Below are 1,153,433 nucleotides of genomic sequence, written 5' to 3' on the forward strand. Positions count from 1 at the left end.
CTGTTGCAAACAAATATAGTATAACTATTTCTTGATTACGAACGATATTTTGTTGTTGGGAAGCTTCGAGAAATATTATTTATCTCTATTGTTTACCTTGTAAGCAAATAGAGGTAATTTGGTAATTTTTTACCGTATTGATTGGATTATTTGGCACAGTTATTGTTAAAAGCCATTAAAGTCATTTTCCTTTTTTAAGAGGTTTCCCGATACTGATGTTTTACCATATAAAGTTATAATAATACCCTGTAGAACTCCCACATTTAATTAAATCCATTGACTAAATTACATTATTTGCATAAAACTCCACCTCTAAAATTACAATTCATCATCCCTAGCGATTAAAGTATAACAACAATCTTTCCAAACGCTTTGTATCAACAGTAAAGTGATGGTAAAGAATACGGTTTATACAAATCTCTTAAATAAACACGGGGAAGTTGAGTATGAATGTATAAAGTTAATCTTGTTTACTTTGGAATTACCTCCTACTTCAACGTCGGTGTAGCTACACTTGGTGACAGGTTGCTTTTGAATATTCAATGAACATTCAGACGGATGAAAAAACTCGGTGCAGAACAGATGACGGTGTTTTCTTTATTTGTGTACTAATGAATAAAGAAGCTTATTTAATCACGTTTCCTTACTAGGAATATGAATCATTTTTTATTTAAAGGTGCAGGCAGAGATAAGTAAATAGCTATTGACAATTAAAGAAGTGGGAAGGTTGGATAGGTCTTTTTCTGAATATTTTAGTATTAATTTTTCTAGGGATTTACAAGAAATAATCTCGGCTGATCCAACGAAAAACATAGTATATGTAGAAGTATACTTTTCGAGAAAAACGCAATTAACTTTAAAAGTTTCGACGTACTTAACTATAAACACTATTTAAGTGAAATATTTTTTATTTAACTAAAAATATATAAAATGTAGTTGAACCCTTAACTTGACAAAAGATTCATTTTGAATCTAAGAATTTGAAAATGGGTAGGTTTGCTGTTTGAGTATCATACAAATATTATATAACAACAAAAAAATATAACATCTATATGTAAAAATTTGGATTGTATACCAGAGTAAACATCGCCAGATAGACAGAAAAATAGGTTTGTATAGAATATCATACATTGCCAAATTATGAAGAACAAGCAATATGAATAAGAACTATCTAAACTTTAATCAAAAATATTTATTTAATAATGAAAAGACAGTTAAGAAGAAAAAGACAGTTAAGATTTTATTTCACGTACAGGGAGCTTGCGCATCCGTTTATACATATTTCGGCCCAATAGGACTCATCAGAACGGCTTTCGCAAACGCTCTGAACGTGAAATAAATCTTTTCTGTCTTAGGAAGCAACTCTAACATGGCTTCGTATAGACGCAATATGGCGACATCTGATAATAAAATCGTAGACTAATTTTCGAAATAAAATTCAAGAATTCCGCTTTAATCTGTGCCTTCTAAAAATTGCAAGGCAAAACAGACGTTGATGAAGATGTTAAGAGAGACATGGGGAATCTAAAAATTGCATTCCACAACATATCTCCTCAACTAAGCAAAATTCTTAGCGAATTGGTTTCTAGTACTCGTAATTTATTTAATAATTTTATCGTCCATAAAACAATTCCTCTTATGCACTAAACATAGTCTAATACAGTAGACCCCCTCTATAACGAGAACTGAAATGGCAGACTAATTACCTCGTTATAAGCCGATCTCGTTATATCAGACAACAATAATACTGTGCATACATATGAATATGTAGTTTTCTAAAACAGTAACTTTCTATAGTTAATCCATTCGGAGCAATATGAGATGATAAATAGTATTTGAATGGCGTTTTTGATAAAAGTTGTTTACTTTTATTGTCAATGAAATACATTAAAACAAAAAAGAGTTGTTTACTCTTATTTTCCATGATATACGTTACAACAAAAAATCGGTACTTACATTTTTTTCCAACTACATAATGTATAAAGCGCATTTTCAAGGATAACATAAACAATTGCTTCTGCAATTGGAAGAAGTCTGTCATTTTTGACTACTTTAAATTTGTAGCATTTCCAAATTCTTTGAAATATATATTGAAATATTGAAATATATGTTTGAAAAATCGAAGAATATTTTTAATGTTTCTCAGTTCCTATCTTACAAGTTAAAATACGCAAAAAGTATTTTCAATTCCTTCTTAGGTCGGCTCGAGTTACTATAGACCATCTTAGAGTTGTTTATTTGTTTCGCAGCTGCGTATGTTCCTCGATATTTCTTTGTTCAAACCGCCCGATACTGCGTTTTCAAATTAATAATTTACGTCTTAATTTCCGTTGTGTTTTGTTTATACCCAGCGTCTTGTTTATTCCAACTCATGTGAATTAATTTTAAAGATAATATCAGCACTCTCGTTGGAGCCGCGAAGAGCGCTGGTCTTCAGCGTTATGTCCAAATTCACGTCGAATTTGTAAAGTTTTCTGTTTTTGCCCCTTTTCATAGAAAATGTGTAGCAGTATGAAGGTAATGGTTCAGTTAAATTTGGAGATATGGAGTATGGAGATAAATTTGTTCGTGTGTTCGTTGCACACGTGAAGCGAGAGTGAAGCCCATGTCTATCCCCAGTTATAGTTCCAGTTATGATTCCAGAAATGGTAGTGCAATTTTTTGGTGAATTGGCGTCCTTTTTAAATTACTAGAGGTGTTTCTTGTTTCTTTTTGCTTTGTTTGTCCCAAGAGATTCATGACTCTTTGTTTAATTTTGTGTAGTTGCCCCAATCCAACCCCCTTGTCATTTACTTATTCACGACCCCAGCTCTCCTAACAAACCCTAAGTGCCGTTCGCACAAGTAGCGTTTATTTTGCTTGCCCTATCCTCGCCGCCAGTAATTTCTGTCCCCAATTTTCAACCCTATAATCTTACCCTGTGGTAGGCAAAATATTTTCCTTACAAATTGTCCAGTATCATTCTATCTTTCATATTTTCTAAAGATGTGAAACAGTTGTATGCTTCTTCATTTGCATTTTGTCTTTGGATAAAATTTCTTACAACGTTTAAAACACTTTTCACATTTTATCTATTAGGACCTTCTTCCGTAGATTCATCACGATTGTGTTCTTCATCTTCATCACTTTCATCACTGACGATAACGCGCTCCGCCGGCGGATTTATTACTTCCGCGATAATTTCACTATCCGTCGGAAGATCACAAACAATGATGTCATCATCAATGGCAATAAATTAAGCAAACTTGTTATCATTGTTCATTTGGGTTAGTTCTTGACCTTGCTGTTGTACTCAACCACTCTGCTACACGATATTCACCTTTTTTGTTTTCTACCTCAGTCTCTGTTCACACCGCATGACCGAAAAATTTTCTGATGGTTTGTTTTAACTACGAGTGTCCATGCTTTGTGGATGAAATTTATGGCATCTAATAAAGTAACAGGGGATTCACTACGGTTCTCCACATTATTCAGGATCCGCTTAACTAAAAGTTTTTTGTAGTGAACTTTAAGGGACCTTATGATGCCATGATCCATCGGTTACAGAACATATGTGCAATTTGGGGGTAAAAAAAGAAATTGAATGTTTTTTTAACCGTTAACTTTCGGAAGGGCTATACAATTGTCAACAAATTAAAGTATCTTTCGATGTCCAAACTCTCTGTCTCACTTCAAAAGTTCTCCACTAAAGATCTCTGCTGTCATCCACGATTTTTTATTAAATTTATATGTGACAGGAAGCTGATTCGCACCTCTGAAACATCGTGTTTTTTGAAATTTCCCAATGACGACTAACTTCCTTTTTTCGGAACAGGACATGTTGGCACACGCGAGTACAATTACCCTTTCTATTGATGACTTGCTACCTATATAACGTTCATTTTTGAATTTGAGGGTCTTATCGGGAGTAAGTTTGAAAAAAAGTCCCAGCTCATCAGCATTAAAAACATTATCGTCACTGTAATTTAACCTTATTGTAGGTCATGGCTTCAACCGGTTGTCGGTGACTTCTTTGACAACACTCTTCGTTTCACCTCAAATTTTTCCACACTTAATTTCGTGCCTGGCCTTAAAACGGCTCATCCACCCACTCGATGCTTTAAAATTCTCATCACCACCTAGCGCCTGCGAAAACTGTGTTGCTTTTTTCTTGAAGCAGTGGTCTACTTATTGGAACATTCGCAGCCCTATTTACGGTAAACTATTGGACAATTGCAGTATCGAGTTTTTATTTTCACGTAGTTTTTTCTATTTACCGGAAAAAACGAACCTGCTTCGAAAACTTTGTGTTTATTTTTGAGCACGGTAGATAGAGTGAAACTTGAAATTCCTCTTTCACGACAAACTTCTGCTTTTTTCTTATCGTTCTCAACATCTTTAAGGATGTTAATTTTTTCTTTTAAAGTAAATGCTTTTGTTTTAGGAGTCATATTGTGTAATCTATGTGACTATGTAATTTACAACACAACTTTCAAAACGCGAAAGCACAATCAGGAAACAAACGATAAACATCTACGACGAAAACAACTGTGAAATGAAACTATGGAGAAATTTGATTCAATTGTCATGTTTTTAAGCCTCTTTATGTAGTTTATTAGGTGCGAATTTTTACATATTACCTCTAATATTCCAATTACACAATTTTAATAAGATGTTATACCTACAGTATAATGCTATATGCTATACTGCCATACAGTATAATAAGTTTCAATAATATCAAAAAAGACTGCAATAAAATCCAATATTGCAATATTTCCGAATGCTTTATGTACTCGATTGTACTCGTATAGTGGATTGATGTTGCCTAAATCTGCCTTGTTGGGGAATAAGAAAGTTTTTGTTTTTCTAAATACCATCTTTACCATTCTCGTAACACTTTAAATATAGTATTAGTTAAAGGTTATGTAAAATATTATTCCGAACATCACCAGAATCATATTTGCTAAAATGATTCTGGGAATGTTCGGAATTTATTTGGCAGTACATGGCCATGATTCTCTCCATTAATTTTGATCTCATGTTGTCTCTAATTAGTTTGAATTTGAACCTACATTACTTTATTGTTTTATGTTTTTAGACATTTGACTGTTTCCTGAATTTATTTGAGCATAAGAATCCCCAGAGACTACTAGTTTGAGAGATTGATACCTTCGTTGGTGCTTTTTCTATGAGTCTCTTGTTTCTTCACTGAGCTGGGGGAATTTGTTTGTATATGCAGTCCTCATAAATGGCTGGATTAGGTACATATAAGCCTAAAATATTTGCATCTACTGATAAAGGCTAATATTTAAAGAGATCTAATAAAAATTCGAGTGATTGTGAAATACTTTATTTTATTACATAATAATAGGAATGCGCTACCACCATTATTTACAAAAAATTTACAGGTAGCACTAGATTATATAAATATTATACATAGTATGCTTATTTATTTACAATTAGTTAATCGTACATTGGCAAGATTGTTGAAAATTTATTTTAACATTATGAAGTTTCCTTTGATAATAAAATATTAAAAAACAAATAGGAAACTATAGTGAGAAAATATGTTAGATACAAGTATTATTTTAACTGTTTAATTTTAAATTAATAAGATTTTCTAAAATTTCGATTCATAAGTCTTCAAAATATATGTGCATGTTGATACTTTTTAGTACAGGTTTTTTAATATAAAAAACAAAGCTAAAGAAGATATAGACAAACGAAACAATTCAATACTATTTGTCTCAACGATCCAATTACATATCTTTATACTACACGAGTACAAAATTATTTTGCAAAAGTACGTCTCCTGTTTCAATTTAAAAAGTGTAAATTTAAAAATATTTTGTGTACAATCATTAACCTCATTAATTACTATTTAAATGGGAATAAGCCACAATTAAAGGTTAAAGTACGTTTATTGACGTTTCAATTTTCACTTCGGAAATCGTTCTCAAAATACAAGCATTAGTGATCAATATCACTATTTTGTCATAAATCCTTAAGAAATCGACATTTGACTGGTGTTAATCTCAAAAAAAAAAACCAATGAATATAATAGATTCCTGATCTTTGCCGACTTTAAAAAAGCATTTGATATGGCCAATCAAAGTGAAATGCTCCAAGTTCTAACACAATGTAGAATAGATCACCGATACATATCCCTCATCAGATACATCTATCAACATGCTACAGCCTGTGTAAGACTTAATGAAGGTACTGGGACCTTTTGTATTAAAAGAGGCGTTCGGCAAGGAGACAACATGCCTCCTAAATTATTTACAACTTTGCAAGAATACGCTTGTAAAACAATAGATTGGAACGAAAAGGGCATCAATGTAGATGGAAAATTTTTAAATAACCTTAAATTTGCAGATGATATCGTTCTTATTGCAGACAGCTTTGATCAGGCACAGATAATGCCCCAGGAACTGCATACTGTCACAATCGAGCTGAAAAGAAGAATAAACCTCGCTTGAACTGCATTTGGAAAGATAAAGGATATTTTTAGGTCCAAGATTCCAATGTGTTTGAAAAGAAAGGTATTTAATCAGTGTATTTTGCCAGTGATGACCTACGGCGCAAAAACCCTAACACTCACAAGAACAACAGTGAGTAAACTACAAGTTGAGGACAGGGCAATAGAGAGAATAATATTAGGGATTTCTCTACGTGATAGAATACCCAATGCTACTATACGCAAAAGATCAGGAGTAGCAGACGTTATTGAAGGGATAACAACACGAAAGTGGAACTGGGCAGGTCATGTAGCAAGATCAGTTGATGATCGGTGGACAAAAAGAATTTTGGAATGGAGACCCCGAATACAAGCTAACAGAAATAGAGGTCGACCCCCAACGAGATGGACAGATGACATACAAAGAATACAAAGAGTGACTACAAATTGGATTCAGATGGCGCAAAATCAGACTAAGTGGAAAAGCATGCGAGAGGCCTATGTTCAGCAGTGGACGTTAGAGGCTAGTTGATGATGATAATAAATCTCAAAGAAGAGCTTAAACAGGTTTGAGGTGTGGTTACTAGCATTTAAACAGCCAGAACGAAAGTAAAGGCAGTCAACCTGACACCAAAAAGGACAGCTACAGGTCCCAAGCTAACTGCAGCCCAGAAGCAAAGGCGATTAGAATTTGCTCGCGAACATCTGGATTATTACGACTATCAATGGAGTCAGGTATTATCCTCCGACGAAGGTAGGATCTACCTACATGACAACGACAATACGCGTTGAGTCTATAGAAGTCCAGGAGAGCGATTTGCTCAATGTTGTATACGAGAAATTGTGTGATATGGAGAAGGTTCTTGTATGTTTTGGACAGGCATTTCCATGAATAGTACCTAGTTGGTTTTCGTGCCTACAGGAGGACGTGAAGAACATTCAATGGCGGATCGTTACATCAGAGACATTTTGGAGAAACATGTGGAACTACTGAATAATAAAGAAATTATTTTGTAGTTGATGATTTCTCTGTTCATAACGTCTTTCTTACGGTAGTTCCAATGATAAATATTTAGAAAACATAATGCTTCTTTCAAATAATGCAATAGCAGTTTTTGTAAGTTTAATAATAAAGCTATTGTTTGCATATTACATCTTATTATTTTCATACTTTTTACATTGAAACAGAAGGTGTAATCTAAATATTGCTTTTGAGTCGATTGTTTTGCACTCAAGGTAGATACTGATACAAATATATTATTTTAAATTAAAAATTAGGCCATATAGAAAAACAATGTAGAACACAAGAAATATATGGAAAGAAGAACCAGCGAAAGAAGAGCCTACGAAGATGCAAGACAAAGGGTCGTTAAAATATACCGTACAGAAAAAGGAAAATACGAAAACGGTAATATACAAAAAATGGAAGAAAATCTCGAAAACAACTATATAAAATAAGGGTATAGATATTTACGCAATTTAAGAGAAGCATACAAACCCTGTTCAAGTCTATGTAGAAACCAAGAAGATCAAATAACCAGTGGTACAAAAGAAATAAAATTAGTCTGGAAAATCTGTTTCCAAACTCTTCTAGGGACGCAAAAAAATAAAGAAAATAAAGATGCATCTGGACATGCATCATACTGAGGAAGACTCCGAAAATATATAATCCCGACGAAGAAGAGGTAAACCAAGCAATACAAGCGCAAAAGAATAAAAAGGTCCAGGTATTGAAAACATTCCCTCTGATCTATATAAATTATATGTCGCACACCTAATGGGACAAATGCATATGCTTATGAACAACATTTGGAATAATGAAAAGATTCCAAGCGACTGAAAAACCGGAATTGTATGCTCGCGGCATAACCCTTTTGTGCACAGCTACAAAGTTTTCACTTACATACCAAACAAACGACTCAACAACTAACTGATAATTAGGTCGGAGAATATTAAACTGGTTTCCGACCAGGGAAATCTAGAGCTGATCGGCAATTGTTAAATTCTTAATTTCACACAGTGAAACACATTCTAAACAAATCGTCGGAATACGACACTGACGTCCACAAAATATTCATAGATTTCAAACATACCTACGACTCAATTATTAATAGGCAAAATTGATATCAAATATTGCTTAGCTTTAATATCCATCAAAAATACATCTTAGTAAAAGCAACAATGGACTCGGCAATAGCAACTGTCTTAGTACAAAATGAGCCTATTCAACCTGACTTTCGAATATGTGATAAGACAGCTGAATATAGAAAGACGACAATCATCTCCTAACAAATAAATCAATACCACCTATGCCGATGACATTAGCATTCTTCTTCTTTAAGTGCCATCTCCGCGACAAAGGTGGTCAATCATCATGGCTATTCTGACGTTCGAGGCAGCTGCTCTGAACAATTGCCTTGAGCTGCAACCAAACCACTCTCTCAGGTTCTTTAACCAGGAAACGCGTCTTCTTCATACGCTTCTCCTACCCTCTACTTTTTCTTGAATTATGAGTCTCAAGATGTTGTATCTTTCGCCTATCATCACCTGTCCGAGATATTGCAATTCCCTTTCTTTAATTGTATTTTTCATTTCCCTTTCTCTACCTATTCTCCTTAACACTTCTGTATTCGTGATTCTATCTACCCATGAAATCCTTAACAATCTTCTAAATGTCCAAATTTCAAACGCGTTAAGTCATTGTATTCCGGTTTAATGTCCATGATTCAGCTCCATAGTAGAGTACACTGTGTACATAGCATTTAATTAGCCTTATTCTGAGGGCCAATGTCAGATCTTTGCTGCATAAAATCTTTTTCATTTTCACGAAGTTGGCACGTGCTTTTTCAATTTTGACTCTTATTTCTGCAGTATAATCGTTATTTTCTGTGATTATCGTTCCCAAGTAAGTATATCTTTTTACTCTCTCAATCTGCTGGCCGCCTACCGTTAATATTTTGTTTGTATTGTTGTTCTTGCTAATTTTCATGAATTTGGTTTTTTTGATGTTAGGAGAGAGTCCGTATTCTCCACTATATCTTAATATTTTGTTCATTATTCTTTCTAAGTCTTCCAAGTTGTCGGCTATTATGACTGTATCGTCGGCATACCTAATGTTGTTAATTAAACTTCCGATCACTTTTATGCCGACTGTCTCGTTTACCACAGCTTCTTGTATGATTTCTTCAGAATAAGCATTAAACAATAACGGCGACAGTATGCAACCTTGCCTGACCCCTCTCCTTATCTCCACTTCGTCTGACCCTTCTCTTCCAATTTTCACATTTGATCGTTGGCTGTAGTATAAATTTGATATCAATGTTACATCCCTCACATCCAGATTCTTGTTTTTGAGTACTTCTATAAGTCGGTCATGTTTTACCTTATCGAATGCCTTGTTGTAGTCTATAAAGCATACATAAAGATCTTGATTAACATCCAAACATCTTTGGGTCAGCACGTTAAAAGAAAACAGTGCCTCTCTTGTGTCCATTCCATTCCGAAATCCAAATTGGGAATCACTAATATCCATCTCCAGCTTAGCGTGTGTTCTATTATGGATGATTTTTAGCAGGGTTTTTAAGGTATGTGACATTAGACTGATCGTTAGATAATCACTACATTCTTTGGCATTTACTTTCTTTGGTAGACAAATAAATGTTGATGTCAGCATTTCACGTGGAATGATTCCTGTCGAATAGATTGTGTTCAGGAGTTGGACTAAAAGATCTATGTTTTTTTCATTGAACAGTTTTAGCAATTCACTTGGTATTTCATCTGGACCAGCAGCTTTATTATTTTTCATGGACTTTACTGCATGCATAACTTCTGACTTTGTTATTTCAGGTCCCTCGTCTTTACTCTGATTATTTTCATATATATTTTCCTGTCTCTGGTCATGGAATAATTCCTCTATATATTCTTTCCATCTTCCTAATTTTTGTTCTGTCTCGACTAAAATGTTTACCTGTTTGTCCAATAGTATGCTTGAGGTTTTACACAGGTTTTTACATATTAGCATTATGTTTCGCAAAATAGAAACGGCGGCATAGATATATTCACAATTAAAAGCAGAAACAAAAGAGACTGAACTAGAAATAAATATTCAAAAGACAGGTAATTTAACACAAGCAACAGCTAGGGAAAATAGACTCACAGTTGAATTAAAGGACGATATTGAAACTTAAGAAAGTTTTATATATCTGGGAGTTGCAATAATTACGTATGGAATTAAAAAACCAGACGTTCAAAGAGGAATAGTAAAGGGAAACAAAGCTTACTTTTTACTCGACTATGTGGTCTACTCCAAAAACACGCACTGGAGATCAAAAAGTAGAGTACAAAACTATTATCAGACCAATAGTATGTTATGGACGCAAGACATAGAAAACATAAAACAAAAGCTAGAAATCTGCAAAAGAAAAGTCCTACGAAAGACATTTGCACCTATTAACGAAAACAGAGGCCCTGATCTCAGAATTTGTTAAACTTTAGAGACTTCGATAAAAACCGAAAGATTGATAAAAACAGCCCTTTATAGTAAAATGCAGGGCCGCTGTAGCGGACGTGCAAAATTGCTAGATATGAGAACCTGGACGGGTACCGACAAGGTTGGTGGCATAATTTGAAGTAGGCCAAGGCTCTATTTGAGCAGCAGCGCCATTGGAGGTAGAAAATAACTACAGGGTAATTCATTAAAAAACGAATATCTATTAGTACAAATCTTATAAAAAAATAGGAGAATCTAACAACTCAAAAACTATTTCATTTAGTTCTGAAAAGTATATCTAGCAGAAGGATATATTTTTTCTTAGCATGGCGAAGTATGAACACTGAAAAATGACACAAGAACAGTACTGTACCTACGAGTTTTAAATTTAGGACAATATATAAAAAATAAAGATTTTAACTTATTTGAAAACTAGCAAATTCCAATGTCAAAAACAAAAAATTAAATAATTGTTGATGTGTAATTATTCGAAATAAAATTATAAATTATAAATTAAAATGTGCAGCTGTACAAAAATTCTAGGAACGTATTCTTGCTATGATAAAAAATTTTACTAATTATTCGAAAATTGCATTTGCAATGCTAAAGGTACAAAATTTATTATGCTGTTCATATTCTTATATTTAAGGGACCAATTATCATATAATTTCATTTTCTAAAAGGCTCGGGGAAAGATCAAAACACATATATAGTGAACTCCACTTTTATATTCCTAAAATTACATTTTTTAATTCAAATTGCCAATATTTGGTGCAAAATTATTGAGACTTTTCTTCTACGAATCTAATAAACATGTTGTGTTTTTCTTTTATATGTTACGAGCAATGCCCAAAATTGGACAATCCTAGCTTTGTTCGGAAAATATTGTCCACTTCTAGCATTGCACTTCCAAACTGTACAATGTCCGAAATGGTTAAATTAAAAATTATTATCGAAACTCTCATCGATTCGAATCGATTTTTATTGACAAGCGACACACCAAATCAAAAATTTAACATGTATTATAAATCAATATATTTTTATATTTTCTATTTATATAATATAGATTTGTTCTTTTTTGAATTGACAATGTGATAAAATGATCTGTAAATTAAAAATCTCTTGGTTATTTTAAACTGATTGGTAGATATATCCAACAATAATTTAATCCTTTAATTCAGAAGTCAGAAACTCTGATTTATAACCTCATTGATTTTGTTTGCCTTTATAAACAAATGAGGAATAATCGATATGAATCGATATATCTGTTATATTCTCTCAAACTTTGGACGTATCGCTACTTATTAAAATTCGAACATTGTACAGCAATTATTTTATAAAAAGATTTTCCGTACAATGCTAGGATTGTCCAATTTCGGGCATTGCTCGTAACATATATACAAAAAAAAACTAGAAAAGCGGAGCAATTTGCTTTGCATATTTTTAATCTTGAAATATTTTTAAGTGTACTAATTAATACACTATTTTGGTTTATTTTGTTTTAGTGTTGAAATTTCTAATTTAGTAAGTAATAGGTAATTTCTTCTTCTTTTTCTTGCTTTTTATAAGCAATTCTGCATGTGCATTGGCGGAATAATACATCTTTGAAAAGTTGTGCGAAAATGGAAGATATTTAATTTAGATGGACGATATAAAAGTGGAGTTAACATTAGCATTACATATTTACGATTGATTTTTACTTAAAAAGAGAACAAGACTAAAAGATGAACAACGGCGTGTTGTTTTATTCACCTGAAATAAATACAAAAACTTAATAGTGTGTATTAACACTAACAACTAACATTCTAGACGAAAAATAAATAACAAATCTTTTTTGCGTAAATACAGTGGTGAACCATCCCTGTATTTACGCTCATTGTACTCAACTGGCACGGTTGCCCTTTGTCAACGCGCATTTAAAGGGTGTTTTTTAGAGGTGTAGGACTTTGAAATGGAATAAAACAAAGATGATTTTCATCAATTGACGTGAAATTTATTTGTAAGGAAAATTTTTCGGCACTATAATTTAAATATGATTTCTGGTATATGACCGTCATGGCTGGCTGTGACAAAGTCTAATCTGAACGTCAAATTTTCCATCACTTTTTCCAATATTTGTCGCCGTATATCGGCAATAACACGGCAAATGTTGCCTTTCGAGTGGTCAATCGATTCATGCTTATCGGTGTAGACTAGTACCTTCACATATCCCCACATAAAATAGTCTAACAGTGGTAAATCGAATGATCTTGGAGGCCAATTCACGGTCCGAAACGTACCAAACGTTTCCTTCAATAAATCAATTGTGACACGAGCTGTGTGACATGGTACGCCGTCTTATTAAAACGGCAGCTCCTCCACATCATAGTTGTTTATATGTTTTATATAAATGTTTTCCCTACCGGATATATTCTTCCTAACATCTCGTTCTCTGTTTGTCAATCATGTTTTCTACATAGAAAAGTTCTTCAATTTCATTCAATTGTTTGCTATCTTCGCTTAATTTGCTGTTTGTTAGTGTCTGTTGACTAACATAAAGTATAGATAAAGGGTAGCTTGTCCTAAGTATGTTTGAAAAGTCCTATAAATAATTCATTTAAAAACAACACGAAAAAACCGTAAAAAAAATTTGTAATTTCTGAATATACTCACTGGAAGATATTAATACGAGATTTAGAACAGTTTATTAAATATCTTTAGCATGATGTACACTGACCCGCAAAAGTAACAGGACGCTTGAAATTTCATAGTTTTTTAGTTTTGTTAAATTGCCTTATATAATAATTAAATATATTTATCAAAAGTTGCTTTTATCCATAAGGTTGTTATTTTAAACAGTTAAAAACATTTATTTTTTCTGACTTTGTTAAATTGATAAATTAATTGTACTCATTTTTGATGCATGTTGGCTGTTCTTTTGGGAAAGAAAAGTGTTTTTAATAACAAAGAATAATTTGGAGCTTTCTGCGAACCACAATACATGATTTTTTATAAAGATTTCGAGAAACTGGTTCTTACTCAAGAAGACCAAAGAAAGGACCATGGAAAGTACAGGCAAAACTAAGGTCAACAAACGCCGTGGAAGATCGGTTTCTTAGACTTTAGGTTCTTTGAGAGTGGATAGTTACTGCTACAGCTTTACCTAGGAGACTGGTAGTTGCTCATGATACCATAGTTTCATCTGACACCGTACGTCAAAGATTAAACGTCAACTTACGTAACAGCTTATCGAAGACAACGCTTGGAATTCTGTTATACTACTACTACTAAGGATTTCCACAGTTTTCACTGTCTTCCTTCACTCAACCGTTTTCTCCAATTTTCCCTGTCATTCCAGTCTCCATCTCGCAGGGTTCTTTTCTCCATAGCCTCGTCGATTTCATCTCTGAATGACCTTCGGGGTCTTCCTCTCTTTCTTCTTCCAATCGGGCTCCATTCTGTGATTTTGTTTATCCAGCGTCCTCTGTCCGCTCTTCTGACGTGGCCGTACCAGGATAGTCTCTTCTCCTCTATATAGTCGATTATGTCTGATTGCACTCCCATTCTCCGCTTAATCTCTGCGTTTTCAATTTTGTCTCTTTTTGTAAATCTACAGCTTCTCCTCAGGAACTCCATTTCTACTGCTCTTATTCTACCTCTATTTCTCTTGTTTATTGTCCAGTTTTCGGACCCATATGTCAGGATACTTCTTGTCAGGGTATTATATATTCTCGTTTTTGTCTTTATCGTGATGTTCTTATCCCACAACACTGAGTTTAGTTGTCTTATACAGTTTCTTGTTTGTCTCAGTCTGTTGTTTATATCTTCTTCTGTTGTTCCCTGGTTCGATATTATGGTTCCTAAATACTTGAATTTATCTGTTCCATTTATTTGTCTTCCCTCGTCTATCTCTAGGTTTCTCATATTCTTGTTTTCTGTTGTTAGGTATTCGGTTTTCTCTAAGTTTATTTCCATTCCGTTGTTTTTATATTCTTCTTCTAGTTTTCTGAGCATAAAGCTGAGATCTTCTTCATCTTGTGCGATGACTACTTGATCGTCGGCAAAACTTAAGGTGTATAGGTATTCGTCTCTTACTGGTATGCCCATTCCTTCGCACTTTCTCCTCCATGGTTTGAGTGTCTTTTCCAAGAATATTTTAAACAGAGTAGGGGACGTAGCACAGCCTTGTAGAAGTCCTTTTGTCGTCTTAAATGGATTGTAGGCTTTATTTCCACATTTAATAGCTACTTTGTTTTCTTTGTATAGTGCGGAATTCTGTTATGCTCATTTAAATTGAAATATAAAGAAAAAAGAAACGTTCTATTTGCAGAAGATTCGTTTTACAACATATTTATCTGATGGCCGCTCAAGAGTATGAAGAAGGTCAGGAGACCGTTATACCTAATGTTACTTAACTCCTAGAATACAGTTTGGTGGTGTACGTATAATGGTATGGGGCGGCATTTTTTTGTAAGCACATACAGATATTTTTATATTAAAGTTAGGTGGCCTTAATGCTGATTGGTACATTAGAGAATGTCGGAAAGAACATGTGATCTTATATGCACTTTGTAGGTAAAAATTTTATCCTAATACAGGAAAATGTTCGGCTGCATATAGACACGATAGCAATGCAACGTTTTTTACAGATGTTGGTTTTCAGTAACTAGACTGGCCTTCTAGAAGTCCAGACCTGAACCCGATAGAGCATTTGTGAGACAGCTTGGAAAGTGTAGTTGGGCAAAATAATGGCGAATTTACAACCGTGGTAGCATTGGAACAGGCGCTAATAGACGAGTGGGAACAAATGCCCCAATACGAGATCGCTTCTTTGATCCAGCCTATGACAGAAAGGATAAGAGCTGTTATTTGAGCGCAAAGAGGAAATACTCGATTTTCATATCCATATTTTATAAATATTTTATAACTTTTTATAGAAAGATATCTATCTCAGGAATAAAAAAGTAATTTTTTTTTATTGGGCAATATTTTGGAATTTGCTTTTGATTTTATGGCTTGTTATTGAGCATATAATAAAACTAATTTATTGGATTTAAAGTTTTTCCAATACTTTTTATTTTACTTAAAATAAATTTGGAGTCCGGTTACTTTTGCGAGTCAGTGTATATTATTAATAAATTTAGTATATTATTAACTTGTTTCCCCAAGACATCTACTAAGTATTTATTAAACAAATTAGGATTTTATCAATTAAAATGTATTGTCTTGCCTATTCTGCTTACTATACAGTTTGTACCTGATTACGTTATCCATGTTATTTTATTTTGTACAATAGTATTAGATATCTTACATCTTACTGTGTTGTTATGTTACAAATAATTCGTATAATGATTTGTGTCCCTTATAATTAATACTTTTTCTAGAACTTGTTTATTGTAATTATTTATTAAAAAATGAAAAATATCAAACATAAAAATGCATGCCATTGTACTAAAATGGTAAAACACTGTTGTTTGTATTTTTTTTTAATTTATCCTACAAAGGTAAAGTGAACAAGTTAACATTTTTTAGGCTATTCTTCTTCTTCTTTCAGTGCCTATTCGTTCCGAATATTGGCAATCATTCTGGCTATAATTATTTTATTGACTGATGCTTTAAATAGATTCGTTGTTGTTGTGGAGAACCATTTCCTCAGGTTCTTCAACCATGATATTCTCCTTCTCCCAATTCCTCGCTTTCCGAATACTTTACCCTGTAGGATTACCTTCAGTAATCTGCATTTGGTGCTGTTTCTCATTATATGTCCGAGATATTCCAACTTTCTCCTTTTAATGGTATACATCACCTCTCTTTCTTTGCCCACTCTTCGTAATACGGTCTCGTTGGTTATCTTGTCTGTCCATGATATCCTTAGAATTCGCCTGTATAGCCACATCTCGAAGGCTTCAAGTTTTTTCTCCATTGCTTCAGTTAGTGTCCAGGATTCAACTCCGTAATACAATATTGAGAAGATATAACATCGTAGGAGCCTTACTTTTTTCTCCAGATTAAGATTGAATGCACTCCTAGCCTTCTCTATTCTACATTTTATTTCCTGTGAGTGATCCCATTGTTCATTTACTGTTGTTCCAAGATAGTTATACTGTTTTACTCGGTCCTTTTAGGCTATGGTACCTTATAAAGCAAATTTTAAGTAATGACATAAGGAACGACATAATACAAATCGTTTAAAAATATTCTGGTACTGGAATTACGAATCCTCGCCTAAACCAAAGTCTGAAAAGCAAAGAAGCTTATAGTTGTATCCAATGGACTGAAATGTCAAAACGAATAAGACACGTACAATCTAGTGCCAACCCTGTATTTCTGAAATCCTAGGAAAAGAACAGACTCATTGGGTGTTAAAACAAAAAGCTTCAAATAACTCAGATCTTCTTCTTCTTTATAAGCAATTCTGCTTGTTCATTGGCGGATTAATACCTCTATGAAAGGTTGTCACTCCATCTTCTGCGCGGTCGTCCGATACTTCTTCTGCCGATTGGTGACTTATATCTTGCTATTTTGACGACACGGGTCTCCTCCTAGCTTCTAGTCAAGAAGATCTGCAAACACTACCTGATAGTGTCGTTGAGAGTTGTAGGGAGGCAGGTCTGGATCAGAACATACGGAAAACCAAAATACTCGTAATAAGTAAACAACAGCATTTAAACCGTCTATATATGTAAATAAAACCAAACTTGTAAGTAAGTAAGTAGTTGATAAAAGTGAGTAAGTTGATAAAATCGTTTACCTTGGACAGCAATTAAATTGTAACGCAGAAAGTCAAGGCAAAATTAGATCTAGGATAGAGCAGGCTAGAACGGCTTTTAGAAGGATGTCCAAGGTTTTATGTAACAGAGACCTAAAATTGGCATTGAGGATCCGCCTACTTCGCTGCTACGTGTTCTCGGTGTTACTTTATGGTGTCGACTCCTGGACTGTGAATAAAATCGATCTAAATCGCCTTGAGGTTTTCTAAATGTGGTGCTATAGAAGAATTTTAAAACTTTCCTGAGTGGAGAAAATTCGAAACTCCACAATACTAGAACGTCTCAGCAAGACTACTGAGATCATTAAAAGTAACAAGCAGAGAAAGCTGGAGTATTTTGGACATGTAATGAGAGGTCCCAAATATAGGTTGCTACAAAATATCATGCAAGTAAGACTAGCAGACAAATGCAGTCCAGGACGAAGAAGAACCTTATTGTTAAAGAACTTGCGAGATTGGTATGGTGTTGATACAAACATGCTATTTAGGGTGGCAGTGAATAAAATTAAGACAGCTATGATGGTAAACAACGTTCTGAGAGGACATGGTACATGAAGAAGAAGAAGGTCTTCACTTGTCTTTCGATCTCTCAGCTTATTTCCTGTAGTTCTTCTTAGTACTGTCCTCTTTGCCGTTTCCAGTAGCCTTTGCTTTGTGGCTGTGTCGGGTCTTGTTTCTGGGGCATATGTCATTTTTGGTCTTACACTGGCTTTATAAATTCTTGACTTTATCTCAGTGTTATTGTGTCTGTTTCGACATATATTGTTATTAAGGCATCCTGTCAGTCTATTTGCTTTTTGTACTCTATCTCTTACTTCTTTGTCTAGGTCTCCATAGCTAGACAGTGTAATTCCTAGATATTTTATTTCCATTACTTGTTCAATACTAATGATATTAATTTCTATTTTACAACTGGTTGGTTCTTTGTTGACTATTATTGTTTTAGTTTTCCAAGATAAGATTGCCATATTAAATTGTTTTGCTCTTATGTTAAATCTGTGGACCAGTTTTTGCAGACTATCTTTATCTTAGGCTATCAATATTGCGTCGTCTGCGTGACAGAGTATTTTTATTTCTTTGTTTCCCATTCTTTATCCTCTTCCTTGTTTAACGCTTTTGATGATTTCATCCATGATCAAACTGGAGAGCATGGGGCTCTCCAGTTATAGTTTTTAAATTATTCAGGGAAACTTCTTTATTATATAGAAGATGGATTACATATTTGGGTCTTACAACACGCTTTCTTTAGGTCAATCAGAAAGAGAAATGTTGGTCTATTATACTACATATGTACATGATTTTCCACTACAAAATCCTTGTTGTTCATCTGCTAAACTTCTCTTCTGATTTATTACAACTTGTAAAATTGTTGTTGTATGTTTTATCGTAGTATTTAATAAGTTTATACCTCTGTTGTAGTTTTCTAGTTGCTTTTATCTCCTTATAACTCAGATCAAATAAACAGAAAGAACAATGTTCAGATCCTACAGTACTCTAGGAATTCGTTGTTTTGTTGTATTCTGTATTGTAAAAAGGCTTTCTTCTTTTCTTCATTTTGTCTTGAGTTCCTCTCTAAACTATGGTGTTTTCTTTTTGTGATACATTCTGCTGCTGGATTCTGGATTCTGTTACTACGTTAGTTATGATGTTTTTTTAGTTTTTCCCAGCTTTCCTCGATACTATCGTTTTCTAATATCTCATTCTCAGCAATCTTCTTTAATATCCTATATAAGTATTTCCTGGATTTTATATTTAGTTCTTCGACTCTGATTTTTGTTGTGTTGGTTTTGCTCTCTTAAGTGTGATGTATTTTATGATGATTCTGGTTTTACATATTACTAGGCTATTTTCGGTACTTACATCTGCTGCGTTGAGGCACCTTAGGTCAAATATTTTTAACGAATGTATAGATCTGTACACTGTACAAGCTGTGTGAAAGTCAAATTTCCCACAATCAGTTCGGGTTCTCAAATGCTGTTGGTACTAGAGAGGCTTTGTTCTTAGCACAAGTCTTATTCTAGAGATACAGAGACGTCAACTGTGACGTTTACGCATGTCTTGTTGATTACGAGAAAGCATTAAATACTAAAAGAAAAAGGAATTAACAACCAAGATCTGAAAATAATTAGAAATCTTTACTGGAATCAGACAGCAAATCTCAGAGTTGAAGGTGAATACACTGACTATGTGAAAATCATGCGTTTTGTCTTCTCTAATCTTCAATCTGTACTCTGAAAGAATATTTATAGAAAAACAAAACTGAAAAAGGTATTCTACTAAATGGCTACCAGCTAAACAACATCAGATATGCAGATGACACCATAGTATTTGCGGACAACTTAGAAGATCTACAAGTTCTTGTGAACAAAATCACGTATTACAGTCAAAAATATGGACCCAAATTAAACGTTAAGAAGACAAAGCTTATGATAATTAGCAAGAAAAGAATACCAGAAGGTCAACTCTAGGTCAACTATCGGCGCCATAATAAATGAAGAATGGACCAACAACCAGGAGATTAGAGCACGCAACCGAAAAGCTAGATTCATCTTCAATCGGATGGGAGCCTTCTTCAAAAGTCACAACCTCTCTCTTAATACAAAATTAAGAATGCTGCGATGCTACGTCTTCTCTGTCCTTTTTTATGGTGTTGAATCGTGGACCTTGAACGAAGATGTGTGCAGAAAAGTGGAAGCATTTGAGATGTGGCTATATCGGAGAATGCTTAAGATCTCGTGGGCTGACTGAGTCACAAATGAGGAGGTCCTCAGAAGAATGAATAAGAACCTTCTTCGGACATATTATGCGAAATGAATCCAGATATGCTCTCCTTTAAGCCATCCTGCAAGGAAAAATATTTGGAAAACGTAGCCCAGGAAGAAGAAGAACATCTTGGTTAAAGAACCTCAGAATCTGGTTAAATACAACATCTGTGCAGCTTTTCCAGGCTGCTGCAGATAAGACAAAGATTGCTATGATGATCGAAAACATTCGTAACGGATACGCACATCAAGAAGGAGTATATATCTGTTGATTATAACATAATCTATCATAAATCTTTTTCCATGGGTGTTATTCACTATTAAAATTCATTGATGAAGACAGTTAAAACATGAAAGCTTCTGAAGACAGTTAAAATAAGGGCGCATACATCTGAGGCAAATACAAATGATAAAAACTCTCTCTTAGATTCGATCATGCAAGGAAGAATAGATGGAGGAAAAGGTGTGAGACAAAAAGGGAAATATTGGCTGAGTAATACCAGAAATTCGACTAAACTTAGTCTAAACTAGATGTTTAACATTGCAATAGTTAGAAAAGGGTTTAAAGAAATGATCGCCAACCTTCGTTAGAGAAGACGTAGATAAACCATTTTATTCTTATTGAAAAATTTAGCATTAAAAAATATTTTAAACAACAAATAATCGTAAATTGTGTCCCTTTTGCTAATTGTTTATTTTCGGTTTTTAATAAATAACTACAAAAACAACAGAAAATCTGATTAACACAGAAGAGATAGAGAAAAATGTTGTCGTCATAAGACTATCTTATTATTGTCTGAAAGTTATTTATAAGAACGATTATAAATATCGTGAAGTTAAAAATAACCGCACAACCTAAATTTAAACAAACTAAAGTTCACCAGACGGTTACAAACAAATTTGGAATACCGTTAATTGTATAAATAATATTTTTAAATAGAGTTATTTTAATTGCAAAGGATTAATTAATTTTTAGCTAAATAACAAGTGTGTAAATTTAAGTTTAGTGTAGTATGACCAATTATGACACCTTTTAAACTTTCTTGAAGTTTCTTTACTTCATCTTTTGAGCAAAACAGGTGAATATTACTGATATTCAGTGATATTTACCTAATCAACAGGTGAACTGACGTAAGAACAACTTTACTTGATAAGAATCCAGTATTAAATATAACAAATCAATTTCACTGTGTTCAAAAATAAATGATCTGTCTGAGGAGTGAAACAAGATGGCCAGATATAGGACAAAAGCAAATAGAAAAGATAACAAAAGATATTTCTCTGGAACTACTGAAAAGAGACATTCTCAAAAAGAAAATATCTAACTCCTATATCAATTTCATACTTTTTACATCAGAACATACGAAAACAAAGTCCAAAGATGCTACAATTGTAATAGGAGCTTTGAATGCAAAATGTGTTTAAGACAAAGTAGAAAATTGTGTAGGAAACCATATAGTGCGTAATAGCAGTGACAAAAAATACCGTCTTATTTAATTCTATATACATGTACTCAACAGGCTTCCGGGTTAAACCGCCTCGATTATTACTGCGTCGAGCTTTCTACATCATCTCTGATGTCTTTCTCAGGGCTTATGAGGTCTCAGTCTCCCCCAGAGTCTCCAGATACTACTACATGATCACCAATCAATGCACTACTGCTACTAAAAACAGCGGACGGTTCATTTATACCGTCAATAGTGACGTGGTTTGGGTGCAGGTTGGCGTGGGGGTAGGCGCAAACATTTCTGATGGCGGGATTTTGATTAGAGTGTGAAGCGGACGATATTTTCTTTATGAGAGGTCTCCATGTCAAAGGTAACCAGATGCCGTCATCTCCTTTACTAAGACAGTTTGGCCTTTTTTTTTTAATTTCTCTGACTTCTCGGATAATTCTTAGTTTATATTCTGTACGAAGATGATGTTGACCCAGAGCTGAAATTGAATCTGAATTGCGAAAAGAAATTGATTAAATCCTATTTTTAATTCTACGATTTGTTTGACCTATACAAGATTGCGGCCAGTCTGCACAAGGAATTTCATAAACTCCGTTTTGATGATAAAATGTCTAGACCAGACAGAAAAGAAACAGGCCTATTAGCAGTCATTCGTGAAATATGGGTGATCTTATAGAGCACTGCAAAACGTCCTATAAGTCCGGATTATACCTAACAATCGATGAGCAGTTACTGGCTCCTAGGAGCCAGTATCTATATAAGTTCGAAGGAAAGGGAACTAAAACCAATGGACTGCCTCTAGGAGAATATTATGTAAAACAAATAACTCAGGGTGTGTACGGAAGTAACCGTAACATAACTATGGATAATTGGTTTAGGTCAGTACCGCTTGCATCAGAGCTCTTAAAACCTTCTTACAATTTAACTATAATTGGTACTCTACGGCAAAATAAAAGAGAAATACCTCCCGAGATGATAAATCTCAAAAATCGTGAAATTGGTCATTCTTTATTTTGATTCGATGGTGAAAAAACAATGCTATTCTATAAGACAAAAGTAAATAAGTATGTGCTTCTTCTGTCGACAATTCACATCGGTCCAGTAGAATGTGATCTAACTGGAAAGCCAGATATCATTAAATTTTTTAATGAAACCAAGTACGCAGTAGACACATTTGAACAAATGTGCGGAAATATGAACATCTCCAGAAAAACAAGAAGATGGCCTCTTTGCCTGTTCTGTGGCATGATAAATATAGCTTGCATAAACTTTTGGATAATTTATAATCATAACCAACAACGACAGCAGAAAAAAACATCACCAGACAAAAATTACGCTGATTTTGTCTGAACAACTGAAGAAACCTTGGCTACATCATCGTGTAAATTGGCCAACTTTGTCCAGTCCCCATTCTTCTCAGCCCCTCGTTGTTGGTCACGTGCTCTGTCCAAGAGATCTTCAGCATCCTTCGAGATATCCACATCTCAAAGGCTTCTACAAGTCTCATACTTGCGATTCCGAGAGTCCATGTCTCCAATCCGTATAGAAATCTGGAATAAATGAATGTTTTTACAAATCGGTATCGGATATATAACGATAAGGTAGAGTTTATTAGGACATTTTTTATTCTTTAAAAAGCGGACCTGGTATACTCTATACGAACACGTATTTCTACTTCGTAGATGAAGTCCAGCAACCAAGATACTGGAATTTTTGTACGGGTTCTATCTGTTTGTTGTAGATACGAATATTATTGTCGGCATTTGGTGCACGTGTAACGGTCATTACTTTTGTTTTATTTGTGTTTATAGTCAGTCCCAAGCTGATCTCCCTCTCTAGTTATGGCATTCAAAAGTCGTTGCAAACCCTCAGAACTGTCCGCAATAATGACGGTGTCGTCTGCATATCTTAGGTTGTTGAACTAATATCTACAGACTTCTAAAAGAAAACATCATTGACAGAGCTCAAAACAAGTAAAAGTAAAGGTATTTGAAGGAGGTATAAAGTCAGAGATGAAAGACATTTAATTTAAATTATGTTTTGTCATACGCCTATGAAATATAATAAAATGGTTTGTTAAATTTTGTGAATTTAGTTTTTTTGTAATAACTATGCGACTACAGTTGAGTTGAAGTCAATAATAGATTAACCAAAAGGTTTACATGGCTCTTATAATTCTGAATTGGCTGAAAAATGCGTCATAATCTGATAACTTAATACATTTGTTTATCAATTGGCGGTTACTTGATAAAAATTTTTGGCCTTAGTTAATACAGATTATTGTTAACTTAGATGCAAAGTAATAAACTCCCTCCTTCGTATATACAAATGGTTAGCAGAAAAAAAAGTTACATTAGCATTCTTCGGAATGTAACATACATAGTTATAGATCATTTTAAATTCGATAACATTTTCTCTATCTCTTTGCAATCTTTTCACAATCTCTTTAACCGCCTGTCTATCTTACAAATATATCGTAAAAGTCCATCACAATCACATGATTACCGTACAATAAATACTACGCTTTCAGCTACTTTGCATCACGGAATTATTCATCCCTTCTAAAGGAGAACACTCCCTATCTCAGGAACAGTCTAGCGAGGAAGGACTCCCCTGTGGCATTATAAATGGGGGGCTGTGAGGATTCATGGAAATCGTGCTGCCTATGGAACCTGGTCCGTGGGGATACAGATCCATGTCTGTCATGCTGTCGGCGCTGGAACATTTATCGCCTCCAGCTTTTCCTTCCTGCTTCAACATCATTCGTCGCCATTTGGCTCGTGCATTTTGGAACCATACCTGTAAAGAAATGGAGAAGGTAAGTAAACTTTATATAATTTTCTAAATTGATATTATATGGAAAAAAGTACTATTAACCTTGTACCCAAATATATTCTAGATGCCTTATAAATTCAGTTTTGGAGCTTAAATATAAAGGAGTAAAATAAATTAAACATTAAAAAAATTAAAACAAAACAAAAACCAACATAAAAATGTCATGTCTTTTAGCCACTCGACACTAAGGAGTAGTCAGATTGAGACCTCAGTGCCGTTTGACGGTTATTGTATGAACGGAACCGTATTTTTCTTGAAAAAGGCTCCAAAATGGGTGCCAAAACGTCGAGCATTAAATTCTCCGAGAACTCAGTAATTTTCATATATATATATATATATATATATATATATATATATATATATATATATATATATATATATATATATATATATATATATATATATATATATATATATATATATATATATATATATATATATATATATATATATATATATATATATATATATATATATAAATATATATATATATATATATATATATATATATATATATATATATATATATATATATATATATATATATATATATATATATATATATACAGGGTGAGTCACCACTAACGGGACGAAAGATTACAGCGAAACGGTAAAAGATTTTGAAAAAATTTTAAATGTATAGTATGTAGGTTGATAAAGGCTACATTCTAAAATTATTCTAAAATATACAGGGTGGCACAATAAAGCGCGTCGTTTCAAAGTTTTTGAAACGACGTTTTTTTTTTTATTGGGTTTTCTAATTGTCTGCAAAAAATAAGGTATAGTTTCATAAGACTTCCCTTTACCTATGTACAGAGTGTTCTGAGTTATGTCGACTTTTCTTAAAATGTAAAATTTTAAACGAGGACTCATTCTTAATTCATTTAAGCAATTCTAATAAAATTACTCATACATTTAAATAGCTGGATATTGGTCGAATGTATTTCATGATTAATTATTAAACATTTATTTACAGGGTGTTCAAAATTTGTAGTTTCATTATTGGATTATTCAATGTGTAATATAAGGCTTATTTTAAATGGAATACCCTGTATATTAATGAATTATCAAATTAAAAAATTATTCTCTTTCGAATGATATACGGATGTCATATAACTAGGACTGATAGTTTTGCCGTAATTTAAAATTTTGTTAAACGGAAATCGATTTTAAATATTTATAATTCGTGTTACTTTCGATTTTTAAACCAATCATATTGACATATTGTTATATACGAAACCAGTGTAGTTGTAAATACATTTTTTGTAAATAAACTAAAATTTTTATGTCTGCATTTGTATTCGTTGGGAATAGGATAATAGTATTAATAATAATAGATAGTACTAAAATATGATGAAAAGAAAATAAAACAAATTTGTTGAAAATCTGATGTTTTTTAGATTTTCTACGATTCATCAAGTGAAGGGCAACTGCGCAAAGGTTACAGTTTTCAAAAATGACGTAGATATTAACGTTCTGTTTAATTTTTTGTATTATTTTAAATATTAAAATAAGTTTAATATTTAAATAAAAATAAAAATTGTAAAATATATGTATTTTGTTGAATTCATAATAATAATAAGATGTACCTATAACTTCTTACGTGCTTACGAGCACACACTCTTTTTTTGAAAACAATTAAATACACAATGAAACAGAAAGAATTTTAATAAAACAAATAATACAAAATGAATAATGAACATAAATAATACTAAATAATCCAAAACTTGGTCTAACTCAAAATGTTCAGGTATGTAACAGATGGTCAAATTGCTTGCCATCTTGTGCAATACAACAAGCGATTTTATCTTCGAATGATTTACTTACATTATTTAACATAGCAGGAGTTATTGAAGCAAACGCTGTTGTAATTCTTAATTTCATGTCATCTCTAGTAGTAGGAGGTGTAGCATATACAATATTTTTAATATAACTCCACTTAAAAAAAATCCATTTTGGTTAGTCCTGGTGACCTAGGGGACCAATTATATGAACCACCTCTACCTATCCATCTGTTTGTAAATTTTCTGTTAAGGTAGTTCCTAACATTACCTTAGAAATGAGCAGGAGCTCCTTCCAACTGGAGCCACATTTTTGTTCGTAGACTAAGTGGAAGGTTATCAAGCAGTGTCCAAAAATCTTGTTTTAAAAATTTAGGAAATTTGTCCCATTGAGATGTCCGTCAAAAAAATACGGGCCGATAACGTACTCGCCCATAATGCCGCCCCAAACATTAACACTCCATCGGTGTTGGCGATCAACAGTACGAAATAAATGTTTATTTTCTGTGTCATAATAATGAAAATTATGTCTATTTACTAGACCATTATTATAAAAAGTAGATTCGTCTGTAAATATTACATTTCTAACAAAATCAGGATCTTCTCCAACTTTATCTAAAGTCCATCAATAAAAATTTAAACGGTTACCATAATCTTGTTCTGTCAAATGCTGGTGAAGTTGAATGTGATACGGATGAAAGTGGTACCCCTAGTGGTAACCCGAAATTTTTCTTGTACTAATATTTGGGTTCTTCATAACATAAAGCAGGGCATTAAGTTCGTTAACGTTGTCACCAATAACTGTTTTATTTTTGTTTACTTTTTCGTATGCAACATTACCAGTAGCACGGAATCTATTAAGCAATCTCTCAAAAACTTCCTTGTGTGGGTGTCTTCTATCAGGATACTTTTGAGCATAAACTTTATAAGCTAAGAGACAATTTTCCAAACATTCTCCAATGCAAAGTACCATGTCAACTCTGTCATGGATAGCGTAATTCGTCATTTTTAGGAATATTGAAAGTTAAATATTACACATGATGACGATGTTTATATTTTGACAATTACCAGACCGTAATGTCAGAAAATGACAATGTCGTACAATGACATTAACTAACTATATCTTTTGTTTTAAAATCAATATACCGATGAAGAGTTTAAATAATTGTAAATTACGCAAAAATTATGAGACTTAAGTATAGGACATCTTTATACCGTTCAAAAGAGGAAACTTTTTTTAGTATTACGTGTTTGGGACTTTTCATTTTGTATAATATGGGATTTTTAGGTCAGTCTCCCACCAGTGTGTAGTTGCAACCTGTAAGACTAATGGACTCGCCCGAGTGGCAATGTACATGTACAAGGGGAGTAAGGTTGTAGAGAGAAGTTGTTATAATGGCGGAAATAGCATAGCATTGTAAATTTGTTTGGTTAAATAAAAAGTTGGAAATATCAGTTGGGATATTAATTTTGGCAAAGAAAACCTACGTTAAGAAAAGTTCTTAGCGCAATCATTACGATTAATTAATATCCATGGTGTTCCATTTAAAATAAGCCTCATATTAGATATCGAATAATCCAAAATTGAAACTAAGTTTTTAACATCCTGTAAATTAATGGTTTAATAATCAATAATGGAATAAATTTAACCATTACCCAACTATTTCGCTGTAAGAGAAAATTTGTTATAATTACTTAAATAAGTCGAGAATGAGTCTTCTTTAAAAAATTTTTCTTTGCTTATAATGTAGTTGTGATTTATTTTGTATTATTTGTTTTATTAAAATTCTTTCTGATTCGTTGTGCGTCAGCAACTAAAAGTATAGAGTATACACATTTGTTTACAACTACATTGGTTTCATTTATAACAAATATGTCAAAATGATGGGTTTAAAAATCGAGAGTAACAACTATAAATATTTTGAAATCGAAAAGAAAATGTTAAATTACACAAAATCTATCACTCCTAATTATAGGACATCTATACATCATTCAAAAGTGGAAATTTATTTTAATATAATAATTCATTAATATACAGGGTGTTCCATTTAAAATAAGCCTTATATTACACATTGAATAATCCAATAATGAAACTACAAATTTCGAACACCCTGTAAATAAATGTTTAATAATTAATCATGAAATACATTTAACCAATATCCAACTATTGAGAGGTATAACCAATTTTATTAGAATTTCTTAAATAGGTTAGAAATGAGTCTTCGTTTAAAGCTTTACATTTTAAGAATATTCCACATAACTCAGAACACTCTGTACATAGGTATAGGGAAGTCTTATGAAACTATACCTAATTGTTTGCTGACAATTAGAAAATGTAATAGAATTTAGGATGTCCCATAAGAAAAAATATAACCTTGATACGCCGCACTTTATTGGGACGCCCTGTATATTTCAAAATAATTTTAAAATGTAGCCCTTATCAAGCTTCAAATTATAAATTTAAGTATTTTTTAAAATCTTTTACCGTTTCGCTGTAATCTTCCGTCCCGTTAGTGCTGACTCACCCTGTATATATATGTATATATTACATACAAGCTATACACTCCGAAGAAGCTCGTTTTTGTGTAGAGGATCATCCCATTCTGGGTTTGGTTTTACAGTTTCTGGTATGACTTCGCTGTTTCCACTACTTTTCTTCATTATTTTCTCTCCTTGATTGTCCTTTTTATATTTCTAATTTCCATACGCCTTAAGTCTTCTTTCACTTGTTGTCTCCATCCCAGTTTAGGTCTGCCTCTGGTTCTTTTACCTGGTGGTATCCATTCCGTTATAACTCTTAACTGATTGCTCTCTTTTCTTCTCCTTCTGTGTCCTCCATATCATCTAATTCTTGGTTCTTTTATTAATCTAACTATGTTGTCTTGATCCATCCATTCTTGTATTTCGTAATTCATCCATTGTCTGGCATCCTCTTTCGTTTTCCCTCTTTAGTTCCAGTATTTTTCTGATAATCTTCCTCTCAAAAACTTTTAAGTGCTCTTCTTCACTTGCTGTTAATGTAAATGTTTCTGCAGCTACATATGCTCTTATGGTCGTTTTGTAGATTTTCATTTTTGTGTTTAGGCTTATCTTCTTATCTCTAAATATTTTTATATTTCTACAGAACGCTGTATTTTTCGCTTGAATTCTTCTTTTATATCTACACTTTAATTTCTTATGTGTGCATCTATTGTCAGTTCTGTCATGTCTTCTTTTTCTTGCTTACGTTCATGTATTTTGTTTTATTCTCATTTATTTCCAGTCCTCTCAGTTTGGCTTCGTTTTCTATTTCTTCTTCTATTATTTGTACTGTAGCCCTAGTTTCCTTTTCCTTTGACGGTATTACGAAAGCTTTACGAAACAGCAATTTATTATAAGTTGATGTCTTTACTTAACCACTTTTAGGACGATATATAGTTAAATCAAGATGTTCAAAACGTGGAAAATTCTACAAACTGCAGTACTAGTAATTAGTGACAAGTTGTATCTTCTTCTATTTGTAGTTTTTCTCTATGTTGACAATCACGTTGGTCCACAGTCCACATAACTTTGCTGTCAGCTGCATAAATATACGGTGGGTGAATTACATTTTAAAAATAAATACTAAACAATCCTTTAACGCATGCATTAATGTTATTAAAACTAGTTAAAAATAAAACTTGATATTCTTAAACTCTAGCATTCATTCCGTGACAGAGGATCGTTCAAAAATAACTAGATAACAACTGCATTATACTACTCTACTTTTGCGGAAAGAATTACATCAAACGAGATTGTTAACACAGATTCCTCACGGAAAAAAGCTCGGAAATAATATATCACGTGAGATGTAGCCGAACGGTACATTTATTTAGACAAACGCAGCATTTATCAATGTGAGGTTATTTCTAGAGCGTTAATTTGCTCTTGTTGCTCTTTGCATCTTGCGTATATTTGATTAATTTGGAGGACTTGAGCTGAATATCTGCTTAAAGCTGATAAGACCGTTAAAACAAACGAGATGTTTGTTTATAATTTTTATTTCGAAGAACGTGGCTTAAAAGAAATTAGTGATAAATATCTTGAAAGCATTTGTTATTTTGAAGCAAGCGTAGTAAGATAAGTATGTTCGATATTTATACAGAATGGAATAAAAGTCTGGGAAAGCCTAATTATCTCTTAAATAGATGTCGTAATTGTAGAAAACCGGATACGCCTATTCTACAATAGATATACGGATTTCAAATTGATGCTTGTAACGTTTGCCAGATTTACCATTTTTCTGATATAATTAGTCACTTTGGTTTTTTATAGGTTTATCGAAAAAGTTTGTAAAATAATTGTATTATACGACAGCTAATTGTTGTTTTATGTGTTTTTAAAAATCTGTACAATAAAGATGATTTTTAATGAAAAAGAGCGAATTACTATTTTAATGATGAAGTCCTACTGCGTTAAAAAACGATTTTATAGTGAAGGAACCAACTGGTTCAACGAAACTTCCTCAAACCATTCTAATATCCTTAAGGCGACGGTAAAAAAAATTGTAAAGCGCTTTGCGCAAACTGGACGAGTAAAAGATGACATTGGAACAGATTGGTCAAAAGCCGATAAATTACAGTAAAACTTTAATTTTTAAATGAGAGCATGGTATAACAGCACAGAGATTTGAGGCAAAATTTTGCTGAAGATCAACATATATCGTCACGCAAAGCTGCGCAAATATATTTTCGCTATTTGTTTAGCAAATCCACTAATGTCGGCAAAAATATCAAAGATGTTGCAAAATAAAATATCATTGTTGGACATAAATTTTGCAAAAACATCCGGGAACATCCGGAACTAGTCTTAATTTAAACCTAATCTTAATAAAGATGATCTCTCGCATGTTAGTAAAGCGACTGTGAGAGTTATGGCCATTTTCCCATATTAAATCCCATAAGAAATCGCTAAGGTCCATTCTGGTCATTTTTGGTTCTTTTTGTGGTGGAGGCGCAACGGCTTATTGGATCGTGACGTAAGAGGTCTTATCAGAAAGGGGAGGGGGTAACGAATAAGTTAATACACAAAAACAAAGATGGCGGCATTGCCAAAAGGACACTAGGCATGTAAGGTCTACAACGTACAAAAACGTGCAAAGTATCGTCGGAAAGAGGATGGGCTAATGAATATGTTACCACAAAAAACAAAGATGGCGGCATTGCCAAAAGAACACTAAGCTTGTAACGTCTAAACGGCTCAACGTACAAGGTATCGATGGAAAGGGGAGGGGCCAACAAATACGTAAACACAGAAAAATCATGGCGGCGTATTGCTAAAAGGATACTAAGCTTGTAACATCTAAACGGCTCAACGTACAATAACGTGGAAGGTATTGATGGAAAGGGGATAGGGTAGCAAATACGTTAACATAAAAAACAAAGATGGCAACACTGCCAAAAGGACACTAAGCTTGTAACGTCCAAACGGCTCAACGTTCAACAATGTCCAAGGCATCAATGGAAAGGAGAAGTGATAACGAATATGACAAGGAAAAAAAACAAACGTAAAGACAATGCCAAAACGGCACTATATCGTTTCTCTGTTATTATTAGTCAGATTACTACGTGTAACACGGTAAATGAAAGAGGAGGGGATATCCAATACGTTAACACAAAAAAACAAACGCAAACACATCACCAAAACGGTATTACATCGTAATTCCGTTGTTATTGGTCCGATTGCAACGTATGAGGCGTCAAACGAAAGGTGAGAGGATACATACTAAATACCTCAAGATAAAAACAGACACAAAGACATTGCTAAAACGACAACCACGCTATATTAATATACTTAAAAAGTAGTTTAAACGATTAAGTATCAACTAACGCGATGTAACATATAGCAGACGTATACCAGACGCTATCTAACGCATACTAGACTTATAGCAGACGCGTTTTAACTCTTATCAGACGTATAGCAGACGCATATTAGACGTAGATCAGACGTACAGCAAACGTACAGCTAACGCAAATCGGACGTTTAGCAGAAGCATACAAGACGCAAGATGGGACAGAACAATCGCTAAAGAAAATCTGTCGGAATAACGAAATTTCTCAGAGTAAGAAATGAAAGAATCGTAAGAAATTATGTGCGTTAAACACAGAATAACAAAGAACATCACAACTACGCTCGTATGGACACGTCCAAAAATGAGCGCCAACAGAATAACAAAAAGTATTATATACCACAGGAGAGACGAGGGAAATGCAGGTCATCAACTACTATACATAAATATATAAATCTCATTTGAGCAGTCATTACAAATATCCTCCGAACGGTAACTACTATACACAACTCACAAATATGATTATTGATATACGATATCCTGTTGTTGCATACTATATTTTATCTACAACACTTTTACAATGATATTCAGATATAATCCAATTATGACGAGGCCTAACCAAAGTATGTATATCATTCTTCCAGTATGACCAAACAACTAACGATTATTACTCGACATAGATATGAGTTGGATGATCACAAACCGATAAGGACCTAAACGTTATCTACAAGCCACATCTGAGCGACTACTACTATACACAAATCTCCACTAAACGTACAATTCGACAAGAGTCTACGCTAAACGCTTACTACTACACAGATCTCCAATGAACGTACGATTAGTCAAGAGTCTCATCTAAACATCCGCTACTATACATAAATCTCCAATATGAATATTATTTATAAAACAAGTTGTAGAGACTATAATTCAACATCTATTGGGCAAACACACCAATATCTACATAAAAGAGTTATTGCATACAAACATAGTGTACAAACTATTAAATTAAAGACTACAGCATTAGCCAAGCTATTCAAGAAAATAGCCATTCTTTTGATTTTGAATAGGTACGGATTTTAATAAATGAATGAATGAAATGAAATGAAAGAACAACGACATGAGCCAACATCTGCAATCAGAGTAGACGAAGAAGTTACAGACAAAATACCAGTAGATCATGGTGTAAGACAGGGTTGTGTTCTACCAGTCCTACCATGGAGAAACCACAGAGGACTTGCAAATACTGATGGATATAGTCCATGAGGCAGGTCGTTGATGGGGCATTAGTATTAATTTAAAAAAAAATCAAATTGACGGCTCTCTGTAAAATAACTATTCAACTGTTTCCGATTACAACATTAACGGTTGCAACATTGGAATGATATCACGCCTTAGATATTTGGAAAGTTGCTTAAGTAATGAAAATACATTCGATTTATTCGGAATTTTTTTGGTTTCCTCAGAAGCAAGAAAAAACATTTGTTTACGGTAACTCGAGTACTGAACGTACCCAGAGTCGAGAACTAACGGCCCGGGAAGGAATTCATGCACAAAACTAAAATTCATAACTTATTCAGTGGTGAAACATGAATCCTCTCACCCTATAAAGATTTACTCTACGTTGTATATAACTCTAAAATGACTAAAAAAATCCTTTAAATTACTATACTAACTATTTACTGACTTTTTTGTAAATAAATAAAATATGTATTGGATATTTTTCTTCTTCTTCTTCCTCTTTATAAGCAATTCTGCTTGTTCATTGGCGAATTAATATCCTCACTTCTCTTTTGATCTCTAGCGTATTTCCTGTAATTATTCTCAGTACTCTCATCTCAAGTCTTGTTTCTGAGGCATATGTCATTATTGGTCTTACATTGGCTCTATAAATTCTTGAATTCATCTCAGTGTTAATGTATCTGTTTCGCCATAGAGTGTTATTAAGGCATCCTGCCAGTCTATTTGCTTTTTGTACTTGATCTCTCACTTCTCTGTCCAGGTCTCCATGGCCTTCCGGTCCAAGGTCTCAGCGGACTTGGTTAGGAAGGTAATCAAGGTCAAGAACGCGGCAGATGAACAGACACTCTGGGACAGGATGGTCCAAATTAAGGACGAGATAGGTAATGTAGGCAAAGTGGCGCTCCATCATGTGAGCTTTCGTTCGGTCCAAGACCTGAGGAAGATGTGTGAGTGCATCTTCCAACATACAAACACAACAGCGTACATTTATACCACTGCTACATCTATTAGTCGGCCTACATACGGCATGATTGTATCTAAAAAGGACACAACATATAAAGATCTTCTTACCACAGTCAAGACTGCTGTGAAAGTGGCGGGTGCCACAGACGTCATCCGTACCCTTAGGAGCACAAAGGATGGAAAACTGCTCATCACCATGGATAAGGACCAGGGTGCTCTGAAGCAAATTAAAGCTGCTCTAATGGACAAAAATAAGGGCATGACCACCCTGCAGCTGGGTGTGGAGAGGCTGGTGACTATCCATGTCAAAGGAATGGAGCTAGACACCACAGAAGATCAGCTAAAAGAAGCTATTATGGCACAGTCTGGTTCATGGGATGAATCCTGGAAGGTCTCAGAAATGAGACCTTTCAGAGGCGATACGCAGGCAGCTTCAGTAATTTTGTCTAAGACAGCCGCGGAGATTCTCCTCCAGGGACAGTACCTGCGTGTTGGCATGGTACGCTTCAAATTAGAAAAACGGGTGAGGGTGCCTAGATGTCCCAGGTGTTGGTCCTTCGATCACACCCAAGATAACTGTAACGGGCCGGACAGGAGTGGGTCCTGTTTTAACTGCGGTAAAACGGGACATGAATTTAAATCATGTCAGTCGACGGCTAGTTGCGTCCTTTGTGATGCACCTCACAGATGTAGCACCATGAACTGCCCTAAGTTCAGGACTGCACTTCAAACAGTTCGGAATTCTGAGAAGAATCAAGTCCAAGCACCACGAGCGGTGGAGCAATCGCCGGGCCCAGTTACGGAAGCCCCCTAGTTCCTAAGACCTAAAAAAAAATAAGACAAGGGTAGAATTTAGAAATCCCTGCACAAGGGACTAAAAGACTAAAGATACTCCAAGTAAACATCGGGAGGGCCAAAATGGCACACCAACTGATATATGCAAAAGCCCTCGAGATTGGAGCAGACCTACTTGTTGTCCCTGAGCCCAACAAAAACATTACTAAAAACAAAGGCTGGATGGCGGATATAAACGCAGATGTCGCTATATACATAATGAATAAGAAAGTATGCATAAATAAGATTGTCAAGAAAGAGGGGCACGTGTTAATTAAAATAGGAAGCCTGGCTATTATTGCCTGCTATATCTCTCCGAATATCAGCCTGATGCGCTACAAAGAACAGGTCGAGAATATCATAAGGACATCACAAACATATCGGGATTTTATACTTGCTGGCGACGTGAACGCCAAATCAATCATATGAGGGTCTCCCAGAAATGACCATAGAGGGGAGATGTGGAATGATTGGATATTCGCAAATGACCTAGTAGTGCTAAACAATGGAAAACCCACATTTGTGAGAGGAGAGAGTCGAAGTCACATAGATATTACCCTTGTGAATGAAAGTTATGCCAGAAAGATTGCGGGCTGGGAGGTGTTGGAGGATAATCTCTACACTTTTCACAGATACATAGTCTTTGAAACTGGCATCAAGGTCTCGAAGATCGGCCGGAAAAAAGTAACCTTTAATAAAGAAGCTTATACGAGGCAGATAAGTAACCTACAAGAAGACGACACTACCGAATTCCAAGATTTCAGACAGAAAATTATAAATGCATACACTTCAAGTAGCTCCACCGAGAACGTCACATATACAGTGCCATACTGGTGGAATGATGAGATCCAGAGCAAGAGAGCCGAATGTTTTAGACTCAGGCGTACGGCACAAAGGTATAGGACTCCACAACACACTGAAAATTACAAGCGAGCTAAAAAAGAATTGGGCAGAGAAATTAAACGGGCAAAGCACTCTTGCTGGCATAACCTATGCACAGCACTAGAAGATGATGTATGGGGCGAAGCCTATAGAATTGTCACAAAAACATTAAGAACAGAGACCCCATACAGCCTTTGTGCAAAAAAACGGAAGGAAATAGCTAATACCCTATTTCCTGCTAAGCCCCCACAGCAGTTCACTCAAAATAATGTCAACGTTCGACCTGTTGATTTTTCGGCTGAAGAAATAGCAATAGCGGCAAAAAGTATTAAACTCATACATGCCGATCTGCCTTCTAGACAGCCTGGGGAAATGTTATGAAAATCTTATTAAAAATCGCCTAGAAGACGAATTACAAATAAATGGAAGTATATCTGACAAACAGTACGGATTTAGGAAATCTAGATCATCCATCGATGCGGTAAAAGAAATAGTTGACACTGTAAAAAGGACGAGGAAGAAATGGGCCGCCTTCGTGATGTTTGATGTGAGAAACGCTTTCAACTCAGCCAACTGGGGTCACATTATCACCTCACTGAAAAAAGCAAATGTGTCAGATTATTTGATCAATATAATTAAGGACTACCTCAATGAAAGGTATGTCCAAGTGGCAAAACCTAAAGACCTGAAAACATCAACAGGTGTACCGCAAGGATCCGTACTAGGACCAATGCTTTGGAACATTTTATATAATGAAATCCTAGAAATCGACTATGGAGCAGAGACCAAAGCTATTGCATACGCAGACGATTTAGCTCTACTCATTCAGTGTAACAATAACTTGGAGTTAGAAATGTTAGTCAACAGAAGCTGTAGAAAAGTCAAAAGATGGATGGTGAAACAAGATCTAGAGTTGGCAACAGAAAAAACAGAAATTCTGATCTTAAAAGGCCCTAGAGCCCGCCCAAACCTGGCTTTTGTAGTAGGTAGTACAAGTATAGAGCCTACGTACTGTGCTAAATATCTGGGCATCCAACTAGACACAGGTCTAAGATTTACAAAGCACCTGATGAAAGTAGTCCAAAGAGCAGAAGAGAGAACCGCGGCATAAATAAAAATTATGCCAAATATCGGCGGTCCAAGTGCCCTCAAAAGAAGAATGTACCTTCAGATTGTGCATTCTACCCTCTTATACGGCGCTCCCGTATGGTACGAAGCCTTGAGAATGGCTAAGTATAAAGAACTGCTTGCAAAGGCACAAAGGAAGCCTCTACTAAAGGTAGCAAGCGCATACCGGACTACTTCTACGATTGCCCTACAGGTCATAACAGGTACGCTCCCCATTCACCTCCTAGCTAAAGAAAGAGACACTTTATAGACGCAAAACAAAGAATCCTACGATGTTACTGTCGACAAAATTACGCAAATTATAAAGAAAAAGGAGATGCTAGAAAGAGCGAGACAGGAACAGGGTGGTTGAGGTAACAAATTACATAATACGCTGTCATGAGTTCTTTACAGCTCGGCTGCACGACGGAATAGACGGCACCTTTACAGCCAGATCTGTAATTATATTACGTACGTAGTTTTCACGACCTCATGCCTCTTTTAATTCACATTCCTTCCTTGTCAGGCTGAACACACCTGCACTTTTTATGAACCCTTATTTTGTTTCCCCACAATTACCGCCTCTGCATATCATTTTAAGTGGTTTTTATCGTTTTTAGGTAAGAACCCCTTTACAATTTTCTCCCAAATTTTCAGACTGCACAAGGCATCTCAATGTTTCGTTCACCGATTGAACTCGTCCGGGGGTGCCTTGTCCGAAGAAGGGGTGGTTTTTAGTTGGTAGGCGACTGGTCAGGGGTGCATGTGGCGCATATAATCCATACTTTGGATGCTATGTCCTAGCATGTGCTCCTTTCCGGATCGAATCCAACAGTACTAGGGACATCTTCCCTAGTCGGTTTAGAACCTTTCCATCTCAGTCCAAAAAAAAAGGTCTCCATGGCTGGAGGGACAGTGTAATTCCCAGGTATTTTATTTCCATTACTTGTTTAATACTGATGCCATCAATTTCTATTTTATATTTGGTTGGTTCTTTGTTGATTGCTATTGCTTTAGTTTTCTGAAATATGGATATTGTTACTTTCATTTAATTAAAAAATAATATTTTTTATAGAATACATGTTTTAATGAAACATGAATTACTAAAGAGCAGTTTTTTATTATACATAATAGTCGATATTGTATATACAATTTTTTAGATTTTTTCGTACCTATTCCATGCATGGTTAAAAACAAATAAAACATTTTTATTGGTTGCACGCGTAACGTCAAAGCAAACTCAAACCGTTTCTCACATTTGTAAATATATGCGAAGTGGCGAAAGAGTAGTCGAAGGAGGTTGAATTTTTTGTCCCGTGTCGGCCATTCTTAAAGCGCTAACGTTAACAAATGATAATAGGTAGTTTAGAATTCTTCAACAACCCAGAAGACCAGGCAAGCAGCAACAAGACGGTCAACAGAGACGGTTTAAAGGTAAAATATAAAATGGGCTTGATAAACCAAAATTAGCTAATGGTTGAGTATTTTTAAATATTAAAAAATAGCGATAAAATTTTTTCTTAATCTGACTTAATCTGTTAGTTTACACAAGTGATCCATATATATTTTATGATAAAGAAATGAAGAAGGTAAATGTGAAGGAAGAAACGTTGTTGTGCTGGCAGATGCATATGCAACACATCCGTAATCAATTTTGAACCGGATTAATGATCCGTATAATATAAGCAATGTTTTATTATCGACACTCCAAGTTTTGTGAGCTAAGTACTTTAACAAGTTAAGGCCAGTTCAACATGAAAGAACTATCTGCTGGATAGAACTTTGCCAATTTAACTGTTGATCAAATATCACTCCTAGAAATTTTATTTCGTTTGTATAGAAAAGATTTTGGTTTTCAAGCGTTAGGTTTGGTTAATCCTCTATTCGTTTTTTTGAAAATATTATAAATTTTGTTTTATGGGAGCAAAACCTAAAACCGGTACTTAGGGACCAATTCACTAGTTTATATTTAACTCCTGCAGCGGTCTAAGACCCAAGCGTCATACTAGACAGTATAAAAAGAGTGGGATTTAAACTATGAATTTCGTGCTCTTGGTACCTTACTAATATTATTTATTATTGCATCGACCGTCGAGCCGAGAACTTTTGGCAGATTTTTACCTTTATTAGTATAGACTATTTGGGTTCAATAGACTTGGCGCCACCACTTAAATAATTTAAGTGACTGTTGTTTTATTTTCGTTTCTTGGAATTTATTTTACAGGTGGTTAATAATTTTGCTGAGATTATGAATGTATTCTTTTATGTAAACATGTATTATTATATATTCTGCTTAGTCCAATTTATTATTTTTAGCACAATGAGTTAAGAAAAGGAGCAAAGTCGTCGACTTCAATTGCTTGAGGAAGTAGAAACTGACACACAACAACATTTTAATGACATTGAATCAGAGTGGCTGGCCCAAGAAGTGGCTGGAACTTTAAGTGAACTTCCAAGAGGTAATCTCGAAAATTTAAATATTAAAAACAGATGTAGTTTTTGTGTTAATGACAGTAAAACTCGGTATTTTTGTCAAATGTGCAAAAAATTTATTTGTTTAACATATGCCAAGTTTCAGTGCCATAATTTTATATTGCATCCACACAATGTTTAAAAATGCAACTCATAGGATCAAGTTTGACAAATAAATCTTATATTTTAATGTTTTGTACCCTTATATAAAATAAAAGTTTGTATGAACCCTTGTTTTATTTTCCACAATTCATGAACATCCATCGTTTATTAATTATTCTGGAAGGTTATATTATTTATTGGGCCCAAATTACAGTTTATTGTTTACATGATATTCATAAAGAAGAAAAGCTAGATAATACACCAGTATTGTTTTGATTTTTTTTTTGATATGGCTTTTCTAGATATTGAGAAAGCATTTGACAGAGTGTCCCAGGAAGCAGTTTGGAAAAGTCTGCAAAATAGAAATATTGACCATCAACTAACAGGTGCTATTAAGGATAACTTGGAATCAGAGATGTTTGCAATAAACGAGGGTCTAAGACAAGGAGGAGTTATGAGCCCCACACTGTTCATATTGATTATTGAAGATATAATTAAGGAAACAAAACCAAGTATACACAAAGTACATATCGGATATAGTAAACTACGACCGGTTGGTATAGCTGAGTGTGCATTCGCAGATGATCTCATGTTATGCGCTTCCAACGAAAGGGACCTCCAGAAAAATATAGATAGATGGAATAATGAGCTGGCAATTAGAAACATGCAGATTAATGTTAAGAAAACCAAGGTGATGCTAATATCGAAAACTAACCGAAATATTAACATAGAAATTAACCAACAACTCATAGAACAAGTAGATGCATTCAAATACCTAGGAGTTACAATAGACAGAAAAGGTACCATGCAGAATTAAATAACAGAAAGAATAAGTAGTGCTCCAAAAGTGTACCATAATCTTAGCAGAGCATTCATAGATAAACCTGAAATCAGCAGAAGTACCAAAATGACAGTTTATAAGACAGTATTCCGACCAATCTTGATATATGGAAGCGAGAGCTGGGTTTTAACAAAGAAATTAAAAAGCAAGATACAAGCCATTGATATGAAATATCTAAGACGAGTCAAAGGAATAACAGAGACAAAATAAGAAATGAAGATATTAGAGAAGAACTGGGCACAGAATCTGTACTACATGCTATTGAAACACAACAATTAAAATGGTTTGGTCATCTGTGCCGAATGAGCGACAACCGACCCGTTAAGCAAGTCTGGAAGGCTAAAGTGAAAAAGTTTAAAACCCGAGGCAGACCACGGAAAACCTGGGATGACGAAGTAGGGCAGATTTTGAAAAGAAAAGATTTTGAAAATTATTGAATTTTGGGTCTGGCAGACTTGGCGCTACTACTGGTGTTGCGATATGGGGCGCCAACAGTGCAGGGATAAGTGATTTTGTAATATTGACACCTACAATTAACGTTCTTGCCTTTGATGTAAATAATTAGGTCATCAGCATATAGTCTTACCTGAACAGGTATGATGATTTTTATTATAAACAACAATGATTTTTATTATATCGTTTAGTGCTAATAAAAATAGTAGGACTGATAATCGATCCTTGTGGGATTCCGTTTTGTTGTTCTCTAAGATAGAATATAACACCATTCGCTCGGTCTTACATTGTTCTTCGAGATAAAAGAATTGTTTACTTAGGCAAAATGTTTCCTTAAATCCCAATTTTTTTAGAATGTTCAGTATACGGTGTTCCATACTGTATCAAATGCTTTAGTTATGTCAAAATAAATTGCCATACATTTTTGATTATTTTTAAAAGCTTTGTGAATAGCATTTTCTAGATCTATAATGTCGTTTGTAGATCTGCCTAGTCTAAAGCCAGCTTGTTCGATGGTAAGTTGATCATTATGTTCTAGGTTCCAAATTAATCTTTTGTTGACTATTTTTTCCACAGGTTTACATGAAGGACATGTTAATGATATAAAACGATATGATTCTGGTTGTAATTTATCTTTATTTGCTTTAATAAAAAAGATAACAATGGCATTTTTCCAGATTTTTGGAAATGATTTTTGTGACCAAATAAAATTAAAAATTTGGAATAGAAACTCTTTTGTTTCGATGGGAAGTTCTTTAATAAATTATATTTATATGTCATCTGGACCTGGTGAAGTGTCTTTCATGCTATGAAAGACACTTCTTGCTATGTCTTTTTTTGAAACTACTCATACATAAGCGGTGTATTGATAAAGTTGAATTCGTCGGAAATTGTAATAGGTACTGCCTCCTCCTGTTATTTTTATACCTTTTTTCTAAACCGATGATATATTTGTGTTGCTGTTAATGCTAGATTTTTGTCAGGATTTTTGTTTGTTTTTTATTCTCCTTGCTTCAGCTCTACATTTTTTGTACTCTGTTAATAGATCAATATGTTTGTACTTTTTGTATCGGTTCCAAATTGTTTTACTTAATTAATTAGCGGCTTTACATTGTGTATTTCACCGGGGAACTGGTTTGCGTTTCTTTAAAAGTTGAGATTTTCCTATGGATACTTCAGCAGCATCCAGTACAAGCTGATTAAAGATCGTGAGTGTGTCATCAATCAACTCTGAAATTTTAATCTGATTAATTCTGTGTGAAATAGTTTTTTCAAATTTAGTCCAATTTGCCTTTTTTAGTTTCTATTTTGAAGTTGGTATTGTATTTGTATTTAAATTAACTGTATGTTTTATTAATATTGGGAAGTCGTCAGTACTAAATAAATCTTTTAGTGCTGTTCCATCGAGCTGGGTGAGAGTTTAATTTTGATTGCTCATCTTTACTTTTAAAGTATTTATTTATAAGTAAGTGTATTTTGTGTAATAATTACTGTGTCTATTATCTAAGTAAAATAGATAATATTTTGTGTTATATTAATCAAAAATAACTCTTTAAAATTGTATCCGTTTCTCTATAGGCCCACTAAATACAACTAGAACAGTTTTAGGCCCAATCATAGGCCCACTAATAGAGTCTATATCATTCTTTCAATATGAGGGCTATGTTGTGAACGACCATTAATTCTTTGGATTCTTGTAAGACAAAAATGCACCAGAAAACAATGCCAAAGAGGACCCAATGCCACTCATTAGCGAATCCGATTTACAGGCGTCATTGGTTCAGTCTGTATATTTTGTTTATACCTTTCGGCGTATTTTTTTCTTCCAATATTTTGTGTTTTTACTATCTTGTATCTATAGTAATATTACCAAAATAATATTTACGTAAACTTTTTAAGCTCAATAAAACCATCATTAATAACAAATACTTCCCATTTTCAAGAAAAAGTTAGTTGTAGCTCCGTACGGCTAATTGTTTTATCGTGTGTTGCAAATTAATTAACCATCATATAAGCTCCTGGATCCGCCTCTGTCCAAGTAAGCCAAAGTGACCATCACGTCGGTCTCTTTCTTCCAATACTATTATCGCCACATTGACTTTATTGTTATTAATAGTAGTGTCCTTATTAGGAAGAAAATGGCCTCTTTCTTAGGCGTTTTACTCACCTGATTAGTACCGACTCATGCAAGTTTCATTAAATAGTATGCGGTGTCCTTCTTATCCATTCTGTGAATAATAAAACTTAACATTTCTGTTTTATGGGCGCCATTTCTGACATTTTATGTAATTCCATACCCATGTTTTACACATCACTTTTGTGTCGGTACAATAAACGCATTGATTTCAGATAATTCATTCAAATTCTTCAGGTTTTTGTGTCTTATATATAAGGCTAGACAATTTTTATACCGTTGTTTATGTTTTAAATAGAAAACGGTTCTAGAAAATGTTGACTTTTGTTAGCATATACCGAATTGCATTGAGTTTTACAAAAAAGTATTGCAGAAAAATATATTTTTAAAATATTAGAATGTACACATCTTCTTCTCAAGTGCCATATCCGCGACGAAGGTAGGCAGTCATCACAGCTACTCGGACTTTAGGGACAGCAGCTCTGAAAACATCAGTACATCCGAACTACTGTCTCCTCTTTCGCAGCCAAAATATTCTACGTTTCCCTACGCTTCTCTTTTCTTGGATATTTTCCTGCATAAAGCTCATGCTGTGGGTAAAAAAGATCGATTTCATGCGCTAATTGATGAATTTTTTAAACTTACTCTGTGTTGTAAAGGGTGATGCCAGAATAACTTCCCAGTCCATGCAACAGAATTTTTTTTATTTATTTTGCTTTAACCACTTAGGGTTTCTTCATATTGTTCTGAAGCTATTTTCTTGTGGCATTTTAAATTAATTACTATTTAAATGGGAATAAGCCACAATTAAAGGTTAAAATACGTTTATTGACGTTTCAATTTCCACTTCGGAAATCGTATTTTGAGAACGATTTCCGAAGTGGAAATTGTAACGTCAATAAACGTATTTTAACCTTTAATTGTGGCTTATTCCCATTTAAATAGTAATTCACTTAGGGTTGTTAGCATAAAAAAATATATAAAAAGTGATGAACACATTCATAGGTATATACAAAATATCAATTACATAATAAAGTATACAATATATATTTTAATTAGGTATTGATGTATTGTATTAAATTTTATTCAAAAGGTTTATAGATTTTAAAAAGTCTATGAAGACAGCTACGTATTTTGATTCTCCTATAAGTTTTTTTAATGTTTTTGGAATGTGGTGATATAGTCTTTCAACTGAGTATATTGGACAGTCAATCAAAATGTGCTTCACTGTCACTTTACATTCAGAAACAAAATACACTGGTTCCTCTTCTGTCTTCAACAAATATTCATGTGTTGTAGAAGTGTGTCCTAATCTGAGACGTGATATTAGGACTTGATGTTGTCGTTTATAACATTACCAAAGAAAAGCAGGCCTACCAAATGCAGCGATTTTAGATTAATCAGTTTGATGAGTCACACACTGAAGATACTCTTACGAATTATAGAAAACCGAGTATTCCTTCTATGCGAAAGTAGGATGGGTAATAAGCAATTTGGATTTAGAAACGGTCTAGGAACTAGAGAGGCACTATTCTGTATTCGCGTTCTATTACAAAAAAGTTGTGAATTCCGAAAGAATGTTTATGTTTGTTTCATCGATTTCGAGAAGGCGTTCGACAGAGTACAACACGATACACTTTTCGATTGCCTACGGGCAGCAGGACTTGACCACTATGATATAAGACTGCTGAAATACTTATATTACAATCAAGTAGCCTCTATCCAAATTGAAGACAGTCCGACTGAAAAAATATCCATCAAACGTGGAGTACGGCAGGGTTGTGTTTTGTCACACACTCTTTATAATCTGTACTCTAAAGAAATGTTTACGGAGGCTTTGGATGACAGATAAGAGGGAGTAAGATTAGGTGGAGAAGTAATCAACAATATTAGATACGCTTACGATACAGCCATTCTTGCAGAAAATTTACAAGATCTCCAAACATTACTGAATCTAGTTAGTGAAGCAAGTTATCGGAGTGGCCTTAAAATCAACATTTCAAAGACAAAGTGGATGGCAGTTGGAAAGATCAATATAGATCAAGGTCTGATTTCTCTTAATGGAGAGGAGATCGAAAGGGTAAATCATTTCAAATACCTTGGCAGCTGGTTAAATGTAAATTGTGACTCTGATGAAGAGATAATAACCAGGATCGAAATATCACGTAAGGCTTTTATGACCTGGAAACCAGTTTTATGCAACAGAAACCTGTCGATGAATATTCGTAAGAAGGTCCTGAAATGTTATGTGTGGCCCATCTTATTGTATGGTTGTGAGACATGGACGTTAAAGACCATAATGCTGAAGAAGTTAGAAGCATTCGAATTGTGGTGCTATAGACGAATCCTAAAGATATCGTGGGTTTCGCACACTTCAAATGATCAATTCAGAACGTCTGCTCTTAAACACCATAAAGGGGAGAAAAACAGAATACTTCGGCCATATAATTAGAGGACCTAAATACCATCTACTTCGCCTTATAATACAAGGAAAAGTGGAAGGAAAGAGATGGATTGGTCGAAAGAAACTTTCATGGCTGCGTAATATTATACAATGGTGTGGTTCCACAGTAGAAGAATTATTTCGCGCAGCAGCCGACAGAGAAAGGTTTCAGGAAATTGCAAACATGATGACGGCCAACGTCTGAATACGGACACGGCACCCAAAGAAGAAGAAGTTGTCGCTTTGAAGGCCAGAAGTTCCATGGAAGGACGGAAGATTTTATTTCTATCAATTTAGTGGTGCTTCTATTCCATTGATTTTGCCAAACATCGTGCTTTTAAGTAAGGTTTTAATCTATATCTGCCGTTAGATTTTTCACTGAATCGGCTGTACTGGCTACAACTAGTTCTGCTGTAAAAGTATTAGCCTGAGGAGACAATTTATAGAAGGAATGTTCATGTGAGATCACAAATCATGCTCCTACTTCATTTATGATCTTAGATGCGTCCGTGTATATTAGATGGTAATTTTTGTACTGTGTGAGGTATATGGTAACTTCAGTTACCAGCTGAAGTCTGTTTGAAGAGGTTTACCCTCCGGACGCTGGTACTCACGTGGGGCATGGTTATATGTTGCCTGAAGTTAAATCTAATAAAATATTAAACAACATTCATTTTTAACAACAACATGTACATTTTTTGGTATCTTTAATTTTTGTAAAGGGCTGTATTTGGTGGCTCAGGCATGTTAACTTGCTTTTAACCTGATGATGGAATTATTATTACTAAAACGTTTGTTTTTTGATGTAGCCCTTCTAAGGGCTTTTTAAGTATACCTACATACAAAGATTTAAACATTTTTTTGTGATACATGGTATACAGCCAGCTGCAGGAATTTATTTTCCTTGTAGCTTTTGAAAAAACTTTTTTGGAAAATCTCTTATTTTTCATCATTATCTTTTGTTTTTGAATTTTTTATGTATCTAGTGTTTTTTGTTTGTAGGAATTTTATTATTATGTAAATTTTACCTAATAAGCGGTCAAATTTAATCCAGTGGTAAAAACTGGTGTTATTTATGAAAACTTATAAAGTCAAATAAGATATTTAAAAAAATAAATTCGTGTTCGAAATGTTTGTTGAGTTTTTCCAATCGATTTTGAATGGGGTCAATAATACCCCACTTGGGTTATTATACACATATTTTTCACCTGGGTGACGCCGGGTTAATTAATTCTGAAAACCATATTTAACACTAAATGAACAAAAAGATCAAGATGATGAAGTCCTGAGGTAGATTTCTATTTAGTTTTTTTAGATCATAATCCATATTTGCTTGTATGCAATGAAAACATTTTTATTTTTATTCGGTTCTACTACGGTTTAAATATTAAGTTACTGTAGATGTTATTGGACGACCTGTAGGTTTCAAAATTGGAAAATCACGTTCATAAATCTATACCCAGTTTTTAAAATGCAATAAATTAAATAAAAGAAAATCATAAAAACGGCCATTGTAATATTAGCCATTTTCTAATTCTTATAACAGACGTAAGTTTGGCTCACATGATTTATTTATTTGTTTATTTCCTATAATACGAATGATCAAAATGTGAAAAAGATCCAGCGAATTTACTGTATATAATAATCTACAGTGTGTAAAAGCCAAATGGAATAAAAATTCATTATTTAGGTTACTGTACATATTTATAAAAAATCCCGAAACACTTCAAATTTAAATTATAACTTGACATTTTTTAACGTGAAAATGCAACCCCTACCTTCAACCCCCTTAGAATGACAGGTACAACCCCCAATTTTTAAAATAGGAAGTATAGGCTTGTGATATATCGTTTGAAAGGTCTTTTCATTCTTCATTCAAAAATGTTGTCGTTTTCAAGTTTATTAAGATTAATTAAGATAAAATAAATTAAAATCATGTGGTTACCGAAATTCGCTACAATACAATCAAAAACTAAAATGTAATGCAAAACGCAATAAAATGTAGAACACGAAAAAGAACTATGAATGTTAATGAAGTAGATGTTCAAAATGTTCACCGCGAATGTCTTGGCAACATCTTAATCTCAAATAAAACTGTCTTCTAACATTATTTAACATAACAGGCGTGATCGACCTAATCGCAAGCGTTATTTGTTCTTTTAAGTAATTTAAATCAGAAGGTTTAGTTTTGTACACACGGCTCTTCACATATCCCCATAAAAACAAATCTAATATTGTAAGATCAGGTGATCACGCTGGCCAGTTAATCGATCCTCGCCTCCCTATCCACCGATTGGGAAATATTGTATCGAGGTACTGCCGAACATTAAGTTGGTAATGTGGTGGTGCTTGGAATGACATCATTTTGAAGTAGTGCCAAATAATTGTTGCCATTCAAGTTGCCCTCAATGAAAAAGGGACCAATCATATTGTTTCCTACAATCCCTGCCCAAACATTAACCTTTTGAGGGTATTGAGTGTGTTCTTCTCTCATCCAGTGAGGACTTTCCGTGGCCCAGTAGCGGCAATTTTGCCGATTAGCATGACCGTTAAGTGAAAAAGTACACTTATCAGAAAACATAACGTCTTCTAATTGGATATAATATTGTTATCCAACATGTCCATCATTTGCTCACAAAAAAAAGTTCTCCTATCAAAATCGTCTTCCATGAGCTCATGAGTAGGTATCATCTTATAGGGATGCAATTTATTTTCTTTTAATATGTTTACTATCATGTATGGCTAGCATTGAATGTAGTGGATGCCTGTCTACCCGATGTATGTGGATTTTCCTGAAACTCAACCAACACATCTAATTTGAGTTCATCACTTAGTGCATTGGCAGCTGCTTTTTTTATCTGCCTTACATGACCAAACTCGCGATACTGCTTCTCTATTTTACTTATTGTTCCTTGGGATATAGGCGGTAAATTAGGAAATTTCTCATGAAATTGGCGAGTTACTTCCTGTTGTGTTCGGGTGTTATCTCCGTAACCAATCATTTGTAAAACTGTTATTTTATGCATTTCCGTTAATCTAACCATTTTTCAGAATTGAATTGAACGAACTTTTTACTTAAATTAAAATACTGACAACTTAAATAAAACAATTTACTAATGCGTGTTAAAATAACGTTGCCACGGAAATTCTTTAAAGTTTTTTAATGGTTACCATCTAAAAACCACATTGCTATGGTTTTTGTTTACTTTCTCATTATCAAGACCTAAACGGGAAATAAGTTTTGAGTATATTTTAGCGAATTTCGGTAACCACATGATTTTAATTTATTTTATCTTAATTAATCTTAATAAACTTGAAAGCGACAAAATTTTTGAATGGAGAATGAAAAGACCTTTCAAACGATATATCACAAGCCTATACTTCCTATTTTAAAAATTGGGGGTTGTACCTGTCATTCTAAGGGGGTTGAAGGTAGGGGTTGCATTTTCACGTTAAAGAATGTCAAGTTATATTTTAAATTTGACGTGTTTGGGGATTTTTTATAAATATGTACAGTAACCTAAATAATGAATTTATTCCATTTGGCTTTTACACACTGTATATGGTAGATATTATCTCATCCTGCACTAGTGCTGGTTTTAGTAGCTCGTCTGATTTTAGCAACTGTACAGAGTTGTTTGAAATATCTGGATCGAACACAGTAATATCGAGAGACTCAAAATCCAAAATCCATATTTATAATTAAATAGTTAAACGAACGGCTTGATTAAAATACAAGCGTATTTTGCAACTTGGGTAGATTTAAGCTGAAAATATTTCAACTATCCGAACAAATTTGTATTGAATTTATAAATCCATCTATTATACAAAAAATTTTTCATATTAAAAATACTTCTCCTCCATGTCTATACAATATACATTTCCCTCTTCTAACTTTCATATTTACATATCTTTATTGCCGTACCTAATTTTCCAATTTTTTCTAAACTAAACAAAATGGCGACCGAATCTAATCAAAACCAGCGATTCTACGATACGTCAGGCGTGACAGAGGGTCTCGAACCCCTAGAGAATATTCGTACAGACGATTCCTGCAAGTAATTGGAGACATCCCATCCCGTTTCGTTTTATTCCGAAGGGGAAAAAGCAGAAACTTCTGCTGATGCCTCCCGATGATTTATTTTATTTGGAGTCGTGGGTGGTTGGGTTTTTAAAAGGCGTGTGCTCCTCGGATACGCTTCCCAGATATTGATTTAACAGACCAAGAAATGTGCGAGTTACTTTTCTTTTCACGTTTAGAGCGGCTGATATTTATGGGTGGCTTCTCGGGTTGCTCGAGGGAAAATTAGGGTTATTTTTAAATGCGTTTGAAACTTAATTTGGTAGTTTAGAGTTTCTAATGTCTGCAATTAGAAAATAGCATTCTCAGTTTATGTACCAGAAAATAAGCAAATAGTTATCATTATTTATGCCAGTAATTTAGATAAAAATATTTTATTTTACATATATGTAAGTTTTGCGGAAATTACAGATCATAAAGTTTTTTTCGACTACACCTACGGTGAATATTATTACAATCTGACTTTCTTTTAGACCTGTAAGTAATTTAATAATTAAACAAAAAGCTTCCTTTGTAAAATGGTATTTTTATTATTAAAATTTTAAAATTATTCAAAGTGGATTTATAGATTTTTAGAATGTTTTCGATTTTCTCAGTTTATCATCAGTGAAATACGTCTATAAACTATATAACTATAGCCACATAATAAGAATAGATAACCCTTAAATTACATAATTAGTGTAGCGAATATTACCTACCATTTGTTCACAGTTACATTGAACTTTAATACATTTTTTGAGTTTTTTTAACAAGAAGGTGATTTAGTGTACTGCTCAGACATTCCAGATCTGATTAACGAGTTCGGTGTTGAGTAAAAAAAGAGGACAAGACTGAACTCACTCCTTACGTAATACGTGTGTGCTGTTTATATGTTGCGTATTTGCAGAGCTGACAGCACCAAAGCATGTGCATATAATATACCATTTGAGGAGCTGCAAAACTGGATATATCCACTTTTTACACAAAATCGTGTTTTGGTGGTTTCTGGGTCTAAGCCATGATATCTATAGGTCTACATATTGATTTGCAACCAAAACCGTATGAATCTCTCCAAAATCGTTAATTAAAGTTCGACCTTTGGAGCAAAACTGGTTATATAGAAATTTTGCACAAAAGCGGATATATCCAAATAAACAAGTCTGTACGTATTCTGTTGCAATTTTTAGTTCGTTACTGACATTGGTTATGATATATGACACGTGATTTCAATCGTGCTTAATAAAAGTAGTGTGTTTAAGTTTTACGTTAAAAATTGTATATTATGGAGAAGGATATTAGTGTAAGTGAAGGAAGTGATGGAAGCAGGAAAAGAAAAAGACGCGAGAACAAAAAGGAAAGTGAGTAAAAAGCAAAAGTAAGGTTAGGTATTGTTTTAAAATTGCGATTTTACTAATTTTTTTGTAATTTTAGGTATTTAGATCCCGACCCTAGATTAGGAGGTTTTCAGGTCCTTGTAGTTATGATGGTAAAACATATGAATGCTGCAAAGTGAGTACGCAAGATATTATAAGTCTTAGAAAACAGGTTTATAGTAACGAAGAGAAAATCCGCCAGGATATGTTTTTATGTAAATATATGTTGTTGTGCCAGTTAAACGACGCAGACAAAATAAAGAAATGAAAGAAAGGAACGCAACAGTTTGTTACATGTTAAAGTCTGATAAAAATATGGTTAGGGTTTGCAAAACTTTTTTCTCTGCTGTTTTTGGCGTAACTAAACACAGACTTGTCATTGTTACAAAGGTTTTGGAGGAAGGAGGTGTTCCGAAGGAGAAAAGGTGAGGTGATAGAGTATCCAAGAAAACTGCATCAAAAAAAGAAAAAGTACGACAATTTATTGGTTCTTTGCGTGGTGAAGAAAGCCACTACAATAAAAAAAAAATCGAAACGTATAAATCTTTCTGCAACTGTTTCTGTGGCAAAGCTGCATAAAATGTATAACAGGCAATGTAATCCTGAAGATCAAGTAACCTACGATATGTTCAGAAATATATTTTTAAACGAATTTAATGTCGGCTTCTCATCCCCTGCGTCAGATGTGTGTTCCAAGTGCACCAGGTTAAAAGAGCAATTAAAACACACGAGAGACCTACAGCGAAGACAAAACCTCATTATGGAGTACCGCGTCCATAGAAAAAGGGCAAACACTTTCTATGGACTCGCCCAAGAAAAATACATAGAAATGTATTCGGAAGTAGGTTCGGTAAAAACACTGGTTCTGACTGGCAAATGTATGTTAAAGAACTGGAAAAAGTGTATAAGAAAATAAATGGAATTTCTGAATGCAAAAAAATCCACTTAAAAAAAATTTGTGAATAAAAATAATGAAACTACTATTAAAGTAAAAAAGTTTCAATTTTATCGGTTCACAGCATCAGGTGACATAACTTGGGAGTCGCTTGTCAAGAAGGGAAAATCAGAAAATATACGGCTAAGTAGGTTACCATTGAGTAATTCAATACCAAATAAGAAGAAAAAAAGTTTGAATCATTTGATGAAAGAGCATTTTGGTGAAGACTGGCAAAACAGGGAAGACCTTTTGTGGTACAAAAAATTATTAGACAGTAACGGAGAAGAAACCGTAGATATTTCGGAAAATAATGAAAACCGAGAAGATGGAGACAAGCTATGCGATTGCCTGTACGAAGAGACTGCAATATAATATATTTAAATTTGTTCGTTTTATTTTTGCAAATATTACTTTAACTAACTTGTTTTGTTTATTTAATGAAAAATAAATAATTGTTTTCGCTCACAGTGTGTCATTTTTTGTGCAAAACCGAATATATCCAATGTTTTTTGCTAATAGCGCCGAGTTGATTACTTTTTTTTATAAAAAAAATATACGTCATTCAGTTAGTAAACCCCATTAAATTGAAACTGTTTTCTCAAATTAATATAATTTTTTAAAATAAATATGTAGGGTATTTTTTTCATCCCCTGAAAAAACTTTAAAAGTGGATATATTCGGTTTTGCAGGCGAGCTCCTCATTTGTAAGGTTATTTTTACTTTTATAATTAAACGCTATACAGTTTGAGTTCATAAGTTAGTTTTTCTTAAAACGTCAAATAATGATGACATTACTTATCTAACTTGATCCTGTCAAAGTTTGATGTCTCCGCCGGCAGCAGTTTTTTTTCTCATTTCTTTACGGCGGAGGGAAAAATGTTGTCATGGCAACAATATGAAATATGTCACAAAGCAACAATACAAATGTCATTAACAACAATTAAACATCATTTTTATTTATAGTAATATTAAAAGTACAATTAGTTAATGAGGCATTTTCAAAATTGAAACCGTGCAAAAATGTTCCCGACTCTTGATACGCATTGGTAATTGTTGATGATACTGATGGTCGAGAACAACTTTCAGCAATCATTCCCGATGTTGGCGAATCATGAGGGATTAAAATTTTTTGAGCATTATCGTTCTTATCGGACTTGGAGGGCCCCAAACGTGCTACTGCATCATTAGCCGCGGACTCAATTTCGTTTAGGTTTTCCATTTTCGCACTAAATTTGCGCTTGCGGTTGCAACAACAATAAGCTGTCTTTAATAATTGCAAACAACTGTCAAACAACTGTAACCAGGGAGACGCAAATCCCACCGACGACTTAATTATTTTAATTTCTAACATCTAGACGTCTTTGATAGTTGTCACAGTTAATTTCGAGTAAAAATAGCGTATGAATTGTACTATTTATGGTTGAAAATTGCTACGTTTGAAGAAAAAATAGTATACTTTATTCGGCAAAGAAGCGACTTTTCTTGACTTGCCCTCTATTACGCGCCTCACTTCGTTCGGCGCGTAATATCGGGCGCGTCAAGAAAAGTCATGCTTATCCGCCTCATAAAGTAATATACTATTCTTCTTCTTCTTCTAATGGCGCTACAACCCTTTGTGAGTCTTGGTCTGCTTAACAATGTTCTTCCATTCTGCCCTGTAGGATACTTTCCTTCGCCACTGCCTGATGTTCATGGTTTTAAGATCCCTCTCTACGTCGTCTATCCATCTTTTACGGGGCCTTCCTCTTGTTCTGTTTCCTTGGGGCTTCCATCTCTGGACTACTTTTACAGCTCGATTATCTGGCATTCTTTCTAGATGACCAAGCCAGTTTAGTCTTTGTGATTTTACAAATCTGACAATATCTGCGCTCTGCATTAGTTCATCCAGCTCGTGGTTCATTTTAATTCTCCACGAACTATCGCTGCATTGGGTTGGTCCATATATCTTCCTTAGTATTTTGCGCTCAAATATTCTCTGTTGATTTTCATCAGTGGTTGAGAGGGTCCACGTTTCACATCCATATGTGATCACTGGTCTAATTACTGTTTTGTAGATTATCAGCTTAGGCTCACGATTCAGTAACTTACTTTTCATTAAGTCTTTGTATGCATAAAAGCACTTATTACCGGTAAGAATCCGTGCTTGTATTTCTTGACTGATGTTGTTGTTGTCATTTATTATTGAGCCTAGGTAGGGAAAAGTGGAGGCATATTTGTAGGTATGGTTGTCTACCTTCAGATTCTCATGTTCATTCGATTTTGTGCACTCCATATAATATATTGCTTTCATTTATATATAGACCAAACGTAACAGCTTCTCGTTTCAGTTCTATAACTTTTTCGTTTAATACTCTTTTTTTGCGGCTTATTATGGCAACATCATCCGCATATGCGCATATTTGCATAGATCTTGTATTAATATACTATTACTATCCAAAAATAAACAGATAGTTTAAAAACTAATACTTTCATATGTGGGTTTTCCATGAAACAACGTTCTGTATGTGCAAAATAATGAACTGCTGACTGTGGTGAATATTATAAGACTTAACTTGCCTGTTTTGGTAGTTTAAAAATTGGTCAATTTTTAACTTTCGGTGTAACAACGTTATATATGTTAAAGTGGGTCGTGTTTCGCGCCAAATTTTCTGCACATGTTTTGTAAGTCAACGTTTTCAATCGTGTAATTTGTCATTTCGAGCTAAAATGAATGTTAGTATAACCAAGTCAGTGATTACCCAAATTAACAGAGGGAAAACACTAAAGCTTAACATTGATCAGTGGAAGCAGAATATACGAAAACGTGGCAGAGATGCTGGTGATTCCTACGTTTCGTTTAGAGAAGTACCCAAAGAAGGTCTAAGTTGCCCTGATATAGTAAGTTAAAGTAATCTAAACTAGTTTCATGTTTAAAAACAATATTTATTTTAGGTGCCTATTTGTAAATGTAAGCAGTCTGCTACGGGTTGTTCAGCTGAGTTATTAGTGGGCAATCACGCAAAACTATTCAAACTGTTTGGAGAACTGAGTCACAATGGCCAATCAAAATTTTTATATCGGTCTCTTTCGCTGCAAGATTCAAAAAGAAGAAGGGTTGGGGAAGCAGCATCTCGTCGTAGAAAACATAAGAATGCAAGCGGAAGCAGGCTACCAAACACATTAAGACAAGATACTGAAAGTATAGCATATACGTTTATAAATGCTTGTTTTGTATAACCTAAGGTTATTTTTGTTAAAATTAATGTTATGCATCCTATAGTCTATCCCTAGTATACTCATCAATATTTTTTTTTCAAAAGAATCAATTATATTTGTGTTTTTTTCAATTTGTCAACAAAATGTGATTTGGAGTTTACAACGTTCTTCCAGCATAGCATTCATCTGTTGGCCACTCCGTACATATGAATTAGAGCAATAAAAACCAAGAAATAGTGTTATATAAAATTGGCTATTCTGCTTATAGTTGGATAGTATTTAGAAGTAACATGCATGCTTCTTGGTCAGCAAGGGGTTTTTTCTTGTGTAAATGGGACAATAGAACTAGCGTCGACATTGGTGCAGAACGAACTGGCTTGTTAGGAAGTCTTTAAAACCCGGGGAGATGAACAATCTCCGAAAAAAACTTTTAGATCCTAAAAACATTCTTATACCACCAATACACTTAAGGTTAGGCCTCATGAAACAGTTTGTAAAGGTATTGCTCAAAGATGAATCTTGTTTCAAGTATACCTTCCAAAAGTTTCCAAACCTCTTAGAAGCCCAACTTAAAGAAGATATCTTTATAGGACACGACAATCAAAAATGATGTTTGATATTACCTTTAAAACTGCAATGACCACAAATGGGAAAAGAAAGTGGATATCATTCAAGCAAGTTGTTACAAAAGTTTAAGGAAATGCAAAAGACTCAGAATGGGGTAATATTGTAGCTAACATGTTACAAAAGTTTAAAAAATAAGGATGTTTGATGAGCCTGAATGTTTACTTTTTAAACAGTCATTTTAATTACTTCCGGGAAAATTTAAGTGATGATGGTGAGTAGCGGGCTGAGCGTTTTCAACAGAATAATAAATTGATGGAAACACGCTAATAAGGCCGCTGAAACACCAACATGATGGGGGCCTACTGTTGGTTACTTTACAGAGAAGCTTTACAAGCTACTTGTAAAGAAAACTTGTAAAGGAAAAGGCTACACAAGGAGCTTTAAAGAAAAAGAGAAAATAAGTATAAATTTCATCTGACTAATGAAACCTACATTAATACACTGTATCATAATTTCAAGTAACCTACTGTTAATTAAAATTATGATTGTAATTATTAAAAGATGCGTTTCATTAATTTTACCATATACTGTTTAGGGATTTTAAACTAGGGGAGAGGCTTGTACCTTGGGCCAGCTTGTACAATGAGCCATCCTATTTTTTTTAATTTAGCGCGCGAACTCTCTCTGTTTCTTATGTCAAGCTCTTCTACAATCGTCGTCATTCTGTGATTAGTTATTGAACGTCACCAGAAATCATTTGCGGCTGTCTTAAAAATATAGTGAATTATTTTATGAAAAGTAAGTACACTCGCGATCATAAAATCCGGGTCACCTTGAAAATTTCAAGTTTCTTGAATATTTTTGCATCTGGTGCAGTAAAAACCTTTTTTTAAGCTAATGTATTTTTTATTTGTCATCAATGTTTGTTTTGAAAGAAAAAAAAACGGTTTTTTTTTATTATTTTTATTGAAAAAGTAGAAAACAAACCAAATTGTTGAAACAGGCATACGAAAGAAAAAATGAAAAATACAGAATGGTAAAACATCAGTAGAATTTCAATGACTAATATCGTGTATTGTCTCCCCTTGCTCTAATAACCTCTTGCAGACGACGGGGCATATTCTCAATTTTTCTCCGGATTACATGTTGAGGTATGTTATTCCACTCTCTCACTAACAGATCCTTAAGCTCCTGTGCGTTGTTAGGAGGAGGTGCATGGGTTTGAATACGTTTTTTCAAATCGTCTCAGAGATGTTTGATGGGATTCAGGTCCGGAGACCTAGCTGGCCAGGGTAACCTCGTAATTCTAACCTCGTCCAAGTATTGCATACTGATCCTGGCAACGTGCGGTCGCGCGTTGTCCGGCATAAAACGTCGTCTTCTCCAAGCCCTGCCATGGTGGGCATAACATGTTCTTCCAGAATGTCCGTAATGTTCCTTTGGGCAGTTAAGGACCCATTTTCGATGAAGGGTAATTCTGTGCAGAATTCGGAAGATACACCTCCGCAAACCATGACCGAGCCTTCACCAAATGGCATTCTTGGAGCAATGTAAGCTTGTGAAAATCGTTCAACGGTTCTCCTCCAAACTCTTACACGTCCATTGGATCAAGTTAGACAGAAACGGGATTCATCTGAGTGCAACTCGATGCGCCAGGCTAAGTGTCGGTCCTGTAGCTATTACCCGAGAAGATAGTCCAGAAGAACGCAGTCTTTTCTTGACTGTTGCAACGCTAACATTGCAATTTCGTACTTCCTGTAGGCAATTTCGATGCATAACCGCAGTTGAGGTCCGGTTTCGTAAAGCCTGAAACACAAGAAAACGGTCATCTCGTGCCGTGGTCGTTCTTCTTCGTCCAAAGCCAGATCGTCTGGTTAGCAAACTCGTCTCGATCCGTAAGAACAACCCGTAGAAAGGCTTACGCCAACAGTTCTTGCGACTTGCCGTTGAGTGTGACAGTCTTCCATAAGCGCAATAATGCGTGCCGTTTCAACAACAGTCAAGGCATTTTTGGCAAAAAATAAACAATAATAAACACTAATAATGGCAGTAATAAACACTAATGGCGGCAATAATAAACGTTTGTTTGTTGCGTTTGAACAGAAAGTCGAAGCACAAATGAGACATTTAAAACAAGCGTCAGTTACAGGTACCGTTCATTTTGAGAAGTGTGCACTTTTCCGCGAAATCAGCACTATTGGAATTCTTTGTTACAAAGGAAACCGCTAAGCTGACAACAATTCTCAGAAACATGCATTAGTTTGTATTTGTGCTATTATTATTTACGATAAAGCTCGTTAAAAAATTAAATAACGGCGATTTTCAAGGTGACCCGGATTTTATGATCGCGAGTGTATTTATAGGATAAGTAATTTTCTTTTTTAATTTTTGTGTTAACAGATATGGTAAATTAAATCACAGGGTGTATGTTTATTATAACAGATACTTAAACAACATAGTGAGAAATATAACAAAACAGTTTTTTTAGGTTAAATTCATATTCGTTTTCTTTTCGGCCGAGTCTTGTACCTTGGACCACTATCATCTCTTGTATGTTGGGCAGCGGCACAAGGTGCAATCTTTTGTAGGTGAAGGTGTAGGTTTTTATAAATAAAAAAAAGTAAAAACTGTTCTTTTTTCTTTACATATGCCTAGAAGCAAAACCGGCGTAAAAAGAGCTCCGACAGATCATAAAAACCTATTAAAAGCATACAATGCAATTTAAGAGAAGCAAATATCGGTCCGATTAGCTGCAAAGGAATTTCATGTGTCACGGACGACACTTCAAAGATTTTTGGTCCGTGATCCCAACAATTTCCTCTCTTATGGTGCTTGCGCAGTCCGAAAAGTATTTTCCATTGATGAGGAGAACGACTTATGTCAGTATTTAACTCAAGCGAGTCATTGCATTATGGACTTTCACGTCGCTCTTTACAAACTTTAGCATTCACCGTCGTTGAATCATCATTATTGTGCCAAAAAACAGTGGTTCCTTGACTTTATGAGTCACCATAAGCAACTTAGTTTAAGAAAGCCACAAGCCACTAGCCTATCTTGCGAAACCAGCTTCAACAAACACAATATCTCATTATTTTTTTCAAAATTAAAAGAAGTCATGAATAAGCATGCTTTCACACCCAGTAAAATATACAATATTAATGAGAGTGGTAACACTAATGTTCACGTTCCTGGAAAAATTGTAACTTGCAAGGGTATTAAATAAGTTGAGTCCGCTACAAGTGGAGAAAGGGGTACTAATGTAACATGTATCGCTGCAAGTGCTTCAGGGAATGCTGTCCCCCTATGTAGATATTTTCCAGAGTGAATTTTAAGCCCTATATGCTGAAAGGTGCACCTGCTGATTCGGTTGGAACGGCTCATCCTAGTGGTTGGTCCAATGGAGTCATATTCTTAGAATATTTAAGGCATTTTATACATATCACAAAGCCTTCCGTCGATGATAAAATATTAGTAATATTAGACAATCATAAAGTCATATTACCCCCGAAATCATCAACATAGCTAAAGAACATGGGATGGTAATATTGACTATTCCACCTCATACGAGCCATAAGCTCCAACCCCTCGATCTCAGTGTTTTTGGTCCATATAAAACTTATTATAACAACGCGTGCACCGAATGGATGATAAGAAACCCATGAAAACCAATATCTATTTACGATGTCGATGAAATTACTGGTCAGGCATATAAACTAGCATTTAATCGCACAAATATTGAATCTGGGTTCAGAGTTTCAATGATCTGACCAGTGAATGAAAATGTATTTCAAGAACATGAGTTCTATAGTTCTTCGGTCACTGATAGAGATAATCCTGCTAATATCAATGAAGACATTTATTTCAGACCCCCTATTAATAATCATAAAACAACTGCTAAGACTGAAGAACCTGAGCTACCATACAAGTCACCAGAGGTAGTTTGCCCTTTACCTAAAGCACCTCTAAGAACAAAAAGGTCGTAAAAGGGGCAAGTGTCGAGTCTTAACTGATACACCTAAGAAAAATGAAATAGAAAACGAGCACGAGGAAAGAATGAACAAAAATATAAAGAACACAGCTGCGAAAAGAAAAGTTATGGACACCCAACCGAGAAAGCATCATCTAACAGGCAATAAAATTAAAAAGACTAAACCAGTATTTCTCCAATCGAAGGATCTCAACAATTCATCATCTTCTGACAACGACGACGTCGAAAGCATCCCTTACGATGATAGTTCGGATCCGTCTTCTTAACATGAGTCAGACATAGATTGGGAAGAACATATGTCTAAAAATAACAAACCACACACACGAACAGAGTTTACACTGGAAACTGGTAGATTCTACCTAACAAATCTTATTGGAAAGAGAATCGTAAAATTTTATGTTGCTAAAATAGTATCTTTAACTCTAAAAATTATCGTTAATTACCTGAAGAGAATCCGCTTATTTGAAAACTTCTGCCTGATTGATATAAAGGCATATAAAATCGAAAAAGAAGACATCATTGAAAGCGTCGTGGAACTTTCCAATAAAGATGGATCCTCAAAACGTCAACAGGATATTTATACTTTTAACTTGGATTTTGAAAAGTATTTGGTTAAGTAAAGTTTACGTTATTTAAATTGTTTGTTTTTATGTTTAATAATAATAAATCATTGATTTGTATTATTGGCAACTCATTTTGCTTAAAATGGTCCTTATTCTAAACAAAACTTAATAATATTTGTTTTATTAAAAGGATTTTGTTCCTATGTATCTTTAAATGTGTCTGTGAATTATTAAAATAAAAGGTTTGGTAATTATGTTTACCAGTGGCCCAAGGTACAACCTTTGATGGCCCAAGGTATAATACGTATTGTACCTTGGGCAAATTGTAGGCGTTCAGAAATTTTTTTTCTTTTAAGAAAACCAACTCATGTAATCAGTTGTTATTTTTATTTTACATACTACAATGTTTATACATAGTTTATACCTGCTCCAGTGTAAATATTAAAAATATAACTTCAATATTGTATTTGTAAAACCTGTTTAAAAAATTCCTGCCCAAGGTACAAGCCTCTCCCCTATATAACAAAAAGGAGTTTGCTCAAAACTTGTGGGTGATACAAAAAAACTAAGACCAGATTTTATTTCAGCACATAAAACGCGGGAAATCAGCTAATAAAGTCAAAAATATTTTTAACCAAAATTTTTTGTTGGTCTGTGCTATTTGTAATCGAGCTATATGGAAATGTAGTAGTTAAAAAAGGATCATTCGGTATGGTTAATCACTTATCTACATTAAATAAAGGAGACATACTTATGATCTTAAAAAACAACGCTCTTGGCAGTATATACTGATTAACCTTAAATTATTGCTCTTTTTTAAAAACGACACCTATCCCCTATCATCTGAAAGTTAAAACCAGGGAACAGGTAATACCGCAGATTCAAATGATCATTAAATACACTGAAAAATGTTCCTTTAAAGTACACTCCGCTTTATTTACTCCAAAAACATAACGGTCGACTTGAAAGAAAAATTTCCTCAAATGCTGCTGCGGTAGCTCTAACGACCTCAATTAGCGTTTCCAGTCAATTTCCCTCTTCTAGAAATTAGCGGCCGTTTGGTAGACAAAGTCAATTCGTAAAATAGGCCGGTATGCAAACGTTTTCTGCAATATATGATAAAAAGTCAGATAATATGATAGTTATCGTGGAATTTTTAGATTAATGTTAAATTGCTTACGTTAAGCATTGCGTTGTTTACTTCTGATAAACCCGTCAAAGTCAGAATAAATGTTAAATTAATAATAAAATATACATTACAACACTAAAATTTGAGTATAATTTGAAAGGAATTTATTAAGTAAAAAATTATAAAACATTTCAAAAATCAAAATAACAAATTACGGTTAGTTTCGACATTTTGTATAACGGACTTACCCTCGTGACATAAATGGACTCTTCCAACTGTCTGCTGTAACCGTATAAATATAAAAATTCAGTTTAAAATGTTTTACTAATAACTCTTTTTGTAGCCCTTTAATACTTTAATCGATCTGATAAATGTAAAAGTCAGACATTACATTCATATAATAGTTATTTATGTACCCGACGCGACTATCTTATAAACACGAGGGCCTCTGGCCTGAGTGTTTTTAATTCGCACGAGGTCATACTAATTTGTTATCGTATGCGCAATCTAAACATTTTTGAAAATTCAAAAAATTTGGTCATATTCCAGCGACTATTTCACTCATCTTAAAATTTTCACATAATCTGACCAATCACAAACCAAAGACAGCTTGTGTTATCGCGAAAACACCAACTGTCTTTCAATTCTGATTGGTCTATCAGCTTCGGGTTTTCAACGACGTAACCATGAATACCGATCGCAAAGCAAAGTTTGACGTTTGCCAAAAAAATTATTGTAGCTGTATACGTCAAAATGAGTCGTTTCGGTGGTACTTCAAACGAAGGTATAAACCAAAACATTGAAGAAAATATACCGAGTAACACAAGAAAATCTAAATCTTATATATGGAGACAATTTATGATGTTCTGTGTGGATCGCAACTACAAATTAGATGCAGAAAATAACAACGAAAGACTAGCATTCATTCTAAAAGACTGGGTCTTCAACATGCGAAAAATTGATGGTAGTGATTACAAGGAGAGTGTTATTAAAACCATATGGAACAGTACTGCAAAATTGGTACAAGAAAAATATTTCTGTGAGTATCAGAGACATATTGATCCCTTCAAAGATATAACCTTCAAGGAAGCGAGAGCGGCTCGTGATAGTAAGAGAAAATTGTTGCAAACTGTACCCGATAAAAGGAAAATGAGTTCTGTCGCTATGACTTCGGATGAATATAAAAATATGTGCTTACAATGGGACGAAGACACGCCAGAGGGACTCCAAAAGAAGTTTTTTCATATAGCTGCCGTAGAATTAGCTTGGAGAGGTAACGAGGCAAGATTTTTCATGTTACATTTTTTTAAGGAAGAGACTAACAACAAAGGCTGTTTAACAAACAGAATTGCATATAACCCGATATTCTCCAAAACCCGCCAAGGTGGTGATAAAAACTGTGCAGATAATAAATGGCTTACTCAAAATTTGAAGAATCCTGAAATGTGTCCTGTGAGATTATACCGGAAACTTATATCGAAAAGAGAAACTATTACCAATGATAGAGTTTTTCTGACTGTGAATGGCAAGTGGAATAAATATAATAATAGTAATTGGTACAAGAATTGTCCTATTGGTATTAATACAATATCCAAATGAACAAAAATGTCTGCAGAAAAGATAGGATTAGACACTAAAAAAGTGAAAATAACGAATCACTCTAATCGTGCCACTGCAGTTAGTCAGTTACTACAATCTGGCGTTAGTGAACAACAAGCTATGAAAATTACTGGACATGGAAGTTCGGACTCGATGAAACCGTATTTACATCTTAGTGCCGAACATCAGAACATAATGAATACTTTTAGGAATACTCCAAGTACATCAAGTAATAATAGCAACAATACATTTAACCACCTTATAAGGGTCATACTATTAAAAATTTTTACAATTGCACCGTTTATAATAATTATAGTCGAGAATAATGTATTTTTTCGCGTACAAAGTATTTATTGTTATAGGTAAAAAATAATTATAACAAATTATTTATAGTTATAATAAATATTTCATGATTATGACTAATTGTGAATTATTCAAAAAATGGGTAGATTTGGGTTACCTAGATCAAATGTATTATTATTAAATTCCTTCCTCTCATTCTACTGAATTTTTGACCTATCACTTTGTTCATAAAATAGTCTAATAAAATACCACTCGTGATTTAATTTAGCTTATAAGTCTGTCTTTTATTTCTAAACTCAACTGAGTTTCTCAAAGAAAACACCAACTCAGCAACTTCAACTTCAAGCAACTCAGTTTCGTTTAGAAGTAAATCGACAGACTTATCGCGAAAATTGAATCACTAGTGGTATTACTATTGAGAAGCCTCTAACTAACATTTATATGAAGATATTTGAATTTGAATTTCAAGATACTATGTATTTCCTGAATATATCGTAATAACTCATAATAGAAAAGAATATTAAAAAAGTTCCTCTTCTTCATCATTCTCAATGACTGGCTCGGATTGTGTGTGGTATAATATTGGCTGTTTGTAGATATGCATCCCATTTATGCAGTTCCTTTGATATAATTTCTTTTTTACATAACCTCATTAAATTCTCTTTTTTTTTTTGGTTACTTATAGGCAGCAATTGATTGTAGGCAATTTTAATATCATTCACACAATGTTTTCGACTTTTTTCGCACACGTTTAATACAATCTAGGGCTCTGTGTGGCTGTAGCGAAATTTTATTATGTCTAAATTGGTTTTTTTTTAATATCGCAAAGACTTCATTTCAACCCATCTGACTGTGATACCATTCTCATCTTTCAAACGATTTTTAATTGTTTGGTCCAGTTCCAGTGTTTGTTAAGATTCAACATATCAGAAAAATGCAGCTGTTTGAAATGATAGGGATTGTTGGAACTTCTGTTTCTTTTTGATCTGGCTCTTTTCATTAGGTTCATCCACACCATAACAACACATACACGCCTTTTTTCCTTTTAGTGGCACAGTGGTAAGAATGTCAGGATTCTAGGTATTTCTCTTCTATGATTTCAATATGAGTAGTTTGGGTCAAATAGAGCAGAAAAGCAAAGATGTACTGATTGCGATTTTGAACCCCACAAGTATCTGAAAACAATGAAAGCACTTCAATATTCTTTGGAAGTCCATTAATCCACTGCATTAAAGCTGCACCAATTTGATTGCTGCCTCTGCTACCATTCACCTCAGACCACAGCATGCAATATGCTATGTTTGGAAACCGTGACTAAAAAACAGTAAAATTATAACAGCAGAGCTTACGACAGAAACATAACAGAGACTTTTCACCAGACGGTATTTAAAGAACACTCTGTAAGTCTCTAACCACTCTACAAGAAAGTTCTCTTCAATAATTTTCAAACAGGTTTTGCAAGATAAAGATTTTGAGTGAAAATCAATGAGAACTGATCAATAATCTTAAATACGCTGACGACATTGTTACCACGTGCGATAATTCCCAGGGCCGCCTTCAAGAGTTATTGGAGTGTATGTACAAGAAGAGGAGAAATAGGTCCAAAATGAATGCTGTCAAGACAAAATTTATTATATTTAGTCGCCAACCTTGCAACAATGCTTCCCTACAAATAAATCAACAAAACGTTGAGAGAGTTACTCAGTTTAAATATCTGGGATGGTATGTTATAAACCAACTAGACCCAAGTAAAGATATTAAATGCATAATTGCTAAAAATTAAATGATTCTTTTCTAACCACAGGTGAAACCCAAAACTACGTCAAAGAATGATTAAATGCTATATGTAGTCAGTGTTGTTACATGGCATGGAGATCTAGGCTCTGAAGGCTGATACGATCAATCGCCTAGAGACGTTTGAGATGTGGTTGCATAGAAGATTGTCCCGAATAGCCTGAACAATAAAACAGATCAACGAAGCTGTGTTAAATAGAGCAAATGCAGTTCGTGGGTTATTGAAAACTATTAAAATAAGAAATATTTCATATCTAGTTTATGTTCTTAAAGAGGCCGTTACACAATCCTTCAGCTTATTATGAAAAGTAACATCGAGGGCCGGACAAGACCAGATAAAATCTGAAGACCGTGAACAACTCGTCAATGTATTTGCCTATGTTAAGGGAACCTAATAAGATACCGGAAGAAGAAGAATATTTAAAGAAGATAATATGGAAATTCTTCTTCTTAGGGTGCCTGTCCTTTCCGAACGTTGGCGATCGTTCTGGCTATAATGATTTAGTTGGTTGCTATACCAAATAACTGTGTTGAGGTCTTTCTATACTATGCTCACAGGTTAGCAAGCCAGGATATTCTTCTTCGTCCTGGGGACCCTTTTCCTTCAACTTTACCTGAAAACTCTAACAGTTCTAAATTCAACATACTCCTATATCTGTTGAAAAAAATACCCTCAAATCACTTCCAGAAAAAAAAAACTAGGACGACAACAGAAATTCTTAAGCTTTTGGCAGAACAAAAACAAACGTAAAACAAAAGACATTATCAGAAAAATCGTTCTCGTCTAAAATTCCATGCATTCTTCTTTGATTTTTGAAACATGGGCAATGAAGCAGGAAGTGTTTCACTGTCAATGAAGTGGAGCAATTGTTGCAAATTGGTGGTGGATCTTTAATGATTAAAAATTTGTATGTGACAACAGTATGACCAATTATGAAACGGTTTATAATTACTTAATCTCGTCTACTTGTGAGGTTATTCAAAGAGCTTTTCACCTTTGGGTATAGTGAGTTTAATTTGGTTGCTGAATTTTCCCAATTTTATTGCAACGAACTTTAATCGGATGGTACATGTCACTATAAGAATATTTTGTAATTTTTGTAGTGTCTTCTAAGTTGATACGGTTTGTGGTTATCAGTTGATCTGCTTTTTCATTTCTCCTGATTCCAGTGTGCGATGCTAATCAAATGAAAGCGGTGTTTTTTCCCACGGAATGAAGTATTTCTAATTAATTTTTATTGCTCGTATTATGGGATTTGTTTTGTAAATTTGCTTTAATTTCAGTAATGCATTAAGTGAATCTGTAATGAGGACGCACTTCATCGTGTTACTCGTTTTAAAAAATGTTAAGGCTTTTTATATAGCTGTGGTCTTGCCTGTGAGTATATACTAAAATTTGTAGGCAGTAGGAGTTTTCTTCATCAAAGTAGTAAGCAGCAGCATGTCCATCGGGAGTTTTAGAGGCGTCGGTAAAGATTTGTAAGTAGTTGGGATAATGTGATATGATTTCTTCAAAAGATATTTAATTATCGAGAAGTTTGTATTTGATTTGAGGTACTTTCTTAGTGTTCGGTCAATAGTCAGTAGGCGGATTGTCCATGGAGAAGAGATTGCATTTGTATATAGCAATAGATTATGTTGATCCATGTTAAAATTTGTGACTTTTATTCTTTATATTAGAGATATACAGTTTGTTGTTTTTTTAAAAGAGAGAATGTCAGGGTGGAAAATTTAAGAGAAAACAGGATGTTGTTTTTCCATTAAAATTTTGGTAATGTAGTTTAGTGATTGTTGTCGCCTTATGTTTAAACACACCAAGTCCCAATCTCAAAGCTGTAAATTGAATACTGTTAAGCTTTTCTAAGGTAGTTTTGTTTGCGGCGTTATAATAAATAATGCAACCGTATTCTAGTTAACTTCATGAGTGATTTATATAAGTTTATTAATATTTTAGTATCTGCGTCCAAACTTTATTAGACCGAATTTTGAGTATATTTAACATAGATTGACAGGAATGTTGTAGTTCGTTAAAAAGGACAGTTGTTTACTTCAGGTAAGGAATCCAGAATCGCTGATTTTTTTACCTCTTGATTTTAAGTTGTCTCTACGAACCATAAAAATAACGAAATAATTAATTGTCTGAATGTGCAGATTTATTTGAATTTCATCTCCGTTTACAAGTAACTGGCCTAAAGAGCGTCATGTTTCATTTGAAAAGGCAGAACGTTACTTCACGTGTTTGAATTAAATATATGTTTATTACAAAAACATGCTGGTTAAGATTGATCGGCGTAAAAAACAACCCTCTCGGAAATAATATATCAAGCGAGATGCGGTCGAACGGTACATTTATTTAGACAAACGGAGCATTTATCAAAGTGAGGTTATTTTCAGAGAAACTTCTAATGCGGCTGTGTATTCATCTAAATTTCTATCAGATATAGAGACTATGGTTGAGTTTACTAAAATATAACATGTTTCTCCGAAAACATGTTATATATACTCTGGTAAACAATCATAGTAAATATCAAAAATTAATGTGATGTGTGGTCTATAGTTAAACAAAATTATAATTTTTTTTTTAAATAAGGGACTCAACACTTCTGCATAATATTACTGCACTGGTATCCATCATTATCATCCAGCCTTTATTTATCGCGTCCACTGCTGGACATAGGCCTCCCTTAAACTCCTCAATTCTTTACAATTTTGTGCTCTTTGTTGACAATTTTTGATGATACGCCTGATGTCGTCAGCCCAACGTGTAGGTAGTCTTCCTCTACTACGTTTGTCTGCTCTAGGCCTCCGATTTTTAATTTTGTTCATCCATCACAAGTCCACAGGTTAGGGCCCCCTGGCCAGAAAGAGAACTGGTAAGAGTAGACGTCAGTCTACGATTACAATTTATGTGTGTGTGAATAGAGATTGACGAGTGGTGGTGGTGCTAAGAAGCAGTAGTCAGTCAGTTTGAAGTTGTTGGTGATGTTGGTGTTGGTGCGTGTGGTGTTGATAGAGGAGACGTTAGGTGAGTCATGCAGTTTGGAGGAGGTACCATAGCGTGTTACCAGCCATACATTTGTGAACGGCTCTTTGTGATAGAGCATTTTCAGCTTGTAGATGGTTATCTACGATATCTTAGGGGGGTCGCTTCTAGGATGTTGAAGTATTCATTAGGAAGTTCGTTTCCAGCCAAGTTTAGAAGTTTGGCCGGGAGAAAGGGAACTTTTCTGGCGGGGTGCCTGATGAATATATGTCCTAGGCGGTGGCAAGAAACTTTTAGAACCTCTTTGGCTCTGATGTTGGAGCTTGTTATAGTTCTTAGTGTATATCTTTTGCGAGAGTGCGGATCCTGCTCTCGATTGTTGGTATGTTGGAAAGTTGGTGTATGAGTACTGACGGGAAGTCAGCTCGCCTTCTCGTGATCTTTCTCAAGATCTTTCTTTCGGTGACCATCATGGCGTTACGTTGGCGGTTGTTCAGTAGAGAGAAAAGAACCGTTTATACCAGAACGTTTTATAGGTGTGGAGGAGAGTCCCGCTGTGTGGCCGCCAAGATTTTCCAGCTATAGATCCCAGGAGTTTAACCTCACCAAGTCTAATATGAATAAAATAGTAATGGCACAAAGAGTGACAAAAAAACTGCTCGAGGTGAGACTTATAGACAAAAAAACAAACAAATGGATTAGAAGCAAAACGTAGTAAAGTAAAATACGTAGGAGAACATGCTGCCAAATTAAAATGGAGTTTCGCAGGACACAATGCTTGACTGAATAATAAAAGATGGAACCACGAAATACAACAATGTAGACCATGGTTAGGAAAGAGAAGAAGATGAAGACCATAAATGAGATGGGCTGTTGGATTACTTAAGGCTGAAGAGAAAGAGAGCATTGACCTTTCATATATTTGATGTCGTTTCAAACTTAGCTTGGTGCTGAAAGAAAAATAATTGACACAAACGTTCCATGAGATCTTTTTGCTTTCCCTTGTGAAACGTTTTAATTTAGCTTTCGGTAATTTAAACTTAATATATTCATTAGTTCTTGTTCATCTGTATTTATTTAGAGCTTTTTTATATTCACGAACAGCTACAGTATGGGAGTTATTTCACCAAGGAACTGATTTTGGTGTAGGTTTAAATATCTGAGAATTATAATATCTAAACAACAGGCGAATCAACAACTAAATGGGATAAAAAATATTTTACTAAGCAATCGTTTAAACCATTTAACCATTGGAGGATATAGATTGTAAATTTCAATGGGATTATTTGACATTATAGAACTTTCTACACTGCCATTTGCAAGATGTTTTTTGTAATCACTACCTCCATGTTGAGTCCAACATATCTTTTAGCAAGTTTTTAAAAAAGCCTAATATTCGTTTCACATATCGCACCCTCAGTGCAAGACTGCAGTAACTCAAAATTTTATGAAAATGAAGTAATCATGGAATTCGATTGTAAACATGCATATCTATCCCCTGTAAAACTTTAGTAACTTTCAAATGTTTAACCGGCTAAATATTACAACAACAACAGTTTAACTATTTTGCGTTTTTGTACATAAGTTCCGTGCAAAACTGTGGTAATTCTAATGTTACAGAGTTACAACAGTTTTGCACGGAACATTGCAATGGTTTCGATAACAAGCAATGAAAGGCGCGAAAAAAGTAATATATTTGTTATTTTAATATCTATATCTGTGGTGTTTAATTTTAATATACAGCGTGTCTCCATTAACGGCCGAAACAATAAAGAAAGATTTACGAGACCAATCTATTCATGTAAGTTTTATGTCCTTTGTGTGACATTATATTTTTCATAAAATGGGTGCGATGTCGTTTGACCATTTATTTATTAGATTAGAATAAAAACACATAAATTAAGACTAATTATTTACAGCCAAAAAGTATTTTTTCTTATGAAAGGAAAAACAGTTATCTTAAAACTTGTGTGTTAAAAATACTGACAGGTTAAAAATATCTATTCTCAGAAAACTTGTTCTATAAAAACTAAATCCCAAATTGTATTAAATCGTCATGTAATTTTCCGGGGCGATTGTCTTATCATATTGTCCCCCCGTAATTCCCAACTTTTACTAAGGTAGTGAATTTCAATTCTTTTGTTAATCACTCTACTCAAGGTAGCCTGATTTGCATATTTTTATTATAGTCCTTTTGTTTTGAATTTAAATTAAACTATTGAAAAATTCAAATGGCCAAAAAGAAAGATTTGGTATACTTATGCCATTCGGGTATGATACCAGAAGCCCACCATAGTTTTTATAAAAATATTTTGGCCCAAGATGATATACGAGAACAGGACAACAACTAACAGAAAATGTGTCTACACTTTTTACAATTTTCTCCATGCAAAAGTGTTGTAACTTTAAAATTCTAATACTACGTGTGTAGTGATTAACAATTTTCTCCGTGCAAAAGTGTTGTAACTTTAAAATTCTAATACTAAATGTGTAGTGATTAACAATTTTCTCCGTGCAAAAGTGTTGTAACTTTGAAATTCCTAATTTTTTTAGCATTAATATTATTTTATTTAAATTTCTATTTTTGGTTAATGTAATATAGGCTGAAAAGCATGCAAAATCATAACTAATGGTAATTTTTCTTAAAACTTGTGTCTTATTTCGCCGATATTAGCACGAAAATAAACAAAATCGTCTTTATCTCAGAACTTACATATTCTGACTTACTACAGTCTTGCACTGAGGGTGCGATATGTAGTTACATGTTCAGGTTCTACAAAGACCTATTAAGGTCATAAGATAACAATCTCGGTGTAGTTGCAAAAAAATGTGTTTTCTCTACATTTTTGCAGAACCTGTATGCTGATCTGTCCACTTTCTCCATTTTAAAGACATGATATTTGAGCAGAGAATGTCCATTACGAAAACCGGTGATGACTCTGGGTTCAGTTTTTTAAAGTTCTAAGAATATTTTTGCGTTGTGTGCAAAACATTATAATAACTCTGTTGCTTACATTTGTCCTAAAGTATTTTCGAAATGGGCCACATTGAGTTCCTTTTCTTATTTTGAACATAATTGTTCATTGTGCCGTTTTATGGTACACCTCAGAATGGTCCTGTTCTAATACAACAAGTATTTGCTCTAGATTTAATAAGATTATCAGCAATATCTTAAGCAGAATTTTTTTTATGTCCTGGTACCAGAAACAAAAAGCTACTTCGTTGTGCTGCGTTAGTAGCTTAAGGAGTTGTTTGTAGTTCCAACCTATTACGAACTCATTGTACACTTCAGGGTCTTCAGTGTAGGTGTTTAAGACAATAAATGTTTTGCTTGAATTGAAACTTATTGCAGACACTCTTAAGCAAAATATTTTACTGCTAGCAATTATGCTTAAAATAATGTATAATTAGTTCTGAGGTCCATTTAGAGTTTTTGATTAAACCCTGATGTCAGTCTCCTATTTCCTTCTGTATTTTTAATCCATGGGCATGGTGTGTGTGAGAGTACATACTCATTTTTAATTATATTTTGTTTTCCAGATATTATGTCTGTTGCTATCTTCATGGCTAACATAACACAAAACACTATCGAACTAACTTTGCTTCTGATAATTGTTAAATGGTAGAGTATAATAGACCAGCATTTCTGTGTCTGATTGACCTAAAGAAAGCGTTTGACACAGTTCCAGTCAAAGATGTAATCCATCTTCTGCAAAATAGAGAACTTCCACTAAATATTATAAAAACTATCGAAAACATCTACCAAAACAACAAAATGGAAGTCATAATAGATGGACAACTGACAGAGCCTATAGAAATAGGCAGCGGAATAAGACAAGGGGATTCATTGAGCCCCATGCTCTTTAATTTAATCATGGATGAAATCATCAAAAGCGTTAACAAAGGAAGAGGATAAAGAATGGGAAACAAAGAAATAAAAATACTCTGTTACGCAGACGACGCAATATTAATTGTCAACGAAGAAGATAGTCTACAAAGACTGGTCCACAGATTTACCATAAGAAAAAGATCTAATATGACAATATCATCTCAGAAAACTAAAACAATAGTATCCAGCAAAGAACCAACCAGATGTAAAATAGAAATTGATGGCATTAGTATTGAACAAGTAATGGAAATAAAATACCCGGGAATTACACTGTCGAGCTATGGAGACCTGGAGAAAAAAGTGAAAGATCAAGTTCAGAAAGCAAATAAACTGGCAGGATGCCTTAATAACACTATATGGCGAAACAGATACATTAACACTGAGATGAAGTCAAGAATTTATAAAGCCAGTGTAAGAGCAATAATGTCATATACCTCAAAACAAGACCCGACACAGCCACAACGCAAAGGCTAACAGAAACGGCAGGGATGAGAGTACTGAGAAGACTTATAGGAAATACGCTGAGAGATCAAAAAAGAAGTGAAGACATTACAAGAAAATGTAACGTACAGTGTATAAATGTGGAGTGACAACTTTCCATAGAGATATTAATCCGCCATTGAACAAGCAAAATTGCTTATAAAGAGGAAAAAAGAAGAAGAAGAATTGTTAAATGGTATTGACGTGTAATTTTTAAGACGTGTAAATTGTAATCACGTGATTACCCATCCTCCGACAAGTGTTCTGAGCATTACTCGATAGTGCAAAAAGTTTACTTGAGCATAGAAACAAAGTTATTTCCTAGCGTTTATATGATTAGCACTGACTTGCGGTGAGGGACCGAAAAAATCTTGCAAATATGCCAAGCTCCGAAGGGGTTTAAGCGAAAATAATTGATAAAAACATATAATATGGATATAGAGTCAATATTACTGATTTAAAAGAAACCCAAACGGTGTTACCAAGCAAAATATTACCCTTGTTTAAATTGTACTATTTTCAAACAAAAATTTCTCTTCTAACAAATCTTTTACACCTTTCTTAAGTACCATAAAATATATAGAGACTAACAAACATCCATGAATATATTCAGCATTTCCAATTACACGTATTTAACAAAACTAACAGAACAGTATATCCGAAAAACGTCTAATGCTTATTCTCTTAACGATAAATCCACCTCTCCATGAAGTCTATCGACTGTTTCTATTTCTGCTAATTGCCGAAGGCGGCTATGTCGGAATGTTGCCGATGAGAAATGATTGTCGGAGTCGTAGTCGGCTGAGGCTGAGTGATGATTGCCATGGAGACCGCCACCGCCAATGTGATGCGCCCGCCGCTCCATTCTTCGTTGACATAAGCGTAGCAAAACGAAGGAAAAATAGACAAAAACATCATTACTAATGAAAGGTAATCATTTCCGAAATATTAAAGAAAAAATAATTACGCTAATATTTTTTTGTATATATTAGCAGGATCATTAATACAGGATTTGACATCAAACATTTTACATTTTATATTAAATTAAAGGCATAATAAAATATATTTTATTTACAATCGAAATTAAGAAATAGTTAAACTAAATAACATTAAACTTTTTATCAATGTAAGTGTTCGATATGTCCATCATTTGCTTTAATGCAATTTACAAATACGTTCCATAAAAGGTTGTCTCATATTAAATAGCAGCATTGGTTCAAAAGAAATTGCTGCAGTATTTATTTCTTTCCAAAGCTGGTTGCGAGTGTTTATGGGATTCTTGTAGTCAAGTTGCTTCATTGCGTCGCAAACACTAAAATCAAGCCGATTAAATTTTGGTGGCCAAGGAAAATGGCTACCACAACCAATCCAGCGTTCAGGAAAGTTGGTTTTTAAGTATGTCCTCAAAATGTTAATAGTTCTCACCGTTCATATTACGATGTAACTCACATGTAAGGGGAATTTCACATACACCGATTTTGGACGGCCGATTTTCTACCGGTTGTCCAAATTCCATTAGTGAACCATATGTGAGAACGGGACCTGACACACACGTCGACCGCTGATCGGTGCCGGTAAAATAGTGGCGTAGGTGAATAAATACAGGCTTACACACGCATCGATTTTTTACCGGTCATTCTAGTCGATTGCTCGGTGAAATTGTGGGTACGAAGGAAATCGACAGCCCACACACATACGATTAAACTAGTTTTGGTAGTGAGTGTTAATTACGATTGCAATGGGTGATTTTCATGTAGCTCATCAAATGATGCAAAAGACATTCTGAAGAAGTTGTAAAACTCCAACACCATCACGCCTTATATCTTCAAAATAGTGTAGAATGTTCCCGTGGGTTCTTTGCTTTGAGTGATAGGATGAATCCACCACTTGCACTTAATACTGTGGTGCTGAATAGGACGATACAATAAACACATAGCAACAACTCGTTTAGGATTCATTATTATTCAGTAAACTCGTGTCGCGACAACCAAGCAACTGATTGTTTGACCGGTAAAAATCCGGTGAGTCTGCAAGCACCTGCTACCAATAAAATATCGTCCGATTTTATACTGGCCGTCCAAAATCGGTATGTGTGCAAATAGCGTAAGGTAATCGAGGTGATCTAAAGACGATTACAAATGATTCGGCACATTACGTTTATTTTAAATTTATGCTGGAAATACCTTTCTCTATTAGCATAAGAATTTTCGGTGTCCCAAAAATGATTTTTCCTTACATTAAAAACATCATGGTGTATAAATGTAGCTTCGTCCGTAAATCTATCGACGAAGGAGTGGTCAAAATTTTGCCTGTTTCGGATATCATTTGCTAATCTGCATCTTAAAGGTGGATCTCCTGTCAATAGATTTTGCAGAGCATTAAAAGGGTAGGAGTGAAAATGCTCACGATGTAGGATTTTTAAAACTGAAGTTTTTCTGATTTCTTACGCTGAAGATAAACGTCGTGTACTTATTTGAGAATCGCCTGATGTACAATTGTATACCATAAACAAGTTTTGACTTTACAGCTTGTACAGCTGGTTTCTAAAAAAATTGATACAACTCTTAGTAAGATTTGATCAGTTTGAGCAGTGTATTTGATTCTGCTGACATTATATTATATTTATTATGACAAACAAATAATAAAATAAACAAACAAACAGCAAACAATTGATTACATTTATGTTAATTCATAATTTGTAATAATTATTATTAAGGTATAAATTTTGATATTATTTTGAATTGCTGAATTTTATAAAGAGTATATAAATGATAGTTTTTATAATAAACTAGGGTTGTTGTTATTATTTTTATTATTATTAACGAATAAAGCAAACGACTTAACACAACAATATATTAAAGCAAAAATTGTAACTAAATTAAAGGATAACTGGGCACATCAGAGACAGCAAAACATTTAAACATAAGCAGAACCACAGTTTTTCTACTAGTAAAAAATGGAGGGAACAAGAAACTCTCGAAAGAAAGCGAGGGCCTGGAAGACCAAAAATATACTAAATTTAGGTATGTAAAAATAAAATTAATATTTTGTGATATCTCCATCAGCATTGATAACAGCTTGTAGTCTTTGGTCCATCTGCGTGAAAGGAACTATGAAATTGTCTTCTTCAGAGAGCTCTTCCCAAACCTGTTGTATACCGTGCCACAATTCTTCAGCATTTTGAGGTATAAAATTACGCCGATACAACCGTTTTAAAGTTAATTCATTCCCATTCTCAATTGAGTTTAAATCTGGACTGTAGCTGGGCCATAGTAAGGTTTCGATGTTTTTATTCTGGAGCCACTGGTTTATTACATTTTCAGTGTGACCAGGACAATTAACTTGTTGGAGGATATTTTCTGGATACAACTGTTCTACATTGGGAAACATGATGTTTTCTAGGCTATTCAGATAAGACTGCCCAACAAACCTGCCATCAATACGCCATACCATTCCCATTTCTCTAGATGAAATCCATCCCCATACATTGGCGCCAAAATGACCAGCTGCTCGATATCTATCAACGTATAGATTATTAAATCTATTATTATCAGGTCTATACACCCCAATTTTGCCCTTAAGATTGAATACTTTTCTCATCTGTAAATATTACCCTTTCCCAAAAATCTTGATTTTGAAGTTAAAGGTTTAAAGCAAATATAACTCTTGATTGCTTCTGTTGGTGTGTAAGAGCTTGTTTTTTGCTGCAGTTCGGTACCTAAGACGCGATGCTTTAATTCTGAGCCAAGTTGTTGACTTTCTTTCCGGAAACTGTGACATAATTCTTGCAGTCTTCACATTTTTAAAAGGATTCTCTCTTAATATCTCCAAAAGCGTAAGATCTTCATGAGCGGTAGATATTTTTGGTCTTCCAGAACCTTGCTTTCTTTCGAGAGTTTCTTGTTCTCTCCATCTTTTATTAAAATTAAAAACTGTTGTTCTGCTTACGTCAAAATGGTTCACTATGGCAGATAGTGACCAACGATCTACTAATTTCGTTACAATTCTTGCTTGTAGTTCTTTGCTAGCATGTGAAGCCATTTAAGAGCGCACGAACCAACCGCGTGGTAACCCCGCTTGTTCCTGAGATATTTGGTAATGTAGATAGGTTTTTAATCTGTTTTTAATGATATGCAACACGATTTTCCTAGGATGTGTTATTAGTGACAGTGTGCGGTAGTTTTCATATCTGGTAGTAGTTCTTTTTTTTTTGTGTAGCGGGATATAAATTGAGGTACACCAATCAGATGGCTATTTTCCTGAATTCCAAACAGCGATACAGATAGAATGGATGATATGTAATTCTTTTTTACCTAGTAACTGTAGTATTTCACCCTGTATTGAATCAATGCCTGTGGATTTATTTCTCTTTAGCCATTTAATTGCATCTTTGACTTCAGCGAGTAAGACAGTAGGTTCTCTAGGGTAGTCAGAGGGCCATTGACTTACTGCTGGTACCTTGTTATTTTTATATAGCTCACCTCAGTAGTTTCACCATGTTTCCAATATTTTGTCAGTATCGGTCTTTGGATTACCTTCCTTATCTATTACAGACCACGTTTGAGATTTAAATTTTCTGGTAAGGAGTTTGATCTTCTTAAATAAAACCCTCTGTTCATTTTGACAGCCATGTTCCCCTATCTCTCTGCATATTTGAGAGATGTAATCAGCTTTGTCTTTCCGGTGCTGTTTTCTGATTTCTTTTGATAACGCTCTGTATTCATCGTTTGTTCCGTATCTAGTTTTATGTTCTTTTCTGGGTTGAATCACAGTCTACGTATTATCGTATATACATGGCTTAGAGTCCGTAAAAACAGCTGCCTCAAAGTCTTTTGCAGTCTCAATTACCTTATCTTTGAGATAGATCCAAGTGCTCTCAGCGTCACAATCTACTTGGTCTAAAGAAAGAGCTTCTTCTGGGTTTTGTTGAAAGTCATTGATTTTTGATAAATTTAAAGACATAACTTTTCTTAGGGGTTTTCTTTTGGGGACTTTAAAACGAAGTTGAACGTTTAATACAAGAAGTTGATGATCACTTTCACAGTCTGCGGCAGGATATGTTTTATTGACATATATTCATTTAATGTTTTAGTTTCCGTTTAATGTCTCTATTTTAGTAGTTATTTTTAATGCATTTTTTAATTTAAACCGGCTTAAAATAAATATGTGATGACTGAAAATGAATTGGTAAAGAGCAGTGAATAGTTGTGAAAACCGTTATTTGTTGACACTACTCGTGACGCTTCTTCCGTGATGCTTGTCTCAGTATTTTACTATAAAGAAAAAGTAAAATTACGCCAGTATAGAAGCTCGCTTCAAATATCGTTTAGAAAGAAAAGAGTTCAAAAGAACAGAGAGGGGCGTATAAATACAGAAAAATTGTTAACCAAAATATAATCGCAGTAAAATGGCACTATATTATTTGAATGACGCTTTGTTCCAACTCCACAGGACTGCTACCAATTCGTCTTGTAAAGCGGTATTCCCAGAAGGAGAACAAAACTATCCAAGTATGAAAAAAAATAGACGATCTTCCTCTATAATGCTAGTATTTTCAACAGGTCAAATGTTTTGTTTCAAACCATATCCTACCTTAGTAGTTATATGTCTGGTGTAGCATATTTTGTGCAATACATTTTTATTTAATATACATAAATATTGTATTTTAACAATACATATGTTTTTGTTATCTTAATATTGCGTAAATTTGGAGAAACATATTAAAAAATATTTTAAAGTAAGTTTTAGGCATATCTATGATTAAAAAATAAATGTTGTCTTATCTTTAAACATTAAAAAAATGAATTAAAATAAACAATAATATAATGGTACGCCTATGATTTCACTTGATCTTCTCCCTTGCCTAGTACGTTTCGTATTCGTATTCCATGCCTACTCTTACTCTCTTTTTATCGATCCATATAAAGGACAAGATGGCCGTATTTATACAAGTTTCTATATTTTTATTTACTTTCTAGGTCAAGATATAGGAATAAAAGTATTTTTAAATAATTGCCTAAATAAATTAAACTGTAAGATGAAAATATATTTTATAAAAACACGCTTTTTTGAAGAGGAACAGCAGAACAAAAATTAAGAACAATAAAAATTTCATGTAACAATACAATATGACAGGCAAAAATGTTAGGATCGACACCAAATAAAGTGTCTACAAAACATGTGTAAAACCTGTCAAGACGTATAATGCAGTAACTTGACCAAAACCATCAAAACCCAAATAACTACAGAACATAATAGACATAGATTTGTAGAATAGCTGCAAAGACACTCATAGACAAAAAAACAAGTAAAAGCAGGTATGACTCATGCAAGGTCAAAGACGTTAAAAACTGAGTACTAAAAGAAAACAATGTGTGTAGTGAAAAAATTTACAAAATCGGCGATTACACTTTCGTCCAAAATAATGAGTGTCATAAAAGAAAGTATACATTTTCGTTGAAGCCCCTAAAATTGAGGTATACAAGTTCGTCCAAAGGGTCAGGTAAATTTTCGTAATGCTTTTCGAAGAAGCAATTAATATTAAATATATAAATATGTACGAATCTTCGAGTTTATTCATTTGTGAAAATATATAAAGTGTTTATATTGCTATAGTCTTGAATTGTGTTATGAAAATCATTTATTCTTGAAACGTTATGGAGAATTTTGACAAACGTATGGTGGTGAAAAAAAGTGCAACGAAAAGAGGTGCTTCTCTTTTATTCGTGAATAACTATAAATTCAATTTTGCCGAAAAGTTAAAAAGTGGGGAATCACGCTGGAGATGTCGTACCAAAGGTTGTAACGATGCCGTCTACACAATTGGGGATGATGTAGTAATTTCTAGACAAAACTTAAATCATTCTCATGTAAGTCTGAAGGCCAACTGCATTCAACAGCAGTTTGTAAGAGTAGCAGCTAAGCGTAAAGCTGCAGAAGATATTAGTACTCAACCCAGGAAAATTTTACATCGCGTTTTATGTGAAGAAGAAAATACCAATTTAACTATTATGAATTTGAAATCAGTGAAACGAAGTATTTATAATGTAAGAAGAAAATTACTTCCAGTTTTACCAAAAACGTTAGAAGAAGTACTGGAATCCTTGGAAAAATTAGAGGACCCTATCATCACGTCTAGAAATAAAGACTTTTTATTGGTAAATGATAAGAGTGCAAAATTGACTATTATATCTTGTGAGACAAATCTCAGACATTTATGTAAGTGTTCTAGAATATATGGATGGTACATTTATTGCCCAAAATTCTATTATCAAATGTTTACAATTCATGGATACTACAATGGCCACTACATTCCACTAGTATTTTGTTTATCGCCAGATAAATTATCATCTACATATGAAACATGTTTCAATTTAATAAGGACCAAATGTTTAGAGCTAACTTTAAATTTTCTTCCAAAAGATATTGTCATTGATTTTAAAAAATCAATTCATAAGGCTATTAAATCAGTTTAGGGTCAATCTAAAATAATCTTTTGCAGGCTTAGTGGCGTAAAATTCAAGAACTTGGCTTAACAAATGATTACAAAAACAGAACTGAAGTGGGAAAGTGAATTGGGCCCGAGAGTGTCGAATTAAATGCTTTTGTTGATTATTTGGATGAGACATATGTTGATGAAAACTCAACATTTCCACCGATACTCTGGGCTGCAAAATCATCAGAGACTACGAGAACAACCAATGCATGTGAATCATTCCATTCACATTTACATAAATCCTTTAATACATACCATCCGAATATATTCGTGTTTTTAGACGCTCTCAATCGTTATCAAAATGAGATCGACATTAGAATTCTAAGTAATCATAAATGTAACAGACCTGTGTAAGTCTATTATTATTTGCTATTTATATTGTAAGTTGTAAATGAAATTCACTAATCTAAGATAATAAATTTTATAACGCAGTAAGAAAACCTTGTTTTTTTTTTAATTATGGGATTGATCCTCGCGGAGCTTGACCCCTGAACGAAAGTTTATATGCAAAAATATTTGACTTGGACGAAAGTGTTATTTCTTCAGGTAAAAATTTAACGTAAAACTAAACTCATTACGATATTCCGGACGAAAGTGTATCTGCTCAACAAAATGAAAGAAGGTTAAATGGTGAATAAATCACAAGAGATTGGACTTCTTTCTTTCCAGTAGAGCAGAAAATCGCAGTGATTACCTATTCAATGGGACATGTCCAGGTGGTGAAAGAAAAAAAAGAACATTTTGCCTAAAAAAAGAAGAAAGAAGTATTAAAAAAAAAGTATCGAGAGCAGAACGCAAATTCATCAATTTAGCATTACTAAATTCAAGAATAGAAGCAAAGAAGACTTTGGATAAAGTTATAGAGAAGCAAATAAAGTTGACCAGAAGACAGCAAAGAAAATGAATAGAAAATCTTGCCGACGAAGCGCGGGTTGCCGATGAAGATCAAAATATGAGGCAATTATATAATTTTACTAAAAAACTAGCCAAAAAAATTTATGCCAACCATCAACCAATTGTAAAAAGCCAGGTACATGGCCAATTGTAAAAAACATCGCCACAGGAACAAGTCAGAAGATGGCATAAATATTTCAGTCTCTAAGTGCAGTTTCAACACTACTAAAAGATATAAAAAATTTAAACTATGAAACCATCAAACTAAGAATTAACATCAATAAAAAACTAAAATTGCACAACGCTGCAGGTCCTTACAATATTCCAGCAGCGTTGTTAAAAACTTGCAAAACCCGAGCGCAACATCAAAGCTAATTAAATCACTCTTGTAGAGGGCCTGGAGAGAGAATAAACTCCCCAAAGAATGGAAAATAGATGGATAGATATCAAAACACATTGGCAATAGATATTGCGAAAATTGGAGAAAAATACACACACTTCTGAATACCATAAAAAAATACGATTTGGCAACGAAAACAACCAGCCCATTGTGATCAAATACAGGAAATTGAGAGAGTGGTGAAGTTCACACTGCCTACAATATGCTTCTTCTTCTTCTTTTAGTGCCAACTCCACTAATGAAGGTTAGCTATAACCATTGCAAATTGATCTCCATCTTCTGCTTTCTTAAGTTATGCTTTCTCTTTAAGTCAACATTAACACTTCTCTTTAACACAACCTTCGGCACTACAAAGAAGAATAGAGTGGATATAACATTTTATCATGCGATATCGGATTTGCAGATTGAGTCTTTAATTACTTAGAAATTTCCTCACCTTTAAAAAGACTGCTCTTGATGGCTCTATTTCTAATCGAATTTCTAATTTCCGATTTGTTTCTTCAGTAAGTCAGACTCCTAAGTATTTCCAATATGCTTACTAACATAAGGAAATCCTGGATTTACGCAACGAAAATTAAATTAAAAATCTTCAACACAAATGTAAAAGCTATGTTACTGTATGGCTGTGAAACGGCGAAAGGTATCATCACCCACAGTAGACCAGTTACAAGTTTTCATCCATACAGCGTTACGAAAAGTCCTTCATATATTATTCCTAATCAAATCTCGAATGAATATTTAACCAAACCAACCAAGAAAATATCGTAAATTATATAAGAAGAAAATGGAAATGACTGTGCGATACACTGAGTAGACCCAAAGATGACACAAATGATAACAACCCTAGGAACTACAGACCAATAGCCCTACTATCGGCGACGTTTAAGCTACTAGAACAACTACTTATCTACATCAGAATTAGTTCAAAGCTACTTAAATCAATACTGATTGATCAGGCAGGTTTTCGACCGAAAAGAAGCTGCGCAGATCAGGTTCTTTCACTTACCACGTTTATTGAGGCAGGGTTCTAGAGAAAACTTAAAACTGCAGCCGTATTCTTAGACCTAACAGCGGCTCACGATACAGTCTGGAGAGAAGGCATGATATACAAGCTCCTCCGTACAATTTCCTGCAAATCCACCGCTCGAATAATCAACAGCATGCTAGCTGACCGAACGATTTAAGTAGTTATGGGAACCGACATCAGTACCCCAAGAAAACTGAAGAGTGGACTGTACATCGCTGATATACGAGAAACCAGATCAAGGAAGCTTGGTTACGTCGATGACTGGGTCCTTGCAACAAGGTGTAAGTCATTTGAGAAAACAGAAGAAGTCCTTACAGCGGACGTACACATAGTGAAAAAGTATTTCCGTAAATGGAGACTCCAACCAAACGCTACCAAAACAGAGGTTTTTAGTTTTCACCTAAATAAAAAGCTTGCAGGAAGAACACTCAACATTAAATTCGAAAACTCCACAGTCGCCTACAATAAAAGACCAAAGTACCTTGGGATGACTCTTGACATAACCCTATCTTGGAAGTAACCTCTGTCAAAAACAGCGGAAAAACTTAAATCCAGAAACATCATCATCCAGAAGCTGTGCAGCACAACATGCGGAGCATCGGCTTCCATCTTACGATCATCTGCCATGGGCCTTGTCTTCTCAACCGCGGAATACTGCTCTTCAGCCTGGCTTAACAGCCAACGTATACACAAAGTAGATGCCCAATTGAACAGTACAATAATTGCTGGCATTATCAAATCCACCCCTATGCAATAGCTCCCAGTACTGAGCCACATTCCACCACCCAAACTACGGCGCATAAACTCCCTCACTGGTGAGTACAGAAAGATACTTAGTAACGAGATTCTGCCAATCCATCAAGATATAGATGCTGCCAACTATAACCGTCTACGCTCCAGACGACCGCCAATAAAAACAGCATAGCTTGCTGTGGAAAATGAGTTCAACTTAACGACCAATTGGACACGAGAATGGATGGAACAACAAAATAGTAGCTTACCCTGTATCACACAAAAACCACCAGGTTTTAACTTACCAAGCAACACATGAACTATGCTAAACCGAATCAGAATACAACACGGTAAATGCGGTTACATGATGCACAAAAGGGGTAAACGACCATTCCAGTCTCTGACTGCGGACAACTACAAACCATCTGTCACATCACAGAACAGTGTCCCACAAGATCCTATCATAGCAGGTAAGAGGATCCAGAGTCGAGAGACTATATAAAGTTAGATGTTAGATGTTCGTTTGTAAACATATGTATTATGTTTTATACAAAATATACCATGTGGTCCATATGTATGGAATAAATTCATTTTTAGCGTTATTATGTACTATGTGAAAAAACGATAAAAATTCGAAAGTTACAATATTTAGGTCATGTAATGAGACATCCAGAGAGGTATAACCTTCTACACCTCATAATACAGGGTAAGATCGCCGGAAGGAGAGGCCCAGGCTGACGAAGAACATCCTGGCTCCGAAATCTCCGGGAATGGTATCAAGAGACCACCGCTAATTTATTTAGAGCCGCCGTAAACAAAGTTATTATTGCCAATATGATCGCCAACGTTCGATAATCGGACAGGGTACTGAAAGAAGAAGAAGAAAAAACCTGAAACAGGTCGACTTTTATTCTTAAATTGACAATTTACAGTATGAAAATAGTATCCCCTCCAGCACCCCCTTTGAATTATAAGCACCCCCTCGAAAATTTAAAATAACAAAGAGGGTCGTGTGGCACCATGTCACTCCTCTTTCCTTTTACTCCACTTCCTCTGTCAAGATTTTAGTCCTCTGTTCAACATTCAAAGTTTTCAAATCATTCAAAGTTTTTTTGAGTTTGTGCAATCATAATTGAGAAAATTGATTTTTACAATTAAATTAAATGTTTAACTTGACTACCAATATTCACTTCTTGACAATAACCGAGGCGATTTAGGAATTCTCGTACAACATTTTGTACGACCTCGGAGGTCATTTTCGTAATTTTTGTCGTTATTCTAACTTTTAAATCATCAATATTGCCTGGCCTATTAAAATATTCTTTAGAAATAATTAGGTATTTTCGTATCTGTTCTGCTAAACATTAAGGAAAAGAACTTTGAAGATAATAAAATATAAGTCAAAAAGCCAAATAAACAATTGGTATGAATCTAGTAGACTGCTGTCATTTAGGTATTTAAAGTTACTAAAAGACGTCAGTATAATATTTGTGCACGTATTAAATTTAATTATGGCTCATTTGTCCGAGACTCAAATAATAGACATTTTAATTATGATTGGTTGTGGTAATAAAAGAAGAACTTAAAACGAGATTTGTTAAATGTTTAATAATAAATACCCTCGTCAACAAGTTTCGCAGTCTACAGTTAGCCAAAATTGAAAAGAAGTTTCGGTATACTGGACATGTAAAAAATATAGAAAAACCAGGTATAAATGATAAATTAACTGATGGAAAAAAGTTAGATGTACTTCTAGAGACTGAGGAAAATCCGCGTAAGACAACTCGAGAACTTGCCGCCGTCAATGATGTAAGTAAATCATCTATTTTGAGAGTTTTGCATAAAGAAAAATACCACCCTTACAAAGTTCAGTTGGTTCAGGAGTTAAATGAAGATGATCCTGATAGAAGGCAAGAATTCTGGGAAATAATGATGGACAGAATGAATGCAGATTTGCAGTTCATAAACAAAATAGTTTTTTCTGATGAAGCGACGTTTCATTTAAACGGATCGGTTAACAAACATAACTGTAGATATTGGAGCAGTGAAAATCCTCACTGGGTGTGTGAGACTCACACGCAATATCCTAAAAAAGTTAACATTTGGGCTGGTATCATTAACAATAAAATTATTGGTCCTTATTTTTTGAGGGCACAGTTGACGGTGAGGTTTATCTAGATTTTTTGATTAACTTTTTAGTGCCTACATTACGAAGATTTTTTCCTGATGTTAATCATCCAAATGAGATAGATCTGTCCATTTACTACCAACAAGACGGAGCTCCACCACATTTTGCACGTACAATTAGAAATTATTTAAACGAGGTTTTTCCCAGTAGGTGGATTGGAAGATGTGGAATGATCGAATGGCCGGCTAGATCCCCCGATTTGACTGCTCTCGATTACTTCTTATGGGGTTATTTAAAATCTAAAGTATATTTTAATACACCAAACAGTATTGCTGATTTAAAAGTTGGGATAACGGAAGTAATTAACAAAATAATCTCCGAGGTCGTAGAAAATGTTGTACTAGAATTCCAAAATCGCCTGGCTTATTGTCAAGAACAGTGACATTATTATCATTCAACCTAAAGTTTTGTGATAGACACATTATCAAAATTTTACATCTAAAAATCAATTTTCCCAGTTATGATTCCACTAAACTTAAAAAACTTTATATTGCTAAATAGAGAACTAAAATCCCTTTCTGACAAGGTGCCATACGACCCTCTTTGTTCTTTAAAATTTTCCAGGGGGTGCATATAATTCAAAGGAGGTGCTGGAGGGGTATAATACTTTCATACTGTAAATTGTCAATTTAAGAATAAAAATCAACCTGTTTCAGGTTTTTTCACATAGTACATAATAACGCTAAAAATGAATTTATTCCATACATATGGACCGCACGGTATGTAAATTTACGTGTAAATGTGTCAAATGCCATACGATAAATAAACATTTTGCATACATTTGCAAAATATTGTTAATGGCATACCTACTAATATTTTAACAAAATTTTTTATTGGGATTTTACAAATACGTACAAATAATTATGCTTGCGGATTCTCGGTAGATATTTATGTGAACATGTACATTGCTTATTCATAATAACCGACATCAAGATAAAGAATATAAAGACATAAGTGAGTTGACAAAAGTGTGTCCACCAATTTGTGTCGTAATATTTCGCGACTTTGTGAATTACCCGCAGTTGTTTCGTCTAATTTCGATAGCAGTTGGAGAAGTGCAGAAGCAACTGTGACCAGCGGTTTGGGGTAATTAGGCAAGTGCACGTCGTATTGCTCTATACATCTTGCGACAAGTTCAAAGGAGCCGCGTGATGGATCGCTGTGTGCCAACTTTCTGGCTTTGCGAATCTATCATTCATCTGGAGACCGCAAATAGACGATTTAACATTTAAAGAAATGTCTAGCTAAAAATACCGATTTGAATAAATTATGGATAAACTGATTGTATTGACAAACGTGATTGCACATGCGGTAATGGCCTGCCTTGGTAACAGGACATATAGAAAAATCATCAATATGAAATACAACAAGAAATTAATCTGATTTGATGTGTACGAAATATGTTAATACAGGCCAATATCTTTGAAATTAGCAAACAGAAAGAAATTTATACGGAAAATTAATTTTTTTTTACTTTCTAGTCAAGCATATAATTTTCCACTTCAACTCATTCAGAAAGACCTTTGTTTTCTATGTTTTTAATTAGCTTGTTCCACCTTTTTCGATCCATATCTTCTTCTGTTCAGTCTGGTATTGCCATTATTTCGATATCCTTATGGCCTGTATCTCTATCTTCTCTTCTTGTTTCTTTCGTGTAACTTCCCTAAGGCATTTCTTGTTTTTGGCATTCCTAACACCGACGATGACCCAGATTGATCATGTTATGATTTAAAGTAAATACATAATACCATTCAAAAGGTTAATAGACGTATGAGAGAAGCTGAAATCGATTCGGATCATTACCTCGTTAAAGTCACACGTAGAGAGCGACAGGGAAACAAATAAAAACGAATAATAAAACGAACAAAAAGTGCAATATTAACCCGTAACTAGCGAGGTGTGGTGAAGAAACTCCCAACAAATATTCAAATTCTCCTTTTTTGGCAAACTAAGCAGTTAAGACTAGGAGGCTTCATGTACCTCTCTGGCAGTCTGTTTAGTACCACCAACGAGTGTACCTCCTCCTCAGTCCTAATCCCTTTTGGGATGTGGTGACACTATCAGGCCTTTACAGTTTTTTCACGATTTCCCTCCATCCTTCCCTGTTCTGGGCTAGTTGTTCAGCTTCATGTAACCCTTGGTTAATCAATATTTTTGTTTGATCTACCCAACGGCTTAGAGATCTCCCCCTAGGTCTCTTTCCTTCAACTCTACCCTCGATTATCAGTTTTTCCATCGTACCGGTTCTTCTATCAATGTGTCCAAAATACTGCAAATATCTCTGTTGTATTTGTTTAAGCAATCTATCCTTTACTTTAAGTTGTTCTAATATCGATATGTTAGTGCGATGATCAATCGAGAATATTCTTAACATGCGGCGGTATACTCACATTTCAAAAGAGTCTAGTTAATTTTTATCCGCTTTTGTAAAGGTCCACATTTCGGATGCATATGTGGCTATGTGGCCTCACCAGCCTTAGTTTTGTGTGTATTGTTATGCTAGAATTTTTCCAAATTGTTAGCAGTTTCATCATAGCTGTTCTAGCAATAGTCAATCTTCTACGTATCTCTCTGTCACACCCTCCGTTATTTTTTATTAGGGACCCCAGGTATATGAAACTATTTACTACTTCAAAGCCCCCAATTTCTTTAATGTGTTGAAGATTATTCCGAGCTCTGTCTACTATCATGATTTTTATCTTGTGTAATACAATAGTTTTCGCTGCAGGCTGTGATATTTGCGAAGTTGGAGCTGTCACACCCCACCTCGCTATATACGTGATTTATTGTGGACAGTTCAACTTTTTAATTTAGAGAAAAGTGGCATCGAGCTCTTGTACAAATTTTACAAAAATGTTCTTTACAAAAATATCTATACTAATAGCTCTGTCTCTGTATCTTACCATCAACTTTCCTAAATGTTTTCATCTCTGCTGTTTCTAACATCCTTTTTGTCCTCTCTGTATCAGGCCGTGTTTCTGCCGCGCATGTCATTATTGGTCTGATGACTGTTTTGTAAATTCTGCCTTTCATTTCTGTCCCGATATTTCTCCATATTGTTCCATTCAGGCAACCTGCGGCTCTATTTGCTCTATTCACTTGATCTTCCACTTCAGTTTCGACTTTCCGTAGCTAGATAATGTAATGTCTAGATATTTAAACTCCATCACTTGTTCTATTATCTGAGCTTCCAGCTCCAATTTACATCTTAGTAAATTTGCTGTTGTAACCGTGCATTTTCTCTTTTTTGAGAAAATTAACATGTTAAATTGTCTGGCGGTTATATTAAATTGGTGCAATATACGTTGTAAATCGTCTTCACTTTGAGAGAGTAGTATTGCGTCGTCTGCATAGCAGAATATTTTAAGTTGTTTTTCTCCCACTTGGTATCCTCTGGTCTTTTGTTGGTCTTTTAGTTCTTACTTTTTTTAATATTTTATTCATAATCAGGTTGAACAATAGAGGATTCAAGGAACTTAAGTAATCAAAGTAATATATTGAGCGACCAGGATTCTGGCGCGGAGTTTTCTGGTATTTCTGACGGTAATTGTGGTTTGGAATTAGAAAATGATAGTAGTGTTCCACAAAAACAACTGGATATTATAATGAATGATTATAATTAGGCCAATATGGAGTCGGATCGTTAACTTTTGACTAGGAAGAAAACACTACTGACGCCGGTTCGTCGTGAAGTGGAGTACACTGGAACCTAAACAAAATGTTTCTCATAAGACATAATATTATTTCACACATTTCTAGCGTTAAGGAAACAGCAAATCGGGGTACTTATTGCGATTATTTGTCATCGTGGAAAGTTTTATTTAGAGACAAAATTCTTTAAAAAATTTGCAATCGAACCAATGAGAAGTTTGCGCAAGTAAGAGAAAACTTTCAAAATTTTTTTATTTATTGGCATGTTAATGTATACAGATATTTTTGAATCGAACAATAAAGATTTGAAATCAATTTTTGGTTCACATGGAACTAACCTAGAAATATTTCGCTGCATATTTTCTATAAAACGAGTTACAGCAATTTTACAATATCTATGTTTTGACAGAGATAAACACAAAAAAGTGACTTACTGCAGCTATCTTATGGATGTGTAATGAAATTATAAAAAACTGCCAAACATGTTATTCTATAGGCGAATATGCCTGTATTGACGAAATGCTTATAGGTTTCAGAGGACAATATTTCTTTCGGATGTATATTCCACAGAAGCCTCGCAAATACGGTATCAAGTTTATGGCAATAAATAAGGCAAAAACTCAATACCTACTAAATGCATATATTTACGCGGGCAAAGAATGTGCTGGTTCAATACTCTCCGAAAATGGGAAGAAGATAGCAAAGCCTACACAAGCTATTTTAAGTCTTACAACTCCGATTGTGGGGACTCACCGCAACTTCACGGTAGACAACTGGTTCTCATCTATGCCCCTGACTGGCTCAAAAGAGGTACTTAAAAGAGGTCTTGGTACTTACATATGTAAAAAAACAAAAAAGAAGTTCCACCAAATTTTTTACAAAGTAAAGAGAAATAAATAGACAACTACTGTTTACGCATTAACGAAAGACCTTACCTTGATATCGTATGTTCCTAAGAACAACACAGTTATGCTTTAATTACCTTTTTTGCATCACGGAAAATCTACTGATCTTGATGCCGGAAATTCAGAGTTTGTGACAACAAAAGCAGGAATAGATGCACTTGAACAGAAAAGTGAACAGTTTATTCAACTAGCCGCAGGACCAGACGGTGGCCAGTTGCTATTTTCTACCAACTACTCAATATCAGTATGGTTAATGCCTACCTAATCTGGTTAGCATATCCATAAAATCCGCAAAAGAACAGGTTTGACCACATGAAATCCCTAGCGCACAATTTGATAGAACCTCACATAAGAATGCACCTCGTAAACAAACATCTGCCCCGTATGTTACGCCTTTCAATTGGTGCTGTTCTAGGGGAAAATATTCCATATGATAAAGCAACTGAACTCAATAAGCAGGTAAGGTGCGAAATATGCCCAAGAAAAGCATATCAAGAACTGCGCCATCATCAACACACTGCTGTGTGCAAACAATGTAGTACAACTCAAAGTGCCTCAATTAACTTTAAACAAATAAGCAACATACAGACTAAAATATATTTTACTGCACATTTTCTCTTAAACTGTACCTTTTTAATACATTTTCCTTATATTTCCTTCATTACTTTTCATTATTTTGGGGTAAAACTAGAACACTTAGTACAACAACCATTTTTATTATCAAAAATGAAACACGCATTTACATTTTTTTTTTTATTGAAAATTGAATTTGAAAATTTATTCGTTGATTATACTACTACCACTTAGTTTGTATAAAGTAAATATTCTGATCATATTCAGAATAAAAAAAAATTCAATTGGTAAAGAGAAAAAGAAACAGACACCGTTAAAAAATTGGGATAGCTGAAACCACCTCGCTACTTGTGTAAAAAAAATCACCTCCCTTCTTATGGGTTAAAAAATTTGAGAAATATGAAGTGAAGTATAAATGTAAAGCAGCAATAAATTAAATTCTTCAACAGGGTGACCAATATCTACAAACAAAGCAAGCCTGGGAACAAATTAAATCTAGCGTATGAGAAACTAGCCAGAAAATAGTTAAAGGCGACTCCAAGCGAAATAAAAACAAAGGTTGGTTTGACGAACAGTGTCAGGCGATAGTGAGCAAGAAGAATGCCAGATAACAATTATTAACAGATAATAAAGATTGTAAAAAACAAGAATATGTAGAATATTTCGAGGGAAACTTAAAGCTCTGTGTACAAAGACAGACAAAGATATAGATAGATAGATGGTTTATTGGTAATAAATGAATACAAAAGTATTTTTTACAAGTCAAAGAAAATAAAATATATGTCAATATAGTTAATATACACATAAATACACATAATAAACACAAAAAATAGATACAGCGTTTTAAATTATACTGTTGACAATTACAACAAATTAAAATCGGAAGTAAAATACTCCTCATATGTAAAAAGGGCATTCACTATAAGGTAACTCTTAATTTTTGCCTTAAACTGATGAAAATTAAGAGCTTTTTAGAATTTTATGGCTAAATACCTTAAACCATTTCTGGATCTCTCAACACGGCTAAATTCTGGTATAAGATTATTGTTAAATCTGGTGGGATAATTGTGAAAATCTGCATGCGCATTGTATTGACTAAGATTTTGTTTAATGTGCAACAGACACTGCATAATGTATACTCAAGGTAAAGTCAAAATTTTTAAAGCTCTAAAGGAGTTTCTACAGTCTGCTCTATAAGAAAGCCCAGAGATAATACGAACACACTTTCTTTGTTGTGCAAACACTTTATCAATATGACCAGAGTGACCCCAGAAGAGAATAGCATATGTCAGATGAGAATGAAAATTACTATGATAAGCTGTTAAAATAGTTTCCCTGGAAGTCACTTGTACAAGGTTCCTAAAGAGGAAAAGTTGTCGGGAAAGCTTTTTCGATAGATTAACTATATGTTGTTCCCAGGTTAATCCTGCATCCAAATATATCCCCAAAAACTTCGCTCCGGTTACACATTGTGGTAGAGCAACGTATTCAACACAAGTGTTATTTCTTAGAGTAAAATTAACACTTTGTGATTTAGAGTTGGTCAAAGAGAGACGGTTAGTTAAAAACCAATTGAATAAGTTTTTTTCAGATGTTTGGTAATCAAGGGTGTCGAATTCAGAAGGGTGATAGCTTGCATAGTAAGTAGTATCATCAGCAAATTAAACAGTGTTAACTGTTTTATTTTGAGAGTACACTAGATCATTAATATAGATAAGAAATAATACTGGACCCAAAACCGAGCCTTGAGGGACACCAAAAAACAGAGATTGTTTTTGAGAATCACACTGGTTGAAGTGAACATATTGATTACGATTTGATAGATATGAATCAATTAGTTGAATAGCATCACTATGAAAATTATAATAAGGAAGTTTTCTAAGCAGAATACTATGTGTGGCACAATCGAAAGCCTTAGTAAGATCTAAAAACAATGCAAGAGTATCAAGATATTTTCCAAACCCTTCCAAAACATTACTAGTGAAATGATCAATAGCTAAAGTTGTTGTTTTATTTTTTCGGAATCCGTACTGGTTTAGGGCAAACAGTTTATTAGATATAGAGAGGGTGGACTTTTTGTAAATCATACACATATAATCAGGATCATCTATCCTCTTTAAAAAACAAGAATTATACTTAATACGACAATCTCATCTCAGAAAACTAAAAAAGATTGTAATCGGCAAAGAACCAACCAAATGTAAAACAGAAATTGATGGCATCAGTATTGAACAAGTAATGGAAATAAAATACGTTGGAATTACACTGTCCAGCTATGAAGACCTGGACAAAGAAGTGAGAGGTCAAGTACAAAAAGCAAATAGACTGGCAGCATGCCTTAATAACACTATATAGCGAAACGGACACATCAACACTGAGATGGTCAAGAATTTATAAAGCCAGTGTAAGACAAATAATGACATATGTCTCAGAAACAAGACCCGACACAGCCACAACACAAAAGCTACTGGAAACAGCAGAGATGAGAGTACTGAGAAGAATTACAGGAAATACGCTGTGAGATCGAAAGAGAAGTAAAGACATACGAAGAAAATGTAACGCACAGTGTATAAAGAAGTATCGGACAACCGCGCAAAAATTGCCAAAAAAAGCCAAATTGCTTATAAACAAGAAGAAGAAGAAGAAGAAAAACAAGAAGGAAAAATACGGAGAAGGGTAAAATGAATCAGAATTATACACAAAAGAAGATAAAGTAAAAAGAAGGACCATCTTAGACCTCGTTATTCTTAGAGCTCGGATTACAGGCAAAATGCATTATTTGTCTATTTTGCCTATTGTATCTACTAGATTTTCTTCTTAAAGTGCCTATCCGTTCCGGATGTTGGCGATCATCACGGCTATCTTTACTTTGTTTATTGCAGCGCGGAACAGTTTCAGTGGTAGTCGTGTTATACCACTTTCGTAAATTTGAAGCCAGGAAATGCGTCTTCTTCCCGGTCCTCTCTTACCATTTACTTTACCTTGGAGAATCAGCTGGAGAAGGCCGTAACGTTCTTGATTTCTCATTACATTTCCTAGATATTCCAACTTTTTAGTTTTGACGGTCATGAGAATTTCACATTCTTTCCCCATTCTACGCAGGACCTCCACATTAGTAACTCTGTCAACCCAGGATATACGTAAGATGCGCCTATAACACCACATTTCGAAAGCTTCGAGCCGATTCATAGATGCAACAGTCAGTGTCCATGCTTCCATTCCGTAGAGCAGAACTGTGAATATGTAGCAGTTCAATAGACGGCATTTTGTTTTTAATGATATGTCTCGACTGTTGAAAATAGTTCTCATTCTAACGAATGCTGCTTTTGCTTTTATTATTCGCTGTTTAATTTCTGTTGAGTGGTCCCATTGGCTATTTAAATTGGTGCCTAGATATGTATATTGCTCGACTCTTTCGATATTCTGTTGGTTGATTGTAAGTTGAGCGTTTAGTATTGGTTTTTTACTAATTGTCATAAATTTGGTTTTCTTTATGTTAAAAGCTAGTCCGTATCTGTTGCTGACATCTGTTATGCGATTTGTTAATATCTGTAAGTCATTCAGATTATCGGCAAAAACTATAGTGTCATCTGCATATCTAATGTTATTCAACCATTCACCGTTTATTAGTATTCATTTCGCACAACCGTCTAAAGCTTCCTTAAATACCCATTCAGAATAAATATTGAAGAGCAATGGAGACAAATATCTACTAGATACCAAATTGAAACAGATATATTATTCGCCCTGAAATATGCTCCAATTATATCTATCGATGTAGAGTATTTATGTGTAATGTACAAATTAATTGTAAGTGTTTGTTCACTAATGTTTGTATTTTGAGAACGATTTCCAAAGTGGAAATTGAAACGTCAATAAAATTATTTAACCTTTAATTGTGGCTTATTCTCATTAAAATAGTAATAACCTTAACATGCCACAAGAAAATAGCTTCAGACCAATAACATTTTTACATGTTTCCTAGTAAGAAAATGAATTTATTCCATACTTTTGCAATATGCTGTATAAGTAAGCGTTTTCAATTTTTATGATTTTTCACACTCATGTTTACCCAGATGTACTGTTTAAACATTTACTTTAGAATAACAAGCAGTAGATATCATTATTTGAACATTTTCTATTTTCTTATTTTTACCAGTTTCCTATTCACTTTTACGGTAAGCTAGATAACCTACAAATAATTTAATCAATATGCTAAAAAGGCTAAATTATTTTATCGCTATGAAACGCTATGAAACGTTTCCAATAAATCAATAAATTCAATCAATTAATTGAAATCATTTAAGACAAACAACTTCAGCTAAGTGAAAGATTTTAATAGGTCCAGTTTTTAGATGCGTTTTCTCTTTCTAACTCGTTTGTTATCGCAAGGGACAGGTCCGTCTCAAGATGAAGGTATGCATTTATTAATATTTAGTATTAGCAAAAAATATGAACTAAAAGATTTTAATTTCGACCTTGATAGGTTTATTACGGATTGCTATAAAATTATTCATTTTATTGATATGCAAAAGATATTGCATTCAATATTTTTCCTTTTGATATCCAAATCAACATATCTGTAATAGTTTCGGTAATCGATAGATTTATTACTAATAATTAGTCTACGCAACCTTGAAAGCTAGGGTTTTTTATGTCTTTTTAAATGCATAAAACCTTAGGGTTATTAGCTGAGAGGTTCATTTTTATTTTAGAATAGATCATAGCATATTAACATTTACATAGGTAGCAGTTTTAAGTTTAGTGTTTTACTGCTGTCTTCTATTAGAGCTTATTTCAGATTGTGTTGTATTTTCGCTGTCGATCTTGCTGTTGAGTACACTGAATAGTCCATCATTATATGTTGCACTGAAATTGCTATATGACAGTTGTGGCAAATCGGCTGAGGGTTCTTGTAGATGATTTATTCATGAGTAAATTTTGTATAACTTAGCCGCAGTCAGTTAAGGATCACTTGGTCATGTCTTAGAGCTGTGAGCGGTAGTAAAGCAGAAGTAGGAGAACTTGCCCAAGCACGGGCCCTATTTCTAAAGTGGGCCCCTAGGTTGATATATATGTACGGTACAGTTGCAAAGCGGCAACACTGTTAAACGTGAAGTTCCTTATATGACCGACATGGCCGACAATTTCAGTCGCTGTCGTACTCATTTGAGGTGTAGTCAGTGAATAAGCTAAATCTTGGTTTGGAAAGTTTTGGCGCGCTTTTAGCTTGTGAATTTAATATTATATAGGTAAGTACTTTTACCATTATATTCTTTTAAAGAGGACATTACAACCTACTGATTCATGGTCTAACATTTGCTTTAAGTTTATTTTTAAAATAAGAAATTTAATATTAAAATTTTGGTTAAGCGTTGCTTAATCCGGGCCCCCCAAAATTTCCTAATGTGGGCCCTTTTTTTTGGCTTGTAAAATTGAAATTGATAGATAATATTGTTGCAGATATTATGCCGAAAACAAAGACATTAAGATCATGGTCCCCTTCGGACATGTCAAGGGCGATTGACGCTCTTCTAAAAAAGACAATGAATTTAAAAAAAGCCAGTATGATGTATAATGTGCCAAGATCAACCCTGCAACGATAGGCCAAAGAAAAATATGAGAATCCCATAAAAGCATCTCTTACAAAAGTTGGTAGGCCACCGGTTTTTTGCAAACAATTTGAGAATGAACCAGTTAATTATTGTTTAGCCATGGAAACATCATGCTTTGGCCTTACATAAATATATTTACGAAGAATGGCTGTACAATTAGCTTAAAGGAATCACGTTCAGCACCCTTTCAAACACGAAATGGCTGGGCAAGTCTTTTTTAAAACGCCACAAAAAGAAGTTATCGAACGAAAACCAACTGGCACGTCCTTTGCAAGAGCTTTAGGATTTAGTAAAGAAAATACCGATAGATTTTTTAATCTTCTAGAAGAGGTTTATGAAAATGAAAAATTTACCCTTGATAGAATTTTCAATGTAGATGATAGTGGTATATCTATCGTACAGTCAAAAGTGACTAAGGTAATTAGTGTGCGTGGTAAAAGGCAAGTTGCTCCACTGACATCAGCTAAGCGTGAATCTCTCATTACAATCGTTGCTTGTATGAATGCAACTGGAATCTTCGTTCCCCCTTTAGTCATTTTTCCACGCAAGAATTTAAATGATCAACTGAAAAAAGGGGCTCCACCGGGAACCATACTTGCGGCACATCCCTCAGCTTGGATACAAGCAAATCTATTTACAATGTGGTTCTAACACTGTATAACATTTGTAAAACTTTCAAAAGAGAATCCTGTCCTTCTCATCTTGGTCGGACATTTCAGTCACACCTAAAATCTGAATTTAATCGATGTGGTCAGATAAAACTATGTTTCAATTATATCACTCCCACCCTATTCATCACACAAAATACAATCACTTGACAGGACATTTATGGGATCTCTAAAAACCATGTACAGCTAAGAAATTCGACAATGGTTACGACATAGTAATCGGCCTGTTACTGCTTATGATGTAATGGACCTTTTGAGAGAGCCTACATTAAATGTCAGAAGGCTAGAATAGATATCAATGGCTTCAGAGTTACTTAAATTTTTCCTATTAACCGAAACATATTTGCAGAATCTGAATGCATTGTGGAGGCACGTAAGAATCAACAATTTGCTCCAAATTCTACCATTTCTCAGGAACTAGACGAGCAGAGAGAACTAAATCCCAGTGGAACTAAATTGAATGGTATTGAAGTTGACCTGACTGTAATATCAACATCAAAAGCAAATGATTTAGTTGTTCCGCCAAAGTTATCTGGATCCTGTCAAGCTAACCTGTCATCCTCAAAGAATCAAAATTTCACCCATAGCCAAGCTTAGAATTAACACAGAACACAGCAAAATTCTATCCATTAAAGCCCATTTCGTATAAACCGTATACCGAAAATTAAAAAAAGAGCTTCTACTAGAGATCGTAAAGCAGCCAGTTCAGCACATGTAACTTCTTCTCCTTACAAATCGCAATTGGAAGAGGCTGCAACAATTAGAGAGGAGAAAGTAGCTAAGACCAGTAAACAACCGACACGTGGTAAAGATCGTGGTTCAAAATGTCTCCCGTTGCAAAGAAAAGAGAAAGCTAAGAAAAGTCTTAAGTTCAAGGGAGAATCTAGCTCCGGAGAAGACTCGGACGACACCATATCCTCAGGTTCTTCTGAGTTAGAAATTTCACCAGGTGTATCTTCCGTTACAGCTAAAGAGGACGCGGAGTGTTTGTGTTGTTGCGTTAAATTTTCAAATGACTGTAAAGGAGAGCGTTGGGTTAAATGCCTTCCCTCTGGGCTCACGTTGAGTGTGCAGGCCCAGAAGAAAACAACCATATATGCGAATATTGTTGTACTTGACTGTCAATTATTATATTTTTAATGTAAAATTACAATTTTGTTCATTTATATTGTTATTGTTTTATTTTTAAGTTTTTCTTCAAATTTTCTCTAATATTTTTTTAAGGGCCCACACTAGGATATTTTTCAAACACAGAAAAATGCACATGAAAAAAATTTCACGCCTACAAAACTTAATAAAAAAATATAAATAAAATAGATACCTATGTAAAACATAGTAAGATAAATATTGAAAAATGTTTTATTTTTTTTTCAAATTTAAATTTTTAAAATTCAAAAAAAGTGGGGTCCCGGGTTTAGGCAACTTCTTCCAACAGCTGGTTTGATAATTTTTGGTTTTGCTTCTGTTTGGCTCCAGTTTTCTTACCAGGTTTTGTTAACGTAGGTTTTTGTTAATGTTTTTTTTTTTGGTTTGAAAATAGTATGTTTTTCATTATAGCGATTGTCATGTTATTTACAGTTTTTTGCTGCTATGTCAGCTGCTTCATTACCCCTTATCCCAACATGAGATGGTACCCATAACAATTATGGGCATTGTATAGAATATATTTTCTTTGTGCTACATTAGCATGGGTAGAATATATCTGTTTGACACCATTTACGGCACTCAGAGAATCCGAAAATTATATCATTGCTAATGTATACATTGGTTCAGTCTGTTGATGATTGCTTGCAGTTATCCAGGATATATGCTTCTCTCCTTAGCTAGACAAGTAGCAGAGGTACTATCTTCGAAAATATCTGCAGCAACTACACCTTTGCTGTTTTTGGAAGGCAAAGTAAATATTAGTGTGAAATCAGGATATTTGGAGGTAGTAGACTGAAATTGTTGTTTTATTTCAGCTGTGTGAATGTTTGGAATAGTTAAGTAATGTAAAATTTATTTTGGTATTTGAGCTTACCAGGAAGCAAACTTTTTAATGTTTATTCCACACAATTTATTACCTTATGTTATCGTTTTAATAATACAAAATACCTAATCAGTAAAATTTGGTACGAGTTTTTTATTAGTTTTTTATTATAGACATCTGCTTAGCGTTAAATAAACGTCAAGAACGTCAATAAAGGCAACAAAATAATATATAAAACAGTAGTTAGATCAGTTGTAATTTAAGCAGTAAGGAGAATGTAATAAAAGAATATAAACTAAGGAAATTTAAGAATTGTAGAAAGGTACAGCTATACTACAGCCAGCCGTATAAATACTCATTTCAACATCAACTATAAGTGTTTCCAAAGAATAAATTAAATATATGTGCAGATCTCTGAGAACCAAAAAGTCTTCGAGACCAGGTTATGTCTCCCAGAATGTTTAATATATGGGATACACAAGCTGACTAAACATTTAGTGGATTTTTTTCAGAAGAGCATAAATGAAAACTGTGATACTTATAGCGAAAAGCTCATATTAAAATGTCATATCCCCGTCTAAAATAGCATGATATAAAATAGAAGAAAACGAAAAATCCACGAAAATTAGATTCATCGAGATCATATTCATGGGCCACTAATTCCTGCTTCTGAGACTGACAAGTTGATGTATTGTATATTTTTATAATGAGTATTTTCTGTAGATTTCTGATAAAATATACTATAAAATATCCACCGACAGTCAAAAGAATATTGTCATATTTTAAATTCAGTATTTGGAAAAATATAATTACTTGAAATTGATCAGATATCTTCGCATATTAGGCATAGGTTTGGTAGATATTTAACGCAGTATTCATACCTCTAAAATGGAGAGATGCTTACTTTTGTGTAATGTCTAGACAAAATTTCCCCGATGACAATTTGGCCTGCCAAATTATAAAACTTCTGCTATTTGCGAGCTAATTAAACATCACAAATGTGCAAAAATCTATCTTCTAATGTTTAAAGCTTCAGTCGGAGCTCGTCAACCTTTTACTGTCCCTATCGTGGTTAATTGGGGCGGCCATAGCTCGAGCCCGAGTGCGATTCTTGGCTTTAACAACGGTATTTTCATTTTTAAAAATGATAACGAGCAGTCCCAGTAGTTCGGAGGGCACATAAAGTAGTCGGTCCCCCTGGATTGGTGTGCATCGACACTACTTATCTGAAACAGGGGCAAAAATGTAATTTGCCCCGGAACCTGTCAGAAAAGATCTCCCTGCAAAAATGCCATACGATACTATTATTATTGTAACAGTTGTTAACTAATTTATGTGGTAAGTAATATTTCTAAAAATTACCATTGAATGAATTTACTTAAATATGGTAGGTTGTATAACTTCCCTGCTGTGACGATGTTAAAATATTGTACATACGATTTTGATGTGTTTCCTTCAGTAATTAGTACTTATGATCAGATGGTGAATGTCTTGCTGCGCTATTCTCTTCCACTTCCTTTAAAAGGCCCTCAAACAGTTGTATTGTATTAAACGCAGTATTTTGTTGTAAAATACTTCTGCTCAATATGTCCCCTACATGCTTAATTGGGTTTAAATTTGGCGATTGTGCAAGCCATGGTAAAACCCTAATTTCATTATCTTCGAGGAATGTTTGCACGTCTCTTGCAGTATGCGGACGCGCCTTATCGTGCATTAATAAAAATTTTGGACCAGCTTGTTGTGCAAAGGGTACAACAATAAGTTCGAGAACAATATTGCGGTAGTCTGTTGCATAAAAACCGTTCCAGACAAATAAGACTGGTTCTTCCACCAGTAATGATGCAATCTATAGCATTATACTGCTGTCTTGCTGTCTATGAACCTCCTGTACGGTAGCTGATCGTTCAGCATTTCCAAATCGCCTCCAAAATCTTGTCTGTCTTAGATCTGGTCAAATCCAAATCAAAAATCATTTGTAACTAAAGTAGAAGCCCTCTCACGTCTAACCCAATTTGCGTGTTATTGTGCTCACTGAAGTCGATGAGCGCGACTTCCTCTGGATAACACAGGCACTCTCACATAGGTCTTCGAGAATTTAAGCCTGCTTCATGCAGTCTGCTTCTAATGGTTTGGCCACTGCACCTGATGGGTCTCTTGCAACCTCATTTGTAATTATAATGCAGTTAAACACAAACGATTAATGACACTTCTATTGTAACATTTTTTTTATAATTAAAATATTAAATAATTTTTAATCCTGTAACCCCTGTTGCTGAGACGCGGATGGCCGTATTTGTAAATAATATATACGCGGGCGGTCCTGTTTACCATTAGGAAATTTCATTGGAATCTACCGACTATTTCAAAACACAGAAGGTCAAACTTATTAAAGACGCCGGGTTGGTTAATCCTCGGTTAATTCAAATAATTACTATTTAAATGGGAATAAGCCACAATTAAAGGTTAAAATACGTTTATTGACGTTTCAATTTCCACTTCGGAAATCGTTCTCAAAATACAAACATTAGTAAATTGAGAACTAATAAATTATTGTATTTTGAGAACGATTTCCGAAGTAGAAATTGAAACGTCAATAAACGTATTTTAACCCTTAGTTGTGGCTTATTCCCATTTAAATAGTAATTAATTTAAAATGCCACAAGAAAATAGCTTCAGAACAATATTAAGAAACTCGGTTAATTCTTTCCGGTTTAGGCGGTTTCTGTTTGATAAATTTGATAAACATCGTCGAAGGCACTTTATAGTATGTTTCTGAGAGAACGTAATTGAGGAAGTTTTATGTTTCTCAGGTTTCCAATTACTAGTACCGTTATTTACCTCGAACCTTCCGATGTTCGTTAGAACCTTTTACCTTCCTAGAAATACATACAGGCTGGCCTGTCATTTTTAAGTGGGGGATATCACACCTTATTTTTGGGGAAGCTTGATAATTTCGAAAGGAAAGAAGATCGCTTCTGGCAGGGCGATCTTTGAGTAAAGCCGCTTGCATATATTACCGTCTCTGTGTTATCGTCTCTGTGAATCTTTTCTTTAAGTGTACATATACTTAATTTTTTTAGTTTCTTAATCTTATACCATATTAGATTAAAGATTGGTATAAACTACCTTTAATTTAATTAACTTCAGTGTTTAGTACAAGTAAAGTATTATAATAGCTCCAGTAAAGTAGTGCAGTAGTCATCAAGATTTATCGTAAGTTATCTAATCATATTATCTTATCATATCTCTTATCAACTATCTGAGTTAGCATTCAATCAAGGAACATTTAATATTTTTATACGAACTTTTAATCAGCTATTAAGAACTTCTAAATTACGAACATTTAATTCTCAGTTAATCATTAAATAACAGTGCGAGACAGATAATTATCCTAATACCAAGTACGGGTTGGTTTAATTTTTATAATACAGAATTCTTGAAATCTTTTTGTATTCTCTAGAATTTAAATTTAATCATTTTGTTATTTGCTATAATTGTTATACATTTTTAACCGGTTATCTCGAGATAAGCCCATAAACAGCAAAGAGAGATTTCTTTAATCAACTTTAGTTGAATATTTTTAAATACTATCTGGCTCTCTTCGCTGATAATTTAAACTGTGCATGATTTTATTATATTATTGTATTTGTACAGGTATTTCCTAATTATAATACTGTTTATTGTTATATCTATACCACCATTTAAGAATTGATGGTGCTTTTTTTATATCTCTAATATTGAATATATTGTTTTGTTTTATCAATGAATTTTATTTCTGGACTCCTAATAAGTTTCCTGATATAACAATACCTCTGAATGTTTGTTTATTAAATTAAATAATTATTATACCTTCGACCAGAAGAAAGATCAGGCTGATTAAGTTTCGTAGATAAGTAGGTGGACGGAGTCCACCTCATATATTTATTATTTGTTTATATAGTGTGTTGACTAAATTTATTTAATAATTAACTGTTGATATCTTTCCTTGAATTTTGTCTCAGAACCTAAATATCTTTCCTTACCTCTTTTCTTCTCTAAGGTTTTTTAATTTTCTCCTTTAACCCAAAAAGTTAAGTGGCGCCCTATTTCTATCTTATCTTATTATTGGTAATTTTACCCGTCTATCTTTTTGTTTATTTCTATATCTTTTCTAATATCTCTTATCCTGTTCTACATTTACTTATTTCGTCAGTTGGACCCATTCCCGGTTCCAAAAGCTAGTTTGGAACCCACGACTCGCTCTCCATCAACCATCTGGTTGCCGTCCGCAGTGTCTCCATCGGTGACCGTTCTAGCACCATCCAAAAAAGGTTTCCGAGGTTACACTATTCATGTAAAGGACATGAGCAACGGTCTTTGAATTCTGCCAGCTTGAAGCATCCCGATATCACGCCACTGCGTTTCTCCATTTAAATGATGTGTCTCCATTATTGGTTAAAAACCACAAACATCGAAAATTAAGTACTAATAATAATAAAGAAATATTACTGTTAATCTTACAGACAAAAAACTCAAATTGAAGTTTTGTTAACTTTTTTATAACCATTCTTATCAGCATTACCGTCCAAGTTGGTACAATAATCGATAAAACAACAAAAAACATTAAAACCATAAATTTATTATTGTATTTGCAGATAACATCAGTTTAAAGCTATTAATATAGGTGTCCCCTAGATTATTTTGATGTGTGTATGTATGTTACTTAGACTCTAAGCCAATAAGATCAACCCCTTATCGTTGTCTGTGTTGATTATAAATGCATACTGCTGTGAACACTATCACAACAGGTGCGAATATTTAAATGTAAAATTAATTTATTTTGCATATTATGCGTAAATGAAACCCGTTAGATTCACCACACTCAGTTGAGACGACTTTATAAACAAGCATTACCTTGTAAGAAGGGAAAGATAGCAAGAATTATGAGCCGCAACTATCAATTATTTTCTGCTCGAATATTTTTAATATCAGCGTACGGTTAAATGTGGCGTTTAATCACATGTTTGCAGAATTATGCCTCGAAAAGAAAATATAGTAATTATTTGTGGTAAAACCTCAGAAAGTTATAACACATGCAACCGTCATTATTTCTAGCGGCTTTGATAGTTTACTTACGGTATAAAAAACTAAGCAGATGTAAAAGATTTCGAACAGTTAGACGATTTTTTTTACTTATAAAAAGAGCAATTTTTTTTCTCTTTGCAAAAAGGAATGCATCAATAATAAAGTTGTTCATGACTTTTGAATTATGCTTATAGGTAAGTCGAAAAGTTCGCTCTTTAAAATATTCTTATGAGACTTTTTTGCATAATCACTTTTATGAGATACCTCAAAATAAATTTCCAGGGGTCGCCGAAAAATTTTTCAAATTTTTTTAAACAATTTTTTTAAATAAATTGTTACAAATTTTTCCGGCCGAAAAAATTGTTTAGGTTTTTTGGATCATTATGAACAAAAAAGATCTGTTATAAGTTTTCTCAAAAGTTGATCGTTTTCGAGTTATAAATAATTTGAAACTGAAAAAAAAAACGCAAAATGACGATCATCAGCTGACGATGAAAATTCTAGGTTTATTTTATTTTAAAACATTGGTTTTTAATTGCTAATAAAGCGTGTATGGCAAGGGAGATGCTCATTTGTACAATGAGAATGCAAACCAGTAAAAAATTGTGCCATAGATCTTGTTTCTCTTTCTTGTACACGCCGCAGCCAGAGCGCCTGTCCTGTCATAAACGCTTCATTAACGAATAAAAAACATTAAATAAGCTCAAAATACTTATCTGGAAATGAATTTTTCTTGGTTAGTTCAAAAATAATATTTTTTACTTGTGGTTTAGAGCCTTGAAAGTCGTAAATTTGCGTTTTCTTCAATTTTAAATTGTTTATAACTCCAAAACGATCAAGTTTGCTAAAAAATTACAAGAAAACTATTTTGTCCAGAATGATCCAGAAAACTGTCTGGGCAAAAAAAAATATTTTTTTCGCCTTGTCTATTATAATTTATAACGTCCAAGTTAGTTTTAATAATTCTTTTTCAAGGAAATCCAAACAGTTTTTTTATATTCTTTAGACAAAATATTAATTTTTAATTTATCATTAATATTGTGATTATTAATATTGAAAGTGGATTCATCACTAAACAATACACTCTGCCACTGTTCTGCTGTCCAGATTCAATGTTCCTTGGCTCATTTCAAACGGTGCAATCTTGGTTTCTTATGTACCTTACATCCTCTAAGTCCAAAACTAAGCAGTCTTTTTCTCACGGTGGAAGTTCACACACTTACACCTGTAGATTTAGATCATAGCTTCATCAATTTGGTGAAATTAAGGCTTCTGTCTGCCAGATTTGTTCTTCTTAATGCAGCGTCATCCCGAACAGAAATTTTCTTCGGTCGGCCACTACGCGGTCTGTCGTCGATTTTTCCTTGTTCAGCATACTTCTTTATGACTCTAATTACTGTAGATTGATTACAGTTTACTGCGGCTGCTATTTCGCGACTAGATTTGTCGTTTTTATGGTGAAAAATAATTTCAAAACGCTTTTCGTCCGATAATTTAGTTTGTTTGGTCTAATTTATCAAAAATCAAAGAGCGAATAAATGTGTTAGGGTAACTACAGTGTTTATGTAGTCAAAATATGTGACACATTTGTCATTAAGATTCAATTTAATATTACTTTAACGACTTAATAATCACCTCATACTTTTCTCGGATTATAGGAAATCCCTTCTATCAAAATATTTTAATCTTTTCTGTAGAATTTTGACAATGTTGAAAAAGCCATTAACAGTGACAAGAATATCATAGCCTTGGTTTTGACGAATTAATGTTTAGTTTTTCGCGTTATAGAAAATGAATTATGGATACCCCCAGATGCATTATGTAAAATTTGTTTGGATTCAAAACTAACTTTTGTACTAACATTTTGTACAAAAATGTTTGATGTTACTTTGAAAGAGTATCCAAAATATTGCAAGTATAATAATAACCAATATTTTAACAGTTCCTTTAACGGGTCAGAGATAAATATGCAAAGAAAATCAAAATAAAACAAAAATAAAAGTTTGTCGTCGTTTATTTTTAATTTCAGTTTACTTTTTACTTACACGCAACGCCACTAAGCTCTTGCACTGAGCACTGAGCTGTACAGGTTATGAAGTCTCGTTTTAGGCTCTGTGCCTCTTGAAGTTTTCGCTTCTTCTTATAGGAGATTTCCGGTTCAATAGTAAACGTTCTGTGGTACTGTTCATGGAACAAACTAAATCTCTCACCAAATTACAAGCTTCCTGAGAGGGTTTATGTCGTTTTAAACGCTTCCTTTCAAATTTCTTGGATTTTATTAGGTAAACGCGTGGTAAGCTAGGTCCGTTATAGATGTACGCTAAGATTGAAAAACCACAGAAAACCGATCTCCCATTGTCTTTTGTGTTTTGAATGCGATTAAGGAGTCTGGCGAAGGCACATCATTCGATAAAAGAAACTCATTTCTTTATTCAGAACCAATTTTAAGAGTTGTAAATCCAGATTTATTAATTGAAATTGAGATAGATGCATCATAGAAGTAGAAGCTGTTATAAAACAGAAATATTCAAATGAACACCGCAAGCCTGTAGCATGCTTAAAAATATAACGCTAGTTTTAAAAACAAAACAAAAATAAATTCTATCTGTCATTTTGTATCAAAGTACTGGTAGGAAGAGATAGAAAAAGATACAAAAGGATATGTTAGAAAATATTTAGATCATATGGTTATTAATGAAAACATGTTTAAAAAAACTGACATGATTTGAAACGTGGGAATATTGCTTATATTTTATGTGAAAAACAATTATTAACTGGAAGCTTACTCCTGGTTGTAAAATACCATTCAAATTCTTAGCATGTTGCATGCGCAGCAGCAGTTCAATGCTGATGGTGCTTCAGGTAAATTCAGTCTGTAGTCTCCCAAGGACAAATGTGTAGGCGCGGTCTTATTTGTGCAGTATATCCAATCACGAAAAAATATTGAATACTTGCTAGGATACGTTGTAGCACCCACGTGTGAGATTTGAGAAAATTTATTAACTTTTCTTATAATTATTTATTAGTGAAGTGGAAAAAAACTGGAAAAATATTCCTGGGATATTCCATCTCAAATTGCTTTAGATAATTTGTACAAATACTGTTGATCTGTACCTAGATCATTTTCATTTACAAAAGGCAGGACATCTTCTATGAGTTTAAATTTATTAAAAACCATTTTTCTGCAGTTGGGAAGAAGGAATCAAATCGGTCCAGACTATGAATAGGGACCTTTTGTGTGGCCATCTAGTGTTTGCAGCAAATATCGTAAGGGGACTGTATTAGTCTGCAAAGGGTATACACTTCACTGCAATGATTTATTTGCTCGCGCTTCTATAATCCGAATTACCTTTCAGCTAAGTGTTCAAAAAATAAATTACCTGGTTCTTCAATAAATGTTCTTCAGTTTTCATGATTCGCCCAACGTTTTAGAACACCACGGTTTGATATTTTCTTTCATCGAAATATACATTCAATTAAGTTGTTTTTTTGTTTGTTGTTAAATTTTTGTCCTCATGCTGAAGTTGCCGTCTATTTTCCTAAACTCCTCTCCGAATTTTATTTTTGTCGATGATCAGCGCAGTATTATCTTGGGCAATTAAGTTTCCAATTTAAAAATGGCATTTACGATTTTTCCAGCAGCTCTATTAGACACATCTGTCAAATTAGCAGCTTCAGAAATCTGAGAAAGCTGAAGTTTTTTTCCTGTCGTCTATATCATCTTTCTTTCGATTAACAATAGATTAAAAATAACATATAATAACATTAAAAATGCTGCGTCATATAAGTCATCTCCTGAACTTTAGCTGCTATTACAGGTTGTCTTTATTGTTTGTCTTTTTATAATTTTCCCGTTGTAAACTCACCCGTTGAGGGTGAGTTTACATCAGGCCAGCTATAGGTTCTTTCAAAGCTACAGTTGAATTAATAGTTTGCCTTTGAGCTTCACACAAGTTTCTGTCATTTTTTTTCTTAAAATATTTGTAGCTTGCCTGTCAGTATTACCAATCGCTAATTTTTTTTTTAATTTATCTGGTCTTGTAGAAAATCCCATAGTAGATTTGGCATTTTCTTAGTCTTGTCACACTTACACAATTTCTGTTTTCACATTAACAAGAGCAAATATCGCACAATCAACTGATTCCATTTTTATTAATTTTTTTTTATTTTTTCTGTGAAAAAAATAATTTTTTTGCATTTAAAAGGTTTGAGGATGGTCTACTATTTATTTTTATATTGCAATAATAAAAGAGTCCGGTCTAACTTGCAGATATAAGACTATTTATTTTGCAGAATAATAAGGCAGTTTACTAACAGTTTTTTGCTAGCCCCAAACATTTTTTTTAACAAAAAAATTTCTTTAATGGCCAGGGGACCCCGTTAGTTATTTTTTAAACCAGCCCAAATTTGGTATAGGATTATATAAATACTAGTTCCTACTTTTGACTAATAACCTGATCTATTCTAAACAGATTTACAGAGCTTAGGAAAAAGAATCACCTACATATGGTAGACGACTGTTTGGGAAAGTATTTAATCTTTATTTTCATATTTTATATTTAATATTTTTTTTACTGTAATGTGATATGATCTTAGTTAATGGTCTAACTAGTTATTTGCTTTAAAAGATATTATTTTCTTCTCTTCAGTAAAATTTTATTGTTAAACTGGCTTATTAAGTTTAAAGCAAACACAGAAACTGCCGTAACGTATCATATTTCAGTGACCATTAAGTTAGATTATCGTCATTCAAAAGCGCTGATTTATGGGGGAGCACTTGTCTCATAGACCACCTAAGAACGGCCAAAGGGATTTTCTGACTATCTCAAGACACACTTCCTATTGAGACAGCGTACTGAAAACATCCGGTTGATCGGTTACGTCCTTTTTTCGTGCCTCGGCCGGCGTCGCGACGGGCAGATACAAATCTACTCCACTGGCTACGATTAATACATCAATATATCAAAGGTAAGTTCTATTCTTGTAAATTACGTCGCAAACACAGAAACCGCCGTAACGTATCATATTTCAGTAATCATTAAGTTAGATTATCGTCATTCAAAAGCGCTGATTTATGGGGGAGCACTTGTCTCATAGACCACCTAAGAACGGCCAAAGGGATTTTCTGACCATCTCAAGACACACTTCCTATTGAGACAGCGTACTGAAAACATCCAGTTGATCGGTTACGTCCTGTTTTCGTGCCTCTGCCAGCGTCGCGACGAGCAGATACAAATCTACTCCACTGGCTACGATTAATACACCAATATTTCAAAGGTGCACAGTCACAGTCAAAATATTGCAGTTTTTCGTCCATTATTATTCTAATTTCATTTACCCAGCGACCTCTAGTGTTACACAAAACAAGGACATTTTGTGTAGGATATTAACAAATTTCGTTATTTATAAAAAGTTGTATTTATAAACGATACTAGCAGACCCGACAGACTTCGTTCTGTCAAATAGAATGTATCAGTTTATTTCTTTAATTCTCGTGAACAGAAACTTCACCATGATGATAGGGCGGTGTGTGAGGGTCAGCTCGGGTGACCTAAGTATCTTCGCTTCCACGAACTTTGGCCACCCTTTTGGAACCACTAAAAACCCCGACTGGGATGTCTGCCAGAGGGCTTCAAACTAAGAGGGGAACTTAGGGTTCAAACCTGATTGAAAAATAAACTAAAGGGATAGTGGGAACCTAAAGGTGACAAATATTTATAAAGTGGGTGCTTCAATGACAAAAAATAAAGATAATTAATTATTTATTATTATTATTATTAACATAGAGGTGATAACCGATGTAATAAAGAATAATGAAATAAAACGTATATAAGTATTTTCAGTAATCGCTTTATTGTAAATCAAGTGTCAATCAAATAATTACTAACAAAAATCTGTTTTATTTTTATTGTAGCGCTTTATGATATACAATGTTCTATGTTTGATTACCTGGTGAATATACAAACAAATCTGATTGTTTTTCAACACGGGAACAGGCAACATACAATTGACCATGTGAGAAACGTGGGTTTTCTAGATTAATACCACAAACACCTAATGATTGCCCTGGGACTTATTTATGGTCATAGCAAAAGCAAGCCGCACTGGAAACTGTAGTCGTTTAAATTCAAATGGTACATCAGTTGGAATAATGGGGATGCGTGGTATCAAAACGTCTTCTCCTTTATACTTTCCTTTTAGTATAGTTGCTTCTATCACATTGTTCAATAATGTTTTTATCGCTAACCGTGTGCCATTATAACTACCGATCCAACCTTTAATTGAAGATTGTGAGGTGGCAATCCTGGTAAATCCAGCGAGTTTAAAAATTTAGGCGGATAGTTGACGACATCATCTTGGTTAGTAGCCGAATCAACTGATTTATTTATCCTCAATTCGCCTGTAATGTGTTCTTGAAATTTGGAATTTAATTCATTTACATCTTTGTTTTTTGCAGCCAATATAGCCCGTTCGCTAAACCAATCATGATTTCTGTAACTTTGAGCAACATCTGGAAACACCTTTTGAATAAGTTCATCTTTTGATCGAGTTAACTGACAAAGACTTTGAGAAAAGTTAATGCAACCAGTCAAGGTGTCTATAGGAAATTTGCCATTACCAATGTCAATGAGTTGTTTAGAGAATATGTCTCCAGATTGGTCATTTTGCAACTCGACACGCATATTCTTGCTGAAGTGTAATTCCTTGACATGTTTCCACAAATTGGAGGACTTTAAACATACATTGAGTTCACCAGCTGGCGTTGATCGTGGAATCACTGGCAATGTATGACGAAAATCTATGTAGACCTATTGTAGATCTTGTAAGGTTCTAGCTAAAGCTTAGAAAGATTTTTTATGTGCCATTGTACATTCATCCCAAACAATCAATTCACATTGCTGCAAAACCTTTGCATTGCAGAGTTCTTCGAAATGTTGCAGGTTGGAGTTTCGTTGCTTTGCATTTTTAATGGAAATTTTAGTGTTAAATGGGCTGTTCGACCACCTTCAAGCAACGTTGCTGCGATTCCCGACGAAGCGAGTGCAAGTGCAATTTTATTTTGTGAGCGAATTGTTGCTAATATCAATGAAATCAAAAAAGTTTTTCCTGTACCACTAGGTGCATCTAAGAAGTAAATTCGTCCTGTTTTAGCCTTTGTTACTTTCATACGTGTATCAAATACATACATATGTTGTTCATTCAATAGTGGAATATTTGTTTGAATCAATGTTTTCAAAGTGTTCACCGGCCGAACAGGCCGCTTCGAAAATATTTGTATGGTAAAAAGAAAAGGGCTGTTTTAGGGTTTTCCCGGAAATTATTCGAATTTTTCTCGCCGTAAAAATCATTCTTAGACTTCAACGAACATTTTAAAAAAGAATTGTTGAGATTGGTCCATGCGTTGTTGAGTTATGCGCTTACCAACACATTTTGCGATTCAGTTTTATATTATAGATTAACGATAAACTGCTTGAATAGACATGTTAGGTGTTAAACAAATGATAGATGTATCGTCTATTTGACATAGCAAGAGTAATCAAACCGTCCAATTTAGATTTACGCTATCCATATCATGCCTTTGTTCCTAACCGGCCCTGCGCAACCGGCCGGTTTGCTTTATCAATGAGAGGAGATGAGAAAAGCTGAATATACACTTTGTGTATTTAGTTTACTCTTGGACGATCAGCCAACAGTCGAGTTTGAATTAGTCCATTTCTAGTTTGTGGTGGTATCAGCGAAAATGATCGGTCTTCTCTGATAGCGAACTGTTTAATTTGTGTTAATGTAATTGAATGCTTGTTCCGAAGTGTTAATTTGCTTAATTGTAATTTGTAAACACGACTTTATGGGAAACAAAAGTCGTCGTTAATGAGTTATAAGGCTCATTACGTTAATTGATTTTTAGATACATCGGTACACTGCGAAAACGATAAATTATTATTTAATGTTTATTAAAACAACAAATTCATTAAAAAGTGTTAATGCTGTAGACTAAAACTCTATTTACAGAGTATTAACTTTTCTGTTTCTTTAATGAGGCGATAGAAAGAGCAAACTCAACAATCGACAAAAAAATTTTTGGACAAACAAACAAACGGAACAGAAAGTCCGAACACAGGGCAATCGATTTATGCATTCGTCCTTCGTGCAAAGCAACATTAAAGGGATGTTAAAAAGGATTGGAACTTCGAAGAACACGACCCACAGCGATATGAATACAAAGAAGAATAGTAAGCACCGAAATTAAATAAGTGGAAGCCTTACAAGTTTAATCATTTATCAAATTGAGTATCAGAGATACGAAATAGCAGTCCTTGGGCCTAGTTTTCCCACTGTTTGAAAGTTAAAGAAGCTAGCAACGCCCAGAGACCAGTTCGTTTCGTTGCAGGAATATAGAAAGAGACTTATAACATTCGAATGATACAAGGCAAATATTTATTCTAGACAGCTTTAAAAAATTACCTTTTTGGGCAAACCCTGGTCGTCATTGCTTAGAATATAGTAAGTACTTTATGTGCATATTATCATATCTGTAAATACAATACAGGTAAATACTATAATTCTTACTTGGAAAGATATATTTTTTAGCGGACTTCATTATCCAAATATTGTATTTTTTCATAATATTCCAGAAGTTTTTCAGAAACAGCATAAATTTTCTAATAGATTATTGAACGTCTTTACCACTTGCGTTTTTCCTCATCAAACGGTAGAACATAATATCTACCTATTAGCCGACTTGCTATAAACAATCGAATTTTCTTAAAAGCTCAGAAACAGATTCCAATTTTCTCTTGTTTACAGTTACGACCCCCTTTTTCCAAATTAAACGTGCACATTCAGTATATTTCATGACCGACAAAGTCACCCCAAATTTTGGCGCAATAGGCCCCTCCGGTTCAAAAAGTGGGCCTATTAAAATCTTTCACTCTGTTGAAATTGTTTGTCTAAAGAGAGCACTCGTTACGAGAGAAAGAAGCGGCGTCTATCCCGAGGGCTGATATTTCAGAAAGGCGAGCTCCCGGTGATTTGTTGCCTTTCGTTCTGTCTTATTACTCGGTATATGTAATACTAATGACGAAATATATTAAGTTACTTTTTCAGGTTTCCCCGTTTCCTCAACTCCAATAAAAATATTTTTAAGTTTGAATACGAATATATGAAAGGGGTGATAAAATAGGTGGACAGGGGTGGGAAATTGAAAATAACTTTTAGACAGTATGAAATATCGTACAAAAATTACATACTTAACATTAACTAATAAAATTAAACAGATACTACACACTCTTTGACTTTGCAACATTGGTATTTTTAAAAGTATTTTTCTTCAGATTTATTATTTAAAGTATAAGTATGGATAAGGACGTTCTTTATGAATAAGACCAGTATGCTACCTATAGTAGCGGAGGAAGAGAAGGTCAGATAGATTTTGTACTGTGTAGAAGAAGTCAGCTAAAAGGAATTACCAACTCTAAAGTGATAAAGGGTGAGTATGTAGCCAGTCAACACTGACCGGTGATAGTGGATACGGAGATAAAGGTGAGGCGGAAAGGAGAGTAGGGCCCCAAAAAGAGTAGAGTACTGGAAGAGCTTAAGGAGAGGAAGTGCTGGGAGAGGAAGTGCTGGGTATAACATGTATTACAGGGCCTCCTAGAGACAAAGAAACTTGGTGGTGGAACGATAAAGTGCAATAAAAGGTTAGAGAGAAAAAAAAGAAGTAAGGCAGGTCTAAAAGAGAGGAAGAAAATGATATATATACAAGATAGCAAAGAGGAAAGCAAAGCGCGCTGTAGTTACTGCTAAGGAAAGATCGACTGCACAGCTGAGTAAAGAGTTGGAAACATCCGAGAGGATGAAAAGATTATACCAATTTATAACCGATGTATAAAGTGTATAAAAAACCGATGCTGAAATAAAGCAAAGATGGTATCAGTACTTTAGAAGGTTGATTAATGAAGAATACCAGAGGGGAGACAGAGGAGTGATGTGATGTGATGTGACTAAACGAGAAAGTGATACCAGCGATAGTGAGAGATGAGGTTGTCGAGTTGTTAAATAGGATAAAGAATAGTAAGGCAGTCGAATTTGATGGAATACCTGTGGATGTTTGGAAAGCTCAAAGAGGTCCTGGAAAGGACGGAATTGATATTTTGTAACGAATGATGAACAGGATATATAAGAATGAAAGAAGAGAGAGTGTGATGTATTGTATAAAGATAAAGGGGACATCAATGACTATAAGAAGTATCGAGGGAAAAAGTTATTGTCAAACACGTATGGAAGAAAACCACAGAGTAAAGATTAAGGAGAGAGACATCGATAGGAGAAGAACAGTTTGGATTTAGGCCAGGGAGGAGGACAACGGATACCTTGTTTGCTTCAATACAGTTGGTAGAGAAATACGGCGAGAAGAAAAAGAGACCTAAATTAGGTATTTATTTATTTTTACAACAAAACAAGTTAACTATCAACAAGTCCTCTTAGACACTTCGTCTCAGGACTAGCCATGTGATAAATTCCTGTTGTAACTTAAACATCTTAATATTGTTGTGAAGCTATTTTGTTGTGGCATTTTAAAATAATTACTATTTAAATGGGAATAAACCACAATTAAAGATTAAAGTACGTTTATTGACGTTTCAATTTCTACTTCGGAAATCGCTCTCAAGATACAAACATTAGTAAATTTACTCTGGTCTGTGGTGGTCATACCTGTCAACTGTCTTAAATTCTTAAGCCGGGATATTCGGCGGCGTCCTGGTCCTTTATTTCCTTCTATTTTCCTTTCTAATATCAATAGTAGGATTCTGTATTTATTTTCATTTCTCACTATATGTCCGAAGTATGCTAACTTTCTTTCTTTAATGGATTTCAACACCTCAGATTCTTTTTGTAAACGTTGCATTGCTGCGTCGTTAGTTATATGATGTACATATGATATTCTGAGCATGCGATAGCACCACATCTCGAAAGACTGCAACCGTCTGCAAGACGCATCAGTGAGTGTCCATGCCTCTGCTCCATACATAAGAACAGAAAACACACAACAATTAGGGATTTTGAGTCGGAGATGTAAGTTCAAGGTTAAATTGCAGAGAACTTTCTTCATCTGTTGGAAGGCACTCCCTGCTTTTCCGATCCTACATTTAATCTCGTATGAGTGAACCCAGCTGTCTGTGATGTTGCATCCTAGGTATGTTATTTTTTCTGTTCTATTCAATACGTCATTGTCTGCCATAAACTTTGCATCTGTATCTTGGTTTTTGCTTATGATCATAATTTTCGTCTTCTTATTATTAAGTTTCATTCCATATTTTCTACCGATGTTAACTACTTGATCTATCAGTCTTTGTAATCCTTCAACACTATCCACAACAAGGACAGTGTCGTCTGCATATCTTAGATTATTTATTACTTCACCGTTAACAATCACGCCATCATTCGTTTCTCCCAAAGCTTCTCGAAATAGATGTTCAGAGTACGCATTAAACAGCAAAGGCGAGAGTATGCAACTTTGTCGTACTCCTCTTTGTATTGGGACTTCATCGGATAATTGATTGTCTACTCGAATCTTGGCTACTTGTTTCCTATAGAGATTGGCTATTATTTTTATATCCTTGTCATCGATGTTTGCGATTCACAAAGTTTCAATAAGCCTCTCATGCTGTACTTTGTCAAATGCCTTTTCGAAGTCAACGAAACAGAAAAAGACATCTGTATTAACATCTCTTGCTCGTTGTATCAATATTGTATGCTAAAAAGTGCTTCTCTTGTGCTAAGACCGCTGTGAAATCCAAATTTTACATCAGCAATACCCTCCTCCAATTTCTTGTATATGCGAGCATGGATGATGTTTAAGAATATTTTGAGTGAGTGGTTGATGAGGCTAATGATTCGGTGTTCTTCACATTTCTTAGTATTTGCTTTTTTTGGCAGTGGTATAAATATGGACATGTACCAATCTTTTGGTAAAGTTCCTGTTTCATATATACGGTTAAATAATTCTGTCGTAATGTCAAGTTGATTATCTTCTATCAATTTCAATACCTCAGCATATATTCCATCAGGTCCTAGCGCTTTGTTGTTTTTTAAACGACTTATAGCAGATCTTACTTCTGATTTTGTTATTGTTGGTCCATTCTCGACGTTGTCATATACTTCATTGTGTTGCTTGTCACTGAACAGTTCTGCTATATATTCCTGCCATCTGTCTAGTTTTTCTTGCGTATTGAATAGTATGTTTTCATCATTATCAAACAGTGCAGTGGGCATTGTTGTTCTATATATTCCTGTCATTTTTTTGATCTTCCTGTGCATATTGAATATATCATGTTTTTTTCTGTAGGATCTCTATTTCTAAGCATTTCTCTAACAGCCAGAATTCTTTTGCTAATTTTATTTCTTTAAGTACCTTTTTGTGGTGTTGCTTGTACTTTTCTGCGTCTTTACTCTTAAACTCTCTTCTTTGCTCCATAAGCTCTAAAATCTGATCATCCATGGTTGTTTTATTTGTCTTTCCTGTTTGATGATGTTTATTGTTGTTGTTACTAATACATCTTTGATCTTGTTCCACATTGTATCTATATCTTTCCTCAAATTGCAAATTGATCGTTTGCTGCTGATAAAATTGGTCATTGTTATCTCCAACCTTTAGTAACGGAAAAGAACGATTGGAAAAAACATTAAAGATAAAAAGGTTTATCGCAATTTTAAACCCATCATCTCGAACATCTAAAATCATCGACGCGGTTACATAATTTCAAAAAGAAATTGAACTGTGGTAACCCCAGCTATCATAGTCCACTCTGTTGTTGGAATATACGGTTATTTAATGTTAATATAATGTTTTAAACTTTTAATAGAATACCCAACACTACCCATTTACCAAAGTTTAACTAGGCATCACATTAAAATTACTATATACTTTCTTGAACGTATAATCTCAGATAAACTATGTGTAAAATATCCGTGAGTCATAGCGAGGGAAAATTATTATTATACTGATTCAGAAAGTACTTGTAAGTATATGGTGAACGTCGATATGGTTGTTCTGGTCCAAAGTAAAAAGAGCCGGACTGGGTACCGACACAAAATTATTTCCGAAAATTCAATTTTGTAGCTATTTAGAGTTCTTGCAGGATTTTAAGGAAAAATATACTGTATGGATTTCCAAATAATATCTTTATAACCTCCTCGGACTCCAGGTATCATAATATGATACTACAGTTCAACAAATTATTTTTCGCATTCGACGGCAACGCAGTTATTCTGCCCGTAAGTATCGCCCGTGTTAAGCATCTACAATGCGCAGAAAATTGCACCGTGGCATACTTCTCGATTGAAATGAGTTAGTCAGACTTTTGTTGTCAGTAAATACGTTATGGCAGACGCTAAAAAATCATCAATAATAAAAGTAAGTACATAATATTTAGCATGTTTCTGTGTATGATCAGTGCATTTTAGTGTTAAAAAAAGGTACTAAATTGAAATTGTGATAAATTGATGATAATGTGATTTTGATGACTGTGATTTGGATCTTTCCCTTTTTCCTGACAGTGATGATGATAGAGATGAATTAGATGAACCTAGAAATCTAGATGAGAATGAAATAGTTATTGAAAGTGAGGAAGAAAGGAGTGACGATCACGCTGAAATCAGTGACATATCAGACGACGATTCGGATGATGACATGCTCTTGGCAACCTCCCTTTAAAAGAGAGTAACACGGCAAATTCTATTCCTAAAAAAGACAAGAAAGAATGAAAGAGAACACATTTTATACCATAAATTGTCCAATATCAACCCTCTGTGCTAGATCCCTTGAATCCCGAAAATATTCCAAGACCCATTGGCTAATTCAATAAATACATCGACAACAATTTTTTTGAATCCATGGCGTTGTACTCAAATATGAAGGAAGTAAAAAAACTGGAAGATTTTTGGAGACTTCTGCAGTAGAATTAAAAACGTTTATTACATGCTGTTTGCATATTGGTATTTATAATTTACCGCGAATCTGAATGTTTTGGCAAATGGATGCCAGGGTAACAATAGTTTCAGACAACATGTCAAGAAATCGTTTTTTTGCCATTCGAACACGACTCAAAATTGTTGACGATGATTATGTAACCAAGAGGACTAAAGAAAATGATAGATTCTGGAAAGTAAGACCATTGTTGGATCAAATTCAAAGGGCTTGTCTGAATAATGAAAGAACTGAAAAAGTATCAATCGATGAGCAAATGATTCACTTTCATGGAAAAGTATTAATCAGACAGTTTGTGCGAGGAAAACCTAACCCTGTAGGATTGAAGAATTTTGCCATGACGACTACGGGGGGGATTTCACTTGATTTTCACATGCATGAAGGTAAAGGCACATATTTATTGAATCCAGCTTGGTACTTACACCAGAACGGCTGGATATCGGGGGAAGGGTTGTTTTAGACAACTTTAAACTTACAGATACTCTGCCAGTAGGAGTATCTATTTTTGTTGACAGATATTTTACGTCAAAAATATTGATTGATGTATTACATTCATGGAAGCTTCATGTAACAGGAACACTAATGAAAAATAGAATACCAAAAACTGATGTGACGTTTAAGGCAGATAAAGATCTAAGAAAATCAGAAACAGGCTCCCACGAAATGCTCGTTAACAAAGACAACAAAATAGTTGTTACAAAATGGTTTGATTTCAAACCAATCTATATGGCTTCATCAGCATTTGGAGCTGAACCCTTGGAATTGTGTAGGCGCTGGTCAGTAAAAGATAAAAAATACATAGAAATAAGTCCTCCAGCAGTGATTAAGCACTACAATGAAAGCATGGGTGGAGTAGATTTGCTGGATCAGATTGTGTCAAAGTACCCTATGAGCAGTAGAACAAATAAATGGACAATACGATGTATTTACGCCTTTATTGATTTTTGTGCTGCTGCTAGTTGGCTACAATACAAGAAAGATTGTTTAGCTGCAGAAACTCCCAAAAAAACATATTCAAGATTACCTGTCATTTAAGTTTTCGCTTGCTAGGTCGCTCTTGTACTCCAAGAAGTGAACCCACATCCGACGAAAGTGACGAAGAAAATGAAAATGTAACCAGAAAAATAAGAAAGACTGCACCAATCCCTGAAAAACGTTTACGGTCAGAGGAAGCCAAACACTTCCCAGAATTCGTTAATGAAAGCCAAAAATCAAGATCAAAATGCAGGTATCCTGGATGCGTTTGTCAAATGTGCCCGGTGCAAGGTTTTTTTATGTTGTAGTGTCAATAGACATTGTTTTATTAAATTTCATCAATAAAAATGATAAGTGAATATTAATTTTTTTATTGTCAGTCCACACCCAAAGTATGACTAATGATACTACAATTTTTGAAAAAACCAAAATGGTTTTTTTTATTTTTTGTTTTTTAGGATTAGTAATCCCAAATTGTAAGTAATTGGGCCCTAGGAGGATAAGCAATTTCGTGAAAAATATATGTCTATCTTTCCATCGTAGTTAGCTCTATTCATTTTTAGGTTTATGCCTTCAACAATCTTTGACATTAATCTCTTTTTATCTTTCCAGTACCTGACCGATATCAAAATGTGGTTGCAATTATCCCGATAATGATAATTTTATTTGTTGTCTCTCTGAATAGCGATATGTTGCAAAGCAATTTCCTAAGTTCGTTAGCCAGGATATTCATCTTTTAGCTCCTTTAACCTGAAATATCCTTGCAGAATGTAACTCTGCAGCAGACTGTGGGTTGGTTGGGCTAGACGGTCAAAGTCCGATTCTGTCGGTAAACATTGGATCTGCATTACCGGCCAACGCGCACCTTAGCACAGTTCAAAACCTTAGTCAAGACCTTAGGAATCATTTGTCAACTGGCAGCTGACGTATAACAGGTGTGTAGTTAAATATATTGATACACAGGGTGTACTTAGACAATTATTTAGCGATATTTTTAGCTAGGTGAAGGTAGAATAGTTTGTCATATCGGGACGTATGAATCGATGTTGGAAAGGAGAGGGGATAGCAAAAATATTAAGACAGAAAAAAATAAATCCTGGCGGTATTATCAAAGGGGCATTACACATTATGTCTTATAGACATTTTTACATTTACATTTTACAAAAAAAGATTGAAGATTTGAATAACAAATCAATAAAAATAGCATTTCTTATACAGTGCCTAACCTATTCTAATTCTCTACGAATACTTAATTCATTTTTAGGAATAGGTAATTTAAAATTTGTTACTATATCCATCTAAATCGAATCTCTACAATTCTTCTGTCAAGGTCAAAGATTATACTTAGCTTTTTAAACATGTCTTCTATTTTCTTTATTATATTCGCCTTGTCTTTTTATTATTCCAACTATTATTAAATTCCACCTATTTGTGTCTATTTTTAAATTGTTTGCTACTACCAATGATTTTACCAGCCAGTTCTGAGATAAACGTTGAATGTCTGCCGAAGAGGACATCCAAGCAGCCGAAAGTAACTCAAACCTCGTAACAAGGCGGTTCAGCGGGATGTTAAGGCACGGGACCTAACTTGGAGCCCTAAAACCCAACTCGTAAGAATTACGCTCACTTTACCTCGCCCAGACCCGGCACGTCAGCCGTGATACGATTCCTAACCAAGCCCGACACGCCCCGATCCTCAGAGCCAATTCTTATTATGAAGTTACGGATCCAATTTGCCGACTTCTTTTACCTACATTATTCTCTTCATCTTGAAGACCTGCTATAGATAGGGGTAACAACCGGCGCGAGCCTCCATGTGACCCTCTTCTGGATTTCAAGGTTCGAGGAGAAGACTCGGACACCGCTGCAACTGCAATGCTCTTGTGTTCCAAATCGTATCCCCTGCTAGATGATTCCATGGAACTATAACACTTATACAGAAAAGAAAACTCTTTCCGGATCTCTCCACGGCATCTCTGGGTCCTTTTGGATTACCCTGACAAACTCTCTTGCGAGGGCTCGACTTTTCGACGGTTCTGCTGCCGCGTTCCGGAATAGGAACCGGATTGCCTTTCTCCCGACGGGTTTGTACTATACTTTAAGTCAGTAATAAAATAATAATGGTTTGTTTATAATAAATTTATAGGAAAATATACCTAATCGAGACTTGAGGTTTAACTATTAGAAAATCCGTAAGCTTTTTCCCTTGTTTAATAAACGAGAATTATCAGTTATACAGTCGGTTTCTGTATCAGAGTTTAGTTTTGTTAAGTATGTCAAAAAGCTAAGAATACACTACAAGAATACAATACATGGGTTAATAAAGCCCAGTCATCAGCATAGCCAAACTTTGTTAATGTTGTTGTCGGCATGTCTGAGATGTAAAGGCTAAAAAAGCAGTGGTGCTGGTACCGAGCCTTATGGCAGACCATTTTTGAGTTTTTTGTGGCTGCTTACTTCGGATCCTATAGTTACTTGAAATACTCCGTCGGTGAACATATTTTCTATTAATCTAGCGGTGAATCTGCAAGGAATAGTGCATAGGAGTTTATAAATTATTCCTTCTCGCCAGACGGTGTCGAAAGATGCTGACAGATCTATGAACGCAACAGAGCTCTTTAGTTTTCTTTGAAAGCCGGCTTCTATGTAAGTACAGAGAGATAATACTTGGTATGAGCAACCTCGATTTGGTCTAAAACCTGCTTGCTCAATTGGTATAGCTTTGAGGATTGTTGGGCTTATTCTGTTAAAAATTAGTCTTTCAAGTAGTTTATATATTATAGACAGTAGAGCAAATGGTCGATAGCTTTTTGTGTGGTCAGCTGGTTTACCCGGTTTTAGTATTGCTATGACTTTCGTTTTAATTCCCGTGAAATAAGTTTGTGAAGAGAGGTGATAGCCAGGTTTTTGTGTGATAGAGCTGGGTCGCGTCCGTAGTAGAATACTACACGTACACCCTGGGTAACGCTAAATGAACTAGCAAATACTGGCGGTCAGACAACCTTAGTATCTCCTGACCACGACACACAGAAGTATGATCAAAATAAGGACAACCAATGAAGCTTACGCTTTCGTCGTACTGGATATTTCCTCAAATGTTACTGAACCCATCAATTAATGTCGTCAGCCTGCCTGGTCATGGTTCATTTGTTATGATTTTATTTCCTCACGAAAGCGGCTAGCACAATGGGACAACAAACTATAGTTCAAAATCTGATCAACACACACATCACATAAAGCATGATGCGTTTCTGTTGGATTTAACATGTAAATTTTTAATTTTATTGAAATATCTGTAATTTCTTAACTATTAATACCTACATTCTGTTCAATTTTGTTTTGTCTTAAGGTGAACCATTTCAGTATAAGCAGTGTAAGGAGTTTGATGCCATTTTTCAGAAAGTTTTCGTTTTTCTAATAATTTTGTTTTTATATTTGTTGTACTATCCTAATGGAATCATTTTCGTTCAAAGTTATGTTTTGTAGATTCCCATGCAGCTTCGTGTATTTGTTTTGTTAATTTTTCTATGAATTTCGTGATGCTCTGGGAACACGGGAGGCCCTTTTTGCTGTACAGGTGCTATTTTATAGATGCAGGGATGTGAATTGTGACATATACGTATGCTTTATAGATTACCAGAAGGCATTTGACAGAATCAAACATGACAAATTAATGACTCTAATGCAAGAAATTGAAATTGACAACAAAGATCTTAGAATTATCAGAAACATTTACTACAATCAAACGGCCAAAATCAAAATAGAAGACCAGTTAACTGATAAAATTGTAATAGAACGTGGAGTACGACAGGGCTGTATTTTGTCTCCATTGTTGTTCAATATTTATTCTGAATGGGTATTTAAGGAAGCTTTAGACGGTTGTGCGAAAGGAATACTAATAAACGGTGAATGGTTGAATAACATTAGATATGCAGATGACACTATAGTTTTTGCTGATAATCTGAATGACTTACAGATATTAACAAATCGCATAACAGAAGTCAGCAACAGATACGGACTAGCTCTTTACATAAAGAAAACCAAATTTATGACAATTAGTAAAAAACCAATACTAAACGCTCAACTTACAATCAACCAACAGAATATCGAAAGAGTCGAGCAATATACATATCTAGGCACCAATTTAAATAGCCAATGGGACCACTCAACAGAAATTAAACAGCGAATAATAAAAGCAAAAGCAGCATTCGTTAGAATGAGAACCATTTTCAACAGTCGAGACATATCATTAAAAACGCTTTACGGAATGGAAGCGTGGACACTGACTGTTGCATCTATGAATCGGCTCGAAGCTTTCAAAATGTGGTGTTATAGGCGCATCTTACGTATATCCTAGGTTGACAGAGTTACTAATGTGGAGGTCCTGCGTAGAAATAGGAAAGAATGTGAAATTCTCATGACCGTCAAAACTAAAAAGTTGGAATATCTAGGACATGTAATGAGAAATCAAGAACGTTACGGCTTTCTCCAGCTGATTCTCCAAGGAAAGGTAAATGGTAAGAGAGGACCGGGAAGAAGACGCATAACACGACTACCACTGAACTGCAATAAACAAAGTAAAGATAGCCGTGATGATCGCCAACATCCGGAACGGATAGACACTTTAAGAAGAAGAATTTTTCCATAGCTATTTCTAGTTTTAGTGGTTGTTTTAGTGGAATGTTTTTTTAGGTCTATTTTTCTTGTAGAATTTCTTTGAAAATATTAAATTTTTTTAAAGATATGTATTAACTTAAGGACATGAGTTATCATAGGTACGCAGTTTTTGGGTAGCCAATGTTATTTTGGAACATATTCACAGAGGATCGAAAAACTCAAAACCTAAACTTTCATTACTGTGACGTTAAAGATAGTCAAAGATACACGATTTTTAAGTGCGATAGCTGGGTCGAAGACAGACAGCATTTTATTATGAAAACGGAAGGTTACTGCGCAGATAAGAAACTGATAAATTACATGCTACAGAGTCAGCAAAATTTGCAACGGGGGTACCGATTAATCACAAAGATATTAAAAAAAAACAGAAGATAGAGCTCTAAGCTCTGTCTTTTGCCAGAGGAAAGTTTACTATCAAATTGTCCAAGATGAATGGGACACATTTGTCGTGAAAGACGATTTCATTTCATTTCTACGACAAGGAGGGTTTTTAGTCAAAAATATAAATATATATTTTATTCTTTCTTATCGTTACCTTATCTACCTAATTTATTTAAAGCTGATTCAATTTCAATTAAATACCTCTTTTGGCGAAGCCGATCCTGTATAGTTCTCATACACATTAAACTAGCCTTAAGATCGCTAAACAGAAATTAAATGATAGACATTACTCCTTTTGTCTGTTTATCTTTAGGAAATCTAAAGAAAATCTGAATTTAAAATACTCCTAATGATGATTTGCGATCCAAGTTCTACAACATAAAGTGGTAAAATTACTGTTATTATCGAAAAGATAACAACGATTATGATCTACAATTCGAAATTACTTAATTTTTTTAATGTTCACCTCGCGAAAAGTTTTGTCAGTTTGTTAGTGGGAAGTACCGTATACTTTTTTACTTTAATTGTTGGTGAACTGGATGAATAAAAAACGTTTTTAATTATAGAGAATTTCAAAAGCAGTCAAAAGTTGTAAAAATAGGTTAGCAACTACTGTACTATTTTTTTATTAGGTTATTGATGTTATTGTTGCTATAACGTATGGTCCTAAAGTTTTGGGAAAAATTTCACCTGGTCTGATTGAGAAGCAAAATGCATTTAACAAAGAAGGCCATGGAATTGAAATGTCATCAGTTATTGACATTTAATAAAAAAAGCAGAATATTTTGGTTTGTGCTCTGCAAAATGTCTTATAAAATTGATATTCGTTTATAATATGGTTATATGTCGAAACGAGATATTGTTAATATTTATCGAGATCAAAACATAAGCAAATCGAAAATTTATCGCACAATCAGAGAATATGAAGAAGGGATACCATGTGTTAACTTGCGTAAAAGTGGCCGACCGCGGATTTTGAACCATATAAGAGAGGCAAGACTGATTGAAGCAGCTAAGAACAAAATTGGGGTCTCACAGCGAAAACTGGCCAGAAGATTTCATGTTGGAGAGACTACAGTATACAGGACTCTATCGAGTAACAATATTATCTACCAGAAAAGAAGGAAAAGAAGGAAAGCTCCAAAATACACAGAGGATCAATTAGAGAGAATTCCGAGATGTTGCCGCGCGTTAAGGCGAGTGCATTTCGTCAACAAGTTGATCGTGATGGACGATGAAAAATATTTTACTTTGTCCAACTCTGAGATGAAGGGTAACGATGGGTTTTACAAGAACGATTACGAAAATGTACCTGATGAAATAAAATTCAAAAGTAAGAAAAAATTTGAGGACAAAATTTTGGTATGGTGTGCAATTTATGAGGCTGGCTTTATCTCACAGCCCTACATTGGTGTTGTTCGAGGCAAAGCCTTAAACGCAAATATTTATATTCAAAGATGTCTCTCTAAATTGCTTCAGTTTGTGAACACACATCATGAAAATGATCAAATAGTCTTTTGGCCAGATCTTGCTTCATGTCATTACGCAAGGATCACAAGGGACTGGTACGAAACTAACAACATTACCTTTGTACCGAAAGCAGACAATCCCCCCAACCTACCTGAGGCTCATCCAATTGAAGAGTTCTGGGCAATATTAAGTCGGAAAGTCTCTAATAATGGATGGAAAGCACAAAATCAGGAACAGTTAAGACGCCGCATATATACAAAAATTAGAGAAATTGACGCCGAGGTCGTCCAAAGGATGATGCAACGTGTCAGGGGAAATATTAGGCAAATCGAAAATAATGGTCCCTTGTCTGTCATTTAAATTTTGATTTATAATAAGGATACTTAAGTTAAATTGTTGAATAATTTAATAAAAATATAAGATTATTATGGTCAGAGTTATATGCTTTTGAAATTTTTCCCAAAACTTTAGGACCATACGTTATGTTCAGCAATTTACTTTTTGTTCCTAAAAGTGTTAAACGAAAAAATTGTTTTATTACAGAGCTATTGTATTGCAGTGTATAACATAAAATGTATCCTAACAAGCAAATACTAAGAAATCCAAAGTAACAATCTAAATAATTTTGCTAAGGAGCTAATTGTATTTAACCCGTAACTGGTGATGCGGGGTCATACGAACCCTAACATATATTTAAAGTGACATACGTCCTAGCTTATTTAGCGCGACTACTTGCAGCGGTAACGATGACTCAGACAATGATCCCGACTATGTCAGCGAACACGAAACTGATTCAGAAAATGAATGGGAGCCGGAAACCGTTGAACATCTATTGGATGTTGAAGATAATATCCCGCAAAATGCAGCACCTTCAGAGGTTAATTCGGTCTCGGATCCACATGAGCAGGAACAAACTCCAGGCCCTTTGAGAACGTACTATGGCAAAAATCGATACAAGTGGACTGCAGAAGCTTCAACTTCAAATGTAAGAACAAGAAGTTTCAACATTATCTCTCATCTTCCTGGGGTTATTGGGCCCCCCAAGTCTCTTGGGAAATTGTGTCTCCAGAAAAGTGCTTGGGAATGTATAATAACAAACAATATTTTAGAAGAGATTGTTCTTAGAACAAACGAAAAACTTGCCAGGATTAGAACGAAATATACCGATAGTAGTAGAACGGATCTAAAACATTTAGACATTATTGAAGTGAGAGCGTTTATCGGTTTGTTATTTTACTCAGCCATATTTAAATCCAATACGGAAGACTTGAGTTCGATATTCGCCACCGACGGTACTGGTAGCGAAATTTTTAGATGCACCATGTCAGTAAAACGATTCTTAGTACTTTTGACAGCGCTTAGGTTTAATGACGAAACTAAGAGGGAAGAACGTAAAAAAACCGAAAAAACTTGCCCCCATTTTATCAATTTTCAATAAGTTTGTAGAAAACAGTGAAAAAAATTATTGCATAGGGCAGTATGCTTGTATTGATGAAATGCTCATTGGTTTTCGGGAAAGATTTTCGCATGTACATGCCTCAAAAACCCCAAAATATGGCTTAAAGATAATGACACTAACTGACGCCCGAACCCATTACTTTTTGGATGGGTATGCATATGCAGGTGCTGGAAGTGATGTCCAAACATTGTCAGAAGAGAAAAGAAAATTTAACAAACAAACGCAATCAGTTCTTCGTCTAGTAAAATGTATTGAGTGTTCTAACCGTAACGTAACAGCAGACAACTGGTTTACATCTTTAGAAGTGATAACTGAGTTGAGGAACCGAGGCCTAACTTACGTATGTACTGTTAAAAAAAATAAAAGGGAGATATCTATTTCTTTTTTGCCAACTAATACGAGGCTCACGGGATCATTTCAATTTGGATTTGGAGATAGAATTACATTAGTTTCATATGTACCTAAACCACGAAAAGCGGTACTTTTGATGTCTTCAATGCACTACAGTAATGCAGTAAACGATGAAATAAACATACCCAAAATTATCGAGTTTTATAATCAAACAAAAGGAGGCGTCGATGCATTAGATGAAAAATGTACAGTGTATTCTACACATCGTAGAAGTCGAAGATGGCCTCTTACTTGTTTTTATACAATTTTGGATCTTTCTTCCGTCAATGCGTTTATAATATACTCATCCCTACCTGGAAACACCCAAAAGTCGAGGTATGAATTCATCAAATCTCTGGCTCGGCAGCTTGTGCAGAATCATATGGAAAGAACACTAACTATTTCTCAAATTCCAAGGCAACTGAGACATAATATCGCTTCCATTTTAAAAACAGACATTCCCAAACAGAAAAATGATATTTTAGAAAGAAGAGTAAGGTACTCAAAATGTGCACTATCATTGGATAGAAAAACGAAGATAGTTTGCATTAATTGCAGAGCGCCAATATGCCACATGTGTGAAACACACATTTGCAAAGATTGCCTATAAGAATGGATTGTAGTTTTTATGATGTTTTTTGTTTTTGGTTATTTTTTTGTGTTGGTAGGTTAGATTGAATGTTTAAGTTGTTTAAGTATGTTTTAAGAAGAAAATTTTTTTTTGTTCCTTATTGTTTTGTTACAGGATAATGTGTAGTCTAGTTACAAAATAACTCAGTTTTCGAGGTTGTTTCTTAGTTTAATTTTTTATGCGTGAGAAGTATTTCAAATATTTGTTAAATTTATGTTATAAGTTATTGAAGTCATTTTTTTTAAATATAAACAAATATCAGTGTCTAATTTTGCAAAACAAATTGAGGTCAGTGTGACCCCAACTCACCAAACACATAACAAAAAATGGACCTCACCAGTTACGGCTTAAATAAAAAAAGTGTAAATTCTTACTTATAAGCAAGTCAATTCAATCAAAAATTAATTTATTAAACAAGAACTGAATAAAAAAGACCAGCTTAACAGTTTTTTTTTTATTTTTTAAAGAGATAAAGAATTTTCATATAATACGCTTTGTAGAAGTTTTATCTATTACAACAACTAAGATGTGTATGATAAATAATGGGAAATTCAAATAAGCTTGTATCTGAAAAGGGATATCTTACCTGCAGCACCCTCTTAGGAAGACCAGTCTTTTGAGATAGTTGTTTGAGGTCCTTGGCATCGGGATTATGGTTTATCGCAAAGTAGGATTTCATCGTCCTTAGCTGATGGTGCTTAAACGACGTCCTCATCCTTTTCGTCCTTTGACTCGACCCGTGTAATCCCGGCGTTCCCGGCGATCTACCGAAGGGCATGTCTAAATAATCGGAATTTAAATCTGAAACAAAGAAAAATTGGTCAGTTGAGTGTTTAAGAATAAATTTTAAAAACAGTAATTATTTAAATTTTTTATGTGGATTATATAATATGGTGGTACTAAGAATTATATTGTTCTGAAGCTATTTTCTTGTGGCATTTTAAATTAATTACCATTTAAATGGGGATAAGCCACATATTAAAGGTTAAAATACGTTTATTGACGTTTCAATTTCCACTTAGGAAATCGTTCTCAAAATACAAACATTAGTAAATTTACTATTGCAACGTCAATAAACGTATTTTAACCTTTAATTGTCGCTTATCCCCATTTAAATAGTAATTAAGTATTATATTCTTAAAACAGTTATAAGGTATTGATTATTCAATTATTCAACATATTACTATAAAAAAGGAGATAGATTTACAAATTAAAATCAATGTATTAATAAAAGCTGAAACCAAATCCAAGTATTTAGTGTTTAAAATCATAGTGTTTTCTTTCTTTTTTTATTACATGCATGATTGCATGATAACATTATTTTTGGTCCTATAAACACGAAATTTGCTATAAAAATATTCAGTTATTCACTTTAAAGTACCATGTTTAAGTTTAACATTAAAAAAAAAATATTTTTTCAGGTACCAGCCATGAAAGTTTCACTAAATCTATATCAATATGATCATAAAATCCAAGTTATTTTGTAATTTTCTTCCTTTTCATTGCTACAATAGAAATTTCCCGGTAAATCGACCAACAAACAACAGACAATTGACTAATACCATTGCTGCTGGCCATTTTCCACTGCAGCCTCTTTCAATATGCAATATATCTTGGTGAAAACTTTTACGATGCTCATCTTCTACGGTACCCAGATTTTTAGGGAAAAATGTCAGAATCTAAAAAATGAATCTTGAGTGACATGTTGTATCCTAGATCTTCGCCAACATAAAGTTCCTGAATGATTTCTTGGAAATTGTCAGCTTTCGTATTGCCAAGGAAATTACGACACTTTCCCGCACAAGCTCTATTTTTTGCTCTGTTTAACATCAAATTAAAAGGTACATCTGTCATAAGTTCGCTTATTTCCGAAACAAAAAAATTGTATTACATTCCTTCTCATTTCATTCTCATATTACATTCGGGAAATTTCATTATAAATGTAACCAAAATAGTCTGTATAATTTTTATCAGTTCTTAGCATTTTATATCCTAAACTAAAATAAAATTTATTTTAGAATAATTGTGGTATTTCTATTATACATTTATTGGCATATATCTTGGGTAAATACATAAAGTACACACGAAATACTTTACAAAAACTTTACTTTGCAAAACTTACCAAAATATTCGATACGGAACGTAAACGGTTACGAGAAAGAAGCTAGGAAAAATGAACAAATTAGACAATTGAACTTTATTTGGTGGATCTATTTAAAGCTTTTTTGCATCCAAATTTGGATATTCGGATACATTTCCCTCTGAGTTCCATTTTTCTCTATGCCTTGCGATATTTATCTGTATTGGACCGGCATGTCTCTTTAAATCATCTGCCCACCTCATCTGTGATCTTTCTCTGGGTTGTTTTGATTCCTAGGATTTTCAGTGCGGCACTTGATTGCTCCATATATCTTCGTTCTGTCTGATGTTAAGGCCTACAAATTTCCACTTTATTTCTGTTGCTTTTTCTGTGACATATCACCTTTGTAACATTCGGTATCCACTTGTTACGTGTTACGTTTCCTGTTTTTCAAGCCTATTCACAACATTCGCCTTTCCATCCTTTTTAGGTCTTCGCTAATGTATCCATGTTCGACATTGAGTTGTTTGCTGGTGACCTTGGAGAATGGTGAGTGGTAGCAGCATGTAACGGATGACCATAGCTGGCAGTTGGAGTCGGTGGATACAATCTTGATTGCAAGTCTTCACTTACTACTAATTATTTGAGTAAGACAATGGTCCTGTTACCACGTTGGATAGAGATTGGTGATAGAGAGGTCTATATTACTGAATGATATTGACTGATAATGGAGGTTAACTACCTTCTTTAAAAGTCTCATCCACACGTAGACGTTTCATTTCAAATTACATTTGCGTAGCTCAAAAAAGCCACTTCTACATCGTATTTTTCAATAATGCTTTCCAAATTCACAATACTGCTTTTTAACGATAAAAGTACGTTTTCACAAAAGGAAAACAATTCTGCACTTAAATTTATGGACTTCACACCCAAGAGAGCGGCCCCAACACAAACAAAAATCAAAGTCGAAGGACCAAATATGGAATCCACGGAATACCTATACAGAAAAAGAATATCAGGGAGGATCGCTAGGAATAAAATATTAGAAAACGATAACATCGAGAAAAGCTGGAAAACACTCAAAAATAACATAACTAACGCAGCACCAGAATCACTTGGAGAGGGTAAAGTAACGAACATATTTGACATATCAAAAAAGAAAACACCATGGTTAAGAAAGGAAGTAAAGACAAAATGTGAAGAAAAGAAAAAATCCTTTTTACAATACAGAACACAACAAACAAAGCAGGCATATAACCAATATAAAAGAATCAGAAATGAAACGAATACATTATTTAAACAAATAAAAATGAAAAACTGACAGAGCTTCTCAAAACAGACGGAACACGACTTCTAGGGAACACTAAAAGAAATATGGACAATGATCAGAGGAAAAAGAGAGAGATGAACAAACTCAAAAAAACGAAACACATTCAGAAGGAAACATGGGTAGACTACTTTCAATCCCTAGTTGCTAAAGGTGATGATAATGAACCACCAACACCAGATGTGACGACAAACGAAGAAATAAATACTGAAGAGGAAGAGGTAAAGAAAGCACTAGCAGAAGAACAACAAGGTTTTAGGTCGGGAAGATCATGCACCGATTTATAATGAGACAAGTCATTTGAATCATTAGAATACAACAAACAGGTATATCTATGTTTCGTAGACCTTAAAAAGGCATTTGACCGGGTCAAATTAAAAGATGTTATTTACTTATTGTAAACAAGGGAGAGACCTCTAGGAATAATCAAAACGCTCGAAAATATCTACCAAAACAACACAATAAAAGTAAAAGTCGAAGAAGAACTAACCGATACTTTTGAAGCTGGCAATGAGGTGAGACAGGGACATTCCTTGAGACCTCTATTGTTTAATCTGATTATGGATGAAATATTAAAAAAGTAAGAACTATAAAAGGATACCAAATGGGAGAAAAACAACTAAAGTAATCTGCTATGTAGAGGATGCAATACTACTCCCTCAAAGTGAAGATGATTTACAACGTAAGCTGCACCAATTTACTATAACCGCCAGAAAATGTATCATGTTATTTTCCTCAAAAAGACAAAACGCATGGTTATAAAAGCAAATTTACTAAGATGTAAATTGGAGTTGGAAGGTCACATAATAGAACAAGTGATGGAGTTTAAATATCTGGACATCACATTAACTAGCTACGCAAAGCTAGAAACTAAAGTGGAAGATCAAGCGAATAGAGCAAACAGAGCAGCAGGTTGCCTGAATGAAACAATATGGAGAAATAGAAATATCGGGAAAGAAAAGAAAGGCAGAATTTACAAAACAGTCTTTAGACCAATAATGACATACGCGGCAGAAACAAGACCTGGCACAGAGAGGAAAAAAAGAATAAAGAAAACAGCAGAGATCAAAACACTTCATGGATCTCTTTGGCATTCATATGTCATCACTTGTAGGACGCATTGCTCGAAGAGTTTTGTTTGAAGATCCTCCAAATATTTATGATTTGTTAATATGAAAGCGAGCTTTCCAAATGCTGTCCATGCTAATCTTTTTTCATCACAGTCTGATATTTTTGTTAAATTCTATGATTTCTCTCAAATATATATATATATATATATATATATATATATATATATATATATATATATATATATATATATATATATAGCTTAAGACCTATCGTATCTTATTATAATTTGTATTTTTATTGTGATGTTTCCACATAGTTTATTCTAAGACCAATCTTTCGTGCTTTCCTATCTAGTTCCAAAAGCATATTCTTTAACTCTTCTCATCATTTCTTACCAGGGAGATAGCATCGGCTTATCGCAGATGGTTAATATTCTTCACTTATTGTTCTTCTCTTGCCAATTTATTTCTTGAACACATCATCTAGGGATTGGTTAAACAGCTTTAGTGATATTGTGCCACTTCGCCTTATTCCTATGTTCAGTGCTTAGACATCTAAAGGTCGTGGAATATTATCGTGCACGTTGCGTTTCCAGCACATAGCGTTTCCGAAAAATATAATTTAAATGGTTTTAAATATGGACAACGCACACTGTCCGGAACATTGCGTTTCAGACACTTAACGTTTCCGTTCAGTATATTCGAAAACAATATTTTTCTGATGCCGACGGCTGCGTAACGAGTCGTAACCGGTTTGTAAGGATAATGTTAATTAGATACCCGTCGTTTTCCCCTTGTTGTTTATTTAGGTCTTTGTTTGATTTTGATACAGAGTATTTAAAAAAAATAATTTTCGAGGCTATTTTGTCATTTATGCATGTGTTTTTATTGCTTTGTGATAATTAATCACGGAAGTGATAAACAATTAGGAATTTAATAATAATTAATAGGTTTAACAATTATTTTAGAATGAATAGGATTCAGTTTAAATATGTTTTAAATTTAATTTCACCTTCAGTTAAAAAACAAAATACTCCATTTAACGAAGCCATATGTATCAAACCAAAAAGTATTTTTAAAAAGAAGAGGTATCACTTCCGTACAAAAGTCCTAATTGTTTATCACTTCCGTGATTAATTGTCAAAAAGCAATAAAAATACATGCATAAATGACAAAATAGCCTCGAAAATTATTGTTTTAAATACTCTGTATCAAAATCAAACAAGTTCCTAAATAAACAACAAGGGGAGAACGACGGACATCTAATGCACCAACCAACCGGTTACGACCTATGTTCCGGACAGAGTGCATTGTTCATATTTAAAACCATTTAAATTATATTTTTCGGAAACTAAACGCTATGTGCTGGAAACGCAACGTACACGATAATATGCCACGACCTTTAGTGGACAAACAGTTAAATATAAAAGCAAAAAAAAAACAGATTGACACTCTGTAAGCGTGCGTTCATAACGAGGCGCCGACCCTCGCTTGGGCCATGGGATGGTATCATTTAATCGATTTTCAGTAAAATAAATGCATTATTTAAATGCGACCGTTCGCCATCAGTGCTACGCTCTAGACGAGGAGACGGTGCGATGGTCTCCGTTATGAACGCACCCTTATGTATGTATAAACTCTGTGCCAAACCTCAACAGACCTTTTATTTGGCTCTAAATACCCAGACCACATGTATGCAGGAGACATCAAATCTTCCCATAGGAACAGTAAGTACCTGATTAAGACCTACTTGGGATATGTAAAAAGTAAGTGACCGAGATATAAACTCGTTCCATTTATATTTCTGTTTGTAGACTCAGAAGGGATATTCATTTCTGGGCCTCTCTTTTTCCTTTTACACCATCTCTTTGATTTAATTTTCTTCTGTCAGTTGATCTGCGGATATTTATTTGGTTATACCTTATTTATACCTCTTTAACTATATTATAGAATCTATTTAATTCCACAATGTCTGTCCTGCGAAGAATCCTGCTCAGTTTAGGGCGTCCACGTACACTCTCAGGCTACACGGAAACAACAAAGAGGAAACTTTTTGTAGTTTTTATCTATAATAAATACATGTTAAAATGTAAAACAGATGGCTGCGGAAGTATATATATCAGAAGTATTATACAGTGTGTAAAAGCCAAATAGAATAAATTCCTTATTTAGGTTACTGTACATATTTATAAAAAATCCCGAAACACGTCAAATTTAAATTATAACTTGACATTCTTTAACGTGAAAATGCAACCCCTACCTTCAACCCCCTTAGAATGACAGGTACAACTCCCAATTTTTAAAATAGGAAGTATAGGCTGGTGATATATCGTTTGAAAGGTCTTTTCATTCTTCATTCAAAAATGTTGTCGCTTTCAAGTTTATTAAGATTAATTAAGATAAAATAAATTAAAATCATGTGGTTACCGAAATTCGCTACAATACAATCAAAAACTAAAATGTAATGCAAAACGTAATAAAATGTAGAACACGAAAAAGAACTATGAATGTATAATGAAGTAGATGTTCAAAAAATGTTCACCGCGTACGTCTTGGCAACATCCTAATCTCAAATAAAACTGTCTTCTAACATTATTTAACATAACAGGCGTGATCGACCTAATTGCAAGCGTTATTCGTTCTTTTAAGTCATTTAAATCAGAAGGTTTAGTTTTGTACACATGGCTCTTCACATATCCCCATCAAAAGAAATCTAATAATGTAAGATCAGCTGATCGCGCTGGCCATTCTATCGATCCTCGCCTTCCTATCCACCGATTGGGAAATATTGTATCGAGATACTGCCAGACATTAAGTTGGTAATGTGGTGGTGCTCCGTCCTGCTGAAACCATATCGTATTCGCTGGAACTTGAGGGTTTCCTGGATCAGGATATAAATTTGCCAACGTTGGAATGACATCATTTTGAAGTAGTGCCAAATAATTGTTGCCATTCAAGTTGCCCTCAATGAAAAAGGGACCAATGATATTGTTTCCTACAATCCCTGCCCAAACATTAACCTTTGGAGGGTATTGAGTGTGTTCTTATCTCATCCAGTAAGGATTTTCCGTGGCCCAGTAGCGGCAATTTTGCCGATTAGCATGACCGTTAAGTGAAAAATTACACTCATCAGAAAACATAATGTCTTCTAATTGGATAATATTGTTATCCAACATGTCCATCATTTGCTCACAAAAAAAAGTTCTCCTATCAAAATCGTTTTCCATGAGCTCCTGAGTAGGTATCATCTTATAGGGATGCAATTTATTTTCTTTTAATATGTTTACTATCGATGTATGGCTAGCATTGAATGTAGTGGATGCCTGTCTACTCGATGTATGTGGATTTTCCTGAAACTCAAGCAACACATCTAATTTGAGTTCATCACTCAGTGTATTGGCAGCTGCTTTTTTTATCTGCCTTACATGACCAAACTCGCGAAACTGCTTTTTTATTATACTTATTGTTCCTTGGGATATAGGCAGTAAATTAGGAAATTTCTCATGAAATAGGCGAGTTACTTCGTGTTGTGTTCGGGTGTTATCTCCGTAACCAATCATTTGTAAAACTGTTATTTTATGCATTTCTGTTAATCTAAGCATTTTTCAGAATTGAATTAAACGAACTTTTTACTTAAATTAAAATACTGACAACTTAAATAAAACAATTTACTAATGCGTGTTAAAATAACGTTGCTACGGAAATTCTTCAAAGTTTTTTAATGGTTACCATCTAAAAACCACATTGCTATGGTTTTGTTCACTTTTGCATTATCAAGACCTAAACGGGAAATAAGTTTTGAGTATATTTTATCGAATTTCGGTAACCACATGATTTTAATTTATTTTATCTTAATTTATCTTAATAAACTTGAAATCGACACCATTTTTGAATGGAGAATGAAAAGACCTTTCAAACGATATATCACAAGCCTATACTTCCTATTTTAAAAATTGGGGGGTTGTACCTGTCATTCTAAGGGAGTTGAAGGTAGGGGTTGCATTTTCACGTTAAAGAATGTCAAGTTATAATTTAAATTTGACGTGTTTCGGGATTTTTTATAAATATGTACAGTAACCTAAATAATGAATTTATTCCATTTGGCTTTTACACACTGTATACTATATTAAAAGTTGTTGTGAAGCAGGGTTACAATGTATTCCTAGTGACCTATTTATATAAAATTTATTTTTTAACTAGCTAGCTACTCAATAAAACTCAACTCAAAAGTAAATATAATCGTCGTCATTAAATTGTTTAAAAAAACAATTTACTCATATACCTACTAGTAAACTTTCTAACAGCTTTTTCATCCATTTTTTAAATTTATTACTAACCATGTATACTTCATGCAACTTTAAATTCTTAAATAATTTTCCTTAATATAATAAGGAAGCATATAATTCAAGATATGATAAACATTTCCATTCTTCTGATTTTGAGAATGTTCTGATTATGCAGACCTCTCAGATACAAATAATTTAATTAGTCTTAAACAAGGAAGAAGCCTTAACGTACCATCGACAATTTTTGATAGCTGTTGCTTCCTGTACACAAACATAACTTTTGATTTGCTTCAGAAAGCATGTGGGTCACTTCGTAAATCTTGCTTTATGTCTAAAAGGTAACAAAAATATTCGTGTCATTTTTTAAACTTATTATGTATCCTTAGAAAAATATTAGTGCGAGGGCAAAAATAATTTTATTACACTGGGGAACAATGTGGAAAAAATATTTTGTTGAATTTGATGGTTGAGCTGTCTTATAGGTATGTAGGCATACCTATTTTTAAACTGTAATTACTTTTTCTCTACCACATCAAGTTTTTTCTCTACACCACAATGCTGCCCAGCTAAGGAAAAGTTCCGTAAGTTGACAAATATTGAATATTAAGTTATAGGCTACTCAAAATTATCGTGTCTTCAGCAGTGATTGAGATATAAAAGAATTCTTTGCAGTATGTGCATCAAAAGTTTTAAAATAGTAACCAAGACTGCCCTAAGTATAATAGACTAACCAAGAATGCAGTAACTCCTTAGTATACTGGACTTACTGCAGTCTTGATTAATGGTTATTTAAACAGCTGATGTTCATTCTTCTTCTTGAAGTGCCTATCCGTTACGAATGTTGGCCATCATCATTGCAATCTTTATCTTATGGCTTGAAGGAAAGCATATCTAGATTCATTTCGCATAATATGTCCGAAGAATTGTAACTTTCGAGATTTGATGGTGGTCAGTACTTCTCGGTTCTTATTTATTTTTCTAAGGACCTCCTCCTCATTTGTGACTCGGTCAGTCCACAGGATCTTAAGCATTCTCCGATATAGCCACATCTCAAATGCTTTCAGTTTTCTGCACATATCTTCGTTCAAGGTCCACGATTCAACACCATAAAAGAGACAGAAAAGACGTAGCATCACAGCATTCTTACTTTTGTACCAAGAGTGAGGTTGTGACTCTTAAAGAAGGTCCCCATCCGATTGAAGGTGGATCTAGCTTTTCCGATGCGTGCTCTAATCTCCTGGTTGTTGGTCCATTCTTCATTTATTATGGTGCCGAGGTAGTTGTAGTGCGTCACTCTTTCTACAAGGGATTGGTTGACGTAGAGTTGACCTTCTGTTATCCTTTTCTTGCTAATTATCATAAGCTTTGTCTTCTTAACGTTTATATTGAATCCATATTGTTGACTGTAATACGTGATTTTGTTCATAAGAACTTGTAGGTCTTCTAAGTTGTCCGCAAATACTATGGTGTCATCTGCATACCTGATGTTGTTTAGCCGGTAACCATTTAGTGGAACACCTTTTTCAGTTTCGTGCAAAGCTTCGATAAATATTCTTTCAGAGTACAGATTGAAGATTAGAGTGATTGCTCCATATTTATTGCTCGGTAAACTTCCAACACTGCAACAGTCGTGCTAACATTTTTACAAACAGTTTAACAATACAAGAGAGTAGGCAAATAGGTGGATATTATTCCTTTCCTTTAGGCAGGAGTATTAGTTTCGATGTTTTCCAGTCTGCGGAAAAGCTCTGTCCAACGAGGACAGCGTTCATGAGGCCCAGAATCCACGCCGGCTCCAGTAGGCCAAGGCGTTTAATTGCATTATGCGGTATCCCATCTACGTCCGGGACCTTGCGGTACTTAAGCTTCAGCTTGTTCAGCAGACGCATCACTCCGTACTCCATGCCATTCACCAGACGGAAAGAGCTTCCGTGTTACCGAGAGTTTCTTATCCATCGGCATTTCGTATGGAGGGTACACGTCAAAATGCTTCAATACAATTTTGTACCCTTGTCCCAATACGTGCTCATCCAACTGGTCGCACAGACGTCTTTAGCATTCCTTTTTTCTAGAGCGAATTGGCCTATTTAGTACACTCTTCTCCGCACGACATTCATTTTTCATTTGCAACACCTCATTAGCATATTTCCTCTACGTCTTCTTGCACGCTGTACTCTGTGATTTTTATCTAAACAAATACCTTTTAGACACAGTAAAGAGGACCTCCTGATAAAGTTTTTCGATGAGAATTAAGTTTATATTTTGATCATGATTGATTTATATAATATTGATTTTTATTGATTTATATTTATATATAAAAGTAAAAAAATAGATGTACTACTATCATCTGAAACTTATAAATGGGAACAGCGTGAAACTGCCGTACGTAGTCTAGCTAAAATCAATTTTCCTTTATTATTGCTATTAGTGCTAGAACTGTATGAAATATTTAAAAAAAAACTTATTAATGTTTAAAGGAGGAATATTAACTATGTACTACTCTGTTTTACAACAAAAACTCTCTACAGATATGAAGAAACCAGGGTTTAAGAATGCGAAAGAAAATCGAAGAAGACTCCGTGTACATTCTGTTGTTTGCAGATGATCATGTTAAAATAGCAAATGATAAAGACGACATAAAATTTACTACTAAAGAGATAATTGAAGAATAAAAAAAGTTGGTGGAAAACCACAAGATGTCACACTTAATGGTATTTCTATAAAACTGTCGAAAAAATGGAATCCTAACAAATATTTTAATACAGAAACGTAAAACGTATGAAATTAGAAGTACGCTATCAGATACGTCATTCGAATTCGAAAAATAGAAGAAGAGGACTCACAAAATAGACGAGATCTTTAGTGTGATATCCAAGTGTTTAAAATCATAAACTTATGTCAGTTCTATATTGCTAAATTGGTAGTAATAGATGAAATAAATACTAAAGGCGGTACTAATAGTATCATCCCACCAGGAGTACTGTACTACTTCTTCTTCTTCTTCTAGTGCCACTCCTAACGGAGATTGGAAATCATCATGGCCACTGCGACTTTGTTAGCAGCGCGCCTAAAAAGTTCAATCGAACTACACCCGAACCATTCACGTAGATTACGAAGCCACGATATTTTTCTTCTTCCCACACTTCTTTTGCCCTTAATTTTGCCCTGCATGATATTTCTTAAAAGTTCGTACTTTTCACCTCTCACAATGTGCCCCAAGTATTCCATCTTTCTAGTTTTTATCTCATTTAGAATTTCGCATCTTTTGTCTAAAGTTTGGAGTACTTGCGTGTTAGTGACGCGGTCCATCCATGATATTCTGAGAATGCGCCTATAGCACCACATCTCGAAAGCTTCGATGTTTTTTGTGGTCAACTGTTTTAGTGTCCAAGCCTCTACTCCATACAACAGGGTAGAAAAGACATAACACCGCAGCATTCGTATTCGTAACTTTATGTTGATATCACGATTGCAAAAGAGTTTGCGCATTCTATTAAAGACTGATCTAGCGATTTCTATTCTACATCTAATCTCTTTTGTTTGATCAGTATCGTCTGTGATCCAAGCACCTAGATATTTATAACAGGACACACGCTCAATCGTTGTATTGTCTATTACAAGATTAGCTCTGATGTTCTTGGATTTCGTGATTACCATAAATTTAGTTTTTTTCAAATTAATTTTCAAGCCGTAACTGTTACAATATATATTGAGACTTTGAACGAGATGTTGTAGTTCTACTAGCGTTCCCGTTAGGAGAACCGTATCGTCAGCATACCTTATATTGTTGATCGTCTCACCATTTATTATCAGTCCAAGATCTTCTTCCTCGAGTGCTTGTTCACAAATAGCTTCACTATACAGATTAAACAAAAGTGGCGACAAGATGCATCCCTGCCGGACTCCTCGACGGATTTGAATTTCTTCTGTTAGCCTACCCTCAACCTTCACATTTGCTGTTTGATTCCAATATAGGTTGCATATAATTCGAATATCTCGGCTGTCTATATTTTTCTTTATTAGAATTTGTCTTAGTGGTTCATGTTGTACTTTGTCAAAGGCCTTTTCGAAATCAATAAAGCAGGTGTAAATTTCTTGGTTCATGTCTAAGCATCTCTGTGAGAGAACGTTCATTGCAAACAGAGCCTCCCTTGTACCCAGCCCTTTTCTGAATCCCATCTGAGTGTTACTGATGTACTACTACTGTACTACTTGTATTATTTTAATTCGTTGGAGCGACGGCGGCATTGGTTTGTTACTAATTGATTTTTAAGTACTTCCTTTATATTGTTTGATTTGATTTGACACATTTTGTAAAAAAAAAGGTACAACCTTAGGATTCACCAAGAATTTATTGGACGTGAGCATTTTGAAGGTTTGGCCTGTACATTTTTCGTTTTTTGTAATAGTTGAATTTATACAGTAGTAAATTCTTAGACAGCAGTAGTGTATTTTTTTTTAATTTTTAGTGCAATATAATTTGGCGCGCTTCCAGAACTTAAGAAGTGTACATTGCAATCACGTGGATGTATTGCTATTAATCAAATTTTCTTTCTCTAATTGACAACTTTACTCGAGCATAGTAAAAAGTTGCAACTTGTGCGAATTTGATTATAATATTGACAGCAGAATAGAGCCTGTAGTGTTTTTCTCTTGCAACGGATGACAATTCATCTTCATCTTTATCTTCTTTTTGTTTTTATGTAGACATGACTGTCTGTTTTTCAATGTGCCTCCAGTAAGTTATCGTTCCATTGTTTTCGTAGTCTTCCTACTAATCGTCTTCCTATTGAGAAACCGTCTCTTGCGGTCTCTACTACTCTAATTTGTTGCCAATCAGCTTATACGATCGTTCCATACTACTTTTCTATTTCTTACCCAGTCATTGATGTTCTCCACCTTGCATCTACGTCATATATCTGTACTTCTAGCTCTGTCCCATAGTGTTTAATCATCAATTTTTAAAGTGGTTATCTCCTGTTTCTAACATCCTTTTCGTCTTGTCTTTGCCAGGTCGTGTTTCTGCTGTGTATGTTATTATTGGTCTGATGACCGTTTTGTAAATTCTCCTTTTCATTTCTTTCCCGATATTTTTATTTCTCCATATTGTTTCATTCAGGAAACCTGCTGCTCTGTTTGATCTATTCACTTGATCTTCTCCTTATTTCTGTTTCGAGCTTTCCATAGCTGGATAATGTGACGTATAGATATTTAAACTCCATCACTTGTTCTATTATCTGAACTTCTGGCTTCAATTTACATCTTATTAAATTTGCGGTTATAACCACGCATTTTGTCTTTTTGGGGAAATTAACATGATTAATTTTCTGGCGATTATATTAAATTGTTGCAGCATTCGTTGGAAATCATCTTTACTTTGAGAGAGTAGTATTTTGCGTCGTCTGCATAGCAGACTATTTTAAGTTGTTTTTCTCCCATTTGGTATCCTTTTTTAGTACTTACATTTTTAATTATTTCAACCATAATCAGGTTGAACACTAGAGAACTCAAAAATCTCCCTGTCTTATCTAATTGACAGCTTCAATAGGGTCAGTTAGTTCTTCCTCTACTTCTAATTTTATTGTGCTGTTTTGGTAACTATTTTCGATCATTTTGTTTATTCCTAGAGGTATCTCACTTGTGTATAATAAGTGGATAACGTCCTTTAATTTGACCCAGTTAAATGCCTTCTTAAGATCCACGAAACATAGATATGCCGGTTTGTTTTATTGTAATGATTTCTCTTGCAGTTGCCTTATTATACATATAGCGTCGGTGCATGATCTCCAGACCTAAAACCTTGTTGTTATTCTGCTAGTGTTATAATCTCATTCAGTTTATTTGTTATCACTTTGGTTGTTAATTTTCGTGTTGTGTTTAATAAATTAATTCCTCCGTAATTGTCCGGGTCCGATTTGTCTCAGATCTCTTCCTCTGTACTATAGGAGTTCATTCGGTATTCATTCGTCTCATTGTGATTTTTTGGTTTTTTAAATATCCTTAATACTTCTTTTCCTTCTTCCTTTTCAGTATTTATTTTTTCGTTTGGAGACAGAAAGGGTGCATAAGGGCATGTTCCCCCTCAGCCCCCCCCCCCCGAGAATTAAAAAATAATGTTTTTAGTTTCAAACAGATATCCCACTTGACTCGAGAAAAATGTTTTTAGTTTTGTTGGGTAGTAGAGATTATGCTGAACGAGGTAAAGTGTTTGGTAACCTAAGCTATGCATGTATAACATAACCGCGCTCTGTTGGAGAAAGCAACAGACTGAGCCTCTGTACCTGCTGTATGAAAATCATATTAATTTTCATATTCTGTACACACAAAGAATAAAAAAGAAGTGAAGCGTTATTTGGGTCACCACCACTTAAAACCAAGAAGTTGGTTGGTACTTTCAGAAGGGATTGTTTTGCAAGTATTACGTTTTATTTTCTAATGAAAAATGTGGTCAAAATAAAGGGATGACAGCGAAAAGCCTAGTCACGAAACGTTTAACATCTTTCGCCAAACTCATGGGCAAAGATCATAGAAACCATAGAAACTCTTGAAAAAATATCATATCACAAGAAGGGCATTTAGGTTGGGCTGGATTTTCTACAAAGTTATCTGTACTCGCAAAAGTCAGTCATTAACCAGATAGACTCTGAGAGCTCTAAACAGAGACAAGAAAATAAACAAAGACTACGACCAATAGAAAAGTCTATAGTGTTCTTAGGTCGACAAAATATTCCTCTAAGAGGCCATCGTGACGATGGCCTTCTGCTTCTGGACGAAGATGCTGGACCTATTAATGAGTGATATAACATCGCATCAAGAAATGAGACCCTTATACAACATATATCCAGTGCATCTTCCAGAGCAACATTCATTAGTAGCCCCAGTCAAAATCAATTGATAATATGTTATGGTGAACAAATAATCAATTAGGTTCAAATTGCAAATTATTACTATGTCATATTTGACGAAACGAAAGACGTATCTCACGTGGAACAGCTTTTTCTAAATTTGAGATACATACACAATAACAACATAAAGATTTTGTCTAATTCGTTGGCGATTATGAGAATATAAAAATAATTAGTGAAAATCAAAAAGAAGGGGAATAACAACGCCTGATAGGAGAAGCCTTGGGGAAAATAGTATTAAACTTGTTGAAAGAACTGCACTTGGATCCGAAGAAATGGGTAGGAATTGGTATTGATAGTTGTATAGCGTAATGAGCTCTGAAGCAGTCGGTGCAGTAACAAAAATAAAAAAAGTCGCAACAAATGCAGTTGGTGATGCAGAAGATGTCCTTGGAGTGCTACTAGATAAGAAGCTAACGTTTACTGAGCACATCAATCAGCAAACATACAAAGCCAAAGCGTTGAAAAGTCAGCTCTCAACACTTATTGGAAGAAAAAGCAAACTGAGATTTAAAACTAAAATCAGGGTTGCGAATTGCATTATCCTGCCAGTCCTAACATATGCATCCGCTGCGTGGGGACACACCTGTAAAACAGGAAAAAGATACAGACCACCCAAAATCAAATAGTCAGAGACGCACTAAAGATACCAAAGTACGTACCTTTGAGAGATATGTATACAAAGACTCAGGACAAACAAGAATCCTACGCACGCTAGATGAGAGAGCATATGAAATATTTAACGGACTAAGAAATCACCCAAGCAGAATGTTAAGAGAGCTGACTAACTACAATGAAAACATCAGGACGGTACACAGAAGACCAAAACAACAGATAGCTGGATATAGGGAGAACCCAAATTAGTAAATAAAGAACGAGATGTTTGCAAGGAGAACGAACAAGGAAAGTGCAGTCAATCAGAAAACACACCAAAAAAACTCTGGCAAGAGGGTACGCTTTTAGGTTTTTAGGTTTTTTAGGTACTTAAGGACAATATACAACGGGGTGTGTGAGGGCTGTATACACCTGGGAATGCACACCCTACCACACGCACACTTAGGAAAGGAAAAAAAGGGAAAGAATTGTCTATGATAGTCCCTAAGCACCAAGGAAGTCCACAAAAAAAATAGTGTTCTCTGATTAAATCACTTAGTGTTAAATTACTCTTGATACTTTTGATATTGCCATTATAACGTCTCAACGTAAATTCACATAGTCAAATATAGAAGGGGCCCCTCAGGTCTTCTATATACAGCATTGCGGACTAGGCTCTTAAGGCAGATCATATGAACTGATCTATTGGCGAAATCCCAGCACTAAGGTCATGTGCAGCATACATGGGCTTGGTGGCCGGACCCCACTCGGATGCTCAGCCGGCGAGGAGAACAGACTTTATTTTGCCAAATCATCAGCTGAGTGGCCGAGCACACACTCTTTTCCGGACATAGAGTCATCAACTCAGGCTGGCGGCTCTATGGTCGGAACACACGCTCTTTTTTCTTTTTTTTAGGGACTCAATTCCCAACGTAAAGTTAGAGTAACTTCTATAAAATCAGTAAAGTAAATAGGGAGAAAAGCCTACATGTGGCTACCCCTACAGTTATGTGGCATAACCACAGTCATTAAAAATAGAGGTTGTCCCATTACCCAGGGCACTCTAAGTAACTTTCAGATCATAAGCCTCTTCACGTAAGTCACACGATGAGGAGGGGTGGAGGAAAAGCCTGAGGGTCAGATAGGTACCACTTCCACTAGCGAAGTGTGACCGGTTTGATCTTCGGACATGTGGATCCCATTCTTATATTGGTATACACATGTTCCAAGGAGCAGGGTTGATCACTGCGTGTGTGTGTGTGTGAAGATGTCCTTGCCCGAATCATATTTTAAACATATTAAACAACTCCCTTTTAAATTCTATGAATGTCTCTATGTAATTATTGTGTTGTATTCTTCATCATGGATACCATAATATGCGTACACATATGGGTCGATAACAATAATATATATTAATTATTAAATTTACTACTACAGTCCCCACCTTTAATTAATTTTTTTAAAAATCTGTCTCTGTGATATTTTAAGTACATGATAGTAGTTTGCTGATATAGAGAAGGGATGTATTTTAAATCTGCTTATTTAAATTGGCAGATATTTCTTACCCACCATTCATAACACCATGTATGTCGGTGGCCTTCCGCATAATCAATTTACCTTGGTAAAAAAAATAACGAATTATTATATATTATATTCATCAATTTTATATTTACTTTAACTTTAACAAAGAGCTATTCTAATTGTATAAATTCTTTCGTAAAATAGACTCTAAACGTAGATTTTGCTTCCAGACTATTCTCTAGCACACTATTTTATGTAAAGCGCGTTAGAAAATTTGAATAATTTGTGTATCATATTACGTACATCAACCGCATTTTAATATTTTCACATGTAATAAATTCATAATATTATTTCTGCTATGCATATTTATAAAAATATGTTTGGAATACCGAAAATTTGAATATTTAATAAAGTCATTAGCATTTCTAAATCGGTTTAAACGTATCTTATTAAGTCGATTTGTTTGTGGGTTTTTTACCGGCTTTGAAACGTTTTGATGTCTTCAGTTTTTAAACTTCCTTTATGTTTTTACACAACTTGCTTCTCGTTGTTTGTTATTGAAATTTTTTACAAAAATAATAATAAATAAAAATATTCTTTTACTTTTTCTACCTAATTTTGTTTTTAAATATACTTGTCCAGTGCACTGAAATAAGTATTATCCATTAATAATTTTACAGGTACAGGTCAAATTTTGCAATAGATTTAGGAGCACTTGACGTTTCAAACGTTTGCAATCTGAGCAAGTAATACGTAAATCATTTTGTATGTCAGGGAAGTATGTCGCTTAGACAATTATTTTTAAAATAAAATAGACGAGCAGCCTTATTTTCGAATATTGACAAATTTAACTTTATTTCGGAAACCTGAACAGTTTGAGCGATACATTATTTTGCAAATGGCGTTCCCTATTATCCCTTAAAAAATTCCCATCGACCTACCAATCACCCTGTATATAGAGAATATTTGCTCTCTTGTTGAAGTTCACACAGTTGGCATAGTTGAAAAATAATTTATGTATATAAATAATTGATAATTATTTACCTGAATCATTTGAAATATCATTTAAAGGCTTTTAACAGATTGACTGCTCATATATAAACGAAAAAAAAATGGTCCAAACGCCAAGCACATATTAATTACAAACATGCATTTCTAAAATAACTGCTCTAGATTTGAATAAAAAAAATTCAGAATAGTGAAAATTTTTCAAAAAAACCGCTAGCGAGCGTATGCGCCGTGCAACAATGAGTAATCGAAGCAGAAAAGTTTTCAAACTTGCTTTGAAAGATGCTAAAATATCAGGTAATAAAGATATTCATTGATTATTGATCCCATGTTTTTGCCCACCAGTGATGAAGAAATATTATCCAATTCAGATTTCTCAGACATAGAAGCATCTTCAGACATGTTTTCTCAACAAATAGCATTGTCCAAACCCAAAGCAAATATCAAATGCAATAAATTAGTAAATAGTATACGAGGAATGTTTTGGATCAACCAAGCTGTTCTACATCACTTTTGCCTGATGATGCCTCACAGGAAGAAATAGAAGGTGCTGACGCTACAGAAAGCATTACATTTGATTATATAGCAACAAACGACAATAGCTTATCGAAAGATTTTAAAGCGGAACAATATTTCACCTGAACAATTGGAAGAATTCTTTAAAATTGAAACCTCAATTAGCAGATACTGACGATATCCAGAAAAATGAGGTTGGAGCTAATCAAAATTTTTTAGAACATACGTGGATGCAGCCAATTGGAAATCATCACGAATTTAAATACTCAGAAAAAGTTGGATTATGTTGCAATTACGCTGCAATACTTATAAATGATTTATCGCCTTATAAGTGTTTTTGTGCTTTCGTTGATGATGAACTTATTGAAGAGATTGTAAATGAAACAAACTTATATGTATGCAACTCAAATATTGTGTGATTCCAGCGATATAACCAAAGATTCAAGACCACACAGATGGGTTCCAACCGACAAAAAAGAAATCCTTAGATCTATTGCTATAGTAGCTTACATGGGCCTGGTAAAAATGCCTATTGATGCCTAAAATGGCCTAAAAATGTTATTATGGCAGTCAGATAATAAAAGTTGTCCAGAAGGAGATCGTTTATTTAAGGTGCAACCATTAGTAGAAAAACTTTTTCTCAGAGTTTTCAAAATCAGAAATTTTCAAAAGAGTTATACTCAAGGTCGAACATTTTGTATAGATGAGTCTATTGTTCCATTTTAAGGACGATTGATATTCAAACAATATATTCCCCAGAAAACGCACAAATACAAAGTAAAACATTTTTAATTTATGCGGTGGCAATGGGTGCATATGGAATCTCCGTATATATGCCGGAAAGAAAAAAGAGGAGGTCAACGCTTCTGTACTAACTAAAATTGTCGTAAACCTCTCAAAGGTCTCTTAATATTGTTCTAAAACTATTTTCTTGTGGCATTTTAAAGTAATTACTATTTAAATTAGAATAAGCCACAATTAAAGGTTAAAGTAAGTTTATTGACGTTTCAATTTCCACTTCGGAAATTGTTCTCAGAAATCGTTCTCAGAACGATTTCCGAAGTGGAAATTGAAACGTCAATAAAACTTACTTTAACCTTTAATTGTGGTTTATTTCCATTTAAATAGTAATTACTCTCAAAGGTCCTACTAAAGTCAGAAGAAACTATTATTGCTGATAACTATTATACAAGTCTTCCTCTTCTTCTTCCTACTTTATAAATAGGCAAAATGCCTGTTTTACTTTGGTTTTTAGCCTCAATTGACGTTGTCTGACCATCTTTTCCTCGGTCGTCCTAATGATCTTCTTCCATTTGGCGATTTGTCTCTTGCTATTCGTACTATTCTATTTTCTGTCATTCTTTCGATGTGTTGATTCCATTCCACTTTTCTTCTTTTGGTCCACGCGTTTATTTCCTCTATACCACATCTCGCTCGTATTTCCTCACTTCTTACTCTGTCTCTTAGAGTTTGGTTTATATTTTTCGTAAGAGTTTCATTTCTGTTGTTTCCAGTAGTCTTTGTGTTTTCGCCGTATCTGCTTTTCTTTCCGCTGTGTACGTCATTATCGGTCTTATTGTTGATTTATATATCCTGGTTTTCGTTTCCGTTGTGAGGTATTTGTTTCTCCAGATTGTGTTGTTGAGACATCCTGCTGCTCTGTTTGCCATGTTCACTTGTTTATGTACTTCTTCTTCCACTTTTCCGTAGCTTGACAGTTTTATTCCCAAGTATTCAGTTTCCATCACTTGTTCTATTATTTTGTTATTTACGACTAGTTTACATCTTTTCGGTTCCGCTGATATCACTATCGCTTACTAACTCCGCCTGCATTTCCCACTAGGTGGATCGAGTAGCTTGGTGGGTGATGTTGCCGGTCCCAAGCCCGGATAAAGGAGGAGGGTTGTAGGGTTAGGTTAGCAGCCTGCCATATATAAAAATAAAAAAAAAGCTCAAAGAACCGGTGACGAGCCTCGGACTAGGATACAAGTCTTGAACTAACAAATATTTTGTTGAAAAGTAGAATACATTATGTTGATACATTGAGAGCTAACAGGCGTGGAAATCCAAAAGAAGTCATACTCAAAAAGTTAAAATGAGGGGAAGTATTTGGACAGGAAAACGAAAAAAGGTGTATGCGTCGTCCTGAAGTGAAAAGATAAGAGGGATGTTTTTCTTCTCACCACTAAGCACAGTACAGAAACCTTAGCTATTCAGCCACGCAGTGGTACGATTCATAAACCGAAGGCAATAATTGAATATAACAAGGAAAAGTCATCGATTGATCAATCTCATCAGCTGACCTCTAACAATTCATTATTACCAAAGTGGTATCAAAAACTAGCGATATAATTCATTCTGGGGACAGCTGTTGTAAATTCTCACATAGAGTACAACTAGTTTGCTGATAAAAGAAAATTAAAGCGTTTCGGGAAGAATTAGTGAGATCCCTGCTAACTTATGATGAGAAAAATTATGAAAATGGAACAAATCAAACGACATCAAAGAAATCAGCACAAATTCATAAGTTGCTTAAAAAAGAAGGGCCTTTAACAAAGATAGAAAATATTGTGAAGGCTACATAAATTAAAGTTGGAAAAATATCCTTTTAAGATCATCCAATATGCAGATAACTTTAGCATATACTGTGAAACAAAGAAGAGAGATGAAGCTTTTGGATTTTTAATGGATACTTACAACGTTGTAGAAATATGGTTAGAAGAAAATCACCTTCAGCTGTCGGCCACAAAATCAGCAATGACCATTTTCAGTAGACATAATATTCCCAATATCGAAACATTTATAGTAAAACAGCGAGAAATTCCTTTTAAAAAGGTAATTAAATATTTGGGCATTATACTGGATCACAAGCTCACATGGAAATTTCACGAATATATGTTAAATAGATGTGAAAAAGGCTTAAACTTTCTGAAAATGACAACTAAAACTTGGTGAGGAACAGATGTTCAGACAGTAGATTATGGATGTTGGTTATATGGATCTATGGATCTAAGATCAAGAACTTACTAAACAAATTAAAAATATTTATAAACCAGTGTTTGCGGATCTGTATTGGTGACATGAAGACTACTCCTATTGAGCCCCTTTATGTTGAAGCACTTGAGCCTCCAATTTCTCTTAGAAGACATTTCTTGGCCGAAAAATTTTTACTGAAAATTAAACACCAGAACACTTTTCTTTATACCAAATTAATAAATTTAAACAATTATGATTTAACGAATAAATATTGGATAAAGAAAAATTCTCCAACCCTATGTGAAGCTCTTAGAGAAAACACAGTTTGTGCTGATAAAGCTATTAATTTAAAATCACACACAAATATAAATGATTTTGAAGCTTTTTTTGTAGCGTTAAATTTATTAAACCAAATTATGTTAACACTGGTAGAGCAAATAACAACATTATAACAAGCATCTTATCCAATTGGGATTACTACAGTACTATCTACACGGATGCCTTCAAATCAGAAGACGGTACAGGATGTGCCTTTTAAATCCCCATGGAGAAGAAGAAAAAATGTTCTAATTAAAAGCAAATATTTCTATATTTAGTGCGGAAGCAATTGCCATATATCAAGCCCTACTTTTGTTTAGATTCCATGTCAGTTCTCACAGCCATTAACCAACCTTTTTTTCCAACCACATACTCCAATCCCTACATAATATTAATTAAAAAATTAGTTAAACACTTTAAATAAAATAAAAAAAATGTGATATTTATATGGGCTAAAGCACACAGTGGAATTAAACATAATGAACATGTGGACCAACTAGCCAAATTAAGTATTTATTCAGTGGATACCACAGAATATCTACCCAGTATTTCTGATTTGGTTGCTTCACGCAAGGCAGTTTTGAAATATAAATGGAGTGATCTATGGTCTGAGTTTTGTTTTACCAACCCAAATAGAGACACTTCTTTATACACAACTGTCCCTGTTGCACATTGGCACAGAACTTATAATGTCCCTAGGCGTTATATAACAACCATATCTAGGCTTAAATTTGGACATGCTTGTTTTCCTGCTCATCTTGCAAGGATTCATGTGATCGAGAGTAAAAACTGTGTGGAATGTGGAGTAGAATGTGACCTAGATCATATATTTTTTGGTTGTGCCAAATATAATTTGGAATCCACTTTATTATACAATAATATAGTTCATATTACCGGTAAATCTCCGTTTAATGTTTTATCTGCCCTAGCGACTCAAAATAGATTAGTTTACGATTGCATAATGGATTTATTGACCAAATGTAATATTTTTCTTTAGTTAAAAAAAAAAACTTTTTTTTGTGTTTTTACTTTTAACCCTTGTTTTCTCTCCTTTATAATATATGTTTAATCCTATTTACCGTGGCCTAGTTCTCCTGTGTATGTTATATATTATAATGTCCTGATGGGCCCCTGGACGTGAAGCGAGTGACCCATGTTAATTGTATGTGTTTATGGATATATATGTGTATGTATATATATATATATATATATATATATATTTTCTCTTCTTTTTGTTAATTGTTGTAGTGATTACCCAACTTTAAATTTATCTATTTTAGTCTATTCAATTGCAAATAATTCAAAATTTTTTGAATGCGCCTAATAAGATTAAAAGATCATGTAACTGTCTGTAAGGCAAACTGCCGAAGCAATATTAAAAAAAAAAAGTTATGCAAAAAACTTCGTGGAGAGACATCCAAAAATCATGTAAAAAAAGTTGTGACCTATTACGGTATCTGCGAGGGCAAGCCTCATTTTTATTTAGATTGTTATAATATGCATTTAAAGTAGTTAATAGAAGTACTTTAATTTTTTATTAAAAATAAAAATTGCAGTTTTTTCAATATTTGTCTATCAATTATACCTATAACTCGCAATTATATGCGAGCCTTGTATGCCACAGCGGTCGTATACTGTATCTAAAACCATTCCAAATACGACCGCTGCAAATATAGACCTAAAATTTTGTCGAGTGCATAGCGGGCGTATACGCCCGGGGCATATTGGGAAAATTAGGACAAGGGCGTACCTATACGCCCGCTGTGGCAGTCAACCTGTCAATATACTTTTATCAAAAATGTATTGCATTTATTGCTGATTCATAATTTTACGGTCTCTTTTTAGGTATGAGATTAACCAAATTGGTAATTTTAATTCCTGTGAACAGTTAATGTACGTTCATTTGGACGAGGTTGGTATTTAGGAGATAAAACAGATAATTTGCTAAACTGGAGAAATAAGTAGAAGAATCAGAAAATAAACAAATCAGTGTCACAGATTATCGGAATAATGTCTTCTTTAGACGTTGCTTTAATTGCGTTTTCTTTATATTGCTATTTTCTATTTCTAATGAGTGTAGAGTAATAAAATCTCATGAAGTATTCAAAAGCGCTACAGGGTAATCCGTCAATAATCCGTCAATAAATTCCGTCCGCATTGCAAAATTCTGTCGTTTCATAAAGAGCAGGTAGGTATCACCCTGTTTTAAGGGATTAGTCCATTGTTATCGACAGATAAACACTGAGCCAGAGGCGCGCTAGTGGGTTAATTGACAAAAGAATATGCATTCTTAAAAATCATATTAAAGGAAATAAAAATGTAATACAGCAGAACAGTGTTATTAAAAAAATATAAAATGTAACAATAAAATATATACGAACCGAAATCGGGAAATACTCACAAACACACACGAATGAACTTTACATATTGAAACACTTGTGGGGAGTTTAAATCAATTTATTCACAAAAACTACAAAAACTTTACTGGATACGTTATTACAATTCTACATCACTATAGTCTTCATCCGAAGAACTGTCATCATCCCCTGGTGTTATAATTATAGGGTCAACCACCTGATCGACCAAGTTGTCCAGTTCCCACATTTTATCTTCCTCTTTTAAAACATGCTGGATTGCTTTTTGCCAGTTTTCTGATGTGATTTCCATAATGGCTTGATCAAACAATACCTTGACATCTTTCATTTTAAATGTGGTATTGTGTCTTGCAACATATCCTTTAACTTGTGCCCATATAAGTTCTATGGGATTTAATTCGCAATGATATGGCGGTAGGCGTAGCACAGTTACTTTATACTTTTCTGCTACATCTTCTACGGCATATTTTATGAAGCGAGATTTATGTTGTTTTACTACGGCTAGTAGTTCCTTCTTTATTGAATTCGTCTCAAACTGAATACCTTTATTTGACAGCCAGTTAATAATTTCTTGCTTTCTCCAAGCTGAAGTTGGTACCTTCTCTATGCGCCTTGAATGGTAGCTTGCATTATCCATAACCACGACCGAATCAGCTGGAAGAAATTTTAACATTTCCCCGAAGTAGTCTTCGAAGACATCCGAATTCATGTCCTCATGATAATCTCCCGTCCGACACGACTCAAAGCTTAACAAACCTTCTTTTAAAAATCCTTCTTCGCTTCCAATGTGAGCAATTATAAGCCTCTTCCCTTTTCCCGAAGGCACTTTAATACCCGTCGAAAGGCCTTCTATGAAAGCTTGGCGAGCACTTGTTACATTTTTATCTTGCCACATTTTTTGGACTATATAACCTTCGTTTATCCACGTCTCATCAAGATAAAAAATTTTCTTGTGCTCTCTGCGGTACTGTTTTATAGTTCTCAAATATTTTCGTCTCCAGCAAATGATTTCATCACTTTCCAGTAATAGTGCCTTTCGATTGTGCTTTTCCCAGGAAAAATTCATACTTTTTAAAGTTTTCCATAAAAGTTTTCTGGATATCAAAGGAATATCGTTATCTTGGCTTATCTCCATTAGTATTTTGTCAAGGGTGGGTATTTCCTTTTTAAAATAAAACGAATGAACTTTTCTTCGAATGTCACGTTTGGTGTCTTCACCTAAGATTTTTATTGGTCTTCCTGATTTTCTCTTGCATGGACTTAACTGGCCTGATATCTTTCTTTCTCGCAATAATTTAAAAATCGTGGACTGTCCAATTCCAGTCATTCGGGCACATCGCTCAACACTTTCTTGCACAGACAAACTAGGGTGATCGTGTTTTATGCAATCATATACATTTAAAATTATAACTTTTTCACTAACAGATAGCGGAGAATTTTTTACACCTCTTTTCTTTGGAGTAAATGTCGCCATTTTATAACTTTTTCACTATTTCTATATCACAATATTACTGTACGTTTAATTGGTGTAGTAACAATTACTAACTCGAATGTCGAATGTCGAATGATAATAATAAAATAAAAGAGGGATTATAATGAAAGTGTAAGTAAAACCTCATTACGCGTTATTAGTCTTCATGTTGATTTATTTTAGTTCTTAGTAATATTAGGAGGTGCGTCATACCCTTATCAGTTTCTTCTAATGCTTTTATTCGTTCAGTAAGGAAGTGAATTTGTTTTTATAAATAAAAATGTAATTAGCTTTAATGACCATATAATGGAATACGAGTTTGAAGAATAAGTTAATCGAAAAATTAAATAAAATTGGTTATCACAAAATATCCAAAATATGATATTTTGAGGTACATCAATTTTTGACGACGAAGTTGACATCCGTCCATTTGCCTACGCCCATGACGACACCGAAATTCAGGCAAATTTTATGACACTTCATGATTTATTACTCTACACTCATTTGAAACCAATTATACGTAGTTTTAAAATTGATGGCGATATTAAATTGAGATCTAATAATATTTATAATTTATAAGTCTGATTTGAAATGAATTTTTACATATTTTCTTAGCAGCGCTGTATCATTAATTTATTCATAAACAAACAACGTCCAAAAGCTTGCCGATAAAGTCGTGTTATCTTTCTCTTAAATAGAGTCATTAGCATTTTGAATCGTTTCACTGTCTCATTAAATCAGTTTAATCCTAGGCGTTTAAAAGTAAAAACTGTCAATTTTTATGTACTTTTAAACCTCTTTGTGGTATTTATTGTTCGTAAATGATTCATGCTGATAGTTTTCCAAATATTTTTACAAATTATTTATTTTGGAACAGCCTACGAAACGGTTTTTTGGATTCAGAATATTAATATTGAATAAATATGAATTTTTGTTGCTTTTATTATTTTAATTTAAGTGTATAAGTTTGTCGAAAGTTTATAAGATATATGATAAATTTATACGGTCGGAACGGTTTTTAAATTATACATAAGTACTATGTAAATTGAAGTATATAACATTTTTAATGACTTAACCAATTAAAAAATAGCAATATACAGGCTACACCTACAACATGATATCCTTTTTGTATTTAACCTTTTAGTTATTTTTAATGAATATACATCGACGGATGAAAACAACAATTATCCAAAATACCGCATAGTAATTCCCTCATTTTTTTCTTGGTGGCTCCATAATCCAACTCGACGCGTCCGCCGTCACTTTACTATCTTTTCCGTGGTTTTCCTTTCGGTTTTATGGCTTAAATTGTATTGCCTGCTGCTTTTTTTTCATAACGCGTTATCATCCATCGCCAGTACTTGCCAAACCCATTTAACTCTCTTGTATTAACTAACCATTAGAGAGCGGAATTTTTTTTTATAATAATTATTTATAATAAATCACAAATGCCTTGTTTCTGTTCTAGAACTCAAAAACAAGAGATTAGCCAAAATACCAGGCAACTAATGCGGAAAAGAAGAGAAATGAGAAGCGAGATGGAAACTAAAGCCGACGTGCCACTTCTTCGAGTGCCATATCAGTATTACCCGACGTTGGCGATCACCATTGCGAAGGCTTCTCGATCTTCTGAGTAGAATAATTGTCCTGCATTTGATATCTGAGTCCATTCACGAATGTTTCTTAACCAAGAAACGTGTTTTCTTTTCTTTCTTCTTCTTTAATTACCATCTCCGCGACGAAGGTTGGCAATCTCATGGCCATTCTGACCTTCGAGGCAGCTGCTCTGAACAATTGCCTTGAGCTGCAACCAAACCACTCTCAGGTTCTTCAACCAGGAGACGCGTCTTCTTCCTAAGCTTCTCCTACCCTCTATTTTTCTTGAATTATGAGTCTCAAGATGTTGTATCTTTCGCCTCTCACATCACATGTCCGAGATATTACAATTTTCTTTCTTGTTTTTGTATTTCCATTTCCCTCTCTCTGCCTATTCTCCTTAACACTTCTGTATTCGTGACTCTATCTACCCATGGATTCCTTAACAATCTTCTAAATTTCCATATTTCAAACGCGTTAAGTCGATTTATTGTATTCCGGTTTAATGTCCACGATTCAGCTCCATAGTACATTACACTGTGTACATAGCATTTAATTAGCCTTATTCTGAGGGCCAATTTCAGATTTTTGATGCATAAAATCTTTTTCATTTTCACGAAGTTGGCACGTACTTTTTCAATTCTGACTAATATTTCTGCAGTATACTTGTTATTTTCTGTGATTATCGTTCTCAAGTAAGTATATCTTCTTACTCACTCAATCTGCTGGCCGCCTACCGTTAATATTTCGTTTGTATTGTTGTTCTTGCTAATTTTCATGAATTTGGTTTTTTTGATGTTAAGAGAGAGTCCGTATTCTGCACTATATCTTAATATTTTGTTGATTATTCTTTCTAAGTCTTCCAAGTTGCCGGCTATTATGACTGTATGGTCGGCATACCTAATGGTGTTAACTAAACTTCCGTTCACTTTTATGCCGACTGGGCTGGGTGATGATGATGATGAATGATGAGAGAGTGAAATACATGCAACACAATATTACCAAAATATGCGCATATATTATATGCATTACTTTTGGTAAAAATATGCAGCTCTTTTTTCTAAATTTGTCTAAATATGCAAATGCATTTTAAAAATACTCAAAAATTAAAACAAAATGTTAAATATAAACATTTATGTTGAATACATATTTATTTTTTACATAAAAACAAATGAAATGACACACAAAAACTGATATTATAATTAAGAATCTAAAATATTATAATAGAGTTTATAATTAAACATTTTTCAAAATTTTCAACTAAAAACTTTTACCTTTTATTACTAAAAATGTGTTTGAACACAGAAAAAGTTCGTTCTACATCTACTGACGTTATAGGGCAATATTTTGATTTAGATGATAAACCAATTTGTCAAGTCGTAAGATCCCCAGAAAAGTTACCTTCCAAAATACGGATTATCCTTACTTTCCTCAAACAATCGAAGCCCTCATTTTTTTCTAATAAATTTATATTTCTATTATACACAGTCTACAATTAATAGTGACATCCCCCGCCCACAGCATAGATCGGAGACCCTTCTGCTGTATGCTGATGACACTGCTTTCCCTCACATCGGGATCACACAGAGAGCGTGGACAATTGTCTGTATTCGAAAGAGCGCAAAACTATCTAATTAGGTGGTGCAATAAATGGGAGGTGTCCATAAATCCCTCCAAAACACAACTAATTTTATTTAAATCTTTACATTGTCGCGATGTCCGGGGCCGAATAGCTCTGTTAGCAGAGGACCTTATTCTCAGAAACTCGGTTTCCTATTTGGGAGTCCATTTTACAAGGACTCTCAACTGGAAAACCGACATTCAAGATACTCTTGACAGGGGAGAAAGAGGTTTAAACTCCTGGCAGTGCTAGCCGGCAAATTGGGCAAGAGGCCATCTAAAACTTTATTGCACACCTATAAAACTTTCATTAGACCCATCATTGAATACAAGGCATGCATCTACGTCTCTCTTAAGACCTACGAAATCAATGCTGTTATGGCTACCGAAAGAAAAATCCTGAGACTCTGCATGAGGCGGAGCAGGCTATACCCATTAGCACACATACACGCACTGGCAAACATCCTATCCCTCAGCAGGAGGTATGTCCTTCGAACCATCACAGGCTCGAATAATCGAACATAGCGAATATTAAAAACACCTTGCAATCGCTGAGGGCAAATATTCACCAGGCTTCCCCAAAGAAAAGTTCCATTCCCTCCAGCTAAACTTCTCCAAAACACTTGACATGAACTCCCTGATGAGTATTTTGAAATCTTAGAAACAACCCATATTAAATATCGCAGCTAACAACTGCACGCCAAAAATGCTGATTAAGAGCCGTTCCTATTGTATGGCTGGTAACCCCTGAAGTACCTACCTCGACATGTTTGGCACAAATCATACAAATTCCTCCTGTGCGCTTCTAACACATCTCCCACACAAACACGTCACCTTCTAAACCCCACCTTCCTTTGGAATTTCCGGAAATTTTTGACAATGAGCAGAAAAAGTGTTAATCAGATTAACCGAATCACTTATTTGTAAATTTCTTTGTTTTAATGACTTTATTAGATCTGGTAAACAACTAAAATTAACTTTTATGAACATAAGTTCTTTAGAAATTTGTACGTTACTTAAAAGTTCTTAACTTTCGGTTACACACTGCGAGTAATTTTGAATATCTTACACAATGTCTTATAGGTCATCAACAGAATTTGGGTAGAAAATTGCTGCTTTAATCCATGTTTCCCATCTTGTTATTACGCTCTCTGGAGGCAAGATTACACCTGTTAATTTTTCTTTATAGATTTTCACACGTAAAGATGCTTTCAAAAATACTTTTTTAATATTTTAAGTACTCAAATCTTTCAACTTCTTCGTTTGATTCCTGTATAATAAGGTTTTCTAATATTATGATAATTATTATAGATAATAATGGATTACCCTGTCGCACTCCTTCTTTGACCTCAAAGCTTTCTGTTATACTATTGTTTATCTTGACTTTATTCACTGTCCTTTGGAGAGTTAATTTTATTATTCTAATAGGCTTTGCACCAATATCCATATTATGCAGTACTGTAAATAGTTCCCTTCTTTTGACTCGATCGAAAGCCTGTTTAAAATCAATGAAAAGAACCATCGTGTCTTTATTGTATTCGTAACTTTCAGCCTGTATTTCTCGTAATGTAAAGATCTTCTGCACAGTACTTCTGCCTTTTCTAAAACTACACTGATAGTCTCCTATGCTTTTATCAACCTTGGTTGTTAATTTATTCTTAATATGTATAGCCAATATTTTACATGCTATGTTGAGTAGCGGTATGCCTCGATAATTCTGACGTTCAGCCATATTTCCTTTTTTGTGAATAGGGTATAGTATTGCTTCTGTTCATTCCTCAGTTAGTATTTCTTATTCCCATATATTTTTTATTAATGTCTGGATTTTATCTTCTGATTCTCTTCAAATTTAATCATTTCAGCCATTATGAAGTCGCTTCCAAGGCTTTTTTCTTTATAGTTTTTTTTTTAACGTACAGCTTTCGGCTGGTGTCCTCGTTTCTCATTTTTTATTCCTTGATACAGGTTCCTAATTTGATTATTTTTATAGCTTTTCTCTATATTTTTTGGCTTAGCTTCATAATGTTTTTTTTTCTCGTAGTATTTTTTTAGTTTTATTACTGTGCTCGATGTCATTTTTCTGCGCTTTTTTTGTTTCTTGGGTTATCATTTTTATTTGTAGCCTGGCCCGTTCTTCCAATTCTTATTCACGTTCTTCATTAAATTATTCTTTTTGTGTTATCTTATGTTGTCATTGGTGCTGGAAATATGTTCTGCTTCTTTAATTACATCTCCTAATGTTGTGTCATCACCTGAGTCTGTCCTATTTATAGGGTATCACTTTTCTTAATGTTGCACTTGTTTTGCGTGAATATTCCTTGCACTGCAATATGAGTTGATATCCAGGTCCACCCTTAAGGAAATATCCACTTCTCATAGTGTAATCAGCTTCTCAATAGACTTTGTTTAGTTGCGCTTTTCAACAACCATTTGCTTTAATTGAGGTTTGGCAATAATGGCAACTTTACTTCTTTCTAGTATTATTAGTCTTGTTTTTTACACCGACTTTTACTTTTTCGCAGTGGATTTACACTAGCTTTATTATTCTTTACTTTATAATCACCTGATACTGTAAGTTAGTATTTAATCTTCGCAAAAAATTTCGAAATTTTTGGTTTTATCGTTGGCGAAAAATCAGACATTTTAACACTTTCAATACAACGTTGCCATTCAATGGTAGGCATATTTAAATTTAATATCCACCAAACATTTGAAAAACACTAAACCATACACAACGCTTACTTTAAATAAATGTTTAAAAAAAAACTGATAAAATAATTAGACTCTTAAAAGAAGGTAGGTACTTACGACTTGCTAGGCTAATAAAATATTCTTTTTCCTGGAAAACCCATAATTATTAAATTCAGATAGTAATGGGAAAGTCCAGATAGATAAGGAGTTCGTTCATATCCAAGTTATAAAATTCCAATTAAGAGGAAAATTTTAAACTTTTATTTAATTTATTTTTAGACTATGTAAAATAAAACCTGTTTAGCTTAAATATACAATGTTGTTTAAAATGAAAAAATTTGCAATCCATTATCTATATGCACTTTGCCTATTCTGTTTTCTACTAACAATAATTAAAAAAAAAACTAAATCAATATGTTTTATTATAGTATTTTCATCATATTAGTAAAGACTTATTTTAAATAACTTGAATAATTAACAATCATTCGAAAAATTAGCATACATAAAGAACCACATTGTAGTCATCATTTTGTAGTCAGTAAAAGCTAATACATCTAGTACTAGATAGGAGACGCCTCAGGGAGTCATATAAAATAAAATTAGAATGATTAAAAAAATATTTTCACGTCAATATGGATGCTTTTACGTAGATGATCTTTCTACTTAAACTGAAAAAACACTAAATCCAAAAAATTGTGTTTATCACTAAAAAATATTAAATCCGGGTCTGGTTTTTTAAAAATACCCACCTATCTATAGCATACCGATCGTATAAGGGTCCTAAAAAAACTACTACTGATAAAAATGTCTTAATCAGACAAAAATATAGCCACTGTCTTCGAGACTACAACAATGTTCGAATTATAGGTTTTCACAAAAACGATAAAATCGTCGATTTCGGACCAAACTGGTTCCATGGCGGTTCATTGAATCTTTGGGTCAATACGGTATGCCATTCTAAAATATGCAGTTTTGTTTTGTTTTGTTATACAACAAGAAAAACATAACTAATGGGCAAAACCTTATTTAAATTAGACATATTAACTATCTTATATAAATATTTATATATTAGAAAAATTAAACTGTAGGTATATTGAAAATAGGCTAAAAGCGATAAGTATTGTAGGTAACGATATAACCTTAGTTACTCCGAATTCTTGTAGTATTAGAAACGGTTTGATCTTCTTTACATTTGATTTATAATTGAATGTTTGAAATTGACTTAAGTTTGACTTGAAAGTAAGTCAAAGTTAACTCAATCCTGAAAAATATTTTAAGTCAAATCAAACTGGACAATGGTTACAGGTTTAAAAATGAACTGTTTGTCAAACTAGTTTGAAAGAGTTATTTATCTACCAAGGGTATTAAATAGATTTTTATGCCCAGAGGTCGACGATATTACAAATCCGAGAGCCTCTGGCCCGAGGGTTTGTAAGTCGCCCGAGGGCATATATGTACATACATCTATTAGTAACCGCGGTACATACAAACTTTTATGTCATACTAGTTCGTTATTGCATCTCCAAAAAAATATGGTCTAAAAAATCCGAAATTTCGATTTCATTTTGACAATATATTTACTAGTAGACATTCTATCGTTCGTATTATGTTGCTACGCTACCGAAAACAAAACATTAATTAATGCTTGAGTCCATATATATTTCCAATATTAGGTCACAATTTATGAGAGAAAGTAATGCTAAAAACGCATCAAAAATAGAAATGTGAGCGTTTATGGATGTTCTCTTGTTATCTCAATACAAAAAGCAAAATCGTTCTTACCTGCACTAAATTTTTTTAGGAGAACACATGTATGACTAGAAACAGATTCTTATTGCACCAGGATGCACCAGCTGCATCGATGGTAAAAGTACCAGGAATAAAAAAATATATAAGTTAGCTGCAATAAAATGGCCCATAAATACATTGGTAGAAAATTACAAGAACAACTATTCTGTGGACGAATTTTTAACCATTGTTTAAATGTTAATACCTTTCCGAGGACTTCAATATTTTAGTAGTTGTAGTAGTTGTCTTCAATATTTTCCAAACAAATCGGTGAGGTATGGACTAAAACTTTTGTACCGTGTGATGCAAAACATTTTATGCATAAAATTTTAAAGTTCATTGCCGTAATCAACCCGTTATGATTGAGACCATGACAAAAAAAAATCGGTTGCCTGTAAAGTCGGTTTTACGGGCGAAGATTTTACGTGACAACGTCTTTTTCTCGGTAGAATATTTATTGATATGAATATTATTAAATTGCACAATAGGAACAAGGAATTGAATGAAAATATAAGAATTGCACAAATTTTAACTATAGAAATATATTTTGTATACTAAAACATTGTACATGTAAACTTAAACTTAACTAATTTCTATTTGAGTGATTTTGTTGAGGATAGGACGATGATAGGAGAAATATGAAATGAAAGAAAGTGTTTCTGCTGTAATGTGTCTTGAACGCCAAGAACGCTCGAGAAAGACAGAGACACAAGCACGCACCGATTCAACGCGCCTAATTCTCTAGTGCTGCGCGCGCAACGGACCGATCATGTTTGAGTGGGAGAGAGACGCAAGGCATTCGCCGGTCCGGCGGGCCTCTCTCTCGTTCGGTGACTCATCGTAACAGACGTGAGCGGGCGTTACACTTTTTCATGAATGACTCCGAGCCACAACCTAATTTATGAAGTTGTCACGTCAAAAAATTAACGGAAAATACCACAAGATTTTTAGACTCATAAATAAAGTCGTCCTGTAAAATCTTCACCGAAAACAAATAAAGCAGTCGGAGTAATCTCAGAAATGCACTATTATATAAAATGGCTGTTGAATATATTTTTTGCTAACCCATGAACATTTTCTTCTTCTTCTTCTTCTTCTTCTTCTTCTTCTTCTTCTTCTTCTTCTTCTTCTTCCTTCTTGTATGTAGCTTTAAAGATTCTCTTTAAAGCCTGTTTCTTCTTCAATATCAGCCTCCTAAATTGTTTAAATTATCGCACCATCTTTTTCTTGGTCTGCCAATACTTCTTGATCCATTTGCTGACTTATCTTGTACTACTCGTACTATCCTATCCTTTGCCATTCTACTAATGTGTTCGTTTCACTCCTGTTTCCGTTTTGTCACCCATATATTTATGTCTCCTAAGTAGCATGCTCTTCTTATGTTTTTGCTTCTCTCCCTATCCAACAGACTTTTCTCTGTTATTCGTCGAAGTATTTTCATCTCTATTATTTTCAGTAGTAGTCCCGTTTTAAATGTCTCAGGTCTTGTCTCCGCCGTGTATGTTAATATAGGCCTAATTGCTACTCTAGATTCTTATTTTGTATCTTGTCTTAGGTGTTTGTTTTTCCAGATTGTGTCATTAAGAGACCCCGCCGCTTTACTTGCTTTTAAGCTTTGTTGTCGTACTTCTTCAACATCTCCGTAACTGGTTATATCTATTCCCAGATATCTAAACCTTGCTTCCTGCTTTATTAGTTTCCCATCAATTTCGATTTTTCATCGAAATGGGTATTTAGATGTTGTCAAAAATTTGGTTTTTTCTGCTGATATTATATTGTTTTTCTTGGCTGTTGTATTGAAGATGTGTGTTAATGTTTGGACCTTATCTTCTGTTTTGAAAATTAATGTGACGTCGTCTGCATAACATAGTATTTGGATTTCTTTGTTCCCCATTCTGTAACCACGACCTTGACGTACTGCTTGTATTATTTTGTCCATTATTATATTAATCAGACGTGGGCTTAACGAGTCACCCTGTCTGACTCCGCTTTGTACTGGTATACATTGTGTTAGTTTTCTATTTATCTTTGCCTATATTCGATAATGGAAGTAGATGTTTTCGATGGTTTGTATAATATTGATTGGTATGTTTCTTTTATACAGTAGATGTAAGTCGTCTTCGACTTGGATGAGATCAAAACCCTTTATCAGGTCTATAAAACATAGATATGTTGGTTTATTGTACTCGATGGCCTTTTCTGTGATTTGTCTTAGTACAAATACGGCGTCTACGTAGGAACTTTCAAATCTGAATTCTTGTTGTTCATCTGATAAAGTTGTTATTTTACTGATTTTGTTGCTTTGAAATTTTGTGATAAGCCTAAGTGCGGTGTTCAGTAGATTTATACCTTTATAATTGTTAAGGTCTTCTTTATCTCTTTTCTTGGACATTGGTATCATTATGCTGTTTCGCCATGCGTCTGGTATCTTGCAGTGTAATATTAGTTTTTGTTTAAGTTTTGTCATCTCTAGGGATACACTGTCTCCTCCGTGTTTTAGAAGCACGTTGTTTATTCCGTCTGGTCCTGGTTGCTTTCTACTTTTGAGTGCGTTTTCCTTTCCTTTAAACGTTCCGTCAGGTACCTTTCCCATTCGTTTGCTGGTATGTTATTGTATTCCTTCAATTCTGCCATTTCTTTCCGTTGGTTTCGTATGAATCTCCATATTCGTTTTTGTGTACCGTAGAAGTCGCTTTCCACCTTTTTTGTAAACTGTTTCCAGTGTTCATTTTTTGTTTTTTTTTTGACCAACTGCTTTGTTTTATTTTGCATTCTATAGGTGTCTCGGGATTCTGGAGTATATGATGTTCTGTACTTCGTGTAAGCCTCCCGTTTCTCTTTACATTTCTCTTTTTTCTTTTCTGAAACTTGGTGTATTGTTGTTGTTTCTTTTGTTTAGTATTACTTTGCGTTTTCCTAGAGCTTCTGTTGCTTCTTCTGCTTCTTCAATGTTGTTTTTAATTTTCTCCCAGCTCGCGTTTATATCTTCGATGTCGTCTATTTGTTTCTGCTGTATCTTCTGTGCTAGCCTCTTTTGGTATATTTCTCTTGTAGAGTCGTTCCACAGTGATTCTAAATTGATTTTTTCCTCGATGATTGTCTGTAGAAATTGTTATATTGCTATTTTCATTTTTATTTTTTCTAGTACTAGTTTGTGTTCACTCCCTGCGTCTGCTGAGTTTAAGGGGACCTGCATGAACATCGTGGGAATCAATGAACAACTGCTCTAAAATGCAACTCCTTAATACTTCAATACCTTATACAAATGTTATCTAGAATATTACGTAGAATCTAAAAATGCAATAATATACAGGGTATTCCATTTAAATTACCAAAGCATTTGTTAATTTCCGGTATAATTGGAAGTGGCATGTCTGTCAAAATATTTGCCGTAAGTTTGTCATTACTTGCAATTCTTATGAGGCAATTTTCATAAATATCGTGTAAGTAATTTCCGATATATAGATATCGTAAGGTCGTCGTATAAACAGATTGTACATTAACATAACCTTATTCAAAAACTTCTGTTTTCTTCAACATTTGTTTTGTTTCGTACATAAAACATTGATTTAATTTATTTGTTAAAAGAACAACTATATGGAATTTATACTCTAAAACTCTCCTTCTCTCATTGTTAATTATTTACTCAACGACTGTCGGACAAACCTTAAAGACGAATTTAATGGTCCAATTTTATCGAATACAACCCGGTACCTTTTATCTATAAAATGCACTAGTAAATAACTTAATTTTATGTGAACGGTGTATCTGAGGGTTGTGTATTCAGTCCGTACCTGTCGTAAAATGTAATTTATGGTTATGGCTGTGTATGTCATCAAGTGTCGATATAGGAGCCGACAGTCAATAATATATTGACTGGTGGAGTCTAGTTGGACCATGTCCTTCCATGCCTGAAAAGGCTCCCAACAATGTCAGGGCCGGTATATTGCTTATTTCTATATTATTATTATTTTTTATGTTATACTCTGTTATAAATTGCTTTCAATATTATATTTAATCAAATTTATACTTAGTACCAAAATTAAAGCATAATTTTAAAACTTTAATTAACTTCAGACTTAATAAATAAGTTTTTATTTTTCTTTTATTTTTTAATTTTGGCTTTAAAATAACTAAAATGAAATATGTTGTTTTTTTTACGAGAAATATATTAAAATAAGACTGACATCATAAAAAAAAGACAAATTGAAAAATTTTTAAAGATCAATAAAATTAAATCTGATTTCTCTGGAGTTTATTACTACAATTAACTTTATTTTCGTGGAAACTTTGTTTTTAAAAACGTTATTTTCAAAATACAATACAGTATGTTCGTTGCCGAACTATAAATAAACACCCTTATTACAACTGAATCGGTCATTTTAAAAACCACATATATCCAGTAGTAGTGCTTTTGAGAAAAACGAGAAAAACTGTTTTAACGCAATACATTTTTTGAGAGACGAATTATTGGGGCTTGGTACTAATGTACATAATATATGCAATGCTTTCTATCATATGTTGCAGATTTTGACATAATACTTTTTTCATAAAACACCATTAAAGTCGATGGATATAGGTGGTTTTTAAAATGACTGCTATTTTTCGAAAATTTTCTAAAATAAAACTACGTTTGCGCAATGTCAACTTAATAATATATTGTACATATTAAACTTTGAATAGAAAGAAATTGTCGTAAACAGTAATGTATACAAAAAATAATAATTTTACTAATCTTTGTACTCTACTGCTGTTGTAGGCCAGTCAAAAATTTCGGAATAAAACTCTTTACAGTTTTTTACTTCTTCATTTATTACGTAAGGCTTGAACTAGCGTAAATTTATCATTTTCTTGTCTTTAATACAAATTTTTTGGTCAGGGTAAGCTTTCTCTACAGGAAAACTAGAAACAGTATCTGTTATTGAAAGTTTAAACGAATGTTGTGTAAAACCATCTATGAAGTCACGTGCGATCACATATCCTTTTGTTGTATTAGAGTAAGAAAAGTGATTAAACGATGCAATGGTGAATGCTTGCTTTTGATCTTTTGATACATCTCTGCTAGAAGTTTCCACGGATAAGCACGTTTTTTTATAATATTTAGACCACCATCGTTTAAAATCCTTTATAAGGCTGTTATTTTTAATAAAAAATACGGTAAAACTATTTTTCTGACTCGATTACAATACTAGTTCCACATACTGAAATAGTGTATAAATTCGGTCAAATTTCTTTAATTTTCGCTTAATAACAGCAAAATCGCGGTCACATGGCATATACGAATGTCCACGAATAGGAAAGTATTGATCCACGGTGTGAAATATACCAAGTTGAACAAAAGAAGAACACATTCTTACCGTAGTGTGGTTTTTGTTTTGACCCGGACATCCATCCATGAAAATATGAAGATGTTTTACCTGTGCAGATAGAATTTTCTCTTTTATAATGAAATCAACAATAAAAGAACAAACCTCATTAGGACATTTCCTTCCTACCCCTTCATGATATAGGTACAAGAAAGATTTTCCAGTTTTCATATCATGTATATTAAATACGTTGATAGTTAATTGTTGCAGGTAAAAAGTTTCCTGCACTGGAATGCACGGGAGCATCAGATTTTGCATATAATCTACACAAATACCTCCAACAGAACAATCATTTTGACATAGTTCTGTGATTTCTTTCATTTTATTATAAAATTTTTTTTGGATACGCAAATGGACCATTTTTTTTGCTATAGCTACACGTTTTGCAGAATCATTGAGGGTTTTTGATTTGCGTTTGTGGCCTCCCAAATGAAAAATTATAATTCTGCTTGAACACTTTTAAGTAAAATTTATATTTAACTGTCAAGTCAGGATGTAGCGCCACAAACATTTCATGCATGATTTTCACATTTAATTTTTCATTTAAATATTCATATTCTCCATTGGTATAATGCCCTTTTTTCTAGGAAAAGACTCAATGTGCCACGTAAATCTTTTGGCGATTTACCAATAACTAATAAGTTACAAAAACGACGTACTTACTCTGTTGTCTGTTATCCCGTGTAATTTCACAAAAGCTTCTTTACACACATATTTTCTGCCAGAAGAAAAAATATTGAATCTGTATATGAGGAGCAGTGAGGTTTTCTTTTTACATTTTCTCCCTGTACTCGACGCCTCCGAACAACAGTTTTAGGTGTAATAAGATTTTGTAAATACGTATTTTTTGTGGTATATCCTCTAAATTTTGCATACACTTTTAACTTTATTTCATCTGAGAGTTGAGCAATATACTTCTTCCTGCATCTAAGAGTAACATTTTATAATCGACTGTTTGAGGTTGTGAAATAAGAAATACTTACTTGCTACTTTTGCCTTGTTCAATTTTGGGAACTCTATTTCCTTTATAATTTATATACTCTATACCTTGCCCCCGAGCTTTTTTAACTATTTCACACTTGAAGGTAACATTTTTTACACCCTTTTTACGTCTTTCTTTTGATTCACGTACGTCGGTATCCATTTTCACAGAATTATTGTTGCTTTTAAATAGTAATGTCAACATTACGATGAGCGCGCTTCCTAACGGGTCATTTAAAAAACAACATATATCCCGGATATATGTGGTTTTCAAATGGACTGAATATTTTTGGGATGCTTATATAACTAACTAAGGATGGGATTAGTGTGATTTGTTCACGAAATGATAGAGGCTGGTACAAACTACATGATAAGGTTGAAAAGTTATTTTTGATAAAATGTGGATATATATGGTTTTTAAAATGACCGATTCAACTAATATAACTATCAAAACGAATAGAATTTATTGAATTTAGAATGTAGAATGAGATTAGAATGTCTATAAGAAACAAATGCTAGCCTATTTATACCTTCTGTGCGGATGGATTGTAGCAAGCAAGCAATTGAGACTTGTACACTATGTACACCCCTTAATAATGACACTCGGGTGTTACAATTCATTGGGATGAGGAAGATTAACTCTTGTACTCTGAAGTCACTCCACCGCTCCAGACCATCCCTTTCCCCCTATAGCACTCTGATGCGCGATAGGGGCACAACTATCGGCAAAGTGCTTTTCGTGTGGAAGTCCTGGGTACAAGAATTCCAACACGATATCCTATCCCGATCAAAGCAAGTTAGCGTAAGGCGCTCTTTTCCTGCTATCTCTGGTGACTTATCATCGAATCTAAAATTGCTTGCTCAGACCCCAACTCTCCTCTCCGAGCTACGCCCAATTCTGAGTGTAATGTCATTTTAAATTTTTTTGTAATTTTTTTTGAGAGATACCTGAAAAGAAATATCATTAGCCATTATAAAAGTTACCACTGCTGGATTGTCTTCTGTTGATAGAGCTACGATTTTCTAGACTTTTTATGTTGGCCAGGATTTGCTGTTTTAATCTTTTGTGCTTCCATCGATGGAACGCATCATATCTTATTATCTCTCGCAGTACCGGCTTGGGTGGTACTAAAGAACCAATGAAAGACTCGAAGAAAAGAAGAAGATCCCTGATAAAAAAAAAATAATACACGTATTTGCTTATTAAGTGCATTTTTCAATTAATTTGTTCGCATTAATTTATAGCTCGCAAATACAAAGGATGTAGATGTAGCCCGATATTGGGCAGAAAAACTGTAGTCGGATCCAAACACGAAAAAGTAAAGTTCAATTAATTTACCTGCACTGTAACTGCTATTAAATCTAATAATCAAGACTTTTGGCAAAAAATTTAAAATTTTATACTACCGGTCAAAATGACAAGTGTGGCCATTCTAGATAGTGGATTTTGTTGGTCGTGCAATTGAGTATATGAAAGTTGTCTATTAAAAACCCGCACAGGGCACTTAGGGAGTACTGATAGAAGTGGATACTTCTCATAGCGCGTTGTTAAATTATGTTAGTGGGTTAATGAAATTGTATGTCTGCTTAGTACTGAATATTTTTTTTATAATTAGTTTATGTTCAATTACTTTATTTTGATTATCATTATATTGGATTTAAAAAATAAAAAATTCTTGCTCGGTGGGTAATTGAACTCCAGTTATTCGTGTGGAAAGTAAGACTTGAAAATAGCCATGGTTATATTGACGTCAATCCAAAGGAGTATTAACCATTTGTATGTGGAAATAAAATTGTAGTTTTTATTATTTGCCTTACAATTTCATCCCATTTTCTCACCTTTCTTGAAGTTCTGCAAATGTTTCAAAATCAAAATTAGTCAAATTAAACCTGTCATTTTTCACTTGTTATAAAAAAGTTATAAAAAAATAAAATGATGTTTGTCAATCGTTATTTTATTTTCATAAGTGTAAATGAATGAATATTATGTTTACTACTGTTTACCGCAAGCTTTCTGCACGCATCTCGATATTTCGTAAAAGCATCATAACAACCAATAAGAAGTATTCACTTCAATACATTGTAAATGTGAATATTCGCTTATTAGCAACAGCGATTTTTTAATAACTTTTTTATTAGGTGATGTTTATTTCCGATCAGCTGTATTGTTTATAAAAACTTTGTAATTTTCCGATTTTAAACATTTCTCAAACTTCTCTGATTTTATTTTTACTTCTATACATGTCTTCACTTAATTTTAAAGTTATTACCATTCTCATAATCCTTTCCATTGTATCAAGTCGGCCCTGGTCAACAGGTGAATATATTTAGCGAGAAGAAATGCTAAGAATGCACCTATATTTCCAGCTTTCTTGTTTTGTTTGTTAGGAATCTAACCCAATTAAGAAAAAACGCGTTATATATTTCATGTCTAATTCTAAATAGGAACTACTGCCGTATTTAGAACTATTTATAGTATATTATCATTTTGAAACACGACTCGAATTATTAGGGAAAGATCTAGACTCTTGTTATGACACCAAAATTGGATAATTTCTAAAATACTGTTACAATGTACGCTAAACATTTATTTTACCTTATTATAAAGAACAAAATTTATTTAGTAAAATAGATATACAAAAATTGTCGATAAGTTTGTCCTATAATAGTAGGCCATTCATAGACAGACTTCCTCCTGTAGTTTCTCGCTTTATGTGTGACCAAAAATATTCGAAAGTTTCCACGGGCCGTAAGCCGTGTATATCCGTTAATACGTGGACTGTGATTCAACGCAGACAAGAACATAACACTAGGTACGGAACAAACGATGAACACAGAGCGTTATCAAAAGAAATCAGAAAACCGTACTGGAAAGACAAAGCTGATTAGATCTCTCAAATATGCACAGAGATAGAGGAGCAAGGCTGTCGAAATGAACCGAGGGATTTATTTCAGAACATTAAACTCCTTACCAGAGAATTTAAATCTTAAACGTGTTCTGTAATAGATAAGGAAGGTAATCTAAAGACCGATACTGACGAAATATTGGAAACATGGCAAAACTACGGTGGCAAAGCAATATAAACATAACGAGGTACCAACCGAAAATCAATGGCCCTCTGGCTACCCTAGAGAATCTACTGTCTTACTCACTGAAGTCAAAATTGCAAATAAGTCGCTAAAAATCTCTGTAGCGGTTTGGAATTCAGGAAAATGGCCATCTGATTGGTGTACCTCAATTTATATGCCGCTACACAAAAAAGGAACTACTACCAGATGTGAAAACTACCACACACTGTCAGTAATAACACATGCTAGTAAAAGCTTATTGCATATCATCAAAAATGGATTAAAAACCTAGCTATATCACCAAATACCTCAGGAACAAGCGGGGTGAAGCTACACGGGAACACATCCTGAACCTGAGACAACTGATTGAAAAGTCTAAAGAATTTCAAGTACCTATGATTATATGCTTCGTTGACTACCAAAAGGCATTTGATTGTGTAAGCTAGATAAATCTGTATACGTCGGGTATTAATTCTGTCTAACTACTCGCTATCTGATCTACCCAACAAAACTGCAGGCGAAGTTTATGCCATATTTTCATGTAATATTTTGTGTACTGTAAGAAGGGGAAAAATAAGCATTACGAGATATGCCAGGAGCAAACTACAGAAGATAGACATAAAACAAAAATTGGAGCAGCGTATTTAATTAAAGGTGCAAAATAAAAAAGGTGAGACCGAAGTAGAAGCAAGCAGAGCAAAAAATAAAGTAGTACTCTAATATGGGAAAAAAAGAAGTGAAGGAGTAGAAGATTGAAGGGATCTAGCAAATACAAAATCCAAAGAAAGCAATAAAGGTAATGTTATCCAATCATAATGAAGCCTACAAATAGGGGTACACTTGTTTAAAGAAGGATGTTTGTACTTCTTTAAGAACTACTCAAATACATAAGAGAAAATTTTAAGAATACGAGTCAATTTTTTGTTCTTTTTGCTAATAAGTAATTATAGGCAATATTACTCTTTTTCTTGGAGAGTTCTGCATCAAATTAGCGAAGTTGGCATTTGTAGCATACAGAATATTGACAGGAATTAATTCCAATAAAAATTCTGTGCAACTAGAATATGGAAAAGAGGAAAATACAGTACTTGGCTCATGTGTTGAGAGGTGAAAGATATGAATTACTCCAAATCATATTAGCAGGTAAATACAGGGCAAAAGATCCGTAGGAAGAAGCGAAAACTCATAACTGAAGAACCTAGCACATTATTGGGCAATTGCCATTTGCATCACGAACCTTCGAAAGGAGACGACGCGTTAATGAAAACAAATTTCAATACTTTTTATTATAATTAAACTTTTAACCTTACTACACGCGCGCGGACTGATAGTCCGCGTTTGATTAAAATAAATAATTTCTCGCATACCTCCCACTATTTTCTGTAGCCGCTTTGTAAGTCTTCATCCACTCGGCTGCTTTACTAGACTGAGAAGAAAGTACGTTAACTTGTTTCCAACTTATAAGCAAATGCGTATTCAGAGTACGCGCGCGTATACTGGTGTAACTGACTAGGTTTTATATTTATTTAAGTATTTAATGAACAACAGGTAAGATCATATTTTTATAAACTTATATGTAACTTATATTATTCTATAGAGCGTTTCACGTTAAGAAAATAACATTAGGCTTATGGAGATCAGTGTTGCCAAAACTCTCAGGAATGCGGTTTACTAGATTGTCGATATATTTTTCGAATTTCCATTTTCAATTAACATTTAACTGTAAAGTCAGAATAACAACTGAAGAACCACAAAGCCTTATTATCATTATGTAGTCTCAGAGAACGACATAAAATCGCTGACATACGCACACCGTATTATTTTAAGTTGCAATTAGTAATTAGATATATGCATTCCAAGCGGTCCGTTTATTTGCTTTTAAATCTTTAATAGCCGGCAAAGTGCATGATTTAACTAAGCAATATTTTCTACTGATTTCTATGATTCATCGTATATGATATTCTTACCAAAAAACAAATAAACTGTCGTTACTATAATTAAAATAAAATTATCTTTTGTAAATACTATTTATTTAATTCATGTCTGTGAAAACGAAAATACAAATTATAGAACCCTGAATTGTGCTTGCGTTCATCGTGGCATCGCTGCGCTTCTATCGTCCATAAGAAATAAATGGCCCTATCTCCGCAATGTTATTTTCTTAACGTGGAACGCTGTATAGTTAGTATGTGAGCATCGACCAAAATATTGAAAGATCCACTTGAAATCTGGAAGTACTTTTTTAATACAGATATGTTAAAAATTATTGTCAGCGAATATACAAATCAGCATAATGTTTCAATTGCAGCCAATTATTCTCGTGAAAGAGATGCATCAACTACGGACATGTGCGAGCTTCAAGCATTTTTTGGATTGCTGTACTTAGATGGCGTATTAAAATTAAGTCGCTTAAATTTACGAGACTTATACAATACCAAAGGAACATGGGTGGAGTTATTTCGACTTGTGGTATCTCTAAACAGGTTTTAATTTCTTTTACGGCACTTAAGATTCGACAATTCTTAAACTCGCCAAGAGAACGCAAGAAGATGGACAATATTTGATGCCTTTCTTACAAACTGCCAACCTGCTTAAAGTCCTTTTCATTTGGTAACTGTGGATGAAAAACTGGAAGTGTTTCGAGGGCGTTGCTCATTTGGGCAATATATTCCAAATAAACCCAATAAATATGTAATTAAAATTTTCATCCTAGTTGATGCCAAGTGTTGCTGACGTCAGTTGGTACAATTCGTAAAAACAAAACAGAATTACCACCTGAGTTTGTCCACCCCCCAAAGTCACGGTTAGTTGACAGTAGTTTATGTGGCTTTCACTGCAAGAAATACCAGGAGATGGCCAATGGTAGTTTTCTATTCGATGCTGAATATTGCAAGTATTAATGCAAATGTTATTTTTCATTGCAACTATCCCGATAGTGTAACCAGCACAGGATTTTTTACAAACTTTAGCTAGACAATTAGTTGATAATCACCTACGTGCTCGTGCTACTCTTTCTTGTTTGCCATCATCAATTAAATTAAAAATTACAGAAATGGTTGAATATAAAGATCCACTACCGCTGCAGCTGGTAATATTGGCCAACAAAGAGGACGCTGAGTTAAATGTGGAAAATATATGTGTTTACAACATTTCACAAATATTTGTAATGAATGTATATAACATGGAAAATAATTAATAATTCAGTGTTTGTAATAGTAGTTCATTTTAGTTTATCAGAAGAATTTTTTAGTCCGTCTCATACTTGCTATTTCAATATGCGGACTCACAGTCCGCCGCGTGGGCCGATTAAACTTTTTGAGGATCGTGTACTGAAAGGTTAAAAAGCTTTTATGTAAGTACACAGTAATCAAATTTATGTTTGTAGTAATTGTTTTGTAACACATAAAAAAATGCATTAAGACAGCAGCCATAGAATCTCTTGGAGAAGTGGACCAAAAATACACCCACCAAACTACGAAATTAACCGAAGACACACTAACATGCATAAAAGAGAAAAAAGAACTCCATATAAAATACCTGAACCCAAAAAACTATGAGGACTTGGAACTATACAGAAAAAAAAAATAAAGAAGTGAAAAGAAAAGTGGCAAATGAAAAAAATTAAAGATGGGAAAAAACATGCACAGAGATAGAACAGCATATAGGAGGAACGAGAAATTCAGAGTCATGGCGCATCTTAAGGTCGCTCCAAAGAAATAAGACAGAGAAAATCAAGATCGGTCAAATCAAAGAAAACGAATGGCAAGAATACTATAAAAAATTGCTAACCGAAGACCGCCCCGAATTCAAACAATCAGAAATAGACGGAATAGAAATCTACACACAAAACTCTAAAGAACAAAAAAGCAGAAGGTCCCAGTGGAATACCAAATGAATTGATAAAAAACGGATCGGAAAAGGTATTCCGTATGATACGTAAAATGTTTGAGAGAGCACTGAATGGAGAAGACTTACCGGCAGAATGGACCCAAGCATATATGACATCAATATACAAGAAAAGAAATAGAAAAAACTGCGAAAACTATCGGGGAATCAGCATTATATCGTCTATAGGCAGACTGTATGGAAAGACCATAAAGGAAAAATTAGAAATATATATACAAGATAAAATCGGAGAAGACCAGGCAGGTTTCACAGCGGGGAAAGCATGCTTAGATCACATTTACACGGTCGAACAACTAATAGAAAAAAGAATGGCCAAAAATAGATCGGTCCATCTGGCTTTTGTTGATCTTAAGAAGGCATATGACTCAATACCTAGAACCAAGCTATGGGAAGCAATGGAAGACATCGAAGTTCCACGAAGATTAATAAACGCGGTAAAAGCACTCTACAAAAATAACGAAGTAGCTATCAAAACGGGCAATAGAATATGCAGTCCATTTAAGACGACAAAGGGACTACTACAGGGTTGCTCCACATCCCCCACCCTGTTTAAAATATTCCTGGAAAAAACCCTGAAACCATGGAAAAGAAAGTGCGAATTAATGGGTATACCAGTAAGGAACGAATATCTATATACGCTAAGTTTTGCCGACGACCAAATAGTGATCGCACAAGACGAGGATGACCTCAGTTTTATTATGAGAAAACTGGAGCAGGAATATACAAAGAATGGGATGCAAATAAACCTAAAGAAAACTGAATACCTTACAACGGAGAATACAGAAATAAAACAGCTGGAAATAGACGAAGGTAAACAAATCAAAGGAACAGACAAGTATAAGTATTTAGGTTTTATAATATCAAACAAAGGAAAAACGGAGGAAGATATAAAAAATAGACTAGGACAAACAAGAGACTGCATACGAAAATTGAACCCGGTACTATGGGATAAGAACATCAGCATGAAAACAAAGAAAAAAATATATAATACCATGACAAGAAGTATCCTCACTTATGGGTGTGAAAATTGGACAATAAATAAGAAAACCAAAAACAAAATAAGAGCCACAGAGATGGAATTCGTAAGGAGAAGCTGCAGAGTAACAAGAAGAGATAGAATAAATAACATGGAGATTAAGAGGAGAATGGGAATGAACTCCGACATAATAGACTACATCGAACAGAAGAGGTTAACCTGGTACGGACATGTCAGAAGAGCAGACCAAAATCGGTGGATAAATAGAATAACAGAGTGGAGCCCGATAGGAAGAAGAAAGAGAGGCATACCCCGAAGATCTTTCAGAGATGAAGTGGACGAAGCAATGAGTAAAAGAAACCTACAGAAAGGGCACTGGCTAAACAGGAAAAATTGGAGAAAACGGTTGAGTGAAGGAATACAGTGAAAACTGTGGAAATCCTTGTATATATAGTAATTGTTTTATGAAGACAAGTGACGGATACACATTTAACTTAAGCTATTTTGATTCGTGTAAAATTATTCGTATATTGTGAATGGTAATAGGAATGAAGAGTTTTAGGTTATATTCATATTTCTCCTACACATCTTTAAAACTCAAACTAAAATTTAAGAAAAGCGCCCAAGATAAAATAAATATGAAATATTTGAAAGGAGCAATGTCTACAAAAGAAAACCACACAATTACCGAAACATTTTTTATCCATTCCCAAGCCGACCAGAAAAACTGAACCTGGCATCAAATCCCGGCTTATTACAATTATCCCGAAAAGAGAAACAAATAATCCTATTCGCATAGCAGCAGGCCAGCCAAAACGCCAAACGATACGGCAGTCGCAGTCGCAGTCGGCTTAGCGAAAGCGGATTTAGGCGTCCTCTAGCGGACGGACGCAATCCACTCTCCGCCCGCTGTCATGTGGCACAATTAATTCGCCGTCAATCCGATTCAAAGCTTGTTCAAACGGCTAATCCGTGTTTATGTCACTGTGCCACGCACATACAACGACTATTGGATGTTTAATTAGTCGTTTGTGTTTCGCGTTTCATTTAAAAAATGCACGAGGTAAGTCCGCGTGGTGACAATATTCGTTGACAATCGAGAAGGCGTAGGATAATGCATATTCAACTTAGCGACAAGTGAAATGCTTTCACTCTGATTTAATTGGATAAATAATCGTCGTCTCTTCAAAGTGATGGATTTGCTATACTGTTATTTATAATTATCACAAGAACGAATTGATTATTATCGATATTCCAGCTGTGCACATTTTTCAATATTATGTTGTGGTAGGTTAGTCTGATGGGTAAATAATGTATATAGTTTTAAAAAAGAATAAACGGTTATTTTTTTCGTTCTTTTTATATTGTAATAAGATAGCCAAATATCACAAATCAACCAAAACACATAAAAACTCCAAAGACCACGGAAAACAATTGAAATAAAGATACTTTGTAAAATAGCCGAAAGAACATTCCTAGGTAGAGAAACAAGCGAATGAATACGACATACATCATCATCCAGCCTTCTACGTTCAAAGTTAATTCTTTTAGATCTGTCAATCGTGAGCTTACTGTAGCCAATTCCCAGCGATTATTTTGTCCATCATGTAGGTGGTCTACCTCTGCTTTTTCTATCTGCTCGTGGTCTTCACACTGTAATTTTTGGGCACACCGCCAAGACCAATGCTGCCCTCATAAGCTAAAAGGCCCTAACTCCAACATTTTTGGAAATATCTTTTATGGGCATTTATGAATAGGCGTATAAAAATACATCTATAAATGTCGTTAGAAAGCCTTAAATCTATTAAATTGACGAGCTATTGTGAAATATATATATATTGGCCCTAAATCCAGTTTGGTGTCATTTTTGTAAAAAGAAAACCCTATGTAGCGAAAAAGAACTAAAAGTACCCCAAATCCACAAACATTTGTATTTAGGGCCTTTTTTCTTCGAATTACGCTTATGAATACGGAATTAAGGCCGTCTTCTGTGAAATACCCCGAAATAGTTTTTGAAGTTAGGGTATTCTTTCATCAAATGTTATGGCGTCACTGGCTGTTTTGACGTGGCTTTTGTCAGTTTCATTGTCATTAATTGTTTGACGCTGACGAGTACTACTTCTTTCGTTTGTAGATTTAATTTTGTTTAGTTGTAATTTTAAGATCCCATTTTATCAAGAAGATATAATACCCATTTTATTTTCCAAAAGTTGTACCTACGTTAACCTCAAAAAGTAATGGTGTAGGTTCTTGAATCTAATTTTGATTGACCGACATTGTTGCTTAACTAATATTACCAATTTGGACACAGTTTCAAAGTTGCTTGCTCAAAAATTTAAAACATAATATGTATATATCCACAAGTTTCTGTAGCTGGCTGTATACCATGTATCACAAAAATTTTTTGTTGAAATCCTTTATAAAAGGTATATAATTAAAAACCCAATCCGGCTATGTCATAAAGACAAAACGTTTTCGGAATCCATATTCCATCATCAGTGTCTAGGTGTACATGTTTTGAGCCACTAAATATCTGGGTAAAAACCCGTTAAAAGTTATAGGTTATAATTTATTTTAGATTATTCAAACTTATATATTAGAATGTTAAAGTTACCAGGGGATTTGATAACATGGCAACGTAGGACTCCACAAGTTGCTGGTCCCTTGGTCCCCCAAATTATTCCAATGCCATGGCCTAAAAATTTATAAGATGAGAAATACTCATCAGGTAAAAAAATATGATGATTGTAATTTATATAAAGTTAATAGGTCAAAATAATTAGGTAAAGAAGAAAATTATACAGAAATAAAGTCAAGAACAATAAAGAATAAATATTTTGGGTAAATATGTTGCAATATAAGAAGTATAAATCTATACACGGTTCACAATTTGTTGATAGCTCACTACAAGTTTAACCCTAATTAGAAAACTGAAATACAGAGAGTATAGGTAATACGACATAATATTAAAAACCAACCTAAAACTGACGGTTTAAGACGTTTTCGACTAACCCACCTTATATCTGAAGGAATACAATACCTTATAATCCTATTACGGGGGTATTTTGAATGGTTAGATATGAACGACCAGTGTCGTAGAGTATATGATTGAAACATTTATTTAAATTAAATAAATAGATTTTTTAAATTGTACTTATGTAAATTGTATTTTTTAATAAAACTTATTTATTTTATTCAAAAATAAAAAGTTTCTTGCCATTTGTAAAAGATACATTTATATAATTAAGGAAAAAGCCGCCAAATGTCGCCTGGCAAAATTTCCAATGTGTTTTAAATGTATCCATTATTTTCGAATCCGGAGAAAACTAATAAATATTTTTGAAAAATTAAAACGCAGAAGGAAAGATTACATTATTACTCAGGGCAGAAAGTCCCTGAAAACTTCTACAATGTTTATTTTAATATGTTATGTAACAGGGGTGAAAATAAAAGAGAAAATATAGTATACTTTTTAATTGAAAATATTGCATGCAAAAGAAACTTTTTATTTATTCTAAAAAATATTTCATTCTGCCTTTAAATTTTTCAAAAATGCTTTTTAGTTTTCTCAGGATTTGAAAAAAAAATGGATACATTTAAAACACATTGAAGATTTTGACAGGCGACATTTTGCGCCTTTCCCCTTTAATACCTTACGATTACAACTACTATTACTTACCTTATATAATTACGATTAGAAAATTATTCAAATTCAAAATAAATAGGATCAACTTCGGAATCGGAGTCGTCTTGAGGGTTAATAATTAGGTTAATAATCTCTACGGTCGCATCAATTATGTTATCAAGATCCCACATTTTTTGTTCTTCTATTACATGTCTTACTGCATCTTTCCAGTTTTGTTTTGTAATATGTTATAAAGACTCGTATAACAATTCACGTACAGCTTGTATTTTATATGACGTATTTTTTCTAGTCACATAACTTTTCATTTGTGCCCAAATGAGTTCAACTGGATTTATTTCGCAGTGGTAGGGTGGAAGTCTAAAGACTGTGATGTTTCGCCTTTACGCCATTTTTTCAACTACATATTTCTTGAACTTAGATTTGTGTTGCCGGGCAATTTTTAAAAGTTCTGCTTTTACCATTCCATCTTCGTAAGGCAGGTACTTATTCCGCAGCCACCTAAGAATATCCTGTTTTTTCCACGCATTCGTTAGAAGTCTTTCTACTAGTCGTGAATGATAAGGTGCATTATCTAATACTATAATTGAATTTGGTGGTATGTGTTCAATCATTTGCTCAAAATACTCTTCGAAAACATCAGCTGTCATCTCCTCGTGATAGTCTTTTGTGCTTTTGGAATGAAATTCCAACAAACCATGCTTAACAAATCCTTTTTCACTGCCAATGTGAGAAATTGCTAATCTACTGCCTTTACCAGAAGGTGGGGAGATACCAGTAAACCAACCTTACATATAGGCTTGCCTGGAGCTTAATATATTTTTATCTGACCAAATTTTTTTTAGAGTATGACCTGAGTTTACCCACGTTTCATCCTGGTAGAAGATGGGCCTTTCTTCAGCCCGGAATTTTCGTATGAATCTTAGATAATTTCTTCTCCAACATCATCTTCTCCTCCCGGTCAATCAAAAGTGATTTTCACTCTGATTTCTCCCACCGGAAATTTAATTCTTTTAAAACTTGCCACAATTTAGTTAGTCCGATATGAGGCAAATCCGGGTCGTCTCTAACTTCTTGTAAAATTTTGTTTAGGTTTGGTATTTCTTTTTTGAAAAAAAATCCATGAATTTTCCTTCGAATACCATTTTTGGCAAATTCATCAATTTCAATAGGCTTTTTCCCTCTCTTTAAGTTTTCGTTTGTGTTTGGGTTAGCTATACCGTGTTTTTTTCTTTCTGATAGGAACCTATATAAAGTTGACTCTCCTACGCCAGTCATGTTGGCACAACTTTCGACTATGTTGCGAACAGTGTTTGTGGGATTCTGAGAAACCAGAGCATCGTGAACATTCAGGACAATAGTCTTCTCTCTTGGTGAATAGACAGACTTACTGACTGTACGCAACAGTACCGGTGTAAAACTTGATGATGAAGCCATCACAAACTTTACGACCGTTTTATGAGTTTAAGGCATATTTCGTGCTCTCAACAATTTGTGAACAAAGAATTTGTTTTTTTTAATAGGTAATAACCCAACTCTGCAAATACAATAAAATAAAAAGCTCGAGAGCTGTGAACAAAGTACCAAACTTTGGTTGGTAAGAAACCTTCATGCTCATTCGTGGTTGCTAATTCTATGAGGTAGACACGACAAAAGTTTGGCTTAACTTCGCGTATCAGACAAGATCCTGATTTTATTAACTTCCCTCCCTCCTTACCGAGAATGACCATTAACGATCGATCTGATATAAAAAAACAAAGTAGTCCTAGTCATCAGAAAATTTTGGAAATAGGTACCGTTGGAGCTCACACTTGAAATATCACTAGAAATTACTGAAAACTAATAAACAAAACATCGATGAATGTTCAGTAAACTAAAGATCCAGCGAGCGAACATGAGGCTCAACAGCAGACGCTAAAACCTACTCGAAAATCACAAATAAACGCAAAAAATCTACAAAATGTAGGATATACACAAAAATATTTTGGATTGCAGCATGAAAAGTTCTTTGAGGCCAAATAAGTCATTTATCTATAATCTACAATCCTAAATAATGAATAATAATTCCTGAAACTAATGGAGTCAGTGAAAACAGTACTTAATTTAAAATACAGATTCATTTTTATGAAAAAGAACTACACAGAAAGTCTGACTATCTCAGAAAGATGAGAAACTATTTGCTTCTACATAAATATCACAGATTATTTACATAATGCTCTTAATAAGATATGAAGAAAAATAAACGTTGCAACAGTTGCTTTAAATGATCTAACCATAGTTATTCATATCGGTATTTGTACTGGTAGTCGACTATGCTCGCACATATTCTTGTTTTCAATCAAGAAATAGAATCTTAAAGGCACACTTAAAATACCTGACATGTCTCCTCTTCGTTAATTGGCGCTAATGCCAATGTTGTAAACTAGTATCCTATATTTCACACCTTTTAAGTCATAAATGCTCCTATCTCTCATTTAAGATTATGAACTAATTCAATATTATCTTCGAATGATTTGTTACAACAGTTATCTAAATGTGAGAAAACATTTTACAGCTACAGTACCAATCTGGCGGTGTTATAAATTTGTAAGTTATCTCAAATTACTTTTTTCAAGTTTTTAGCTCGTAAAATTCCTTTGAATTCAGAGGGATATGGGGAAGCTGTAAAGTGTGTGCAACAATACGGGTGTAAAATAGGCCAGTTTACAAAAAATTGAGTACCGTCCAGGGATCCGACTTTATGAATTTTGAATTTCGTGAGTGGATTCTGCTCTAGATAGATCCAATGCGCCATTTGTGTCTATGTTAACCATATAACCACATTCTCGAGTAACTGAGACACCAACCACAACGATGTACGGTCCCCGGTGATTCATTCTTAAAATCGCTTTAAGTTTAACTTAAAAATAGTCCAAACAAAGCCATAAGTTCTGTTTTTTATTGGTTGTAAATATCGCTTTTCCCAAGCATATTTTAATTTACTATTCATTTCTTTATTTGTACCGCTATTGTACTTTGTGTCGTTAGGCCATCTAATTTTACACTTGACTTGACTTTGCACTTGTTTCCTAAAAGTGTGTTCCTGATTTTTGTGTGCTCGGTTACTCAGCCGCCGAATTGGCAAAATAAATTTTGTTCTCCTCGCCAGCTGAGTGCCAGAAAGGTCTGACCACCAAGATCACGCTTGTTGCAAGTGACCTCGATGCTCAGATTTCGCGACTATAGGTCCTTCAACCTGCCTGAGGGACTGTTTTGGCCTAAGGGGCGATAGCCTGAGGGGCGTCTTTATGTTTGTGCCTCAGAATTTACTTGATGTGATATCGATGATGAAATATGATAATCTATAGATTTTTTTTCTGGTACAGCATACGTTTTGTAATCTTCTGGGTTATCTCTATATCCTGCTAGCTGTTTCCTGGCAGTCTACGTATCGTCCTTACTTTTTCGTAATAGTCTGTTAACTCTCTTAATAATCTACTCGGGTGATTACTGAGGTTGTCAAATATCTCGTGTGCTCTTTCGTCCATTATTCTCAGGATTCTCTTTTGTTGTGAATCCTTAAATACGTACCTAAATGGGACGTACTTAAGAATATTCAGAGCCTGTTTGATGATGAAGTTCTGGACGTTCTGTATCCTTTTTCTGGTGGTTTTACACGTATATCCCCAAAAAAATCACAAAATTATGAAGTTTGCCATACTAATCCTTGTTTTAAATCTCGATTTACTGTTCGACCTATTAGTGATGGGCCTTGACTTTCGAGTGCTTTGTTGACCGTTTGTTTTACGTACACACGTACGTGTGTAAACACGTTTTATTCATACACTGTTGGGTTCAAGGATTAATCCAGGATGTATTAGAAATTATTAATGTAAATTGTAATCGTAAAGTTATAAATATATATTATTCATTCTAAATTGATTAGTTGTTTATATTGGCTCATTTTTCTGGATAATTATATGCTTCAGAACTTTTGAAAATACCTAAAATAGACCACACATAGACAGATTAAGTTTAGAATGACTAGTTTGATTATACTACTGACAAGTTTCTAGTATATGTTACGAAAGTAACCAAAACTGCTTAAACATATTTTAGATTATCTTATTTTCTTTAAATCTGTGTCTACAGAAAACTAAAAAAGTTATGTCAGATTTGGCTTAAATTTATTGTGCGTACGTGACTCTTTTAACAATGGACAAAAATCTATTTCACAGACAACTATGATTTTTTACTCAACCTATGTAGACATTGCAGCATGATATCAAATGATATACCTATACATAAATATACAACAGCTAATGTTTGAGAGATCGGCCTATTATGCAAGTAAATTTTGATGCTATTCATTCTAAAATTTTACAACGTCAATAACCTGGTGATAATAGCCTGGTAAGTAAATAATAAACTAAGAGCGGACAAGAGGCTCTATGGTACTTTTTATAGATGGTCAATGGGTATATTAAAAAAGGGTTTCTGGTCTGAATTTTCCCACAACGCGTGGCAGCTCCAGTGACGTGTTATTCTTCTTTTAATTTTTTTATATCTGAATTAAAAGATTATAATATGATTGTGAAGTGAAATCACTGAATGAAATATTAAAAAAAAAACAAATTAATTATGATCTAGTTATCATCGTGGTTAAAAGTGTTTGTTGATTATATGGCAAACTAACCTTTTATTTCCAACAATTCTCTACTGGCTCCTTTTCTTCTTACGACTGTGATCTGCTCACCTTTTGCTCGTACTCTCAGTTGCTCTACACACGCCTGCTTTTTCACCTGCTTGTCAACGTCTCTCGCACACACTATCGCGGTAACAGTCTCTCCAAAAGCTCCTGGACTAATCTCCTATTTCAAAGGAACCCAATGAATTTATACGACTAGTACCAAATATACTCTACACCTGGTGGTTTATTACAGGATGTACTTTCGTTGTCCACTGCTACCAATTCTTGGGGCTCGTTCCTCAGACACAAAACACCTTTCACAATTATTATTTGACAAGAACTCTGTTAACCTTCACTGCAGCATATGGACAAAAACAACTTGCTTCTTCCGACGTTCAAATCACAGGAATCCTTTCCCCGGGCAAACACTGACTTCCTTTGGATCTCTTTAACATCTTCAGACGAAAGCTACAATAGTGTAACAAAATGGTGAAATTGTATAATTTACAAAACAAGATAAAACACTTACTTGTGTGAAGTTGCAGCAAAAAGTTGTGAAAATTAGTGTCGAGATGTTCATTGTGGTGAATAGAAAAAAATAAAGAAAAAGCCTATGTAAAACTTTTTACAACATTATACACCACCCAGACAGTCTAAGTCTGGGTGGTGTATAACACTCTATGTAAGATTTGTAAAAAGTCAAAGACTGTCATGGCTGGGACATGTGCAGAGACAAAACGATGCAAAAACAACAAAGAAAATGTTACAATGGAAGCCCATAGGAAGGCGAAAAAAAGGAAGGCCCAGAACGAGATGGTTGGATGACGTGGAAGACGACCTGAAAACAATGAACATAAGACAATGGAGAAGAAGGGCACAAGAGAGATCTGAATGGAAGGACATAGCCAGACAGGCAAAGACCCATCCAGGGTTATGATGCCAAAAGAAGAAGAAGAAGACAGTCTAAGTGTATATATTTAATGCGGCAATTTAAAATTATTTATTTAATTAACATACATTTATGGACAATTATTAAAATACATATTTAATTAAATCATAGTTTGTTACTATTGAAGCCACATGGTCAATGGATAAAATACCAAATACCTCAAGGTCATGGAAGCCTGTCAGTTATCAGATTTGGAAGTTTCTGTCAAACAATAATGACAGCTTTCGGTTTTAGGAGACAAGTAATAGGTATTTAAAATATGAAATTTATGATAAGATTAACTTTAGACAAATTAATATTATGTAATATTGCTTGTTATATACAAAAAATACTGTACACAACATATCAAACGGTTAATGCGAGTTTATAGTAAAATAAAGGTAGAAAATATCGGCATAGCTCGCCACAAGTGAAAAAATTATAAAATATGTATATAAGATGGAAGGCAACTGTAATTTACGATTTTGGACCATGCCTTGCAAGTACTTTGTCTTCACTTTAATGCGGTAAAACACCTAATCTAAACACTTTTTTGAATGGTAGATATATTATATACCAAACACTTTAGAAACATTAAATACAATACAGCGTTTACTTTAGACCAGCGATTCTCTAACTTTCTTTTACACGTACCATTTATATAAATTCTGCGTCAATCGCGTACCACATATTAAAAAAGAAGATTATAAAATTTACTAATTTTGGCAAAAACGTATTTATTTAAAAAAGAGCATTATAAATGTTACAAAATAAAACTTACAGTCTAACCCAGTCCAAAATTCAGTGAGAAGATGGTTCTGCATAGCTACAACAAGTGAATCGATATCAGGATCAATTGTGCTTAGTTTTATTCGTAAATTCGGATCAAGATTAAGCCTACTGCGAAATATATTTTTCACAGCAGAAAATCCAGTTTCACACAGGTAGGTGGTCATAAAAGGAAGTAAACGCAACCCGAATAACCTGTTCATTTTTCCTTTGGATAACCATCTTACCTCTGTGTGTAGCAATAACTGAATATGATTAATCTCCATTTCAGAACATAGTTTTACAAATAAACACGAGTTTAAGGCTTGAGATTTTACGAAATTGAATCTCTGAACGACTTCATGGAGAATATGTTTAAATTCATCTGGCATTCGCTTTGCTACCAAAGCTTCTCTGTGGATACTACAATGGGTAAAAGTACAATTTTATGCAACCAGTTTTCCTTTGGCAGTTACACCTCTATATTTTCCTGGCATGGCTCGGACACCCCCGAACAGAAACCATCGCAGTGTTTCCAGTCTAGTCCATTTCTCACAAAAAAATCTTTGATTTTCTTGAATATTTCATCGGCAGTGGTTCGTTCCGTTAACTTTTCACAAAATAAGTACCCTTCTTCGATTTTAGTTCGAAATATATATCGCACATGAACGATAAGCTAAGCATAGTTTGTTACATCAAGTTGTATTGCAAAAAAAAAACTATTTTTATTCGGTTTACCAATTTTTCTTTAACATTTTATGCCATTATTTCAATCCTACGGCGTCGGTATCATTTGATAATGTATAATACTGTTTACCTGAATTCTCCCCAAAAATACACGTTACCATATCTTGTGCGGCAGGCAGAACTAGTTCTTCACCGATGGTATGTGCTTTTCCACACTTCGCAATTTTTACACTCACGAGGAAGGATGCCTTTACTGCTTTTTGGATGCTGCCGATGAAATTCGACATTAATTTTTTTGTGGCTCTTATCTCCGTTAACTTCCAAACGAAGTAATCCTTAGGTTTATTTTCCACTAAATGTTTTGTATTAAAGTGGCGTTTTAATAGCGAAGGTTTCATACACTGGTTAGAAAGAATTTCCAAACACATTACACATTGGGGCCTTGGCTCATCATTTATATTCGTGAATGTAAATCCCATATTAATGTATTCAGGATCATATTTCCTAATCGCCACTTTTAGTTTTTTAAAAAAACTTTTATTTTTCATCACCCTGTATAGGCTCCGACTCTGAAGTGGAGCTCGATGGACCAGGATTTTCAGATGCTCTGTTCTCTCTTTTAAGTCACTTACCCATTGTTTATATGCAAACATTAGCACGAATCAGTAACAGCAATTTACTCGTTTCGACAAAACCAACCAATGGACGTGAATCAAGGGCGGTGAAAATTTTCCATGATTCCAGTGTTGCCAACAACAAATAAGACATTACGCACTTGTGTTTTCAAAATCACAGCGTTGCCATGCAAAACGTAAAAGATAACATCTGTTAGTAAATTTTATTACAATTCTTCGTTTTTTCTAGTTTATAGAGTACCAACTTTAAGTGCTTTGCGCATACCAGTTTGAGTAAGGCTGCTTTAACTAACAAAATAATTGGACCCTTTAAGGCAAGTAGGTACCAACGACTTGCTACGCTAATTAAGTAACCTTTTACTTAGAAAACCTCTAATTATTCGATTCAGGTAGTAATAGGAAAGTCCAGATAAATAATGAGCGATATATAATGAAGTCTTTTCTTAACAAAGTTATAAAATTGCAACTAGGAGATTCCGACTTTTGTATAATTTATTTTTTAAATTGATCTTGTTGATTAAAATGTGTTGTTCTGAAGCTATTTTCTTGTGGCATTTTAAGTTAATTACTATTTAAATGGGAATAAGCCACAATTAAAGGGTAAAATACGTTTATTGACGTTTCAATTTCCACTTCGGAAATTGTTCTCAAAATACAAACATTAGTAAATTAAACAAATTTTGTTTTTTGTTACTTAGTGAAAAATTCTTATACTAATTTAATTTTATCTGACTCATCTATATTGACAATTCAGACATACATTATACATTTTAAAGTAGACGACTTTAAAGTGATATTGCCAATATTGTTGAGTTGCGTCCTGGGACGACTTTACTTATAAGATAGTTCATTCGATTACATGAAATCAACTTTAACTTGAGAATATCCATCAGAAAAGATCATAACATGTAATTCGTCTTTAAAAAGACAAATACATGCCATGATGACAGTAAAATTCTCCTGTTAGTGATTCCATAGTAAATTATGAGGGAAAAACTAGGAAAAAAACCTCATAATATTATCCCGACATGGTAAGTATTTGATCTTGCATTTAGTTTACCTCCAATAAATACCAAATTCCGATTTTATATGTTTGTTATTTAAAAAATATAAATGATGTATTCTCTATATGTTACTGACTTACCAATACTGGTAGTTTCCTTTTAATAACTTCGTCTTTCAATATGGGTAAACAGATCCTACTACATTCTGCCGAGGAATTCGCGACACAATTGGTCTCATTTAGCATAATTAGAGCCGCTTCTTTGATTTTTCTCTTTTTACTAGCAATGGGCTCTAGTTTATCTCCATTATTAGCCGATATATTTATGGAAGATTTTGAAACAAATATTATTTCTAAATATTTAAAACCTATAATCTATAAAATTTAAAACCCTCAGTATGGTGGAGATATGTAGATGATGTATTCTCAATATGGCCTCATGGATCAGAGTTGTTGGACACATTCCTAAATGATATAAACGATAAAGAAGAGACAATAACATTTAAGGAATATAATAACACATTACCTTTTCTGGATGTTTTAATCTCTAAGAACGATACTGGATACGAAACTCAGGTGTATAGAAAACCAACACACACCAACAGATGTTTAAATTTCAAATCAAATCACAATATTATTATTAAAAAGGGAATCATTAAATCCTTATACGATAGAGCCAAAATTACTTGTTCTAACGAAAATTCGTTTTTGGAGGAAAAATATTTGTTAACATCTGTTTTATTAAAAAATGATTATCCTTTATCGTTTATTAATAAGGAATTTTCAACAATCGATCGAATAGAACAAAACAACTTAGATCGAGATCCTACAGCATATACAAGGAATAATACGAGGAAAATAACAATACCATACATAACAGGATTATCGGAAAAGCTTAAAAGGATAGGAAATAAATTCAACATTTCAACAACATTCAAAACAACAAACACGTTGAGATCTATATTGTCCAAAACCAAACCTAACAATGAACAAGAAAGAACAAAGAATTGCATTTATAAAATACCTTGTGAATGCGATAAGTTTTATTTAGGTGAAACATCAAGGCCATTAAATGTTAGAATAAGTGAACATCCATCCTATATTAAAAATAGAGAATTTGATAGATCTCAAATATGTAAACATGCATGGGATAATGAACATAGGGTTCAATGGAATGATTCAAATATAGTCCTAAAAGAAACGGATGGTAAAAAGAGAAAAATCAAAGAAGCGGCTCTAATTATGCTAAATGAGACCAATTGTGTCGCGAATTCCTCGGCAGAATGTAGTAGTATCTGGTTACCCATATTGAAAGGGGAAGTTATTAAAAGGAAAATACCAGTATTGGTAAGTCAGTAACATATAGAGAATACATCATTTATATTTTTTTAAATAACAAACATATAAAATCGAAATTTGGTATTTATTGAAGGTAAACTAAATGCAAGATCAAATACTTACCATGTCGGGATAATATTATGAGGTTTTTTTCCTGGTTTTTCCCTCATAATTTACTATGGAATCACTAACAGGAGAATTTTACTGTCATCATGGCATGTATTTGTCTTTTTAAAGACGAATTACATGTTATGATCTTTTCTGACGGATATTCTCAAGGTAAAGTTGATTTCATGTAATCGAATGAACTATCTTATAAGTAAAGTCGTCCCAGGAACGCAACTCAACAATATTGGCAATATCATTTTAAAGTCGTCTACTTTAAAATGTATAATGTATGTCTGAATTGTCAATATAGATGAGTCAGATAAAATTAAATTATTAGAAGAATTTTTCACTAAGTAACAAAAAACAAAATTTGTTTAATTTACTAATGTTTGTATTTTGAGAACGATTTCCGAAGGGGAAATTGAAACGTCAATAAACGTACTTTACCCTTTAATTGTGGCTTATTCACATTTAAATAGTAATTTAGATTAAAATGTGCAAAATATGCAATATATGCATGTACATGCACTTTGTATATATTCCGCTCTCTAATAATAATAAAAGACACAGATACTCAAAATCTGATACAAAAAACAAATTTTAGAATACAGCTGTAATTTTAAAAATTTAGTCTTAATTAAATATAAGTCTTTGTCATAATTATATGATAATTACCAAAACAATTTACTTAATATTGCGTGTAACAATTTAAGTCATTTTTAGGACACCCTAATAGCTAAAACTCTGGTGTCTGTACCCGCTTATACAGTTGACCTCGATAAAAATTTATCGCCCCATTTTTAATATTACTCTAATTTTCATTTGTGTATCTATCGAATTAAACTCCCTATCCCATTACGCTCACGCCACTGGGTGGTTCGAGGGTGACTAAACAGATGAATTTCGAAGATAATAAAACCAGAGATACTTATCGAATCAGAGTGTTGTGATTTTCGAATGTGCAATTAGGCGCGGGATGTTGTGGGAACCGATTATGGAATTATAGCGATAACTTGTATGACGGAGTTCACATACAAGTAAATACGAGTAATATATATGAGAATTTCTATGTAACTTCCGTGAATTCTCGAATCAAAAAGTTGTTTGCATATATAATGGAGATTTCATTCTTCAGTGATTCCGTAAAATAATTAAAGTCTGTCGTCTATGGTGTGAAGTAATTGCAAAATGTCTCATGTATCTCGATCGGTAATACTCCCGCCGTGATAGTAACTATGTAAATTTATATATTTTCCTGGACAGTGTTTTATGCATAATAACCTCTGTAAGTTTAACTTAAATTGCATGTAAAACTCTTTTGTGGTTTGCTTTATTAAAATATTTATAAATCACTGTGTTGTTGACAGATGATGACTTACAATCGGTTTCTTTATTATTCCTATGCGTAGTTTTTATTATTTTTTCTTCATGTGAATCTTTCAGACAAGACTTGTGTCTAATATTCGTCATTATTATCATCATCAATCTGCGCTTGTCAACTACTGTCACTAGTGCTTCTTGTCTTAGCCTCAACTCGGCAATACGTCTTGTCTTTCCTAATTTGTACTTCCTAAACATCCTAGGGTAGCGGTAGATATTCTTTTACGTTCCTGGTAGAAGATAGATCTAATTTAAGGATGCGATCCTGCCCATGTAAGCCATAATTATCTCCCAATCTCCTGGTACCTAGGAGAAACTATATCCTATATCTATTCTTCCATCTAATTACCAAAGTTTCTCTTCTCATATCCTACTCTTATGTCGGGCAGCGGCATCACCAGTACCAAGATAGAGCGTAAGGGAAATGATCCTGGATCGGTCTATTATCGGATACTTCTTCTTCTTCTTTTGGCATCATAACCCTGGATGGGTCTTTGCCTGTCTGGCTATGTCCTTCCATTCAGATCTCTCTTGTGCCCTTCTTCTCCATTGTCTTATGTTCATTGTTTTCAGGTAGTCTTCCACGTCATCCAACCATCTCGTTCTGGGCCTTCCTTTTTTTCGCCTTCCTATGGGCTTCCATTGTAACATTTTCTTTGTTGTTTCTGCATCGTTTTGTCTCTACACATGTCCCAGCCATGACAGTCTTTGACTTTTCACAAATCTTACAATGTCATAACCTTCATTTAACTCATTAACCTCGTCGTTTCTCCTGATTCTCCATGTGCCATCTTCCTCTTGTACCGGGCCATATACTTTCCTCAGTATTTTTCTCTCGAATGTCCTGAGTTGGGCTTCATCTTTTTTCGTCATTACCCAAGTTTCACATCCATAGGTTACTACGGGTCTAATCAGTGTTCTGTAGATAGTCATTTTGGTTCTTTTGTCTAATAATTTCGATGTCATCAATCTTTTATTAGCATAGTATGTACGATTCCCGCTGGAAATACGTGCATTAATTTCGCTACTTACGGAGTTATTCTGATTGATTTCTGTGCCGAGATATGTAAAGGCATCCACTCGTTCGATAGTATAGTTGTCTATTGTGATATTATTTTCATTGTCAGTTATTCTTTTGACTGTCATATACTTCGTTTTTGCTTCGTTTATTTTGAGACCTCTTTTTCTTGCTTCAGAATCAATTTGTTTGAACACTTCCATTAGTCGTGGCTTATTCCTACTAATGGTGGCTACATCGTCTGCATATGCAGTAATTTGTACTAATTTGGTGTTTATATGGCCGGTTATATTGGTTTTTCTGATGACTGCCTCAAGAACTAGGTTGAATAGCATGGTTGATAGGGCATCTCCCTGTCTTAGTCCCATGTTGATGTTAAACAAGGGAGTCAGTTCTCCATCTACTCTGACTGCGGCTTTTGAACCCTGCAATGTCATTTTTATGAGGCTGATGTATTTCTTAGGTATACCTAGATTACAAAGGTCTTCCAGCATTTTGTCTCTTTTCACACTATCAAAAGCTTGTTTAAAGTCTATATACATATTATATAGGTCTATGTCGTATTCATAAGCTTTTTCTTGTATATCCATTTGATAATCACCAATTATATTTTCGGAGTATTCTAATAATCTATTGTAGATTATACCAGAAAGAATTTTGTATATTACATTTAGCAATGTAATTGGCCTATAATTCTGGCATTCCCTCTTATCTTTTTTTTATATATTGGCTGTATGAGGCCAACTGTCCATTCCTCTGGCATTTGCTCCTTCGTCCATATTAATGTTATTAGGTAATGGATTCTTTCCCAGAGTTCGGATCCTCCATGCTTTAATAATTCTGCCGAAATTCCGTCCGTTCCTGGTGCTTTATTATTTTTTAGTTTATTTATTATCTGAACTAGGTGCAGCTCCGCCGTATAATATATGGTCTCGTTCTGATCATTTTCGTTGTCTGCATTTAGATTTTCTTCGAAATATTGTTTCCATTTCATTATAATTTTTTGCTTCTCTGTTAGTAGTTCTCCGTCCTTGTCTTTGCATATCGTTAGTTTTGGTCTAAATGACTGTGTGCTTTCTTTTATGCATTTATAGAATTTTCTGCTTTCGCGTCTGTTGTTATGCTTTACGATTTCTTGTACTTGTTTTTTCATAGCCTCTCTTTTCTTTCTTCTGCATATTCTAGTCGCTTGTATTCTTTTTTCGTTATAAATCTCACTGCTATTTCTTGTATTTCTTTGAAGTTGGTTAAGCCTAGCTTGCCTTTTTTCCTCTACTGCAGTTCTGCATTTATCATCATACCAATCCGCATTTCTTTGCCTTTTGGCTTTTCCGACAGTTTCCTCTGCTGACTCCGTTATAATTGTTCTTAGTTGTCTCCATTCCTCCTCTGCAGTATCTTCCTCTCTAGTTCGGTTGAGTTTTATTTGGAGAGCATTTCTGTAATCTTGTCTTTTTGTTGCGCTTTTGAATCCTTCGACATTCCATTTTTTGATTTGAATATTTTTCCCTTTTGCTACTGTCGCTATTTTCTGCCGTAATTTTGCCCCTACAAGATAGTGATCTGAGTCAGAGTTCGCCCCGCGATACGTTCTGACATTAGTTATGTCTGTTGCCCATCTTTTTGAGATGAGTATATGGTCAATTTGATTGGCTTCGTTAGTTCCTGGTATTTTCCATGTTCCTTTATGGATATCTTTTCTCTGAAAGTTAGTACTGACAACTACGTAATTATTTGCTGCTGCGAACTGTGCCACCCTGAGGCCATTTTGACTGGTTTCAGTGTGCAAACTGTGTTTCCTAAATATATTTGCAAACGTTTCTTCTTTCCCCAGTTTAGCATTAAAATCGCCTAACGTTATAACAGCATCGTGTCTTTGGATTTTATCACATACATCCTGTAGTTCTCCGTAGAATCTTTCAACGTCTTCTTCATCAGCCTCTTCCGTCGGTGCATATACATTAACCATTGTCAAGTTATGAAATTTACCTTTAAATCTTATGGTGCAAATTCTATCTGATATTGGTGTAAATGCGATAATGGCTTTCCGCAGTTTTTTGGTTACCATAAACCCTACTCCTCTTTCACCTTGTCTCATTTCATTTCCGGAGTAGTATAGTGAGAATTTATTCTTATGAATTTCTCCCTGGCTCTTCCATCTGATTTCCTGCAGTGCCAATATTTCAACTCCGTATTTTTCAAGTTCTTCTGCCATACTTATCATAGCTCCTGCCTTTAAGAAGGTTCGCACATTCCAGGTTCCAAATTTTAAATCCATAATCATGTCCATTTTTCTGTGCTGAGTTCGTCGTGGTGAGATCCGTCCGTTTGTTTCATTAGCCATTGTATTCGCAACAATTTAGTTCTACAAGGAAGGGTTGTTAACCCTTCGCTTAACCCCCTTTTCATCGGAGGACTAAGGCTCCCTTCTTCGTCTGCTCTGACCCCACCTTCCACTGGGGTTGGCTACCCAGTCTCCAGTGGGGTTGCTCAGGTTACCGGTGTGTACCAGCTTGGAGGTGAAGATAGGAATTGAGTAGGAGAGGCTAAGTGATGCCAACAGGATACGACATCATGTATTATTATCGGATACTACAAGTTTTAAATTAACCGAACGATTACCGGTATAAGTAATCCCCACTTGTTGGGCAACACCTAGGGGTGAAAGAACCTACAGGTAGGTCATTGCCCTGGAGCTGAGAAATTAACTCCGAAAGCGGAAGAGCTAAATTATTCAACGGCATTGATGTGTGGGATGACTACCACATTAAAGATCCGCATGGATATCCTTAGTAAAAATCATTATGGACCCACCAATCGATAATTTACTTAATGATCATGGAGCTCGGAATCCAAGATCTGGCAGGGGAGGACAATCAGATTTAGATGACAGGGCCTCTTAGGTATTCATCAACGTAAATTCCTGTCAAACAAATAAGAATAACTCTATAGCCTTGAAAATTGGAACATGAAACGTAAGACGTTTATACCAATCTGGCATAACAAATAAGAATAACTCTATAGCCTTGAAAATTGGAACATGAAACGTAAGAAGTTTATACCAATCTGGCAAACTAGATAACACTGTGTCGGAAATGTGCAGAATGAAGATAAACATACTGATGCTTAGCGATATACAATGGCCTGAATCAGGAAAATGTAACACCAGAAATGGAACAATGTATTATTCCGATAACTCCAATCACAGCAGGAAGTTGGCATTATAGTTGATAAGAATTCTCAAAAAGCTGCTTGTAACTTTGTTTCCTACCCTGATTGAGTATTAATGCTATCTCTCAACTCTCCTTTAAAACGTAAAATAAATATAATCCAAGTATATGCACCCACTGCAGACAAGGATGAATACACCATAGAGAACTTGTATGAACAAATTGACAATTTCTTAAAGCTGACTAAAAGATATGATATAAACGCTAAAGTGGGCCAAGGAGAAGTGGAGAATTGTGTGGGGCGATATGGACTCGGGGAGAGGAATGAACGTGGAGATCGGCTGGTTAATTTCTGTATAAATTATGAACTTATAATTGCAAATACCTTGTTCAAACTTCGTAAACGTAGATTATGCACATGGAGGTTTATAGGAGGATTACATTATCGTCAACAGAAGATTGATTGTTGAGGATACTGTAATTGAGAGTGTGGATACTGCAAATAATTAGGAACGTGGATAACATCCAATGTAGACCAAAACAAAGAAATTAAGGCACGTATTGAAATAGCAAGAGCATTATTCGGTTAACTTAAAAAGTTTCTTTGTTGTCGGAATATGAGGTTAGTACTACGCCTAAGAATGCTTCGGTGTTACGTATTCACTACTCTCCTTTATGGCTTGGAAGCATGAACAATAAAACAAGTACATTTAAATAACGTGGCCGCCTTTGAATTTTGATGTTATAAAAAAATCCTAAGACTATCATGGACTCAAAGAATGTTAAACGTAGAAGTTACTAGAAGAATAGGAAATGAAGCTGACATAATATTGATTACCAAAAGAAGAAAACTAGAGTACTTAGGCCATATTATGAGAGGGCAAAGATACTCATTATTGCAGCCTATTATGCAAGGCAAAATTTGAGGAAAGCGAAATGTGGGGAAACGAAGAATATCGTAGGGAATGGTTTGAATGCAATAGTGCAGAACTATTTAGAGCGGCAATCATCAGGGTCCGCTTAGCCATGATGATTTTCAACCTTCGATAGAAGATGCAACTTAAATAAAAAGGAAATAAAATAAAATTCTATATATTCACAAACAATAATGTGAGAAATTAACAATACATAAAACGATTATTGGAAAAACATAAAACGTTAGGAAATAAATTCATCATTTCAACAACATTCAAAACAACAAACACGTTGAGATCTATTCTCTCTAAAACTAAAATTAACAATGAACAAGACGGAACAAAGAATTCTATTTATAAAATACCTTGTGAATGCGAACATTTTTATTTGGTTTCAGCTTCTGAGTATGAAATCGACCTTAGAAAAGCCACCAGTCCAATTGTGTTGTGATTATAATTTTCATTTTAGAGGATATGCCAGTTTAAAATTAATAGAAAATAAATAATTTTACATTCAATGGTGCTGCAATTATTGTGCCAATTTATAGCGCAATAAATTAATCGATACAATCAAGTATATTTATCCATCAATTTGCGATTTCTCCTATTTTTTATAGAAACAGAAACGGATTTAATCAAGTCAACTACTTTTTAAGTCTGTAAATAGAAATATGCCGATAATAATTTAAATGACATTTATTACTATTAATTGAATATCCAACGTTTTCTAATAAATCAGTTAAACGCTGTCAATCAGTGTTCAATGTTATGCATTCATAATTCAAATATGCTTTTAATATTCGTTTCAAAATAAGGGCAAAATAAACAAAATAATTTATAATGAAAAATAATTTGTTTTAAAACTCTTTGTTTTTTGGTTGAGTTTACGGAAAGTACAAGCAGCTGATCATAGCCGCAAATGTTAAACATGGAAAAAAAATTTCGATTTAGCAGTGTTGGCATGTTTTTATAATGTATATGCCGTATGCTTCAAATATAAAGAGATAAAGCTTTAGAAAAGTACATTTTAATTATATTATGTTATGAATTCTGCAATTTTTGATTTAGGTATATAAAACAAGAATGAGTAAATATTTGTTTCTTTGGAGATTGATTACAGTTAATTATTAGAAAATTTTTTTTTGGCAATTGCCCTTTGATAGATTAGGGAATAGATTTGGCAATCGTCAAATCAGCAGTTGCCAGATTGTAACAGATGTTTGCAATTCATCTCGAAAGAGACAAATATTTACTTGTTATTGTTTCATATAAATTAAAAATTGCAGAATTCATAAATCGTATAATCAAAATGTACTTTTTAAAAGCTTTCTCTCTTTATATTTGAAGCATACAACATATGCATTCAACACTGCCAAACCGAAATATTTTATTTCATGTTTGACATTTCTGGCTATATTCAGCTCATACTTTCGGTAAACTCAACCTTTTTTTTTAATTTTGGACATGAATCATGCAAGGCTAGTAACCAAATAATGACTTTGTATATTGTGCATTAAGTACATGCCTTGGTCCTTTTGTGTCGGTTCAAGACTGTGAGTCTGAGCTGTCAGAGAGGACAATCTCTTAAATCTAGGTATTTTAAAGACAATTAATTTAAACATACCTATGCTATGGCTACAAAATCAAGAATAAACCAAGGACAAATAAGTATAAATCAAAGTTAAGTAATTTAAATGCAATAACTCAATGTAAGTGTAAACATTAATGAACGTATTAAACATTCCTAATAAACTCTATCTTATTGTTGGATATCCGATATCAATTTGTAAAAACATTAATTTATTCCTTATTGCTATACGGAGTGGAAACATGGTCTCTCGAAATTACAAGTATGAGGTGTATAGAAGCCTTTGAAATGTGTGTTTTTCGAAGAATGCTGAAGATTTCGTGGACAGAGCACGTGACAAACAACGAGGTGCTGAAATGAATGAGGACTGAGAGGGGACTCCTAAATATTGTAAACAACAGAAAAATGACTTATCTAGGACATATTTACAGAGGAGAAAAATATAACTTTCTACGACTTATAATGGAAGGGAAAGTAGAAGAAAAAATTGGTCCAGGAAGAAGAAAATGCTCCTGGCTGAAGAATGTAAGACACTGGACAGGCATGGATACACATTCGATACTAAAAATAGCTCAAGATAGAGAGCAACATGCTGTAGTTATAGCCACCCTTCCGTAATGAAGAAAAAGTGTAAACAGCATTTTATTTAAATTAATTATTTATTCAACAAAGAACATGCTGTTGAACAAATTAACATCTGGACCAGGCGATGGAGTATCAAACTGCATGAAACAAAATCTGATAATGTCAATTTTACTTACAAAAGAGAACAACACATTCCAGTTAATATAAATACAAACCATATAAGTACGCCATGCAAATACGGCAAAATATTTGGCTATGACATTAGACTCAAAGCTACGCTGGAAAGCGCATACTATTAAGAAAAAAAAAAGTAATAAATAGAAATTAAGTTCAGAAAGATGTACTAGTTGATGGGGAAGAATCCACTGTGTCTATTTACTTATAATAAATTGTTATTATATAAGCAAGTCCTTAAACCGATATTAATGACATCTCTATCGTGATATTGAAGGCTCTTAAAAAGTTTAGATTGTATATTTATTTTATAGATATATACTAACAAACAGCTGATTTATTTTATATAGATATGAATTATTATTATGACTATAATACGTAGAACATAGAAAGGATATACAAAATTACCTTAACTGTATCCTCCAGAGGGTCATGTGTAGACTCATTAATATTTGAAGAAGAAGTACTTAGTCTCATATCATCAATATTTGTATTGTGCATTGCTTTACCTGATCTTGGAGTAAAATAATCCTCAATTCTACGTCTTTTCATTTTTAAATAACAAATTAGGTAATTTTACAGATTTCTGAATAGGTATTGTTAAATTGCTATCACTAGATCACTATTTTATTTGTATTCACTAACATATCAGACAGCTAAGAGCTAATGCAACAACAATATTCAGTTTGATATTTATCATAGATAAATTATAAAATGTAGCACACAGTCTCAACAATTATAATACATATTCAAATTTCAAACAACCAATACGTAGACAAAACTGAAGATAAGAAATACCCAATACAAAATAAAAATGTGCTGATTTCGTGCGAAAAGTCATGTCATGTACATTGAATGAGCAATAATGTGTGGTCGGTAATTATATCCTCTGGTACTCAATAGACCAATTGACAAAATTTTAAAATCGCTTAACTCTGAATTCGCGGAAGTCGGGGTAGCGTTAGTCGAGGTATTACTATATTCAGAATTGTGAATTTTTTTTAAAGAGCAATGTAAAAAGTCTTCCGCGTAATTCTACACTTACCCCTAGAATAAATAAGTTTGAATCATTCCAACTCTTGACTTCCTGCTTATAGGATTGATGGGTTTTAAATTATTTTTTTAGGATTATTTAATTGATATATTTATTTTTGTTGGAGGGGGGCAGTCATGACCCCTGTGACTTCCCCCTTGGATCCACCACTGTATATACCCTGGATATACCAAGGTCAAAATAAAAGGTTTATCGCGTGTTGGAGTGGAGCTTTTATATATTGTAAAGTGTCGAAAAATCGAACGTTATGTTTTATCAAATTTTCGTTTATTTTACTACATTTAAAATCTAACACCCAGTAGAGCAGTGTAATTTTTACCAGAATATTCTTAGCTTTATCAATTTGTGACTGTTCTACAAATTTTTTGTATAAAATATCATTAAACATTTGTATGTGATCATCTCGATAATATATTTATATAAGCCGCTGAAGATACTGACTCTATCCTGATAACTTTTATTTGCTAATATTCAAACTGATTCCTTCAAACATACCTCAATAATCCCTTCAAACGTTTTACCAAAGTACCGCCAAAAACCTGTTAGGACAAGGAGAATTCTGTTTATTTTTATCATCTAGGGACGCAAGCCAACGTTATTTTATCTATTTAAATATTTTTTTATAAAATTGCTTACCCCCTATACTCTAGTGATTTTTTTTCGTTTTTAAATTAAGATGTGATGAGCCATTTTCGCTCGCTGCTAAAGAAGAAATAACATTTTTTTAACTGAATTCATTTCTGAATATATTATGTCAGTTTTTACATTTGTACCTAATTTTCCATCTCTCCTTCCATCCGAATTTAATCCATTGTTACTTTGTATATTTTAGGATTCAAAATATGACTGGTGTTATAATTAAATTTCTTCTTAATTAGGATACTTACACTCCTCACTAACTCAGCAAATTCCTTTGACTCCATCCAATGATCATAAGGAATTTGAAGCTAATGAAGCCCACCTTGAAGCTTTAATCCGACTAACAACTTTATATAATTTATTGTGAATACTTTTCTGCTATTCCAGGCTAAGTCAAGTGATACTGTTTTCCCGTTAAGAAATTTTATTTTAATAATCAAGACTGACTTTAAGTGCGTGATAGAATGAAGTATTTAAAATCTTTTGTTAGTAATAGTGTATATTTCATTATTCATATTGTCTACTGTTAATTAATATTTTTGTACAGTCTCTATTTTAAACATATCTTAATCTAAATGGATTAACTAAACAATATTTTTGTTGTTTTTTGTATATTTAACCAAATTTTCTCATTTGATAGCATGCTTTTTTATTTTCAACGTATTGTTAATTCATTACAAAAAGGACTTCGGTTAATTAAGACTGTTTTATGTTTTTATAATATTTGACAACTTTATTGATATTTGATATGATATTTAATTATTTTATGATACTTATGAACATTCCATTTCTTTTTTTTAGATTTAATTATTTTAAAACAGTGGCGCTCTTTTTTTTTAAAGAGATGTTCTCTTCCCTATTCTTTTTTGTTATCTCTTCCATTCACAGAGTATTTATAGATATACACCAAGAACAGAGATTTCGACAAATCTCCGATATGCAGACATGCCTGAGATAACGAGCACAAAGTGTAATTGAAACATGCATCAATAATTATAAAAGGTATAGACATGAAAATTAGAAAAGTCAAAGAACCAGCTGCCATCCTTCTTAATAAAGAAAAATGTGTAACAAACCTATCAGCAGAGTTTAGCAGGCTTTGGTGGCCAATACTAGAAGGAGAATAACAAGAATATACCAACAATAGGGGAGTAATAGGAAGTCGAAGAAATATCACCTACAATTTCATACACAATACAATATTGTAGCATTTTCGTTTCACCCCATATTTCATAAAACACCAAAAAAGATTCTTATTTTTTTTGCGCCTCTGAGATTGATAATATAAACATTTTTAGTCTAGTTATAATAAACAAATTGCTCTTTCTTTTGATTTTTGTTCCGCCTAGATATTTACGCAGGAAGTAAACAACTATTTTTTCCGCTAATGCGGGCAAGAAAATGATTTTTGAGGATGATGTCACTTCTCGATGGACCGGCCGCGAAAGCAGTCGTTTTCATTGTGGAAGTCCGAACTTAGTCATCGGTACTTTGCGATGAACCCGTAAGGTGCTATGTGGCAATCTTTGTAGAGTGAGTTAATCACCGTTTTGTTGTAAGCTGTATTCCATGTCAAGGAATTTGATAACAGCGTCTGAGGTCTCAGTAAGCCGAGATGGTTTTAAGTGGAAAATAAGCAGCCAAGTTTAAAATATCACATATTGTTATCATCCAGAATAACTTGAAGTCCAGCTTTGATATTTAATTTGATTTCTTCCAGGATTTGTCTAGCCTCAATTTTGTATCTCCCATGGGTCAGGTTTTTATTGTTTGAAGTTAGTGGAATTGTTTTTGTATTCAAATCTAAGGTAATAAACTTTTTTAATAATTTAAAAGGAAATAATTAACCAGTGAAGCAAGAAGTATTGTTAAATTTTTACTCTTATACTCTCATTTCAATTTAAAAAGTTTATAAATAAATATAAGTTTCTTGGATCAGCTAATTGTCATATTTTAGTTTATTTTAAATAAAATTAACGACACGACTGTACACAATTCAGAATCCCATCCTTCACAACATAAATTGACAGCCTACCGTAGCATGTTACATAGATTAATAGAAAATCTTATGTCAAAAAACAATTTCGAGATATAATTGAATATCGTTAAGCAAATAGCAGTAAATAATGGGTACAACAAACAAACAATAAACAAAATTTTAAAACAAAAACTACACAAAAAAGCCTAAACTTAGTATTTCCACTATCAGAGAAAAAATCCAGTACTTTCTTTACTATTACATATAGGTACATGCAAGATATCAACAAAAATAGCAAAACACATATAAAAGAAAAGAAACAACAGAGGCTTTTAGAAAAAACAAGACCTTAAGCAAATATATTAAGAACAAAAAGTGCCAAAAGAAAACACACTTAAACAGTGATGTATACAAACTTTAATGTGGCGACTATCCAAAAGCTTACATCGGTCAAACTGGTAGAACTTTTATTAAACGTACTGCAGAACACAAAAGGGCTTTCCAATTTAAAATTCTTCACATTCACAATAAAGGACTTAAGCTGTCTTTATGTGATAATCAATTATAACCAATTTTGTGGATTTCTCAGTGTTTTCTTGTTAGATAAACTGAATTTTCATCAAGTAACGGTGGAATCCATCAACGATATTTGTGTTTATTGTGCGTATTGTGTAATAAATTAATTAGTTTAAAACTCGACTATAATATAATGATTTGATAGAGATAAACACTATTGAATTTTTGTTGCATTTGTTTGTTTCATCCACCCTGTATTATTTATATCCTCGGATGCAGATACTATGTTGCCAATAGCGGTTTATCGAAGAATTCTAAAACAAGTACTGGATGCCGTAGAAGGAGATCAGCTACTTGGGGAAGAATGTTAAAAAATTATGAACACATGTAAATTACGGAGTTTTTATTCAGTGGCACAACTGCAAAGATTCCAAGATTTTTTAGTTTTCTTTAATTTTATTAACAGCTGAAGAAAAACAAAGAGATAACTAGAATGATGCTTGTTGTGTATTGATAAGTACTCACCAGCATGATAACAGAACTTGATAATTGAGTGAATATAATTAGGTACATTTTAATTTTTTTCAATTGCGACACCAACATTAATATATATCTTTGAATATCAGGCAGGTGAAGCTTTAAAATATATTGGAGTATACTATCTGTTATAAAAATGTTTTGCATAATATATACATATATACAGCGTATCTCAGTAATTTGAAACCATCTAAAACATTTTTATTGGCAATTTTAGAAAAAAAAATTACTTCTAGAAAATTTAGCACGGTGCATCAGGTATCACATTTTTTCAGTCGCATATATATACAAGCTATACTCTCCTGAAGAAACTAAAGCTGTTTTCATTTAAAGATCAGTTTTTTGTGGGGATTATCCCATTCTGGGTTTGGTTTTACAGTTTCCGTTTTGACAGCTGTTTCCACTACTTTTCTCCATTCTTCTCTCTCTTTAATTGTCCTTTCTATATTTCTAATTTCCATGTTCCTTAAATCTTCTTTCACTTGTTGTCTCCATCTCAGTTTAGGTCTGCCTCTGGCATTTTTACCTGGTGGTATCCATTCCGTTATAACTCTTAACGGATTGCTCTTCTTTCTTTTCATTATTTGTCCATACCATCTAATTATTTGTCCTTTTATTGCTCTAACTATGTTCTCTTGACCCATCCATTCTTGTGTTTCGTGATTTATCCATTGTCTTGCATCCTCTTCCTTTTCCCTCTTTAGTTCCAGTATTTTTCTGATTATCATCCTCTCAAAAACTTTCAATTGCTCTTCTTCTCTTGCTATTAATGTAAATGTTTTGCAACATATATTACTATTGGTCTTATGGTGTTTCAGCTTATCTTTCTATCTCTAAACATTTTTTTGTTTCTATAAATCGCTGTGTTTCCTCAGTCGTATATGAGCTTTCTTAAAAACTATATACGCAGTGAGAAAATTTGCAGAAAAGTATCTTTGATTATGCCGATCAAAAGTTCTCATTTTCCCAAGACTCAGAAATCTATTGCTTCTGAGTAATTAATATGAGTATCAAAGTATTCTTTATTGCATTCTCAAGAACTATCTGATATATTGACTTTAAACGAGAACAATAACAGAAAGTATTACTAATAAAAAAATAAATAGGTAGCTACAAAAAATGTACGACCTATGTCATCTGTGCAAACTTTATTTTAGTCTCCCTACTTTCTGTCAATTAACTTTTCTAACGTAGTGGGAAAATAATTTTTTGCCTGTTTTTGAAATTTATAAAAGAAGGCAACAATTATTATAAGCTTCAGTTTTTGGTCTGCAGAATTCTCTTGGGGTGAGTACTTTCACTGTAATCTAGATTCTATAATTCTGACAGTACTTTCAATATTTATAACCTTACTTCTTTCAGAGCCACGTTTTTTTCAATTTTCAACTAAGTTTAATAATAATTCTATTTCATATTATCCTTGCCATTTGCTATTTGTTTAATTGTAATTTTGTAAAATGTCAAAGAAATTAAACCCCCTTTGATGTGTCTCTAATACAAGCTTCCTTATATTTTAGTTTATTGGCTGTTTTATTGGCTGTATTACGAACTTATTGGGTGTGTAGAAGACTTTATTGGAGAATATTGTATAGAATATATAGAATAATATGCTCTGGAAGACCTAACTGCAGCTGTCAGGAGGACCTAATTATCTAATTGGGAGACCACAGATAATTGGTAGCAAGCAGCCCATCGATGACATGATACCATAAGTATCGTCCAAATTTTATTTATTGTAAAGCATTGGCAGGGTTTTTTTTTCTACTTAAATATTATTTTTTTTATTAAATAATTGTTTTATTTGCTATCAGCTAGGGGTTTACGGTTTAATTCCTAGTATAAGACAAGACGAATTCACACTTGAGATACTGAGCTAGGCGAAGCATAGACGATAAGCTCCCATGGTTGATTGAGGTAATAATAGTATTTCAATAAAATTCTCTTTGGTAGTCTTATCGTTACAATCTGTTTCTTGTATTGCTTTTGTTGTTTTTGGTTAGCTTATTGTTATTGTTTAATTTTGTTGATTAAGTTATAATAAAAAAAAATATCGATCATTATCAAATAACTTTAATTTATCTCAATAATTATAAAACGTTAGATTCAATTATTTACAGTTTTATATCGAACAAAAAAGCTTTCGTTTAAGAACAATTTGTATTAAAATGTAGCTTGATTGGATCTGTATTTAAGAGAGATACTCTGGTACTTATGCTAACTCTACTAATGCCCGATCTCACCAACGATACCTAAATATTTAAAAATTACCTAAGTGAGCTTAGGTACATTCTAACTCTAAAACGGATTTCACCATACGCTAAGAATTGCCTAAACTGCTATCGGAGGATACAGTTTTGCGATCTCCCTAAACATTTTCGATATAACTTATAGTTGAAAATGAGGTCACTAAGGTTATGTTCTTACAGTTTTGATGGATGTACTTGTGAAGTTTGTCAATAACTTGCTTCTTGCCTTAATTTGTGTGTTGTTATTATGTAGTTAGTCAGTTGTATTTTTGTATTATTTTATATTAATAAGTGTTCTTCTTCTTCTTCTACGGCACTACAGCTCAAATTGAGTCCTGGCCTTCTTTATTTTTTTACCTCCACATTTGCTTGTCTGTGACTGATCTTCTCCATACACGGACTCCTAAAAGCGGTTGTGCGTCGCTGTATACTGTATCTTTCCAGCGCTTTCTTGGCTCTCCAACAGTTCTCTTTCCCTGCATTCTAGTATTCAGTGCTCTTTTTGATAGCTTATCCTCTCGCATTATTATCTCATGTCTGGCCAGTTGCAATTTTTGTATTTTAATGAAGTCTGGCAGTGATGCTTCCTTATAAAGTTGATAAAGCTCGTTGTTGTATCGACTTCTAAAGATTCCGTTCTCCTTCATACATCCTAGTATTCTCCTCAGTAATTTCCTTTCGAATGTGTCGAGTTTGCTTTTGGATGTTTCTTTCAGGACCCATGCTCCACTGCCATAGCATGCTATTGGTCGAATTAAGGTTTTATAGATTCTCTCATCTAAGGTGGACATTTTTAGACCGAAATATATGGGATAGGGTAAAATAAGCACTGTTTGCCTGCGTTATTGTCTTCCGTATATGTCCATCTTCTGATCCGTCGGCATATGTTTCTACTCCCAGGTTCTGCGTATGTTTTCTGTGCTCCTGTTGATGTTCTACTCATAATATTAATATCATTGCCATAAGCGGTCAGTTGAACCGATTGGTTAGTCAGTAGGTTTCCTCGTCCAGTTTGCATTTGGCTAACCGCATACTCCAGTGCAGGTTAAACAAAGTTGGGGCCAGCCTATCTTTCTGCTTTAGTCCCTGCGAAATTTTGAAATAGTCTGTCCGGTGGTTTTGTATTCGTACCATGCCTGAGTTTCATCCATTGTGGCTTTAATGAGTCTAATTAGTTTGTGTGGTATTGCCAATTCAGCCAATATATTGTAGAGTTTGTTCCTTTTAACTGAGTCGTATGCCTGTTTGAAGTCTACAAACACGTTGTAAACATCGATGTCATGTTTCATCATTTGATCCAGTGTCGATCTTCCCCGTCGGAAACCCGTCTGATACTCTCTAATAATATTTTCTGCTAGAGGTTGGAGCCACTGGTGTATAATAAACGTAAGGGCTTTTATGCTGTACATAGGAGAGAAATTTCACGGTAGTTTTTGCACTGAAGTTTGTCTCCTTTTTTATAGATCGGGCATATCAAACGTCTCTTTCAGTCGTCGGGTAATTTCTCTTCTTGCCATATGTCTTAAATAAGCGCGTGGGCGTGACTTTCTAGGTGGTCGCCACCAACCTTATACAATTCTGCTGTTGTAATTATTAAGTATTGCTCTGGTACTATTCATAATACGGAAGTACTGCAATTTATCAAAAATCTAAATTGGTTCGAATCATCATCATCTGATTCTGAAGAAGAAACAAAAAGACGACGAGTTATCAAGAATTGGCCAAATTATTTTGAAACTTTGGACGATGTGGATTTTTTTCGTAGGTTTCGAATGTCTAAACCAGCATTTTAATATGTTTTGAAACAAATAAAAACTGATTTTGAGTTTATTACAGATGAGTATGTGCAAGTTTAAATACAAAATGTTAATATATTACATTACATTTCGTTTTCAGAAACAATTGTTTATCACACATAAATCAGCTATTGTAAACATTGCGATTTTATGCAACTGGAAGTTTTCTATTAGAATTAGAAGAATTTGGAAGTATACATGCCAGTACTAGTTGCAGGGTAATTAAACTTGTAACAAATCTATTGGGGTTAAAAGAAAGATACATTAAATTTCCTGCTACAGATGAAGAAATGGCATCCACTAAACTAAAATTTTTTGAGGTAGCTAGGTTCCCAAATGGACTCGGCACATTAGATTGTACCCACATTATGATTGAAAACCCAGGTGAAGCAATAAATAGCATTGACAATAGTAATGTTATTTACATCTTATAACTATAGGTGGAGATGATGTAGACCTGTTTAGAAACAAAAATATATACCCATAAGAAACAGTACCCATATCCGCAGCAGGTCTCCAAGGTGAAGAGCCTCTAGTCGATAGAATAATGTAGGTAAGGGAAGTCGGCAAATTGGATCCGTAACTTCGAGATAAGGATTGGCTCTGAGGATCGGGGCGTGTCGAGCTTGGCGAGGAAGCGGGTCACGGCTGACGTACCGGGCCTGGGCGAGATAAAGTGAGCTTAATTCTTACGAGTTGGGTTTCATGGATCCGAATTCGGTCCCGTGCCTTGGCCTCCCGCGGAACCGTCTTGCTGCGAGGCTCTGAGTTACTTTCGGGTGCTTGGATGTCCTCTTCGGCCGCCATTCAACGGTCAGCTTAGAACTGCCACACAGGTCAGCAGGTCAGATTATATAATAGCAGATATTTTAATTTTGAAAGTTGGATATATGTCAATGGTATATTGTTACGAGATAGTGGAGATCCACTAAAGGTAAATCAATGTTTGAATGTACTGAATATGTCTAAATAACACATAAGTAACAGATTCACTATTTATAAAAGATTTTTATTACAGAATTAACTTCTGACAACATAGTTACATCCCAGGAATGAAGCACAAGTACGATATACTCGTAAATACATTCATACAAGAAATATTGTTGAAAGACAATATGGGGTATTAAAACGGAGATTTCCTGTACTTACTGTAGGATTAAGATTAAAGTTAGAAACAGCTACAAATATAATAATAGCATGTGCTATTTTACACAATAAATATATTAAAGCAAAAGAAGATCCCCAGACGATTTAGAAAACAATGATCAGTTAATTGAATCTGGCCAAATAAATCAACCGCTCGATAATCAAAATCAGTATGGCTTTGCAAGAGATGTTATTGTCCGAATTTTTTTTCAATAATTGTGAATCAAATAGACTAGTTTTTATAATACGAATCTTAAAATAATAAATTTAAATTAATTAAAATCATGAGTGTGTTGCTTGTGTGAGTCCATTTCAAAAGGTAAAAGAAATAATAAATTAGACTTACTCACAATCAATTTAACTTAACTATCCAGACGACCGGTTTCGCTTTCTACAATATGCAAAGCATCTTCAGGTCTCGATACAAAGTTAAATAAATGCTGAAATAATAAACCCATATTAGGGTGTTGTCTAATAAAGATAAACAAAGATAGATAATATAAATTATATAAATTACAGTAATTATGCCAATATTACATGTCTGTTGTTTTTCAAAATGAATAAAATACTTAAGCAGACAAGGTAAGACTCACAAGTTGGTAAAATAGTCTATTAAACTGTAATGAATTAATAAATGAACAAATAAATAAAACATTACTTACATGCCTGCATTCTATTAATTGATGGTTGAAAGAACATGGTTCAAACTATCTTGTATTGTTGATTGAAGAACTCAAGTCTGCTATTGTAATTGTTTGACAGTAAACGGGGAAGTTCTTGAGGAGACAGATTTTATACAATGAAGTAGAGATAGGTGTAATGTAATTGTTTGTTTGATGAAAGTAATGTTCTATACCATTAAGTTATTTATATTTATTCTAGAGATATATTTATGAAATGTGTGTTATTTATTGAGATTTTTATTTTTGAAGGTGGCAGTTGTAAGACAATGAATGAATTGCAGACCCACACAATTTGTACATCTATTCTCATTCATTGTCTCACAACTGTCACCTTCAAAAATAAAAATCTCAATAAATAACACACATTTCATAAATATATCTCTCGAATAAATATAAATAACTTACTGGTATTACATTACTTTCATCAAACAAACAATTACATTACACCTATCTCTACTTCATTGGATAAAATCTGTCTCCTCAAGAACTTCCCCGTTTACTGTCAAACAATTACAATAGCAGAATTGAGTTCTCCAATCAACAATACAAAATAGTTTGAACCATGTTCTTTCAACCATCAATTAATAGAGTACCGGCATGTAAGTAATGTTTTATTTATTTGTTCATTTATTAATTCATTACAGTTTAATAGACTATTTTACCAATTTGTGGGTCTTACCTTGTCTGCTTAAACATTTTATTCATTTTGAAAAACCACAGACATGTAATATTGGCATAATTACTGTAATTTATATAATTTATATCATCTATCTTTGTTTATCTTTATTAGACAACACCCTAATATGGGTTTATTATTTCAGCATTTATTTAACTTTGTATCGAGACCTGAAGATGCTTTGCATATTGTAGAAAGCGAAACCGGTCGCCTGGATAGTTAAATTAAATTGATTGTGAGTAAGTCTAATTTATTATTTCTTTTACCTTCTTAAATTAATTAGTTCTAACCTCTAGCTAATTCTAAAGAGAAAAAATTATATAGTCGACCTAACAAACTAGTGTTTCAAAAACCCATTCATGATTTCGTTAAAATTGTGTTATGAAAAATTAATAATAATAAAAGATGAGGTCATGACATATTTTTCTTCCTTTTATTTATCAGCAATTGTTCAAATGTACCCGAACTAATACCTAAGAAAGCATTTCTTAGATAAGCAGTTCTTTTAGTTATAAAACGCGATTGTTCCTAAGTATTGACTTAGGAAGAATAAATTACTTCTGAAGACAACTGTTTAGGTACCATTAGTGAAATCAGTCATAAGTGTTACTAAAATAAAGCGCCATATTTGCACATATCCGCATGTGCACAACTTTCAGACTTTCCCACAGTTTATCCTATGATTGATAGGTGAACAATTGATACTCAAGGTTGGGAGTTGAATGACCAGATTCAAATCCTGCTTGATACTGTCTAAGGCACGCTTCGGTACATAATTGTAAGCTTTTATGTGTCCAGCAGCTGTCATAATAATTATTTTAATTTACAAAATAGTACGCGTTCTTTATCATGACTCGGTAATTAAATACCTAACACGACTTTTGAAATCCAAATAAAACAATAAAGCTTGTTTTGAGTTTGGTCTAACTATCAAAATTATGAATGATGAAACATGTAAAATGTTATTAAAATAAGAGACCGTATTTCCGGCATACATTACAGCAACATGCAAATTGGCTGCTTTTATTTTAAAAGGACGAGCATTCTAACATTTATTATTTTGAGTTGTATGGCTCTTCGATAAAAAGTTTTTAATACAATCCGTCATCTCATATATAAACTCGTATTTCGAATACATGTAGGTACATATGTATAACAATAATATAATTATAATGTAAAACCGATTTACATAGCTACTTATTTTATTTGGCGTATGGCTACATCACAGTTAAGTTTTATGTACAAGCAAAGAGGACAGTACATTACAAAAAGTAAATAATAATAATTATTTATAATAACAGCGCTACAGGCCATGGAGGCCCCTTAGCTTCTATTCTTTTCGTTAATGTTTTCCACTTCTTCCGGTCGTTTTCTCTCTCTCTCTCTTCAATTCTGCACTCTTATACCATTTAAATCAACTTAAACTGTTTCTACCCACTTTTTCCGTAGATTTCCTCTCTGAATTTTACCTCCGCCTTCTCCAAAAAGCACCTTTTTTACATAACGTTTCTCTGGCATTCGAGTGATTTAACCTAACCAACTGACTCTCTGTGCTTTGACTATTTGTAGAATTAGGGGTTTTCCTTACATCTCCATTACCGCTTTATTTGTTCTTCTTCGCCAGTTTCCCTCCGCCGTCCTAATACTACCAAAAATCTTCAGCAACACCTTCCTTTCCCAGATCTCGATTTTCAGCCAAGACGCTCGTCCTGGCTGAAGAATCTGAGACAATGGAGTGGGAAAATTTCAATAGAACTTTTCAGAACGGCTGCAGATAGAGCCAAATAAGCCATGATGATCGCTAATGTCCGTATAGATGGGGCACGTTAAGAAGAATAAGTGCCCATTGCTCTACTTCCTTTAAATAGTCTCTTTTCTATTTCTTCTTCTTCTTCCCCTTTATTCGTTATTGTTACACCCAAATACTCGAACTGTCTGACATTTTCAATTTTGTAATCCTTTTCTCTCGTTGTAGGAATTTATTGTGTTTTGTTATCTCACAACGCATTTCCATTATACTACTCTGTTCTCGCTTCATTTATTTACAATCCAACTTTTCTTGTTTCATCTTCAAAGTTCTTAAACATGTATTCAAGTTCTTTTTTTTTTTGTTCTTGTTAAGAGGACTACATCATCTGCGTACGCTATACATTGCTGTTTATATAGTGGAAAATGGTACCCGTAGTTTGGATCTTACTTTCTCTTATTATTGCCTTCAAGACAAAGTTAAACAGATCAGTAGAAAGTGGATGCTCTTGTCTTAATCCTCTTGTAACCGAAAACAGATTTGACATACTTCCTTCTATGACCACTTTATTGTTTGTACTTGTTGGCGACATTTTAGATAATTTTATCAACTATTTTGATATTCCTAAATTTGTAGAGCTTTATACAACTTTTCCCGATCGATAGAGTCATACGCCTGTTTAAAATCAATGAAGAGCGTGTGGAGTCCTAGGTTTTGTTCGTAACTGTTATTTTGTATCAATTTTAAGGTAAATATTTGACCCACTGTCGATCTTCTTGCTCTAAACCCTCCTTGGTATTCACCTACTATGCCAGTCTCGTATTTTTTCAATCTATTACGTATGATATTTGCTGATATTTTATACACAACATCCAGTAGCGCTCTCCCTCTGTAATTTTCACAAAGTGTTCTGTCACTTTTCTTATGTATTGGACAAATTACGGCATTATTCCATTTCTCTGGTATTTTTTCCTCTCTCCACACTTTCAGTTACAAATTACATAGCTTTCTTTGCAGTGTGACCACTCCTTCCTTTAAAATTTGCGCCGGGATTCCATTCACCCGATTTTACCATTTTAAATTTATTTCATTGTTTCCTTTATTTCCTGGTCTGCTGGTTCCTCTACGTACTCCTCATGATTATCCTCTGATTGGCCCATTGCCTCATCTATTTGCATCTACTCTTCATTATTTAGCAGTTCTTCACAATATTGTGCCCATATGTTTAATTTCTCTGCAGTATTTCCAAGGAGCAGTCCTTCTTTATTTCTACAAAAATCTGTTTGTCTGTTTCTCTTCACTTCTTGATAGAAATTTTTTATTTCTTTGCTAATGTAATTCTCCTTTATTGTTTTTAAAGTCTTCTTCTCTCTTCGCTCTTATATTGTCTAAGCAAACATTAGCTGCTTCTCTTATGGATGTTTCCATTTTACTTCATTATTCTTCCAATGTATTGTATTCACATTAAGTTGTCTTTTTCTAATCTTGCGTTCATCTCATTTTCTAACCTCTTTGCCACTTGTTGGCTCTTAAGTAAGGCCACATTATATCTATTTCTGTCTATTAATTTTCTATTAATATGTGATCGATTTGGTTGTTACTCTGCAGATCTGGGTATACTTTATAGATGTCTTTATGGACGAATTGTATACTGGTTATCTTCATTTTATTCTTCAATGCAAATTCTATCAATTTTATCCCGTTCTGGTTACTTTGTTCATGTAAACTTTCCCTCTTGTTATAATATTAATAATTAAATTTTAACAATTAAACATTTAGTTAACAATTGAAGAATTGTCATTGTAGAATCTTATCGGGCATTCCTCCATTAGACATTTAACCGTTTGCCTAAGTACAAAAGAAAATATATGTATTAAATATTTAAATATTTTAGGAGTCGGGAAGAATAGAAAATATATTTCAGAAAAAACAGCGGTCCAGGGGTCATCTATACACTAAAATACACATTCTACAATTATCCCGGCTAAAGCGTTTTTATTCGCAAATTCTGCATCTTCGTCAGGGATTCTACAAAGCGACCACACACAAAAAAATATTTACTATTTAAATGGGAATAAGCCACAATTAAAGGTTAAAGTACGTTTATTGACGTTTCAATTTTCACTTCGGAAATCGTTCTCAAAATACCGTATTTCGTATTTTGAGAACGATTTCCGAAGTGGAAATTGAAACGTCAATAAACGTACTTTAACCCTTAATTGTGGCTTATTCCCATTTAAATAGTAATTACTTAAAAATGCCACAAGAAAATAGCTTCAGAACAATATTACAAAAAAATATATCAAGCAAATGTGTAACAATTTGTCGTAAGTGCTAAACCGATCCCTATATTGATTAGTCATTGATAAAATTCATCGTAAAGGAGTACCATCCATTTTGTATAGTAGAGGAACCGGAATTCAATACTTTTGTTCGCATCCTTTGCTCAGGTTACACATTATCGTGAAATAAAATAATTTTTACCAGCCCTATTCCTCAAGTTTATAATAATTGAATTTTAATCAAATAAAAGGCAGATATCGAGCACAGTTTTTATTATTAAATCTTGTCCAAGTACTTTCGCTCCTAGAGCATCTTCAGCAGCATTTCGTCAAATTAGGCTATTTCTTTGATTTTATTTGATTAAAATTCATTTATTTGAGCATTCAGCCCTATATAACCACCTATAGACTGGTATTATTATTATTATATACTAATAATATAATTCATCACATATCACATAATTAAAGGAACAGCTCCAACATTTTGAAATAATATTCAAAAGATAATGCAAAGCCATTTTTTTAATCATCAGATTTGTTAGATTTTCTTAAAAACAATAAATTGCGTAAACCTACAACCCTCAAATTTTCCAAATAATCAGCAATTTGTCTTACCGAGATTAGCGGTCATCCCTTCCAAGTCCTTGGGCTTCCTTTTTCGCGGTCGTCCCTTCTGCCTCGGCGTGGTCGGTGCGCCGTTAAAGAAGGGAGGAACTTTACCGATCGGGTCCGCCGGTTGCGGGGGCAGCGAGGGATGGTGGTGGAAATCGGGACTGGGAAACGGGGGCGGGTAGTGAGGGTGGTAGATGCCCCCCGAAGGCATCGACAGTTCGAAATGGACGCGGCACAACACTGAGCCGTTTCGCATGCCGAACTGATCACCTTTCGTCAAGATGGCGTTGCACACTTCACAAGAAAAACAATGAACGTGGAAGACGAATTCTTTCGCACGCATCACCAGTTCTGATGAAAGAATCGTCACGTGGCACCGGGCGCAGCTCTTCATGCTGAATAACCTGAAATTAAACAAATATTGATTATATTTATAATCTTTGGCAAAAAGACAAATTGTTATACATATAACAACATTCGTTCTAAATAATAACGGCAGTTTAAAGGTAAACTTCAATGAATAAAAGATAGTGACTTTTGACATATTATACACAGACATACATTTAGAAAATATTTGCATGTAGTATAACGAGAAAATTAAGGACCGCCGCCTTGGAAAATAAATTTAATACCTCCTCCTCTCTTTTCTCCTTCGTAAGGATGTAGTTGCGTCATGTAATTTGTTTGACAATTTCTATCCAATTATCTCTCTCCTGTGCGTGTTATTTTGCTTCGGAGAATGAGTAACCAGTCTCGTCCTTTATTTGATCCGACCATCGTACTAGAGATCTTTTTCTGGATATTTTACCCACTAACTTACCTTCAACTATCATTCGCTCCATGCCTTCTCTTCTTCTAGTTATATGTCAAAAATATCTCAGTATATTTTGGTTGATAGTTGTGATGTTGTGATAGTCTAGTTTTTATGTTAAGTTCTGCTAAAATTGAGTTATTTGTGCGATGGGCGGTCCATGCTATGCACAACATTCTACAGTAGATCCACATTTCAAATGCCACTATATGCTTTGAATCGGTTTTTTTTATTGTCCAAGTTACTAAAGCATAGGTGGCGATAAGAAATATGTTAGTACTCGAATAATGCGTAATTTTGTGTTTTTGTGATGTCAGCGTTCTTTAAATTTTTGTGACTTTGACTGTTGCCGATGTGGCCACTGTGATGCGTCGACGGATTTCGTCTTCACATCCTCAACTGTTAGTAATAACGAAGCCTAAGTAATTAAATTGCCTCATCACTTCGTAGCCTGCCATGTTTCTTATCTCTGCTTGGTTGCTTCTGATTCTATCGATGATCATTAATTTGATTTTCTGCATTTTTATTTTCAAACCATATTCCGTACTTATCGTGCCTATCATATTTATAATTCGTTCCAGTTCTTATGGTGATGACGCCAATATAACAGTGTCATCAGCATAACGTAAGTTTTTGATTTTTCTTTCTCCTATCGTTGCACCACCTTGCCATTCCTCAAAACCTTGATGCATAATAAGTTAACTATATATATTGAATAGAATAGGGGATATTATGCATCCCTGTCGAACTCCAGATTTTAATTTTAAGTTTCTCGAAACAACATTTTTATTGTTACAAATTTATTGAAATTACTTCTAATGCACAACAAACCGAGTATTAATTAAAAAAAAAAGCCTTTCTTATATCTTGCTGGAAGTAGTTTTTTGAAATATAAGGTTTATTCTTGCGCAGTATTTTAAAGAAGGTTATATTTTTATCTAAAAGCTTATCTGCTAACTCATCATCAATCAGCCAATCCCGTCCACTGCTGGACATAGGCCTCCCTCAGTTCTTTCCAGTGTTCTCTACACTGGGCCGCTTGTAGCCAGTTTCCCGCTACTCTTTTTATCTCGTCGGTCCATCTAGTCGGTGGTCGTCCTCGGCTTCTTTTATAATTTCTGGGCCTCCATTCCATAATTCGTCTTGTCCATCGTCCATCTTGTGTTCTGGCTAAGTGTCCTGCCCAGTTCCACTTAAGTCTCGTGGTTCTTTCGATGACGTCTTGAACTCCTGATCTTTGCCTGATTTGTCGGTTTGTTTGCTAACTCAATACTGGTAAAAAAGGTAAATGGTTTACTAGGTCCATCACTATCCTTTGCCTTGGCCTCTCTCAGATTTCTTTCCTTCTTTTCCTAAAGGCATAGATTGTATAAATTTTACAATATTGAATTTTTTTCATGAAAAAGCTTACCTAAAAAAAAATTGCATATTGGCTGTATACACTGATCTACAATCAACTAAGCCTTAAGTCTTTAAACCTTACTCGTACGTACGCTTACTGTAAGAAGGTGAACAATAAATTAAGATAGCGATCTTACTACCATTTAGAGCGTAATAGGCATTGCAATAAATTACAAATCGAAGGACCACCCACTAATGTAGAAATAAAAGAATACAAGCATTAACAAAATATGTAATTTATTCACTAACTTTGTTGCTAATTAATTTAAGATTTAGTCAAAGTTTTTTCATAGAGTTCTTATATTTAAACCTCCGATTTACACAATTCCGTGAAGCACAAAATACTATAACACTGATTGTTAAAATCTAAATGACCTGACGACGCCCCTGTCGTCTTTTGCAAAATTTGATCCCGGCGACAGCTTGTCGCGAAAGTAATATAACCAGTCCCGCCACGGCTCATCGGGAAGATATCTGGCTGAAATCAAACCTCCTGTCGGCAAAGACATTCTGTTTCAAAAAGTCGAATTAACAACATGTATTAACAATAACATATATGTGACACATTTTTTTTTTCATTACTACAAACAACTAAGTTTTTTTATATTTTTACATTTACGTTTACATAGAAGTTTTAAACAGTTTCATTTACGGTCTTGAGTTCTTTACTAAAACCACGGGAAGTACTAATAATATTAACCAACAAGTAACTGGAAGAATTCAAGATTCTGTTTTTCACTGGACAATTACCAACACTGATGCAGTTTTAAGGTCACTAACCAGAACATAAACTAGGGATGATTTCCTTAGTTTTAATAAACTTAATTAACAATAAGCATTTGCGAAACTTGTAGGTTTTAAACCATAAGCGAGACACACAATAACTATATAAAATACGAGAGAGTTTTTACTCTAAACTAAAAGTTGAGTCTAATTCAAGTTTCGCTGGATTCTAATTCTTCTCGTAACACTACAACCCGGGGTGGGTTCTGACTGACTGCACAACTTGCTTCCATCTTGAACGGTCGTCCATAATAGTTGGGTCAGTGGGTAGCCCCATTGTTCTTAGATCTGATCTGTATTCTCTCTCCATCGCATTTGTGGACGTCCTAAGGGCCTTCTTCCTGTGGGGGCTTCCTCCCATATTAACTTGGCAAGGTGGTTATTAGGGAGTATATGGACATGGCCATCTTAGACATTGGGATTTAATCTCTTGGACTATATCGCTCGCTCTATAAATCTGATTGACCTCAGCATTTGTTCTCATTCGGTATTGGTTGCTATTAATGTCGTGATAAGGCCCAAAGATTCTTCTGAGGATTTTTCTCTCAAAACATCTAAGTTTTCTTTCAGTTTCTTTGGTCAGGGTCCACGTCTCATACCCATACATGAGCACCGGTCTAATCACCGTTTTATATATTCTAATCTGTGATGTTCGTGTTAGGCTTTTAGATTTAATAGTATTGTGGAGACTGTACATACATCTGTTTGCTGCCTGAATTCTTCCTTTAATCTCTTCCGCGATATCGTTATCTGCAGTGATTGTTGTTTCGAGATATTTAAAATTCTCCACTCTTTCAAAATTATATGGTTCTATTGTAACATTTTGCCCTATTCTATCTCGTCCCTTTTGTCTGTTGATGCACATGTATTTGGTTTTCTCTTCGTTTATCCTTAAACCAGTTTTCTTTGCCTCTACCTCCAATTTATTAAAAGTCTCCCTCACATTGGTGACTGTGTTTCCCACAATGTCAATGCGTATGCTAGTAGTAATGCTGATCCATTTACTGTCAGTAATTCTGTTTTAAGTTGTGCTGCTCTTACTACTTTCACCAGAAGAGGAGAGGTGATAGCGCATCTCCTTGTTTCAGGCGACTGCTTCCACTTCCACTACACTACATTCCACATCTGATCCATTTTAATACTGTCGTACGCTTGCCGGAAATCTATGAAGAGATTATGGATAGTTCTATTGAATTCCCATTCTTTTTCAAGCAGCTGTCTTAGAGTAAAGACAGCATTCAAATTGATACTAATAAATCCACCCTGGGTGGATTCTAACTTCTTTCTGATTACTTACATTCCATTTATAATTGCAATGCATACCGGCGGGTTGGAGAAGGACAACTTCGAAATTTCTATTGGTTAGGTAAAACCACCGTTGTGAATATTTGCTACCCGGGATTTCCTGAGTACACGTTTTCGCTGGGTGAAAACATCTTTTGAAGGTAAAAATTATTTTACTACCAGGGACGTAACAACACTCTTACAGAAATTTATTCACTTACTCTTTATATAAACCCGAAAAGAAGCCTTGCCTTGAAATGGGACTAACTGCTTCCTCCTCCTCAGTCCTAATCCCTTTTGGGATGTGGTGACACCATCAGGCCTTTACAGTTTTTTCACGATTTCTCTCCATCCTTCTCTGTCCTGGGCTAGTTGTTCGGCTTCATGTAACCCTTGGTTAATCAGTATTTTTGTTTGATCCACCCAACGGCTTGGAGATCTTCCCCTAGGTCTTTTTCCTTCAACTTTACCCTCGATTATCAGTTTTTCCATCGTACCTGTTCTTCTAGCAATGTGTCCAAAATACTGCAAATATCTCTGTTGTATTTGTTTAAGCAATCTATCCTTTACTTTAAGTTGTTCTAATATCGATACGTTAGTGCGATGATCAATCCAGGATATTCTCAACATGCGGCGGTATACTCACATTTCAAAAGCGTCCAGTTTATTTTTATCCGCTTTCTTTAAGGTCCACGTTTCGGATGCATATGTCGCTATGGAAAAAATGAGCGCCCTTACCAGCCTTAGTTTTGTGTGTATTGTTATGCTAGAATTTTTCCAAATTTCTACCAGTTTCATCATAGCTGTTCTAGCAATAGTCAACCTTCTACGTATCTCTCTGTCACACTCTTCGTCATTTGTTATTAGGGACCCCAGGTATACGAAACTATTTACTACTTCAAAGCCCCCAATTTCTTTAATGTGAAGATTATTCCGAGCTCTGTCCACTATCATGATCTTTGTCTTACTCCTATTTAACTGTAGTCCATATGTTTTGCTTGTTGCCTCCAAACGTCCCATTCTGTCTTCCAAGACATAAACTAACTGCTTATCCAAGCACAATTTATGTTCAGATCAATTTAAACATTTCGTGCCATTTTTGTCACAATAAACTGAAGATAGTAGTATAATAGTAACGACTGGGATTTCCTACTGTCTATTTCTTCGAATTATAAGATGTTATCTATACTACATTTTTCTCTGTTAAATAAGTTGCCATAACTATCATTTTTTGTCGGAATAGTTGTAAACTATATTGTGAATCATAATTTTTGACTTTACCATTATTTGTTCGTCTTCATCAGCACCGACAATACAAATTACGAGCCTCAACACGTACATACATACTACATAAAAAACGTTTTCATTAAAAGAACAAAAATCCGGTACACAATCCAATTCAGGAATATATTTCTTTCGAAACAGAAGATATTTCTCGAGCGGTGGACCTTGAAGTATATGGATGGCTACTAGAAAATAAATATAACTTGAATATCTGTAATTTATTCATAAAACTAATCGAGGTAGCCACTGGCATATTTATCGAGAGCATTACACTTAAATCTTCCTGCGGAATGGAGTAAACGATCGCGTAAAAATACGAAATTTACGCAGTACTGGCATGAATTCATAAGCAATAATTCTACTTTAGATCATAATTCTTTAGCCATTCGCGCTATAACTTCGTTGAATATATGAAGGTAAATTACAATCAGTAGCGGAAAGCTCAAGAAAATTAAGAACTTCGTATAAATTCTTATTTTGTTCTCTTTGTAATTGATAATTAGTTTAATAAGTAAAATATATTAAACTAAAGCTTTATAAAATGTGTCTAAATTAAAGAAGACATATTTTCTTTTCGTAAAATAAAAAAGATTGTATATTATTTTTTTTTTATTTCGAAATATGTGTCTCGACTGCTAATGGTCATTGATACAGGTACAATTTACATTTACATTTACATTTTTAATACTTCTACATTGGGGAAAATATTAGCTACAGTACACTTTTTAGAATACATGTTTTTTTTTTATTAAATTGCATAGCTTTGTGTTTTTTAAAAAGTTTATATACTCGGTACAAAATATTTTACGGTAAGTATGCTCCTTGACTGGTTCAATTCCCATTTCTGTACACAAAGGGACAAATCGATCCAAATAGAGACTGGCTATACTCATGTTATGATCCAGATAAACTTTATTCATGTTCTTGTGTCGACTGTAGTGACTTTGATACTTTGGAATCGAATGTATGTGGTTTTTAACACTTAGTATTTCAGAATCAGATATTTTGTTCACACGGTTTGTATGCTTTCCTTTGTTGTCTCTTTCTGGCACTAGATTTCCTTCTATCTTCTTGTGAACAATGTTATTTACTCTGCCCTTAGAAGCTTGAAGTCAGTGGATATTTAAAAATTCTGTTTTACAGACACGTGTAGTTTCACCATTAACATTAATGGAGTAGACTGCATTGCTCTTTCTATGCGATTCTTGATGTTTTTTCTTCTTTCGGTAGGACCTTTTCTTCTTAACAATATCTATACATCCGAATAAGTAGCTATTTTGTAACTCCAATGAACCGAGGTTCCAGAATTCGTTAAAAATATTGCTCTCGTGGCCCTGAAGCTTTTCCCTACACTTCTTAGTGCAACTGCAAGGCGGTCGTAATTCTCGACCAGGCACATTTTTTTTTCGTTTTGTCGCTTACATATGGTTGCCCTTAATTTCGTCGAATTTTTCTTTTTGGCCTTGAATAACAGTGTTCATTGCTTTGTCTCCATCGACTTGTTGGAGTTTTGTCGGGTGTGTTTGGTTTTGTCCTTTTTCTTGACGGACCTTGTTCATTATCCTACAACAAAATGCAATAATATAACAAGCCATGTCACAAGCCACAACAATCATACTTTAATCTTTAATGGTAATAATGTGACAAGCCACATTTAACAAAAAAAATACGTACCGCTGTATTTTCATCACTTGAGTCACTTCTAGCTTGTACTTAGTCAGGATCACGGTCACTGTCATCGAATGTCGACTGAACTTCAGTATTTGTCTTACTAGAATCGTCAGAACTCACAGAAATATCTGAATCGCTTTCGCCCATGTTCGCCATTTTGATGTGGCTTGTCATTATGTCGAGTAGATACTAAGACAAACTAGATCTATGCAACACTGTTACCATAGGTTTGTCGCGTCATCTATTAACGACGAGCTGAAATAAATTTTTCGTGGCTTGTTATACTATTACTTTAACCGATCATAGCACTAACTCTTTTTGAACTCATGTGTGGCTTGTCATTATTTCACATTAAGCTCTTTATTTATATATACATTTTTAATACTTTTACTTTGGGGACAATATTAGCTACAGTACACTTTTTGGAATACATTTTTTTTATTAAATTACATAGCTTTGTGTTTTTTAAAAAGTTTAATACATTTTTATGGTTGCTGCTGTTTGAAATAAAAATATCTTTTAGGTTGTTAGCAAAATTGTATTTACTTCTGGATTTAGGTAGTGTTGAGTGTCAAGAACATGTTTTACGGAAGTCGTGGTGTTGCAGTACTGACACAAAGTCTGATTATTGCTGGAATTCATTAGGTGTCCATGTGTAAGGCATGTGTGTCCTATTCTTAATCTCCGAATAATAGATTTGTCCTTTCTTTTTATTGGTGGGAGCTGGTGGTAGAAAATGTTTGTTTGGAGAACGCTCAACTTGGTATAGCTTATTTTCCAATGATAATTCCAAAGGCCCATTATTTCTTGTTTTAAGTGTTCTTTTTAGATATAAAATACCAATGTGTCATGGGACCCACAAAATTGTTACTGTAATTCCATTAGTTTAAAGACGATTACATATACTCTGAAGTATTGGGTAGATAAAATGTAAGTTTCTTATGGAGTGCATCTATGATAGAGAGTACAGATTGCTATAGTTTTATTGTCGATGAGTGAACTTTTTACAGTGTGTAGTATTCCAAAGCTAAGCAGTAAAACTATTGCAATTGCTAGAAAGTCTAAATCGGTTGACAGTAGTTGTAGCTGTTGTAACAGCACAACCAACACCTTCTTTACTCTTAGATCTTCTTCTTTTTGATGTGCCCATCCGTTACGAATGTTGGCGATCATCATAGCAGCGCGAAAAAGCTGCACAAATGTTGCATCGAACCAGATTCTTAGGTTCTTTAACCAAGATGTTCTTCTTCTTCCTGGACCTCGTTTTCCAAATAGTTTTCCTTGCAGGATGGCTTGAAGGAGAGCATATCTAGATTCATTTCGCATAATATGTCCGAAGAATTGTAACTTTAGAGATTTGATGGTGGTCAGTACCTCTCGGTTCTTATTTATTCTTCTGAGGACCTCCTGATTTGTGACTCGGTCACTCCACGGGATCTTAAGCATTCTCCTATATAGCCACATCTCAAATGCTTCCAGTTTTTTGCATATATCTGCGTTCAAGGTCCACGATTCAACACCATAAAAAAGGACAGCGAATACGTAGCATGGCAGTATTCTTACTTTTGTATCAAGAGAGAGGTTATGACTCTTGAAAATGGCCCCCATCCGATTCAGCTTCTACACATTGAAAGACACAAGTCCATTGAAAAATAACAATCTCAATTATAATTTAAAATAAAAGTTAAACAGAGAGAATACAACAGACACATTGAATTCTTAAATATTCTAGAGAAGATTAACGTGGCTCATAGGTTTCGTAGAGTACCACAAAATCCTTTTTGGATTCAGACCTGGTCAATTCACTTATATGAATTAAGTGAAGCTGTACATTATATAACACAAGCCAATATCTGCAGGCATACCTTTGCAATAGGCATATTCCTAGATGGTCCAAAAGTCTTTTGATCAGATCTGTCATACAAACCTGATAAAGAAACTATAGAAAATGTAAGCTGTAGTCGGTAAAAGTCTGTTTATACTTTACACAATGTTAATGAACTACTACAATAATAGTACAATGATCTGGATGAATCTCAGAACAACTGTTCGACGTTTTTTTCGAGACCATTCTTATTGCATGCAGATGATGTGGCACTTTCCTGCATGGGAACTAATACAGTGATAATAAAATACGCTTAATACTAAAACAACGTGGTTGAAATATGGTACTATGAAACTAACTAAATAGAGTTGTAGTCACGCTATAATATTTAAAGACCATTTCCAAAGATTCTTAGATGATTCCTGACTACCGCTCTAAAAACTTTAAATTATCAGTGACCTACTTGGGATACCATATAGCTAAGATACTGATATTAACAATATCCTATACAGTGTTGGAAGACAACCTAGACGTCTGGAGCGTTAAATAGTAAATTTGTCGCTACCAATTGAGAAAATCGCCTACACACCTACAAAACTTTCATATGAGAGATCTCTTTCTCGCAAATTCAGCAGTGAGTCTTTTGATTTAGTCATACATAGAGGCCTGATTTAAAAGTTATATTAAACTAAATTGTTTATAATTTACACAAAGTATACATGCTCGTAAATTAATGCTAGAACGATCTAGATGAAAATTGCACAACCTCCAACCCTTCTATCCAGACTTTTTACTATGTTCTCTGTACTTCGTATTTAGCGAAGAAAAAAAAGAGGCTACAGAATTTAAAGCAGAGATTAGGAACACTATACCATATACCATCCAGGAAGGAGTTAATTAACAGTCGCAACATCTTGTAAAGGGATTCTTTTATATGATGATGTGAATTGTATTTCACCCATTTTGTTTATTATTAGCTCTTTTAGATCGCTTTTTATTTTTTTCCTCTTCTTGACCTAGGTAGTACACTGTCTATGGATGTTTTATGCTACTTAATTTTATTTTATTCTTCATATTTTTGTTTCTGTTTGCAAAAAATATGACACTTTACTGTTTAATTAAAGAAATATATATTTCAATATATATATATATATATATATATATATATATATATATATATATATATATATATATATAAATATATAATACTATAATCCGAAATTTTTAATAAATTAGCACTTAATAAATTTAAGTGCTAATATTTCTCAAATCTGATAAATGTTTTGAATGCGAAAAATCTATAGCTGCGAAGGTGAACTTCAAACAATTTAAATAATGCATACAATAACATTCAGCAAAAAAAATATGAAATATTTCATGCAAAACAATTAACGATAAAATGATAATTATAGTTATTACAACTAAATAGCTAATTCAAAGAAAATTCAAGAGGAATGGGAGGCCATTAAGGATATCTTGACTCAAATATTGTACAAGGTTTGTTTATTTGACGCACAATCAGGAGATATGGCAGATAAACTAAAGTTAAGATTCTGCTTAGAATAATTAGTTCAGAATAAACAACCATTTGAGAAGAGTAAAATAATTTGGATAATTTCAGGGTATATATTATGTTGTTTACTATTTTTTTTTAACTCCAAATCAGAAGTCATTTATTTGATGAATTTTTCTTCTAGTTCCATGACCATTATTGATCGTTGTATATCATGTTGGCTACCATATTCGCTATTGTCACTTTATTGAAAGCAGCTCTAAATAACGATGTAGTTGATTTTCCATACCATTGCCTTAGAGTTTAAGGATAGCCTCAGGTAGAGTCCACGCTTCCACTCCATACAGCAGGACAGAATAGATGTAGCAAGATGTCATTCGAACTCTAAGGTCAATGCTAAGATCGTGACTGCAAAGTACGTTTCTCATTTTTACAAAGGCAGCTCGGGCTTGTTCTTTTCGGCTTTTAATTTCTGCGATTGGATCCCAGCTCTCATTGATATTACTGCCGAGATACACAAGTTTCTCTACTCTGTCCAGTGTAGCATCTCCGACTTTTAGACCATCATCCTGTATATAATTTTGTTTGCTAAATATCATATATTTAGTTTGCTTAACGTTGAGTTTTAATCCATACTGGTCACATTCATATTTGATGAATAAGGAAACGAAATTTAAATGTGGAACTACTATCTTTACTTTACAAGTCATGTAGTGTTTTTATTAATAACACACAGTTTAATAGAAACGAATAAACACATTTGGTAAAAACTTGGTAAACAGAAATGGTTTATTGAAATTGGTCTTTTATTTGCAGCACTAGCCCATAAAGGAAAGAGACACAGCTTTAGGCTAGCCCTCCACTTGCGATTTTTAGTCGCAAAGACAAAAAAATCGATGTTTAATACATAATTAGTCTCAAATACATCCGTTTTCCAATGGATGACATCAAAACTACTTGTGTGATTGTTCTTTTACTTCGGTTGAGAACTAAACGATGAAAGCATGGTTATTGGATTCATCCGTTAACAAATCAAAAATTTTGTAAAGGACAACTTTACATAATATTTGTACAATAATGCTTAAAATAAATAGTACTTAAAATCAGAATCAATAGTACTCAAAATGCCCCCAAGATTTCAAGCATTGTCCTCGTTGTCTGACATTTTAAAAAAATTAAAAATTAAATATTGTTGAAAACACACCAGGCTGAGCTGGCTTCAGAATCGCGACTAAACATCTAAACAATAAACAATCGTAAGTGGATACATGTCTATGCTTGTCCGTATGATTCATTGTGGTGAGGCGACTATTACATCGCGGAATATAAGCACTTTATTACATAGTTAAGTAACACATGTCTAACTAATAGAACTTTTCAAGTTTCAGCCGACCAAAAGATGTTTAAAAGGTTTTGTCTATTTTGGCACAAAGTTGTTTTTGAACGGGAGAATTATTTACTATATGTTTTCCTTGTTTGGCCTGTAGAGATTTTAAGAATATTACCTGACTTTTTGGATAAGGATTGACAAATGTTTTGTTTTAAACTAGGAGTTAAAAAAACAGGCAATCGATGACCCTGAGTTAATATATATCTTGCTTTATGTACTTACAAAATCCAACTTATGCAACAATTGAAGGTACATCATCACCTAGTAAGTCGTAGATTCGTAGATTCGGTGAGTTCGTCCAAAACGAGATTGCCATTGATACCGATTTTCATAAGCGAATTTTGTTTAGCGATGAAGCTCACTTTTAGTTGAATGGCTACGTCAAGAAACAAAACTGCCCTATATGGAGCTAAAATACTCCTCAAATGTATGTTGATAAACCAAAACATCCAGAAAAACTGCCTGTTTGGCATGCTTTATGCTCTGGTGGAATCATTGGACCATACTTCTTCAAAAACAATGCTGGCCAGAACGTTAAATTCAATGATGACCACTATAGAGCCATAATATCTGCCATTTTTGTTCCCCAATTGAACAACCATGATGTGTAGGAGCTGTCGTTTTAATTAGATGGCGCAACATGTCACACAGCTCGTGCCACAATTAATTTATTGAAGAAAATGTTTGGTAATCGCATAGCTTTATGTTTCACCGTGAATTGGCCTCAAAGATCGTGCGATTTAACAATGCTAGACTATTTTATGGGGCAATATGTGAAGGTGCTAGTCTACGCCGATAAGCATGAAACAATTGACCACTTGGAGGACAAAATTCGCTGCGTTATTGCCGATATACGACGACAAATAATCGAAAAAGTGATCGAAAATTGGACCTCTAGATTAGACTACGTCAAAACCAGCCATGACGGTCATATGCCAAAAATCATATTAACATTATAATGCCAAAAGATCATCTTACGAATAGAGTCAATTTCTTGTCAATTTAAGACAGGCATCTTTGTTTTATTCCATTTCAAAATTCTACACACCTAGAAAAACACCCTTTATTTTATTATTAACTATTACTTGGCTGAACTTTCTACCATATTAGAAATAAAAGTTGTTAATTAGTAGCAATTATTTATTTATTTACTCTCTTATAATGTTCCTTTCTGTTGAAAAATATTAAGATAATTCTAACAGGAATATAGAGCGACGTATAAGGTAAGTGTGTTTTTTTTTCTTTTGACTATATATGCATACTGGTTTTAAAAAAAAGGTCAAACTTTTAGTAATCGTGTTTTCCTTGTCTCTCGAAAAAGGACAACGTTGCGCCCTTTATTTTTACCTTTCTTTTTCTACTTAATTTCTGTCTATTTTCATTGATACGTTTCAATCAATTTATCTTTATCAAAATATACCTCATACTAGATCTATAGACCAACCCGCAAAGCTCGCCGTTGTGTCCTTCAAACTACCTGAGCGCCGGTTGGCAAGGAACAAAAAAAATTGTTTCTGGAATTCTTCCTTACTGTTTTAATCCCCACTTCCCATCCATACAAGTTACGTTACAATAGAAAAAAAAAACTAACTGTATTATGCTACCGCTCAACACATTCGACGTTCACAAATTAAATTGGACCCCAAATTTCTGAGAATTTTGAAAATCTTTTCCTTGTTTTCTATTGGTAAATAATATGGTTACTGGTAAGAAAAACTAAAAATCCTCGTATTCTTTGTGAATTGAAGTTTTTGGTCCACTAACCAAATTAATCTTTTCTATGCCTTTCGCTACGCCTATGTTTTTTAAGTCAACTCATAATAAAGCAATTGACATTTTATTTTCTGTAACATTCCTATGAAGTCATTTTCTGTTTAATTTATTGAAAACGTCTATTGCTACGTTCAGTCAGAGCGTAAAGCTAACTGCGCCGAATTTGCATAAAGATACTCGTAATTTTGCGAGTTAAGTGTGGTTTTGTAGGCATCTTGTCAATCCGAATAACATTTCCTATCGAGTGTGGAGGAGAAATGACCCCCTTTAACTGGGCGATCTCATAACTTATATTATATATGAACAAGAAAGATGTTTATATGAAAATTATTCTCGAATTGTTAGTGTCTCTCTTATGGCAGTGAAATTAATTGTGTAGTTTCATTACAATATTGAAATTGCGCAGAATATTCAATGGATAAACGTGTAATATCAATTCGAATTTTAATGGCGCGAATCATTTATTATAATAAAAACTTTTTTCTCCGTTAACATAAATTCAAAACTTCATTGAACTGTATTTAGCAAAAAACTAGTTCTTTATTCCACTGATGCAATAATAGCATATTGTGCAACAAATTCAGAAAGGCGCTAATTTCTTGCGAGTGAAAAACTCCAATTTAAACGAGTGAGACATTGCCTTGCTGCACGTGTTACACATTATACTTTTTCTACAACCATCCTTTTTGCTAAAGATAAAAATCTTCTAAATTTCTATTTTATAAAATTTTATATTTGATGTTTATGGACAAACTCTTGTGAATCTTTGTGAAAATCAGTTGCCACATGTAAGTTTGTATATGTGATTTTTCTTTTTAATAGATTTGCTTAAATTATTGTTTATTCTGAAAGCTGTTTTTTATTTGGATATTTTTGTTGATATCTTGTCTGTATATGTAATCGAGAAAAAGTACTGCATACTTTATTTTCATGGAAATTATTTCTGCACATTTTTTTTTAAATATTTGACGCTGCTTAATTTTAGTGTTGTAAATGCAATAAATCGCAAATGCAATATTATACCTGAGTCTGTTGCTGGAAAAGAATAATTAGGCAAAAAATACATAAAAATACAAGTTAGAAAATATAGTAAAAAACATTAAAAAAATATAATCAGAAATAAGAAATTTTCAATCAGCACAGCACAGCACAACACAGCACTTACGACAGCTTCCAGTGAGCGGCGGTGGTGACATAATCTCCTTCTCCTGCAGGTGTCATCCTCGGTGGATGTACCGACTCATTCATCGGGTTTGTTTTCTTCTAAGTCATCCGGATCCAATCTGCTATATCCCGCGGTGTTTTGTAGTCGAGTGTACCTAGGTTTACGTGGTGTAGTTTTGTATCAACCACTGTAGCTGGCTGTATACCATGTATCACTAAAAATGTTTGTTAAAATCCTTTATAAAAGGTATATAAATTAAAAAACCCAAACGGGCTATGCCATGAAGACAAAACGTTTTCGGAATCCATATTCCATCATCAGTGTCCAGGTGTACATGTTTTGAGCCACTAAATATCTGGGTAAAAACGCGTTAAAAGTTATATGTTACAATTTAGTTTACATTATTTAGTCTTATATATTAGGATGTTAAAGTTACCAGTGGATATTATAACATGGCAACGTACGACTCCACATGAAGTTGCTAGTCCTAGACGAAGTGTCTACGAGGACTTGATGATAGCAACTGAGGTTATTAGGTAGTTGGGTAGTTAAAATTATAAAATATCACAAAATTAAAATTTGCACAATGACAATAAATATTTATATTTGAATGCAGCATATATTTCCATATAAATTTATAATTATTTCGGAGTTGACCGAGTTACACTAAATTCTAGCTTCTCGAATATTTCTTCTAGAATCTAAGCTATTCGCTACACGTACTAACATAAACGTATGAGGGATAATGAAGGTGAATACACATTATATGACATACGGTAAGCAATACTACCGGTTTTCAGTCTATTCGGCTCAATCAATCGGTTACTTGTTATTTATTTGAAACAGCAACTAAAAGTATTAAAACCAACGAACGATTGAAATGATTCGATCGTATTGGAGTGGGTCACTGATTGATTCGGTCCTTGTAAAATGAACGATTGACATAACAACCCCTCGCAACAATGCCCCCCGGAGTGACTGGGCCTACTCCGGGGACTTCCGTAGCTTCTGGGACTTCGAACTTCGAAGAATCCTGGCTTGTCGAAGATATCTGGTACGCTAAAAGCATCAGGTCTGCAGAAGGTCCCGATGGCGGAATGTTAGAATTAGCACTCTAACATCTGATGCACACGGTGGATTCATCAGCGTGACCCAGCTTTCCGTGTGACTGGTCGTGGGATCGTGGATATTGTTAGGCGCCATGTAGTCTCGTCGAAAAAAGGGGTCAAACCGCCTGTCTGTCCTCGTACGCTCTGGAGGGGGCTTCGACCGTCACAGGTGAAGAATCCTCTGCTGTGAAGTCTATCTTTGCTATGGACTATTCGAATTTTTGGTTTGATGTAGCGTATTGTAGCGATTTTAGAGATTTCCCGGTCAATTGGCCAGTAGCAAGGATTAGAGGCTGGGCGATGCGCATCAGAGTGCGCACTAGTCCACAGACTAAAGCACTCGATGACAAGCTCAGGATTTATTTTCTCTCCGGAATTATGATCGATTGTTGGTGTATGATGCATTGTACTAATAAGCATAACATTCTTTGTCTAAAGGTGAAAGAAATAATAAGTTAGACTTACTCACAATCAATTTAATTTAACTAATCGGACGACCGGTTTCGCTTTCTATAATATGCAAAGCATCTTCAGGTCACGATACAAAGTTAAAATGCTGAAAACAATAATCCCATATTAGGGTGTTGTCTAATAAAGATAAAAAACATAGGTAGGTGATATAAATTATATAAATTACAGTAATTATGCCAATATTACATGTCTGTGGTTTTATAAATGAATAAAAATAATAATAATAAAATGTTTAAGCAGACAAGGTAAGACCCACAAATTGGTAACATCGTCTATTAAACTGTAATGAATCAATAAATAAATAAACAACTAAATAAACATTACTTACATGCCGGTACTCTATTAATTGATTCAATTAATAGAGTACCGGCATGTAAGTAATGTTTATTTAGTTGTTTATTTATTTATTGATTCATTACAGTTTAATAGACGATGTTACCAATTTGTGGGTCTTACCTTGTCTGCTTAAACATTTTATTATTATTATTTTTATTCATTTATAAAACCACAGACATGTAATATTGGCATAATTACTGTAATTTATATAATTTATATCACCTACCTATGTTTTTTATCTTTATTAGACAACACCCTAATATGGGATTATTGTTTTCAGCATTTTAACTTTGTATCGTGACCTGAAGATGCTTTGCATATTATAGAAAGCGAAACCGGTCGTCCGATTAGTTAAATTAAATTGATTGTGAGTAAGTCTAACTTATTATTTCTTTCACCTTTTGAAATGGACTCACACAAGCAACACATTCATGATTCTTTGTCTACTTTTGGATGTACTAGACTTAAGTCTTAAGCTATTTTTATTAGAATCTAGAAGACTATAACGTGTAGATGCATAACAAAAAATAGCTCACTTGAAAAAAAACCCTCTGCCGAAATAGCTGTAGTGGTAATACATTATAATAAATTTTGTGGAAGCGTTGAAAACAAAAGTTTTGAGTGTTTTACTCTTACATAAAAACATATATTTGGAAAATATAATGCAACAAGTAGTTAATTAAGTGCAAAATATACAAAAGAGGGAAATAACATATAAAAGTACAGTAAAAAATCAAAACTATGACCCACGTCAGTGAAATAAATGGCTAGAATTGTAGCCTTTTATTTAGCAATAAAATCTTAAGTTTAAGCAGAAGACGAATTATAATGTTTGTGTGGCATATAAGCCAACAATAAATCAATCTAATGTACTCGGCTTCCAGTTACATATAATTTTCAAGTTAGCGATCCGTCTCTTATCCAAGATAAAAATCATTTACACAAACAAAACAAAGCGAAAAGGAAACAATAAATACTAAATATGGCTCGTACTTAACTCGGTACTTATTTCTTAAGCCTATGAATGTGCAACAAGAGCTAATTACCCCATAAATCAAGCACATGATAAGTTGTCATGTAACATAACAGGGAAAACCGTAAAACGTATTATCATGCCTTATAAACATAAACGTGGACAAGAAAAATACACCCTACTGTGTTTTGACAATGGGGCTACAATAACGTTCTCATAGCAATACATACATTAGTATGTCAAGCTTAATCTCGGTTACCCCATTTGTACGGAATCACTGAGTGTAAAAAGTGGGTCTTTTCATACATGTTCGAGTACCAAAGTTTGTAGTATATTTTGACCAGGGATGGCTTGGACCTCACGTACAGAACTATAATATTTTTTTGACAAATTTGTTATGCTTTTCACAGTTGACTAATCATATAATATAGGTTTCATCTACAACTTATCATTACATCTTCCATTAATTTTTGTGTTATTATCTGGGCAAATTATCTGTTTTACTTTATTTGTCTCTTATTCTATGAAAGTATTGTTATACCATCTCATTAAAGATCTACCAATGCTTCTTCTTCCGATTGGTCACTTCTCTCTTGCTGTTTTAATTCCTCTTATTCTGCTTATGTTACTCTTATATACTTTTAAAACATATATTTTTATGAAAATGTAATTGTTTTTTCTCTTAATGATTTGGTAAATATTGAATTTCAAAATGCTCTCTATAATAAACGTTATTAAAAAAAGACAATAAATAAAAAATAGGAATTTTTCTTATCATATTATAGGAATATATATGTAGGAAGATTTACCTTCTTAAACAATATATATATAGGTATATATATATATATATATATATATATATATATATATATATATATATATATATATATATATATACATTTAGTATAACAATAAAAAAACATTGGTTATGCTTTGGGAACTCTGAAGGGTGATACCATTTATTTGTATGTTAGGTGTAACTTGTTCATGGGGGTTTTTGTGGAATACCAAAATTTTGGTTTTGGAAAAGGTAATGTCCAAGCTCAGCCTGTGACTTTCTTCTGAAAATATGTTCATCAATATTTTTAGTTGGTCTTCTGTTTCTGCTAATACTACGGTGTCATCGGCATATCTTATATTGTTAATGACGATTCCATTGGCTCTGGTACCTTCAGGGCGATCTTCAAGAGAAGCTCTAATTATATGTTCGGCATATACATTAAATAATAGGGGGGGGGGGATAAAATCCGCAGTCCGCAGATTTTCAAATAACTTAAAAACATCTCTAAAAACCCTAAGACAAAATTTTGAAGCAAATGTTATCGAAAGCGGTAATATTAAAAAAGTCTACAAATACATACGTTCCTCCATGACGTCTAAAGTTTCCATTCCTCTACTTCAAAAATCCAACCAGACTTTATGCTCTTCTGACAAAGAATCTTCCGAAACTCTCTCTTTAGCATTTTCACAGGTTTTTACTAAAGAATCGAATGATGGTTATCTACCTGCTATTAACTGTAATCGTGTCGGCGCATTCTTACAGCAAGTTGAATTCACAACAACAACATGGATTTGTCGTTGGTCGCTCTACTCTAACCAATCTCCTACATTGTGTTAACGACTGGACGTCATCCCTTAACAGTTCGCAGCCGGTCGACGTTGTTTATCTAGATTTCTCTAAAGCCTTTGACCGTGTACCTAAGCGCAGACTTCTACATAAGCTAGAACATTGCGGAGTTCACGGTACTTTACTTCATTTACTTTAGACTCCTCGTTCTATGTTGATGTACTTGGTGTTTTCGTTCTCTGTTTGAACGCATCCTGTGTGGTTCCAGTATGTATTACTTAAAGCACCTAAATCAATTTTCCGTGTTTGATGCCATCGAAGGCCTTTCTATAATCGACAAAGCACACATACAGCCGTTTCTGAACCTCAAGATACGTTTCTGCCATCAGTGTCAATCCCATAATTGCTTCTCTAGTGCCTGCACCCTTTCTAAAACCATATTAAGAACGACTCAGGTATTCTTCACACTTATTCTGAATTCGGTTATAAATTATTCGCATAAAAATCTTAGCGGCATGACTCATTAGGGATACAGTTCGATGGTCTTCACATTTCCTTGCTTTTTGTTTTTTAGGAAGAGCTATATATGTGGATGTTAGCCAGTCATGCGGTATTATGCCATGTTCATATATAATGTTGCAGAGGTATATTAATTTCCTGACAGCATTATCACTTAGGTGTTTAAAATGTTCTGCTGTTATTAGGTCTTCGCCGGGTGCCTTGTTGTTCTTTGCGTCTTTTATTGCCTGCAAAAGTTCTTCGGTGGGATTGTTTAATTTTTCATCTGTATACTATTTGTGGGTATTCTTCTGTTCTCTGATCACCAAACAAATCTTTAAGATATTGCTCTCATATTTCTTTCCATTTTTCAGGGGCTAATTCCATTTGGTTTTTCTTGTTTTTTACAATCGATAAGTGTTTGGGTTTCCATATTCCAGCTACTTCTTTAAACTTTCCGTGTAGTTCTCTATCTTTATGCTTCATTTGCAAATCTGCTACCTCTTTACACTTTTCTTTCATCCACTCTTCTTTAGCTACATTTATTTTTTTCTCAATTTCCCTGTTGAGTTTTTTGTATCTTGTTAGGTTTTTGTTTTTTACCATCCGTCTCCTCTCCATAATTTGTAATATTTCATTTGTCATCCATGGTTTTCTTTGTTTACAGTTTTCTTTCTGTATACTTTGGTCTGCTGCCTCATATATATATATATATATATATATATATATATATATATATATATATATATATATATATATATATAATAATATATATATATATATAATAATATATATATAAATATATCTATATATATATATATATATATATATATATATATATATATATATATATATATATATATATATATATATATATATATATATATATATATATATATATATACGATTAAGCTGAGATAGCTGGGCCATGTTTCAATCAGTCTTATAAGCAGCTAATACTTCCTTCAATTACTTTTATTTCGCTTCTTATTTCTGTTTTATAGTTTAAATAAATGTGGTTTAAGTAATCTATAACTACAATCGCTCTATAATATATATAGCTCCTTTTGAGCATATGACGAAACTACCATAACGAATACTGTCAGGCATTAAGAAACGCGATAAAATAAAAAAGTTAATCAAGTACTTGAGTTGTACCGTTGATTGAATAACCCATTTGGGTTATTCAATCAACGGTTGTACTGAGTTAGTCTTATCCGTATAAAAAAATCTGAAGTCGGTCCTGCATCTCAATGACGAGAAATCGGTTTAACGTCGCTCAGATTTGAGGTTTAAACGTGAGGTGTGGGTTTAGCATTTCATTCACAAATAGTTGCAATATGTATGCATGTTTACACATGAATGATTCAAAGATTGAAGATTAGGATTTTTATTCACAGAAAAGTCAGTGCGGTTTTATGAAGGTTGACTAAGTAGGTAGGCATTCAGGCAGATTATATGCGGAATAGGTCTTTGTGTGACCCTGCTCAACCCGGGTCATTGAGGTTAAACGTAAAATGTTTGTGCAAATATAAAATAAACAATGTAGAAAGCTATACATACGGATTATAAAGATGTCATTATTTCATTTCTATATTTCACTTTGTCGTAGGAATTTGAATAGTCCCGCATATAAAGAAGGAAATTTTAACCAGTGTCATTTTTATAAATATCTTATAACTAATACAATCTTAAACAAAATTTAACAAAACTTTGTGTACGACCTTCAGCGGTTCGACCTGTCACCCATAGTCAAGAACTATTAATACTGCTTCCTCTAAGATTCATAAAAATTAGTGACAGTACAAATCCTAAACCAGATCAAGAAGAAAATAATGATATAAAAGATCCTAGCTTTGCAATAGCTAATTAGAATAATAGTTTGGTTTGAAATTTGAATTTATCTAAAAAACAAGCAATACTGTTGAAATCGCGCCTTAAAAATTGGAACTTACTTGGCAAAAGTACTAACGCATGTTACTTTAGAACCAGGTAAGAGGATTTTAAGGATTTTTGTCTCAAGAAGGAGAGTTAGTGTATTGTATTGGTATTTCAGCAGTAATTAACATTTTAGGTCATGAGCATATACCAAAGGGGTGGAGACTCATCTAAAGTTAGTTTTAAGGCTGTTTTATTTCATAAAAGTAACCAATTCCCTTCAGCCCCTTTGACCATTCTGCAAACATGGAGGAGACATTTGGCAATATGAAATTAATTTAAAAAAATATAGATACAGATGGAGCTTATGTAGAGATTTTAAAGTAATCGTTATGTTACTTGGCTTGCAGGTTAGGTATACAAAGTTTTGCTACTTGCTTTGTGAACGGGATAGCCGAGATCGCAAAAGCCGTTATAAAAAGAAATCATGGCCTAAACTTAAATGCCTTGACCATGGTAAAAAAATCTTGAAAACACGCCTTTGGTTGATCTTAAGATAGTATACCTGCCACCATTACTTAAGAAGTTAGGATTGATGACAAACTTTGTCTAAGCTATGGACCAAAATGGACAAAATTTTTTGTACTTTTGATGCGAAAGTGAAAGAAGGTATCTTTGTAGCTCCACAAATATGAGATTTGATAAAAGAGCATGGATCTTTAAACAAAATGTGGTTACAAACTTCTTGGGAAACTACAAAGAAACTAATTTTTTTGATTTTGTCTTTGTTTTTCATAATGTAGTACCTACATTGTAACTCGTCCAATATCATAGGATCTAAATATCGCAGTCGGAGTTTCACCACACCGCATCTCTTAACCCTCCGTTCATCGGGTGTGGTCTGTGAGTCTACGACAAAATAAAAATTTTGGATAATGCTCTCATTTTATTTTTTTAAATTTCTACCTTTTCAGTACTTTCCTAGAAACTAAATACCATTCGTTTTTTTTATACAAAACTGTTTTTGAAATTTCTAAATAGCTGCTGCATGGCCGTTTGTCCTGACAGACCCCACCCGATCAAATGTGTAACAATATTTGCACTGCTTCTTAGTTGTATTTTTCTTGCAATCTTGTTTTACTTGGCAACCCTGTGCATTTTTGTGAACTGGATTATTCGGTTGTTCCGAGAAAATACTTCAGTTTACCGATAAAAATTTTTTGTCTGTGGTCTGTGCGTCAGTTACTGATTAAAACTTGTTTGAAGTGGTTTACGATTGATCTTGAAATCTCACAAAGAAGATACTGATGATCAGAAAAAACCAGAAATAATTACTGTTTATAATTCCACAAAGAGTGGAGTAGATGTTACAGAATGTAGACAGAATGATCACATCATATAATGTTTCCAGAAATACGAAACGTTGGCCAATGGTAGTAGTTTAAAATCTCCTTTTTTTCGCAGCAATTAATGCATTTATAATTTACAAAGGCAACAACCCAGATGGAAAATTTTCCAAAACGCGAAGATTATTCCAAAAAAACCTAGGTATGGAATTGGTACAGGAGAGTATACGACGGAGAGCAGTTGACACACATTTGACAAAAGCTGTGCGTGCTTAGGCCTTGAGACTCTCAGGCATTGAGGTCGACGTTGTACCAGAGCCTCAGCCAGGTAAGAGAGGAAATTGTAAATAAACTCGCTTTTTTGCAAAATTTGCAAATCCTGGCTGTGTATGGACCCCATAATGGCATGCTGCAAAGATTGCTTAGACAATTTGACCACCAAAGTTTGACCACTGTAGTTTGTGTTCACAATTTAATTTTGTAGTTTATATATGTTTTTGTAGTACTTTGTTTGTTTCTAATTAAAGTTTTAAATGTTCTTGTTTGTTTTTTTCATTATATAGTCGCTGTTCACAAATTTGAAAAAATCTGCGTTGAAATTGTAAACATTTTTAAAATTTACCTAATACAACTTAAACATTTTTTGAAATTTTGAAACATTTCTGTAATAAACATTATATAGTAAATGATTTGTTTAAAACACGTCGATGTGAAATTAGCAATAAAATGTATGCTGTTGCTCGGGAGGCGGTATTTCATTTTGGTCCTCACAGACCACACCCGACCGAAAGTGTTTCAGAATGGCCACCCGATGAACGGAGGGTTAATAATCCCATTTATCTTTTATAGTTACCGTTTTGTGCTTTCGTTATACCTTATCGAACCGAACTGTTCTCGGAAAACACACGAAATGAAGCATCCGGTAAGAATGAGATTCATGTCGCGACATGTTTCAGTACAAGCAGACACGGCGGCGACTTTGACGGGAGGTGCGTCGGATTACCGAGCGTGTCGGATTGCAAAACGCCGGAGTATTAAAACTTTTCATTTTTTCCCACAAAATGTTGGAGATGTTAGTGATGAATATGAAGAACGTTTCCAATAAAATATTCAAGTATGGAAAAATGATATCATGAAAAATGGAGTCCAAGAAAGCTGGCTGACTCTGCTGGATACTTAAAAGAGATGTGCCAGAAGCAGAATACTCAAGAAAATTCGTCACAACCACCTTTTGATGTAGTAAACCCATATCCGGTAGCTGTAAAAAAAAATTCTTTGTATTTGACTGTCCCAATAAAACTATACGTGATAGAAAAAACTTCATTTTTTGACTCAGTGTAAAAAGTACATACTATAAAGGCCCGTTTTCACACTACGTCTTATTGTACGTTTTGTGGGTCATATAAAACGTACGACAAAATGTACGTTTTGTCCAGTGTATATACACTACGTTTTTCCTTCCGTTTTCTACCTCATTTCTAATTCAGAGTCTTGAGTTGTGTGAAGTTTTTTTAGTGTTTTTTTTTTATTATGGAGGAAACACGGCTGCTTTCTTTTATTTTTTCAACTATAAAGATACTACGACTGAGGAACAAGGGGATGAAGAGGGAAAAGACAAGATGATCAAGAGAGTGGGCTTCTAAAAAGAAGCCAGTATTCCCACGTCTCGTTACTAAAAGAGGCGAACCAGATGACTGGCGCAATTATTTGCGAATGGACACCTCAGCCTATTGTCAATTGCTAGAGTTGGTAACACCATACATATTGAAATAAGACACCTCATGAGAAAAGCCATTACACCCCATGAAAGACTTACAGCAACTCTGAGATATCTTACAACAGGACGCAGCAAGGCCTTGGAGTTCACAATCATAATATCCAAACCAGCGTTAAGCCAAATAATTCCTGAAACCTTTAATGTAATCTACTTGGTTTTAAAACATAACTACTTTAAAACTTTTATACAATTCAATAAATTCCCCGAGAAAATCGTGGGTGCATTGCATTGCCGCAAATCTGACATTATTAGGCTTTTTTTAAGAAAAATGAAGCGAACTGCAGTGGAACTAGTCGTCAAATAAGTCAAGATCGGACGACTTGTCTGAACATGTATTTTCACGTAACGTTTTATCCTATCAGTTCTCGCAAAACTATGCTTCTCCCATCATTTCTACGATCTGACTTTGGATTTCATTTCGATTCGACAAGACGTACGTTTTGCTGTTTACATGCCACGTTTTATTGTATAGGATTTGTCCTATCCAACAAAACGTACAATAAGACGTAGCGTGAAAACCGGCCTTAAGAATCAGTTGATAAAACTTTTGCGACATTATATTTTTTTGTTTGTCGAGCGTTATTTGTATGTCTTCTAGCGTTTTTTAAGGTCTATCATTATTTAATATCAGTAAAAATCTAGTTTATGATGAAAAAAAAAAGATTTCACACATCTTCTGTAATCGTGTATCCATTACACAAAATTTTCAATACTCTTTATATTTATTTAGTTCTTAATTAGTAGCTGTACTGTTAAACACCTGTAAAACTTTAATTCTGTCAGAAACTACACGAATATTAAACAACTCTTCTACCAAGTCGTAATAACCATTCATTTGAAGTGATAAAATGAAAATAAACTCTCAGAAACGATATTGTGGGTTTATAAATGTAACTCCATCTGTTCGCGCCGCTAATTACCTACCCACCGTAGTTTCAATTCTCGCTTGAAACGTAAACAAAACACTCGCTTGCTCGCTATGACTCGCCGAAAGACAAAGTGTCTGTCCCCACAAGCACTGCTGAAATATTTACAGAGTTTTTATGACACCGATAAAATAACACCATTGAAATGATTGAAATTTGAAAATGTTAAGTACGTGTATGATGTCCAAGACATGGAAAAATAATTTAGTTATTGATGTTGGCTAAAATATTACTTGTTAGCTAATTTTTAGCTATTTTTTTAAATTTCATATCAAGATAAATCGGTGTCAAGATAATAGTATTTTAATTGCTTCAGAATAATAGAAAGAGCTTTTATCGAACTCTAAACCTCATTACATGATAGAAATACCAACACCAAAAAAAAAGAGATATAAAATTTATGGAGAACGATGCCATTGAATTCTAACTTTGCCTCTGGTAGTTGTTGGGTGAATTGAGTAGCTCTATAACTATCAGTGCCGGTCCCAAGTCTGGATAAAGAAGGAGGGTTTGTGTCAGAAAGGGCATCCGGCAGTAAAAACTTTACTAAAACCATGGAAAGATGGAATATGGAAAATAGTTTAGAGATTAGGGCGTTTCCCGTAAGCAACGAGCAGTTGCGGCCTCACCTGATCCCTGCGAAAAATAAGCTAGGGCTACCACTTAGAGGACGGAATGGGCCAAAGAAGCTAGTCTTGAGAGTTGCAATTCTCAACGTCAGAAGCATGACAGGTAAATGAAGTGAGCTCGCTGATTTTATGCAGAGGAGAAGGATTGGCGTATCCGTGTGTAGTGGAGTTATCTGTCTACCATCAGACGCGTCCGCAGGTGGTGGATAGTGGAACGCCCTAACCGGTCATACGACCGATGTGACTAAGGTATGGCAACCCTAACAGATGAGTCCCTGGCCCTCCAGGTTGGCCGTCGGAGACTAACAACCTCTTTATGTAAAAAAACATATGTTCCAAAAGCGCGTGATTTTAAAGTCGAAATTAAATATAAGCGCGCGAAGTAATAAATAAGCCGATATACACTTGCCGATATGCAATTTACGCACCACTTCAATAAATCAATTTTATTCGTAAATAGGCAAAGAATAAAATATAAAACTTCACCAGATTTATTCTACATTTTATTTGTAATTATAACAAGTTATCTAATCATCAGAAAATGTTGAAGTACAGGAGAAAAAAAATAAAACGGAAAATTCTAGAAAAATAATGATAAGAAAAGTAAACTAAAATATGAAAAAAGTCTTAATAACGAGTGTTTCAACCTCTACTACGTATAACAGCCTCACATCGTTAGCTCATACTTAAAATTAATTGTCGTATTTCATTTTGCTCTAGTTCTCTCCAAATCTGGATCAGCCTCTCTCCTACTTCCTGTAAGTTGTTTGTTTGGATCGGTGTCGCTCATAATCGCCTACCAAGGATATCCCAGAGATTTTCAATCGGATTTAAATCCAGACTATGTACTGGATATTGCATAGTGTTAATTTCTACCTCTTCTAGATAATTTCTGACGATTTGTGCAGCGTGAGGTCTGGCATTATCTTGAATTAGTAAGAAATTTTCACCCATGTATTTAGCGAATGGTACTACATGTTGCTCCAGGATCTCCAATATGTACCTTTCAGCTGTAACAGTTCCATTTTGTATGAGCATTAGGGCCGTACGCGCGGTCAAAGAAATACTACCCCACACCATAACGGATCCTCCACCAAAAAATGTGGTGTGTGAGAAGTTACACTGAGCATATCGTTCGTTGGGTCGTCGCAACACACGAACACGTCTGTCGTTATTGTAAAAACAAAATCGTGATTCATTAGTAAATAGCAGTTAATAGAGGACCTCGGGCGACAATCCTAGGTTTTAAGTTGTATTCCCTAAGTCGCTGGCGAAGAGTTTCAGTACTAATTTGTATAGTATGCACGTCTCGAAGCTGAATTTGTAGACTTCGATGTGTTACAAAACGTTGTCGAAGAGCAGAAATTCTTAAAAATCGATCTTGAATAGGGGTAGTTACCCGGTTTCGTCCTTGCCCTGGTCTGCGAGTATGATCTCTTGTTTCGAGGAATCTTTCTAACACCTGTGAGACGGATGTGTGGGACACATTAAACCGACGACCGATTCTTCGGTAACTCCAACCTTCTTCCGACTGTATCACTGCTTGGGTACATTCATCTCGGGTTAAATTACGTGATTGACGCTCCATAATAAACACAATTAACAATAATCAACAATTAAACAGTAGCCGAATAAAATTCGTGAACACTTGGGAAGTATATTTATAGAATTAGTACATTTTTTGCTTCTTTTTGTTTTGTTACAAAAAAAAACTATAGCGATAAAACACAGTCAATAAATATAGAGTGTACGAATAGCATATACAAGGGGCTTGCAAAATATAACATTACAATGGAATTTTTTTTTATTAACGCTAATAATATAAAAAATATTTTAATATTTCAAAGTGGTGCGTTAATGTGTTTCAAAGTGCGTTCAATTTCAGTGTGAGTTAGGAAAATTGTCACCTATTCATTGTTAGGAAAAAGTGTAGAATTTAGCATAGATCATTGGGGTATATTATACGGCTAAATTGTAAAAGTGCTAAAGAGATTGCTGATTTGTGTAGTAGGCTAGTGAGCCGTGGCCCAAAGTTTCAAGACCACAGCAGATTTGCTTCAAGTTCGAGGAATAGCCAGTGATCACTAGCCATCGTGGTGTACAATAGGACTCGTAGATATAACAAAACTTTTTAATAAACATTTAAGAGTTTTACATCCATTCTCTTAATTTATGTGATATTCAATTAACTTTTAATTTATCTAAGTTCGTAATATTCCTAAATTTATTAGATAGGTTGTCTTTGTTAGTTTAATATTTTTAATTTTTTTATGTTTGTTGTTTTGAGATAACTAAACCTGTACTTAATCAACTCATCTATTATTTTAACCTTACTTAAAGGATTAGATAAACTTTTTACCACCTGTTTATGGGGTGTGATTGATCAAAAGCTTCTCTTCTTCTTTCTTCTTGTATGTAGGCTGTAAAGCCTGTTTCTTCTTAAATATTAGCTTCCTAAATTGTTTCAATTATCGCACCTTCTTTTTCCTGGTCTGCCAATACTTCTTTGTCCATTTGGTGACTTATCTCGTGCTATTCGTACTATCCTGTCCTCTGCCATTCAACTTATGTATTCATTCCACTCCTGTTTCCGTTTTGTCACGCATCCAATCATCTCTTCTATATTGAATGTTTTCGCTTCTCTCTCTATCCAACAGACTTTTCCCTGATATTCGTCGGAGTACTTTCGTCTCTGTTGTTTCTAGTAGTCGTCTCGTTTTAGATGTGTCAGGTCTTATGCAGACGCCGTGTATGTTAATATAGCTCTATTTGTTGCTTTATAGATTCTTGTTTTTGTGTTTTGTCTTAGGTGTTTGTTCTTCCAGATTGTGTCATTAAGAGATTCCGCCGCTTTACTTGCTTTTAAGCTTTGTTGTTGTACTTCTTCTTCAACATCTCCGTAACTAGTTATATCTATTCCCAGATATCTAAACCTTGCTTCCTGCTTTATTATTTTCCCATTAATTTCTATTTTACATCCTAGTGGGTATTTAGATGTTGTCATACAGTTGGTTTTTTCTGCTGATATTATCATATTGCATTTCTTGGCTGTTGTATTGAAGATATGTGTTAATCTTTGGAGCTCGTCTTCTGTCTCGGCGATTAATGCGGCGTCGTCTGCATAACATAATATTTGGATTTCTTTGTTTCCCATTTTGTAGCCATGACCTTTACGTACTGCTTGTATTATTTCGTTCATTATTATATTAAAGAGAAGTGGGCTTAATGAGTCACCCTGTCTGACTCCGCTTTGTGCTGGTATTTACTTGATTGGCACAACGATTGGTACTTGATCAAAAGCGTTGGTGAATAATTATAGTCCACAAAGGTCATTGGGACCAATCTATTTATCAACAAATTGGACATTTTAATCCAATTTGTCCAACATATGTTACAGAACCTCAGGAACTACTAGCTGGACGGAACTCACGACGACGACTCCGTAAACGAAAAATGGAATTGAGAATAGGAACATGGAATACCCAAACCCTGTACCAAACTGGAGCACTCACATATTTACTAGACATAGTGAACACGTACAAAGTAGATGTTGGTGAAATGCGGTGGACGGGAACTGGCACTCTTGACTAGGGATGGCGGTTTTTGACAAAAGACCGGTTTTCGGTTATACCGATTTTTTTTTGCTTACGGTTTAACCTGGCGGTTATAACCGGCCAACAAAACCGGTTTTTCCAAAAACCGGTTTTCGGTTTTTTTTAATCCAATAGGTTACAAGTTTGCACTTTCAGTTTGCTTCTGTATTTATAAAATAAAATAAAATTTGAATTATGGTTTTGTTTGGAATAATTACTTTTTTTAATAACAGCAAATGATTAAATCTAAGGCTTACCCTATGGTTTACTCTTATTTTATCTATTAACTAATGCACTACAACTAACATGCAATAATTTCACAGCACTATACTCTGCTTTTTATACTAAACTGTTACACATTTACACTAGCTCAAATGGTTTTGTCCTTATGAGTCTTCTCTTTAGTTCAGTGTTGTCAAGAAGCTGGATTGCCTCGACATTCACATGACTATGCAGCCTCTGCTCGTGACTTGCTGCTGTTCTCTTGATTATTTCGATCACAGTTTCCATACCCAGGTCCTGGTGGAGGTTGCTGTTACGGATATACCAAGGAGCATCAACAATGTTTCTCGGTACTTTGTTTTGAAATCTCTGGATAATATGTATATTACTAGCTTTGGTACAGCCCCAGAGTTGGCACCCATATACCCATACTGGCCTCAGTACTTGCTTGTAGATGGATAATTTATTATGAATTGATAATGTTGAATTTTTTCCAATCAGCCAATACAATTTCTTATATCTAATATCAAGCTCCCCTCTTTTCTTTTTGACATGGACTTTCCAGCGCAGCTTCGCGTCTAGGGTGATGCCCAAGTATTTTGCTGATGTTGCATAAGGAATTCGGGTATCATTTATTCTAACTGGCAAATTTTCTATTTTTTTATTTGTAAAGTTAACGTGTGCAGATTTAGTCTCATTTAATTTTATTCGCCATTTTCTGGTCCAGTTATGTATTTTATTTACTGATAGTTGCAGCTTATCAGTCGCTTCTTCACTAGTGTCTCCTATCGCCAGTATGGCTGTATCATCCGCGAAGGTGGCAATAGTATTTTGTTCTAGTTCTGGAATGTCACACGTATACAATAGGTACAGGATCGGACCCAAGACACTCCCTTGTGGCACGCCAGCTTTGATCTCCCTTAAGTCGGTGTAAACTTCTTCTTCTTTTACTCTGAAATATCTATTCGCAATGTATGATTTCAAGATTTCTGAATACTGTTTAGGCATGAACGTTCTTAGTTTATAGTTTAAACCGTCATGCCAGACTTTATCAAACGCCTGTGCTACATCCAAGAAGATTGTAGAGCAGACTTTATTTTCTTCTAATGTTTTTTCTATTATATTCGTTATTCTGTGAACTTGATCTATAGTGGAATGTTGATTTCTGAAACCAAATTGATGATTTGGTATAAGATTTTTTCTTTCTATTATTGGTTTTAATCTTTTCAATAGAAGTTTTTCAAATAGTTTTGACATCACCGGAAGGAGTGATATTGGTCGATAGGATGTCACTTCATTAAGAGATTTACCTGGTTTGGCGATCATAATTACTTCGGCTACTTTCCAGAGTCTGGGAACATATCTCAATCTAAAAGCAGCATTTATTAGGTGTGTCAGCTTAACTATGGCTTTTCTTGGTAAATTTTTTAATAATTCGCCTGTTATGAGATCATATCCTGGAGCTTTCTTAGGATTTATATTCTCTTTTATCTCTGTTGATACTTCTCTAAGTGATGTTAACGTTATTCTTTCTTCAGTTTGGAATGGTTCTTCTCATCTCAGTATTTCGCCATCATTGTGGTTGGGTTTGAACGTACTTTCTAAATGATCTGCAAATCGTTCTGCTTTCTGTTCGTTACTTCTAGCCCAGTTGCCGTTTTCCAACTTGATAGGAGGAGAATGAATAATTGGTATCTTCATTCTTTTTGTTGCCTTCCATAAAGAATAATCTGTGTTTTGGTCAGCTGTTAAATTACTTAAAAAAGAATTAATTGTTGAATTTTTTATATTATTTATCTCCCTTTTTAGTTTTTGTGTAGCATTACTTAGACTAGTTTTGTCTCGTGGAGCTCTATATTGCTGCCATTTTTTCCTTAATTTCCTTTTTTCTACTATGAGTTCTCGGATTTCTTTTGGATAGTTGTTCCCTTTTGTTCTAGAAGTTATTGTGGGAGTATTTTCCCAAGCTGCCTGTTGGATATTTTTTATAAAGACTTCTAATTCGTCATCAAGTTGCCTCGTGTTTCTCAATGGCACAGCAAGATTAATTTTGTGTTCTAGGTTTATTTTGAAGCTCTCCCAGTCAGTTTTTTTATTAGTCAATATTGGATTAAACTCTTTTTTAATCACTGTATCACTCATAGTTAAAATTATCGGTGAGTGATCAGAGTTCATGTCCCAGCCGTCATTGATATCCAGATAGTTAGCTGAGATATTCTTGTAAATATAGAAATCTATCAGGTCTGGAATTTTGTTCCTATCGGTTGGGCAGTATGTTGGTCTACCAGTAGAGATTACTTCACCCTTTTGTTCCTTAATAGCTGACAATAATTCTTTTCCTTTAGTTGTAGTTAGCCTAGAGCCCCAGTGGGTATTTTTTGCATTAAAGTCGCCACCGATGATGTATCTTTTTCCTAAAGTGTTCATAAACTCTTTATATTGCTCTCTTTTAATGGAGTGTCTAGGAGGACAATATATTGAACTTATATTTAAGGTATGTGTTTTCATCTTCACACAGACTGTTGTAGCTTGTATGTGCTCAGTTGCATATTTTAATTCCTCATGATGCAAGATATCTTTAATTATAATAGTGCTTCCTCCTTTAGCTGCATTATCTGGGTGTACAGTAGAATATACTCTATACCCCCTAAATTTTACATATGACTGTTTAGTGAAGTGTGTTTCAGAAACGAGACACAGATCAATTTTCTCAATATCTAGTACTGCTTGCAACTCGATCTGATGTTGTAACAGTCCATTTGCGTTCCACGCCATTATTCGGAGGTCTTTAGCCATTTCTGATTTTCGGAATAGCTCCTTTAGCGCTATCCTCTAGTCGGGTAACTCTGATATCGATTTGAGTTATTTTGTCATCAATCTTGGTGAGCTTTTCCAATATCATTTTTAATGTAATGTCAGTTTCTTTTTCTTCTTGCGGAATAATTACTTGAGAATAATAATTATGATTGGGATCCAAAACAATACCTAACCTAATCCTAATTACCGTAAAAACCTAATAACTGGTTTTTACTTTAAAAATAAAAAACCGGTTATAACCTTGACAAAAAACAACCGATAAAACCGGTTATTGCGAAGTAAAAAACCGGTTTTCGGTTAAAACCGGTAGGTTTTTCCCATCCCTACTCTTGACAAGAAAACTCATTCTATATATTATAGCTGCAATGAAAGCCAACACATGGATGAGGTGTGATTTATTGTAAACCGAGGAATAAAAGACCTTGTTATTGATTTTAAAGTCTACAGTCAAAGAATGTACTATTTGCGCTTGAAAAAGAAATTCTTTAATTAAAATTTGATCAATGTGCATGCCTCAATGGATGATAAACCAGAGGAAATCAAAGAACAGTTCTTCGAAGACCTACAGCAAGCCTACAGGAGATATCCTAGAAATAACATTAAGATTGTATTAGGTGACATGAATGCAAGAATAGGACGAGAGCGAGTCTCTTAGCCTATATCAGTAGCGATTATGGAATACGACTGATAAACTTAGCAGCAGCACTAAATATGACAGTCGCTAGTACCTATTTTGAACACAAGAGCATACACAAGGTAACCTGGATCTCACCTGATGGAAGAACAACGAGCCATATTGATCACATTTTATTAAATTCTAGGCATGGAACAGACGTAATAAACTGCAAAAATTATAGACACGCAAACATAGACTCAGATCATTGCCTAGTGATCTCAATATTAAGGGCTAGAATTTCAAACGCCAGTAAAGAAAATAAAATGAATAGCAAAAAATGGAATCTGCAAAAACTGAGAGATGCGACAATTATTGCAGAACGGTACTCGAAAAACATTACCGACAGGCTAAGATATCAAAGTGTAAATGAAACAGGCCAGACAGATATATACTCCTATTGGACTAGAATAAAGGAAGACATTAAAGCAGCAGCGAAAGATGAAATAAATACAGAAATTTGTGCCCGTAAAAATCACTGTTTTGATGATGAATGCAAGAATGCAGCAAAAGAAAAAATAAACCGTACAGAAAAATGTTTACTGAGAATTACCGGACAAAGAGAAGAGAAGAAAAAAAATACACAAAAGAAAAAAACGAAACCTCTTAAATAAGGAACTTAAATATATGGAAAACCTCAACAGGGAGAAAGAATTCAGAGCATTCTATAAGAAAGTTAACATCAATAGAAAAGAATTCAAGGCAACCACAAGACAATGCAAAAGTCAGAACAGCGACCTATTAACAACAAAGAAAGATGTATTGAATAGATGGGTAAAATAACATAGAGTTAAAGTGTTGCGATTACTACCTTATCATTGTGAACTTAACCCCATAGAAGTAATCTGGGCTCAAATGAAAGAATATATTGCGCAAAATAATACAACATTTAAACTTCAAGATGTTCGTTAACTATTATCTGACTCCATATCAAAAATTTCATCTGATAATTGGCAAAAAGCTATAAGACATTACATTACATTTGAATTTCTTATATACAGTAACTAAATATTTTTCTAAATAAAGTTTAAAGAGTACAGCGATCTGAAGAAGTAGTGATATGTTAAATTCTGTTACATCTTTTGTGGGAAACTTTGTCAACCCTAATTGTTTTCAAAGTTCTGTGATACTTCCTGAAGAAATCCGAGAAGAGCTTTTAACGCCCCGTCTTCAAACACTCGGACTGCGGCTCACCACTGTGCGCTTTCAAAGCATTCCGCTACAATCTGCTTTGGGGTCGGATAATCTATCCGCATGTTAACGTGTTATTGAATGAAAGTATTGTGCGTGCCACAGGGAGGTCCCTAGGGGGCCAGAATACCCCCCGTCGGCTTCTATATACAATGGATTTGTTTTTTACCGCCTTTTGTCGTTTTCTATGTATACTTTGGATGAATGTTGCATTTTACGTTTGTTTCTGGGTTTGTTACCCTTCGTGTTTAGTTTTGAGTATTGTTTAGAACTTACGTATTTTTGTAGGATGAAAATATAACGGGTTGCATTTGTTTGTTTTGTAAATGCCCACTGTGGTAATGAGATAGCATATTTTTTATTACACTGTTCTTTTTGTCTAAAAATACCATTCAGCAGGGCGAGTATTGCGTATTGAGCGTATTGATATGTAAAAAATAGCCCAATTTTTAAGAATATAATATTTTAATAGATGTATATTTAGCAATTCCTTTAGAAAATATGCACATTAATATTTTACCCGCTGTCATAGTGTTCGTTTAAATCTTTTATATTTAAATCAGTAAACATAACTATATTAAAAGCTAGAGGAATTCAAAATAAAGCAAAGATTTTATTAAGTTATAAATTTTCTTTAGATTATAGCTACCTCGATGTGTGAGAAGTACTAGAAACCACAGCACTAGACAATTTGATTAACCAAATGTCATTCTAAACTGCGTCCACTGCGGCTAAGGTGATCTACCTAATTATCACGGATGTACATGTACAGTCGCCAAGAAACTTCCAAAAACGAAAAACAAGCAAATGAAACCTATGCGGCCGGACAACCGCAAAGAGAGTCAAAGAAGTGAAAAAACTAGAGCAAACCTAAACTAATAATAAGAGCAGAAGATAATATAGTCAGATAACTGCAGAAATTATGAAACTGCTGGATTAGATGAAATACCAGTAGAATTGTTAAAATTAATGGAAGAGGATAACTTGGAAGTTTTGGCAGATTTATTCAACACGATGTACGATACGGGAATAATACCACAAGAGTGGCTGAAGTCTAAAAAGCACATTTATAACCATCCCCACAAAAAAAAAACAGTAAAAGAGTGCTCTGATTATCGAACACTGAGCCTCATGAGTCATACTTTAAAAGTACTGCTGAGAGTAATACATAAGAGAATATACGAAAGGATAGAGGAGGATATTAGCGAGACGCAGTTTGGGTTCCGAAATGGAATGGGTACCCGAGAAGGACTATTTGCCATCATCATATTGATTCACCGATGTCGGGATGTAAACGTTGATCTACACTTGTGCTTTGTTGACTACGAAAAAACATTCGATAAAGTAAGACATGAAAAACTAATATCAATACTTATGAAAAAGCGCATTGACAGTAAAATTATAAATATAGTGCAAACATTATATTGGAACCAAAGTGCCATAGTTCAAATTGATGGGCAACACTGAGAAGAAATGAAGATCTGTATTACGATATGCAGACGACACTGTATCATAGCAACGAGTATAGAAGATCTACAACATCTTATCGAAAGCTTAAGTATAAATAGTGCTGAGACCGGAATTACTATAAACGCTAAAAAAACGAAGTACATGCTAATTACAAAAAGACCACAAAATATTCATCAACTATTGACAATCAATGGTAACGTGATACAACAAGTAGAAAAATATTGTTACTTGGGAACTTTGATGAATAAAACCAATGATCATACTGCAGAAATAAACAGGCGAGTAGATATTGCCAGATCGGCATTTATACGAATGAAGCCACTCCTAACGTGCAAAAATCTAAATTTGGAGATCAAACTACGTACCATTCGCTGTTATAAATTTTCAATATTATTATATGGAGCTGAGACTTGGACATTAAAAAATACAATTTAAGAAGAATCGAGGCTTTCGAACTCTGGTTATACCGCAGAGTATTAAAAATATCATGGACTGATAGAATTACAAATAAAGAAGTACTGAAGAGGGTTGGTAAAGAAACAGAAATAATCACCACTATACAAACCAAAAAACTGGAATACATAGGCCACGTGATGAGGGGACCAAAATATAAAGTTTTGAGACTCATAATACAGGGAAAGATTCAAGAAAGAAGATCTGTTGGACGAAGGCAGAACTCACGGTTGAAGAATCTACGTGATTGGTATCAATGCAGATCGATTGATTTGTTTAGAGTAGCAAGTTCAAAAATAAAAATACTCATTATGATTGCCAGCCTCCGTAGGGAGACGGCACTCTAAGAACTACAGGAAGAACTACTGATCAGAATTCAAGAACAATAAACGTTGATACTTAACCTTATTTTCGAGGATTTCTAAAATCAAACATGGCTAGAACATTTTAGAATTTTAGAATGAAATGCCATTGGCCTTCTGAAACACCAACAACAATTGTAAAGTGCTCTTGATATAGAGAAGATTGGTAAACATTCAGATATTCACTCCATCTATTAATTAAGGTATAATTAAGTATCTTTATCTCGATTTTTTCGGTCATATGGTTCGCAAAGGTGACGATAGCTTGGAGAGATTAATTGTTTAATGGAGAGAGAGGGAGAGAGAGAGATGTAGAACAACAGATACATGAATAAGAGCTATATAAATAAGGAATAAAATAGCCAATAATACAGTTGAGATAAGAGCAAGATTTAAGATACAAGGAAACGCATACTACATCCCTGCGCACGACTTTAATAATATGTGCCCCACATGTTGGGGTCTTGCGCAGCATCCAACAGTTTCTCCCACCTCAGACTAGATCTCAGTCTGTATGCTTATTTCTCTCTTTTTCGAAGCATTTTTAATAAGTTGGGTTTGTTTTTTTTTCCTTTTCGTACATTTACATACATGGATCCGAAGAATAAGATGATGACTATAAAGTTAAAACATGAAATCATAGAAAAACATAAGCAAGGTGTGCGAATAACTGAACTGGCGAGGATCTACGGGCATAGCACATCAATTATATGTACCGTCCTTAAACAGAAGGAGTAGATAAAGGGTATAACGCCAGCTAAGGTCCTTACAATAATTTCTCCATAGAAATAGAGAGGTTCCGGCCCTCTCTTCATAAAAAGATAGAGAAACTATTATTGATGTGCGTGATAGAGAAGCAGCATCAAGAAGGAACCTTAGCACGAATTATTATATGTGAGAAGGCACGAACGATTTACGTTGATTTCCTAAAGCAGATCCCACATACTTCCACAAACGAAGTATCGGAAGTCCCGTTTAAAGCAAGTATGAGCTAAATTGACAACTTCAGGAAAAGGACCGGCATTCTCTCCGTCGTCAGGTATGGTAAGGTAGCAAGTTCGGATGTGAAGGCAGCATCAAAACTTTTTCCGAACTGATAGAAACCAAAGCATACGTCCCCCAGCAAGTCTTTAAAAGTGACGAGACAGCGCTTTTCTGGAAAAGGATGCCGAATAGGACTTACATAACAACAAAAGAGAAGACGATGGTCAAAAACCCATGAAGGATAGATTAACTCTAGCACTTTGCGCCAATGCTAGTGGCTTACAAAATCAAACCTCTGCTAGTATTCTATTCGGAAAATCCCAGAACCTAACTCACATAATATTTTAAAAGAAAAGCTACAAATTATTTAGAGGGCAAATCCAAAGGCGTGAGTTACCAGAAAATTCTTTGTGGAGTGAATAAACTTGGTGTTTGACCCTTCTGTTAAAAAATTATAACCAAATACAAAACAGAACAACAACTTACCCATGCAATACTCGTCCTCGACAATGCCCCTGCTCACCCAACAAATCTCGAAGATTGTTTACTGGAAGAGTTTAAGTTTATAAAGATTCTCTACCTACCAACCAACACCACTACTATCTGCAAGTGTTGCCCATGAATCAGCAGATGATTTCTAATTTTAAGAAGTACACTAAGCACATTTTTAGGCGCTGCTTTGACTTTAAGTTAAACGGAGAACACAAACCTTACCCTTCGAGAGTTCTGGAAGGACCACTTTAACATCGTGATATGCCTAAGAATTATTGATCAGTCCTGGCTTGGTCTTATAACGAGGATTTTAACCTCTGCATAGAAGAAGCTGTGGCCTGATGCTGTAGCTCAAAGGGCCTTCAAAGAATTGGAACCTTAAGTGTAAGTGGTAGAGGAGACTGTTTCTCTGGAAAAATCCATGAGTCTGGAGGTGGATGAGAGAGATGTGAACGAACTCGTTGAAAAACAATCTCAGAGGCGGACAACCAAAGAGTTACACGATCTACATTCGCAGCAGCATACGGTGGTTCAAGGAAAAATTGGTTTTAACGAAAAGCTAGAGATGGAGCAGGTTATCTCTGCAAAATATATAAAGGAGATTTTGTGAATGTGGGAGAAAGTTGTAGATTTCGTGGATAATAATCACCCCAAAAAAGCGGCAACTAATCCTGCATCGGAGTTGTTTAACGAGACTTGCCTATCACATTTTCCGAAATGTCCTGAAAGGGATGCAGAAATCAACCTTCTTGGACAGTTTTTAAACGACCTGTAGATGGAAATGAACAAAGCGTGACGAAAAAAGCGAATACCAATGACGAAAATTAAATGCTTCCGTAAGCATTTCACTTTTATTTTATCATGTTTTTATAGAATATGTATTTGTTATTTAAAAATAAATGGTTTTTCGTGTAAATATATTTCCTTATTCAAACATACTTAACAAAAACAACTGACGTGGTGTTTTGGGAGATGGAACGGATTAACGACATTTCAGTTAATTTCAATGGGGAAAATTGCGTTGAGATACGAGTAATTTGACCTACAAGCAAGGTTAAGGAACGAATTAAACTCGTAAGTCGAGGTACCACTGTAGTTTATTAAATATTTTAAGGGAAGATAGAATAACAAAGGGATCCAGGGCGTAGAAGAATGTGAAAGGAGTGTTTTGGCCGAAACATAAACGAACTGTTTAAAATAGCTGTAAATACAATTAGAAAATCCTGAATGATCCTAATGATATGCAAATCCAATTAGAATATCTTGAACGATCCTTATGAATCTACGATAGTAGAGAAACATAAAGAAGTCTTTTCTACGGTTTGTCCAGTTACTTTAAGCATTCGTGTTCATCTACTAATTTTTATTATTTTAGTTTTCTATGCATAATTCCTTGATTCTAATTTTTTCTTTTTGGTATTTGATAAATTTGTTTTACTTCCTTTTTAACCCTACACTGCTCAATCTAACATATACGAAACATACCGATAATTTACATGTATAACACAGTGAAATAATATTAATTCCAAACAATCCTAATATTTTATAAAACGCGCGAATTAGTCACTTATCACTTAACCGTCGTGTTGACGATGACGCTGAGTTAAAAAAATTTTTATAGGTGGTTATTAATGAAAATTGAATGTGCAAAATTGCGTTTTCTGGTTATTACACATCCACTAATCATCCAGTATTAGTTTTATTCAGCATCTACTATTATTTTTAAAGGTATGGTAAAAAATTTGTTTGTATCATTTATGATACATAATGTAATTTGGGTATTATTTTAGATCTCTATCTGGTATATGAAGAGGCCTTTATTAAATTAAAAATTGCAAGTCATAGTCGACAATTGGGATGGTAGTGAAGATGATTGTGATGTAAGTGATATTGAAGACTTGAACAATAATAAAATATATACATATCAAATATTCCAGTGGTATTTGAAGATGAGCTGAGTGGGACAGAACTGGAAGATACAGCAGAAAATGAGCGAGGACGACCATCTACAAGTTCTATAAAACAGGATATATAATTGAAGAAACAGAAAGGGCCAACAAGCTATATTCCTCCAAAAGATATGCGAACAGATGCTGTAGGACATTGGCCAATCTACACTAGCGATCGAACCCGATGCAAATAGGCAAATTGTAAAAAATTAGCCTATGTTAAATGTGATAAATGTGGTTTTCACTTATATTTAATAAAGATTCAAACTGTTTCTTTCAATTTCATCAATAAAAATATTCTACTATAAAGATACTTAAGTATTTTATTTCCTATATATAATGTTGCCCAAATGCACTTTGTATCAAATTTGATACATTACCGAAAATATCCTAAATATCCTAAAATTAAAAAATATAACTTTTCTTTTCGGACTTCTTTATAAAATAGCTATACATACAGTGTGTAAAAGCCAAATGGAATAAATTCATTATTTAGGTTACTGTACATATTTATAGAAAATCCCAAACTAGGTCAAATTTAAATTATAACTTGACATTCTTTAACGTGAAAATGCAACCCCTACCTTCAACCCCCTTAGAATGACAGGTACAACCGCCAATTTTTAAAATAGGAAGTATAGGCTTGTGATATATCGTTTGAAAGGTCTTTTCATTGTCCATTCAAAAATGTTGTCGTCTTCAAGTTTATTAGGATTAATTAAGATAAAATAAATTAAAATCATGTGGTTACCGAAATTCGCTAAAATATACTCAAAACTTATTTCCCGTTTAGGTCTTGATAATGAGAAAGTTAACAAAAACCATAGCAATGTGGTTTTTAGATGGTAACCATTAAAAAACTTTAAAGAATTTCCGTGGCAACGTTATTTTAACACGCATTAGTAAATTGTTTTATTTAAGTTGTCAGGATTTTAATTTAAGTAAAAAGTTCGTTCAATTCAATTCTGAAAAATGGTTAGATTAACGGAAATGCATAAAATAACAGTTTTACAAATGATTGGTTACGGAGATAACACCCGAACACAACAGGAAGTAACTCGCCTATTTCATGAGAAATTTCCTAATTTACCGCCTATATCCCAAGGAACAATAAGTAAAATAGAGAAGCAGTTTCGCGAGTTTGGTCATGTAAGGCAGATAAAAAAAGCAGCTGCCAATGCACTGAGTGATGAACTCAAATTAGATGTGTTGCTTGAGTTTTAGGAAAATCCACATACATCGAGTAGACAGGCATCCACTACATTCAATGCTAGCCATACATCGATAGTAAACATATTAAAAGAAAATAAATTACATCCCTATAAGATGATACCTACTCAGGAGCTAATGGAAGACGATTTTGATAGCAGAACTTTTTTTCGTGAGCAAATGATGGACATGTTGGATAACAATATTATCCAATTAAAGACATTATGTTTTCTGATGAGTGTACTTTTTCACTTAACGGTCATGCTAATCGGCAAAATTGCCGCTACTGGGCCACGGAAAATCCTCACTGGATGAGAGAAGAACACACTCAATACCCTCAAAAGGTTAATGTTTGGGCAGGGATTGTAGAAAACAATATCATTGGTCCCTTTTTCATTGAGGGCAACTTGAATGGCAACAATTATTTGGCACTACTTCAAAATGATGTCATTCCAACGTTGGCAAATTTATATCCGGTTCCAGGAAACCCTCAAGTTCCAGCGAATACGATATGGTTTCAGCAAGATGGAGCACCACCACATTACCAACTTAATGTCCGGCAGTAACTGGATACAATATTTCCCAATCGGTGGATAGGGAGGCGAGGATCGATTGAATGGCCAGCGCGATCACCTGATCTTACATTATTAGATTTCTTTTTATGGGGATATGTGAAGAGCCATGTGTACAAAACTAAACCTTCTGATTTAAATGACAAAAGAACGAATATCGCTTGCAATTAGGTCGATCACGCCTGTTATCTTAAATAATGTTAGAAGACAGTTTTATTTGAGATTAGGATGTTGCCAAAGCGGTGGCGGTGAACATTTTGAACATCTACGTCATTAACATTTATGGTTGTTTTTCGTGTTCAACATTTTATTACGTTTTGCATTACATTTTAGTTTTTGATTGTATTGTAGCGAATTTCGGTAACCACATGATTTTAATTTATTTTATCTTAATTAATCTTAATAAACTTGAAAGCGACAACATTTTTGAATGGAGAATGAAAAGACCTTTCAAACGATATATCACAAGCCTATACTTCCTATTTTAAAAATTGGGGGTTGTACCTGTCATTCTACGGGGGTTGAAGGTAGTGGTTGCATTTTCACGTTAAAGAATATCGAGTTATAATTTAAATTTGACGTGTTTCGGGATTTTTTATAAATATGTACAGTAACCTAAATAATGAATTTATTCCATTTGGCTTTTACACACTGTATAATTGTTTTATAAAATTAAAATACTAAATAATTAAATAATATCTAAATAATATCTAAAATTAAAAATTGAGCATTGTAGGGTTAAATAAAATTTTTATTAAAAGAGCTCCCATTCTAATTTAAATTAAGATATCAATTCTAAAAACCTAAAGCGACATTAATTTCCCAATCCTATTGATGACGTATTTAAATATTCATGAGCTCAGATATATTTTGAAAGCAATTTTTTTCAATTTTTTGTTTTGCTTCGACGTAACACGTGTAATTAGTGTGCAGGAAACGTACGGGTCTCTGAAAATAAACGAAAAAAACAACAAAACAAAAAAAAAAACGCCCATCAGCATGATGGTAGCTTGGACGATGTCAAATATACTAAAATAACTCATCAGCCGGTGTTATTTTTCAAACTTGATGTCGGCTGGAAGCGGTATCTTCAATGATAAAGTCCCTAAAGTAACAGATCTTTAGTTTTGAGATATTCTGTTTCACCCACAAGTCTGTCATCGCTGTGCTAATAATCTACTAGATGTCTTTCGTTAAGTTTAATAGAACTTGGATTTTTTATTGGTGTTTTTTATGGATTGGTTTTTTTCCAACCAAATTAGTACATGAAAAATGTGTAGTTTATAAATCTTTCATATTGTGATGACAAATAGGTTACACCAAAAATATAAGAAAAGCATAAATTTATAGTAAAAGTATCCTGCATGTGCTCTAGAGTGGAATATTGAACGTAATTAGATCGGTAAAGTGGGTTTCTGAAATAAGAACATATTTTTTCTAAAAATAGGGCAAATTATTTTAATAATTTGCAACTTTTTTGACAATATCTTTTACTATGCATGTTTGCTTTTCTTATATTTTTAAAGTAATAGATATTGTAAAAAAAGTTGCAAATATAGTATTATTAAAATAATTTGCCCCATTTTACTTATTTCAGAAATCCACTTTAGCGATATAACTACGTTAGATATTCCACTCTAGACGTCACTCAGATGGTACAGCTCATGGTGGCTCGGCGGTAATCATTCTCAGCTGCATATCACATCATGAATTGCCGAAATATGCAACATAAAAAATACAAGCAGCAATCGTTCAAGTGAATGCTACGCCATGACAATTTAACATATCTTGAATCTACAGCCCATCTCCTCATGCAAATACCACAGATGAATATAAAGCCTTCTTCCAATTACTTTGCAGTAAATTCGTAGCTGGGGGAAACTGGAATGCAAAACACACTCACAACAACAAAAGGCCGTAATCTTTAAAAAGCAATGACCGACAACAACTATGACTGCCACACCAACGGAATTCCTACGTACAGGCCGAGTGACCCAGAAAACTTCCAGATCTACTGGACTATTACATAAGCAAAGAAGTTTCTAGAAATAACTGTCTAATAGAATCTAGCTATAATCTTTCATTGGATCATATAGCGGTTATTATGAGCAAGAGTATCATAGTTATAAACAACCCACCCCATCCTCGACATCAAAAAACACCACACCAACTGGGCGGATTTTCAATCCTACCTAGAAGAAAATACTAATCTTATTATGTGAATCAAATCTTCATATGACATACCTAGATACAGCAGCTCAATACTTTACCACACTTGTGCAAAAAACAGCATGGTAATCTACACCACCCACTGGTAATCTACAAAGCCAACAAATACGACAAATGTTCTCCTGTACATTTGCCTGCTAAAAAACGTCGTGCACGAAGAACCTGTCAAAGATCTAGAAACAACATAGATTAACAATATATTCAATTGAATATGTAGGCAACTTGGAGTAACCAACAAAAACAAAAACAACAAAACCTTCAAACATTACATTACAAACCTTACAGCAAATGACCAGACGTTATGGAAGGTGACTAAGAAGCTTAAGAAACCATACACAACTATCCTTCACATACCTAAATCAAATGACGAATAGGCCCATTCCAATAAAGAAAAAGTGGATGTTTTTATTGAACATCTTACAACCGTATTTTAAACAAAGCCAGCAGACGTTGATGAAGAAGAGGAAGGACTAATAAGCGCAGTATGTTAAATGTCCCTCGCCATCAAAAGTTATACTCCTATTGAAGTCAAGACAGAAATAAATTCAACTCATGAAAGGCCCTAGGTTATGATTTAATCTCGGCCCAAGTACAAAAACAACTTCCTCGCAAGACTATACTAACAGTTATATTTAACCGCATACTAAGCCTATCATACCTTCCAAAAATGATTCTTATGTCAGAAAAACAGCCCAATGAAATAACATCTTATGAACCTATCAGCCTACTTCCAACCTAAGCAAAGTTTTTGAAAGATTGCTGCTACAAAGGATATACACAGATCATGAACTCCTAACATTACTGACAAAACATTACTCCCAAATATTGAGGAGAAAGAGATAAAGGAAGCATTAATGAAATTTAAAAAAAAGAAAATCACCAGGAGAGAACAGAATACCAAACGAACTCCTAAAGTACGGAGGACCAGATCTGGCCAAACAACTATTAAAACTAATCCAAAAAATAATAGAACAAAGTAGAATTCATCAAGAATGGAGATCAAGCATCCTAGTACCTCTCTTCATAAAGGGAGACAAATCGGATCCGGAAAATAACAGACGAACTAATTTATTAAACACAACACTAAAATTAACAACCAAAGTGATAACAAATAAACTGAATGAAATTATAACACTAGCAGAAGAACAACAAGGTTTTAGGTTGGGAAGATCATGCACCGACACTATATTTATAACGAGGCAAGTGCAAGAGAAATCATTAGAATACAACAAACCGGCATACCTATGTTTCGTGGACCTTAAGAAGACATTTGACCAGGTCAGATTAAAAGACCTTATCCACTTACTGTACGCAAGAGAGATACCTCTAGGAATAATCAAAACGATCGAAAATATCCACCAAAACAACACAATAAAAGTAAAAGTAGAAGAAGAACTAACCGGCCCTATTGAAGCTGGCAATGGGATATGACAGGGAGATTATCTGAGTCCTCTATTTTCAACCTGATTATGGATGAAATAATAAAAAAAATAAGAACTAAAAAAGGATACCAAATGGAAGAAAAACAACTTAAAATAATCCGAAATGCAGACGACGCAATACTACTCTCTCAAAGTGAAGATAATTTACAACGTATGCTGCACCAATTTAATATAAGCACCAGAAAATTTAACATGTTAATTTCCCCAAAAAAGACAAAATGCATGGTTACAACAGCAAATTTACTAAGATGTAAATTGGAGCTGGAAGGTTAGATAATAGAACAAGTGATGGAGTGATGGTTCAAATATCTAGGCATCACATTATCTAGCTATGGAAACCTCGAAACTGAAGTGGAAGATTAAGTGAATAGAGCAAACAGAGACGCAGGCTGCCTGAATGGAACAATATAAAGAAATAAAAATATAAAAAAGAAACGAAAGGCAGAATTTACCAAATAGTCATTAGACCAATAATGACAAACGCTACAGAAACAAGACCTGACACAGAGAGGATAAAAAATATGTTAGCAACAGCAGAGATGAAAACACTTGCAGAAAAATTGATAGTAAAACACTATCGGAGAGAGTTAGAAGTACAGAAATAAGACGTAGATGCAAGGTGGAGAACATCAAGAACTGGGTAAGAAATAGAAGAGTAAAATGGAAGGGTCATATAAGCCAAATGACAATAAATAGAGTAGTAAAGACGGCAATAGACGGTTCCCCAATAGGAAGACGATCAGTAGGAAGACCACGAAAATGATGGAACGACAACTTACTGGAGGCACATTGAAAAACAGACAGAGTCATGTCTATATAAAAAGAAGAAGAAGAAGAAAAAAGAAGAATACTACCAAAACATTAGTTTGGTTTTCCATAACATTACTCCACGGTCCAACGAGTCCATCATATGATAAATGAAATATCAAAAAGTCTTGAAGAAAAGAAATACGCTATATTTCTACTCATCTCACAAGTGTTTGAAAAAATCTGGCATAGAGGTCTGCTTTACAAAGTAAAAATGGCACTATCCAGTAACCATTTTCTCCTAATCAAATCCTACATACAAAATAGATATTTCTCTGTAAAATTCAATAACCAACAATCCAACCTCTGTCCTATTATCTCTGAAGTCCCCTAATAATAATACAATCGCTTCCTTTGCTTACGACGTAGCGAAACTAGTCTCACACTACCTGCAACATCATCTGGATATACTCAGTAATTGGTACACAAAATGGCGAACAAAAGTGGACAATGTACTAACACCAACAGTAACAGACGCTAGATACCTTGGCCTGCATCTTGATCAACGTCTCACTTGGAAGAAACATATCCAGACCAACAGAAGCCAGCTCGACTTAAAATTCCGCAAATATGTAGGCTCCTCGTAACGTAAATTATAACTTAACATTTAAAACAAAATTCTTCTATACAAAGCCATATTTAAAACTATCTGGTACTATGGACTACACCGATGGGGCTGTAAAAAGCCATCGTCGCTAAAGTGCTAAGATTGATAGGGAATGCACCATGGTACGTAAATAATCAAGCACTTCACTACGACTTAAAGATTCTTATCATCAGAGAAGAAATCTGAAGAAATGCAAGTCCTCTTCGCTAGAGATCTGAGACAAGACAATTTTAAGATATAAAGTTATTTTAAAACCAGTCCTCCGAAAGGATAACTAATGCTCCATGGTACGTTCCAAATAAGACGACCGCACGAGATCTAAAAATGAAAACCGTCAACTATTTTTTCTTTATCTATCTATCTATACAAGGATTTTTACAGCTGTCGCCGCCTTCCTTCTTTCAGCCAACGTCTCCTTTCTGTTCTGCATTCCCCATCTCTAAGGTCTCGTCTTTCCATGGCCTCGTCCACTTCATCCCTCCATGATCTTCGGGGTCTACCTCTTTTCCTCCTTCCTATTGGGCTCCAATCCGAAATATTTGCTATCCACCTTGTATGATCTATTCTTCTCACATATAAATACCAAATTAAATGTTTTTCTTCGATGTAGCTGAGTATGTCTTGTTCTACTGCCATTCTTTGTTTTATTTCCTCATTTCTGATGCGATCCATTTTTGTCACTCTGCAACTTCTTCTCTTCAGTTGCTGTGATTTTGGACCTGTTTCGTTTATTTATTACCCAATTCTCTGCTCCATAGGTCATTATACTGCGTACCAAGGTGTTATAAATTCTCTTCTTTGTATTTCTGGTAATCTGTCTATCCCACAGTACCCCGTTCATTTTTTTAATACATGTTCTTGTCTGTGCTAATCTGCTGGTTATCTCTTACTCGGTGGTTCCATTTTTTGAGAGTATGAATCCTAAATATTTGAATTTGTCAGTGCCGTTAATTTCCCTATTATCGTCCATTTCCAAGTTTCTCACTGGTTCTTGCTCTGTTGTTAAATATTCGGTCTTTTCTAGATTTATTTCCAGTCCATTTTTTGTGTATTCCTTTTTTAATTTTCGGAGCATATAGCACTGATCTTCTTCATCTTGAGCCGTTACCACTTGGTCATCTGCAAAGCTTAATGTGTACAAGAAGTTGTCCTGGATTGGTATTCCCATCCCTTCACATTTCCTCTTCCATGGTTTTAATATTTGTTTGAGAAATATCTTAAACAGCGTCGGAGATGTAGAGCATCCCTGTAATAAGCCTTTTGTGGTCTTAAATTCGTTGGAGTATTTATTGCCGGTTTTAACTCTTACCTTGTTGTTGTTGTAAAGGTTTTTTACGGCTTCTATTAACCTCTGAGTTATTCCGATTTCCTTCATCGTGTTCCATAGTTGTTTTCTGGGGACCGTGTCATATGGCTTTTTTAAATCTATGAATGCCATGTGTACTGGTCTATTTTTTGTCATTTTTTTTTTTCAATTAATTAATTAATTTTTTTTTTAATAATATTTATATTGTTAATTATTGTCAGACAATATACGTCTTGTAAATATATTACAGGTTTTAAATATATTGGGATGTTAAATAAAAAAAAAAACAACTCTAGAAATTTGAGAGTTAATTAATAAATAATAAATATTTTAAAATATGGTTCACTAAGTGATCAATCTATAGAGGTAAAATTATTTAAAATTGGAAAAAACCAGTGGTTGATGTATATAAAGGGGGTTAAATACTCAAACTTTACATTACTATACAAATATTAGTTTAAAAACCAAAAAATATGCTTTGTTTTTTATTTGTTGCGCAATATGCATGAATCTTTAAAAGTTGTAAGAACATGCAAATGCATATACAATTATGTAAATGTATAATTATCCGAACCCTAGCTATAAATGCTGTAATATTATATAAATTCTAAAGTCACTTTTGACAGTCCGGGCAGTATTTCAAACAGAATAACGGTACATTCAAGCTTAAAGCTTCTAATTCCATTAGTGTTAAATAAAGAAATACCATCAAATTTGTTTCGGTGACTGCTATTATGACAACTTCATTCGGAAAACAAAGAAGGCACCTAACAATGAAAAGTTAATTAAGAAAATTTGTAACCCGCTAGACAATCTTAATCTACCAACCATTCTATTATAATCTATTTGACTTCGATTCGGTAATTTACCCTAATTTATTATACATTGTCTTTAAAAATATGAAATGGCTAAAACACGATGATGTATTACTTCCTTTTATTAAGAAGGTAAGCTGTTGTATATATACAGGGTCGCCCGCATTTTATTATTTTTTTTATATTGCAGTTATTTTGCTTTTAGCACCAAGTACCTATTACAACATTTTTTGTACTATACAGGGTGTTTCCAAAAGGTATGTCATAAATTAAATCACGCATTCCGGGGACAAAAATAAATTGATTGAATACAACTTACCTTAGTACAAACGTGTACACAAAAAAAGTTACAGCCCTTTGAAGTTACAAAATAGAAATTGTTTTTTTGCATTATCTCCTACACTATTTGACATTTTGTAATAAAAATGGACACGTTACTTTCTTGTTCTGAAATTTTTCATACAAAAGAAACAACAAAATCTAAGCGCACAGAAAAATTTCAAGGAAGGTGTGCAGCCTTAAATCCCCCCAAACTTTTGAGTACATTCAAATCAAATGGCAAATTTTGTGACATCATTAGTTTAACACATCATTTTTACAATTTTTTTTGCCTCATTACTTTTTTCAAAAAACAGTTTTTATTGAGTTACGGCCCTTTTCATTAACCTTTAAAAAATTACGTGCAACTAAATAAAGTACAAAAAATGTCTATAACCTCTATAAAAATGATATTACAATAAATGCTCAAAATGACCCCCATTTTCTTCAATACACATTCGGTATCGTTTTAATAAGGAAAACCGAATGCGCTGAAAAATCATATTTTTGTGACGAAATTGATTTGCAGCTTCAAATATTCTAACCCTCAATTGTTGTTTATCCTCTATTGTTACAGAATACACTTTCTCTTTCATAAGCCCCCAAAAGCAAAAATCCATGGGGTTAAGACTTTGACTTCTGGGTGGCCAAGAAATAGGTGCGTTACCACTCCTTCCAATCCACCGACCAGGATACTGCCTGCAAAGGTATTCCCGGACTTCATTACTGTAATGCGGTGGAGCGCCACCTTGTAGAAACCACAAGTAATTGAAAATACCAGGAAGAACATTATTGAACATCTACGATGAGCAAGGAAATATAGTGTTTTATTAAAGATAAATTAAGAACTTGGTAAAATTATATTCAAAATATATTTTGAGATGATTAGCGTCCTGAAATACTTAATATCGAAATCTTAAAGGAACTAAATATCGCAGGTAAAGCAAGCTATTAACTTAGCTAAAAATCGAACGATAATCGGACTGGATGAAGTTCCAATAGAGATATTGAAACTTCTGGATAATAATAATACGGCAATACTTACAAAATTTTTTAACACCTGCCAAGTACTAGATTGCATAATTAGAGATTTATTCCACCTTACCTTTGTTTTGCTATCAGTGTATTTTCAACGTATCAAAGTTTTTGCATAATGGCAGCTAATCTGAAAAGCTCAACGTAGGTGGCGCTTGTGTAGTTGGAGGTCACGTCAACTCTTCAAATCAATTTACTTGTAAGTAAATATTGCGTTTATTTGGCTGTGTGAATTTAATTTGAGAAAATAAAATGCCTCAATGTTGTGTTGTGCCTTTGTGCTCATCGAGAACATCAGGATACAGGTTTCCCAAAGATATTCTGATGACAAAAAAGTGGATTCTACCAATAAGAAAGGATAAATATGTGCCGACAATAAATGCACGTATTTGTAATACTTATGTTTTTATGGAATATTTAGTTGCAGCCATATTTACTAAGAATTAACAGGGAAAACCCTGTAGTTGGCTGTATGCCATAGGTATAACATATTAAAATGAAGTAAAGACTTCTGTTAAGAAGTCACCACTGTTAAGTTACATGACTGTGTTAGTTCAAACCCAAATACAAATACTTCACTATAAAACTCAAATGAACATAAATATTTTTATTTTGGTCTGAGCTAGAAATAAAACATTAAGAAGATGATTAATATAGTTTACTTTTCGATAAGGGCTTCCTTTTTTTCCTAATTTATTATTTATTAAATCGTAAACAAAAACACCATATACCAACTTCAAGAACTGTCATAACATTAACCATAGATAAATAATATTATATGACGTTGACCCCCAACTACACTAGCGCCGCCAAGCGGGAGCAACGGCGTACATAGCTGCCATTTATTAATGTTATATGTTAATTCTTTTTCGTTATTTATCTTTTGTACTTTTTTTTCAGCTAACTGCTTTGTGTTTTCCATAAAATGCAATAATACTCGTATATCGATGGTCAATTTTAGGCGGTCACCCTGTATAGACATAATTTGCTTTGGCTAATTTCGTGACGTGTCTGCACGTAGTGTTTTAAATATGGATTAAACGTTTCACACTTCAGAATTTTTTTTAATGAAAATTTATTGTCTGTTTTCGACTGAAAGATAGCACTTTAATCCCGTTAATTAAAGTATGATTATTAGTTTTCCGTTGTCTGCAACATTGTATTGCAAATTTATTATATATTTAAATATATATTTAATATTTAATATATATTTAAATGTATTCTATAAGTTTGCTGTAAAAGAGGATGTTAGTAGATAAATTATTGTTTAGGTTTGCTTGCTATCATGCTAAATTCAGTACTGAATTTAGTACTAAAAATATTGTATCTATAAATTAGAGCATGCTCTAATTTCTTGTACTAAAAATAATGAAATATTAACTAATAGTGAGGTTATCCTCAACTATTCGTAACAATTTTTAAACAAATTATTATTATTAATTTGCACAAATTTTTATATGCCAAAGGGTCTTCTACTAATAATTCTTCATTCAACTTATTTAAAATTCTTTTGTCTAACCCTCTCCTCTCGATCCATATACGCTTTTTTAAGAAGCGTATGATTTTTTTCTCTATGGCTAGCATCATTATTACATTTAAACATACTGCACATCATTGTAGCTTCTTTTTTACAGTCATTATTCACCTGTATGTTTAGTTTACTCTAATCATAAAACAAACTTCATTGTTAGGTTATCAATACAAAATTTGTAGAGCGCATACCTACATGCTAATTAAAATTAAGATAGTTGCAAACACAAACAAACATTTGTCGCACTAAAATCGACTCGCGCAACTAACAAATATTTTAAATACTGAAATCAGTACTAAAATTAGCATAATGGCAAGCTTAACTTACATTATACTCAAACGCAAAGCAATCGTCATTGCATTTATTGACACATTTCAAATATGATTTTACGTTTCATAAGATCACAGTAGCGATCACGTATTTTAACGTCCGGCGTCCACTAGGTTGGATATCTTCATAAATGTCAAGGTAATATAATCTGTCACCAAGTCTGTCTGGAGATATGAATAGTTTACTTAATGTTTAATATTTATTTATAAGACTAAATGTAATGAAATTCCACGTCCATATCCAACGATTTTTAGTAATATTAAGAATAAAGTCTTTTGGAAGTTATATTTTTCCTCTATAAAGTTATTTCTCATACTGGCAATTGAACTAGATGAAAGGAACGTAATATATTGCGTCATCAAATTCAAATTATATTAATGTAGAAGTAAAGGTTGGACGAGGATGTGCAGGGCCGCCGCTAAGGTATTGGCCGCCCGTGTGCAACTTAACAAATATCAATAGTCAGTGTAATCCAAAAAAAGAAATCCTATCAAGAATCGAACAAGCAAGAAAAAAACTTTCATGAGCATTAAAACATTTTTTACAAGATCAGACCTTAGTCTACAGCTTAGAATCCGAATGATCAGTTGTTACGTTTTTTCTGTCTTACTGTATGGCTGTGAAAGTTGGACAATGAACTCTGAAATGGAAAAAAGAATAGATGCCTTTGAAATGTATATATACAGACGAATGTTGAGGATTCCATGGGTACAAAGAGTTACTAATGTTGAGGTACTTCGTCGCATGTGTAAACAAAAAGAATTACTAAGAATAATCAAAGAGAGGAAAATGCAATACTTGGGTCATGTGATGAGAGGCGAAAGATATGAATTACTTTAAGTTATACTGGAAGGAAAAGTACAGGGCAAAAGATCAATAGGAAGACGCCAGAACTCGTGGCTGAAAGACCTAAGGAGATGGTTTGACCGCTCATCCGCAGAGATCTTTCGCGCAGCAGTTTCCAAAACTACAATTGCCATTTGGATCGCCAACCTTCGAAAGGAGACGGCGCAATGAGAAGAAGAAGTGCAACTTAATATTTGCCGCCCCCCTTCCAACACTTTAGACATAAATACTATTATTTAAAGAAATGTGCAGAAGATGCATAATATAACAATAATAATTTGTAAATAGATAAATACTTACTTGAACATTTAGACTAATCTCCATGATCCAACGTCCATATATTATCCTAATGTATATTCTAATATCCTAATATCCCATCCTAATATCCTAATTTAAACGTCCATTATCCTAATTTAATATCCATGATCCAACGTCCAGAATATGTATATCCTAATATCCTAATTTAAACGTCCATTTAATTAAAATAAACCGTGACTGGAAACATAAACACATAAAAAAACTAAAAACGCACGTTTCGGGCTTTCGTCTCGGAAAACTTTTTGACAATATCTTTAATGTCCAATGTCGCACACACTTCATGTTCTATAGATAACATTGCAGAAAGCAGAAACACATCTTACTACAATTGTTATTTGTTCTACGTGCGCCCCAATGTTTTCTCTCCACTTCATATACTTAATTTTTGATGAGCAGAGTCAACTGTTAATCCTTTTTTTAATGTTGTAGATAGTTTAAACAGTTTTTGGTAATATTTTATATGAGCTGCACCGGATTCATGTCTTTTTAAAATAATAGCTAAATGTTGCCAGTCACTTACCCCATTAATTCCACTAAGTAATTGTCGGCTGCTTTCATCACAACAAAACAGTTTACAAGGTGCACAAAAAACACTATTTAGTGATAATGAGTAAAGTAACCACGGGCGATTAATTTGGTCTTGATTAGGCAATGTGCGATAATAATAAGTTTCTGAAACTTTCCTATTATTTGTATCTCTGGGGAAGTTAATTTTTGTAATTTGCTGAGGAAAATTTTCAACAACAAATTGAACTTCACTTGGATTCATATTTGCAGGCCATTTTCTGGGATCATCTGAAACCAAGTATATGCTGGAGCTTCCTACACTGCAATCCAGATTAACTGGAAGATTAATTGTTCTGTCTTTGTTGGTGGTTTCAGGTTCAGGCGTTTCAGCATCAGCACTCGCACTATCGCTATTATTGTCATAGTAGCATAGATACTTATCGTTTGATACAGTAAAGCACGACAAGCTGTTAAAAATAAACAACTGTGATCTAAGAATTATAAGCAACCTTTACTGAAGTCAAACATCGTCTATCCGTACAGAGGCAGAATAATACGATGCTATCAAAATTAATCGTGGGGTCCGACAGGGATGTATAGTGTCTCCCTTCTGTTCAACAAATACTCTGAGGAAATCTTTCAAAAAGCAGTAGAGCATGTTGAAGCCGGAATTCGAATTAACGGAGAATCTGTTAACAACATCAAATACGCGAATGACACGGTGGTATTCGCTGACAGTTAAAAAGCCCTCCAGGAGTTAATGAAGAGAATCAAAGAAATAAATAAATGATATGGACCTTCACTAAACATTAAGAAAACAAAATTGTATGATGATTTTTAAGAAGAAACAGCAAATTGGAAGAATCAGTTCCGAACGTCAATGAAAATTGCGACCATTTCCTAGAAGTCACATGTAAAATAGAGAAAGAAAGATCTGTATTTCAAAAAATGGCTAAGCTATTCAAATGTCATAATTTATCAGTACCCATAAGAATCAAGTTACTAAGATGTTATATCTTTTCTAAACTGTTGTACGGAGTTGAGTCGTGGACTCTCATAAACGCTACCGGCAAGAAAATTCAGGCTTTTGAAATGTGGCTTTATCGTCGAATCCTAAAGATAAGCTATGCCGACGACGCGACGTTACTAATCAGGACGTTTTATTAAAAATGCAAAAAGCAAAATAGCTGTTAACCACAATAAAACCAGCCAAAACCGAATACTTTGGTCACATTATGCAAGAAACAGCGCAAGATATTGGTTGCTGCAATTAATTTTACAAAGAAAAGTAGAAGAAATGCGAGGAACAAGAAGGTGAATGATTTCCTGGTTGAAAAATCTATGTACGTGGTTCAACACAACAACCACAAATCTTTTCAGGGCAGCAGTGTTCAAAATACGGATTGCCCTGAAGATGGCTAACATCCGAAATAGATAGGCACTAAAAGAAGAAAATCCTGCTAGAAAGACCACACGTACGGGTCTAAAAGTGCATAATAAATAAGAAAAAGGCAGACAAAATAAAATCAGCAGAGATGAAATTTTTAAACATCAGTTCTAGAACTACGAGAAGGTACAGCATGAATAACGACTGTACGTAGGCGGTCCGATAAATACTTATCCTTACCGCCCGATGGCGCTACTATATCAAGAGTAATCTACTATCGTGTAGTACGTTCTTGTAGACGACTACTGTCAAGATTTTAGCCGAATCGGACTAGTAGTATTATTTTGACCGCGTATGAAAGCGGGCGTGTCCGCGGATTTTTAGAAAAATTGAAAAATCAGTCGGTGATTGGATTTTTATATTTTATTTGACAAGCTAAGAGAGTAGGCATTTCGAAAGACCGCTTATGTCATATCCTGTATAAAATGTTGGGCGTGACAAAGCTGTCCACGCGATAGGTGCCGTATTTGCGCAAACCGGACAACATGCTCAAACGATATACCACTTCAGAGCAGTGTTTTACTATATTTAAGCGTAATTCGAAGGAGTTCATAGGTCGTGTCGTAACTGTCGATGAAACGTGTATCCACTGGTACACAACAGAGACTATGGAACAGTCGAGACAGTGATGGCACCCGGCAAACGTGCTCAGAAGAAGAGAAGACTGTCCTTTCGGCCGGAGAGGTGATACCACCATTTTCTAGGATTCTCATCTACATTGACTACTTGAAGAAGAGCAATACAGTCACAGGGCCCTAATACGCCGAATTATTAGGCCGATTTGACGCCGAATCTCAGAAAAAACGACCCTATTTAGCGAAGAAAAAGTATTCTTCCACCATGATAACGCACCGTCTCATACCTTTACCTTCGCCATGAAGAAATTGACCTCATGTGACCGTATTCCCCAGATTTGATCCCACGTAACTTCTTTTTGTTTTCAATCTTAAAAAGGGCATTCGCTGCGCAGAAATTTAAGTCGAATGAGGAGGTCATCGTAGCCACGTAAGCCTACTTTGCAGACCTCGAGAAACCGTATTTTTCAGACAGGTTAAAGAAGTTAAAGCTTCGCTTAGTCAAGTATATCAAGCTTAAGGGAAACTATATTGAGAAATAAATTTCCACTTTTCCAAATTTTCGTTTTTCTTTTGTAGGCTTAGTACCTATCGAACCGCTCTAGTTTTAAAAAACGTACGCATACGATTTCCTCTTTCACTAAACATAATGAAATTTACTATTTTTATTGGGAATAAGCCACAATTTTATTTTAAAATAAATTAATTTTGACGTTGCGTTTTCCACTTGGAAAATCGTTCTCAATATACAAAACAATAATAAATAAAAATTTGTAAATAGTAAATTGTATTAAGATGCCACAAGGAAATAGCTTCAGAGCAATATTTACTGAACATTTTTGTATAACTATATGATATAGAAGAAAAACGACAAGCCTGGTATGTGAACATCATCATCAGTGGCGTTATAGCTCTTTATGAGCCAAAGCCTTCTTCAGAACAATCCTCCATTCGCCCCTGTCTCTGGAAACTCTTCTCCATGCTCTAATTCCGATAGACTTCAAATCATTTTCTAGGTTGTCTTGGTACCTAAGTCTCGGTCTTCCTCTTCTTCGTTGTCCGATCGGCCCTCTTCGGTCAAAAACTTTTCTGACTATGGCATCTTCCTCTCGTCTGATTACATGACCTATCCATCTGAGGCGTGCTACCTTAATGAATTTTACAACGTCAGGTTCTCCAAATCTTCTATACAACTCAAAATTGTAACACCTGCGCCACAAACCTTGTTCTTTTATGCCTCCATATATTCGTCTTAGTATTTTTCGCTCAAAACGTTTGAGCAATTCTTGGTCATTCTGTGTTAGTGTCCAAGTTTCTGAACCATATGTTAGCACTGGTCTTATTAGTGTTTTGTATACAGTCAGTTTAATTTTTCTAGGCATTTTTGAGGCCATCTGTCTTCTTAAGCCATAGTAACACTTATTGGCGAGCACTATTCTTCTTTTTATTTTTTCACTGACGTTGTTATCTTTGGTTAGCAGCGACCCTAAGTATATGAAGGTGTCAACACCTTCCACTTCTAGGTCATCAATTATTATTCGTGTAGATGTCGGGTGGCTTGACCTAGTGCAACACATATATTTGGTCTTTTGAACATTTATATTTAGTCCCATTCTGTGTGCAGATGCTCTTAACGACCGAAATGCTTCAGTCAGAGATTCTGTGGACCTACCTATGATGTCTATGTCATCTGCGTATCCGACAATTTGTACTGATTTGTTAAATATAGTACCATTCGTAGTAATCTGCGACTCTCGAATTATTTTTTCTAATGCCAGGTTAAATAAGAGACACGATAGTCCATCACCCTGTCTTAGTCCATTTTTTCAATGAAAGGGTCTTGAGAGATCGTTTTGGATTTTTACCATGCTCTCTGCACCTGTGAGTGTAAGTTCAGTTAACCGGACAAGATCAAATGGAATGCGAAATTCTACCATAGCAAGTAGAAGTTTAGCCTGATATGTGAATGTTAAAAAATTGAGCTCAAAACACTGAATAATCAAAATTACAGAATAAGGTCTGATATGAAAAAGAAATAGAGAAAGACTCAAAGATCGTTTAGAGATGTAGTAAACAAGGTAAAATAAGAAGACTGCAAGAACGAGATTGGTAGGATAGAAAAAGCTGGACAGAACACTTAACATAAGAAATACAGTGAAATATGTGGAAATGCTTAGTACCAGTTATCATAGTTCTTGGAGTATTTCACCTATTTTCTCATGATTAAGTTTATGAGAGGCAGATTGATTCCATTATAGGTTTTTATTGTCTTTTTTTAAGTTTTGTTTAAATAAAACATTACACAATTTGGTTAGGGCATTTCTTGTTCAAAAAACTTTCATAAATATCGTTAATAATGAGTTTTATGACAACCAAATAAGAAAAGTAGTTTTCAGTGTTTTATTTAATTATTCATACCGTATATGAGGAAACGTAACCTATTGTAAAGCATTGAACTAATAAATTTATGCGTGTATCTTGGAGTAATTTTATGAAGCATTTTAACAAGTTGTTTTCTTGGCAATTGCTAGAAATTGTGGCGCCGTTTAGATGGAAAAAACCAGTCCGTTGGTTTTGCTAAATAATTGTTACTTCTTTCTAATACACTGTTTATGTAACAAAAAGATACAAATTTCTAGAAACTGAAGGATTGATTGTTAAAGCAGTAGCTCAGGTAGTCTATTAACGTTTTTATTGGACACTTAAATTGTAGTACTCTCTGTTTAGACTCAAGAATATTGTTTTTAAACCGTTTGATTGCTACTTCTTTGTGCTTGAAGCAGTAAGGTAAATTATACAAGACATAGTGATTAATGGGAGATGTTTCTCTTATTTAAACGTAAACTATCTGAGAGATATAGGAAAAGTTTTACAGTAATGATAGAAGTATATCTATAAATATTTGGTTTTTCTAGATTTTTAAAACGTGTTCAATATGTTTTAACTACGTAAAAAACGAAAAATGTTTATGTTTAATTCAATTATTTTAGTGATTGATTTTAATATTATTCGAAAATTTCTGATATTTATCAGATCTTTATTTAAACAAAATTATAATTGTATGTGGCAAGTAAATAAAATTGACTTTTCTACGCATATTTTCTAAAAAAGGAAAGAACTTCAAAATTTCTATGTTTGTCACTACCTTCTGTGTGCGGTAAATAGAAGTTGGCGTTTTTGATTTACACTGTTAGCCCAGTCTGGTTATACAAAAATCATCGATTTCACGGCAAAATGTTTCGCAGATATCTGAAGCTTTTAAGACATAGGTGGGGGTTACTAGATGACGAATAGATAAAAAGATACTCCTATTTTTACCTTGCGTTTTTTTTAAACAATAATTTATGGTCAGAATTTGATTTTTTATCCATAAGTTTTTTCCCTTATAATTTAAATAAACAATATTTATACCATTTTTTTATATCAAGAATATCTTTATTTTCCGGTTTTTTCAATTAAAATTGATAAATAATTTACGGAGATATTTGCAAAAAAGCAGTTTTTTTGCACTAATTTATAAATTTAATTAATTTTTTTATTAACAAAATAAAATGTTATTAATACATTTCAACATTGAGGAGTTACCGTCATTTAAATTTGTGCGAAATTTCCCCCCGATCGGTCAAATAGTTTAAAAGTTATTCAATTTGTTTATCCCTGGGACTAATTATTTAAACCATTCAAATTGCCCTATGAATGATGCTAGACACATTTAACAAATTTCATAGGATTCTTTAAGACTTATACTATCTCAGAAGTTAAATAATATTGAGTTTTCATCGAAATTATTTACAAAATAAACGTTTGAAAAAGGGGTATGTTTTTTACATATAAACAATTGTAATAACTTCTATATTTTTCAAGCTACAGACTTGTAGGTACAACCATTAGATAGCTGGTAAAAAAGCTCACATTTAACAAAAAAAAAATAAACCTTCTATGAACAATAGGAACGAAGTTAGTGACTATTTTTAAAAAAATCATATCTCCATTGTTTATAAACATTAAGAAGTAAAATTTGCACAAATTTTGAATGAAAATCTAAACTTTATATTAAATTTTATATCTATAAAATTCATCCAATTTTTCGAAACTTAAAACCTTTCGAAACGAAGTTACTTTCGAAAGATCGACATAGGAAAGTGGAGGGGAAACTGTTTTAGCTCCTCGATGCAAAATTTAATATTATGGTTACGGATTTATCATTCAAAAGCTTCAACAGTTCTGTAGGAATTTCATCAGGTAAATTTGCTTTTCCATTTTTAGCGTTTATCTTTGTCTTTAAGTTTACCTATTTGGCATTTCTTTATGCTTCCTGTTATCTCTTTTACTTTTTTGTGCATATTGAACGCATCGTACTTCTTCTCATAGGTTTCCATTTCTTCACATTGTTCTTTAATCCACTCCTCTTTGGCTTCTTTTACTCTCTTTTTTATGTGTTTATTTATTTCTTTGTATTTGTCTGGGTAATTCTTCATCTTTCTTCTTTGTTCCATCAAGTCTAGTATATCTTGTGTCATCCACCCCTTATTCTTTGTTGTTGTTTTTGTAAGATGTTTCTTTCCTGCTGTTTGTATAGCTGTATTTATGTACTTTAATTTTTGGTTAACGTTGTTTGTATCGTTAATTTGTTGCTGCACTGAACGGAGGTTTTCATTTATTTCTTCTCCTGTTTCTTGTCGTATATTTTTGTTTCTTTAAGTTTATTTAAATCTAGTGCCTTTCTGTGTGGTCTTCTAATCTTTTTTGGTCTCGCCTATATCACAGTAACTACCGGGTTATGATCTGAGCCTATATCAGCTCCTGGGTACGTCTTAGTACATTTAACAGCATTATGATACCTCCTTGCTATCATATTGTAGTCTATTTGATTTCTCACTATTTTTTCTTTGGTATGTTGTGGAGATGTCCATGTATATAACCGTCGAGGAGGTAATTTGAAAAAGGTATTTGTTATTACGAAGTCTTTACTTTGGCAAAATTGAATAAATCGATCTCCTCTGTCATTTCTGTTTCCAAGCTCATATTTTTCTACTTGTTCTCCTACCTTACCTTGACCCACCTTGGCATTAAGATCGCCCATTAATATATTAATGTATGGAAAGACTGACTTAATAAGTGAAGACAAACAAACTGCAACAAAAAGGTTCAGACCTGGCAGTGAAGTTGAATAAATGAACCAAATTTTAACTTTTAAACCAATGTATGTAAAGAAAATAAAAAAAGTAAAGTTCAATAAACATTGCAAAATTTAATAAGGCAAGTGATGAAAAAATCGACTTATTTTATCAAAGCAGTAAGGCAGATGAGATTAATATTGTATATCATATTTGTAAGAATAATAGAATAAAAATCAATATTGTTAATTATAAAAATACAAACAATTATAATTAATATAAGGAATATAAAAATATAATGTGTAAAAAATTACCTAAAATTTAATTTATAAAATATATAAGTATTATTACATCATTGATATAAAATGAAAAAACATATATGTTGATTTTCCGGGATTTTCTGAGATTTATGGGGGGTGAAAATTATGTCATCATTACTAATACTGCGACAGACTATTCGAGCCAATTTAAAAAAAGTAAGTATTTAGGGTGAATTTCAAATGAACTAAATTTTTCCGAATTTTCCCATATTTTCCGGCCAGTGAAAACTATGTAGTTATTCATATTTCGACGAGCTACCCCAGAATAAAAAAAGAGGCTTGTAGCTGCAAAGGAAGCCGAGATAATGTAAATTTTTTCTACGTGTTGCAATTTGAAGTTCCGATGCCGAAAAAAAAAACGGAGCTGAAACAGATATCCTCTCCACTTTCCTATGTCGATCTTTCGAAAGTACTGTCGTTTCGAAAAATTAGATAAATTTTATAGCTATAAGTTTCAACATAAAGTTTAGATTTTCATTCAAAATTTGTGCAAATTTTACTTCTTAATGTTTATAAACAATGGAGATATGAGTTTTTTTAAATAGTCACTAATTTCGTTCCTACTGGTCATATGTTTTTAATTTTTTAATGTGAGCTTTTTTACCAGCTATCCAATGGTTGTACGTACAAGTCTGTAGCTTGAAAAATATAGAAGTTATTACAATAATTAAACATAAAAAACATACCCTTTTTTCAAACGTTTATTTTGTAAATAATTTCGATGAAAACTCAATATGCATTTAACTTCTGAGATAGTCTAAATCTTAAAGAATCCTATGAAATTTGCTGAATGTGTCTAGCATCATGTATAGGGCAAGCTCAATAGTTTAAATAATTAGCCTCAGGGATAAACAAATTAAATAACTTATAAAATATTTGACTGATCGGGGGGAAATTTCGCAAAAATCTAAAAGATGGTAATTCCTTGATGTTTAAATGTATTATTACCAGTTTATTTTGTTAATAAAAAAATTAATAAAATTAAAAAAAAATACGCAAGGTAAAACTAGGAGTATCTTTTCATCTATTCATCATCTAGTATCCCCCACCTATGTCTGAAAAGCTTCAGATATCTGCGAAACATTTTTCCACCTTTTTTTTTTAACCAGACTGGGCTATGTTTACAATGTGAGTTACAGAATGCCAATCCAAACACGAAAACGACGCGATAGATATTCAACATTACGATCCGACTATTCGACTATTCGATTTGTTAAAAGTTACAGAATGATCAGAATATTATCTAATTATAATGAAGCCTATTAAGAGGACTATAGAGAAAAAACGAAGAAAGGGAGAGATAAAGAGAAAAAACGTTGCGAAAAAAAGTTAAGTTATTGTAACAAGAAATAAGGTAGACAAAAAAGTTTTACGATTCTAGCAGACATGTGCACAAGAAGCATTTTTATTTTGGAAGAGAATACATTCAGAAGAACTCTAAGAATATAAATTCTTATTATTTTAATTAATACTATAAAGATGATACACTACAATTATTACTCGGTTTGTGACCTCCATAGATGATCCAAAAATTAAACACAGAAAAGCGAAGGTTCAAGCTTAAATTCAACAGTTTATTTTAGTTCAGCCACAGAACAGCCTCGAAATAGAAATATACCTACCGGTTCGAGATCATTAACTGAAACTCAAAAAAATCTATGAACCAGTTACAAACATATAATGAATGACAGGGCACAAAAAACGATGATGAATGAGTTTTTAGTCGGCCGTATTCAAATAATAAAGTTTTATCTCATTGGGGCCTGTCATCAGATAGTCGAGTTATGTTGGCAGCTCTACACTGCACCTACAATTTGTTTCATATCAACTTACACGCTATCGTCATATCTTTATTGTGGCACAGGACACTCTACATGGTTGATACGTGGGTGAAGATTCTGCCACTAACTCGGAATTTTTATTATGTTGTTCGTGTTCTATGTCATTCATAATTTTGGTAGCTGGCATTTGCGTAGTTTATTAGGGAGCATGGGAACTTCATTTACATAAAGATGTGAACACGAAATGGCATTAGAGAAATCATGGGTAAATGGACATTGCTTAATCGTGCTAGTTTTTAACGTTTTTTGTAATTGACTCATCGTATTTTGTCCGTACGCTTATTATTTGTACATGTATGACAATATTTAGAAAATATTTTTGATTATTTAAATTTTAAATTAATTTTCCTGCCGTGAAGTTAATTGTTTTAGGTCTGGGATTTCTCTTCTCTTTTTAAATATGACTGCTTGAGTCTTTTTTCCGAGTTAACGGCTATTTTCCATAGAGTTTCTGTGTTTAACTGCAATTGCTGTGTCATCTGCATAAAGACTAAGAAGTATTTCTGGTGTTCTTGGAACATCGGCGGTATATATTGTATAGGTACAGTGTGTAAAAGCCAAATGGAATAAATTCATTATTTAGGTTACTGTACATATTTATAAAAAATCCCGAAACACGTCAAATTTAAATTATAACTTGACATTCTTTAACGTGAAAATGCAACTCCTACCTTCAACCCCCTTAGAATGACAGGTACAACCCCCAAATTTTAAAATAGGAAGTATAGGCTTGTGATATATCGTTTGAAAGGTCTTTTCATTCTCCATTCAAAAATGTTGTCGCTTTCAAGTTTATTAAGATTAATTAAGATAAAATAAATTAAAATCATGTGGTTACCGAAATTCGCTACAATACAATCAAAAACTAAAATGTAATGCAAAACGTAATAAAATGTAGAACACGAAAAAGAACTATGAATGTTAATGAAGTAGATATTCAAAATGTTCACCGCGAACGTCTTGGCAACATCCTAATCTCAACTAAAACTGTCTTCTAACATAACAGGCGTGATCGACCTAATCGCAAGCGTTATTCGTTCTTTTAAGTCATTTAAATCAGAAGGTTTAGTTTTGTACACATTGCTCTTCACATATCCCCATAAAAAGAAATCTAATAATGTAAGATCAGGTGATCGCGCTGGCCATTCAATCGATCCTCGCCTCCCTATCCACCGATTGGGAAATATTGTATCGAGGTACTGAGGGATATTAAGTTGGTAATGTGGTGGTGCTCCATCCTGCTGAAACCATATCGTATTCGCTGGAACTTGAGGGTTTCCTGGATCAGGATATAAATTTGCCAACGCTGGAATGACATCATTTTGAAGTAGTACCAAATAATTGTTGCCATTCAAGTTGCCCTCAATGAAAAAGGGACCAATGATATTGTTTCCTACAATCCCTGCCCAAACATTAACCTTTTGAGGGTATTGAGTGTGTTCTTCTCTCATCCAGTGAGGATTTTTCGTGGCCCAGTAGCGGCAATTTTGCCGATTAGCATGACCGTTAAGTGAATAAGTACACTCATCAGAAAACATAACGTCTTCAAATTGGATAATATTGTTATTAAACATGTCAATCATGTGCTCACAAAAAAAAGTTCTCCTATCAAAATCGTCTTCCATGAGCTCCTGAGTAGGTATCATCTTATAGGGATGCAATTTATTTTCTTTTAATATGTTTACTATCGATGTATGGCTAGCATTGAATGTAGTGGATGCCTGTCTACTCGATGTATGTGGATTTTCCTGAAACTCAAGCAACACATCTAATTTGAGTTCATCACTCAGTGCATTGGCAGCTGCTTTTTTTATCTGCCTTACATGACCAAACTCGCGAAACTGCTTCTCTATTTTACTTATTGTTCCTTGGGATATAGGCTGTAAATTAGGAAATTTCTCATGAAATAGGCGAGTTACTTCCTGTTGCGTTCGGGTGTTATCTCCGTAACCAATCATTTGTAAAACTGTTATTTTGTGCATTTTCGTTAATCTAACCATTTTTCAGAATTGAATTGAATGAACTTTTTACTTAAATTAAAATACTGACAACTTAAATAAAACAATTTACTAATGCGTGTTAAAATAACGTTGCCACGGAAATTCTTTAAGGCTTTTTAATGGTTACCATCTAAAAACCACATTGCTATGGTTTTTGTTCACCTTGTCATTATCAAGACCTAAACGGGAAATAAGTTTTGAGTATATTTTAGCGAATTTCGGTAACCACATGATTTTAATTTATTTTATCCTAATTAATCTTAATAAACTTGAAAGTGACAACATTTTTGAATGGAGAATGAAAAGATCTTTCAAACGATATATCACAAACCTATACTTGCTATTTTAAAAATTGGGGGTTGTACCTGTCATTCTAAGGGGGTTGAAGGTAGGGGTTGCATTTTCACGTTAAAGACTGTCAAGTTATAATTTAAATTTGACGTGTTTCGGGATTTTTTATAAATATGTACAATAACCTAAATAATGAATTTATTCCATTTGGCTTTTACACACTGTATAGAAGAGGTGACAGGATCGCTCCCTGTGGCACTCCGGAGCTCAGAGCTCGGACACTCATGGACTCATGGACTTTCATGGCTCCGCTGTACCCATAGCTTCTCATTTTGTATGTCAGGTCTTAATGCCTGACTTTGTCGAAGGCTTTGCTTACGTCCGGCTTGTTAAAGCTTCCGTTTCGCTATTGAGTGGAGCGCCCTGTTGCCATGCTAGTTCAATTTTTCTCCAGCGATTAAATCAACTTCAATTGTCAATTTTATTTTCAATTTTTTTCTACATACTAAAAATTATTTTCTCAACTACTTCTTTTGCCTTGTGTCCTTTCCACGTCATCTTTTGGATACAAGCAGTTTGTAAATTCCTTCTTTTGTAAGCGTAAGCCATCTCCATCATCATCATTTTGGCTTTACAACCCTGTGTGGGTCCTAGCCTCCCCAAGAATTTTTCTCCAGTCGTCCCTATCCATCGCCTTCCTCCGCCAAGCACGTATTTCCATATTTCTTATGTTTTCATCGATGTTATCTAGGAATCTTGTTCTGGGTCTTCCTCTTGACCAATAGGTCTATCAAGGAGCGTTTTTCTAGCTGGGTCGGTTTGCTCCATCCGCATTACATGGCCTACCCACCTCAGGCGTCCTATCTTTATGTGTTTTACGATATTTGGTTCCTGGTATATCCTATAGAGTTCGAAGTTGTATCGTCTTCTCCAGACACCATTTGCATTTACCGCTCCATAGATGCGCCTTAGTATTTTTCTTTCGAAACATCCTAACATGTTTTCATTGCTTTTTGTTAAAGTCCAGGTTTCTGAACCATATGTTAGGACTAGGCGTATTATTGTTTTGTAGAGTTTTATTTTTGTATTTCCTGATATAACTGTAGATTTAAAATGAAGATTAAGCCCAAAATAGCATCTATTAGCCGTGCAAATTCTGCGGTTTATCTCTGCGGTAGTGTAATTTTCAGTATTGACGAGCGTTCCCAGGTATACAAATTCGTTAAATGCTTCGATGACGTAATTTTCTATAACAAGTGGCCGTAGGATTTGTTAGTTGCGTGCTTATTTCCATATACTCCGTACTCCACCTCCATACTCTTATTTATAAAACTTTTAAGATTTCAAGGCGATAACCTCATTTTCTAACTTGGTATAATGTTCCTGCTGAAATGGACCTCACATGGAAATTGGAAGACAGCTTGAGTTTGCTTCTGGAGCATTTTGCTTTAAGGCAAATGGATAATTTTTTGGTGATGGATATTTAGCGAATTTATGTTTATTATATTAATTAAATTATAATTATTTTTGATTTATAGTTGTAAAGTTTTAGAATTTTATATGAAACTTTCGTCCTTCTATATATCATTTGATTATTACAAAAAATGGGATATGAAATTTAAATAAATTTGTTTTTTTTTAAATACATAGTTGTCGTTGATCTGAAATCCCATAAAAATATTAAATGTGACCCGAAAATCTTTTTCTGAGAAATGTAACCAATAAGGAAATTGCTGAATTGTTTTCGAACGACATTCCAGTCGATATCAAAGATGGTCGGAGAGAAAAGCAGTTATAATTTTTTTTTCGCAAAAAACTGGGTTCGAATTTGATTGGTGCAATTGAAATGGCGACTGGTTTTTGTTTCAGTATCGCAGTCAAGGGACACGCTCGTCTTTTGTTCTTTCACGGTTTCGTTGATTATTTATTACCGTTGCTGACGACAGGTACGAAATTGTAAGAGAATCCAGAACAGTTTCTTATTCGTAATTAGAGATTCGGTGAGATATACGATAAAGAAAATGTTAAATTACTTTTGTTGAGAAGTATGTCATAATATTATGTTAAACTAACTTCTTCGTAAAACCTCTGTTAACGGACACCTCTACTGAGAGGACAGTTTTTAGGTCAGCGAACATTTCATATGCGGGTAAATAGGAAGATACCTCCGAATAACGGACCTTCTTCACAACGAGTCCGGACAAAATTTGCCTTCAGTTTTTTTAAGAAATATATTGTAATTTGACCTGCCAACAAAGGACAATCAGGTAAAAGCGATTAAAAGAATAAAATTGGGGCTCCGGAAATGTACATAACTTATTTTAACCATAAAACTAATTATCGAAATAAATAGGTACTTAAGGTATATCGAGTTTGATTTGGAAAAACCCATTTTAGAACTTACTCATCGTTTGTACACATTTCTAATTTAATTGCGATATTCTGATCTAATTGTACGACATAAACAATTAATGAATGTCCTGAAATCAAAGAAGATTGACTACAACGACCTCAGGATCATATCAAATTTATACTATAAACAGCGAGCAAAAGTACGTGTTAACGAACAGCTGTCAGAAGAAATTGAAATTAGATGTGGAGTGAGACAGGGATGCTTATTCTCGCCAATTCTTTTTAATGCCTACTCCGAAGAGATCATGAAAAAAGCTCTTGAGGGTGAAACAGCTGGAATAAAGGTAGGTAAATGGAGTTCCCATTAACAACATTAGATATGCGGACGACACTGTGATCTTAGCCGAAAACATTGAGGTCTTCAGAGACTGGTGACCAGCATAGCATAGTGTGGAAAAGAGTATGGTCTAACAATGAATGTCAAGAAGACGAAATTTATGAGAATATCGAAAACTCAAAGAAATAACGAGAATCTTCTAATAAACGGAACCAACGTCGAACAAGTGGACAAATATGCATACCTGGGAACAATGATTAACTCCACAAATGATTACAATCAGGAGATCAAAATAAGAAAAGAAAAGGCTAGAGCAAATTTCATCAAAATGAGAAGAGTGCTATGTACCAGGGATTTAAAACTGGAACTAAGAGTTAGGTTGGCGAGGTGCTATGTTTTTTCGACTTTATTTTATGGAATGGAATCTTGGACCTTGAATGCGACATCAATGAAAAAACTGGAATCATTCGAGCTCTGGGTGTACAGAAGAATTCTGAAAATATCATGGACAGAACACGTCACAAACAAAGGGGTTCTGGGAAGGATGAACAAAGAAATGGAAATTTTAAATACAATAAAAACAAGAAAATTAGAATATCTCGGACATATTACACGTGGAGAGAAATAGGGTAAATGCACCAGTTGTTGGCCATGTGCTAGTTATTGGCCTACTAATATGTTTTGATTAGAATTAGGAAAATGTTGGTATTTTGTTAATTCTAACTACTTTTTTTAAGTTTGGCAACATGTCTCCTAGAGTATGACACATCTAGTTTCAAGGTAACCATTAAATTTTAGTCAGTATTCGATGTTGAATAAGACACTGTTCTGTGCCGCTAGTTTACAACCGAAATTTTGTTACCTATAGAAACTTATGTTGGTCGGTAAGTACTATATACTGCAATTTACTTTCTACTTTATATTTTATGTTTTTGTGAGAATATAGTGTATGTCCTGTTCCAAACTGCATAACGAATATAACGTTATTTATACAAATAACGTAAATTTTAAGGTGGCCAACTACTAATGCATGAAATTATCAATGTATCAGTTATTGGCCTAGATGGCCAATAACTGAAACATTAGATTTTGTAAAAATCTAGTGATTGACATATGTTAATAACTAGTGTTTTATATGTGGCCAATAACTAATTATTATAAATTGTTTTAGAAAATATGCCAAATATGTTAGAGTTAATTAAAAATGGTATGAGTGAGCGAGAAGCCTCAAGAATTTTTAATATTCCCAGAGCCACTATAAGTTACCGGAAAAGTGAAAAATTTCATTACAAGATAACCCATGGAACAGATCCATTTCTTTCGAAGGATGAAGGGAAACAACTGATACTCTGGATTTTTCATTGTAAAAATAGAGGATTTCCTCTTCGTGTTGACGACATTAAGGACTCCGTTAAATCATTTTTAGAGAGTAACCTAGAGTTAATCCATTTGTTGAAAATAGACCAGGTAGAACATGGCTATCAGCATTTCTAAAGCGCAATCCCAACATTTCGCTAAGGACTTCAGAGGAAGTGACATCAGCAAGTTCAAACATTAACCAAAGGGATATTACCAAATGGTTTGACAACATAAAATCTTATCTAAATAAAAAAGGACTTTCAGACGTTCTTCAAGACTCAACAAGAATCTTCAATGGTGACGAGACATGTTTTTATCTATGTCCCAAAAATAAAAAGGTTTTGCCTATGAAGGATTCCATAAACGTCTATGAAATTGAACATAACCCAAAGGTTAACTTAACAGTTATGTTCACATTTTCTGCAATAGGCAATATTTTACCTCCTATGATAATTTATCCCCATAAAAGTTTGCCAAATGATATACTAAATGCTGTGCCGAATTCGTGGGGTATTGGTTTAACTGAAAATGGTTGGATGGACAACAAAAACTTTTATGAATATATTGGAAATATATTTAACCCTTATTTATATCGAAATAATATTACACGTACGGTGATACTTTTTGTTGATGGGCATAAAACCCATTTAACTGTACAGATTTAAATATTATTTTAGTAGCTTTATATCCTAATGCCACGAGATTATTGCAACCAGCGGATGTGGCTGCATTTAAGCCTCTAAAAACTTTTTGGAACAAAGCTGTGCTTCAGTTTAGGAGAGACAACCCCCAAAAAGTGTTAACGAAAGTACAGTTTGCCCCTGTTTTAAAATCTGCTATAGATAGGTTAAATCCAAATGTTATCAGAAGTGGGTTTAGGGCATGCGGTATATTTCCTTGGAATTCTTCTGCTCTTGACTATTCAAAATGTCTTGGAAAAGAATTTGAAAGTGAAGATAATCTGGATGAGCACAATGATTTACCAACACTTATTGATCCAAATACAACAATTTCTTATAAAAAATTTTGTGAAATAGTTGGCAATGACAAAATTAAAGAGCTACGTCGAAATAATTGCAAAACTCAATCTGATGATTACCAAATATTGAAACAAATCTTTTCAACATTTACAGAAAAATCCTCGGTAGAAATTTCTACAAACGACGAACAAGAAAATATTTTAGACGAAGAAGTAAAATTTTTACACACAAGTGAAGTGATTTTCGATATAAATGATATACCTGTAATAATAGATGATACTGAAATTGTAAACATTCCTGAAATCGAGAACGAAACCTTGATGGTACCTGAGAATGAAATTTTCAATACAAGAATACCTATACAAATCAAGCTGAATCAAGTTTGACGAAAACGGTTAAAGAAGGTCAAAAAATTAAAAAACCCGAGAAATCCCTAAACATTTCTGAAAATATATCTGTAAATGCTACAAATAAATCTATTGCGACACTTAATATGGCCGGATACTCCAGCATGAAAAGGAAAGAAGGAAACTCAAAAGTTTCCATTTTTTCTAACTTCATCAGATAGAAGAAAAATAGAAAAAATTAAAAAAAATTAGAAGAGGAGCGTAAAAAGGAACAGAGGAAACTTGAAAGAAAAGAAAAACAGAGTATTAAGGAAAATCAAAAGAAAATAAAAAGCTCGAATAATAAAAATCCCAAAAAATTAGAAAAGTAGACAACCCATAGAAATGAGTCAACAAAATTTAAAAAAGGTGTAAAAGTTCACATTCCTATTAAAAAATTTTAAAAAAAGATAAAAAAAGCATTGAAAGTGTTTTCTCCTCTAAACCAGGAAAGTAGAAGTAACATTATTGAGGTTTTTGAGCCACCACTACCTGAATTTGTCAAAGGGCCTATACCAGAATCTCATTCTCACACAAAATTATCAAGCTTTGTAAATAACCAAGATAATATTGACATTTTCAAGCATTCACCTACACCAGAAGTGAATTTGAGATTATCTCCGCAAATATTTCTCGCCCACACTAAATCTCCAAGCCCTGAGAAAAAAATTGTACCCAAACGGAAATTATTTGATGATAATACAGATCTGTCCTCAACAAAAATTACAATTCTATTTGATAATTTATTATCAAATATTCCTTCACACTTTGAAAATCGAAACTTGGTATCAAACGTTCTTCCGCGTTTTAAAAATAAAAACTTGGTATCAAACATTCCATCACATTTTAAAAACCAAAAAGTTACTAAAGGTGCGTGTTATCTATGTGTACTAAATATTACAGAGTGTAAAGAAGGCATTAGATGCCAAATGTGTCTTAGAACATATCATGTAACTTGCATAACAAGATTCTATGGCGACACAGATCAAGTATATGTTTGCGAATCTTGCCAAAATAAAAAATAAAAGTTTACTTTGACATGTGTTTTTTTTGTGTCCACACTCATCACAAAATCCTTGCTTACCCAAACACCTACCTATTTATCTATTTTAACTTACGAATTATTTGGTAAAATATCTCTTTAAAAAACGATGGCCAATCACTAACACATATGGTGTCAATAACTGGAACAGGGTGGCCAATAACTGGTTTATTTGCACGTTTACAAAAGAACACATATAAAATATTTTCACACATGAAATATTAACGTAATGAAATTTTGCAATATGTAGAAATAATAATAAAATTCCATGGTGTTAAAAATAGTTACAATAGGCCACAGTGACAAAACATTTCATAGATATATCGACGTGCTCTCCTTAAGAGGCCAATAACTGGTGCTCTTACCCTACACCTTGCTCCAACTGATTATGCAGGGAAAGATCCAAGGAAAGAGAAGCATAGGGAGGCGTAGAATGTCATGGCTGCGCAACCTGAGAGAGTGGTACGGATGTACATCAAATGAACTTTTCAGAGCAGCCGTCTCAAAAGTCCGAATAGCTATGATGATGATTGCCGACTTCAAGTACCATCTCCGCCGCGGAGATGGTACTTGAAATACTTTTCAGAGCAGCCGTCTCAAAAGTCCGAATAGCTATGATGATGATTGCCGACTTCAAGTACCATCTCCGCCGCGGAGATGGTACTTGAAGAAGATCTAATTGTAACAGTTTTTTAAGTTTGAAAGAAAAAATATCGGTGATAGAAGCATCTGAAAATAATAATTATAGTGTACGAGTTTTGACCGACCAAGTTTCAAAGAGAAAAAACTCAAGTAGTTAGTGACATTTGAAAGAAAGTTTAAAATGTCACCGATTTAAAAAAAGTGGTGAAAGTGGAAATGTTCAACAAAAAAAGAGGGATTAACACTGAAGGTGTTGCCATCGATACTATAGTATACGATTGGTTTTGTAAAGTGAGAAGTAAAAACATTCCATTAACTGGATCGATAATAAAAGAAATAGCTTTAGAGGCGGCATAAGAATTCAATTTGAATTTTAAAGCTTTCAATGGTTGGCTTGACAAGTTTTTCTTAAGTCATAACAGTACATTTAGAGCAATTTCTTGAGAAGCTAGAAATGTTAGCCTTGACGACGTTGCAGAGTGCCAAAGAAAACTGCCAAATTTATTAAGTGGCTTTTTACCTGAAGATATTTATAGCCTGTAATCAAAAGTTTCCCTGTATCCATGTATGAAAAGTTTTTAATTTAATGAGAAGAATGTTATCATCCATAAAATACTCTTTAGAGGCAGCGAAAGAATTCAATTTAAATTTTAAAGCTTCCAATGGTTGGCTTGACAAGTTTTTCTTAAGTCCTAACAGTACATTTAGAGCAATTTCTTGAGAAGCTAGAAATGTTAGCCTTGACGACGTTCCAGAGTGCCAAAGAAAACTGCTAAATTTATTGAGGGGCTATTTACCTGAAGATATTTATAGCCTGTAATCAAAAGTTTCCCTGTATCCCTGTATAAAAAGTTTTTAATTTAATGAGAAGAATGTTATCATCTATAAAATACTCTTTATCAAAGGCTCAACTGGAGAAGTCCATAACTATTGCTAAAGCCTTAATATTTGGATTATGGCAGTATGGAGAGACGTTTCAACCAAAACAATTGAAAATTGTTTCATTAGGTGATGCGGACATTTAAATTGGTAAAGTCGTATAAATGCAAAAGACGTCTGCGTATTAAAATAATCTGGTATCTTCGGTAATAGAGCTGGTAACATCAGCACTGTACATTATTAATAATAACGGATTTAAATTGCTGCCTCGTGGCAATCCAACAGAATCCAATCGAATACAAAAGTGTTAGCAAAAGGAGAATAAGCAGAGAAAGATAAATGGAAAATACAATAAAACAAAGGAAATTACAATATCTCGGACATGAAATGGGAGGCGAAAGATACAACATCTTGAGACTCATAATTTAAGAAAAAGTAGAGGATAGGAGAAGCGTAGGAAGAAGACGCGTTTCCTGGTTGAAGAACTTGAGAAGGTGGTTTGGTTGCAGATCAAGGCAATTGTTCAGAGCAGCTGCCTTGAAGGTCAGAAGAGCCATGATGATTGCCAACCATCGTCGCGGAGATGGCACTTAAAGAAGAAGAAGGCAATCCAACTGATGCTTTGGATATACAAATCTCTCCGTTTATTTTTAGATACACTTTTCTATTACTACAACTTCACTATGATCGCAATAACACCTTCTTGTCTTTAGTTTTATTGGCATGAAAAATTTAAGATCTTTACGGATATCACTTTTCATCTTCAATGAATCTGTTGATTTTTCATTTACAAACTCTATTACTGTGGTGCCTATTACTGTTTTTTATTTGAAGTTTTATTTTTTTGTCGATACAATATCCCCAACGGTTTAAAGCTAAGACCATCATATTTAAGGGGTGCCAAACCATAACGTTGTAAGTGAAACTCGAGCTGAAATACGTTTTATATGATCAAACCGTTTCCAACAAAAAAAGGGATCCATGGAAGGTATTGGGAATAAATTCAACAAGCAAATATTAATGATGACCAAAGATATTTTTAGGAATTGAATAATGAATCCAAAGCGGAACTCAAAAAAGAAAAAAAATTGGGTGAGAAATTTGATCTCCAGTAACAGATGTATCTTCCAACATTAACTCACACACAAATTTCGTCATTTGGGTGTGAGTTACATCATACTACAGCCGTCTACTTACCTGTATTAATATATGTATTCATTTAGAAGACGAAGGAAGGGGCATCATGCTCTTCTGGAATGTAACTGTCGTGCAAAGGAGGTCAAACGAGATAGCTTTTTGTCTGTGCAGGTTTTTTACCAGTAGCTAAATAGAATTCACTACAGATAAGCAAAAGCTAATTCTCTGGTCAGATAATTATGGTGGCCAAAATAAGAACCAGAGTTTACTTGTCATTTATCTTGTTTTCATTGAAAAAGGTTTCTTTTCAGAAAATATTCAAAAATTTCCTGTTAAAGGACATACCTTTCTCGCGTGTGATCGCGATTTTCCCGTTATAGATAAAGCAAAGAAGCATGCCAAGCCGTTTATACCAAAACACCTCATTACAATATTTGCTAATGCTGGAAAGAAAAAACCGTTCTTGTAAAGTAAACCTGGAATCACTAAGGCGAGTTTTGAGGAGTTGGAAATCGAGATGAAGGAAACCCCTACGCAATTGTCTACAAACAAATTAAATATATCCAAGCCATGCAACCATATTTAGCAGGAAGCAAAAACTTTTTACGAAAACCTTACAAAATGCTGATTTTTAATTAAAGTTGCTTAAGTAAATAAATAAATGTTACCTTTATTTTCACCATAATTATTGTTAATTTGATCTTTTTCTTTTGACTTTTTAATGCAAGTAAATACACACTTACAACGTTATGCTTTACATAAATAATGGCACTTACAACGTTTTGTTCTCTTAGTGGTTTTAAATGAATTAAAACATAGACTACTTAATTTCAATCTTCTTCTTCATGTGCCTTGTCCGTTCCGAACGTTGGCAATCAACATGGCTATTCTGACTTTGTTTGCGGCAGATCTGAATAGTTCAGCAGATGACAATCCGAATCATTGCCGCAAGTTTTGGAGCCACGAGTGTCTTCTCCTCCCTGGACCCCTTCTGCTGTCTATTTTCCCTTGGACGATCAGTTGTAGTACTCTATATTTATTGTGTCTCATAACGTGACCCAAGTATTCCAACTTTCTTTTCTTTATACTTATTCCTACCTCTCTCTCTTTACCTATCCGGCGTAGTACCTCTTCGTTGGTCACGTGCTCAGTCCAGGATATACGTAATATACGTCGGTAAGCCCACATTTCGAAGGCCTCTACTTTTTTCATCAATGTTGCAGTCATTGTCCACGCCTCCATTCCATATAACAAAACCGGGAATACATAACATTTCAGAAGTCGAATTTTGAGAGGTAGGGTGAGGCTTTTAGAGGTGAAAATTTGCTTCATGCTAGTGAACGATGCTCTTGCCTTTTCTACCCTTATACGTATTTCCTTCGCTTGATCCCAATTTGAGTTAACTGTTGTTCCCAAGTAGATGTACGAATCCACGTGTTCAATTCTTTCATCGTCTAATATCAGTTGCTGTGGTGGTTGTTGGGTTTTGCTTACTAACATCCATTTGGTTTTTGTGATATTTAGTCTGAGTCCGTATTGTGCACTTGTTTTTTGTATCTTATCCATTAGGCAACTCAGTTCCTCCATGCTACTTGCTAGAATCACAGTGTCATCAGCATACCTTATGTTATTAATTATTTGTCCGTTTATCTTTATGCCTTCTGTGCTTTCCTCCAGCGCTGTCTTAAATACTTCTTCTGAGTATATATTAAAGAGAATAGGAGACAAGATACAGCCCTGTCGTACCCCTTTCTTGATCTCAATTTTATTGGTAAATGTAGATCCTACTTTCACTTTAGCTGTTTGGCCCCAATAGAGACTCGCTATTGTTCGAATGTCTCTGTAGTCGACTCCGATCTTATGGAGAATTTCAATTATCTTTTCGTGCTTTACGTTATCGAATGCTTTTGCGTAGTCTATAAAGCATATGTACACGTCTTTGTTCATATCTCTGCAGCGCTGGATAAGTACCTGTAGACTAAAAAGTGCTTTTCTTGTCCCAAGAGAATTCCGAAACCCAAACTGCGAATCTCCAATATTATCCTCGCATTTTTTGCTTATTCTGTTGTAAATAACCTTGGTGTATGCCTTCGAAATGTGGTTACTTAGACTTATCATCCGATGTTGATCACAAGACTTTGCTTTTGGTTTTTTCGGTATGGCAACAAAAGTTGACTCTAGCCAGTCTTCAGGAAACTCCCCGCTGTTATAAATATTGTTAAAGAGTCTGACGAGTGAGTCTAGAAATTGACTGTTTGTTTCGCACAGCATTTTCAATACTTCCCCGTATACGTTATCGTTGCCTGGTCTTTTGTTATTTTTAAGACCCTTTATAGCATTCTCCACTTCTGATTTTAGAATAGAAGGGCCAGTATCATCATTGCTCAGTGTATACCCACTAGGACGGTCATCATTAAACAGTTGTTCCACATAAGTTTCCCAGATTCTAACTATTTTGTCGGGGTCTAGTTGTAGATTTCCATTATCATCGCATAGCCCTTTCGATAAAATATTGTAGCTTTTCTTTGTTGTGAGTTCCTTTATCTTCTTATGCATATTGTGATAGTCGTATACCTTTTCGCACTGTTCGATTTCTTCGCATCTCTCCGAGAACCATTTCTCTTTAGATTTTCTTATCTCAGCTCTAATTCGTCTATGGGTTTCGCGGTATTTGGCAGTATCTTTAGTTTTATATATCCGTCTCTCTTCCATCATGTCAAGGATTTCTGCAGTCATCCAGTCTTTCTTTTTTCTCTTGTCAGGTAGTAAAAACTTAGAGCTTGAAGTCCTAATCTCTTCTTTAATTTCACTCCACTTTTCCAGCGGTTCATTGTTATTTTTAAGGATTTTTGATATTTCGGTATTTAAATTCTCCTGCATCTGTTGTTTAATATTATTGTTGGAAAGCTTCCTAATATCTAGCGTTTCGAGCCCGTTCTTTGCATTTGGCTTTTTTAACTTTACTTCAAACTTACATACCACCGGATTGTGGTCTGATGCTACGTCCGCACCCGGGTACGTTTTTACGGCTTTGATGGAGTTTCTAAACCTGATTGGTGCAGCGATATAATCTATATGATATTTAATTTCAATAGACTTCAAATTAGTGTTAATTCAACCAAAGTTTATTAAAAATATTAAGAATTATTTCGTTAATTATTTTTCAACTAAAACAGTTTTTTTGTCTTTACTGCAAACTTTTATTTTGGGCACTTACAAAGTTATTTCATTTATTATTTTATTTTTTGCTTCCTATTTTTCAAGTATTTGCGTTACTTTGTTCAAGTTGGTGTCTCAAAATAAAAAAATAGTCATATACTATCAAAAAACTTATCAAACAAGATTGTTGCTACCAGTTTTGTAAATTAATACTTATATATTTTACAGTTATGGTAGTAAATGGTTCGTAAATACACATGAATCGTATCTACTAAGCGGCAATTATAATTTTTATCGCTGCTCGTTCACAGAGTATGGTTTGTTTTATGTTTCCTAATAGATAAAAGACGATAGAATAGAAAAATGACGTTGTTGGTGTGTTTTTATAACTATACTGATAACAGTTGTATATAATGTAGTTTTTGTTTCAAAAATTTTATTGAGCGTAAAATATCTAAATTTGTTTTATACTTTTAATTAAATTATCGCTGCTGCTTTGATTAATAGTTAATTATTCAGTTATATCTAAAACTAAAAAAGTGAAGATAACAAACAGTAAATGAAATAAATACGATTAACAGGAAAAATTAAACTTTCCCTAATCTGAGGGTGCACATTAGAAGAAAATCAACAAAATAGGACAAGAAGTTTGAAAGTCTGCTGAAAGGAAAGGACTAGACTAGCTGCTAACTTATTATACACAGGTTTTGAGAAAAAGTTCGCCTTGAAATTATTATTTTATGTAGTGACCCAAACAACAACAAACAAATCATGGTTTGTTTTGATAAATGTCAAGATTATTTAATAAACATGTTCAAATTGTTAATACTAACTTGAAATTAACAAAAGTATGTGTTGGACAGTTATCCAAATGATAAATTTGTTTTCCTCAAAGAAGAACAAAGCTTAGAATATTAATTAGATAGCTTATTGAGCCGATATACTCGTATGATACTCCAACTGCCAAACGGAACTTTTCAAATACATTTACAACCCTAGAAAAATAGACCAGCTTCAGTCAAGGCCAATTTCAGGATCCATGAGGACCACTCTCATAGCGACTCTTGAGGCTCTGTTGGGTTTACCCCCTCTATATCTTATTGTATCTATACACAAAGTCATGATGGCGACCTATCGACTTAACTGTTCTGGCCACTGGTTAGAAATGGCCGGTCTGATACGCCATTGTGACATTAGAAGACAGACCGTCGAGTGCTGTCCTGTGCTTTCCGTGGTACAGCATAGTTGGTGCTTCAATTTGAGCTCTAATCCTCCTTCTTGGTTAAATTACTTGACCGGGATGATTGGTTGGAACGAGAACCTGTACTAGTTCACAAATGGATCCAAAGAGCATGAAATATGTGGGTGGAATGTATGATAGTGGAATCAGATTTGAGTTTAGTTAACCCTTCAGTACCATGGCGGGGTCAAAATTGACCCCCGCGTTTTTAATGCCAAGTTTCGCTACCGAAACATAGATTGAGCATTGCGCGCTTTCTGCTAATCTTCGACCGGTAGGTGATTTATCGATCTACGAAAATTCCGTTAATTTATCTGTTACTACTGCAGAGTTAGGCACGCATAGGGTCAATTTTGACCCGCTTATGGTATAAGTGTTTCTAGTGCAATTAACGAGTAATTTGAAATGGCGGGGTGTAGTCGCAATAAACGTCCTCTGACACAGAAAGAACTTGAAGAGGAGGGACAAAAAATTATGGACAATGGACTAGATAGTAACAGTGAGTTTTTAGACCAGGCTAGTGAACACAGTGATCACGAAACAGACAGTGAAGAGGAATGGGACGATGATGACGAAAAAAATTGGCAAATTAATAATTCCGAAACTGGTAGTGAATATTCGGGTGAAGAAAGTGATATAGCTGACTCAAGGGATGTGTTTTATGCCAAAATTAGATACAAGTGGTCTAAAACTTCTCCCACCTTTTCTCGTACACGTAAGCTTAATTTAATTAGTCATTTACCTGGTGTTATTGGAAAAGCTCGAGCTAGTATGCCAGAGAAACCAGTTGATGCTTGGGAATGTATTATTAGCCACGATATATTGCAAGAAATTCTTGAGAAAACCAATGAACGAATAACTAATATGGCTTCTAAATATAATTTACACAATTTATCGTGTCAATATACCAATCATCTTGGCATAATTGAATTAAAGTCCTTCTTAGGCTTATTATATTTAGCTGGGGTATTTAAATCCAATAATGAAGATTTAAGGTCTTTATTTGCTACGAATGGTACTGGCCGTGATATATTTCGAGCAACCATGTCACTAAACCGATTTTATTTTTTGCTTGGAAGCCTTGGTTTTGACGACCCAGCTACTAGACAAGAACGTATTGCGCACGGAGATAAACTGGCAGCTATATCCAATATTTTTAATATGTTTATAATTAATTGCCAGTCCAATTATAGCTGTGGTGAATATCTCACAATAGATGAAATGCTTATTGCATTTAGAGGAAGGTGCCGATTCATGATGTATCTCAAAAATAAGCCAGACAAATACGGTCTGAAAATGCAGTGTTTAGTAGACTCTAAGACACATTATTTGCTAAATGGTTTTATATATACTGGAAAAGATACACGCAGAGCAAATCCAAAAAAGTTATCCATCCCCACTCTAGATGTTTTGACACTTATTCCACCAATTTCTGGTACAAATAGAAACATAACAGCAGATAATTGGTTTTCGTCCATTGAGCTCATAAAAGAACGGAGAAGCCATAAAATTTCATATGTTGGAACTCTAAAAAGAAATAAAAGAGAGGTTCCTGCTGAATTTCAACCCCAAAAAAACAGGCCACCTAATTCTGCCTTATGTGGTTTTACAGGAAGCGAGAGCCTTGTATCTTTTGTCCCTAAGAAAAATCGTGCAGTGTTGTTAGTGTCAACTATGCATCATTCCAATAAAATGGTTAATGAAAAGCCAGAGACTATAAATTTTTACGAGACAAAAGGATAAGAAATGTGCATGCTATAAAACTGGCATAAGAACTCGTAGATGGCCTCAAGTAATATGGTTTCGCATTTTGGACATTGCAGGATTAAATGCTAGCGTAATTTTTAATGGAGTTCAGCAAAATCAAATAATGGAAAGAAGATTGTTTCTAACCACTTTAGGTCAAGAACTTAATAAGGCTCATTTAACTCGTAGAACTCAGCAAACTTGTTTACCAAGAGAAATTCGTAGTGCCATTTTTAAAGTTTCCGGACTTCAGGAACCAATGCCTGCCGCAAATCCAGAGCCACAACGACGAAAAAATAGGGGAAGGTGTAAAATATGTCCATATTCCAAAAACCAAAAGAAAAAAAGCTCATCGTGCGATAAATGTCGAGATTTTATTTGCAAAAATGATTCCCGCATACAGACGTTATGCATAAGCTGTGTTGAAAATTAAGGTAAAATCATGCTTGTTATTTTTGAGATACGAAATCTAAATCGATTTTTTTTATTTTAGGTAGGAGATATGATACCTAGATTTTACCATTGGATATAAAAAAACTGCACATTGTTATTATTTTTCTTATAATTCGAGAAAGTGCATAGCTATGTTAATTTGACTGAATACAAAAGTTTTTTTTAAATAAAGTTATATCTAATTAACCAAATTCGTTTATTTTTATATAAATGTAAAAGTAGCTGTAAACAAAATAATTTAAAATAAAACAAGTTAAAAAAAGAATATTTTTTAATACAAAAACCAATGGGGGGTCAAATTGGACCCTGCCATGGTACAAATGTTACTATTTTTGGCTATTAAGATGTTTGCTCAGAAGATAATCAATAGGGCCTGATCAAGCACAACTGTCTCTATCTGCTCTAAAGACTCTAAAACCACGCAAAGTTAGCTCTAAGCTGATTTTGAGTGCAGAGAGCAGTGGTTGATGTTGTGCTGAACAATATCAACTTGATAGGAGAATTTGGTTTCAATCAATTTATTTTTGTTCCTGGGATGCGTGATTTAATTTATGACATACCTTTTTGAAACACCCAGTATATTGTATTACATACATATTTATATACTTTTAAATTTTTTGTAATTTAATTTAATATTACAACCTAACTGAGTTTTTGATATACAATTTTTACTTCAAAATAATTGACGAGACTTAAAAATAAAAAAAATATATTTTTGTTTTCAACGACGAAAAAAATTATTGATTGTATTTTCTGTGTACTTCTGATGACAGAATACAAGCAAAAATTTTAATTAGCGAATTGAGGAGAAATCGATAGCTGCCAATTTAATTAGAAATAGGTACCTTATACGGAGACGTACAATTGGTGAAGTAACTCGAAAATTGTTTGTGAAAGTCACTATTTCATGTTTTATGAATTATTTCAAAAACCATCTGTCGTGATCGATCAAATGTTATGTAATTGATGTTTGAAGGAAAAAAGTTACCGCAGAGAATTCCTATTAAGGCAATTTCAAAATGGAAGAAATATGTTCTTGCAAGTAGCGGGAGAATCTGATTATTATCCCTAACAGGTTTTATTTTTCCAATGTTTCATAAAAGGGACTGGAAAAAAGTATTTAATTACATTTAACCACAGGTAGTATTGCAGTATTAAGATACATATGTTCATTTTTAATAAAAAGCAAATAAATCTCTTACATTTAGCTCTAGGAAAAGTTATAAAAGTTATTAAACTCTAAAAAAATGCTTTAGGTGACCAGGATAGTTATATTTGACAGATAACCTGCAAGGGAAGTGACGTAGTAGAGAAAAAAAGGGATAGACCTGCAAACTATTATGGAAATTATTATAAAAAGAAAGAAGCAAGTATTAAGTAAGAATTATATATTTTGGTTATGTATGTCGTGTTTTTCTCTTTGATTTATTTTAGGTTTTATGTAATTGCGCCTTTATTTTGCATATTGAGCAGCTGTTTGACCTGTGAAGTGGTAAAAATTTATTATATTTGCAGCATTTGATAACCCCTACCGCTTTTTAAATAGTGCATTTAACGCAATTAAAACAAAATCATTAAGAAAGGATTTTGTTTACACCAATCGCAAATCTACAAAATGTATATTGAAATCAAGAGGCGTGTTTTAGGTTGTATGTTTATGCGATTTAATTGGTTGTTTAATTTTCAATTCGTTTTTCTTTAATGTATGCAATTGTTTGCTGTTTAGTAATAGTGTATAGCTAACATCAATACCTTCTTTTATTTAGTTAGTTTTATTTTATCTACTTGCTGTTCGGTGTCTCGATGTTTTTGATAACAATGCGGATATATATTATGCGCATATTAATTAGATATTTTATCTATTTTAAAGTAGGTAGCGTTGTATTTTCATCATCATTCTGGCTTTTCAACCTTGTGTGAATACTAGCCCCCTCAAGAATTTCTCTCCAGTCGTCCCTATCCATCGCCTTCTCCGCCAAGCACGTAGTCAAATATTTCTCATGTCTTCATCAATGTTATCAACGAACCTTGTTCTGGGTCTTTCTCTTCTTCTCTGACCAATCAGTCTATCAAGGAGCGTTTTTATAGCTGGGTCATTTTGTTCCATCCGCATTACATGCCCTATCTACCTCAGACGTCCTATCTTAATATGTCTTACGATATCTGGTTCCTTGTTTCTCGGCGTGAAGTTGCATAGTTTTCTTTACTTTCTGCTGTTCCTTGTTGAAGCATAATGTTTCACTTTATCTGTCTGTGGTGTAGTTTTTCTTGACATTCTCTATCAAACCACTGCTTTTTCCTATTATTAGTTCGGCTGACCCCGTAATTGATGTTTTCATTTGTTGTTACAGCCTTTCGACATCATTGCTCTGGTCTACTGTATTTAGATGCTGTTTAATTTCTTGTTTGAAATTTTCTCGGATTTCCTCATTTTGCATTTTCTCGATGTTCCACTGTCCTAATACTTCGTTGGCCTTAGGTTTCTCTGAAGATATGCTCAACCTGATTTTTGCTCTCAAACTAATAACACTTATATGGAACTAAGAGAAAATACCAACAAAATGGCACGAAAGTGTAATAATCCCCATCCATAAAAAGGGAGACAAAACCAAGCGCTCTAATTATGGAGGCAAATAGACTGACACCGTTTGTAGAAAATTTCATGGGGAAATATCAAGCCGGCTTCAGAAAACATAGATCGACCATAGATCAGATCTTTACTCTAAGACAGCTGCTTGAAAAAGAATGGGAATTCAATAGAACTATCCATAATCTCTTCATAGATTTCCGGCAAGCGTACAACATCATTAAAAGGGATCAGATGTGGAATGCAATGGCAGAACTTTCAGTTCCAAAAAAACTTATCCAGCTTGGTAAGTTATGTGTGAATAGCTGTAGATCCAGAGTACGGATAGGTAACAAACTCTCAGAATCTTTCGAAATAAGCAGTGGCCTGAAACAAGGAGATGCGCTGTCACCTCTCCTCTTTAATATCATCCTGGAGAAAGTAGTAAGAGCAGCATAACTTAAAACAGAATTACTGACAGTAAATGGATCAAAATTACTACTAGCATACGGAGATGACATTGACATTGTGGGAAACACAGTCACCAATGTGAAGGAGACTTTTAATAAATTAGTGAGAGTAAACCAGATGTGCTGGGTTGAGGATCCAAGGTTGAGCTAACACTTTTGTCGTCCTTGTCCATAGAGTTGGACTCCAAGGTTTCTTGTAGGTAGGCGTAATCGGGAATAGAGGAGGGCGCAAATGGAAACACCCTGCAGGTCCGGATGCCTGCTGAACCTATAGACATTGTTGCAGCTTGTGACCAGGCTTTCTGTAGAAGTTGGCCGAAGTGCCTGCGTTCATTCTTCTTTCCAGGATGTGCATTTCCCCATTCGATAGCTGCACTTCGGTAATTGGCCTTCAACAGTTTAAAAAACGATTGGTCGAGAGGCTGTAGGTAATAAGTCGTGTGGCTGGGAAGAAAGTGATTTTTTCAGCGCTATCTCTAATATGTCCGGCGAGTTAGTGTGAGATCAGTGTCCGTCGAGCAGTAATAGGCATGTACCAGCTGCCTTTCTTGGAATAAAGTGGTTTCCCAGCCAATTTTAAAAAAGTCTTTATTTATGTAGGCTGATTTTCCACCCATCACCACTTCAAAACCGTTTAGAAGTGAATTTTGCCAAAAATATTAATTTTAGGACCCCAAAAAAGATGAAAAAAAGTTTACTACTTTTACCCTTAGGATTCACTCTAAAACCCCCCTCGTAGTTTGCTGAAAGCGCAAAAAAAATCGATAGTTTCAACAACTAGAACCTAACCTTTAGAACTTATAGCATGAAATTTTAGTTTTGAGTTTTGGCAACAAATGGAAGGCATTTGAAATATACTTAAAAAACGCTGGATTTAAACTTTCACATAACAAACAATCTAAAACATTCTTTTTTTTATAATTACACCAGAACGTTTTTCAAAAGAACCAAACTTCTGCTATAAACTATACCCAAAACCATCTTCTTGGATGCATTTCTTATGTCATGTGATCGTTTTTAATGTAAAACATTAAATTCTGCGTTTTTTATTCATATTTCAAATATTTGTTGCCACAAATCAAAATTAAAATTTCATGTCATAGGTTTTAAAGATTGAACTCTAAAAATGGAAATTTTACTACAACTGGTCAATAAAAGTCTTCTTCTTCTTCTTCCTTCTTGTATGTAGGCTTTAAAGTCTGTTTCTTTTTCAATATTAGCCTCCTAAATTGTTTAAATTGTAGCACCATCTTTTCCTTGGTCTGCCAATACTTCTTCGTCCATTTGGTGACTTATCTCGTGCTATTCGTACTATCCTATCCTCTGCCATTCTACAATGTGTTCTACAATGTGTAATACTAATGTGTTCATTCCACTCATGTTTCCGATTGATTACCCATCCATTTATGTCTTCTATATTGCATGCTTTTCATATGTTTTCGCTTCTCTTCCTATCCAACAGACTTTTCCCTGATATTCGTCGGAGTGTTATCATCTCTGTTGTTTTTAGTAGTTGTCTCGTTTTAGATGTGTCAGGTCTTGTCTCCGCAGTGTATGTTATTATAGGTCTAATTGCTGATTTATATATTCTTGTTTTTGGGTCTTATCTTAGGGGTTTGTTCTTTCAGATTATGTCATTAAGGGATCCCGCCGCTTTACTAGCTTTTAAGCTTTGTTGTCGTACTTCTTCTTCAATATCTCCGTAACTAGTTATATCTATTCCCAGATATCTAAACCTTGCTTCCTGCTTTATTATTTTACAATCAATTTCGATTTTACATCGTAGTGGATATTTGCATGTTGTCATACATTTGGTTTTTTCTGCTGATATTATTATATTGTATTTCTTGACTGTTATATTGAAGGTGTGTGTTAATCTTTGGAGCTTGTCTTCTGTCTCGGCGATTAATGCGGCGTCGTCTGCATAACATAATGTTTGGATTTCTTTGTTCCCCATTCTGTAACCAAAACCTTTTAGGTACTAATTGTATTATATCGTCCATTACTATATTAAAGAGAAGTGGGCTTAACGAGTCACCCTGTGTAACTCCGCTTTGTACTGGTATACACTATGTTAGTTTTTCATTTATCTTTGCCTGTATTCAATTATGGAAGTAGATGTTCTCGATGGTTTGTATAATATTGACTGGTATGTGTCTTTTATACAGTAGGTGTAAAATGTCTTCGACTTGGATGCGATCGAAAGCCTTTATCAGATCTATAAAACATAGATTACCTGGTTTATTGTACTCGATAGCCTTTTCTGTGATTTGTCTTGGTACAAATACGGCATCTACGCAGAATCTTTCGGATCTGAATCATCTGATAAAGTTGTTAGTTTATTGATTTTGTTGTAAGCTTCTGTAAGTTTGTGGTAAGTGCGGTGTTCAGTAGATTTATACCTCTATAATTGTTGGGGTCTTCTTTATCTCTTGAACATTGGTATCATTTTTGGTATTATCTATGAAAGTGATCAATTTTTTTCATCTCACGAGAATCGTAAAAAATGGAAAAATCGCGTCACGTTTATTTATTTAACACCTTTATGAAATCTGAGCTTATTCTCGGCAAAATACAAAAACTGCTTACATAAGCTGCCATCTTTGCCTTTAAAAAAATGTCGAATTTTTACCGTCGAGCTGATACAAATTTTATTGAACATTGATTTTGCGTGTTACTATACATTCGCGAACTAATATTCAAAATCGACGATCGCTTCAAGCGTTGTTTCTAAGAGAACGGTATATTCTATACAAAAATTTCTTATAAACATTTTTATTTAAAAAGGAAAAGACAGTCAAGATTTGATTTCACATACAGGGCGCCTGCGCATCCGCTTATACGTATTTCGGCCTAATAGGCCTCATCAGAACGGCTTTCGCAGTCGCTCTGAACGTGAAAATAAATCTTTTCTGTCTTAGGAAGCAACTCTAACATGGTTTCGTAGACGCAAATAGCGACAACTGATCCGTAAACTAATTTTCGAAACCAAATTCAGAATTTCGCTTTAATCTGTGCCTTCTAAGAATTGCGAGGCAAAACAGACGTTGATAAAGATGTTATTAGAGACATGGGGAATCTAAAAATTGCATTCCACAACATATCTCCTCAACTAAGCAAAATTCTTAGCGAATTGGTTTCTAGTACTCATACAGAGTATATCGGAATAAAAAGGAAAAGACAGTCAAGATTTGATTTCAGGTACAGGGCGCCTGCGCATCCGCTTATACGTATTTCGGCCTAATAGGCCTCATCAGAACGGCTTTCTTTTCCTTTTTATTCCGATATACTCTGTACGAGTACTAGAAACCAATTCGCTAAGAATTTTGCTTAGTTGAGGAGATATGTTGTGGAATGCAATTTTTAGATTCCCCATGTCTCTAATAACATCTTTATCAACGTCTGTTTTGCCTTGCAATTCTTAGAAGGCACAGATTAAAGCGAAATTCTGAATTTGGTTTCGAAAATTAGTTTACGGATTTTATTTTTATTTAAAATTATCTCAGCTACATTTTTTATTTGAAAAATTTTTTTCTACGGCGCAAAGATTCGTGGGATTCTTGGTAAATCGATTTTTTTGCGTTTTAGGGGGGTTTTAGGAAGAAACCCGAGGGTAAAAGTGGTAAACTTTTTGGGTCCCAAAATTATTATTTTATGCAAAATTCAGCTTGTTTCCATGATTTTTAGAAGTCAACTCTCTGACGATTGGACCAAGAACCAAATTTGTATTTTGTGCAATAATAATAATATAAGTACAATTTTCATTTTACCACCATGAATTTTGTTCAGAACTTTTCCTGACACCGTCCTGAATCGAATGCAAAAAGTTGCATAGCGATCCATCTTGCTGCAGAAACTTAGTAGGTTTAGTGCTTTTTAGTGCCTCGTCTAGATATCCATAATTTCGTATTATCAAAATTACTTTTTACTACCAGAGTATAAATTTTATTAAAGATTAGTATATCCCATTTTTTAATGCTTCCCCGTAAAATAACATCAAGTGCGGGTTTTATATGCATTTTTACACATATTTAAAATTTTCAGTTCTTTTAACTATCAATTCTAAGAAGACGGTAAAGATTCATCGGCGACATGAATCTAAATCTTCCAGTTCAAGTACATAAAAAAGCACCAGTAAGACTTAAGAATTTTTATGATATTAATGTTGGTGCCGTTGAATATTTTTATTACGGATCACCTTTCAGATCGTATCAGAAGTTTTCTTGTCCGCTCCTCAGTTTCTCACAATAAGTTGTCCACTATATTAGTCATATCATAACCTTCAGAATAGACTTTGGAAATGATATTAATTGGCCATCAAGTAGATGTTTGGATATAAATATTGTAAGTAGTAAAATAACGAAATTTATTGCTGAAGTAATCGTTTAGAGTAAAAGACAATTTCAATGGTTAAAGCTTATATCTTTTAATATTTACGACATTCATTTACACAATACAACAAATGACTGAAAGCCATAATAACTATTTTAAATCTATATCAATTATTGATTTTAAAATAAATGTGCAAAATAAAATAAACTTACCCGTAACTAGTACTTATGTGACAGAATGAATGGGTACCAGAAGAGTGGCTAAAGGGAATAATATGTCCGTTGCATAAAAAGGGAAAATAAAAAATGGAGTGTAAGAACTATAGAGGCATTACTCTGTTAGCATCTGCGTATAAAATCTCCGGCAATGTTTTATTAAAAAGACTTCAACATTTTACAAAGGATATTGTTGGTCAATATCAATGCGGATTTACTGCTGGAAAATCAACTACACATCAAATTCAAGCTCATAGGTAGATTCTAGAAAGGTCACTAGCATATAACAAAGATACACACCATCTCTTCGTTGACTTCAAAGCAGCCTATGACAGTGTGAAGATCTTGGTAATGATAAACTTTGAGATCCCACCTAAGTTAGTTAAGTTGACCAAATTAACAATGCAAAACGTAAGCTCATACGTTAGAATTGAAGGGGAAAACTATAAGTTCTTTGACATTAATAATGGTCGAAGACAGCGGGATGCACTGGTGTGTCTTCTCTTTAATATTGCCTTGGAAAAGGCAATCAGACAATTAAATATTAGAATTAATGGAACTATTTTTAATAGATCGTCACAAATTCTCGCATTAGCTGACGATATAGTTATAGTGGGCAGAAGTATGAGAGACATGGTGAAGTGTTTTACAAGGCTTGCGGACGCAGTAAGTGAATTAGGACTTGTAGTAAACGAGGAAAACACCAAATATATGTTGGTTTCTAAAAACCCTCGAAATATCTTGCCTTCTAATATTATCTGGAGCTGCTCAAATTCCCTATGGCGCATTATGTGTCCTATATATGACGTCTTTCTAATTTTGATAGTATTGTTACGAACATGCATTCGGCATGGCCCATGTAACGGTTGCATCTCGAAAGCGCCGAGAACTTTCCACAGATGTATCGAGCACGGGAGAGGTCGATCCGTCAAACAACGAATTAGAGTTGGGACTACTCCAGATGATTCTAGAACAATACTTTTGGTATATATATGTAACAATGTTATGAGTAGAATAGAGTTGATAAGATATTACCGAACTGTAAATTTATAAATGAATATATTTATATCAATTCGAACCGCTCGTTTTATTTAATCTCGCTACGGTATTGACCAGATGAGGGCGTGTGTTCATTGCTCCAGAAACATTTAAAAAATAAAAATATAAAACGTGCAGTAAAGCTTAATATATAGAAGACCTTAATAAGATCGATTTTGATATGTTCGCTAAAGTGCAGAGGTTTAAATGGGCTGGACACATTGCTAAAATGTCAGATTACAAACAGACGACCAGATTATAAGGGTCAGAAGGAGGGAAGTTGCCAGGAATTGACAGGAGTGGCGACTTCTTTGTGAGCAGGCCAAGATCCACAACGGATTGTCGAGCCACTTATGATGATGAAGAACCCGTAACTGGTAATGTGGGGTCATGGGGATCCCACCTGATTTTGCAAATGATTTACATTCTACCTACTTTGGCACAGCTATTCGACCGCTACAACCTTCCGTCTCTATTTTGTATGACGTCCAGAGAAATAGTCGCAAATAAATAAGTTAGTGTTTACAAATTATACTGAAATATCTACGCTGTGGGGTCAGTGTGACCCCACCTCACTTATTACGTTTTTTTGCACATATCTTCAGAAAAAAATGTTTCGGTTTTTATAGAAAAGTGGACTTGTCACATATTAAAAAAATGGATCCAAATAGTACTAGGTTTGAACAATAGGCTCAACGTATTGTAGAAGCAGAAGAGAGTGAGTTTAGCGGTAGAGATGACTCAGAATATGATCCCGAATATGTTAGCGAACACGAAAGTGATTCAAAAATGGAATTTATGCCGCAAACCGTGGAAGTAGAAACTAAAATGGATGTTACACATAATATCTCTCAAAATTTAATATCTTCAGAGATTGATCCAGATGAGCTGTCACAAGCTACAGGCACTACCAGAACGTACTACCGTCTGCACGATAGCTCTTGACGGAAAAGTGACTAAAGTCTTGAAACTTAGTACATATCTTTATCTCGATTCAAGGAAGCACATTATTGAATCTGGGATCTATAGGTTAATGGTCTCCAAGTTACAGATAACTTTGGATAGAAAGAACATTACCTTCTAAACTTGATACAATACACTTATTGTACAAATATAATAAATAACGTTCAGCACACGCTTCTATTACGCTAAAAGATGCTGTCGTGTCCCTGAAAATACCATTTCATCCATTTATTGTTGCTCGTAATGTCACTTTTACTAATATGTGTAGGTAGTATATATGGTACTTCAAATTTTATCCAGCTAGGATTTCTCTGTCCACTCACTCATCAATGAGCAGCATATTATATTATATTTATGTTAATAAAAATTTAGTATTTTTAAAACCATAAAAACATTTTTAATTGTCGTTCAAAGAGACATACCTTAGTTGGGAGCATTTTTTCTTAGTGTACACCTTACAACTTTCCAAATTCTTTGAAACTATATTTCTCGCGCTTTTGCACATGCATAGCACCACAGAAGGCAAAAGAAAGCATCTCCGCCCGGCCGATTATGCAGATTGGGAGCTCTCAGCATACAATGGCCCATTGTTCGAAGAAGGTTGGCAAAGAAGAGTAAAATTCACCACGCGACGCCCAAGCCGAACATCGCGGCCGCAGCGGTCAGTTGCAGGGGGACACTTGAATGTATCGCAAATAGAATGCCGATTGATTCTTTTATTTCTCGTTCGGTTTCTACTTCTTATTCTCTGTCGGGAGATAAACACAATGGTAGATGCTTAAAATGGCCGAGTAGGTTTGTGCAATATACGGGTTTCTCAAATATTAAAAACGTTGTATAAACTGAGAATGTAAATTCGATTACAAAAGTAGTAAAATATATGCAATATTTTGCTGTTCATATGTAAGTTAAGTTTATTTTAATTAATTATAATTGGTAAATAATCTACGTCCCAAAAATGATTCATAGATGTTTTACCTTTTAGAAAATATGATTTTGCTTATATAATAATATAAGCATCACCTGAAATCACCGATAAAATTCAAATTTGTAAGGACCTAAAATCATATATTAAAAGAAGAACCAGACTCCTTTGGCAGCAGCATTGGAACTCTAACCGTTCGATCTTACACGAAATACAACCGTCAATAACCAGTCAGCCTACATTTGACTATTCAGCCCTCTCAAGACGAGATCTCATTGTGATAAGACGACTTCGGATAGGACATTCAAAACTCACACACGGCTACCTAATGTCCTCTAGCATCCGTCTCCCCTGTCAAATCTGCCAATCATATTTGACAATCAAACATATTCTCACTGAATGCCATCAACATTTGGCCAGAAGATTACAATACAAACTCAAAAGTGAAGTACGAGATATCCTAAACAACCCTGACCAAATCAAAGCTGTGATACAATTCCTTAGAGATGAACACTTATATCAAAAAATATAAGTAGATTTTAATTTAGACATTGTAAACATATTATCATCATTCCGTATTATTGTAACATATTCTTAATGTAACACTTAATGTTTGTGTAATGAAAATTCATGTTATATTACCTGTGTAAGTGTGGCCATAGTAGCCAAGCACGTTAAAGTTGAAATAAAAAAAAAAATTTGCTTTTTTTGCTTATTTAATGATTTTTAATAAAAATGCTTATTTTACAAATGTTTTGCTTTTCTTGCCTATTTAAATAAACATAAAACTACCATCCGATCAATAGCCACATGTAGCGCAGAAACATGGACCATGAGAAACAAAAATAAAAAACCTTATTGGTACATTTGAAAAAAAGATATTGAGAAGGACATTGGAACCAATTCGCGATAATGGTATGGAAAAAATAAGGTTCAACCACGATTTATATCAATCTTACAAAGATCACTCTATAGCAAATTATCCAAAAATACAAAGATTGCGCTAGGTCACCTTATAAGAATGGATAATAACAGAGCAGTTAGTAGAACGCTTAGTAAAGCTATGGTAAGACGTTTTATAGTAAGATGACCAAGGAAAACGTAGATAAACGAAGTAAGAACCGATGCTAAAGAAATATTTAGGTGGATAACTCGAGAAGAGGAGCCGAGAAAAGGGATGCTTGAATGTTGGGGGAGGAAATGGTCCGATTTGAGCTGTAGCATCATTGGGATTATTTAAATTTTTTCAGCGAAAGTATAACTTAAGGTTGTACATTCCGTTTAATAATCATTAAAAATTATAATCGATGACTAGGCCGAACAGGACATCCCATTGTTATTGCCCATTAGTTGGTAGATTACTTTAAGTATCCAAGTATTATGTTGATGTAATTAGTTCTAAAAAAATATAAATAAAATAAAAAGTCTATCTTATAGAATTGGTAAACTATTTTTTTACGGAAGAATGAAGAAATATGAATGAATGAAGTAGACTTAGATATAGAGAATGTAGAATATCTGGTAAAAATTGTCTAATTTTGCTGCTTCTAAATAATATTGCAACATTTACAATACATCACCAAGCTTCTCTATGTCTAATTTTTTAGTAGTGAAAGATAGTAAAATTAGAATCTACAAGGGTTGCCGAAATGAAAACCCTAATAACAATAGTGGACAAAACAAGAAGAGACAGGGTGAGAAATACAAACGTCAGAGAGCAGTGCAAAATTCAAGATATTGTAAGATGGGGAAGGCAGCGTAAGAGGATATGGTACAATCATGTAAGACGAATGGATGAGAATAGACTCCCAAAAATTGCCCTAGAAAACAGCCAGTTCGGTTCAAGACCTCCCGAAAGACCAACTAAAAGATGGAGGGATAGTTGGCAATCTACCTCTCAGGAAATTAACCAGAGGCAGCTTCAGAATTAAATAGATCGAAAGATCTCCAAGAAGTAGAAAAAAAAGAATTATTGTAATGAAGTATTTTATCATAACTTCAAAACATTAGAACTAGAGCTACTTAGAGAGTTACTTTAGAGAATCGGCGATATGCTAAAGTGACCAATCAGAAGTTGAGAATTGTGTGTAATGATATGTATTCGGGAAGAGGAATTAACGTGGAGATAGGCTGGTTAATTTCTGTATTAATGAGGCTCATAATTGCTATTATCTTGTTTAAACTTCCTAAATGTAGGAACGTAGGTTCCTAAACTTAGAACGTAGATTCCAACCTACAACCTGTTCCAGTTTGTCGTCTACCAGAACCCCTTTTTTCTTCGATTTTACCCTTCATAATCGGCTGAAACAACTCGCACTTCTCATTTCTAAGCATGTGCCCCAATATACTGATTTTATCCTTTTAATGATTGTCAAAAGTTCTCTGTCTCTTCCCATTCTGTACAACACCATTTCGTTAGTAATATAATCGGTCCATGGTATTTTCAAAATTATTCCAAAAAGCCACATCTCAAAAGCTTCCAGCTTTTACGCTAAGTCAACATTAACAGTCCAAGCTTTGGCACCATAAAGAAGAATAGAGTGAATATAACATTTTATCATCCGATATCGGATTTTTAGATTGAGTCTTTGGTTACTTACAAATTTTTTCATCTTCAAAAAGGCTGCTCTTGATAGCTCTATTCTTAAGCGAATTTCTGATTTCGAATTAAGATCTTCAGTAATCCAGACTCCTAAGTACTTTATTTTGTCCACTTTTCAATATTTTCATTTTTATCTGGATCCTTGTTGACTTTACCCCTCTTACTGATAACTATCGTTTTTGTTGTTTTTATGTTTATTGTTAAAGAAAACTGTTCCACAGTATCGCAAATTATGTTAAGGTTTGTTTGCAGGTCTTTCTCACATTCAGCAATAATGACTATCATCAGTATAACGAATGTTATTTATATTTTCACCATTTCTCTTGATCTATTCTGTACAGTTTTCAAGTGCTTATGTAAATAGCTCTTCGGAGTATATATTAAATAGTAATGGTAAAAGTACACAACCTTGTCGTAGACCTCTACTTATCTGTTGCGCATCCCTATTTCCACCTAATGTTACCAGCGCCTGTTGTGTCCAATAAAGATTTCTCACTATGTTAATATAATTTTTGGCCAGTCCTTTTCACTTAAGATATTCCAAAAAAACGATATGTTTAACTTTGTCGAAAGCTTTCTTATAGTCTATAAATGCGACGAAAAGATCCTTTTGCTGTTCTCGACATTTTTAAGCAAGAGTTGTGAAAGTTTACAGAGTGTGAACTGTTCCTAAGCCATTGCGAAAGACAAACTGTCTATTATTCATATTCGCTTTACACTTTCTGAATATTTTTGCATTTATAACCTTTAAAAATATTTTCAATAGTTGTGACATTAAGCTGATTAATCAACAGTCATTACAGTGTTTGGAATTCTTAGTTTTTGGTAGAGGAACAATGGTTGATAGTAGCTATTTTGTAGGTATCTCCCCTAATTTTTATAATATTGTTAAAGGGGGTAGTTATTGTGCTTATATTGTCTTCATCATAAGTTTAATCAGCTCGATGTGAGCTTTATTTGGCTCAGCTGCTCTGCCAGATTTTGAGTTGTTTATAACATGTTGGACTTCGGATTTTAATATTATTGGATCTTTCTTGCTATCAATTAGTGATGGTTCCATTCTTATTTTACTAATGTATTATTAATAGGTTTATTGTTTTTGTCAATTAACTTTTTAGATATGTTTGTTCGTAATTTTTGAGACAGTTCTCTGACTTTTTTACGTAAATTATATTGATCATGTTTTTTGTGCAATTTCTCTATTTCAATGCATGTTTTCTTTGTTCCATAATTTCTAGTATCTCTTGACATACTTTTTCGAGGTTTTTGACTTTCATCTTTCTTTTGCATAGTTTCCTTCGGTGTCCTTATACCAGAATCTTTAATTCTGCTCCACATAATGTTCACATTTTCAGTGCTTTTGATTTCTAATGTAAATCTTTTTATTTTTTGATTTATACAAGTTGAAGCCTCAGCTTGTATTTCGTTTTTCTTGAGCCACTGAATATTTATGGACTTTATTATCTTTTTTACCCTCAGTTTTATTTTTGAAACAAGAAGGTTATGCTCCAGCATGTGTCAACGCTTATAATGAAACTTGATCTCAAAAATGAACCATGGATACAAGGGGGATTAAACACGACAAATATGCTTAAATGAAATTTAAAATCAATCTACTTGAAGTAAAAGAAAACTTCGATAACTTAAATGATGGTAAAAATGCTGGAACTTATGGAAGAACGAAGAAAACATAACGCAAAAGACCCAAATAAATACAAAGAAATTCAGGCAAATATCAGAAAGAAAATCAAGGACAAAAAAAGGTGGCTTTCCGATATATGCAAGGAAATAGAAGATCTGGATAAAAAGTATGATTGCTTTAATTTACACAAAAAATTAAAGAAATTACAGGATATACAAATAGCATAAAACGAATATCCTTACAAATGTTAAAGTGGATATTATTAATAATCTAAAGGAGAGATTGTCACTGGATCAATTACATCCAATAACCATTTAATGATAAAAGAGAAGAACTGCCAATAAAAACCACAGAGAGTACCAAATTACCAATATTACGGGGAGGAAGTCATCTATGCTCTTAAAAATACAGAAGATGCCAAAGCTACTGGAACAGATGATTTGCCCATCGAATTGATAAACTTATTGATGAAAATATTATTGATGTAATGGTTAAACTCTCTAATTTAATATATCAGACTATCAATATGTCCCAAGACAAAGGTTGCAGTGGACGTTTGTAGCAATTCTTAAAATGTCAAGTGGCACAACTTTAGAGACATACACTTTGGCTTTAGAACTGGTATAGCCACAAAAAATGCTTTGTTCAGCTTAACTGTGATGACTCAGAGATGCATGGACATAAATCAGGAGATGTGCTTATATTTTATGAAGTTTAAAAAGGCGTTTAATAGGGTTAAACATAAAAAACTTGTAGATATATTAAAAAGCAAATATATTGACAGCTGTGAAATAAAAATTATATCTAATGTATATTGGAATCCAACTGTCAATCTAAGAGTTGACAACCAAAATACCTGAGATATCAAAATATAAAGACCAGTCCGCCAAGGTTACGTGCTGTCCTCACTACAGTAAAGCGGTATTTAAACTATACTGGTAAAGCGGTACCTGTAGGTTTACCTACAGTAAAGCGGTATTCAAAGACTACAGTAAAGCGGTATTTAAAGAAGCACTCTCAGATTCAATAGAGGGTATATCTATTGCAAAAATTCAAACAAAACAAGTAATTAATTTATTTTTGACGTGACAACGTCTTAAATTAGGTTGTGGCTCGGAGTCATTCATGAAAAAGTGTAACGCCCGCTCACGTCTGTTACAGTGAGTCACCGAACAAGAGAGAGGCCCGCCGGACCGGCGAATGCCTTGCGTCTCTCTCCCACTCAAACATGATCGGTCCGCTGCGCGCGCAGCACTAGAGAATTAGGCGCGTTGAATCGGTGCGTGCTTCCGTGCTTGTGCCTCTGTCTTTCTCGAGCGTTCTTGGCGTTCAAGACACATTACAGCAGAAACACTTCCTTTCATTTCATATTTCTCCTATCATCGTCCTATCCTCAAGAAAATCACTCAAATAGAAATTAGTTAAGTTTAAGTTTACATGTACAATGTTTTAGTAAACAAAATATATTTCTATAGTTAAAGTTTGTGCAATTCTTATTTTCATTCAATTCCTTGTTCCTATTGTGCAATTTAATAATATTCATATCAATAAATATTCTACCGAGAAAAAGACGTTGTCACGTAAAATTTTCGCCCGTAAAACCGATTTTACAGGCAACCGATTTTTTTTTAAATAAAATCTGCTTAGTTTTTTGATTTTATCGAACAGTATATAATTACTGAAAAAAATAAGCCCTAACAGAAGTAGCCGAAAAAAATTTTATTATGGAATTTTTCTTTAAAAAAAGGATTTTTTTCGAAAAAAAAAAACGCGAATATCTCGAAAATTTTTAGATCTTTTATTCTAAAAGAAAATGTGAGACTTAAAAACACAATAAAGTATATTTCAATCTAGTTTTATCAAAATTAGGTAACTTTTGCATAAATCAAAAAAGAAATGAAAACATCGAAAAAAGACGGATTTCTTAATTTTTTTTTGGTAATTTTGAGGTAGTATTGAAAATAATATATAATAAAAGTGGTAGATTTTTATATTATCTACAACTTTTTGCATTTTTTTATATGACAACAAATTTTGACCCCTACAAAAAAACTAATATCATTCCCTTTAATGCACCCCAAACCATCCCGGCAGATTTCAGATGTTTCATTTATTTTTATTTTGTGTATTCCCCCACCTACTACTTTCTATTATACAACATTACATTCGTACATTGTAGATGTACACAAATAGTCATATACAAATCTTAAAGGCGTAATTGCCGTCGTTAGAGCAATAAATAAATATCAACAAAAAAATTATGTGAGTATAAAACAGTAGACGTTCCCTGTGACATTAGCGATGAATCGTATGTTCAACAGTCATAAACAAGTAACGAAAAAATTTAAACAGTAGTAATTAAAAGGACACATTACGCCATGTTTATGGTCGAGCATAAAAATGGAATTTGTATTCCTGAAGCGCGGGCCCCACTCTGCAGGGGGCCCACACAGAACAGAAGTCTTGGACGTGATGATATTCAACTTAAATGAGGAATATGTGATGCTGTATTTTCTTTATCTACATTTATCTGACAGGGGCGTAGATAGAGGTCTCGTATCGTGGCTTGTCGATAAAGATGAAGGTTTTGTATCTCGCAGGACCTACAGAGTAGGTACTGTTAGTAATTTGAATATTAATTTTTTTGTGCAGTCGTCTTTATTTGACGTTTTGAATTTGTTTGTTACTACATAATATACGACTACTAACTTTCAAATGAATCTTATATATATTCAGGAATTCTACAGTATTCACTGCCTTCCCTCGCTCAACCGTTTCCATCTCTCTCTGTTGTCCCATTCTCCATTGTTTAGGTCTCTCTTACTCATGGTGTCGTCTACTTCGTTCCTCCAGGATTTTCGGGGTCGTGCTCTTTTCTTCCTTCCTATGGGGCACCATTTGGTTATTCTCTTTATCCATCTGCTGTCGATTTGCACCACTTTAGTCTTTTTTGTTCTATATATGTTACTATGTTTGTTTCTATTGATGTTTTTTGCTTTATTTCGTCACTACTTCTCCTATCATTCTTGTTACTCCGCAGCATCTTCGCAGGCAGTCTCTCTCTGTTGCTACTATCTTACTGCTGTTTTTCTTGTTTATGATCCAATTTTCAGCACCATATGCCAAAATACTTCGCACTAATGTTTTATAAATCTGTGTTTTTGTCTTCATATTTAGGTGCCTATCCCACCATACTGAGTTAAGTTGTCGGATTGCTGTTCTTGTTTGTCCTAATCTTTACGTAATTACTTCGTCTGTTGTTGCCTTTTTCGTGATTATAAACCCCAAGTATTTGAATTTATCCTTTCCTTTGATTGTTACGTTCTCATAAATCTGTAGATCTTCTATGTCTTCTTCACTTGTAGATAGGTACTCTGTTTTCGCGAGGTTCATATCTAGGCCAGCCTTGGTATATTCTTCTGGTAGTTTCTTCATCATGTAGCTGAGGTCGTCATGGTCTTGTGCAATCACTACTTGATCGTCTGCAAAGCTTAACGTATATAAGTATTTGTTTCGTATCGGTACTCAGTAGATAGACTATGTATATCTGAGCGCAACCCCTAAATCGCATCCCCTAAAATCGCAACCCCCGGTCGTAAGTTCCAAACGGCTTAACGTAGGATGACGTACGAGGGCTCGTTGGAAAGGGGATGAAAAATGGGGTTGAACGCAGTATGTGCCGTGCGCATCGGAGCATGCCAAAAGGTCATTACGTCATATCTTTGTTTCTATTGGTCCGATCGGGGCGTACGAGGGCTCGTTGGAACGGGGAGGAGACGGGGACACAAAAAACAAAGATGGCGACGTTGCCAAATGGGCGCTAAAACGTATCTTCGTTGCTATTGGCCTGATTTTGACGCATGAGGTGTCAAATGAAAGCGTAGGTGACACACACACACAGAAGCCATGTCAACGATCAGTATGAACATTATTCTTCTTCTTCTTGTCCATACAGTGCCTAATAGAACGTGACATTCGAGACAGGACGTGACATTTGACGTAGAACGTGAAATGCCACGTGACATTCGACGCAGGACGTGACATTCGACGTAGAACGTGACAGTTATGTGACATTCAACGCAGGACGTTGCTTAACATACATACAGAGTAATGGAATTTAAATAAAAACAACATCAGCATAAACGGAGCATTTTTATTCGTATATAGTTACAATTTTGTTTAACAAAGTTCTTAATTGTTTTAATAGCCCGTCGTTGGGGCAGGGTATCCCAAAAAGTTCCCAGCTAAACGTTCCTGCTGCTACAACTTTACGTGTGTATTCGCTGTACTTATAATAGGTGTTGTTCTGAAAAAAGTAAATAAACCCATCAGTATAGCGGAATGCTGATGTTATTGTATCTGGTAGTCCGGGTAAGAGATAATTCATGGGTCCACGGTTTAAGACATCTCCAGCTTCATTAAATTCAATATAAGAATCATCATTGTATAATAAATACGTTTGACCGCTGTTTGTTTGAAATAATGCATTTATTTTGGTTCTCGCAGGTATAGAAGGAAACATAAAACGTTTTTGAAGTTTTAAATTGGGGAAAGATGCAGCGTAATACTGATTATTGCGTATAGTTACTAAGTGTCCCTCGGAATTCTGAAAAACATGTGAAACGTGCGTAGACCTCAACTCTTTAGGGAGATAATCGGTAATTAATTCGGGATGTTTTGGAAGGCGCATTTCATTTAAATCAAACTTCCATATATACGGACCATATCCAACGTACATTCTATAATTTGGAAACTGAGGAGAAGTAGCTAGAAACATGAAATCTGGATACGGAATTAGACATAATATGTTTTGTATTGCAGGTGTGGTCGTTGTTGTTGTTGGCAAAGAGGTCCTGTGTTTGATGGTAGATGTTTTCGACATATGGTTCTTGTTGTGCGAAAGTGGTGTTTGTGCTAGCGTAACTGGTGTTGTTGTTGGTATGTAAGAGGGTGTTGTTTTTGGTCCATATAGCATGCTCATTGCCTTCTTATCATCATCACCAAAAGGTGGTACATCTTGTTGATACCAAGGATACATAATAGACGAATCAATAGTACTGTGTGCTAGTCCGAGAGAATGACCAATTTCATGCATTAGGACAGCCAAAAAATTGACTTCACCATTGGGAGCGCTGCCATTTCCTACATACCATCGTTCACTAACATCAAGATGAATTTCGGTACACTCTCCGTGTGCGCTTGGAAAGTATGCGTGAGCCAATACTTTTCCAGGACCATCGAAATTAAATGAACATTTAGAGGTTCCTTGACAACTTGCTCGAAAATTATGAGTATCTGGTACCACAGTTATAGTAATATCAGGCCTCGGAGAAGGTATTATTACTTGTTTAAACTTTAAATTAGATATTGTCTCCCATCTAGCGAAAGCTTCTGCAGCAAGATTTATATAATCGGGATTACTAATAGCCTGAGGGAAATACCAGCGTAAAGTCGTTTTATTCCACTTCGAACGAATGGCATAGTTATTGTCACCAACAGAACATCGAGGCTTATTCATCATCATATTTATAGTATCATTATTTAATGTTCCAGTCACAGGGAGATTGTATTTTTCCTGAAAGGCAACTAGAACCATATCTATACTAGAAAGAGCATTATTTGATGTATTTAGATATCCGAAACGTTTAAGAAAAGAACTAGCATACTCCAGAGTGCTATTCTGTGCACACACAGACACAGAGAGCAACAATAAGACATGTAAACAGACCAGCATCTTGATTTATACTAATTTCCAAAAATTGGTACTATAGTTATTTATACAAAATTCACAAAAACAGAATTATATACTGAAATATTTAAAATATAATAATAATATGTTAAAATAGTGCATTTGTTAGCAAACAGGATGAAGCCTCGTGATAACGCGGTACCGCATAATTCAAAACACGTAAACAAGTGTGATAACAAATTTTATTTTAATCATTGGAAAAACAAGTACACCGGAAAGAAAACCGCAGTTGCTACATTTTGTAAAATATATGATGATAACAGCAACCACATTAACAAAATTCTAAATTGATAACAACGATTCGCTTACCGCAATATCTATTTATTGTATACCATAAAAATTAGTTGAAGAAATAAAAATAAATATATAAATATAAGCATTTCTAGAACACAAGGTGTTGCTTATCAATGAAACGAATCAGTTGATGGTACCGTAGGCGCATTAGGTTGGCGCAACTTGGGCTCGCGTGGGGCGATATGCTGCTCTGTTCTTTAAAAGACCGAGGAGCGCATACGGTGTCACAGTTCGCATCGCAAACATACAACAACAACAACAAGTTCGCAGTAGTCAATACGGTGTGCAGTGACTTACATATATCTGATAAAGGTAAGCGGTTTTTGTCTTTTGTATATTTCTATGTATTTATTATGTCCTTTTTATCATTGTATTTTATGAGAATTGTACATCTCTCTGGTCGTTTTTCATGCAGTATTTTATGAAAAATGTATACTGTTTTTTGTATTTATTATGTCCTTTTTATCTATTTGGGTGTTGAAAAAAATTTCACGTCTGCTATTTTTTATAAGAAGTATTCTCCGCTGTTTGTATTTCGATTTCTTGTAGTATATGGTTCTTCTCTATTGCCGAGTATGTAATGCATCTCTCCATTCACGTTAAGCGGAAAAACTATAGTTTGTTCTATTGTTGTTGTAGATGGATCTATCAAAACTAAATAATTCATCCTTGGTTGCAGAACGTAAGCCAATAAAAAAACTTAAAGATCTGCAAATTGGAGAAAAATTTACCATTCACAGTGCAAAGGTGGTAACAACACAATTTGGGGATACAGTTCTGCTGGATTTGGGCGCTGAAGTTGTTTTCTTACCACAGCGGGTAACCAAAGCCTACCAAGCAGCAATAACGGACCTCAACAGCGGAAACTATTCGCTGATATACGAAGGGGAAGTTGATATTGGAAAAAGCAGACTCCTAGCATCCTTTAAGATAGTTGAATAAGGTAAGTGATTTTTTCTTCTTATTTTGTGTGTGAGTAGCCATAGCCATGCATATAAAACAAGTGATTAAACAGTCTGATGATTTGATGCACATTATTAAAAAGCTTAGTAAAATAATTTTCGATAAATTCACTGAAAGAGATCGTAAAGTTTGGACAAGACGGTTAAATAGTCAAATTTTTAGATGTAGTAAAGTAATTAAAAACAATAGACTATCCGTAGGAACAGTTAGAAAATTGCAAACTTACATAGGACATTTTAAGCATTTTAGGCAAATTATTTTAAATTTCAATAATAAGTACGTTGGGTTGGGGCTTAATTCAAAATTACACAATAGAGTTAAATGGGAAAATGTTATTTCGTGTTTTGCTAGTCGAATTAAAACTGGAGTTATAGTTAATTTAGTGCATAAGGACTTAACACAGTTCCTAAATGATTGTTATTATTATTTTTAGCAGAAAAATTAAAATTATTTTAAAAACAAATAGAATTCTTAAAGTCAATACTACATTTTGCGGCGAATTCATTAAAAAATCAAGTGATACCGAAAGTTTAGATTTAAAATATTTTAACACTAAAAATGCTATTATAGACACATCGACCGATTTACATCTTTGGTTTAGTGAAAATGTTAAGGATAAAATTTTTACAAAGCTGTCTGAATTTGCAGAAAAAGATTCGGGTGCTGCTCTGTCTAAAGTAATTTCATTAGAAGTTAATATTAATAAAGTAGAAATAGGAAACGGTTCATCGTTCATTGACTTGCCAATAGAGATTCAGAAAAAACGAGCGTGCATTAATGTGCATAACGTTGATCAGGCTTGTTTTTATTGGTCAATAGTTAGCGCTTTGTGTCCTGTTACTAAGGATCCACAGAGAGTTTCGAAATATCCACATTATTCTACTGTTTTGCAAACAGACAAATTAGAAAGCCCAATGCCATTAAGTCAAATTTCAAAATTTGAAAAATCAAACGCCATATCTGTCAATGTGTTTGCATTAGAATTAAACGTAGTGAAGGACAAACAATTTTATGAAGTAGTACCTGCCAGACTGACACCGCAAAAGATGGAAAAGCATGTTAATTTGCTCCTAATACAGGATAAATATTTCCCAAAGTTAAACGATTACGATGCTCCTCCAGAAGATGATGATGATCAGACTGAAATACGCCTTCATTATTGTTGGATTAAAGATTTAGGAAAATTAGTAAGATCACAATTGAACAAAAACACACGTAAAAAATATATTTGCGATCGTTGTTTAAACTATTTTCACAGCGAAAGCAAACTAGCAGAGCACGAAGAAATGTGTTCAGATGTGAATAAATGCAAAATGACTGTTCCCAAATATGACCATGTGGCTTTTCGCAATTTTACATACAAACAAACAACTCCGTTTATAGTTTATGCTGATTTTGAATGCCAATTACATAATTTTACAGATTCAAATGTCCCATTGAGTAAAACAGCAAAATATCAGAAACATGTACCTTTTAGTGCAGGTTATTATTTGAAATGTGCTTACGATGATAGTTTATCTTATTTTAATAGCTATAGAGGTGAAAATTGCATGGAGTGGTTCGCAAAAGAAATGGCCGAAATTTCCAAATTTGTAAATTCCAAAATAAAGACAATTGTACCTATGGTCGAAAAGCCCAACACAAATATGGCAACTGTTTGCCATATTTGCGAAAAACGCTTTTTGGCTACAGATACAATTGTTGTAGATCACGATCATTTTACGGGACAAGTACGGGGATTTGCGCACCAAGCATGTAATTTGAACTTTAAAAAATTGTTTGTCGTCCCAATCGTATTTCATAATTTTAGTGGCTACGACTCGCATTTTATGATTATAGATCTTTGCAAGCATGGGCACTTGAGCTTACTTCCCATTAATAAAGAAAAATATATTTCATTTACATTACAATCTGACGAACATCAAATTAAATTACGATTTATTGATTCACTTAGATTTATGGGAGCTTCACTCGATGAATTGGCATCTCTTTTAGATATATCAGAAAAGAAGATTTTAAAACGAGAATTTAGTCAATTAGATAATGATACATTTAATTTGTTAACTTGTAAAGGAGTATTTTGTTACGATTATATTGATAGTTTGGAAAAATTGGATGAAACTTCTTTACCCTCAATTAACCATTTTTATTGTAAGTTAAATAATGAATACATTAGTGAAGAGAAGTATGCTCATGCCCAAAATGTTTGGCAGAAATTTAATTGTAAAAATTTGGGGGAATACAGCGATTTGTATTTAAAAACAGATATTCTGCTGTTGGCTGATGTGTTTGAGCAGTTTCGACAAAAATGTCGAGACACATATAAATTAGATCCAGCATGGTATTATACTATGCCAGGATACACTTGGGATTGTATGTTGAGATACACACAATGTAAATTAGAATTGCTAAAAGATGTGGATATGATCTTGTTTATGGAAAAAGCCATAAGAGGTGGGATATCTGTTTGTAGCAACAGATATTCGGAGGCCAACAACAAATACATTTCGTCGTATGATCCCACACGGCCCTCTAAGTACATCCTCTATTTAGATGTAAACAATCTGTATGGCTGGGCCATGAGTGAAGCTTTACCAATAGGAGGATTCAAGTGGATCGAAGACGTAACCAAATTTGGTGTTGGTAATCTTCCCGAAGGCCATATAGATATTATGTCAATACAGGATGATGCAAAGGAGGGCTATTTTTTCCAAGTTGACTTGGAGTATCCACGCGAATTACACGACAAACATAAAGATTTTCCATTTGCTGCCGAACACCGCATTCCGCCCGGTTCAAAATTGCCAAAGTTAATACCAACTTTATATCACAAAACCAAATATATTATGCATTATAGAAATCTTAAACAGGCATTAGCCAACGGGTTAATTTTAACAAAAATACATAAAGTTTTGAAATTTAATCAATCTGCGTGGCTGCGACCGTATATCGAGTTAAATACAAATTTACGGGCGGCAGCCACCAACAGTTTTGAGAAAAATTTGTTCAAATTAATGAATAATGCTGTGTTCGGCAAGACCATGGAGAATCAAAGACGTCATCGTATTGTAAAATTATGTAAAAAGTGGCATGGAAGGTACGGAGCCAAAAATTTGATTGCGAGTAGTCGATTTCACAGTCGTACGATCTTTAGCGAAAATTTGGTAGCTATCGAACTTAAGAAATCAGAAGTATGTTTTAATAAACCCCTGTATATAGGCGCAGCAATCCTCGATATATCCAAATTATGTATGTATGATTTTCACTACAACTTTATGCTTCCAACGATGGGAGAGAAAAACTGTTCATTGCTGTACATGGATACAGATAGCTTTATTTATGAATTGCAATGTTCAGATGCATATAGAGAGGTTTTAAAGGCGCATCCAAGTAAATTCGATACCTCAGACTATGCCGAAAACAACCCATACGAAATAGAAAGGTTAAATAAAAAAATCCCCGGATTAATGAAGGACGAGGCAAATGGGAAAATAATTACACATTTTATTGGATTACGATCAAAAATGTACACATTTAAACTGCAAATAACTGACGAGGAGAGGGAAAAAGAGAGACAGCGTCTAGAAAGAAAACAACTAAACAAAGAGAGAATTGAATGTGACATAGGAAATTTGGGAATAACGAAAAAAGCAAAAGGAGTGAAATATAACATCGTTCGAAATAAAATTACGTACGAAGACTATGAAAAATGTCTTAAAGAATTTAAACTTCAAACCGCGAGCCAAAGATGTATTCGGTCATACCAACACTCAGTATTCAGCATCGAGCAATCCAAAACGGCTCTAAGTCCTTATGACGATAAGAGGTACTTAATACCAAAATCATTTAATACGCTTCCGTGGGGACATTATCTTGTTGAATAACATGTATTTGTTGTTGCAGAAAAAAAAAACAGCAGGATGGTACCAACACTACGCACACAATCTATAAAAACTATTTGTGAAAATATTTTGGATATAACTGACTTTGTTGAAATATCTCCTCTACCGTGGAGTCTTACTTTAGAAATTTGTAATAATTATAGTATTTATCGCTTTCGAAAATTATATGAATCTGATTATTTGCATCTAATACAAATATGCGATCAAATGAATTTTGAACAAAGAAAACATGAAAGTGAAGCAGAAAGAATTCATCTTTGTGGATCACATTATAAAGAAAGAGAATTTAATATGTATTGTGTCCGTTATTCTGCATTTGTAGCAGATGATATTGCTTTAAACTTTTGTTTTGGTTGTTATGAACGTTTCCGAAACGTACTGAAATTAAAAAATAAATGCTATGGCTATGAACAGGTTGTTAGTTGGGATGAACATCATGAATATGCCATAAAATATTTGTATGATGTAGCAGATAATTGGTGTCAAAATTCATTTGATCATGTCTTGTTTGATACTACCTGGACCGTTCAATGTACATGCTCTTTGCATAAATAATTATCTTCTTTTAGTATATGGCTACTCATAAGATCAAAAAAAAAAAGAAAAGATCACTTATCACAAAGTTTTTGTAAATTGTAGTTTTTGTAAATATAAAAAATAGTATTAATTTTATAATGTAAGTTTTAATAATAATAAATTTGTGTAATCTTACATTTTTTGGTTTTATTTATGTTAGATTACAAATAAAAGACAACATATTTATATTAATATTATTTATTCAGTTAAATCATTTACAACTTTAATTTTATAATAATATACAAATTCCTTTAAAGCTAAACTTAACAAAGTGTTTGGACAAATATTGCAATATGCTGCGAAGGCTTCAACTGGTCCATGTAAAGAGTCTATAGCACCAAAATTGTTCTTGATGAAAGTTGAAATGTTTATATAGTATTCGTGAAATTGTAAACTCTTTAACAGCACCACTCTATGCGACATCATGCTCTGGTCTGCTTCTATAATTTGGTTGACGTCATCTTCCCACAAATAAAATGCGGCTCCAAATTTCTCGATTGTCAGCAGCTTTACATTTTCCATCACCAATTGTCTTAGTTTGCAAAAATCACCACACATAAATTCGATGGGATCATACTCATCCGCATAAGTCGGTAGATCTGCTTGAAAAAAATCACTCATTTTTTTTTTAAACCACTCAATTATGGCTTCCCACTCGAATGTGCTTAAACTGATTCTGTTAAAATTACCATGTTTACACAGAATGATGGATGGTGAAAAATCTCGAGCTGGAGATAGACCAATTTTTATATGGAGAGAGCTCATTGGATATGTAGTTTCCAATAAACAATATACTTCATTTGTGGCTGCTGCTTCAAATTTTGCCAATACTCGATCTAATTCGGCGCCAGGACTAGGTGGTTGACCATCTTCATCGTAGTCAAATTCTATACTAAATTCACTGCTATCATCATCGAAATTAACAGGCTGACTGTCATAACCACTATCTTGAGAGCTCATCATCATCTTCTTGTTTCGAATACCGTTGACGAAATGGGTGTAAACTGAACATCGTAGTTTGTCTTAAATTTATACTTTTGTCATTCCCCACTCCTTGTGGTTGATTGTAAGCCTTTTTTAGAAAAGTGTATGTCTACGCGGCGAATCGAAATATAGATCCTCAAACTATATTCGATTTATTTATCCAGCTGTTGTGTTTGCTATCCATTCCTAACCATTTCACATACATCTTATTGCCTTTTCGTCTGAGTACTTTTTCGACCAGGTATATGTCAGGGCTTGATGTTTTCTGCAATTCTTCTTCGTAAAAACCGCCACTAATCGGCGCACCTTGCATGTCTTCGAGCAAATACGTTATAGGATTTGTTATCTTAACTTGTACAATTTTAAATAATTCAGTAGTCCAATTGGGCGTGTATGCCTTTTCGAAGAAATGTTTTGCCTTTGATACACGTACAATGTCGCCAACTTTAAACTTTCGTGGACCGGCAATCTTTAAATGAGTATAACTTTTGTTTAAAATGGCTTTTTCGTTGGATTTGTTAACCTGAGACGGTTTGTATCCTGTTTTACTGTGTTTTGTGTTGTTGTATTCCTCGGTGATTATGGGTAGAGCATCTAACCATTTGTACGATCCATGTAAACTGAAATACTTGTACAACTTTGCTTTCAACGTTCTAATAACTCTTTCGCAAATAGCAGCTTTTTTGATCGTGTAGGTGCTGTAATGATTAATTTCATGTTTTTTCATTAAATTTTGAAATTTTCTGTTGTAAAATTCGGTTCCCTGATCAGATTGTAAGTTTTTTGGGACTCGTCGAGTATGAGCGAGAATATCCGAAAATGCCCGAGTAATTTCCTCACCAGTCTTCGTTTTTAGAGGACGTGTCCACACAAATTTTGAAAAACAATCAATTACAACTAGTATTAGTTTGTAATTTTTATTTTGATGTGCATAAGGACGCATTTCAGCCAAATCCATTTGCCACAAGTCATCGATTCCTTTGATTATTGTTCGACGACGAGGATAGTTTTTTCGTGCTGGTTTATGCAATTCGTTCACCACCTCTTTCTTTTCTTTAGACATTATTTTTTCATCGCACCTTCCACTACCTTAAGACGTTTGTCTATATCCCATGAATGAACGCTATCTACTAGGCTTTTTAATGATTGTTCCACTTGTTTTATCCTCTGTTCCATCTTTATATCGTACATCGTATGCTTTGCAACTGTTTCTGCAGCAGATTTTAGATTGTTCTCCATATCCTTTTTCAGTGTATTCAAATCATCTTTGATTATTTTTTGTAACTTTTGCTCGAGCAGTGGAACTGTAGTTTTATGAAGCTCCTTTCTCACATCGTTTAGTCCGATTGCTAAATCCTGTATGTCATTAGTTTTTTGCTGCAATTTTTGCTCGAGAAGTGGAACTGTAGTTTTATGAAGCTCCTTTCTCACATCGTTTAGTCCGATTGCTATATCTTGTATGTCATTAGTTTTTTGCTGCAATATCACACCATGTGTTTGAATTAATGGATAGTGCAGGTTACGCAACTCATTGATTTGTTTATCAACGTATTTTTTCGTTGCAGCATCGTCATTGTCTGATGGATCCTTGACATTGCAAATTTTCACATTTTCGGCATTAATATTTCCGTCAGACGTATGTGGAAATGTAACTCGTGCCACCTTTTGGGCATTACTACTACTGTTACGAGAGTGATGACCGAATTTGTCGACACTCATAGTGGAAATGATACTGACATTCCCAGTTACTCTATTATATTAGCTTCTTTTAGTTCATTGATGATTGCTACGATTTCGTTGTCGAGAGATGTGTTGCCGGCGTCTTTCGAAGCCACCAATAGTTTAAGACGTTCAACTAACTCATTTGGATCATCCCAATAAATATACTCCATGGGAGCAGTGTTGTATGTTAAACGAGAGTCATCCAATCCCGTTCCTTTGGCCGTAGATGAAGATGATCGTGTTGTTGTTGCTGTTGTTTTCGTTCTGTGTTCGAGTTCTTTTTTGGATCGAGTTGCATGCTTTTTCATTGCTGCATCAGATGGTTTGAATAGAGGTTTAATAATAGAATGGTATTTTTCTCCACTAGAACCTTTAAGACGTCCTAAGGTATCCAGATGAATCTCTGTGTTTTTCAACAGTGTTTTATACTTTTGTAAATCCTCATCATTATACTGTTCAGGGTTGGCATAAAATAAAAGTTGATATAGACCTGGCGTACCACCTAACCTACGTTCTTCTAAATCACGTTCTCGAATTATTATTATGTCTCCATTGCGTTTGTCAAAGTTTATTCGACGTTTTCCCATTATCCAGCCACTAATAGAATCGTAAAATGGTCCATAGTTTTTATCAATTTTATCGTCTTTTATTAAATATTCTTTTATGTACTTGTGACTTATTGAAGGATATTGATCGATATATTCGTCTGTGGCATCCATCGGAACTTCGATTGGTTCTTGAATAATGTTTTCATTAGGTACCGCTAGATCAGGTGCATCAAGAAATACATCATCATCATCACCATTCTCCTCCTCCCCCTCCTCCTTTTTCACTTCTTCTTCTTTTTTAACTTGTTCAAACTTGTTAGTGATAGTATGATGTAACGTTTTTGATGATTGTGCAATATCTTTGAGAGGTTTCGAGAGTGGTTTAAACAGTTTATTTAGGGACTCATCTTGTTCTGTTCGGCCTAATTTCAATGCCAAATATTTTTTGCGAATTGATCTAGCCAATTCGGCGACTTTCTTCTTGCGAAGCGCAATGGCAACCGTATCATCTGACATTGTGTTGACAACTAAACAATTATCTTACAATTTTATATATTTATCAAATCCTTTGCGATATCGGCCATTATTGAGAGCAAAATCTTTTATAATTACCAGAGTACCATACCTATCACACCAACATTCAGAACAAATTTTTTTAAATTCATCAAATGACATGTCGGGTGATACATGCTCATCAAATACATGCTTTAAATTTATCTCATCTTGCTTGAATAGTACAATCATGTTACAGTTGTCTCTAATTAACTGCTTCGGTATTTTTGAATATGTTTGGCATAAATAAGCGGCATCGATATCTTTATGTCTGCACATGGAATAATACTCGCGAATCTTTTGCTGACCATCGCATGCAACATCGTCAAATAAAAACACAGAGTGAGGTTTAGCTTCGCTGGGACTAATAATTTCTTCGTTGTCTTTAAATGGGTAATATCCTACACCTTTAACTTGCGCTATTACATCTTGCAGTAGTTGGTATTTCGGTTGAAAGAGGGATTTCGAATAAACATAGACATTTTTAAACTTGACGCCATTCGGATTGAATAGAAGAGATAGCATAACATTCGTTTTGCCGCACCCACTTGGACCGCAAATAATCGCTCTGAATGAATTCGGTAGTAATTTACCATGTTTACTGTTGGTTGTTTTTTGGACAATGTCCAAATTATCAATTGGTAGCGTCTGCTCTTGCTGAACGACCTTCATCATGTGGCAAGTGTAGTACATAAGTACGGTAATATATATATTATAGATGTCACCACTTGCATGGTATCAGTCCAATGTTGGTCGTTGAAGGAGGAGGTCTCGTGAACTCTCTAATTAATAAACTTCCAGTTGAACTACATATTCCTGGTTATCAGTATTGTGGACCTGGAACAAAACTAAAAAAACGTCTTGCACGTGGAGATCCAGGAATTAATCCATTAGACGCAGCTTGCAAACGACACGATATCGCTTATTCGCAGCATTCATCTCTCGAAGAACGCCACAAGGCCGATAAAGAATTGGAAGATAGAGCTTGGGAGCGCTTCAAGTCGAAAGACGCTAGCTTTGGTGAAAAAAGTGCTGCTTTAATTGTAACTGGCGGAATGAAAACGAAAAGAAAGTTGGGGATGGGATGCTCTCGTCGTCGTGGAAGACGGGGACGTTACTCTTTCAATCGGGATGTTGTCTCAAAAATTGCAAAGTCCATGAAAAGAGGAGCATCGTTAACAGATACTGCTTTGACTGCTGTACGAATAGCAAAATCCATAATCAAAAGACTTGGCGGTCGTAAAGAAGTTGATGTTCCACGAGTGCTACCACTAAAATCCGGAGGTTTTCTACCCCTCATACCTCTATTTGCAGGCCTTTCCGCTTTGGGGGCTTTAGCGGGGGGTGCAGCTGGGGTGGCGAAGACAGTAGTCGACGCTAAGAATGCTCAAAAGAAATTGGAGGAGGATATTCGCCATAACAGGGCAATGGAACACATCGGTTCGGGTCTGTACCTACGTAAGAAACCGAGCGGTGGATTCGGCTTATATTTGAAAAAAAACTTCCAATAAAGCTACCCAATCGTCCGCTATATGATGTGGAGATTGCACATTATGCGAAGAAGATCCTTAAAATACCACATTTTCGAGGTGTTTTCATGAATGACGCTCTGCCTAGAGACGGTCCTCGACAACGAGAATGTGCAATAGTAAACTTGGATGTGTCCACACATAACGGAACACATTGGGTAGCATACAGAAAGATAAACAACAACGTAGAGTATTTCGATTCATTTGGTAATTTGAAGCCGACCAAAGAACTTGTTAAGTATCTGGGTGGTGCACGTGCCAACATTTCCTATAATAACCATCAGTATCAAACATACAATCAAATTATTTGTGGACATTTATGCTTAAAGTTTTTATATAATGGAGCCTACTAAAAGTACAGAACTGCTTATGGGCCATATGTTTTACAAAAAATGTTTTACAGAATTCAGTGAAGAAGAACTAAAATACATACCGCTAGATTATATTAAACGAACTGTACGACCTTACGAATTGTTACAAATATGGCATAAATTGCCTGAAGAATATCGACGAGAATTTAACCTACAGATACTACTTCCTTGCTTCGTACATTATAACAGACCGGATTGGAGGACTCACTGGGATGGCCCACCTGATTCTCAAGCTTCATGTTATTTTTGTAAACTTGCTTTGGAACAAGTAAAACTATTAAAGTAAATATTGTTGTTTTTTTCTAATATAATAACCTATTAATACATTGACGTGAGTCAGTCATCATGTCGCAGTTGTTGAGAGTAGACAGCACCAATTACATATTCTCATTTCAACCTCCAACACCGATCGTGTTGGATCCGAACAAAGATTATGAGATAGCTCTTCGATTTTTCCATTCCTACAACAGTATACCAAACATTGAAAATAACAAGTTTTATTACTACAATGACAAAAACAAATTGCAACAATTTGATATCCCCGATGGATGTTATGAAATTGCCGATATTGAAGAATACATACAACAGAAATTGGGTGCTGATAATGTGCCTAAACCCGAAACGATATTTAGTCTAAAACCTAACCATAACACGTTGCAGTGTCAAATTTTCAGCAAATATAAGATTTCGTTTAAGCAACCTGACAGTCTTGGTACAGTATTGGGATTTTCTCCTGCACTACTAAATCCAGGACAGACGCATTCTTCAGATCGACCTGTTAGGATTATTAAAGTATCTAGCATACGCTTTGAATGCAACATTAGTACCGGAGCCTTCGATGGTAACAGACCTGCTCACACGATCTACGAATTTGTCATACAATCAAATCCTGGGTACGCAATTGACGAAACTCCACACAATTTGTTGTATTTACCTGTTGTACCGCAACGAGAAATTACCAATATCACAGTGTTGGCTGTCGATCAAGAAGGACGACCTGTAAACTTTAGAGGAGAACAGAGCACATTGGTGCTGGAACTTAGATCAAGAGGGAAATGGGATTATTAATAAGGCAATCTACTGCTCATAGTACACCATTAGTTGAGCAACCGTCTAAGCGGCAACATCTTACGTCTTCATCTAAGCGGCAACATCTTACGTTTGCAAACAAATTATTTTTGCAATCACTTGGTTTTAAACTAACAACATGACAACTATGTATGGAAAACGATCACGTTCAAACAGCATAATGCCTCCAATATTTGATATTTATCGTAAGCCGATGTTTGACGAGTCGATTCGAAAAGCCGAATACCGAACATATGCACCATTCATCAAATCATTCAATTGCAATGACATTGTGGAATTTAGCATCAATCAAGTCGACTCGTTCTTTGCAATGAGCGAAACCTTGTTATGCATTAAAGGATCGCTCGCAATTAACGGAACTGGTGACGTTAAACTAGCAAATAATGTTGGTGCTTTTCTTTTCGATTCGTGTACGTACAGCGAAAGCGCAAGGGAGATGGAAACAGTGCGGGATCCTGGTATCGTAAGCGCTGTACGTGCTATGACATGTTATACTCAAGAAGATTCCGGTCATATGGCAATGGCAGGCTGGAATTACCCTAGGGATCCAATTCTACACGCTGCTGATCATTCATTCAACATACAGATGCCTCTTAAGCATGTGTTCAACATTTTCAATGATTATCCTTTGATTACGTGTGGCCGTCAAACAATAAGACTAGTTCGAGCTCGAAACGACAACGATTGCATAATTGTCAAAGAAAAAACTCAAGGCCAAGTTACTACTGTTAAGATTAACATTACCAATATTGAGCTCAGAGTCAAGCACATATTTCCCAATGATGATATTAAATTGGAACTTATGAAATCCATTCAACAAGATCAACCTATAGTTATTCCGTTTAGAAAGTGGGAATTGCATGAATTACCAGCACTTACCAAAGGCGCTAGACGTGAAGTTTGGGCTGTAAAAACTAGCAATGCAGTGGAAAGACCCCGTTATGTCATTGTTTTCTTTCAAACCAACAAACGTGACAAGAATTCAGCTGATCCCACCTTATTTGACAATGTCGATATTCAAAGTATCAGATTATCTTTAAATGGAGAATATTGGCCAAACGAGAGAATGCAGTTGGATTTTAGCAAAACTGACTACAATGAGGCCTATTTCAACTATACCGAATTTTATCCTAGCTACATACATTCCCAACAAAAGCGACCTCTACTCGATTTCTCAGCTTTCAAGAATCACGCATTGTTTGTCATCGATTGTTCGAAACAAGAAGAAAGCATGAAAGCATCCACTGTTGACGTAAAACTCGATATTGAAGCGAATAATGGTTTTCCCGAAAATACCAAGGCTTATTGCATTATAATTCATGATTGTGTAATGGAGTACTTCCCTCTCACCGAAATTGTAAAAAGTCTAAATTAAATGCATAAATTGTCAGTAGTGAACGAGCAGTCATCATGAGAGTAGCATTCGTAGACATTCAGGGATTCGATGTGGACGGATGGTTTGTTCCCAAAGAACTTACCATTGAAATAGGTTTTAAACGAAGTCATTACATCTTTTTGCCCCAGAAACCATTTAATGCGCTAAGTAATGGGGATAAGAAGACTGCCTCATACGTGGAGAAAAAACTGCTTGGAATTCGATACTCTGATGGGCAAGTAGAATTGTCCAAAATCAATGAAATACTAGAAACCAAGTTGTTGTATGCAGCAGATTACATCTACGTTCGAGGAGAACAAAAAGCAGAATATTTGGATAAGAAACGTCACGTTTTTGGAGTTTTTCCCATTATTATTGATGTTTGCAAGTTTGATGGTACGCCTCGTGCTACTGGAAACGTTGGCCCTACTGCAAACCCATGTCATGCCGCTGGATTATTTTCATGCACCGAAAGAAATGTGGATCGTCTACGTCACTGGTTTGCCAATAACATAATACCATTGTAATTTTTGTATATGTATAAATAAATATATTAGAAATTAAACGCTTTTTTTTATTTAAAACATCTTTATTGATTGAGTCTTATATTACATGAAGATTCAAATTTTCTTCTTACAATTTCAAAAATAATTTTTAAAATTAAGATAAATACAGATGCTAATATTACACAGGACATTGTAAAGACATTATCTATTTCACTTTTCATATACTCGCTGGTTGTGTTGTTGTTGTTGCTGCTGATACCTGTGGTGTTGTTGTTGTTGTTGTTGCTGACAAACATGGTATTGGTTGAATACGTCTTAATGGATATGTAGCTGGTGGCAGTTTTCTACAGGCCCAGATGTCTTGCTGCTGCTGCTGCTGTAGATTCAACTCTTCGGGTTTCCACGTTTTGTTGTCAAAATGCAGGTTATCTAATTGTCTTGTAATATGTTTAAAATCCTCATATGATTTAATGTCGATCTTTAACCGATCAAGTTTTCTTTGAAATTCTATTACTCTATGTATGTACTCGATGGGATTCATACTACTACTAACTATATCCTATGTAGAATGTCACATTTTATGTCTAGCAACATCTTGACTAACACATAACTGCCACGTTCTGCGTCGAATGTCACGTCCTGCGTTGAATGTCACATAACTGTCACGTTCTGCGTCGAATGTCACGTCCTGCGTCGAATGTCACGTTCTGCATCGAATGTCACGTCCTGCGTTGAATGTCACATAGATGTCACGTTCTACGTCGAATGTCGCGTGACATTTCACGTTCTGCGTCGAATGTCATGTCCTGCGTCGAATGTCACGTTCTACGTCGAATGTCACGATCTGCGTTGAATGTCACATAGCTGTCACGTTCTACGTCAAATGTCACGTCCTGCGTCGAATGTCACGTTCTACGTCGAATGTCACGTTCTGCGTTGAATGTCACATAGCTGTCACGTTCTACGTCGAATGTCACGTGACATTTCACGTTCTGCGTCGAATGTCACGTGACATTTCACGTTCTGCGTCGAATGTCACGTCCTGCGTTGAATGTCACATAACTGTCACGTTCTACGTCGAATGTCACGTCCTGCGTCGAATGTCACGTGGCATTTCACGTTCTACGTCAAATGTCACGTCCTGTCTCGAATGACACGTTCTATTAGGCACTGTATGGACAAGAAGAAGAAGAATAATGTTCATACTGATCGTTGACATGGCTTCTGTGTGTGTGTGTCACCTACGCTTTCATTTGACACCTCATGCGTCAAAATCAGGCCAATAGCAACGAAGATACGTTTTAGCGCCCATTTGGCAACGTCGCCATCTTTGTTTTTTGTGTCCCTGTCTCCTCCCCGTTCCAACGAGCCCTCGTACGTCACGATCGGACCAATAGAAACAAAGATATGACGTAATGACCTTTTGGCATGCTCCGATGCGCACGGCACATACTGCGTTCAACCCCATTTTTCATCCCCTTTCCAACGAGCCCTCGTACGTCATCCTACGTTAAGCCGTTTGGAACTTACGACCGGGGGTTGCGATTTTAGGGGATGCGATTTAGGGGTTGCGCTCAGATATACATAGTCTATCTACTGTACTCCCATGCCTTCGCATTTTCTTTTCCATGTTGTCAAGGCTTTCTCTATGTATATTTTGAATAGGGTTGGAGATGTGGAACAACCCTGCTTCTTGTTGGAAACAAATGAATTTTTATTATCTAATAATTACTTTGTTAACAACATGGTTTCATAAATGATTTTCCTATTATTAGGATTTTAGTTTTGATATTAAGCTCAAGCCAATCATGGGCAAACTAACTAATCATGGCAAACTAATGAAGATGGATGAGAGTATCATAGGAAAAACGTGCTCAAGGAGCAATCGCTAAAAACAGAAATGGCTAATCAATTAAGAATCCCTAAATGGAATGCTAATGGACTTCTGCAGCATCAATAAGAGCTACATTTGGCAATAAGTGCTTTATTGCCGAAACACATTTTACCAATGAGTGATATATAAGATTTAAGGGATTTATGACGTATATATACTACAGCTATTCAGATACAGGTGATGAACTGCAACTATTATAAAACATACCATACTGCATAACCAAGAAATATGATATAGATCTGAACCAATACAAGCTACACATGTGAATTTTAAGGTAAAAACCTATGAAATTGTAGTAACAGGATTGTAATGCCCACCAAAGAATTCAATAAAAAATGAGCAATACATACACTTAACATACAAGAATACAGATTCATCATAGGACGTGACTTCAACGCAAAGCACATTCATTAGAAAAGTAGCTTGACCACAGCTAAACGTAAGCAAGTTCTGGCAGCAAGCAATCAGCTTAAAAATCAGACATTATCAACGCGTAAGCCAACTTAGTGGCTCACTGATCTATATATATATATATATATATATATATATATATATAACGAGTTTATTACAGCTGCCGCCGTTTCTCGCAACCTAGCTTCCAACGCTTGCGATCGTTCCAGTCATCTACTTGTAGACCCCTATCTTCCATTGCACCTTTTACTTCTTGTCTCCACGATCTTCCTGGTCTTCCCTTTTTCCTGCGGTTGGTGGGAAACCACTGTAACATTTTCTTTGACCATCGTTGATCATTCATCCTTTCTGCATGGCCATACTATTTTAGCCTTTTGCATTCTATAGTTTCCAGGATGTCAATGTCTATACCCATACGCTCTCTGATTTCAATATTCCTTACTCTATCTCTTCTAGTGAGTTGGCAACATCTTCTCCAATAATTCACTTCCATAGCTTTTATTTTGGATGCGTCATTTTTATTTATTACCCAAAGCTCTGAACCATATGTAGCAATGCTTTCTATGATACTTCTGTATATCCTAATTTTTGTGTTTCGGGTGATGTGGTTGTTCCAAAGTATACTATTCAGTTGACGTATTGCTGAATTTCCTTGACCAATTCTAGTAGCTATTTCTTTTGTATTCCGACCATTGTTTGTAATGTTTACACCGACATATTTATAGCTATCAGTATTTTGAATTTGTTTGCTTCCTAGTTCTAAGTGCTTTCCTTCACCTCCCACTACTACGTACTCTGTTTTTGATGGATTAATTGATAAGCCCCACTTAGTATATTCTTCATCTATTTTTCGTAACATGTAGTGTATATCATCTTGATCTTCTGCAAGTATTACTTGGTCATCAGCAAAATGCAAGCTGTACAGTGTATGGTCTCCAATTTTAACACCCATAGGTTCACATTTTCTTTTCCAAATATCCAAAACCCCCTCCAAATAAATCTTAAAGAGTGTAGGTGCATTGCAGCAGCCTTAGCGAAGTCCTTTGGTCACTTTTATCTTTTTTGTCACTTTTCGTCCAATCTTTCTTTCAAGATTTCTTCATAGTGAGGAATATTTCGACATGTCGAAGAGGCAAGAGATATGAATTACGATCACTCACCTATACTGCTTACATTAAGTGACACTATAATTCAGAAACAGAATTATCCAAGTCGAGGTAATTAAATGACTGACTGGCAAAGATTTATATTAAAATTGAAGAAAGTATTAATCAGCAGTTCTTTTATAAACAGAAGATCAACTAGATGAAAAATTTGAACGCTTTGTAAGAAGTATTATCACGCATATGGGATAATAATCCTGAAGCTATTCCTAGAAAAAAAGATAATAATTCTGCAAAAGAAATTAGATACCTAATTTGTGATAAACGAAAACTTACAAAAACAATACAATATACTAGAGCCCCACTCGATAAAACAGCCATGGATGCATGGATAATGCAAGCATTTGAAGCGTAAAATTCAGCGAATTTAAAATAAATCAATTTGTGATTACTTGAGTGACCTCACTAATAATAACAAAACAGACCATTTGCTTTAAAAAGTCACAAAGAGACTGAAAAGGCCTATTCTTCAAAATCTACCAATAAGACATGTAGAAAAGAGCCTGAGCTCGAAATAATATTCAAAAAGCAAAAAGTTTTGCAGAAAATTCCAGGCGACTGTCAAGCCATATAATGGAGAAGATCCTGAAGACTGAAACCATAACCAGAACCATAAATTGTTATAATTATACCTACTTTATCAAAAGAAGTCTCTGACTAAATTGTCTTTGACCTTATAACTGGAGAAGTACTTAAACAACTACAAAAAAGGGTATACTTAAACTTAGTAATCTTATCAATTAATGATTTCAGTTGAAGTATGTATCAGGGGAAAGTGTAAGAGGTACTTATGAACTTTAAACCAAAAAAATCGCCACACGAAGTTTTATCCTATTCCATTACTTTCTGTTATTTCGAAACTTTACGAGAAGCTGCTGTTTAAGAGGCTACAACCAATTATAGAAGATAAGAATTTGATTATCACCCAGCAGTTTGGTCTTAAGGAGAGTCATTCGACAATAGACCAAATTCATCGAATTACTGATACCATCGGAAATTTTTTAAAAGAAAGAAACGTTTGTTCCAATGTCTTCTTGTCGTTTTTTAAGTTTTATTTGACAGCCAGATAATTTAGAATAAAACATGAGCACTTTTACTCCGATCTAAAAGAAATCAAGGCGGTAGTACCTCAAGGTAGTGTACTTGGACAGGTGCTGTATCTATTTTGCACTAGCGCTATACCTGATCTTTAACATTAAACAATGGTTACATCTGCCGATGCCACGGCAGTATTGGCAGTGGTAGATAACCATAAAGAAGCTCCGAAAAAATTACAAACCTATATTGATCAAATTGTAACCTGGAATAAGAGATGATGTATAAAGTTAAAAGAGAACAAATCCGTGCATATAAACTTCACAAATAAGAAAGATAATTATATATCTGCTACAATTAACAAGCTTAAGATTTCATATTCTAACACAGCAAAATACTTGGGCATGACCCTCGACGTGAGGCTTCCTAGGAAACCTTACATAAAAAAGAAACGCAGAGCTTAGAATTAAGTACAAAAAGTTATACTGGTTGCTAGGCCCTAGTTCAAAGTTAACCACGTGCAATAAGCTGCTTCTGTATAAGAAAATACTAAAAACTATCTAGACCTACAGCCGTTGGGATGTCCCAGTAAATGCTAAGCAACATTGTTGATCCACCCTGGTATTGTCAAAACAGTAATATCCTCTATGGATATTTATATCTTATTTGAACGATTGATATGATTAAGAAAGCAGCGATAATCCAAATTTGACGGCAATAAAATTGATGTTATGGAAAACCTAGACTAAGATATCTCGACTACGTGGAAGACAATCTCAAAACAATTGGCATTAGAGGTTGGAGAAGAAAGGCATTTGATAGGGCCAAATTGAAGGACGTCTTAAAGCGGTCCAATGCCCACAACCGACTGTGGACGCATGATGATGATGATGATGAAGATAATGAAATCCTCCTCTTGTTAGTCTTCTCCCTGTTTTGAGTACCTCACTCTGATTTATTTTGTCTATTATGTATCCTTGTATGTCTCTTTAGTTTTTTCAGGAGTTCTTTAGGAGGTTCTCAACATAAAATGCTTAAATACCGGTCCCTGTCTAGAAAGTAAAGCTTATTATATACCACACCATCGTAAAGTCAGGGGTGCCATATGGAAATAAAACGTGGTGCATGAATTAGATTCACATTGTCTTGTAACCTTGGAAAATAAAATTCTCAAATCCATCTGAGACCTGTATTACGATTAGCAACGGAACTATATAATTTACAATAACCAGTAAAGAGGACTATACTCAGACAATACTAGAAGAAACTCTAAAAGTGAATATAAAAGTGAACCCTCCCCAAAAATATTAAAGTCAGAAGTTGTAAGTACAATCAAAAAGAGCAGATGGGAAAAAGCACCAGGCCCAGACGAAATCTACATAGAGGTTCTAACAATGTTGAGTGAAGACAAAATAGACGCCTTGGTAGATCTTTTTAATCACATTTATGGGTCCGGTCAAATACCACAGGATTGGCTTCAATCAACCTACGTACCAATCCCAAAAAAGCCAGGTCCTAAAACCCTTCTTAAAGATAATTCACACAAGAGTATACAATAGATGTGAAAGAGACATTAGCGCCACACAGTTCGGTTTCAGACAATGATTTGGCACAAGAGAAGCACTTTATAGCTTAACTGGTCTACTTCAAAAATGCAGAGATCAGCAAAAAGATGTCTTCCTATGCTTTATAGATTACCAGAAAACGTTCGATTGTGTTAATCATTCAGAATTATTAAGATGGCTCCAGGAACGTTCGATAAATGAGAATGACCTTAAAATCATAAAGAACCTTTATATGAATCAAGTGGCATCTGTGAGAGTAGGACTGGAATCTACATTATATTTCTTAATCGAAAAAGGTGTACGACAGGGTTGTGTTCTGTCACCCCTCCTTTTTAATCTTTACTCTAAAATGACTTTCGATAGAGCCTAAGTGACACTAAAGATGGAATCAAAATCAACGGACAGACTATTAGTAATCTCCGCTATGCTAATGAAACAGTCATAATAGCTAATAGCTAAGAAGCGCTGCAACGACTAATAGATAGAATAAACACTCAAGCAGAACGACTGGGCTTGAAGATTAATACAGACAAGACCAAGGTAATGGTGGTTAGCAGAACACGAAATATGCAATTAAATATAGGAGTAAACAATAAGAATATCCAAAAGGTCCCCAAGTTCCGATATCTCGGTAGTTGGTTAACTGAAGATCTAGATCCAGACATAGAGATACGTAGCAGGATTCAGCAAGCCAGAACAGCATTTACTAATATGAGAACCTTGCTTAGCAACAGCAGCCTTAATTTAACGCTTTGATATCGCTTTGTAAAATGTTACATTTACTCCATACTGCTATATGGTGTAGAAACCTGGACCATAAAGGCCAATGTAATTAACTGATTGGAGGCCTTTGAAATGTGGTATTTAGAAGACTACATAAAATTCCCTGGACAGATCACATAACAAATGTCGAAGTATTAAATCGAATGGGCAGAGAACGAGAATTGCTGCCAATAATAAAAAGAATAAAAACTGCTTATTTCGAAATTCCAAGTACCAGTTCTTAAAGCTTATTATGGAAGGGAAGATAGAAGGAAAACAGGGCACCGGAAGAAAGAAATACTTATGGCTTAAAAACATAAGGGATTGGACAAACTTAGATGCCCATGCACTCTTTAGAGCCACACAAGACCGAGAGGAGTATGCCAGAATTGTCACCAACATTCACTAATTGGATAGGGCACCAGAAGAAGAAGTAAATGTGAACACTTACTAGACAAATATTATAAGATCCTGTGGATTAGCCTAAATAAGTCATGTACCAAGAAGTAATGACGAAAATCATCTTTACTACACAACCTAGATACAGATTCCCCAAGGTCACCTCCGATAGAAATGGAGTGACAAGGTGAAGAGAGACTTAAATGAGATAAATGTCATTACAACTCTCGAAACAACAACATAGGGCAGAAAGAAATGGTAAGGCTTTGTTAAGGAGGTTCAAACAACTAAAGGGTTATTCGGGTATCGAAAAAAGTCGAAGTTAGATTTCAGTTGATAATTTCTATTACATCACTGATATGGTATAAAAGTCTTATATTATATTATATTTAATATAAGACTAAAGGAAGTATAAAAGGTATATTTTAAAATTTTGCGACTTATTGTAAAATCTAATAATACAACTGAAACACTGTTTCTGTAATATCGAATGTTGTGATTTTTTAACTGACCCATAAACTATTTTGTTTTGAAACCGCAAAATAAACCGCAGTTTATTTTGAAAAGTGCACATAAATCACGAATTTTTCTTGTAAGTCGATAAGATTTTTTATTACCAACAGCAAATAAATGAAAATAAACAAGCACTAAAACAAAGTCACAGGAAATGGCCAAGGCAAAAATTAACAATTAGGGAAAATCCTTAACCCGTCTGATATGCTTAAATATCTAAAAAGTGTTATTTTGTAGTAATATATATTCAGTCTGTTACGTTCTGAATAAATAAAAAATGCTTTAGTTCTTATATATCAATTAGAAATATAAGAAATGCGCATACTTGAGTTTCCTATTACGGTAATTCTATAATAAACAAGAGAAAAATACAGAAATTTAATTTTAACAGCCAAAATCGTATGGTTTGTATTAAAAAAAAAGGTGCAATATTTATTATTTAAAAGGGTCAAATATATATAGACAAATTAATAAGATAAAGTTGATATACAAATACTAGTCTAACATAATTGTACCTACTAAAAAAAAACTATAGAGATATAGACAAACTAGTGCAAATACCAAAACTGTAACAATAAAAGAATAAGGACCTAAAACTCGATTTTAAAACTTTAAACATAATCAAAAACACTTACCAAAAGCATAATAGTAATGGTTCTTACATACCTGAAACAAAAATTAAAAATAATTATTTATTCTGGATGACAGAAGCAAAGCTGTGACTATGACAGCGGTAAAGGGGTGCCCTCAAGGGGGAGTATTATCGCCTCTGCTGTGGTCTTTGGTTGTGGATGACCTTCTCACTAAGTTGCATGATTCTGGTTTTATAACTCAAGGTTACGCAGATGACGTAGTTGTTACAATTAGGGGCAAGCATGATCAGACTATATCTAGTCTCATGCAAACTGCTCTTAACGAAATTAAAAGTTAGTGCTCGAAAGAGGGCTTAAGTGTCAACCCCAGTAAAACGACTTTGATACCTTTCACAAGGAGACGTAAATACAATTTATAGGCTCCAACTATGAATGGCATCACATTAGACTATTCCAAGGAAGTAAAATATCTGGGGGTAAAATCAAAAACTCACCTAGAATAGTCATATTGAAAAAATTTTATCCAGAGCTTTGATACTATGCTACGCCGATGATGCAGTACTAATTGCTGATAACGAAGATAACCTACAAAGGCAGCTCCACACCTTCAATATCACAGCAAACAAACTTAATATGAGAATATCAGTAGAAAAAACTAAATGTATAGTGGTCAGTAAAGAGCCGCGTAGATGCAAACTAGAAATAGACGGCAAAATTGTAGAACAAGTAATGAAATTCAATTACCTAGGAGTAGAGATCAATAGTGACAGGGATATAAGAACAGAAACCACAAGGCAAGCATCAAAAGCGGCAAGAATAAGTGGTTGCCTCCGAGAAACCATATGGAGAAACAAATATCTGACCACGGAAAGCAAAATAAAAATATACAAGACAACAGTAAGACTAATCCTAACATATGCAGAGGAGACAAGGACCGATACAAGAAAGACGAAACAACAAATCAACACTATCGAAATGAAAGTATTAACATCAATAGCGGGCATATCATTAAGAGACAGACAAACCAACAGAAGTATACGCGAACAATGCAAAATTCAAAATATTAACAGGTGGATAAAAACAAGAAAAAAAAAACTGGAACGAACATGTAAACCGAATGGGACCAGATAGATTAGGGAACATCTGTAAAAACAACAAGCCATATAGCAGAAGACCCGTTGGAAGGCCGCGAAAAAGATGGAAAGATAATGTACAGTCAACAACGACTGAAACAAAATAAGAGGCAGACAAACAGGAGTAATCCTAGTCGCGCGAAGAAGAAGAAGAAGAAGCTTTGGTGGCAAGTTGGACCTACCGCAGGACGTTTGGAAAGACTTGGAGCCTACAACCGAAAATGACTCTCTGGTCATATAAAACAATAATTAGGTCCATGGTTACATACGCATCATTCGAATGGTGACCAAAGCTGCAAAAAGTGCAGCGGCTAGCTTGTCTGGGAATCACAGGGGCAATGTCAGCATGTCCCATTGCAGCTCTAGAGGCGATGCTGAACCTTCCTCCCTTGCAGTTCTGTATAAGGAGGGAGGCAGTAACTACCGCCTTAAAACTGCGACAGTCACAAATAATGAAACCTGGAGATCTAGTTGGCCACCTGAAAATCTTAGAAGAAATTCCATTGGATTCTAAGGACATGTCGACAGATGCTATGCCAGTCAAATTCGACTTTGAAACACCCTTTAGAGTTGTCATAAAAAACCACCAAATTGGTGAAGAAATTGAACCAAAAGTGGAAGAAGGTTGACTCTTATGGTATACGGACGGATCTAAGATAGATGAAAAGGCAGGAGTGGGAGTTACTGGGCCCAATTTCAGGCTAAATCAGGCAATCTAAATTTCTTGGAAACGTCCCAACTATCTTCCAGGCAGAAATACATGCTATAGACATAAGTGTCCAAGAATGTCTCAACCGAGATACCCGTAGGGCAAAAGTCTATATTTTATCAGACAGCCAAGCCGCCTTAAAGGCGCTAAAGTCATTTACATGTGAGTCAAAGTTAGTTTGGGACTATAAACAATCTCTCAGGAAGCTGGCGGAACGCAACAATGTAACTGTGATGTGGGTGCCAGGTCACAAGGGAATTGCAGGAAATGAGGAAGCTGACAGCCTCGCAAAAGAAGGAGCTAATACCCCATTGCAGGGTCCGGAATCCTTCTGTGGACTATCGAAAAGCCACATCAGAGGGGAACTCGTTACCTGGGAACTCAATCAACTAAGATCATATTGGTCTAACACATCGGGACAAAGGCAAGCAAAACGGCTCATAAAAGTGTCGCCTACTGCAACAAACCGCCTTCTCGAAATGAGTAAAAAATATATCAAAATGGTCACTGCCCTCTTGAGATATCATCTCAAGAAGATGAACAAATCAGATAGTAAGAACTGTCGTTTCTGTCACAATGAAAAAGAAACGGCAGAACATATACTATGCAACTGCGTAGCACTGTTCTGCAAACGACTAAAATTCCTAGGAGAGGTCAGTCTGGCGTCCTCTGACATAGGAGACAAGCTTACACCTAGGAAGCTAATCAACTTCATCAGAAGTATTGGCATCCTAGAGTTTAACTAGATTAAGGTATGTACAAAAGATCTGCATAAGTCGAAGTGCGGTGAGGCCGCATGGCCTTAACGACCTCACATAATATATCTATCTATCTGGATGACAGAATAAATATATGAAATTGCAAAGTATTCTCCACTTCATTTTGATGAATTGCCTTGTCTTATAATTAGATATAAGTACCAAAATATAAGTTGCCTTTATCCATTTCCTTTTTAAAAGTTTGTCGTGCTTTGTGAGCGAAAAAAAAGTTTTCGTTGAGGTACTGTTGATAAATAGGATATTTACTTTTAAATTAATGCTTGTTAAATTGACTTCTGTTTGATGTAATATATTTTTTTAGAAAAGGAAAGTTTAATTACAAAGAATAATTTACAATGAGGCCAGATTACGTAGTGCAAGCTGTTGCTTTGCCTAATGATAGGCGTTCCATTCGGTAAATCGATGAAATACTTGGTGTTCAGCAAAGTACAATATCCGATTCTTTACAAGAATTTCTAAAAACTAGTTAATACTGAAAAAGTCCTGGGCAGTGAAGATCAAGGGCAACGAACGCGGTGGAAGATAGGTTTCTTAGACTTCAAGTACTACGAGAGCGGAGAGCTGCTGCTGCAGCTTTAACTAGAAGACTGGTAAATATTCACTGTATCATAGTATGCAGAAGATTAAGCGAACAAAAATTATCATTCTATGTACTTGATATATGCTCTTTCTTGGACACAGCTCATCGAAGAAAACGCTTGGAATTGTTTTGTAGTTATGAAGATTAAGATATGGAAGATTGGAGGAGCGGTTTGTCTACAGACAAGTCTCGTTTTACAAGATATTAGTCACCAAAGGCTGTAGAAAATATCTGGAGAAAGTTATGCTCAATGTTGTTTCTCTTTTATAGTACATTTTAATGATGGAGGTATAATGGTATGGAGTGGCATTTCCTTGGAAGCATATACAGGTCTTATGTTAGGAGGAGGTAGGAGTAACTAATAGAGTAACATTAAGAAATGTCATCTGGAAGAACATGTGGTATCTTTTATGTATTTTTGGAGTGAAAACTTTCTCCTAATGCAGGATAATTCTCGACCACACAAGGCCAGGGTAAAAATTTAATACTTTACAGATGTTGGTGTTTGGGTACTGCCTGGTCTCCTAGCAGTCCAGACCTTAACCCCATAATGCATTTGTGGGACAACTTACGAAGAGAAGTTAGGCAAAATTATGGTGAGTTCGAAACTCTGATTGCATTATAACAGGCACTGAAACTAATAACGCAAAACGAGATTGATACTTTGACCTAGTCTATAAGAAAAGATAAGAGATGGTATTTGAGCACGACGAGGAAATAGGACCCTATGTTTTTCTGCTATTGTTTAGGATAGAATAATATTATAATCTTAGTTAGACAATAATTAGCAGGAAACAAAGTATAAGTGCGTCTCAGGACCCCAGTGTCTGCTGTGGAGGTTGCTGATCAACATGACTATTGGTACTTTCGAAACTGCTGTACGTGATATTTCGACCGATATATCCAAACCAATCACGCAGGCTTCGCAGCTAAGAAATTCTTCTACATCTTACGCTTCTTTAATTAACTATATCTTCTTGAATTATAAGCTACAGAAACTCATATCTTGTGCCTCTAGAGACGTGGCCAAGAAACTCATGTTCTTTCCTTTTCATAGTAAGTATAATTTCAATAGTACTTCCGATACTGCCTGATTTATGACTATCTGTCCAGGACATTTGGAGAACGCATCTGTAGACCCAGATTTGAAGACCTCTATATTTTTAAGAAGTTTATTGTTTAGTGTCCCACTTTTACACCGTATAGAGAATGAGAACCATATAACGCTTAATTATTTTGATTCTTAGAGGCATTGGAAGATACAGTACTGTCAATAAATGTTTATTTTTAGGAATAGAGCTTGGGATTGTTCAATGTTTGAACTAATCTTCTAAATGTTGGTAAGTATCGGGTAACTTTTTCAATGATCTGACCATTAAAAAATAATTAAAAAAAAAAGAGAAATCAAACGATTTCTACCTGGCGAAACCGAATTCAAATTTTTTCCACTGTGCTTTCTAAAACTTGCAAAGCAAACAGCTTGATAAATTACTTACCAAGGGAATCTAAGATTGCATTCCACATGCCGTTCATCATGGTCAAAATTCGTAGTGAATTCAGTTTCTGGTACTCCAACCGAAGTAAAGTAATAAAATATAATGACGGTATTAGATTTTTGTTTTGATACAGGGCAGCGACAGCCGCTTATACGTATTTCGACCTCTTTAGGTCTCCTCAGAGCGGTATAGCCACTACTCTGAACCAAAACAAAAATCTTTCCCGTCCTAGACAGTAGTTATCAAAATAACTATATAAGGACGTGACTACGCCATCTAAAAACAAAAAGAGAAATCAAACGATTTCTACCTGGCAAAACCGAATTCAAATTTTTACCACTGCGCTTCCTAAAACTTGCGAAGCAAACAGCTTGATAGGTAATTGCCTTGCCGAGTAATTTATTAAGCTGTTTGCTTCGCAAGTTTTAGGAAGCACAGTGGTAAAAATTTGAATTCGGTTTCGCCAAGTAGAAATCGTTTGATTTCTCTTTTTGTTTTTAGATGGCGTAGTTATGTCCGTATATAGTTGATAACTATTGTCTAGGACAGGAAAGATTTTTGTTTTGGTTCAGAGTAGTGGCTATCCCGCTCTGAGGAGACCTAAAGAGGTCGAAATACGTATAAGCTGCTGTCGCTGCCCTGTATCAAAACAAAAATCTAATACCGTCATTATGTTTTAAAAAATAATTGTCTACTATTGTTGTTAACTTTTGTAAAACAACCATCATTTTGACTTTCCTGATATTGATATGTAAACCGTAAGTAATACTAACCATGGACATTTTATCAAAGAGTCTTTAGAGATCTTCCAATTGTTGGCTATTATGGCATCATCAGCATATCTGATGTTAACAAGAATTCCATTTATTGCCATTGCAGCTGTCTCATATTTTAATGCTTCATAGAAAATATATTCAAAGTATAAGTTGAATAGCATTGTTGAGAAAATTCCTGGACATTCCTGTCATACACGCTTCTGAATGATAAGTTCCTCTGATAGTGAGCCTTTGAGTTTTATTCTTGCTGTTTGTGCCCAGTAATATCTTGACATTATTTGAATATCTTGATAATAAGTGTTTGGTTTTTGCAAGATTTTGATTAACTTTTCGTACTTAACATTGTCAATAGCATTAGTATAGTCAATGAATCAGACATATATAACTTGGTTGACATCTGCTCATCTCTTTGCCAGTACATTAAAGGCAAATAGGGCTTCTCTGGTTCCCTACCCATTGCGGAATTTGTACTGTGTATATAATGCTTTATTTTCACATTTGTTGTAAATTCTGGTATGCATAATTTTTCTGGTATGTCTCATTGGGCTTACATGCCAGAACTAATCACAGGTTTGGGACGAGACTTCTTTGGAAAGAATCGTGACAACGGTGGAGTTAGCCATTCTTTTAGAATGACTCCAGTTCTATATATACAATTAGTTCTGGCTTTTATAGACTTTTGCAAAGCATTCGATACGGTAAAAATAACAGCGTGATAAGAGAATTGGGGGAAAGTCGAATAGATTATCGTTTGTCTAAACTGATGACCATGACCGTAAAACTGAACACAAATACAAACTGTATAAAAATCAAAAGAGGAATCAAACAAGCAGACACGTTATCTCCCAAACTTTTTACGCAAGTTCTGGAACATGCTTTAAAAAAATTTGTGGGAAGCCAAAGGAATCAATGTCGACGGTGAAAAGCCCTCTGACCTACAATTTCCACACCTACCCTCTCCGACAGTGTGTAGATCACGAGCTGACAGAAGAAACAAAGGTAGACCATCTACACGTTGGACAGACGACGTCAAAAGAATCGCTGGGAATTGGCTGCAGGAAGCTCAACACCGACAGAACTGGGAGAAATTAGGGGAGCCCTATACTCAATATTGGACACAAAAGGCTGAATGATGATGATGATGATATATACAATACGGGTCCACCAAAAAACACACTAAATCTCATCTGTGTCTACTGCTTTACCACTGTTTGCTATTTTTATGGATTATTTTATCGTAGGGTGTTATTGTTAAAACCACAAACTATCATGACTGTAAAATTCTCTTAATGGCTTAGTAGGTAGGTATTTTTTTATAATAAAAACGACATACTGTACAATTTGAAAATAAAGTGAAGTTTAGCTCCAAATAATATCACTAAAAATTATTTTCTTGTAACATTTATTGTTATTTTCTAAAGGACTAAATTTGCCACGACTCCCAAATAAACCACTTAATAAATCCCCTAGAACGCCACTGCATTGTAATATAAAATATTTTGTAAAATGTAACGTCCTACTTTACAAACTTCTTAGGCTAAAACCAATTAACAACCCACGAATTCACTGTAATGTTAGAAAACTGTAGGATCTTTTTTAATAAAGCCATTTTACATAAAAATTGTACATGTTGACATCATTCTTTTAAATCTTTTCTAAAAAGTTAAGCTAATATTGAGTAGCAAGCGGTTATAAGTAGCTTGAAGTACTTGAATGAAAATTCGTGTACTTAAAAATACATATTTGAGTTTTTAATAGGAAGTCATGTGAATAGCAAACATTAAATAGTTGGAACTCTGATGTAAAGATAGATAATGCTGGGTTGTGAGTTTCGTCAGAACATATTTCTATTTTCTTATTTAATACACAAAGTTTTCGTGTCTTAATATAGCATTAAATTTTTTTCGTAAAAATACTTTTCGCGTTTTTAACTTTTCTAATTCTATTAATTTCCAACCATTTGTCATTGACGGGCGATTCTCTAGAACTAAGAGCCATTCCTATGGTGTTTCTCCCCTTATTTCTTCTTCTTCTTTTTTTTTTCAGCCGTTATCTATATTTTTCGATATGGGTCCCTCTCACTGCTCCCCAGTTGTCTCGATTCTGGGCCAGCTTGTACTAATTTAGTTATTTTACCGTCTGTGTTGTGGTCTTCCTGCACTTCTTCTTTTTCCACATGATCTCAATATAGTCACAATTTTACTTCAGCTTTCTTGACTTCTAGCCATACGTCCGTCCCAGTTCCATTTTAAGGAATGTACTCTTCGTTTTTGTATTCGACTTTTTTCAGCTTCCTAATCCATTTGTTACTTTTTCTCTAGTTCTTTTAAAATTATTGTTTCAAGTTTTCTTCCTATTGCTCCTCAGTGTACTTGTAGGTTAGTTATTGTTTTCCTTTTTAACACCCATGTTTCAGAGCACTAAGTGGTGCCCAGTTTCTCCACCACTTCTTGATCATTTATTTTTATTGCTTTTTGGGGATGAATTTTCGGCAGAAGAAATTATGGAAGCAGGAAACATATTAAAAGCTGGAAAAGCATCAGCTTCATATAAAATTCTACCAAAGGTCGGCAAAATTATTGTAGAAGAAAAAGCTGAATGGAAAAAAAGAACTCATCTAATAATCTGCTAAGAACACAAATATTTCCTGAAGAATGGAAACTGGTCAATCTGTTACTTATTCCAAAAACTATAAAAGAAATCGACGAACAAGGGACTTTTAGACCAATGTATCAAGTAGATACTTTGGGCAAGATCCTAGAACTACTAAAGTCAATTAAACATAGACTTAAAAAAGAAGTACTACAAAGAAAAGGAATCATCATCATCATCCAGCCCCATTTTCACATCCATTGTTGGATATAAGCCTCCTCCAAACGTCTCCAGTTCTCTCTATCTCTAGCTGCTGCAATCCAGTTTGTTTTCATTCTCTTTTGGTCGTCGGTCCATCGGGTGGGTGGTCTGCCTCGACTTTACTTGTCGGCTCCTGGTCTCCACTCCAATATTCTCTTCGTCCATCTTCCGTCTTCCATTCTAGCAACATGTCCAGCCCACCTCCACTTTTTTTTATTGATTCGCAGTATAATATCGTCTACGCCAGTTCGTCGGCGTATCTCCTCATTTCTCACGCGATCTATCAAGATCAGGCCCAGCATTGATCTCTCCATTCGCCTTTGTGTTACCCTCAGTTTTTCGGCAGTAGCTTTCGTTAAAGTTAGGGTCTCTGTCAAGACTGATAAGATGCATTGGTTAAATGCCTTCCTTTTCAGGTGAATTGGGGTATTTGTTTTAAAAATGTCTCTCATCCTTCCATATGCCGCCCATCCCAACGTGATTCGTCTATTTAGCTCGCAGGTTTGGTTGTCTCTGGTTATTCTAATTTCATGACCCAAGTATGTGTATTTATCGATTAATTCTACCTTGTTGTTATTGATCTGTATCTCTTCGCTGGGAACCAAATTGGTCATCATTTTGGTTTTCTCGAAATTTATCTCCAGCCCAGTTTCTTGTAGTATGTCATTCAGTTCTTGGAGCATGTCTTTGATCTCTCCCAGATTATCTGACAGAAGCACAATATCGTCCGCAAAATGTAGATGGTTTAATCTTTCTCCATCGATGGATATTCCTTTCTGTTGCCATGTTAGTCTTTTAAATGCATACTCAAGAACGGTAATGAACAGCTTTGGTGACATGGTATCACCTTGCCTGACTCCCCTTTTTATCTTTATTTTATTAGTTGCTGAATGTAGACTTATGGTTGTTGTGGCATTTTCATATATATTTTTAACTATATTACAATATCTGTGGTCGACCCTGCAATCTTGTAGTGCTCTTAAGATAGACGGTAGTTCCACTATATCAAACGCCTCTTTAAAGTCTACAAATATCAATGCCAAGGGACGGTTATATTTGTTAGTTTTTTCTATCAGGGTTTTTAGGCACTGCAGGTGATCGTTTGTGCCGTAATTAGGGCGGAAACCGGCTTGTTCCCAAGGTTGGTAAAAATCCAGCTTTGTCTCTAATCTGTTCCTTATTATTCGGGTGTATAATTTATAAAGATGGTTAAGAAGACTGATTGGTCTGTATCTTTCCAGGTCTGCTATATCTCCCTTCTTGTGTAAGAGTACAGTTATTGAATTATTCCACTTTGTTGGGATATTTTGATTCCATAGGCATAGATTAAAGATCTTTTGAATTTTGGCTATCAGTACTGAGCCTCCTAACTTTATCGCTTCCGTGACGACACCGTCCTCCCCCGGAGCTTTGTTATTCTTCAGCTTTTTTAGAGCCTTGTAAATTTCGTCCAAGGAGATTTCTGGGATATCTTCAGAACCCTGATTTTGAACCTTCCTCTGCTGATATTCAACTATATCTAGAGTCGATTGGTTGCTATAATAATGTCTCATAGAATGATTCCACAATTTGTAACAAAAAATGTTCTCTGTTTGATGTGATGTTGCCATTTCTATCCTTGAGTTTGACTATTTGTTTATTTCCATTTGTGAGTTTGCGTCTCATTATTTTCATACTCTTATTTTCCTCAATGGTTTTGATGATTTTCTCATCTTTGTATTTTCTTAGGTCTTTTCTGATCTCTCTTGATACTTCCTTGTTTATTCTATTTATATCGTCGTTACTAGAGTTTTAGTCGCTTCTCAGTATTCTTCTTTGTTCCATTTTTTTCTGTGTTTCCAGACTAATTTTTTCTTCCTTCGCATTTTTTGGGCAGCATTTCTTTGAGCTTCTGTTATTGCTTCTACTATTATGTCATTTAGGATGTTAATATCATTTGTTGATGATTTTTCTTGAAGGAATTTACCGATATGATTTTCAAAATTTTGTTTGTTGTTTGGATGTGTCCGTATGTTTATTTGCTTCCTTTTTATCATATTGTGTTGTTCATAGTTGGTATTTAACACAATGGTGGCTCTCACCATACGATGGTCGCTTGATTTCGCAAATTTATTTAGCACTGTCACATCTGTAAATATGTATCTTTTATCAGTGATAAAGTAATCGATCTCGTTTGTCGTCTTCCCATCTGAGCTTTTCCACGTCCATCTGCGGTGAGGCTTTTTGTAGTAGTAACTGTTCATTAGGAATAGGTTTTTCTCTAGTAGGAATTAAAAGTGTCGCCACGGTCGTTCCGTCCCTGACTTCCAAAATTTCCAAGAGCAGTTTCTGCTAGATCCAGTTTTGTTCCTATTTTGGCGTTAAAGTCTCCACATATAACTGTGAAATGTGTACGGTTATTTGTGATGGCTGTGCCTAAATCATCATAAAAGACTTCGATCTCTTCGTCTGTATATTCTGTTGTTGGAGCATAGACTTGGAAAACTTTTCTTTCTTTCTTATCCAAAGAAAAGGAATATATCAACGGTAATATGGGTATCTTCTTCTTGTAGTGCCTATCCGTCTTGGATGTTGGCGAACATCATCTGTTTTTTGCAAACTACGGCTCTAAAAAAATTTGTGGTTGTTGTGTTGAACCACGTACGCAGATTTTTCAGCTAGGAAATTCTTCACTTTCCTGGTCCTCGTTTTTCTTCTACTTTTCCTTGAAGAGATAATTGCAGTAACCCATATCCTTCGCTGTTCCTCATGATGTGACCGAGGTATTTAATTTTGGATGTTTTTGTTGTGGTTAACACAAAAACGTTTTGGAGAGAACGAATTTAAGGATGTTTTGAATGCAATAACAAAAATTGTAAAAAAGTAAGACATTGTGGAAAGAGGAAGACATCAAAGACAAGTATAAATCAAAAAATATAAACATACAGATAAACAAAAAAGGGAGATGGGAGACTACGCGCGCGATTAAATTATCTGGACAGCACGTCTTAACCACACGCGAAAACCTAAAAAAAACATACCGACTAAAACTTAACGCAAAAGTTTTAGTTGGTAGTAGATACTCTGAATCCAACTCACACCAGGTACGGTTCACCTGGTGCGGTCTTTGCAGTATTACCACTCTCCAGGGGCGGATACAAAGGGGGGAAGTAGGGAAAAAAAAAGGTCCAAAATTAAAGAAAACCTATTATTTACGTCTTTTGAGTAGTTTGCGTTTATCTTTTGTACGTCTTTAGGTTGGTGTTTCATTGGAAATCCCCGTCCCAAGTTAAAAGTTCCCCTCAAAAGGGTAATGTCTAGATCCGCCACTACCACTCTTGCACACAAAAAAAGTTATCCACTCTAATTCTTTAAAAATATCTTCAAGTGTAACAGTAAAGAGTTTAGGGGATAGACTAACAAGTCGAATAAATAAATTTACGATTTTATTTCGATGTTTCTGAATAAAAACGAAAATTCTGTTTTTACGTTTGAAGCTTTTCGTTGCATTAATATCGACATTATTTTGTGTAAGTTTATAGATGCATAAACGTACAAGTCCGGTGGTTGAACGGGCTCATTTCCGGAGAAATACCGTTTTATGATAAAGACTGACATCATTTTATACTCGAGTTACTCCTACGTCATTTCCACTACTACTAAGTTCAAAGTTATCCTACCAAGGTAACACTCGTTCTTATTTATCAAATTAATTACGAAAACTAGAAACAATGCGCTATATATGCTGCATATAAAAGATAATATATAAATATTTTAACAATTTATAACAGATATGCGTCTACAGATGTAGGAACGTACTAAAACTAACACGATTCCCAGCCAAGCATGTTATAACCATGTGAATATATGAAGAATGGTTTTGATGGAAATCTCTTGAGAATTTACATAATTTTTGTGATGGTCGGAAAGAGGGATAAGTTTCGTTCCGTTTAAAGTGTTTGTTTAAATTATCGTTTACTTTTAAATCACTTAATGAAAAATATAAAACTGATATTAAGACAATTTTAGAGATACAGCAAAAAGAAAATTTATCTATTTTATCTATTCTTCCTTCTTCTCCTAACTTCTTTTAACCTCTAGGGTGTCAGATTTTTTTATTTGTGTCTTCTTTTTCTATTCTTTTTTATTTCTTAATACCATTTTTATTTCTATGCATTTCATCCATCTGGCTTTACCTGCTTTTATAATTTCATTTGTCCAAATTTTTCTTAGTCGTCATCTCCTTCGTTTCTTTACTCTTCTAACATTCTCTCTGGACATCTTACGTCTTCCTTTCTCTAGACATATTTCCCCGCAGTCACAATTTAACTCATTTTATTTTTGTCCATTTTCCCCCATTTTGTCATGTTTGATTTTATTGGAGCGACCTCCGTTCTTATTCTATTCAGAGTTTTCCATGTTTTAAAGTCTAAAGATTGGTCAATTAATTGTTCCTGGAGAAGCGAAAAATATTCATGTAGGTTTTCCTGTACTATTCCAAAAAAGTTTTCTGGAGTTCAGTCGCTTTCATGGTGTTCGAGTTTTGTATAAAGTATGCTAACCTAACGCGATTTGTATTTTCTGTAAGAAAAAAATAAATCAAAACCACCTCAAATTTTTATTACTAGCATACAAAACATAAACATGCTAATTGAGCTATTAAACAATATATTCAAGGCTTCTATCAAATAGTTTAGCCTAAATTGAGAGAAGCTTATACTTAATCATCAGAGCACTTATGTATCAACTGTAGAGAATTACTAGACAAAGAGAAGAGAAGAAACGAGGATACACAAAAGAAGAAAACGAAACCACCTAAATGAGGAAATTAAACATATAGAAAACCTCAACAGAGAGAAAGTATTCAGAGCATTCTATAGGAAAGTTAACATCAACACAAAAGAATTCAAGGCAACCATAAGACAATGCAGAAGTCAGAATAGCGACCTATTAACAACAAGGAAAGCTGTATTGAATCGGTGGGTGGAATATGTTAACCAGGCACTTAATATAGACGAAGAAGAAGAAAACCTGGAAGACAAAAAAGATGACGTAAGGGGAACACACGAGAGGGAAGAGGAACCGCCAACGATTCTTGAAGTTAACAATTCAGTTAAAAAACTGACCAGAAACAAAATCACCCAGAATAGTTCCAGCTGAACTATATAAAGAAAGTAGCCATGATACCATAATGGCATTATAGCAACTTTTAAAAGAAATATGAACACAGAAATCCCTCCCCGATAATTGGAATATTGGAATACTTTGCACCATACACAAAAAAGGAGATATCTCTGAATGCTATAATCACAGAGGAATTACGCTTCTATATGCAACGCAACATTTTCCACAGTACTATGTCACCGTATGTCACCATATGCAGAACGGATAGGAGGAAAATATCAGGCTGGTTTCAGAGGTGGTAAATCGACAATTCAACAGATTGCAACCTTGAAACAAATTTTGGAATATGGCATTGATACTCATCACATATTTATAGACTACAAAGCAGCCTACGACTCTGTGAATCTAAGAGAAATGTTCAAAGCAATGAAATAGCTAGGAATACCAAATCAGTTGGTAAATTTAACAAAAGTAACTCTCGTAAAAGTTAAATGAAGAGTACTAATTCAGGGAAAACTGTCCTTTTAAAACAAATAACGGGCTACGCTAGGGAGACCTTCTCTTCTGTATACTGTTTAATCTGACTCTGGAAAAAGTAATAAGTATGTCACTAATCAAAATCACTAGTGCAAATAGTCACTAGTAGTAAATTAGTGCAAACCCTGGCCTATGCTGATGATATCAATATTGTTGGGAGAACGGAAAACGCTGTACGAGAAGCGTATGTAGCATTAAAAGAATCAGCTTCGAAAATGGATTTACAAATAAACACCAACAAAACGAAGTATATGAAAATAAGCACGCAACCACAAATCCTACAACCACTTGCTATAGAAAATGACGTCATCGAAGCAGTGAACGAATTTGTATGCCTGGGAGCGCTCCTTAACACTGAAAATAATACTACCGCATTGGCCAGAAAAGAAGAAAAAGAGCCAGAACAAGGTTCCTTGATAACATCGATGAAGACATGAGAAATATGGGAATACGTGCTTGGCGGAGAAAGGCGATGGATAGGGACGACTGGAGAGAAATTCTTGAGAAAGGTAGGACCCACGCAGGGTTGTGACGGTGGAATGATGATGATGACCTCTATTAAATCAAAGCACTAGACCAAGTGAAAGTTTTGCCCAAATCGAGAGAAGCTTATACTTAATTATGAAAGCACTTATCGTCAAAAAAAAACAGAATTCCATACCTACAAACATTTCCGAGTTGTTTTAAAAAATATTCATCACTTAACAGATAGAGAAGACATCAAAAAATATATAAATCAACTAGGCCATGGGGTAGTAAATATTTCAAGCATTAAGCAAAACAACACAAACAAATCACTAGATCTATATTTTGAAGGAGGAAAGAACAAAATTTTCAGTTTCCAAAGCTACAATTGACTTTGGGATCGCCAATCTTCAGGAGATGGCGCAATAAGAAGAAGAAACAGAAGGAGAAGAAGTATATTGATATAGGTCTTAATTACTTCAATCCATTTTATTAGATAAAACAAAGATGAATCAAAATGTCAACAAATAATTTTATAAATTTTTTATTGTATATCCCAAAATACAAACTTTGATTAAACGGTCATAAAAGACTACGGATTGTTAAGGAAAATAATAAATAAAAATAGAACTAATCTAAAAAAAAGGAGAATAGCTTTTAAATAAAAAAGATGGTATAGGAAATAGGACGGGTTGTTTAACACTAGAAAGTCGGGCTTAGCATACCTACCTAGAAAGCCCGAAGGGATCATTTTGGCCCCAAGTTCCTAAATCAATAAAAGTTTAGAATTAACTATTTATTTGGGAATAAACAAAAAATAAAAATAAACAGTTTTAAGAAATTATATAAACTCTTGACGATAGAATTTGATTTAATTTTTTAGTTTCATTTTAAACATTTGGAACACCATACAGTTTGCAGTTTTTGGCATTTGCCACACATTGCCTTGTTACAGCCGTGGCACTCATTGGAAGTATGATTTCCTTTACAAAACATTTTTAACTGACATTTTTTTCTTTTTTGGCTAGTAACAGTGCTGGTAGTTGGTAAATCCGGTGGTGCTGGGTATAGTACCAGATTTCGGGAGGCAAGGTATGGAGCCCGTAATTCTTCACACAGCTGAAGAATAAACTTACGACGGCTGATTTTACTTCCAATAACTTCTTTATAAATAATCCATGCATTTATTGCTCCCAAGTCAAGAATGTTATAAAACACGTGCATTGGCCATCGTCTTGAAAACTTTTGTAGTATAAAGACGCGCCATTTGGTCCACTACATCAACCCCGTATTTTGTTTTATTATAAAAACTTACTGTTTGAGGAAGTTTTTTTCCATCGACAGCAACATCCACTGATTGATGTAATGAGCTCAACAAAAGCACATTTTTGTGACTCTTTCCTTGGTATGCAGTAAGTGTTATCTTTTCGTCGCTCTGGAATATATGGGTAACATATAATTCTCCATTTTTACTCTTTACGCTTAGAGGAACTTCCTTTCTGTTGCGATTCAAAGTACCCACAAGACTTGTTGATTTTTTTTTGCAATGCCTTGGCCAATTTTAACGATGTAAAGTAGTTATCTGTCGTAACATTTTTGCCCTTTCCCAGTTGATTTTCCATTAACCGCAAAACAACATGTTCACCAACACTTGTATCTTTCTTGCATAGATGATCAGTGCCAGTATAAGGGTAACCATTTACAATATATTTTGATTCCACGCATGTCAAAAGCCAAAATTTTATGCCAAACTTATCCGGTTTATTTGATATGTACTGTGTGAACGGGCACCTGGCTTTAGAAGGCAGTAGTTGTTCGTCCACAGTAAGTTTTATTCCCGGTTTGTAACATGCACCACTATTTTCTATAAACCCATTCCAAACCGCAGAGGCTAGAGCAAATTTGTCGGTTTTCAATCGTTCAGATCTCGTTTGCTTTATGTCAAATCTGAGATATTTTATAATATCCTTGAATCTGTTTCGTGGCATAGTTTGCCTAAAAAACTGAGGACCCCATACTGTTGACCACAAGCTGTTGGTTGGGAAATTTTTGGCGCCGTAGACTCCTCTTGCGTACATAATAGCAAGGGCAGCCTCCAGTTCTTCCAAAGATATAGTCCATGTGTCATTTTTCAAACATCGATGTGCTTCTGCAATAGTGCATTCTTTTATATGACGTAACATGCTGTCGTTGATTATTAGATGTCAAGCACTTACCACACAATTGTTCCTCACGTTCCTTTTTGCATACGACGTAGGACCTGATTCCTCTCGATAAATGTTGTGCTGAGCGCGGCGTCCTGTAATGAGCAAACATTCAATGAATATGAAGATACTAAAAATCATAATCTTACCAGGTACTGATCCAGAATCAATAACTTTCCACGTTGTTCCGTCTTTCGATTGTTCGGTGTCTCCGATTGAAATAGTTTTTCCTTGTTGACCTCTTTTTCTCTTGTGACTTGGCTTAGATGCACTTGGATTCATGATAAAATTAGCTGACTCGTGCTGTTGAGTTGTAGAAGCAGTGTTTACATAAATTGGTGAGTCTTCTACAATAAAACTTTCTAACTGCTCTGAAGCATCAGAGTCACTTGAATCATTATTTTGTGGTGGTACGTATTGTTCATCGTCTGACTCATTATTTTCTGCAAATTCAGATTCACCTCCCGAAACATCTTCTTGTATTTTTCGTATTTCTTCAAGAAGTTCAAGCTCTGATAGTCCACGACGAGACATCTTTACAGTCGTCTTGAATTTTCACAATTGAACGAATGTTTCAATATTCTAGAAACGAGAGTCAGCAGAACCTAATAAACCGCTCAATAAACAAAATACTTTCAAGGAACAAACAGTATATAACAAAATACCTTCTAGGAATAAACGTACATAAACATAATTTTATCTATCCGACAGAAAGTTAAAAGAAATCGTCAAATTTCCGAGAAAACGATAATAATTAATACAGGGCCAGTTTGGCCCCTTCAGACTTTTATGGTAGGTTTGTTAGAAAATCCATTTAATAAATTTAGTAAACAATATTTTTTGCGTTAAATAAGACTTTGTATCAAAATATTAAAAGTCATAAAATATGAAATTATTATTGTGTCAAATAAAAGAACTACAATAACTTCAAATCGCAACAGGGGCCAAATTGGCCATTCCGACTTTCTATAATTATAGTGTTAATATACCTTGTCACTATATTATGATTCTAAAACCATAATGTAACGGTCAAAACTGACCCAATTTATTATAAAAATGAAAACTTTCTACGCACCTTTCATTACAACACCGAAAAAAATAAACACATACGGCGATAAATTTCTAATTGCATCATTACTTTTAACTAGATATTAAATGACCATAATACAGGAAGTTGCGTACTTTCTGGTATCAAAACTGTTATTACAACAAAGAAGACTACACAAAAACAAAACATTAATTTATCATTATTATATGAAGGTAGTTTCAAAAAAAAAAACGTCGAAATAACGACTTTATTAGTGACAAGCGTATAATAATAGAGAAAAAAAAAACGTACAGTTGTAAGTCACACGGCGAATAGTGTCAATAGCGTGAAACAAATGAGTTACCTACCGGACGCAATCTGATTTGTTCACAAAACAAAATTACTCGCAGAACGTATAATTAGGTGAAAAACTATTTTCTTTATTTATAGTTCATCGTGTTTTTATATCGATTTGTTTTTCTAATTAAAAATATTTTACAGAAAACAAATTTTTCTAGTGTTATTGGTTAATGTATTTTTTTTTATTTATTTACGCTGTAACCACAAGGGTTATTAGCGACCTAAAATATATAATACAGGTAAGGTTAGAAAAAAATTACAATAATTGATACAGTCCTGAGTCTTTAAGATAACTTATTGTGTTTTTAATGTTCAAGTTTTTTTCTACGGCTTCCTTTATATTATTTGGAATGTGCTTCTTTCTTGCTGCTTCATATGTTTTGCACTGAGTTAGTATAATATGCTTCATGGAGAGTGTTACTTGACAATTTTCACACATTGCCGGCACAGTTCGCGTAAAGAGGTGTTTATATGTGTAAAGTTACTGTGTCCTAGTCGCGTGTTACTCTCACTTGGTCGTGTCTATTGGCGCTGTCGGTTGGAGCCACGATTTCACTAATTGTTTGATTTCCTTGAGTTTATTTTGTGATGCATTCCACTTATTTTGCCACGCACTTAACACTTTATATTTTATTTCTGACTTGAAGTCATCTAAAGAAACCTCATTAATAAGAATGGAGTCCTGGTTGAAGATTGCTAAGCGGGCTAGTTCATCTGCTTCTTCATTTTTTTGTATACCTGTATGTGATGGAACAAACATGAAGTCAACTTTTATCAAAGTCAAATCTTACTATTATTTAGATTCTCTATTTTTGATTGGATCTGTGATGCAATTGAATTATTGGTATATAAACGTTTGATAGTGTGAAGAGAGCTTAGTGAATCGGTTATTATGAGAGACGGAGACTGTTTCGACTCTTTTATGTGGATAAGTGCTTGTAATATTGCAAACAGCTCTGCAGTGTATGATGAAGTAATGGGATTGAATTTAAATTTTAAGGAAATATTGGGTATGAGCATAGCTGCACCAACACCGTTTGAAGATTTGGATGCGTCAGTGTATATCTTATAGTGATTTTTATAAGTTTCCATTTCTATTAAGAATGATTATTTGATCAGGTCTGTTATAGTCCCACTTTTTTTATATACACTAAGGTTAGTATTAATCTTGGGAATTGGTATTAATCTTGGAATTCTGGCTGTGACCAGAGAAGCAGTAGTAGGCGTTAGCTCTTAAAACGGCATTCTATCGATGATTAAAGAACTAACCAGTAGCATTATTTTCTTTTACTCTTTAAACCACAATATATTTGCTGAAGTTTGAAATTGCTTGCCAAAAACTTCGAACAATTACAATATTGGTAAATTTACATTACAATCTAATCTAATTGCATTGGGAAATAGCTGGTTTAAATCTAACCTTACATATCATTACGTGAAAAGCGAAATCATAAAGCCAACTACCAGCTAGGGAAATTTTACCAGTGAAAACGGATCGTCTCACAGATTGAGAGATTATATGAGAGGTAATCCCATATACACCAACAGAGATTGAAGTCGAAGTCTTAAAAACATAGTCTAAACTCTAGATAATCGTAGCTCCATCAAAAGAAAACAACCTTTGGCATAGCAGTGTATTTACTATGTTGATTTACTATGTTTCAGGCAACTATCAAAAAAAATCTTTTTTGGTCTTTTTGGCTTTGGTCACCAAAAAAATTAATAAAACACTAACGAAAGGCGCAAGCCACAGAAAATACTAACAAAACTCCAAAAAAAAAGAAAAAAAAAGGCCCACATCCTCGAGCGCAGGTCACTAAACTGGGCGTAGCCCAGAGCGGGGATTCGGGGCCCGAGCAAGCAATACAGATCGGTGATAAGTCATTAGAGATAGCGGGAGTATAGCGTCTTATGCTGGCCTGCATTGTTTGGGGTAGGATTTCGTTTGGAAGGCCTTGTACTTAGGACTCCCACACGACAAGCACTTTGCTGATAAGAGAGCCTCAAAAGCGCATCAAAGCGTTATCGGGAAGAAAGTGGATTGGGGCGGGGTGAAATGATTCCTGATTACACGAGTTAATCCTCCTAGCTCCAAGGAATTTTATCACCCTAATGTCATACCTAAGGGATGAGCAAGTTTCTCAGGCTGAGTTAAACTACTGATTGCTCGGGCAGTCAGCCAGTGAGGTGATACCTGGATTTTGTCCCAGTACAAGCGACGTCATTACAGGCGTCGCCGGCATTAATGATCCTGCTACGAGGATTAGGTGTCTTGTTGCTGCTATGGTTGTATAACATAGCAACGCGTTTACATTGTGATCGTTTCCTGCAAAAACACCTCTAGAAATAGAAGTGGAATTAGAAATCTTTTGATTTTATTTTGGAAAAATCTATTATGGGTTCCTTAACTTCCGCGTTATCTACAAAATAGGAAAATAGAGGTTTGACCAGAAATGTGAACAAAATTTATAGCTAAAAGTCGAAAAAGAGATGAAGCTACCAATAAGACCAACAGATGAGAATAGAGAAGCTTTCCGTAGAATTAGAACTAAAACCAGAAAAGTTTTGAGAAAGAAAAAAAACTATATTAAGAAAACTAAATAAAGCAACTTCAGAGCAACCACAGAACCGGTCAGTGTAGTTTTATGGGCTAAAACACTAAAGGGCAATAAAGTTAATAGTCCGGGATTCATAAGAGATAATAACTTCTGACGAAAAATAGGAATATTAAGCGACAACGAAGAGAATATTTCAAACAATTGTTAAATACTGGCGAGTCAACAACATCATACCACTTATCAGAACCCAAAATAGTGTTATCAGCACGAACAATAAAGACAAAGATACAAAGATATGTCGAATATTCTGCCGGGAAGATTAATTCACTTCGCAAAAAGATTAATAGAAAAACGTGCCATGCATTTCTGCGTAGGCGTCCACCGTACATCGTCTTGTCAGGTGAGATGTTAAATATTCTGGATTAAATAATTCTGTTTTTAGCAGCATTGCGAAGCATTTCATAGCTGTGGATTCCTGTCCATTGTCGAATATTGCGCAGCCATGACATTTTTTTACGTCCGAGACCTCTCCTACCCTCTATTTTCCCTTCGAGTATCAGTTGCTAAAAAGTGTATCGTTCTCCTCGTATAATGTGCCCCAAGTATGCAGTCTTCTTACTTTTTACATAATTAAAAAGTTCCCTATCCTGTAAGCCCGCTCTTCTGAGTACTTCCTCATTTCTGACCCTGTCCGTCCATGATATTCTGAGCATTCGACGCAGGCACCACATTTCGAACACTTCAAGTTTGTTAATGGAACTGGCCTTTAACGTCCATGCTTCCATTCCGTACAGGAGAACAGGCCACACGTAACACTTAAGCATCTTGTATCGGAGGTTGAAGTCCAATTTGCGATCAATCAGAAACTTACGAAGCCTCAAAAAAGCATTTCTGGCTTGTTCAACTCTGCTCTTTATTTCATTCTCGGGGTCCACAAGGGTCCACAAGGGTCAAACAAGCAGTATGACCCTGTAAATAAGGATACACTGGGGAAGGTAATCATGTGAATATCAATGACGAATAACACACTTGCTGGGGGGGGGGGGGCGTATGATTCACTAAGAAACATCTTTAAGAACAACATCCCGATGGCTATGAAACGGAAGACATTTGACCAATGCGTTCTTCCTATTATGACATACGGAGCAGAAACTCTCACTCTCACAAAAACAACAGCACTAAAAATGTGAGTGGCACAAAGGCACATGAAAAGATCGATTCTCAGCGTGACAAAAAAAGACAAAATAAGGAACCAAGACCTAAAGAAAAGAACTGGTATCACTGATGTTGTCGAACTTATAGCCACGCTGAAATGGAATTTGACAGGTCACATAGCGAGACTAAAAGACTCAAGATGGACCAGAAAACTAATTGACTGGCGCCCACGAGAAGACAAACCCAGCAGACGACGACCACCAACACGCTGGATGGACGACATTAGACGAATATCCAAGAAATGGCAACAAGAAGCACAGAACGGTGAAGAATGGCGAAAAATGGGAGAGACCTATATCCAGCAGTGGACAGAAGAGGTTGCATGATGAACTAAAAGAAATCTATTGTATTTTATAATGGGACAAAATACGGTGTTGATGTAGTTGACCAAATGGCACGCAAGTATTCAGTGAAGGCATCGTCTAGGCGTTGGCCACTTCACATTTCGTAAAAATTGGAGATGACTACACCGATGAAATCTTCATACAACGAGGAGTTAGACAAGGTTGCATTTTATCGCCAACATTGTTAAATGTTTACTCGGACCAGTTATTTAAAAAGGCACTTGAGAGACAACCATATTGAATAAAAATCAACGAGGAACTACTTAATGTAATTAGATATGCAGACAATAGCTAGGGGATACACGATACAGTAGTTCTGTCAGACAATATTAAAGATCTCCCGATACAAAGCTTTAATTAAACGGAGTCCAAGTTGAGAAAGTTTACAAAATGACATATTTGGGAACTGTAATAACAGACCAACTAGATCCAGATATAGAAATAAAACGTAGAATAGCAATGACTATAATTACTTTTATGAAACTGAAGTCATTTCTTTACAATAATCATCTCAGTGTAGAACTAAGACAAAGAATGGTGAAGTGCTATGTTTGGTCCGTACTTTTGTATAGTGCAGAAATGTGGATGTTAAAAGTATCGATCATGAACAAAATTGAAGCATTGGAAATGTTGGTTTATAGATGAATGCTGGAGATACCTTGGACAGCAAGGAAAACTAACGAAGAAGTACTAAGGAGCATCAACAAAGATAGAGAACTCCTAAAGACTGTGAAACATCTAAAAAGTCTTATCTGGGACATATAGTAAGAGGAAGTCGATATAAAATATTACAACTGATTCTTAAAGGCAAAATAGAGGGCCGTAGAGGTGTAGGAAGGAAACGGGTTTCTTGGTTGAGGAACATTCGTGAAGAAGAAGAAGAAGCAATAGCAGTTTATGATAGTCCAGTAACTGAGTCGCTAATATCACCCAATATTATCAGAGACGTGAATGGAAAGAAACGACATGCGATTTCCACAAAATTGTGTCGCTACTAATAAATCACGAAAAACAGTTTAATTCCAATACTAATTGAAAATTTTTGCACAAACAATTTGTTACTAATAAAACAATTAAAATTAATTATTTTCCTAACTTTAATACAGCCAATAATATTACGTATAAAAATAAATTGAAGCAAAAAATATAAATCGAGTTAAGGAAGAAAAAAATGTGTATAAATTATGTACGAATGTATATAAACGTCCACATCCATCTAAATTACTTTATTATTCGCTGTAACGCGTTTTATGCAATATTCTGGGGCTATTTCATTAAAAACGAATTAAGGAAGTATTTGGAGCCATGTGAGAAACAAGCTGTTTAAGTTCATAATGAAAAGGAGGCGTGGCTGTAGCTTGAACAGCAGTATTAGGTGTCATTTGTCGTGGTGTATAACTATTTAATTACATTTATTACCTTTACGGTTTTTGTGGTTTTTACTCGGAAAGGGTCATTTAATGGGAAAATAAAGAGGATTTATTACAAGCGACACCTTGTTAATGCAATCGTTATGTGATGTTCAATTATTTAATAATTGGACGATACACCATTTGGATTATATAAATGGATTATATTCATAAGGTTTCTTATAATGTATTGTATGAAGTTTTTGTTTACAATAAAATAATCTTAAATTTTCTTTAGTTTCCTAGAATCTTTTTTCTTCATGGGCGGCGTTATGCATCACTAGACTAAGCGCCATTTTCTCAAATTGTGGATTATGGCGCTTTCTGGTGGGAAATAGCATAAACTCTCTACAGAATAAATCCCATTAGTCTGTTAGTAATGGTTAACCAGATATATTTAAAAAGACCAAGTGCCTTTCTTCTTATTTTTGATTTTGAATTTTGCATAACTAGACTAAGCGACTAATTTTGTGTATTAGTTTTGCATAAGTCGACCAAGCGCCTCTTGCGAGCGTTTTATTGATTGTAAATCGAATATTTGGCATTGCTTAAATTTTTTCATAAAATTAAGAGAGCTATAATTTATTGAAGTATTTTCAAAGTCTCAATAAAGCGTAAAAGAAAAAAAACCAGTAACAAAAGAAATACTACAAGGATATACACAAATCCGCTGTGACAGTGTGTAAACCTTTCTTTTTACAGACCTTAAGAATATTAAGTTGCAACGTCAATGCAGCATTGAAAGCTATGAAACGTCCAATGGGTGTTCGAGATTGTCGTGGTCAAAGTGGAGGTCATAATAAAATTAACGATAATCGTGTACAAAAAGTAATTGAGCACATAACGAAATTCCCTAAGTACAAGTCGCATTACAGAAGAGCTAACACAGAAAGATAATACCTAACAGAAGAAACAACATTAAGTAAAATGTATGAATTATATATTGAAGAAGCAGACAATGATCCTGTTAAATTTTCGTTTTACAAAAAAATATTTTTAACACGATTTAATCTTCAAAGAAAACAGTTGAAAAAAAATACTTGTAGTAGAGTGATTGTTTCGAATTAGAAATTAAAAATTGCGCTGATAACGAAAAATTAAGCAAGTTAAAGGAAGAAAAAAATGTGTACTTAGAATAAGATAAAAATGCACAATTCAGAAGAAAGCTAGACATGAAGATGAGCAACGATCAACCAGAAGTAGAAACCTTTTGTTTTGATTTAGAAAAAACTCTTCCCCTTCCGATAATTCCAACAAATATCGTATATTATAAGCGTCAATTATGTATTTACAATCTTGGTATCCATAGCGGCAAGGATAACAAAGGTCATTGTTATGTTTATATAGAAGGTGAAACTGGTCGGAGAGCCCAGGAAGTAGGCAGTTGTCATAAGAAACACATTGAAGAAAATGCTACTTCTGCAAAACATGTAATTTTGTGGTCAGACTCTTGTAGCGGCAAAACCGCAACATCAAAATAGTTTTGATTCTGAAAACGATTTTGGAAACTCATCTTAATATTGAAAAAATTACATTACGCTATCACTTTCCTGGTCATAGTTTTTTACCCAATGATAGTGATTTTGGAGATATTGAAAATACCCTAAAATTTCAACAACGTTTATATACCGTGATGTAGAAATCCCGTAAATAGAACCCACTAGTAGTTCACAGAATGAAAAAAGAAGAATTCGTTGGAACAAAAAAGTTGGAAACTTTGATACAAACCCTAAATCAGACATAGAAAACAGTAAGGTAAACTGGCTTAAAACAAGAGAAATTGAAATAAGAAAGGATAAACCACTGAGTATTTTTATGAAAACTGATTTTAACACTAGTGAAGTTGAAGTAGATCTTCACAAGCAACTTCAAAAAGATAGCTTGTGGCTCACTAATCATTCACTAAAAGTGATATTTTAGTTACGCATCACTAGACCAAACGACCTCCTTGTCGCTTGGTCTATTGATGTAGTTATAACACAATTACACAATGCGGCGAAAATCGTAAGTCGACCAAAAGCCTTTTTATTTTTTTTTTTTCGTTTTTCTGTAACATTACTGCAAGTTACTATTTCGCACTTAGAGAACATCTGCAAGGTACTATTTCGCACTTAGAGAAAACATAAAAAAACTGTCTTCAAAAATAAAAAATTACGACTATTGTAACATAATATACTGAATTTTAATAGAGTGAAAACTTTGAAGTCAAATATCTCAAAATCAATTTTTGGCGCTTGGTCTAGTGATGCATAACGCCGTCCACATGTTTCTTGTCAACAATTTTCTTAGATATCATAATCTGTTTTGTTTTACATATATTTCTGTTTTTGACAATTTTTTCTACGTTTTAACTAACCTTCCTTTAATTTGGTTATTATGTTCTGTTACTCATGAAATAAATTATGTAGAAAAATCGATAGCACATGGGACAGTATTTATAGATTTTAGGCAATTACGACAGTATTCCAGTAAATAAATTTTGGGAACCCTTGCAAGAAAGACACATCGACAAACTCAGTGAAAATGGAAACTTTTATCAATAGAATATCAGCTGCAGCAAGGTGCGATATGGTCACTTACAATACTTTTAAATTGAACAAGGATCTGAGGCAAGGATGTTGCCCCTTATATTTTTTTTCATAAAATCGATTAAGAAACAATAGTCAAAGAAATATTAAAAATGGAAGTACAAATTGGGCAGGTAAAACTACCTTATTATTTGATCAGGTCGTTTTAGAATATATGGCAAGTGTGACATAGAAAATAAATTACTAGTTTTAAATTCATTCCAGAGACAGAGGATAAGTTTAGCAGATGAACAACAGGGTTTTCGTAGTGGAAGATCATGTACAGATACAATATTCGTTATAAAACAGATTACTAAAAAATCACTAGAGTATAATAGACCAACATTTCTGCGTCTGATTGACTTAAAGAAAGCATTTGACAGAGTAAGACCTAAATATGAAATCCGTCTTCTGTATTATATATAAGTTCCCCTAAATATTATAAAAACTATTGAAAACACCTACCAAAACAACATAATGGAAGTCAGAATAGATGGACACCTTACAGAACCTATAGAAATAGGCAGCGGAATAAGATAGAGGAACTCATTGAGACCTATGCTCTTTAATTTAATCAATGATGAAATCATCAAAACCGTTGACAACAAAAGAGGATGCAGAATGGGGTACAAAGAAGTAAAAATACGCTGTTGCGCAGACGACGCAATACTGATAGCCCAAATGTCTACAAAGACTGCTCCACAGATTTAGCATATGAGCAAAAGAAGTTATTATGACAATCTCATCTCAGAAAACTAAAACAACAGTAATCAGCAAAGAACCAACCAGATGTAAAATAGAAATTGATGGCGTCAGTAGTGAACAAGTAAGGAAATAAAATACCTTGGAATTACACTGTCCAGCTATGGAGACCTGGACAAAAAAGTGAGAAATCAAGTACAAAAAGCAAATAGACTGGCATGATGCCTTAATAACACAATATGGGGACACAGACACATTACCACTGAATCAGCCAGTATAAGATCAATAAAGTATACAAAATACAGTAAATACACTATAAAGCCAGTGTAAGACCAATAATGACATATGCCACAGAAACAAGACACAGTCACAACACAAAAGCTACTGGAAACGGCAGAGATGAGAATACTGAGAAGAATTACAGGAAATAAGTTGAGAGATCGAAAGAGAAGTTAAGACATTAAAAGAAAATGTAACGTACAGTGTATAAACAAATTGGAACAACCACATATGCAGAATAGGACAGACTCGTTAAAGTAGCAAGAGATGTTTGCGCGTGAAAAAGACATTTGACAATATCCGCGATTGTTGTAGTTGACCCATGAAAAAGATCCCCAGGTCCTAAGAGTCTTATACCTGGCACCTTTCTAGCTAATTGGTCAGCAATGTGGTTGCCTTTACTCCTATTGTGTCCTTTAATCCACCTCAGGATAATGTTATTACCATCTGAAGCTTGAGTTACTGATTCGTAACACTCTATTACTAACCCTTATGTGGTCTATTCAAGGTTAGCAGCGCTTGTCTGCTATCTCTGCAGATTATTATAGTTTTCTGTAAAGGTTCAGTGATCTGGAGTATGTTCCACATTCTGAGCCTTCTTCCATTTTGGAGGTATCGGTGTATATTCAGTACGTTTCTGCTCCATATGTTAGCACTTATTTTATTATTATTTTATAGACTGTTACTTTAATTTTTATGGGTAGATTTGTGACCATCTGTCTTTTCAAACCATAGTAACACTTAGTGGTAAGCACCATTCTCATTTTAAGTTCTTCTCCAACGTTGTTATCTTTAGTCAATAGCGAGCCTAAGTATATGAAGGTGTCAACACTTTCCAGTTCTAAATCGTCACTTCTTATTCTTTTAGGCCTCTACCTTTAAGGTACCTACAACGTTCAGGACGCGTTAATAACGCAATAATAACGATGTAATAACGCAACGTTATTACATCTTATAGGTATATTACAATGTATATAATAAAATTACCAATTTTTTTAACAGCCAAGAGTTTTTCATATTTTTATAATACAAATATTTGCTAATTACGAACAATGAATAATTATTCGTATTGGTAATTTTAATATTCATATAATTGTATATTTTATTAATTATACCTGCATTTATTGTTGCAACATATTAACTATACAGAATAATTTACATTTATAACATATTAAATATTTATAATAGTAATAAAATTATGAGAAATTTAGTATTTATGAGAAATAAATATAAATAAAAGTAATTAACTAATGTATGCTATAGAATAAAAAATATCTGCTGCAGTATTTTAAATAAAAATATCTTTTATTTAGAATAAATTAGATTAACAGCCAAAGGCGATTCTACCGTTAGGCTGCAAGCTTTATATGATAAATTTGTAGCATTTTATTAATCAATGGATTTTTTGCTTTAAGGAAAAAAGCCTTTAGTTCTGTTTGTACGACATATTTATTTTTTATATATTATGTCTATGTTGTAGTGAAACCTCGGAACTGCGCTAAGACATCGATTTTTTTGTCGCTGCGACTAAAAATCGCATGTGGGGGGCTAACCTTACAGTTATTTTTAAATGACTTGAATCATTATTTGATCGGTAATTTGCTAATACAGTATACTCCCTCTATAACGAACACCGTTATTACGAGGTTTTGCTTATAACAAGGTACATTAGGTGTCCCGTGAAATTTCTATTGAACGATAACCCTCTATAGCGAGGAAAATTTGGTTATAACGATAGAAAATAAGATAGAAAAATGTGTTTTGCTACCTTTTGGCCAGGTCATAGCTATAAATAAATACCCTTTTTAAGTGCCGCACGCAATAAACTTCTTCTGTTTAATCCACCGACCGATATTGTGTTGTGGGAAATTTACAATTTATAATTCACATTGCTTAAAAATATGACAAATGAAACAAGTTTCACCAGAATTTCATTTTACAGTTGTTTTTGTCGTAGATGTTTATCGTTTGTTTTCTGATTGTGCTTTCGCGTCTTGAAAGTTGTGTTGTAGATTACATAGTCACATAGATTACACACTTTGACTCCTAAAAGAAAAGAATTTCCTTTAAAAGAAAAAATTAACATCCTTAAAGATGTTGAGAACGATAAGAAGAAAACAGAAGTTTGTCGTGAAAAAGGAATTTTAAGTTCCACTCTATTAAACATGGTCAAAAATAAACACAAGATTTTCGAAGCAGGTTCGTCTTTTTCCGGTAAATCGAAAGAACTACGTGCCCCAACTAATAAAGAACTCGATACTGCAATGCTCAAATGGGGATGCGAATGTTCCAATAAGTGGACCACTGCTTCAAGAAAAAGCAACACCGTTCTCGCAGGCGCTAGGTGGTGATGAGAATTTTAAAGCATCGAGTGGGTGGATGAGCCGTTTTAAGACCAGGCACGAAATTACGTGTGGAAAAATTTGCGGTGAAGCGAAGAGTGTTTCTAAAGAAGTCACCGATAACTGGTTGAAGTCACATATCCCATAGATAGCGATAAACTAAAAAGAGTCATTACAAAAGGGCTATCTGCTACTACTAGCACAGTAGCAATTAAAGACGAACTATACAATAAAGGAATAGAAGCAACAAGGGTGATCAATATGATCTCCAAAAAAGCTGATAAAAAAGTACTGCTACATTTCATCGTCACCCTCAAAGAGGAAGACGTTGCAAAAATTAAAAAAATATCTGATATATGCTACATGCGCATCTATGTGGAGGATGAATTCAAAATCACAAAAGACACCCTACAGTGTTATAACTGTCAAGGGTTCTATCACAGCTCAAAGGCTTGCCATTGCGGATCCAGATGTGTAAAATGCGGAGAAAACCACATCAGTAACGATTTTGAGAAAAGCCGGGAAACCGACCCCAAATGTGCAAACTGTGGTGAAGCGCACACAGCAAATTATAGAGGATGCTCTAAGGCCCCCAAAAAGAAAACACCTGCCCCAACAAGACCGGTAGGAAGACCCATAAACAGCGCTTTAATCAACAAAGGAGTCAGCTACGCACAGGCAGCGAAAAAATCCGCTGAAACCACCTCAGAATCTCCAGCACAACCACAAGAAGTGTCGGTACAGGACGCAGCTACCCTCATTGCAAACTTCCATACAGAGTATAATAACAAAATGATGGAAATGATGTCCATGATGGACAAAGCAACAAAAATGATGACTGCATTTGGAGAAGCCGTCCGAAAATGTTAGCAAACCAAAACGAAGATCTACGCATTGGGTCATGGAATTCCGGCGGAATATTCAAAAAGATCAACCTTCTGGATGAAATAATAAACAGATTAGAGCTCGATATCGTAGCCCTTCAAGAAACCAAACTAGTGGAAAGAAAAAAAACAAAATTTCCAGGCTACGATATCTATAGAACGGATCATAGAGCAGTGTCAGGAGGAACAGCTATATTAGTCAAAAGGGGACTCGAACACGAGCACATCCCAACACCAGACGGACTGGTGACAATGGAAGCCACAATTATTCGACTTAAGGCCAACAACGAAACACTAAAAATAGTGTCAGCTTACGTTAGACCACAAGATCCGATTTTCAACGAAGATTTGAGCCTAATACTGAACTTAGAAGAGCCAACTATAATTATTGGAGACCTAAATGCTAGATCTCCCAATTGGTTTGACAGGACGACCAACCGAAACGGAAGATATCTCTGCAACCATCTCGAGAACAGACCGAACACATATGTCATCGGACCAACAGAACCGACATGTTTCCACGGAGAACTCCCTATGTATCTCGACATTGCAATCCTACACAACGTGGGTCAACAATACGAGATACACTCTCTAAATGAAGGCGTTTCGACACATAACCTAATCGTCCTGACCCTGGGCGCAACAGAATTGAACTATTTGCAGCCCCACAACAGAAAGAAAACAAGTTGGCCAAACTTTAGAAGAATTGTGAGCGAGAACATCGGTAACATCCCAACAATTAATAATATTACAGAACTAGAAGACAGTGTAATAAAACTAGAACAAGCAATAAACAATGCTATCGATGCCAGCTCCAAAACCGAAACAATCACAAGACAAAAAGGAAGATTCAGGGATATAAGTATAGAACTTCAAAACCTAATCAAAGAGAAAAACCGGAAAAGAAGAAGAGCCTACCGCACAAGAATGGTAGAAGACAAAAGGATTGCAAATGAGCTAGACAGGGAAGTGAAAAAACAACTTCAAAATCATAGAAATGAAAGCTGGGACTCCTATATCGATGAGCTAAATCCTAACAAATCCGCCTTCTGGAAGTTATCTAAAATCCTTCGAAAGGACAAGAAACCCATACCTCCCCTACACGGAGTAAACGGGATTGTCCATACGGAAATCGACAAAGCCGAAGTCATGAAGGACGAACTAGAAAGGGCGTGTAGAAACAACGAAGACCCCGACGATGACATAGACTTTGAAGAAGAGGTAGAAAGAACAGCGAGAAGACTTAGAAGGAAAAAGGGCAGAATAGGTATTACACATACATCTCCCGAAGAAATAAAGGAACTTATAAAAATGACAAATGCCAAAAAAGCCCCAGGACCCGACAACATCACAAATAGGGCGCTGAAAAATCTACCAACAAAAGCTATTGTTTATATCACTAACATAATAAACAACATGCTAAAACTACGATATTTCCCAGATAGGTGGAAAGAGGCACACGTAATAATGATTGCAAAACCTGGTAAAAACGGCACATTTCCGCAAAATTACAGACCTATCAGCTTATTATCATCTATAAGCAAGATAGCGGAAAGAGTTATACTAAAAAGATTCAATGAAGAATCACAAATGATAGGAACCATACCAGAGGCTCAATTCGGGTTCAGAAGCGAACACTCCTGTGAATTACAGGTACTACGACTTACAGAATTCATCACCAAAAGATTTAATGAAAAAATGTACACAGCTACAGCTTTTCTGGACGTCAGCAAAGCCTTCGACAGAGTCTGGCACCATGGACTCATCTATAAAATGAATGAATTTGGTTACAGTGAGGCGATGACATGCCTCCTTGCGTCATATCTTGCCAACAGAAGGTTCAGAGTTCGAATAGGGGCAACCCTATCCGAAGTCGGGACCCTGGAGGCGGGTGTGCCTCAGGGAGCGGTGCTGTCGCCGTACCTGTACACCATCTATACGGCCGACACGCCAAAAGAGCCAGGCTCTCTGTTGAGTCTTTACGCTGACGACACAGCAATAGCTGTTAGCTGGAGAAACCCGGATCATGCAGCTAATCATCTGCAAAGAGCACTAAACAGATTCCAAAGATGGTGCATAAAATGGAAAATAGCCCTAAATCCAGATAAAACACAGGCTGTAATGTTCAGTCACAGAAGAAGTGTACCAAATCGCGAAATTACAATCGAAAACACCCCAGTAGACTGGACCAACCAGGCTAAATACCTAGGGGTACATCTAGATAAGAAGCTAACGTTCACTGAGCACATCAATCAGCAAATACGCAAAGCCAAAGCGTTGAAAAGTCAGCTCTCAACACTTATTGGAAGGAAAAGTAAACTACGATTTAAAACCAAAATCAGGGTTGCGAATAGTGTTATCCTGCCAGTCCTAACATATTCCTGTAAAACAAACAGGAAAAAGATACAGACTACTCAAAATCAAATAGTCAGAGATGCCCTTAAGATACCAAGGTACGTACCCTTGAGATATGTATATAGAGACTCAGGACAAACAAGAATCCTACGTACGCTAGACGAGAGAGCATATGAAATTTTTAACGGACTAAGAAACCACCCCAGCAGAATGTTAAGAGAGCTGACTAACTACAATGAAAACACAAGGACGGTACACAGAAGACCAAAACAACAGATAGCTCGATATAGGGAGAACCCGAACGAATAAATAAAGAATGAGATGGTTGCAAGAAGAACGAACAAAGAAATGCAGTCAATCAGAAAACACACCAAAAAAAAACTCTGGCGAGAGGGTACGCTTTTTTTTTTAGGTTTTTAGGTTTTTAGGTAATTATAAGTCCAATATACACCGGGGTGTGTGAGAGCATTATACACTTGGGAATGCACACCCCAATACACGCACACAAATAGGATTAAGGAAAAAAGGAAAGAATTGTTGCCCAGGCATTTTATAGTCCCGACGCCACAAGGAAGTCCACAAAAAAAAAGTGTTTTCTGATTAAATAACGTAAATTCATATTGATACATTCATGCTTTTCATTAAACCGTTTAACGTAATTTACCTTATATAGCAAATGTAGAAGGGGCCCGCCAGGCCTTCTATATACCGCTCCGCGGACTAGGCCCTTAAGGCAGATCGAAATGAAAGATCTACTCGCGAAATCCGAGCACTGAGGTCATGTGCGGCATGCATGGGCTTGGTGGCCGGACCCCTCTCGGGTGCTCAGCCGGCGAGGAGAACAAAATTTATTTTGCCAAATCGGCGGCTGAGTGACCGAGCACACACTCTTTTCCGGACATAGAGTCATCAGCTCAGGCTGATGGCTCTATGGTCGGAACACACGCTCTTTTTCTTTTTTTAGGGACTCAAGTCCCGACGTAAAGCTAGAGTAAAATCAATTGAGTCAGTAAAGTAAATAGGGAGAAAAGCCTAGATGTGGCTACCCCTACAGTTAGGTGGCATAACCACATTCACTAAAAACCGAGGATGTCCTATTACCCAGGGCATCTTAAGTAAATTTCAGATCATAAGCCTCCTCACGTAAGTCACACGATGAGGAGGGGTGGTGGAAAAGCCTGGGGGTCAGATAGGTACCACTTTGACTAGCGAGGTGTGACCGGTTTGATCTTCGGACATGTGGATCCCATTCTTACATTGGTATACACATGTTCCTAGGGGCAGGGTTGATTACTGCGCGTGTGTGTGTGTGTGTGTGTGTGGTTGAAGTCATGGCCTACAATAAGACAAAATTACAGTGACGATAATATTTTGAATACCGACGAGCTGAGACCTTTTTTTAAACTTACTTCCGATAAGACTCTCAAATTCAAAAATGAACGTTGTATAGGTGTAATTTATCAAAAGAAAAGGTAACTCCACTCGAGTGTGCCAACATGTCAGGTTCCGAAAAAAGTAAGTTAGTCGTCATTGGAAAATCCCAAAAACCACGATGTTTCAGAGGTGTGAACCAGCTTCTTATCACATATCAATTTAATAAAAAATCGTGGATGATAGCAGATATATTTAGTGAAGAACTGTTGAAGTGGGATAGAGAGTTGGGACATCGAAAGATTCTTTTAATTGTCGACCAATGTAGAGCCTATCCTAAAGTTCCTCCTCCTCTATCCTTTATCCTTCTCTCCATCCATTCATTGCTATCCATTCTTCTCTCTCCTGAGCGCGGTGTGTTGCCTCAGACAGAGAGTAACCGGTAGCGCACTTTATTTGGTTTGACCATCGGAGTGGCGTTCTTCCTCGGGTTTTTTTACCATCTACCTTGCCTTCAATCACCAACCTCTCCATGCCTTCCATCCGAAAGTTAACGGTTTAAAAAACATTTAACTTCTTTTTTTATCCCCAAATTGCACATCTGTTTTGCAACCAATGAATCAGGGCATCATAAGGTTCCTTAACGTTCACTACAGAAAACTTTTATTTAAGCGGATCCTGAATAATGTGGAAAACCGTAGTGAATCCCCTGTTACTTTATTAGATGCCATAAATTTCATCCACAAAGCATGGACACTCGTAGATAAAAAAAAACATCAGAAAATGGACAATGACGACGATCAACTGAACAATGATGACGAGTTTGCTGAATTAATTACCATTGATGATGACGTCATTGTTTGTGATCTTCCGACGGATAGTGAAATTATCGCGGAAGTAATAAATCCGCCGGCGGGGTGCGTTATCGTCAGTCACGAAAGTGATGAAGTAGGAGAAGACAATCGCGGTGAATTTACGCAAGAAGGTCCCAATAGACAAGACGTGGAAAGTGCTTTAAACGTTGTAAAAAACTTTATCCAAAGACAAAACGCAAATGAAGAAGCATACAACTGTTTCACATCTTTAAAAAATATGATAGATAGAATTATACTGGACAATTTAAAGCAGTCAAAAATGACATACTTGTTCCAAATTCAGAAGCAATAGTTTATGTTATCATTGAAAATATGCTTTATACATTATGCAGTTGGAAAAAATGTTGGTACAGATTTTTTGTTTTAACGTATATCATTGACAATAAAAGTAAACAACTCTTTTTTGTTTTAATGTATTTCATTGACAATAATAAAAGTAAAGAACTTTTTTTAAAAACACCATTCAAACAAAATTTAGCTCTTATATTGCTCCGAATGGCTTCACTATAGGAAGTTAATGTTTTCGAAAACTACATATACTCGTACATATGTATGCACAATATTATTGTTGTCTGATATAACGAGATCGGCTTATAACGAGGTAATTAGTCTGCCATTTCAGTTCTGGTTATAGAGGGAGTCTACTGTACTTCTTTTATCACAGCTTGTTAGGTTGTTAGCTTCCTTCTTCTTTCACAGCTTGAAAATCGTTATCGATATCTTAAACATATTAGTTTCATTTCTTAAGAGTTCTAATGAGCTCTTTTATCAGCCAGGATATTCTGCGTATGCCTGGGTTTCATTGTTGCTTATATATTTTCTTACATAATCCATTTATGGTATTATTCTCTCTTACTATGCAACCTAAATATTAAATATTTCGAATTTTACTAGTTTTTATGATCTCCTATTCTTTGTTCGTAGCGTCGATAACTGGGGTATACTATCAAATTAACACAAAGTATGCATTGCTTATTTTTTTTTAGAATAATTGTGTGCGCCACTGTCTAAACGTCTTACAGATGACCGCGGGATACGGACAAGAAGGTCGGTTGACCTGTCATTGAGAGCAGCTCCCGATTATTCAACTTAGTTTATAGTCTTGACAACTTATTATGACTCAATAAATATTTAAAAAATTTTATCTTTCTGCCTTTCTTATTCCACATGAGAATTTTTATTCTATGGGTATCTCCTGTCACAGAGACGGCTATACCTTTACTTATTTCGTTAATGGATTGAATTACGCCGAGACCGTGAAAAAGAATTTATGACAGTTTAGAAAATAAAGTCTAGTATTAAACAAATTTAGTTGCTGTGTATGATAGTACAGTCATATTAGGAAAAGACGAAGTAAGATAACAAACCGTTTATAGGTACAGATACCCGTTAATATGGTATTTACATTGTTGTCAGATTTTCTGTTTTTCTGTAAATCTAATGAACTTTCTTATTTCAAATGGGTCAATTTGAAGTTTTTTACGATTTGAATTCCTTAAGAAAAACTGATTAAATAAGACAATTACACACCAAAATCTATAAAAATCGTGCAGGCCGTTTCCTAGATAATTAATGCGTGCCATACATAAAACTAACATATATGTATACATCTCTATCAGTATTAATCTGTTATAATTTGGCATTTCTTTCTTCATTTGTGAAGTGATTCATCGGCTATGATTCTAGCAATATAGTCCAGCCATATTTTTCTACGTCTTTTAGCAGTTATTGTTATTGCTGATGATTCATACATGAAAGAAGAAGCAAAGGAAGATGGAAGCAACTAAGACGGTATGATGATTTGAAAAGTACAACGAGACTAAAGCTATATCAAAAAGATAGAGAATGGCTAAATAAGAAGAGAAAGAAGTACTTAGATAGGGATTCCTTTATCTCAAATTTTATTTTGAGCTTTTAAACTCTATTAGAAGCTAATATTCTTGGGGCCATAAATGAAAATAATGCAGTGACTAATATTTGCTAAACACATTGATAGGATGTCAGGTAATTAGTACACGAAGAGATTGACGTTCTTATACCCAGATGACAGATGAAGTGTAGGATAACCAAGTAGAAGATGGATTGATCATAAAAAAGACCTTAAGATTTGAAGGATCAGAAGTTGGAAAGAAATTACTAGGAATCGACGAAAGTAGCGACTTTTCTGTGAGCTGGTCAAAACCCACAAAGGATTGTCGAGCCAATTATGATGACGATGAGATATGCAAACATGTATAGCAGAGCCTAACAATAAGGCAACAGCTACCATCATACGAAATAACTTCGTGCTACTAGGATTACTGCTGTTTGTCTGCCTCTTATTTTGTTTCAGTCGTTGTTGACTGTACATTATCTTTCCACCTTTTTGACGACCTTCCAACGGGTCTTCTGCTATACAGCTTGTTGCTTTTACAGATGTTCGCTAATCTATCTGGTCCCATTCGGTTTACATGTTCGTTCCAGTTTTTTTTCTTGTTTTTATCCACCTGTTAATATTTTGAATTTTGCATTGTTCGCGTATACTTCGTTTGTCTGTCTCTTAATGATATGTCCGCTATTGATCTTAATACTTTCATTTCGATATTGTTCTTAATACTTTCATTTCGATATTGTTGATTTGTTGTTTCGTCTTTCTTGTATTGGCCCTTGTCTCCGCTGTCTATGTTACGATTGGTCTTACTGTTGTCTTGTATACTTTCATTTTGCTTTCCGTGATCAGATATTTGTTTCTCCATATGGTTTCTCGGAGGCAACCACTTACTCTTGCAGCTTTTGATGCTTGCCTTGTGGTCTCTGTTCTTATATCCCTGTCACTAGTGATCTCTACTCCTAGGTAACTGAATTTAAGCATTAATTATAAAGCAAATTGTGTAGCAAATACATCAATAGAATGTCACAAAATTTGCAAACATGACTAATGTATATAAGACCGTTTTATACTTTTTATTTTATAGATTATACAAATAATACAAGCAGTATGTACAGGTCATGGCTACAGAATAGGAAACAAAGAAATCCAAATATTATGTTATGTAGACGCCGCATTAATCGCCTAGACAGAAGACGAACTCCAAAGATTAACACACATCTTCAATACAACAACCAAGAAATACAATATGATAATATCAGCAGAAAAACCAAATATACAAACATCTAAATACCCACTACGATTTAAAATCAAAATTGATGGGAAGATAATAAAAGCAGGAAGCAAAGTGTAGATATCTGGGAATAGGTATAACTAGTTACGGAGATGTTAAAGAATAAGTACAACAACAAAGCTTAAACAGAGATGAAAATACTTTGACGAATATCAGAGAAAAGTCTGTTGGATAGGGAGAGAATCGAAAATATAAGATGAGCATGCAATATAAAAGACATAAATGGATGGGTAAAAAAACGGAAACTGGAGTGAAACAAACACATTAGTAGAATGGCAGAGGATAGGCTAGTACGAATAGCACGAGATAAGTCACCAAATGGACGAAGAAGTATTGGCAGACCAAGAAAAAGATGGTGCGACAATTTAAACAATTTAGAAGGCTAATATTGAAAAAGAAACAGGCTTTAAAGCCTACATTCAAGAAGGTAGAAGAAGAAGAAGATTTTATAGATTTTTAATTCATCATCAACCTGTATGTATTCACTGCTGGACATAGGTCTCTTTTAGCTCTTTTTATCTGTCTCTGTCTTGTGCAGCTTGCATCCCGTTATTGCTAACACGCTTCAGGCCGTCAATCTCTACTCGACAATACGTTTTGTTCATCGGTTGTCTGATAATCTGGCGACGTGTTTTGCCCAGTTCCATTTTAGCGACGCGATTTTTTCGATAACGTCTGTTGTTTTTGTTATACGACGTATTTTTTCGTTTGGGATTCGGTCACGCGAATATTATTCATTACCTTTTTTGTGAGTGTTAATGTTTCCGCTTCATAAGTGAGTACACATTGGTCAAACATTTTCCTTTTGAGGCTGATGTAGATCCGATTGAAATGCATAGTTTTATTTACCAAACGCTGCCCAGGCTAATCCTGTGCGACGTGAGAGCTCTCATGTCTGGTTATCTCTGCCCAACCGAACTTCATGCCCTATGTACTTATACGATGTAGTCTGCACAATGTCCCTTCCATCAACAGAACTGTTTCGATTTAGCACCAGATTAGTCATTATTTGCGTCTTGTTCATATTAATCTTTAGTCCGACCATCAAGGGAGCGTGATATAATTTTTAAAATATTATTATTGCATCATCCATACGATCGGCTATAAGAACGATGTCGTCTGCAAATCTCAAATGATTGTAAAGACCCGTTTACACGGGTAGAGTAAGGATTCAAGTAGAGTAACTCTACCCGTAAAAACGCTCAGCGCAGTAGAGTAGCAAGTAGAGTGCATAGTACGTTGTTACAAAAATATTCTATTTTGAAATTTAAAGGTGGTAAGTAGTCGGACCAGCTCTTTAAGATTTGGTTTAAATCCAATATATACCCGGAGAGTGGGGTGGGTAAAATGTTATGGCCCAATTTTATTGAATAATGCCGCGTATCAGACCATTAGCCATAACCCAGCGGAGGTGTTGTTGTCACCTATCTATGGTTGTCACCTGTCAAGAACTACACTTTATGTTTATAGTTTAAATTTTTATTCAATAGTGAAGTTAATTGTAAGAATGCTTAGAGCAAATAATATGGATTATTACAATGATTTGAATAACCCCAGCGTATATATATATATATATATATATATATATATATATATATATATATATATATATATACCTTAGGTGTACACTACTTTATCAACGGTAAGTTTCTAACTTAATATTATATCACACCGTTTGTATTTTGTGGTAATTTATTCCTACTAAGTTTCTAACACTAACTTAACTAAATTAAATTAACCTTGTAATCTATACCCCTAATTAGTAACTAAATATCTAACTTTACTTGTGATCTAACTTAATCTAATTATACTTTAAACTACTAATTATAATTTAAGGTTACTTTTATTTCAGATATCAATAGTTTCAATTATCTAAACGTCTGGTGGAAGAGAAGGTTATTATAAATACATCAGTTGTATGTAACCACAGATAAACTATTTGAATATGTGACTAGTATTAGCCCAAATATGATAAGGTAGACAAGATGGTTGCAGGGAAGGTAAAATGGTTCATTCTCACCAAGTTTATTGTTCACTTTCCTTCTTAGGGTCTATAGCTTGGTCTTCTTTATATCCAATAACCCTACAATCAGCTTCTGGAAGTTGTAGATCCAAACGACGAACAGCTTGTATGGAAGCCAATAAAAAGTAAACACCAGATAGAAGATTTGAAGGAGGAGACGAATATAAAATAAAAGTATAAGGTCTGAAAGTAAAAGAATAGTCTTAGAAAGTGTTTAAGTTGTGATTGATGGAATAATAGGTCTTAGATAGGACTTACCGTTGATGTAAGGTGACCTTAATGTAAAATAATTCTCAATCAAGAATTTAATCCGCTATAAGCGCCTATTTTACAAATAGAATTGATTCCTGATCCTGTTGAGGTGAAATTGAGTTTTAAATCCAGAAATTTCCTGTATATTCAGTACCCTTGGCACATGTGAACCCAAAAATCTCAACTTTTTTTCTCAAAAAAAAAACTCAAAAAACCCACAAATCCAACTTTTAAACGAACTGATGACAAGATATCCTGTCTCCAACCTATTAGGACCAACAATTCAAAGTACAACTTTTAGTTTCATGAACCAATAAATTGACCTTTAGAAGTTGATGTCAAATAACCTGTAAGAAGAGGCTAAATGTCATGTTACTCAAGATAAGCATACCCTGCCATTAACCTAACAGGTGACAGTTTTAATAAAGAAAACATTTGATAAGAAAACAATAGCCTAAAGAAGAACAATTTGAAAGATACATGAAGATACTACCAGAAGAAAAACCAAGCCCTTTATGAAACTATAACTAAGTAAGTTTTTATAAAATAAATTCAAATCCAATTTATTGTCTATTTTATTTCTAGTTTCATTGACCACATAAGGAAAATAAACAAAGGAAATATTAAACCTGTAACAACGTGGTAGAGTAGAGTGACTAGCAACATGTGGCAAAGTAACTCTACTCTACTACCACCACCACCGCCAAAATATCAACTCGCCTGCGCACTCTACCCATGGAACACGGTCAATTCTGGTAGAGTAGAGTAGGTAGGAGAGTACATAGGGACGCTGTCATTCCGTCTGGAGTTGTGTTTTATGTAAATAGTGAAAATGAAGTTCACCGAAGATGAACTTCATTTCACTTTCACTTTAAAACTTGTAGAGATGTATGGCGAATACCAGTGTTTATGGAATTTAGGTAGTGTACACTACAGAAATAAAAGTATGAGGCAAGCTGCGGAAGATGAAATCGTCGAAAGAATGGCAAAAGGGGGCTTTGGAGTAAACGAGCTCAAGCAAAAAATTAAGAATATAAGGTGCACTTATAATCAAGAGTGTTTAAAAATACAAAAATCAAAAAAATGGGGTTCAGGTTCAGCCGATGTATACGTTCCGAACGTGAAATGGTTCACTCCTATGGAAGCAATCATAAAAGGTGCAAAAAGAAACAAGAAAACTGAAGGCTCACGGGCAAGTTACAGGTTTTATTACTTGTTAATAAAAAATACAATAAGAAATAAAAAATGTATTCTTATCAAGATAAAAGAGCTGAGACCCCGTGTGTATTCCTTCCTTTAAGCCACTCTCTATTCCACTCTTTTCTTTGTTACAAAGCGACCTCAGTTACAAATGCATTTGCAACAGTAGCTAAACAATTTTGAATCAATTTTCTTTTTCTTGAATTCATTTTGTACTAAACAAACACCTACTTCACAGTATACTAGCATAAGTACTATACTTGTAACTCTCCTCGTGTGAACGGTATCAAGCCATTTTTGGTAGAGTAGTGAGTAGAGTTGACTCTACTCGCTACTCTACTCTCCTCACAACTCTACTCGTGTAAACAAGTCTTAAAGTATGTTCTAAAAGCGTCGTGAATAGCTTTTGAGAGACGGTGTCGTCTTGCCGTACTCCTCGCTGTATGCAGAATTTATTTGATTCTTGTTCAGATAGTCTTAAGCTAGCTCTGTTATTTTGGTAGATATATTTGTTCATGTTAGTGCAGCGATTGTCTATTCAGCATTCTGTCAATGCTTTTAACATTTTCTGATGGCTTATGGTATCGAATGCTTTCTCTTAGTCGACAAATTTTTAAATACTAGTTCCGAATTACAAATTAAAACGCCAAATGAACATAAAAAATATAATTCCTTTTACAAAAATAATTGTGGTTTAACCTCATCTAAAAATTGCGTCTGTTAAACATGCTACACGTAGATAGTTATATAATCATTTTAAAAGATTAATAATTGATTTATGTAATTATTGTAATTTTTGTGACACTATAGATGTTTGCTTAATAATTGAATTCATTACGAGAGTAGTCATAGCACGATATTAGACAAAATAATCTGAAGTTAAATAACCGTAACAAATGAAGCAACAGTATCAGTGGCGGTTCGAGTAGCTCAGACCGGAACCAACTGTGCGAGTTAGCGACTGACACCGAATTGTTTCCGCCGAACCGCGCGCTTTAATCAGTGCCGTGTATGGTATAATCGGCTTCATGCCCTTAACGATGTTTGAGTTTTATTTAAAAAAGTTATCATTATCATAACACATTTTAAGTCTCAAAGGTATTTATAATAAATACTCAGCTGATGTGATATAAATTCCAACACCGTCGGGCGCAATGAGCCTCAGAAGTTCTTCTTCTTCACGTGCCATCTCCGCGACGGAGGTTGGCAATCATCATGGCTATTCTGATCTTAGATGCTGCTGCTCTGAATAGTTCAATTGATGTGCATCCGTACCATTCCCTCAAGCTACGCATCCATGAGATTCTTCCTCTTCCTACACTTCTCTTGCCCTGGATTTTCGCTTGTATAATTAATTGAAGTAGGTTGTATCTCTCATTATGCATAACATGCCCCAGGTATTGCAGCTTTCGTGTCTTGATGGTTTCCAATACTTCCATTCTTTTGTTGATTCTTTTCATAACTTCGTTGTTTGTTACATGCTCGGTCCATGATATCTTCAGGATTCTTCTATACACCCACATTTCAAATGCTTCCAACTTTTTAGCAGTCGACGCGTTGAGTGTCCATGCTTCTATCCCATAAAGCAGAGTCGAGAAAATATAGCACCTTGCCAGCCTAACTCTCAAGTCCAATTTTAGTTCTCTTGCACAAAGTACCTTTCTCATTTTATTGAAGTTTGTACGTGCTTTCTCTATTCGAACTTTGATTTCTTTGGAGTAATCGTTCGTGTGATTAATTATTGTGCCAAGATAGTGGTAGGTTTCAACTTGTTCTAAAGCACTACCGTTAATTGTCAGGTTTCACCATTATTTTGGGTTTTTGATATCCTCATAAATTTGGTTTTCTTGGTGTTTATTGATAATCCATATTCCTCTCCATACTCAACTATCTTGTTCATTAGCTTTTGGAGGTCTCGGAGGTTGTCTGTTATTATGATAGTATCTTCCGCATATCTAATGTTGTTAATTGGTGTTCCATTGACCTTGATTCCTGCTGTTTCTCCCTCAAGAGCTCTTTTCATAATTACTTTAGAGTATGCATTGAATAGTAGTGGTGACAATACACACCCCTGTCGCACTCCTCTTTTAACTTCGAACTCTTCTGATGTGTGTTCATGAATGCGTACGTGTGCTTGATGTTTATAATATAGATTTGTTATAATTCGAAGGTCATTGTGTTGTAGTTGTTTTGCTTTGAGGATGTCCATTAGCTCTTTGTTGCGGACTTTGTCGAGAGCTTTGTTGTAGTCTATGAAACAGACGTACATATCTTGGTTCACATCCAAGCATCTCTGGATTAGTACGTTGAATGCAAATAGAGCTTCACGGGTACCTACGCCATTACGGAATCCAAATTGAGTTTCTTCAATATCCATATCAAGTGTTTTGTAAATGCGTTTATGAATGATCTTTAAAAACAATTTAAGTGTGTGAGACATCAGGCTTATGGTACGGTGGTCGGTGCATTCTCTAGCATTTTTCTTTTTTGGGAGACAAATGAATGTTGAGGTCAACCATTCGTTGGGTATGTCACCCGATTGATAAATTTTATTAAAAAGCTCTAAGAGGACATCAATGTACTCATTTTCTATTATTTTAAGGATATCAATAGGCAGTTGATCTGGCCCCGGGCTTTTTCCGTTTCTGGTGTTCTTTAGTGCATACATTCTTTTATTTAGTCTTTTGGTCTTGCCAGCATTTTTATTCTTACTAATAACAATTAATATCTCTAATCAAGGAAGATGCGTCTACAATAAAAGTCACCCTTCGACAAATATAATTAGATATATGAGCCCCAACAATTATACAGTGGGACAAACTAAATACATTAAAAATTCAGATAGTTAACAGTTTATTTTTTCTAACTTAAATGTTTTTTAATATATTACTTTGTAACCGATGTATTAACGCAGATAGCAAAACTTAAGTGGAAGTTCGCTGGACATACCATAAGACAGAAAGACGACAGATGGAATAAGATGATTATACACTGGAGACCATATAGTTACAAACGAAAAAGAGGAAGGCCACAAATGAGATGGTCAGATGACTTGAAGAAACACGCAGGCCCGAAGTGGATACAAACTGCCTATAATAGAGAGACGTGGAAGAAGGAAGAGGAGGCCTATGCCCCAAATTGGATAGCAAGGGCTGTATATATAGATAGATAGATTCTGTAATCAGTTAATTACTAATAATATAGGTCCAATCAGCAACAGGAAACAAAATACACTTACTCTAATATTATTAAAGAATGTTTATTTTGTTGGCAACTAAATATTGAGACATAGAACCAATATTTATTTTTAAACGGAGTAGCATCGCTAATAGACGTTACGGCCACTTGAATTTGGTTGAGCATTATCTAGACTAAGGAAATGCACTGTTCAAAGGTAAATTCATTGCAATTCTGCTCTGTTTTGGCTTTAAGCTCGTGTAATGTCCGTTGTGGGTTATTCGTTATCATTTTATAAGACTCTATCGACCAAGAAAGTTAAGATTTTACACAAGTTAACAAGTCAATAATTGCTGTTCCTTTTTTCTAAAAGAAAATTTGTTAAATTATATTAAACTACGAGTAGAGTTTTTCTCGGAGCCTTCTGTAAGTGCGTCACAGTTTTTTGATTTTTTTCTAACGCATAAAGTTAGATGAGACATAACAAGGGGTAGGTTTGTAATTAAGCACAATAATATTGCTGTCTTGCATACCCAAGTGGTCTATTCCTAACCTACGTTTGATTCGTTGACATTTAAAATGGGAGCTTTCTACATCTAAGGAGATAAAAGGTGCAAAAGAAGCATGGCTGACGAAGAAATGTACGGAAGTTGAAACAATACAACGTAACATTTTTTTTTTCATTGTTACATTACATGTTTACAATCTACTCTAGACACAGAGTAATAAGTAAATAGTCTGTAAGTAAATTAATGTGAGAATAGTGTAATAGAGAAATAAATAAAATGCTGGTGTGGGAACGTAAAATTCTTCGAATGATAGATGGCCCTTGCAGAGACAGCGTGACAAACGAATGAAGAAGCAGATACAATAACGAGTCCCTATTCGGAAAAGAAAATCTAGTCAGATATATAAAGGCCAATAGACTCAGATGGGCAGGGCATGTGATACGCAGTAACAACAATCGGCTTATAAATAATGTGTTCTGGGAAAGGCCAGAGGGAAGAAGGTCTGTAGGGCGGCCTAGAAAAAGGTGAAAATATGCAATCAAAGAAGATCTAGAGACAATGGGAGTGCGACAATGGGAATTACTGGCACAGGACCGACAAACATGGAAGGCAATAATAAACGCGGCAAAGACTCACAAAGAGTTGTAGCGCCATTGATGATGATGAAATTAATGTGAGTCCATTGACGGTTCTCTAAGTATTATTGCGGTAGGTCTTCTGGCCATACCCTCTTCAATCTTCTTTCGGCAAGTGATTGGGTGAATAAATTATTTATCAGTTCGTTGTTGTGATCAGTAGTGCGATTTTTATATTTTATTGAGTGATTCTTTATTATGTCCTTAAGTAATGGGATGTCCAGATCATTGTGAAGTGTTTGGTTAGATACATACCAGGGAGCTTTACTTATAATACGGAGTATTTTGGATTGGAATGTTTGAAGTATCTTCGTATTTGAAGGTTTACTACAGCCCCATAGTTCTATTCCATATGCCCAAACTGATATAGGTATAGCTTTGTATAGAAGCAGTTTATTTTCAAGAGATAACCGAGACTTTTTGTTAAATAGCCAGTTCATATTTTTTAGTTTAAGATCTAGTTGTTTCCGTTTAGTTTTAATGTGCGTTGTCCATATAAGTTTTTCATCCAGGTGCAATTCCAAGTAATTGACAACTGGTTTTATAGGAATGGGGGTATTATTAACATAAACTTCTGGACATGTAGATTGTTTGGTTGTAAAAGTAATTTGTACTGATTTACTAGCATTAACACTGATCTTCCATCGCTTACGCCAGCTTTGTAATTGATCTAAATGATTTTGTACCTTTTGTGATGCCACATTAAGGTCGATATCCAATGCCAAAATTCCTGTGTTATCGGAAAATGTAGCTAAGAAGGTATTATTGCTGGTTAAAACGTCTGCTGTAAATATCAGATACAAAAATGGGACCAAAACGCTACCCTAAGGTACGCTAAATTGTATGATGTGGTAATTTGAGTAGATGTCTTTAATTTTGACTTGGAAGTAACGGTCAGTAAGATATGGTTTATGTATTGTCCTCCGGAGGCGTGTCAGCCGGAAGCTGACAGCCGTGCCGGACGCATCAAGGAATTTGGATATCGGTCAAAATACTTGGGAATTCCAAGTTTGGCCAAATCCAAATTTCTAATTGATTCGATGCAGGGAAATTCCACTTTCGCTACGTAAAACAAAGGATTTGTTTTACATAAAAGCAGGTAGATTTTCTCTCATCGATCAGTCGAGCTTGCCTCTTCTACTGTAGACCTAGTCGGTGCTATTATTGTTCCAACTAAGTTATTGTTTTATTTCTGATTTTCTGTATACCTTTTTATTTTAGCATTATTGTATATTCAGACCTTTTCAGGTTAGGATATTACATTGATCTATATTTGTTCATGTACTGATTGTTTATTTTTCTTGTATTTTGTGTCTAAGTTGTTCTTCCGTAAGTTAAGAACACTTAGAAATATTTATCTTGCTTTTTCTATTTTATATTTTGATTTGTACTTTGTCTAAGTAGTTCTTTCCGGTAAGTCAAAGAACTCTTAGAAATATTTTTATATTCATTGTTGCATTATTATTTCCGATATTTTATCTAAGATATTTTCTTTCTTAAGTTAAGAAAATACTTAATACATTTGTTACTTTCATTTTCTATTTTATGCTAAGTTGTTTCTTCCGTAAGTCAAGAAACACTTAGCAATATTTTCACATCTTTTCTATATTTGATTTTTCTTATTTTCTATTATAAGTCGTTTCTTCCGTAAGTCAAGAAACACTTATAAATATTTGTGCATTTATTTTACTATATTTGATTCTCTTGTTTATTTTCTGTTCTAAGTTGTTTCTTTCGTTAGTCAAGAAACACTTAGACATATTTCTATAATCTGTTTCATTTTTGCATTTCTCGTTTTATATTTTGAGTATTTTATTTTTCCACTCTAAGTCGTTTCTTCCGTAAGTCAAGAAACACTTAGAAATATTTCCATATTTTACTCTCACATTTACATATTTCATTTATCTATATTTCTGTCCTAAGTTGTTTCTTCCGTATGTCAAGAAACACTTAGAAACATTTTTTTCTTTGCATTATATTTTTATACCATTTAATTTAATTGTTTACTAAGTTATTCCTTCCGTAAGTCAAGGAATACTTAGATCATTTTTACCTATCTGTTTTCCATTTTTGCTCTGATACTTTGTAACTGTTCCTTGGAACCGTTACCTATAACAGATATTTGTCACTGGAACTGTTATTTATAACAGCGGTAGTATTTAACCTTTCTACCAGCGACAAACCAAAGATGGTGAATACCCGATCCAATTCCGGGGATAGGAAGAAGCCCGAAGAGCCGGCGATGGGTCCTACAGGCCCAAATGCCCCCTCTCGGCAACAGTATAAAGTATAGTTGGTCTGTTAGGTGTAATTTCAATTTGTAGAGGAGACCTTTATGCCATACTCTACCAAATGCATGTTGTATATCTAGAAACACTTCAGCGCAAAACTTTTTCCCATCGAGAGTTGTTTTAATTATATTTATTATTCTGTGGCATTGTTGGATAGTTGAGTGTTCGCGTCTAAATCCGAATTGGTGTTCATAGCCAGGAGCTTTCTTAGGATTTAGCATGTTTATTTGTTGTCGAACCTCTGTCGGAGTAAATGTTGTCAGAGAAAGCGATAGTTGACATGGAGTTTCGAGGTACATTCTTATATCATCGTTATTAGTATCTGGTGCTGCGAATACAGTTGCAAGATGCTCTGCGAATACTGTTGTTTTTTCTGCGTTTGTGCGGGTCCAGTTGTCCAGTGGAATTTGTTATTGTCGGTCGTTTAAATTTTTTTGTAGCTTTCCATATAGAGTGGTCTTCATGTGAGAGTTCGAAATATAAAACTGGAAAGAGTCGTTTTTTTTCTTCATGTATTGCTCTATTTAGTCTTTGACTTATTCTGTTAAGGTACGTTTTATTTAGTGGATTTCTCGTTTGTTGTCATATGCGTCGAGCTCTTCTTTTTTCTGCTACCAGTTCTCTTATATGGGGGGATAATATGGTTTACGGTATGTATTCATAAAAAATGTCCACGATGTACAGCAATAAACAGGAACTCGTTCAGTATATTTAAGCAATATAATTAAAATAAATTTATTGTTTTATTAATAAAGCTAGATATTCAATGGATCAAACACTTAGCGATAGTAATCAATTTTATCGATAATTATTTATTTTTTATTTTAACAAGGCTAAATAAAGTCAATGTTTGATTCCAGTAATATTTTAATTATAGGTAGGTATTCAAGAAATTTCAATTTCTAATCTAGTACGCTACTGTCAGGTGTGTGGTCTAAAGTAAATTATTGTTTGTCTGATTCATTTTGATAAATTGACATAATTCTCATAAGCTTTGGATGTAACATTAAAAATTGCTTGTTTCCCTTTTAAATGGCTGTTATTAATGCACCTTATCGCCACTATCTACATCTAGACTGTAATAACACTGTAAAAAGGAAATTTCGTTGGCAAGCGAACATTATCAACGTTATTCATCATAGATGTTTCTCAAGGGTTTGTACATACATACATACATCATATATATATATATATATATATATATATATATATATATATATATAAAAGTTTAAATCTTTTAGACAAGCTATCGTTTTATTGAATTAAATGGCCAAATATATGGCCTAGAAGGACAAATTCATTAAACTTCCCGTGCTCGAATCGGTATCAATAAAGTTGTTCTGAAGCTATTTTCTGGTGGCATTTTTAATTAATTACTATTTAAATGGGAATAACCCACAATTAAAGGTTAAAATATGTTTATTGACGTTTCAATTTCCGCTTCTGAAATCGTTCTCAAAATACAAACATTAGTAAGTTTATATAATTTAATACAATTTACTAATGTTTGTATTTTGAGAACGATTTACGAAGTGGAAATTGAAACGTCAATAAACGTATTTTAACCTTTAATTGTGGCTTATTCCCATTTAAATAGTAATTAGTATCAATAAAGTGTCATGAATCATTTTGGCCTATCCCAGCCTATCCTATTCCTATCCTAAACGATATAAGAATATCGTTTTTTGTCCTCTGGGCTATGCGAAATATGTAAAAGAATAAATCTTTTAGCAAAAGCTGCTATCGCTTTGTTGAATTAAATAGCCAAATATATGGCCTAGGAGGACAAATTCGTTAAACTTCCTATGCTCGAATCGGTATCAATAAAGTTTTGTAACTCATTTCGGCCTATTCCGGCCTCATCAGACACTTGGGCTGATACAAATTTAAACTCGGAAAGTTCAACGAATGTCTTTTAAAACTTAACCACTGCAGTGATTAGCGTACAGAGGTGCCACCTGCTTTGGCGGCCATGAACGAAAATCGACATTCCAACAACATGGATTTGTCTCTGGTCGTTCTACTCTAACCGATCTCCTACATTGTGTTAACGACTAAACTGCGAACTTAACAGTTCACAGCCAGTCGACGTTATTTATCTAGATGTCTCTATAACCTTTGACCGTGTATCCAAGCGCAGACTTCTACATAAACTAGAATATTTCGGAGTTCGTGTTACCTTACTTCGTTGGATAGATCATTTCCTGACAGATCGACATTACAAAGTAAGAGTTGGCGAATCTTTCTTACAAGACAGGTTAGTGGAACCTCAGGGTTCTGTCCTTAAACCTCTGCTTTTTACGGTCTATACCAGCCATGTTCCTTATTATGTTTCAGCTAAAATATCGCTCTATGCTGATGATACAAAAATATATGCCAATCCAATCACAAACCAGCTTACCCTTCAAACGAACTTGGACTCTATTTTAACTTGGTGTTATCAGTTACTACTTATGTCGTACTTTGTTAACAACTTTGGCGTTATCGTAAACAGCAACCTAACTAGGTCTGACCTTACTACTTCTATTTGTAAACGTGCGAACTCCAGACTATATTATTCGGAAGTGTTTTTTGACAGTTTCAATGCAGTCATTCTGTAAGCTTTACACTCTTTACGTGAAACCCATTCTTGGATACGCTGAACCAACGTGGTATCCTGATTTGGTTCGAGACAAAACTTTGTTGGGAAACGTTCAAAGAAAAGCCACTTGAATCTCATTGGGACCGAGAAGACCTTCTTATGAAGAAAGACTTAGTATGGCTAACCTAACTTTTTTTGAACTTCGCTGACAACGTGGAGACTTAATCACCATATTTAAAATATTAAAATTCTATTTTGAAAATCTCGATGAAATGTTTACCATAAATCAATATGAACGCTTCAGAGGTCACCAGTTCAAACTTAAAAAAGAGATTTAAAAGATCAAGACACACCTTTATACCAAATAGAGTTTTTGAGTGCTCTTCTTCTTCACGTGCCATCTCCGCGACGGAGGTTGGCAATCATCATGGCTATTCTGATCTTAGATGCTGCTGCTCTGAATAGTTCAATTGATGTGCATCCGTACCATTCCCTCAAGTTACGCAACCATGAGATTCTTCTTCTTCCTACACTTCTCTTGCCCTGGATTTTCCCTTGTATAATCAATTGAAGTAGGTTGTATCTCTCATTACGCATAACATGCCCCAGGTATTGCAGCTTTCGTGTCTTGATGGTTTCCATTACTTCCATTTTTTTGTTGATTCTTCTCATGACTTCGTTGTTTGTTACATGCTCGGTCCATGATATCTTCAGGATTCTTCTATACACCCACATTTCAAATGCTCCAACTTTTTAGCAGTCGACGCGTTAAGTGTCCATGCTTCTATCTCATAAAGCAGAGTCGAGAAAATATAACACCAGTTTTGAGTGCTGGAATAACCTTAATGATAACAATGTATCTGCTTACTCTACCAACGCGTTCAAAAACAGACTTGACCGTTTTATATTATAGTTAAAATATTGTTTTTCTTTTAAACTAAAAATCGCAGTTTTTAATTTTTTTAATTTACTAGTAGGTAGGTTACGAATATAATTTTTTTGGTTTTTAGGTATAATCGTAATCCCTCTGCCCATGAATATTTATAATACATAGTAATAAATGTATTAATAATAATAACTATTTAATCGTTGCAGGCGAAAATCAAATACTGATTTAACCGACTGTTATACTGCGAACACTCCCCAACCCGTCCGGCAAGCGTGTTGTTTTAATACCAAAATACCCCTCAAAACACAACATGTTGAACTTAAAACAAAATGGGATGATACCTCAGGTAGGTAGAGCTAGCAGCTCAGAATCCCACACCGGAAAACCGGTAAGCCTCACGGATTCTGGGGGAGGCAAAGCTCAACAATACGCGCCAAAATAGATACGAAGAAACAAAAACAGTTACTACTAGCCACATACAACATCCAGTATATGGCTAAAGATGAAAAGGTATACGAATTAGAAGAAGAACTATCTAAGATAAATTGGGATATTGTAGGACTGTCAGAAGTGAAAAGAAGAGGCGAACAATGCATGCATCTAAACTCTGGAAATATCTTATACTATAATGGGAAAATAGACGAAACATATGGAGGAGTAGGATTTCTTGTCAAAAAGTATCTCACACCATACATTTCTACAAATAAAAGCGTTTCTAATAGACTAGCTTATATTATAATAGATCTAGATAATAAAACCAAGATCAAGGTTATACAAATGTATGCTCCCACAACAATACATTAGGAAGAGGTAGATGAAATGTTTTCCGAAGATTTGATAACAGCATTAGAAGAAAATAATACAAAGTATATCATCCTTATGGGAGATTTAACGCAAAATTAGGTAAAAAAGAAAAAAATATTGAAACTAAAATAGGGATGCATGGTTCGTAAAAAGTAAGTAGGTCTTAAGATGAACTTGGAAAAAACAAAATAATGACAAATACACCGAACATTAGAGAAATAACGTTGGACGACATAAATTTAAAAACAGTAAGCGAATACATCTACCTGGGACAGGTAATGAAAGTTAACAAAGAAAATCAAACTGCCGAAATTACCAGAAGGATACGGTTAGCATGGGCAGGATTTGGAAAACTAAGTTGGATCTTGAAAAGCACTAAAATAGAACAATATTTGAAAACCAGAATTTACGATCAGTGTATCCTCCCTATACCCACGTAAGACGTGGACACTCACCAAGTCTAATATGGATAGTAAAAGCACAAAGAGCGATAGAAAGATTAATGCTCGGGGTGGGATTTATAGACAAAAAAATAATCAAATGGATTAGAAGCAAAACCAAAGTAAAATAAGTAGGAGAACATGCTGCCAAATTAAAATGCAGTTCCTCGGGACACTGCCCGACTAAATGATAAAAGATGGAACCACGAAATACAACAATGAAGATCACGGTTAGGAAAAAGAAGCAGACGAAGACCACAAATGTGATGGGCTGATGATTTTGAAGATCGGAGGACACTACTGGAAGCAAATGGCGCAAAATATAAAACACTGGATTGATTTGGGGGAGGCCTATGTGCAAAGTTGGATTACTTAAGGCTGAAGAAGAAGAAGAAGAACTATTTAAAATTACTTAAATATATCACTATTTTAAGCAGTTATTATAAATAAAAGCATATAGCATTAATTTCACCAGAAACCATATTGAAGTTTGCTGTATCCTATGTATATAATAAATAGCAGATTGTTTAAAAACTGTGGGTAATTAAAAAAAAGAAGCCAGTTTTGAACTCAGTAAGTAAAAATTTATAAAAATTAGCCATTTAGATAAAAAAAGTTTAAAAACAAATGAACATTCTGTATTCGTCTACAAATTAATATTTTACGAAAAGTGATTTTATATAGTTTGATAAGTTATGTAGCTTTCGGTTATATTATTTAATCTTGGTGACAACTGTTATTCTCTAATATCTATGGTAGATTTTATATTCGGTTATCTGGACAAACTATCTAAATTAATCTCTTGACTGCTCTTAAAATGTTGTCACACTAGAAAAAGCATTACGCTTCGTATATGATAATATAACATAATAATACTTGACACTATAAATTAAAAGTCGATGTGGCAAGCACCCGACCAGAAAGTTGTTTTAAGAGTAGTTGAAATCGGCGGATTCGCCAAATAAGCTTTTATTATTTGTTTAAATATGTGTGTATTTAATAGTAAAACTTATGAGAAGAGAAAAAAAAATATATCACCATCAAAATAAATAGAAGAAAAAATGAGAGAAATCGGGATTACATTATATCTTCTTCTTCTTCTTTTTATATAGACATGACTCTGTCTGTTTTTCAATGTGCCTCCAGTAAGTTGTCGTTCCATCGTTTTCGTGGGATTCCTACTGATCGTCTTTCTATTTGGGAGCCATCTTTTACCCTCTTTACTACTCTATTTGTTGTCATTCGGCTTATATGATCGTTCCGTTCTACTCTTCTATTTCTTACCCAGTTCTTGATCTTCTCCACCTTGCATCTACGTCGTATATCTGTTCTTCTAGCTCTGTCTAGTGTCTTACCATTAATTTTTCATCTCTGCTGTTTCTAACATCCTTTTTGTCCTCTCTGTGCCAGGTCTTGTTTCTGCGGCGTATGTCATTATTGGTCGATTACATTATATGACGTTTAAAATTGTCATCTTTACCAACCTTATTAGTTGAACAGACATTTTGAAGTTTTGCATCTATGTGTATAGCTTGTTTCAAGCAAGATTGAAGCTCGTTCAGCGAAAATATGAATCATGACTTATAAATCCTAACCCGAATTTAAATGAACAGGGCAAACTTTTTAAAAATACCATGCCTTTCATGTGATACAGTATTGCGCGAATTAATGGAATTATTGTGACATTTTTCAATACTTACAGTTAACAACACTGTTCACATTTTTAAAACTGACCAAGCATTGAAAACATTCTTCTTCTTCTTCCTTTGCCCTATCCGTTTCGAATGTTGGGTATTAACAAGGCTATTTTGACTTTGTTTACGGCACCTCTGAACAGTTCGGTCGATGTTAGTCCGAACCATTGCAGCAGGTTATGCATCCATGCGTGTCTTCTTCTTCCCGGTCTCCTCCTACTGTCGATTCTTCCTTGGACTATTAACTGTAGCAGCCGGTACTTAGTATGCCTCATGACATGTCCGAAGTACTCAAGCTTCCGTTTCTTTACGGTGAAGATTATTTCTTTGCTTTTGCCTATTCTCTGCATTACTTCCGCGTTAGTGATGTGGTCTGTCCAGGATATCCGAAGAATACGGCGATATATCCACAGCACAAAGGATTCTAGTTTCTTCAGGGTGGCTTCCGTTGTGGTCCATGCCTCTGCTCCATAGAACAAGACCGGGAAGACATAACACTTGACCAGTCTTAATTTTAGTTTCATTAAGATTTTGCTTGTGAACCACTTTTTCATATTGTTGAACGCGTTCCGCACTTTTTCAATTCGTGATCTTATTTCTGTTGACTGGTCCCATTTTGTGTTGACTGTGGTTCCAAGGTATGTGTATGTCTCCACTTGTTCTATTTTTCGGTTGTTTAATGTCAATTGCATCGGAGGTTGTTGTGTTCTGCTGATGAGCATGCATTTAGTTTTGGTTGTATTGAGTTCTAAACCATATTTTTGACTTGCTGTGTGTATGCTTTGCATGAGTCTTTGAAGCTCGTTGCATTCATTTGCGATAATAACTGTGTCGTCAACATATCTAATATTATTGATTACCTCTCCGTTTACTTTGATACCCTCCGAAACTTCTCCCAGTGCTTCTCTGAAGATTTGTTCAGAGTATATATTGAACAGGAGCGGCGAGAGGACGCATCCCTGTCGTACACCCTTTTTAATATCTATCTTCCCACTGTGTAAGTTGCCCATCTTTATCTCAGCACTTTGGTTCCAATAGAGACTGGTTATTATGCGCAGATCCTTGCCATCAATATGCATCTTCCTGAGCATTTCCATGAGTTTATCATGTTTGACCTTGTCAAACGCCTTGGAGAAGTCGATGAAGCACAAGTGGACGTCCTTGTGTATGTCTCTGCATCTTTGAATTAAAACTTGCAGACTGAAGATCGCCTCTCTTGTGCCCAATGCGCTTCGGAATCTGAACTGTGACTCCGATATATTTGCTTCGCATTTGTTATATATTCTATTGTGTATGATTTTGGTGAAAACTTTAGTAATGTGATGTGATATGATTGAAAACATAACCTTACTTATTTCTGTCTTTATTTGAGGGTATTTTACTACATTTACCACCAAGTTTGTGTTGTTTTGTACTATTTTTTGTTGTTTTCGGTAATTAGGAGTTTGTTTCGTTTAATTCCATTATGGATACTATGCCTAGGAAGCGTGGAAAGATTATCACGTTAAGTAAACACACTTCTATGCCACAAAGAGAAATCGCAAGAATGTGTAAAGTGAATCAAGGGGTAGTAAGCAAGATTTTGAAACGTAAACGAGAAACGGGATCAAAGGATGTGAAAAGGTTAAAGAAAAATGCGAAAGAAAGAGAAAAACAACACCAGCAAAAGAAAGATTTTTACTTCGAAAAAGCAAATTGGACCATAGAAAAACAAGCCAAGAGCTCCAACAAGATCTAGCAGCATCCGGCGTAGTGGTTCATGACTGAACTTTTCGGAAAAAACTTTTGGAGAATGGTAGAAGGGCAATGCGCACACAGAAAAAATAGCTTCTAACTGAACAAATAAAGAAACAAAGGCTATTGTGGGCCAAAATAATACTCTAGTTGGACTGTAGACGACTAAAGAAAAATTCTATTTACAGATAAAACTTACTTTATAGTTCAGGTACAGCGGTCGAAATTTTTCAGAAAGTCTGACAATGAAAACCTAATACCATCTTATATTGATCAAACCGTAAAACATCCAGTCAAAAAAATGTTTTGGGGACGTTTTTCATACATAAGGAATTGAATCTTTAGTACCAATTATAGGCATTATGAACAGCCAAAAATACAAATCCATGTTGGAACAGCGTTTGTACACAGAACTCCAAAAATGTCAGCCAAAAGGAGGAGTGATTCAACAGGACTCTGCTTTCTGTCACAAGTCAAAGCAAATAAAATTCTTTAAAAATTGGAGCATTATTGTTTTAGATTGGCTCTGTAATTTGCCAGACATCAACCCCATTGAAACTTTATGGGTCATTTGCAAAGATAGACTGCGCAAAATCGATTTTACTATAAAAATAAAAATAATAGAAGGGGTCATTCAGGTTTGGTTTCGAAATAAAAGGATATCTGGGAACTGTCAGAAGCGCGTAAAATCTATGACAAAACGGGTAAAAGCAGTAATTGCAGCCAAAGGCAGACATATTTTCAACTAAATAGTGTAAGTTTACCTTTATTGTTTTGTCGAAATATAATTTTTTTCTAAATAAACCGTGTTTTCATTAAAACAGTATATGATTCCATTAAATCGCAACTAGGTTACTTGATCTCCATTAAGATACAATTTTGTGAAGTAGTACATACATACAACCAAACTTATATGGAATCACCTAGTATTTTTTACTAATAATAAGAAATGTATGACTTTTTTTGCAGATAAGAGATAAAGGTTTTTGTTGGAAATACGATTTATAATTGATAAAATTTGATCAAGTACACATTGAAAAATTGTATTATTTGTGTCAAGTTGTAAAACTAAGACATCAGAGTAAAGTTTGTGTTCAAAAAAGGCAATATGCCCTATGTAGGTTTCTCAGATGTTCAGAGGGGAAGAACTGTTCTCTTGTTGAGCAGGGAATGTCATAAAGGCAAATTTCAGCTACACTACACGTCTCGCAGAGCGTTGTTTCAAAAACATATGCAAGATTTTTAGAATTGGATAAACTCAAGAACAGGCCTAGAGAAAGTCGTCATAGAGTAACTAGTGATCGACAAGACCGGTTTTTAGGTCAAATAGCTAGAAGAAATCCAACTTCTTTTCACCCGGAGCTCCAAACGCAACTTTTGCAGACTACAGGTATTGACATTTTAGTTGAAACAGTACCAAAGAGACTTCGTTCCCAAAATTTATTTAGCAGGAGGCAGTTGAGGGTTCCCGAGTTATCCAGACAGAACAAAATTGATCGGCTCAATTGGTGTCTGGAACATCAGAACTGGACAAATGAAGATTGGCAAAATGTCCTTTTTTCAGATGAAACCAGAATTGGCCTGAGATCAGATAAGCGTCGAATTCGGGTTTTAAGAGATCGAGGCAGACAAGCTAGACTGCAAACTGCCAGATCCGTTCCAAAATATAAAGGATGAACTGTAATGTTTTGGGGAGGTATTATGATGGGAGGAAAAAAATCTTTGCGTCTCTTACGGCAAAGTTTAACGTGCCACCGGTATGTCGATTTGGTACTAGAACCCATAGTTAGACTGTGGCGAGGTGCAGTGGCAAATATTTTCATTTTCATGCACGATAATGCCCCTCCAAATACCAGCAGAGTTGCCACAGACTTTCTGGAAACTGAAGATGTCACTGTTATGAGCTTGCCTGCCTGCTCACCTGATATTAATCCCATTGAGCATGTGTGGAACCTTATTAAAAGAAGGATTAGAGCTCGATGGAATAATCCAGGTAGTGCGGATCAGCTAATTCAAGCCGCTTTAGAAGAATGGGCAAACTTACCTCAAAAACAAGTTGACGATGTGATTAGAAGCATTCCCCGTCGGATTGAAGCTTGTATTAGAGCTAGAGGTGGCAACACTGACTATTAAAATAAACAACAAGACTATATCTTTCTTTAGTCAACCATTGCAATGTTTTCATTTGTTCATGTTTTTTGCGTTTTTGTTAATTTCAAGCATTTGTAACATTTTTTGATTGTTTTTTTTTTATAGTAACTAAACTGATTTAGTATAAAATGTAGTTCATTTTCCATTAAAAAAATACAAAATTGGAAAGACTGGGTGATTCCATATAAGTTTGGTTGTGTGTATATGAGCTGTAATATACAGTTGAAGCATGGATGCTAAAATTTGTCACTTAGACTAATGTTACGAATATCAGCTGGCCTCCGAAATATAATGAGAAACTACAGATTTTCTACAGCTCGTAATTGAGGCTCATATTGAAGGCAAATGTAAACCAGGACGAAGAGAGTGCTTTTGGCTTAAAAACATACGACATTGGACAGGCTTGTCCAATACGGGAATACCAGGCAGATATAAACTCTGTGTAATAAAGTTTTAGACTGCAAAAATCTCAAAGGAAAAATTGTTAAGACGACTGGGGCATGTCAGAAAGCTTATGAAAACAATTAAAATAAGGAACACATCGTATCTGGACCACATACTTCGAAACGAGAAATACTCTCTTCTGTACGTCATCATGCAAGGAAGAGTAGAGGGAAGAAAATGCTTGGGAAGAAAGAAGAAATCTTGGCTGAGGAATATTAGAGATTGGATTAACTTCAGTGTTGAACATATATTTTACGTTGCAAAAGATAGGGAAGCGTTTAAAGAAGTTATCGGCAACCTTCGTTAGAAGACGGTACAATAAGAAGACGAATAAAGTTTTATATTTCACTAGAAATCACATTTAAAATATATTAAGTATACCACAAATGTTAGTTAATTGCACAAAACTTAAATATTATGAATTTCATCTGAGCTATTTCTTTTATGTTCTTTTGTCGATTTTAGATAATATAATTATTACCTACGAATCATTTCTGGTGGCTGCGCCTTTGCCAATGACCCTTATGAAAGTATTGAGCAATTTGTCAAGAAAGTTGGCAGATAATTCTCGACCTCTATCTTAATCTGCAAACTGTAACTGTAAGAGGATTAATTTTTTACTTATTTTATATTTGTCACCTCCGATCCGTCCTTGAAATGGTTCGGTATTAAGAAAAATGGGTACAGATTTAGATAGGCTTTAAAATAAAAATAACCTGTCAAGGTACTTAAACTTAACACTTAGAATAACAATTAATTTGTGCGACATGTAAAACAATTGATTACTGTATATAAAAAAGTCCCAAGTATTAGTTGAGAAGAATATTTTGATGCTTTATACCTGATAAATAAAGACTACTTTATCGTGTTTGGAGAAATTGTGAGCTACTCGGTTTCATTTTTGTTTCGAGAATCACGAATCTTCAAAAGTACATGAGCTAAAATAATTTTAACTCGTAAGTTGTTTCAGATTTTGCATTTCCTCAAATTCACAGGCCAACAAAAAAAATTTCTAAAGCTTTTCTTACAAATGTATGTGAATCCCATATAATTTTAGCGTTAAAAAGGATCTGAAATTAGATTTTACGGATCACCCATAGTTTTCCTACAATATGACATTGATTTATTCTCCTCCTCGTCAGTCCTAATCCATTTTGGTATGTGGTGACACCATCAGGCCTTTACAGTTTTTTCACGATTTCCCTCCATCCTTCCCTGTCCTGGGCTAGTTGTTCAGCTTCATGTAACTCTTGGTTAATCAATATTGATCTACCCAAAGGCTTGGAGATCTTCCCCTAGGTCTCTTTCCTTCAACTCTACCCTAGACTATCAGTTTTTCCATCGCACCTGTTCTTCTAGCAATATGTCTAAAATACTGCAAATATCTCTGTTTTATTTGTTTAAGTAATCTATCCTTTATTTTAAGTTGTTTTAATATCGAGACGTTAGTGCGATGATCAATCCAGGATATTCTTAATATGCGGCGGTATACCCACGTTTCAAAAGCGTCTAGTTTCTTTTCCGCTTTCCTATTTCCTATTTCCTATTTCCGCTAGTATGGACCATAGCTGCTGCCATTTGACTTTATCGAAGGCTTTTGTGTAAGCACATAAGCCTGACTTTAGAATGTTTGGTTCTCTCTCTGCAGTGAACTCTAGTCCAGTTACTGTGGCATTTTCCCTTTAAATTTTTTATAACTGCACCGATTTATCTGAAATTTTTACAGTGGGTAGTAAATTACTCAAAAAACATAAGTTATATGGTGCCGATGTGTGCTTCTACCCCTGGGGTGGTTGGCACCCCATCTAGAAGGTTGAACTTTTTACACTCAAAATAACCCCGGGAATTGATATAGAATCAAATTTTAAACAAAAAATGTCATATAAATTTTTTTCGCTAAATTAATATTTTTGAGTTATACGCACTTGAAAAAGTAAACTTTTCGCAAAAAAGAACATGTTTTTCAATGATTTTGTACGAATAACTCAAAAACAAAGCGTTTTATTGAAAAATCTATAATGAACAAAAATAAAGCTTATAAAAAAACAAAGAGATTGTTTTTTTACTAAGTTTTGTAAGTACAATACTAAGCGATTTATAATTGTTTGAAGATGACTTTTTATTTTTGGGATACTATACTCGATGCATTTAACATCAAATATCGGAAAATAGACATCTTTTTTGATAAAAACTCATACAACACTTTTTAAAGAGCTAGAAAAAACCTATAAAATGAGCTATGTTAAAAGCCATTTGGATTAAAACAAAGCGAAATACGAAGGAAAGAATTTGAATTACTCTAGCGTTAAAAAAAAAACGAGCAGTATAATTAACACTATTTCAATCAGAATTGAAATTAAACGTATATCTTCTACAATTCATTTTATTTTAGTGTTATTTATAAGTTTTAAAAGTTTAGCCTGTTTAAAATGCGTATTTTTTGAAAAAATCATGTTTAAATTAAAAAATCTTTTTTTTAATTATCTAAAAGTTTACATTTTTTCAAAATAAATCTAAAACTATAAGTATACTATACTATACAAAACTACTACTATACAAACTACATTTTGTATACTATACAAAATGTAGTTTTTTTCTTAACAAAAATTTTGATTTTTTTATTTTTGTTGTAGCTCGAAAAATAATAGAGATATAGCCAATTGAAGTTTGAGATACAGCGGCTGACACACCTGTAATCAGCACTTTGGCCCTTTACTATTTAAAAAGAAAGAATTTTAACATATTTTAATCTACTTAGTCTTGTAGCTTTTGAAATTACCTTCAAAATATTTTTTTAATTGGCACTGTAGCTTAAAAATTAACGGAGTTATTCTAAAAAAATTTTGGAGCATGTTATTTATATTTTGGAGCATCAACTTACTTTCTGTATATACATATAAATGTTTTATTCAAGTATATTCGAAAAACCGGTAACAGACACACTAACACTCACACAAATATGTATATAATACATACATACATACATATCTATATATATATATATATATATATATATATATATATATATATATATATATATATATATATAGATATATATATATATATATATATATATATATATATATATATATATATGTTATATACATAGAACTAGAGAACTAACGAACACAGAGAAGCGACACTCCTTTGAAGTTGCGTGGGCAAGCTGCCAATGAGTGCCAATGACAGGAGTACTTCAGATCTCGAAGACATTTTAGAAGCTGGGAGATACTGTACAATTTTGCTGTATGGCCTTGCCAAAGACACCCACATAAACAAAATGAATAAGGTAGAAGATTATTCATCATTACTTGAACAAATGCGATACGAATCGTTTATTAAAGCCACAACTAAAAATAGTGCAGTTAAATTATCATCTCTTGTACCAACTGTAAGTGCCCTGAATGAGCATATCAAAAGAGTTTATTTACAAACTCAGATATGGCTTGGAAACAAAGAGATTGATATAACGGATTGGGGATGGTTCAAGAGTGATGATATTTTACAACCAATAAAAATGAAAAGTTCACCTGCACCAGAAGAACTATTGAAACTGATTTTTTGCAATTGCAAAAAGGGTTGCGGCTCAGCGTGTGGCTGGCGTAGACTAGGTCTATTTTGCAATGCTACGTGTGGAACATGCTCTGGCGACAATTGTCAAAACTGTCCTGCAATAGACGAAGAGTTGAAGTTAGAACACGACGAGAATGCGCTTAAGACAATGAATAATTTGATATATTGTAAATAATTTTTATTTTTGTAAATATATTTTCTATATTTTCTAATGTAAAGTATTTTCATGCATAATTTTTTACAATAAAAACATCATGAGTATACTTAATTTTTTTATTTAGACATTTACCAAAGGGGAATTTGTTTCGTGAGCATAGAGGTGGTTTTTAAGGGTTGAAAATAAGCAACCAATCAAAAAATATTTTATTGATAAGAAAGGAATTTTTGAATATAAATGTACATTAAAAACTTTTGAAGTTGTTGAAAAAGATTTTTTTATATATTTTGACATAGTAGGTAGTTTTTAAGGGTTGAAGTGTTGCAATCAACCAAAATTATTTTATATAAGCAGAGAATTACATTGTAGATGATATAAATGCACTACAAAAGCGTTTGAACCTGTTAAACGATTTTTTACAATAATTTTTAATAAAAGGGGTGGTTTTTAAGATTATTTAAGGGTTGAGAATGTACACAATATCCATTAATATAATTGACAATATTTCAATTACCTAATTTAGCACGATTTAAATCCATAAAATGCTTTAATATAAATTTTTTTCATTATTTTCAATAAGGGGTGATTTCACCCCTTAAAAATAAAAAGCTCACCTATCGCATATATAACTTTTGAAGAAGGAGGCAAGAAAAGCCTAATTCCAAATTATTAGCAAAATCGATTCAGTTATAAAAAATTTAGAGGTATTGACCTCTTTTCCTCCACAGTGACTGGAGTATCGTCGTGATTTGCATTCTGATGGATCATCTGCATACAGACCTTGAAAATATTTTCTCCATACCTCCGCAATCCCATTCTCGTCAATTATAATATGTTTGTTTTAAACCATTATTGTTTGTGTGACAGGTTTAAATTCCCTGGATAGATATCGGACTTTGTAATATAACTCATGGGATTGATACCGGTTTGTATGTCTCTCTAGTTCTTCGCATTCTTCATTCTTCATGTTTATTTTTATCATCCCTATATGCTCTTTTAATCTCTCTATTTAACTTTTCTAATTCGTTTCTGTTGCTCTCGTTTTGATATAATATGAGAGATTTGATTCTCCTTCGCTCTTAGAGAAGTTGTAGCGTTCTGTCTGTCATCCAGTGTTTTCTCTTGATGATATTTTTTTCAATCTTGGTTCTTTCTACAGAGGTTTCTATGACATTTCTGAAACCTTTATACATTTCTTCTGGGTTGCCTTGTGTGTGTTTTACATACTAGTTTCCTTTAATGCATCTCTAAAATGTTTTCGGATTTGAAATCTCTAGCCTGTTTTGATTTTGGTGCGACATTGTTCTTTTTAGCTTCATCTTGAAGCAGGCCCATAACAATGGTTTATTCTACAAAATAATTATTAAAAAAAGACAAAATATCGAAATACATTAAAATAATACATTATAAAATAATACCTTTTATCTAATTCTTATTTTCTTTATATTTTTTCTGTAAAACTTCTCAATTATCTTTTTCTTTTAAGCGAGGCACGCTGTTGTTCCCTATAAAGTGACCAACAGTAATCACCCATCATGTTGGTGTTACAACGTCCCTGGTATCGTTTCTGCATCACCTTGGTATCCTGGTGGAATCTTTCGCCCGTGTTCTTCACTGCCATCACTAAGATTTTCAGGGAAAAAGTCAAGATGGTTATCAAAAAAGTGGATTTTGAGGCTTATTAGACATCCCAAATTTTTAAACTTATCTAATAAACTAGCTACTATAAGCCCGTCGTTAGCGTCTTTCATATTACCTAAAAACATGGTTACAATTTTTTTGAATGAAATCCAAGCTTCTTTTTACTAAGTAGTCACCTTGGTTTCAAAGGTGGAGTCGAACATCATTTTACTAATGTCTGGTCCAACAAAAACACCTTTTTTTTTCAATTTGGCTTCTAAGAGATGGGAAAACTTTCCACTCAAGTACTTAAATCATTCTCCATCTTTAAACTGGGCCTTAACAAACAGTTTAACTAATCCTAACTTGATGTGTAGAGGTGAAAGGAGGACCTTTTTGGATCTATCAAAGTTTTGTACAAAATGTTCTTCCCGCCAGGTGTTAAAACATTTTTTATGGGCCGTTGATAGCCAAAACACATTGGAATGGTGTCTTATCTGGAAACATTAGTGAAAAGATTTGTTACATTGAAAGAGACATAAGGTTATTTGGAAGAGTAGCTGAAGAAATTTCGGAAGTTAAATCTAAAGTGTTGGTGACAGTATATTTGAAAGTGTAATTAATTAGATCTTGAAGGAAAGTGTTTATAAATTTTGCTACTAAAACTAGTAAAATATTAACAAAACTAACTACTGGTCTTATGGGAACATTAACTTTATGAATTTTTGGAAGATCATATAGTCTTGGCATTAAGGGATTGGTGGAAATAAAAGTTTTGGGGCGAATTTTAAGTTCTTGAAACAAATTTGTAGCATTAGAAATGTTAGGTTTTAGGCCACTTATAAGTTTGCTCATTGAAGTTTTGTTAGGTACAAAGGTAGAGGATAGAAAAGATTCTACTTTGTGAACATAATCAATACTGTACATGATTAGAAGACAATTTTTTTGTCAGCTTTTGTTAATATAACTATATGAGTTTTAATTTTATTAATGCAATTAAATAACTGGGCATTCTTTACAAGAAAATGTATTGGTTTATGAATCGAAAGTTAGGTTTATGTAAACAAAACAAACTTTTTCTCTATAAGGCAATTACTACGACCGGTATCGACGTACGGGACTCAAATCTGGATAATTGCCAGTAATATTATAGCATTTGAAATATATTGAAATCCCCTCGTATATGTGATACATTGAAATCCCCTTATATATGCATTAAAATAACGAAGAATTTTTTCAATGTTTCTTAGTTCGTATCTTTCAATTTAAGACCTAAATAATATTTCGTTCTTTTCACGTCGCCGTCGATAATAAATCATTTTATTGTTTGTTTATGTCACAGGCGCAAATTCTTCGATATTTCTTTGTTCAAACCGCCCGATATTGCGTTTTTAAATTAATAATTTACGTCTTAATTTCCGTTGTGTTTTGTTTATACCCAAAGTGCTTTGTTTATTCCAACTTATGCGTTATATCAATTATTATTATATCAATTTTTAAGAATAATTTTGTCACTTTCGTTGGAGCCGCGGTGAAAAGCGGTGATTTCCAGCGTTATGTCCAAATTCATCCGTCGAATTTATGGTTTTCCGTTTTTGGCCCCTTTTTTATGGAAATATGTAGCAGTGAAAAGTAGTTTTGTAGCAGTAAATGGTTCAGTTAATGTTTTAAGTGAGGATTGGAAGAATCGTCGTTTCCATCCTCGTTTTGTTTCTCCCTGGTTTCATCCAAGGCTTTTTGGCAGTATGGAGATAGATTTGTTCGTGTGTTCGCTGCATAGAGAGTGAAGCCCAGGTCTACCCCCAGTAAGTTGCAGTTATGGTTCCAGAACATTCAAAATGTGATTTGGTGAATTAAGGTAACTTTTGATCAAATTTTAAAGTAAAGACTAGACATTTTTTTTAACAATAATTGCTTTCATTAAAATTTAAAGAATAGTAATATTTAATATTGTAAATTTTGGGTTTTGACTTTAGCTGTTATTTTATTTGTTTTCAGTTTTTAAAATGTAATGTTTATGACAGCTAGCTTTATTATTTTCGATATTTATTTGTTTTTTTTTAAGGTTAATCTCTATGCGGTAACATTTGTAAGTTTATGTAGTATCTCCAACTCCTGGAGTTTGTAAACGGATGACATGTAAGTTTTTTCTGTATTTTTTTTTGAATTGTGACTATTAATATAGTGTTTTTATATTGTCTATTTTGTAACTGTTTGTGGTGATACAAAAATAAATGTTAAATTTTGTTTCTTAGCATTTGTTTATTCTTTTTTTTAACTAAATCTTTTTTGAGTTTCATTTGAAAAAGATATGTTTTGCATTTCTAATAATTATTTCCATAGTTACAACTAGTTGTTGTAATAGTTATAATTAGGCACCTTGAAGTGGCGCTCTTTATAAATTACTAGAGGTGTTTCCTGTTTCTTTTTATTTTGTCCCAAGAGATTCATGACCTTTTGTTTCATATTTTTGTAGTTGCCCCAATCTCAACCCCTTTCCGTTTACTTATCCACGACCCCAGCTCTCCTAACAAACCCTGAGTGCCGTTCGCACAAGTAGCGTTTATTTTGCTTGCCCTATCTTTGCCCCCAGTAATTTCTATCCCCAATCTTCTACCCCTGATAATAATACCCCTATGGTAGGCAAAATACCATAGTTACAATATAAGTAAGTAATTGCATGTCCTTCGTGAGGTTAATATGTTACTAAACTATGTTACTAATCCTAAACTGAATGCTGAAACTGTTAAAGAAGCAATCGTCACTCAGTAGACAAACTACTTCACGAGAGTATTATCTCATCCAGATCCATTCGCCCATTATCTCCTTACTCCACCACTGCTTAGAAGACTTAAAAGGTTGAATTCTGTAGATCTCTTTACCGCTAGGAACTAGATAGAAGTTACTTATTTGTACAAAAGTCAGAAGTTTGGTAATGTAAACTAAATATAGGTAAAGAGTGTTCGCCACTGATGTAGCACTGTGTCATTTTCCCTAGCTCTTTCAAAGATGATTACTGATACTTACACTCACAGGCGTAGAGAGTATAGTCAGAATCTAAAACGACTTTTCAAGACCATTCCATTGTAAAAATGGACTGAGACAGGGAGATGGACTGTCGTGTCTCTTAATTAACCTTGCACTAGAAAAGTAATTCGAGAGTGCCGTATTAATACGAATGGCACCATCTTTAATAAATCTGTAGAAGTGGTCGGATATGCAGATAACATAGACATTATTGCTAGGTCCACTGAATCTCTGATCGAAGCATTTCGATCACTAAGGGCGTCTGCACTGAGAATGGGATTAAAAATAAACGCACAGAAAACCAAGTATATGTATTGTACTAGATCAGGCAACCAGATACCTAGACTATTAATTGATGATCTGGAACTGGAAGGTGTGGACACCTTCGTCTACCTGGGTTCGCTGCTAACCAAAGAAAACAATGTCAGCGAAGAAATTAAAAGAAGAATAGTGCTTGCCAATAAGTTCTATTATGGCTTGAGGAAGCACATGGCCCCAAAACTACCCAGAAAAATTAAAGTTACCATGTATAAAACCAGTATAAAACCATATAAGGCCAGTGTTAACATACGGGTCTGAAACGTGGTCACTTACACAGAACGACCAAGAATTTCTTAAAAGTTTCGAGAGAAAAATTCTAAGGAAAATATATGGAGGAATCCAAGAACAGGGTTTGTGGCGTAGGCGCTACAACTTTGAGTTATATAGATGTTTTGGGGAACCTGGCGTTGTAAAATGTATTAAATTAGTACGCCTTCGATGGATAGGACATGTAATTAGGCGAGATGAAGATGCAACGATCAGAAAAATTTTCGACCGAAGAGGACCAGTGGGAAGACGAGCCGGAGGAAGACCAAAACTTAGGTATCAAGATAACATAGAGGATGATCTAAAATCCATTGGAGTTAAAGCATGAAGAAGAGTTGCCAGAGACAGGGGCGGATGGAAGATTGTTCTGAAAAAGGCTTTGGCTCATATCAAGCTGTAATGCCACTGATGATGATGAAACTAAATATAGGTAAAGACTGTTCTCCACTAATGTAGTACCGTGTCATTTTCCCTAGCTCTTTCAAAGATACATACTGTTTATTGTTATATTGATAACAGATTTCAATAAATAAAGAAACTGTGATAACCTCTTCAAGCATAAATATTTTAATATTGTCGTCTTAGTAGATCTACAAGTAATCTGATAAAAATTGTCCGCTTTTTCTTTGCTCTCTGTTTGACCATTTTAATAACGAGTAGGGTTAATGGCTCATAATTTTATTGCAATCTGAGACTTAAAAAACATTCTACTTACATATTCCGAAGACCAAAACCAGAACGGTTTTATAGTAGAAAATATGTGAGTATTAAAATTTACAAGTATTCTCGTTGAGCTACAAACTGTAATAAAAAATTCCCATTCGTACGAACCCCCGCTGTCTCATAAGATGTTTCTACAACATACATATAGATATCATCTTACCATCGTGATTTCGAGTCTTGAATTTATTATGAAAACTGTACCTTCTAATATTAAACATAAACAGTAAAATTAATTTTTTAAGATTTCGACTCACTCTGTGGTTCGTGGAGTCTAACTATCAAATAAAAAAGAAATATGGGAATAAATTAAGTACTTATGATGTAAAGATTACGACGATTAGAAAACATAAATAATAATAACACTGTCAGCAGTTACAGAGAAGAATTTTGCAAAAGATCTATAACCTAATAGGACAGACTTAGTTTTGCTAATCAGAATAGAAACAATAAAACTGATACGTGTATTTTTAATTTTGAACCTTTTTGCTTCTTTCGCTGGTCAATATTATTCGTAAAAATTCGTTTCAGTGATATTTCTATTATTAGGATCCAATTAATACTTCCAGAAATCAAAAGACTAGGCACAGTATTAAGTGAAACAAAAAAAGGACCTTCTTATAATAATAATATAATAATAAAGGTCTTTATTTTTCCTTCAAATTCATACAATACACAAAATATATAATTTATATATGCATAAAATACAATAAGAAAGAAAAAATGCCGAAGATCAGTTGGTGCCGATTTCAAGAAATCAGTACCTCTGCTTTTCATCTTAAGCAAGAGAGAAAAAAATATATATAATATATATTTTTTGCATGTTATGTAACAATCAATTAAAAACCATAACCAATAGAAACATTTAAATATTGTCCAAAAACTATCACACAGTTTATACATACTTCTTAACAGGTCATCAAATAGTTGCACATGTGTTACTCACTTAGCAATTTAGATTTAAGAGATTTCTTAAAAGATATAATCGATTTTAATTTTAATTCTTTAGCTAATCCATTATATACTTTTGATATTTGATATGTGAATGAATTTTTGAATTGTTCTGTACGATGTGGCGGAGCTGTAATTGTATTTTTATATCTTGTATTAACATTATGTATGTCAGTTCTGTATATAATTTTTTTAAAAAGATATGCTGGTAGATAGTTTTTGATAATTTTGTGGAAAAGACAAGCAGCATGTAGAAATCTTCTCTTTTCCATGTTCAACCATTTTACACGTTTTAATTTGTGAGAAATAGGCTGGTGTCTTCTTACACCACAGATCAGACGAAGACACGAATTTTGAACCACCTGAATTCTTCTCCTGTCATCTGAACTAATACAAGGCCCATACACAACATCTCCATAGTTAAATTTTGATAGTACCAGATTTTCGCACAATATTCTTTTTACTTTGTATAACAGATAGCGGCGATTATGGTAAATTGTTTTTAGACTGAGAAATGCTTTACTCACACAGGTGTTAATATGTTTTGTAAATTTGAGGTGATTATCTAAAGTTAAACCTAGATTTTTTGCACTAGTTACAGGTTTAATGAATGGTTTAATGAATACAGGTCTTCTAAATGTCTTCATATTATATTCACAGCATCTCGAAATAGATCAGTTGACGTTAGACCACTTCCTAAGATTGGCCAGCCAGGGTATACGTCTACGTCCAGGAACTCTCTTACCCTCAATTTTGCCTTGTAGAATCAACTGTAGAAGTCGCTATTTATTATTATGCATGATGTAATCTTCTAATCTTTAATCTGTACTAAGAAAGAATATTTATCAAAGATTTGCACGAAACTGAAAAAGGGATTCTACTAACTGGTTACCGACTAAACAAGATCAGATATGCATATGACACCATAGTATTTGCGGATAACTTAGAAGACCTACAAGTTCTTATGAACAAAATCACGTATTACAGTTAACAATATGGACTCGATATAAACGTTAAGAGGACAAAGCTTATGATGATAGGCAAGAAAAGGATAACAGGTCAACTTTACGTCAACCAATCCCCTGTACAAAGAGTGACGCACTACATGGACCAATAACCAGGAGATTAGAGCACGCATCAGAAAAGCTAGATCCACCTTCAATCGGATGGAAGCCTTCTTCATAAGTCGCAACCTCTCTCTTGATACAAAAGTAAGAATGCTGCGATGCTACGTTTTCTCTGTCCTTTTTTATGGTGTTGAATCGTGGACCTTGAACGAAGATATGTGCAGAAAACTGGAAGTATTTGAGATGTGGCTATATCGGAGAATACTTAAGATCTCGTGGACTGAACGAGTCACAAATGAGGAGGTCCTCAGAAGAATTAATAAGAACCGAGAGGTACTGACCACCATCAAATCTCGAAAGTTACAATTCTTTGGACATATTCTGCAAAATGAATCCAGAACGTTCTCCTTCAAGCCATCCTGCAAGGAAAAATATTTGAAAAACAGGGTTCAGGAAGAAAAAGAACATTTTGGTTAAAGGACCTCAGAAAATCTGGTTCAACACAACATCTGTGCAGCTTTTCCGCGCTGCACAGATGTTGTGCACATTCGAAACGGATAGGCACATCAAGAAGAAGAAGAAAAAAAGGGTTAAGGAGATAAATTATTGGGAAATATACACGAAGATATATTGAGTTTAAAAAACTAGAAAGAGCAGCAAAAGGAGTATCAATATTATTAAAAAATAAACAGTGAACAACTAAATTATGGAATATTAACATTATTTTGAGAACCATCGAATTTTGAGCGAACTCCCGAAACAGGTGGATTTTTGTTATAAAATACCCATGTTATAACGTACATGGAGTAGGGATGATGTTACCGGTGTAGGTGTAGTGACGTAATCGTTAATTTTTTTAAATAGAAATCGGTATAATGCGACACCTCATTTAAACGAGAATTTAATTCTCTATTAACCGACGTTACATTTTTAACTTAAATATTTTTTTTAAGGGTACAATCGTGTACAATAAGTGTACGGACACATTCATCAAGTACATTGCGGATGACTTCTGGAGTAATTAGACTCATTTCATGACTAATTCTATCTTTCAAGTCCTGTAAGCTTTGGGTCTATTGACATAAACTTTTGATTTTATGTAACCCCACAGGAAAAAGTCTAGAGGTGTTAGATCTGGCGACCTTGCTGGCCACTCTATAAAACCTCGTCTTCCGATCCACCTCCTGGAAAAGAAATGATTTAAAAATTGACGTACTTCACGTGCGTAATGCGAAGGGGCTCCATCTTGTTGGAACCGGATATTTTAGTAAGGACAGGTATAAGTTGTTTTCTCAAAAAAAGTTAAATAACGTTCTCCTGTTAGATTTTCTTCAAAGAAAAAAGGGCCAATGATTCTGTCATAAAAGATCACTGCTCATCATTTACTTTCTGAGGATATTGTGTGTGTGACTCAGTCATCCAATGTGGGTTTTCTTGATTCCAATATCTGCAATTTTGACGATTCACGGTACCATGTATAAAAAATGTGGCTTCATCGGAAAAAAGGATTTCATTGATGAAATGTGGATTGCGGATACATAAATCCTGCATAATTTCAGAAAATTGAAGTCGGTGATCGGGATCGTCGTCGTTTAATTGCTGATTTAGTTGACTTTTGTAGGGATGGTGTTTTTCTTTTTTTTAAATACACAATACCGATCGTTGGGAAACTCCAGCATATTCACCCATTTGTGTTGAACTACTGTGAAGATTGTTATATATATTTAATAAAATATCAAGTTTCACATTGTTTTCAATTTTAGGACGCCCAGCGTTTGGAATATGTTGAAATCTGTCGAGAATATGACTTGGGCATAACCAACACAAGATTTCTGCCTAAAAACATACATGGGAGTATGATAGTGTGAGATGGCCATATGATAATGTACCAACTCTTCGTGGAACACAACGAATCAATTCTTACATCTTCATTGTTCCATCTCAGTATTTACAGCTATACAGTTTATTAATTAACGTCATACTTAGTTGACGAAAATACTCGCTTAACTTGTATTCGTCTGTTGTGACTTTTCCCGAGTTTCAAGGATTACATCTGTTTACTTACAGTTACGATAGACTAATGAACTAATATGCTATCTAATAATCTAATTTAATTAACCTTAATTACTACTTTTACATCATATTTATCTGTGACGTTACCAGGACCACTATTGTTGATATTAAAATGCTGAGCTTGCAAGGTTGTGCTTCAATGCAACGAATGTGTTTTTATAACCGACACGCATGTTACATAATGTGTGCTCTAGTTTCTAATAATTCTACTAAAATTTGATAAACAACTGTTTTAATTTATTAAAGTATTCTTAAACCATTTTATTAACTACTGTGTTCGGTGATGGTATGGACAGGAGCGCAGAAATATCCAGAAAGGCGCACACTAAATTGGCATTTATTGAGGGTTCATTGATTGTACACCGGTATATTGAGGAAATTTTAGCAAACCACGTAGTACTCTTTTCTTAATATATCGGCGATGATTTTCTATTAATGCAAGATAATGCGAGACCTCTTTCTGAAATGTGTGTCACGCAATATTTAGAGGCAGTTGGTATTAATAAAATGAACTAGCCAGCGTGTTCGCCAGATCTGAACCCAATAGAGTACGTTCGAGAGAAGCTTGGTAGAAATAATAGAGGTCGCGAAGTCGCACCAGAATCAATTAACGTACTTCGCTTGACTCTGGAAGAGGAATGGTAAAACATCCAGCAAGATGATATTTGCAACCTCATAGACAGCATGAGCCAACGTGTACAGGCAGTTATAGAGGCTATGGGAGGTAATACAAAGTATTAAGTTATATTTTGTAGTTTTTCTTGGTTATTTACGTACTTAGGATAAGTTACATTTAAGTGGTTTTTTTTATGTTTTGTTGTACCATTAATAGTCTAACTCATTCTGTCATATCCATATTCAAAAATGTTCCTAATATTAGTATAGCTAAATATAATACCATGAACAGCAAACAACTATTTTCAAAAATCAAAGACCCAGTACCAACCCTATGTAAAAGTAATGTTGTTTACGAAATACCGTGTCTAGGATGTCAAAATAGCTACATTGGCCAAACATCACAATGGCTAAAACAAGGTATCACACAACATAAAAGTGATTGCCGCTTGGGAAAAAATACTTGTGCAGTAGTTGAGCACTATGAAAATACCGGTCATATACTTGACTATAACAAAGCTCGCATTTTGGCACAGACTGATAACTACAAAAGTAGATTATTTCTTGAGATGTATCACATAAACAAAAATAAAAACACTTTAAATTATAAAACAGACACTGGACAATTAAGTAACATATATTGTAATGTATTGAACAAAATTTATTAATATTCAAAATAGCTAACATTCACCTTAATAACAATTAACCTTAATAATTCATCAAAGCAATATCATTCTTCTAACGTTTCTTTTATTGTATTGTTGTTTTTATTTGTACATTTCAAACAATTTTAATTTTTTTTATCGTACTGCTGTGGGGAACGTGCTTAGGACAGTTTAATCTTCTCATTCAAAAGTTTACATGCTTCAATGTTAGTTTTATTTGTGAAATCTTTTAATTTCTGTGAGTATTTTTTAAATCTATTTGTACATAATTTGTTTGTAATGTTTCTAATTGTTTTACAGTTTACTCCTGATGAAGCTATAAAATAAATGGCGAAATATTGAGTCTTAGAAAAAAACAAAGATTTTTATTATAGACCACTATACCTGCTATTTCCTTCAGATATATATATATATATATATATATATATATATATATATATATATATATATATATATATATACATATATGATGTACCTATACCAGACTGTGCACCCCAACACAGCCTCCTATGGGCCATAAAAACCGTGAATAGCATATAGCTGTGAGTTTCCTGACGTCTATAATGAAAATAAAAAATTATGGAAATAAATTTATGAGTTATGATGTGAAGATTACTACATGCAGACAATTCAGAGAAAAGAATTTGTTTTTAATGTAAATTTTTGAAAATACTGTGAGAATGTGTTGCTTAGAAATGTATTGCAATAAATTTAACGTCAGCTTGTTTTTATGTGTTGATTCGGAATTTTTGCATGAGAAATACCATATTTAAATACGGTTTGAACATCAAATTTTATTATTTAATAACTTATGATGAAACTGTTACCGAACGTTGTATTGTTGCCTTATACAAAGTGTCTGCTTTTAACGTATTTATTTTAATGTTTTAACTGTTTTTTTAATGCTTTCATAAATTATTAGTGTAGATTTGATTAATCATTTTATGGATATTAATATCATATTATGTCCAATATAACGTATTCTGATCTTGTTTTGATATTGATTAGTTCATTTCTGTTGGATGGAAATAAAAATTAAAAAGATATGATGATATAAATCAGGAAACTAGAAAGCCGAAAATTTCTATTGACAAAACCAAAATCCAGATTTTTGCTTTAATCTGTGCCTTCTAAGAATTTAATTTTGCCTTCAAGGCAAAACAGACGTGGCTAAAGATGTAAAGAGAGAAATGGGGAATCTAAAATTGTATTCCCCAACATATCTCCTCAACTAAACAAAAATCCTTGGCGAATTGGTTTCTCATACTCATAAAGAGTATATCGAAATAAAACGAAAGACGGGTGTATACTAGTTCGCTCCCGCGGTCAGATTTTAATACCCCACAGAAAAGGGGCATAGGTAAATTCGCTCCGGTCATATATTTCTTAGAAAAGATATTTGAATAATGTCTTCTCAAACTTTGTATTTACTTATTAATACAACACTACCATCATTGTTTAAAAAAGAATGAGTCTTTTTTAAACAATGCTACTATATAACACTACTTCTTACTTAAAAAAAATTTTAAAATTATAACGATAATATCACTAAAGTATTATGATTAGACTTCGGCAAATATGCATATTGCATATTTTGCATATTGTGCATATTTTATGCAAATATTTCATATTTTGTCATATTTGTTTAAAAGTTTGCATAAAGTGCATAAAAGTTCAGATTTTTATACTGTATTTAAAAATTTTTAAACATACCAATTTATTTCAATTCTTGTATAAAATTTTGTAGTCATTTTAGGTCTACAGGTACAAAACATTTACAATTTCAAAGAAGATCAATTTAAGTAGCCCTCAACATTCTTAGAAAGTCTCGGTCACTGAGGCATTCAGTTATTGGATAATCGCTAAGGGTTCGCTCATTTGCATTTTATGATCTAATCCCCAAATCTATCTACAATTTATTGTATCTTAACAGCAGGTAAACGGCTAATAGTTTTGTTCCTAATTTAGGGATTTTCCAAAATCTCCCAGTTTATTGAATTAGGTACCTAAACATTTCTAATTTGATGCTCAGATTTGAAAATCATTTTTGTTTTGATATTCAAAGCGTAAACATTCGTTGTGCGTAACAAAAAGGAAGATTGTGATTTTATAATACCTAAAACAACCAGTGCTTCAACTTGGATTAAACCTTATAAAGAGCTGTCTATGGATATGGGAAAAATCTACTGTTCAGTCTGTGGCAAAATTGTAAGTATCTAATATTTTCTATTAAATATCTAATATTTCATACATACAGGGTGTTTCCAAATGACACTTACAACGTTTGACTGTAGATACTTCTCGAAAAATTGAACAAAACGATATAGTTAATGAGGGGTCAAACTTATTTACTTTTCGAGATACAGGGTGTTAAAATTAAAAAAAATTAAATTCTTTTAGTTAATAACAACAATAACTTTAAAACCAATAAACGTATTTACTTGAAATTTAGTACTCGTAGGTTGTTTTTAAATGAAAAATAGCTTCCTTTAGTGAGAAAAAATTGTCCATGGTACAATACAATGGTGTGTATTTAGAAAAATTTTTCACCTTTACTTTTTTTTATGAAGTCAGCTATTCTAAAACACAATTATTTTTATTGTAATTGAATTAACAAAAAAAAAACTTTTGTTGAATTTTAAAATAAGTTATACGATGTACTAATGGTTAGTAACAAAAACTAATTTGTGGATTAATACTGCATTTAAAACACTTAGCGAGTGTTTTTTTTCCAAACCAGTTATTTGATTAACCAAAAACACCTTGATTTTTATATTTCAAAGGTTGGGTTAAAATAAAGGTTTTTATTTTTATTTATAGATAGCATGTGAGAAGAAATTTCAGATAGACCAACATGTGAGAACTGCTTCACACATTGCAAAAAAAGGAAAAATAAGAGGAAAACATCAAACTTCAATGGCTAAATGTTTCCAATCTACTTCAAAAAAATTAGATGAGCAAGAAACTTTTAATGAAGACTTGTGTCGCGCATTAGTGTCTGCAAACATACCGCTTTCAAAATTAGCAAATGTAAATTTTAGTTCATTTCTAAAAAAATATTGCAAACTTAATGTTCCAAGTGATCGGTCTCTAAGAAGAAATAATGTGAACGGGCTATACTCGTCGGTGTTAATTAATATTAAGGAAGAAATTGCAGATAATTATTTTTACATATCTGTAGACGAAACCACTGATTCCTCAGGAAAGTATATTGCTCATTTATTGATTGGTGTTCTTAAAGAAGATACCTTACCAAAATCTCATCTTATTTCATGCCAGCAACTTGAGAAAACAAATGCTTTAACAATTTCGCGTTTTATACAAAAAACATTAGCAACTTTTTTTCTTCCGACAACTATTCCTTCTAATAAATTACTGCTTATTTTATCGGATGCTGCTCCTTACATGGTGAAAGCAGGACAAAATTTAAAAATATTTTTCCCAGATTTAATACATGTTACTTGTGTAGCGCATGGATTAAACAGAGCTGCAGAGGAAATACGAAAAAAGTTTCCTCTTGTAAATACCATGATATCCAGTGTCAAAAAAGTATTTCTTAAATCTCCTATAAGAATTCAACTTTATAAAGAAATGCTACCTAACATTCCTCTTCCACCACAACCTATTTTAACGCGATGGGAAACATGGTTAGAAGCAGCTAATTTTTATGCAGATCATTTTGTTAAAATAAAGAACATAATTGATACGTTAACAGATGAAAGTTCCCAATCTCTTTTGGATTCTAAACAAACTTTTTAGAGTAACTTGCTTCAACAAGAACTTTCATTTATAAAATCAAATTTTAGTTTTGTTCAAAAAACAATTACTCAGTTAGAATCACCAAAACAGTCATTGTTCGAAAGTACAGCATTAATAAAAGAATTTGCGTCATGTTGTCGGAACGTTAGAGGTAATATTGGAAAAGATATTTTAAAAACATTTGAAGCTACTATGGAAAAAAATAAAGGTTACCATATTCTTTCTGAAGTAGTCAGTGTTCTAGCTGGAAATATTTCGGAAACAATTAATTTAGAACCAAATGTTTTGGTTAGTTTGAAAAATGCTCCCGTTACATCAGTTGATGTTGAACGAAGTTTTTCCATATATAAATATATGTACTCAGACAGAAGCCACAAGTTTTTGTTAGAAAATTTTGAACACCACTTGGTCATTTATTTTTACCATAATTCTAAATAAGTTTATTCATACTTAAAAATGATGTAGTTACTTAAAATAAATGTAAATCTTAATGAATAGTAGGAAATATTTAGTTATGTACACTTTTTTTTTAAATAAAATTGTTACTATTTTACGATTTTTTTATTTATTTGTATGCATATTTTGTAAAATATTTGCATATTTTCGGGTAAACACGTGCATATTTATGCGCATATTTTCTACATTTTTATTTGCATATTTGCCGAAGTCTAATTATGATGTTAGAGCTCATATTTCCTTGTTCAATATTTGATTGGAGTTTTCCGTATCAGAAGTTGCAATTGATATATTTCTTTGAAAAGATTGGTAGGTAATTAGTAGTCTACCTGAAATTTTCTGATAAGAAATAGGGGTGATGCAAATCTTAACATTATTACTTTAGTTCCAGTTTGAATGTCGTTATATCTAGTTCATCATGGATAAATCTGAAGTAAGTGAAATGTTAAGTGAAAAGGGCAAGTCAATGTTAGTTATTGACATTTACAAGTATAACTTCCATAAAATGCTTGCTAATAATCTCAAACGTTGGCAGTGTATAGAAAGAAGTTGCAAAGCATTTGTTAAAACTTTAAATATTTGTAACAGTGTAGTCGAATGTAGTCTTAACCATACCCATGAAAGTTTATAAAAAACAGTGTTAAACCGGCAAAAATTAAGTAATAGTGTTAAGAGGAAGGCAATGGATGCGCGCAGGAAGTACATGACTCGTTAAACTCCGTGGAAGTGACAACCAACCAAAAAGAACAATTTTTATTGTAAAATGATCCGGTAAAAAAAATTTGTTGCTTTTTCTTGTGTATCTAACTTAACATTTTTAAGTAAATTAGAAACAATTTATGTTGATGGAACCTTTAAATACTGCACTAAATTTTTTATTCAACTAATTACAGTTCACGGATTCGAAAATGGATACTTTTTGCTTTCAAATAAGTTAACAAACTCATATGTGACTGCCTTAAATTGTTTAAAGATGGAGTGTCAAAAATTAAACTTAAATTTTAGTCCCAAGGTTGTGTAGGCCGATTTCGAAAAAGCGATGCAGCTCTAAGTGAAGTGTTTCCATCTGCGAAAATAAAAGGATGTAGGTTTCATCTCAAACAATCATGGTGGAGAAAAATTCAAAAAGTTGGTCTGGCTATTGAGTATTCAAACGACAATGAAGTCGGATAATACCTTAGATATATGTTTGGTCTACCTTTCCTAGATCCATTAGAAGTAAGTGAGTGTTTTGCTTTAGACTTTAGTGAAATATTACCAGCACAACACCAAGCCATACAACAGTTTGCTGACTTCTTGGTGGACAACTATATTTCTAAAGAGGCAGACTTCCCTACTTCCCTCCTGAGATGTGGGCGGAAAACAGTTCATCACTTAAGCGTACAACCAATGCCTGTGAAATTTTTTTTTGTGGCATAGACTTTCGTCATTCAGCCAGTCTCTAACGGTTATAATATATTCCTTAAGAAGGTATATACACATAAGTACAGATTATTTCTCAGACAAATGCACAGCGATATCCCTAAAACGAAATAGACGAATAATTAATAGAAGAACACGTCGAAGGAAAGTACAAGGTCACTCGCTTCTCGTCTAGGGGTCCGTCAAGACATTTATTTTAACAGACAAACAATACTGGACCACGGATAAGGTATTGTTACATATAGGATAAACAAAGGGTACAAGTCTAACCCTATACACGCTCATGAAAATTTTTATGAATGAGTACCAGATTTATAAAGCTATGCATGTGTCTGACAAAAATTCTATAATTAAATTATATATTGTTACAGAACCTATGGCTAACAAAGACTGTATACCTATTATATGGAGCGTATGTATTGCATTTAGTTAATTTTATATACATTGAGTTTGAATGCTGAATAAATTTAGGACATTCAAAGAAGATGTGATCGAGGTCACCTAGCTTGCCGCAATGTTTGCAACTATCATCATCGATGACTTTAATTTTAAATAAATGGCATGGGTAGCATGCATGTCCAAAGCGTATTCGATTTATAGTAGAATATATTTACGAGGAACTTTGAAATTCTGAAACCAGGTTGTTTGAGGTATAGTTGGTTGTAAAGAGGTATACCTTTTATGGTTTGTAGAACAGTAATGTTTACATTGCTCTTTCCATCTAAGTTGCTGATTTTTTTTGAAAACCGTAGTAACATCTGATGTATTAAGCATATATTTCAACGTAGAGCCAGTTGTTACACTCATTTTAGCCAAATGATCTACATATTCATTATGTTTGAGACCAATATGTGCTTTGACCCAATTAAATTTTATGTTGACTCCAGTCGATGATGAATGATACAATCGATCTTTTATTTCGAATATGCAGGGGTTGCTAAATGTTGAGGGCAATTCAATGTTTTTTATGCTCTGCAAAACTGAAAGGCAATCTGACAGAATTAAGATATGTCTATTGCAGGTGTTTTTAATATATTTTAGAGCTTCAAGTATAGCTATTGATTCCGCTGAAAAGATTGAAAATTTATATGGTAGTTTATACTTGAATTCTACGTTTGTAGCAGGTAAAAATTATGCGCATCCAGTCCGTTCTGTTGTTTTTGATGCGTCCGTGTATATTACTGTGGCTTCCCTATAATCCTGCAGTAGAGATATTAGAAGATTGCTACTTCCTGGTGTTAATTTTCCTAGAACTTAATAGATAAATACTTAATCCGCTTGACCACGGGAGCGAACTAGTGTGCTCCGCGAAAACATTTTCTCTTTGTTTTGTGAACATCGCATTTCTGATGCTTTAGGATATAAACATTTAAAAGCAGAGGCGCCATTTTTTTAAAAGTTTTTCTCTTTCCGGTTTTTTTGTTGTTGTTTTATATCTATTTTTATTGTGTTTCTGACATCGATAAACAAAATCGATAATGTGAAAAATATCAATGAAATATCTTTATATAAATATGCTACCCAGATATTTTACCACTTAGGCTATTTTTTCTGCGTACCAGATTGTTTTGTCTCTCTAGTCAATTATTTTGATTATAAAACAAAAGTAAACCAGAAGTATAGTTATGTACTAATGAGAGTTGTATGCCAATGTAGGAATCAAAGTTTTACAAAATATTGAATACTTTAAAAAATGTATTCAAAAACTTTTTCTTGGGTATCTTTGTGTATTTGTTTCAAAATATATCGAATCTAAACTTATTCGAGTGTAATACAAAGGCGTTTATTTCTACAGTAACTCTTACGTAAAGACAACATTGTATGCTTGTTAAAAAATTTAAAGCTAGTTTTTGCTATATTTGCCATTTTAGTGACATAAACCGGCTATCAGTAAAAATGATATAACTAATAACTATATCAAAAGTCGACGTTTATCATTATAATTGTCAAGTATCCATTTGAGTATGTCAATTAAATGGTAAAACTTTGATAGGGTAAAAATAAACAAATGACTTATTATCGTAAAAGTAAAGTATTTTTTAAATAAACAAGGTTTGTTATGGAATGATTTCAAAAATAATTGCTAATGATCGTTCCGATAGTTAGAACCGGTAATTATACTTTTTTTTTGTATTGGCGGTTTTTTTATTTTGAAATACTCCACAGCACAAGAAAGAATCCAACTCTTTCCATAAAAGACAAGCAATATCTTCGTAAAATTGTTTATCTATTTTAAATCGGTAGCAGACATAGGTTAATGCTAAGAAACCCTGTATATAAGTGATAGATTTGACCCTTACTTGATGGAAATTCATTTTAAAGGGTGTTTTTTTTTTAGAAATATATAACTTTGAAATGGAATAAAACAAAGATGATTTTTATCAATTGGCATGTGTGACACGTACACGGAGGTACGCAGAGAGCATCTATGACACGTACACAGACGTCAAGACGTCATGTTTTTACGTGAAAACGTCACGTTTTGACGTGATGCGTTTTTTCGTGACTGCGATGCGTCGGGTCGCTTTGCAGGCACCACCTAACCTAATACATAAACCATCGTAAGGCACACTTTGACTTTTGACCGTGTTAATGGCGCATGCGTGAAATAATCAATTAGGGTGGGGGTAAAATCTGTAATGGCAGATAAATTTTGTTGTTCTTAATTAGGGATAAAAACAATAATATCTTTTACATATTGAATTGCTACCGATCTCTGTGTGGAGATCTCTCACTCTAAAATGGATAGAATCCTACCTGTCAGAACGTCGTCAGTATGTCTCCTTAACAGATGTAGCCCAACAATCAGTAAATATTTGCAAATCAGATTACATTTACATTCAGTTGGGTGTTCCGCAGGGTTCTGTAATTGACCCAATATTATTTCTTATTTACTTAAATGATATTGTCTCAATAAATTCTGCTGTACAGTTTACACTTTATGTAGATGACACTTCAATACTTATATCAGATAAATCACATATATCTCTTGAAAATAAATGTAACGAACTTTTGTGTGACCTTAGTTATTGGTTTTCCTCGAATTACTTACATCTTAATGCGGATAAAACGCATGCTATTAATTTCCACAATAGACAAAAACATCTGTTAGATATCGAATTATCAGTATATTCTAAACAAATTGAAAAAGTTCAATGCCTAAAGTTTTTGGGTTTGTATGTTGATGAATGTCTCAATTGGAAAATGCAATGTGATGATATTATTTCCAAAATAAACTCAGCATGCTACCTACTTCGAAACCTCAAAGATATACTAAAAAAACAGCTAATTATGCTGTATTATGCTCAGGTGGAGTCTCGTTTGCGGTATGGCATAGTATTTTGGGGTAGGTCTTGTAAATTCAGTAAAGTCTTTCGATCTCAAAAGAGAATAGTCCGTTGTATTGCTGGTATTTCTCGAATAACTAGCTGTAAGAGTTATTTTACTAGATAAAAACTTTTAACTGTGCCGAGCTTATATATATTTGAAGTTTGTGTTTTTATTTATTAAAATCTTGAGAAATTTAAAACTAATAGTCAAATTCACAAAATAAATACAAGGCAGAATCAAAAATTACATGTGCCTTTTTCTAAAGGAAATATGAATTTTTATTCACCTGCAATAATAGGCCAAAGAATATTTAATAAGATACCCGAGCCAATAAAAAAATCTAAGAATATGAAAATATTTAAATTAACTTTAAAAGATTTTTTATTGCAGAATACGTTTTATTCTGTTGATGAATATTTTAGTAGTTGACAATATTTTAAGTATATGCTACAATTTTTACATTTTAGTAATTTTACATTTTCTATTTGTGTATTTGTGTTTGTCTTTTTTGTGTAATCTTAGGTTTAGCGTAATTTTAGATTTACATTTATATTTACTAATTTTGTTTTCTAAACTGTGACTGATCCTTTACAAATTGTATTTGTCAAAAAGGAAATAAAGTATTATTATTATTATTAAATTTAACGACTTCGTAAAGAGTCGTTTAGTCTAGTGAAACAGTTTTGAGAGTTCAGTTCTTTGTTCTTAAACTATTTTGGTCTATTTTGTCAAAACGTGACTATCTCGCTATCTTGCCTTTCACCAGAGGATATGGCAAAGGATTATGAAGAGTCACCAAGAGAATGGTATCATTTACTCTTAAATGAGAGTGACTTTTCATTCTAGTATGTGCTCCTAATGTAAAATGGTATTCCATTTACATCCATTCCATTTATATCCAAGTACTGCACACGAACACCTCCATGCATTAATTCACTTTACAGGTGGATCTACAACGCTGGCTTACAAGAAGAAAATACAACGTGCAGGAAAAAGACTATATCCAAAAACTACATTTAGAAAAATTATTTGTTTGGATCATTGTGTGGATATTTTGAAATACATTGCCTGTGCTGATGGTCAAAAACCCCTTCGTCGAGATGGAGATGAACTTTTGGGTAAACCTCACTCCCATTACGAGAGAAGAGTATTTAAATCAGAATGGTTGCATTGGAGAGGAAAGTTCTGTGCAGGTATATGTAATGAAATTTCTGCCCTAGCGAGCAGAGGCGTTAATAATTTAGAAAAATATACATCAGATAATGAACTACACGTATAATCAACCTGTAAGTGTAAAAGAGGTGAGAAAGGTATTGGAAAACAAGATAAAGCCAATGAAAAGAGAAGACAATTTTACAAAACTGAACATGGGATGGCGATACGAAAATTATACAAAGAAAAAATGGTTAAAAAACGTAACATAATTGCTGAACTAATGAATTTAGGTTTAAATAAAAAGGCCGAACTGCAAAGAGAAACTATTTTAAAATTGTTAGAACTATTATAATTTTTTATTAAAATTTTTTAATTGTATTTTATTTTCATAACAAAAAAACACTTTCTGAATGTGGTAATCATTGAAATTTTATTTAGAATAGCTCAGTCCAAGCTAGACTGTATCATGTCTAACAGAGAATTGACCCATTTAATTTGTATCGAATTTTCGTCCAAGGTTGACTTAAATTTCCACCACAGGACTAAACTGTCCAAGGTAGACTTTCCGTTTTCCATGCTTTTTATATGCGTGTCCAGGATCCTATACCGTTATCAACGTCACCTCGCGTTTTATGCATTGCTTCGATAGGAAGCGAGAGAGAGAGAGAGTGAGAGAGAGAGAGATAGAGAGAGAGGGAGAGAAGGGCGATAGGCTAAAGGAGTGTCTTTTTACGATGACAGGTTCTAGATGGTTTGGGCATAGTTAAAGGATGTAGCCAACAGGTGGCGATTTATATGGTGAGATGAGGAACTGTGATAGACGAAATCCGATCAAACGTCAAAATAGATCCAATAGCAACAAAGATATGATATAGCACCGTTTGAAAATGTTGTCATGTTTGTTTGTTTCTCTGTTAGCCTCAGGGACTACTCTCCTTTCTTTCAACGTTTATTATGCTAAAATCCGATCAATAGCAACGAAGATCCAATATAGTGCTGTTTTGGTAATTATACCATTATTGTTTTTTGCGATAACACATTTGATCTCTAACGAGCCCTCATTCGCAAAGATCGGACCAATAGAAAGGGAGATACGGTATAGCGCCGTTTTGTCAATGTCTTTGTCTTTGTTTTTTGTGTTAACGTATTCAATATCCCCTCCTCTTTCATGTAACGTGTTAATAGTAGTAATCTGACCAATATCAACGGAGATACGATATAGTGCCGTTTTTACAAAGTCTTTGCGTTTGATTTTTGTCTTAACATATTCGTTATCACCTCCCCTTTCCATCGATACCTTGCATATTAATCTACGTCGAGCCCTTTTGACGTTACAAGCTTAGTGTCATTTTGGTTATATGCCGCCATCTTTGTTTTTTGTGATAACATATTCGTTACGTCCTCCTCTTTCTGACGATACCTCACACGTCACTATCTGACCAATAACAACGGAGATATGCCGTAGTGCCGTTTTGGCAAAGTATTGATTTTTGTCTTAACATATTCGTTACCACCTCCACTTTCCATCGATATCTTGCACGTTACGATCCGATAAGCCGTCGCGCCTCCACAACGAAAAGATCAAAAAATTACCAGAATGGACCTAACGATTTCTTATTGGATTTAACATGGGGAAATGTCCCGTTCTCGTGTTGCCCTTTTACTAACATGTGATCAATTGTGTATAGTCGTGTCAGTAGGGGTAGGTTTATAAAATACGGAGAACTCATGTTTGTTTTTAAGTCTGATAATTTTTAAATCTAAAAAATTTATGAATTGATTTTGTTCTTTCTATTGTAGTCAAGTTGTCTGTTAGTTCCTGTTTATAGAAAAATGGTATTTTTTATAGACGTATAGAAATTTAAGTTGGCAATATATCGTGTCTCCCTTTTATTAAAAGTAAAGTGGCTTCTTACTAATTTTAAATGTGGTAATATTCTCAATATTATTAGTTTTTATATTTCTTTTTATCTTCAGATGTTCAGTAATTTGTTTTTCTATAATTCTTATGTCAGATATTCTCTACTTTTTAAAAAATAAGTTTTCAGCTGAGGTGACGAAGAAAATGCACTGGAAAGCATAAAAAAAAACACCAAAATATTTAACTAGCTTATTTATATTGATAGCCATTAACTGTTGTTAAATATTGTCAGATAATTTACTTATTCCAATTATATTACAGATTGTAAATATATTGGGATGCTAAATAAAAAAAAATCGTTAAGAGCTTTTATGACGCAAGCTAGAAGAAATGTATACCACCTTGTCTAATGCCTTAAAAAATGTGGGCCTGCAAGTAAATGAGGAGAAAACTAAGATAATGGCATCAACACTCAACAATAGTGCCAGAAACATCGGCCACCAATTCACGGTTAATAACTCTACCTTTAAAGTGATGGACAAATTCACATACTTAGGCTCCCTGATCACCAAGGAAAACTTCATGACGGAAGAAATCAAGCGAAGAATAATCCTAGCCAACAAATGCTATTTTGGACTGAGTAGACATTATAAGAAGCAGAAACTTAAGCCAAAAAACAAAAATAACCATATACAAAGCCCTTATACAACTAGTGTTGACATATGGGTCGGATACATGGACCATTTTCAAGGCAGATGAAAACCTCCTGCTTATATTTGAACAAAGGATCCTGAGAAGAATATTCGGTGGCATCTGTGAAAATGGTGTTTGGAGAAGGAGGTACAACTACGAGATATATCACTATATTTGGTGGTAAAGGCGTAGTATCCCTCATAAAAATAGGAAGACTAAGATGGGCAGGACATCTGGCAAGATCACAGCAGAACAACCCTCCTAGAAGAATCCTTATGTCACAACCTGTGGGAAGTAGAAGTAGGGGTAGGCCAAAACTCAGATGAAGGGATGGTGTAGATGAGGATGGTAGAAAAATAATCGCAGCAAACTGGCAACAGTTGGCAAAGGATAGAACTGACTGGCGTAATAGACTTGAGAAGGTCAAGGCTCTTTTATAGGGCTGTAGCACCAATGATGATGATGAAGAACTTTTATGGTTTCTTCAGAGATGAAAGGTTTGAAATATTATGTTTCAAGTGGACAAGTGGATTTAAAGTCCTAAGGTCTTTTTTAACTTGAATTATGTGTGAGCAGTTTTTGAGTGATCTTGATATAGACACTATCAAAGATGCCAGATCTTGGTGTTAGTAGATTGGTAGCGGTATCAACGCTGTACACAATTCTTCTGCAATTTTCTGCTTTCCATCTTCAGATAATTTCTCATACAGTTTTTCGTTCTTCTCAAACCATCCAGGAATATACTCTTTGCCTCATATTCTAGGAATTGTTGCTTTTACTGCAGTTATTATTAACCCGTCAATCACTCGTAGTTTACGTTTTTGATGGAACCTAGGCTAAGCATTTTTCAAAATTATTGGAGAAAGCAAGCCAGTTAGCTTTTCTGAAGTTCTATCTGGGCATGAAGATAATTAGCGCCATAACTTTACAATATTTTGAATAACTGTGATGGATAATGGATGGTCATAATGAACCGATATTTCATTCATTATTGAATTCGTCATTTGCTATTCTTTCGATAGTCCTGGTATATTCTTGTATATTTAAGTGGTTAATTGTCGGCATCTATATTTGTTGAGTTCTGAGATAATTCATCACTTCTTGGTGTTTTCGCGATGTGTCAGCTCTATATTTTCCTAAAAATTTTTATTTTTTCCTGCACAGATTTAGCAATATTTAAAAATTTTCTTTTTTTTTTAATAATACCTATAAAATCTAATATATTAACTTCAGATACTAATAACTTATTTATGAGAACAGAAATTATGACAGGATTAAGCCGTCGCTAACTTTATTATTTTCATTTAAAGAAAACCAAATAACGCGATTATTATCTTCGAATGATGTTTTAATTCTGACACAATTATAATCATATTAAATCCTTATTTAACAAGATACTACAAATAAGGCAAGTTACTCTATAATTTGCGTAGAAACTAACACATCTTTAAACGATTTATAAAAGCCGCCCTGAGGCACCCCTTTTACCTGTGCTAAATTAACTTCCACCCCTCGGCCATCTCTACACCCATTTTGCGGAGTTGCCGTAATATAATATAGTGGCTATCTCGTCATCCTATTGGTAAATATTTTATTGTTGCCTAATATTTACATCAAATTTGGAGTGTAAAAAAATAAATGAGGAATTAACGTAACAATTTTTTCAAAAAAAATTACAATTTTTCAGTATTTTTTTATAGTGCAAAACTCCGCAAAATGGGTGTAGAGAAAGGTTCCAAAAGGTGTCCGCGGTTAGTTCAATTAAACCTAAAGCTAAGGCTAATACTATTACAAGCATTACTATTAAACTCAACAGTCTTCCGAGTTGACCGCGTTGATTATCGTTGCGCCGAGCTTTCGAGTTCCTTTTAGATGTCTTCTTCAGGGCTTCCGAAGTCTCAGTCTCCCGAGTCCCCAGACACTACTACACTGATCAATAACCAATGAAGTAACAGTTTTTTGTACAAATTAATGAATACAAATCTCGTAATATGTATATATATATATATATATATAAATATATATATATATATATATATATATATATATATATATATATATATATATATATATATATATATATATATATATATATATATATATAATTTAGCTCTCCAGGCCTAGAAGGCCCATGGCTTGGGTTACTATTCTTTTCCATTCTTTTCTGTTTGTTGCTTTATTTTTCCAGTTTAAATTTTAAGTTTTTCTATGTCTTTTTCAACATCCTTCTTCCACCTGGTTTTCGGTCTGCCTTTCTTCCTTTTCCCTCCTATTCCTCCCATTAGCATTCTTTTTTACAGTCTCGTGTTTTCCATCCTTTGGATGTGTCCCAACCATCTCAGTCTTTGTGACTTTATGATCCCTACGATATTCGGCTCTCCATACATCTCCTCTAATTCCATTTTTGGTCGTTTTTATCCATATACCATTCCATAATTTACCTCCAAATATTTTCCTGAGGACTTTTCTTTCCCAGACTTGCAGCAAGACTTGCTCGGATTTGTTCATTGTCCATGTTTCACTGACATATAATACATTAGGTCTTATTACTGTCTTATATATTCTTATCTTAGCCCTTCTAGATATGTTTTTGCTTCTTAATAAATTGTTTAGTGCAAAAATACAACGGTTACCGGCCATAATTCTCGCTTGGATTTCTTCCATATATTTGGTCTTTTCTTCATTTATGTACATCCCTTTCTTTCTTTCATTTCTAATCTTTTTATTATTTCTTTTAATTCTTGCTAAGCATTGGTGTTTTCTTTGACATATAAGTCCTGACCTGTTGATTCCAGCTTTTCTGATGGTAACTTCGAAGACGATACTGAACAACAGCGATGACAGTGGGTCTCCTTGTCGCACCCCCTCACTGACCTCAAACTTATCTGTTTCTTCGCCATTTATTTTAACCCTATTCTCTGTTTTTCGGAGTGTCACTTTTACCATTCTTATCAGTTTTTCACTAATTCCCATTTCACGTAGCGCTTTGTATATTTTTTTGCGTTTTATCCTATCAAACGCTTGCTTAAAGTCGATGAATAGGGCCATTGTAGGTTTCCCATATTCGTAGCTTTCTGCTGTATTTCGCGCAGTAGGAAAATTTGATCCACTGTGCTGCGCCCTCTTCTGAATCCACATTGATATTCCCCTATGTCATTATCTATATTTTGAGATAGCTTATCTTTTATATATACTGCAAGTATATTATATGCAACATTTAGTACGGCTATTCCCCTGTAATTGTGGCATAAACTTTTGTTGCCTTTTTTGTGAAAAGGGCACAGTGTCGCTTCGGTCCATTCCTTCGGTAATTTTTCTTGTTCCTATATGTCTTTTAGCAACTTTTCCAAATGCTTAATTAGTACTGGTCCTCCATATTTAAACATTTCAGCTGTTACTTCATCTCTTCCTGGGCTCTTATTATTCTTTAGTTTCTCTATTATTTCTTTTATTTCTGTTTCATTAGGCGGTCTTTCCTCTATCCGTTCTTGATCGACATTTTCCTTCACTTCTTCTTCCTCTTCATATTCTGTTGTGGGAATTTCATTTAAAAGTTCTTTAACATTATTCAACATAAATCTCGTTGTTATCCCAAAACTAACATTCTCCGCCGTATTAACTTGCAGAACTCGAGGGTTACGGTCACGTGCAACCTAAGCTGTTTGTTAGCGGTAGTGTTCGCCTTTCGACGTAGTTTATTTAGAATTAGTTACACACAAGCGAAGTTATTGTCGTTTTTTTCGATATTTAAAGTAATAAAATACAAAAATAGTGGATGTAAGTGTACCACCAGTAAACAAAAGTGTTGGTTAAACTGTTAGGAAACGAGTGAAGGCACCGAAAAATAAAGGAGAAGTGAGGCAAAGAAATGCAGATATTAACCCTAACTTTTATCTTAACTGTTTATTGGTAAAATCAAGATGTCTTGCTAAACTTTAATTTTCAGATAAAAAATAGACGATAGCCAATCTAACCGATGTTTATCTTCGGTTTTTTTTAGATTTAATGCAAAAGGCTTCCCTAACTTCCCGACATGCAACCACCATATACTTGTGCACTATTATGCTAAAAAATATCAGCCCAGGATATTAGATGCTTTCACTCAAAGTTTTATGCCATACAGGATACAATGCCGCAAGATAATTTTATCTTAAAACATTTGACTATGGAGCAAATCCAAAGAAAGTGACCTGAGAATAATAGGAATACAGTACAAGCTAGAGCGAAATATTTTATACGAAACAATGAAAAGAAAATGTCATAGTTTGCTATACTACATTTTGGAAAACTTAAATGTACCCGATGGTCAGACTAAATAAAGTGCGCTACCGGTTACTCTCTGTCTGGGGTAGCACACCGCGCCCAGGAGAGAGAAGAATGGATAGCAACCATTCGTCAAATACTATAACGTCACCACATCCTTACGAAGGATAAAAGATAGAGGAAGACAAAATGTATCCAGGTTTAGGGTGAATCGCTTAGCCCAAAGGTACTTTATTCCTGGTAAAATGCCAAAAGAGAGAAGAGGAGAGGACGGAAGTTCTCACAAGTTTACAGCCAAAAAGTTAGTGTTATGCGTTTTTGAATAGCTTCAACAGCAGCGAAACAAATTATTGTACAAATAAGATGTGTGGAAAGTATCTCTCAGCTGAACTTATTGACGGAAACTTTTTCGAATGTTCAAGACAAAACTGTTGAAGTAAAAGAGTAGTCATCATCATCAATTAGCCTATATTTGTCCACTGCTGAACGTAGGCCTCCCGTAAAATTTTCCACCTATTCCTATCTTGTGCTTCTTGCATCCAGTTTATGGTGATGCGCTTGATATTATCCGTTCATCTAGTCGGTGGTCGTCCTCTGCTTCGATATGCCTCTTGCCTTGGTCGCCATTCCAGAATCTTTCTGGTCCATCTATCATCCGTTAATCTGGCAACATGTCCGGCCCAAGCCCATTTAGCCATGGCTATTTTTCCAATGCATCTGTGACTCCTGTTCTTCTTCTTATTTCTAGGTTTGGTACTTTATCTCTGATGGTAATACCTAATATTGATCTTTCCATAGCGCGTTGTGTAACTCTTATTTTATCTATTGTTCTTTTTGTCAGAGTCAGTGTTTCTGCACCATATATAAGAACTGGTAAAACGCACTGGTTAAAAACCTTTCTTTTTAAACAAACTGGGATAACAGACTTGAAAATGTTATTCAATCTACCAAAGGCAGCCCATGTGAGACCTATGCTTCTTTGTATTTCAGTTGTCTGATTATCTCGGCCTAAGCGAATCTCATGCCCTAGATACTTGTAAGCTATTACTTGATCGATGCTATGGCTCTCAATCAGAATTTGACCGCTGACTACAAGGTTGGTCATAAATTTTGTCTTTGAGGTGTTAATTTTAAGACCAATTGTTTTTGACACTTTATAGAGCGTGTGCAGCATTTTTGTAGCTTTATCAACTCTATCAAGCTATCAGATATTAAAACGATGTCATCGGAAAATCTTAGGTGGTTCAGATCTTCCCCATTTATAATAATTCCCATGTTATCCTCTCGTTCCATTTGCTTGAACATATATTCAAAGACAGCTATCAGTAGACACCCTGTCTAATTCCACGTTCTATTCGAAACTTCTTGGTATCTTCTTGAAGGCGGACACAAGCTGTACCAGTTTCGTAAATACTTTTAATCAATGCGATATATCGGTAGTCAATGCGGCAGTCAATGCGTCAAAAGAGTAGTACTTAAGATATATTTTTATCACAGAATATAACTTGGGATTTGATAGCCCACGGGTAGATGTTTGTTTAACTTGCTTGTCACAAGTTAAAATATACAGCATTTTATGACCTTGTTGGGGAGGTCAAAGATGACTTTTGATTTTAAGCTTTGATTGTCAAAAAAAATCAGGCAATTCACTTATTATAGTCGACAGTTATATTTTAATAATTTTTGTGTTGTAAAAGTGTCTTCAAAATCCTAACTTAATAAGGAAAACAAAACTTTCTAATTACAAATTGAGAACGAGTTTGAAAAAGGTTCAGATGTAATAGCATCATGTTTATTTGATTTATTATGTGCTATTGATGTGACCCCGTACACGTCTGGTCGTCTTATTAGTGATGGGTGTGGAGTTCAAAATAAATACACAATATTTTATTTGGCATGATCGCAAAATCGTTGCTAAATACGTCAAATCATAAAACGGAGTTCCAGATCGTTTTTCCAATAACATATCACAGCTTTCTCGCTCATGATAGCGTTTTTGGAAATACTAAAAGCGCAATTAGAAAGCGTCAGACAATTGTTAGCCCTGAGAAATATATTCAAATAATAGACAGGTTTACTACTGTTAAAAAGCTTGGAGATGATATAACAGTTGCAAATTGGAAATCGATAACAAAGGAAGTCATAAAAGTTCCTGGCTCTTTGTATTTTGGCATATAGTCATTTAAGCGACTTTACTTTATTCAAAAGAAGGTAAAAAACGTCACCCGTCACTGCACGAAGCATTACTAAACAAGGAAAAACTTTGTGTAGCTTACGGCCCGAGACTATTGCTAAAGGTAATTGTATAGCGAAGCCCCAAAAGAAAGACGACGCAAATTCTCTTTTAAAGCAACATTATGGATATGAATGGAGAAATATTGAAGAATTACATTTTACAAGCATGTATTAGACGATCCAGAAGAAGAAGTTACAACTGAAGAAGATGATGATGTTTACCTTGCTGATAATGAGATACCTTTTTTCCAAATTTAATTTAATTTAATTTAAAGTAAAATTTGAGAAAAATAAAATAATTTAAAAAAAAAACTGAATTTTTTATACCTAGATTATATTCGTAAAGTATTATGGAACTTTTTTATCTGAACATTTCCATTAAGCTTGGTTTCAAATTAACTGTTTCCACCGTGTTAGAGTGCAGACCTTACATTCTCCAAATTTTAGTACCAAAAATAACATTATCCAAATTAATAACTAATTTTTTGTATCCAGCTGTGTATTCCCCACCATATCTTTATAAAATCCATTACTAATGTACCTTCTAAACGTAAACAAAAAATTCGTTATAGTTGAGTTCATAATATTGTTTGTAGATATTTGTTTCATTTCCTATAAAATTTTAAAAAGTGGAAAATGTGACTTTTGCATCTATACCGTTTATTTGTCTATATAAAAATGTCTGTACTCGAGAGAAATTCAATGATAATGGCATCAATGTTCGCGTGCCGACGAGTTTGTTGATTTTGCGGCTCACCTGCCTAGGCCTACTGAGTACGCGCCCCATTCCGGCGTGACTCTCTCTCGTCCTGCCATGTCTTTAGCCTACAAAACACTGCATGTAGATGTGCAAATTATAGTTGCACACAGTTAACAACACTGATTTGACAGACACATGCTACCGGCCACTCTTTAAGCATCCACACTAAATTATAATACAGGTAAACGACTGAAGAGCTGTTTGTTCTTTTTTTAACGGATGTGCCGGTCAGAATGCCGCGAGGAAAAAACTGTAAAATTGCGAATTTCGACGTGCATTAAACGTTACAGACCACATCCTGGCGCCTGCAAAATAGGCCACGGATTTGGTGCCTGGACATTCCTGCTGAGAAAAAGATACAGACATTTTATTATACATACATTTTTTCTTAAATTCTTTAGCGTCATTATTATAAATATACTTCACATTTAAGTAAAAATATTGAAGTTTTATTCTAATTTGTTCTGATTCTGATATTCTGATCAGTTGCAATCACAGTTGCTACAATCAGTATACTCAAAATGGCAGACGAAGTACTTGAGTGTGTGACTATAGCGTTAAAAAAAGTATTTTAAATACATTGCAATAGAAAAATTTTATTAGAAAATGAAGTCAAAACAGAGGACTTAAGTATATAAATACCAAAAATAAACAAGTAGGTGAAAAAAATGAGCCAAAGGAGGTAAATTTTGATGAAAAATATTTTTGTTGTCATATTAAAGTACCATTTATAAAACGCTATATCTTTGGTTTCTGCTATATTTTTTGCTTAAAGTGTTTTTATTTATTAATAATTAAAGCAAATACAATTTATTTGGTGATTAGGGTTAACATTTTTTGGTTATTATTTTCGTTTAAGGTGTCCTGCAAATACCAGTTCTCATGTATATATATAATATTAGATTACCGTACAAAGGTTTTTCGTGACGATTGGGATATGGGGGATTATAATAAACAACATAATATATATCTAAAAACCTCATTCAACTCTGTTTAGTAAAAATAAGGAGACATGGTAGTTACGATGATGCAGACGAAACCCGGCGACAGCGGACATACAAATCTATGCTAATCTTTCGAGGCATGTCTGAAGTTCAGATATGTAAAACTCAGAAGCTTTCTTTTAAAACTTTAGGTAATAAATTGTGTTCTGTAAGCAGGAATTAATTTACATTTTTTTTAGGTTTGAAAAAAGACGTTTTGTGAGACGTTTGGTGTCAGTGGACGGCGTGTGCAGATTACGTCCGAGAAAATTGGTTGTGAAGACAGAAGTATGAAAAATAAACGGGACAGTAAAAGACAAAGACCGAAGCCTGATTAAAAAAAAAAGATCATTAATTAATATATCGCCACTTCCAGCACAAGAAAGTCACTACAGAAGAAGTGGCGCTCCAAATCGAAAATATCTCAAGACATAACTTAGTGTAGTTAAAAACTGTACAAAGGATTTTTGGAAAAGTACTGTGCTGATTCTCCAGTATCTACAGTAGTTTAATAATATATTTTTGACAGAGTTTAATCTTTTATTTAAGCCCATTCGAGTTAACACGACATAAGAAAAAACTAGAAATTCACCATAGGCAAGCTGACGTGGCAAGACAACAAATGAGTAAAGATTGCATAGAATCCAGAGCAAACAACTCAGATATGCGAATGATTCAGTTTGATCTCCAACAACAGATGTATCTTCCAATATTAACTCATACCCAAATGTACTACAGCCATCAGCTTGCCTGTATTAATATGGGTATTCTAAATGACGAAAAGACGGAGGAAGGGCATCATGCTTTTCTGAAATGAAACTGTCGGGCAAAGGGGGTCTAATGAGATATCTTTTTGTCTGTACAGCTTTTTTACCAGTAGCAAAATAGGATTCACTACAAATAAGCAAATAAGCAAAAGCTAATTCTCTGGTGAGATAATTGTGGTGGCCAAAATAAGAACCAGACTGGTATAATTAAACGGACATTTATCCAACAAATTAGGATGGCGCTCTTCCTACCATTTAGAACGTACTAAGTCATGTAATTACTTCCAAATCAAAGGAGCACCCACTGGCGTGGGAAATAAGAACACAAGCAGTTCAAACAATACGTAATTAAAAAATTGAATGTTACTAAAACTAAGTTAATATCTAGCCAAAGTTTTAGCGCAAGTTCTTTTATTGAAACCGCCGATCATTGTCCATATACTAGTCCGCGACACACTACACTAGCACTGATACAGATTCAAATGTTACTAATAATTATCACTTCAACTAAGGACGTTTTCTTCAATATGAATATACTTGATTAATAATGAGCGTTCAGCTTTTAATTATAAGCTATGTAACAATAACTAAAATGCGAGAGTTAAAATCTAAACAAAAAGCGACCAGCTCAGCTGGGAGACAAATTTTCTACTAAAATTCTTATTGCAATGCTTGACTATTGCAAGGGATTTGTGGGGGACGGGGGACAACTTCGATATTTCTATACAGAGGTAGGTAAAACTCACGTATTAAATTTTTTAGATAGGGAAATTTTGGGAATTGGTCGGAGAAAGTTAATCTGTGGGTAAAAATATCTTTTGAATACATTTTCGGCTTTCAGGTAGAATTTAAGACGTGTAAGTTAATTGCTACCGGTGGCATAGCAACACTTGGATACATTTCTTAGAGAAATTTATCCACAGACTCTACTTGCTATGTATCTCGTTTTGATTGCAAAAGTTTGTTTTTCCGTTATTAGTAGTGAATACTACAACATTTTTTGACTGGATGAATCAAGCTAAATCCATCATAAACACTAAAAATTTGCAGATATCTTCAGCTGCTATGATTTGTGTAACATCTGAAAACTTTGGTGAAGTTTATATAAAGAAAAGTTACGGAGAGTTTGCTACATGGCTTAAACCTGTAGTAATTAAACCTGGAATCACTAAGGCGAAGGTTTTAAGTTTGTTTGAGGAGTTGGAAATCAAGACGAAGGTATTTAATAGGAGAAGCAAAAACTTGTTACGAAAACCTACAAATTAAGGTTACTTAAGTAAATAAATAAATGTTAGCTTTAGTTTTCCTATAATTATTGCTAATTTAATTTTTTTCTTTTGACTTTTAAATGCAAGTAAATACACACTTACAAGGTTATGACTTGCATAAATAATGGCACTTACAACATATTGTTTTTTTAGTGTTTATAAATAAATTAAAGCATAAACTATTTTATTTCACTAAACTTCAAATTTGTATGCCAATAGTGTTAATTGAAAACAAAGTTTAATAATAGAAATATTAAGAATTATTTCGGTCATTATTTTTCAACTAAAACAGTTTTTTTCCGCTACTGAAAACTTTTATTTTGGACCCTTACAACGTTATGGTTTGGCGCCCAACTTTTATTGATATCACGAGAATCATAAAAAATGACAAAAATCGCGGAACGGTAATTTATTTTAGACCTTTATAAAAATTTAAATCATTTTCGGCAATATACAAAAATTGCATACGAAAGCTGCACTGTTCTAGATTTAAACTCATTTTAATTTTAGTCAACAGCTTACTCTGATCGAGTAAAAGCTATCGAATTTTTTTTAAAATTGATTTCGAGCGCGTAACACATTCAAAATCGCCGGTCGCTTCAAGCGTTGTTTCTGAGAGACCGGTTCATTCTACACAAAAAATAATAATAAACATTTTTGTTTAAAATTATCTTGGCTATATTTTCTATTTAAAATATTTTTTGTACGTCATACAGATTCTTGGTAAATCGATTTTTTGCGTCTTTCTCGCCCTACGAGGGGCCGTTTTAAAGGTAAGGCCAGAGGGTAGAATTGGTAAATCTTGTTGCATCTTTTTGAGGTCCAAAAATTGACATTCTCAGCAAAATTCAGCTTGTTCGTATGGTTTTTAAAGGTCAAATCTCTAACGACTGGACTAAAAATAAATATACCACATTAATTGCCTATTTGCCTAATTTGTAAAATCCTTAGTAGAGGTTTTAAAAAATTGTATACAAGATTTATACAGAAAATTTTCTGTGTAAACAAAACGAAGTCATTTTATAAACTCGGACCTTACTGTTCTCTAGTTTGAATAAATCAGTTGATTAGGTGGTAGTAATGCCAAGTTTGATCCAAACATGGATCAGAAATTTGCAACTCGTCGTGTGTATTAATAAACAACACTTTTTATTGGTCATTTGTTGTTTCCCATGAGGGCCTCCATACGAGGTAGCAGTATGTAGAGTTCCTCATGACTTCTCTGTATGTACATTAATAAAATTTAAGGTTTAATAACATACTTTTTATTCAAAAAATAAAAAAAGATAGTTTCTAAACCAACCATTTGTCACAACTGAATGGAAGAGAAATGAAAAGTCAACTCAAATTCATTGAATTCACCTGTATGTCCTAGGGAGTTATGTTAGTCACAGAATAAGGGTACGACATTATATGTAAGTCAAAACTAAAGTACCCCTATATGTAACATTTTATACAAATGTTTTGAAAGACATGTCTTAATCTGTTTAAAAACTAAAACTTAAGACTTAAGATTATACCCGTACATTTCACAAGAAACATTCCGATACTTTATGACGAACTCTTTAAAATTATTACTTTATAATTTAAATTATAAATTAGAGAAGTAGTTAAAATGATATATAATAGTCTCCCGTTTTATACCGCTTTGCGGCTTTCAGAGTAGAGCAGGGTAGTCTGCTATATCTAGGGCCTACGGTATACAAGGAAGGTAACATGGCCAGTGCTACGCTTTAACCGCCTATTATTACCCCTGGTTTTACCCAAGGTACTCATTTTATTCAGGCTGAGTCGACATGGGGCCTAGAGACATTTTTTAAAATGTCTAGTTGTTCTTGCCGGCGGTAGGATTCGAACTCCGGACCACCGGCGTGCGAGGCAAGAATCCTACCGCTTGCGCTACGCAGGCCCTCACAGTTAAAATGATGCTGAGTGATAACGATGATCCGAAGAAGAGGAATAGTGATAGAGAAGATAAAATTGATGAAGAAACAAACTTTAAAAGGAATAAAAAATTAAAACTGAACAAAATGAACCAAAGAACACTACGAAGATCAAACGCAAAAATGAAGGAAAATGAAAGATTATATGAAAGATGATGAGTGAAACGAATGATAAAATAAACGATATGTTATTGGAAATTCAGAAAATCAATGAAACATAAAAAGTTTGTCGTGAAGAAATTAAACAACTAGGAGCGGAAAATATAAAATTAAAGAAGGATATAATTGAAGGGGTCAGTGCAAAAAGTGGCTAAGTCACTTTGTTATGTTTCTGAGATAGGTGTTTGAAAGTTTTAAATGCTTACCACATCTTGACTTTTAAAAACTAACACGTGTGATTTTATTATAAACAAATTACATATTTCAGCTATATATTAAACGATACCACATAATTAGAAATTTATTTATTCATGAGAAAAAAAAAATTTTAATATGGAATTGACTACCTTTGTTCCCCTAAATATTATAAAAACTATCGAAAACATTTACCAAAACAACAAAATGGAAGTCAGAATAGATGAATAACTTACAGAACCTATAGAAATATGCAGCGCAGTAAGACAAGGGGATTTATTGAGCCCTATGCTCTTCAATTTGGTCATAGATGAAATCATCAAAAGCGTTAACAAAGGAAGAGGAAACAGAACAGTAAACAAAGAAATAAAAATACTCTGTTGCACAAACGACGCAATATTGATAGCCCAAGATGAAGATAGTCTGCAAGGACTGGTCCACAAATTTACCATAAGAGCAGAAGAATTTAATGTGATAATCTCATCTCAGAAAACTTAAACTAGTAGTCTACAAAGAACTATCCAGATGTAAAATAGAAATTGATGGCATCAGTATTAAACAACTAATGGAAATTAAACACCTGGGAATTACATTTTCTAGCTACGGAGACCTGGAAAATGAAGTGAGTGATCAAGTCTTCTTCTTCTCATGGCGCCGTCTCCTTTCGAACGTTGGCGATCCAAATGGCAATTGTAGTTTTGGAAACTGCTGCGCGAAAGATTCCTGCGGATCAGCGGTAGATAGATTTTTCAGCCACGAGTTCTGGCGTCTTCCTTCTGATCTTTTGCCCTGTACTTTTCCTTCCAATATAACTTAAGTAATTCATATCTTTCGCCTCTCATCACATGACCCAAGTATTGAATTTTCCTCTCTTTGATTATTCTCAGTAATTCTTTTTGTTTACACGAAGTACCTCAACATTAGTAACTCTTTGTACCCATGAAATTGTTAACATTCGTCTGGATATGTACATTTTAAAAGCATCTGTTCGTTTTTTCTATTTCAGAGTCCACTGTCCAACTTTCACAGCCATACAGTCAGACAGAAAAAACGTAACATCTGATCATTCGGATTCTAAGATGTAGACTAGAGATCAAGTACAAAAAGCAAGTAGACTGGCAGGATGCCTTAATAAAACTATATGGCGAAATAGACACATTAACACTGAGATGAAGTCAGGAATTTATAAAACCACTGTAAGGCCAATATTGACATATGCCTCAGAAATAAGACCCGACACAGATACAACGCAAAAGCTACTAGAAACGGCAGAGATAAGAGTACTTAGAAGAATTAAAGGTAATACGTTGAGAGATCGAAAGAGAAGTGAAGACATTAGAAGAAAATGGAACGTACAGTGTATACACAAATGGACGATAAATTAAAAAAAGAATGTAATAACCACATAAGAAGAATGGGGGAGACTCGTGTCGTCAAAGTAGCATTGCGAACGCTTTGTACCTTCCAAATAAAAACTTGGCAGGACCCTGGCCTTCCTAACCTTTCAGCATACGACCATTAGCGATATCACTGCCCCTACGAGTCCGACACCAAAATGAAGGTGGCGCGACACGTACGCATACGCGCACGCATCGTGGGGCTCTACCTCCCCCTTAGTACCTGTGTTGCGATTACCTCACCCATCCGTTATCCCCTCTCACGGGCGGACAGGTGACGCATGCAGAGGAATTTCCACCTCGCACGTAGACAGGTCGCCGCCGAGGATCTCTCCTCTACCCCTCTAAAATATCCTGGCGGGTACATGCCGGGACACCAACACCATGCTTGACGCAAGGTCAAGAGAGGTGTGTACGGGCCCAGCTCGTTCAACCTTGCCTGGTTCTCTTGGAATGAGAGTAGAGTGGTCCCCGAGACTCTCTCGTTTCAGATACTAGGGATGTAGATCGGTGACAGTGACGCCTAAACATCTCGAGTGCGTTTCTACAAACCCAACATCTCAAGCGACGGCTCTCCAACTCTCAGAGAAAAGTCACCAATCGGGAGAAGAAGTATCGGCGACCGTGCAAAAGATGGAGTGATAACTTTCCACAGAGTTATTATTTCGCCAATGAACAAGCAGAATTACTTATAAAGAGGAAAGAGAAGAAGAAGAAAAAGAAGATTTTTAAGTATCTATTGCCATATTCCAACTGGACTGCTGAAAATTTTTCTATTCATACCTGCTTTATAAAAAGTCATGTCAAACCTGAACCCTAAAGAAGGCAAACATGAATAAACTAGCTACAACAAAAAGAACAATGGAAACAGCAATGTTCGGTATACGACTGTCAGATAAAAAAAGGAACGACTGAGTAAGATCCAAAACAAAAGTCGAGGACATAACAACAAAAATTGCCAAACTTAAATGGAGCTTCGCGGGCCACACTGCTACACAAAAAGACCAACGTTGGAATACTACAATACCGCATTGAAGACCTTACGAAAGTAAACGACCAAGAGGAAGACCACAGATGAGATGGGTGGATGACATTAAAAAAATAGCCGGAATAAATTGGAAATATGTTGCTCAGGATAGAAACCGATGTAAGGAGTTGGGAGAGGCCTATGTCCAAACATGGACGACAGAAGGCTAAGAAGAAGAGAAAGAATCATGTTGCTACATATTCCTGTCATAGACTCTCCGGTTTGAATGGGTTTCCAGCTTTCAAATTTGACGAGTTGAGTTTTGGACATACACGTTACGCAAGTCTTGATATATGGCTTCATCGATTGTTTATAATCTCTTAATATAAGTACTTTGTCGCCTGGAGCTAGATCTCCGCCTGATCTCAGACTGTGTTGAACGAATACAACATCAAAGCAATTCCTTTTTTCTGCATGTCTTGATCAGCTCAACGTAAGTCTCAAGATTGTCAATCACTTCCAATTTCAGTCTTTTCTTCTCATTGGCACCAAAGTCTTAGTCCACTGGCATCTTGGAATGTCCTGGAGTAGGATACCGTATTTCAATATTTTTAAAAATGTTTCTTTTGCGTAATCTAGGTAAGTTTTAGGTAAGGCTAAATGCGCTGTCATAAAACAATTTTTAACTTTGTAGCGAATCTTTGTGATTTTTAATAGAATTATTCAAGCAGGTTGTAACCTCATACATACATGAATACCTTCGCAAAAATCCTATATGAAACTTTACTATCAGAATATGTGTTAAAAGTTTCATGTAGTTTGGTAATTGATAGTTTATAATCCAGGTATTTTCTGCTAGGGCTATCGGATCTTGAATAGTGCGATTCTCGAGCTGGTAATTTAGCAATATATTTTCTGACCTTTTCAAGAGATTCTAATGGTGTTCTGTGGTGTTCTCAAATGGCTAATGACTACTTGCACTTAAAATTCTACAGATATATATATATATATATATATATATATATATATATATATATATATATATATATGACAAATATGACAAAAAAAACTCAACCGCCCTCACAAAACATGAAAACGAAAAAAAAAACATAAATTTGATTTTGAGAAAACCAAGATACTGGGAAGTGAACCCAACAGGAAGAAGAGAGAGCTTCTAGAGTCTATACAAATAAAAAAAAATAATAATGCAATAAATGATAAAAAAGATGTCAAAAATTTGAACAAAATATATTTTAACTTAATTTAAAAACACATAAAAAAACAATCTCAGAACGCCTATGATATTAAAATAACTGATTGTTTAAACGATAAACTAACATCAATAAACAACACATTAGATTTCAAATACATTTTACATGTAATGACTTAGTGGGTATGTCCTATGTTTTTAATATTATTTTAATTGTGACGTCTATTTTGTTAGTACCGAATTTTTACATGCTTGGTAAGTCAAAAGTTTAACTTTTAAACCGTATTATGTATGTCATAAAATGTTTTTTTAGTCAATATTACTTCTTGAAAAAGGCATGTATTTCTTGCCGAAACGTCGAAAAAATATATGAAAATGTCTTAGCATAAATCAAAATTTTTTTTATGAACCTAAGCCCAAGAAAATCCACTAAATATATATATATATATATATATATATATATATATATATATATATATATATATATATATATATATATATATGTATGTATAAAGTACTAAAACACAAAAAAATTTTGTTGTTCAATCAATTCTCGTAAGGTGATAAATCATGATTCCAAAGTATTACTTTACATGTAGGTGTAACCTGTTACCCAACATCACACGGGTGTTTTATCATAAAGCATCAATATCGATATAAAGATTGATACATTATACCAAAAAACTTGATATAATGGTGTCAAGTGTTCACTTTCACTGTCACGCTATATTTATCAACAACAGAAAAAAACGAACTTGTTAATGGATGCTGCTTTAAATTTAAAATCTTACTTACGTAAATTACGGCATACTGCTTACCTAAAAAACAAAGAAAATATATTAATGTCAGTAGTTTTACGGTATGTTTAGTAATAACTTTATTTGTCAGAAGATTTTTTTTTTATTTTAAAAAGCAGTATTTTAAAAATTATATATATATATACTCGTACAATAGCACTAAAGGCCTTAGAGGCCCATGGCTTGAGAAGTTTGTTCTTTCTTCATTTTCGCTTTCCTTTATGTACTGAGATCTTCTCTGGCTCGATATGTGATTTTTCTCCATTCCTTCTTGTTATTCATTTTTCTTTTCTAGCCTTCTAGTCCAATTTCCTCCATATCTTTTTCTACCTCTTGATTCCATCTATTTTTTGGCCTTCCTTTTCTCTTTTTTAAAGCAATAGTGTAGTTAAGTACCCTTTTTGGAGTCCTCGTGTTCGGCATCCTTTCTAGGTGACCTCGCCATCTTAGTCTCTGTGCCTTTATGACTCCTATTATATTAGGTTGATTATATAATTTCTTTAACTCATCATTTGATCTTCTTATCCATAAACCGTCCCTTATTATTCCTCCAAATATCTTCCTCAGGATTTTCCTTTCCAATATCTCCAGTAAATTTTGTTTGTATAGTTGTTTTGTATAACTGTATTTTTGCCTTTCTTGATAAAAACTTGCTTTTCAACATTCCACTAAGAGTATGTACACTTCTATTGCCTGCCATTATTCTAGCTTGTATTTCTTCTTTAATGTTAGGTTTACGTGATACTATTGCACCTAGGTATGTAAATCTTTCTACCATTTCGAATTCGTATGACGATCTTTCTTCTACTTCTACTTTAAACTTTTGTCCATCCCTGAGCTGATCTGTTCCCTGCAAACATTTTGTTTTAGTTTCATTTATGTAAAGTCCCATTTTCTTTGCTGCTTTTACTATTCTCTGCACTATCTGTTGTAGCTCTTTTTTTCCTCTTGCCAGCAACACTACATCATCAGCAAATGCCAAAACTTGGTGTCTTTTATAATATAGCAGTCCTTCTCTATTGATTTTCGCTTCTTGCATTATTTTTTCTAGGCATCAATTGAAGAGTAATGATGACAAAGGATCGCCCTGCCTTAATCCTTTGTTTACTATAAATTTGTCCGATGCATGATTGTTTACTTTGACTCTGTTTTCTGTATTCTCTAAAGTGAGGAACTCACTGAGAAAAAAATGGATTTCAATCTGTATTTATCGTTTGATTTTTTTTAGGGATTAGTTAAGCGACATCCAGAGGTTTCTAAAAGGACAAGTGAAGGTGTGACGGCAGCCTAGCGCTTGGGTATCTGCACGATACATAAAAACTGGTTTAAAGATATTAAAAACTATGTTAAAGAAAAACATCTAGAAGAAGTTTTAACTAATCCATCAAGAATTTTTAATAAAGATGAGTCAGGATTTCAAATATGTCCATCTACTGGAAACATATTTGCTATAAAAGGTTCAAAAAATGTTTATAATGTTGAAAAAAGCTGTTCAAAAGAAAGGTCACTGTGATGTTTACGTTTTCAGCAGACGGTAAAAGTTGCGTGCCTATGGTTATTTATCCTTATCAGCGTATTCCAGAAAAAGTTGCTAAAGGCATTAATCCTAAATGGGGTGTGGGCAGAAGCGATAATGGTTGGATGACGGCAGATACATTCTATCAGTATATTGCGAATGTTTTTTACCCCCACCTTAGATGGGCACAAGAGTGACTTAAGTTATCAATTAAGTCTATTATGAATGAACTGCAGATTAAAGTAATTGCACTTTATCCTAACGACACAAGAATTTTACAACCATGTGACGTTTCTATTTCCCTCCACTAAAAGAAGCTTGGCGGCAGTCAGTGAGAGAATGGGAAGAACAGCATACAGGAGGGGTAGTGAATAAGGTTGGCTACAAAAAAGCTGTAAAACTGAACCAGTAGTAAATTGTTTCAAGGTTTGCGGATTATTTTCATTTAAAGCAGATGCTATTGACTACACAAAATGTTTAGGTTAAGATGTAATAAAAAATTTAATTATTTCAGATCATATTAAGAAACTTAAGATGAACTATAGTACTTTTGTAAATATCTTAGGTCCTGAAAAAGTTCATAGCTTAGAGAATTTAAAAGAAAATCCAAAGAATAATCTACCTAGCGACGATAATTTGAATTTGTTGTTCAAAATTTGAAATTTTTTTTAACATGATCCAAAACATTCGGATAACCCAATGGTTCTAAAAAATAGAGACACAAACATTAATATTATTCAAAATATACACACATGTCCAAAAGTTTGGAATACGTACAAATAATATATCAACGCCTATGGTGGTTTTAAAATTGTTGTTGAGATTCATTCTAGAGGGTTTTTAAATGAAAATGATAAAAAATTTGAATCGTTTTTGTATGATTTTGGTCACATTCAACTGATTAGCGTATTTACACATTATTTCCGTCTTTGTTTAAATTTTAATTAAGCCGTTTAAAAATGTCTAGAAACGTGATATCTCATTTTGACAGATCCAGAGTAATTGCTTTGTTACAACAGGACTTTAGTCAAAGTCATATCGTGAATATTGCTGATGTTACTCAGAGTGCTGTATCGAAAATTAAAAAAAAATTCCAAGATAAAAATGAAGTCAAGGATCGTTTCAGAAGTGGTAGAAATCGATGTACAACAGCAGCACAAGACCGGCAAATAACATTTATAGCTCGTAAACATCGTCTGGAATCTACAAGTGGTATATCCAGAGAAATTTCTAGGCTTCAAGGACTGAATATTTCACGGCAAACAATAACACGCAGACTAAATGCGGTAAATTTGTATCGTAGAAGACCGCTACGTGTTCCTAAACTAACCTACCAACACAAAATAGGAAGGTTGCAATGGGCTAGAGAAATGGCGCATCATGATCCTAACTGGAATAACGTGATGTTCTCTAATGAGTCAAAAACTGACTTGGTATCTGATTCGCGAAGAACACTGGTTTGGAGGGCCCCAAGATGACAAGCCTCACTAGAAACAGCTAAACCGCGTGTCCCATTTGAAGGTGGCAGTATTATGGTTTGGGTGGTATTATGAGTGGTACACGGACGTCACTGCTGGTTCTGGAGAGAAGAGTCACCGGTGCTGTATACATCAAGGAAGTTTTAAATACTGTCGTACGTCTATTCCGAGGGGCAGTAGGTGATGAATTTGTGTTTATGCATGACAACGCACCTCCTCATCGAACATCAGCAGTACAAAATGTTCTTGAAGAAGAAGGAATATCTACATTACAGTGGCCCCCGAATTCCTTCGACATGAACATTATTGAACATGCTTGGGACATTCTCAAAACACGCATCAAGAAGCGAAACAATCCCCCTATTACACTTTGAGAACTTAAAGATGCTGCTCGTGAAGAATGGAAGAGAATTCCGCAAGCCCAGCTCAACCAGTTAATCGGCAGCATGCTAAATCGCCTACAGGCATGCACACAGGCCAATGGAGGAAATACTAATTATTAGTTTTATTAAAAATTATTTTTTTCTATACTAATTTATTTTTAAATGTAAGTTTTTCACTCCAAGAGAATAAATAATTTTTTTGCATATCGTTTATCTGGTTTTGAGATTTATTTAGTATTGTTGATAATTGAAACAAAATGATGTTTAACTATTCAGATGATTTTATATATAAAAATCAATAAAAAGATTAAATATTCCAATATTCCAAACTTTTGGACATATGTGTAGTTATCACATTTCCCGTTAAAAATACTGAAATAAAAATATCAGAACAAAGTGGTATTGAAAATGTAAATATTTCTGAGAGCAGTAGTACCAATGATATCCACATTCAACAATATAAAACTAATGTTTATGACTTAACCTCTACAAGTAAAATTATTGGTAAACGCGAATTGTTGGGTAATTTTTTAACTTCTCTTACTGTACCGGAAAGAAAAAATAAACGTAACACGGAACGACTTCCTTTTGCTATTACATCTGCACGATATCAAGAAATGTTATGAAAAAAGAAGGAGTTAAAAGAAGAGCAGGAAAACCTAAAACAAAAAAGGAAACGGAAAAGAGAAGAAAAATTAACCAAAAACCAGTGTAGTAACAAAGGAACTCAAAAAAAGTCGAATGTTCTATTTGCTCAAATGATATTCAATCGAATAAATTAAAATGCGATGACTATAGTCTTTATTATCACGAATGTTGTATTCCTGTTAAGCATAGACAGCATCATCATCATTCAATCTTCGCTTATCCACTGCTGGACATAGATCTCCCTCATAATTTTGCATCTATTTCGATCTTGTGCCTCTTGCATCCAATTCCTATGACAACGTTTTAGATCGTCAGTCAAACGTGTTAGTGGACGACCTCTGCTTCGGTAGGCATCATCTCTTGATCTCCATTCCAGTATCCGCTTTGTCCATCTATTATCTGTCATTCGAGCCACGTGACCTGCCCAGTTCCATTTCAGTGTTGCTACTCTCTCTACTGCATCAGCCACTCCTGTTCTTTGTCGTAGCTGGCGATTTGGGATCTTGTCTCGTAGTGAAACGCCCAACATAGCACGCTCCATCGCCCTTTGACACACACGGATCTTTTGAACTGTTCTCCTTGTCATGGTCAACGTTTCGGCACCGTAAGTTAACACTGGCAAAACACACTGATTAAACGTTTTTCTTTTAAGGCATATTGGTATATCAGACGATTTGAAAATATGGTTCAGCTTGCCGAAGGCTGCCCAAGTCAGTCTTATACGACGGAGAAGCTCAACGGTTTGGTTATCTTTTCCTATGCGAATCTCATGACCTAGGTATTTATAGGCCATTACCTGGTCTATGGATCTTGTTCCTACGCATATATCTTCGCTGACTACAAGATTTGTCATCATCTGGGTTTTAGATATATTTATTTTCAATCCCCCTTCTAGCGAGGAAAGGTAGAGCTGATTTAAAAGTTCTTTGGCCTCATCTATCCTATCAGCTATTAGTACAATATCATCTGCAAACCTTAGATGGCTAAGCTTTTCTCCGTTTATGTTTATGCCCTTGTCGGTCAGTTTTGCCCTTTTACATATATATTCCAAAAGCGTAGTGAACAGTTTCGGCGATATGGTGTCCCCCTGGCGTACTCCACGTTGTATCGGGAATTTCTGGGTTTGACGATCACCCACTCTAACACTGGCTGTTGCGTTTTGGTATATATGTTTAATTATATTTATATACCGATAGTCAATTCGGCTATAGACAGCATATACCTAACGAAAATGATCTATTTATATGTCACAATTACTTCAATATGCAGGATAGTGATTCCGATGCTAATAAGTAATAACAGTAACCAAGACAGTGAGGATGAAGACATTGACGTACTTTTCACTCAATACAAAGAAGCACAGAAGCAATTATAAAATTTATTTGTGTCAACTGTATATAGGTACCCGATACCGCACAGAAATCTTTGGTTTTTCTTGTAATTTTCATTTGTTTCTGTTTTTTATTGTGTTAAAGCAGCTGTCCAATAACTAATTTTGAGTTTCCTGTAACTAAATAAACTGTCCAATAACTATAATTTTTGTAACTATTTTTAATAAATATGTATTGACAAAAAATATTTAACACTTTCTTTAAAACCTTGTAGCCATATTGTAATAAACAGTTTAGACTACGTTTTGTATAAATTTCAATTCAATCTGCAGAGAACAATGTGAATAACGAATTTTTAAAGTAATTGTAATAAGTAAATTAAATAATTGTATGGTTTACCCTACCTGCGAGACCTATGATAAACTTATTATTCAACATTATCAAACCATCTTTTCTACAAAAGCTTTTGTAAAAATAGTATGTCTATTTTACATAAATCCATCAAAGCCCAGTTTTACATTTTTCTTAAGTCATGTTTGACAAGGTCGTTGAATTCGTTTTACGTCTGTGTTCACCGTCCGGTCCCGTTATGTATCCCAGTCTGCTCGGTGTGAATAAAAAAATTCCGCATGTATAGTATTATGAAATATCCCTTTATAATTATTAAATTGCGATCTCTAACAGGTCCTGATTTGGCTTAAAGGTACTCTACTTTAAATGCTGATGACTTCTATTTTATAGTATAAAAATCGTTCCCGTCTTTTTCAAATGCTTTATTATTTTTTTATTTATTAATTACTAAAGATGGAAAAATATGGAAACAGAGATTATTAAAAGAAGTGAACAGTAAGCTGTAGCAGTCAGATTGTGGATTCGGGAAAGTAAAGAGCATTCATGACTATATTTTGTCTATCATGCGGCTCATAAACAATACTCGAAATACAAGTACAGACTTGTATTTCGTACCAAGAATTTATAGACCAAGAAAAAACATTTGCCCGCATATCTAGCATATAAGTCAGAGTTAATTCTGTCTGTTTTTCATATTAAATTCAGTATGTTCTTCCTTTGCTAAAGATAGATGTATGTATACAATTCCTCTGGGTCATTCCTAGGTTTAAATACTCGTAAACTAGATACAGTACATTCAACCAACTAACTAAAAGAGTAAAGAGGTCGTTACGGTTAAAAAAACAATATCTAAAGAACTCCTAAAAATGGATGCACCAGATTAAAAGAATAATCATATTCTTATTTAACAGGTACATAAATGGCTAACCTGTACCATAGATTTGGAAAAAAAGATGGATAACATTAATATACAATAAAGGGAGTAAACACCACCCTAATAATTACAGAACAATTGTAACTAGCATGCTAAACCGACTATATAGAAGAATGTTAAGAGAGCCTGTTTGGAAAAGTTGTTTTAGTACTTAAGTTAATTAATATTTTATTTCCATTATTTTTAACGTTTTTAACATACTATGATCTTCTTTTTTCTTTTATTTCATTATTTGTTAATATTTCTAAATTTCTCGCGTTAAAATTGGCACTCTTTACATATTTTATAAAGGGTGCAAACTGAGGATTACGTGTGGAGAAAACATTATTAATTTTAACTTCGAACCTCTTAGACTTATCGAACCTGTAAGTGGTTTTGATTTTTATTGCTGCAATGAAAATAATATGGTACATAATTTTGGTTATTTAAAGGCTTCTCACAACCCTTCAAGCCAACAATCGTGACTTGTAAACCATTTTCAGCGAGAGTATCGTTTCAACCGCATCTCGCCAACCATTTCTACATTTCCTGCTACGACCATTCATGACAAGTCATAAAGGAAAACTGATCCCAATATACGACGTGGTGCATTCCAGTAAATGGCTACAAGTAGATAAAGCTGCCAATGGTTTCGAAAAAGTAGCATCTATCCATCTATCCATTTAACCTGGATGTTTCCGAAGAACCTGATTTCTTGCCTTCGACTGTCAATAAAAATGTAGAAAACTTATCTACAAATCACGAAGCTACTACATTAACACAAACATCAACTTTAAATTTTCTTCCGCCAAATGAATCGGTGGTAAGTTCATCAGGATTTGGTGCAGGGGCAGTTCTTCAAAAGCAGAAGTTGCCCAGTCTTCATCATTTGTAGAAGTATTAAAAGTCGTATCGCCAGTTGCAGTTTTAGATAATAAAAAGAAGGGACAAAGTAAAAAAAAAAAGAAAATTCCAGAATCCTTACCAGCAACCTATTAGGGATGCTTTATGAAGAATGGAGAAAAAAACGTTTCAACTAGCAGCAGAAAAAATAAAAATCGATTTAGAAGATCAAAGCGTTTTCTTTGGCTCCAAAAAAGAAAAGAGCTTAGCAAATATTTTTAAAAAGCCACTTTTAAACAAAAATAAAATAACGAGGAAGAATAAAAATGCAAAAATGATTGAGAAAAGTGATCAAAGCACCAATAGTAAAATCAAGAATGAAGACGATTGTCTATTTTTGTCATAGCACTTATAAAGAAAGCAAACAAGGCGAAGGATGGATTAGGTGCAAATTTGGTCATTGGTGGAGCCACGAAGAATGTTCTTCTGGAGCAGAAGATGACGATAATGAGTTTATCTGTAAATTGTATTTATGTTAACTATCTTCATTATCTTCGTACTTATTTTTAATATGGTGAAACCATATTAAAGTTAAAATTTATTTTCCATTTTGTAACAGAATAACACATTTATATGCTATAGTTTGATACAGAGTATTTTTTTATGATTATACCACAATAAACAGAAAAAAATTTTGCTTAGCTGGTCCTTGCTGCGACGGTCTCCCCTATATAATAACACTACAGGCCTTTCCAGTCTCTTCTCTTCATTTCTTCTGTACCAGTCTGGACGGCTTTTGACCACTTTCTTCCTGGTCCCGTCTTCTTTTCTCTCCTTGTTTTACTGCTTGCAGGACTCTTCGGTAGTTTCTTTATTTTGGCATTCATAAAACATGTCCCAACCATCTTACCCTCTGTGCTCTGATGTTTTGCGTTATTTTGGGTGTCTTCTTCTTCTTCATGTGCCTTGTCCGTTCCGAACGTTGGCAATCAACATGGCCACTCTGACTTTGTTTACGGCAGATCTGAATAGTTCAGCAGATGACAATCCAAACCATTGCCGCAAGTTTTGGAGTCACGAGTGTCTTCTTGAGTAGGTGTCTAATAAAGCACAATTAGTTCCTGGTTTGTTCGTCTGCGCTTTTCCCCATTACTTTTTTCTTTTTATTTTATTGTCCATGTTTTACATGCCTACAATACTATTGGTTTCATTATTAAGTGTATACAAGTTCGAATCTTGGCTACCCTGGACACGATTTTTGCCTTCAACAGTTCGTTTAATGGTCCTACTCCTTTGCTGATTTTCAACAACCGCTTATCTATTTCTCTCTCTTCGCCTTCTTTATCTGCAACTCTTATTCCAAGGTTCTTCAAATCTTTATGAGAGTACTAATGAATTTAATAGAAGACGTAGAAAAACAGCAACTTGTAAAGTACGGAACCTTCAGACGAATGGCAGAAAGTAAAATTTTTAAAAATGTATTAAACTGCACTCCTACAGAAAAACGAAAACAAAGACAAACGGCAATAACATGAATGAAGGACATCGCTAAGGTGATGCCTAAAATAAAGCTGAGGGCTCAAGTAGGCTAAAAGCCGGCTTTTTCACAAGTAGCTCGTAAACTAATCTAGTGTACTGGCTTCTTAAACTGCTTGTAAAAACGCTCTGGAAAAAGCGACTTTGCACGACGCTCATTGGCTTTTGAGCAAACTAACTTGTAAATTAGCCATGTGTACTCACAGTAGCTTTTGCATAAGTGGCTACTAGCTTTGGTCTTAAAGTCTTTTTCACGTGCCAGCTAGTTGACTACTTAGCGAGTGAGAAATTTTGTGTGTAATCGACTACTAGCGCACTCGCCGACTCGCCGGCTTTTTAGTCGTCCCGTTTTCTTGAACCTTTAGGAACGAAGACTGATAAAACATAAAATAGTAGCCATTAGGAACGAAAAGGCATATTTTGCAATGGAAATCATTTTAATATATTTTTAAAGTATATTTTTAAGTTTTAAAATATCCTAAATACAATGTAAAATGTCCTGTTTCAAGTGCGTCCCTGCTCGCTCTTGTATAAAATTGCATATTCTTGTAACTGTTCCACTCTAATGCCATTATTATGTTCACATTATCTGATTCAGACGTATCTATTTTAACAATAATCTGTTTAATTAAGTTCATACCAAATTATAAGTTACCCTACGTAATTGTTATTGCACGAAAATATGTAATGTAGCTCAGATACAGTCACATTCCCTATTACAAACGCAACAGACCAGCAATAAAGTGCTCGCTTTTATTTGTAATTATAAAGTCTCGAATACGATGGTCTTTTGGAAATGTAATGGCATGAGAATAGTGGAATTTATAACGGTTAATATGGTGTGAAAAGTATTTCATCTAAAGCATTGATCAGTTAAGCTCAGATTATAGGCACGATGCTTTTTTGGCTTATTTTGCACATTCTGGTGTTTTGCACAGGTATTTTTTTTATAAATTTGGTCTATTTGATGAAATTTTGAAAAAATTACTTGACTGACGTGTCGTGATTTAACTGTCAAAATTTACTTTGCGAAAATTGCTAGGCTACAAACTTTCATACTAGTCGAAAATATTGCAGGCAAAATTTTTTCTCTTATGATATTATTTACGAAAATGGACCTGGTCGAGACCTAAGGCTTAACTATTGGAAAATCCCTAACCTTTTTCCCTTGCTTAATAAACAATTGTCAGTTGTACAGTCAGTTACTATATAAAAGTTTAGTTTTGTTGTGTAGCCGAAAAGGCAAAAAGCTTACATTTTAAAAAGTTTAGATGTTCGTTTAGAAAGATGACTTTTAGACGTTCGTTTAGAAAGATGAAAGGTTAAGTGCATAGATCTAACAATATTAGAAACTTTTTCTAGAAACAGATGGAGTATTTTCTAAATCGTGCGCGGCAAATCGGTAAGTTTTATTTTTTCTTTTTCTTTTTTTTTTCATTCCATAACTAAATACCAAAATGATAATAAAATTCTAAATATCTGTACGTTTTTAAATTCTCAGATTTCAAATAGTAAAAAATACTTCACTGACTAGCTTTGGGGAACTCCACTTCATAAACTTAATATGGAAACATTTTATTGCTTTAAGTTAGTCCAAATATCTATTCGAGATGTTTAATCAGTTAAAGAAAAAGAAGGAAGACACATTTAACCTTCGGTCGGGCGCATCTAAGATTGTGAGATTAAATACTTCGATATTTGGTGTGCCTACAGGCGGCGTTTATCAACAAGGGAGGGGAGCTATAGTAGCTTCCTAAATCTCCACGTCTGAAACATCATAGCCAGTATTCTAATTTCCGTAGTGTGGTGATAATTTCCGAGACTGGCGGATTAGTCTACTGTATGAGTTGCGCCAGATTGTGTAAGAATTCCCGATCTACGATATTTGAAAAAAAAATTCAAAAGATTTTTTTATTTACCTATAGTAAAGGTATATTTATGTTTCTGGTTCTAATTTAGTGATGTTTGTCGTTAGTTCCTTAGTAATTTGTGAGATTTATTGCATCCGATCATGTCCTCTATATAATTTCTTTGTTATATTTACAAAAAAATCGCTTCTACCTCCAAACAATAAAGTCAGCGAATCCTGAACTTGGAGAATCCAGCTGATGTAGCAGATATAACGGAAGATGATAATGAGGATAACAGAGAACAAGAGGACACCGACACAGAAGAGAAAATTAAGGCAAGATACAAAGATTCCGAGACTGACCAGAAGAGTAAAATTTTTTGGGCAATAATAAAGTTACAAAATGGCCAAAAAAGCCTTATGCCAAAGCTAGGCGAGAAAGTGAGAGCTAAGAATGTCTTGCTGCATGTGCCTGGCACTTTTGGAGATGTAAGAATTGTAAAATCACCGAATGAATGCTGGTTCATCTTCATCTCACAGCAGATCTTCAAAAATATTTACCTACACCGTTGTTGACCAATTCGCTTACTTTTTATAAAAGAAAGCGTTGGACTTTAAATTATACAATTTTTGATTCCTCAAATAATTCAGCCTGGATGTGGGACGAATCAAAAGGTAAGAGAAGTGGGAATGAGTTGGCATTAGTTTTGATAAAATGGGCAGATCTAAACTTACCTGGATCTAATATAGAGCACATAACGCTTTGGTCTGATAATTGCTTTGGCCAAAATAATAACAATAGCATCGTAATTGGCTTTTATTTTATTCTAAATAAATATCCACAGCTTAAAACCATTCATCAAAAATTTCTTTTAAAAGGACATAGTCACATGGAAGCTGACACCGTTCATGCACAAATAGAAAAACAGCGAAAAAAAACCCTACAGTGACAGTTGTAACTCCGTGGGATTGGCAGCAACTTATCCGTCACTGTTCCTCAAAATTTAAAGTAATAAACTTAGAATTGGCCGACTTTAAATCTTTTGATCCAATGTATACCGTTGCAAGTGGTTCTTCAAATGCTGCACCTTTCGTTGCTCGAAAAATTAATCGTAATAAGCAGCCGTTCCTATTGTCTAACGTAGTTCACTTGCAGTATAGAAAAGACCAGTTAGAAATACTGTACTACAAAACATCATTTCAAGCAACGAATTTCGAGGAAGTGGAGTAGAGAAAGGCTAGTGCCTATTTCAACAGCAAAATATATATCTATATTCGTTTTACTTATTGTCAATAAGGACAGGTGACTTATTATAAAAATGTTTTCGGGAAAAAAAATACAACTTAGAAGCATACTATCCTAAGTCCATTTTTTTTCTAAAATTAGAATATTGGAAAAATTTGAAATTGGTGGATTATAATACTCTACCTGTACTATTAATTGCTTAGAGAAAACTGGTTATTTATTATTTATTTATATCTGTAATAATGCCAAATATTCACCGAAAACCGTTAATTCGTTCTCCTGTAAAATCGATAAATTGGACTTAGGACAGTTTGCTTCCGATATACAGATTTTAATATTAATTATATTCATTTAATCTGTGCTGTCTGCCTACTTTTCTTAAAAAAATTTTTGTTTTTCTATAACTTTATGCCAAGGAAATATTTAAAATTCATGCTATCCCTAACACAAGGTTTCAGCTTTTAGTTTTTTAGGCCTTATTTTCAATTTTTTATGCCCTATATTTGGGAGGGACTTCTCTAAGCACATGGAACAATCAGCACAGGGAATAAGCTGCAATACCTATTTTATTTTATTATTATTGAGAGTATACTCCTCATGGATTTTTGTTCATATTACCAATATTGTGGTACAATTCGAATATTCGTAATAAATCTTGTTTAAATAATAACCCTTTTGCTTTACTTTTCTCGATAAGAAAATAATTGCTACATCAGGGCCAGATCGCACTATTAACAAAACGACTTAAGCATACCAATAAACACAGTAAAATTACATTTGCATGCAGCAAATCAAAGATAATCGTCCTCAATGATATTTCCTGTTCTATGGTAGCAATCAGGTAGTAAAATTATATTTTTCTCGCAAGTATATTTTTTGTCGATTCACCAGACCGGCGGAAGTTAAGAATAAATGACAATTTCACGAAAGAGTTGTTTCGAAAAAAGAAGAGGAAAATTGCTTCGAGCCCAGAAGGTTCTCAGATTGTTTGAGGAGATTACGGAACGACAACACGCATATTGAAAATGAGCACGATATGTATCTGAAAGTTAATACAATCGATTTGGTTTTGTTGTATACTCTTATAGACTAGAATAGGAAAACATAGCTTAAAAAAATATCATATCTAATAAAACTTCTTTAAAAATGCGACTAGTATTTAGAAATTAAGTAGGTTGTTAATTTTTAAACCCCTAAGTGTATTAGATTATTTAGAACGATATACTAGATTATTTAGCAATCTAATCGCAAGTCAACTAGTCTTATGAGGAGCCAAGTCTCGTGGCAGGAGTAAAAATATCTAAGATAAGATGATTCAGAGATCTGGGGCGCATGTCTAGAACAATATTTATAAGACAGGTTCATTTAATCAATAAAATCAAAGTAGTTTTAGGTGCAGAGATACCTAGAGGTTTAGGGTTTAATAACATTTCTTAATTAAAAAAAATTTAAGTAAAAATTCTTAAAAAGATCTACTCTATATGAGTACAAGAAACCAACTCGCTAATGATTTCTGCTTAGTTGAGGAGACATGTCGTGGAATGCAAATTTTAGATTCCCCAAGTCTCTATTAACATCATTATTAACGTCTGCTTTGCCTTGCAATTTTTAGAAGGCTCAGATTAAGGCAGAAATCTGAATTGTGTTTCGAAACTATTTTATGGATTTATTATCAGATGTCGCTATTGCGTCCGTTTCGAAGCCATTTTAGTGTTGCTTCTTAAAGATAGGAAAGATTTATTTTTCACGTTGAGAAATTTAATTACAAAATAGAGCCTTTATGAATTAAAAATAATGTAAAGTTGAGTTATAATACTTATCGTATTGTGTTTGTAATCTTCGACATACATTAATAACAGATGAAAATTATATATAAATATATGGAAAAAATACAAAAAATATCAAATTTAAATTACTGCGTTAACTTTAATGTTGATATATAAAACTAATCAGAGATATACACTAATGTTACTTCTTTTTACAATTTAAATCATCTTTGCATAATGAGCTCGCTGATCAAACAAGTTTCGTTTCTTATTCTGCGAAAAGTGTTAATGCATAAACGAAGATGAGATAATGACTTATTTGCGGCAATTATTGCGCACAAAGAACAGAAATATTTTACCGCAGTAATCTAGTTTTTTTTTGTTCATAGTTTGTATATACAGTAGAATAGATAATTAATGTTTTTTTGTGGCCTCTGATAAGGTGTATTAATGGGCGACGAGCACGAACCTGAATATAAATATGAAGTATGGCAGTATTTATAATTATGTAAGATATTCTTGAATTGATTATCTCAAAACAGGTGAAGTAACTGTTGAAATATCATATATAAATTTTCAGACACGTTTTTAATATTTATCTCGAAAAAAGAAGCTTTTAAAAAGCGTACACTTTATTCTATTTTTATGCATATTTACAGGAAGAAAAAGCAGATTAACATCAACAACAGATCAGGTTAATAAATAGCATCCATCATACTACATATAATCACATAGGTAACACTTTTATGGGGGCATACGTACAAAATAAACAAAAAGAAAATACAAATAGCCCACATCAAATGCTTGAGAGAAATAGAGAAAGTCCCAGATACGTAGCTGAACGCTTTCTGTTTAGAGACCTGAAGCAAGTAGGAGTACTGGAGATAATGGACGAAAAAGCCAAGGAAACATTTGTTAAGCCTGATAATGACCCAACCAAATCCTGCGAGAATCAATAGAGTCTGATGTTTTCCACGGATGAAAATACAGAAGACCAAAGGGTCTTCTGAGAGCAAAGAAACAAATAATAGCAAATGCTTAAACAAATAATAAGATGTTAAAATAACTACATAGCTCTATCTGAAGAATCCATAGTCGCAAGAAGATAAACACTTTAACCAGAGTCAGGCATCAGAAAGGTAAATGGATTTAGATTCCAAAAAATATAAAATACAAATAAAAAACTGGCCACAACAAAAAACAAAATGGCGTTAACAATAACAAAAATAAAAAAAAACAGGACAGAGGTACTTAAATTCTTGAGCGCCGAACTGGGCCTAGTTTGGAGCAGGGATCAATTAAGATCATAGCAGGATTATAACTCCTCACGCTCTGTGGGAGTCCTTGTAGCCAATACTCGCATATGACAAGCATTTTGACGCTTTGTAGCCGCTGTAGCGCATCAGCGTACTGTCGGAGGGTGGACGATGATCTGGAATATTGGGGCGAGGTGAAGTGGTTCCTAATCTACTTAGATTAATGAATTGTATCAGCTATATGTCATTTTCTAAGGGGTGTGTATGTCGCACAGGCTGAGTTTGACTCTATTGCTTACTGCTTGATGTTTAAAACAGTAATAATCGTAAATGAAAAACTGTAGCTAACAGTTTTGGAACAGTTCAATTTTCTTAAATTTAAAATCTTTAACAGATCTATACCAAAATATTTCGTAAAGAGTTTTTATAACCGTGTGTCTAGAGATTATTCTTTATCGCTCTTAATATGTCAAATATGACTACTTAAAAGTTCCCCTTATGTAATATATTAGTACTGGGTGAAATTAAGTAAGCATATAAAGCAACTCAGTTGCTTTCATCAGGTCCTCGTAGACACATCGTCTCAGGACCAGCAACTTCACGTGGAGTCATACGTCGCCATGTTACCAAATCCACTGGTAACTTTAATAGAATATATTACCATATTACCGTCATTATGTTTTATTACTTTACTTCGGTTGGAGTACCAGAAACTGAATTCACTACGAATTTTGACCATGATGAACGGCATGTGGAATGCAATTTTAGATTCCCTTGCCGAGTAATTTATCAAGCTGTTTCCTTCGCAAGTTTTAGGAAGCACAGTGGTAAAAATTTGAATTCGGTTTCGCCAGGTAGAAATCGTTTGGTTTCTCTTTTTGTTTTTAGATGGCGTAGTTACGTCCGTATATAGTTATTTTGATAACTATTGTCTAGGACGGGAAAAATATTTTTGTTTTGGTTCAGAGTAGTGGCTATACCGCTCTGAGGAGACCTAAAGATGTCGAAATACGTATAAGCGGCTGTCGCTGCCCTGTATCAAAACAAAAATCTAATACCGTCATTATGTTTTATTACTTTCATTATTACTTTTATTATTTTCACAGGAAAATACTCCTTCCAATGATAAATAAAAAAAAGAAAAAAACTTGACGACAACAAACTACAACGAATCAATCCAAATTTGTCACCAAAAGAGATAATGCCACAAAAACGACGAGATCAAGTCATACAATACCGCTTGAGGATAGGACATATCAGGTTAACCCACCAGTACCTAATGAAGAAATGACAACAAAAACTGTGCTATGTTTGTGATAATTCTCCGAAAATCGAACACATTATTGTTAGTTGCCCACTCTATCACCTGGAACGACTTCAAAGTGATTTACCAAGTGATCTGAAAAGTGCTCTGAACTATAGTAAATGTGATAAAATGACTAAGTTGCTAAAACTAACTAAATTATACAATCTAATATAAAAATGGACTTAAGTTCTCAATTTATTTAGTTGTTATAAGCAAACATCTGATTTTATGTACAACTCTTCCCCGCCAATAACCTTTCATGGTTGACGCGGTTTACTTAATAAAAAAAATGTTTAATACGTTCAGCCAGACTAATTAGAGTAATATAGACGTCTTTGTTAGGTACTTAAAAGAAAGAGGGTACAGCTATATTCGTAGTACGAAGATATATAACCAGACAAAATTAATGGCATAGGAATTTGAACATCAGATGTAGTCACAGTTTACGAACTATGGTTGGTACAGAACTGACCAACATTTTAAATCAGGAAAATTGAACCGCCACAACAAAAGTGTAAATAATGTCAGAATATAGTAACAAAAGAGACTATCTTACTCTTAACATAAAAATGTTATCATTAAAAGCGTTCAGGCATAACATACATTCAAAGCCTGCTCAGAAAAAAAAGAAACAAAAAGTAGTTCTTCCATTTGCTTGGCAATCTTTCCAGTTTTCCCTAGGCCTACAGACAATATCAGATTGGACAATTTATTTCATTTTCCATTAACTTAAAAATTAAAATGAAAGTAGTACTAAATGTGTAAGTACTAAAGGAGAAACTACTTTTATGTGCCAATAAAGTAATGTAAGACGGTATTGTTTCAGAAAGGAACTATTTTATGAGTTACCACGTTGATTGAATAACAGTTTATTCAATCAACGGTTATCATAACACTAAATAATATATTATTTTAAATAAAGTGTTAATAATATACTCTTTATCTCGAGTTTTCAGCAATAAATACCTTAAGATACAATCTGTAATATTCAAAAAGAAAGAAATAAAATTCTAAAAATCTCAAAAAGATTTATAAGAAATATAAACAAATAAAATCTTTGATACATCTATAAAATTTCAAACTCTCATTAGTAATTAAAATAGTTTTTTTTATTGCTTCGCAATTATTTATGATCACCTTGTATATACATCAAAAGCTTGATGATGTTCGATCACTTCTTCGAATTGACTGTCGAGCCCATCGTACAAGGCAGCCGGATAGTATTGGCTTTGTCTTTTACGAATCAGGGCCACACATGATGTCGAACGCATGGCTGCCAACCAAATCACTATCATTTCATTCCGATTCTATGGTTTTAACAAGTATTCGACCACTAAATACCACCAAATTAAAAACTTCCGACCAAAGTCAGAGGTTTTCTATCAGATAACACCAATTATACGTAAATTAACCGCATACGAATGATAGAAAATATGGTAAATGTGATGTGATAAAATCTTAAATACAGCTGTATGAATAATTTTGTGGGAGTAGGTTGTTTATAATTATAAATTTATTATTTACGCGCATGATTGAAGATCTAACGAGTTTTGGAAGATCTTTGAATGTAAATTATCCATTGCACAATATTTTAAAAATTAATCTTTGTGCCATTTAATAAAAGAAAAGTAAAATGACTTCTAATATATTTCCTCTGGGCAGAGGAAGACAGGTTGTGAGCAATGAGCAATTAAGCATAAAGACCATCACAAGATTTCATGAATTTTTAAAAGAAAAAGTAAATTGCCACTTATACTTATAATCATCGCCAGCTAACTTGGCGAGAGAGTACGCACAACGTCACAGAGAAATAAATTATGTTTACGCCCTATGATTCATCCTATTGGTTTACTATTTCTGATAAGTATATTCAGTAGCGTAGCGGTATAGGTCAAATAATTATTACACAATTAAAAAAGTAATATTTTTCGCAAGCTTTAATATATTATTAGAAATTGAAATTGTAATTTTGTTTTATTCAATTTAAATAGTAAGCCATTGGTTTATAATATTTATTTAACTTAGTAAACAAATTATACAATAATGACTGAATTTAATTCACAAATCTACGTTGATATTGTGTTTCAAATTAAATGGAGGATATTCTATAAATAAATGCAACACAGTAATTATTTAATTTTAATATTTTGGTTTTATTATAAGACTAAAACAAGTACCCGTGTTGAAAAGTGGTATCTATTTAAAAATAAATTAATTGTTAATAATTTTCTTCATCTTCATCTTCGGAAGAAGAAAACTCTGTACTGGAAGAGTCACTGTCAAGATTTATAATAATTGGAGCTATTTGCGTGGCGTTATCAGCAACTATCTCGCTGTCCATATACTCATCTTCCTTCTTAATGACATGGTAACATCGTTTTCTCCACTCATTTGCATCAATATTAGTGAATTCTTCCTCGGCGAGTTTTTGTACGTCAGCTAGCTTAAATGTAACGTTTTTCTGCCTTATATTATTTTTGACTGTAGCCCATATTAGTTCAATAGGGTTTAGGTCAGGATGGTAAGGAGGTAAACGTAAAGGAATATGGCCATGCGCACGTAGAATTTCATCGAATTTGTATTTTACATAATGAGGTTTATGATATTTAATTATTTCATACAGTTCAGGTTTTAAAGCACTAGGTGTAAATGAAATATTTTTCTGCATTAACCATTCTATCATTTGATTTTTGTTTGAGTTTGATGTAGGCGCCCGCTCCAACTGAATGCTGTGATAAGGTGCGTTATCAAAAACTAATACCGAGTTAGCAGGTAAATTAGGTAATAAATGTTCTTGTAACCACTTTCCATAGTTGTCTGAATTCATTTCAGAGTGGAAAGCCCCTGATTTTGAACCTGATTTAAAGATTAATAATCCATTTTTTATGAATCCCATATCCCCACCGGCATGCACTATTATTAGTCGTTGACCTTTGGAAATATTTGAAAATAACCCCTTGGTTGATTCGTCAGTCCAGTTCTTTGAAGAAGTATAACCACTGTGTAAGTAGGTCTCGTCAACATACACGATTGGCCTAATTTGACTCCGAAAATATTTGATTTGCCTGAGATATTTTATTCTCAAAGCTCTTATTGCACTTTTTTCTACAAGCACTTTTCGGTTGTTTTCGGTTTTCCTCCAACGAAATTGCATTTTGCGTAAAAGTCGCCTTAAAGATGTTTGTGAAATTGTGATATCCAAATCGTTGTGAATTTTTTGTTTTAATTTTTTTACCGTAACCCGACATTTTTCTGTTTTATAAAAATCGTAAATTATTCTGCGAATGTCGCTTATTTGGTATTCCGGCAAATCTATTATTGATCTACTGACTTGTTTTTTGCCTGGACTGGAAAAATGGACTCTGCCGGTATTTTTCAAAGAACATTTTGCCTCGCTTGTTATTCTTTCGATTGTTCTGATGGAAATGCCTGTAAAAGAATTAGTAACTATAGTGATTTATTTTATCTAGGATGTAGGTATATAAAAATGTCTATATTTACTGCCATATCGAAAGACAGTACACAATATATTACACTAGTCCTAACTAATTTAACGCCCGGTTTCATAATCAGTCATTAGGAGAAATTCATGAATTTAATGGGTTTTAAATACCAAATTTTAAATACTGAAAAATATTTGACCAGTTTTGCTATTTAACTGTATTATACAAATACTTATGTCATTAGCAAGTATTATTTTTTTGAATTTGACGTAATCTATTAATGTCTTTTTAATCGTAAACAAATTATACAGGTAGAGGTAATGGATTTTGGGAACAGCTATGACCTTAAACATTTCACATAAACTTGTGTACTAAATAGGTATAATGCATAGCTCTAGTCAAAATCCAATACATTAATAATATAATTACATATCTTCGATTCTAAAATATTGTAAAAGACTTTAAAGAGTTTGAGTAAGAAAAGAGATTTTTAGTTATATTCTTTGTGGCATTTTCAAGGTCATAGCTGTTCCCAAAATCCATTAACTCTAGGTATTATTTCAATATTATTATTTACATTTTACATGTTTTTACACAAAATAAGTAAATATTATAATGTCTCGAATGTCTTTTAGTAAAATCTACGTGAAATAACAACTTCCACTATAGTGAGGGAAATACCTGTGAGATTATGACATACTCTTCCAAACGTAGGCAAACAATTATTTTGTTGAGGAAATTACACCCGTCGAGGATAATATTTGCTTTCGCATATTCGACAAACTGTTATGCAATAATCTGGAATGCAGACACAAAATCAACCTAATCCTCCACTATGTTTTGTTTTTAAACCAGGAGGAGTAAACTAAAAAGTTTCACAGCCAAGAAAGTCGCTAGAAAATTCAGCAAATATATTATATCTTCTTTTTGGGTTGATCATGACGGCCTTCGACGGTTATCCATAAATATTATAGCATTATAAAATTATTGAAGGTAAAAAAAAATAAAAGGTAAATTTGAATTACTCCTCCTGGTTTAAAAACAAGCCATAGGTTTGTCATACATACATAGGTTTGTCAACAAATCATAGGTTTTTTTTCATAGGTAAAAGAGGGCATTGAAAATACTGTACGAAAAGGGAAACCCGAAATTTTGCAAATATACATGTATCATATTGTAGCTTGCTGTGAGTTGTGTATCCAGCAAAAAACCTAAGAAACTATCCACGTGATTAATTTTTCTGTATTTTATGTGTAATAGAATTTTGCTGAACTCTGGATCATTTTTTGTAAAATAACATATAATTAAAATTTTTTGTAAGTGTGGTAAGCTATCAACATTATTAAGTATGTCAAATATTCACCTATTTTTGATCTATTTTAATTTAATACAAGGTAGACATAAACAAACAAAATATTTCCACCAGTGGGAAGAAAATGCCTTATAAATAGAAATAGAACTATTGTGTTTTAAAAATAATAGATAATTAAAATGAAATACAAATATAGAGTTATTTTTGGTCCAAATAGTCCACCGTAGTGCGGTTTTGTTATTATTTAGAAGTCGTCTAATTAAAATTAATTTATTGTAAGTACAAACTTACCTGTTGCTTTAGCTGTCTTTTCTTTCACAGTTTTTAGGGTCTCTGCTTCGAGTTTAATATTTTTGAAATAATTAAACACATTAAATATAATCTCCCGAGATTGTCCACTAATAACAGAATTATTCTTTCTACTATTTTTCAACGCCATCGTTAGAAATTGTCACAAATACACTTAACTATCCGAAATATCAAAAAGTCTGAAAAATAATAGCCGCAAATCACTTAAGTGTTACGCACCTGATAACTGGGAGGAGACTAAAGACCACCACCTAAGCCACTAAGCAATTTTCGGTTTGTGCGCGCCGCCAAGTTAACTGGCGATGACAGTAGAATATACAATGCCAATGTTATTCTATAATAATGGATGTTCTAAAAGTTTTGGCACAAAAATTTTTTTAATGAACAAATGAATTTAATCATTAACTAGTTATGGAAAATAAGATTTCAATACTCAATACAAAACTAAACTATATTATCAAATTAGGTGTGCGTAAGTAAGACAGTCAACTCAAGTATAACAAAGCACCAGGTCCAGATATGAAACTGCAAAAATGCTCAAATCCACAAAAGAAACCGAATTAAGATAACAAAATATGGCATTCCACAATGACCTGACGATTGGAGAAAATCTACAATAACGGCAATACATAAAAAAGGCACCTTTCATAAATGCAACAATTATAGAACCATCTCCCTTATCTCACATGCCAGCAAAATATTACTACACATAATCAATGAGAGACTGAAAATCTTCCTACAAAGAGAAATACCTCAAGAGCAAACTGGATTTACCAAATGTCATTGAGAACATCCCCTGAAAAGATTTTTATCTTCTAAATCCACTCTACTTTTACCGACGTATTTTGAAAATATCATGGATGGATCGCAAAACAAACGAACAAGTTCTCGAACAAGTTCTCGAACAACTAGGAAAAGAATGCGAAGTTTTAAATTCCATAAAAATCAGGAAATTGGAATACTTGGGGCACATCATGAGAGGTGACATGAACTACTAAGAAATATAATGCAGGGAAAAATCAAAGGCAATAGAAGCGTAGGAAGACGTAAAATCTCGTGGCTACGCAATCTCCGTGAATGGTTTGGATGCAGTTCAATTGAACTATTCAGGCGCGTAACCAACAAAATTATAATTGCCAGAATGATTTCCAATCTCCAATAGGAGCGGAACTTGAAAAAGAAGAAGAAATCCACTCTACGTACAACCCTATTAAGATTTGTTATTTTTGTTCATGTAATAAGCAACCGAGGCGTGGAGGTGAATTAAAGATTTTTCATGAATCTTACTTTTTTTAAAGATCCTGTCAATCGTTCACTTCTTTAAGACATGGGGAATTATATGACTATGCTGTTTTATCGGAAAAAAGCCAGCAAGGCTCGTAATATGCAACATCTGTTTTTTGCGAGTAGTACAACCAGTAACGCGGTAATTAAGTTCCAAAAGGAGATTTAAAACAGTAAAGTTTTTCGAAAAAGAACGGTTTTTGGCGTCTTTTGGGAATCGCCCTTTAGGTTTAGATGGAACCTGTTGTAATATTGGTTTTCTTATAGTAAAATCATTATGTGTCATTATGCAACCCCTTATTGCAACAGTCTATTATTGGTCTATCTACACAAATAACAATGAAACTTCAGCTGGAACTGCATTGAGCGTAATTAATCTGCTCGACGTTTAACTTTAATTCTAGGTTGTCATTTTCCTTTTGAGTATGATTTGTAATTTTTATTTCCTGACAAATACCAACTGCATCTACTGATTCTTCACCAGCTTCACTAGGCTGCTGTTTTAGTTCACTAGTTGTCACAAAAAATAAAAAAATTTTTGGTAATTTTTGCGTAGGTTTTGCTTTTCTGAACCACTTTTATACTCCCTTTTAGAACTCATTCTGTCTCCTGCAGATATATTATAATAAGAGCATTATTACAAGTGTAAGTGTTATAATTTCCTTATATTACCGTTTATCTTTTGAGAGATTGTCCAATGATTACACAAGAAAAGTCGTCAAAAGTTGATAAATAAGTGAGTACCAAATCGATGCAAATATTACCATAAAATAACACAAATAACAGAAAATACAAACAAACAAACAGGGTAAGGATATAAGACTACTACCAAATATCGTATCGAAATACTAAACGTTAACAGAACGCATTTCTTGATCTAAAAATATTGTTCCAAAGTTAGCAAAATTGCAATTCTCAAATATTTCTAAAGTTACATACTAAACAATATAGTTTACATTCCTCATCCTAAAAGGTCGGGAGAAAGAAAAGGATTAAGTTTCTGTTTATGGGAGAAGCAGATATGAGATGATGCCCTTACCGACTATGTCTATTGAGAAATTTGCATTCTTAAATTTAAACTTACATGTATGTATTGTATTACATGACGAAGACCTCCTAGGGTTAGTAGTACAAAGTGCTTTTTGCTAAATCGAGGGAAGTTTAATAAGATTTCCAGGCACTGCTTAAAAAACGTTGCGTATTCATGCGTAAAATAATATAACAATAACATTTTTACATATCGTCGTCGTGGATGTGAAGAGAGCTAACCCACATTTTCTTAAAAATGAGCTAACTGCAGCATCGCAATCAGAAAGAAAGATTTTATAATGTAGTGATGAGATCTAAGTGAATATGTTGTTTCAAATGGTTTATATTCTAAAGTGTGAAAGGACGCTAAGCGAATTCACAATCCTAATTTTTGGGAGTGAAGTGATCTATGCCACTTACCACCACCGGGTACTGAACATATTGTCAGTGGTGAACAGAGCTATCAGACGCTTGAGCTTAGTGTGCAAATAACAACAGACAGATAAATTATTATAACACAGTCGATTAGTCACCTTATAGTTAGCTGGGGGTTTCTGTTAAAGCAAAATCTCATGGTACTCGATTGTAACAAGTATTAAATTTATTTTATTTGAAAGCTTCTTTGTCTGCGAGTAGTTCTAATCGTAAGATCCTTTTATTGCTGTTCATTTATATTGATATACAATTTTTATGTAATTGAGCTTAGGTTTAAGACAAGTGGGTGTATGTGTACGATCTGCAGATGATAATAATATTTCTGATTGGGTACATTGATTTGTGTGTAAAATCTTGTTGCACAGAAAAGTTTAATCAAATTAAAAACGTACAATGTCGTATTCAGCATAAATAGTAAGAATAAAATAATAAAATCCCAGATAATCAAAAGGAGGTAGTACGTATTCACATTAAATCACTACCGGTGATTGATTCTCACTATTGTCGAAGTTCAACCAAAAGGAAATACTTACCTTCTGGTTTATCTGAAAAACGACTTTACCAGGAGTATTTAAAATACTGCGAAGAGTATCAGGAAGATTCAGTGTCGTTTTATTATTATAAACATATATTCAGCACCGAATTTAACTATGGTTTCCATAAACAAAAAAAAGAGACCAATGTAGCTTTTGCACGCAATTCACAAATAAAACCGAAGACGAAAAAGAAAAACATCAAGATGAATACAATTTACATCAACTTCAAAAGAAAGAGGGCTAGAGAGCATAAGAAAATTGACAAAGATCGTGCTAAAATTGATAATATTTTTAGCACCTTTACTATGGATATGAAAAAGCTTTTACTGGCTCCCCAATTAGAAGTGGGGCAATTATATTATAAACGGAAACTAAATAACTATAATCTTACGGTGTATAATCTCAAAACTACTGTTGCTATTAACTACATGTGGCATGAATTGAATGGTACAAAAGGATCATCAGAAATAGCTACATGCTTATGGAACATGCTTTCTAAGCTACCATCTGAAGTGAGTGAAGTAACATTTTATTCTGATACTGCAATAGGTCAAAATAGAAATTCTATTTTATCTGCAATGTTTATAAAAGCTTTGTCTTCTTTTGATAATTTACAAATTATTAATCAAAAATTCATGGAATCCGGACATTCCGAAATGGAATGCGACAGCGTTTATTCTGCGATTGAAAGTAGGGGACGAAAAATAAATATATATGTGCCTGACGGGTGGTACACAATGGTAAGAACAGCCTAAGTAAATCACCCTGTACACGTCGTTACGGAATTAGATTACAGCCATTTTATATATTTTAAAACTTACAGCAAAAAATTAATTATTAACAAAACAAAGACAGTCGATGGCGATGTTATGAAGTGGCTAAATATCAAATGGCTGCAATATAGAAAAGAACACCTTGATAGAATCTTCTATAAAATACAACTTAGTCAGGTAGACTTCAAACAAATGTGCATTCGTAGAAATACTCGAGTTGACAACAATGTTTTCAGTGAGGTTCCGAAACTGTATCCTTCTGCTGTAGAAACAGAGCCTAAGAAACTAAAAGATCTACAAAACCTTTGTAGGTCAGGTACTATCCCAGCCATCTACCATGATTACTACCTCCGACTTTTAAAACCAATAGAGAGAATAGCTGCAGACCATTCGGAATCCGAGTAGCGATAAAATAATAAAATTTCTGTATATTCAATGTTAAATAATATTTAATGTTAAAGACTAAAAACTAAATTAAATTTATTATACTTTTGTGTTATTTTTGTATCTAAAATTTAACATTTTAAGCATAATATTACCTTGTATTATTTAATTTCGTAGACTTAGATCTTTTCACACAACAAAAAAACAGTATGACTCGTGAAAAGTTATCTAGTGGTGAATGGAGCTAAGTGAACGAAACCCTTCTACCCTCATATAAATCAATGTTTTATTAGTGTTTGGTTCAGTACAAAGTAGGTAACAATTTGTTTGATAAATCCTAAAAAAATTTTAGGAATAGTTCAATGAGCAGGAAAGTTATAAGCTAAAATGTGTTTTTTCCTGGACATGGTAATCTAAAATGCTCATTATCTCGAAACTGATTTTTGTTGGTTAGCTCTCTTCACATCCACGGCGACGATATATTAGACGACAAGATGGGGCCCCTGATATATTGGGGCCCCACGGCTGCGGAAGCCTCTGTTACGCCTCTGCTCTAAATGTTTTTCTTCTCAAATTTTTGCGGCTTCTACAACGATATTATCTTCTCCTGGAGCTATATTTCTTTTAATTTTTTTCAGTGCGTTCCATATTTCGTCTGTTGATATTTTAGTCATCTCTTCCGATCCTAGTTAACATTTTTTTTCTGAATTTTTTGATTTGCTTATTATGGTTTTGTCGACTTCTATATATCTCTGTAGAGAACTCTTCTATTCATCATCATTCTGGTTTTAAAACCGTGCGTGGGTCTTAGTCTCCTCAAAAATTTCTCTTCGGTCGTCTCTATCCATCGTCTTTTCCCGCCGAACACGTATTCCCATATTTATCATGCCTTCATTGATGTTATCGTAGAACCTTGTATATACCGTTTCCACCTCAGATGTCCTATCTTAATATGTTTTACGATATCAGGTTTCTTTTATATTCTATAAAGTTGTATCGTCTTCTCCACACTCCATTGACATTCACTGCTCCATATATTTGCCTTAGTACTTTTCTTTTGAAACATCAAATAATGTTTTCATTATTTTTTGTTAGAGTCCAGGTCTCTAAACCATATGTTAGGACTGGGCGTATTATTGTTTGAGTGAGCTCAAAATAGCATCTGTTGGCCGTGCAAATTCTGCGGTTTATCAATGCGGTAGTATTGTTTTCAGTGATAAGGAGCGCTGCCAGGTATACAAATTCGTTCACTGCTTCAATGACGTCGTTTTTTATAACAAGTGATCGTCGGATTTATGGTTGCATGCTTATTTTCGTATACTTCGTTTTATTGGTGTTTATTATTAAACCCACTTTTGTAGCTGATTCTTTTAATGCTACATACGCCTCTCGTATTGCCTTTTCCGTTCTCCCAATAATATTGAGATCATAAGAATAGGCGAGGATTTGCACTGATTTATTAAACATTAAAAAAGTGGTTGTGATTTGTAACATACTTATTACTTTTTCCAGAACCAGATTGAATAGTATACAGGAGAGAGGATTTTTTAGTAGTACTAGTAGTGTAGTACTGTGGAAAATATTTTATACGCTACATTTAGAAGCGTAATTAATCTATGGTTAGAGAATTCAAAGATATCTCTTTTTTGCGTATGGTACAAAGTATTCCAATATTCCTATCATTGGGGAAGAATTTCTGTATCCAAATTTTTTTTACAAACTGCTGTAATAAGATTATGGTATCATGGACACCTTTTTTATATAGTTCAGCTGGAAGATTATCTATTCCTGGTGATTTGTTTTTGGCTAGCTTTTCAACTGCATCTTTAACTTCAAGAATTGTTGGTGGTTCCTCTTCCCTCTCGTCTGTTCCCCTTACCTCATCTCTTTTCTCTTCCAGGTTTTCTTTTTCTTCCTATATGTTAAGTACCTTGTTAAAGTATTCCACCCGTCTATACAATACATCTTTCCTTGTTGTTAAAAGGTCGCCATTCTGACTTATGCATTGTCTTGTGGTTGCCTTAAATTTTTTGTGTTGATGTTAACTTTCTTATAGAATTCTCTGAATTCTTTTTCTCTGTTGAGGTTTTCTATATATTTAAATTCCTTATTTAAGTGCTTTCGTTTTTTCTTTTGTGTATCCTCTTTTCTTCTCTTCTCTTCATCTGGCAATTATTTAGAGTTGTTTTAGTTCGTCGGGTAAGCATCTTTCGGTAGGCTTAATTTTTTTCTTTTGCTGCATTCTTGCATTCATCGTCAAACCAATGATTTGTACGGGCACAAATGTCTGTTCCTATTTTATCTTTCGCTGCTGCTTTAATGTCCTCCTTTATTCTGGTCCAATAGGAGTCTATATCTGTCTTGTCTTCTTCATTTACATTTTGATTCCTTAGCCTGTTGGTGATGTTTCCTGAGTACCGTTCTGCAATTGTAGCATCTCTCAGCTTTTGCACATTTAATTTTTTTTCTATCTATTTTATGTTTACTGGTGTTTAAAATTCTAACCCTCAATGTTCAGATTACTAGGCAGTGATCTTAGTTTATGTTTGCGCCTCTAAAACTTCTGCAGTTTATTACGTATGTTCCATGCCTTAAATCTATTAAGATGGCATCAATCTGACCCGTTATTCTTTCATCTGGAAGTTTATTGCTTACTATGGTTTTGTCGACTTATGTATAACTCTGTAAAGAACTTAGTCATTCTTCTCTGTTGGTATTCATCGTTATTTTTTAAATTCTTTCTTTATTTATTTCGTTATTTCTTTTTTACCATATTTTGTTAATTTCTGCTTTAGAACCTTGAGGCTAGTGTTACCTTTTATCGGTATTACAGCAATACGATCATAACATTTTTATTATGTCTCATATATAAAAACTCTCAACCGTTTGGAAAAATAACTAGAAGTTTTAAACATTTGAATATCTTGATCTTATTATGAGAAACATGAAATATTTCAACAATTAAAAAATATTACATCAACGTATAAATTTACTTTATATGTCTCATCTTATTAAAAATATAAATCATTCAAAGGCTGGTATTTAACATCCATACAATTCTTAACGGATATCTTCTCTTTTGGCTTTTAATATAGCGGCAAAAAATTTCCTATCTATCTAAAAAATCTATTAAAATAGGAAAACAGCTATTACGATCACTACCGTACTGACAATCTACGATTTCTACCACAAAAAGAATAAAATTCGTTATAACATCTGGTCTATGTGCAACAAGTAATAACCATCAAATCACTCACTGCTCAATTTGCTTTAATAGTAATTCGTTAATGCTACCGTGGAAGACATTGTGCTACCTTCAAGCAGGTTACAGTTGGCTGCCAGTAGCAAGCGCATCTGAAACTGTTAAATGACGTACCATTATATTTTATAGAAAGTATTTAAAGGTGTTCGACAAAGGTGCAACTAATAGGATAATATCTTTGGAATTTCTTTAAAAATGTGTGTTTGAACGAGTAATGAATACTTTTCTTATCGCAACGAGGGGACGACTTCAATGTTGTTTGTCAATAGAAACATTTCTAATGCAGGCATTTTATCTATGTCTGCTTTGTGTTTAAATTAATATTCTGATTGCCTTCACTGTAGAACTGATCATAAGCATTTTCTACAATATGTATGAAATAAGATAATAGGTAACAAAAAACTTTTTTCTTTCTACATTTCTTTTTTACTTCCAGATCAAAATTTATTGTTTATATTCACATTAAATTCCAAGGTTTTTTGATTATGTTAAGAACAAAAAACATATCGATAGCCTAATGCTGACAGATCGTAACCCACAAAAAATTGAAAATTCATATTTTTGTGTCAAAGGTAACCAACCGTGCATCCCTATATGCTGTTAAATTCTCGTAACCTAAATAAAATAGTAAGGTGGTCATTCTCGCGATTTCTAACAAGTCCTAACCCGCTCGCGTTGTTTGTTTACTTCCAACTCATCTTATCCCACAGTGTAGCTTGAATCTCGTGAATAGCACATCCAATCACACGAACTTTCATATAACGGTAGACAAACTCGATAATATCACAACTGAACCAGACGATCAAAGATTGAAAGAACAACTCCTTGCTGACTATTTGGAAGATAAAGTACCTCAGAACAAAAGAGCCGACCAAAATCTTGGCGAAGTTTTTGAAGAAAAACCCCATTATAAAAATGAAGATCAAGGATCCAAAAGAAAAACTGACAATGAAAATTTAGACAACGAATAACACGAGATAGAAATCAACAATGAACACTTACAAGATAAAGGATCAGAAGAAGCTAATGACGCAGAGCTGGGCGGTCAAAGAAATGTACAAGAACCCGAAGATATTGACTTAGAAAGTGAGAGGCTCAAAGAAAACATCGAAGATTCAGAAGATCAAGAAGTCCGATTAATGAAAAGGCGCAAAATTGCGAATCCGGAGAACTGGGATAAAAACAAGACAAAACAGTCAAGAATGTTAGGAAGGGAATATACTGGTTATAGAAAGCTACAAAACATTGTGAAACATGATATTCTACGCCCTGAACGTAAAATGAAGCCAGCCTGTGTCTCGAAGTTTTGCGCTACGGCGCCGACTCGCTTTTGCCAAACAATATCAGAAAACTTAAGAAAAGAAATATTTTTAAAATTTTGGGAAATGTCCTGGGAACAAAAAAGGATGTTCTTCGCTCATATGGTTACATACAAGGAGAAAAAAAGATGTTATGTAGATGGACCTTCCAGGCGAAGTGGTACCTACGAATACTTTCTGGCAGTCAAAGGCGATAAATTACAAGTCTTCAAATTGATGTTTTTTAACACACTAGGAGTAGGAGAAAAGATGGTACAGAACTGGGTAAGTGCGGCACGAAAAGATGGATTTCTAGAAAGTTGTGACATGATGCAAACAAGGATCAAAGAAAAAAAGAGTCTACACCAAAAGCAAAACAGGGCATTTTGCGAGTACAGAATTTACGAGAGTTTCTGAACAGGGTGCCTAAAATAGAGAGCCACTATTGCTGTAAGTCTACTGGAAAGTTATACCTGGAACATAATTTCAAATCGAAAACTGAAGTATATAATCTTTATAAATAACAATGTAAAGACAGGGAGGTACCATTATCAAATTGTAAATTCTCTACAGAATTTGACGAAATGAATTTAGCATTGTTTAAATCACGCAAGGACCAATGTGATATATGTTCATCTTACAAGATGAAACAGGTTACAGATGAACAATACGCATCCCACATTAGAGCAAAAGACCTAGTACGCGTCGAAAAAGAAACCGATAAAACCAGAGCCATCCATAAAGAAATTTACTGTTTTGTCGTTGATATGCAGGCAGTCAAATTGTGTCCAGTGTTACAGGCTAGTTCTTTGTACTATAAAACAAAGCTACAAGTACATAACTTTACAGTATATAACTTGGAAAACCATCGCAGCATGAATTTCGTTTGGAATGAGACTGAGGCAGACCTTGATTCATCTGTATTCACTACGTGTTTAATAAAACATCTAGAACAATATTTGACCTTTGAAAAGAAAAATGTTATAATATTCTCGGACGGCTGTGGTTATCAGAATAGGAATGTCGTCCTTGCGAATGGTTTATCGGTTTTAGCTTCCAAGTATGAAGTCGAGATTGAGCAAAAATTTCTAGAAAGAGGCCACACTCAGATGGAGTGTGACTCTACTCACAGTCTAATTGAACAAAGACTAAAAAATCGGCAAATATTCCTACCCTCAGACTATATTTCGGTAATATCAGAAGCCAGGAAGAATCCTGCACCTTTGGAGATTTGAAGGTAACAGATCTTAGAGGCTTAAAATACCTACCAAATGGGAATATATTATACAAAGTGGCCCATGATCAAAAATATGAACTCCTTCCTCAGAGAAAGAACACCGTCAATCACGATTTGGTTTACGATCAACTTTATTCGAATAGATTAAAAATAACCACAAAGAAATAGAAGTACCTTCAAGATCTAAAGTCTGTATCACCTGCAGATGTGCACTACTTCTATGATACGCTGCCTCACGAAGACTTAATCACCAAAGACAATAACAAAAATCAAAAAAAGAAAGCCAAGATTTAAACTTATTATTTAGTTATTTTATTTTAATTATTCCTAAAAATGTTAACTGTAACGTTGTTTAAATGGTATTCGCTTAGTTTGCTACATTTTATTTAAAGTAAACACACATTTGTATCTGTTTTTATTTGAAATTAATAAAAATAAAAAAATAAGGATTATGATTTAAAATGACGTAAACCACACTTTTATGAGAACACCTTGAGTTATAATATCTTACTACATTTTCTAAGAGTTCGATATACTCGTAAGCCGCCATGACGTTGGTTACAATATGCCGTATCATTTAGTACCCTGATCAAAATTAAACAAATTTATATTTTTACAATAAACTCACTTAGTAGCCATTACATAATTATTTATTTAAGAAAACATTACACAAGCAATCTTTTATAATTATGCTATACAGTTTTTTGTGCCTCTTGTAAAATTTTCTAAAATTGGGTTACGACCTATCAGCATTAGGGTATCAATATTTCTCTTGACTTTTTACTAACTACCTCTATTTTACTGACAATGTGGACATTTTATTACTATTACATTGATTATATATTAGAGGAAACATTATGTTCGATTTCCGATTAAGGAAAAATTTTCTCCACATCAGTTCGTCTTTAAAAACAATCACTCCATGATCAATCAAGTCTAAAGGATTACTGATTTTCGTAATAAAGCTTATAAAGAGAAATTCTCTTTAAGGGAGTAATCGGTTTCTCCAGAATCTTCCAGGATGAAGCCATTTCCTTTTACCTGTGAGATATTTCTTTTAATACTGTTATCTATCTGGTTTTACTGGCTCTTCTTATAGATCTTTACCGACTCAATGCTTTTTCTTTCGACTGGAAAATTCCAAATTTTCCATTCCTTAGCGATGTCAGTATCTCCGAAGGCATTTCATTTATATTGCTGCTGTTTCTTTTGTAAATTTTCTAGTTTTAGTAAAAGGTGTTGCAAATCTTTAAAGTGAATGGAGATGCATTTTGTAGAATCCGAAATTCATTTTGTGAAACATGTGAGATGTTTTAAAAAGCAACTAGCGGTATTGCTGCTAAACAACCACGACTTACAGCATCTATAATTGCAGTAAATTATCCCAAACTAACTGAGACAACTGTGTATATTATTTTCATAGTACTACTGTACTAATAAGCTCTAACCAACCTTTAGATAAAAAAGTATATTAACACAGCATGTGAGAGATCGTAATATATAATTGTCAAACAATGACCATCTATGATATCTCTAGTATTATGTCGACTGCTTTATCCAGGGTGATCATATCAGGAAATATATGTGGCTTTAAGATAGTGGGTAGATTAAACTTTATGTGGCATAAATAATTTTTCCTTAAAACCTTAAAGTTGCAAATTTTAGTCTAGTCTATGCAAATTCGTCCTGAGTCATAAGCTATGAAGTAAGTTCCTAGCAACGTGACAACTGATCTGCCAAGATTCGAGAAAATCGTCCCCAAATAATTCAAAATGTTTACCTTCTGCAATAAGCATCTATATACTTTGTTTTTTTTTACTTCTCAGTAAACTAAGTAGTTATATAATGATCTAAAATAGTATTGTGCTTCTTTCCTTGAGGATTTATCTACAGATAGCTCAGTCTACAACAAGAAAAACTGCGCGGTCTAGCAGGTCTTAGAATAGTAATATTTTTAGTGGCATTCCCATGAAACCTGTTTTGGAGGATGAAAAAATGTAATTCAGCAAGAAAACTAGCTGTTGTTAATTTGACAGGCTGTTAATGACTAAAATTTTTACTTCTAATTAAAGAGTAAAATAGACAAAAGTGTTAAGAAAGATTAATTTGATTAAAAGAACTAAAATGAATTCGATCTCATAAAGTTTCATGTAGATTCTTTACTTAAATATTTTCTTTCATTTCATATCTAAGCCGCATCTCAAACATCCACTGATGATTCTTGCTGGCTCATTAGTAGCATCTACGTTTCTAGTATGCTTATAATTTCTATGCTGGCGAGGCATATTCGGGCATATACAGAGTCAAGTGTCGATGTTCTAAGGGTGGAAAAATGTGGCCCCTTTTTTTTGGTTTACAAGCTTGCAGAGAATATTGTTTTTGGTCGTTAGTATGTCTTTTGGTTTCAAACAATGTTCTTTGAATGATAACCTGCAATCCAAAGTGACTTCTAGGTATTTAGGAGAGGTACAGTGTTCAAGGGTCTCACCATACTATTGAATTTTGAGTTTAAGTTTTTTCAGGGTAAGACTTAAGATAGTTTGACTCATAGTATGTTGTAATTGTGTTTAAGGCTTCAGTAAGTGTTTTTTTCACTTCTGCAAAAGTTTGTGCTTGCTTAAGAACAGTTGCATTGTCTGTAAATATAAAAGTTCTTGTATCTACTGGTATGAGTTGGTCGTTTGTGAAAATTTTCTACACTGTTGGTGCCCTGAGTGAGACCATTCTTCTTTATTCTCTACCTACTATTCTTACCATTGACATATACGTAAAAGATGTTATATTGCAGGAAGACGCGTCTAAGACAAGTGAGTTTACTGTCTTATGTGATATTATACAGGGATGAGTGCCTTAAGAACCGGCAAAATAACGCAGAAGATAGAAAACATAATACGTTGTGAAATAAAAAGAGATGCAAGTAGTAGAGGTGAGAAATTATCGATATAAGCCTATAATTTACTTTACATTACATTAGATCTATCGAAAGTTTCTCACCTTTAGACGTTAGCTTATGAGCTGGTTGACTTCAGTCATAGTAATACTTATCACGTAATGTAAGTAAAAACAGTTTAAGTACGAGTATATTTTTATCCAAAATTAAAGTATTGATCAATAATAAACTGTGATTTGAGACACAGAATTAATTATCAAATTACTACTAATTAAACTGTTTACTTACATTTGCTTTATTGCCTTCAATCAGTTTTTACTTTATGCGAAATTTAAAAAATTTGACTGAATTCAACTAGCTCATTAGCTAATGTCTAAAGGTGGGAAACTATCGATAGTCCTAATGTAATGTAATGTAATGTAAATTAGAGGTTTCTATCGATAATTTCCCACCTCTACTACTTTCATCTCTTTTTATTTCACAACGTATTATGTTTTCTATCTTTTGCGTTATTTTGCCGGTTCTTAAGGCACTCATCACTGTATAATGTTTAAAGAAGTCTCCTGTGATTTACTGTGTCGTAAGCGGCAGTGATAATATTTACAAATGCCGCTCCGGATACCTTGTATCTTTCGTACCCATCTTTGATGTGTTGGACAAGATTTAGTATCTATGATATATATGATGTCCTTAACCTAAAGTCACTTTGTTCTCTTACGTTCTATTACGAGGTTTTTGTGTATTCTGGATGAAATTCTAGTAAGCAGTATGAGCTCAAGTATTTAAAATAGTCAATAAAGCAATGATATTGGTCTTAGCTTTTGAGGTTTTTAAGCCCTTTCCCAGCTGTAAGTAAGGCAACGACAGGCTTGTCTCCGGAGTTTGGGTATATGCATAGTTTGAACACAGCTGTTCATTATCTGGAGGAGCCATTGTAGTATTTTTGGTCCAAACTGCTTAATTTGCTTTGTGCGCAGATCACCAATGCCTGGAGCCTTATTACTTTTTATTATGTAGATGGCGAATCTAAGCTTAGCTGACTGGTTCTGTCCTCTCCCATTTTATGTTTTTCTTTGCCTCTTTATCCAGGTGCACTTGGTTTTTAGTAACTAATGTGAAATTGTTAGCTCTTTTAATAGGATCCTGGCTAAGATTCTTTGGTAGTTTTCAAGCAGGTCTACTATTTTGTGCCATGTTCATGTTTTTAATAAGATTGAACCATTTGGATCTTCGTTGGTTTTCGTTGGAAGAGCGCAGCACACAATATTTCTCTAGTTAGGTAAGTATCATCACTGCAAAGGTCTTTATCTTATAATTTTTGACATCGTTTGAGCAATGGAACATTCAGGAGTCTGGAGTCTGGAGTCTGGAGTCTGGTCCTTAAAAATAGTGAGTCTAGCATCCACGAGAAATATTTATTTTAGAAACAGTTTTCACAATGTTATTAAATATGTCATAGTTTTCTGTTTTTTTTTGTCTTTATAGAGGGGGTCTGGAATCTTCAAAAGACATCTCAGTCCAGGACGCCGCCTGACTGACCTTAGTGCAGGATTCGTTCTTCGTACTCCTGGCGATAGTTCCTGAGGTACTTTAAAATGCCCTCTCGTCGCTGAGTCTACGTCGAAAGCCTACCTGCTAAACCAGACCCTCCTCTATCATCCAGCGATCCGAAAGTGGAATGGCCGCTGTAAGGCCGGCATCACTTCCGAAACACTACCTTCATACATTCATTCTCTATTTATCTACATCCAGACTCCATTCATTAGCAAGGAGGCTCCCTGTCTCGTTCCAGGTAGCGCGTAGAAGACCCTTATCGCTCCTAGTACGGCATCATTCCCAGACGGGCATTTACTCCTTCCCCACAGTCTGACTCACGCATTCTAACTCATACAGTCTGACCAATTTTCTAGCTTCAACTTTCAGTAACTTTCCCTTTTACCGTTGCCGTTGGTCCAGCTGTCTTTCTTCCTTTTCTTTTTTCTTGATCACTGCACGCATATAGTTGTGTGCGCTAGTCCAACCTGCTTTATTTTCAATCATTTCTCTCACTGTAACAAAATTCACACGCAATCTAACATCGTATGTGTCACAGTGTTTGAGTGTTCACAGTATAAGCATTCATTTGTGTCAGCCTTTCCGAACCTAGAGCGGTAGGCCCTAAAACACCCGTGTCTTGTGAGCACCTGCGTCATGAAATAGTTCAGTCGCCTGTGGCCACAGTCCACCCAATCTCTTATATTCGGGATCAGCATTTTCTTCCACTGTGCCACATCCTCCGTGTTGTTCCATTCTTCTTGCCATCTTTCAATTGACCTTTCCCTTTCCTGTCTTCTCTCGGCCATAGTAAGGTTTGGGCCTCTTCTCTCATAAACTCTTTTCTTTCCACCGCCAAAACATGCAACGAAATACATCCAGTGATGGTGTACAAGGCTGCCGCAGACACAGTCCTGTAGGCGCATGCTACTCGCAACAGACTTGTTTTGTCCACTCGTGTCATGAGCTTCCTATAGACCGTTATCTCTACCGCCCCGCTCTGACTGGTGCGATCGACTAGAGGACGATCTATTATACAATACCGTGATTTGGGTCCCTTAATGTTGGGCATCACCCTCCTCAACGCAGCCGCACTATTTGCAGCCTTCTGGGCTACCTCCCACACGTGCTCCCCCATTTTTCATTCTGGTGCAATGTCAATCCTAGGTACCTAGGTATGCCAGGTTCCATAGGTCGGGCCCAAGACACTTTTTTGATGTTATTACAACGCCCATAGTATAATTAAGTAGTTTGTATTATGTACGAGGAATTGTATCTCCGATATTTATTCTCCACTGAGCTCTTTTTTGCCTAAATACAAAAATAATGTCCGGATTGCATCTTCCCTTTCACCTAGCACCGTTAAAAGAGGAGGGAAGTTTGGCGTTGTGTATTAGTTGTAGTTGGCCTTGATCCGCACACAGCAGTTGTAGTTGGCCTTGATCCGCACACAGCTTCAACCTTCTATCTTGTCAATAATCTCTCTATATCCAAATGCAGTACTTTGACAATTAAAATCGCCAAGGGCTAAGTTGGTGTTATGGTAGTTAAAATTGTAAGGTTTAGTGAAAATGAAATCTTCCTTAGAAAGCTTATATACAGATGTCACAGAGAAGCTTGGTATGCAGATGGTCATAATTTCTATGTTGTTGTGTTCACTGATATATCAGATCATGTTTTGTTCATTTCAGGTTGGGTTAATATAGCACTTCCATATTTATCATGTGGTCTTTCAGCGATCCGCTTTATACTAAATATCCTAGGTTTGGGAAAAATCAGGTCTATATGTGTTTCCTGCACTAGCAGCACGTTAAATTTGTGTATAGTACATATGTCTGATAGTAAAAGGTGTTATCTCTAGATAGATATCCAATATTTATAGATATTATTAGAGCAGTTGGTTCTGAAAACCATTCTGAAGGCCATTTTGACAGAACCATTTTGAACTGGTGATTAAAGGATTAGCTGATTAATTAATCAATCGTAGCCCAGATTGCGGCAGTCTCATTAATACCGCAATCTTTGTGGAGTCTCATTCATTTTACTTTACTACTGAAAAACAAATCTACAGTAAAAAAAAGCAAAACATACATAAACTACCATAGGACCAGCTACGATGTTCGACGAGGAATATTGGGCTGTGAAAAATAAATATTAACAATGAATGCATATGACGGAAATGGAATTGCTTAAATAGAATTGTAGAGTCTACACTAGGGAACGTCTAGGAATCGCATTAGTTGATGCCAAGATCATCATTAGATATACTAGGGTGGTTAGTGTACATTCAACATCGACATAATATATAATTAAAGTTCCTGACACCAGTAGGACAGAAAGAGCAAAGAAAACATGAAAAAGTCGTATAGTCACATTACGGAAATGTATGGAGAACTTTAATTAAACAAACCTTCTTCTTCTACCTTTTCCTCTTTATAAGCAATTCTGTTTATTCAATAAAGGATTAATACGTCTTTGGAAAGTTGTCTCCATCTTTTGCGCGGTCGTTCGGTACTTCTTTTGCCGATTGGTGACTTATCTCTTGCTATTTTGACGACACGGGTCTCCTCCATTCTGCTTATGTGGTTATTTCAATCTTTTTTCTATTATGTGTTTATTCATTAATACACTTTAAGTTACATTTTCTTCTGATGTTTTTACTTCTCTTTCGATCTCTCAACGTATTGCCTGTTATTCTTCTCAATACTCTTATCTCTGACGTTTCCAGTAGCCTTTGCGTCGTGTCTGTGTTGGGTCTTGTTTATGAGGCATATGTCATTATTGGTCATACACTCGCTTTATAATTTCTTGTCTTTATCTCAGTGTTAATATCTATTTCGCCATATAGTGTTATTAATGCATCCTGCCAGTCTATTTGCTTTTTGTTCTTGATCTCTCACTTCTTTGTCCAGGTCTCCGTAGCTAGACAATGTAGTTCTCAGGTACTTTATTTCCACTACTTGATCAATACTATGCCATCAATTTCTATTTTACATCTGGTTGGTTCTTTGCTGACTACTATTGTAGTCAGCTTACAAAATACCGAAAGAATGGAGAACGAGCAGACTAATTCTACTATTCAAAAAAGAGAATAAAAAACTGCCAGAAAACTACAGAGGTATAAACTTATTAAATACTACCCTAAAACTTAAAACTAAAATTTTACAAGTACTTATTAATCAGAGAATAAGTTTAGCAGATGACCAACAGGGCTTTTGTAGTGGAAGATCGGGTACAGATGCAATATTCGTTATAAAGCAAATTACTGAGAATTCACTAGAGTACAATAGCATATAAATTAGCATTTCTGTGTCTGATTGACCTAAAGAAAGTTTTACAGAGTAAGAGTCAAAGATGTAATCCATCTTCTGTATAGAAGTTTCCCTAAATATAAAAACTATCGAAAACATCTACCAAAACAACAAAATGAAAGTCAGAATAGATGGACAACTTACAGAACCTATAGAAATAGGCAGCGGAATAAGACAAGGGCCCCATGCTCTTCAATTTGATTATAGATGAAATCATCAAAAGCATTAACAAAGGAAGAGGAACCAGAATAGTAAACAAAGAAATAAAAATACTCTGTTACGCAGACGAAGCAATATTGATAGCCCAAGATAAAGATAGTCTACAAAGGCTGGTCCTCATATTTAACATAAGTGTAAAAGAAGCTGATCTGGTATATCGACAAAAGCAGAAAGAATGATGAATGTTTCTTATATTTTGGAGTCTGAGGGTTTCAATCCAAACATACTCTCTGTAGTCTTACACATTTCTCACTTAATCGTCATTATACTGTAAGTAATTAATACTTTAAAGAAAATAAGTTGTTCTTCAATGCTTTCAAAGTTTAATATATTCAAGATCCGACCACACAACTATCATATTTTTATTTCCATGTTTGTTTTCGTAATAAGAATATTAAAAGTTTTATGTCTTCCGAATAAAATAAGCTTTCATGTAGCATTATCCAAGCCACATTAACGTTAATAGTTGCCTTAATATGGTCGTAATATAACATAAAGAAGATTATAGTTATTAAGTAAAAGTGGATCGGTTTTGATGGTTTTTTCGGTTTATTACACTACACCTTCGTAGTAAACATCCGAATATACATCTCGTAACCGGTTATTGATATCGAACGTCGGTCGTTAGTGGATAGTTATTAATAAATATTTAACAGAATATTAAATCTATTTTAAAGTAAACGAATAAAAAATTTTTACTTTTTTTAATTCTCTCTGAAGCCCAAATATTATGCCATTAATATATTTATTTATTTATTTCAACGGTATAACCATTTACAATAACGAGGGGTTCGAGCGAAAACCCGATAAATGACAAAATTATGAAATCCGGTATTTTTATTTCTTCTGTATTAAAAACACGTCTTCTATCACTGAAAAATTTTTTAAATTGATATTAACATTTTTAAGCACAATAATTGATAAAAACCAAACATGGTAAAAACCGTTAACTCATATTAACCTTTAACTACGGGCGCCCAACCATGAATCTCAAATACGGGCGCGGTGTACTCTATACACCAGTTACAAATAGCTACAGAAACAAAATTTCTTTAATAATTAGAACTATATTAAATTGCACAACTTGTGTTTAATCAATAATTAGTTATTATATAATAAAAAATAAAACTAAAAAATAATAAAAAATGGTAAACCAGTAAGAAACAACGAAAACAGTAATTTATTACATATTGAAACACCAACCTAAAAAAATTTGCGAAAATTTTTAACTAGGTAGAAAAATAAACACATACGAGTCTTTATTCACTTTCGTCTTCTTCCTGGTTATTTGAATTAATACACTCATGACAAATATTGGTGGAATGTTCTTTGCAAACCATTCTCCTGCATGTCTGACACGAAATGGTTCTCACTCTATTTTTACGCCTTCCGCAGCAATAGCACCTTCCTCGTATTTTTGCTGGTGGTTCTTTTTCTTCTTTTTCCACTACAGTAGCTTTATATTTCTTCAGGAATAGTTTTAAATCTAAGGGCAAACTCTGTATTTCAGCTCGGTCTGAAAGGTGTGGTCTCAACAAAGATAAAGATAATTCCTTTATAAATATCCTTCTATATTTTTGAGAATTGTTTATATTTGCAACATTATACAGGATTTGGCTGTTAATTCCTGCGATGTTTAGGAGCTGAAAAAATATAACCATCGGCCATCTTTGCGTTCTCCTTGATTCCGAGTATGTACCGCGCATTTTATTTACTGTGTCGACACCTCCTTTGTGAGAATTATAATCTAAAATTATATTTGGCTTTTTTTTTCTTCGGATCCACTGCAGAATCATTATGTATGGTTGATATCAAAGGCACAGCTTTATTTTTTGCAGGGACATATGACACTATAGTTACCTCTTTTTGAAATCCGAAAAGGGACGATCCAACTTCTCTTTCTTTATGTGGTAGGAACTCCAACGGCAGCTTCCGTTTATTTTTCTTTAGTGTGCCAACCATTGTTACTTTATCTTTCAAAAGATCATTGGCCAATGAGTAACTTGTGTACCAATTATCACATGTCAAGTTCCGGTTTTTCTATTTCCAGTCTTGAAGTAAACGATGTACAATATCAGCAGGTTTATTTGATTTGTTGTAAGGTCCTTGTGGCTAATTACCACAATACACCTCTAAATTTGTAACATAAAATGTCTTGGCATCACACAATACAAATACTTTTAACCCATACTTTGCAGGCTTGGACGGGATATATTGAACAAAACTGCATCTACCTCTGAAAAGTATTAACATTTCGTCAATTGTTATTTCTTCTCCTAAACAGTAGTTATTGTTGCAGTTCTCCACAAAACGATCCAGTGTATCTCGAAAATCAGCAAGCTTATCAGTTTCCTTGCGTATCCCTCTACTATTTTTTTCATCAAATCTTAGAGCAGCAAGCAAAAATAAAAATCGATTAGCACTCATGCACGCTCTAAATATTTCTGACCCGGTTTCGTCTTTAGTCCACAATTCAAGAAAATGTGTATGGTTTTGCTTTATAGTTCCTGCAAGAAGTAGTAGTCCGATAAATGCCATAATTTCTATTTTTGTTGTGTTTTTAGCCCGTCTCGGCCGGTTATACTTTATTCGCATATTTGCAATTTTCAAGTTTGTACACTCAACTATATTTTCAATAATGTCGTCACTAAAAATTTTTTCGAAAGCACTTCTCTCATTGGTAATATCTCTAGCACTCAGCTTTGGCCCAGGAAGTATTTTTACAATATTGTTGCTAGAAGTTTTGCTACATTTGCTCACCACTGAATATTTATACCACTTTGTTTGTTTATCTTTCGCTATAAAATACTCATCTTCATCGCTTTCTAAACTCTCACCATCGCTCTCGTTATCTGAATCAGAAGACTCTTTATCATTTAGTTCTATCTCCGACTTAGTGTTATAATCGTTGTCTTCCGTAATTTCTTCCTCTTTTTCTGACGAACTAGCATCCTCTTCTCCCCTAACTTCTTTCTCAGGTTCTTTTTCGAACAATGCTTCAACCATAGCTCTAAGCTCATCTTGTGTGAGACTTTTAGGGTTTCTAACACGCACTCGATCCCTATAAAAAATATTTTTCCTAAGTTTTCATTTTACATTTTTGTATAAAAAGTACAATGTAACATTTACTACACAGAAAATAACTCGTTTGCAGGTAATTTAAAGTTTAACATTCGTTAAAATTACTTACATAACTATGTGCGTGGTGTACTGAAGGCACCGTTCGGGAACTCACTTTCATATTTTTTATCACAACTCAACTATTCGATTAAAAATCACAGATCGACTGTAACAGACAATGGTTGATACTATACTGATAGGTTACGTCGAGCGCCGTAAACGCAGAAAATAGTTTTAAGAAAGGGCAAGGACTGTGTACACCGTAGCCCGTAGTTAAAGGTGAAACAACACCCCCGATAATATAACTTTACTAATAAAAATACTTTGAAGTAAACATATTTATAATATGAGAATCCGGTAGAATCATTTATCATCTTTTCCTGTGTAAAGTTACTAATTTTATTAGAAATATTTCTGAGTTAAAAACAGATAATTAATTTTATCGAAAATTGAAATTCATAATAAATGTCTGAACTATAAAATCAGTTCTAGGAAAAATAAGCTAGAACAACTTAACTGCTTTCTTTCTAAAAGAAATTCACAAGTTAAGATTTTAAAAATATATAAATACATTTATCGGATATGAAGATTACAAAGCTGTTAATTTTAACAAAATATATTCATGCGAAAATCCAATAAAGAATTTTATACTATGATACTTTATTAAATTTCAGCACATTTTTGTCCTGCGAAAACCCAGTAAACCAATTTTAGGTTACACGAAGTACAATGATTTACCTTTTTGGGTCGGTAGTTCTGATTAGTTCACTCATGTCTGGACATTATTACGGACGTTGCGTTCTCTAACAAAAGTATAGTTTGATTTAATTTGACGATACTACTTCTTTATTTGGAGGTGATTATTCTGACGTAGATCCAAACTACTGCACAAAGTCATCTTTGGATTCTAAAGATATTGGCGTATCTGAAAATGATCTCGTAAACCAAAAAAAAAGGTTCAACGTAAGAAAATTTTATACTCTGAGACGTCTACATCTTTAGTGACATTAATAATTGAAGGCATTTTGGAAACAGTACTGCGTAAGGTAACAAAGCCAAAAAGGTGGCGTAAAAGTAATCCCGCTGAATGGAAATTGAATATTGCGAAAAAAAGACGGTCAGAAGGGAGCACATATATAACGAAAAACAAAACCAGAGCTCAACCAGCAAGTCAATTGTGATAAATGTAAATTTAAGTGTACTGAAAAGTTTTCTGAAGATTATAGAAACAAACTCTGTAGAAATTACTGGAGTCTAGATTTTAAATCTAGAAAAAATTTTATTTTGCGCAATATAACTGTAAAACAAATTAGGACTAGACTTGTCCTTAAAACTTCCAAAAGAAAGGAACGAAAATTTAGCAAGAAATGTTTTTTTCCACTAGCTAACAACGAACGGATTCCAGTGTGCCAAAAGTTTTTTACAAAAACGCTGTGTATATCCCCAGATGTTATAATAAATGCTGTAGCTAACAGTTATTCTACTGGTTGCTATTCTAAAGAAGATAATCGCGGAAAACAGGAACCAGTTAACAAAACAAAGGCTGAAGATGTTCTATTTGTTAAAGGATACCATTAGAAAATACTTACATCCCACTCTAAATATCAAAAAAATGTACCAGCTTTACTTAGATAACTGCATCGAAAATAATAGAGACCCTGTTGGTTTACGTAAATACCGATCTATTTTTTGTGAAGAGTATAATCTAAGTTTTTTCACGCCCAAAAAGGACCAGTGTCTTATCTGTGCCAAATATGCTAAGGCTGATCTAGAGCAGAGAAAAAACCTTGAAATAATCTACGAAGAACATAGAAAAAGAAACGAAATTTTTCAGGCCGCTAAAAGAATAGATAAAGACAAAGCAAGTAAAATAAAGACAAGACATTTATGTCTGTAACATTGGATTTACAAGCAATTTTACAAATACCCAAAGGATCTATTAGTCAATTATACTATCGTAGAAAATTGGTAGTATACAATCTTACTATTTGGGAATCACCGCTACCCAATAACGCACATTGCTTGTACTGGAATGAAATCAATGGCAAAAAGGGTAGTTCTGAAATCGGAACTTGCATGTATTACTATTTAAGTGAATGCTTAGGACCTGAGGTTAAGCATGTAACAATTTTTTCAGATACTAGTGGCGGTGAAAACCGTAATCAGTTTATAGCCGTACTGCTGTTGTGGATCGTAAAAAATATTGACCAATTGGAAATTATAGAACAAAAGTTCTTAGAAGCAGGACATACTTATATGGAAGTGGATTCTATGCACTCGGCAATAGAATCTGCAAGTAAACATGTAAATGTAACTTGCATGAATGACTGGAAAAATATATTTCAAACAGCACGAAAACAGAAAATGAAGACAGTAGACAATGTGAAACATAATATAGGCCCATACAGGGTAAAAGAAATAAAATATAATGAATTTTTAGATTTAAAGTCACTTTCAGCAAATATATTGCAAAACAGAACAGTAGATTCTGACGGTAATACTGTGCAGTGGTTAAAAATCAAGAGACTAAAATATATTAAAGGTGAAAGAAGGAAAATTTTTTTCAACTACGATCTCTCAGAAGAATTAAAGTGTTTAAACATATCAGAAGATATGGTTTGAATTAAAAAAAAAAACTCCTACTCTACGGTCTAAAAGGCCAAAACAAATTTTATCCCAAAAAGCAACCCTAGACTTACCAACTCCGGGTAATTTACCAAAGTTATACAAAGTACTCTTCCAATAAGCGAAGCAAAAAAAAAGATTTAATAAAGATGTGCCAAGAAAACATTTTTCCGGAAGAGCTGCATGCTTGGATATCAAATTTAAAAATAGGGAATAATGTCGTAGATCGAATTCCAGATATAATGATGGGAGAAGAATCGGAAGAAGAAGATATTACCTTTTAATTTCCCAAAAAGAATGTAGATTATTATTTGTTTTATTTGAATAAAATACAGTTTATTTTTATTTTATAATTAACAAAATTAAAAATAAAAACCAATAAAATCAAATGTTGTACTCATCCAGCGAGGAAAAACCCGATAAATATCATGTTTTATTTTTTTTTGTAAATACCTTTTAATAAGTTAAACTAAAAATAAATTATTCTAACTAAACATTAAATTCTCTACTGTTTGGCTTTAACTAATATTTGAAACAACTTCCTATGACGATTTTAAAGCCTCTTCAATATTACGAAAATCTTTAATCGCGATTATCTCCGAACAATGATTTTGTTAGTTATCGGGTTTTCGCTCGAACCCCTCGATAAAATACAACAAATAGTAAAAAGTGAAGATCATGCACAATACACATCAAAACAATGAGAAAGAAACAATTAAACAGTAAAAATTTGTACATTTAAACAGTATATCAAATCACAAAATTTAAAAAATATCACATATTTAGATTAATAATTAGACTCTTAAGTTGCCTTTTGAAAACATTAATGTTTGGACAGAATGGATCCAATAGAAGGTCATTGCAAGAGCTGAGCATTCTCGACAAGGGATAATGACGAGCATAATCAATCCTATAAAAAGGAATATAAAAGAGTACAATGTGTCGAGTTCTACGTATTGTGTTTAAGTACAAATTGGCTAATAACGGGGCACAATTATTAACAACGTTGTTTAGAATTTTAAACAAAAATAACATATCAGCTCTCAACCTACGGTTCTTCAGTGTAGCAATGTTAAATTGAGACATTATTACAGAATAATCTATGAAATAATTTTCAGTATTTCTTTTATTAATATTATGTGCTTTAAAAGCTAAAGATCTTAGAAACTTCTGCTGAACACAACAACACCAAAAACAGAGCATTATTCAAGACCTGAGCGTACCAGAGAGCAATACAATAATTTGAATACAATAGGTGAGAGATCGTGACTGTTACGATAAATAAAACCAAGGTTAGGAAATCCTGTTACCTTAATTTTAAGAAAATGGCTTCCAAATGTCAATGTCAATACACAATCCAATAATACACCCAAATCTCTTATCTCAGTAATTGAATCCAAGAGTACATCATTAAAAACATATATATTAGCTATTAGATGATTTATACGACCAAAAGAAATACAAGAACATTTAGTTGGATTTAATCTTAAACCATTTTGTCTTGACCATAAACATATTATATTATTTACATCATCTTGCAAGAGATGTCTATTCGATTTATCATGTATAAAACGAAATCATCATCATCATCATGGCTTATTCACTCCTGGCGGAGTGTTTGCCGCCCTTTTGGGCTCTCTGATTCATTTATTGCGGAGAATCAGTCCGCTGTTGTTTTTTTATTATAATAGCAGCGTGTGTGACTTGGCCCTGTCTACAATTTTCCTCCATTCTTTCCGGTCCCTACAGCGCTCCTTCCAATTGTAGATTCTCAGCTTCTTTATGTCTCCTAAGACTTGATCTCTTTATCTTGTTTTGGGTCTCCCCTTTGGTCTCTTTGTTGTTGGTCTCCATCCAGTTATTCGCTTTAGCGTAGAGTCTGGGTTAGCTCTTTCTGTGTGTCCCAGCCACCTGAGCCTTTGCGTCTTCACGAACTTGATTATGTCTTCACCCTCGATGACTTCTTTAATTTCTTCATTGGTTAATCTTCTAAAATCGCCTACACTCATCCTCACCGGTCCCATTGTTCGTCGAATTATCTTTCTCTCTAAGATTTCCAACCTCATTTCATCTTTTTGTGTTAGGCACATCAGACCACAATTCCAGTCGTTCGGCATGCGTTCTTCTTCCCATATTCGTTCTATTAGGTTGTGGATTCTGTGGACTAGTTCCTCTCCCCCTTTCTTGAAGAACTCATTTATAATGTCGTCTGGTCCTGCTGCTTTCCTTGTCTTTAATCTGTTTATGGTCGCCAATACTTTGCTGTATGAGGGAAGCTCTGATTGTTCTCCATTCCTATTTTCTGTTTGTTCTTCATTTTCTGCGTTTTCAACATCGTCTTTCTTTTTATATATTTTCGTATAAAACAATATAACTTAAGATAATTAGCAAATAGCAGAGGGTGTGAGTTTTTGATAGCCTTACCAATATCGTTAATGAATAAGTTAAAAAAAAAGGGACCACAATGAGACCCTTGTGGGACACCAGACCAAGACTGGAATTCTTTTGAAATATAATTGTTAATACGAACTTGGTGTGTACTTCCCATCAGAAAACTGTTTATCTGATTAACAATGGGGTCACCACTGTTAATCAGTTTGAAGAAGTTTGAAAAAGAAGTTTGTGGACCAAAAGATTATGATTAACCTGGTCAAAGGCCTTTAAGAAATCAGTGTAAATGCTGTCGACCTGAATTTTATTCTCAAATGCCCCCAACAAGTAGTGTTGGTAATTGACAAGGTTACTGTTGACTTCCCGTTAAAAAATCCATGTTGTTCATGAATAATTATGTTTCTGCTACCCCAGGTAAGATTTATCGATACCAATTTATCAAGAAGTTTCGGGATTGCTGATTAAATAGTTATACCTCTATAATTGTTAACACACTCTCGATTGCCGGATTTATAGATAGGTGTAAGAAAACTATTTTTCTAATATTGTGGAAATACAGATGATGACAATGATAAATTGAAAATTTGTTGTAAAGGTTTACAAAGGGAAAAAATACAGTTCTTAGTAAGTGCTGCAGGTATACTATCAGGACCTGAAGAATATGTAGTTTTTAAACTCATAATCCCCTTGAACGAGACTGTTAAACATCGAAAAATGTCTTATCTGGGACATATAGTAAGGATAAGTAATATAAAATATTACAACTGAGCCTAAAAGGCAAAATAGAGGGCCATAGAGGTGTAGGAAGAAAACAAGTTTTTTGGTTAAAAACATTCGTGAATAGACTTAAATATCAAATGCAGGACAATTATTCCATATTGCAGAAGATCGACAAGCCCTTGCAATGGTGATCGCCAACGTTGGATAATTCTAATATGGCACGCGAAGAAGAAGAATCCCCTCCAAAACCTCAGTCAGACTAAATTTGAGAATCTGGAAATCCACATTAGAGTCCAATTCAAAATTAGGTAAATTATACTCACTATCATTATATGTACCTGAAAAATAACTGGCAAATAGATTGACTATTTCATCACCATTCTAAGCTATTACATCTCCACCTTTATTAGACATTACATTAGGATAAGCACCAGACCCACGTGTAGCACTAACATACCTCTAAAAAGACCGGGGATTACTTAAAAACTTTGCTTGAATATTCTCTAAATTATTTTTATAACACACTGCTAGTAATGATTTACATTTTACACCGAATATTCTTCATATGAGTTGCCTGATGCTTTAAAATTCCTGTGAGCTACTTTTTTCGGTAAGACAAGCTCAATTAATCCTCGCGAAAACCAAACTGGAAAGTTTATTGATTTAAACCGTTTGATAGAAACAAATATATTGATGGCATCATATAAAATATGGTAAAGATTTTCTATGTAGTAATTAATATTTGGTTCATCTAATACCTTGTTCCAAGGAATTGAGGTCAAATATTCATTTAAAACTTAATAATTACATTTTTTTGTATGCATGTAACAATATAGTATAAGCTGAATAATGTTGCGAAATATTCAATAGAATATCAGTTGAAATCAACACAACTGCATCCCTCTGAGTACAGAAAAGTAAATCTAAAAATTTATTAGGAAAAATTTCTAAGGTTAGGCAAAGCATTTTCTTTGTGACATATTTTGAAAATTGTAGCAAGTACAAATAGTATTTGCTGGAGAGTGATGCGGACACTCAACTGTAACACCACTATTAAGATTATCCCTGGATGCCTCAGGTAGATTGTAGTCACCACAAATACAGAATTCACAATCACTAAATCTATCCGCTAAGCCCAATGTACAAGTGGAATGCTCCTGTATACTGGCCCAGATGACCATGTAGGAAAATACACTGCACCAATGACTAACTTTTTTGTACCACACATTACCTGTGTCAAAACATGTTCCACAGAGAATCGATAGACGTAACCAACATTGAATAAAGGCGCTTATGAACAGCAAAAAGAACACCACCACCACGAGTCTTTGAACTAGTTTGAGTATCCCTGTCATGTTTATATACCTACATTAAAGTCACTCAATCCCAATTCAGCATCTAAGATTCTAGATGTAAGTCATGTTTCAATAATAATAATTACATCTCTAACATAATTAGAGAGACTCACAACTTGTCTAAAATTCTGAAGTTTAGTGCACGTACCATACCGCCAACATTTTGAAAATATAAGCATAATGATCGTTTTTTGAATTATTGGATTTAATGACAATGGTTTTGGGTACCCCACTAAAGTACTTGATCTTCAGCTTATTCTCACCCTGTGTTTTTTTGAATTTACTTTCTCACGCTGTAAAGGGGTAAGATCAGCTCCAGTGTGCAAATTAGAACCCATTAAAGATCTACGATGTTTTAAATTTTATTGCTGAATCAATAAATGCGACTTTAAGAGGTCTGGGTTTATTTGTTAGTCAACCCAGATGAAAAGCTTTAAATGTGCTGTTCGTTACACCTATTTTATTGAGAATTCTTTGTACCTCATTTCTATGATGTTCAGTACGGATGTTAGATTCATTGGAATGGTTTTCAGGTACATTATATATAATAATATTTGTGGCTCTCCGGATCCTGTCCTGTATCTCCTCAAAAACTACATCGGTACCTTTGACAGATGCATAATTTTGAATGTTATTATTTCCAGCACTATTTACTGATTTGTTGCCAGTGGTAGAGTCTTTAATTATCCTAAGATCTTTTTTTAGATCATCATAGATTGTTTCAAAACTTGTTCTTAAACTTTTCATCTCCACGCTTATCTTATCAATTTCCTCCTCTAATTCAGTAATATTCTGGGTGCTGGCAATTTTCACTTCACTTCACAATCCCAGGTACACAATCCTTACACAAGTAAGGCATCACCCTCTTGCAAAAATCACATGGGTAACCAGACACTTCACCGGAGTTCTTAGGCTCTTTAAAAATGCAGTTTACAGAACACTTAAAACATTTGGCTTGCATTTTTTGGTTAGTTTTAGATACTTTCCAATTTACCAGTAAATTTGAAAATGTACACAAAATTTTACTATTTTTTAGTCAATTAACCTCAGGCCAGTTCCATTAACAAACTTGAAGTGTTCGAAATGTGGTGCCTGCGTCGAATGCTCAGAATATCATGGACGGACAGGGTCAGAAATGAGGAAGTACTCAGAAGAGCGGGCTTACAGGATAGGGAACTTTTTAATTATGTAAAAAGTAAGAAGACTGCATACTTGGGGCACATTATACGAGGAGAACGATACACTTTTCAGCAACTGATACTCGAAGGGAAAATAGAGGGTAGGAGAGGTCTCGGACGTAAAAAAATGTCATGGCTGCGCAATATTCGACAATGGACAGGAATCCACAGCTATGAAATGCTTCGCAATGCTGCTAAAAACAGAATTATTTAATCCTGACTATTTAACATCTCACCTGACAAGACGATGTACGGTGGACGCCTACGCAGAAATGCATGGCACCTTAAGAAGAAGAAGTCAATTTTCAACAATTATGATATAATAGGATAGGAGAAACAAATTTTAAACAACACTTTACGAAAAATATTAAAATTTTAGAACATCAAGCAAACAATGTAAATAACCTTTTTTCTTCTGTATATAATATATAAATAATATAATGGATATGAATGCAATGTATTTTTATTTACGCCTTTACGACTTTTTCTCTATTTTAGATTGTTATCCTCACGTTTGACATTTACTCACGAAGATTCGTAAAATCATTAACAAAATATTAATATTCTTCCCAAAGAAACGGTAAGATTCTTAGAATAATATTGACATACACCGTGTAGCTGGTGACATGCAATTAGAAACTTTCTCCGAACTTGTGCAGCAATAACATAAAAAGTTCAGTTTGATTACGTGTTAAACATAAAAAACTCTTTGACATAGAAAAAAGCGAATATAGCAATTCTTGCAACTTTTAATAGTTTCCAGGTAGATACGACCGTTCTATAGCTAATTGCGATCATTGCAGACGTGCTCGCCACGCTGTAAACTGCAAGTACCTAAAGATCCGTATTTTACCTCATAAAACACGTAAAGCCAAAATGAATTTCAGCGATAGGAATCTATTGCAGAAGATATATCTCGTGGAGGAGAACCGCAAGACGTAAGCTAACATTCGACAACATTGGCGTCGTTACGAGATGGGTTTTGCACATTTTTTTTATTATAATCACCTACTATGATATTTAATAACAATACAATATTATAAGCACTGATCTAACTTATACTATGTACTACTAAGAAATTTACTCGCATCACTTGGAATCTAACAATTTGTCACATAAACGACGTAAACACTGAAACGGAATGCACTTTCATAGTTTCCAGATGACTGAGGATTGTTGACATTTATTTTTGAGCTTAGAGAAGCTAGATACTGAATGCTCACTCTTAAAATGTCTCGCATGGTAAAGAAGCCTAATATCAAGTTTAATGTTGCCAGAAAAGCCGATTAGTGCCGTCTTTAATATTCGTAAGATGGTACTGGTCTCACCACAGAATTAGTGTTGTTCTGAAGCTATTTTCTTGTGGAATTTTAAATTAATTACTATTTAAATGGGAATAAGCCACAATTAAAGGTCAAAATACGTTTATTGACGTTTCAATTTTCACTTCGGAAATCGATCTCAAAATACAAACAGTATTTTGACCTTTAATTGTGGCTTATTCCCATTTAAATAGTAATTAACAGAATTAGTGTACATAACGTTGCATGGAAAGTCACGTTATCACGTCAAGGTCACATGATTTTTGGGGAATAATTGAAGACAAACTACATCCTTGATCTAGTACTTTATTGGTCTTAAGTTGTATTCTTTTATACGTCTTTTAGACGAATTTAAGAATGTTATAATATATAGATTTTTAAAATATTTTCTTAATTACAAAAACTATACTATTCCCATTAACAACATTAGATATGCGGATGACATTGTGATCTTAGCCGAAAATATTGAAGTTCTTCAGAAACTGGCGAGCAGAATAGCGGAGTATGGAAAAGAGTATGATCTAACAATGAATGCCAAGAAGACGAAATTTATGAGAATATCGAAAACTCAAAGAAGTAACGAGAATCAAGAAATCAAAATCAGAATAGAAAAGGCTAGAGCAAATTTCAACAAAATGAGAAAAGTGCTATGTACAAGGGATTTAAAATTGGAACTAAGAGTTAGGTTGGCGAGGTGCTATGTTTTTTCGACTTTATTTTATGGAATGGAATCTTGGACCTTGAATGCAATATCAATGAAAAACTGGAATCGTTCGAGCTGTGGGTGTATAGAAGTATTCTGAAAATATCGTGGACAGAACACGTCACAAACAAAGAGGTTCTGAGAAGGATGAATAAAGAAATAGAAATTTTATATATATATTTAGGGATTCTACAGTATTCACTGCCTTCCCTTTTTAATTCTAAATATAATTAAAACAAGAAAATGGGAATATCTCGGACATATTACACGTGGAGAGAAATACACCTTGCTCCAACTGATTATTCAGGGAAAGATCCAAAGGAAAGATAAGCATAGGGAGGCGTAGAATGTCATGGCTGCGCAACCTGAGAGAGTGGTACGAATGTACATCAAATGAACTTTTCAGAGCAGCCGTCTCAAAAGTCCGAATAGCTATGATGATTGCCGACCTCCGCCGCGTAGATGGCACTTGAAGAAGAAGAAGAAGAATTTGTTTGTCAAATGCTCAAGGTCACGGAAGAAACCCAAAAGAAATCCCTTCACTTGCTTTGTATGCACAAGCAATGGCCTTACGAATGGACAAAATCAAAATGAAAATTAGGTAATTAAATTATAAAAAAACAGAAATTGTCAAAATTATTCACATTTTTCACCCTTTAAAGAACTTAAATGTGTGGTGTTATAAAAAAAAACATAAACAATTAAGTAATAAGACATCAAATTAAATTAACCCACATATAGTAATAACGCGCTATAAGAAGTATTCACTATTGTCGGCACTGCAGAAGTGCAACGCGCCGTGTTTTTTAAAATAGGCATATAATTTGCCTATTCTTGAACGTGCTTTTAAATTTAATCGTTTCTGCTTTTTCGTTTTCCCACTAAACGCTTTCCCGCTGGGGCCGATCTCTCGCTTTTTCTACTACGTTGTTAACGTAGCGTTATTGCATATCTCGATTTAAGCCAAAATGGAGACATGACATTACGTACAGACTCTATTTCGTTAGTTATTAGAAATATTTTTATTTTGTATTAAACTATATTGGCTATGTTTTTAACCCCGTTTGTTGTATTTGTCGCCTGTTGCACCGTCCATGGCGTGTTCCGAAATTACACAACGCAAGGAAATCAATTAGCGGTGGTGGAGAGTTTCCCCGTTGAAGATGGAGCCCGGTCCCGAGGCCCCCTGAGCCAACGGGCCCCCGGACCGACTAATGGTCACGATTTGGCCATTTACCTCCGGCAGAGAGACTTATCGCGGATAAATTGCCGCCGTTCGAATTTTCATGTCAGCACACAATAGATTCGAGATACAAGTTGGCTGTGTGAGGTACAATGACAGTTGTATAAGTGCTGTTTAGCGAACTGACGCAGGACATCAACTTTGCTTTTGTTCGATTATAGTGATCGATAGGCAATTTTTCATAAGATAGAAACTTTCTCCCGAACTGCACGAATTTTAAAGTAAACCTTGTTTATTTCAAATAAGCGATGAATACGTAACTTTGCAGTAAGCAGTACTGCCCCTTTGTTTTATTTGTGTGCTTCTAAATGTTCACATTAATATTTTAACCTTTTTTTTCCTTACATGACGCATCAACCAAGCAGGGTTATTAGCGTGTATGGATTGTGATACAGAGTTAGAACTTGACAAGAGAATATTAACCACAGCAATACATAATTAGAAATAAACCTAAATCTATACAAAGTAAAATATTAGATTTTTGATAACAGCTTGCAGTCTTTGAGAAAGGCGAAAATATTTTTTGTATGACTGTCTTTTCCAAGAGCACTATTTAATGTTGATGGCATGTTATACATTTTGCGTTGCAAATCATACTTAGGGCACTGCAATAAACAATGTTTTACCGGTACGACACTTTTATACATGTCACACACAGGTTTATCAGCACGTTTTAGTAGGTAGTCGTGTGATAACCGAGTATGACCAATCCGGAGGCGAGTGAAGGTTACTTGTTCTCTTCTATTATCAAATTTTGGGAATTTTTAATGATTAATATCAACTTCGTACAGCTTGGTTGGAGAGTTCTTCCATGTTTCCTACCATATTCAATTAATCTTTTCTTTAAAGAATGCTTTCAGGTCGGTTTGAAGAGATTTCGTATTCTCTTCTGCGTTTGGGTTAGTAGGTGCATTTTTTGCTATTTACAACCTCGTTTTCTTCGATTAAAGTATGTGACGGTGTCACCTCGGGGGAACAAATAAGGGTCTAACCACCTTCTGATATCCCCGGGTGCTCTGTAGAGGGCTTCGAATATACTGTCGAGAGCTCATCTACTTAAGTCCATTTTCGGGTTATGGACTTCGGGTCGAAATAAAAACACCAAGTTAAGTTGAAACAATTCTCAGCCACAGAGTATGGAAAATAAATGCAGGAAGCAGAGCCCCGAGAGCAATAAGCTCTCGGAGAGCCCGTGAGGGACTGACCTGCTGACCTGAAAATCGCCAATATTTATATGCGCTGTTCGAGCGATAAATAGGGATTTCCAGGTCAAGAGCCAATGGGAAAATTCGAGGCGGGGCGATGCGCATCGAAATGCGTACTAGTCCACAGACTATGGCATTCGATGACAACGGTACCCATATAAAATTAACTTTAATGTTCATATTTTTTGCATGTTTTAGTTCCTTTTTAATGAGAAGGAGTAGTGGATTATTACAGTAAAGTTGGTTTAATGTCATTATTGAGTTCAGCAGAGAACGTCCTTGTATATGAAGGTAATTTGTAAGCTTCTGTATAATCTGTTGAATATATTGCTACCCCAGTTCGTCTTTGTTTTTGGAGGCATCGGTGTAAACTTTAAAACAGCTACCATATTTGCTTAATATTTTAAGAAATTCTTGATTAATTTGACTTGATGGTGTTTTTGATTTGTTTAGGCGCAATAAGCTGGTGTTAGTAGAGGGAATAATTAGAGGGGTGCTATTATTATTTTTCTTAACTGGCAAATAGTTATATTCAAATCCATAGTAATAAATAAAGCCGGAATTGTAAGCATTCAGCTTTTTTTGGTTATAATTTAGGTTTTTTAGTAAAAATGACTTTTATTTACATAAATATGCATTCGCAGGCAGTAAGATAGATATTATTGCATAATAATACTTAATAATTTGGTATATAGTTTAGTTGTGTCGAGATTTTGTAGGAAATTTGCCAATTTGCTATTTTCTATTTATTATTGTCCTAAAATTATAATTATTTGCAATTTTCTATTAAATGTGACAAGGAAATATTTAAAAAGTTATGATGTTGCTAACTCAAGGTTTATTATTCTAGTTTTTTGGTTTTATTAAGTTTTTCTTGTCCACCTCTTGCTGAGACATATCCAAACCATATATGTGGAACTTTCTGAGTCTCCTGGTCTTTTAAGGACATTCCAAGGCAAATGGTTGACCATGGGATTACAAATGCAGCTGCTATTCAGAACTGAAGGGGGACTACCTGAAGATACATACATGCAAGCATCTAGATTCAGCTACAGAAGTAATCCTGTCCAACTACTTGAAGCCAATAATTTTCGTAAAGCTTTAGCCAGAATTTGCTTTGTTTTTTTAATACTATTAAAACTTTAGTTATATTTTTTTGTACCATAAATTTAATTAGGTAATATGGCGGTTTCTTTGTCCCAGGCGAACTCATTTTTCAGATTTACATTTAAGATAAGACGTTTTCACACCTGAGAGACTCTGCTAGACGAAGACTAATAATTGGCTCCCAAAGAAAGTTGTAAGTTTTATTGTTATACATTGGCTCCCAACTTTCAAAGAGTAGTTTTATTTTTACACATTGGCGTCCACTGCTTCTAATGGGTCGTTCGATGGTTACAAACTATTACAGCAGTTATTGAAAGGTGACACCTTATATGGTAGTATTCTTCTAAATGAAAAAGGAGACATGTTCAGGAAATATTTTATTACACTATTCACTTAACAGAAGGAAAAACAAAGAGCAATAAACACGTGCAATATGAACACTATATTTATTACGCAAAAAGAACTACCAGACTATATGTGGTAAGGAGAACAGATTTCCTTCATACTATTACACAAGACGTTGGAAAATGAACTAGGAATATTAGGGATTGGAGATCCTAAACATATAAATGAAAACCAACCAACAATATTGGATGTTTCAAGGCTGTTAGATGGATAGACAGATAGATAAATAGATAGACAGATAGGTGCGGTCTTACGATTGACGAATTATTTTGCACAGCAACCAATACAGAAAGAATACGAAATTGTAAACATGATGACGGTCATTGTCTTTAGGTACATGGTACTTAAAAACAATTAACTACTCATATTAAGAACAGGTATCAGTGATATCGTCGAATGTATAGCCAAGCTGAAATGGAATTGGGTAGGTCACATAGCGAGACTAAAAGACACAAGATGGACCAGAAAACTAATTGACTGACGCCCACGAGAAGACAAACGCAGCAGAGGACGACCACCAACACGCTGGATGGACGACATTAGACGAATATCCAAGAAATGGGAACAAGAAGCACAGAACCGTGAAGAGTGGCGAAAAATGGGAGAGACCTATGTCCAGCAGAGAACAGAAGAGGTTGCATGATGATCATGATGATCGAGGAAAAAGGAGATGTATAAATATGGTACATTTTCAAGTCACAGGCTAGTCTTGCTGCGGCTCTCATATAGGGTCTCCGGTACCCTGGAAGCCCTTTGCTGGGGTCTGCTCCCGTTATATGAACCTACACTCGTGGCTGAATTTTTTTCCACCTTAAAAAATGTGTTTTATGTCATTACCCATGTAAGATTCATTACCCATGCTCTCCTTCAAGTCATTTTGTAAGAAAAAATATTTGGAAAACGAGGTCCAGAAAGAAGAAGAAAATCTTGGTTAAAGAACCTCAGAATCTGGTTTAATACAACATCTATGCAGCTTTTCCGCGCTCCTGCAGATAAGATAAAGATTGATAAAAGATAAGATATTATCGATAATTCACCAAAGATGGAATCTACGCAGAAAGTACTTCGAATTGACTGGTCGAAGTCACTCGGTAAGGCACTGTGAGAATGAATATGTGTTCATAGTATTTAAGGCCCTTCCTTCCCTCTTGGTAATATGGCGCGAAACATAAAAATCGAGTCTGGGACCCAGGCTCCCACTGAGCTACATTGCAAGCTTCACACCAGCAGCTAACTTTATCGTCGACCTGTTCTGCAGTTCCTAACACTTTCCATTACCGGAGATTTCAGATATCGAGAAGTCCCCAAAGCCACCAGTCCAGTAGCTACTCAGGCCCCCTGGAGTAACCACGGGGTCACTCCTTGTCCTACTGTATGTAGTACGAACACCACGTAAGCGCAGGCATACCCCTTACTAAGAAAACCGGTTGGTAAATGGTTATGGGTTCCTGATGATCTAGAGGAGGACAAAGTTGCCGAAGGCGAGGGTGCTTCGACTGAAGACGATACCTGCAGAAGAAAAAGATGACCTCCGGAAGCTACTGTGCCATATTGTATCTTGTGTATAAACTATTACACACTTTTTATGTACTTGCTTTTATAAACTTTTAACGACCTTTTCTTGTGCAAATGTAATTGTATTCTGGTTTTATAAATATGTTTTCTAAAAAATTTCTTTCCAGCCATAGAGTCTTCAAAGAAGGGGGATGTCGTCGCGTGCCTTACAATATATAATAAAAATATCTACAATTTTTATTATTGGCAAGCTGACGTTAAAATTCCCATATCAAGACAAAAAAAAATGGCTACAGGAACAATGCTCACTAGAGAACACAGTTTTCATCTTTGCCGGTTTAGACTCGCACACATTTACACTCAAAAACACCTACACATACAACACTCACACTGGCATGACGGTAAAAGGAGGCCTCTTTCTGCTACCGAAGTAACCTCGCCGCTTGGTCCCCTGGCCGACAACTGAACCTTGCGCCCGTCACAAATTCTAGGGTTGGCTGAGGATGCCTAAGCGACTGATGAAGCTAAAGTAACATCTAAATGGTCCATCACTGTCATGCTATCACAAACACACTCACACTGGGCTACCTGTGGCAAACCGCCTCTCGAAAGCTGACGAGGCCCGATTTGTCCCATTTAGCTCAAATACACAATCACTATACTCTGGAAAGAACATCACATCCAGATAAGCCTTCCACCTCTGATTTAACTGACGACTCCATCTTAACAGCCTCCAAGATGCTCCACTGCACACGCCAGTACCACAGTGTCTTTTTTGGTGCTGTTCTGCTTTACCACAACAACATTCAAAGCTAGCCTGAAGAGGATCGCATGATCCTAAACAGGGACACACATGTTCATCCTATCGCAATAAATAATCCTTAACTATCCCTCTAAATGAACATTGTAGTAGTAGTAGTAACAGGCTAGTCTTGCTCCGGTCTCTTCTGAATGAAAGGAACCGTGATATTGGATAAGTGGCCGTAGTATCCTTCATTCTCTCTTGGTGATAGTGTCAGTATCTGGTTTCTTAAAAATTCTTAAATTTAACCACTCGCTTCTTGTCCTGTTATCAACGTAAGAATTAAAATACCTAAAGCTTTATTAATAGAACTTAAAGATACACGTGACTATGGTGTATTATATTCAAATATCAAAACGACCTAACAAATAATTCGGTATGTTACTTATATATTATTGAGACAGTGTAAATAGGTCCCAAAATAACTAGAAGAACGATCTACAATTATACTGTCGTGAAAAGTCTGCAGGTGCTTTTAAAAATGAAAAAAAAAAAAGAAGTTGTGAAGTTATTTCATGAGTATGTAATTTCCAAGCACATTATGTAAATAACACTGAAATTTTCAGTGCAAGTTATAATTTACATAATTATATTGATTTGCAAATGACAAGGTTTCAATTTTTTATCTGTTTTCAAGAAAACTAGACATATTATGTGCAATTTATCTGCATACTGTGCGTGTTGTATGTATGAAGGTTTTGTACCTGAAGATATACTAAGTAATTTGTTATTTAAGTTAGTGGAATATATGATAAAATTGATACTATTTACCTGATAATGCTGTAATAGTTTCTACAATATCAACAAATTACTAAAATTGTAACAACTGTAAAAATATTACAATATAATGGGTAACGGCATAAAGATGTGGAAAGCCTTGCGATAACTATCAAATTAAACATCCAGGATGATGACAATGATGACCATGCTGCAAAACTTGACAAAATTCTCCAATCAAATAATTGATTTTTTCAGATCTATAATTGTATTTCCTACCTTATAATAAAAAAGAAAATTACTATAAGAACAACAACTACACATGAGGATAATAACTTGATCTATACGTTTCATCTTTAAAATATTATAAAGCAACAATAATTGTCTTTTTCTGTGTTATATGTCAAGATTAAGAAAAGAATAATTAAAGACCTGGCAGGGATCACATTATCTTGCTACTGAATGTTCAACATTAATTTAAAACCTTGACATTTACTGTTCTTTGTTTTAATAGGACGAGAAAAGCTCTGTGTGTATGAAAAGTTTAGAAAAGATCTACAGTAAGAAGATTTAATTTGTCATATGAAATAAAATTTATCGGGAACTTTTAGGTTTAAAAAATTGATTTCAAAGCGTTCGAAAAAGTTTGATACCTATCTACCACTGATTTCAATTATTCATTGAAACCCTTGGTCTTCCCTTAAAGGTCTACTATGGCTACTTCAGTTTGGTGGTCCTCATTCTGCATTCTATTTTCGGTTTGGAAAATATGCTTTTGTCCATTCTTTATACATGTCTATACCATATAAGCTGTTTGTTCTCAATATATATGTTGCTAATGAGCTACCACCTCCCTGTATAACCTCTAGATGTCTTTTTGTCTTTTCCGTGTTTCTCTTTATCTCGGCAAAAATTTCATAGCTGTTATATTTCCTTTGTTTTTCAGTCAACACTTTAATGGAGATATTCAATTTAAGCAACATACAGCCTCTTGTTCTTGTTGCGTTTGCTCTGTCGTCATTCCCTGTTATATCAAAATCAACTTCTAGGTATGTGTAGGAAATACGTGTTCTAATTTACATGTTTGTTCCTGGCAGGATGTTTTCTGAGTTCCTATGGGAAAGTATTTTGTGTATATTTTTAATCATATGATTGGCGAAGGAAACCTCCAAATTTTAACAAAGTTGTTGGGATCAACCCATACCAAATCAATTTTTGATTATAATTTTGGATTTGACTACTTGCAACGCTAGATTTTTTTGTAATACCTTATTTTTAAACAGCTTTAATGTGGGGAACCTGGATATGCAGTATTTTTTAGCAATCGCTAGATTTTACCATCGAATCCGATGCTTTGAAAATAAGATGTTATATCGCTATGTTTTACTAAGTAGAAGACCACTATATCGTCTTTGTCTACGTGTTTGGAACTGACTTTACTTTGTTTGAAAGTTTTGTCTGTTTGCTTCACTATAAAAATATAAAATATTAATATAAAAACCCTATTGGCATACATCACGGAAAGTTTTCGGAATGACTATTTCATCATCAGTGCTTTTTTTAAAATAAGTATCACCACTTCAATAATTGCAAAACGTGAAAGTTAAAATTTTGACTAAGAATATAAGAACAATGTGTTTTACTACTTACTAGGTTTACACGTTTGAAGCCACAAAAGTTAAATTAATTTTAAGTTATATGTTTGACGATAAAATACTAGGATGTTTAACTTATAGACGGAATTAACTTTACAGCAACGTAGGATTCCAACACTGGAGTTGCTAGCCCTTAGACTAGGTGTCTATGAGGACTCAATGATAGTAACTGACCAAAATGACGCATTAGGACAGAAGTTTAAACAAAACAGTCAATGTAACCTAAAGTATGTGTCTAAATGTGACTATAGCCATTGTGTATAATTAAAAGTGTTAAAGCGAACGGAATAATTAAAGAAATATAATGCTGGTGGAATTATAAATGAAACTAGTCAAAGAAACTTGTCAAACACTAGAAGAGCAAGACTTACATGGGCAGGATTTGGAAAACTCAGTTGGATACTGAAGAAGCGCAAAATACCTCAATACTTAAGAAGCAAAGTGTTCAACCAATGCATCCTTCATAACACATTGATGTCAAACCTGGACCGTAACCATGGGAAATAAGAATAAACTAGTCACAACAAAAAGGGTAATGAAAAGAGCAATGTTAGGTATACGACTGTCAGATAAAAAGAGGAATGATGAGGTAAGATCAAAAACAAAAGTTGAGGATATCACGAGAAAAATTGCCGAACTCAAATGTAACTTAGCAGGCCACACTGCTAGACAAAAAGACCAACAATGGAACGACACAATACAACACTGGAGATCTTACAACGGTAGACGGCCAAGACGAAGACCACATTATGAAATGGGTGGATTATATCAAAAGAATAGCCGGATAGAGATCAATGGAAGGAGTTGGGAGAGGCCTATGCCCAAACGTGGACGGAAAAATCCAAAGAAGATATGATTTAAGATAAAAAATGTTATTGGAAGGTTATATTACTTGGGTATGAATATGAATTGTGTTGTAAGATTTTATTGTAGATGAATTCTGGAATAGTTATTGTTATTAAAAGATCAGGGTAATTTTTGAAGTTGTTTACTGTAGTGTGGGTGGAGTGCAGTTGTAGAAAAATGGTTTAATGTGAACTTGGTGATAATAAGGCCCTATATAAAAATTTGGGACTAAAAGATATATTATCATCATTCTGGCTTTACAACCCTACCCTTTCTCCGCCAAACACATATATTTCTCATGTCTTCATCGATGTTATCAACGAACCTTGTTCCAGGTCTTCTTCTTTTTCTCTGGCCAATGGGTCTATCAAGGAGCGTTTTTCTAGCTGGATCATTTTGTTCCATCCGCATTACATCCCTATCTACCTTAGACGTCCTATCTTAATATGTTTGAGTTCTATCACCTTCTCCACACTCCATTGTCATTCACTGCTCTATAAATTCATTTTAGTACTTTTCTTTCGAAAGATCCTTACATGTTTTCATTACTTTATGTTAGAGTCCAGGTCTCTGTCCCATATATTAGGACTGGGCATATTATTGTTTTGTAGAGTTTTATTTTAGTATTTCTTGATATAATTATGTATGTAACAAGTAGATTGAGCCCAAAATAGCATCTGTTCACTATGCAAATTTGCTCACAGGTATACAAATTTGTTAACTGGTCGTAGGATTTGTGGTTGCGTGCTCATTTTCATATACTGCGTTGTGTTGTTTTTTATTATTAAATCCATTTTTGTAACTGATTCTGTTAATGCTACACACGGCTCCTTATTATATATTTAACCAATGGTTGTGATTATTTGTGACATACGTATAACTTTTTTCCAGAGCCAGATTGAACAGTATATAGGAGAGAGGGCCTTCCTATCGCATCCCGTTATTTGTTTTAAAAGGTTCAGACAGTTCCCCCCAAAATTCCTACTACATTTTTAAGAGTAATTTTTTTTAAATATACCAACTGATTTGGTATTCCTAGCTCTTTCATTGCATTGAATATTTCTCTAATGAGTACTCTGTCAACTATAATAAAAAATAAATCAGACATCAAGATAAAAAGCCAAAAAAAAGACTTTATTGAAGAAAAGTTTATTTGCTTAGATTAAATATTTTGAAAATAAGAATCTTGTAAGATAGTGAGAGTATGTGAGTGATAAATTTTTTAGTACGACGTGTTATCTAATTTTTAAAAAAATCATTTTAAAACTGGCTTTCGATCTTATACAAATTAAAAAAATGCAATTGTTATGTGGTCAAATGATTGGCTTTTATTAATATTCATGCTTATAAATAGCAATATATGTATATACAGCGCATTTCTTTGGAGTACGATAATCCTCTTAGTACCATTACAATGTCGTTACGTCGTTAAAATGCCCCCAGGTTCAACATATCGCCGATAAATTATATCGAGCATCTCAAGTATATTCCAAATATGTCGCAACGATTAAAAAGAGAAAAATATGTAATAAATAAGAGTCAGTCTCGGTTGGTCACACTAAGCACCCATTGAATACCACATACTCTGTCAATGGTCAATGGGATAAAACTATCAGAACCATAAAAGAGAAAAACCCTGTGGTTGTAAAGAAACTGAGGCTATACAGTCGCTGTCACCGTATTGAGAATGGACAGGAGAGAAATGGGTTATGTATGGTAAATGGAAACGTTGGGAATAACGGCGTTTACTGGCTTCTAATAGTTTATGTTTTTGCAACAAAAAGTTTGTAACATTTTATTTATCATAGTTTCTCAAGGAAACATAAGTTTTATCAAAAATAGAATAAATTATTGGTCAAACTGGTTTGTTTGTTGAGAACTAATAACTGAAAATATGAGTTACATATTATATTTCCTCTTACAGTGTGTCAATTTTAAAACTTACAATGGGCTATATCTCACGAACAAAGGCTGATATCGAAAAATGCTTAAAACCGTTTCTGGGATAGTAAGGGAGAATTAAAATGACATGAAAGAGAACTCACCCCCATCAACCCCCTAGGCCCCACCCACCACAACCAAAAAGTTTAAATTTCAAAACCCTACTTGTGATACATCATTGAAAATACTATAAAAAATGCTATCCAATGGTATAAAAAACAATTATACATATTGAAGTAATAATTGTGAAACTTTGGCTTGACTACTAAACACTAACGACTATTTACTAATAATAAAGAAGCTGAGAGAGAAGTCTGCAGAATACAACCAACCATTGGCACTGATATTCGTAGACTACGAGAAATCGTTCGATACCATAAGCCATCAGAGAATGTTAAAAGTATTGACAGAATGCATCTTTGTTGCATTTAATAGTATTTTAGCTCGAACTTCTAAGAAATATAGCCAATCATTATTGGAATCATAAAAAAAAAAGTAGGTGATGAGCTAGCTCTGTGAGGAAGTAGAAAGCATGGATCTGACAGCGATATATTCTTTATATTCGTTTTAAATACTCCGATTTTCTCAGATGTTTTATAGACCTTGAAACAATTTTTAATAGACTTTAAAAGCAGAGGATATAATATACTTGTCACTAGGAAAGAACACCTGATCAAGCATATGCAAAATATATAGTCCTAAAATCGTCAACTATATCTTACGTAAGTACAAGTTATTAGATCGCAGGTGGCAAAAACTTTTTGGAGACTATCATCTTACTCCAATAGCATGTGGCACCAACCTACTGAAACTGTACAAGCTGGTAATAGACTACAGAATTGTGGAATCGGTATCATGAGTAAATGAAAGTTGTATAATAAGCCAACTGGGGCATACCAGAAATGTAGCCAATTGTGAGATTCTTAAATAAAAAATGTTATTTTTCTCCGACAGAACTATTGCTTCTTCTTCTTCTTATGTGTTTATCCGTTACGAATGTTGGCGATCATCATGGCAATCTTTATCTTATCTTCAGCATCGCGGAAAAGCTGCACAGATGTTGTATTGAACCAAATTCTGAGGTTCTTTAACCAAGATGTTCTTCTTCTTCCTGGACCTCGTTTTCCAAATATTTTTCCTTGCAGGATGGCTTGAAGGAGAGTATATCTGGATTTATTTCGCATAATATGTCCGAAGAACTGTAACTTTCGAGATTTGATGGTGGTCAGTACTTCTCGATTCTTATTTATTCTTCTGAGGACCTCCTCATTTGTGACTCGCTCAGTCCACGGGATCTTAAGCATTCTCCGATATAGCCACATCTCAAATGCTTCCAGTTTTCTGCACATATCTTTGTTCAAGGTCCACGATTCAACACCATAAAAAAGGACAGAGAAGACGTAGTATCGCAGCATTCTTACTTTTGTATCAAGAGAGAGGTTGTGACTCTTGAAGAAGGTCCCCATCCGATGAAGGTGGATCTAGCTTTTTCGATGCGTGCTCTAATCTCCTGGTTGTTGGTCCATTCTTCATTTATTATGGTGCCGAGGTAGTTGTAGTGCGTCACTCTTTCTACAGGGGATTGGTTGACGTAGAGTTGACCTTCTGTTATTCTTTTCTTGCTAATTATCATAAGCTTTGTCTTCTTAACGTTTATATTGAGTCCAACTATTGCTTAATGTACTGTAAAAGCAGACACTTCATCGCAAACTACAGTCATGCCCAACGACGAGTATACCAAAATGTTAGTTACTTAGTTAGTTAGAGTAAAAAACACATTTAGTTGCCAAATAAGTACCTTGTATAATTTCCGAAATGCCCTAGCCATAAAATAATTCAACTGCCCCAAACAAACCAATCCATCAGTACGATGAAACCCTTCTTTACGATCTTACTTCGTGTATGAAGATAATTATCCACTTTATGTCCATGTTTGGTTATAACATCTTTCCAAAAAGAGTTGACGAGGTCACAGTAATGACGTAGAAAATAATATGTTTGGCCAAGCGCAATCAATTTTGCTAAAAACAAATCGGTCTTCCAAACATCACCATCATAAGTTGCTCGACAATTCCTTGTCGACTTTGGCCTACTCACAAAGAAGTTGCCACTTCTGCCGATTTCTGACAACTTCCCTCCATTTTCCGCAACTTAGAATCTGTAGGTCTTCTTCCACATCATCAATCCATCTCCTTCGTGGTCATCCTCTACTTTTTGTGCCTTCTGGTTTTAAAAATGTTAATCTCTTCGTCTATTAGTGATCTGACGTCCTAGCAATGTATCCAGCCCATCTAAGTCTCTCCACTTTGACGAATTTGACAATATCTGGATCGGTGTATAACTGATATAGTTCAAAGTTGTATGTTCGACTTATATTTTTATTTTTTAAATGTTTCTATAGACCGTAAACAGTTCTGTTTGCTATTGCTATGCGTCTTTTTATTTCGTCGCTTGTCGTATTTGTTGCGTTTGCTAGCGATCCAAGATATGTGAATTCTTTGATTTGCTCAAAGGTATGGTGGTTAATTAAAATTCTTTGTTGGATATCTTGGGGGTTTTTAGAAATCAACATATATTTACTTTTTTCCTCGTTTACCACAAGTCCTAATTTACTTGCCTGATTCGCAAACCTTGTAAAACACTGCACCATGTCTCGCATACTTCTGCCCACTATAACTATATCGTCAGCGAATAGGAGAATTTGCGTCGATCTATTAAAAATAGTTTCATTCATTCTAATATGTAATTGTCTGATTGCCTTTTCCAAGGCAATATTAAAGAAGAGACACACCAGCGCGTCTCCTTGTCTTAAACCATTATTAATGTCAAAGAACTTAGAGTTTTCTCCTTCAATTCTAACGCATGACCTTCAATTCTTAAGTTTTGCATTGTTAGTTGGGCCAACTTAAATAAATTGGGTGGGATCCCAAAGTCTATCATTGCATTATATAATGCAGTTCTTTTCACACTGTCACAGGTTGCTTTGAAGTCGACAAAGAGATGGTGCATATCTATGTAATATTCTAGTGACTTTGCTAGAATCTTTCTATGAGCTTGAATTTGATGTGAAGTTTACTTTCCAGCAGTAAATTCGAATTGATATTGACCAATAATATTTTTTGTAAAATGTTTAAGTCTTTCAAACAATACATTGCCGAAGATTTTATACGCAGATGCTAACAGAGTAGTACCTCTATAGTTCTTACACCCCAGTTGATTACCCTTTTGATGCAATGGACATATTATTCCCTTAAGCCATTCTGGTACCAATTCATTCTGCCATATATATACTATTAAATTATAGATTACTGCAAAAAGTTGATCACTACCTTTTTTATACATTTTCAGACCGATTTCATCGATTTCTGGGGCTTTATTTTCTTTGAGTTTTAGGATGGCATTTGACACTTCTTGTCTTGTTGTGTCTTCACTATGTAGTTGACGTTGTAGATTTTGTTGATTGTCTATGTTGTAACCTCCTTCAATATCGTTTATATTTAGATGTTTGCTGAAATATTGTGCAGATCTGTTAAGAACTGAGTTTTTATCATGTAGAATTTCACCGTTAGTATCTTTACAATTTCTTAATCGTGGTTTAAATTCTCAACGGCAATTATTTAAGGATTTGTAGTCTTTCAAACCTTTACCCAAAATTTTCGCAAAATTTTCAATGAATTTAATACCTAATCCAAAACTACGTTTTAAAGATAATTCGGCGCCCTAACAGCAGGCCTCAAAGCGCCTTGCCCCCTAGTGGGTATCTACTTCAGATTTCCTAAATGTACAACTTCATGGCATCCGTCCGCAAAAATAGAGGGTCTTTGATGTTCTCGACAATAATTCTTACGAGTACCGTAAATCAATAATACAAAAGACAAAGAGATATTGGTTTTCTGTGGTTTCGAGTAATATTTCACAACGACATAAGTCCCAATTAAGGTGATAGCTACAACACCATTCAAGCTTTTTTTGAAAATAACATATATTCAATAATTTTTAAGAATCGTTTAATAATTCAAACTTGAACTAACTACCTACCCGTCAGAGGAGAAGCATCTCAACCCAACCGAACACAACTAGACTGAGAAGACACCTACTAACTGCCGTTTCCTGAGCCTCGAAAGCCGTATCTCGCCATTCGACAAACATCACATTTCCATATCTTAAAGAGGCTGGAAGAGCCCAAAAAAGGATCTTGAGATCCACTCCTACAGTGGTGTTAAAAAGTCCTGCATCACCAAAGCGCCTAGTTTTTGAGGTTTAACACAAGTTTTTTGTATATTTTCGCTAATTCATTTTAAGTTTGTGCTTGTAATTAGCATTATCGGTATACTTACTTAGGTTTTTTTAATTACTAGCTCAAAATTCTACAAAAAAGATTAAAATATTCTGATTGAAGGGATTTCCCATAATCCGAGAAAATTATGAGGTGATTATTAAGTCGTTAAAAAACTACTAAATTGAATCTTAATGACAAATTTGCCACATATTTGGACTATATAAACACTGTAGTTACCCTAACACATTTATTCGCTCTTTGATTTTTGATAAAAAGTTCAAAATGTCATCCCAGACCAAAAAACTAAATTATCGGACGAAAAGAGTTTTTAAAATATTTTTCAACAGAAAAACGACAAATCTAGTCGTGAAATAGCATCCGCAGTAAACTCTAACCAATCTACAGTAATTAGAGTCATTAAGAAGTATGCTAAACAAGGAAAAATCGACGACAGACCGCGTAGTGGCCGACCAAAGAAAACTTCTGTTCGGGATGACGCTGCGTTAAGAAGAACAAGTCTGGCAGACAGAAGCCTTAATTCCACCCAATTGACGAAGCTGTGGTCTGAATCTACAGGTGTAAGCGTGTGCACTTCCACTTTAAGAAAAAGACTACTTAGTTTTGGACTTAGAAGATGTAAGGCACGGAAGAAACCAATGCTTTCAGAAAATCAAAGATTGCACCGTTTGAAATGGGCCAAGGAACATCGAATCTGTACAGCCGAGCAGTGGCAGAGTGTACTGTTTAGTGATGAATCCACTTTCAATATTAATAATCATGCTGAAAATGCCTACGTCAGAAGATTTCCTGGTGAAGAATTTTCTCCAAAATGTGTTCTTCCCACAATTAAACATTCAACCTCCGTTATGATATGGAGTTGCATATCCGCTCGAGGAGTTGGTCACCTACTCGTTGTCTCTGGGATGATGAATGCTACCAAATCCATTGAGATACTACAGAATAAGATGTTGCGTAGTGAAAAAGACCTGTTTGGCGAAGAAAAATTTATTTTTCAAGATGATAATACTCCTTGCTATAGAGCAAAATTGGTTAAAGCTTGGATGGAGAGTAATGAAATTGATAAGATGGACTGGCCAGCGCAATCCCCGGACCTCAATCCCATCGAGAATTTGTAGCAAAAGATATCAAGATCATTTCCAAAAGCAAACCCACAAATAAAACGAAATTAATCGAATCTCTAATCCACGCTTGGCATCACTGTATTTCCATGGAGGAACTGCAAAAATTAACAAATTCCATGCCCAAAACATGTGAACTAGTTATTAAAAACAATGACTGGCCAACTAAATATTAAAATTAAAATTAGTTAGTAAAATTACTTTAATGTGAGGTACAATATCGTCTTGATGTAAATAGCCTAATTTTTGTAATATTGAATAAAAAAATTTCCGAACTACATTTTATTTATGAATCAAAATTTTTGCATGTTTCCATTTTATAATATTGTGTTTAAGTGCTTGGTTAAATGGTTAAAAAATATTTAAGGTTAAACTTCCATTTTCATGTATTTCGTAAGGTAATGCAGGACTTTTTAACACCACTGTAGCGAGTGAGAAAATTAACATGAATATCGCTCCAAAAATATTTTTGTTATTATAAAATTGTATCATACAGATCGTATTAGATTATTATATACATTATTCTTATACACATTGACACAGATGATTGATAAACAATTTTTTACCTTCGTCTTACATTTTATTATCTTAATTTTCGATCTAGAATAAACTTGAAATATTTTAAAAACAGGTGAATTTAATAAATTGTGTAAAAACAGTAACAGTGTTTCTGTCGCAATTTAATATTATTATGCAAATATCCTGTTCATGATTGATTTAATTAAACGAGGGTACCAATTGACTTTCTATTTTTTTGTCACTAATATTGTCATAAGTAATGAAAAACGGAAAAATCTACATAAACACTATATAATTAGGGGTACTTAAGTTAAATAACATATGGTTATTATTATAATTATATGCCGCTATATATCAACTTATATAAAATTAATAACGAATAAAATGTTTCATATTGATATTATAAAACAGTTCACTTTTAATTAAAATTTTAATTTAACATATATCATTATTTTTGTTATGACGCTGTTTAAAAGAATAATTTTTATTGTGGCCATTTTTCCGCAATTAATTTGGTGATTACTATTGCGTTTTTGCAAGTGTCAATACACTTCAATACAATTTCAAAGTTATCCGCGAATTTTTGTGATTTAAGAAGTCCTAAACACAGTTCAGTCCTATTTGAGAAGTCAACGAGTGAACACCTGGCTTCTTTTATTGTGACAAGAAACACTTAATAGGCCGCCAGCAGTAAGTTAACTTTTGTCGAAAAAATATTGGTAAAATCTCTATATATCTTATATATCTATAACAGTGATCCTCACTAGGATTTCGTTGAGAGCCTAATAGTTTGAATGAAATTTTTCTCAGAGCAGCAAGTACAAGTGGTGGTATGAAATAACTTTAAAATTGTATAACTATAACAAGGTTTATTACAAGTTACGTAAAAACAATATAAATATAAATTATATGGACTGTTTTGCATGTAAAAAGTAGGAAAATGTCTTTTACTTGACTCCAGGAATGTCAAGTCCTGAATTTTTTAATTCTTGGAAGTCGACGGGCGAAATCTTTCGGAGCTCTCTAGAATTGCATCTATGTTAGCAGGTTGGGAAGAAACTGAAATTCTCAAAATGTTTTCAACGTTCTCACTAGTTAGCCTAGATCTGTACTTGTTTTTTATGAACTTCAGCTTACTGAATGGAGATTCACAGACATATTTATGTAGATGCAAAAATACACAAAATTTTCTAAGCGTAGTCAATTAAGTTAGGAAATTTGTCATTTTCAACTGCTTCTCAAAACTTATAGTGAGCTTTTTTCTTCTTTATACTTTTAAGCTCTGTATTATTCTGAAGATCAATTAATTCATTTTTCAAATCCCTAGCTTCGTATCCAAAAATAGAAAGATGAGCTACATTTGCTGTTATTATTTTTCATGGATTTTCCACAAAGCGAAATGGTTCTTGGAACTTCCTGAAGTCACTAAACCTCACAGACATTTCATCCTTTCCTTTAGGTCTGCTAACAGCTTCAGAAGGTCAGAAATCTCTTGACTTTCATCTGGATTTTCATCAAATAGTGCTTTAACGGAAAGAAAGCTGGAATAATCTTCATTTGACAATTCTTCAATATACATATTCAGCTTCTGCTTTAGTGAAAACACAATACTTATAATTTTCGTTACAATGTTATTGTAGTCTCCTTGCAATTTGGTCAATGTTTTATTCATAATGCTCATTGTATCAGTGAGAAACGCTACTTTTAGCCATCAACTAAAATTATGAATATCAGGAAACTCTTTATTCTTTGTAGCCAAAAACAAAGTAATCTCATGTCGAATGCTGAAGAAACGTTCCAAAACTTTAACCTTACTCAGCCATCTCACTTCTGTGTGGTAAAGAATGTACCCATATTGCGACATAAGTTCTTTCAAAAATTGTTGAAACTCTCTGTGGTTTAGTTCATTTGATCTTATGACATTCACAATCTTTACAAGTGTTTTCATAACACAGCTGAAATTTTCACCAAATTTAACAACTAAGCTTTCTTGATGAATGATACAATGGAAACTCAATAAGTTATCATTTCCCAAGTGTTTTTTTAACAGCTGAACAAACCCTATATTTCGCCCCAACATTGATGGGCAACAATCAGTACACACAGAAAAAAGGTTTTGAAACATCTTTACTGGCCGGCCAGTGCCACTGTGGTGGGGGTAAAGATGACTAATGCGAAATGCGGTACAATGCGGCGCCGCTCTACACTACTGTAATCTGATTAAGTACATAAACAGAAACATAATTATATTCTAACTCGCAAATTTTGTTTTACTGCCTAGCAGTCTGAGGGCCGCAAAAAATCGCTCCGAGGGCCACATGCGGTCCAGTGAGTATGGCTGATCTATAAAATAAATATCTTTATTATATTTCCAAGTGTTGGGATTTTGGCATCCAGAATCGCACCATGTCTAATCAATCTGTCGTGTCCCCTGATTCCATCCCAAAAAGTAAATCTCAATCAACCTCTTTACACCACCCCAAAACACATCTACTACGAGCAAAACTCAATGATCAAAACGAAATCAAATAATACGCGACATAACTTGCTTTACCATTCAAAGATTAGATGCTAAAACTGACACCATATTCTCCCTTCATGAAACGTAAGTAATTGCTTTTCTTGAGAACACTTTTGGTAACTCTGACCCTTTATTTAAAGCGTATAAATTTAATATAGATATTTTTTGCTCTTCTACAAGATTTAAATAAGCTCTATAACGATTCTAATGAACTTTGTTGCTTAAAAATTCATTTAACTCTTATTTAGAACAAAAAAAAAATGTAAACTGAACCCGGACTCTTACACATTTTCTGGAGTTCTTGCCACCAAAGAAGCTACTCCACTGACTCCTCCTTAGTATCTCAATAATTCCACTACATCATTTAAGTTTTTTTTATAAATAAAGCGTTCACCATTCTTCAATGGAACTCTGATGGATTCTATCCTCGCATAGAAAGATTACAAAAACTTATTTCAATACAGAAAACTGCAGAAAACTGGAAGCAATTCAGATATGGCTATATTGGAGAATGCGTAAGATCCCATGGATTTACCGAGTCACAAATGAGGAGGTCCTCAGAAGAATGAATAAGAACCGAGAGGTACTGACCACCATTAAATCCCAAAAGTTACAGTTCTTCGGACATATTATGCGAAATGAATCCAGATATGCTCTTCTTTAAGCCATCCTGCAAGGAAAAATATTTGGAAAACGAGGTCCAGGAAGAAGAAGAAGAACATCTTGGTTAAAGAACCTCAGAATCTAGTTCAATACAACATCTGTGCAGCTTTTCCGCGCTGCTGCAGGTAAGATAAAGATTGATATGATAATCGCCAATATTCGTAACGGATAGGCACATCAAGAAGAAGAGAAGAATTTCAATACACAATCTGCACTTTATCTGTTTTCAAGAGACCAATTTCTAAATAAATTATTGTGGTCGCCTAAAAAATTTTGAAGGGCATCATCGCATACGTACTAACTGTTCTAGAGCCAGTGGTGGTGTTTCGATATCAGCTTCAAGCGATATATACTCCTCTCTTTTTTCCTCCTACCACCTTGAAGCCGTAGCAATTACTGCATGGTGTCCAACCAAACTTACTATATTTAGTCTATATATTCCTCCCGACTATAAACTAGAAGAAAAAGAATTGGTTTATCTTATTTTTCAGCTTTTCCAACCATTGCAGCATACTACGTGAGGATCCAGCAGTACATTTGGAAGAGGTAAAATTGTTGAAAACGTTTTAAAGGTATCTGGTTCTTGTCTGTTAAATACATCCTCAAAGGATTAACCCTTCTCATTACCACAGTATTACTAACTTTATTTTTTTTTACTAACACTACTTGTAAACTTCTTGAGAAAATAGTTAATAAAAACACCTATGGTTTTTGGAAAAGTACAATCACATTTCAATTTTTCAATCCAGCTTTAGTCGTAATTAATTTACTCGGAACAACCTTGCCCTTTCACAAACCCACATTATAACAGCACTCAGCGGCCAACAAAACGCGTCTCAGCTATTTTTGACATTGAAAATGCTTATGATACAATTTTTGGAAAATCCATATTAAATAAACTGCGTCATCGCAACCTTAACGGAAATATTCTTTACTTTATAGAAAAGTTCCTGCAACCTAGATCCAAAGTATATGTAAATGAAAAGGCCTGTATAATCTGTATTCAGGGTCAAGGAGTACATCAAGTTTCTATTACAAGCCATAAAACCTTTTTATTCTTGCTATGAATGATTCAATTGATGCAATTACTTCTCTAATCCAATTCAATACGTTGAATATGTCGATGACCTTATTACCTTACAGTATTCAGTCGATTTTCTTCAAAACAGCATTTAATGCCTAGGTTTATCCCTATCACCAAACAAATCTTAAGTCATTAAATTGAGCAGAAAAGCCACCTGCCTCCCTGCACTAATCTTAATCAACAACGACCTTGTACCTGTAGTGGATAATTGTAAAATTTTGGAAATGATCTACGATTGTTGATTAAACTGGAAACATCGCATAAATCTTATAACGGGCTACTGCCTAAAGCAACTCAACCTAATAAAAACTCCTTCACATTTAGACAAATCTCTAATATAATCCAAAATAGATCTTATATCCCACTTATTCTCTTAATCTGACCTAAGACTATTAAATTCTTTTCAAAATACTGCTTTTCGTCTATGCCTCGGAGCTATTCGCTCCAGTCCGCAAGAAAGTCTTTTCTTCGAAAATAGGGGACACCCTCTATCTTTTAGAAGACAAAATTTGCTTCTATCACATGCTACTTCTTCTTCTTAAGGTGCCTTCTCCATTACTGAAGGTTGGCTATAACTACAGTAAATTGCTCTCTATCTTGAGCTGTTCTTAGTATCAAAAGTGTGTCCATGCCTGTCCAGTCTCTTACATTCTTCAACCAGGAGCATTTTCTTCCTCCTGGATCTCTTCTTTCTTCCACTTTCCCTTCCATTATAAGTCGTAGGAAGTTGTATTTTTCTCCTCTGTAAATGCTACTTCTACATCAAGTAATCCTTCCAACCACATTTACCATATTACTTATTACTAACACGGCTTGCACGGTTATAAAGCCATTCCTGCAATTATTCGCCCATCTATTAAAGAACACTGACCTATTCTTCACTTTGCCCATGCCTCCCCTGTGTCCCCCTTTCTGGACCAAACACCAATGTTTTTAATGCTTAATTTTTCTTAATTGAACTACACCATTTACAACAAATGTGACACACCCCCTACTCTTATAAAGAAAGCCTTCCTAGAAATACTAGATAAAACACCTTTTGATTTGGTTTTTTTCACTGATGTTTCCAAAAATTCTTGCGGAGTAAGATGAGCAGTTACTACTTTAAAAGATCTTATAAGCTTTACTTGGTTGCCCTCATCGTGCAGCCTTCAACCAGGAGAGTAACCAACTGTAACGTGCCAATGGCCTTAGTTGTAGAGGCACTAAATAAATAAATAATGCGTTTTGCATGCCCCTTTTGCTTAATTTTTCTTTACTTCCAATTGTTCAAAACGTTAACAACATAATATTACAAACCTATTGACTATCAGTTTTAGGCGGTGACATATGAAGGTTCCTCCTTGGCTGTACATGTATAAGCAAACTTATTTTGCCGAAACTTGATTCGCAAGCTATGAAGCACCGACTTCCGACTCCTATACTCTTCACAGTCATGACTAACTAACTAACTAAAAGTTAAAGTTAAAACAAAATTATTAAAAAAAAATTGAGAACCAAAAGAAAAGGAGTTATAAAAATAATATCCATAGCTTGGAATTGTTTAAAAATCTTAGCGGCGCTGTCGTGTTGTTAAGTAATTCGGTACTAGAATTCAATTTAATTATTATTGCTTGTAATATTATTGTTTACTTATAATATAGGCATAAAATGCTTGTCTCCATTTATTACGTCAAATACGTATTAAAGTTTTCTTTTATTTACAATTTTGTTTTTTTTTTTTTTTGTATAACTGATTATCTTCTATTTATGCTAATGTTATTACTAAAACCAGCCTTACAGATAACTGTATTCAATATAAATGGGCGCTAATCCTAAGATAACATCTTATAAATATACAAACGTTGAGATTGATGCAGGTTGACGAGACAAACTTAACTTTAAAGGAAAAATGAGATATCAGAACTGGAGCGGTAGTAATATCTTAGTCTACGTGGTAATGCATTTGATTGGGAAAACCTGAATTCTACTTTGATGAAATATATATATATATATATATATATATATATATATATACATATTATGAATTGCAAATTATGACCCCTATGATATTTTTTAAACTTTAATTTGTCACCTTAACCCTTTGAGACCTTACTTTTTTATTTTCAAAAAAAATGTGTTTTTATATTTCAAAAGTCTTCAATTAGTAAGATAAAATGAAAAAAACTTGTGTACGCTTTAAAAAAAAAAAATTTTTATTGTACATATGTATGTACATATGGTCTTAAATATAAACTCAACACTAAAAATATATTTACTACAAAGTAATTATTATTACATATTAATTGTTCATGAAAAGCTGCAAAACAGTTTCTAGCCTTAATTAAACACAGATGTATTTTACATTTTGTACAGAACACATGACTACGTCCATTACAATCTGTGTTTTTACACCTAGTAGCCTCCTTCTTAGAATCAAACTCCGGTATGTGACCAAAATTGTCCGTTTGTATTTCCAAAAATGGTCTCGTCTCTCCTCGTCTTTTAAATGTTAAAATAGAAGGCTTAAGAGGTGAAGATGCTGGTCTTCCTCATTTTCTACTTACTGAATTGCCCGTATTTATTAGGCTTTCGGCAACTCTGACTCTGAAGTCTAGAAATTTCATTCGATCCTTATTGGTTGTATTCCAGCCAGCTGTTGGTAAGAGCGAAGTCTATCATGTGCATAATAACACGCAATGTCCACTTTCGCGATCTAATAAATATTCGATAATAATTAATCATCTGGTCCATTAGATCAACTCCGCCCATTCCATAATTATGATCTTTGACAATTTCAGGTCGGTTAACATCTACGTAACAAGAGGCTTTTTTGTCCCATCTTCTAACTATGTCTAAATTACCTGCACCAACATAATTGGAGGCTAATTTCACAGTCTTTGTATCTAACCATTTAACTAGCACCACATTTTTTTCTTTATTGACGACTTCATCTACGGAACCTCTCGGTAGTTTCAGCATTTCATTGTCTGGTAACACAGGAGGTTTGTAAAATCTATCTATTCGAATAGTCCCTCCAGCATATATTTTTTTGGCCAATAATATTTCAAGTAGTTCATAGGATGAGAAATAATTGTCATAATATAATTTGTGGCCTTCACTGGTGGAAATTCTTTCGGCTAGTTGAATAAAGATAGATGCCCCTAATCCATGTTTTGTTTTATTATCTGCATTCAGTTCTGTAGATTTACCCTGATAAAAAACAAAATCAAAAGCCTGACTACTTTTTCCGCACAAGACGAATAATTTTATTCCCCAAGGACAGAGCTTCCCCTTCACATATGGTTTTACGGAAAGTTTTCCTGTGTAAGGAATCATTTGCTCGTCAACACTAAGTACTTCCTCAAGTTCAAGCTGTAAACATCTCTTTTTGACAGCGTCGATGATAGGACGAACCTTATAAAATTTATCTGTATCACCTGCTGGTCTTTCCAAATTGTTCACTAGATGTAAACATGTTCTAAGCTGGAAAAATCTGTCCCTAGACATGTTATCTAGGAACATTCTAATACCAAGGCTTCTTTCCCAGTACATCCTAATTTTGGGAAATTTGTTTAAATTTCCAATCATTATATGAAGTGCAAATAAAATTTTAATTTCTCTCTCATTAGTTGGTCTAAAATTTTTTCCGTTCTGTATGGCATATACATTTGTAAATGTTGCTATATTTTTAAACAAATCATTTGAAATATACTTCGAAAAATACTGAATTGGGTACAGTGGCTCTGTAAGACTTGTATTTGGGGAAGTAGAAGGAGTCTCTATCGATGCCTTAGTCCACTCTACGGTTCTCTTTTTTGTTTTAATTTCTCTTTGTTTTGGTTTTTTAGAACAATCCTTTTCTGAGAAACATACTTTACTTCCTAATTTTTTTGTACCCGAGTAACCTGCAACTTCATCTGGTATATATTCGTCGTCTGAATCATAAGTTCTCCCTAACTCCTCATTATCATTTTCGCTGTCATCACCTTCTTCCAGTGTCAATTCTATCCTCGTCAGAACTCTCTCGTCCGGGAACTTCCAAATTGTCTATTTCTGATACGTTACCGTCCTCTATCAGGTCAATTAACTCTTGGAGATGTTTTGGGTTGTCGAAATCATATGTTTTTCTTTTGTAATCCATGTTATCTGCAATCAACAATACTAAGTTAAAACCCAAGTTTAGACCATATGTACATACAGATGTACAATCAGAAATATGCTTTCAGACCACTTGTACATGCTCATGTGCATCTAAAAAATGTTTGTTTATTTCAAAACTATCGTTTTTATGGCAATGTTTTGTACTTTATAAAAACTACTTACCTTATAAATCACACTTAAAAAGTTGGATCGATTTCGTTTCACAAAAGATAACAGTTTTTTGTAAAATAAAACTAGCAGTATCGGTTACCAACTAAACAGCTGACACTCTACAACAAAATCGCTGACAACTTTACCTGTTGACCACTAGATGGAAGCAGAAGTTAAAAATGTGGATCGTAAATGTATATTTGAGTGACTGAATGCTATTTCGGTATAGATAAGCGAGTAGTTGGTATTTAACAAAACAATAAAAGCTATGTACATACACATGTACACAGGGTCTCAAAGGGTTAACATTTCCGTTAAGATCAGAAGCCATTCTCTATCCTGATTTTAAATTAAATTTTAAACTGTTTGTCCTTATGTAGTGTAGTTTAATGTAGAATTTTTTGTTTATGACATTCTCAACAGATTGTTGGATATGCCAAAATTGACGAAATTCCCCTGAAGATGCTCTAGGAAGCGAAAGTACTTTGGCAAGGTTTAATTAATAAACTGTGCTCGATATTTGCCTTGAATTTGATCAAAGTTTATTTATTCGAGCATTCAACCTTATATCAAACAATTATAACAATTATATACATTGATATTGTTAGGAATATTAACAGAAGTGGCAGTATTGAAATTAGTGTTAAACCTGTCAGTACTTTTACTATTTTTTGAGATATGACAAGCAATAAAATACAAACTTGATATTATTGTCAAAACCGTTACCTAACTACCCAAAATCGTTCCGAAAGTGAAAAAATTGGTCCCGAAATTAGCTACTTTTGGTACGAGTTGTATAAAATGGTACTTTCGATTTAATAAATCATACCGAAAGTTTTATTTTCCGGACGGCTGCAGAAAAAACATATTTTTATTTTCATACCTTATTTGTGTAGCAGCATATGATTTTACTATAAAACTCAAACAAATGTGAAAACTACTGTGATATAAGTACTTAAGACGATTTATTTGACCTAAGACAAACTATAACCTTCACACGTATTTATTTTACTCTCTTTGTTATTGTCTTAAATCTCCCATATTACTACATTTACTGATGTATAACCGAATCAGAAAAACTTTATCATCTGACAAGAACATTTCAAATAAATGGCTTTATCTGGATCTTGTGCTTGAAACGAAAGCGTTCACACGTAATTTTTCTCACATTCTGCAACAAAATCGTATGAAAGTCGTAAAAAACCATGTTGTAAAGATTTTACTCGAAAAATCTTTGAAATACTTGACCTTGCATCAGCTATTAAAATGATAATCTTAGGGGAAACCGGAGATATGACTTATGATTTAGTAGTATTATTTTAAATAATAAATAGGTATCTATAGTTTTCCGAATCGTGAACTAATATATAGTCAGTCATCTAATGAAAATATTGAAGGTGCTGGACAGAATGAACTGGGACAGAGAAATAAGAATGGCGACCATTTAGTGGAGTTCTGTGAAGAACAACATTTTACAATTACAAACACGTTCTATCAACATCATCCACGGATATTATACACATGGCGCAGTCCAGATGGGATGAACAAGAAATCAAATAGACTATATACTAATAAGATCAAAATGGACGTCGTCGGTCATCAATTGTAAAACATATCTGGGGAAGCGATCATCAACTGCTGGTATTGAACGTTTGGCTTCGTTTTAAAGTCCCCAAAAAAGAAGAGAGAAAAGTCATGTCTCTAAATTTATCAAAAATCAATGACTTCCAAAAAAACCTAGAAGCTCTTTCTTTAGACCAAGTAAATAGTGACATCTCTCAAATACCCAGAGAGATAGAGGAACATGGCTGTCGAAATGAATCGAGAGATTTATTTTAGAAGATCAAACTCCTTACCAAAGAATTTAAATATCAAACGTGGTCTATAACAGATAGGGAAGGTAATGTAAAGACCAATGCTGACGAAATATTGGAAATACGGCGAAACTACTGTGAAGAGCTATATAAAAATAACGAGGTAACAATTCAAGACCGAGAGAGGTGTTAGACAAGTATGCGTGTTGTCACCTGACTTATTCAACATTTAAGATGAACATGTTATGAGGATGGCTTAAGATGGACGGACCGGTGGAGTAACAGTGGCTGGCAGGAAAAGATTTGCTGATGACACTACACTTATAACAGCAAATGAGCGGGACATGTTTAATCTCCTGCAAAGAGTTGAGTACGAAAGCAATAAAGTTGGTCTGAAAATCAATAAAGCTAAGACAAAAATAATGGTGGTCGGCAGATTCCGCACTAGTGATGTTTTGACAATGTCGCCATCTTTGTTTTTGTGTTAACATATTTGTTACTCCCTCCCCTTTCCAACAACCCCTTGTACGTCATGATCGGACCAATAGCAACGAAGATACGTTATAGTGCTGTTTTGGCAATGGCTTTGTCTTTGTTTTTGCCTCAGCGTGTTAGTTACCTCCTCCCCGTTCCAACGAGCTCTCGTACGTCATGATTGGATCAATAGAAGCTAAGATATGACGTAATGCCCTTTTGGCATACTCAGATGCGCACGGCACATACTGCGTTCAACCCCATTTTTCATCTTCTTTCCAACAATTCCTCACACGTTATCCTACGTTAAGCTGTTTGGCAGTTACGACCTGGGGTTAGGATCTTGACTAAGTGGGGACTGCTAGGTCAGTAATATAGATCCAATGCTTACCGACAGTGACGTCACACTATCTGGCCCAACTGCCGCATACTATGCGTCAACTGACTACATTCAACATATTACATGAATACCAGATAGTGGACAGTTTTGTCTCCTTCGGGTCTAGTATAACTAATGATGATAACTGTGAAGCAGAAGTTTGGAGACGTATTGGTAAGGCAAAAAATGCGATGAGTCGCCTAACCAAAGTTTGGAAAGACAGATATATCTCTCAAAATATCAAGATGAGATTGGTGAATGCCCTTGTTGTTGTTTGTTTGTTTGTGTTTATATGACTGCGGACACTAAATCCATTCGCCAATCAATGCCCTTGTATTCTCAATATTTCTATATGGGGCGCAGACTTGGACTCTTCCCGGACGCGAGCGTTAAAAAATTATTGCCTTTGAGATGTGGTACTGGAGAAAAATGCTGCGCATATCTTGGACAGCTCATAGGACAAACGTTTCCATTCTAAACGAACTCGAGATTAACAAAAGACTGACCACAATATGTCTGCAATGTATGTTCCAATTTTTCGGTCACGTGGTTTTCAAAGGTGACGATAGTTTGGGGAGATTAATTGTTTCTGGAAACGTTCCGGGAAGAAGATCAAGAGGACGATTACCAACTAGATGGTCCAACCAAATTAAGAATTTAGCTAAAAACTCATTCTGCGAAGCTCTCAGAGCAGCTGAAGATAGAGACCAATAGAGAAAAGATAGAGACCAATAGAGACCAATAGAGATCTACAGTATAATATGAATTCAGTTTTAATACTGTTCATGAAAAGCCTATAATACAATTTAGACTTAAATTAAGTGAGTAATTTACAGTAAGTGCATATTATTTATTCTATTACATTTTGTATCTTCAGCAAGATCTATACAGTATTCCAAACCTGTGTAGTTACTCCTAGAACCACTCACACAGTGGTTGGAGGTTTTTAGGCATTAAAAATCTCTCACTACCATTTAGCACTGCTCTAGTGGTGTCTAAGGATATATTTAATCCTTCATTGCAAGACAAGTTGGATTCTATAAGGAAAGCGCATTTGTTTATTTTAAGTTTTTTATTTCAACTTGAATGAGTTAACCATGATAAGCTCAGAACAATTCAGAAGATAGCGGACTTAGATGATAAAGGCCTAAGAATTATCTATAAGATCTACCCTAACCAAACTGACAACATCAAAGTGGATGATGGGTTGACAAAAATGTAATCTCGATAAATAGAGGAGTAATACAAGGGTGCATGTAATTTCAGTTATTATTAAGAACATATAATATCGTAAACATATTTTTGTGCAAGCGCTGAAAGAACAAGAGAAAAACATATCAGTCTACGGAGTGCATCTAAATAATATTAGATATTCTGACGGGACAAGAACGATACCAACACAAATTGATAACAAGGAAGCTCCAATAATATTAAAATCTGAAGTCCAACATGCTATAAACAACTCAAAATCTGGCAGAGCCCCTGGGCCAGATGAAGTTCATATCGAGCTGATTAAACTTATAGTCGAAGACAATTTACTTAAGGGCAATAACTATACTCTTTAACAACATATACAAATCTGGTGAGATATCTAGAGAATGGCTGCTATCGACCTTTGTTCCGCTACCAAAAACCAAGAACCCCAAACACTGTAATCACTATAGATTAATCAGCTTAATGTCACACTTATTAAAAACGTTTTTAAAGATTATACATGCAAGAATATTCAAAAAGTGCGAACCGGATATGAGTAATGGACAGTTTGGCTTTCGTAACGGCTTCGGAACAGTGGAAGCTCTGTATAGTTTCACAACTCTTGCCCAAAAATGTCGAGACCAACAAAAAAATCTTTTCATTGTGTTTATCGACTATGAGAAAGCTTTCGACAAAGTTAAACATCAAACTATCATGGAATGTCTAAAGAGCAAAGGACTCAACAAAAATGAGATTACCATAGTGAGAAATCTCTATTGGAACCAACAGGCTGTGGTAACATTAGATGGAAATAGCACGAATGCGCAACAGATAAGTAGAGGAGTGAGACAGGGTTGTGTACTTTCACCAATACTATTTAATATATATTCTGAAGAGCTATTTATGCAAGCACTTGAAAACTGTACAGAAGGGATCAAGATAAATGGTGAAAATATAAAATAAGATCCGTTATGCTGACGATATAGTCATTATCGCTGAAAGTGAGACAGACCTCGTTACTAAATACAATTTGTGATACTGAAGAACAGTTTGGTTTAACAATAAACATAAAGAAAACAAAAACCATGGTTATCAGTAAGAGGGGCAAAGTCATTACAAGGATCCAGATAAAAAATGAAGATATTGAGCAAGTGGACAAAATGAAATACTTAGCAGTCTGGATTACGGAAGATCTGAATCTGAAATCAGAAATTCGCTCAAGAATAGATCAATCAAGAGCAGCCTTTTTGAAAATGAAGAAATTTCTGAGTAACCAAGACTCAATCTGCAAATCCGATATCGGATGGTAAAATGTTATATCCACTCTATTCTTTTTTATGGTGTCGAAGTCTGGACTGTTAATGTTGACTTAATGAGAAAGCTGGAAGCTTTTGAGATGTGGCTTTTTAGGAGAATTTTTGAAGATACCATGGACCGATCATATTACGAACGAAATGGTGTCGCACAGAATGGGAAGAGACAGAGAACTTATGACCACTATTAAAAGGCGAAAACAGCATATTTGGGAAACATACTTAGAAATGATAAGTACGGTAGGGGTAGGGGTCCTGGTAGAGGACAAATATCATAGATGAAAAACATTGGTGACTGGACCGGGTTAAACACATAGATGCTCTTAAGAAAAGCAGAAGATAGAGACGAATTTGCAATGGTTATAGCCAACCTTTATTAGCGGAGATGGCACTAGAAGAAGAAGATGGGGCAGTAGTATTTTGCAGCGTTTTTGGGGAGTTTACAAATAATAGTGTTCCGCATATTATAGATCAGTTAAGATTATGGACTGGATAAAGAGGTACTGAATCTGTTTTATTGTGGCATATTTAGGTTTAATATTATTTTGTGTGGGATGAAACCAAAAATAATTGTAATAAGAATTATATTTTACATTTAGCCTCATGGACCAGAAGCACTGAATAAATTTTTGATGGACAAAAACTGTAAAGAAGAATCAATTAAATTTACCATGAAAAAGAAAACAACATTACCAATACCATTTCTGGATGTATTAATCATACAGAAAAATATTTTAAGTTGATTTCATGATATCAAACAAACTATCTTCCAATAAAGTCGTCTCAGAAACGCAACTCGAAAATATTTGAGACAATATCATTTTAAAGTTATATACTCTAAAATGTATAATAATATGTCTAAATTGTCAATATGAATAAGTCAGAAAAAAATAAAGTTATTAGAGGAATTTTTCACCAAGTAACAATTTCCAGAGTGGAGATCGAAACGTCAAATAAACTTATTTTAAAGTAAAGTTACAATTAAAATAGTAAATAGTATAATAATATAATAAAACAATATATAAAATATTCCTTCGGTGACAATATAGGCTTTAATTTTACGCCGGTCGCCCCCCTTTTAAACCAAGTTGGCACTCAGGTACTTAATATGCCTCGTTATATAATTAATCAAAGAGTCATATTAAACAGTAGCGAAGAAATATTTGTCGGATGCTTCGTACAAAGATCCGACAAAGGTATGCAAGAAAACATTGAATCGTTCGAATAGCCCCAACAAGAATCTGCTTTAAACGGTCGAGCTGATTTTTTAGTCAAAGACAGGAAAATCTCTATTTAATGGGAATGCAAAACTTGGCGACAATATACTGTAATTTGTTGAAGACGGTGGTAATTGGAAAATAATCACCGAGAAGAAAAACTTTGCAATTTTGTGATTATATTTTATTTTTTTCTGCATTTAATTTGTGTATTTAATAGGGTAACGAAATATATAGCCATCAACACAAATGCTAATTAAAGGAAAACGTGAAAAATTAATGTTGAAAATGCTGTACAACAAGAGAATTATAAAAATTCTTCTCAAATTTCTACAGATCAATCATATAAAATTATAACCTTCATAGTAACCTATCAAATATTAACATTTAAACCACTTATAAGAAAACAAAAAAAAAACATAAATAAAATGTAGTCATATTTACAGTTCAAACCAAAGGACCTAACATAATAGCAAAGAATATAGATAAGCGTCTATATTCTTTGATAATAGCAAAGGATACAGACGCATATGCGTCTATATTCTCTGATAATAGGGCATGAGATATATTTTCAGACTCACGACAGTGGCCCAAAAATTAACAAAACAATGTACTGGCTGATTATTCAGTAGAGTAAAAGCCAAAAAAAAAGAAGAAGGAGAAGAAGACAAAACGTTTGTGCCAAATTGTTTTAAACATTTATTAAGATATATCGCTACTTTAGAAGAAGACGGTCATTTGTCAAAATGTGACAATTTTCAGAAATGGGAATTTAAAACATTGATAAATTTTAAAAATATCATAAAGCTTTACCCGTAACTACAAATGGGCTAATATTTTAGCTTTGGTGTGTAATAGCCTAACAAAGGGTATAGTCAGTCCCATACTCTCTGAATCCTTTTTTAGGCCATATAATTTTTTAATTGTAGCATTCTTCTTAAAAAAATGTGTTCTAGGATTAATAGTTAGGTAGATTTAGATAATTAACTTTCTTATTAAAATTATTTCACGTGTTTCTTTTACAAATGTACATTTGTCACAAAAATAATGACCAAGATGCCATAGTGTACAAACTAAAAAATACTGTCATTCTGTAGTAAATTCTCGTTAAAAATGTACTTTTCTTCATTTCAAAATTACTTCGTTAACTTTACACAGCACAGTCTCTTCATTGGTTTGACAAAAATCAACTTGAGCATAAGTCTACCCCTAAATCCTTGAGATGTAATCCCTAAATCCTTGAGATACAATCTCTTCATAGATTTCCGGCAAGCGTACGACAGCATTAAAAGGGATCAGATGTGAAATGTAGAATGTGTGGCAGAACTTTCAGTTCCAAAAAAACTTATCCAGCTTGTTAAGTTATGTGTGATAAGCTGTAGATCCAGAATACGGATAGATAACAAACTCTCAGAACCTTTCCAAATAAGCAGTGGCCTGAAACAAGGAGATGCGCTGTCACCTCTACTCTTTAATATCATCCTGGAGAAAGTAGTAAGAGCAGCACAACTTAAAACAGAATTACTGACAGTAAATGGACCAAAATTACTACTAGCATACGCAGATGACATTGAAATTGTGGAAAACACAGTCACCAATGTGAAGGAGACTTTTAATAAATTGGAGGTAGAGGCAAAGAAAACTGGTCTAAGGGTAAATAAAGAGAAAACCAAATACATGTGCATCAACAGACAAAAGGGACGAGATAGAATAGGGCAAAATGTTACAATAGACCCATATAACTTTGAAAGAGTGGATAGTTTTAAATATCTCGGAGCAACAATCACTGCAGATAACGACATCACAGAAGAGATTAAAGAAAGAATTCAGGTAGCAAACAGATGTATGTACCGCCTCCACAATACTATTAAATCTAAAAGCCTAACACGAACATCAAAAATTAGAATATATAAAACGGTGATTAGACCGGTGCTCATGTATGGGTGTGAGACGTGGACCCTAACCAAAGAAACTGAAAGAAAACTTAGATGTTTTGAGAGGAAAATCCTCAGAAGAATCTTTGGGCATTATCACGACATTAGTAGCAACCAATACCGAATGAGAACAAATGCTGAGGTCAAGCAGGTGTATAGAGCGAGCGATATAGTCCAAGAGATTAAATCCCAACGTCTAAGATGGGCTGGCCATGTCCATAGACTCCCTAATAACCGCCTAGCCAAGCTAATATGGGAGGAAGAAGGCCTTTAGGACGTCCACGAATGCGATGGAGAGACAACATATGGTCAGATCTAAAAACAATGGGGCTACCCACTGACCCAACTACTATGGACGACCGTTCAAGATGGAAGCAAGTTGTGCAGTCAGCCAAAACCCACCCCAGGTTGTAGTGCTACGAGAAGAAGAAGAAATCCTTGAGACATTTTTATAAGTCGAAACAATTTCAACTGGATTTATTTCTTTTTAAGTCAAAAGTTAACATAATTTGTAGATAGTTTGGTTCAAAAAAATTCAAAAACTTTTAATAGTTTTCTAAAATACTGACAAAACTCAAAAGAATGCGTAATTCTTTACAGAAAGTATTGTATTATTGTGTTTTTGAGTAAGGATGGCATATCTTAAAAGAATACACTGTTCTTTAAATAAAATGTGATAATACTCAGTGTTCTTTTTAAATACTGACATAACTTAAAAAGATGCAGTTTTCTACAACACAAGTACATCCTTCTTCTTCTTGTTAAAATGCCATACACTAAAGTGCGTAGGCGACTATCTCATTACTAGAATTCTGTTCTTGGCGGCGTGAAACAGCTCGCCTGTATTGTGTATTCCTGTCCATTCTTTAATATTCCTTAACCAGGATAATTGTTTGCGGCCGGCTCCTCTCCTACCTTCGATCTTCCCTTGTAGGATTAACTGTGGTATTTCATATTTTGTTCCTCTCAATATGTGATCAAGGTAACCAATCTTGCGTTTTTTAATTAATTCAAAGAGTTCTCTTTCCACGCCGGCTCTTTTAAGGACGCCATCGTTTCGAACTCTATCCACCCAAGGTATGCGCATCATTCTTCTCAATGACCACATTTCAAATGCTTCAAGTTTGTTGATAGATGTTTTTTTCAAAGTCCACGTTTCCATGCCATAAAGCAAGATGGACCATATGTAGCACTTGACCATTCTGTAGCGTATTTCGAAATTTAGGTTTTGATTACATAGGAGCGGTCTGAATTTCACAAAAGCTTGTCTTGCCTTTTGTATTCGGGTTTTTATCTCTTGTTGTGGATCCGATTGGTCATTGATTGTGGTGCCAAGGTATTTAAAAGTTTTCACGCGTTTTATGCGATCGTCACCTATGCATATTATTGGGTTTTCTGGAGGGTTTCTGCTAAAGACCATATATTTCGTTTTCAAAATGTTGATTTTGAGGCCATATTTTTTACCTATGCTATTCACTCTATCAAGTAATAACTGCTGATCTTCCAAATTATCAGTTATAATCACTGTGTCGTCCGCATAGCGTAGGTTGCTAATTGGTATGCCGTTCACCTTAATGCCTAATTCCGTGTCTTCTAATGCTTCCGCAAATATATTTTCAACATATAAATTAAAAAGCATCGGAGAGAGTATGCAGCCTTGGCGGACACCTTTCCGGATTTCAAATTCATCCCTATATTGATCTTGATCAATCCTCACCTTTGCCATTTGGTTCCAGTATAGATTCTGAATAATTCTGATCTCCTTCTGGTCAATGTTGGCCCTATGTAGTAGTTCCATCATGATATCATGTTTAACATTGTCAATCAAGTACATCCGATCAAGTTCATCCACTTAGCATGATATCTGTGAAGTGAAGCAACTGAAATATGACAATATTTTGCAAAATATCGAACCAGCTTTATGAATAACAATAAGGACACTTTTACCATCTGACGGCAAGAGTCGTTAACTAACTTTATGATGTCATCACATAAAAAAATATAGACTATTTAAAATCTGATCACTAACATAGTCCATTTTCCACTTTTTTTTAAGACATGATTATCTTCTTCTAAGGTGGAAATAAATTGAAGTTGTTAAGCCGTATTTAAAAGCTAAGGCAGTTAAATTTAATTGTAACAATTGGTATAGAACATAACGCAAAAATCACAACTCCTCTAGTGCTAGTTGAGCAAAGGAGAAACTAAGGAATTAAATGGAAATATTAAATTTTTTTTATTTTCTGTATTTAATTCCACAATGCGTACTTGCTTGGGCGGTGCATATAATGAAATTTGAATGTATAGCGAAAATTACTATGATCCTTGCATAGAGATGACAAGCAAAATTATGAAACGTCTCACATTTTTTACTGAGATCATTTCATTGCTCATCATCTTGATTGCTCAAGAAGTACTTATCAGTATAATGGGATATTCTGATGTGAAAAAATGGTTAAAACTTTCATTTACTGCAAAAATTTAAGTCTTTTTAATGCAGGATCTCAGTTGACTACTTATTATCAATAAAAATGAACACCATACCAAGTTTCTCAATAATAAGTAAGCGGTCTGCTTAAATATGCATATTTGTGTGACATTTTTTAGTTAAATATCCTGTTAATTTTTTGTTTGCATTTTAGCCTTGGTTTAGAACCTTTAGCCACGTAATTACTTACACATATTAGTATTTATTCTTTCAGGATTGTACAGGGAGGATACTTTTTACGCTCAGGGGTTCATCGGAGCGACTTCATTATAACACACAAGACATAAACAACGTTTAGATAGGTGGGCAATAAATTGGTACACAAGGGTTTTATATATAGCACAAGTTTCAGCAGAAAAAATGCTTGATTGATTATTTAAAGTAAATGCTTTTTTAATTTTCATTTTAGGTACAAAGTAAGCACTGGCTGTACATGTTACTAATTTTGACCCATCTGTATAGATTGCAATGTAATCTGAATATTTACTTAAGAAAAATCTCCTTAAGAGTACTATGACAAAATTCAGTTTGCTATTTAGGAATAATAATGTTTGTAGATAGAACACTTGTCAGGTATGGTATGTCCAGTGATTCATAAATAAGATTATAAGGAGAATTTATTAACTTAAGTTCATTGCAAGTTACAAATGCTTGTGCATGTGGTGGGAAATTCTTTTCTAAAAGAATGTAATTGTTAAATCAGCTAAATGTATTTATTTGATTAATTATTTTAGCATTGTAGGTGCACCGATAATGCTGGATTAGGAAATATTTGCTTGCTAGATATTCTCTGCGTAATGAGAGTGAGTTTTCAGAGGCTAGAACCAGCGTGGGCTTTATTTGGAGTAGGTACTTTTCATCAATACAATTTTCAAAGCTTTATATTCAATTCTATCAAGTTTACGTAAATTAGTGACCCATGTAAATACATGTACCTTACCCTATCGTGTAAAAATAAACTAAAACTTTTAAAATTTTTTTTATTATTGTGGCTTCAATTTCCAGGGTAAAATGTATTTATAAAAAAATAATAAAAATGTAACCTACGGTAAAACATGAAAGTTTTTGTTAAGATTTATATATATTTTCTAATTTTACCAGTAAAATATGTCTTATTCAAATACAGCTACGTTCTATGGAAATACAGATAGAAATAAAGTGACTGTCTGTATAATAAATGTCACTATAAATATGTTAAAATTCGCCATTTTGAAAAGTCTCAATATTGAAAGCCATCCATCATCTTTCCTGACTAATGAAAACATTAATTTATATGCAAATTACGAAAATAATTTTGTAGTTTCGAATTGATTTTATGCTTTTATATAAATATATTTTTACATGAATATTTACATCATTAAGTACAGGTTTGGTTGATTTGCTTGTACTACTTTGTAAATTAAATTGAATATGCTACGTGTCACTAAATGGATGTTGTTTTTTTTTGTTGCAAAGATTTTATAGTTTACCGGTTACGTGAATAAAAAGTTTTTCTTAATGGTTTTAGAGCTTTTTCAAAAAAATGTTTTGAGCAATGAGATGTAGAACAGACTTATAATTTTACAGTATTTTCACTGCTTTTGTTGAACTGACATCGTTAATTTATTTTCATAGTTTAGTTCTAGATATTGAGAGTCATATGGGGAATTCTACAAAAATTCGCACCTTAACTGGAGCCAAATATGGTGATATTGCAATTTGCTGCCCGTACCCCGCAGTAACAATTTTTTTCTGTAGGTTGATACCAAACAACATGTTTTCGGGTGCGAGCCTAAAAAAAAGGCAAATTTAAGTTTTTTCCAACAAAAAACTGATTTGTTCGCTAAAGCTATTTCATTCTTCTAGCGATCTGCCTCGAAAAACGAGTGAAAGAGGCTTCTATGCTTGGAGCACACGTACATATCAGATACCAATCGCTTCGTCTTGGTCTCCAGAAGGAACTCTGGTCCTTTGAAGAGCCAATAAATACATGGCAACGGTTATTCGGTCACTAAAATCGACGTTTTTTTTTCATTTTTTCGCGATTTTACCCGAAAATAGATTAAAAGATACCTCTATAGTTGGAGCACACATACATATTAGATACCAGTCGCTTCGTCTTGGTCCCCAGAATGAACTCTGACGCTTTGAAGAACCAAAAAAAAAGCTCAAAGCGTGGCAAACTGTTATTCAGTCCCTAAAATCGACGTTTTTTTCAGTTTTTCGCGACTTTATCCGAAAATAGATTAAAAGATACCTCTATAGTTGGAGCACACATACATATTAGGTATCAATCGCTTCGTCTTGATCCCCAGAATGAATTCTGACCCTTTGAAGAACCAAGAAACACCTGCTCAAAGCGTGGCAAGCGGTTATTCAGTCCCTAAAATCGACGTTTTTTTCATTTTTTTCTCGATTTTACCGGAAAATCAAGTTAAAATGACTTCCGTAAGTGAGGTTCATCTACCTATCGGAAGCTGATGACTTGATCCTCAGTATGTAGCCTGATTTGTCATCAAATTATAGATAGTAAATTGTAATATAGCTGAAAACCTTCACATATTAATTTATCGTGTTTTAAGTAAGAAAATACGATTCCATTTTTTTTCTTTTTTTTATAACAAACTTTTTTTTTGTTAGTATGAGTATTAGAACGAGATAAAAGTTAGTCAAGTAAAAAAAAATAAATACATAGAATACAATACATCAAAAATATTCTAAATTTTTTATTATTGATAGATACTATTTAACAATGGTATTTATACAATCAACATAAAAAAAGGTCTCGAAATTATATAACCTCAGCAAAGACAATAGTTGCAAAGATCAACATATCACTCAAAAGAATTAATAAAAAAATTAGGCCACAATAAATGTAAAGCTACTTAAAGAAAACAACATCCACGAGAAAAAAGAAGAACAGTGGAACAAAAATTAAAAGACATTATCCACTTACTGTATGCAAGAGAGATAGATACCTCTAGGAATAATCAAAACTATCGAAAATATTTACCAAAACAACACAATAAAAGTAAAAGTAAAAGAAGAATCCTATTTAAGCTGGCAATGGGCTAAAAGAGGGAGATTCCCTGAGTCCTCTATTGTTCAACCTGATTTTGGATGAACTAATAAAAAAAAAAATATGAACTAAAAAATGATACCCAATGGGAGAAAAATAACTTAAAATAATCTGCTTTGCAGACGACGCAATACTACTCTCTCAATGTGAAGACGATCTACAACGTATGCTGCACCAATTTAATATAAAGGCCAGAAAATTTAATATCTTAGTTTCCCCAAAAAGAGAAAATGCATGGTTACAACAACAAATTTATCAAGATGTAAATTGGAGCTGGAAAGTTAAATAATGGACCAAGTGATGGAGTTTAAATATCTAGGCATCATATTATCTAGCTATGGAAAGCTCGAAATTGAAGTGGAAAATCAAGTGAATAGAGCAAACAGAGCCGCAGGCTACCTAAATAAAACAATATGGAGAGATGAAAATATCGGGAAAGAAATGAAAGGCAGAATTTACAAAACAGTCATCGGACCAATAATGAAATACGCGGCCTGACACAGAGAGGTCAAAACAATGTTAGAAACAGCAGAGCTGAAGACACTTAGAAAAATTGATGGTAAGGTACTATGGGACAGAGCTAGAAGTATAGATATACGACGTAGATCCAAGGTGGAGAACATCAAGAACTGGGTAAGACATAGAAGAATAAAATGGAACGATCATAGAAAAAGAATGACAACAAATAGAGTAGTAAAGACGGCAAGAGATGGTTTCCCAATAGCAAGACGATCAGTAGGAAGACCACGAAAAAGATGGAATGACAACTTACTGGAGGCACTTTGAAAAACAGACAGACTAATAAAAATTAAATTAAAATCAACTATATTTAATTATAGAAACTATTCTCACTATTTACTGATAATTCCAAAGTTCACAATTTTCACAAGCTCTGTTAAATACATTCCTATAAAGTCTACCTATATAATTGCTTACAGAATTCCAAAATAACTTTACTGTTAATCGTTTGTTGTGTCTATATAGTAGAGATCAATGAAAGGTTCAAAAATGTACAGATAAGCCTTGTGAAAACACCCGGATTTGTTGATTTTGCCAAAATTAAAGGATTTAAACATATGCATAACATATTCATAACAATGTGAAATCATTTTAGGTCAGTAATATTTAAATATACATTAGTTGTTTAGTAATTTTTATTGCCTAATATCAGAGATTCTTATCCAAGGATATTTCCATAAATATCGAAGTAAAAATTAGATAAACGGATGTTAGGAAACATGAATGTTTTATACATTTTTTTATGTTTCGAAGCAACAGAAAATAATATACAATATATTTTTGTGTTGATAGTAAAATTTAAAATTTATTTTTATAAATCAGGATTGAACTTTGATAACCTCTAAAGGTTGTCAAGAGTGAACAGTTTTATGGGATATGAACTATTACTTGTTTTTTCCGGTCGATTTTTCTTTTGACAAAATGTCCCTACAACAAGGTTTGGGAAATAATAAAGTATTGTGTTTAATTTAAGATTTTATCTTTTTGAAACATTTTATTAGATAAAATAATTGCTCTACTTTTATTAAAGTTTTTGTATGGTATACTACCCTCCTAAGCCAAAATGACGTAACTCAATATTTTGCAAATTTTGCGTCAAGGGTTGTGTAGGGTCTTTATACACTCATGGACAAAAATATCGAATATTTTGGAATTTTTAAATTTTTGTTTTTTCAAAATAAATTGTGGTCAATCAAACCGTTTATTGTAAAATAGAGTTTATTTTAACAATGTTTATTGAACAATTTTAAGTTTTTATGCGAAGAAAATTGTGAAAAAAATAAATGTTTAATATTAGGTAAATAAGGTTATTTTACTCTAAACTTAAATGATAATTTAAATTGCTTAAACAAGTAGTTTTAATACTAGCTCTTATTACCGCTTGCGTCTTTCTCAGCATGCTTGCAAGTAAATTTTGGACATATCCTTCGGAAATTGCATTCCATTCATCTTGTGCAGCAAGCCGAAGCTGATCTATCGTATTTGGAACGGGATTTCTTTGTCGTATCATCATCTGTAGACGTAGTTTTGACCATCTGGCTTCCATAATCGGATTCTGGTCTCATCAGTGAAAAGAACGTTTTTCCAGTTGTCAATATTCCACTAAATATGTGTTCTTGCAAATTCCAAACGACGAGCTTTATGATTTTTGAGAAGACGTGGAACTTTGGCGAGGCGTCTGGGCTTTAAGTTTGCTTCTTTTGATCTTCGTCTAACTGTTTGTGAGCTCATATTAACTTTTTATAGCTCATTTCTGAGGTGCATCGATGTCAATGAACGATTTCGTGTAGAAATAAGAACCAAAAAACTGTCATCAATTGCTGTTGTGCACCTTGGGCGTCCTTGACCAGGCCTTCGTACAAAATTTTCTGTTTCGCGGTACCTTTTTAGAGTATTCGAAACTATAGATTCAGTTCTGCTGAGACGTCGTGCGATACCTTTTTGTGCATATCCTTCCTCGTACAAAAATACAATATGTGCTACTTGGACTTCATCGCAGTGTCAAATTGGCGGGATACTTGTTTTAAACTTAGTTAAATCAAAACAATATCTAATTAAACTTAATAAATTAAACTAAAAATAACCGAATTAGTATGATTTTTCTTTACGTGAAGAAGGATTTTTATGATAAAATGTTCGAATGACACTAACCACTGAATAAACGTTAAAATAAACATCAAAATATTTCAAACAAGTTGAGTACATCAGCTTACTATATGAGTATTATCAGTAATCTAAAATTATTTTGAAATAATAGTGACTACAAAAAAAATTGGAAAATTCCAAAATATTCGATATTTTTGTCAATGAGTGTATTTATACGCATCAAAGTTACTAAGGGAAATAGACGTATCTCACATAAAACCGCTTCAAAACTGCTAATAAAATATCTCATATCTCAAAAATAGCTGGAAAACCTTGTCAATTTGACACCTCTATTTTCCTAAGCAAAACTAACCTATCTCAGAGATAAGTTAATTTGGCTTAGAGAATAATATAAAATAATCTAGACATGCGTATTTAAAGGTAGAAGTAAGACCTTTTAATTCAATGTATAACTCCGGAGTGATTCCCACAGATTGGTTCAAATTCATCTTTGTCGCAATAGCTAAAAAACACAATGCGGGAAAATGCTCAGAATATCGATTAATTAGCCTAATGAGCCACACTCTTCAAAATTTCCTAAGAATACTTCATAACAGAATTAGACGCAAATGCGAAGAAGCTCTCAAAGATACAAAATTTGGTTTTAGAAATGCTATGGGAACCAAGGAGGCACTTTTTGCGCTTAACATCCTATTACAAAAATGCCGTGACCAAAGAAAAGATGTATTTGCATGTTTTCTGGACTTCGAAAAGGCATTCCATAAAGTACAGCATGTAAAATTAATGCAAATACTGAAAAATATCGGAATAGATGACAAGGATATTCGTGTCATTAAAAATTTGTAAGTTGTTTTAAGCTTAAGGGTGAATAGACGATCTACAAATATAAAGGTGAAGCAGTTGAAACAGGGCTTTCTAACATAGCTGTAACAAATGAAGTCGTAAATAATGTTGATACTAATCTTGATATTACTAAAACAAGTACAGTAAGAAAAAGAAAAAAAATTGAGTTATCTGTTGGTGACAGGAAAAAACTGAAATTTCGTAGAATGGTAGAAAATCATTCTGTCAAACGTAATTGCTCAGAAAATAAGTACAGACTAATATGTGTTAGCAACATTTTAGAAGAAAGACGGTTAGTTTTAAATGTAGAATTCTGGAAACTGGAATCTTCCAAAGAGAGAAAAGCTTTCATACTGCATCGTATTTCAACATATTCTGTGAAACAAAGAACAACAGAATCCAGTGCTGAACCACATAAGAGGAACAAGTCACATTCATTGCTTAAGGATATTGATGTACTATGCAGAAAGTTTGTAAGGTATTCTTTCTTAGTTTTTTTTTCCGGTTTTTTATAGCGTTCTCCGCCTTCCGGTTCCCAGTTTCCAGCTACGTCGGTCATTCCATTCGCCAGCGTGAAGGTTTCTTTCCGACATTGCCTTCTGAATGCCGCCCAGACAGGATTGTTTTGGCCTTCCTCTCTTCCTTCTTTTCCTTGGCGTCCATTTTAAAATTTGGTTTGGCGGCCTCTCATCGTCCATTCTTTTCACATGACCATACCAGATCAGTTGTCTCCTTTGAATTTCGTCAATGATGGTTGACTTGACTCCCATTATATTTCTGATATGGTCATTTTGTATTCTATCAAGCCTTGATTTTCTAGCTGATCTTCTCCAGAAGTCCATTTCCAATGCAAGTAGGCGTCGCTCAAGGGATTTAGTAAGTTGCCATGTTTCGCATCCATAGAGCACTATACTTTTAAAGATGGAGTTAAAGAGGAGATGCTTTCTTTGATTTGATAGTTCTTTTGACCATAGCATCGGGTTTAGGCATCCTATCACCCTTTTTCCTTTCACGATTCTTTGCTCTATCTCTTTTTCGGTGCGCCCACTCTTGTTGATTGTTGTTCCCAAATATATATATTCCTCACAGTTCTTGATTGTTTCATGTTCGTTGACCATTAGATCTTCTACTTCATTCCCGATGCATAAGTATTGCGTTTTGTTTCTATTTACAGAGAGGCCCCATTCTTCATATGTTTTAAACAACCGTCTCGTCATGAATTCTAAATCTTCCTTGTCTGCTGCCACTACTACTTGGTCGACCGCAAAATGTAGAGTGTATAATGTTGTATCGTCGTCAAGTTGGATCCCCATTCCTGAACACGATCTTCTCCAGTGTTTTAGTGCTTCATTTATTGCTTCATGCTTCAAATCATTCTTAGTACCTTAGGATATAATAAAGGTTGTGATATTATTCGACATACATTAGGAGTTTTACAAAATTCTATCGCACCTCCACCAGACAAGACAGGAACGTGTATTAAACATAACAAACTGAATAACCAAGTAATTCGTGACCATTATGTCCTAAAAGCCGTCAATTTATCATTGACGCTTATAGGACAGAAGAGAACATGCTCCCAATTGACTTTACTTACCCAGCGATCTTAGCCTTTCTTTAATGCATAGAGAAAACATTTTAAAAAATCGAAAAACTCCCTGTTCATACGAAAAATACAGGGTGGTGGCAAAGCAACTTAATATTTCTATTGTAAAATCAATCTAAATCGCCTTGAGGCTTTCGAAATGTGGTGCTATACAAGAATTTTAAAAGTTTTCTGGGTGGAGAAGATTCAAAACTGCTAGAACGTCTCAGCAAGACTACTGAGATCATAAAAAGTATCAAGCAGAGAAAGCTGGAGTATTTCGGACATATAATGAGAGGTCCCAAATATAGGTTGCTACAAAATATCATGCAAGGAAAAATAGCAGGCAAACGAAATTAACGAAGAAGAACCTCATGGTTCAAGACTTAGTGGAGGTTAGTATGGTGTTGATACAAGCATGCTATTTAGGGTGGTAGTGAATAAAATTAGATAGCTATGATGGTAACCAACGTTCTGAAAGGACATGGTACATGAAGAAGAAGAATAAGCTTAATGAGAACATGTCTCTACCAACGCGTTCAAAAATAGGCTTGACCGTTTTATATTATAATATATAGTTAAAATATTGTTTTTTTTTAAACCAAAAATTGTAATTTTGTATTTTTTTTTTTGTAATTTTGTAATTTACTAGTAGGTTACTAATACAATTTCTTTGTTTTTGAGTATAATAGAAACTTGTGTCTCTGCCCATACTTATGTATATTAATAATAATTATAATAAAACCCTTTAAATGTTATTTCATTGATATTAGATTACACGGTTGCTGATAATTTTGTAGAATTTAGGATTACTTCATGGCAACGTAAACTCCGAACAAGAGTTACTGGTTCGGAGAAGTAGTCTCTACACCGACCTTAGGTAGCAACGCTTTAGTTAAGATACAACTATCTAAAATGAAAAAATCTAATTTGCATTATAAGTGTATTTAAAATGACAAAAATCCAGATATTTACGTTACCCTATACCTATGAGACATTACAATGTTTATTGTTTTTGTAAAATAAATTTTACTTTTTGAATAGGCTCTAGGGATATGGTTCTAGATAGGAAGTAAAAAATAAAACTAACAGAAGAAATAATTTCTAAATACTACTTACATACAGATTTTCTGATATTCCTCTTAAATATTACTAAATATGAATGACAAAATATATATGTAAATAAAGCAGACTTACCTATGATAGTCTTTTTTGCAGTAAATATTACCATCCCTGGAAAAACAGGAGTTGTCACCTTCCAAAGTCCTTCTACACTGACAACACTGTAAACAAGATGTGTGCCACCTCCTTTCTACAGCTTGGAGATAGTACCTATCAGTTATTCTTGTTCCACAGCCAGCGCATATAGCACCTGAAAGAAGATATGTTTATACATAAAAGGCTAATGAGGCTTTGGTTAGATCATATTTATAAAGTACCTTCCTATTTCTCGTTAATATATAACCCCAATTTTAGCGAGCGATTTGAAAGGGATACCGAAAGGAGAGTGGAAGACCTACTCTATTACCCTTCAGTGTACATGGAGCCACATCCTCATCAGATGGTGGCACCTATGCTAGAGAACACCGTCGTGCGGATGCATAACTTAGATACAAACACAACTCCTGGCCCTGCAGAGATTTACAAAAGGTGTACCAAAAAACTCCCAGAAAGTATTATCCCGCTGCTTACAAACATAATCAATGCGTGCCCCTTTAAAGTGCTTTTCCACTTTTTGGAAGGTAGCCAACACAGTCATGATTCTCAAACTATGGAAACCCCCAAGTAGTATTGAATCATACAGACCTATCTCACTACTCAGCACCCTAGCTAAATTCTTCGAGAGGATCCTGAAGGAGAAACTCATAGAATTCATAGCACACATCTTGTCATTCTCATATTCCAATTTGGATTCAGAGCTAAACACTTGGAACAAAATGCATTAATTGAAGCAGCAATCTTCATATCACAAGCCCCCAATGAAATAACTGGATACGCCATATGCATCTTCTTAATGGACAGAAGGCCTTCGATTAGGTTTGCTTAGGAAAAATTCCACCCCTCTTCCCTTCGTAAAAATAATCCGTTTCTATCTCTCCAATCAGACAATCCGTATTAAAGTCACTAACACGCTGTTAACACCATTCACCTCACAAACAGGAGTCGCAAAGGGCTCAATTCTGGCACCAATATTATACACAGTCTACAACAGTGACATCCCTCATCTGTTGACTAGATCAGAGTCAATATTATTATTTGCTGACGATACTGCACTCCTCTGTGCAGGAGCTTACAATGGGACGCTAAGACATGCGTCTGTATTCGACAAAGCACAGGACCAGTTAAACAGAATTGTCATGTGGTGAAACAAATGAAGAGTCACACTCAATCCGTTTAAAATTCAATTACTTTTATTCAAATCCTCTCACAAAATCCTCTCATGATCACAGAAACTTCGTTTCCTACTTCGAAGTTTATTTTAGCAGGACTCTCAACTAGGACATTGACATCAAAGACACCCTAGACAAGGTAAAAAAAAGAACTAGACTCCTGGGCGCGCTGTCTGGAAAACTCGAAAATACCTTTAATAAAACTCTCTTGTACACCTACAAGATTTTCATCAGGCCTATCATCGAATACAAGGTGTGTGTTTACATGTCACTAATCTCTCGCTAATCCAACGCCATTGTGGCAACACAAACGAAAATCCTCAGAAAGTGCATCAGGAAACGAGTAGATTATCCGTTATCACTAATTCACCAAATTACTGAATATAACATCAATAAAGGACAGAATCCGATCTCTCAGCAAAAGATACGTCCACCGCACAATAGCTGGCTCCAACAACAGAGCTAAGTAAACTCTAAGGAATACCTGCTAGCGTTGAGGACACATACTGACCACACAGGCTCCCTCTAACAAAAGTTCCATTCCCTCCGGCCAAGCTTCCACACTTTGCTGGTAACGAACTTCCTGATGAACAATATTCTCGAAGTAACTCCCCTTAAATATCTCAGATAAACTAACTGCACGCCAAAAACGCTAATTCAAAACCGTTTCTAGTACGACTGGTAACACCGGAGATACCTTCTACTCATGACTTGGTCAGCTATTTTAAATTATGCCTCATTTCCTACACCAGCACCATCTAAGTCAATTTTGGAAATTGGCTTCAGTTCAATTGAATAGGAGTTTACCCTATTGGTGCTTGTATTCGGTGATATAAAGACCAAAGTGCATAACCCTTAAAAACTGGAAATTGAGATTTGAGTTTTAAGATTAAAATTGAGATTTTATGATGTTACAGTCATGTAGTAGATGAGCTAGATAATGATAATGATGAGACACGGGTGGGGTGAATGTTTTACCGATTTTCTTCCAACTCAAGATAATAGAATGTTTAAAAACAGCAGTCCAGATTTTTACATGTATATATGTAAAATAATTCCTTATTATTAATATATTATATAAAGCCAAAGATGGGAGAAGTTTTTCAATATGCCTAAAATTGTTTAAATTCTACAATTTTTTGATTATGATGTCGAAGTTAACTGAATTTTTTGTTTCTCGAGATTATCTGCTTTATTTAAATAGAAGTTTTCGCGAAAAAATCCGATAATTACCTTATGGATACGTAAATAAAAATAACCAAAATCATTTGCCACACTATAATTCTCTGATACCCTTTACTTACCGTTCTCTTCTACGCAGCTAGCTGCAGGACTCTCCGGAGGCGTGGAAGACTGTAAAGGCTCTATCTTTGGTATATGCTGTTCAAAAGAAGAATGCGGCCTACACAGATCTGGCGGCGTAAGTGGCCTTTGCGTCTGGTGCTGAGACAGCCCCGAAGATCCGTGTGGCGGCCTGCAAATCTCTGATCCGCACGATTGATGGTTGTTGTTGGATGGAGTGCTGCAAGAACTGCCACTGGAGATGCTCTGTTCGGGATCCCCCATTGACGAATCGCACGAAGGAAGATTCGGCGAGAGGTCTCGTGACGGATCATACGCCGGGCCAATATACTGCTCGTGCTGCTGCTGAAACGAAGAATTGTTTTAGAAAATGAATCAAATGTAACATCATTATATAATATAATACACCTTATATCTTGTCTATGTCCAAATACTACTGCTGCTTTGGATCGGTAAAAAAGGTGGAGATGAGTCTTTATTTGTAATTCTTACAGTTATATATACATAATTAAACAGGTGTACCAAAACAGATATATATATATATATATATATATATATATATATATATATATATATATATATATTATCCAGTATTACCTAGAGTTCAAAATAAATCTCGTCTGGTCTTACTGTTTTACCAGTTTTTGCTATATTATTGCTTGTTTTACCACAAAATTAAACTCTTTATGTTGTTATTACCAATTTTTTCTACGGTATTACGGTTTTTTACGTTGGTACAAGACTTTTTTAGTGAAGTGTTGGCACAGCTGAGAAAGATTTGTGCCTCTAAATCAACTCTGTTTTGGTAAATTTCTGACAATGTGATTGAGGTTATGTCATATTTTAATCTGTAAGTTAAAGTGTATTTTAAGGCAATACCTAGTCGTAAAGCTATTTTAGATAACGCGGTGTCAAAAGGTGTCAAAAAGAAAATTATTCAGAAAGACCATTGGTAAGAAAATGTGAGACAGGGTAAACAGGAGTATGTATCAAAATTTACAGGAAAAACTATACAGAGTAAGGTATTTTCTGTTATTCTTAAGTGTAGAAAAATGTTTTGCAAAAATAACTTGGCCAAATCAAAAGCATTTATTTGACTCTTTTTATGATAATGGTTTAAAAAAAGAACAAGACACTCTTCTAGCAGGTTGTTTGGCATTAGAGGAGCCTCCAGAAAAATATAGAAAGATAGAAAATCCCATATTTAGCAGACAGTATCACTGGAAATACAAGCTTAAAACTGCTGGTTGGGATGTGCCCGTGGGCCGTTTCTTTTTTGTTAACTTATATCAAGTAGAAGTGAAGCGTGTAAGAATATTACAGAAAAAAATTGTTAAGAAAACTCCACTTGATGAAAAACGTGAAAAACACTGAAACCAAAGAAAAATTTCAGATGATGTTTATTTTATGGATTTAGAACAGTTAAAATATATTTCACATAAACCAAGTCATTACACACCTGGAAAAATAAACAGATTGTACTTCGACAACCCAGACACCCAGACCTAACGATTAAAAACAATTTTGAGCAGTTTCAAAAGTTGTTTAAAGACACTACTGGGAATAATCTTACCATGAAATACAAGACCTATTTCAAGTTTTTCAGAGAAACTAATTTTACGTTCAAAAAACCGAAGGCTGACACATGTAATTATTGTCGTGAGTGTGAAATCAAAATAGAAAAGAACTGGAATGATGAATGCCGTGTTTATTACAATCTCCATTAAAAGAGACTCGAGGCATATTCAAAGGTAAAAAATGATTACATGAAAAAAGAACAGATGATAGTGGCATTCTTGTCCTGGAATTTGATTACGCACAAAATCTACCGCTGTCAAAGCTTAGCATAACAAAACTGTTCTATAAAAGCTCTTTATGGATGTACGTATTCAATTCTGGTACAGTCCATCCAATTTACAAACCGTTGCACGTCATTATCTACGTCAGAAATCGAAGTTGACATAGTTGCCAAAGTATAAAAAATTCCTGAATCCATTTAAAATCAAATAGGTCACATAATTATTGCAAAAGTGTACAACAACAGTATACAACAAAATAAATTAATATTTAACGTAAATAAATAGAAAAAACAAGAGTTAAAATATAATCTTGTTAAAAACAATTTGAGCCGCTTGTTTAAAAAACAACATAGTTTAATTAATAGTAAATAATAAAAACAAAACTAAAGTGTCAACACCGCAACTGTCAAATAAGTGTTACCAATTTATGCCAAAATTTCACCTTCATTCGATTACAGTTACAGTGTGTTCCGAACAAATGTTCTTTATAAAAACGCTTTATAATGCATTTATATAAATTAAATGAAATATATTATTGTGTATTTCTTCAAGTTAACAATAATAGAAATCTTTAAATATTATTTCTACGCGTATATAATAAAATATGTCTAGTGGCTGTAATGCCAGTGTACTCGGCAAAGTGATTCTAAAAAAGAACATACCTACCGCCTAAATATTTCGTGTTGGTATCATGTGACGTCACGGGCTATGACACCGATAACGTGCAACGGTATGTAAATTAGATGGACTGTAGTCGGCAAAGAAACAGACAAAATTTGTATTCAAAGGGGTGTTAGACAGGGTTTTGTGTTGTCCCCAACTTTTTTTAACGTTTACTCAGAAATAATTTTTAACGAAGCCTTGGAAGGGCAATGTGGAGTTCCAGTCAGGGGAGAAACTATTAACAACATCAGATATGCAGATGACACCGCGATCATGGCTGAAAGTAGCGAAGATCTTTAATTCCTTATAGATCAAGTCACTAGACAATGCTCTAATAACGGACTAAGCATAAATACAACAAAGACAAACTTACTTGTGGTTAGTAAACAAGACCTCGGCGCTATATAACTGATTGTCAATAATGAACCGATAACAAAAGTTAACCATTTTAAATACCCAGGATGTTGGACAAACAAGACACTAAATCCGGATGAAGAAATTAAAACTCGTATAGAAATTGCAAGAGGAACATTTATGAAATTTAGATCTATTCTGAGCAATTCTCAGCTGAACTTACAGCTGAGAATTAAGTTCCCAAAATATTATGTGTATCCTGTATTACTGTATGGATGTGAAACCTGAATTATGAAGGTTAACATAATGAACAAATTAGAAGCCTTCGAGATGTGGTTATAGTGTAGAATGCTCAGAATATCATGGGTTCAACACATTTCAAACAGAGAAGTTTTGAACAGAGAAGGTCAAGGTGAAGGCGGCTTAATAAAGATGATAAAAAAAAGAAAACTCGAATATCTGGGGCATATAATGAGAGGATGCAGATACAGGATAATACAGTTGATACTCAACGGAAAGATCGACAAAAAAAGAGGAATTGGTAGGAAGAAATACTCATGGCTCTGAAACCTTCGTCAATGGACTGGCTTATTAGCAGATGAATTATTTCATGTCACGCAAGATATCGTCAAATCGTCATGGAAGCTACCCACTCCTAAAATTTGGGCACGGTACTCAAAGAAGAAGAGGTATTCAATATACACGTGCATAATGATGAATCATCATATGCATATTTCTTCATAGAATCTTAAGTAAAAGGGGAGCAAGTAGTGTTGCTTCATTCATCTTTGACTGTATACACAATAAATTAACAGTTTATCCTAATACCGAGCATATTGTTTTTCTATCAGATGCAGCTGAAGGCCAAAATAAAAATCAGACTTTGTTACGGTTTTTTTATTGGATATCAAAAGTATAACGACGACGACGACGGAAATAGACGAAGGTAAACAAATCAAAGGAACAGACAAGTATAAGTATTTAGGTTTCATAATATCAAACAAAGGAACAACGGAGGAAGATATAAAAAATAGACTAGGACAAACAAGAGACTGCATACGAAAATTGAACCCGGTACTATGGGATAAGAACATCAGCATGAAAACAAAGAAAAAAATATATAATACCATGACAAGAAGTATCCTCACTTATGGGTGTGAAAATTGGACAATAAATAAGAAAACCAAAAACAAAATAAGAGCAACAGAGACGGAATTTCTAAGGAGAAGCTGCAGAGTAACAAGAAGAGATAGGATAAATAACATGGAGATTAAGAGGAGAATGGGCATGAACTCCGACATAATAGACTACATCGAACAGAAGAGGTTAACCTGGTACGGACATGTCAGAAGAGCAGACCAAAATCGGTGGATAAATAGAATAACAGAGTGGAGCCCGATAGGAAGAAGAAAGAGAGGCAGACCCCGAAGATCTTTCAGAGATGAGGTGGACGAAGCAATGAGTAGAAGAAACCTACAGGAAGGGGACTGGCTAAACAGGAAAAATTGGAGAAAACGGTTGAGTGAAGGAATACAGTGATAACTGTGGAAATCCTTGTATATATATAAAAGTATACGGAGTTTAAGTGACACAAATTTATTCTGTTCGTGGACACTCCTTTAGTCAGTTTGACAGAAATATTTGGGTTATAGGACAGGCCTTAAAAAGAGTTCAAGATGTCGAGGAACCCAAAGTCTACCTAGAAAAAATTGTACAGTGCAGAAAAACTCCTTCTACTTGGCTTCTAACACTAGCTGCTTCTAAAACCTACTTTGAAAATGTATAACACCTTTTAAATATGCAAAAACGTTGCCAGTTGATCTTACTCTTACACCTTTACCTCGGGTTTTTATTAATCAGTCTAAAAAAAAGAGGTGAGAGACTTGTTTCAGTACTTAAGAGAAGACAGTAAAAATTTCTACAAACTTTGATTTAAAGAAAGCACAGCGATTGAAAAAGACAATGAGAGTAGTGCTGATGACTCAGATGATGAGGAAATTTAGCATAAAATTATATTAAATATAATGCAGTGTAAACAAAATACAAGTTTTATTGCTGTTTAAAGACCTTGATTATTATTTTAAACCTTTGTATACTATAATATATAACTGTATTTTACTATAGTCCATTTCCATCATATTGATAGCACATTATGTATGCAAATCCCTAAACTGTTGATACGGGTGACTCAATGAAAAATAGATATTTGTCAACACGTTTACAGACGTATATAGGAAAACAATTTTAAATTGAGTATGACCACCAGGTATAAAGGTTGAAGCAGAATAGAATACAATAATTTTGAGGGTTACTAATCAGTAAATAAAGTTGCCAGTGTCGGAGTGATGGAGATTAACAGGTACTAATGAATTTGCAAGAAATGTAAGATGTTTATTTTATTGGTTATATATAAAATAATTTGTTTCCGTAACAGGGGCCGATTTGTAAAAAAATAAATATTATTTTAATCAAATTCCATTTCAGATTCACTGCTTTCTTCAGAATCTAAGGAATCTTCAACTCCAATGTTAATTATTACCGGTTCCAGCATTGCATCAGTCATATTATCCAAATTCCACATTTTATTTTCTTCCTTGTAAGTATGACTAACAGCATTTTTCCAATTTTCTGGAGTTACTTTTGATAAGGAATATTCTAATAATTGTTGTAAGTCTTCTAATTTAAAAGTTTTGTTGTTGCCTCCGACTTCACCCTTTACTTGAGACCATATATTTTCTATCAGATTCAGATCACAGTGGTATGGGGGTGTACGTAAAATAATTACATCACGGTTTAATGCCATTTCAACTATTATATATTTTTTATAAGCTGCTTTATGTTGCCTTACAATAGGTAATAATTCCTTTTTTGTCGAATTCTCCTTGTACTCAATTGCGTGTTTATCTAACCATTCGATTATCTCTCCTTTTTTTCAAGCGGTTGTTGGCAATTTTTCTGCTAGCCTTGAATGGAAACTAGCATTATCCATGACTATGACAGATTTTTTTGGAATTAAATCCAACATTTGCTCAAAATATTCTTCAAAAACGTCAGCAGTGATTTCCTCGTGGTAATTTTTGGTTGATTTTGAGGCAAAACTTAATAATCCACCATTGACAAAACCGTATTCGTTTCCAATATGGGTTATTATGAGTCTGCGTCCTTTTCCAACGGGAATATTGTTTATTCCAGTAGATACACCTTCGATGAATGCCTGACGGGAACTTTTCACATTTGTATCAACCCATAGGTATGGTACAGTATGACCTTCATTTAGCCAAGTCTCGTCCAAATAAAAAATTGTTTTCCCTTCTTCTCGGTACTTTTTAATATTTCTTAGATAATCTCGTCTCCAACATACAATGTAATCTTTTTCAATTAAAACGGAGTTTCTTCTATTCTTTTGCCAACGAAATCCCATCTCTCTCAATAGTCCCCATAATTTCTTGTTGCTTATGATTGGTAACTCTTCGTTTTCTCTAATTAATGTTTGGATTTTGTCCAATGTTGGAAATTCATTGTTAAAAAAAATGAGTGGACGCTGCGTCTTATCATGTTTTTATGTATTTCTTCAATTTCCAATGGTTTACTCCCTCCACTCTTATTGGGAGATGAAACAGTTTTTCCTTTTCTTTCTTTAGGAATCCATACATTGTTGCTTCTCCAACCCATTTCATATTTGAACACATGTTAACGATTTCACGAACATTACTTAAAGGGCGTTGATGTACAAGTGCATCGTGTACATTTAATAATATATTTTTATCTCTTAGACTGAAGGCACCTTTAAAACTACACTTAACCGGAATAAAACCTGTTGTCGACGTCATTTTTAAATGCAAATAATAAAATACGGACACCAAAAACGTAGGTAGGTAAGACATGAACAATGTACATCTACAAGCTAAATGGAAGATGCAAACAATTTCTAATTTATATTATTGGCATAAGCTGTAATGTGGCATAAAAACTACTTAAACTATCATTAGCGAAGCCTTATCAGTAATTCCAGGTAATCGTTCAAAGAAGGTATTCTTTTTGTGTCAGGCGATAACTTGTATAGAAAACAATAATCACCTTTAAATTACTGTTTACATTAATTTGTTTCGTGAAACATTGAATTCTCTCGTTAATCACCCGTGTATAATTAACAATAATGGTGTGGCAGATATACCGACGTTTTTTACGCACAAAAAAGGTATAGTGAGATTAGTGGACACTTATTTTACAGAAGATTTTTTAAAAGATAATGAATTGTTGACGGCATCTTAAAATATTAATTTTTTTTATTTATTTCAAAACAAGTATAGGGTGACGCCTACGGTTTTTTGACCTGTTGAGGATTTGCATACATAATGTGCTATCAATATGGTGGAAAAGGACTATATACAACAGTAAACAGTTATAGGCGTTTCTTCTGCAGAAATCTGCGAAATGTGTTCTCCAGATGTAAACTTGTTTTAATACTCTTCATTTGAAAAAAAGGGCATATCTTATAAAGGTGTTCTCTGTTATTTTATTAATCGATCGAAAATTGTTAAAACTAAAACAGTGCAAGTGTTATCACCTTAGACATGGATGTTAAATCTTTGAATGTTTGTTTCTCAAAATACAATTTTAGCAGATATACCCTTCTTCTAGCTACCGCCTCAATTGTAATATTTATTACTGACAATATCTATTGTTGATGTTGCTATTTAATATATAGTAGCCATAGCAACAAGTGTTATACAGCCAACTAGATAATTTTTAAAACACAATAAAAAAATAGCCCCATCTCGATAAAAACTTGCTTATCGAAAAAGTTAAGAGGCAAAAAAGTTTTAAAAACATTGTATTTACCTAATGGTATCACAATAATAATTTAATTGGAACGTATACAAACATTTGGGGAGTGGGGGGGTTTAAAGGAACAAAACCCCCATAAAATTTTTATTTTGTGTACAAATTTCACTGTTACTATTTTTTTTTAGAGATATTCCTGCCATAATAAAGCCACATGTTCATTTTTACTGATATATTGAAAAAAATCGATTTACATTTTGTAACTTCAAAAGGCTGTAACTTTTTTATGTGCATATTTGTACTAAGGTAAGTTAGGTTTATTCGAACTATTTTTTGTCCCAGAATACGCGAATTAATTTATCTATAGGGGGTGGCCAGATTATTAGAGTCAGTAAGTTGATTTCTTAATTTTCTAGTTTAACTGATTTTTTTAGCAAGGTGTTAGCTTTAAGACTTGCATCTATTTTTTGTTAAAAAGGGTGTGATATTAAGGTCACAAAAACAATGAGTTATGTTAGTAAAACTATTTATTTTTTTCGCAAAAAAATTGTTACATAAAATCACTAATTTCAATATTATTTAGTGATGCCACCCTTTGCTGCAATTACAGCTTCTACACGTCGGGGCATGCTCTGAATACAAACTTCTGCATCGTGTTTTAATTTTGGGTTATGATGCCATTCTTTAATAAGAGTTTCAATCAACTGCCGCTTCGTTTTAGTAACATCTTTGACGATCTCCCGTTTGGTTAACTCTCGCATACTCTCTATGGGGTTTACGTCAGGTGAGTTTCCCGGTCAGGGCAGAACTGCAATATTTTCTTTGGACAGAAATGCAGTTACACTTCTAGCTTTGTGGCACGGTGCACAATGGTGCATAAAAATGTAATTTTTTTGACCAGGGAATAATTCTTTTGAGCTGGAGACGTAGCCGAGTTTCAAGTTTTCGCTTATACTGGTCCTGTCTCATTGTCCCTTCCACGACTTATAAGCGTCCCATAGCCTTGGCCGAGATTACAGACCACACCATGACACTAACCGGATGTTTAACCCTCTCCACAATGCAATCTGGTTGGAACCGCACTCCAGGACGTCGTCGGACGAACGCACTTTTGTCCACCAAAATCTGGAATGTTGATTCTGCGGAGAAGTATACCTAAAAAAATAAAAATATTCGCTGTTCACGAACTTCATTCGTTAAAAAAAGTTGTACTTACTCGACTCCAGTCTTCAACGGTCATACTTCGGTGCTGCTTGGTCCATTTGAGTATCTTTCTCTTCATGGCTTGAGCCGTGGTTTTTTCATTATCTAGTAACTTATAAGATTCTGTTCGGCCAGTCTTCGTCGCACAACTCTAGCACAACACACTAAACTGCAGAGATTAAGGTGGGCAGGGCACGTGGTCCGCATGCATGAGAATAGAATCCCCAGATAATTATTAAATGCAAGAATGCAGGGAAAAAGACCTGTTGGAAGACCTAAAAAGAGAAGGGAAGACGAAGCCGATGAGGATGCCAGGAACAGCCTGGGAACGCGTTCATAGAAAAGAACAACGGTAAATCGAGATGATTGGAGAAACCTGTTGAAGGGGGCCAAGGCCCGATTTGGGCTGTAGTGCCATTGGATGGATGGATGGAGTCTTCGTCGCATTGTTCTTCTGGAAACATTAATTCTTTCGGTATTTATCATCGTAGTAAGATGTGCCACACCCTGTCACATTTTCCAACACGGCAAGTTTTCCCTGGAGGCAAGTCTGCAATTTTTCCCATACTAAAAAAATAATTTTTATTTTGAACAATGTTTTTAAATAAAATCGTGTCATTTAAGGCAGCAAAAATGACTAAATAACAAACATTACTTACCTGTTAAATATATCTGACACGAAAACCTGGCAGAAACACTTTAAAAAAGTTTTAAACAACTTGCAAATATTTTAAGCCTCACTGCTATAACAGCCGATGACCAACTGAGATGCAACAACAGCAATTATTATTTCATTCTATACATTACATAAGCAGTCTACCAGTGTTGCGGCTTATCAAAAATCTTAATAATCATACCAGAAGAACTGCCAAATATAATACAGAAATGAACACCAATTTTTTTGGTCAAAAAACCATTTAGTAGAAAATACAAAAATATATGTAGTGTCCCTAATAATTTGGACACCCACTGTACATTTTATACCATACCCTATATTATTATCCCATATTAATTTCTCACTGACAAGAAATTAATTGGATTTCGCATTATTTAATCTTTCTTGTCTTCTGGTGCTTTCCACGTTTATAATCGTCTCTTTGACAGCTTAAATAAGGTGTTACTTTTTGTATGAGTTTAATAAAAATCTTAAAAATATATATATCTAATCTTCGTCAAATAATTTAATTAACTAATTTTCTTTAAAATTGTTTAAGAGAATTTTCACCTTTCACCTTTTATTTTGAGGATGTCGCATACTTCTAAAGACGCTTTCATTTAAATATTCCGATCAAAAATTAACCATAAATGCATATTAGACTTTTATATTCTGAACTTTCTGTTAATTAATTTTTTAGTGCTATCAAATGTTTCAACACGTTCCTTAAACTGCGCCCGCTGTCAATTTTTATATCTTTTCTAAAATAACTTATGACAATTATTGGCCGTAAAGTATTTAAAACTGACAAGGTGTTTGTTTAACGTAGTCGTTCTAATTGGTCGCTTGAATTTGGACTAAAAGAACAACTGACCTGTGGCTTTTGCACCTGAATACTTAAGTACTTCTCTAATAAGCGCGAAATTGGTAATTTATTCATAATGTGATAAGAATGTCACCAGAAAATTTAGATATATTTACATAATTATTAAAGTTCTACTTAATTTAAAATATGTCATAATTTGAATGGTTGGTTTTGAATAAAAACCGTTTTTTTTATCTATATATAAACATTGCGACAAGAAATAAGTAGAAGATATAAAGACACTTTAATGAGGAATAACAGTCATAAATTAAGAATGACATCGACAGTTGAGATGTAGGAACATGAAACAATAATTATTATAAAGCACTCTAATGACTTTACTGAAGTAAACTGCATTAAACATGAAATATTTAGAGTGTGTATGTACAAACTTTTGAAATTGGGCTAGTAAAAATTCTTATTAACAAATCTCTATAAAACAGAACAAAAACCAACCCAAAAAATCCGTAATCAGTTAACAACTGAAAATAAAGAACGTTAACTCTGACCTACAACCAGAAATCAGTAAAAATGAAATAAAAAAGGCACTCAAAGAAATGAAGAATAACAAATCTCCTGGAAAAGATGGAATAACTGTGGAAATGCTAAAAAATGGGGGGACAACTACAGTGGAAGTCCTTTATGTACTAATAAATAAAATATTGAACACAAAACAAATACGCACCACATGGAACGAGGCAATAACACTACTACTATTTAAGAAAGGCGATAGAAAAGATCTGAAAAACTATAGGCCCATAACGCTACTAAATGTAATGTACAAACAGATTAACAACTAAGTTAGATAATTGCCAGTCAAGAGAGCAAGCCGGTTTTAGAAAAGGATTCAGTACAAGCGACCATCTGCTTACGATACAAATATTAATTAAAAAGGCCAACGAATATTAAATCCCAATGTATAATGGCATTTGTAGACTTTGAAAAAGCATTCGACAAGGTGGAACCTTGGGCAGTAAAGAAGTCTTTACAAAATGGGAGAATAGACTATAGATATACGGACTTAATTTCCAATATATATGATCAAGCAACAACATCCAATAAAATAGTTGAACAAACGGAACCCATTAAGATACGGCGAGGAGTCAGACAGGGTGACACTATATCACCCAAACTATTCAATCAAGCTTTGGAAGACGTTATGAGGAAATCACAATGGAAAAAACGGGGTATTAACATAAATGGCCAATATTTGAATCACTTGAGATATGCAGACGACATATAACAGATAAAAGGGAAGAATTACAAAATATGATGGATGAATTAAAAATATCGAATCAACAAAAATAGATCTACAAATGAATTATAATAAAACGAAAATTATGACCAACCAACCAGAATAATAATTAATAATTACAATTGCACAAACAACTATAGAACAAGTAAAAGAATATGTATATTTGGGACAACTAGTTAAATTAAAATAAAGAAAATCAGACCGGATAAATAAAGAGAAGGATACGGTTGGCTTGGGTACCCGTCAGAAAACTTTCCTATATACTAAAAAATAGAAAATGAACTCAATATTTAAAAACAAGAGTCTTCAACCAATTTATACTTCCTGTTCTCACCAATTGTTCTCAAACTTGGACGTTTACAAAGGAAAACATGGAAAAAATAGCAAAGACCCAAAGAGCCATGGAAAGGCAAATGCTGAACATCAGGCTATCAGACAAGAAAAAAAATACTTGGATCCGCAACAAAACAAAAGTGACCGATGTATTAACGCAGATAGCAAAACTTAAGTGGAAGTTCTCTAGACATACCATAAGACAGAAAGACGACAGATGGAATAAGATGATTACACACTGGAGACAATATAGTTAAAAACGAAAAAGAGGGAGGCCACAAATGAGATGGTCGGATGACTCGAAGAAACATGCAGGCCCGAAGCGGATACAAACTGCCTACAATAGAAAGACGTGGAAGAAGAAGGAAGAGGAGGCCTATGTCCAAAATTGGACAGCAAGGGCTGTATAGATAGATAGAAAGAAAAATTCTTATTACACGATTTCAATTTGCTAAAAAGTTAGTTACACCATAAAAATCTCTCAGATAGCAACTGACAGATGGATATGTAAAGAAACCGTAATAACCGATAATCAGTTTCGTCTTACGTAAGGCAAGTAAAGATGCAATTTTAATTTTAATTTTAAGGCAACTGATGGATGCAGTCAGTTATTTTTCTCTAAAAAAGAGAAGAAATGAATGTTAATTAAGGATTATGATAGGTCAGAACCTTACTTGTGACTTATTTGCCTCTTTAAGATATACTAATTTTCCGTTAACGACGTGAGACAGGAGCCGGTGTCGCGGCCGAGGTCTTTTGTAGATCGATTTCTAATGACATCGATGGGCATCTTCGTTGTGGACTTTGGACATGGATAAAAATACCAAATCACATCAAAAAAAAACTTTTTCTTTCAGAATTGTTTGGCTGTCTTCAGTAATCCTGTGGTAAGCACTGACTGTCCAATAAATGGTATTATACATGTATTGGATTGTTGATCAATTAGATTGTTTGGATTTTGTGGTATGACCGGCAAATGAGTGCCCTCTTGGCAGCTGGTGGCTTAGATAGGATGTAAGGAGGATTAGAATTTGGTTTGTATAAATCTTTGATTTATAGAGTGGTTGTACGTCAACGTTGAGACTGCGGGTCCGTACACATTTTGAAAGATCTCGTTACATAGATGTGCGACATCGCTCGTTTTTTCAGGAATGGTATTGAAAATTATCATAGACATGAAACCAATGATCGAATTCATTTCTAAGGTGAGTTCATCGACGGGATTTTGTTTTGAAGTAGTAATTTTTTGTGTCATGGAGTAGTGATGATAGTTGATATAAAAAGCAGTTGGACATTCATTTGATTTATGGTGTTGTCCGCAATTATTGAAACAAATAGAGGTTTTTTGTTATGACTGTCATCATTGTGTATTATGATGCCCGTATGTGGCAGTATCTCAAGCAATACTTTGGGCGTAACAGGATAATATTGTTCGATTTAGGAATCGCGCAATGTGTGATCTCCTCTATGAGCCTAATACCATTTGTGAGTGCTAAATTGAACTTTGAGATTTAATTGGAACGGGGAATTATTCTGACGACTTTAATACATAAAAAATTGTCTTTAGATAAACTGTTTTCGGAGTTTTTTTGTGATACGTCTGTTATGACAAGATGAAGATTTGTTTGGATTTTAGATTGTAGAATTTTGTGGGATGTTATTTAAATATCGGGAACCTATGGTGATAATATTATTACTCATCGTATTTCGAAGTTTATTCTGAAATTCGTAAACATTTAGGAGCTGATATGTGTTGAGCGAGGCAGTTTTGTTTGACGGATAGACTTTTAGATGAGCGATATTATTGGGCAGAAATACATTGGATTTTAGTGTGATGTTAAAATTATTTTGCTAATAAATGTTAGGTGGGATATGTTCTATGTGGTATTTGTATGGATTTTGTGGTCTTGCAGGGATAGTTTGTATGAGTGTAGCTTATGTGTCTGTTGTATGGGCTGGAGTTAGTTTGTTTGAGTTTCAGGTTCAGTTGTTCAGGTTTGTTTTGCGTCTTTTTGTCCAATCGTGTATATTTTGTGGTTTGGAGTGTAACATTTTAATCTGATCTGATATTAACCCTGAATCGAATTCGGGGAGATTGACTCTCAGGGCTTCAAATTTTCATTCATTAAGATTTTGGTCCACTTTGTTCTATGGATGTGAAACCTGGACAACAAAAATAAAAAATCTTAACAAATTAGAAGCGTTTGAGTTATGGTGTTACCGTCACATGCTCATAATCCCGTGGACAGCACACATATCTAACGATCGCGTGCTAGAAACCGTGCACAAAGAGCGAGAATTGATCAACATCATCAAAATGAGAAAGGTCCAATACTTCGGTCATATAATGAGAGGGCCTAAATATCGCCTACTCCGGTTAATCATTCAGGGCAAAATCGAAGGAAAACGTTGAGTCGGAAGAAAACAACTGTCCTGGCTGCGTAACATTAGACAATGGACAGGTCGAACGGTCGAGGAACTGTTTCATCTAGCTGCCGACCGAGAATCACTTCATCAGCTTGTCAATATGACGATAGCCAACGCTTAAATGCAAGCACGGCACACAAAGAAGAAGAAGATTTTGGTTTTTGAATAGGAAGTTAAATCTGCAATGACTGCAGAAATGTGCATGATGTAGGTTACTGTGTTGTTTTCTGGATTATAGCTAGCCAGTGAACTAGGGGTAAGATTTGTGAAATTGGATCGGTTTTTGATGGATAGGTATTTGCCCCCAGTGAAGACTTTGAGCTTGTTTTGGAGGACATTATTATTTATGGGGTTTGTAGAATATAGGTAGGCTACTTTCTCTAATTTGTTAACGTAGTCAGCAACGAATTCGTTTCTGTCGTCTAACCTTTCTGAAAGGTTCATGATTATTGGGTCCTGGCTGCAGAATTTGAAAAGAAGGTGGTTGGGTGTTTATTTTGTGTCATGTGGGTGAATTATGTCGTAGAATTTAATGGTATTCTCGAACATGCCATGGATGTTGTCCCGCTTGCACAACATTGCTTCTCTAAGTGATTTTAGAAGAGGACTATTTTTGTTGTGGTTTGACGGTCCAAAAGTAAGGACATTGTCGTAAGCTGTCTAGGTGTCCCTCCCCATTAAACGCCAAAGGCAGTATATAGGCACCTAGTGCTGGCAACTATCTTCACTGTTTCTGTGCTCTTATAATACAATTCAGATCTTATAAAACCGGTTTCGATAACATGCCAGACTGGGACTGGCACCCTACGTACAGTTCTGATCCTATGATGGGCTGTTTTAGAGACGGTAGTGTGTACTACGCTTAAAGGTTCTCTATCAGCTATTGTTCCGCCTACTAGTTGATTTTAGATCAAGTTAAGAGCGTTGGAATAGCTGAGAAAGTCGGTGTGCTACCGTCTGATGTTGCTACTGAACTGTATGATAACTTTTGAAAAAATACAGCAATAAAGAAACAAACGATCATATGTTACGAGTATTACGAAAGCATATGATAGAGTTTCTATAGGGATTCTATAGTGTGCCCTTAATAAGAAAGAAGTTACCGATGAATATGTGACGATTGTGAGAGTCGCGCAGGAGGAAGTAACCACTAGTATTAGAACAGTTTTCGAAGAGACTGAAAATTTTATTTAAAAGTAGGATTCCACCAGGTCTCGGTGTTTAATCCAAATTTATTCTTATTAATGTTATTCTTATTAATGTCAATTAACGTTGAGATTTTAGTCACCCAATACGAAGAATTGTTGATTTAAAAATTCCTGGGAGAAGTATCAGAAAAAGGCCTTAGAGGAAGACTCTTAGGTATGATATGTCGGTAAAGGAGTAGAGGTATATTTCTATGACGCAGAATGGGAGAATTAATCGTAGACCACTAAGGTTTACTCAATAATTCTTTTAGGGCTACACTGGGATGACCTAACCTCAAAAGCTATTAATACAATAGAAAGTTTGCAACATATTTAGATACTAAGGAAAATGATAAAACACTAAACAAAAAAGCATATAAATCTTTTATGATTTATTAGGAATAACATTAACATTATGATATATTTCTAATTCTATTCGTATGTATAATATTCTGTAAACACGGCATACACTTTGATTAGATAACATTACAAGTCAGGTTAAAAATGTTGTTTTATAATAATTAATTACGACAATGAATCATTCATTGAACACACTCTCCGATATTAGATATATAGGCATACAAACCACTGTTAGAGATTATAATCATGACCGTGTATACACATGTAGAGCAATCGGGCTCATTAATAAAACGTGCCTAAAATTTACATTTTAAATATACCGCTTGACGAAAATTTTGCATCAGAACAAAAGGTAAAAAGTGTATACAGCCCTATGATAATTTGGTTTTATTGTAGACTATATTCGCGGAATAATAAATAACTTATACTACGGACAGGAAACCGTAGTACGTGTGAACAAATTGGAAACGGAAAAAAATTAAAATCAAACGGGGTGTTAGACAGGGATGTGTTTTATTACCATCCTTGTTTAATACATATTCCGAAAATATATTTAAAAAAGCACTTTTAGACGAAACTGGTAGCATAAAAATCAATGGCGTAGCCATATATATTTCCATACGCATATATTTTTTACAAAGCTTGTCTTAGAAGGAATATTTGATGGATAGTTGATTTTTTTTTTGCGAAGACCACACACTTATTTACCAATTATGTTTTCACATTACTCCGATAGTCGAGCGTAAATAATGTAGGCCAATATTTTGTAGGTCACATTTGGGAGGGTAATTCCTGTGTAGTTATCATAAACTGTTCTGTATATCTGTATATATGTATATATGTTCTGTGTATCTCTTTCTGTAAATAGTATTCAGTCTTCTAATAGTTTTATCTGCTTTTAAATCAGTTCTACTAGCCTACTTATAAAGCAGGTCAGATTGTTGGGTCATCATCACCCAACAATCTCAATTTTTTTTTCGTCTTTATAGAGGGGGGCTCTGGAATCTTTTGAAGACTCCAGACCCCCCCTCTATAAAGACGAAAAAAAAAAGATTGTTGGGTCATTATTAAAAGCTCGGAAGGAATGTCATCCGCTCCTGGAGCTTTGTTTGCGTTTAGTTTTTGTATTACTTTGAATACTCCTTTCTCTGTTGAAATGTTATCTTTCTGTCTTTGGTCATCCATGCCTTCGAGCTAAATTTATGCTTATTGTGATCTCATTTCCCTCCTTAAAAATTTCTGCCCATCTTTCTAGTATCTGGCCCTGGTTACCAATGATCTCTCCTGTTCTATTTATAACTATTTATAACCTAGGTTTGAATTCCTTTTTGGTCATTCTTGTAGAATTTTTACGCTTTAATTTGTGTGTTATACTTTTCCAATTATTTCAAAGATAAATTATTGTGGGTTGTGTTCCAATATATTTCTAACAAATTTTCTAAGAAGAGTTATTTTGATCCGAGGTCAGAAATTTGCTATTTGTATCTAGAAATTGATTTTTATTTTATGTTCAAAAAAATTATTTATATTAAATTGCTGTATACATAACAAGGAAACCATTACTAATAGGTTATTATGGACATTTGAAAAAATTTTATTATTTTGTCTATTTATTTTGTAGTAGGGTCTGGGGGCTCGGGAGACTGATACCTCGGAAGACCTGAAGAAGACATCAGAGAAGATGTCGAAAGCTCGGCGCAATAAAAACCAACGGAGTTCAACCCGGAAGACTGGTGCGTTTCATATTAGTTTTCATGATAGTATTAATCTTAGCTCTCGGTTTAATTGTACTAACTGCGGACATCTTTCCGAACATTATATATATATATATATATATATATATATATATATATATATATATATATATATATGCCGGCCATATCAACAATTCAACAAAATAACTTAGAGGTGCAACACGAAACGATAGAAATGGTAGAAGAATTCTGCTACTTAGGATCACTGGTAGACTACAAAAATAACACATCCAACGAGATAAAAAAAAAAGAATATGCGTGGCTAACCGCTGTTATTTTGGCCTGGGCCCTCAACTAAGAGCGAGAAGTATGTCAATAGCAACAAAGTGCAAACTTTATAAAACAATAATACGCCCAGTGCTCACATACGGATCGGAAACATGGGCAGTGACGACCCGAGATGAAGAGTTACTACGAGTCTTTGAAAGAAAAGTATTGAGGACCATATATGGCGGAGTAAACGAACAGGGTCTGTGGAGAAGGCGATATAACTTTGAACTCTATAGACTTTTTGGTGATGCAGATATTGTGAAGACCATCAAAATAAACCGCCTAAGGTGGGTGGGCCACGTTATGCGGATGGATGAGAGTGATCCCACTAAAATAACTATGGTAAACAGACCGGTCGGAAGAAGAAGAAGAAGGGGGCGACCTAAACTCAGATATCTGGACGATGTACAGGAAGATCTGAGGAAGATTGGAGTGAGGGGCTGGAGAAGACAGACACTCGATAGGGAAGGATGGAAGAATGTTTTGAAGCAGGCCAAGGCTCACGAAGGGCTGTAGCGCCAACTGATGATATATATATATATATATATATATATATATATATATATATATATATATATATATATATATATATATATGTATATCAATTCATATTTATCCTAATTTTAAGTACGTTTCTTGGCAAGCTTTTTTGGAGCATTGTATAGCCGCTATATGAAAAATTCCCGCTTACATAAGTAAATCGATGATAAGCTTACAGCAGAACAATTGATTGAAAGATTTTGAACCTAAAAATATGAACCATGGGCATTTGCCTTAGGTGAAAATATTAATCATGTTAACATCGGAATGCGTTAACAGATTTCTGTCAAGGTTAGAAAGTGTTTTTAGTGTAATTTTTTTATATTTCCGGTCAGACGGTAGCTGTGTAGTTAATGGAATTTTGAATTTAATGTAGTGTTCTCATAAAATAGGTAAAAGAGACTGACATGTGTTGATTACTTATAATAAGTCTCCTAGAAGATACATAAAATACGCTTAAGATTTGAGTTTTAAACATTTTTTAATATTTGGGATGAAAATTCTTCTCTTATTCTTTAACGTCAACGTAAAGTTGACGTAACTTAAACACCATAGTTTCTATCAAAGATGTAACTCAAAGTTACTCAAACTACATTTATAGGGTTTTTACTAATATATTTAGTGGCTTTAAACATGTACATCCAGATAGCACTAATGATGGAATAGTTATACCGAAAACGTGCTGTGACGTAGCCCGTTAGGGTTTTATTATACTAAGTGACATAGAAATCCGAACACCCAGTTTAAATGATTTTATTTTAATAAAATTATTATAAGTACTTAATGAAGCATAATAAGTAAATGATTAAAATTTCAAAATGCTTTAAAGCCCTTTTACCTTTAATAATGTGTGAATGCACCCCGATGTGTTACGCATTCTCCAACGCGCCTAGGCATGCTTCTGATCAGATGGTCAATGTCCTTGTGGTATCTCATTCCAGGCAACCACCAACTCCTCTAGAATTGCTTGTAGAATCTGAGGAGGACGTTGCAAATTGAGCAATCTCTTACTCATCATATCCCACACGTCCTCAATTGGGGATAAGTCGGGAGATCTTGGTGGCCATGCTAACAATGTGACATCATTATGTTGAAAGAAGTCTATTGTGACTCTTGCAACATGTGGTCGGGCATTATCTTGTTGGAAAGTTGGATTTGCCAGGGTGTCAAGATAGGGTAAAAGGTGGGGTTTTAGAACTTCTTGGATATAACGCTACGCGTTCATGTTACCCCTGATGAAGATTAAAGGTGACCTGGAACCATAAGCTATAGCACCCCAAACCATAACTCCAACAGTGTGATGAACATGTCTTTCAACAAAAAACTGTGGATTCCTCCTTTCACCACGTCCTTTTGATAAAGTCTGGCATACTGGCCTGCTATACAAAATAAGACAAGTCCTCTCTCTCCGACCGGCATTTCCTTGTAAAGGAAACTAACTTATGTCCAATTAAAGCTGGAGTACCCAAGGGGAGTGTTCTTGGACCTGTTCTCTACCTACTTTACACAGCAGATCTTTCTACAAGTCAAAACATCGTCACAGCCACATACGCAGACGACACAGCAATGCTTGCGGTTCACTCAAACCCGTATATCGCCTCACAACTGCTCCAGACCAATCTTGACATAATAAAGATTTGGTTACAAACATGGCGAATTAAAGTTAACAAAAGCAAGTCAGTACATATAACGTTCACTAATCGAAAAGGTACATGCCCAACTGTCTCAAAAATAACCAAATACTACAACAAAAGGATGATGTAAAATACTTAGGTATGCCCTTGCCCCGCAGATTAACGTGGAAGAAACACATATTCACGAAAAGAAAACAGTTGGGTCTAAAACTCAGTAAAATGTACTGGCTAATAGGAAAAAGATCACAACTGAATTTGTACAATAAAATACTAGTATACAAGTCAGTTATAAAAACCAATATGGAGCTATGGGATCCAACTGGAGAGATTCCAATCGAAGACCTTCCGTATTATCACAAATGCACCGTGGTACATGCCCAATGAATTCATCAATCGCGATCTTCAGATGAAAACTGTCAAAGAAGAAATTGCCAGTTACTCCCAAAAATATGACAGACGACTGCAAAACCACCCCAACAGGCTAGCGAGGAGCCTTATGAGGCCCCAGGCAAAAAGAAGGCTAAAGCGTCTTACTCCAAGCGATCTACCAACAAGATTTTAAACTTTTAAATTTAATTTTTTTTTTATTTATTATAAACATTATATTAGAGTCACAAATAATTTTGTTACTAAAATTACGATTTAATAGGTTATTATCACAGGACAGTCCCCTGCAAGTCTCTTGTAATCTAATTAAACAATTTACTTATTGTAATCCTTATTACAGATTGTAAATAAATGGGATGTTAAAAAAAAATGCAGTTGTATCCAGAATAAAAAAATTGCTGATAGCCCAACTTAGAAACGGGGATGATACATGAGGCATCTAAAGAAGGACATATGATTAATATATTAGCTACAATCGTTTTTTATCGTGTTCACAAAGTTTTCAATATTTTAAAATTTTTAAATGAATATGAATGACACATAAATCTCTTTGAACATATGAAGGTCAAAATAAAAATTTTCGTCTCACGTATAAGTATTTATGTCATCCTCTTACAAAATTTGAAAAAGAAATGTTTATATCACAGTTATCATTTAATTTTAAACTACCGAAACATCCTCTTGAAGGTGAATACATTAATACTTAATATGGCGCCTTGATGAATTTATTTTTAACTGAATATGTCTTTGACTAATGAAGAGAAATGATACACCGTGCGGAATTGCATTTTAAAAAATATGTCAAAGGTTTGGATTTTTAACTTTTACGGTTTATAAGATAGCAAATTATGTATATGAAAAAATTTAGGATAGGAAATTTTAGGAGAAAATTTCTTCTTCTTCTTCTTCTTCTTAGCCTTCTGTCGTCCATGTTTGGACATAGGCCTCTCCCAACTCCTTCCATCGGTCTCTATCCTGAGCAACATATTTCCAATTTGTTCCGGCTATTCTTTTAATATCATCAACCCATCTCATCTGTGGTCTTCCTCTTGGTCGTTTACTTTCGTAAGGTCTCCAATGTTGTATTGTAGTATTCCAAGTTGGTCTTTTTGTCTAGCAGTGTGGCCCGCGAAGCTCCATTTAAGTTTGGCAATTTTTGTTGCTATGTCCTCGACTTTTGTTTTGGATCTTACCCAGTCGTTCCTCTTTTTATCTGACAGTCGTATACCTAACATTGCTCCTTCCATTGTTCTTTCTGTCGTGGCTAGTTTATTCATGTTTGCCTTGGTTAGGGTCCAGGTTTGACATCCATATGTCATGAGAGGAAGGAGGATTTGGTTTAACACTTTGCTCCTTAAGTGTTGGGGTATTTTGTGGTTCTTGAGTATCCAACTAAGTAAGTTTTCCAAATCCTGCACATGCTAGTCTTGCTCTTCTAGTAATTTCCGCACTTTGGTTCTCTTTGTCAAGTCTCAGGATTTGGCCTAGGTAAATATATTCCTGGATTTGTTCTATCTCACTGCCATTTATAGTTTTACGTCTGGGGTCATCTGTGTTTGTTTTCACTGAGTTTTTTGATAGTTGTTTATTTTCTACGACGTATCTTCTCTTCGTTTGGGATTCGTTTGGGAGTATTTTTATATCGTCATAAATAACGTTATACATCTTCAATCATTTTTAAAAATCAGACTTAATTTATGTGTAAGCAACATTGTAACTCTAATCTATACTGCACCTTTAACATTGAAAGATTTAAAAATGCGTTCTTTTTAAGAGATATTTAAAAATACACCTACCTGTCTTTATTGCTTATGCGGAGATAATTAAATCATTCTGAGTGCAGAAAACAAATTATGTAATTTCTTGGTAACATTTCTATATTGCCTTTTAGATTTTTTACTGCAAAGTACCACCTGGTCGTTGAATTCAGTAATTAGTTTTATGAACAATTTCGTTTTTTATTTAACCTACGCAGTAATATTAAATTAAAGAGGAAATTTGTCTAACAAATTAATAAAGACATAGGATTATGATAAGAAAAATAATGTTGTTGCTGTCTTTTTCATCCGTTTCTAGAGTGGGTCTTATTTTTCGGTAGATATTTTAAGAGTTCTCAAAGATTTGGTGAATCAAATTTATTGATTTTACCTTAATAAGTGACCAAATTATACCCGTCAAAACCATTAGGGGTTACAAAACCTCCATTGTTTTATAATCTGAAATATTTTGCTGCGAGATTTAAAAAAATTTTCTTTAGGATAATTAGAAACGGTAGAGGTTTAGAGCAGAAAAAAGGTATTTTTGCCCTCTTCGGTTGGCCCTGACTTTAATAAAAAGGGGTGGTCGGTAAAATCCTATAATATATCGCACCGTTAGTAAAGTAAAGGCACAAATCAAAAAATTCGAATTTCGAGTTTTAGTCCGATATAGACATAAAACCTAATACTCTATCCAATGGCATTGATAGAAAGCGAGAAAGATGAAATAGTGCGCGAGAAACCTATATGTGTTTCTTTTCAACTATGCGATTTTCCCTCCCGCTCATCCTCCTATATCGACAAATTAAGTGTCGTATCAGTATTCGTCGAGTGCAAACCGTTCTTGTGTTGTCATATTCAGCATTGTGCCATTGTATGATGAAAACTCTGGTAAGTTTCAAATTTTGTTTTTTCCATTAAACTGATGTGTTTAGTTTTATGCCGTTGTATTACAAAACTTAAGGGTATAATGTATATAGAACCAATTTGACGCATGTCAAATTGGTTCTATAAAGTACAAATTAATCATTTATTTTCTGCGTGTATTTTCAATTATATCTTTGTATTACAAAAGCAAAACCACAGACTTGAAGTCAGGTGAAAATTGTGCCTCTGTAAGATATAAAATATAATGAAATATAAAGTTTAATGCCTCTATATTAATGAATATTCACATAAATATTTATATATAATGCGAATAACTGCATATAATTTATTGTGTTGTGGCAGAATTATGGGATCACGAGCTCAAAAAATTATTAATCTTTTACATAAACCAGATGATCTGGTGACACCAAATCAAATAGCGTAACATTATCCAAATTGAAAATTGGATCTATTTATTCTCCTGTTCAATAGAAGGCTACAATAAAAAGAGCAAGGAAAACGGGTACTCCTTTTACAGTCCATTGTTTGACGTTTGATTTTTTTATAATATTAAGAGATTACAAGATATTGGGGATACAATTTTAATGTTGATGAAGGAAAAGACAATGTCATTTGGAATGATATCAAAGTCTTAATGTTCATAAAAGGACAGCCCTTTTCGTTTTTCTATAAAATGTTCGAAAATACAGAGATATCTATCCAAACAGCGTATTTGGACCCATTTAAGCTAAGTGATTCAAAAAAAGGATCTGAAAGTGCTGATTAAGAAGAATCTAATAGATCAGTAATACGGTCACTACTATGGCAGAAAGTTACAGTAATATTTTTTTAACTTTTTAAATAAACATAGAGGAAATTTTATTAAATTTAAATATAATATTTTAAATAAACATACAAGAAAGGAAATAGAATAAACCGCGAAAACTATCGCGGAATTAGCATTATATCATCTATAGGCAGACTGTATGGAAAGACCATAAAAGAAAAATTAGAAATATATATACAAGATAAAATCGGAGAAGACCAGGCAGGTTTCACAGCGGGGAAAGCATGCTTAGATCACATTTACACGGTCGAACAACTAATAGAAAAAAGAATGGCCAAAAATAGATCTGTCCATCTGGCTTTTGTTGATTTTAAGAAGGCATATGACTTAATACCTAGAACCAAGCTATGGGAAGCAATGGAAGACATCGAAGTTCCACGAAGATTAATAAACGCGGTAAAAGCACTCTACAAGAATAACGAAGTAGCTATCAAAACGGACAATAGAATATGCAGTCAATTTAAGACAACAAAGGGACTACTACAGGGTTGCTCCACATCCCCCACCTTGTTCAAAATATTCCTGGAAAAAACCCTGAAACCATGGAAAAGAAAGTGCGAAGGAATGGGTATACCAGTAAGGAACGAATATCTATATACGCTAAGTTTTGCCGACGACCAAATAGTGATCGCACAAGACGAGGATGACCTCAGTTTTATGATGAGAAAACTGGAGCAGGAATATACAAAGAATGGGATGGAAATAAACCTAAAGAAAACTGAATACCTAACAACGGAGAATACAGAAATAAAACAGCTGGAAATAGACGAAGGTAAACAAATCAAAGGAACAGACAGGTATAAGTATTTAGGTTTCATAATATCAAACAAAGGAACAACGGAGGAAGATATAAAAAATAGACTAGGACAAACAAGAGACTGCATACGAAAATTGAACCCGGTACTATGGGATAAGAACATTAGCATAAAAACAAAGAAAAAAATATATAATACCATGACAAGAAGTATCCTCACTTATGGGTGTGAAAATTGGACAATAAATAAGAAAACCAAAAACAAAATAAGAGCAACAGAGATGGAATTCCTAAGGAGAAGCTGCAGAGTAACAAGAAGAGATATAATAAATACGATGGAGATTAAGAGGAGAATGGGAATGAACTCAGACATAATAGACTACATCGAACAGAAGAGGTTAACCTGGTACGGACATATCAGAAGAGCAGACCAAAATCGGTGGATAAATAGAATAACAGAGTGGAGCCCGATAGGAAGAAGAAAGAGAGGCAGATCCCGAAGATCTTTCAGAGGTGAGGTGGACGAAGCAATAAGTAGAAGAAACCTACAGGAAGGGGACTGGCTAAACAGGAAAAATTGGAGAAAACGGTTGAGTGAAGGAATACAGTGAAAACTGTGGAAATCCTTAAGCAAGTAAAAGCATTATTTGGTATTTTTTTGTAACAATAAAGTTATACTTCCGTCTACTCTTTTTGTCATTTATGCCTATCAATGTATTTAACATTATTTCTTCCATAATATATTGCATTATTATGAAATATGACACCAAATTTAGACTACCAGGAAAAATACATCGACCGAATTTGATATAGACCAATATCTATCCGAAACATTTAGTAATATAACGGCTTATTTGGACAAGGGAAAGTTAAATTTTTAAAGTATTATTTTTATTACTTTAAAAACATCTAATAGTTAATACATGATCTACGGTATTAAAACATTTTCAGAATTATATAATTCAGTTATTTTAAAAATCCTAGTCACGCAAAACTTTAAATGCGAATTCCCAACATTTTACTTTTTTGAGTTGTGCCTATACTTTACTAAGGGTGCGATATATATTCGGCGCCACATTGTTTACTGCTTTATAGTGTATTAATTAGTATTTAAAACATTATTCAATGCTTTTAATAAGTAATTTTATATTTATGTCTTTTTCATTTATAATAAAATATACATTGTCATAAAAGCCAACCATAAAAATTTAAATTACGTATCCATAAATAATACACATAACAACTCATTTAAATGCCGTTTCCTTTGCGTGTACCGCTTAAGGTAAGAAATGTTTAACTCCGGTATAGAATATCAGACATATTTTATACGACACCAGCTGATATAAGATGTGAAAAAGAAGAAAAAACCATCGAACCCAACCAGTGGGCCTTCGAACTGGTCAGATGTCCTCTTTCGTCAATACGACACTGTCAACATTTCGAAAACCGTTCGGTTGCCGTTCATTCAAATATGGTCACCACTAGAGCTTCTCGTTCTTATTCTTTTTTTCTCCTCTTGCATAATAGCCCAGTCAACAGGTAGTTTTACTACCGTTCACCTACATATTACATGGTATGTCTGTGGAGGACGATTTTATCCTTATAGCGTAATTTCTAAAACGTTTTACATCTATACAGATCACTGCTATTTAAACAGCAATAAATAAGTAACTGAACTTACATAATTAATCAGATAATTAAGACAATAATTCGAAAACAGCCATTTTTTTATATCCATGGATGATCTGTAGATTGTTTATGTCAAAGGAGTCGAATGATCTCGCAGACCTTTTCATATGGCGACTTAAAAGTACTTTTGTCCTGCATCTTTATTCAGTCCAACAGACTTAGGATTCTAATACAGTCTCTCTTCTTCTTAGCCTTCTGTCGTCCATGTTTGGACATAGGCCTCTCCCAACTCCTTCCATCGGTCTCTATCCTGAGCAACATATTTCCAATTTGTTCCAGCTATTCTTTTAATATCATCAACCCATCTCATCTGTGGTCTTCCTCTTGGTCGTTTACTTTCGTAAGGTCTCCAATGTTGTATTGTAGTATTCCAACGTTGGTCTTTTTGTCTAGCAGTGTGGCCTCCGAAGCTCCATTTAAGTTTGGCAATTTTTGTTGCTATGTCCTCGAGTTTTGTTTTGGATCTTACCCAGTCGTTCCTCTTTTATCTGACAGTCGTATACATGGCTTACATTGCTCTTTCCATTGTTCTTTCTGTTGTGGCTAGTTTATTCATGATTGCCTTGGTTAGGGTCTAGGTTTGACATCCATATGTCATGATAGGAAGGATGCATTGGTTGAACACTTTGCTCCTCAAGTATTGGGGTATTTTGCGGTTCTTAAGTATCCAACTTAGTTTTCCAAATCCTGCCCATGCTAGTCTTGCTCTTCTAGTAATTTTCGCACTTTGGTTCTCTTTTTCAAGTCTCAGGATTTGGCCTAGGTAGATATATTCCTGGATTTGTTCTATCTCACTGCCATTTATAGTTATACGTCTGGGGTCATCTGTGTTTGTCATTATTTTTGTTTTTTTCATATTCATTTTTAGACCAACGTATTGGGAGCTGGCTGCTAGTTCCCCCATCATAATTTGCAGTTCCTCGAATGTGCTCGCAATCACTACGTCGTCAGCGAATCTGAGGTGGTTTAACTTGTTGCCATTAACGTTAATGCCATAGGTTGACCAATTTGTAGTTTTAAAGACGTCTTCTAGGGCTAGGTTGAAAACTTTGGCGATATTACGTCTCCTTGTCTCACTCCTCTCTTAATGGGGATGGGATTTGTATTTTCGTCTAGTTGTACGATCATAGTTGCATTTTCATATATATTATGTATTAGTTGCCTATATCTCGAATCTATTCTACAATTATTAATAGCTTGTTCTATGGCCCAAATCTCGATACTATCAAACGCCTTTTCATAGTCGACGAAGGCAAGAAATACGGGTAGTTGGTATTCATTTGCCTTCTCTATCAATGTTCTCATTGTCAGCAGATGTCATTGTCAGCTAATACAGTCTATAATTGCCAATATTAATAGTAGGAAACATATCTAGTGAGGCACTAAATAGATCTGTGTCGGGTAATTATGGCTTTGGCCAAAAATTGCCATGCATTTACAGACAATCTGTTTAGCCGTTTCTCTAAATTTTCGCATTTTCGCAGAATCCACATGCCACTCTATCCACTTTACCCATTTTTCAGAGATAATATCTGAATGGGCAATTTCCAATTAGCAATGGGTTTTAAATCGTTTTCTAGGAATGGATTTTTCATGACGTGTGGTTCGATTAATTCTCTAAGGTAAAAATACCGACTGACTGGGCTACTAAAGCTTCTCGTTCTGTTTCTTTTTTCATCTCTTGCGTAAATCGTCTTGGGATTTACATAAGTGGGCAGAGTCTGATCTACATGCATAAATTAAACATTATGTATCTTAGTTTATGATAAAAAAGATTTCCGTGTTCAAATCGTAGTAATTCTGTTATTAGACAAATAGAAATGGATTTTTTATTTAAATTTCTAAGATCTTCGACACGTACAAATCCTTTAAAGCCTTTATAAATGAATTAGCTGTTTGTTTACAAATCTAAATTGAAAAGAAAACGATCTCCTATGCAATTAAAGCTTCCTATTATTAAGCTATCTTCAGAAAATATATTTGTGTACAAATTGATTGTATTAAACTGTTTAACACTTTCTAATCTCGTGTTGGATTCTTAATACTCTTTGCTTGGCTGTGACCACTTTTTTAGATTTGTTTTTCTGTCCCATTCTTATTGGTTAGGTACACACATCAAAAATGTCTAACTAACACCATTATTATCCCAGTTTTTTCAATAAAAACTCCTTAAAACTTAAAAAAATGTTAATACATACCATTCTATTTGTAAACTTGTTCTTTACAAACTAAAATATGCTATGTAAATAATTTAAATTACTTAGAACCACCAGTTAGAAGAAGAGAATGAATCCAAAAAGTAGATTTTCGGGAAATCAGTAAAAACTGTTTATTCGTTCTATTAAATTTTTTCTTGTTTAATAATGATATCTACTATAAAGTACAGTTTATATAAGTTAATTTGTATTGGAGAAAAACCATCCAGTCATTTTTATTATCTAGAAAAACGATAAAGAAAATCTTGGATTTATTCCTTTCTTACAACTTATATTTTTTTGACACGAATAAAGTCATAAAATTGTATGGAAAAGCTTATTTTGTTTAAAGTAATTTATAAAAAACCAACAAATACAAAAAAAAAATACTACATTTATCTTGAAGTAAGGGATTGCTTCGACCGACAACGTGATGTAACTGACACGGATATGACAGAACTCAAGGCCTTCATAGGCCTTTTATATCTAACAGGAACTTTGCACGTCAACAAAATGATGTTAGAGGATCTCTAGAGTGCAGATGGACACGGCGTGGAAATATTTCGACTGGTTATGAATCTTAGAAGGTCCAAGTTTCTTCTGAGATGCCGGCGTTTCGATGACCGCATCAGAAGACCTGAAAGGAAAGCTGTTAACAACATTGTGCAGATTCGTGAACTCTTCGACGATTTTGTTCATAATTGCAAACATAGCTATTTATTAGGACACTGTGACTATTGACGAAAAACTGAAGGCTTCTAGGTGACATTGCAGGTTCAAATAATATATCCCTTCAAAGCCATCCAAACACGGAGTAAAAATTTATGCTATGTATGATGCAGTTACTTTTTATAGTTATAGCCTGGAAATATATGCTGGAAGGCAACTTCAAGGACCCTATGAACAAAGTAATAAACCATCTGATGTCGTTAGAAGATTGGCACAACCTATTTATGGAACGGGGCGCAATATATGAGGTTTACAGATCTTCCAATCGCCAATCTTCGTTCCGAAGGTTGGCGATCATCAGGGCTATACGTATTTTCGAAACTGCTGACCAAAACAATTCGTTGTTGCTACAGCTATACCATTCCCGTAGATTCTTTAGCCAGGAGTTTCGTCTTCTTCCTATGGACCTTTTTCCTGCTATTTTCCCTTGCATAATTATTCGAAGCAGTTCATATCTTTCGCCTCTTGTAATGTGTCCCAAGTATTGCAGTTTTCGTTTTTTGATCGTAAATATGACTTCCTTTTCTTTATTCATTCTTCTCAAGACCTCGACATTTGTGACGCTCTTGGTCCATGATATTCTCAGGATTCTGCGATACATCCACAGTTCAAATGCCTTCAATTTGGTATCAATCTTTTTTAACGTCCATGATTCCATTCCGTAGAACAGCACAGAAAGTACGTAACATCTCATCAGGCGAAGTTTCATTTCAATGCTCAAATCTCTTCCGCAAAACACTCTCTTCATTTTAGTGCATATGGATCTGGCTTTTTCTATTCTTATTTTGATTTCTGCTAAGCTATCGTTGTCTTCATTTATAAAAGTGCCTAAATATTTGTATTTGCTAACTCGATCGATAATTTCATTGTGTAAATGTAAATTTTGGACATTTTGTGTTGATTTCGATATTACCATAAATTTAGTTTTCATTATGTTCAAAGATAGTCCATATTCTTCGCTGCAGTCTGCTATCTTATTCACCAATGTCTGAAGCTCTTCAAGTGTTTCTGCGATCAGAACGGTGTCGTCGGCAAATCTCAGATTGTTTAATCTAACACTATTTATTTTAATACCTACGGATTGCTCAGAGAGTGTTCTATTCATTACGTCTTCGAAATAGAGATTAAACAGGGTTGGTGACAGTATACCCTTGTCTCACACCTCGCTTTATTTCAATTTCTTCAGTGGTATTATTCTCTACTCTCACTACTGCTTTCTGATTGTAGTACATATTTGCTATTAGTCGGATGTCTCGTTTATATAAATTCTTTTCTGTCAGGAGTCTGATTAGGTGATCATGCCGCACTTTATCAAAGGCATTGTTGTAATCTACTTGTTACCGAATTAAAAAGTAATAGACTGTCGTATGTTGGCATAATAAAAAAAATAAAAGAGAACTGCCAGTAGATCTGCTAAATGTAAAAGGGCGACCACCACAGTCAATTATGTTTGGTTTTGAAGAATACTCCACTATTGTTTTCTACCAAAAAAGAATCGAAATGTTATTGTTATATCTTCTCAGCATTACGATGATTCCATAAATCAGACGTCATGATAAGCTACGAAACCAGACATGATCACATATTATAATAAAACCAAGTCAGGTGTCGACGTTGTCGATAAGCTTTGCGGTTCCTACAGCGTTGTTAAAAACACACGTCGTTAGCCCATGTCGTCTTTCTTCCATGCTGAACGTTGGAGGCATTATTACCCAAGTGGTTTCAATCGGAAATGGACAGGAGAGTATACGGCGTCGCCTTTTTCTTCGGAAACTCGGCCATGAGTTAGCCTTACCATAATTACAAAAAAAAACTCTTTCTGAAGCGCTCAGCAGATTTAGACCAACGGAAGAGCCCGATGAAGAAGCTGGAAGAGTGGCTGCAAAAGATGTAGCTCAAACAAAGCGTCGTTGCTGTGCTTTATGTTACAAATCATGTCACTCAAGATTACAAGAACAAGAAGACTCAAGTGACACATAAGTGACAGATCGCCAGGGTAATCAACTGAAATAAAGATTTTTTTTGGTTTGAAATGTCTATAAGAAAATAATATATAATGTCTGCTTCATATAGGAAGGCAACATTTTATTTATACCAATTTTTAATGTAAGAAATGAAATCATTTTATACGAGTACTTAGGATATATTTCTATGTAAGTTACCGTTTTTTGATAATATATTCTTCTTCTTCATGTGCCTTGTCCGTTCCGAACGTTGGCAATCAACATGGCTATTCTGACTTTGTTTACGGCAGATCTGAATAGTTCAGCAGATGACAATCCGAACTATTGCCGCAAGTTTTGGAGCCACGAGTGTCTTCTCCTCCCTGGACCCCTTCTGCTGTCTATTTTCCCTTGAACGATTAGCTGTAGTACTATATATTTATTATGTCTCATAACGTGACCCAAGTATTCCAACTTTATTTTCTTTATACTTATTCCTACCTCTCTCTCTTTACCTATCCGGCGTAGTACCTCTTCGTTGGTCACGTGCTCAGTCCAGGATATACGTAATATACGTCAATAAGTCCACATTTCGAAGGCCTCTACTTTTTTCATCAATGTTGCGGTCATTGTCCACGCCTCCATTTCATATAACAAAACCGGGAATACATAACATTTCAGAAGTCGAATTTTGAGAGGTAGGGTGAGGCTTTTAGAGGTGAAAATTTGCTTCATGCTAGGGAACGATGCTCTTGCCTTTTCTACTCTTATACGTATTTCCTTCGCTTGATCCCAATTTGAGTTAACTGTTGTTCCCAAGTAGATGTACGAATCCACGTGTTCAATTCTTTCATTATCTAATATCAGTTGCTGTGGTGGTTGTTGGGTTTTGCTTACTAACATCCATTTGGTTTTTGTAATATATAATGATAATATATAAATGTTTTAAATCCTACTAAAAGAATAAATTATAAAAATAATACAAAAAACAACTAAAACACCCTATATATCTGACTGCGTGTTAGTAAATTTTATAATCACGTATCAAACAGATACGTTGCAACTGTTGCTGTCAATAGCTTTTTACCCGCAAGTCACATCTTCGGATTTACATACACAAATAGTTTTTTTCGAAACTATTTTACGGAGTTTTTTTTTTGTTTTCATAATGTATTTACACAAACAAAAATGGAGGAACATAATGAATTATTGGATGTGATCTAAAAACTATTGCTGTTACTTCAATTTTAAGTCAAAGTTGTATCATTTTGATACATTGCGACAACTTGTATACAAGAGTAAGTTGCGATCGACGGAAGGCTAATTAATTTAAATTCATAGTTAATAATCAAACGCATAAAATATTGGCATAACTGCTGTATATTCTGTACCAGACAGTACCCTAATACGGCTTATTATATTTTCAGCATTTAGTTTACCACGTACCGTTGTCCTGAAGATGCATAGCAAATTGTAGTATGTGAAACCGGTCGTTGTTGGTAGAATAAATTGATTGTAAGTCGCAATCGTATTTCGTTTTATCCATTTGAAATGGACTCGTTTTATCTATTTGGTTTCGTAATATACTCTCCTCCTGTAAGGTTTTATTAAAATGTTTTTTACAAAATACCAAAAGAGGTAAAACTTCGATTATTAAATTAATACACGGAACTGTTAGATACAAACATCATCTGGCATAAATAAAATTTGTATTCTTTTTCTTTTTTAACTGCTTAAACTATTTTGTAGAGATATTTGGACTAACTAAAAACAATCTATTTATTTCAAAAAATTAGAGGAACTTAATATTTTCAAGAAAAAAACCTTGCCTGTTATAGATTGAAAAACTAAATCATTTTCGTCTTCTTTTTGGTCCAATAACTAACGGTAAAATTGATTAAGGTGTGCGAATACAAAAGTTATTTTTAGGACACCAAACCATTAATTTAAAAATTTTATTCGATCAACACCTGCTTAAATGATTAACGATTTTAATAAAAACTGATTTATATAATTCGAACTCCAGTAGGTTTTATAATATATATAAGATTTGTGTGGGTGTCGCTTCTGCACCTTAATATATTTAAATTTATGAGTTATATAAGATAGGTATGTTCGAAAATATTTGTTTGGTAAGTAAAATGAAACATATTTTTTAGCATTATCAATATCTATTATTTTAATCTTTAGGTGAACCCAGATTCTGGGACCCAAATGGATAATCTTTAGTTTGGATTGAGATTAACTCAAGGTTCGAGCAATATTAAATGGGGGTGCATTTTAGATTATATTTTGTTACAATGAATTACTTACTATCAGCTCATACATCGTTGGATTTCAATACAAAGATCAACCAAGATTTTGTCCCTTCTGTGCCTTTTTGTGCACTGAAAGTGTCATATGAGATAAGCAAAAAAAGAAAATTTAATTTACATTAGTTATATAGGTATATCATTTTAGTACTACTACGCTTGTAACTGCAAAAAAAAAATAATTAAAAAATACTTTATTTACAATTTTGGTATTTAATACCGTACTCCCCGTTGTGTGGGTAGTTTTTCCACGTTTACCTGCATAATGTGGGACCAGCATGAAATGTTTTCAGTAAATGAGGGCGACTCCACACACAACCTAATCGTATTAACCCTGAGAGCAATAGAAAGCAACCACCTGCAATTCCATAAGAAGAACAGAACAACTTGCCCAAACTTTAAAAGAATAGTGAGCGAAAATATTGGACGAATACCAACTATAAACAATATAGCTGAACTAGAACAAAGCGTGAAAAAATTAGAAAAAACAATTCAAAATGCTATTGAAGCTAGCTCCAAACTAAAAGAAATCACAACAGAAAAAGGGAGGTTCAGAGACATCAGCAATGAACTAAAAAATCTAATCCAGGAAAAAAACAGGAAAAAAAGAAGAGCCAACAGAATGAGAACCCTACAAGACAAAATAATTGCTAACGAACTACATAGGAAAGTCAAAAACCAACTACAAACACATAGAAACGAAAGCTGGATTCTGCTTTCAAATTTGCGGTGTTCTGGAAGCTTTTAAAAATTTTGCGAAAGGACAAAAAAACCAATTCCACCATTACATGGAGAAAATGGAATCATATACACCGAAGAAGAAAAAGAGAAAGTGCTAGAATTGACATGTAGGGACAACTCCCATCCCTACAAAGATCTAGATTTCATAGAAAAAAGTAGAAAGAAGAGGAAGAAATCTAAGAAAAAGAAAGGACAGAATAGGTATTATCCATACCTCCCCTGACGACATAAAACAGTTTAACAGATTAAGATGACCAACGCAAAGAAAGCACCAGGACCGGACAACATCACAAAAAGAGCGCTCAAGAACCTGCCAGCTAAAATATATATATCACCAACATTATCAATAATAAGCTTATGTTATGATGATTGGAAAACCAGGAAAAAACGGGATCTTTCCACAACATTACAGGCCTATAAGCTTAATATCATCAATCAGCAAAATTGCAGAAAGAGTCATAATAACCAGGCTGAAAGAGGAATACATAGCAACAGGAAGAATACCTGAAGCAAAGTTTGTATTCAGAACAGAACACTCATGCGAACTATAAGTACTGCTTCTTCTTCTTCTTCCTTCTTGTATGTAGGCTTTAAAGCCTGTTTCTTCTTCAATATTAGCCCCCTAAATTGTTTCGCACCATCTTTTTCTTGGTCTGCCAATACTTCTTCGTCCATTTGGTGACTTATCTCATGCTATTCGTACTATCCTATTCTTTGCCGTTTTACCAATGTGTTCGTTCCACTCCTGTTTCCATTTTGTCACCCATCCATCTATGCCTTCTATATTGCCATGCTCTGCGTATGTTTTTGCTTCTCTCCCTATCCAACAGACTTTTCCCTGATATTCGTCGGAGTATTTTCATCTCAGTTGTTTCTAGTAGTCGCCTCATTTTAGATGTGTCAGGTCTTGTCTCCGCGTGTATGTTAATATAGGTCTAATTGCTGCTTTATAGATTCTTGTTTTTGTGTCTTGTCCTAGGTGTTTGTTCTTCCATATCGTGTCATTAAAAGATCCCGCTGCTTTACTTGATTTTAAGCTTTGTTGTCGTACTTCTTCTTCAACATCTCAGTAACTTGTTATATCTATTCCCAGGTATCCAAATTTTGCTTCTTGCTTTATTATTTTCCCATCAATTTCGATTTTACATCATAGTGGGTATTTAGATGTCATACATTTGGCTTTTTCTGCTGATATCATCATACTGTATTTCTTGGCTGTTGTATTGAAGATATGTGTTAATATTTGGAGCTGGTCTTCTGTCTCGGCGATTAATGCGGCGTCGTCTGCATAACATAATATTTGGATATCTTTATTCCCCATTCTGTAACCATGATTTTTACGTACTGCTTGTATTATTGCATCCATTATTATTTTAAAGAGAAGGAGGTTAACGAGTCACCAACTCCGCTTTGTGAAGGATCTCCCTGTGGATACAGTGAGACGATGACATGTCTTTTTACATCGTACCTAGCCAACAGGAGGTTCCGAGTCCGGATAGGCTAAACCCTGTCGGGGGTCGGAATCATGGACGCTGGAGTGCCGCAGGGAGCGGTGCTGTCGTCTTATCTGTACACCATCTACACAGCCGACACTTCAACCGATCTCAGATCATTATTGAGTGTATACGCAGATGACACTGCAATAGCAGCATTTACTAAAGATCCAGACCTAGCTACAATTCATCTGCAAAGAGCTCTAAATCGCAAACAAGCCTGTATGCGATCATCTAACAAAAACAATCTGAAGCACGTGTCAGTGGCTTATCGTGTACACTACCTAACTAAGAAGACACAATACTGGTAACCAACACCATCTATGATTGTTTAGTCTACTTACGCTGATTGTTAGTGAACAACGTCATGCACAAACTGATTCATCTTTATCTGCTATTAAAATAAATGTTTATTTTTAGTATGTTGTTTTTAAACATGATGCAGTAAAGGGATATCAGAATTTGATGATGATGTTTGCAATACCATTCAAGAAGTAAAAATAAGATTAAAAAATCTGAAACTAAAACAGCAACTTGCATAAATTTATCTCGTTATCCCGTAAATATTATCCCGTTTATAGCGTATTAATTTATGCAAGTTGCTGTTTTAGTTTCAGATTTTTGGCGAACGGGAACCCAAAGGCGGATTACGCTATGAACGGGATATATATATATATATATATATATATATATATATATATATATATATATATATATATATATATATATATATATATATCCCGTTCATAGCGTAATCCGCCTTTGGGTTCCCGTTCGCCAAGCCTGTCTATTCTGCCAGTTTTCTTTAGATAGATTTCTTGCTGACATGGCTTCTGAAATTCCTTGCATCCATGTTGTTGGTGGTCGTCCTCGTTTTCTTTTCTCTGGTGGTATCCATTCTAATATTTTTTCTGGTAGTCTTTCTTCCCCCATACGTGCAACATGTCCGTACCATGGTAATTGTTGTTTTTCGATGTCTTCTATAATTGATCTTTGTACATTCATTTGATTTCTTATGTCCTCATTTCTCATATGTTTTAATCTAGACTTTCCCGCTGATCTCCTCCAAAAATCCATTTCAACTGCCAATAGATTACCTTTAAGTTTTTGTGATAACTGCCATACTTCTGAGCCATAGACGATTACTGGTTTCAATATATTCTTATATTTTTCTACCATAGCACTGAATTCAATGCACTCGTTTCCCTTTGGTTATTCTCTCTTTTATGGCTTCATCAGTTCTTTCTGTCTTTGTTAGTTTTACCCCCAAATATATACATTTATCGCATTTCTTAATTTTCATGTCTTCTAAGTCGAGGTCATCTAAAGTATTTTCTCCTCCTAAGCAAAGATATTGCGTTTTTTGTAGATTTACTTCGAGGCCCCATTTTTTGTACTCTTCTATTAGTTTTCTAGATATATACTCCAGGTCTTCCTTGTCTTGGGCAATAACTACCTGGTCATCTGCATAGTGCAACGTGTATAACGTTTTATCCCCAGTAGGCCTGTTCTTTTTCCAGCGCCTGAGTGCTTCGCATAAAAATAATAAAAATTATAAATTAATTGTTAGCACAATTACCTAATTAGAGAGACAAGAGGTAAATTTATGTGAGTCGGTAAAATTATTAAATATTTTGGTGTCAAAAATTAAATCAGCAACAAAAAAACGAAATATGTTTTTGACAGGTTTTTCGTTTTTATTTAATATTGGTAAATTTTGAATCGGACATTTTCAGAGGAAGTACAAATTGAGCCAGATTTATTGTGCTCTCTGAAATATGCTCTTATTATATCTGACAATGTATGTATAACGTCCATTTTCCATGTAAAAATTAATTTTAAGTGATCGAAGGCATGGCTTCAACATCGAAAATATTGAAAAGCATTTATTTGTAACTATTAATAACAACATTTTAAATGGCTACAGTATTTAATTAATAATTAACAATTACTTAGTTATTAATGTTGCTAATATTAAGTTGTGTAAATATATTTGTGTTAAGTTAATTTATTTTGCATAATAAGTAATCAGCCATTTGTCTATATTGCCTATACATTAAGAGTTTTGCTTTTTTTTAATAAAAATCTTTGCCTATATAGGCGCCTTTGTCTTCAGTGTTCGTTGCCTATAAATCTCAGCTCTGATCAATACGACTTAAGAATAAAAAACACGAAATAGAACTTGTATGACTATGAATAAGAGTTGAAAATCATAATTGCGATCTGCGTTTTCTTCAATATTTTGATCTGTTCAAAGCAATTACCCATTATCACATACTAAAGAAATAACCAATTCCTTTATTACACTTAGCACTCGTACTGACCTGCGTGTTAAACCAGATAATCAATTTATTATTCAAGAGCAAATAATTCTAATTACAAGTCATGTGAAACTAGTGTAGGCCTATGAATATGCAATGATTGTAGAATCTATTGCAATGGTCGAGCCATTACTATTAGCAATACACATGCACAGCGCCGTTAAATTTTCACTTTTATACAGTCGCAGTACAGCTTTATTACATGCGAAGCGTCTTCCGAACTTGCTTCTGCTTGTGATTTTTTTGATACACTGGTTTATTTCTATATCTGGCGAGAAGATTATAAAATCTATTCGAGTGTTAAAGAATTATTATATCGTAAAACGAATTAAGTTTTTTCGACATATAAATTATTGTTACTAGTACGACCTTTGTAAATAGAAACTATAATAAAATTGCAAATATTTCTGACAGCATTTGGTTAATTTAAATTATTTATATCTGGCCCTTAAGAATATTAAGGCTAGAATAATAATTAAAAAGAAATTTGTAAATACAGCTGTTAAAGAAAAAAAAATGTTAATTGCTATTTTGTCTGGTTTTTATATTATGTCTTAATTTTAATTTTGAAAAAAGTATACAGTTTGCGTTTAATTTAAAATTTCGTATTAAATACTGAGTACGGAAGGTCGTGATAATACAAATTTAAATTTAACGATAGATCAAGTGGTTAGAATAATTTCCCTCATTGAAGACGGAAGGAGTCAGAGGTATGTGGCAAATTTAGTGGGTGTAAATCAGTCGACAGTATCACGAGTGGTAGTAAGATACCGAGAGACTGATTTTTATGAAAGACGAGCTATAACAGGTCGGCCAAGAGCACCTACGCATGTGGACAATAGATTTTTAGTCCTTCAGGCTTTGCATCGAAGACATGTGACTGTAAGTCAACTTCAACATGACTTAGCCGAGACTCGAAATGTGCGTGTGTCTTCAGAAACTGTTTGGCACGTCTTAAGACAGTTTGGAATTCGGGCCAGAGTAGCTGTCACTGCCCCGAGACTTAAAAGGGAACACGGTGTAACACGTCTAACATTTGCAAGAGAGCACGTAAACTGGAATGTCGACGACTGGGGTAACATACTCTTTACGGATGAGTCAAGATTTTGTTTATGCATTTCGGATTGAAGAATACCAGTTTATATACGAGATGGCGAGCATTACTTTTAATGCAACCTAAGACTGGCGACAAACTTTGGAGGATCTATTATGCTCTGGGGTGGAATATCTCTTAGGTGTCAAACCGAATTGGTACAGCTAGATGGAGAATCCTTAACTTTTTGGAAATTTTGGAGATGCATGTTGTTCCTTACTCCCCATTTATTGGTAATGACTTTGTTTTAATGCACGACAATGCACGCCCACACGTCGCAAGAATCGTTACCGAGTACCTTCAAGAGGTAAATTTACAAGTTTTGAATTGGCCAGCGTACAGCCCGGACTTAAATCCAATAGAACATGTTTGGGACCTCATTCAACATACGGGTCTTTCCTAAGACCACACCCAGAACAAATTCAAGGAAAAGTGTCATTTTAACTGGTACACCAGAAATGAAAGATATTACTTACAAAATGGAAGGTAAGAAAACCCCCACAACAGCAGCAGTCAATAAAGTGATACAAAATATTGGTAAAGCTACTTGTAAAAAGCACCCTCCCAGAAAAAAGACCAAGCCAGATGAAAGTTATTCAGAAACGGATTCCGGAAGTTTAGAGTTGGCAGACTCTTCAGATGATAAATTATGTTCTTTTATGATACAGGAACAAAAGGATAACTAAGAATCTTAAGCAACTGCTAAAAATACTAAAAGTTCAAAGTTGTTAACATACATACAATAAGGTTTTAAATTGAGAAGTGCGTATTCCTTAAGTGAGAAGGTGATTCTCAGAAGTACCTTAGTTTATAGAGCGTACCTGTATCTAATATGTAAGTAGTATTTGTTTCGTCGCAGATTAAAGATAAAATTAAATTCAATTTAACTAACATAATTTCCCTCCAATAAACCCAATACTAACAGCTGACTGACTATTCAGTGCAGTATCCATCAGACTGGTGACACCCAATGGCACTAATGTACCATTATAATACTTGGTTTGTCAATCTCACTCTCATATATAGGGGATTCTACAGTATTTACTGCCTTCCCTCGCTCAACCGTTTCCCTCTCTCTCTGTTGTCTCATTCTCCATCGTTTAGGCCTCTCTTACTCATGGCGTCGTCTTCTTCGGGGTCGTCCTCTTTTTATTCTTCTTGTAGGGCTCCATTCGGTTATTCTCTTTATCTAATATTTTATAAATCTGTGTTTTTGTCTTCATTTTTATCTGTCTATCCCACCATACTGAGTTAAGTTGTCGGATCGCTGTTCTTGTTTGTCCTAATCTTTTCTTAATTTCTTCCTCTGTTGTTGCCTTTTTCGTGAATATAAACCCCAAGTATTTGAATTTATCCTTTCCTTTGATTGTTACGTTGTCGTCAATCTGTAGATCTTCTATGTCTTCTTCATTTGTAGATAGGTACTCTGTTTTCGCGAGGTTAATATCTAGGCCAGCCTTGGTATATTGTTCTTGTAGTTTCTTCATCATGTAGCTGAGGTCGTCTTGGTCTTGTGCAATCACTACTTGATCGTCTGCAAAGCTTAAATATAGGTATTCGTTCCGTACCGGTACTCCCATGCCTTCGCATTTTCGTTTTCATGTAGTCAAGGTATATTTAAAAGTATTAAAAGTAGTATATTTTAAATACGGTTGGAGATGTGGCGCTACAGGAGCTCTTTTGTTGTGGTAAATGGACACTTTATTTTCTTTATACAGAGCTTTTGTAGCTTCTATGAGTTCCGTCTGTATTTCTAATTTGAACATTGCCTCCCATAGTTCTGACCTTGGTACAGAGTCATACGCATTTCTAAGGTCCACAAATGCCAAATGTATATCTCTATTTTTTGCTTTTAATCTCACTCTCAATAGGTTATAACTGCTCACTCAGTTTGTCATTATTTAGTGTCGTTTATTGTGTTTCAGTTATTTATTACTTGTTTTTATGTTGTTTTAGCTTTTAGTTTTTAATACAAATAAGACTAACGTACTAAAACTATTGAAATTTTATTTGCGTCCGGACACCCTATATATAGAACACATTTTTATTGTATTCGTAACTTTAACAAAATGAAGAAGTTAAATGAAGAAATCTTGAGTTAAATTGCAATTTTAAATATTTATATTCGCTCCGTGCGTGACTGACGTGACACCTACCGTCTTCATCTGACAGTTTTGGACCTCCCAATTCGAGGTAAACATGTGTCAAATACATACGAGATTGACAATATTAATAATAATTAGTTGTTTAATTATATTTTTTCAGTTTATGTACTATTAAATGTAGTATTAAAAATTGGGTTTTTAAAAATTCATCATAATTTATCTTTTTAATCCCAAACAGAAAAGAAAGGAAAAAATCTGGTACTGGCAAATCAAATTTTTCATGTGGAAAAGCACGTAATTAAAAACAATAATAGTAACAGTTATGATATAAAATAAAATAGTAAAAGCACAAAGAGCGATGGAAAGATCAATGCTCGGGGTGAGACTTATAGACAAAAAAACAAACAAATGGATTAGAAGCAAAACCAAAGTAAAAGACGCAGGAGAACATGCCACCAAATTAAAATAGAGCTTCGCAAGACATAATGCCCGACTAAAGGATAAAAGATGGAACCACTAACTACAAAAATAAAGACCATGGTTAGAAATTAGATATTACGATGATCGGAACACAACTGGAAGCAAGTGGCGCAAAATAGAAAACACTGGATTGATTTGGGGGAGGCTTATGTCAAAAGTTGGATTACTTAAGGCTAAAAAAGAAGAAGAATGATATAAAAGTTAAAGTCATCAGGCAGGCTGCAGTTAGCTTAAAGCCTTATGAAATATCATTTAAGGTAAATTATTTAAATTTTTCATATTCATAGGACGAATCCATTTTCCCCGAACCTTTTTTCTTTTCTCTAATTTATATGTAATCTTTGGAAACCTATAAAAACTAGACTCACCATTTTTGCTATTATTAGCACAATTAAATACGCAACGTGTGTTTGCACCCATTTTTGATCAAATTTATGCGTAAAAAGATAGGTCCAATTTTGTTATATTTCGCCGCTACGCACGCTGGCATCGTTTCAAGATACCGCTACCATGGTTACGCACGGAGAGAATATGGAAATATAAAATAATAATTCCCTTTGTAATAATTTTCATTTTCATACGTAATTTGAAATTTATAACTGTTCATCAATACCAAATACAGTATATTAAATTAAATTCTGCTTTTATATCATATTGGATATTCATTATGATATTATGTTAACATATATTATTGACAATATTTACGTTAACACTATAATTACCTGTGTAATGTTAATACACACACCTATCTCTGTTTTAATCGTACTGGTAAGTTTCACAACCCGATACATGAAACAATTTATTTTATATCAATTTTTACGATGGCCGGTTAATGGACATTCCAACGACGTTTAAAACTCTATAAATGGTTTGGCTGATACTGATACTGTCAATAATTATAGATGAAAAGAATCAATAAACTGCAAAATATTAAATTGCAAGGCTATGATCAGTTATGGCACTTGATAAAAACCACCTCGTGCTAGAAAAGGAGGAAACGGCGTATAGACAGTGAGCTCGCAGCATTTAATATTTACTAGATGAAGTGTTGAAGTGTGTAAAGTGAAAACAATTTAATGAGTTTGTGATTTCATTAATTGTAAGTAGAAGTACGGAAAAATTTAGACACAAGCGTAAAGAAATTTTAACAAATCTTTTTTTTTTTTTTTCGTTTAGAAAATAACCGCATTAACCATGAAGGTAAAGAGGTAAAGAAAATACAATAGTTGTGCAAAGTATAAATTTGAGTACATTATATCTTATTTGCTAAGTTACATTTGTTAACACATTGGCTGCCACAAGGATCACCGGCGATCCAACTTCATCTTATGGTGCCCTATTCAATTAGTGGATATTGGCGACAATTCTGGCATACTCCTCTCGGTCTTGTGTGGCTCTAAAGAGTGCATGGACATCGAGGTTTGTCCAATCCCTTATGTTTTTAAGCCATGAGTATTTTTTCTTCCGATGCCCCGTTTTCCTTCTATCTTCCCTTCCATAGTAAGCTTTGAAAACTGGTACTTGAAATTTCGAAATATATGAGCCAAATAAGCAGTTTTTCTTCTTTTTATTATTTGCAGCAATTCTCGTTCTCTACCCATTCGATTTAATACTTCGACATTTGGTGTGTGATCTGTCCAGGGAATTTTAAGTAGTCTTCTAAATACCCACATTTCAAAGGTCTCCAATCGGTTCATCATATTGGCCTTTATGGTCCAGGTTTCTACACCATATAGCAGTATGGAGTAAATATAACATTTTACAAAGTGATATCGAAGCGTTAAGTTAAGGCTGCTGTTGCTTAGCAAGGTTCTCATATTTTAAATGCTGTTCTGGCTTGCTCAATCCTTCTACATATATCTATTTCTGGATCTAGATCTTCAGTTATCCAACAACTGAGATATCTGAACTTAATGACCTTTTGTAAGTTCTTATTGTTTACTCTTATATTTAATTGCATATTTCGTGTTCTGCTAACCACCATTAACTTGGTCTTGTCTATATTAATCTTCAAGCCCAGTGGTTCTCCTTCAGTGTTTAATCTATCTATTAATCGTTGTAGCGCTTCTTGGCTATCAGCTATTATGACTGTATCATCAGCATAGCGAAGATTACTAATAGTCTGTCCATTGATTTTGATTCCATCTTCAGTGTCACTTAAGGATCTATCGAAAATCGTTAAGGATCTATCGTAAATCGTTTCCGAGTAAAGATTAAAAAGGAGGGGTGACAGAAGACAACCCTGTCGTACACCTTTTTCGATTGAAAAATATGATGTAGATTCCAGTCTTACTCTCACAGGTGCCACTTGATTCATATAAACGTTCTTTATGATTTTAAGACCATTCTCATCTATCGAACGTTCCTGGGGCAATCTTACTAATTCTGAATGATTAACACAATCGAACGTTTTCTGGTAATCTATAAAGCATAGGAAGACATATTTTTGCTGATCTCTGCATTTCTGAAGTAAGACAGTTAAGCTATAAAGTGCTTCTCCTCTGCCAAATCCTTGGCTGAAACCGAACTGTGTGGGGCTAATGTCTCTTTCATATCTGTTGTATATTCTTGTGTGAATTATCTTTAAGAAGAGTTTTAGGACCTGGCTCAATAAGCTGATCATTCGGAATTGGTCGCAACTATTAGCGTTTGGTTTTTTTGGGATTGGTATAAAGGTTGATTGAAGCCAATCCTCTAGTATTTGACCGGACCCATAAATTTTTGATGGTAAATGTAATTTTTGTAATTCGAGACTATTTGTTTCAAATTTTGATATACATATAAGATGTGTATTGGTATCATATTACGTGTGGGGTTTTGATAATCTACGGAAGAATGCTGTGTCCATTCACTAACCATGTTCTGGGAAATTTTTGGGGATTTAACGTTGATATGAAGCCGTAAATACTAATACAAAAAGGTGATGAGAGTGCTATTTTGAAAAGTTGATTTGAAACGATTGCAAGAAGTGTTTTTATGAGCAGGAATTAATGGAAGTAATGCTACTCTTGAGGCATATGAAAAACTGAGAATTTGTCGTCTGAAAGCTAGTGATGGTTCGCCCAGTTCCCAGTATAAGCTTTCTACAGGCGTTAATATACAAGTTCCTAGAATTATTTTTAATATGGTGTTGAGTATAGTATCTAGGCATTTTTATATTAAAGGGCGAGCAAATGTATATGCAACACATCCCTAATCAATTCTCGAACAAATGATACTTCTGTACATTTTAGTAGCTTCAGATCATCAGATTCCCAAGACTTATTTGCTAAGCATCTTAACAAATTTAAGCCATTGTGGGCATAACAGAGTTGGACTTTTGATATGATTTTTCCATGATAGACGTTCGTTAAATATTATATCCAGAAAATTTATATGTGAGGTGTAGTTTAGTTTCTGGTTGTATAGAAATATTGATGATAATTGCAGTTAGGTTATTTTTTTTTGAGAATAATATATATAATATAATATGCAGTTTGTTTTGTTTGGGGAAAAGTTGTATCCAGACATTGACGACCAACGTTGACAGGATGTTATGTATTATTTTTTTTTTAATATCGAACTTTTACAAGTGTGACAATATACTTTATTCTTTTTGGATGCTTTAAATTTTTGTTTATATATAGATGTTTACAAGCCATCTTTACAACACACAGTATTCCTATAAACCAAAATAAAATTCTTAATAATCAATCATGACAAATACATAAATGATGTCAAATATTTAGGGAATGTACTCGATAAAAAATATAGTCGAAACAACATATAGATGAATAGATGCAAGAAACGTAGTAATTTTCTTAGAATGACAACTAGTGTATGGTGGGGTATGTTGAAACATCTTTTTATCTTTTACCACTTTTATATACGAAATACCTACCCTTGATTATGGTTCTACTCTCTTCGCTTCTGGTTCCAAAAATCTTCTAAGAAAAATTGACATGTTTCAGAATTCTGTCTTGAAGTTGTGTTCGAATAATATTAAATTTACTTCCATAAAATTACTACATGGAGAAGCTGCTAAGCCTCCTTTTGAGGTTAGAAGGAAATTATTAAGTACTAGAAGCATTCTTGAAATTTTCTCAAGGGCTTCTTTTATTCTTCAGAAATGTATTAGTCTAAAATCCAATCCATTATAACTGGATTGTGATCGCTATGAATGTCAGTTCCAGGATATGTTTTAGTATATTTTATGAACTAACTTAATGAAACAGACTTTACTAACAAATTATGGGGCTACAATCATCTTTAAATCTATGCACAGTACTACGGAATAATTTCATATTTTCAGATAAATTGCCCACTGTGGATAAAATTTTAGACTATTATGTTTTATTCCATCAAACTTTAAACCTACATAATACAACAATACCAACATCAGCAACAATGTTCTAAGATCTCTTTTGAACTGATATAGAAATGCTACAGGTATACACACATATGCATTTAAATCTATATAAGGGACTGAACAGACTGTTTTGTGTAGTCACGATACTACTCTAAAAAAACTTTATATCTTTAAGTGAAAATATGAATCATAAGCACCATGGGAAAAAGAAAGAAAGAAAGAATAGCTGTGTTGAGGTCTTTCTATACCATGCTCCCAGGTTATTAAGCCAGGATATTTTTCTTCGTCCTGGGGCCCTTTTATCTTCAATTCTCATTGATTATAGTTCCCAAGTAGTTATACTGTGAGACACGTTCAATTCTCATTTGGTTCACATACAGATTTGTTCCAGTTATAATTTCCTTGCTGATGATCATTAGCTTGGTTTTGCTGGTGTTTATATCCTGTCCATATATTCTACTTGTTTCCGTTATTTTGTTCATTAAGTTTTGAAGCCCTTCTATGGTGTTGGAAAACACTATTGTATTATCTGCATATTCCAGGTTATTGAGCTTGACTCCATTTATTAAGATACGTTCATCAATATCTTTTAGAGCCTATTCAAAAATGTGCTTCGAGTACAGATTGAATTACAGTGGTAAAATTATACAACCATGTCTCACTTCCCTTAAGAGTTTAACCTAATCTGTATATTCTCCATGTATTCGGATCACCGCTGATTGATTCCAATACAGGTTAGCTATTATTTTTAGGGCTCTTCCGTCAATCACTGTCCTCTTCAGCACTTACATCATTTGCTTATGTCTTACTCCATCAAAAGCCTTCTTGTAGTCAATCAGTCATGCAAAAACATTACAGCTGACATCTCTACATTTCTAAATCAATACCTACACGCTAAATAAAGCTTCGCTTGTACAAACGGCGTTCACAAATCCAAACTGATTGGGCGTAATTTGTTCCTCGCATTTCCGGTAAATTCTTTTGCGGATGACTTTTAAAAACAGCTTCAACAGATGGCTCATTAGGCTTATGGTCCTATAATCTTCATAAACTTTTGCTTCTGGTTTTTTCGGCAATTTGCCTAACGCAAAATACCAAATGCTTAAGATTATCACGCAAAATAATATTAATGGTAAAAGAAGAGTCCAGAACGTTGCAGAAATTCCTCGCTAAAAAATTCACGACAATTGGTATAGAACCAGCACAACTTTGTTCAGAAAGACAGTGATATCATTTTTAATTAACTTCTCACGGTTCATATAAGCGTCACAGGTACCATAAAACAAACACTCCCAATATTTTTCGTCAAGCTCACGGACTATTTCATTGGATGGTCCGATAGTGAACCGGTAATTATTACCTTAGCCTTAAACAAACACGAAACGGCGGTAACACGCCGACCGGCCAGCGATGGGTCGTTTTCATAACATAATGAGAGCTATGTGATGAGTTCGGATCGGGCCAACGGGCCAAGTCGTGCAGTCTGGCAGGGTCGTGAGAGTGATAGCTGTCAGAATAACTTCGGCCACCAGCTTCGGGCTATTCGTACACTATGTATGCAAACAAATACGTATATAATATAAAGATGTAAGTGTAAAGAAGATAATATGCGCAAATTGTTTTTTAACTATATAAGTTTATGTTTGAAGAAACATGAAGATTATACAAACATTATACGTAATGTTGCGGATTAAAATCATTCTTCTAAAATTTTTGTGTACAACAAAACAAAAAATAAAATTACTAAATAGACTTTTAATCTTTGCATTCTGGACAACACAGACAAAAAAAAATTAGAAAATTGCAAAAAGTCTTAGTAAAAGAAATTTCTGAGTAAATATACCAATTATTATAACATGTTAGAAATAAGAAGTAAAGAACTAAATGGGGCAAAGGGATAAAAATATAGAGACATAAAGCAAGAAAACTAGGTAGCCGAGCAGGAAAGACAGAAGTTAAAAGAGTACTGGATACAAAGACACCACAAGATAACAATAATTACAAAAATCTTAAAGGAAGCTAGAATGAAAATCTAAATATAGAAATGGAAAAATTTTAAATCGTGCAGACAAAATTTACATAGAGACACAAAATACAGATATTGATTTTTGCTTACGTTTCATCCATATCGGTGAAACCATCTCTGTTTCAACAGCTTCTTTCTTTCGTTTAATGATTCTGTATCAAAATTCCCTGCTAACATTACATCATCAGCGTGATTAAGCACATAAAAGTGCTCTTAGAGTTTGTATACAAGTTAATTTTTTTTATTCGAATTTTTTGACACGAATCTAATAAATACAATTTCCTGCAACAATTAGAACCCAAGTTAGCCCTTTTTTCAAAAATTCACCAGAGCTTATTCTTCTGGTAGAATTATATGTTATTGATGGCGCTTTTCGTAGGAATAAAAAGGGCATTCAATTAATATATGAACATTAACAGTAGGAATACTCAGTTGGTAGCTCTTTTTTTATGAGATGCTGGTGAGTTAACGCTGTATATCCAATTCTTAATCGGTTTATAATCACCTGTTGCCTTCTGTTTTCTGGAATTTGCAGTCCAGTAAATGGAATTGTTGTCATTATTTTGAGTTTGTTAGTGAGTGGCAGCTTTCTTTGCCAGTTTATCCGCTTTATTATTTCCTGTAATACTTGTGTGACAGTATTCAAAGAAATTTAACGTTTATGTGTCTGTTTTGTAGGTGGTAAAGAGCAAGTTGTATTTGTTGCAAGATAGCTGGCATGACTCTTACGTACAACTAATGCCTTTAAAATGGCGACTGCTTCTTCTGTAGAAATGCTGCAGAATTGAGGGTCCCTTGCCAAAAGGCGAAATCTTGGGATCACCACTTGAGATCTCAAAATCATATCAAATAATATCAATGCTTTTGGGTCAGCAGTCTGGATTCACAAAGTATCCATGTTTTTTTGTGCGAGTGGGACAGTTGAGTACGAAATTTACATTACGTTAAGAAAGAGTGGCCACTCAAAGAAAGACTTGTACCAAGACAAAAAAATGTGCAACGGGATACACTAGTTGACCCAAAATTAGTTCTTTTGTCTCTTCACATAAAATCAGGATTGATTAAGCAGTTTGTCAGAGCTTTAGATAAACAGGGTGTCTGCTTTAAATATCTGTGCCACCAATCTCCTGCTTTTTCTGAAGCTAAACTTAAAGATAGAATTTTTGTAGGCTCTCAAATTTGAACCTTAAAATCGAACAGATTGTTCCAGAGTACAATGACCCAGGATGAATCTGAAGCATGGAGTTTTTTCGTAGAAGTCATAAACGGTTTCCTTGGACGATGGCTGATTACTTCTGGACCTTGAAGAAAAACTGTAATTTTTTAATAAAGTTTCAACAAATATTTTCTCAGTACTTTTGGCAGTTTCTGTGAAAAATTTCAAACACTCTTTTCTTGAAAACCTTACGTGATGGAAAAAAACTAAGTACAGATTCGTGATCAGCACATCCCATTTACTATAAGTCACCTGTTAAATTTAAAACACTTTATCATAAAAAAAAATGTAGGCCTCCTTTATACGTAAGAGAAATTGGTCTATGAGAAAGAAGGTCAGTTTTTGATTTGTAAAGTTTTAAAATGGGAATAATTGTTGATTTAAACCAGATTAAAGAGAATTTTTTATTAAGGCATATGTGATTGAAAATGTCTAAGAGAATTAATTTTCCTGTGTATAGCAAGTTTTTTTTTATAAATATGATTGATATGTTATCAAGACATGATGAATTGTTTTTTAACTTATCCAGAGCTTCTTCATTCAATTGTTGATATGTGATAGGAAAATTTAATAGAGTATAGTCTAGTATAGTTAATGGAGTCTTCTATAGGTATTGCTATCATTTCACATTGATTTTGATTTTAAAAATGTGGGATTAAACTTTACATTGCTCAAATTTGTCTTATACAAATCTGACAGAATATTACTAATTTCTTGTTTGAAAGATATTAATTTGTCTTTATCAGAAAGAGTGTTAATATGAATTGAACTTTGTTTTGTTTTTAGTGTACGTACTTTATTCCAGATTGTAGTTATAGGTGTTGATGAGCTTATAATGAAGATGTACTTTGCACAAAATATTTATTTTTGAAACTATTTGTCTTATATTCCATTCCAGTTTAATGTGAAGTAATAAACTATTATCAAAATATGTCGTATATGTTGAGTTTTTATTTTGTCTGTAATAGTTATGTGTTTTCTATTGTCTAGCACTTAATACATCCACCGTATAACATGTACAAATTGCAAATCGTAAGGCTTGTTAAAATTATAAATAATTTTCGAAAATGAGTATTATTACAGTTCAGTCGGCTTTGCGAATAATAACATTTTCTCAATTTTCAATTTTATTTCTATTTAAGAAACGTGAAGAAACATACAATCATCCCATAATCATTTTATTCAAAATAACCATTATTTTGCAATGCCTCGAAGAATATTATTTATCCATTTAAACGCTAAGGTAAAGGTATTCTTTACACTTAATGACCAGGTTGTATTCTTCGACCGTCAACGATGATACCATTTAAGATATTTTTCGGACCAATAAGTACTGAAAACTGGAGATCAGAGTTTAAAGCGAAGAAGAATGGATGGCATGTTTACGTTACTGGGAACATTTATTTAGTTTACCGCGTGGGTAAACTTAAAAAAGATTTTTATACAATATGTATGTAAACTATTTAATATTAACTTTAACAATTTATACAAATGAAAAAAGAATAATTGAAAGAATATACTTATTTAATCCCAGTCATCATCATTATCATAAATCTGTCCGCGACCACTATTGGACATAGGCCTCTCTCAGCTCTTTTAATCTGTCTCTGTCTTGTGCCGCTTGCACCCAGTTACCGCTAGCACGCTTCAGGTCGCCAGTCCATCTGGTTGGTGGACGTCCTTAGCTTCTGTATACGTTTTGTCCATCTGTTGTCAAATAATCTGGCAACTTGTTCTGTCGAATTCCTTTTTAGAGACGTGATTTTTTGATAGCGTCTCTATGGCGTTCTACGACGTATTTCTTCGTTTGGGATTTGGTCTCCCAGACATACACCCAACATCCGGTGCTCCATAGCCCTCTGAGTCAAGCAAATCTTATTAACTTCCTTTTTTGTAAGTGTTTCCCTTCATAAGTTGGTACAGGTAATACACATTGGTCAGTGAAGATTTTACTTTTGAGGCATATGGCTAGCTCCGATTTAAATACATAGTTTAATTAACCACAGGCTCATGTTTATCCTATGCGACGTGCGAGCTCACCGTCTGGTTATCTCTGCCCATTCGAATTTCATGTAATAAGTACTTATATTTCTGAGTAACCAAAGACTCAATGTGCAAATCCGATATCGGTTGGTAAAATGTTATATCCACTCTATTCTTCTTTATGGTGTCGAAGATTGGACTGTTTATATTGACTTAAGGAGAAAGCTGGAAGCTTTTGAGAAGTGGATTTTTAGAAGAATTTTGAAAATTATATGGATCGATCATATTACTAACGAAATGGTTTTGCACAAAATGGGAAAAGACAGAGAACTTTTGACCGCCATTAAAAGGAGAAAGACAGCATATTTGGGGCACATACTTAGAAATACGAAGTACGAGTTGTTGCAGCTGATTATGAAGAGTAAAATCGATGGAAAAAGGGGTCCTGGTAAGGACAAATATCCTGGATGAAAAACATTCCACAGACGCTTTTAAGAAAAGCAGCAGATAGAGACGAGTTTGCAATTGTTATAACCAATCTTCATTAGTGAAGTCGGTACTAGAAGAAGAAGTACTTATACAAGGCAGTCTGCCTAACACCCTATTTCGTTTTAAAAATTCAACCATCTAAATAAAATATTATTTCTGTCCAAGATTACTCCACTCTCCCATGATATGACAAAGTCGTTGTAGAAAACAGATTGTTTCCCCAATAATTTTTATCATATTAGTCATATTTCCATAGAAGCCTTTAAATCTGGCAAAAATTGTCTTTTGGTACGTTATGTTGACAGTCATTTTTGTTATTTGGTTGGAAGTGGATCATAAGTGATCAGGCAATTCGTTTTTGTATATTTCATTCTCGTTGGGGATATCGACCTGAACTTATGTTACAGAACTTGGGCATATTGAAGTGGTTCTGTAGGCATATTCTGTGTAGTTGCCAAATTCATGCCGTGTTTTACGGGAAATAATTATATGCCCAGGCCGTAGAAGAATGTCATGGTTGCGTAATTTGAGAGAGTGGTTTGGCTGTACCACTAATGAACTCTTTAGGTCAGCTGTAAAGAAGGTCAGGATAGCCTTGATGATTTCCAATCTCCAGGAGTGGCACAAGAAGAAGAAGAAGAATTATAAGCCACCATTTCACAGGTAGACTGGAATGATTTCTGAAGCCACCCTGAAGGAATACAACAACAGGTATGTGTAATACATTTTCTTATGCACTGCAATTAGTCTTTTGTTGATATACGAGTATATTTTTGTGTAATATTGGTATTTTCTTTTTTTTTATGTAGACATGACTCTGTCTGTTTTTTAATGTGCCTCCAGTAGGTTGTGGTTCCATCGTTCTCGTGGTCTTCTTACTGATCGTCTTAATATTTGGGAACCGTCACTTGTCGTCTTTACTACTCTATTTGTTGTCATTCGGCTTGTATGATCATTCCTTTCTATTTTTCTATTTCTTACCCAATTCTTGATGTTCTCCACCTTGCATCTACGTCGTATATCTGTACTTCTAGCTCTGTTCCATAATATTATGCCATAAATTTTTTTATAAAAGTGTTTTCATCTCTACTGTTTCTATATATATATATATATATATATATATATATATATATATATATATATATATATATATATATATATATATATATTCAGGGATTCTACAGTATTCACTGCCTTCCCTCGCTCAAACTTTTCCATCTCTCTCTGTTGTCTCATTCTCCATAGTTTAGGCCTCTCTTACTCATGGCGTCGTCTATTTCGTTCCTCTAGGATTTTTTGGGTCGTCCTCTTTTCCTCCTTCCTATGGGGCTCCATTCGGTTATTCTCTTTATCCGTCTGCTGTCACTAGTTTTTCTTACATGTCCATACCACTTTAGTCTTTTTTGTTCTATGTATGTTAGTATGTCTGTTTCTATTGACGTTCTTTGCTTTATTTCGTCATTACTTCTCCTATCCATTCTTGTTACTCTGCAGCATCTTCGTAGGCATTCCATCTCTGTTGCTACTATCTTACTGCTGTTTTTCTTGTTTATGATCAAATTTTCAGCCCCATATGTCATAATACTTCGCACTAATGTTTTATAAATCTGTGTTTTTGTCTTCATATTTATTTGTCTATCCCACCATACTGAGTTAAGTTGTCGGATTGCTGTTCTTGTTTGTCCTAATATTTGTGTAATTTCTTCCTCTGTTGTTGCCTTTTTTGTGATTATAAACCCCAAGTATTTGAATTTATCCTTTCCTTTGATTGTTACGTTGTCATCAATCTGTAGATTTTCTATGTCTTCTTCACTTGTAGATAGGTACTCTGTTTTCGCGAGGTTAATATCTAGGCCAGCCTTGGTATATTCTTCTTGTAGTTTCTTCATCATGTAGCTGAGGTCGTCTTGGTCTTGTGCAATCACTTCTTGATCGTCTGCAAAGCTTAACGTATATAGGTATTCGTTCCGTACCGTTACTCCCATGCCTTCGCATTTTCTTTTCCATGTAGTCGAGGCTTTCTCTAAGTATATTTTGAATAGGGCTGGATATGTGGAACAACCCTGCAGGAGCCCTTTTGTTGTGGTGAAGTCTCCTATGATTCTTGTTCCCATTTTAATGGACACACTGCCATAGTTCTGACCTTGGTACAGAGTCATACGCCTTTCTCAAGTCCACAAATTCCAAATGTATATCTCTATTTTTTGCTTTTTTCTTTTCCAACAGTTGTTTCAGTGTGTATATGTGGTCTATGCATGATCTTCCTGCTGTGAAGCCTGCCTGATCCTCCCCGATTTTTCCTTTTATTGCTTGCTCTATCTTTTCTCGCAGTATCTTCCCATATAATCTTCCTGATATTACGCTTATTTCTCTGTAGTTTGTGTGTCTGCTGTTTCTAACATCTTTTTTGTCCTCCGTAAGGTCGTGTTTCTGCCGCGTATATATTTATTGGTCTGGTGGTATCTAAGAGTTATATTTTTTTTAGTGCAATTTGGAGGACTTAAATCACCAGATCGATAGGGGGCCAGTGTTTATTGGTGATAAATACTCTGTGAGGAGTAGAAAAGTAGATATTGGTATCTGTACTTTGAATAAAATCCTTCTAGCTGGAGGTTAGTATGTGGCTGATTTTTGTTTATTTGTAGTTGCTATAGAAACTGAATTATTCCTCGTAAGTAATTTTTAGTTAGTTTAGGTTAACTTATTAGTTTTAAATATAACATTATGTGTTAGTTTAATTTACAGGGAGATATTCTATTTTTTTCTATGTAGGGTTTTCATTTAATTTTTTTTTCATTATGTTGTTTTTGGTGGTTACCTTGTTCCCTTTGCAAAATAAATGCAATCCTATGACCCAAAAATTCCGACATGATTAATACAATAATCAAAATAACTTCATTTTAACGTCAAATATCTTAAACAATCATGTCTATCGTTACGAATAAGGAGTATGATATTTTCATAGAAAGTATTGTAGAAACAAAAAATTTTACTTAAAAAAACCTACATTTTATGCCATGTATGGAAAGGACATGTCAAATAGTCGTAAAATTTATTAATTTTTAAATTTTGACAGTAAAATACCGTGTAACTTAGTAAGGAGCTACATTTTATTTAAGTCATTTGCGTTAAACCGTATGTATTTGGGTTAAACCGTATGTTGTCTAGATAGTTCTTCTCTACAAGCTATCAAGAAATATCTAGTAGCTATTTAAAAAGTAATTGATGAAAAAGTTGGCAATTTTATTAAAAAATATTTAAAAGCTGCCGTTGCTAGTAGATCGTTGGTACAATCAAAAGAAAAATTCTTTAGAATCTTTCAAGTTAGCGTCTAACTCATCGTGGTTCTCTGAAACTACTAAGCCACGATCAGGAAAACACTGTCGCCGCTGCCAAATGTTCAAACACTGGCGAAAAGGCAAAATCGGTTAAAAAAATTACAAGGGCTAAAAAATCCGCATCAAAGACAGAGAAAAGCCAGTCAAGACGAGAAAGTTAGAGAAATCAGCAGCTAAAGCTGTGTCATATTTAGATGCAGTTCTGATATTCGTTGGGCCAAAGTAAAAACGTTAATCAAAATGAGCAAATCAAATAAAGACAGTCCTACAAAAAACTAAAGACACGTAAGCCAAGGCTGCCTCAAGTCTACTAAAAGCTGGAAAACTGCTACACCTAATTGAACTTATGTCTTCGAAAAACCAAAAACAAACAATTTTAAATTGAATCTTTATAATAATTTTCATACAGTGTTAATTTTGGAAGATTTGCAATAATTTGATGTTTTCGAGAAAAGCACATTACTTTGGTTGTAACCGTAGAAAATTTCAGTCCTGTTTTAGACCATTCTTGTACGGAATTAATAGAAAGTTGAATAATATTTCAGGCCATATTAAGATTCTTATGAAAAATATAGATTACGAGGTCGTCTGCATATAGTGTATAGTCTTATATATAGAATATTCTATATACAGAAGTATAGTCTTAGTGTAGATCCTTGGAGTATTCCGTGATCTTGTGTATAATTATCGGAAAATTCTTGATTTGATTTAACTCGGAAATTTCTGTCATCTAGAAAATTTTTGATGAATGCTAGAAAATTTCCATCTATGCCCCGATGCTGTAATTTAACAATAACGTCATATTTCCATATAGTATCATAAGCTTTAATTATATCAAAGAAGACAGCTGTAACTTATCGATTAGTTGCAAATGCCTCATTAACTGCCGATTCTAGCGACACTAAATTGTCAGTTGTGCTTATATTTTTACTACAGCCGCTTTGCTGATTAACTATTAGATTTTTTAATTCTAAAAAGAATTGTAACCGTCTATTTAAAGTTTTTTCTAGTAATTTACATAAGGAAGATGTTAAGGATATTGGTCTATAAGATTCCGGGTTTGACTTGTTTTTGTTAGGTTTCAAAGGAATTATTGTAGCGGTACTCCAGGATTTAGGAAATTGTTTACTCGAAAATAAAAAATTTAATATATCTAAGAGTAGATGCTTAGTAGCTAAAGGAAGATTCATTAAAAAACAATTTGAAATTTCATCTGTGGTCCAGGGCTAAAGTTTTTAAGTCCTTGCAGTTTTCGTTTAGTTCTTGCATACTTATTGCAACATTTAGCGGACTGATAAAATCTGTAATTTTGACCCCTTTTTCTATTTTCTTTTTGTTTTTGACCAATAATGGGTCATATAAGGAATTACGTGAATATGTTTGAAATGCGTTCTCTAAATCGTTGGCTATTTGACTGTTATTTGTAATTGAGATTCCCTCAATATCAAGAGATTTAAATCTAATTATTTCTCTCTTTCGAATATATATATATTGAGATGATATTAAATATAGGAGAAACAAAGGTAGTGTTTAAAGAAATTGTTTATATAAGTTTTATACTAGAGAATATTATAAAAAGTATTTATATGAGGGCATTCTTAAGAAATTAACATAATAATAAGTTTTTTATTTTGCAATGTATTTGGTTATTTTAATAAGTTATATACTAGAGAATATTATGAAGGGTATTTATATCAGAGCATTCTTAAGGAATTAACATAATAATAAGTTTAAAAAGTGTTTAAGTTGCAATGTATTTGCTTATTTTAATAATTATGATATTGTAAATATATTAGAGTGTACCATCTTTGTAGGCAACCAAGTATACACTCAAGTAAATTCAGTTGTAGGAACTTTGATAAATAATTATTATGGATTAAAAAATAGGGTTATTTATTAATTTAAGATGTAATCTATATATAAATTTGTATTCTGATCTGAAAAGCCTAAATTTCCATAAAATTCTCGATAGAATTTTAGTTAGAATAGTAATCTTCTAGATAGAATAGGAAAGAATTATCTAGAAATATAAAAACAAGATATCAATAGAAAGAATTTAACCTTTGTTCGCAGTAGAATCTTCGCGAACATTGTAATGTCTATGAAATAGAAGGATTCGAATATATTTTATTTCAAGAATATTCGTGAACATTAAAAATGATATAAATATGATGTGATTTGGATTCAAAAGGGTGAGATGTTGAATTCAGTAAGTCAGAATATAGTCCATTAGTATAAAAATCGGTAAGATAGTTTCGAAACAAATTCAGATTTCTGCTTTAATCTGGAGCCTTCTCAAAATTGCAAGGCATAGCCAGACGTTGATAAAGATGTTAATAGAGACATGGGGAATCTAAAATTTGCATTCCACGACATGTCTCCTCAATTGCCTTGCAATTTTTAGAAGGCTCCAGATTAAAGCAGAAATCTGAATTTGTTTCGAAACTATCTTACCGATTTTTCTATCAGATGTCGCTATTGGGTCCATAACGAAGCCATTTTATTGTTGCTTGCTAATAAGACAGAGAAGATTATTTTTCACGTTAAGAACGTCTATGAATAACTGTTCTGATGAGACTTATTAAGTCGAAATACGTATCAACAGATACATAGACGCTTTGAACGTGAAATCAAATTTTTTCTGTCTTTTTCATTCCATTAGTATAGTTCAGTCAAGATACTCAGTTATTAGTGATTCAGTATATTAGATGAAGATTGAGAAACAGAATTAAGATAGTATTAATTAAAGATTTAAAATTATGTTATGTATATGGTGATTGGAGAATGGAAGAGAGTATTAATTAATTGAAGATTAAAATTATATAATGTATATGGTGATTGGAGATTGGAAGAGAAAAAAAGATTATTAGAAAGAAGAATTAATAGAAAAGAAGAAAGAACAATATTTTACCGATTTATAAATACTATTAAAAAGAAAAATATTCTAAAATAGTGGAAGCTGACAATTAAAACATTGTGGTGTATTTGGTGAGGCAAGTTTACAAAAAGAAGGATAACCGAGGTTGACAACGAAGACATTGAGTGGTGATTAAAATCTTTTGGAGAACAGTTTCATTTAGGCATTCAGTGACAGAAAGGTACCAAATTTTGTTAATATAATTTAATTAGTGACATAAGAATTTCAATTTAAAGATAGTTTGTTTTAAATTTACATTGTCTATATTAGATATATATATATATATATATATATATATATATATATATATATATATATATATATATATATATATGTGTGTTTCATAATAGATATAATAAAGATAATTTAAAAAAAATGCTTACAAACTAATTCTTTGAGAACCGCGATAAAAACCCTATATATATATATATATATATATATATATTTTCAAAACAAAAGCCAATCGACAGAAGAAGTATGACAACCTTTCACAACGGTATTAATCCGCCATCAGAATTGCTTATAAAGAGGAAGAAGATTTTTAAAACTGATGCTTTAAAAAAGTATTTTTGTCATATTTTTTTTATTTGCTAAATTGGCAAAGAAGATTGTTTTACATAGAAAAATATATAAATAATTGTATGAACAAAGCTCTAACAGCGTTTACTTCGATAAAAAAAGCGATAATTTCTGTCAGCATACGCCAAGTCTTTTTCTTCTTATACTTCTATCGTACTGAATGTTGTTCCAAGTTTAATAAAAGCTAATAAACGGTAATCAAAATATGGCAAACTACCTGAAGGACCATATTAACTACCCAACGATGCATCTAGTCTAGTAAAAAGACTTATGCGACCCATAAGTGGAACCGGTCGAAATGTAACTAATTTTCCTTTGTACCCTTAGCCAACTCTTAATTAAACGATCATTGCTTGACAACGATAGGTACTTTGCGTAAAAACAAACAACAAATTCCCCCTGAGTTGACAAATGTAAAAGGAAGACAGACAGATACAGGATGACCTTTATGTAGTAGCATGTTTGCATATGGTGAAGATGGAAGCAAGTGTGTACTTGTATCATATGTGCCAAAAAAAAATAAGAATGTACTACTACTTTTAACACTACACAGCGATGGTTTCATTGATTAAAACACCAAAGAGCATACCATGAAGCCAGAGATTATTACTGATTACAACCTCACAAACGGCGGAGTGGATGTTATACTAATACTAATATTATAACATCTCGAAGAGGCTACAATCCGGAGCTTGGCAAGCAACTTTTAATGTCCCATCTTCAACGACAGTCGAATATCCCAAATCTGCCTTTTCAGTTGAGACTCAGGATTCGAAATATAACCGGAGAAAAGCCATCAGTTTCTCAAGATGCAATTTATTTACTAAATTGACAAAGAAGATTGTCTTACATAGAAAAACATATAAATAATTGTATGAACAAAGCTCTAACAGCGTTTACTTCGATAAAAAAGCGATAATTTCTGTCAGCATACGCCAAGTCTTTTTCTTCTTATATTTCTATCGTACTGAATGTTGTTCCAAGTTTAATAAAAGCTAATAAACGGTAATCAAAATCAATTACGGCTATTATTACAGCGAGTAAAATATTACATTAAACTGTAGTAAAGTCAATGTAAGTGATTACGTTGTAAGGTGAAGTTAATCACGAATTGTAGCTATTAAGTCATTATTTGAAGTACTATTAGTACTAATCTATTACGTTTATGTCGACATCGTGAGCTCGAGCTCCGTTATTAACTATTAAGTATTCAAAAAGAGTCTCTTAGTGTAATGGTGACAAACGTGCATCCAACGCTAGAGTATGGCTAAGTAATCTGTGGAAGACTGCGGTTTTGAAGTTTATGGAAAATTAAAGATTTTTTTCCAATTTGTCCATTATAACTATTGAATTAGTATATTCGTATTTAAGAAATATGAGTACACTTATTTAATATTCAGTATTTAAATATTCAATAAGTTGTATTCAAAAAATACTGTTCAACAAATGTCTGTTTGAAGGTAAAATACCTAAACAATGGAGGAATGCCAAAACAATCTTAATACATAAGAAAGGAGACCGAACAGACCTAAATAACTACCGTCCTATTTCCCTTTTGTCACAACTATATAAAACCTTTACAAGAATAATAAACAACCCACTAACCTATAAACTTGATAACTATCAACCAGTGGAACAGGCCGGATTCAGGAAAGGATACAGCACAATCGACCATCTACATGCGCTTAAAATCTTAATTGAGAAAACCAATGAATACAACCTTTCGCTGTACTAAGCATTCGTAGATTATGAAAAGGCTTTCGACAGCATTGAACACTGGGCGGTGGAAGAAGCTCTGGTCAATAGTAGCATAGATTCAAGATACTGACAATTGATTCATATTTACCAAAACGCAACCATGACCGTAATTCTGGACGACAAATTAATAACGGATAATATAAAAGTTAAACGAGGAGTCCGAGAAGGCGATATAATTTCACCTAAACTGTTTACTTTGACCCTCGAAGATATAATAAAATCAACAGATTGGGAAAACAGAGGAATATGTATTAACGGAAAGTACCTAAATCACCTTAGATATGCGGATGATATACTCCTGATCTCCTCGGAACGACAAGAACTAGAATTAATGCTGAATGAACTTCATGAAAAATCACTGCAAAAAGGCCTAAAAATTAACTTCAACAAAACAAAAATAATGACAAAAAACGGAAGACCAAGAGGCAATAAAAATACAAACAGAAAAAATAGAACAGGTAAATGAGTATATCTATCTAGGACAAGCAATCAGAGCTAACAGAGAAAATCAAACAGCCGAAATATCTAGACGAGTAAGAATGGGATGGGCAGCGTTCGGCAAACTTTCTTACGTTCTAAAAAATCAAACAATCCCTCTATACTTACGAAGCAAGGTATATAACTCCTGTATAATACCGGTGCTCACCTACGGAGCACAGACATGGACATTTACACAGGCCAACTCGGATAGGATAAGGAAGGCACAAAGAGCGATGGAGAGACAAATGTTGGGTATATCACTTAAAGATAGAAAACGTAACCAGTGGATCAGAACCAGAACAAAGACAGTAGACGCGATAGAACAAGCAGCAAAACTGAAATGGAAATGGGCTGGACACAATGAACGTCTCCAAGACGGACGATGGAATAATGCCACCGGAAAGTGGCGTCCATACAATGCAAAGAGATCAAGAGGCAGACCACAGATGAGGTGGAAAGATGACATCAGGAAACAAGGAGATCCCACATGGCAGAGAACAGCTCAAGATAGGGAAAGATGAAGAGAACTGGGGGAGACCTACATCCAACAATGGAAGGATAGAGAATAGATTAAAAAAAAATTTTAATATTCAATAAGTATACTCATATTTAAGAAAAGCAAAAGAATTTAATATGACAATCTCATCTCAGAAAACTAAAACAATACTAGTCAGCAAAGAACCCACTCGATGTAAAATAGAAATTGATGGCACCAGTATTGAACAAGTAATGAAAGTAAGATACCTAGGAATTATACTGTCCAGCAATGGAGACCTGGACAAAGAATTGAGAGATCAAGTACAAAAAACAAATAGACTGACAGGATGCTTTAATAACATTTTATAGCGAAACACACACATTAACACTGAGATGAAGTCAAGAATTTATAAAGCCAGTGTAAGACAAATAATAACATATACCTCAGAAACAAGACCCGACACAGCCACAAACCAAAGGCTACTGGAAACGGCAGAGATAAGAGTACTGAGAAGAATTACGGGAAATACGCTGAGAGATCGAAAGATAAGTGAAGAGATTAGAAGAAAATGTAAAGTACAGTGTATAAATAAATGGCCACAAAATAGAAAAAAAAATGGAATATCCACATAAGCAGAATGGAGGAGACCCGTGTCGTCAAAATAGCAAGAGATAAGTCACCAATCGGCAGAAGAAGTATCGGACGACCGCGCAAAAGATGGACTAACAACCTTCCATGGAGGTCTTAATCCGCCAATGAACAAGCAAAATTGCTTATATAGAAGCAGAAGAAGATATTAAAGAACAATATTATTTTAATTTTAAAATAGCTTGTTATTACATCCTTCTTACTTCGTTATAGGTATTACATCGTTTTTCTTTTACTTTTCTCCCTAATCGAGGTCAGACTCTCCAATTTAATTTTTTATCTGGTGTTATACTAATATTAAACCCCTTCGGTCAAGATGAAGATTGAAATCCTAGGCTATCACCTGTAAAATATACCCGAACGCAGATTGTGGAAGTAGCCATCAACTGTTAGTATTAAACATCCTTAAAAGAAGACAGCTATAAACACCATATTTGTGATCTCGTCAAAACTCAATATTAATACTCAATTCCAACAAAACCCTTCTTTAGATCAAACAAATATTCTTAAAACACTTGGATCTATCTCAAAGACAAAATAATTAAGAATGCAAAAGACTATGCGATACCGGTTTCCACAAAATGTAGGCCATGGATAAATTATGACACTTGGACTATGATTCAACACAAAAAATATCATAAAGCTACATTTGAAACAAATGATGAATAGATTTTTATTGCAAAAACTAGGGAGACAATGCCGCAAATATAAAATGGATTACATCTCTCAAATATGCAGAAAAATAAGAACGTGGTTGTAGAAATAAATAGGGAGATTTACTTCAACCGGTCAAACTTCTTAGCAGATAGTTTTAATTTCAAGTGTGGACGTTGATTGATAAGGAAGATAATCTAAAGATCGATACTGATGAAATATTGGAACCCTAACGAAAGTACTATAGCATCTTATATAGAAAAAACGAGACTCCAGTAGAAAATCTATAACCTTCCGACTAGTAAACAAGAAATGTTACATCTCCTGTGAAGAGTTGAGTTGAAAAGCAATAAAATTCAACACGCTGACCAGGCCAAATAAAAACTCTGGTAGCAAAATCAAGCAATCAAAGACAGCAAGCTAAAAATATTTAGTGTCACAACGGCAAGGGAGCATTAAGGAAAGCATTAAGGAAATTAAAAAATAGAAAATCACCAAGAGAGAACAGAATACCGAACGAACTCCTAAAGTACGGAGGACCAGATCTGACCAAACAACTATTAAAACTGATCCAAAAAATAATACAACAAAACAGAATTCCTCAAGAATGGAAATCAAGCATCCTAATACCTCTCATCAAAAAGGGAGACAAATAAAATTATAACGCTAGCAGAGGAACAACAAGGTTTTAGGTCGGGAAGATCATGAACCGACGCTATATTTATAATGAGGCAAGAGCAAGAGAAATCATTAGAATACAAAGGTATTTGACCGGGTCAAATTAAAAGACATTATCCACTTACTGTATGCAAGAGAGATACCTCTAGGAATAATCAAAACGATCGAAAATATCTACCAAAACAACACAATAAAAGTAAAAGTAGAAGAAGAACTAACCGAACTTATTGAAGTTCTCAATGGGATAAGACAGGAAGATTCCCTGAGTCCTCTATTGTTCAACCTGATTATGGACGAAATAATAAAAAAAGTAAGAACTAAAAAAGAATACCAAATGGGAGAAAAACAACTTAAAATAATCTCCTATGCAGACGACGCAATCCTACTCTCTCAAAGTGAAGATGATTTACAACGTATGCTGCAAAAATTTAATATAACCGCAAGAAAATTTAACATGTTAATTTCCCCAAAAAAGACAAAATGCATGGTTACAACAGAAAATTTACTAAGATGTAAATTGGAGCTGGAAGGTCAGATAATAGAACAAGTGATGGAGTTTAAATATCTAGGCATCGAATTATCTAGCTACGGAAAGCTCGAAACCGAAGAGGACGATCAAGTGAATAGAGCAAACAGAGCCGTAGGCTGCCTAAATGAAACAATATGGAGAAATAAAAATATCGGGAAAGAAACGAAAGATAGAATTTATCGATAATGACATACGCGGCATACACGGCAAGAGACGGTTTCTCAATAGGAAGACGATCAGTAGAAAGACCACGAAAACGATGGAACGACAACTTACTGTAGGCACATTGAAAAACAGACAGAGTCATGCCGAGATAAAAAGAAGAAGAAGAACGACAAGGGATACATATCCAATAGTTTATTGATAAATTATTTCATTAGCACAAAAAACAATTTTCGATATTAGAAAAACTATTCTAATACTCGATAAATCATACCTATAAATGTAAAAAATTAATGCAATTTTTAGATTCCCCATGTCTTTAATAACATTTTTATCAACGTCTGTTTTGCCTTGCAATTCTTAGAAGCCACAGGTTAAAGCAAAATTCTAAATTTGGTTTCGAAAATTAGTTTACGGATTTTAATATTAGATGTCGCTATTTGCGTCCATACGAAGCCATGTTAGAGGTGCTTCCTAAGACAGAAAAGATTTATTTTCACGTTCAGAGCGAGTGTGAAAGCCGTTCTGAAGAGGCCTATTAGGCCGAAATACGTATAAGCGGATACACAGACGCACTTTACCTGAAATCAAATCTCAACTGTCTTTTCCTTTTTGTAAAAAATTAATTTTAAAACACTTACTTGCCATGGATAAATAAATTTTAGTACATACCTGAAACAAAAATTAAAAATTAGCATCATTAGACTTTTAATATCTTTTCATTTTTAAAATTATTCGACATCGTGAATAATACTATTCAGGTTATTTACGATTTGAATGAAGAGTTGTGATAGATTGTGATTGTGATTGATATCTAAAAATTCATTGCTAAAGAATGCTATATGTGTTCCACAATGCAAAATCAAAAATGATTGATATAAAATAGTTATATACAAGAAAAAATCTCCAAAAAGTACATTAACAAAAGATGACATATACCCAAAGATTATTCATAATAAAATAAAATATAATAAATGCTTTAAACAGACTTTTTCTTCTTGTATTACCCATCTGTTTCGAATGTACCATCATGGCAATCTGTACTTTGCAGACTGCTGCTTTCAAAAGATTTGTGGCCGTTGTGTGGAACAACGTACGTAAATTTTTCAGACAGGATATCATATGCTTTCCTGGTTGTTATTTTCCTTCTATATTTCACTGTTCCTCATATTGTGAGCCAGGTATTTGATTTTAGCTGTTTTGATTGTGGTTAACAGCTCGTTTTCTTTTTGCGTTCTTAATAAAACGTCCTGATTAGTAACCGCGGTCGGTATAGGATATCTTCAGGATTCGACGATAAAGCCACATTTCGAAAGCCTTAATTTTCTTGCAGGTAGCGTCTGTGAGTCTCCACCACTTAACTCCGTACATCAATATAAGAAAGATATAACATTGTAGTAACCTGATTTTTATGAGTATCCTACATTTTATTTCTAGAGAATGGTCCCAATTTTCATTGACTTTCGTACCAAGGTAGATCTATGTTTTTAGTTTTATTATTTTTTGAAGGTCCCCAGTGATTCTTTGAAATTGCTATTACTGTTTAGAGATCATCATACATTTTGTTTTTCTAATGTTTAGTGATGATAATGATGATGATGAATGTTTAGTGAAAGTCCTTAACTCTGACTTTGATTTAATTTTGTCATCTTATTCATTAATTCCTGAAGGGCCTCATAATTATCAGCCAAGTCGTCGTTGTGTCGTGGTCGTGTCCGTCTATCTGATGTTACTGATACATTCTTTGTTAATTCCAGTTCCAACTTTAACATCCTCTACTGGTTCTTGAAAGATTTCCTCAGAGTATGTGTTGCTCAGCCCGTGTGATAGTACACATATCTCTGTTGGAGCCCACGTTTGATTTTGATATCATCGGATTCTCATGCCTCTGTACGTATAGACGATGTTTTATTCCCTTACAGATTACTAATAATTTTTATATCATAGGTGTTTATTCCAATATTTTGTTAATATCTCCATAAGCTTGTCGTGCTTTACTGTGTCGAACGGTTTATGGCAAACAATAAAGCATGCATAAATATCGCATTTCACGTCCCTACATCGTTGACACAGCACTAATATGCTAAAGAGAGCCTATCTCGAATCCACTGCTGTTATTGTATGTATTTGGTCCAGTTTGCTAGCTGTGTTGAATTTCTGCAGAACATTTGCTTGTTTAACCTTTTTTAGCATAGTAAGCGTATTGTGTTTTTATTTCATCAACTTTATCTTTTTACACTGTGATTTTAACGAATTTTCTTTGGCCTTTGGTATTCCGGTTCTTATTTGTCTTTGAATATTGTTCTACAAACTTTTGTTGTCCTTTGATTATTTTCTTTTTTCCATGAATTGCATATTATCATTCATCCAACTTTTTCTCTTTTCTTTCTTCTCTATTAGTTCTGTTGTTCTCTGATCTTGTTAAAGCTTTTACATATATTCTAGAGTGATATGTTTACTCCATGTTATTTACCTTCTCCGAATCCCTGCGACTCTCTCTTTTGTTTCCTTACCTTTTAGTTTTCTAGGAGCATCTTCATTTATTAACATTACATGTTATCAACAATGTTATTCAACATGTTACAGAACTTCTACTAAAAACCAACATGTTGCGTGTTATTTTAATGTTATAGTTTATTTTTATGAACGAGAGAGTAATTAGCATAATTTTAACTAGTAGCTCCGACCACTCCATGGGCGTGCTCAAGATTAATTGAAAAATTACTTTGAATAATTGTAAAAAATAAATGAATTATTTCAGTGTTATAAAGTGTTATGTGTATGTAAACAAAAGTGACCTCTTTTATCACACACTATATTAGAACTGACTGGCCTACATTAAAAAGGGTTTTAAAAAATTCACATTTTTTTTAATTTTTAAAAATTACAAAAGAGAAAAAGAGTTTTTAAAACCGTCTAAGGTATGTTAAATAGATGAATAAAAATATTAATATAAAACTTACAGCTACTTGTTACAAATCCAAATCAGATTCAGAAGATGAACTTTCAGAACCAAGATTTATAATAACTGGCTCGATCATTTTATCAGTAATATTGTCCAGCTTCCACATTTTTTTATCTTCTTTAATAGTGTGATTTACTGCCTTTTCCCAGTTTTCAGGTTTTACATTATTTACGGCCTCCAAAAACAACTGTTTAACATAATGAATTTTAAAAGTGGTATTTTTTCTTGAAACTTCACTCTTTATCTGTGCCCATACCAGTTCAATCGGGTTTAATTCACAATGATATGGTGGGGATCTAAGTACGGTCATTCCAAGATTTTTGGCAATTTCATCAATTTCGTATTTTTTAAATTTTTCTTTATGAAGGGCACACAACGAATAAAGTTCCTTTCTTATAGATCCGGGATGGTACGTAATATTTTTTGAACTCAGCCAATTCTGCAAGTCTTTTTTTAACCACTTGGTTGTGGGCAGTCCTTCTATAAGTCTGGAGTGATAACTTGCATTATCCATTACTATTACACAGTTCTTAGGAAGAAGATCTATCATTTGTTCGAACCATTCTTGAAAGACATCAGCGTTCATGTCTTCATGGTAGTCACCGGTACGAGTTGATTCAAAAGTTAATAAACCACCTTCAATAAAACCGTCTGAACTGCCAATGTGTACTATTATCAGCCTGCGTCTCTTTCCTGATGGTGGGTTTAAACCAGTAGATAAGTTATTTACAAAAGCGTGCCTTTGACTTGTAACAGTTTCATCCTGCCAAAATTTATTTGGTGTATGACCCTCGTTGATCCATGTTTCATCAAGATAAAATATTTTTCTTTTTTGGTTTCTCATTTCCTTTATGGTTCTTAGAAAATGTCTTCTCCATATGACAATATCGCTTCTTTCTAATAAAATAGACTTTCTGGGAGTCTTTTTCCAGCGGAAGCCTATTTCTTTTAAAAGTTTCCATAACGTACTTCGACTCATTTCTGGGTAATCCTTATCATCTCGAACTGAGACAAGAACTTTATCCAATGTTGGAAATTCTTGTCTAAAGAAGAATTCATGCACTTTCCGCCGAAGTCCTTCTTTAAAATGATATTCTATTTGAAATTTTGGTTTCCCTGGAGCATTACGTGGCATTTGAAAACTACCACATTTCTCTTCTTTAATAACTCTGTAAATCGTAGATTTCCCAACACCACGTGTACTGCTAACTAACTCAACGGTCTCATCAACACTTTCACATAAACGTTTGTCTGTAAATGATTTAAAACAATTAAATATTAATGTTTTTTCATTAACTGTTAGAGGACCAATTTTTCGGCGTTTACACGGCACTTCCATATTTTCCATAACACTAGTATACACAATAAACTGCACCTTGCAACTGAAGTACCTACTTTTAGTGAACTGTTAAGAATTTTGAATACGCCACTTGGACCTTCCTACAAAATGGAAAAACCCACTATCACATTTTCTGTGGAATAAGTTTAGAAGGTAATTATCTAGTCAATTACTGTCGTAGATTCCTGGAATTAAAGAATTAAATGTTTGATTGTTGAAACCCTTACTTCGTGGAATGCACTCATTTCAGATAAAATAAAACGTTTTATTTTATCTAAAGAATTAAACTTTATTTTGCAAATAGATAAAATAAAACGTTTTATTTTATCTAAAGAATTAAACTTTATTTTGCAAATAGGTAGGTACTTATTAAACTTTTATTGGTTATATATAACCAATAAAATAAACATCTTACATTTCTTGCAAATTCATTAGTACCTGTTAACCTCCATCACTCCGACACTGGCAACCTTATTTAGGGATTAGTAACCCTCACAACTATTGTATTCTATTCTGCTCCAACCTTTATACCTGGTGGTCATACTCAATTTAAAATTGTTTTCCTATATACTTCTGTAAACTTGTTGACAAATATCTGTTTTTCATTGAGTCACCCGTATCAACAGTTTAGGGATTTGCATACATAATTCATTGTTTTATTACTCTCTCATACATAAAAATACACTATAGTTGTTACCCGTCGGTGGGTGGTAAAGATGAAAGGATATTGGTAACATGTTGGTGCTGCATCCTCACCTAATGTTTTTGAATCTATTCTTCAGTTGCATTAACAAGAACATGATCTAACGATATGTTAGCACCGGGAGAACATTTAACTGATAGGCATCCATTACGAAATCTTCTGTTCAATATTATGTAGTTAATTTAATTCCATACTACATTTCCTGGTTGATCTTGCTGAGAGACCCGTATACAAGCATCTTGGTGGTAGTTTAAAGAATTTGTTTAGTGTTGCAAATGATTCTTCTCCTTAAACAAGTTTTAATCTTTATTTCCTTTCATCTCTCTTTTCTAGACCAAAATCACTAATAAATTCACCACTTTTCCCTTTGAATTCACAAATTTTGGCACTCAAGTTATCCAATAGTTATATCTTCCTTTTTAAGTCGTTTAAGTGAATTTATTAACAGCTCATAGAGTTACTCTACCTTTTCTTCTGGTTACAATCCATCGTCAATTGAAGACATGAGATGATAAAGGTGCCATGTCCACTTTTTCAGATATTGAGTAATTGAAGGAAACGCGTTTTCATTTATATATTTTTTTTTAATAAATTTTATAAAAATTACCAATATCTTATTAGATTAGAATCGTTTTGTACTTTTTTATATAATATTTTTTGTTTTTCTAGAATTTAAACTTTTTTAGTAATTTTACTTTTAATGGACATAGCACCTTAATCAACCAACATTTTATGCAGATGTTGGTATAAACTTGAGTAGAGAAAGGTGTTATGTCACCTATGATGTATTTAAATTTTAAAAAAATAATAAAAAAAACTATTAAATAATCTGGAAATTAAATTTTATTTGCAGATTAACAAAAGCAAAGTAAGATACATTAAAAATTTATAAACAAAGACACAGAAACATTTAAATTTAACATGAATTACGTTTTTTCTTAGGGTTTTTCAAACATTCTTCTAAACGAATATCATAATACCATTTATACTCTGCTGGAATAAACGTAAGTTGATCTTGTAGATTTGAAATTTTTTCAGAAGTCAAACCACCGCATTTAGGTAACTTTTGTAAAACAACTTGATTACTTTGTACTATCAGTTCTCTTTTTTTTTTGTAAGTCAACTTCCATAAATGGGGTAAACGGATCTAAACTAGTTTTGTAAAAGTATTTTCCAAAACAACTTACTCTTAGCCACTTCACTTTATCTCGAAAATTTATTTTTTGGTCAAGACTATTAGTGAGTCTTTTGTTTAAATGAAGTTTTGCAGGTAGAGTTTCAAAGCAATAAAAAAAATGTTCCATGTTAAAGCATACACTTTGTTTGGTACTCGCAGATCTAATAATTTCCCGATATTGGTCTGGTATATAAATATTCTGATGTTTTCTAAGAACCTTTTCTATTCTTCCAAAGTCTCTGTCAGAGTCAAAGTAACTGACCAACTTCGGGAAATTTATGGTCAATGATCTTAAATATTTTATTTAATATTAGGTATTGAAAAAGGTTAATAATGGATAAGTTTTTGTTTTGTCCCCCACATTGATCTGACCAAATTATTAAATGATCAATTTGGGGATTTTCTTCTTTAAGAAGCAGACAAAATCGTAGCAAACAACTTGCTATTTCATTACCTCCCCTATTGGCAATATCCTCAGTTCATGTAAAAAAATAGGACTTATGACCAGAACTGGTTAAACAGTGGACTCCAAAGTTGTATAGCCACATTTGTCTTAAGTAAAAAGATTTTGACGTTGATACCTTTGGCAAAGGCATCGTTTGTTGAAGATCCATTGTTATGTAACATTTTTCTTTGGAAATTTTTACTGCTTCGCGGTCAACTTTCTGCTGCGCAAAAGCAAGTTGAAAATTATTCGAGTGCTCTAAAGAGTTCTCTCCAGCATCGCATAAACTGCAAGTATCACTTTTTGGTACACCAAAAGATAAGTTAAACCTTGTTTCAAATATATGTCTGTAAAAAGAGGCCTTTACGAAATATTTAGTTTCGAGCTTTTTTGTTTGACAATCCTCTATATACAGTTGATGAAGTCGGTTAATATTAATTTAGTAAAGGGGAAAGGTATTTTTTATGTGGGTTTTTAGTAATAGAATAATGTGATTCTTCTGAAGAAAACTGCTTGATATGATTTTCAATGCAGTTTATTACTTCATCGGATATGTTTTTTGGATTTTTGTGATGCCCTTGCTTATGTGGTGAGGGCATTACCTGGCCAGATTTTAAGTCATTTTGAGCTTTAAAGACTTTTTTTCGTCCAATTCGGTATAAAGAGCAGAAAGCATCTTTACACACTAGTGTATTTTCTTTATCACACGTAATAAAATATTTAAAGCTGTAAGCTTTCGTTTTTATATTTTTACGAGGGCGGTGATGATTATCTTCCTGCATCTTAATACTTTTAAAAATTAAAATATTTTTGGAATTTGTATCTGGCTTATAAAATTTTCTTAGAATTTCTTCTCTGCTTGCAATACTAAACTTCTCAGTACAGTTTAGTCTACATTTTTCTTTACACAGTAAATCTCTTTTAATTGTTTTTTCTTCCATCACTTTACCAGTCTTTTGAGAAATATATTCTTTACCTTGTTGTCTTAACCTTGCAGCTTTATTTCGTTTCCAATTATCAGGTTTTCGGACTCTTTTTTTAGTTATTTTTAAAACTGGTTTAACAATTTCTCTTCTATACGTATTTCCCGAGGTATTTCCTCCTGCACTTCGTCAATCCTATCCGGGGTTTCCCTGCTGTTTGTCGGAACCTTAAAAATATCTTAGTTATTTATTAAATTTATACTTATTTCTAATTTCTATTTTCATTTCTTAATCTTAACTTTTTTTAGCTTTACCTTTTTAATTTCTTGGTTATCAGAAAACATTTTACGTTTGACTCTATCAACATCCGGATATTTGTTTATGAGACTCGTCGAATAAGAAATATTTGAGTTATCAGAATGCTCTTTTGAATCTTCTGCACTGGAAGGGGAATATTCGCTGCCTGATGTAACACTTTCATCAGTACAATTATCCATATAGTCTAAAAATTTAATTTATGTACATAGGTAGGTATGTATGTAATAATAACTCAAGTAATGTATATTATATCTATATTTTTTTAAATAAAAAATTGAATTGCAGAGGGGGTAAATTGTTATTAAAAAGAGATGATTAATTAATAAAGGTAGTAAAAATTTTTTTAATATGCTTACCTGCTTTAGAGTTGACCTTCTTTTGAAGTCCACTAGTGCTTGGCTGCTCCAAAATCAACGCATTGGTATTGACCTCTAGAGAAGTACAAAATACAGTTTCTATCTACAAAAAAATTCTCTATTCGGACTTACCTTTATTTGAAACACATATTTTCTTGTTTTTTACTAATTCTAACATTCTTTTACTTCTCGAACCCATGTTGAAAGATGTGATAAACAACAAACATAACCTTAAAATGTCACATGGCACCTACCATGTAAATAAAACTTTCCCACTATCTAGTGGATAAAGGTGCTATGTCCTTAAATATGGACATAGCACCTTTATCTAATAAAAAAGGGTACTTAGTCATAGGACATAGTACCTTTATCAATTAAAATAATCCTTATTATTAATAATTTAAGAATCTTGAGTTATTCAGGGGTTGTATTACGACTTTAGGTAACCAAATATACAAATAAATCATTTTTTGAAAAAAATGGACATAGCACCTTTATCAACTCATGTCTTCAATTGTCAGATGACAAGAATTAAAATTTATGTACTTCCAATTTTTGCGCATTTATCTTACAGTAATGTCTTTTTCAAAATAATTTTGTTTGGAAAAATCGTTTTACATATTACTTTCTGTTTTTTTTTTTCTACAAATGACTTTAATAAAATTCTGCTTAATGAATAAATATGAAACTGGCTATCCATACATAAGGAATCCAGTTTGGCGTGCATCGTTAGCATAATTTCATATGTGTCATGCAGAACCGACAAACAAAACGAAAGTGTTAAAGAAGCCGAGGAAGTGGACGCGTCGTCAACAGTTGTTGTCAACCCTCCACTTGAAATATTCTTTCCTCCACTGTCGGTGTCAAAACCCGTTTAGCGCCGTTGGGACTCTTCTTCTCGAATCTTCGTTTCTTAACACGCTCTAGTTCTCAGAGGCGGAGAAAGAAGGATCTGATTTCAATAGTTTAACCATACTTGGTAATCATAACTATCGATAATTTTCTTTTTCGTATTATTTTTCTACCAATGTTAACAAAAATGTTTTAAAAAAAGTTGAGGTCATACTGTAATGTCGTTAAAATGTGACAAGTATAATATACACCACATTGAATACATAGGAATTATTTATATTAATGTATAGGGATAAAAAACATGATTTCGTGGTTTTTTATGCATTTTTAATTTTATATACATTAAAAAATAAAATTTTTGAAAAAGACGAGGCCTTATCAAAGGAATAACTCAGGAAAATAGTAAAAAAATCTTGAAATTAAAACTTCCAATATCTGACTGTTATATTATTCACTACTTCCTTTTTTTTTGCAAAAATCGCATGTAACAACTGTTGTCATATGTTGTTTGCAAACTGACCTATTGCAACTGAAATATCTCGCTCTAATCTTTGCATGTGGCTCCTCATTGTCTTCTGTTGGTTTTTTATATTTTGTTAGAAAACCTGATAGTGATTGAATGCTGGCACGTTCAGAGAGGTATGGCTACATCAAACCTAAGTAGAGCGTTTTCAAAAATTCTCGTCTATGCTTATAAGCTACATTAACACGAGTTGTATTATAGAGAAGTTTTCCATTAATTCCCGCGATGGTCTTGAGTTAGAAAAATATAATTAAGTGTCATCGTCTTCTTCTTCTCGATACTAAGTATGTGCCATACATTTTATCAACAGTATCAACCCCACCTTTGGTAGCGTTATATATAAGAAGGGGCGTTCGACAGGGATGTGTGCTTTCCCCTCTTTTATTTAACATTTATTCGGAAGCCATATTTCAAGAGTCTCTGGAGGATGCAAAGATGGGAATCAAAGTGAATGGAGTACTGATCAACAACATACGATATGCTGATGATGGTGTCTTAATTTGTGACAACATAGTCGATCTTCAACAACTTGTCACTATAATCGGAGAATACAGTAAGCGAATGGGATTAGAGATTAATACCAAAAAAACCAAATTTATGATCATCTCCAGAAACTTGGATGCACTTGAAAACTCCACCATAACACTGAATACTAAGTCCATTGAAAGAGTGAGTAAATTTAAATACCTGGGATCGTGGCTTTTTGAAGACTGGGCATCGGACAGGGAAGTAAAATGTCGCATTGAGCAAGCTCGACAAGCTTTCGTAAAATTCAAGAAGGTACTGACTTGTTCAGAGTTCGATCTTCAACTGAGACTAAGGTTTACTAAGTGCTACGTGTGGTCAGTGCTGCTATATGGCGTAGAGGGCTGGACACTCAAAACGAGGGATATAAACAGATTAGAAGATTTCGAAATGTGGCTCTATCGCCGTATCCTAAAAATACCATGGACAGCGAAAATCACAAATATAGATGTCCTTAAAAGAATAAACCAAGAACGCCAACTTTTCGAAATCATCAAGAAAAGGAAAACGGCGTATCTAGGTCACATCATGCGAAATGAAAAATACCAGTTCCTCCAACTTATAATCGAGGGTAAAATTGAAGGCAAGAGAGGAATGGGACGCAAGAAAATGTCCTGGCTCCGAAACATAAGGCAATGGACAGGGATTAACGACATACAATCTCTGATACATATTGCAAGAAATAGAGAATTAATGGAAAATGTGATCGCTAACATCCATTAGTGGATTTGCATCTAAAGAAGAAGAAGAAGAATATATTGTAAAATGATATCAGGTTTACTCGACACTGGATCTATATTTCGATGCCCGTGCATCGTTGAGATCAATAAAACCCCTTTATTTGTTTTCAATACATAGAAAAGCAATGTTACGTTTTTTGGAATCAAAACAACGAATATTTAACAGGTCTATTTTTATAAAGTAAAAACTTCAACATTTGATACACAGGTACAATGTTTTTGCATCACACAATATAAAATTTTATTCCATACTTCGCGTGTTTGTTGAGATAATATTGAAGAAAACTACAGCGTCCTCGGAAAGGTATCAACATTTCATTAATTTTTAAAAATTTGCCAATAGTGTAGTTGTCTTTGCAATTCCTTAAGAATGTATCTATGATCCACCTTATTGCAGATAACTTATCTACCTTTTTTCTTTGATTTCTGGTACTTTTATTATTGAGTCGAATAACGGCAAGTAGAAATAAGAGAAATAAGTTTATGTTTTTGCCTCCCCCCCCACTCCCAAGAACTAGTGCCCGTGATGATGATCGCATCATCCTCTTACAAAATCTATGAGATTGTCATGTCACGGCTGCAAAAATCCAAAGTTAACGTTCAAAGTACTAACGTAAGTAAACGAACAGTTAGACGAAGGCTTGAAGAAGCAAATTTAAGCGATGGCAGACCTGCAATATGCCTACAACTTCTCAGGCGCCATCAAGTTGCGCGGCTTCAGTTTGCCAGAAACCATGCTCATTTTACTGTAAATAATTAAGGGCACATTCTATTTGCCGATGAGCCCAAGTTCTTGCTGTCTCCAGATAGCCGTGAGAGGGTATGGAGAAGACCACATCAGCGTTTTGCAGAATGTACCTTCAGTCCTAGGTTATGCTACGAAGGGGGCTGTATTATGGTGTGGGCTGGAATTTCTCTATAGCCACGTGCACATGTGTACATCGTTCCGAGAGGCTCCATAACAGCTGCCAGGTACATGGATGAAATTTTATTGTGCCTTATGCTGGTTTTGTTGGAAATGACTTTGTTCTGATGCATGATAATGCTAAGCCCCAGAGTGCGAGAATTACTCAATAGTTTTTAAATGAAGTAAACATTCGTACAATGGATTAGCCAGCATTTAGTTAAAACAAAAACCCAATCGAACATGTTTTGGACATGCTTGGGTGAAGTATATGAAGTCATGTTCTTGCCTATTTAACCTTAAATCAGTTACATTGCAGTTACAGATGATCTTTTATAGGAATGGGAACTTATTCTTCAACAGGACATTTCTCATTTGATTTTAGGCATTCCAAAGAGAATTCAGGCAATAATTCGAGCACTTCTTTTTCTAGTTCCATGACCGTTATCGATCGTTGTATATCATGTTGGCTACCATATTCGCTATCGTGACTTTATTGTATTGACAGCAGCTCTAAATAACGATGTAGTTGATTTTCCATACCATTGCCTTAGATTTTTCAGCAATGATGTTCTTCTTCTACCAGGACCGCGATTACCTTGGATCTTTCCCTGAATGATCAGATGTAAAAGATCATATTTTTCAAGGTGTCCCATAATGTGACCGAAGTAATTCGAGCACGTGATTCATTATTAAAATTGTAAAGAAAATCAGTTTGTCCGGACACATGATTTAAGTTGTTAAATCTAGAAACATTTACTTACGTTTTTTTCTTAATTTTTAAATTGTTATCTACTGAAACAGTTCTTTGTTCAAAAGTTAAATTTTTATTAGAATTACTTAAAACAGCTTGTTTCGTTTGTATTTATGTTATTATAATAATAAAAGTTTAAAGAGAATTCAAATTTTAAGTTTTTATTTTAAAAATGCAAGTGCTTAAAAATATTGCATTACTCCTATCTAAGAATTTACTAGTGTATAAATTTAACTACTACAAAAAACGATGTTAGAGGCCAAACCTTCAAAATGCTCATGCCCAATAAATTCTTGGTGAATCATGAGGTTTTACCTTTTTAACAAAGTGTGTCAAATCAAATTTAACGATACAAAGGAAGTACTTAAAAATCAATTAGTAACAAACCAATTCCGCCGTCTCTACACTAACGAATTAAAATAATAGTACAGTATTCCTGGTGGGTTGATACTATTAGTATCGCCTTTATTATTGATTTCGCCTATTACTACCAAGTTAGCAATACAGAACTGACTAAAATTTATGATTTTAAACAGGTAATTACATTAATGATCTAGAACTGTGTTAGCGAATGAGGACTATAAGACAATTATAAATGAAGACAATCTTCATTAACCGTGCATATAAAAACAAAAGAAAACTTTATGAAAACAGCCTGCTCTGCGATTAAAAAATGTTTCAAAATTGACTGAGACAGATTAAAAGGCTGATAGTTTTTTTTTAAGTGGCACAATATTACATACTTTGGACCAATAAGGTATAAAACACGTTACAATTTCATTTTTTCTCCATTGTCCAAATTTTGCTGAAAAAGTGAATTTTGACGTCACAGAAAAGATGCAAAAAAAGTCTGCCACTTATATCCCCTGGTTTCCCCCTAAAACTCCCCTTGTAGGAGGAAAAAGATGGAAACAGATTTACCAAGAATTTGTGGACGTGTACGAACTCATCACTATATAGCCCCCCATAAAATTATTAGACCCTCGGAGATATAGTAAACTGATCACCGGCATCCTTTGGAGATTGGTAAACTCATCACCGCAGATAGGTAAACTCATCACCGGGATTTTTGCCTGGTTTCTAATGCGAAAGATTGCCTCTTACCTGTTATACTTCTCGTTTATGTGATAATTTAATAAATTTAGAAATTATTTTAAGCAAGTAGCTTTAAAATTTAACTGAGATAATAATATGTCTCACGGTGTGGCGTATTATACGTATTTGCCACTCTAAATGGTTTTGAGATCTAAAAATTTAGTTACATAGGATTTCGATAGTGAACTTTAAAATGAAAATATTTGTCAATATGTGGTATTTTTGTTTATATCGGAAGTAGTCCCACCTTCGTTATTTGATTTTCATTGCATTTTTATATTTCTCATTGAATTTTCGAGATAATTTGTTAAGCATACATTCGGTCTATGTCTTACCGTTTTGGCGCTATTTGACTATCTTGAAAATAATAGACGATTTTGGACAGTTAGTAAATATAAAATATCTGAAAAATAGGAAAAGCTAAAAACTTGAGTGTGCTATTAGTGCATTGAAGTCGAAGGAAACTTAATTTTTTACACGTGCAAAGCTTTACATTTTATGGCATCATTGGCGGAAATTTTTAAATTTAAAGTATTCAGCAATGCATTTATTGTGACAGAATGCATCAAAATGCTTAAGTACAGTTTCCTGTACTTTATTTTTTAATGACTTGTACAAAGATCCCACAATTAGAGTGCTTTTAAAAGCAATTTTTTTACATTTTTTGGTTAGTTTTCGCCATTATTTGTAGGAGTCAATGAGTTGTTCATTTCATTTTATAAACATCATGACAACTAACCTCAATTAGTGTAAGATACAAAATAATTTTTATTCTGTAATTTGTACTAATTTTGTTTATTGTAGCACCCTGATGATGCAAATAAAGATTTGCGAAAGCTTGGTACACTAAAAAGAGTACTTCTTTGTCCTATCTTCGGCTGCACACCCAAATATGTAGCTGTGTTTTGTAGTCTAACTGATCAGCGTTGACTACAGGCGTTTATCGCTTTTTCAGTATATATACTTATATTAGGAGTCCAATTAAGTCGGTACCATATGGAAATGTTTTTATATTAAGTTTGATGAAAAAAAATTTATTCTCTAGTTCTGAATGATATAGAATTTCAATCATTTCAATTAATTTCAGAATCAGATATTAGTATTCTTCAGTCATTTACGCGGTTCGTTAAACAACATGGATTTTATTAAGACTTGAGAATATCCACAATTCATTTTTTTTTATAAACCGCGTATACAACTAAAAAAAATTCAATATCTGATCATTGTATTCTAGGTTTTAGATCATTCAAAACTTTTTATGTAACATAATTATTATATGTAACAAAATTCATAAAATAAAAAACAAAAAGGTTTCACATATGGTGCCGACTTAATTGGATACCCTGTATATATATATATATATATATATATATATATATATATATATATATATATATATATATATGTATATATTATATACATATAACAATGTGACTTTAACAATTTAATTAGAAATCTCAAAATGTAATATCAGAAAAGGTAATCTACAGCAACAAAGTAATATTATGCCTTGCCTGCAAGAAACATCTTATGCAGTTAACTTAAAGAACTTAATTACGCTGATTTTTTTTCTGTTTAATCAGGATGATTCGCGAAAAACAGTGCGAAACAACTAAACCAAAACGGTATAGAATTTCTACTCACCAGTTGTATGACATTTAGCCCTACACCCTTTCGTCGCACAAGTCCACAAAAGGCAATTCGATTTTTTTAGAGTCTTTCGCAATTGAAATTTGAAATTATTGATAACCATCACCATCATTTTTTGTCCGCATTAATAGAATTTTGTGGAATTCCCAAATAAAAACCAATAAATTGCAGTTGCATTTAAGACATCTGGATTTGGATTATTCTGTGAAATTACCAAAAACTAACCGTTTGCTGGAATTTTATGGTCTATACCTGATCCGGGGTGCAGGTAGGCCAGTGATCAGTTTACCAATCTCTTAGGGTCTATTTTGAAAACCCTACTTTTATGGCGGTGATGAGTTTGTACTATGTACGAGGGTATTTATGGTAATTGGTGATGAGTTTACGTGTACCCGAATTTGTACGCCGTTAAAAAGGATGGGTTTAAACAACAAATGTTCGTAGCTGAGATCATTTTTAACAAAAACGTTTATTGCTATTTTTTTCTGTAGAATGAACCATTCTCTACGAAACAACATTTAAATAAACTGGTGATTTTGAATGTCAATTACGAGCTAAAAATTAATTTTTTTATTAAAATTTCGTACACAATTCTTGCATTTTGTTAAAAATGAAGTCGATTTTTATAAAGCTTTATATAAATGCTGCGCGATTTATACCATTTTTAAAGATTGTCATGACAATAATAAAATTTGATTATATAAATAAAATTACTGTTTTCGTTGGAAATTAGCCACAATATAATTTAAAATAAGTTTATTTTGGACATTTCGGTCTTCACTTCGGAAAACGTTCTCATTTAAAATATACCTAAAAAGCGTTAAATTTTAAACTTTCTTATTACAACCGGTTTATAACTCCTTCTTTTCGATTGCACAAGTACAGTTTTCAAAGTCACACAACTTCAGCTACAAACTCCTTTTAATGCCCGTCGTGGAAGCATTTTCCGGACGTGAGATCATTTGTAATTTAGTTTAAATTTGGCGCGTTTTGGACATATTTTGAATGTGTTATATTTATTTTCAAAATTTAAAATCGAAATTTCAGGCTATAGATTTTGAAACTTAGTCTCTAGAAATGGAAATTTTGTAGTAAACGGTTAATGAAAGTGATAATTTTATTGATTTCATGAGAATCATCAAAAATGGAAATAATCGCACATTTTATTTAACAGCTTTATAGAAACTAACTTTATTTGCAGCAAAATGCAAAATTTGCCTATGAAAGGTGCACTCTTTTCCTTAAAAATATTGTTTTATTATTTGTCGATAGAACTCTTTGATCAAAAGATTCAAACTTTTACCTTCGAGTTGATACAAATTTAAATAAAAAATTGATTTCGCGCAAGTAACTAACATTTAAAATCGCCGGTCGCTCCAAGCATTGTTTCTGAGAGAACGGTTCATTCTGCACAAAAATGCTAATCAGCTTTTTGATTCGTACGTAATTTTACTCTTATTATTAACCTTATGGCATTTTCCCTAAAGAAAAAAGGCGGCGACGCTCAAAAGACCGAGATTACTTCTTATCTTAGTGGACAAAAAGAAAACCATGAATGAGGCAGCTTTTGTATGAAGGCATGGCAATATGACTCTAGAAAGATAAAAAAATATTTCTATTTTTTACGATTAAACATAAGAATAAACAAGACTTACCACAAAAATTCGGGTACTTGTTACAATATTACCGTCGACAGCCATTGTAACACCAAACTAAAAATAAATCAAAAAACGGCATCTGGGTACTATACATACCCTTTAGCCAGACAACTTACTAAGCGTTAATATAAATAATGTTTAAGTACTTCGGGAAGGAAAGTGCAGCTTTGTTTATAAGACGCAATTGGTTTCGTGGGAAGTACTTCTTCTTAAGGTGCCCTCTCCATTACTAAAGGTCGGCTATAGCTACAGCAAATTGTTCTCTATCTTAAGCTGTTCTTAGTATCGAATGTGTGTCCACACCTGTCCAGTCTCTTACATTTTTCAGCCAGGAGCATTTTCTTCTTACTGGACCTCTTCTTCCTTCCACTTTCTTTTCCATTATAGTCGTAGGAAGTTGTATTTTTCTCATCTGTAAATATGTCCTAGATAACTCGTTTTTCTAATTTTTAAAATATTTAGGAGTTCTCTCTCAGCCCCCATTCTTCTCAGCACCTCGTTGTTGGTCACGTGCTCTGTCCAAGAGATCTTCAGCATCCTTCGAAAAACCCATATCTCAAAGGTAAAGATAAGGTAGAGTTTATTAGGAATTTTTTCATTCTTTGAAAAGCGGACCTAGCATACTCTATACGAGCACATATTTCAACTTCGTAGTCAAGTTCGTTTGTTATCCAGCAACCAAGGTACTGGAATTTTTGTACGGGTTCTATGTGTTTGTTGTAGATAAGAATATAAATGTCGGGAAGTACTACGTACTTTTAAGATAAATTAAATACAGACGAAAAAATTATAGGAGGAACTGAAACTAGACGTACAGCACAATTATTAACAATTTTAAGGGCCGTTATTATTAGAAAAACGAAACGCTACACAGCTAGATTAGAATTATGCACCAAAGATCGTAAGGTTCATATATAGAGGAAATATAAATCCTCTACAACGTTACACAATCTACAATCCACAGGTTACTGTAATGATATAGGATGATATAGACGAGTAAAGAAAACCTTTGTTGGATTTGTCTCATACAGATAGTACAACTAATATATTAAACATTTGCAATTGAAGAGTGACCAAGCTAAGTAATCTGAGTGCCAAAACATGAATTTCGTTTTTTTTTAATTAATATGATCTATGTTCCAATGCCAATATCCCCCTATAAGATCTAAGTGGCAACTTCACTCTAGTGGTTGCAAACGAAGCTTAAAGATAAACCCGCCTGTAAGTCAAGCATCATGTACTTTCCTAATTGATCTAAGTGCCAGAATATAGGTTGACGTGTTGTCAATAGTATCGAATATTATTGTGTATGTATTTGCGTTTTAACGTAAATAAAATCGATTCTAGTACGTTTGGCGACAATAAGAATACGAAATCAATAAGAAAAAAAGAGAGTAAAGCTAGATTGAGTGGAAAACCTTATGGTACATCAAAATGTAAGGTACAAAAACCTGGAAAAGCCGTTCCAAAACATTGACGCATAGTAGTATGTAATACAGCCGCCAATTGTCATGCTGCAATTTTGGAATACACGTGCAAGATACGTCAGATGGGATAATGTGCATCTGGTATGAAGGACAGTCGGGTTGTGGTGGGAACCAAATGGCATCATGTCTTCTACAAGCCTTGAGTACAGGACAGCTTTCACTTATAAGCGAAAACTATGTATATGGAGCGACAACTGTGTAGGGCAATTGAAAAACCGAACGTTTATTTTCTGAAACATTTTCTTAGTAGCCAATGGACATTTTGATACCATCAATCATAAATGTTTAGTTTCCAGTGATAGCTTTTCATCTTCAGATAGAGATTTTGCTCTTATTAAGAAACGTGCAAAACGTTCCAAGCTTTAAACAATAAACGATGTAAAAGCCGTAATTGCTGATGCTAGACCTTCCAGGCCTTACAAAGTGTTAGATATAGAAGAATGTACTTTCTTTGATTTCGATAAAATATCATAAACATGTATAGATACATCTAAACTTGACATTAATCAAGCACCGTGGTTACGTGTGACGAAAAAAGATCCAGAAATACTACTGTACAAGAAAAGTTTCAGTGACTTAATGGGATGGGAGGAGTGTCGTGAATTGAAAAAGGTGTGAATGTCCAAAAGTTAAAGTCAACGGAGCTCTTAGCATTTCCTGGTGTTCAGCGAATAAATAAAGTAAGAAAAAAGACCGCGCCATGCTAGAATTCTTTAACCAGGAAATAAAGCATTTTTCACCTCTATTTTAGATTTTTAGTCATATATTATTTCAGTGGACTTGGATCATTTCCATTTTTTCTTCATTTATTGTGAATTACTAAGTTTCTTCAGTGTATTAACACCAAAAATTTGATATGCTATTTCCGTATTGTTAGTAAAAAGGAATTTCGTTAAACAATTATGTATTTGTTTTATTTTTTTTTTGAGTTTTTTTTTCTGGCAAATATTTAATTTTGGCATTTATATCACTTAGCTCGACCATTCTTAAAATATTATTGCTTAGATTTACTGGTGTTAGCATGTAAGTAAAAATGTATAACTGAAAAGTATGTTACTAGAAAGTAAATTAATAATAAAAAATAAAAGATCAAGCTGTGGAATAGTCTAGAAGGAATGGGAGGTTTTTTACTACCATTACTAAAACTTATTTGCAAACATTTCTTAATAACATTTATTACTACATCTTAAGATTTCCGTTTAGATGTGATATCGTTAACTTTTATTACCTTTCTCTAAAAAAACGCAACAGCACCAGCCAGTGTACCTGTGTCTTGAGTTGTTGACAGTGTTACGTCCCTGAGGGTTTCGCATGCAAGAATCCTGCAGTACGTTGTTCTGCAGGAGCTACCGGATGGCCGGTCAATGAATTATATACCTGTAACTCACTTTCCGCAGATTAGAAAATGTAAATCATCGTGTCTTTCGGTTATAAATCAACGAGCAGTAATAGTCCGCGGGAATTTATTTACTTATCCACTCTCGCGGGGAAACTCCGCGTTGACACTCTTATTTATGGCTGTTTGCGAACAAGACATAAAAATTTGCTAAGTATACAACGGCGTTTTGTTTTTATTAAAGCTGCGATAGGAGAATTTTGCCTAGGTGTGTTTTTATAACAGTGTATTATTATAAAAAAGAAAAATTTGCTGCAATTACGATCACTTCGTGTTTTACCGTTGGTTTTAAATATACACTTTAACCATATTGTCGACAATATAGACAAAAACTTCAAAACCATATTTTTAAAATTTCAGTCAAATGGCATTTTTCTGCCCAGCATTCCATAAAATATCGTAAGTCACAAGCATCTTACAAGACAAACCAACAGAAATATGGTGGATAAAAATAAGAAAAAAAAACTGGAACGAACATGTAAACCGAATGGGACCAGATAGATTAGCGAACATCTGTAAAAACAACAAGCCGTATAGCAAAAGACACGGCCGGTTGGAAGGCCGCCAAAAAGGTGGAAAGATAATGTACAGTCAACAACGACTGAAACAGAATAAGGGGCAGACAAACAGGAGTAATCCTAGTCGCATGAAGAAGAAGAAGAAGACAACTGTCTTAAATAACTTCTCGATTTTCAGATAAAAACAATGAAGTGATGTTTTAGTGACACTGTTGAACCAAATTTATAGTTCAGGCGTATTACCCAAAGAGTTAACGTCGATTTTTATTTGTCTCCCCAAAAAGAAAAACGCAAGAGAATGCAGCGATTACCGCACCATTAGCCTGATGTCTCATGTGCTAAAGTTACCCTCAGAGAGGGTACAACCCCTTCGCATTCATGGATGACCTCGCTGTGCTGGTAGTGGCGCAGGATGAACCAGATTTCAAATACCAAGTTTGGAACGCAGATGGCATTGTGAAGAAATGGATGACAGAGCACGGACTGAAACTCACGGCAGAGAAAACCAAAGCCATCATACTGAAGGATAAAACAGACAAATTGTGGAACAAAAGGTTGCGAATACTGCGGTTGCGTAGGATTGGGTGATGCCCCACATCAGGGGATCCAAATCCGAAAGTAGGAGGGCCTTATACAGTGTTGTGCAGTTGATTATTCTCTATGCGGCACCAGTCTGGAGTGGGGCAGTAGAGATAACGGCCTACAGGAGGCTCATGATACGATTGGATAGAACAGGTCCGTTGCGAGTGCCATTCGCCTACAGGACTGTGTATGCGGCAGCCTTGTGGGCCACCAATGAATATGTTCTGCTGCATGTGTTAACAATATAAAAAAAAGAGCTATATGCGAGAAGAGACCTAGACCTTAATATGGCCAAGAAAAGACAGGAAAGACAAAGGTCAATGAAAAGATGGCAAGAAGAATGGAGCAATACGGAGAATGTGGCACAGTGGAAAAAGATGCGGATCCTGAACATAAGAGATTCAGTAAATTGGTTACAGGCAACTGGATTATTTTCTAACGCAGGTTGTCACAAGACACGGGTGTTTTAGGGCCTACCTCTCCAGATTCAGAAAGGCTGACACTGAGTGCAACAGATGAAAAGTAGAATCAAACAGAATAGAAAGAGCGACAGGTGTGAATTTTATTACAGTAAGAGAAATGATTGAGAGAATGATTGAAAAGGTAGCAGGTTAGATTAGTTTACACAACTATATCCGTACAGTGATCAAGAAGAAAGAAGAGGAAAAAACACAGCTGGACCAGCGGCAAAGGTTAAAGGAAAATATCTTATAATTTGAGAAAATACGTTTTGATAAGAGGCCTAAAAGTGAGTTAGAATGAATGAGTTATACTGTATCAGTCATACTGTGGGCAAGAAGAAAATCCGAATGGAAATTATGCCGTACTAGGAGCGATAAAGTTCTTTCAGGAGCTTCTTGGGGAACGGGGTTCTTCTTAAAAAAGCCAGTTTTTGGAACCCAAAAAGTGGGAAATATGGACAAACGACAGGAAGAACCCTTACTGACAGTTTGTGAATAATGAAGGTAGTGCTTCAGAAGTTGATGCTTTCCCTTACAGTTACCATGCTGCTTCCGGATTTTTGGATGACAGAGGAAAGTCTGGTTTAGCAAGTAGTGTTTGTTGTAGATCCAACGACGATAAATCATTTTAAATTACCTTGGAAACTATCGCCGGTACTGTGAAAAATGAATTCTGCACTAAAACCTGTGAGGCAGCGTCCTGAACTGAGATGTCTTTTGAACATTCCAGATTCCCCCTCTATAAAGACAAAACAAGTAATAAGACTTAATAAGACTGACACAAATAATAAGTAATAGGACTGACAATTCAAAAATGATATGCAGGAGGCATCCTGCATATTAAATTTGTCCTTTTTAAAACTTAGTCTTTAATACTGACTACATTTTGACATATATTTATACACATTTAGTATTATTCAAATTAATTCTAAATAAACTTTTCGTTTTAACCTTTGAATTATATGAGTCTTATTCACTGTCATAGTATTGTCGTATCATCCACAAATGTGGTCTTCTTCTTCTTAGAGTGCCGTCTCCCTACGGAGGTTGGCAATCATAATGGCTATTTTTATTTTTGAACTTGCTGCTCTAAACAAATCAATCGATCTGCATTGATACCAATCACGTAGATTCTTTAACCATGAGTTCTGCCTTCAGCCAACAGATTTTCTTCCTTGAATCTTTCCCTGTATGATGAGTCTCAAAATTTCATATTTTGGTCCCCTCATCACGTGGCTAGGTATTCCAGTTTTCTGGTTTGTATAGTGGTGATTAGTTCTGTTTCTTTACCCACCCTCTTCAGTACTTCTTTATTTGTAATTCTATCAGTCCATGATATTTTTAATACTCTGCGGTATAACCAGAGTTCGAAAGCCTCGATTCTTTTTAAATTGCATTTTTTTAATGTCCATGTCTCAGCTGCATATAATAGTATTGAAAATATATAACAGCGAATGGTACGTAGTCTGATCTCCTAATTTAGATTTTTGCACGTTAGGAGTGACTTCATTCGTATAAATGGCAATCTCTATTCGCCTGTTTATTTTTGCAGTATGCTTATTGGTTTCATTGATCAAAGTTCCCAAGTACTGATATTTTTCTACTTGTTCTATCACGTTACCATTGATTGTCAATAGGTGATGTATATTTTGTGGTCTTTTTGTAATTAGCATTTACTTCGTTTTTTTAGCGTTTATAGTAATTCCTATCTCAGCACTATGACTTAAGTTTTCGAAAAGATGTTGTAGATCTTCTATACTCGTTGCTATGATCACAAATGTGGTGAAGAGGTAATATTTGTATCTGTATCTGTAAGTAGGTTAACAGTAAATATAAAGTATAATATGGGTCCCAGGACGTTTGATTGGCGCTTACCAGCAAGAATTTGTTGTCTGCTCATGTATCCATTCTCATACTGTAGCTGAAAGTTTGTGTTGGTGATATAATGACTTTAGGATTATAGTAAGTTGTTTGTAAATTCTGTTTCAGTTTATCTAAGGCACCTTTATGCCAGACTTTATCAAATACCTGGCTTATGTCCAGGAATACCGCTAACCATTACCTATTACTTTAAAAGTCTTCATTCATTGATTCTCTCTACAACTCTATATACCTGTTTTATTATTGAATGTTGTTTTATAAACCCAAATTGGTGTGATGGTATTAGTTTTCATTTTGTAGTATATCCTAGTACGTGTCAGCTTTTCAAAAACTTTGTAAACCACTTGAAGAAGGCTAATAGCATAGTAGGATTGTACATTTTCTAGTTCTTTTCCAGGCTTAAGTATTATTGTTATATGTTTTAATTTTTATTATGAAGGGAAATAACCTAATATCGTTAATGGGGTTAAATAACTATCAGAAATTGCAATCCTTTCTCTAGGAATTGCTGAAGAGTTTTTCCAGTAATAAGGTCGTATTATAATGCCTTTTTTGGGTCGATATTGTGTTGTATAATACTCTTTACTTTATTTTTTGTGAATATTTTTTCATGAAGTTCTAGTTGATAGACTTTGGCGACTAATGCAATAATTTTTTCTTTAGTTTGTAGTATATTCCGTCATTTGGCGTAAAAAACTGGTATTTCACTGGGAGTTGCTGAAGAATTTTTCCAGTAATAAGGTGGTATTATAAGGTCTTTATTGGGTCTATGTTTTGTTGTATAATACTTTTTACTTTATTTTTTGTGAATCTTTTTTCATGAAGTTCTAGTTGAAAGACTTTGGCGACTAATGCAATAATTTTTTCTTTAGTTTGTAGTATTTTCCGTTATTTGGCGTAAAAACCTAGGATTTCTCTGGGAGTTGCTGAAGAGTTTTTCCAGTAATAAGGTCGTATTATAAGGCCTTTTTTGGGTCGATATTGTGTTGTATAATACTTTTACTTTATTTTTTGTGAATCTTTTTTCATGAAGTTCTAGTTGGCAGACTTTAGCGACTAATGCTATAATTTTTTTTTTAGTTTGTAGTATTTTCCGTCATTTGGCATAAAAACCTGGGATTTCTCTGGGAGTTGCTGAAGAGTTTTTCCAGTAATAAAGTCGTATTATAAGGCCTTTTTTGGTTCTATGTTTTGTTGTATAATACTTTTTACTTTATTTTTTGTGAATCTTTTTTCATGAAGTTCTAGTTGATACACTTTTGCGACTAATGCAATAATTTTTTCTTTAGTTTGTAGTATTTTCCTTTATTTGGCGTAAAAACCTAGGATTTCTCTGGGAGTTGCTGAAGAGTTTTTCCAGTAATAAGGTCGTATTATAAGGCCTTTTTTGGGTCGATATTGTGTTGTATAATACTTTTACTTTATTTTTTGTGAATCTTTTTTCATGAAGTTCTAGTTGGCAGACTTTTGCGACTAATGCAATAATTTTATCTTTAGTTTGTATTATTTTCCGTCAATTGGCGTAAAAAACTGGGATTTCACTGGGAGTTCTAAAGAATTTTTCCAGTAATAAGGTCGTGTTATTAGGCCTTTTTGGGTCTATGTTATGTTATATAATACTTTTTACTTTATTTTTTGTGAATCTTTTTTCATGAAGTTCTAGTTGGCAGACTTTTGCGACTAATGCAATAATTTTATCTTTAGTTTGTATTATTTTCCGTCAATTGGCGTAAAAAACTGGGATTTCACTGGGAGTTCTAAAGAATTTTTCCAGTAATAAGGTCGTGTTATTAGGCCTTTTTGGGTCTATGTTATGTTATATAATACTTTTTACTTTATTTTTTGTGAATCTTTTTTCATGAAGTTCTAGTTGATAGACTTTTGCGACGAATGAAATATTTTTTCTTTAGTTTGTAGTATTTTCCGTCATTTGAGGTAAAAACCTGGGATTTCTCTGGGAGTTGCTGAAGAGTTTTTCCAGTAATAAGATCGTATTGTAAGGCCTTTTTTGAGTCTATGTTGTGTTGTATAATACTTTTTAATTTATTTTTGTGAATCTTTTTTCGTGAGCTTCTCGTTGATAGACTTTTGCGACTAATGCAATAATTTTATCTTTAGTTTGTAGTATTCTCCGTCAATTGGCCTAAAAAACTGGGATTTCACTGGTTGCTGAAGAATTTTTCCAGTAAGAAGGTCGTATTATAAGGGTATATGTTTTCTTGTATAATACTGTTTACTTTATTTTTTGTAAATATTTTTTCATGAAGTTCTAGTTGAAAGACTTTTGCGAGTAATGCAATAATTTTTTGTTAAGTTTTTAGTATTTTTCGTCATTTGGCATAAAAACGTTTTTAAGATGTGTCACAAATGTTTCGGTTTTTTATAGTAGAGTTTTCAAATAAACCTAGGTCCAAGTGTATCAAAAATAATTTTAAATCCTGGTTGTTTAATTGAATGTTTTGGTGAGTAATATATAGCTGAAAAAGTTTAAAGGTCCTGTCCAGTCTTCTACAACTTACATTTGTAACATTTTCTGGCGTCCATAAGTAGTACTACGTTTTTGTTTCCAGAAGATGTTTATGGGTAATGGCGTTGTGCACAAAACTCAAATGAAACGGAATTTGACATGAAATTCAATAAAGTTGTATTTAAAAAATATTGTTGTTTGCTCGAACGTAAAACAAAATATAATTTATTGTCATTTCATAATCACCCACTTCACATAGAAGCAATTAAAATCATGTTAAATTATTTAGCGAATTTTAATTATTATCTTCTACTCCCGCCTCTATTTGATTTATTATTATTCAATTAGAATAACAAACAAAGTGCAATATTACATTCACTCCAAAGCACTACTGCATAAAATATGCGCTATATTAATTGGTGGTTTGCAAGCCTTGAACTTTATTGAATTCCGTATCTAACACAAATACCAAATCGTTTTTACCAGCCAATATTAATCTAGATCTGTCAGATCTATACAATTTATAATAATATTAATAAAAGTATTGGATAAGATAACTACTAGTGTACCAGTTGTTGTCGTTTATAGAGGTTGTAAAATCGAATATAAATATTTTATAATGGGTTTTAATAGCAAATTATAATTTATGTATCAAGGGTATACGCCGGATCGTATTATACATTAGTATGACGTCACACTTTTTTTAGGTTATGTCCAGGTGTTGTATTTAAATAACACTCAATGTTGCCACAATTAATAATAGTTTCACGCGTTTCTCCAATTCTTTATATTCTATCCTCCTTTATTCTCACTACAGCTACATACTGGTTGTCACTCCAGGTAAGTTCTTTTTAAAAAGACCATTCTAAAGGTACAACTAATAGAGTAACAGCACTTTAATTCATCTAATTACAACTGACTTTAAAACAGTAATTTACAATATTTATATAAAATTAATCGTTGACGACCTTTCTGCGAAACTGCTGATCGGCTGGGTTATTGGACTTCAATTAATAATACTGATGTATGCGGTAATAGTATCGTAATTTCTTCAACTTCCGAGTTCGTTTGGTAAGGGATAAACAAACATCTGTGTACTGCTTCTGAGGACCCTTGACTTTGGTCAGTGATGTCTTCTGATGATGTGGTCTAATTCTTCTAATCTTTTTCTTTTTTCATTTGTGGTAGGTTGAGAAAACTAAGAATTAAAAGAATTGCAACCAAGACATATCGGTGGTGCCCATAAATAGCTGTTGTGTCCATTTTTGTTGGGAGGATGGTTTGAAATCTTTCTTTTTTTTATGTAAAATTGTGGACCTTGCTGCAAGAAGGGGACAGCTCCATTTATAGTAACTTTTGGGAAAATAGAAAAAATGTTTTATAAAAATTTACTCATGTATTAATTACAATAAATCAGTTTAGTTAAAAGATAATCATATTGGTACACCTGCCAACTTTTTTCTTTATCTATATAAGCTTTTTTTGCAGAAAAAATGCAAAAAAATTTGGAGCTGCCCCTCTCTTGCACCAAAATTACAAAAAAATAGTATCCATTGTAGTTATTATTGGAAAAAAAAAGTTACTGCAAAATCTGTTTATTATTATTAAAAATTAACAAAAAAAACGTTTTTTCTTTTATACTCAAACAGAAAATCAGTCTATTCGTCTGCTTGGTCGTAGTCATCCGTGCCTGAACTCTGGGAATCATGGTTATCATTACCAACGTCATCACATTTAAGGGATTGGTAAAACTCCATTTCGTTGGCTGGAACGTAGTTGGTAGCTAACTGCATTACGTCTTTGCACTTGGCCTTTTTTACGGGTATTGATGACTCGTCCACCAACAAGTTAGTTTCAACTGAAAGATTATCTTTATTTTTCCTCAAAATGTAGTACGATTCAAAAATAGGAATACCAGTTGTAACAGACACATTAATTGTATCCATGTGATCCTTGCTGTATTCAAAAATCCGGTGTTAAAAAATCTTAAACCTCTGTTTAAGATTTCTCTAAGAGCTTTAACATTATCGAAAAAGAGGTACAGTTGTTTGATATTTTTTGGAAGAATATTTTTTATGTAGTGATAAAGAAAAAAACAACTTTATTCGGTGATTTTCTAGAGGTTGTTTCATCGTAAATGTAAAAATGAGCTTTGCCGGTTTTTCCCGAATGTATGCAAAAATTGTAGACCCATAGTTGTCGTTTGTAGAAGGCTTCGCCGGCCGGAATTTTTGATAGAGGAAGATTCTCCTGAAAATCAAACGTTAAAATTTCTATGTCGTTATTTTGTTGGCTAGAAAACATTAAATGATGTACTGATTCATTGAAAATGTATGTGATGAATCCAGCAATTTTAGATGGGGTCCTGTGACTGATGAGCATTTACGAAATTTAACGTTTACTGCTAATTCTGGTTTTGCAATGTCATTGTATGATAACTATGACAAGTCGCCGTATTATTTCTATAAACTTTTTATTTCGGATGAGCTAATTAATTTTTTTGTAAATGAAACCAATCGATATGCTTTACAGCAACAAGAAAAAGCACAAAAAATAAAAGCTAGAATTCATCGGTGGGTCGATACAAACGCCGTGTAGAGATGAAAAAATTTTTAGGAATCATTATGTGGATGGGTATTATGCATTTATCTGCGATTTCATTGTATTGGTCAAGAAATTTTCTCTATATAAATGGTATCTTCGGTTATGTCACGTAATCGGTTCCAAATACTATTGAAAATGTGGCATTTCGCAAATAATGAAGCCGCAGATAAAAATGATAAACTTTTCAAAATCTGTGAGCTATTAAAAAAACTCAACCAATCGTTTCAAGCTCAAGTTGTCTCTGGAAAATTTATCTGCATTGACGAAACTTATATGCCATTCAAGAGGCGCTTGAAATTTAAACAATACATAAAAAATTTGTCACAAATTTGGCACCAAATTGTTCAAAGTATGCCCTGATGGTGGTTACCTATATAACACTAAAATATATTGTGGCAAAGAAGATAGGGGTCATGATCTTACAGCACCTTCACAAACAGTTCTACTGAATGCTGAACGAGCAATTTGTATGGACAATTATTACTCAAGTGTTGAGCTTGCTCATCTTCTTAAAGTGCCCTCTCCTCAATGGAGGTTGGCTACTACAATTTTAAAATCTTCTCTATCTTCAGCTGTTTTTATTAGCTGTTCAAAATTTAGCCCTGTCCATTGTCGGATGTTTCTGAGCCACGATAGTCTTTTCCTTCCTAGGCCTCTCTTTCCCTCGATTTTTCCTTTCACTATAAGTTGGGCATATTGGTACTTATTATTTCTCAGTATGTGGCCTAGGTATGATGTTTTTCTAACTTTTACTGTGTTAAAAAGTTCTCTTTCCTTTCCTATTCTATGCAGCACTTCTTCGTTTGAGGTATGCGATGTCCATGAAATTTTGAGCAGTCTCCGGTAGATCCACATTACAAAGGCCTCCAATTTATTTACGGTTGATGTTTTTAGGGTCCACGTTTCAACTGCATATAGAAGAGTCGACCAGACGTAGCATTTTGATAAACGTAGTCGAATTTCGAGTTTTATTCGAATCACAAAGCAGTTTTTTTAGTTTTTCGAAAGATTTTCTGGCCTGTTCTATTCTCGATCTTATTTCTAGATCAGGATTTAGGCTGCTATCGATCCAACATCCCAGGTACTTAAATCTATTGACCTGTTCTAAAATGTGCCCATTTATTGTACAAGGTTGAGGTTCGTTTTGGTTTTTTCGGATTGACATCACTTTGGTTTTTTTAATGTTTATTTTCATACCAAATTGCTCACAGGTCGAGTTGGTCTTGTCGATGAGTCGTTGTAGACCTACGCCGGAATCCGCAATTAACACTGTATCATCGGCGTATCTGATACTGTTGATATTTACGCCATTCACCTTGACTCCATCCTTGGAATCCTCCAATGCTTCTTTAAATAGAAACTTGGAGTAAAGATTAAACAGCAGAGGCGACAGAACACATCCTTGTCTAACTCTCCTCCTAATTTCTACTTCTGCGGATGTGGAACCTTCGATCCTAACTCTGGCGTTTTGGTTCCAGTACAAGTTTTTAAAAAATTTGATGTCTTTTCCATCTAAACCGACTTCTTGCAAACGTTCTAATAGTAGGTCGTGTCTTACTCTATCAAATGCTTTTTCAAAGTCTATAAAGCATATAAATATATATTTCTGTTGGTCGTAGCATTTTTGGGCGAGAACTAGTAAACTGAACAGGGCTTCTCTCGTTCCCATGCCGGCTCTGAATCCAAACTGATCGTCTCCGATGATTGTTTCGCACTTTCTATAGATACGATTATGTACGATTTTTAGTAGGACTTTTATTGCATGACTCATAAGGCTTATCAGACGGAACTCATTGCAGTGTTGTGGGTTTGGCTTTTTTGGTAGTGGGATGAATATTGACTCCAGCCAATCTTGGGGTATTTTACCTGTATCATAAATGCGATTGAATAAAAGGACAAATATTTCGATATTTTCTTCGCTGATTAATTTTAATGTTTCTGGGTATATTCCGTCTGGACCTGGGCTTTTATTTGTTTTAAGATGATTAATTGCATTTATGATTTCAGATTTCAGAATTGTTGGCCCTTCGTTGTTATTTTCCAATCTTGGTTCTTCTCGTATGTCGTGAAAAAGAATTTTAATATAGTTTTCCCATTCTTTCAGTTTGTCTTCCGTTGATTCTAGCAGTTTGCCATCCGTGTTCAGCATGGTGTGAAAAGTCATTCTCTTGGTAGTCGATGTAAACTCTTTTACCTTTTTATGTAAATTAAAAAAATCGTGCCTTTGTTGTAGTTCTTCTATTTCCACGCATTTTGTTTCCAGCCATTTCTCTTTTGCTTCGGTTATTTTTTTTCGAATTATTCTATTTAGTCTTTTGTATTCTCCGTCCTTGTCATTTTTTCCTTTGGATTCTCTTCGTTTGTTCATTAATTGTAAAATCTCTTCTGTCATCCATTCCTGTTTGTTATTTCTAGGTGTTACTTTTAGATGTTTTTCCGTTACATTGTTCATTTGTTCTTTAATAGTTTTTCACAGAACGTTTATGACATCGTACTCGCTAATTCTATTGTGGTCGATATTTCCTAAATTCTTGTTTAATTCTTTATTTACTGTCTGAAGTATGGTGTCGTTTTTCAATAATTGGATGTCTAATAGTTGGTGTTGAAGTTTTTGTTTCTTTACTAGTTTCCATCTTGCGCGAACTTTTGTAACAACAGGATTATGATCGGAATTGATGTCAGTTCCAGGATATGTTTTTGCACTGATGATTGCATTGTGATATCTTTTGTTGACCAATATGTAATCTATTTGGTTACGGATTACTCTGTTTTCATTGTGTTGTGGTGAAGTCCAAGTGTACAATCTGCGAGGGTGTAATTTAAACCATGTATTTGTCGCTACCATGTTGTGTTGTTGGCAGAATTCTGTCATTCTCTCTCCCCTGTCGTTCCTTGCTCCAAGTCCGAAGTCTCCAATCAATCCAGAAACTTTTCCTCTACCTAACTTAGCATTAAAGTCACCTAAGATAAATGTTAGGTCTCGTTTTTTGGTCATCTTTATAAGTTTTTCTACGTCAGCATACCACGCTTCTAGCTCTTCTATGGGTTTATCGGCCGTAGGGGCATAAGTTTGAATGATGTTAATATTTACTGGCTTTCCGGATAGTTGAATAAGAAGACATCGGTCCGAAAATGGCACAAAGTTTGTGACGGCATTTCTAGAAGAGCATGAGCAAAGCTTGCTCATGCAAGCTAGAAAATCAAACTATTCTCTTGGGTACATTACGCAAAAACAGAAAAAACAATCCTGATATAGTTATAACAACCAAGTTACAGAAAGGCCAACTGATAATGCAAGAGAGCGATACAGGAATATTTGTGGAGAAGTGGAAGCATAAGAGAGATGTCCTAATTATGAATACTAAGTACATACATTCCGGATATGATTACAATTGAAAAACGAAGAGGAGCAGTCCAAAAACCCAAAACGGTAATAGAATACAACAAACACAAAAGTTATATCGATCTTTCAGGTACGTATTACTCGAATTGTTTGTACTATGTAACATTAGTTTTGCTATTAGAAGTACCTATACAACTACTTTTATTTTTCAGATCAAAAAAAGTCGTATAATTCCTCTCTTCGAAAAAGCATGAAATGGTATAGAAAGTTGGCTGTGGGACTTATCGTTGATGCTGTTCTTGTGAATGCTTTCGGATTACATCAAGAAGTAACGAAAGACACAATAACAATAACGAAATTCAGGGAAAACATCATAAAAGGTAAAAAGACATATTTCACTACCAATTTTTTACTCTCTACCTGTTATGACTTTTTAGCTTTGACAAAACAAGAAGAAACTGACCCACAAGAAGTTTCAACTAAAAATCATTCTTTGTATGACATAAAGAAATGGCAAATTTGTGCAAATTGTTACAAAGAAAATGTTGCATTTATGGATAGGAAGTTAGCGAAGAATAAAACAAAAAAACTAAATATCGGTGCCAGTCCTGCGAAACATATTTTTGCTTTGACTGTTTTTTTTTTCTAAAACAATTTTGTTTCTAAAAACTAGTTTTAGGCTCTTATTGCCATATAATTTTTTCTTTCTAAATAAAAAATATGAATATCTATTTGTTTTGCTGAAAAAAAGTTTGACCATTTGTAGGGACTAGGGAATAGGTACATTTTAACTCATTTAATACTTCCTGTATGGGTGTATCGTTTTGAAAACGTAGGGAAATCCTTGGAGATTCGTATTTGTAATCGGTAATTCGATATTTATAGTCAGAACATTATTTTTGGTAATCAGAAACAGCCATTCACCTTTTAATGTCAAGAGTCAAGTGTGAAAAATAGACGATGTACCAGATCACTTTTTATATAAATATTATGATTACAAATACCTTTTCAACGTAATATTATAATAAAACTTAATTGTTTCTGGCTGATGAGAGTTTGCACTTTGCACTTTCAGTTTGCTTCTGTATTTATAAAATAAAATAAAATTTGAATTATGGTTTTGTTTGGAATAATTACTTGAAAATAATAATTATGATTGGGATCCAAAATAATACCTAACCTAATCCTAATCACCGTAAAAACCTAATAACCGGTTTTTACTTTAAAAATAAAAAACCGGTTATAACCGGGACAAAAAAACAACCGATAAAACCGGTTATTGCGAAGTAAAAAAACCGGTTTTCGATTAAAACCGGTAGGTTTTTCCCATCCCTTTAAGTACCCAGTTTTTGGTACTGATATGAAATTACTATGACAAAATTCATGTAAGTAATAGATATATTATTCAGTGTGTTTATTTTACAGACTGAAAACCCATCTTTGATCCGGCGAATCATGACGATTGTTATTAAAATCGTCGTAACTTATCAATAGAAAAATGAGTTTTTCATTAGTCTTATTGAGATCTCATTTTCCATTTATTTTTATTCCGTTATTGTTTTTTTCCTGTTAGAAAACATTTTTTTATGTATTGTACAAAAAGCAACAATTGAGTACATATTTTTAGCTTCGTACCACACGTGTTACCAATAATAATAGCAAGAGCAAGATCTTTTTTCAGACAACATAATTTATATTTATTTCAACTGTGTTCCAGTTGATATTCCCAATAAATTGTCTTTATTCAGAATTTGTCTTTAAGGTATCAAGTAATAACAGTAACTCGAAGAACAACTTTACGTACAAGCCATAAATATGTTAATTCAATACAGCTTTAAATATATTCATATCAAAAGACTTAAAATATGTGCTACTATATTATTATTATTACTTTACGCTGTTCGCCGAAGAAAAGATTGTCTGAAAAGGTTAAATGTCATCGTCTTAATAAATATGGTCGCCGCAACAATGAGTTGTTATCATGTATGAACGAGTCTCCGTCTCGTAATATGTTAAACATGAATGCCGAAATATCAGAGTTAGTTGGGATTCCGCTTTAAAACAAATTGGAAAACATTATTCAGAAGTTCCAACCACGCATTGGGACACCTTTACGTATTTGTGTCGGGTAACGGTTTAGTTTGGAGGCTAATATCTAAAGCGGTTTCATGTTGTGATTTGTGCTCAGAGGTAAACAGTAGAGTAAAATACTAATACGAATTATTGTAATTATCTGCAAAATTTGAGCTAAGAACTTAGTCGAAAATATTATTAGTGCATGAAAGATATTAGAAACTGGCAGATATATTCACGTCATATATTATAAATAGCTCATACGAGAAATATCTTTAATATTTCAGTATTATGACTTTACGGGTATTTACGCGGTAATGAAAATTAAGCCATTTTTGATTAAAAACAACATATAATAAAAGGAAAGACAGTTAAGATTTGATTTCACAGGTAGTGCGTTTGTGTATCCGCTTAGATGTATTTCATCCTAAAAGGAATCTTCGGAGCGGCTATTCACAAACGGTCTGAACGTGAAAACAATCTTTTCTGTCGTAGTAGAAGCAACAATAAAATAGTTTTGATATGGACCCAATAGCGACATCTGATAATAAATCCTGAAACTAATTGTCAAAACCAAATTCAGATTTTTGCTTTAATCTACGCCTTTTAAGAATTGCAAGGCAAAACAGACGTTGATGAAGATGTAATTAGAGACATGGGGAATCTAAAATTGAATTACACAACATATCTCCTTAACTAAGCAAAAATCCTTAGCGAATTGGTTTCTAGTACTCATAAAAAGTATATCGAAATAAAAGGAAAGACAGTTAAGATTTGATTTTACGTATAGTGCGTTTGTGTATCAGGACAGGACAGGACAAAAAAGATTGTTTTCACGTTCAGAGCGTTTGTGAATAGCCGCTCCAAAGATTCTTTTTAGGATGAAATACGTATAAGCAGATACACAAACGCACTATACGAGAAATCAAATCTTAACTGTCTTTCCTTTTATTTCTGAAACCTTATACCTGAAACCAATTCGCTAAGGATTTTTGATTAGTTGAGGAGATATGTTGTGGAATGCAATTTTGATTCCCCATGTATCTAATTACATCTTTAATAAAAACATCTGTTTTGCCTTGCAATTCTTATAAGGCACAGATTAAAGCAAAAATCTGAATTTGGTTTCGACAATAATTAGTTTACGGATTTATCAAGAGCCTTCGCTGTATATTCTAATATACAGCTCCTCTATTAGGTTGGAAACACTTTGTATAGTACTTTCATATTTGTTGCCATATTTAACCCTAGAATACTAATTATCGTAATTTTTACGATAGCAATGTCATTGTAGTAGGGTATTGTAGAAAAGGTACACTAGATTCTCTCGCCCGCTCATCTGTTCTTACATTAGTATAGGCGTTGTCCAAGTAAAGTGCCTGCAATAAAGCACAGCTTCGTAAATATTGTGAAGGTAATTACTATTTTATTGAGAATAAGCCACAATTTTACAATAAGTTTATTGACGTTTCAATTTCTAATTCGGAAATCGTTCTTGAAAATTTAAAAAATTTTGCCCAAATTTAATACGAACATACTTTATTTGTTATCCAAACACTTTATAAATGTAAGAAGAGTGACCCCAAGAAAGAACAGCATAAGTGACTATGATAAGTACAAGATTCCTGAAAAGAAAAGTTGCCAAAAAAGCTTTTTCGATAAATTAAATGTTGTTTACAGATCTGCATCTAAGTTTACCCCCTTCGTTTCCAAACGTGTACCACTGAAAGATTTTTGTAGCCTGCCCTATGTGGCAACTTTTCAAATCCTCATAAAATATTTGTCTATGGAAGGGAAACTTTCTAAATCTATAAAACCTCTGAAAGTCATCTATAAACATTGTGAGAGCTTTAGTGATAAAGCTCCTTGATTAATAAGTGCTCTTTTGTTCTTTTCCTAAATAATTTCCCGTTTAGAAACAGTGCACAAGACGGTCACTGTTTTACAATACAACGGTATTTCCTTCGTTCTGGTCCTTAAAAACCTAAAAATCTATTTCTAAGCATATTTAAATGAGTCAGCAAATAAAATTCTGGACATGAACAAATTTCTGGTAGAGCTATTGCTGACAGTTAGGATAAAGTAGGAGTTAGTACTACTTTTATCGAACCAGAACCACTCTACCTTTTACCAAAAAGTCTTATCTTGGAAGATATCCCGAAATAGCAGAAAGATATTATATTATAAATATAGCGCAACCTTCTACTGTTTCAAGCCAAATGCAAGCAAAAAGTCATTAGAATATTCTGCTTGATACTGAAAAATACTCCTTTAGAAAACTTAACCCAATAATATTATCTGTGACTACAGTATTGTTGTTTGCTACCGTCATAAATACCTAGACTTTGGAACTTAATCAGGTAAACAATGTAGTTCCGAAACAGATATTAGGCTTTTTTCTGAATAACCACATTTTTCACCATTTTCTTGGCCTTTAAAATTCTCGGCAAGAGTTTTAAAAATATGACAAATAGATTCAAATATGTTTTCAAAATGGGAACATCATTATGTGAGGTGAGAAACAGCGTAATATTGGTGGTATTAATTTTGATAATTTATATTTCGAGATTATTAATTTAGAGAATCATATCATTACAAAAGATAGTAAAACAATGAAAATAATGATTTTCTTCATTTTAGAGTATTACTGTAGATCTTTTTGTAAAGCCTTTTTCATTTAACATAAACCTCATTATCCATATAACTTAATATAAATGGTTTGTTCTACCATAGTGAAAATTTCTCATAATAAAAGATAGGCTAACCTTTGGAAAACTATTATTATAGCTGCAGTATTACGTATTCTTCCTTGTACTGCGATATTATAACAGGATTTATCATACTTATGATGGTTTAACCAAAAATCAATTCTTAGCTGCTGTAACCGAACTAAAGGCATCAGGAAAGCACCAGAACCAGATCGGTTACCATCTCAAGTGGGAAGATAATTTATGTATATATGAAATCGATAATTTATATAAGTTATTGTCTACTGATACTTTTGCGAAAGTCTGGGAGGAAGGAACGCTTTTTATAATCAAAAAATAAACAAGAGGGGCCAAAGGAACCAAAATATGAACCACGATTCCTGTTGACCCACAATTATTTGTGCCAAAAGATCAGAATAAGTTAAGACAACCAAACAACCAAGCTAATAAGGAGAATAAAAGAAAACCTAGCTTGGTTGCATTTGGAATGATACTTAAGTCAAACATTTCAATGTATCTAAAAGAAAAAGTATTTAATCAGTTTATTCTGCCAGTGATGATCTAGTGTGTAAAAACCGTAACACTCAATAATAACAGTGAGTAAACTACAAGTTGCGGAAAGAACAATGGGTAGAATAATGTTACAGGTTTTCTCTACGTAATAGAATACCTAATGCTACTATATTCAAAATATCAGAAATAGCAGACGTCATTAATGGAATAACAACAATAAACTTAAACTAGGCAGGTCATGTGGCAACAGGCGAAAATGAGTGCAAGTGGAAAAATGTCAGAAGCATATGTTAAGCAATGGACGTTAAAGGCTAGATAACGATGATGATTCTTGCTTAAAGTAATGTCAAAGGCCTTTGAAAGATTTTTTGCGAGATACTACTGCGAAAGTTGAAGAGAGCGCGAGACCTATCCGAAACGTATATTTTTTCGATGAGGTTGATCGACGGTTTATGCAATGACGTAAGTGAAATAGATTGCTAAGATAACGAACACTGATACACAATGTACTATAAGCTATTGTGTTCTAGTGACACCCGATATAAATAACACTTTTGGTTCAGCTCTCTTTTGGAAGATCTCCAAAAGATCAATGAAAGGAAGTGGTTCCTTATTTCGTTCAATTATTAAGGGACTACCTAAACGATCTGACATTATATGTGAATAAGTGTGAGAGCTCTTTATAAGTGTGGATGTCCCGTACGAGTCTGTGTTGGAAGCCATCTCATGGCTTCCCTCAGGCGTCCCTCTTGCGATCGGTGTGAGCTTGCTAAAGAGAGAGGCCAGGAAGAGCAAGAATGCAGCAAGAATCTTGTAAATTAGTAATATAGTTTACTAATGGGGCAAAGTAGCATAGATGCGATGGGAAGCGGATGAAAGGTAGAGGGTCATGGCGAAGTACTATTAAATACTACTACATGTCCTTCTCAATGGGTGAAGGTTTTTAGTGACTAAAAATCTCATGCTACCTTCAGGTACTGTCTAGAGGGGGGTGTCTTTTGAAGATCTTTTTCCACCAGCCAAAAAAGGTGTTGCTGGTTTGGGATAGATCAGGATCTCTTTTCAGTATTAATACGTCACTGAGCTTTGGTTTATACTGAAGAATTACTGGCCGCAATGGCAACATAACATTCTCTCCACTTTATGTGAATCATATCACGTATTTACGATTTTATGTTAATTCTCAGCTATTGTGAATAACTGACAAGAACTCCTATTAAAACACTCCCTTAAATTTCCAAGCCAAGAAATTGTCATTTTGTCAACACTGCGCTTGCTATTTCTTTTTCCTTCTATTATTAGTTAGATATTTGATTCTCGTCATTATATGACCAAAGTCAATTTCTATTTTTCACTATTCACAATATTTTATATTCTTGTTTCAGTTTTTGCAACACTTCTTTATTAGTAATACGGTATAACCATGGTATCAGCAGCTTCGGTAGCACCACCTTTCGAACACTTCTAATTTATGTAGGTATGATTTTTCTAAACTGACATCACTCATCAATGATAATTAACTTTCCAATTGGAACATTAACATTTCAGTTAATTCATTTGTTCTAACTATACGTTTATAATTTCTGCAATTTTGAAGGAAAGGAAATAAGAGGAAAAATAACACTCTTCTTATTGTTAAATGCACTTTAAAAAATCTGGCTCCTTAGCTATGAAATACACTGTGTAGTATATAAATATCGTCGGATACACGTTTGACACTCCCCAAATTTATTGTGTGAAATATTAAGCAGTTCACGTTTGAAAAATGTAACTTTAAGATCGTTAATTACCGGGTCCGCCGTACACTGTCACGGTGTCGCTGTTGTAGAAGCATCCGTAGACAAATGACTGCAGATATAATTTATGTCTGATATTTTTTGGGCTTTACATCGTGTCCGGAACCATTAGAATGCCAGAAATAGCCCGCGTCAAAAATAATCAACGTTTGATGTAGACACTGAAAATATTTGCATTTTCTCAGCTTGCATCTGTTTAATGTTTAGGTGATTTGTTGAATTTTTAATTGAATAAAAACGGAAAAAGAAATTTTGTTAACTGAAGGTTAATGTGTATTTACGGTTTTACAAAGTTTGTGTTAAGTGGTAAAGTTAAGTTTAAATATTGTTTATTATCTGATATATGTCATAACAAGTCATGACGATATAGTAGAATTGGAATCCAATGTTATTTACACCAAATCTAATAACCTAGTTTCAGCAACAAATATATTACAACTTATGTTAAATCGATTTCAAAATTGGGCATTACAAACCGGATTCAATTTTTCTGCAGAAAAAACTCAATACGTAATTTTTGTATGTGCATATGCATAATGTGCATATTAATAAATTACAACAAGCATGCCAAAACCGGTTAAATATACTTAAAATATTATCTAATAAATTTTGGGGTGCCGACTGTAAAACATTAATTAACCTTTACAAATCACTTATTAGAAGTAAATTAGATTACGGTTGCATATCTTACGGTGCTGCAAGCAAAACTGCTTTAAAAAAACTAAATAGCATACAATCTACAGCTTTGAGATTAGCACTGGGTGCCTTCAGAACTAGTCCTATTAGTAGCTTACAAGTTTTAGCGAGAGAGCCACCTCTATATATTAGACGCCAACAATTATCCCTAAACTATATAGGGAAAATATCAGCACAGAAACAACATCCAGTATTCTCCCAAATTTGCCATCCGAATATTGGTTCTACAAAACCAACTAAAAATAGTACTCCCCTTATAGAACGAATAAAATCTTCTAACTTTGATATGGATAAGCTAAATCGATCTCTACAAGTCAGTGTAAATTTTCCTCCATGGATAATCCAACCACTTACGATTGATTTAATCCTCACAAAATACCCCAAATCAACTACAAATCCGATTTTCACTAAACACTTGTACTCCGAAGTGATATCTCATTATCCTAATCATCTCCAAATTTTCAGTGATGCCTCTAAAGCTCATGACGGAATGCTGCTGCATACTACTGTAAATACACTACTCACACTATACCCATACCTACAAACTGCTGCATCCTCACAGGCGAGACCACAGCCATTTTGGAAGCCTTAATTTTCTTCAAAACGCGTAGTGAGAATAAATGTGTCATTATCACTGACTCATTAAATGCTCTATTAGGTGTAAAACAAATATACCCTACAAATCCAATATTTCGGGCTATAAAAAATGAGATAAATGTAATTCAATCAACTCGAAAAGAAGTAGCATTTATCTGGGTACCGTCGCATGTAGAAATAGCTGGAAATGAGAAAGTGGACAACCTAGCAAACACAAGTCAAATAAACTCACAATACACAACCAAAACAATAAATTACCCATATTCCGATCTCAAAAACCTAATTAAAGACCACTGTATGAACATATGGCAAGACTACTGGAAAGATTCAGGAACCAAACTTTATGAGATTTATCCCCTTGTGAAGACCATCTGGAATAATCCATCCAATAGAAGGGATCAAGTAATAATTAACCGAATAAGAATTGGACACACTGCACTGACCGATAGATTCTTAATCAACAAAGAACCTTCTCCAACCTGCAGAAACTGGTCTCTCCCATTGACGGTGAAGCATATTCTGATTGACTGCCAGTACCACGAAGAAACAAGAAGAAAATATGGAATCTCAGAGATGGCATCAAAACCACTTTAACCATAAACACTGACCATGTAATAAATTATTTAAAAGATTTACGTTTATATACATCTTTTTAATGTAAATAAAATGAACTTTTGTGTACATTACTCCACTAATAACCCTTCGTGGTTGATGTGGATTATATGTTTTTTCTAAATAAATAAAAAAATAAAAAAATAATTAACACAATTTAAACGTAAGGACATAAACATAATTAAAAGAGTTTTCAACATAAGATTAGCAGAGAGAAACAAAAATAGGGATCAGAAATGAAAGACGTGATTGTATGAGTAATTATAACGAAAAAAAAAAACCTAGCTAAACTCAACATATTTTTTAAACTTCCACCAAAACACCTGTATATATACAAAAATCAACTAAAAATTTTTTTTATTAACATTTATGCCTTATAGTTTAATATTAAAGATTTTTTGTTTTTTTTTTTTGGATTTTAGGATTACTCCAATCAGCCAGAAACGAAGTAAGTTATCTCAGCCTGACCGAAAAATTTGTTACGATTATAAACATTTTTTTTTTCAAGTTTTTTTGGAAAGTATATCATAATAAGGATTTTGGGATTAGGACAAGGGTCACACTTTTCTATACCAAGGGTCGTTCTGGGCTTTTTTTAAACAAATACTGGGTATACCACGGTAAGGTAGGTATATAAACAAAAGGAAACACATTTAAGGTTATAAGCCTCATATAGTTATTCTACATCTTAATTTAAGACTGAAATAGAAAAAATAAAATAGAATCTAAGACACGTTTATCATTTAGTACCAAAAAATTTATGACATTGTACGAACAAGGTTTAGTTTTATTCTGCAATAATTTTTTTATTTTGTTTTGTTCAATGAATCTAGGACAACTTTTAGAAATAGATTTATGCTGGTCACCTTTACACTGTTTGCCCAAACAATCTTGCGCATTTTTACATTCATGTTTGTCGTCTTTTTCTTTTTTACAATTCGAGCAGATACTTTTTGTGTTCCTACAATGTTTTGCTACTTGTCCATATTCAATACACTTCTAGCACTGGATAACTTTATGTATAATTGACTCGACTGCGCATGATACACTATTACAATGCCTTCAAAAGTAAATTAAATAATTTGTCTGGGTATATAAGCGTTACTCCGTTTTTGACTATTCTTCTTTTAAATCAACTAAACTCAATTCTAAGAGATTTTCAGAAAGGCATTTTTCATTCAAAGTTGTATAAACATTTCTTATAATACCTTTTCTTTGCGATCTCAGATTTGAGATTAAAAAGTTTACCATCGCAAAATCAAGACGACCTAGAAAGGTATGCCGAACAACGAAAAAAAAATAAAGAAATTCCTGAGGACGCGGAAAAGAAAGTATATGGATGATAAAGAAAATCGTATTGAAAAAAGTTACAAGAAAAATAAAATAAAAAGTTTTTACAAGGAGGTAAGATACATTAAAACTGGGTATCAGAAAAGAACGATGAATGTAAACGATAATCAAGTAAGCCTGATAGTGGACGTAGACTAAATATGTGAAAGGTGAAAAAAATATGGAGAAGAAATACCTGCGGAATGGACACAAGCATACATCACATCCATACATAAGAAAGGAAACAGGAAAAAATGTGAAAACCATAGAGGAATTAGTATAATATCGTCGGTAGGTAGACTTTACGGGAAAATTATTAAGGAAAAACTAAAAACTGAAATAATAGGAAAAATTGGAGAAGACCAAGCAGGGTTCACAGTAGGAAAATCATGCCTAGATCATACGTACACATTAGAACAACTGATAGAGAAGAAAATGGCAAAAGGTAGACCGGTCCATCTGGCCTTTGTTGATCTAAAGAAAGCATATGACTCAATACCTAGAGTCAAATTATGGGAAGCAATGAATGATCTCGGAATCCGACAAACACTAATAAAAGCAGTTAAAGCACTATACAAAGAAAACAAAGTAGCTATTAAATGTGGAAATAAAGCCTACAATCCATTTAAGACGACAAAAGGACTTCTACAAGGCTGTGCTACGTCCCCTACTCTGTTTAAAATATTCTTGGAAAAGACACTCAAACCATGGAGGAGAAAGTGAGAAGGAATGGGCATACCAGTAAGAGACGAATACCTATACACCTTAAGTTTTGCCGACGATCAAGTAGTCATCGCATAAGATGAAGAAGATCTCAGCTTTATGCTCAGAAAACTAGAAGGAGAATATAAAAACAACGGAATGGAAATAAACTTAGAGAAAACCGAATACCTAACAACAGAAAACAAGGATATGAGAAACCTAGAGATAGACGAGGGAAGACAAATAAATGGAACAGATAAATTCAAGTATTTAGTCATCAACAGAAGAAGATATAAATAACAGACTGAGACAAACAAGAAACTGTATAAGACAACTAAACTCAGTGTTGTGGGATAAGAACATTACGATAAAGACAAAAAAGAGAATATATAATACCCTGACAAGAAGTATCCTGACATATGGGTCCGAAAACTGGACAATAAACAAGAGAAATAGAGGTAGAATAAGAGCAGTAGAAATGGAGTTCCTGAGGAGAAGCTGTAGACTTACAAAAAGAGACAGAATTGAAAACGCAAAGATTAAGCGGAGAATGGGAGTGCAATCAGACATAATCGACTATATAGAGGAGAAGAGACTATCCTGGTACGGCCACATCAGAAGAGCGGACAGAGGACGCTGGATAAACAAAATCACAGAATGGAGCCCGATTGGAAGAAGAAAGAGAGGAAGACCCCGAAGGTCATTTAGAGATGAAATCGGCGAGGATATGGAGAAAAGAACCCTGCGAGATGGAGACTGAAATGACAGGGAAAATTGGAGAAAACGGTTGAGTGAAGGAAGACAGTGAAAACTGTTGAAATCCTTAGTAGTAGTAGAAAAAAATATTTCGAAGAGATGCTAAATGATTACTAAAGTGACTACTGAAGAAAATCATAATGTTATAGAATATAACATGTTAAAGAATAATTGAAGATATGAAAAATCAAAAAAGCCGGGAGAGCGGCATTGTGGCAGATAACTTAAAATATGGAGGAGAATCTTTAATAAACCAACTTAGTGAGAATAATAAACCAATACTAGAAGCGTGGGATGCCGAAGAAATGCCTCAAGAATGGAACAAGTCCATTATAATTCCTACACACAAGAAAGGATATAGAACTGAATGCGCAAACTAAAGAGAAATATACTTGTTAGAGGTAATATATAAAGTGCTCGCCATACTAATTAAAAAACGATTAGAAATATTGTAGCAAAAAACTGAGGTGTGTAGGAGGAAAGAGGTATAAGAAGAGTGGTCTATATATATGGGATAAAATTGATAGAAGTAAAATAGACAACAATTAAGTAAAGAAGTAAAAAAAATATTGAACGGAATGTGGCTAGGCTAGCAATGTAGGCAAGAGAATGACCACTAGAAACTCAAGGATGGATACGGCCAATTTGCATGCCTTTTAAAGACAGTAAATCAGGAAAATATGTATGATGGATACAAAAGAATATATGAAAAATGAATAGATATAATGAAAATTAACAAAGAAAACAAATTGAGGGCGCCAGAAGAGGGATAATACTCTAAAAAGAGTAACAGTCACTCTTCCAGGTATCGTATACTGCTAATATTAATTAAAGTTGATTTAATAAACAAAAATGCTGTAAATGTAAAAAGGTAAGGAAATATTAATAAAAAATTATATGCAAAACAAATTCAAGTTTATTAAATATAACTTCTTAGATTTTGACAATCTCTAAGTTACCCAAAAAGTATATGAAAATTTCACAATATAATATTTAAAAAAAAATGTTGAAAACAACTATAATAAAAAGTTGAAAACTACACAGAATAACTCTGATATAGCGTGTACAACCTACATCTAGGTTAAAAAACAACCTTAAACAAAATAATGCTAACGTTGGAAGAACGTATAGCCAAGTAAATATATTATACTAACCTACAATATGACCAACAATATTGTTAAACAACTCTAAATTCAAATATAAACAAAATAATACATAAATGGGAACAAGCCAAGTTAAACAATTGAAACGGTATATTATCCTGAAGGGATAATAACCGGAGTTAATAACGCAAGATGAAATATAAAAAAAATTAGTTAAATAAACAAATAATGAAATAATTAAAGTTAATAATGAAATAAATGGTTAATACAAAAAAAAAACGATGGAAGATAATCTCTGGGTAGAATTTGAGCTCAAACTTACCGATACCTTACACCAAGGGGAGTTATATTAATTAATATATATATATATATATATATATATATATATATATATATATATATATATATATATATATATATATATATATGTTATAAAAAAAAACTATAACTGGTGAAACAAGATATATATATATATATATATATATATATATATATATATATATATATATATATATATATATATATATATATAGTAATCAAAAACCAACTGTCCTCCTAGGTGAAACAGTTGTCTGGAAGGATACTCCCGAATGGCTTCGGTGTCCCAGCGAAGTCCTCCTTGAGGTCCGAAATTAGCACGGAGCTGGTGCTAATTGGCTCAGTTCGGATGATTACGGTCCTGCCCTACCTCTAGGTGCAGGCTGGAGAAAAAATGAGGGTGGAGTAGACAATACCCCCTGGCTTGTCCCAATGACCCTGATTCTTATAGAGTTGAAGTGGTACTCTCCCTCGGATGTTCTGAGGGAAGTTTATAATTCCATGGGAGGTGGCTGAAAACAATTCCCCGTTACTTCTAGTCTCAACATTGATAAAAAGAAATCAAAGAAGAAGTGAGGAAAGTTTCTTTCAGCATAAGAAACCGGAGCAAAAAGATAATTATAGTAGATAAAAAAAAACCCATCCAATCGGATGTAGCGTGACCTTGCTTCACATAGAGTAAAAATATAATGGCCTTGAACAAAATACTATATTAAAATATGAAATAATAAATCTGAATAATAGGATATGGATAAAATACTCTAATGTTCATTAAAATATTTGTGGAAATTGTAATAGATGTTAAAGATTTACGGAAAATTCAGAATTTTAATCAGATTCATGCCAGAATGATTGTAAGCGGCCATACTATGCTTGAATTCGTGACCCAAGGTCATTCTGAATACCTTAAGGATGTGGGATGTGGGAACAAAAAGTTAGTTTTTATAATATAAAAAAAAATTATTATTTACCAGATAGCTAATCAATTCCGTGCTAGAAATTTCACTTCAACCTCCCGAGTTTCCGAAAACACCGTCAATTAAATTGTTATGGTTATACTTAGAATATTTAACTTCTTGAAGTGAAGGAAATTCTATGCATTAATTGGATTTTCTTTCGCTAACTACCACCTTTGTACCACTTCAAACTCTCGATCAAAAGTGAATTGTAATTCACAGTTTGTTAACCAAGTTAACTAAGAGCCAGTTTCCACTTCCCCGAATCTCCTTTCATCTCTTTGGTTCGCAATGGTACCAAATTATATCAGAGTGACAACTTAAATTATTAGAAATACACACTTAATGGGCAAATGAACACTTAAAGTTAGGCAACCCATACTACATCTCTGAAATTATTTTAATATAAATTGTTTATTATTGTAATAGAAATTGTAATAAAAGTAACGACTGTTACAATATATGTAGAGAAGAATCTGAGAGAATACCAGGGAGGATTTCGCAAGGAAAGATCAACAATCAATCAATTTTTTATGATTAAAATAATCCTGATCAATTGCTATGAATACAACATGTCAGCACAAGTACTTTTCATTGATTACAAAGCCGCCTAAGATACAATAGACAGAAACAAATTAATAGAAACGCTAAAAGAATTTCAAGTGCCAGAAAAAATAGTAAGATTGGTAAAAATGACAATTAGACAAACCATTTGTGCTGTGAAATGCAACGGTACAATCTCACAAAAATTCGAAGTGAACAAAGATGTTCGCCAAGGAGACCCGTTCTTCACCTTGTTATTCAATATAGTTCTAGAAAAAATTGTAAGGGTTATTGGAATAAATAGGTCCGGCACTAGTTTATATAAAGAGCACCAATGCTTAGTATATGCTGATGATGTGGTTCTCATTGCAAGAAATGAAAAAAAAACTGGCAAGTATAGCAAAAAGACAGATTCGGGAAATCTCTAAAATATGACTGAAAGTTAATATTAATAAATTCAAGGACATCGAAATCTCGAGGTAAAAAGGGATAAATACCAGGGACTCTCTTAAATTGGAGGTGGAGGACGGATCAGTTGTAGAATTCCAAAAGGTGGATGAATCTATGTACTTAAGTACTCTTATTGATCAGACATGTAAGAAAGAAACTGAAATCAACCTGAGACTGAGCAAAAGTAACAGATGTGCTGGAGCCATGAACAAAATAAATAAGACCAAAGGTATATCTCGTAATATAAAAATAAGAGTATACAAAACTTTAATTAGACCCACAATGCTATACGCTGCCGAGACATGGACTATAAACAAAGCCATTCAGAAAGATTTGAAGCATGAGAAAGGAAATATTCGCAGAATATTTGGTGGAAAAGTAGTAGAGGAAGAATGGAGAAGATGAACTAATGCAGAAGTGTACCAATTGTGTGCTATTTCTACAATAACAAAAGTGGTCAAAAAACGTAGACCAGAAAGAATGCAAGATAATAGAAAAGTCAAAAGTATTGGTTGGAGAGTAATTAAGGACAAAAAAAGAGGAAGACCAAAAAAGAAATGGAGAGATGTAGTGATGGAAGATGTCAGAGAGATGGGAATCAGAGATTGGCAGCTGATAGCTAAGAACAGAAAACGAAGGAAATGAGCCATCCAACAATAGGCTTAAAAGCATATTAACGCTATACATAAATACATAACTCAGTAATCATTATTACAACTTATTATGCAAGGCAAAATCCAAGGAAAGCGAAATGTGGGAAGACGAAGAATATCCTGGCTTAAGAACTTAAGGGAATGGTTTGAATGCAGTAGTGCAGAACTTTTTAGAGCGGCAGTCAACAGAGTCCGCATAGCCATGATGATTTCCAACCTTCGATAGAAGATGGAACTTAAAGAAGAAGAAGATACATACATACATACATACCTTTTCTTTGCACTAACTTATTATGAATAAATGCAGTTAGATTATGTTTCTTTAAACGTTAATCTTGAATTAATTTTTTGGCATTTTGATTTTCTTTAACTCAACTCGTACTCTATTCTTAACTACAATAGCTATATTTGTTAAATTTTGGACAGCAAGAACCATATGTTAAGTGTGACCTGCCTTCATTGAATTTTACCAAAATTATCCTTATTACAGTAGACTCCCTCTATAACGAGAACTGAAATGGCAGACTAATTACCTCGTTATAAGCCGATCTCGTTATATCAGACAACAATAATAATCAGTGCATACATATGAATATGTAGTTTTCTAAAACATTAATCTCCTATAGTGAAGACATTCGGAGCAATATAAGATGCTAATAAACATTGTTTGAATGGAGTTTTTGAAAAAAAGTTGTTTACTTTTATTGTCAATGAAATACGTTAAAACAAAAAACATTTGTTTACTTTTATTGTCAATGATACGTTAAAACAAAAAATTTGTATTCTGTAAATCTGTATAAAGCGCGTATTTTCAAGGATAACATAAACTATTTCTTCTGCAATTTTAAGAAATCTGTCATTTTTGACTGCTTTAAATTGTCCAGTATTATTCTATCTATCATATTTTCTAAAGATGTGAAACAGTTGTATTTATTGTAAAGAAGTTTATTGCGGGCGGCAGTTAAGTTTGTTACGGGATAGTTAAAACGGGTATTTATTTATAACCACGGCCGGATCTAAAACGTAAAAAAACACGTTTCTCGATCTTATTTTCTCTCGTTATAACCAAATTTGCCTCGCAAATAACCGTGTTCGTTATAGAGTGAGTATACTGTAATTGTTTTTTTTTTTGTTTCGATGAAGATATACACTTTATAAAAATAACCATAAGCTTCTTGCAAATTAAACAATTTTTTGTATTTCTCCTTATCAACGACAGCATTATATGTTTTATTTTGGATATTCAGACAAATTCATATTGTTTAATCCCCCTTCATAGGAGAATCTTCCTTTGCCTATTGTAATAAAACGAAAAATTCACTTTATTTATAATTATTATTTACAGTCAATATTATTTACAAACAACACTAATTACCTATAAACATCTTGTCTATAGATATGGCGTTGGTTTTCGATAAATCCGAATCGAAGCGTACTGAACGAAATACTGGACCAGAATGAGATTTTTGGTTAATTTGTAGCATTTGAAATTTATTGGAATCCCCTCGTATATGTATTAATTGAAATCCCCTTATATATGCATTATCATAACGAAAAATTTTTTTAATGTTTCTTAGTTCGTATCCTTCAATTTAAAACCCAAATAATCTCTTTCGTTCCTTTTAGGTCGCCGACGTCGATAATAAATAATTTTATTGTTTATTTATGTCACAGGCGCAAATTCTTCGATATTTCTTTGTTCAAACCGCCCGATATTGCGTTTTCAAATTAATCTACGTCTTAGTTTCCGTTGTGTTTAGTTTATACCCTAAGTGCTTTGTTTGTTCTAACTTATGCGAGCAATTTTTAAAGATAATTTCGTCACTTTCGTTTGAGCCGCGGTGAAGAGCGGCCAACGTCATGTCCAAATTCAATTTGAATTTGTAGTTTTCTGTTTTTGTCCCTTTTCAGGGAAATCTTCGTCTTACGTTATGGAAATCAATTTTAGTAGCAGTTAATCGTCTAATTCCACCTGTTCCGGTTGTTTAAGAGGCAGAGTCATAAGTTTTGTGCTCAGTGCCGGCTTCGGCCTCAAATGGTCGATCCAATTTGCAGAGTGAGATCCAGTCCCTTTTGTTCGTGTGTTCGTGTCCAGGATTCAACTCCATCCACGTCAGATTTTCGTTCCAGATTATGGAAATGGTTGCCCTTTGTTTCAGAGTTATGTGCGAAATAGTGAAATCCAGGTAACATTTTTTTTGTGTAAATTTAAAGTAAAGCAGACATTTTTTAAAAAAAAGTAATAATTGCTTTCATACAAAAAAGAATTTGTAAGATTTAAAGTAGTAAATTTTATGGTTTGACTTTAGCTGTCAATTTATTTGTTCAGTTTTTTTTAAATTTAATGTTAATTTATGACAGCCCGTTTTAGCATTTTTGATTTGTTTTGTTTTCTTTAAAAGAAAGGTTAGCTTACATGTAAATTTTGTAAGTTTTTGTAGTATCTTCAACTCCTGGAAATTGTAAACAGATGACACATGTAAGTCTTTTTTGTATTTTTGTATTTTGCAGCTATTGTCATTATAATTTTGTATTGTCTTTTTTGAGCGTTCTTGTATTCTTTATGTTTTGTAACTGTTTGTGGTGACACAAAAATAAATGTTAAATTTTGTTTCTTAACATTTGTTTATTTTTTTAACTAACCCTTTTTTTGAGTTTCCATTTGGAAAAGATATATTTTTTTATGTTTAATAATTATATCTCCAGTTACAACTAGCTGGTTGTAATAGGTATAATTAGGCACCTCAAGTGGCGCCCTATATTAAATTTCTTGAGGTGTTTCCTGTTCGTTTTGTTTTTGTTTGTCCCAAGAGATTTATGACCCTTTATTTCATTTTTTTGTAGTTGCCCCAATTCGACATGCCCTGTTTTTTACTTATCCACGACCGCAGCTCTCCAACTAACCCCTGAGTGCCCGTTCGCACAAGTAGCGTTTATTTTGCTTACCCTACCTTCGCCCCAAGAATTTCTATCCCCCCTCTTCTACCCCTTATAGTAATATCCCTATGGTAGGCAAAATATATCGTTACAAATTTATCACTACAGTTCGCGATTATTTTGTCTAGCAGTTTATTTTAGATTGGTACTAGGCTTAAGCATTTCCTTTAGCAAGCGAACTTATTTTCAAACTAGTAAGTTGGTATTTTATTAGATTAGAATGTATCTGTGAGTAATATAAAAAATTATAGTTTCAAAGTTGGTGGTCAAACACATAAAGTACCTTAGAGTAAAAAATGCCTATACAACTACAACTTAAACATAACATGCACGACGCATAAGCGTCGTGTTTAAGTCTTTTATATAATAAATGTCACATACATTATAACATATGTTTAACCTTCAGTACTATCTATTTTCAATTCGGTTAACATAATATTTTACTTGCTTGGATTTATTTTTGTATTAGTTAAAATGCAATTGGTTTAAAAAAATAATTTAATGCATGTATAGTTGAAACGAAATTGAATTTAGCAATTACTAAACAAGGTATATGACAAGGTTTTTCACTACCGTGCTTAAAAGCTAACATTTAACCAAACAACAATGTTGAAGTAAACACCCGAATGACATTAAAATCATGTCTTACTAATACTTGTTTTTCTTTCGACCCTAAGAGAAAAAAAATAGACGGTCTTGTAAAAAAGTATCATGAATGATGCTAGGCAACTAATAACAATAATAAATAAGTACATACAAGTATAATCCATACAAATGTTTGTGAGTAAAGAAAGTGTGAAAAACGGAAATGCAGGTTCCCCCAAATATAGAGGCCATTTTATCCCAGGGCCATTATTTATACTTAACACAATAGTGAAAAGCTGCTTACTTTATGGCTAAGAAACGTGGGTGACAAATAAATGCAATTAAAGTGAGGTTTTAAAGAAGAAGCTAAATAAACGAATTAGAGAACAAATGAATTTAAATGAGAAACTAAATGACGATATAGAAAAACGACAATTACTTTGGCTTAGGATATGCGAAAGATAAATGAAACAAGAATGCCGCTGAGAACTTGAAAATGGAAAACAAACAGAAGAAGGAATATTTCTAGATGTTAAGAAGGCTTTCGATCAGGTCTGGCACGCAGGTCTGATCGAGAAACTTGGCCGCTATGATTTTAGAGAGTAAGAGTTAGAATCAACGACAAATTTTCCACACCATTCACTCTCCAATCTGGTGTACCTAAAGGCTAAATTTTAGCGCCAATGCTTTAGACAGTTCATAATAGCTACCTCCTCCGTCCCACAGATCAAAATAAAACCATCCTCCTCTACGCCAACGACACTGCACTACTTTCCTCAGGCACAGTCAACGGAACGATGAGGAACCGCTCAGTGTTCAACAAGTCACAGGCCCAACTCGACAAGATCATCAAATGGTGCAACAAATGGAGAGTCACTCTCAACCCAACCAAAACACAGGCCATCAGATATCCGGGCACTGCCCGGTTTGGGGACGACGGCAACCTGTTAGAGCTCTACGGAGCTAGACTCCCCTTTTAAAGTTTGGTCACCTACTTAGAAGTTTAATTTCAGAGGAACCTCAATTGGACACGGAACTAAATCTCAATCTCAACAGAGTACGAAGAAGGGCTAGACTCCTGGGAGCTCTGTCAGGCAAATCTTGGGGGACACAGAGTAAGACTCTCCAGCATACCTACAAAACCTACATCAGGCCGATTATTGAATACAAGGCTGTTTTTACTCCGCAGTAAACAACCGCCATCATGGCCACTAAACGCAAAATCTTAAGAAAGATCATGAGTAAACGTGCAGACTATCCGTCGGCATTAATCCAACAACTCTCAAATATACCTACTATAGAGAAAAGAATCTGAACTCTCGGCAAAAGATACGAACCTACGAACCATCACAAGCTCCAACATCAGAGCAAAGGAGGTCCTATCCCGCAAAGAAAGCTTCGTTCCTCCCGGCCAAACTTCACAAACATAAAACTGCTTTCGTAGACTGACGTCTGGTCTTGCGTCTTGCCAAACTCTCTCCCTGGCAAGGGAGCCCATATCTTGAAGAGTCTTCCCGCCTAAACGAGGTTTAAACAACGTTACACTCGCGAAGGAGGAAAAGAGGACGTCCGTAGTTACAGTTGCTGTTTAATAAAAAAGAAAGAAAAAGCCAGAAAAAAAGAGAGAAGAAATGACGACTGGGATGAAGAAAACTGTGCTAATTAAGATTTAAGTTTTGTGGGTAAAGGTGTAAGTAAAATATCAATACTACTTGATCTCTTAGACTATAAAGTTGCTCTAACTGTGCAATCGCCACTTGTATATCTTTTACGTTTCGTACCGCAGTAAACGTTTATAGGGCATACCGGACTGGTATCACCTAAAATAGATAATTGAATTTTATGTGTAATTTTAAATAAAGCAAAACAAACATGTCCATTATTTTTGGAGTAATACTAACAGGGGATTCATATTTAAAACAAAAATCTATTTTAATTTAATTTTATAAAAAAATATATAAATCACTCAATACTCAACTGATTTTATACAAAATATATTTTAATTTAAATATTATTCTCATTGACAAAGCGATTTATGCAAACATAAAAATGTTCCTGAAGATGTAATACTCACCTAGATCAGTTGTTAACTGCGTAAGTTATAGAGGAACGGCATATTTGATGTTCTTTGATTTTGGAAACATGGGCAGTCACGCAGGGAGTGTTTCACTGTCAATGAAGTGGAGCAGTTGTTGCAGATTAGTGGTGGATTTTTACTGTTAAAAAATTTATGTGTGACAGCAGTATGCCAATTATTAAACGATTTATAATTACTTAATCTCGTCTATTTGTGGGAGTATTCAAAGAGCTTTTCATCTTTGGGCATATTGGGTTTAATTTGGTTACTGAATTTTCCCAGTAATTTTGCCAAATGGTATTAAAATAAACTTTAATGCCACTATTAGCATATTTTATAAGGATATTTTGTAATTTTAGTAGTATCTTCTAAGTTGATACGGCTTGTAGTTGCTAGTTGATCTGCTTTTTCATTTCCCCAGATTCCAGTGTGCGATGGTACCCAAATAAAAGCTGTGTCCTTTCCCATGGAACAAATTATTTCTAATTAATGTTTTATTGCTTGTATAATGCGACTTGTTGTATAAATTTGCTTTAATTTCAAAAACGCATTAAGTAAATCTGTAATGGGGACGCACTTCATCGTGTTACTCGTTTTGAAAAAAGTAAAAAGACTTTGAATACAGCTGTGGTCTCCCAGTGAGCATATTACAATTTGTAGGTAAATGTACGCTGTAGTTTTCTTCATCAGAAGCAGCAGCATATCCATGTGGGGTTTTAGAGGCGTCGGTAAAGATTTGTAAGTAGTGAAAGGGGTAATGGGATATGATTTCTGTACAAAGATGTTTAATTGTCGAGAAGTTTGTCTTTGATTTAGGGTAAACCCAGTTTTTAACGTCCAATTTTCAAGCCGAGTTAAAAAATTTTGTAAAATTTTAGTTGCTGAATCTATACTGTTTGATTTGGTATAAACGACGTTATTGTCTGCATAAATACTGGCTTTAATAGGTACTCTAATTTCATGAATTAGAGCACTAGCAATTAAGAATAATGGACTTATTATGGAACCTTGAAGGATTCCATTATCTAATGTTCTTGTTGAGCTTTTAAGACCATTTATCCTAATTTCTATTAATCGATTATTTAAAAATTGTTTACAAATGCTAGTATGTTACATTGAATCCCGTTATCGCTTGGATTTTTTAAAATGCAGTGACTCTAAGTTCTCTCAAAACCTTGGCTTATATCAAAAAATATTGCAATCAGTTTTTAGTTGTTTGCAAAAGCTTCATTAATCGAGGTTTGTAAAGTAACATGGTTATCTGACGTCGATCTGTCTCTTCGAAAGCCACTTTAATAAGGGGAAAGGAGATTATTATTTTCGAAGTACCATATGAGACAATGGTTTAAAATTTGACACATACTACAGGTAAGCGAGTTGGGGCGGTAAGAAGTGGGCTTATTTTTAGGTTTATTTGGCTTGATGATGAGAATTATTACTGCCTGAGGTGTTTTTTAAATCAGAAATAGCAAACTCTAATTCTTGAAGAGTTATGGCGATATTTAAAGGATCATCAATATCGTATATGGTGATAATAAAGGAGTCTATAGTTTCCTTGTGCGTTAACATTTCCTAAGGTATAATATTATTACTAGAATTTTGTTGGTAAACATCAGCAAATGTTTCTGCACTAGCTTTGTTACAAGTAATTAGTGTTTGACCAAGAGTTAAGATGTTAATTTGTCTATCTATCTATATAAGGATTTTTACAGCTGTCGCCGCCTTCCTTCTTTCAGCCAACGTCTCCAGTCCTTTCTGTTCTGCCATTCTCCATCTCTAAGGTCTCGTCTTTCCATGGCCTCGTCCACTTCAGCCGTTAATTTGTTCAAAAGAGTTCAAACCTTTGAGTTTACGAATATTAGTCCAAATGGCAGATGAAGGGGTCGATAAATTTATAGAAGAGACATAATTATCCTATGTATTTCTTTTGCTTTTTTTATGAGATATCTCGTTCCTGTATTTTAATACTGAGTACATTTTCTTCCTTTCTTCCGTATTATGCTTTTTAAGTTTATTAAATGCGCGTTTTGTTATAGATAAAGCTAGTGCGATTTCGCTGGTCCACCAAGGCACTGTACATAATTACAAAGTTTAGTTTTACCGATATTAGTTAATGCTGCTTGTTATCATATTATTTAATGATCTAATGTTAGAGTTTATATCACTTATAAAAAGATATAATATTATTGATTCTGTCGTTTCTTTTAAAACAACACCCTCGTAAACACACTTATCTGTTACACAGGTCATTTTATCTCAAATGTGAGTATTGTTGTATAAAATACCACTGTAACTTGTCACAAAATCACAATACGCATCTTTTAGTAGATAATACACCTAAAGGATAAGTTCAGCTCTATTAACTAATCGCAAGTTAGATACAGACTAAGAAATCCCGATACGTCTTTTGGTTGCCATGAGGTGAGCTATCTATGTGTAGTTTTTATTCAATGGTATAGTGTTGATAAATAGAAAAAAATATGGTGGTCACGCAAGAAAATGGGGAAATAGATTTTTATATAATATGTAAAAATTTAATACGTATAATAAAAATATTAAAATTCAGTAAATAAATTCCCAGTACGAATCTGTCTTTCCGCAAATTTTATATGGTTGCCTAAACAAACTAAAGCTATCTTTTTTTTTATTACAAAGTGCGTATCATGTAGGAGTTTAAAACCAAAAAGGTAAACAATTTTCACTAAACACCAAATACGGTAGGTGTACAGGTATGTTAGTAGAATGGAAAACAAATACCAAAGAGCGCTTTTTGTAGCTACAAAACTGGTATGTTAGAAGCAACCATTTAGAGAGCAACACTAAGAATAAAAAAAAAACCGATACTACCAATACCGACAGCGCAATATGAATTATGAAACAGGAAGAAAAGTTATTGAATTTTAATATCGGCTTCTCCGGAGATAAAATCCCCGATAAGGTTGTCAAGATATACGGGCAGAAGACGACTACAGCGACTGCTCGAGTGGGGTGTATAGGCATTGTTTTGCGTCACAACATTCATTTTCAAATTCACATCAAGTCAATTTTGTTTCTATAAATAAATTAGTATTAAATAAAAAAAGTTCCGGTTCTTAATAATTTAAAACATATATGTAATTATAATTCAAAATATATACCCAAAAAAATTCAAAGTAAAGGAAATAAAATATATAATCTTTAAAAAAACATATAATGTACATATAACAAAAATATGGCAAAATATTACTAAATATTTCTTTTTTCCATAGCTAATGTTAAAGTGTTGCTATAACAACTGTTTTGAGTAGATAAAGTATCACTTTAACCGCAAGGGTAGATAAAGTGACACTTTAACAGCAAGAGTAGATAAAATGTTTTAACTTTTTTTTATTCAATAAAATTTACAAATTCAAACACATTAAGGATTAAAAACAACTGAAATTTTACAATTAACAATATTAGAAATATCTATTTTTGGAGCATCACAACTTGTACTCGTTTGCTTAAACACTTGATCCGAGGTACTGGATTGATTTTTTGGTCCGCCTAGTATACACTTGGACACAGCAATCTTATTGCTTATTTACGTAAGATTCTGCAACAGATGACGATTTCCATCCACCTAAACGTTTAACTTTTACTAGATCAGCTCCAGAATTTGCGTACATAGTAGCTGAAGAACGACGGAAACAATGCCCCGTGTACATGTCTGAATTTGCAAGTTTCAAAAAATCTGCAATCTTGGGGATATTATATAAGGTGTTAATCCCCACCGGTTGAATAGTGCACTTTTGCTGTCGTAATTTACAAAAAACTGAGTGTGAGGTACGTTTTTGGGGCGCAAGGCAATATACTTTCTCACAATTTCCAAGGAACTCAGTCCAATTTTCTTGTCAGTAATACAAAACGACCTTTCCTGCTTGTTTTTAGTATTAGATAATGAAAAGATTATCACCGATTTTCTGTCGTCCATGTTAAACACTTCTAACTTGTACAATTCATCGGACCTAGTCGCTCCATGCACACCAAATATAGCAATAACCTTCATCAACAAATAGACGTCATCAGGAGCTTCTGTCAGAAATTTAATAATGTCATCTGACTCCAGGATTTTAGACTTTTTAGCTTTGTATCCTCCACTCAGGTTTTTTAGTAAGGTGGTTGACTTGCTGAATTTAGAAATGTCACAATTTTCATTCACCAACAAAGTACGCTTCAGCATCGAATAATACGACCATAATAACGATGGCATCGCTTTCTTCGACTTTTCAGAAAAATACGCCAGAAGTATTTTTTGACTTACGTCATTGATATTCTTAATGCTTTTCCACTTTTTAAAAGACTGGTATTCTTTCTCATGCATCATACTAGATTTTTGTACAACAATAAACTTTCTGCTTCCAACGCTGCATTTTCTACATCTGATGGCAGGTTTTCCTTTTCTTGTGTCAATTCTTTTCCATCCATTTCGTATTTATTCACTTTGTACACAAAAAGCAACAATATTTTCCGCAAAAACCAAAACGTAACATTTGTTTGACATTTGTTGACTGAGTAATTCATATCCCTAGCAACTGAGCTACACAATTGCGATTTTTGTGCTAAAAATTACAATTTTCTTTGAAATTATAAGTCTTGCTATAGAAAAAAAATATTGTATTGCACACGACGATAAAATCGCATTATCTTCTCTAGCATATCTAAAAAACGCTCTCGAAGATAAAGTACAATTTTTACGTTCATACAAAAAGTAAAACATTTATTGAACTATATTTAGTAAGAAAATTGGCTTTTTATAAAACTTATCTGTCATTTGATCACCAACACGTAGTAAACTCTGCCTAGGGAGGTATGTTGTAGAACAGATCGGACATCCATGTCTTGAGGTTAGCAAGATTGACACCTGATCAAGACAGAGGTGAACCATTTTAGCTCAATTTACCGAACCATTTACCACACAAAAAATTTTATACCGTGGGAGCACTACTGTCATTGCTTATTGGCAATTCTCACTGCTTAGTATTCGGGGACAAGATTTCACTGTGTCTTTACAAAACAAGCGATTACTATATAGCAAGTGTTAAATTCACTAAGAACTTTAAGCACGTGGATAAAATGTGGAGGTGCTACTATGACTAATCATATATATAAAATCATACTGAGAGCCTGGAATGAGGAACAAATCCCAGAAGAGTGCTGTATTGGGATCGTTTGCCCGCTACACAAAAAGGGCGATGAATTAGAATGTAGAAACTATAGGGGAATAACCCTCCTTAATACAGCATACAAAATATTTTCGAGGATTTTATATGGTCGCCTGAGTGAATATTCAGAGGAGCTTCTTGGCGAATATCAAAGTGGTTTTAGGCTTGGTCGATCAACAACAGACCAGATCGTTGTGCTAAGGCAAATACTGGAAAAAACCAATGAATTCAATATCGACACATACCATCTTTTCGTAGATTTTAAATCGGCCTATGATACTGTCCTAAGAAATAAATTGTATGAAGCCATGGATGAATTCCACATCCCCGATAAACTGATAAAATTGGTTAAGGCTACAATGCGTAAAGTTGTTTGCAAAGTCGAAATACAGGGCGAACAATCACAGGCATTTGAAACGCATGTTGGGCTGCGACAGGGAGATGCGCTGGCGTGTCTCCTTTTCAACATAGCTTTGGAAAAGGCGGTCAGGGATGCCCAAATAGACAGCGGAGGAAACATTTTTAATAAATCATCCCAAATTTTGGCATATGCAGATGATGTTGATCTAGTTGCCCACACAACACGCAAGCTAGAAGAAATGTATACCACCTTGTCAAATGCCTCAAAAAATATGGGCCTGCAAGTAAATGAAAATAAAACTAAGATAATGGCATCAATACCCAACAATAGAGCCAGAAACATCGGCCACCAATTCACGGTTGATAATTCTACCTTTGAAGTGGTGGACAAATTCACATACTTAGGCTCCCTGATCACCAAGGAGAACGTCATGACGGAAGAAATCAAGCGAAGAATAATCCTAACAAACAAATGCTATTTTGGACTGAGTAGACATATGAGAAGCAGAAACTTAAGCCAAAAAACAAAAATAACCATATACAAAACCCTTATACAACCAGTGTTGACATACTGGTCTGAGGCATGAACCATTTCCAAGGCAAATGAAAATCTCCTGCTTATATTTGAACGAAGGATCCTGAGAAGAATATTTGGTGGCATCTGTGAAAATGGTGTTTGGAGAAGGAGGTACAACTACGAGATATATCACAGATATAAACATATATTTGGTGGTAAAGACTTAGTATCCTTTATAAAAATAGGAAGACTAAGATGCGCAGGACATCTGGCAAGATCACAGCAGAACAACCCTCCTAGAAGAATCCTTATGTCACAACCTGTGGGAAGTAGAAGTAGGGGTAGACCAAAACTCAGATGGAGGGATGGTGTAGATGAGGATGGTAGACAAATAGGGCCAGCAAACTGGAAACAGTTGGCAATGGATAGAACTGACTGGCGTAATAGACTTGGGAAGGTCGAGGCTCTTTTATAGGGCTGTAGCACCAATGATGATGATGACTTTAAGCAGTGTAGCTGTGTGGCTATGCGACTGTAACAAACAGAGTAATGGACATGAAGTATAGTGACTTTAAAACACAGTATTACGAAAACTAAAAAACATATAATACGTTAGTAATGAGGATATTCATAGGGATTTTCAGATGGATTATACCAACAATCCTATAGAAAAAATGGTTCTAAAACTATTTTTTGTGACATTTTTAACTTATCTACTATTTTTAATGAAAAATAACCACAATGATAGTTAAAAATAAGTTTATTATGACGTTTTATTTTTCTTTTTTCCTTGTTCTTTTAGTCCCGGATATGACGGTTTTCTAATCAGAATTATATGCATGGATTTGTTTGAAATTTTGACAGTAGAAAGAAAGTAGCTCAAAAATTAAAATGTACCAATATGCCAATATGTGTTTTCCTTTTAGTCCGCTGAGAAACAATTTTTGTTTTTTATAAAAGTAAATATTTTTGGAGTTATTCGTGACTGAAAGATAACAAATCATAAGTATGTCAAAAAGCTTATTTTTAAACGGTTTTTCGTAAATAACTTTAATTTTATCTCCTTTTTTTAAGATTTATAAACAAATTTATATAAAATAAACAGCAAGTTTTCCGTGAAAAACTTGCTGTTTTATTGTTATTCAACATCATATTTTTGGATTTTTGTATTCGATGAATAAAAGTCTACTTCCGAACAGCAATAACTTTTTTAATATTAAGTTTACGGTAATAATAAAAAACAGCTATCTTTGTTTCATAAGCTTCATTTTATATCAAAACAGTTTTCCCGATCAAACAAAGCATTATATCAATATGTCCTCCAAGAACTCATGACCTACAGTAACCATAATCTTATATATACCGATGCCTCTAAAACTATAGATGGAGTTTGAGCAGCATTTATGTCTAATAAAACAAAAATATTAATGAACCTCTCTAAATTAACATCCATTTACTCAGCCGAGTTAACCGCTATTCTCAATGCAATAAATTTTGTGGTAGAAAATAGTGTCAAAAACCCTGTCATTATTAGGGATTCCCCAAGTTCTGTAATTTCCCTAAATAATTTATATCCTAGCCATCCAAGTCTACTACTTATTAAATCAGCATTAAGCCAACTGCAAACCATGAACATAAATGTCAACTTTGTATGGATTCCTTCCCATATCGGAATTGCTGGTAATGAAAAAGTAGATTCCTTGGCAAAACTAGTAATCTCGAGTCCGCAAGCTGTAGAAATCAGAAGCATTTCACATCTATTATATAAAACCTATAATCAAGAACTTAACAATGAATGATTGGCAGACCAAGTGGAATCAGTCAATATCCAAACTACGAGAAGTAAAACATTCTATATTACCTTGGAAATCAACCCCAAATAAGCGTATACATCAAAGCATCCTATCTCGTCTTAGAATAGGCCACACCGCCGTCACCCATAAACATCTGCTGGAGAGTGAATTAAAACCACAGTTCTACGTATGTGATATTGTGCTCAGTGTTCGCCATATTTTACTGGAATGTCCTTCATATTGCATGGAGAGACTTCAATATAAATTACAAGATACCTTACAGGCAATATTAAGTGACGGAACTGATATGAAAAATTTGACATCATACTTAAATAAATAAATGTACTAAATAAATTGTAAAACATTAAATTGTACAACGCCAATGACCCTATGAGGTTGAGGCATAAATAAATAAAAAAAAATTCACTATTCTAGCGAATACCATGGATATTTTTTGATAAACTTTTTTAGATGTTTCTGTTCAATTCATTTCTGTTAATTACTTATTATAAATTTTTTTATAAAATATACTTTTTGCGGCTTTCTTCATACATAAGACAAAATTATAATATGCAAAATTTTATGGATTTAGTATAGTCAATTAGATTTTAACATTTGTTAACTTTCTCAATAGCTTTTAAAATTTAAGTTTATTTAGAATTATTTCATTAAATTTATAATTATTAAAATGTATTGAATTAATGCACAAACTTAAATTTTTAATTTTATTGCAGAGAAAATGTTTAAAAATAGTTTTTTTTATTGTAAATAAATAATGTTGAACATTTTAAAATTTCTTTAATTTCAAACACATTTCGTTAATATTATTTTTCAATGTCAAAAATAAAAATATTTTACTCTCGAATAAAAATCACATTTTTTAAAAAACTTTATACACAACTAATAAAACTTGATATCTGATGGTATATGGTAGTATATATAACTGTTTGTATGGGAAAATAAAAATGCTTTTACTATTTTCCCTACAATTGCTACATATTTTTTCGAGTCACTTTATGTTTAAATGAACTACCACTGTAACAGTGGTAGTCCATTTAAACAGGAAAAGAAAACAAAACTCCGGGTCTATAAAACAATAACCAGGCCCATAAGTTCTGGTTGTGAAACAGGGTGACACAGAAATCTGCCAATGCATTAGATGTGTTTGAAAGAAAAATATTACGTAGGATACTGGGTCCAATAAGTGAAAACAACAACTGGCGAATTAGGTATAATAGAGAAATATACGAGCAATATAGCGAACCAACTCTAGCACAATACATTAAACTGCAAAGATTACGGTGGGCAGGGCACGTGGTCCGCATGCATGAGAATTGAATCCCCAGAAAATTACTAAATGCAAGAATGCACGAAAAAAGACCTATTAGAAGACCTAAAAAGAGATGGGAAGTCGAAGTCGATAAGGATGCCAGGAGCTGCCTGGGAACGCGTTCATAGAAAAGAACAGCGGTAAATTCGAGATGATTGGAGAAGCCTGTTGGAGGAGGCCAAGGCCCGATTTGGGCTGTAGTGCCACTGTAACAGTAGATCGTATAAAACCTTTTGTATAAGAGTGTAATGTAACTATTTGTATGGGAATATAAAACCGTTGCTTCTACTATTTTCCTTATATTTTCTCATATTTCCTTTCATCATATTTTCTCACCTATCAGACTTTCCTAGGAATTTAAATAAATATTTCAAAACCTAAATTAGCCAAATCAATTCAGTCGTTCTCGATTTATTATAAAAAAACTTATAAAAATACAAAATGACGTTTGTTGGACGTCATTTTATGATATTTTATAACTACGTGGATCAAATGAACTAAAACTGTAGAGGTGAAGTCGTATAAAACATTTTGAATGTACAATTAAAAAAAATAAGGGTCATTCATCGAGATAAAAAATATCCTATCTCCTAAGTTGGACCAACAAATACACTTTTACAAAATTTTATTGCGATCGATTCAATGGTTTTTGAATACTAGCTTGGACAAACATAGTAATAGGTACGAGATTTTTATATATAAAGACAACTGACCAGGTTTAAATTGGACCACCAAATCGGTTAGAAGACTCATGGCTGAAAGACTTGTGGAGATAATTTGACCGCTTTTCCGCAGATATCTTTCGTGCAGTCGTTTCCAAAGCTACAATTGCCATTTGAATCGTCAACTTTTAAAAGGATACGGCACAATAAGAAGAAGAATATAATTTATGTTCTAAGGCTGTTTGATAATGTATAAAATCCATATGTAGCGGTACGTTGTATGCTGTACATTTCTCGAATAGAATTCGTACAATACGAAGGTGGTCGATTCTACTGAATCCTTCCTGAAACCAGCCTGTTTTACCAGTTGGTAGAAATCTAGTTTTTTGGTTAAACAGTTTGTGATCACTTTCATGTATAGCTTATAGGGATGAGATAAACGGGGTATTGATCTATAGTTTTCGACGTTAGTGTTATCGTCTTTTTTAAAGATCATAATTACTTAAAAAGTTAAAAAGTTAACAACTAAATGTCTAAGGTTAAAAGTTTTCTGTATTTACTTCAACATGTTTAGTAACTTAACTTTATAAGTAACTTTATACCACATAAATAGAGATTTTATATTATCTTTTCTACATTGATATTGGTAAGAATATATGTAAAATAACATAAATGTACTTAAATATTGAAAATAGTAAGTTTTCGTTTGCTAAAATGCTATTTCTGTTTAATACCATACGACGCATTCCCCCATATTTCATGAAATGTTGCGGTTATCTTGTAAACTGAGCACGCCAATGGGCACTCAGTATATTTCATAAGTTTTTTCTCGGAATCGATTACAATTGATACGTGGGAAAGCTAATTCTCGACAAATTTAAAATTCTGTTCGACTCCTCGGCTACTTTTTTCCAACAAGAAATTGTCTATGATATAGCTAAGGAGTCATCTTTGGAGTTAGGTATTTATTGGTCGTTGTATGTCTGCCATTTTGATTTCTAGTAAGCGTAAATCCACTTCTTTTAAATGGCTTATCGCTCATCAATTTATTTGATGCGAACGTGTCCAAGAACTTTTATTGGTCGTTTAAGTCCGATATGTTTTAGATAATACTCGTAGTAAAAGTTAAATATTGCAAGGCGTATTTTGTGATATCGTTTAAAAAAAAAATACACGGCCTCGCTAGTGCGTTTTACTTTATGTCTTTCAATGTCTGCATATTACAAGGATATGGTTTTTTGTGAATCATTTTCTGTTGGAAAATTACCATGAAAACTTAAGTTATAAGCAAATCTCGATAATTGGCTTGGCGTAAACCATCGGAAGATATAGAAGTACCTACCCGTCTAAAAGTAACTGTTCTAAGACTTTTTTAATTTTAAGACCTGCCACTCAGTAATTGACCACGAAAAACCACTGCATTAAAGTTAAAGTTGTCCTAAAGCTATTTTCTTTTGGCATCTTAAAGCATTTACTATTTTAATTGGGAATAAGTCACATAATTGTGACTTATTCCCAATTAAAATAGCACTGCATTAAATAGTGTTAGAATACCCTTAGTAATACTATGGCAAAAATGATAAAAGATAATACTCCTCATCGTAAAAATTGGAAACTTAAATCCGATAGAAGAAGAATGATACAAGACTTCAGGGCTTTGATGGTTGCAATCATGAAAAATCCTTACGAATATGCAAAGAACAGCCTTAAATTATTGCCTATAATGTGAAAAGTTTATTCTTGACAGTAAACTTGAGGAGCATCATACAGGAAATAGTGTTACTAAAAAAATAAACACTTGAAACTATTTAACCCAAAATTACGGGATGTTTTACTAGACCAAAAGCCAACTCACCTATAAGAACTTGAAGTTATTGTATCAATTAAATGAAAGGTTACAATTTCAAAACATTAAAAATCTATAAATGCGAAATAAAAAAAACAAGAGAAGCAATCTTCTTCTTCTTCTTCCTTCTTGTATGTAAGCTTTAAAGCTTGTTTCTTCTTTAATATTAGCCTCCTAAATTGTTCAAATTATCGCACCATCTTTTTCGTGGCCTGCCAATACTTCTTCGTCCATTTGATGACTTATCTCGTGCTATTCGTACTATCCTACCCTCTGCCATTCTACTAATGTGTTCGTTCCACTTCTGTTTCCGATTTTCACCCATCCATTTATGTCTTCTATATTGCATGTTCTTATGTTTTCGCTTCTCTATCTATCCAACAGACTTTTCCTTATATTCGTCGGAGTTTTTTCATCTCTGTTGTTTCTAGTAGTCATCTCGTTTTAGATGTGTCAGGTCTTGTCTCCGCAGGTCTAATTGCTGCTTTATAGATTCTTGTTTTTGTGTCTTGTCTTAGGTGTTTGTTCTTTCAGATTGTGTCATCAAGAGATCCCGTCGCTTTACTGGCTATTAAGCTTTATTGTCGTACTTCTTCAACATCTCCGTAAGTAGTTATATCTATTCCCAGATATCTAAACCTCGCTGACTGCTTTATTATTTTCCCATCAATTTCGAGTTTAAATCATAGTCAGTATTTAGATATTGTCATAGATTTGGTTTTTTCTGCTGATATTATCATATTGTATTTCTTGGCTGTTATATTGAAGATGTGTATTAATCTTTGGAGCTCGTCTTCTATCTCGGCAATTAATGTGGCGTCGTCTGCATAACATAATATTTGGATTTCTTTGTTCCCCATTCTTTAACCATGACCTTTACGTACTGCTTGTACTATTTCATCCATTATTATATTAAAGAGAAGTGGGCTTAGCGAGTTATCCTATCTGACTCCGCTTTGTACTGGTATACACTGTGTTAGTTTTCCATTTACCTTTGCCTGTATTCGATTATAAAAGTAGATGTTGTCGATGGTTTTTATAATATTGATTGGTATGTTTTTTTTATACAGTAGGTGTAAGACGTCTTCGACTTGGATGCGATCGAAAGCCTTTGTCAGGTCTATAAAACATAGATATGCTGGTTTATTGTACTCTAGGGCCTTTTCTGTGATCTGTCTTAGTGCAAATACGGCATCTATGCAGGATCTTCCGGATCTGAATTTGTTTATCTCATAAAGTTGTTAGTTCATTGATTTTGTTGGTTAGGACTTTTGTGGTAAGCTTAAGTGCGGTGTTCAGTGGATTTATACCTCTATACTTGTTGGGGTCTTCTTTATCTTGTTTCTTGAACATTGGTATCGTTATGCTGTTTCTCCATGCGTCTGGTATATTGCAGTGCAGTATTAGTTTTTGTATAAGTTTTGCCATCTCAAGGGTTGTACTTTTTCCTCCGTGTTTTAGAAGTTCGTTGGTTATTTCGTCTGGTCCTGGTGACTTGCTGGTTTTGAGTGAATTTATGGCTATCTCTACTTTGTAAAAACTGATTTTTATTTCGTGTCTTAATTCAGGTACGTTATTGTGTTGATTAATATTTTCCTTTTCTTTAAACAGTTCCGTCAAGTATCTTTTCCATTCGTTTGCTGGTATGTTATTGTATTCCTTCAATTCTGCCATTTGTTTCCGTAGGTTTCTTATGAATCTCTATATTTGTTTTTGTGTACCCTAGTCGCTTTCCATTTATTTTGTAGACTGTTCCCAGTGTTTATTTTTTGTTCTTCTTCCAACTGCTTTGTTTCATTTCGTATTCTTCTATAAATGTCTCGGGATTCTGGAGTATTTGATGTTTTGTACTTCGTGCAGACCTTTCGTTTCTCTTTACATTTCCCTTTTATTTCTTTTCTCTACCATTGTATAATGTTGTTGTTTCTTTTGTTTAGGATCACTTTGCGTTTTCCTAGAGCTTCTGTTGATGCTTCTTCAATGTTGTTTTTACTTTTCTCCCAGCTCGCGTTTATATCTTCGATGTCGTCTATTTGTTTTAGTTGTATCTTCTGTGCTAGCCTCCTTTGGTACATTTCTCTTGTAGAATCGTTCCACAGTGATTCTACATTAAATTTGTAGAAAATGTTTTGGTGTTATTTTCATTCTCATTTTTGCTAGTAATAGTTTGTGTTCCTTCCCTGCGTCTGCTGAGTTTAAAGTTCGGATATCTAGAATCTGCTTTGGGTGAATTTTAAGAGAAGCGATTGATTAGTTTAAATTTGACAAAGCAGTGCCTAATTTTCACGCAGCAGAACTCTCCAAAGGAAGCAAAAGAAAATAGAAAATAAAAATGTCATTGGAAAAAGAAATAAAAGTTACGTTGACTGTAATTATTTTGAACCTACTGTCCTATCAGAACTAGTAACTACGTAAAATTTATATAGTTACTAGTTGTAATCTAACATTGCACAATATTACGCAATGTTAGTCCGAAAGCTCTTTGTTTGGATCTCGTCTTGAAAAAGACGAGATCTGTTGTTTACTCTTATAGGGCGAAGAAATAAAACAACAATTATGTGGTAAAAAAAACTTAGCCACAGAGTCTTAAGAAAATATCGCAGAGCCCTTAGAGCAAAGTGCTCTAGGAGCGCCCGTGAGGGGCTGACCTCGACTAGGCAACTACTGACTCGAGATCCGAAAATGTCCCATATTTAAAAGGTGTTTAACTTTTATATGAGATTTTTGGATCTCTCGTCCAATAGAATTTAATAAAAAGTTCCAGAAGGAAGAGCGATGCGCATCAGGGTGCGTGTATGTTGCACCAGGATGACATCCCCCCCGCTTTGGAGACTCGAAGGCTGATAAAAAAAAACTGATTTTATTAAAAAATTTTACAAAAACATATATATACTAATTGAAACATAAAGCAGAAAATTGTTTAAATTTAACATTACTTACAGTTTCTAACAACTACACTGCACTGCACTGCACTGAAACACTACACTGCACAGAAACACTACACAGGAGGAGGTCGGTGGTGGTGACAGCATCTGCAGGTCCATCCTCGGTCGATGTACTCACTCCTTCGGCGGGTTCGTCCTCCTCTAGGCTATCAGGATCCCATCTAACCATATCAAACGACCACCTAACTGTAGGGGGGGGCCTGGCTGGTCCTACTCCGCGATCTACGTTGGCAGCTGTGGCGTCTAACGTTGAAAAGGGCTGGCTCGTCAAAGGTATCCGCACACCGGCGATCTCAGGTCTGCAGAAGGCTCGGATATCGGCATGTTAGCTGATGTGCTAACATCCGATGCATCTCCTCGCTGTCTTCATGAATGTCTTCTGTTCAGGCGGGTCGTGGATTCGAATTTTTTTGGGCGCCATGTCGTATCGGAACTAGTAACTACGTGGAATTTATATAGTTACTAGTTGTAAATTTGTAATATTACGCAATATGGCGCAATGTTAGTCCGAACGCTCTTTTTTTTTGATCTCGTCTTGAAAAAGACGAGATCTGTTGTTTACTCTTATAGGGCGAAGAAAAACAACAACAGTTATGTGGTAAAAAAAACTCAGCCACAGAGTCTTAAGAAAATATCGCAGAGCCCTTAGAGCCATCAGGGTGCGTGTATGTTGCACCAGGATGACACTACCAATAAATCATTTACTCCACGACTTCGAATTATTTCACATGGTCGATTGAGAAGGATATTATGGCTGGCATCCTATTTAATATTGAAGTGGAAAAGGCTCTACGAGACACACGGCAGGACAAGTAAAGATGACGCGGCACTAGTACTTACAATAGATCGATACAAATTGTAGCAGACGCTGATGATATTGATATAATAGGGCGTAGCAAGCTAGGTGTTAAGCATTATTTCCTAGTATTGCAAAAGGTCACGAAGCAGGTCAGTCTAATTATTAATGAAGACAAAGCTAAGTACATGTTGATTACTAAAAATCCTATAGCAAATGAGAAATGGTAAACAGTCTTTGGAAGCCATATCTTTGAACGTGTTGACAGCTTCACATACCTTGGCTAGCTGGTGACTACTCCCCACAAAACAAGTAAAGAAATTAAAAGACGAATGAACATTACAAATTGTCAAGGACATCCGAAAAAGAATTAAACTTATTGTATAGAAAACACTGCTGAGGCGTTCGACATATAACTTCGGATTGTACCAACTCTTTAATGAGCCAGACGTCATAACTTTCATTAAAATACAGGGACTTAGATGTGCTAGACATATAATAGAAATGCAAGATAACACGATTGTTGAAGAACCAATCATAGGTATACATGTAGGAAGACGAAACAGAGGTCGGCCACGAATTAGGTGGTTGGATGAAGTTGAGACCAACTTAGGGATATTAAATATCAGATGATGGCAGCAAGTTGCCAGAAACCGACCAAAATGTCGACGAATCTTAGAGTAAACCAGGATCCAAAAAGGATTGTCGAAACAAAGATGATGGTGATAAAATATAAGCTCGCTTGATTTCTAATTAGGCTAAATAATTACTCATTTGTTTGCAATGTAGTCCAAGAAATCGTCTATAAGCAGTGATACGTTTATAATGTTAAACTCTTCCAATGTTCCAAGAAAACATTCACATGTAGTCTGTTTGTCGAAGTTGTTTTTAATCTGCATTTTTTCTGTTTTAAAATGTTGTTTACAAATAGTTATTGAAAGATTTTTATTGCGTAACATAAAATAAAAAACAAATGTAATAACTTATCAATTCGAGCTACAATCAGCATCCAACAACATTAAACAAAGAAAGAACGTTGAACCTAATCAACAGGGAATGATATAGGAACCACAAATCTCCAAAAAATATATTTATACACTTCCTTGCATCTTGTAAAAGTGACTTTATCTAACGTGTTTTATTACGGATGCTTGGTTTTATCATTTGACCTATGTTGCTTCCTGAAGATATGACTCTCAGTGGGTGTTTTAAGATCGAATGTGATGTATATCGAGAGCTGTAAACAAGACGTTCGAGATATACTGCTTTGGCTATAAAATAAATCATACTTTAAGGAATTTTAAAATTGTTTATAAAACACAGATTTAAAATGTAGCTGAAAAATGTAACATACAGTGCGGATAATCTAAATATAATAAATTATATATATTTGAATGGTAAAACACAGATTATACCATAAAACACTAGTTCTTCTTCTTCTCTTTCTTTTTATGTATACATGACTCTGTCAGTTTTTCAATGTGCCTAGGGTAAGTTGTCGTTTTATCGTTTTCGTGGTCTTCCTACTGATCGTATTTCTATTGGAGAACCGTCTCTTGCCATCTTTACTACTCCATTTGTTGCCATTCGCCTGATATGATCGTTCCATTCTACTCTTCTATTTGTTACCCAGTTCTCAATGTTCTCCACCTTGCATCTATCATAGATCTTTGTCCATTGGTATTATTAAATATATATTTGTGTTGGTCTTTGTGCTCAAAAAATGCGTTGTTTATTCTAAGTTCGTTATTCGAGCAGTTGATTATCAGTTTTTCATTTTCATTTTTAATATTCTTGTTATGTTTTTGCTTCTTCTTCTTAGAGTGCCATATCCCTACGGAACGTCGGCGACTATCATGCTTATAATATTTTTTATACTGATCTCGGTCTTGCGCTACGTGTAGCAATTGGTCCGCTGTCAAACCTGTCCACTGCCGCAAATTCCTCAACCAAGAGAGTTTCTTCCCTCCTATCCATTTCTTTCCTTCGATTTTACCGTTGAGAATTAGCCGAAGGAACTCATATCTTGGTCCTCTGATTATATGTCCAAGATATTCTAGTTTACGCCTCTTAATAATATTTAATAGAGTTCGGTGATGTCCCATTCTTCGAAGAACTTCTTCGTTTCTGGTTCTGCTAGTCCATGGAATTTTTAGTATCCTTCGATACAACCACATCTCAAACGCCTCGATTTTATTCATGATATCGGCGTTTAAAGTCCAAGTTTCACATCCATACAAAAGTACAGACCACACGTAACATCTTGTAAACTTTTCACGGATTTCCAAATTTAATGAGTTATTGGATAATAGAGGCTTGAATTTTTGAAATGAGTTTCTTGCCTGTTCAATTCTACATCGAATTTTGAAGAATGGATCTAGATTTTGGGTAATCCAACATCTCTGAACTCTCTGCAGCGGTTGTTGGTTTAATATCAGTTGGGTTGCGCCGATATCCACTTTACTGGTCACCATGCATTTAGTTTTATCGATATTTATCGACAGTCCCCAATTTGTGCATTCCATGTCAACTCTATTGATTAGCTCCTGCAGATCGTCGATGTTTTCAGCTAGAATCACAGTATCGTCGGCGTACCGTATATTGTTAATTATTTCTCCTCCTATGATAATTCCTTTTTGATCTTTTAAGGCTTCCCTAAATAGATTCTCAGAATACACGTTAAAGAGGGTGGGAGATAATATACAGCCTTGTCTTACGCCTCGTTCAATACTGATTGGCTTTGATTCTCTGTTGTTGGTATTAATAATGGCTGTTTGGTTCCAGTAAAGTTTGGCAATAAGTTTGATGTCTTTCTCATCTAGTTGGATGCTCTGCAAGGCGGTAATTAGTCTGGTATGCTGAACGCGATCAAATGCCTTTTCAAAATCAATGAAGCACATATATACGGGTTTTCTTACCTCCCAACATCGTTGAAGGAGTGTTTGCATAGAAAATAGTATTTTTGCTTAATTCCGGGTAAAAAAACACTGGTTATACAATTCAATTTCTTTCTTATTAGAGTGCAATGCACCTATAGTGTGTTGACGTTGGCGAATTATATTAACTTTAAGTCATAGAGCTCGCCAGTTATATTTCTGCCTTTTCAATTTTTTATATTCTTTAGCAGATTACATATCATTTCCCTCTTAGAATATGGCCCATTATCCAATTTTTCTATCAACTCGAGCAATTCTCTTTTAGTATTCCCCTTTTTAAGATGTCCTCGTTTCTCACCATATCTGTCCATAATATGCGAAACATTCTTCGCAAGGTCCACATTTCGAAAGCCTATTACTTATTGATGGAGGATATTTCCAACGTCCATGTTTATATACCATATAACAACATGGACCACACATAGATTGCGGTTACATAGTGGTGATATACATTTAACGACAAGTTGTCTTGCTTGTTCGTTACAGCATTTTATTTCTTCTTGAGAGTCATATTAGCCATCCACAATCATTTATAAGTATTTAGATGTTCTCACTTGCGCGATTGGAGCATTTTTTATTTGCATTAGTATTTTCGGCGTAACGAATGTTATTTTTCTATTTTTTGGATATTCCTTGGACTTTATACCACACTTACAGTGTTTAAGTGCCTCTACAAAAACATTCTCCACACAAAGAAAACACAACACGCCCCTGTTGTTCTCTTAAAATTATAAATTCCTCCATGTTGATTTACTTGTTCAGCTTGAGTCGTTCTTTTTGGTTCCAACAGAGATTCTTGAGAACCCATATTTTTTTTAACAATGCTTTTTCCTAATTAAGGAATGTATTAAATATATCTTTTTATTGGTCCATGCAATTTTATACAAGCGTGTTCAATAATAAAGCTGCTTTACGTGTATCCATTCCGGTCTTGAAACCAAATTGTGTCTCGCAGCTTAGCCCTTATAGCTTTCGGGACATTCTTATATGGAGGTGACAAAGGAATTCTTTAAGTAATTGGATCACTAAACTAATCAGTCGGAGATATATGCATTTTGCCGCTCTTTACCTGGAATAGAATTGAATCTGAACACAGGAAGCACCTCGTTTAAGCTTACGCCTGTTCAAGGAGAGGCTGCTCCTTTTTTTTGTGGAAGCTTTTGTAGGGGGCTAGCAACGTCAGTTGTAAGTAGTGTTTTTTGGAGTGGTAAGCGGCTATAGAGCGGAAGCTTGTATAGCGGTGATGTAGAAAAGTAGCGCTAGGTGTGAGAATTTAGAGTAGCCAGCTAAGCCATGAGCTGAAGGTCCTTCCGGTGTTATCAGTCATACTAGCTCCGATCTAGCGATTTTGGCGTGGCAGTTAATTTATCTGCAATATTTGAGGGGAGTTGCTTCGAGTATGTCATGGTACTTATCAAGAAGTTCATTGCCAGCAAAGTGTAGAAGCTTAGCTCGAAGAAACGGAACTTTTGTTAGGGGGAGCCTGGTGAGCATGTGCTCTTGGTGGTGACAGGGAGACTTTAGAGTTTGCTTAGCTCTGTTATTGGAATCAGCTATTGTGCGGAAGACCTATCTTTCTAAGAGTTTAGACTCTGTCCTTTATTGATGTTATATTCGCAATTTGGTGACACACGCCTTATATTCAATGATAGGTCTGACGAAAGTCTTGTAGGTGTGCAAGAGAGTTAAATTAGACGTATTTCCGAGTTTTTCAGACAGCGCACCCAGGAGTCTAGCTCTTTTTCTTACCCTGTCTAGACTGTCTTTGATGTCAATGTCCCAGTTAAGAGTCCTGATAAAATGAACACCCAATTACAACCCCGAGTTTCTGTAATCAAAAATTTCTCCTTAGCGGGTTATCTGGTTCCTCCCAGCATTGTGGCTGTAACGAGATTTGAATAAAATTAATTAAGTTTTGGAGTAATTGAGTGTAAATTTACATTTGTTGCGCCACCTGGCAATTTTGTTTAACTGATCCTATGCTCTATCAAACACAGACGCCTGCCTTAGCGTCCCACTCTATGTTTCTGCAGAGAGAGTTCAGTATCGTCAGCAAATAATAACATTGACCCTAATCTAGTTAACGGATAGTGTATGTTATTTTTGTAGACTGTATATAGTGTTTATTGGTGCTAGAATTGAGCCCTGGGGGACCCCAGCTTGTGAAGAGAATGGTGTTGATAGCCTGTTAGCGACTTTGACACGGATTGTCCGATTGGAGAGATAGGAGTGGGGTATTTTTACGAATGATATATTCAGTCCAGTACAGAGATGCTTTTCGATCAAGACTATGTGCCAAATTTGATCAAGGTCTTCAGGATATCAAGGAAGGCGCCTATGACGTATCTATTTGTTTAGTTGAGGGCTTGTGATATGTGAATGAATTATTTTTGAGGCAACTTCTGTGAATGCAGTTGCAGAAGATATGTTTTTACCTAAGTTTTACATCTGCCTGACAGTATCCTCTATCATAGGTGCCACTATCTGGAATAAGGATGGGGCTCCATTATTCATTGGAGGGTAGTAGAGTAGGTCTTCCACTCTCCTTTCGGTATCTTTATCTTTCTCTTTGTTCGGTGAAATATGGCCAGTCTTATAGATGGCATTGAAACTTATTACCAACATGTCGATGTGGTCATCTTCCAACAGTTTTATGGCTTTTGTAATAGTGACCTCCCGTCCAGGGGCCTTGTCCAGTTTTGCTACTGTTATAGCGTACTCCATCTAGGCATGAATAATGGGAGATTTGGATAAATTTTCCGTGGGTAAATAGTTGGGAGATTCAGTCTCTTATCCTTAAATAGGGACGAATCATAGTTAGTCTAGATTTTAGCTACGAATAGGTTAGAAAACTTGGATATGTACATTATCTCCTAGATCATTTTTCAGGCGAGTATTACAATGTTTCCTGTATACAACCAAAATTTACATAGACTCCAGCCCAAAGTTGTTTTCCTTTTATTGTAATGATTCCAATTATTACCAACGTTCTTTCATTTAGCTTTCCCTTGCGGTTTTAGTTTTTGCTCTTATCTAAGTTGGGTTTCTTTATATTTTTGTTGGTTCTGATATATTTTAATTAGATCGAGCATTTCTTCTGTCATCCATTTGTTTATGTGATTTTTTTTTATTTTATTTGGTTATAGCCATCCTTATTTTCTCACGGAATTCCTCTGTGCAATTTCCTTGTTCTATATTGCTAAATTTCTCGTTTATGTGCATACTGTATGTGGTTCTAAGCTATTCGTCTCTCATAAATTCTCTCGTTGTGTTTATGTATTTATTGTTAGCTGTTTTTTTAATCTTTGCCTTACATTTGCGATTAGAGGGTTGTGAACAGACAAAATATCCGCATCAGGGTATTTATTTATTAGTAAGTGTTAGAGGTAAGTAAGTGTAAGAGGTAGTTATAGAGGAAGTTAGAGTAAGTAAGTGTAAGAGGTAAAAATGGATCAATTTTCTCATGTTTTTGAAGCATATTCTCTTTATGCATTTTATTGTAGTATTTTGAGGCAATTTAATGATTGTTTTTGTAAGTAAATTGATTATCAGTAGTAATATCCCTAGGACATTGATAACAGACGAGATAATTTCATGACAATCGAAAGCTCGTTCCTTGGTAACAGCACAAAGCCGAAGGCTGAGTGCTGTTTCCAAGCAACGAGCTTGAGAAATTTGTCATGAAATTATAAGGCATTCATCAATGTCAGAGGGATATTCGGCGGATAATTTTTCGAAAAAAAAAATCATAACTCAACATAACGAAACATTTATTTATTAAAAGTACAGTTAGTGAAAGTACAATTATTAAAATTTAAGTTAACATTAGATTCGTTGCTGTTCTCTACTATAGAAGATCTATTACCACGCATAATATTTATAATCTTGTTGTGGTGTTCTTGATCGAGATTCAAGTATGGTTTTATAGAATTCTGATTGCCATGACCAGTAATTTTTAGCAATTGTTGTTCTTCTACACCACTTTTTGCTAATTCGCTAACAGCAGTTGATCTATTCGAGTGATTTGTTATCTTTTTCTCTAAATATATTTGTGACTGTAGGTTGTATTTCTGGGAATTTTTTCTTTGATTAGCGCATTTATACTTTGAACATTCTCATTGCCGAAACGTGACATTTTGAAATTTATTTGGATGAAGTTGTCAAACTCGATCGTGTTGTCATAGGGATTGAAATTGCACTGAATGCAAATATCAGTCTAATGTTGACATGATTGGGTGAAATTGTTCCACATGGCACAAAATGACGAAATTTGAATGGTTGTTAGAACAGTCGAAAAATTATAATTTTAACATCATATTAACATTAAAATTCATTATATTTGTATTAGTATATTATAAGTTAATACCTACAAAATATAAATATACAGCATACTTGTGATCATCATATCTTATAGTGACCTCGTTGTATAATTCACTTATCATTCCTTTTCATTTCTTATATTCAGTATTTTCCAAGTTTTTTCCTTTTTTGCGATAATGGATAGTGAGATAACGGTTTCTATTGAAATTGTTTGTAAATAAGTTTAATTTTGTTGTAAAGGACTTGACAGTTGTATACATAACATTAGTATATAAACCTTTTCTTTGTAATATTTTATATTTAATTTATTTTGAAATGTTTTTAAGTTAACTGCGCAGAAAAATCTCGTTCATACATTATTTAACTTTTAATTCCATAAAAGTTAAAATTTGTACAATAAACTGATTTTACAGATCATACAAATTCTACAGCATAGCCCAAAATATACAGTACTTAACTTGTAATTATTTATTGTTTTAAAAAACACATATTATTGACATTTTATACCATGCTCTAATTGAGTTCTTCCTCTCTTAAAACAGACTTCATACCGATATTCCAGATTTCTCGTAATGTTATGGAATAAAGGTTGTCGCAAGTCCGCAAAGAAGGCTCTAACGGCATCCTTTAACTTATTGATGGTTTTTGGTGCTCGTTTTAAAACGGCAGTTTTAGCCATGCCCCAAATGTATGCGTCTGGAGATGTCAAGTCTGGAGAATGTGCAGGATAGGGGAAGTCAGTAAATCGTGAAATGAATTTGTTTGAAAATGTCCCTGAAAAATTTGACGAACTGCGACAGCAGTATGGCAAGTTTCCCCTATCCTGCTGGAAAAATTGGTCTCGAAATGCCAAATTACGTGCACGACAAAATTGACTTAGATCAGGGATAAAGCGTGTTAAAATTTGTATGTAAATCTGTTGATTAAGTGTGACTTGCCTACCATTTTCTTCGATAAATTATGGACCGATGATTCCGTGTCCCGAAACTGCACACTCACTTTGGCGCTATGTAAAGGAACTTCTTGAACTTCATCTGGTCTGGCAAAGCCCAGAAATCGATTTGTGCGACGATTTACATGGCTGCTAAATAAAAATGTGCTTCGTCTGAAAACCATTTTTCAAAAATTCAGGATTTCATACTATAATGCAAGAATTCTGACACAATATTCCACTCTACTGGGATAATCCCTGGGATGTAATTGTTGATATACCTGAATCACATACGAAAATGCACTCAGCTCCTTCAGGATTCTTTGCAAGGAAGTTCGTTTTAAGCCAAGATGCAACGCTGTTCTTGTTTGGCTAGCTTTTGGATTTTCCAAGATCGGTTAAAAACACGTTCATGGTTATCGTTGTTGTTAACTGTCCTGGTTATGCCCTGAGTTTCCTATTCGTTGGCACAATATATTACCCGTATTTCTAAACTTTTCAACAACCTTCAAAATTACAGCATTACTTGGAGAACGTTTATTAAACCGTTGTGTGAATTGATCACACACGAAAATAATGCTCCACAAGAAACACTTTCTCCTCTGTACTTAACACAATTTTTAACAATTAGGCCTTAATAATTAATTGTTTAAGGATTACTTGACAGATCTGTACTAGTTAATTTGAATATGACAGCGCGTAAAAAGATACATCTATGTTTCAGTTTCAGTAGTGTTTATTTTGGGCTGCAAAAACTGGTTCTATAATGTGTTAAGGATCCATGATTTCTTATACACTCATTGGCACGTCTGGGCATCGTTCTGAAAAGGTAGTCGATATCCTGTTAGAGATAGTGCAAACACTCCTGACCATGGAGCTGCGCGAAAGCGGAGTCAAAATTCACGTAAAGGCAGAAAGGTTCTATTGTAAACCAAATTTCGTCTATTGCGCGGTGGTCAGGAGTGTTTGCACTATCTCTAAGATAATTTATTCTATAAAATTCAGTTTTGTCAACAACAGCTGCTAAAGTTTGTGGAGAGTGTCGCAAATTCAAAAATCTGCGATCTCTCATGTTCCAGACATGTTCCATTGACACATTCATGGCTTAAATTTTGTTAAAGCTTATGGTACATTGAAAAGTTACATTAAGACTACATTTTTAAGGCGCGATTTTATTTGTTTGATGTGTGGGACTGATAAGTATAAGCTTAAGTTTAAGTTTGTGGGGTCGCCACTCTAGTCCCCCAGCCGCCATCTTGGAAAACCTGGAGCAAAGGGATTTTATAAAACATTATTTGTGGCAAATTAGTTCTTTTCCAACTTTACTATTACTGCTATTACTTTTTATCGCAAAATTAAAAATTAAAAAATTATAAACTAAAAAACTAAAAAAAAGAACAAATTTTCTTTTGAACCTTATAAATTTTTTCTGGTTATTTTAAAATAAAATGACATTAAATCAATATTATAGGGGTTTCCTCAAAAAATAATTTTTACTACAAATCTGTTTAATTTTAATAATTATTATAATATTCGCCATCATGGAATAACGGGTTCAAAGTTTTCGCGGTGTATCTTGTAAACTAGCAACCCTACAGAAAATTTTATTAGATATTGTTTATAGCAAATTAAATTGTCTATAACTTTATTTCTACTTTTTATAGTAAGATGAAAAATAAAAAAGTTATTAACAAAAATAACTTTTTCTCTGGTCATTTTACAATAAAAATATGTGAGAGCAATATCATATTGGGTTTTCAATATAAATGTGTTTAATTTCGTTAATTTCTCTGGGTTTTACAGCACACTGAATTTGACCGGGTTTTTGAATACTTATAAGAATAGGACAAAAACGAACCATTAATCTTAGTTTTTTATTAAATATTTTTTTATTCATATAATTTATTATTTTGTTAACATTCCTATGGTATTATTAGTTTGTTATCGACCTTTTTCCCAACTATCTATAAGGTAGAGTCTGGAAGCGCCCCATTAGGCCTAATTCACCGACAATTTGAGCATAATTATATATTTAAAAATTTAGGCTGCGGTTCAGGATCTCATTCAGTATCGAAGGTAAATGTTTGCAAAATAACGGAAGTTGGAATTGGCGTCATTGTGGGTAATTCATCTTCGAATTCTTTGAATTTTTAGATTAATTTTAGTATTTTTATGATGTCACTGCAGGTTTCACCAGAACAATTAAAGCACACTGCAGAGCATTTGGAAAGTTTGAAATGTGCTGGAGTTTTTAAAGTTTTGATTGTTATTAAAATTTTTCTATGCTTTTTTTAGCCCCAATCTTCAGGATCGCAGTGTTTCTTGACGATAAACTCTAACACTCTGGAAACGAGCTGCGTTTTGTGTTGGCGGAAGCGATGATAAGTTAAATAGAATGTTGGTCACTGTCTTAGCGAATCATTTGTATCTCATGCTGTTAAAAAATCATCTTTATTTTGCCACATAAAGAGAGAAAAAACGTTCAATGACAGAGTGCGAAGATGGCTTGGCATTTTCACTGAAAAATAATGCTGATCCGCTAGCTAACTCAAAATGTTTCTGTAAATCTTTGATGAATTTAAGTTTGCTGGTCTTGCAAGCTACTAATGTTGTATCGCTACCTAATAAAGCATGAAAAAACGGCGAATTTTCTGCAATGACGTCGCCATTCATAAAATTTGAAGGACAGTATAATTGATACGACTTACATCCTTTTGAAGTTTAAAAAAAATTGGGCTCTTTGTTCACACAACATTGTAGTACTTCCATCCTAATGCCGTGAGCAAGACAAGAATATTAATGTCCTCTGCTACGACAGTCACAGAATCATAGGCTTGAAATGCAGCAAGCTAAGAAAGGATGATGATGATTGTATCTCCGTCAGATTCAGCCTGATTGACACTAAAACCTACTTCTGGTAGAGTAGTTTTGACGGTAACGTTTTTGGGGCCAACGTTCGTATGGCATTCTCAGTAGGTGCCCAAACCATTTTATATTTCTTCTTTCTATTCTATCAATGACCGTTTCTGTAGCATTCATACAAATTATAGTTTATAAAAACAGTAAAAAACAAAATTTAATATAAATCCTTCTATAATTTGAAACAAAGTTGGAGCAAAGTTTGAACTGATGCTTCTTTTCTATAAAATTATTTATTGTTAAAAAAGAAAAGACAGTTAAGAAAGAAAAAACAGTTAAGATTTTATTTCACGTATAGGGAGCTTGCGCATCCGTTTATACGTATTTCAGCCCAATAGGCATCATCAGAACGGCTTTCGCAAGCGCTCTGAACGTGAAATAAATCTTTTCTGCCTTAGGAAGCAACTATAACATGGCTTCGTATAGACGCAATGTAGCGACATCTGATAATAAAATCGTAGACTAATTTTCGAAACCAAATTCAAGAATTTCGCTTTAATCTGTGCCTTCTAAGAATTGCAAGGCAAAAACAGACGTTGATAAAGGTGTTAAGAGAGACATGGGGAATCTAAAAATTGCATTCCACAACATATCTCCTCAACTAAGCAAAATTCTTAGCGAATTGGTTTCTAGTACTCATACAGAGTATATCGAAATAACAAAGAAAAGACAGTTAAGATTTTATTTCACGTATAGGGAGCTTGCGCATCCGTTTATTTATTGTTATTTACGTTTTTAATTACCTATACCATATTTTAAAAGATTGCGGAACAATTTACCGTTTAGGCAGCGCTTGTTTAGACTCACTACTCTTGTTTTTAAAACCAACATGCAACCACAATGAACTAATAAATTAGAGTAATGAATTGCATTTGATAAAGCATGTCGAATAAATTCTGTTGTCGTTGTGCGTTAAATTGTGTTGTACAATTTTACAGTAGTTCCGATAAACATTTAGTTAAAAAGGGCAAATAAATAAATAAAATAGAAAATATGTAAGTCCTGAAACTTTGACAATGTTTAACGTCGTGCCTATCCATCAGCCAACATGTACGTTACTAAAATAGAACAATTATAATGGAAGGATTAGATATAAATTGTAACGAGCTAGTACCAATTAAAGACAATTTTTTTAACAACAACACGATGAAATAGCAACAATTGGAGATAAACTAAAAATAAAACTTACAACAAAAATTAATAATAGTCTAAGAAAGAAAGATACTAACAAAATGGTACTTTTGCAGGTTGTTCTGTAGATCCCCTTTTTGTTTGATGTTCCATCCTGGTGTAGAAAACTGGCTTTTTAATATCCACATCGGTTACACAAAAACAATAAAAAGACTATAATTACATTGGTAATGAGACATCGGACTGAGAAATCCTTCTTATTCTTAGATGGATCTTTTGTGGTTTTAATAAAATGTTTCATTTTGTAGCAGTCACTACACACATCAGATGCTGGGGAGTGAAATCCAATATTAAAGGTTTGAAAAATTCTTCAAAATATCGTTTTTGATGCTTTGTTCGAGATTTTCATTTTGTAAATTATTATACATTTTCCATACTTTTGTGATGTTCATGTCCTAATCCAAATAGATGCACTTTGATTTATTTCTAGAATAATGAGTTTCTTTACCTCTTAACTTTTTCATGAAATCTCTTACACGCGCCTTTTTGCCAGCTGTCTTCGAATTTTATAATGTTGCTTAATCTGATAGGCTTGACTATCATCACTGGCATAAAAAACTTTTTACATACCTTGATAATTTTTGTGTTTTGCTTAATCAAAGTGTACTCAACAGAACAAGAGTTGGGCCGTGCCTCGTTGCTTGTATTTCGTGGTCTTCTTCTTTTGATGTTTTGAAGGGATACATGACTTGAAATAAAGTTGTTCTGAGCAGTTTTATTGGGCACAGATAGTAAGTTTTTCCTCACATGAGAACAATCACTGGGAGTAAAGCTTTTACACAAAAGCCTTTTAGAGGAATGTGAGCACAGGTTGAAGGTATTGTAACCTTTAGGTTGGGTTAGTCTTTTCTTCTTTGCCAATTCTCTCTTTCGTGGATTTATAGTCCTCTTCCTAGAGCCATCTTTTCTATCTTCCACACTTACAAAAGTGTGGAAGATCAATAACTTCACTCATCCTAATTAATATTAAATTAAACACCATAAGCTCTGCGACACCTATCCTAAACAACAAAGCATGATCAAATCACATCCTGTGATTGGCTGGTTGTGACTAAACCCTTTTTTTTTTTTTTTTTTTTTTTTAATGGCTTTGGCTTGAAACCTTTAGTCACGTAATTACATATAAATATTAGTATTCATTTATACAGGATTGTACAAGGACACTTTTCACGCTCAGGGATTCATCAGAGCGGCTTTATTGTAACAAACAAGACATAAACCACGGTTAGGTAGGTGGGCAACATATATGGTAAATACAAAGAAAATATTCACGCATACGATCAATTTTATACTCATACCTTTAATTTAATTTTTACAAGAAATATCATAATTATTTTAAAGATTTTTATATTGTCTTCACTTAATAGAAGATTTACGTTTAATGGTGTACTTAAAACCTCTTTTATCAATTCTTTTAGCAGCCACGTACTTGTATTACAATGTATGGGGCAGTTGAAGAATATGTGATTTAAATCAGCTATACTAGTCCCACACTCACATCGGTCTGTTGGGAGAACTCCTATTTTGTGTAGATGTTTCGGAAAACATCCATGATTTACTTTTAATCTTAAGACAGTTGACACTGTGTTTCTACTTAGTGTGACATCTTTGTAAAATTGTTTTACATGTACTGTTGGTTGTAATTTGTATAAATTAGTGCTCCTGCTTTCACCAAACTGAATCCATTGTCTGTCCCATTTAAATTTAATATGTTGTTTGATATAGGCAAGTAGGTCACATGTGTTAAATTCTTCTATCACCATATGTGGGTGCTGTAATGGATTTTTAGCTATATAATCAGCAATAGTATTGTGCTGGATTGATTATTTAAAATAAATGATTTTTTAATCTTCATTTTTGGTACAAAGTAAGCACTGGTTGTACATGTTGGTGATTTGGACCCGTCTGTATAGATCACAATATGATCTGAATAGCCACTTAAGATTTCTTTAAGAGTAGTGTAGCAAAATTCATTTTGGTATTTAGGGATAATAATATTTGTAGCTAGAACACTTGTTAGATGTGGTATATCCAACGATTCCCAGATAACATTACAAGGGGAATTTATTAACTTCAGTTCGTTGCAAGTTATAATTGCTCTTGCAAGTGGTGGAGAGTTTTTTTTAATGAAGTATGTAGATGTTAAATCAGCTGTATTTAATTTATTAATTATTTTTGCATTATAAGTGCCACGATAATGTTGGTTTAGGAAATATTTGCTTGCCAGATATTCTCTGCGCAATGAGAGTGGGTTTTCAGATGCTAGAGCTAGGGTGGCTTCATTTGGAGTGCTTTTCATCAATCCTAACACAATTCTTAGAGCTTTAAATTGGATTCTATCAAGTTTACGTAAATTAGTTATGCTAGCTGACCCATATACCACACAACAGTAATCTATTATAGATCTTATATAGGCTCTATAAAAATTCAATGCAATGTTTTGATCTGCACCCCACGATCTCTTACACACCATTTTAAGAAAATTAATACCTTTTTCGCAGCGACCAATTGTATAATTAATATGTTGGGTCCAAAGCAATTTTCTGTCAAGTACGACACCAAGATATCTAAATTCAGAAACAATTGGAATATCATTGCCATGTAAGGTTACAGCGTGATGTTTAATAGGGTGTTTTCTTGAAAAAAATACTACGGCACTTTTTTGGTACGAAATATTGAATCCATTTAACCAAGTCCAATTATCCAAGTTGTACATAATATGTTTGAGTTCAGTAGTGCTTTCACTGTACGTTTTCTTAGGTGAGTAGATGACAATATCATCAGCATATTGTAAGCAAACAATATTGGGAGACCATAAATTGTGCAAATCGTATGTGTACAAATTAAAAAGAAGTGGACTTAAAACAGCTCCCTGTGGAATACCTTTTGATGTGATCTTGGGTCCAATAATATTGTGACCTACTCTTATCGATACACTTCTGTCTTTGTATAGATTTGATACTAAATGTGCTATCGATTTTGGAATGCCAAGAAACACAAGTTTATCACAGAGTATATTTAAATCAATATTGTCATATTCACTTTTTATGTCAATAAACAATGCACCTGTTGTCATGGAATTAGAAAAACCAATTTGTACATCTGTAGTCAGACGAACTACTGCATCCGTGGTTCCATAGCCTTGTTTATATCCATATTGTGTTGCTGGTAGAATATTATGCCGCCTTAACCAAATTTCCATTCTCAATTTTAGAATTCTTTCAAATGTTTTAAAAATGCATGACAATAATGTTATTGGTCTATATGATTCCAGATTATCTTTGTCTTTTCCCGGTTTTAGAATTAATATAACAAAGCAATCATTAAATTTGTAAGGGGGTATTCCAGTTTGCAAAATACAGTTATAAATATGTAGTAGTAGTCTTTTAGCCAGTACACCCATTTTTTGTAACATAATGTAAGAAATCTGATCCGGACCTGGAGCTGTGTTTTTGGATATCTTGATAGCATAGGTACTTCAATTCAGATGATGTTATTTCTTTTAATAAATAATGTTCTTCTGGATGTAAAGCCATGTGGGGTATATGTTTGTCAACAAATGGTGGACATAACTTCTGAAGAATATCTTCTGCAACTGCAGAAGGAGCATGTTTGATGTTTGCGTTTTTGTTGTTTAATTTGTTAGCCATCTTCCATATTTGAGTTGATGGGCAACTAGAGTTAAGACTGGAGCAAAATTTAATCCATGTTGTTTTGGCTTTGTGTTTAAACATTTTTTTAGTTGTAGCTTCTATCTTTTTATATTCAAGAAAGGTATTCAGTGTAGATGCGTTTTTGTATTTTTTAAGAGCATTCTTTTCAAGCTGTATCTGTGTATTACATTCCTCATCCCACCAAATTGATTTTTGTCTATGTTTAGGACTGAAGGGTACGTTTTGGGGGATAGAAGCTTCGCTGCTTGTACTAATTGCTCTATTCAGTTTAAATGCCATTTCATTACAGTTTTCAGAGTATACAACATTCTTCAGTTCCATTTCAAGAGTGCTATGAAACAATTCCCAGTTGGCCTTCTCTAATTTCCATTTCCTTGTTGAATAGACAACAGAAGAGGGTACATCAATATTCAACTTGATGGAAATAATATAATGATTAGATCCAAGAGTTCTATCTAATGTTCGCCAATATACTAGTGCAATTAGTCCAGGAGTTATTAGCGTTAAGTCTACAGCTGATTTTGTAGAGTTTGGAGGGGTAATTCTAGTCGCCGAACCATCATTTAGAAATATTAAATCCATATCAGTTAATGCATCAATTATTCTATTGCCATCAGTATCATTTTTTGGAGAACCCCATACCGCATGATGGGCATTGAAGTCACCTCCTAGTACCGTCTCTCCTTCGAGCGAGGAACACCAATTAAAAAGCCGTTCCCATTCTCGGATGCTTATATTCTTGTCAGGTTTATATAATGAGATTATATTAATTATTCTGCCAATAAAATCAATTTTTACACCACACATTTCCAATGCTCCAACATTTATAATATCCAATATCTTGTACTTATTTATCCGTAGGCCTAAAAATATAGCTACACCTCCAAATCTACGATCTTGACGATCTTTTCTAATAATTTCTTTTAATCAGAAACCCTTTCTGATTAACTACTTACGGTGGACAAAACTTGTTTTGTTCCGGTACGTATATTTCATAATATTATGTGAAATACCATATGACAAAATTCGTTTTGATCAAACTTTCATTCACTAACAATGGGATTCAAAATAAGTTTTCAAATGACACATCCTTTTTGAACGCCACCTTCTCATATAGAAACATCGCAAAATAATAGTCTCAGAATAACTGTAATTTTTGAACGATTATTTCTGTTTCATTATATTTCCAAAGCTTACACAAGAATCCTTCCCGTATACTAAGATCGATGTGATTATCGATTTAAAATCAAAATAAACAGTTCTTCGCATAAAAATTCTAAATCTATGAATCCTGCCAGGCGAGAAATGGCGTGCAAAAAACCGGATGTTAAATAGAAATATAAGTGGAGTTAGTGCACAAGCATGCTCAACACTGATTTTATCTTTATAACATTGTAGCAGTAATTCTGCCGAGTGATTAACGTGAATTCACATGTTAATCGGACTAGGGCAGGGAGGAAACGGGGTGGTAAACTTTTTCGTCTGGGAACGCAATCATTTTTGTTTAAAAAAGTTCAAAGTCACTGTAGTTCACTATAGTAATTATAACACATCTTTAAATTTCTTATTCTATTTTTTGATGTTTTCCCTATTGTCTGATTATTATTTTCATCATGCTTTACTACATGATAGGCTGTTAACAGTCTTTTGGTCGAGATTCATTTATATATAGTCCTTTTCCATCATATTGATAACACATTATGTATGCAAATTCTCAACAGGTCAACAAAACCATAGGCGTCACCCTATACTTGTTTTGAAATAAATAAAAAAAATTAATATGTTAAGATGCCGTCAACAATTCATTATCTTTTAAAAAATCTTCTGTAAAATAAGTGTCCACTAATCTCACTATACCTTTTTTGTGCGTAAAAAACGTCGGTATATATGCCACACGATTATTGTTAATTATACACGGGTGATTAACGAGAGAATTCAATGTTTCACGAAATAAATTAATGTAAACAGTAATTTAACGGTGATTATTGTTTTCTATACAAGTTATCGCCTGACACAAAAAGAATACCTTCTTTGAACGATTACCTGGAATTACTGATAAGGCTTCACTTATGATAGTTTAAGTAGTTTTTATGCCGCATTACAGCTTATGCCAATAATATAAATTAGAAATTGTTTGCATCTTTCATTTAGTTTGTAGATGTACATTGTTCATGTCTTATCTACCTACGTTTTTGGTGTCGATATTTTGTTATTTGCATTTAAAAATGACGTCGACAACAGGTTTTATCCCGGTTAAGTGTAGTTTTAAAGGTGCCTTCAGTCTAAGAGAGAAAAATATAATATTAAATGTAAACGATGCACTTGTACATCAACGCCCTTTAGGTAATGTTCGTGAAATCGTTAACATGTGTTCAAATATGACAGGGGTTGGAGAAGCAACAATTTATAGATTCCTAAAAAAAAGAAAAGGAGGAACTGTTTCATCTCCCATGAAGAGTGGAGGAAGTAAACCCTTGGAAATTGAACCCTTTTTTTTTTAACAAAGAATTTCCAAAATTGGACAAAATCCAAACATTACGTAGAGAAAACGAAGAGTTACCAATCATAAGCCACAAGAAATTATGGGGACTATTGAGAGAGATGGGATTTCGTTGGCAAAAGAATAGAAGAAAATCTGTTTTAATTGAAAAAGATTACATTGGAGACGAGATTATCTAAGAACTATTAAAAAGTACCGAGAAGAAGGGAAAACAATTTTTTATTTGGACGAGACTTGGCTAAATGAAGGTCATACTGTACCATATCTATGGGTTGATACAAATGTGAAAAGTTCTCGTCAGGCATTCATCAAAGGTGTATCTACTGGAATAAAGAATATTCCCGTTGGAAAAGGACGCAGACTCATAATAACCCATATTGGAAACGAATACGGTTTTGTCAATGGTGGATTATTAAGTTTTGCCTCAAAATCAACCAAAGATTACCACGAGGAAATGACTGCTGACGTTTTTGAAGAATATTTTGAGCAAATGTTGGATTTAATTCCAAAAAATTCTGTCATAGTCATGGATAATGCTAGTTACCATTTAAGACTAGCAGAAAAATTGCCAACAACGGCATGAAAAAAAGGAGATATAATCAAATGGTTGGATAAACACGCAATTGAGTACAAGGAGAATTCGACAAAAAAGGAATTATTATCTATTGTAAGGCAACATAAAGCAGCTTATAAAAAATATATAATTGATGAAATGGCATTAAACCGTGATGTAATTATTTTACGTTTACTCCCATACCACTGTAATCTGAATCCGATAGAAAATATATGGTCTCAAGTAAAGGGTGAAGTCGGACGCAACAACAAATCTTTTATATTAGAAGACTTACAACAATTATTAGAACATTCCTTATTAAAAGTAACTTCAGAAAATTGGAAAAATGCTGTTAGTCATGCTCACAAGGAAGGAAATAAAATGTGGAATTTGGATAATATGACTGATGCAATGCTGGAACCGGTAATAATTAACATTGGAGTTAAAGATTCCTTAGATTCTGAAGAAAGCAGTGAATCTGAAATTGAATTTGATTAAAATAATATTCATTTTTTTACAAATCGGCCCCTGTTACGGCCACAAATTATTTTATATATAACCAATAAAATAAACATCTTACATTTCTTGCAAATTCATTAGTACCTGTTAATCTCCATCACTCCGACACTGGCAACTTTATTTAGGGATTAGTAACCCTCAAAACTGTATTCTATTCTGCTTCAACCTTTATACCTGGTGGTCATACTCAATTTAAAATTGTTTTCCTATATACTTCTGTAAACTTGTTGACAAATATCTATTTTTCATTGAGTCACCCGTATCAACAGTTTAGGGATTTGCATACATAATGTGCTATCAATATGATGGAAATGGACTATAGACAGTTTTATTAATATTTTCGGCTAAAGACAACTTTTATCGAATGTTACTCCGAGATCTTAAAAATTTTGGGTTTGTTTTAAGGAGATGAATTGATTTGTTAGTCGAAATTGATGTCGGTAATTCTTTGTTAAACTTATTTGAAAACCGTTACTGATATTTAAGTTTAAATAATTGTTTTTACATCGGCGTAGCAACATATAGACAGTTAATGTTTTTTATTCGACCTGATGGCATTGTTACACGCATTTTAAAAAATAACACATTGTCCTACTACCCTTAGAAACCAAGTTAGCCCTTTTTTTAAATAGTACGCAATTTAAAAAAGCACCATTTGAAAAATTAAATGTTCAAGTTTTTACAAGAAAATTCAAAACTATTCCTTTAAAAATAAGCATCTGTCGATGATGTGCCAAAGATAAAGAATTAAAATCGAAGCAATTTTACTATTTCAAAAAATAAATTAATAAATTCAAATTTATAAAAGTTGCAATATCTCTAGTTCTAATCAACAAAAATTGACCAAATATTTTTATTTTGGTGTACCTTATGACATAGATCATAAAAATGCATTAAGTTAACTTGTGAATTGTTTACTTAATAGAGTAATTTGTTTAAACAACTTAGAATAAATGTTTATTTTGAACATTTTTCTCTTGTTACCAGTAGAAAAGTTTATAAAACTTATGAATGTTTATCATAAATAACAGAACATTTCATGTTACTTATCACCAAATAATAATTTGGGTTATGATTGATATTCGTTCTATAAGATATAAAACAGATGAATTATTTGTTTTCTAGAGAAATAAGATTTCCCCGATAGTTGTGGTTACCGAGCACTGGCTTGAAGTCAACGAGCCTTTTTTTGTAGACAAATATACTACAATTGCTAAGTTTAGCTCATGGTGGTACCCTAATTCTTTCTACAAATAATGATTTCTCTCCCATATCAAAATATGACTTTCTGTTTAATGAATCCTTTTTTGAGTTTTCATTTATATTTAGATATAGTTTATAACAAGAATCTTAATCTATACATTCTTTGCATTTATAGATTACCTGATTCTTTTACAGAACTATTTTTTCAGAACCTGTTAAATTTGTTAAACGATCTGCTCAATAAAAGCAGAAAGATTCTATGCGGTGACTGGAATATTAATTACGCTGTTGCTTGTGCTACCCAATTATTCTTGGTCAATATATTCAACTCGTATGATTTTACAATGCACGTTAATTATTCTCCTACAACAATTTCTAAAACAACATAATTCATTATATTGTCTCAGATTTCTCACTCCTTGATATACGCTCTACAATTATTAATGTAGGACTATCTAATCATGAATCAGTATATACCAAGTTTTACACTCTGAACCAACAATCCTCGAAAACCCAACGTTTAGGTAGGATTTTTTCCGTTCAGAACTTTCGTAAATTCCAAAATTTGTGATTGACTTCTGGCTGGCACTTTCCTCTGTAGACGTGGACTATAATTTTAGTGATTTTATAGATAGGCTTGTTTGTATTTCCAATAAGCCATTTTCTTTAATTACAGTTAAGTCAAAACATCGCAAACCCTGGACTAACAAAGGTATTTGCATATCAGTCAAGAATATGCCTTTACTACTGTACATTCAGATTTACTACCAATATCTTTGCCACTGAATATATCTCCAAGTACAGAGAAACCTACTAAAAATTATCAAAACAGCTAAAAAATTGTTATTAGAATCATCTAGAAAGCTCTAGAAATGTTTCAAGAGAAACTTGGTCTCAAACATTTTCTCTTAAAAACCCTAAAAATCTAAATAAATACTTGGTTAATGTGAGTAAAAATATAACATTTTCTCTTAAAAACCCTAAAAATCTAAATAAATACTTGGTTAATGTGAGTAAAAATATAACATTAACCATTTTGCCACAACAAGTTTCAATTTCCTATCTTTCCAATTCAAAAAGAGACTCAAATTCATTATTTATAAGACCAGTTGATAAAGCTGAATTGATCCAAACAATCAGCAGTAACAAAAGCAAATATTTCTGTAGTACTGATGGACTATCCATAAAAACTTTCTTAAATTTTCCAAAAATTGTGTTGGAAGTCCTGGTCTCACTAATTATCGATTCCTTTAAAAAGGTATTAGAGTACACAAAGAGAGCCATTATTATTCCTCTTCATAAGGGTGGAGAAAAACCAAACGCTTGCAACTATAGACATATTGCCTTACTACGGGTCCTATATTGAACTTATAAAAGCACGACTTATCTCCTTTCTCGCTGAAAACAACATTTTATTACAAAGTCAGTTCTTCTTTAGCCAACATAGAAAAATTTATAAATATACGTGGACTCAGGAAATTCGAAACTTAAAATCAGTTATAGACTATGTCATCCTCAACCAAAAAGTCGACTGAAAACAACAGACATAAGAGAATGTAGAGAACCCACTTGCGGCAGTGACCACTACCTCCTACGTTCAAATATTTTATTTCCACATAAAAGAGAACAGAAAACGCCGCAAGATAACCATACAAAGGAGCAAGTACAAGAAGTACGATACAATTTGAATAGTTTACACCAAGAAAGTGTTAGAAACCTATATAAACGTAGACTGGAGCAAAAACTAACTGAACCGGAAGATAATACCAGGAATGTTAATCAGTTATACAAAACCATCAAATAATGTATACACGCCGCTACCCTAGAAGCACTAGGGCGATATGAAAAGATCGGACAACAAAAACCATATTGGTGGGATCAAGATATTTCGCAGGAAATAACACAGAAAAGAAAATTGTATCAAAAATATCTGAACACAAGAAATGTGAAAGACAGAATCGAATACAAAATAATGCAAGCGATGGTCAGAAGAAAAATATGCAAAAAGAAAAATGAGTCCTGGGAAAAAAAGTGCACCATGCTAAATACATACATTGGTGGAAATTAAGTGGAAAGTTAAGAAACAAAAGAAAAAGAGATATTATCCGGTCCATATCACCGCAAACTTGGGAAGAATACTTTAAAGATTTATTAACAGAGACAAGAGAGCCCTTCAAACACTAGAGAACTACGGTCTACAAGGCGTCAGGCTGCTAGGATCACCAATTAGAATAAATGAGAGAGAAGTCGAAACCGTATGCAGACCTCTCAAGAATGGCAAATCACCTGGCCCAGGAAATGTAGCTCCGGGACTTATCAAACATGGACCCAAAATACTAATTCAACGGCTACAACTTTTCCAGGAATGCATAAATAAACATGAAATACCTGAGAAATGGAAAGAATCACATATGAGCACCACCCATAAAAAGGGAGATAAATCGAAACCTGAAAACTATAGAGGAATTGCAGTTACTAGTAGTATTAGCAGAATGTATGGGAAAATAATAAAAAATCGAATAAAAGAAGAATACCAAGATATGGAAGCCGAAGAACAGGCTGGTTTTCGTGCAGGTCGATCTACAATTTCTATTACTCAGATAATTGAAAAGAAAGTTACTCGTGGCCAAGAAGTCCACCTGACGTTCGTAGACCTTAGGAAAGCATATGATAGTGTCCCGCTTGATAAATGATGGGAGGCACTGAGGAAAACAAATATAAATATAGAATTGATTGAAGCGGTAAAAACGTTGTACTACCAACAAACAACAAGAATTAAAACAGGAAATCTGATAACACCGGGATTCAAAGTGACTAAAGGACTAAGACAAGGATGCTATATATCCCCAACATTATTTAAAATATACCTCGAAGAAGCACTCAACAAATGGAAGAAAAAATGTACGAATATGGGCATACCACTAATGGACCTAACTTTGTACACTCTGTGCTTTGCGGATGACCAGGTCATCATCGCACAGGACTATGAAGATCTTAGTTACATGATGCAAAAACTATTAAAAGAGTTTACAAAGTGGGGTTTGGAAGTGAATATGGAAAAAACTGAGTACATGAGTATCGGAGGAGATCAACATAACCGTCTCGTAGAGGAAAATAAATCAAGAGATCAGACTATGTGACGACTACAAATACCTAGGAGTAAAGATCACTCAGGACGGAAAATTAGATGCAGCCATTAAGGAACGAAATACACAGGGAAGGAACGGCATAGCCTTACTGAACAGCGTACTGTGGGATAAAAACATCTCTAAGGAAAATAGAAGAAGAATATACAACACCATCATAAAAAGTATCACAACATATGGATGCGAAGTATGGCCCCTAAAAGACAGAACAGAGAAAATGCTTAGAGCAACAGAAATGGACTTCTGGCGCCGCTCGGCGGGAATCTCCAGACGCGACAGAATAACAAACAAGAGAGTCCCAGAAATGGGGATTACACATAATATTGTTGATGACATCAAAACGACACAACTCAGATGGTACGGACACGTAAGGAGAATGCCGGAGAATAGAATACCAAGACAAATTCTTGAATGGTAACCAAGAGGAAGGCGGAGATCAGGAAGGCCTAGAAGAAGTTGAAGAGAAGAAGTTGATAAAGAAATTAGGGAAAGAGAACTGGAGGACGATCTATGGAACGATAGAATGAGATGGAGATTGGAAATCGAAAGACGTCGAAGAACGTTGTAAACCGACATTATATATAGGCTTATAGACCTATACAGTTCGGCTTTTTATCTAATAAATGTACCAGTAATGCTATGTTTTCTGTACTACATGAGGTATATTAAGCACTAAACAATAATCTTGACACTGCCACTGTTTTTTGTGACTATACCAAAGCTTTTGATTGTGTAAATCACGATATTTTGATAAAAAATAAATTTCTACGGAATTCAAGGTATTCCTTTAAATTGGTTCCAATCTTACTTGAGGAATAGGAAACAACTAGTTAGAGCAAGTGATATTAACTCTAGTCACAAAAGCATTGTATGTGGAGTACCACAAGGTTCGGTATTAGGTCCTCTACTTTTCCTTATCTTTATAAATGACATCACTAACTTAAAAATCGATGGAAAAAATTTTCTTTTTACTGATGATACCAGTATTACCTGGAGGAGTTTTAATATTGCAACTCTTCATGCAACTATAACTTCTGATCCACTTAAAATAAAAACCTAGTCAGACTTTAACTTAATCTCTTTTAACGTGGATAATACAGTAGCATTATCCTATAAAGGAGCTCTTCAGTCGTTGCTTCTTAATGACAGCCAGATGAGTATCGTTGATTCTGTAAAATTTCTTGGTATGTTTATAGACAGCAACCTTAAATGGTCCCTTCATATCGATTTGTTAAGTAAGAAACTAGCCTCAGCCTGCTATGCAAGATCTCTTTCAAATGAAATCAATTTAGCATCTTCCAAAATAACATATTTTTCTTAGTTTGAGTCTCATCTTCGATATGGCCTTTCTTTTTGGGGTGCTAGTACAGCTGTCCAATCTGATGTTAGTTTTAAATTACAGAAAAAGGCAATGCGGTATCTTTTTGGCCTCAGTAAAATAACACATTGCAGAAGCTACTTTAAAAATCACGGGATTTTAACTGTTTCACTTTATATATTTTAGAAACTTTTTGCTTAATTCGTAAACACCTACATTTTTTTCCAAGACATAATCATGACTACTCGACCAGAAAGTCAACCTTTGATGTGTATTTACCAATCACGTTACTGAGTTAGTAAAGAAATCTATATTATATTTGGCAAAAAATTATACAACCATCTTCCTTTGCAACTTAAATCTACAACTTCTTTCCTTAAGTTCCGTCAATTGACAAAAGCCTATCTATCTGAAAGACCATGTTATTCAGTGAAAGAGTTTTTTAACAAATAACTAAGAAATTACAGTATGTTTAGGTACAAGCAACTAAAGTATTTTTATATTTGGGTATTACATGCAGCAACTTAAATTAATTAGTTCGTAAGGTTTTATTATGAAATTTTCACTTTAATTAAATTTTGCAATGGATTGTATATTTTATTATTTTTTATTTTGTGGTATTGACGATTTATGTAATTTTAATGAATTTTAAATATTGTTATTGTTTTTTTTTTACTTTTTGTAAGCTTTGTCCATAAAATTATACAATTTTCAGTGACATTAAAGCATATTTCTATTCTATTCTATTCTAAATCTAAGAGATTACTGTCGATTGGTTTGTTTGAATTAGGTTTATCGCCTCCATAATTTATTTAAACCTTTTTAGTGTTAGCTTCGAAATTACAGATAAAAGAGATAATTAGTTAGCTTAAAAAATACAAAAAAAAAAATAAAAATATATAAATAATTTATATTCTGTATTAGGAATGTAACTCTTTATTATCACATACTAACTGACTTTTGTGCATTTCTTAATATGTAAATACTAATTGCAAGTTCGTAAATATAACACTGTATCAGAGATAATATTAGCATACCACGAAAGGAATGTAGATCACTTTTATTTTATAGTCACATTTTAAAACCCGAGAATTTTACAGTTTTGCACTTTAGGCGTACCTATTGCTAACTTTTATTGCAATTTAAGCGTTTTCTACATATCATTGAACGCTATCTAATTATCAGATAATGCAAGGCTGCTAAAATTTTATTGCAACTGGCGACAGCTACCTCGCAAACGACACTCAAGTTCAGGCTTTCATACCTGCATCTTGAACGAGTATGTATCGATTTAACGAATGGATTTTATTGCTGTAATATAATCGTTGCTTAATGAATTTCTATCATTATTACTCATTGTGGACATCAAAATTAGTAACATTGTATAATTGTTTAATTCATTCACGTAGTGCTGGTATAAATCTATAATATAAAAATGAATCGCAAAATGTGTTGGTAAGCGTATAACTCAACAACGTATGAACCAATCTTAACAATTCTTTTATTAAAATATTCCCTGAAGTCTAAGGATGGTTTTTATGGCAAGCAAAAATCCGAATTATTTCCGGGAAAACCCTAAAACAGCCCTTTTCTTTTTCTCATACAAATATTTTCTAACTAAATGTGGAGTCAATTTAAACTCTATTGCTATTTAATAAAGTTTATATTAAATTACTAGCGGACCCGACAGACTTCGTTCTGTCAAATAGATTTGGAATGTGGCAGTTTATTTCTTTAATTCTCCTAAACAGAACCGTCACCATGATGATAGGGCGGTGTGTGAGGGTCAGCTCGGGTGACCTAAGTATCTTCGCTTCCACAAATTTTGGCCACCCTATTGGACCCACTAAAAACCCCGACTATGATGTCTGCTAGAGGGCTTCAAACTAAGAGGGGAACTTAAGGTTCAAATCTGATTGAAAAATAATCTAAAGGGATAGTGGGAACATAAAGGTGACAAATATTTATAAAGTGGGTGCTTCGATGATAAAACAGAGATAATTAATTATTTATCCAGATTTAGCCATACGGCTCACACTCCCTCTAAAGGGAAAATTCACTCATCCCAGATACCTACGGTATCAAAAGGATTGAGCTCTGGTGGGACTCTTTCCGTGTTATCGAGCCTTAGGTGACTTGGTATGCTGGAGTATCTCCCAAAAATTTTCGTACACATCTGGACATTGAGAGTAGTACAGCTTTCTGCATGGTCTTGTTGAGATGTTCATTCAGACCTAGCTTTTTTATGTTTTCTAGGAGGTTCTTTGGAATGACTCCAGTAGTAGAGAGAATAATGGGTATTATCTGGGTACTTTTTATTCTCCACTGTCTTCGTATTTGAATTTCCAGATCCCTGTACTTGGCAATTTTTTCGTTCTGTTTAACACGAAGATTATTGTTGTTGGGTATCGCCACATCAATTAATGTTGTTTGTCTCTTTAGTTTATTAACTAGTATGAGAACTGGTCTATTATGTGCCACTGTTTGGTCTGTGAACACAGGGCGGTCCCAGTATAGCTTGTAGTTGTCATTCTCAAGTATATTCTCAGGAACGTATTGATACTATGGAAGATGGTTTGTTTGAAGAAGTCCCAGTTTAATAGTTATCTCTTGGTGAATAATTCTTGCCTACTAAGTCGTGCCTTTCCTTATATTCAGTTGCAGCAAATGTCTGACAGCCCCCGGTAAGATGTTGGATGGTTTCCTGAGCTTGACATCCATATCGGCATTTGTTATTTTGGACCTGAGGGTCTTTGACGATATACTTCAGGTAATTTTTGGTTGGTATAACCTGATCCTGAATGACCAGTAGTAAACCTTCTGTTTCAGGGAACATCTTTCCTGATGTCAGCCAATAGTTCGACGCTATATTGTCGACATGGTCTTGACTGACCTCATTGGGATGTCGCCCGTGCAGAGGTTTACCCATCCGGGTGCGCATTTTTTCGTCCTTAGTAAGATGGTTTATGCGCATTTCTGGTTCCCTCAGTTTGACCGGTGTTATATCATCTACTGCACAAATCGCGCGATGTAAAGTAGATGTCTCAGCTTGCACCTGAAAATAAGTTCTTAAATTAGTAATTTGTTTTTCTAGTTGCTCACTTATATCCATAAGTCCTCGTCCTCCTAAATACAGCGGTATTGTCGTTCTTTCTACTGCACTTCGAGGATGGTGTTTTTGTGCCTTTGTGAGGTGTGTTTGTACTTTTCGCTGAAGATTTTCTATATCCGTTTTTGTCCACTTAACAATACCAAATGAGTAGCTAAGTGCGGAACATGCGTAGGTGTTTAGTGCCTTAAACAAATTTTTACTGTTAAGGTGTGAACGGAGCAGCTGTTTTACCCTTCGTATAAACTCAATAGTTATCCCAGTTTTCATTTGCTTATGGTCGATTTTCCGCGCTTGCTTTATTCCGAGGTATTTATACATATCATTTTCACCCATGGTCTTGATGTTCTGGCCGTTTTGCATATCGAATCCGCCGGGCTGAACCTTTCCTTTGATTATATTTAAGACACAGCACTTGTCAAGACCGAAGTGCATACTAATATCATTAGAGAAATTTTCTACTGTTTTTAGCATCTGATCCAGGTGGCTTCGAGTGGAAGCTTACTTACTTACTTAATCAGTAGACCCATTTGTACCTTTCGGTGTTGGGCCGTTTTAAATACAATTCATTACATTTCAATATTTAACAGTCTTCTGAGGTGTCCTAGCTCTTAACGAACTTTCTCCATTCCTTCCTATTGGATGCCATCTGTGTTGCTTCCTGCCAAGTCTTACCCTTACTCTGCAGTATATGCGAGATGTCACTATTCCATTCTTTAATGGGTCTTCCTCTTCTGTTCTTCCCTATTGGTTTGGCGTCCCACACTCTTTTAACTTGTCTATTATTGTCCATCCGGGTTAGATGTCCGAACCATGCCAATTTTTTCTCTTTGATTGACTCGAGTATTGGTTTGATTTTGAGTCTTTCTCTTATTTCTTCATTTCTGATTCTATCAGTTCTTTTTACTCCTATCGTTCTTCTGAGGTATTTCATCTCTGCTGCCTGAATTCTGCTCTGATGTCTTTTGTTTAATATCCAATTTTCTGCTCCATATGTCACTGTAGGTCTATATATTGTTTTGTATATTGTCATCTTGGTCTTTGTTGATATTTCTTTGTTATTAAGGAATCCTCTATTTAGTGCTTGGAATAGTTTTCCTGTGTTTTCCATTCTGTTGTTAAGATCATCCTCGATGTCTCCTTTGTTGTTGATTACTGTTCCTAAGTATTTGTATGAATTTGTCTGTATTATTTTTTGTTGGTCTATCATTACTTCTATTTGATCTTCCGTCCCTTGTTTCCTTGATATTTTCATTATTTGAGTCTTCTCTTTGTTTACGTTTAAGTTGTATTTGCTTGCTTCTAGGTTCCTTTTCTCTAAGTTGTATTTCAGTTTTTCTGCAGTTTCCGCAATTAATACTATGTCGTCTGCAAATATACACATCTCAGCATTTATCATTTGCATTCTGTTCCAACCGATGCAGTATTTCTTGAATGTTTTCTTACATTCTTTCACTATCTCATCTATTACATTTATGAATAGTACTGGGCTGAGGCTTCCCCCTTGTCTAACTCCTTGGGTTGTTTCGAATGGTTCTGACTGTATATTTAACATTCTTACTGTATTTGTTGTTTTCATGTATATACTCTTTGTTGCTTCTATCAGTTCTTCACTTACTTGTTTCTTCTTTAGGCTTTCCCATATATCTTTTCTTTTGACTGAGTCGAATGCTTTTTCCATGAATGTCCATGTCCATGAGTGGAAGCTAATAGTTTTAAATCATCCATACACAATAGATGATTAAGCTTTGCAACCATAGTAGTGTTATTTTTGATGCTAAAACCTGTGTCAGTTGAGTTCAATATCTGGGATAGGGGGTTCATCGCTAGACAAAATCACAGTGGGCTCAACGAATCTCCTTGAAATAGGCCCCGGTTGATTGCAATATGGTCAGTTTCGATGTTGTTTTCACCAGGTATTTTGAGGTGAATTTTTGTCTTCCAATCTGACATTATATATGTTTTAAAAAGGTCACTATGTTATCATCGACTTTATATATTTTTAATATATCTATAAGCTATAAGCTTAATTATAATTTATTATTATTATCCAGATTTAGCCATACGGCTCACACTCCCTCTAAGGGGAAAATTCACTCATCCCAGATACCTACGGTATCAAAAGGATTGAGCTCTGGTGGGACTCTTTCCATGTTATCGAGTCCTAGGTGACTTGGTATGTCGGTGTATCTCCCAAAAATTTTCGTACGCATCTGGACGTCGAAAGTAACACAGCTTTCTGCATAATCTTATATAGATGTTCATTTAGACCCAGCTTTTTTATGTTTTCTGGGAGGCTCTTCGGGATGACTCCAGTGGTAGAAAGAATAATAGGTATCGTCTGGGTACTTTCCATTCTCCATTGTCTCCTGATTTGTATTTCTAGATCTCTGTACTTGGCGATCTTTTCGTTGTATTTAACACGTAAATTATTGGTGTTGGGTATCGCCACATCAATAAGTGTTGTTTGCCTAGTAATTTTATTAACTAGTATGAGATCGGGTCTATTATGGGCCACTGGTTGGTCTGTAAGCACAGTGCGGTCCCAGTATAGCTTGTAGTTGTCATTTTCAAGCATTCTATCAGGGACGTATTGATAATAAGGAAGATGGTCGGTGTGGAGAAGTCCCAGTTTGTCAGCTAGTTCTTGGTGGATAATCTTTCCTACTGAGTCATGACGTTCTTTATAATCAGTACCGACAAATGCCTGGCAGCCACCGGTAAGATGTTGGATGGTTTCTTGGGCTTGGCATCCATATCGGCATTTGTCATTTTGGACTTGAGGATCTTTAACAATATATTTCAGGTAATTTTTAGTTGGAATAACCTGATCCTGAATGGCAAGTAGGAAACCCTCAGTCTCGGGAAACATCTTTCCTGATGTGAACCAATAGTTCGACGCTGTATTGTCGACATATTCTTGGCTGATCTCATTAAGATGTCGCCCATGCAGAGGTTTACTCATCCAGGTGCACATTTTGTCTTGCTTAGTCAGGTGGTTTATGCGCATTTCTTGTTCCCTCAGTTTAAGCGGCGTCGTATCATCTACTGCGCAAATTGCTCGATGTAAAGTAGATGTCTCAGCCTGTACCTGAAAATAAGTTCTTAAATTAGCAATTTGTTTATCCAATTGCTCACCTATATCCATAAGTCCTCTTCCCCCTTGATACCGCGGTAATGTTGTTCTCTCTACTGCACTGCGTGGATGATGTTTTTGCGCCTTTGTGAGCAGTGTTCTTACTTTCCGCTGAAGACCCTCTATATCCGTTTTTGACCACTTTATAATACCAAATGAGTAGCTCAGCGCGGAACAGGCGTACGTATTTAATGCCTTAAACAAATTTTTACTATTAAGATATGACCGATTTAGTTGTCTTACTCTTCGCACGAACTCCGAAGTTAGTTCAGTTTTCATTTGTTTATGGTCAATTTTCCGCGCTTGTTTTACTCCGAGATATTTGTACATATCATTTTCACCCATTGCCTCGATGTTTTGGCCATCTTGCATATCGAAACCTCCGGGCTGAACCTTTCCTCTGACTATATTTAGTATACGGCACTTGTCTAGTCCAAAATTCATACTGATATCATTTGAGAAATTTTCTACAGTTTTTAGCATCTCATCTAGGTGGTTTCGAGTGGAAGCCATTAATTTTAAATCATCCATATACAACAGATGTTTAAGCTTCGCTACAACAGTGTTGTTATTTTTGATGCTAAAACCTGAGTCAGTAGAGTTCAGCAGCTGAGATAGTGGGTTCATTGCTAGGCAAAACCAAAGTGGACTCAACGAGTCCCCCTGGAAAAGGCCCCGGTTAATGGGGATATCTTCAGTTTCGATATTAATTTCACCCGGTATTTGAAGGTGAATTTTAGTCTTCCACTCTGCCATTATATGCTTCAAAAAGGTCACGAGATTATCATCGACTTTATATATTTTCAATATATCTATAAGCCATTCATGTGGCACTGAATCAAAAGCCTTCTTGTAGTCAATGAAGGCAGTAAAAAGGTTTCTTTTTTTGGTGTATGCCTGGTTAGAAATGACTGAGTCGATAATAAGTTGTTCTTTGCAGCCCATGGAGCCGTTAGCGCATCCTTTCTGTTGAGGTTCTATGATATTGTTCAGAGCACAATGTTGGTAGATACGCCGGGCCACACAGGATGTGACCAATTTGTACAAAGTTGGAAGACAAGTAATTGGGCGGTACTTTGCTGGATCTTGGGTGTTACTTTGATCCTTCGGTATTAGATAAGTGGTTCCCTGAGTAAGAAATGATGGTATTTCCTGTGAATTAGAAATAATATTATTAATAAATGCTGTTAAAAGCTCATGCACACTCCAAAGCTTCTTTAGCCAGAAGTTTTGAACTCCGTCTGGTCCAGGAGATTTCCAGTTATGAAGCTCTTTGATAATGTTCGAGACTTCTTCAGTGGTGAAAGGTTCATAAGGAATATTACTGTAGTGTTGACAGTTGTTCGTCGTTTGTTCAATCCATCCAGCATTGTTGTTATGAGTAGCTGGCGTCGAAAGTTGGTTTCCCCAGAACTCATGAATTTCTTCTTGGCTTGGGTAGGATTTATTTACATTTTCTACGGTGGAATTTAGTTTTCTATAGAAAGCCTTCTCTGCATTCTCAAAAAGTATATTGTCGCGTTTAAGGTTGTTACTAACTTTGTATCTCCTTAGGCGACCTGAATAAACGGAGAGTTTTTGTTTTAATGTGTCTAGGCAGTGTTGAGCTGTGTTGTTTCCTGGATCATGTTGTGAGTGTCTTGGAGTGTTCAGAATTATTTCTTCAGTTCTTTTAATTACTTTTCGACTTCTTACTCCTCGGATGTATTCTGTAATTTGTCCAATATCCCTGCGCAATAATTCAATTTTACTCAGCAGTCTTTTTTCCCAGGGTGCAATTCTGTTTTCAGTCCTTCCGATATTAGTTCCCCGTCGTGTTCTGATCTTAATGCCCATAACATTAGCAATTGCTGTTGCTGCACAATAAATCAGCATATGCAAATATTCTAATGTATGGGCTTCCACGATATAATTGGGTAGGACTTCAGTGTTCATAATTTGTAACAGCGCACCTAGTTTCTTACAAGAGTTTATTTTTGGTAGCGGTGGTCTGCTAAGTGGGTTTGTACCATTAAACTCTTGTACGGCACGTGCCATTTCGCTTACCAGGCTATCGTGTAACTCGTTGTTGTCCTGCTGCGTATTAACAGGTTGAGTTTCTTGTATGATGGGCTCAGGAATCTGCTCATTAGGGATTTGATTATGGACTTGATCCACAACTAGCTCTTGGTTATGAATCTCCCGTTCGACTTCGCTTCTGATGGTATCGCGTCTAGCCTCTGGGATAAGATTGTTTCTTATAATTACCCGGTATTGATCTGCTATTCGCTGTTCAGATACTTGAATCTCTGGGTACTCCCTGCAAAATTCGGCATACAGTTGTTGTCGATAGCCGATCGTGTCTCGACCGAGGTTCGTCACCTTGTAATAGAAACGCAAAATGTTTTCATTAATAGACACAGTCCATTTCATGCGCTGCCTCGGTCGTCCCGCTTGAGTGAGCGCCGGCTGATGTTCCAGCGCAGCACCTTCAGCGAGTGGAGCTCGTGTTGTTGTTTGGCTCATTTGTGGTTCTTCTTGTTGTTGGGCTGTAGCTGATTGTATGACAGTGGCCCGCCTCCTCAACACCCTGCCACCGACGTCCCGCATGCTGTCACGTACAGCGCCGGCTCCAGACGTGCCCTGGCGATCCCCAGGCAGCGACCCTAAACATAAATTATTAAACTCCATTTTCATGGGTGTGCATTTTATACCGACTGCCAGGTGTCAGTTTTTGTTCCACGGCAGGTATCCCTGCTACCCTCTGGGTATCGGTTCTAAGAATACCCAGAGAGCATCCCCCATTCGCAGGGGGCCGCGCCTGATAGAAGAACTGACAAAAACTCCCACAGGTTATTATTATTATTATTATTATTATTATTACTAGCGGGCCCGACAGACTTCGTTCTGTAAAGGCCACGAAAGTGGCCGTTCTGGAAGAATATCTAACCGACAGAAACAGATGATCAACGTTGGAGACCATTTGCCACAACAAATACCTACTAGGAGAAGGTGCTTTAGATGTTCACAAAATAAATCATAAACTCGAACTACGACTATCTGTACAGCGTGCAATGTGCCTATATGCAAAATTTGTTTTTTACCACATCATTTATAAAAACTAATGTTTTTTTTGTGTATTGCATTTTTTTATTTGGAATATAAGTTTGTTTCTTTACTAATGGGATTTATTTATACCATCATTCAACACTAATGGGATATATATGTCCCATGTCTTTTCTAAGGATACAAAGATACACTACAATGTAAAAAATATCAATCGCTTTGTTAGGTCTCTACGTATCAACGAATATCACTGAAGTCATTTTAAACAGTTTTATTTAGCTACAACAGAATCAGTAATGAAAGTGTTAAAACATTTTTTTGACTGAGTTTAGATTCTTTGTAAATAGAGTCCCTCTCCTTTTTTCTCTTTTTAGATTTTTCTTTCTAGTAAATATACCATTATATATACCTAAAACTGCGTAGAAAAAAGTTATACAACTTTCAACAACTTTCAAGTTTCAAAAACTATGAAGCATACAGACTGAACGTCATTTTGAAGAGGAATTATAGAATTTTTTTTGTAAAGCAGTGTCTTTAATATTATTATAGACATTTAAGCAGTGTCTAGTATTAAATGACTTTAAAATATGTCAGTCCAATAGTAAATTTAATTTTGAACAACTTTTTTGTAGATGTATATGTACGAAAAGTGCATGGAATTCACCTAAATTCACCCTAGTGAATACGGACTAATTTACGCACCTCTTTAAATGGTGGCACTCCACTGTTTGTTCATATTTGAGGATCTTAAATGAAATAATAAAACCCCTTTAACGTTGTAATACTTTTGGACATAATCAATAGCCTATATGGACAAACCTATCTTTTAATTTTCCATATTCAATACCCTGATATGAAGTGTACTCTCCTTTTTTGTATCTAACAGGTGAAGCTGTATTTTATTCATTAAAATTAAAACAACTCCGTTTTTATGTTAAATGAAATTAACCAAGTTCTAATTTACGTGGAAATGAGTCCTTATCAGTATTATTGGGCCATTACCAGCTCACTCCGGTATTTAATTTAAAACACAAATTAATTAAATTTGAATTTAAGATTAATTTGAACGAAATTAAGTATCAATAACTAATTGAAATTGATGTCCATATTTGGTTAACACAGCCACGGATATCTTTTATTCATTTATGGATCAAGTACAAGTCAACTTATTGGTTGATGAAAATTATTGAGCGCATAATGGCGAAGTAACCGTTTAGCGCGATCTTGATTTTCTTTTTATTTATTATTTATACTGACATAGAAATCCCAACACCCATTATAAATTATTTTATTTTAATAAAATCTGGTAAACAGGCTTATCTTGGCAAAAACAATAAATATCATAGTAAGTTTTCGTTTTTTTATTCTTTTTTTTTTATTTTGCTAACGACTACATTTTTAACTTTTAAGTTTAATAAGATGAGACGTATCTCTCTATCTCTCTCTCTTGTCATTTCCCCATTACTGAGGATCGCGATTTCTTCTAATATTCTTTACAATTTTTCTCCATTGGTTTCTATCTTCAGCGGCTCTGAGAGCTTCGCAGAATGGGTTTCCAGCTGAATTCTTAATTTATTGATTGTCCTCTTGATCTTCTCCCTGGAACGTTTCCAGAAAATATTATTCTCTCCAAACTACGTCACCTCCGCGAACCTTCCTTAAACTTCCTTAAACTATTTATTATTTAAGGTATAAAAATTTTCTAGTATCTTCCTGGCCCGAGTATAAATATTCCCCAATTCTCTGTTTACATTGTGATGAAAGAAAAAAAATTCCAAATTCCAGTTTGTAACTACGAGGAAAATATGGTTTTATTTATTTGTACGCTTAGTTCAATTTTAAAAACTGGTAGTGATTCAAGGTCGTTTTGCGATATAGTTTGAAGCAAGTTTGTCAAGAATTCAGGTTGCAAAGACTCGTTAGTGGGGAAGGAAAACGGTAAGAGCCGGCACACATATCGAGTTTCGAGGGAATTCAAGTTTTAGGTTTGAAAAGATGGGCGATTGAAGCAGTCGTGTTTAATCGAGTCGGTCAAGAAACCGGCAAATTTGTCGAAGAAAAAGTGATTAATACTCCAAGTAATGCGTCACTTCAGATCAGAGTAATCACTGTTTTTTGTTGTATACCGTATCTCATATGAGAGATTTGTTGAACAACGTATACAACAAATTTGAAGTATAACCACGATGGTTCCAGTTTTTTAAGAAGCCCAGTCTGAAGTTGTATCCAGTGCGAGATGTAGTTTTTTGTTCAAGTGGCAGAAATTTTAGTAGGTCCAGTTTCTAACCCCAGAAAATTTAAAGTAATTTAGTGCAATCCAGGTAACTTTTGTGTTTGATTTTTAAAGGAAGAATAAACATTTTAATAATAATTGCTTTCATTAAAATTTAAAAATTTGTAATAATTAAAATTATATGTGTTAGGGCGTGGCCATAGCTGTCATAATTATTCTCAGTTTTAAATTTCAAGTATTGATATCTGACAGCTAGTTTTATTTTTTGACATTAGTTTGTTTTGTTTCTAGAAAAAGGTTAACCTATATGAATAGTTTCATTTTTAATGATATTTTTTTATTTGTAATGATGTATTTCAGTTTTGAAAAGGCTTCTCTTATTCCTCCTTGGGGGGGGGGCGGCTCCTAAGCGTATTTATCCATTTCAGGCAAAGTAATTTCTATTTGGTCTTCTTCACGACTATCGCTAAGCAGTTCTTCAAAATGATTCGCCCACCTGTTTAGTATCTGTGCTTTGTCACTAATTATGGAACCATCTTTGTCTTTACATGCTGTTATTCTGGGTTTGAATTCTTTTCTGCAGCTGTTTATCTTCTGGTAGAATTTTCGCAAGTCTTTTTTAATATGGTGGTTAACAATCTCGTTTAGAGCGTTTTCGTATGGCTCTTTTTTTTTCCTTCTAAACGTCCTTTTTTCTACTCGTCTAAAATTTTCATAGTCTTCCAGGTTTGATCTCGTTCTGCGCTGCTGAAGTCTCTTATATGCTTCATTTTTCTGTTGGGTAATGGATCTTTATTCTTCGTCAAACCAATCTTCGTTTATTTTAGCCTGGTTAGGTTTTAAAAAGCCTTTAGCCGCTGTATGGATAGCTTCCTTGCATTTGGTCCAGTGTTCTTCTATACTTATATTTTCGTCAAATTGTGTCAGCTCTTCATTTAAAATTTTCCTTTAGTTTTTCCTAGCGTTCTCAGATTTTAGCATATCAGTATCATATTTAATAGATTTTGTGCTCTGGCCCTTTGATATCCGAGCCCTGAGATTTGTTCTTACAAGGTAGTGGTCGGAGTCTATATTAGCACCTCTATATGCTCTTACATCTAGTACGTCCGAGAAATGTCGATTATCAATTAGTACATAGTCAATTTGGTTTTTTGTTTGACCGTCTGGTGATTGCCATGTGGCTTTGTGGATATTTTTGTAAGGAAAACATGTACTTACTACTACCATTCCCAATGATGCTGTGAGTTCAATCAGGCGTAAACCATTTTGGTTGCTGACAGCATGAAGACTATGCTCGCCGATAGTGGGTCGGTAAATAGTCTCTTGGCCGACGTTAGCATTAAAATCACCAATAATAATAGAAATAGAAAATCAATAAAACAAACTAAATGCCCAAAAAGAATTAGAAAACCTGAAAAATGGAAATGTAATGTTAAGAAACGTTTAATTTGAATTTAAAATCTCTTTTTTTGACTTAACAATTTTTCAGTAGATCTGAAAACAGTTTTCTTTCTATTTCAGACACATTGAAAACTTACCAAAACAACCGCACCGCAGAAGTCACCAAACACTTCTACTCCAATTCAAAAAAGATTGCACAAGATGCACTTACATTTGATAGTATTGAAATTCAGGATGGTAAAAGACGGCGTAAACAGTAAGAACTGGAAGAAGGAAGGTCCAGAAGATCAATGAAAACAACGACGTGCAAATATCTTATTCATTTAAGTGATAATATGGTTATAAATGTAATTGTATTACACGACAAAGAGTTAGAACAATCATTCAAAATTATTAAAAGGACAATAAATAACTGATTGTTTAAATAATAAACCAACATCAATAAACAGCATATTAAATTTTAAAATAGATTTTACATGTAGTGACTTAGTGGGCCTGTCCTATGCTTTTATTATTATTTTAATTTTGACGTTTAATGTGTACTTGTTAGCAAGGAACTTTTACATGCTTGGTAAGTCAAAAGTTTCTCTTTTAAACTTTATAATGTCTTTGATAAAATGTTTTTTAGTCAATATTATTTCTTGAAAAAGGCATGGATTTCCTGCCGAAACGTAGAAAAAAGTAAATAAAAATGTCTTAATGACGTGAAAATTTTTGTTATGAACCTAAGCCCAAAAAAATCTTCTAAATATTATATATTAAGGTTCAAGAACTAAACTCACTATATATATATATATATATATATATATATATATATATATATATATATATTTATATCTATATATATATATACATTTATATATATATATATAAATATATATATATATATATATATATATATATATATATATATATATATATATATATATATATATATATATATATATATTGTCATACTTTTTCTTTCCCAACCAAAGAAAAATAAATAAAAATATCCATCGGAATAAAATTTTAAGATCTCATTAGAAACAAAAATGTATATAGTAATTTAAGATAAGATTTAGTGTAGATAAGAATAGAAATTTGTTTGGCACCTTTTTCCGTTTCAAACAAAATTATCAAAAAACCTTTGTTTAGAATTAGAAGACATTTTACCTGTAAGTTAATCTTTTCACTGTTTGTATAGTCGAGTATTAAATGACCATATTCTAATCTTTTGAAATATGTATAAATGATGTATTGACAAAACCAATTTTAAAGTAAGCTATTTAGTTTTTCTCTGAAACCGAAATTAGGCTTTTCCAAAATCATGGTAAACACAATTTGAGCTTTTGATCGGACGGTCGTTTTTAAATGGGAATTTGTGAGCCGATCATGAGACGGGAGAAGTTAGTGATATTTTGGTCATCGAAAGGAAACAGTCGTTTGTCTCAAGATAGGGTGTGGTTCGGGAGTTTGGATACCGGCGTAACGAAAAGAAGTGAATAGTTTGCGGAAGGAGATAACAAGTAGATTAAAAGAGGTCCTTGTATCTACCGTGGGCATTTTATAAAGTATATGTGGAAGTATTCTTACGGCATCAAGTTGACAAAAGGAGGTCCTGGTGTCATAAATAAGTAGCTGAGTTTGGAGAAGTGAATTAGGTGTTTTTTGTGTAGTCTGCAGGAGGTTTGCAGAGACGTTAAGAAGGAGCCGAGGTGCCAAAGAGGAGGGATCACATCGTTGAGGACACTGGACTTTTCTGGGTATGTTCCAACATACAACTCAAGAAGAAAATAAGCTGTAAGTGTTTGTACGATTGAATTTTATATCTGCGAAGGATCGGTTTGACATCACGGTCATCAGTATTCAAATTTAAGAACTGAGGTTTTGTTAGGCTAATCAAAAGTTTAAAGTTTTGTTGTTTCTTGTTTCAAGTAAAGAAAATTTTAAGTAAAATTGGTTTTCACGTAATATAAATGTATGTAGCTTTATAATCTTATTATTATAAAAATTTGATTTATTTTCTTGTATGCTGATTGATAAGATAACGACAGAATTTAATAATTGTTTTATTCGTTCATATAAAATAAAGAAACGTAAATCTTTGTAATATAATATATTTTGTATTCTTATTCTTTTCTTCTCTATCCCTATAAAAGACAACTAGAAAATCTTTTGAATCCATCGAACACAGGTAATATAAGGATTATTTTACTTTTGATAACAAATAAGTTATAATTATTTTTTATTGGCTCAATAAACTAAGATTAAAGTCAAAATAAACAATCATAACAATATATATATATATATATATATATATATATATATATATATATATATATATAACCAAATGTGTTTTATCCTGTTATTATTAAAAATCGGAGAAAACTGCTTCCACATAAAACACGATTTCTGTCCAGTAAGTTCAAATACTTACTAAACTGTTACAAAATGATAATTTGTTTATACCATTAAAGTCATTAAATAAAACGACCCGTATTGTAGTTAGTAATATATGACCTTCCTCGAAATGGTAGAACACACAACAGCCACGGGAGATCTCTCAATGGGATTGAATTAAGGCAATTGAGGTGATCCACTAACACTCATAATACCCTAGATGGTATCGCTATGGACTTTTTTTAAGAAGCACAATGTGTAAAACACCAAGAAATATTTTTGAGTCGTAAAATACAACCGTAAAAAGTATCTCCCGAGAAAAATTATAATGAAAAAAGCGATGTAAATGTTGTAAGTTAGACGTAACTCCATAAGGTAAACTCGCAACACGCATTGTAATAGGAGGAAGATGGAACAAATATGGCGTTGTTGGTTTGTCTGTATTCCGTTTTGATCTGAATTTTAACATCTGTCCAATCAAAGAAACACTGCGGACTATTTTAATTTCATAAGATGCTGCAGCCATACTGATAAATATCTTAATGGAATGGAAAAATGTGGTTACTGCACACGAAGGGTATTCTTCTCTCTTTACTACCGTTTTACTACCAGTACCATCTATATAAATTTTACTTTTATAAGTTAATATATATATATATATATATATATATATATATATATATATATATATATATATATATATATATATATATATATATATATACACTGTGATGATGATTTGTTTGTGAATATTTTATGAGCAATGAGTATTTTTTTAATAATATATATATATATATATATATATATATATATATATATATATATACATATATATATATATAGGGTTTTTATCGCGGTTCTCAAAGAATTAGTTTGTAAGCACATTTTGAAATTATCCTTATTATATCTATTATGAAACACACATATATATCTAATATAGACAATGTAAATTTAAAACAACTATCTTTAAATTGAAATTCTTATGAAACTAATTAAATTATATAGATAATGTAAATTTAAAACAAACTATCTTTAAATTGAAATTCTCATGAGACTAATTAAATTATATTAACAAAATTTGGTACCTTTCTGTCACTGAATGCCTAAATGAAACTGTTTTCCACAATAAAGATTTTAATCACCACTCAATGTCTTCGTTGTCAGCCTCGGTTATCTTTCTTTTGTAAACTTGCCTTGCCAAATACACCACAATGTTTTAATTATCAGCTTCCACCATTTTAGAATATTTTTCTTCTTAATAGTATTTATAAATCAGTAAAATATTGTTCTTTCTTATTTTCTATTTATTCTTCTTTCTAATTATCTTTTTTTCTCTTCCAATCTCCAATCACCATATATTAACTCCAACCAATATACATTAACTAAAATAAATATATCTCCAATCACAATATACAATATATATTAACATAATTTTTAATCTTCAATAATATTCTCTTTATTCTGTTTCTTAATCTTCATCTAATATACTAAATCACTAATAACTGTGTATCTTGACTGAACTATTCTGACTTACTGCACTTAATATATTGAATATCTCACCAACTGACTGACTATCTTTAAAATCTCACTGACTGACCTTCTGACTTTACTGAACTTACTATCTTACTATATTCAACTGACCCCTCTTGAATCCAAATCACATCATATTTATATCATTTTTTCTATTCACGAATGTTCTTGAAAAAATATTTGTTCGAATGTTTCTATTTCATCGACATAACCATGTTCGCGAAGATTCTACTGTGAACAAAGGTTAAATTCTCTCTATTGACGTCTTGTTTCTATATTTCTAGATAATTTTTTTCTATTTATATCTAGAAAACTATTCTAACTAAAATTCTATCGAGAATTTTATGGAAATTTAGGCTTTTCAGATCAGAATACAAATTTATATATAAGTTACATCTTAAATTAATAAATAACACTATTTTTTAATCCATAATTCTATATAAAAGTTCCTACCACCCAATTCACTTAAGTGTTTACTTGGTTGCCTACAAAGATGGCTCATTCAAATATATTTACAATATTATAATTATTAAAATAACCAAATACATTGCAACTTAAACACTTTTTAAATTTATTATTATGTTAATTTCTTAAGAATGCCCTCATATACATGCTTTTTATAACTAATATTATCTAGTATATAACTTATAAATTATTTTTTTTAAACACTATCTTTGTCTCTCCTATATTTAATATCATCTCACTACCTATATATATATATATATATATATATATATATATATATATATATATATATATATATATATATATATATATATATATATTTTTATATATATATAATATATATATATATATATATATTTTAATATATATATATATATATATATATATATATTTTAATATATATATAATATATATATATATTTAATATATATATTTCAATGTTGAGTGTCGTAGCTTTACACAGATAATCTCAACGACTAGTAAGTTGTAATGATAATTTGAGATATGTTGTAAATATTTACACTTTCTTCTAATTACAGTGTCTTGAAGAAGGAATAAAGTAATTCCGAAAGCTCGACCAAAAGTCAAAAGAGTGTTTCTATAACATCCTACTGACTGCATCCCTAATAAACTGCTTTCTTTGTATATATATATATATATATATATATATATATATATATATATATATATATATATATAATATGAATATATTGTTGTGATAGAATTTGATCTAAATTTAAATAGTTACTGATTTCATAAAATTCAATTAAATGAAGAAAACAAATAATAAAAATATTTACTCAGTTGTTTATTCAATAAGCATCTCAATGATATGATATTACATTTGAACATGATTGATAGCACAAATTTTATAGCAAAGGTCTAAATACAAGATTGGTCAATGCAGAAAAACGTAACAATTAATAACTTCGTATCTGAATTTTTACTCGACTTTAATATGACTACCCCGACAAACCTCAAATACACTACATCAAAAAAGCAAGTGAGCAAACCCTAAGGGATTAAACAATAAATTAACGACTCAGTGAAGCAGAGCATAAAATTACTGTAATATAAAAAAAACTAAAATGTCAATGTTACGTTCCCACATTATTTTTTATAAAAATACTAAATATTGGTTCAGGACATTTCCTTACAATTTAATAATATATATTTCGGGTACTATCGTCATATATAGTCCGTCCCAAATCCTTCTTTCAGTGCGTCATAGTTGATCAAATTTTCTCTAACGCATTAAGCTAGAAGTGACAGAAAAAAACGTGAGTCTGTGATTATTATGCATAGAACTTCGAAAATTATGTATCGTTCACGGGTATTTGCATATTAAAGCAAATTCTACTTATGGATGTATAATTGGTAGAGTTTAGAATACGCTAAATAAATATCCAATCAATGATGCGCATAAATATAATTCGGCTCAGATGGTCTCGATCGTGATAGTACTTTCACAATGGCAACTGATAAAATGTATTCTCAGACATTTTACAGTGAAAATTTAATTTTGTATTTATTGTCATAAAAATATTTTAAATATGCCGAGATATACTGAGAAAGAACAAAGACTAATATTAAAATTATTAAATTATTCTCAATTAGAAAAAGAGGCTGGGACAACTTTATTATTAGTTTCTGCCGTTCATTAACCAATAACTATGAACATGTTATTAGAACTCGTGTATACAGAATGTTTAGTATCAAAGTTTAGTTTGTATCAAAAAAGTAGTTTGGTTTGTATCAAAATATAGTTTGCCATAACCTACTGAAATATCACTAGCGCCTTTAAATTTTATTCTTGTTCATTTAGGCCAACCTTTATTTCATACCAAAAATACCAAATTCAAGTTGGACTAAAAACTCTTTAGTAGAATGGTTAAAAGGGAGACATATACGTGTTTGAACAACCATGATGAAACTTAAATTAAATGGAGATGATAAATCTTAGCTAATTAAGCACTTTCCTTGGAATGTATAGAATAGGAATTATGATAAACTGCGGTTCCAATACAATGCGCAATAAAAATTTATATACAGAACGAAATCTTTAATATGTAAATTAAAAAACAATTTTGAATTGTTAAAGTTTTTATTCTATATTTAAAAAAAAAAAACTGTAATCATATGATACATCAGCTGCTGGATATGCCTTTACTGCCTGAATTGAGTTTCGATATCTGTGTTTTATTAGGATGTAGCCAATTTGATTTCTGACGATTTTGTTGTCTTTGTCAGCTGCCGATTTTCATGTATAAAGGCGTCGCTTAGGTGATTTAAAAAATGAATTTGCGGCTACGCAACATTATGCTCCTGGGAAAATTCTATTAGGCGATCTCCTCTGTCGTTTCGTTCACCAAGGCCATATGGCCCTACATTAGGGTAGCACTTTCCTTCGCCAATTTTTGCATTGAAATCACCCATGATCACTGTTATTTCTCTAGATGCTGTGAAATGTAATGTTTTTTGAAGTCCGCTATAAAAGTTTTGTCAATAGCTGCAGCATTATAATTCTTTCGGACATCGGAACGAAGCCTGTTACTGATCTCGTTACTTTTTCACTGAGGATCATAGCAACTCCATATCTGTGTTGAGTGTCGCTGCTTCCAGAGTAATAAATTCGTCCATTGTCTGTATTGAGTTCGCCAGAACTGATCCATCTTGTATCGCTTATTCCTAATATATCAATCTCCAGTCGCAACATATCTTGCTGTATATTCCTCAGCTTCCCAGGTGCATACATACTTCTTACGTTCCATGTAGTGATTTTGCAGATGGATTTGTATATATTTAGTAAACAGAGATTTCATTGGCTAACGGCTTGTTTCTTTCCCTGCCGAATCTTGGCATCCGAGAACCACGATTAGTAGGTTGTTGATTGTCATTTCTATAAGCCATGACGATATACTATAATATTAATCCTAAACCCATTTACCCTATGGTGTCGGGTGAAATCTACTATAATAATTATTATAATTAGTACTTATTATGAATTTGAAAACGCCTAATAAATACAGTCCTCTGCATACATATTCCATGATAAAAGACAAAACAAATTAAAGGGTAACAATATATTTAATTGTATATCCGTGGTCCAAAAACCATAAATGAGACATTATTATATTCTGTAAATGTAATATCTCCTGCATATGTTAATTATATTGAACATATTTACATAAAAATTAATGCCTTCTGTTTTCTTGACCTTCTCAAACGGTCTATTTATCGAAAATAGGACCTAAAACCCAATATTTTTAACTAATATTTTTATTGTTACGTATCACGAAACCAAAACATATATATATACCCGACATATAAATCAAAACGAACGTTGCTATCGGTGTCAAAAGCATAAAGTGGCATTTGTTACAATTTAAACATATGTTAAGACCACAGGGGGTCGAGAAGGCATCGACCAATATATTTTCTTTCCCTCGGAACAGGTGAACCAGGCTCGTAAAACCACTATTTGAATGTACCATAAATTATTAATAAATTGATGGGGTATTTCAAAATATATTAGCACGAAATGTTATATAAGGTTTTAAGAAATTGATTTATCGGTTTAAAGTAAGGTGCATTGATCCACTACACTAGGCGATATATGTTTTTAGCCGTAATTTTTAACTATTTTTAAACAACTTTGCTGTGCTGTTCCTTTTAGGGTACACGTAAACTCATCACCATTTACCATAAATACCCTCGTACATAGTACAAACTCATCACCGCCATAAAAGTAGGGTTTTCAAAATAGACCCTAAGAGATTGGTAAACTGATCACTGTCCTACCTGCACCCCGGATCAGGTATAGACCATAAAATCCCAGCAAACGGCTAGTTTTTGGTGATTTCACAGAATAATCCAAATCTAGATGTCCTCAATGCAACTGAAATTTATTGGTTTTTATTTGGGAATTCCATAAAATTCTATTGATAGCTACCTAAAATCATGCGAAAAGAAAAATTTCTCTTCATTTGCCCTTGTTTCTTTAACATGGATAGTGAACTGCTAATTGATAACGTCCTGAGCCAATGTAGACAAAAAATGATGGTTATCAATAATTTCAAATTTCAATTGCGAAAACTCTAAAAAAATCGAATTGCCTTTTGTGGACTTGTGCGACGGAAGGGTGTAAGGTTAAATGTCATACAACTGGTGAGTAGAAATTTTATACCGTTTTTGTTTAGTTGTTTCGCACTGGTTTTCGCGAATCATCCTGATCAAACAGAAAAAAATCAGCGTAATTAAGTTCTTTAAGTTAACTGTATAAGATGTTTCTTGTAGGCAAGGCATAGTATTACTTTGTGGCTGTAGATTACCTGTTCTGATATTACATTTTGAGATTTCTAATTAAATTGTTAAAGTCACATTGTTATATGTATATATATATATATATATATATATATATATATATATACAGGGACAGGGTATATACATATACATTAAGTCGGCACCATATGTGAAACCTTTTTATTTTTAGTTTTATGAATTTTGTTATATAAAATAATTATGTTACATAAAAAATTTTGAATGATCTAAAACCTAGAATACAATGATCAGATATTAAATTTTTTTTAGTTGTATACGCGGTTTGTCAAAAAAATGAATTTTGGATATTCTCTGGAAGTCTTAATAAAATTCATGTTGTTTAACTAACCGCGTAAATGTCTGAAGCATACTAATATCTGATTCTGATGATTAAAATTCTAGATCATTCAGAACCAGAGAATAAATTTTTTTTCATAAAACTAAAAATAATTTTTTTTTCCATATGGTACCGACTTAATTGGACTTCTTATATACATATACTGAAAAAGCGATAAACGCTTGTAGTTAACGCTGATCAGTTTGACTACAAAACACAACTACATATTTGGGTGTGCAGCCGAAGATAGGATAAAGAAGTACTCTTTTTTGTCTACCAATCTTTCGCAAATCTTTATTTGCATCATCAGGGTGCTACAATAAACAAAATTAGTACAAATTACAGAATAAAAATTATTTTGTATCTTACACTAATTAAGGTTAGTTGTCATGATGTTTATAAAATGAAATGAACAACTCATCTGACTCCTAAAAATAATGACAAAAACTAACCAAAAAATGTAAAAACATTGCTTTTAAAAGCACTCTAATTGCGGGATCTTTGTACAAGTCATTGAAAGATATAGTACAGGAAACTGTACTTAAGTATTTTGATGCATTTTGTCGTAATAAATGCATTGCTGATTACTTTAAATTTAAAAATTTCCGCCAATGAAGCCAAAAACTGTAAAGCTTAGCGCGTGTAAAAAATTAAGTTTCCTTCGACTTCAATGCACTAATAGCACACTCAAGTTTTTAGCTTTTCCTATTTTTCAGATATTTTATATTTACTAACTGTCCAAAATCGTCGTATTTTCAAGATAGTCAAATAACGCCAAAACAGTAAGACTTAGACCGAATGTATGCTTAACAAATTATCTCGTGAATTCAATGAGAAATATAAAAATGCAATGAAAATCAAATAACGAAGTTGGGACTACTTCCGATATAAACAAAAATAGCACATATTGACAAATATTTTCATTTTAAAATTCACTATCGAAATCCTATGCAACTCACACCGTGAGATATATTAATATCTCAGTTAAATTTTAAAGCAACTTGCTTAAAATAATTTCTGAATTTATTAAATTATCACATAAACGAGAAGTATAACAGGTAAGAAGCAATCTTTCGCATTAGAAACCAGGCAAAAATCCCGGTGATGAGTTTACCTATCTGCGGTGATGAGTTTACCAATCTCAAAAGGATGCCGGTGATCAGTTTACTATATGTCCGAGGGTCTAATAATTTTATGGGGGGCTATATAGTGATGAGTTCGTACACGTCCACCTTTTAAGGAGTTTCCTATGCAGTGATAACACAATGAAATACTTTTCCCAAAACCCAAACCCAGTTCACTACAGAAATAAATATTTATAGAACGCCTTCAACAATTTCGGAACTTAATATGTATCTCTTTGTATCGTTATATCACGCCTAGTGTGATTTTCATAAATTTGGTATAAATTACTGCATATCAGTAGAAGTTTAAAACAATATTTTACAGGTTTGAATGTATGAATATATTTCCATTGCAATGAAAAATGTGTATGTTCTATATATCAAAATGTTTCAGGACACATATCTTTAAAACAAATACATTTTTAGTAAAATAGCTCTAAATTTTGTTAATAAAAATTAATGGAATGTAGCATAACACTTGGACTAATTTTCAATTTATATATTTGTATTTGTTGTTGAAATATGTAGCACAAATAAATTATAATGTCATAAAATTAATTCTCGTAATGAACATTTTTAATTAAATATCTAAGCCAAACACTAAATTTTTGATAATGGCTATTCAAATTATTGATTTTCGATCTTTTGGATTAACAACATATTCGTACAAAATGAGTCGCAAAAGACAAACAAATCGCTCTTCTCAGGGCTAGATGACAAATAAGCTCGGCTCAGTTCTTCATATTTGCCAACTAAATATTGATATTATTAAATTTAAAAGTAAGTGTCTCTCGAAACATTTACTAGAAAATCTAGTAGATACTCTAGAGTTAGAAAAAATATATCACAAATACAATCTAGAGGAACAATCGACAGCTACAACCTAGTTAGATTAACGTATTATCCTAAATATGGTACAGCCGCTTACTCAAAATACTAACTTGACAATCTTAACAAATTTATTTATTACCACTATTGAAGATATTGGTGTAACCGTGATAAATTTTTATAAACCATCTCCATTATCTTGACCCAGTGATGTACTTGTATCGATCTCTCATTCAAAAATATTTGTAGGCAACTGTAACAGCCGTCATAACAGCCAATATATCACAAACTGGACATAGACGTTAATGATACACAATTTGGTTTTCGCAAAGGCCTAGGAACGCGTGAAGCTCTTTTTTCACTTAATATACTGATACAAAGATGCCTGGACGTCAATCAAGATATATACGTATGTTTTATTGACTATAATAAAGCATTCGATAAAGTATGACATAAACAATTAATGAATGTCCTGACTACAATGACCTCAAGATCTTATCAAATTTATACTATAAACAGCGAGCAAAAGTACGTGTTAACGAACAGCTGAAAGAAGAAATTGAAATAAGATGTGAAGTGAGACAGGGATGCGTATTGTCGCCAATTCTTTATATTGCCTACTCCGAAGAGATCCTGAAAAACGCTATTGAGGGTGAAACAGCTGGAATAAAGGTAAATGGAGTTCCCATTAACAACATTAGATATGCGGACGGCACTGTAATCTTAGCCGAAAATATTGAAGATCTTCAGATACTGGTGACCAGAATAGCGGAGTATGGAAAAGAGTATGGTCTAACAATGAATGTCAAGAAGACGAAATTTATGGGAATATCGAAAACTCAAAGAAATAACGAGAATCTTATAATAAACGGAACCAACGGAACCATATCTGGGAACAATGATTAACTTCACAAATGATTACATTCAGGAGATCAAAATCAGAATAGAAAAGGCTAGAACAAATTTCAACAAAATGAGAAGAGTGCTATGTACAAGGGATTTAAAATTGGAACTAAGAGTTACTTTGGCGAGGTGGAATGTTTTTTCGACTTTATTTTATGGAATGGAATCTTGTTCCTTGAATGCGACATAAATGAAAAAACTCAAATTATTCGAGCTGTGGGTGTATAGAAGAATTCCGAAAATATCGTGGACAGAACACGTCACAAACAAAGAGTTTCTGAGAAGGATGAATAAAGAAATAGATATTTTAATACAATTAAAACAAGAAAATTGGAATATCTCGGACACATTACACGTGGAGAGAAATACACCTTGCTCCAACAGATTATGCAGGGAAAGATCCAAGGAAAGAGAAGCATAGGGAGGCGTAGAATGTCATAGCTGCGCAACCTAAGAGAGTGGTACGGATGTACATCAAATGAACTTTTCAGAGCAGCCGTCTCAAAAGTCCGAATAGCTATGATAATTGCCGACCTCCGCCGCGGAGATGGCACTTGAAGAGGAAGAAGTAACAGCCATCACACACAACGAAATGATACTAATGGTCAAAAAGTCGAAAATTATGCGTTTAATATACAGTGCTAAAGTTATGGACATCTTGAAATCTGCCAGATGGAGCTTTGAGACTATTCTAGGTCTCTCTATGTTACACCATTAGAAGATTTTGGTTATATAACATCCATACCCAGCAGCATTACTAAAAATTTCGCGCTACAAACAATATAGTTTTGAAAGCAGATTTGCAAATTCCAGTAACCAAACCAATCCCTTTATTGTTCTTCTTCAAATGCATGTTTTAATTAGATCAAATGACTTTTCTAAATCTCCAAAGTCTAGGCTTAATTGTATATTGTATTTATTATAATTTTCAATGTTAACGATAAACAAGTGGTCACATGTAATCAATTATTTTTAAGATTTTCTTCTTCTTCTTGTAGTGCCTATCTGCTTGCGACCATCATGGCAATCTGTATTTTGCAAACTGCTGCTCTGAAAAGATTTGTGGTTGTTGTGTTGAACCACATACGTAGATTTTTTAGCCAGGAGATCCTTCGTCTTCCTGGTCTTCGTTTTTTTTATACTTTTTCTTGTAGAAATAATTCCGGCAACCCATATCTTTCGCTGTTCCTTATGATGTAACCGAGGAATTTAATTTTAGCTGTTTTTATTGTGGTAACAACTCTTTTTCTTTTTGCATTCTTAATAAAACGTCCTGGTTAGTAACGAGGTCGGTATAGAATATCTTCAGGATTCTACGATAAAGCCACATTTCAAAAGCCTCAATTTTCTTACAGGTAGCGTCTGTGAGAGTCCACGACTCAACTACGTACAATAGAATAGGAAAGATATTGTAGCATTTGCATTTTCCTTCATATATATTTTAAAATCCCCTCATATATGTATTAAAATGACGAAGAATGTTTTCCATGTTTCTCTGTCCCTATCGTATGAATTAAAACCCAAATAGAATTTCGTTCTTTTTACGTAGCCCAAGTTAATGTAAACCATTTTAATGTTTGTTTATATCACGGACGCAAATTCTTTAATATTTTTCTTTGATCGAAACCGCTATATATTCTGCGGTTCAAATAAACATTCATTGAGATCGCTGAAAAGTTTTTGCCGGCAAGATAATTGTTCACTCTTTTGTTTCGTTCACACTGTTTTGTACCTTTTCATGGAAAATGTGTAGCAGTTTAATCAGTTTATTGGTTTAGTTGCAGTTTAAGTGAGGTTCCAGAAGGTGAGGAATAAGAATCGTTGTTTCCATCCTCGTTTTGTTTCTCCCTGGTTGTCATCCTAGGCTTTTTGGCAGTTTGGAGATGAATTTGTTCGGGTTCAGAGATTTCCCACCCAGTTCTAACCCCAGAAATTTTAATAGATCCAGTTCTCGACCCCAGAAATTATGCAGAGTGAAATTTAGTGAAATTGAAGTTAACTTTTTGTGTTAAATTTTAAAATCAAGATAGACATTTTTAAAAAATAATAATTAATTATTTAAAAAGATAATTTGTTATTTACAATAATTTTTTATTTGCCACAGTTTATAGCACAGTAACATTTGTACGTTTTTGTAGCATCTCCCGAGTTTGTAAAAGGATAATGACATGTAAGTTTTCATTTTGGTATGAATCTCTGTAACTATTAATATAGTGTTTTTTGTGCCATCTGTATTATTGTAACTGTTTGTGGTGAGACACAATAAATGTTTAATTTATCTCTCCAAATCATTTTTGTCTTTTTATTTTAGAAAAGTCTCCTAACCATTTTTGTATTTTTAATAATTATTTTAATAGTTACAACTAGTTGTTGTAATCGTTATAAGTTGGCACCTCGAAGCGGCGTCCATGTTAAATTGCTAGAGGTCCTCCCTGTTGTTTTTTTTGTCCGTTTGTTCCAAGAGACTTATGTAAGAACCCCCTTTGTTTCATTTTTTTGTAGTTGCCCCAATCCATCCCCTTGCCATTCAACTTATCCACGACCCAGCTCTCCAAACAAACGCTGAGTGCCGTCCGCACAAGTATCGTTTATTTTGTTTCCCTATCTCCACCCCAGTTTTTTCTGTCCCCAGTTTTCAAACCCCCTATAATTATACCCTAGGCGGTAGGCAAAATATTACGTTACAATATATCATCGTAGTAATTTGATTTTTATGGGTACTGATAAGTCGTGGCATTTGAATAACTTAGCCATTCTTTGAAATGCAGATCTTGCTTTCTCTATCCTAGATTTTATTTCTAGGGAATGGTCCCAATTTTCATTGACGTTCGAACAGAGGTAGGTGTATGTTCTTACTCTTTCTATTGATTGACCATTAACATTGATTCTTTCAATTTGCTGTTTCTTCTTAGAGCTCATCATACATTTTGTTTTCTTGATGTTTAATGAAAGTCCATATCTCTGACTCACTTCTGTGATTCTATTCATTAACTCCTGGAGGGCTTCATAACTGTCAGCGAATACCACCGTGTCATCTGCGTATCTGATGTTATTGATACATTCTCCCTTCATTCGAATTCCGGCTGCAACATCTTCTATATCGGCTATAAAGACGATGTCATCTTTTTCTTCCGGCTTTAACATTTTTAAAATGCTGTTTAGTAATTATTGTCGAGTATGGTTATGTAATGTTACCGCCTTTTTTGAAAACAGCACTACTGTTGCGTTGCAGCAATCTTTGGGCATGCTCTCTTTTTGAGATTACTGATCGTAAGTTACTAGTCCTTTATCTTCGTTTTTCATATAGGTAATGACATTCTTCTTACCTAGTGTTATATTATATTTCGTTTGAGTCAGAGTATAACTTATTTTATCTAGATATTGTTAGGACTTTTCTTCTGATGCTACTGGAGACAAAAAGGACAAAATATAGCTAAACAGAAATATTAAGCAAACAAAAAGAGATAACATTAAAAATTTCAAAGAATAAACTGCATTCAATACCTAGATCAGTTTTCACGTAGGACTAATTGTTACAATTAATTATCAAAAGTAGTGCATTGGGATGACAAAAAATTCTTAGTTAAAAAACGTAAGATATTATTTCGCTTGTATTTTTAAGAAAGCTCTTAAAATAAGTCTTTCTAAGCTCTCTGGAAAACCAGAAAATTCATTAACTACGTTTTGTCCACTTTTGCTGTGATTAATTTTTTGTATAAAGTTGTTTAAGAAACGTGTCAATGTCAGTTTCTTCTGTGTCTTGCTTATTTTATAATATATTTAATTTAATCATATATTTAACATTTTTTGATGCTTTACCTGGGGATAATTAAAGCAGTACATAAGTTGTGATATAGAGATGTTTTTACTCCAGGTAGCGTGCTTGTTTAGATTAACCTGCTCTAGAGTGTGCGGCTTACATTCAGTAAATGATAACAGGCTTCAGGTTGTCAGCCCATTTGGTTGGTGGACGTCCTCTGCTCAATAGTGCTTGTTGTCTTGGTCTCTACTCGACAATACATTTAGCTATCGGTTTTTTGATAATCTGGCGACGTGAATTGCCCTATTTTATTTTCAACGAAGCAATGTTTTCGATAGCGTTTGTTGATTTTATTCTACGACGTATTTATTCGTTTGGGATTCGATCTCTCAGAGAGACACCGAACATCTGGCGCTCTACAGTATTAATATTTTCACTAGGTGAGTACAGGTAACACACACTAGTCAAAGATTTTCCTTGTAAGTCATATTGGTGGGTCTAATTTAAATACATATTTTAGTTAACCAAACGCTGCTCAGGCTAATCGCTGTAACATGGGTGTTCACATATCTGATTATCTCTGTCCAACCGAATTTCATGTCCTAAGTACTTATACGATACCGTCTGCTCATTATCCCCTCCATCAACAGCAATATTACGATCTAGCACTAGATTAGTCATTATTTGTGTCTTGCTCATGTTATTCTTTAATTTGATTTCCAAGGAAGTATGATATAATTTTTCCATCATTATTATTGCATCAATAAAACTAACGGCTATAAATACGATGTCATCTTCTTCTTCTTTATGCACCATGTCCTTTCAGTAAAAATAAATAGTGACGTGAATCTTTCTGAAAGTAAAAGAGGAATTGGACAATACTATAGATAAAACAATTATAAGAGAACTAAATTAGATAGGGATAGATAGTTCATCTTTCCAAGGGATAACACAGCTATCTTTTTGTTTCTCAACGAATAGAGGCTATACAAAAGAGAAACTATAACTATAAAAGTTTTACAGATTTTATTGGTTTACAATAACAATATGATGATAACAATGATTACTACCGGGACATTCTCGCATGGAAAATTACATGAAAACATTGAATGCATTATATTTGGCAAAATAAAGATTCTATGAATTACTAAGCATGGTCAAAGAGACGAAAAATCCATATTTGGATCATGTGTTGAGAGGTCTCTCTCTCCTGTCGTTTCCTCATTGCTGAGGATCGTGATTTCCTACAATGCGGGCTGTCAATTCTCTCCATCTCTTGCAATTTTGGGCTGCTCTCATGGACTCGGAAAACGTCTCTCCAGTGGCTTTCTGTACTTGATCTGACCATCGGATAGGTGAGCGTCCTCTGCCTCTACGTCCTTCTACGTTTCCGCACACAATTAGTCTTTCTAAGTTGTCATTGTCTCTTCTCGCAATGTGGCCAAAAAACTTTAAAACATTTGCAAGACACTGAGAGGAGAGTCTGGTCTGAATGTTTAGCGTTGAGAGGTAAAAGAAATTAATTACTCCAAATCATGTTGGAAAGTAAAGTACAGGTCAAAAGATCAGTTGGAAGACGGCAGAACTCGTGGCTGAAAGAGCTAAGAAGATGGTTTGGCCATTCATCCGTAAAAGTATTTCGTGCAGCAGTATCCAAAGCCTTAATTTCATTTGGATCGCCAACCTTTGAAATAATATGGCGCAGTTATTCTTTGGAAGAAAAAATTCTTTTAAGAAGAGATAAAATATGAAAGTTTTACAGTTACAAGGTTGGCTACTCAAACCAAATCACCCTGATAGTTAGCAATATTTATTGGAGTTGGTGAAAATGCTGGATCAGGTCAATTTATATTTCAAAGAGGTCATCTTTTAACGATATAAATTCTGTCACTTGTCAACCTCCTCCGTTCCAGCACCACAAACCGTTAAATAGGTAATATACCATGTGTGGCACATTATCTGAGAACATAAAATATAGAGTAAGTTCAAATATACCTACAAAAATTTTTTTACGAATATTAAATCTTCTGGCTACGTGAGCTGCTTTAATTAATAAGAAAGTATCAGAAAATGCAACAAGAAGGGGCAATCAGTGGATCTTATGAGTCACTTCTTCCCTAAAGGTACTAACAGAATCATTAACATATTCCGCTTGCAACTTAAATGAGTTTAAAATCTGTTAGGACTAACGCATAGGCAGAAAGTGACAACTAACTTTATGTCATCCTTACATATTAATGCCATATTAAATGCGGTGTAATGTGTACTATAATAAAAATTAGTTTTGATTAACTACTTTACGATAAATCAAATAATTCATTAAATTGCACAAAACATAAAAAATGACCTGCAAAGTTAAAACTAATTATAAGCCGGTAACATCTATTTACGTGAGAATGTGACTCTTTTTTCCCGTAATCTGAATGAATACGCGAGACTAAAAAAAGCAAAAGACGACGAGAGAGTGCAGTGATTTTAATCGGTTTACCTGTTAATCTGCCAGGTCAACAGCACCTACGATATATACAATCTTCTTAAGTCGTGACTTTTTTTAATTCGATCTACATATACCCTGTATTTTTCAACGAAAATGCCATGCTCATTACGTTATTGGCGTATAATTATACTGCAAACTTTAAGGATAACGTTTAGATCTGTATGGTACGTACAAAATTGTTAATGTACTGTTAGTTTTGGAGGAAATGTTAATGATGGCAGTATATACGCCGCTTCAACGTCACTTTTTAGGTCCCTATGTCTTTATAGAGTAAAGACTATCTACTTTATCTCAGGGTGTTTCGATCAATACAGGGTGCTTCAAAAAGGTGTGTCATAAATTAAATCAAGCATTCCGGGGACAAAAATAAATTGATTTAATCTGACTTACCTTTGTACAAAAGTGTACACAAAAAAAGTTACAGCCCTTTGAAGTTACAAAATAAAAATTGTTTTTGTGCATTATCTAAACTACTTGACATTTTGTAAAAAAATGGACACGTTACTTTCTTGTTCTAAAAGTATTTTTCATACAAAAGAAACAACAAAATCTAAGCGCACCGAAAAATTTTAAGGTGGGTACTAAAGCCCTAAATCCCCCCAAACTTTTGAGTACGTTCAAATCAAATAAATTTTGTGGCATCATTAGTGTAACACATTATTTTTAAAACTTTTTTGCCTCTTATCACTTTTTCGAAAAACTAGTTTTTTTCTAGTTGGCCATAAAATTACAATTAGTTTCTACGGATACAATAATTACAAACAATTCCATCAATAATAGTCAATAATTTGAAGCTATCATTTATTGTGTGAATAAGATTAACATTAAAAATTTTGATATTACAATGGCCTACACATTTTAGGAAATGTGTTTCTACCTTCAGTAGAAATGGAATAACAAACGATCATAACGAGCACATTTGGGTAGACGAAAATCCTCACGCCAAAAAAACGACTCATTACCAAAGAACTTTAAAAAATGTTTGGGCAGGAATTGTGGATAACAATCTCATAGGCCCAGAATTTCTCCCCAACAATTTAAATGGTGATAATTATTTGCAGTTCTTGGCAAACGATTTACAAGAGTATTTGAAAGAAGTGAATATTGCAATAAGACAAAATATGTAGTTTCTACAAGATGCTGCTTCACCGCATTACAGTAATGAAGTCCGGGAATACCTTTGCAGGCAGTATCCTGGTCGGTGGATTGGAAGGGGTCGTGACGCACCCATTTCTTGGCCACCCAGAAATCTAGGTCTTAACCCCATGGACTTTTGCTTTTGGGGGTTTATGAAAGAGAAAGTGTATTCTGTAACAGTAGAGGACGAACAGCAATTGAGGGTTAGAATAATAGAAGGTGCAAATCAATTTCGTCAGAAAAATATGATTTTTCAGCGCATTCGGTTTTCCTTATTAAAACGATACCGAATGTGTATTGAAGAAAATGGGAGTAATTTTAAACATTTATTATTATATCATATTTATAGAGGTTATAGACATTTTTTATGCATTTAAGCCATTTATTTAGTTTCACGTAATTTTTTAAAGGTTAATGAAAAGGGCCGTAACTCAATAAAAACTGTTTTTTGAAAAAAGTAATAAGAGGTAAAAAAAAAATTAAAAACAATGTGATAAACTAATAATGCCACAAAATTCATTTGATTTGAACGTACTCAAAAGATTGGGGGGATTTAGGGCTGCACACCCACCTTAAAATTTTTCTGTGCGCTTAATTTTATTTGTTTCTTTTTTTATTAAAAATGCTTTCAGGACAAGAAAGTAACGTGTCGATTTTTATTTCAAAATGTCAAGTAGTTTAGAAGATAATGCAAAAAAACAATTTTTAGTTTGTAACTTCAAAGGGCTGTAACTTTTTTTGTGTACACTTTTGTACTAAGGTAAGTTGGATTCTATCGGATTGAATATTTCTTAATAACATGTTCCTGGTAAAAAAATAATACGTTGTTGATTTCATTTTTCGTTTTTTTGCTACTAATTGTACTACCTATTTATAAATTCTTATGAAAATTGGCCTAAAAGCATGATTTTAGACAAAAAATATTATATATATATATATATATATATATATATATATATATATATATATATATATATATATATATATATATATATATATATATATATATATATATTATTTTACATTTTGTTACAGGAGGTACCACGTAAATAATTACTGATTATGCAATTTCAAAGCCTAAACTTCTTTGAAGAAACTTTTTATTGATTTCATACCATTATAAAAAAAATGCTTAACAAATACCATCTTCCATTGTTCGAGAAGTCATTGTCCAAATCGTAGACTTACCTAGAAAAGAAGAAAATATATTAATTTGATGATGACAAATCTTCAATGATTTATATATATATATATATATATATATATATATTGTTGTACTTTTGAATGTCCATAAGCAATAAAAAACCGATATACAAATTTTATTACTTAAATAAAAATTAAAATTATTGATATTTCATAAAGACACGGGCATATAAATTTTCAAACATCCTGTATAAGACAAAATATGTATTTTAAGTTGTTCGAAGAATTGTTCATTAGGCCTCAGAGACAAGACTTTCAAATATTATCGATAAGAAATTTAAATAAGTCGGTTATTGTGGAATGGATTTACCCGGAATAAAAGTGTATATAGTAAGTGTTTAAACAATAGACCGGGATTTGCGGTGGTTTTTCTCCCCGAAAGATTATATTGGTAAAAGTTTATTAACAAAAGACATTGAATTGAGAAACAGGTATCGTTTGTAGCTATTAGTAAGAAATATTTGTAAAGCAGATAGATTTAGTTAGAATAATTAAAGAATGTTGTTTTCTGGAATTACCCGAATGACGTTTTATAGAGAGAGTTGGTTGGTAACGATATACGTCACAGAGGTGGATGAGTTTTATTGGTCAATTTTTTGAATGCAAGGAGGTGGTGGTTTTGGCTATGAGATAGGAGAGAGGAAAAAAGTTGGTTAGTCAGTTTTCGTCGTCCAAGAAGGAAGGAGCTTTGTGATTTGTGTTTGTTTGAAGTCCCGAAGACGTAATTTACCGGGTGTGTTTATTTGCTGTGTAAAAGCTGACAGTGTGAGGAACGGGGTACAGAGAGATAGAAAAACCAAAGGGTATAAGAATATTAATATCAGACGAAGCCGGAAACATTTGGAGTTATAAACAGGCGCGGAGATTGGCTCAAAAGGAGGCTGCATAGACTAACACGAGTTGTTGGGTTGCAGACACAAGGACAGATATGAGAAAGGTGTACGTCATCTGGACCACAATAGGAGCAGAGAAAGGATTTTTTTGTGGCGTGGCCATAGAATTGCAGCTGCAGAGAAAGAAAGGTCAGTCAATTTTCATTAGAGCAGGAGTGTGGTTTTCATTTATTAATTAAATAAATTGAATAAATAATAGAGACAGTTAATTTTGCGATCATTAAAAAAAAAAGAATTATAAAAAGAGCTTAGTTATAACACATATTAAAAATCAATGTAAAATAACATTTGGGTCCATGATAGAAAACAACTTCTCATATATTTAAAGTTAGTATATTGCAAATATTACAGGATTGATTGTTATATAAAATTTCATTAAAATAAAGGACATCTCACATATAGTTCAGTTGAAATTCTATGTATTTTATTCAGGTCATATTACCTATCCCAATTAGGAAGCCAATTGGAAAATATTTTGAATCCACGATCAAAGGTAAATAGTACAAGTTAAGTAGCCTGAGATTGTAATTAATTAATGCTGATTTATTGTGATTAATTGGAGATTAGATCATTTAATAAATATAGGCAGGAATTTTTCTAAATAAGCAATATAATACAATTTAAATAGCATAACAATATATATATATATATATATATATATATATATATATATATATATATATATATATATATATATATAAACTTAGAGCTAAGATTAATACTATTATAAGAATTCGGTCACCGAAACTACTATTCCGTTGCCTGTCCAAAACGAAATTTTTAAATAACACGTGTTCTGTGGGGCTGGAAACCTCAAATTATTTTAGTAATGACAACTTTAACATGATTCTGATTAATATTCGTTTTATAAGATATAAAACAGATAAATTATTTTTGTTTCTAGAGGAATTAGTATTTCCCCCGACTGTTGCGGTTATCGAGCACTGGCTTTAAGTCAACGAGCCTTTTTTTAGAAAATAGACCACAATTGCTGAGTATGATCTTCTTAGTTCAGCTCATGGTGGCACCCTAATTTTTTCTACAAACAATGATTTCTCTCCTATAACAAAATATGACTTTGTTAAATGAATCCTTTTTTGAGTTTTTATTGATTTATAACAAGAATCTTAATCTATACATTCTGTGCATTTATAGGTCACCTGATTATTCCACGGAACTATTTTTTCAGAACCTGTTTTAATTTGTTAGACGAACTGCCTAATAAAAACAGAAAGATTCTATGCGGAGACTTGATTACGCTGTTGCATGTGCTATCCAATTCTCCTTGGTCAACATATTCGAATCGTATGGTTTCACAACGCACGTTAATTCTCCTACAAGAATAACTAAAACAACATCTATCATAATTGATAATATTGTCTCAGATTTCTCACTCCTTGATGTACGCTCTACAATGCAGGACTATCTGATCATGAAGCAGTATATACCAAGTTTAACGCTCCTAACAAACAATCTTTGAAAACCCAACGTTAAGGTAGGATTTTTTCCGCTCAGAACTTTCGACAATTCCAAAATTTGTGCTTGAATTCTGAGTGGCACTATCTATCTGTGGACGTGGACTATAATTTTAGTGATTTTTTAGATAGGCTTGTCTGTATTTTCAATGAGGCATTTCCTTTAATTACAATTAAGTCAAAACCTCACAAACCCTGGACTACCAAAGGTATCCGCATACCAGCCAATAATATGCATTCACTACTGTACATCAAGAAACTTACTACCAACGTCTTAGTCACTGAATATATCAACAAGTACAGAGGAATCTATCTAAAAGTTATCAAAATAGCTAAAAAATTGTACTATCAGAATCGTCTGGGAAGTTTTAAAAGTGTTGCAAGAGAAACTCGGTCCATAATAAACGATCTTCGAAATAACACTAACACAACTTAAACATTTTTTCTTCCAAACCCTGAAAATCTAAATGAATACTTCGTTAATGTGAGTAAAAATATAACATCAACTATTTTGCCACAACAAGAATCTACTTCCTATCTTCCCAATTCAAAAAAGGTCTCGAATTCATTCTTTATAAGACCAGTAATCATACACGCATTGGGAAACTTTTTAAGTCACCATAATTGCAATACCATTTCTTCCTGTGTTATTTGCTCGCGATATGTATACAACATGATCTGTCGTTCGGAAGTGTCCTTGTCCTTTCCAATGGGTCTTTGAATGTCCGCATATTTCTGTATCTCCTCTTTCCACTTCTCGTTGTAGTATATGCAGTTTGCCTGGTTGCAATAATCCTCGAACATTCCATGTTGCTATTCCCATTGCTTTTCTTAACTGAAAATCTGATTTTTTTCCAGGCGCCAATTTGGCATGTGTTACCTGGTTGCTCACAAACGCATGCCCGGTAGCCCATTTGACAATAGTTGGTCCGGAACCAACTCAGCTGCCGATTTTTTACAATATGTATAAACAATTAACGATTTTGCATCAAAATAATTTTACAAATTTTAGCAATCGCCACTTTACCTCAAATATTAAGCTTTTTGATAGCAAGCAAAAATCTACAAAAAAAACCGGAGTCTCTGTAGAAAACACATAGGTTTTCTTTATATAAGTCTATAATAACTAAAAAAATTCAGATACCTGGATTTGTCACAGTCCCGAACAGGCTCTTTTTTGTTTATTTCCCTGTACTGTAATTTGATTAAATTAAATCTAAACAGCTTCCATTACATAGTAAATTAATGTTTTCTTCAAACGTCAAATAATGATGACATTACTTATCTAACTTGATCCTGTCAAAGTTTGATGTCTCCGCCGGCAGCAGTTTTTTTTCCCATTTCTTTACGGCGGACGGAAAAATGTTGTCATGGCAACAATATGAAACATGTCACAAAGCAACAATACAAATGTCATTAACAACAATTAAACATCATTTTTATTTATAGTAATACATATTAAAAGTACAATTAGTTAATGAGGCATTTTCAAAATTGAAACCGTGCAAAAATGTTCCCGACTCTTGATACGCATTGGTAATTGTTGATGATACTGATGGTCAAGAACAACTTTCAGCAATCATTCCCGATATTGGCGAATCATGAGGGTTTAAAATTTTTTAAGCATTATCGTTCTTATTTCTTATTGAATCCTCTATATATCCTTCGGCAACCGTGCTTGATTTCCAGCCCCCATGTCGTTTGAGGCATTCTAGATTTCCGCCTTCATCAATTAAAAGTGTTGCTGAAGTTCGTCGTAAAGAGTGACCCGTGTATGCGCTTGCATCGTTTAAATTTAAATAACTAGCTACTTTTTGGGCTACTGCGCTGATCGAATGTATTCCCATGACGCTTCGGTAACACTTTTCATTTTGGTACTTGATAAAAAATCGGTTTTCTGTGAAATTTTCAGGCCGCAGTGATGCATACTTTTTATACAGTTTAATGTAGTTTTGACCAATTATCGTAAAAGATCTAATTTGTCGTGTTTTACTGTCTGGGATTTTGATAATTATTACATTTTCTTTATCCTCAATGTCCACAGTCTTCATTTTTATCATTTCGTCGCATCGACAGGCGCCGGTAACCCCAATTAACAAAACAATCTGAAATATTTTTATAATTTAGTAGAGTATACTACATGCTTTGCAATATAATTTTGTTTACCTTTAATCCTAAATACAACTGATCTGGCGCTTCAAACAAAAATTTATCAAATTCGTCTTTAGTGAAAACTTTAGACTTCTTTGCAGTATATCCTTCGCTTGTTTTTTTCAGAAAGGCACGTAACTTTAAAAATTTGCTTATATCCACATTTTTTCTAATAACTAACTCGGATTTTATCATAGAGTATCGTGACCACATTGTAGAAGATTTCCATTTATTTTCATTTTCCATTATATTAAAATATGCCAGTAAAACGTCTTTGGTAACTTGCCGTACTCCTCTTGTATCGCACCACTCTTGGAAGTGCTTGTACGCTAACCGATACTTTATTCCGGACTTGGAGGGCCCCAAACGTGCTACTGCATCATTAGCCGAGGACTCAATTTCGTTTAGGTTTTCCATTTTCGCACTAAATTTGCGCTTGCGGTTGCAACAACAATAAGCTCTCTTTAATAATTGCAAACAACTGTCAAACAACTGTAACCAGGGAGACGCAAATCCCACCGACGACTTAATTATTTTAATTTCTAACATCTAGACGACTTTGATAGTTGTCACAGTTAATTTCGAGTAAAAATAGCGTATGAATTGTACTATTTATGGTTGAAAATTTCTACGTTTGAAGAAAAAATAGTATACTTTATTCGGCAAAGAAGCGACTTTTCTTGACTTGCCCTCTATTACGCGCCTCACTTCGTTCGGCGCGTAATATCGGGCGCATCAAGAAAAGTCATGCTTCTCCGCCTCATAAAGTAATATACTATTACCAAAGGTTAAACACCCATATTTGATTATTACTAAAATATATTCTTTATTTATTTTATATATATATATATATATATATATATATATATATATATATATATATATATATATATATATATGTATATATGCATATCATATTTATATTATCAGAAGTTATTACCAAATCACTTATGAAATTATTTCAATTATCAGACGGAGGTAAGAGAAAGTTAAACAGATGAACAGAGAAAACCGAGGTCACTAATAGCGGTTATTAAAAGCCTGGAAGTAATCGTTCAACAATTAAATGTCATTAAAACAGCCAACATAACACGTTATAATTTATCGAGTGTGTTGTAGTGAATTTTATTAAAATTATCTGCTATCCAATCTGTTTACAATCTTTACATTTATCTGATTAAGATTTTACTATCGAAAGCAATGTATATTCTAAAAATGGAATACTATCTAAACGATAGCTTACCAAATTTAGATTACTAGGAGAGACCAAGTTGCAGATAAAGCTAATATTTCGTAAAATCGTGTTTTTGTACATTAGTGAAATAATATAAATACCTAACACCTATCATCTTTAAGCCACTTTGAGAAGTTTTAGTTTTACCAAACAAAAAATTTAATATTGTTCTGAAGCAATTGTCTTCTAATAGTGTTCTTATTGGAAATAAGCCTAATTTTAAAATAAGTTTATTTTCAAATTGGGAAATCGTTAATAAAATATCCTCAAAATAAAAAACATTAATAAAGTAATATAAATTTTTTTTGCTGGGTAAAAAGCCGATTCAGTGACAACTAGCAGAGATGGAGAAGATGCAAATGTCCACGGGATCCATTCGATTCCAGCTCATCCAAGTTGTTCTCCCTCAGTTCGTAGAAAGGAGGTTCCTTACCAAAGAGAAATTCGGGGAAAAATAAGAAGGTATGATCCTAGCTATTTCACGTTATATGGCTTTATTCAAGTTGGCAACGATCAGGTACCAGAAGACCAAAGCGTTAATTGTCACATAATTGTTGCTAATGGGTACTTGATTCCATCTAAATTAAAAAGACATTTAAAAAATAATAATCCTGGTTTAGCCGATAAAGAGTTCGTTTAATAAAATGCTACGTATTCTCCGTTCTTTTATATGGCGTGGAGTCATGGACCTTAACTGAAGCATCACTGAAGAGACTCGAAGCATTTGAGATGTGGTGCTATAGACGCATGTTAAGGATTTCTTGGATAGACAGAGTTACCAACGAAGAAGTACTACATAGAATGGGTAAAGAGCGCAAACTAGTCATAACCATAAAACGTCGCAAACTAGAATACCTGGGCCATATAATGCGCAATGAACAACGATACAACCTACTTCGTTGTCAACGTAGTCAACAAAGTCAGAATAGCCATGTTAGTATCCAACATCCGTAACGGATAGGCACCATAAGAAGAAGAAGCCGATAAAGCCGAAGAAAACTTCAAACGTCGTGCTTCATCTCTTCAGGCAGGGTTATGCATGATGGAAAGAGTCTGCAAAAATGAAAACGAAAACGCCACTGAAACATCATTTAATGTTGGTTTGCACATTTTAAAAGCTGGAAAACCCCATACCATTGCCGAGGAACTGATTAAACCTTGCGTGAAGGATGTCGTACAATGCATGTTAGGTCCAGATATGACCAAGAAAATTGATAATGTGCAGGTGCCAAACAGCACTATAAGCAAGAGAATTTACCTTATTTCAGACTTTGTAGTGATAAAGCTTATTAATAGATTAAAAATTTGTGAATTCTTCAGTTTACAGCTTAATGAAAGTACCGACTTTGCTGGACTTGTTGTTCTGCTTTTGTTTGTGAGGTTTCCATTCGGGATGAAAATAGAAGAAGAACTCCTTATATGTGAAGAGCTTAAAAGTTATGCAACTGGTGAAGAAATTTTCAAGGCTATCCACGAGTATATAAGAAAAAATTATATAGAGCGGAGTAAATATGTTGTTATTTGCAGTGATGGAGCGGCTGCAATGGTTGGTAAAATTAGAGGGTGTCTAGAATAAAGGTAGAAGATCCACTGATTATCACATTTACAGAGGAGTCTTTTATCCAAGAATTAAAAGATGTCAATTGGCTGCTAAATTTGGGATACCTTTCAGACATCTTCGAAATAATAAATAAAACCATCATTTCGCTTCAAGAAGGCAAAGGAGAAGAACAATTAGATAAAATCAAAGCCTTGCGTAAAAAAGTTACATTTTTCTAAGCATGTGTTGAGAAGAGGAACCTCACAAATTTCTCTCGATTACAGGAATTTGTTGTAACAAATGAAATCAATCCTCAAGGGAACTTCTTTAAAATTGTTATTGCTCATTTTCAAGGTGTGGAAGAAAGTATTGTAAACTATTTTCCTAAAATTGACTTAGATGACTTATATAACTGGATGATGGATCCGTTTTCGTGCGATCCAAAAAATAAACCTACCGTAATGACAAATGAAGTTTTTCAAAATCTACTTGAGATCAGTGAAGATAGTAGTTTTAAAACTCGAATACCGTGAAGGAAGTCAAAAAGAGTTCTGGATGCAGGTATATTCAGAACATATTGTTTTTGGCAAGGTTGCAGTGAAAAAACTTGTGTATTTCACATCGACTAATCTCTGTGGGTCTTCTTTCTCCGCATATGCTTACATTAAAAACAGATACAGAAGAAAACTTCAAGCATCAAGGGATTTGAGGGTCAAACTTACAAAGATTCCCATAATTATAAAGGATATAATGAAAATATCTTCGAAACAGTTTCATTCATCACATTAAGTAAGGATATTTGAATATCAAATGTACTGTATTTTATTGATCTGAAATAAAGTTTATATTGAAATCAAACGAGCCTTAAAAATGTATTTTTTTCATTTTTTGTCATTTCCCAAATCGCTTCAAGGATAGGTGTGCCTCGAAATATGTTTAGCCCTACAAGGGTGCTGCGACTACAAAAGTTTGAGAACCACTGCTCTAAAGTCCCGTCCGGGACTAGGGGCTGTGATTTTTGTTTTCTTCGCCATAACAATAACCTGCGAAATAATTATTAGGCTTTTATCTACGACATAGAATTCCTTAAGCAGCTTAATAAGAATCAAGATTTTTAAAGACAAGTAAATTCTATACTAAGTAGAAAATTAAGAAACAGAAAAAAGTAACTAACATTTTAAATAAAATTAACTTTTAAAAATATAAATAGACCGGCCCTGCAGTATTCTGTAATAAAAAAAATAAAGTTTCATTAAATCAATAAATGCAGAAAAACCAATTTTATGTCTTATTTGGTATCTGATAAGTTAAAGCCTTGCCTTGCAAGACCACATTCGTTGAATGAATTCAAAGGAAAACTGGGGCAATTAATGGGAGCACTCGTTACTATATGAACCAGCATACACTGGCAGCACTGTGCTTGGTGACATTTTTTGTTATTTTGGATGCCAAAAGAAACATAAGCGTTCCTAAAAAAGTAAGTAAGCTTGGGAGTATAAAGGATGGGAATTACTGTTTAATTGACAAAACAAATTCCTATCACTGAGTGCTAAAATTTATTTTAAATTAATCGATTTAATAGTTTTTGCAAAACGATTTTGCAATCTAATTTTCTTAAATGAAGAATTTTTAAAATTATGCGGATCAAAAACTAAAACTTCTCGATACTTGAGTTTTTTACATATATATCATTCAAGGTTACAAACCCATTTTGAAAAATTAAAATCCGTCTATTAGAAAAGCTTAGAGAATTAAAAAAAAAAGTTAAATTTGAATAACTTTATTAATTATTGATCGATTTTAATTTTAAAAACGGATATTAAAAGTGCGTCGAAAAGCTCTTCAAAAGAAATAAAAAAAAAGGTGATCGGTTCATTTGTTCTGGAATTATGATCGGTCAAATTTGACTGCAATTTGCAATAAAAGTATAGGGTATTAAGATCTGTTTTTAAAAACAAAAACTTTAACTATACAAAGCACTAACTGATTAAATATTTACATTAGCTACAGACCAATACAAGTGGGTTAAAATGTCTATTAAAAGTAGTTCGTCCGTCAAAAAATTGACGAGAGAACGGCCGTCGCGGATGAATCGAAATTTATTTTATGCGATCAAAATCGCGTCGCGCTTAAAAATTTCAACTATTTCCGCTTCTATTCAACCTATTTTGATGTTTTTATGTCAATATTCTGATTATTGTACTCATTACCAAGACCAATTATGTAAAAAATGCAACAATTTGTAACACATCTACGGAAATCGAGATGCATATTGATTATGATGAGAAGATAGGTATAGAAATAGAAATTTAGAATGTATTATTAAAATTTCTTGAAAAAAATTCGTTTTATTTAGCAGACGAAGAGATCGTGTTGCAGAGCAATGATCACGATTCTAATTCAGAGCAATCAGAAGAAGAAGAGCTACCAGATTTTAACGAAACTCAGCAAGATCTAAATACTCGTCTGTGTATTGTGGGAGAGGACAAAAAAAAAGTTGTGGAATAAATTTTCCGTAGCTGTTTAAAAAAAGAACCGGAGCAGAAAAACATAGTGACTCTATCTTCTGGAGTAATTGGAAAAGCCAGAGAAGCAAAAAATCAATATTAATGCTTGGCAATTGTTTCTTTTAGACTCCGTCATCAGCGAAATGGTTGAATACAAGCAAATATATTCTAAAGCTTCGGACAAATTAGAGTAGAGAAAGAGATGCCACCAGTACAAATATGGAAGAAATTAAAGCACTTATTGGTCTTCTATATTTTGCTGGAGTCTTGTGGTCATCACACCTACATTTGAGAGATCGGTGGGCACAGGACAGAACCGGTGTAGAGATTTTTGGTCTTACAATGAGAATTAATCGATTTCAATTTTTGTTGCAAGCGCTTCACTTTGACGATCTTGATGATAGAGAGGAACACAAACAGTACGATAAGCTATCTCCTATAAGAGAACTTTTTGATGAAATGCTTGAGTTATTTCGTGGCAAATGTGGATTTTGGCAATAAATACCGATAAACCCGCAAAGTATGGAATCAACATATTAGCGCTTGTTGATTCCACGTCATATTACACCTATAATCTAGAGGTGTATGTTGGAACTTAACCAGATGGGCCCTATAAAGTTGACAATAGCGCCACTTCAGTCGTACAAATTTATGTAAAAAATTCAAGTATCTAGAAGTTTTAGTTTTTGAACTGCATAATTTTGAGAATTTTTCATTTTAAAAAAACTTAGATTGCGAAATTATTTGGCAAAAACTATTGAATTTATTTTAGTGTTTTGTGTGATGACTAAACATTAAAAAGTTTTCTTTCTCGGAATATGAAGATCCTATGTTTGATGTTAGTATCGGAAATAAACTCGAAAAAATCCCTTTTTTAACTGTTTTTCTGTTTTTCAGTATTTTTTCAATGATTATAACTTTTAAGGTTTTAAACTAGCATAATCTTATGTAAACTTTATTTACAAAACTTGTTTTATACAAAATTATCTAAAAATAGCTAAAGGATGAAAAAATGAAATTTTTTGGATTTTTATTTTATATTTTAATTAATAAAAAGTTAAAATTACATTTTACAACTCACACATAGTACAATTATCAGCAGTAATATCCCTAGAACATTGATAACAGACGAGATAATTTCATGACAATCGAAAGCTCGTTCCTTGGTAACAGCACGAAGCCGAAGGCTGAGTGCTGTTACCAAGCAACGAGCTTGAGAAATTTGTCATGAAATTATGAGGCATTCATCAATGTCCGAGGGATATTCGGCGGATAATTTTTCGAAAAAAAAAATCATAACTCAACATTTATTTATTAAAAGTACAGTCAGTGAAAGTACAATTATTAAAATTTAAGTTAACATTAGATTCGTTGCTGTTCTCTACTATAGAAGATATATTACCACGCATAATATTTATAATCTTGTTGTGGTGTTCTTGATCGAGATTCAAGTATGGTTTTATAGAATTCTGATTGCCATGACCAGTAATTTTTAGCAATTGTTGTATTTCTGGAAATTTTTTCTTTGATTAGCGCATTTATACTTTGAACATTCTCATTGTCGAAACGTGACATTTTGAAATTTATTTGGATGAAGTTGTCAAACTCGATCGTGTTGTCATAGGGATTGAAAATTGCACTGAATGCAATTATCAGTCTAATGTTGACATGATTGGGTGAAATTGTTCCACATGACACAAAATAACGAAATTTGAATGGTTGTTAGAACAGTCGAAAAATTATCATTTAAATTGATATTTTGAAGCGATTTATGCAAAAAAACTGCGTTTATATGCTTCACACCCAAATTAAAACAGGTACCGCCTGGACCATAGGGACATGACACGTTTTGAAAATTTTCGAAAATGAAAACACAATTTTTAAATGCACTTTCAAATAGTAAATAAGCCGTTTTAGTGAATAAAACTTAATTCTTGACCTGAAGAAATCTTTAAAGTTTTTAATAAAATAAAAACATAAGACACTTGGAAATAAGCTCTTCATTTGGAAATCGTACTCAGCCCATCAAAAACCTAAAATAAAAAATTTTGATAACAACTCTTTCATCAAAAGATAAAGTTTAATCGTTCAAATCATACCCTATTATCTTATACACGCCAATGGACGAATAACTTTCATTCATCTCAGGTTATGCTATTCTCGCGAGATTAAATTAGACCTATGTACTGGATTTTGATTGACAGTTTGTGGACGTTTTAATTGCGAAAATCGTCTTACCAACCGGAGGATTACGTCTTGAAAAAGAAACACTTACATGTTCATTTCATTTCATCTAGAATTTTATCTGCCTCGCACCGGAATACATGAATTTGATTTTATCATTATTACTAGTAACACGCACAATGGCAGTTGCTTGAGAATTTCGTATGCGCAATAATGGTCGGCCGTTAGGTTTGTGGCTGTTACCAGATCGCCAAAAGATAAAGATATAGAGATACATTTCTACATATTATATTTGTACATAATTATATATATATATATATATATATATATATATATACATGTAGGTATATATATATATATATATATATATATATATATATATATATATATATATTTATATATATAATAAGGAATATAAAAAAAATCATTGGCAAAACTCGCAACTTGGTAGAAAATAAAATAGATGTTTTATTTTCTATTATATTTTATTTTTACAACATAGAAGGCAACGGTAAATACGCATTTCTGACTATTTGGTCGTCATCAGTATGGTGCAGCCAAGTTTAAAAAGGAGCAAATTAAATTGGGAAAGGGTCTACAGGAGCCACGCGACCATTGTGGCAGTAATGTCAGAAGTCCCTGCATTCCAGCCTGGTGACTCTGCAACATAGCTACGGAGGAAGACACAGCTACCTGGGAAAAGGATTACTCAGGAGCAACGTTTTCTAACTTGATTGTACCGTACTAATAGTCCGACCAAACAGTCGGAAATACATATTCTCAGTTGCTTTTCATCTTCATTTATTTTCTTTTGCGAGTTGCGAGTTCTGCCAATAATTTTTTCCTTATCTATGTTATACTAAAGTTGGGCCACCGAACAGATATAATTCCAAGGCCGCGTGATCACTGAGTGTCAGAGAGTTGCAGGGTTGTGATTGGCTGTCTGCAGACTTACATGCCTTTGAAACCGAACGGGAGAAGCCGTGTAGTGTACACAACGCACAGTATTAAATAAAATCAGTTTGTGTTAGATTATGGTTTGTTTTTAATATGGATGTAAATACCCTTTCGCCTCCAAGAAAAAGGGCAAAAAAACAAAATTTACTGTTGAAGAAAAATGTGTAATTTTAAATACATATAAAAAAGCATCTGAGGAGTTAAACGTAGAGAAGGGCTGCGAAGGTGTTATTAAGTTCACTGCTGAATCTACAGGTAAATTGTTAATAATGTTATATTATTAATAATAATAATATCAATAAAAATAATTTTAGTTATTAACAAATCATCGGTTTATAATATTTTAAAAGAACATTACCAAAATAATGGTGATTTTAAACCTCCAAAACCTTACCAAAGATCTAAAAAAGTGCTTGATGAAATTACCGATGAACATAAGAGCATGATTCGACGAATTTTTCACAGTTTGTTTTTACTAAATGAGCTTCCAACGGTTCAGCCAGTTATGCAAACAATTTCCCAAAGCCTTAACATTCCAAATTTAAAGAAAACTACTTTGAAAAAAGTTTTGAAATTTATTAATTTTCGGTGAGTACAATTCTAATACCAACTATTGGCAAATTATATTTTGGAGGCGACTATACTTGCGATCCATAAGTGCAATATATGCAGGAAGGCCGTACTATTTATTATTGGGATGAAACTTAGGTGAACGCTGGTCATACTGTTGCAGAGTCTGGACTGACATGTCAATCACCAGTGCTCGACAAGCATATGTTAAAGTCCTTTCTACAGGATTGAAACATCCTTCTGGGAAAAGCAAACGACAAAAAATGGATTTGTGGAAAACGGACTGCTTTTGTTTGAATCCAAAAAAAATGACGACTACCATGAAGACATATATTCCAACTTTTTTGAAGAGTGGCTGCAAAGGGTTTTGCCAACTTTAGCAAACGGCTATAACGGCAGTTATTGTTCTAGATAATGCGTCCTACCACAGCAGAAAATGTGAAAGAAACCAACTAGTGCTATGCGAAAAGCCAATATTCAAGAATGGTTGCGACAAAAAATATTATATTTACTGATGACATGGTCAAAGCTGAGTTAATAACGCTAGTAAAAAGTCATCCCATAGAACAAAAGTATGTGGTAGATGAAATTATTAAGTCTTCAGGTCAATGTGTGCTTAGATTGCCCTCTTATCACTGCGAGCTAAACCCCATTGAGCTAATATGGGCACAAGTAAAGGGTGAAAAAGTAAAGTCAAAATACCATATATAAATTAAATGACGTAAAAGTACTTTTCAGCGAAGCACTGAATAATGTTACATCAGATTCCTGGAAAAATGCTATCAACCATGTAGATGGCATCATATCCAAGATGTGGGAACTAGATTTTATTGTAAAACAGCAGTTAGAGCCGCTTTTTATTAATTTAGGTGATGAAGAATCTTCATCCGAGGACACCAATAGTGATTAATTTATTAATTAAAAATAAAGGTAACGTCTTTTTGTCATATTTTATTATTTTCTTATTTAAAACGCCCAACTTGAAAAAGCTTCAATTCAGTCCAATTCGGGTCAAGGCTGAAAAACAGTAACTGAAATCCGGGATTTTTCTATGAAGATCGGGCCATTTTTTTTTAAATATAGAACTTTAATATTATCATTTTATTGATTATTTGATATGCATTATTTACGGCTTCACACCGATTACTGACATAAAATAAATTTTTACATAAAATCATATTGCAACGTAGCAGATTTGGTTTTGGTTCAAACCACGTAATGGTTTGAAAACGAATTATTCGATGGGATTGATTTTAAATAGCGCGAACGAAATCAAGAAGTTTGTTTACTTAAAATGGTTGACAAAACTGAAAAAGAAAACATTGATCAGCAATCATTACATCGTTGTATGTAGCATGCCTCGTAATACAGATGATTTATGTGTATACATGAATTGTTATTGTTTTTAAATCGTCTTTTCAGAAGACGATAATTAAAATACAGAAATTTCAATTTGATATGATTTTTCGAACTAGTTGGTCACACTATTCATTCATACTACATATATATTAATAAATTGTAAATATCATAACTCCTTTATTACAGTGACAAATAGAATTAAGTTTTTAATATGTATAATATGGGTTTTACCGCATTCACTGCGATAATTGTATCTCTCTTCTTAACCTAGTGTAAATCGAACTTGTGACTTTGGGAACTGCAACTCGTAACCAGCGCATGGCGTTCACGTGATAATTTTATATGTTCGGCGGCCCAACTATATAGTCTCGCATTAATTAACATGTTTTTTTTTATATTGATAAAATTTTATTTTTTAATTTTTTTTGTTATCGACTTATTGACTGTATATTATTAAAAAACGGCGCGTGGCTCTTAAGGAGTGCCGACTGAAGTGAATACTTCTTTTAGCGCATTAGTACTGCTTATTACTGAATTGGTAATACTTTTTTATAATAACACCACAAATTTAAGTTATAAAAAAATTGGTTTTTTTTAATTAAATTAATTTTTTTTTTAATAAAGAAAAGGAAGTCATATTTACGATCAAAAAACGAAAACTGCAATACTTGGGACACATTACAAGAGGCAAAAAATATGAACTGCTTCGAGTAATTATGCAAGGGAAGATAGCAGGAAAAATATTCATAGGAAGAAGACGAAACTCCTGGCTAAAGAATCTACGGGAATGGTATAGCTGTAGCAACAACGAATTGTTTCGGTCAGCAGTTTCGAAAATACGTATAGCCCTGATGATCGCCATCGGAACAAAGATGGCACTTGAAGAAGAAGAATTTTTTTTCCTAAAAATCTTGTTTATTGATTTTCGTAATTTTCAAAATTTCTTAAATATAATATGGAATTTATTCATCATTTACATTTCCATTATTATCTTCTATTTGAGTCGCTCAGAAGCTGCCTCTGCTGAGCTGAACTGATTTTTTTGTATACTTCAGATAGGTAGTACATAAGTATGGAAAAGATCTAAGTCTTAGTTGAAAGAAATTCAGAAAAATCATATTTCAATTCTCGTGGTAAAATTGTGTCTGAGAAACAATTTTTTATGGAGTTTGTGGCTGTCCACGAAAGTGTCATTTGTTGTTATCTCCTGAAGAAAGAAAAACAAGGAAAACGGATATTCAAAATATAAACGATTTCATTAACAAATTTGCCAAATATACATCCCACTATAGTCGCAACAAACATCCTACTCGATATTAGGTATTTGTCACCTGATTTAAATATCTCAAAACTTTTTGATTTGTATGTGCAAAGTAAAGAACTAAAAGTGAAGGTATCAAAATTCATCTTTTCGAAAATATTAAATGAAAACAAAAAGCTGTGCAGGTGTATGAATGTTTTTGAACGTTTTTCTTCTAATATACATACAACTTTTAGTAAGCAGCAAACTGAACAAATAATAGAAACGCTATGAATATTATAGGTTATGGTAAACATATTGTGGTATTATGGTTATTGACAACTGACAATTTAGTGCAGAAACAAGCTTAGTCCGGGACTTAGGTGGTTTCAGAAATATATGAATATTTTAAATCGATATAAAATTAACTATGCTTACGGGACTTAGGTGTATTCTGCATTAACTCTAAGTATATTGCATGAATTTTAAATATGCTAAATAAAAATCTTTTTTTCATTATATATGGCTTTAATTATGAACATAAATGTTTCCTAATTTAATTTTTGAGTCGGCCCCCCTTTTTTTGGAAAAAACGGAATGTGTACTGTAAGCAACAATATGCAATTAATCTACATTTAGTGAAATAAAAATTTATTATGTGAAAACTTTATTCGGTATGAAAATTCTTAAAGCAATTAGAAGTTGTAGTAAAACAAAGAAATATTTTACACTTTTGGCATTGAACTTTGGGAGTTCCTTTACAACTAGGATATTTGCATCTTCCTTTCTTTTCAAAATATATAGGCCAATGACCCATTCCATCTTTTATAACCTCTGCGCAGGGAATGGGTGCTGTTGCATGGTATTTCCTTTTTTTTTTCCTCATATGCTGTGGATACATTTGAACTAGATGGACGCCCTCTTTTAGAACCATTTACTTTATTTTTCATACACAGAGTTTGTGCAATTTCTTCCTTGAATTCCAATAGGGGTGATTGTTCCTTTTTTGGTATTTTTAAAGCTGTGCAGTCTCTTCTATATAAAAGCCATGCTTGAACAACCATAATGTCAATAAAGTGATAAAAGAATTCGTGGTATCACTTTTTGGAACTAATTAATATTCTGTATAGAGCAATAAGCGAGTCGAGCAAATCAACGCCTCCCATACTCTTATTGTATAAGAGGATAGATGATGGACAATCAATTTCAATATATTGCTTAGATATACGATCCTACCTCTTCTTTTTGCCACATGGATAAGCTCCTGCGTATGAGATTAGAATTGTAACGGTTTTATTGTCATACCACTTCACAACAGTCAGGGGATTACCATTGATAATAGTTTTCTGTTCTATTAAATCACAATCGGTGAGTCTATTCTGCCTTACAGTCCCTACACATTGTATACCATTTTTTGCTAATTCTAATTGCAAGTTAATACTATTGAACCAATTGTTAAAGTATAATTTGTGATTCTGGTGTTTTGGGATAACATCTGATAACCTGAGGACTACATTAGCAGCTGAACCAATATCGGTTAGAGTATGAGGTTATTTTCCAGTATATATTTCGAATTTATACATCAAACCAGAAGTATCAGATAAAACAAAAAATTTTGTACCCCCACTTTTTCGGTTTTTTTGGGTTATACTGTTTTAGAATGCTTCTTCCTTTGAAAGGAACAATTTGTTCATATATTGACAAGAACTCTTCAAGGGGAATTGTAGAATATACTTTATTCACTTTAGTGATCAATGGTCTTATTTTATATAATTTGTCATAATCTGGAGACTCTTTAGATGGTTGTTTAGTATTGTCGCTCATATGTAATTTTTTTAAGTATCAAATCGATTCACAGACATTACGTCGGCTACTTGGGTAATCCTCGTTTTTGGATTCCAAAACATTCGTTGTCGTGGTAGTTTATATATAGAACTCTAATTCGCTGTCATCAGAATCATCTGGCATTGGTCTTATAACAACATTTGCATTTCTGTTACTTCGATTTCCATAGAATCGATTTACACTAACTTCAGATAGTTCCATGACTCAATTGAATAAAATTGCCTTAAAGCAACACCTGTTTACAACTTGTTTTTTGATTCTTATTTTATATTTACAATTATAAAATTACTAGAAATTACTTCCCTTACTTAAGGTTATTACATAAAGTAACCAATTTTACGTTCAAAAGTAGTGTACCACAAGAAAACAAGTTGAAAGATCTTCTACCTTTCGCTTATAACACACGACTGGCAACGCCCGAGAACTTTAGGCGCGAACACTTGACTTGACGTAATGACGTAGGAGTTTGCGGGATTACTTAGATAGAATGTGTCTTTCTGTACGCAATATGCAGTTTTAATTCACTTAATAAATGAAAGGTTAGTTTTCTAACGGAAATTAATTCCGGTGCTGCCTTAAAGCTACGGTATGCAATATAGGGTTAAATTGTAACCCATAGAAATACATGTTGGTGTTATAAACTCAAAATCGACAAAATGTGACTTAGGTTGTGTCTGAAATAAGCGATTCAAATGCAAAAACTAGTTCGCTCTGTCTTACTATGAGAACGCGCTGCATATAAATAAATGTTTTCAGTAATGTCGGATTTCCTAGTTTGCTTTACAGAATGACGTCATCAAATGAGTAAGTTAGGTGAATAAAATGTTGTAAGACCAATACGTAATTTTAGACAGCCTTTGTATTAGATTTAAAAAAAAAATTACCGGAAGAGACTAATATTGACAGAAATAAATAAACATTTTTTTTTTATATAAAATTAGCTCATAATTAAAAATATATATATAAAACCAAAAAGGAAAACATTCTTTTTGTCCTTCTGCCCTGTTATATTAACATATAACATTTTATTGGCCGTAGATGTCGATAATACTTATTTTTTATGCAAATGCTGAAATATGGTCAGTCGATATTCATATCTTATTAATTCTTTAATGTTTTCAAGAAATTGCAATACACCTGTCGTTACATTAATGAGGTAATCTTAGAGTAATTATCGTGTCAGACAACTTTAAAATTTCGCGATGGGACAAGTAAGAGTAAAATTAAAATGTTACTGTCGCTTTACATATAAATTACTACTTGCACGAACATGTTGACAATGGCATTGGAGCTTTTATATGTATAATTATAGGTTGGTATTTCATTTTTTGCGTTTTTCTTTTTCACCTCAGGGAAATGAAACAGGCAATGCACTTTTCTGCTAATCGAAATCGATAGAGTATTGCCCTAGTGACTAGTCCTAGCCTATAGTTCCTTCTTGGCATCATATCGTTGTCTGTCTGTATGATTACTCTTCGAGCAAAACTATTAAAAAGTTTTAAAGCAATAGGGTAAAACGCCAGTATTTGGACACGAGACAGTTATTGGACATTACAGTGTTAACTCACGATTATAAGATTTCTGCAAGTGCTAACAAGAGTATATTTCACTAGGTGAGACTACTTGTTTCTATATTACGGACATTCTTATGTCTATGTTCTGCCTTTAACGGGTTCTGTGATTTTGGCGGTATATATTTTTAGGTTAGGTGAGTGAAGTGACATTTAAGCATTATGTTAAGCATCTGCTCTATTTTTTTCAAAAATTCGTGTGATTTTTAAAGTAAGATTGTATTTTTATTTAAAAGGGTGTGGTAAAGGCACTTATAGTCCCTAAGGTAGATCGCGTACAGTAATAGGGATTTTAATTCGGATTTAATTACGCCTGTCAAATAACTAAACTAGAAAACTTGCTGAATTTTATTAAGGGACACCTATCCAATCACTAGATAACTATACTTACCACCTATTTCTACAATTTTTAACGGGTTTACCTATAATTAACTGGAGATAGCAATAAAATTAATTTAGTAATCGATTTGACAGTTATTGGACAGCTGTCCAATAACTAAATTTGACCGTCCAATCACTAAATTGATTTTTTAGGATTGTAGTAAAATGACTAATCTTAGAAAAAACATTGAGATTAAACTTATAGAAGCTGTTAAGGATGTCCAAAATGGCACTGAGTCGTATAGAACAGCTGAAAAAAATGGAATTCCGAAGTCTACTATAGATTTAAATTAAAACATCCGGAACATAAAGATACATTTGGACCGTCTTCTATTTTAACTTGGAAGGAGGAGAATACTTTAATACCGCTTCAAAAGGCTTCCCCAACAAGGCTATCGACCTAAAAAGCAGCGTGCAAAAATTTTTAGCCGAAAATTCGCGCCCCAATAACTTTAAAGATAATCGACCTGGAGATGGATGGTTAAAAGTAAGTCACCAAAAAAATGTATTTTAATCTGTATTAATCATTTAATTTTTTTTAGGAATTTTTGAAGCGGCATCAAGAGTTTTCTAAAAGGACAAGTGAAGGTGTGACGTCAATAAGAACTTGTGTATCTGAACGAGACATCAAAAACTGTTTTAAAAATATTGAAAACTATGTTAAAGAAAAACATCTAGAAGAAGTTCTAACAAATCCATCAAGAATTTTTAATGGAGATGAGTCAAGATTTCAAATATGTCCATCTACTGGAAAAGTATTTGCTATGAAAGGTTCAAAAAATGTTTATATTGTTGAAAAAAGCTGTTCAAAAGAAAACGTTACCGTGATGTTTACGTTTTTAGCAGACGGTAAAATTTGCGTGCCTATGGTTATTTATCCTAATCAAAGTATCCCAAAAAAAGTTGCTAAAGGCATTAATCCTAAATGGGGTGTGGGCAGAAGCAATAATGGTTGGATGACGGCAGAGACATTCTATCAGTATACTGCGAATATTTTTACCCCCACCTAATTTAAAATAATATTAAGCTTCCAGTTATTCTTTTTCTAGATAGGTACAAGAGTCACTTAAGTTACCAATTAAGTCTATTGTGTAATGAACTGCTTCTTCTTTAAGTGCATCTCCGCGACGAAGGTTGGCAATCATCATTTCTATTCTGACCTTCTGCTACTGAATAATTGCCTTGAGCTGCAACCAAACCACTCTCTTAGGTTCTTCAACCAGGAAACGCGTCTTCTTCCTACGCTTTTCTTACCCTCTACTTTTCCTTGAATTATGAGTCTCAAGATGTTGTATCTTTCGCCTCTCATCACATGAACCAAAATTAAAGTAATTGCACTTTATCCTAACGCCACAGGGATTTTACAACCATGTAACGTTTCTATTTTCCGTCCACTAAAAGAAGCTTGGCAGAAGTCAGTGAGAGAATGGGAAGAACAGCATCCAGGAGAGATAGTGAATAAGGTTGTATTTGCTTCTATATTGGAGCAAGCTATAAACAAAGCTGTAAAACTGAAACAGTATTAAATGATTTTAAGGTTTCCGGATTATTTCCATTTAAAGCAGATGCTATTGACTTCACAAAATGTTTAGGTAAAAGAGTAGTAAAAAATTTAATCATTTTAGATCATCAAAAGAGGCCCAAGATGGACTATAATACTTTTGTAAATATCTTAGGTCCTGAAAAAGTTCATAGTTTAGAGAATTTAAAAGAAGATCCAAAGAATAATCTACCTAGCGACGATAATTTGAATTTGTTGTTCAAAATTGGAATTTTTTTGAACATGATCCAAAACATTCGGATAACCCAATGGTTCTAAAAAATAGAGACACAAACATTAATATTATTCAAAATATAGCTATCACATCTCCCGTTAAAAATACTGAAATAAAAACATCAGAACAAAGTGGTATTGAAAATGTAAATATTTCTGAGATTAGTAGTACCAATGATATTCATATTCAACTATATAAAACTAATGTTTATGACTTACCCTCTACAAGTAAAATTATTGTTAAACACGAATTGTTGGGTAATTTTTTAACTTCTCCTACTGTCCGGAAAGAAAAAATAAACGTAACACGGAACGACTTCCTTTTGCTATTACATCTGCACGATATCCAGAAATGTTACGAAAAAAGGAAGAGTTAAAGGAAGAGCAGGAAAAACAAAAACAAGAATGGAAACGTTAAACAGAAGAAAAATTAACCAAAATCCAGTGTAGCAACAAAAGGAATTCAAAAAAAGTCAAATGTTCTATTTGTTCAAATCAAATTCAATCGAATGAATTAAAATGCGATTCCTGTAGTCTTTATTATCACGAATGTTGTATTCCTGTTAAGTATAGACAGCATATACCTAACGATGGTGATCTATTTGTATGTCACAACTGCTTCAATCTGCAGCATAGTGATTCCGATGCTAATAACAGTAACCAAGACAGTGTGGATGAAGACATTGACGAACTTTTTACTCAATACAAAAAAGCACAGAAGCAATTATAAAATTTAATTGTGTCAACTATATATAGGTACCCCATGTTGCACAGAAATCTTTGATTTTTCTTGTAATTTTCATTTTTTTCTAGTTTTTTATTGTATTAAAGCAGTTGTCCAATAATTAATTTTGAGTGTCCTGTTACTAAATAAACTGTCCAATAACTATAATTTTTGTAACTATTTTTAATAAATATATATTGACGAAAAAGATTTAACACTTTCTTTAAATCCTTTTAGCAATTTTGTAATAAACTGTTTAGACTACGTTTTGTGTGAATTTCAATTTAATCTGCAAAGAACAATGTAAATTACGAATTTTTAAAGTTGAAATTTTCTTAGTGTCCAATAACTGTATGGTTTACCCTATAATAAGAAAATCCATAAAATTTCTCTTTAATAGGTTTAAAGCAAGACTTTTATTGCATTCCAGGCTAACAGAGCAAAGCTTTCATTTCCATTCCATCTGTTTCATTTCTTTTTGAACATTTTCAATCTCTTTTTTCTGCACTTCTAGGTTCCCTTCGGTTTCTTCAATCCTCTGATTTAGCTCTTCTTCCATTGTCTTTAAGTGCACATAATTGTTCTTGTTTTTGCTTGATTTTCTTGATGTACTTTAATCATTTTTTATTTTCTTCTTTTTTATTTTCTATAGCAATAATATCGTTACTATTGTATTAAATGCTACTTCACCATTGCATACCATAAAGGTGAAAATATATTCGCAGAAAGAAAAAAAAGGTATAATCATCCCATAGCCATTTATGATAAAAAAATATAATGAAAATATGGGAGGGATAGACCGTTCAGACCAAAACATAAGCTTATACAGAATAGGTATCAAAGCCAAGAAATAGTACTTTAGTTTATTTTCGCATTGCCGTGATATGACGGAGCACAATGCCTGGCAATTGCATAAAAGTAATGGTGGGAAAATGGATCATCTAGCTTTCAGAAGATGCATAGCGTCAGGATTACCCAAAATGATAGGGACGACTGAAGAGAAAGGAAGAAATTCTTGAGGAGTCTAGAACCCACGCAGTGCTGTTAAGCCAGAAGGATGAAGATCAGAAAGGCAAAATATTTGAAGCAAAAGTGGAGTGAACGTGATACTTAAAAAAAATAAAGCATTATAAAATGAAAGTGAAAAGACGGTGCACATTTTATTGGGAAACAAACCAAAAATAATAAGAGGCAAATACAAAATAGCTACTGAAACTGAAGGTCAACATAAAAAGGAATTTCTTATCTTTATAAATAATATAAAACGCTTTACACAGCTAACAATTTTACCACATGTGATTTTAGATTCATAAAGTCCGCTATTTTTTTTTTTAAAATGTGAGAGGTATTAAAATTTAGCTCCTGCAACAATATCAGGAAACATAAAAACAATTTTATGACTGCGAAATAGTTTAAATTAATTCTTTTTGTTTACTAAAATATTTACCACAATCTTAAACCATAAAATTCCCATAAAGCGTTTAATGAGAGTCAAATAAAAAAGATACTCATCGAAAAATAAAAGACTGGTTACTAGCCATAAAAATGTTTAATAGTGTTTCTTTCGAAAATGGAGTGAGTACTAAAAAAGTGATTTAAAATAGGTACATTTTTTGGTCATTTATGTCGTATTCATTTTAGATTTTATAAATAAATCAGGTCCAATGATTAGAGCAGCTCACGCAGACCTATTTCTCTCACGAATATGAAACAAGGAAAATGCTTTAGTTGCGAACCTTTTATTGCGGTAGAATATAGACAAGGTATATATAAAAATATATATACGAAACTGCTGAAACTGCTTCTATTATACGAAACTGCTGAAAGAGGATAGACTAGAGTACAGATGGGAAAAGATAAGGGAATTAATAGACAACAGAGACGAAAGACAGGAAATCCCTTTAAAAACATTATCTGAATTGACGGAAACCTTAAAAGAGGTTAAAAACGGAAAAGCCGCAGGGCCTGGAGACATTCCCATAGAGCTGGTTAAATATGGACCGACTGCACTTTTAGAATTAATAGTAGACCTTTTCAATAAATGTATGTGTGGAGACCAGGAAATTCCTAAAGATTGGAATAAATCTTATATAAGCTCCATATATAAGAGAGGGAATAAAAGAGACTCTTCCAATTATAGAGGTATTAGTGTGACGAGCTCTGTGGGCCGGTTGTACGGCAGAATATTAAAAAAGAGGGTTGAAAGACAGATACAAGATATTGAAGAACAAAGCGGCTTTCGTACCGGAAGATCCTGCCTTGATAATATATTTATCCTACGACAAATAATTGAAAAGCGTGTCGAAAGAAGTAGAGAGACCCATTTGGTATTTATAGACCTTGAGAAAGCATATCATAGTGTCCCGTTAAAGAAAATGTTTGAGGTCCTCGAAAGGTCCGGATTGGATTCGACGTATATCCGAGCGATATATAAATTGTACGAAAATGCAGTTAGTTGTGTAAAAATTGGAACCAGAACCTCAAATGAATTTAAAGTCACTAAAGGCCTAAAGCAAGGATGCTGTTTGTCACCGACACTCTTTAAAATATACGTCCAAGAAGCATTGAGGAAATGGAGAAATAAATGTAGATTTATGGGCATCGAAGTGGGACAAGAAACTCTGTATACATTGTTGTTTGCAGATGATCAGGTGGTGGTTGCAACCGATGAGGAAGATATAAATTATATGAATCGAAAATTATTTGAGGAATATGCCAAATGGGTGCTTACTGTAAACATAAGCAAAACAGAATATTTAAAAATTGGAGGAAATACCACATATCTGAGGCTTGAAAACGCAGTCATAAAAGGCTGCAACCAGTATAAATATCTAGGAAGCATCATATCAGCAGATGGCAGAGTTAAGATAGATGTACAAAACCGAATAACCCAAGGGAAAAAATGCATCCGAATACTGAATCCATTACTGTGGTCTAATAAAATAAAGATGCATACCAAACTTCGCGTATACAGAGCAATTGTAGAACCAATTATCACATATGGTGCCGAATGTTGGACGATGACAAAGAATGAACGAGATAAAGTAGACGTTGTGGAAATGGATTATCTTAGAAGGTCAAAGAAAGCCTTAATGTATGTTCCGCCAGAAAGAAGGAAAAGGGGAAGACCACCAAATTCCTGGAGAAGAGAAATTACAAAAGCAATGCAATCTAGAGGCTTAGAAGAGGGAGATTGGAGAGATAGGAAAAGATGAAGGCTGAAATGCGGGAAGCGGCAATCGCCGTAGGACCCCCGTTATATGATGATGATGATATATAAAAATATTATGTTAAATCTACTGTATTATATAATCAACAATATTTTCAATTGCATTCTCAGTGAGACCTGTAGGTTATTGGCCTGTAGGTATTCTGTTGTAGTTTTCTAGAAATGTTTTGATTGCGTCATTTTATCAAATCATCATGTCTAGGCAGACCTTATCCGTTTTATTAGGTTCTTCTTCTTCTTCTTCCTCTTTATAAGCAATTCTGCTCTTTCATTGGCGGATTAATACCTCTATGGAAGGTTGTCATTCCATCTTTTGCGCGGTCGTCCGATACTTCTTCTGTTGATTGGTGACTCTTGCTATTTTGACGACACGGGTCTTCTCCATTCTGCTTCTGTGGTTACTTTATTCTTTTTTTCTATTTGTGTCCATTCATTAATACACTGTACGTTACATTTTCTTCCAATGTCTTCACTTCTCTTTCGATCCCTCAGCGAATTTCCTGCAATTCTTCTCAGTACTCTCATCTCTGCAGCTTCCAGTAGACTTTGCGTTGTGGCTGTGACAGGTCTTGTTTCTGAGGCATATGTCATTACCAACATTCTATATCTGTCTAAAATTCCGATACTACTTCAGCACTAGCCCAACATCATATTCAGACAGGCCACAAAATAGATTTCGAAAAAGCAAAAACCATCGCTTCCATCCTCTCCTTAGTAATCTAGAATCATTCGTGAAGTAATCGACATTAAAAAACGGCTTAACAACTTAAACACGCTCGATGACGTTAAACGACTACCGGCAACATGGCGACCGCTGCTTCAGCGACCTTGCCTTAGTCCATCCCGCTCAGACCAGTTCCGCGCATACCGTTCCCGCGCCTACTGAGAGTATAAAAGCAGCTACACAGGGTAAGACCAGTCGTCACTTATTTATTTATTCATCTATATAATTATTATATAATTTATCAAAATAAAGCACTATATTTTAAATAAAACTGTGATTATTAGTAAAATTATGTTATAATTTATGTTGAAACCATTACTAAACAGTAACTGGAAAAAGAAGGATATCTTAAATTGGTTAATAAGTAAATAAGTAAAGGTAGAAAAAGAAATACTTTAAATTTACCGTTATCTAAAATACATTCACCAAAATGTAAAAAGTATGCTCTAGATCAGCGGCGCCCAAACAGTTTCTGTAGTCGATCGCAAAAGAACTCAAAATAATCAGGTACTGGTCGAAATATTCTAGCATCTTCTCGAATGCCTGTTTCATATATAATAAGCTGCGGTGACGGAGCATTTTGTCCGTCCTTATTAAGTTACGATAACTAAAAGTTCTATTTAAAATAGCAATATTTAAAACGCAAATTAAATGCGACACAAAAAAGAAAACGTACCATTTTAATAGTGATTGGGAGTAAGAAGTAAAGATGGGTGGGGACCACTGTGGGGACAGTGGTCCCCACCCATCACCTTTCTCCGCCAAGCACGTATTCCCATATTTCTCATGTCTTCATCGATGTTGAACAATAGACAGGAAAGAGGGGGTCTCCCTGGCGCAGCCCGTTATTTGTTTTAAAAGGTTTAGACAGTTCCCCCTGAATTTGTACTCTACATTTAACTTTTTCAAGAGTTAGTTTTGTTAAATTTACAAACTGATCTGGTATTCCTAGCTCTTTCATTGTTTTGAACATTTCTCTTCTATTTACAGAGTCGTAGGCTGCTTTGTAGTCTATAAATATGTGATGTGTATCAATGCCACCATAGTATTTGCGCACAACTTAGAAGACCTACAAGTTCTTATAAACAAAATCACGTATTACAGTTAACAATATGGACTCAATATAAACGTTAAGAAGACAAAACTTATGATAATTAGCAAGAAAAGGATAACTGAAAGTCAAATCTACGTCTACCAATCCCCTGTAGAACAAGTGACATACTACAACTACCTCGGCACCATGATAAATAAAGAATGGACCAACAACCGGGAGATTATAGCACGCACCGAAAAAGCTAGATCCACCTTCAATCGGATGTGTTCCTTCTTCAAGAGTCACAACCTCTCTCTTGATACAAAAGTAAGAATGCTCCGATGCTACGTCATCTCTGTCCTTTTTTATGGTGTTAAATTGTTGAACTTAAACGAAGATATGTGCAGAAAACTGGAAGCATTTGATGACTGGCAATATCAGAGAATGCTTAAGATCCCGTGGACTGACCGAGTCACAAATGAGGAGGTCCTCAGAGTAATGAATGAGAACCGAGAGGTACTGACCACCATAAAATCTCGAAAGTTACAGTTCTTCGGATATATTATGCGAAATGAATCCAGATATGCTTTCCTTCAAGCCATCCTGTAAGGAAAAATATTTGGAAAACGAGGTCCAGGAAGAAAAAGAACATCTTGGTTAAAGAACCTCAGAATATGCTTCAATACAACATCTGTGCAGCTTTTCCGCGCTGCTGCAGATACGATAAAGATTGCCATGATGATCGCCAACATCAAGAAGAAGAAGAATCAATGCTGTATTCCAGTGTTTTTTCCAAAATTTGTTGCCGATGAATTGCCGATTTATCACCTCTGAAACCAGCCTGGTATTTTCCTATTATCCGTTTTGCATCCTCACTTATGGGTGTGAAAATTGGACAATAAATAAGAAAACCAAAAACAAAATAAGAGCAACAGAGATGGAATTCCTAAGGAGAAGCTGCAGAGTAACAAGAAGAGACAGAATAAATAACATGGAGATTAAGAGGAGAATGGGAATGAACTCCGACATAATAGACTACATAGAACAGAAGAGATTAACATGGTACGGACATGTCAGAAGAGCAGACCAAAATCGGTGGATAAATAGAATAACAGAGTGGAGCCCGATAGGAAGAAGAAAGAGAGGCAGACCCCGAAGATCTTTCAGAGATGAGGTGGACGAAGCAATGAGTAGAAGAAACCTACAGGAAGGAGACTGGCTAAACAGGAAAAATTGTAGAAAACGGTTGAGTGAAGGAATACAGTGAAAACTGTGGAAATCCTTGTATATATATACCGTTTTGCATATAGTGCCATACGATGCATAGTACTGGTATGGTGCAAGGTATTCCAATTATTGGGGAGGGATTTTTGTGTCCATATTTCTTTTATAAGCTGCTGTAATACCATTATGGTATCATGGCCACCTTCTTTATATAGTTCAGCTGGGAGATTATCTATTCAAGGTGATTTGTTTCTGGCTAGCTTTTTAACTGCATCCTTAACTTCAAGAATCGTTGGTGGTTCCTCTTCCCTCTCGTCTGTTCGCATCTCTTTCGTCTTCCAGGTTTTCTTCTTTTTCCTCTATATTAAATGCCTGGTTAAAGTATTCCACCCATTTATTCAATACATATTTCCTTGTTGTAAATAGGTCGCCATTCTGACTTCTGCATTGTCTTGTGGTTGCCTTGAATTCTTTTCTGTTGATGTTAACTTTCTTATAGAATGCTCTGAATTCTTTCTCTCTGTTGAGGTTTTCTATATATTTAAGTTCCTTATTTAGGCGGTTTCGTTGTTTTCTTTTGTGTATCCTCTTTTTCTCTCTTCTCTTTGTCTGGTAATCCAGACAAAGAGAAGTATTAGTATTTCTCCATAGTATTACTATTTCTTAATACTTAATCAAGTTGAATATAGACCTCTTCTATTAATTGTAAAGTGCGTAAAGTGTAATTACTAGTATTTTCTTTTTATTTGTATTCCTTTTCAATTCATTAATTTGTTTTTTTTTTAACTACAGATACTCTAGACAAAACGCAACAAATCTTTATTTTAATTCAATTTTCCATTTACACTCATATATCATGCATTAGCAATAACCTGCATTCGACTGTTTAGTATTTATTACAGCAATAACTCACCCACTCTGGTAATTGTTTAAAAAGAATACTAAGATATATGCGACAACTACAATACAAAACTCTTTATCCGATTTCATTATTTATGGAAATGATGCTCTACAAAGTACTACCGCTCCTATATAATATTAGAACGTCCTCAGTAAATATCAATAATATTTATAGGTTCAAGTTTGTGATATATCATGTTATTTATGTTACCGGTCAAGAGTCATCGAAATATGTCTTTACAGATAGGAGGTCATGCGTTCCGAACACACTGTCTATCATATTCCGATATTTTATCTCTGATATGCGAGTTTATCACATACTGCCCTCTTCTTGCACAAGTAAATAAAAATGCTACAAGTTTGGGCCATATCGACCCACTTTATGATCTATTGAATATTGATTTTCGGTACGTTTTCTTAATTTAAAAAAAAAAAATGTTTGTTAATGCTACATTTACACTTATATGGACAAATCATACTGATGATTCATATATACATATATACATAGGTATTGAGATGATTGGTGTTTAAAGAAAATAATTTATAAGTTACACACTAGATAATGTTAGATATAAAAAATATTTGGTTATTTTAATAAGTTATATACTAGAGAATTTTATAAAAATTATTTATATGAGGGTATTCTTAAGAAATTAGCATACAATAAGTGTAAAAAGTTTTATTTTAATAATAAATATTGTGAATATATTTAAGTGAGCCATGTGATTAGGCAACCAAATATACCTACTCGGAATAAATGACAGTTACAGAAATTAATAATTTGCAAATGTGAAATAGGGTTATGTGTTAGTTTAAAATGTTTAGTTTACATATAGTTACGGATTTGAAGTGGTGTAGTTTATTAATTAAGGTGTTTAATTTATATATAAGTTTATATTCTGATCTGAAAAGCCTAAATGTCGATAAGATTCTCGATAGAAGAGTAAAGAATTCTCTATATCACGGAAGATGGCCTGTTTGCGAAATAGACTATTCCAGAAAATTCAGATATGTAGGAAATGGAACAAATCGAATAGGATTTCTTGCCAGATGGTTGTGGAAGATTGAAAAGGTATAAATACTCGGTGATTTGGATTTAAAATGGCCAGATAGTTAGCATGAAGTCGGTCAGACAGTTAGTTACAGTTATGAAGTCAGTATAAAGGCAGTCGGTCCTATTTTCAATATAGTTCAAGATAGAATACAGCCAGTCAGTTGGTGAAATGTTTAATGTAGTAAGTTCAATGAAGATGAAGAAACAGAATAAAGAAAATATGATTGGAAGAAATTAAAAATTATATTATGATTGGAGATTAGTAGAATAAATATAAATGCAGTTAAGAAGAAAAATATTTTAAATTGGTGGAAGCTGATAATTGGAAAAAGTAATTTCACAAAAACAAGGATAACCGAAGCTGAGAACGAAGACATTAAGTGGTGATTAAAATCTATATAGTGGAAAACAGTTCATTTAGGCATTCAGTGACAGAAAGGTACAAAATTTTGTTAATATAATTTAGTTAGTGTCATATGAATTTCAATTTTAAAGATAGTTTGTTTAAAATTTACATTGTCTATATAATTTAATTAGTTTCATAAGAATTTTAATTTAAAGATAGTTTATTTTAAATTTTACATTGGTTATGTTAGATTTATATGTGTGTTTCATAATAGATATAATAAAGATAATTTCAAAAAGTGCTTACAAACTAATTCTTTGAGAACCGCGATAAAAACCATATATATATATATATATATATATATATATATATATATATATATATATATATATATTGTGACGATTATGGTTTATAGAAAATAATTTATAAGTTATATACTACATAATATTAGATATTTGGTTGTTTTAAATAAGTTATATACTAGAGAATTTAATAAAAATATATTTATGTGAGGGCATTTTTAATAAATTAGTATATTATAAAATAATAATTGTAAAAAGTTGTATTTTAATATTGTAAATATATATAAGTGAGCCATGTGCTTAGGCAACCAAAAATACTCTCGGAGATTGACAGATATTTATACTCTGAAGTGACGTTTAAGAATATTTACGAATATAAAGTGGGTTATAATAATATATTGTTTGAAATGTGTATTTTATTAAATTAGAATGTTAAGTTACTAATTTAATTATATATTCTGATCTGAAAAGCCTAAATGTAAACAAAATTATTAATAGAAAAGAATGGAATTCTCTGGATCTCCGGAGATGGCCATGTTTGCGAAATGGTTTGTTCCAGAAAATTCATACAAGTATGAAATAGAACAAATTGGAACATGATCTCTTACGAGATGGTTCTAGAATGTCCAAAAGATATAAATACCCGTGATTTGGATTCAAGAAGGCAGTTTTTAAAGTTTTTAGTCAGAAGTCAAGCAGTTTATTATGAAAGTTAGTTAGTGAAGTCAATTGTTCACAGTTTTAGTAAGTCAGTCAAGCAGTTTAATAAGAAATATGAAAGTTAGTTGGAGATAGTCCAATTGTTTAATATAGTGAGTTAAATGAAGATTAAAAATTATGCATATAATTTAATGCACATTTATAATTATACACAAATAATTATTGAAGATTAAAAAAAGTATATTGGAAGAAATTAAATTATATTATGGTTGGAGATTAGTATAAATCAACTTATAATAATTGGATATTGGTATATTGAAAAGAAGAATAAATATAAATGCTGTTTGCTGGTTTGGTTGGTGGTGTATAAATGCTGGAACTATATCTTAAATTGGTAGAAGCTGATAATTGGAAAAAGAAATTTCACAAAAACAGGATAACCGAAGTACGAAGACTTTCAGTGATGATTAGAATATATATAGTGGAAAACAGTTCATTTAGGCATTCAGTGAAAGAAAGGTACAAAATTTTGTTAATATAATTTAGTTAGTGTTATAACAATTTCAATTTTGAAGATAGTTTGTTTAAATTTAACATTGTCTATAGAATTTAATTAGTTTTATAAGAACATCAATTTAAAGATAGTTTATTTTAAATTTACATTGGCTAAGTTAGATATATATGTGTGTTTCATAATAGTTATAATAAAGATAATTTAAAAAAGTACTTACAAGCTAATTCTTTGAGAACCGCGATAAAAACCCTATATTATTAAAAATACTCATTGCTCATCATTCAAACAAAAAAAACACATCATAACAATATATATATATATATATATATATATATATATATATATATATATATATATATATATATATATATATATATATATATATATATATATATATATATATATATATATATATATATATATATATATATATATATATATATATATATATATATATATATATATATATATATTATTAAAAACACTCGTTGCTCATCATTCACAAATAATACATCATTACAGTATATATACAGGGAGGCACAAAATTATGGAATAAATTCATTTTTGTCTTCGAGAATAGGTGACTTTGGGGACAAATCCGGAAGCTGGTCTTGGAAAATGAATTTGATTAAGTTTAACCCGCGATCATTCGCATGGGGAGCTGTCAACACCCCCAAAAATAAGAATCGACCGGTTTTGGGATGTCGGGTCTCCAAAGTTGCATATTCTCTAAAAAATGAATTAAATTTACCCCTCACTGTATATAATATATAATGAATACTGTCCAGGAGTCCGTTGACGCCGAAAATTGAAGGTAATCGACATGTGATATATGCAAAAAGTATTGTATACAAGAAAGTGTAGTGTATTTCTCTTTCCATGTGTCTGTATTCTCTTGTCCTTCGTTTAAAGGTCTGTAGAGATAAATTTTAAATTGAATTTGGGAAATGCAGCTATTTATTACCTTTCGTCTTTAAAAGTCTTAGGTGATTATTTTTCGACTCGAGAGCCTTTCTTGATTTTCTCGTTATAATACATTACCGGCTCTTATATTATACGTTGCTTATGCCTACTTCGTGTTTCTGACCAAAACATGTCCAATCTACACCTTAACCTAACAGAACACACGCACGAATATAAACACAAATACTACATGACAAATTTCTAAAAAATTCTCCCTTTAAAGAAGACTATCCAGAATCCTCTTTTTATAACCTACTAGGAGAAATCCATTTCCACCTATATGTCCAGTCTTTAGAACAAAAACAATCATATATACCAATGGTCCAATCCCTCATATCCATGAATGGAATGAAGACATTAGATCCTGCATAGACAATAGCGGCATAGACATATCCAAACAAAAATTAATAGACTTCAGCTCACACACACCAACAACATACACATAACAAAACCCAACTACCCTCACCCATTTCTTACCCAGATCACTCTCTCCACTTTCTAACTCTCCTACAACTCAAACCGCACCAAACATCCCTTTCGGTTTATCTTTCTCTAGACAAAACAATACCAGACAACCTTCACCTCCTCCTCAAACCAGAATAATACCTCTTCTAAAAACAACACATAACCTACATCAACCAGCTCCCCACAATACAGAATCGACGAAATTCCTCAAAACATTTTCCGGCAGCAATTATTCTATCAATTTATTAAAATGAACAATCTTCTTCCAAACATTTTAAACTCAGTAAAAGTCTCCCCTAATCAAACTTCGAACGTTTTATCAATAAGATTTCACAACTTCCATATCAAATCACTGAAGATAAAAGTATATCCATACCCCATTGTGGCCATCATTTGATCAATAATAATCTAATTTCCACTCCAATACATCTTCAAAACAACTTATATTTAGTCATTGCCGGTGTAGACAAAAATCTCTCCATAAAAAATATCGAGAATACCTTAGTTGTGGTATTGAAAAATTAAATTGTGAGATCCCTAGATCAAACAATACTGTTCATGTGCTATTCATTTAAAGTACTGCACGAGATGTTGCGGAACTGGACATCTTAATACAGAATGTTTCCAAAATTGCAATTCTTGTCCCAAATACGGACAACAGCACAAACAGAGTGCTGGCCTCACGGCAAATGTCCAAAATATCCTCACGGCTAAAGAAACCGTCCTGCATTCTCAACCAGATGCTCAAAGAGAAAAGCCACAACCAATCATCCCCAAACAATCACAATTAGTAACTATACCAAAACAAATCCAGTACTACGATCTCATATCCAACATGAAATCCTTAATCCACTTCACTTCAGTTTCACTTCTCTGAAAAGAGGAGTGATATAGTCCGTCTTCTCAATGAATGTTCTTACCTTCTATATGGATATACCATACCTACATCCACTTTTAATAATTACGTTAACCAAACATTTACACAAATCCATAATTATACCCACTACTAACCACACACAACACAAAACGTACATTACTCTACTAAACATGTAGCATTTTACATCACCTTATGTGTGTTAAAATACCGAAAAAGTATTTTCAATCCATTTGCATCGCTGGAGTTTATAACAAACACATTTTAAAGTTTGTTTATATAACACAGATGAGTTTTTCTTCGGCATTCTTTTGATCGAGAGCCACTTTAGGATATTTTGCGCGTCAAATAAATAGGAATTTAAGCGTTTAGGTTTTGTTTATACCGAGTTGGGCGAATGATTTTATAAAATTACTCACTCTCGCTGTCAAAAGCAATTGGTTTTGGTGTTAGTCCAAATTCTTCGTCAAATTTGTAATGGTTTTTCGTTTTTCGTCTTATGTTATGGAAAATATGTAGTTTGGTGAGCAGTTAATAGTTACAGTTTAAGTGAGATTTGGAAGAGATTTGATAGAGTAGACGCGGCGTGTTTAGTCTGGAGGAACCGGCAAATTTGTTGTAAAAAAAGTGAATTATACTCGAGTGTAATGTGTCAGTTTTTATAAGAGTAGTCACTGTTTTGTATGTATCCCTTTCGTTTCACTTTTGTAGTTACCTCATTCTAGTCCGCTTGTCATTTACTTATCTGCGGCCCAGCTATCCAAATAAACCCTGAGTAGCCGTTCGCAAACGTTAAGGTTTGTTTTGCTTACTCTATCTCTAGCCCCGTAATTTCTGTCCCCATTTTTCAACCCCTTATAGTAATACCTTAGGTGGTAGGCAAAAATAATCGTTACAAATATCTCAAGAGCAATCACTAGTCAACGATACATAACTCATATACATAACACAAACATAAATACAAAAAATAACATCCAAACACACTACACAACTAAAGAACCTATTGAAAAATTGTACACCACAACGACAGGGGAAGATTATTTTTCTGCAATTTCTCAATCTCATTCCACATCGATACCTGCTCCTATATAAGGATCTAGCCACGGCTAATCTTTACATATTTGCTACATACTGCTACATTTGATATATAAAGTATCGTATAATAGTTTGTTATCCATGGAACTTGTAAGTTGGTGGTACGAGGTACCACGTACCATGATCCATAAAGGCTACGAGGGCACAAATAAGTGGAGTTTAGGGAACCCAACTATAAAAGAGATCCCATACCTTGAAAAGGCATAGAGCCTAAGCAAAAATTCGTAACGTGTACTTACCTTACCTGTTTTTTCGTTGCGTTTCATAATTTCTGCAATGAAACGGAATTGAATGTCATGCAAAATGGTCCATAAAAGTGACTTTAAGAGATTTTTACGTGAGTCAAAAGACAAGAATGGTTTTTAGGAAGATTAATATACAATATAATTAATTCTCCTAAGACGAGGTTTTAGCGAACTATGTAAAGTTAAGTATATTCAGTGGAAATTAAAAACAATGTTGTATTTTATAGTGTATTATTTACATTTCAAAATTAGCTACTTTTCTATCATATCTATCTTGTGTAATATTATGTTAACGTACTCAACTGAAAATCCTGTTTTAGTCAACTCTTGAAGAAAATGACGTGTAATAAAAATTATCATAAAATCTGGCTCCAGAATGTCTCCCGGACTTTTTTGTTCTTTTTTAGCAAAAATATTTAACAACTTTTGGTTATTTTACTTTTTGAACAATATCCTGTTCGACAGGATTTTTTCTTTAATTTAAGAAACAACTACTTGGCGGAACCCACCTTCATTTAGATACATCGCGTATCCGGCCACAAATTAATTCATTTTAAGAATATCGAGATAACGTTTAGTCGAAAAACTTGTTCTCGGTATACTATCTGTCGCTGACCTGATTTTATTAAAAACCCGTAAAGTTTGATGGTGATAAAAACCGACGACTTTAAGAATTATTTATTAGTCGGTAAGCAATGCCGTCGAAGAAGAAACTAGATGTTTCCGGTATTGCTTTATATTAGGTATAGTAACGTCCGAAATCTATAGAATCACAATGTATTAAGTTAGAGCCCATTCGGGATCTATACTAAAATCGCTGAAATTGATTGTTGTAGGACGTTGTGAGACCTTAGACAAATGGACAAGTAAACTATTCTATCAAAGATGAAGGTGGCTTATGCAAATAGTAAAAAAGTCCAAGTGAGTCGAAATCACAATTCGCACACTAATTTCTAAAATTAACATTTTAGAAATTTGATTATAGTAAATGGGAGATCCCCACAACAACTTGGGTGGTGGTGTCATAAAATCAGCTGTAATGAAAAGTTGTAAACGTTAAACGGTAAACGTTATCATAACACTGGAACGGCAAAATCAGCAAAATTAAAAGGCAGAAAACCGAAAGGTAGTCAATACGATGGGCGTAGAATATGCCGACTTTCTTTAGAAGATAGTCGCAGATCCGCAAATGCTATTGTCAAATCAACTGGCTTACAAATATTGGACCGCACTATCAGTTCGTTAGTTCCTGAACAAAAAACAGAGGCAAAACGCATTAATTGGACTTTGGCACACAGAGGAAGGACAGAAAAACAGTGAAGTAAAGTAATTTGGAGTGATGAAACCAGAATCTCGATCTTTGGGAGTGACGGAGTAAAGTTTGTTCGCCGCCGACCGGGGGAAGACTTTTTGTCCCAGTGTACTACGGTCACTATGAAGCATCCTGTGAATGTCATGGTATGAACTTGTGTGGCCACTAATGGAGTTGGACGTTTAGCAGTAATAGAGGGCAATTTTAATGCAAAAAATATCAGGAAGAGATACTGCAAGCCAAACTCCTGCCGACTATCAGAGATTTGTTTGAAGGGGATGCCCAACGATGCATCTTCCAGCAGGATGGAGCGCCCTGTCATATGGCTAAGACTTCCATGGAATAGTTAAGAAACCATGACGTTACTGTCTTGCCTTGGTCTGGAAATAGTCCCGATCTAAATTCAATAGAACATTTATGGTCAAGGCTGAAAGTATTAGTATCACTCCGAAACCCAAGTGACAAGAAAGAACTGATAGAAACCATTATTCAAAAGCGGCTTAGAATTATTACACAAAAAGATTTGGCTCGTCACGTGAGCTCCATGCCTCGGAGAAACGAGTCTCTCCCAAAAAACAAAGGGTATTCTACCAAATACTAATTTTCTTGATAATAACCATTGTACCATTTTTTAAAAATATATCTACTAATAGCTAAGGGCTGTTGTTTTATTTATTTTTAAAATTTTAAAGGATTTTCCTTTTAAAATAAACGTTAAATATTAAGTAAAAGCATAAAACCACACAATAAAATTATAAATAAACTTATAAATAACATAAGTCTTGTGAAAAAGAGGAATGTTGATAACAAAACTAAAATGTTTGTGAAGTTTCCAAAGTTTTGGCCAGTAGTGTACAAGGAATGGCGTACATGTTTTCTCATTTTGCTAATAATTTTTTAAACAAGCTCTACACAGAAAATTCAAAAACTTTTATAACTTTGCTGCTTAAACAATTCTTTATTATTGAAATTACTGAGTATTTACACATAGAGGAGCAAAGAAGCTTTTAAACCCATTGTGATAAACTAAAATCGGTTAACACAGTGAGCCTGGATTTGACCTTGGAAAATTTTTTCAACGGAATATATTAGCAACGATCTACTGTTCTCCTGGCAAATTCATCAATGAAAACTTCTCTTAAACACAAATTTAATGCAGTAGGAGGCTTTAACAGTAAACATCACCACTGGGGCTCTAGAGTTATTTAAACACGGAATGGACAACTGAACTCAATAACGTTAAACAACCTAAAATATATATCTACAGGGGAACCAACTGTTTGGCACACAGATCCAAATAAAATACTAGGTCTCTTCTAAGCCTCTCTAGATTACTGTATTATTAAAGGTTCTCTATTTTAAATACAATAGAATCATGTTGGGACCTCTCTTCCATTCTAATTGACGTAGACTCAAAAGGCATACTCAAAAATAATCTGTAAATGATAAGGACTTCACTTAGGCTCTATGCCTTTTCAAAGTATGGGATCTCTTTCGTAGCTGAGTTCCATAAACTCCAGTTATTTGCGCTCTTGTATCCTTCCGTTCTTCTTCTTGGTCCAAGCCTACCACCAAATTACAAGTTCCATAGGAGCAGGTATCGTTGTAGAATGAGATTGAAAACCTACAGAAAACCAATCTTCCCATGTCGTTGTAGATTTTGGTGTATGTTTGTTTTCCATAAAGTTATTGGTTGTGTGGTGTATGGTGTATTGTTTTTCGGTATGTTTTTTAGTTGTGTAGTGTGTTTGGATGACATTTTTTGTATTTATGTTTGTGTTGTGTATTAGTAGTGGGTATAATTACGGATTTGTGTAAATGTTTGGATAACGTACTTATTGAAAGTGGATGTAGACATTGCATATCTACATAAAAGGTAAGAAAATTCATTGAGAAGACGAACGAAAGTGGATTAAGGATTACATGTCTGATGTGAGGTCGTAGTACTGGATTTGTTTTAGTATAGTTACTAATTGTTTTTATTTAGGAATGTTTGCTTGTGGCTCTTCTCTTGGAGCATCTTGAGTGACCATGCAGGATTGTTTCTTTGGTAGTTAGGGCATTTGAAGCATTTGCAGTAGTGCAAGCAGTCCATTTGTGTTTTTTGTCCATATTTTGGACAAGTAGTGCAATTTTGAAAACATTCTGTTTTGAGATCCACTTTCTCAATATCTCCTGCAGTGCTTTAGATGGATACCAACAGTATTGTTTGATCTAGAGATCTTACAATTTAATTTTTTTTCATGGACCATTTTTCATACCATTTGAGCATCAGCGACCTGAGTTTCGAAGTTTGTAAAAACTGTGCCGAAAGCGGTGGGGCTATTATTAAAGCGAGCAATGGTTCGAACTATTTTGTTGCCTGGAAAGTTAATCTCAGATAAGCTATCCTTGATGTCTTTTATGGAGAGATTGTTGTATCTATCCTGAGCAACATATTTTCAATTTGTTCCGGCTATTCTTTTAATGTCATCAACCCATCTCATCTGTGGTCTTCCTCTTGGTCGTTTACTTTCGTAAGGTCCCCAATGTTGTATTGTAGTATTCCAACGTTGGTCTTTTTGTTTAGCAGTGTGGCCCGCAAAGCTACATTAAAGTTTGGCAATTTTTGTTGCTATGTCATCGACTTTTGTTTTGGATCTTACCCAGTCGTTCCTCTTTTTATCTGACAGTCGTATACCTAACATTGCTCTTTCCATTGTTCTTTCTGTCGTGGCTAGTGTATTCATGTTTGCCTTGGTTAGGGTTCAGGTTTGACATCCATATGTGATGATAGAAAGGATGCATTGGTCGAACACTCTGCTCCTCGAATATTGCGGTATTTTGCGGTTCTTAGGTATCCAACTAAGTTTTCCAAATTCTGCCCATGCTAGTTTTGCTCTTCTAGTAATTTACGCACTTTGGTTCTCTTTGTCAAGTCTCAGGATTTGGCCTAGGTAGATATATTCCTGGATTTGTTCTATCTCACTGCCATTTATAGTTATACGTCTGGAGTCATCTGTGTTTGTCATTATTTTTGTTTTGTTCATATTCATTTTTAGGCCGACGTATTGGGAGCTGGCTGCTAGTTCCCCCATCATAATTTGCATTTCCTCAGATGTGCTTGCTATAATCACTATGTCGTCAGCGAATCTGAGGTGATTTAACTTGTTGTCATTAACGTTTATGCCATAGGTTGACCAATTTGTAGTTTTGAAGATGTCTTCTAGGGCTAGGTTGAAAAGCTTTGGCGCAATAAATGCTTGCTTAAATACAAATTTAAAACGCAGTACATCTTACTACTTTCATACAAAAGGCTGAATGGGGTGCTTCTCCTGAACAAACAATATGGGAGGAAGGCATACATTGTTCTCTGGGTACAAAAACTTAATTGAAGAAAAAAGAAAACTTAGGAAAAAGTGGCAAAACACACACGCACCTATTGACATAGCAAATCTTAACAGAATTACCATAAAACTTAAAAATTTGTTAAAAAAAGAAAAAACAGTGGGATCCAAACTTATTTAGAAAATCTGAGGCCGTTCAAAGACACAAATTATTCTGTATAAAAGGCGACGAGAAAACTAAAAGGGTCACACGATATGACGCCTCCTTTAAAAGAATTTTAAAGGTAAATGGACAAGAACAGAAAGAGAGAAATTCGAAATATTTGCAGGACATCTTTCGACACACCTTAGTCCTTTTACCAGAGTAGTGCCTCGAGAACAAGAAAAACCACTTCATTTTTTTCTTAACGCATCATATAAAATGGAACTACCGATCTTCAAGTATAACATAAAGAAGTACAACAGATAATAAATAATGCGATACAACCGAATAAGGTACCAGGATACGACCTCATAACGGGTAAGATCCTTGAAGAACTAACCATAGTTGCTAAAGAATAATCAGTATAATCTTCAATGTTATGTTAATTCTGCATTACTTCCCGTTGCAATGGAAAGTGGCACAGATTATAGTCATTCAAAGCCTTTTAATCGTCCAAATGATGTTAACTGATACCAACCAATTGATCTGCTTTCAGTGATTTCTGAGATTTTTAAAAACTTTTCTTGAGAAAAATCAACACGTGATCATCAATTCGAAACAATTTTCATAAAAACTAGTCTCGAAAACAATCAGTACTGTACTGCAGCTTATTTAGATGCCTCTTAAGCTGATGACAAGGTGTGCTACCCCTTCCTATCTGGTGTACCTCAGGGTAGGGTGCTCGGACCAATCCTGCACCTGATATATACAGAGTCACCAACAAGCAATTATCCAATGCGTGCAATATTCACAGATGATACTGCTTTCCTAACTTCACATAGTAATGCAATAATAGCATTAGAGAAATTACTATACCTAAACAAAACTAATGAACTTTGGAGAATTAAAGTAAACCCCACACATATTACATCCACTCTAAGAAGAGGTACATGTTCACAACTTCAACTCGATGGACATCCTTTACTCCAAAAGCATGACATAAGGTATCGAGGCATTCACCAGAAGAAACGATTAACTTGGATTAAACACATATGGATAAAAACACTACAACTATGAATTTTATACAAAAAACTTTACTAAAAGCTGGGCAAAAACTCACAACTATCGATCGACAAGATTATTATATACAAAGTAATAATAAAACCAATTTGTTGATATCGTTCGCAGCTCTGGGGATTAGCTAGCAAATCTATGGTCATGAAAATTTAAAGGTTTTAATCTAAAGCTCTTGAAACAATCGCAAGTGGCGTCTGGTATATCCAGAATGACGCACTTCCATAGAGATCTGCAGGTATTAACAGTATCTGAAGAGTGCAAAATAATTTCTGAATAATATCAAAATAGATTATCGGCATAAAATCTTCTCAAAAACTAACCAGCGAATAGATTAAGCAATATGATCCTTTGGAGCTACCTAACCGATCCTGAGAGTGCCTACAGTAGTGGAAGCTATGCCTTCAACAACGTCCAGCATTGTGTTCTGTGCCATTTTTAGTTTTCGTGATTGGTCACTAAATCTTACATCTCTTTGACATTGTAAAAAAAAATAATTTGACTTTTTTATTGTGAAGCAGATTGTAAAAAATATTAGATGTTAATAAAGAAAACAAAGTTTTTGCAAAAAATATTGTAAGTTCTTTATATTTTCACTAAGCGCCAATTATACAGATTTACGAGTTAAGATCATTCATATATTTTTTTTAATAATTTCTGGACTGTAAATTGAAATATCAAATGAAATGTAAAATGTAATGTAAAATGTAATTCCTGTTACAATTAATTGTGGTTTAATCCCATATAAAATATTATTGAACTTAACCCTTAATAAGATAACGGGAACATATTTCCCACTTTACTTTGCCGCCAAATTTCGATTGTCGCTGTCAATACACAGAATGTTGAATTTTGTGATATTACGTATTCATTTCATGGATAAATACACCAACTATTCTGACAGTTATTCCATAGATCTGATTTTTAGTTGACAATCGACATTTAGATTTTCATAGGTTATGATATTTCTTGCCGCTAAAAGTTGATTTTTGTTACAATTTTGCAAATTATTTGGTGAATCGGCTCCAAAAATTCCGGTAAGTACAAAGTTATTGTATTATTGATATATATATATTGTTTGGTCAAGCTAAATACATTGTAATTTGTTATACAAATTTATGAAAAGATAGTTATTTTTGTCTTTGAAGTTGGTGGGAAAATTATTCCCCTTATCCAATTCCATAAAAAAAAAACGCAAAAGTCATGCACCAGAAACATTAAAATTTCTGTTATATTTTAGGATTATGAATTCAAGAAGGAGATTATCAGAACGTGAACTCCTTGCTGCCTTAGAAGAAGATTGGTCTGATGTTGATCTCGACACTGATGATGATGATGACATTTTTATACCATCCCCATCTACTTCTGTTTGCGGTAAGTCCGATGGAGATGTTATTGATAGCAGAATTGGGCAATTGCTTGGTGAATCTGATGAAATTGTTCATTCTACAACCGTTGATGTAAATTCCACAACTGAAAGAACATCTGAGAATGACCCATAAGAAAATCAAAGTGTTTTGGTAGAACAGAGTCCAGTGGTTACGCTAACTAATTTTACTGGACAATGGACCTCTGAAACAGATGTTTCAAAAATACCAAAATTTGAGCCTGTGTTACAGTCAAATGTTCAATTCACCCATAAAAGTCAACCAATATTTTATTTTGAGAATTTCTTCCCTTGTGATCTAATAGAACAAATTGTTGCTCAAAAGAATTTATATGCTGTACAAAAAGACAGCAAAAATTACAAAAACACTAGCCAAGAAGAAATAAGGGCACTGCTAGGTGTTTTTATTTTAATGGGACTGCACCCTGTACCAGACAAAGATTTATATTGGTCAAGTGATCCTTTTTATAATAATCCTGTTATCTCCAAAGCTTTTACAATAACCAGGTTCAAAAAATTAATAGAAAATATCCATCTAAATGACAATTCAGCAGTTGCAGAGAGAGGTTCACCTAACTTTGATATACTGTATAAGATAAGACCATTTATAGATAGACTAAATGAAGTTTTCAAAGAACAAGCCAAACCTGGAAGTCGATTTTCTATTGATGAATGTATGGTGAAATTTAAAGGACGTAGTTCTATCAAACAGTATATGCCGAAGAAGCCGATTAAGCGTGGTTATAAAATTTGGGCAAAGTGTGATGCTATTACTGGGTATCTGTACCAGTTTATTATCTATACTGGAAAAACTGAAGGCATTGAAAATGATGGCTTGGAATACAAGGTTGTAACTGAATTATGCCAAGATATACCACACAAATCTTTGGTTGTTTTTGATAACTTTTTTACGAGTTGCAAACTGTTGGAAGATTTATATGCTAAACAGCTGTATGCTATAGGTACAGTTAGACCTAATCGCAAAGGTTTGCCCGATTTCATGAGGAAAAAGCAAACCAAAAATGAAAAACTTCGAAAGAATGAATTCTATTGTTTGAGCAGTGGCCCTATAACAGCAATAAAGTGGTTGGATACCAAAGAAGTCACGGTTATTACAACTGCTAATCAACCACATGAAGTAACCATGATAAAACGTACACAAAGAGATGGCACAAAGAAAAATATAATGTGCCCAAAAGTTATTGCAGATTATACACTAAACATGGGAGGAGTTGATCACTTTGACCACTTTAGGGCATCATATCCCATAAGCAGGAAGTCTAGAAAATCGTGGATGAGATTGTTCTTCTTTCTTTTAGATGCAAGTGTAATTAATGCATATATTATGTACACAAGAATTCATGATCAAAAAAATACTTCTCACAAGGATTTTAGGCTTCGCCTTGGAAGAGCTCTTATAGGTGACTTTACAGTAAAGGCATCTCGACCTGTGATATTTAAAAATAAAAAAAGGGCAACTTTGGTGTTTCAGACGAAATTCGGCTGAGAAATGTAGGACCACATTTACCAGATGTTCAAACAAATTATACAAGATGCAGATTTTGCTCAACAAAAAAAGAAGAAAAACGAACGAACATTATATGTAGTTATTGTCAAGTAGCTTTATGCCCAAAACAATGTTTTAAATCATTCCACACTGCTGTAGTTGAGACCTAAATTAGTTTTGTCACCCATATATGCATTTTTGTATTTTTGAATTAATAAATTGTTTCACAAACTGTATAAGGGTAATTAATTTCCCACCTACAAAATTTTTTTAAAGAACAACGGGAAAATAGTTCCCACCACTATTTTTTTATTACTTTTTCAAATTATTTTATATTTCAACAAAAATATGTTTTATTTACCTCCTTTAGATACCAAAAGTATATAAACAAACAAATTAATTCTCCTTATATCCCATGTCTTATTAAGGGTTAACATGCCACAAAACAATAACAGTTTCTGAATATCCTAATTTACATCAGGTGTAGCAATGTAAGCCTTAACTTCTATACTCAATTTATGTGAACATTTTAAGACAAGTACAAAAATATGCAAGCGTGCTACCTGTAGAATTACGTTAAAAGTGTATTCATTGTTACAAAGCATTTAATCGATTTTATGGACTTATTGAGGTAGAAAGTATTTGGTGGGTCGTTAAAAGTTTATTGCTTGTACTTAGCTTTTGTTTAAGTAGCGCCGATCGCGTATTTGCTGATTTTATTACCATCGCCGGTCGTTAAAACAATTATGGTTGTAGGCAGATCGTAGGTATAAAGCTATTATTTCATTATGCTTTAAAGAGATTTATTGTATGGTCAGGTTTTACATACCTTCGCATATGTGACTACTGACTAAAAGTCTTGGGTTCAAACCCCAGTGTCGCTGAGTTCCTCTAAATTGAAAAAATACCTAACTGAGGGTTAAGATTACTTAAGAAAATAATATATGTATAAACAGAAACTCAAATAATGAACTTAAGGCCCTGTATGCGTTAGACGCCGCGTTTGCCTAACGCCGCGTTCCAAGTACCAATGAACAAATAGTATGAAGGAAAAAATTTCGCGCTCGTAGAATATACTTCAAACGCCGCATTTGCAGCACGTTTCTAGTTACCAGGAGATGTATGTGACCATATAGTTTATTTCACGAAAAATGGTTGAGTGCTTAATGATTGCAATAAAACCCGACCGCAAGTACCCCAGCTTAGTCAACATTAGTTGAGCAGGTAAGTATTCAGGTAAAATTGAAGCTACTGTGGAGTGTCGTTACCTTGTTTGTATAATAAATTCCTGGTAATATAAGAACGATTAAAAAATCGTATAAAATTATAAAAACGATTAGAATACATTTTATTTCATAAAGTTGTAAACATTTTAACAGTGAGTTTCACTATCAATGGTTGATCTTTTAATGACCACAATAAATTTGTTGATCGTTAAGTATTTCCTGAAATAATTATACAGATTTCCTCTATTCTGTATAATTTGTACTTACTTACTTACTTAATCAGTAGACCCATTTGTACCTTTCGGTGTTGGGTGTATAATTTGTAAAAGTATATAAAACCGATGAGAAATTTTTAAATATACATTTTGTTTCATTTAGTTGAAAGTGTTACAAGTGTTACCAGTGTTATACCTATTTATACCTATAAAACAGCATTATGTGGCGTCCGTGGAAAACATTGATGGTGCTTCTTCCAGTGTTCCAGCAAAAAAAAAAGTATTTATCTGCTGACGCTAGAGAAATCGTAGAAACAATATATGTATAGCTCTTTACTTACAAGAGGACTTGCTGCCAGATACTGCTGCCAGTGAAATATCTGATTTAACGAAAATACCTCTAACCACAGTAAAAAGAATTACTTACATCAAAATTACTTAATTACATCAAATCCCATTAAGTCAAGAAGGAAGCGTAAGGATGCCGGTTCTACCAAATGTATTGACGAAAGTGATAAGAACTTAATAAGACGAAAAATTTACACAATGTACGAAGAGCAACGGATACCTACATTAGATGCTTTAAAACAACGGCTTACTAATAATGATACACAAATAAACTGGTGCCGCATTAGTCTTTGGAGGATTTTGTCTAAAATGGACTTCAGATATCGTACAATTGACAAAAGGCAAGTGCTTATGGAGTCCCCTCGTTTACAAAAGTGGCGTACTGAATATATAACTTCCATAAAAAAGTACCGTACAGAAGATCGACCAATAATTTATCTGGACGAGACATGGTTTGACACTCATGAAACACCATCCAAAGGATGGTCCGATTCTTCCAACAGGTGTCAAACAAAAGCTCCATCAAACAAAGGGAAAAGAATAATAATTTTACATGCAGGATCAGAAAATGGTTGGGTCCCAAATGCCTTATGGCTTTCTGCAAAGAACATTAAAGACTCCTGCGTGGACTACCATGAGGATACAACGGCAGAGCTTTTTGAGCAATGATTTAAGAATTGTCTTATACCTAACCTTCCTCATAATAGTGTGATAGTAATGGACAATGCAAGTTACCACAGTCGTCAATTACATAAGTCTCTATGTGCAAATAACACGAAAATTAAAATTCAAAACTACCTGTTATAAAACGATATATATTCTGAAGAAAGTTATTTAAAAAATGAACTGTTATAAGTGTTAAAATCATTTTCTATTAAAAAAGTATATGTTTGTGACGCATTGGCCGAGGACATGGGACATACAGTGTTACGGCTTCCGCCCTACTATTGTTTATTTAATCCCATAGAGCATATTATGTGGCACCAACTAAAGTCAAATGTTAGGTCACAAAATGTTTCTCTGACTTTAAGCGGTAGTGTAGTCGAATTAACAAGGAAATGTGTTGATGATATCTCCCCAGAAAGTTGGAAAAATTCAGTACGCCATATAATGAACGTAGAAAATGCATATGTTACTTTGAATCACATAATTAAACCAATTGTTATTATTCTTGAAGAGGATAGCGACAGCGAAACAGAATTAGGTATTTATAAATTCATAAATATATTTTGATTATTTTGGGTATTTTTTTTTTAATATTAACTTGTATATATTTTTCTATATATTTTTTTCAATTCATCTATTTTTTGTACATTATGTATTCGTTTATATGTATATACTGTAAATAGAACTATTATTACTGTACATTTTTAACGATATCCGATTAGGAAGAGCAAAAACTTTTAAACATGCCAGTTTTTTGCTGACAGTCCTAAGCCTGTAAAAGTGTGAAGAAAAGTACCTTTCTGAATTTAGATCCATATACTACAATTATTCACGTAGAAAAAAAAACTACTTTCTTCATGTTAAAAATTGTTCAATTATCAAGTATATTCACTTGAACAACCTGAAAATACCATATGAAATAATTTAATAAATTTTTATAATCGTGTATTACACAGCTACCAATGAAATATATTAAAAAACAAACTTTCTGAAGTGCGACCCTGTGTACATCGGTAGTTTATTGAGAGACTCTTGTATACACAATAGAATCAACTCAGGTAACCATTAAGCACTCAACCATTTTTCGTGAAACAAACTATACACATGTTCACAATCAAGCGCGCTCTTTTGCCCTATTAACATCGCTATACCGTAAGAACAGTGATCAAAAAGTGAAGAAAGTGAAACAGTTTCTTCGCGTGAAATCCCATCCTTTACTGCATTTTCACACGGTTATAAGCATTATTTTAATAAAGTAAACAATCCGTAAAAAAATGTTATACTCATTCAGAAAAAGTTAAAAAAATTTGGAGGATATTGCCTCAATTTGAGGTACAGAGTCACAAAAGAACCCATGGTCAACTATCATTAATTAAAGAGTGCACCCACCATCTTCTTAGTCGTGTTTACCTTGCTCTGAATCTACGGTGTAACAATCAAATACATACTAACTCCTCTAACTCCATAACTGTACTGGCTGTCGACATTCTGGCAAATGGTACGATACCACTTTTTAGATCTACCTGTTACAACCAAAACCACACTTACCTTGGACATTTCCCTGAATGATCAAATGCAAAAGTTTATATTTTTTAAGCTCATAATATGAACAAAGTATTCCAGCTATCCAAAGCTATTCTTGATGCTTTTAGAACATACCTGTAAGAAGGCTGATCTGAACAAGCATAGTATCAACATAAATGGAGAGAAACTCAGTCATTTGAGATTTGCAGATGACGTCGTCCTTATACCTAATCGTACAGATGATGCAATAATAATGTTTGAAAAATTATATCACGCTCCTTTGGAGGTCGGACTAAAGAATAATATAAAGAAGACGCAAATAATGACTAATCTGGTGCTAAACGTAAATATTGCTGTTGATGAAAAGGATATTGTGCAGACTGCATGGTATAAGTACTAAGGACATAAAATTCGATTGGGCAAGATAACCAGACATGTGAGCTCCCACGTCGCATAGGATTAGCCTGGGCAGCGTTTGGTAAATTAAACTATGTACTTAAATCGGACTCAAAAGGAGAATCTTTGACCAATGTATGTTACCTGTACCACTTATGGAGCTGAAACATTAACACTCACAAAAAAGGTAGTGAATAAGATTCACGTGACTCAAAGGGCTATGGAACACCAGATGTGGGGTGTCCCTCTGAGAGACTGTAGTAGAATGAAAACAACAAATGTTATCGAAAAAATCGCGTCGCTAAAATGGAATTGGCAGAACACGTCGCCAGATTATCAGAAAACCGATGTACAAAACGTATTGTTGAGTGGAGACCAAGACAAGAAGCATTATGGAGCAGACGACGCCCACCAACTAGATGGACTGACGACCAAGACCGCACAAGACAGAGACAGATGGAAAGAGCTGAGGAAGACCTATGTCGAGCAATGGAAGCATACAGGTTGGTGATGATAATTCCAACTATTCCAGTATTCTAGTACATATACGCTAGAGCAAAATATCAGGAACCAGAATCCATTAATATCAGATCCAAACTGTCGCTTTTGTCTTTATATTCCATAAATCGGCATAGAGAAGTTTTAACTGGTATCCTCTGTACGTTTTCAAAACATTTACTAAAATTGATATATTAGTTCACGGCTTCATGTTCCATCTCTGCTCTAAAAAGAAAATGAAAATGTTGTTTTCATAATTTTAGATTTTCAATTTCTCTCTGATGATAACTCCATTTTTATTCTTACCGATTGTTGTTCTTGGAATTAAGCCTTCAATTTCTCTATTCGTTTTTTTTGGGCGTGAAGGTAGTTTGCGTACATAGTACAAATACTCCACCTGCTTGCTGGGTAACACTTTATAAACTAGACATAGTGGTAGTCAGAGAGTTCTTAGGCTCTCCTGCCAAACAACACTTTTAATATAGCAAATAAAATAAACAGTTTTTCTAAAGAGCTATGCTAAAAGCCAATTTCTATTTAAACTATTAAACAAATGGCAGCCAAATAGGTCATTGATGACATTGAAAATGTTTCGCTAATCTCTATTTTCTTTGATGATTTTGTCTATAATGTTATCATCTCAAAAATAGGTAGTATTACCATCTCCAATATACACCCAATAAATCACCAGTCACATCTTGGCCCGCCCAAGCAATTCAAGCAAAATCCCACCTTTCTATATATGTTAGCGATTATAACAGCCACCATGAACAGTGGAAATATCAAAATAGTGGTGCAAATGGAAGTTCTTAAGTAGAATGGACAAAAGATAAATGTTTATACCTTTTGTTTAATGCCAAAGATCGATTTAAAGTTTGTTTAGCAGTAAATGCTTAACTTAGTAACGAGTATAAACATCCTGGGTTAACCGATAATAGTATAAAAGGCCCGGTTTCAGGTAACAATGGTTTACCTGAGGTACAATGGGCCAAGTAAAATAATATAATAATATTTATGTCCGCACTAATTCATTATTTCACTAATTCGTCCGCACGGTCAACCATTTTCTGCTAAGCAAACTTTACCTTCAGATCAGTAGGCTGGTGACCGAAATACCATCCCGACATATAAATTGTGTCGAACGATAAGAGAGACACCTTTAAAGGCTTCTTAAAAAGTTCTAAGTGATTTCCCAAACAAACAGCCAACATCGTCGAATAATAATAGATAGAAGACACAAATCCTCTTAATCAATATTATATCCGGATTTTTACAAAGGCCAACTGGAATGAGTTTTTTATTGACATGGATAAATGCCTGGGATGGATGAAACCTAATACTTAACCTTAACAGATTTGTTGGTGCTGTATTAAGCATGTCCAAGACACAAATCCATAATCTAAGAAAGTATCACAAAGAATACATCCATGTCTGGTCACAAAATAGCAAGTTATTATCCCAGAGATTTCTTGAAACACAAGATTAAGAAATATCGGATGAACTACTTCAGAGTCTGCATAGGTACCCTATTAGCCATATAGATGTTATTCTTATATCTCGTTTTAAAAACTAGTGTATAAGTATTACACATTCTATAAAATATCAAAACAAGTTTTTTTTTCAGCTTTTTGAACACAAAGTTTTATCCAATACAGAGCTTGCTAGATTTTCACCAGCAACAATATTTATATTAAAACTCGAAATACCACTAAAAATATTTCACGATGGAGCTGTATACAAAATGTTTTGTGGAAAACATTTTCAAATGATAGATCAAAAATATAAAACCGCATGAGATCTGCAATTTTTTAACCAAAAATCAATGTTGAAATAATGTAAGAGTACCAGAAAAAATGTTTAATTTTAATACAAAATCAACAGTGATAAAAACACAAAATATTGAATTAAAATGAAAATCTCTTTTTCAACCGCATTTTTTACACATTCTCTCTTTCAAAACATTTGGTTTTTGTTAAATATTTGTTTGTCGTACAGCAGTCGTAAACACTTTAATCTATAAATTTAAAAATACAGCTCCAGGAATTTAAAAACGGTATCAAAAAAATGTAGCAATGTTGCATTACTGGCGTTTCACTTTTTTCTCGTATAATAAATGCATTTTTGAAGTCATAATAAAATATGATTTTTGCGAACAACAACCATTCTACATAAATCTTTTGTTATAATGTGAAATAGTGTGTGAAATTGAACAGCACTATTTTAAGTTTATTTAAGTATTGTTTGTTTGCAAGTTGGTTTTAGTCATTTTTGTGTTGCTCTTTTCAAAAATTGCAGTAAAAAAATGATGATACCTAGTAGGACAAGTAGCACAAGCTGTTGTTTAAGAGGATGATGAGCGGAGTATTCGTTGTGGGCGGAGTGATTTCGGGAAACAGGACAGTACACCAACAGGCCAGATCAAGTATCAGTACCATTGCTTGTTCAACGATTATTGGTGTTCATAGAAACACAGTTTCCATTTATACCGTCCGAAGACGTCTAAATGAATATGGATTAAAGTCCATAATTCTGTCATGGGACCTCTATTAACAACAGAACATCAGAGGTAACGTTTACACTTTGCTTGCGAACATCTTAATTAGGATGTTGAAAAATGGGATGCCTTGTTCTTCACAGATGAATTAAAATTTAACAGATACTTATCAGATGAGCAGCCTATGATTTGAAACGAGAACTTGTAAACGTTATCAACAATGTTGATTCAGTATTATATATATATATATATATATATATATATATATATATATATATATATATATATATATATATATATATATATATATATATATATATATATATATATATATATTGTTATGATGTGTTTTTTGTTTGAATGATGAGCAATGAGTATTTTTAATAATATAATATATAGGGTTTTTATCGCGGTTCTCAAAGAATTAGCTTGTAAGTACTTTTTTAAATTATCTTTATTATAACTATTATGAAACACACATATATATCTAACCTAGCCAATGTAAATTTAAAATAAACTATCTTTAAATTGATGTTCTTATAAAACTAATTAAATTCTATAGACAATGTTAAATTTAAACAAACTATCTTCAAATTGAAATTGTTATAACACTAACTAGATTATATTAACAAAATTTTGTACCTTTCTTTCACTGAATGCCTAAATGAACTGTTTTCCACTATATATATTCTAATCACCACTGAATGTCTTCGTACTTCGGTTATCCTTGTTTTTGTGAAATTTCTTTTTCCAATTATCAGTTTCTACCAATTTAAGATATATTTTTCTTCACCAGCATTTATATACCACCAAGCAAACCAGCAAACAGCATTTATATTTATTCTTCTTTTCAATATACCAATATCTAATTATTATAAGTTGATTTATACTAATCTCCAACCATAACATAATTTAATTTCTTCCAATATACCTTTTTTAATTATATTAAACAATTGGACTCTATTTGTACTTGATTCACTGACTCCAACTAACTTTCATATTTCTTACTAAACTTTTCTGACTGACTTCTTGAAAATTCTGAACAATTTACTACACTAACTAAATGTATCTACTAACTTTCATAATGAACTGGCCTGACTTCTGACTAAAAACTGCCTCTTGAATCCAAATCACGGGTATTTATATCTTTTTGGATATTCTAGAATCATCTGGTAAGAGATCATGTTCCAATTTCGTTCTATTTCTTCGATATGGATGTTCTCGAAAAAATATCTGTTCCATCCACCGACATAATCATTATTCCAGAATGTTCGACCGTAAACAATGGTCACACTCTGCACTCTGGAGAATTCGTTAATGTTCCATTGATAATTTTGTTGACATTTAGGCTTTTCAGATCAGAATAAACATTTAAATCCTTAAATATATATAAATTAAACATTTTAAACTAACATTATTATTATAACCCCACTTATATTCGTAAATATTCTTAAACGTCACTTCAGAGTATGTATATCTGTCTATCACTCACTGTATAGTTGGTTGCCTATACACATGGCTCACTTAAATATATTTACAACATTAAAATACAACTTTTTACAATTATTATATGCTAATTTATTAAAAATGCCCTCACATAAATATATTTTTAAAAATTCTCTAGTATATAACTTATTTAAAATAATCAAATACTTTTTTATATCTAATATTATGTAGTATATAACTTATAAATTAATTTTTTTAAACAATATCATTTCAATATACATATATATACATATATATATATATACATATATGTACATATATGACTCGACAACATGCCTCCACTGTTTTCTGTCTTGAGCAACCTCCATCCAATTCTCCATGCCCATAGTGCTTAGGTCTCCTGCTATATTATCTCGCCACCGGAGACGAGGGCGTCTGCGTGGTCTCCTTCCAGTTGGGACTTCCTCCCACACCAGTCTTACTGTTCGTTCGTCAGAATGTCTTCTGAGGTGTTCTGCCGATTGAAGCCTCTGGACTTTATTTCTTTTATGATGTTGGCGTCTTTATAAAGTTCTTCGAGCTCTTTGTTAGTTCTTATCCTATATTGTCCTGATGCTTCATCCAGCACAGGGTGAAATATCTTCCTTAGGATTTTTCTTTCCCAAACACATAGTCTCTCTTAGTTTGCCTTTGTTATCGTTCAGGTTTCGCTTCCATACATCACAACGGGTCGTATGATTGTTTTATAGACCCGTATCTTCGTACGTCTTGTTAGTTGTTTCGATTTTATAAGGTTTTGGAGGGCAAAAAGACATCTGTTGCCGGTCTGGATCCTGTTGTTTATTTCTTGTGATCCGTTATTGTGTTCAGTTATTGTTGTTCCAAGATATTTGAATTCTTTAACGCGCTCAAACTTAAAGTCATCTATGGTGATGTTCTGACCGATTCTTTCTCTGCTTTGGTTATTGCATCTCATATACATATATTTCGTCTTGTTTTCGTTGATTTGGAGCCCCATCTTCTCTGCTTCATTCTCGAACCTCACGAAAGTCTCCTTCATCCTTAATCGTGTGTTTCCTATTAGATTGATATCGTCTGCAAATGCCAGTAGTAAGTTTGGTCCTTCTCGATAAAATACTGTATTCGGTTTTTCGATTCTTGCACTTCTGATTATGTGTTCCAGAGCTAAGTTGAAGAGTTGTGGTGAAAGTGCATCTCCCTGTTTTAGTCCATTGTTTATTTTAAATGTCTCCGAGTATTGTTGTCCAACTCTCACCTTACATCGTAACCGTTCCATACACATCCGTATTAACCTGACTAGTTGTTTTAGAAAGCCAAGTTCCTGCATCGCTGTTCACAGTCTGGCCTTGCACACTCTATCAAATGCTTGATTAAAATCTATGAACATCTGATGAAGCTTACGATAAAACTCACAGCATTTTTCCATTATCTGTTTTATTGTGAATATCTGGTCAATGGTAGAGCGGCCCGGTCTAAATCCGCATTGATAATCTCCAACGATTCCTTCTGTGTATGTTTTGGTTCTTTCTAGCAGGATGTTTGCAAGGATTTTGTAGGTGGTGTTTAAGAGTGTTATTCCCCGGTAGTTCCCCTGGTGTCTTATTATTTTTAAGTTTTTTAATTGCCTGTATTACTTCTTCGTATGTCGGGTATTGGTCTTCTATTTTAGCTGTATGTACCTCTATGATTGATGTATTTCTTCTAGATTGGTCGTTCAATAGTTGATAGAAGTATTCCTTCCAGGTTTTTAGTATTTCCTTGTCATCATTGATAAGCTGCTTGCTATCATTTTAAAGGAAGTTTCCTGTTCTTGCTTGGTACCTGGTCTTGATATCTGAAACTCCTTTGAAGAACTGTCTCCCTTGTTTGTTCTTTTTTTTTTCTTCTATATCTCTGATTATTTGTTCCCGATACTCCCTCTTCTTCCTTTTCATTAGATTTCTTGTCTCTGTTCTTCTTTGTCTACACATTTCATTGCTGTTTTGCGATGGATTTTGTAGCATGTTCTTTCTAGCCATATTTCTTGCTATTATGGAGTTCAGGCATTCATCATCGAACCATTTTTTTGTTGTTTTCTTTTCGTATCCTAGTATTTCATCTGGTACGCTTGTCAGAGCTAATTTGATATTTTTCCAAGCTGAGTCTATGTTGTTATAGTCTTCTGTCTGTTAGAGCGATATTTTTATAGCCTTTTGAAATTTCTGTTCTGTCTCCTTATTACGTAGATTTGGTTCGAATTGGTATCAATAGAATGTGATGACTCATTTCAGCATCCCTGCTTTAAAAGTCACTCGGGCTGATACAAATTCAAACTTAAAAAGTCCACCGAATGTCTCCTAAAACTTGACCACTGCAGCTGTTGGCGTACAGAGGTGCCACCTTCTCCGGGCTATAAGAAATGTGTAAAAGATTAAATCTTTTAGCAAAAGCTGGTATCTCTTTGTTGAATTAAATAGCCAAATATATGGTCTAGAAGGACAAATTCGTTAAAATTCTTGTGCTTCCCGCTAAAATAAAATTTAGCGTTTTTTATGTGTGTGTTTATATTCGTCCATATTTTTCGTTTAACGGTAAATTTATCTAATCTATTGTGTATTATCTGTAGAAGGATTTTACAAGCATGTGCTGCTTGCGAAAAAGCATTTATGCCAATATTATACATTATGATTTCAAACACTTTAAATGCCACGAGTTAGTTTTCCATTTATAACTTTGTATATGTATGTATTTATGCATGACCGAAACTCATATTTAAAATGCATTTTTTTTTTAAATTATTCAAACATTCGTTCCTTATCTTATTTTAATAGGATGTACTGATATTTATTAGAACCTATTGGCTGTTTATAATCTTTATCAAAACTTATGTAATTTATGTATAAATATTTAAATTTTTATGTCCTTGTAACAACTATTTTCTTGATTAATCGGCAGTTAAATAATTTTTAAGATATCCTTAGGTATTGTATAAACATTTTAAGTATGAATATTAAGAGAGTGATACGAGAATATTAAACTCCTCCACGCAGAGATCTCAAATTTTATAGCAACAGATATATTTTTAAAAGCTGAGAATTAGGTGTTTGGTCTAAAGCAATGTTGAGGGCGTTACATGAAATAACGAGATTCGCGACGAATCAGTGAGCGTGAGCTTGAGCAACTTTGTAATCTCAGTTATCTTACAATCGAGCCCGGTCACATTATTACACATATTTCTGTTTTGAACTTAATGATATTGAAAAATGAAATGAAAAAAGACTTCAGGAAAATCTTTCTAACGACAGATATAAATTTCTTAATCATAAAAATACAAAAAAGTGGTGTTTAGCTCAATTTTAAATTAGTAGAGCTGAAAAGAAATATTCAAGATTTTGCACGGTATATTCAAAGAAAAAGATACTATAAATCAGTATTAGAGAAACTTGAGAACAAACAGAAAAGAAGTAAGTAGAATAGATTTAATAGCAGAAAGATCTTGGATCGAACATTATTCACAACTTCTTACTAAAACAAGATCGCATTTCACAAATCATCATAACAACATATAAAGTGGAATATGATGAAGACGATGAAATAACATTACAGAAAGTCAAAGATGCAATACGAAATCTCAAAAATAAAAATCATGCGGATCACAAGGTATACCGAACGAATTATTAAAACACAGCTCACAAGTATTGCGGGAATTACTGGCGTATGTCTTCATCTTATTTTATAAAAGACATGATTTACCAGCCGTGTAGACAAAAGCACACATTAACAATATATTCAAAAAACGAGGTATGAAAAGGACAGATGTAGAGGAACAAAATAGCTTTCGAGCAGGCAGATCCTATATAGACACTCTGTATAGAGAAGAAAATGCTGCAATATGGGCATTCCAATCAAAGACGATAGATTGTACACGATACACTTTGCTGACGACCAAGCCATTCTAGCTGAAGACGAGAGCGATTTAGACTATTTGCTTAGAAATCTGAAGAAAGATTGCACTAAGTGAAGCCTTACAATTAATATACGAGAGTGGATTGATATACAACTAGCCTTTGATAGATAAAACAAGTTTTTTGGAATTAAATCGATTTATTTCTCAACATAGTCCCCTTTTAGCTGGATACACTTAGTAAGACGATGTTCCATTTTTTTTTTTTCACATCCGAGTAATACTTTTCGGCATAATACTTTCGGCGAAACGGCGACTTTTGAGCCATTTTTTTAGGTTTGGAAACAGGAAAAAATCGTTGGCGGCAAGATCTCGGAAATACAGTGGGTGTTAAACCAATTCATAGCCCAATTCGTGTAATTTTGCCATGGCGACGGTGAGCCGGTGCATTTTCTTGGTGGAAGAGCACTTTTTGCATTCCAAACCGGGGCGTTTTCGACGCAATTCTGCATTGAATCGATTCAATAATGCTGCGTAGTACTCACCATTGATTGTTTTCCTTTTCCCAAGTAGTCGATGTGGATGATGCGCTTCGCATCCCAGAAAACAGTCGCCATCACTTTGCCGGCTGAATGTGCACTCTTTGCCTTCTTCGGCGGCCCTTCGCCGCGTTTGCGCCACAGTTTTGACTGTTCTTTGATTTCCGGTGTGTAATAATGCACCCAGGTATCATCAACGGTGATAAATTGGTGAAAAAAATCCTTCGGATTGGGCCATATCATCGCCAAAAGCGTCTACGAACTGGTCACACGTTTTTGCATTTGATCGATTGTCAGCAAACGCGGCACTCATCTCGCGAATAGCTTTTTCATATCCAAATGATGGTGAATGATGTTGTGTACGCATTCGTAGGAAATATTTAGGACCCCTATTTACTCGCGAAGTTTAATTCGACGATCTGCCATAATCATGTCATGGACTTTGTTGATAATTTTCGGCGTGGTGACTTCATTTGGCCTTCCGGGACGATCATCATCAAGAACACTCGTAAGACCACGAACAAAATCAGCTTTCCAAAATTTTACTGTTGCTAACGAAGGTGCAACCTAATCATAAACTTCGTCCAGGTCGGCTTTGATTTGCATATTCGTTTTACCCTTTTCGTGGAGGAACTTAATCACCGAAAGATACTCGACTTTTTCCATTTCTCCGAAAACACAAAATTTGCTTGCTATTGACGGCTGTAAAAACCAAACTAATTGTTTTTGAAACTTAAAATTTTGACAGACGTCATGTCATGAATGGCAAATGTCAACACCGAAACCAATTTGGTATCAAGTGGCGCCATCTATCAAAGGCTAGTTTAATATCAATCTATCCTCGTACAAAAAACCGAATATTTAGTTACAGGAGAAAAATCAGAAAGCCTACAAATTCAAAACAGCTATAAACTCAACTGAAACCTTCAACAACTTGGGAGTCCAAATAAAAATAAAAGCAGGTAGCAACGAAGAAATACATTATAGGATTGGCCAAGCAAGATCAGCCACTAGATAGCTACATGGACTATTATGGAATAATAAAATAACAAAAGAAAATAAAAGAAGAATTTATAAAACAATAATAGAAAGTAGTGGGTTGTACGGCGCCGACCTTTGGGAAATCAATAAAAAAAACAAACTAAAAATTAAGGCAATGAAAATGGACTATTGGAGACAATGTTGCCGGTACACTAGACTTGATAGGGTGAGGAACCCTAGACATTAGGAGTGAAATGGAAATTGACCTAGACATAATAGATACCATCGAAGCCAAAAGACTAAACTGGTATGGACACCTGCGGATAATGCCTGAAAATTGATCACCAAAAAAAAACATAGAAAAGATGGACTCACAGAATTGGTTAACAAAATGGAAAATTAAAAGTCAATAACTATCAGCTCAAATCACATTCACAACAAGAAGACGCGCTTGCTTACAAGTTAGTCTAAACAATGCTCATATATGTGCTAGAGACGTTATGACATATCTTGGGTTGCATTTGGACCGAAAGCTGACCTGAAAGTAATATATTAACGCCAAAAAACTCCGCTCAATATAAAATTAAAACAAATGAATTGGTTACTTGGCAAAAAGTCACAACTGTCATTGGTATGTGAGCAATGTAACCATCTACAATGACCTAGGAGCACTAATCGTAAAAGATGTGATATCACTTCACGCCAACAACGCCAAAATTCTTATTTAAACGCACCACAGGTAAATTATCAGTGAAATATATCAGCCACCAATGGAGGAACGAAGACCGAAGAGGACTGGTTACATAGGTGAAAATAGAGAACTGTCGAATGGATCTGGTACCCAAATCAAGTTAATAGTTTCATCACATTTACTAATTACTCAATGCACTGTTTATGAGTAGATTGTAAATATGAATTTAAAAATTAAAATTAAAAACAAAACAATATTTTGTGTAAATAAGTACTAGAATAGAGAGAACAAATATTTCAGAACCAATGTACCGTCGGATGCACGAGAGATACAACAACAAAACGGTGATCTAGATTACTAATATAAGCAAGTATTTACTATTTAAAAAACAAAAATGTAATGCTAGTTTAAAGCAAAATTTAAATAATAAGTCAAATGTACTAAAAAATATAAGGATGATAAGGATCTAAAATATATCCAATCCAATTCCAAAGGAAGATTTAAATATTAGTTCCCGTCCACGCTACATTCTCGATAAAATATTGCGTATCTCTTATAATTAAAAATATTTAGTTTTTTCACCTTCTGAAACGGAAGAGTTACAGTATATGATCAAATTTATGTATCCAGTAAAAAAATGCTTGCTCTATTGGTTAAAGGAGAGAGTTGCAATGTTTCAATTTTATTTAGATCTGCAGATTTAGGTACAAATGTACCTACATATATTTGTAGTATATTCAAAACATTAAAAAAATTTAATCTCGACGTAAATAAAGTAGAATATGTGACACTAACAATACCGCAAGTCAGATTAAGTAAACTCTTTGAAATTAATGATTACAAGGGGATCTAAACAGAATTAAAACAATTATGGAACTTTATCTATCTGGTAACTGTGATAAATGCAACAGTAAGAGATAGCCATGAGTTGGATGAAAGAATACAAAAATAAAATAAAGGATGACTGGGAAAAGAGTATATAAGATGCTGACAAGAGCAAACATGAATAAAAAGAGATGGTTCTGTCGACCACGAAAAAGATGGTTAGATGAAGCGTGAAAGGTCCATAAAGCAAAAGGTCTTCAAAACGCCAAAGCAAAGACTGAGTACATTAAAGATAGGACACACATTGTAAAGCTATGGGTCTGAAAGATCTATGTTAGCATTATATGGATTTATACAGACTGGAACAAAAGCCTTAACCAAAAGTTATGCTTGTAATATTGCCAGATTTACAATTTTTCTGATACCACTAGTCACTTTGCTTTTTTAAACATAACACTTTATATATTGTATTGTTAATGAAATCCTCACTTCAAGACGAGTTCAAAAATACTATCATCTTATATATATATATATATATATATATATATATATATATATATATATATATATATATATATATATATATATACATATATATATATATATATATGTTTTATTATTTGTTTTTTCTTATTGCGAGCTATGGCGATACTTTCTACCATTATTTTACCATGAACTTGCATTAACCTTTTCTTGTTGTTTGAAACGTTCTAAACATTGGGCATTACTTTTCTCTGGTAGCTGCAGCTTCCTTTGTGGATGTGTTAGTTATTGCTCTGAAAACCTTAGAGTCTTGTAACATTATTGCCAAAAATTGGTCGCATATATGTGTATAGTACTGCCGAAGGTTCATGCTTCATGTGGGACGAGTCTATTGCAAAAAGGGGTGGCAACGAGATAGCTTCCGCTATAATAATGTGGTTACAAAATTTACCTTCTATAACAGAAGAGGTAACATTTTGGTGAGACAACTGCTCTGGCCAAAACTGATTTTTTTTAATTTTATATGTATATGTCCATAACACAATAAAATCATACCAAAAGGGCGGATGTTCTGTTTTTTAATATAGTGCCACAGAACAAAAAAGGTTGTAGTCCTGAATTATTTATTATTTCAATACAAAACAACTTAACGCAGATTATGTTACTGCAAAATAAAATAATTACTATTTAAATGGGAATAAGCCACAATTAAAAGTTAAAGTAAGTTTATTGACGTTTCAATTTCCACTTCGGAAATCCACAAAGAAAGTATTTCTGCAATAAACTTACTTTAACCTTAAATTGTGGTTTATTTCCATTTAAATAGTAAATACTTTAAAATGCCACAAGAAAATAGGTTCAGAACAATATTGTAAAATAAAATGTAAAGCATGCTTTACCACATTCTTTAAAAACATAGAGCTGCAACACCACTTGATGATTTTAAAGGCATTTTAAACAGTGGACCATTTCAGCACAAAAGTGGTACGGAAAAAAGTCATTTAGTGTGTCAGGAACGGTTTGGCGTAGCTGAAAGGAATGAAGAAGGAGACAGATTGATACAGTTTTATATGAAAAAAGATCTATCCATTCTTCTTCGTAGAGTGCCGTCTTCCTACGGAGGTTGGGAATCATAATGGCTATTTTTATTTTTGAACTTGCTGCTCTAAACAAATCAATCGATCTGCATTGATACCAATCACGTAGATTCTTCAACCATGAGTTCTGCCTTCGGCCAACACATCTTCTTCCTTGAATCTTTCCCTGTATTATAAGTCTCAAAATTACATATTTTGGTCCCCTCATCACGTGGCCTAGGTTTCCAGTTTTCTGGTTTGTATTGTGCTGATTAGTTCTGTTTCTTTACCAATCCTCTACAGTACTTCTTTATTTATAATTCTATCAGTCCATGATATTTTTAATATTCTGCGGTATAACCAGAGTTCGAAAGCCTCGATTCTTTTTTTTTAATTGAATTTTTTAATGTCCAAATTTCAGCTCCATATAATAATATTGAAAATATATAACAGCGAATGGTACGTAGTCTGACCTCCAAATTTAGATTTTTGCACGTTAGGAGTGGCTTCATTCGTATAAATGCTAATCTGGCAATCTCTATTCGCCTGTTTATTTCTGCGGTATGATCATTGGTTTCATTGGTCTAAATTCCAAGTACTGATATTTTTCTACTTGTTCTATCACGTTACCATTGATTGTCAATAGGTGATGTATATTTTGTGGTCTTTTGTAATTAGCATGTACTTGTTTTTTTTTTAGAGTTTATAGTAATTCCTATCTCAGCACTATTCATACTTAAGCTTTCGATAAGATGTTATAGATCTTTTATACTCGTTACTATGATTACAGTGTCGTCTGCATATCTTAAGTTGTCAATTAATTTTCCGTTAACGGTAACTCCCGCTTTGATAGTATTGAGCGTGTTTTGGAAAATTTCTTCAGAATATAAGTTAAACAAAAGTGGCGATAAAACACATCCCTGTCTGTCTAATTCCTCTACAGATCTTCATTTTTTCTGAGTACCTATTGTCCATCAATTTGAACTATGGCACTTTGGTTCCAATATAATGTTTGCAGTATATGCAAATATAATACATGTGGCTTCCAAGACGTCCATATAGATGGAAACCTCCCTAAGATACTCCCCGTGAGATAGTAAAACACGAAATCGATTTTTTTATAATCATTGGACCCAAAATAACGTGATACGGGTCGCCGCATACCTTGGAGAAGACATCGGCTTAGACCACAATCCTGTAATAGGAATCTTTAATCTTAGGAGAAAACTCTAACAATCCCAGGAAAAAAATAAAAAGATATGACGTCAAGATTTTAAGAGCAAAGAACAAGATGGAAAAATTAAGAATTGAAATAGCGAAAAACTTTGAAATACGTAACCCAACTGAGGAGCATACTATGGAAAAATATAAAGATGAACGTGCAAAAATCAACAGAAACAGTTATTGGGTATGGTAAGCAAAAAGCTAAACAATTTTTGGTGTCAAAGAGGAGGTCCTTGATATAATGAAAGACCTACGTATAACTTACCCAACGAAAAGTTCAGTATAACATAATAAACATTGACGAAATAAAAAAATGTTAACCAAAAGTGGCTTTACAAACAATGTCAAGAGGCAGACAGGTTATTTGAGCAATATAATATTTAATTTCTGTAAGAAATTAAAAGAGATAACAGAATGTTGCAGGAAGAAAAACAATACTCCATTAGACAAAAAACTAATCAGGATCAAGGTAAATATATTCGAACTATGGATCTCGATGATCTATCAGCTACAGGTACCTACAAAATCTAACCGACGTCAGCGATTCTTTACGACCACCTATACCGCTAGTATTGGAAATGGAGAATACTTTCAAAAATCTTAAAAACGAAAGGACATCAGGGGAAGAGGACATCGATGTGGAAATTTATAGCTTTATCAAAAAAGGTCAATGCGTACAACTGTGAGGACTAGAGACTTATTAACTTAATTTTCATGCCTTAAAAATTCCTCATTTCAGGTTATAAAAGAAAAATGTTGGGGTAAAATCAATTTGGTTTTACGAACGCCATAGAGAAGTCATATACACCGCTCTAACTAGACACTATCAACTTATGAAATGAAAATAACAAGGGGTGTATCTACGGCGGGTCTCTTTTTAATATCCTATAGTATTCGATGTGTATGTAGAGGGGATATTCTAGATTACTAGTCAAAATTAGGCAAACGGTATAAAAATAAATGGAACACATATAAAAATAACATAGGTTATGGTGATGATATTGTCATACACGAAGGTAGGAACGTTAGAAAATGTACAAGAACTTCTGAATGATATCAACAGAATAGGAAAATATTGATAAATGTGAATATACAACACTGATTATACAAAAAAGTTTATGTCAGTCAGCAACATAATGAATCTCAAATATTAGTGGATAGTATACCTTTGGAAAGAGTTGACAAATAGCTTGGATACACTATAAAATGAAAAATGGATAGTGACGTAAACATTAAAATAAGACCAGCGAAGATTAGCAATGGTTAAATTCGAAAATACTTATGACACCGTGGGGACATCGTGTCCCAAATTAAAATCAAAGAATCATTAAGGAATGTGAAGATTGCATAAAGTACTTCTTATTCCATGGGTTGATCATATGACAAACAAAGTATTAAAGAGCTAGAACCAAACGTGAATTAATGCAAACTAGAAAACAACCAAGAGTTTCCTTCTACCAAAATTTTGGGAGATGATCTCACGCGTATTGATTATGTTTTAGTTTTAGTAGACTACAAGAAACTTTCTTTTATATGTTAAATATCATAAATTAACTAGTAAAATAATTTTTCTTACTTTATGAACGATGTAACATGAATTACAGTAAAGATGAAAAGAACATACACAATTATTTTGAATAGTATTTATTGCAAGTGAAAATTTGTTAGTAAGAACCTTACCCAATGCATCCCGGGTGTGTGAGAAGGCCTTTCTTCAAACACTCCCATCTGCAGAGGCGGCAAATCGCTGGTCCTAGATTTACTTGACAGCGTTGCTACTGATCCGTCGGGAACTGTCACAAAACTAAAAAACCGCCGCCGCACAGATTTAAAATTTTCCCGCTAGAACACAGTTCGCGTCGAAGACATCAAAACATTCTCGTGTCACTAGTAGTCACTCCCGAAACTGACCCGGCACGAGAAAGAGTTAAAAAGCTTGTTATATAAGGACCAATGCACTTGTACCTTTCATAGACGAAAAACAATGATAATGAGCAATTGGTGGTAATGAATCGGTGCGCATGTCACTTGAATCTTTCATAAAACTCATTTACACTGTAATTTTAGTAAGAGAAAGGCATCCGCGCAGTTAGACGGATTGAATACGGCTGTCGCGTATCAGCAAAGAGCGCATGTGAGCGCCGCTAAATGCCCTGACTCCGCCCCGTTACAGTGGGGAGTCGTGGGGGACGCCAGGGAGGCGCTTCGATATCCTATCCGAATCTAGATACTTATTTGTTTATAGATAGATGATAGATTAATGTTGTATTAATGTTAATGTTTCGGTTCATTTCCTTAGAGAGGCGGAACCGTATCGTCGGCTAACCGTAATGTACAGAGATACTTACCAAAATAAACATATGCCAAGTTGGAGCTAAGTTGATGATCGTGGTCCGATATCTGCCTGTCTCTTATTATGTGATTAGGCAAATATTATACTACTATTCGGAGATAAGATGCATTGTTACATCTTAGTTTGTTGGATGGTTTGTTTTATAGGGGCTTTTTAAATAAAAGAATAAATAACTGAAAGGGTAAAATTTAATTTTTATAATGTAATCATAATAAATACAATATTATAATATTATATTACACAACATATATTAAACAATAAGTACCTATATTGAGATAGACATTGGATATATTCGCTGCTTTGGTTCTTTGTGTTAGAATTTGTTCCCCAGTTAGGTAATTAAGAGTTTGAAGTAAATATTTAAATATTTTAGTGTACCTACAGTAAGATTTTTTTTTTATTTACAAGCAATAGTCGCTTTAACCACTGGGTCACCAGCGAAATTAGTTATTACATTACAAAAATTACATTATACGAAATTATATAAAGATGTATCTTCAAGAAAGCTAATTAAGTTTTTGGTATTTAAATGTTCATCTAATACTGTTTTTAAAACACTGGATATACTGTTATTTTGTCTTTAAATATATGTATATACAGTAAAACCTCCGTTAACCGAAATAATTGGGGGGGAGGCCGTTTCGGATAACAAGAATTTTGGTTAAAAATAACATTGTTTTTTATAATATTCTTGATCAAAGTATTGGTATTAAAAAATACTATGAGTTGATTTCGCAATGTTTTCTAATAAGTAAATCCAAAATAAAGTAATAAAATTAAGGAAAATGAACAAATTTAACATGCTTTTTTAAAGAAATCTGCTATTTTTTTTGCGTTTTCGTTTCACAACGATGTTTCTCTCTCCCTCCATCGTTAATTTGCAGAACGGCATGAGTTTGTCTCATTCAATTGTTCGACGAAACGTAAAGCAATCTGAAAAGGACAAAACTATATGTAATGACAACAAAAATTAAGAATCTAGTCGTGTCCCTAACTAATTAGGCCTACTGTATAAAATTATTTCCTCTAAAGCATTGAAAATCTCATCGACGGTCTTGTGCTGCCTGTTGCCTCTTGGGTCGTCATCTTCGTTATCTGATATGCTCAGGTTGTCTTGATAAAGAACCATATCAATGATGTCCTGGTCGATGAATTCACGTTCTGAGTCATCAGCTGCTAACCAGTCACGTATCTCTTCTTAGTTAATTTCGTCATGTCCCGGCAAATTTTTAATGAAAGGTTTAATTTCTTCTGTCGTTTTCTTACCATTTTCTTCTTCAGGATCGTCAATCAAAATCTTATCAAAAAGTTTGTTCCAGCATTTTTCCAAAGTTGAAGATTTGATCTTGGCCCACGACTCAGCTCACCAATAAAAATGTTTTATTGTTAAAGATTTGAGAATTTCGGGAACACTTTTGGATTAATTCGTCTCCTGTAATAACATATGTCTTAAGAATGCTTCTCTATAATGTCTCTTGAATGTCTCTATGACTCCCTGGTCTAACGGCTGGATTAAGCTTGTGACATTCGGTGGCAAAAATCTGACAATTGTCACCATTTTGTAGATTTTGAGGGTGAGGGCGCATTGTCAACAAGCAACAATGCTTTGATGGGAAGGTTTTTTGATTTTAAAAAGGATTTTACACTTGAGACGAATTCATTTTCAAACCATTCTAAAAATAAAGTGGTCGACATCCATGAACTTTTTTGGCTTCTATACCTTAAAATGCCTTTTCGGAAATATCTTTTAGAGCTCTTGGTTTTTGTGATTTCCCAACACACATAGACATCAGTTGGTGAGTGAAATTAACGGAATTGTTTACGTTTTGCGACAAACATTTACTTTTTATTGACGAAATTATTGAAACTGTCAGCCGTTTCGGTTAAACGATGTTTCGGTTAAAAAGGTTTCGGTTAAGGGAGGTTTTACTGTATTCTACATTATGTTAGGAGGTGTTTAACAGTATAATGACTTGACAATGTTCACACACTGGAATGTAGGCACTTCTTCTTCTTCTTTTTGTCCTTATTTTTCTAAAAACCAAGACGTAATGTATCGAAATAGAGTATCATAGATTATGAAACAGCATTTTAGTAAGTATGTTGCCAGCTTCATCTAAATGTCGTTTCTTCTGCTTTTTCCTTTTTCTGTAGATATAACTCTATCTGTTTTTCAATGTGCCTCTAGTAAGTTGTCGTTTCATCGTTTTCGTGGTCTTCCTACTGATCGTCTTCCTGTTGGAGAACCATCTCTTGCCGTCTTTATTACTCTATTTGTTGTCATTTGGCTTATATGATCGTTTCATTATACTCTTCTATTTCTTACCCAGTCCTTAATATTCTCCATCTTGCGTCTATGTCGTATATCTGTACTTCTAGCTATGCCCCATAGTGTTTGCCATCAATTTTTCTAAGTGTTTCATCTCTGCTGTTTCTAACATCCTTTTTGTCCTCTCTGTCATAGCTCGTATTTCTGCCGCGTACTTGTCATTAATGGTCTGATGACTGCTTTGTAAATTCTGCACTTCTGTTTCGAGCTTTCTGTAGCTAGATAATGTGATGCCTAGATATAAACTTCATCACTTGTTCTATTATTTGACTTTCCAGCTCCAATTTACATCTTAGTAAATTTCCTGTTATAACTATGCATTTTTTCATTTCTGGAGAAATTAGCATGTTAAATTTTCTTGCATTTATATTGAATTTATGCAGCATACGATATAAATCATCTTCACTTTCAGAGTACCTTTTCTCCCATTTGGTACCGTTTTTTAGTTCTTACTTTCTTTAATATTTCATCCATAACCAGGTTAAACAATAGAAGACTCAGGGAATCTCCCTGTCTTATCCCATTGCCAGCTTCAATGGAGTCAGTCAGTTCTTCTACTTTTATTTTTATTGTGTTGTTTTGTTAGATGTTTTCGGTAGTTTTGATTATTCCTAAATATATCTCGCTTGCGTACAATAAGTGAATACTGTCCTGTACTTTGACTCAGACAAGTGCCTTCTTAAGGTCCACGAAACATAGATATGCCGGTTTGTTGTATTCCAATGATTTCTCTTGTACTTGCCTCATTATAAAGATAGTGTTGGTGCATGGTGGTTGTTGTTCTACTAGTGTTATAATTTCATTCAGTTTATTTGTTATCACTTTGGTTGTTAATTTTAGTGTTTTATTTAATAAAATAATTTCTCTCTAATTTTCCGGGTTCAATTTGTCTTCCTTTTTGAAGAGAGGTATTAGGATGCTTAATCTCCATTTTTAAGGAATTCTGTTTTGCTTTTACTTTTAGTAAGTAAGAACTCAATTTGATCTTGCTAATATCCTCAGTACTTCTAGTAGCCTTATGTCGTTAAAAATCACTCCTTCTAAACTTCTAGAACATATATCAAACGTCCCTTCTCTCACGCAGAAAGTAACCGTTAAGAAATGTTTGACGACTGTTTCAAAAGTATTAAATTCAGCTCAGAACATTGCTGTTGTAAAAAGGAAGGCAGTTGAGCAAGCAATGAAAGATAAACAAAAAAAAAAGAAAAAAAAACTGATCAACTGAGAAAAAAATTGAATCAAAAAAGAAGTTGCTCAAGTTAAAAAAGGACCATCTGGCAAAGTGACACAGTTTAAAAGTTCAGACTCAGAAAACCCAGTCTTTAAAACATATGGCATAAAATTTTGGTTTTGATTTTTGGCAACACACGTAAGGCATATAAAATATGTCTAAAAAATGACAAATTTAAACTTTTACATTACAAACTACATAATAGATACACTTTCACAGTACGACTTTGCCCCAAAATAAATTGTTTTAAAGTTATAAGCAAGAAAAGTAGAAAAAAAATCGATTTTTTTGAGAAATCTATTTGAGAAAGAGGAGAAGTCAATTATTATTATTGAAGGTATCACCTAACTATTTCTGCAAAAATTGCTCTCTCTCTCTCTCTCTCTAATTCATCCTCCTCAAAACAAATCCGACCTAGTCTAATTAGATTATATACAAACTTTTATATTGACTATATCAAATTTTTTGTAAGAAACAGCATCTGTTTGTATACACTGTATTATCCAGAGATCTTAGATAAACAAAACGGATTAAACTCATACACTCGATACAATCTGTCCTTTACATATCTCACAAAAACGATTTTTTGTTGCGCGCCGAACAGCTACACTGTTTATTGAGTGTTAAATTTCTCTAAATTCTCTTGTTGGACGTATTGTCTATTGTGAACAGCTTGTGGACATTGCCTGCTATAATCGCCACTGTCCACATGGGGTGGTCAGTCCTTTTGTTAGGGTGGTTTGACAGCTAATTTTACGTCTTTTGAAAATTTACTGGAGCTAATCCGTTTTCGAGATGCTTCTGACATTTGGCAACTGCTTCTTGCATTTACAGGACGAATGAATAGGATATATTTTAAGGTCTATTTGGACAAATAATTAGCTATTTAGTAGAAAACAATAAATATAAAATGTTTTGAAGTATACCTATGTGATGCAAGAAACAGTTAAAACAAGTTTTAATTCATCACTAATGTGAATATCTAGAATAGCAAGTATCAGAAACGGACAAAACGAGAAGAAGAAAAATTAGACATAGATTCGAACAGCTGGGGACATTATTATTAATATTTACCGACTAATGCAGATACGTATTCTATTTTATTCGCTAAGTATAAAATAGATAATTCTTCTTCTTTTGTTTATCTTATGTATAGTCAAAACTCAATAGGATTGTCATGGTATCGTTTAAAAATGATAGAATTTGGAGGGGCCCGAGACGAGAGACGAGTATAGTTCAATGGTTGCGTGTATGTTTTTAAAATAAAAGAAATCATTGTGAGAGTTAGAGAGTAATAGTTTATATATTTAATTACATAACAAATACAAATACTGTTTGCAGTAAGTAAAAAAAAATACATAGTTTATTAAAAAGGAAAATAAAACGTAACTTAAATATATCACAAACAAAAACACATATTAAACAGAAAAATATTTATGGCAAAGTTACTGTAAGCTAGAAGTTCAGTGAATGTTCTGCAATGAGTCATTATATTGACTCATATAATATATCAACAATGTTTCTGAAGCTATTTTGTTATAACTTTTTCGAAACTATTACAGCTTAGCTATTTAATTATCTTTGGTAAAAGAACAGCGATTTGTTCGTAGGTAGTGACCTAATTTCAGTTTTTAGAACTTCAAATATCAACAGAGTAGGTAGCGGCATAATTTTGTATCTGATAAAGAAAGGTCGGCAGTGTTCTAGATAACTAACCTGGGCGAAAATCCTAATAGCTTTCTTTTGCATTCTAAAAATTTTAAGTGCATTTGTTGAATTGCCCCATATATGATTATTCCATAGTTTAGGTGGGAGTGGAATAAAGAAAAATATGTAATTTTTAATATTTTAAAGTTGACAACCCTTGCTAGTTAGCGAATAACAAATAATGAACTTAATAGCTTTTTCTTCAGTTGTGAGATATGAGCCGACCAATTCAATCAATTATCTACGGTTATTCCCAATAGCTTAACAGTCTCTTTGTTATCTGGATCATTGTGTTAGTTACTTGCAGATATAACCAAATTTTTCGTTTTATCGAGTTAAGTTTTAGTTTGTTTGAGGTAGATAAAAAGTTATAAGCTTAAGAGGGATACCTCTGATTCCATAGTAATTTAATTTGTGGAGCAAAATGTCGTATGAAACGCAGTGAAATGCAGTCAAAAGCCTTCGAAAAGTCGCAAAAAGAAATTGCTTTGCGATTGCCGCGTTCAAGCCCCTCAATCACCCCTCTCACAATATTAAATACCGCATTCGTAGTAGAACGAGCACTTCTGAATCCATATTGTGAGTTTCTAAAGTAGTTATTTGACTCAAAATAGGAATAAAATTGTTGTTTGATAACCTTTTTAATCATTTTCCAAAAGTAGAAACAATGCTTATGGGTCTGTAATAATTGTCAGTTTTTAGGGAATCACCTTTTTCGTAGTTTTATACTTCTGGAAGTACTCCAGTTGATAGAATTAAATTAATAAGTTGAGTGAAAGCTGTTTACTATTTAGTACGTTTAAACTATTTAGTAAGTTTCTTACGTACCTACAATTAGAATTACTAAGAGACTTTATTATTTGAGAGAACTCTTCTTCTGCAATATGACGAAAAAAATTACTTTCTCGGAGAAGGATAATTTCTATAACTGAAGACAACATCGAGATTGGAGATCAGGAGATTGGAGATTGAAGATTGGAAGTCTACAATTTTCCAGCAGTCTCTAGGTTTATTATTTTTGAATTAGTAATAAAATTAGAATAAGCTGACTTTTTAGCAATTTCTAATTGCCGATTATATTCAAATTTCTGTTGTTTATGTACTTAAAAAAATCGGGATCCTTAGTGGCATCTGCAATGTGTTTAATAAGAGAAAGATTAGATCTGTAAGACCTTAATGCATTATTAAATCATTACACGGGTGTTTTTCAGCAGTTTGTCGTACTTTTTTTTAGTGAAAAATGCTTTAATATTAAATTATTTTAAGTATCGGTAAGAAAGAAAGCCAAAAATCAGGATCATTATTAATATCGTAGAAAAAGTTCATATTTGTACTAGCTAGCGCACGTTTAAGCTTCTGTAAACCAGAAGAAGTAATAAACCGTTGAAATGTTTGATTAGTGTTAGCAACTTTATGCTCAGAGTCAATAAATAAAAATTGAGCTCGATGGTCAGAAAAACAAGGTTCAAATACGCCCACTGTGATTATAGTATAATCGTTTATAGTTAGTTTTAGTCCAAAAGATGTTAATAGATTTTGAATATCAAAATCACACCAAAACCAAGCTAAAGTCACCCTTACCAAAGAAATTAGCTAATGAAACTACTAAGGAATAATTCGTGAGCAACCCTTAACATTAGACTTCTTTAAATCATGCTAATATTGGAATACTAATCTTGTGTAGCCATTTATATTTTTAAAATAAAATTCATATCCAAATATAAATACCAACTGCTTTACAGAAAATGAGACTATTAATAATAATAGACCCGTTTGAGCGGTGTTGTTATCTAACTGAAAGACCTGGAATATTTGCATATACTCAACTATGCAGCAACAGCAATTGCTACTGTTTTGAGCATTAAGATCAGAGCACGACAAGGTACTAATATCGGAAGGAATGAAAACCGAATTACACTCTGGGAAAACTACCGCTGAGTAAAATTAAATTATTGCGAAGGGATATTGAACCAATTACGGAATACACCTAAGGAGTACGAAATCGAAAAGTAATTAAAAGAGCTGAAGAAATAATTCTGAACACTCCAACACACTCACAACATGATCTAGAAAACAACACAGCTTAACACTGTCTAGACACATTAAAACAAAATCTCTCGTTTTGTCATAACGGCATATATGTAGTTGTCTTTTTAAAGACGAACCATAAGGTAAAACCGGGTGAGATGCCGCGGCGGATAAGATGCCGCACCCCCTCTCTAGACGAACCTTGAAGTGTCCTCAACGAAATGTGCCTACAGTACATTAGCGTTGATTGAATAATCCCATTGGGTTATTCAATCAACGACATTAGTCACTAGCAAAGCTGTATGTTGTGCGGATGTGTGGTTAGAGTTACTGAATCAGTGTATTCGAAAATTTCATTTTACTATATTGTAAGTATCTAAACATTTTATTGATTTTTACTTAAAGATCTAAAACTAAAGAAATGTAAATAATAGATAGCTGCAAGATTATTATGTATCTAGTACTTGCCCTGTAGAATAACTTCGTTAAGTTACGACAATAATAAGCAATTTTGAAACACAAAAATAGCGTGCGGCATCTCTCCCATTGTTGTGGGAAGAGATGCCGCTAGTAAGCCTGGGTGAAATGCTGCATATCTTTTTTGAATGTTTTTGGTTAATACCAAACTATAATTATTTTAAAAAGCAGCAGCAGCTAAAAATAATTAAATTAATTTATTACACAGTTTTAAATACCATTAATATATATATTTGTTTTGTTGCAGAAAATGCCAACTAATTATAAAAGAGTATCAAATAGAGGTTCGTAGACCCAAACTAATTTGGATGCTGCCATAAATCTTATACAGAACCAAAATGTCAGTATCCGATCAGCTGCAAAGTCGACCGGTGTTCCCGAAAAAACCTTAAGAAACAGAATAGCAAAAAACAATTTTTTAAAGCAAGCAATGGGTCCTGCACCATTGCTTGGTTATGACGCTGAGCGAAAATTGGTCCAACACATTAATGCATTACAAATTCGTGGATTTGCGCCCACAAGAAGAGCTGTAGGGAAAATAGCTTTTAACCTTGCTGAGGCGATGGGTATAAAGCACAACTTTAATAAAGCAAAAAGAATTGCTGGTGCAGATTGGTTTAAGTCGTTTATGAGAAGGAATGGTACTCTTTCGGTTCGCAAAGCTCAAGGATTATCCAATGCTTGAGCAGAAGGCATGAACAAGAAGGAATGCAAGGAATACTTCGAGCTCTTACATGAAACGTTAACTGAACACCACCTCATCAACAAACCTGGTAGCATCTGGAACGTAGACGAATCAGACCTACAACTAAATAATGAACCTGGCATTGCTGTGGCTAAAAAAGGCAGCGATGTACATGTCAGACAATCAACGGAAAGAGGAGAGACGGTAACAGTGGTAGCTTGCGCGAATGCTGAATGTGCCTTCTTACCTCCTTTCTGTATTTTTAAAGGTGTCAAAAAACAACAAATTTGGCAAGAATTAATGCCCGCAGGAGCGGCTATCTAAATGAGAAAGGAATCAACCTACATTGATGAAAATATATTCATGAAGTGGTTTCGAGATCACTTTTTACCACGAAAACCACCGGGCAAGTGTTTGTTACTTTTAGATGGTCATGGCTCACATACGAACTCTCCCGATATTTTGACATGTGCTTCCAATAATGATGTTGTACTTCTATGTCTACCAAGCCACACCACGCAATATTTAAAACCACTCGACAGGTCCTTTTTTAAGCCCTTAAAGGCCCACTACAGACACGCAGCAAGCGAGTGGGGAAACGCTAATCCTGGAAAGAAATTGGAGAGGCGTCATTTCGGAGAACTGCTTTGCTCAAAATCTGCAACTGTGCAGACAGGTATTTTAGGATTTAGGGCATGTGGAGTCTACCCTTTTAAACCTTCATCTGACCAAGAATCAAATGATGAAGACGAAATTCCTGTCCCATCAACCAGTTCTGATCCTTCTCCTGTCACTGATCATTCCACTGTCACTGATCCTTCCGCTGTCACTGATGCAAACTGAAGCATTTGCAAACCAAGACGTAGCCACTGAGAATTTTTTAATGGGTAAAGAAGATTTGACCACACCATCGACCTCTAAAGAAGTCACTACAATCATCTTCACGCCCATAAAAGATAACTTGCCGTGTTTGCGGGGGAAGTCAACTCCGACAAAACTCTTTCTCGAGGTTTCCCCAATTCCCACACCTATTTCAAGGAAGCCATCTTCAAGAAAACAGTCAGCTCAGGTGTTAACCTCGCCAGAAGTAATAGCTGACAAAACCAAGAGACGCTTGGCTCTTGTTGAGAGAAAAAAAAAGATAAAGAAAAGAAATTAACTAAAGGGAAGAAAACTGAAAATAGTAATAAAAAAAAAGAATGCAAATGTAAGAGGCTAGAAAAAGAAAAAAAAATATGCTCGAAAAGAAGACATTTCTTCATCTGAGTCTGACTTTGTTTTAAGTTCAAGTGAGGACGAGTCGGTGCACGACAGTAATGTTTGTGTAGAGTGTTATGAAAATTATAACACAACAACATCTAACGCAGATTATCTTGAGTGCATCAAGTGTGCTAGATGGATGCATGAAACCTGCACATTGTATGAAGTAAGGTGTAATATGTGTGGCCGTGCAGAATTGAAAACACCCAGGTGGGTAAGATGGCCAAAGTAAGTTTCTTTAGTTTTCCGATAATACACAAAAAACCCTTTTACACAACATTTATTAATATGGGATATACGTTGAAGTAATGATCAACGAATAACCTGGAGATTAGAATTTTCTTTTTAGGTTAAACCTATGTTCATTTTTTTAATGTGAGAAGAAAGGTGCGGCATTTCACCCGGTTTTACCTTATGCTATGATTTTTTCTGACGGATATTCTTAAGTTAAAGTTGATTTCTTATAATTCTTACAACTCAGCAATATTGGCAATATCATTTTTAAGTCGTCTACTTTAAAATATATGATATATGTCTGAATTGTCAATATAAATGAATCAGATAAAATTAAATTCTTAGAAGAATTTTTTACCAAGTAACAATAAAGAAAATTGAGAACGTTTTCCGAAGCGGAAATCGAAACGTCAAAAATAAACTTCTTTGTAACTTAAATTGTGATTTATTTTCAATAAAAATACTATTGTATTAAGATGCTACAAGAAAATTGCTTCAGAAAAATATCTTTCATTTTTATAAAGCATTTCCTGTACCTGTGACTTACTATGTAAGTCATTACTTACCAATAAATATTAATAAGTGTAGAGCTTTAGAATTTAGAAAAGCCTAATGCTTTAAAAAACACAAGACAGATTCTGTAAAAAAATTCATCCTATCAAGCGTATTTATATAACAGCCATTGATTTTAGATAGACGCTCCTAATAAAGTCATTATTTACAAAGTAAACACTCACCTACGGTTTATTTGTGATGATACCTACCGTCTTTTTTGAGTGAAAGCCGACTATTGAGGTTCGAATAATTAGAAAACGGATGGCAGACTTGACACAAGCGGTCACTCTTCAAAAGGCCTCTTATCGGCGTTAGCGATTAGGTGGCGTGTGTCCGCTAGTCTGGACTCCGACGTGCAGTTTGTTGTTATTTTCACCTGCTTTCTTTCTCTAAAAGGGTTTCTGAGAAACTTCGACGTTTAACGAGGTATTTTACGATATCGAGGGTGTGCTGGTAAGTACTCACTGTTAATCCGTGGTAAATGGTTTGGGCTTATGGCCACAAGATTAGTATACTTTTCAACTTTTTCAACTTAACTTAGATTAAACTAGAAATAATATTTAATTTCTCGGGGTTCATTACTACACAATAAATTTATTTTACTTTCAATTCGTGCTTCTATTCTCCGTTCACAAATTGTTGAGAGCACGAAATGTACCTCTAACTCATAAAACGGTCATAAATCATAGGCGTTCCTGAGGTGTTTATTCATTAAATAATAATATAATGTTTTAATACTGTTATATATAATATTAATAATATTGTAATAATAATATATTTAGCAAAAAAACAATTAAAACTTTCACGGCTAATGTTGGTTATTATATTATATTAATAAAAATAAGAATACCTTATCTCTTTGGATATTTCAATACTAATCTTCGCGTTTAATCACTTTACTAGTAGAAAACCTGGAATTCATATCCGAAGGTACTATTCGTTGCAAGATAATTAGGATGGAATTCCCCAGATTTTTAATAATTAACCTTGAAAACCTTGAAACTTAACTTGAAAGTTAAGTTGTTTAGTACGTTTTTGATCGCATGTAATTTACGGCTCGTCGGTGTTTCCGCGTCTACGGCAGTAAATAGCGTCTCGAATATTTCTTTTACGAATTGTATGCAGTGCGTGAGTGATTTTTTATTCCATATACCTACTAACATATACTTTTGTTGGATTGTTTGTGATGGCTTCATCATCAACATCATCAAGTTTTACACCGGTACTGTTGCGTACAGTCAGTAAGTCTGTCTATTCACCAAGAGAGAAGACTATTGTCGTGAATGTTCACGATGCTCTGGTTTCTCAGAATCCCACAAACACTGTTCGCAACATAGTCGAAAGTTGTGCCTGACTGGCGTAGGAGAGTCAACTATATATAGGTTCCTATCAGAAAGAAAAAAACACGGTATAAATAGCTAACTCAAACACAAACGAACACTTAAAGAGAGGGAAAAGCCTATTTAAATTGATGAGTTTGCCAAAAATGGTATTCGAAGGAAAATTCATGGATTTTTTTTCAAAAAAGAAATACCAAACCTAAACAAAATTTTACAAGAAGTTAGAGACGACCCGGATTTGGCTCATATCGGACGAACTAAATTGTGGCAAGTTTTAAAAGAATTAAATTTACGGTGGGAGAATTCAGACCGAAAATCACTTTTGATTGACCGGGAGGAGATAATATGTTAGAGAAGAAATTATCTAAGATCTATACGGAAATTCCGGGCTGAAGGAAGGCCCATCTTCTACCAGGATGAAACGTGGGTAAACTCAGGTCATACTCTAAAAAAAATTTGGTCAGATAAAAATATATTAAGCTTCATGCAAGCTTTTATGGAAGGTTGGTCTACTAGTATCTCCCCACCTTCTGGTAAAGGCAGTAGATTAATAATTTCTCACATTGGCAGTGAAAAAGGATTTGTTAAGCATGGTTTGCTGAAATTTCAGTCCAAAAGCACAAAAGACTATCACGAGGTGATGGCAGGTGATGTTTTCGAAGAGTATTTTAAGCAGATGATTGAACACATACCACCAAATTCAATAGTATTAGATAATGCACCTTATCATTCACGACTAGTAGAAAGACTTCCAACGACTGCGTGGAAGAAACAGGATATTCTTGACTGGCTGCGGAATAAGTATCTGCCTTACGAAGATGGAATGGTAGAAGCAGAACTTTTAAAAATTGATTGGCAACACAAATCTAAGTTCAAGAAATACGTAGTTGACAAAATGGCGGAAAGGCACAGTCCTTAGACTTCCACCTTACCACTGCGAAATAAATCCAATTGAACTCATTTGGGCACAAATGAAAAGTTATGTGGCTAGAAAAAATACGTCATATAAAATACAAGCTGTACGTGAATTGTTATACAAGTCTTTACAACATATTACAGAACAAAACTGGAAAGATGCAGTAAGACATGTAATAGAAGAAGAACAAAAAATGTTGGATCTTGATAACATAATTGATGCGACCGTAGAGACACAACCGCTAATTATTAACCATTAAGACGATTCGGATTCCGAAGTTGATCCCATTTATTTTGAATTTGAATACTTTTCTAATCGTAATTATGTAAGGTAAGTAATATTAGTTGTAATCGTAGGGTATTAAAGGCGAAGGCGCAAAATGTCGCCTGTCAAAATGTTCAATGTGTTTTAAATGTATCCATTTTTTTCAAATCCTGAGAAAACTAAAAAGCATTTTTGAAAAATTTAAAGGCAGAATGAAATATTTATTAGAATAAATAAAAAGTTTCTTTTGCATGCAATATTTTCAATTAAAAATTATATTATATTTTCTCTTTTATTTTCACCCCTGTTACATAACATATTAAAATAAACATTGTAGAAGTTTTCAGGGACTTTCTGCCCTCAGTAATAATGTAATCTTTCATTCTGCGTTTAAATTTTTTTTTCAAAAATATTTATTAGTTTTCTCCGGATTCGAAAATAATGGATACATTTAAAACACATTGGAAATTTTGTCAGGCGATATTTGGCGCTTTTCCCCTTAATTAAATAAATGTATCTTTTTCAAATGGCAAGAAACTTTTTATTTTTGAATAAAATAAATAAGTTTTATTAAAAACTACAATTTATAAAAGTACAATTTAAAAAATATATTTATTTAGTTCAATTAAATGTTTCAATCATATACTCTACGACACTGGTCGGTCATCTGTAACCATTCAAAATACCCTCGTAATAGGATTATAAGATATTATATTTCTTCAGATACAAGTTGGGTTAGTCGAAAACATCTTAAACCGTCAGTTTCAGGTTGGTTTTTACTATTATATCGTATTACCTATCCTCTCTGTATTTCAGTTCTCTAATTAGGGTTAAACTTGTAGTGAGCTATCGACAAATTGTGAACCGATTATAGTATTTCCTGGATGCTGGCTTTCTTTAGGATAGACAAAAGGAATAAATATTATAACACAATTTATAACCGTATAAAACAATCACCATTTATTTCAATACCATATATAACTATCAACATAAAAATTGTATACACTAAATTATCTATTCCTCAGAGCAAAAGAAAACTTAATTCTGTTATTTCCCTTTTAAAACCAATTTATTTAATTTACTGTAAAATTGTTCTCATTAACTTTGTTAAAATCAAACAAATTTTATTATATGCAACTCTTCTGACTTATGAATTCAATTCTTTTTTATCAATTGCTTTATGATATGAGTTTAAATAAAATATATGGTGTACATACAACGCTTATTTCACAAACAAATTGACTGACCTTTTTTATCTTCTTTCTGCGATGTCTCCCAACGGCTACTGACAGTCTCCGGAGTGTGTTCCCGAAATACTGTCCAATTTTCCAAAACACGTGTGGCTCTGCTTCCTCCCTACAAAAAACAAAAAACAGCACTCGTTCAGTTTCTCTCCAAATTAAAAAAAAAAACACCTCCAACTCGTTTCACAATAATAATAATGGGCCTCTTCCCACAGATTGCCTCTCCCACCTCTAATGGTTATCTTGTACAAACTTTATATAACTTTTTTCCTTTTCTTACAGATTTAGGAGTGTCTTCGAACACAAGAAGTTTGAGATTCTCGACCTGGGTCTCAATTCATCTACAATTATTCTGCCCATCAACTTACTTACACACAAAAACTTATACTTCTTTTTTACAGAGTGGTCTCAAAGTGGAATTGTTGTTCTCGATCTTAAAAACACAATAATCAAATCTCCTGGTTCAATTTTCAAATCGACTGTCCTATTCTCATCCACTAGTACTTTCTAGTCAATCAACATTCATTCGAACAAATTCATCCCACTACCAAACTTCAAATTTTCCTAATTTTAAATTTCAAGAAATCAAGCGTGTTTACTGTAATTGGTTTTTTCCCCAATTAACACAATATGATATCGAGTAAGCTTTTTTTTGTTTTGCTACAGGCAAATGCCTCTTTGTAAAAGATTACATCTATTCATAGCATAACCTTCGAAGAAAATAATATACAATCCATTATATATCTAAAAATAATTTTGAATTCTTATCTGCTACAAACCATGTATAAATATTTGTAAAATTTTAAACAATACTTTCTGTTCCGTCTCAATATAATTCACTTCATGTTATTGTCGATTTTATTTTATTATTTAAGATTCATATAGGTAATTCTTAAAGTTATGGTAAATTAGCTTCCAGAAATCTATTAAAAGAATAAAATGTTTGTCAGTTTTACATATTTCTGGTGAAAGTTTGTAGATTAAACCCTCCCTTTAGAACGTAGGTACCCGGCAAATCCATCGGCTATTGTTGTCGCAGTCGCTGCGTCTTTATGTAGATGGTTCTGATAAGGACAATATGAATAAATTTGTAGTGTACGTTATTTCCAAAAGTTAAAATCTTATAGTTTTTAGAAACGACCCCCCTCTTCTAGGCGCTTCTGTTATACGTTTTGTAATGTATTTTTAGGAGTAGCATTCGAAACTCAGTTCTGTAAACATGTATAGTAAGCAATAAATAGTTCTATGAAAATTGTCGTCGTATATTATTTTAATTACATAAAATAATATTTTATAGCAAATATAACTCACGATCATTGCGTTTTGGATTACTATACAAAGTATTTACCAAGTTATGAGAATTTTATTTCGAAATCCCTATGAAATCAACACCCTGTATATAAGAATGCATAAAGAATTATTTATTTTATATAATTGTCATCGAATGCCATAGTCTGTAGACTCTGTAGTACTCATTTCGATGCGCATCGTCCCACCTCGAATTTTCCCATTGGCTCTTGACCTGGAAATCCCTATTTATCGCTCGAACAGAGCATATAAATATAGGCGATTTTCAGGTCAGCCAGGTCAGTCCCTCACGGGCTCTCCGAGCGCTTAGTGCTCTCGGGGTTCTGCTTCCTGCATTTATTTACCATACTCTGTGCCTGAGAATTGTTTCAACTTAACTTGGTGTTTTATTTCGACGAAGAAATTGTCATGTAAGAAAGTGACATGGCGCCCACGTTGGGCACCATGTCACCTCGGGGGAACAAATAAGGGTCTAACCACCTTCTGATATTCCCCGGGTGCTCTGTAGAGGGCTTCGGAGTAAACGTCGAGAGCTCCTCTACTTAAGTCCATTTTCGGGTTATGGACTTGGAAAATATTTATCTTCGGTGTCTTGGCTTGAAAAAGGCAAGATATTTCTTACATGACAATTTCTTCGTCGAAATAAAACACCAAGTTAAGTTGAAACAATTCTCAGCCACAGAGTATGGTAAATAAATGCAGGAAGCAGAGCCACGAGAGCTAACAAAAAATATTAACCATAATAATATGTAATTAATGTAATAATTAATGTGCTATTAAGGAAATAAGTCTAAAGTAAATGTTTAAAATGTCCACCTTCATATTATGTCTATACAAGTTTGTAACCGATATTCAAATGACCGAGCCACATTCTTTAACATTTTAAGTCAATTTTATAAAAAGCTTCTCTTATTCTATTTTTCAATCATCTGGCGTTGCTGAAGGCTTCTGGTATACAAGTTCTTTTATACAGCCCCACATGAAAAAATCAATTTTTGGAGAATTCCGGTGATCGCGGTGACCAAACAGTTTTGGTCCTTCTCTGCTTATCTACCTCTCAGGAAAGTTATTATAAAAATGTGGGCCAATCACATAATCGCCAGCAATACCACTCCAAACATTTATAGACCACCTAGTTTGACTATGAGTGTTAACAAAATAGGGATTGCTTATGCATAGTAATGAAAATTATCGCGATTATGCCGAAAAGTCGGCAGTTATTTTTATTGCGGAAAGATTTTCTGGCATTTTTCATCGCCAAACCAGGAAATTTGAGCTTTAACCCCAAAATGAATTTCATTTAAGTTTATATATTGTCTGAGTTAGGTACTTAGGTAATAAAAGTATAAACATACTTTTCCAAATTAAGGCTTAACTGAATTATGTCTCCTAAAATTTTTGGTAGACAAAAATCTTCTCATTTTAACAATTTATTCTTAACTAGATAATATGCCAACTATTTTTATTGCCCATACTACTAACCTAACGTATACAATTAGAAGTTTGAGAAAAATGTTCGCAAGATATGTAAATATATCCTACCGGTATTTTGCTACCGTCTGCTTTTACAGATACCCATTCATTTTCTTCTCAAAGGTGTCAATCAAGGGCGGCCAGAAATTGACGTTAGGTCTACGCCCTCTGACGTTTGTCTTACGGGACAATAGATCATGGTCTGTCAGAGGTTGCTTGGGTGTTGCCAATGGCGTACATATTTGTCTTTAACCATAGGTTATCTAGTGTGATACAATCACTTAAACACTAAAAGTACATTGAATAGAAAATTAATTTATAATGTATCCATATCTTTTCACTACACATATAAAATAAAAACTGAATAACTAATTGCCTATACTAATATACGTTTGGATAAAACTAAAAAAACAGAGTATCTAAAAGCCGATGTAAACGTATGAGAAAATATATTCAGTAAAGAATAAATCATAAAGCAGCTGCCAAATTCAGTCTGTTTTCTGTTGTAACTTCTTATTTTTGTGTTTTTTGTTTGCTTTTTCTGCTAAGAAAAGATATCAAAAATACAAAAAAATTATGGCAAAAGAATGGCAATAGGTTCTACAACTCAAAGTCGTTTGTAGACAAATTAAATATTCAAACACAATGTTTCGTTACTTTGCAGCAACACAAACGTTGGATAGTTTGAGGCACACAAAATAAAAACAAGGCCGCGTTGCTCAGAATCGGACAATAAAACAAATTGTTTTTATGTAATCTGGCTGATGGTTAATTTATTTGAACATATTTTTACAGAAGTCTTCGGTTGAGGTCACCATCTGAAAGTTAATGCACAATTTTTAATTTTTATTGATGAAATTTGTTTTTAGCCAACACTCGGTGTACTGTCTTTTGACTGACTCTACAGATAGACGCAACTTGGGCTATAGAAGAAGTAGGTTTCACCTGTTATGAACGTCATATTATAACAGAGCATCTGTTATAAAAAAAATCATATATTCATAATAAAATTTAATATTTTTTTTGTTTTTGGTTTGCTAATTATAAATATGTTAATTCATCATAAAATTTGTTAATTGATTTCAAGATTACAATATCATAATAACTGTCTCCCAACGTGGAGGGCTATGTAGAAATACATATTCTAAGATAGAACAGAATTAGAAGCATATGTTATATGACTCGATATTCTTCTTGTTTTCTAAATTTTAAAACAACTGGTACATGTAAATTTACAAACATTTTGGACAAATTTATTTAAAGGGATTTAGTATATTTTAAAAATATTTGGTCCAGATGAAATACCAACGGAAATCCTTAAACTAATAGAAAAAGACTTGATTCACATTTTAGTTAAACTTTTCAATAGCATTTATACATCAGGAAAAATACCACAAGAATGGCTTTTATCCACCTTTGTTACTATACCAAAAAAGATAAATGCCAAACAATGCAGTGATTACCGTACAATCAGTCTGATAAGCCATGTACTGAAAATATTTCTGAAAATTATACACTCTGTATAAGTACTCTGAGTACTCTGAGTACACAGAAAACTGGAAATGGACATCAATAATACCCAGTTTGGATTCCGAAATGGACTTGGAACAAGAGAGGCGTTGTTTGCACTGAACGTTATGTCTCAAAGATGTCTTGACATAAATCAAGATGTATTCATGTGTTTCATAGATTACAACAAGGCCTTTGATAAAGTGCGGCATGATCACCTAATCAGACTCCTGACAGGAAAGAATTTAGATAAACGAGACATCCGACTAATAGCAAATATGTACTACAATCAGAAAGCAGTAGTGACAGTAGAGAATAATACCACTGAAGAAATTGAAATAAAGCAAGGTGTGAGACAAGGGTGTATACTGTCACCAACCTTGTTTAATCTCTTTTCCGAAGACGTAATGAATAGAACACTCTCTGAACAATCCGTAGGTATTAAAATAAATGGTGTTAGATTAAACAATCTGAGATTTGCCGACGACACCGGTCTGATCGCAGAAACACTTGAAGAGCTACAGACATTGGTGAATAAGATAACAGACTGCAGCGAAGAATATGGACTATCTTTGAACATAAAGAAAACTAAATTTATGGTAATATCGAAATCAACACAAAATGTCCAAAATTTATATTTACACAATGAAATTGTCGATCGAGTTAGCAAATACAAATATTTAGGCACTTTTATAAATGAAGGCAACGATAGCTCAGCAGAAATCAAAATAAGAATAGAAAAAGCCAGATCCATATTCACTAAAATGAAGAGAGTGTTCTGCGGAAGAGATTTGAGCCTTGAAATGAAACTTCTCCTGATGAGATGTTACGTACTTTCTGTGCTGTTCTACGGAATGGAGTCATGGACGTTGAAAAAGATTGATACCAAAAAATTAGAGGCATTTGAACTGTGGATGTATTGCAGAATCCTGAGAATATCATGGACCGAGAGAGTCACAAATGTCGAGGTCTTGAGAAGAATGAATAAAGAAAAGGAAGTCATATTTACGATCAAAAAACGAAAACTGCAATACTTGGGACACATTACAAGAGGCGAAAGATATGAACTGCTTCGAATATTTATGCAAGGGAAAATAGCAGGAAAAAGGTCCATAGGAAGAAGACGAAACTCCTGGCTAAAGAATCTACGGGAATGGTATAGCTGTAGCAGCAACGAATTGTTTCGGTCAGCAGTTTCGAAAATACGTATAGCCCTGATGATCGCCAACCTTCGGAACGAAGATGGCACTTGAAGAAGAAAAATATTTGATAAAATTAGGGAAAACTTTGATCGAAGTAAAAGGTTTGCTTTGATTTATTTTATAAAAGAGGTTTTTGTGAATACTTGTAAATTTTGCTAAAGAAAATATGTCGTTCACAAGAAAACAAAGTAAAATGCACGACAGGAAAAAAGTTAACAATGAGGAAGAAGTACTTGTGAAAGAAAGATCTGGTAATGAACAAAATATTAGCGTAGTTGAGGAGAAACAGCAGGAAAAAACAAAAACATTGTTTAAAGTACTTCAAGAAGAAAATAGAATAATCATAAAAGTAAAATAAGAATAAAGTAAAGAAGAAATTTAAAAGTTGATGATAAGGCAACAAGAGGAAAATAGAACAATTATGCAAAAACAAGAACAGGATTTGTTAAAAATAGAAAACAACAATAGTCAACAAGAAATACAAAAAGAAGTCTATAAAATAGAGGAAGAAACAAAAAAGCAAACTAGAGAGTCAGAGGAAGAAAATAGAAATATTACAAGAGCAAATAGAAAATGGGGAAGAGAAGAAATATAAAGAAATACAAGCGGGGATAAAGAAGGTGGAATGGAAAATGAAAAGAGCCGTGCAAGAAGATAAGTTAGAGACAAAAAAGGAAATCAAAGAAATCGAGAAGAAACTAGAAGAAATAGGAAACAAAACCTTTGCCCGAGAAAATCGAGAAGTGATCATACAAACTTCTAGTGACATTAAGGTCAAATTTGGTGTGGACGTAAGAAAACAACATCCAGTGACTTTTATTAGAATGATTAAAAATAAATTTCGACAAACAGGTAATTTTGAAGATTGCAAAGAGGCTATAAGAAATTATTTAACTGATGGAGCATCTCGGTGGTTCGAAAGCAAGGAAAATAGTCTCATGGAAGGACTTTGCGACGAAATTTTTAAAATATTTTTGGGGTGAAACAAAACAATTGGAAATTAACAATGAATTACAAAATGAAAAATTTGATGAATGGAAAGGAGTATTCGAAGAGAGGTGCAATTTACAAATTTATAAAAATTAAGTGAAACAAATTAAAGTTAATTTCAAGCATCACAAGAAGCGTTATTACTTGACAATGGCAAGTGCGACCTTGCCGAAACGTTGTCAAAATAATGGCTTTTCTGAAAATCAAAATTATTCAACGCAGAGTCAAACCCGGAAAATAGCTTTTAATTTTTTTGAAACAAAACTACAGAAAAATAAATAAATAAGTTTTAAGCAGTAAAAAATCAACATACAAGTGAACTGATATAGAAATATAAAATGAGATCATCGGGTTTTATTTTTTTAAGTAAAGAAAATAAAGTAAAACACCACCTGTAACGTTTTTAACCAAGTATAGCGGTTCTTGCGAAACACAAAAACAATCTTTGACATTTTTAACACTCTAGAGACGAAGTCAAACAAATTATCCTCTTAATTTCGGCCAAAAAAACCTCGCAAACTTTTAACGAGCCAAAACTCTAATTGGATCCAAAGTTAAACAAACTAAATGCAAATCAATTCTTCATATATTGACGTAATATTTCAACGTAATGGTCTGTGCGAATATCAGGTGGTGTTTGGAATATTATCAGTCGGTATCTGAACAATCTGCTACTGCTACTGGCCTCAACTTTGCAAGTTATTCAGCTGCGGACTTTGTTTAAGACCCGAACACTTTGTACACGTCAAAAACGGCATAGCAGACTGCATTGCTTTAAATTAGATACAGATAAGTTGGTTGAGTTTTCGCAAACGGCTAAAAACTCTTCTACTTCAATATGCTGTTATTAAAGAAATTCTTGAACGGTGGACGTCAATGTATGGTTAACAACGCGAATAACTCAAATTGGATTAAGTCATTGGCGTAGACAGAAAGAGGTTTTTGTCTACGAATACAATATTTAATTAGTTCTTTAAAAGTTCTGGTGTAAAAATGAATATGATTTTTATGATTCTTAATGGTTAGTTATATCTTTGGGACAATAATTTTGTAGTATATCGTTCATTTGGAAGAAGAGGGTTACATCTAAGAATTTTCAGTTTTTCAGTAGAGAGGTTTTAAAATTCTTATCAATTTATTTCATTTACATTGTGCAGTGTTTATTGATATTGTAGGATTTAATGATTGAGTATGATAGATTTCTGATCTTTTAATCGCTCTGACAAATTTTTGTTTTTTTAAGATATCAGGTTTAGAAAAAAAACTTAGATATAACCCTCTTGAATAAAGAAATATTATCTTTTGAAGAAATTGATTTTGCTCATAAAGTTACATTTTAGAAATTGTATTAGTAAAGTATTATTAAAAATGCCATTAAATCAATATCATTTACGTAATAAAACTGATTAATAAAACATAAAAAAACTACGTAACTAGTTCGTATCCATTACACAAGACAATATGAAACAGAAAGCAACAATAATAACGATTGTTTTTCTTTACCAATTTTTATAAAAACTTAAATAGTATTCAGGAACACATCGCTTTTTTTCTCTTAAAGACAACAGTTCATTTTTCTTAGCTTCAGTAATTCCCACTTTTTTGTAAAAGCTTTCTTTAAAGCAATAATATTGGTATTAATTTTACGCCTAGAACGCACAATTCCCACTTAATCACATTCTGCTTGATTAAAAGATGATTTATAATAAAGAATAGTAGAATTGTTACTATCTAACATCAAGATCCTCACATCAGGTATTTTAAAATTTTTGGGAATAGTAAGGTGTAAGTCTGCACACAAAGCTTTATGATAAAACACGTCATTAAAACTAAAATTTTTAATAAAAACATAAATTTTTTATATTTTTTATCTGTTTTTCTATCATAGCGTGGACACTATCCCCTTCACTCTGTCCATGTCCGGAGACAAAAAATTTATGAGTTATTGATTATATGGGCAAAATAGTGGTGAGCAGTATTTTTTAAATATTTTGTTTCTATGTGCTTCGTCTAATTTTTCGGAACATTCGGAAAACTTTAACTTTTATTTATTTCCGCAGAGTGGTAAAAGGGTTTTAGCTGGCCGTACTATTTTGGATTTGGTTTTTGTGCCGTCTGCATTTTTAACAATTCTGGTAGATAAATAGGCTTCTCCGCCATTTCGCAATCTTTTTGAGTCTGCGTGTTGCCACGTTGCAGGCTGCCGAAGTTTCTTCCTAACCACCTTTTCATTGTTTGAAGGATGTTTAACTTTTCTTTTTTTAACTGCATTACCTGTTGTTAATTTAACTTTCCTTTTATTGACAGGTGGATTAAAAAGAGGATCTGCATGCTGTCATCTCATCCATAAGGATCGGTTTTAGAATGTTGTGAACTGTTGTCTGTATCCGAAGTTGTGTTACTGCTAGATGATGACTTACTACTAGATGATGACTTACTTCTTGATGATGAGTTACTTGAAGATGAGTCACTGCTTGAAGATGAAGTATCTTTATCCGTAGCTTTTTTAGGTAATTGAGTTTCTAAAAATAAGAATAATACCACTTATAATAATATTCACATTTTTAGTAACTTTAAAGCAGTGTATCTTTGTATTTTATCTTACCCAAAAAATTATTATTTCCATTGAAACATGTGTCATCATTTATCATAATAGGGCTGCTGAAGATTTTTTCAGATGGGTCTGTATTATTAATAAAATCTAAAATAATATTCTTTATACAAAAAATCCGTCTTTTTTCGATCTAAATAAGAACTTAACAACAGGAGAATTTTCTGAATTTTCCTTGACAAAATGTTCCATCACCCACTTTGTCGTTGGTGTCGTTTCTATAGTATTTACTGTATTACATTTACCATACATTATGTTTTGTGCATCTTTAAAAGAATTGTCCGAATTATCTTGAGTATAATTGCCTTGACTATCTTCATCATTTTTAAGATTTGCAAAAATACGATTCGTACGGCTGTTATTAAGCATTATTGTCTAATTAAATTAATCCTAAAATAATACTACTATATATACAATATAGTTATTTTTTTTATATATATAATACGATAAAGTTAAAATAATTTACTCAATGCAAAAAAAATATAATTGAAATATAACAAAATATCTTTAAACAATAAGGTTACATTTCACAAAACTACTTTTTACGCACACTACATTGCTTCTATTTTATGATATATTATATAAAAGAAAGTTACAACTAAGAAAGTAACTCTATCAGAACATACTATTCACTTTTATCGTTATACTTTTAAGAAAAATGGTTATATCTTTACTTATGACTCTATATACCAAAAATAAATGTATAAAAATAATATTACCTTTGAGAAAAATGGGTCCAAACACAAATATCACCCTTTTAATTATATTAACTTATCTTTTATCAATTATATTCCAAGATATAACTGTATTCTCTAAAACGAATAACGTTCAGTAAAAAAAGGTCAAGTACATACTGAAATATAACTGTATTTTTCATAGTCAACTCGTTAAATTCGGGGAACGACAAAGAGTTGCATCTGCCATCTCTCGGAAACTAGCGTACTTACACATGTAACCATTTTTTCTATAGCAGAAGATATTATTTGGAAGCTATTGATGCAATAAAAAAACTTTAACATTTTGAGATGTAACCCTCTTCTTCCAAATGAACGATATGCTTAATAAACAAAAAAATTTTAAGTAGAGTTAGAGTAGAGTAACCCAGAAACGCAAACTGGACCATCTTATCTGTCAGCAAAATCCACAGTTCCACAGTTCCTTTCGAATCAACAACCTTCTACTGTTATACGCAATTTCTCAGACATTCACATATCCGATTCAACTACCAAAACTCTGTCAAAAGGTTGCAATTTTTCTGTTACTCCTCATTCCATTCCAAGAAAATTATTTGTCAAACTGAAAAAGCTATTTCTCATCTTCCTTGCGACTAGGCCGAAGTTGCCAGACAAGATGTCGCCAGAATTCTCCGTACTTCCAAACCCCCACTGTCAAATACCCGTCTTTCAGAAAGACGTGCCCTCAAAGGGGCAACTTTATAATAACCCTGACATTGTCATCCTTCTGATAAAGGTAATGCCACCGTCATTCTCAACTTTTCTAATTATTTTGACAAAATTAACTAACTTTTCAATTCCACAGAATACAAATGCGTCCCAAACTATCCCACCACCTATCTAGAAAAAACGACCAAATCCATTGTTGGAATTTGGTCTGATCTCCACCAATTGTTGGGGTAAAGCTTATTAAATTTGTTTTTCCAGCAGGTACAGTACCCAATATTTTAGGACCATGGACTGTTAGCGAGATTCGATATTATGTAAGCAGACTTCATAGCGATGATTGCTTATGCGTTTTTTTATTGGGTTGTACTTAGAGAAAAATAAAACGTAATTGATTGATACAGCACATTTAGTAACTAGAGAATATTAACAAAAGAACTATTACTAATTAAAGAGTTTGCTTTACCACATTGTTCATTATTATACCGTTATTTTTGGGGCGTGCGAATATAGTAAAAACTAATGCACTTTTCACTGCATTTTTAAGATGAAGAAATGAGAACTAGGTACCGAGTACCGCACAACTGCACGTTCGGCTAGCAACTTGACAACACCTAAATCACATCTGCAATTCTTTTGGCTTAAACTAATTTTTATCTAAAAGTGTCGACAGGCCAGCGTCTGTTATAACCCAAGGCCCTTATAAGGCATTTATGAAACAAATGTTTTGTAGACAAGAAGTATATACATATATTCTGTCACATGAAATTCTAGCCAATATTTCTGAAAACGAAAAATAAACTAAAATTAATATAACCTGTTATTTTTACACCATCCATCACCAATAAGTCTACCTCCAGACATCAAAAAGTCTCTTATACCCAGAGAAAAATCATCCTGCATTCCTAGAATATATGGCCTTCCAAAAATCAATAAGACTAATGTTCCCCTAAGACCCAACGTCAGTGCATACAACTGCCCCACTCAGAAATTGGCAAAACATCTAGCAGTATACTAACAACCATTAGCCAACAACGCCTCGTCCTTTGTCAAAAATTCTTTTCATTTCATTGATCTTCTGAAAAACATTTCTATTTCACCCTCAGATATACTAGTTAGTTTTGACATTGTTTCTTTATTTTTAAACATTTCTATCGATGAGACCATTTGCATTTTGTAATTTTAAACATCAAATCCCAAAAGACACATTTTTTCTTATAAAACACTGCATGTCTAATACATAATTTTTATTCCAAAATCATTTCTATTATCAAATCCAAGGTGCCCTAATGAGATCCCCCCTTCGTCCTGTAATAGCTGATATAACCATGCAAAGTTTCGAAGCAACAGTCCGGTCCTCAGTACTCATCAAAGGTTTGGTCACGGTACGTAGATGACACCTTTGTCATTTGGCCCAATGGTAAAGACACATTAGATCTCTTCCCCTCCCATCTAAATTGAATACACCCCAGTATTCAATAAACGATGAAACTTGAGCCTGAAGCATCTTTGCCATTCCTTGATATTCCTATGCAGAATCGCACACCTTATAGTTTTTCCTATTCCGTGTACCGGAAACCCACCCATACAAACCGTTATCTCAATGCTCAGTCACACCATCACTCCGCCCAACTCAATTCACTTATCAACATTCTTGTTTTCCGTTCCATAAGACTTAGCGGCAATATTCACAGATCATCCGAAATCAATTCAACAAGGCAAACATTCTTACAAAACCTTCTTCTTGTGGTGCCTATCTGTTACGGATGTTGGCTACTAGCATGGCAATTCTAACTTTATTGACCGCAGCTCGAAATAGTCCTGAAATGGTCAAGGAAAACCATTTTCGTAAGTTCTGGAGCAAAGATATTCTTCTTCTTCCTGGTCCCCTCTTTCCGTAGACCTTTCCCTGTAATATAAGTTGCAGCAGGTTATATCTATGATCGTTTCGCATTATATGTCGAAGATATTCTAGCTTTCTTTGTTTCACTGTGGATATAAGTTTACATCTTTTATCCATCCGACGTAGAACCTCAATGTTTGTTATTCGGTCCACCCAGGAGATCCTCAGTATCCGTCTATAACACCACATCTCAAACGCCTCGAGTTTTCCCATGGATGCCTCGGTTAGTGTCCATGATTCTACCCCATAGAGCAGCACTCTACCCCATAGAGCAGAATACGTAGCATCTCAATAAACGGATTTTCGTTTTTAAGGGTAGGTCTTGGCTCTTAAATATCTTGCTCATTCTGACAAATGCTGACCTGGCTTTTTCAATTCTTTGTTTTATCTTAACTGAGTGGTCCCATTGGTCGTTTATGGTTGTTCCTAAATAGGAGCAACGGGGCACTTGGAGTATTTGTTGCTGATCTACCAGTAATTGACTAGGTGGAATATGCTTCTTACTGATGACCATGTACTTTGTTTTCTTAAAATCAAGCCCGTATTCTTGACTGATTCTCCACAATTGCATTACTAGTGTCTGTAAACCTTCTAAACTGTCTGCAAAGAGGATGGTGTCGTCTGCATATCTGATGTTATTCAGGCGCTCACCATTTATGAGAATACCCTCTTCGATATGCTCTAAGGCCTGGCTCATGACGTGTTCCGAATAGACGTTAAATAATAAGGGAGAGAGTATGCAGCCCTATCGTACTCCTCTCTTTATTGCAACTTCTTCTATTAGTTGGTCTTTCAGCAGAATGGTTGCTGATTGGTTGTAGTATATATTCTTGATTACTCGAAGGTCTTTGTTATCCAGATCAGTTGCCTTTAGTATATCCATGAGCTTATCGTGCTTTATTCTGTCGAAAGCTTTCTGGTAGTCGATAAAGCATACATAAATATCGCAGTTGACGTCTCTGCACCTTTGAAATAATACCTGAACCGCGAACAAGGCTTCTCTTGTACCTAACGAAACCGCTACCACAAAACCCACATCAATAGGAACATTCAAAAACATCGAAGCCCCATTCCATCCAAAAAAGAAATCTTACTGCCCGATCAACCCAAATGTTGCATTTAAGAAACAACTCTATTTACTAAATTACGATACATATTGGAAAGATCCTTGCATATTTCAGGTATCCATTTTTATTCTCTATTTCCTTATCGTTCACCTCGTTTAAAACCGTCCGTGTTCCGAGCTTATTGTCGAAATTTTAAACAAATTTTAAGATATTTTAAACAAAGAATCAGTTAATAGGCCATCGCCTTAATCCTCAGACTTGAAGAACCAGGATTTTCTGTTGGGGTTTATTCCCCTAGGCTAGAGGTAACGGTTTTCAGGGACCCGACACTTGTCTTTTAGTTGTTTCTTTGTTACATTATGTAGACGCATAGTTCGTCATGTATCCGGTGGCCACACGACGCCTTATGCCTTCGAAGACGTAAGAGTAAGATTTGCTGGCAGAGCTGAGTTCTATTTACAACCCCTAACTCATTAGGTAAAAAAACAGTGGGTATTTCTTAGAGTTTTAACACCATCTGGACGTGGACAACCCATCTCACCTTCAAGACCCATTATCAGCATTTAACTATCAAAGAATATGTTTGGAAACAATAAATTGATGCTAAAATAGGAGAATATGGGTTCAGGTTAGAAGACCTACTAAATAGACCAGAGTTGCAGATATTGTAGAAAGAGCTTGAAGATTGAAATGGAGATAGGCTGACCACGTGGCAAGGATGAAGGATGAAAGATGAACATGCAAGTTAACCGAATGGAGACCAAGAACAAATAAACAAAACATCGGAAGACGTTGGCAAGATGATCTGCGAAAGATGACGAAACATTGGATCCATATTGTACAAGACCGTGCACTCTGGATACAAACAAGGGAGGTCTGTGTCGTGCAGTGGACTTAAACCGGGCTGTTGGTGGTAATAATGTTTTTCAGAGTATGCATTTTGTTATTTGTTTGCTTACCAGATAACGAAGTTTTCCTCGATAACCATCATTAGCCTACGCCACTGATTTAATTTTACACGAGATAAATTTCTCATGTTGTAATAATAATGATCGTGATACTTTATGAATTTTAAGTTACTGGAAAAAACTAACAAAGAGGAGACCATATTAAGAACACTCTCTGATCGGAATTATATAGAAATAAATCAATTTTAAAAGTTGGTTGGTAATTGTATATATGTTTCATTAACATACAAGGGTACATTCCACTACAGGTTTCTTGTTCGTTAAATAACTATATTTGTAGATCTAGTTACGGTAAGATTGAAGAGTTTTTTTTTTAAATCAGTAACTCCAAAAAAAAAACTATAAGTAAATTGTTTACATTTTACGTACTTATTAAAATAAAATACTTATGAATGTCGAAGTTTCTTTGATGGTATTCTTATAATCAAGAATTTGTCCAACCCTACTATGAAATGTAAACAATTAATATTTTTACTTTTTGTATTTATGGTTGAAATCTTTAATATCTCTGGGAAAGTGTGGACAGCTATAGGAGAGACAGGAACAAGTTGACTAGCAGGTTTGTTTAGTACAATTGTGGAAATGGGATACATGTCAGATGAATTCCGAAAAATGGAACATATTAGTACCGAATAAAAGGGAAAATTAAAAAAAATAAGCCAAATTAGAGGCATAAAACAATATTTTTTGCATGACCGCAAACTTTTTGGAATTACTAGTAGCTTAATCGAGGTCTGAAAACCATAGGGTTTCAAGCGACACTTACAAAATGTTTCAGGAAACAAATTTTAAAGTTTGCTGTCAAATAAAACGGTTCTGACAAAATTATACTTTGCCAGATATGTTAATTTGGTATTACAGTAATTCATAAAACAATGCTTTCGTTGTGGTATAAAATGCAAATTTCATAGTTTTTTCAAAATGTTACACTTGTGCTTGGAACCTTATTGCACTATAACCGCTGTACTTGGAACTTTCTGTCCCTAAATAAATTTGAAGTTTTAAAAGTATGTCATCATTGTAGATTTCATTGCCTTTGTAGTACTGATAACAATAATAGCCTATACAATGATATTGGAAGAATTTTTAAAAACATAGGTAAAAGAAAAATAGCGAAGAGTAGAAAATTAACTTTTCCAGTGGCATCCATTTATACGCAAACTCAATATGCTCAAACTTTTTCTCAGTCAGAGATTTCGGTTTTGTTTTATCGGCTGAAGCTACTACAAAGTCAGCCGTGGAATTATTTATGGGAACCACTCTTTGTTCCTTTCTAGTACTGCTGGTAACTTTACTAACATTGACTGTAAAAAATTCGGCGCTGTAATCATTCAGCTTATACTGAACAGTAAATATGTCAAATAAGGCACCTTAAATGTTACGTGTACTCAGTGCTTCTGTACGGAGTAGAAACGTGGACATTGAACATAAATATTCATGCTTTTGAGCTATGGTTATACAGAAGGATCCTGAAAATACCATGGACAAAGTTACCAATGAAAAAGTACTGCGGAGAATTAACACAACCGATCAAGGTTGTGTTCATTCTCCAGGCACCCTAAGAAGAAGAAAAATGTCTCCTTGTACAAAACCTAGTTGACAAACTTTAGTGTAAGGTATTTTATCATATTGTTATAATGATGCTGTTTTTTTGAAGTTTTTAAAGTGTGTTAGTTTCATATTAATCACACAGAATGGCTGTCGTCTGTTAACTTTTAACAAAAGTCTAACAAGCGCTAACCTTTTTTATGTTAGAATGGATATTATCGACAACCTGTATGCACGAATGACCACGTATGGACTATTTCATAGTTCCCATTTGGATATTAGGATGTTTGTTCAGGAAGTCAGTGATTGCTACTGAGATCAGGAAGTTCCTGTTCTGAGGAACACAATTATCACTCCACGTGATTATCTCATTTATTTCCGGATGTTTTAAAACTACTTTCTCTAAAATTTGTATTAGCGCACTAGACAAATCATTGCCTGATCTCCCACATAATGTTTCTGGCCATACTGCACAGTAAACTTCTGAATTAACAGAACTGTGAGTTGTCAGATTGTATACATTTAATTTCTGTTTGTAAAACAGCACAGAGACTTCAGATTTAGGTAGATTTATGACATTTTCCGGATCAAAGCATATAATGGCATAGTTTGAGTTCTGTTTTTTTTTGTCATGTTTACGTTCTTGGCGCATTATCAATTTCTTTGTAATGTTGGAGTGATATGTCTGTTCCTCTTCTGCATGCACCCTGTTCTCTTTTTTGGCCAATTTATAGTCCTCCCAGACGTCACACCTAACCGTTTTCCTTTGCTAGAACTATAGATTATGCTTAAAATTAAAAATGTGCCTATACAACAACAGCGTTTGTAAAGGTATATTATTTGCATTGTACATTTCAATGTACAAATCATACATTTTTTAAACGTTAAGTGTTGGGTCTAGGTCTTTTTTTTGAATCTTTCCTACAATAATGTGCCTCTACATATGGAAAATATTGTATGTGTTGTGTTATTACTTTCTGTTCTTTGCTTGAAATGCGATCTTTGGTCCCTTCTCCTCTTTTATTAGAGTGTGGTGTGCCTGAATCACTTTTTTGTAAATGCACAGTATGTATGGGCTTTTGGCTTATGCAAAGCGTATTTAAGAAAAATGGCTTGAATACTCTCAATTTTTCATTTTATTTCTCGAAGTAATACTCAAATGAAACAGATTTTTAATTTGTTTCAGTACTGCGTTTTCTCTTAAATCAAATTCTCTTTGTCAAATTTAATATAAATGCATACTTTTGTGTGTACTTGTGTATTAATTACTTTAGCAGGTTTATTTATACCCTTAGCACTGATGTAGCTTTTTCCTTGTTGATAATTCTCCTTCCGTTGTGTTTTTTTCCACATCTGGGGTTCCGCTTTCGTTTCCAAGTCCTATTTACCTTCTTCATTGGGGTTTTCTGAGATTCTGATTCGGAACCTGTGGTGGAATTGTAGTCTACTAAGCAACAACTGGCATTATTGTGCAATTAAAACTCTTAGTGATTGGAAAAACTTTCACCACACATTAATTAACCACAATAGATAAGAGAGATTTTTCAAACTTGTTAAACACTACCCTTCAGCACATGAACAAAAAAACAAAAACAGCGGGCGAAACGGATATAAAACGAATTATTGTTTTCTTCTTTGCAGCCACGAGAATGAACCCTTTCACCCTCGAGAAAGTTTTAAATAAGTTACCTAGAGCAGATGAAGAAATAGAGCGCCAAATCCCTGAGGGATTTTATATCGTTTGGTTGTCCCAAGGGGACAACCTTTTGGTACATTATCTAAAGGAGAAAAGATATTCAGCTGCACCATCCAGGAAAAATATTAAGTGAACCAAACTAAATGTCGAGCCAGGAAAAAGTGTTCTAGCTCAGCAACCTAATGAAACTGAAAATGACAGTGAAGAAGATCTACCAAGTGATAACGAAAAATAAAGTGAAACGTCTAACTTGGATGAGTCTGACAGTAACGATGGGGTTGAATATTTTTCCTTTAATAAGGATGACATCAAAGAAGGAGTTTTTCTGTTAGTAAAGGTATAGGGAGGAAGAAGGAAGAAACAATACCATGGCTATGTTGCTAAAATTCAAAAAGTCAATGAAAAGGGCCTAGACGTACTTTATAAATCTACGGATAAAGTAAAGAAGGCCTTTAAACTGGTCGAACATGATAAATTTTCGGTTAAAGTGAGTGATATTATCGCTATTTTTCCCTATCCTGAATTCCTTAATTCAACAGAAACAGATTGTATGTTTAAAAAACGGGTTGATGTAATGGAGATGTAAAAAATCACTTTAAACTTAATATACATTTTCAAAGATGTTTAAAATTATGTATTTTAGAGCTGCTATTATTAGAAAACTTGAGCAACTTAATTTAATGGGTAATATTCTCACCTTAATAAACAATTTCCTACAAGAGTAATCATTCAAAGTAGTAGCAAACGGGCAAACATCTACATCATATATCTCACAAAATGGAGTCCCTCAAGGCTTGGTTCTCAATCCCACACTATTCCTTTTTAGCATTAACGATACAAACACTCTTGTTCTCCCTCCAATAAAATACTCCATACACGCAGATGATCTTGCTCTTTATTGCCAAGGTAAAGTTACAAGGAGTACATGCTCTTTACTCCAAAACACTCTTAACAATCTTGATAACTGGTCTACTAAAATTGGAGTCAAATTTTCATCTGGAAAATCTAAAGTCATAAACTTCTCTACAAGACATCACACTCACCCTCCTCTACTTCACCTAAATAGATCTCCTCTTCAAGTAGTTGATAAACACAAATTGTTAGGAGCAATATTCGATAAAAGACTTACATGGAGAGATCAGATACAGAATACAAAAACAAACTACCTAAATAGAATCAAAATCTTAAAAACTCTAGCTCCCCATCAATGGGGGGCAGAAGAGAAAGTCCTCTTAAGAATTTACAGAACATTGATCCGCTCTAGGTTAGATTACGAAAGCATTCTCTACATATCTGCTTCCGACACTTACCTTAAAAGTCTAAATAAAATTCACAATACTTTCTTACACATTAGCCTCGGCGCCTTTAAATCAAGTCCTTCTGAAAGTCTTTATCTCGAATTTTCAGAACCTCAACTTTTTGTAAGACGGTTTACTACTGTCTTACTTCCCTAGAATTTCCGCTAATCCAAAAATCCCAGTAATTAAACTAATTAGTACTCCCCACCCTGTCTTAGATAATTATCACCCTCGAGCACATTCTGTCTCACAAATTTTAAAAACTTTGCTAAAAGACACAGACCTAAAACTCACAACTCCGATTACTACGTCCAGAATTCCCCCGTGGACCAAAAAGCCAACTACTGTCCTTACCAGCTTAAACCAACACAAAAAGAAGAAACGCCCAGAACTCTCTTGGTACAAACATTTGAGGAACTCTTGAGGAAATTTGAGAAACATAGAGACACAACGTTATGACAAAATTCTCTACACGGATGCCCCCAAAGAACAACAGGTCGTCGGCTGTGCCGTCAGTACCTCAAATACAACAGTAGCATCACATCGGCACTCTCCCAGATGCAGTATACACACAGCCTAACTATACGAAATACTCAAGGCATTAGACTCTCCCATTGCTAATGAGAAATCGGTAGCAATATGCACCGATTCTCTCTCCGCAATTGACTCAATCAGAAATATATACTCCATACATCCCATTTTACAGTGCATCCACAGTTCAAAAAATGGTGTTTCAGTAACTATCATCTGGATACCATCACATGTTGGTATCAATGGAAATGAGAACGCTGATCATGCAGCAAAACTGGCCTGCTCCTTAAAACATATGGAAAACATACAACTTCACCAATAGCTAAAGGCCAGGATCAAGAACAACGTACTAAGCACTTGGCAAACACACTGAAACGTGCAAAATACAAAACTACGCACAATTCAACCAACTGTCACCTCCATCACCATGCCTCAAATGAGCAGAAAAGACAATATATTATTATCAGAAGGCTCAGAATAGGTCACACTAGTCATATTCATAGATATCTTATGTCTTCTGAAAACCATCCTCGCAGTGAACATTGTAATGAGTCCTTAACAGTCCAGCACATATTACTAGAATGTGTCCGCTACAAAAATCAAAGAGACTACTACAACTTTTAAAGTAATTTAAGTGATCTACTCGGTTCTACAAATATGTACAGTACTATAATTTGTTTCCTAAAAGACTGTCACCTTTACAACTTAGTGTAATTATATTAAGATGTTGTTAATATATTCTAACTTGTATATAAACAGATTGTATATGTATGTAAACATAAACATATTGTAATAAACTTTTTACCTGTGTCAATGGCCTATAGTTGCCGAGACACTTTATTTTAAAATAAAAAAAAAATATATGTTTTTTAATGTTCTACATTGCACTACTAGCTCAACTTTGTCATTCTTTGGTTTAAGCATATTAAAGTTTACTTTCCATGACCTTCTTCATACGATTACAATTTTTAGAAAATATTAGTTTTTAGAATAAGACGAATAAGAAAAAGAAGAATTATTTAAAATGATGAAAGAACTGGACGTAGAAGCTGGAAAGATAGGCCTTAATATGAATTACAGCAAGACCAAAATCATAACAAATACAGATGAAGAGATCGCCGGATGTCTTCATCTGTATCGGACAGATGAAATAGAACAAGTTCGGGATTATATATATATATATATATATATATATATATATATATATATATATATATATATTATATATATATATATATTATATATATATATATATATATATATATATATATATATATATATCTGGAATCTGGATCAAACTATAAAACTTAACAAAGAAAACCCTACAACAGAGATAAAAAGACGAGTAAGACTGGCATGGGCGGCATTTGGAAAACTAAGCTACATTCTTAAAAACAAAAGATATCCACAGCATCTTAAGACCAAAGTATACAATCAATTCGTACTCCTCCCCAATGCAGACGAAGGCCCCCAATGAGATGGGCAGATGATATCAAGAAGCACGTGGGCTCTAGGTGGATGACTGTAGCGACAGACAGAGAAGAATAGAAAAGGATTGGGGAGGCCTATGTCCAAAGATGGACCAAAGAAGGCTAATTAGGTAGATAGATGGATTGGTTTTTAATGAATACTTTCATTAGTTGATCTTTGGTTCAGTTTTTTTTTTAATATCATTGATAACTTTTGTTTGTGAAACCTAATTTAGGGCGTATAAGCATATTTTTGTTTTTTGTGTGAATAAAATAAATCTGTAGAAAAGCAAATTGTTGTTTAAATTGCAATGATCAATTTCGCTCCAGTATACATTTTTCAGAATGCCTTACATTTTTTTAAAAAAATTTATAACGTGGGGTAACCATAATCGGCCTGTATTACATATTATGCTATTTTCATTTACTTAAAAAGGGGTGATCAATGTTGCCCCATTCAGGGTATGAAATTGTTCATCCAGTTGTTTGCTTTTTTAAGTCAAAATCTAAATAAAAAAAATATTTTTATGGAGAAATATTTAATATAAATCTTGTTGAATGATATTAATAAAAAATATGTAATGAATTTTCAAATTTACTATCGTATTTTTAAATAAATAATGAGTGATCAATTTCACCACATTTTACGGTAGTGTGATTATAGATCTGATGACAAAATAAACTCTACAACCAAACTGTTTTCGGTTAAACCTGATTCTTGGTACAGAATAAAGAACGTTATAAAATTTTTGTTAATAAAAAAATTCTACAAGAATGATGCAGAGCCAAAATTTGCCGTAATAGCATATTCCGTTGCAATATAAAAACATTATGAACAAAGGCAATAACTGTAAATGGCAACATCAGAATATTTAACCTTTTAAATAGTCCAGTTTCCTTATTCTCAATCGCCGTTGACAAATTTATTGTCGTGTGATTGTCACCGTGATCTTTTTTAACTTGATTCGTTGTTTATGTTAAAGAATAATTCTTATTTGCGAAGCATTTCCTAAATACCAACATTGCTGCTTTAAAGCGGAATAATGGTATGTTTGCTATTTCAATGAACGAGCAGATATACTTAAAGGAATGGGAATTCTTCTTGTCGTGGTGTGAAGCTGAACTACAATTTATTGTTTAACACGTTGTTTTTTAGTAAGAAAAACTGCACTTATCCGACTAATGAATTAAAAATGTAATAAAGTAAATATTGAAAACCATTATTCTAATTTTCGTTAAAATTTATTAATAAACTCATAATGATTTTGATCTTCACTGACTATTTCATATAGGGAAATTTCAGTATTAACCAGAGAGGACCGAAACTTTTTTTCTTGAATTTTTAAAATCTTAAATTTTTAGACTTATTAATGCTTACAAAAGTTAAGTTCGGCAGAAATTTTGATAAATATGCGTTACTTTTTTCAAAAAAGTGTGTCCTTTTAAATAGTCGGAGATATAATTCATGGCTATAATTAACAAAAAATTAAAAGTGCCAAAAAGTAAAAAATTGAAGATTTCTATTTCTAATTATTACAACAAATAAAGAAAAAATATCTTAAATATCTAGTTTGTGAGATACTTGGTTAATAAGACTATGAGACAAAAACATTGCTTTGGATGTAGTGCTACAATTTATTGCAGCAAAAATTACGTTCTTTGTCACAAGAAGCACAACGAGTTTGTGTGTCCTTATGGCCAATAATGTGATCTTTCTGTTTTGTTTTATGCTGTTACTGTTGTTACTGTTTTGTAATATTTGTCTAATCAACTGGCAACCCCTTTTTTTGAGAATATTCTTTTACGCGATTTATTGGATAGGCAATATTGTGATTGGATATTATAGAAACAACATAATATCAAAGCGATAATATTACAATCCTAAAGTAACGTAAAGTATGTAAACTGTGGAGAAAACCACCCGAAAAACCATCCATCCAAAAGTAAGGGATAACACCAGGCAAAGAGTAAGTAACACCCAATAAAACGTTACATATATGCATAAATTTCAAAAGTCCAACAACAACCTTTGGGCACCCACCAACTATACCAAATGAACATAACACAGATGGGTACAATAATGAATCTAATCACAGCGCTTGTCACAAAGATGGCCTAATAGAACAAGTCCGAAGAATAGCAACCTGGAACTCCAACGGCCTTAGTTAACATTCTCATGAACTAAACTACTTTATCATCAACAATAGCATTGCCATTACGCTATTGTCGGAGACACATTTTACCACAAAAAAAAACTATTTTAAGCTAACAAAATATACTTGCCCATGGTGGAACCGCTGTCATCGTGAAAAACGGCTTGAAGCGTTATGAACTATGGAACTATCAATACAGGCCACAAGCATCGCAGTAAAAGATAAAACAGAAAGAAAAACAGATTATCCAAACACTAGAGAATAGATTCCTGGCAGGAAGTGACTACAATGCAAAAAAATACGATCTGAGGCTCGCGACTAACAACAACAAAAGGGCGGGAGATACTAACAGCGACCATAGGAAACAACATAAAGTACATTTCCCGGAGAACCTACATACTGACCGACAGACCCTAATAAAACGCCAAACCTTCTAGACTTCTACATATCAAAAAGTATTAATACTAAGCTATTCAAAGTTGAAACGAACCTAGATGTGAAATCTGATCATAGTCCAGTTATCTTAACTATACAAGACTGTGCAACCATAACACCAGATGGAAAGAATTCCAGGAAAGAATTAACATGGTAACAAACCTGCGGGTATCATGAGAAACACCAACTGAGGTGAAGAATGTTCTAAGGGAATTGACAAAGAATATACAAAAATTTACCTGGTTGGCTACTCCACAAAGTAAGTTATCAACTTACAAATAATATAACCCAGTAATAGTAAAACAAAAAATCGGAGAAAAAAGGAAACTTACAAAAATATGGTAACGAATCAGAACCCAGAGTAATACGAAAAAATTCAATAAAGCTGCAAGAGAATTAAAGGATTTTTAAATAATTTTTTTAAAAAAATTTATACAAATGCTTACCAATAAAAATATACAGAATCGCCTTGAACAATTTTCTACATCAATTAACAATAAATACTCACTCTGGAAAGCCACAAGATATTTAAGAATCCTATAAAGTCAATACCACCAATCAGAAGCATCGCTGGAAATTGGGTAAAAAATAATGCAGAAAAAGCCAAGATATTCGGTGAACATTTAGTAAAAGTATTCCAAACACATAATTTTGTATAAAGCCCCAAAGAAACTTGATGTAGGGAGGATCTTAGACGAGCCGATCCAAAGGAGTTAACAATAGAGAAATTTAGGCACAAAAAAATTGGAAGAAATCGACACGAAAAAATCTCCTGGCTACATTTTAATGGAAGCAGTATTATAAAAACTACCCATGTAGAGTACATGTTGTATCCTGCAGGTATTTAGTGCTATTTTAAGATCTAGTTATTTTCCGCCAGTAGTTATAATTGTACCTAAACCAGGAAAGAAATCTGAGGAAATTACATCGTATATGTCAATCAGTCTATGCCAATTCGATCTAAAATATTTAAGAAATTGTTGTCAAAAAAATCATACATGATTACCAGTTTGGTTTCCGTCGGAACCTAGAAAATAGACGACAAAAGTCACGCTTTTAATTAGGTCTGGCACACCGGCCTACGCTACAAAATCAAAAAGCATCTACCGCATAGATTCTATAATGTGCTAGGATCTTATCTAAATAACAGATACTTCCTAGTAAGACACCAAAAGGAACGCATTGACTTGTACACAGTTGAATTAGGTGCACCCCAAGGTAGTGTTCTTGGACCTGTGCTTTACCTACTATATACCATGGATTTCCCTGAAACACACACACTCAACGACAGTAGGTACATTTGCATATGATATTGTAATATTAGCATCACATCAAAATGCAGCTATTGCTACGAAAAACCTACAAAATTATCTCAATAAGATCGAACTTGGACTGAAAAAATGGAAAATTAAATCAAATAAAAACAAATCCAAGCACGCAACCTTCACAATGAAAAAGGATACCTGTCCACTGGTCACAATGAATAGGGTACAGTTTCATCAAACCGATGACGAAGCCTTGATAAAGAGCCTTTCTATGCATTTAGATAGTCGAATGACGTGAAGAAGACATATCTTCACAAAATCTAAACAATTAGGATTAAAACTGCACCAAAAGTACTGGCTGATTAACAGGAAATCCGGCCTAAAAATAGAAAATAAACTCCTGATCTACAAATCAATCCTGGCGCCGGTATGGACATACGGAATAGAACTTTGGGGTGCTGCTAGTAACTCAAACATTGAAATTCTCCAAAGATTTCAAAATAAGATCCTGCGCATAATAACAGATGCCCCGTGGTACGTGCAAAATAATGCTAATCGAGAAAGACTTGAAAATAACATCCGTAACAACAGAAATAACACGATACAGTGATAAACACAAACATAAACCCAGTGATCTTAATGTGCTAGTGCATGGGCTACACGAAACCACAGATAAAGTGCGTCGCTAAAAACGACTCAAACCAACGGACTTAAGTAGGTAAAAGATTTAATTAGATAATAATAATGTGCAATGGTAGTTTTGTAAACTAATATTAAAGATATTTTCTCATTGGAGAAAATTCCTAGCTCTGTCTGGGTATTATGAGCACGATCACTGGGTGGATAGAGTAGCTCAGAATCAGCGTTGATGCCCACAGTCGGTCTTAAGCCCGGATAAAAGAGGAGGGTTGATGGGCCAGGTTAGCATCCTACCCATTGTAAAAGAAAACAACGATATAAAGCCTCGTTCCCCCTAAAGTTTCAGACGGAACCTTAGGGTGATGAATCACGAAAAGAAAAGGAAAGCCAAAGAGACTATAACAATATTTTCTAGCATACAGCGGAGTGAAGAAAAAACAACCAGCACGAGCAGGCGTAGGTATACTTGTCCATAAAAACTTTAAAGACAACATAAATAACTGCCGTTAAATTTCCGAAAGAATAATAAATGTGAACATCACAATGGACTACCAAAAATTAAATGTCATGTCTATCTGTAGCACAGAGGACTGCAAACCTAAGGAGGAATGAGAGGCATTCTACGAACAATTGCAAACTATTATTTATGAAATAACTTATGAAAAACCCTTAATTCTTATGGGTAACTTTAATGCACGAATCGGAAATGGAATAGTTCCAGGAGTAAAACAAAAATTTAATGAAAACCACGTCAACGCAAATGGAGAACTCATGGTTAATCTCTGTGCCTTTAGCGAACTGAGAATCAATAATACATTTTTCGACCATAAGCTCCAGTATAAATATACATTTGAAATCTCCACGGGGCACAAATCTATGATTGATTTTATAGTTACTAATAGAAAAATCCACCCAAAGCAAATTCTAGATATCCGAACTTTAAACTCAGTAGACGCGGGGAGTGAACACAAACTAGTACTAGCAAAGATAAGAATGAAAATAACACAAAAACATTTTCTACAGGAAATCACCGAGAAAAAATTCATGTAGAATCACTGTAGAACGACTCTACAAGAACAATGTATCAAAGGAGGCTAGCACAGAAGATACATCTGAAACAAATAGACAACATCAAAGATATAAACGCGAGTTGGGAGAAAATTTAAAACAACATTGAAGAAGTAGCAACAGAAGCTCTAGGAAAATGCAAAGTCATACTGAACAAAAAAAAAAAAAAACAACAACAATACACCGTGGTTCAGACAAGAAATAAACGAGAAATGTAAAGAGAAACGAGAGGCCTACTTGGAGTACATAACATCAAATACCCCAGAATCTGAAGACACCTATAGAAGAATACGAAATGAAACAAAGTAGTTGGTAAGAAGAACATAAAATGAACACTGAAAACAGTTTACAAGAAGGATGGAAAGCGACTTCTATGGTACACAAAAACAAATATGAAGATTCATAAGAAACCAACGGAAAGAAATGGCACAATTGAAGGAATACAATAACATACACGCAAACGAATGGGAGAGATACCTCACGGAACAGTTTACAGGAAAAGAAAATAATAAGCAACACAATAACGTACTTGAATTAAGACACGAAATGGGAATAAGTTTTTAGGAAGTAGAAATAGCCATAAATTTACACAAAAATAGAAAGTCACCAGGACCAGACGGAATAACCAAGAAGCTTCTAAAACATGGAGGAGAAAGTATAACCCTAGAGATGACAAAACTTATACAAAAACTAATATGGCACTGCAATAAACCAGACGCATGGAGAAACAGTATAATGATACCAATGTTCAAGAAAGGAGATAAAGAAGACCATAACAATTATCGAGGTATAAATCTACTGAACACCGCACTAAAGCTTACCAGAAGAGTTCTAACCAACAAAATCAATAAACTAACAACTTTATCAGATGAACAACAAGGATTCAGATCCGGAAGATCCTGCGTAGACACCGTATTTGTAATAAGACAAATTACAGAAAAGGCCATCGAGTACAATAAACTAGCATATCTATGTTTTATAGACCTGACAAACGCTTTCGATGGCATCCAAGTTGAAGACGTCTTACATCCACTGTATAAAAGAAACATATCAATCAATAGTATACAAACCATCGAAAACGTTTACTTCCATAATCGAATACAGGCAAAGATAAATGGAAAACTAACACAGTGTATACCAGTACAAAGCGGAGTACAAAGCGGAGTCGTTAAGACCACTTCTCTTTAATATTGTCACTGTCTCTTTCGACAGAAGACGAGCTCCAAAGATTAACACACATCTTTAATACAACATCCAAGAAATACAATATGAGATATACAATACAATACAATACAATACAATATCAGCAGAAAAAACCAAATGTATAACAACATCTAAATACCCACTACGAAGTAAAATCGAAATTGATGGGAAAATAATAAAGCAGGAAGCAAGGTTAAGATATTTGGGAATAGATATAATTAGTTACGGAGATGTTAAAGAAGAAGTACGACAACAAAGCTTAAAAGCAAGTAAAGCGGTGGGATCTCTTAATGACACAATCTGGAAGAACAAACACCTAAGACAAGACACAAAACCAAGAATCTATAAAACAGCAATTAGACCTATATTAACATACACGGCGGAGACAAGACCTGATACATCTAAAACGAGACGACTACTAGAAACAGAGATAAAAATACTCCGACGAATATCAGGGAAAAGTCTGTTGGATAGGGAGAGAAGAGAAAACATAAGAAGAGCATGCAATATAGAAGACATAAATGGATGGGTGACAAAACGGAAACTGTAGTGGAACGAACATATTAGTAGAATGGCAGAGGATAGGATAGTACAAATAGCACGAGATAAGTCACACAATGGACGAAGAAGTATTGGCAGACCAAGAAAAAGATGGTGCGACAATTTAAACAATTTAGGAGGCTAAATATTGAAAAAAAAACAGGCTTAAAGCCTATATACAAGAAGGAAGAAGAAGAAGAGAAAACTTACATGTCCTAATCAATATTAGTCAAAAAAGTTTACTTATTGTTCGTAGCTTAGAACAGATTATATATATAAAATGAATACAGAAAAAAAAACATCTATAACGTCTGTCGTGAGAGTACAATCGATAAAAATCGATAAATTACTTTTATTTGAATAGTTGTTTAAATACTGGTTTAAAATGGAAAGTAAATACTATTTAATTTTTATCGTTCATCGCTCATGAGCCTGATATCAAAATTCTGCAATCACTAAATAAGTAAACTTTCAAACAATAGATCGGATATGACCAATACCGACGTTTAATAAAAAAGATTTTAATGTCGTTCTCGTAATCATTCATTTGTTAAAACACCTGCTAGAAAATAATTGCTTAACGATAATTTTAAAGTATTATTTGTATTATAAACTAGATCAATCATTTTTTGGTCACGCTTTCACTTTTCGATGTTATATTCAAAACCAATCGAGAGTAAACTAACAATAGGGTAGTAGTACCTAGGTAGGTATACTAAGCATGTTAAATAATAATACAATCATCATTATTCCATTTGTTGAGTATTTTAAACTCTGTTTTTACTTGGATTTATAATTCTCGATATATTATACAGTGTGTAAAAGCCAAATGGAATAAATTCATTACTGTACATATTTATAAAAAATCCCGAAACACGTCAAATTTAAATTATAACTTGACATTCTTTAACGTAAAAATGCAACCCCCACCTTCAACCCCCTTAGAATGACAGGTACAACCCCCAATTTTTAAAATAGGAAGTATATGCTTGTGATATATCGTTTGAAAGGTGTTTTCATTCTCCGTTCAAAAATGTTGTCGCTTTCAAGTTTATTAAGATTAATTAAGATAAAATAAATTAAAATCATGTGGTTACCAAAATTCGCTAAAATATACTCAAAACTTATTTCCCGTTTAGGTCTTGATAATGAGAAAGTGAACAAAAACCATAGCAATGTGGTTTTTACATGGTAACCATTAAAAAACTTTAAAGAATTTCCGTGGCAACGTTATTTTAACACGCATTAGTAAATTGTTTTATTTAAGTTGTCAGTATTTTAATTTAAGTAAAAAGTTCGTTCAATTCAATTTTGAAAAATGGTTAGATTAACGAAAATGCATAAAATAACAGTTTTACAAATGATTGGTTACGGAGATAACACCCGAACACAACAGGAAGTAACTCGCCTATTTCATGAGAAATTTCCTAATTTACCGCCTATATCCCAAGGAACAATAAGTAAAATAGAGAAGTAGTTTCGCGAGTTTGGTCATGTAAGGCAGATAAAAAGAGCAGCTGCCAACGCACTGAGTGATGAACTCAAATTAGATGTGTTGCTTGAGTTTCAGGAAAATACACATACATCGAGTAGACAGGCATCCACTACATTCAATGCTAGCCATACATCGATAGTAAACATATTAAAAGAAAATAAATTGCATCCCTATAAGATGATACCTACTCAGGAGCTCATGGAAGACGATTTTGATAAAACTTTTTTTTTGTGAGCAAATGTTGGATAACAATATTATCCAATTAGAAGACGTTATGTTTTCTGATGAGTGTACTTTTTCACTTAACGGTCATGCTAATCGGCAAAATTGCCGCTACTGGGCCACGGAAAATCCTCACTGGATGAGAGAAGAACACACTCAATACCCTCAAAAGGTTAATGTTTGGGCAGAGATTGTAGGAAACAATATCATTGGTCCCTTTTTCATTGAGGGCAACTTGAATGGCAACAATTATTTGGTACTACTTCAAAATGATGTCATTCCAACGTTGGAAAATTTATATCCTGATCTAGGAAACCCTCAAGTTCCAGCGAATACGATATGGTTTCAGCAGGATGGAGCACCACCACATTATCAACTTAATGTCCGGCAGAACCTCGATACAATATTTTCCAATCGGTGGATAGGGAGGCGAGGATCGATTGAATGGCCAGCGCGATCACCTGATCTTACATTATTAGATTTCTTTTTATGGGGATATGTGAAGAGCCATGTGTACAAAACTAAACCTTCTGATTTAAATGACTTAAAAGAACGAATAACGCTTGCGATTAGGTCGATCACGCCTGTTATGTTAAATAATGTTAGAAGACAGTTTTATTTGAGATTAGGATGTTGCCAAGACGTTCGCGGTAAACATTTTGAACATCTGCTTCATTAACATTCATAGTTCTTTTTCGTGTTCTACATTTTATTACGTATTGAATTACATTTTAGTTTTTGATTGTATTGTAGCCAATTTCGGTAACCACATGATTTTAATTTATTTTATCTTTATTAATCTTAATAAACTTGAAAGCGACAACACTTTTGAATGGAGAATGAAAATACCTTTCAAACGATATATCACAAGCCTATACTTCCTATTTTAAAAATTGGGGGTTCTACCTGTCATTCTAAGGGGGTGGAAGGTATAGGTTGCATTTTCACGTTAAAGAATGTCAAGTTATAATTTAAATTTGACGTGTTTGGCTTTGACGAAAATAAATGATGCCGGTACTCTATTAATTCCGGCATCATTTATTTAACTTTGTATCGAGACCTGAAGATGCTTTGCATATTGTAAAGAGCGAAACCGGTCATCTGGATAGTTAAATTAAATTGATTGTGAGTAAGTCTAATTAATTATTTCTTTTACCTTTTGAAATGGACTCACACAAGCAACACATTCATGATTTAAAATATTTAAAATTTATCCAAAAAGATTAAAAATCTTTTGGTCCTGTTTTGAAGATTTATAATCCGTTTGGATAAATTTTATATATTTTAAAAACAATATGGAATCCAGCCGAGCTAAGTTAAGCTTTTGACAAGCTTGAGCTTGTCAGCGACATGGAAAATTGGGGCTGATCATCCATGGGTCATCCTGATTTTCTTTGATGTCTGTAATGCTTTTAATACATTGCAGTGGGGTTACGTAATGACCTTTTTGGAAGCAAGGAACTATCCTGTGTATCTGAGGAATGTGGTCAATGAATGTGGTGACAATCTTTTCGAAAGAAAGATTTTCGTGGATAATGCGATGGTGGATGTAACGGCTGGGGTTCCGCAGAGCTCCGTGCTCGATAGATTTGATAGTTAAAGAAGCAGCAAATTAATGGAGATGAAAGGGAATATATGGGAGCCAAAAAGGGAGATGGAATGAAAAATGGGTATGAAGATACTATGAATTAAAAGACGGGAATGTGAGATGGATGGTGGAAGTAAGAAGACTGCAGTAGAGGTCCTGTTTAAAGTGATGCTCAATAGTAGTTTGAATTAAAGTAGTTTAAATACTAGTCCTCCTCCTCTATCCTTTATCCTTCGTAAGGATGTGGTGACGTTATAATATTTGACGAATTGTTGGGTATCCATTATTTTCTCTCCTGGGCGCGATGTGCTGCCTCAGACAGAGAGTAACCGGTAGCGCACTTTATTTGCTCTGACCATCGGAGTGGCGATCTTCCTTGGGTTCTTTTACCATCCACCTTGCCTTCAACCACCAACCTCTCCATGCCTTTATTCGTCTGGTAATGTGTCCAAAGTACCTCAATATATTTTGGTTGATGATTGTGGTAAGCCTAGTATTGATGTCGAGTTCTGTCCTGTCCAGGGTATGCGCTTCATTCTACGCCATCCCCAGATTTTAAAGGCCATTATACGTCGTGAGTACTTTTTAATGGTCCAAGTTTCTGACGCATAGGTAGCGATAGGAAAGATAAGCTTCCGTACTAGGGGCAGTTTCATGTTCCTGGTTATGTCCGTATCTTTCCAGATTTTAGTAAGTTTGACCGTTGCTGATCTGGCCATCCTGGACAGCAAGGATCACGAACAAGGAAATTCTAGAAAAAATGAAGGAGGAACCAGAGATTGTGTTTACGATCAAACGCATAAAATTGCAATATCTGGGACACGTTATGAGAAATCAGCACCGTTACTCCCTGCTGCAGTCTATATTGCAAGGTAAAGTCAAAGGTAAGCGAGGACCCGGTAGAAGGAGAATATCATGGCTGCGGAATTTAAGAACATGGTTTAAGAAAACCTCAACGGAGCTGTTTCGAGCCGCAACGAGCAAGGTCATGATTGCCAATATGATTTCCAACATCCGAAACGGATAGGAACCAGAAGAAGAAGATCTGGCCATTGTAAGGCGACGACGTATCTCTTCTTTGCGTCCACCATTGTTTGTGATAACAGAACCTAAGTAATTGAAACGGCTTACCACTTCAAACCCCGCTACGTTTCGTATTGCCGGCTGGTTATTTCTAATTCGATCGATTATCATTACCTTGGTCTTCTGTACATTAATGTTAAGTTCAAATTCACGACTAATAGTATGTAGTCTGTTCATAATGTATTCAAGGTCATTTGTTGATGATCCTAGTACTAACGTGTCGTCAGCATAGCGGAGATTGCTGATTTTCCGGCCTCCGACTGATATTCCTCCTTGCCATCCGTCGAATACAATGCGCATGAAGTATATGTTGTTGACTCTTACGTTTGCTGTGTTGTTGATGTACAGTTTTTTCAGTAGGTATATTAAATGTTCGGAGATACCCATTTCTCTCAGTATTCCTTACATTTTATGCCACTTTACATTACCGAACGCTTTCGAGCAGTCGCCGAAGCACAAATATGTTTCTAGATTTTTCTATAATTTGTCTGAGATTGAGAATTTGTTCTCGTGTGCCTCTTCCAGGGACAAATCCACATTGTTCTTGTCGAATCTATGGTAGAACTGATGATTTTAATCTTTCGTTAATTATAGTTAGCAGAACTTTACTTGCGTGGGAGATCAGGGCTATAGTGCGGCAGTTATTACAGTCAGTTGGTGAGCCTTTCTTATAAATGGGTATGAAAGTGAACTTACACCAATCATCTGGCCATTGTCCTGTGTTCCAGATTTCATTACACAGTTTGAACATTACTTCAATTCCTATGTCTCCCATTTCTTTAGGTGCTTACGCCGTGATTCCGTCTTCTCCTTAAGATTTTCCAGTTTTTAATTTTTTAATTGCGGTTTCTATTTCCGATTTTAAAATATGTGGTTCCTTTTCGTCATTTATTTCTTCTGGATTCACGTCTTCATGGTCACTATGAAACAACATTTCACAATATTCTTTCCATGTCGCTGCTATGCCCTCTGGATTGGTGATGATCGTTCCCAAGTTATCTTTAATTATCTGCGTTTGTGGTTTCTTTGGCAAACAGTTCTCTAGATTCTTGACGGTCGGCGTGTTCTTGTAATTGTTTGCATATTTCTTTAATATGATTATTTTGGTTTCTTCTACTGTATGATTTTATGCGTTTGTTTACATTTGCTATCTTGTTTTCAGTTTCTGTTGGATTTGAAGCATTGTTTCTAATTTTTCTTCGTTCTTCTACTAGGTTCAGTGTCTCATCAGTCATCCAGTGTTTTTCTTTCCTTGGGTTTCTTTAGGGTTTGCAATATTTATTGCGTCTATAATCCACGTCTTTGTATGATTCCATGTTTGATTGGGATCGCCAGTATATAAGTAGTGCCAAATACTAGTAGTAGAGTTTAAATAAAATAGTAGAGTAGATGCATCAGAGAGCAGATGAGGAAAAAGCGAGGGTATGGTGAAGTACTAAGACACGAATTTTCCACGGTGTTAAGAAAAATGTACTGTGATCTATATGCAAGATTGTTTGACATTTTAAAAGTGACATAAAGTATAAGAATTATCAAATAAAATTAATCAAACGGTCTTAGGTTAATATCTTTTTTTTGCTTAAAAAACATCGCAGATACAGAAACTTTAATATTTTAAACAGAGATTGTAAATTTTATCATGTAAAAGACAGTTTTGCGAACTTTATTTGTGGTCAGTTAACTTTGTATTAACTACAATAATACAAAATATTTCATATTTATGAATTCTCAGCTGTTTAAACTCTTATTAGTCCTATTTTTCTCTCTATCTCTACCGTAAAAGTAGCCCGATTGTCTGTTAGCTTAAACGTCCGGTTGCAGATTTTTATCGCTATTTGCCATTTGTGTGTTTAAACATCTAGGTAGTCTTTGACAAAACAGTTTTAAGTACTAATGCAAAGACCACTTATCGGTAAATATTTGATATGCGTGAATGCGGCTTATGCTCCTTTGGTCAAGTTTATTTTAAAATGTCTTTAAACTCGGCAGGCCATGAAATCCTATCTGATGTTCGTTTGTTATAGCTGTGCTGTGCCCGCTTGTTGGGCCTTTTGTTATTTTATATAGGAACGGGTGATTGTGACGGGACCTGAAAATGACCATTCAACACCTTTTCTATTTCAGCTAATTAGACTAACAACTGACAAGCAGCAACCGTTGCACGAGGCGAGAATAAGGGTTGAGATACCCAGGAATGATATATAGGATGTTACCAGAATACCGATCAAATATAAGTGCAAATAATAATATTAATAATAAAGTTTATTCATAACAAAAAAAAATTGTGTTAAAAATTTACATATTTTATACAATATATAAACATAGTTTCTCACAGAAGTTGTGTGTCACATGGACTACAACTTGTACGTGAGGTTTGATTTTTTTTTCAACATATTTTTATGCACAAATTACAATTATAAAAACTTTAAAGTAGTAACATGCAAACTGTTGACAAATTACAATTAGGAAAACATAAAATTTAAAAATATAACATTTATTTGAAATTTCAGCTCATTAATATCTGTTCATTAATCCATGCAATTTATATCTATTACCATGGATCCATTTTTGTAATTTTTTATTTTTACAAAGTCGATTTCGACATTTCCCTTTAACTTTTTCCAATTATTACTGCTATAAAAAATGGCTATATCGTTAGCGAAACTTATTATGATGGCCACGGCTGTAATGTAATTAATGTGTTTACTGTAAGTAACAGTTCTGTTTATGCTGATTTTACCATCTACAGTTACTGTCACTTAAGTGGCCCTCTAAGAATTTGAAGGTCACACCTCTGATGCCGTAAGTTTTCAGTTTATGTAACAATATTTTGTGGTTTACAGTATCAAATGCTTTAGATAGAGAGATTTACAAATATACATAAAGAAGCTTTTTTTATTATGTATCCGCCATTTTATTATAATGTATTTACCAGTTGCATCTTCTGTAGACTTTCCCTCTCTAAGGCTATATTGACTTTCAGATAATATATTATGTTTCTTTAAAAAATTATTTGGACGAGATTTTATAATTTTTTCGATTACTTTACTTAGATTCGAAGTCAAGCTTATTGGTGTATAGTTTCTATTTTCACTACGATCTTTTTTTTATTAAGTGAACCGTGTCAACCATGGAAGGTTATTGGCAGGAAAGAGTTGTACATAAAATCAGATGTTTGCTTATTAAAACTAATTACAATTGAGAACTTAAGTCTATTTTTATATTAGATTGTACAATTTAGTTAGTTTTAGAAACTTAGTCACTTTATCACATTTACTATAGTTCAGATCACTTTTCAGATCACTTGGTAAATCACTTTGAAGTCGTTCCAGGTGATAGAGTGTGCAACTAACAATAATGTGTTCGATTGTCAGAGGAATATGATAAACATAACACAGTTTTTGTTGTTCTTTCTTCATTAGGTACTGGTGGGTTAACCTGGTATGTCCCATTCTCAAGCGGTATTGTATGACTTGATCTCGTCGTTTTTGTGGAATTATCTTTTTTGGTGACAAATTTAGGTTGATGCGTTGTAGTTTTAAAGTTTTGAAAATTTTGAAGTAATGCGAAGGATAGGAACAGACCCAGAAATTTTGTCAACGATCAAACGAAGAAAACTCGAATATTTGGGTCACGTGATGAGAGGACATAAATACGCATTACTTCAAAATATAATGCAAGGAAAAATAGAAGGAAAACGGAATCCAGGCCGTAGAAAAATGTCATGGCTGCGTAGTTTGAGCGAGTGGTTTGGCTGTACCACTAATGAACTCTTTAGGTCAGCTGTAAACAAGGTCAGGGTAGCCTTGATGATTTCCAATCTCCGATAGGAGTGGCACAGAAAGAAGAAGAAGTTGTAGTTTGTTGTCGTCAAGTTTTTTCCATCTTTTGAGCCATATTCTCATTGAAAATTCTTTGATGGTATTTTGAATGCCAGAATGAGGAATTTCTAGGAACTCTGTATCTGGTCTATTCGTATAGCAGGCTTCTTTAGCTTCCCGATCAGCTTTTTCATTACTTATTATGCCTACATGAGATGGAATCCAAACAAATTCTACCCTTTTATTCTTACTGTAAAGTTCTTCTAGATCAATTTTAATTTGGCATAGTATTGGGTGGTTTGGGTAAACCCATAATAGTCCTTGTACTGCGCTTAAAGAATCTGTGAAAATGACTACTTCCAATTTGGGCTGGTTTGATATATGTTGTGGGGCTTTAGATATGGCATACACTTCGGCGGAATATATGGAGTACTCCTTAGGTAGCTGAAACTGATGTTTAATTGTTTCGTCAACGAAAGCTGCGTCTACCGTTTCTATTTAAGAAGTTTTTGATGCATCTGTATATATTTGGTAATATCTTTTGTACTTATCTTTAATCGCTTGAAACCGTTGTAGAATTATATGTGATGAGGTATCAGATTTAGGATACAGTAGAAGATTTGTATTACATTTGGAGAGTTTTATGGTCCAAGGAGGAGGGTAGTTTATTTCATTGGAAATAACTTTCGGAAAACTGAAACCTGTGATTCTTTTACTAAATGATGCAGAGAGAAAGGGTTTTTGTTTAAAAAGGAAATAAACATTGTCAGAAAATGTGTAGGTCACTATGATCTCCACCTTTAAAAAGTGGTTTAATGATCCCTGTTTTTAACACATTGGGAAATATACCTAATCTTTACCCAATGGTTTAGCAATTTGTTCCGCAACTTCTTTTAATATTTCTGATCTGAGGGTATCTATATCTGTCGATTATTTATATTTTAGTGTATGTATAGTTTTTATGATTTGATCTTCATTCGTTAGAAATAAATATATGCTATTTTTTACATACTCAATCTCTTCAACATAATTGAGAGATATGTCAATTTTCTCAGCCTATTTTTTTCCCAAGTCACGAAAATAGTTATTAAATAGATCTACAATGTTTCCATGACGGTTATTAAATTATCATCTGTCTTTATCTGCTCAATTTCTGTTTTAACTACTGTTCCACCACACATTTCGCTTTTGTTAATATGCTGACATAATTTTTGGATAATTTATATTCATTACTGACATTCATGTCACTGGATTGTTTCTTAGATTTTTTATACAAATTATTTTTTTCCTCAATAGCTTTTAATAATTCTAAATTGATGCAAGGTTTCTTATTTTCTGATTTTTTTCGAATTTGTACTTCCTTAGTTGTTCTGTCAGTATTTTGTTGTAGTGTATCTCCCATTAAGAGGTTAGTTATCCCCATTAAGAGAGGAGTGAGACAAGGAGACGTAATATCGCCAAAGCTTTTCAACCTAGCCCTAGAAGACGTCTTCAAAACTACAAATTGGTCAACCTATGACATTAACGTTAATGGTAACAAGTTAAACCACCTCAGATTCGCTGACGACATAGTGATTATAGCGAGCACATTCGAGGAACTGAAAATTATGATGGGGGAACTAGCAGCCAGCTCCCAATACGTCGGCCTAAAAATGAATATGAAAAAACAAAAATTATGACATACACAGATGACCCCAGACGTATAACTATAAATGGCAGTGAGATAGAACAAATCCAGGAATATCTAGGCCAAATCCTGAAACTTGACAAAGAGAACCAAATGCGGAAATTACTAGAAGAGCAAGACTAGCATGGGCAGGATTTGAAAACTTAGTTGGATACTTAAGAACCGCAAAATACTCCAATACATGAGGAGCAAAGTGTTCAACCAATGCATTTTTCCTATATGACATATGGATTTCAAACCTGGACCCTAACCAAGGCAAACATGAATAAACTAGCCACAACAAAAAGAACAATGGAAAGAGCAATGTTAGGTATACGACTGTCAGATACAAAGAGGAGCGACTGAGTAAGATCCAAAACAAAAGTCGAGGACATAACAACAAAAATTGCCAATCTTAAATGGAGCTTCGCGGGTCACACTGCTAGACAAAAAGACCAACGTTGGAATACTACAATACAACATTGGAGACCTTACGAAAGTAAACGACCAAAAGGATGATCATGGATGAGATGGGTTGGTGATATTAAAAGAATAGCCGGAACAAATTGAAAATATGTTGCTCAGGATAGAGATCGATGAAAGGAGTTGGGAGAGGCTATGTCCAAACATGGATGACAGAAGGCTAAGAAGAAACAAGAAGAAAGTATTGATAAACTCCTTAGTTGTATAATGTACACTCCTTTGTGGAATTATAAACAGATATCCTTCTTCTTCTTATGGTACCGTGCACCTATAGTGCGTTGGCGAATTATCTTAAGGTCAGACGTCTGTCTTTTGCGGCATGCAAAAGTTTGCCAGTGTTAGTTACGCCTGTCCAGTTCTTTATATTTCGCAGCCACGACATTTGTTTGCGACCTACTCCTCTCTTGCCCTCAATCTTTCCTTGGATAATTAGTTGAGGTATTGCGTATTTTTCCCCTCTCAGGATGTGGCCCAGGTATCCAATCTTTCGTGCCTTGATCAAGCTGAGCAATTCTCTCTCAGTATTTGCTCTTCTTAGGACTTCCTCGTTTCTCACCCTATCTGTCCATGGTATGCGGAACATTCTTTGCAAGGTCCACATTTCGAAGGCTTCCAACTTGTTAATGGAAGATATTTTCAACGTCCATGTCTCCATGCCGTATAACAATATGGACCATACATAGCACTTAACCATTCTGTAACGGAGATTGAAGGAAAGATTGCGGTTACAAAGTAGCGGTTTAAATTTAAGAAAAGCTTGTCTTGCTTGTTCGGTACGGCATTTTATTTCTTGTTGAGGATCCTATTGGTCATTCACCATCATTCCCAAGTATTTGAATGTTTTCACTTGCTCGATTGGAGCATTATCTACGTGCAGTTGTACTCTGAAAAATGCGCCCTTTCTTATTGTCATGCATTTTGTTTTTCCAGCATTTATCTTCAGGCCATATGTTTTTCCTGTGGTGTTTATTTTATTTAGTATCAACTGCATATCATGTTCGTTATCTGTGATTATTGCGGTGTCGTCAGCGTAACGAATGTTATTTATCGGGTACCCGTTGACCTTTATACCACAATCAGTGCCTTCAAGTGCCTCTGCAAAAACATTCTCCACATAGAGGTTGAACAGCATAGGAGACAAAATACACCCCTGTCGCACCCCTCGTAAAATTTCGAATTCCTCTGTGTTTGTTGATTTGTTCAGCCTCACACGTGCCTTTTGATTCCAATAGAGATTCTGGATAACTCTTATATCTTTCTCATCAATATCAGCATTGTGTAGCATTTTTATTATTTCATCGTGTTTTACGGTGTCAAAAGCTCTTTCGTAGTCGAGAAATGTGATGACTATATCTTTTCGTTGGTCCATACAGTTTTGTACCAGGGTATTCAAGCAGAATGATGCTTCGCGCGTCCCGAGTCCCTTCTTGAAACCAAATTGTGTCTCGCCGCTCAGCTCTTCTAGTTTTCTGAACATTCTTGTGTGGAGTATGCGAAGAAATATTTTAAGTAAATGACTCATCAAGCTAATCAGTCTGTGGTCCTTGCACCTTGTCGCTCTTTGTGATTTAGGGGTCATTATGAAGGTTGAACAAAGCCAATCCGTTGGAATGTGGCCGGTGTCATATATGGCATTGAAGATTGTTACCAGAGTGTCGATGTTGTCATCATCCAACAGTTTTAGGGCTTCCGTAGTAATGCCATCCGGTCCAGGGGCCTTGACAAGTTTTGCTATATTTATAGCTTACTCCACCTCGGCGCGAATAATCGGAGGACCGGACAAAGTTTCTGTAGATAGGTTAATAGTTGGCAGATTCGGTCTGTTGTCTGCAAAGAGGGACGAAGCATAATCTGTCCAGATTTTGGCTAGTTCTTCCTGGGTATGTACGTAGTCGCCTTGATCATTTTTCAGGTTTGTCTCGTGGTGTTTCTTGTATATATTCGAAATTTCTTTAACCTTTTTGTGTAGTCCAAAGCTGTCCCCCTTTTCTTGTAGTGATTCTAATTCTTCACAACGCTCTTTCATTCAGATTTCCTTTGCGGTTTTAATTTTTGCTTTTATCGTACGTTGAGTTTCATTGTATTTACGTTGGTTCTGATATATTTTGTACTGTCGGCGCTGCTCCATTAGCTCAAGTATCTCTTCCGTCATCCACTCGTTTTTGTGATTTCTTTTTATTTTACTTGCGATTGATTCATCCGCATTGGCTACAGCCATTTTTATTTTCTCGCAGGTTTTCTCTATGCAATTTACTTGTATATTTTTGAACTGAACTGAACAGAGATCCAATTTTTGCTTTTTAAATTTAGCTTTTACTGTATGTAATCAGTATATTTTTTGAACATTGTGTTCTTTTGTTTATTTGTGGTACTAACTGAAGAGTTAAACTTTTCCAATATTAATGCAATGGGACTATGATCAGTTATTTCGTAGTTAAAAATTTAAGAACTAAGGTTATGTTTATTTTTTTGTGAATTTTCAATAAAGAAATGATCAAGGCACGTTTTATTTTGACGTCTTGTGATTTGGTTTATATATGATGTTTACAGATATACATGGATATGTACAGATATGCTAATGATACCGTCTAAATAGCAAGCAACGCACACGAACTACAAAATATAATAAATGCGGTAGTTCACCACAGTGAAATGTTCGGTTTACATCTAAACGTTTCCAAAACTCAAACGTTAGTATTTTCAAAGACACCAATAAACGTACAGGTGTATGCCAAGGGTCAAATAATAGAACAGATAAATTCCATAAAATATTTGGGAGCAAATATTAATAGTCAGTGTAAGAATCGAACAAGCAAGGAAAGCATTCATGAGCATGAAAACATTTTTTACAAGATCAGACCTTAGTCTGCAGCTTAGAATCCGAATGATCAGATGTTACGTTTTTTCTGTCTTACTGTATGGCTGTGAGAGTTGGATAATGGACTCTGAAATATAGAAAAAAGAATAGATGCCTTTGAGGTGTATATATACAGACGAATGTTGAGAATTCCATGGGTACAAAAAGTTACTAATGTTAAGGTACTTCGTCGCTTGTGTAAACCAAAAAGAATTACTAAGAATAATCAAAGAGAGGAAAATGTAATACTTGGGTCATGTGTTGAGAGGCGAAAGATACGAATTACTTCAAGTTATACTGGAAGGAAAAGTACAGGACAAAAGATCAGTAGGAAGACGCCAGAACTCGTGGCTGAAAGACCTACAATCTACAATCGCCATTTGGATCGCCAACCTTCGAAAGAAGACGGCGCCATGAGAAGAAGAACATGTTAAGGAAGTTTTGTCCGACCTCTTTGTATGGCGTAAATAATTGTAAGGCATGAATTAAATACCTTTGGTCATGAGCTTGGTGATCTGTATGTAGAAACGGTTTTAATCAAATTAAAAGTAAAACTTTGGACCTCTTTGAATCTCAGATGCTAAAGCAGCATAATCGGATATAAACCTCAGAAACACTATACAGGGTGAGTCATGAGGAACTTTACATACTTCTACCATATGTAGAGTCCCTCAGGGAGCATATCATGTGGCCACTAAAAAATGTCAACTCCTCTTCTTTATTAATTAACAGGGTGATTTGTGTAATTGACCATTTATTTAATTTTACTGTAGTGTTTATACGGCTCATTTGATTTTTTTAATTTTTGCATGATACAGTACACTACTATCAAGCATTCGACTGGTATTAGCTAAACTAAAAAATTCCAGGACTGGCTTTGGAAAAATTAATTTAGGGATTCGTATTAAATATTACACCCTGTATATATTTTTTTTTAAATGCAATAAGTGATTTTCAAACTACATAAATAGTCAATGAAAACGACATATGCGACAATGTTGTCGCACTTTTATTAAATTTTTAGTGAACGATCAAATCTGACCAAAAATAGAACAACCATAATGAAGTATCAAATTATAAGGTAATTAATTTAAACAAATGTTATAAATTTCAAACATTTTAATTGAAATGATAAACTGAGTCACTGCACAACAAAAAACAGTAACTACTAACAATAACGAAGAACAATTTAAAAAAAAAAACTAAAAATATGTACATAGTTATGATAAACCCATAAATTAGAACTGGAAAAGATACAATAATGGTAACAAAATAAAAATAATTCAAAATAGATTTTCGAAATGAAACCCTGCAGCCTGTACACATTTTTGTTGCCGAATTGTTAATTGACGTATTGAATTACGGATACTCTGGGGATCGTTTCTAATAGTATTACAACAATGTATAATTCTATCAATTAATTGTTGTCGGTTATTAATATTCACTGCGTAAACTAGTTGCTGCAATCGTCCCCAAATATGGTAATCAACGGGATTAAAATCAGGGGATCTTGAAGGCCACGAAATAGGACCGGCACGTCCTATCCACCTGTTGCCATAAACATCATTGAAATGTTGTCTCACTGCCAGTAAAAAGTGTGGGGGTGCCCCATCATGCTGAAAATACATCCCTCGGATAGCAACGTTCGCGTTGGCAAGCAAATTCGGCAAAATATTTTGTAGAAAGTTCAAATAGACCTGCCCTGTTGAAGGACCATCAAAAAAGTAAGGACCTACTAATTGGTTATTTATGACACCAATCCACACGTTAACCGAAAACCTTAACTGAGAACGACGTTCTCGAATAGCATGGGGATTTTCTTCTGCCCACACATGTGAATTTCGTGAATTATTTATCCCGTCTCTGGTAAATTGGGCTTCATCTGTAAATAGTGTCCTGTATAGCGTTGGTCGATTATTGTTAATCCATCTACAAAATTCCAACCTATCGATCTCATCTCCAGCATGTAGTCGCTGAACCATTTGAATGTGATATGGGTATAGATTATTTTTTTGTAAGACTCTACTTACTTTTGATTGAGTAACATTGAGTTCTAGACTTACTTGTCTAGTGCTTATTGTAGGGTTCATAGTAACGGCGTCCATAATGTCATCTTCCTGCGCTTCATCTACATGTCGCTCTGTTGTTCCACTAGGAAAAGTGCCATTTTCTCGCAAATAATTAAAAACTAACCCAAATGTTGGATGACTGGGAGTTCGACGATTAGGAAATCTCCTGCGATATTCTCTACTAGCAGTCCTACCATTCCCATTACAGAATCCATAAACAAATATTATATCTGCATATTCTGTGGTCGAAAACTGATGTGGCATTTTGAACGAAAGTAACAAAAGCTCTACCACAACTAACACAATGTACTTAACGTAGATATGACAGAAGAAATATGTATTCTTGTACACATAAATAACAATTGATAATGACAATAATGACAATGGGTATAAAATATCAAGAAACGCCAAACGGTCAACGCCAACCTTCATTTTAAACTTTTTTAGATTTATTTTTATTTAGTACAATTGATGCAATGCATTAATATTTGACATAAAATTTTAATCATTTACAATCAACAAAAACTAACACATACAAGAGGTTTGACTTTTTAATCAATTTAATTTATTATTTATCGAAAATAATGCCCCAATACGATCTATGAGTAAAAATTTAAAATTGAAAAACAATTGATTCTATCGTAGAGATAATACAAAGTGACAGTAAAGATGTTAATTTTCTACGTATTAGATTATGTTGTAGGAACTCATTTTAATTAAAATGTTTGAAATTTATAACATTTGTTTAAATTAATAGCTTATAATTTGATACTTCATTATGGTTGTTCTATTTTTGGTAAGATTTGATCGTTCATTAAAAATTTAATAAAAGTGCGACAACATTGTCGCATATGTCGTTTTCATTGGCTATTTATGTAGTTTGAAAATCACTTATTGCATTTAAAAAAAAATTATACAGGGTGTAATATTTAATACGAATCCCATAATTAATTTTTCCAAAGCCAGTCCTGGAATTTTTTAGTTTAGCTAATACCAGTCGAATGCTTGATAGTAGTGTACTGTATCATGCAAAAATTAAAAAAATCAAATGAGCTGTATAAACACTACAGTAAAATGAAATTAATGGTCAATTACACAAATCACCCTGTTAATTAATAAAGAAGAGGAGTTGACATTTTTTAGTGGCCACATGATATGCTCCCTGAGGGACTCTACATATGGTAGAAGTATGTAAAGTTCCTCATGACTCACCCTGTATATGAATTTGAACTCTTTTCCTTTTAATCCTTTTAGAAGATTATTTTCTGTCACTTACAAAATTAATATATGAAAAAAAAGTTGTAATTTTTTATGTAATGTTACAAATAACGTTTTTGTAAAGTAAAAGTGTAATACACATCTCTATATAATAAGCTTTAATAAGTCACGTGCTTCGATACATCTTAATTTCTCTTGCGTTTTGTGTTATCTAACGAGAAAGAAGAATTTATAGGTACACCAATCTCCAATATATACAAACAGTCTCTCTCAACGGACATCCAATTTCCAAGTCGTTTTTAATAGCTACTTTAAACAAACTCATATATCACTTAACAACAAGTGGCCATAAATCAGCCGTGGCTGTTTGTACAACCTGACTTGTATCTAAGCCTTTTCGCTCTGTGTTTTAATTCTTTGGTGCATGTTTTATAGGCCTGCCAACATTAGTTTGTATTCAATACGGAAAAATTCAATACAAAAATTAAGACAAAACAGCTTATGCACGTTTTGTTGTTTTATCTAAATGAGGTTTCAAATACGTTGAAAGATAAATTTACGTTGTGATAAGTTCTTTTCTGCAGGTGCCTTGCACATGTTTTCCTTATTAGCTATTAAGTCATATAAATACAGATTACTGAAAATAATCCTTCAAGGCACAGTATTCGGAAAGCGAGGAATTAGGAGAAGAATATCATGGTTAAAAAACCTGAGGAAATGGTTCTCCACAACAACAACTAATCTATTTTAATCAGTTAATAAAATAATTATAGCCAGAATGATCGCCAATATTCGAAACGAATAGGCATCAAACAAGAAGAAGAATTATTGTTTTATACATGGTGAGTCATAACTATTGGGACATATACTAAGGACAGGTTATTTGGACCAAAATATGGCTATTGGGCCAAATATGCCTTAATAAAATGTTGCTGAGAAAAAAGATACAGGGTGTTAAAGTTAATTTTTGTTCTTCGTTTTTTGCTAATAGTTTCCCTATATATTTATAAATTGCTATCAAAATTGGCACAGAGACATAATCTTAGACAAGAAATAGTATTTTATTTACAATTTTACGTTTTGTCATAGAGGGCGCCACGTGGATTATTCCTAATGATCAAATTGAGTCTAAACTTTTTCTGATGAAACTTTTTAGTAATTTTTATTAGAAAATATGACGTAAACATCATTTTTACGTAAAATTGGTACTCTTGTTTAAACATGATAATTTCAACCGTTTTCGATAAAAACGCAGTCGAACTGCTTAGAGTCTTAAAAAAGGATTTCAAATATTATTTCATTTATAAAAAGTATGCTTTGGACTGTCAGATAATTGGTGTTGGTAAATGTCATTTGTTCAGAGTAAATTATTTTTGATATGACAGTGTAGTGTAATGTTGCATTTTTTAAAAGTAATCATTACTTTTTTTGATTGAAATGCCTCGTCACAATCATTTTACTAATGAAGAAATGCGAGATATGATTTGCGTATACGCACAAGAAAATTTTTGCGGTCGCTCGGCAGCCAGAAGGTATGGAATGTTATACACAAACAGAAGGCAACCAAATCACAAAACTTTTATAGATTAAAACACAAAGATTATATCGTAGTTTAGGTGAAACTGGGTCATTTCACACTAAAAATCGGGGTGGTCGACCGAAACAAATCACACCTAATCAAGAAGATGAATTTTGGTTCGAGTAGATGAAAATCCTGAAATAAGTTCACGACATCTATCAGCAGCAACAGGAGTAAGTCAGTCGTCTATTGTTAGAATTTTAAAAAATGATAACCTCCATTCTTATCACTTCACTCCTGTTCAAAATTTACTTCCAACAGATCTTCCACGACGGTTACAATTTTGCCAACGTATTCTGAATAAACATCGCAATGACAGACACTTTATTAAGAATATTATGTTCACCGACGAAGCAACTTTTACCAGACGAGGGGTTTTTAATTGGCGAAATAGTCATTATTGGGAAGAAGAAAACCCGCATGCTATTAAAGCTAGACATTTTCAGAATGAGTTTAAATTAAATATTTGGTGTGGCATTATAGGCGACCAACTACTAGGGCCTTATGTTCTTCCTCCAAATTTAAATGGAAATTTTTATTTATTCTTTTTGGAAAATACTCTTAGTGATATTTTAGATGATCTGTCACTGAATTTAAGAAGAAAAATGTGGTTTATGCAGGATGGAGCGCCACCTCATTTTTCATTAGCTGTTAGAAATCATCTTAATGACGTATTTCCTCAACGATGGATTGGCAGAGGCAGTGATTTTCAATGGCCACCAAGAAGTCCTGAGTACAACCCGCTAGATTTTTATTTTTGGGGACATATGAAGTCATTAGTTTATGCCAATGAAATTAATACACGAGACGAACTTTGGAGATACATTCAAAATGCAGCTAATCTTATAAGGGGACAGAATAGTATTTTTTTAACGTCCGAAAATCCTTTATAAAAAGAATTAGAAAAGGCATAGAAATCGGAGGAGACCATGCAGAACATTTAGTTTGAGTTTTTGTGAGTTCTTTTAAGTTAAAGTTTGTTTAGTTTTGATTTATCGTCAAAACGGAAACCTTACGTTAGTTGCAACTTTGTTTATTAGTTTGGTATTTGATAGTGGAATTGTAAATAAAATACTATTTCTTGTCTAAGATTATGCCTCTGTGCCAAATTTGATAGCAATTTATAAATATACAGGAAACTATTAGCAAAAAACGAAAAACAAAAATTAACTTTAACACCCTGTATCTTTTTTCTCAGCAACATTTTATTAAGGCATATTTGGCCCAATAGCCATATTTTGGTCCAAATAACCTGTCCTTAGTCTATGTCTCAATAGTTATGACTCACCCTGTATATTAAAAAAATGTTTGTTTTTATTTAGTCCAGAATGTTTGTCCCTGTTGTTACCTGTGCTTTTATTTGTTTTTATATTTACCTAACTGCTATTAAAAATTTTGTGCGATGACTGTGTCTTCAAATGCTGTAATAAGTAGTTATTTAAGAAAAATCGACTGGTTATAGAGCTATCATTTTTTTTTATTAAAGGTTATTTCTTGTAAAAGAACTGAAATCAAGAGGCAGGAAGAAAGAAGAAAACAAAGTAACAGAATAAAGTAAAAAGACTAAAACGATGGACAGAATTCTTTAAAGAAACCTTTGAAGAAAACTTTTCCAAAACAATTGTTGGAGTTTGAAGAGATATTTGCCATAAATTGAGTCTATTTTCGAAAATGTTTATCATATCTTTTTCAGGGAATGAGAAGTTGTCTAATCAAGAAAGTGTCCAGGAGTAAGGTAAGTAAAATCAGAGTGATCATTTGAAAGGGAGCAAAGAGACCTGGAATTGAACACAGGTTCAATTTGACCGAGAACTGTGGTGAATTCTTCGAACGTCAGTTTAAGATTGTCCAGGAGCCTACGAGTACAATATTTTGCGATCTTTATAGCACTTTCCCAGATACCACCATGATAAGGGACTCGTGAAACTATAGTTTTCCAGCGAATACGGAATGAAGCTAAAATTTCTTTAATATAGCGGGAACTTTTCTTTTCATTTAAAATGTGTAGAGTTCAAACAATTGGTTACGAGCATTAAGAGAGTTCGTGGCGTTGTAACTGAATATGGTCTAAGAGAGGCCTCTACGGCTAATAAAGCGGTTTAAGGCAAAAAGAAAGGTATCTGTAGAGGCCGGAAACGACTTTAACATGATCAACTCGAGTTCACAGACAAACGAAAAGAGCAATATGGGATTTTATTAAAGAAGCCTTCAAAAAGGGATTTAGGGATAAAAGACACTTATTAGATAAAGTTTTACCTTTCTTAAGCTCAGCAATCTCAATTAAGTTAGAATACTGACATCTAAATGATCTTAAGTTCAGTGTTTTGAAGTTCGGGACTTCACGGGTTTCAGAAAACTTGCGAGAAAGCGGTTTAGCATCATTAATAAATCTAAACATACAGGCCAAAGTTCTTACAAACTTTGAAAAATTGGAGAACCTATCAAAAAGTGAAATGAAAAAATCTATTTGATCATTTCGAGCATGATGAATGACTTTTCTTTCTTCAGGTAATTTGGAGGTATAAGCTTTTGGGTTGTATTTCAACAAATCCAACCAAAACTGATTTAAAAATGGAGGATCGTAAAACCATAAGGAAGATTTCAGAGGCAGTTTAAATATCTATGAATATTTCATCTTCTCCTGGTTGTAACTCAGAGAATTGGAGTAAAGGCCGTTTCCAGGTATTAGGGAAATATATTTGCCTTATTTCGTCATCAGTACATACCAAATATCACTTGTTTTGATAGGTGGTTTACGTTGTTGTGGTCGAAACAATCTTTTGGTAGTCTTCCAAAGGGTGTAATCTATGGCTTCTAAAGGTGATAACTTTTTCTTTGCAGTTAATGTATTTTTTAGGTCACTGCATTTTTTAAGGTATTTTGCTGCTTTCTAAAATACAGCTTTATTGGACGATATTCGATTGTTTTGCCATGTCTTTCCAAGTTGTTTTCTCTTTTCTCCAATTTTTTGTCCAATTTGAGGCCATTTAGCTTCAGGAGAGAACTTCTTGCTAGGTCTATTGTTGGGTGGTGGGGTGGTGGCGTGGATTTCCAGTACGCATTCTGTATATATGTAGTGAGATGATCCACAGTAGTTTCCAGGTCACTTTCTGTCTTTAGACATAAGTTTATGTTTATGTTATTAGTAATGATTTCCTTAAATAAACTCCAGTTGGTGCAATAATCACCACCAGCTAGGAATCTTGTTAAGTGATTTAAAAAATTCAGAAAATTGATTTATTTTTATTGTGTGCTTGGGAGGGCAGTACAATAATAATATACTTACTGGCCAACTTCAGTCTTTAAATACTATGTTCGTAGCCTGCAGGTGTTGTACTTTAGCTACCTCTAGTTCTAATGTTTTATACCACTTTTGATAATTAGGGCAGAATCTCCGTATGCAGTTTCATCAGGATGATTTGTCGCATATAGTTTATAGTTTGGTATTTTCCAGTAACTTTTACCTGTAACGTTCGTTTCGGAAATAAGAATTATACCAATTTTATTTGCAATTAAAAAGGTTTTTAACACTTTGCTGTGTTAAGCCGTACCATTGGCATTCCATATTGACAGTTTAAGTTTAATAACCATTTAAATAGTTTTAGTCAAGTATCGCCAGGCGTATTATTTATAATTATGTACATGTCAGTATATTGTTTTGATTGAATCTACGTTGTTTCAATATGCATGATTTGTATTATGGGTTATTGAGATGCTGGGATTCTCTCAGTTATATGTGTGTATGTTAAATTTAGTTGTTGTAGTTGTTGTTAACTATTACCAAGCACTTGTTTTTCTCTTAGGTCTGGAAATTTGCCTTTTGGAAGCTCCTTGTAGACGTTGCACTCCTTGTAATTTGCAGGATGACTTTCTTTTGCATAGTATGCAAATTTCTAGGATTTGCCATGTTTCATGCAATCCTTAGCACGATGACCCTTGCCACAGCTGACAGATCAAGGAAGTTTGTTACAGAAGGATATCTGTAAGTATGACCATTAAGTTGGCATCTAATACATTGTGGCAGGTTACGTTTGAAGTGTGGAGCTTTAAACTGGACTATCATGTTTTGTAATACTGTGATGTCATAAATATTCTTATTGTTTATATTAGGTAAGGGCAATGATCATTTTATGACCGTATTCTTTAATCTCAGCTGTTAGTGCACCAATTAGTTCTCTCTTTCATTACTATTGTTGCTTGTCTGTTCGGGTTCCAAGGTCTTTTCGTTAAGTGCTTAAAATTGGTTATGAGAAGATACATTTTATTATTAGATCTTCCCAACTTCTTTATCATCGGTTGTTTTCGATCTCTCTTCATTGTTGTAAATCATGGAATGCTATATCTAGGAACTTTGTGATGGTATTTGTTTCATTGTTTAGCTTAGGGATTACAGGGGTAATAATGTTGATATTTTAGTAGTTGTAATTATATCTGGATCTATGGTGTTAACCTGTTCGGAATTTGTCGAACAAAACATGGCGCTAGCTGTATGTTTTGTTTTGGTAACAATGAGTTGAGGACTGCATCGGTTGAAGCATGCTTGGCGTTAAATATTATTAGATCTGATCCATGAACATTACGTTTTTTGGTGAATTAAATGCATTTATTTTTATTGGAACGAAATTTTATTCGCGATGTTATTGACCTTTTGCTAATGCAGAACTAGTATCTTGTAAAGTTTATTTTTATGTTTCTTCGTTTGCAATAAATTATGAGGTCATCCGCGTATAGCCTACTCTTAATTTTCCATAATAGTATTAATAGCAATAAGAAAAATAAGAAAAAGGCATTTAGATTTTTGCACCTTTCAGTGGCTGATCCCCAGAAATTTTTGTTTCTTTGTTTAAAAGGATTTAGGTTTTAGATTTTTGGACCTTTACGATTAATATGATTTGTGCCTCATGTAAGGGAATCATTTTCTCAATAATTATTTTAAGCGATATATTTAACCAATGAATCTACCAAATGCACCTACGGGTGCAAAGAAGGGTACAACATTAAGGGGTCTTAAACTTAAACAAACAAAAATAATTTAAACCCACATACTCTATGACAGTAAAATCAAGTGTACAAGGCTATTAAACTAAAGGAAAGTTATTAAAATATAAATACTGAAAAATCTAGGATTCTCAATTTAAACTAGGTATTTTAAAGACAATTAATTTAAACCCACCTATCCTATGGCTACAAAATCAAGAACAAACTAAGGTTGATTAATTTAAATGCGATAACTCACTGTAAGTGTAAATATTAATGAATGTATTAAACATTCCTAATAAACTCTATTTTATCGTTGTATATCCGATATCAATTTGTAAAAACATTCATTTATTTCTTATTGCTATACGTAGTGGAAACATGGACTCTCGGAATTACAAGTATGATGCGTATAGAAGGCTTTAAAATGTGTGTTTTTCTAAGAATGCTGAAGATTTCGTGGACAGAGCACGTGACCAACAACGAGGTGCTGAGAAAAATGAGGACTGAGAGAGAACTCCTAAATATTGTAAACAACAGAAAAACGAGTTATCTAGGACATATTTACAGAGGAGAACAATATAACTTTCTATGACTCATAATGGAAAGGAAAGTAGAAGGAAGAAGAGGTAAAGGAAGAAAAAAATGCTCCTGGCTGAAGAATGTAAGAGACTGAACAGGCATGGACACACATTGATTAAAAATACTATAAGAATAAGATGAGTAAATATTATATAACTTTTATAACATGTATTATTTTAGCCTATCCGATTTAGCAAATCGCTCTATGATTGCATCAACATCTAAAAAAATTTCAGGATGCATATTGATGAGTGCCAAACCAGTTAATCTTTCCTCTGAAGTTCTATTTCTAAGCCAAGACTTTAGTCGCTTAAGCCTAGAAAAACTACGTTCTGCTGGTGCTGCACTGACTGGCATTGTAACGAATATTTGATATACTCGTAATATTAATATTCTGATAATTCTAATAATATTCTGATATTTGGATACATATAAATATCGCAATTTTCTGATTCTTGTAAACGTCTTTTGCACGACGCTTTTCCACTTTTGAATCCACAGTGAAAACTCTTGTTCTACTGTAGAATATGCAGTAGATTGTCCAATAATATCCTGGAAGGTGTCAACATTTTTTTTAATGCAACTTTATCTTCTGGTGTGTTATCAGTTTTAGGTAAAACAACTCGAAGAATTAATAGATTCATTACTTTCAATGAAACTCGTTCTTTTAAATCAGTTAAGATATTGTCTAAAAGGGGTAAATAAATAGATCTTCAGAAATATTCTTCACAAGAGTTAGCAGGTTGTTTTTGACGACAGGTTTGATGAGAAACTAATCAAGGCATCTTCAATTTAATGTCTACTTGTTCAGATATTTCCTTTACTTCATAGTAAAGTTTGCTAAAAACAGACTCAGAATTTTTGATCTTTTATTTTAAAGAATGCATTTAATGTCCTATATGACCTCAGTAGCCTTCTTCAAATTTAATTTTGGTGACTGAAAAAGACGACTAACTGATTCAGTTTTACCTAAAACATCACTAAGACAAACTACTGAAATGAGAAATTCTGGGCTCCTAATAGTTTGCATGAATGAAAATGCATCAGCTAACATTTTATTGTCCTTCCACGTACAAATTGTTTCAAGAGAGTTGTATATTTTGAGGATTGATTCGCTCTGGATCTGAAGATGACCTTCATGCCTTTCAACCCAACGAGTTTCACAAATACCTTGGACAGCAGCCCCCAGTTTCTTTATTTTTATTTACTAACGTATCAGAAAGAGCTAATGCAACAATATTCACTTGGATATTTATTATATTCACAGTCTCAACAACTATAATACATATTTAAATTACAAACAACCAATTCGTAGACAAAACTGAAGATAAGAACTAATACAAAATAAAAATGTGCTGATTTCGTGTGAAAAGTCATGTCATGTACATTAATAGAGCAATAATGTGTGGGCGGTAATTCTATCTCATCGATAATCGAACGATTCTCCGGCACTCAAATGACGAATTAACAAAATTTGAAAATCGCATAACTCTGAATTCACGGAAGTCGGGGTAGCGTTAGTGGAGGTATTACTGTATTCAGAATTGTTGATGTTTTAAAGAGCAATGTAAAAAGGTCTCCGCATAATTCTACACTTACCCCTAGAATAAATAAGTTTGAATCATTTTAACCCTTGACTTCTTGCTTATAGGGTTGATGAGTTTTAAATTTCTTCTTTTTTAGGATTATTTAATTGATATTTAATTTTGTTTGGATCCGCCACTGCTTGGAAGCTTCGGTTTTAAAAACAAATAGTAATGAAGCTTAGAATATTTTCTTGTATACCTAATTTCTGTAAAGTTTTAATAATCCCGTGGCGCTGGATTAAAATATTAACTGTATTAAATGATCTGGTTCTATAAAAAATGCGGCTAAGCAGCTTTGATTATTTGCTAGCTTTAAGTAATTGTTGACCCATAACCAGCAATTATAATAATTTAAAAGTTGATAAAGAATATTAGGTAATTAAAAACTACAAAAATTTCTATTTTCTATTACTGTTTAACTTCATTTACGCTTTAGTGTCAATGTACTCAAAAAACTCTAAAATTACTTATAATACAGTTACATAAAACTTATGTAAATTTATTAATGAAGACATAAGACGAGAAGTTAATTTAAAATACAAGAATAATTATAAATAAATTAACATATAATGCTAATAAATACGTTGCAAAAGGTTTCCTTGTCGCCCAGAATAAAAAACAGCGCGATGTTTCACTAATCTCCAGACAACAATATAATGACGTTTTCTGCTTTGTGAATTGCCTTGTTTTTATTTGTCTAGCCACTGTTTGTAGATCAGATTATTATTATTAAGTGTTGTAAGGGAGCTATTATATAAGCGCTTATGTTGCCGCGTTGATGACGCTGAAAAAAAGGGAGCATAATGTCATCGCGTTAGCAGCGAAGCGTTAGCCTTGGCCCAACCGGACAACGGCACTATCATTGAGTAAATTATACAAACGGCATTGCCGTTGTCGACTCCGCGTTATTCCGACGCCAGTAGTTGCTAGCGCAGCCAGTTGCGTTAGTAGCGTGCAATTCTCGCGTTACACATAGCGAGCATTAAGTTCATCATCACATTCACAAGGTCTTTTATAAATGCAATTATTTGTCCTTTCTTGTTCATTGTTAGGTTTGGTTTTGGACAAAATAGATCTCAATGTGTTTGTTGTTTTGAATGTTGTTGAAATGTTGAATTTATTTCCTATCCTTTTAAGTTTTTCTGATAATCCTTTTATGTATGGTATTGTTATTTTCCTCGTATTATTCCTTGTGTATGCTGTAGGATCTCGTTCTAAGTTTTTCTGTTCTATACGGTCGATTGTTGAAAATTCCTTATTTATAAACGATAAAGGAAAATAATTTTTTAATAAAACAGATGTTACCAACTATTTTTTCCCCAAAAACCAATTTTCGTTAGAACAAGTAACTTTGGCTCTATCGTATAAGGATTTAATGATTCCCTTTTTAATATTAATATTGTGATTTGATTTAAATTTGAAATTTAAAAAAAGGATTATAAGAAAAACTTAAAAGGATAGGAAATAAATTCAACATTTCAACAACATTCAAAACAACAAACACATTGAGATCTATTTTGTCTAAAACCAAATCTAACAATGAACAAGAAAGGACAAAGAATTGCATTTACAAAATACTTTGTGAATGCGATCAGTTTTATTTAGGTGAAACATCAAGGCCATTTAATGTTAGAATAAGTGAACATTAATATTATAATAAAAATAGAGAATTTGATAGATCTCAAATAGGTAAACTCGCATGGGATAATGAACATAGGGTTCAATGGAATGATTCAAATATAGTCCTTAAAGAAATGGATGGTAAAAAGAGAAAAATCAAAGAAACGGCTCTAATTATGCTAAATGAGACCAATTGTGTAGCCAATTCCTCGGCAGAATATAGTAGGATCTGGTTACCCATATTAAAAGAGGAAGTTATTAAAAGGAAAATACCAGTATTAGTAAGTCGGTAACATACAGAGGATATATCATTTATGTTTTTTAAATAACAAACATATACAATCAGAATTTGGTGTTTGAATGCACGACCAAATACTTACCATGTCGGGATAGTATTATGAGGTTTTTTTCCTAGTTTTTTCCTCATAAATTACTATGGAATCACTAACAGGAGATTTTTACTGTCATCATAACATGTGTTTGTCTTTTTAAAGACTAATTACATACTAGGATTTTTTCTGACGGATATTCTCAAGTTAGAGTTGATTTCATGTAATCAAATGAACTATCTTACAAGTAAAGTCGTCCCAGGAACGCAACTCAACAATATTGGCAATATCATTTTAAAGTCGTCTACTTTAAAATGTATAATGTATGTCTGAATTGTCAATATAAATAAGTCAGATAAAATTAAATTATTAGAAAAATTTTTCACCAAGTAACAAAAAAACAAAATTTGTTTAATTTACTAATGTTTGTATTTTGAGAACGATTTCCGAAGTGGAAATTGAAACGTCGATAAACGTACTTTAACCTTTAATTGTGGCTTATTCCCATTTAAATAGTAATTCATGTTATAATATTGGTAGTATCGGTCTCGAGTGATGTGAGTCCTGGAGTAGATGTTTGATATTCATTGAAATGGTATATTTGTGTTGATGATTCTAAGCCATTTATTGGTGAACTAGATGTATGGTCATCAAAATTTGTAGTAGTGTTATTTGGAACTGAAGGTAATGGTACTGGACTACTAAAATTTGAGATAAATGAACGGGATGCTGTCCTTTCCCGATAGTCGTTTATCCCAATCTTGGTCAGAATGCTCTGAATTTTGGCCTGGGCTAGCAAAGCATTCTCTGTCAAAAAAGTTTTGAGTTGCATTAACATTTTGAGGTGCAAAACTTTTTCCGAACATGTCAAGTGGTATTTCCTCTACAGAGTTAACCTCTTCATGTAGGGTTTTCAGACCTGCTATGGCCTTCACTATATCTCGGCTTCTCTTCTTCCCTCGCGAAGGAGTTTTAGTACTGTTACTGATTGGTGATGAAGTTGTGGCTGTGTTTATCGTATCTTAGACTTTACTCACTTTTTGACTGGTGATCATTTGTGAATCTAAAGTAGAACCACTCTGTTGTAATAATTAATATATTCAAGTTTCTTTAAATTTACAGGAAATTTGTATATATGTATATTATATGTACGTTTATAAGAAAAATTCCATTGAGTGTATTTATAGTAATAATTGGTAAATGCCTGAGAATTCAGAGGATGTTTAGATGTCGTATGTGCCCCTGACCTAAAAATATTGATAAAATTGTATGTATAAAATCTGTTGTATTTTACCTTATCTTTCTTGTCTTCTAGTGTACTATTTTTACCTGCAAATATGTCCACCAGCTCGTGTCATGCAGATTTTTTTAAGACTCTGTTCTTGTATTTGTAATATTCCATGTACCAAATACTTATTATTTTTTGCACTTCATCGATAAACATTTACCTATCCAAGGACGAGGACGAACATCTATCACTTAAGTTTGATGCTAAAGACCGACCTACATTCATGTCAGTAGCATGGAAGGAGGAGTACAATCCTGATCTATGTTTTGTCTCAACTAGAAAAACGGACAACCTCTAGCAGTCTCTCAAAAAGTAATGGACGACTTCCCACACAGCCAACAGCCCAGTGATCATAGAGGCAGGAACCCAAATTCCTATAATCACATCCATCCCTCACCCACGGTGGAATCTAAAGAAAGCCATGTGGGGTAGGTTTTCTGTGGAACTGGACACGACTCTAGGCTGGATACCCCCTACCATTAGAAAATACAAAAAATCCGTTGAAGCCGTAATAAACACGGCCAAAAAGCATATACCTAGAGGCTATCGAAAAGAATACAATCCTGGTTGGTCCCATAACAGCAAAGAACTGTACCAAAATTTCTAGTGATCAAGAATAAGCCGATAAACTGCTCTATAGCCTAAATGCAACAAGACAACAAAAATGGACGGAAACTGTAGAAAGTCTTAGTTTTCAAACATCAAGTAGGCAAGCATGGAAACTACTAAGAAAATTAGGAAGCGGAACTCCTATAACTAGAAACAAAACAACAATTAACCCAAACACTATTACCTCACATCTGGTATCGACGTCTAGGGCCTCTAAAGACAATCAAAGTAAAACGAGAGCTCAAAACTTTAAAATTCCAATCGACTCAGATTAAATACTCCTGCCCTTTTACTTGCAAAATAGTCATTATAGCTTTCAAGGATGTAAAGCCATATAAAGCCCCAGGTTTTGATAATATTCATCTCGCATTCTTAATTGACAACGGCAAATATGCGAGAGAATGGATGGCCCACTTTTGCACAGTCAATATCGGTATCATACCACAGGAACTCAAACGCTCGAAAATCATTGCCATATTAAAACCAAGGAAACCAAATGATAATAACCCTAAGAACTAAAGACCAATAGCCCCACTATCGGAGAAGTTTAAGCTACTATAACAACTTAACTACGACATAATTAGTCCAACGCTACTTAAATCAATACCGGTTGATTAGGCAGGTTTCCGACCGAAAAGAAGCTGCGCAGATCAGGTTCTTTCACTTACCATATTTATTGAGGAATGGTTTCAGAGAAAACTTAAAACTGCAGCCAAATTCATAGACCTAGCAGCGGCATACGATACAGTCTGGAGAGAAGGCGTGATATACAAGCTCCTCCGTACAATTTTCTGTAAATCCACCGCTCGAATAATCAACAGCATGCTTGCGACCAAACGATTCAAGTAGGCATGGGAACCAACATTAGCACCCCAAGAAAACTAAAGAATGGACTGCCTCAGGGATCTGTCTTAGCTCTTCTCCTCTTTAGCCTGTAGATCGCTGATATTTTAGAAACAAGATTAAGGAAGTTTGGTTACACCGATGACTGGGTCCTTGCAACAAGGTGTAAGTCATTTGAAGAAATAGAAGAAATCCTCACGGCGGACTTACACACAGTGGGAAAGTATTTCCGTAAATGGAGGCTCCAACTAAAAGCTACCAAAACAGAGGTTTTCAGTTTCCACCTAAATAACAACCTTTCAGGAAGAACACTCAACATCCAATTCGAAAACACCACACTCGCCTACAATAAAACACCGAAGTACCTTGTGCAGAAAACTGGAAGCATTTGAGACGTGGCTGTATCGGAGAATACTTAAGATCCCGTGGACTGACCGAGTCACAAATGAGGAAGTCCTCAGAAAAATGAATAAGAACCGAGAGGTACTGACCACCATCAAATCTCGAAAGTTACAGTTCTTCGGACATATTATGCGAAATAAATCCAGATATACTCTCCTTCAAGCCATCCTGCAAGGAAAAATATTTGGGAAACGAGGTCCAGGAAGAAGAAGAACATCTTGGTTAAAGAACCTCAGAATCTGGTTCAATACAACATCTGTGCAGCTTTTCCGCGCTGCTGCAGATAAGATAAAGATTGCCATGATGATCGCCAACATTCGTAACGGACAGGCACATCAAGAAGAAGACCTTGGGGTGACTCTTGACAGAACCCTATCTTTCAAAAAAAATCTGTCAAAACAGTGGAAAAACTTAAATCTAGAAACAACCCCATCCAGAAGCTGTGCGGCACAACATGGTGAGCATCGGCTTCCACCTTACGATAATCTGCCCTGGACCTTGTCTTCTACAGCTTTCAGCCAGGCTTAACAGCCCACATATACACAAAGTCGATACCCAATTAAACAATATAATGAGAATGATTGCTGGTGTTATCAAATCCACCCCTACGCAATGGTTCTCAGTACTGAGCTACATTCCACCCCCCAAACTATGGTGCATACACTCCCTCACTAGTAACCGTCTACGCTCTAGACGACCGCCAATAAAAGCAGCACAGACTGCTGTGGAAAATGAGTTCAACTTAACTACCACTTGGACTCGAGAATGGATTAAGCAACAAAATAGCAGCTTACCCTGTATCACACAAAAACTACCAGGTTTTGACTTACCAGGCAACACATGGACTATGCTGAACCGAATCAGAATCAACACGGCAGATGCGGTTACATGATTCACATATGGGGTAAACGACCATCCCCACTCAGTTGTACACAGAGTACAACTTACACTGTACATATATCACTTTTTAACAAGGCAGGGCGATGTCGACTGGGCAAAAGCGCGCGCTTGAGTGAACATGTGTACCATGATAGTACAGCAACATCGTAGTATCATGATGTGTACAATCACATGCCTATCCTAGTAACTACACATATGTCCAAAAGTTTGGAATATTGGAATATTTCATCTTTTTATTGATTTTTATATACAGTGTGGCGCACCGAAAACGAAACAGAGGCATTTACTGGCAGATGATTTCTTTTTTGAAAAAACGCTCAGACCCGTCGATTTTGTTTTCGAGGGGGACACAAAATTGGCATAAAATCACTATAACATTTGCAGCCCCTTAAGCGGGGGTGGCATCATCCCTAAAATCTTAAATGAAAAGGGGGGTCGAATGATCCATTATTTGAAAGGTCTTTCAACTCCCTTTATAATGATGTAAAATTCATGTATTCAATTTAGTAGGTTTGGAGATTTATTGATTTAAAGTTTAAAGTAGACTTTAATAGGTACATCAAATTAGTTTGTACTTCTTTCAGAAGAAATTTGAGTAAAAGCATTTTCTTGATAAGTAAATGCTTTTATTTACTACGCCCATGGTTTATTAATAATAAAAATAACAATTGAAGTGTCCTTTGTGACAAAAAAAGTTGTTTCTTGAAGAAAGATAAGTAGAGAATGCCACCTACTTATTTTAAATAGGAAATAGTACATTAGTTTGCGATTGATTTGACCAATCTTTGTTTATAATCATTCAAAATATCATTTATTGCTTTATACATAAATTAACCATGGTATATTCCACGGCAGAAAGGGTTGAAATTATTGAAATATTTTTCGGAAATAATCAGTGCGCTAATAGAACAGCACAAATTTTTAATGAGCGAGATGAGAACAATAATGTGCACGGAAAATATGTTCTAGAGCTTGTAGCTAAATTTTGGGAAACTGGATCAGTCGCCAATAAAAAACGTAATATTGAAAATGCTATAAGGAACGAAGCAACAGAAGTGGGAGTTTTAGGGCAAGTTATTGTAGATCCTACATTAAGTACCCGCAAATTGCAAACTTCGTGTGGTGTTAGTCGACGTACTATCCAACGGATTCTAAAGGCCCATAATTTTCATCCGTATAAAATTCACCTTGTACAAGAACTTAATGAGGACGATTTTGATAAGCGATTAGAATTTTGTGAAGTTATGAGTGAACGAATTACAAACGATGAACAATTTTTATTTAACATTTGCTTTTCCGACGAATGTTCCTTTTTTTTAAATGGCGAAGTAAATCGTCATAATTGTCGATATTGGTCGGACTCTAATCCCAGAATTTACCATGAGGTACACACACAGCAGCCACAAAAATTAAATGTTTGGGCTGGCATTTTTGGCCATCATTTGGTTGGTCCTTTTTTCTTACCTAGAAATTTGACTGGTGAAATGTATTTGGAATTACTGCAAAATGCCATAGATCCTGCGCTAACAGATATAATTGAAAATCAGAATGATGGTCGATACGTTGAGAATATGTTGATGTTTCAACAGGATGGTGCCCCATCACATTACGCATTAAGAGTTCGGCATTATTTAGATCAGACCTTTCCAGGTCAATGGATTGGTAGAAGAGGTGCCGTTGAATGGCCCCCAAGATCGCCAGATTTATCACCTTTGTATTTCTTTTTGTGGGGTTACTTAAAAAGCAAAATCTATGCTACTCAGCCAACATCCTTAGAAGATTTACGACAAAGAATTGTGAATGAGTGCCATCAAATTACTCCTCAAATATTGCAAAATGTCTGGCAACGTTTTCAGCAAAATCTTTATTATTGCATGGAAAGTCATGGTGGTCATTTTCAACATTTACTCGGCTGACAGGTCAGTTCATTCTTTATTTTTTAACAACTTTGCTGCTATGTATTGATCTCCTCTTACGATGATGTATTTAAACTTTAAATCAATAAATCTCCAAAACTACTAAATTGAAGTACATGAATTTTACATCATTGTAAAGGGAGTTGAAAGCCCTTTTAAATGATGGATCATTCAACCCCCCTTTCCATTTAAGATTTTAGGGATGGTGCCACCCCCGCTTAGGGGTCTGCAAATGTTAATGTGATTTTATGCCAATTTTGTTTCCCCCTCGATAACAAAATCGACGGGTCCAAGCGTTTTTTTTTTTTAGGAATCATCTGCCAGTAAATGCATCTGTTTCGTTTTCGGTGCGCCACCCTGTATAAACTCTTCTGAATAGTTAAACATCATTTTGTTTCAATTCTCAACAATACTAAATAAATCTCAAAACCACATAAACGATTTGCAGAAAAATTATTTATTCTCTTGGAGTGAAAAACTTACAATGTACAACTTACATTTAAAAATAAATTAGTAAAGAAAAAAATAATTTTTAATAAAACTAATAATTAGTATTTCCTCCATTGGCCTGTATGCATGCCTGTAGGCGATTTGACATGCTGTTTAACTGGTCGAGCTGGGCTTGCGGAATTCTCTCCCATTCTTCACGAGCAGCATCTTTTAGTTCTCGAAGTGTAATAGGGGGATTGTTTCGCTTATTGATGCATGTTTTGAGAATGTCTCAAGCATGTTCAATAACGTTCATGTCGGGGGAATTCGAGGGCCATCGTAAGGTAGATATTCCTTCTTCTTCCAGAAACTTTTGTTCTGCTCCTGTTCGATGAGGAGGTGCGTTGTCATACATAAATACAAACTCGTTACCTAACGCCCCTCGGAATAGACGTTCGACAGGATTTAAAACTTCCTCTATGTACACAGCACCAGTGACTCTTCTCTACAACCAGCAGTGGCGTCCATGTACCACTCATAATACCACCCCAAACCATAATACTGCCACCTTCAAATGGGACACCCGGTTGGGGTGTTTCTAATCGGGCTTGTCGTTCTAGGGCCCTTCAAATCAATGTTCTTCGCGAATCAGATACCAAGCCAAGTTTTGACTCATCAGAGAACATCACGTTATTCCAGTTAGGACCATGATGCACCATTTCTCTAGCCCATTACAACCTTACTATTTTGTGTTGGTAGGTTAGTTTAGGAACATGTAGCGGTCTTCTACGATACAAATTTACCGCATTTAGTCTGCGTGTTTGCCGTGAAATATTCAGTCCTTGAAGCCCAGAATTTTCTCTGGATATACCACTTGTAGATTCCAGACGATTTCTATGAGCTATCAATGTTATTTGCCGGTCTTTTGCTGCTGTTGTACATCGACTTCTACTACTTCTGGGACGATCCTTGACGTCATTTGTATCTTGGATTTTTGTTTAATTTTCGATACAGCACTCTGAGTAGCATCAACAATATTCGCGATATAACTTTAAATAAAGCCCTGTTGTAATAAAGTAATTACTCTAGATCTGTCAAAATGAGATATTACGTTTCTAGGCATTTTTAAACGGTTCAATTCAAATTTAAACAATGACTGAAATAATGTGTAAATACGCTAATCAGGTGAATGTGACCCAAAATTATACAAAAACGATTCAAATTTTTTATCATTTTCATTTAGAAACGTTCTAGAATGAATATCAACAGCAGTTTTAAAACCACCATAGGGGTAGATATATTATTTTTACATATTCCAAACTTTTGGACATGTGTGTATAAGCGTGCTGCAAACGTGGCGTTTGAAGTATATTCTAACAACGCCACGTTTTGACGACGGTTCTAAATGCGCGCTTGCATGTGAACGATACAATTTTTGTTCATTAATACTTGGAACGCGGCGTTAGGCAAACGTGGCGTCTAACGCCTTTATGTGTGTACAGGCTCTATGGCTCTAAGGCAATGGTATCGAAAAAAAAAAAAGAATAATAAAAATGTATATAAAAAAAAGCACCAAATAAACACAAAAATACAAAAAACATATACAGAGAAAAGCATATAAAAGTGGTGTCAAATAAAATATTTTTGCATATTTCGTTCATATTTAAAAAGAAAATATTCCTACTTTTATTATTTACCGTAAGTATAATGCTTATAAATCCGGACTCTAGGTACTAATTATTATTTTCTTTATCCTCTTCAGCATATTGAAGACTGCTGTAAGTTTTAGAAGGGAGAAATCCACTCCCTATAAAAAAGGCTTTTATCTAGAACAGAGGGTTTGATCAACATTAATAAAGTGTCAAGGTTTGATGCAAAGATCACACTATGAAGTGTAATATTCACGATCTGCCGTGTGACCTGTGTGCTAAGAATAAAGACGCAACTTCATGAAAAATACATTACTGTCACCTGTGCTCTCTTTTGAATGGATTATAAACACGAAAATTTAAAACTAGAGCTATTCCAAACTTGTGCCAATTATTTTAATAAAGACATTAACGAAGAAACTAATTTACGACAAGTGTAATTATAAATAAATTAACATATACTTTATTGTATTAAGTACTTGTGCCGCTAAAATTTGCGGTGTTGCCATTTAAGACAACAAGCGATTAATTACAGATAAGAAAGGGGATGCGTACGCAAGCTTCAATCAACAGTAAAATGTCTTTTTTAATAACTTTTATGTTCAAGTTGCACGGAATGAAATTGTGAATTAATTTTAAACCACTTATATTTTATAGCCGCGCTGGCCTTTTCTGGCATAATTTTTTCTTCATTAGGAAGATAGTCTCGTAGTAATTTCTGCTCAGATGGTTTTCAGCTAAAGAAACATATAATTAAAATGCTGGACGTGTATATATTTACATTGTATACATATAACAGGAACATTTCATTTATATTTTAATTTAATGTATAAACGAAGTGGCTTGATATATGTCTATATTTGCGAAGAAACTGCACGCTGCATACACGGAACAATTAGGTATGCTTACATGACATGGTGTGGTTACCATTCCAATATCGGATTTATATTACATACTAGGGAAGCAATAAATCAGTCAGATAACAAAGAGAAAATAGCTAAAATATCCTCCTTGAGATCCCAGAAAACATTACTTTAAAGAAAACTTATATATACGAAATGTAGTTTTAAACTTAAAAAAAAAAATACACCGGAAATAATTTACCAATATCAACATCAGAACTTCTTATTCTTCTTCTTTTTTATGTAGACATAACCTTGTCTGTTTTTCTGTCTTCCTACTGATCTAATTTCTATTGGGGAACCGTCTCTTGCCGTCTTTACTACTCTATTTGTTTTTATTCGGCTTATATGATCGTTCCATTTTACTCTACAATTTCTTACCCAGTTCTTAATGTTGTCCACCTTGCATATGCGTCGTATATCTATACTTCTAGCTCTGTCCCATAGTGTCTTACATCAATTTTTCTAGATTTTTTTTGTCTGTTATTTCTACCATATTTTTTGTCCACTCTATGTCAGGTCATATTTCTTTCGCGTATATCATTATCATCTGATGGTGATAATGTAATTCTGCCTTTTATTTCTATCATATTTTTATTTCTCGATATTGTTTTATTCAGGAGACTTGCGGCCCTCTTTGCTTTATTCACTTGATCTTCCACGTCAGCTCCGAGCTTTCAGTAGCTACATATTGGGATGCCTAGATATTTAAACTTCATCACTTGCTCTATTATTTGACCTTCCAGCTTCAATTTACATCTTAGTAAATTGGCAGTTGGAACCATGCATTTTGTCTTTTTTGGGGAAATTAACACATTAAATTTTCTAGCGCTTATATTAAATTGGTGCAGCATACGTTGTAAATCATGGTTATTTTGAGAGAGTAGTATTGCGTCGTCTGCATAGCAGATTATTTTAAGTTGTTTTTCTTCCATTTGGTATTCTGTTTTAGTTTAATGATTTAATTTGCCTACCACATTGCGTGTCACTTGTAACAATATATAATTGAATGAAAAAGACAGTCAAGATTTCATTTCACGTACAAAGCGTCTATGTAACTGTTTATACGTATTTCGCTTTAATAAAGCTCATCAGAACAGATATTCATAGGCGTTCTCAATGTGAAAAATAAATCTTTCCTGTCTTTAAGAAGCAACAATAAAATGGCTTCGAAACGGACGCAATAGCGACATCTGATATTAAATCCGTAAAATAGTTTCGAAACACAATTCAGATATCTGCCTTAATCTGAGCCTTCTAAAAATTGCAAGGCATAGCAGACGTTGATAAAGATATTAATAGAGACATGGGGAATCTAAAATTTGCATTCCACGACATGTCTCCTCAACTAAGCAGAAATCATTAGCGAATTGGTTTCTTGTACTCATACAGAGTAGATCCGAATAAAATGAAAAAGACAGTCAAGATTTCATTTCACGTACAAAGCGTCTATGTATCTGTTTATACGTATTTCGCTTTAATAAAGCTCATCAGAACAGTTATTCATAGGCGTTCTCAACGTGAAAAATAAATCTTTCCTGTCTTTAAGAAGCAACAATAAAATGGCTTCGAAACGGACGCAATAGCGACATCTGATATTAAATCCGTAAAATAGTTTCGAAACACAATTCAGATATCTGCCTTAATCTGAGCCTTCTAAAAATTGCAAGGCATAGCAGACGTTGATAAAGATGTTAATAGAGACATGGGGAATCTAAAATTTGCATTCCACGACATGTCTCCTCAACTAAGCAGAAATCATTAGCGAGTTGGTTTCTTGTACTCATACAGAGAACGCCTATGAATAGCTGTTCTGATGAGCTTTATTAAAGCGAAATACGTATAAACAGATACACAGACGCTTTGTACGTGACATGAAATCTTGACTGTCTTTTTCATTTTATTCGGATCTACTCTGTATGAGTACAAGAAACCAACTCGCTAATGATTTCTGCTTAGTTGAGGAGACATGTCGTGGAATGCAAATTTTAGATTCCCCATGTCTCTATTAACATCTTTATCAACGTCTGCTATGCCTTGCAATTTTTAGAAGGCTCAGATTAAGGCAGATATCTGAATTGTGTTTCGAAACTATTTTACGGATTTAATATATAATTGCTTATAAGGGGCTGAAAATGGACCGAGCAATTACTGGGCTGGAGATTACACAAAGTAGCATTAATATTTGGTGTATTTGGTGGGTGTTGACGACAAGAACTTGTGAATATGTTGATTAGTCACGTAGAAGATAGAAAATCAGTTTTCGTCATAAACGTACCAGCCATAAAAACCAATAAACAGTGTGTTTTTACAATTATTGACGAAAGATGAACTGAGGAGTTTGAAGTTAGTACGGGATTACATGTCTTTACGACCCCGTGGTTCTTCAGAAAAAAGGCTTTTTTTGACCTAGAGACAAGGTCGTTGTACTGTACAGCCAGTTGGAAAGAACACATTTCAAAAAATCCCGTCCACAATTGCAAAATATCTGGGTTTAAGCAGTCCTCAGAAGAACACAGGTCATTGCCGGCGTCGGATCTTGGCAACTCTTCTGGTAGAAGCTGGAGCCAGTATGACCACGTTGAAGCGCCATGGTGGATGGAAGAGTATGTCGGTTGCTGACAGATATTTAGAGGACAGCATATGTTCAAAGAATGAGGTTTCAAGAATGCTAGCAGGGATACCTTCTGGATCCGGCGTTTCCTTACAGAAACTTGACACCCAAGCTATGAAACATGAGTCAACGTTTGCCGCGGGTATTCTAAATATTACCGGATCTTTTTAGAATTGCCAGTTTTATGTAAATTCTAAATAATGTTTTGAAATGTTGTTAAATAAAGATATTTCTAATAATTTATCTTTTTGTTTGTATCTTTACGCCCGTGCGGACCATAAAGTACACTTTTTGCCAGCGCGGGCACAAAGTACACTATTACGTAGTTGGTAGCTAAGCAATAAAAACAACAATAAACTAGTATGACATAATAGATTTTAGTATTATAAATAACGGTTAGTTCAAAGATTTTATTATAACCGTTTACTTCATTTTTTTTTTCAATTATAGTTGAGCCCGTTCGTAGCCCATATTTGAGCTAACACTTACTTTATACTTCTGTAATTGGCTTCCACAAAAATTCTAACTAATGTTCGTTTTTATTCGGTATTATCTCACGTGTATCTGCTTTTTTTATAACATCAATCATGCGATTACATTTGCGTATCCAAATCTAATTCTCTATGAACGGAAGTCATCTACTTTAGCTTCTCAACAAAGAGAAAGTGGACATCAAGTTTCGCGAGGAATTAGTTTATCTCGCAAAAATCATTACTCGGCATTCTCGTTGCTTTGTTACTTATGTTAAATTGATGATGATCGTAATTTTACCGAGTTGAATTAAAAAGCGATGCAAAAACCGTTCTGCAAATGCCTTTTGTTGTGTTAGATTATAGCGATAAACGCTTTTGTGTAATTGTAAAGAGGATTTTCCTTTATTTGCATAAACTAAAAAGAACAAAACTGGTGATATGGTTAAATGAAACTTGTAGTAAATGCAGGTATACATTTATCAAACACAATTCATTAAATCAGAAATTTTCTAAGCTAAGTTTACGTTTATAAATTTTATAGGACTAAATATGTTAAATATGCACACATTTTTTTTTAACTTGAATATTTAGCAAAAATATTTGTTTCTGATATTATTTTTACACTGACTTTAACATAATAAATAAGACATACTTAACATTTACTAACAAAATATTTTGTACAAAATTAAAACCCATTACTTTAAATGATAGGTAGCCAAGGCCCAGATTAGAAAATTCAAACAATCATGGGGAGTACAAAATATCATTCAAGATCTATATTTAAACCAATAACATACTTGCTCTCTCATTTAAGTATTAGCTAGTGAAAATGTATTTTTAAAGTCAATGATGAAACAAGAAGAATAAAAACAAAAACATTAATGTCCCTAAAACAATAATACAACCAATTAAAGATATGTTTAATAACGATACTCAAATAATAGCTTTTGACGTAACAGTTGACTTATTTCAAAATATTTATGGAGCAAAAATGATAATTATCATTAAAAATAAATGTGTACCCCGGAGGTAAAGGACACTATGTCCATTTTTATCGAAATTTAGATTATTGCACTTTTGAATATAACTTTTCTGGCTCTACACATAGGTAAACCATACTATGTCCAGAGACAATTTTACGGCAAGTTACCGACTTTTTAATAACACCAAGTCCACTTCCAGTCAGAGGTAAACAACACCATGTGGACTTGGTGTTGTTTACCTCTACTATATGTGTGCACCGTCATTTACCATCCGGACATAGTGTTATGTACCCTTGTGCACTTCCCGTCATATAAAAATGGTACACTTTTTTTCCCAATGCACTAAATTGCACTAAATCTAAATAAAAAAATAACGTTCAAAAATGTGTTTAGATAAATATTATTTTTATTATTAGCAACAAAAAACGGTATCTAATAAATTTAATAACCAGAGAGACGGTTGAGTTAATGTCCAAAACGTTTGAAGAATTTTTTAATAATGGAGATATGACAAAATACTATTATTTCAGCAGTTTCGAATTATAATACATATATTTAAATTCCACACTTATTCATTGTAAAAGTTATTCGTTTTGTATTAATTTCAAATTAAATTTTTAATTTTTCCAGTGTGTTTTATTTATTCTAGTATACCACAACTCAATACAGTTTTGTGCTACACTTTACAAGAAACGAATGACAGCTCTCGATTTGAAATTAAACATAATAATTTAAAGTCATGTCTAAATTTTTTTATTTTTTAACATTATTTTTGAATTAAAATATTTTCATAAATTACAACAAAACACGATTCAACTCCTTCTTTTGGCTGGTTTGATATACTATATTCGTTATAAGAAAGAAGTGGACGAAAATGATAATTTGTTTGGAGATGAAAATTCGGATATTGATAAAATCTATGAGCCTCTAAGTGGTAAAAGCTCAGAATCGGACGACAATGATATGAGACGTATAAGTAAACCAGCGAAAACAAAGGTAAAAGAGAAACCTATAATTACGCCTGCGATTTGTGGGGCAATAAAAAAAATATTCTTCAGGACGATTTATCCCTAAGCAGTGATGCAGGCAATTTCAATGAACATAATGAAGCTATTTTAAAAGAAGACAAAAGTGTTAAAAGAAAGGTACAAAATATAAGTAAGTGCAAACAAAAAGGTAAAAAACGTGTAGTAAATGAACAAAATTGGGCCTGTAATGTTCGTAAACGAAAAATAGCTGGTGGGAAAGAGTATCTCAGTAGAAGAGGCAAAGACATGCCTGCAAAAATGTTAAAGCCTCCTTGCATGTGTCGCATGAAATGCTCTGAAAGATTACCAGAATATGAAAGACAAAAAATTTTCAACTCATACTGGACTGAGACAAACGTTTCAGATCTTTAAAAGCAATTTATCTTCCCATGTATCGACATCCAACCTACTCTTCGAAAAAGAAAAAAAGATCTAAATTCTACCAAATCTAAAAATAATACACTACACTACCATTTTACAGTGAACAATCAGGTATTGAAGGTGTGCAAGGTTATGTTTTTAAACACACTTTGCATATCTAATTTGGTAGTAGTAAATATGTTGAAAAAAATTGAGCCAGGAGGTTTAATAAAAGCTGATCAAAGAGGTAGACACACGCCAACCAATAAAACTCCTACCGAAACTATAAATAGTATACATCAACATATTAAATCATTCCCAAAATACGAGAGTCATTATTCCAGAGAAAGGAGTAAGAGAGATTATCTGGGCACAGAATTTACAATAGAAAAGATGTATCAACTGTACATTGATGAATGCAATGAAAGACATGTAGATCCAGAGCTCAGAGCAAAAAAGTGGTTGTACGTAGATATTTTTAATAAAGACTTCAAGTTGTCGTTTAAACCGCCCGAAAGAGACATTTGCGATACATGCAGTACATTCACCGCTCAATTAAAAAATAATCTTACTGCAGATGAACTAACCAGTGTACAGGCTGATCATGATGCTCACCTAATTGAATCTAAAACTCGGTATAACTTAAAACAATAGGACTTTATAATAGCTAAAGAGTCACCAAAATACAAAGTACTATCTGGTGATTTGCAAAAATGTTTGCCTTCACCACTAACAAACAATTGTATTAGTTTCTACAAAAGGGAAGCTTTGGACATTAAATTTTACATTACATGATGCCAGTGATTCTTCTGTACAATCTATAATGTGGGACGAATCGAAAGTGGCCCGAGGTGCAAACGAAATTGCCTCGTTAATTTTGAAATGGGCTGACAATACAATTCCAGGTAGTCAAGTAGAGGACATCACTCTTTGGATCGATAACTGCTATGGACCAAATAAAAATATAAGTATTATAATGTGCTATTTTTGGATACTGCGTACGTACCCTCAAATAAAGATGATCACTCAAAAGTTTTTACTGAAAGGGCACACACATATGGAAGCAGACACTGTTCATGCTTTAAACGAAAGAAAAAGAAAGAAACTCTCCAATTTGGCCATTTTAACACCATAGGACTGGCAACAACTAGTTAGGCAAACATCAGGTAAATACACAGTGCACAATATGGAACTTGCAGATTTCAAAAACTTCAAAACGCTGTTCGATAAGAAATTGTCAACTAATCCTTCTTTTGTAAGTAGAAAAAAGAATGTTAATAAAGACCCTGTTGTACTGTCAACATGTGTTTTCCTACAAGTCCAACAAGAACACATTGGAAAGCTCTTTTATAAGACCGATTTCAATAATCAAAATATGTATGAAGTGGACTTCATGAGGTATCGAAGACAGCAAGTAACGTTTCCAGCCCAATTAAATCAAGTCTCAGTAATCCCATCACCAATCACAAAACAAAAGTACAATGACTTAATTCCACTACTGCCTTTTGTTCCGTCAGTTTGTAATGCGTTTCATCAAAATTTAACACGTAGCGATGTAGCCACAAACGATTACCCACAAGAAGATAAAGATGATATGGAGCATCTTTAACAATTTTGAAACCTGTCGTCTATAATGTTACTTAATTATTATAACATTATAATGTTTACCTCTAATAAAATAATAGTATAGGCTGTTTAATGTGTTTGTATTGTTTATTTCGTAAAGACCTTAACATGCAATGCCACATTATTTAAAAAAGTTGTTAGAGGTAAACAACACTATGTCCAACTACACATTTTTAAAAAAAATTTAAATAATGAACGGTAGACTTCATGTATATAACACTTCATGGAAGGAAAAACGATTATACACACCACAATAATAATATATTAATCTTGGTTAAATATAAGAAACATTTGAGTATTTACTGATTACAAATTTAAAAAATTTTAAAACTGCTCTCCTGAAAAAGTAAGAAAATGGACATAGTGTCCTTTACCTCCTAGGTACCGAAATATACTTTTTGTACTTTAGAAGTTGTTACAAAACTGTTATCCAAAATTTGTTCATTTTAATTCAATCACTAGATAAAATCGAAATGCACGAGTTCAAGAAAAAACCAATAACAAAACTTAAATTAACTCAAAAAAGAAAAAAAAAAAAAACAATGAACTCTACACCGATGTGTGAATTGAACTATCTCAGAGCGAAAACTTTAATCAAACATTAAGCAATTAAGCAATTAGGTATTACCGTGATAACTGATAAGTTCTCCTCGAATATCAGGAAAGAGCAGAACAAATCTAACCTGACAATGACAAGTGTGGCAATGATGAAACGTTCGTTATTTCTCGCGTTAGTCATCGTGATAAAATCATTTCTGTTCCGAGGCATAATAATGTTTCTATGAGTATTATGGTTATAAAGTCTTTCAGTAGGTACTAACCTGGCTGTAGAATCCCTCATCCTTTATCCGGGCTTGGAACCAGCAACAGATCTGTCGAGATACTCGATCCACCCAACAAAACTGCAGGTGAAGTTAGTTATATAGTCGTTGTAGAAATTATTTCGACATTATTGCTGTGCAAGGTGTTTTTAAAGTTCGACAATAAACCTTTTAGAGTTTACGTCTTGACTTCTTCTTCTGCGGCTTTTCTCTTTTTAGGGGTTGCTGTTCTTCACTCTTCTTTGCTACTCATATCTGTCCATCGTATCTTCTTCATCTAATCCTTTCTCTCTCAAGTCATCTGCCACACAGTCCTTCCGTCCTTTCCTCGGTTTAACTCTCTTTCCCTCAACTTCTAACAGCTCTATTCTTCGTCCCAACTGTTGCTTAATTTGGTGTAAACCCACCATAATGATTCTGCTCACAACGATTTTCTGTTGTCAAAAGATATTTGATTAGCCACTGGTATTTAAATTTAAATAAAATTGCGATATTTACATATGACCTGCTCTTATGTACACCACTGGATTTGTTCGGTCAGTCGGCAAAAGCATAAATAAAGAGTGTAATCACTGAAGTTCTTTGCATATCTTTATGAGACGAGAGAGTGGTGTGTGTTCGAGCTTTTACGACATATTTATTTTTCAGTTAATGCCAAAGTGACTAGGTACGATATGAAGACATCAATAATGACGGCAGAATTTTTGTAGAAACTGTTAGAATAAGCAAGTTGTAAGAGAATAAAAATTTTAGACTTAGAGTATTATTATGCATATATAGGCATCAGCATATATATATATATATATATATATATATATATATATATATATATATATATATATATATATATATATATATATATATATCAAACAAGCAAACTCAGAAGCGTAAACTGGACCAACTTATCTATCAGCAAAATCCATCCTTAGTTGGAATCAACAACCTTCTACTTTTCTTCGCCATGTCTCAGATATTCTCATATCCGCTTTAGCTACCAAAGCTCTGTCAAAAGACTCTGTCACTCCTCTTTCCATCCTAACTAAGAAAATTATTTGTCAAACTGAAAAAGCTATTTCTCATCTTTCTTTCGACCAAGCCGAAGTTGCCAGACAAGATGTCGTCAGAATTCTCCGTACTTTCAAACCCCAACCGCCAAATATCAGTCTTTCAGAAAGACGTGCCCTCAAAGAACTTGATAACAACCCTGACATAGTCATCCTTCCGGCCCACAAAGGTCATGCTACTGTCATTCTAAACTCTACTAATTATTTCGACAAAATATTTGAACTTTTTTTTTATTCCATAGAGTACAAACGCGTCCCAAAGGATCCCACCACGTATCTTAAAAAACTACCAAATCCATCACAAATAAGTCTACTCTACCTCAAGACATCAAAATATCTCTTATACCCAGAGGAAAATCATCCCGAATTCAAAGAATATACGGCCTTCCAAAAATCCATAAGCCCCATATCCCCCTAAGACCCATCGTCAATGAATATAACTGCCCCACTCAGAAATTGGTAAAACATTTCGCCTTATTCTTACCACCATTAGCCGAAAACGCCTCGTCCTTTGTCAAAAACTCTTTTCATTTTATTGATCTTCTAAAAAACATTTCTATTTCACCCTCAGAAATACTAGTTAGTTTTGACATTATTTCTTTATTCACCATTCCTATATCACCATATTCCTATCGATGAAACCATTTTCATCTTGGACTCTAAACATTAAATCCCCCAAGACACATTATCTTTTATAAAACACTTCATGTCTAATACATACTTTTCACTTCAAAATCATTTCTATCGTCAAATCAAAGGTGCCGCAATAGGATTACGCCTCTGTCCCATAATAGCTGATATCTACATGGAACATTTCGAAACAACAGCCCTGTCCTCATCAAATCTCAAATCCTGCTGGCTACGGTTCGTTGATGACACCTTTGTCTTTTGGCTCCACGGTAAAGAAACATTAGATCTCTTTCTCTCCCTACTGAATGGAATACATACCAGTATTCAATTCACGATGGAAGTTGAGTCTGAGGCGTCATTGCAATTCCTTGATGTTCTCATTCAGAAACACCCACCTCACAGTTTTTTCTATTCAGTGAACCGGAAACTCACCCATACAAATGGTTATCTCAATGCTCAGTCACATAATCACCCCGCCCAACTCAATTCATTTATCAACACTCTTGTTTCCCGTTTCATAAGACTTGCGACAACAATCACAGATTATCTGAAATTAATTCAATAAGGCAAACATAAAACCCAAATCAATAGGAGCATTCAAAAACATCTAAACCCCATTCCATCCAAAAAAGGAACCTTGCTGCCTGGTCAACCCAAAATATTTCTACCTTTTATTAAAGGTGTCACTGACAAAATGAGTAGGACTCTTAACCCTCTAAACCTCAAAACTATCTTCACTACTCACTCTAAGTAGTCCAATCTCGTCAGGTCTGTAAAAGACCAAATTCCCAAAGAAGACCATGGTGTCTACGAGATACCTTGTTCCAGTTGCGTACGTACATACAGAGGAGAGACAAATCGATGAATACATAACCGTATTTAAGAATATTACGAAAATTCTATATCTTTAAAACATTTTGATACTCCTTCAGCCCTAGCCCAACATCATATTCAGACAGGGCACAATATAGATATCTAAAGAGCAAAAACCATCGCTCTCATTCGCTCCTTAAACTCGAGAATCATGTTTAAAGCCATCGAAATTAAAAAACAGCTTAAACACTCGCTATGACGCTAAACAACTGCCGGTAACATGGTGACCGCTGCGTCAGCGACCCGCAGCCCCAACCCAGCCCGCTCAGACCATTTCCGCGCATACCGTTCCCGGGCATACTGAGAGTATAAAAGCATCTGCACAGGGTACGACCCGTCGAGAACGTTACAGGCCTATTTCGCTCCTCGAAACTATAGGAAAAATCCTGGAAAAAATCATCTACAAAAGACTGATGAAACATGCAGAAAGAAGAAGAATCATCCAAGAAGAACAATTTGAATTCAGAAAAGGAAGGAATTGTGAACTTCAATTAGCGAGAATAATCAGCGACACGAAGATAAGGTTCAACAGGAAACAAAGAACAGGATTACCCATACTGGACATAGAAAAAGCATACGACACGATTTGGAAAAAGGCACTAATCTTCAAGATGGACAAAGCTGTGCTTCCTCACTATTTAATTAATATTTGTGATATGTATTTATCTAATAGAACTTTTCAAGTTTCAGCTGACCAAAAGATGTCAACAATACAAGAAATCCACAAAGGGATGCCCCAAGGCAGCATCCTATCTCTAATATTATACAATATTTTTGTTGCAGATCTACCAACAGATCCAAGAACTTCAATACGCGGATGTTACAGCAGTGTATGCAACCGAAAAAGATGGCAGAAGAATCATCAGAAATATGGGAAACCACCTAGGAAAAATCACGGAGTTCACGGACAAATGGAAGATAAAAATCAACGCAGAAAAGACGCAGTTCATCATTTTCACTCAGGAACGGAATCCACCAGCGAAGGAAATTAAAGTAGGAGGAAACAGGATACAGGCAACAAATTCAGTCAAGTACCTAGGAGTCCACCTCGATAGAAAACTTAACTTCCGGTTGCATACACAAAAAACTAAGGTAAAAGCAAATGCATCTAAAAAACTAATACTCCCCTTTATTTTTAGGACCAGTCCACTAACTAAGGCCAAGAAGATCCAGTTGTACCAGGCCTAAGTTAGATCGGTGATGTTATATGCAGTCCCAGTATGGAGTTCGATAGCAGAGACTAACTGGAGGAGACTAGAAGCAACAGAAATAGCGTGCTACCGTATCATAGATGGATCGACATGGGAGGACAGAATATCAAATGCAACCATCAAAGAAAGGCTCCAGTGTACACCACTGAGGGAGGTGGCAGAGAAAAGAACAAGATACTTCTTCCACCAGGCCACAAGAAGACTCCAAAAGACCAGGGACATCCTCGAGAAGAACAGGATCCAGAGGATGTATAGACATACCCATAAACTGATCGACCACCTGATTAGAGTCTAGCCGGATGGTTGCCGAAGATCAACCAATCAGGGTAGTAGGTACGATGCCAAAATAAGTACCTACAGAAGAAGACGACAAGAAGACACCAACCGAAGACCAGGAATCCGAAGGAAAAATATTCAGAAGCAGGCGGTGCAAGAGCGGGATGTCGGAAAGAAGATAATGAAATATTAAATTTGAAATCTAAATATTATTAGGGCAATAAACGTTTTTATTTTTATTTTTATTTTTATTTTATTAGACCGGTCGTCACTCGACACTGAGGAGTAGGCAGATTTAGACCTCAGTGCTGTTTGACAGGTCTTGTATTTCTACAGACAACGATACTGGTACGTCACGAGTGAGGGGAGTAGGCAGATTGAGACCCCGAACTCAATGTTTCTTGCTCACTTTATTTCTTTTACTAATCAGAATTGTATGATGCATCCTCGTACGACTTATATATTAATATTGTATTTTTGAATTTTTGTTTTAAGTTTTTTAGCGTTTTATATTTTTGTTTAGATCCTTACACAGTTACAGTTTACATATTTTTGTTAGACTCACACAAATGACACAAGGAATAAAACAATCTGACATTTATTTTTCATAATATTGTCTACCAAACATGACATCTATGTACTTGATTTTAAAAACTTAAATAAATAAGAAAATAAAAGTTCGCAACCCGCAAACAGTGCCGTTAATTATCTGATAAAGAATAAACGGCGTTTCTATATATCACCCATGGTTCACATAGTCATGTATTATGCCTGTTCTAGTATTCGCTTTTCGCTGGCTTTGTATTCTTATAATCTAGTGGCGGATGCAAAGGTAAGAAAGGACTCTGTAAATCATTCACATCCGACTGAGAACAAGCCGACGATTTATGGAACTGCCACTTGGTGAACTAACACACACGTTGGTTTACTTACCAACACATGAACATTATTAGATAAGTCGAGATGAAAATTTTATATCGTCTACAGGTATCTTAAAAAATGAATATGTGAAAAATAATTTTTATTATTATTAAAGACATCTTTGGTGAATCAAAATATAATAGAATTTTTAACTGCATTTTGTTCATCTAGACATAACAAGGAGTGGTTCTTTTTCTTTAAAATTAGACATTCTTCTGTTTTCATATTTATATTTATAATGTTGGACCATAATAATTAATAATATACAATGAATGGCATAAAAGCATTCAAAATTTAGACATTATGTAAACTACTGCGGATTTCATGTTGTTCAAGTTGATTATGTAACAAACAGAAGTGTTCCGAAGAGCTAAAACCAAATGTAAATTGTTAAAAGTAAAAAAATAATACAAACTTTCCTGTTTGGGACATTTAATGAGCAGTGACAAATCTGATATATTAAGATTTTTTTAATAGATAGAGTAGAAGGAAGAAGTGGCACAAAGAGAAAGCAATAGCCATGGAGATATAAGAGTTTGGTGAGGAATTCGAAATGCAGCCGAAAATTTTACAGTTGCTTTAAAGAAAATTTACGAATAAATGACACATCCATGTCTACACGCTGTCAGCATGTCATTTAAAGAAGAAAGATATCACAGATGTGGCACAAAACGAACTGTGTGTCCAACGTAATAGAAGAAACTGAGAACATGTTATTTATTTGTAAAGGTAAAACTTACGAAGAAATTTTTTATTATTGGGTTAGGAATCCTATTATGCGACCCGTTGCTAATATAAGACCTCTGTCTCTAGAGTCTTGTAAGTGCTGTAGCCGGGTTAGTGACGTGAAAAGTAAGCTCTGGTAGTGTTTCCAGTAGTCTGTAAAGGGATCGAGTGTCTGTGATCTAGTATTACCTCTCGATTAAGTTTATAAGTGTTTTGCGAGTCAAAAGTTTTTGACTTGGTCTATTTCAAAATGAATTTTCATCTTCAAGGTAAGAGATAAAAAAATCATCTAAGTAATTAGTTGATAGCTACTTAAATCCGTTATGAGACCCTCAATTGTACCTAATATGAGATATCATATTAGGGATACCATAATAAGTGATGGATTCGACCGTTACTTGATGGAAATTAATTTTATATAACAGTAAAACACTGAAAACTTTGTTTTTAGGACTTTCACAGAATTTATTATAATATCTAATTACTACAGCTGTTTCGGCAGAGTGCCTTGCTCAAGTGATCAATTTTTGGTATGTGTTTACACTTTATAGTCTTTAACTGAATAGGTTAAGGAGGGGAGAACTGTTTGTCGCAAGTTCATCATAGTTCAGCGAGTTGTCCATAGATTCTAATAAAGATAGCTTAAGGCCTTTATTTTGAACGTGAAGAATTTGAAATTCGTCATTAAAAGAATGATTATGATCTAGAAGGTAAAGTGCGTATGTAGAATCTGTTTTTCTATTATTGAAAGCCCTTTAATGATCTGCTATACATTTGGTAAAAGTTCTACCAGATGACCGATGTAAGTTTTTGGGCATAATAAATTTTGTGGAAGTTTTGAAAACAAAGTTTTATTAAATACTGTAGTGGTTTGTGTATAGCATTACGTCTATAGCGTTTCTTTTTTAATATTTCAGATGACACAACCTGCTAAAAACCTGGGACTAATATATGATGAAGCAATCTGTCACAGCTGTGAGAAACGGTGAAATGGGCTACAAACGTGCTTCAAAATACTCTGAAGTTCCTAAAGACACATTGGAACGTTATGATAAGGATACCGAAAATACTCCTGAATCATTAGTGGCTGTGTGTTTAGGTAGACGGCCCATTTTGTCTGCGGACATTGAAGAACTATTAGTCAAATATTGCTTAGAAATGGACTTTTGATTTTATGGCTAAATAAAAAAAAGTTATAACAAGAATGACGTTTTAACTGGCTATGAGAAATTCTCTAAAGCATCCATTTTCAACAATAAAAGAGTCAGTTGGTAAAAAGTGGCTACAAGGTTTTTTAAAGCGCCATCGCCATCTATCCTTCAGAAAACCTCAAGAAACGTTTGTTGCCCTGGTTAAGGGATTCAGCCCTGAAAATGTGAAGTTGTTTTTTCAAATTTACGAGCTTGAACTTTTAAAGATAAACAGTAATCCTATAAGGCTGTTCAATGAGGACGAAATTGGGATCACAATTGTGCAGCATAAGACTGCAACAGTTTTGTCGATGAAGGGTAAAACAAACGTTGCCAATTTAACATCTGCCAAAAGAGGGCATCTAATTACTGTAGTCCTTTGCATGAATGCTGCGGGATCTTATGTACTGCCTTTAATTGTATGGTCAAGAAAAAATTCCATTAAATAAATAAATATAAATATAATAAATAAAAAAATAAAAATAAAATTCCATAAAGATAGTCTGCAAAGACTGGTCCAAAAATTTAACATAAGAGCAAAATAACTTGATATGACAATCTCATCTCAGAAAATCAAAACAGTAGTATTCAGTAAAGATTCAACCAGATGTAAAATAGAAATTGATGGCATCAGTATTGAACAAGTAATGGAAATAAAATATCTGGAAATTACACTGTCTAGCTATGGAGACCTGAACAAAGAAGTGAGATATCAAATTCAAAAAGCAAATAGACTGGCAGGATGCCTTAATCACACTATTTGGCGAAACAGACATAATAATACCGAGATAATAGATACTGAGATTCTGACCGACATATTCTCCATGTGGTTTAAGAACTTTATAAAGCACACCAAGTGCTCAAAAGATGACCCGATCCATTTTGTCCTCTACGAATATAACAGCCCTACAAAAAACATGGACATTATAAACCAAACACGAAACAACAATGTAAGCATCGTCTGCCTGCCCTCTCACTCAAGCCACAAGATGCAACCCCTGAAGGTTGAATTTTTATTCCCATTAAAAACATTTTACGCCAACGCTATTGAAGATTGGTTTTATTTAAACCCTGACAAGGTTGTGACAAACTTAAAAGTCGGAGAGTTGTTTGAAATCGCCCACAACAGAGCTGCCGAGAGTTATTTGAAATCGTCTACAGCAAAGCTGTCACAATAATAACTCTGTCAACAGTTTCAAAAATATAGATTCACACCCACTAAGCAAACATATTTTTGTGACCAGGACTTCCCCATTAACATCCCGGACTCTGCAAATCTACTTCTAAAATGAGGCTTGTCTTAAGCAGAACCACAACCATCCTGTAGCGATTCTGGGCAAGGTATCGTCAGCCCAAAATATATAGTCCCGCTTCCTCGACTATGTCCCAAGGACCCGTCTAAGCCAGACAGAAGTCGCAAAGTGAACTTAATAAAATCTACACCCTGCAATGCAAAACTAAATGAGTATTGCTAAAAAATCACTATCTGTAGCCAAGAAATAGTGCAATCTAATGCAAGCCGAAATCCTCTAAACGCTGAAAACAAGAGAAATACTTAAAAAATAGGGAAATAAAAAAGAGAAAAGAGGTAAAAAGATAAGTAAAGTAGTTCCTACAGAAAAAGGAAAACTACCTGGAGTGAAACCTAAATCAAACCAAATCAAAGGAAAACATTATGTTTGTGACACGAGTGGTCAAGAAGATGATAAGATTTCTCTACACAACAGCAGCGACGACATGGACGATATTAATGCAGAATGCCTTTCTTGTAGATGTTTGTATTCTTCTGATAAAGAAGGAGAGCAATGGAAACAATGCAGAAGATGTTGCAGATGGCCTCATGAGAATTGTGGGGCAGATTACAACTTCTTGTACAAGCAGTGCGAACAATTTATATAAAAAAATAATTTTTTGCTAAAAATCGCTAAAATGTAATAGTAATCAAAGTTTTATTATGTAATTATAGTTTATTTTTATGAACGAGAGAGTAATTAGCATAATTTTAACTGGTACCTCCGACCACTCCATGGGCGTGCTCAAGATTAATTGAAAAATTACTTTGAATAATTGTAAAAAATAAATGAATTATTTCACTGTTATAAAGTGTTATGTGTATGTAAACAAAAGTGACCTCTTTTATCACACATTATATTAGAACTGACTGGCCTACATTAAAAAGGGTTTTAAAAAATTACAAAAGAGAAAAAGAGTTTTTAAAACCGTCTAAGGTATGTTAAATAGATGAATAAAAATATTAATATAAAACTTACAGCTACTTGTTACAAATCCAAATCAGATTCAGAAGATGAACTTTCAGAACCAAGATTAATTTATAATAACTGGCTCGATCATTTTATCAGTAATATTGTCCAGCTTCCACATTTTTTCCTCTTCTTTAATAGTGTGATTTACTGCCTTTTCCCAGTTTTCAGGTTTTACATTACTTACGGCCTCCAAAAACAACTGTTTAACATCATGAATTTTAAAAGTGGTATTTTTTCTTGAAACTTCACTCTTTATCTGTGTCCATACCAGTTCAATCGGGTTTAATTCACAATGATATGGTGGGGATCTAAGTACTGTCATTCCACGATTTTTGGCAATTTCATCAATTTCGTATTTTTTAAATTTTTTTTTATGAAGGGCACACAACGAATAAAGTTCCTTTCTTATAGATCCGGGATGGTACGTAATATTTTTTGAACTCAGCCAATTCTGCAATGCTTTTTTTAACCACTTGGTTGTGGGCAGTCCTTCTATAAGTCTGGAGTGATAACTTGCATTATCCATTACTATTACACAGTTCTTAGGAAGAAGATCTATCATTTGTTCGAACCATTCTTGAAAGACATCAGCGTTCATGTCTTCATGGTAGTCACCGGTACGAGTTGATTCAAAAGTTAATAAACCACCTTCAACAAAACCGTCTGAACTGCCAATGTGTACTATTATCAGCCTGCGTCCCTTTCCTGATGGTGGGTTTAAACCAGTAGATAAGTTATTTACAAAAGCGTGCCTTTGACTTGTAACAGTTTCATCCTGCCAAAATTTATTTGGTGTATGACCCTCGTTGATCCATGTTTCATCAAGATAAAATATTTTTCTTTTTTGGTTTCTCATTTCCTTTATGGTTCTTAGAAAATGTCTTCTCCATATGACAATATCGCTTCTTTCTAATAAAATAGGCTTTCTGGGATTCTTTTTCCAGCGGAAGCCTATTTCTTTTAAAAGTTTCCATAACGTACTTCGACTCATTTCTGGGTAATCCTTATCATCTCGAACTGAGACAAGAACTTTATCCAATGTTGGAAATTCTTGTCTAAAGAAGAATTCATGCACTTTCCGTCGAAGTCCTTCTTTAAAATGATATTCTATTTGAAATTTTGGTTTCCCTGGAGCATTACGTGGCATTTGAAAACTACCACATTTCTCTTCTTTAATAACTCTGTAAATCGTAGATTTCCCAACACCAAGTGTACTGCTAACTAACTCAACGGTCTCATCAACACTTTCACATAAACGTTTGTCTGTAAATGATTTAAAACAATTAAATATTAATGTTTTTTCATTAACTGTTAAAGGACCAATTTTTCGGCGTTTACACGGCACTTCCAAATTTTCCATAACACTAGTATACACAATAAACTGCACCTTGCAACTGAAGTACCTACTTTTAGTGAACTATTAAGAATTTTGAATACGCCACTTGGACCTTCCTACAAAATGGAAAAACCCACTATCACATTTTCTGTGGAATAAGTTTAGAAGGTAATTATCTAGTCAATTACTGTCGTAGATTCCTGGAATTAAAGAATTAAATGTTTGATTGTTAAAACCCTTACTTCGTGGAATGCACTCATTTCAGATAAAATAAAACGTTTTATTTTATCTAAAGAATTAAACTTTATTTTGCAAATAGGTAGGTACTTATTAAACTTTTATTGGTTATATATAACCAATAAAATAAACATCTTACATTTCTTGCAAATTCATTAGTACCTGTTAACCTCCATCACTCCGACACTGGCAACCTTATTTAGGGATTACTAACCCTCACAACTATTGTATTCTATTCTGCTCCAACCTTTATACCTGGTGGTCATACTCAATTTAAAATTGTTTTCCTATATACTTCTGTAAACTTGTTGACAAATATCTGTTTTTCATTGAGTCACCCGTATCAACAGTTTAGGGATTTGCATACATAATTTATTGTTTTATTACTCTCTCATACATAAAAATACACTATAATTTTGTTGTAACGTGTTTTAATGTTTACAGTGTATTTGCTCATGTATTAATAAATTTTATTTCTAAAACAATGCCTTAAAATAATTTATTACACCTTTATAAAGTGGTATCTCATATTAAGATACCAGATGATCTCATATTAAGACACCTTTTTTAAGACGGGTATTTTGACATTTCTTAAAAATTAATTTATTGTTAAAAACTGTTAGTTTAAAATTAGTTTTGAACCTGTTGCACTATAATAATAGCATTAATTAGCATTACTAATAGCTATAATTAGCATTAATTATCAGCCGTTTATCTATAATAATTTAAGACAAAAGGTTTAAAAAAGGGGTCTCATATTTAGATCCATTAGCCTTCATTATTTTCAGCGGAACAAGTTTGAGATTCTCAATAAAATAAATTAATAGTCATATAAGAGCTTTGTTTATATTTATCCCATTATCCTCATCACATCTAAAAAGCTGCTTTTAATACCTATTTAATTTCACCCTTTTAATTTTATATATTTTTCAGTTAGCAAGTTCACGTTCACGTTCTTTAAATAAAGAAACAAACTTGATGAGGGTGCTTAAATTTTGCTGATGTATAGCAAAAGGGTTTGGGCGGTGTTTTATCAGATTTTCGTGCTGAGAACGCTTGTTTGCAAAACTTTGCTATTGATTTAACCCCCATGAAACGGCATAAAGGCCTTTCTCACGTCGTGTCTGCCGAATACTTAAAAAGGTAAAAAACAAATACTAGGTACTGATGGCGCTGATGTGATCATGGCACAGGCTTCTACGAGGGCGTGGCTTTACTAAAAAGATTTATTTTTACTATAATTATTATAGTTAGTAAATATTATGCAAACATTATAAATAGCTTGAACTTATTAATATTGTATTCTATGGAAATAATCTTATAATAATATTTAATATTATAGTAATATAAAATATTTTTAGTATTTTAACAAGCTTTTTAATATGGCTCATATATTAAGATTCTCGATTTATAAATTTAGAAAAATCTTTTAGAAATTAAATATGCAGGCATCTGTTTTAAAATTAAGATATAAATAAGAATATATTGTACTCCAGTGAAAAGTGTCTTATAGTTATTAAGGGAATTTCAAGAACTATTCATCCTCAATATATTTGAAAGGACAAATGGAGGTATAAGAATTTTACGAAACAATGGACATTGAAAATAAAATTGCGGTGTCAGGATCTTCCTAATACCATTAAAATTAATTTGTCAACGGTTTCAACTGTAGATAAGTAGGAAAGATTTAAGTAAGTATTAGCAAGAAATATTTGAATAAATTGTTTAGAATAAGAAAGTTGGGTAAATTGTTTCTAGGCTGCCGAATACAATAGATTTTAATTTTGGTTATTTCAAATGGTAGATGACGTAGATTTTGTGCCAACAAAAAACCGGTAGATATTTTTATTGTATAATAGAACGAAATGAGTAGATAGAAAAATAGGACTGGTCCAAGGAAGGAGGGGCCAAGATGAGTCTTTTCTTGGAGTGTTGTGATTGGTCAACGAAGATATTTTGAGGAAGTCAAGTAGTCAAGTTTTTGTAGAAAAGAAAACCGAGATTTGGATTTGAAAAAACAAACAGAAGGAGAGTTCGAGACGAGATTTGAAAGAAAAAAGGTGTTTTTGGTTTCTTGGTCAAATTATAAAAGAAAAATAAATATTGTGGTTTTGCCGGTGATAGAAAGTGAGTAATAAAAGAAATTTTGTTAAGTTTTGTGGCAGCAGACAAGCAGTGCAAGCAGATATCTCCCAAGCTCAAAATTGCGAGTTTCTTTAATTTCTCAGATTCGGAGAGAAACAGCAGCAGCTTATCAATTTTAATCTCTTTGGGCAAGGATTGACTGAGGAGGAGATTATCTAAACCAGGAGTAGTTGAAGCCAAAACCGGAAAGCTCCATAGGTAGATCTGATCTGTGTGTTGTAGATGTTGAAAATTTATTGTATAACTTTGTTCGGTTAGGTTACGTTTTTACATATAGCAGGCATATTAATCTTATATTAACACAGGAAACTCCGCCTCCGGTAAGTGCTGGTGGGATTAAGTAGCTCAGTAAATGCCGGTGCCGGTCCCAAGCCTGGATAAAGGAGGAGGGTTGAGGTGATGGGCTAGCAACTCATCCCTTGTCAAAAGAAATAAATGCTAAAAATTTTGACCAACAGCCTCGGAATACAAAGGATGGATTAAAACAAAGACGATTAATGCAACGGAAAAGGAAAATGATATTGGCTACATGAAATATACCAGGAATTAGAACCAAACAAGAAGTATTCAAACAACGACCGGAAAGAAAAACAGATATATGTATTTTCACCGAGACCAAGAAAAAGGAATAATGAAATCAAGAGATAAGATAATATATACATATTTACAGTGAAGTAAGTAAAGATAACAAAGCTACGAGAGAAGTCTCTATTGCCATTCGAAAAAATCTTACAAACTTAACTTAAACGAAAAAACGAAAAAACCTAAAACAATATTAAATCATGGACTGAAGTTAATGAATAACTGCTAATACTGGCAATAAAAAAAAATGGGCACAACAGCGTAATTGTCGGAGTGTATGCCCTAAATGAAGATGCAGATCCAGAAAGTAAAGACGATTTCTACAACAAGATGAATGAAATACTCTCTGAAGTTAAAGAAAACTGTAAAATCTTTATACTAGGAGATTTAAGCGGCAGAATAGGGAGAGAAGAACATAACAGAATTGTAGGAAGATATGGAGAACCAATAACCAATGACAATGGAATGCGTCTTAGAGATTTTTGTAAAACAATGTCTCTCAAAATTAATAATGGATTTTTTCAACATAGAGACATCCACAAATTTACATATATATCGTATCAGTAAACAGTACAGTAAACGATCTTACCATCGTTTACTTATGGCCAACGTGATAGTTAACTATTGCAAAAACAATAACACTCAGGTACAGAATATAAAAAAGCTACAAGAAGTAACATCCCCTAAATATAACCTAGAAAGCTTAACAGAAGATTCATCGAAATTTCTTTACAAAATATGACTGGCTACAAAATTACAAAATGTGAATCGAGAAAATATATCAGCGGAAGAATTATACCAGTAACTTAAAAAATGCATTCATGAGGCTGCAAGTAAAGCTTTGGGGTATAAAAACAAACATGAAACAAAAGATCAAGAATGGTGGTCGGAAATTATGCAAACGTTAGTAAAAAAAGAAGAAAACTGCTTATCAGAAATGGATGTCAACGAGAAAGGAGGAAGATTACAAGATATATAAAAAATTAAATCGAGATGTAAAAAATAGAAGTAGTGAAAAGTAAAAATGAGATGTGGGATCGAAGATGTGCAGAGGTGGATATGGGTGGAACAAGAGTTGGGCAGGTGATAAAGAGGTGATAAAGTCTCTCCGGAGGGAAGGAAAGAACAAATCTAACTAATAGTTAATGGATCTGAAACAGTGGAAACATCATTATGAGGTCTTACTGACATAGGATAGATGTAAATTCCAAGAGATCGAAATGAAAAAAAAAATTAAGCGATGCCCTCAAAAGATCGAAAAACGGTAAAGCAGCAGGACCTGAAGACATCACAATTGAGTTGGTAAAGTATGGACCAAAAATATTACATGAGATGTTGGTTTAACTATTTAACAAATGCTTAAAAGGACAAGATATCCTTGATAATTGGAATGTTGGATACATCAGCTCAATATTTAAGAAATGAAATAAACTCTAATTATAGGAGAATAACTGTTATCAGCTCAGTGGGGCAGTTGTACGGTCGAATAATAAAAGAAAGAATAGAATCAGAATACGAAGACATAGAAGAACAATATGGATTTCGTGCAGGAAAATCATGTACTGATGGTATATTCGTTCTGCAGTAGGTAACTTATCGAAAAACGGAAAGAAAGGAATCTATTTACTCTACTAAATTTACTTTGTAAATTTAGAGAAGGCATACGATACGGTACCTTTGAAAAAACTGTTTCAAACATTGACGAAAGTACGTCTCAGTAGAAAGTATATGGATGCTATCGCAAATATATACAAAAATGCCAGAAGTGTCGTTAAAGAAGGAAACTTTATATCTGAATCATTTTCAATAACAAACGGGCTTAAACAAGGATGTTGTCTGTCTCCGACCCTATTTAAAATATATATTCAATCATCGCTAAAGCAGTGGAAGAAACAAGTATCCGGAATGAGAATAGACATAGAAGGTGGTAAATGTCTAACAACTTTATTTTTTGCAGATGATCAGGTAGTCGTAGCGAATAATGAGGAAGACATGGACTACATGTTTAGAAAACTAAAGAAAGAATATGAAAAATGAGGCCTCAATATGAATATGTCAAAGACAGAGAAACACAAAAACATGCAATGAACATAAATATCTCGGATCTATAATATCTGAAGAAGGCACTACCAAATTCGACATCGAAAACAGAACTCAACAGGGAAAAAAAGCGGTAACCATTCTAAACTCTCTGTTATAGTCTAAAGATATTAGACAGGAAACGAAATTGACAATTTATTGAACCTTGATAGAGCCTATTATAACTTATGGGGCAGAAGTTTTTCAAATCATGAAAAAAAAAAAAAAATAAAAAAATAATAAAAGTAGTAGAAATTAATTTTCTAAGAAAAGCGTGTGGTAGATCCAAAAAAGATCATTTTAGAAATGAAGATATTATAAGGAGGACAAATACTGTATATTCCAGTGTAGGCAGAATTGAAACGAGACAACCAGTATGGTCACGTGAAGCGAATGAATGATGATAGATGGCCAATGAAAGCTTTAAATTACATACCACAACAAAGTAGAAGAAGTGGAAGGTCTTCGGTTGCCTAGGAAGAAAATATACGGCACATAATGAGGGAGCCATCAAAGAAGACGAATGGATGGACAGAAAACGATGGCGGTCGAAATGCGAGAAGCGGCAGAGGCTGTATACGAACCTCGCTTATAGATATATATATATATATATATATATATATATATATATATATATATATATATATATATATATATATATATATATATATATATATATTGAAATGAATAGAATATGGGAGAAAGAAAAATAGGGTTTAAAAGGTTAATTTATAAGTTATATACTAGATAATATTAGATATTAAAAGTATTTGGTTATTTTAATAAGTTATATATTAGAGAATTTTATAAAAATTATTTATGTGAGGGCATTTTTTTAAAAATTAGCCTATAATAATTGTAAAAAGTTGTATTTTAATAATTATAATATTGTAGATATATTTAAGTGAGCCATGTGACTAGGCAACCAACTATACAGTAAGTGACAGATAGAAATTAATAATTAGGAATATAAAGTGGGGTTATAATAATGTTAGTTTAAAATGTTTAATTTATATATAGTTACTGATTTAAATGTATATTCTGATCTGAAAAGCCTAAATGTCAACAAAATTATCAATAGAAAAGTAAGAAATTCTCTAGATCACCGGAGATGACCTTGTTTGCGAAATGGTTTGTTCCAGAAAATTCAGACATGTATTTAATAGAACAAATGGAACATGATTTCTTGCTAGATGATTCTGGAACATGAAAAAAGATATAAATACCCGGTGATTTGGATTCAAGATGTCCATTCAGTTAGTCAATCAGTTATGAGTTACAGTTACTATGATGGCCAGTTTTAGTATGAAAATTAGTTAGAGGCAGTCAATCAGTTACAATTGTTCAATATAGTGAGTTAAATCAAGATTAAGAAACAGTATAAAGAAAATATTATTGAAGATTAAAAATTATGTTATGTATAAATGATGATAATGGAAGAAGTATTAATTGAATATTAAAATTAAATAATATTTTTGGTGATTGGATATTGATATATTGAAAAGAAGAATAAAAATAAATGCTGTTTGCTGGTTTGCTTGGTGGTTTATAAATGCTGTGAAGAAAAATATCTTAAATTGGTGGAAGCTGATAATTGGAAAAAGTAATTTCACAAAAACAAGGATAACCGAAGCTGAGAAGAAGATATTTGAGTGGTGATTATAATCTATATAGTGGAAAACAGTTCATTTAGGCATTCAGTGACAGAAAGGTACAACATTTTGTTAATATAATTTAGTTAGTGTCATAACAATTTCAATTTTGAAGATAGTTTGTTTAAATTTTACATTGTCTATAGAATTTAATTAGTTTCATAAGAATTTCAATTTAAAGATAGTTTATTTTAAATTTACATTGGCTAGGTTAGATATATATGTGTTTCATAATAGATATAATAAAGATAATTTAAAAAAGTACTTACAAACTAATTCTTTGAGAACCGCGATAAAAACCCTATATTATTAAATAACACTCATTGCTCATCATTAACAAACAATACATCCTAACAATATATATATATATATATATATATATATATATATATATATATATATATATATATATATATATTGACACAGGATGTTGATGAATTGATATTTTTCGAAAATTCACAAACCCGATATTCCTCTACGTCCCATTGCCAGTGAATACAACTGCCCTACACAACCATTGGCCAAGTACTTGGCCAAAACTCTACAACCTCTCCCGAAAATGCTGCATCCTTTGTCAACAATTCTTTTCATTTTATTGAACTTCTTAAACAATACCCAATCTCACCGCCAGGCATTCTAGTAAGTTTTGATACCGCTTCACTCTTTACAAACATTTGTATAGACGAAACTCTAAACATTTTAAAAACTAAATACAATATGCAACAAGACCACTTATCTCTCATCGAGCATTGTATGTCCAAAACTTATTTTATCTTCCAAAATCAATTCTACAGACAAATAAATGGTGCCCCAACTACTATTTTCATTAATTGAAAATATCATAATGGAAGACCTAGTATTAGACCTAGATCCTAGTATTATGCACATCAATGCTGAAACCCACATGTTGGCTACGATATGTTGACAATATATTTGTTATTTGGCCCATGGTATGGATGCTTTGATGTCTGAAATCCAACCAAATGGTATACATCCTAGTATCCAGTTCAAGATGGAGGTAGAAACTGATTCATCCCTACCGTTTCTCGACGTTATCATAAAGAAAAACCAATCCCAAGGTGTTTATCATTCTGTTTATCAGAAACCCATCCACACCAATTGTTACTTGCATGCCAATTGTCATCATCTACCTTCACAAATTAATTCAGTCATTAATAACCTTGTCTCCAGATCAATATGCCTTTAGGATGATGCAAGTGGACCCGCTGAGCTCCCCAGTTTAAAACAAGTTCTCATCCAAAACTATTACCGCGAAAATCACATCAATCTCCCACACAATCTCAACCCAAAGACTCAGACCCTCATCATACAAAAGCTTTACATCTAACGTGTCACTGACAAAAATCAACAAAATTCTTATTTTGAATTCTCTATTCGTATCCTGAAAATCTGCTTTTCAAGAAAGTCGAAATGATTTTTCCAATGTTACCCATTAATGGTTGAGTAACTTTCTACAATATGTAGTGATTATTAGATAATTGTTTAAAGCGATTCAACATATTAGTGTCTTTAGTACATGGAATGTGAAAACGCATTTATTACCGTCCCGATCACGATAATTCGTGTTTTATTTTAAAATTTTTCGAAACCCGACCGAAATAAATACACGGCCACAGTGATAAAATCACGAAAGTGTTCAAAATAAATAAACCGACGACACTATCTGACTCATTTCATCTTTCGAGAAGGAACAATAGCAAAGTGGTTGCATAGATAATTTGTGAGTGAGTAAGTAACCGGTATGCAGTGCAAGAAGCGCCTTTCCAGTCAGGTTACAGTTCACGCAATTTTGATAAAAATCTACCAATTAGTAGTTTATGGTCTTATTCGTAAAGTAAATAATGCATTATACTGATCCGCGCAGTACAACTTTGTACACGAAGTTGGCGTTTTGTCGATTTACTCGATTGCGGAATTTTACTCGCAAATTACACGGAGTTTCTCATAAATATAGTACAAAATGTAATATTTTAAAATCATGAAGATGTATTTATTAAAGAGATCGTATTGTTTTTAGGTTCTAAATCAAAAAGTTGTAATTCCGCTTAAATAGAGGGCGTTTTAAAATTCACGCAAGATTTGAATTTGCCGCCGTTTGTGCAGTAAAGTGATGGCAACAAAAAAAAAACAGTTTGACAGCTGATAGTTTAGGTTTTGTAAAACTGAAGCGTTTTCATTGTTAAATACTATTTTAAAAATCTTTTGAGGGATCTTAAGAGACGAACAATACACGATATGTGACAACCACACTCCCTCCGAAGCGTCAGGACTAAAGAGAGCGATTTTAAAAACAATGAAAGTTTTGTGGCCACAGTTAGAAAATTTCCTACACATTATGGTAGTAATATTGATTTAAACTCGCCAATTGTGAAGAGAGTTTAACGGCATTGCTTGCAATGTGTCTCTGGTCAGAAGATCCTGAGATTATCTGACCGCCAGTATTTGCTATTTCATTGAGCGTTACACAGGGTACACGTGTAGTATTCTACTACGGACGCGAGCTAGCTCCACATCCTACTGAACGATTCAAGTAGTCATAGAAACCGATATCAGCACCCCAATGAAACTAAAGACTGGACTGCCTCAAGGATCTGTCCTGGCTCCTCTTCTCTTTAGCCTGTACATCGCGGATATACCGGGTCCTTGCAACAAGGTGTAAGTAATTTGGAGAAACAAAAGAAATCCTTACGGCGGACTTACACACAGTGGAAAAGTATTTCCGTAACTCATGTTGATTCGATTTTGTGCACTCCATATATTCTGTTTTGCTTCCATTTATATATAGACCAAACGTAGCAGCTTCTCGTTTCAGTTTTATAACTTTTTCGCTTAATACCCTTTTGTTGCGGCTTATTATGGCAAGATCATCCGTATATGCGCATATTTGCATTGATCTTGTATTAATACAGCCGTTTATATCCAGTTGTCTAACAACAGCTTCTAAAGTTAGTTGTTGTTGATAAGGCATAACCTTGTTTAACTCCATTTTCAATATCAAAGGCTTGCGTCATATCTCCATCTATTCTCACCATAGCTTTGGAACCCTCCAACCAACTTATTGTGTATCCCAAACATAGATAGTTGCTTTAACATCTTTTTTCGATCTACTCCATCAAACGCCTGTTTGAAATCGATATACAAGTTGTAAATAGGTATGTTATATTCAACACATTTTTCATGTATACCTATGTATTCGGTCTATAGTTGACCATTTCGGTATGAAGCCACATTGGTATTCACCAATCATATCCTCCGAAAACGATTCCATAAACTGTTATGTACCTATAATTTATACAGAGTATAATTCCTACTATAGAAGTATGATTCCTACTTTCCCATCTGGGATGGCCTCTAGTGTCCATATGCGGTGGATTAGTTTATGGATACGCCTCCATAGCGCATGTCTACCATTCTTTATCAGTTCTGCAGTTATTTTATCTGTGCCAGGTGCTTTGTTATTTTTTAGATGTTTTATGACATTTATCGTTTCTTCCAATGTTGGTTGCTTAACTAGTTGTTCTGCTGTATAGTGAATTATTTCTTCATCTTCGTTTTGTTCTTTTTCTGGTTTTACAGCTCTTGAAAATGCTCCTTCCACCTTTTCATTATTTCCTCTTTCTCGCTGATAATTGCCCCATTTTTGTCTTTGGAAACTGTTGATCTTGTCATGTATCCTAGGGTGTATTGCTTGGTTTCCTTGTAAAATTTTCTAGTCTCTCATCTGTTATTATAATCTGTAATTTGTTGTATTTTCCTATTCAACATTTCTCTCTTTTTCTTTCTACATACTCTCTTTGCATTTTTTCAATCGGGAATCCCTTTGTAGACACTTCTGTCTAGCTATATTTTTGCTATTCTTGCTATAGTTGGCAATCTTGGTCATTCCTCGTTTCTTTTGCTTGAGGTTTTACCTAATGTTTCCTTTGCCATATTTGTAATTGTGGTTTGGATGACATTCCATTCTTCTTCTATGTTATTTTGTTCTCCTCTTTCATTTAATATTACTTTTATTTTCTGCTGGTACTTCTTCTTTTTAGAATTTTTAAACATATGTGTGTTCCATTTTCTGTTTGGCGCCTTTCTGTTTTCTTACCATTGATATTCTTTGTTTTGTCTTTGATATAACAAAGAAATGGCCCGAATCGCAATTTGCGCCTCTATAAGTTCTAACATCCGTTACAAAGGTTGCCCACCGCTAAGATATTAATATGTAATCAATTTGATTAAATTTATTAGTACCAGGTATCATCCAGGTTTCTTTATGAATATTTTTGTGAGGGAAACACGTACTAACAACTCTTAGTTTGTTTGCCATTGCCAACTGTGCCACTCTTATACCGTTGTTGCTAGTAATATTATGTAAACTATGCTTACCAAAGGATTTTGCATATATTGGCTCTTTTCCCAGCTTCGCGTTCATATCACCCAGGACTATAACTGCATCTCTCTTCTGTGCATTTTCACATTCTACTTGTAGTTGGTCATATAATTGATCGGTTACTAGTTCATCTGCTGCTTCTGTTGGGGCATGGATATTAATAATTGTAATATTACGAAATTTTACCCTTAGACGTATTTTGCATATTCCTTCATTAACTGAAGTGAAACCCAATACTGAGCTGTGGTATTTATGGTTTACCATAAAACCCACTCGAAAGTCTCCTTGTCTTTCTGCTCCACAGTAGTACATACTGTATTCTTTTTTATTTTACAGCAATTAATTTTTTACAATATTAAAATATTAGTCTTCAAGAATTATCTTAAACAAAAATAAAACATTATTTCACTAAGACTTATTATAAAAAAATATAAGAGATGGTAAAAACATAATAAAATTAAGTCGGAATATTGTTAGTCATTGCAAATTGGATTTACATGTTTTAAACAAAGATACTTTTTACAAATCGAACAAAAATATGTATTTGATTTTTCAATTCTTTTTCCATACACGGTCACCACACCTCCCAATTTCTCCCGGAGTTCTTTGAACTGGCACGACATCTTCATCCAAATGATAGATCTCCTTTAGTCGAATTCTTATTGTCTTCGGTATATAGACATTTTGGCTTTGATTCTTCTAAGTACTCTTTGTACTTAAGGCTAAATGTTGAATTTATCAAAACTTCTCGTCGGGTCTTTGTTGAATTTGGAATGTTAAAATTTTAAATAACAAAGGAATTTATTGCTGTAACATTTAAAAGGCTGTACAAAACAACCGTAGGCCATCTTCTACTACAACGTGCCGCATCATTGTGTGCATAATTTATCTACGGTATCAACACCGCTTTTTGTGCTATTATTTGCTCACGACACGAAATGACGTGAATGACGTGACATTCGACGCAGGCCATGACATTCGACGCAGGACGTGACATTCGACGCAGTATGTGACATTTGACGTGAAATGTCACGTAAAATGACTTGAATGGCGTGAAATTCGACGCAGGACGTGACATTTGACGCATAACGTGACAATCGACGTGAATGAGGTGACATTCGACGCAGGACATTACATTTACGTGACAGTCGACGCAGGAGGTGTGTTTTAAAGTTGACATTTATGAGATATTTCACACAGAGCATGAGCAGTAGTAATATGAATCGCATCGAGTACATACATAGGGTAATGGAATTTCAGATTAAACTGAATCAGTTACGAAAAGATATTAAATTATATGAGGAATTAAAACAAATTAATAGACAATTCGATAGCCTACATATTGAGGACACAACGTGGAAGCCTGAAGAGTAGCAGCATCAGCAACAGCAGAAGCATCAGCAAGGTCTTTACGCCTTTCGAAAATTACCACAATCTACATATCCATTAAGACGTGTTCATCCTACACCATGGATAGCAACAACAGCACCAGCGGAAATATGAAAAGTGAAATAGACAATGTCTTGTGTAATATGAGCATCTGTATTTATCTTATTTTTAAAAATTATTGTTGAAATTGTAAAGAAAAAATTTAAATCTTTATGTAATATAAGACTTGATCAATTAATAAGGTATTTGAATAAAAGACCAAAAAAATCTCTGACATATTTATTAATACATAAAAATTACAAGGGCATTATTGTATAAGAAAACCAGTCACGTAGTCGATCCACATTTCTTTCGGTACATGAAAATAGTCCAACGGCATGGCAGGGATTTACAGCAGGACCAACGTTTCCAGTAGCCTGAGGCGTACCATCAAACTTGCAAACATCAATAATAAGAGGGAAAATTCCAATTATGTTACATTTCTGCCTTAAAAATCTGCTGTTTGTTCTCCTCGAACGTAAATGTAATCAGCAGCATACAATAACTTGGATTCTAGTATTTGATATATTTTGGAATATTCAACATCCCCATTAGAATACCGAAGACCAAGCAGTTTTTTCTCCAAGTACGCAGCAGTCTTCTTATCTTAATTATTCAATGTAGCAAGCGGTTGTGGAGATGTAAATATATAATGGCTTCGCTTAAATCATATTTCAATGGAAAGTTCTTTGGAAGCAAACAACCCGTCCACAACGAATCCCTGAATATCTACGAATGCTACTCTTATAATGACTGCTCGTGTACTACTGATACTGTATGCCTCTAAGTTAGACTTTTTACAATTTCGATGAGAGGGAAGTACTCCATTACGCAGTCGTGAATTAGAATGCAATAAGCCTTGGTATTTTTTGGAAAAACCATTATTTGCTTCGATACCTATTTTTGTTTTTAATGGTATGTACTTCATCTCTACAGTGTTGGGACGTCTATCTTGTACGCTGTACCTGGTTATGCGCCATAATTGTTGTTTTCGATAAAGAGACTACCCGGTTCGGTGGTTAAAGAACACTTTTGTGAGTGCCTGTTGTGTGGTTCCTGTAGTGTACTTTTACCACGCTGCACTAAATATATTTCATTGGGTTTTGAGAGTTTTGTAGTCCTTACACCTGTGATATGTACTTACTATAACGTGGTTGCCCTTCTGCACTGTTTATGGGCGGTATGCTATATTTTATAAGGTGTGTTATTTTTTTGTATCTGTTATCGTGCTTCTCTAGCAATGTGTGCCGTCTAAATACCCATTTATTGTACTAGTATATAAGATGCTTGTATGGACCTCCCGTTTTACCCTCCTCCATTAATTGCACCCTAGAACCATCCACACACCAACCCTTATCGCTACTTAATCGATAGACCCCCGTCAATTACTACTCCATATACAATACCACCCCTTCTCACAACTTGCGCGCCAACACACCTTTGTGTTTTGGCGCCAACATACCGTGCATTTTTTGACGCCAACATACCATTGCGTTTTAGCGCCAACATATCCTTGCGTTTTTTTCGCGCCATCACATTGTGGGTGTCAAGTGACAGTGGATTCAAGTGAAACTAATCTACTTATTCTGTGTATTTCAAAACGACAAGGAGCGGATTTTACAGCTTAGATAAAGCTAAATGTGTTCGTATTTTAATATAAATCTTGACTTCCTAGACATTTTCCTGTATATCCCATATGTTACCTCAAAAAACTATTCCTTGACTATGACTAGAAAATTACTCTCGCTTTTAAAATAATTTAGACAAAAATGCAGGCACTAAATAGAGGCTAAAATATTTATACAAGATTTAATTTTATGTCTCCATTCTACCTCCCAGGGAGCGATGGACATTTATTGCTCAAAATGACTGATGAATTTTTAAACGGCGCCACTCTTTATCTTATCTTTATCTAATATAAAATAAGTGACTGATCATTTGACAATTTTGCACAGTAATTTTTGAAACCGATACAAGGTAGATTGTGAAAGGCCAAATCAGCAGGGTGTCCATCAACGTGTCAAAGTGGTTTCATGTCAGCAACTCAGTGGCGTAATAGAAACGAAAATCCATCACATATAATGATATAATAATTTTTTTTGTGTTGAATGCTATATTATTAATCATCAGACTTAGGTAAATATGAATATTGAAAACGTAAAGTAAGTATATGCGAATAAATATTCAGGACTTTTGTCAATAATATGCAAAAAATTCAAAAAAACACACTATTGATTTTAAAGTATATTTGTATTATATTAAATAAGTAAAACTGAAACTTAAAATATTGGTACCTACTTTTTATACTTCAGATTTCTCTTAAAAACAGTAAATAATTAAACGTTTCTAGAAGTTTTCTCTCAGAAATATAGATATGTAGTTATAAATATAAATAGTTCTTTTGTCATCAAAGTATGTAATAGAAGCATATTTTAGGTTGGCTAAGAGGAATTGGTCTCCATTGGTTTGTTTCTAAAACTTTTCTCGAAAAATATTTGCCACTTGAAGAACCATGGCAAAATTGGTACTCCAATTGTCCCCTTAATGTTTTCACACACAGAAATAAATATTTCTACTTAAGCTAAACTTTCTGGAAGCGGACATTTGCGGTTTTTATAATTTATTGCGTTTTTCAGGTACAACAGCATAATTTGATTTCAGGAAATGGATTTTTTGTTCAACGATTTCATTTTTAAATGTTCATTGAGTTGAAGAAATTGCTTGATTGTTCATTGCTCATCACAAAATTCAAAAATTAAACTTTTAACCCTGTATCGGGACCTGTATCTTTTTGGCTACATCAATTTTGAACGATAATTTAATAGCATAGTGCTTTAAATACCCTATCCAGAAAGGTTGCCTTTAACCTACGTCTTTTATTAGTGTTACCATCTATTACAAGGTTTGAGAAATTTTTTTTCAATATTGCCGAAAGATGTAGATGTTCCATCAGACCATAATCTTTTACTAGCACGTTTCAAACTCCACATGAAAAAAGACCATAAAAGAAAAGCACAAAAACGTCCGGACATCCAGAAGTTGAAAGATAAAATCACAAGAAAAGAAGTCAAAGAGAAGATCAACAATAAAATAAACAACATGGTTATCCCAGATATTAATCAAGAAAACATAAATGTGGATGATATGTGTAATAAAATCAAAAATATCTGTAATTCAGTGGTAGATAATAAACTTAAACCAGAAAACAATATAAAGAAAACAGCCATGGATGAGACAAGAAATATTAGAGCTAATGGAAGAACGAAGAAAACACAGAAATAAGAATAAGGAAAGGTACAAAGAAATAAACAAAATCATAAAGAAAAGGATTAAAGAAGCAAAAGAATTATGGCTACAAGATCAATGCATAGAATTAAAATCCCTAGAACAGAAGCATGACACTTTTAACCTACATAAAAAGATCAAAAACTTAACGGAAAGAAATGGATCACGAAGTCCAAACTTAATACTAGACGAGCACAACAATCTGCTCTACGAAAATAAGAGAATACTTGAGAGATGGAGGCAATACATAGAAGAATTATTCAAAGAAGAGCAAGAGACAGAAGCCAGTGTTTCTGGATGTTCAGGACCAGAAATAACACTCAGTGAAGTAACATATGCAATAAAAAGACTAAAAACCATCAAAGCACCTGGACCTGATAACATGCAAGCTGAAATATTGAAACTATTTGAAAACAACCAACTCAAACTCCTAATCAGTCTACCGAACAAAATCTATGAAACTGCAGAATTTTCTTACAGATTGGTTAGTTTCCACCTTCATCCTTCTCCCCAATAAGCAAATGCCACCAGATGCTCTCATTACAGAATTATAAGCTTAATGAGCCATGCACTCAAAATCCTTCTTTCTGTTATTCACTCTCGCATATATAGAAAACTTAAAGAAAACATTAGCAGTGTTCAGTTTGGGTTTAGAAGCGGACTGGGAACGCGAGAAGTCCTATTTTTCATACAGGTATTGATACAAAGAGCTCGAGACGTAAATTTCGAAGTCTACGTATGCTTTGTAGACTTTGCTAGAAATCCTCCTAATACAAGTCAAATGTTAATTATGTAAAGCAAACGATGCACCATATACCTATATACCTAATTCTGTTTCTCTTTCTGCTCTCTCTTACCTATAGCATAACATAAGTAATGATTGTAAAGATTGACCCCCATAAAAATTTGTAAGGGCGAACGCGTGTATAGAAGTATAACTTCTACCGGCAATCCCACAATTTGATGAAATATGTCAGAATTACACTTTACATTTTTGGCGACAATATAAAGCATAATTTCATGCGACCAAATTGTACTAAAATATAAATAAAACGGAATTATCAGATTTGACTATATAATAAGAAATGTTATCTACATTATGACTAAGCCAAAAACCAAAGCAAAAGGTCCAAAAAGTGGACTTAGCAGATTTACACTCTTAACCGGCGATATTTTAATATTTAATCGTAAAAAAATGGTAAAAATTGCACAACATTTATTTATTTAACAGCTTTATAAAAACTAACTTTATTTGCGGCAATTTTGCAATATTTCGGGGTCTTAAGATTGACATTCTTAGTACAATTCAGCTTGTTAGGATTTTCACAGGTTTAGTGGCATTTTTATCTCTGATGGCTGGGGTATAAATTAATTTTATCCAAATACAGGCACTACTTTATTGTTTTTATAAATTTTGCTTCGCTTATATAAACATATGCAAACAGTTTACTAGTTGCATAAAATATGAAAGATATACAAAATATGCTCTGTGCGTATTTGCCTAAGTAAGTTAATAATAAATGCATAAAAGGATAAATACCTTCTTCTTCTTCTAGTGCCGTCTCCACTAATGAAGTTTGGCTATAACCATTGCAAATTCGTCTCTATCTTCTGCTTTTCTTAAGAGCGTGTGTGTGTTTAACCCAATCTAGTCGCGAATGTTTTTCAGCCATGATATTTGTCGTCTACCAGGACCCCTTTTTTCTTCGATTTTACTCTTCATAATCAGCTACAATAACTCGTACTTATCATTTCTAAGTATGTGCCCCAAATATGCTGCCTTTCGCTTTTTAATAGTGGTCAAAAGTTCTCTGTCTCTTCCCATTTTGTGCAACACCATTTCGTTCGCAATATGATCGGTCCATGGTATCTTTACAATTCTTCTAAAAAGCCACATCTCAAAAGCTTTCTCATTAAGTCAACATTAACAGTCCAGGCTTCAACACCGTAAAGAAGAATAGAGTGGATATAACATTTTACCATCCGATATCGGATTTTCAGATTGCGTCTTTGGTTACTCAGAAATTTCCTCATCTAAAAGAGGCTGATCTTGATTGCTCTGTTCTTGAGCGAATTTCTTGCTCAATATCTTCATTTTTTATTTGGATCCTTGTATTGTCTTTACCCCTCTTACTGATAATTATGGTTTTTGTTTTCTTTATGTTTATTTTTAAACCAAACTGTTCCCCAGTATCACAAATTGTCTCACTTTTAGCGATAATGTCTGTATCGTCAGTTTTCAAGTGCTTACGTAAATAACTCTTTGAAATGCATATTAAATAGTAATGGCGAAAGTACACAGCCCTGTCTCACTGCTCTACTTATCTGCTGCGCATCCGTGCTATTTCCATAATGTTACCACAGCCTGTTGGTTCCAATAGAAATTTCTCACTATGTTAACGTCATTTTTGTTGAGTCCTTTTCTCTTTAGACATTTCATGAGAATGTTATGTTAATCTTTGTCGAAAGCTTTTTCATAGTCTATAAACGCAACGAAAAGATCTTTTTGTTGGTCTCGACATTTTTAGACATAAGATGTGAAACTATACAGAGCTTCCACTGTTCCGAAGCCGTTACGAAAGCCAAACTGTCTATTACTCATATCCGCTTCCCACTTTCTAAATATTCTTGCAGGTATAATCTTTAAAAATATTTTAAATACGTGTGACATTAACCTGATTAATTTATAGTCATTACAATGTTTGGGGTTCTTGGTTTTTGGTAGCGGAACAAAGGTCGATAGCAGCCATTCTGTAGGTATCTCACCAGATTTGTATATGTTGTTAAATAGTATAGTTATTGCACTTAAATTTTCTTCATCTATAAGTTTAATCAGCTCGATACGACCTGCATCTGGACCAAGGGCTCTGCCAGATTTTGAGTTGTTTATAGCATGTTAGACTTCAGATTTGAATATTATTGGAGCTTCCTCGTTATCAATTAGTGTTGGTTCCGTTCTTATGTCCATGAAAAGATCTTAAATATATTGTGTAAATACTTATTGTCTTTATATTATCCGAGACAGTTTAGTCCAAAAGTACAAGAAAGATTTTAAGTGTATTGACAACATTGTTCTCTGTGACAGCCATATATTTATCAATATTAAAATAGTTTTACTACTAATTATCATTTTCTACGCATTTATTTAATATTTTAACTGTTCATACCCCATATTTGCTATCTACGCCTTTGTTGCTCATAGACATGTCAAGTGAATGTTGGGACAGCAGGTGATAATAGGCGCCAACATATTTTTTAAAATGAAACTGTATACCTGAAATCAATACTGTACCGTTTCTAGTGATTTTTAAAACACGATAATGTCACTGTATCTTAATTTGTCTTTAAGTTTAGCGTTTCACCGATGCCAAGTCGTAAGAAGAAAAATGGTACTTCCATGTCATTAATAGTCTTAAATTTATATCTAACGTTTGACAGTTTTATTGTGCTAAAAAGTGCTATTAGAACATATCAACAGTTTTAAAATTTTACTAATTGTGAAAATAATATTTTATGTTAAATATTATGTGTTTTATGGGATTAAACCACAATTAATGGTTGTGATTTTGATCAAAATCACATTTTTAATTAACTAATATTTACAAATCACAAAAGAAGACACAAGTTTCGCAACCAAAGTCTACCGAAAACCAAATTACACCAACAGATATTTAAATTACCACACCAACCATAACGTAAACATCAAAACAGAAATTATCAAATCCTTATATGATAGGATCCGATGCTCCTTCTCTAAAGAAAACACATTTCAGGAACAGAAAAACCTGCTAATAAAGGTTCTTACTAAAAATGACTACCCACTGTTATTTATTAACAAGGAATTCCACAATATCGAAGAAATAAAATATCACAACACCACAAGCAATTTAGAAACACTCAGAAGAAGGGACTCAAAGATGACTCAAATTTCATATGTAAAGAGCTTATCAGAAAAACTAAAGAGGATAGGAAACAAGTACAACATCACAACAACATTTAAAACAACCAACATACTAAGGTCGATTATGTTCGAAACCAAACATAACAAGACATAAGAAAGATAAAAAACTGCATCTATAAAATACCCTGTGAATGCAACAATTTCTACATAGGAGAAACAGCAAGACAACTACATTATGAACAAAGACTTCAAGATATATCCCTGGGACAACAAGAACAGACCACAATGGAAAGTTGCATCAATAATATCAATAATTATGAAAGAAACACACATGTAAGTTTGTTATTACACAAACATATGACATGAAACACTTAAAAGCAGTCAGAATTTAATATTCCTAGGGTAATAACACCACCCTCAAAATGTGTTCGAACCACTGACTAGGGGCTATTGGCCTACAAGCTCTAGGTCAGGCATGTCAACGTTGAAATGACATAACCAATAAGAAATAGTGGATGCACATGGAATGCTAGCAATATTGCGATATTGCTAGCATTCCATCTAGACCAATATTGGATAGCAGTTTGCGTCTAGACAAGGTAGAAGAAGTCGGACATAATTTTTTTTTGCACTATTCTTCCTTACCCTTAACCAGATCCAGACTTAAAGAAAAAAAGAAAAAAAAGAATATACACCAGGTATTGTCACATTTGATTAGTGGGTGGAGGGTAATGAAGAATATGAGGAACTTAAAAATAACAAAGAAAACCAAAAACAAAAAAGGAAACAGCCTTGAGGGGATAATACACAGACAAAGGCTCAAAAAAACTCGAAAAAATAAAACAAAAGCCAACAAAACTTAAAACCACGAGACCTTAAATACTAGATCTAGATTCTACTTATCTTCAACCTGATATAAACAGATTCCCTTAGTTCCCTAAACTAATAAAATACATTTTTCCAAAACATTTTTGTTGCGTATAAATCCGAACTCTAATTATCCATATTAACTCCGCCTGTGGTGACAAATAGGTGGATCGAGTAGCTCAGGAGTCACTACTGCCGGTTCTAAGCCCGTCTAAAGAAGGAGGGTTGGGCAGTGTGCTGACAATCCACTCCCGGAATGGGCAGTTTTTGATAAATTTTGTCACCAATAAAAACATGGTTATAAGCTCCACATGCTTCCCACATAAGGACATACACAAAATGACATGGAGATGTCACCAGATGGAACCAAAACCAATCAAATCGACCATGTGCTGATAGACAAAAGGGCAGCCAGTAGTATCTCAGATGTGAGAACACGACGAGGAGCATACTGTGGATCAGACCTTTTTTTACTCCAAACCAAATTTAGATGCAGAGTTAACAAAGAAAAAAACGAAAGAAAACAAAGAACAAACAAACTGGACCCGGAAAAACTGAAGATTCAGGAATCTAAAGAGAAGTTGAAGAAGAAGTCGCAAATGAATTAAGGACGCTAGAACTGCACTCCATAGAGGGCAAATGGAATAATATCAAAAAAGCAGTACTGACAGCGGCAGCATCCACTCTGGAAAACAAGAAAAAGGCGAGAAGAGGAGCATGGTTTGACGATGAGTGCAGTAAAGCAATAGAGGAAAGAAATTAAGCACACAAAATGTATATAACAAGAAGAACACGGGAAAGACGAACATCATTTGAAGTCTCAAGACGGAAAGCAGACAAGATATGTAAAAATAAAAAACAGTCTATAAAAATGGCTAATAGAAAAATTAAAAAAAAATCAAAAACAACGAAATTAGAGGGGCTTACGAATACCTAAAAAAGATAAAAAAGGGTATAAACCTCAAACAAGTCTATGTAAAGATGTAATTGGGCAAATAATCATTGACCAACAAAAAGTCACAGCAACCTGGAAACATTATTTTCAGTCCCTACTTGGTACACAAGTAGACATGGAAGATGAAATGGGTACGAACTACGTAGAAGAGAATGAAGTAGAGAATGGAGTAGAAGCTCCAACCATAGAGGAAGTTCTCGAAGCTATTAAGGCTCAGAAAAACCATAAATCCCCTGGAGTTGCCGAAATACCAGCAGAATTGTATAAGGTAGGTGGCGACCTCCCAGCAAGTCCCATCCACGCGTTCATCAAAGACATATGGCAAGAAGAGAAAATACCCGACGACTGGAAGAAAAGTATAGTATGCACGATTTATAAAAAAGGAGACAAACTCCAATGCAAAAACTACCGTGGAATTTCTCTACTATCTACAGCATATAAAGCCCTTATAAAGTAGCGGCTCCAACCACTAGCAGAAAATATTATTGATATAAGATGAATAAATACGGAAGAGAATAACGCAGGCAAACAGAGCTTATTTTGTCCTCTCCCATATATTGCGGTCTAAAAATGTCCACCGAAATACAAAGATGAGAATCTATAAAACCTTAATTCAACCAATAGAATGCTATGGCAGTGAAGCATGGGTCCTAAAAGAAACATCCAAAAGCAAACTCGATAAATTTGAAAAGAAAGTACTCAGGGGAATACTAGGACCTGTGAGGGAAAACGGAATTTTCAGAAGTCGATAGAACAACGAGCTTTATCAACTTTATAAGGAAGCACCACTGTCAGACTCCATTAGAATACAAAGATTGCAATGGGCCGCACATGTGATAAGAATGGTAGAGGATATGCTACCAAAAAGAGCAATGAATGCTAGAATGCAGGGAAAGAGACCAGTTGGAAAGCGTAGAAAGCGCTGGGAAGACCCAGTAAACAGCGACGCATAGGCCCTTTTAGGAGTCAGTGTATGGAGAAGATCAGCCACAGACAAGCAAGGGTAGAAGGGGAGAAGAAGTTATTCATATTAAAGCAGACTATAGTAGTTTTAATTTACTCATATATACTACAACATTTGATTAAAGTTTAATTATCCACTTTGCTTTTTTATACAATTTTGTTATCTATATAATGTAATTCGGTTGACACTAAATAAAGCAACATAGAGAAGAGAAAGATACAAATGTTCTTGATCAGACTAAATGTTTCATGCCAAATGAACGGATATACAAATATGTTGAAAGAAATACATTGATTGATTATTAAACGAAGAATTTAACAGAGAACAAGTAGAACCATCGGAGATCTACATCAATATTTGATCGTCCATCGTATCTGTGCATCAGGATTTGCAATATAATCACCAGTAACTCTGTTCTATAGACTATTTATTTATTTTTATAACTGTTTTGTGTCGATTACAATACATAAACGAAAAATAAAAATCAGTCTTCAATAAAACTTTAAAAAATCTTGGTAATCTTCAATCACAATATTCCTCATTAAAATTCCTTACCTATTGCATTGCAAAGACTTATAGAGATTTATATAAATATACCACAAAGTTGTATTTTATTGTCCAAGTTTTCAATTAAGGCAACAATAAAATCGTAGTTTATTAGAAAAATATCGACTCTTTTGGGTCTCTCAGCTCGAGCCATCTGTCCGGCGGGTATAAAACACCTGTATAGCTGGTTGTTATTTTTCATTTTTTTAGTATCTGGAAGTGTGACAGCTGAGTATCATCTCGCTTATGGATAGTTGGAAAACTATTAGAAATTATTGACCTTGTTAATTTTATAATTAATAGGACGTGCGTAAAATATTGAGCACAAGTAATCGTTCTACAGGACCGTGTCGTAAGATATAAGAACGACATTTTCTTTTTGTTTGCCGTCTTTTAGAAAAGACCATTTAACCCAGATATACCTAAAACCTACTGTTTTGTATAAAACTTAAGAGGTCGCTGGTTAAATGATATTAGATAAATAATTATAAAGTAAAATGCAATATTTTGTTTGTAAATAAAATTAGCGGAAAATAGCAAATACAACTGTCAGTAAATTACGAAATTTACTAGCCATACTCATTATTGTTGTTTGTACAAAGAACATAGACTTACCCTTTAAAATATTGGAGTCGTATTCTTAGCCAGGGAAATCTCGTTGATACCACATCGGGGCGCCCGCCGACGCTCGATGGCGAGAACCTATCACACACTAGGTCCGTTTGGTTAGCTGTCTTGGGATGAAGTCATCACGGTTCCCATAGCACCTGGTAACATACTACTGACTGCACCACTCATCGTTGCACCCGTGACAGACGTGGCCGCATTAAAGCAATTTACGGGACTCTGGTGATGGTTGGAAGGTACTACGGGCCAAAAGGGTTTAGTGCCTAAAGGACTAGGCACCTTTGTAGCCCAATTGTTGTACATTGAGTATGAATAAAAGCTATCATCACTAATTGTCGGCATGAGACCGTTGAATTGAGTGCCAAAACCAGTTTTGAATTCTGCTGCGGCATTCATTGCGTTCATAGCATTTCGTTCGCGCTTTCTCCACTTTGCTCGGCAGTTTTTAAACCATACCCTTTGAAATATTGGAGTCGTATTCTTAGCCAGGGAAATCTCGTTGATACCACGTCGGGGCGTTCGCCGACGCTCGATGGCGAGAACCTATCACACACTAGGTCCGTTTGGTTCGCTGTCTTGGGATGAAGTGTTTTGAGTTGAGACTTAAGACGGTCAGAAAAGAACCTTCTAACCGTTGCGTGTGGTCTGTATACCAAGAGGGTACACCAATAAATCACTCTATTGTGTTGCGATAATTGTTCTGGTAATACGAAACCGTGCACTTGTTTCTATATTTGTGACCTAAAATACAAAAGAGAAGCCAAATTCTCCGCACTTAAAACATAATAGATAAGATAGCCAGCTTAACAATTTTACAAAATAGCAGGAAGCAATATTTTAACAGAGTAGTTAGAATACAGCATTGAATTAGTTCACATTACAGTACCGTAACAGAAAAATATTAAATGTAAAAATATAAAAAAAAGTACCTACATAAAAATATTTTTTTAAATTTTTCTCCAAATTTATGTTTTATATCAATTAAAAAAACCATATTTATCGTAAAAACAAAATATTTATGAAAAATAAGTAAAAAAAATACTGTACAAAATATGGTACACCAGGCATATAAATTACTATTAAGTTTCAGCCTACGTTGCATTTTAAACACCTTATTTTTGCTCTATCGTAGCACAAACCACATCGAGTTGGTTTTTCCTGTGGAATTACTAAATGGTCTAGTCGATCATAGCAAATGTCAATGTTTTCACTAGCTGATGGACGACCTCGAGAATGGGAAGTAGGTTTTTTATTTTGTTGTAACAATGATGTTGCAGTGCGTCTTCTAAATGATAACTGGTCCAGTTTTCCTCCATGCAAACAATGAAGTTGCCAGGCATTCTGAACAGCCATGTCAATGCATTGATTGATCAATGAAAAATACCATTTTTTGCCGAATAGAAATGCGGTAAGACTAATATTTTGATCACTACGATCTACTCCGCTTATGTTTACATTATACTCATGTACGAGATGCGGTTGTTCTACCTGAAATGATAAATATTACTAGTATTACAGAGGAAGATTGCCTATTTTGTTTCATACCTGGATCGTCTTCTTCTCCTTCTGTGAATACTGCTTTACAAGATGAATTGGTTGAAGTCCTGCTGAGTTTGAACAGAGCATTACTAAATTATTGTCATGCCATCATATATTTTGATCAGCAATTTTTTTGTAGTCATATGTCGCTTTTTTTTTTTTTCATAAATTTTGAATCTTGTAAGTTTCCTCCTGGTAAACGATTTTCTCTAACCGTGCCAGTGACTAAAAAGCTTTTTTCTGTTAGTTTTTCCATAAGGGGAATAGAGGTAAAAAAGTTATCAAAAACCAAGTGGAACTTTTCATTTGGCCATTTTTTCCTTAACACATCAGAATATTCCAATACGACGCTTGCTCCGACTCCATAATCGGTATAAATTATACTAATATTAGTTGATGATCCTTGGTATGGTTCAAACCAATAAATATAGCCAAGACGTGATTATACCAACTCATAATTTGTAACCGTATCTGATTGGTTTACCATGTATAAATTGTTTGCATGAATGTCTTCCAAAGTACGGAACCATTTCTTCATCTACAAAATGCGTTGCCGTTAAAGGTCTGTACTTCATAAACTTCTTATTCAAATTTATCTCCTTGTTCTAAGGTACAGTTATCTGTCAGATGAAAATTTGATATAATAAATTCAAAGTTATCTCTTGTAAAAGCTTCCGTCACAAGTCGATTGTTAGCATCGCTGTCACGTTGCCAAAACATTCCCCTTGCGAGGAATGTTTACATACCCAGTCAATATGAGAGTTCCCAGAAAAGCTTTGACTTCATATTCTCGAACTTCTTGTTGGCAATTCTTCTGTGAAGCATATCGATTAGTTTCTGACGTTATCAGGTGTGTGAGTTCTTCATAAAAAAAGGGAAAACCATTCAAGGGGACTCTTAGAATCATGTTGTTCTGGAAGTTCGTTTACAATGATACATTGGTTTTCCATCTGAATGTCTTCTTTTACCCAGTGGTAGATTGTTTTTCTTAGACCCTTTAACTGTTCTGTTTTCTCCCTGCTCTGGTAATGAAATATTATCTTGAGAATCGGTTACTATTGCGTCACCGTCATAATTTTGCACATTTATTTTAGCAGAAGCTTGTAATTGCGACCCAGGTAAATTATCCATCAACATTATATCTTCATCACCAGAGACTTCGTCTGTTAGGACATCACATGCATTTATTGGAGGCATCAAAGTAATACTATCTACATTTGGTACTAAATTTTCATCATCTTTTAACATATTAACGCATCCTCCAATGAAAAGCCCCTAAAAATAAATAGTATGGTATTTTCCTGTCCAATATTTTGTACACTAAAATCAAATGGCCTAACTCTAGATATAAAATAATAATTTATCCAATTTATAAATCTAAATTGAAATATAAATGTGTTTTCTACAAGCAAACACAAAAAGAATTTTTTTTTTGTGTACATTATAACAAATATTTACTTACTTAGCAATCGTATAGGTAAAGAAAACGTTGTTGCGAATACCGATCAGATTTTCTCATTTATTTTCTAATAGTTTCTATAAAATCATGATTTAAGGGTTAAAGTCAAATTGTTTGGGTCGATTAAAAAATTTAAACAAAGTATATTGCAAAAGTCATAGTCGGAAGATTTATTCATAACCATAATACAAAAGAAAAAATTATTACATAATACAAACTATAAAACAAAACATTTTTTTTTAAAGTGTTCTGACCTTGATCCTTTTTTCCTCCATCAATTGGGTGTTGTTGGCCAATTTGATGTCATTCTCATTATCGTCTTGATTATTGTGCAAAATCAATGATTTGTAGAAAATTTAAGGACAAGAGTTTGCTAAGAACTGACTCAGTTGTAAGACTTTATTTTCTTTTTTCTTGCTGCGATTTTTTGTCCAAATAATAACGCTTTATAGGTAACATCCTATAATTCATCCAATCATTTTCTATGTGTAAAATAAATCTTGGTACGTTTTTTCAATTTTTATGATTTTTATTGGTCTCGTCTGCATAGGATATTTTGTCGCGTATGGATGTGAAAAAAACTCAGTCTGTCCACGTTTGAAAGTTCATATCATTTGCACAGTTAATCACTTTGAAAGCTGGGAGTTTTATTCTGCTATTTCGTATTGCATCTTCAAGTCATCTGGTGTTTCGGTGTAAGATTTTGCGTTGACAAAGCTTATGTTTCCATAGCACCACAAATAAGAATATTACCTTCACATATAAATTCACAATATAATAAGAAGGTAATATCTTATTATATTCTTAATAAGAATATAATAAGATATTACCTTCACACTCCCAAGACATTTATCGTGTTTTACCATGTATGAAGCATGTAGTGTAGAGCACCTATCACTGTGTAATTTTTATTTTGGCCCGCACAAGAGTCACGAAATATAATCAGATGTCGGGTCTTGGGTTCCAATATTTTGGAGCAAAAATGTTCAATAATAGAACAAACATCATTAGCAACCTATCTAACCACACTTTTATCGTACTTGCAGAAAACTGATATAGAGTCTGACAAAGCATGAATAATAAATGAAATAAAATTGACGTTGGTAACAAACTTCAGACGTTGTTAGGTTGGGTGTCGGTAGATTTTTTGGAAGTCCATTGATTTTGCTTCTATTTCTTCTTTTTCATTGTGATAGTTTTCAATAGTTTTTTTTTTTTTAAAGAATAAAATTTCTTTATTTTTGCTAAATGAAGTTTCCTTTCTGTCTGTTTTGCCTTTAACTGTACACTAAATGACTGTTTTGTTTCATTGTCTTCGCTCGTACTCATCTTTTCCTCTGAGACAAAAATTTCGGCCTTCAATAAGTCACAACTACTGCACGTATCTTTTTGTGGAAATCCAAATATTGATATTGGAATTTCCTTTAGGGATGTCATAAAATATTGTATAGGTTTCTGTGTGCTCATTATTGGAATCATTATACTTTTGATGGAGTTTGAAGATATCAAGTCCTTCGGACAAATAAATATTTCCTATATTCTATTCAACATCACATTAAAAAAAAAATAATTAGAGAGTCAAAAGTCAACACCAGAGGAACAATAATAACAAAAAGTGTACAAATATTGGCATTTGCAGATGGTGTTGATATCATAGCTAGAAGCGAAAGAAAGATGATAGAAGCATTTAATCCGATAGAAAGAGCGGTACAAAACAGTGGCCTAAACATTAACGAAATAAAAACCAAATACATAAAGGCCAGCAAATCTACATGCCAAAGAAACCGACAGAATCTGATAATAGGAGCTATAGGAACTATAACATCGAAAGCATGAAAAATTTTAAATATCTGGGTTCACTAGTTACCGCAGATAACAATGTCAGTGAAGAAGTTAAGAGAAGAATACATATCGCTAATAAAACATATAATGGACTAATTAAACATCTAAGATCTAACAACATCCCACGAAAAACCAAATGCAAAATAGACAAGACCCTGATAAAACCGGTCCTTGTATATGGATCAGACACATGGACACTATCGAAAAGCGATGAAAACCTATTAGTTTCGTTTGAACGAAAAATCCTTAGACACATATGTAAGGGGGTGAAAGAAAATGACATATGGCGCAGAAGATATAATTTTGAACCATACACAGCACATAATGAACCCGAGGTCATAACATCCATAAAGATCGGACGTCTGCGCTGGATGGGCCATGTTGTACGGATGTTGGAGACACAGTAGGGAGAAGGTCAAAGGGAAGACCCAAACTTCGATACATGAAACAAGTGGAACAATATTTGAAAATACTTAAGATTACCAACTGGAAAAACAAAGCAAGGAACAGAACAGAATGGCGGAAAATCCGAGAACAATCCAGGACCCAGAAAGGGTTGTCGAGCTACTGATGATGATGAATTATGAAAATTTACTTATACTGTACCTACTTGTTAGTTTTAGTTCTCTAATAAAGTTTGTTAGTTGGTTATATAACTAAATATATATCCAGCCCTACTACGGTGGGGACTGGATATCCTTCTGCCGCACCTCGTGGAAATATTCAGAGCCTCTTTGGTTCTGAGATATATTTCTAGGAAGTGGAGAGAGGTACGTGTGGTCTTCATACCAAAACCAGGTAGGATGGACTACACCCTACCAAAGGCTTTCCGACTAATTAGCCTAACATCCTTTCTGTTGAAAACGATGGAAAGGCTATGCGAGAGGTACATAAGGGATGAAGTTCTGGTCCATAACCCACTTCACCCAAATCAACATGCATATACTTTGGGAAGATCTACCGATTCTGCACTGCATCATGTAGTGGGAAGAATTGAAAGATCGCTGGATAATAAAGAATCCACCCTAGGTATATTCATAGACATTGAGGGAGCGTTTGATAAAACCACATTTCCAACTATCACCCAACAGCTCAACGTCATTAATGTTCCCCTGGCCATAAGCGAATGGATATTCAGTATGCTCTCTAATAGAGCAATAAGCATAAATGTAGAAGACGTTTCTGTTAGAGGCATGGTTACGAGGGGCTGTCCACAGGGAGGGGTGCTATCACCACTACTCTGGAACATAGTTCTAGATACCCTGGTTGACCAACTCAGCAGCAACGGTTTCTACACAATAGCCTATGCAGACGATATTGCTATAAGTTTGAGAACACACTATGTGAGAGATCACAAGTTGCTCTCCGACTAATAGAAACATGGTGCAAACATGGAAACACTCACTATCTATAAATCCAAAGAAAACAGAGATGGTCCTCTTTACCAGGAAAAGAAGAATCACGGGCTTAATACCCCCAAGGATTCTAAACTACAGTCTAAATTTTTCTGACGAGGTGAAGTACCTTGGTATTACCCTTGACAAGAAGTTAACATGGAACTCACACTTAGATGGTAGAGCTAAAAGAGCATATATTGCCTATGAGCAGTGTCGACGAACGGTCGGACGCACCTGGGGCCTCACGCCCAGGGTGATCGCCTGGGTCTACACCGCTGTCATTAGGCCAATGCTAACTTACGGAGCTATTGCTTGGGTACCAAAAGTGCTACAGGCAACAGCGATTAACAAACTAAACCATATTCAGCGGATGGCTTGCATAAATATAACAGGTGCCATGAAAACAACACCAACTGCTGCAATGGAGTTGATCATTGGCATCACGCCTCTAGATATATATATATTTATATATATATATATATATATATATATATATATATATATATATATATATATATATATATATATATATATATATATATATGTCAAAGAGGTGGCGCTAGTGACAATGATGCGACTGCGCTCAGCTGGTGCAAACCTTGATGTAGGAATGGGACAATTGAGAACTCGTTTCTGGCGAGAAGAGTTGGATGCGTTACCACTTCTACAGGCAGGCTGCGACTCAATTGAACCAAAGTTTGTCTTTAACAAACCCTACAAAATTGGAACAGGACAGTATATAGAGACAAACGTGGCAAATGCCTATTGCATATACACCGATGGCTCCAAAATGAAAGAAGGCTCAGGATGTGGGATATATTCCAGATCACTGAACCTAAGAATAAAGTGGAGTATGGGCAAAACTTGCAGGATGTAAACTTGCCAGGGTAACACTAAGTAACCTTGAAGAGTCAACATCTAAGAAGTACTACATTTGGCAGTTGGTTTTTTAACTGGTCATTGTCAACTAAGCAAACACCTCCATACACTGGGGCTAGCAGACACACCTCTATGTAGGAAGTGTGAACGAGAAGACGAAACTGTAGAGCATGTCCTATGTGAATGCCCAGAGTTATCGTTAATACGAGAGTACGCGTTCGGCGAGTCCTGGCCCACACCTGCCCACATAAGAGAGATGTCTCCTGGTGACTTGTCCACCTTCCTAGAATTGGCAGGATGGACAATGAGCTAAGGGTGACAGCTCCCTGGGGGGATGCACAATGGGTCAATTGTGGCCTAAGTGCTGTGAAACTTAACTCGCCCTCCCTACTCTACAGATACAGATAACTAAATATAAATTATATAAAAATAAAAAAAGACTTTTTATTTGAGGAAGGTGAAAAAATCATCAAAGACGGGATTAAAGTGCCCTTTCCTGCCTTGAATAATTACTGCTCTCTGCTAGCGTCGAGCAGTAAACTTTATTCTCAGGAGAAATGGTAGCACTTTGCTCCCTTGTTTAACAAATAGCTATTACAACTGTTTGAAAAACGAAGAAAATATTTCAAGACAATATGGTGTAAGAACTGCCATTAGCACTTGTAAATATAAACACACATAGGTTTGTAAAAAAAGTAAGTGAAGAAAGGCAAAAAACTGATTTTCTAGTACTCTTCTAGATTTTCTTATATATTCATGTAAACTCAACTGAAAATTATTGTGGTAAGAAAAAATACCACATATAAATTGGTAAACGTCCAGAAATACTTTGAACGAGGCCAAGCAAAGAATACCAAAATAACAATGACATAAAAAACAAAAATAATTCAGTCAGAAGAGTTATAGTTTTAAACAGATTTTTACTGGTATAATAATTGTTTGCATGTTTTTTTATACCTCTGTACTTGGGAAAGTCGTTGCTAAATACCTACTCAACAATAGATTAGCACTCGCGGAAGAGACGCGTTAATCGAAAGTTCTCTATATACTAACAATTCCAATGTGACTTTCCACCGCTTAACTAAAGACATACCGTTGGAGTAGTATAAAGTATTGATAAGATCAGTGAGCAAGATAATACAATTTCTCGTAAAAAGTTCCCCATGCATTTGCATATCAATCAGTTTGATAGCACTTACGTTACGAATCATTATACAAATACGGTTACAAGAGAATGAAGTGATGGTCACCTGTCACACCGCTTCGCAGTAAAACTTTCAATTGTATAGAGATGGAACTGTTATCTGTCTTTAACGCCTAGGATATTAAGATTACTAGTTTAAAATAATTTATTTTGGTAAATATTGATTTTCATAGTTCTGGCTTTACAACTCTGCGTGGGTTCTAGCTTCTTCAAGAATTTCTCTACAGTCGTCCTTATTTATCGCCTTCCTCCGCCAAGCACGTCTTCCCATATTTCTCATGTCTTCATCGATGTTATCAAGAAACCTTGTTCTAGGTTTTCCTCTTCTTCTCTAACCAATGGGTCTATCAAGGAGCGTTTTTCTAACTGGGTAATTTTATTCCATCCGCATTATATGCCTTATCCACTGCAGATGTTCTATCTTAATATTTTTTACGATATCTGGTTCCTGATATCAGTGGCGCACCGAGAATTTGCTGTGGAGGGGGGTTTCAAAATTTTTTGGGTTTTAGTTTAATTTAAAGTACTAAAGATAGCAGTGCCAAAGATTCAGGTATCTGTTATCTTGCCTACCAACTAAAACCACCCTCGCCTACTTGTGCGCAGTAGACTGTCGCACGTAACGTACTCCGAAAGTGAGGTGGCCGCTGTAAGGATCACGACATTTTTGGAACACTCCCTTCTCTTATCTAGATCTTATTTATTGTTATGAAGCTATTTTCGTGTGGTATTTTAAAGTAATCACGATATTAATGGGAATATGGCCACCTTACCGTTTGGTCCTAAATAAATCCTACACTTTTATTAATAAATGAAAACAAATGTAAGTAGTAGTAAAGAAATGTATTTTATTTAACAGTATATTTTAATTATATCAAAAAACCTAATAAAGAATACTTTTTTATTGACGTTGCGAAATTTGGATTATAGATCTCCTATTATTGCCACCCATGTCAATATTAGGCACTGAAGAACTACAGTAAACAGTAACACATTTTTCTAAAAAAATAAAGGCAATTAAATATTATAAACGTACCTAACAAACATTTCTGAAAAATATAACTTAAGAACAGTGCGGGCAAGTAAACTTTTCTTTGTCATCTTTAGTCAGTCCTACACAGGCCTCGTGAATATAACGATAGCACACTGTGTACAAGCACATATCTTCTTTACTGCAGATCTTACAAAGAAAACAATACTAAGATTCTTCATTACTTAATTTTTTTTGTCGTACTGCTAGTTGCTTTTTTCACAACATTGATTGGATTATTAAATTTTGGTATTAGTGCTAACAAATCTTTGCCAACTTGATGGGTTTTACTGTTTAAAGCTGGCTTTCTCTTTACAGTGCGGTGGATAATTTAGTTTCCGGTGTAATTAGCAGTCCTGTATCTTTAAAAGAACTGTTCGAGCATTTGGAGTAAGAAGTTTTTACTTGATTAGATCCCGGATTACATTTTGTTGTTTCTTTTGTAACCGTATTTCCTCTCTGTTTATATTTTAATTCAATTAGTGGACTGTCACCTTCAGAGCTGCTGCTCCTCTTAGATCTTTTCATAGGTACATCCTAACTATAGACATCGTCAAGTGAGTCATCGTAAAGAATAAAATCTGATAATAATTCTCTACTCTAAGACAGTAATTAAACGCTTCTTTTTTTTTGTTATTAGTTTTCTCTGGCACTTGATATCCGCTTGTACTCGCCTTGTTTTTATATGCGGGTTCAACCGACTTGCTAGAACTTCTAACAACATCTGATAAATCTTGGAAGCTACTATGATTTACTTCACTACTCTATGATTGATCAAACGTGGTGCAAAGGCAGCTTCAGGTATAGCGTCTGGTTTAAACAGATAAATGTTATGTAAATAAATTGTTAAATCTGTAGAACTTCTTCGTCCCAAAATGTCTTAAATCTTTTAAACACTGATTAGCCACAGGTTGCAACTCGTGTGGCGTGTTGCTAGCAAGACAAAATAAAGTTGTGTAAAATACGCAATGTCCATGCGGTTATCTGCCTCAGCTATGCAAAAATCTAGGTGAATTTAAGCTCCATCAAAAATTGTTAGGGTAGGAACAGGGTTTCTGAATGAAAAGAAATGGTCAAGCCACAAAACAAATGCTTCGTATGTCGTACTACCTTTATTTGTGTAGCCTTAGGTAAACCTTAGGCCTTTAAATAGCACAAAAGATGGTACAGGTTGTCCAAGCGCATTTCCGAGACCTACAATTGACATGTTTTCTCCGTGCTCGGGTGCGGTTAAATGTACCCGTTTTGCTCCCCTTTTAACAAAAACAATTTCTTGCTTATGGATTGTCAATCTGCATCCTTTTTTCGTCCATAATGCATATGCTACCAGGTTTGTCAAATAGGTTTAGTTTTTCTATGGTATATTTCAGTTTATGAAAGTTCATCAACGAATATTATACATTTTTTAGGCTCGAGCCGTATTCATTAGTTGAGCTTTTCGGCTAGTTCCGTCTGGATGGATGTCTTGCTTGTAATAGGCATACCTACTTCAGCTAATGTGTAAATTCTTTCGACAAGATCATTTTCTTGTGCTGCAGACAACACCGGTGATCTTCCAAGCTTTCTTACGGGATTATGTGTTCTGTGATAAAGACCTTGCGTTGAGCGAGGAATGTTATAATGCTTGGCAGCCCCTTTAATTGACATTCCGTTCGCTCTGATTTGCAGCGCCGAGCGTAGATCTTCTTCTGATCACTCAGCTCGTTTTCTTGGCATGCTGCAAAAGAGTTTAATATTTAGTTCCTCAGATTGTACTGGCAATATTAGGAATTATTAGTAATGGCAATATTAGGAACAAATGACGTTCAGAAAAAAATTCCGTAAGTTAAAATTCCATTTGAAATAATTTATGCACTGAGAGTACTGACCTAAACTTAATTACAAAATCCAAAAAATTTCAATATATCTTGCGTAGGGTCAACGGGAAAAGCAGGTTTATTTAAAACGAGGACACCAAAAACAAATAGGAAGCTTCTACATCTGATGGATACCATAGACTAACACCGCCGAATAGAAAATACGTTGCTGATAGACAAAGCCACTTGCCATTGTTGCCACCTTAAATGCAACGTCGATACTATCTATAATACGGGGGTGGCACTATTAGGAACAGCAGCAATATTTAGTCCAACTACCTTATTTTGGGCATCCATGGAAAAACTCGAGGCGTTTGAGATGTGGTGTTATAGTCGGATACAGAGGATCTCCTGGGTGGACCGAATAACAAACATTGAGGTTCTACGTCGGATGGATAAAACATGTGAAATTATATTCACACTGAAACAGCGCAAGCTAGAATATATTGGATATATAATGCGAAACGATCATAGATAGGACCTGCTGCAACTTATATTACAGGGAAAGGTCTACGGAAAGAGGGGACCAGGAAGAAGAAGAATATCTTGGCTCCATTACGAAAATGGTTCTCCTTGACCACTTCAGAGCTGCGGTCAATAAAGTCAGAATTGCCATGCTAGTAGCCAACATCCGTAACGGATGGCACCACAAGAAGAAGACCTTATTTTGAGAACGAACTCCGAAGTGGAGATTCAAACGTCAATTTTATTTTAATTTGACCTTTAATTGTGGCTTATTCCCATTAAAATAGTAATAAGATCTTATCCCTGTCGTTGGTCCGGTTGGTGTTTCTCTTTTTCTTCTTTCTTTTTAATGACTGCTCGGATGTAATTGTGAACACTATTTCATCCCTCCATACTTCCCGTCATCTTCACGACCATCTCTCTTACAGTCACAGGGTTCATACCTATTTCTTTATATATTCTGTTTCTCTTCACTGTACATCTATTACATTCTAGCATTGTGTGAGTAACAATGTCGAAATATTCGCAGTATATCTGTATCTGTCTCTCTAAACCTCTGAAGATACGCCCTAAAACAGATAATCTACCCAGTCCCTTAGTCTCGGGATTAGCATCTTGGTCCACTGGGCAACATCTTCCTTGTTATCCCACTATTTTTGCCATCTTTCCATTGATCTTTCCCTTTTTTCTTTTTTTTATAGCTGGTGTCAAAGGTTCTCTAATAGAGATGTCTCTTTTCTACTGCTAACACATGCAGAGAAACACAACCCGTGATAGCCCACAAGGCCGCCGCAGATACAGTCCTGTAGACGCATGCTACTCGCAACAGACTCGTTCTGTCTACTTTTGTCATAAGCCTAATATTAGGTATCTATATCTAAATATAATGAAAAATATTATTAATTATTGTGTATTTATACAATAATTATTGTGTTCTACATATTTAAAGTGGTAATTTAATTATTCAATTAGCGTTTTGGATTTTTTGTATTGTGTGTGAAAGACAAGTTACATTTTCCTACTATTCTTTATATATTTTTTACTTTATATGCCCTGGGGGGGGGGAGGTTTTAACCCCCATAACCACCCGCTGGGTGCGCCACAGAATTGAGGTCTATCTTCACACATTTTTTTCTACACAATTGTACTAGTTCACCGGTTTCGGTTCATTGGGAAACAATTTAAAAAAAAAAATTCTTTTGAGGTTGATTTTAGAGCTGTTTCATAGGCATTTAGACACACTGATTTTAAATTTGTAATTAGTTTTTCTCTACCACGTCTATTATTTCTCTAAATCACAATCTAACATGGATCGTAGGAAGTCCTATTGCTCTCCTATTGGCTGAAACTAAATATAATACTATCTAAATATAATGAAAAATTTATATGCCCTGGGGGGGGGGGGGGGAGGGGTTAACCCCCAAAACCGTCCCCTGAGTGCGCCACAACCTGATATATTCTGTAAAGTTCGAAGTTGTATCGTCTTCTCCATACTTCTTTGTCATTTACTTACTATAGATTTGTTGTTGACATAAGAGCGCCATCTATCTTTTTACTGTCGTGTTATTAGACAGCCCTTCAAAAATACTAATTTTGTGTTCAGAAGCGTATGTTCCGAGAAATTTACCTGTTTGCAGACTTCTGATCTGTATTTGTTTACACATACCACCACAATCCTGTCGGATTTGGTGTCATTGTATCGATTTTTGAAAAATATTGAGCACATGTTTTTCAGTTTGCCAACCTCCGTAAGCGAAATGGCAGAAAAAGAAGATGGAAAATATCCAAATTATTGTTGAACTCATAGCCTTTTGTAATCACAAAGTTGACATTATGTCGGTAACAAACTAGTTTCGTTACCGACATAATAAACGTTCGTAATCTTATATTGTGTCTTTAAGTTCTGTATAAAACAAGAGTATAAAAACAATACGGTTTTGTGTTGTTATAATATTTTTGGCTTTATATAAAATACTGGACATATTAGTAATATTGTAGTTTAAAACTAAAGATTAGATAAGTTTTGATTTCATTATCTTCGTTTTATTTTGAAAGTAACACCAATTTAAATTTATTTGCTTTATGTCCTTGCAATATTTTCCAATTATCTGCATGGCTGCCACAACGTGAAGAAAGCTTTCGACAAATTTAGACCGTGAATATTTTTCAAATAGGTATTTTCGTCTAAAAATAAAAATCTCTCATACGAACGTAAGTTTTACACCGATGGCGTAGTAATTTGGCGACAAACACCAACTTGAAAGAAGCGTAAAGCACTTGAAGCGAGTTTTATATATGAGAAGGTGGGTAATAGTGTTTGAAATGCACGCATCTATGAATGCGCGCCAGAGCATGCTGTCGTTCGTTTCGTTTACTGACTGAAATTTTCTCCTGAAAGAAATTCCAACACAATGAGGAGCTGTAGTTTGCAAATGAACCAAGTGCGCGGATAAAAATATGCGATGAACAGGCGCGGACCTGAAGCCCAGGAATATACGGCACAAAAATTATCTGTTTTCATTTGATAACTTTGTTTTCTCTTAGCAAAGAATAAACATTCAGCTCGAATAAAAAATATAGTTCGTGTCATCATAGCACATAGATGCATGGACACATAGAACTAAAAAAATCCACCTTGTAGCTTAATAAACTTACCAAGTGGAAGTAAAAAACAAAACGACTAAGAGGAAGACTTAAAAAAGCAATATGATGATAATGTTGTTAAAGACATGAAAATAACGAAACTAATAAACTGGGCAGTCTTATATAAAAATAAAAAAATAGAAAATATTACACCTAGACTCAAGACAATAAACCAAGATACACAGAAGGAGCCTCTACGAAGATTGAAATCTCATAGATAATAGTGTATGCAATGCATATACTTGACAACGATTTTAGTAGCAAATCCTTCATTCACCAGTTCGATCAATCTTTATAAAGTATTTCGTCTTCTTCACGTGCCATATCAGAATTATCTGATGTTGGCGATCATCATTGCGAAGGCTTCTCGATCTTCTGCAATATAAAATAATTATCCTGCATTTGATATCTGAGTCCATTCACGAATGTTTTTTAACCAAGAAACTTGTTTTCTTCCTACACCTCTACGGCCCTCTATTTTGCCTTTAAGGATCAGTTGTATTTTATATCAACTTCCCCTTACTATATGTCCCAGATAAGACATTTTTCGATGTTTAACAGTCTTTAGCAGTTCTCTATCTTTGTTGACGCTCCTTAGTACTTCTTCATTAGTTTTCCTTGCTGTCCAAGGTATCTTCAGCATTCGTCTATGAACCCACATTGCCAATGCTTTAATTTTGTTCATGATCAATACTTTTAGCGTCCACACTTCTGCACTATACAAAAGTACGGACCAAACATAGCACTTAACCATTCTTTGTCTTAGTTCTAAACTGACATGACTATTGCAAAGAAATTACTTTATTTTCATAAAAGTAGTTGTAGTCATTGCTATTCTACGTTTTATTTCTATATCTGTATCGAGTTGGTCCGTTAGCACAGTTCCCAAATATATCATTTTGTGAACTTTCTTAACTTGGACTCCGTTTAATTGAAACTTTGCATCGGGATGTGGGTGACGACTAAACACTAAATATTTGGTTTTGTTTGAGTTTATTTTAATACCTATTTCCTATCCTACCTCGTGAATACGATCAAGCAGAGTTTCGAGACTCAATACTATCGGATAGAATTACTGTATCGTCTGCATATCTAATCACATTAAGTAGTTCCTTGTTGATTTTTATTCCATATCGTTGTCTCTCAAGTGTCTTTTTAAATAACTGTTCCGAGTAAACATTGAACAATGTTGGCGACAAAATGCAACCTTGTCTAACTCCTCGTTGTATGGAGATTTAATCGGTGTAGTTATCTAGTGGTTTTCTCCGCACTTGACGCATCTAGAGCTGCAATGACAAGCCTTTGAGCTATGATAGTAGCCTTGGCAGTTGTAGCACTGCAAGGTGTCTTTTGTAATTTTGAATTCATCCTCCGCATAGATTCGCATGTAGCATATGTCAGTTATTTTTTTGATCTGTGCAACGTCCTCCTCTTTGAGGGTGACGATAAAATGTGGCAGTACTTTTTGTCGGCTTTTTTGGAGATCATATTGATTACCCTTGTGCTAGTGGTAGTAGATAGCCCTTTTATAATTACTCTTTTCAATTTTTCGCTATCTATGGGATAGGCTATGAATTCAACTTTCGGTGTATGTTCTTTTAGGATAATATGTACGATTCCTAAATAATCCTCTCGGGTTTTTGTGTTTATTACTATATAGATCTGCCGGACCGTACAAATTTATTTACTGAAATTATTCCTTTATTGGCTACTCTCTGCAGGATTTTCTGATGCTCTCCTACAGTTTTGAGGATTATCGCCGGTGGTTTGGGCTTTTTTACTGTTGACGCCTCGATTGTTTGCGGTGAGTCTTTTTAGCGGAGTTTTCTTTATCAACTTGGCTTTTTTCGCTTAAGTTATTTTGGGCTATTTTCTTTTTCTGACTCCTTTCTTGAGTCTCTTTCGCAGCCTTGCTTAGCTCGTTGTCTTTTCGCTGATTTATTATCTGCGTCTGTTTTTCAGCGACGCTTATATTTGATGCCTATGCCTGTCTTTTTTCCCTTTTTGCTTTGAACTTTCGTCCAACCTGGAGGTTCGGTGATTACCTTGCTTGTTTCTGGGTCTTTGGGCTTGTCATTTGTCATTGCTTTCGATGGGGGGGGGGAGTTGTTGTTTTATGTGGGGGGGCTTCACACTCATCTTCCATAATTCGATGTCTTTCGTCGTCTTTCTGTTTAGTAGCTGTCAGTGACATAATGTGACTGACTAACTTCTGTATCTCTCTGTCCTTCTCCTTATTTTCTTTTCTCAACTCAGTCATCTGAGCGGAAAGGTCTTGAATCTGTTTATTAGCCTGCTCCTCGCGGATTCGGCTTTCTTCTTTGAGAGATCTTGTTTGTTCTGTCAGCACATTGACCGACTTTAAAAGCTCATTGGCTTTCTCTTTTTCAGCCATCTCTCTGGCTCTCTCATTATCTTCCTCTTCGTCTGAGGAGTCTCCTGTAAGTCTTTGCCTCTTCTTTTTCTTCTCGAACTCTTGCCCCACTTCCTCGGTGAAGATGATGTCCATGACGGGAGCATTTCTTCAATTGGGGGCGTGGTCACGGCTTCCATGGCTGCCGTCTCCATGGCGATGGAGATTGCGTCGTCCGTGTCGACTTCGCCTTTTTCTTCTTCCGATTCGGGAGTGTAGGAATCGTCATCAGAAGCTTGGGTTTCTATAATCGCGGGTGGATTAAGTGTGGTTTTAATAAAATTGTTGTATAGCTCGATCGCTCTGGCAACTGAGGGGCTGGATAATTTGGATAAATCATTCTCTTCTTTTTCTTGTGATGTCATCTGCGTGACAACACTTTCTGGGGTGGGAGTATCACTCATGATGCCGTAAGGCAATGAACAAAAGGTTCATGAAATATAGAACAATTCTACTTAGTAGACTCTGTTTTTTGCCGCCGTCTGACCGCTGCCAGAACGGTTTACTGGGGGCCCTCCCAGGAACCTGCGCGTTTGTTCTCTTCCTGTGTTCACAGGGAGGGATCCTCTTGAAGTTTCTCTCACCTCAGGAGCAGGGGCCGTTTCTGTCCGACTTTGTCAAATGTCAAAGCCTTACAGTGTCATCCCTGACGACACACTGAGGTGAACCCGTTATTTTCGCAAACGCGAAGCTATTATAGCCTTCGCGAGGAGCCTATAAAGACAGCTTCCGACGGTTCAACTAATAACAACCTCGCATCCTCTCTTCACCTTGAATGGAAAACAAGTGGACCACAAGCTTTTCTAATTTTAGCATTATTTATAGCGTGTTCTACCTCGCATTTCATAATTTCTGGGCCGTCGGTACAGTGTTGGTAGAATTCCGCAATATTATTCCTGTCATCTTCAAACAATTCTGATATATAAAGCTGCCATTCTTTTCTTATTTCGTGCTCATTTACAATAATTTTGTTATTGTTGTCAACGAGTACAGAGGGAACTCGTCTTTTTAAATATGTTACTCATTTCTTTTAGTTTTTTGTGAACATTAAATAAGTTGTGTTTAGATAATACATCCTCCATTTCGTCGCACCTTTCTCTCATTCATTTTTCTTTGGCTAATTTGATCTCCTTTTTTTATTCTTTTTTGCAGGTGTGTATATTCCGTCTCATTAGATTTTATCAGTCAACGTCGTTTCAGTAATTTCAAAATGTTGTCTATCATCCATTTATTTTTCTTGATTAAGTTTTCTCTATAATCATTGTTTGTGGAGATTTCGTTAACTTGGTTTTTAAATTCACTCCATAGTTCTTCTGGATCTTCTAGTTGTTCTCCGATGTTTTTTATTCTATTGATAAATTATCTTTTAATGTTATGTTTTATGTTTATATTGTCAAAGTTAAGTACATAGATTTTTGGTTTTTGTCGCTGAATTCGTTTTAACCTTAGTTTAATATCGGCATGTGGTTGATGTTCAGATCCAATATCTGCTCCAGGAAATGTAGTGACTTTTTTGACGACATTTCTAAAACGCTCATTTACAAGTCTATAGTATATTTGATTTCTTGAAGACTCAGGGTTATTGCCATTATCAAATGGGGCTTTCCAAGTGTATAGTCGTCGCTTGGGTAGTTTATACCAGGTGTTTGCAATGATCATATCATTTTGTTTACAAAATTCATACAATCTCCGTCCTCAATCGTTAGGTTGTCCTAGACCATAACGACCTACAGTCTGACTTCTTCGACCTTCCCCAATTTTTGCATTGAAGTTGCCTATAATATATAAAAATTATATATAAAAAAAATCTGATTATACAACTTCTTGATTTCATTGTCATATTTTCTATCTGCAGTCGGGGCATAGATTTGAAGTATGTTAGTTTTAAATGATTGAGTATTTATTTGGAGTAATATTATTTTTTAAGTCGGAGTTTATATCGTCACTAAAAGAGATTATCTTCTTAAAAAAATCTCACTACATTTTTTCTCCGTCTGGATCCAGCTTACTGTTTTGATTTTCAATTTTTGTATGTGGTTAGGAGGACCTACGGTTTCCTCTGATTTCCTTAACTTTTTATAGATAAAAGTGTTTCATGTTTTACGTAGATTTTTTGCTTGTTCTTTGTCTGTCAGCTCATGCACGAAATAATTCTTCTATCGTGGAACCATACATCAGCTAATATTACGCAGCCATGAAAGTTTCTTTTAAACAATCCATTTATTTCTCTTCACTTTTCCTTGTATTATAAGGCAAAGTATATGATATTTATGTTCTCTAATTATAATGGACTGGGTAAAAAATAGAAAAGTAGAATGGAACTATCACATAAGCTGAATAATAACAAATAGAGTAGAATAAAGACGACAAGAGACTGTTCCCCAATAGAAAAACGATTAGTAGGAAGATTACGAAAACGATGGAACGACAACTTACTGGAGACACATTAAAAAACAGACAGAGCTATGTCTACATAAAAAGAAAAAGCAGAAGACAAGACATTAAAATCTGCTCTGAAAAGACTTAAGTAAAACGAAGCAGCAGGCTATGATTTCATTACTGCTAATATCTTGAAGTATCTTCTGGTCTGTGGAGAAAGAATATTTCATCGATTGTGTAATGAAATCTAAACGAATGTCTTGGTTCTAGATGAAATTAAAGAAAAAAAAAATGAAACGGTTGGAGGTCCAGTCAACGCCAACGCGGCAGATCTTCACAGCGATGGGCAGACATTACGAAAAAGCTTCTCAAAAAGCAGTATACTTGGTAAATGTAACAGGTGAGTGCGACCAGTAGACAGTTTTAAAATGGTAATGACTATGATGATAATATATTATTTTCTTCATCTTTGTTCTTTGGTCTCTGATAATTTGATATGGTTCGCTTTTGGACTATAAAAATCATGCTGCTCCATTTCTTTTGAAAAACTTAGCCAGTGATCATTTTTGATTCTTGTATTTTGTTGACACAAATTTCAGGAAAGCTTTTTTCTTTTCTTTACATTTTCTTTCACTCCAGAACCATGGGGAGTTTCGCACTGGAAACAATTAAATTTAATATATTTCTCTATCTCAAACAACTTCTTTAGCTGAAATTTAATTTTTGACGATTCTTTGGTGAGTTGCTGCCTATTAATATATAGTAAAATATCTGTAAAAAATTACGAGCTCACGTTGTATAGAATTTGTCAAAGAATCAGGTGCCATTGTTATAATCTATAATAAAATAGTTTTTATCCTTAATATCAAGAAACAAGAAGCTATTTGAGAATTATTATGTTCTCCGAAAAACATTTTTTAAATCATTTAAATTTGATTAATAAACCTTGATTGAAAATGATTTATGGGGACATAAATCAAAAACATGCTACTGATGCAGGATTGTCAGAATTTAATTTATGGTCAAATAAACATAGTTTATGGGTTACCAGATTTTCCACTTAATTTCTGCTTTCTTTTGGCTTAATTTCTTAATTAATGTCTCTCTTTTCAATTAATTTTATATTAGAGCAACAAACTGTGATAAATAGTTGAATCGTTTATATTTAAATATTGTTATAATCTAAATTTAAGATTCTCAGAAAGATACGGAAATAACATGTACTGTTTATAAAAGAATATCCCAGTGCAGACGTGATGTTAAATCACAAACCTTTGGTAGCCCAAATACAATTTTATTAAAAAAAATCAATAAAAAAGTCTTTAAAAGAAACCCTAAAAGATGAAAGGCAAATTAAATAATTTCTGAAAAATTCAACGAAGAACTCAGTAAAGTCTAAAAACTTAAGAATACTATAATGTTATAAAATCCACAAGGAAAATAAATTCCTGCAGCTGGCTGTATACCATGTATCACAAAAAGAGGTTTAAATCTTTGTATGTAGGTATATTTAAAAAGCCCTTAGAAGGGCTACATAAAAAAAACAAACGTTTTCGGAATAATAATTCCATCATCAGGCTAAAAGCAGGTTAACATGCCTGAGCCACCAAAATATTAGAGTAAAACCCTTTACAAAAATTAAAGTTACCAAAAAATGTACATATTGTTGTTAAAAATAAATGATGTTTAATATTTTATTAGATTTAACTTCAGGCAACATATAACCATGTCTAACGTGAGTACCAGCGTCCGGAGGGTAGACCTCTTCAAACGGATTTCAGCTGGTAATCGTTCCTTTTAGGTATACATATAATACACAATTTAGAACAAAAAGGTTGTATAACATTTTTTTCTAAAGTTAACCGTTTCCAAAAAAAAATATTATTTTCCAAATACGTGAATTTTTATTTTCAGAAAATTAAATAATCTGGCAACTTAGTACACAGTGAAAGGGCTTCTGAATAAAAACTTGTTTGTGTCTTAAGGTGCATTCACATTATGCCATACATTGCCGATTGGTATTGCCGATCGGCAAAGCCACATGTACTACGGACGCAATTGCGGCTTGGGTCGGGGCCGAAAGCAGAACCGATTTCAAACCCGATTGATGGCGGTCTCGATCACGATACACTTAGACAGTGTAAGTGTAAGTGTATCGTGGTCTCGATGAAAGAGAACCGTACCGATCAGTGTTGTGTGTACGTTTGTATGTAGGCAATCCTCGTTGGCATTCAGTGAGGAATCAGTGCAATTGAGCTTAATCACGAAGACATCTCGTGGCCTGTCGATTCACAATAATTGCGTGCTTTATTATTATTCGGGAAATGGAGTGGAATGTAGTAGATACTTTCCATTCCAGGTGAAGTGTAAAAATTTCTTGAAGTGTTTTTTCGCAAGAAATTGTGTAGGTGAAGTAAGGCCAAAACTACGTTCGTTGCAGTTTCTGGTTCCAAAAATATGGGCCTATGAAGCACTCAAAATGCCAAAAGCATTTTCTGACACTCTTCGTGCGCGGCTTAATCGATAGTTGAATATTCTATTTTTTGAACCTTTTTCCTGATGTCCTGCGAATGGCTTCATTATGTTTGTTGATAGAGGGAATGCGTCATCTGCCACAAAAACAAATGGAACATCAGTGCTTCGTCCTAGTAATGAACAAGCAGATGAAAGGTTTAGGGTATTTTCTTCAAGGCACTCTTTGAAATATGAATCGTTGAATACGCCTCCGTCCGATATTCTTCCCAGACATCCCACGTTTGCATATATAAAATTATAATTTGCGTCTATAACAGCGAACAAGACAATGTTAAAGAAGCTCTTGTAGTTGAAAAAATCGATTCCTGAATTTATAGGAGCTTGTAGGGATATATATTTGCCGTCCATAGCTCCGACACAATTTGGAAAATTCCATTTGTCGTTGAATTGCTTGGCTATAAAATACCTCTAAACTTTCGTTTTTTTCAGTCATCTGAAAATAAAAATTACATACCACAAACAGACGAACGAACTATAAATTGCAAAGCAAAAAGTGAATTAATTTAGAAATTAATATTTTGTCTCAGGGTAAACGAAAACGAAAGGAAAAAGATTCACAAGAAGTAGACACAGACGATGGAGAACACAACGCTACAAGTACTGGAACATAGCATTGATGGTTCCAAAAATGAGGTTGGAACTACAGCTCAATCTTAATCTAAATTAAACTCGATTAACATTGTGAAGTCGCCAAAAAAAGCTCGTGGTCGAAAAAGTATATCTACTAATTGACCAATTGTAAACGAGGCAGTGAATCTTATGTGATCCATTACTACTAAAATGGCGAAAAAGCATGAATTTTCATTGTTTGGTGAACAAGTTGCAATGAAGCTTCGAAAAAATGTGTCGCCACTTGCTAGATTTTCCGTTTAGAATATAATTAATAATGTTCTATTTGAAGCAGAAATGGGCAAATACGATAATCCTCATTTCATAAATCATTCTCATCCATCTATTCCACATGCACATCCACTGCAATCATTCAATGTTGCACATAATTCAATACCATCTCCAGGACATTACCCCAATACATTAAGTGGTCGAAGTTCGACATCAACTTCTACTATTAATCAAGATGAGGTCATTCACACTCTCTTATTGGAGTTGTCATTTCTTATATTTTTAAATATATAACAAACTACGATGAATAGTTATTTTTTCTTACCTTTACATAATCTTAAAGAGCATCTATGAACGCTTTGCACACCTCTGCAACACATTTTGAAAAAGTTTGCTTAGATATTTTGAAGGTATACATGAGAGAATGGTAGGAATCTCCACTGGCAAAAAAACGTAGCGTAACTGCAAGTCGTTCAGAGGCAAGAATTGCTGTTCTAAATGACGTATCTTTTTTTGAAATAACAGGTCCAATCAAATCTAACAATGTAACCTGTTTTCGTCATTCGAAAAAAATGTCTGAATCCTGCGTCACATCTATATTCCAAATTTAATTCATCTACGTCGTCAGAAATCAAATCTTTCATAAGATCCGTGGCACTGTACCTATTAAGACTTCTGAGGCTTGGGCGAACCCAAAACCTCTTGAGAGGTTTATATGAAGTAGAGGCAATTATTACAACAGCTGCAGCCGCAAGAATCATATCATCCTCTTCTGAACTCATTATTGACATGAAACACTGTACAACTGCTACGTACACACTACAAATATTGTTGTGCAATCGGTTTAGCCGATTGGCTGAGTGAAAGAGAAAGGGGTAACAGAGCCTTTAACTGAGTGCTTTAACTAAATTACATAGTTTACAGTGGAAATTAAATACAACAGACAACGCTTACAACTTATTTGACAATAATTATTATAATAAATTTTCAACGTCAACTCCACTCCACATGCGCGAACACATGCATTGATAGGACGAATCCAATTGTTAGTAATGCCATAGTTAACTACATTATGTCGAAAAGTTTAGGCAGAAACAGATAATGTCTCCAAATATAAAAATCCAGTACATTGCATTCGGGACTTCGTGGTTGCCACACAATGGGTTCATTTCTACCAATTTAACAACGAGGATAAGTGGTATCAAGATTTTTAACAGCCCTGGTAAAATGTTCTGGTATTCCGTCGTAAAAAAACCACATTTCACAGCATGTTTGCACGTCTTCAAGAGGTACCGGCAAATCATTTGCAAGAAATTATAGTAGACGTCTCCATTTACTGTTCTGGATAGGGTAAGTCCGGGAGAGATGGCTCACATTTTTTTGACTGTCTGTATCTTAGCACAAAAAAGTCTACGCTCTGAAATACTTTATTTCATTTTTATCTTATTCACTTTTTTCAAATTTATTTATATTTATATTAAAATATCATTAGAAGAAAGTGTACAGACTTAAACACTAAGGGTGATATGGCTCGATCATAAAATTTATTTGGCACGTTTATTTGCCAATACCTTTCCACATATATCACATAAATTAACATATCATGAATGTGTTGCTAGTGTGAGTCCATTTCAATAGGTAAAAGAAATAATAAATTAGACTTACAATCAATTTAATTCAACTATCCAGACGACCGGTTTCGCTTTCTACAATATGCAAAACATCTTCAGGTCTCGATACAAAGTTAAATATATGCTGAAATAATAAACCCATATTAGGGTGTTGTCTAATAAAGATAAACAAAGATAGATGATATAAATTATATAAATTACAGTAATTATGCCAACATTACATGTCTGTGGTTTTTCAAAATGAATAAAGTGTTTAAGCAGACAAGGTAAGACCCACAAATTGGTAAAATAGTCTATTAAACTGTAATAAATTAATAAATGAACAAATAAATAAAACATTACTTACATGCCAGTACTCTATTAATTGATGGTTGAAAAAACATGGTTCAAACTATCCTGTATTGTTGATTGGAGAACTCAAGTATGCTATTGTAATTGTTTGACAGTAAACGTGGAAGTTCTTGAGGAGACAGATTTTATCCAATGAAGTAGAGATAGGTGTAATGTAATTGTTTGTTTGATGAAAGTAATGTTCTATACCATTGAGTTATTTAAATTATTACAAATTATTACCAAAACAATTACAATACCATACTTGAGTTCTTAAATCAACAATACAGGATAGTTTGTACCATGTTCTTTCAACCATCAATTAATAGAGTACCGGCATGTAAGTAATGTTTTATTTATTTGTTCATTTATTAATTTATTACAGTTTAATAGACTATTTTACCAATTTGTGGATCTTACCTTGTCCGCTTAAACACTTTATTCATTTTGAAAAACCACAGACATGTAATATTTGCATAATTACTGTAATTTATATAGTTTATATCATCTATCTTTGTTTATCTTTATTAGACAACACCCTTATATGGGTTTAATATTTCAGCATTTATTTTACTTTGTATCGAGACCTGAAGATGCTTTGCATATTGTAGAAAGCGAAACCGGTCATCTGGATAGTTAAATTAAATTGATTGTGAGTAAGTCTAATTTATTATTTCTTTTAAATTAACATATGTTGAGAAGTTTTCATGAAACCAAGAATTGCAATGGACGCACTGTACCCAGTCTTTTTGTTTCGATGTGGTTGAATATATTTTTTCACAGCCGGCACATTCACAATTTATTTCATCTTGTAGATCATCGCTAGAGTCCTTCCATATGATCGTCAGAGTCTTCGGAAGAAGATGACTCACAAAACATCTTCTTTTGGTTCTTGACTTTCTTGAATTTTTTTTCAGAAGCCCTTTATTCTTTTTAGCATCCTTTTCTCTCTTTTTAACATCTATATCTTTGCGTATCGCCAAATTCACTGGGCAAGTAAGTATTGCAGCCAATTGTCTACCGCGGTTCCTTACTTGTGAATTACCTGATGTAGAAGGTACTGGAGAGATATTATCTAAAATTTTACCGGGAGTGATTTTTTCTTTACAGGTCGGCTTATTACCAGGTAAAGATTGTAGTTCTAATGGTGACGTGTGAGATTGTGACGTATAAGACGGCGTCGAACTGATTGTAGATGGAAGGTTTAGACGTTGGAGATCATCTATTTCAGTAATTTGTGTTGTTGAACTCTCAAGAAAGGCGTATTCTGGAATTGCATTCTGGTCGACTTAATTAATACCACATTCGCGAAAACCAGATACGGCATTTTGTACTGAGGCAGCTTTTTGTCCAAGCCTCATTTAATAATTTGCCGAACTGCAAATGATTTATCTTCTTTGTAGGATTCATTTTAACAAATGAATTGCAAGCATTGTAATAATGTGACTTCAGCGACTTAAAAAATGAACGATCTAATGGTTACAAAAACTGTGTAGTGTGTCTCGGTAAACACAGTAGAATGATCTCATTTTCGTCTGCATACTTCAACATTTGGACGGAGTTGCAATGACATGCATGACCATCCAAAACCAGTATGACTTTTCCTGGGGGAAAAGGAACAAAGTGATGTGTTAACCAATCAATAAATATATCTGTGTTTATGTAAGCGGACTTTTCATTCATGTAAACCTTTGATGCTGGGGGCATGCCGTCTTCGAATTTTTGCTTTTTATTTTTGACTTTGAATATGCAGATCGGGGGAAGGAAGTTATCCTCAGCATTGCAACAGGTGATACATATAATTGTTTCCCCCTTCTCCGAAGAAGTTACTGATGCTACAGTTTTAAATCCCTTTTGGGCTACAACAAATGCAGGTTTATTATTCAGTTGGAATCCTGTTTCGTCCATGTTAAATAAACTCCCGGGCTTCTCCATAAACTCATTTTATAGAATAACTTGCTCTAACAGATCAAAGTAATCGCTTATATCCTTTTTGTTCATACCTCGACTTCTTGCTAAGGATACCCCTTCCGATTTTCTTATACTCAAATCAGGGTTTCTTCTAAAGAATGATTATAACCAGTCAAAACCTGCAAGTTTTTTTCCTTGTTGAAAGTAGTTTTAATATGTAATTCTTCCGCTGATCTGAATGCCATTTCTCTAACTCCAGCTCTTGTAGGTGCAAAACCAGCTTTCTGCAACTTTAGGATATGTTTCTTTATTTGATTTTCATTTTCTTCGCCGAGAACACTTCTTACTTCTAATGCACTTTTTTTTAAATTTTTACTTTTCATTCTTCTTTTTAATGTAGGTGCTGGCACTTCAAAATTCCTTTCGGCAGTGTTGACCCCCATTTGTCCACTTCTTACGGCATGTATGGCTGATTCGTGTTGATTTTCAATCCATAAACCACGTTGGCAATTTCCTTTTCTGTTATACTTCGTTGGCATAGCTGAAAATAAATTTACCCATTCAAAATATCCTTATATAAGTAATTAAAGAGCTAGGCTATATCTCCCTAATATTTGCGAGCCAACTAACCCGAATTATCAGAGTGAGATAGCCCACTTAATTTCCGTGTGTTGGTAACGTTTGCAAGGACTGGCAACTATGCCTACATAACCTCAACGATACAAACAACATGACATCAAAACGTGACTTCGATAAAATACAGACAAAAATAAGTGCACAATAGTTTTGACGATTACCGAAAAAAGTTTTAAGAAGATGTAAATAAGAATTTCTAATTATCTTACGTTTCAACCTTGGGAAAAACACGGAAACAACATAGTATTGCTAATACCATACGCATGCATCAAATAACGAAATTAAACTGACTCCAAATAGGATAAAACTGTGATATATTCGACCGAGTCATCTCACCCGACGAGCCATCTCTCCCGGACTTACCCTAATTCATACGGCACTATCAAACAATGGTTAATTATTCTAGCCCATAAATTTATGCTAAATTTTTGTTGAAAATTATACACACTGTTTCCCGTGAAACATGCTTCATCCGCAGATAAAACTTATTTAGGTTCTCTAAGGAGTTTATCTTGAGTATCACCTACAAATGTTCGAAGAAGATCACCTTGGTGTAAATCTTTTACTCTCTGATAGTGGTGTAGATGTAGAAGTTGTTCCCGAAATGTTCTATGTTCGGAATTCATACCATTGTAGCCATCGTTCGTGTGCTTATATTTGGATTATTTTTCACAACATCTAACATGTCATCTTACATTTAATCGACGGATACTTCTTCTTCTGCTGCTATTTTTTTCCATAGAACAGTACCAGTTTCTAATATTCTTTGAGAAACATTCACAAAGTTTGAGTATTAGGAGTTGCTATTTAAATGGGAATAAGCCACAATTTTGAGAACGATTTCCGAAGTGGGAATTGAAACGTCAATAAACGTACTTTAACCTTTAATTGTGGCTTATTGCTATTTAAATAGTAATTACTTTAAAATGCCACAAGAAAATAGCTTCAGAACAATATTAGGAGTTGCCTTTCGGGATATCGATGCACATAAATTTGGACAGCTAAATTACTGTTACACTGCTCTTCTTCATAAATAATCAACACATCATGGTACTTATAAATCGAAAAAATTTTCGTGGTGACACTAAACACGATTATTCCAAAATATCTGTTTACTAAAGTTGTGACTGTCTACGTTTAGATTTTGGTACTGCACGTAGTTCACAGATTGCTTTTTGCATACCAAAATGTATTTTTGTTTTGACGTGACAACGTCTTAAATTAGGTTGTGGCTCGGAGTCATTTAAGAAAAAGTGTAACGCCCGCTCACGTCTGTTACAGTGAGTCGCCGAACGAGAGAGAGGCCCGCCGGACCGGCGAATGCCTTGCGTCTCTCTCCCACTCAAACATGATCGGTCCGCTGCGCGCGGCACTAGAAAATTAGGCGCGTTGAATCGCTAAAGTTGAAAATCGTTGAAAGTATCGTCAGCTGTGTCTGTAGTGAAAATGTGGAGTGCTTAGATTCGTCATTTACAACAACTACAACAATAAAGGTAAATAATTGTACACTAATATTTCATTATCGTAAACTATGATTGATTGATTAATTGTTAGATTGACACAAAAGTTGAGAAACTGAGTTTATAGGTTATGTCATACTATTGACAAATGTTGATAGTGTTAAGTAAATTATTAGTTTAAATCACTCTGCAATCAATCGTAATTCAGTCGATTGAGAAGAAACAGCGCGTATTGCTAGTCAAACATTTAAAATAACAAATTATAACTTCTAACCTGTCAAAACAGGGCGACCAAACAAACGAACTAAACCGACCAATCACCACGCGCGGAGTTAGAATTTAACTGTGTTTAGCAAGAATTTCAAATTCCAATTTTAGTAAATGTTTTAATTTTCAACTTTACCATTTACATTTACAAATTTTAATTAATTTCTAATTTATTGAGCAAAAATTTGAACCTTCAATCTGAATAAGTGTTTTGATTTTCAAATTGATTCTTTAAAATTAAAAATATTAAAATATATATAATCAGAAGTGAACGTCACATAACATTATCTGTACTTATTATTATTTAATATGTAAGCAAATACATGTGACCATACTTGGTAGACACAATTGGAAATAGTAATTTTTTATAACTGAAAAAAATAAATATATAAAATACTGGTAGCAAACAATAACTTCAATGATCGATATCTCCGCAACTAATTGATATATCGAAAAAATTTTCAAATAAATTTTGTAGAAAATAATAAGATCAATAATATAATATAAAATAAATAATATATAAAATAATATATAAAAATATAATATATAAAATATAAATAATATATAAAATAATAATATATAATATATAAAATAATTATATAAAAAAGACGTTGTCACGTAAAATCTTCGCCCGTAAAACCGACTTTACAGGCAACCGATTTTTTTTTTGGTCAAACAGCTGACCCGTTGCCTGGCCTGATGATGCCTTCTACCTATACCTTCAAGGAATGCACTAATTTCGGGGACACCCTGTATATTATTCATCTTACAATAATTATCAAACAGCTTGATCTACTCATCGCAAAGAAATGGAAATATATGCTAAATAAACCATAAATGTGTGTCTTGTGCGAGTCCATTTCAAATAGGTAAAAGAAATAAATAATAGTTCATCTCCTACCAAGTAATGTAGTACCAATAAGCCCCCTTTTTTAAAGTTTTATGTCTGTTTTGTCCTTTTAATTGTGTTCTGTTTGTCCCTAATTTTGTTTTAGTTTTATAATTTTAACATTTGACATCACAATTCTCTGCCTAAACAGAAATTAAATGCTTTTTATCCAAAAAAATTGATAATTACAAGTCAAAGAGATTGCACACCTACAAAATAGCGCAACTTATTTCATTCATTGTCATATAACTGTCCACTTTCTGTAAAAAATTTCAATAAATCAACACACATTTCTAAAATATATCTCTTGAATAAATATAAATAACTTTAATAATTTAAATAATATAAAACAATACTCTTTCATTTAACAAACAATCACATATACCTTACTCCTGTTTCATTTGTTAACATCTCTCCCCTCAAGAAACTTCCTCGTTAATTTTAGACAATTACAACATTGAGCACAGATCACCCATTATCATCAATACAGGATAGTTTGAACTATGTATCACGAATCATTATATAAAAATTCTTGTACCGGCATCATTTAATTTACTTTGTACCGTTGGACCTGAAGATGCTTTGCAAATTTTAGAAAGCGAAACAGGTCGTTTTTGGGTAGTAAAATTAAATTAATTGTGAGTAAGTCTAATTTATTTTTTTTTACCTATTTGATATGCTAAATAGTTTAGATTAATTCTTGCTTTAAACTTAAAATGATTTAGGCTATAAAGAAATGCTTAAGATTTTGCTGTAACCTCTTGATTTATTTTTTCTAAATAAACATCTCTCGTTATAATTTAAGACGGTTTTTGTCATGAAAGCAAGAAATAAGTTTCTCCAAGTCCATTACTGTAAGTCGGCTTTTTATGACAGATTTCAAACGACGCCTAGCGGAATTCACTAATGAGGAGTTGGCTTGACGTCGAAACACGTAACCATGACAACGACGCTGCCGTCGCTAGCGTCCCTTTCGGCATCATTAACGTTTTTTCGCTTTTTTTCTCTCTTTCTAATTTTTTATTGCTCTCTGTTGCACTTTCTTTCGTTAAGAATCAAATAGTGAGCTTCATCGACGACTAATGATTTTAATCTTGTTTTTTTTTGGAAAACTGGAAATGGAAACAAATGGAAGCAACAAATAGAAACTGAAATTTTTCCGACAAGTTATGTTTATTTTGTGCATTTTTCAATAATCTGGTTAAAATTTTCAACAAAGTGAAAAAAGGTAAAAGTATTTCCTATCCTAGTAAGTAAAAATTTCCTGTCGAATTTTTACGGATAAAAATATTGTTATGGTCGAAATAGCCTTAGAGAAAATAGCCAAAATTCTACAGTATAATGCAAGTCTATAAAATAAGTTCATTATTTTAGAAACAGACGACAGACTTTAAAAAAAAATCTCAAAACATCTCAAATTTTAATTTTTGAATGTCCATCAACTGCTATATATAGTTGTACAGTATTAATCCCAGTGCATGTCATTCGCTGTCACGCTGTCATCGTGGCGTTTTAAATATGCTAAAATCTCCCAAGTTGAAGATGTCGAGTATCAATACGAAATTACCCCAGGTGGGTAGAGTTAAACACTCAGAATCTCACACTGAGCAATCGGTCAGCCTCATGGATTCTGGGGGAGGCAAATATTCGACTGAATCAAATAAGAAAAACTACCCATCATTGCTTCGTATAGCCACTTACAATATAAGAACTATGAGGACCCAAGAACACCTTGACGAACTAGAACAAGAGCTCTCAAATATCAAATGGGATATAACTGGACTGTGTGAAACTCGCTTACCAGGAGAAGTATGTACCATCTTAAAATCTGGTCACCACCTATACCAAAAAAACTCCGTAGAAAATCATCACATAGGCGGTGTAGCGTTCCTGATAAACAAACGAGCTCCCTATAAAGTAACGAAGTTCTGTGCAGTATCAAACAGAGTCATATATCTTATCATCGCTTTGAACAGCAGATACAGCTTACAGATAATACATGGATATGCACCGACAGGAAACTCAACAGACGAGGAAGCTGAATCATTTTATGAGAATCTGACAACAGCAAGGAACCAAGAAAAATCACACTTCGTAATAATCACAGGAGATTTTAATGCAAAAATTGGATCAAAAGAAGAGGGCGACACACAATATATCGGTCGCTTTGGGCTGGACAACGGGAACGAAAGGGGTGAGATGTTGTACAACTACTTAAACAACGAAAATTTATTTTGTCTCAACACTTTCTTTAAAAAATCAAAATAACGTAAATGGACATGGATCAGCCCAGACAAGAAAACTAAGAACGAAATAGACTATATACTCTCCAATAACAAAAACATATGCACCGACGTGACAGTACTAAACAAATTCTATACCGGAAGTGACCATAGATTGGTTAGAGCGAATATTAAAATACAGACGAGAGTAGAACGAAACAAACTTTTTAAACGAGAACGATACCCAACCACCAATGTCCTATTTCAAAAACAAACGGAATACCAAAAAGAGATAAGCACAAGATTAAAATCAGTAGAGACACTGAGACAAATGGATATAAACGGACTAGCCAATAAAACAAAAGTAACTGTAACAACATCGGTTAAGAAAATATGCTCAAACACGAAAACAGCCAAAACATCTAAACTTCAACCTAATACAATTAAATTACTAAAAGAAAGACGAAACAGAACAGATCGAACTTCGGACAACTTTAAAAGTTTAAACAAAAACGTGAAGAAAGAAATTAGGAACGATCATAGAAACTATACTAACAATCTAATAAAAAATATAATACAAGATAACTGCAATATGAAAGTACTCAAAGCAAAAAACTCAAACGGCACAAGAAAAATCATAGAAATAAAAAACGAGAAAAACGTCACCGTCCGAGACAGAAAGGAAATAAGCGATGCCATTGAAAAATTCTACACTAAATTATACTCGGCAAATACACAACCACAACAACGACGTACTGAACGAACAATAATTAACACCGGCTTAGAAGAAATAGTGGACATAACCGACTATGAAATAAGAATGGCCCTAAATCAACTAAAAACGAATAAATGTCCGGGAGAGGATAAAATTACAGTCGAAATGTTAAAAATCGGTGGAAGAAAAACAGGTATTACATATTTTATTTAATAAAGTAATTGATGAAGGAAAGATTCCTCAAGAATGGTACAACTCCGAAGTCATTTTACTATTCAAGAAAGGAGACAAAGCAAACATCGAGAATTACCGACCAATATCCTTGCTCTCACATCTGTATAAATTACTAACTAAAATCATAACCAACCGCCTATCATATTATAAGCTCGATTTCTATCAGCCTATCGAGCAGGCTGGATTCAGAAAACATTTTAGTGATCAGACCACTTGCACACAGTAAAAACACTGATAGAAAAATGCACCGAGTATAATGTTCCAATTCATATGGCGTTCGTCGATTTCCATAAAGCATTCGATTCCATCGAATTATGGGCAGTACTTGAATCTCTAGAAAATGCAGGTATAGATTCAAGATACACTAACATAATTAAAAACATATATGAAAATGCCACCATGCAGATAAAGCTGGACGAAAGCACAAAAACTAATCCCATAAGACTACAACGGGGAGTAAGACAAGGAGACACCATCTCTCCCAAACCATTTACCCTTGCTCTAGAAGACATTTTTAAGAAACTAGAATGGAACAATAAGGTATCAACGTCGACGGATCACACTTAAACCACTTGCGATTCGCAGATGACATAGTTTTAATAGCCGATAATATCCAAGAACTAAATGATATGTTACAACAATTAAATGCAGTTTCAGTTTGGTAGCCTTTAGCAAAAAATCTGCTAAAAAATTAGAAACAACGCAAAGAGCAATGGAACGAATCATGCTTGGAATATCACTAAGAGAAAAGATTAGAAACACCGAGATAAGACGTAAAACCAAGATTAGGGATATTGTGGAAGAAATTACAAAAATGAAATGGCGCTTGGCAGGTCACGTAGCCCGATATAATGACAACGGCGCAAGATAGAGAAAGATGGAAGCAATTGGGAGAGACCTACATTCAGAAGTGGATGGAAAATGGTTGAAAAGAGAGAGAGCATATCATTATCTACGTCAGAGATCTAAGTTGACATTGTTGCCAAATTACAACGAAATTCCTGAATTCATTTTAAATCAAATAATATGGATTATACAACAAAAAAAATTATTCTTCAAGAATTTAGTAATAATCTTAGGTTAAAAATATAATTTGAGCCGCTTGTGTAGTATAAAGAAGTAAAATAGAATGAAGAAAACAAGACTTTTTTATTTACTTTAAAATGTTTTATTACAACTAGATTTACAAATGTTAATCTGTTTCTTTAGTTTTTTCTTTAAGATTGAATTTTCTGATCGATACATTACAATTGTGCTTATGATAGTTTTATATAATTTTTGAACAATGTAAAAAAAGTCTGGTGTTTAAAAATTACACAGTAGTAGTACATGCATCTGTTACCAGATCTTAGTATTTCTTTTACTTTTTTAATCCATATTATGTTTTTTTTTTCATTCGGACATAATCATGAACATTTCTTCCAAAGCTGTAAGTATGATCTATCGATTTTAATACATTTTTATTATTGTATGTAAGCAAAATTATTTTAAACAAATATAACTGTCTAATAATAAAAATACCTTCTTCTTCTTCATGTGCCATCTCCTCTAAGAAGGTTGGCAACCATCATGGCAATTCGCACCTTCGATACCGCTGCTCTAAAGAGGTCAGCAGAAGTGCAGTTAAACCAAGCTCTCAAATTGTTTAACCAGGAGATGCGTCTTCTTCCGCGACTCCTTCTACTCTGTATTCTTCCTTGCATTATTAATTGCAACAAGTTTTAACGCTCGCCCCTCATGACATGTCCCAGATATTGCAATTTTCTGACTTTAATTGTATTTAAAACCTCTTTATCTTTTCCCATTCTTCTCAACACCTCGACATTCGTGACTCTATCCACCCAACTTATTCTTAATATTCTTCTGTAGGCCCATAACTCGAAGGCTTCTAATCTGTCCGAAACATCTTTCTTTAATGTCCAAGCCTCCAACCCATAAAATAATACGGAGAACACGTAGCATCTCAGAAGTCATCTTTAAAGAAATTGAAATGTCCCTGCTGCAGAGTACTTTTTTCAGTTTGTTGAAAGAATTTCTTGCTGTCCTATTCTTGCCTTAATCACTTCTATGTTCCCATTATTTTCGTTAATTATTGTACCCAGATATTTATATTTTTTAACTTTTTTAATTTGTTCTCCATGTATTATTATGTTTTTTTGGCGCTGTTGGGCTTTTGTAATTTGTAATTACCATAAATTGTGTCTTTTTTGTGTTTAGGGACAGTCCGTTTTCTTCACTGACTTCTACCACTCCTACCACTCGAAAAATACCTGCTTGCTGATAAAGAAGTTCTGATGAATATAAGCTAGATTTTCTTAGGATTATTTTCAAAGAACTTCTTTGTAGTATTTCGAGTTTAATCAAATAAGAAGCATAATATGTCCTATTATCATCATTATTGTGGCTTTAGAATCCTGCGTTGGTCCTAGCCTCCTCAAGAATTTCTCTCCAGTCGTCCCTATCCATCACGTTCCTCCGCCAAGCACTTATTCCCATATTTCACATGTCTTCATAGGTGTTATCAACAAACCTTGTTTAGGATCTTCCTCTTCTTCTCTGACCAATGGGTCTATCAAGGAGCGTTTTTCTAGCTGGGTCATTTTGTTCCATCCGCATTACATGCTCTATCCACCTCAGACGTCCTATCTTAATATGTTTTATATTATCAGGTTCTTGGTATATTCTATAAAGCTCGAAGTTGTATCGTCTTTTCTACACTCCATTCTCATTCATAGATTCGCCTTTCGAATATCCTAACATGTTTTCATTATTTTTTGTTAGAGTCCAGGTCTCTGAACTGTATGTTAGAACCGGGCGTGTTATTGTTTTGTAGAGTTGTTTGTTTTGAGATTTTGCAAAAAATTGCATCTGTTGGCCGTGCAAATTCTGCGGTAGTATTATTTTCAGTGTTAAGGAGTACTCCCAGGTGTACAAGTTCATTCGCTGTTTCGATGACGTCGTTTTCTAGAACAAGTAATCGTAGAATTTGTGGTTAAAATAATCAGCAAAATATATGCACAGCATCCATTAGCTTCACTAAGAAAGTAAGAACTAAATAAATTGCATACTAAAGATACAAGCATCAAGTTTCTCTGGGTACCATCACATGTTGGAATAGCATTTAACGAAGCAGCAGACAAAAATGCCCAAGAAGCTGTAAACGGCAACAGTATCCCCATATCAACCCAATCTGTAAGTATGGATCCAAAAAGCTACTTTATAAAGCACCTGTTCGAGAAATGGAACAATAATTGGAAATCCATCAGATCAAAGCTTCAGGATATAAAAAATAAGATTGGACCATGGCAACCACCCAGGTATACAGACGAAAGCAAATAATTATTTCCAGTTTACAACTTAGATGTGCCCAGTTTTCTCATGAATATTTGTTTAAGAAGGAAGAACGCCCAATTTGTGATGAGTGCGGATCACCCCTTACGGTTAAACATGTGCTAGTGGAAAAGTGCGAAAAGTTTAATTGTCACAGAATTCAATACCATTTACTAAAAAATCTTAAAGACGTTTTTCTTCTTCTTGCAGTACCGTCTCCTATCGGAGGTTGGCTACCATCACAGCAATCTTTACTTTGTTGGCTGCAGCTCTAAACAACTGTATTGAACTGCACCCATACCACTCCCTTAAATTTCGCAACCAGGAAATCCTCCTACGTCCCACATTTCTCTTTCCCGAGATTTTTTCTTGGATTATGTGTCTAAGCAGAGAGTACTTTTCTCCTCTTATTATGTGGCCCAGATATTCCAGTATTTTCGTTTGTATGGTTTTTATAACTTCGCATTCCTTCCCCATCTTCAGCAGAACATCTTGATTTGTAACTCTTTCTGTCCATAATATTTTCCACATTCTCCTGTAACACCACATCTCGAATGCCTTAATATTTTTGATGTTTATCTTTTTCAGTGTCCAGGCTTCCATGTCGTACAGCAGAACGGAGAAAACATAGCACCTTAACAATCTCTTTCTTAAGTTTATATTTATGTCCCGGCTGCATAGGAACTTTTTCATTTTGACAAACGATTGTCTCGCTATCTCTATTCGCCTCTTGATTTCTCTTTTCTGGTCATTAGTATCAGTGAAGCAAACCCCTAAATATTTGTAAAACGTAACTCTTTCAACTGGCTGATTATTTATGGTTAAATTCACATTGGTGTATAGCTTCTTTGTTGCAATCATGAATTTAGTCTTTTTGATGTTCAGTCTTAGACCATACTTTTTGGTATGGGTGTTTATGTTTTCCATCAAAAACTGTAAACTTGCTAGGTTATCTGTTACTATTAGCGTGTCATCAGCGTATCGTATATTGTTAATTAACTCTCCTTTAATGTTCATACCAATGTTTTGCTCTAGGAGCGCTTCCTGACATATTGTTTCGCTATATATATATATATATATATATATATATATATATATATATATATATATATATATATATATATATATATATATATATATATATATTGAATAATAGTGGAGAAAGCACACAACCCTGACGCACACCTTGACGAATCTCAATTTCTTCGGTTCCCCAGTACAACCTGGATATGATGTTAATGTCGCGACTGTCGATGTTTTTGCTTCTTAGGATTTCATACAGCTTTTGGTGTCTGACTTTATCGAAGGCCTTCTCAAAATCTATGAAACCTACGTAGAGGTCTTGGTTTACATCCAAACATCTTTGCAATAACACACTTAGACCAAACAAAGCTACCCGTGTTCCCAGTCCACCTCTGAATCCAAACTGTGTGGCTCTTATGTCCTCTTCTAATTTATTAAATATTCTTTTGTGAATTATTTTTAAAAATACTTTTAGTGTGTGGCTCATCAATCCTATAGTTCTGTGGTCTGAACACTCTCTGGCGTTATTCGTCTTCGGGATTGTGACAAAAGTAGAGGAGAGCCATTTCTTTGATATGATGTCTGTTCTATAAATTGTGTTAAAGAGGTTTACCATTATTTCAAGTGCGTCGTCGTCTATTAGTTTCAACAATTCTACAGGAATTTCATCTGGTCCTGCAGCTTTACCCCCTTTTGTGTTCCTTATAGCATATTCTACCTCGCTTTTTAGGATTATAGGCCCTGTTGTGTCGTCTGTAGGTTCTGCCACTGCTATTTCTGGTCTTTCGTCTGCACAAAGTTCTTCAATGTATTCTGTCCATTATGCCAGTTTTTCGTTTAAATCTGTAATTATTTTACCTTTTTTGTTTGTGTACTATGGATGCTTGTTTCACTTTTTTACCTGTTATTTCCTTGATCTTTTTATGCATGTTAAAGCTATCGTACTTCCTATCATATTCTTCTATTTCCTTGCAGTTGTCCAGAACCCAGTTCTCTTTGGCTTCTCTAATTTTTCTCTTAATTCCACGGTTCACTTCTTTGTATTTTGTCTTGTTGGTTTTATTTCTTCGCCTTTCCTCCATGAGATGCAAAATTTCGTTTTTCGTCCTTTCCTTTTTCTTAATTTTGCTTGGAGCTAAGGAGCCTTCACCAGCTGTCATAAGGGCCTTTTCTATCTCCATCCATTTATTCTCTACATTGACTGTGTTCCTATTTTTTGTAGCGATGTTTCTAAGATTGTTGTTTACCTGTTCTCTTGTCCTTTCCAGTATAGTTGCGTTTTTCAGTTGCTTAACGTCTATCTTTTGTTTAACTGCACTTTTCTGTAGTTCTTGAATCTTATATTTACTACAGCCACCACCGGATTGTGATCCGATTTTATATCAGTGCCTGGATAGGTTTTTGTAAACGTGATGGAGTTTTTAAACCGGCTTCTGATTAGTATATAATCGATTTGATTCCTGTCGATGTTGTCTGCATTATCCCTTGGTGACGTCCACGTGTACAATCTATGGTTTGGTAATCTGAACATTGTGTTCATTACTACAAATTCTTTTTCTTGGCAAAATTGTATGAGACGTTCATCTCGGTCATTTCGTGGTCCAAGTCCAAATTCACCAGTGCATCCATCAGTGTTCACCTTACCAACTTTAGCGTTGAAGTCGCCCATGATTACGGTGACCTCTTCTTTTTTTGGTCGATTCCAGAATGTATTCAAGTTGTTTGTAGAATTCTTCTATTTCCTCATCTTCTTTCTCTGCTGTCGGTGCATAGACTTGAATAATGTTAATTTTTCCTTTGTTCGACTTTAGTTGGATTGCTATGATTCGTTCTGAATATGGGGTAAAACTTAGTACCGATTTGTTGACTTCCCTTTCTACTATTATTCCGACGTTTTTAAAAGACTTTAATTTACTAAGCAACTAACTAACTGTTACCGTTGCGCTTTAAATTAAGTTGTGATTTCCGTATTATACGTCCAAGGTTGTTTTATTTTAGGTATATTATTAGCCTTGGAAATCCAGGAACTCTTCGACTTCTTCCGAAATTAAGACTTACATTGATATTTACGTATCTCAGAACAATTTATTGATTTAAATATTGTGGCGTTAATACGATTTTTTTGAAATTATGATATACATTTAATAATAAAGTTTCTACTGAAATTTCGTTTAATTCTATTTCCACAAAGGTGAATATGTGCGTTTACTAAAGAGATAAATTAGTTTTTTCTAAGAAACTGTGAGTATTTATTGGAGTCGGTCAATAAAACCAAACCATAAATATAATTTATTCTAATTTTATATCAATAAAATTCAACCGATAATTACGCCTAAGCCAAAAGGTGCTCCAAAGTTAAAATATAAACACCTTTAATTTATTCAACTCAAAACAAACATCCAGATTAGGCCATATTTAATTGTTCTAATACCCAAATATCATAATAATAAATATCCCTCTCGTTTTAAAGGGCTCTCAACCCTTATCGTGATGGCGCATCCGTCCGGTGGCCGATGGAAGCCGTTCGTGGCGCGTAAACTAACAAACCGGATATGACTGGTCAAAAGAGTAGAACAGCCAACCAAATGCACTTGACTGTCCATCAAACATTAAGGGTTAAAACATAAGTTATTTTGTCAGATGCACATTTTTATTTAAAGCATTATAAGCAATTGGTAATTTTTTGATAAGTCGACATAGAAATTGAAGAAATCTTATTCTACAGAAATCTTAAGAATATTAACAAAAAATCATATGGGCACACTAATAGAATTATTTAATGACATTTATTATACGGGAGAGATTCCGAAAGAATGGTTAATATTAATATTTTTTCCAATGCCCAAAAAATCAAACGCAATGAACTGTGAAGAGCACAGGATAATTAGCTTGATGAATCATATTCTAAAAGTCTTCTTACGACTGATACATGAAAGTATCTATAAAAAGCTAGATGATAGAATAGCAGAAAACCAATTGGAATTCAGAAAATGCTTTGGCACCAGAGAAGCATTATTTACTGTACAAACACTAATCGAACGATGTCGAGATGTCAATTGCGACGTATTCATATGTCTAGTCGACTTCGAAAAAGCTTTCGACAAAGTACAATACCGAACAATGGCAAAAATACTGCAGAACACAGAATTAGATGACGAAGACTTGAGCATCATTGCCAATCTATACCGATATCAGAAAGCCATAATACGAATAGACCAACACAAATCAAAAGAAATACCTATAAATCATGGAGTAAGACAAGGATGTGTGCTTTCCCCTTTACTTTTTAATACGTATTTAAAAGGATTATTTAAAGAGGCATTAGAAGACGTAAATAAAGGCATATTTATTAACGGAGCACTTGTGAATAATCTTAGATACGCAGATGACACAATACTCCTTGTGGACACCAGAGAAGGACTACAGATCTTGGTTGATCGCATTACCCAATCCTGCGAAAGTTATGGAATGGCACTGAATACAAATAAAACAAAAATCATGGTGGTAAGCAAAAACAAGATTGAGGAAGACAGTGTTTATGCCAAAGGAAAATTTTTAGGCAGGGTGCACAGATATCAATACTTAGGTTGCGAACTAAATGAAGAATGAAGAAGAACAACATCGAAAATAGAACTAGGGTATTGAGATGCTGCGTGTTCTTTGTCCTGTTGTATGGAGTTGAGGCCTGGACAATTACAGAGACGACAGAGGAAAAACTCATTAACTTTGAAATGTGGTGTTATCGAAGAATGTGGAAAATATCTTCGACACAACACATAACTACGAAGAATGAAAAAAGATAAAGAAATACTCAACATTCTAAAGAAAAGAAGAATGAGCTGAGAACTGGTTACATACTGAGAAACAAGAAATACGAACTGATGCGGCTGTTCTTACAAGGGAAGGTGGAAGGCAAAAGAGGACCGGGGAGAAGACGTGCGTCCTGGCTGAAAAATCTGAGACAATGAACTGGGAAAACGTCAATAGAACTTTTCAGAACGGCTGCAGATAGAGTCAAATGGGCCATGATGATCGCCAATGTTCTTAGGGATGGGGCACGTTAAGAAAAAGAAAAAAATGAAAACTATTATATATTTTTTTTTTATTTAAAAATATTTACTTTCTGTGACATTATAAGAGATATCTTAGTAAAAAAAAACGGATCTGTTGTAACGCTATCATGCATAGATATTATAAACACAACTGATCTGTTGATTTTTGGAAAAAATCAGCGAAATTATTAGCACTTTTAATAAATCTATCATTCGTATGTAAACTGCTAGTAAAATGAGCTAAACTTGTCTATTTAATACAATAAAATTATTGTAATTTTTACAATATTTCGAAAATCATGTAATGGATTTTTAATTGTAAAAATGGGTAAATATATTTTTTAGGTTTAGATTTCATCATTTAAACATTAAAGATAGGGGTATTAAAGGTTAACATTTCGGAAGAGTCACACGTAGTGTCATAGATTGGCAAAGTTTTCAGAAAACTACAAAACAAATAACTTAATACAATAATTATTTTTATTTATATTGGATATCCACTTTTCTCTTTGTATTAATTTTTGCTTATAATTTGGAAACAAATAGAAGTTAAATTGGCTGACTCTTTCTTGCGTTAATCCAAACGGAATCAGGAAAACGGGTTGTTGAGATGATCGCATCGTTCTTATTAACTATGACTTTTTATTGGGAGAAGAAAAACTACAAAAACACAATGAAAATGACTGAAAATGTTTTATGTATATTAATAATATATATATATATATATATATATATATATATATATATATATATATATATATATATATATATATATATATATATATATTGTATCTCAGATTCAGTTTTTAATTTCGTATGGTCTTGAGGTAGCTGACTGACAAGGAGACTTAAAATGATGTCTTTTTCGTTAGATGAAAAGTCGTCAACAGCCACTCAGTTTGGGCTCAAGTTTTTCCAAGAAAGTTGAATCAAAAGTTATGAAGTGGATGACCAACAATTTATCAAATTGAAAAGGACGTCCTTAAGATTAACTTTCTTTAAAGCTACTACCAGATCCGTTCCACTTTGCTTGTCAGCAAGAATGTTGGAAAGTAAAGCTTTTCGATAGCGTAGTTTTATGTTTTGGATGACATTCTGGTCCATTGGTTGAATCATAGCTGTCATGTTGGTTGGTAAGAACATGGCAAAAATTTTAAAATCTTCGCTTCGAAGTTCATCAGTGGATGGATGACCAGGCAGTTGTCCAGCAGCAACTTTGCCTCCTCAGAGATGACGCCTCCTCACACGTGCGAGATGACGATGAACATCAGGGACAAATTAACTGAACCAATACAAGAACAAATCTCTTGTTACCCATGCACTATTTTGCCCTCGATATTATACGAAAAGATCAACTAATTTGAATGCACGAGGCTTGTTGGCCATCCCCACAACCAGCAAACGAAGTTTGTGAGTTGATGAAGCATTTGCACAAGGCATCTTCTTCTTCAGGTGCCATCTTCGCTACGGAGGTTGGCAATCATCACAGCTATTTTAATTTTTGAGGCAGTAGCCCTAAAAAGTTGTTTTGAGCTGCATCCAAACCATTCTCTTAGGTTCTTGAGCCATGAAATTCGAATCGTCTTCTTCCGATGCTTCTTCTGTCATCTATCTTTCCTTGCATTATGAGTCGCAGGATGCTATACTTATTGCCACACATCATATGTCCGAGATAATGTAGCTTTCTTTCTTTAATTGTAAGTTCAACTTCCTTCTCTTTACCTATTTTTCTCAGTACTTCATTGTTCGTAACTCTATCTACCCAGGATGGTAATATTATCCTTTATGCACAAGGCATAAACGATATTATTTCTTTCATAATTCTTCGACCAGGATCGTTTTTTTCTTAAGATAAGACCAATGAGTACAGTGGCAACATACGCCAAAATAACCCACTTTCATCTGCATTGTTAATTTGCTCAGGTGTCAAATTGTTTTTAATCACAAGTTCTTTCCGTCACTCTGGAACATGCTTTCTCCACTGTAGTAAGAACTACATAAACAACGCACTTTCTACCTTTGGATATTCGGGGGGTTTGATGGTTTTCCTCTTACCTGAACTGCTTTCCATTTCGCTGATGAACTTTTCGATCTTTTCTTTGTTTTTCTTAATGTCCGTAATGGTAGATTTGCCAATACTGAAGTATTTTGAAATGAAACTGTAGCTAGTTCCTTGCTGTATCAACTTAAGAATTTTGGTCTTTTCTTTGATAGTCAAAGTCACGTGGAGCCATCGTAATAGAAGAGCTTTAACAAAACTAAATCATATATAGGTAGGCAAGCAAAGTAAAAACCGATGAAATGTGCTAATAAAAATTCAAAGTTTCACCGCTTCACGAGCACGATCGTTTCTCGTATCATGATAACTAAAGCAGTATAACCCAAAACAAACCACATAAGTGGGGCTTTAAAAACTTTATGATGAGTGATATTTCGGGATTCAGCTATGACTTTGATTTGTTTGCTGGTTCCCAAAGTAATATTTTACCTCCAGGAGTACCAAATCTTAGTATGAGCAGCAACGCGGTTGTCAAATTAGCGGATTCGACACCAAAACATTAACATTGCAGTTGTTTTTTGACAAATGGTGGAAAAAATTTTTTGTCAATAAAGTTTTCCTCATAGCTGGGTTTTTTTCAATATTTTTACGTAAACCTTTATACCTGAGAATTTATTTTTGACAAAAAACAAAAATTGATGTGATAAAGACCAATTAACGATGATGTTATATACCAGTTAATAAACTAATATAGTGAAGATAAATATTTTTAATATGAGTTCAATTATTTCAAAACACAAAGGCACCTTAACCTAGCACCTAACTCATTAAACTCCACACACTCAACTCGTTTAGAAGGCTCTCTGGAAGGATATTTTGCCATTTTTCCTCGACTTTATGTTCCAGGACCTTTTCTATCGTTACGGGTCTCGAACTCTGGCAACTATTCTTTTAACTTCAAAATTTCTCCCAGAAAACCTGCTCTGCAGTTCTTGCAACACACTTTTAATGTGGTGGCAATTGACAGTACTAATCAATATGGTGTGATTTTGGCAGTACTAATTGTTGAACTGTACGTACTCCATCGAAACTTTCCCACTTTCGATGTATTGGACAATAGGAAAGATACAAAGATTCCCATTGAGCACAGTATGCCTTAATAGTTCCACTATGTTTAATTATTTCTTGCCAAAGACGTCATACTGTATTTTCAAGCCATTTTCGTACGACTTTTAAGGCATTATCTTTCTTTTGACTCTATTTTTTTTATTCTTTAAAGACGCAGGAGAAAATGCTGTTAAATTAAAATAGAGCTTCGCAGGACACAATGCCCGACTGAAGAAAAAAGATGGAACCATAAAATACAACAATGGCGACCATAGTTAGGGAAGAGCAGCAGAGGAAGACCACAAATGAGATGGGCTGATGACATTAAGAAGATCGAGGGACACAACTGGAAGTAAGTGGTGCAAAATAGAAAACACTGGATTTATTTGAGGGAGGCCTATATCCGAAGTTGGATTACTTAAGGCTGAAGAAGAAGAAGAGGGACTTCTGAACAATATCTTCTTCCTGTGTAACACTGGTCATCTGGGGACTTACCTTTTTGGTAAAATTCTCTTTTTCTTTAAGCTGACACTGGTCTTAAACCTGGAATTCATTCAAAGCATCTTATAATCATTATATTTGTTCATTTAACCCATTCCTCTCCTTTATCAATTTATTATACTTGTATTCCAGAGTGTACGCCTTAATAGTTCCACTATGTTTAATTATTTCTTGTCAAAGATGTCATACTATATTTTCAAGCCATTTTCGTACGACTTTTTAGGCATTATCTTTCTTTTGACTCTTAAAAGACTGTACAGAGTACTTTTGACTCTGTAAAGGCACAAAAAGCATTGGAAAGATCAATGCTTGGGGTGAGACTTATAGATAAAAAACAAACAAATGGATTAAAAGCAAAACCAAAGTAAAATACGTAGGAGAACATGCTGCCAAATTAAAATATAGGTTCGCAGGACACAATGCCCGACTGAAGGATAAAGATGAAACCACGAAATACAACAATGGAGACCATGGTTGGAGAAGAGAGGCAGAGGAAGACCACGAATGAGATGGGCTGATGACATTAAGAAGATCGAAGAACACAACTGGAAGCAAGTGGCACAAAATAGAAAACACTGGATTTATTTGAGGGAGGCCTATGTCCAAAGTTGGATTACTTAAAGCTGAAGAAGAAAAGTAAGACTCCTTTTAAGGTTTTTTAGGAAATTCTGATCAATATCTTCTTCCTGTGTAACACTGGACATCTGGGGACTTACCTTTTTGGTAAAATTCTCTTTTCTTTAAGCTGACACTAGTCTTTAACCTGGAATTTATTCAAAGCATCTTGGAATCATTAAATTTGTTCATTTAACCCATTCCTCTCCTTTACCAATTTCTCGCACTTGTATTCCTGATCGAACTGCCTAGTTTTTGCATTATTTCGAGTGACCTTACACGGCTTTGGCAAAATTGAGACCTGTTCTCTTAATTTTTTATTCTATTTTTAATAATCGCTAGTTGCTCTTTCAAACAAGCAACTTTAAATCCCAGACTATCTTTTTCCTTTCTGTGTTCATTTGTGGGAAATAGATTTTTCGAAATCTATATGTACTATTATTTCTAGTGGGGCTTTATAAGGGACTTCAAGTTGTCGACCTAGGCAACCTTCTGACCTCTTCACAAGCAGCTAATTTACCTTTTTTAAGTACGAAACTCGTTTCTTGAATAATCTAAGACCCAAAAAAATAATTTTGTGCCTGTGAACAAAATCAATTCTAGTGTGACAAGACAAATTTTGAAATATCAGATACCTATTATAAATTTTTTGAATCAAGAAAATCTTAAAATATAAGACCAACAAATTATGACGAACAAATTCTGAAACGCAAGGGTTTATTTATTATTCTAATAATTATTTTGACAATTACGAGTACGTCTCAACAATTTATTTTCTATTAACACCATGAATTTCGTTTTTATTTACATTGCGTTCAGTATCTAGTCTTGATTGAGGTTTTTTAATCATTAGGTTTGTTTTGAAATTCATTTACGTTACTTATTAAAGTTATTTTAGTAATATGACAGAAAAAGATGGAAATTGGGGGCGGAGAAGCGGCGACAGCCGTAATAAATCCGTTATTATATATATATATTAAAGTTTACCAATCTAAGGGATGGATTCGACTGTTACTTGATGGACATTCATTTTTTATAACAATAAAACACTGAAAACTCTGTTTTCAAAACTTCCACAAAACTTATTATATCTTATCATTAAAGTTGTTTCGTATAATAATAATAATAATACATTCTAAATGTATTATTATTATTATACATAATAATTCTGAATGACCAACTTGAGACAAACAGTTCTCCCCTCCTTAACCTATTCAGTTAAAGACTATAAGGTGTAAACACATACCAAAAATAGATCACTTGAGAAAGGTAATCTGCCGAAACAGCTCTAGTGATAAGAGATTATAATAAATTTTTTAGAAGTTTTGAAAACAAAATTTTCAATGTTTTATTGTTTACCAATCTGTCTTCCATAGTTGATAAACTTTTATGTAACTTTCTTAAAAATCTCATTTATAACAACTGTACAGAAATATAACTACTCTCTTATTTCCAATTTGTTCCGTTATTATTTCCATTACCCCAGTCTTTAGCTTGATGTCTATAAAACGAAACCTTCAGTCCCCTTAGCAAATTTCTCACAGGCTAGTATCCTTGACAGGACCCCCAATGGGTTAAACACGAGGTAAATAGATCACGTGTCTCCCTCTTAGCGGGATATTTCAGAACTACAAAAAGAAAGAAACACACCCTCTGTTTTTCGTCAAGTCCTTTGTTAACTTTAAGGGTAGGAGCGTGTGCTATTGGGTGGTTTTCACTGAAACCCTGTATTATTAGTCAAATTAAAAGTGCGGACCTAATGGGAGCTCCGATATAAGTAGTACATATTTAATGAAAAGGTTTGGTATAGCCGAAAGGTCTTGACTAAATGTTATATTTATTATTTAAGAAATATCTATCTATAAAATAAATTATAATTTGGTGAAAGTTCTAATACAGAATTTATTTTACAATTTATGATAAAGATTATTGAAATAAAGTAAAGATTATTTAAAATACAATTAATGATAATTAAAAAACTGATATAACACAAACGAATAACTATTGAACAATAAATTTATTCATAAATATACAAAAATTTGGCACAAATAATAGAAAGAAAACATATTTTTTGGAAAAATCAGCTTTATTTTTAAGGTCAGGACACTTTTGCATTCAAACAAACTAATGGTTGAAGCATTTATGTCAATCCGAAATAAGTATCTCAGAGATAAGATTTTTGTGTGCTTCGACCGCCTCATGTGGTATATTTTTCTTTAATGGCATAGACATGAGTCATTTAGACAGCTGCAATGTATTCTCCAAAAAATTACTTACTAGATGCACATTTAAAAACAGACAGAGTTATGTCTACATAAAACGAAGAAGAAGAAGAATACTTAGATAGCACGCACGTCCAAAGCTTAGTCGATTTGTGGTGGTTATATATTTACGTAGAGCTTTAAAACTCTTAAAGCAAATAGTTTGTGGAATAACTGGTATGAAATATATTATATGGTTTGTGAAGCAGTAAAGATTTCATTGATCTTTCCATGTCCAAGTAGAAAAAGGACACTTAGTGTTTGTTATTGTACGATCTGCCTCTTCAAAAGTTTGAATAACACTGCATGTGGTATCTTAAAATGTTTACCGCGTATCTGGTGTTCGATTCTCAACAAAGCAGAGAAATCGCACGGTACTAGGTCAGAACTGTATACAGGATGACCTGATCATCTGCCAAATGAATGTTTTTCGCCATTAAATACTTAGATGTTATTCTAGCGTGTGGGAGCTGGTATTGACCAGACGCAAGGGGATGCGATGATTTCGGTTGTTTTGTGAAGTTCATGAAACACTTGTAGCAAACAAATGATTGTGTATCATTCAGCATTGACGATTTTATAATCCTTTAACGAAATTGTGGCCACATGTTCCTTTTTTCCCAAAAATACCGCAACTATTTGTTTCGCTACAAATTAGCGCTACAACCCTGGGTGGGTCTTGGCTGACTGTACAATTTTTTTCCAATTTGTTCGGTCTTCCATCAACCTAGGGTCAAATGGAATGATCATTTTCCGGAGATCTGCTTGGATCTTATCTCTCCATCGCATTCTGGGACATCCGAGTGGTCTTTTGCCTGTGGGAATCTCCTCCCATACCAGTTTTACAAGTCTCTCGTTATGCAGTCTGTGCACGTGGCCTGCCCATCTTAGTCGCTGTGATTTAATTTCTTACACAATATCGGCGTCATTGTAGAGTGCTTTTAATTCGATATTGGTTCTGATCTTATACTGGTTTGTGGTGATGTCAAGGTGATGTCCGAAACTTTTTCTAAATATTTTTCGTTCAAAGCGTCTGAGCGTTTCTTCGTTTGCTTTGGTCATGGTCCACGTTCCGCATCTGTATCTTATTACAGGTCTGACGATGGATTTATAGATTTTGATCTTTGAACTTCTTGTAAGATTTTTTGATTTTATGAGCTTGATTCTGTCTTTTCAGACAGAATTCAATAGAACTATACCGATGTTTAGGTTTATTTTGGTTTTTAGGTTTTTAAAAATATTTACCTATTGTTTTTTAGATTTTATATAAACATATCCATGTATCGTCACCAGTCACGCTGTTATATACTAAATTTAAATTGCATCCGTTAAATCGTTTGAGTGTGCCTTGTGATCGGAATATTTTCAACTCACTATGCTCATTCAATACAGCGATTGGCAAATGCGCTTCCGGAATCCCCACCGCTCATAAAGTAGATCTGTAAAAAGTAAAAATCGTTGTCGTTTGGCATTGGCAGCAATGAGTCCACTTTATGATAAATTTGACCTTTGATATTGAATACTAAACTGAACTGTTGCGCATTCGCAGCATTATTTCCAACTATTTTTGTTGCTCCGAACGATGTCATTTACAAACATGAATTGAATGTTCGAATTGACTTCAGGAACAGAGTAGAATCTGGATTAGTACCGATAAGTTGTAACCTTGGAAATCTTTTTTGGATGGTGCTAGAAAGGTCACCAATGGAGACACTGCGGATGACAGCCAGATGATTGGTGGATAGCGAGTCGTGGGTTCGAAACAAGCTTTTGGAACCGGGGATGGGTCCGACGGACGAAATAAGTAACGATAGGACATGATAAAATATATTATAGATAAAAGATACAGAAATAAACAAAAAGATAGATGGGTAAAATTACCAAAGATAAGAGAAGATATAAAAAGGGCGCCATTTAAATTTTTAGGGTTCTAAGAAAGCTTAGAAACGACAAGAGACAAGGAAAGATATTTAGATACTGAGACCAAAACTAGGGAAAAATATCAACAGTTAATTATTAAATAAATTTTGTCAACACACTACATAAAGAAATAATAAATATATTACTACTTACGTACGAAACTTAATCAGCCTGATCTTTCTCCTGGTCGAAGGTATAATAATAATTTAATGTAATAAGCAAATATTCAGAGGTATTATTTTATCAGGAAACTTATTAGGAGTCGACAAATAAAATTCATTGGTAAATCAAAATAATATATTCAACAACACAATTATATAGGCGGCTGAATGTAAACACAAGTAAAAAAATGCACCATCAATTAATAAATGGTTGTATACATAAGGAAATAAACAGTATTATGACGAAGAAATACCTTTACAGATACAATATAATAAAATCATGCACAAATTAAATTATCAGCGAAGAGAGCCTGGTAGTATTTAAAAAAAATTCAACTAAAGCTGATTAAATCTTTCTTCGCTGTTTATGGGCTTATCTCGAGATAACGGGTATAGTAAATTTAAAAATGGATAGCAATTATAGCAAATAAAACAAAATTAATTAAATTTAAATTCAAAACAATACAAAAAGATTACAAGAATTCTGTAGTATAAAAATAAAACCAACTAACTATTAACGATAACAATAAATCTCGATGACTGCTACACTATTTCACTGATTCTACTATACTTTACTAGAATCAAGCACTGAAGTTAATCAAAATGAAGGTACTTTATAACAATATTTAATCTATTGTATTAGATTAAGATATTTCAAAGATTTTAGTGTATACACACTTAAGAAAATATTCACAGAGAACGGTAAGATAAGCAAGCGTCTTTACTCGAAGACTGTCCTATCCAGAGTCCCTTTCTTTCTCTCAAGATTTAAAAAGCTTCCAAAAAAAAGTGGGATATCCCCACTCAAAAATGACAACTTGCGTAAAAGAACGCCAGGCTGTTTCCATCTCTAGGAAGATACCCGAACATAGAATGGTTCTAGGTAAGTAACGGGACTCTTGTAGTTGGAAAATGTGAGAGAATATACCTATAACCATCTCAAAAGTTTAATAATTAATAATCGAAATGTCAGTTAATAATGCTGATGCCGATAACTACATCTTACCAGTAATTACGGAGTTTCAGTTTTTGGCATAAGTGCCAATCATTGCTCGTGGCACTTCCCCAAGGCCTAGTAACCGGCACCCTTTTATTTTTAATAACCACTTAAAAAATAGGCAAAAATAAACGCAAAATTTCAGTTAAATTATATTCTTAAAACGGGCATTACTGAATACTACAATTTTAATGAAGAGCCGCTAATAAAAACAAATCGCAAACCTACTGCATTCTTAAGAAAATTGTTAAGAAACTTACCTTGTAGGATGGTGTCAACAATCGCAAGCCAATATCTGTAGCCATATGCAAATACAAAACCAATACCTACAGTACCCACAAACAAGAATGCGCAATCTATCAAATAGTGTACTAATTAGTATTTACGGATACCTCCTTTTCTTATGAAACAGCAAAAATATTCGAAGTGCCAATAACGGGGCCCGTGCCGACTATTAGGACACTTACCCTAGAACCTTTTGAATTAGGTTCTTTCAGAAAGATACTGTAAAGAGTTTTTACGACTTTGTTTACCAAAATTATTAAAAAAGACCTGCTTGGAACCGAAAAAGGTTAACAAAGCTCTACCATAAAATATTCTACTTCGGCCTCTTTTTGATGAGTACGACCATCCATACTTTGAGAACTTCGTGATAGTCGGTATGTTCCAATAAAATTTGCTAAGGGTAAGCGAGCCCACCCACATATCTATTTGCGGATATAGCCATGGAGGTATCAGCAACAGGGGTAAAGGGATTAAAAATTATTTACTATTTTAATTATAAAAAAAAATGTTACAAAGTAAACCGTTTAATGGTTCAAGTGGTAGTTAATGGTAATTTCAGATAGTTGCTTCTTTCCTTATGCTCAATACGTTCTGGCTGGCTTATTTTGAAATTTGAGAGCATGACAATCCGGTTATTTCTTGTCTCTAGCACCAGCTACCACTTTTGAATAACCACCATATTAGCTTTATCTATCCGTATTTGTTACTATGCAATCAATGGTTGTAGTCAACAATTTTTATTCTTCACTACAGATTAAGTACAGGAAATATTGTCATAAGAAAAAAATATTTAAATTTTGTATAACAGTTTTATTGTCGTGATACTAACTATATGTTACATGATTTGTATTTCTCACTCTAGTTGAAGGACGTCCTGAAATAAACTCCCTCATTATTGCTCAATAGAATAAGTTGGTAGATCATTTTTAAGATACTGCATCCTGATTTGGTAATAAATATACAAGAAAAACCCAGACTGAAAAATATAAGTAATTAATAATAAAAAATAAAGCATTATTACTTATTTAATAAAAATTTCATTGCTTTAAATATGATAACAAAATATTACTTAGTATGATCTCCTTGATGATAAGGCAAGATCAGCTCCTGTCCAACCTAACAAACCAGGGATCGCAATTAATGCCAGAAATAACTCCATATGAGATCAAAACGACGCTTTTAGAAATGAAAAATAACAAATCCCCTGGTGATGACGAAGTAGTGATCCAAGCGATCAATCTAGGTGGAAATAAAATTATCTAGGCTTTGGCCAAGCTTTTCATCGAATGAAGGAAAAACTCCTTCTCAATGGAACAATGCAGTCATTATTTTATTACACAATTAAGGAGACATAACAGATTTAAAAAATTATAGTCCTATCAGTTTGCTTTTACACGTATAAACTTTTCACAAAAATTATCAAAAAAAGCTGGATTTCAATTTGGTGCTAAATCGAAATATTGCTGTTGATGGAAGAGATGCAGACTGCATTGCATAAGTACGTAGGACATGAAATTCGGTTGGGCAGAAATAATCACACATGTAACTATCCATATAACTCAAAAAAAATCTTTGACCAATGTGTGCTACCTGTACTCACTTATGGAGTGGAAACATTAACACTCACAAAAAAAGGTAGTGAATAAGATTCGTGTAACTCAGAAAGCTATGGAGCGCCAGATGGTGCTTATCTCTCTGAGAGACCGAATCCCAAACGAAAACATATGTCGTAGAATAAAAACAACAGAAGGCATCAAAAAAATCGCGTCGCTAAAAAGAAATTGGTCAGGACACGTCGCCAGATTATCAGACAACCGATGAACGAAACTAATCGTCGAGTGGAAATCAAGACAAGAAGCAATATGGAGCAGAGCACACCCATCAGCTAGATGAACTAACGACCTGTAGCGTGTGTGCTTGGATGCAAGCCGCACAAGACAGAGACAAATGGAAAGAACTGAGGGAGACCTACGTCCAACAGTGGACGCATAAAAGTTGATGATGATGATCTCCTTTAGATGCCATTCCCTTAGCGGAGGTTGGTATTGACATCTTCATATTCTTTTTTATTTTTGACTAGTTTATTATTAGTTTATATTTTATTTTTGAAGATAGCTACCTATTCTTTGATATTACGTCGATTTTTGTTTAATATCACTAGTTCTATTTTGCATTGTTCTGTTATATGTCAAATAAAAAGGGTAACTTACTTAAGCTGCAATATGAGATAAATAGAAGTGAAGGTTCACAGCCATAAGTAAGTAACACGGGAAAAACAAACGCTCCCAGTGATCCTCCAAGTCGACCTGTCGTCATTAATAAAGATACAGATGTTGCCCTATAATAAAAAATATTAGTAAATTAATTAAAACATGTTTTTACGTAAATCGATCACATATAAATAAAAGTGATCTTTCATATTTGTCAGTACTTGTTCATTCTTCAATGGAAGGGCTGGAATGATGTACGAATGGCGTTGGAATGCATCTACCACAGGGAATATCCGCGAAATCTTTTTTGATTTGTAGAGATCAGAAATTTTAAATGTGTAAGAAATTTTCAATAGTTCAGACATTTACCAAATTTTTATTTTTGTTCCTCTCATTTCTTCTTTAAGATTATATTTTTAATAAAATGGAGGATATATTATTGTATATACTAGTCCCTTTTTAAACGAAAATTTGTACCCCTCTAAAAGTCGGCAAAAAAATGTTTTGACAAAATCCAAAAATTTAATGATTTGTACATCGATTACTGCATATTTTTCATCATCATCATAATCATCATTTATCATGCCCACTGATGGACATATACCTCCCTTAAACTCCTCTATTCTTTACGATTTTGTACTCTTTATTGCCAGTTTTTGTTGATACGCCTGATGTCATCAGCCCAACCTGCAGGTGGTTTTTCTCTACTACGTTTGTCTACTCTTGGCCTCTAATTTGTAATTTTGCTCTATCGTGAGTCGTGCATTCTCGCTACATGGCCTGCGCAGTTCCATTTCGGTTTCTAAACGTCACTCCAGCATAGATCGTTCCATTCGTCTCTGTGCCACTCTTAATTTCGATACCGTAGTCTTGGTTAGAGTCATAGTTTCCACCCCATAGGTCATGACCTGTAATACTCATTGGTGAAATACTTTTTTTTAAGGCTAATTCGTATGTTGACCCTTAGTGTGTCTCGCCGTTTTTTTATCCCTGCTAATACTATTTTATGACCCAAATACGTATATTTCTCCACCAGTTCTACCCCTTTATCTTGAATAGTTAAATAGTTATTGGGGACCATATTTGTCACAAACTTAGTTTTCGTCAAGGTTATGCTGAGGTTCACCTTCGAACATGTAAAGTCCAATTCATTTAACATATCTGTGGCTTCTCCTCCTAAATTATCTGTGATAAGGACAATGTCATCTGCGAAACGGAGATGGTTAAGCCTTTCACTGTCTATTGTTACTCGTCTGTGGTCCCAATTTACCATCTTACATAATGCCATTATGAATAATTTCGGTGACAATATATCTCCTTGCCTTATCCTTCTTCTTCTTCATGTGCCCTGTCCGTTCCGAACGTTGGCAATCAACATGGCTACTCTGACTTTGTTTACGGCAGATCTGAATAGTTCAGCAGATGACAATCCGAACCATTGCCGCAAGTTTTGGAGCCACGAGTGTCTTCTCCTCCCTGGACCCCTTCTGCTGTCTATTTTCCCTTGAACGATCAGTTGTAGTACTCTATATTTATTATGTCTCATAACGTGACCCAAGTATTCCAACTTTCTTTTCTTTATACTTATTCCTACCTCTCTCTCTTTACCTATCCGGCGTAGTACCTCTTCGTTGGTCACGTGCTCAGTCCAGGATATATGTAATATACGTCGGTAAGCCCACATTTCGAAGGCCCCTACTTTTTTCATCAATGTTGCGGTCATTGTCCACGCCTCCATTCCATATAACAAAACCGGGAATACATAACATTTCAGAAGTCGAATTTTGAGAGGTAGGGTGAGGCTTTTAGAGGTGAAAATTTGCTTCATGCTAGTGAACGATGCTCTTGCCTTTTCTACTCTTATACGTATTTCCTTCGCTTGATCCCAATTTGAGTTAACTGTTGTTCCCAAGTAGATGTACGAGTCCACGTGTTCAATTCTTTCATTGTCTAATATCAGTTGCTGTGGTGGTTGTTGGGTTTGGCTTATCCATTTGGTTTTTGTGATATTTAGTCTGAGTCCGTATTGTGCACTTGTTTTTTGTATCTTACTCATTAGGCAACTCAGTTCCTCCATGCTACTTGCTAGAATCACAGTGTCATCAGCATACCTTATGTTATTAATTATTTCTCCATTTATCTTTATGCCTTCTGTGCTTTCCTCCAGCGCTGTCTTAAATACTTCTTCTGAGTATATATTAAAGAGAATAGGAGACAAGATACAGCCCTGTCGTACCCCTTTCTTGATCTCAATTTTATTGGTCAATGTAGATCCTACTTTCACTTTAGCTGTTTGACCCCAATAGAGACTCGCTATTGTTCGAATGTCTCTATAGTCGACTCCAATCTTATGAAGAACTTCAATTATCTTTTCGTGCTTTACGTTATCGAATGCTTTTGCGTAGTCTATAAAGCATATGTACACGTCTTTGTTCATATCTCTGCAGCGCTGGATGAGTACCTGTAGACTAAAAAGTGCTTCTCTTGTCCCAAGAGAATTCCGAAACCCAAACTGCGAATCTCCAATGTTATCCTCGCATTTTTTGCTTATTCTGTTGTAAATAACCTTGGTGTATGCCTTCGAAATGTGGTTAATTAGACTTATTATCCGATGTTGATCACAAGACTTTGCTTTTGGTTTTTTCGATATGGCAACAAAAGTTGACTCTAGCCAGTCTTCAGGAAACTCCCCGCTGTTATAAATATTGTTAAAGAGTCTGACGAGTGAGTCTAGAAATTTGTTTGTTTCGCACAGCATTTTCAATACTTCCCCGTATACGTTATCGTTGCCTGGTCTTTTGTTATTTTTAAGACCCTTTATAGCATTCTCCACTTCTGATTTTAGAATAGAAGGGCCAGTATCATCATTGCTCAGTGTATACCCAATGGGACGGTCATCATTAAACAGTTGTTCCACATAAGTTTCCCAGATTCTAACTATTTTGTCGGGGTCTAGTTGTAGATTTCCATTATCATCGCACAGCCCTTTCGATAAAATATTGTAGCTTTTCTTTGTTGTGAGTTCCTTTATCTTCTTATGCATATTGTGATAGTCGTTATCCTAGTAGCCTTATCCTACGTTTTATTTTTATTGGTCGGGTTTTATCGTGTATCTTAAGAGTCATAGTGGCATTTTTGTAAATATTGTAAATAAGTTCACTATACCTATGGTCAATCCTGCTGTCATTCATTCCTTCTATAAGGCTATCGATTTCGATCGTGTCGAACGCTTTATGAAAAATCTATGAAAGTAAGGACAAGAGGTTTGTTGTATTCTATAGATTTTTCAATGAGTGTCTTTACTATATGGAGGTGATCATTGGTACCATAATGTGCACGGTATCCTACCTGCTCTCTCGGTTGGTAGAAATCTAATATTTCTCCAATTCTGATGTCACTAACTTAGTGAAGAGCTTGTATATGTTGTTTAACAGGCTAATAATTTTTTAGGTCCGTTCTATCTCTTTTTTTTATGCAAAAGGATAGTTATAGCATTGTTCCATTCTTTGGGCATCTTTTTCTGCTGCAAACGTAGATTAAACAGTTTCCTTAATTTATCTCCTTAACATATCTCCTTCATTTACGATAGCTTCTATTACAATTCCATTCTCTCCTGAGGCTTTGTTATTTTTCATTTTTCTTAATGCTTGTCGAATCTCATCTACCTTTATTTTTGGCATTAGTTTGGAACCTTGATTTATGATCTATGAAATGGCTGTTTGTATTCCTGTTTGATCTTTTTGTCTACTTCCATATAATTCCTCGTAAAACTCTTCGACGACCTGTATTAACTCGTATGTACGTAATATTATTTCATTTTGCTCGTTTCTTAATTTAGGAATTTCACATTTCCCATTCGTCAGCTTTCTACGTAAAACTTTTAGACTGTTATTTTTCTCTATACTGCGTTTAATATTATCGGTTTTAAATTTGCTTAAATCTCTTCTGATTGCCTTAGAAACAGTTTTATTTATTTCTCTTAAAGTGTGGCTGTCTGCATTTTACTATCTGATTTTCTTTTAGGATAGTGCACTGGGTGACTTTCTTGTAAGGCCTTTATGATGCAATTATTCAAGTCGTTAAGATCGTTCTCGGAGGTTTCATGCAGTAGTAGCTTATTATTGATACGTGCCTGATATTGGTTGATATCTAATGGGGGTGGTCTTGAGTACTGTTACATTTTTAATTATTTGTTTTTTGTGACTTATAATGTAGGTAGTCGATTTCGTTTCTTGTTCTACCGCTTGGACTTTCCCAGGTTCATCTTCTGTGCATCTTTTTGTAAAGAAGCTATTCATGTTAAATAAATTATTTTCGAATTTTCCCAAGGATGTTTCTAGCTCTGCTTCTATTACACCTATTTTTGCGTTGACATCGCCACATAAAATTGTGAATTGAGTAGTCTTTAAGCACAGTAGATATATCGTCATAAAACATTTCGATTTCTTGGTCTGTATCATGGACGTATAAACACAGATGGACTCAGTTATTTACATGAAAATGTGAAGCCAAAATTATTTGAATAGGTCACATTCTCAGCACCTTTAAATGTTGTCACGTTTTTTTATTAAAATATCTTATTCACGTATCGCTGAAAATATTACTATATTTATTTTATACTCTACAAGTGCTATCAAACCAAAATAATAATTTATTAGTTATATTAATATATTTAATTGTAATTAAAACATCAAGTATGCACATAGTGTGCATATCATTTAATAATAGCGTATAACAGATATCAACCAATTATTTTATATGTAGAAGCACTGAAAACTATTTATTAATGGCAACGGTGTTTACATTTCTCTGTCTTATGGCTCTACGTCAAACTTCAAATGCTGTTCCATGTTTGTTTACTTTTTACCAAAGATGAGGAAAAGTTGTTTTTCGATATTTTGGCTGTATTTTGAGTGATATTTGTAAATAGTGAAATAAACATATTATAATAATGGTGCTACAGTATTGCATTTGCAAAAAAAAACGAAATATTTACATCCCAATGTCTCATTTAATTTGTAAGTACTGTTTATTTACATTATTTAAGATGAGGAACTGAGGAAGCCTGTTTGTTTACATTTTAAAATATGTCTTTCATAGGCATACCATTGGGTTTATTCATATTCATTAATGTATTGAACAAGATATTAGTTCATGAAATTAGTATAGACATTTTTAAATTGTAAGTAGACATCATCTGATTAAAAAGATTTGTTTAGTAGCTTTTTAATTTAATATTTCTCATGAATTCAATAAAATTAGTGAAATGAATAAAACTCATTTATTTTTCTATGTAGGTTTCCAAATAATATTGATTAATGATGAAACTTACTCTAAACTTCAACAGAGAAAACAGTATAAAAACCTTTCAAAAGCATTCTTTTTGGTTATGAAAACATGTAAGGAAGCTAAAAATATTTCAGATTTTTTAATAAAACTATAAATATCTACAACAGACGAGTTAAAAACCTTATGGATATTTTGATTAATAAAACCATACAAAATGTCCCAAAATCAATTTATGAGCATTTTGGTTACCATATTTATGATGAAGATGCAATCGATGGTCACTCTATGCAACTTTTAAAATTGGTTCTTGAGAAATATTTTAAAATTGGAATTCATCATGAAACGAAGACTACTTTAGATGCTAACACCGTGCGCATAAGAAGCGTTCTTACTAAGACTGTTTTATTTCGCAATCAATAAAATACATTATTACTACTTCCAATTATTAACGTCTGAATAATTATCCCCGCGAGTAAAAATTCAAGCACGCTTATGCTCATTGAGGAAGTATCACAGTCTATCGATACCCGTTTTACTCCCCTTTACCCTCTTGTCCAGGAATATCGAAGCTTCAAAACAGTGTGTGTTTAAGGTATCTTATTGCTGTGTCCATCTATGTTTATACGTCCATGGTCTGTATGGTCTCTTGTTGGAGCGTATACTTGGATAATTTTGAGCAAACTTGCACTATATTGCAAACTTTTATGCACAAATAAGAATTCTTTAACATTGTTCGGGGGTTGCAACTTCTTACAAATTTTTAAACAGGACAAATATGCAAGTTACATAACTGGCTCTTTTTAACTATAATGTGTAACATACTTTATCAGTTTCTGTTTACAATTAATTATAATAAAATATATATTAAAAATTTAACTTTACCTTAAATTAGTTGGAAATAAATCTACTACAATAGCTACTAAAGCGTTAAAAGCAATGTTGCCAAAAGAACAAATTATTGATGATAATACCAATGTCATGAAGAAATCCTGAGCATATATTAATAAAAATGATGCAATTGCTGATGTTATTCCCAAGAAATCTAAAATGACAGATATAAATTATTAGTTACTATGTCAAAAAATATAAAGAGATTAAAAAATATTTTATAAAAAGCAAAACCTATTATTTTTTAAATGCCCTTTAACTTGTTAAAGGTTGACCAATATTTTAGAAAATTTATACCCGTCTTGTACTTTCATAATGTCTTGGCAATTTTGATAATGACTGCAGCAAATAAAGACAGTCATCTATCCATAGAATATATGTTTGATAATAATATATCAAATCAGGGAAAATTTGATCAGGCCTGCATGAGTGGTCAGCGTTTCAAATATCTCTTAAACTGTCTTAGATTTAATGAAAAGGAAACACGAAAAAAAAAGGCAGCAAGATAGTCCTTTCGCGCATGTACTCGAAATATGGGATATTTTTATTACCATCTCCAGAGAATCATGTGCACCTTCATCCTATCTGACTATTGATTTGATGAATGTTAGTAGGATTTCGAGGACGTTGTCCTTTTTGAAGAAATAGAGCCATTGCAGGCAAAACATGATATTTTTAATGTACATAAAAAAGTGAAAGAACTTGCAGGTACACAAAAACGTAAGCAGCCAAATACCTTGTATAATGTCAACGGAAACATAATAACAGAACTAGAAGAACAGTTGAAGACACGGAAAAACTATATTGAAGAACTATTTGCAGATGATAGACAACAATCTGAGCTAAGTAACATACAAGGAGATGAAGGTCCAGAAATAACGGAAGAAGAAGTAATGTACGCACTAAAAAGAATGAAAAATGGTAAAGTCCTAGGTCCAGATGAAATACCAACGGAAATCCTTAAACTAATAGAAAAAGACTCGATTCACATTTTAGTTAAACTTTTCAATAGCATTTACACATCAGGAAAAATACCACAAGAATGGCTTTTATCCACCTTTGTTACTATACCAAAAAAGATAAATGCCAAACAATGCAGTGATTACCGTACAATCAGTCTGATGAGCCATGTACTGAAAATATTTCTGAAAACTATACACTCTAGAGTACACAGAAAACTGGAAATGGACATCAATAATACCCAGTTTGGATTCCGAAATGGACTTGGAACAAGAGAGGCGTTGTTTGCACTGAACGTTATGTCTCAAAGATGTCTTGACATAAATCAAGATGTATTCATGTGTTTCATAGATTACAACAAGGCCTTTGATAAAGTGCGGCATGATCACCTAATCAGACTCCTGACAGAAAAGAATTTAGATAAACGAGACATCCGACTAATAGCAAATATGTACTACAATCAGAAAGCAGTAGTGAGAGTAGAGAATAATACCACTGAAGAAATTGAAATATAGCGAGGTGTGAGACAAGGGTGTATACTGTCACCAACCCTGTTTAATCTCTATTCCGAAGACGTAATGAATAGAACACTCTCTGAGCCATCCGTAGGTATTAAAATAAATGGTGTTAGATTAAACAATCTGAGATTTGCCGACGACACCGTTCTGATCGCAGAAACACTTGAAGAGCTACAGACATTGGTGAATAAGATAGCAGACTGCAGCGAAGAATATGGACTATCTTTGAACATAAAGAAAACTAAATTTATGGTAATATCGAAATCAACACAAAATGTCCAAAATTTATATTTACACAATGAAATTATCGATCGAGTTAGCAAATACAAATATTTAGGCACTTTTATAAATGAAGACAACGATAACTCAGCAGAAATCAAAATAAGAATAGAAAAAGCCAGATCCATATTCACTAAAATGAAGAGAGTGTTCTGCGGAAGAGATTTGAGCCTGGAAATGAAACTTCGCCTGATGAGATGTTACGTACTTTCTGTGCTGTTCTACGGAATGGAGTCATGGACGTTGAAAAAGATTGATACCAAAAAATTAGAGGCATTTGAACTGTGGATGTATCGCAGAATCCTGAGAATATCATGGACCGAGAGAGTCACAAATGTCGAGGTCTTGAGAAGAATGAATAAAGAAAAGGAAGTCATATTTACGATCAAAAAACGAAAACTGCAATACTTGGGACACATTACAAGAGGCGAAAGATATGAACTGCTTCGAATAATTATGCAAGGGAAAATAGCAGGAAAAAGGTCCATAGGAAGAAGACGAAACTCCTGGCTAAAGAATCTACGGAATGGTATAGCTGTAGCAGCAACGAATTGTTTCGGTCAGCAGTTTCGAAAATACGTATAGCCCTGATGATCGCCAACCTTCGGAACGAAGATGGCACTTGAAGAAGAAGAAGTCCTTTTTGAATGTATTTACCTGATAACCTAATTCGTATGGTCTCAAAATCGTTATGATGTGTGACAGATGTTCGAAGTATATGATCGATGCTATTTTTTATTTAGGTAAGAAAACCAATACAAATAGTTTGCCGTTGGGTACATATTTTTATTGTAACTTAAAAAATCAGCTCATGGTAGTAACAAAAATATTACCATGGACAACTAATTTACATCAGTTAGCTTAGCAGAGGAGTTTTTAAAAGATTAGTACAAACTGACAATCGGAATTCTTCGCAAAAATAAAAGAGAAATTCCACGGGAATTGTTAAACGTAAAGAACAGAGTCCTCAAGAATTCTATGTTGTTTTGATAAAAGAAAGACATTGGTATCATTATATGCAGAAGAAAAATAAGGTAGTTTTACTTCTTTCAACACTTCACGAAGGTGCTGATGTTTTCAAAATTAATTTTAAACCCAATATAACAACTGATTATAATTGAACGAAACGTGGAGTGGATACATTTAATTTTCTTTTCCTGGCGCCGTCTTCTTTCGAAGATTAGCGATCCAAATGGCAATTGTAGTTTTGGAAACTGCTGCGCGAAAGATTTCTGCGGATGAGCGGTGAAACCATCTCCTCAGGTCTTTCAGCCACGAGTTCTAGCGTCTTCCTACTGATCTTTTGCCCTGTACTTTTCCTTCCAGTATAACTTGAAGTAATTCGTATCTTTCGCCTCTCAACACATAACCCAAGTATTGCATTTTCCTCTCTTTGATTATTCTTAGTAATTCTTTTTGTTTACACATGCGGCGAAGTACCTCAACATTAGTAACTCTATGTACCCATAGAATCTCAACATTCGTCTGTATATATACATCTCAAAGATATCTATTCTTTTTTCCATTTCAGAGTCCATTGTCCAACTTTCACAGCCATACAGTAAGACAGAAAAAACGTAACATTTGATCATTCGGATTCTAAGCTGCAGACTAAGGTCTAATCTTGTAAAAAATGTTTTCATGCTCATGAGTGCTTTCCTTGCTTGTTCGATTCTTGATAGGATTTCTTTTTTTGGATTACACTGACTATTGATATTTGCTCCCAAATATTTTATGGAATTTACCTGTTCTATTATTTGACCCTTGGCATACACATGTACGTTTATTGGTATCTTTGAAAATACTAAAGTTTTGGTTTTAGAAACGTTTAGATGTAAACCGAACATTTCGCTGTGGTGAACTACTGCATTTATTATATTTTGTAGTTCTTGTGCATTGCTTGCTATTAAGACGGTATCATCAGCATATCTGATGTTGTCTATGCTGATTCCGTTAATCTTAATTCCGCCTTGGACCTCGTCCAATGCTTCTTTGAATATAGACTCCGAATACAAATTAAACAGTAGCGGTGATAAGACGTAACCCTGTCTCACTCCTCGTCGGATTTGTATATCTTCGGATGTTGTGTGCTCTATTTCAATTGTTGCCGTTTGGTGCCAGTATAGTTCTAAGATAATTCGCAAGTCCGCAACATTTAACCAGACATGTTCAAATATGAATGCGGGTCGTAAAACGAGGAGATGGCTTTTGTATATCTTATATAATATGATAAAAATATCGCAAGTATTAACTCGTATGTTATTTACACCACAAACACATTAAGAGCAAATAAAAAAGTTTTTTCCCAATACGAATATATGGTTGTTTTGGCTAGTAATTTTGCCGAACTCTGGCTGAAAGATTGATTGGGTATTACAACTTTACGTCGAAATTTTAAGCAAAATATTAAAGATATCCTTAAAATTTTTGAAGAAGTTGAACATCCGTTACCTGAAGAAAAGAAACGGAAGGCATGTTTCTATTGTCCGAGTAAAAAGAGGCGCATGACTACTGTATATTGTAACCAATGTCATCAGGCTATATGTGACGGACACCGAGGTAATATTATGTACAATGTGTGCAAACAAGTAGCGTACATCGACTTTATTTATAGTTGTATCACTTACTAAGACATTTTTTCTTATTTTTTTGTAATAAAAATTACATTTGTATTGTTCTTTATTATAATACATCTTTCTAGGGTTAAAACGCCACAAGAAAAATGTTTATAAACGAGTTTGATGGCAGTGTTTAATAAATTATTACTTACATAAAAGTTTCTTCTTGCCGATACGATTGACAACAAATCCAGATACAGCAAAAACTAGAATTGTACTGGAGGCAACAATCATGCAAAATATGTATATTTTTGTATTTTTACTCAAGTCCTAAAAAATATATATGTGAAAGTCAATATGTGAAAGTTTTTTGAGTATAGCGTATTTATTCATAATTAGATAAGTATCCAACATAGTTTTATTGCATCTTGTAATAAAAAATTTAAAATGAACGTTACTTACACTTTGACATATTTCACCAACTCCGGTTAGATCTCGTAGATCATATAGTGTTTCACATACTGTGGCAGTGTTGTTGTGATGTTGTTGATGAATACTCATTTCTTGAAGGATTTGTGGCAACCAAAGCATAACTGAATTTAAACTAAAACCAGTATTTTATGTAATATAATTTTTCCATGACTGCAAAACGCTCATACTATTATCAAAAAAAAAATATATGCTACATACATATAATACAAGTCTCTTTTAGATGTTCCTTCTTTTGCTATTATTGTTTAGAGATATTTTAATTCTTTTTTTTTACATCTTTAGTAGAAAATCCAGAATTTCTTGAGTTCTTTTAACGTTATAAACGTGACATGTTTAACTTATCTTTCTCATCATCATCATCTTTAGCTCGACAATCCTCTGTGGATCCTGGACCGCTCTAAGAGTAGTTGCCATTCTGTTCGTTTCCTGGCAAACGTGTTGCCATCTTCTGATCTCTAGTATCACTAAGTTGGTCTCATCTCTATCTAACCACCTTATTGGCGGTCAGCCTCGGCTTCTTCTTCCTATAGGTATTCCTGTCTTTAGCTTTTTAGCAAGCGTGTTGTTAGGCATTCGTATTATGAGTCTAGCCCATCTAAGTCGCTGTGTTTTAATGAACGTTACAATATCTGGTTCATTAAAAAGTTAATATATTTCGAAATTAAATCTTTTGCGCCACTGCCCTTGATCGTTTATATGTAGCTCCAAATATTTTGCGGAGTATCCTACGCTCGAATATTCCCAGAAGTCTTTCATCCTTCTGTGTTAAAGTCCATGTTTTCGTCCAATATTCCCAGAAGTCTTTCATCCTTCTGCGTTAGTGTCCATGTTTCCGCTCTGTATGTGAAGACCAACCTCAGCAGTTTTGTATATAAATATTTTAGTTTTTCTTTGGACATTTCTTAAGTAAAATTGTTTTTGGTGTCCATAGTATGCCCATGCCTAATTTGTAAGGTTCATTCGTCTTTTAATTTCTTCGCTTGTTTTATTGGTAGTAGTCACTAGCTGTCAACACGTTTACAGATACGAGTTTCTAATGCTGTTTTTCGTTACTTATTTGGTATAGGATCTTTAGTAATCAAGATGTACTTGGTTTTTGACTTGGTTTATGACTAGATCGACATGTTTGAACGCCGTTTCCAATTCTAGGAAATAGTGCTTAACATCTCGCATTTGGCAAGCCCTATTACGTCAATGTCATCAGCGTATGCTAAGATTTTTATCGATCTATTGTAAATAGTACCACCGTCTCTAATTCGTGTGTCTCGGACTGCCTTTTCCAAGGCAATGTTAGAGGGAGAGAAGCCAGGGTATCCCCTTGTCTGAGTTCATGCTTTATCTCAAAGGATCGAGAATTTTCTCCCTGTATCCTAATGCTGGCTTTTAAGTTAGACATTGTCATTCTCGTTAGTCGGATAAGTTTTTCTGGTATACCAAATTCACGCATTGATTGGTATAGTACTGTTCTCTTGACACTGTCGTATGCGGCCTTGAAGTCGACGAATACGTAATGGATTTCAATGTTAAATTCTAATGTTTTCTCGAGGATCCGTCTTATTGAATAAATCTGGTGAATTGTTAATTTTTTTGGAATAAATCCAGCCTGGTATTTTTCAACTATGAAAACTGTGTAAACTTGTAGCCTTTCGTAGAGAATATTTGCTAGTATTTTGTAAGCAGCTGTTAATAGGCTTATACCTCTGTAATTGTCACAGTGGAGCACAGGGCATGGTATCATTTTGCCAGACAAGACGTTAAAGTTTATGCAGTGCTTGTAGCAGGTTGTGGCCACCGTTCTTGTAGAGCTCACTACCAATTTAATCAGCTGCTGGTGCTTTATTATTTTAAAGATTCTTATTGGCTTAAGCAACCTGTTGCAGACCAGTGGCAGATGGTCTTTTGTTTGGGTCAAATAGATTCCAATTATTTTGATCTGCTACGGTGTTATCTGCTTTTTCAATATAATAGCCATTAAATTTTGCGTCGAAAAATTTAACTTATCGGTTCAAAATTGAGGCCATATCACTTAGGATATTTTCTTCTTCATCCTTACAGCTCCCTGTTCTTGGATTAAACCCTTCAGTCATTTCTGTTGCCTTTTGTTTCTTCTATGTAATCTTTTTTCTTCCCTACTTAGTATCTGGTATTCCTTTTTTGTTTTTATTGTGCATTTAGCTTGATGACCTTTAGGTATGCTCTATTTTTGTTATCTGTTGCTTCTTGGCACTGCTCGTCAAACCATTCGTTTTGTCTAACTGATTTGGTTTTCCCCAATATTTCCGATACCTTCTCAGTTATTATGTTTCTACAAACGTATCTTTCTACTATTACCTATTACCTATTAACTTTCTCTTCTATTTTACTATTTTTATTCTAAAAATAGTTGGCGCTCAATTTTTTAATCAACTTTCTATTTACTAAAAATATTGTGTCATAATCTTTATTTTGTATTCTAATAATCGATATTTGACTCTAGTCTATTTTATGACATACATAAACTATTTATGATGGCTATGATCTGCTCCAAGTGACACGCCATTTGTGATTTGGCAACTGGTGACTTCTGTCATGTCAATTTTATTTTAAAGTAGGGAGTGCTTTTTATAAATATCCTTTATATATAAAAAGACATATTTCTACTGTAAATTTATTTTATATTGTTAAGTGTTTCCTTAGATTTTTATTAAAAAATACATTTTTTTTGTTCCTCCTTGTTGGATGGACATTTCTTGGGCCTCGTGGTACACCACACATATGGAATAACAACTGCAGCACTATAGCAGATATGAAGAACTTAATAGCTGCTTAAAACTACAACGGGTCCGAAACTCACAGTCTACTCGTTCAGATACAATCCATCCAACCAAAATCAGAAGCAATCAACAAGTTATCCTGTCAACCACATAAAGCCATAAGTATCAATTTCAAATTTATGTAAAGCTATCTTCTTCTTTACGTGCCATCTCCTCTACGAAGGTTGGCAACCATCATGGCAATTCGCAATTTCGACGCCGCTGCTCTAAAGAGGTCAGCAGAAGTGCAGTTAAACCAAGCTCTCAAATTATTTAACCAGGAGATACGTCTTCTTCCGCGACTCCTTCTACCCTGTATTCTTCCTTGCATTATTAATTGCAACAAGTTTTAACGCTCGCCCCTCATGACATGTCCCAGATATTGCAATTTTCTGACTTTAATTGTATTTAAAACCTCTTTATCTTTTCCCATTCTTCTCAACACCTCAACATTCGTGACTCTACCCACCCAACTTATTCTTAATATCCTTCTGTAGGCCCATAACTCGAAGGCTTCCAAACTGTCCGAAACATCTCTCTTTAAAGTCCAAGCCTCTAACTCATAAAATAATACGGAGAACACGTAGCATCTCAGAAGTCTTATCTTTAAAGAAATTGAAATGTCCCTGCTGCAGAGTACTTTTTTCAGTTTGTTGAAAGAATTTCTTGCCTGTCCTGTTCTTGCCTTAATCTCTTCTGTGTACTCATTATTTTCGTTAATTATTGTACCCAGATATTTATATTTTTCAACTTTTTTAATTTGTTCTCCATGTATTGTTCTGTTTTCTTGGCGCTGTTGGGTTTTTGTAATTACCATAAATTGTGTCTTTTTTGTGTTTAGGGACAGTCCGTTTTCTTCACTGACTTCTACTACTCTGTCAACCATTTGTTGTAAATCCTCAAGACATTCCGCTAATAAAATAGTGTTGTCGGCAAACCGTATATTATTGATTGGTCGGCCATTTACTTTTATTCCCATAGTTAGTTCTTCTAGTGCTTTCTGGATTATTTCCTCTGAATACAAATTAAACAAAGTAGGAGACAGGACACAGCCCTGCCTGACGTCCCTCTTAATTTGTATTTCATTTGAAAAGACAATGTTCTCTTTTACCACAGCGATCTGATTATAATAGATAGCGCTAATGATCCTGATGTCTCTCATATCTAAGTTTTTCTTTTCAAGTAATTCGATAAGACGGTTATGTCTGACCTTATCGAAGACTTTGTTGTAATCCAAGAAACACATATATACTGATTGATTAACATCCATGCACTTTTGCACAAGTACATTCACAGCGAACAAGGCTTCCCTTGTTGTCAGTGCATTTCTAAATCCAAATTGTGTGTCACTTATATCCTGCTCAAGTTTGTTGTGTATTCTCCGGTATATAATTTTTAAAAATATTTTGAGTGTATGACTCATTAAACTTATTATCTGGTGGTCTTGGCATTTATTTGCATTTGGTTTTTTTGGTAGTGTTACGAATGTTGACATCAGCCAATCTCTGGGAATGATTTCTGTACTGTATATTGTATTGAATAAGTCGACAAATATTCCAATTTGCTGTTCTTCTATTAACCGTATTAGGTCTACAGGTATTTTGTCAGGACCTGTTGCCTTGTTGTTCTTTGTTCGCTTTATCGCCTCTAATACCTCATCTTCTGTTATGTCTAGGCCGTTGTCGAACTTTTCCTGCTCTAGTACTATCTCAGTCCGTTCGTCTTTAAATAGCTCTTGAATATATTCCTGCCATCTTTTAAGCCTTTCATTGACGTCTATAATTATTTGCCGTTTTTAGCCAGTAGTATGTTTGATTTTTTCTTAATATTAGTGCCTGTTATTTCCCTAATTTTTTTATGAAGGTTTAAGCTATCATGTTTCTCTACCAACTGTTCAATCTCTTCGCATCTGTCACTATACCATCTTTCCTTTGCATCCCTGATCTTTCTCCTTATTTCTGTGTGTATAATATTATACATGTTTTTGTCTTTGGTTTTATAGCATGTAAAGCTATAGGCAGTATTTATTTTCTTTGTTCCTATTTATTATTTAAACCTAAATTTTATTTTTGTTTATACAATAATAATATATATGTTACTTGAGCCTGACTTCGTCAATATTTTGAAAAGATCTTCCAAGAGCTCAGTGTCATAGGCTTCCGCTAAATCTACAATACTAAATGGGTGAGCAAATCTCTCTTTGATAGTTTTTTTATCATTTGTTGAAGTAAGAATATATTATCAACACAAGATGTCTTGGCACGGAATCCTCTTTAGTTTTCTATTTTAATATCTTAATCCTCGATTCTTTTCGTCGTCAATCGACCAAATAACCTCTCCAACGAACTGATAACACTTTTACCTTTATAAAGCTAAGCTTACTCCTATTTCTATTTTTGTAGATTGATTAGATATCGATCAAAGATCTGAGAAATAAGTTCTTGTAGAATTTCTGGTCAATTTTTTATCGATTCTGTAGTAATGTTTCCAGGTCCTGGGGCTTCCCCTAATATAAATTATATTACACAAATACATATGAATATCTTTAACATTATAACTTACCACAAGAAAATAAGAAACTGAGCGGAAACAGAGATTATTACATTTTTAAAATGTTTCTTTTGTAAAATTGGAGAAAACTGAAATCTATTTTTTGGTAAGGTAGTTTTCTGTACGTCATTTTTATCATCAAGAGATGATAAATACTTTAAATCTTTAATCTAAAAAGAAATACATGTTATAATTTAAACTAAATATTTCCTTTAATGCAAAAGAAAACGTGGATGAAATGGAACACATTTGTAAATATATAATAACATAAATAAACATGGATGACTAAATGTAAATAAAAATCGTAACATAATTATTGATGATAAATTTCACTGAATATATTTAAATTATATTAATATATTTTGTATATTAAAAAATTATATAGTGACAGATGGAGATTGAGTTTGGCAAAATTATTAAAAAACAGGGGATCTGAACTGTGAGAAAGAATCCATTACCTAATAGCATAATAATGTGCATAAAAGAGAAATACCGGGGAGACCGGTATTTGGGTATAATTGAAGTGGATATGTGAGTCCACTAGATGCAAAATTGTATTTAAGAAATTGTAAAAACTGAGTTTCAGCTGACAGTTATTTGTAATATGTTATAGCTATCTGCTGATGTAGAAAGTCAGCTGCAAAGTCAGGTATTTGCTAAGAAATAGGCATTAGAAATCTTAAGTCAGATACAAAGCTCGGTATTTGTGAGTCTATGCCAGTTGTATAACTGTGTAATTCCAATTGGACAATCATTTACATTGTTTAAGTAACATTACACGTACATATGTCAATTACGCCATCATACACAATTATGAAGGCGCATATGCGACCGGGTGCACTGTTTGTTGTTTTACTACTAAAAACACCAAGTTTATTGCAAATAATTGACATTATGGATCTTAGTATGCATAATAAACATTGTGAAAAAGGAAATGGGAGAAATTGAGTTGTACAAACACAAAAATGGAAACGAAATTTAATGAAGCTTAAGAGGTAAGAGGTGTCTACAATTAACTAGATGAATACGAGACTTACTGTCAATATCTTTAGGCATAAACCTAAAGATTTACCCTGGTTTTCCACCTTTAATCATACAAAGAAAGTGTATTGTAAAGATTTAAAGATGCGAGACATTCAACGGTTCCATAATAATATATCCACTGACAAAATTAAACAGGTATTTTTTGCCGAAAGAGATCAGGTACAAACCTACATTGAATTTAAATTAAATATTTTGTTTTTACAGTAGAGGGTGGACTTTTAAGAGTATGCAAGAGAGCATTTCTTGAAATAACTCATTTAAGTTCTGAAATAGTAGAGCTTGTTGTAAGAAGTTTGTTATTTGGAGTAAAATACCAAAAGAGGCCATCTAAGGTTTGCAGATGATATTGTACTAATAGCTGATAGGATAGATGAGGCCAAAGAACTTTTAAATCAGCTCTACCTTTCCTCGCTAGAAAGAGGATTGAAAATAAATATATCTAAAACCCAGATGATGACAAATCTGTCAACGAGAGATTCAGTCAACGAAGATATCTGCGTAGGAACAAGATCCATAGACCAGGTAATGGCCTATAAATACCTAGGTCATGAGATTCACATAGGAAAAGATAACCAAACCGTTGAGCTTCTTCGTCGTATAAGACTGACTTGGGCAGCCTTCGGCAAGCTGAACCATATTTTCAAATCGTCTGATATACCAATATGCCTTAAAAGAAAAACGTTTAATCAGTGTGTTTTGCCAGTGTTAACTTACGGCGCGGAAACGTTGACCATGACAAGGAAAACAGTTTAAAAGATCCGTGTGTGTCAAAGGGCGATGGAGCGTGCTATGTTGGGCGTTTCACTACGAGACAAGATCCCAAATCGCCAGCTACGACAAAGAACAGGAGTGGCTGATGCAGTAGAGAGAGTAGCAACACTGAAATGGAACTGGGCAGGTCACGTGGCTCGAATGACAGATAATAGATGGACAAATCGGATACTGGAATGGAGACCAAGAGGTGATGCCTACCGAAGCAGAGGTCGTCCACAAACACGTTGGACTGACGATCTAAAACTTTGTCATAGGAATTGGATGCAAGAGGCACAGGATCGAGATAGATGGAGAATTATGAGGGAGATCTATATCCAGCAGTGGATAAGCGAAGATTAAATGATGACCAAAAAAGAGAAGAGGGGGAGATACAACAAAAGGTAGATTTGATCCAATAAAATTAACTATCCAAACATTTATGGGGCGTTTGAACGGTCCAGAAAGTCATATAATAGAGGACGATCAACTAAATTGTATTTACCATGTGATCTAAATTTTACAAAGCTTTACATTATGCACTGTCAACGTTATCCACATCATTCCGTAAAGTTATCATATTTCCGAATATAGATTAAAGAACACTAGAACCTATCATTCGGCACTCCCTTAATGGATACTTGTTCTACGTGTCTCAGAATGAAAGAAATTTTGAGAAAAGAAAATTTAGAAGAAGAGAAGTTAAAGGTTATAACAGAGCAAAAAGTTTATTTAGAGAGCAGTTTTATTCTTTGTTAAAATACGAATCAAATCATAATATAACAAATATTTTCTTCTGATTGTCAAAAAAAATCTTTCCTTACCAAAGCTTTCCGACCAGGCGGCTTATTTCTCGCAGCAAATAATTTTTTATAATTTCACCATCATGCCTGAAAATTCAAAATCAAATCGTTCTTCTGTAAATGTGACGTCATATGGTGGCTGGAGTGTGAACAGCCAAAAGATTCAAATGCTGTTGAATCTGCTGTATATGATACTCTCATAAAACTCAAGTTTGAGTCAATCAAATCAAAAAAGTTCACTTCTTTGCAGATGGATGTGGTACACAGAACAAAAATAGCACAATGATATCTATAATAATCTTCTGATTGGTTGATGGTCACATCAAGAAAGTTGAGTTTTTCACGTTTCCTGTTGTTGGTCATTCCTTTTTGCCACCAGATAGGATTTTCGGTATGATAGAAAGGGAGATAAAAAAGAAGAACTTTGTAATAAACAGAAAAGAATATGAAGACATAATTGGAATCACTCAAAGGTGCCGAGACTTGGTAAAGACTTAAAAAACCTTCCCAGTGACATTTTAAATGTAATGCATGGAAAAGATTTATATTTTCTAAGGACAAAGATCATATGGCCACGGTAAGGGAGGAAATATTTTATCATTCTGACATAGGGTTCAGCAAGTCTATAATATGAAAAGGGAAAAAGATTTCTTTATTGAAACCAAAGTTACAACAGATTGGATGTTTATTGAAAGGAGATAAATCGTCCGTAGACACTCCCCTTAAAAAAAAATTTGCTGAAAATTTTAGAGACCAGCCGGAATTCACATTTTTATAAAATAATAGATACTGGCTTACAGACAAATAATAACGAGAATGCTGCAGAAAATGATCCTATTGATGATGAGGACCCGGAGAAACTTGGAGTGTAGAACATATTATAAATATATACACATAATTTGTAAGACTTTTTGTACTTTGGATAAAAATATACTGTTTAATAAAAATTTGCTTCCACATGCTTTCTTCCTTATTCATTACATACTAGGTTTGGAAAACAGACTAATCCAAAAACCACTAATGTAGTTAATGGTTGACTATTATGATGTATTTTCAAAAAATGTTAGTTGCCTAAATCTGTATTTACATAGTTCACTTGCAAAACTTCTTATTTTCAAATTTTTCTTTCTTTCCTAGCGAACACAATAACATTCTTAGAAATGTACTCAGTTTGACTTCTACAGTAAATTGAAAGTTTTGCATCTGGCGGACTCATTTTTATTTTTCATAATTTTTTCTTACCAAAGATTTCGATTTACTTGTAATGGATACAGCCCTGTACAAAAATTGATAGCATGTAGCTTTTTACATGCCACTTTTTCTTTTTTTGGGTTTTTACTTTTCAGTAAAAAATCGGGTTTAAAATATAATTTAATATTAGCTTTAATAATTTTATCAATGTTATTCCAATAAAACTTAATTAAGTTAGCATAAAATTTAGTTAAATAATATGTCTTTTAGATGTTTAGAGACTGTATCTTGGACAGCTAATGCGTTGGAGACGGGATGGTTTGTGCTAAGTTCAAAGTGCTATGCGACTGAATGTGTATCAGAGGATTATGAGAATTGTAATCACGGTTGGATCATCCATTAAAATTACTTATTAACTATAATAATAACTTACTGGATAATCGGTGACTGGGTTTTTGGTGTTAATGGTATAAATTGACTGAAATGACTTAAGAGCCTTGTCGTGTTCTTTCTTGCTCACCAGGTATTTTGGACTTTCTGGAAGCCACAAAAATCCAATGCCTCCTATTAATGGGGGAATACAGCATAACAACAAGTAAAAGTTCCACGAATGAAATGCTAAAAAATATATATACAGGGTAATTTTTTTAGGGTTACAATTAAAGGTTTTAGAGAAATTTTACATAATTGTAGAGTGACGGGGCAAAGTGATCTAAGTGCCAAAAAACATTTTATTGGGAAAACACAAAAAACCGTTTTTGAATCAAATTTATTGTCGTAAATCGTTTATTTAAAAATAAAAACTGTTAAATTAAGTCATTTTAAATATTAAACATGCTTCAAATATAACACATATTACAAAATATGAAAATGATAAAGTGCTTAAACTGTCAAAATGTTTAAAAAATATTGTTTATTGTCATCATCGAGAAATTGCAACATTGCAGTAATGTCTTTCTTTTTAGATTCTTTTAAAGGTAAGGAATTTGGAAGAGAAGACTGAACGGAATTTAGGACTATACAACTTTCCCACGGTGCTAAATCACTGTAACTTTTCTTGTACATGACGGTCCCAGGGTTGTTCTTTGAAACTCGAATCCAAACAGCTGTAGAAATTCCAAGTTTGACTGTATTCAGAAACGCGGAAGAGGCTGCATCAAAATCAAAAAACGTTTTCTCGTCACCCATGTTCAGAACTTTGTAAAGACGTGAAGGTCTCGCTGTGACTATCTCCTTCATAACATCCTGCATAATAATTAGCTTGCATTGTCTTGCTCTTTTTTCGATTAAAGCAAAATCCCGATCTGAAGCTGAGAACGAATGACCTGATACAAGAAACTTATGATCGTTTCAAAAACTTCATGGCAGACAAGAAAAATGTACAAGAACAAAAGCATTCTGTTTTTCAACTGACCTACACAGTTATCACTCCAAACGCACAGATTTTTTTTGTATGTATTGAATAGTCCACAGTTTAGTGTTTGTAAAAGGCAAGATGCCATTTGGTTGCCTCCTCTTCCTGATTGCCCCTCATGTAAAATACACATCAATCCATCATCTGTATCAGCCACGTGAATACCAAAGTTGTAACCAGATATTTGGCGGGAATAGTACATACTACTGTGAGTTAGTTTGGGTAACGAAAAAACTTTCTGCAAATCCATTGTTATGGTGCACGTGTCACTTACTGGCAAGGTGCTTCGTATAAAGTCGCTTTTTATAGATGCGAAAACAGCTTCTACTTGGCGGTGATGTAACTCAAGTTTTGTTGTCCCTGTTTTCTTGGTTGCTGGGTCAGAACTTTTGGTTGATATGCTCAGTTGATCGCATGTTTTGCAAGTATCCACTCGTGGTCGACGGAAGGATAGGTTCGGAAAATCCTTCAAAAAAACACTTCGGTAAAACTTGTGTGAAATATGAGTACAAGGATTCTTTTCTTGAAATGCCCTGAAAAGCCTATGCACATTCAGATCAGAGCTCAAATACTCTTTGTCCGACTTAAGTCGGTTGTAATGACTGACATCTCTAGGGAAGCTATTAATATGTTGTTTCACTAAACGACGATCATGGGCAGTGAATTTAAACATTTTTGCACCACCTCGCTTGTCTGTGTACATGTAATCCCAACTTTTTTTCTTCTTGACAATGGTTGTAATCCTTTGGGGAGTAACAGCAAAAATCTTCATGAATGTCTGTTTACAAACTTTTTGTAAACCTCCCTTACCATCAGGAACAGTGTACATGTACTGTACATTTAAATCCAGTGAATAGTAGGACTCATGGAGTTGCATCTTCTCTATCCAGTCAGTTCCTTACAATAGCTGTTCTTACATTTGCATTCAACCTGAAAACAAAAAAAGCAAAATATAAGGTTACATTGCAAATATTGGTTTTTGTTGCTAACGACATTATTGCACACATACTCGAAAATAAAAATTAATACTAACCTCGTTTTTAGGTTTACGTCTTGCCGGAACTAGTTTTTTAAATTTATCGGTAGTGTACGAATTTCCACTAACTCGTGCCTCACTCTGTATTTTTCTCTTACGTTTTTTGTTTTTAACTGTTTCATCACGAGAAAATGCTTGTTCATTCATTATTTCATGCAAAATAGGAATTTTAACCTTAAAACGACACGTTCCCGAACGTTTATAAGCAACTACTGACAAGGAACAATACTAATAAAGAAGCATGGCACTTAGAACAGTTTGGCCGGACACGTCCGAAGGACATACCGCTAGCTTGATCATGCAGTCAATTTTTAAATTAGGTAACAGTAGAATAGGGACTTAAATCACAGTGGGGCTATTGGCGATGGCACATAGAACACTTTGAGTGGAAAAAGTGATTTTTTGATTTTTTGGCACTTAGATCACTTTGCCCCGTCACTCTACAATTAATATCAGAAAATTTAGAATATGGAACATTTAGGAATGGAATTTTTAGAGTAAAATATTAACAAAACTACAGTTTAATTTTTTTTATATTTTATTTATAATATTCCATCATTTTTATGAAGCTTTCCCTATACCTAATCTCATTGCTTTCCGGGATATTTTTGGGTTTTTCAAATATCGGGAATACCTGCAATTTTTGTAAGTAGAAATAACTTAGTCTTGTGTAATAATATAACAAAATTATTTTTATTTAATACATAACTATTTAATCTAAAGTAAATGTTCAAAATGTCCACATAAAACTTCTATGCAAGTCTGTGGCCGATATCCAAATGACCGAGCCACATTTCTTAACATTTGTGAGTCAATATCGTTAAAAGGTTCTCTTGATCCATTTTTTATATCATCTGGCGTTATTGGAGGCTACCACTACACAAGGTTTTTTATATAGACCCACGTGAAAAAATTAATTGTGAATTCCGGTAATCGCGGTGGCACACAGTTGGTCTTCCTCGGCTTATCCTCCTCGCAGGAAAATTAATATTTAGATGATTCTGAATAAGACAAGTGTGATAAACTGGAGCACCATCGTGTAAAAATTACATTTTTTGTCCAATATTAAGTGGAACATTTTGTTGTAGTAGTGACAAAAAATTATTATTTAGAAAATCCGGATATACAGCACCATTCACACATATAGCATCATTCACACAACCGTCAAAAAAATTTGGGCCCATTACAGAGTTTCCAACAATACCACCCTACACAAACACCTAGTTTGACTATGACTGTTAATAACGTGGAGATTGCCTGACACCTAGTAATAAAAATTATGCCGATTTACTGTTCCATTTTTGTGAAATGTAGAATCATCTTCAAAAAGCACATAATTGTAAAAAAAATCGGTCCCTATGCACTTGCTGCTGACACCATTGACAAAAAGATTATCTGCGATGATATAATCATCGACTGTCAATTCTTGATGTTAATTAAGATATGGTTGAATGCTATATGAGTTCTACAATTAAAAGGCAGATATCGAGCACAGTTATTTATTAAATCTTGTCCAAGTACTCTCGCTCTCAGAACATCGTCATACAGAATAGACCATAACGTATCTCCGGGGGCATGTGACGCAAGAACTAGTATATTAAGTACTTAACCGCCGCAGTCAATGTGTTAATAGACAACTATGTTCAATATCTGCCTTTTATTTGTACTTGTTTGTTTTAATATATTTTAACTTAAATATAAAACATTAAACAGAAACTATTATTTTTACGATAAAGTTTAAAAATTATAATTTTTTCAGGGTTTCGCTCATTATAATTTTGTTCTTGTTTTCTAAATATTGTATGGGTGTCCAATTTGCAGATTAAAGTAATATCTTACCAATGGCATCATACGAGAATATGGTATCACGGTTTGTTAAAATTAGGAGAGCAAATAGCGGCAACAAAATATCTCCAAGCCCATAAACACTTCCCAACAATAATTGCACTATAGCTCTATGCTTTACTATGTGTACTTCTGTCAGATATGATGCTAAACTTGGGTAAATACCACTGGACCTAAAAATGACAGTAATATTAGCAACTCAAATCTAGTCACAAAAACTATAATTTAATTGATAACTCCGAGTAGGGGAGAGGTGGGTACATGTGGACAAATTTCAAAAAAAATTTTATACCGCAAAATGAGATTCATTGTAAAGTATTGTGAATATAAGATTCACATATTTGTGAGTCTTTGTGTACATTTAAATTTGGCAGTTATTAAATTATTTACGGCACATGCAATAAATTCCAAGTAGATGTAATTAGTCCACATGTGTCCCTAAGTGAGGCACATGTGGACAAGACAATATTTTCTATGGGGCACATATGGACACAGGTTTTGATGGAAATAAAATAATAACAATTGTTTTATATGTGCAATTTTTAATATTTATTTAATATACTGCATTAAATTATCACATATTATACCCATGAAAATTAACTGAAAACCTAAAAATGTTGCTGGATCTTGCTGTGCTAATTTTTGTTTTCAATTTTCTCATATTAATGTTTGCAGAAATATGACTCTCATCCTTCTGATCTGGAAATACAAAATTTTGTCGCTGCGTCATTTTTAAAAAATTTACTAAAAATACTGACTCTTCTAGTTCCTTTTCGATCTGACCAAAAAAGAATTTGAGTGTTTTTTTTTGTATCAAATTTATTGAGAATAAAATTCCCTTTTTGAATATTTGAGGGATCCAATCCAAAATATTTACCATCTTCAGTCTCAAGACTATCATCTGATTCTCCGCAAGAATTCTTAATTTTGCTTTCTGACGTGTCCTCATCAAAAACTTTGGGAATATGAGATTTAGATTTTTGCTTTTCTATATTGCTTGCCTTTCTTTCCTGAGCTCGTTTCCCTTTTTCTTCCTTTTCAGTTATTTTATTTTCTAATCTATTTATTTCTGGTGTAGCGGTCAGACTAGTTGATTTTTTTTCTTTTTTCCTTTTTTAGAACTTATTCTCACGGCCTTTGGGTATGGACGAATTTGTTGAGGAGTAAGTTTTACATCGAAAGTAATTACAATTTTGGACCATTATTTTTCGGTAGTTAAAAATGGTTGACAATTATTGTTGACTTGTGGTTGAACATTTGCCGATGATGATTTAGAAGGCATTTCGGAATTAGAGAGTGTACTGCAATTTAGACAATTATCAGTTGTGGTATCTTGCTGCGATACATCACTGACTTCCGTAACTTCAACTTCTACGAAATCCTTCTTCTTCTTTAGGTGCCGTCTTATTAGCGAAGGTTGGCGATGACCTCTGCAAAGTCTCTCCTATTTTGGGATTTCCTTCTTAAACTTTGAAAGTCTAATCCTGTCCAATCTTTGATGTTGCGCAGCCAGGTCATTTGTCGTCTATCTGGGCCGCGTCTGCCTTCTATTTTCCCTTCTATATTAAGCTGAAGGAAGTTATACCTGTTGTGTCTAAATATGTGTCCAAGATAAGACGTTTTACGCTTCTTGGCAATTTCTGTGGGTTCACGTTCTCTATTCATACGCCTTAAAACTTCTTCATTTCTAACGCGGTCGGTCCATGGAATTTTCAGCATACGACGAAATACCCACATCTCAAAGCTCTCTAAACGTCGTAACGAGCTAACTGTTAACGTCCAAGCTTCCACGCCGTGTAATAGTACACTATATACATAAAACTTTACGAAATCCTCTGATGAAAAATATTTTTATTAAATGGATAGCAACTAGTGTTTCAAAACGCAGAAATAATGTTTTTTCTATCAAATGCTTCGTCAAATGCTGGAGCTGTTAGATGTGCAATGTCATAAATTGTTATAGCTTTTCCCGGATGTGTAGACATCCATAAGTTGAATGCTGCACGACAACGATCCTTAAAAGGGCCAAATAGACACACATCTTGAGGCTGCAAACGATGTGTTATGTGTGGAGGAAACGTTATGAGAACTAAACCATTTTCCCTGCAATAAAATATAGCATCTAACGTTGCATGTTATCCAAAAGTATTAAAGCAGGGTTTTCCTTAGAAGCATGCATGTTTTTTTAAATATGCTTTACAACTTCGGGGAATCTGTCGTTGTTCATTCAATCACTTGGAAAAGCAATACCAATGCTGCCTTTTAGAGCTCCAGTCAGGAATTACTCTTTAAATCGCACTTGCGAGAAGATGTAAACAGGTGAAATAGCATTTTTATCGGCAATGAATATTCCAACAAACGTCACTTGTTCACGTCTCTCTGCTCCAATCCTTGTCCCACTTGCTTATTTGCGACCACTTTTGGCATTTGCACAACAGTGGTCACTCCGCTTTCATGTAAGTGCATAATTCTATCACTAGTAAATTTGTACGTTGTGTAAACAGTATCTAGCTTATCAAAAAACATGTGTCTACGTTAGCTTTAATAAAACTTAGAGTTCTGGCTAGACTCCTAGACTCCGGTTTTCGCAAAGATAAATTATTGTGAGGTTCATGAAACCATTCATTCACTCAATTCTAGCAAAATGATTTTCCGACCATGACTTTGGCACATTTTTTTCAAGCTTCAGAGCATACTCATATGCGAATGTTTGAATTTGAAAGTAGGTTCATCCATACTGTAACTTCGAAGATTAAAGAATATAATTTATTAGACTGTCTTCTTCTTCATTTAAAAAAATCTGCTGTGTTGTAAATTTTAATGAAAACTTTATTTCGGATATTTCTGTATCATTTATATTTTTTTGATTAAGTTTTTTTAATACTTTATGTAACATGGACTTCTTCAATCCATATCTCTCTGCTACGTTTCTAATTGATCCGTTACCATTTTTTATATCGCAAATGGCCTGAATTACTACGTTTTCAGGAATATTACTTTTATCAGTTTTTCTGATGTAGGTTCTCACCGTTATTTTGATCTGTAAGGTAAAAAAAGAGATATTTTAAGTTGTTTTGTTTTCAAACAACCTATGGGATACAAGTGGACACCGGATATCTGTTTTTAGGTTATGAATAGAACAAAACTGTAGAGACTTACCTGATATCAAATATGACAATATTCAAAATACGATGTACTTTACAAGGAAACACAGAATGTCACTAAATAATATTACAATCTCTAAAAAACTATTTATTTACTTTTACGCGACAAAAGTAACACAACCTCGTGACACAAACAAATGGCAACTGACATTGAATTTATTTCTAGGCATAGAAATAAGCATATTATATTTCAACCTAGTGGGTATATCACCAGTGCCAACTAGGAGAGTGAGTTAGAACCACTCGACAAGAAATCTAGACGGAAAAAAATCAACTGTCCATCTGTGCGTCTCTCCACATGTGCATCTCCTTCCCCTAAACCATTAAAATAAATATTTTCTTCGGATTGTATTGTTTCATTCGAATACATACATTGTTTTCTTGTAGCTATTAAGAAAAGAATAGAAATATATATATATATATATATATATATATATATATATATATATATATATATATATATACCCTATATATATATATATATATATATATATATATATATACCGGGTATATATATATATATATATATATATATATATATATATATACCCGGTATTTAGGCGTTCCACGCCCTTCCGGTAGGGATCTATGGAGGAGTATCACCTAGCCGCAAGCCCTTATCTCTTGCCGTACTGCTCCACCATAGGCCGATCAGATACCAGCATATTCTAGACTAAGCCGCAGATTCATTTTAGAATTTTAAACTACTGCGTTAGCCTTTTTGTCTGCTATTCACCGAGCCGGGGATTTGAACTGACATCTCTCGCATTGAAGCGAAGGAGAAGCCAGCCGCCCAGCCCGCTTGGCTATCCGATCGACATAGAAATAAAAGTATATTAAAACGTTTTAATTTTTTTGGACATATCTGCCCTTAAATTTTGATTCTGCTGTATGAAGATATTTCTATCCATCCTTTAAACTGTTTATATTTTGTCAAACTACGCCGTAGTTTCAAGTTTCCGAATAATTTAGAATAATTTATTTCTTATTTGTTATTTGAAAATTATGTATTACATTATATGTATATTAAAAATTGTATTTACTTTAGGCGTATAATCAGTTTTGATTCTAAGTATCTAAGTATCAGATTTGTATTGGTATCCAAAAAAGGCACATGTTAAGTGATCTTTTTAAGTATAGTTTAATGTTGGAAACTCGTATTCGTAATAAGTTTTTGTATTTTGTTCTTGGACAATTTGAATGTAATTATAATTTTGAATTGTTTCTAATTCTCTGTGTCCGATTCTTCTCGATTAACGATGATAACCTAAAGTGTTGAAATCGTGGAGTAAAATATAGTTTTATTGGCAGCTACTGAATTATTACAATATAGTTGTTGTTGAGGTAAAAATTTATATAATAGACTGCCTCCCAAACTAGTCACGAAGCTATATTTATAGTCTCACTAAAATGCTACTATTCATGAAATAAGTGTATTGCTCTCTGCATAGAACAAAAACCTTTGACTTTTAAAAGCTTGCAAATTTAATTTGAACCGAGGAAATGATTGCAGGCATTTCCTCAATATATATTAGGCAATCTATAGTTTGCAGAGAGTTGAACACATTGTATCTAAGCTACTAATAAATATGTTTCACAATTATACACGGTGAAATATCAGGAAATTAAGAATAATGTGAGATTACAAATTAATGATCTAATTTGTGATTGATTAGTTTCCTTTGGTTGACTTTCAAAATATAGAAAGAATGCCTTTGTAGAGTTTTACATTGGAAGCTCATCCAGAGGCTGCACGGCCTACATTTTTAAGTCATGGTTACCTCTCCTGTTTCATTCTTTCTTTGAATAGACATGTTTACCAGATAGTAAAGGATTATCAATTTGCTTTTAAAAAGTGTTGTGCATGCCTACTTTTAAGAAGCTCGCTTTACTATACAAGGCCTGGGGGTTAGAGTTTGCGATAGTTGACCTCTGACCATCTAGATAAAATATAAAGGCCATTTCAAGATGGTTCAAGATTTCAAGACACGCATGGTTGATTTACCCATGCGTGTTTACATATTTGAGATCTATTAAATTCTCTACTTTTAATATAAGATTGATGTTCACTTATTCTAACATTTAATGGCCTTAATGTTTCACCTATATAAAACTGATCGCATTCACAAGGTATTTGTGAAAAAACAAATGTTTTTTCTCTAAGAACGAATTGTCGTTAGAACAAGTAATTTTGGCTCTATCGTATAATAATTTTAATGATTTTCATTTTAATATTGATATTGTGATTTGATACATACAGTAAGTAGTCTCTCTCTATGACGATTCCCTATATAACGATAATTCCTCTATAACCATGAAAATAGTAAACGTTGGTTGGTTCGTCATAAGAACAATGTATTAATTCTTTCTCTATACCGATATATCTTTCTCTTTATAGCGATAACTTTTTAGCGTTCAATAGTTGATAACAAATGTATATTGTGTTTAAAGTTCAGACTACCTGAGCCACAAGTGGCAAGGTCATTGTCCAGCGGTTGTTTTGTTTTGCGCTTAAGGAATACGGCCACCCATTCTACTCTTTCTTATCAGAAAATTAATTTTATTAATTTATAGGCGTACCTAACTATTATCACACAGATGTTGTCATCTATTGACGACTTTTCATTTCCAGTTTGAGTCGTGTCTTAGTGTGTCAACAGTCAACATGTTTTCGAAAAACCGTAAAGTGCTCTCGGTGGAGGAGAAGTTATCGATAACTCGAGCAATAGATAAAGGTGAAAAGCAATCGGATGTCGTTCACCGGACGGAGCTGTCTCAATCAACTGTGGCTACAATATGAAAGGACAGAAAAAAGTGGCTTAAAGCGGAGATGCACGGCGGTAGCAGGAAGAAGTTGCGGACACCTCAGCATGAAGATTTAGATCGCGCTATGCTTCAGTGGTTCCAGCTGCAGCGTATGAACCATATTCCACTTTCTGGGCCTGTGGTCAGAACAAAAGCTGAGTTTTTCTCAATTGAACTTGAAATTGAGAATTTTAAGGCATCTAAGGGGTTGGCTGAGCAACTGGAAGCTGCGGCACAAGATCAACTACGGGCAAATCAACGAAGAGGCTCGCGATGTTCACAAAAACGTAACGGATGATTGGCTAGAAAACGTGTGGCCTGAACTGAAGGCACGATATGCGTCAGACGACATTTTCAATGCGGATGAGACTGGATTGTTTTTTAAAATGACACCAAACACAACTTTAAAATTTAAATTGGAAAAGTGCCTTGGTGGAAAGCTCTCTAAGAAACGCATTACAGTTTTAGTGGCCGCTAACATGACAGATTCGGTGAAACGAAAATTGTTAGTGATAGGGAAGTCGAAAAACCCGCGTTGCTTAAAAAACACAAAAAATCTACCGGTGACCTATAAAGCAAACAAGAGTGCGTAGATGACCTCGGAAATTTTTGACGAAGCGATAAGAAAGTGGGATATCGAGCTTAAAGGAAAAAATTCTTTTGCTTGTAGACAATAATTGTCCTGCTCATCCTGTATTGTGCGACCTTCAAAACATCGAAATCTGTTTTCTGCCAGCAAACATAACGAGTGTCCTTCAGCCCATGGACCAAAGTGTCATCAAAAGTTTGAAAAGCCATTACAGGAGAAGACTTCTGATGGAATTGGTTGAGAATAATCGCGATCTTAAACCAAACATTCTTGACGCCATCCTAATGATTAGTAAATCCTGGGACGAGGTGACGAGCAATACAATAAAACATTCCTTCAAATACGCAGGATGGCTGGAAGATCAAGGATTGACTGATGATGAAGATAACCTGTCATTAGATGTTTGGGCCAGACAGTTTGAACTTACTATCACCTACGGACCGGAGGAGCTAATAGATTTTGAAGAAGTTGGTGAAAATCTGGACTTTCTGAAGAGAACATCCTGCAAGCAGTTCGTGTAGAAGAAGAAGAAAACAGTGACTCGGAAGTGAAAGCAGAGCCAGAACCAGCTCCGACCCCTCAGCAGGCATTGGATGCGGCAAAAGTACTGCATCGATTCTTCATCCACCAGGAAGACGATATGAGTGCTGTGGAAGATTCGATGCGTCTTCAGGACAAGGTCAGGTCAGTTCTGTGGAAAGGGAAAAGAAGACAGACCAAGGTGACAGTTTTTTTTTTGGTTATGTAGGCTAAATATATTTTACAGTAGCATATTATATTTTTTTATTGTACAGTACATATCTTTTAATTGTACAGTCATTTTAAATGTACATATTTGATTTGAAATTTAAATACCTGTTGGTATGTGTTGGTTTTCTATACACCTACGTCTCATATCCAGTATCGTTCTAAGAGATTAAAACATCCAGGAAAGGTAGTGTGATATTATATTCCTTTTCTATGATAAATGTTATTGTCTCTTCTTTATCGTTTATATCATTCAGGAATATATCCAACAACTCTGATCCACAAAGTCATTATTGAGAATACATCATCTACATTTTTCCATCGTACTTTTTTGGGTTTTAAATTATGTTTAGAAATAATATTTGTTTTAAAATCTTTCATAAATTTATCGGTTAATAATGGAGATAAACTAGAGCCCATTGCTAGATCAAAATTTTGTTTAAAGAACTTATTATTTAGTTGAAACTAGATATTACCAGAAAATGTCAATAATTCCATTATAGCTGATATATTTAGTCTTGTTCTAGTCGCCAATATATGATCACTCCCAAGTTTTGTCTTGATTATATTCAAAGTCTTATCTAATGACACATCTGTAAATAAACTATTTATGTCAAAATTTACTCAAATATTATTTGAATTAAATTTAATAATTTATTTAAAAATGTTGTGTATTTTTTATAAAATACATAAAATAAATAGTTTAAAACCAAAAACTTCGAAAACCGAAGGTTTCTAAGTGTTCAATATCAAATTTAGATTATTACCTAAATCTGTACCCTCTACCATTTTCAACTTATAACTGTATTTTCTAAATAAATGGTTATTTGTACTCGTAATCACATACCTAATTTCTTACAGGAATTGAGATATTAAAGAATTTAAAGTATTGTTTAAATAAATTATGTTAACAGTTTTCTTCGGTTAACCTTTCACTCCAGTATATTAAAAATTATTGATTTCTTAATAAAAAACCTATAAGAAGATTTTAAGCCCACCCATAGCCAAATTAAATATAAAAAAATTGGAACTGTGGTTTACTAAAGAGCATTTGTATAAATAATATAAAACCTACGCCATACCACCTAGAAGTCGAAACGTTAACAGCACTGCAAAAGACTGAGATGACGCTGCAACTAACATGAAACAAAAGTCCATAATACACATTAAAATAATTAATTTTCTTCTACCAAAGCTATCTCCCAGAGATCCCCATAAAAATGAAGTCAACATCATTCCTAAAAAAAAGAAATTGAGTTAATTTATGAAATAAAAAAGTAAAGTAAAGTTAGTGTAACCTTCTGGCTAAGGTCTAGTGTTAGGGTTTTCAGGTCGCGCAAGCGCCCCTAACATGACTTAACGACTACTTTCGTAGCCGGGACCGATGGCTTTACGTGCCCTCCGAAGCACAGTGACAGCTCAGTTAAATTAGAAATTGAAAATTTTGTCGGTGTCGGGATTCGAACCCGGGCCCTCCAGCTTGTTAAGCCAGTAACATAGCCACTGAGATACAGCTGCCACAATTTATGAAATATATACTATTGTTATTCGTATTAAACATTTTTGATTTTAAAATATTGATAAAAATAAAATATCTAGTGTGAAAATAGAATATTCACTAAAAAACTCCCCTTAATAGTTTTTAAATTATACAATAAACGATCGGTTGTCTACTAGCCAAGTAGCTGCCTTACCGAGCAAAAAGACGAAAAGAATACTGCTAGGGTCCTGTTGGTCCCTGCTTGTCATAATAAGCTCCTAATGGGATGGAATGAAAAGTGGTGAGGCGTCGAATGAGGTGTCAAGACCTCAAAAATGCTTTCAAGACTCGATCTGTCTTACTTCAATGAATTTAAGTACAGTAAAGTGGCCGTCGTTTGAGGTAATAGTGGTCGGTATGCGAACTGCTAGAAGCAAGACGAGACCATTAGTCATACTGGTTAACGCTCTTAGTATCCGAGACAAGCTCAAGTGAGACCACTATAGTTTTATTACATAGTGTCCTCTGTTTGGATGACTGAAAGCTCATTAACCTCCAGTCCCATGCTGGACGTGCGCTTGTAGTACGTGCCCAGATTGAACATGCAGTGGTAGAGTATACTTCACGGCGGTAACCTGTCCAACGTGCGAGGTGAGTACCTTATTTCTACCTGTGTTCACTGGTTCGCTCTTATCTGGAGCAGACTGGCCGAGGCATTGGTTCTGTCAGAATAGAATTGAATACCTGCTTAATGTCATACAAAACTCACATGCGTCCTACTCCACCTAAATTGGGGCTTATTGGGCTATCTGCGGACTTGACCAACCGGGGAAATCTACGTTTACAATTTATTCATGCTGACACGGATTGCTTAAGAGGATATGGCGTCTGAATTCACTTGAGTTTCTCTTTTAAACCCGAAAACTCCACAAGAGTCTCTTATCAACACGAGAGACTTGCGGCGAGTCTGCTTCTAGGCTAGAAATAACGTAGTGTCTCTGTCAAATTTCGATACACTACAGTGTAGAATTCAATTCCTCTACTATTATTCTTTATTTCGCATCTTATTCAATTAACACAAAAACTGGTTTTCCAAAACACTTTATTCTTTAACTTGATATAAAAACAAGAAATTTTTTTTAGCTCGCTTTCAATTTCCAATTTCCATACATCTCATTCTATCACTTCACATATTATCCTGTAGATTTCTTTCTCATATTTTCCTATCGCTATTTTTCATATTTTTTCATTCACTTCAACAGGCCATACCAGATGACTTCTTTATAATTATATATATCTTCTTTATTTTTCTTCTTCTGATTTTCTTTTTATTAATTATTCTCAACAGGTAAAGTGCTATCCAGTGTTATATATTCGGTATCTTCTCTAGAGTCACACCATAGTTGCTAAAACTTCTTTGCTCTATTGACGAATTGCATCGAGATATTCAACTATTTTGTTTTGTGCTATTCCATCAGTACGTTTATTCAAATTTCTGTTTGTTTTTTTTTCCAAAGATTCCTGGTGAATTTTGATGGGTCATCCGTGATTTCTAACTTGGCGTTGAAATATCTACAGATTTTTAAGAACTAAATAAGTTCTTTAATTTTAGAGTTAAAAGATATGCCAGAACTCACGGCTAAAAGACCTGAGATGTTTTGACCGCTCATCCGGTAGAAATGAAACGGAGCAATAAGAACAAGAAGGTTCTCTTTTGGTCGCGGATATTATTTTTTCGTAAAATGTTTCTATTTCTCGTCATTGTGTTATGTTATAGGGACATAAACCTACATTAGCTTTATAATGGTTTTGAACATTAATTTTATTTTGAAATAAACTACTTTGGTTCAGATTTGATTTACACTAAGATGATGGTAGCCAACATTCTTTTGCGTATAATGAAACCGATATCTCCAACAGATAATTCATTTAATCATTTATAATACTAGAAGTGAGCTGATTGGAGTATAATTAAATTTTCTTTTCTTTTCCAACTTTACTGATGGCTACAGTATCCCATTCTATTTCTTAGAATCTTTCTTCGGCAGCTAGTGATCGGGCCTTAAATCCATGTATTACTTAATTACTTATTTTAATGCTTGTTATTTGATGATGATATACTACTTAAGCAGTTTATTCAGTTCCAAATTTATACTTGTTTTTTCCAATATTACCGACAGTTTCACTGGTGGAATCACGAGGGGGCAATGGAGAACCAGATTCAAAATTCAAGAAAAAAATTGTTTAAATATAAAAATCAATTGACTGACATGAAACTTAAACTACGGGCAAACAATTTTAACCTAATAAACCCGCTAGTTAGGAAAATTAAGGGAACCTAATGTCTGGTTTTAGTTGGTATTCCACTGAAAGTTCACCAATCCCCTCATCCCTAGGGCAAATTCTATATCCACCAGTGCACAGTTTATATAGAAGCATAGTACCTATCTTGTTTTTAAGTTCTAACAAATATTAAATGAACTTCTGATGAAATGATTTCTTGCTAACCTCTGTTCAATTATTTGTAACAAGGAAATGACATTATTTATGTCATTTACAGCTCGTCCTTTAGCTTATATTTTATGGTAATCTTATATTTGCGTACAGAAATTCCTTAATTTGTTTAGATTTATATCATTTTTTTATAAATTGCGTTCATCTGATTCTCTTCACTCATCTATATTCGGATTTGAATTAATATGATATAATATTATTAAATAAAGTTAATTTAATTCTTTGTAGGGCTATCGGGTGACATCCAGGTATACAACCCCCATATAGCATATACGTTGCACTAAAACGGTGTTTTTATATTTTCGGAGCTGATCTTTATATTTACCGGAGCTTTTTAAAAATTAAGTTTATTACCAATATTAAAAACAATATTTTTTTATTTAAGATTACCTTCTTGTTCTGTACTTTTGTCTTTGTTACAGAGTTTGATTGCTTTGTGACTATATAAGATTGTTACAGAAGATTTGGTATTTTCTTATATTCACTTGCTATTTTTAAAAGGTAATCAACAATTATTCTGAAGTAACATAACATAAAATACCTGCTGAAGGTACTGCATTTAAAACAGCCTTTTCTTTTATTCCTAGACCAAGATCACATTCTGCAGCAGGAACAACGTACGGCATCACTCTCCCTTCGAACACACATATAAGTCCAGTAAATATGGCAATTACAACTACGTATGCGTTAAATTTTCCACATCCTGAAGCTGAGAGTGCTTCTTCGCAATCAAATTCTAAAACAAAAATAAGGCAAAAGTGAACAAGAGATACATTAATTACAAAAAACGTTATTTGTGCAGCACGAAATTAACAAAATTAACTCCTTTATGACAAAATGACGGTAACCAGCATAATCAACAGTAAAAATCCTACCGATTAGGGTTTCTAAAGGAAAAATTAAAGAGATTTGTAAATCTCTGAGAACTAGAAAGTTTCCGGAATCAGACCGTGTCTCCCCGGAACTTGGAAAATATGATTAATTACTATTTAAATAGGAATAAGCCACAATTAAAGGTTAAAATACGTTTATTGACGTTTCAATTTCCATTTCGGAAATCGTTCTTGTATTTTGAGAACGATTTCCGAAGTGGAAATTAAAACGTCAATAAACGTATTTTAACCTTTAATTGTGGCTTATTCCCATTTAAATAGTAATTAATTTAAAATGGCACAAGAAAATAGCTTCAGAACAATATTGGGAAATATGATTTCCTAGACAACTACAATGTTCATAAGAAGGGAAGTAAAGATAACTCTGATAAATGATAAAAGCAACATGATGATGATTGTGGGTATAAGACCTATTTTCTCATTACATTAATCTTAATTAATTAATATTAATATTAATTTAAGAAATGTGATAATTACCAACACGAATTGGAGTCCTTAGTAAAATTTTAAGTATATGAAAAGTTTCTAAATAAAAGAATAAATGTAGAGTTCTTAAAAATGCAGAGTGGCAATCAGGATTTAGAGAGCTACAATCCACAATAGATTATTTATTCTCTATCTCCCAAATAATAGGTAAAAGGGTGAAAAAAGCCACGAAACTCACCTTGTATTTGGGGTTCCCAAAAAAAAAGCATAATATGGCAGCATTCCTTAACAAAACTTTGGAAATAAGTCCACAAAACGAATATAAATACTACACGTATAAAAGCTGTCCAAAAATTGTACGAAAATAATACTGCCAAAATAAACTCATAATCGTATCTTTTAAAACATTTGAAGATCAGCATGGGTCTAAAGCAACAATGCTGTTTGTCACCGACGCTCTTTAAAATATATTTAGAAAAAGCTATGAACGAAGGAAGAAGAGCAATAAGGCAGCTAAATAGCATGCTGTGGCATAGAAATATATCAAATGAAAATAAACACAGAATATATAAGAGTATCATAAAAAGTATAACAACTTATAGTAGTAAGATGTGACCGCTACAAGAGAGAACTTGTAAAATTTTTCCTCATTAGAGGTCGCTAATTGTATACATTGGTATATCATTTTACTATAATTGCCAACTAGTCGATGCATTTCGATCAGTCATCTCACAAGTCTTCCTGATAAAAGGTAACTATTGAAACAGGTGAAAAAAATAGTGCGAGACTTCGTCCATATAATTCACTCTTAAAACCTTTTAGGCAACCGAAATAAATTTGTGGACACATACTGCTGGTAAATTAAGGTTAGATAAGATAAGGAATAATATAACTGGAAATTATGAAGGTCAAGCATACAATCAGGGAATGGAGGTCCAGAAACTATAAAAGAAGCCGAGGACGACCATCAACTAGATGGACCGACGACGTAAAAAGAGTAACGGAAATTAGCTGATGGATGATAATGAAGCTTACAATAAGCAAAGACATTAGAATGAATTATCTAAGGTGATATGGTCACGAAGATAAATGGTCACGAAGAGATCAGAGATAGAGAAATAGACGTTAACTGTGGGAAGAGGAGAAGAGGAAATAAGGTAATTTGAAAGCGGAGGGCGTCGGAAAACGTTTTAATTCGAGTATATATATATATATATATATATATATATATATATATATATATATATATATATATATATATAATGATCTTGTATTTTAAAGCTAATTTGAGCAGTCCAAATTTAATCCCCCTGATTAAATCTCCTATACTAAGTTTTTGAGCTTATAAACAATTTAACAAACTTACTAAAATTTTATATTTTATTAACGATTCCGTTTCAAAAATTCTCTGTGTGGGGTTGTTCAAAATCACGCCCCGGATTCTCGTGTAGAACTCGTTCGCTAACCGCCTGCCTTATATCTGGCCCGAAAACCTAACATCTCGTACCGAAACAAACTCCCTCAGCCTCTGCATACTGAGTTCTTCCAACGCAACTATAAATTGGTGGTACTTACAGATCCTGTTGCTATCGAATCTACTACCCGCGTCTCCGTCAGCGTACAAGAAACCAAAACGGCTTCCACTTTTCTTTTAAATCAAACACTTTCGAAAAATAAGGTTATTTTCTTTCTCAACACACACTTAACACTAAAAAAAATGGTAAAGTCTCTCGACTTTGATCTTATTGGTTTTACGGCACAGGAACAGATATTTTTTCTACTTTCAAATAAGCTTCTAACCACAAATTCACTTTCTAACTTTTTTTCTTTCAACCAGTCACGGTCTAGCATTTTCAAAATCCCAAAATTTCATTTCTTCTCCTTCTCTGAGATATCCCAATTTTATATTTTGGTTTCTCTCAACCACTCACGATCTAGCATTTTCAAATAACCCAAAATTCAATTTCTTTTCTTTCTTTGAGTTATCGCAATTATATATTTTGGTTTAAACCATTAGCAATCTAGACAACCGCTTTGCATAAATTAAAATTTTCTCTCCTTGCCGGCTTTCGAAAATAATCAGAGAGCTAGTCGTATGGATTTTCTATTATTCCATATTTCCATATTTTGATTACAATCTAATATTTGTTCTTTGTATACACAATCCACTTTCACCGGAAATAATCTTTTAATATGCACTGATCACTTGCTTACATCTAGAAATACCAGAAATACAATATTTGTTAATATTTTCTTCTTTCGGAATCTCAAAAACTTTATGCATATTTGTGAATCATAACAATGCGATATTAATAATTATAGTGTTTGAGTTTTGGCCGAAAAGTTTCAAATATAAAAAACTCAATTTAGTAACATTTTAAAGAAAAAGGCCGATTAAAAAAGTGGTATAGTAAAAGTAGAAATGTTTAACAAAAAAGAGGATTAAAACTAAAAGTGTTACTCTATACTATAGTGTACGATTGGTTTTGTAAAATGAGAAGTAAGAACATTTCATTATCTGGACTGATATTAAACGAAAGAGCTTTGGAGGTGTCGAATGAACTCAATTTAAATTTTAATGCTTCCGATGGTTATCTTGGCCAGTTAAAACATAACATTAAATTTAGAGCAATTTCTTTAGAAGCTGCAAATGTTAACCTTGACGACGTTTCATAGTGGCAAAGACAACTTCTTATTTATTAACTGGATATTAACCTAAAGATATTTATAACGCTGACGACACTGGTCTGTATTATTGAACTTTACCAAGTAAAACTTTTACATTTCATAATGAAAAGTACACTGGGGGTAAATCTGCTAAGGAAAGGCTGACCGTATTAATGTGTTCAAATTTAAATAGAGAAAAAGAAAAACCTTGGTGATTGGTAAAAGTAAAAACCCTCGATGTTTTAAAAATTTTCATGTTAATAAACTCCAAGTCAACTAGTACTACTGGTATAATTCTCTAGCTTTCTAAAAGACCACCGAAAGCTAAATAAGTTCCTTTGCTGGTACTGCAGTAGGTACTGCTGCATACGTCTGTATTACCTATGACACTGTGCGTGTTTCTGTTGATACAACCGCCGAATTCTTTATTGGCGCCAGTCCACAACAACTACTGCATCCTTACCTGAGAACATACCTCTCAGACACGGACCAATATAAACCTGTAAGTAAATTTTGTTGTTTTCTTTTATTCGACCCAAAAACCGAGAGTTTTACAAGCAGAGACACTATATTCCGTTTTAAGTAATTTAATTTATTTCCATCCTTTATTATTCTTTGTGAAAAAGCTATTCATATTATAAATACGGTCAAATTATTGCTGATTTATATGTATATATTTATCCGTTTTGCTTACCTGGTGGTGATCACTAAATTTTATTATATGTCCATCTTGTTTCTTTCTCCATCTCACTGGTTTTTTTTTGTAATTTAGCCCTGTCGAATCCTGGCCAAGATATCTCTACCAGACTGAAGCCCGGACGTTAATATCGTACTTTGTGTAAACCTTCTTTTTGTTTATAAAGAGAGTACTTTACAACAAAAAGGCCTGGATAACCAGAGATATCATGATCGAATGGCTGCACAAATTTGACTGAAAAATGCAACGTCAAAAAAGAAAAATTTTTAGACAATGCAACGTCCCAGTCATAAGTTAAGGTGTCGAAACATTTTCTTTAACCCATGCTACAGCACCCAAACTCAGAGTAGCGTAAAGAAGAATACAACGAGTGCTTTTTGGATTGACTCTCAAAGACAGGGTTTGAAGCGAAGAAAGAAGAGGGACAGGTGTCACAAATGTCATAGAGCGCATAGCATGGTTGAAGTGGAACTGGGCGGGCCATGTGGCCAGAATGAACGACGGGCGGTGGACTCAAAAAATTACAGTATAAAGACCACCAGCAGACAAAAGAAGCTGAGATAGACCACCTAGACGATGAACAGACGACGACAAAAGAGTCGCTGGGAATTGGCTGCAAGAAGCTTAAGTCCGACAGAACTGGGAGAAATTTGGGGAGGCCTAGGTTAAACTTTGGACGCAGAATGCTGGATTATTAACAATGAAGATAACATGACTTACCTGAAGTTTATCTAAATAGATTACTTACCCAAATGATTATTCTGATTGCTTACTTGTACTTCAGAGCCGTTACTTTTTTCAGTAACGGGAGAAGTAACTTGAGTCATATCGAATTATCGCTTCATTGCTAATACCTAAAACAAATTTAATTTATGGGTTTACGACAACATGATCTACGTGTTAACATCAGAAAAAAATTCAATATCCCGCGTAACAATTTAGTAAACATAAAAGAACGGTCATCAGAACATTCTATAAGAAAGTTATCAGAAACATCAACAGAAAGGAATTGAAGGCAACCACAAAACAATGCAGAAGTCAGAATGGCGACCTATTAACAACAAGAAACGATGTATTGAATAGATGGGTGGAGTACTTTAACGAGGCACTTATTATAAAGAAAGAATAAGAAAACCTGGAAGACAAAATAGATGAGGTAAGGGGAACAGACGAGAAGAAAGAGGATCCATCAACAATTCTTAAAGTTAAAGATGTAGTTAAAAAACTAGCCAGAAACAAATCACCCGGAATAGATAAACTCCCAGCCGAACTATATAAAGAAGGTAGCCATGGTACCATAATGACAATACAGCAGCTTATAAGAGAAATATGGACACAGAGGTCCCTCCCCAATAATTGGAATATTTGAATACTTTGGCACCATATACAAAAAAGGAGATATCTTTGCTTTAATCACAGAGGAATTGTGCTTCTAAATGCAGCATATAAAATATTTTCCACAGTACTATGTTACCGTATAGCAGCATATGCAGAACGGATAATAGAAAAATACCAAGCTATTTTTAAAGGTGGTAAATCGACAATTGATCAGATTGCAACCCTGAAACAAATTTTGGGAAAATGCTGGAATATGGCACTGATACTTATCACATATTTATAGACTAAAAAGCAGCCTACGACTCTGTTGTGAATAGAAGAGAAATGTTCAAAGCAATGACAGAGCTAGAAATACTAAATCAGTTGGTAAATTTAACAAAACTAACTCTTGAAAAATTGAATGTAGTGTAAGAATTGAAAGGAAACTGTCTGAACCTTTTAAAACAAATAAGAGGCTGCGCCAGGTAGACCCTCCCTTTTGTATACCGTTCAATCTGGCTCTGAAGAAAGTAATACGTACGTCACAAATTACAACTACTGGCTTAATATATAACAAATCAGTGCAAATGCTGGCCTATGCTGATGGTATCAATATTATTGGGAGAACAGATAACGCTGTACAAGAGGCGTATGTAGTATTAAAAGAATCAGCTAGAAAAATGGGTTTATTAATAACCACCAACAAAACAAAGTATATGAAAATAAGCACGCAACCACAAATCCTACGATCACTTTTTATACAAAACGACGTCATCGAAGCAGTGACCGCTCCTTAACACTGAAAATAATACTACCGCAGAGATAAACCGCATAATTTGCACGACCAACAAATGCTATTTTGGGCTTAATCCCCTCCTTAAATCTACAATTATATCGAAAAATACAGAAACAGAACTCTACAAAATAATAATACACCCAGTGCTAACATACGGTTCAGAGACCTGGATTCTAACAAAAAATAATGCAAACATGTTAGGATGTTTTGAAAAGTACTAAGGCGAATCTATGGAGCAGTGAATGACAATGGAGTGTGGAGAAGACGATACAACTTCGAACTTTATAGAATATACCAGGAACCTGATATCGTAAAAAATATTAAGATAGGACGTCTAAGGTGAATAGGGCATGTAATGCGGATGGAAAAAAATGACCCATGAAAAACGCTCTTTGATAGATCCATTGGTCAGAGAAGAAGAGGAAGACCTCGAACATGGTTCCTTGATAAAATCGATGAAGATACGAGAAATATGGGAATACGTGCTTGGCGGAGAAAGGCAATGGATAGGGACTACTGGAGAGAAATTCTTAAGGAGGCTAGTCATTTATACCACACATCTAATTAAGTTAAATTTAGGAATAAAACTTTTTTTAAAGAGTTTTGTAAAGACTAAAATTCAAATTGCAACTTTAAGTTATCAAATTCTTTGAGTACCAAACAGGGTTTGTCACAAATATGAATATTTCTTAATAGAAAATGAACTTTATTTTTGACAATTTCAAATTACGTTAACAAATTATCCAATAGTTTTGAATCAATTTTTTTTTATCTTGAAAGGTTTATTTTCTGTCTAGGTATTTATGTGTAATATAATTCATGTAATTTTTTTAAATGTTTGTTCTTTGTGAAATGTTTAAAATTTTACTTTTTAAATGACTATGTCTATTTTTTGGATTTTGTAACATCTCAGCTTTAAATCAACCAATTGAAAAATGTCAAGAAATAGCGTTTATGATAAAAAATTCCGATTTGATAGGCAAACCGGAAAATAAAGACGTTATATTATAATTTACAGTTTATTTCTAAAAATATATTCAAAAAACCATTGTGAATGAGTTCGTATCATTCAGTAACTAGAACCTATTTAAGCAATAATTTTCTAAATGTCAAATGGGTAAATTATACTTTTTGTTAGAATAATAAATGTTAAACATTAAAAAAAAATTCAACAGAAAAACTCACCTCAATTTAAGTTTTTTATTAGGTATCCACTGTATTAAAATCTACAGTATAACCAAAACACATGAAACCCAAAACTAAGGTTAAGGCAAGAATGTTTAAAACAACTTTTTATCTATAATAGTATGCTGATGACGTAGCCACTTATCAATAAACTGGAGTTCGCTACTCATTGCAATTATTACTTAATTATACATAAATGTTAAGTAGTATGTATGGTTCATAAATCTTAATTGATAGTTTTTGAAAACAACTTTTATTAGTATATGAGTCAAAAAATAAAGTTGTAGTTATAGATATATTTGTACAATATTTTAGTATTAGTACTAGTGTTAGTAGTATTTTATATATACGATCGGTTTCAAACGTCTTCCAATGCCCAAGAAGAAGACAAACAAGAAGAGCAAAGCTCTTCAAAAGCAAAGTTGTTCCAGCTACTAAAACAACTGGCCTGGCTAAGAGAGGAGAGCAACAGATTATTAGAGAAGAACAGAAAACCAAGACGTAAGACTCCATTGCTGTTCATTCATGTTGTTGAAGTCACCGCTTCTCTCTTAACCGTCTCTATTTTCAGCTCTCCTCCTTTCAATGCGGCAAATATCCTGGAGGACTTCATTTTGAATGTGCTGATTGCATCTCAAGCTGCCTTCGGTAAAAACATTTCTCCTGCTATGGTCTCTGGTCAAATTTTCTGTTTGATAACTGCTTCCATAGAAAGAAAGAAATATGCAGAGCACGTGTTCCAAACAACACGTATCTTCACTGTCCCCAAGGCAGGATGGATTCTCTGAAAAATCCTCATGTGTAAAGCGATATAGATATGCTTAAAAGCAGCTATGTGGTGAGAACATCTGCGTCAGATAGTAGTTGACTTCGCCATGATTACTGTCCAGCAAAACAGTTATCTGTGGTACAGATAAATGATGTTACCAATGGGTAGCATCACGGTTATGACGTATATTACGTCCTAAGATACTGTGCGAAATGCCCTAGCAAAAGCGCTCTTAATGCGCTTAGACGATATACTGATGCAACCTTCCTCCGTGATCCCTGGATTTCGAGGGTGTTAGACTAAATTGATATTCCGTATGTTAATACAAAGGTAAGGACTAATGACTATATTGTCCTTCTGCTTTGTTTTTGGCCACATATATTCGGTATTAGCTGTGACAAGGCTGCTTTTACTACTGACGCTTTAGCACTGGATGTGCTTCACTTGCTGCTTGAAGCTAAGTGTGGTATTGGATGTGATTTCATGTTTTTCAATGCTCAGTATTACGGTTATTTCTTTATCCAGCTGGTCCCTGCGATTGCCTCTTTAGCTATGTTAGCGACAAGATTAATCATATCTAGTGTTAAATTTCCTTTTGGAAAACCGTACTGATTGTTGTTGAGTAGCGCTTCATCCGCTGCTTCGATTCTTTGATGGACTATTGGTTCTAATATCTTGTCAGCTGTATCCAGCATACAGAGTGGATGATAAGATGATGATTTCTCTGGTGGTTTCTTCCCTTTTGTGAGAAGCACTAATCTTTGTTGCTTTCATTTGTGCGAGAATGTACCCTCCTTAAGATATGTATTGTAAACCTCTAAGAACATTGGCGGTGATTCTTTGATACCTGCTTTTAAAGCGTGTATGTTTGTGTGCTTGTGTGTGTGTGTGTGTGTGTGAGTGTGTATATGTGTATCCGTTGCTGTTAATTTCTGCGCTGTCCGAATCCCAATTCTGCCATCATTTCTTCCTATTTGGCCATAGGTAATAGTCAGCACTTATCTTCTCAAAAACAATTATCCGCTGCTATCCTGTGTGTTTCGTATAATATTGATTTTTTCCAATTTATTTTGTATCTTTATGATTAAGAATATAATAGAACACAAAGAAATATGGAGAGTGATGAGGACAAAGAAAAGAGATTAACGAACTAATAAAAACAAAACACATTCAGAAGGAAACATGGGTAGACTACTTTCAATCCCTATTTGCCAAAGGTGACGATAATGAACCACCAACACGAGAGGTGACGACAAACGAAGGAATAAATATTGAGAAGAAAGAGGTAATGGAAGTACTAAGAAAATTAAAAAATAGAAAATCACCAGCAGAGGACAGAATATCGAACGAACTCCTAAAGTACAGAGGATCAGATCTGACCAAACAACTATTAAAACTAATCCAAAAAATAATCGAACAGAACAGAATTCCTCAAGAATGGAGATCAAACATCCTAATACCTCTCTTCAAAAAGGGAGACAAATCGGACCCAGAAAATTACAGAGAGATTAATGTATTAAACACCACACTAAAATTAACAACCAAAGTGATAACAAATAAATTGAATGAAATTATAACACTAGCAGAAGAACAACAAAGTTTTAGGTCGGGAAGATTATGCACCGTTGTGCATTATGTTGATGACAACGTAACAATCAAAGGAAAGGATAAATTCAAATACCTGGGGTTTATAATCACGAAAAAGGCAACAACAGAGGAAGAAATTACACAAAGATTAGGACAAACAAGAACAGCAATCCGACAACTTAACTCAGTATGGTGGGATAGACACCTAAATATGAAGACAAAAACGCAGATTTATAAAACATTAGTGCGAAGTATTATGACATATGGGGCTGAAAATTGGATCATAAACAAGAAAAACATCAGTAAGATAGTAGCAACAGAGATGGAATGCCTGCGAAGATGCTGCAGAGTAACAAGAATGGATAGGAGAAGTAATGACGAAATAAAGCAAAGAACATCAATAGAAACAGACATAATAACATATATAGAACAAAAAAGATTAAAGTGGTATGGACATGTAAGAAGAACTAGCGACAGCAGATGGATAAAGAAAATAACCGAATGGAGCCCCATAGGAAGGAGGAAAAGAGGACGACCCCGAAAATCCTGGAGGAACGAAGTAGACGACGCCATGAGTAAGAGAGGCCTAAACGATGGAGAATGGAACAAAAGAGAGAGATGGAAACGGTTGAGCGAGGGAAGGCAGTGAATACTGTAGAATCCCTAAATATATATAGATTATGCACCGACGCTATATTTATAATGAGGCAAGTGCAAGAGAGATCATTCGAGAGATCATACAACAAACCGGCATATTTATGTTTACACTTACTTTACGCAAGAGAGATACCTCTAGGAATAATTAAAACACAATAAAAGTAAAAGTAGAAGAAGAACTAACCGATCCTATTGAAGCTGCCAATGAGATAGGGAGATTCTCTGAGTTCTCTATTTTTCAACCTGATTATGGATGAAATAATAAAAAAAGTAGGAACTAAAAAAGAATACTTAATGGGAGAAAAACAACTTAAAATAATCTGCCATGTAGACGACGCAATACTACTCTCTCAAAGTGAAGATGATTTACAACGTATGCTGCACCAATTTATTATAACCGTCAGAAAATTTAACATGTTAATTTCCCCAAAAAAAGACAAAATGCATGGTTACAACAGCAAATTTATTAAGATGTAAATTGGAACTGAAAGGTCAGATAATAGAACAAGTGATGGAGTTTAAATATCTAGGCATTACATTATCTAGCTACGGAAAGCTCGAAACGGAAGTGGAAGATCAAGTGAATGCAGCAAACAGAGCCACAGGTTGCCTGAACGAAACAATATGGAGAAATAAAAATATCGGGAAAGAAACGAAAGGCAGAATGTACAAAACAGTTATCAGACCAATAACGACATACGCAGCGCGGCAGAAACAAGATATGACACAGAGAGGGCAAAAAGGATGTTAGAAACAGCAGAGATGACAACACTTAGAAAAATGGATGATAAGACACTATAGGACAGAGCTAGAAGTACAGATATACGTCGTAGATGTAAGGTGGAGAAAATCAAGAACTGGGTAAGAAATAAAAGAGTAGAATGGAACGATCAAATAATCCGAATGACAACAATTAGAGTAGTAAAGACGACAAGAGACGGTTTCCCAATTGAAAGACGATCAGTAGGAAGATCACGACAACAATGGAACGATAACTTACTGGGGGCACATTGAAAAACAGACAGATTTATGTCTATATAAGAAGAAGAAGAAGAAGGAGAAGAAGATGTTTAAGAATATACTCGTGGGCACATAATTGAAGCTAAGGTCGATTCCGCGTATGAGGTTTCCTTAGACTTCTTCCGTCATGAGGGATTTTTTTCGACGGTGCTCATCTATTCCTCAGTCAGTTGTGACCAATATTTACAAGCATTGTCTGTAACGTAATAAACAGTTTATGATTCTTGTTCATTTTTATATTAAGTTTTGACTTTCAAATGTTTAATAAATAAAACTAATCACATTTAATGCAAGGGAACATGGTTTTTATCGAGCATTGTATTTTATACTCGATTTAGAATAATTAAATTACCCCTCCACTACGAACAAAAAATGAAAACGCACAAGAATGTATATGCACTTTATTATAAAAAAAAAATAACAAAACAAAAATTATACCAACATATTTTTCATTAGCCATTCCGAAATTTCGATAAGATAACCCAACAATTTTATATCACGAAATTTTATTCTTTTATTTATGGTTTAAAGTAGATGTCAATAAAAAAGTCCTAAACTGTAAATTAATATCTCAGGAAGCCGACTATAGATACTTAAAACAAAAATCCAGTTTTATTTATGTTTGATAATTTATAGCTGACCATATTCTTCGATCCGAAAGAAAGCCGTTCATTCACAATAAGTGTATTAGCAGGGTTGGACGCGGTCCACACGAAATATGCAAAAACGTAACACCATTTTATCATTTTATGTACTATTTGCTACATATAACACGGTTGCAGAGGTTTTTACAATAAAATAATTACAATTTGTTGCATATTTATGTTCGTGTTATAAGACTTCTATTTATCAAATTATTGATCCTGTTTTGTGTAAAACTTAATGAAGTCGCTGGTTAAATGAATTAGAATAATAACGAAGAAAAATGCAATATTTTGATTGTGAATAAATTATCAATTAATTTAAATATTCAGAAAAATAGCTGGCTTAACTGATTGCCGTTAAGTGTACAAAGAAAAAAAGAATTACCTTTGAAATATGGAGTATTAATTGTAGCAATCAGTAGAATAGTGGAATCTGCACGTCGCGACGAAAGGGGACACACTGCTCAAACTAGAGGAGATGCTTACATCGCGATGCCTCGTCTCAAAGTGTCTTTTCTTGGTATAAAATAGTCACAAATAATTCTCTGACCACCTATATTACCTTCCTCATCATCTGTATGATCTTCCGAGTTCGATTTACCCCAACAGAAGTCCCGACCACTTATATCAAAATCTGAGTAATAATCATTATCATCATCATCGGAATTCTGCAATATGTTTAAAAGCTCATGCGCATCTGACAAAGAAACGATGCGGCACAATAAAACTTTAACCTTGCTTAAAAAATATTATACTTTTACATCGAAAACTAACTTTCTAAACAAATCCAAGACTTCAATACTTTTATATATATATATATATATATATATATATATATATATATATATATATATATATATATATATATATATATATATATATATAGATCCTTCCAATATTAAATAATACAAAACTTTCTGATGAAAAAACTTAATTCTGGCATCTGATCGAAAAACTCTTTTTCCAAATTTGTTTAAAATATATCTAAACAAAATCTACAATCGTATATCTCCTATAATCGTTTATCTAGTCTACAATGTATCTCGGAGTTCAGCTATCTTCAACCTATCTAGGACTTTTGTAAAACAAGCACTGTTACTAAGACTTCTTTTTTTTTTAATAAATTAAAATAACTTTTGTGAAAAATTCACTGCTTCTTATTTCAGATAACAGTGTTTTTCAAAAATTAATTACAAGATGATCACTCTTTCCTGGTTCCGTTATTTTTTCCGTTTTTTTTTCCAAAATAATTGCTAGCCAATCCGCTTCTTCAATTTTCTTCCTGCGATACTTTTTGTATCCTACCTAAATTGGTCTATCTTTTCGCAAAAAAACCCATCTTTTCGAAGTATACTTCTATCCTTCTCAAATTATCCGTATATTTATCACAAATTGGAGTCTCTTTTTTTTTTCTCCAATTATTATTAATTACTAATTATTATACTGTAAGCACCGATTTGCACGAATTCATCTCTTACAGAACTACTTATCCATTTAGAATTTTAAACTACTGCCTAAAAAAACTACTCGAGACAAAACTAACCTAAACAATGCCAGCCAGCAACTTAAAAGAGAAATCCAGAAAATTAAGAATGAATCTATTAAATTTTATCTGGAAGAGCTAACAAACGACAGCAGCACAGAGAACTTGCTTTGAAAAGCTACAAAAATAATTAAAAGGTCAATATTACATTCTCCTCCAATAAAACTGGAATACGGTAGTTGGGCCAGAAATAATCAGCAGAAGGCAGAGAGATTTACCACTCATCTAGAGAACACATTTAAATTGCAAGATTACTAAGACGATGACCAGGATTAACCCGAACCAAAGCAAATAGATGAGAATATCAAGCCAACTTCCCCAAAAGAAGTAGCTGAGTTAATTAAAGAACAAATCGAGCCAAATAAAGCACCAGATTATGACCTCATTACCGGAAGACTGCTAAAAAATCTACCAAGAAAAGCTATCGTAAAATTAACAAATTTAATAAATGCTGCCTTTAGACTACAATATGTTCCAGATTTATGGAAGATAGCTGAGGTGATCATGATACCAAAGCCTGGGAAACCCCCCAATGAGGTGACATCATATAGACCAATATCACTCCTACCTGTGATGTCCAAGGTGTTTGAAAAACTCCTCCTGCGAAGAATCCTACCAATAATTGAAGAAAAGAAAATAATTCCAGATCATCAATTTGGATTTAGAAATAAGCATTCGACAATTGACCAGGTGCATAGAATAACTGCTATAATTGAAAAATCATTAGAGAAAAGAAAAGTCTGTTCTGCAACCTTCCTAGATGTGGCACAGGCGTTTGATAAAGTCTGGCAGAAGGGTTTGATACATAAACTTAAATCATTCATGCCTAAACAATATTCAAATATATTACAATCATATCTAGCGAACACACATTTTAGAGTTAAACAAGAAGATGCATACACTGATCTCAAGGATAGTGAAGCAGGTGTTCCACAAGGGAGTGTATTGGGTCCAGTCCTATTCCTAATATACACGTGTAATATACCTGAACTAGAAGACGATACCATAGCTACCTTCGCAGATGACATTGCTGTCTTAGCGTTAAGTGACACCGTCGAAGAAGCTACAGAAAAACTACAAAATTCAATAAATAAAATCCATGAATGGACCAAAAAATGGAAAATTAAGCTGAATGAGAATAAATCAGTCCATATAAATTTTACCAATAAGAGAATTAATAATATTCCAATTAGAATAAATGATGTCCAAGTGCCTATTGCAACATCAGCAAAGCACTTGGGGATCACTCTTGATGCGAAACTTCGCTGGAAAGCTCACGTGAAGAAGAAAAGAGAAGAACTAGGCACCCGCTACAAGAAAATGTATTGGTTGATGGGAAGACATTCGTCTCTATCCATAAATAATAAACTCCTAATCTATAAACAAATACTGAGACCAGTATGGACCTATGGCTGCCAACTCTGGGGCTGTTCCAAGCCTAGTAACATCAAAGTAATCCAGATATTCCAGAATAAAGTGCTGATGAATATTGTAGATGCGCCTTGGTACGTTAGGAACAACGCCCTTCACCGGGACCTCAAGATGGAAGACGTCAATCAGATAATCAAGAAATTTGCAGGGAGCCATGAACAACTACTCATGTAAACGTCGAGGCTATCCAGCTCCTCGATAACACGAACCTAGAGAGAAGGCTCAAAAGAACAAAGCCTTTTGAACTGGTATAATGAGTGAGTGAAAAGCAGAGCAAAGTGTTGTGCGAGTATGCATGTTAAATTTAATGCTAGTTTTTAGAAATAATAGGTAAGATACTAGTGAGTAGACACCTAATTTTAAGATTTCATTAGTAATTTAAGTTAGAAACAAATTGATAATTGGTCTTACTGACCAGATTTTAATGTAAGTACACTTCTGTGTCTTTAGTAAAAAAAAAAACTACTGCCTAAGCCTTTTTGTTTTACTGTCCTGGGCCAGGGCACGAACCCTCGTCCAGTAAAACCTTTTGATAGTCAAGCGAATGCTAGTCGACCACCTGCCACATAACTATGGATATAGTGTCGTTCGTAGCTCAGTGGCTATGGTACTGGCTTATCAAACCGGACTACCCGGGTTCGATCCTCGGCACAAACACCAGGCATCGTTCTTTCTAATTTTAATGAGTCGCCACTGTACTTTGAGGGTACGCAAAAGTTATCGGGTTCCGGCTACGTAAATAATCCTTAACACTAAAAATCGGAGCCAGATGGTTATACAAATGGACGATGCAAAATAATCCAATTGGCCGGAGTACATTCGATTATAAGAACAAGCGGTTTCCGAAAGAAAAGCTCTTAATACAATTTAATGATAATAATTTATAAATTTCAAATTTTTATAAAAAGTAAAATTTACCTAAAAAGAAAATATTATAGTCCGTACCTGATATTTACCTTTCGAAAAGGACACATTAAGACATCAGACGCGTTCCCACAGTATAATATCTTCTCGGTTTTATCTGCAAAGAACAAGATGGGCCCAAGTTCGGTCCCATGTACAACGTCACGCGCCTCTAATCTATTGAATTGTTTTGCAATGAACTAGAAAATTACTGGGCGAGAATTTTTAACAAAACGTGCAGGTTTGCAATAAATCTCGCAAGAATGAACCCTGCCAGGCCCATATTGTCACTATCTGGAGCCAGCGCAAGAAATATTTATGTTTAGTTTGGCCAAAGCGCAGTTATGGGCGTCGAAGGGGTTCATTAATTTTTTTAGTATTGTTTTACGTTCAACAAATTTTTGTATTTGTTAAAACCTCTTATTGCAACCATTAAGTTTATCCCAATAGTTTTACGTTAGATACAATGTTTTTATTATACACTCGCGATCATAAAATCCGGGTCACCTTGAAAATCACCGATATTTCATTTTCAACGAGCTTCATCGTAAATAATAATAACACAAATACAAACTAATGCATGTTTCTGAGAATTGTTGCGGTTTCCTTTGTAACAAAGAATTCCAATAGTGCCGATTTCGCGGTAAAGTGCACACTTCCCAAAATGAACGCTACCTGTAACTCCGCTTGTTTTAAATGTCTCGTTTGTACTTCGACTTTCTGTTCAAATGCAACGGACAAACGTTTATTATTGCCACCATTAGTGTTTATTAGTGCCATTATTAGTGTTTATTTTTTGACAAAAATGCCTTTGACTGTTGTTGAAACGGAACAAATTGTTGCACTTGTGGAAGACGGTCACACTCAACGGCAAGTCGCAAGAACTGTTGGCGTAAGCCTTTCTACGGTTCAACGAGTGCTTCAACGCTTTCAGAAGGCAAGTTTGCTAACCAGGCGACCTGGCTCTGAACGAAGGAGAACGCCCAAGGCACTAGATGACCGTTTCCTTGTGTTTCAGGCTTTACGAAACCGGACCTCAACTGCGGTTATGCATCAAAATCGTCTAGAGGAAGTACGAAATCGCAATTTTAGTGTTGCAACAGTCAGAAGAAGACTTCGTTCTTCTTGACTATCTTCTCGGGTAATGGCTAGAGGACCGCCACTTCGCCGGGTGCCTCGAGTTGCACGACTAGCTTTTCCTCGACAATACGCGCATTGGGGAATTAACGATTGTAGCAAAGTGTTATTTTCAGATGAATCCCGTTTCTGCCTAACTGGATCCGATGGACGTGTAAGAGTTTGGAGGAGAACCGGTGAACGATTTTCACAAGCTTGCATTGCTCCAAGAATGCCATTTGGTGGAGGCTCGGTCATGGCTTGGGGAGGTATATCTTCCGACTTCCACACAGAGTTACCCTTCATCGAAAATGGGTCCCTAACTGCACGAAGGTACATTACGGAGATTCCGGAAGAACATGTTATGCCCAACATGGCAGGGCTTGGAGAAAACGCCGTTTTTATGCAGGACAACGTGCGACCTCACGTTGCCATGATCAGTATGTAATACTTGGACGAAGTTGGAATTACCAGCCAGCTAGGTCTCCGGACCTGAATCCCATCGAACATCTCTGGGACGATTTGAAAAAACGTATTCAAACCCATACACCTCCTCCTAACAACGGACAGGAGCTTAAGGAGCTGTTAGTGAGAGAGTGGAATAACATACCACAACATGTAATCCGGAGAAAAATTGAGAGTATGCCCCGTCGTCTGCAAGAGGTTATTAGAGCAAGGGGAGGCAATACACGATATTGGTCATTGAAATTTCACTGATTTTTTACCACGTTCTGTATTTTCAATTTTTTTCGTATGTCTGTTTTATCAACAATTTGATTTGTTTTCTGTTTTTTTCAATAAAAACAATAAAAACCATTTTTTTTTCTTTCAAAACAAACATTGATGACAAATAAAAAATACATTAGCCAAAAAAAAGGTTATTACTGCACCAGAGGCAAAAATATTTAAGAAATTTTCAAGATGACCCGGATTTTATGATCGCGAGTGTATTTTTCATTAACCGGATCATTAACCGTGAGTCTTTATAAGAGAGCAAGATAAAATAATATGGACAGATATACAAATCACTCAACAAACATTACTAAACATATTCATGTGAAAGTTATCTTCCTTTGTATAATATATATGCTTTTGTTTTCTTTTTATTCTTTTATTAAGGCATTATTCGATTCGTTTTCTTTAACCCTCCATCATATCGTGTTCTTTATTTTTACATTGCATTCACTTATTTATACTGTATACTGAGACAGGGATGCGTGTTGTCGCCAATGCTTTTTAATGCCTACTCCGAAGAGACCTTGAAAAACGCTCTTGAGGGTGAAACAGCTGGAATAAAGATAAATGGAGTTGGACACTGTGATCTTAGCCGAAAATATTGAAGATCTTCAGAGACTGGTGACCAGAATACCGGAGTCTGGAAAAGAATAAGGTCTAACAATGAACGTCAAAAAGACTAAATTTATGAGAATATCGAAAACTCAAAGAAATAACGAGAATCTTTTAATAAACGGAACCAACGTCGAACAAGTGGACAAATATACATATCTGGGAACAATACACTCTACAAATCCTTACATTCAAGAGATCAAAATCAGAATAGAATAGGCTAGAGCAAATTTCATCAAAATGAGAAGTGTGCTATGTACAAGGGATTTAAAATTGGATCTAAGAGTTAGGTTGGCGAGGTGCTATATTTTTTTGACTTTGTTTTATGGAATGGAATCTTGGACCTTGAATGCGAAATCAATGAAAAAACTGGAATCATTCGAGCTGTGGGTGTATAGAAGAATTCTGAAAATATCGTGGACAGAACACGCCACAAACAAAGAGGTTTTTAGAAGGATGAATAAAGAAATAGAAATTTGAAATACAATTAAAACAAGAAAATTGGAATATCTCGAATAGATTACACGTGGGGAGAAATACACCTTGCTCCAACTGATCATGCAGGAAAAGATCCAAGGAAGAGAAGCATAGGGAGGCGTAGAATGTCATGGCTGGGCAAAATGAGAGAGTGTTACGGATCAAATGAACTTTTCCGCGATGATGGCACTTAAAGAAGAACATTTATACTGTATATTCTGCAGGTATCTCTGCATGCTTTATTTTTCTTCTCGTTATATCATTAAGACCCAAATATTCTGCTTGCTTTAGTCATCTAAACTCTTACTTTTTATTCCTTAATCCTCGCAATACGTCGTAAAACCTGAATTATTAACATTTTTTCTGCTACTATGGCTAAAACTATCAAATCTTTTAAAAAGGGTCAAAATTTAAACATAATAATGCTACCACAACTGCAGAATAAGCGTCAGAAATAAATAAATCAAAATCACAGCTCAGAAATTAATTTATCATTACAAGAAAGCCCCCACATTTATTAGGACAAAGGTAATGGAGAATATCTCATTCCAAAAATGAGCAAAAAGACCTTAGGGATAATAATAAAAGAAGATTTAAAATTTATATATGCCAAACGATCTCGTAAATCTATCTTTATAGAAAGAGATAATAAGGAAGGAAATAAAATATATATGAGATCATGATTAAAACTACCCTTCTTTATGGCGCTGAAACATGGAGAATTAGTGAAAAGAACAAAAAGCGAATAAAAGCAGTAGAGATGGATGCAATGAGAAGATCTTTAGGTATTTCCAGACGAGACCGAATCAGAAATGATGTAATAAAACAACGTATGGGAATAGAAGGAAATATAACTCAAGATATAGAGAAGAAACAATTAAGGTGGTATGGGTATGTTCAACGGATGCCAGCATCAAGACTCCCCAAAAAAGTAATAGAATGGCAACCGATAGGTCGACGGAAAAGAGGAAGACCCAGATTAGAATGGCAACACGGCGTAAACAAGTCCATGAGCGAAATAAATTTAACAACAAACGACTGCGAAGATAGGAAGAGATGGTGTTTAGTTATCGGACAACGTCGAAAGACGTTCTAAACCGATGTGTATATATAGAAAGAGATAATTTAGTCTCCTGGAGACGAAGATATCTTCGCTCTATTAGAGAGATTTGTTTTACCCACAAAAAGGTTTATTATCTGCATGAAACGTAGGTGAATGCTGGTCACACAGTATCTAAGGTTTTTCTACTGTAACGAGTTATCGTCAAGCAACTAGAAACAAGGACTGGCAACCTCAGTGGACACTTACGTTGCCATGTAATCAATTTCTATTGTCACTTAAACATCCTGAATGTTAATTTTCAAAAATGTAACTTAAAGTTTTTCATAAACCATTTAAAGGGTTTTTACCCATGTATTTAGTGGCTCTAAATATGTACATCCAGATAGCACTGATGATGGAATAGTTATTCCGAAAACCCGATAGTGTTTTTTTATTATTATACCTTTTATAAAGGAATTTTTAAATAATTTTTCGTCAAGCATTTGTAGACGGTTTATCAATAGGGTTACGAGGACCAACGGGTAAAGGGCAGCGACTGATTATCGCCCATATAGGACTGAGAGAGGCTTTTCAAACGAGAGTGCACAATTACTACTTAGGGAATTATCACGAAGACATGGACGCCCAACGCTTTGCAAAATAAATTGAATACCTTTTTTTCATAGGTTGAGGCAAATTCGGTAATAGTGATGGATAACGCTTCTTATCATAGCCTGTTAGTAGAACATTTGCCAAGTAAGCAGAGTTGGTTAGGATAAAAGGAAATTCTATTTTCCAAGGACACGGTTAAGGATGAGCTTTTAAGTGTCATTACGTAGCTCGTGAAATCGTGACATATAAAAATTTCCTATGTCAAACGTTTGTTAAAAGGCGTAATAAAAGAGATACGAAAAGAACATTGGGCTAATGCCGTAGTCCATGTGATCAAGGAAGAAGAAAAAATGTGAAGATGACCGGATGGTAGACACTGTTTTCGACAACATAATAATAGACTTAAATGCGACTGTAGATTCATTCCTCTTCGGAGGGGTCGCTGGATTCCGAAACTTCATAAGCATAACTTAGGTAATTATTTATTTGCTTTGTAGTTCTTCTATATAAATGGAATATAATAATTATTTGGTAAAGTTTTCTGTTTTTGAAGCACTGTATTAAGAACTCTATACTAACAATACAATTTTAATTTATTTTTTTAGACAACTATTAGATACTCGTCAAAACACACATTATTTTAATAATTTTGTCGATTTTAAATTTAATTTTAAGGTAATTACTTATGTGTTTAAATAAATAAGAAATGATTAAAATATTATTTTCGTAAGGCTCTGCAAAGTTGATAAGGGGAATGTCGGTTGCTCGCTTTAAAGACTTGTTTACACAAGTAGAGTTGTGAGGAGAGTAGAGTAGCGAGTAGAGTCGACTCTACTCGCTACTCTACCAAAAATGGCTTGATACCGTTCACACGAGGAGAGTTACAAGAATAGTACTGATGCTAGTATAGTGTGGAGTGGGTGTTTGTTTAGTACAAAATGAATTAAAGAAAAAGAAAATTGATTCAAAATTGTTTAGCTACTATTGCAAATGCATTTGTAACAGAGGTCGCTGAAGCTATCGATGATGAGGTAAATAAACAAAGAAAGGAGTGGATGAGAGTGGCTTAAATGAAGGAATACACACGGGACCCCAGCTTTTATCTTGATAAGAATGCATTTTTTATTTCTTATTGTATTTTTCATTAACAAGTAATAAAAACCTGTAACGTACCCGTGAGCCTTCAGTTTTCTTGTTTCTTTTCGCACCTTTCATAATTGCTTCCATAGGAGTGAACCATTTCACGTTCGGACCGTAAATATCGGCTGAACCTGAACCCGATTTTTTTGATTTTTGTATTTTTAAACACTCTTGATTATAAGTGCACCTTATATTCTTAATTTTTTGCTTGAGTTCGTTTACTCCAAAGCCTCTTTTTGCCATTCTTTCGATGATTTCATCCTCCGCAGCTTGCCTCATACTTTTATTTCTGTAGTGTACACTACCTAAATCCCATAAACACTGGTATTCGCCATACATCTCTACGAGTTTTAAAGTGAAAGTGAAATGAAGTTCATCTTCGGTGAACTTCATTTTCACTATTTACACAAAATACAACTCCAGCCGGAATGACAGCGTTCCTATGCACTCTCCTACCTACTCTACTCCACCAGAATTGACCGCGTTCCATGGGTAGAGTGCGCAGGCGAGTGGATATTTTGGCGGTGGTGGTGGTAGTAGAGTAGAGTTACTTTGCCACATGTTGCTAGTCACTCTACTCTACCACGTACTATGCACTATACTTGCTACTCTACTGCGCTGAGCGTTTTTACGGGTAGAGTTACTCTACTCTACCAAGTACTTGCACCATTACTCTACCCGTGTAAATGGGTCTTTAGTGTGATATTTTCAATGAACCACCTTTAAGTGAAAATTGTAATAGTTTAAATAAATCAATAGATCTGCATTGATACAAGTCGCAAAGATTCTTCATCCAAGTATTATGCTTTCGGCCAACAGATCTTCTTTCTTAAATATTTTCCTGTAATATTAAGTCCGGAAGTCTCAAAATTTCATATTTTGGTGCTCTCATCACATGGCCTAGGTATTTTCTTGTTTTTATAGTAGTGATTTGGAATATAATGTAGTGTTAAGTAGTATTAAAAAATAGTAAGATTTTTTATTTTGCCTCCTCATTTTTTTTTTTGTCAAATTTATTCGGCCATGATGTCATAACTTCAATGGTCATTCAAGCTATTTTGTTAGATACTCATTCCAGGGTAATTTATATGAAATTTTTGAAGGATTAAGAGCTTGTATCGTTCCAATGAATAAGGGATTTTCTTTATCATACTCCATATTTGCACAAAATTAAAACATCAATCTTTGTTTTGAAGTTGTTTGCTTTTATCTGCTTTGTAGATATCTTTTATGGAGTAAGTATTTTAATATTATTTGTAGTCTTTCTCCTCAGTCCTCAAGACTGTTTATTTCATTAATTTATTTTATTCAGTTGTTTGTAACGTTTTGTTTGTACAAGGAATACTTTTATAAAATTAATATAAAACTACTAGAGAAAAATTTTTGTTAATCCTTTTTGTTAAATCCCTTTTCGAAATATTCCAATATCGACACTGTTTTGTCACGGCTGCCGACAATCATGTCGGACATAAAGCACATCTTCCTGTTTTCGATATAATTCTTTCTTCTACCTGAAATTGAGATGTTTTTTCTGATTTCGGTAAATGTGTTTGAGGAAAAGGTGTGGTGTCGATTTTTTGTCTATATATTACTCTTTAATGGCATTTTTATTGCCACCTGCACTTTACGTTGATAAAACACTGACAGAAAAATCCAAGGAGATGAAAGATAAAGTCCTTCTAAGATTAAGCGAAATCTTATTTTGTTTTATACTCGTAAGTACGGGAAGAAAACGATAGACCTTGTTCTTCACCATCCACGGATGATCAAATAAATAAAAAAGGTCCAAAAATAAAAAAAAGAAGTTATTTGTGCAGTAAAAGCTCAGAAGAAAGGAAAAGCCACCGGTCCAGACAATATCAATGTCGAAATAATTAACTTAATTTCAGGCGAAGAAAGGAAAAGCTTCGACTTAATAACGGCACTATTCAGTATGATATGTGACACAGGTAACATACAATCAGACTATCTAAAATCAACATTCGTAACATTATCAAAAAAATCCAATGCCTAACACCTTTTAAAACTTAGAATCATTCACACACGAATGTATAAGAAGTGTGAGTGACACTCAATTCGCTCTTTTTACCTTAAATATGTTAACACAACGATGCAGAGACATGAATGTAGATGTATATGCATGTTTTATTGATTATTGAAAAGCATTTGACTGCGTTAATCACCAAAAGATGATCGAAATTCTGAAAACAACTAGAATTGACGAACAAGACTTGCGAATTATCTCAAAACTATATTGGTACCAAAAAAACTAAAACGCGACATACAAAAATGGAACGAGAACTTAATAGAGCGAGTCATTGAAAACAACAGAGGCTTAAAATGTCTAAGACCCACACTGGGAGTTCAAAAAATCATCAAAATTAAAGACGCCAACAATAAGGAAGAAAAGTACAAATATAAAATGACAAATATTGTCGAAGACTTCTACACATCCTTGTACAGCACGCAAGGCCAGCCTAATGAAACAACAAAGGAGAACGTCAAAAGAAAAATAAAAAACGTGGGATTAGAAGTACTACCAAATATAAAGGGATTCGAAATAGAAAGAGCTTTAAAAGAGCTAAAAAATAATAAAGCTCCAGGACACGACGGTATAATTGCCGAGCTCTTGAAAACAAGCAAAACATTAACAATCCCTGTACTAAGAGAGCTATTTAATAGATGTCTCCATAATAGCAAGATACCTAAAGACTGGAACGAGAGTTACACAAAAAGGGGACAAATGTGATCTACAGAATTATAGACCTATATCGTTGCTCAGTCAAGTATACAAACTATTTATGAGAATTATTAACAACCGGTTAACCTACAAAATGGACAATTACTAACCGGTTGAACAGGCTGGCTTCCACAAAGGATATAGTACATCAGACCATCTGCTGACAATGAGAACATTAATAGAGAAGGCAAATGAATACCAACTACCCGTATTTATTGCCGCCTTCGTCGACTATGAAAAGGCGTTTGATAGTATCGAGATGTGGGCCATAGAACAAGCTATTAATAATTATAGAATAGATTCGAGATATAGGCAACTAATACATAATATACATATATGAAAATGCAACTATGATAGTACAACTAGACGAAAATACAAATCCCATCCCCATTAAGAGAGGAGTGAGACAAAGAGACGTAATATCGCCAAAACTTTTCAACCTAGCCCTAGAAGACGTCTTTAAAACTACAAATTGGTCAACCTATGGTATTAACGTTAATGGCAACAATTTAAACCACCTCAGATTTGCTGACGACATAGTGATTATAGCGAGCACATTCGAGGAACTGCAAATTATGATGGGGGAACTAGCAGCCAGCTTCCAATACGTCGGCCTAAAAATGAATATAAAAAAAACAAAAATAATGACAAACACAGATGACTTCAGACGTATAACTATAAATGGTAGTGAGATAGAACAAATCCAGGAATATATCTCCCTAGGCCAAATCCTGAGACTTGACAAAGAGAACCAAAGTGCGGAAATTACTAGAAGAGCAAGACTAGCATGGGCAGGATTTGGAAAACTTAGTTGGATACTTAAGAACCGCAAAATACCCCAATACTTGAGGAGCAAAGTGTTCAACCAATGCATCCTTCCTATCATGATATATGGATGTCAAACCTGGACCCTAACCAAGGCAAACATGAATAAACTAGCCACAACAGAAAAAACAATGAAAAGAGCAATATTAGGTATACAATTGTCAGATAAAAAGAGAAACGACTGGGTAAGATCCAAAACAAAAGTCGAGGACATAGCAACAAAAATTGCCAAAATTAAATGGATCTTCGCGGGCCACACTGCTAGACAAAAAGACCAACGTTGGAATACTACAATACAACATTGGAGACCTTACGAAAGTAAACGACGAAGAGGAAGACCACAGATGAGATGGGTTGATGATATTAAAAGAATAGCCGGAAGAATTTGGAAATATGTTGCTCAGGATAGAGACCGATGGAAGGAGTTGGGAGAGGCCTATGTCCAAACATGGACGACAAAAGGCTAAGAAGAAATAGAATACTGGCACCAAACGTCAACAATTGAAATAGAGCCCACAACATCCGAAGATAAACGAATCCGACGAGGAATGCAACAAAGTTGTGTCTTATCACCGCTATTATTGAATCTGTATTCGGAATCTATATTCAGAAAAGCATTAGACGAGGTTCAAGGTGGAATCAAAATTAACGAAACCAGCATAGACGCTGATGATACCATCCTAATAGCAAGCAACGCACAAGAACTACAAAATATAATAAACGCGGTACTTCGTCATAGCGAAATGTTCGGTTTACATCTACATAATAGTTACCAAAACTAAAATTCTACCAACAAGCGTAAATTTGCATGTCAAATGACAAATAATAGAACAGGTAACTTCAATCAAATATTTGGGAGCAAATATCAACAACCAGTGTAACCCAAATAAAGAAATCCTGTTAAGAATCGAACAAGCGAGGAAAACACTCATGAACATGAAAACATTTTTTACAAAATCAGACCTTAGTCTAGAGCTCAGAATTCGAATGATCAGATGGTACGTTTTCTTTGTCTTGCTTTATGGCTGTGAAAGTTGGACAATGGACTCTGAAACAGAAAAAAAAGGAATAGATATCTTTGAAATGTATACAGACGGATGTTAATTATATGGATAGAAAAATTACCAATGGTGAAGTACTTTGGCGCATAAGTAAATAAAAAGAATTACTCAGCATAATCAAAGAGAGAAAAATAAAATACTTGGGATATGTGTTGCAAGGTGAAAGATATGAGTTACTCCAAATCATATTAAAGGGTAAAGTACAGGGCAAAAGATCAGTTGAAAGACGCCAGAACTCGTGGCTGAAAAAACTAAGGATATGGTTTGACCGGTCATCCATAGAAACATTTTATGCAGCAGTTTCCAAAGCGCCAATCTTCGAAGAAAGACTGCTCAATAAGAAGAAGAAGATAAGGTCTGAATTATTTAAATGCTGTTGGGTTAGAATCGTTTGGTTATGGTATATCTGCGTTTCTTGATTTACCATTGGCATCGGAATGGTTAGATTTTTCTTTGGTTTCGTTGGATAACTGTTTGGTTTTAAAAGACTAAATACATTTGTAGCAGTTTTTTGTGATTGTAAATCAAAGTTATACATCCCATACGCTACAGAATCATTTCCGCTTGGAAACATTTTCTACGGACCAATAAAATCTTATCTGAATAATTTTATGTATGCTTGGATGAAGAATAATCCCGGTCAAATTATGACCATTTATGACTTGTCGCTGAAGCACTACTCAAAGCTACTTCTTCAGCCAATATACTAAGCGGTTTTAAATTAACTGGGATATTTCTTTTAATAAGGATATATTTGAAAAGCATTAATTTACATTATCTTTAACCACAAACAAGTCATATTATGATCCTTTCCTTGTTGAATCGGCCACAATAGAACCTGTGTCATCACTGCCATCCACCTCTAAAGAACTATTTTAATCTATATCCGATGAAACCGGCGAGAACGCAACAGCTATAAGATGGTCGCAACAACATCTAGAGAAACTTACAAGTTAAATACTTATAAGGCACTATTAAAAAGTGTTCGCCCTTTTCCAAAAGCTTTTGCGATTACTAAGAACAATACCACAAATAGAAAAAAGAGGAAAACAGCTGTATTAAAAAAAACTCCAGAGAAGATCGAACTTGAAGAAAAGAGAGCTTAAGTAAGAAAAAAGTATGCCAATAAGGTGAAAAGAACGATTTCCAAGAAAAAGAAGGAGACAAAGTTGAGCTTTATCGGATGATGATGATGCTTAGTGTTTATATTGTTTCCAGCCATCCCCCAATGACAAGCATGGCGAGGAATTGATGAAATGTCAACTCTGGAAAGTTTGGGCTTATTCTCGTTGCAAAAATGATGACGATGATTTATTATTTTATTGCATTCATTGCAGAGAAGATTAAAAATGCTAGAAACGCAAAAATTTTTAAAAACGCTAGTTTTCATTGAATATTATGTACCTTAGTTGTTTTGCAGAAATATATAATATTTTTTACCTACTATTTTTTTAGTTTTTCTGATAGATATCAAGTTGTTTCAATTCTCCCAAAGTTTGTTATAATTGTCTCCATGGAAGGTACATTTATAACAATTGAGATTGCTATATAAATTATGTTTTTTTGGTAAATTAATGAGCCAAGTATTTCTATCTCCGCCAAAATATAGCCAAAACTTATTAGAACAGCTTTCCAAAATTGTATAATATTGTGCTTAAGAAGTGCGATGAAGTGTGCAATAATACAGAAATTGTTATAACCGTCCCTGATCTTCGCTAGATTACGATAGCTTAGCATCGAATAAGAAAAAGAAAAGAATGAAGACCAAAAAGAAAATATGAAATAATTTTACTAATCAGTGTAATAAACACATTATACCTACACCCTCCTTACTATTAATAAAAACTTTATGAAAGACGTTACTTATTGAATATAATTTCTTACATCTAATTTCTTTAATCTTGTTATTTATAATCTTTTTTATAAAACAATGTACACCCTGTATATTAATAATTGCCGCCAGTACCAAAAAGATTTAATACTGACTTGTAAATGTTGATCTTTTATGGAGCAAGGAGCTGAGAACATCGGCTTGACACTAGTGACAGCTACAAAATCAAATATAGATCCTCGATCGGACGTTATCGAAAGCGACTAGAGGGTTTACGGCATCCTCATCCATCTTGCTTATATAGATAAACTGTCATTCGTAGGTACTCTGGTGGACTAACCCTATAATGTTCGAACACACCCAGGTGACAGTGAGGAAATATAAAGTGTAATTTATACAGAGTGCTTTTTTAAGAAGATGCTGACAGTATAAATTAAGGAATATAAATTGGATTTAGTTTAAATATCATTATACAATGTTTAAAAGACATCGAAAGAGTGCATTAAAAAACGAAGATCTGAGGTGCACAAATAAGAAATAAAATGTTGGTTCAAAATAAAATATCAAATGATAGAATAGTTTGGGAAAGGTTGTTTTGTTTTTGAGGTGCACTATCAAGTTCTGATGCTCTGATAAAAATTTTATTAAACAATAACATTCAAAATTGACAGTCGCTTCAAGCGTTGTTTGTGAGAGAACGGTTCATTTTACACAAAATTCCTAATAAACATTTTTATTTAAATTGTCTCAGCTACATTTTTTACTTAAAATATTTTTTCTACTACAGATTCTTGGTAAATTGATTTTTTTGCATTTTTACCCCCTTAAAGGAAAACTTTTTTACATTTTTTTTGTGTCCTAAATCTCAATTATGTATTATGTAATCGATCATTTTCCCAAAATGAGCCGTAAGTCATTACGAAAAACATTACATGAGCAAAGCAATGTCGGAATTATTATTATTTTTACAAATAAGAAGGAAATAGTATATGGTAACGTAATTATTTACGCTCAATTTGGCAATATAGTATGACATAAGGAAAAATTTCATTACCTTCACGCTACTTAATAGATTGGTACCTGGAAAAAGATAATTTTAATCAATTGCTGTAAAAATTCCAAAATATAAAACAGATTTTAAGACTCAGACGCAACATTCTGTTCTATTGTATCTAAGTAGTGCGATTTTTAAATTAATGTTTCTTCACTCGGATAATAATCTTTGTTATAAATTAGAAAGACAGTTCGTTTTTTATTTGTGTTTAAAAATGCATGCTTTTATTACTCAAATAAAGAACATCAAGATCGAGAGAAAAGGTGGATACAAAAATCTGGTAAGTCGTAAAATGCGTAATGTTTTTATAGGTTATTAAGTGGGAGTGACTGCGAGTCTCACGGTGAGGTACTTTTATATTAAACTGTTTTAAGGTCATTGGATACTGAAACAGAAATTTTTGTTTTAGGACACTTAAGCTAGCGGGGACAAATGAGCGGAATCGAATTTAACCTACGTGATATTTTTTCACCAATTTTTTACTAATTTATTACCACCCTAATAATTTTTCACCACCAAACCAACCTTAATGGAGGCGATTCTGCTGGCTTAGGTTCAAGGCATATGACGGGGTTATGCACTGTGAATACGGAGAGGGTACAACCCCCTTCGCATTCGCGGATGACCTGGTACTGAAGAAATAGATGAGGCAGCACGGACTGAAACTTGCGACAGAGAAAACCGAAGCCATCATTCTGAAGGGGACAAGGAACAGGCAAAATATTGAATTAAAATGTGCGGGAGCAGAAACAAGTAAAGTATCTAGGAGTGACATTGCACCAGAATGGAAAATGGGGAGAGCACGTGCGAGAGGTGGTCCGGAAGGCTACGAATAGGACGGCTGTGTTGGGGAGGGTGATGCCGAACATTGGAGGACCCAAATCCGAAAGGAGGAGGGTCTTACACAGTGTTGTACAGTCGATCGTCCTCTACGCGACACCAGTCTGGAGCGAGGCGGTAGAGAAAACTGCCTATAGGAGTCTCATGACACGAGTAGACAGAACAAGTCTGTTGCGAGTGGCATGCGCCTACAGAACTGTGTCTGCGGCAGCCTTATGGACCATCACTGGATGTGTTCCGTTGCATGTTTTGGCGGTGGAAAGAAAAGAGCCTTATGAGAGAAGAGGTCCAAACCTTACGGTGGCCGAGAAAAGACAGGAAAGGGAAAGGTCAGTTGAAAGATGGCAAGAAGAATGAAACAACACGGAAGATGTGGAACAGTGGACGAAAATGCTGATTGGGTGAACAATCGAACATAAGAGATTGGGTGGACTGTGGCCACAGGCGACTGGATTATTTCCTGACGCTGGTGCTCACAGGACACGGGTGTTTTAGGGCCTACCTCTATAGGATCGGAAAGGCTGATACAGATGAATGCCTATACTGTGGATACTCGGACACTCGGACACATACGATGTTAGATTGCAGCAGATGGATAGTGAAAGGAACAGAATGGAGAGAGAGACAGGTGTGAATTTTGTTACAGTGAGAGAAATGATTGAGAGAATGATTAAAAATAAATTAGTTTGGACTAACATACACAGCTATATCCGTGCAGTTATCAAGAAAAAGGAAGAGGAAGAAAGACTGCTAAACCAACGCTAAAGGTAAGAGTGAATGATGCTGAAAGGTGAAGCTAGAAAAGTGGGTAACACTGTATGAGTTGGAATGCGTGAGTCAGACTGTGGGGAAGGAGGAAACGCCCATCTGGAAATAATGCCGAACTAGGAGCGATGAGTATCTTCTACGCGCTACCTGGAACGAGACAGGGAACCTCATTGCTGATGAATGAGAGTGTGGATGTGTATGAATGGAGAATGAATGAATAAAGGTAGTGATTCGGAAGTGATGCCGGCCTTACAGCGGCCATTCCGCTTCCGGATCGCTGGATGACAGAGGAGGGTCTGGTTTAGCAGGAAGGCGTTCGGCGTAGACTCGGCGACGAGAGGGCATTTTAAAGTACCTCGGGAACTATCGCCGGGAGTACTAAGAACGAATCCTGCACTAAAGTTAGTCAGGCGGCGTCCTGGACTGAGATGTCTTTTGAAGATTCCAGACCCTCCCTCTATAAAGACGAAAAAAAAGGCTTTTTTTTTAACTTTTTGCCGATGGCATATTTTTTTACCAATTTTTCACTAATTTATTACCACCCTAATAATGTCTTACCTGGCTTACGGTTAAAACTAAAATTTCAAAAAACATATTTATAATATACCACAGTACTCTGCTCGGTTTTTATGAATTTATTACCACCTTATTAATTTTTATTAATGGGAAGTACCTCTTATAGGAAGCCAATAATTATGTTAGCTTAAAATTTAGGTTAAAAAAATTTTCTTTTACACTTTCACTCTCCTCTACTTCTAACTGAAATAAAAAAATGTTCTGTTAAGTTTAGACTAAACTTTGATCACCATGATAATTTTTCACCCCTAAACCAATCTTATTTTGGAAACATTCCTGCTAGCTTAGTATTCGAGCCAGAGGAATTAATAAAGATTATTTTTAAAATTCCAGTGTTCTGCTAGGTTTTTAAGAATTTATTACCACCCTAGTAATTTTTAACTAACCCACGTGGAAAGTCAACAATTCTTAAGTTAAAATTTTAGGTGATAAAAACCTATTTTTATAATTTTACTGTACTCTATCAATCAATAATTCTGTTATTCTCCGTTCATAAATTGTTGAGAGCACTCAGGTGTTCCTGAGGTGTTTATTCATTAAATAATAATATAATATTTTTTAATACTGTTATATATATAATATTAATAATATTTTAATACTAATAATTTATATATATATATATATATATATATATATATATATATATATATATATATAATTATATTATATTAATTATATTATATTAATAAAAATAAGAATTTAACCATTAACAATTTTGTAAATAAGAATACCTTATCTCTTTGGATATTTCAATAATAATCTTCGCGTTTAATCACTTTACTAGAAAACCTGGAATTCATATCCGAAGGTACTATTCGTTGCAAGATAATTAGGATGGAACTCCCCAGATTTTTAATAATATAATGGGTATGCTTTGGCCACGTGCCTCGTTTGTTTAGTTTATATTCGAAACTTAACTTAAAAGGGTGAAGTTATTACGAACGAAAACAATTTTTTTGTTTAGTACGTTTTTGGCCGCATGTAATTTACGGCTCGTCGGTGTGTCCGCGTCTACGGCAGTAATTAGCGGCTCGAATATTTCTTTTGCGAATTATATGCAGTGCGTGAGTGATTTTTTATTCCATATACCTACGAACATATACGTACCTTTCGCTCGTGCTCGTTTTGTTGGATTGTTTGTGATGGCTTCATCATCAACATCATCAAGTTTTACACCGGTACTGTTGCGTACAGTCAGTAAGTCTGTCTATTCACCAAGAGAGAAGACTATTTTTCTGAATGTTCACGATGCTCTGATTTCTCAGAATCCCACAAACACTGTTCGCAACATAGTCGAAAGTTGAGCCAACATGACTGGCGTAGGAGAGTCAACTATATATAGGTTCCTATCAGAAAGAAAAAAACACGGTATAGCTAACCCAAATACAAACGAACACTTAAAGAGAGGGAAAAAGCCTATTGAAATTGATGAATTTGCCAAAAATGGTATTCGAAGGAAAATTCATGGATTTTTTTTCAAAAAAGAAATACCAAACTTAAACAAAAATTTTACAAGAATTTAGAGATGACCCGGATTTGTCTCATATCGGACGAACTAAATTGTGGCAAGTTTTAAAAGAATTAAATTTTCGGTGGGAGAAATCAGACCGAAAATCACTTTTGATTGACCGGGAGGAGATAATATATTGGAGAAGAAATTATCTAAGATCCATATGAAAATTCCGGGCTGAAGGAAGGCCCATCTTCTACCAGGATGAAACGTGGGTAACCTCAGGTCATACTCTAAAAAGAATTTGGTTAGATAAAAATATATTAAGCTCCAGGCAAGCCTTTATGGAAGGTTGGTCTACTGGTATCTCCCCACCTTCTGATAAAGGCAGTAGATTAATAATTTCTCACATTGGCGGTGAAAAATGATTTGTTAAGCATGGTTTGTTGGAATTTCAGTCCAAAAGCACAAAAGACTATCACGAGGAGATGACAGCTGATGTTTTCGGAGAGTGTTTTGAGCAGATGATTGAACACATACCACCAAATTCAATTATAGTATTAGATAATGCACCTTATCATTCACGCCTAGTAGAAAGACTTCCAACGACTGCGTGGAATAAACAGGATATTCTTGACTGGCTGCGGAATAAGTATCTGCCTTACGAAGATGGAATGGTAAAAGCAGAAGTTCTAAAAATTGCCCGGCAACACCAATCTAAGTTCAAGGAATACTATATTTATAGGTTAAAATTTATGCCGAATTTTCTTTTTATATTCAACTGTACTCTACTTATAATTGAAATAAAAAAGTGTTCTGGTAAGATTTTGCTACACTTTCACCACTCTGATAATTTTCCACCACTAATTTTATGAAAACGATTTCCGAAGTGGAAATTGAAACGTCAATAAACGTACTTTAACCTTTAATTGTGGCTTATTTCCATTTAAATAGTAATTACTTGAAAATGCCACAAGAAAATAGCTTCAGAACAATACTAATTTTATTTGGAAACGTTCCCGCTAGCTAAGTATTCGAGCCAGCAGAATTAAAAAAAAATATTTTTGAAGTACCACAATGTTTTATTAGATTTTTACAAATTTATTGCCACTCTATTAATTTTTCACTTCTTAACTACTCCTTGTGAGAAGTCAATATTAAGCTATTAAGCGGAAGCTCTAATATTAAGCTAGCTAATTCAAATAAAATGATTCTGCTCAATTTTTACTAATTTTTCGGCTCTTAACTAACCCGTGGTAGCTTAGGTTAAAATAAAAAAAGTAATTTATAAATACTACTGTGTTCTACAAAGCCTTTTTTGCTAGGTTGAATTTTGAACTGGCAAAATAAAATTATAAAAGGTATTGTTAATAATTATTTCGTATTGTACTTTTACTTCAACCTTTTACTATTTTTTGCTATCTTTATATTTTTTACCTAACACACTGGGCATAAATTCCGCACTTTAATTTTGGGGGCGTAAAGTCGTACTTTTTTGTCTGGTATAAAAAAAATGCACGTTTTCACATTTCAGGAATTAAAAATCAACTATAGACGTGATCGTGCGTAGATAAATATGCACTGGTGGTTACTATTAAAAATTACCCAAAAACTATTGTACTCAGCATAAAACACACTCAGGGATAGTACAGAGGCGCTATATTTGCAATTTATTGCCAAAGTTAAATAATAGTGAAGAGATCAATCTAAAATCCAATTAAGACTGCAGCCCCTACTTCTTGATTGACGGTACACTTCGCTCAGGTCTATGAATGTACCCAATAAATACAAATCTTTTAATCTTTTAACAATAGGTGCGCAAGGTGTCCCGACCCTTCTTTACAATTAGGTAATTAATATAATAGACCTAATAAAATTATTTCAATTTGAATATTTCTTACCTGGTAATTATTCTGTGAAATATAACAATTCCATTGTATTTACTAAACCTCAACTTGATTTCAGTTATTTTATATTCATAAAAGGGACTCAGGATTCGATTTCTCTTAGCCATGTACTCACTACTATAATCAAAGTCAATTTTTTAAAACAGTTATATATTTTTACAGTAACGATGTTATAAGTTGAGATGGTTGATAAGATATTTTTGTGCTGTAAACTTATAAATAAATGTATTTATATAAATTAGAACCGCTCGTTTTATTTTAATACGCTACCATAACAATATCATCAGATTCTATCGGATGCACAAGATTAAATCTCTAGTATCCAGCAGGTTAAAGCAAGGTTGTCAAGAGGCTTAGCTCGTTGTCAATTATTTCATTGTGCAATTTTATTATTATTAACTTTAATACCCGACTGTTCGTATCAACATTCACTCTCCTTCAAAATATCGGAACCATAAAGTGTCAGTGACATCTTCGTTACTCAGAAAAATTATAGCTCGTACCATGCCGAAAGGGAGATATAAAACTAAAAGCAGGAATCGAAACAAAATTCACATCTCGTCCTACGACCAAAAACGTTACCGACAATAAAAACCGGAACAATAAAAATGTGAGGACAACAGTAGCACATTAAAAATAGATATAGTGATCTACTAGATCATTTGATAAGACGTGGGCTTGTGAATTTCTACTTCTTATTTGATGTCGGTAATTAAATTTTTATGATGTTAAGTTTTTATTAGTCAAATAACGGATTAATGTGAATTAGCAAAAACTGATCAACATATGTCACGAAATTTATGAAAAAAATTTAACGACAGAGAATAACTGTTTCGTGACCTGATAGTCACACCTAACAAAACTTTTAATTCACTTTTAATTTGACAATGATTTAAATCCTAAAAACTGCTATATATATATATATATATATATATATATATATATATATATATATATATATATATATATATATATATATATATATATATAAAATTTGGGAACTGAATTTATGAACTGATTTAGAATCCATTAAACACTGCGAAATATGTGTTTGAAATAAAGGCCAATTAAAAAAAAACAGCGAAAAATTTTTCTTCTTTCTGTAAAAGGCTCTTTAATTTGCCAGATTTTAAATCTAAATTAAAATACATAAACAATTGACCGAAAAAATTACAAAGAAAAAACGTTATTTTTACAGTAATTTAGAAATGTTATTAACTTCGTTTTTTGCATAACAGCAATATGTTCCTAAATATCTATATGTGATTGGAAACGTTATATGGGTAATAAAATAAAAGAAAGTACTAATTTAGAGGAAAGGATTTATTTAATAATATTATATTACAAGCGGTAGGATGCTTGCCTCGCACGCCGGAGGTTCGGGGTTCGAATCCTACCGCCGGCAAGAACAACTAGACATTTTTAAAAATGTCTATAGGCCCCAGGTCGACTCAGCCTGAATAAAATGAGTACCTTGGGTAAAACCAGGGGTAATAATAGGCGGTTGAAGCGTAGCACTGGCCATGTTACCTTCCTTGTATACCGTAGGCCCTAGTTATAGCAGACTACCCTGCGATACTCCCAAAGCGGCGAAGCGGTATAAAACGGGAGACTATTATTATATATTACACACGATAACTAGGAATAAATTCCGTATGTTTACAGATTGGATCATTATAATCCATAATATGTCGCTTATTCTCGTTTAAAGCTTTGGCATAATTCTAGCTCCTGCATTTGCTTCCAGTTTGTACCGAAATGATTGTTTAGTAGCTCGTTTACATCTTTAAGTTTTGCTTCTTTGGCGTTTATACCTGGAGGTAAAACTGCAGGATTTACACCAGTCAATGCTTTACCTTTCTTGGTTACTGATAATGCAGTTCCAGTGTCAGATTTGTAGAACATCTCTCCTTGAACAACAATTTTATATCCTCGCAAACTCTTCTCTCGTAATATTGTAATTCTTAATGATTTGCTGATTTGGAAATGCCAACTTGAGAGCCCTTTCGATAACTTTTTTCTGTTTTCCAATCCGTTACTTCAAATTTCTGAATGTTTATTACGGTTGGACATCCAGAAAATATATCAAAATATTCTTGGGGTTGGATTTATGGTCGTTTTTTTTTCGTAACGCTTTTTTAATAATGCCAAAAACTTAATTATCAGGTAAAAAGCTATGCCCTGTAACTAGATACATAAGTTGAATTTTATCAATATTAATATGAGCTGTACAGCAAGCCTTCGAGAAGGCGTTCGACAGAGTACAACACGATACACTTTTCGATTGCATACGGGCAGCAGGACTTGACCACTATGATATAAGACTGCTGAAATACTTATATTACAATCAAGTAGCCTCTATCCAAATTGAAGACAGTCCGACTGAAAAAATATCCATCAAACGTGGAGTACGGCCGGGTTGTGTTTTGTCACCCACTCTTTTTAATCTGTACTCTGAAAAAATCTTTAGGGAGGCTTTGGATGACAGACAAGAGGGAGTAAGATTAGGTGGAGAAGTAATCAACAATATTAGATACGCTGACGATACAGCCATTCTTGCAGAACATTTACAAGATCTCCAAACGTTACTAAATCTAGTCAGTGAAGCAAGTTATCGGAGAGGCCTTAAAATTAACATTTCAAAGTCAAAGTGGATGGCAGTTGGAAAGATCAATATAGATCAAGGTCTGATTTCTCTTAAATGGAGAGGAGATCGAAAGGGTAAATCATTTCAAATTCCTTGGCATCTGGTTAAATGTAAATTGTGACTCTGATGAAAAGATAATAACCAGGATCGAAATATCACGTAAGGCTTTTATGACCTGGAAACCAGTTTATGCAACAGAAACCTGTCGATGAATATTCGTAAGAAGGTCCTGAAATGTTATGTGTGGTCCATCCTATTGTATGGTTGTGAGACACGGACGTTAAAAACCACAATGCTAAACAAGTTAGAAGCATTCGAATTGTGGTGCTATAGACGAATCCTAAAGATATCGTGGGTTTCGCACACTTCCAGTGAAGATGTTCTTCAAATGATCAATTCAGAACGTCTGCTCATAAACACCATAAAGAGAAAAAAAAAACAGAATACTTCGGTCACATAATTAGAGGACCTAAATACCATCTACTTCGCCTTATAATACAAGAAAAAGTGGAAGGAAAGAGATGGATTGGTGAAAGAAACTTTCATGGCTGCGTAATATTAGACAATGGTGTGGTTCCACAGTAGAACAATTATTTCGCGCAGCAGCCGACAGACACAGGTTTCAGGAAATTGTAAACATGATGACGGCCAACGTCAGAATACGGACACGGCACCCAAAGAAGAAGAAGAAGTACAGCAAGCCATGTTTGACACATAAATACAAGTGTCGAATTTTTGTTTTGTCCCCCACATCTGTCACATATCAGGTGCACTGTATCTATTTAAGAGGGAAAATCTGTATGTTTTAGCCTATGATATTTTACTGAAGCAACTTCGCAGGATCAGGTTTGGTCCATGTGTATGTAAACACATTGTCTTTGGTAAGTTTTGCTTTTGAATAGCCTTGTACTATTGTAAAATTATATAATGCGTACAGTTGTCTCGAATAGTAGGCCTCCTGATCGGGAATTTTTGGTAAGGGCATATTTTTCTGACAGTCAAAACAAAATTGTATACATTGGAACTTTCATGCTTTATTATATCAAAGAAACTTTTAGCTCTTAATTTATGCAGTCGAAACTCAGTCATTTTGTTAATTTTTTCTTGTTTATTCTCGTAGTGTTTAATAGTTTCTCTCAAACAAAGACAGGTAGAGCAGACATCTGCAGCAGGTGAACCAAACCCAATATTATATTTTGTAATAAATATATTAAAAAAAAAACAATCTCTTACTTTCAATTCGTTAGTGACCGATTCATTGTACATACAACACACCTTCTTAATATTAAGCTCTGGATCTAAGTATACTCGTACTCTTGAGGTTGATCTGCAATAGTGTGATTCGTTACATTTAAGTGATTTGATAAATTCCTAAACTTTTTCTTTGAGCATTTTTTAAACGAGACTCTGTCACCGCCCTTTGATCGGTCGACATTGTCCCCAATTTGTAAAATTTTTCATTACCCTCAAAGCTCGGTGTTTGAAAGTACCAAGTATACCTAAGAAAGCCTTTCTACATACAAGTATTTTTTGTTTGTTAACAGCAGTGTATATAAAATATTTTACACTCACTTATCCTGCTTTTTTTCTCCGCCTGATACTTATGATATGCTGGTGCACGCACTTTAAGATGCTTTAAAATAAAAGCATCTTAAACATCTTTTTTTATTTCATAAAAATTTTTATGAAACCGCTGTATGTCCATCATTGAAAGATAGCAGCATTGAAATGATTGTATTTTGTGACCATAGATGGAAACTAAGGCAAACTGCTTGCAGAATATCTACAACAATGAATTAACACTGGATTAATATAAACAAGACGTAAAATATTTATAAAAATGGTTACCAATGTTACGTATATTAATATTTTTACTCGTGATACTTGATCAAACATATACAATTTTATTTGTGTTTATTATTTTGTTAAATACATGAATGAAACAATTAAAATTTTAATATATTTATAACGGCAAAAACTAAACTTATATAAAATATAGTTAAGATTTAAAGCACTTAGCAACGTGGCCTAATATTTTGCTCATATTTTTGTCAATAACCGATTTCAAATTTGTTGTAAACGGTTATAACCTAATCACATTTAATTGCCGCCAAATATTATTGGTTATGTTCTAAATACTATTCTAAATTTTAAAAGTTTAAAATCTTACCCTGCGACTTTTTGTTTTGTTCTTTTCCAAGAACTAGGATCGCGTTGTCTTTTCCTTGAATTGCTGGTTAAAAGTTGGTAATAAGGTGTTCCGTTGAGACTTCTTTTAAGAAATAATGGTCCAATAACGTGATTCCCTATAATGCCAACCCATACATTTAATTTCTGAGGTATTTGTACATATGTCTCCATGAAGAAATGAGGATTACTGTTAGTCCAATAACGACAATTATGTCTATTAACCTCACCATTTAACATAAAAGTACTTCTTCTGCTTCAGCCTTAAGTAATCCAACTTTGGACATAGGCCTCCCCCAAATCAATCCAGTGTCTTCTATTTTGCGCCACTTGCTTCCAGTTGTGTCCTCCGATCTTCTTAATGTCATCGGACCATCTCATTTGTGGTATTCCTCTGCTTCTCTGTCCTAATCATGGCCTCCACTGTTGTATTTTCGTGGTTCCATCTCTTTTCCTTCAGTAATAAAAGTACACTCGTCGGAAAACCACGTATTGTACAATCGTTGTTGGTTGTTTTTTATGATTTCACTAAATTATTAAAAAAATTGAAGCCGACGATCAGGATCATCTTTGTTTAATTGATGAAATAATTGTATTTTATAAGGGGTGAAGTTTATAGGCTTTTGTAATTCGATAAACATTAGATGCTGATGCACCAGATGCACCAGATGCACGAGATAGTTGTCTGATCTCAACTGCTTCATTTCGCACATCCCTACCGAATCATTAGCATACTGATTATTTCCATAGTATAGCTTAACTAATTCTATTCTTTCTTCACTATAATATCCCATTTTGTAAGCCGTTACAATAATATCTCGGATTGATCAGTCGTTGACAAATCTCAGATCAAAGATAACCAGGCAAACACAAGAAGATAATTAGCATTTATTTAAAAAAAAAATATATGACAAAGTGATATTTTTACAAAAAAAAAAATTATTTCGAGAATATGTGTCTCAACAGCTAATGGTCATTGACACAGGAACAATTTACATTCATGTTTACATGGTTAATACTTTACATTGGGTACAAATTAATTACAATACATTTTTTATAATACATTTTGTTTTAAATTAAATTGTATAACTTTGTGTTTTTTTTTAAAGTTTAATACATTTTCATAGTTGCTTCTATTTGAGATAATGTCTTTTAGGTTGTTACCAACATTGTATTTTCTTCTGGCCGCTGGGTAGTAAGTGTTGACAGTCAAGAAGTAAATGTGTTCCGGAAGTCGTGGTGTTGCAGTACTGGCACAAAATCTAATGACTGGAATTCATTATTTGTCAATATGTAAGGCGTGTGTGCCCTATTCTCAATCTTCGAATGATAGATTTGTCCTTTCTTTTTATTGGTGGGAGCTGATGGTAGAAAATGTTTGGTTGTAGAACGCTTAACTTGGTATTGCTTCTTTTCCAATGATCATTCCAAAGGTCCATTATTTTATGTTTCAATGTTCTTTTTAGATCTGATGATGTTTGAATGTCTGTTGTTACGTTAAGAGAACATGCTTGTTTTGCTGCTTGATCGGCTTTTTCGTTACCTGGAGTACCAACGTGTGATGGGACCCACAATATTGTTACTGTAATTCCATTAGGTTGAAGGCGATTACATATACTCTGGATTTCTTGAACTATTGGGTGGATAGAATGTACGTTTCTTATGGACTGCATGGAGGATAGAGAGTTCGTACAGATTGCTATAAATTTATCATCGTTGAGTGGAGTTTTCACCGCTTGTAGTATTTCATAAAGTTCAGCAGTATAAATACTGCAATTGCTGGAGAGTCGAAACAAGTTGACGGTGGTTGTCGTTGTTGTAACAACACAGCCAACACCTTCTTCAGTCTTAGATGCGTCTGAGTAAAGGATCTTATCGAAGTTGCATTGATGTAGTATTTCATAGAATCTTTGTTTGATAATAAAAGGTGTTATTTCATTCTTATTATATTTGGATAATTCGATATTGAAATTTGGAAGCTTACATATCCATGGAGGAGTTTGAGGGACCGTGAAAGGGCTGGTCGACAACAGATTGATATTTAAATAAGTAATTAACATCTGTATAGTAGACGGTACCATTCTAGGATTATTAATAACTGGTGATTGTCTATTACAGATGAGGTTTCTTGTGGAATTTGTGGGATTTGCTGAAATTCTAGCGAAATAGAGCAGTGGAAGTTGTTGTCGTCTTAGATGAAGCGAAGATTCGAAACATTCTACATGAAGGCTTTCCACCGGACTGGATCGGAATGCTACTAAACAGCTAGTGATTTACTTGATGACATGTAGAGAACACTACCATAGTCAAGTTTGGAGCGAATAAGAGCCGATATATTTTTAATAGTGTTTCCTCATCGGCTCCCCAACTATAATGAACTAGTGATTTAAGGAGATTCATTATTTGAAGGCAGCTACCCTTAAGTTCTTGAATGTGTGGTCTCCAGGAAAGTTAAAAAAAATTCTTCAACATAGTGGCGTGTTTATATCGATTTGCAGGTTGACTGAATTATTGTATTGGAGGTCACTAAGAACATTTAATTAGTTAATTTAGAGAAATATAGTTTTTTTGTGATTACTGATATTTAACCAATAAATTAGTTAAATCCAAAATTACCTTCAAATTATTACGTAATTTAAAAAAATGTTGGGGCACTTGGCCACACTTGTTATTTAAAAAAAAACTTGGGGTTTATGCGTGGCAGTAGAGGTTACATTTGAGGGCATGAATTTTGCATAAAATTTCGTCCCCCTCCCAATTCAAATTGACTTATTTTCTTAAATTTTGAAAAAACTCTTAGTTTCAGAGTTTCTAGCGGGGGTCAAATTTTCGTTGAAAGCAATAATTTATGGCTAGGAACAGCTGCAGGAAGAAAAAAATATGATATTTCTTCTTGTAAAAAACGTGATATTGTTGTAGAGTTATTTTTTTTAATTGCTTGCATGCTTGCATGAAATTAAATAGGATTTTTGGTAATTGCTTAGAACACCAATCATTAAATGAGCGATATATGTTGCTGACTAATGAAGAATATTAGGTAGTATCTATCTCGGTAATATTAACGACTGAAATATTGAAATAAAATTAACATTGGAATTTTCAATTCTTAGTCATACCATTATCTAGAGTTAAATTAATATTATTTCTATCTATTTATATAAGCATTTTTACAGCTGTCGCCGCCTTCCTTCTTTCAGGCAACGTCTCCAGTCCTTTATGTTCTGCCATTCTCCATTGCTAAGGTCTCGTCTTTCCATGGCCTCGTCCACTTCATCCCTCCATCATCTTCGGGGTCTACCTCTTTTCCTCCTTCTTATTGGACTTCAATCTAAAATCTTTGCTATCCACCTTGTATGATCTGTTTTTCTCACATGTCCATACCAAATTAAACGTTTTTCTTCAATGTAGCTGAGTATGTCTTGTTCTATTGCCATTCTTCGTTTTATCTCCTCATTTCTGATGCGATTCATTTTTATCATTCTGCAGCTTCTTCTCATGAACTCCATTTCAGTTGCAGTGATTTTGGACCTGTTTCGTTTATTTATTACCCAATTCTCTGCTCCATAGGTCATTATACTGCGTACCAAGGTGTTATAAATTCTCTTCTTTGTATTTCTGGTAATCTGTCTATCCCACAGTACCCCGTTCATTTCTTTAATACATGTTCTTGTCTGTGCTAATCTGCTGGTTATCTCTTGCTCGATGGTTTTATTTTTTGAGAGTATGAATCCTAAATATTTGAATTTGTCAGTGCCGTTAATTTCCCTATTATCGTCCATTTCCAAGTTTCTCACTGGTTCTTGCTCTGTTGTTAAATATTCGGTCTTTTGTAGATTTATTTCCAGTCCATTTTTTGTGTATTCCTTTTCTAATTTTCGGAGCATATAGCACAGATCTTCTTCATCTTGAGCCGTTACCACTTGGTCATATGCAAAGCTTAATGTGTACAAGAAGTTGTCCCGGATTGGTATTCTCATCCCTTCACATTTCCTTTTCCATGGTTTTAATATTTGTTCGAGGAATATCTTGAACAGTGTCGGAGATGTAGAGCATCCCTGCAATAAGCCTTTTGTGGTCTTAAATTCGTTGGAGTATTTATTGCCGGTTTTAACTCTTACCTTGTTGTTGTTGTAAAGGTTTTTTACGGCTTCTATTAACCTCTGAGTTATTCCGATTTCCTTCATCGTGTTCCATAGCTGTTTTCTGGGGACCGTGTCATATGCCTTTTTTAAATCTATGAATGCCATGTGTACTGGTCTATTTTTTGCCATTTTTTTTAATTAATTGTTGGAGTGTATATATGTGGTCAATATTATTTAAAATACGCAATTCTAAATAAATTGAAGGTTATGCATATTACGCAATTTTTTGTATAAACATGCAAAATCTCCAGATATTTGTACAAAATAAGCAAAATATGCAATATACGCATTTTTCTCATTTGCCTAAGTCCAGATATAAAATTCTTCTATAAATTTCAGAGCAAACTTGATACTGTTTTGCTATACTTCAAACTATAATGCCATGTTTCTATAGATTAGGATCACAATATTGCTAATTAGCATAATTTTCTCGTTTAATATTGTTCTAAATAATTATGATGGTGTTATAATGTTGTTTCTTTAGCGAATTGCAAATTATTCCAGTATCTATCAAATATCTGCATAATTATTAAAAGGTGATGTGAAATATTACATTGAACACCCAATTTTCGGACTAATTTTCAAGAATGTACCGTTTCCTTCATTAAATGAGTTTAATGATTCTATATATAAAGCATTGTTCGTAGGCAGCAGACAAGTAACCAAATTATAGGTGTAAAGAAACTGTTGCGCCTTGTAATTATTTAGAATTACTTCCCCATTTAGGAGCAGATAAGGTGGTTTAATTTAAGCTATTTAAATCATATTGATGTAAAGAGGTACCTGCTTATTAAGTTGTTGGTAATTTGTAATATATGTTACTATACAGCGTTGTGTAACTTTTTTAATTTAAAACTTTGTCTACATACTAAAAAAAATCTTGGACATACTAAAACAATCGATTCGATTTTAGAGTTACCTTTTGTGTCATTACCACGCTTTCCATGTGTCAGAGAAGGTATAAATATGTTTATAATCTTAATCTATTAAAAACATTTTTTGTTTTATTTCCGATCTTATTCTTCAGTGTTCTTTGAATTGTTTCTGATACACTGAAACCTGTTAATTTTGTAATCACGACACTCTTTTATAAAATTTGGATAATGACTTATTGGTTATAGAAGATTGAGGGTACGAATGCAAAAGTCACATTCTCCACTTTTTAAAATTTCAGAGGAAATGCAAAAAACGTCGACAAACAATATTATGAAGTCAACTATAACGAATTTTTTTTACGTTTAAAAAGTAACTTAATAGATTTTAGAAAGATATGGTAGAGAATACACCGCTGAATACAAAAATTAAATTACTTATTATTTGGATAATGTTACTTTTGGTACTAAAATTTGGAGAATGTGAGGTATGCTATAAAAAAATTCAGTTTTTTTTTAAACTTGTTTAATTTTGCTCAAATTGTACTTTAAAATGTAAAACTTGCCAATAAAAAATTAAATTTGGAAAGAGGTATCTCATTAACAGCAAAGCACACTTCATCTTCTTCAGTTGCAACTCCTTCTTCTGGATCGTCTAATACATGCTTGTAAAATGTAATTCTTTAAAATTTCTCCACTTATCTCCATAATTTTTCTTTAAAATTAATTACGTTGTCTTTCTTTTGGGGTTTCGCTATACAATTACCTTTAGCCCTTTAGCAATAGCTTTGGCATATTAGCAATAATCTCGGTCCTTAAGCTATGCAAAGTTCGTGCAGTGTCCGCAACGTCACTTCTACACTTGTAAGTTGTCTCACCTTAAACCAAAACACGGGTGACGTTTTGTACCTTCTTTCGGATAAACTAAAGTCGCTTACATGACTGTATGGCAAAATGCAAAGAACCAGGAGCTTTTATACCTTCCTTTTTTACCGATTTCAAATTTTCAATATCATCTACAAGCTTTTTAACAGTAGCAAACCTGTCTATTATTTGAATAAATTTGTCAGGGCTCACGATTGTCATATGCTTTTAGATTTCCTTCTCAATATTCCAAAAAGCGCGATCAGGAGGGAGAAAGCTGTGACCTGTCATTGCAAAATTATATGATTTGGCGCATTTATTTGCCCTGCATGCCAAGTAAAATTGTGTTTTCATTTTGACCCCCACACCTATTACTAATAAAACTAACAGTCGTGTATGGGGTCATATCAATAGCACATAATAAATTAAATAAACAGGATTCTATTACATCTAAACCTTTTCCAAACTCGTTCTCAGTCTGTACGTAGGAAGTTATGGTTTTCTTAGTAAGTTTGGATTTCGAAGACCCTTTTATACGAAGACAAAAATTATTTAAGTAGAACTGTCGACTATAATAAGTGGATTGATCTGGAAGCTTCGGTAGCGCCTAATTATTTTACAATCAAAGCTCAAAATCAACAAGTCATCTTTGACCTCCTTAAGAAGGTCACACAATGCTATAAACTTTAACTTGTGTAATCGTTTAGTTATTATGAAGGAAGCTTTTTGCTGTACATCCTTGCATACTTGTATTTGCTCGATAAGTGACAAGCAAGTTGAACAAACATCCACTCGAGGGCTACCAAATCCTAAGTTATATTCTGTGTTACAAATATATCTAACCTATGGCTCTTTCACTTCAACAGTTTTGTCTTGTTTCCGTACATTAAGTTCAACTGAGAGATACTCTCAACCCATCTTTGTACTTTGTACAATAATGTGTTTCGCTACAGTTCAAGCTATTCAAAAAACGCATAACACTAGCTTTTTTTTGCTGTAAACTTGAGAGAAGTTCTCTTCTTCCCTCTTCTTCTCTCTTTTAGAATTTCACCAGTAGTAAAGTACCTTTGGGCTAAACCTGGATACATTTAAGGTTTTCAAAAATTTAGTACGAGTATAGCAAACTGGGACATTTTTTTTTTATTCTTTCGTAAAAAATATTTTGCTCTAGGTTGTTGTACTGTATTTCCATTATTTTTAGGACGCTTTCTTTGAATTTGCTGCATAGTCAAATATTTTAAGATAAAATTATCTTTATTAAAACTTAAACAAACTCATGCTAGTGGTTGTGTGTTTATAAATTGCTCACACAAAAGTAAAGCTCTTAGTATTGCAAAGTTTTTGTATTGTAAAGACTCTTTATTCTAAACCTAAAAAACTTTTCAGGACCAATTGGTTGGTAATTTCATAATAACAAAAAACGTTCATCATCGGAGATCTTGAAAATATTGCTTAGGCCTAGGCACACAACAAAAAAAAATCCAAACCAAATCGACTTCCGTTACCTACCGATTTCCTCTTGCTTCTGAGGGTAGCGTAACTGTGTGTAAAGCTTTTTTTGCGCCTTACCCAGTTTATCCCGGAAAGATTTGACTACATGTATTAAAACTAAAAACTACCCAAGGATTAAAAGACAATAGAGGAGGTGATAGAATAAGTCAAAGATCACTGATTAAGAAGAAGGCGGCCAGAAGATGGCCAGTTACTTGGAAATTTAAAAGGTACTGAAAATCACTACAACCGCAACAAAGTAGTGATCTTTTAATTCGAAAACTTCACATGATTGACAATGCTCATGCAGAAAACTCAAGTCAAGTTATTAATAATTCGTAAAATATTCTGCGAACAATTTAAAGTTGGTTTCAAATCCCCGGCGTCTGAAATCTGGCGGCACTGTGCCATGATGGGCAATAAAATTTAAAATGCTACAGGAACTCAAAAGCAGACACTTTTTACTAAAAAAAAAATACACAGGAAAAGCGCAAAGTGTTTCTGCGACCTAATGAAAGAAACAAGAAAAACGGAAAAGTTTATGCATTGACATGCAGCAGTTGCAACCACTTCTTCGAACGCCTATCCAACAGGCTCTTATGCCAGACTATGTCTAATGTAAGAATTTTCGTATATTTATCGTCCTTACCCGACGCAATGAGTACAAGAAAGATGGTAATTTATATTGGTAAATTGTTGATGCATAGTGGAATATAAATATTCCCAGCATCTCTCTTAATGGCTTGGTTAAGCGTGAGTATACAACTTACTTTAATTGCTATCGACACATTTAACTTCATCTTTCATCACTAGATGTCTCTAGTAGCATACTCTGGTAATTATTTTTTCTATAATTGCCAGAGTAGTCGGTGCGTTTTGGTTTGGTTTGAGTTTTCTTACAAACTCTCTCTGATGACGGGTAGACCCAGAAACACGTGTTAGGGAGTGGTAAGAAACTCAAATTAAATCGAAACGCAACCATTTTCGTATATGTTACGAAAAAACCTTCTTTTATTAATAAAGAACAGTATTTTGAAGAGTATAAAAAAGTTCGAAGTGTGAAGGTACTTAACTGAATAGTGTCTGAAGGATGTAAAGTCACTTGCTAATAATTATTTAAAACACCTAAAATTCGTGACACAAAAAAATTTTTATTGAGGAAGTTGTGACAAAAAACAAAGTACAGCTGATATGGGTTAAAGGCAATGAGTTCTATCAGTTTCAACCAGAGCTATACATGTTCAGCCTTCTAAATGAAGGATGTGAATGGACTGGTAACTATTCTTTTTGAAGCAAATTGGCAAGACATTGACGTCTTCTTTGGTACAAAAATATTATTGTTAATCCTTATGTAGATGGACCTAAAGAAGAGGAGGAAGGTTTGTGTGATGTCTACAAGAACGCTGTGCTAATCACTCGTTAGAGACTATTACAATATTAGTAGGTCGATTATAATTATTATACTTAGGATTACATAAGGTTTTACTGTAAGATTGTGGAAAAGGGTATTAGAAAGAAAATATTTTTTACTTTGCATATTAGTTTGTACAATACTGAGTCAAACCCTACCTCAAAATAAATAATTTTAACTTAAGCTAAATTAATTTGATCAAAACACCACATATCCAAATCTGTTATGTTCATAACCCCACATGTGACATGTGTTTTATGCATAACTCGATGTGTATAATAACAGTTTCTATATTATATTTTTAATTTGATACAATATTTCCTTCTATCCAAGTATGTAGTTTTCTTATCTCAGAATCCAATACAGATTTATAACTATATTACATAAATATATATTTTGGTAAAACAATATAGATGAATCGATTTTGTTCTTTCTTGAAAAAATAGCCGATATGGACATGTGGAGTTATAAAAATTACATCCTCATATTTCTTCATTGAATGAATGAATACGTGTTTTTACCTTGTTTAGGCTTTGTCGTCTCTTCAAGTATGAGATTTTTTTATTGGGTAAACGCAAATTTCCATATTGCCGCATTCCGGTACTAAGTGGCGGCTGTAAAGCACACACACACACACACACACACACACACACATGAGTTCATCCCAACCCTTATGGAACATGAGTGTACCACTACTAGACAGTGGGACCCCCATGTCCGAAGATCAGACCGGCCTCGTTCCAAAAAAGTAAGTCATTTTGGCTCGGTACCTATCCGACCCCCAGGTTTTTCCACCACCCCTCCTCTACGTCTGATATACGCAGAGGATGCTTGAACTGTTACGTCGGGCGATTTGGGATAAGAAACACCCTCCGTTTTCCATGACTTGTGGTTAGGCCACCTATCTGTAGGGGTAGCTTAGTGTAGTTTTTCTCCCTATTTACTTTACTGAGTTTACTATGGCTTTACTTTGGGCTCTGTGACCCTAGAAAAATGTGTGTCCGATCAGAAGGTCGACAGCAAACTGTCGGCCCCCTGATCGGCTGTTGTGTGCTCGGTCACACAGTCGTCAATTTGGCAAAACAAGTTTTGGTCTCCTTGCCGACTGGGCGATTGATAGGCCTGGCCATCGAGCCCGTGCTTGTCGCACACGACCTCGATGCTCAGTTTTCGCGAGTTGCCTGTGGCAACTTAGTCCTGAAGGGCTATTCCTGAAGGGTCTTTTGCCTTAGGGGCATGCCTGAGGGGCCTCAGCCTTGTGGCTTTACTTATTAGGATTTTGTCCTGTTTATTTGTTTTTACTTTGTTGGCCTATACAGATTTTTGTTAGGGGGGTTTTGGGTGAAATAATAATAGGGGTAGGGGTTTTTAATGGGTGGGTGGGGGGTATGTGCATTCCCAAATGTATAATGCTCTCACACATCCCGTGTATATGTTTTTTGGGTTTTTTGATTTTGTTTTTAACTGGTTAGTGAAATAAATATAACTGAAATAATAAAAAACATAAAAGAAAAATTTGGGTGGATTGGGTTGGGATTTAGGGGTTTTTTTTGGTGAGCTAAGCTCTTTTTTGTTTTTTGATTTTTTTTGTGTTTTTGTGTTTGCTAAGCCATAGATTGGGGCTTCTCATGTGAATATCTTTCTTTACGTTCAATTAGGGTTTCCCCTGTATCCAGCCAGCTGTTGTTTTGGCCGTCTATGTACTGTCCTTATATTAGGATCGTAGTTTGTCAACTCTCTTAGTGAATGGTTCGGATGGTTTCTGAGGTTTTCAAAAAGCTCATATGCATGTTCGACCATCATGTTCAGGACGCTCTTTTGCTGCGAATCCCTATATACGTACCTTAGTGGTACATATTTAGGAATTTTAAGAGCCTCCCTGATCATGTAGTTCTGTACAGTTTGGATTTTCTTTCTGTTTGTTTTACATGCATCCCCCCCGCTGCTAAGGCGTATGTAAGGGTTGGCAGAATGATGGCATTTACCATTCTTATTTTCGTTTTGAACCTCAGATTACTTTTCCTCCCTATAAGCGAGGAGAGTTGGCTTTTAAGGATTTTTGCCTTTTGAACTGTTCTGTTTATGTGTTCAGTAAAGGTGAGACGTGTATCTAGCGTTACTCCGAGATATTTGGCGTCGTCTTGCCATTCGACCGGAGTATCGAAGATAGATAATTCCCTGTTGGGGATTCCGTGCCGTCTTTTGTACATGACTGCCTGAGTTTTGTCCGGGTTGACGGCAATTTTCCACATAACACACCAAGATTGCAAATGGTCTAGTGCCGTTTGCAAGTATCTAGTGGCCAGATCAGGATTTCTGCTGCTAGCAGCTATAGCAGTGTCATCGGCGTAAAGGCTGAGCATAGTATGTTGATCACCACCGGGGGTATCTCAAGTCTATATGGTGTACAGGTAAGGCGACAACACGGCTCCCTCTGGCACTTCAGCCTCCATGATTCCGACTTCGGATAGGGTGGGCCCTATTCGAACTCTGAATCTTCTGTTGGCTAGGTACGAGGAGAGGAGACATGTCATCGCTTCACTGTACCCCATTTCGTTCATTTTATACAGCAATCCGTCGTGCCATACTCTGTCAAAGGCTTTACTGACATCCAAGAAGGCGGTTGCTGTATATGGCTGTAAAGCAGAAGTGCCAGAAGGGTTTAAAGCCTTTTGGGTGCCGGTTGGACTAAGTCCGCTACTCAGTTCAAGTTTTGTTGGAAAAACGGTGCTTTTTAGATTGTTGGCCTTTTTGTTTTGTTTGGTTTTTTTCTCATTGGCTAATAACATTCAATGTTTTTCTTTTTATTTTTAATGTGTCCCTTCACAAATAAAAGGGTAGCAAAAAATATTAACGACACAATATAAAAACAGTCTTATAAATTATTATTGGATCTTATTTACTAGATCTGTTTGATAAATTACAATTTACTAAGTATTTCAGATCACTTTATTCCTCTAGTATATTATCTGTTGTTTTTTCGAAGTAATAGATTGTCCGTTCTGTCAGAATGTGCTGCATGATCACTGGATATTCACAGTAGGAATATTGGAGTTGTAGTTTTTCCAGTTAATAGTGTGTGTCAATGTCCAATTCTCAATCGGTTAATTAACTACGTGTCCTCTGCTTTATTCTGTTTATAGTTTGACGTTAACCGTACTTTTAATATCTTTCAGTTTAGCATGAATTAAATTCTACATTTTTTTCGCAGCATTATTAAGCTTTATATTGAGCTGGATATCGGTGAATGGAGTTTTGTTGGCCATTTGGTCTACCAGTAACTGCTTTGTTTGCTTTTTAGATACTTCATGCGTTCATCTCATGCGATTTTTGTATGTAGTGGTACTTAAAAATACATATATTAGGCTCTGAAATACAAATAGAAGCGACAGTTCAAAGACAATCCAAGTTTGCATCGTACACATACTAACTGCTTTAATAAGGCAATTACCTTTAAATTTGTGAACATATAAATTATTATCTTTGGTAAAAGTTAAATATGTATATACGTATTCTGTATAAAATATCCGAACAATGACCTAACAAAATTTACGCAGAGATTTAAATTGTAAAAGAGATACTTAATGAATAAATTGTTGATTACTTAAATTAGTAAATAAATGTTATGATAGTAGAATTACACATCACAAATATGAAATTTTTAAATTGCAGCATTTGTAGAGTGTTGATAATTTTCTTTTAGTAGTCAGGTGTAGTTGACAGCATGCCTTGTAAATATTGCAACAATATATTGATCAAATTTCTAGACGTCTTAAAGACCGCATCACTACTCATAAAAGCGACTGTAGGCTTTATCATGATAGGTGTTTTATAGCTAACCACGTTTACACCCAGAATCGCAGAATGGATTTTGCAGATGTCAAAATCCTTGAAAAAGAGACATCTTATAATAGAAGACTTTTTTTAAATGACTCACAGTGCAACAACTGATAATGTGATTAACATAAAATCAGATATACAACATATAAGTGAAATTTATTTCTTTCTGCTAATGCTAGAAAAAAAAATCAAGTTAGTATACTAGACTCTCCTTAATAATAGAGGAAAGGATGCCAATATGGGCTACCCATTTTGTATTTCTTTATAAAAGAAGAATAAAAATTCTATTTTAATTCCAAAGGTACGTAAGAATATCTATTTTTAGTTTCTTATAACCTGCCCAAAGTCCAAATTGATTAAAATATATATAACTTTTTTAAATGTACAAATAATGAAAAATTGTATTTTGTGTCGTTTGAATAATGATCCTAAATATGGGCTACCCCGAAAAATGTGTCTTAAATTTGTGTGAAATAAGATAAATGCGTGACAAATATATTTTAATATCTAAAATAAAAACTTAAATAACTCATAGGTGTTTGATTTTCTCAAGTTTTATTTTGTTTACTAGGGGAAAAACTATTTGCAAAAGTTACACACATATCTTCTTTTTGGGCCCCAGCGCACTCGTTATGTTCCCACAAATGGCACATGAAGCACTTGACCCACATTTCACCAAGATTATCCTTTGAAAAAAGTACTTTGCAAAACATACACGTCAGCTGTGTCTTGTGGAGACTGTGTAAAAGGAAACTCATTGTAATCGCTCTCGTCATCTTCAGGCACATATTCCTCCCCATCCTCGCTACTAGAACCTGATTTCTTTTTTTGGTTCTTTGTGACTTTGGTAACCTGCTCACGTTTTCCTTGTTTTATTTATTTCTCTTTTATTTTTTCTTTGCCTTTTCCTACTTCGTGTTGCTCCCCTTTGTCTTTGTTGAGAGATTGGATCAATTCATTTTTGTAAGGTGAAGAGGTTATCACTAAACACTTACTTGGCTTACGCCCACAATTGGAAGTTTTTTCTTCAATAATGGCACAGAAGAAAAATCATGGTGTTAGCAGAGATGTTCTTGCAGACCCAGATGTGGCAGAAATTGATGGAGTGGGCATATTCTCAAATAATTTTCTTTTTACTCCAAGCTCTGCACAAGTTCTTCTGAAAGGTGTGGCAGACTTTCTGTAAAACTTGTTGTGGGAATAGCGACAAGCTGTGAACTAGTTGAAGAAATAGCATCAAGCTGTGTATTAGTGTTAGGAATAGTTTCAAGCTGTTTATTAGTCCTAGATGGAATAGTGGCGGAATTAGATGGTAAATTATCGTGACTGGAACGACAATCTGGTGTGCTCTCAGAATTGATAGAGTTATCGTCAGAATTTGTAAGTTCATTTGAATTGACAGCAGCGGTTGAAACGACGATCACCTTATCATTTTCATCACTCGCATCATCAGGTGCGGCTGTCAAAGTATTTCCTGCTACAATTTCAGCGGCATAAAATCGATATATGTAAATATGTTTTTATTCAAGGGATAAATTCCTGTAGCTCTAAATCCATTAACGGCAATCTCTCTAGTTTGGCGTTTCAGATAAGCTTTCCCAAAGAGTTATGACACATCAAATCCACTTAGTGGACGATTATTGTGACGCAACCAGACTCTGATCTCTTCGATGTAGTAAGCCTTAATAACACCCATGTAAATTTTGTCTAATGGCTGGAGTTTGTGGATGCAATGGGGAGAAAAGACAATTATAGTGACATGATTATCTCTAGCCAAATCTATGACTTCTATATCATGCGTATGGCTGTAATGACCATCCATAATAAGCAGGACTGGTGATTTTTCTGTAGGTTTCACTGTGTCACTGAAATGTTGAAATGATCTTGTGAAAATATTGCTTTGTATCCATCCACTAAGATGTACTGCCATAATGGAACCTGGAGGACCTCATTTCATCAGTTACTGGTTAATATTTTTACGCAAGAATATCATCATTGATGTAATGAATAGCCAGCAGCGCTCATCGATATCACGACGGTTATCAGAGAGCCCCTTTCAGCAGAAGTTAATGATGCAATATGTCGTTTACCTTTTCGGTCTACTACCTGTGCAATCTTGTTTTGTACAACCGTAAGACCTCTCTCATCCTCATTGAAGATACATTCAGGTGGGTAAAATCGTTTGTCATATTCTTTTTGCAGAACATTGAAGAAGGTTGCGACATTTTCTTAAAACCTCTTGCTCGTGAATATGATCTTCCCGTTGGTCATGGTACTGATAGCTCTTTATACCATCACAGAAAAAGCCTTAGCCAGGCTCTGTCTGTCGTATTACCTCCGAACGGATGTTTGATATTGTTCCTGGAAGATAAGACGTACGCCATCCTTCTAAGATCTTTTCTCGTTAATCCATGAAATTTAACTTCCATTTCCAAAATATAACGAATTAACTCGTCATCAAGATCATTACCTAATACAGCTTTACGCCCTACCTTTATTTGAGCAGCTTTAATTGGCTTTAGTTCAAGTTTTTTTGCAGAATGTTGCAATGTAGAACGTGGGACATTAAACATTTTTGCAGTTTTCAGCGTACCAATTCGTGCTGCCTGACAGCTATAATTGCACGTTTCATATTTCTCTCATCCCATTTTTTTTCTTTTTTTATCTTCTTTTAGCTGTTGTTTTGACATCCTAAAACAATTGAAATATGTTTTACATTGTTCGAAAGTCAGAGTTGAGGGTAAAATTTTGAAATTTAGTTTTGACGTAAATAAGACACTTATAAATATATAAAGCATGGAAAGTCAACAGTTTGTGTTCAATAAAATATATACGACATGATTGTCTATTATCAATATTGAATATCAATCTAAGAATTCTCTTTTGAGTTATAAAAACTGCAGAAGAGTTCCTAGAGTTTCCCCACAAGACAACATTATAGGCCATCTATGAATAAACCAATGCATAGTACACACTTATCAATTGATTGGTATTAAATAGATTTTTAACTGAAGGATCGCATAGTAACCCTTATTCATTGTTTTGCAGACTATAGTAACATTTTCATCCCATGTCATATTACTTTCTAGAATGCTACCAAGAAATAATGTTGTATCACTAAAAGGTATTTCCTCAGAACTAACTGTGATCTTATAATCATGCGATGGCTTACAGCGCGACTAGAACTGCATACAAATAGTTTTCTTTGCATTTGCCATTAAAGAGTTCCTTTTACACCAGGTTGTAAATTCCTGTACTACCAAGTTCATTTTTGATATGAGTTCGACTTCAGTTGACTCGTCAACTACAATTGTTCAATCATCTGCATAGAGAACTGTACGATCTGCAGTTAAAAAATTTATCAAATCATTGACATATAAAAGAAATATTAAGGGTCCCAATACGGAGTCTTGTGGTACACCCTCATCAAAATTAAAAACAGATGACTTCTTATTATCGACTTTTACTAGGAATTTACGATGTTGTAAGTATGACCTTAACCAGTTCAAGAAGTGACCCCGAAAACCAAGGGCTTTTAATTTATGCAGTATAATTTCAATGTCAATAGAGTCAAAAGCCTTAGTTAAGTCAAAAAAGAGTGCACCCACATACCTTTTTCGATCCAAAGCAGTGTGGATATAATTAAATGAATATTTAAAATAGAAACACTCTCTTTAGATTTATTAGGAAGAAACCCATGCTGGCATTTATTTATAACGACGTCGTTGATAAAAGTATACTTTAACTTGAAAAGTATACCATTCAGCTGCTAATCCAATGAACCACCTGTTCGACATTTATATAATTTAAACAGCTGTAAAAACATAAGTAAGTAAATAAAGCAGAAGGACATTTAAGATTTAATTTCAATGCAGGGCTCTGGCATCCATTTATTTTCAATCCAGAGCTTCTTTATAAGTCGCTCTGAGGAGACCATTACAGTCAAAATACTTATAACCGGACGGCAGGAGCCCTGAATTAAAATTAAATTTCAAACGTCTTTCTACTTTATTTATTTACTCATGTTAGCGTTTATTAGAAACTAATTCGCGAAAGATATTTGCCGTGGTGAATCAACAGGTTGTGGAATGTAAATTGTAGATTCTCCTTGTCGGTTAATTCACCAATCTGTGTACATTGTATATTGTAGAAATCGAAGTAATAAAATATCTGAATTTTAATTTCGCCAAGTAAGAAATCTTTGGATTTCTACTACGATTTTAAAGGATAAATATGATGATCACCAAACTTATAAAGACGACGATACCTTAAAAAGAAGATAAAGAAGAAGAACTAGACGTAAAAGTGTAATATTATTCGATCGTTTTAGCATAGTACGCGTTAACAAAACTAAATTTAACTAGCAAAAATATGTAACTATACTTCATAAAAAAAACTATTATACCTCAGTTTGTTCACACCTACCGTTGCGAGGTTGGTCGATAATTTCGCTGAATCACGTATGTACATGTATTCTAACACAGAACATTGTAGATTTAGAGATACGTCGCTTTTTCGATTCTTTTAAACACCATTTTCCTTTTAGTAAAGTATATTAATTTCTCGACCAGACGCGGCGGGGTAGCACATGTAATTAAAAATAAATTGGAGCAAAAGTGTTTTTTAAAATTACTGAATTAGCATACATATAGGTTCTACATTAAAGACTGGTTTAAATTAGACGAAACGTCAGAAAAATTTGAGAAAATTTATGGAAAAGATTAATGTCTGGTTATGTAGATAAAAGCGAGATAAGGTGAATTAAAATGAAACAAGTGTTACAACGGGTTGTTTTGCCAGCTGGTCAGTTTTAAAAACGGTTAAGCATATATTTAAGAAAGACGTAGCCCATTGAAAAGTTACATTGATATTACATTTTTAAGAGGATGAAATTTTATTTTTTTGGTGGTTAGTATAAACTTATACTCAAGTTTGTGGGGTCGCCACTCTTGTCCCCCGACTGCGATCTTCGGAAAAAGGGAGGCAAAATTTTATAAACCATTATTAATTTGTAGCAAACTAAATTTGCTACTACTTTAATTCTATTATTTTTTATCGTAAAATTGAAAATAAAAAAATTATAAACTAAAACAACTAAAAATTTTTGATCAAACTTTCTTTGAGACATAACTTTTTTTCTGGTAATTTTACAATAAAATGACATTAGAGCAATATTATAGAGGATTTTTCATAGAGTAATTTTTGCTACAAGTTTGATTTATTTCATTCTGTATTTTACAGCACTCAGAAGTGGACCGGGTTCTTGAATACTCGCCATGTTGGAATAAGGGGTGCAAAGGGTTTTCGCGCTATATCTCGTGAACTAGGTACATTACAGAAAATTTTATTAAACATTATTTGTAGCAAATTAGGGGCATAGAGTTGTGTTATAGAGGTAGCACCTTTTATCGGAACGACCACATCGAGCGTCATAGACGGGAGATGGTTCTTGATAACTGGTCCTCATAAGACACCTAACTCTCACTTATGGCTCCACGTGCCACACCCCGGGCAACTGCATTGGTCTGCAGGCTAAACTAAGTGAGGGTAGCCAGATATGGCGAAAATTTTACCGAACGATTGCCGGTATAAGCAATCCCACACTTACTGACCAACGGCTTCGGGCGGATGAGTTGGTAAGTGGTAGGGCACCCTTTTGTCCTGGAGTTGAAAAATCGGCTTCGAAGGCGGAGGAACTATTAAGTAGTCAACGGCATAAAGATACGGAAGGGAACGGAAAACCACTGTATTAAAGGTCTCAAATGACATTCCTAGAAAATCATAATGGCGTTTGCAGAAACCCAAAGACGCCTTACTGATCATGGCAGTCGGAAACCAAGATCCGGCAGGAGAGGTACACTTGAAGAATATGATGCCTCTCAGGTTGTCAGCAAGCGAAACCCTCATAATCAGAAGGAAACCAAGAAAAGCATTGGTTTAGAGAAAATAGAAAAAGGACGAACCCTAAGACTGGCCACATGGAACGTGAAGAGTTTATATCAACCAGGTAAGCTGGACAACCTAATAGCTGAGATGGATCGCCTTAAGATAAATATATTCGGTATCAGCGATGTTCAATGGCCCGATTCAGGAAAACTAGCCACAAACAACGGCATGATGTATTACGTTGGTAACAATGATCCAAGACATCGATATGGAGTTGCCATTCTTGTAGACAAAGCGACAAATAAATCAGTAGTTGGTTTTACTCCCTACTCAGAGAGATTGATGATGATTCAATTGCGGACATTCTCTAAAAAGATAAACATTGTACAAATATATGCACCAACTGCCGACAAAGATGAGACCGAGATAGAGAGGTTCTACATGCAATTGAACGAAATCATAAGATCCACAAAAAAAGATGATATATTGTTGGTGATGGGAGATTTCAACGCCAAGGTTGGAAAAGGAAAAGTGGACGGATGCGTGGGAGAATTTAGCTTGGGAGAAAGAAATGAAAGAGGGGACAGACTTGTCGAATTCTGCCAAAGGAACATTATGACAAATGGAACATGGTACAGGAAACTTTTATAAAGACAGGAGAAAAGCTACTGCAGACAAAAATAAGAAAAAAACAGAGATGGATGACTTCAGAAATCTTAGATCTAATGGAGGAAAGAAGGAAACATAAAGGCAGGAGTAAAGCAAAATACAAGGAACTACAGAGATTGATAGGAAAGAAAATAAAAGAGGCCAAATCCACCTGGCTTGCTAATCAATGCAGTGAAATAGAGGCATATGCTAAACAGTACGATAGCTTTAACATGCATAAGAAAATAAAGGAAATGATAAATACACTGAGAAAAAAGAAAGATGCCCTTCTGAAAGACGCAAATGGAAAAATCATTATAGAAATTAAAGAGAAATTAAAAAAATGGAAGAAATACATAACAGATCTGTTTGAGGATAATCGGCAAGAACCAGAAGAAATCGACAGCGAAACGGGGCCAGAGATCATAATAGAGGAAATCGAACAAGCAATACGAAACGCAAAAAACGGAAAAACTGTAGGTCCAGACGAAATACCTGCGGAACGACTGAAATGTCTAGACGATGAAACTCTACCTGTACTTCTGGACCTATTTAATGAAGTATATAAAACTGGAAAAATCCCACAGGAATGGTTGGTGTCCACCTTTGTAGCAATACCAAAAACAGTATATGCCAAAGATTGTTCAGACTATAGGACAATGTCACTAATAAGCCATACCCTCAAAATATTTCTAAAGGTGATTCGTGGAAGATTATATAGAAAACTAGAAGATGATATGGATGATACTCAGTTTGGGTTCCGCAAGGGACTGGGAACGAGAGAGGCATTGTTTGCTTTTAATGTTCTCTCTCAAAGATGCTTAGATATGAACCTAGATATTTATTCCTGTTTCATCGACTTCGAGAAGGCATTCGACAGGGTCCGACATGAAAAACTAATAGAAATACTGAGAAACAAAGATATAGACAGACGAGACTTACGAATCATTATCAATCTGTATTGGAATCAAAAGGCCAATATAAAGATAGAAGAACAAAAGTCCGAAAATATAGATATAAAGAGAGGAGTAAGACAGGTACTGTTTAACGTGTACAGTGAAGCCATATTCCAGGAAGCGATAGCGGATCTGGGTGATGGAATCTCTGTAAACGGAAGAATAGTAAATAACATAAGATTCGCTGATGACACCGTTATAATGGCAGACACCCTGGAATCGCTACAAGAATTGGTAAATAGAATTAACGATTATTGCATTAGATACGGACTAAAAATAAATAAGAGAAAAACTAAATTCATGATTGTCTCATAAACGCAACATGGAAATGAAAGATTAATGATAGAGCAAACCCAAATAGAAAAAGTAGAGACATATAAATATCTGGGAACCTGGGTTGATGACAAAAATGACCAAAGCAGAGAAATCAAAGTCCGAATTGAAATTGCAATTTGTGAAAATGAAGACAATGCTTACCAACAGAGACCTTCAGTTGCATCTCAGATTGAGGGCTCTAAGATGTTACATATTTTCTATCTTACTATACGGAATGGAAGCTTGGACATTGAAGAAACAACACATAAGGAAAATAGAAGCGTTCGAAATGTGGTGTTACAGAAGAATATTAAAAATTCAGTGGGTTCAAAGGATTACCAATGCTGAGGTACTACGACGTCTAAATATGGAGTTAGAAATTATGAACAGCATAAAAAGAAGAAAACTAGAATATTTGGGTCACATAACCAGAGGAGAAAAATATGAGCTGCTGAGAATTATTATGCAAGGAAGGATCCAAGGAAGAAGAAGCATAGGAAGAAGACGCATCTCCTGGCTGAAAAACCTTAGAGAATGGTTTAACTGTAGTTCACTACAACTTTTCAGAGCAGCAGCTAACAAAGTGACCATAGCCGTTATGATATCCAACCTCCGATAGGAGATGGAACTTTAAGAAGAAGAAGTAGCAAATTAAATTGTCTAACAAAAATAACTAAAAACTTTTGAATAAATTTTGCTTTTGGGCCTTATAACTTTTTTTCTGGTTAATTCAGAATAAAAATACATCAAAGCAATATTATAGAGGATTTTCAACGAATAATTTTCACTACAAATGTGTTTAATTTCATTAATTTTTCTGGGTTTTACAGCACTCCGGAGTTGACCAGGTTCTTGAATACTCATAAGAATACGATAAAAACGAACCATTAGGCTTAGTTTTTAATAATATATATTTTTATTCATAATATTTATTATTTTGTTACTATTCCTATGGTATTACTATTAGTTTATTATCGATCTTTTTCCCGACCACCTATGAGGTAAAGCTTTGGGGTACACTTTTTTAAGTGGTATCCCCATTAGGCATATTTCACTGTCAATTTCCAGCCGAGATAATATTGAGAATTAATATGTATTTAAAAAGTTGTTGTCCAGCTATTGTTTTATTATTGTTGAATTCTTCAAATTTTTTTATTAATTTTAATATTTTCATGATGTCACTGCAGGTTTCACCAGAACAATTAAAGCAAACTGTAGAGCATTTAACCCTAGAGTACTAACGTACGTAAATTTTACGTACCGATTTAATTCTGACAGCTACTGAAAGAAAACTAAACGTGGCAATGCTGAACATTGATATAAGAATACGAGTCTTGAGATGCTATGTATTTTCTACCCTTTTATATGGAATCGAAGCCTGGACCTTGACAAAGGCAACATCCAAACGATTATAAGCCTTCGAAATGTGCTGCTACCGCCGCATGATCAGATTTTCCGATATCCATCATGTTACAAACAACACCGTGATCCAACGTACGAATAAAGATGTGGAAATTATGCGTATCGTGAAAATCAGAAAGATGACATACATAGGGCATGTGATGCGCAATGAGAAGTATCAACTAATTCAACTAATTTTACAAATCAAGATAGAAGGCAAAAGAACTCAAGGGCGCAGAAGGACACCGTGGTTGGGAAGAACATCAGACAGTGGGCAGGAATGACTCCCATACATCTATTTAGAGCAGCTGTCAACAAAGTTGTATGGACCAACGTGATTGCCAACATCCACAGAGGATAGGCACCAAAAGAAGAAGAAGAAGGCAATGCTTAGCCGCGTGGGTTATCTTCACTTCATGGTCAATAAAACAAATGAATACTCGCTTTGATTTTAGTTTGGGTTAGGCTTTGACCGTAGTAGTTATAACACCCTGTACGTAAAAGATAAGTGTGGTTATAGTCCATTTCCATCATATTGATAGCACATTATGTATGCAAATCCCTAAAAAACTGTTGATACGGGTGACTCAATGAAGATATTTGTCAACAAGTTTACAGAAGTATATAGGAAAACAATTTTAAATTGAGTATGACCACCAGATATAAAGGTTGAAGCAGGATAGAATACAATAGTTTTGAGGGTTACTAATCCCTAAATAAAGTTGCCAGTGTCGGAGTGATGGAGATTAACAGGTATAATATACTATTATACTAATGAATTTGCAAGAAATGTAAGATGTTTATTTTATTGGTTATATATAAAATAATTTGTGGCCGTAACAGGGGCCAATTTATAAAAAAATGAGTATTATTTTAATCAAATTCCATTTCAGATTCACTGCTTTCTTCAGAATCTAAGGAATCTTCAACTCCAATGCTAATTATTACCTGTTCCAGCATTGCATCAGTCATATTATCCAAATTCCACATTTTATTTTCTTCCTTGTGAGCGTGACTAACAGCATTTTTTCAATTTTCTGGAGTTACTTTTGATAAGGAATGTTCTAATAATTGTTGTAAGTCTTCTAATTTAAAAGTTTTGTTGTTGCGTCCGACTTCACCCTTTACTTGAGACCATATATTTTCTATCGGATTCAGATCACAGTGGTATGGGGGTAAACGTAAAATAATTACATCACGGTTTAATGCCATTTCATCAATTATATATTTTTTATAAGCTGCTTTATGTTGCCTTACAATAGGTAATAATTCCTTTTTTGTCGAATTCTCCTTGTACTCAATTGCGTGTTTATCCAACCATTGGATTGTATCTCCTTTTTTCCATGCCGTGGTTGGCAATTTTTCTGCTAGTCTTGAATGGTAACTAGCATTATCCATAACTATGACAGAATTTTTTGGAATTAAATCCAACATTTGCTCAAAATATTCTTCAAAAACGTCAGCAGTCATTTCCTCGTGGTAATCTTTGGTTGATTTTGAGGCAAAACTTAATAATCCACCATTGACAAAACCGTATTCGTTTCCAATATGGGTTATTATGAGTCTGCGTCCTTTTCCAACGGGAATATTGTTTATTCCAGTAGATACACCTTCGATGAATGCCTGACGAAAACTTTTCACATTTGTATCAACCCATAGATATGGTACAGTATGACATTCATTTAGCCAAGTCTCGTCCAAATAAAAAATTGGTTTTCCTTCTTCTCGGTACTTTTTAATAGTTCTTAGATAATCTCGTCTCCAACATACAATGTAATCTTTTTCAATTAAAACGGATTTTCTTCTATTCTTTTGCCAACGAAATCCCATCTCTCTCTCAATAGTCCCCATAATTTCTTGTTGCTTATGATTGGTAACTCTTCGTTTTCTCTAATTAATGTTTGGATTTTGTCCAATGTTGGAAATTGTTTGTTAAAAAAAATGAGTGGACGCTGCGTCTTATCATGTTTTTATGTATTTCTTCAATTTCCAAGGGTTTACTCCCTCCACTCTTCTTGGGAGATGAAACAGTTCCTCCTTTTCTTTCTTTTAGGAATCTATAAATTGTTGCTTCTCCAACCCCTGTCATATTTGAACACATGTTAACGATTTCACGAACATTACTTAAAGGGAGTTGATGTACAAGTGCATCGTGTACATTTAATATTATATTTTTCTCTCTTAGACTGAAGGCACTTTTAAAACTACACTTAACCGGGATAAAACCTGTTGTCGACGTCATTTTTAAATGCAAATAACAAAATATCGACACCAAAAACGTAGGTAGGTAAGACATGAACAATGTACATCTACACACTAAATGGAAGATGCAAACAATTTCTAATTTATATTATTGGCATAAGCTATAATGTGGCATAAAAACTACTTAAATCATCATTAGTGAAGCCTTATCAGTAATTCCAGGTAATCGTTCAAAGAAGGTATTCTTTTTGTGTCAGGCGATAACTGTATAGAAAACAATAATCACCTTTAAATTACTGTTTACATTAATTTTTATTTCGTGAAACATTGAATTCTCTCGTTGATCACCCGTGTATAAATAACAATAATCGTGTGGCATATATACCGACGTTTTTTACGCACAAAAAAGGTATAGTGAGATTAGTGGACACTTATTTTACAGAAGATTTTTTAAAAGATAATGAATTGTTGCGGCATCTTAAAATATTAATTTTTTTTATTTATTTCAAAACAAGTATAGGGTGACGCCTATGGTTTTTTGACCTGTTGAGGATTTGCATACGTAATGTGCTATCAATATGATGGAAAAGGACTATAGTATCCGCATAAAAAGTTTTGTACGTAATTGTGATGTGTTGTTATTATTAACGTATAAATAAGATGTCTGCAAAATCAAATGTTAATCTAAAGCGTCCTTTTACTGAGAAAGAACTGGAGGAAATTATAAATAAAAGTGACTTCAGTGATTTAAGTGATACAGAAGATGATCTAGAGGAGTTAGAAAATCCATTTGACAGCGACGATAGTATTGAAGATAAAGACTATGATCCTACACAGGACGAAGAAAATGTCTTCACAAAACTAGCTAACACCTGGGCAGATACACCAGCAGAAACTCACAAAGAAAAAAGAGATACATGCGCTCGTAAAAGAATTAAAATTACGCAGCAGCCGTCATCAGAATCAACATATACTGATAACCGTATTGAACAAAAATCTTCTGTTATAATATGGGATAAACAGTCTTTGGTAGGTAAAAACGGTTATAAGTGGAGTAATTTACCAATAAATAATGGAGGTCGTAAAGTCGCATCCAGAAATATTGTTTATAACCGTCCAGGTCCAACCAACTTAGCTAAAGATGCTATAGAACCTTTAGATGTTTTTGATTTATTTTTTACAGATCAGATTCTGCACGAAGTTTTGCTACGTATATTCGAAAAAATTGCAGAGTTACGAGAAAAGTACCAGACAAAAAAACTACTGTTTAGACACGACATTGCCTAAACTAAAAGCACTGTTCGGTTTGTTATTTTTATCTGCGACTTTCAAAAATAATTACCTTTCAGCTGACCTTTTGTTTGATAGCATTTACAGTGGCCATATATATAAAGCAACGATGAGTAAAGAAAGGTTTAACTTTTTGATCAATTTTTTACGATTTAATAACTTCTTGACAAGATAAGAACGTAAAAAAGAAAGAAGGTTTGCTCCAATATCTAAAATTTGGAACTTGTTTATTGAAAACTGTGTCAAAAATTATAAAGCTAGTTCATATGCTATTAGAAAATACAACAAATAGTTGTATTTAGTAGAAAACTAAAACAATAGTAGTCAGCAAAAAACCAACCAGATGTAAAATAGAAATTGATGGCACTTCTATTGAACAAGTAGTGGAAATAAAATACCTGGGAATTACACTGTCTAGCTATGGAGACCTGGACAAAGAAGTGAAAGATTAAGTACAAAACGCAAATAGACTGGCAGGATTCCTTAATAATACTATATGGCGAAACAGACACAGTGTAAGGCCAATATTGACATATGTCTTAGAAACAAGACCCGACACAGCCACAATGCAAGGGCTACTGGAAACTGCAGATATGAGAGTACTGAGAGTTACTGAGTAAAGAGAAATGAAGATATTAGAAGTAAATGTAACGTACAGTGTATAAATGAATGGACACAAAATAGAAAAAAAAAATGGAATCACCACATAAGCAGAATGGAGGAGACCCGTGTCGTTAAAATAACAAGAGGTAATTCATCAATCGGCAGAAGAAGAACCGGACAACCGCGCAAAAGATGGAGTGACAACCTTCTATATAGATATAAATCCGCCACTTAACAAGCAGAATTGCTTATGAAGACGAAGAAGAAAAAGAAGACGAAGAAGAAAAAAAAACTTTCACCAACAACAGTGGGCAAAGATGGCTCGGATTTCTCACTGAGAACTATTCTAATAAATGCTGCTGTCATAATTGTAAAAGACGCCTGTCTCAAAATCCTTGGATGCGTCTACAATTCTTAGGGGATACTTTATCCTTGCGAGCGGGCAAGGCTTACTGGTTCCACTAGTCTGAGCTGACTGGGTTTGCCCTCGCGGATTTACAAGAGGGTAGGGAGATTTGGGAGAAAGGGGATTAAGGACTTCTGGGTCTCAGGTCCTGTAAAGACTTTAGTCTATGGGCTTGCTTTAAAAGCCGGAGAACTGCATAAGCGAAGAATGTGTATCTCTTCTAATCTCTGCCTGTAACGGCCGGGAAGAACAATAAAACCAAATTTCGAGTTTATAATGAATTAAATAGACTGTATACTACAACTAAGATAACAAGATATCAGTTATGACCAATCATGATTCGATCAGGCGCGAAGGGAGACGAGAAGAGACAAAGCAAGAAACTAAAGGGTGGACAATCCGTATTATTATATATTCCTTGGGTTAGTATATAGATCGTAGTTACCTTCGCGTATTTAGGCTCTAGCTAATGAATACGCCTCCAGTCCTACTGGAATTCAGGATCAGTCTGTTGACGTACTGCGCGCTATCACGAACTTTCGAAAATCCAGATACCGGCACTTATACGGTACGTCGAGTTACAATAGCGCGCTTACTGGCTGCGTATTGTCTCGATCGCCCGTGCTTCTCTTTGTGGGGCACTCTCAGGTGCCTCTTCTTACTGCCCTGTCTGGCCCGCTTCGTTCGTTTTTTATGAGCCGGTATTCTTAATTTCCGATCGTAGTACCAAGGTTGAGTTTTTTATTTTTTTGCTGACTGAGTCCCCATGTTATTTTCCAGCGAAGGTCTATGTTTTTAAACGGTTTTTGAGACTCGTGTAATACACTTAAACTAGGTCGAGTTTTCAATCTTTGTTTAATGTGAAATGTATACATTAACTATGTTACTAACTAACTATGAATTATTTGTTCTTTATTCAATTTGGAATATATAATAATTATTTAAATAATTATTACTCTTTTCTAGGCTAACTACCCCTTATTTTTTTCTTCTTTATTTCCTTGCTATGTTTACACTTTGTAAACTATGTCTTTGTGAACTACCTATTATAAAAACTATTAACACTAAACTTTGTCCAAATAATAAGCACTAAATTCTCGTTTTCGTTTTAACATTATGTATAACCGTACCGAAAGAGTGTAGGGATATACCTGGTAGCTAGATATTTACAACACGGACAGCCTATGTTAACGTACGGAGATAACCAATAGCACAGTTTCAAGCTTTTCATAAAAAAGTTTAAACAAAATAGCTGCTTTGTCTTACATTTTATGTTAAAAGTAAAAACAGATTCGGAAAGTGCGCAAAATTCTATAGTGACTTAACTTTTTAAGTTATTTTAAACAAAAAAAATTGAAAAAATATTGTTTAATCAATGTATTAATTTATAAAGAGTTAGTGCACTAGAATTTTTAAAGATCTATCATATAAAAAAAGAATTATCTCAATATCTGCCATAGTTTTTGCGTTATTTTATTTAAACTATTACATTGGAATTTAGCTCTGCCCAGAATAGCGAGGAACGGCTATCCAAAAACTAAATAAAAATAGTGTAAAAGTTAGTGAAAATATTTGTGGCAAAAAATATAAAGAGCTATTTGTTACTTTTTCATTGTTCAACACTTTTTATCAAAATACTCTGTTTAAAATTAACTTAGGTTATTAATTAAATTTATCTCTAAGGATATAAATATTTTAACAGTGTATTGGTAAGTGTAAAATGTTCGGTGATGTAAAGTGGAATGTAGTGTAAGCAACGTACGGCTATCTCTGTGACAGATACGAATGTGTGTCGTTGCATCTACCGACTACCGTTGTCTTATTTTTGATTTTGTCCCATCCGGCCTCAGCGGAGACTGGATCGTGGGAACAACGCGATATAATAAAGAGAATTGTCAAAGGAAGGGAAGAATTAATCACCGATAATATTGGTATCCGTAGATTGCTACTGATTCGAGCGATAGCGCGATATTTAATTTGGCCTGTACAAATTTTATTGACGGTTTTAACAAAATCACGACAATGTGAGATAAAGAAATCTGGCAATTAATTGACTAAATTTAGAGCGGAAGAGGTGCAAGACTCACCGTTATTTTATATATTATTTAATTAATTAATGAGCAAAGAGGTCTGTTAATAAAAGAGATACGATAATAGCAATGTTAGTTTAAACTCAGTTTGTAAGGATATAATTTTTTATATTGTGCAAGATATAGCGTATTCCAAACCGAAAGCTCCTAAAAGAAATAAGTCTTAACTCTTAGCCCCATCACCACGAATTTAGTTGATCATTCCTTGGATAAATTGTTTTTTGTGATGATTTCTATATTAATCAGCTTTTAGTTTGTTTACGTTTACCAAATGGAAATCTTTCTGATCATATCCTGAGACGTAATGATAAAAAATGGACAAGTCATAAAAGCAAAAACGAGAAAAAAACGGTTTAAAATTTTACTAAAAAAATGATTTTTGTTTACAGTTGTTTAGAATGATAATCTACTAGAAATTTTTTTACATGTACTTCTAAATGGATTAATATTTTTTTGCCGAGTATTTGGGAACAAAATATGTTTAGAGCTATATTTGTTTGACTTGCCTCGGTTTTAACACATAAGCATATGCCTTACCTCCTTTGTAATTGAACATAATAATGATAACACAGAAGATAATCGAAAATTTTATTACGTACAAGCTTAATTAGGTGTATCGTATATTTAAGTACTAAAAACAATAAACATTAAATACCTCTTCTTCTTAACATGCCATACACCAAAGTGCGTAGGCGACTATCTCATTACTAGAATTCTGTTCTTGGCGGCGTGACACAGCTCGCCTGTATTGTGTATTCCTGTCCATTCTTTAATATTCCTTAACCAGGATAATTGTTTGCGGCCGGCTCCTCTCCTACCTTCGATCTTCCCTTGTAGGATTAACTGTGGTATTTCATATTTTGCTCCTCTCAATATGTGCCCAAGGTAACCAATCTTGCGTTTTTTAATTAATTCAAAGAGTTCTCTTTCCACGCCGGCTCTCTTAAGGACGTCATCGTTTCGAACTTTATCCACCCAAGGTATGCGCATCATTCTTCTCAATGACCACATTTCAAATGCTTCAAGTTTGTTGATAGATGTTTTTTTCAAAGTCCATGTTTCCATGCCATAAAGCAAGATGGACCATATGTAGCACTTGACCATTCTGTAGCGTATTTCGAAATTTAGGTGTTGATTACATAGGAGCGGTCTGAATTTCACAAAAGCTTGTCTTGCCATTTGTATTCGGGTTTTTATCTCTTGTTGTGGATCCGATTGGTCATTGATTGTGGTGCCAAGGTATTTAAAAGTTTTCACGCGTTTTATGCGATCGTCACCTATGCATATTATCGGGTTTTCTGGAGGGTTTCTGCTAATGACCATATATTTCGTTTTCAAAATGTTAATTTTGAGGCCATATTTTTTACCTATGCTATTCACCCTATCAAGTAATAACTGCTGATCTTCCAAATTATCAGTTATAATCACTGTGTCGTCCGCATAGCGTAGGTTGCTTATTGGTATGCCGTTCACCTTAATGCCTAATTCCGTGTCTTCTAATGCTTCCGCAAATATATTTTCAACATATAAATTAAAAAGCATCGGAGAGAGTATGCAGCCTTGGCGGACACCTTTCCGAATTTCAAATTCATCCGTATATTGGTCTTGATCAATCCTCACCTTTGCCATTTGGTTCCAGTATAGATTCTAAATAATTCTGATCTCCTTCTGGTCAATGTTGGCCCTATGTAGTAGTTCCATCATGATATCATGTTTAACATTGTCAAATGCCTTCTCGTAGTCGATGAAGGTGAGGTAGACATCTTTTCGTTGATCTAAACAGTTTTGTATTAAGGTGTTCAAACATAAAATTGCCTCTCTTGTTCCTAGTCCTCCCTTAAAACCGAATTGTGTTGACCCGCTAAGTTCTTCTAGTATCTTGTACATTCTTGAGTGTAATATCCTAAGAAAGAGTTTCAGCAAGTGACTCATTAAACTGATTAAGCGGTGTTCATTGCATTTTGTGGCATTATCTGTTTTTGGGATCATCACAAAGGATGACTGCAGCCATTCTCGCGGAATGTAACCAGTATCATAAATTCTATTGAACAGCTTTACCAAGATTTCGATATTCTCCTCGTCTAGTAGTTTTATTGCTTCTATATTAATTTCATCTGGACCTGTTTCTTTATGCATCTTTGTGGTTCTAACTGCATATTCTATTTCACTTCGCATTATTGATGGCCCTGATAAGTTTTCGGAAGGAAGTTTGCGCGTTGGTTGTGTTGGTCTTTCGTCATTAAAAAGTCTTTCTGCGTATTCTTTCCACGCCATTGCTATCTCCTCTTCTGACTCTATGTATTCGTTTCTGTCGTTGCGTATTCTTGTTCTGTGGTGGCTTTTGTGTATATTTGATATTTCTTTAATCTTCTTATGTAGTCCAAAACTATCTCCTTTTTCCTGCAATTGTTCTATTTCGTTGCACCTTTCCACCATCCAACGTTCTTTTGCTTTCTTAATCTTCTGGCGAATTTCTTTGTGTATCTGTTTGTATTTGTCTTGATTACGTTGTTATTTATGTTGCCTTCGCTTTTCCATTAGATCCATAATTTCGTCCGTCATCCATTCGTTATGCTTTCTCTTTCTGATCTGTGTTTTAACTTCCCTGTTTACTGCCAGAATCGTTCCTTTAATATCATTGACCATCTCTTAAAATTAAATACCTACGTATACAAATATAGCTCAAAGATACTTTAAACTTTTAATCGTCGTCAGAAGTTGATGAATCCGGGAGCACATCAGCTAAGTCTTTATTTATAGGTAGATTTTTGTAAAAGTTTCACAGTGATTTTGATATGTACGGCAGTAAGTCGATCGGCTGCTTTTTATTTTCTTTCGATATAGGCACAGCCTTGTTATATGCCTGCTTAGGTAATAAATTTGTAACCCCTTTGCCCCTCTTTCCTAAATCGACGGTCTTGAAAGGTTCTTCTTTGTCAAAGGACTTGTATTGAAACTGTTTAGATTTTTCATACAGTAACCAACGAAACAGTCTCTAGTTTATCTTGTTATCCTGAGCAATAGTTTTGCGGTTAACTAGCAGGGCCGCCGCTACCATGTGTACCAAGTGTGCACCGCACACGGGCGGCCAACAATGGGGGCGGCCAAAAGCAGTCCACTGATGATAATACTTTTTTAAAACAAAAATAAATTCAAATAATTAAATAGTAATGATTCAGATAATTCTGTGAACTCTAATATTCCAAACAATAATAATTATTCAGTACGTGATAATACTTAAATGCGTTTCATTTATCATGTATACTTCTGTTTTTCATCCTAATCTAAAAAAAATGTCATAAAATATTATTTATTGTATGAACTGCCGCCCTTTTGCAGGTACAGTCATAAAGCAGTTTCGGAAATACTTTTTAATTCAAAGCGACTGGCGGCTTTCGGACTTCCGTTATTTGAGATTTCACACGTAGATACTTTACAAGAATTTAGGCAAGTGGTTGTAAAGTTTCTGTTATAATATTGTTCCTATGGTTATGTTTATAGATGGGTTATTATGTCTTATGTTCAGTCTTAGTTGAGAATTCGATGAATTTAGACACGCTTTTGATAAACGATTTTGTTTCTAAAATATAGTAGTGTACCCGTTTCTTTTGCACAGTAGATACTGTATTTCGCAGTAACGTCGAGATCAGAGCAATTTTATTCGTATACGCGTTACGGCTACATATTATTTGGAGAAACATTATTTGGACAACTTATTTGCAGTGTTTTTGGATTTATTTTGTTAAATTCACCCGGCTTCGTTCTTAAGTGATAATTTCAAAATGCCCGAAAGAAAAAGAAAACGACTTTCAGGTTTTTAATATAGAAAAATAAAAGAGGCAAAAACTGAGGAGAAAAAAAACTTAACGGTGCACTGGAATCATTTTTCATGAAAAACATACATGAAAATCTAGAAGACTCGGATATAAACTTAGGACCTTTAAGTTAAAGCGAAGTCCAAACCATAGAAAAAAGTACCAAACAATTGAATATTCCTGCGGATAGAGAAGGATGATTTGATGACAATAATAGCGATAGTGCTGGTGGTGATGCTGAAACACCTGAACCTGAAACCACCAACCAAGACAGAACAATTAATGTTCCAGTTAATCTGGATTGCAGTTTAGGAAGCTCCAGCATATACTTGGTTTCAGATGATCCCGGAAAATGGCCTGCAAATATGAATCCAGGTGAAGTTCAATTTGTTGTTGAAAATTTTCCTCAGCAAATTACAAAAATTAACTTCCCCAGAGATACAAATAATAGGAAATTTTCAGAAACTTATTATTATCGCACATTACTTAATCAAGACCAAATTCATCGCCCGTGGTTACTTTACTCATTATCACTAAATAGTGTTTTTTGTGCAGCTTGTAAACTTTGTTGTGATAAAAGCAGCCGACAATTACTTAGTGGAATTAATGGGGTAAGTGACTGGCAACATTTAGCTATTATTTTAAAAAGACATGAATCTGGTGCAGCTCATATAAAATATTCTCAAAAACTGTTTAAACTATCTACAACATTAAAAAAAGAATTAACAGTTGACTCTGCTCATCAAAAATTATATGAAATGGAGAAAAAACATTGGGGCGCACGTAGAACAAATAACAATTGTAGTAAGATGTGTTTCTGCTTTCTGCAATATCTATAGAACATGAAGTGTGTGCGACATTGGACTTTAAAGATATTGTCAAAAAATTTTCCGAGACGAAAGCTCGAAAAGTGCGTTTTTAGTTTTTTTATGTGTTTATGTTTCTATTCACGGTTTATTTTAATTAAATGGACGTTTAAATTAGGATATTAGGATATACATATTGGATATTAGGATATACATATACGTTGGATCATGGTTTTAAATTAGGATAATGGACGTTTAAATTAGGATATTAGGATATACATTAGGATAATACTCGTATATGGACGTTGGATCATGGAGATTAGCCTAAATGTTCAAGTAAGTATTTATCTATTTACAAACTTTTATTGTTATATTATGCATCTTCTGCACATTTCTTTAAATAATAGTATGTATGTCTAAAGTGTTGGAAAAGGGGCGGCAAATATTAAGTTGCACACGGGCGGCCAATACCATAGCGGCGGCCCTGTTAACTAGTATGGAATTACATAAGTCACCAAAATTAGGAACCGCAGAGCGTTGCATTTCTGTGACTAAAAATTAATGTTTTCTTCCAACTTGCCGAATAAGTTTAGCTCAATCATGTAGATGTTCTGTTTGACTACTAAATTTTTTCTACTTTATTTCTATTAAATTATGATTCGTATAGCACTTCATATGTGTATAGCCTGGTATTAAAAATTTATGGTCAATAATTTTTAAATTTGAAGAGCATTTTAAAGCAGTTAAACAACCTGCTCTTATAAAACTGTTTTATTCTGGCCAGGACAGCAGTCTAAATAAATTATTAGGTGTTCGACTTTAGGATCTAAATTTTTTGTTAGGTGTTGATATATGCAGGAAATAGAAAAGATTCATACCATAAATAGCAATGAGCTTGTGATTTGTCACAGTCGTGAACTGTAAGATTAAAAGTCCACAATTACCTCTTGTAAAACGACTCACCGCTTTGGAAGTCTGGTGTTGGCAGGCATTGCTGGAGATCAAAAGTAATAGTTTTTATTTTAGCCTGATCCTTGGTTAGAAATTTATCTTCTTCTTTGTTTTTATATCCTTGATTAGCTTGTAAATGGTGTTCGTTTAACTCTTCTTTTAGTTGTATTATTTCATCCTCATTTTTGCACACATTAATTTTCAATTTTAATTTGTCAGATGTACCACATGTGTCTTTCTCAGGTTTCTTTATACTGATGTTCAAACTGTAAAATATGTTTTCATTTAATAAAATTATCTCAGTATATATTTTTGTAAGCTTCATAAATATCAGTGAGTGTGTGGTGTAAAGACAAATATTTCCTCGATGACCGCCTTCTTGTATACTGACTTTCATATAAGGGTAGCTATAGATATAATGTGATTCAACATCTAATACCTTCTTCCGACTGTCATGATATCCTCGTTGGTCTAATGTCATTACGCCTGATATTTGAGAATATTTTTTCACTGCTGTAACTTCTATGAATTTCTTACTAATATAAGTTTTCATAAAACAATCCTTGCAAACAACAGAACCAATGCTATGACCAGGAAAATGATAAATTATTGTATGCTGTCGGTATCGTTGTTTGTTTGAGTCAGAACACCTAATTCGTATAGAACCCTTCTCGTTGACATCTATGAGGGCAGCTATATATTCTAATCGTCGATTATAACTTATAACCCATTTCCCAGAATTTTTTAAAAAGTTGCAAGCGAACTTCGTCCTTTATTTTTTCCTTTCAATTATTTCTACGACACTGATTTTCAGTTCTTGCGTAGTTTTTTTTTTAATTTTTTTTTCAGTTATGGTAACATACGCCTTTTGAAGGGACACTCAGATCAAAAGATATCGAATTTTTACCGTCGAGTTGATACAAATCTTATTTAAAATTGATTTAAAACAAGCGATATTAGTTTACGTTGTTTCTTTCTCTTTTTAAAGTTTTGTTAACTCTTGTTAGTTAAAAACCGTCTTTTTTCTTGATTTTTAAAGATATCAAAAAAATTAAAAAAGCAAAATGTTCACAAAAGATGTGACTACAACATACTTTTAATGTAAATTCATCCCTATACCTTGTCCTTCCTACAGGGCATCTTAAACTTAACATAAGATAAACATTTTTTTCTTCGCCCCGGTATAAGCTCAAAAGAGTAAATATTTGCTCAATAGTGTAAATACCAAAGGTAGGTCTAAAATAATAAAAACAATTAGCTTAAGCCGTTAATGCGTTCACGAGAAAATCAACTATCAAAATAAGCATAATTTTTGGTGGTGCAAAATTCTTGCTGTTAGGTTTACATATTTATATTGGTTATAAATTTCTTTTCTAAGTTGAAACATCTTAGAACATAATCTATTTCACATAACTATTTACAAAGGAATATTTGCAAACTCTACTTTTTAATATTTATTTCACAACAGAAAATTTTTAGTTGAAAATACAGATCAATCAGCTGATTTGTTGTTTAATTTGAAGGCTGGATTTGATCTATATATTCATCATTCACAAATCATATATTAAATATAAATTCTAAAAAAAAAAAACTAATCCAATGGTTTTTGATTTAAAAACGGTGTAATCGGTAATATTTTTTTTGAACAAATCTGATAAGGAATGTGATTTTTTTAGTACATAGCAGTTTTCTATATCCAAAATGCATTTGTAATTGTTAACTCCAACGCTTTTAACTAAATAGTTCATCTAAATGAACAAGTAGGCACAACAAAGAGTTTACCTATTTCTTTATCGCTAACACTTTGTGTTACACAATATAAATAAACGTGCTCAATTAATCAATATCACGAAGCCGTATGTTAATTTAGCAGTAATTATTTCAATCACAAGTGCGCTATCTTAATAATCTGTATTGTCCGAGACCATGGCCATGGGGTAAAAAAATTGCACGAATTTCTAAAATAAAAGATTTTGAAACTATGTAAATAACCTATTGTCAACAATTAGTGTATTTGGAGTACCATCAGGCGTTTGGCGTAAACCAAATAAAGATAATTAAAATAATTGTTTAGACATCAATAAAGCTCGGATTTATAGGCAACAAAAATTGAAGAAAAAGGCGCCTATATAGGCAAAGATTTTTATTAAAAAAGGCAGGCATATTAACATTTAGGCAAAATATAGGCAATTAAAGAATATAACGTATTATTTATTGTACAAAGTGAATTAACGTAATATTAACTTAAGGCAGGTATATTTACACATCATATTCATAACATTAGTATAAATAAACTAGTAACTAAATAACTGTAAATTAATAATTAAACATTGTAACCACTTAAAATTTCATCATAAATAGAAACAACTAAATGTTTTTCAATATTTTCGGTCTTAAAACTATGTCTTCGATCACTTAAAATTAATTTGTACATTGAAAACGAACGTTGGACATCGACAGATGTAATTGGAGCATATTTGAGAGCGGATAATAAATCTGGCATAAGTTGAAATTCCTCGGAAAATGTCCCATTCAAAACTTTAGCAACATTAGATAAAAACGAAAAACCTTCATTCTTTTCGAAAACATATTTCATTTTTTTTTAAATTAATTGACCGTTACTTCCAGGTGCCGATTTAATTTTCGTCTTTAAATTATCTATTAATTTTACTGACTCACATAAATTTATCTCCTGTTTTTCTAATCAGGTAATTGTGGTAACTATTAATTTATAATTGTCATTGATATAAGTGAGTTCCTGTTTCAATTTGGAATTTTTTAATATTTTTTTTGCTTCTCGAATGGCTTCGGAAAAATCATCATCAAATTCTGACATAACTAATTTTATTTCATTGCAGTGTTCAAAGTAAAAAAAACTGCTTCGAGCCAGGTTCCCACCTTGTAATTACTGGTTTAGGTGGCAAAGGGACACCGGGAAGTCTTTCTTTATATATTTGCACCCTCAACGGAGCCTTTACAAAAACTTTTTTCATAAAATTTATAAAATTATTTACCAACGGAAACAGATTTCTTATTTCTTCAGCAATTCTATTTATCCCGTGGGCTACACAAGTGCAATAAATTAAATTAGGATAAAAAATCTTTAAATTAACACCAGCTTTTAACATATTAGCATCTGAAAGCACTAAAACTATTTTATTCACTGGTATAACGTTGGGTAAAAAGAGGTTTGTTAAATTATCTTGTATAAATCGACTTATTGTTAAATTGTTTATTTTTTCCAATTCTTTAACGGCAACTAAATAAGGTTTTCTCGCAAAGTTTTCGTTCAAAATTCCAATCATTAAATTAGCTACATACCTGCCACATACATCTGTCGTTTCATCCACGATAATATACAAAAAGTTGCCCTCTAACTTCCGCTTAATTTTTGAAATACATTCCACATAACATTTTTCCACAGTATGTTTTCTCAATGTATTCTCGTCCGGTAAGGATGTATTAAGATATTTTTCGAAAAAGCATTTAAAACTAGAGTTATTAACTTTATATAAAGGAATGTTGGATGCACTCATCATCTCGCATAAATCAAATTTAAATGCGTCTTCCCCCTTTTTTTTGAACTGTTTAAACTATCTCGCTAAGTATTGTTCTGAAGCTATTTTCTTGTGGCATTTTAAATTAATTACTAATTACCGCTAAGAGATATTTGGGCTAACTTAGAGGAATTTAATTTTTCCAAATTACGTTTATGAAGTGGGGTTCCACAATGCTGGTCAATAAAGTACTTTTTTCTACTTGAAATCTGAGAATTTAAAAAAAAATAATTAGAATTCTAAAACCGCTTTAGAATTTAGTTAAGTTGTGGGACGAGAAAAAAAAAATAGAAAAAATAATACTTACCGATTTGCCGCAGGGTTTACAAAATGCTCCATCTTCTTCTAGAGAATGTTCCGAATAAGGTGCGATCCATAGCCTTAATTTAGATGTCATCTTTTCACACAAATGTTTAAAACGTTTTAAAACGTGTTCTTTGCTTTTCGGTATACGCAACAAAACTAAACTAGCATATAGCAATTTGTGACTAAACTCTGATACAGTAACCGACTGTACAACTGATAATAAACTAATAAAGCTTAGGGATTTCCAAATAGTTAACCCTCAAGTCTCGATCAAGTACATTTTTCTAGAAATCTGTTATATAAACAAACCATTGATATTTTATTATTGACCCAAAATTTTATTATAGAATGGTTTAGTAATAGAATAATATCATGAGTAGTACCATGAAATTTTAAAAAAAGAACAAATAGGCGGAATTTACGAAAAAAGGCAAAAAGTGCAAAAAATAATATAATTATAATAGGCAAAATCTAGACATTTTAAAAAAATGTCTATAGGCCCCAGGTCGACTCAGCCTGAATAAAAATGAGTACCTTGGGTAAAACCAGGGGTAATAATAGACGGTTGAAGCGTAGCACTGGCCATGTTACCTTCCTTGTATACCGTAGGCCCTAGATATAGCAGACTACCCTGCTATACTCCCAAAGCCGCGACAGCGGTATAAAACGGGAGACTATTATTATATATTATAATAGGCAAAATAGGCAAAAAATGCATTTTGCCTATAATCCGAGCTTTAGTCATCAACCTTATTAAAAGAATGCTAGAATTTAAAACCAGGAGTTTTATAGCTTGGCTGGTTTATACTAACCAATCCACGATTGACGTCCAGGATCGTGACGAGGTCAATCTTAGCTAAAGTATCTTCTCTTCAACACCACAAAGACAATCATGGAGTTCCCGATCCTAGCTAGCTCTTCTCAGAGGCACTCCGGCTAATCTCTAAGACAATCAATGTAGCAAGAACGATGCCAGGAGAAATCAAAGCAAAACACAAAAATTTAAACATATTTTATTGAATAAATTGACAGACTTGTTTCAAAGTTTCAGCAGGTTCTGTATAGGATAGCTGAAAGCCTAAAAATTATTGAATGTCCAAATAAATATACGGCCAAATGGTAAAAAAGTGACTAAAGTTAATTAAATAAGAATGACTTCATTCACTTGACACTTGACAATTGCTGTTTTCCATGTAGGGTTCCAGGATGAAAATTTTACGATATTGTCGTTATGGTCTCCTAATTATCTATCAGATTATGGAGCCTGGTGACTGTATTAAATAGTATATTGAATGTGAAATGAAGCCTAATGGTGATTTAATTACGTCCATGGATTTCCAAGGACTCCATCTCTCATGCCATGGGTTCGGTAAAACTTAAATAACCTTGATCATAAATACAGTAAAACTCAAATAACTATCAGATCAAATAATCTTGTTGCTGGGGTGATGGTTAACGACGGAAAAGGCCTGTTCTTTTCACAACTAGACATTTAAAGGGAACATTGGTAGTTCTAAGTAATAGGAAGATCAATAAGAAAATTATTAAAGATCGCATACATGGATATTGAAATATCGATATACCACGGGCATCGAAACTTTAGCAGACAAAAGAGAAATTAAAAAGTAGAAGTTTAAAATAGAAACAAAACAATAAACAAAAATAAGAGATTATTATATAAACATAATAATAAAACATTATATAATCATAATAAAAAAACAAACATTATATAATTATAATATAAACAATTTAAAAACAGAAAAAGGGAATAACAGAACTAATCACCACTATACAAACCAGAAAACTGAAATACCTAGGCCACGTGATGAGGGGACCAAAATATGAAATTTTGAAACTCATCATACAGGGAAAGATTCAAGGAAGAAGATTTGTTAGCCGATGGCAGAACTCATAGTTGAAGAATCTACGTGATTGGTATCAATGCAGATCGATTGATTTGTTTAGAGCAGCAAGCTCAAAAATAAAAATAGCCATTATGATTGCCAACCTCCTCAGGGAGATGGCACTCTAAGAAGAAGATACTACAAAAAAATCAAATTTACTATTTTTATTGGGAAAAAGCTACAATTTTACTTTAAAATTAAGTTTATTTGACTTTTTTATTCCCTATTCGAAAATCATTCTCAAAATACACAAAACATTAATAAATTGTATTTAGAGAACGATTTTCGAAGTGGAAATCAAAATTTAATAACGTGTTGTATCTTAAAAACGATTTCCGAACTGAAAATGGAAACCTCAAAAAATAAACTTAATAATTTTAAAGTTTAAATTGTGACTTATTAGCAAAACAATAGTAAATTGCATGAGATGCCATAAAAAATAGCTTTGGAACCCATAAGCAGATACGTTATGATATGCGTTGAATTTAATTTTCAATTTCTGCTCCCCTTCAAGCTAACCCCATCAGCAAGGCTACTATATAATAATATGTAGTAGTTTTTTTTATTCCCGTACCTAGCGATATAAATTACTCAACTCCTTTTTTTATTTTCCAACTTGACGTAGTAATCAGTATGATCCAGGCAGATTGCTACGATTGTTTTGGGCGAAGACAGGAGCAACACACAAGATAGATTGGGTCTGTAATATCACAAACTGAAAAAAATCTATGCATAGTAAGAACCCGAATAAGCCCGTGAAAATCACACGCATGGAACCACAAAAAAATCCATAGATCGACTGGTCCAACGAAGACTGTAGAAACTCAAATTTTCTACTTTTTGGGTTATGAGCGCAAAACAGTAAAACATTAAAATATAATAATCTCTTCCCCAGGAAAGAATCGTATCTCAATAAATATAGTTAAGCAACCAACATCACGTGTACGCATTTTATAGTATCTCTAATTTATGGAAAACAACTGTAGAAAATCATTGTATCTTGAGTTACAATAGTCTTCGTTGTTACCCGAGGCGATAGCATTAGGTATCCTTACATGTGTTAGAAATAGTGCAAACACTCCTAACCACGGCGCAGTGGACGAAATTTGGTTTACAATAGAACCTTTCTACCTTTACGTGAATTTTGACTCCGCCTTCGCGCAGCTCCATGGTCAGGAGTGTTTGCACTATTTTTACTACGGTATTCGGCGCTAGTTTAAGGTTATGTTCAAAAGTTTAGTTTTGTTACAACTGCCATAGTGTGTTTTAGAAGTGAGTTAATATTGGAATTAGCTGCGAAAGCGTATTAAAACACTGAAACGGATATTTCTTACAGTTCTTTTGAAGGTTAATCCATAATCAACTTTATTTAAATTAATAATAACAGCATAACAACATAAGTAAACACCTATTTTTTTTAAGGTAAATATATTGCTGTAAGTATTGTAAAGCAAATCCAAAAAGACGAATGAGGATCATAGTAAGCACGAACTGATATTAATCCTGAATACTCTACAGGTTGGTTTAAATTCTGCATGAAAAAATCTTATGTAATTACCTTGTTTGTATTATATTTCAGTAAGCTTAAAAGAGATTGAAGCCAATGGGAATAAAGATGAAATATTTGAGGATAGCGATGAGGAACCATTTCATGCAGACTCTAATACTGACCCAGATTACATTCCGACAGAAGAAGAAAACCTCCCTGGAGTAATAATTAAACTTAATAAGAATATAACTAAGGCAACCACAAATAGAAAGAGAAGAAACCGGGGCAAGATAAAGAGAGTAAGTAGGAAAAGAATTAGGAACGTTAGTAAATGGGTGGATGAAAAATCTAAAACTAGTCTAAATCTGGGAAACATGAAAATCGTAAAGTTAATAAAATTAAAAAAGACAGATAAGTGCACCATGAAGACTAATTTTCAAAGAAATTTGAAAGTTAAAAGATCATACGAGAAAGTAGGATTTTATTGCTCGTCATGCGGGACAGGTTGTCAAAAAATAAGTACCTATTAGTGCAGAACAACGGTCTCGAAGAAATTACTCTCGAGAATATTACTTCTACATTCGCAATGAAGAACAACGTGTTTGCAAAACTAGGTTCTTGGAAACCCTTAACGTTTCAGAAACTTGGATCACTACAGCATTAAGAAAACTGAAAGATGGTGGATCATAAGAGGAAGATAAACGTGGAAAACACATTACAACAGACCACATAAACTATCATTAAAACTAGACAACGTAAAAATCACATAAATCAGTTTCTTATAGTACCTTCCATTAGACGCGTAAGAATACGACAAAAACAAAATAACATCACTACCGTTACCACGTCACGCCAGTATAGAGATATTGTCAATGAACAGTTCAATATTGGGTTCTTTAAACTAAAAAAGGACCAATGTACCGGTTGTTCTGTTTTTAATATAGATGGAGATGCTGAAAATGAAAAATGTCTCTAAAAATACGGGTCCCACATAAAAAACAGAGTTCCAGATTTATCAAAAACTTTAAAAAATAGACAAACAGCTTCTACTGAATGATAAGAGCTTGTGTGTGGCTTGATCGGACCTTTAAAAGGTTTTAGCTAGCCCTTTGTCTAATGTAGTGATGTTTACTACAAGAGCAAAAATACTCTACATATAACTTTACAGTTTATGACGTTAGGTTACTGCTATCTCTGGCATGAGCAGGTGGAGAGAAGAGGTCCAAACAAAATTGCCAGTTGCCTCTGAAAAATTTTGGATCTCAAGCAAAACATAGTGATAAAACGATAATAATTTACTCAGACAACTGTGAGGCACAAAGTAGGAACCGTTTTGTGTTTTGGATGTTTACATTTGCTGCCGCACATTTTCACATTCATAATATTTACAGATTTCTGGAAAAAAGCCACACCCAGAATAAGGGTGACAGTAGGCACGCTGTTATCGAAAATGCAAAGAAAAGGCAATGGGTTGTATATATGCCAGAACAGTGCGTCACATTAATCAGAATGGCTAAAACTACACGAAGAGTATATGATATTACGGAAATGTCCCAAAATAATTTTTTAATATTAAACAACGGACTGATAGCGAGAATTGGAAAGCTGACAACGAAAAAAAAATCAATAAAAGTTAGCTAAATATGAGAAATAAAATTTTTGCGTAAACACCAAAATTCTATAATGTTTAAATACAAATTCAATGATGGTTTTAAAAATTGTAACATAAATATAAATCGAAAATGCAGAGGACGGCCTTGTAAATAACAGGTAAACTTGTGTACTGCATCGGCATGACTACTAGCTCTTGTCAAAATCCATTACCTCTACAAAGAATTGTCTTTAATAATAATTCTCATCTGGGCCGAATTTGAAATTAACGACCCCTAAATTTTTACGCTCAGCAAATTAACGCTCTTACCACTGTGACATCGAGGCAGTTTTTGGAGACTTGTTCAATTAATTTTTGTGTTTTATTTTAAACCGCCTTGTGCAGTTGATCGTATCCGCATAACTTACTCGTCGAGGTATAGACTAGCGGAAGGAGATTCTAGCGGTTGTGTAATTAGCTTCTAATTATTTGCATTTCTGTTATATTTTTAAGCTGCTAAATCCGGATCGGATTATTTGCATATTTAAATTTAAAGAAACAGAACGATCTTTTCGAGGATTATTGTGAGGAAGTTAATCGTGGAAGGAAGGATTTGGTCATTGTTTCCCGTCGCGATTTACCGCTGTAATAAATAAAAAAGAGTTATTGCGTTGGTCTTTAATTTTAAGTAGCGATATATTATAAAGATGAGTATCATTTGAAATCTTATATGACTTTTATGTACAGAGAAACTTTTATTAAACCTACTTTCTTCTCAAAAAAGAAATTTGTTAATATTGTTCTGATAGGTTGTCCTTGTGAGATGTCGACTTTAAAGCAAACGCCAAGTATCATGAAAATTCGTTGTTTTACTTCCAGCAGGATTGGTTAATTAAATCCAATTAGGACTAGTTTAGTTTGAGTTTAGTTTAACTATTTTAGGTGAATTCTCAAAAAGCTGTTTGTAACTTTGTTCCCTACTCTAATCGAGTATTGATGCTGTCTCTCAACTCTCATTTAAAACAGCAAATAAATATATTCCAAGTGTATGCACTCAATGCAGACAAGGATGAAGATACCATAGAGAACTTCTATGAACAAATTGATAATGTCTTACAGCTGACTAAAAGACATGATATAAATATTCTTTTCGGAGATTTAAACGCTAAAGTGGACCAAGGAGAAGTGGAGAATTGTGTGGGGCGATATGGACTCGGGAAGGGGAATGAACGTGGCGATCGGATAATTGATTTCTACATTATTGAGGAACTCGTGATTGCAAATACCTTGTACAAACTTCCTAAACGTAGATTACACACATAGAGTTCACCAGCTGACAACAACAACATAGTCAAAAATCAAATATATTACATTATCGTCAATAGAAGATATATTAATTCTATAATATCATTTAAAACTTATCCAGGAGCGGACATATCGTCCTATCACAGTCCGGTTATTTTGTCGATAAGAGTAACACTAAAGAACGTAAAGCTACCTAACTTCAAGAAAATCATGGATACAAGGCGGCTCAAACAAGACAACACATATGCGGAAACAAAATTTAAAATAAACGAGAACTTAATAAAAGTAAAAGAAGATAATGCACAAACTCTAATTATTGACCAAAAATGGGAAAACATTCAACATGCCTTTGTCTCAGTTGAAAAAGAAACCCTCAAACCAATTGGGGAAAAAACAAAACCTTGAATGACATTAGCAATTCTTGAACTTATGGAAGAAACAAGAAAACATAAAACAAAAGACCTGAATAAATACAAAGAAATTCAGAAAATCATCAGAAAGAAAATTCGAGAGGCAAGAGCGATTTGGCTCTACGACATATGCAAGGAAATTGAAGAATAGAAGAATAGAATAGAAGAAGAATAGAAGATCTGGATAAAAAGTATAAGATAGCTTTAATTTTCACAAAAACAAATCAAAGAAATGACAGGTTCTAGTACAAGCACAAGAACAAATATCCTTAAAAATGTTAAAAAGATAATATTACTGTTATGAAGGAAAGATTGTCTCACTGGATCAATTACATCCAAAAGCTATTTAGTGATGAAAGAAAAAAACTATCATTAGAAACCACAGAGGAAACCGGACCACCAATATTACGGGAAGAAGTCATCTATGCCATTAAAAACACAAAAGAGGCAAAGCTACTGGACCAGATGATATACCCATTGAATTATTAAAACTGAGTGATGAAGATGTTATTGACGTATTGGTTGAACGCTTTAACCTAATATATCAGACTGCCACAATCCCCAGACAATCTATTGGCTGCAATCTACCTTTGTGGCAATACCCAAAAATTCAAGTGCAATATCCTGCTCAGATCACAGAACAATAGCTTTATTGAGTGATACACTTACATTTTTGTAAATAATACACAGCAGAATTGTTAAAACTCTTGAATATGAAGTTAGGGACACAATTTGGCCTTAGAAATGATATGGCACAAGAGATGCTTTGTTTGGTTTGAATGTGCTGGCCCAGAGATACGTGGATATGAGTCAGGACATGTACTTGTTTTGCAGATTTTAAAAAGGCATTTGATAAGGTTCAAAATAAACAGCTTGGAGATATATTAGAAGAGACAAAAGAGACAAAATATATTGTCAGTCGTGATATGAAAATTAAAAGCTGTTCAAAAGAAAACGTCACTGTGATGTTTACGTTTCCAGCAGACGGTAAAATTTGCGTGCCTATGGTTATTTATTCTTATTAACGTATTCCAGAAAAAGTTGCTAAATGGGGTGTGGGTAGAAGCGATGATGGTTGGATAACGGCTGAGACATTCTATCAGTATATTGCGAATGTTTTTTACCTCCACCTAATTTTTATAATATTAAGCTTCCAGTTATTCTTTTTGTAGATGGGCACAAGAGTCACTTAAGTTACGAATTAAGTCTTTTGCGTAATGAACTGCAGATTGAAGTAATTGCACTACATTCTATCGCCACAAGGATTTTACAACCATGTGACGTTTCCATTTTCCGTCCACTAAAAGAAGCTTGGAGGCAGTTAGTAAGAGAATGGGAAGAACAGCATCCACGAGGGGCTGAATAAGGTTGTGTTTGGTTCTATATTGAAGCAAGCTATAAAAAAAAGCTATAAAACTGGAACAGTGAAACAGTAGTAAATGGTTTCAAGGTTTGCGGATTGTTTCCATTTAAAGTACATGCTATTGACTATAGCCCTTTTTCATCATATTGATAGCACATTATGTATGCAAATCCTCAACAGTTCACAAAACCATAGGCGTCACCCTATACTTGTTTTGAAATAAATAAAAAAAATTAATATTTTAAGATGCCGTCAACAATTCATTATCTTTTAAAAAATCTTCTGTAAAATAAGTGTCCACTAATCTCACTATACCTTTTTTGTGCTTAAAAAACGTCGGTATATATGCCACACGATTATTGTTAAATATAAACACAGGTGATTAACGAGAGAATTCAATGTTTCACGAAATAAATTAATGTAAACAGTAATTTAAAGGTGATTATTGTTTTCTATACAAGTTATCGCCTGAAAAAGAATACCTTCTTTGAACGATTACCTGTAATTACTGATAAGGCTTCACTAATGATAGTTTAAGCATTTTTTATGCCACATTACAGCTTATGCTAATAATATAAATTAGAAATTGTTTGCATCTTCCATTTAGTTTGTAGATGTACATTGTTCATGTCTTACCTACCTACGTTTTTGGTGTCGATATTTTGTTATTTGCATTTAAAAATGACGTCGACAACAGGTTTTATCCCGGTTAAGTGTAGTTTTAAAGGTGTCTTCAGTCTAAGAGAGAAAAATATAATATTAAATGTACACGATGCACTTGTACATCAACGCCCTTTAAGTAATGTTCGTGAAATCGTTAACATGTGTTCAAATATGACAGGGGTTGGAAAAGCAACAATTTATAGATTTCTAAAAGAAAGAAAAGGAGGAACTGTTTCATCTCCCAAGAAGATTGGAGGGAGTAAACCCTTGGAAATTGAAGAAATACATAAAAACATGATAAGACGCAGCGTCCACTCATTTTTTTTTAACAAAGAATTTCCAACATTGGACAAAATCCAAACATTAATTAGAGAAAACGAAGAGTTACCAATTATAAGCAACAAGAAATTATGGGGACTATTGAGAGAGATGGGATTTCGTTGGCAAAAGAATAGAAGAAAATCCGTTTTAATTGAAAAAGATTACATTGTATGTTGGAGACGAGATTATCTAAGAACTATTAAAAAGTACCGAGAAGAAGGGAAAACAATTATTTTTTATTTAGACGAGACTTGGCTAAATGAAGGTCATACTGTACCATATCTATGGGTTGATACAAATGTGAAAAGTTCCCGTCAGGCATTCATCGAAGGTGTATCTTGGAATAAACAATATTCCCGTTGGAAAAGGATGCAGACTCATAATAACCCATATTGGAAACGAATACGGTTTTGTCAATGGTGGATTATTAAGTTTTGCCTCAAAATCAACCAAAGATTACCACGAGGAAATGACTGCTGACGTTTTTGAAGAATATTTTGAGCAAATGTTGGATTTAATTCCAAAAAATTCTGTCATAGTCATGGATAATGCTAGTTACCATTCAAGACTAGCAGAAAAATTGAACAACGGCATGGAAAAAAGGAGAGATAATCGAATGGTTGGATAAACACGCAATTGAGTACAAGGAGAATTCGACAAAAAAGTAATTATTACCTATTGTAAGGCAACATAAAGCAGCTTATAAAAAATATATAATTGATGAAATGGCATTAAACCGTGATGTAATTATTTTACGTTTACCCCCATACCACTGTGATCTGAATCCGATAGAAAATATATGGTCTGAAGTAAAGGGTGAAGTCGGACGCAACAACAAAACTTTTAAATTAGAAGACTTACAACAATTATTAGAACATTCCTTATCAAAAGTAACTCCAGAAAATTGGAAAAATGCTGTTAGTCATGCTCACAAGGAAGAAAATAAAATGTGGAATTTGGATAATATGACTGATGCAATGCTGGAACCGGTAATAATTAACATTGGAGTTGAAGATTCCTTAGATTCTGAAGCAAGCAGTGAATCTGAAATGGAATTTGATTAAAATAATATTCATTTTTTTACAAATTGGCCCCTGTTACGGCCACAAATTATTTTATATATAACCAATAAAATAAACATCTTACATTTCTTGCAAATTCATTAGTACCTGTTAATCTCCATCACTCCGACACTGGCAACTTTACCTTTACACCTGGTGGTCATACTCAATTTAAAATTGTTTTCCTATATACTTCTGTAAACTTGTTAACAAATATCTGTTTTTCATTGAGTCACCCGTATCAACAGTTTAGGGATTTGCATACATAATGTGCTATCAATATGATGGAAATGGGCTATACACAAAATGTTTAGGTAAAAGAATAGTAAAAAATTTAATCATTTCAGATCATTAAAAGAAACCCAAGATGAACTATAATACTTTTGTAAATATCTTAGGTCTTGAAAAAGTTCATAGCTTAGACAATTTAAAAGAAATTCCAAAGAATAATCTACCTAGCGACGATAATTTGAATTTGTTGTTCAAGATTTGAAAGTTTTTTACATGATCCAAAACATTCGGATAACCCAATTGTTCTAAAAATTAGAGACACAAACATTAATATTATTCAAAATATAGCTATCACATCTTCCGTTAAAAATACTGAAATAGAAACATCAGAACAAAGTGGTATTGAAAATGTAAATATTTATGAGAGTAGTAAGTAGTACCAATGATATCCATATTCAACAATATAAAACTAATGTTTATGACTTACCCTCTACAAGTAAAATTATTGTTACACGAATTGTTGAGTCATTTTGACGTGACAACGTCTTAAATTAGGTTGTGGCTCGGAGTCACTCATGAAAAAGTGTAACGCCCGCTCACGTCTGTTACGATGAGTCACCGAACGAGAGAGAGGCCCGCCGGACCGGCGAATGCCTTGCGTCTCTCTCCCACTCAAACATGATCGGTCCGCTGCGCGCGCAGCATTAGAGAATTAGGCGCGTTGAATCGGTGCGTGCTTGTGTCTCTGTCTTTCTCGAGCGTTCTTGGCGTTGAAAAACCGAGAAAGCGTCATAATACAAGTTCACACGTGTGGTTAAAGTATCGTCAGCTGTGTCTGTAGTGAAAATGTGGAGTGCTTAGATTCGTCATTTACAACAACTACAACAATAAAGGTAAATAATTGTACACTAATATTTCATTATCGTAAACTATGATTGATTGATTAATTGTTAGATTAACACAAAAGTTGAGAAACTGAGTTTATAGGTTATGTCATACTATTGACAAATGTTGATAGTGTTAAGTAAATTATTAGTTTAAATCACTCTGCAATCAATCGTAATTCAGTCGATTGAGAAGAAACAGCGCGTATTGCTAGTCAAAATATATTTCTATAGTTAAAATTTGTGCAATTCTTATTTTCATTCAATTCCTTGTTCCTATTGTGCAATTTAATAATATTCATATCAATAAATATTCTACCGAGAAAAAGACGTTGTCACGTAAAATCTTCGCCCGTAAAACCGACTTTACAGGCAACCGATTTTTTTTTTAACTTCTCCTACTGTACCGGAAAGAAAAAATAAACGTAACACGGAAAGACTTCCTTTTCCTATTACATCTGCACGATATCAAGAAATGTTACGAAAAAAGGAAGAGTTAAAAGAAGAGCAGGAAAAACAAGAACAAGAAAGGAAACGGAAAAGAAAAGAAAAATTAACCAAAAACCAGTGTCGCAACAAAAAGAATTAAAAAAAAAGTCAAATGTTCTATTTGTTCAAATGATATTTAATCGAATAAATTAAAATGCGATGACTGTTGTTGTCTTTATTATCACGAAAGTTGTGTTTTTGTTAAGCATAGACTGCATATACCAAACGATGGTGATCTATTTATATGTCACAACTGCTTCAATCTGCAGGATAGTGATTCCGATACTAATATTAGTAACCAAGACAGTGAGAATAAGGACATTTACGAACTTTTCACTCAATACAAAGAAGCTCAGGTGCAATTATAAAATTTAATTGTCCACTGTATATAGGTACCCCATACCGCAAAGAAATCTTTGACTTTTCTTGTAATTTTCATTTGTTTCTAGTTTTCTATTGTGCTAAAGCAGTTTTCCAATAACTAATTTTGAGTGTCCTGTAACTAAATAAACTGTCCAATAACTATAATTTTTGTAACTATTTTTAATAAATATAATTGACAAAAAAGATTTAACACTTTCTTTAAATCCTCTTAGTCATATTGTAATAAATTGTTTAGACTACGTTTTGTATAAATTTCAATTCAATCTTCAGACAACAATGTGAATTACGAATTTTTAAAGTTGAAATTTTCTTTAGTGTCCAATAACTGTATATTTTACTCTACCAAAGAAAATATTTAAGTAGATGCCACAAGGGAGAAGGTCAAAAAGGAGACAAAAACTTTGATATATGGAATAAGTGGGAAAACCTCTGGAAACTCTAAAGATTACCAACTGGAAAAACAAACTAACGAATAGACAGAATGGCTTAAAATCATAGAGCAAGCTAAGACACAAAAAGGATTCTTTGTCAAGCTAATGATGATGATACATATATAATTTAAAAACATGCGCTAAATTTAGTCAAGTCGTCAGAGAGTTGACCGCTAAAAATCATACAAACAAGCTGAATTTTGCAGAGAATATTAATTTTGCGACCCCAAAAAAGATGCAAAAAAGTTTACCGCTATTAACTCCGGGCTTCCTCCTAAAACCCTCCTCGTAGGGGGGTAAAATAGCAAAAAATCGATTTATCAAGAATCTGTTAGTCGCAGAAAAAAACGTTTTAAATAAAAATGTAGCTGAGATAATTTTAAATAAGAATGTATGGTATCACTTTTTATGTAGAATGAACTGTTCTTTCAGAAACAAGGCTTGAAGCGACCGTCAATTTTAAATGTCAGTTCTTCTTCACGTGCCATCTCCGCGACGGAGGTTGGCAATCATCATGGCTATTCTGATCTTAGATGCTGCTGCTCTGAATAGTTCTATTGATGTGCATCCGTACCATTCCCTCAAGTTACGCAACCATGAGATTCTTCTTCTTCCTACACTTCTCTTGCCCTGGATTTTCCCTTGTATAATCAATTGAAGTAGGTTGTATCTCTCATTACGCATAACATGCCCCAGGTATTGCAGCTTTCGTGTCTTGATGGTTTCCAATACTTCCATTCTTTGGTTGATTCTTCTCATGACTTCGTTGTTTGTTACATGCTCGGTCCATGATATCTTCAGGATTCTTCTATACACCCACATTTCAAATGCTTCCAACTTTTTAGCAGTCCACGCGTTAAGTGTCCATGCTTCTATCCCATAAAGCAGAGTCGAGAAAATATAGCACCTTGCCAGCCTAACTCTCAAGTCCAATTTTAGTTCTCTTGCACAAAGTACCTTTCTCATTTTATTGAAGTTTGTACGTGCTTTCTCTATTCGAACTTTGATTTCTTTGGAGTAATCGTTTGTGTGATTAATTATTGTGCCAAGATAGTGGTAGTTTTCAACTTGTTCTAAAGCACTACCGTTAATTGTCAGGCTTTCACCATTATTTTGGGTTTTTGATATCCTCATAAATTTGGTTTTCCTGGTGTTTATTGATAATCCATATTCCTCTCCATACTCAACTATCTTGTTCATTAGCTTTTGGAGGCCTCGGAGGTTGTCTGTTATTATGATAGTATCGTCCGCATATCTAATGTTGTTAATTGGTGTTCCATTGACCTTGATTCCTGCTGTTTCTCCCTCAAGAGCTCTTTTCATAATTTCTTCAGAGTATGCATTGAATAGTAGTGGTGACAATACACACCCCAGTCGCACTCCTCTTTTAACTTCGAACTCTTCTGATGTGTGTTCATTAATGCGTACGTGTGCCTGCTGTTTATAATATAGATTTGTTATAATTCGAAGGTCATTGTGTTGTATTTGTTTTGCTTTGAGGATGTCCATTAGCTCTTTGTGGCGGACTTTGTCGAAAGCTTTGTTGTAGTCTATGAAACAGACGTACATATCTTGGTTCACATCCAAGCATCTCTGGATTAGTACGTTGAATGCAAATAGAGCTTCACGGGTACCTACGCCATTACGGAATCCAAATTGAGTTTCTTCAATATCCATATCAAGTGTTTTGTAAATGCGTTTATGAATGATTTTTAAAAACAATTTAAGTGTGTGAGACATCAGGCTTATGGTACGGTGGTCGGTGCATTCTCTGACATTTTTCTTTTTTGGGAGACAAATGAATGTTGAGGTCAACCATTCGTTGGGTATGTCAGTTACGCGCTCGAAATCAATGTTCAATAAAATTTGTATCAGCTCGACGGTTAAAATTCGATGTTTTTTTATTTAAGTGTCCTATCGACAAAAATCAAGATGTGTTTTAAAGGCAAATAGTGCATCTTTCGTATAAAGTTTTTGTATTTTGCAGAGGGAAAATGCAGTTTTTATAAAGGTGTTAAATAAATAAACTTATAAACTTATAAACTAAATACAGAAGTGAAGGAAAAATGTAAAGAAAAGAAAAAAAAAACGGGTGTGTAGAAGTTATACTTTTATACACGCGTTCGCCGTTACAAATTTATATGGGAGTCCCACATTAACTGACCCACAGATTTAACATAAGAGCAAAAGAATTTAATATGACTATCACATCATAGAAATCTAAAACAATAGTAGTCAGCAAAGAACCAACCAGATGTAAAATAAAAATTGATGGCATCAGTATTGAACAAGTAATAGAAATAAAATACCTGGGAATTACACTGTCTAGCTATGGAGACCTGGACAAAGAAGCGAGAGATCAAGTACAAAAAGCAAATAGACTGGCAGGATGCCTTAATAACACTATATGTCGAAACAGACACAATAACACTGAAATGAAGTCAAGAATTTATAAAGCCAGTGTAAGACCAATAATGACATACGCCTCATAAACAAGACCCGACACAGCCACAACGCAAAGAGTACTGGAAACAGCAGAGATGAGAGTATTGAGAAAAATTACAGGAAATACGTTGAGAGATCGAAAGAGAAGTGAAGACATTAGAAGAAAATGTATCGTACAGTGTATAAATGAATGCATACAAAATAGAAAAAAGAATGGAATAATCACATAAGTAGAATGGAGGAGACCCCTGTCGTCAAAATAGCAAGAGATAAGTCACCAATCGGCGGAAGAAGTATCGGACGACCGCGCAAAAGATGGAGTGACAACCTTTCATAGAGGTATTAATTCGCCAATGAACAAGCAGAATGGCTTATAAAGAGGAAGAAGAAAAAAAATCGGTTGCCTGTAAAGTCGGTTTTACGGGCGAAGATTTTACGTGACAACGTCTTTTTCTCGGTAGAATATTTATTGATATGAATATTATGAAATTGCACAATAGGAACAAGGAATTGAATGAAAATAAGAATTGCACAAATTTTAACTATAGAAATATATTTTGACTAGCAATACCCGCTGTTTCTTCTCAATCGACTGAATTACGATTGATTGCAGAGTGATTTAAACTAATAATTTACTTAACACTATCAACATTTGTCAATAGTATGACATAACCTATAAACTCAGTTTCTCAACTTTTGTGTCAATCTAACAATTAATCAATCAATCATAGTTTACGATAATGAAATATTAGTGTACAATTATTTACCTTTATTGTTGTAGTTGTTGTAAATGACGAATCTAAGCACTCCACATTTTCACTACAGACACAGCTGACGATACTTTAACCACACGTGTGAACTTGTATTATGACGCTTTCTCGGTTTTTCAACGCCAAGAACGCTCGAGAAAGACAGAGACACAAGCACGCACCGATTCAACGCGCCTAATTCTCTAATGCTGCGCGCGCAGCGGACCGATTATGTTTGAGTGGGAGAGAGACGCAAGGCATTCGCCGGTCCGGCGGGCCTTTCTCTCGTTCGGTGACTCATCGTAACAGACGTGAGCGGGCGTTACACTTTTTCATGAGTGACTCCGAGCCACAACCTAATTTAAGACGTTGTCACGTCAAAAAGAAGAATATTGTTTAAAAGCTATGACATGAAATTTAAATTTTAAATAAATATGAGGCACCTGAAATAAGAATTAAAAACGCAGAATTTAATGTTTTATAATACAAACGATCGCACGTCACGGGAAACGGCTGCAAGAAAAAAACTGCAAACTGCAAAAAAAAAAAAGATTTAAACGTTTTAGATCTGTTATGTGAAAGTTTAAGTCCAGCGTATTTTAAACATATTCTAAATGCCTCATATTTGTTGCCAAAATTCAACTAATATTGTATGCTTTTATAAGTTTTGAAGGTTAGTCTCTAGTAATCGAAACTTCATAGTGGCCAGTCAATAAAAGAAATAGATTGTATTGATCTCATGAGAATCATAAAAAATGGCAAAAATCGCGCCACGTTTATTTATTTATGCCACCTTTATAAAATCTGAGTTTATTTATAAAAAATACAAAATACAAAAATTGCATACGAAAGCTGAACTCTTTACCTTTAAAACGCATCTTCATTTTTGTCGATAGGTCGCTTGTATCAAAAGATAATGAATTTTTACCGACGAGCTACAAATTTATTGAACATTGATTTCGCGCGCGTAACTAACGTTCAAAATCAACGGTCATTTCAAGCGTTGTTTTTGAGAATACGGTTCATTCTACAAAAAAAGTGGTAATAAACATTTTTTTTATAATTATTATCTTCGCTACATTTTTTATTTCAAACATTTTTTTACGGCCTACAGATTATTGATAAATAATCTGTAGGCCCAATAATATTTTTTGCGTTTTGTGTGGTATAAATTGTGTGGTTATAAATTATTTGAAATTTTTGTTGGGTTTTCAAAATTAATATTTTTGACAAAAATTCAGCTTGTTCGTTTGGTTTTTAGAGTTTCAGTGACATTTTCGTCTCTGACGAATGAAATATCATGCAGTGTGTAAAAGCCAAATGGAATAAATTCATTATTTAGGTTACTGTACATATTTATAAAAAATCCCGAAACACGTCAAATTTAAATTATAATTTGACATTCTCTAACGTGAAAATGCAACCCCTACCTTCAACCCCCTTAGAATGACAGGTACAACCCCCAATTTTTAAAATATGAAGTATAAGCTTGTGATATATCGTTTGAAAGGTCTTTTCATTCTTCATTTAAAAATGTTGTCGCTTTTAAGTTTATTAAGATTAATTAAGATAAAATAAATTAAAATCATGTGGTTACCGAAATTCGCTAAAATATACTCAAAACTTATTTCCCGTTTGGTCTTGATAATGAGAAAGTAAACAAAAACCATAACAATGTAGTTTTTAGATGGTAACCATTAAAAAACTTTAAAGAATTTAAGTGGCAACGTTATTTTAACACGCATTAGTAAATTGTTTTATTTAAGTTGTCAGTATTTTAATTTAAGTAAAAAGTTCGTTCAATTCAATTCTGAAAAATGGTTAGATTAACGGAAATGCATAAAATAACAGTTTTACAAATGATTGGTTACGGAGATAACACCCGAACACAACAGGAAGTAACTCGCCTATTTCATGAGAAATTTCCTAATTTACCGCCTATATCCCAAGGAACAATAAGTAAAATAGAGAAGCAGTTTCGCGAGTTTGGTCATGTAAGGCAGATAAAAAAAGCAGCTGCCAATGCAGTGAGTGATGAACTCAAATTAGATGTGTTGCTTGAGTTTCAGGAAAATCCACATACATCGAGTAGACAGGCATCCACTACATTCAATGCTAGCCATACATCGATAGTAAACATATTAAAAGAAAATAAATTGCATCCCTATAAGATGATCCCTACTCAGGAGCTCATGGAAGACGATTTTGATAGGAGAACTTTTTTTTGTGAGCAAATGATGGACATGTTGGATAACAATATTATCCAATTAGAAGACGTTATGTTTTCTGATGAGTGTACTTTTTCACTTAACGGTCATGCTAATCGGCCGCTACTGGGCCACGGAAAATCCTCACTGGATGAGAGAAGAACACACTCAATACCCTCAAAAGGTTAATGTTTGGGCAGAGATTGTAGGAAACAATATCATTGGTCCCTTTTTCATTGAGGGCAACTTGAATGGCAACAATTATTTGGCACTACTTCAAAATGATGTCATTCCAACGTTGGCAAATTTATATCCTAATTCAGGAAACCCTCAAGTTCCAGCGAATACGATATGGTTTCAGCAGGATGGAGCACCACCACATTACCAACTTAATGTCCGGCAGTACCTCGATACAATATTTCCCAATCGCTGGATAGGGAGGCGAGGATCGATTGAATGGCCAGCGCGATCACCTGATCTTACATTACTAGATTTCTTTTTATGGGGATATGTGAAGAGCCATGTGTACAAAACTAAACCTTCTGATTTAAATGACTTAAAAGAACGAATCACGCTTGCGATTAGGTCGATCACGCCTGTTATGTTAAATAATGTTAGAAGACAGTTTTATTTGAGATTAGGATGTTGTCAAGACGGTGAACATTTTGAACATCTACTTCATTAACATTCATAGTTCTTTTTCGTGTTCTACATTTTATTACGTTTTGCATTACATTTTAGTTTTTGATTGTATTGTAGCGAATTTCGGTAGCCACATGATTTTAATTTATTTTATCTTAATTAATCTTAATAAACTTGAAAACGACAACATTTTTGAATGGAGAATGAAAAGACCTTTCAAACGATATATCACAAGCCTATACTTCCTATTTTAAAAATTGGGGGTTGTACCTGTCATTCTAAGGGGGTTGAAGGTAGGGGTTGCATTTTCACGTTAAAGAATGTCAAGTTATAATTTAAATTTGACGTGTTTCGGGATTTTTTATAAATATGTACAGTAACCTTAATAATGAATTTATTCCATTTGGCTTTTACACACTCTATAACACTAATATAATAAGGTTTTAATTGAAATCTATAGAAATATCAGTTAAAATAAAGAGCAAATTTTGAGATGCGTGATGCAAAATGTTTGATTCTGTATATATAGTATAAATAAATGACATAAGTAATCAATATTTAAAAAATAAAATAAACTATAAACCACTAAATGCGCTTCTTTGTCGTAAAATTTGAAGTAAATTAAGTCTGACCAAATTTTTATTAGCTTACACAAGAACTTTGATATTAGGTGGTGATATGGAAGCAAAACATTCAAATAAACCGAAAAATTTCAAGTTTTATGTGTTCCTAGAAACCGGAGTAAAATAATTAAAGATATCATCAGGAGAAGAATGTCCTCTGCGGACATCTAACCGCACAAATATATAAAGTTGTATTTATTTCGAACAGTCGATAAGAAAATCGACAGTGGTGTAACTAAAATATTTCTAATCTGGTGGCCTACTAGAGAACAACGGAAATGTTTTGAGCAAAAATTTTATACAAATATAGATTTTAATTTCTACTACAAAAATGAATAGTTTGATAGTATTTTAGTTTTCCACAAAAAACGAATCACTAAAAATCATTCTTCCTCAATATATTGTAGTTATATCTTTTTTTTATGGCACCTATCCGTTCTAGATATTGGCAAGTTTAACTTTCTTCACAGCTGCTGGAACAAGCCACGGAGCTTTTCAGGTTGTGAAGCCAGTAAAGTGGAGTCTTCCTGAACCTCTCTTACCAAAAATCTCCCTTCAATAAATAACTGACATAAACTAGATCTCGCAATATTTCTCATAAACAGATAGTCTCAGACATTGCGAATGATAAAGCCTAAAGATTTTAATGAATTAACTGTTACATCATTTATATATTGTACAAAACGCAACTGTTCATCCAATTGTAACTCTTAAGTCTTTTGTTGTTTTGACATAAGACAATTAATTATAATTAATTGCATAAGAAGTGTCATATTTTTTAAAACCTCTATAAAAACTTATATAGCAGAATTTAGCAAATTTAAATCCAAAATATAATTCTGACACCAAATACTCAATCGTTCTAAATCTTCTTGAATTAAAGTAATAATTTGAATCTACGGATTTAAATAATTTTAATTCATCTGCATACATCAGGAACTCGCAGTTTCTTAAACATTCTGATATATCTTTCATAAAAATATTAAATAACGAGGGTGAACAGTGAACACCTATTCTCACCTGTTGTGTGTGGTCTCTTAAAAAGCTGCTAAATTATTGTAAGGATTGACTTCTCTAATGTGATGTTATGATTCACTCTGTCAAATGCCTTGGAGAAATCAGTATAAATAGTATCCATCTGCTTGTTATTCTTCAAAGCGTTTAATATTTTTTGTTCAAAGAGTACTAAATTTGTTACCGTTAATTTATTCTGATTTAACTAAAGATTTAATTGTGGGAATTGCATATTTTAATCATAAGAATATCCATAAAGCAACTTGGATATCACCAAATGGACACACCACAAATCAAATTGACCATGTTATAATTGACAGAAGGCACTTTACAAACCTAATGGACGTCAGAATTTACAAAGGCGCAAATATTGACTTAGACCACTTCATGGTAGGGGCCAAGTTACGACAAAGAATTTCCAATGCCAAGAAAGAAAGGGGCACTAGACAAGTAAAATATAATTTATACATGCCAAAAAATTAAAACAAAGAGAAACAGTTTCAGTCACATATAAAAGAAACCCTAGAACACACCTGGGCAGTCACCAGTCAAGCACGGAAATGTGGAACAACTTCAAGGAGGCTCTGAAATTAGCAGCCGAAAGCACATTGGGAATATCCCGAACCCAAGAAGGAAACGACTTGTTCGACCAAGACTGCAAAAAAAATAACAGATGAGAAGAACGAGGCATTTATGACTATGCAACAACGGAAAACTAGGACAACAATAGATAGATACAAAAACTTAAGGAGAGAGATAATTTCTTATGTCTTGTTTATTATCTGCTTTAAAAATTGGGTAGATATAAGAATGCTTCCATAAAGTTGGGAAAACCAATGTCGTTAATGATGACTCAAAAAGAAGATGTAAAGGATTAGTTAGTGAATAAATACAATTCTTTAGAAAATAATCAGGAATACCATCTGGACCACTCCTTAACTAATTAGTTAAAAATAAAATGTTGTTAAAAATATTCTTGACTGAAAAATTAGGTATAAAGAAATTGCTATTTTTGTTTACTTCTAAGTTATTAATATTTGATTGTGGCAAATAAACTGTTAAAAAAATGACTGAAACAGTTATGTTGTCCAGTTGTTGCCATAATTTTATCTTAATACATCATCATCATCATCATCCAGCCCCATTTTCACATCCATTGTTGGATATAGACCTCCTCCAAACGTCTCCAGTTCTCTCTATCTCTAGCTGCTGCAATCCAGTTTGTTTCTATTCTCCTTAGGTCGTCGGTCCATCGGGTGGGTGGTCTGCCTCGACTTCGCTTGTCGGCTCTTGGTCTTCACTCCAATAATCTCTTCGTCCATCTTCCGTCTTCCATTCTAGCAACCTGTCCAGCCCACCTCCACTTTTGTTTATTGATTCGCAGTATAATATCGTCTACGCCAGTTCGTCGGCGTATCTCCTCATTTCTCACGCGATCTTTCAGGGTCAGGCCCAGCATTGATCTCTCCATTCGCCTTTGTGTTACCCACAGTTTTTCGGCAGTAGCTTTCGTTAAAGTTAGGGTCTCTGCTCCGTAGGTCAAGACTGGTAAGATGCATTGGTTAAATGCCTTCCTTTTCAGGTGAATTGGGATATTTGTTTTAAAAATGTCTCTCATCCTTTCATATGCCGCCCATCCCAACGTGATTCGTCTATTAAGCTCGCCGGTTTGGTTGTCTCTGGTTATTCTAATTTCATGACCCAAGTATGTGTATTTATCGATTAATTCTACCTTGTTGTTATTGATCTGTATCTCTTCGCTGGGAACCATATTGGTCATCATTTTGGTTTTCTCGAAATTTATCTCCAGCCCAGTTTCTTGTATGTCATTCAGTTCTTGGAACATGTCTTTGATCTCTCCCAGATTATCTGACAGAAGCACGAAATCGTCCGCAAAACGTAGATTGTTTAATCTTTCTCCTTCTTTCTCCTTTCTCCTTTCTATCTTAATACATACTATCTGGTAAATCATTTGATGCTTTCTTACTATTTACAAACTGCCAAAAGTACTTAGGATTACTGCATAAATTATGGTTTACTTGATTCAGATAAGCGTTATAATGTTGAATTGATAAATCTTTACACAATCTTCTGAGTTCTGAGAAAATCACATAATCCTCTTGATTACAGGAAGCCAAATAATTTGTACGAGTAATTTTTTTCTGAACAACTAAATGAAGTAAGTTAGCATTAAACCATTTTGGATAAATAGAAGTTCTAAATCTTTTCACTATTGGCTTTTATATTTTACATTTGAAATCTATCAGGGAAACATTTTGAAACATCTATAATTATGTATTATCAGAAAAACTTATTTGAAATGCTATTTAAACAAATGTAAATGTGAGACCACTCTTTTTTCTTTTAACTAAAAAACAACAGATTTATACGTCACACATTTTTGATCGTTCTTGTGCATTTTAGTCAGTAAATTAATTTCGACATACCAAGACAACGTTATGTCTCTCGCACCGACTGATTTAAATTTTCGCGGTTTAAGCGCTGCTAATTTTTATTTCAATCTGCACCTCAGTACCAGAGAACTTCAGTACCTTTATGTGCCTGTATCTATTCAGTTGTAGTTTAGCAAGTGGACAGCGTGTATTGTTTAATAAGAATTTTAAATATTATACACGATTCGGTCCCACAAACCGACGTTATAGTTGCCGTTACATTTTGAGGTAAGACTAATTTGTTTGATTTTTTGTTTGCGGTACTAATTTATATTATTATATTTTTTAATGGGGCATACGTTTATAATGAGTTACAAGAAGAATGACTGTTGCGGCTTCATGGGGAAGTTTTAAATGATTCAGAGGCAGAACCAGATGATGATGATGTGAGTTTGATAGAAGACCATATTATAGAACCTATTGAGGATATAGACTCGGAAGAGAAGTTTGAAAATCAACAAAACTTAGCTATTCTTGAAGAAACCCCTTATACCTCAAGAATACCCTGCCTTATTGGTAAAGATGGAACTACCAGGTGGCAAAAATATCCTGTATCAGCACGGAATGTTCGAACACGCGCTGAAAATATTTTCACACATTTACCTGGACCTTAGGGAGATATAAGCCATAAAAATAAAGCTTCAGAAATATGGGAATGCTTCTTTTCTCCAAACATATTGGAAAAAATTGTTACTTACACCAACAAATTTATATAAATGCAAGCCTATGACGTTCCACAAAATCGTTCTTTTAGACCGACTGATTTATTAGAAATAAAAGCAGTATTGGGACTTTTATATATTTCTGGTACTAGTAAAAATACCGGAAAAACGTTGAAGATTTATTTAGGACAGACGGAATGGCTATGGACATTTTCAGACTTACTATGTCTCGGATACGATTTCAGTTTTTGTTGAAACATATTTGTTTCGACGATAAAGCTACCAGGCAAGAAAGAGTACAAGTCGACAAATTAGCTCCAATTAGGGAAATTTACGACGAGTTTGTATCCAATTTGTCCCAACATTACAATATGTCAGCATTCACCATGATTGACGAAAAACTCGAAGCGTTTCGAGGTAAATGTACTTTCAAAATTATATGCCCAAAAAACCGAATCGCTACGGAATAAAAATATATGCCTTAGTGGACGCTAAAATGTTTTACACTGCAAATTTGGAAGTGTACATAGTGAAACAGCCTGCCGGACCATTACAACGAGATACTTCGAATTTAGCATTAGTGCCTCGTCTTTGTTCACCTATCTTGGGATCAAATAAAAATGTCACGCTTGACAACTTTTTTAACAGCTTACCTGACGGAGATACTAAGGCAACACCGTCTTACTACAGTTGGGACATTACGTCATAATAAACATGAGATACCTCAAATGTTACTAGCAAGACCAGAAAAATCCATTATGTTTGCTTTTAAAGATAAGTGTACGCTCGTTTCGTATTCTCCAAAACGAAAAAGAAATATCCTATTGGTATCGACTATGCATTACGATGATGCTCTTGATAAGGAAACTGGCAAACCGAAAATAACCATGGACTACAACAAAACAAAAAGAGGTGTCGACGTTGTTGACAAAATGTGCGAAGACTACAATTACGCTCGTGCAACTCGTCGTTGGCCAATGGTCATTTTTTACAGTGCCATGAACGTTGCTGGAATAAATAGCTACATCATTTACACCTCGAATACCCAAACAAAAATCGATAGAAGAAAATTCTTAGAAAATTTAGGATTTCACTTACTTAGCCCACATATTCGTCGATGAACACAACAGCAAAACATTCCCAGGACAATCCGTTTACGTCTTTCTGAAATATGTGGTATAGAAACTGAGAATATTGCTCCCCAGAATCAAACTCATGGACGATGTACGTACTGCAGCACTACAAAAAGTCGAAGAACAAGATATTCTTGTGCGAACTGTAAAAAATATTTGTGTCTAGAACATCTGACGGGATTATTTAGGCATTGTTTTGAAAATTATGGTGCCCAAAATTTGTAATAGTTTCAGTAATCTGTGTAAATTTTGAGAGTAAAATTTTATTTTCCCTGTTTATTATAGCCCTTTTCCATCATATTGATAGCCCATTATGTATGCAAATCCTCAACAGGTCAAAAAACCACAGGCATCACCCTATACTTGTTTTGAAATAAATAAAAAAAAAATGAATATTTTAAGATGCCGTCAACAATTCATTATCTTTTAAAAAATCTTCTGTAAAATAAGTGTCCACTAATCTCACTATACCTTTTTTGTGCGTAAAAAACGTCGGTATATATGCCACACGATTATTGTTAATTATACACGGGTGATTAATGAGAAAATTCAATGTTTCACGAAATAAATTAATGTTAACAGTAATTTAAAGGTGATTATTATTTTCTATACAAGTTATCGCCTGACACAAAAAGAATACCTTCTTTGAACGATTACCTGGAATTACTGATAAGGCTTCACTAATGATAGTTTAAGTAGTTTTTATGCCACATTACAGCTTATGCCAATAATATAAATTAGAAATTGTTTGCATCTTCCATTTAGTTTGTAGATGTACATCGTTCATGTCTTACCTACCTACGTTTTTGGTGTCGATATTTTGTTATTTGCATTTAAAAATCACGTCGACAACAGGTTTTATCCCGGTTAAGCGTAGTTTTAAAGGTGCCTTCAGTCTAAGAGAGAAAAATATAATATTAAATGCACACGATGCACTTGTACATCAACGCCCTTTAAGTAATGTTCGTGAAATCGTTAACATGTGTTTAAATATGACAGGGGTTGGAGAAGCAACAATTTATAGATTCCTAAAAGAAAGAAAAGGAGGAACTGTTTCATCTCCCAAGAAGAGTGGAGGGAGTAAACCCTTGGAAATTGAAGAAATACATAAGACGCAGCGTCCACTCATTTTTTTTTTTAACAAGGAATTTCCAACATTGGACAAAATTTAAACATTAATTAGAGAAAACTAAGAGTTACCAATCATAAGCAACAAGAAATTATGGGGACTATTGAGAGAGATGGGATTTCGTTGGCAAAATAATAGAAGAAAATCCGTTTTAATTGAAAAAGATTACATTGTATGTTGGATACGAGATTATCTAAGAACTATTAAAAAGTACCGAGAAGAAGGGAAAAAATTTTTTTATTTGGACGAGACTTGGCTAAATGAAGGTCATACTGTACCATATCTATGGGTTGATACAAATGTGAAAAGTTCCCGTCAGGCATTCATCGAAGGTGTATCTACTGGAATAAACAATATTCCCGTTGGAAAAGGACGCAGACTCATTATAACCCATATTGGAAACGAATACGGTTTTGTCAATGGTGGATTATTAAGTTTTGCCTCAAAATCAACCAAAGATTACCACGAGGAAATGACTGCTGACGTTTTTGAAAAATATTTTGAGCAAATGTTGGATTTAATTCCAAAAAATTCTGTCATAGTCATGGATAATGCTAGTTACCATTCAAGACTAGCAGAAAAATTGCCAACAACGGCATGGAAAAAGGAGAGATAATCAAATGGTTGGATAAACACGCAATTGAGTACAAGGAGAATTCGACAAAAAAGGAATTACTACCTATTGTAAGTCAACATAAAGCAGCTTATAAAAAATATATAATTGATGAAATGGCATTAAACCGTGATGTAATTATTTTACATTTACCCCCATACCACTGTGATCTGAATCCGATAAAAAATATATGGTCTCAAGTAAAGGGTGAAGTTGGACGCAACAACAAAACTTTTAAATTAGAACACTTACAACAATTATTAGAACATTCCTTAACAAAAGTAACTCCAGAAAATTGGGAAAATGCTGTTAGTCATGCTCACAAGGAAGAAAATAAAATGTGGAATTTGGATAATATGACTGATGCAATGCTGGAACCGGTAATAATTAACATTGGAGTTGAAGATTCCTTAGATTCTGAAGAAAGCAGTGAATCTGAAATGGAATTTGATTAAAATATTATTCATTTTTTTACAAATCGGCCCCTGTTACGGCCACAAAATATTTTATATATAACCAATAAAATAAACATATTACATTTCTTGCAAATTCATTAATACCTGTTAATCTCCATCACTCCGACACTGGCAACTTTATTTAGGGATTAGTAACCCTCAAAACTATTGTATTCTATTCTGCTTCAACCTTTATACCCGGTGGTCATACCCAATTTAAAACTGTTTTCCTATATACTTCTGTAAACTTGTTGACAAATATGTATTTTTCATTGAGTCACCCGTATCAACAGTTTAGGGATTTGCATACATAATGTGCTATCAATATGATGGAAATGGACTATAGACAATAATATACACAATTATATTATTACCAATATTAATCACCTACAGCTAAATTTCTATTTTTTTTTTAATTTTAGAAAAAGTCGGTTTGTTAGACCGACGTTATCAAAAATTTAAAAATTTTTCACGTTACCTGCGGAAAGTTTTAGTGAAACAGTCATTTCAGAGAGCACTACTGTGCATGCAGAACTTATGAATGAAATTCCTAATGCATATTATTCTGATTAAGATGTTGACCACACCACTGTCTCCAGCCGACCCATGAAACCAATCCCAAATACCACAACAGATTATATCGCTACTATTGACATGAATGAACATCTGAAACCGATCCACTGCCAAAGGACAAACATTATCTAGTTTTAGAATTTTTCTCGGGACCTTAAAACATTACCTTCAAGCTCTGTACCATTTGTCTTTCTTTCGGAATTAGATTAGGTGGAAGATTAACTTTTGACTCTACCAATACCTTCAATGAACTGAGAAATTGATGGCACTTCGTATATATCTTGTATGTTGCTCTGAAGTCCGGTTTAGGTTTTATTTAAAGGATCTTTTTCGGGAAAGAGATATAAAACAAAAGAAATTGTATGTGTTTAGCTTTTGTATAATTTATTCAGTGAGTCGAGATTTTTTTTAACCTTTATATAACAATTAAGTAAAACATAATTATAGGCAAGGCGAAAAATTCGGGTTCCTTCAAAAAAATATTGTTATAATATATTTTTGCATAATTACTTTTATGTGACACCCCAGAATAAGATTTAAGCAATTAAATATCTATATAATCATAAGTTTTGTAAGCATCTATTGTTTTGAATTAATTTTAACACAATTATTTGATAAGGTAGTTAGTCTCCGATCACTTTGTTATGATATTTCATTAATATTTCCTAATAATCCCATCAGATACAGGGAGAATTGATCATCGATGTCAAAGATGTTTTAGGACTCCGGAACACAATTGTTTGTGTTTTTGCAGCGTTTAGAGTAACTCTCCACTTATTACACCATTCTTCGATACCGTTTAAAAAAGGTTGTGCTCTTCTAAAGGTTCGCTCCGGAAAATAACCGTTCGCTGTTGTTCGCTGCTGAGACGGGCAGTGTCATCTGCATAGAGGTACAGTTGGGTGTTTGGTATATTTTGGTTGGAAATGTTACTGTTGTATATAATATACAATAGGGGTGCTAGCACTGAACCTTGGAGAACTCCAGCACGTGGAGTGAATGGGGTTGATAGTTGATCGCTTATTCTCACTCTGACAGTTCGATTCATGAGGTAAGAATGTTAAATATTCGTGGAATCTCAACCGACAAAAAGGCACTCATTTTAAAAAACCTAGTACCATTAATGCCGGAAAACCAAAAGTTCTTTTGGCAGAGCCCACCAGACTCAAAAACATCTTTAGACTTGGTGGATCATGAACAAATGGATGTCATAGATTCCAATATTTAAATAGAATATATTGGATCGTTTGCTTATTTCGTTTCTATTGTTTAGTATTCTGCTGTTACCAAACCGATGTATTTGTCTAGTTCGTTCCTTTTGTCATTTTAGTAATATTATTTGTTTTTTTTTAAGTACAGATTGTTTATCAATGGAGAAGTTTTGAATAACTTACGTTTTGCAGACGATACAGTAATAATGACGGATAACAACAATGATTTACAGAACGTAATGCAACGCCTTAATGAACGCTCAACGTCATGAGTACCGACTGAAGATAAATTTAAAGAAAACTAAATGCCTGATCATTACTAAATCTGCACATGCAAATATCCAATTGACTATTGAAGATACTGCAATTGAGAGTGTTAATAACTATAAATACTTAGGAATATGGATAACATCAGATGTAGACCAAACCAAAGAAATTGGGACACGCATTGAAATAGCACGTGCATCATTTTTTAAACTTAAAAAGTTTCTTTGTTGTCGGGATATAAGGTTAGAACTATGCCTGAGAATGCTTCGATGTTACGTGTTCTCTACTCTTCTTTATGGCTTGGAAGCGTGGACACTAAAACAAGTCCATCTGAATAAGTTATCCGCCTTTGAATTTTGGTGTTACAGAAGAATCCTACGAATATTATGGATTCAAAGAATGTCAAACGTGAAAATAACTGGAATGATAGGAAATGGGGCGGAAATAATATTAACTATCAAAAGACGAAAACTTGAGTACTTAGGACATGTGATGAGAGGGCAAAAATACGCATTATTACAACTTATTATGCAAGGCAAAATCCGAGGAAAGCGAAATGTGGGAAGACGAAGAATATCCTGGCTTAAAAACTTAAGGGAATGGTTTGAATGCGTAGTGCAGAACTTTTTAGAGCGGCAGTCAACAGAGTCCGCATAGCCATGATGATTTCCAACCTTCGATAGAAGATGGAACTTAAAGAAGAAGAAGACTGTTTGTTTTTTTTTGTTAGTTCCTAATTTTTAATCACAGTTTTTACATTGATACACTTGTATTTTATATTATGTATTTTATTACAATAAATATTGCTTTATCATATAGTTTTAATTTGTTTTTGCAAAACACACTAACAACACTTACTGTTCTGCAAAATAAAGTATTTTTTAAGTATCTACTAATTGAGGAGCATACATGCAAAAACCGATAAATCCATTTTTTAAATTTTTTTAACCTGAATATGGATTAATATCAATTAAGTAGCCCTCTATGTTTCTAGAATATAAAATTCTAACAAAAACCGATATTTTTCCTTTAAAATGATGAACAAAGTTCACCAGTTCGAGCAAATGCCGATAAATCCAAATTTCTAGCAAAACCCGATATATCTTTAAATAATTAATTCGCCATCTATGATGTAAATCCATAAAATAGTGCGTACTTATAGCAGGTTTGTTTATGCTGTTTTGGGCTTCGTTTTATAGTAGTAGCATAAACAAAGAAGTATACTTCTTTTCCTATGGTAGTTTGTAAATTAAAAACGAGAGGACTGTGTTACCATAATCACGTTGTCGAAATTAAGGGGGCAAGGATTAAGAGGTTATGTTATGTTGTTTATGAATTACTTATTAAGCAGTTGTTTAACATAATTTTATTAAGTTTTAACAATGGAAGCAAGTGTGTTGGAAATTAGTATAGGAAATAGGAAAAACAGAAAAGTGAGACCAAGAGGCAGAAATTGCAAAAGTAAAGGTAACAGGTAAAGAATAAATTAAGACGTTCGTTACCTAATCCATTTTTTGTTTTAGATATCGTGATAGCGATCCTCATTTGAAAAACTTTACAATAGTTTGCAAACATAATGGCCCTACTTATCACTGCAATAGCATTGCTGAAAGTGACATTTGAGCCATTCGAAATAAATTTTTTGAAAATAATGTGAAATCAAAACAGGATATCAAATTGTGTCATTACATGTCAGTAGTTCCAATTGAAAGGAAAAGATCGACAACAGAACGAGCAATCAAGGGGCGTAACTTTTCCGTACACGACCTACTTCTTGTCGAAAAGAGTCAGCAAGAAAAAAGTTCAGGTATGTCAGGCATTTTTCTTGAAATGTGTGAATATTAAAAAAGATCGCATAAACTACGTTGCTAAAACATTGTCAGACGGAAATATTCCAAAAGAAAATCGGGGTGGAGATGACGTGTCCACAAAATCTGTTTAAGATTTAAATAAGAGAGTTTATTGGTAAACTACAAGGAAAAGAAAGTCGTTATAATAGAAAGAAAGTAAGACGCATTTATTTGGCCGCTGATCTAAGCATAAAGAAATTACATGGCATGTACCTCACTCAATGCGATCCTGAACATAATGTAAACTTTTCGATGTTTAGCAGGATATTCGTTAATGATTTTAACATTGGGTTTTCTACTCCAGCATCAGATGTGTGTGCACAATGTACCAGACTTAAATTCAAAATTAGAACGGAAATTAACGAGGTAAAGAAAAGAGAGTTTCGAACTGAGTTAAGTATCCACCAAAACAGGGCTAATGCATTCTATAGTCTGCTAAACGAAACTCCTGAAAATTCCATTACATTCTGCTTTGATATGCAGCAGGTGCAGCCTTTGCCAAAACACATATTAATGATGCGTTTTATACACAGCAGATTAGCATGTATGTTTTTTGCTGCCTTGATAGCCAGTCCAAACATCCAACTTTTTTTACGTGGACTGAAGATCAGGCAGGTAGACGATCAATTGAAATAGGTTCTGCACTTGTAAATTACTTGGATTCTTTAGAGTACGATAATATTACGACACTTCGCCTCTTTTGCGACGGGTGCGATGGACAAAACAAAAACTTTCATGTTATTCATTCGCTGTACTTCTGGCTGAGATTTAAAGCTCCAGTTCAAGTAACAGAAATATTACTTGTATTTCCAGTCAGGGGCCATTCGTATTTGCCAGCAGACAGGGTATTTGGGAGAGTAGAAAAGCTTCTAAGAAAAAAAGCCACAATTGTCTCTAGAGAGAAATATGAAGAAATTTACAAACAAATTGGAGTTGTTAAAAAGATAGGCACTGATTGGAGATTGTTTAATATAAAAGAGATTCAAGTTGGCTTAAAAAAAGTAAAAACGCTAGCCGATAAAAAGAGAATTGTAATAAAAAAATTTAACAATGGCAAATTCATAAAAATTCGTTCATTCCAAAACTATTATTTTACCAGTGGGTTGGAAAATTTTGAAAAACTTTTGAAACCAAAATTTTCCAATATTGAGTTAACCATCTCAGAAAAAGAATTGACTCGGGGTGTCCCCGAAAAAAAAAAAAAAAACACTTAAAGACTTAATTACTTACTTAAACACTTACTAAATCAACATTTCGATAAAGATTGGGAGAAATTACAAGAACTTGACTGGTACCGGGAATTGCTTAATGGCAAAAGTTCAAATGAAAAGGATGAGGAGAAAAAGGAAGAGGAGACATGTGACTGCCTGGAAGAGGAACCAACACTTCAGATTTTTCAGATTTAACTTGACTTTTTTACTTTTTTCAACTTGTTAAATAATAAAAATAATTTTCTACATTCTAGTTCCTTTATTTTCTTTTATTAACAACACAAATATGGTGCTCTTGCAAATATCTTTCAGGCAAAAACCGATAAATTTCGGTTTTCAAACAAAACCCAATAAATAAAAAAAAATGACAAATAAAAACAGTAAAAAAAGATAATATATTAAAATTCTAGGATTTTATTACATTACTTACTACTACTATTTAATTCCAATATGATGTTTCTTTAAATTAATATGGGATTTTGCTGTATAAGTTTTTGGCATTTATCTCGAAATTGGAAAAAGTGGATTTATCGGTTTTTGCATGTATGCTCCTCAATTACAAAGCAAAGCAAATGCGATTACTGTGTTTTTTTATGGAAAAATTTATTTTATTTTTTTTTTTAAATCTATGCAAAATTAGTTTTTACTTGCGATCTCTACTTCTAAGGCGAATTATTCCCTTCAATAATATTTTAAAAAACGTGGATAGAGTTTGTCTAACACACCGTCAAGTTTGTATTTGAATTTATTTAATTATTTCTTACGGCTTGTACATTTTATAAAAATCGAATTTTCTCCATTGTTGTAACAATGCAATTACTGTATTTTGCCATGGGACAGCCGAATTGTTATAATTTATGTTTATGGTTTTAAATATTTTGACAATTTTAAAACTGTAATGCGATTCTTGTACCAATTTCTTTTGTTTTCATATCATAAACTACTGACGCATTTTCTTAGAAATCATTAATGTCTACGATTATGTTTTTAATAAAACTGCATTTCTGAGCTTTCTGTTCGGTTCTTTAACCCCAACCTGCTGAAGACTTATAATCGGCTAAAGAAAAAAAAAAGGAAAATTACTTCTTGAATTGCATTGAGTTTGTAAAGTTAAAAATCCTACCATTGTGTGAGAACTACCAGCAGTTATTAGATAATAATCATCCACAAACTACAAACTCTGACGGTTTGTTTTTTTCAAAAGAATTGGCAAGTCATCGTGCCACAACGCAGACACGATGTTTTGTTGACTATAGCTGACCATGCACTACAATAAAAGCAGGTGTTAAAAATTAGAACCAAATGTACTAAAAGACATGGCATCGTTAGCTGTAGCTGATATTTTTCTACATCATTTAGTATATTATATTATAACATATCTTGTGAAAAGCTTTTTGTTATTATTTTCAATATTACGTTTGTGATATTTTCTTGTTCAGTGTAGAGGATAAAAAATGAATAAACAAAATTCATTTTGTTTCCATTGGTGCTGCTATTTATACAGAAAATGATGATATCTTTATCGACTTCTATATACATTTAGTATAAATAATTTTTATTACACAAAACGAAGAATCTTTACCAGAAACGCCAAATATAATAACTGAGGAAAAGACCGAAATCTCCCAAAACGATGTGAAAGAAGAAATAAACAAATTAAAAAACAGAAAGTCACCAGGAGAAGATCAAATACCAAATGAACTCTTAAAATATGGAGGTGATCATCTTGTACAACAACTACAACTTCTTATTAATAAAATAATCACCACGAACAGAATACAGATGAATGGAGGAGAGCGATCATGGTGATGTTCTGCAAAAAAAGGAGATAAGAAAGACCCCAATAATTATCGAGCAATAAATCTATTAAATACAACACTCAAATTGACAACAAGAATAATAGCGACAAAAATAAACGAACGAATATCTCTGCAAGAGGAACAGCAAGGATTTCGGTCAGGAAGATCATGCACGCATGCAGTTTTTGTAATAAGACAAATAAAAGAAAAGTCGCTGGAATACAACAAACCAGCATATATGTGTCTGATAGATTTGAAGAAAGCGTTTGATAGAGTGAGAATTCGGGACGCGAAACATTTATTATATGAAAAGGGAATATCACTGGCTTTAGTAAAAATCATTGAGAATATATATATAAAGATAACATAGCTATGGTAAGATGTAAAGGAAAACTATCACAACCTATCAAATATGAAACTGGCATTAGACAAGAAGATTCGCTGAGCCCATTAATATTTATAATATTTAATATTTATATAATATATATAATATTTAATATATGGTATACAGCCAACTACAGGAACTTAGTTTCCTTGTGGACATTAATATTTAATTTGATAATGGATGAAATCATAAAGAAAGTTAAAAAAAGAAGAGGATATAGAATGGGAGAAAAGGTAATAAGGATAATATGCTACGCCGACGACGCCATAATAACAGCCGAAAATGAAGATGACCTACAAAGATTAATTAAAGAATTCGAAGATACGGCGCTCATATACAACATGGAGATCTCAACAGAGAAAACTAAAGCGATAGTGGTATCAGCGGAACCGAGAAGATGTGAACTAGTCGTAAAGAACAAGTGATGGAAACTGAATACTTGGGAATAAAACTGTCAAGCTACGGAAAAGTGGAAGAAGAAGTACAAAAACAAGTGAACGTGACAAACAGAGCAGCAGGATGTCTCAACAACACAATCTGGAGAAACAAATACCTCACAACAGAAACGAAAACCAGGATATATAAATCAACAATAAGACCGATAATGACGTACACAGCAGAAACAAGAGCAGATACGGCGAAAACACAAAGACTACTGGAAACAACAGAAATGAAAGTCTTACGAAAAATAACAAACCAAACTCTAAGAGACAGAGTAAGAAGTCAGGAAATACGAGCGAGATGTGGTATAGAGGAAATAAACGCGTGGACCAAAAGAAGAAAAGTGGAATGGAATCAACACATTGAAAGAATGACAGAAAATAGAATAGTACGAATAGCAAGAGACAAATCGCCAAATGGAAGAAGATCATTGGGACGACCGAGGAAAAGATGGTCAGACAACGTCAATTGAGGCTAAAAACCAAAGTAAAACAGGCATTTTGTCTATTTATAAAGTAGGAAGAAGAAGAAGAAGATTTTTGTTACAGTGTTATGATATTCTCATTTTTCAGGTATGCTTCTGGCGTCTAGATATTCATCTATTAAACTCTTATTTCTCGCAGTCACTAACAGTAGTCTCTTCCTAAGTACTTCATTCTTCTATTAGAATCCTTCTACTCATTAAAGTCCATCTTAATATCTTCTCTTTTTCAGATTTTATTATATACAATAAAAAACTTTTCGTTATAATTTTTCACATTTAAAATTCGATTTCAACTTTTCTTAACACTTCATTCTTTATCACACGATCAACACGAGATATGCAGTAGTTTACACAATATCCATATTTCGAATGCTTCTATGCGATTCATTAATGTTAATTTGAAAAAAAATATGTTATAATGGTCCATTTTATCATAAGGAATCTGAAGCTTAGAGGAATCTCCCTCCGGCATACGTGTTGTAGTTTATCAAGTTCTTCCTTACTAGTCACTAAGAACTGAGCCTGGTTATGTGGTTGTCTGTTGTTGGTATTAACCGTTGTTTTATCTCTGTTAATTATTGGGCCAAATATTTTTCCTATTTTGTGGAGATCATTTAGAAGTTCTGGTATATATGTACACAAATAGCTACAACCTTAAAGGTCATTCTATCCGATATATCGAGGAATGACTATTCAGTTGTCTGAAAGTGAACGAATCATCCATTTAGTTAGCATTGGACGCCAATTTTAGTCATTTTGCAACGTTGCCAGATAACTTCGTATTTCATGAAGTAGAGTTTTGATATCAAAAACTAAAAGATGAAACAATTTTTTATAATTACACAATTATTACTCTGTTTTAAAATTTAATGAGTAGATGCTTTGACAGGTAAATTGATGGTATATTTATATTATAAAAAATATTTTATTGTTTTGCAAACTTAAATAAAGATCTGAAATAATCGAATATTGATTTTAGACAGGCATATGATACTATAAAAAGAAATAAAGTATATGAAGCACTAGAATATTTTAAATTTCCACCAAAAATAGTAAGACTGACTAAATGCATACTCAATGATACTAAAAGTAAAGTCATGTTAGAAGGACGGGTTTCGGATAGCTTTATCACCAATAGAGGTCTGCGACAAGGTGACCCGTTATCAACAAATTTTTTCAATTTGATCTTAGAGATGATTTTACGAGAATGTAACATCGTTGTCTTTTATTGTCTTTTATGTCTTTTATTCGCTCTTTACCGTGACAGGTCCCAAAGAACGCTGTGGTCAGTTCGACATAATTTAAAATAGTTCTAAGACCAATGTCTTTTCTATTTTAAAAGTCGTGTTCTACTGCCAGGGAGCGTTCGTAGTCGATACGCCGGTTCTCGTGCTTTTGTTGATTTTTAACTTCTAAATTGGATAAAGTCTTCTTGGATTCGACGTTTCCGACGATAGCAGGATATTGGTTAAATAATAAAACTCAAAGTAGCTTGGTAGCACACTAGGCCAACAAGGTCTAGCGGGGCTAGTAGTATATAACGACTGGATCCCGATCGGAAGATGTGCTGCTCTTTTATACACATTGTGTTTGAGAATTTTCAGCAATCTTCCGCCGAGAGGCCAATGACAGCGTAGTTAATAACGAGCGCTGTGATTGGCCGGCCAAAGTAACAATCTTTGCCGGGATTGGTTACCTTGGCGACAAAGTTTTAATTATTGTTGGGACAGGAAATAAAAAAGTTTTGTTCCTGGATCTTATTTGAGGTGAAAGTCGACGTCAAAATCTGCAGACTGTCATGATGACATGAACATTACAAATTTTAAAAAATGGTTGAAAGAACAGCTTTTAAGTAACTTGCAGTTAGCAAGTGTGTAATAGTTAGCAAGCAAATAGTGTAATAGTGTTTAATAATGCACTATACCATAATAGACAGGAAGATAAACGTCCCACATCCTGAACGAAGAAGTGTGTTATGCAGGAATGGCTTTGAGAAAAAATATTCTATATACTGCTTCTATGTTGAAGCCTGATTTGTATAACAATAAAATTGCATAAACCTTGTTATGTAAAATACGCAATTGATAAAAGCACCACTATACGAGCATAAGGACATGATGTATTTAGACTTCCACCGTACCATCCCGATTTTAACCATATTGAAATGGTTTGGGAAGCTTTGAAATCCTATATGTAAGCCAGAAATGCAGACTTCACATTTTCGTTAATACAGCAGCTTTCGGATGATTTTTTTTAACATTTCCTGTGGAAGAATGGAAAAAATAACTGAAAAAGTTATCGCAACTGAACGTGAGTAAATGTTGAACAGCTATTAATTGATGTAGTCGTGGATAATATGGTTTTCAATGTAGACGAAGCTTCAGACAGCGATGATTTTCAATCAAATTCTGACAGCAAAAACAGCGATTTTGATTATATTTGAATAAAACTGGTAAGTATATTTTAATAAGCTTTTACTACCACCATTGCAAACAATTTATTTTACCTAAATAGCTCATTATTAGCTTTCTAATTTATTAAACTTTTGTTTATTTTAATAATTATGACGAATACTTAACCTTATAACATATTTTTTCAATTATCACAATTACAATTTTACAGTTTAAAAACAAACCTCTAAAATAATAACCGATTAGGCAATGACTGTTCGCGGTTTCAGATAAATATGTTCCACTCACTGTAAATTTTTTTACTTATCTACGAGTATAGCAGTGTCATGAGCATAACGTATGTTGTTAATAGGTGTCCTGTTTATTTTATCCATTTTTCTTTGTTTTGTATCGTAATCTGAAAAATCTGGAATAGACATTGAAAAGTAGAGTATATTTCACCTGATTGGTTTGACAGTGAGTTGTTGATCCGTAATTTTGCCGGTATTGATTCGAATATATATTTTGACTAATTTGAAGATCTTTTCTATCAAATAAAGTTTTGTTGAGTGTGTCCATCATTCTTTGATAATTTATATTATTATCAGCTTTTTAAAATAAAAATGTAAAAAAAATACCTATAAAAAATGATTGAACACTTCAGAGTGCGAGACCATCTTGGAGCTAACAGTGGACGTCAATGCTGGACCAAGAATACTAAATAAAACTACAAAGTGTTAAATAAGATGCCAATATAAATTGTTTAATTGCCATCCTGGTAGCTCTGTTATTTATAAGATTGATAGTTGAGTTAATATCACCATTTAACTGCATGACTGATGCATAGCAATTAGTAATCCATAAAAATTAACGCCGTGTCTCAAATATTGAATGCAAAAAATTAATGTTATATTAGGAACAGAATTATTGACTAGAAACCACTATATAAAGCGTTACTTAATTGTTCTATGAACGTCTCGAAATGAAAATCGTGTATGGCCAACCAATTTCGCTCACAAACGTCGAATGTCAGACGCAAAATGTTGGTAGTCGCTGACTTCCAACCAACCTATAACTACTGTCAGATAGGAATCATCCAAAACAACTTGAGGTTCCTCTGTCGATTATTACGATTATACCTACTAATAATAATAATATGTAAAAATGGTATGGGTTCTATAAATGGGGGACTACTACAAAATTATATGAATCGTGTAGTTATAAGGTCGTATTACTTTGCAATTTTTGTATTCTATACAGGATGTTGCAGTACACAGAAAATTAGGGAATTCTAGATTTCTAGTTGTACATACATAAAAGCGCTGTAATTTATAATTAAAAATCCAATTTTGGCCTAATGAATATATTTGTGAAAAAACGACCACGTTTGGATATGAGAGGTGGCATTCGGAATTTTGCAGAAAAAGTTACGTAATATAAACTTCAATAATAAGAATTGACTTATGCTCCCTTTCAAATATGCCCGGAACACTAATAAAATATTTAAAAATTACTAAAAACATCGTTTTATTTTGCTTTACTTGCTTATAACTTTAAAACGATTCTTTTTGGAACATTGTCATACAAAAATAAAATCGCGACAATAGAATTTTCTATGAGATACAACTGGTATCTAAGTAAAGGGGAAAAAGCCTTTTTTATTTAATGTTTTGCAATCACTTAAGGAAATTCATAATTCGCCTAGCAAATCTTTACAAGATAATAAAATAGTCTACTGAATTTCATTAAAATCAATTTAATAGATTTTCCATAATAATTTTGCAATCTATTTTTTTTTTAATTGAAATCCTTTCAAACTTGCATAACCAAAACTAAACCATATAGAAGTTTGCTTATACGCATAAAAAAGGACTCTACATATGTAACTTCATGGAATTAACCCATTTATGCCCACAACTATTTTTGTCAAATATATTAATGATTTTCTCAAGAATGTAATAAAATACCCAAAAATGCATAGAAAAATTACTAAAAAATTTTTTCAAAAACCGATTTTTGAAAAACCGGCTGGGACGTTAACGACCCGTTGGACACATAGCGGTACAAAATAAAAATAATACCTTTTATGCAATTACATTTTATTTTATTTTCTTCTAACAAATTAAACATTTAATCCCTAAAATAAAAACAATGAAGCAGCATAAGAGCCTAGGCGCAAAATTTCGGGCCAATACTTTTTAAATACATTCTTTTTTTTTCGAATCCTGAAAAAACTAATAGATATTTTTAAAAAATTTAAACCCAGAATGAAAGAATACATTATAACCGAGGGTCGAAAGTCCCTGAAAACTTCTTTAATGTATATTTTAATAAGTTACAGGGGTGAAAAAAAAGAGAAAATTTAGTGTGATTTTTAATGTCAAATATCTCATTCAAAAAAATTTTTGTTTATTCTAAGGGACTTTCGGCCCTCGGTAATAATGTAATCTTTTATTCTGCGTTTAAATTTTTCAAAAATATTTGTTAGTTTTCTCAGGATTCGAAAAAAATGAATGCATTTAAAGAGCATTGGCCCGAAATTTTGCGCCTACGCTCTTGGCCTAAAATAGTTTGTATGATAATCTTTGAAGCATTTATCGTGGAGTTGAATTTCAATCTATCGCATGCTTTTGTAGTTTTATTTGAACATACACGACATCTTCTTCTTTGAGCATCAGTGATAATTAGATGCTGTGTTGATGTGGATGGAGCAGGAATTATTGCAATATTTTGAGATCCAGTAGAACGGGCTGGTTTTCCATAATTAGACAATAATGTACGAGCTATATGTCTTCTAAATTCTAAGTTGTCATTTTTGTATCCAAATTGTCGTGCTAGTGTCCAAGCATTAGTTAGACAAACATCCAGCATCCATATCCATATTGGAAAGTACCATTTTTTTCCACGTATTTTTATTTTATAGTTCGAAATGTTGTCCATGAAGTCGACTCCTCCCATAAATTTTTTGTATTGCGAAATTACAAATGGTTTATCTATTTGAATTTTTTGTTTTTCTTTTGCTGAATATCGGCTTGCTTTTTGGGTTGGCTCTATTCTATGGTCATTAGATAATATGGTGACAACATTATTATCTTTCCATTTTACAGCCTCAATTATAGTGCTGTCGTCAAAAGAGCTACAATAATATCCTCTTGGTTGTTTTGTCATACTTCTTTTATCTTCTAAACGTCACTTTTCTGTTCTGTTTTCGCGGACAGTTCCAGTGGCACCCCATTTCTGAAATTGATGATATCAAAGATATCCTCGTAAAGAAGTTATCAAAATAGAAGGACAATTTTATATCTTTGTATGTGTTTCGCAAAATCTCTACAAAGGTCAACACCACACTTTCTCCTAATCCACACTTTTTATCAGCACCAGTTGTTGATTTTCTTATTGGTTTGCCACGAATAAATTGTTTGCACCCATTACGACCAAAGTAAGGAATCATAGGTGCGTCGATAGAAATTTGATTTTCAATGGGAGCAAACCTTAAAAACTTTGTATTTAATTTGTCGATGAAAGGTTTAATCTTGGCCAATTTATCATTTTCGGCAAAGTGGTTGTTGTCTGCAGCATGAAAAAATCTAAATATCTCTTCAAATCTATTGCGTCTCATAGACCTCGTTACTAAAATATTATGTGTATCATCGGAGTTTTCACAATACATTCTTCGACTTGGTAATGAAAAGTAACCACTTAAAATTAAAATTCCCAATAATACATAAAATTTGTCAATTACAATTGAAATATTTTGATTTTTCGAGGCAACATAATTTGTTGTTTCTTTAATTAAATACTCTATTATTTCTTTGCTCATGAACAATTCAAAAAATTCAACTGGGTTACTTTCAAAAGTAAGTGTTAAAACTGGTAACCTCGATAGATTGGAATCGGCATGTAATGTTGGCAAATTTATTATGTTCGACCCAGAAAAAAACCCAATGCATTCTGCTCCATTACATATACAGGTAAGATATCAACAAAAATAGCCAAACACATAAATGAGAAAGAAATAACATCACCTTTTAGAACAAACAACAACTTAGGCAAATATATCAAGAACAACAAGAAAGAAAAGAAAAAGCACAGCGCAGCAACAGAGCGGTGTAGACAAACTTAAATCTGGCAACTGCCCAAAAACTTACATATGTCAAACTTGCAGAACTTTTAATAAACGTATAGCAGAACATGAAATGGTTTTCAATAATAAAAAAAAAATCGGTTGCCTGTAAAGTCGGTTTTACGGGCGAAGATTTTACGTGACAACGTCTTTTTCTCGGTAGAATATTTATTGATATGAATATTATTAAATTGCACAATAGGAACAAGGAATTGAATGAAAATAAGAATTGCATTACCGATTTATTAGGTATTTTATATATTATTTATATTTTATATATTATATTTTTATATATTGTTTTATATATTATTTATTTTATATTATATTATTGATCTTATTATTTTCTACAAAATTTATTTGAAAATTTTTTCGATATATCAATTAGTTGCGGAGATATCGATCATTGAAGTTATTGTTTGCTACCAGTATTTTATATATTTATTTTTTTCAGTTATAAAAAATTACTATTTCCAATTGTGTCTACCAAGTATGGTCACATGTATTTGCCTACATATTAAATAATAATAAGTACAGATAATGTTATGTGACGTTCACTTCTGATTATATATATTTTAATATTTTTAATTTTAAAGAATCAATTTGAAAATCAAAACACTTATTCAGATCGAAGGTTCAAATTTTTGCTAAATAAATTTGAAATTAATTAAAATTTGTAAATGTAAATGGTAAAGTTGAAAATTAAAACATTTACTAAAATTGGAATTTGAAATTCTTGCTAAACACAGTTAAATTCTAACTCCGCGCGTGGTGATTGGTCGGTTTTGTTCGTTTGTTTGGTCGCCCTGTTTTGACAGGTTAGAAGTTATAATTTGTTATTTTAAATGTTTGACTAGCAATACGCGCTGTTTCTTCTCAATCGACTGAATTACAATTGATTGCAGAGTGATTTAAACTAATAATTTACTTAACACTATCAACATTTGTCAATAGTATGACATAACCTATAAACTCAGTTTCTCAACTTTTGTGTCAATCTAACAATTAATCAATCAATCATAGTTTACGATAATGAAATATTAGTGTACAATTATTTACCTTTATTGTTGTAGTTGTTGTAAATGACGAATCTAAGCACTCCACATTTTCACTACAGACACAGCTGACGATACTTTCAACGATTTTCAACTTTAGCGATTCAACGCGCCTAATTCTCTAGTGCCGCGCGCAGCGGACCGATCATGTTTGAGTGGGAGAGAGACGCAAGGCATTCGCCGGTCCGGCGGGCCTCTCTCTCGTTCGGCGACTCACTGTAACAGACGTGAGCGGGCGTTACACTTTTTCTTAAATGACTCCGAGCCACAACCTAATTTAAGACGTTGTCACGTCAAAAAACAGACTCTGCGTATGCACTTCACCTTCTAGACCATAAACATTCTTTTATTGACGAATTTTAAATTCTTCACATTTAAAATAAATGCTTTTTTTAAATTGCCGTAATGCTAAAATTCAGTAAGAGCCTAAGAAGGTATCTATTGAATTGTGACAGGCAACGGTGGGGGAAATCTTTTTGGACATCTACGTCACGCAACAAGACACCCTGGCATCTTTGCTGAAGTGTTCCCGCTAAAACTTTAACCACCGTTCCAGAGAGGTGGTCTTGCCACACGTTAGGCTATAAACCAATAAATATTAACCATATAATAAAGGCCTTAAGTTATCTTTATTAGATTTTATAAAAATCAACAAATTATAAATTACAGACATAATGACCAACTTGAGACAAACAGTTTAGTTCAAACTCCCAAACTCATTCAGTTAAAGACTATAAAGTGTAAACACATACCAACAATAGATCACTAGAGAAAGGCACTCTGGCCGAAACAGCTGTAGTGATAATAATTTAAAATAAATTTTGTGGAAGTGTTGAAAGCCCAAGAGTGTACTACAAAATGTTTATACTTGCATTTAAAACAAATTTATTATGCTACACTTGAAGTTAGCTTCCAACATTTGAGATTTAGTTGTTGATTTTTGAACAATACTGAAATCCTTAACCTTTCCCTCGTAACATTAACAACTTGGAATTTGTTCTTTTTTTTTAGTGTGTGTAATGAATGGATATAGGGTTCTTTAGAAATACGTAACAGTCCTTGATCTTTATTTAATTGAATTAAAATCTCGATCACATCACATCATCGAATGCCCTGACATTAAAAAAAAACGTACTTATTAAGATCAAAGCGATTTGCATGAATGTAACGAAGGTTAGACAAAACTACGTTTATGTTCTTATTTTGCCCGGCACAGTTCTATCTATCTATCTATACAGCCCTTGTTATCCAATTTTGGACATAGGCCTCCTCTTCCTTCTTCCACGTCTCTCTATTGTAGGCAGTTTGTATCCACTTCGGGCCTGCGTGTTTCTTTAAGTCATCTGACCATCTCATTTGTGGCCTTCCTCTTTTTCATTTGTAACTATATGGTCTCCAGTGTATAATCATCTTATTCCATCTGTCGCCATTCTGTCTTATAGTATGTCCAGCAAACTTCCACTTAAGTTTTGCTATCTGCGTTAATACATCGGTCACTTTTGATTTGTTGCGGATCCAAGTATTTCTTTTCTTGTCTGATAGCCTGATGTTCAGCATTTGCCTTTCCATGGCTCTTTGGGTCTTTGCTATTTTTTCTATGTTTTCCTTTGTAAACGTCCAAGTTTGAGAACCGTAGGTGAGAACAGGAAGTATACATTGGTTCAAGACTCTTGTTTTTAAATATTGGGGGTATTTTCCATTTTTTAGTATATAGGAAAATTTTCCGAAGGATACCCAAGACAACCGCATCCTTCTCTTTATTTTTCCGGTCTGATTTTCTTTATTTAATTTAACTAGTTGTCCCAAATATACATATTCTTTTACTTGTTCTATAGTTGTTTGTGCAATTGTAATTATTAATAATTATTCTGGTTGGTTGGTCATAATTTTCGTTTTATTATAATTCATTTGTAGACCTATTTTTGTTGATTCGCTATTTAATTCATCCATCATATTTTGTAGTTCTTCCGTTTTATCTGTTATTAATACAATGTCGTCTGCATATCTCAAGTGATTCAAGTATTAGCCATTTATGTTAATACCCCGTTTTTCCCATTCTAGTTTTCTCATAACGTCTTTCAAAGCTTGATTGAATAGTTTGGGTGATATAGTGTCACCCTGTCTGACTCCTCGCCGTATCTTAATGGGTTCCGTTTGTTCAACTATTTTGATGGATTTTGTTGCTTGATCATAAGTATATATTGGAAATTAAGTCCGTATATCTATAGTCTATTCTTCCATTTTGTAAAGACTTCTTTACTGCCCAATGTTCCACCTTATCGAATGCTTTTTTAAAGTCTACAAATGCCATATACATTGGGAATTGATATTCGTTGGCTTTTTCAATTAATATTTTTATCGTAAGCAGATAGTCGCTTGTACTGAATCCCTTTCTAAAACCGGCTTGCTCTCTTGACTGGTAATTATCTAACTTGTTAATCTGTTTGTTAGTAGTTTAGTTAACAGTTTGTACATTACATTCACCAGGAGATTTGTTATTCTTCATTTCTTTGAGTGCCTTTTTTTATTTCATTTTTACTGATTTCTGGTTGTAGGTCAGACTTAACGTTCTTTATTTTCATTTGTAACTGATTACGGATTTCTTGGGTTGGTTTTTGTTCTGTTTTATAGAGATTTGTATAATATTCTTGCGTTATCTGTAAAATTTCTTTTATATTGTTGATCTCCACTCCTTCTTTGTTCTTTATGCTATTAATTTGTATGTTTCCCAGGTTATTTTTTTCAATTGTTTTCTCTATCTTTTTTTCCTGTACTCTCCGTTTACACTCCTTGATATTTTTTCTAATAGTTTTGTTTATTTCTTTGTATTCCATTTTATTTCTGTCCCCTTGTTCTAGTAATGTTCTTCTTGTGTTAATAATAATCTTTGTTTCCTGGGATATGAAACTTTCTTTTTTTGTTGTTGTCTGTGCTATTTCTTTACCCACTTTCATTAGAGTTTCAGTAAATGTCATGTTTATTTCATCGATATGTTTGTGTTCTATATCTTCCTTGGTCGACAATATTTTCTTTGTTCTCTCTTCGTACGTCTGTTTTCCTTGTTTTAGTTTTTCCATGTCTAATTTCTGATTATTTTCCATTTTCTTTCTTGTTTCGAATCTACTTTCAAAGATCAGCTTGACTCGGACTAGTCTATGGTTACGTCTTTAACCATGGATTTTTGCGTTGAAAGAATATAATCAATTTCGTTTTTAGTTTCACCATTGGGACTAATCCATTTCCATTTTCTTTGCGGTTTGTTGCTTCCTCTCCAAGTAATTCATCAATGTGTGTCCTCTATCATTTCTTTTGCCGGCAAAGTTATCTGTGCTTAACTTTTCTCACATGCTTATTAACAAAGTTCTCCGAGTAGTGACTAAGAAAACTGGCTATTTCTCACGATCCGCGTTTAGCGATGGTTTCATCCCATACATATATTATGGCTGCTCCTGTTATAACGTTGTGGATTCCTAAGTTGTAAGTCCACATTTTTCTTTTGTAGTATTGTACGTTGCAGGTAAGTTTAGGCGTGGGCAATGCTTTCGTAGCTGGTTGCTTTCGTAGCTTTTCATGATATTCTAAGCCGCTTTCTGCTTTGCTAACTGAACCTTCAGTTCAGTATCCAATTCAGTTATTCCGGGAGAATTCGTGTTGCTAACCCATCAAGTTCAACTTTAATCTTAGAGCAGGTATTACAATCATCAACAGAAGCATTCTTTAAAGGTTTGTGAGAAAGATGAGACTTTTTGAAACGTCCATTCTGCGAGTTCGCCCTTACTCTTCCAAGCTCCTGAATTTATTTCATCGGGGGATCATATTATAAATGAGGAAAACATTGAAATACTGGTCAAGCTTTTCAATGATGTTTATTCGACTGGTGATATCCCTGAAGATTGGTTAAAGTCCGAATTCATAACACTTCCAAAAAAACAACGTCCGAAAAACTGTAGCGATTATAGAATGATAAGCCTTATGAGCCACACTTTGAAAATATTTCTACGCATCATCCACAGTAGAATCAGAGATAAATGTGAAGAAGACCAGGATGAAACACAATTTTGCTTCAGAAATGGACTGGGAACTCGGGACGCCCTCTTTGCACTTAATGTATTACTGCAGAAATATCGAGATCAAAGAAAAGACGTCTTTGCTGTATTTATTGACTATGAAAAGGCCTTTAATCGAGTACAGCATCACAAATTAATTACAATATTAAAAGATAAAGGAGTTGATAGTCAAGACATACGATTCATAGAAAAGTTACACTGGCGTCAAACAGCGACAGCTCGCATAATCGGAAAATCAACAGAAATATGTAAAATACAAAGAGGTGTCAGACAGGGTTGTATACTATCCCCACTGTTATTAAATTTATATTCAGATAGAATATTTAAAGAAGCGCTGCATAATTTGGAATGGGGCGTGAAAGTTAATGGAATTCTGATAAATACAATCAGATATGCAGACGATACAGTTATTTTAAGTGATGACATGAATGGATTACAATGCCTTTTAAATGCCATTGATACAGTGGGAAGAGAGTTTGGCCTAAACATAAACTGTTCAAAAACAAAACACATGGTGTTTAGCCGTTTAGAACATCAAGATGCACGATTATATGTTGATGGTCATATAATTCAAAGAGTGTCCAGTTTTAATTATCTTGGTTGCCATATTACTGAACAACTAGATCCAGATCAAGAGATATAACGTAGAATCGAGATAGCCCGCACGACATTTTTAAAAATGAAGTCATTCTTCTGTAATGATAACTTGCAACTTCAACTTCGAAAGCGCATGGTTAAATGCTACATTTGGTCAGTCCTCTTATACGGTGTCGAAATATGGACCTTAAAAATATCCACCATTAATCGTCTGGAGGCCTTTGAAATGTGACTGCACAGACGTATACTAAAAATTCCATGGACGGCTATGCTGACAAATGTGGCAGTCGTTGAGAGAGCAAATGCTGCTCGCGAGCTGCTTGATAACATCAAATGCAGAAAGATGGCCTATCTTGGACACGTAGTGAGACCGATATAATATTCTTCAACTTATTATGATGGGTAAAATCGAAGGACGCAGAGGAATTGGTAGAAAGCAGGCCTCTTGGTTGAAGAATATCAGGGAGTGGACAGGAATAAGGAAAGCTGAGCAACTCTTTAGAATAGCTCAAGACAGAGACAGTTTCGCCATGTTAATCGCCAACGTCAAGGGGACTTTATAGGGCACGTTAAGAAGAAGAAGGTCATGTTATAGTTCGCCTAATCGAAGACATTTTCATTTTAAGGCAGGTTATAGTTCCTTTTAATGAAATGTCATGAAAAAAATAAATAAATCGATGTAAACCTTTATAGGTTGTACTTTATAGTTTCTGTATTAACTCCTTATAACTTTTTTTCAAGATCTGAAGATCGGGTTGAACTCCAAATAGCTTCTTAATGGAAATTTTATGATTTTAAAGTATACCTGCTATAAAAAGTTCACACTTTTATTGTAAATTGATGATATACTTACTACCTACACCTGGAAATCTACTTTTTTGAACCAGTTTTTTACTCATATTTTTTCTTCAAATTCAACGGGCTGTTGCTATCTATTAATGTCATTCGGTACTTAAAAATATCTGTTGCAGATTACATCTCGACAAAAGACTTTGTTCTGTCCGATCAATAACGAAGAATCCTCTACTAGTATTTTTGCAGTACATCCGATAGATGGCACTATATGAATGAACCTTATTAAATTAAGTTAGCCATTTTGAGTCCATAACCTACTAATGGTTTAAAATCTGTCATATTTTATATATTAATATGTTAAAAATTCCTTAAAATTCCTCATTTATTTTAATGGTTTTTCGTTTCATGTTTAATTTTAGACAAGCAACTTTATCCAGATGCGATAATATAAAAACATTTCTACATACAACTTTAATGTATGGTAAAGGAATTTCTGAAGAGATGTCGCCTAATTTCATTTAGGAGTAGCGCAGTTATAGTTCACTAGGCAGCATATTGTTGATAATACATATAATATTTATTTACTTATATTAAAACACTTTAACAGATATTAAATGAAGAATTTGACAGAAAATAGCTAAACTAATAGCTATAGCAACGGTAATAGTCAAACAATGCGAAAGTTCCTAAAGTAGAATAAAAAATAAAGCTTTAACCCAAACAAAAATAAAGTGTATGAACACAGCACACCCCACATTGTGCCTGTGGGTATTGAATTGCAAGGGTTAAAGCTAAAGCTTAAATATATTAAAAGGTATCTTTTGAGAACCGGCGGACTTGCCGGCTAGGCGCTGCCTAAACAAAATAGAGAGGGCACTGCATGTACCTACCTTCTGTTAGCCATTTTTGATCCATTAGTTCTTGTGCCAGGTGGTCAAGTTTTATTCTTTTTAAGTTACTAAAATTTAATTTTAGTAGTAAAATTTAATTTAATACATTCTTTTTTATGGTAATTTAGATAACAACAATAAGACACTTTTCAGTCAATCGGTCAGTAGAAGCTGCTTATATCTGCCTAGAGATGGCGCCGCAAAGAAATTATCTTTTCAGCCATTTTCTTAACTTTAGTTATTGTTTTTGTTATAATTTAGTTGTCTTTTTTGAAAGGAAGGTTCTATACCCAATTTATATTAATTTTTCTTTATAGTAAAATGTTGAGGCGATCCGTGAGGAGAAGTTAGTCCGTTGTACAACATCATAACCACCTATTCAATTTTTATTTAAAAATCCTTTATAAAAGGTAGGTATAGTTCATCCCAAACCCTTCTTTCAGTGCGTCATAGTTGATCGAATTCTCTCTAACACATTAAGCTAGAAGTGACAGAAAAAAACGTGAGTCTGTTATTATTATACATAGAACTTAGAAAATTATTTATCGTAAAGCTAATTCTACTTACGGATGTATAATTGGTTGGAGTTTAGAATACGCTAAATAAATATCCAATCAATGATGCGCATAAATATAATTTGACGCAGATTGTCTCGATCGTGACAGTACTTTCACAATGTCAACTGATAAAGTGATAACTGTCATTCCAGGTTAGTAAGATAGTAGTAGATAAGTAGTAGATAAGTATTATCAGACATTTTATAGTGAAAATTTAATTTTGTATTTATTGTCATAAAAATATTTTAAATATTCCGAGATATATCGAGAAAGAACAAAGACTAATATTAAAATTAATTAATAAATTATTTTCAATTCGGAAAAGAGATATTGCGATCCTGCAACTGTCAAATTTAACTAAAATGGCATGCAATAATTCTCGACATTCTTAAAATCCTATATGACGTCAAAATTAGTGACGCACTGAAAGAAGGGTTTGGGACAGACTGTATATAAATAATAATGATAATAACCCTTTATAAACGACTTTTAAATAAAACTTCTGTGATTCACTACAGGAATTTCATTTTCCTTGTGAAATTGTATTTAATTTTATTAAAATCTGTATATATATATATATATATATATATATATATATATATATATATATATATATATATATATATATATATATATATATATATATATAATATTAATATAAAATTAGTATTTCTTGGGTTTAGGTTCAATAAGTAGTATTAACTAGATTTTATTGTCCATCGAAATCAACGTATCGACAGGAAACCCTTGCCTTTGTCAAGATTCTAAAATGTACAAGATTAAGAACAAAATGTTATTGTAAAATATATAAAAAAAACTTACCAAAACGTAAAACGGGGCACTGACATTAATGAATTGACACAAGTAAAAATTGATATTTGATATCTCATGGATTACTGTCGCCGAAAAGGCTAGAGTGTAGATATTTTTGTTATGATTTTAAGAGTTTTTTATGGTGTTTTTATGTATAATTATTATTTAAATCAGCTTAAAATATATTTTAATTAGGTTCTGTGTAACTTTTTTGTCATTGATTGCGTTGGTATTTCTTTTGATTGATTCGTATATCTGCCTTTTCTTTTTGTTTTGTTCGGTTTTTAAAATTTTGATGTTTTCGTTTTGATGTTTTGATGATGAAAGTCAAATTTATGCTTCTTCTCCTTTTCATGTTTTGTGAGCTTCGTGATGTTGTCCTTATCATATTTGTGAGAACGAATTCTAGATTGAAGCAGTTGACTGGTTTGCCCGATATAGACACCTTCACAGTTAATACATGGTATCTCGTAAACAACATGTGACTTTTTGAGTTTTGGAGTTTGTGTTTTTAGTTTAGCGAAATATTTATTTAAAAGGTTGTTGCCTTTGTGAGCCACTGTTATGTTATATTTGGCTAAAAGATTTGTTAGTTATTCGGATAAACATTATATATATGAAAGAGTTGTATAGGTAGTCTTGATACTGTTGGATCTATTGTTATTTGTAAGATTTATTAAGTCTTTATTTGAAAATACTTTCGATTAGATGTTCGGGATATGCATTATTTAGAAATGATATCTAAAGATATTAATTTATAGTTATTTGGTACGTGAATGTTTTTAATTTTAGAAATACGGTCATTGGAATCTTTAATATAATAAGGATTTTTATTTGTGACATTAGAAATAATGTTTTTTAAGAATTGTGAAGGATTCTCGAAGGGTGATTGAATGCAAGAAACGATAGGACGTAGAGGTACATTCTCCTTGAGTGTAGTTCAGTAGTGATTTTGCTGTATTTGGTGATATATAACCATTTTTGTCCCATGTGTCAATAAGACCAATATTTCTTTTTTGGAAAATATTGGTAGGATCATTTCTAAGTTTATTATATATGGTTTCGTCTTTTAACAGATCATTCATTTTATTGTTATAATCATTAAATTCCATAATAACAGTTTTGTTGGTTTTATCAGGTTTCAGTACAACTACATTAGGATTTTCCCTCAAGAAGGCTTTCGTCTTTTGAATTGTTTTATGTAATGCTTTATTTTCAAATGAATATTTATTTTTGTTTTTAAAATTGTTTAAAATATTACAACACTTTGTTCTTGATGTTGTCAATTTGAATTTAAATTGGAAATTAAATTCTCAATCGAACATATAATATCAGATACAGGAATTTCGTTTTATTATGAATAGGAACTACAAAGTTGTTTCCTATGCTTAAAATCTCCTGTACGTCGTTAAGTATTACGAATTTAGTTAAATTTTCCACCCAAGACCTCTCCGCAATTTTGCGGCTTTTCTAGAGTTTTCTTGATAGTTTTCCGAAAATTTAATAGTTGTAGCAGTGAGAAGCTGAGCAATTATCACCTATCGTGTGGATTTGTTTTCTAAAACCAAAAGAAACTCGATTTTATAAACTAATTTTATATTAGAAACACTTTAAGGCTACATTTGAACAAAGGTAGGTTTTCTTTTGGAAAAAATAAATAACTACTTATGTTTTAAACTTAATAACGTTTTTTTAGGCCTTTTATTTTTACTCTGTGATTTAATCTCAAACCATTTTGATCATCTTTTCAACTTATATTTACAATCTCGTGACTCCTTAAGGGATTGGCTCTCAGTTTTCAATATTAGTTAGGATCGGATGTTATCCAATTGTCCATAAGAGAGAAAGAACCTAAAACGTCGGATTATTAAAGGAAATAATAATAATAAATATTAAGTACTCACCTGGGATCGAGTCTCCTCAAATCAAGAAGATAGACTTTCTAACAGCTAAGTGGAAATTTATTCTTAATTTTGGTAGAATCGAACATTACACTAAATTTCTCAATTTTTTTTAGTACGACACTGTAATTAGAACCCCACTAATAAGAACTTGTTAATTAACCTTTTCACTTTATTGTTCAACTTTTGATTTTAAATTGATTTAAAAAAAGAAATCTTTAATAAAAACAAAAGTAGCAATCGAAGAATATATTGATTTATTGATAATCATTCCTTTACCCACTTCCCTGAGGGCTCTCCGAAAGAGCGTTTTCAAATATATCAGTATTTTATTAATCTTTTTGGTGTTCCTATTTTTAGTTTTGTTAAAAATATATTCAGCTTGCGTGTAAATAACGATGACGCCACGAGATGATTTCTGGTTTTTCAATCAAAATTGAATTTCTGCTACGTTTTATAAACACAAAATCCATGTCACTCAGCAAGCGATGTAGCGTGGCCCGTGAAAATTTGGGCAAAGTTTCTTTGACATTTACACCAATAATATGCTGTATGTATTGTTGGTGGTATGTTGTCACGAAAAAATTGATGAACTATTCTACGAATTTGGCCCCTGACACCTTCATCGCACTTGTTGTCACGAGAATTACCAACCTTTCACTTTTTGAACCTGCTCTTTGGGATTGTAATCTAGCAGGACTTATTTCCCACCACTTATTTCTGACACTTTCCTAATTACAGTTGATACAGAATCGTTGTTATCCTAATTAAGATGATAATTAATAATATTCATTAGTATCTGCTTCTCTAACAGTTTCAGAGCTTTTCCACGTTTCCATTGAACAATTTCCTCCATTTTGCGGAGAAGAAAGTATTTGAAGTTGATATCAACCAGATTTACAAATTCCTTACACATTATGGCAGTAATTAGCACCGCAGGGACATAAATAACATTTTAAATTTGGCAGTTAGTAGAAATTCTCGGAAGTATTTTAAACTTTGAAACAAATGTTTATTTAATGCATTTTATTATACTACTGCTACTACTAGAAGATAAAAGTTGATAAGTTAGGTACTATTAGAAACAAGTGATGTATAGTAAAATTATTAGCAAACTTTGTATATTTGTAAATTACATAAAATTGTAAGTTTTTGAAAGATAGACAATAGAGAACGCCATCGCTCACTGCATAAAACTGGCAACGTCTTGGCGAAATTCCCATAAGGTTAGCATTGCATATCTTACGCTGTACATACTAGTCACTTTGAGAAAAAGTATAGTTCCAAATTTAATATTACTTATTGAACCTAAACCCAAGAAATACTAATTTAATATTAAATATAATATCGTTCAAGAAACTTCATAAAGCTATATATTGTTGTGAATTTATTAAAAGGTTCAATATTTATAACACTTACGGATTTAATTTATTTCTTTATTTATATTAACTTATCTGACAATAATTTATTATATCCGTACGTAACAAATTCGCGAGCGCGGATCTTGAGAATTCACTCTCCCTTCCAAATAAAATGTCCTTTATATATGCCATTGCCTTTACGCTAGAATCATCGAACAGCTTTCTCGATTAGCGGCGAAATTATAACGGTAAGGCAAACGGGTATTTTTACATCGGCTCGACCGTTTCTGGAAGGTCCCTTCAGGTAAATTTCTGCCGGCTAATAGAATACTCTCGTAAAATCTAAAACAGAACAGTATTAGTCATAATATGTACGGTTATTTTAGGCCAGGATAATTATCGTAACATTGCCCCCCTCTTAAAAGATGGTTCCTCCTGGAACCTTGTCGGGACTGGAACCGGAACTGTATGCTGGTATCGGCAACTGGACCCTCTTTTACAACTTCCAGTTGTATAAAAATGACAAGGGACGGTTTTCTCTCCGCACCAGTAACTATGCGGATTGCAACAGACTAACACCTGGACTTCGGTGTCTTTAAAGATCTCCTCCACCATATTTCGGATAACCCTCCAATCTAATTGGCGGCACTCCAACTTTGGCATGGCTAACTTTTGCACGTCGGACTCTAGTACGTGCTCTCTCAATTGAAGTAAGGCTTCCCACACATCTCGGTAGGTAGGTTGGTCACGGGCAGTGTCTTTTGTTACCAGGTAGAAAAGGTAACGTGATGCATCTTGGAGTTTCAAGGTTTTACCGGGAGCTGGCACCTGGCATTGAAGTTCTGCAACTCGACCAAACTTCCTTCGAAAGACGGATGCCAATCCTGGTGCGTCTTTGATACTGGCCGGGATGGTAAGGGCCAGCGAGTAGTCATCGGGGAGCGCGAGTAGATCTTGCTTTTCTTCAGTGGTAACACCATGTCTTGCTTTACCGGTACCTCCATAGGCACCCATGAATTCCTCAAACGTGAGGTCAGACACGTCTTGGACTTGGTTTACTTCCACTTCTTCATCTACGTCGTGGTCACCTTCGAAAGACGCCAGCCGGTTATGGTGTACTATCATCGGCTTTCCCCTCGGAATCTTGCTTATTCGGTAGATGACATCGTTGATCTTCTCCATGATGAGATATGGACCTTCCCAAAGCTGCTGCAATTTGGGAGAACAACCTTTTCGCTTCTTGGGATTATACAGCCATACTTTGTCGTTCTTCTTAAAGCAACCCTTTTCGGCTTGTGTATCGTACCGTTTCTTCATTCGGTCGCTAGCGATCTGAAGGTGGGAACGGACCAACTCATGTACATCGTCCATTCTTCTTCGTAATTCGATCACATAATCTTCACCTGCTACATCTTCTCCAGGTCGACACCCAAATTCTAGATCACAAGGTAGTCGCATTTCGCGTCCGAATAGGACTCTGGCTGGTGTCTGGCCCGTTGATTCGTTAACAGCAGATCTGTAGGCCATTGTGAAGAACGGAAGGTATTGGTCCCAGTCTCGCTGATGATCGGACACCATCTTTGTCAAATACTTGCCAACTGTCCTATTCATTCGTTCTACCATACCATCCGATTGCGGATGATACGCGGTAGTTCTTGTTTTCTTCATGCCTAGTCTATCACATATTCCTTGGAATAGATCACTTTCAAAGTTCCTGCCTTGGTCACTATGGATCTCCAAAGGCACTCCAAATCGGCTGATATATTCTTGGATCAACTTATCTGCAACGGTGGCGGCCTTCTGGTCTGGAAGTACGTAAATCTCGACCCACTTAGTGAAGTAATCCATTACTACCAACATGTACTTGCCCCCATTTTCAGTTTCTGGAAATGGCCCTGCAATGTCCAAAGCTATTCTTTCAAACGGGCTTCCAACATTATATTGTCTCATAGGAGCTCTCCTTTTCCGGTGAGGCCCGTTACTCGTAGCACAAATAGTACATTTCTTACACCAGTCTTTTACGTCGTCGGAACTGTTCATCCAATAAAACCGTTCCCGAATTCGCTGAAGGGTTTTCCTTACACCAAAATGCCCTCCCGATGGACTGTCGTGTAACTGACGAAGTACTTCGGCTATTCTGCTCTTTGGGATCACCAACTGTCTTCTTTTCTCTGAACCGTCATCATTTTCCAGGACTCGTTTGAGCAAGCCATCTTCGATGATAAATGAGTCCCACTGGGCCCAATACGTCTTAACTACTGAGCATAGGTTTGATATTTCCTGCCAAGGTGGTCGACGGTTTTCCTCTTTCCATTTTCGGATTTTCTGTATAACTGGATCTCTCTCTTGTTCTGCCCTTATCTTAGTAGGCGTCCAGTCGTCGTTGACAATCGTCGTTCTTAGCACTGCTGCTTCCTTGGATTCCGTTTTGTTGCAGTGGGAACACTCTGCTGGGCATGGCCTTCTGGAAAGAGAATCAGCGTTTCTGTGGCTAACTCCGGCCCGGTGCTCAATCTTAAAATCGTATTCTTGGAGTCGTTCGATCCACCTGGCTATCTGACCCTCTGGATTCTTAAACTGCATCAACCACTTAAGGGCGGCATGGTCGGTTCGGATTAGAAACTTTCTGCCATAGAGGTATTGATAGAAGTGCTCTACTGATTTAACTACTGCTAGAAGTTCTCTTCTCGTGACGCAATAATTCCGCTCAGGTTTTGAAAGAACTTTACTAAAATATCCGAGGACTCGTTCCTGTCCTCCTTGAATCTGAGACAGCACTCCTCCAATTCCCACATTACTTGCATCCGTATCTAAGATGAACTCTCCTTCTGGCAGTGGATACCCTAAAATTGGTGCTGTTATTAGATGTTTTTTTAAGGTCTCAAAGGCATTTTGGCAGTCTGTATCCCAGCGGTATTCTCTTGCTTCCTCTGTAAGTCGCGTTAATGGCTTAGCGATATCTGCAAACTTCTTAATAAACCTCCGGTAGTAAGTACATAGTCCAAGAAAACTTCTCACTTGATGTTTGTCAGTTGGTTTTGGCCATTCCTTAATGGAATCGATTTTTCCCTTATCCACGGCCACTCCTTCTTTACTGACTATATGACCCAGATAATTGACTTTACCTTGAAATAGCTGGCACTTCTTGGGGTTTAGCATCAATTGGGCAGCTTTAAGTCGATTAAAAACGTTTTCTAAATTCCTCAAATGATCTTCGAATGTCTCCCCCAGGACGATTATGTCATCTAAATAAACCAGGCATGTTTTCCAAGATAACCCTCTCAACACATTTTCCATAAGCCTCTCAAATGTCGCAGGAGCATTACAAAGTCCAAATGGCATAACGTTGAATTGCCACAATCCAGATCCTGTGGTGAAGGCTGTCTTTTCTTTATCGACTGGGTCCATTTCTACCTGCCAGTATCCAGACTTCAAATCTAAAGTAGAAAACAATTTACTTCCAGCCAATGTGTCCAATGTGTCATCGATCCGAGGCAGAGGATAACTATCTTTCTTGGTAACGTTGTTCAGCAAACGGTAATCCACACAGAACCTCGTCGTTCCGTCTTTCTTCTTAACCAGGACCACCGGAGAGACCCATGGGCTCGTAGAAGGTTCTATCACCCCGTCTTTCTTCATTTCCTGAACAATCGTTTCAGCTTCCTCTCTCTTCGCCTGTGGTAATCGTCGAGCTGTTTGACGAATTGGCTTAGCATTACCAGTATCAATTTTATGCTTAACAACGGTAGTTCTTCCCGTCTTTCCTCCTTTCGGTACGAAAATATCACGATACTGCCGCAGAAATTCCCTTAATTTCCTTTTCTCCATCTGATTTAGAGACTGTCCTGCAACTGCAACCATTTGGTCGAATTTGTCGTTGGAATTATCAGATGTTGTCGCCTGACGGATTATGGATGTCACAGGTACACAAGTTCCTACTTTTGTCTCTTTCTTTATGGTCACTGGGTAGTCGTTGACATTGATAAGTCTCACAGGAATTTCTTTAGCCGAAGTCACCAATTCCTTTCCAATTATGATTCCACGGCCAACCTCATCGTCGTGGTTCCAAGGCTCCATCATAACAGGTCTCCCTTCGTCCACAATTCCCTGTAGCCGCGCTACTATGATCGTTTCGCTTCTCGCAGGCACGACTGTATCTTCTGTAATGGCTGCTTGCACAGTGTTGTCATTATGTGGATGGAGAAATACCTCCTCGTTGCCAACTTTGATTACCTTATTCTTAAAATCCAATTGGAATCCATGCATATTCATTACGTCCATTCCTAATATAACATCCTCTTCGATGTCAGCAACTATAACAGTATGGACGAACTTTTCTGTTCCAATTCCCAATTGTACCTGGATTTCTCCATGAATGTTGGCATTTTCACCTGTAGCGGTCCGAAGTCGCAACCTCGTTGGTAACAGTTTCTTACGGCTGTTTATAACTGTTGGACGTATAATGGTTCTGGTCGCTCCGGTATCCACCAACAACGTATGTCTTTTACCATTTATTTCTCCATCTACATATACACTATCTTCACGACATTTCAAAGAAGCTATTAGTATGAGAGGGTCTTTGGAAAAGTTTTGGGTCGAAGCTGCCCCCCTAAGGCTGACCCGTTCTAGTTTTCCTGATGGTGAGTTTCTTGATTTGCGTCGTACCTAGGGTGTTTACAGGAGCTTCGTACGTGTCCTATTTCGCCACAATTCCAGCATCTGATGGTCTTCGTTTTCTTATATGTCATGCTTTTCATCATATTAACGAGCTGGTCAAGTTTATCTTCATCTCCTTCCTCTTTTACAGTCCTAACTTTACTGTACCCGCCAGAGGCCTGCGTAGCTGACTCGTATTCGAGGGCGGCGGATAAGACATCAACCAGCGTCTTGTGACGAGCTAATCGTAGTGTTCTCTGCATTTCATGATCACGAAGACCATCAATAAACGTTTGAACGGCCAATTTTTCCATCATGTCTTTGGGAGCTGTTGGATAAGCATATCGTACTAATCTGGCAATATCTACCTCATATTCTTGAAGAGCCTCATCTTTCTTCTGTCTACGATTTTTAAGCTGCGACTGATATACATGCTCCAAATGTTCGTGGCCATATCGCATATTTAACCTCTTCTTCAGTTGTTCGAAATCATCGGTCTCCTCTACTGCTATGGTCTGAAGCACATCTAAGGCATCTCCTCGAAGAGCGATAGTCAGGTTTATAGCCTTTTCTTTTTCAGACCATCCATTCGCTCTTGCAGCTGATTCGAACTGTTTCATGTAGTTGTTCCATGACGATTTTCCGTCGAAAGTTGGGACTTTGACATGCACAGAACTTCCACTTCCTTCAAATTTCGGCCGTGTTTCCAACTTACATTTCGTCTCGTCTTCTTTTATCTCTACTCTAATTAAATTGTTTCCTCTCTCTGCTGTCCCTGTTTCCTCCATCTTCCTTTCCATCTCTTTCCATATCTTTTCTTCGAAGGCCAACATATCAGCAGCAACTTGGTTTTTTAACGAAGACACTCTATCGTCAAGAGCAGACATCTCAGAAGTGACTTTAGAGATGTTAGCAGAAACTTTGCTTTCCAGAGAAGAAATCTCGTTAGAAACTTTGCTTTCTAAAGAAGCGATGTCGCCGGAAACTTTCGAAATATCGCCAGAAACTTTGTTCTCTAATGATGCGATATCACCGGAAACTTTGTTCTCTAATGATGCGATGTCACCAGAAACTTTGGAAATCGACGAGAGGACAGCATCTTCAAATATATAAGTCTCTGGATCTAGTCCTTCTTCTAGCAAAGCGTTCTTTAGTCGTTGGACTAACTCAGCCTTTTTTCCGGTAGAAGCTAATTCTCTGTCTTCAAGATGTCTTCTTAAATTAGTCACTGTCAGCTCATAAATCGTAGCCATTTTCACAATTTATTTTATATCACACTTGTATTATTATTATAAGTCTAATTTATGTTCGATCTCACTCTGACACCAATTTGTTGTGAATTTATTAAAAGGTTCAATATTTATAACACTTACGGATTTAATTTATTTCTTTATTTATATTAACTTATCTGACAATAATTTATTATATCCGTACGTAACAAATTCGCGAGCGCGGATCTTGAGAATTCACTCTCCCTTCCAAATAAAATGTCCTTTATATATGCCATTGCCTTTACGCTAGAATCATCGAACAGCCTTCTCGATTAGCGGCGAAATTATAACGGTAAGGCAAACGGGTATTTTTACATCGGCTCGACCGTTTCTGGAAGGTCCCTTCAGGTAAATTTCTGCCGGCTAATAGAATACTCTCGTAAAATCTAAAACAGAACAGCATTAGTCATAATATGTACGGTTATTTTAGGCCAGGATAATTATCGTAACAATATATATATATACAAATGTAATGTAAAATATTTATTATAAATTATAGAAAATATTAAACATAAGAGGTATACGAAAATAAAAATTTATTTTTAGCTAATATTGGGCCAATGTCTGTGTCTACTGACGCATATGAGTGGAAATTTTATGAAGGCGGTGTTTTTGATGACAAAGATTGTAAATTTTCTATTGATCATGCCATTCTCAGAACAGGATATACCTACTGAGAAATAAAATATAATAAAAATTCACCGTTTGATAAATAAAGCTAAGACGTATATATACCTGGGAAAATATGTGCCTTATTAACAATGACAGTTCGTAAACGATTTTGTTAATTGTAAGAATAAATATGATAATACCATTATTGATATTATTATTATTGTTAAAGCCATAGATAAACAGCATCCCATTGTTCTTCTAGTTATGTGCTGCTATGAATCGTTATTCAAAATCACCGCTGTTTCCAAAATTTTCCGATTCTCGAGCACATGAGGATTTGATTTTATTTAATCTAATAAGACTGGACTTTTGGTTTTAATGTGGATATCTACTAAATTTGATTTTTTTTTGTCTCAAAGTGCCTATTCGTTTCGGACGTTGAAGACTAATAATGACAATTTGTATCATGCCCACGACTTAAAAATAAGTTTAATAAACCTATTAAAAATAGGTTTATCGTTGACCAGTTCAACCGCACAAGTATATTTTAAGTCATATAATTTTCCACAGTAGCATGAACCCCACTAATAAGAACTTGTTAATTAACCTTTTCACTTTATTGTTCAACTTTTGATTTTAAATTGATTTAAAAAAAGAAATCTTTAATAAAAACAAAAGTAGCAATCGAAGAATATATTGATTTATTGATAATCATTCCTTTACCCACTTCCCTGAGGGCTCTCCGAAAGAGCGTTTTCAAATATATCAGTATTTTATTAATCTTTTTGGTGTTCCTATTTTTAGTTTTGTTAAAAATATATTCAGCTTGCGTGTAAATAACGATGACGCCACGAGATGATTTCTGGTTTTTCAATCAAAATTGAATTTCTGCTACGTTTTATAAACACAAAATCCATGTCACTCAGCAAGCGATGTAGCGTGGCCCGTGAAAATTTGGGCAAAGTTTCTTTGACATTTACACCAATAATATGCTGTATGTATTGTTGGTGGTATGTTGTCACGAAAAAATTGATGAACTATTCTACGAATTTGGCCCCTGACACCTTCATCGCACTTGTTGTCACGGGAATTACCAACCTTTCACTTTTTGAACCTGCTCTTTGGGATTGTAATCTAGCAGGACTTATTTCCCACCACTTATTTCTGACACTTTCCTAATTACAGTTGATACAGAATCGTTGTTATCCTGATTAAGATGATAATTAATAATATTCATTAGTATCTGCTTCTCTAACAGTTTCAGAGCTTTTCCACGTTTCCATTGAACAATTTCCTCCATTTTGCGGAGAAGAAAGTATTTGAAGTTGATATCAACCAGATTTACAAATTCCTTACACATTATGGCAGTAATTAGCACCGCAGGGACATAAATAACATTTTAAATTTGGCAGTTAGTAGAAATTCTCGGAAGTATTTTAAACTTTGAAACAAATGTTTATTTAATGCATTTTATTATACTACTGCTACTACTAGAAGATAAAAGTTGATAAGTTAGGTACTATTAGAAACAAGTGATGTATAGTAAAATTATTAGCAAACTTTGTATATTTGTAAATTACATAAAATTGTAAGTTTTTGAAAGATAGACAATAGAGAACGCCATCGCTCACTGCATAAAACTGGCAACGTCTTGGCGAAATTCCCATAAGGTTAGCATTGCATATCTTACGCTGTACATACTAGTCACTTTGAGAAAAAGTATAGTTCCAAATTTAATATTACTTATTGAACCTAAACCCAAGAAATACTAATTTAATATTAAATATAATATCGTTCAAGAAACTTCATAAAGCTATATATTGTTGTGAATTTATTAAAAGGTTCAATATTTATAACACTTACGGATTTAATTTATTTCTTTATTTATATTAACTTATCTGACAATAATTTATTATATCCGTACGTAACAAATTCGCGAGCGCGGATCTTGAGAATTCACTCTCCCTTCCAAATAAAATGTCCTTTATATATGCCATTGCCTTTACGCTAGAATCATCGAACAGCCTTCTCGATTAGCGGCGAAATTATAACGGTAAGGCAAACGGGTATTTTTACATCGGCTCGACCGTTTCTGGAAGGTCCCTTCAGGTAAATTTCTGCCGGCTAATAGAATACTCTCGTAAAATCTAAAACAGAACAGCATTAGTCATAATATGTACGGTTATTTTAGGCCAGGATAATTATCGTAACAATATATATATACAAATGTAATGTAAAATATTTATTATAAATTATAGAAAATATTAAACATAAGAGGTATACGAAAATAAAAATTTATTTTTAGCTAATATTGGGCCAATGTCTGTGTCTACTGACGCATATGAGTGGAAATTTTATGAAGGCGGTGTTTTTGATGACAAAGATTGTAAATTTTCTATTGATCATGCCATTCTCAGAACAGGATATACCTACTGAGAAATAAAATATAATAAAAATTCACCGTTTGATAAATAAAGCTAAGACGTATATATACCTGGGAAAATATGTGCCTTATTAACAATGACAGTTCGTAAAAGATTTTGTTAATTGTAAGAATAAATATGATAATACCATTATTGATATTATTATTATTGTTAAAGCCATAGATAAACAGCATCCCATTGTTCTTCTAGTTATGTGCTGCTATGAATCGTTATTCAAAATCACCGCTGTTTCCAAAATTTTCCGATTCTCGAGCACATGAGGATTTGATTTTATTTAATCTAATAAGACTGGACTTTTGGTTTTAATGTGGATATCTACTAAATTTGATTTTTTTTTGTCTCAAAGTGCCTATTCGTTTCGGACGTTGAAGACTAATAATGACAATTTGTATCATGCCCACGACTTAAAAATAAGTTTAATAAACCTATTAAAAATAGGTTTATCGTTGACCAGTTCAACCGCACAAGTATATTTTAAGTCATATAATTTTCCACAGTAGCATGTACCTTATTTCTCTTATTGTAATATTAATTGTGGGGAATAAGAGAAATTATTAATATTTTTATATGTACCTATTAAAAAGATTAATAATTAATACTAATATCAAATATTATTTAACCCTTGAGTATAAACATGCAAATTACATGAACACTCTGTGAGGCCCGGTTTTTATTTTACACAATGCATTAGAAAAGATTAAAATAAAACTATTTGATATATGTACAATCTTTTTTATTTCATTTTTAATGCATTTTAATCGTTTTAAACTTAATGATGTTCATTCATTCCTATTTCAGTATCTAACGAGTGAACATCAGGCTTCTACTAATAGTAGTTTTGATAAAATTTGTTAGTTTAATGTGATTGTTTATCAAGTAAATATTTGTAAGTCGATATCACTTTAATACTGTCGACAAATAAACTTAGGCCAGTCGTTTCTGGCCATACTTAATATTTTGGCATCCAAAATATTAAAATCAAATTATGGCATCATCATCACAAACAGCTCAACCTAGCTTTGCTGCAGTAACCAAAATCACACAGAAAAAATCTATACTAGCAACAACATGTCCCAGTAGAACTCAAGCCATTGTTATGAACGCTATCCCAGACGTAGTGCTATTTGATTACATAAAGGCAATCGGCGAAATTGTTACTCCTAAAGAAATAACCTTTGCTTGGCAATATAATAACCGTGGTAGATATTCTTCTAAAAAATAATCCTTTTTCTGTTAGAAATCAAATAATATCTATTCGCAGACTTATCACACCTGCAAAGAGGCTACTACTTTTTAACGTGTGTCCTTCAATCCCGAATGCACTAATAAAGCAAGCACTTAAAAATGAACTTGGAATACAACTTGCTTCCCCTATCTCGCTTATTAGTTGTAGTTCACCGGAAGACGAATATGCTCACATCTTCAGTTTTCGACGCTCAGTCTTAGTGATACCAGATAAAGAGT

General features: G+C 34.0%; 2 protein-coding genes and 1 non-coding gene across 5 annotated transcripts; 1 reads left to right on the forward strand and 2 right to left on the reverse strand.

Annotated features, from left to right (window-relative positions):
- Positions 1-22,461: 22,461 nt before the first annotated feature.
- Positions 22,462-801,639, reverse strand: LOC140450409 (LIM/homeobox protein Lhx9-like). 2 transcript variants are annotated; one of them, XM_072544028.1, is made up of 6 exons: positions 801,222-801,639; positions 545,025-545,364; positions 542,528-542,702; positions 214,762-215,162; positions 128,385-128,599; positions 22,462-24,694 (listed from the first exon to the last, which is right to left on the reverse strand). In XM_072544028.1, exons 1-6 carry the CDS (start codon positions 801,267-801,269, stop codon positions 24,479-24,481), a joined length of 1,395 nt encoding a protein of 464 aa, XP_072400129.1. In that variant the 5' UTR covers positions 801,270-801,639; the 3' UTR covers positions 22,462-24,478. The 2 variants fall into 2 exon arrangements, with proteins under 2 accessions (XP_072400129.1, XP_072400128.1); XM_072544027.1 differs by having other exon boundaries at positions 545,025-545,367.
- On the forward strand, positions 532,996-533,101 carry LOC140451562 (U6 spliceosomal RNA). The gene has a single exon (XR_011952084.1). It is a non-coding gene; the product is annotated as a U6 spliceosomal RNA (small nuclear RNA).
- Positions 801,640-974,444: 172,805 nt separating the features above from the next.
- Positions 974,445-1,019,652, reverse strand: LOC140449878 (synaptic vesicle glycoprotein 2B-like). Of its 2 annotated transcripts, XM_072543275.1 has the most exons (12): positions 1,019,543-1,019,652; positions 1,016,993-1,017,098; positions 1,012,103-1,012,297; positions 1,008,643-1,008,805; positions 1,000,257-1,000,435; positions 996,401-996,585; positions 992,192-992,349; positions 986,808-986,949; positions 986,558-986,675; positions 982,025-982,184; positions 975,854-975,981; positions 974,445-974,619 (listed from the first exon to the last, which is right to left on the reverse strand). In XM_072543275.1, the coding sequence occupies exons 2-12, from the start codon at positions 1,017,069-1,017,071 to the stop codon at positions 974,570-974,572; spliced, it is 1,557 nt and encodes a 518-aa protein (XP_072399376.1). In that variant the 5' UTR covers positions 1,017,072-1,017,098; positions 1,019,543-1,019,652; the 3' UTR covers positions 974,445-974,569. The 2 variants fall into 2 exon arrangements, 1 of the variants encoding a protein (XP_072399376.1); XR_011951910.1 differs by lacking the exon at positions 982,025-982,184 and having other exon boundaries at positions 974,459-974,619.
- Between the last annotated feature and the right edge of the window lie 133,781 nt (positions 1,019,653-1,153,433).

The sequence above is a fragment of the Diabrotica undecimpunctata genome, chromosome 9, assembly GCF_040954645.1.
Source record: "Diabrotica undecimpunctata isolate CICGRU chromosome 9, icDiaUnde3, whole genome shotgun sequence".
Lineage (NCBI taxonomy): Eukaryota > Metazoa > Arthropoda > Insecta > Coleoptera > Chrysomelidae > Diabrotica > Diabrotica undecimpunctata.

Bases quoted from the DNA above. Each gene is read 5' to 3' on its own strand.
- LOC140450409 (XM_072544027.1), bottom strand. From the start codon at position 801,269: ATGGGAGTGTTTGAAGAAAGGCCTTCTCACACACCCGGGATGCATTGG. The intron at 545,368-801,221 runs GTAAGGTTCTTA...TCTTCGTTTCAG, and splicing joins ACACACCCGGGATGCATTGG to CAGCAGCACGAGCAGTATAT. The intron at 542,703-545,024 runs GTAAGTAAAGGG...ATCTTCTTTCAG, and splicing joins TAGCTGCGTAGAAGAGAACG to GTGCTATATGCGCTGGCTGT.
- LOC140449878 (XM_072543275.1), bottom strand. From the start codon at position 1,017,071: ATGACTCAAGTTACTTCTCCCGTTACTGAAAAAAGTAACGGCTCTGAA. The intron at 986,950-992,191 runs GTAAGTTATAAT...TACTGGTTTTAG, and splicing joins CAGTTTCTTATTTTCTTGTG to TTTAAATTCAGTTATGCTTT. The intron at 974,620-975,853 runs GTAAGTTACCCT...TATATTTTTCAG, and splicing joins TATCTCATATTGCAGCTTAA to TCTGGGTTTTTCTTGTATAT.